This window comes from Esox lucius, chromosome 15, assembly GCF_011004845.1.
Source record: "Esox lucius isolate fEsoLuc1 chromosome 15, fEsoLuc1.pri, whole genome shotgun sequence".
NCBI classification, from domain to species: domain Eukaryota; kingdom Metazoa; phylum Chordata; class Actinopteri; order Esociformes; family Esocidae; genus Esox; species Esox lucius.
The window spans coordinates 31000198-32153630 of record NC_047583.1 but is presented as its reverse complement, the minus strand read 5'-3'; the positions used below and the strand labels follow the sequence as shown (position 1 = coordinate 32153630).

At 40.9% G+C, this 1153433-nt stretch overlaps 11 protein-coding genes, 5 non-coding genes and 1 pseudogene across 29 annotated transcripts in view; 10 read left to right on the top strand and 7 right to left on the bottom strand.

The window, feature by feature from the left end:
- Positions 1 to 99443: 99443 nt before the first annotated feature.
- On the bottom strand, positions 99444 to 109128 carry btbd9 (BTB (POZ) domain containing 9). Of its 2 annotated transcripts, XM_010905083.3 has the most exons (11): positions 108964 to 109128; positions 108340 to 108552; positions 107373 to 107736; positions 106711 to 106981; positions 106250 to 106475; positions 105447 to 105566; positions 104248 to 104357; positions 103611 to 103800; positions 100969 to 101076; positions 100286 to 100364; positions 99444 to 100101 (listed from the first exon to the last, which is right to left on the bottom strand). In XM_010905083.3, the coding sequence occupies exons 2-11, from the start codon at positions 108522 to 108524 to the stop codon at positions 99889 to 99891; spliced, it is 1866 nt and encodes a 621-aa protein (XP_010903385.1). In that variant the 5' UTR covers positions 108525 to 108552; positions 108964 to 109128; the 3' UTR covers positions 99444 to 99888. The 2 variants fall into 2 exon arrangements, with proteins under 2 accessions (XP_010903385.1, XP_019900461.1); XM_020044902.2 differs by lacking the exons at positions 108340 to 108552; positions 108964 to 109128 and adding an exon at positions 108088 to 108323.
- A 19424-nt stretch (positions 109129 to 128552) lies between these two features.
- glo1 (glyoxalase 1) lies at positions 128553 to 136289 on the bottom strand. 3 transcript variants are annotated; one of them, XM_010905081.4, is made up of 6 exons: positions 136070 to 136281; positions 133410 to 133492; positions 132961 to 133101; positions 130446 to 130513; positions 130089 to 130178; positions 128553 to 128994 (listed from the first exon to the last, which is right to left on the bottom strand). In XM_010905081.4, exons 1-6 carry the CDS (start codon positions 136136 to 136138, stop codon positions 128903 to 128905), a joined length of 543 nt encoding a protein of 180 aa, XP_010903383.1. In that variant the 5' UTR covers positions 136139 to 136281; the 3' UTR covers positions 128553 to 128902. The 3 variants fall into 3 exon arrangements, with proteins under 3 accessions (XP_010903383.1, XP_010903384.1, XP_019900465.1); XM_010905082.4 differs by having other exon boundaries at positions 128565 to 128994; positions 135949 to 136287; XM_020044906.2 differs by having other exon boundaries at positions 128901 to 128983; positions 136070 to 136289.
- A 10555-nt stretch (positions 136290 to 146844) lies between these two features.
- LOC109615530 lies at positions 146845 to 153972 on the top strand (annotated as a pseudogene).
- eprs1 (glutamyl-prolyl-tRNA synthetase 1) lies at positions 153366 to 195760 on the bottom strand. 2 transcript variants are annotated; one of them, XM_010905078.5, is made up of 35 exons: positions 195608 to 195760; positions 193886 to 193970; positions 193539 to 193638; positions 186870 to 187026; positions 186428 to 186573; positions 185987 to 186087; positions 185709 to 185835; positions 183671 to 183863; positions 183124 to 183295; positions 182504 to 182737; positions 180543 to 180627; positions 178509 to 178568; positions 176793 to 176813; positions 173193 to 173303; positions 172842 to 172978; positions 171204 to 171411; positions 170515 to 170627; positions 165932 to 166046; positions 165219 to 165590; positions 164727 to 164933; positions 163893 to 164117; positions 163497 to 163727; positions 163034 to 163302; positions 161087 to 161138; positions 160653 to 160862; positions 160162 to 160234; positions 159933 to 160012; positions 159477 to 159578; positions 158894 to 159049; positions 156929 to 157126; positions 156666 to 156839; positions 155795 to 155955; positions 155062 to 155140; positions 154304 to 154368; positions 153366 to 154164 (listed from the first exon to the last, which is right to left on the bottom strand). In XM_010905078.5, exons 1-35 carry the CDS (start codon positions 195648 to 195650, stop codon positions 154014 to 154016), a joined length of 5013 nt encoding a protein of 1670 aa, XP_010903380.3. In that variant the 5' UTR covers positions 195651 to 195760; the 3' UTR covers positions 153366 to 154013. The 2 variants fall into 2 exon arrangements, with proteins under 2 accessions (XP_010903380.3, XP_010903382.3); XM_010905080.5 differs by lacking the exon at positions 176793 to 176813.
- Positions 159157 to 159292, bottom strand: LOC114840996. The gene has a single exon (XR_003782985.1). It is a non-coding gene; the product is annotated as a small nucleolar RNA SNORA5 (small nucleolar RNA).
- LOC114840997 lies at positions 171697 to 171832 on the bottom strand. Its single transcript, XR_003782986.1, has one exon. It is a non-coding gene; the product is annotated as a small nucleolar RNA SNORA5 (small nucleolar RNA).
- Positions 195761 to 197103: 1343 nt separating the features above from the next.
- Positions 197104 to 202328, top strand: spdya (speedy/RINGO cell cycle regulator family member A). Its single transcript, XM_020044903.1, has 8 exons — positions 197104 to 197117; positions 197326 to 197353; positions 197504 to 197672; positions 197782 to 197840; positions 197979 to 198064; positions 198264 to 198435; positions 198955 to 199309; positions 201696 to 202328. The coding sequence occupies exons 1-8, from the start codon at positions 197104 to 197106 to the stop codon at positions 201755 to 201757; spliced, it is 945 nt and encodes a 314-aa protein (XP_019900462.1). The 3' UTR covers positions 201758 to 202328.
- Positions 202329 to 202434: 106 nt separating this feature from the next.
- Positions 202435 to 209472, bottom strand: trmt61b (tRNA methyltransferase 61B). The gene is made up of 7 exons (XM_010905076.3): positions 208229 to 209472; positions 207853 to 207955; positions 207328 to 207518; positions 206975 to 207066; positions 203111 to 203295; positions 202825 to 202908; positions 202435 to 202620 (listed from the first exon to the last, which is right to left on the bottom strand). The coding sequence occupies exons 1-7, from the start codon at positions 209066 to 209068 to the stop codon at positions 202541 to 202543; spliced, it is 1575 nt and encodes a 524-aa protein (XP_010903378.1). The 5' UTR covers positions 209069 to 209472; the 3' UTR covers positions 202435 to 202540.
- A 2248-nt stretch (positions 209473 to 211720) lies between these two features.
- On the top strand, positions 211721 to 235105 carry wdr43 (WD repeat domain 43). The gene is made up of 17 exons (XM_010905075.5): positions 211721 to 211990; positions 213326 to 213460; positions 213736 to 213857; positions 220966 to 221086; positions 221828 to 221946; positions 222314 to 222416; positions 222804 to 222868; positions 225909 to 226068; positions 226557 to 226643; positions 226883 to 227005; positions 227684 to 227818; positions 228578 to 228696; positions 228979 to 229042; positions 229180 to 229293; positions 232211 to 232280; positions 233829 to 233887; positions 233998 to 235105. Exons 1-17 carry the CDS (start codon positions 211784 to 211786, stop codon positions 234133 to 234135), a joined length of 1941 nt encoding a protein of 646 aa, XP_010903377.1. The 5' UTR covers positions 211721 to 211783; the 3' UTR covers positions 234136 to 235105.
- On the top strand, positions 226258 to 226394 carry LOC114840998. Its single transcript, XR_003782987.1, has one exon. It is a non-coding gene; the product is annotated as a small nucleolar RNA SNORA15 (small nucleolar RNA).
- Positions 227466 to 227593, top strand: LOC114840992. The gene has a single exon (XR_003782981.1). It is a non-coding gene; the product is annotated as a small nucleolar RNA SNORA71 (small nucleolar RNA).
- Positions 228195 to 228326, top strand: LOC114840999. The gene has a single exon (XR_003782988.1). It is a non-coding gene; the product is annotated as a small nucleolar RNA SNORA15 (small nucleolar RNA).
- Positions 235106 to 405589: 170484 nt separating the features above from the next.
- On the top strand, positions 405590 to 1036104 carry alk (ALK receptor tyrosine kinase). Its single transcript, XM_020053911.3, has 29 exons — positions 405590 to 406785; positions 623455 to 623565; positions 675080 to 675235; positions 788630 to 788834; positions 915434 to 915573; positions 948771 to 948902; positions 952828 to 952965; positions 953334 to 953437; positions 957567 to 957739; positions 968464 to 968558; positions 985174 to 985305; positions 1001863 to 1002028; positions 1004478 to 1004625; positions 1007488 to 1007595; positions 1008235 to 1008373; positions 1009844 to 1010014; positions 1011004 to 1011102; positions 1011472 to 1011630; positions 1012097 to 1012210; positions 1014003 to 1014189; positions 1016046 to 1016136; positions 1018247 to 1018311; positions 1019231 to 1019360; positions 1020187 to 1020284; positions 1021650 to 1021742; positions 1031110 to 1031211; positions 1032792 to 1032926; positions 1034620 to 1034710; positions 1035013 to 1036104. The coding sequence occupies exons 1-29, from the start codon at positions 406038 to 406040 to the stop codon at positions 1036102 to 1036104; spliced, it is 5322 nt and encodes a 1773-aa protein (XP_019909470.3). The 5' UTR covers positions 405590 to 406037.
- Positions 1036105 to 1039379: 3275 nt separating this feature from the next.
- Positions 1039380 to 1091085, bottom strand: LOC105007315 (CAP-Gly domain-containing linker protein 4). Of its 6 annotated transcripts, none has more exons than XM_034297411.1 (18): positions 1090917 to 1091085; positions 1085696 to 1085740; positions 1085355 to 1085496; positions 1078425 to 1078568; positions 1077789 to 1077928; positions 1077186 to 1077279; positions 1076883 to 1077044; positions 1076329 to 1076447; positions 1068899 to 1069153; positions 1067673 to 1067808; positions 1066098 to 1066229; positions 1061393 to 1061482; positions 1059759 to 1059941; positions 1059168 to 1059296; positions 1055063 to 1055186; positions 1047726 to 1047790; positions 1047368 to 1047443; positions 1039380 to 1041745 (listed from the first exon to the last, which is right to left on the bottom strand). In XM_034297411.1, the coding sequence occupies exons 3-18, from the start codon at positions 1085389 to 1085391 to the stop codon at positions 1041310 to 1041312; spliced, it is 2322 nt and encodes a 773-aa protein (XP_034153302.1). In that variant the 5' UTR covers positions 1085392 to 1085496; positions 1085696 to 1085740; positions 1090917 to 1091085; the 3' UTR covers positions 1039380 to 1041309. The 6 variants fall into 6 exon arrangements, with proteins under 6 accessions (XP_034153302.1, XP_010864490.2, XP_010864495.2 ...); XM_010866188.4 differs by having other exon boundaries at positions 1085355 to 1085451; XM_010866193.4 differs by lacking the exons at positions 1085355 to 1085496; positions 1085696 to 1085740.
- Positions 1091086 to 1102977: 11892 nt separating this feature from the next.
- Positions 1102978 to 1124114, top strand: LOC105007313 (G-protein coupled receptor family C group 6 member A). 2 transcript variants are annotated; one of them, XM_020053891.3, is made up of 4 exons: positions 1102978 to 1103177; positions 1120441 to 1120729; positions 1121623 to 1122471; positions 1122564 to 1124114. In XM_020053891.3, the coding sequence occupies exons 1-4, from the start codon at positions 1102984 to 1102986 to the stop codon at positions 1122789 to 1122791; spliced, it is 1560 nt and encodes a 519-aa protein (XP_019909450.2). In that variant the 5' UTR covers positions 1102978 to 1102983; the 3' UTR covers positions 1122792 to 1124114. The 2 variants fall into 2 exon arrangements, with proteins under 2 accessions (XP_019909450.2, XP_010864489.3); XM_010866187.5 differs by lacking the exon at positions 1102978 to 1103177 and adding an exon at positions 1112646 to 1112872.
- A 3865-nt stretch (positions 1124115 to 1127979) lies between these two features.
- On the top strand, positions 1127980 to 1130272 carry LOC109616650 (G-protein coupled receptor family C group 6 member A-like). The gene is made up of 3 exons (XM_034297447.1): positions 1127980 to 1127991; positions 1128782 to 1128899; positions 1129017 to 1130272. The coding sequence occupies exons 1-3, from the start codon at positions 1127980 to 1127982 to the stop codon at positions 1130156 to 1130158; spliced, it is 1272 nt and encodes a 423-aa protein (XP_034153338.1). The 3' UTR covers positions 1130159 to 1130272.
- Positions 1130273 to 1145576: 15304 nt separating this feature from the next.
- pcare1 (photoreceptor cilium actin regulator 1) overlaps positions 1145577 to 1153433 on the top strand; it is a 19456-nt gene continuing 11599 nt past the window's right edge. Inside the window, exons 1-3 of one of the 4 annotated variants that reach the window (XM_034297205.1) lie at positions 1145577 to 1149262; positions 1149760 to 1149809; positions 1152243 to 1153045. In XM_034297205.1, coding sequence (XP_034153096.1) covers positions 1145964 to 1149262; positions 1149760 to 1149775 — 3315 coding nt within the window. In that variant the 5' untranslated portion in view covers positions 1145577 to 1145963 and the 3' untranslated portion in view covers positions 1149776 to 1149809; positions 1152243 to 1153045. Of the gene's footprint in view, positions 1149263 to 1149759; positions 1149810 to 1152242; positions 1153046 to 1153433 lie in introns of those variants that run through there. The other 3 variants (XM_034297204.1, XM_020053909.2, XM_013132213.3) reach the window with 3 other exon arrangements.

The following is a 1153433-nucleotide window of genomic DNA, read 5'->3' as shown; positions in this document are numbered from 1 at the left end:
TTGTGTATATACAGTATCTCACAAAAGTGAGTACACCCCTCACATTTTTGTAAATATTTGATTATATATTTTCATGTGACAACACTGAAGAAATGACACTTTGCTACAATGTAAAGTAGTGAGTGTACAGCTTGTATAACAGTGTCAATTTGCTGACCCCTCAAAATAACACAACACACAGCCATTAATGGCTAAACCGCTGGCAACAAAAGTGAGTACACCCCTAAGTGAAAATGTCCAAATTGGGCCCAAAGTGTCAATATTTTGTTTGGCCATCATTATTTTCCAGCACTGCCTTAACCCTCTTGGGGATTGAGTTCACCAGAGCTTCACAGGTTGCCACTGGAGTCCTCTTCCACACCTCCATGATTACATCACGGCGCTGGTGGATGTTAGAGACCTTGCGCTCCTCCACCTTCTGTTTGAGGATGCCCCACAAATGCTCAATAAGGATTAGGTCTGGAGACATGCTTGGCCAGTTCATCACCTTTACCCTCAGCTTCTTTAGCAAGGCAGTGGTCGTCTTGGAAGTGTGTTTGGGGTCGTTATCATGTTAGAATACTGCCCTGCGGCCCAGTCGCTGAAGGGAGGGGATCATGCTCTGTTTCAGTATGGCACAGTACATGTTGGCATTCATGGTTCCCTCAATGAACTTTAGCTCCCCAGTGCCGGCAGCACTCATGCAGCCCCAGACCATGACACTCCAACCATCATGCTTGACTGTAGGCAAGACATACTTGTCTTTGTACTCCTTACCTGGTTGTCGCCACACATGCTTGACACCATCTGAACCAAATAAGTTCATCTTGGTCTCATCAAACCACAGGACATGGTTCCAGTAATCCATGTCCTTAGTCTGCTTGTCTTCAGCAAACATCTGGCCTTTCTTGTGCATCATCTTTAGAAGAGGCTTCCTTCTAGGACGAAAGCCATGCAGACCAATTTGATGCAGTGTGCAGAATATGGTCTGAGCACTGACAGGCTGACCCCCCACCCCTTCAACCTCTGCAGCAATACTGGCAGCACTCGTACGTCTATTTCCCAAAGACAACCTCTGGATATGATGCTGAGCACGTGCACTCAACTTCTTTGGTCGACCAATGACGAGGCCTGTTCTGAGTGGAACCAGTCCTGTTAAACCGCTGTATGGTCTTGGCCACCACAGCTCAGTTTCAGGGTCTTGGCAATCTACTTATAGCGTAGGCTATCTTTATGTAGAGCAACAATTTTTCTTTTCAGATCCTAAAAGAGTAATTCGCCATGAGGTGCCATGTTGAACTTCCAGTGACCAGTATGAAGGAGTGTGAGAGCGAAAACAACAAATGTAACACATCTGCTCCCCATTCACAACTGAGACCTTGTAACACTAACAAGTCACATGACACCAGCGAGGGAAATGGCTAATTGGGCCCAATTTAGACATTTTCACTTTGGGGTATACTCAATTTAGTTGCCAGCGGTTTAGACATTAATGGCTGTGTGTTGAGTTATTTTGAGCGGACAGAAAATGTACACTGTTATACAAGCTGTACACTCACTACTCATTTCTTCAGTGTTGTCACATGAAAAGATGTAATCAAATATTTGCAAATATGTGAGGGGTGTACTCACTTATGTGAGATGCTGTATATATGGTCTGTTAATTACTCATTTACCTAGATCACAGCATACTAAATGAAACCACAATAAAAATGAATATAAACTCATTACTGCCAATGTAATATAAAATAATAATAACATCAAAACATCATATATTGCTTCTCAATTTCAAATTTCAATCTCAGACCAAAGTAGAACCAAAATGGTCACAACCATAACCATAAGGGGGGTAAACAAGGCCTATAGTGAACAGAATACCATGCTCACTGGGAAGTATGGTGGTGGTTCACTGATGTTTTGGGGGTGTGTGAGTTCTAAAAGTACAGGGAATCTTGTGAAAATGTATGGCAAGATGAATGCAGCATAGTATTAGAAAATACTCGTAGACAATTTGCATTCTTCTGCACAAAATCTGCGCATGGGATGCTCTTGGACTTTCCAGCACGACAATAACCCAAAGCACAAAGCCAAGTTGACCATCAGTGGTTTCAGAAGAAAAAGGTGAAGGTTCTGAAGTGGCCATCACAATCTCCTGTCCTTAATATAATCAAGCCACTTTCAAAAGACGGTTGACAATATCCAAAACCCATTCACTCTACTTTGCGATCACTTGCACGCTGACTTTAGCCACACACAACCACATTTACCCCGCATTCCTCACCTCTCTTCTGAACTCTTCACTAAACACTGGCTGTGTCCCATCTGACTTCGAGATGGTTGAGTAGCGCCACTTTTAACCATTCAGTGTTTAAATCGGCCACTCTACCAAGACTGCTCTCTTATATGTAACATAAGCTCTTTGCAATGCTCAAGCTAACTATTTCTCTTCTGTTCTCATCCTCCTTGATTAATCCGCTGCCTTCAACAGTGTTAATATTAGGCTCTGTTCACTCTTGGATTGCTCCCTGCCTGGCAGGCCGCTCCTACCAGGTGTCGTAGAGAGAATTGGTGTCTACCGCACGGCCTCTTACTTCTGGTGTAGACTTGTTTCTTGGTCCTCTTCTCTCTATACAGAGAGTCTCTTGGGTCTGTCATATCCTCACATGGTCTTTCCTATCACTACTACGCAGATGACACTCAGCTTTTTTTCTCCCACCCCCTTCCAACATGCAGGTAACAACATGCAACTATGCATGCCTAGATAATATTGCCACATGGATGTTGGCTCACCACCTCAAGCTTAACCTTGACCAGACTGAGCAGCTCTTTTTCCGCAGTAAGGCCAGTCCACTCCAGGACATGTCCATCATGGTTGATAACTGCACAGTATCTTCCTCCCAGAGTGCAAATAACATTGGTGTGACCCTTGGTGACACATTCTCTGCTGACGCCTTCAGGTTTATGCTCTACAGCATTCATAAATTAAGACCTTACCTCACTCAGGAAGCAGCGCATGTACTGGTCCAGACACTTGTCATCTCATGTCTGGATCACTGCAACTCACTCTTGGTGGGGCTCCCAGCGTATGCAACCAAACCCCTGCAACTCATTCAGAGTGGCTGGCCCACCAGGTGTTCAACCTTCCCAAGTTTTCCCATGTCACCCCACATTCTACACTGGCTTCTATTTGAAGCTTGAATTTGCTTTGAGGCTATGGTTCTTGCCTACGGAACAACAAGAGGAGCTTCTCCCTACCTTCAGGCAATGCTCATACCTTGCATTCCTACTTGGGCTCTTTCTTCAGCCACCCTGGGCTCCTGGGCCCTCATTTATGAATGTTGTGTAGAAAAGCTTTTAAATTAACTCATACAAAGACAATTTTGGATGTTCGCAAGTACAAAAAAGTTGCTATTTATCAATTGCTCACAAACCTTCATTTCAAAGCTGCAAGAACATGGAGAAATCACAGATGACAAAGAAAATAAATTCTGATGCAGAAATACAACTTTTGATCGCTGAAGTGGAAGCAAAAGAATCCATACCTTTCGAAGCCCTCAGCAATGGCTTGACAAATAATATAAAAAATATTGCTTGGGAGCAGTTAGAGCTGAATTAAATTCTGCCTCATCTGAGTGCCGAACAGTTCATGAAATTAAAAAGAAATGGTTAGATTTGAACACATTTGCAAAGAAAAAATTATGATCCACAAAGGGGAAATAAGTGCAACAGGAAGAGAGCAGAGTGACTCTTAACTGTCTGTTATGGACCAGTGCATTGGCAGCATAACTGGTGGGACCTCAGTGTCTGTCATCATTTGTGAAGGTGATACCGAGGAGCCTCTCCCAGACCCTGAAGGAATACCAGACACAGCAACTGATGGCAAGTCAAGCATTATTTTCACAACAATATTCAGACATGGACCACATCTAAATATTATTTTCTGACAATAAATATAACAAATATACAATAATCTACTAAAAATATAACAAATATACGAAATCCACTAATAAGCCAAGTGTCGCTCTCAGCAAAAAATAAAAACACTCCTTGCATAATGTAACTTGTGCCAAATCCTCCAGCAATGCAAGATTTTCAATTTTGGTCAAAGTGCCTCTGTGTTGCCTTTTATCTTATTTAACAAATTTTGGTTTAACAAAATTGCCTCCAACTTTACATTCCATTCACTTTCTAATTTACTAAATTATTCAATTAGGTTTAAATGGTGTCATGTTTATGAATTCAATAGCACCCTGAGAAAACTATTATTAGCTTGTGTCAATAAAAGCAATACATGACTTAAACTATTAATGTATTATATTTTTAATTCATTGTTCACCATTTGGTTATTCATAGTTTAGGTTGACATACCCTTAGTATGTCAATCCTTTCTCCATTTGGTGGATGATATTTCATTAGCAGTTTGACTTTTCTACCACAAGATGCATGGTCAAAGGTCTGGTTAAATTTACACACATTCTCAAGTATAAGTACAAATTGATAATACCGACCTTTGCAAATTACTAATGGATTGATTAGAATGCACTTACTACTAAACTGTGCTCTTTTAAAATGTATGCTCTAAATGTAAATGTAAAGTTTTATACAAATTTGAATTTCACATTACCTGTTAGATATAAATATTCACATAAATGTTAAATTGTGTTCATGCAAGTGTCACAAAAAAACAAAAACATTACGATTTTTTTTTATGCAAATGTTATTTTCAATATCCTAGTTTGTCTTTTATAAACTAAACTATTAATGTACATTTAATTATGACGTAATTTAGGCATAAAGGCATTTTCACGTCCTGGCAAGGCAGGCAGGCCTGCGGTGCCAGTGAGATCCAATCCGTGCCCTCTATCCCTCTTTAAGAGAGAAACCTTGTTCCTTGTTATTGCCCTCACCTGTGTTCCTAATCACTATCCTTTTTATGTTCATTCTTCCCTCTTGTATCTTGTCGGTCAATGTTTTGGATTTTGTTCCTTTTGTAACGTTGTTCTATTCTTTTTTTGTTCTTGTGTAATTTTAGTTTGTCTTAGTTTTTTACTTAGAAGTCTCACTGTGCCTGTGTTCTGCCTCCTACCAGCAACGGAATAGGCATATTTTCAGTGCCTGACTGTGGGGATGCCTCTCTAGGCATCTATGTTTAGATTTTGTGTGTCCCCAATTAGAGGCAGCTGCCCAGCATTGTCTCTAACTGGGGCTCCTATTTATGTTTCCGTTTTCCAACCTGTGGTTTGAATTATTGTTTGTCATTTGTGTATGTCAGCTCTCGGTTGGCACCTCTCGTTTTTGGTTGTTTTGTAAGTACACCTATAAAGGAATGTTTGCTTACAATATCTCTGAACCTCGCTCTCACTATGTGCTTTATGCATGTGTTGTGTCCCCTTGCTATTTAAGCGTTCTCAAGATCAAATGTACTTTTTACGCGATCACAGGTAATTCGCAAGATTAAAAATACTGGGTTTATTTTTAATATGCATAGTTTGGGCCTATAAACAGAACACATTTCTTTCCATAGGAATCCCAAGGATGATTGGTGCGATTGACTGTACGCATATCCCCATTAGAGTGCCCCTGGGATAACATAATGGTATTATGTGAATAGGAATGATTAGAATAGGCATATGAAAAGGAATTATAGAATCCTAAAGGGATAGAATTATGTGAATAGGAAGTCATTTCACAGAATCAGTGTTCAGGTATTTGATCATATATTTGTTCTGACATTTGGCTTTAAAACTTCTACATATATTCAAGACAGTTAAAGACACCTTAGGGGGTGTTTCTCTTACAATGGTAGTACGTTAAAATGGCCTGAAATCCTTTGTCAGATGACGAGATCACCATTTAATGGTGACCGGTCTAGAGGCTAGGTGGCCTGGGTTCGGTGCAAGATTCATGCAATTTTCAATAGAATCCCCTCAACTGCACATAAGACAGGTGTTAAGCACGCAGGTAACCTGTATGTGCGTTTGTGGCTTTCCCCTCCTGCCATTTCCCTAGGTGTCCTTTATGTTCCTGATTGTGCTCGTTGGTGCTACCTGGCAGTCATGAGTGCATCGCCTGACTGCTAAGGTGACCCAATCAGTGGACACCCCTCCCAATTGCACCACCTGCTCCTTTTTCCACTATCCAATCGCATCACACATCCCCGGTTTAAAAACCCAGTCAGTTGGTTCTCCTAGAGAGACTCTTTGAATTTACCCCACATGGACACGGATACATAACCTTTTTGATAGACAGACACTTTGTTCATTCATACATCACTTAGTTTAGCACATACATCTGAATTTGTCCTGTTTCATGTGAGTATGTATTGCTGTGGTGTTTGGTTTGGTGTTGTCTAGTCAATTGTTTGCTGTTTAGTCCTTTTGAACCAATGTTTTTGTTTGTCCCTGTGTCCCTGGGAAAAGTAATTTTTTTAGCAAGTTGCCCTTGGGCATACACAACCCATAGGAAAATATTATATTATAAAATAATATATATTTATATTTGTCTATAAAAACTAGTTAGAACTGAGCAGACCACCCATTGTATTTTTGTATTGGTTAGTAGTCAGCTAGGCGGTTCTTGAGGCAGGCAAGTTCAGTTTAGGGGTGTTTGGACTATTATTTCTTGGATCTAGCTCAGCCCCTTTACCCTAACCTCTTTAACATGTGTTTATAATAAATGTTTTATGTTTGACGGTAGCTTTGGTTGTCTGTGTCGTTTGTTCTCACTGTTCATTTACACTACACTAATTTGCATGAGTTTTATGTTACTGGTCTCTGTATCATCCACCTTAGACTGCTAGAGCCACAGGGTTTGAAACAACAGGCATGTAAACGACATACAAATATTATAAACTTGGCAATCAAAACTGATGTGATATATCTCTGTACATACAGGGTGGACATTGAACTGCCACCAGACTCAGAACTGATTGCCCCCTAGACCCCCTCCATTATGGGACTTACTCTATTGTTCGTCAGTGCCAGCTCCTCTGCCTCTAAAGATTTTGCAGCAGGTGGTCATCCTCCAGTTTTATCCTTTTTTTCTGTTGGCTGTAAACACATGAAAAGGCTATTGTAAGTGTTGGCTACACACCACAGCTTTAGGGAGTAGATCTTAATTCATTAACAGTGAATAATTGGTTGATTTCAGGGATATAGCCCATGTATGTTTTGTAAAAGCACTTTGTGACAACTGCTGATTTATAAAGGGCTTTATAGATGCATTTGATTGATGTGTAGGCAATAGAATTATCCCAATAGATTTCACATATTTGGATACATTAAATGCTGTTTAAATACTATTTTTGTGTGTGCTTACACCTCAGTTATATTATAAATAAAAGAGCCAAGAACACTTAGTTTAAGGGTGTGCACACTTATGCAACCAGGCTATTGTAAGGTTTTTATTTTTCATTTTCCCCCTCGAAGATTTCAGTTTGTTTTTCAATTGAATTGTTCACATTAAAAGTGGAAAAAGTTCTGACATGATTCATCTTTGTCTCATTCTTTTACATCACAAAAACCTGGGGTGTGTAGACTATTTATATTCACTGTATATTATCATTCCTGAGAGTGTGTTTCTGTGTGGACAGTTTTTTTGTTTCCCCCCATCTTCACTGTATCTTCCCCCCTCTTTTTTCCCACCAGCTGTCAACCGTCCTTCTCCAGTATCTGTTAAATAGACAGTTGTTTCTGGGGGGATTTTATGAGAGAAGTAAGCAACTATGAAATTACGCCACTTTTATCCTAAGATGAAAAAATGTAGCAAAAATGTTTCCCTTTTCTTTTTCTCTTTTTGTTCCCCAGGAGGATTTGTTCAGAGGGCCACCTCTTGCCTGTGTGATTTCTCAATCCATCTGCTCTTGCACGTTGAATGTTTGTTTAGTTTCTCGGTCCCATAAAATGTTTCTTTTCTTTTGTCTTTGCAAAGCACACATTGATGTAGGCAGTTCTTGGGATTCCTTCAGAACTGTACATGTAGCACAGATGGACAGACCTTTAACATAAGTCCTATTTCCCTTTTATATAAAAATAAAAATGAGTATGTTTAGTGTCTCTGTGCATGGCTACATGGATGGGTGTGTGTGAAATGTTGGTTGCAAACCACAGCTCTGTCTCCAGAGAAAAAACAGTGACATAGCCACAATCCATTCAACCCAAGCATATAGACACATGGTCCAAATTCATTGTGCATTATGAAACTATTATAACTTGCTGGTTTAGGAAACCAGACCACTTATGGCATGACAATGTTTTTCAGGATTATGTGTAATTACCATAGAAATCATTCTACAACTTTAGAAAGATATTTGTACATATTGCATTCAAATTAGAATATTTTAAAACATCATTTAAATTTTCACAGCATGTGTGACACCAGACAGGCTAATTACAATTCCTTAGGGGGAGGCTATTTTAATCAATACTTTATATTTTTCTCAAAAGAATGAACCATTTCTGACAAATGGTGGCTTAAATTATGCATCTACTGTATGGGGTTCACAGTCCATTTCATATAAATTTAAAATGGACTAAGAACCCCCCAAGCAAACATCAAGTAGAAGGCAGGTGACACTGTGGTATAAATCACTTGGCTTCCTATGGCAGGTGAGCAATTTTCCACAATTCTGATTATATGCATTCTGTCAAGGCCGACAGGGCACCTGTGAAAGAGCTGCCAGGATTTCCTAGTGAGGAGATTACGTTGTGGTGAAGCGTTATCACAATACACACTTTCAGATTACTGTCATTGTTGCTTCTCCTACACATTATGCATTTTACCTGTTTGCCAATAACCATGAATGACTGTTCGTGGATTTTAGGGGCACATGATATTAAATGCACAAAGTTTTGTCTCCTTTAAAATTCTAAGTCTTGAAATTATAATGCAGAATGTTGTGCAAATATCTTTCAGTTGTCTCTATCACATAAATAACTAGCTACTAAAATCAGTAAGGACACAAAATCACAAGACTGGGTGATTGGTTGAATATTGGGGAAATGTGTTTAAGTTGTAATTTCAATGTAACTTACTTTTGTGAAGAGTTATGATTCACTTAACTTCAAGTACCATATTCTATCAAGAATCCACATAGAATTTGGCTGGATAGGGTCAAACATTTCAATGATGATAGTGGTATTTTGCTGCAGCTCACTTCAATGTACCCAAAGACTGTGCTTGGCTGACAGTTGTAGTCTTATAGGTGAAACTGAGTTGCTCCATTAGAACCCATGTTCCAGGAGTCAGAGTAAAGCAGACTTGATCCAATACTGACTTTAATTTAGTGCAGCCAGAGCATCTATTAAGATATAGTGAGCCTTGCAGAAACAAGGAGTGGGGGCTATAGAGTCAAGGAAATCTGAGGGCCCTCCCCAAGGCTGTTGAACATTTAAAAAAATCTGTGTCAGAGCATTCCAGATTCACTCAGCGAGATTAAAATGTCAGCAGGGGTCGAGAAGCAATATGGGAGAAGTGCGCTCTGCAACCAAAGCAATTTAGGGCCCTGGCTCAACTGTTGACTTAATAAATGCAATTTGGACCAAGCACAGAATGTGATTAGACACATTTTATTCCATTAATCATTGTATGTTTTATTGTATTATTTCAGGAAGAGTTTCAAAAATGTCTAAAAGCTTTTTACACAGCTGCCTGTCAGGGGTGCTTACAGCTTCTGTTAGTTATTATGTGCCATCTAGATCTTTCTCTCATCCAACACATTGATTGTGTTTTTTAACAATCATATTGTACACTCCTGAAGGGTTAGGTAGTGAAAGAAAATAATACAGAATGTAGATATTTAAATCTGATAAAATATTATTAAAGGAATATGACAGACAGCAGTTAATTGCACTGTCCAGTGGATTGAGTATTGCACTGCTACAATGAGGACAGGATCAAAATACTGTAACAGTAAGATTGAAACAAAGATTACACAACATGACAGATCTTCTGAGATGTCTATCCATGGTCAGTAAATTAATGTATAATAATATAGAATGTGCTTTTTAGTCCAGAACATTTACAGTATATTAATGTACAATCAATGTATGCTTGTATCAGTAGTTATAAACTGGGTGATAAGAGATCCTGAATGCTGATTGGAGGAAATATAAAGTATACCAGACTGCATACCACAGGTATGACAAAAAAAATAACCTTTTACAGTTACGTTGTTACCTAGTTCATTATAGCGATAATGCACCACCGGTATCCAGACACTGTGTCATTGTCATACAGTAAAGGTGCGCGCACATTGTCTGCTCGCTAGAGCTAGAAAGAAGCACTCTCTCATTCATTTCCAACCAGAGCCAGTGAATCACGGCGACAGAGGGAGGAGCTACTCTCAGTGACAAAATCTCCCAGCGACAGCAACAGCTGAGAGTTGAGAAATGTTCAACTTAATTCCAATTTCCAGCGAGCGGGAAGTGACAGAGTTTGGCATTGTAGAGAATTTATGTGTATCAGAATTTATGAAGAAGGAGAGGCTATGGTCCGAATGATTATTTATCACAAAGATGTATTAATAAAAGTCAAAATACATAAACATAACAATATTTGCAGAGACAGATGTTTGCCCTATACTGGTTGACGCTAGCATAGATTGGGAAGACGCTCTACCCGAGCGGGCAGTGTGCAGGATAGGTTCGGCTCAGCGACAGCTTGCCAGAGATTGAGTGATTTGCATGTTGAGCGAGTGGACAGTGTGCACATTGGGTAACAGTTCACTCTGATAAAACACTACAATCAATGCAGACAAAGCGTATGTAAAACAGAAGTGATGATGATTGACCTTGGGTGTTAAACAAAATGCTTGTTCAAATCAAAGTATTTTTCCTGCAACTCCAAAATGGTGGCCTATGTACAACTTCATCATAGACTCCAATCTGGCCCACAGCTCTACAGCAAAAACATTCTCCTCTACCTTTCCCCAATGTCTAATAATGCTTTAAATGACTGGAAATGTATGCATAACAAATTATCCAAACTGACCCTAGTATACTCTCCTGTAGCTTGTGGAATTCTGTATTCCAAAATGGTGGCCTACAGTATCTCACAAAAGTGAGTACTCACATTTTTGTAAATATTTGATTATATCTGTTCATGTGACAACACTGAAGAAATGAGACTTTGCTACAATGTAAAGTAGTGAGTGTACAGCTTGTACAACAGTTACAATTTGCTGTCCCCTCAAAATAACACAACACACAGCCATTAATGGCTAAATCGCTGGCAACAAAAGTGAGTACACCCCTAAGTGAAAATGTCCAAATTGGGCCCAAGTTTTTTGTGCCCACCATTATTTTCCAGCACTGCCTTAACCCTCTTGGGGATTGAGTTCACCAGAGTTTCACAGGTTGCCACCGGCAAACAGGTGAGGAGTACAAAGACAAGTGTGTCTTGCCTACAATCAAGCATGGTTAAGGCAGTGCTGGAAAATAATGGTGGGCACAAAAAACTTGGGCCCAATTTGGACATTTTCACTTAGGGGTGTACTCACTTTTGTTGCCAGCGATTTAGCCATTAATGGCTGTGTGCTGAGTTATTTTGAGGGGACAGCAAATTTACACTGTAAAATCACTACTTTACACTGTAAACTCACTACTCACATTGTAGCAAAGTGATGGGTGTACTCACTTTTGTGAGATACTGTATGTACTACTACAGCATAGTCTCAAATCTAGCCCACAGCTCTAAAGCAAAAACATTCTCTTCTACCTTTCCCCAATATCCAATAATGCTTTAAATGACAAAAAATGTATAGTATAAATGCCTCCAAAACCTATTAGTTGTATATGGTTGGAATTACGCCAGATATTCTAGTATTCTACCAGAAATTAATGAGTCATACAAAAAATGTCACAAGATAGCTAAGGGTCAGTGCACACCCCAACACACCCCAATTCAAGCCACATGGGACACCAATTGGAAGTCTAACACAAACAGTGAGTCGGGACAGTGAGTCGGCCCATCCCACATCCATCAACATTCCCCCAAGCTATCCTGGGAGCGACTGAGGGTGACGGCGTGTTCCACTCACGCTGGCAGCGGTAGTGACATCACTGGCTACTCCCCAAAGGTGATGGATGGTGCAAAGCCACCCGAGGCGTTAAGTTCCACCACAGTGGCTGCTGGGACAGAGCAGTGATGGAGAGGTCTGGCTGTTTGTGTTGTTTGTGTGGAGGCCACAGGTCGATGACAGTGGAGGAGGGAGGCTTTATCGTCAGAGTGATGTCCATTAGGGTGGATAGAGATGGTAGGGTGTGTCCCTAGAGGGACTGTCTACATTAGAGCAGAGGACGCACATAGCATCCAAAACAGCACCTCATTTCACAGTGCTGCACTTTTTGACAAGGGCTTATACAGATCTCAATTTGATCTGAAAAACATAGTGTATTTCTGGTTTATAAAGGCACTTCAACATTTGTTTTGCTTGACTTTGGCTATGAGAAAATATATCAATAATAATTTCAGTTGGGGCAGGATTATTCAGAATTTTTTGTTTGTACTTTTTCTCCCCAGTGTAGTGATATCCAATTCGTAGTTAAGGACCTGCTTCACTGTAGCAACTCCCAGTGGGCTCAGGACAGTTGATGTCAAGATACATATTTTCTGAAGCATTCCTGTACTGGAATCCTTACACACTAGAAGGAATGCACTCTCAACCTTGAGCTCACAGGTGCTCAAGCCACCAGAAGACGTTTCTAGAGTGAGACGAGGCGAGGAAAGCCAATTCAATTATTAACCCCCCAATCCCAGAAGATGCCTCACAACAGCACCTTCCTCCGAGGGAACCTGGCCTAATCAAAAAGCTGCATTCAAACCCTGATATCCCAATGGTGAGGTAAGCAGCATTACTGTTGACCTATTCAGCGTCCCCATTTAACTACTGCTAAGAGTTTACTGAGTTACAGTTCATCTCAGTAGTGATCTATTGATTTCACATGAATGGGTATACATTGTATGTACCTGTTGATCACAGATACTTTCGATGCAGAGCGTTACAAAATGCTCAATGAGTGACACGTCTGTTGAGTAGGCAGTCCATGGAAGAACAGAAAATTTCTTCCATGAATTGTATACATATTTTGTTGCATAAGACTGTTCATTGCCATTCTTAAACATGAGCCACTGGCGTTGAAATAAAGAGCGATCTGGAGGTCCTGGGCTGGCATGGTTATACTTAGTCTGCAGTTGGTAGGCCTGTTAAACATACTGCTAAATTCTAATGGAAACAGCTTGGGTAGACAATCCTGCAGTCAGCAATCCAATTGAATGCTCCCTCAAAACAAGACATATGTGGCATTATGTTTCAGTCCCACCTTCAACAGTGAACCTCGGCCACCCAGAATAGTGAGAGTACACTATATGCTTATGCCATTCACACCTCTCAGACCCTAAGTATGTGAGCATTTCCCACTGATGGAGTGACACAAGTCTGTTCTTAGCATTGAAGCTATTTTTATCTTACTTTTATACAGATAAATCAAGCAAATGTTTGCAGCTGAAAAAGTTGTATTTCAGCAATAATAAACCGATTTATTCTTCAGTTAAGTTAATAAGTACAACTTTATATACAAACAACAACCCATATCGGGCCCTTGTGGAGGTCAGGGTGTCCCAGCCAACCGAAGTGCATAAAAAAGAATGATGAGTAGGAAAGAACATTTATAAAACACAAAGCTGCACATTACACTGTGCCTTGAGGTTTTAGTACTGACACTGAGGAATTCTTATCTACACTACCATAATCTAGTACTGACATAGATGGCTTTACAATTTTATTTATATTCTGACAGACATGACTAGTTACTACCAAAAATATATATATTTATCTTCCATCTTTTTACCAATTTGCCAATGTATGTTTTAACAGAAAGATTATTATCCATAGGTATTTGTAGTAGGAAACACGTTCTATAACAGAACTGTCCAAAGTAATAACATTGAGATCATTCAAACACAGATTTTTTTACCAAAACAATAGTACACATTAAGTTTTATTTGTTCTTTACACCAGTGTTAAAAGTCATTAGTGAATTTGTAGTTAGTGCAATTGGAAAAAATGACAGCAGGTGTGAAAATGCTTGTACAAGAGATGGGCTAACATTGTACAGTACTGTGTTATCAGCATATAAATCAAAATGTCAGTGTCTCAGTGAAAGATATCATCTACTTACAGAGTGAACAGTTAAATACACAAAATTTAACTCTTGGGAACTCCGTTGTGATCTTCTACAAATTCTGATCCTATCTCATCCACTACAATAGCCTAGGTTCTATCGCTAAGATAATTGTGAAACTATATGCAGATGTCCACAGCCAAGCCCAGTGTCACGTGGTGGATGTGTGGAGGAACCAGGTGCAGGCTTACTTGCAGTCGAACAATGATTTAAAAAAACAAACAACAAATACCAAAACATAAACTGGTACAAAATAAAGTGCTGATGGATAACAGCGAAACAAACAGAGACTCACCAGGGACATGCAACAAAGAACAACACCACAGGACCAGGTAGAGGGCACCTTTATACAAACAAAAAATGACAAGGGGAATCAGATGCGAGTAATCATAGACAATAACGAGTCTGGGATGTGTTTGTGAAAGCTGGGAAACATAAAGGGACAGAAAACATGAAACTACCGGCACAGCATGAGGCTGTACCGGCTAAACCGTGACACCCAGTGAGATCAGTTTCTTTATCAAAATGCAATGATCCACTGCAAAGAAAGCCCTTTACAGCTGAATAAATAGATCAGCACCATTTGATTTCTCATCCAAAGCTTTGGAAACATAATTTTCAGCAAATGTAATAGCTGTAATCATACTGTGCCAGGTGTAAAACCAGATAGTTTTTTGTTCAAAATGTCAATGTCAGATAAAAAGAACAGTAATAAGGGCACTAGTAACCCCACCCTTATGTAGAAGCAGCACATGGGAAGTTTCTCATACTTTAGGAAAGACCCCAGAAATATGTGTAACATAATAAAACATGCATTAGAGATCATGTGTTTACATTTATTTTGCCTTTACGAGTAAACTATACACAATTTCTCAATTGTCTAAAAGCCTGACAGTCAGAAATGGAAGCTGTTTTTCTAGGCTGTCTCATACCAACTTTATTTTATGATAACATCATATGTCAGAACTGAATCAGGGGCTGGATCTATTTTTCACTCATACTCATTTTAACACTAGTGAAATGTCTAGTGCAAGCACTGCTTCTGGTTCTACTAAAATGGTCCAAAACAGCGGGAATTGTGTGTAAATAACTCCTTACTGTGGGTGGGGTTGAAGTGTATGCTTGTTATGTTTAGATAACAAAAGACCATCTGTTTTTTCATACACAGGAAGTCACGTTCATTCAAAACGTGATCGTAAATAGCCAATGGGCTTATGTGTATTGCAGATTGGGATGTCTATAAAGCTGAGGTATGACCGGAGGTTTCTTTGAGATTGATTGAGATGAGATCGAGTTCGTAAGACACTGTGTATGAAGACAGAGTCTGTAACATCATGAACAAGACTATCATATGCTGCAATAAATAACTGAATTACTCTCTCCATTGATGACCAGGTACGCAATCATTATTTCCAACACGATACGAAACGGCTGATTTCTAAGTGGACAGGGGCCTACCAGGGCTAGTACCCAACTGTCATTCAAGTGCCTTTTCCTTCTCATCTCTGCAACGCCTGTTTATAACTCTCACACCTGCCCGTTTTTCACTTCACTCCGCTTGTGTCCAAACTTTGACTGGTAATATATGTTCACTTAGAACTCACTGTCTGAACGCAAACTGATTCAATTTGTCACTTTTGAGCAGACAGACTGACAATCCCATAATTAAATGTATTGTTCATCCCAGATTAATATTTGGAGTTTTTCTTTAGTAATTTTTCACAACAATCCATTATTCAGCTCTGTCCCAGTCTGTAATTAGCATTATTAGCATTGTCCAAATTAATTAGTGGGTATGGTACGTCCCGTTTTACCAAAGCAGCATTGCAAGTGGAAAACTACTCCTTAACATTTCAAACTAAATTCAGCAGTCTGTCGTGGTAGCATACATTTGTTCAAGCTGTATACTGATGAAACAGCTGGTGGAATTTGGTGACTTCAAACTGACACTAGCAAACTATTTCCTGTAGCCACCACACACAGCTTCTGTTCTTCGGCAATTATGTCATCGGGTTGGGCGTGTACTGTAACATCAACAAGATATGTGAAGATAGGTAGCTTCACTAACTGGCCCATTTTCGCCAGTGGACATAAGCATTATATTTATCATTGAGGAAAATCCTGGGGTCATGTTTTGTTTGCAAAGAAAGGTAGAAGGGATGTGAGAGAGGAGATTTGAGGTTTCACTTGTTTTCATATCATAATCCAGGGTTGTGTGAACTATCCACAAATGAGTGATACAAGACACACTTCCAGGGAATCGACAGTGTGAACATTTCCACAATTGACCGATTCCTCCATCGTAAAAGTATGCGAATGAAACAAGTATACAGAGTACCTTTTGAGCTCAACTCACCAAGGGTGAAAGAACTGCGAGCTCAGTATGTGCAGGTGTACATTCAGAAACATTTACTGTAATCCAGATTATCTACAGTACTAACACATACTATGTGAATGACATTACTCTTCAGTACATACAATGTATGTGAATCAGAAGTGCATACAGTAGGCCTAATTGTACTCTACAGTATAGCACTGTCCCTGTACGACTTACAACATTCTACATAAAGTATATTGTATTTCTACACAGACAATATTTGACTTGGAATCTTTGGACAGACCCCATGAGTTCATCTTTGTCGATGAAGCAGACTTCAATCTAACAAAGAGGAGAAGGAGAGGCCGAAATATGATTGGACAGCGGGCCATTGTTGAAGTCCCTGGTCAATGAGGTGGCAATGTCACAATCTGTGCTGCTATCAGCAACCATGGTGTTCTACATCACCATGTTATACAGTCCCTGACAAAAGTCTTGTCGCTTGTGTACAAATTGACCTGAAGTGCCGCTGAAATATATTTCTAATCAAGATGTCTTTACAAGAAATGGCTCATTTTATTCCCAACAGCTTTTGTAATAATGTTTCAGTGCAAAACTAAACTGTCAAAAAGTATTCTAATATTCACAGCTTGGTAAACCCCATTGAGTAAATTTTTGCAAAGACATAAGTGTTGTCGCCTTGTCATATGAGCTTCAACTGTGACTAATAACTGATCAATTAGGTCTCAGGTGTGTATAAAAACAACCCCAGTACACTAGACCTTCACATCAACTGCAACTAGACCTCTGCAAACATGCCTAAGATTCACCCTGAGACCAAAGTTTTGATTATCAAGAGGCTGAAGATCAGATCCACTGCTGATGTGGCAGACACCTTCAATGTGTCTCAGCGTCAAGTACAGAGGATAAAAAAAACATTTGAAGACACTGGAGACGTTTTTGACAAGCCCAGGTCAGGCAGACCCCGCAAGACAACTGCTCAAGAGGACCGTTTGTTGGCTCGAAAATCCAAGGCCAGCCTCTTTTCCACTGCAGCAGAGCTCCACGAGACCTGGTCACCTGAAGTCCCTGTGTCAACCAGAACAGTTTGTCGGATTCTGTCTCGAAATGGCCTCCATGGTCGAATCAGTGCCCAGAAGCCAGCACTAAACAAAAGACAATTGAAAAACTGTGTGGCATTTGCCAAGGCCCACAGCCTGCTAAAAGGATGGATGCTGGAAAAGTGGAAGAAGGTGGATTTTTCAGATGAATCTTCTGTTGAATTACACCACAGTCGCCGCAAATATTGCAGGAGACCTACTGGAGCCCGCATGGATCCGAGATTCACCCAGAAAACAGTGAAACAGTTCGGTGGCAGAAAAATCATGGTCTGGGGTTACATCCAGTATGGGGGTGTGCGAGAGATCTGCAGGGTGGAAGGCAACATCAATAGTCTAAAATACCAAGAAATCTTAGCTATTTCTTATATTCCCAACCATAAAAGAGGCCAAATTCTGCAGCAGGATGGTGCTCCATCACACACTTCCATCTCCACATCAAAGTTCCTCAAGGGGAAGAAGATCAAGATGCTCCAGGATTGGCCAGCCCAGTCACCAGACATGAACATCATTGAGCATATGTGGGGTAGGATGAAAGAAGAAGCATGGAAGACGAAACCAAAGAATATTGATAAACTCTGGGAGGCATGCAAGACTGCTTTCTTTGCTATTCCTGATTACTTCATCAATAAATTGTATGAATCATTGCCAAACCGCATGGATGCAGTCCTTCAAACTCATGGAAGTCATACAAGATATTACATTTGGATCTCACAGCACCACTACTTAATTTGCTGACATTTTTGTATTTGCAGTAAATTTGTTCAATTTCTGTATAGGCGACAAAACTTTTGTCTTGCCAAAATTTGACCTTTCTGTCTTGATTAAATGATACATCTTTTTCAGTTAAACTAATTTATTTCAGTGCATTAAACATCATATGGGAGGGTTTTAGCTTTTCATATGAGCTATTTCTAACACCAATTGATTAATTAAAAGTCAGGTTAATAGCAGGTGTTTCTACAAAATAGATAAGCGACAAGACTTTTGTCAGGGAATGTACTTGGGCAGTGTAACACCCAGCACCTTCTAAGATTTATTGCCAATCTAAGAGATATTTTATTTGAGGAGCAGGTTCTAGAGCTAATTGAGAATCACTTTCCCACCTTTGTGATAGTGTGGGACAATGTCAGTTTCCACCGAGCTGCTCAGATAAGGGAATGGTTTAACATCAATGGGCAGGTTATGAACGTGTACCTCCCTCCATACTCGCCTTTCCTGAATCAGGTTAAGGAGTTTTTCTCCTCTTAGAGATGGAAAGTATATGATAGACAACCCTACACCAGAGTAAATCTGCTGCAAGCCATGGATTTAGCCTGTGGTGATATAGGTGAGGAATCATGTCAGGGCTGTATAAGAGGCTTCTTCCCCCGTTGCCTCAGGAGGGACAATATTGCTTGTGATGTCGACGAAGTGCTCTGGCCTGACCCAGCCCAAAGACATGAAGAAGCACATTGATCACATGTTTACTCCTTAGATTTTTGTCCCTTTTAGTATTGTATACTGTAGTACAGTGCATTGTAGGCTGTATACTGTACAATGAACAAATTGTATGGCCCTGAACATTGTGCTTTCTATTTGTTAACAGTACTGACTGCTAAATAGATTTTGACTGGTTGCAGGTTCATATAAACAAAGAACAATAATTACAGTATCACAGAGACTAAGGACACATTTGTGAGATGCAGGGTACAGTACTGTATAACTAGGGGTACAAGAAGGAGGAAGAACAAAAAGAAATTTGCAAAGAGCAAAGCGGAGTAGTAATTTCTGGTCAATTTTGAGCAACTATGATAAACTTTGCTTCCAGGTAGAACCCCAGGACCCGGTCCACTGGACAGCCCAAACAGCATCTCAGATCCTAAAACTATGTCTCTATCAGTTAAACATGTGAGGGGAGAACAATGTCAGAGTACAACTCCCGCATGTAACATCACTAACCTTTCTCAATCTTACAGGCTCTCTGAAATAGAGAGGGAGGTTTTGGAGAGGGGCCTTACTTTTATTCCTACCCCGAAACAGGTAGATCATGGGGAGCTCTGTAGGGATGTACACGTTTACCACAGGACATTGGCCCTCATTTATCAAAAGTGCGTACACCAAATTTCCAGCGTACACCTGGCGTACACCCAAAACCACGGTGACTTTGAGATTTATCAATATGGACTTTGGCGTACGGCACTATCAAATCCTACGCCAGCTCAGGAGGTGGTGTACGCACGTTTTGAGTTAGTTTGGAAATGCGCAGAAAAAAAAATCCTAACGCCCTGACAAGCTAAAAGATATGATATAATATGACCCACTGTAAAAAAAACAACAACATAATTACAAACTTCAGTGTTTATTTTTGTGCAACATGGACTTCAATGTTTAATTTGTGTGACTTTACCAAAGCATTTGATTTAAATGAATTCCTTCAGATGCGAGTCTGTGCGCTTTACATGACGTTTCCGGACTGGGTTCAGTAATAAAAGGCTTTTAATGACCAAAATATAATTCAGACTGACAAAATAATAAAAATGACATTCCTCTTCTTTTAAATAATAATAATAGAAATAATAATAATAACGACATTCCTCTTCTAAATAACAATAAACGTCATTAATAATAAATATCATTAAATAATACGACGAATATTACAAATTGTCATGCAATTATTAATGTGAATGAATGGTACTCCACATCACATCATCATCTTTTATTCCGCTTTTTAAACTGCCCAATTTTTTTTTTTTATTTCTTTCTACCTCCCTGGTGATCTCCACGTCAGATAAGTTTTCCTTTTTGGCCGTCTTCCGTGTGTCCATGGCGTAAAATGAGGGCGTGGGGGAAGTGGAGACTTGAATATATAGAGGTGTGTTATTCTAATGACGATCATTTTCAGCCGCGGCATTTATCAAGGGAAGGTATTGTGTACACCTGGATTTTAAAGGTACGCTCAGCTTCATAAATCAAGCGGTGAGAGGAGTGTAAGCAAAATCTTACGCCAACATATACGCCCGTTTCTACGCAAGAATGATAAATGAGGGCCATTGAAACTATTAGATCACTTTAAATATGGTACAGACTCCCCTTATGTGCCCTTTACGGATCCCTCGGTGTGGGAGGCTGGGCTCTGTTTTGGGCCCCGTACAGACTCTTATACAGAGGGACCTAGATGCCATCTTTGGCCTACACCATCAGCAAAGCATAACCTTACTAAGGAGCATTTCAAGGCAATTAGGAATTTGGGCAAAAATCCTAACATTGTCATTAAACCAGCTGACAAGGGCTCTCAGACTGTGATTATGGATCAAGTACAATACATCATGGAGGTCAACAAACAACTGGATAACACTTATCAATATACCCCATTATCTCACTCTATCCAATTAGAGACGCAGGATATGATTCGAGAACTAGTCACACAGTTACATGACACCCAATTTATCTCAGACAAACAAATGTCTTACCTGTTGCGCCCAGCTGAACCTAGAGCCAGACAGTTTTATTTGCACCCTAAAATCCACAAGGATCCAGAGAAATGGTTGGTTCCTTTCCAGGTTCCATGTGGCCGTCCCATTGTCAGTGATTGTGGTTCTAAATCCTATAGGGTAACGGAATATATTGCTTTTTACCTTAATCCTTCTTCCCAAAAACATGCCAGTTATATTAAAGATACATATGATTTTGTAAACAAATTAAAGGGTTTGGTCTTACCAACGGATGCCTTTTTGTTCTCAGTGGACATTAAATCTTTGTACAACACACACACATAGCCTGGGCAGGGGTGAATTAAGAATAGACAAGACAGAAACCACAAAGGGCAAGATGATGGTTGGGCTGCACGTACACATAAGGTAAAGAACATAAACTGGCACACATACTTGGCTACCTCAACCCCCCTGCTTTTTAGGCGTATTGGGAGTATAAATAATACTTGTGTGACTGCTGATCTTCGGACTTTGTGCGGCGACACTCTGTCTCCAGAAGTTTTTGTAATAAACGGAATTGAAATTGACCTGACTCCTGGTGTGTTATTGTCCTTTCCATCAAGCCAACTCGGGGAAGTGTTAGACTTCAACAGCCGCTCTCAGAATTTGAGGGAATTTGAGGGGTTTTAAATACACATCATCCAGCTATTACAATCACATAAAATATAAAATGGGAAAAGATAGAGTTTTTGGATACACAAGTATTTTTCATACCAGGGGAGGGAGAAACCAAGTCATTGGCCACCAGGGTCTTCTTTAAAGAGACAGACAGACATGCTCTCTTGTATAAGTCTAGTTTCAATCCAAAACACACCTATAGGGTATTAATAAAGTTAAACAGATCTTTGAAAATGGAATACAGTATGTAAAAGTTGCTGACAATCTTACTACGATATCTTTTGTGTCAACTTTCTCCCCATTGGTGCTTGGTCTCACCTCTAGACTCAAATCTCATTTTCAACAGGCTCAGCAGGTAATGGGGGCACTGAAGAACTTCAGGGTCATCTCAGCCTATAGGAGAAACCAACATTTGCAGGACATTTTAGTCTACTCTACTCTCAATCAAACTAATATACAGAAATTGAGAAATAACCAAAAATAACTCCTAAAAAAATTGTTACCTTGAAAACATATATTCAGGATGGATGGATCTGACGGTGACCAATGTAGTCTACGGTATCAGGTGTAAACAATGCCTCAAATTATATATTGGGGGAAACTAAGAATGCCTTAGGCACTAGATTAAAACAGCATTTATATCCTATAGGGAAGAAAGACAGAGCCACGGTATTATATACCCATTTCCAGGTCCACACCATAGATAGCGTGACCATCTTTGGCCTGGAAAACAATCATATATGGCTTAAAACACAGAGACAGACTGCAGAAAGACGTTGGATTAAAGTTTTGAATACAATCAAACCTATGGGGCTAAATGAGAAATATTGAAAAGTAGATACTTACCTTATGTGGAGACGACGGTCGGGTGGGGGTGAAGGAGTTTATCCTCAGAGCTAGGAGAACTGAAACACAGGTGAGTGGTTAGAGCTGCAGGAGTGTGCCCAATTAATGCTTTTAAACGATGTGTGTCTTTATTCTGTTTTAAGAAAAACATTCATTTCCGTATGCATGATTGTGTTTTTGACTTGGCTAACCTCAAGTTACACTGAGGAGGCTAATCAACTTAGCATTTGCCACGGAATTTTTTCCTTGCCAGATGTAGCACTTAACTTTGATTGTTTGATTTTCCTTTTACCTGTCGATATATATTTTGTTTGCATGTGTGGTAGATTCAGGCTAAGTAGATTCAGGCTATACTTAGGTAACTAGCTAATTTAGCACTTTGGTACAACATTTTTCTGTAGCAGACATATAGCACTTACCTGGTAATAGTTGATTTAATAGTTTAAGATTGTTGGGACACTCTCTTTTTGAAGGCCTTAGAGCACCGTGTGGTATTCCCCTCCAATGATGGTCAAACTGACTTAATTGGGTGATTAATTGGAAATAAGACGGACACCATACATTTATAGACCCCATAAATTGATATATTTTATTTTAATCTGTGGGAGAGTTACAATTGCATGTATAACGTTGTCTAACATTTTTGTGTCTGTCTGTTTTAACCATGGCATCGTGGGGAAACAATCATGGTCCGTTTGTTGTCCCTAAAGTAAAAAGGTAGCACAGATTGTACTCACAAGTTTCTATGACAAGTACAGTAAGAAATATACAGTAAAGTACATTAATGGCACCAGATGGATTTAAATCGGTTTTGGGGTGTGGCTCATCAATATAAATGGCTTCTGGAGGAAGTTTAGTCTGAAAAATGTAAGCGCAAATATGGTGCATATTTGTGTGCTGTTTGGGCTTATGAATGTGAGGGAGTGATTGTGGGGAGAAACAGCAAATGTACTGATGTTAAAAATATGATGGATAGTATGCGTACAGCTACGGATTACTTGTGGGATGTCGGAGGTGCGCTGTACAGCTCTAAATTAGATCCTGAAGATCTTCAGTCTTGGCCTGATAAAATTAGTGTTGCTCCGGTCTCAACAGCCCCATTGCCCTATGGACCAAATGCTCAGCCTTCTTCACAGTATGCGTCACTGGCGCCTGTTGCACTACAGTCACAGGAAGAGGATTTTGGTCCGAGACTGTCGCCTACCCGTGGGTCAGCTATAGCTGCAGAGCTAAACGTGTCCCTTGGGAGAGATCTCGCAGACTTGGATAATGATGTAATTTTACATATTGCTCAATCAACTCCAGTCTGTCAATCCATATGACTGATAATGCTATGTCTATTCCCCTTGAAAAGCCTTCCTCATCCAAACAGTCTAGCCGCAGGGCAGCCACCGCCGCTCTTTTCTAACATGCTCATCTTTTTAATGTCTGCATTTCCCAATCTCTGGACTAAAACTAAATTAGAAGTGTCCAATTCCTCCAGTTGTCCAAGTCCCTGTCATTCATTTGTTCACTAGGACCAGCTCAGGCGTGAGGCTTCTAAAGCAGCTATTGATAGTGTCTAAGTTGCATGCTGCTTATGTAGTGTATAAGTGTACCAGCCCTACGAATTCAGCCAATATTAAAGCCAGATGGTTCATACAGTCTTACGATTGATTACAGTGCTCTTAATGATCATTGATGGTCAATGCTAAAGCTACCCCTCTAGTTGCCAGTCCTACTACGATTCTCAACGACCTGGGTATGCATCATGTGGTGTTTTCTACCCTTGACATCACTAACGGCTTCTGGATTTCCTATCTGTCCAGAGTACCAGCACCGATTTGCTTTCACATGTAATGGGGAGCAATACACTTTTAGTTACCTCCCTGTTTATCTACAACCGTTATATCCCGGAATTTTCTGACTTGGCCAAACCACTGAATGCTGCACTAAAGGGGGGTTGCCTGGCTCCATTCCAGTTGATTGGTCTCTGGAGATTGAGGACTCCTTTACTCTCCTGAAAACCAACTTAGCGTCGTCCCCAAAGCTCAAACATGTTGATTCTCTAAAAGACTTTCATACCTGGACTCCCGTTGGTCTGCATTGATATACAGTGCCGATATTGCAGGTTTTCCTACTTACAAAGTATGTAGAGGTCTGTAATATTTATCATAGGTACACTTCAACTGTGAGAGACAGAATCTAAAACAAAAATCCAGATGATCACATTGTATGATCTTTAAATAATTAATTAGCATTTTATTGCATGACATAAATATTTGATCACCTACCAACCAGTAAGAATTCCGGCTCTCACAGACCTGTTCGTTTTTCTTTAAGAAGTCCTCCTGTTCTCCACTCATTACCTGTATTAAATGCACCTGTTTGAACTTGTTACCTGTATAAAAGACACCTGTCCACACAATCAAACAGACTCCAACCTCTCCACAATGGCCAAGACCAGAGAGCTGTGTAAGGACATCAGGGATAAAATTGTAGACCTGCACAAGGCTGGGATGGGCTACAGGACAATGGGTAAGCAGCTTGGTGAGAAGGCAACAACTGTTTGCACAATTATTCGAAAATGGAAGAAGTTCAAGATGACGTTCAGTCTCCCTCAGTCTGGGGCTCTATGCAAGACCTCACCTTGTGGGGCATCAATGATCATGAGGAAGTTAAGGGATCATCCCAGAACTACACGCCAGGACATGGAATAAAATCCTGCAGCACACTCAAGGTCCCCCTGCTCAAGCCAGCGCATGTCCAGGCCCATCTGAAGTTTGCCAATGACCATCTGGATGATCCAGAGGAGGAATGGGAGAAGGTCATGTGGTCTGATGAGAAAAAAAAATAGCTTTTTGGTCTAAACTTAGAGATCGGGTGAAAAGCTCGGTCACCCGGGAGGAGCTCAAAGTAGAGCCGCTGCTCCTCCACATCGAGAGGGGTCAGCTGAGGTGGCTTGGGCATCTGTTTCGGATGCCTCCGGAATTCCTTCCTTGGAAGGTGTTCCAGGCCCGTCCCACCGGGAGGAGACCCCGGGGAAGACCTAGGACATGCTGGAGGGACTATGTCTCCCGGCTGGCCTGGGAACGCCTCTGTGTCCCCCCGGAAGAGCTGGAGGAAGTGTCTAGGGAGAGGGAAGTCTGGGCATCTCTGCTTAGACTGCTGCCCCCGCGACCTGGCCCCGGATGAGCGGAAGAAAATGATGATGGTGATGGTCTAAACTTCACTCGCTGTGTTTGGAGGAAGAAGAAGGATGAGTACATCCCCAAGAACACCATCCCAACCATGAAGCTTGGAGGTGGAAACATCATTCTTTGGGGATGCTTTTCTGCAAAGGGGACAGGACAACTGCGCCGTATTGAGTGGAGGACGGATGGGGCCATGTATCGTGAGATCTTCCCTCAGTAAAAGCATTGAAGATGGGTCATGGCTGGGTCTTCCAGCATGACAACGACCTGAAACACACAGCCAGGGCAACTAAGGAGTGGCTCCGTAAGAAGCATCTCAAGGTCCTGGAGTGGCCTAGCCAGTCTCCAGACCTGAACCCTATAGAACATTTTTGGAGGGAGCTGAATGTCCGTATTGCCCAGCGACAGCCCCGAAACCTTTAGGATCTGGAGAAGGTCTGTATGGAGGAGTGGGCCAAAATCCCTGCTGCAGTGTGTGCAAACCTGGTCAAGAAATACAGGAAACGTATGATCTCTGTAATTGCAAACAGAGGTTTCTCTACCAAATTCTAAGTTCTGCTTTTCTGATGTATCAAATACTTATGCAATAAAATGCTAATTAATTACTTATAAAATCATACAATGTGATTTTCTGGATTTTTGTTTTAGATTCTGTCACTCACAGGTGAAGAGTACCTATGATAACAATTACAGACTTCTACATGCTTTGTAAGTTGGAAAACCTGCAAAATCAGCAGTGTTTCAAATACTTGTTCTCCCCACTGTACATTGAAGGGCGTGTATACCTACAAAAGATCATGTTACCCTGATGCCAGATATTTACATGACCATCTGGCATGGGGGTTACTGTACAACTAATTTTGGCTTGCTAGTTAGTTAACACAGTCAACCATGCTTACAATGAAGGTAACAGAGCGGTGATTCCCAACTGCGGTGACGTTCGCTTACAGTTAGCTAGCAAAGGTTATTAATGCCAACTCCTCATGCAGAACTGTAATGTTAACTCAAATATTGAAAGGACATGCACATATCACATACTGTCTTTCGCTAGTATAATGCAGAGGTTGATAGAGTTTGCATCCCAAAAAAACATCCCAAAATACACTCACCTAAAGGATTGTTAGGAACACCTGTTCAATTTCTTATTAATGCAATTATCTAATCAACCAATCACATGGCAGTTGCTTCAATGCATTTAGGGGTGTGGTCCTGGTCAAGACAATCTCCTGAACTCCAAACTGAATGTCAGAATGGGAAAGAAAGGTGATTTAAGCAAATTTGAGCGTGGCATGGTTGTTGGTGCCAGACGGGCCGGTCTGAGTATTTCACAATCTGCTCAGTTACTGGGATTTTCACGCACAACCATTTCTAGGGTTTACAAAGTATGGTGTGAAAAGGGAAAAATGTGCCAGTATGCGGCAGTCCTGTGGGCGAAAATGCCTTGTTGGTGCTAGAGGTCAGAGGAGAATGGGCCGACTGATTCAAGCTGATAGAAGAGCAACTTTGACTGAAATAACCACTCGTTACAACCGAGGTATGCAGCAAAGCATTTGTGAAGCCACAACACGCACAACCTTGAGGCGGATGGGCTACAACAGCAGAAGACCCCACCGGGTACCACTCATCTCCACTACAAATAGGAAAAAGAGGCTACAATTTGCACGAGCTCACCAAAATTGGACAGTTGAAGACTGGAAGAATGTTGCCTGGTCTGATGAGTCTCGATTTCTGTTGAGACATTCAGATGGTAGAGTCAGAATTTGGCATAAACAGAATGAGAACATGGATCCATCATGCCTTGTTACCACTGTGCAGGCTGGTGGTGTAATGGTGTGGGGGATGTTTTCTTGGCACACTTTAGGCCCCTTAGTGCCAATTGGGCATCGTTTAAATGCCACGGCCTACCTGAGCATTATTTCTGACCTTGTCCATCCCTTTATGACCACCGATTATTTTCTCTGCACTATTCTTAATAAATAAATGATTGCAAAATTTTAACTTTCAGTGTCATTGGTTAAATAAGGTTACCTTTATCTGTCAGTAGTGTTGCAGTGAAGATTACATATTGTCATGATAAATTTTTTTTTTTAAATACTACTTTCCAATGTATGTTCTTCCTTTTTCACATGTAAATTCAAAAAGATGTAAACAACATGAATCAAAGTGTCATACACCTTTCTACCAACATTTACAATATCTGGTTCATACAGTGAATGCTCAATCACTCAGGTTGATTAATACACCCACAACTCACACCCCATCCAAAAAAACCATCAAAAGTCATAAAAATGAAATGAACATCACTGATATTTCCTTACCAAGCAGATGCTAAGGATAATTTCAGATAATAGAAGCGATTATTTCCCCTGGTCTCCCTCCCCCTGTTCTCCTTTCTTTCCTCCCACAGTCCTAATTCATTAGGATTTTCCCAGGTCATTTTCCCAGGCCTTTTGTGCTTATTCGGCAGCTTGATTGCAACAGAGAGACAAACACTTGGGGTGATAAGAGTTCATTACCCGATTTAGGGTGTGAACTATATCAGAGTTATTGTGCCTCATCGGCTGTTATTAAATTAAGCTGAGGCATTGTGCCACTATTCACTCTGCTTCGGCTTGGTACTCAGTTATGGAGTACATCATAATTTGATAACTGTATGTTAGTCATAAGTTAGTAGCTAAACATATAATTCAGTCCCAATTTCCCTCTTAACCCAGGCTACAGTAGCTACTGTACAGTGCCCTCCAGAATAATTGGCACCCTAGGTAAATACAAATGGAGAAAAGCTAACTGTTAACTGTTCATTGTTGTTTTGTAATGTTTTATGATATGGAAGAACACAGAGGAAGGGATTTGAGACAATTCCCCCATAGGCATCCTTGGTCCTCGCTTGTGTTATGATTCATGGTGAGGAATTGATTATTTTCTGAATGAGTATGACTCTTTTCTAACGCCAAACCCTCCTCTGTTGTTAGTTGCCAAAAAGGTTGATTTTAGTCACATCAGACCATAGAACCTTTTTCAGTTCAAAGTTACAATGACATTTAGCAAACTCTGGGTGCTTACATTTTGTTGTTTGATGACAGCAAAGGCATTCTTCTTGCAACTTCTTGCAACACCCCTGTTAAAAGGCCAGGTTTTTGTGATGTAAAAGAATGAGACAAAGATAAATCATGTCAGAATGTTTTCTATAATATGAAAAATTAAATTGAAAAACAAATTGAAATCTTTGAGGGGGGAAAATTAAAAATAAAAACCTTACAATAACCTGGTTGCAACAATAACACTCAGGGTGCAAACATCCAGGTATCCAAATGCCAGGTTCCTCTCTCCCTCAGATTTCTATGAGTGAGACCACTGCACCTGTTGTACAGCAGGATGACCTAATGGTTAATGCTCTTGGCTCTCGTTCCATGGACCCGAATTCATCTCCTGGCCCAGCTCCTCCTCCTTTTTCTCATCCCTTTCTCTCTCGGCCCTCCTTGGGCCGTGTCTCTTCCTCGCCGGTCGAGCTCGGCGGAGGTAGGGGCAGTGAGGGAATTCAAACTTTTCCTGACCAACGCCCCTCAACTGCAATCTCTCATTATTGGGAGTGGCGTCATCACTGTACTATGTCAGCCTGGGTTATCTAATTCAGTTTTGCTCAGCTACCCACCCTTCTCTGGGATAGTGGAGACAATGATGTCATCCAAACGACCGTTCCGTATGCTCACCACTACTCGCCTGTTGGAAGCCTTCCTACTGGGAGATTTCTGTTTGAGCATAGACCTCAAGGATGCCTACTTCCATGTCCCGATCATTTGCAGACACAAGAAGTTTTTCTGGTTTGCCTTTCAGGTACAGGGTCTACGAGTATACAAGGATCCCATTCGGCTACGCTCTGGCTCCGTGCACCTTCTCCAAATGCTTGGAGACGGTGCTAGGGCCCCTACGCTAGAGCCCCTATGCAGGGAGGGCATCAGGATTTTAGCTTATCTAGACGATCGCCTCATCCTAGCCTCGTCCTTGGAGCTAGCCAGGATACACACCTTTCGAGTGGTGTCCCTTCTCAGGCCATTGGGATTCGCTGTGAATTGGAAAAAGAGCATTCTGAGACCAGCCCAGCAGGTTTCTTACTTGGGTCTGGTCATGGACACGCACACAATGAGAGTGTGCATTTCAGACACGCGGGCTCTTGATCTGCCCCCTGCCCTCAACTTGTGCTGTCCACCCTGCAGTTGTTCGGTTCAGGCCGTCATGTCCCTGTTGGGCATGATGGCGGCTGCGCATGCAGTGGTCACTCTGTTCCTACTGCACATGGTCCCTCTGGGCCTACTGCACAGAGGTCCCTCTGGGCCTACTGCAGACCTGGTTCGCTTGCCAACGGGTTGACCGCGTGCACCATCAGAACCGGATCTTGTCCAGCACTCCTGCGAGAGGACCTGGAATATTGGAGAGACCCCGTGGTGCTCTCTCAGGGCGCACCCCTGGGAAGGGTGTCAGGTTTTCATGGATGCCTCTCTCCACTTATGGGGCGGTGTGTGTGTGTGTGTCAGGGTCAGGCTGTCGGAGGTGTGTGGCCCTATAGTGTTCGATTGGGGTAAAGTGATTGTTAAACTCCACTTTTGACCAGTACAGTCTTCTTTACATATTTAAAGATGTTACACAATCCACAACTTGACCCTAACCGGTACATATCTTATTATGTTGATCAAGTAGAGAATGGACTCCCCAGTTATTATGTCTCCCCGACTATGTATGGTTCAGGGGTGAGCGGTATATTTCATAATCTGTTTGGAATTTTCTAGAAATGGCTCTTTTACATCGAAAGTCAGCTGAAGCAATAAAAACGTCCCCCATGACAAAAATATCTATAGGTAGTGCAAATGATGTCGAGATCATGCCAATCTCAGCCCTTACAGAGAACAGCCCAATAGAATTTTTTATCTCCAGTCACGGTGAGCAGTACTTGGACCTGAATAACTCTCTGCTACACGTCAGCATCAAAGTGACAAAGAACGATGGCGGCAATATTCCAGCTGATGCCATGGTGGCCCTCATTAATTATCCTCTGGCCACCATCTTTTCACAAGTAGACGTGACATTAGGAGATCGACTCACAAGTCAAAGCAGCTCTACCTACAGGGCAATAATCTGTAGACACACGAAATAAGCCATTTGTTTAACAGAGATACAGAAGGCGGTATGGAGTCCGTCAACCCCACAGCCATTCCACCGGCTGCAAATAGAGGGCTGATAGCTCGATCTGGCTACACTATAAATTCCCAAAGGGTGGAACCTTTGAGTTTTTCTTTCAAGAGCATTTACTCCTAAATGCCGTTGATTTAAGAATCAAGTTATCAAGAGTAAAATATGAATTTTGTCTGATGGCTGCAGCCGACAGAGATTTGAGTTTAAAAGTGCTGAATGCCTCACTGTTTGTGAAAAAAGTTTCTGCATCTCCGGCCGTTCGTTTAGGCCATTCTCAGGCCTTAATGAAAGGAAATGCCCTTTACCCCCTTCAAAGAATTACCATGAAAACATTCAGCATACACAGAGGCTCTAGAATGTCCAGCCAGGACAACCTGTCAGGATGGATGGAAGGCTACATACTAGCCCCAGATCTTTTAAATAAGGGGAGACATTTAGAAGATCTGGCTTTGCCTGTTGAGAGAAAAGATTACACATCTGGCTATACCCTGTTCGCTTTCAACTTATCCCTAGATGATGACAACACAGGAAACCTTTCATCGGTCTCCACAGGCAGCCTGTGGTTGGAAATGCGCTTCCGAAAACCCTTAGACTGTATGGCTGCTATGATTGTGTATGCATGCTCCGATTCCATCTTGGTGGGTTATTATTAATTAAAACAAAGTTTTCAGCAACGAAAGGGTTGGAAAGCAGTTGCGAGGAGTATGGGCTTGTGACAAATTACCTACTGATGCTTGTATTAATAGACCTACTATGATCATTGTTAATACCCATCCAAAATACATGCCTGGGAAACACTGGCTTGCCGTGACTTTAGAAGAGGAAGAAGGCAGAAAAAACGTTTACGATTCCTACGGGCTTCCACTGGGATATTCTTATTTTCCCAAATCTATAAAAATCTTTAATCTTTAATGGATTCAAGATATATTACAGCATGTTCAAGTCCATGATTTTCTACAACCTGTGGTCATCATTGTATTTTCTATTTCTGTAAAAGAGACAGGGTGTTTCATATGAAGATGTTACAGCCCAATATAGTGATGATGTAATGGTAGATTGTTTTGTTAGAAAATATCAAAAGTGTTTAAATGTACTCCCTTTAAAACCTTATAATCAGTGTGCATGCTCAAGACAAATGTTTAAAGAAGGCCATAAATGTAAAGTTTTTTTGTCAAATGTATTTTTATTGAAAAAAAAATCTCATTACATTACAATTATTTATTCCAAAAATTGTAACCAGTTTTCTGTATTCTTCCTTTCAAATTAATGTCTTTTGGAGGGAACCGATTTAAAATGTTGTATCTGTTGAAACATTTTATAATTACCCACACCTGCCAGAGGTAAATTGAGGTCAGCCATATTAAAGCCTCTTAAAGTGTTACCATTACTGATTAATTCATCCTTGTCACTCCAGCCAGCTCTTCCTTTTGACCCCTTTATTTTATTCATAATGTATAAAAAAAAAAAAATCAGCTATGTGATGTAGTATGCTCGAGCATATCACACATAACAGCATCCTCATCTATGGCATGATCCTGTAAGCTCCCTGGAACAATGTTTCTGGCAAGGAGAGGGCCATGTTATTTTCATCTTGTTTCAACAAAGATAAATACATTTGTAAGAGTTGAGAGTATTTCTTTGCCTTGTCATAAGGGTTTATTCCTTTCATGTTCAAAACATCCTTCATATCCATATCCAGATCCCTTTCATCCATTTGGCTAATATTTTCAGGACCTTGTTGCTCAAGTTTGCCTCAACAAGTACAGAGACAAAATTATTTTCCTCACAATGGTATGTGCCAACCTACGGTCCATGGGTCTATTCATAGAGTCTATGAAAGTCACATGGAAAACTCCTATCAGGAGGTATGGACAGGATGTGTGGAACCAATCAGAAATGGGACATCACATATCCTACCTAGTGTCCTTCGTACAGAGATCGTTAATATTCTCATACATTGTGTCAAGCTTAATTCAGTTGTTTTTCATGCCCAATATCTATCAGTCCCCCCTTCACACATGTAACAAATAATCATTACATGTTGATAAAACTAGCAAAATAAAAGTACAGTCCAATTCGTAATGAACTGAAAAGGTCCAAACACTTCTGTTAAAAAACAAAAAAGAAAAATAATAAAAAGGATTATCTGGTCTATGAAACTTTATTATTCCTTAAATGAAATGAAAATAAGATGCAATGGACACAGCTTGACACATAGCCCTGTATGACACGGCAGTCATAGTGAACATCGTGATCTATACACATCAAGTCCCAGGCTACTATCAGTATAACCTGTGTACAACAGAAACAGACCTAACATGACGTATTAATGAAATGCATAGTTAATTCTCTATAAGCCCTTTAAACAATTAAAGTCCCCCCTTGTCCATATCATGAGTCATGCATTAGCATCATACTAACGACCCAACATATCCTGAACGTAAAAGAACACTCAACTCCAATGAATGTACTAGTGACAGTTTCTACCTTTGAAAAGGAATATGGCACTATTAAACATATCAGGATAGTTTTTGTAATTATGACTATTAAGTAACTTCACAAAAAAAAAAGGATCAATGACCAATTTTAGGGAAGTGATCATATGTAGTCCTCTACCTGCCTTGTGAGGAACGAACATACATACTATTAACATACATAAGAGATCAAAATACCAGTCAATTTAGGAAAACTATTGATTGTTAGGAATGAAGCTAGATTTCCATCAAATGTCCTGTAGTTCTAATCTTCAGTCTTCTCTGTATTGTATCCATGATGTAAAGTTCCAATATCAGTTACTGCAGTCAGTGTGATGTGGACCCAGTAAATTGCCTTGTTGTCTTAACAAGTCAGTGTAGGTGTGTAGTGGAGTAGTGAGTTTTCAACACTTCACTAATTCAAGATTAACACCACAACAGTGGCTTCCACTGTGATGGGACCATGTGACCTTTCCAGTCAACTGGCCCGTGGTACCCTGACCCGTAGTATGTGGAGTCCTTCAGGACTCTCCTCTCTCCTTGCTGTCGATGGTTCATCTAGAAATGGAGTGTGAAGCCAAGTTTTCTGACCCTGGCATCATTCTGCCATGTGAGTGGTCAGGAAGATTTGAAACAGATTTCACCAGTGTTGTTGTAGAAATCCTTCTTGAACATGTTGCTGGTACTCACACACTCAGTTGTCTGTGTCCAGTTGATGACATGATGTATCATCACAAAAAGGGTTGTGACGTCCCGATCTGTTAAAAGTATTTCTGCAATACAACGATTAGTGTGGTTCAACAGTCCATCAGAATTTCATCCACTGGGTATTACTCCGTCAACTCCCAACAATGAAGACAATAGATCAGTCCTAAAAAGTTGTGGATCTCAGAAGTTCCATCATTAGAGTGAAACGTACACCCTATTCAGACAAGTTTTCATAAAAGTCCATGTCAAAGTAAATTTTCCATCCAGAACTGGCTTGGTTGATGTTTCATTCAATGTGCTATATTTATGCCTGATAGCACATGGCAGTGGAATGAGATTCCGTTGTCTGATCAGACTTGACTTTGCTTAGCCAAATAAAAAGTGGTGAGATCTATGCTATTCCACCCTCAAAATGTTAGACACTGCTGAGCCGCGATAACTAACGAGAACGGTGTTTCTTCCGGACAGGAAGTATCAATATATTTGGTTGTCAAAGGTCAACAACTATCTGAACTAACTAGTTAAGATTTATCAAAAATTTTAATCATTGCAACCGGAAGAAAGATGACCAATGACAAAGTTAAGAGGCGTGACCTTCTGGAGCCGCCCCAGCTGTGATCTAAAGACTATATTAATTCTGCGGCTTCCACAGAAGACGGCGGTTGTTTCCAGTACAGAGTATGGCATTTACATAATAAATAGTTAAATAGTTTGTGTTGCAATTATAAACGCTAACAAACAACACATTTGAACTTTTTAAGAATGTGTAAATAGATATTTCCGACTGAGCAATCCATGCACTTTTACCTGTCTTTCATATGGTCTATTGTTACCCCGGATTGTTTTTATTTCAGACCAAGTAACCATCAGCGGTGTTGATTGGACTGCATGGTTGTGATCTTACACATCCTGAACAGATACTTTTTGTGCAAGTATAATTATTTACAGAAATGTTTAGCATTGTACTAAAATATAATTAAAATTACCACAATATGCATACAGCTGAATCTTTGTACTCTGTATATCAACCAACAGTGTGAAGATTATACAGAGTAATGCCGTGGTTATGATTGGTGCAAATTGTCAAGAAAAGTGAGGGTGGTGCCCCACGGGGTAAAGCTCAAACGCTATTGATAGATGCGATTATCAATTAAAAAAAGAAGGCATTTATATGTGGCTGTGAATAATTATTCTACATGTTTTTCCATTTGTTTGATGGGTATGTTGAACCTACAGTACACATGTTGAGGCCAAGTTTAGTAGTCATGAGCTATATACGAGAGCTGGTTTAGCGTTAGATATTGTTCACAGATATTGTTCGGTTTGAAGAAACGACAGGGTGTAAGATTGTTGTCTTTCATCAAACATGGCATGGTCACTTTACCAAGTTTCAAAACAGCGAGGACTTTTGTTATAGACAGCATAAAGGCTTGAAGCTCCACAAAGGTCTGGGTCGTTGGGTTAGTAGGTGTGACCAGAAGAAATACTGTGTCGATTGCGGTTGTCATTACAATATTAGTATTAGCAAGTATAAAGCGCACAAGTGCACGGCTATCATGTGTCCCAATTGTAACGTGGATCTGACTGTTGAAATGAATCATCAAAGTTTCATAAAACCCTCAAAACCCAAGGACCCCAGTGAGCGCTACATATTTTATGATTTGGAGACAATTGCCAATTCTGTGAACAGTGTACACACTGCAAATTTTGTATGCGCAATAAGCTTTGATAACGAGACGTAATGTTCGGCCAGAGATATTTGTGTCGCTGCTTTTTTCCAAATGTTTAGGCAACCTAAATATACTGACTACACATTTATAGCAAACAACTCTAAAGGTTTCGATGGTTACATCTTGATGCAGTACCTTGCTAACATGGCATTGGGACGACACTTATTGCTAATGGTAGCAAGCTCATGATTTTCACAGACAGCACATTATTTTAGAGATACATTGATAGTCATTGCTTCCAACCGATGACGCTGGCCGCCTTGCCACATGCTATAGGTTTTAAGGAAAGGCTAATTTCCTTACTAGTTTAACATCAAGAGGAATGAGAACTATTTTGGCCCCCATCTGAAACCGCATTACTACGGTGTGAAAACCATGATGGCTAAAGAAAAAGATGAGCTTTTGCAATGGTACGAAACAATTTCCGCAGACCCTTTTGTCATGCAGCATGAAATAAAGGCTTACTGCGTGAATGATGTAGTCATCTTGAAAAAGGGTTGTATGCGCTACAGACTCGAGTTCCTGGAGTGTGGTGGTATTGACCCATTCCGGTCAATTACGATTGCTTCGGCTTGCATGAAAGTCTTTTGCAACAGATTCCTCACCAAGGACACAATTACACTGGTCCCCTCAGACAAATACAATAGTTGTGTTGAGATTTCATTTGTTTATTATATGTTTTGTTCATAATCTAATAGGTGCTCTCATTTGTGTTTATATTTTGTATTCATTATTACCCCTTGTTGTCCCTGTGAGCCAAACAATCACATTGTGACTTGTGTATCATGTGACCTAATCAGTGAATGACCAATTGCACATGTTTCTGTTCAATACACAATAAAAAGAGTGCCGGTCAGAGAGACGGGCTGATTGTGAAACCGTTATTCGTTGTCTGTGTGAGTCACTCTGCTAACAGGTTATGGGCCCAGGATACATAGTGTAATATTGTAGTGAGGTCGAGAATAGAAAAGGCAAAAGGAAAGGCCTCAACGAAAGACAGGTCCGAGAGAAGTGTCTCGTTATACGGTCATGAGCATAAGGTCGGATACAGTGGTACCAAGGCACCGTTGGTCAAGACTGGTCTTTGACGGAGATGAAAAGAATTACGAGTTATGGGAGACGAAGTTCTTGGGACACCTTTGTTTGCAAGGACTGAAAGGGACTATATTAAATGAGAATGCTGACGACGAGAACGACGAGACGAATAATGCGAAAGCCTATGCGGAGCTGATACAGTTTCTGGATGACAAGAGTCTGTCGCTGGTCATGCGGGAAGCAGCAGATGACGGACGTAAGGCACTGAAGATTCTACGGGAATACTACGCTGGGAAAGGGAAGCCCAGGGTGATAAACCTGTATACAGAGCTCACTTCACTACAAAAGACGCCCACGGAGAGTGTCACAGAATACGTCATCAGAGCTGAGACAGCGATCACTGCTTTGAGAAACGCAGGTGAGGTTCTGAGCGATGAGCTTTTGACAGCTATGGTTCTGAAAGGACTTCCGGAAACGTTCAAGCCATTCACAATCCACGTTACCCAGGGCGACGACAAGATGACCTTTGCTGAATTTAAGACTAGGCTCCGGAGTTATGAGGACATTGAACACATGCGGGCGACTACCCCTGAGGACAATATAATGCATGTAAGAGCACAGCAAGGACAGAGATCCGCATCAGCTGGGGCTGCGAGTGCTGACATCGTTTGTTACAGGTGTGGCACAAAAGGACACAGAGCAAGGACATGCCAGCGTAAACAGTGGTGCAGTCAATGCAAAAGTACCACCCATCGCGACACAACCTGTAGGCGGAGAAAGCAGCAAGACAAGTGTCTGAGGAGACGAGAGACAGAGAATATGTGTTTCGGGCAAGCGACGCTGTGATGTGGAGGCCTGAAGACAGGAGAAGACGCCTGATGGTGGATGCAGGTGCGACTTCACACATCATCACAGACATCGCAAAGTTTAAGAAGTTTGACAGCAGTTTCCGGGCGGACACACACTGCGTGGAATTGGCAGACGGCACGAGGTGCAACGGAGTCGCCAAACACAGAGGAGACGCAGCAGTATGGCTGGCGGACAGCAGAGGACGGCATTCCAAAACTACATTAAGAAACACGCTATATATCCCAACATATCCACAAGATATATTCTCCGTGAAGGCAGCTACATCGAATGGAGCAACAGTGACCTTCAGAGAGGGGATGAACGTTCTACTGCATAAAGACGGTACCGAATTCCCCATACACGTACATAACAAACTGTATTATTTGCAGACCACAGACAATGAATGTGATGATGACCAATGCAACAAAAGTTATGATTTGGAGACATGGCATGGGATATTAGGACATTGCAATTACGGGGATATACTCAAGCTTGAGAATGTTATATGTGGCATGGAAATAAAGAATAGAGCAGATAAACTGACCCCACGTTGGGAGATTTGCACACAAGGGAAGTTCATTAATGCTAGAAACCGAGAACCAGATGTGAGAGCCGGAGCGGCTCTAGAAATGGTACACACAGATCTGGCAGGGCCTATAGACCCAATATCCAGAGACGGACATAGATATGCTTTGTCTTTTACTGATGATTATTCTGGTGCCATTTTTGTTTATTGTTTGAGAACTAAAAGTGACACACTAACCGCCACAGAAAAGTTCCTTGCTGATATAGCTCCGTATGGTAAAGTGAAGTGCATAAGGTCTGATAATGGGACAGAATTCACAGGAAAGGGATACCAGGCTTTGTTAAGTAGAAATGGTATTAAACAGGAGACCTCTGCACCATACTCTCCACACCAAAATGGCACTGCCGAACGAAATTGGAGAACCTTATTCGACATGGCCAGGTGCATGTTAATTGAAAGTGGGTTACCAAAAACATTGTGGATGTATGCAGTCCATACAGCTGCTGTAGTAAGAAATCGATGCTACAATAACCGCACTAAACATACAGCTTACTTCATGTTAACAGGCAGGCAACCGAACATTTCTAGAATGCAGAAGTTTGGTGTTCCCTGTTACGCTTATCAACATGGCCGAGGCAAGCTGGACTCGAGGTGTGAGAAGGGAATTTTTGTTGGATATGACAAGAACAGTCCAGCATACTTGATCTATTATCCCGACAACAATAAAATACAGAAACGGAGACTGGTCGAGTTTTACCCCACGGTGGGAGCTGAGGCTGACATGACACAGAGTGACGACGAGGAAAGTGAATTTGGGGTTAGGGCTACCCTTGGGGAGTCAGTAAGAGGCCCTGGGGTTGACCTGGGGAGCCCACAAGAACAGGCCCAAGAACAAGCCAAAGTACCTGAAATAAGACGTAATCCCACCAGAGACAGGAAAAGGCCAGGTTATTTGGGTGATTATGTTTGTGGTTTCGAGGGTGAGGTAACGGACGTGGATTACTGTTATAGACTCGTATGCAACATACCCCAGACGTACAAAGAAGCCGTAACATCAGTGAATGCAGACGAATGGGTTAGGGCTATGGATGACGAGATGAAGTCATTAGAGGACAGTGTTACGTTTACCCTGACCAGTCTACCCGCAGGCAAAGAACTAGTGGGGGGTAAATGGGTCTATGCGATTAAAAAGAACATCGACGGCACAGACAAGTACACAGCGCGTTATGTTGCCAAAGGTTATAGTCAAGTGAGAGGTGTGGACTATGATGAGACTTTTTCTCCAACTGCCAGTATGACTAGTATCAGAGTGTTGATACAGAAAGCCGTACAGGAAAACCTGGTTGTACACCAGATGGACGTAAAGACAGCATATATACATGCGCCGATAGATTGCGACATTTATATGAAACAGCCTGAGGGTTATGAGATATTACAGGCACATACTAAACTGGTGTATAAATTAGAGAAATCCCTGTATGGACTTAAACAGTCGGGCAGGAACTGGAACCGAATGTTGCATGATTATTTATGTGACATGAAGTTCACTCAAAACCCTGCTGACCATTGTGTTTACACAAAGGCTACAGAAGCCGAGAGAGTATACATAATAATATGGGTTGATGACTTGATAATCTCAGCCAACAATATGTATGTGCTTAATCGTGTGAAAGAGATGCTCAGTGCAAAATTCAGAATGAAGGACTTAGGAACACTAACACATTTCCTTGGTATTGATTATAAGCAGGAGTTTGAATGTGTCAGAATGTCGCAACAACAGTATACTACGAAAATCCTGGAGAGGTTTGACATGCAGAACTGTAAGGCCAGAGCCACTCCCTGCGAACAGCAATTGAACTATAAGGACAGCGCAGAGGAAATGACTGACGTAAGAAAGTACAGAGAGGTAGTAGGTAGCCTCATATACCTGGCGACGTGTACAAGACCGGACCTCAGTTATGTCGTAAGCAAACTGTCACAGTATTTTACTAGGCCGACCACAGAACAGTGGAATACTGTAAAACAAGTTTTAAGGTATTTAAAAGGGACAAACGACAAAGAACTGTGCTACAGGAAAGGAGATGATGAAAACCTGATACATGCATACTGCGACGCAGATTGGGCAGCTGATGTGACTGATAGACGCAGTACTACGGGGTACTGCATTAGCCTAAACGAAAAGGGTCCGTTGGTCTCATGGAAGACCAGGAGACAGCCTACTGTCGCATTGTCCACCTGTGAGGCAGAATATATGGCGCTGGCCGCGACTGTACAAGAGTGTTTGTTTCTACAGCAATTGCTGGAAAACCTAGATGGTCTGAAATACAAAACCAGGGTCTACGAAGATAATCAGGGTGCCATAGCTTTGGCCAAAAATCCTGTGCAAAGACAGAGGTGCAAACATGTGGACATTAAGTACCATTTTGTAAGATCGGTGATAAAGGAGGGGAGAGTTAGTCTACAATATTGTCCAACAGACGACATGGTTGCTGATATACTTACGAAACCAGCAACGAGACTAAAGTTAATAAAATTTGACACATTTATGTTTGGTGCATAAAGACTTGTATGACAATAGACATGTGAGAGCAAGTGGGGGTGTTGAGATTTCATTTGTTTATTATATGTTTTGTTCATAATCTAATAGGTGCTCTCATTTGTGTTTATATTTTGTATTCATTATTACCCCTTGTTGTCCCTGTGAGCCAAACAATCACATTGTGACTTGTGTATCATGTGACCTAATCAGTGAATGACCAATTGCACATGTTTCTGTTCAATACACAATAAAAAGAGTGCCGGTCAGATACGCTGAATGCGATTGGGTGTGCACAGTCTATGAATTTCTAGGCTGTTTCTGGCACGGTCACCCAAAGTGTCATTGTTCAACAAGCACCAATTCGGTGACAAAGATTCAGTACACAACAGTGGCTGACAAAGCTTGAGGCTTTAAATGAAAAACACAATGTACATGTTCAATAAAAAACACATGCGCAGATGTCAAAGCTTTCTTGAAGACATTTGATGCTCCAGAGCGCCTTGACCCTCTGAGTGCTCATTTCGGCGGTCGTATCAACGCAATTAATTTGAAGTTTACGGCTCAAGAAGGTGAGACTATTCAGTATGACGATGTCTGTAGTCTTTACCCATTCTGCAACAAGACACCGATTGGGCATCCAAACATAATCTTTTGAGATTTCAAACCGCTAGACACCTACTTTGGAATTGTTACGCTGCTATATTATTGTGCTGGGGGATATGAGGGATGTACTACTAACTTTTCTCAGTTTCCTCCAGTTTTAAATTTTAGAAGGAGATGAGGTCCTGGTCCACACCTGCGGATTACCTTGTTTTGGGGGCCCGTTGCTGTCCCTGTCCTTGTCCACCTGGTCATAATTCTGACCTAGTATAAAATCAAATAGACTCTGGATTTAGCCCAGATAAATGTATTTATTATTCCAATTGGACTCTTAAAATCTCTCCCGGCACAGCCAGAAGAGGACTGGTCACCCCTCTGAGACTGGGTCCTCTCTAGGTTTCTTCCTAAAATTCGACCTTCTTAGGGAGTTTTTCCTAGCCACTGAAATTCAACACTACTGTTGTTTGCTCCTTGGGGTTTAAGGCCGGGTGTCTCTGTAAAGCACTTTGTGACAACTGCTGTTGTAAAAAGGGCTTTATAAATAAATTTGATTGATTGATTCATTGATTAGGGCTATGGTGTGTCCGCTGAAAGGCTTTTATCACCCCGTTTTACCGTACTGGGTCGGCGGTAAGCTGTTCTTTCCCTTGTGTAGATTATGTGCAGAGTCTGGTAACTGATTGTTTTGTTTTCCTAAAGTTACTGATATTTTGATCTCTTATGTATGTTAATTCCTCAAATGACAGGTAGAGGACTACATATGATCAATACCCAAACATTGATACTTGTCTTTTTGTGAAGTTGCTTAATAGTCATAATTACAACAACTATCCTGATATGTTTAATAGTGCCATATTCCTTTTCAAAGGTAGTAACTGTCACTAGTACATTCATTGGAGTTGAGTGTTGTTTTACGTTCAGGATATGTTGGGTTGTTGGTATGATGTTGGTACATGACTCATGATATGGACAAGGGGGGACTTTGATTGTTTAAAGGGTTTATTGGGAATTAATTATGCATTTCATTAATATGTCATGTTAGGTCTGTTTCCGTTAGACATGGGTTAGACTGATAGTAGCCTGGGACTTGATTTATTTGTTAAAGATCGATCACGATGGTCACTACGACTGCAATGTCATACAGTGCTATGTGTCAGGGCTAGCTGTGTCCATTGCATCTTATTTTCATTTCATTTAAGGAATAATAAAGCCTCATAGGCCAGATAATCCTTTTTATTATTTCTATTTTTATTGTTTTTTAACAGAAGTGTTTGGACCTTTTCACTTCATTAGGAATTGGACTGTACCTTTATTTTGCTAGTTTTATCAACATGTAATGATTATATGTTACATGTGTGAAGGGAGGACTGATAGATATTGGGCATGAAAAGTAGCTGAATTACACAATGTATAACAGTATTAATGATCTCTGTACGAAGGACACTAGGTAAGAAATGTGATGCCCCATTTCTGATTGTTTCCACACATCCTGTCCATACCTCCTGATAGGAGTTTTCCATTTGACTGTCATAGACTCTATGAATAGACCCATGGACCGTAGGTTGGCACATACCATTGTGAGGAAACCTGTCTTTACCTGATGATATGCATGTATTTTAGTTCTATTCTCTTGTTAGAGGAGTGGTTCGTTATCTTGTGCTATATGAGGTACCGTATCACAAGCAGTTGGTATCTACTACTGAGGGGCCCCACACAACCTGATAAGCTGTGGAGCCAAGAAACTTAAGAGGGGACACTATTAGGCCATGTAAGGTTAGGATATAGAATACACGTATGTGATTGGAAGACAGCCAGATATTGGAGGGGATGTGCTGGGGCATAAAATACTGTGTCCACTTTGTAATCATTGGAGAGAGGTAGAAATGGGGCGTCCTCTCCTCCCGGTCCCCACCTCTTCCTCTGCTTCCGCTGTTCCCCTCTTCTGCTGTTCCCCTCGGGGGGAACCTCGCCCCCCGAGGCCATCTCATCCTCTCTCTGCCCACCGGCAGAACAAAGGGAACTGGAAGGTCTGATGGGGAGCTCTTCTTGTTTGGTAAATAAAGCTGTGTTTGCACCTTATTTATTAGTGAGTGAGCCTTAATTAATCTATTAAACAGTTCCTGTAAAAGTTATTCAACGCAACTCTTCCTGGCTGTGTTGTTCGGTGCATTTGACAAATAAACCTTGAAACTTGAAAAAGATATAACACCAGGTAGGCCTATTGCCTATCATTGTTCTGAGAATTATGCATTGAGTAGATAATTAAATAACATTTTATCTGACTCTGCTAATATTATTGAAGATAAACTCTGTTTTTACCAGCCATCCAACCAACCAAAAACAAAGAAATTTAAAGTAGCGCTTCCTCCATCACTAAACTGGTTATGCGCATCCACCTTTGCATCACAACTGAGGCACGCAATTCATATTTTGGTTCAAATAATTATGTTTTTATAACATTAAATAATAAACTCAAACTTGCAATGTGTCTAAATTATTTTGCACACAAGTTGAAGTAATCCAAAAATAATCATACATTTTTTCAAAAGTATCTTTAATCGGATTACAATATTTTTGTTGGTAACGTAACGGATTATAGTTACTGTTTTTTTTGTAATCCGTTACTCCCCAACTCTATAATTGATCGAATAGCAACAACAGTATATTTATGATTCTGTCTATTCAATAGTCCACTTTCCACTATTGCCCACCCTTTCTCAAGAGCATGAGATGGACAAATTCTTATGACCAAGGCTGGGCTGTAATCAGTATGCAGGGCTGGTTCATATTCATGCTGTCACAGAGTAGAAAGAATAGAGACACAAACAGTAATTAACCACCCAGCTTCTCTGCAACATTTTCCCTTTGGGTTTGATTAACAGTTGGACCAGAGGGTTGCACGTCCATAGTTGCCATCTTTTGCCTCTATTTAACTTTCATCTTTGGCACACAGAGAGCTTTTTTTAGCAACCTAGATGTTCAGGTGCTTGTCAGTTATTTCATTGTGGCTTGTTTTTTGCATTTGAACTGCATGTTTACCTAGCCACAGCAGACACTGTTTCATGTTGCTCGCCACCCTATTGTTAAGCACTAAGCATGAAGAGAATGAGCAGCACCTTTCACATCATCCTATTACATCCGTCTCTCTTTTACTTTTGGTTCAAACAAAGTACAGTTTCACTGCATCTATTCCTCCACAGGTATTGCAGCAATGTTTATTACTGTTTGGATTTGAGAATTTGGCCATTCCCCACATTACTCTCTTTTATCCATTTGTTTTCTGCTTGGAACAAACACCTGGACAATATGTTATCTTTCTGAAATATTCCATTATTCATCATAATCCGATCAAATTATGAGCCACATGAAACTATGCAATTCTGCTTCGTCGGCTCTGAACTAAAACAAATACATTAGGGCCAAAAAACCTTCATGAAGAGTGTTCTGCTTTAATGTTTACCAGCAGGGTGCAGTCCAAACTCAAAGCAAGGGAACATGATGACAATATTAGAAATGCCTCACTATTTATACTTTCCCAGGCATCCCGGTATCACCTGAGATTTGATGGATTGTAGCTTGATTAAAAAACTGAAGCTTGATGTAGCTTGATTCATTAAATCTGAATTTAATTTCACAGTATATGTTGGCCCCAGCTTTTGGGCTCTTTAAAATGTATCAATAGGCCAAAGTAACAGATACGGTTGGAGAGAATGTTATTTTAAATAGGTAAATCACATCTGTCTTGCACCTTTATTGCCTACACTGCCAAAACTCTGGCTACCATAAACTTATTTATGACTTTTCCCATAGAAAGTATTGCACTGGTCAATGCCTTCATTTGTTGTTATATAGTAATTATTATATTATTACAACATTGTCCATATTGTTTCATGCTATATTAACTTGCTTGATCCTGAGTAAGTATGTAATTCTATGGATAGAGAGGGTTGGACATAGGTTAAAACTGTCAAGCAATTCAATTGTATTGAAGCCTAAAACCCCACTGTTCATAAGGATATTCATTATGAACCATTGTTCTTGCGAAGTCAAACGTGGTGTCCTTGTTTGCTCCTAATCTACTGCACTAGGAAACAATATGGTGAAAGAGATAATATTACTCCAGGACAAAGGGATGTGTCGCTCACACTTCTGACCAATCACAGTATGTGAACTTAAAGGAAGCGAAAAAATACTAGAAAAAAATACTCTGCTAAAATCCCCAGTCAAAGCACAACACATTAAAACAAATTCAATCAAATTTCAATCAAATGTATTTATAAAGCCCTTTTTACAACAGCAGTTGTCACAAAGTGCCTTACAGAGACACCCGGCCCTAAACCCCAAGGAGCAAACAATAATAGTGTTGAATTTCAGTAGCTAGGAAAAACTCCCTAAGGTCGAATTTTAGGAAGAAACCTAGAGAGGAACCAGGCTCAGAGGGGTGACCAGTCCTCTTCTGGCTGTGCCGGGTGAGATATTAAGAGTCCAATTGGAATAATAAATACCATTCTCTGGGTTAAATCCAGAGTCTATTTGATTTTAGACTAGGACCGAAATATGACCAGGTGGACAAGTACAGGGACAGCAACGGGCCCCTCAAACCAGGTAATCCGCAGGTGTGGACCAGGACCTCATCTCCTCCTAAAATTTTAAACTGGAGGAGACTGAGAAAATGTAGTAGTGAATTCCTCATATCCCCCAGCACAATAATATAGCAGCGTAACACCTTGGAACTGAGACGGAGGGGTCCGGTGACACTGTGGCCCTACCCAGGGGAAGCCCCAGACAGGGCCCAACAGGCAGGAAATCAATCCACCCCCATTGCCAGGCATCAACCAAAGGGACACCCACCAACCGCAACCCTCCTGAATGAGGGCCAAGTATTGCTAGCAGCGTACAGCCAAATTGCACAGGTGCGCAACAAAGAGTCAACAACAAGCCAGTGACTCTTCCCCCGAAAGGCATTGGAGGGAGGGCATGCCAGTGGTGACGAGAGCCCACCTGGCAAGACAGCAAGGGTGGACAGTATCAAGCCTACTGTTCATTCATGCAATCGATGCACTAATGGTGACTATGCACCAACTTTGAAGTGGAAGTATAATTTCACCTTTAGCTTAATATCCCTTTTGTGGTCCAGGGCTATGCTTGGCAAAGCTGGTGAGTAGATTTAAGACTTGTGTGTGAGTTGACCAGAGGGCTGTACTATGAACTCAGATTTAACTTGGGGTTTTCAAGGAAAATCTGGGTTGTCAAACTTTGATTGCCTAAATTGGTGTTAAACAGCACTGTAATTGTAATTAAGATGTCTGTTAGTAGACTCGGTGCAGACCTAATTGGAGTTTGTGCACATTCACCTAATAGGGACATGTTCTGCAAATTTTTGCACGATGGCTCATGCTCCATATGGAATGTGAATGGAAATTAGAGAGAAGTGTTGCGGATAATTATTTTTCACTTCTCAGGTTTGAAGGTTGAGTCCACTTGATTCTAATTTCTCAAATATAAGTACTCCAGGAAACCAATACTTTAATTCTAATAGTTGAATACAAGCTTTGCAACCAAATAATTAGTAATAGTAATAAAATTGTATTTAAAAACAAAGCTCGCTATCAACCACACTATTTTTGCTAGACATCCCCCTTTGCTTGCACTTGTGGGAGGTTTCAATGATGCTTCTCCATTGGTTATAACAACCAATACTGTTCAGCCTTTTTTCCAACATAGCAGAAACCTACAAACGACAGTGTCTGATGAATCTCCAATTGCATACTACCTACTGCAAGTAGTCTACATAGGCCTACTTGGTGGGTGAAGTACGTACTCTTTAGTATAGTAAACTAATATGCCAGTACTTGGACGGATTGGAACGTATTACCATATTCATGAAATTGCGTCTCAAAATATAATTTTGTCGCGCATTTATTTAACATCATGTAATGTTTGAATATTTAGCAAGAGACAATGAAGCATTGTGTTAAACTACCTAACATTTCTTATGAAGTTTTCTTCCACCACAAATAGCATCTGTGAACTGTATGGCTTTTGCCACTGGCCATTTAATTGCTTACAAGCCTGTAATACAAGTATCTTACTACCTGGAATAGTCATAACTCAATAATTTAACCCATTCTAGTGAGACTTAAGATGAACTTCACACTGCCAAAGCTATGTCATGGTACAACAACCTTTGTTTTTCCTTCATACGTAAATTACATTAATACAATAGCTATCAATAAACAATAGGTGATCATAACTGAAAAGACAAGAGAATCATGGAAACCCCTCCTCTTTTACTGCACAAGAGGTTGTTTTCTATATTAGGCTACCCCAAAAAGTAGGCACTGATACTTCCAAAATCCATCAGAACTTTTGGCATACTATTTTCAGCATAATATGGTTTGGGACATACTAATGAACTCTTCCTAAGTTAAAACATTAGTATTTTGTTGTTGAAAAATGAATATGAATTTGTTTTCTTGGCATTATTTGAGGTCTGAAAACAATGATAACTGTTGAACTACTTTTGTTCTTTTTTTTGAAAGCTTCATTTTTTCGTCTGTGAACATAGAGCTGATGTGTCTTGCCAAAAAGCTCCAGTTTTGACTCATCTGTCCAAAGGACATTCTCCCAGAAGGATTGTGGCTTGTCAATATGCATTTTAGCAAATTCCAGTCTGGCTTTTTTATGTTTTTCTTTCAAAAGTGGAGTCCTCCTGGGTCTTCTTCCATGGAGCCCACTTTCGCTCAAAAAGCGACGGATGGTGCGATCAGAAACTGACGTACCTTCACCTTGGAGTTCAGCTTGCATCTCTTTGGCAGTTATCCTTGGTTCTTTTTCTACCATTCGCACTATCCTTCTGTTCAATCTGGGGTAGATTTTCCTCTTGCGGCCGAGCCCAGGGAGGTTGGCTACAGTTCCATGGACCTTAAACTTCTTAATAATATTTGCAACTGTTGTCACAGGGACATCAAGCTGCTTGGAGATGGTCTTGTAGCCTTTACCTTTACCATGCTTGTCTATTATTTTCTTTCTGATCTCCTCAGACAACACTCTTCTTTGCTTTCTCTGGTCCATGTTCAGTGTGGTGCACACAATGATACCAAACAGCACAATGACTACTTTTCTCTACTTAAATAGGCTGAATGACTGATAACAAGATTGGAGACGTGTGATACTAAATTTAATTAAAGAAATGAATTCGTTTGAAATATCACTGTGATCCAGTTATTTATTATCTTTTCTAAGGGGTACCACCAAATGTGTCCAGTCCATTTTAGAATATCTTTGTAGAATAAGCAATAATTCATCTCTTTTCACAGCTTCTTTGCTTTATTCTATGACATACCAAAGGCATGCAAGTATACGTGATAAAATAGCTTTCAATTTCATCACTTTTCAGGAGCAATGAAGCATTATTTCAATGAGCTGTAGGGGTACCAACAAATTTGAGCACTTCTGTACCTATGAATAGTAAAACCAGAGAAACTTAAATAAATTTGTAGTGCTTGCAATATATATATATATATATATATATATATATATATATATATATATATATATATATATATATATACACATACATACATAGCAATCATTGGTAGAACTTACATTTCCAGAAAACAAAAGTGTGAAAATCAGTACGCTCATCCAATGGTACTTGCAGTTGTGACAGGTCTCAAAAGCGTGAAGTAGGCAAACTTATAGTCGTAAATCTAATGATTTGGGTGTCACTTCCAGAATCATTCTTCAGTGAACACTTAATGGGAGAGGAAGACATTCATGCCACAGCAGGATGGCTTAAGATAACTGCAACTAATGGATTAGAAATTCCTTACCTAGGTCCCCTTGAGTAGGATGTAGAGACCATGGAGACAACCTCACTTGGGTTTCGTTTTCTGATAGTCAAAGAACTTCAGCAGTCAAAGACCACAGTACCAGGTCTTATCGGGTTGAATATTATTAACAGATCCGGACTAGTCCATGCTGAGTTTGACACTACACAAGATGGAGAGTTGGATTCTGATTGATGGGAAGCCTTTCATCGAGCACAGAATTCTGATGTAATAGGCTTTCAGCTGCTTGTGTGGCTGGTAAGGATACAATACATGTACATGCGTCATCCATATCTATGTATCGGGACCGAAAACTAGACGATGGTGCCAGGATGCTGTTGGAGCCAGCTAACATACAGTTAAGTCCAGAAATAATTGGACACTGACACATGTTTTGTTATTTTGGCTGTTTACCAAAATATATTCAAGTTACAGCTAAATAATGAATATGGGCTTAAAGTGCAGTTTATCAGCTTTAATTTGAGGGTATACACATCCAAATTGGAGGAGTTTTAGGAAGTACATCTCTTTAATATGTAGCCTCCTCTTTTTCAAGGGACCAAAATTAATTAGACAGTTGACTCAAAAGGTATTTCATGGACAGGTGTGGGCTATGTTATTTCTTCATCAATTAAGGAGGTAAAAGGTCTTGAGTTGATTCCAGGTGTGGCATTTGCATTTGGAAGCTGTTCCTTTGACCCCACAACATGCAATGAGAGGAGCTCTCAATGCAAATGAAACAGGCCATCCTTAGGCTGCAAAAAATAAATCCATCAGAGAGAAAGCAGGAACATTAGGAGTGGCCAAATCAACAGTTTGATACATTCTGAGAAAAAAAGAACACACTGGTGAGCTCTGCAACACAAAAAGGCCTGGACCTCCACAGAAGACAACACAGGTGGATGATTGTAGGATCCTTTCCATGGTAAAGAAAAACCCCTTCACAACATCCAGCCAAGTGAAGAACAATCTCCAGGAAGTAGGCATCTCATTATCCACGTGTACCACAAAGAGAAGACTTCACGAGAGCAAATACAGAGGATTCATCACAAGATGCAAACCATTCATAAGTCTCAAGAATAGAAAGCCCAGATTAGACTTCCAAAAAACATTAAAAAAAAACAGGCCAGTTCTTGAACAGCATTCTTTGGACAGATGAAACTATCAACAACCTGTACCACAATGATGGGAAGAAAAAAGTATGGAGAAGACTTGGAATGGCTCATTATCCGAAGCATACCACATCATCTGAAAAACACGGTGGAGGCAGTGTGATGGCATGTGCATGCGTCTTCGAAGGTGATTGGACAGCGCTTCACTTTACAGATGGACAATGACCCAAAACATACTTTGTCGTGGAAAAATGTGTCTTCTCGCAAAAAAGGATACAACAACTTAAAACAATAACTCAGGAGTTATACTTTTAATGAGCAATCATAAAAGCCGAGTTGACCTGCGGGAACAACTGTCTTGCCAACGGGACACACACATTTATATAGTGATATCTTGCATAACTTTCCTGGCCATCCCCTTATGCTAATTCCTGGGCGGATCTTTATCCCCATACACAACCATTGTTTCACAACTTTCCAAGTTCCGTTCCCTGTTAAATATTGGTGGCGCAGGCTTCAGAGATTTGTATAAAAATAATAGAGCCATTAGGGCTTTAATTGGAGTGTGTATGAAAATGGTTGCAATTCCTAAACGTTTCATACTATATTTTTGTTCATCCCCTTGAATTAAAGCTGAAAGTCTGCACTTCAATTGCATCTGAGTTGTTTAATTTCAAATCCATTGTGAGCGGATAGAGCCAAAATTATTAAAATTGTGTCAATGTCCTAATATTTCCGGATCTAACTTTATTGAAGCCAAGTTATCTTGTGGTTGTCCCTCACTGGTGGAAGTAAAAAGTCATTTTATTTCCAGTTGAAGTTGTACATTTCTCTCAGGGTGATGTGTGGTTGGACCCGACTGGGCATTCTGACTCCAGTTGAGTGTGTGGACAGCACTCCATGTGAGGTAGGTTTAGAGCGAATGGTGGCATTCAGTTAATATTGGATAGTTTACACATTGGTGGGACACAAAGAACAAACCGCTGTAGCTGCTCTTTTAACCTCTTTTAAACAGTCTTCCAGATACTTTTAGTTAATTTGGATGATATACTTGTGTTCTCTTAGACGTTCATTGACCACTTAGTAAGATGGTCATTGACCATCCTGCGTAGGCTGACAGAGGCAAATTTGAAGGTGAAGCTTGAGAAATGCAAATTTCTCCAGAAAGAAGTATGTTTATTTCGGGCATCAGATTTCAGCAAAGGGAACTGGGACAGATCCAGAGTCCAGAGAATCCTGTGGGTGAACCAGAAGATAAAGTCAATTTATGTTTTAAAAGTGTTATCTGTCTTGGATACAATGCTATTTTGTTTGTGCTCTTTCGTAGTGGTTTGAAATGTGGCAGTTCCATGTGGGTTTGAGCTGACACGAGGACAGTTGGTAGTGGCTCTGTTTGACAGTTACAATGAATACACTTTGTACTTCACCTGTAAAGTATGAGATACATTTTGACATGCAATAATTAATTGTGGTCAATTTCATTTCACTTTTCTGATGATCACAATCAAATATTACCCTTAACATTTCATATTGAAACTCGGAATAAACAACCCTATATCTGAATGTGAGGCTGACTGTAGCCCCCAGTTTCTTCAGAAAAGCCATCACACCTGTGAGCTGAATTGGGGACCACGGCCAGAGACAATATCCTCCGTAATACCATAGTGCCTGAAGACCTGTTGGAGCAGTGCCTCAGCAACTTGTAGGGAAGATAGGAGTCCAGTTAGTTGTATGAATCGACAGGACTCTGACAAGTAGACTCTGATGAGTAGAAACAACACAGTGGTAACACCATCTGATTGGGGGAGGTCCGCAACGAGGTCTATGGAGAAACATTACAGCTGGTACTGTATTGGTCTCGTTCGGTAAGTGAAGACGAGAAGGGAACAAGTTGTTGTAGTGTTTAGAGGCAGGATTCTACAAAGTACTCTTTTAAGTCAGAAAGTACTAAAAGTAGGGTCACGTAAAATAAGTGTACGATTTTATTTTGTTGCTTTTTTAGTGACCCTCCCATCTCCCATCCATGCTCTCTGCCTTTTGTCGTTATCCCAGAGCCCACTCACACACACACAACACACACAAAAATAGCTCCTGCATTCACTTTAACAAACACTAGCTATCCATCTAGTTTTAGATTGACTTTGCTGAGTAGGTATGCCATCTGTGTATGGATATTATGAATGATTGTATTTTGTTTTAGCACGTGGACTATGCACTATAGAGACATTGGTGGACATGAACTGATGCTGATGATTGGTGGGAACAGACGGTTTCAGCTACAAAGACAAATAAAACATTGTGTTGCAAGAGCTGAAAGAGAGACGTTGGGAGTGTGTGGTCGGCTCTGGAGGAATACCTACTTTGGAAAGAAGGCGCTAGCGGCTGAGGGATCGGTGTGCCTGGACAGGGACAATCAATCAATCAAATGTATTTATAAAGCCCTTTTTACAACAGCAGTTGTCACGAAGTGCTTTACAGAGACACCCGGCCTTAAACCTCAGGGAGCAAAGAACAGTAGTGTTGGATTTCAGTGGCTAGGAAAAACTCCCTAAGAAGGCCGAATTTTAGGAAGAAACCTAGAGAGGACCCAGGCTCAGAGGGGTGACCAGTCCTCTTCTGGCTGTGCCGGGTGAGATATTAAGAGTCCAATTAGAATAATAAATACATTTCTATGGGCAAAATCCAGAGTCTATTTGATTCTAGACTAGGTCAAAAGTATGAGCAGGTGGACAAGGACAGGGACAGCAACGGGCCCCCAAAACCAGGTACTCCGCAGGTGTGGACCAGGACCTCATCTCCTCCTAAAATGTAAAACTGGAGGAGACTGAGAAAAGTTAGAAAGTGCATTCCTCATATCCCCCAGCAGAATAATATAGCAGCGTAAAACCTTGGAACTGAGACGGGGGGGTCCGACGACACTGTGGCCCAACCCGGGGGAGGCCCCAGACAGGGCCCAACAGGCAGGAAATCAATCCACCCACATTGCCAGGCATCAACCAAAGGGACACCCACCAACCGCAACCCTCTTGAATGAGGGCCGAGTATTGCCAGCAGCGTACAGCCCAATTGCACAAGTGCGCAACAGAGAGACAACAACAAGCCAGTGACTCTTCCCCCGAAAGGCATTGGAGGGAGGGCATCCCAGTGGTGACGCGAGCTTTCCTGGCAAGACAGCAAGGGTGGACAGTATCAAGCCTACTGGTCACCTTCACGCCCCCGGGCCAGGCTACACCTAATTATAAACCGTGCTGTAGAGATTAGTTTTTAGTAGACACTTGAAAGTTTGCACTGTGTTTGCATTTCTAACCTTAATTGGCAGATCATTCCACAGTAGTGGAGCTCTATGAGAAAAGGCCCTGCCGCCAGCTGTTTGTTTAGAAATTCTAGGAACAATTAAAAGGCCTGCATCTTGCGATCGTAGGTTACATGTAGATATGTATGGCTGGATCATATATAGGTTATAGGTTAAGAGTAAAACCTTAAAATCAGCCCAAACCCTAACAGGCAGCCAGTGTAAGGACGCTAGGACAGGAGTAATGTGTTCACATTTTGTTGTTCTAGTTAGGATCCTAGCAGCCGTGTGCAGCACTAATTGAAGTTTATTCATTAACTTGTCTGGATAACCAGAGAGAAGAGCATTGCAGTAATCTAGTCTAGAAGTAACAAAAGCATGGATTCATTTTTCTGCATCAGTTTTTGATGGAAAGTTTCTAGTTTTTGCAATGTTTCGAAGATGAAAATAAGCAACTCTTGAGACATATTTTATATGTTCTTCAAAGGAGAGGTCAGGGTCAAAACAGTTTTTTACAGTTTTTTGGGATACGACCATGCAGCAGTCGGGGTTCACAGTGAGATCTGCTAACAACGCTATTTATTTCTTGGGTCCTAAAACGAGCATTTCTGTTTTCCTTGAGTTTAAAAGCAAGAAATTCTCTGTCATCCACTTCCTAATATCTGAAACGCATGCTTCCAAAGTAGCTAATTTAGGGGCTTCTCCATGCTTCATTGAAATATATAACTGTGTGTCATCAGCGTAACAGTGAAAGTTTACATTGTGATTTCGGATTACATCGCCCAGAGGGAGCATATATAGTGAGAACAATAATGGGCCCAGAACCAAGCCTTGAGGAACACCAAAGCATACCTTTGACTTGTCAGAGGATATGCCATCCACACTAACAAACTGATATCTTTCAGATAAATAAGATTTACATAAGATTTCAGATTTTTAAATTTTATTTGTCTTTAAGAAGGCATTCAGTTGTTGGGAAACACATTTTCTAAGCTTTTTGAGAGGAACAGGAGGTTCGATATTGGCCTATAATTGTTTAATATGTCGGGATCCAGATTAGATTCTTTTAGAAGAGGCTTAATTTCCGCTATTTTTAGTGAGTTTGGTACACATCCGGAGGAAAGTGAGCCATTTATTATGTTCAGCATTGGCTGACCTAGCACAGGAAATAGCTCCTTAAATAATTTTGTTGGAATCGGGTCTAGCTGAGAGTTTGTGGGTTTAGAACTCATTACAAATTTAGTAAATGTGTTGAGCGATACGGTATAAAAAAATTCAAGTGTCCCCATTGACACCTGGTCAGGGAGGTTTAGGACATTAAGATTTTGAGGACCATAATTATTTAAAGAGGAGTCAGTTATTTGTTTTCTAATGGTGATGATCTTTTCATCAAAGTAGTTCATGTATTCATTACAATTAAAGTGAAGACCCACTTCACTTGCTAAGCTTTGCTTTTTTGTTAACTTTGCAACTGTATCAAAGAGACATTTTTGAGGGTTTTTGTTCACCTCAATCAGGTTGGAGAAATAAGCTGATCGAGCAGACGTGAGTGATTTTCGGTATTGTACTGTACTGTCTATCCAGGCTAGCCTAAATAGGCTTTTTGAAGAGGATCATTGGACTTTTCCATATGAATATTGAAATCGCCAAAAATTTGAATACTATCTGCCATGACTACAAGGTCAGACAATCATTCTGGAAACTCAGTGAGGAACATTGTGTATGGCCTGGGGGGCCTATAAATAGTAGCTATGTAAAACGATTTATCGGCCTGGTAAACTTTCATTAGTAAAACTTCAAAAGAATGAAACTCAGTGATATGTTTGAGAGTACATTCATATTTACTTTCATAAATATTAGCGACACCCCATCCTTTTCAGGATGCACGAGGGATATGATCACTAGTATAACCAGGAGGAGAGGCCTCATTTAAGGCAGTGAATTCATTAGGCTTTAGCCACGTTTCACATAAACCAATAACATCTAGTCTATGGTCAGAGATTAATTGATTTACGGCAACTGCCTTTGGAGCAAGGGATCTAACATTTAGGAGTCCTATTTTTAGATGCGAGGTGATACAGTCATTTTTATTTTTATTTGTGACCGAGGCGGAGGAAGGCTTTATTTTAATAAGGTTGTTTTTGTTAGCACTACCTTGTTTAACTTTTCTCAGCCTGGACCGAGTCACAGTGGCAATAGGTAAAGCTGTACTAACTACTCTGGCTATGCTATCGACAGACTCCACTATGCTAGCAGACTGGCTAACTTATGGATGCAAGAAATTGGGATAAAATTGTATTGGGATCATGCTTAAACTCCCTCTCTCTCCCCCTGCCTAGTTACCACAGGAAGAGTTTACTGAAGAGGGATTTGGGACCGACGACAACATCTGGATTGGGGGAAAGACAAATATTGGACAATGAGGTTACTGCAGGCATAGGCTGTATTAGTGACCTTTATTCTGTACTGGTTGCCGTGGACCACCTGTCAGTACAGATAGTTTTAGCTTTTCCTGTTTGTAATATATGTATTTATGTAATGTGTATATGTTATGTAAATGGTAGCCATCTAGAAGGACACAACCAGTACTGAGAAAGGTCAAGTAGTGTTAAGGCTGGTCTATGGGTAATTGTGTTCAGGGAAGGTTTCTCTTATTTATTGGTGTGGATTACTGTGTCTGGATTACTGTGTACCAAATTACAAAATGTATTGTGTGAAATATTTGCATTGAGTGGTTTAGCTGTGAATATCTTGTGTATCGTTAAGAGGGTTATACAGAGTGTGATTTTACTTGGGCTGTGATTTGGACTACACGTAAAAACTGGGTTGGGCTACTGTGGCTATAACAGTGTCTGGGACTGTACCTCCTTGTTTACCTTTGTGTTCTTCCCTTGTGAATTATAATAAATTAATTATTGTTGTATCTTTGTGTTCTGTTGATCTGAGACATCTGGCCTGGCGGCACTTGGCTGTGACAGATATTATTGGTAAAGTTGTTATTTTTGGCGTTGGTTTTGGTATAGCCTAATAGGGTTCTTTAAATTTGATGACATAGTTATGTTTCTAAATGTAAGTAATTATTGGTTAAGAGACAAGTCAAACCACCACATTAAGTGTTACTAATAAATAATACATATTATTGACCTGGAATTTATGTTATTTCCTAACCAGCAACCCTTGGGTTGAAATCGCTCCGCTCCCGTAAACTCTCCAGACACGCACGCACCCGGGTAGCTCCCGCAGGTTTTGTAAAAGATGTTTGAAGTGCTTAAAGTACTTGTATTTGGCACTTTTAGTACTGGAATACAATGAGAATGAGAATGTTTCTGAAATGGGGTTAAGACAACAGAAAATTATTGTAACATCTACTTGGATTGTGAAGTTATATTGGAGAAAAGTCCTGAACACTGTTTTGTTTTTTACCTAGCCCTATTTTCACACTGGATGCGAAGTGTATTCAACAACAGAATGATATGGCACAGCCAATTCCTCCAAACACCTCACAGCTATCTCTTAGTATTACAATACCGGCAGGATATTGGTGCATATGAATGGGTATTGCCAGACCCCATCAACCACACTGAGCAAGGTGCAAAAATTGTACAAAAAACTTTGACATTGCAAGTGTGGGCAAATCAGCCCTGAAGAGCCACATGAGGGGGGAGAAACACAAAGCTTCAGTAGCCCAGGATGGCACCATTTCCAAATTACATGACTATTTTTCCAAAACAGCACAACCAGCAGCTAAACCTATATCTGCTCTAATGCAGGATGTATGTCGCATGTCACTACTTTTCAAGAGAGCCATTTTTAAGGATAAAAACATGTTCTGGGACTTTTTGTTTTTTTTGCAGAAATACCTTCTTGAAGATGTGAACTTTCATGTAACTTAATAACAAACTAGTATGCAAAGTGTAAATACAAATACAATTTTAAACAAAAACCCTTGTTTAACCAGTGGAAAATACATGACTTTTCCTGCTAGACATGATTGGGTGCGATAATAATCATTTAATAATAATTTTTCCCCTGATGACATGCTGAGTTCTGATTGGTCTGCCAAGTCACAGGTTTCTGTCATTACACCCATACTTGTTCAGTAGAATTATTACCCAGTGTTTTTCTAAAGCGGACAAATGCAATCGCATTGATACAACTGTGAACCACATCGCTGCACATAATTTAGCTGCTGATATCAACAAATCTTAGTGGGAACAAGTTGTGAGATATTACTTTCTGGAGGACAATGATGCCTTGACTCAGAAGATGAATCAGACGATGATTTCAGGCTAATTTGAGGCATTTCATTGCAAAGCCAACGGTTGAAAAGAAAACGCAGGCTTGTCTTAAATAAAACAACTGTCCATGGATTACATTTACAAGCAAAGGAAAACCATGGCATCTATGACAGAAACAATGAAAGTTGCACAGATTCTTGGAGTATTGAACACCTTGAGTTTGAACAGTAGCGAAAGAGACAAGGTCATCAGACTAAACACTGATGACCTTGTAAACAAGGTCATCAGACTAAACACAAACAATAAAGGACTTTGTATGTAATCAGAGGATATAATTTCAGTCTGCCGCAAAACAAACCTACATATGCTAGCTAGCTACAGATCATTATTATGCCTCTTTTCAAAAAGTTGTTTGCTTTTCTAGTAAGTGAAGGAACCGAAACATTTCAATTGTATGTCTATTTACACGTTCAATGACTCTTCATTATTTATTATCTAGATGTATACCCATGTACTTCATTTCTATTGTAGTATGCTGTCATTGGAATGTTTATGGTTAACAGTTGTTTCTGCAGAGACAAAAGGGTTGCTTTTAATTGCCTAGTTTGCGTGATCCTTGAGATAACACTCCTGTGTCATAGGAAAAGACCCAAGGATTGATAAGGGGTCTATTCTACAGGACTGGTTTTGTTTTCCTTAGGTCAGTTAACCAACCTCCACTACTTGGGTTTTAGGATATAACCAGAGCGAGGGTTTGAAGAAGCGCTCTTGCATTTACCTTTCCTCCTGTCTGCATCTTCAATCTCCGGAGAGAGATTTTCTATCTTTTTTACTTTACTTTACTTTACTGTAATTGTAATATTGTAATGTTACATTAATTGATTGACTATTTGGAATTAATCTTAAAAGGGTCAAAATCCAGTTCCGTCAATAGGAAGCCATACTGCCGTTGCTGTTAATGTTACCTTGCCAGGTAACTTTAATCAACCAGTGACAGTAGCTAATATTTCCTGTTTTCTAGCTTGATCGTTAGGTTGCTATCTTTACCTGATGATTAGCTAGTTAATAATGAATAAATGATTAAGATTAGTTAATAATATTGTCAAATTCCGTGTATGGTGGCTTTATTTGTTCGTTTATTTGGTTTGATATAGTGTATGTTTACTAGAGACCAACCAGGCCAGTTTAGCACAAGGTCAGTGTCCCCATTTGAATACAGAGCTGGATGGGGTTTTAAGACCTAAGAGGGTGTGAACTATGCTGAATGGGTGTAAACAAAGACCTCTGGCAAGTTTAAAAACCTTTTAAGCCTTCTTTCTCATAATGACATAAAGCAGATTATCAACACTTAAAGCAGCGTATCTTCCCATAACTTTATCAAACTGTTGTGTATTATATACCAATACAAAGCTCTGAGTCTGGACCTTTATAAAATGCAATAAAAAGCTAACTCAAAATGTTGCGATAGGACCTCGTTCCTGTATACTCTCACAAATGATTCACAGCGTGCCAAGATCTGGATAATGAGAAAAACCTACTCCTGCAAATGTGCAGACAACAACACCACAATTTTTGCCCTGATGTTTCTGGACAGTGCCTGGTCAGGTAGGGTGACCAGATGTCCCGGTTTCAAGCTGGGTCCCGACAAATATCTGTGAATCACTAAAATGTCCCAGTTTTTGACATTCACTACCAAATTGTGGTGGTACCACAAAATTAAAAAAATAATAATACTGTAATGTTTCCGCATACAAGTCAGTGCCAAACTGACTGCGTAGAACTGCTTAACAAAGTAACAAATCTCATCAAAACTCAAGGGAGCGGAAAAACACACAGGACAGTAGTGCCGTTGCGTTGGGATGATGTTAGTTAAAACAATTCTTATTACAAAAATGTATTTTAGTTATCTTTGGTTATTTATAGGCTATTCAAGGATATTTATTTGTTATGTTGGTGATAAAATAACAGATGGCAGAGAGACAATCAATAAACATGTAATATTACACCGGTGCAATCCTTGTGTTTAATAGTGTTAATATACAGTTTTCAAATACACTGTTTTGGTAGATTTCTGGAGACAAAACCAAGTTCTTTCATTTGCTACGGCGCTGTCTATGGTGTTGAAACGTGCAGTCACTAGGTGTGCTAAGTGCTGAAATAATTGTCCCGCATCCTGATGAAATCATCTATGGTGCATGCGCATTAACATGCAGTACAGGTAAGGGTCCCGGTTTGGGCGTTTAAAAATGTGGTCACCCGATATTCAGGGAAAAGGCTTACATGATTTATCAATGTCTTGCACCTTAGTTTTGGGACCACCCCTGGATGAGGTGCTAGAAGAACAATGGGTATGTGTTGCTTTTTAGATTAAAAAAATGTCAGTCTAAGCAAATGATGTCCATGTTAAGTTTTAAGAACCTGCAGTCCAAGATCACACTACTTGGACTCATCTTTCATGAGACATGACAAAGATGTAGTTGAAGTCGGAAGTTTACTTTACACCTTAACCAAATACATTTAAACTCAGTTGTTCACAATTCCTGACATTTAATCCTAGTTAAAATTCCCTATTTTTGGATCACCACTTTAATTTTACAATGTGAAATTTCACAATAATAGTTATATCTGAATCTTTTATTTCAACTTTTATTTCATTCATCATATTCCCATTGTGTCAAACATTTATATTCACTCACAATGATTATTGGGTAGGATTGCCTTAAAAATTATTTGTTTTACATTTTGGGTAGCCTTCCACAAACTTCCCACAGTAAGTTGGGTGAATTTGGGTCCATTCCTCTTGACAGAACTGGTGTAACTGAGTCAGGTTTATAGGCCTCCTTGCTCGCACACACCTTTTCAGTTCTGGTCACAAATTGTCTATAGGATTGAGGTCAGGGCTTTGTGTTGGCCACTCCAATACTTTGACACTGTTGACATTTTGCCACAACTTTGGAAGTATGCTTGGGGTCATTGTACATTTGGAAGACCCCAGGCCAATGTCTTGAGATGTTGCTTCAATATATCTACATAGGTTTCCTTCCTTATGATGCCATCTATTTTGTCAAGTGCACCAGTCCCTCCTGCAGCAAAGCACCCCCACAACATGATGCTGCCACCTCCGTGTTTCACGGCTGGTCTGGTGTTCTTTGGTATGCAAGACTCCCCCTTTTTCCTCCAAATATAATGATGGTCCTTATTGCCAAACAGTTCTGTTATTGTCATTGACCTCCAAACTTTTTGGAGGTCATTTCTCCCAAAAGTTTGTACCCATATGCAGTTGCAAACCATAGTCTGGCTTTTTATGGTGGTTTTGGATCAGTGGTTTCTTCCGTGCTCAGCAGCCGTTCAGGATATGTCGATATAGGACTTGTCTTACTGTGGATATAGATACTTTTGTACCGGTTTCCTTCACAAGGTCATTTGCTTTTGTTTTGGGATTGATTTGCACTTTTTGCACCAAATTACATTCTTCTCTACAAGACAGAATGCGTCTCCTTCCTGAGTGGTTTGATGCCTGCATGGTCCCATGGTGTTTATACTTGCGTACTATAGTTTGTACAGATGAAAGTGCTACCTTCAGGCATTTGAAAATTGCTCCCAAGGATAAACCAAACTTGTGGAGGTCTACGAATTGTTTCTTTGTTTTTCTTTTTCTGAGGGCTGATTTCTTTTGATTTTGTCAACTCATAATGTGCCTTTGTATTGTGTTTGGACCCCACATGCCTGCATACACTCCCGACAACATCTGGGCATGTTCCTGATGAGATGGCGGATGGTGTCCTCAGGGATCTCCTCCAAGACCTGGATCACATAAATCCATCAAAAGTATTTATAAAGCCCTTTTTACAACAGCAATTGTCACAAAGTGCTTTTACAAAACACCCAGCCTGAAGCCACATCCGGCCCTTTGTACGTCCCTGTCCAGCCCGCTTGAGGCCAATCATTATTATAGGAATGCACCGAAAATTCGGCCACCGAATAATTGACACAATCTTTTCTTTCGGTGTTTCGGTTTTTGGTTTTCGGCCTTTGTAAATTTTATTTTGAAAAGCGTTACGTTTGTATTACTTACGTATGGACGTATATGCGTGCGTGAGCTGAGAGTGAAGGTGAACAGCGACAAGTGACGCTAGCCTGGTTACCCTCAAGATGTCGGCTCACGCTAAGAAAAGAAAAAGTTGATAACAAATGCCGTGTTTTCAACAAGACATGGACTGCCAAGTATCCTGGACAGACAATAGATGTCCCCTATGCAAATACCAGATCCCACACATTCCTGTACCTATCTTAACAGTGGGACTCAGTCCTTTACTCAGAGAGAATACATTGTATAAAGAAATTTCCACAACACCCCCCACCTTATCCTTCTCAACCTCTGAGGGGACACAATGTCTGGATAGTCAACAGAGACACTAAAGGGTTATACAGATTTATGAGTACCCCTCTAATCCACCCGTGCCGGTCAAGGATGTCTCCTATTCAAACACCAGACCCCTCTCGGTATCTTTAACTAGTAACTCATTCATACATGTATAGGACGACAAAGAATACATCCTTCTTCTAGGCAGAAATACCTAATAATCCTTTGATATTATACAGACGTGTGTCACAATCAAAGTACAGATTTACATACCAGCCAATAGAAAGACAGACATTTCTCAAATGCACCTTAGTTCAAACTTTCCATAACAATAGCCACCTCAGACATTCAGCCAGATTTCAATGCCCTTGTTCAAGCCCAGAACAGACTGGATTATTCTCACTGAAGAGGTAAAATGAGGTGGAAAACATTACAAATTATTGTTTGTTGTATTGCTATTTCTATAAACTTGTTGTTTTTCATTGTTGGTGGAGATTAACAAGTAAAAAAAAATTGCACTGATTCAATAATTGCTTTTGTTTTCTTTTTTGACCTATACACCACAATTTCACATTGCCTAATATTAATATTTACAGAATAGTTTTATTCTTCCAATTATCAGTACCAGCTATTCAAAATATATAATTTAGTGCATTTTACAATGGAATAAAGTTGAGCAGATTTAAGTTCAAGTTATCGTTGGTGTGGCCCTCTGACACAATTCAGGTTTCTCATGTGGCCCCTTGTAAAAATGTATTTCCCACCCCTGCCCTAAAGTATTTAAAGTATTTTGCAGTGTTGAGTTTATTTACTCTGTCGTTGATGAGCGAGCTTATAAGAATATCAAGAAATCTATTTGTAGTCCGAGAATTTATAGTATGGCTTTTGAAACTCATTGTTTGCGGAGCAAGTGGATTTCTTGTTTTAACTGTAAATGTAATAAGACAGTGATCCGATATTCCAGGACTTTTTGGGGAAATTATTAGATGTACAATATCTATTTCTCATGACAGGACTAAATCTAATGTATGACTGAGACAGTGTGTTGGACCTGAGACATTTTGCATAAAACCCATTGAGTCAATTATGGCTTCAAAGGCTTTTTGAAGAGGGTGATTAGACTTTTCCATATGAATATTGAAATCACCAAAAATGTGAATACTATCTGCCATGCCTACAAGGTTAGACAAGAATTCTGGAAACTCATTGAGGAACATTATGTATGGCCCGGGGGGCCTGTAAATAGTAGCTATGTAAAACGATTTATCAGCCTGGACTTTCATGAGTAAAACTTCAAAAGAATGAAAATCAGTGATGTGTTTGAGAGTGAATTTATATTTACTGTCATAAATATTCGCAACACCCCCTCCTTTTCGAGATGCACAGGGGATATGATCACTAGTATAACCAGGAAGAGAGGCCTCATTTAGGGCAGTGAATTCATCAGGCTTTAGCAACGTTTCACACAAGCCAATAACATCTAGTTTATAATCAGAGATTAATTAATTAACTGTAACTGCCTTTGGAGCACGGGATCTAACATTTAGGAGTCCCATTTTGAGATGTGAGGTAATACAGTCATTTTTATTTGTGACTGAGGTGGAGGAAGGCTTTATCTTAATAAGGTTGCTATTGTTAGCACTACCTTGTTTAACTTTTCTCAGCCTGGAACGAGTCAAAACTGTACTAACTACTCTGGCCATGCTATCGACAGATTCCACTATGCTAGCAGGCTGGCTAACAGCCTGCGGACTGACCTGCAGCCTCTCATTGTGAGGCTATAGGAGTGGGACTCCTGTCAAAGTTCTGTCCCGGCTGCAGGAGCTGTGCCGGGGGGCTAACAACACTGTTGTTTTTTCCTGGTGGCACAGATCCTTGCCTGACATTTGTGTCTGAAGCAGAGCCTCTAACTCTGCTATCTTCACCTGAAGATGATAGTTCTCCCCGTGTTGTAGCTACAGCAATTACAGTGATAAGGCATTTTAATTATACTTAGCTTTGGGTGTTCAGGGGTGAGTAGTTCTGTTAATTATGTCCAAATAGAGTCCCCATGTAGAAAATGTGGGTAAAAGGTCAACAGATAAAAATATTACATTAGTAAACTCTTAAAGTAGAATTTAACCAATTAGTTTATATAGAGTAAATTCAAAATGTTGGCGTGTAGCCAGGTAGGTAACAGCAAGCAGCGTACAGCATGTCAACAATTCCACTTTATCTTAGTAAGGTTGCCTTGTTTAACTTTTCTCAACCTGAAACGAGTCAGTCACAATAGGCAAAACTATACTAACTACTCTCGCTATGCCATCGACAGACTCCAATATGCTAGCAAGCTGGCTAACAGCCTGCAGCCTGTCCTGCACCCTTATCTCATGGTGAGGCTATAGGAGTGAGATTCCTGTCTATGTTCCTAGATAAAAGAAGAGCACAACTCCAGCTAGGATGGAGTCTGTTGCTCTTCAGCAGATCAGGCTTGGCCCTATTTCTGGGAGAATCCTAAAAAGAGAGCCTGTTATCTACAAACTCTTCCTCCTGTGACAGGCAGAACTCAGTTTTCAGCCAGTGATTGAGTTGCGCAAGTCTGCTGTAGAGCTCGTCATTACCCTTAGCTGGGAGGGGGCCAGAGACAATTCCTCGATGCCGACACATCTTCGTCCTCCGGGAAGCCATAATGTCGGAATACCTGCTAGAGCAGGTCCTTAGTGACCTGAAGGGCAGTGGGAAGACCAGAGAGTGGGTTAAAATGACATAAGGTTGAGAACCTGTCAACAAAAACTAGAAATGTTGTAAAAGCCTCAGAAGGAGGCAGATCAGTGACAAAATCAATACACAGGTTAGACCAAGTTCGTTGAGGCACCAGATGGGGCAGTAATTTGTCTGAAGGTGCTTAATTTGGTCTGGATACATACAGAGCAGGAGTTGATGTAGCAGACAACATTCTGAACCAAGGTGGGACTTCAGAGAGTACTTGTATGAGAGTGATTGTATGGTTCAGGTGATATCAGGAGATCCTGAAGAGACAGGTGTGTGGGCCCAGGTGAGTAACTAATCCCTTATCCTTGCGGGCACATAAGTGTGAGGTGGCGGACACGTGGCGGGGGCAGGGTCAATCTGAAGCGCCTGCTGGATCTCCTCATCCACATTCCATAGTGCCGGGGCTATGGTTTGGGAAGGTGGGATGATGGGGGCAATCTGAACAGGAGACTCCTCCATGTCATGGTTCCTGCATAGGGAATTGGCTTTGGTGTTCTTTGTTCCTGAGCAATAAAAGAGGATGAAACGAAAATGCGTAAAGAAAAGGGCCCACCTGGCTTGGTGCAGGTTCAACCATCTCGTATGTATTGCAGATTTCGGTGATCCATTTGAATGAGGAAGGGTTCTTTGGGCACCCTCCAACCAGTGTCTTTAACTTGCCAAATTCCTCCTCTGCAGCAGGTAACCACCTCATCTTGTGGGGTCCACCTTTCAGGAGAGAGGTAAGTGGAGCGGCGATGGTACTCTAGGGTTGGAAAAACGGCGTGAAAAGGAGACATGACAGCACCACATCACATTTCGGTCTAAAGCTGAAATTGTGTAATAATGCAAACAATGTTTTCACTAGCAGGTATGTCACAACATTTTGACCATCACTAAAATTATACAATAATAAATCACTACTAATATACCATTCTAAAGTAGTAACAAGAAACCAGGCAGGCCTAGTTCAGCCGGCTCGCAATAGATAGTGTTGCCATCTCGAGATTCAAACCCGGGTCACTGACATGAGAGGATGTGTCAATAACCACTACACCAGAGAGCTGTACATATGCTGGGTGTCAGTATAGCCTCTTGTATCTATCCTGAATAAATCCTCTTTTGCCTCTGGCCGTTTTAATAGTTAATTGGCCATTCGTGAATGACACTGATACAGTTAAACTGACTAACGTTTCTTACTAAGTTTACCTCCACCATAAATAGGGTCTATGTATGGCGTTTGCCACTGGCCATTTTAACAGCATATCAGCCTTTTAGGTTTACCAATATCTACTCACTTACTGGAAGTGCCAAACAACAGCCCTTAATTGTGCTATATATTGAATATAGCCTACTAAAAACCCTGCATACTGTAAATGTCAATGGGTTGTATTTTAATCAACTTAACCACACAGGCACTCTACACACATAACAATCAGTATGGTATATAAATGAATAAAAATAAGCTAGGTCATGTGGTGGTCCAAACGTAGCTGGCAACTGATTTAAGATGGGCTGAACTGTCAGGACAGCACTCTGTGTTGTCTGAACTTCTGTTGAAAAAGTTGTGCAACCTAGAGCTGAACCAGGAGCAATTGTTATCATCTAGACAAAGAAAGAAACAATGAAATGACTATGCGAGAGCTACAAGTGAAACTATCACAACATATGATGGACACAAAACAGACAATTATCTGACTCAAGCATACAAATAACTAGTTGGTTAAAGTAGATATCAACCCATTTCTTCCAATAACTTTTTTTATAAACAGCTTACCAGTTTTCTGCATATTTTGCTGTTTTTACCAGGACTTCAGGGAAGGTCACACTTCGTAGCTCTCCAACCAAGAGCTGATGTAACACTAAAGGCAAGGGCCTGATTGGCTGGAACACAGGCCAAGATGGTGTAAAGGAAGCTAGCGAAGAGAAACCTATTAGTCTCATTGGATTGAAAGTACAAATCGTTTTTGCAAATCTAGTGCGGAATGTCAAAATTCTGTAAACAAACAGGAACCAATCCACAAATAGGATACATTCCACAAACTCAAATGTCACTTACAATACGTCTTCATCTGATGAAAATAGTTTGCATTTTGTGGATTGTGATTGCAGATCATGTTTCATGTTTACAGGTAATAAAGTATTTGTTTGTGAATTTTAAACGTGTTTGTTTGAAGATTATGAATTACATTTGTGGACTGCGTTTCCTATTTACAGATCATGATGTATTTGTTTGTAGAATTTGTGCAATTGTAGATTTTTATGTAGTATATAACCGCAAAACCTGAGTCAAAATGTTACAAACAAATAGGAACCAATCCACAAATTTAATGTGATCCACAAATAGTGTATTTACTGTTCAAAGGTGTGAGGGATCATTGCAAATATTTTTTCTTATATTAAAATCCTTGCTTTGCGGTACAAATAGAAAGGAGTTCATTTATGGGCAGTGAAATATATTTGTGGATCGTGTTTTGTATTTGCAGTGAGACATTAGTTTGAGGATGTTACATTCATTTGTAAGTTGTTTACACATTGCAATATACATAAACATTTTGAAGCAATTCTATCTCCATAATAGACTCCATTGAGCATTGTGTTAAACTGACTAACATTTGTTAGTTAACAGCTTATTAGCCAGTAATAGGCTTACTAGTATCTACTAACTTCCTAAAAATAATCATAAGATTTGAGCAATTGCTAGCAAGACTGAAGATTAACTTTTCCTTGCCATAAACAGTTGCAATATAACCATATACAGTTTCAGTTAAGGCTTACTATAATGTAACTACTGTATGTTGTATTCAGCAAATTTGTTTGTCTATTCTGACACAAAACGGATGCACAGATGCGTACTTAGAAAATTCACCAGAAACAGTTGCAATACAACCGTAAACTTTTTTATTTCAGGCTTATTATTGTTGAGAACATGATTTTGGGGTGTCTCATACCCCCTCATTCTTACAAAAGCCTAATCAAGGGGTATGTCATTTCAACATTGTATACCTTGATTGTCAATCGTATTACAGAGAGGGAATCAGAGTATCAACACTATGCAGATGCTGGTCATAAAATTAAATATCATCAAAAAGTTGATTTATTTCAGTAATTCCATTCAAAAAGTAAAACTTGTATAATGTATACATTCATTCCACACAGACTGATATATTTCAAGTGTTTATTTCTTTTAATTTTGTTGATTATAACTGACAACTAATGAAAAACCCAAATTCAGTATCTCAGAAAATTTGAATATTGTGAAAAGGTTCAATATTGAAGACACCTGGTGCCACACTCTAATCAGCTAATTAACCCAAAACACATGCAAAGGCCTTTAAATGGTCTCTAGTTCTAGTTCTGAAGGCAACACAATCATGGGGAAGACTGCTGACTTGACAGCTGTCCAAAAGATGACCATTGACAACTTGCACAAGGAGAGGAAGACACAAAAGGAAATAGCTAAAGAGGCTGGCTGTTCACATAGCTCTGTGTCCAAGCACATTAATAGAGAGGTGAAGGGAAGGAAAAGATGTGGTAGAAAAAATTGTACAAGCTACAGGGATAACCGCTACAGGGATGACTCTCTGTTGCGCACTCGTGCAATTGGGCTGTACGCCGCTAGCAATACTCGGCCCTCATTCAGGGGGGTTGCGGTTGGTGGGTGTCCCTTTGGTTGATGCCTGGCAATGTGGTTGGATTGATTTCCTGCCTGTTGGGCCCTGTCCGGGGCCTCCCCCGGGTAGGGCCACAGTGTCACCGGACCCCCCCCCCGTGTCAGTTCCAAGGTGTTACGCTGCTATATTATTGTGCTGGGGGATATGAGGGATGTACTACTAACTTTTCTCAGTTTCCTCCAGTTTTAAATTTTAGAAGGAGATGAGGTCCTGGTCCACACCTGCGGATTACCTGGTTTGGGGGGCCCGTTGCTGTCCCTGTCCTTGTCCACCTGGTCATACTTCTGACCTAGTCTAAATTCAAATAGACTCTGGATTTAGCCCAGAGAAATGTATTTATTATTCCAATTGGACTCTTAATATCTCACCCGGCACAGCCAGAAGAGGACTGGTCACTTCTCTGAGCCTGGGTCCTCTCTAGGTTTCTTCCTAAAATTCGACCTTCTTAGGGAGTTTTTCCTAGCCACTGAAATAACAACACTACTGTTGTTTGCTCCTTGGGGTTTAAGGCCGGGTGTCTCTGTAAAGCACTTTGTGACAACTGATGTTGTAAAAAGGGCTTTATAAATAAATTTGATTGATTGATTGATTGACCTTGGAGAGGATTGTGAATCAAAACCTATTCAAAAATAAGGGGGAGATTCACAAAGAGTGAACTGCAGCTGGAGTCAGTGCTTCAAGAACCACCACACACAGACGTATGCAAGACATGGGTTTCAGCTGTCGCATTCCTTGTGTCAAGCCACTCTTGAACAAGACACAGCGTCAGAAGCGTCTCGTCTGGGCTAAAGACAAAAAGCACTGGACTGCTGCTGAGTTATGTTCTCTGATGAAAGTTGATTTAGCATTTCCTTTGGAAATCAAGGTCCCAGAGTCTGGAGGAAGAGAGGAGAGGCACAGAATCCACGTTGCTTGAAGTCCAGTGTAAAGTTTCCACATTCATTGATGGTTTGGTGTGCCATATCATCTGCTGGTGTTGGTCAACTGTGTTTTCTGAGGTCCAAGGTCAATGCAGCCATCTACCAGGAAGTTTTAGAGCACTTCATGCTTCCTGCTGCTGACCAACTTTATGGAGATGCAGATTTCATTTTCCAACAGGACTTGGCACCTGCACACAGTGCCAAAGCTACCAGTACCTGGTTTAAGGACCATGGTATCCCTGTTCTTTATTGGCCAGCCAACTCACCTGACCTTAACCCTATAGAAAATCTATGGGGTATTGTGAAGAGGAAGATGCGATACGCCAGACCCAACAATGCAGAAGAGCTGAAGGTCACTATCAGAGCAACTTGGGCTCTCATAACACCTGAGCAGTGCCACAGACTGATCGACTCCATGCCACGCCGCATTGCTGCAGTAATTCAGGCAAAAGGAGCCCCAACTAAGTATTGAGTGCTGTACATGCTCATACTTTTCATGTTCAGCAATATCAGAAAGGAGTTTCTCAGAGAAAAATTGCAAAGAGTTTGAAGTTATCATCATCTACAGTGCATAATATCATCCAAAGATTCAGAGAATCTGGAACAATCTCTGTGCGTAAGGGTCAAGCCGGGGATTGTTTGAGTTTGCGGATTGTTGACATGCTGTACGCTGCCTGCTGTTACCTACCTGGCTATCTGCCAAACTTTTTCGAATTTACTCTATATTAACTAATTGGTTAAAATTCAATTTTAAGAGTTTTACCAACGCAATATTTTTTCTGTTGACCTCTTACCCAACTTTACTACACCGGGACTCTTTTTGGACATAATTAACAGAACTAAGTATCATTACAAGGCCTTATCACTGTAATTGTTGTAGCAACAACACGGAGGAGAACTATCGTCTTCAGTAAAAGATAGCAGAGTTAGAGGCTCGGCTTTTGGCGCAAATGTCAGGCAAGGATTATGCTAGTGTAGAAATAGAAAAAACTGCGCCAGTGCCACCAGGAAGAAACAATAGTTTTGTTAGCCTCCCGGCACAGCTACTGCAGCCGGGCAATAACTTGGTCATTGGGAAGAAATGGGAAGAAATGCCGTCGACCAGTTAAACCTGAATCGTTGCTAATACCAGCTGAGACTTTCAACAGGTTTTCCCCACAGGAGTCGGAGTCAAGGCCCGAGCCGTCTTAGGAGGGGAATGATCGCGATTCCATTACACGCAGTATTAGACTAAAGAATCAGCCGGCGATCGTACACTGTTTACAGGGGGCAGAGCCACCGACTCAGCCGCAAATCTGGGGTTGGTGCTAGCGAAGTCTAAAACTGGCAAGTATAGAGAATACAGAGATTTTGTTATTCACGTTGGCAGCAACAACGTTAGGATGAAACAGTCAGAGGTTACGAAGCAGAACATAGCATCAGTGTGTAAACTAGCTAGAAAGATGTGTCGGCATCGAGTAATTGTCTCTGGCCCCCTCCCAGCTAGGGGTGGTGACGAGCTCTACAGCAGACTTGCGCAACTCAATCGCTGGCTGAAAACGGAGTTCTCCCCGTCGCAGGAGGAAGAGTTTGTAGATAACTGGCTTTCTTTTTGGGACTCTCCCAGAAATAGGGCCAGGCCTGATCTGCTGAGGAGCGACAGACTCCATCCTAGCTGGAGTGGTGCTCTTCTTTTATCTAGGAACATTGACAGGAGTCTCACTCCTATAGACATAACTTGAGATAGGGTGCAGATCAGGCTGTAGGCTGTTAGCCAGCCTGCTAGCATAGTGGAGTCTGTCAATAGCATAGCCAGAGTAGTTAGTACAGCTTTATCTATTGCCACTGTGACTCGTTCCAGGCTGAGAAAAGTTAAACAAGGTAGTGCTAACAAAAACAACCTTATTAAGATAAAGCCTTCCTCCACCTCGGTCACAAATACAAATAAAAATGACTGTATCACTTCGCATCTCAAAATGGGACTCCTAAATGTTAGATCCCTTGCTCCAAAGGCAGTTGCAGTAAATGAATTAATTTCTGATCATAAACTAGATGTTATTGGTTTATGTGAAACGTGGCTAAAGCCTAATGAATTCACTGCCTTAAATGAGGCCTCTCCTCTTGGTTATACTAGTGATCATATCCCTCATGCATCCCGAAAAGGAGGGGGTGTTGCTAATATTTATGAAAGTAAATATAAATGTACTCTCAAACATATCACTGAGTTTCATTCTTTTGAAGTTTTACTCATGAAAGTTAACCAGGCCGATAAATCGTTTTACATGGCTACTATTTATAGGCCCCCCGGGCCATACACAATGTTCCTCGCTGAGTTTCCAGAATTCTTGTCTATCCTTGTAGTCATGGCAGATAGTATTCCAATTGTTGGCGATTTCAATATTCATATGGAAAAGTCCAATGATCCTCTTCAAAAAGGCTTTAAAACTCAATGGGTTTCATCCAACATGTATCAGGTCCAACACATTGCCACAATCACACCTTAGATTTAGTCCTGTCACGAGAAATAGATATTGTAGATCTAATAATTTCCTCCCAAAATCCTGGATTATCGGATCACTGTCTTATTACATTTACAGTTAAAACAAGAAATCCACTTGCTCCGCAAACAATGACTTTCAAAAGCCATACTATAAATTCTCGGACTACAAATAAATTCCTTGATATTCTTACAAGTTCACTCATTAACGACAGAGTAAATAAATCTGTAAACAATCAAATTGAGGATCTAAACTCAATACTGCGAAATACATTAGACACAGTTGCACCACTCAAAACAAAAGAAATACGCAACAAGAAACTTGCTCCCTGGTACACAGACAATACTAGAGCACTTAAGCAAGCCTCCAGAAAATTGGAGCGAAAGTGGCGTTCCACCAAGTTGGAAGTATTTAGACTAGCCTGGATAGACAATACACTACAATACCGAAAATCACAGCTTATTTCTCCAACCTGATTGAGGTGAACAAAAACAATCAAAAATGTCTCTTTGATACAGTTGCAAAGTTAACAAAAAAGCAAAGCTTAGCAAGTGAAGTGGGTCTTCACTTTAGTTGTAATGAATATATGAACTACTTTGATGAAAAGATAATCACCATTAGAAAACAAATAACTGACTCCTCCTTAAATAATTATGGTCCTCAAAATCTTAATGTCCTAAACCTCCCTGACCAGGTGTCAATGGGGACACTTGAATTTTTTTATACCGTATCGCTCAACACATTTACTAAATTTGTAATGAGTTCTGTTGAAGTCTAACACTTCCCCGAGTTGGTTTGTTGGAAAGGAGAATAAAACACCAGGAGTCAGGTCAATTACCGTACCGCATATTCCGTTTATTACAAAAGCTTTTGGAGACAAGTGTCGCCGCACAATGTCTAAGGATCAACAGTCAAAACATCATTTTTATACTTCTACTACGCCCAAAAAGATAGAGGCGTTAACTTACAAAGCAAGTATGTCCTTGGCCCAATCCCAGTTCTATTCCTTATAGGATAACTGCAAGTACCCACCTTGCCCCCCTTGTGGTGTCTGTGTTGTCTGTCTGACTATGTGTGTGCGCCTCTAACCTGTGTCCTGTTTCTCAAAAGACAGACATACTAAATCTTTCTCTCCCCGGCAACCGCTTGAACAGGGTTTCCTATTCTCCTACTTGCTCCTTCAGTTTCAGCTCATATTACAAACAATTAATATTCTGCTTCATTGGTTACAACAGCTTATAACAGTTCACTAACTTATACAATCAATACATCTACAGTTCTAAACCCACAAACTCTCAGCTAGACCCGATTCCAACAAAATTACTATTTCCTGTGCTGGGTCAGCCAATGCTGAACATAATAAATTGCTCCCTTTCCTCCGGATGTGTACCAAACTCACTAAAAATAGCGGAAATTAAGCCTCTTCTAAAAAAATCTAATCTGGATCCCGACATATTAAACATTTATAGGCCAATATCGAACCTCCCGTTCCTCTCAAAAATTTTAGAAAAATGTGTTTCCCAACAACTGAATGCCTTCCTAAAGACAAATAACATTTATGAAATACTCCAGACAGATCCCATCATAGTACTGAGACTGCACTTGTGAAGGTAACAAATGACCTTCTAATGGCCTCAGACAAAGGTTCCGCATCCGTCCGGTTGCTTCTTGACCTTAGTGCTGCTTTTGACACTATTGATCACTCCCTTCTCTTAGAGAGACTGGAAACCCATATTGAGCTACGTGGACATGTTCTAGCCTGGTTTAAATCTTATTTATCTGAAAGATATCAGTTTGTTAGTGTGGATGGCATATCCTCTGACAAGTCAAAGATATGCTTTGGTGTTCCTCAAGGCTCGGTTCTGGGCCCATTATTGTTCTCACTATATATGCTCCCTCTGGGCGATGTAATCCGAAATCACAATGTAAACTTTCACTGTTACGCTGATGACACACAGTTATATATTTCAATGAAGCATGGAGAAGCCCCTAAATTAGCTACTTTGGAAGCATGCGTTTCAGATATTAGGAAGTGGATGACAGAGAATTTCTTGCTTTTAAACTCAAGGAAAACAGAAATGCTCGTTTTAGGACCCAAGAAACAAAGAGCATTGTTAGCAGATCTCACTGTGAACCTCGACTGCTGCATGGTCGTATCCCAAAAAACTGTAAAAAACCTTGGCATTACCCTTGACCCTGACCTCTCCTTTGAAGAACATATAAAATATGTCTCAAGAGTTGCTTATTTTCATCTTCGAAACATTGCAAAAATTTGAAACTTTCTATCAAAAACTGATGCAGAAAAATTAATCCATGCTTTCGTTACTTCTAGACTAGATTACTGCAATGCTCTTCTCTCTGGTTATCCAGACAAATTCATAAATAAACTTCAATTAGTGCTGCACATGGCTGCTAGAATCCTAACTAGAACAAAACAATTTGAACACATTACTCCTGTCCTAGCGTCCTTACACTGGCTGCCTTTTAGTGTTAGGGCTGATTTTAAGGTTTTACTCTTAACCTATAAATCAATACATGGACTTGCTCCTACTTACCTTGCTGAAATGATCCAGCCATACATATCGACACGTAACCTACAATCGCAAAATGTAGGCCTTTTAATTATACCTAGAATTTCTAAACAAACGGCCTGTCATCTGCCAATTAAGGTTAGAAATGCAAACACAGTGCAAACTTTCAAGTGTCTACTAAAAACTAATCTCTACAGCACGGTTTATAATTAGGTGTAGCCTGGCCCGGGGGCGTGAAGGTGACCAGTAGGCTTGATACTGTCCACCCTTGCTGTCTTGCCAGGTGGGCTCTCATCGCCACTGGGATGCCCTCCCTCCAATGCCTTTCGGGGGAAGAGTTACTGGCTTGTTCTTGACTCTCTGTTGCGCACTTGTGCAATTGGGCTGTACGCTGCTGGCAATACTCGGCCCTCATTCAGGAGGGTTGCGGTTGGTGGGTGTCCCTTGGGTTGATGCCTGGCAATGTGGGTGGATTGATTTCCTGCCTGTTGGGCCCTGTCTGGGGCCTCCCCCGGGTTGGGCCACAGTGTCGTCGGACCCCCCCGTCTCCGTTCCAAGGTCTTACGCTGCTATACTATTGTGCAGGGCGATTGGGTCAGTTCTCCTTTCCCACTAAGTTCTCCTTTTCCACTATAAATCGTTGTTGATATGAGGAATGCATTTTCTGAATTCTCCCAGTCTCCTCGTGCTTTAAACTTTAGGAGGACATGGGTTCTGGTCCACACCTGCGGAGTACCTGGTTTTGGGGCCCTGTTGCTCTCCCTGTCCTTGTCCATCTGGTCATACTTTTGCCCTAGTCTAGAATCAAATAGACTCTGGATTTAGCCCAGAGAAATGTATTTATTATTCTAATTGGACTCTTAATATCTCACCTGGCACAGCCAGAAGAGGACTGGTCACCCCTCTGAGCCTGGGTCCTCTCTAGGTTTCTTCCTAACATTCGGCCTTCTTAGGGAGTTTTTCCTAGCCACTGAAATCCAACACTACTGTTGTTTGCTCCTTGAGGTTTAAGGCCGGGTGTCTCTGTAAAGCACTTTGTGACAACTGCTGTTGTAAAAAGGCTTTATAAATAAATTTGATTGATTGATTGATTGAAAACCATACTGGATGCCCGTGATCTTCGGGCCCACAAACGGCACTGCATCACATACAGGAATGATACTGTAATGGAAATCACAACATGGGAATGCTTCCAGAATTTTTTTTCGGTGAACACAATCCACCGTGCCATTTGCCGTTGCCGGCTAAAACTCTACAGGTCAAAAACTAAGCCGTATCTAAACAGGATCCAGAAGAGCAGGCGTTTTCTCTGGGCCAAGGATAATTTAAAATGGACTGTGGCAAAGTGGAAAAGTGTTCTGTAGTCAGACTAATAAAAATTTGATGTTCATTTTGGAAAACTGGGACGCCATGTCATCCGGACTAAAGAGGACAAGGACAACCCAAGTTGTTATCAGCGCTCAGTTTAGAAGCCTGCATCTCTGATGATATGAGTGCGTGTGGCATGGGCAGCCTACACATCTGGAAAGGCACCATCAATGCTGACAGTTATATTCAAGTTCGAGAACAACATATGCTCCCATCCAGACATCGTCTCTTTCAGGGAAGACCTTGCATTTTCCAACATGACAATGCCAGACCACATACTGCATCAATTAGAATGTCATGGCTGCATAGAAGAAGGATCCGGGTACTGAAATAGCCAGCCTGCAGTCCAGATCATTCACCCATAGAAAACATTTGGTGCATCAAATGTTGAGCAACTAGAAGCTTGTATTAGACAAGAATGGGACAACATTCCTATTCATAAAGTTGAGCAACTTGTCTCCTTAGTCCCCAGACGTTTGCAGTCTGTTATAAAAAGAAGAGGGGATGCCACACAGTGGTAAACATGGCCTTGTCCCAACTTTTTTGAGATGTGTTGATGCCATGAAATTTAAAATCAACTTATTTTTCCCTTAAAGTGATACATTTTCTCAGTTTAAACATTTGATATGTCATCTATGTTGTATTCTTCAGCAGAGTGGCAGCTGAAATTGTCTGGTATCATCTTGATGTGCAACACAACCAAGAGGACTTAGGACAGGGACAGCAATGAGCCTTTTAAGCCTGGTACTCTGAAGGTGTGGGCCAAGCCCTCATATCCTCCTAAGTTTAAAACATGGCAGGAGACTGGGAAAATATAGTAAATGCATTCCTTAGATATACAAGGATTTATAATGGAGAAGGAGAACTGACCCTACTCCCCCGGCACAATAATATAACAGCGTAAGACCTTGGGGCTGAGACGGGGGTCCAGTGACACTGTGGCCCTATCCGGGGGAGGCCCCGGAAACAAAATTATTGAATAGGTAGTATTGTACATCAAATTAATATCTATTCTTTTTCATAGCAACATACTTGCCATCTGGTGATAACAAGAACTAGGAAAAATTTAACTTTATGATATAAACTATGAAAAATAAACATAATTGTGCTTGAAGGCTTGAAAGTCCTTTTTTCCCTTTAGGATTCAGGGTACTTTTGCTGCAGTACAAACATATGTGAAATACAATCTGTAGTTAGTCATCAATCTTATTTTGCCATAATCCTAGTGTCTCTATTTAATGTTAAGTGGGTGCTTCCATTGCTGAAAAGCATCTTCCAGTAGTAATGTGATCTAATTTAGCTTGAAACACTGGTCAAACTTCAAGACATTCAGTGTGATCAGGACCAAGATATTTTTACATTTTATAAGTTTTTAAATATTTAACATTATTACATTTCTTAAAATTCAGCTCACATAAATGGAATATGTTTGTTAAATCTATTTATTTTTAGCCGTTAGTGTCACGGTCGTGGTAGGACACAGGCGCCAAAAGCAGAAACCAGTGATGTAGGGGATCCAGAAGAAAAATCTCAACCAAAATGAACCACACTGGGTGTGGCCACACACAGAACATAAATAGGGTCCCCAATTGGAGGCAACGATCTACACCTGCCTCCAACTGGGGAGACTAAAAGGATCAGAGGTGGCTAGAAGGCACACCTTCCGTCCTGACTATGGCCCCAGCCCAGTGCAGAGATGGCTAGGGGCATAGCCAGGACGTGACAGTTAGGCTAGTAATTGTTCATGTAGATTTGTATTATATTGGGGAAAGAATGAATTGGGGTTAGAGGCTTCTTCACTGTTTATACAGCAGTCATAGTACGTCTCCAGATGTTGCAATCACAGCTCTCACCAGTGTTAGTTACTCTCTGTTGATTCCTACCATCTAACAGTTGACATTGGGGTAGCTGGTGTTATAAAGCAATGTCCCAGGATGGTCTGTCTAACACCATCTGTCTCAGTGGAAACGGAGGAATAGATGTAAGGATGCCTAAACACAGAATGCCAAGCCCCAAGAAATAGTGACAATTATATTACATACATATTGAACTAACATTCCTCATCCCTCTATGTAACAAATAAGAATACACCCAGTTCCTACACCTCCCCCTGTGGACATTGGAATCTAAAACACTACAAATGTCTATGATAAGTAGGAAATGTGAGTACAGATACATATGTGAATACATATTGGCATAGCATAGCGTATATATATCAAGACAGATGAACACTTTGATGGAAAACGTAAAGTGCAAAAATAATAATTTGTTGTTACTTGCAGAACAGTAGGAAAGTAGGAAAAAATTCAAAGCATGTTTATTATGCAGATTCCCAAAGGGAATCGTGTCTTTAACACGTTGAATCATATAAGTTGTCATTTTCTATAAAATGCATTTCAACATCATGAACAAGACACAGAGCCTGGAGAAGATGTATATAGTTAACACATATTTGAAGATTTTTCAACATCTTGTTCATTGCAAATGTTTGAACTGAGTTCTTATGAGGGCTGCTCAAAGCACTAGAAATGTGTAATAAAAATTGATAAACAATATCAAGTGTGGAATGTTATAACTTACCCACCACTTGTTATGCTTTCTTTTAAAAAACAAACCTGAAATGTAGACCCTCTACATGTCTTTAAATTCCTGAATGTTGTTTTTGCTCTGGTTAACTCAATAATAACAATGCCTCTGCCTATGTAATCACTGCTGTCTGACAAACACACCCATTGCTCATGTAAGCCTTAATAAAGCAATATTAATGACATGCCAGGAGCACAGGCCACTGAGAACACATCTCATCTCATCAACACCAACCCTGAGAGGACCTTTTCCAATAAATAGTGCAGTAAACACATAATTAGGGCTCAAATATCGTCTCCCTTTATTACATTTCACCAATTAACAGTCTGCGCCAACCTTCTCATTTGTATCGGCTTCCATCTGTAATCAACAAATTTGTAATGTGCCTAGCCACAGCAGCCTCAACTTAATAACCAAAGAGTGAGTGTGAGGGGGAGGAAAAGTGAACAGAGAACCTAAGTGAGGAAACATTTTCAGCTCTCATTCTACCCATCATTTTCTTTACTCCAGTGCGGTCGGCATCTCAATCCTACAGTGTCATGTGCAGATTAATTTAATTTAACATCAGGATGGTTCACAAGTGGTAACATTTTTATCATATTTGAGATTTCTCTTTTATATTAAATACAGACCTATTTCATGTATTAGATAGGACAGTGAAGAAAGATAGGAGGACAGGGGTGAAGATTTGCTAGAAAAGCAGTGGGCTGGATTTGAAACATTCCTGCATCAGTATGTACATGCCAATGCATTTAGGCATGTAGACATGGTCAAGAGGATCTCAAGTTCAAACCAAGCATCAGAATGTTGAAAAATTGTGATTTAACTGACTTTGAACGTGGCATGGTTGTTGGTGCCAGACAGGCTAGTTTGAGTATTTTAGAAAGTACTGATCTACTTGGATTTTCCCGCACAACCATCTCTAGGATTTAGAGTATGGTCCGAAAAAGAGAAAATATCCAGTGAGCGGTAGTTATCTGGGCGAAAATGTTGTTGATGGCAGAGGTCAGACGAGAATGGCCAGACTGATTCGAGGCAACAGTAACTCAAATAACCACTCGTTACAACAAAGGTATGCAGGAGAGCAAAACACTTTAAACCTTGAAGCAGATGGGCTACAGTGCAGAAGACCACACCGGGTGCCACTCCTGTCAGCTAAGAACAGGAAACTGAGGGTACAATTTGCACGGGCCCACAATAATTGGACGTTGCGCCTTGTCTGACGAGTCTCAATTTCTGCTGTGACATTCAGATAGTAGGGTCAGGATTTGATGTAAACACTATGAAAGCATGGATCCATCCTGCTTTGTATCAACAGCTCAGGTTGGTGGTGGTGATGCAATGTGTCAGGGATATATTCTTGGCACACTTTGGGCCCCTTACATACAGCAGGATAATGCACCATGCTCATCTCAAAATGGTTTCTTGAACATGATCATGATCCACAGTTAACAGATCTCAATCCAATGGAGCACCTTTGGGATGTGGTGAACCATGACATTTGCATCATGGATGTGCAGCCGAAACATATCTACAGCAACTGTGTGATGCTATAATGTCAATATTGACCAATATCTCTGAGGAATGTTTCCAGCATGTTTTTGAATCAATGCCACAAATATTTAAGACACATTGTTTTCTTATTTATGGTTAGGTTTGTGGGGCTGGAGCAGGATTTGGGGTAGCCAATATCAATCATTGTGGAGTTGTGAATATGTGGTTGCTATACAACACTTAGACCTGTTAGATTCTGTCCAAGTTTGATCCATGAACAAAATAAATGCAACCAGAAGTCAGGGGAGAGCCATCTTTATTCAGCATGAGTCTATGATGTTGACCTTCCATTTCTCATTTCTATCTCTTCCATAATTACAGAGGCAACACAGTCTTTTATGCAAGGATACATAGGAGGCGGACAATGATTGTAGCCAACTATTACACAGTCTATTATCATGGTATGTTGCAACCTGCCCAATGGTCCATCTATCTATCGATAGAATCTATGACAGTCACATTGGCAACTCCTAGCAGGAGATATGGACAGAATGTATGGACAGGATGTGTGGGGCCCATCAATAACAGGCAACACGTCCTATCGATGGTCCTTCTTTCAGATTTAGTCAGCACATCTGTGTTGTGTAAAGTCTCTCATGCCCATTTCCTATCAGACCCAAATATGCACAAGTAAATCATTTGGAAATCTACCAATATTGAATACGCAGACAATTAACTATTTGTGAATTTATCAAAATAAAATTATTTAAAATTCAGTGGGGTATTTAGTCAGCCACCAATTGTGCAAGTTCTCCCACTTAAAAAGATGAGAGAGGACTGTAATTTTGATCATAGGTACATTTCAACTATGAAAATCCAGAAAATCACATTGTAGGGTTTTTAATGAATTTATAGGTAAATTATTGAGGAAAATAAGTATTTGGTCACCTAAAAACACGCTAGATTTCAGGCTCTAACAACCTGTAACTTCTCCTTTAAGAGGCTCCTCTGTCCTCCACTCGTTACCTGTATTAATGGCACCTGTTTGAACTTATAAAAGACAGTATAACTTGAAAAAACAGTATAAAAGACACCTGTCCACAACCTCAAACGGTCACACTCCAAACTCCACTATGGCCAAGACCAAAGAGCTGTCAAAGGACACCAGAAATTTTTTTCCCCCCTCATTTTGTCTCTCATAGTTGAAGTGTACCTATGATGAAAATTACAGGCCTCTCTCATCTTTTTAAGTGGGAGAACTTGCACAATTGGTGGCTGACTAAATACTTTTTTCCCCCACTGTATATGTAACATTTTTCATCTTTTTTTGTCAGTCCTATTCATGTTTAGATTTCTCATATACTGCACCTTTTTCTTTCCTTTCCAAAGAAGTTGTAAAGGAAGGTTTTGAGTGAGGAACAGAAGGGTTAAAATTAAGAGACTACAAATTGAATGCTTCTGTTCCTCACTCAAAACTTTCAGGAAAAGGAAGGAAAAGGAAAAAGGTGCAGTGGTCTCTTAATTTTTGCAGTGGTCTCTTAAAAATGTACAATCCAGAGATGTATCAAGCTGATAAACATATTTAGCTGATTTTCACAAAATGGGGCAATAATTCTGGAGCACACAGTATAGCATGATAAGCCCACATACTGTAAACCCCATATCAATATAAAAAAATACATGATACTGTTGTGTTTCTGCAGTCCCAGGCAGGTGTTCTTTTACCTGTTTCACTGCTGTTGTTATGATGACTAGTATACCAGTTCAAAAACACATGCTATTGGGAGAAGGATTTGACAGTGAAAAATGTTTTAGTTGGTGGCCTGGGGTGGTCCAGTGATCTGTGCCACTGCCTCAGGTGCTGCTGCGGGGTGGGTTTAGATTAAAGTCCTGCATATGGAGTTGGGCACCCCCAAGGGTGAACTGCAAATAAAACACTTAAAGGGGGGAATAAAAACATTATTTCCAACCACAGGCATTTTAACTCATGAGCATACGTTGCATAATATTGTAACGTTAAATGGTTCAAATAAGCAGGCTCTACAAATCAAATTAATGCAGGAGATTGAGATTAAGAATGTGATTAATTATGTCTGGAAGCATGAATAACAATGTTTTTCTCCAGGTAACTTACAGAACAAAATGTATCTCGATGGGTTGGGTTTCAGAGAAAAAACGATCTCGGAAAAGATGTAACCAACTCTGCCCGGATGAGACTCAAAAAACAGACCCTTGCAGGACTTCAGTTTGGATCTGGTACACTGCTATTTCAGCAGGGGCTCTCTCCTCTCTGTCTTTCCCTCGTTCCTACCCAATAAAGCATTACAATTATTGTAGAAATGAAAACATTTATTTAGAGAAAAATCTCTTTCACTGTGCAAACATTTGTTTAGGACTGCATTTAGTATGAAAACAATGACAAAACTAAGTGAGCGGCGAACAGTGATCATTTATCTGGATGATTCAATATGTTATGCTTTCCTGCCATCTAGTGTTCATGAGATAAAGAAAAAATGGTGTGAATTGTTTTAACACTGAGTACCCCTTTTATTCTGATCTCCGAGTATCTCATTTATTATCAGCCTTAGTATACAGAATGAATGGAAAAAAGGTATTTGGTCTATTATCATCTATTAGATTAAAATAGTAGTATTAGTACATTAGTACAATTTGTACCCACACGGAAAACTCATGCAAAAAATATGCACATATATGTTCAGGATTTCTCACCATATATTTACATATGTGCCCTGAATATGTTCATGAAATAAATAACTTATACTTATACACAATATCATAATACAATGCACCTATCGTATATTTGAACTTTGAAAATTATATCTTAAAATAATGAAATATATGAATCAGAGTTGGTGACTCAAGTCACAGACTTGGACTCAAGTCACACGTAAGTCAATAATTTGACTTCACTTGCGATCTGTTCAAAGGACTTAAGACTTTACTTGGACTTGCAGCCACTGTACTCGTAACAGGGAAATTACACACATGCAAGGTAAATTTGGCAAATGGCAGATAGAATAGGCCGGCCCCAGCCTAAACATGATCATACTTCAATTAAACATTAAATGTTACAATGAAGTATTAGTGTACTAGATTATCAACTGCTGATTTAAAATACCTATAAAATAATAATCATCCCCAAAAAGTGCAGTTGAAAGAACTTGGTTTGGACTAATAGACTATAAATATAGCCTATGGTGCTTAAAATACTTGAGACTTGACTTGGACTTGCATGCAGTGACTTGAGACTTGACTCGGACTTGTCTGAAGTGACTTAAAGACATTTTAGATATGAATAAGCAGTACTTTAAGCATTTCTCATCAACACATCATGGAATTAACCTTCAAGACATTATTTTCCAGAGAATCTCCTTGTTATAGTGAGTTTAACTAATTTTCATTTGCAAAATGGGGACCAAACCAATATAACCACCAGTCTAGGCCTTTTTGCATTACTTTAATTACAGTTAAAAGACAATTATCTTTTACAAACGAGCCGATTTGTAAATTGTACAGTATGCATTTACCATAATTTCTATTAAATGCATTGTAAATGCAAGTAAAAAACCAACTAATAAGAGTCAGTCATCTTAATTTATTATGGACCTTTATTCACAGATGTGACGGCTGCCCCGCGTGGCTCTGCATGCTCTCTCCCTCTCCGGTGCTCCACCTCGCCGGTGTACTAACTGCTAGCTGGAGCAGATGGCAGCAGTACACCAATCACACACACATCTGTTTTGAGTTAGCAATTGTGAGGTCTCTTTAGGTGTCTCATTTTTACCCGCACCTCATTAGTTACAGTTGTGCTCAAAAGATTGCATACCCTTGAAAACTTGGTAATATACACTCACCTAAAGGATTATTAGGAACACCATACTAATACTGTGTTTGACCCCCTTTCGCCTTCAGAACTGCCTTAATTCTATGTGGCATTGATTCAGAAACAATGCTCAGGTAGGCCGTGGCATTTAAACGATGCCCAATTGGCACTAAGGGGCCTAAAGTGTGCCAAGAAAACATCGCCCACACCATTACACCACCCCCACCAGCCTGCACAGTGGTAACAAGGCATGATGGATCCATGTTCTCATTCTGTTTACGCCAAATTCTGACTCTACCATCTGAATGTCTCAACAGAAATCGAGACTCATCAGACCAGGCAACATTCTTCCAGTCTTCAACTGTCCAATGTTGGTGAGCTCGTGCAAATTGTAGCCTCTTTTTCCTATTTGTAGTGGAGATGAGTGGTACCCAGTGGGGTTTTCTGCTGTTGTAGCCCATCCGCTTCAAGGTTGTGCGTGTTGTGGCTTCACAAATGCTTTGCTGCATACCTCGGTTGTAACGAGTGGTTATTTCAGTCAAAGTTGCTCTTCTATCAGCTTGTATCAGTCGGCCCATTCACCTCTGACCTCTAGCATCAACAAGGCATTTTCGCCCACAGGACTGCCGCATACTGGATGTTTTTCCCTTTTCACACCATTCTTTGTAAACCCTAGAAATGGTTGTGAGTGAAAATCCCAGTAACTGAGCAGATTGTGAAATACTCAGACTGGCCCGTCTGGCACCAACAACCATGCCATGCTCAAAATTGCTTAAATCACCTTTCTTTCCCATTCTGACATTAAGTTTGGAGTTCAGGAGATTGTCTTGACCAGGACCACATCCCTAAATGCATTGAAGCAACTGCCATGTGATTGGTTGATTAGATAATTGCATCAATGAGAAATTGAATAGATGTTCCTAATAATCCTTTAGGTGAGTGTATTTATACATTTCCTCCTGCACCATTCCTGCAAAAGCTTCTATGAACTAATTTGAATGCTTTTACTTGAGTACATTGTATTTCAGGGTCCTGTGACAATATTCTTTTAATAAATGGATCGTGTTTACTCAGAAGACTTTCCCTCATTTCTTTTTAGGTTTCAGGCTCCTCATATCCACGCTGTGCAATATTCTGATTACCTGTGAGCAGCAAAACATCAGCCATGGTTTTGATGTAATTTTCAATTTTCATATCCCATCATTATCAGGACATATGTGTGGTTTTTGGAAAATAAATTGTGTTCACCCCATGTAATCATTGTATTTTCATGTATCTCTGATTTAGCATGTACATTAAACCCACATTGCCCCTCCTTGCAATGTTTTGGGATATGCCCTTATATGGGGTTGCATCGGTCCATAAGTTATACATTTTGAGACAACTAAAAGGAGACAATCCATATTTACTATACACTTTAACTGTCCTTCTCAAATCCAGTAGCCCACTCATAGCACTAACAACCTAGAGTGATGGCTCTTGCATAAATGTCAACATAGTGTGCCTAATTATATTGCTGTATTGTTTTATTATTAGCTGTATTTTATATTTCTCTTTTTGATTTATTTTGTTATTAAATGTGTATTTTGCTATCTTTTACCAATCGCAGTGCAAGTTCTGGTGCTATCAGAGGTATAACCTGTGTAAATGTAACAATCTGCGGATGACGGATAATGCAAGTTCTTGTGCTGCTGTTTAGACATCGATGTAGGGTATTTTCTCACAAAAGGACTGACGAGTTTATCCAAGCGCTGGAGCGCGAGGATTGAGATACCAGGGTGGTACAGTAAACAGTTATGGTAACTGTAATTCATTGAGGATGGATATAAAATGCATGTACAAACAGGGCACAAATGTCCCCCTGGAGAGATGCAATGATTATCTCACATAGGGACTGACTAGCATTTGAGTGTAAGGATTGAGATACCGGGGTGTTGAAGTTCATGTAGTCCCCCCTGGACACAGCTTAGCTAGAGAATTGTAACAATCTGACTGTTTTAATACCATTGCATTTTGTATTTATATTTTCACTGTAAAGCTCATTGACTTGATTGAACTTTAGCTAGCTACCGGATTTAGCAACTTAGCATCATCTTTACTAGTTACCACCACACAGCGGGAAACTACCGCAGACGTGGCATGTTTAAAACTCGCTAATTATTCCGAGGTGTGTCTTTAACACAAAAAATAACATTTTTAAAGAATTAACTGAGTTTGTATGTCGAATGTGTGGGGGAAGCACGTTCCAGACCCTAGGTGCTGAGCAGGTAAAAGCCCTCACATCCATAGTTGATAGGCGGAAAGAGGGGGTGATAAGAAGACCAGAAGAGGCAGAGCGGAAGGAGCGAGAGGAGACATAGCCAGGCAGGAAGTCTGAGAGGTATGTACAGTCCATGACAAAAGTCTTGTCGCATATCTATTTTGTAGAAACACCTGCTATTAACCTGACTTTTAATTAATCAATTGGTGTTAGAAATAGCTCATATGAAAAGCTAAAACCCTCCCAAATGATGTTTAATGCACTGAAATAAATTAGTTTCACTGAAAAAGATTTATCATTTAATCAAGACAGAAAGGTCAAATTTTGGCAAGACAAAAGTTTTGTCGCCTATACAGAAATTGAACAAATTTACTGCAAATACAAAAATATGTCAGCAAATTAAGTAGTGGTGCTGTGAGATCCAAATTTAATATCTTGTATGACTTCCATGAGCTTGAAGGACTGCATCCATGCGGTTTGGCAAGGATTCATACAATTTATTGATGAAGTAATCAGGAATAGCAAAGAAAGCAGTCTTGCATGCCTCCCAGAGTTCATCAATATTCTTTGGTTTCGTCTTCCATGCTTCCTCTTTCATCCTACCCCACATATGCTCAATGATGTTCATGTCTGGTGACTGGGCTGGCCAATCCTGGAGCATCTTGATCTTCTTCCCCTTGAGGAACTTTGATGTGGAGATGGAAGTATGCGATGGAGCACCATCCTGCTGCAGAATTTGGCCTCTTTTATGGTTGGGAATATAAGAAGTAGCTAAGATTTCTTGGTATTTTAGACTATTGATGTTGCCTTCCACCCTGCAGATCTCTCGCACACCCCCATACTGGATGTAACCCCAGACCATGATTTTTCTGCCACCGAACTGTTTCACTGTTTTCTGGGTGAATCTCGGATCCATGCGGGCTCCAGTAGGTCTCCTGCAATATTTGCGGTGACTGTGGTGTAATTCAACAGAAGATTCATCTGAAAAATCCACCTTCTTCCACTTTTCCAGCATCCATCCTTTTAGCAGGCTGTGGGCCTTGGCAAATGCCACACGGTTTTTCAATTGTCTTTTGTTTAGTGCTGGCTTCTGGGCACTGATTCGACCATGGAGGCCATTTCGAGACAGAATCCGACAAACTGTTCTGGTTGACACAGGGACTTCAGGTGACCAGGTCTCGTGGAGCTCTGCTGCAGTGGAAAAGAGGCTGGCCTTGGATTTTCGAGCCAACAAACGGTCCTCTTGAGCAGTTGTCTTGCGGGGTCTGCCTGACCTGGGCTTGTCAAAAATGTCTCCAGTGTCTTCAAATGTTTTTTTTATCCTCTGTACTTGACGCTGAGACACATTGAAGGTGTCTGCAACATCAGCAGTGGATCTGATCTTCAGCCTCTTGATAATCAAAACTTTGGTCTCAGGGTGAATCTTAGGCATGTTTGCAGAGGTCTAGTTGCAGTTGATGTGAAGGTCTAGTGTACTGGGGTTGTTTTTATACACACCTGAGTCCTAATTGATCCATTATTAGTCACAGGTGAAGCTCATATGACAAGGCGACAACACTTATGTCTTTGCAAAAATTGACTCAATGGGCTTTACCAAGCTGTGAATATTAGAATACTTTTTGACAGTTTCGTTTTGCACTGAAACATTAGACTTTTGTCAGGGACTGTAGGTGCAAGATAATGGAGGGTTTTCTAAGTGAGGAGGAGGGTCTTAAAATCAATTCGGTAGAACACAGAAAGGCAGTGAAGACTGCTAAGAATGGGTGTAATGTGTTCAGAATATCCTTTATTTTCCACTGCTTCAGTGACACATAATAGGCTAGGCTAACGTTACTTTGTGTCTGTATGTCCTGAACTGGTCAATGTAGCTAGTATTCATTTGAAAACACTTTACCTGTCAGTGGCAGCACAGCAGCATCAGTGGACTACAGTATGCAGCGGAATGCGAGAATTGAGATGAGACAAAATAGCAGCAACACCAATTGGTGGGTTTTCCCGGCCGGTTCAGGTGGCTGACGCAACCCTTTTTTCTTTATTCAGGGGGGTAAGGTGAATTCTAAATTAGTAAGTAATGATGTTTAGACCAACTACAGAGATATATCATGAACTTTTAACACCAATTTAAAGAAATATATAAATTCATGAAAAATAGGGTAGTGACTGGGGTGGCAAGGCCTTTTTTGGGGGTGGCAGCTGCCACCCCTTGCAGCTGCGCTTGATTACATGTAAGCCAAATCAAATTGTTTTTGATAGTTGTGATTGTATCATAGAGAAAACATGAAATGGAAGGCCAGAGAAGAAAAATACATTCCTTCCAAGAAACACATTCCTTTTTGCCAGACCGCATAAGCGGGTCGACCAAGAAGTGTGAATGTCTCTGAGGGAGTGAGTAAACAAGCATTGCGTGTGTGATCATCATGTGCGAAAAGGTGGACGTGCATAAGCAGTTTAGTGACTGATGAAGCGCTAGTTTAATTGGTAAAAACATTGTGCATCTATATTAACCGACTCATTTAAAGGTGATTTAGTTATACTCCACGCTTCTTTCTCAGAACAAGCGATAGTCCTACCTCGTGTTATTTATCAATTGCTGGTGGCCCTAATAATCATGTTACGTTCACGTGGGTAAAACATATTTGTGTGCGGGTGTTCACGATTGCAAACGTGCGTTCGTGTGCCTGGGGATTCTGCAACGTTTTGACAATGTTGGTAGTTGTGGAGCAAAATCAGAATACTGAATGTACACGTGAAAAGCTACAGGTATCTTGATTTTTATATACAATGTCAATTTCCCTTTTTGAGAAATTGCCATTTATTTTTCAACAATGTTTTGAAGCAATTTAGAAACTTGAATAAAACAAATTAAAGCTGCAAGCTACTACTAGCCAGATTGCAATTATTTTTCAACTTAAATCCATTGATGCAGGCAATACAACATCTATGTTTTTTCCTTTCCTATAGTTCCCCCATCTGGCCAACTTGAAACATCATTCAAACAAAGTGAAAGCACAACCTTGACCATGTGTACCAAATGTAATCTCACTGAGTGACAAAGAACAACAGATTCTGTGTTATGGCTATTATGGGGCCACTGTTCAACCAAACTGAATTAACTTGCATGTTACATTGCAATACTTTTCAGGACATTTACCTCAATTGGCATTATAATATTTTCTGCATTAGATAAATATGGATACTTCAAAAGTCTGACACTATCAGAACAGTACAACACCTTAAGGACCAAACAATGTAACCAGGAAGTTGCTTGAATTTTTCAGAATGTAATAAATGTACCCTAAACGCATGGTAAATGTAACTGAATGGAAGTGTGTCAGCACAGAGCATATTAATGATTTCAACTTTTGCTTGTTGTACGATAATGATGGGGTCAGAACAGATAATCATTATCATTTTCAAAGGTATGCTTACTTAAGTATGTGTTCTAACATCAATGATTGAGCAAACTATTTATTTTAGAATTGTTTAATTGGATGATCAAAATACTATTACAGGTGGCAACAATAAAACCAATAACGTTCCAGATTTTAATTTATTTGGAAAATACCCTCCCTATTCTTGTTAAATTACAACTCAGATTTCATTTTAATTGAACTCCCATGTCTACAATTAAAAGGTGCAATTGATAATCTTAGCCCTTAGAAGTGGAATTGTAGAAACAAATGAAAACAGAAATTAATTAATTACAGAGAATGGATTATCTGCTGAGGCATGAACACATAACACCCTCTTTACCAAAAGCTAATTTTAATAGCTAAAGCATTAGTTATAATGTTCATGTCTCCGGAATGATTTAAAGTAACTAATGCTAGCTTAGACTGAGGCTTTTCTAGCAATTACGAGCATAGATAAGCTACCGAGGCTTGAAAGCATGACACCTAAATGGTCATTTTTGAATCTCTAAATGGTAAAATTAGTATTAGCTAAACCATATGTTATATTCTTCATGATTTTAGATGGACTAACATTTCAACTGAGGTTAGTTAAACCTATTTCCATTAGCAAACACTACTAGCTAGCTAACGTTGATAGCATTTACAGCTAACATTAGCAATTTTTTGACTCTGCTAGGTAGTTTTTTATAAATGAAATAATCATGGCAACGTTGCATTCCACTAAATATTTGCATATAGTAGCAAGTCATTGCACAAATTAAAACAGTGGATTAATTATCTACTGAGAATTGAATAGCTACTGAGGCTGGGAAACATAACACCATATCTAAAAGAAAAATTATTAATAGCTAAACTGTCTGTTATAATGTTTACGTCATCAGAATAATTTTAGACGCAGTAACAAGCCAGACTCCTATGACTCCTATAAAAGCCACTAGCTGCTAACTAATGAGGCAATATGAATTCCATGTACGGTATGGTGTGTTGCATTCGGGGATAAAGAGGGACAATAATATACAGCTTTGCTGAATGTAGCACAGTGCCCCATGATTTCATATTACATTTGTAATTTTACAAACTCTCGTAAGTATTTCGGACAATACATTAACAGCGGAACTGAAGAGTTTTCCTGCAAAAAGTAAGGGCAAATTTTGTGACTGGACAATAAACGTTCTAAGTATATATTTTTTCCACCATTAACACTGGTTACAAAATAACACTGGTTATTTCATCACCGTTTTTCTGGGGCTAGCCCTGAAAAGTTGGTGCTAACCCTGCTCCAGAGAATGGCCAGCTAGCCCTAGGGTAAGGGTGGTGCATTCCCACTTCAAAATATGCAAGTGTGAACACTTGCCTAGCTTTAAGCTTAGTGGGCCCTTAGCCCAGTGCTTAGGATGCTTTTAGCCCTAAGCAAAGGTGCAGTGTGAACACATCATGTGTGGTTGTATGTATTAAACAATCTCCAAAGCAAATGAGCACAGGCAAATTAAAAACAATAACATCAAAATAAGATTTTTTTATATTAGATAATGTTCTCTACATTAGCTTACATAAGCTCTGACCATTTCTCAGTGGGCCCCACTTCATTATAATTTTTAAACTATGTAAAGTATTAATGAAATTGTAATTTTGTTTCATTTATAATTTTCCCCACATCGTTTTCTCTTTGAAAATGTAGCCTACACAACAAATTATAGACATACCACAGACCTTTATTTTGAAGGCAACATATGAAAATCGGAAGTCTTATTGTTGCTGACTAATCTCTAATGTAGAGTCTTACTGTTGCTCAGTTAAATAAATAATAGGCCTGAAAGTATAGAGCGGTATAGTTCTTTTTAACGGTTTAACGAGTGCAATTCGTTTAATGCCAACTCATTTACATGAACGGTACAGAATCAGTTGCATGGATATTGTGGAGGTAGTAACAGCTGGCCACAATCCATGACGTGCAGATATTTGATCACACATTTTGCCAACTTCTCTTCAATTTCGCAGTTCGAAATCGAACATAAACATTTTCTAGAATCGAAATCGCTATACCCCTATATCCGCATGGCAGTGTATTTTCTAACCCCATATAGCGTAATCATCCCCTCTTGAAAGTCATTAGCCGCTGCACAACTTTTGTACATGCCATCTACATTTATCTACTACCTTCTGGTTAAAACAAACTATTAGCTGGTTACAGTCATAATCTGCATACCAGTCAAGTAGATACAGGTCAGTAAATAAAACCTTACACACTTTGAACAAGCATTGTTCCTGAACGAAAGAACCCAATTATACTACTAGTTTTCACGGTACTACAGCGTGGGATTCCTGGCTTTAAAAATGGCTTGCCTAACGGGCAATTCACATTTGCTATAGTGCTATCTGCGGACAAAGCGGTGTTTAAACACAGTAAAGAACTGTACCCCATGAAGCATTACGTTTATGCTATAGGTGAGTAATAGAGCCTATACCATGCAGTGGAAAATGGCCATTAGTTTGGGGAAATATTATGGTAAGCAATCGCGAGAGATGGCTGTTTCTATCTGTTTACTGTACATATCTATACACAGGTCCTTTGCACAAGCAATAGTGCTAAAGTCAAATACAATTTTATTTATTAACTACCAATGTTGACCAAGATTCTGTACACTAAGTTTAACAATATAAAAATAAAGTTAATACAAATAATCAGGACAAGAATAAAAAAGGGGTACTAGCATCTCTGCTGGAAGAAAATGACAAGCAGATACAGCAAATCACAGCTGTGGCTAGCAGAGTAACGCAGTCGTGCCGCCATTGCCGCCTGAGATGCAAATTAGCTTATTCAAATTGTGATTAGGAGAAAAGCAGCAAAAGCTGGTGGCCCTCTGGCTGTAGGACATTATAGCCTCCTGCCCGCCAGCAGCACAACACCTGCGGGCCGCCATAGATTGCTCACTGGGTAGTAATTACAAAAACATGACTACATCAAGGATGTACAGTACCATTATGCAGTATGACATGACAAATCAACAAAATTACAGGTACAAAAGAAAGAAGAACGTACTCACAATAAAAATGTTCCTTCGAGGCTGTAAGCCAGTACTTTACGTAGTTGATCGATTAAAAGTGCCACACAAATCCTTTCCCTGACTGATACAGTTGGTTCCTCGCAATTTCCATGTATTCTTGAATAAGGCTTTGCCAGTAAATCCGCCAACAAATCAATTTCTTCTCCTCCATTGTACGTTAAGTAACAACTGGGCGCAGTACAAATCTAAACAAAAATCTAACAGAAGGCACTGCATCTACTACACTCACCTAAAGGATTATTAGGAACACCTGTTCAATTTCTCATTGATGCAATTATCTAATCAACCAATCACATGGCAGTTGCTTCATTGCATTTAGGAATGTGGTCCTGGTCAAGACAATCTCCTGAACTCCAAACTGCATGTCAAAATGGGAAAGAAAGGTGATTTAAGCAATTTTGAGCGTAGCATGGTTGTTGGTGCCAGACGGGCCGGTCTGAGTATTTCACAATCTGCTCAGTTACTGGGATTTTCACACACAACCATTTCTAGGGTTTACAAAGAATGGTGTGAAAAGGGAAAAACATCCAGTATGCGGCAGTCCTGTGGGCGAAAATGCCTTGTTGATGCTAGAGGTCAGATGAGAATGGGCCGACTGATTCAAGCTGATAGAAGAGCAATTTTGACTGAAATAACCACTCGTTACAACCGAGGTATGCAGCAAAGCATTTGTGAAGCCACAACACGCACAACCTTGAGGTGGATGGGCTACAACAGCATAAGACCCCACTGGGTACCACTCATCTCCACTACAAATAGGAAAAAGAGGCTACAATTTGCACAAGCTCACCAAAATTGGACAGTTGAAGACTGGAAGAATGTTGCCTGGTCTGATGAGTCTCGATTTCTGTTGAGACATTCAGATGGTAGAGTCAGAATTTGGCGTAAACAGAATGAGAACATGGATCCATCATGCTTTGTTACCACTGTGCTGGCTGGTGGTGGTGATGTAATGGTGTGGGGGATGTTTTCTTGGCACACTTTAGGCCCCTTAGTGCCAATTGGGCATCGTTTAAATGCCACGGCCTACCTGAGCATTGTTTCTGACCATGTCCATCCCTTTATGACCACCATGTACCCATCCTCTGATGGCTACTTCCAGCAGGATAATGCAACATGTCACAAAGCTCAAATCATTTCAAATTGGTTTCTTGAACATGACAATGAGTTCACTGTACTGAAATGGTCCCCACAGTCACCTGATCTCAACCCAATAGAGAATCTTTGGGATGTGGTGGAATGGGAGCTTCGTGCCCTGGATGTGCATCCCACAAATCTCCATCAACTGCAAGATGCTATCCTATGGGCCAAAATTTCTAAAGAATGCTTTCAGCACCTTGTTGAATCAATGCCATGTAGAATTAAGGCAGTTCTGAAGGCGAAAGGGGGTCAAACACAGTATTAGTATGGTGTTCCTAATAATCCTTTAGGTGAGTGTACATCCTTAGCGTGAACGGGGTTGAAGTCTAACACTTCCCCGAGTTGGTTTGTTGGAAAGGAGAATAACACACCATGAGTCAGGTCAATTACCATACCGTATATTCTGTTTATTACAAAAGCTTTTGGAGACAGAGTGTCGCCGCACAATGTTTAAAGATAAATCAGTCACATCAGCATTATTTATACTTCAAACACGCCTAAAAGTGGGGGTTGAATATGCCAAGCATGTGTGCCATTGGTCCAGTTTATGTTCTATACCTTATATGTGTAAATGCAGCACAAACGTCATCTTGCCCTTTGTGGTTTCTGTCTTGTCTATTCTTAATCTGACACACAAGCTCAGTCTGCTATTGTTCCCTAGAAACAGCCTAAATAAGATTTCCTGTTTTCTACTTGCAACTTTCAGTTTCAGCTTATGCTACAGACATTCAACATTTTGCTTCAATGCTCACAACAGTTTGACATCTTATACATTCAATGTATCCACAACGGTTGCCAGTTGGGGGTTTGGTCTACCCTTCCTCACAATTTTACAAGTTTTCCCAAAAAAGGCTTTGCCAGTAAATCCGCCAACAAATGCATTTCTTCTCCTCCATTGTGCACTTAAAAAAAACAACAGGGCTCAGTACAGATCTAAACAAAAATAAATCTTAGATGTTCCTACATTACGTCCTAACTAGTTTTAAGATAGCAAAAAATATCCACACAGCTTCTTTTTGCCGCCGGCCATAAGCTGTCGGCTATAGATGCGTTTGGCTGTCGGGGATGAAACGTTTGCTGCCGAATACGTCACTCCCATTTCTTGCAAGATGCCGTCGGCAATTAGCCGGCGGTCCGACTGCTTCGTTTTCTCTGGCGGTTGCCTAGCCTCGGCCTAATGGACCGCGGCCGTCTGGCGGCAAGCCGCTTTGAAATACAAGGCTACTCTCAAAATCGACCAGCCATGTTGGTTTGGACACACATTCGCATCAGTTCGTCGCTCAATCGCGAGTTACTACAGCCTGCAGTTTGCTAGCTAGCAAAGTAATCGACTACCAGCCTTTAAGTAAGTACATGTTTCCTTTTTGTGTAACGCAATGTTATGTTTACATCGTTTTTAGTTTATATATTTAAAATCTGTAGTCATCTTTGTTCTTGCCTAACTAGTTAAGCTAAAGTAGCCTTGTTTACGCAATGTTGCTAGTACATGTAGAAATGTAACTAGCTACAGTAGGTAGCCAAAGCTTTACATCTAGAAAGACTAAGTTAAACTTTTGGTGTTTTCTTACAAAAATAATGATGTATATAGGTTGTTTAAATGATTGTTTGCCTGAACAAGTATGCTGCTTGTCCAGTAGCTAGAGTGGCTAGCACATGCTGTTTTGCCTTTGTTACTGTGGCTAGCACATGTGCTGTGTTGCTACTGTACTGGATTTAAGGCGATTGTGATTTCTAACTCTCTGAACTGCTGTACTTTTTATGTTTGAGGACAATTCTGTGTTTACTTGAATCACTACACTCAATGAATACATTTTATTTGTAACAATTTCACTGTTCCACATTTGGCTGATAATGTCCCCCCCCCCACCCCACAGCATCCTACTGTATATTCCTAATGTTCTGGTCAAGGTATCTTCACCCAAATGACCTACTGTTGGACAATCGTTTTGGCTTTAAAGGTAAATGCTTTGTTAGTCACAATGTCTAGTTACTGGGCCAAAGGGAAAATAATATTGAAAGGAGTTGAGAGGGACAAACAGGACATTGCAGCTGCAAACAATGCTGTACTTGCTGTTATTCCTGACTTTGACCAAGTAAATCCTCATGTTAATGAACATCAACATGGAATGGTGCATAACTGACTCTTTCATTCATTATTCCCTGATCTAGAATCTTGGCAAGAGGTGATGAGATATTTGGTGTGCTTCCAAACAGGTTCCAGCGTTGAAACGGCGGACGATGACAAGAAGGGAAAGCGAAAGAGTACTGACCCCAGGCCTCTTCTGATGAAGTGGAGTCCAGTCTTCCAGATGCACCAGCAGTGCTGTCGTTTCGACAACCTCTTTTGAGATTTGAAAACATTGTTCCTGGTAACGAGATTTCAGTGCTGCCCCATGCTCCAGAAGTTGCATCGATTCCAGAAAAATTTGAGCCATCTGTAGGCTTCAGAGCTGGTATGTAAAATGTATTGCTGTGATGCTTAATTTGTGATCCTGCAACTAAACTATACCATTTGTTAGATTTTCAAATTTCTCATCCCTCTTTTATCAGAACCAGGTTTCTCCCCAGTAATCCAGACTCCAATTCACAGAGCCAAGAGTTTGAGTACATGTAAGTGATGTTTTTTGTCTTGGAAACTATTGCTTCTATTTAAGATGAGGAATCCTTTTATCCATAATCAGTTTTTCATTAGGGCACTTTACTTTCTGGATGAAAGGTGTCGAGGTGTGTTGTACATTCCATTAGCTTTGCACAGTTAAATTATTGTTTAATTACTAAATATGCAATCTCTGCAGTGAAATTAAAGCTTTTATGTTTGTTTCCCCAGCTCGTCAAGTACTAAGCTTTACACCCCCAGCAGCAAATTTGCCCTGGCAGCATATGGGTGAAAACGCTGGAGGTATGTAATATCTTGCGCTAAACTAAGTGTTACATTTAAGTCCGATTCATTAAATGTATGCAATAACTTCAAACATATTTTTACTTCAATGATTATCAATAGGAGAAAGTCATCGCTTTGTTATTGCCCCTTGGACTCCCGTGTACGGGCATCTCGTGTACAGCATGAAATTTTTCAGCTATGAAGTTATATTCTAGGCCTATGTCTTAATGTCCAGTTTTTTAACAATATTGAAAATAGTGCCTTTAGTTGTTTTTTTTACATTTATTTAATTTTTTAATGTAGATTTCCAGAGACTCCAGAATGAAAACCAAGCTCTTTAGGGCGGAGAACCAAGCTCTTTAGGGCGGAGAACCAAGCTCTTTAGGGCGGAGAACCAAGCTCTTTAGGGCGGAGAACCAAGCTCTTTAGGGCGGAGAACCAAGCTCTTTAGGGCGGAGAACCAAGCTCTTTAGGGCGGAGAACCAAGCTCTTTAGGGCGGAGAACCAAGCTCTTTAGGGCGGAGAACCAAGCTCTTGAGGGCGGAGAACCAAGCTCTTTAGGGCGGAGAACCAAGCTCTTGAGGGAGGAGAACCAAGCCCTGAGGGAAGGCAATGCACGAGCAGGTGAGAACATGCACTCTTAAATGTTACTTTTTTGTGTGTAATGTAGGTTCAGAATTACCATATGCCTTTCATTTTGTAGCTTCTAATGACAGCGGTTCTTCAAGAGCAGGTGAAACATGTTGGGACAATGTTGAAGACGTTTGCTCGCACTTGGCAATCAGGTACCACTTGCCAACAACACCTGTGGTTGTTGGTTTAATTCCCACTGGGGCCACCTGTACATGTAGTAGACCTAGATATAAATGTCATAGTTTAATATTTGAGGGACCAGGACTGATTATTTTATTCTGGGAAACCCTGTAGGTGCGTTACGCGTTTCCTGAAAGGAGCATCTGACCGTGCAGGCGGTTCGAATGTTATCATTGGATTGAATGGGCGTTATCAGTGGTTATCAGCCTCATAGATATGGGTCAGAAGGGGCCTGCTAGCCTACTGGTAGGCTCAGAAGGCTGTTATCATCCAGTGAACTGCTGAAACCCTAATGAACCGGAACAAACTCAATAGGGTTTCACCAGTGAACTGCTGAAACCCTAATAAACAGCACATTTAACAACACAGAGCTAACTTAAAAAACTGGCCTGAGTCACCAGCCACCATCCTCCAAGCATTATTGCACTTGTCCCCCACTACAATTAGTTTTTCCTTCAGTTAGTAACAGAACAATTTACATGGAGCAAAAATATTGCAGTACAACGATGGACCAACAACCGAAGACTTGTTTATTAAAGACTCTATTTCCATTAGATAAACGCCTTGGTTTGATTCATCGGCATAATATTGACCGTGGCCCAACTTCTTGAAACACCGGAACAGCTCAGACGGCTGGATTGTCTTTCCAAGATGCTTTGCGCAACTGTCAACAACGCCTTGACGCTATTCATAGAAATGTAATTGTATGTGTCCGAGGCAGCAGGTGCACCGGAATAGTGGACATGTACTGACGCCCGGTATTTTCACTGGAAGGGGGAGCAGCACGGTGACAAGAGCAGGCTGACTGTTGTTAGTGTGGATGGCATATCCTCTGACAAGTCCAAGGTATGCTTTGGTGTTCCTCAAGGCTTGGTTCTGGGCCCATTATTGTTCTCACTATACATGCTGCCTCTGGGCAATGTAATCCGAAATCACAATGTAAATTTTCAGTTATGCTGATGACACACAATTTATTTCAATGAAGCATGGAGAAGCCCCAAAATTAGCTACTTTGGAAGCATGCGTTTCAGATATTAGGAAGTGGATGACAGAGAACTTCTTGCTCTTAAACTCAAGAAAAACAGAAATGCTCGTTTTAGGACCCAAGAAACAAAGAGCGTTGTTAGCAGATCTCACTGTGAACCTCGACGACTGCATGGTCGTATCCCAAAAACTGTAAAAAACCTTGGCGTTACCCTTGACCCTGACCTCTCCTTTTAAGAACATATAAAATATGTTTTAAGAGTTGCTTATTTTCATCTTCGAAACATTGCAAAAATTTGAAACTTTCTATCAAAAACTGATGCAGAAAAATGTATCCGTGCTTTCGTTACTTCTAGACTAGATTACTGCAATGCTCTTCTCTCTGGTTATCCAGACAAATTAATAAATAAACTTCAATTAGTGCTGCACACGGCTGCTAGAATCCTAACTAGAACAAATAAATTTGAACACATTACTCCTGTCCTAGCGTCCTTACACTGGCTGCCTGTTAGGGTTAGGGCTGATTTTAAGGTTTTACTCTTAACCTATAAATCAATACATGGACTTGCTCCTACTTACCTTGCTGAAATGATCCAGCCATACATACCTACACATAACCTACGATCGCAAGATGCAGGCCTTTTAATTGTACCTAGAATTTCTAAACAAACAGCCGGAGGCAGGGCCTTTTCTCATAGAGCTCCACTACTGTGGAATGATTTGCCAATTGGAAACCTGATATTTGCTATGTAGAAACGCCCTTAATGTATAGGCTAGCTCGTAACCAACATTACAGTGAGAAGAGTGACTGAGATGAGATTGAGGTTGTGTAAGGAAGACCAGGTCTGTAACCTCATGAACAAGACTTTCTAATGCTGCAATAAATAATATAATTTCTCTCTCCCTTGACAAATGGGTATGCTAATTATAACAACCACTATACGAAATTTGTGTAAAGGCTGTCTCCAAGCTGCTACAAGTGGATCTTATGCTCCCATCCAACCTTCATTTCATTTAATGTAGTCCAGTTTGCAGATTTATGAACAATACAATTACATTTAGTTGCATAACTGATTTAATTAAGGCTTCTTCTATAGTCTTATGTCATCACTAATTGTCACTAATAATCTTATAAATTCAAAATACTTGTTGAAAAGTCAAAAAAGATGTAGACCTTGCCATTGCCATCATAATCAACATCACATTTAACAACAACAAAAGGGGTTTCATTTCGTAAAAATATATATTTAATTTGAGCAGCATATTATTTTCAGTAACCCGTGGTGAAATCACAATAGCAAAACGTGTAAAAAGATGTCTAGGGCAACCAACTGTCTCCTCTGGGACCACCAGACATCTCACATATTTGTTGAATTTTGTTAAACTGTCCCACCTGAGCCAGTTCAGGGCTAAAACAAATATCTGAAATGTCTGTAATCCCAGAGGAAAGGGTTGGGAAACCATGATCTAGGGTTGGATTTTCATTGTATCAGAAGCATTCTGGCATTAACAAAACACCTCATCGGTGATGGGAGTGTGAGGAAGATGAGGTGGAGGAGGAGGAAGAGTAAGGCCGGGTGGGGAGTTGGAGTGGGACCTGGGAGGTGGACTGGGGCTGAAAACGACTCTGCTGGTACTTGGCATCTGAGCTGGCTGTTTCAGGCCCCGGGCTTCCCTCCTTTACCTCTGTGTCGAGCTGGGCAGGGCACTCGAAGTGGACACAGTGGAACACCTGGAGGACGGACAGGACAAAGCACCAATTAAAACAAGAAAACAGAATGTAAAAGTACTGCAACTTTAACCATGTTGCATATGCAAAATGTTCACATAAAAAAAAGACACAAACAGCTATGGTACACTAATGTGAGAGGTTCATTCAGCTCACTTCCTGAGCCTGCTCTCTGTTCTCTCCCTACCTCATTGGATGTGTTGTGGGTCCCCACGATGCGCACAAAAGAGGCGGGCTGCCTGTCGAACACCAGTGTCTGCCAAGACCTTTTGACACCAAAACAAACAATATTAAGTCTATGGCAAAATGGCACCTTACGGGCCCTGGTCCAGGGTAGTGCACTATGTAAGAAATTAGGTTCCATTGGAGTCCAAAGCTATCTGATTAAATGTTTGTCCAATATCATGGAAGCAGAGAGGTTGAGAATGTGAACCACTCTTTGCTGTTCAATCGATGGAGAACAAAGTCAGAAAAATATGTATCAGTGAGTGACTCATCTTTCTGGTTACTTTCACTTGGGAGGTGCTCTAAGTCCTTAAAAACAAACATAATTAAAAACAAAAAATTACGACATTTCTTATGTCAAATCTAAATGTGTTAGCTAACATGCTACTCCAATAAACTAAAGCAGCCCAAACACTGAAAAGTTAGCCTTGTGAAAACACTAGTACTGCAATCACACTTGAGTTGTAGCACATCATATTGACATAAAAGGCCAAAGACTTTGGTCTGTTATGTGTTAATTTGTAAGGTTATACTGGCTTTCAAAAAAAAACTATTTTAAATCGAACCCACAACCCTGGTGACACCTAATGCTGTGCTTTTACCAAGTGAGCTACAGGGAACATTGATAATCAGGAAAATTGTCACCTGCACGCCAATTTGGTACGGTCCACCACCTTGGTCCAGAGCTGCTGGTTAGTGGACAGCTCAACGTAATAACTGTAGCTGCGGTTGTCACAGTCCCAGAGCAGTAATCTGTCCACAAACACACACAAAAACACTGGAGTGATGGAACTCACCATACAGGGCCCAACTCTGTGTCTGTGTTCTACATACTTATCTAGAGCAACGTACAATAAATGTGGGACAGCATACTACCTATTGTTCATGTTATGGGGGTAATGAGGGGTTTGATCATAATATTTGAGGCAAGGGATGATAAGAAGGCCATGATAAATTCAGGGCCAGAGTGGAAATTGGTTAATGACATATTAGGCATTCTTTATGGAATAACTGCATAATTCCTATGGCCAGATATTAGTGGACCTCCCTGATAGAATGTACAGGTTTTAAATACTTATTTTTATGGTTAAATAGCTTCAGAATGCAGACTGCCTCCAATAATGCATGCAAAAGTGGAAAATTTAAATGCTACTGTGGGATTGCATTTTCATTTTTCAATTTGCATTAACATTTGAATTAAGTTAAAGACAAAACGCTGTTTTACAGTGGCGGTGGACAGCTGTTGACCTCAACTGGGGATGTCGTCGGGCGGTGGAAGGATTACTTCGAGGAACTCCTCAATCCCGCCGTCACGTCTTCCATTGAGGAAGCAGAGGCTGAGGGCTCAGAGGTGGACTCGTCTATCTCCCGGGCCGAAGTCACTGAGGTAGTCAAACTCCTCGGTGGCAAGGCACCGGGGGTGGATGAGATCCACCTTGAGTACCTCAACTCTCTGGTTGTTGTGGGGCTGTCTTGGTTGACACGCCTCTGCAGCATCGTGTGGCGGTCGGGGACAGTGCCTCTGGGATGGCAGACCGGGGTGGTGGTCCCTCTTTTTAAGAAGGGGGACCGGAGGGTGTGTTCCAACTATAGGGGGATCACACTTCTCAGCCTCCCCGGGAAAGTCTATGCCAGGGTACTGGAGAGGAGAATACGGGCGATAGTAGAACCTCGGATTCAGGAGGAACAGTGTGGTTTTCGTCTGGGCCGTGGAACACTGGACCAGCTCTATACCCTATACAGGGTGATGGAGGGTTCATGGGAGTTTGCCCAACCAATCCACATGTGTTTTGTGGATTTGGAGAAGGCATTCGACTGTGTCCCTCGCGGCATCCTGTGGAGGGTGCTTTGGGAGTATGGGGTCCTGGGTCCTTTGCTAAGGGCTGGCAGGTCCCTGTACGACCGAAGCAGGAGCTTGGTTCGCATTGCCGGCAGTAAGTCAGACTTGTTCCCGGTGCATGTTGGACTCGGGCAGGGCTGCCCTTTGTCGCCGGTTCTGTTCGTAATTTTAATTTTTTAGGCGCAGCCAGGGGCTGGAGGGTGTCAGGTTTGGGGACCACACGATTTCGTCTCTGCTCTTTGCGGATGATGTTGTCGTGTTGGCCCCTTCAAACCAGGAGCTTCAGCATGCACTGGGACGGTTTGCAGCTGAGTGTGAAGCGGTCGGGATGAAAATCAGTACCTCCAAATCCGAGGCCATGGTCCTCAGTCGGATTTACCGGTCAATCTACGTTCCTACTCTCACCTATGGTCATGAGCTTTGGGTCATGACCGAAAGGACAAGATCCCGGATACAGGCGGCCGAAATGAGCTTTCTCCGCAGGGTGGCTGGGCGATCCATTAGAGATAGGGTGAGAAGCTCGGTCACCCGGGAGGAGCTCAGAGTAGAGCCGCTGCTCCTCCACATCGAGAGGGGTCAGCTGAGGTGGCTTGGGCATCTGTTCCAGATGCCTCATGAACGCCTTCCCGGGAAGGTGTTCCGGGCCCGTCCCACCGGAAGGAGACCCCAGGGAAGACCTAGGACACGCTGGAGGGACTATGTCTCCCGGCTGGCCTGGGAACGCCTCGGTGTCCCCCCGGAAGAGCTGGAGGAAATGTCTAGGGAGAGGGAAGTCTGGGCATCTCTGCTTAGACTGCTGCCCCCGTGACCCGGCCCCAGATAAGCGGAAGAAGATGGATGGATGGACAAAACGGGGCATGACTTTGAAAATGAAATGCCAAATGGCTTTTCAATAACATTTTAATATTGTGATAGCAAATGTGCATACCAGTACATGAAAAATCTAATGCAAATCACATTATTGCATTTACATTTTCATATTGGTTGAAATAATGCAGGCAAAAATGGAAAATGAAAATTCAATGTGGGATTACATTAACATTTGAATTAAGTTAACTATACGCTTCCATACAAAATATCTGCCGCACACATTAATTTCATTTTGATGGGCATTGTAATTGGTGCTGATATGGCTGATGGTGGGGTCACTTTTAGAGAAGGTCAACAGTGTTTTTTTGGAGGATCTTGGAAATGTCAATGGACTACCTTGAAACTGGCTCCTTCATGAATGTGGTCTCAGCTAATCAGAACCCAGGGTCCAAACAACCCAAAACATTGTCCTGCTATATAGGGGATCCACAAGGTGTACTACTTTTCCGTTCTACCAGATCATTAATTATACCGACCTGGCGTCTCATGTCTAAGAATGAAAAATAGGCTTTAAGGCCCAGAGTTGAGTTAGATGGTTGTAGGATGTTATTTTAGACGGAGCCATAGGGGCCCTTACCGGAGAGAGTCCAACATGTAGGGCTGGGCCAGCTGGATGATAATAGCCCCCGAGCCAAGTTGGTGGCAGGTGTAGCCCGAGTCCCAGTCGTAGTTGGACGTGTCACCGTTGAGCAGGGCGTTGCGGCTGCGGCTCACTCCCTCGACCACGCTGGCACCGCACGCGATGGTAGCCACGTTCCGGTCAGGGACTTAAGGGGGGTTAAGTGTGAGGGATGGATAGGGGAAACAGTTTTGTAACAGGAGACAAAGGAATGTGTTAGTAGCTTAAATCATACCACGGGCTGGTAGAAAATCTCTTCGGAACTTATCACATCAAACACCTTTTGCCGGTTTCCCAGACCTCAAAATTTAAACTGCCCAAGTTTAAACAGAATAGAATAGAACGGCCAATAGCGGATGCATTCCTGCCATGTAAATCATGATCAATTACGTAACATCCTGATCATAGATCAGCACTCCTGCTCTGAAACATTGAATTTGGAAACATTTTCTATTAACTGCTTTTTAACTGAGAAATAGCGTCAAACTAGCCCTTAATCTCTATGGATGGTCAATATAGTTGTACCTAAACAAACAAAAGCTTGAGAAAAAACAAGAACACACTCCTAACAACTGAAATAGAAAAACACCCTTACCCAGGAGGCCTTTCTCCAGAATGTAGGGCCGCTGTGTGAACATGCACTCAAAAGCCACAAGGTGGAACACTTTGTTGACTGTGTTGTGTGTTCCCACAATGCGCACATACCTGCAATGAAAATAAAAACACTCAAGCAGAACTGTCTGCACGCAGATACCACATCACCCAAGGCTAAAGTAGGTTACTCAACCTGATACATCCAGTTATTCTAGCCTCACTGAAGAAATGAAAACCACTTGATTTACCTTCGCAGGTAATCAAGTTAAATAAAATAAATCCCATATAAAATACTTCTGCAACTATTACTATAAAAAGCACAAAAAAAATTTGAATATTGTGTTTCTAATTTTTTAAAATATACCTGTAGATTAAAGCTTGTTGTTTTAAATGCAGTGTACTTCCTACACAAAGTGGCCAGATTACTAGGTACACCACCACATTCACAAAAATGGATAGCCTTGACTTGCTATACAAAGTAGGCAGAAATGTATCACATTACAGCTCAATTTAATGATAAAAATTGGCAAAACAAGTATACTAAAAGTGGTATGACCATTACTATCTCTGAACCAGCCGTCCTCCTGAGCTTTTTAGACACCACTGTGTCAAGTGTTTACAGAGAATGGTTTTGAAATAAAATAGTTTGTAACTGATAGATATCAAGGGACAATGGCAAGAATTGTTAAAACTAACAGCAAGGCCACAAATATGCAAATAATGGCACAGTACAACAACGGTGTGTAGAAGAGCATTTCGGTATGATGTCTGTATTTGTCACAGATTCGCTCCTGCAGTGGATGACCACACCTGGCTCCTCTTGGCTAAATAAAACATGTGGCTGCAGTGAGTATGCAACCACCAACAGGGGACAATTGAGAAGTGGGTAAACATTGCCAGGTCTCATAAATCCAGAATTCAACATAGTACAGTATTTTTGGGATGAAAGGCAGAAGAATGTACCAATGTCCAATCAGCAGCAACTATGGGATGCCATCGCATCAGCAAGGACCAATGACCTTGTTTCTGACACCTTGCCCTGAAGAACACAAAAGGGTCCACCCGGTACTAGATTGGTGTACCTAATAAACAGGCCACTTAAGTAAATAAGAAAACGGTGTAGATATTACTCGCAAGCTATACCAACCAGCCCCAATACAATTGTTTCTGCTTTTCAACCGTTTCCATGTGTCTGTTCACCTGCAGACACGCGCTGTGAAGAAGAGACTCTGCCAGGACCGACACAGGAACTTGGAGTGGTCAATGACACGTACCCAGTCCAGCTCATCCATGGACACCTCCACATAGTAAGAGTACGACCTAAATACAGATAGAAAAAATGTGAAGACTTATGATTGGTTATATCAAAAACGAGTGCTTAGGGCCACATTCATTTGTCAGCCATTTGCTGTTATTATCAAACAAATATGTCATTATAAATGGCAGAAAGAATACATAAAACCCTTCTTGGGGTCCCTCCTGAGTTGTGCAGTGGTCCAAGTCACTGCCTAATAGAACAGCTGCTTCATTGCGGCAACTTGTTGAAATCCAGGTCATCTCATACCGCCAGTACCCCTGGGTCCAGCAAGCTGCAAAGCAATTCACTTCAGCTCCGCCAGGATGGATGTGGGGGACAAACAAGGCTGCCTTCAATCGTCATGCTACAGCAACCCCCGTTAGTTTCGGTGCATGCGACTTCATGGTTTATAGCCAGGGGAAAGGGTTCTACTCGGTGTGCACCAGCAAGAAAATCCTGTTTAAGTGAAGTGTGATAAGAATCAGAATGGCTAGACGAGAGTTGCTGGATATTCTCGATCTTCACCTCTTCCCACACTTGCAGCAATGTTGCGACAAGACCATGATCACCAACCGGATATCACAATACTGGGAATTAACACCTTCCTGCAAAGACGCAGCTTTAGAGCAAGGCAGTGCGGCCCCACAAATAATAATTTCTATTAAAAAGTTGTTTTTAATCCCCCGATTCCCAAAGGTGTCTTTACCGGCTGTCACGGTCCCACAACAGCAGGCGGATGTGGTTTATGATAGATGGCTGCCCCAGCTTGACCTGGATGCCCGCGCGGCCATGGCCGTCCTCCTCGATAGGGTGCCGGGAGAAGCCGTGGTCCAGGTCGTAGTTCTGAGTGTCTCCATCTAGCAGGGCCGACTTCAGCTCGCCCTTCACCACCTGAGCACCGTGCTTCATGGTGGCAATGTTCTCCTCAGGGACTGGTTGGGGGGAAGTCAAGGGGACAGTTCAGGAAACTTGATATCAACCAGACATATACAAATAGCTACACACATAAAAGAAAAGTGCTGAATGATGAAAAGTTGAACTTTTTATTTCCAATAATAAACCTCCTTTAATCTGAACAATTGTTACCAAAAGTCTAACGACCGCAGAACTGCAATATTGGTTGGTTAGTGGTATGTGGTACGTGTCGACAGTCGGCAGGTTACTCACTGAGCATGCCACGGTAGTTAAGGTCCATGTCACGGCTCTCAGAGCGTGTCTGGATGGCGTCGAGCAGATTGTCAGGGCTGAGGAGACCTGATGGGCGCACCACGTTTAGCATCTCCATCAGGCTCATGAGGGGCAGGCGCACCGCCGACATCACTTCCTGCGCCGCTGTCTCATTGTCTGCGTTGTGCTGACACCAGCGACAGAGTGCTTGGAATATCTCTCGCTCGGTGGCAGCGAAAGAATCACGCCGGACCACGGCTAAAAGAGCTGTCTGTGTGGAGGAGAAAAGAAAACATGTTGCTCAGTTTCATCTAGATCCATCAGACATTCTTCCATACATTCAAAATAGAAAGTTTGGAAGAGCTTTAGACTTTCTTTCTTTCATCCATCAATCCCACAATAAAGTATATTATTTCATTAATCTACGCATCAGCATCATACATACTGGCGTCCACCCATGTTATCATAATTTCTGTCATCCATCAATGTTACAATTTCACCATCATAACTATTCATCCATCCACTGTATAATAATTAATCCACCCTTCGGAATCCTTTAATGCATCCATCCTTATACAGCACTATATAACTAGGCTTATACTATACTAACAGCAAATTGAATCCCAAGATCCTTTACACATTCTTTCCTTCAACCGTTTTACCTTGGAGAGAGTGAGGAAGCCGTCTGATGCCAGCACATCGGGTGCCTGCCTGTCCATGTAGGCACAGCACGCCTGTGCCAGCCCCCCCAGACAGTAGAGGCTGGCCACGTCATACACCAGGCACACATTCTGTGTGTGCAGCGCTGTGCGCAAAAACTCGCAGGTGCTATCCTCTAGTGGCTGGAGGCCATAGCGGTGTGCAAGTCCCAGGAAGTCCAGTAGGACATCCTCGCGGGCTGTATTCAGGCTAGCCCGGCCCGTGTACAGGTACTGCAGGAGCATGGAGAACGCCTCGGCCTGTGTCTCCTCCAGCGGAACCTCTGCCTGCTGCTGAGACTCTTTCATGCCATTAAAGAGCATGGCTCTGTGAAGAGAGGCACACTTGTCAGGTTTGTGTGAACAACCATCTTTAGAATTCCTCAGAGATATTTTGTGATATCTATATATTATTTATTAGGCTAAAACACTTAAACAGTTATAACATTTTGCATGCAAAAATGCTATGACTTTGTCAAGCATTGGGATTGTGTAATTAGCCAACAACTAACTGAAACAGGCAAAGACAACCTGGACTTCACAAATAAGACTATACATTGCTAGCATGACCCAGTCTTGCCTAAGACTTCAGAGAAAGTGTGGCCTAGTATCTCAAGTACACATAATAAGTCTCAAGTACACATAACACAGCTGAGGCATGGGTTTGAATTTAGCGTACTGCTATTCAAGCACACTGGCTCTTCTGTTTGCCACTTTCTCTCCTGTATAAGAAAGGGAAACAAAGACGAACACATAGTAAAAAAAAAAAGTTATTAGAAGAAATTATTTTAAAAAACGTATTAAATGTACCTGTATCCCACATGGTAAGAGCTTGGTGCTCGAAACACTAGAGTTGTGAGTTTGATTCCAATGAAGGGCCAGTATGGAAAATTATAAGCAAATATGTGCATAAGAGTATCTATTCAATTACCTAAAATATTGGCAGCGTGATGCTAGGATGACCCGGTGGGCGGGGAAGCGCTTCCCTTCCACAACAAATGTAACATCGCTGTACTCCTCGCCGGACACCAGGGCGCCTAAGTGCTCTGACAGCAGGTGCAGGTGGTCTATCTCTGACACGGAGGTCAGCGAACGTAGGGGATGGCTGTTACTCATGGCACCAAACTAGAGGGCACTGTCACATCTGGTGAGAGAGAGAGAAATTCTGTACCTGTTTTTCCATGCAATACAATTAATAGCCAATTGGTCGGTGTTACCTAGTGGGACCGTGACCATCTTCATATAAAACTTGAATTCGAGTCGGGCATTCGTATTAGTAACAAATGAATAGCAAACATTAGCGTTACAGTAGCTAGCTCCTAATAATATCTATATAATTATATTTGTTAACAGGTATTCATATCACTAACATTGGCACGTGTAGCCTTACTGTACCTCATTATAATATAATCCTTAAAAAAGCCACACGTCTGGGGGGCTTGTCTTATTATACGTTGAATGTTAGTGGTAGCCAGCTGGCTAACCAGAGCTAGCATAGCTAACACCTCTATCTGGCTACCGCTGCTAATTACAAATAATGTATTGATTTCCTTACGTGAGCGGAAAAGTCGTTGTCTTGTCTGCCCCTTTAAAGTGAAAGTTCCTTTTTAGAAACTATGACAACTGTTAAGTTGTAAACGTCAAATATCCGTACAGGGATGAAATTAACTGTTTTAGTTGCTAACTTGTGAGCGTTTTGTGAGCAACATTAAATAATCACTTCCGGGTCATGAAAATGAGGAATATTTCAAAATAAAAGAGACCAACGTATTACTTCAACACTGACATAAATTGAGTTTATTAATTGTTTAAGAAAATGTAATACTCAAAACATTGACATTAATTCATATATGATCATATTTATGAGTAATTTCAATAAAAAGTGGGTATTAAAACACGTTCCAAGGGCAAAATTCAGACAATGCCAATGATTGAATATGGAATACATATTGCCTCATAGCTCATAAACTATTGAATATACCACAGAGAAAGCAATGTAGGAAATGTTCAGGAGAGTGTGAAGAGTAAGAGAAACCTGTCTAATCATGGGGAATGGTGTGTTACATTTAGCAACACAATATTTTCCACAATGTAACTCAATGGAAATTAAATTACATATTGAAACATAAACAAAAACTATTCTATACACCACAGTGAATGTATTCTAGGAAAAGTGATTATATGCAAAAAAATCCAAGTGGAAATCCATTTTACTCCGCTCATACCATTGGCCACAATACCAATTACTGTATATGAAATATATATTGCCCTATACAAAAAAACTATTCTATATGCTGCAGTGAATGTATTGTAGGAAATGTTCAGGAGACTCTATAGAGTGATTATATGCAAAAACATCAAGGGGCACTGTGTATTTGCAATTATTGCTGGGATTTTACTCCGCCTATATCATTGGCCACATTCCAAATAGCTGAATAGCCTTCAATTTAGATCCATTATTCTTTTTGTTAATGGAGGTATTCACCACTTGGTGATTACTTAACAATTCAACCAATTATATAATGTAGTTGTCAATGACTTCTATTAATTGGTCATTAACCTGTTGTACCACCTTTAGAGATGTAGGTGACCCCAAAGGACTGTTTACAGTTTTATACTTTTTAGATATCCATCCATCCATCATCTACCGCTTATCCGGAGCCGGGTCGCAGGGGCAGCAGTCTAAGCAGGGATGCCCAGACTTCCCTCTCCCTAGACACTTCCTCCAGCTCTTCCGGGGGGACACCGAGGCGTTCCCAGGCCAGCTGGGAGACATAGTCCCTCCAGCATGTCCTAGGTCTTCCCCGGGGTCTTCTACCGGTGGGACGGGACCGGAACACCTTCCCAGGAAGGCGTTCCGGAGGCATCCGAAACAGATGCCCAAGCCACCTCAGCTGACCCCTCTCTAAGGGATTGCCCAGCCACCCTGCGGAGAAAGCTCATTTCGGCCGCCTGTATCCAGGATCTTGTCCTTTCGGTCATGACCCAAAGCTCATGACCATAGATGAGAGTAGGAACGTAGATTGACCGGTAAATCGAGAGCTTCGCCTTGTGGCTCAGCTCTTTCTTCACCACGACAGACCGATACATCGACCGCATTACTGCAGAAGCTGCACCGATCCGTCTGTCAATCTCCCGTTCCATCCTTCCCTCACTCGTGAACAAGACCCCTAGATACTTAAACTCCTCCACTTGAGGCAAGCACTCTCCACCAACCTGAAGTGGGCAAGCCACCCTTTCCCGACTGAGGACCATGGTCTCGGATTTGGAGGTACTGATTCTCATCCCCACCGCTTCACACTCGGCTGCAAACCGTCCCAGCGCATGCTGAAGGTCCTGGTTTGAAGGGGCCAACACGACAACATCATCCGCAAACAGCAGAGACAAAATCGTGTGGTCCCCAAAGCTGACACCCTCCGGCCCCTGGCTGCGCCTAGAAATTCTGTCCATAAAAATTAGGGGCAGCCCTGCCGGAATGCAACATGCACCGGGAACAAGTCTGACTTACTGCCGGCAATGTGGACCAAGCTCCTGCTTCGGTCGTACAGGGACCTGACAGCCCTTAGCAAAGGACCCAGGACCCCATATTCCCGAAGCACTCTTCACAGGATGCCACGAGGGACACAGTCGAATGCCTTCTCCAAATCCACAAAACACAATGTGGATTGGTTGGGCAAACTCCCATGAACCCTCCAACACCCCGTAGAGGATATAGAGCTGGTCCAGTGTTCCACGGCCCGGACGAAAACCACACTGTTCCTCCTGAATCCGAGGTTCTACTATCGGCTGTATTCTCCTCTCCAGAACCCTGGCATAGACTTTCCCGGGGAGGCTGAGAAGTGTGATCCCCCTATAGTTGGAACACACCCTCCGGTCCCCCTTCTTAAAAAGAGGGACCACCACCCCGGTCTGCCATCCCAGAGGCACTGTCCCCAACCGCCATGCGATGTTGCACAGGCGTGTCAACCAAGACAGCCCCACAACATCCAGAGACTTGAGGTACTCAGGGCTGGATCTCATCCACCCCCGGTGCCTTGCCACCGAGGAGTTTCTTGACTACCTCAGTGACTTCAGCCCGGGTGATGGACGAGTCCACCTCTGAGCCCTCATCCTCTGCTTCCTCAATGGAAGACGTGACGGCGGGATTGAGGAGATCCTCCAAGTACTCCTTCCATCGCCCGATGATATCCCCAGTTGAGGTTAACAGCTGCCCACCTCTACTGTAAACAGCGTTGGTAGGGCACTGTTTACCTCTCCTGAGGCGCCTGGCGGTTTTAGATAAGCAAAATAATTTTTACAACAAAATCACATCATATCCAATTTCCAACTATTACATACTAGAACAAGTTCAACTTCATCAACTCTATTAGAATAATATATTTTATTACAACTACATTCCAGTCATAGCTTAATTTGAGAAAATAAATATGTATTTGTCCTTATATTGAAAGATACATGTTTCAGTTGAGAAGTAGGAAAGTTTGTATTGTATATGAGTATTCAGTACAGTTTGTGTACTGTAGAGAAAATAATAACATTTCATTATCTTCCACATGAGAGGCAATCGTGTCTCAGAGGCCCGGTGGTCCAGTACCTCCTGCCAGACGGTAACAGAGCAGGTGTCTTGGATGTCCTTATGTAAGATTAGGGTCACAATATCAGCACCTGAAATACAACAAGTGCAAGTGCACATTATTGCATGATCACATTATTGCAGCCTAACCTTCTTGTAATAATGTACATGGAAGAATTTTTTTCATGGCGTTAACCATCTGTTGAATATGTTCTGACATTTATTCAATAACCTTTTTTCTAATAGCTCTATATATGAAATCCCAGGAATGATAGATGTCAGTAAAAGGTTACTTGATGAGTAAATTATTTAAAAGAATAGTTAAATAAAAAAGTGTAATTTCCTTTGGCTACACAACAAAATAAACTAAAAAAATAATTGAATTTACTCTTCCATTTATCTTTTACTCACCCTTTACATTTTTCAATACCTCAGTTTTACTATTTTCTCAAGCCTAGAACAGTTGAATAATTTATCTATTTCACATTTTCCTCATGTAAGACATCCCATTTTCCTTGTGTCATTATAATTAGAAGGGTGTGTCTAAACTACCTGGGCAGTATCTGATACACATTTGGCTAATCATCGTGTACAAATGGCGATAGCTAACTATATCATTTTTAACCGTTGTCTTATTGTGATTGTTTGGTAGCCACAATGGTGTCATATACTCATATTGTTACAGATATACGCATTTCAATACCACCGTATTAAACCCCTATGCATGTGAATTAAACAACGTCAATATCGCGGTAACACTCAGAGATTTTTTGATATAATGTGTCCTGCGCTATAATTCTTTAATGTTTCGCTTAGGTGGAGGTTATATTTGCAGACCACAAGTTGGGGGCATTACTTCATATGGAGGTTCCTGAATGTTAAGTTAGGCCCATTGTCATTTGCCATTGGCCAACATGAGCTACCAATATGATTTAGAAGTTGCCTTTGTCTTTAAAGACATAAATAATGTTTTTTTCAACTAAGATCAGGAAAACATATACTAAATTGACAATGAAGTACAGGGCACACATCAACACACAAGCAAGCATATCGCAGCAACGGAGAATAGCGTGCAGAAGCGCACTTGTGAATTAAAGGTCCCGAGTTAGCATCTCTTCGCAGCCAAAGCGAAGTACGCATTATGAATTATTCCGTATAGACGAAAACTTCGCTGGCTGAAACTGTTAGCATCTACATCATAGTAAGCCTGAAATAAAACAGTTTACGGTAATATTGTGACTGTTTCTGGTGGATTTTTGAAATACGCGTTTTGGGTCAGGATAGACAAACACATTTGCTGGCTTAACATACAGTAGTTACGTCATAGTAAGCCTTAACTGAAACTGTGTACAGTTGTATTGCGACTGTTTCTGGCATGGAAAAGTTCATCTTCAATCTTGCTAGCAATTGCTCAATTCTTATTATTCCTAGGAAGTCAGTAGATACTAGTAAGCCTATTACTGGCTAATACACTGTTAAAACGGCCAGTGGCAAACGCCATACATAGAAACTATTTGTGGTGGAGGTAAACTTATTGAGAAACGTTTGTCAGTTTAACTGTATCAATGTCATTCATGAATGGCCAATTAACTATTAAAACGGCCAGTGGCAAAAGAGGATTTGTTCAGGATAGAGACAAGTGTAATGGGGCATCTCATTTCCTACCTAGTGTCCTTTGTACAGAGAGTACTTTCCTACATTGGGTGAAGCTTAATTCAATTACTTTTCATGCCCAATATCTCTGTCACCCCTTCAAACATGTAACAAATAATCATTACATGTTGATAAAACTAGCAAAATAAAAGTACAATCCAATTCCTAAAGAGCTGAAAAGGTCCAAACACTTAAAATACAATAAAGAAAAATAATAAAAAGGATTATCTGGCCAATGAGGCTTTATTATTCCTTAAATTAAAATAAGATGCAATGGACACAGCTTGCCCTGACACATAGCATTGTATGACACTGCAGTCATAATTACTATCGTGATCAATCTTTACCGTACACATCAAGTCCCAGGCAACTATCAGTCTAACCCGTGTCCAACAGAAACAGACCTAACATGACATATTAATGAAATGCATAATTCATTCCCAATAAACCCTTTAAACAACGTCCCCCTTTGTCCATATCATGAGTCATGGATCAACATCATACTAACAACACAATGTATCTTGAATGTAACACAACACTCAAATTCAATGCATGTACTAGTGACAGTTTCTACCTTTGAAAATTAATATGGCACTATTAAACATATCAGGATAGTTGTTAATTAAGACTATTAAGTAACTTCACAAAAAGACAAGTATCAATGACCAATGTTTGGGTATTGATCATATGTAATCCTCTACCTGTCTTGTGAGGAATGAACATAAGAGATCAAAATGCCAGTCAATTTAGGAAAACTATTGATTGTTAGGAATTAAGCTAGATTCCCATCAAATGTCTTGTAGTTCTTCAGTCTTCTGTCTTGCATCAGTGATGTAAAGTTCCAAAATCATCTATTGCAGTCAGTGTGATGTGGACCCAGCAAATTGCCTGGTTGTCCTAACAAGTCAGTGTAGGTGTGTAGTGGAGTAGTGAATTCCCAACACTTCACTAAATCAAGATTAACACCACAACAGTGTCTTCCACTGTGATGGGACCATGTGATCTTTCCAGTCAACTGGCCATCCTCTCATTTTGCTGTTGATGGTTCGTCTGGAAATGGAGTGTGAAGCTAAGTGATCTGACCCTGGCATCGTTCTGCCAATGTGAGTGGTCAGGAAGATTTGGAACAGATTTGACCAGTGTAGTTGTAGAAATCCTTCTTGAACATGTTGCTGTTACTCACACTCTCAGTTGTCTGTATCCAGTCAGTGATGTGATATATCATCAGAAAAGGGGTTGTGATGTCCTGATCTTTTGAAAGTATAACTGGAAAACAGAGATTAGTGTGCTTCAACAGTCCATCAAAATTTCATCCACTGGGTATTGTTCCGTCAGCTCCCAACAATGAAGACAATAGATCGGTCTTAAAAACTTGTGGATCTCAGAAGTTCCATCATTAAAGTGAAGCGTTCACCCTATCAAACAAGTTTCCATAATAGTCTATGTCAAAGTTTGTTTTCCATGCAGAACTGGCTTGGTTAATGTTTGGTTGCTTGTGCTCTATTAATGACCGATAGCAACTAGCAGTGGAATTAGATTGTCAGACTTGACTCTGCTTAGCCAAATCAGAAATGTAATAATATAATAAATAAGTACCAATTTTGAATTGCTTTGAGCCTTAAGCTCAACTCTTTCCAATTATAATCAGTAATCATCCCCCCTGCTTTCACTTCATTAAGTCATTGGAAAGTGACACCATGAGTGAAAGCAGAACAATTACAAATACAGCCACAGGAGGTGCCATCCTGAACCCACACTGGCCATCATGTCAGGACGGACATGAAAAATAGAAAATTGGTACCAAGAATGGATCTAAAATCCATTCCATAATGTCTACTTAACATAGTCAACAAAATCAAAGTTGATATAATAAAAACAAAACATACAACATAAAATGTGTTGTGTTCAACAATCCTTTCCATAAGTAAAGAAATCATAAATCAAATAACCCATTGACAAATGTTCCTCATTTTGTAGTAAGGACGAGAGAGCATGGTTGGATGTTTACCACTTACTGTGGAAAATGGGGGCATGTCTGCAAATTAATGTATATAATCTGACTATTATTTATAAATCAATGTGATCGTGAATGACCATAATATATAGGAAGCCCTTAGTAAAGGTAGCTACTCTTTGTCACAATCCTAATATTAAAATGACATGTGTTTCTGGGTCCACCCAGACTGGTCAGAGACCCAAAACTCAGGGATGTCCACAATGGCATGTGTTCCTGGGTCCACCTTGACCCAAAACTCAGGGATGCCCCCAGTGGCATGTGTTCCTGGGTCCACCTAGAGATGCCCAGAAAATAATGAAAAGACAAAACAGGCAATTTCTTGAATGTTTATTAAACCATCAAAGTGCTTTTCAAATTAATATTTAATTGGATAAGCCTGGTTATTATCAAGGGAAGTGATCAGATTTCCTTGATAAGTTCCAGCTTTACTCAATGTTTAGCTATGATACATTTTTGGAAATAGATTTCGAACTCTTAATCAATGATTACATCAGTTCCATGTATTGCCAGGATATCCTCCGCCTAAAAAGGACTTAGTTTCTCCAGTTGGATTTTCATGGAATAAGACTAAGAACACATTTTTTCAGTGTCAACGTAAGTCTTGCAAGTCCTTACCACAGGGTTCAGCTGCCTAAAAAACAAAGTTTCTAGGTCTTCTGGTTCCAGATGTGTTAATCTGGATACTCTTGCTCATTAAACTGACATTCTGTCAAGCTTAATTCAATTACTTTTCATGCCCAATATCTCTCACATGGAAGACTTCACATCTTATCATTAACAAGGATGGAAATGTATTAAGAGCTTTGCTGTTTGAACAGAATATTGTGCATCTTTTTTGCTTCTATGATACTGCTAGTAATGTGAACTTATGAGTTTTACATAGTTTAATATGTCTGAATGCCTATAAATATGTCTATAAGTGTGAATGTCGGGGTTCAAATTTTTTTCATGCAGTGTCTATGGAACATAAGTGAACTATTGCAATCCCAAATTATTAATTGTGGTTATGCAGGCATCAGAGCACAAGGCAATAAAATGATTGGCCTACATTTGATATATACATTAATATATTGTAGTAATAGCAACTATTTCATTACATTTGTGATAACCCAAGGAAGACTAACATCATCTTAACCCTCAATAAACATTAGGTGATCTACCTATGATATTTATTAGGCCTAGCTTCCCTAGGCCTATTAAATGCACGAATCACCCCTCATAGATTTCAGTAAGTGCTTTGACATACTATAGCTGTGTATTTAGGCAAAGGTAACGTGTTCACTAAGATCACTTATCTACAATTTGTTTTGTATCTGAGATTCAAACAGCTTGCTAGTTACAGAACACCAAAAATATGACAACTTTTAAGGCTCAAATATACTCATACCCAAGACCCCCTGAGGTTCTGCAAGACTGAAACATTGAAGTAGTAGTACACAATGAATATGTTTAATGGTCTAATGCACCATCTTCGTTGGCGTCACTGCCGCTGTTTTTGTTGTTTTCTTAAGACATACATTATTAACAGAACCACCTCCGATGTCACCATGTTTATTGGGGTTGTACAAAATCGGCAGTTGTCAATGTATTTCCAGGCAGGTGGAAAATGTTTTGTCGCGGACTGAGTCCTTGTGGACATAGCTTTTAAAAAGCTGTTTAGACATAGGGTACACAGTGGAGTATGTTAGCAATGCCACTTGTGTAGCATTCGCATATGTACATACGTACACCTCCAAAACTGGTATATATCAAGACCTTTACCCTACGCGCACACTGTCCGCTATAGTGACAAAGAGGCATAGCAAGAACGCGCTTCGAAGTCTGTGAGTGTGGACATTGGGATTGGGCTGTTCTCTGCATCTTGAAGTCCCTTCTCTTTTCTACTCACTAGCTAAAAACTCACTCGCTAGCTAACATTTTTTACAAGAAACGTATAATTGTGGTGTCTGGTGTCCCGAATATTTCTGATGCTTCTCTGGCTTCATACAGAGATGTAATTCAAAAAAAATTGTGCATGGACGATTTCAGAGATCGTTGGGTTCAGGGGTGAGTGATACGTGCATTACTTAAAACTAGGTAAATTGCTATTTTAACCTTGACAAATCATTGACTTGGCATGGTCGTAATACGTTTTTAGTAGTAGAGTCACGCAAATACTAAACACTGATTACTATTTGCAGAGACAGATGTTTCCCCTGTACCGGTTGACTGGTTGTTGCTTGCATAAATTAGGAAGATACGCCCCGCCCGAGTGGGCAGTGTGTCCGCTAATTTCGGCTCAGCAACAGCTCGCCAGAGATTGAGCGATTTGCGAGTTGAGCGAGCAATTATATGTCGTGGAGCTCCGCCCCCTAAAGGGGCTTTAGCTCCTAGTTGTTTACCCTAACCGCGTTAACAGTCATACTGAAAACTTATTATGCAAGATGTGACAGCCAATCAGGGCACTCCTGCCCCTATATAGGACCCATGAGCCCAGAGAACACCTTCCCTTTTTATTCAGCAAACACTTGCTGAGTTCTACTGATTACTTATTTCTGTTGCTTCAGCCTGAGAATTTTTGTCGTGGGAATTATTTCGTTTGACGTTTCATAATGAAGAACTTTTTCGCCGCTGCACGCCGTTGCGCCGACCTGTTACCGGATCAGGACCCTCACCGTTCGTGTGTTTCCTGCCTGCTACACGTGTAGAGAGGGCAAACTTTTTCGAACAGGAAGTTGACGTCTCCACCATGTTGAATTCCAGCAGCGACGATAACGAGATGTCTGGGGAGAACACTCCTAGGCAGGACCCGACTCCCCTGACTCAGAAAGACCCGCTCCCTTCCCACGTGGGTTGTGGTGGCGGGTCTCGCGCTTCTCCCTCTCTCCAGGGAGAACTAGATGACGACTGCTCCAGCTTCTGCCAGAGCTTCCATGAAATCCTACGCCACCTTCACCAGAGTCGATCAGCTCGGTCATCCCTCCTCTAGAGCCCGAGTTGGCCGCACATTTCCTGGGGCTGGTCGGGGAAGAAGCCTGCCTTGCCATCCACCAATAACCGCTACTATGGGATAAAGTTTACGTCCTGGGATCACAGGCCCTGGCCGTGGCGAACAACGTTCCTCCTTACACGACGCCGATCGTACACCCCTCCTGAACAAACCTCTATCTCAGGAGGGCTTATTCGTCGATGCTGTTCACACTGCCATAGCTTCTTTCAAGAAGACAGATGAGGGACGGAAGGAGTTCCCTCGTCACCTCCCCCTGGCTAGCCACTCTACTCATACGGCCTCACAACCCTCTGCTCATCGCTCGGGCTCCTCTGCTAAACGACACCAGTGCCGCCAAGTCTCTGCTGCCGCCTCTTCTGCTGCCTCTGCACCTCATACTGCCGCGGCTCCTGGTCCTCCTCCCGTGCAACGCAAGCAAGCCACCCCCAGACTGGATACTCCATGGCCGTCTAAGAAACCCAGACCGTCCTGACTAGGTGTGGAGTGGGCTGCGAGTGGCAATGTTGCCTTCACGGGCCCCGCCTTTTCCTCCATCAGCAGAGTATGGACTGAGTCTGACGGCGTCGCAGATTCGGCCCGACTAACTTTTCCTTTCAATAAACAAGCTAAATGTTGCTTGGGTGTGGTAAGTTGTGCTTTGTGCAGACTTTAATCACGTGCACCTTTTGCATGCCCTAGTTTGCCTCCATCTGTGGCTATTAGAGAGTCAGCGAGTGGTCTCTATGTCTGCCCCGTTGGATATGACCAGTGGCGCGAATGAGTGGCTTTTCACTTATTCTCGCCCTGCAGCCTGCAGGTCTTCTAATGTTTTTGCTTGTCCACGCTTTATTCCTTTCCCTATTCAGTGTAATGGTAAGAGCTATGTTAACTATGTTCAGGGTAGTGAGTCTTCTCTGGGAATTATAGGTATAACTACCTTAAGACCGAGCGTCTTGATAGTTCACTTGAGGTTACAGATGTAACCGTGGTGGCTTCTCGACCCGCTCGCTATGACGGGATCAAACGCCAGGTAACGTCGCCAGCTCTCGCTACCTGTTCCTTCTGATCCCCTCATTCCCGTCAGCACTACTCAGTGTCTTCTTAACGTGTCCCCACTCAGGGTGCAACATCCACGTATGCAAATGCCGGGCTCTTCTCTTACTCAGGTTCCGATGAGTGAGAACACTGTGCAGTACAACAGGATGGCTCAGTGGTTAGCTCTTGTTCGGTAGACCCAGGTTCGCCTCCCCGACGTGGCTCCCCCTGCACATGCGCAGCCTACAGGCCTGGTTTGCTCGCCAGCGGGTCGACCCAGTATGTCATCAGAAACTGACTTTATCTCTGCCAGCTTACCTGCAAGGGGACCTGGACTATTGGAGAGACCCCTTGGCGCTCTCTCAGGGCGCTCCTCTGGGCAGGGTGTCAGAGTGCGTTCAGGTTTTCACAGACGCTTCTCTTCACAGATGGGGCGGTGTGTGCCAGGGTCAGGCTGTCGGAGGCGTGTGGCTTCCTGGCCCTCACCACATCAACCTGCTGGAACTGGACACGGTCTTATTGGTGCTGAGGCACTTCTCTGACCTAGTCAAGGGCCGCAATGTCTCGATTCGCTCAGACAACATCTTTGGCTATAGGCACATGCCCACATCCGCTCTTTGACTGCGACTCACATTCCGGGCCGTCTGAATGTGTGCGCGGACATGATGTCTCGGGGTGGCCTTCATCACAATGAGTGGTGTCTCCACCCAGACATCGTCTCCCTTATCTAGCAGAGGTTCGCGCACCAGCCCTTGGGCGGTTCCGCTCAGGCAGGAAGCACTGTCCCAAGTGGAGGGCTTGATTCTACATCCTCCGTCACTGCCAGGAACTCTCAGGGTCTGACTCCTGAGCGGGACAGGCTTTTGAATAGAGATCTGTCCGCTGCGGTCGTCCGCACCATGCAGGGTGCTAGGGCTGCATCTACATACAAATTGTATTCTACTCGCTGGAATATGTTTGTGTCATGGTGCGTGCAGAGGTCCTCGGACCCTTTGTGTTATCCTGTGGAGGAGATTCTGTCATTCCTGCCATATCTCTTTAATATGGATAGGTCTCCTTCGACCATCCGTAGATATGCATCTGCCATCTCTGCATGTCATGAGGGTTTTGCTTGAAACATGGTTTTCAGTCATCCTCTCCTCCGCCCTTTCCTTTTGGGTATGTGCCGTCTGGATTCTCGGGTGGTCGTCCACTTTCTAAGCAGCGTCTCTCCCACTGGATTTGTGACTGCATCACTTTGGCCTGTCATTCCAGAGGGTCTCTGTGCACATTCCACGCGGAGTGTTGCAGCCTCCTCTGCCCTTTTCCACAGGGTCAGGGTAGATGACATTTGCGCTGCGGCGTCGTGGTCGTCGCCTTCGGCATTTGTCAGTTTCTATTCACTGGAATCCCCATGCCCCTCATCTCGTGATGTGTGGTGTGTGAGTGTTTTTGTTGTGCTTATGTGTTACTGATACGTTTTTCTTTTGCTTGAGTTCAACATCCCTTCTTGTGTAAGCAGGCCTGTGTATTCATAGGCCTACTCTGGGGGAGGATTTCCAACATTAGGCATTCGATCATCCCTTCTCTGACCTCGTCAGCTATCGGGATGTTTCATCTTGGAGTTTTAGGGGACAGTTTCTACTGAACCCTGTGAGTTGTGCTGGTTGGTCCAGCAGGGAGTACATCCTTGGCTTGCTCGCTCTGCCGTGAACCACTAGGGGTCAGAGCTCCATGACATATAACGTTAGTTACCGGGAATGGAACTCTGGTTATATGAGTGGAGCGGAGACCCCTAGACCTGATGCCCTGCCGTCCCATGAGTTATGCTGAATAAACTAGGAAGGGTGTTCTCTGGGCTCACGGATCCTATATAGGGCCAGGCGTGCCCTGATTGGCTGTCGCATCTTGCATAATGAGTTTTCAGTATGCCCGCTAACGCGGCTAGGGTAAACCACTAGGAGCTAAAGCCCCTCTAGGGGGCTCCGCTCCACTCATATAACCAGAGTTACATTCCCGGTAACTAACGACGTAATGATGCGTGCACACTGTCCGCTCACTAGAGCTTGTTGGGGAAGTTTCTGAAGCCTGATGCATTCTTACTGATTAAAGGACTTAAGTCCCATTGTTTAGATAGGTAGAAGAATGTGGGGGATCTGGTATTTGCTAAGGGGGTATCATTGATTGGTATCAGCTGATGAAATGGTTACTCTTTATCTCCTCATCTGTATAACTCATCAGGGCATCTATTGTCTGTTCGGGTTCGGTTGGAACTCTTAGAATTGAAGAAGTTACTTATGGCAGGAAGGATAAGGTGGGGGAAGATGGCATTTGACTTGTGTGATAGAACAAAGGTGTTTTATTGACATAGGACAGCATCTTACCACACCTCTTTTTCTATGTGATATATACGGTTGAATGAGCTATATTGAGTTAGAGACTCCTTGGACGATTGTGTGTAAGCGGTTGACGTGTCTCTCATATGTGCATAATAGTTAATAAAACTGTTAGAATGTACAAAGAGAACTTTTTGTCTCTGTGTCCCTTACTCCGAGTGTCGATATATGGAATTACCATCACGAGCTACAAAGAGGCACTCTCTCATTTCGAACGAGAGCCAACGAATCACGGCGACAGCGGCCGGAGATACTCTCGGAGACAAAGTCTCCCAGCAACAGTTGAGATATGTTCAACTTTATGCTAATTTCCAGCGAGCGGGCATTGACGGAGTTCGCCAACTACCAACGGCAGGGCAGATGTTCTCTGCATCTTGAAGTCCCTTCTATTTTCTACTCGCTAGCTAAGTTTTCGGTTTCCCCATTATGTAAGATGCTTCTCTGGCTTCATGCAGAGATATACATTTATTCAAAAAAATACCTTTTATCTAGTGACTTAAATTGTAACGTTCATTTGAACGTTTTTGCAGCGGATTTCTATAACAGGATGACTTGCTTCATACCCAATCCTCCAGCTCAGGTCTCCAATCAACCTATATGTACATTCGCAGAGAAAAATAGATCAAAGCAGGAGCTTCATAAAGGCATGTTTATAACTGATAATTGAACACAGACTATAATAATTATTATAGTTAATTGATTGCTCATGAAAAAAATAAAATGTGAAAACAAGCATGGAGACTAAGTATAAAAACAACTTGGGAATGACTGACTTGGTCAGTCTTATCGTTCAATTGAACGGTTGTTTAGTTCATTTGAACAACTGTCAGCGGAGTTCTACCCATACATGGAATAGCTTATGCCAGAGGTTCCCAAACTAGGGGTTGCAAACCCATGTGGGGTCACCTGATATGAAAATCACCTGATATGAATGTTTTTAAAAAGATAAAAATAAATTGATTATATAATTCACATGGTTGGGGTCACAAGAATCTTTTTATATCGAAATGGGGTCGTCGGCCAAAAAAGTTTGGAACCCCTGGCCTATGCTATTAGTTTTACGTTTGCAAAGAAAATAGATCAAGACAATAGCATTATGCAGAGGTGGGACCAAGTCATTGTTTTCAAGTCACAAGTCACATTTGGTTGCAACAAGTCTTCTAATTTTCATGTTGCCTTCAAAATGAACGTCTGCAGGGTGTCTATAGATTTAGTTTGTATTGTTTAGGCTACATTTTCAAAGGTAAAACCTATGTGGGGGAAATTATTTCAATAATAATGTAGCTACTAAAGCTTGTAGCCAGCAAAGTTCGAGTCTATTCTGAACAAATCCTAATGCCTAATTTGTTTGGTCTGTGGCAAGGATCAAACCCTGGCCACCCCTGGTCTCTAACTACTACGCTATTTAACAATGGTCACTTGTTCACTCATGAGACATTCGCTCTTAGCCAGCTCCACTTACGCGGTCCAGCAAAAACAAAAAAGATAAATATTCTTTTGCATCCCACTGCTCTTCTTTAAATTATTTGTGAACCATTGTGGCTTCAATACCGATCAGATGAGTAAAATTAAGACTGGCTTAAATGAATGAGTAACACCCGGTCTTTTAATGATGTCAAATATTTTTTTTTTTGTATAATTTCATGCTTTATTTGCGCTTGTTTTTTGTATGAGGACAACGTTTAGACAGTTTATTTTCAATAAATTGGCAACATTTCTAAAATCCTGTTTTTTCTTTGTCATTGTGGGGTACTGGGTGTAGATTGATGGCAATTTTTTTTAAATCAATTATAACTGTAGTATAACTGTAGCAAAATCAAGTGAAGGGATCTGAATACTTTCCCACGCAAACATTCCAATCCTTGCCACTCCTTGTTTTTCCACGTGACATGGATTACAGGGATTGGAATGAAAGCTCTGGCTGTATGGGCTCAAATTACTACCAAATGTCTTGTGGGTAGATAAAGTTATGTGCATACCTGTAAATCACAATCCACTACGACGGTTTTGCATTTCGTAGTTGTATTTAAAAATCAGTGAATGCGTGATTAAAGACTTGCATGAATTTACAATTTGCATCTGTAGCACTTTTTTTTTTTTTGAAAGTACTCAAAAAGTATTTACACATACACGATTTTAGAATTACACACACAACTCCTTATTTATGACAAATCACCAAATACAAGGACTACTCCTTTCACTTCAAATCTCGTTCATTTCTGAAAGGGGGGGGGTCAAAAAAATTACTGCCATAAAGATCTGCAAGTGCGTTAGATTCACCTACCTGGATTTCCTGTGGTGTAAATATGTAATAAAGTTATTTTATTTTATGCAAAACACTGTATACGGATACAAATCACTGTCTACGAACACAAACTGCATGGAACTCTGGAAGTATAGCTAACTTTCCCATTGTCACTTGTAGGTAGCTGACATTTGGCACTAATGGCGTGTTCCATTTGTACTTGCATGTCGGAATTTCCAAGGTCCAAGTCAGAAGTTTCAACTGGAACGCCCCCTCATGTCGAAATTCCAAATCGAAAAGTCGGAAGAACCCCACAAACCCAGAGTTCATAATCCAAGATGGCAGCAACTTGTATCAACAGTAAAACGGACATTATACATATGCCATTTAGGAGACTGGTATTATAATTATATAGGAAAATGATGTTCATAGTAAATGTTATAATATTCTGAAGAGCACTTGCCCGTGCAGGTTACAGATTAGGCTACCGCCAGGGATTGGAATTTCCCTCGTCAACGTCCTCCAATTAACTTTCCATGTCGGTGTCGGTCATTTAATTGGCTACGTTTGTGCTTGCACTCTGACGCAGATGAAACCTATGGGCAAACTGGAGTTATGAAAGTAACTATTGTTCTACTTCGTGAAGATTTGCCCATAGGGGCTTTACTCCTAATGGTTTAGTGCAAAGCGAGCGAGCCCAAGATGTACTCCCTGCCGGTCACTAACCTCACCAACGAGACAAGCGTCCAACAGGACGGCTCAGGCATGGAATACCAACCACGCCACTGAGCCGCTTCCATCCCACTCAACCACTGGCACATACGTTTGCGCACCGATAAACAGCCTCAAACGAATGCACACATGGCACTGACCTATCCGGTACCTCCGCAATCAGTAAAAACTGATTCAGAGCTTCTGAGGCCAGCCCAAAAAACATGCCAAGACCCAGACTCGGCACACAAGCAGACGCTCAAGCACACACAATGCGAGCGTCCAACAAAAAGCTGCACAGGCAAACTGGAGCACCGGACAGAACCATGTCAAATGCACCGTCCCAGCCGCTGAACCGACATAACTCACACTCCAGCCTCAGACACACTGAGCACAGAGTGAACCAGCGTACCCGCAGCCATGTCACGCAAGTAAAACCGGACAAAAGACGAAGGCGTCCCCCAAGACACAGCAGTGCAAATGTCCACGCGTGGAGTGTGCCCCAAACCCCCTAGGTGTAGGAGTGACACGTAGGCCAGATCAATCGCCTCACACAACCAGTCAGACAGACACTGTTTCGACAACATCCAGCCCACAAAGAGGTGGAGCGTGGTCCGCATCGCGGCCGTGCGCTGCACATACTGTGCCAAAGCGCACACCGGGCACAGACGATGCAACCTCACCCCCACATGGAGAGGGGAAGAAAACACCCACTTCATGGAACGAAACAACGACTTGATCATCTTAGGCAGAAAGGCCAGGTTAGGGAACAACACAGCCCTGCTGCCATCGCCATTGATGGCGAGACAGCCAGGCTGCGTCGACAGTGCACAAAGGTCACTGACCCACTTAGCAGACGTCAGAGCCAACAAGAGATCCATCTAAAGGGATAGCATCCTCAACGGTATCTGATCAATAGGTTTGAACAGCGCGTCGCACAGCGCCTCCAGAACCAAATCAAATCCAGGCCTGTAAACAGTCAGCCCAAGACAGGGAATGCCCCAATCGAGCCGTTCGCCTCTGTCAACGCCATGGCGTTCCCACCACCATCTGAGCCGTCTCCGCAAACCACAGGGCATCCAGGTGAAAAGGAGCGATCAGTATGAGCGACAGCCCCTCTGTCCGCACCCGAGACATGACAGGGACAATACAATGGAGAGGGGGAAACGCGTACAGCAGTACTCTCGGCCACGGCTGGAAAGCCAACACGTCCACGCCCCCAACGGGGGCCTGTCTTGCGCACAAAGAGAAAACCACAGAGGGCAGTGTGTGTCCTCCCGGGACGCAAACAGATCCACCTGTGCCTTTCTGAAACGTCTCCAGACCTCGACAACAATGTTGGGATGAAGACGCCACTCGTCGTCCCGGGGTCTTCCCCAAGACAGCAAGTCCGTGCCCACATTGATATCTCCGGGAATGTGAAGAGCCCTATGAGACCTGAGGTGCACCTGCGCTCATTCCCAGATCTGCACTGCCAACAGGTGGAGGGGAAGAGACCTAACCACAGCTCTGCGATTGTCTGGCCATACCAACACATCCCGACCCTGCAGGGTCAGCACAAATGCAGCAGCACACCCCTGATTGTGTCCAAATCCAGCCAGTTGATGTGGTGCTCCGACAGAGACCACAAGCACGTCTCGCCCCAGCCCGTCAGAGACCCAAACAGACACTCTGCCCATGGGAACCCCATGTATAAGATTGCATTTGTCCCTCCAGTATGTGAGGTCCGTCACCAGAGAGCTTCTCTCCACGCCTCGGACACGTGCGCCCTCAGACACTGTGGATAACTGCAACCCCAGAAACACCACCAGTTGACTGGGCTGGGGGGCACTTTTTTTCCAGTTCACAGCGAAACCCAAGCGAGTGTGCTGAGTCACCAACCTGAATGTGTGAACCCAGGCCTGTTTCCACTGAGTGCTCCAGAATCAAAAGGTCATCCAGGTAGGCCAGAACTCTGACCCCTTGACACCTCAGTGGTCCCAACACCGCCTCCACGCCTCCTACTTCCTGTGGCGAGGCAGTATTGGGACATGGAAGTAAGCATCCTTCAAATCAATGCTGATGCAAATATCCCCAGGGGGCTAACACTCTGAGAGACGTTTTGTCGTGAGCATGCAAAACGGCCTCTTCAACACACATTTGTTCAAAACGCGCAGGTTAAAAATCGGCCTCATGCCCCCGTTTTTTGGAGCACCAGGATGTATGGTGAATACAGCCCTTCTCACTCAGCTCCAACAGGACTAGAGACACAGCCTCCTTCCCTAGAAGGTCCGCAATCTCCTCCTGCAGGGCAGCGACCTTCACTGGAGACACCATTTCTGTTTCTATGACCCCTGAGAATGGGGGAGGCGGGCAGTGGAACTGCAGCGCATAACCCTTCCTCCGTGTCTTGTCTAACCAGTTCAGCAGTGTGCATAGCCAATGCCACTCTGAGTAAAACAGAGAGAGTGGGCGAGCACGCAGCTGGGGAGCTGTGGCCAGCCAGACTGTTCGAGGGACACTCCCCCGCAAAAAGTCAGGTACGGCGCCTCTTGAATGGAGGGACATTCAGGCCCCCCTCGTTCTGTCGGTGGGTAGGAGGAGAGGAGGGCCTCGGGGGCCGAGGCTCCCTCCCCTCATGCTGCACCGGTCAAGCCGCATGCGGTTCCGATATGCCGATAGACCTGGTACGGCGATTTTGAGGACGTCGACGCAGCCAACCCCCAGGTCTCCGTGAACCCGAAGCCTCAGGGGGAGCAGAAGGGGACCCAGTCAAATACGCTCCTCCCTGTCCTTCTTTTGGCGCACCAGGGCCTCAGTGACCATAGCACCAAAGAGCACATCCTCCTGCAATGGAGTATTGAGGAAGGGCATCTTTTCAGGCTCCTTCAGGGAGGCGAAATGCCCTTACTCAATGTCTCCAGCCTTCCCACCACCATGGTGAAGGCGAATGCTTCTCTATGCTTCTCTACTGTCACCCTTTGAAACACTTGCTTGGTAAAAGTTTTTTAATAGTGGCTGTTTCAAGGGTAAGGTAATTCCAGACTGCAGACATAATTGTGGTTGTTATTGAGTTCACTAGTCATAGTTCGCATCAACAACTTACAACATGTTTACAGCTCATTGTTTGCGATCTGTTTTGTGGTATCAGTTCATTATGTAGATTTGCTCTCGCCAATACAATCCTGCATTTTTGGCCAATATCAGAGAAATGTCTGATGCCAGCATTGAATCGTGCATCCCTAAAAATTATGTTATGTGCACATTTTAAAGAATAACTGCATGAAAAATGTATATTAATGAATACTATATTCCATAGTCCAAGTGTTTGTTTGATAATCTATTCAGTTTAAGTTAAGCATTTCAGGATGTTTGCCCTAAATCTATTACTATTCCAGTAAGCCAATATTCACCAGAATTTAGTTTTAACAACCACAAAAATTATTTTATCTAGCAGGGATTAAAATCAGTTAGCAGGTCTAATATAGCAAAGATCTACAGCAGAATCAATCTGCCAAGTCCACACCTCATGTCGTATTGTTCACTCTACAATACTTTCAAATAAAAACAACTATGAGAGCAAAAAAATAAATCAACAATAGTAGATAAAGCTTTTAATAGCTTAATCGCATATTAACACCAGAGCTTAAGTTAGGCATTGCTAAAGACAAACAAAATGGGCATTGACCCAACGTTAGGCCATGAAACTAAATGAGAAATCCAACCACAATTTCAATACAATTATCCCTTCGCTCAAATTGTAACAAACGTTCATAACAATAGAAAGAGGAGCCTTGTTCTTCTGTATTGTTCTTCAGTATCCTTGATGTAATGCTTGTTTGGTCTGTTTTTCTAAATTGCCGGCAAAACCTCCAACTGCCTCTCCCAAATATCACCACATGACACTGTATCTGGAGAGAGAAACCTCTGTGGCCTCTTTAGGAAGTGATGGAGACCATGTTGTTGGGACTTAGAATCTCGATCCAATAGCCATCAGGGTCCTGTACAAATGCCAGCCCCTTCATTTTACCTGAGAGAGAGAGAACGAGAGAGAACTGTCTTACTTTTACAAGGGATCCTTATCATAAAACCTTCAAACAATTATCACAACCTTCACACAATCATCATTTCCTGGTGACAAAAGCAACAAATTACCAATTTTAGCTTTTAAAGTAGCTTTAATGATTTAATGATTAAGTTGCAAAATCAGATAACCAGTGCTAGCATCGCACAACTGAAACATGTCAGTGGGATTTTACTAATACCAATTTGGAAAGTGTATTTTTAGTATGTTACAAATATTATGGACACTTATTTATGGACTCCTTCAAGGAGTGAATGGGAGTAAATTATTTGCTACACATTAAATGAACTAGAAGCACAACAGCTAGTCATATTAGATCATTCAGATTATTCTATGTTGCTTCGAATTTGAAGAAGTTAAACTTTTGGCCTGCCCAGTTACAAGCCTACACCATGCTGACATCACCTAATAGTGCTTTCTTCCATACACCACATTTTGTTGAATTAATAGGTCTAAGTTCTTCTTTCAATTAAACTGTTAGGATCTTCTGTTAGTCAAAGACACAAAGAGGACAACACCTTAATGTGGCATTGTGATCGTTCACGTCAAAGAAAAATACATCTCAGTCTAGTGCAAACACAAATGAGATAAGGAAACGGGTAGCCTCTAATTATGGCATATCTGCAACAATCACATTTGTGTTTCTATTCCTAACATGGCTTGCTAACCAAACATTTCTCATCTCATTTTAAACTTCAATTTCCTATAACCATGTGACCAAAACACCTCCGTTTGTATATTCAATTGACTGTTTCAAAGAAATGCCTGCCATTTCCTCATAGAACATGCAGCCTAGAGAAAGATGAGCTCACCAGACAACTTGCTTACACCAAGTAAACAACTCAAACAGTGACACTTAAAATGGAGACTAAAATACTATACAAAAAAATAATAATCCATTGTGAAAAACCAGCAGCTTAGGTAGAACAATCCACAAAGTCTTAGGTAATGTGCATTGGGCATAAATAGTTAGCATGTTTTTTTTACACACACGCTCAATCTTGCTTGGAAGTAAACAAGTACTGTAGGGCAATTCATACCATCATCAGGCTTCTTGACAAAGGTGACTCCTTGTTCTTCAAACAACTTGCAAGCAGCATAGACATCAGGCACCGCAATTCCAATGTGCCCTATAAGAGAGAACACTGATGACTAAGTACACACCTGCCTAGGTCTTTTCCAAGTCCAATGCAAAATACTTTTCACTTTGAGTTGATTGCTAATCCAAAACATGTAATTACAGGATTTTTGAACTCTTAAGGTGTTATGCTTGTGTCTTTCAACTTGTTCAATAAGACAGGAGTAGTTCATAGATGCCAATGACAAGTCTTATGATGTATTATAGCTGCATGTAAAGTGGAATTAGAAAGGTACTTTGGGATTAAATCCAGACTTACCAAAGCCACGAGGGTCTGAGTTTCCATTGTGATAAGATTGGCTATCATCATTCTCTGAGCCCCAGTTACTAGGAGGAGGCACAGCAAACATAATTAAATACTTTACTCATCCCCTCAGCAACAATTTCAAGAACGTACACATTATTTACACAATTAATACATTGAATGGATACACTTAATCTATAGTTCTTTTCACATTGAAGGATGTTTTACAAAGGGGATGAGAGGGGGCAGAAAGATTGGAAACTAAGAATATTTACTTAGCCATGATGAAGGCCAGATTAAAACTGTATCCAGGACACCAGGGTTAACATGCCTACTCTTATAATAAGTGCCATGGGATCTTGTCCTTGATCTTGGATGTGACAACAGAGTCAGACTCAGGACACCCATTTAATGTCCCATACAACAGTAGAGACCCTAAGCAGTGCCATGTCAATTCCACTGCCTTTCGGGCATTGGATTGTGTAGTGTGTTGGCACAACCTTCTCTAGGCCAGGGCCAGTATTCACAAAGCATCTTAGACAAGAGTAAGACCTCAATTTCATACTTCTCACTTCCTCTACTTGTCTCCTCAACACCCACTTAATGACAAAACCAGAGGTTTTGAGAAGACCAAGAGAGGGCACGTAAGAAGAATGAAAATGAGAAGCGCCCAAGAAGTGGGCAATGGTATATTATGTACTATAATCAAAACAGGAAAGCAAGGGCAGAGTCTAAGGTCTAGTGGTGACATTTCCTGGTCTCCATGCACATAGTTGTGGCCAGAGAAATGGGCACCCTTTCACTTGATTCAAATAATGCATCATTTCATCAACAAATCTGTTGAAATTCAAAAATATTTGGTTTCCAGAAATATTTCTCTGGTTTTCACATGAAAAAAAACCTGAACATCTGAATTATTTACAACATTTTACTTCAACCATGTGGAATAGAGAAATTGACTCATTGTCATGTTTACCACAATGAGAATGAAATAAAGAAAGTTGTCTGAGGAGGTCAGACACAAGACTGTAGCCAAGCCGGGACAATCTCCAGAGACCTTGATGTTTTTGTCTCCACTAGGGCTGCACAGTTTGGATAAAATATTGAATCGCAATTTTGTTTTGACAAATAAATGTGACTACTCCTTTGAAATGTTGCTTTCACCTGCACCACCTTGGTACATGGTTTCTAAGTTCAACAAACAATATATCATGGTGCTTTAGCAACCAAGTGGAATTGGCTGAGTGCATTAGGATAACTCCAAACAGATGTTGAGATGGTCATCTCAACATCTGGAACATATTTTGACATCACTGTCCCCCCACAATAAAAATTGCAATTACAGTTATGATTAGCAATTTTCAATCAAGGGTGTAAACCGCATAGATAATCTCACTTAAAAATAGAGATCATACCCTAGATAATGTGCTGAATAAAAATGTAGTAAAATTTCAGTGTTTTCTATTTCACACTTATTACCAATTTGAAGATGCAGCCTGTGTCTAACTATTTGTTGAACTGCTCATTTAACACAATGGCGTTTGTGCTGTTGCCATAGCTGGTTAGGCAACATTTCTCAACCCTTGAGGTATATTTTCTCCCATATTAAGTTTGTTTGTAGGCATGGACATTGAAGCTGAAAACTTTAATAATCATGCCATTGTGTATGTGGGACAATATCGTGGTGCCACTTGCTAACTTGAAGCAGACGTCTTCGCTAGCAGTTGCAACGATAACTCAAACTAACATAAAAAAACCATTGAGTATTTTAACAAAATCAGTCCAGGTATTTAAGTAATTTACAAAAATACCTACAGCACCCACAAGAAAAACTATTAAGGGCGTGACGCCCACTGCCTCGCGTGATGCCCACTGCCTCATTAACCTCTTTTGGAACTGAAAATATCATAAGTTGGCGATTTGGACATTGTACATGTCAATATCGCAATTTTGATAAATTGTGCAGGCCCAGTCTCCACTTTAAGTAATGTTATTTAGAGGTATAAGACCCATCCCACTGTAGCCCAACTCAGGGGACGTGACGCAAGAGACACCTTAATGGAAAACTCCAGTGAAGGATTGTTCAAATGGTAGACGAAGCAACATGATCATCTGCCACCAAGACACAAGCTGACCTTCAACCAATGTGTCAGTTTCAACTCACACCATCGGTTGCCTAGTCAGTGTAAGGGGTTTGTATATTGTGTTAGCCACTTTACACAGTCCCATCACTTCAGGATTACAAAACCATTTGTATTGTCAGCTATGTAGCTGTGCCTTATTAAGCAGGGCTGTAATTACATGTTGTCTAAATGGTTAATCCGAAATGGATGACAATACACTCATATTAAAGCTAACAGTCTGCAAATCAACTGCAGAATCATTACATGCTTTCAAATACAAAATGCTGGAACAGAGTGAAAAGATAATAACCACTGCCTGAATATTCACTGAGTTCACTGTACATTCCTGGACTAAATGCTTTTTTTAGGCTCAATTTAAGACTAGACAATCAGAACTTAATGCCTACTGGGTGAGCTCGATGGTTGCTCGCCGGGAGAAAGTCCAGGCCGTTCTCTCTTTCACATCACCAGGGATCTCCTTCTTATCCTCATAACCCAGGAAGTAAAGGGAGAAGTGCATTGAAGGGAAGTCAAACTTCTGCAGTAACCTGGTGAAAGGAGAACAGACAAAAAAATAAAAAAATTGATTTGGTTCTGGTTCCCAACATATTTGTCATAGCAGTCTTGAAAGAAAACCGTGTCATGTTATATGATTGCATAAGTAAAGATAATTACATAGATCATTGAAAAATGAAACGCAGATCAAAAAGAGTTTGGCAGGCTTCTGTGTTGATGTGTCAGAAATATTGTTGGTAAATGCTGCTGCAACAACAGACGTATATATAGCTTTTCTTGTAATTAAATGACTAGGCAGTGATAAAAAAAAAATGATGGAATATGATTACTTGGCACTTACGTCATTCCCATGATCCGGGTGTAAAAGTCCAGGGATTTCACCGGATCCTTCACCCTTAGCATAGTTTGCTGCATCATGAAATCCTGGATCACATAATAATAACATTTTAAACAAAGGCTAAATAATAACTATTCATACAGGTACTATAAGGATGATGTACTCTGCTACCCTGGTACTGGATGATTCCAAAAAAGCATTGAAAAGGAACTCCTAGCCTGGTCCCCAAAAAAGTACTGAAACGGAACTCCTAGCCTGGTCTCCTTGTGTCTCCACGCTGTAGCCAAATATTGCATTATTATATTATTTTTTTATTTGTATCATGGTCTGTGTATATACAGTGTAGCTTGAAACTATGTGAACCCCTTGTGGAATTATAGATTTTTGTGTCAACCATGAAATCAGCACCAGTCTGACATGGTCAACAGGTTTATAATTACCAATTCCATATATTTGTTTAAAGGAAATCATGCAAGTGGTACAATTTTTTTAAAGAAATTAGTGCAGGTGCAAAAATAAGTGAACCTCAAGTTGCATTAGTTAAATAAAGTAGGTAAGTAGAATTAGTTGGGTAAAGAACTGGGTACCAAAAGAACCAATGAAAGCAGGGATCGTTAGGAAATAGTCTGGACGGGACTCTGATTGACCAAGTGTCTTGTCTCTGTTTGGTGTTAATCATACAGGTGAATGCACAACACCATGGCCAGTTGAAAGGAGGTCTCTGGAAATCAAGAAGAAGGTAGTGAGCCTGGGGGAGGCAAAACAACCATCAGAATTTTTTTTTCACTCCATCATTCCACTGTGAGTCAAATCGTTTACTAATGGAGAGCATGTAACATGACAGAAACTCAGTCTAGAAGTGAACATCCTTCCAAAATATCCCAAACAGCCACAAGAAAAATATTAAATCAGGTAAATGCCAAACCAAACATGAAATCTGGAGATTTGCAGACCTCTTGCTGCATCCCAGGTTATTGTGCATGTTTCAACTATAAGAACACTTAATTGAAATGGCATTGATGGGAGGGTTGCTAGGAAGAAGACCTCTGTCCAAAAAATAAAATAAAAACTTGACCAAAGACCACACGGATCAACCTGATGTTTTCTGGAAGTCCATTGGCTGGTCAGATTAGTCCAAAATTGACCTTTTTTCTCAAAAGAAGATTCTCGAAAAGAACATCAGGAAATCAGTTAAGGACCTAAAGCTGGGCCAAAAATGTGTCATTCAACAAGACAAAAACCCAAAGCATTTGAGCAAATCTACCAAAGAAGGTCTCATCAGATGATTTCTGTTTTGGATTAGCCAAGTCAAAGTCCAGACCATGCTCCAATCGAGTTGCTGTGGCAGGACGTGGAGTAGGCAGTACATGCCAGGCATCCCTCAAACCTCACTCAATTGGCTGAGTTCTGTAAGGAACTCAGCCAATTGATGTTTAATCAATGATGTTTAAATCAATGTTATTGCTACTAACTGAGTTGCTACACAGCAATTGAATGAAGGGTTTTGGTTAAATAAAAAGATATAAATAGATAATGTTTTTGTTTGCAGCACTCTACAGTATTTCCTGTGTAACTATTTTATCTGTCTGAATTTTAGAAAATGGCCTGTAAGTAATTAATTTACTGTTGTCTGCTGTTAACAAAGCATGACCTAACAGTGTACATTCTTAGACAGTCTTGTAGGATTTTTCTTAATTCAACAAAAAATGTAGCGTACAATATCATGAATCTTTAGTTTACTTTAAGAGGTACAGTTCATCAAGCAACCTTGTTTAGTATATTCTCCAACCCTGGCCAAATAATAACAGGGGGATCTTTTGTAATACAATAGATGTAACAGTTTTCTCAACATCGCCCAAAACAAAACTATTGCCATAGGACTGTGCATAACCTGCCAAAGAAACAAAATCATACAAAAACTGATTAATTGCACAACAATAACAAGTATAATTTGTTGTGCAATGCAATAAATAAAATAGTCTGTCTATTTCTCTGTGAGTCATTTATTGCAGAAGAGAGAAAAGTATATTGCCTAATTATCTAACATGTATGCTGATTTAGTTTAAAGGTGCAATCTAAACTTGCTACATATATTGTTGGACACACAATAATTCTTAAAGAAAACTACTTGTAAATGTCTCACGAACTTCTTTTACCTAACTAATGTTAGAACCTTATCAGAACCCAACATAAAAGGTAGTTCTACAGTATTTATTAACTAAGTAAACGTAAACACAAACATGGTTCAAACTATCGTAATAATATGATGATCATAGACAGAACACTTCTGCTTTATGATGATCAGTCTTTGTATTCAGAGTGGTCAATGAACTTCAGAAAGGTTCAATTTCTGCAGTCTCATGCTAGGTGAAATTGGGGTGGGGTTAAAACTATTATGGTCACTCTAAAGTGGTACTTCCAAGTATAGTGTTTCGTAACCAGTAAGCTATGCTACGCTACTTCAGCATTACTTAATCTAGCTAGCCCACTTCAACGTAGACTACATGAACCAATTATTAAAACAACAATTTAAAATGCTTACCTGTGCGTGAGCTCAGGTGCAAAAATATGAAACAGGATAATCCTCAGGGTCTAACTTCTGTTTCAGAACAGACTCATTTCGGTTGACATCAAAACAACAGGCTACTCGCGCAGCTACAAACCTTCGTAATTGGGTTTCCATCTTTGCAAGCTGCTGCAGCGGCCTCGTCTGACAACCCTTGTTCGGTCATTTTGCTGTGATCTCGGGGAATGCCGTGTTGTCGTCGGGTGTAGCAGGCACTAGTAGTTGGTAAGGAGAGAATGACTGGAAGATTCACTCCAAAAGAGTTCGACTGGGAGGAGTTTACGTCGTGTTACGTAAGTCAAGGATCCGGGTCCAGGTGCTAATGGATAATTCCTTAATCAATTAATTTAATCAATTTTTTTTAATGTATATAGCGACCAAAACTGTTTGGTATATAGCGGTTATGTCCCAAAATCCAATATCAAATAATTTCTCGTTTATCTTGTCGAAACGAAAAATGAATTGGCAGAAAACAAGTTTTTCTGGACATCATTGTTTAAATCGGATGCATTTCCGTATTCTCGTTATTCCTTTCATTCCACTTTTTTTTCTCATTACAATACCATTAAGCGGTTTAATGTTTCGTTTCTGCAAAGAGGGTGGGCATTTCAATGTGAAATGCCTGTCATTGTCCAATTTTAAAGCTAAAACGTAGGTCTACTTACGTATAACAGTTGGACATCAGTAATAGTTTTAATCTACAATCCTGTAACTAATCATTTCAAACATTGTATTATTAATAAATTAATACCAAATAGAAATCTCCCATATCCAATACATTGATCTCTTTATAATTATTATTTAATTTATGTCAGTGTAAGTGTTTAGCACTAAAATGTAATCCTTTCAGTGAAACCTATATTTTTTGTCAATTATTTCTGAATAGGTGAAATGTAGTAATGCAAGTAATGCTGGTGTTGTCATTCCATTGTATGTGCTCGGGAAAAGAGGACAGTATACTTTTTCTGTCAAGGACAGCATTCAACAACAGTGTTGAAATAAAGTATGTTGGGATTTAAATGAATAAGACAAATATATTACTTTGTAGGCCTACTTTCACACACACACAGAGACATACAGACACACACACAAACATATTAAATTAACTAAAATGGGACACCTAAATAGATTTCCCCAAACAAACCTACCTTTAGGTAATTCTACCTCTAACTCTAAACCTTATCACATTGGTTCCCTAACCTTTTCAGTCATATTAGACAATAAAAAAGTCATAAAACAATTGGCTTCATAATATAAACACCATATCAGTCATGATAACTTGTAAATTATTATACAGGCAGGTGACCAATGATAGGAAACATCAACATTTCCTAAATGTCTATTTTTAAATAGAATTTTCAGCACTCATCAAACCATTCATATAACCCCTGTGCCCTGTGAATGGGGGCATTGTAATCCTGGAAGAGACCCCTCCCATGAGGATATTAATGTTTCACCATGGGATGAAGCTGATTACTCTTTGCTCTAAGGTGACACATGGATCCAAACCATGCCAGGAAAATGTACCTATGTAAGCATCTGCATTCGTTAGTTTCCTCCACTCATTTACTAAGGGTTTCCTTTATTTTATAACTTTTATTTGGTTTGCATCTTAATGTGCACTTTCTGTGCAAGCATATCAAGACAGCTCATCTAACAGTAATTCTTCCTCTAAACTGAATAGTAACTTTTGTCCTTAACACTGTAGCCAAAAGAAGACTTGATCAAATCTGGGACCAAATTGTTTTGGGGGGTAATTCATGCCATGTTATATATTATATTCAGAAACATACCTTAATTATAAGTTAGCACTTTTATCTTCACTTTCCCCTGCCTGCATGACAGCTCCTCACACAAGTATAATTTCGGAAAATCTAGTCCTGTATTAACTCAGAGTGATATGTCCACCCAGGTGTTCAGTCCACCCAGTAGAGTTAGAGACTTGTAGAACCTATGCAAAGCGCATTGAAGATGTTCTGGCGGCTTGTGGTTGCTAACACCTGAGACACTTCAAGTTGGTGTTTCCTATCATTGGTCACCCGCCTGTATAATAATTTACAAGTTATCATGACTGATATGGTGTTTATATTATGAAGCCAATTGTTTTATGACTTTTTTATTATCTAATATGACTGAAAAGGTTAGGGAACCAATGTGGTACGTTTATTTATTTTTCTCCCCCCAGAGCTTCAGGACAATGAGGGAGTTTAACCACCTTTTAACATTATTTAACATTAGAAAACTGATGGGATATCAAATATAGACTGATGTACCACGTACATTATATACACAGTAAACCTCTGATAATAAAAAATTGTACAAACAAATATCATCCTGAATTCACAAATTCTTTATTTATTATTGCAGGGACTGCAGAAGATCCCATTTTTAAATAACTATAACCCAGAAACAGGAGAAATTATTGATAATCTTAGTGTGCAGCAATAAAGTGGCTCCTGCTCTGATAAACAAATGAGTGAGTTAGAAAAGACTTAAACTAAACTGGTTTAAAAACCATTCCAGTCAAAACTATTTGAACAGGTGAGGATGAGGCTTGGTCTAAAACATTTTGCCTCATATATATGAAGAATAACACCACCATTATCTTTCAAGTTGCTTCAGGTACCAAGGTGCAAATTAAACATATTTAACAACAATTTGTCTGAACTGAACCTATGAAATATCTGGAAATATCTTAAATATCCTGAAACATTCAACATGTTTTAGTTCTACATTCAGACGTTCTTGATGGCCTACATTCAAACAAGAACATAATAAAACCATATAAATAATAAAAACAAACATAACAAAAACATGTGTGAAATGAGAATGTAACTATCCTCATTTAGTTGAGGAGAGTGTGGTGACCCAAAGAGGGCCAATCAAAGTAAAATGTCAAAGTGGCATATGAGCTTAAGACGCCACAGGACAGGTACAGAGTAAGCAGTTTCACTCTCTGTAGAACATGGCCTTGTACTGATGTCTTCAGGTGTATCTTCATACCTCCACTGCTGTTTCCTTCATGTGTAGAGGCCAGAGCTTGTGCTGCAGAAGAAAAGGTAAGATTTTCTAATGAGGGATACGGTCAAACTATACTCTAGCTATTACACTAGAAGATGGATACCTAGGATTCCCTAAATCCCATTAAATATTACAGTACTTTGAGGATTATCATCATTCATTAAAAACAACTTTCCTTCTTAGCATCACATCCTGGCTCGAATAAAAAAGATACAGTAACAGTGCTTACCTTATTTAAAATCCATCTTCACTGTCTTCATCTGCATCCGTCTCCCTGTTCTCTGATGCTCCACTCACAGAGTACATGCGACTATTGAAGTGCCGGAACGTCTCTTGGCTTGGGGCAAAGTCCTTGCAGCATATGCCTTGTCTTTTCAGTCCGTATTTTATGTGGAGTATGCTGCTGAGAGTTACTTGTCCCATTCTGTTCCTGTTTGGACTTGACCAGGCTCATCTGTGAGAACACTCGTTCTACGTCAGCATTGATCAAAGGCATCGCAAGCAATGACAGAGAAAAGAGTGCAATTTTTTTTAAAGAGTGGTCTCCACTGCTGTCTTTGTAATCGAGCAATTCAACCCAAAAGGCCTCTGCCTGGCTGTCCTCCTTGTTTGTCCATGGGATATATGCAACAGCCTGATACTGTGTTTCAAGAGCTGCAAGATCACCAGAGTAGAGCTTCAGCATTGAGACTGAGCTGAGCTGTGGTTTTGTTTGTGACAGGATGACAGTTGGACTGAACACAGTCATAGATTTCCATATATAGATGTTAGCTGGGAGTCTCTGTTGCACTTGACTGCCTGCTTCCACCAAGAAGTCACAGCACCTGCTCTTCATATTTCTCTCAGCCATGCTCTTCATTCTTGCCTCATCCAATGCCATCATGAAGGTGACCGCATAATTGACTGCACCCACAGGTAACAAAACACTGGGGTCTGTTATGTCGATTGCAAGCAGTTGTTTATCTGATGTGGGGATCATTCCAGGTCTCACCACTCTGGAGATGAGGGAGCGAAAGAAAAGAAGCAGACACTCCAGCATTTTGAATGGATTGCCCCTGTCCTGCTGGAACAGCTAGTTGATCCTGTTGAATTCTTGTAGAAAAGGCATTAATAACAGCAGGTACAGTTTGTTAACAGGATCACTGTACATCTGGTGCAGGAGATCAGCATCAGAACATCTCTGGTGGTCTTTGGTTAGCTGAAAGTGAAGCTTCAGTTCTTCCCACTGATTGAGTATGTGCAAACAGCAATCATGGATGGAAGCACCGTGACCTCTGTACAAGCATCAAAGGGATTTCACCAGGATTGATGAGGCTGTAGATCTTTGCATACTCACAGCGGTGAAGAGCACTGTGGGAAAACCAGTTGTGAGAATGAGAGACCAAGTATTCAAGGTTGCCTGGGAGGGTCTCCACTGCCTTGCTTACACACAGTTGGAATATGGAATGGCACACGCACTTGAGCAGCTGGAGATTTGGGTTTTTCTGGAGAAGGTGAGTGTACACTGAATTCCTCTTCCCTACCATGACACTGCAGCCATCTGTACCTAATCCATTTCTTTTATGTTTTTCTGTGCTAGCATGTTGTACGAGGTCTGCATGCTGTGCACGTATTTCACACTTACATACTCTGCACAGTGCTTTTGAGTCGCCCCCCACGACGGGTTGAATCCATTCTTTTACTCCTTTTTCTTTCTCCCATTCATTCACTCATTCATCCATCTTCTTCCGCTTCATCCGGGGCCTTGGCCGGGGCCGGGGCCGGGGCCGGGTCGCGGGGGCAGCAGTCTAAGCAGAGATGCCCAGACTTCCCTCTCCCCAGACACTTCCTCCAGCTCTTCCGGGGGAACACCGAGGCGTTCCCAGGCCAGCCGGGAGACATAGTCCCTCCAGCGTGTCCTAGGTCTTCCCCGGCGTCTCCTCCCGGTGGGACGGGACCGGAACTCCTTCCCAGGAAGGCGTTCCGGAGGCATCCGAAACAGATGCCCAAGCCACCTCAGCTGACCCCTCTCGATGTGGAGGAGCAGCGGCTCTACTCTGAGCTCCTCCCGGGTGACCGAGCTTCTCACCCTATCTCTAAGGGATCGCCCAGCCACCCTGCGGAGAAAGCTCATTTCGGCCGCCTGTATCCGGGATCTTGTCCTTTCGGTCATGACCCAAAGCTCATGACCATAGGTGAGAGTAGGAACGTAGATTGACCGGTAAATCGAGAGCTTCGCCTTGTGGCTCAGCTCTTTCTTCACCACGACAGACCGATACATCGACCGCATTACTGCAGAAGCTGCACCGATCCGTCTGTTAATCTCCCGTTCCATCCTTCCCTCACTCGTGAACAAGACCCCTAGATACTTTAAGTCCTCCACTTGAGGCAAACACTCTCCACCAACCTGAAGTGGGCAAGCCACCCTTTTCCGACTGAGCACCATGGCCTCGGATTTGGAGGTACTGATTTTCATCCCCACCGCTTCACACTCGGCTGCAAACCGTCCAAGTGCATGCTGAATGTCCTGGCTTGAAGGGGCCAACACGACAACATAATCCGCAAAGAGCAGAGACGAAATCGTGTGGTCCCCAAAGCTGACACCCTCCGGCCCCTGGCTGCGCCTAGAAATTCTGTCCATAAAAATTATGAACAGAACTGGCGTCAAAGGGCAGCCATGCCGGAGTCCAACATGCACTGGGAACAAGCTCTGACTTACTGCCGGCAATGCGGACCAAGCTCCTGCTTCGGTCGTATAGGGACCTGACAGCCCTTAGCAAAGGACCCAGGACCCCATATTCCCGAAGCACCCTCCACAGGACGCCGCGAGGGACACAGTCGAATGCCTTCTCCCAATCCACAAAACACATGTGGATTGGTTGGGCAAACTCCCATGAACCCTCCAAACACCCCGTAGAGGGTATAGAGCTGGTCCAGTGTTCCACGAAAACCACACTGTTCCTCCTGAATCCGAGGTTCTACTATCGGCCGTATTCTCCTCTCCAGAACCCTGGCATAGACTTTCCCGGGGAGGCTGAGAAGTGTGATCCCCCTATAGTTGGAACACACCCTCTTCTTAAAAAGAGGGACCACCACCCCGCTCTGCCATCCCAAAGGCACTGTCCCCGATCGCCACGCGATGTTGCACAGGCGTGTCAACCAAGACAGCCCCACAACATCCAGAGACTTGAGGTACTCAGGGCGGATCTCATCCACCCCCGGTGCCTTGCCACCAAGGAGTTTCTTGACCACCTCAGTGACTTCAGCCTGGGTGATGGACGAGTCCACCTCTGAGCCCTCAGCCTCTGCTTCCTCAATGGAAGACGTGACGGCGGGATTGAGGAGATCCTCGAAGTACTCCTTCCACCGCCCGACGACATCCCCAGTTGAGGTCAACAGCTGCCCACCTCTACTGTAAACAGCGTTGGTAGGGCACTATTTCCCTCTCCTGATGCGCCGGACAGTTTGCCAGAATCTCTTCGAGGCCAGCCGATAGTCCTTCTCCATGGCCTCACCGAACTCCTCCCAGGCCCGAGTTTTTGCCTCCACAACCACCCGGGCTGCAGTCCGCTTGGCCTGTCGGTACCCGTCAGCCGCCTCAGGAGTCCCACAAGCCAACCAGGCCTGATAGGACTCGTTCTTCAGCTTGACAGCATCCCTTACTTCCGGTGTCCACCACCGGGTTCTGGGATTGCCTCCTCGACAGGCACCGGAGACCTTACGGCCACAGCTCCGAGCGGCCGCTTCGACAATGGCGGTGGAGAACATGGTCCACTCGGACTCAATATCTCCAGCCTCCCTCGGGATCCAGTCGAAGCTCTGCCGGAGGTGGGAGTTAAAGATCTCTCTGACAGGAGACTCGGCCAGACGTTCCCAGCAGACCCTTACAGTACGCTTGGGCCTGCCGAGTCTGTCCAGCTTCCTCCCCCGCCATCGTATCCAACTCACCACCATGGTGTTCGTTATGGACAAACTGTGACTAGCACAGAAGTCCAATAACTGAACACCGCTCGGGTTCAGATCAGGGGGGCCGTTCCTCCCAATCACACCCCTCCAGGTGTCACTGTCGTTGCCCACTTGGGCGTTGAAGTCCCCCAGTAGAACGATAGAGTCCCCAGTCGGAGCACTTTCCAGCACCCCTTCCAGAGACTCCAAGAAGGTCGGGTACTCTGCACTGCCGTTCGGCCCGTAGGCACAAACAACAGTGAGAGACCTATCCCCGACCTGTAGGCGCAGGGAAACTACCCTCTCGTTCACCGGGGTAAACTCCAACACATGGCGGCAGAGCTGGGGAGCAATAAGCAAACCCACACCAGCCCGCCGCCTCTCACCATGGGCAACTCCAGAGTGGTGAAGAGTCCATCCTCTCTCAAGGAGTGTGGTTCCAGAGCCCAAGCCGTGCGTAGAGGTGATCCCGACTACCTCTAGTCGGAACCTCTCAACCTCACGAACGATCTCAGGCTCCTTCCCCGCCAGCGAGGTGACGTTCCACGTCCCTAGAGCTAGTTTCCGTGTCCAGGGATCGGGTTGTCTAGGCCCACGCTTTCGACTGCCGCCCGATCCTCTCTGCACCAACCCCTTATGGTCCCTCCTGTGGGTGGTGAGCCCACAGTCTTTCTCCCAGTCTTTGTTATATTTCTTCCCGTATTTCGCCCACTTTGTCCCGGGCATTTGTTCCTCCAAAAACTCTCATACAGTCCAGTCACCATCAGTCGCGACTTGCGCATATTTTTATTTAAACGTCACTCACTGACGTTTTCCTAAACAGAAAAAAACAGAGGGAACAGGCAAGATAAACTCCTACGTTTAAATAACATAGAAAATATCTGCTTGACAACTAATTATGGAGCTGGGAACAAGTATAAATGAGCAACTACACTTAGCAAACAAGCCCCAAAAAAACGTGACCTGCGACTACCAATATTTGTAAGCGACTTTACAGAAAAACAAGCCAAGTCGCTTATAATAAGCGGAGTAGGCAACACTGCTATAAACAAAACTGTTTTGGTTGTTATCTACATAATTTTTTTTTATCGAATAAGGAATTATCCATTCGACCTAACTAAAGCGATGTGCACGTCTGCAAATCACAATCCAGACGACAGTTTTGCATTTCATTGTTGTACTAAAACATCTTTGAAAGAGTGATTACACTTGCAATAATTCACGCGTCTGTACACATTTTATTTTGCAAGTATTCCAAAATATCTACAGATACAACTCACTTTCACTTGAGATCTGGGGGGGAATGTCGATCATCCTGTAGCTGCTATAGGCACCAATGGAGATGCCACAGTCTAAAATTCTGAGGTATCCTTCAGGAAGTCTTGTTGAATCTAAAGAGAACCTAAATCCTTGGGCGATGTTTTAGGATTACCTGGCATGACGACTCCTAGCTGTCAATGCACAAAGTCTACCTGGTTGTTTTGCAGATGTACACCGTAATGATACAGTAGGTAACCAGGTCTCCCCTGTCTTTGTCCACCTGGTTTCACCCAGTACAGCCAGAAGAGGACCCCTCAAAATCTGGCTCCTCTCTAAGTTTATTCCTAGGTTCCATTCCCACTGGGTTTTTTTTCAAAGTCACTGTGCCCCTTGTGTATATACACTTTGTGAACACTGCCAATGCAAAAAGGGTTCTATAAAATTAATTTGATGAACAGAAAACACCATTGGATAAGTGGAACACCCAACATAATGTCTGTATTCCAGTTGGAAATACTCTTGCTCTGATTTGTATTGAACACTGAGACAACCTTACACAATATTTATAGATGAAGGAGAACCTCTGTAGATTATACACACAGAAGCTACAGCAAAATCAGTGTTCAATTTGAAATGTGTGTTGACAAATGTTTGAAGTAGTAGGTGAACACAACATGCCAGGTATGGATTGGGTGGACAGCCTGGCAGAATTTCTGATGAAACTTGAGGACCAGCCTGACCCTCAACAACCAGTAAAACTTCTTATGTTCTAGTCTAGTTTGTTTATATATGACAATCACATGAATGCCTGTAACTGTATACCACACACTCATTTTGGGGTCATGATTTTTCCTTAGAATCTAGCATCAGCAAAATTGTCACACTGTGCTAGAACAATAAAATCTCTCCAGTCTGAAATAAAATCTATTAAACACTAGTACTTAATGTGAACTGTGTTATTTTCATTAGTGATGACATGAAGATCTTAATTTTGTTTACTTTATATCAGCTGAGTTGTATATAATTATAAACTGGGTTGTTCAAACACTAAATGTTGATTAACTATAAGATCTGGTACAGGGTTTAATACACAGGGCTAATGGGGAACCAGGAACACCCGGTGAGGGGCAGAGACAACAGGTGAAACACACCAGGGCGTGACAGTAAGATCTGGTACAAGTTAGTAACAGGTTTAAATTAGTAATAGGAAGTTTCAGGTGTCTGGCAGATATACAGTCAAAGAACTGTATCCAGACATTTTGCATCACACTGTGCCTAAGAACATACCTTTGTTGTCGTATATTGGTCATACACTACACCCCTTCAAGCCTATTTGCTTAAATATCTTACATTAACATTTATTATTCATAGACAATTTAAATATGAATAATGAAGAATGACTGACCAACAAAAAGGTAATTCAAATAATTGTATTAAATATGGAAACACATTAAATGCATGTCAAACAAACAGACCATAAGGCCCATGGTAGTTACTGAGTATGTATACAGTATGTCAAAGCAGTATCCAACTACAGGACAAGATCCATCCAGACTGGAAAAACACTTCTTGTTTCATAAAAAGGATGAAAAAGGCCAAATACTAGACATTATGGAAACCAGTGAAGCCTTGTGCCAAACCAATGGGTTGGTTTTCAAATTGTGTGAGATTGGATGGAAGTATAAAGGTACTGGAGTTAAACTGACTCAGGAGGACATGAAAGTAGTCTAAAAGGTTAATCATTTAAAAATGAAAAACTCATCTGGTCCTCCGTTCCCTCAAGGTATCTAGTGTGTTTCCCTATACACCCTCATGTGTCTAGGACTAAATGAAAGAAATAAAATGTGGACAGGGGTACCGACCCCCTGGTGGTGAAGGAGGATTTCTTCACCGCCATCTCTGCTGCTGCCCGGCGCCTGCGCATCCCCATGCCGGTGCCCGCGCCAGAGGAGGGGGACGACCTTTTCGAGGCGGCCCGTTGGACACGGCAGCTGCACCAGAGGTGCCTTCACTGCGTAGGTACGCAGAGGAGGCATGGAGCGCGCCTTTCACGGCCAGAGGGACTGTGAAGTCCCATCTCCCCTTCACTGCCGTGGAGGGGAGGTTGGAGGTCCTGAGTAAGGGCATCCCACCTCTGGAGACCTCTCTGGCGTCGTCGCTGTTTCCGGGTCTGAGCACCTGGTCGGACAAGCGCCTCGCCCTGCCTTCAGTGAGGGACCGTCTCTCAGCCAGCCTAGCGGAGAAACAGTATGCACTGTCGGTGCAGTCCCTTGCGGCCTGCAACAATGTGGTTCTCCTGGCTGCGGCTGTAGCCAGGATGACGGAGGGCCGCACCTCTCTGTCCCCGGCTGAGGTCAGCGAGGTGGTGCGCGCTTCGGCGGCCATCCTCAAACTGACCCAGGCCAACTCTCTGTCGGCTGACAGGGTGATGGCGACGTCAGTGGCCCTGACGTCTTTGAAGGAACTGGAGAAGGTGCCCTTCCTGAATGCTCCGCTTCAGGAGGACGCCCTCTTTGGTGCTTCTGTCACCGAGGCCTTGGTGCGACAGAAGAGGGAGAGGGAGGAGCGTCTCCGTTTGGGGCCCCTCCTGCCCGTCCCCTCCACGTCAACGGCATCCTCTGCTCCTTCTGAGGCCTCACGAAAGCATCTCTGACAGGCTGGAGCGGGATGTGCCAGTCGCGCTCGGTCAGGGGCGTGTGGCCTCCTTCGGAGCGCCACATCAACTGGCTGGAGTTAGACACGATCCGATGCGTTTTACTACAGGGGGAGATTGCAGACCTTCTGGAAAAGGGGGCGGTGTCCCTAGTCCCGTTGGGGCAGAGGGAGAGGGGGTTTTACTCCCCCTACTTCCTGGTCCCCAAGAAGACGGGAGGCATGCGACCGATTTTGGACTTGCACGTTTTGAACAAATGCGTGTCAAAGCGACCTTTTCGCATGCTCACAACGAAAGTCTCCTGGAGTGCGTGCACCCCGGGGATTTTTGCGTCAGCATCGATCTGAAGGATGCTTACTTCCATGTCCCTGTCCTGCCGCGCTACTGGAAGTTCCTGCGGTTTGCCTTTCAGGGCCAAGCATACGAGTACACAAAGATTCCGTTCGGGTACGTGTTGGCTCCCCGCACTTTCACCAAGTGCGTAGAGGCTGCATTGGGACCGTTGAGGGGTCAGGGGGTCAGGGTTCTGGCCTACCTGGACGACCTATTGGTTCTGGCGCACTCGGCGGAACAGGCCAGGTTTCACACGTTTCGGGTAGTGACTCAGCTCACTCGCCTGGGCTTTGCTGTGAACTGGGGGAAGAGTGCTCCTCAGCCCTGCCGACTGGTGGTGTTTCTGGGGCTCCAGTTGTCTACAGTCTCTATGAGGGCTCGGGTGTCCGAGGCGCGCAGAGAGCCCACTCTGTAGGCCTTGGCACATGTCCAGCCATCCCGCATGGTGTCGGTGTACGCCATCATGTCTCTCCTGGGTCTGATGTCGTCAGCTCACTCGGTGGTCCCGCTTGGGTTGCTGCACATGAGGGGTCTTCAACGTTGGTTCACCCGCCTCCATTTGGATCCGGTGTGCCACCGGCGTCGGTTGGTCAGGGTCCCGGACTCTTTGGGGCAGGACCTGGCTTTTTGGAGGGACCCGCACACTCTGCTCCGGGGGGTTCCCATGGGCAGGGTGTCGGTTCGGGTTCCAGTCTTCGCAGAGGCATCTCTGACAGGCTGGGGCGGGACGTACCAGTCGCGCTCGGTCAGGGGCGTGTGGCCTCCTTCGGAGCGCCACATAAACTGGCTGGAGTTAGACATGATCCGACGCGTTTTACTGCACTTCGCACCGGCCCTACGGGGACGGGATGTGCTAGTGTGGTCAGAAAATCGCATGGCGGTCGCCTACGTGAACAGGCAGGGCGGGGTCAGGTCTCTACCCCTCCACCTGTTGGCGGTGCAGATTTGGGAATGGGCTCACGTGCATCTCAGGTCTCTGAGGGCTCTGCACATTCCCGGAGAACTCAATGTGGGCGCAGACCTGTTGTCCCGGGGGGGTCCCCGGGACGACGAGTGGCGTCTTCACCCCGACATTGTGTCCGAGCTCTGGAGGCGCTTCGGGAGGGTGCAGGTGGATTTGTCCCCTGTGGTACTCTCTTCAAGCACAGGACAGGCCCCCGTTGGGCGTGGACGCGTTGGCTCACCGGCCGTGGCCGAGAGCCCTGTTGTACGCTTTTCCCCCTCTACAGTGCATTCTCCCGGTCATGTCTCGGGTGCGGTCAGAAGGGCTGTCCCTCATCTTGATCGCCCTGTGGTTTGCGGAGGCGGCTCAGATGGCGGTGGGGACGCTGCTAAGAGGGTCAGTGACCTTTGTGCGCTGTCGACGCAGCCTGGCTGTCTTACCATTAATGGTGATGGCAGCAGGGCAGTGTTGCTTCCTAACCCGGCATTTCTGCCCAAGGTGATCAAGGCGTCGTTTCGTTCCATGAAGATGGTCTGGTGGGCGTTCTTTCCCCCTCCCCATGCGGGTGCGAGGGAGGAGAGGTTGCACCGTCTGTGCCCGGTCCGCGCTTTGGCACAGTATGTGCTACGCACGGCCGCGGTGCGGACCGCGCCACAACTCTTTGTGTGTCACGGTGGCCCTAAGGTGGGTCTAGCGTTGTCGAAACAGCGTCTGTCCCATTGGTTGTGTGAGGCGATTGATCTTGCCTATTCATCACGTAGTATCCCTACGCCTATTGGGTTCGGGACCCAATGAGTCGGGGGTGTGAGTTGGGTCCATTGAGCTACTGGGACGGCTCATTGGCATGGGTCCGTTCGCAGCTCCGGTATGCCTGTGCACTTGTGTGTGGGACGCTCGCCTTTGATGTGCTTGAGCGTCTACTTGGACTGATTGAGGAGGTACCGGTTGGGTTGGTGTTGTGTGTGCATTCGGTTGAGGCCTGTGGTCAGCGCGCTACCATATGTGCTTAGTGTGAGTCGGATGGAAGCGACTCAGTGGCGTGGTGTCCACGCCTGGGCCGTCCTGTTTGGCACTTCTCTCTTAGGTGAGGTGGGTGACAGGCAGGGAGTACATCTTGGGCTCGCTCGCTTTGCCCTAAACCAATAGGAGCGAAGCCCCTATGGGCAAAGCTTCACGATATAGAACGATGGTTACTTTCGTAACCCCAGTTCTATGAGTGGAGCGTCGCCCATAGGGTTCGGACCCTGATCTGTCACTGACTGCTTTTCTCGTGAAGAATGGTATGTCGGGAGGCAGATTGGGGTCTGTGCACTGCTTTTATAGCCATGGGGCAGGTGGCTTAGTGCAATGCTATTTGCATATTTACATTTTCAGTGACTGCCGATTAGCAGAGAGGGTAAACCAATAGGAGCGAAGCCCCTATGGGCGACGCTCCACTCATAGAACTGGGGTTACGAAAGTAACCATCGGACAGCTCAGGCATGGAATGCTAACCACGACACCGAGCTGCTTCCATCCCGCTCACTCCAGTCACATTCGTTTGCGCATTGATAAACCACACCCCACAGGGTCGGTGCAAAGTACAGTAGCACGTGTCTGATTGTGTCCAATTCCAGCCAGTTGATGTGGCGCTCCGACAGACACCACACCCCTCTAATTGAGTACGACTGGCACATCCTGCCCCAGCCCGTTAGGGTAGTATCTGTTAACACTGGGACCCGAATCGACACTCTGCCCATGGGAACCCCACGTAGAAGAGTGCGCGGGTCTTTCCAGGACACTAGGTCCGACTCCATAGAGCTTGGGACCTCCTTGACCAACATGAATATCTCTCAGCAGCAGTTAGAAATGGACTGTGCTACTGTCAGCCTTAGAGCCTATTATGTTATTGATTGCCAACCATGGTACAACACCACATGCATCAACATGACAATCCAAAAATTCAACAGAGCTGAGAAGGCATTATGGAAGTGTTGTCTCTGCTATTAATTTACATTTTCTTATACAGACAATGTTTATTTTGCAATAAGCCCGAAGTACAATTTCCAACCCTACCAGCCCCAAAAGTTTTTTTTATAATACTGAAACTACTGGGTTGGTGCAGCATGTCTTTCTCCCATTATGATGTTTCATTTCACATATTGAAAATTCAAATTTTTGTCAAAATGTACACTTGAATTTTTCTAATAAATTATTGATTGTGGGAGCTATTGAAATGAAACTTCTAAATGAAACTTGAAAAAAATTAAAGGGTGTACATTGTTCTTCACCGTCCCTGATCAAGAATATATCATTTTTATAAACATGGCACACCAGTTGTTGGAGCTATTGAAAATACCAAGTTCCTTCAAATCTTTAAACTTCAGATTTTGAAAACATAAAGGGTGTGCATTGTTCCCCACCCTCCCCTGATCAAGAATATATTATTTTCATTGTCACTGTATACTTTTTGTTAGAGCTATTGAAACTTGAAGTTAGAAGAAGGCTGAATTTCATGTTTCTTATTAAATTTACTTCCACCACAAGTAGCATCTAAGAACTGTATGGCTTTTATTAGCCAGTAATAGGCCTACTAATAATATCTATTTACTACTTGGAATAGACATAAGAACTGAGCAATTGCTAGTGAGACTGACTGAAGATTAACTTTATACTGCCAAAGCTATTTCATTTCATGGCACAAAAAAATTTGTTTTCAAAATTTGTTTTTCATTACATGATACAATAACTATTAAAATAGGTGAAGATAACTGACTAGTTTGTCAAATGAAAAGACAAGAGAATCGTGGAAACCCCTCCTCTTTTACTGTGCAAGGGGTTGTGATCTATAGGCGTACTTCGAAAATACACCAGAAATAGAATTGCAATATAACTGTAAACAGTTTTACTTTAGGCTGACTATAGCTACTCAAGGTAGTAGACAGCAAAGTTTTGTCTGCAGTGAGGCTCAAACACCAGTCGCCTGCATGGCAATCCACGCCTCTAACCACTATGCTATTTAACAAGGAGTAGTCTGTCAGTCAGTCACTCAGTAAGAGACATTCACTTATGTGGACCGGTAAAAATGCAGAAAAGCTAATCCATGCTTTTACCACTTCAAGATTAGACTGTTGCAATGCTCTTCTCTCTGGGTTAGGACAATAAATACACTTCAATTAGTGCTAAACACAGCTGCTAGTCTTAACTAGAATTACAAAATTTGATCATATTATTCCAGTGTTAACCTCTTTACACTGGATACCAGTGAAGGCTAGGGTTGATTTTATAAATTTTATTTTTTACCTACAAAGCGTTACATGGACATGCTCCCACTTACATCTCTTATTTGGTGAAGCCAAACATACTTACACATACGCTAAGATCACAAGATGGGCCTCCTTATTTTACCTAGGATGTCTGAACAAACAGCTGGAGGCAGTAGTTCTTCCCACAGACTTTCACTATTGTGGAATGATCTGCTGTTTAAAGACACATACTCATTCTCAATATTTTAGTGTCCACTAAAAACTCATCTCTTCATCAACTTCTATGTTTAACTGTAGTCTGCCCGAAGTGTATTTCTGTAAAAGCATTTTGTGACAACAGCTGATGTAAAAAGGGCTTAAATTCTGATTTGTGGACCTGGCCTCCAATTTGGTTCTCAATGCAATTGAGCATCTTTGGGATGTACTGGACCTGGTCTGATCCACAGTGGCTCTGCCTTGCAACTTACAGGATTTGAAGGATCTGCTGCTATTGTCTTAGTGTCAGATACCAGAGGACACCTTCAGGGGTCTTGTAGAGTCCATGCCTCGATGGGTCGGCGCTGTTCTGGCAGCACATGGGGGACCAAGTGCATATTAGACAGGTGGTCATAATGTTTTGGCTCATCAGTGTATGATCCCTTTTTGATTTTAGACAATATGCAGCCACAACCAACCACTAAATAACCATCAGGCATATTTATTTTTAGGATATTCATTGTTCATGGATAACCAAACATGAACTAATAGCAAACATTCTCTGCAAAGCACTATGGAAATCACATAACTCTGCAAGTTTGTTTCTGGTTTGACAAAAGGCTATTTTCTTACAGAGTTGGTCACTTCCAACACATTTGTATTACTAGGGCTCAAATCTAGTTGTTGGGGAGTACTGGAGACAAGTATTGGAATTGTCCTTTAACCACTACTTTCAAAATTATGACAAAAAAGGGTTGACAAATTACCTTGAAGGGCCCATTCACAGGCTCAACATAATCCAATTGAAAAAAGCTGGCATGACTTATTCATTGCAGTCAATCAAGGCTGTAAGGAACTTGACAGAGCTTAAACAATTTTATACTGAACATTAAAAGGCAAAATCTAGGTAGGAAAATCTGATTAGAGACTGACTGATTTATTAGTTGGCCAATATAATCAGCCAATATCTGCTTTTATGCCACTTATAAACCAATATTTGCATAGCATGGAACAAATTAATCTGTTCATTCATAATAGTTACTTAGCATTTTTTTTAATCGTTGTCTTAAGGTTTAGGCATGCTTCGTCATTTTGACTGCATACAGGTGCTGGTCATATAATTAGAATTCCATTCAAAAAGTGAAACTTTTATAATGTATACATTCATTGTAATGAATTAATATAAGTTTCACTTTTTGAATGGAATTACTGAAATAAAGCAACTTTTTGATGATATTCTAATTATATTACCAGCACCTGTACTTCCTAATCACAACGGTGCATGATCACATTCAGTGGCAAATGTGGCCATTTCGCCCTTCTTTTCAAGGATTTGTGCACACAACACTTTGTCTTGAGGCAACCCATAGTGTAGTAACCAAGGTCTGAGCCTTTTGATCGTGAATGGTCAATTTCCACAGTGGAGGCAATGTTTTGTTTCCTCCCTTTTGGTAAAACCATAAGGCTATTACCAACTCATCGCCCTCTACTGTCAACTAGAAATTATGCTGTTTTTCCTCCATTCTTATTTTAGGAGATTGAGCTCAGTGAGGAGTATGAATGCAAACACGTTTGTTTTTACATTTTAAAAGTCTTCAGCATCAACAGAAAAAACAAGACAAGCACTTTGCAGAATAAAGCCTCTTATCAGAGAACCAAGACCTTTTCATTTCTCAGCCTGCCTGTAAAAAATATTTCTGTATGGAATTATTCGTTAAAAAAAAAATTATACAGAAATATTGTATTATTTGTGGGTGGTTACGGTAAAAGTAAAATGAGTATGCTAAATTCTTCACAACCCTAAAAAAAGGAATCAATGGAATTTCAGGAATATCTTTTATTTCTACAATTGCATTAGGTGGAGGAACTCCGTACAGTACAGATATGTCGTAGAACATCAAGGTATTTAGTATTCCTTTGAGTTTGTACTCAGGACAAACATGGTTAGTGGCTACAGATTCCAGGAATCAACCCTACCCATCCACCTATAGTAAACTCCCATTAATTATGCTAAGGAGAGGTCAATATCAGTTCAGTTTGTAGGGAGATAAATGATACACTTTGCCAGAAAACCAGATCAGCTTTCTACCTGTAAAAGGTCCTGAGATTAAGTTAAGGTGGGCGGCAGTAAGGGAAAAAATATAGATTGTGTCACCGAGCATAAAAAGAAAAGGTTATCTTTGAATAAAATAGCTGACTATGAAGAGTGGCCTGCAAACTCTTGAAGGTAGGGCCACTGCTGCAACAAGGATTAGGGCTTAAAGAAAGTGAACGGACTAAAGTGTGTGGACTGAGTGCATCAGAGTCTTAAGTCAACTCTTCTTGTCTCAGAAAAGCACAGGATTGGTTCAAACAAATTGTAGACACAGAAATTCTTTGTTTTCACCTATCCAGCTCTTTCACATTTTTAGACCAAAGAGAAGTGACAATGCAAGGGAGACATTTTAGACACCCTTCCTTTGAGTATTTAATAGCTGCGACCAAACAGGGTGTAGTACTGAGCAGCCTCCTTGCCACTGACACACATCTGGCCTTGCTGCAGTGTCTTAAGGGGCTTGAAGGGGATACACAGGCTCTTGGCTCCCATGGAGGGGGCACCAGGCTCCAGATCTTGGTCCCTGGGAAAGTAGAGGTGTCAATAATGAGATGGAGGTGTTCCATTAGATAAGACTTAGAGCTAACTGATCATGTATTCTGATGTGACTAGAAATCCTACAAAAACCTGTCATAAATCCATGACAGATTTGTGCAACTTACTTGGCAGTGGTCTTCTTGATCCAGTCCTCACACTCGATTCCTCCACAGAAGGGAATCTGGACAATCTTTGGTAATTAAAACAGGATGGAAAAACAGTCAGTTCATGTTATTTGAGCCGACCAGAAATGGCAAGCATTCATTGAATAAAGCGTGTGCTGCATTTCCAGCTTGATGGCTTCTACTCAACTTGTGATGAGTAAATTATTTACTTAATCTATTGTTAGAACCATCACTGCCTTTGACACTGATCCTCCTCCTTAGGGCTGGACGTCTCATGCTCTGGCTGGCAAGCCTCTCCACGGTTCTCTCTACTGGTGCCCTCAGTTCTACAACTCTATACTGTACATGAAGTAATTTGGCCCAGTCATATCCCCACATGGTCTCCTATCATTGCTGTGCAAGCAACAATGTTTTGTTCTTTCCTCCACATGACACCCAGGAGCTGACAGGCATTGGGCATACATGTCTGAAACCTCTGCATGGAAGATGGCCCACTAGCTTAAGGTCAACCTTCACAAGAGTGACGTTCCTCCTCCAGGAGAAGACCTTCCACACAGAGGAAGCAGCAATATAATAACACCGACACGTTACCCTGCTTCTCTGCTAACGGCACCGACTTCAATGTAAGGCCATGAACTTTGCCACCTCTTACACCACTTCTGAAACGCTACCCATCTTAAAATGTCTGCACTAAGTAACTCTTGATATTATTACAATTTAAACTGAGATTGTGAAAAAATAAATCTATGGTAACACACCCTGCCCAAGTCCAGGTCTTTCTGGAACTGTTCCATGCTGTCTGCTACCACCATGTGTTTGTTCAAGTCATCTGAAGCCCTGCCAAGCAGAGAAAAAACAGAGATTAGTCTGGGATGTTCCATGTCTCCTTATGTTAAACGTCTTTGGGTCCTTGAAAAGCACAATATAAATAAAAAGCATAATTCATTATTATTAATATTAAAATTGGTCCTCACAGAGGCAGGTTCTCATTAGGTCCCCAAAAATGTGATTTCCAGATTAAGTATTAGGTATAGTGTAAAACTTACAATTCAGCATGGTTTTGGAATTGGGGTTTGTTATATGTTTAGGCATTTCTGGTCAGCTTTAGGGCTATGTTAACTTTTTACTACGTTCTAATCCCCATCCAATAGGGTAAAATAAAAGATCTTTCAGGTCTTTGCTGTAAATAGAACATGTTCTTAGCATGCTTACATAATGTGGAAGCAATAATCAGTAAAATAAAGAAAAACAAATCCATAGGCTGTACATACTCATGTCTTCACTATTTTGGTTTTATTTCGGTATACATGTATTTTTATTTAAGTTTTATTTCACAAAAGAAATGTGGATTACGGTGTGTAGTTTAGTGGAAACAAATCCTAGTTTACATGCACAAAACTAAATACAGTGAGGCGTAGAATTTCTAAAGGCACTGTATGTATATGTTTACACGCACAGGTAGAAATGTGGTGTTAATTTGTTGTACTCTACCTCCTAAAGAGATTGGTCTGGATGTCCTCAAGTAGCTGAATGAGCCTCTTCTCTGTGTCGGCCTCGGGCAGAGTGATCTTCTCCCCAGTGTCTCTCCTCACGGCCACACACTGACCCTGCTTCAGGTCCTTAGGACCCACCTCTAGACGTATGGGCACGCCCTGCAAGACAGGTACAGAGGGATGGAGGGGGGGTTGGGGTGTAAGAGAGCACATTTTTGGTTATTACATATAGTACTGTGCAAAAGTCTTAGGCTTGAGAAAGATATTTATAAAGGGGATAAAAATTATTTTCATCTTAAAAATACTATATAACGTAACAATAAATACAAAAAACATTTAAAGCAAAGTTAAATTCATTTCTTGTGTTGTTTAAAATACTCAGGCATTTTAAGAAAGTATTGTGAAATAATGTTGAGAGATGAAATTTGACATGGAAGAGAGACTTGTGTACAGGGATGAGTTTTTTAACCAGTTGCAATACAGTAACAGTACAAAAAAAAAATACAATACAATAAATACAAAAATACAAAACTTCCAAATAAGTCAGATAAAATACAGGAATGTCCACATTTACAAATCCTATAATATAACATTCAAAATGCCTTAATTGGTTTTCAAATATTACCTATATTTTTATTTTACTTTTTTTATTATAGTTTAGATATTTCCCACCCATTTTGCTTGGGCAATGCAAACATTTCTTGAAATGTAATTGAGAGGGCATGAGAATAGAGAAACAGAAGCTTTTTAATTAGACAAATTATTAACTGGCAAGAGGTATGCCCTAAAATAAACATATTTTATGCAGTCAGAATGTATCTTTAGCATAAATACTAAAACAAATATGATCAGGAGTGGGGAGGTTTTACCTTAAGCTCCCAGTGGTTGAACTTCCAGCCGGGGGAGTAGTTGTCTCGGAGGTCGGCCTTGACCCGGATCTCTCCGCTCTGTAGCCGGGTGAGGTACTTGGAGCACTGTGCCAGCAGAGCTTCCTTCTCAGCCTCAGGCAGGGAGGCCGTGATACCACACGGGATGATGATCACCTGAGGTAGAGGAGAATTTGAGTCGTGCCGATGTTTTGTCTTCCGCCAGACGTCTCTCTCGCTTAAAGTAGAAATAAACAGAAAATTACCTGGAGACAAGCAACTCTTGGGGGCAGCACGAGGCCCATGTTGTCCCCGTGGACCATCGTCAGCACGCCGATGGTGCGGGTGGTGATGCCCCACGAGTTCTGGTAGGCCAGTTGCTTCTCGCCCGGTTTTTTGGGGTCCTCGAACACAATATCAAACATCCTGGAAAAGTTTTGGCCCAAGTGGTGGGATGTGGCTCCCTGAGAGAAAGCAAAATTAAGCTTAGTTGTTGGCTTATTTGAGCATTGTGGGAAGGCAGACATGGGTGCAATTATATAGGACTTCAAATCATCAAGCCTAAAACAATAAATTACAGTATGAAAACAAATAACTGGCTTATGCTGAAAACCCTCTGGTGGTTTTAGGTTTGGTAAAACCTGTTAAGTTGAAAGAGCCCAGTTCTGGAGTGAGCTCCAAATACAGCTCAAGTATCATCTGTTGCTTTCAGAAAAAAAGTTTAAACTGTTTGTTTTTAATCCATTGCCCTAGTCCTAACATTTTAAGTATTGACATTCTTCTTTTAACTTCAACCATCAGGATGCACATGTAAATGAAAAATAGATTCAGGGAGATGTTGAATCTTTTTTGCTGGACCGTGTAAACGAAGCCAGCCAAGAAGAGCCAATGTCTTACGGAGTGAGTGACACACTACCCATTCTTAAATAGCATACGGGTTAGAGACCTGGACTGCCACGTAGTCGACTGGGGTTAGATCCTCGCCATGGACCAAACAAAGTAGGAATTAGGATGTGTTCAAGGTTTGACTAAAACTTTGCTGGCTACAAGCTTGCGCAGTACAAAAGGACGGGTTTCCACAATTCTCTCATCTTGTTGAAAAAGTAATCGTCAGCCTATATTGATAGTTATTGTATCAATGTCATTCACAAATGAAAGAAAAACAAACGTTGTTGTGCCACGAAATGAAACAGCTTTGGCATTGTAAAGTTCATCTTCAGTCTCGCTAGCAATTGCTCAATTCTTATGACTATTCCAAGCAGTAAGTTACTACATACTAGTAGGCCCATTACTGGCTAATAAGCTGTTAGAACGGCCAGTGGTCAATACAGGCATAATAGCTTACTAAATACAAAGCAGTACGTACTTCACCAACACCCACGAAGTACATACTTGTAGTAAGTAATATGTGATTTGAGAATCAGTCACTGCTTCCGATTTACATAGTAGTTCACGTAGCGTAGTGGTAGGCTATTCAAATGTCATTGTTTTCTAAACAAACCAACTAGCCATGGAGTGATTGGAAAGAAACTAGCCATGGAGTGATTGTAGTCATTGTTTTCATTTTAGGTATTGTACAGCCAGACTAAAACATCATTGGTTACAAGCTCCAGTAGCTACATTATAGTTAGCCTAAATTAAAACTATGGTTATATTGTGATGGATGAACTGCACCGGCTATGAACACATTCCACTCGATTGTGATTTACAAAGCGTAGTTCACATAGTGTAGTGGAACCAGCCATGGAGTCATTGTTTTCATTATAGGTCTTGTATAGCTGTATTAGCTAACCCTCTACAGTCATCTCTTTCTAATTTAACACGCTGAACATAGTGTAACAATCCTGTTATACCTGTTGTTGGTTTGGATGTTAGCTAATGTAGTGAAATAGTTTCGAGAACCGTAGATTTTCGACTAATTGGTTTAACAATGTAGAAGTATGCCGACACTCTGTACAAGTACAGCTTAGTGGCGTAGTAGTTTTAAACACAGACTGTCACATAGGAGACCCCGGTTTGAAGGACAACAAACAATCAACCCTTCTAATCGTTTGCCTGGTTCCTTTTCTTGTTTAAATCTGATGTTTTTTCCCCACATTTGCACTCATTTGTTGCCACACTATGGTTTTGATTAGACATCACAGAACGCAGACTGCAGCATTGCAGCCCCTGCCACCCCCAAAAAAGAAATCACTTGCTCATTATCAAACTACTTTTGCATGGAAAATTACCTGGATGGCTCTGCCACTGGCAGAAATGAAGGCCTCCACGGTGGTGGTGTAATCTCCTCCAGCAAACTTTTCCTTCTCTGTCTTTCTGCCCTTCACCACAGGAATAGCCATCAGTTCCTCATACACGCGTGCATATAGGTCCAAGATCTGTAATACCTGGTTGTATGGACACAGAACATTTATAAGGTAATTATTAAACACTACAATGTTCAGAAGACATGTAACAAAAGGGAAATATACAAGTTTTAATGTTATCAGGTTTTAATTGTATGTAGCACAAATGCATCCTCAGCATCCATGGAAAGGTAGCTCAGGCCCATGAACTACTGGTTGACTGTGGCAGCCATTTTGGCCAGTGCAGTACATTGTAGAAAAAGCACTGAAGTTGACAAGGCTGCAAACTTTCAAATACTTGAGCTACATCCCTTCCCAAATGAACTCCCCCTCCACCAAAGTAAACCACATTAAGCACTGAATGCGGTTGACAGGCATGTCAAGTTCACCTTTGTTTAACTCGACATTTAAGAGCGGATACTAAGAAATATTTTAATGCTACGGTTTAATAACAGATTGGCCTTGTTACCTCTACGGCAGCCTCCTCTTTGGTGGCAAATGCAGTGTGTCCTTCCTGCCAGAGGAATTCTCGGGTTCTTAGGAAGGGCTGCGGGTGCTTGAACTCCCACCTCTGCCGTGAAGAGGGAGATGGCAAGAGAAAGAACATTTTAAAATGAGACGAGCAATAAACATACGGGAGAATCTTGCCTGAAAAGGTTAATTGAAAAGACAGAGGGAACACAAGACATTGTTGGGGGTCTTCCATTTTTTAAACAACTTATTACACAAAACACTTCCTAATAAATTACAAATACATGATTGGAGAAAACACAACTTTGTATATATTAAAAATACAAAGACAGGAGAAAACAGCAGATAATTATGACAAAAAATACAAACAGACAGCCCCTACCCCTTTCTTTTCCGCTGTTTAAATTGAATTGTCCCCAACAATCAAATCATGTATAGGATTATTATTACTGACCACGACATTGCACCATTGGTTGAGTTTGATGGGCAAGTCTCTGTGGGACTGGACCCATTTGGCGTAGGCAGGGTACATCACTGCAAATGAGTAAGAACTCATTAATCTGTGTATTTTAGTGAATTTATACATTTCTGAAATAGAGGGTATGTGGTGTTTGTCAGACAAAAACAGCAATAATGCGCAATGAGTTACAGCTGTACAAATAGTATATTTTTCCCCATCTTACCAGTTTCACTAGTGGGTCGAACAGCAATGGGCTCCGCAAGCTCAGTGTCCCCTGACCGTGTCACCCAGGCAACCTGAAGCCAGATCACACAAAATGTTACTGTGGAGCTCAGTTGGTAGAGCATTGTGTTTGTGATTCCCACGGTGGTGGGGGGGGGGGGGGGGTAAAGTTCGGGAAATTGTATGCCCACAATACTCTAAGCCGCTCTGGATAAGGGTGTCAACTTAAAAAAGTAATGTAATGCAAATATGCCAAATTAATCTTTATGTACCCATATCTTTCAACAGGAATACAACAAACGGTTGTCACACTAACCCCTTCAAAAATGAGTACCCAGATCTCGAATAAGGACAGATACATTATTTCACCTTGAGGTTGTCAGAAACACAGCCACACGCCAAAACAATTCTTTAGAGAAGTGAACAATAACAGTAAATACACTGATACCAAATCTCAACGCTATATGTAACTTAAGCATAAGCCTCACACACCTCAGGGGCGAAATCTGCGATGTGGGATTTCTCCTTCTCCAGGGCGGCCTGCGAGACAAACATAGGGAAGTAGCAGTTCTCGACGCCCAGCTTCTTGATTTCCCGGTCAAAGAACTCCTTGATGGATTCCCAGATGGAGTAGGACCAGGGCCGCAGCACGTAGCAGCCGCTCACGTCATAGTACTCGATCATCTCTGCCTTAGTGATCACCTGAAGGGGAGGATGGGAAGGGTTAGGTGGAATGTAGTCTGGAGCCCTTACCCTCCACCAAGTGGGCACACTTTCCCTCATGGAAATAAAAGCAAGGGATTGGTGTTACCATTTGCATGGAATTTTGCCCCTTGGACAACCCAAGACAGGAAATGGACAACAATAATGGTATAAAAAGTTTCCTCTAAACAGCTACTTGTGCTCCAGAACAAATGCACACAGACCTGAGAATACCAATCAGACAGATTATCCTCCTTCTTAGCCTCCAGTCCCAACCTAAATGAGCAGAAGACATAAATCATTATGGTGTGAATCCTAACATTCACTTCGAAAAGGTTCACTTTGTCATGCACTGATGTCAGTAGCGGACCCATTCCCAACAACGGCTCAACAAAAAAAACATCCAAAACACAAAGCCAGAAATTCCCCTATCACACAGGTCTGATCACCATCACTGTATAAGTTCTTCAAAATGCAATACAGAAAGCTCATTAGGAAACATTTAAGCCCTGAAACATCAATTAACCTAATGTATTAGCTAAAACTAAATTGAGATTTTAAACACAGGCACATTCTTGCTGACAGAAACTTCAAAAGCCGCAAACCGTTAACGTGAACCCTCACACAGCAAGCAAACGGTAAAAAAATTAAATAAACACAGAATGCTACACATGTTTAATGCACCTTTTCTGAATCGATTAGTTGATGTATCTAGGGCTGATTAATCGATTAATCATAGATTGTTATGTATAGATTTTAATTTCTTAGCTTATATTTGCATGCAAACAGTTACATGTCAATTGGGGGAGAGAAGCCACATATTTAAAATTAACTTTGGTCATGGAAAATCATCTATATTGCTTGTCTTTGATTACCTAATTGACTTCAATTGACTAATCGATTAATCAAACTCATCCCTACAGAACAGTGAGAACACTCACCAGAAATCCATCTTCTGCAGCAGCTATAGGTTGATCAAAATGTTTCTCCTTTGTGATTTAATCCAAAATAAATCTTTCTACTATGTGTGCATTATATTTAGTTTGAATTCTCAAATTCCGCAACCCATGGCTAATTTACTTGTGATCCTTATCAAAGTAACTGCCCTGTGTATCCTGATTTACAATAGGTTTTTCTTAAAGTAACTATGCTAAAAAAAAAAAAGATGTGTTTGAAAGGTGAGGGCATATACAGAGTATTAAAAATATTAATGCTGATAGGCCAGCTCTTCCTTCTTTAAACCGTTCATAAGATAAGTAGAGACAAAATGTGAACTTTTCAAAGTACGATTTTCATTGAGCAAGTGTTCTTTTACAGTTTGGAGCCAAACCTAGCAATAGTTTGATTTGCTAAACTCAAATACCAACTTAACTAAGCTCACTCCCATAGCACCACATGGTAACTCTCACCAAGGCCAACTTGATATTGTTTTTGTGCCAGGCTTATGCGCCCTGTGCTTTGTGGAAATAAAAAAATTCTAATCAAAGGCAGTCAATTAAGGACATTTAAATACAACCACTGATCTTTTTTCATGACTGCTCAACTAACTGAATAGATGTCATCTAAAGTTGCCTTTAATTTTAATTCAGCACAATCCTCCTGTCAATTGCACAACTGAATGAAAGAAGGATTCAATTAAATTAAGTTCTGCTAGGAAGATTTCCCCTGGATACCGGCAGTGAAAATTCAGGCTGGATAGCTATTCCTCTTTTAAATTTTCCCTTACCCATAAGACATCACTTACGATCACAATAAAACGAGATGTAATTATGATTGACAAGACTCAAATATAATTTTAAATAATTTTTAAATAAGCCACCGTGACTTAACAACATTCAAATACCAGGAGCAACGTTTTTGGGCTTTCGAAAACAGCATATGAAACCATATGTATGACACATTACATAATACAAATGCGTGCATACATTGTCGTATCGGTCACTACAGATTAAATTAAAACCACTACCCAGATATCAAAAATGCCAAGCGCCACCAACTGAACCACACAAGACCACATCCATTCAGCCGTACCCTCTCAAAATTAATCTTGTATGAGTTCAGCAATCTAGTCGTCCATCTTCAAATACCCACATTTAAAGCAACCGATGACTTCAACCCATCCATTCCTGCTTCCCGCCCTCCCGTCCGCCACATTGTCTCGCCCTTCTCACCGTGTCTGTTTCTTGGGACCCCCCTCTCCTCCTCCTCCTCCCCCCGCGCCTCCCAGTGAGGCCTCTTTGCTCTTTTCTCCTTTCGGCTGCTTCTTCCCTCCACCTCCTCCACCACCCTGTTTCTCAGACTTGTTCTCTCGGTCCTTGCGGTTCTTGTCCTCGCCTCCCGAGGCTCCGGTGGCTGCCAGAGGTTTGTAATCCTGTCCAGTGAGGGCCTTGTACTGGGTCTTCAGGGCCAGCAGGTGGTTTACAGCACTGTCTACTTGGTCCTGGTTAGGATGGAGAGGATTTGATATTAGCCGGATTTTGTCTGCTGATGATTACGGCCATCGCTAAGTAACAATATTAAGACTTTATATGTTTTCTCCCCCAATATTTGCAAACAAGGCAATTACAAGTAGCTACAGTTTCTAATGTTAACTAACAAAAAATTGGTGGTGCCAACGCCGGTATAAAATTTTACCTTCGGAGCCTTCTCAGATTTCAGTTTCCTTACAAGTTCGCCCTGCTGAGACACCTGGGAGAAAAGTGCCTGAGGGGAAGAGCCAGACTGGGGCTGGACGGCAGGGGTAGCCAGGACAGGGGAAGCCTGGACAGCAGCCGGGGTCATGCCTGGTTTGTAGTCCTGGCCAGTTGCCTGCTTGTATTCGGCTTTGAGTGACAGCAACTGCTTGACAGCAGCATCCACCTGGTCCTGAGAGAGAAGGACAAAAGACAAGGGTTTGTCAATTTCTCAACAGAAAAAAAATTAACTAAAGCTGACATAACATTTTGTTTTCGAGCAGTCATATCTAGTCAATATTTTATCCAACTTGTACGTAACAAATGTTTGTTAATCACTTGTTGCTGCTGGTCTCACCTTGGGGGCTTTCTCTGTCTTTAATTTCCTCACCAGGTCGCCCTGCTCAGTCACGTGATCGTAGAGTCCAGAGACAGGAGTGGCTGTGGGGGGTGGGGTGCTCTGGACTGGGGGCGGGGCTGCGGCGGGGGCCTGGGAAACGCCTGGTTTATAATCCTGACCTGTGGCCTGTTTGTACTCTGCCTTCAGGGCTAAGAGCTGCTTCACGGCAGCGTCAACATGGTCCTTGGGGTAGAGTTGGAGCAAGAGTTGGTTAGACTGGAGAAAACTGATGGATGAAGTATGGGCGCCATTTATAGAATCACAAACTGTTGGATCAAAGACAGACAATACATCACAATGCACTTTACAAAGACCTGTTATTGCCATGTCCAGAAAATGTGTCTTGGATTTCATCAAACAATGTAACAAACATTTCCAAGAAATGGAATAAAGGATCCAGCTGTAGTAATTACTGTTTAATAATTAATATCTGCATACACTGCAGTAGGAATAATAATGAAAAAGTGCCTACTCAAACTGTGAAGTGGTTTCAGATGTCTATGGCTAACATGAACCAATTTTCTAAATTATCATTAATTCATATGGTAAACTTACTAGGTTATGACATTATTAAAAGCTTACTGTAGACAAATGTCTACATCCAGAGAAAAAACTGATAAGTTATTTACTCATCTGTAAAAGTAACTATGAAATGTTGAAAGGAAATATTAAGTGCAGGTGCACATAAGAGCTGGGTAATAGGCTCAAATAAATAATTGAGTCTTTATAAAATACCTCAAATTGAGTGCCTGACACTCAAAATGTATACATCGTTACAAAGCTCTTAGTTACCTTTGGCGCCTTCTCAGATTTCAGCTTCCTAACAGTTTCTCCCTGTTCAGTTACACGTTCGTATAGGCTTGAGGAAGACGGTGAGGCACATGGGGCAGTCTTGGCTGGGGCAGGAGAGGTCATCCCTGGTTTGTACTCCTGGCCGGTGATCTGTTTGAATTCAGCTTTATAAGCCAGAAGCTGTTTGACGGCAGCATCAACCTGGTCCTAAAAAGAAAGAGAGAAAGTTGTTTTCTATGTTATCAATCCTTTAAACACTGTATACACATGGGTGTAAAATCTCCTGACCAAAAAATCTCCTTGGAAGGAAATAACCTTTCAGAGCCCAGCTCTTCTCAAAAATGCAGTAAAACACTGATATTACAGGCAATAGTTTACCATAGCAATTTTATTTGAAATTCTGTACTACAAATGGTAGAAGAATATCAATTCAAGTGCATTTCGTGTGGGGTTTTTGTGTCTCAAAAAAAGTAGACAACCGATTAAACAAACCTTTGGCGCTTTCTCTGATTTCAACTGCCTCACAAGCTCCCCCTGCTGGGCGACGCGAGCAAAGGGGCAGGAGGCAATGTCAGAAGACGACGCAGGAAATGAGGCCTTCTGAGGGGTGGAGCTGGTGGGTGGGGCCATGCCTGGTTTGTAGTCCTGGCTTGTCAGCTGTTTGAACTGGGCCTTGAGTGAGAGCAGCTCCTTTACTGCTTGGTCCACCTCCTCCTTGGGGGCCTTCGCAGCTTTCAGATCACGCACCTTCTCGCCTTGAGCCATGATGCCGGAGAAAATGGCACTGGCGTCGCTAGCAGCAACAGGGGGAAGGGTGGTAGGGGTGGGTGCTGTGGGGGCATTGCTCTTGGTTGACGAGGTATGCTAAAAGAAGAAAAATCATTAGGAATGCCTAATAGGGGCAATGGGTAACATTTCTAATAATTGATATAAAGACAGGAGTACCTAAATATGTGAAAGTCTCTAGCTAGAATGATTCAAGAGTCACTGTAAATGAGTTAATGTTATGCTAAGGTATGCAACTTAGTAGATAGAGAGGATCTCCCGGTCCAGTGTCGGTTGACCGTTAAAAAAAAAAAAAACTACAACTTTAGATTGCACAAAATATTCTGAAACAGCCATTCCACTATTAAAGCAGATATAATATGGATATTTTCTGATACTACTATGCAAAGGTTTCAATATATTGACCCCTTAGGCCTTACTGTGGCGGTAGGAACGGCCTTGCTCTTATCCTTGGAGCCAGCGGTGGGCATTTCCTTGGTGTGTCCGTCAGGGATGTACAGCAGCACACAGGGACTCTCTTTACAGCTGTGGGGACTGTGGGGACAATGCCAGGGTTACATTACTCCTACAGACACCCTGGGGTGACGTAGTTCATATTACAAGGGGCATTGTGAGAAAACAGAATGTAGCAATTCAAACAGCCATAGCTTCCAAAATGTTATTTGAAATAAAGCTTTACCTTCTCTAATGCCGCATTTCCACTGGTGCTTTACCCCGGTACTAGGCCTACACCGGTGATTTGTGCTAATGTTGGCTCTAGACTTTTCCACTCCTGTTTCCACTATACATTTGGTATCAGGGAGGGGTTCAGGTGGGGAGGGAGGCATGGGCGAGGCTAGCCCCTTTTTAGGGGTGCTTCAGCACCCCTAAAAAGGAGCTCAGCACCCCTAAAACTTGGAATAAGAAATGTTGTTATTCTAACATTTTTATTCGTCTTTGACAAGGTTAAATAATGTCCAAAACATACTCCGTAGTTTGTGGTTTAAAATGTATGTGTTAAGGATGAAAATGAAAACATCCCCGCTTAGCAAATGGTGTCATCCTCTTCTCTTCCTCTATTTCTCCTCTGTACCTGCACCGCTCAGCACGACTGTCATCCAGCGCGAAACACGCAGAGTGAGAACCCGTTATGTAGTGTTGTGAATCAACTAAGTTGCTCCAAAGCTGTGTCTCACACTTCTTTCCTTTTACCTAGAGTTGTTTCCGATTCCGAATCCATATCGGTGAGTACTGGAGTCAGTATCCTGAATCACAGTACACCTATAATAAGTGTTTATTTTCGGACTATTTTAGTCCAGCGGGTCGCCGCCGCTGTGGAGTAGCACAGGACCTGGGTGACTCGTCCATAGTCATAAACGGAGAGAAGTAGCGCCAGTTCTTCCGCAAGACGCATGCAGTTCTGTTTATTAACTGCTAGAGCGTAAAACAAAAACAGCGGCACGACAAATAAACTGTGTACCTGTGTAGCGCGTACATGTGTCTCTGTTGTTAAAGTTTATCGTTAATTTGATACTCATTTTAACAATCGGGAGTCATGTAAACATGACATCACGTGTGTCTTTTCTAGTCAGTCGCCATGGAAACATGAAGCCCTGGCGTTTGGACCAGAGTGAAAACAAACATATCACTGTATACCACCAGTATGTGTGAAAACACTCACTGTGGCTTTTAAAATGAATTGTTATTCATTCCTAGATATATATCTGTTATTTTTCAGTTGTAGCTGACTATCAAACTAGACAATAAAAGAAAGTTTAATGTTTTTCTTTTGCTGTATTTATTCATTCCTCACAAACAGAGGATTTAACCTGAACCAGGCTTAACTCCTGAATTTCTAGCATTACTCTCTCTCTCTCTGTGTGTGTGTGTGCGTGGCCTGCCAGTGAGCAATGGACATACGACAGTTCTTTAAAAGAAAAAAGAAAGATTCTGGTGACAGACTAGGGACAGTCCATAATGACCTCTGTCTTGATTTTTGTTTTTTTTGTTCTTCTGAAAAGTGTTAAGCTAAAGTAACAGATAATGCAAACCACCTATCTGTTGTATCAAATTACTTATCTAGGCAATGGTCCCCTGCTTTTTTATTTATTTCAAACCCACAATGGAGAATACAGCTTCTCTTGTGAAAGGAATTTGTGATTTCTAAGCCCAATAATAATAATAATAAATAAAGACATTTAAAATGACACTCCACTATGTGCCTTTTGATCATATCCTTAGAATCTGTAAATGGTCTCCATAACATTTTTGTGACATGACAAACTGACCTCAACTCTCCTGCTTACAATATATTTGTGTATGATTGTTAGTGCCAAGGGAAAGAGGTAGATGTAGAAGGAGAAAGGGAGAGCATGCAGGAAGAACCAGGGGAGGAAACAACAACAATAAATTGACATATAGAGAATAATGGCAAGCAAAACAGTAACTACTCATACTCCTATACTAACTTACTGGCATTAAGTAGCCTATATTATGTTGACTTTTTGTAACATTATTTTACACCACATTTTTTCATAATAAAGGAGGAGGAAAACAACAGGGAGAGTCCATAAGGGATGAGAGGGAATTGACAAGTGAAAAAATGAAGAGACAAAGGGAGTGCAACATAGAGACCACCAAGCCAAAGCAGCAGAGACAGAAGAGAGCTGTTCAGATTTAGGGGATAAGGACACTGGTCCTAAACAGTTAAAGCGGTCTCAATACCCTCATACACCGTTTGGCACACAAAAGAGCCTTTCAAGAACAGTGGTTCAAAAGTTTCAGATGGGTGGAATACACAGCTAGACAAAATGCTGCTTTCCTTATAGGGTATTTGGGAAAAATGTCAAAGGATGCACTTGTCAATGATGGAGTTAATAACTGGCAAAAGGCACTTAGCAAGTTTCAAAATCATGAAACAACACAGTCACATAAGGACAGTGTGGTTTGTTGGAACAGCTACAAAGCAAGCCTGTCAAAAGGGAATGTTGTAGAGCAGATAGAGGCAGCAAGTACCACTGAAATTAGTGAAAGAAGGCAGTACCTAGAGCGTATTATGGCAGTAACCCGCTTCTTGGGGAAGCAAGGCATAGCATTCAGAGGTCATGATGAAACAGATGAGTCACAACAAAGGCAATTTCCTAGAGTGCATGTCACTTTTGACCAAATTTGCAGAGATACACAGCTCCTTCTGATAGCCAAAATGAGATGATAGAGTGCTGTTCACAAGAACTAACAGAAAATATCATCAGTGAGATAAAGGGAGAAAATATGTATGCCATTATGGCTGAAACTCTGAAGCGCAAGAGTGAGGCTGGTACAGTTCAGGACTAGCAGTGTAAAAACTCCTAGATTCGGAAATGTTCCCTTCACTGAAAGCTGTTATGCAGGTTGCCTTGACAATACCAGTTAGCAGCTGTACATGTGAGTGGTCTTTTAGTGCCTTGCGTCGGCTCCATACATGGCTCAGGAGGACCACAGGCCAAAGCAGACTCCAGCACCTAGCTGTGATGTCTATTGAGAAGGAGTTGCTTGAAAAAATTTAACACCAAAGGGTCATTGACAGGTTTGCTACCCTCAAAGCACGGCGACATAGATGAACTCTCCCAAAGTAGAGCCCAATGGGGATTCAGGGAAAGTACTTCAAAGATTTCCCTCTCTTTATTTTTTTTTACTTTCTAAGTATTTTCAAGACCTCTGTAAATAATCTGGATATTTTGGACTTTTAGGTTATACCTTTTTTTATTATTTTTTTATTTTTTGCTCTTGATGTGAAGCTTGTTTTATTATTATTTATAGATGACTTATATTGGTTTATGAAAGTTCAGATAGGCGTGCAACCAGATGTTAGAGATGGCCATTTCTAAATAATTTACAGAAGATGAATTACATTTTGTTGTCCAATTACCTGTTACTTTGTTCAATGACAATAAAGTTGAATCTAATCTAACCAATCTGATGACTGTTGATACAAAAGGAGGCAGTTGGAGTTAACGGTCAGGAAAACCGGCTGAGTGAAGAAGGTTTTGTGTTTGTTACAGGGGGCTGTCTGTGTGAACTCTCACAATTAAGCTGGTGCTCTGAAAAGGTCTCAAAAAAAAAGAAAAAGAAAAATCTGGATTTTGGAGTTAGTTGAACCAATGTTAAAATGATAGTTATTTTTCAATAGACATATTTTCTGTTATAGTGCGAAAAGAGGGTGGGTGGTGGCAGTGGGGCTCAGCACCCCTAAAGCTCTGACCCTAGAATCGCCCCTGGAGGGAGGAGTAAACTATCAACGCAATTTGGTTTTGTGGTTACAATTTTTTTTTTATTAATACAGCGTTTGTTCTTGAGTAATAAATCAAATTTCTTCCTCTAACTCCCGCTATCGGCTCTTTCCCCACCTACACTTGTGAAACTGAAACTTTAAGCCAATGTATTCATTATTTAGTTTCATAAGTATTTTATCAAATCTATCTAACCTTTAATAGAAGGATTTGGGAGAATTTTGAGGTAATTGTGTGTTGTTATAGGTTCTACAGGCTACGTTTCGGTCTCAGCGCTCTGTTCTTCTTTTGAGTCAATGGCATTGTACCAACTGCGGTTGTCCCAACTCTTCCGTTCAGATTCTTTGCTTCCCTGTACTGTTGCTTTATTTTCTTTGTTTTATCAGGGAGCTGTTTGTTAGATCGGATTAAAACCATTACGAAAAGCCTAAAGCAAACAATACACATCGCTATTCGAATAACACGACATGCGTGTTTTCACAGCACGTAGCACATCAACCCGCAAACCCTGCCCTAAGTCCTAAATTCCGGGGCTTGCCACCAAATGAGAGCCGGGCTACTCGGCCATGGCCTAGTGGTTGACTGGCGCTGGCCCGTGTCAGTGGAAACAGAAACATTTCTGGACTTTAGGGTAAAACCCCAGTGTTTGGCACCAGTGGAAACGAGGCACGAATGTATCTACTTCCAGACCCTCACCTCCAAAAGAAAAAACATTTGAAACCCCATAAAGCTCCTAAAGAGGAGACCAGACCAACCTGATTGGCTCGTAGGGTTGGTCACAGATATAGAAGCCCCGCCTCTGCAGCTGGATGATGTCCCCCTTCTTCAGCTCCTTCAGACACGGGTCTCCCAGCATTTTTTCCTCCAGCTATGAGGACACAAGGATGGGAAAGAAGGATGTGAGGAGAGGACAGAATGACAAGCAATATGAAGTGGCATTGTTCATAATGGTAAATGATAGCCGCTCTACTCAGAATATGCTGCTTGTGAATTCTGTTGATCTAGCGGTCTCCAGGGCGCATGCACTGAAGCAAAATAGTTTTGAATCCGGCCCACAGCTCTTCTAACAAAATCAATACATTACCCCACTTTCTGGTGCATTAAAGCATTTAACTTAAATTTAAAGAACATCTTGAAAGTGTTTTTTTTTATGTTTTATAAAAAAGGCCCTGGATTTAATCCAAAACCAGGTTACTGATAAGCTTTTACAGGCACTTTCAACAGAACCGACAACTGCATTTACTGTGAATGTTCATCTCTGAACATTGCTGTTACAACCAGCAACGCCCATAACCGGTTTTGGACATTAGACTAATTATATATGCTTGTGTGCTTTCAGTATAATCTTCTAACAACCACATATTTTGTTCGGGATCCTCACCCCCCCAACACATACCTATCCATCAAGCACCAGCACGCACAACCTCCACATAGCCCCGCCCACCTTGCTCTGTTTGTTGATGTATTCCTTGAAGTCGTCATCCTTGCCCATGACAGGCTTGGTGATGAGGTGCTGGTAGTTCACGCAGACGGTGGGCAGCAGGGGGGCGCAGGCTGTCTCGGCCAGCCACGTGATCTTGGTTGTCTTCTTGTAGTCCTTGTTTTCCAGGTTCAGTTTGCCCTCCAGGGAGGTGATCTTACCGTTGGCCTCTCTGGACCACAAGACAAGAGAGACAGAGAGAACATAAGACTTCAAGAGTTGAGAGATTTTTTTGGAACATGATTTGATAATTTCTTATGAAGATAAAAATGTAATAGATGATTGTATCTCCTAGGCATCTTAAGTCCTGAACTGCACTGCAATCCTCCAAAATTAATTAAAAATAAAACATTTTATTTTCCCCTAACCTAGTGACAATAATGCATTTGAATGTATATAACATGTTCACTATTGAATAAAAACCAAATATTTAGATTTGTTTTTGGTGAAATCGACTTATTGTACGTAGCACAAATGCATCCTCAGCATCCATGGAAAGGTAGCTCAGGCCCATGAACTACTGGTTGACTGTGGCAGCCATTTTGGCCAGTGCAGTACATTGTAGAAGTAGCACAGAAGTTGACAAGGCTGCCGCTTCCTAAAGACCCCAGAATAGAGGTCTATGGTCATAATAGATTTTTTTTTTTTTACATTTCTACCCGACAGTGCAAGCTATTGTCCTCCAATTAACATCTCGCAAAACTATTCTGCTTCTTATCACACTGCTTGCTCAACCTGTAGGTTTTGCCTAGTGCATGTGCTGGAGAAAAACATTTCCCATCCAACAACCACTGATGAGCATGCAGTCGCCTAACCTACAACAAGATGTTGTAAGACCCTAACAACAAATGTACATTAAAGTAATTATGATTGACTTGTAAGATTGTAAAAAACATTACCTATGTAATTTAATTTGTCATTACATTACATAGGTCATTACATTACTTTAGAATTACTGCATTTATGTCCAGATGAATGTTTTAACAGAATGCTTATATTATCATTAGTTTGATCAGGAAAATTGGAGGGTGATATTCTGTGAGTGTATTTTCCTGAGCTGTTTTCCCTGTAATGACAGAATAGTCTGCAACTCTGCTAATGTTCCAACAAAGACATTTAATAAGATAAAACGCAGAGATTGACAATGTTTGAATCCCAAACGGATGTGCAAGTTACCGCGTTTCTATGTCAATGTTGTCCCTGGCCTGATATACTCTGTTGCTTTAGGGGGATAAGGTGCTACAGCCAAGAAGGGATCAGGAGAATGTAACCATCATACTTAACTGAGGGGGTGTCACTGTGTGAGGGAGGAAGAAAGCGGAACATCTATACATATGTTGTATACCATGGGAACTGGAACTATTAGCTATCACAGAGAAAATATAGGAAATGTCCACCCTAAGTTTTGTCACTTTCATATAATCATATGTTGGTTGTTTGTCATAACATATTGATATTTTTCATTGGACTGCATGGTTCCAAATAGCTGAATCTGGTGTTGGGCCACATGGGCAAGACAGCTTTATGTGGAGTGGGTGAACACTAACCTAGGCAAGCCGCTCTCGGTTACCCAGAAATGACTAAACTTGTATTCCTACTTACTTGTGTATCTTGGTGATGATTATGTTGCCCCAGTTAATGAAGGTGACCATCTCTCCCTCAGTGAAGGTCTCTGCGTCTGCCCCCTCCACCAGCACCCTGGGTCCATACCACACCTCCTTCATCCCCACCTCTGAGTTCTGGGTGGGCAGACAACACGTTTAGCTGATCACAACTAAGAATTGTCAGAGTTATACACAGGTCATGCTTTGGCAGCAGAAAACCAAATAAAGAGTGCTACACTTTTAGTTAGGGTGGGCCAGAAAAGACAACCGTAATCTCTGCATACTGCACTTCGTTAAAGAAAAGCATGACGTTTCAGAAGCAGGAAAGCATAATTTATAATTAAGTTACCTTGGGGTGTTTGACAGCCTCCTTCATCTCTTCTAGTGCATCTGGAATGATGACTGGGACAGAGTAGGATGCTGACAAGGCAGTATATCTTGGGGCCACAGGGTCGATAACCTACAGAAATGGAGAAAATTTCATTATTGCAATGGTATTCTGGTTAGAGACGGAAATACTCATTCGATATCTGGACTAAGGACAGTTCTGCCTGAACATTTTAAAACTATTTTAGTTTAAATATCGATGTTTTACCCAGCTGAGCAAAGCATAGACACACTTGGCTAGCTAAATTCTACATGCGCTCTAAAAATAAAAAGGTCTTTTAGATTATCTTAAGGGGTTTCTTCATTTTGAAATTATGAGGGAACTTCAACTAGTTCAAGGTAAACTTTTAAAAGTTTTAACATGGTTCCTCAAAGTTCCTCCAGCGTTCCTTTAAGAACAGTTGAAGTGTTTACCCTCCAAAGACTACTACAAAGTTTGCAAATCTGGAACTATTCTGGAAAACCACACAATTAAACCCATTGCTGAAAATCTGTCACATCAAATCCTTTTATCTGGTTGGATGAGAAGGAAGAAGCTGTTTTAGACTAAATCTCAAACTGCGAGGCACTAAGACAAAGCGGCTGTTCTCTCAGAATAACTTCCCCACAGATGGTGGCAGTGGCATCATGATATGAGAATACTTTTTATAGACACGGACTAAGAAACTCAGACTTCAAGCTTCCAGCATTGTATTGATGACAAGACTGACACCAATGCAAGACAGACTTTTCTATTTAGAGCAGTACACAAATGGCCAACCAAGAAAACGTGTTCGTAGCTGTTTCCACATGGATCCAGCCAGAGGGTACAAGGTATCAGGAAAACAGCTTCCACTTTGGAAATGGAATTAAGTTAACCACTGCTCCTATGGAAAAGGTCCTGACCTGGTCAACCATTAAGCCAGAAGATGGTACGGCATTAAATTCGTATACGTTGTTTTAAGAAGATGCACTAACACAATGCCGAATATTAAACAAACCTGGATCAGACTGGCAGAAACCTTGGACTGGGTCGGAGGTTAGCTTTTCAACAATGCTCCTAAACACAGCCAAGGCTACATAAGTGTGTTACAAACAAGAAGGTGAGTGTCCTAGAGTGGCACAGTCAAAGCCCAGAGCTTAACAGAGTTGAGATCTGTTGCAAAGTTAGACAGGCACTATTAGTTAACACCTAACTTTGCAGAGATATTTTAAGGAAAGGCAAATACGTAGATGCAGCTGGCAGAGACTTACCTAAAAGACAGCTGCAACTACAACAAAGTGATTTTAACACAAATTGACTACAACCAACTTCTCTCTAATTACCAAGTTCTCACATTAAAACATCGCACAGGTGCAGTGGAGGAGATGTTGAACAAAATCCCAATTTAATGCATTTTCATTCCAGATTGTACAAACCAAATGTAAAGTAGTCCTAAGGGATGCACAGCGCCGGAAAAAAACGTAAAAAATTAAGAGACCACTGCACCTTTTTCTTTCCTTTCCAGAAAAGTTGAAAAGCAAAGTTTTGAGTGAGGAACAAAAGCGTTCAATTTGCAGTGGTCTCTTTTAACCCTTCTGTTCCTCACTCAAAACTTTCCTTTTCGACTTTTTTGGAAAGGAAAGAAAAAGGTGCAGTGGTCTCTTAATTTTTTATGGAGCTGTACACTTATTGCAATCTACTGTACAAAGGTTCTCCAAGGTTCCCCCCTAAAGGATCCGAATGCCTTTTCCCATTAAAGTATTGATGTCAATACTGCGCCACAAAACAAAGTAAAAGACAAATATTATAGGGCTGTAACGGTACACAACTTTGACCCAAACTGTTCGGTATGAACCCTCTCGGTTCAATACATGGTACGCTGTGAAATTTACTGAATTTACATTTTGTTTTAGCACAAAATGCAATATATTTTGAAATAAGACCATACAAAATGTTGTGTACTGATTTGTAGCCTATTGTAGTAACATTTGGTAATGTTGGGCGGGGGCAACGTTTACGCACCCAATTAATTCAAAATACAATCGCTTTCTCAACTAAGGTTAGTAAACATTAAAGCAGAAAGCAATGGCAAACACAGGGGAAGATAAAATAGGGTATGCTGCTGGCAATACACCGAACATGATGACCCATTTGCGGAGACATAACCCCGACGACATCAGCGCAGTTATGAGTAAACTGCAGCAGTGCCTACCAGCTGCATTCAAACAGGCCCTCAGTGTGGGCCTGATGTGGCAGGGCAATAGTGATGGGGGTATTGATGGCTTTAGATATGCATTTCTCAAGTGGTAGATAATAGCAGATTTAAGTGCTTCATCAAAGTACAGAAATTCCCTCCCGTCCCCATTTTAGTAAGAAAGTGGTTCCTAGTTTGTACGAAGAAGTTGTAACCGCAAACAGTCACAACCTTGTGACCGCAAACAGGTCTGCCCTAACAGCAAAAAGGACATCCTTGTCTTCCTGACTGAGAACTAACAAATGTAGACCAGACAGTCTAAAAGTTAGGGGAGTGCAATACTGTTGCTGTTTGCTTGCTGTTATTCTTAATGAGCAAATGGGTTTGCACATTTTACTTTTTTTTTTTTTTTTTAAAGAGACTTGAGAGCCAGATAATCCCGCTTGTGTTGATCAAAAAAGCATCCAATTGAAACTCATTTTACACATTTTACATTTTGACATCTTTACTCACGTTGTACCATAATTATTTTTACCGTGGCCCTAAAATTTTATGTGCCGAAGTGTGGATTAACTGTACCGTTACACCCCTAGAAAATGGCCAATCCAGCAAAGCAAAATACTGTGAAAATAGTATTTTTCCAGCCAAGCAAAAAGAAAAATAGAGGAGGGGGGCTGCATGGATGACATGAGATGTGGAGACATGAAAGCCAGTTTGCAGAATGCATTGATAAAAGGGACCCATTCTGAAAGAACATTTGCATTTAAGATCACAAGGAGTGGAGGATCTTAAAAAAAAATCTCCTCCTACAATGGTCTGTTTGAAAACACAACGTAAAAGCGGACTTGTCACGATAGGAAGGTACATCAGTGACACCAGAAGTTGCCAAACTTTATAGATACACTACTGTAATAGTCCTCCTAAAAAGGAAATGGACTCCAGTAATTCAGTCAATATTCACTTTTCAAAGATAAAATAGAATCAGAATCTGGTAGTCACCTCTACACGATAACGTCCCAATGGTGGGATTAGAAAATGGAAAGCAGCTCTGGGACAAAAAGAGGAGAAAGGAAACTTAAGCGATCAAAGAGTAGCGCTACACCCCAAAAACAATTGAGGGCAGAATCTGTATAAGCTAAAGGAAAATGTAAAAGCAAATAACTATTTTTAAAAGTTCCCCCACAGCTGAAGACCCTCAAAGGATACCTTAAGAACCTTTCTTATTTTAGAGTGCAGGAAAGCATAATGGCAGGTGGCAAAGGAAGATAACTAAGGGATGACAGTCAGATACTCTTCATGAATAAGCTTGAAATTAGCTGGGAGTGAAATATCAGGCAAATGATTGGAGGGCATGAAAACCACACAGATTAAAGCAAGAGGCGGAGGAGGAAGAGTAGGAAGAATACCTTGATACAGCTAATTGGCAGCTTGGAAACAGAAGTAGTGAGATGCAGTTCAATGTCAAACAGGAGAGAGAAAGAGGCTGGAGGTTCAAGGTGGGTAAAACAAGATCAGACAGGATGGGCAATACCAGCGTAATCCAAACCCCCTTGCCTTTGTTATTACCAGGTTGCTATTACCAAGAGTTGAAACAAATGTTATGCCCGACTTTGACATACATAGCAACCTGTCAAATGTGTAGTAAGGAGTGTTTTGACCTAGATTTCTACTGTATCTGTGCAATGCAGGCCTACACTGAGTACTAAATGTCAACTTGACAGCACTGTCCCCCCACCATGGCTGTGCTTTTTGATGACATCGGCCAACTGTATACACAGGGAGTAACTTTAAGAGGTGGTTACTGCATGAAATGATGGACAATGTCATGCAGAAATTGACAAAGGTGAGACAAAGGGAAGGGTGACATGGTTGCTCTGAATGTTAAAGTTTGAGAGTTTAATTACAGATAGGTGAAATTCATTAATTGATAAACATACATGTCTTAATAGAAAGTACCTAGTTCTTCATGGTTGATTTACAAAGGCCATATCTAAGAGGATGGGCCACAAAAGTATGTGTGGCATGTTGTCAGGTAAATGACAAATGCTGTTACCAGTTCCTACGTATCAGAGACAGAATTAAATTCAATGACAAGAGCCTGAGTCCCTTCAACTCAAAGAACGGGTTTGCTGGGCCCATATTAAGCCTGTGAAATGAAAAGCATTTTTTTGAACTGTTTTTGTTTCTCCTACAAGCAGAAGGCAGAAAATATAGGAGGGTTAGGGTTGTGGTTTAAAAAGAAGTTGCCCTGCATCAGTCCAAACCACAAAACGTTAATTAGGCCCAACAAAGTGGATTCGGGGGTCTAACGGATAGAATGTTTCTTTAAGTTTTTTTTAATCCATCTATAATTTCTACATGACAAATGTAACCCCCTACAATAGAAAGGAGGAGTCTTCATGCAGCTACTCGGCCTGTGTAACACTGAGACCTAGCGTCCCTGTCAGCTGTGGGTCACAGACAGACATAATAGGAAACCAATTGATTTCTGCAGGAGGAACGCCAGAGCAGCACTGAACATGCTGCACTGTCACTTATCCTGCTGTATTAAAGTTATGTGATGTGAAGATTCATTTGAGTCCCTTTCAGTTCAGTGGGTTTATGGTGAAAACAACTGTTAATGTTAGAGGTAATGAGTGAAATTAAATTATATTTACTTTTTTTTAAAATTTAAAAACAATGCCACTGACAGAGCTAAGCAAAGCTATGGCATGAAGAGGATGAGTTGAAAGTGAAGGATGATGGGGAAGGATCAGAGGAAAGCAGAGAACTGCAGCACAAGACATATGGAAGGCAGCCATGCAAGCGCTTACAAGGAGCCCTACCAGAGTGTGTGAGAGAGAATTCCTTTAAGTATCCTCTGCATTTGTTTTTGCTCTGTCCTATTTAGACAACCGTACAATGATAGAGTTTGCACAGCCTTAAAAACCCCAATCTTGTCAAATATACTGTATCAGCAAAGTCTATCTCCTCATGCCACTGAACATGAAGCAGATTATTTTAGAAAGGATCAGACCCGCTGAAACCCCACAATGAGGTTAATTGGGATACGCTTCCATCAGGATCAGTCTAAATGAATGTCCAGGAAGGGTGTGAAAAGGAAAATCAGTGTTCATGCATACCTTCTTGTTAAAGGCCCAGATCTTGTCCCATTCCATGTTGACGACAGACCTGGAGCCACCCTTGGAAAGTGGAAGACAAAACAAGATGTTTTAAAAACGGCGGCAAAAAGCTAACAACAGGAAGACAAGACAGGATTACATTCCCAAGTAAATTTGGACAAAGTACTGCTCTAAAGATGCGGTCGAGTGTCTACCGACATTGAGGATTTCCACTACCGGATATCATTAAATTCATAGAATGGGTATCTCAATCTCAAGTCAACATTCCCTCTGTTCAATTCATCTTATTTTATTTTAAAGGACATTTTATGTAGGGGGTTACTTTCACTTGCTGTATGCGGTTGGAAGTATCGCAAGAGTCAGGCATGTGGATGAACAGTAGGAAAGGAAGATGCTGGGAGACATGAGACTTGTTACCACCACACCCCGGCACTACAAAATGTCTATGCGGAATAAATCCAACCATTTACATTTGATTGTAATAGGAAGTCTAAAGTGACCTCATGTGCCTGTGCGTATCACACACCGATCAACCATAACATCATGACCACCTGCCTAATAAAGTGCAGGTCCCACTTTCGCCACAAAAACAGCCCTGACCCGTCAAGACACGGACTCCACTAGACCTCTGAAGGTGTGCGGTAGTATCTGGCACCAAGACGTTAGCAGCAGGTCCCCTAAGTTGCGAGGTGGGTCTCCGATGGATCGGACCTGATCCCACAGATTGGATTGAGATCTGGGGAATTTGGAGGCCATGTCGACACCTTGAACTATTTGTTGCGTTCCTCAAACCATTCCTGAACCAATTTTGCAAGGGTACACGTGGTCTGCAACAATGCTCAGGTAGGTGGTACGTGTCAAAGTAACATCCACATGAATGGCAGGACCCAAGGTTTCCCAGCAGAACATTGCCCAAAGCATCGCACTCCCTCCATCGGCTTGCCTTTTTCCCATAGTGCACCCTGGCGCCATGTGTTCTCCAGGCACATGCACCAATCCATCCACATGATGTAAAAGAAAACGTGAGTCATCAGACCAGGTCACCCTCTTCCATTGCTCAGTGGTCCGGTTCTGATGCTCACGTGCCCAATGTAGGTGCTTTCAGCAGTGGACAGGGGTCAGCATGGGCACCCTGATTGGTCTGTGGCTACACAGCCCCATACGCTACAAACTGCGATGCACTGTGTGTTCTGACACATCTATATCAATACCAGCATTGACCTTTTCAGCAATTTGAGCTACAGTAGCTCGTCTGTTGTATTGGACCATACGGACCAGCCTTCGCTCCTCACGTGCATCAATGAGCCTTGGCTGCCCATGACTTTGTCGACGGTTCACCGCATTTCCACTGCAGACCAGGAGTCTCCTAGCCATCATAATTTGGCCCTTGTCAAAGTTGCTCAGATCCTTACGCTTGCCCATTTCTCCTGCTTCTAACACATCAACTTTGAGGACAATGTTCACTTGCTGCCTAATATATCCCACCCACTGACTAGTGCCTTGATAACGAAATTATCAGTGTCATTCACTTCACCTGCCCGTGGTCATAATGTTATGGCTGATCTGTATACAGCTCTGGAAAAAATTAAGAGACCACTGCACCTTTTCTTTCCCTTCCAAAAAAGTTGAAAAGGAACATTTTGAGTGAGGAACAGAAGCGATCAATTTGCAGTGGTTTCTTAATCTTAACCTTTCTGTTCCTCACACAAAAATCTTCCTTTTTGAGTCTCTGTACACACACACACTTAAGATTTAGTTACACTAGGGATGTTATTCTCCAAATATTAAGGTAATCTTTTTGGAAAATATCATGTTTATGAATTTTAAATTGTACATAAGGAATGTGAAATTGTGAGGCAGTCAACTGTGGCAGATGGAGATGTATGCACAGTTAAAAATAATAATCAACTCATCGCAGTACTACCACAAAAACGTAAGAGGCAATTATTCAATGTAGAAATTAATGAAGTCTGTTCATTAAATTAGGACCACCGATTATAAAACAGGTATGACGCAAAACAACCCCACACCTACCTGGGCAGCGATGAACTGTTTGAGGCCCTCAACTGTCATTCCTCGGCGTAGGACACCTCTGACTGTGGGGAAGCGAGGGTCATCCCTGAATGAAAGGAAACACAAGATTAATAATAATAAATTAAACTGATACAGTGCTTTTCTGGGACCCAAAGACGCTTCTTATCTGGTACAGAACAAACATCCGAGGAGAGCGAATTGGACAATACACAGACAAACGTAAAGACAAGGACTGGACGAAGGGAGGGGCTAGGGGTAGGCTTGTTTGAACAGATGAGGCTTAAGGTGGTGGATGAAGATGGTAACAGATTCAGAGTTACGGATTGATTGTGGAAGGGAGTTCCAAAGCCTTGGAGCAGCCCTAGAGAAAGCCCTGTTAACAAAGCCCTGTAGCTTGGACCAGGGGATGTAGCAAAGCGGTGTGACCGAGATGATTGGTATTGGGGAAAATTAAACTCTCTGGTATTGGGCAGGTCATTGACAACCTTGAGGAGGGCAGTTCTGGTACTGTGGAGTGGTCAGAAGCCAGACATTGCAGTTGGGAGGCAACAGTCCTTTTGAGGGTTTTCGCAAGTAATGGGAAGTTGGAGGTGGGGCAGAGGTTTTTTGGTGGGGGTTTTGGTGGGGTCAAGACCAGATTTGTAGTTTGAAGGGACAGTGCCGTGGGTGAGAGAGAGACTGACTATTTGAGAGATGTATGGACAGAGGGCAGGAAGGCAAGCCTTGATGAGAATCACAGGAAAGGGATCCAGGGAGGAGGTAGAAGAATAAAACTGAAGAAAAGAGCTTGCAAGCAGAAAAGAGGATGTGGAGGTCTCACTGTGGGGTTGGAGAAGTGTGTTGACAGTGGAAAACAGTCCGGGAGTTTGTGTTTGAGATGAAAGAGGTCCTGGCAAGATGGAGGACATCTCTATAAATGGAGAGGTGAAGCTTATATGCTTCGGCATGGACAGTTAAAACAGTTCTGGCGTTCAAGACGGTGACGCCGGCTGTCAAAAACGCAGTAAAGGCACACCTTCGCCAGCGCAGCAAAAACAAAGAGAAAGAGCAACTTACTCAATGTAAGAGAATATCTGGGGCACAGTTGATGGAAAACAGGTGGAGACCAGGATGCCAGTACAAGAGCCAGGGAGAGAAAAACTTCAGGGGAGAGGCTGTGGAGCTAGCCAATAATCAGGCAGTGTATTTGGGGTGACAATGGTGCATAGACAGGCTTTGCAATAACAAGCCGAGGAGTAGAAAAACACTAAAATAAAACAGGGGACAAGAAAAGTAGACCAAATGAAAACAAACATGGCACAGTTCCAGGGAGAAGCAGCAGTCCAATGCGACACCAGCAGGTACTCTCGCAATGATGAAGGATCAAATGATTTTCAACTATGAATGAAGCTATTTTCCTTAACGTAGGGGTTTAAACGAACCACTCTTTCATCAATGCAATGCATATTGGCCATTAAAGCAAGGGGCCCTGTCCAAAGATCAAAGAAGCATTATGAAGGAGTTTGGTATTAACGTGCAGTTGTGAAATAAGAACACAGAACCTCCTTTACGTTGCAGGAATTGTTACTACAGTGTTGTCATACTGAATTCGATCATGTCGTGTGAAAGGGTATTAGCAAAAAGTTGAACTAGCCAAAAGCTCCAGTAGGCTTCCAGTCGCCAACCTCTGTGACAATGATCTACTCATTATCACAGTTGGTTATTTTATGAAACCCTTGGTTGCTATAGCAGAGGGGAAAAAATTGAAAAATTCCTTTCCAAGAATAGGTGGGCAAAATCAGTCACTGTGTTTGACAGAAATACTGTCCTTTTTTAATAGATTAATTATCTATTGTAAAATGACGTTAACCTGTTAAATGTGTTAGTGAGGAAGATACAAAACAGAAAAATAAATTATGTGAAGCAGAGGGGAAACAATGAAAATGGCCAAATATGTCAAACTATGCTATTAGTTGACTCACCAGCCATCGACATAGCCCTGATCCACAAACCAGGTGAGCTTGCGCTTGGAGAGCACAGTGTTGTTGAGGTTGAGTCGAGCATACTCCCAAATGTAGGGCTTGCGCAGGCCTAGCGCCTCGATGACCCAATAGAACTGGTCATCGCGGTCATGGTACTCTGTGGTGCGCAGCGCGTGGGTCACACCCTCCACGCTGTCAACGATGGGGCAGGCAAAGTCATACGTGGGGTAGACCCTGTGGGGGGTGGGCAGGGAGAGATATATTGGTCAGTCTTTTGGAAATGCGGTTTCTTCTACATGCTCTGGATCTCTGCCTAACATTTAAAACCAGTGTTTCAGTACAGCAGCCTACAATTTACATTGAAAGGTGACTTATGAAAACACCACACCCGCTCTGCCAATTCTGCGGGTCCTAAGAAAAATAAACGGTTCCCAAAACACTCTACAAGTCTTTACGTAAAAATGGGTGGATTTTGTGCTCGCCTTCAAAGATTTAAAACCTGTGCTGGAGAATGTCAATAAAATCAACAGAGAAGCTTTATTTTGCTTGTTCAGGCAGCTTCACCACGCTCCCATTTGTGGCAAACTTATTTTTCCTCCTTCAGAAGCACTTCCCCTTACTTGTAGGTGTTGCCGGTGCGAGGGTGGGGGGCGTTCTTGCAGCGGTAGAGGGTGGGGTCACGCAGGCAGCCGTTGTTGGAGGCCATGTCAATCTTGGCCCGCATGCAACACGTCTGGCCGTACTCTGTGCCGGCCTTCATCTCCTCCCACATTTTCAGGTTCTGTTCTACCGCTGTGTGTGTGCATATGTGTGAGTGTGTGGGGGGGGGTGACAGAAAATATGAGTGGGGAACAGGAAAAGAGGGAAGGAAAGAGACAGGTGGAAGGAAATCAGCTAAGATAGCACAGTTATTGGGATTCCACCAAGGCTTCCAACAGCATTTGATCCCATTCAGGGACATAAAGTGCTTATCTTCAGAGGCAATATAGCGGTGTGTTGCAGGAATGCTACGCTGCTGGCACATTCAAGCAATACGGCAATCACTTCCACATGCACGCTCACATTTCACGACATTGCCTACACAGATGAGACTGTTTCCGACAAAACGAGGCGCTGGCGGATTCAGACCCACATGGGATTCAAACTGAGTCTGGCCGTAGCCCTTACAGTTATTGCGGTGCTTCGACTCAGTGCGCTGCTCCCTCTCTGCCTTCATCTGCTCGGGCGGTGTGTCATCGATGTAGGCCTTGCCCTCCTTCAGCAGCTGCTCAGCCATGCTCTGGATGCGGGGGAAGTGGTCACTGGTATAGGTAAACTGGTCCGGCTTAATCTGTAGCATAGCCACGTCCTCCAGGATCACCTGGGAGGAAAACACAGGAAGGAAGCGATTTCATTGACTTTATTTATTTTCAGGTATGATTGCAATCCGTTGTGAAACTCTTTTTTTTGCTTATGAGCGAAGACGGCAGAGTTGGAAATACCATACGGAATGCAGGAGTGTCCAGAAGGTCTTGGAATTGAAGTGGTTGTTTACAAACCCGATTCCAAAAAAGTTGGGACACTGTGCAATTGTGAATAAAAACAGACTGCAATGATGTGGAAGTTTCAAATTTCAATATTTTATTCAGAATACAACATAGATGACATATCAAATGTTTAAACTGAGAAAATTTATCACTTTAAGGGAAAAATAAGTGGATTTTAAATTTCATGGCATAAACACATCTCAAAAAAGTTGGGACAAGGCCATGTTTACCACTGTGTGGCATCCCCTCTTCTTTTTATAACAGACTGCAAACGTCTGGGGACTGAGGACACAAGTTGCTCAAGTTTATGAATAGGAATGTTGTCCCATTCTTGTCTAATACAGGCTTCTAGTTGCTCAACTGTCTTAGGTCTTCTTTGTCGCACCTTCCTCTTTATGATGCGCCAAATGTTTTTTATGGGTGAAGATTTTTCAGTACCCGGATCCTTCTTCTATGCAGCCATGACATTGTAATTGATGCAGTATGTGGTTTGGCATTGTCATGTTGGAAAATGCAAGGTCTTCCTCTGAAAGAGACGACATCTGAATGGGAGAATATGTTGTTCTAGAACTTGGATATAACTGTCAGCATTGATGGTGTGTTTCCAGATGTGTAGGCTGCCCATGCCACACGCACTCATGCAACCCCATACCATCAGAGATGGAGGCTTCTGAACTGAGTGCTGATAACATCTTGGGTTGTCCTTGTCCTCTTTAGTCCGGATGACATGGCGTCCTAGTTTTCCAAATTGTACTTCAAAGTTTGATTCGTCTGACCACAGAACACTTTTCCACAGTCCATTTTAAATTATCCTTGGCCCAGAGAAAACGCCTGCGCTTATGGGTCCTGTTTAGATATGGCTTCTTTTTTGACCTATAGAGTTTTAGCCGGCAACGGCGAATGGCACGGTCGATTGTGTTCACCGAAAATGTTTTCTGGAAGTATTCCTGAGCCCATGTTGTGATTTCCATTACAGTATCATTCCTGTATGTGATGCAGTGCCATCTGAGGGCCCGAAGATCACGGGCATCCAGTATGGTTTTCCGGCCTTGACCCTTACGCACAGAGATTGTTCCAGATTCTCTGAATCTTTGGATGATATTATGCACTGTAGATGATAATAACTTCAAACTCTTTGCAATTTTTCTCTGATAAACTCCTTTCTGATATTGCTCCACTATTTTTCGCCGCAGCATTGGGGGAATTGGTGATCCTCTGCCTATCTTGACTTCTGAGAGACACTGCCACTCTGAAAGGCTCTTTTTATACCCAATCATGTTGCCAATTGACACAAGTTGCAAATTGGTCCTCCAGCTGTTCCTTATCTGTACATTTAACCTTTCCGGCCTTTTATTGCTACCTGTCCCAACTTCTTTGGAATGTGTAGCTCTCATGGAATCCAAAATGAGCCAATATTTGGCATGACATTACAAAATGTCTCACTTTCAACTTTCGATATGTTATCTATATTCTATTGTGAATTAAATATAAGTTTATTTGTAAATTATTCCATTCCTTTTTTACACACAATTTGTACAGTGTCCCAACTTTTTTGGAATCGGGTTTGTATCATTCTAATATTTGGCTTAAGGCGTAATTCCTTAACTGGCATTTAGGCTGTGTTTCAAAAGAAGATTTAGAAGAAGGATTTAACAGGGGGCATTTGCAGGATGGGATACCTTCTCAAAGTCCTCCTTTTCTTTCTCTGGGTTGGTGTCATCGAAGCGCATGATGAGCTTGCCCTTGAATGTTAACTGGTAGTGCTGGTTGAGCAGGGCAGCCTTCGCATGGCCAATGTGTAAATACCTGAGACAGAGAGAAAGAAGTGACAGAGGAAAGGCAGCATTAACAGGAACACATAGCAGGTACACACTGACAGTTTCCATGTAACTGATTAGTCGTTTCCCTTTTAACTACATACAATGGCAATGTTTTTGGGCCAAGTATTCACACTAACCCGCTGGCCTCAGGAGGGAAGCGGACCACCACCTTGCCCATCTCGGCTCCTGGCAGTTCCACAAACTTCCCCACATCCTGCTTCTTATCCTTCTCCTCTGACTGGAAATGAGGACAAGACAAATTGGGAACGCATGATTGATTTGGACATGAAATTCAGACAAACACTAATATTTGTTAGTCATATTTAAAATATCTGTTATTAAAGAAAAATGTATCGTAACAAATGATACATTTGCCATTATTGCAACATTATGGAGGTAATTGGCAATACCTGCACCATAAAATGTTATTCATCATACAAAAATCATATAATGTTACTAGGGATTTATTTAACAACTCGCTCCTCCCTCTGCATGTTTATCGAATCACAGATTCCTAGCCCTAATATCATTATCATAAGAAAACATTTAGCGAGTTGACCACTGACACTTGAACTTACGTTGGACTTGAGCGGCGGGGCCTTGCTGCTGGCATACTTGTTGCCGACAGTGTTAAAGGGGACCTGGGAGCCCAGGAAGGAGAACCAGCGGTCGACATGGGAGAACACTCCTGCCTGCTTCTGGATTGACTGCCACTGGCTGCTTCCTGGAAAGTGAAAGACAGTGTGAATCTCTCACTATATTGTTAACACAGTTAACACTACAGGTGGGTTCAAAAGAACAGACTACACAAAAGCTGAACCTCAATTCAATATGTAGCTTTAACTTTGAACATTTAATAAATGTTAGCCATTTATAGCTTTATGTGAAAACATGGGTACAACAAAAATATACAAGGTCACACATATCTCTGTGCTAAGTTGTATGACTATCTTCACCCATCTGCGGTAACAGTGCTAGAGGCCAATTAAGGTTGGCTGGGTCACTTGGATTGACACTGACCTTTGAGTGCAGCCCACACACAGAGGTCAGCCAAGGTCAGGCTGTGGCCCACCAGGAAGGTGCGCAGGGCCAGGGCCTTGTCCAGCTCACCCAGGGATACTGCCAGGCCAGACTGGCCAGAAACACGCTGTGCACTAAACTCAAGCCAGTGGTCCACCTACAGAGAAGCAGTGAGGTAAGAAAAAAGCAGTGAATGAAAAGATGCATCAAACTTCAAATTGACGAGACGCCTTGGATGCTCCAAATTAAACACTTGACGACATGTTGGCACAAAAATGCCATTAGCCTAAATTCTTCCGACACAAATGAACATTGTTGTACAGAAGCATGTTCTCTTAGCAGAATGTTTGGTCGTCTTTGATGTCTTGAACGTAGCACGTTCATATGATGGGACCGCCTGTTAGTAAATGAGTATCACTACTACATTTAATTCTTCCAGCAGGAAGGAACACAGTTACAAAACCTTTCATGTCCATAGGAGCATGTTTGGTTATGTTTGAAGTCTTCAACCCAACATATTCATACGAATGGAGCTCCTGTAATCAAATGATGTTCTTAAATGTATAATCTATCACCATTTCTTGGAGTTAATGACAACATCTTTCTTTAAATGATCCTGAAAAATAATGTGCTTAGAATAGCACGTGACACCTATGCAGTAGGCATTTAGAAAAATATAAAGCCAAAATTAAATCTATACATAACAATATTCCAGAGAATATTCTAGCAGCAATTCCAGATAATGTAGAAATGGGAATATTGACAGACGGATCGGTGCAGCTTCTGCAGTAATGCAGTCGATGTATCGGTCTGTCGTGGTGAAGAAAGAGCTGAGCCGCAAGGCGAAGCTCTCGATTTACCAGTCAATCTACGTTCCTACTCTCACCTATGGTCATGAGCTTTGGGTCATGACCGAAAGGACAAGATCCCGGATACAGGCGGCCGAAATGAGTTTTCTCCGCAGGGTGGCTGGGCGATCCCTTAGAGATAGGGTGAGAAGCTCGGTCACCCGGGAGGAGCTCAGAGTAGAGCCGTTGCTCCTCCACATCGAGAGGGGTCAGCTGAGGTGGCTTGGGCATCTTTTTCGGATGCCTCCGGAACGCCTTCCTGGGAAGGTGTTCCGGTCCCATCCCACCGGGAGGAGACCCCGGGGAAGACCTAGGACACGCTGGAGGGACTATGTCTCCCGGCTGGCCTGGGAACGCCTCGGTGTCCCCCCGGAAGAGCTAGAGGAAGTGTCTGGGGAGAGGGAAGTCTGGGCATCCCTGCTTAGACTGCTGCCCCCGCGACCCGGCCCCGGATAAGCGGTAGAAGATGGAGTATGGGAATATGGACAGTATGAAAAGAAATCTTAAATATTATAAATGTAAGTGCAGTACTGCCTATAAATGGATACATAAAATCTGCTAATGTACATTGAATGTACATAGAATGTGACCAGAGCATATGAAGTGTTCATTTGATCAACAGAGCAATGTTGCTGGTTGAGAAACCTTATGGTCAGGGGGTACAAGCTGTTTGTGAGTGTGGAAGTGCATGTCCTGATGCTCCGATAACATCTACCAGACAGCAGCAGTGTGAACAGACCATAGCCTGGGTGGCTGTAGTCTTTTAAGTTTCTCCATGTGTTCCTAAGGCATCATGTATGGTAGATGCATTGCAGGTAAGCGAGATGGCAGCCGATGATGCTGCCATCTCGTGACACTACCACGTAGTAATGCAGCCTCAGAGGATTCACTCAATGGTGCACCTATAAAGGTTGGGGAGTTTTTTGCGGACCTTCCTGAGTCTCCTGAGGAAGTATAGGCATTTTCGGGAAGTATTCACAGAGCCTGCTTTCCTGGCCCAGGTGAGGTCATCTTTGATGAACACACAGAGGAAAATCAAATTGGAGACTCGCTCCACCTCAGCTCCATCGATGTGTATGGGGGTGTGATCCCCACTCTGCTGCTTCCTGAAGTCCACGTCTTGAAGACGTTGAGAGAGAGAGAGGTTGTTGTCCTGGCACGATATTGCCAAGACATTTACCTCCGCTCTGTATTCAGTCTCGTTGTTCGAGATGAGACCCAGGATGTTAATGTCGTCTGCAAAAGTTAAAGTTAGACGTAGGAGCTTTGTGTGGGCACACAGTCATGCATGAACAGGGAGTACATGAGGGAACGGAGTCTGCAGCCCTGGTGGGCTCCGATGCTCAGGGTCAGTGCAGAGGAGGTGAGGTTGCCCATTCTTACCACCTGGGTTCTACTCGCCAGGAAGTCCAGGATCCAACTGCAAAGGGAGTTGTAAAAACCCAGGGTGCTGACCTTGGGAACAAGTTTAGCAGCCAGAAGTGTTGAATGCTAAGCTGTAGTCCACGAACAGCATCACCACGTATGAGTTACCCTTTTCCAGGTGGGAGAGGGCGGTATGTGCCGTAAGGGCGAAGACATTGTTCATAGATCTGTTGGGGCTGTATGCAAATCAAAGGGGGTCCAAGGTCTCAGGAAGGGTGGCGCAGATGTGGGTTCTGACCAGCCACTCAAAGCACTTCATGATGGAGGTCAGTGGTACAGGGCGGTAGTCATTCAGTTTCATTGGTACAGGGACAATGGTGGACTACTTGAATCAGGTTGGGACTGCAGACTGATTCGGGGAGAGGTTGTATATAGAGTTGAATACCTCTGCTAGGTATACCTCTGGTCGGCACATCCCCTTAGGACACGGCCTGGAATGCCATCTGGGCCTGGTGACTTCAGAGGGTTCGCTCTTTTAAGCTCTCATCACATCAGCCATGGTTAGGGACAGAGTGCACTCGTCCTGGTCCTCAGCAAGCCTCACTGAAGGAATGGTGCTGGTAGCCTCAAACCATGCATAGAAGACGTTAAACTCATCTGAAAGAGAGGCGGCAGGACGGGCATCACTGCTATTCCTCCCTTTGTAGTGTGTGATGTGTCACAGTCCACACCACATGCATCTTGGGTCAGATGCATGTGGTCATATCTGGACCACCACAAAGACTCCAGGTCCCCAGAGCTATAGGCAGAAGACCGTTCTCCGGGTTTAGCACGGACATTACCATTAATTCAGGGCTTTTGGTTGGGTAAAGTCCGGACAATGATCGTCGGAACAACATCATCGATGCACTTGGAGATACGTGGAGACAGAGTCTGTGTATTCATCAATGTCCCCATCAGGTGCAACACAGAACATCTGTTGGTTCAAACCAATCCTGGAGAGTGGTAATGGAGTTTTCACTCCAGCGCTGAACAGCCCAAAAACGGTTCTTCCTGTTTTAGACGTTTTCTGTAGGTAGGGTGAAGAAGAACGGAGGTGTGATCCGACGGGCGGGGGAGAGGTTTGCAGTTGTTCCGTATTTGTGGATAACAATAGTCAAGAGTCTGATCACCACAGGTAGGAAAGTAAATGCGCTGTAGGTATTTTGGCAAAACTTAACATATTACCCCTATTGAAGTCACCAACAACAATAAAAGCTGCCTCAGGGTGAGCGTCCTCTAGTCCATTAATTACTCCGTATAGGGCCTCTAGCATGTTTTATCCACCGGTGGCGGTATAGAGACTGCGGTGATAATAATAAAGCTGAATTTCTGCGGAAGGTAGAAGAGCCGCACTTTTACAGTAAAAAATAAAAAAGTATGGCTCTTCTACCTTAGTAGGACCACCTCCACGTTTACCTGATTCCGAGGTTCTGTCCCCAGCACACAGCAGGTCGCAATGACCTGCTGGAAGTTAATCCATGCATGTAGTTTGTCCATTTTATTGTCCAGGGATTGAACATTTGCATGCAAAACGCTCGGTAACAGCGGATTTCAGTATCTTGCCTGAAATCTACAACAGATACCGGCACGTTTGCAACTGCTCCAGTACGTTTAGAAAGTCTGTATCCAGTAATGAACAAACTTCCAAAAGTGCTTTATGGTCACACTGTATGAGCGACAGTGCAGCATGTACACAAATGAAAACAGTAGTAAGCAGAAAAACTACTTAGTGAATACAGAGCCATTATCAGAATAACCTTCCTTTACGGCGCACATCTACATAACTAGAGCTGGGCACCGGCACTGATCTCCCAATTATTTTTCGATAAAAGAAAAAAAAACTCAGATTTGATTTAGATTGGATCTAGTGATAATTACAATACCAATTCTGTGAGTATGAAGGCTAAGAACTGCACAGGGAATCCTCCAGAATTTAAAATGGTAGATTACTAAAGTAATGGTACATTACTAAATATTAACGTTACTGATTTAAAAACGAATAGCTTCATTAATTTTCTTTTGAAAAAATATAAACCATTAAAAAGTTCCTCACTTATAAACTACAATGAAATTATGACAAACTAAGTCTCTGCCATGATATTCAAAATAGTGCAAGTTGTTCCAGAAAAGAGCAATTCAACAATAAATAAAAATAATTTGTATTGCATATGAACTCTGCAAGTGACGATGCATAGAACACTCCTGCTAGCTTGTCGAATTCAAGAAAAAGTTGTTCAAATTAACAGTAAAATTTAACAAGTCAGTCATTCACAAGTCCTTTAACAAAAACTGTTTTCACTGGTATGTGTGCATCATCACAATCACTAATCAATCAATTACCTACATTAATGATTGCAACCTATGTCCAATTATCAGTTACAAACACATTTATAATTCTGCCTGGCTTGATCCCTTTTTCACAGCAAACATAAACAGCCATTGGTCAGAGCATTTGGACTGCGTATAATCCAATGATGTTGCTGAAATACACCACAAACCTTTTGACTGAATGATAAAGTTGAACAAGTAATTAAAAAGGACGGGTTACTCGAGTCAGCAAAAGGTTGTCCAGAAAGAATGAAGTTTGCAAATTGCACATCACTAGTGACAGCAGAGCAGCTGAGATTGCTGACTGCTGCACCAGGAACTTTTCTAGGACATCTAGCACAATATTCCTCCTGGTAACCATGTCAATCAGCATCAGCTTTCAGCACATGGCTGGCCATAGTGCTAAGGTCAAAAAAGGTTGCAGTGAGCAACACCCAACCAAGCAAGCATGCAATCGCTGGAAGTTCGGGGCGCAACAATAACGATGGTCCCGGGCCAGTTAACAGTCAAGTTCGGACTAACCAAACTAGCAAGTCACTGTTTTTCATTTTTTTTTATCTCAGTGCAAAAAATGATTTACCTGTTCCGATGTCAATGGAACTCGTCTGTCCTAAATTCCCGGCAAGAGCGGACAAATGTGGGTCTTTTTAAAAAGGCACTGACAACTTTTGCAAACAATCCCTGACCAGCCATGCCACTAGCAAACAGCACCTGGTCCACATGACAGCCAAGGGGTGGCTGACAATCCATCTTCAGTGCCCTTGGTTATATCAGGAATCTAAATGCAGATGCCCATTGGGTGATTGCATGACATAACAACCACATACCTAGTAACAGACAGACCAGCTGGTTGCCTTGTTTCCTGGGGTGAATGAGTTAGTGTTTTGTTTGAAAAATGCTTTTTTGACTACTCTTTTAATTAACTTTTATGAATTTATATAGAAATATAAAAATACATGTTTTTATATACATATACACATACATATACATATACACATACACATACACATATATATATATATATACATATATATATATATATATATATATATATATATATATATATATATATATATATATACACATACACATACACATATATATATATATATATATCCAGAATGCATTTCATAAAATATTAATCATAATTAAAGATAAATTACAACTTTTGGAACAGGGACAGTAACCCAATTTATTTTTTTATGTTGAGCCCATCAGTGTCACAACACGTATAGATCTATAATACAGATTTCTGGATTTTAAGAATCGATTTCAGATCTTTCAAACAAGAATCCCCATTAATCAGAAAATATATTTTTAATTTTGCCAAGCCTTGCAATTGATACCCACTTGTTTATTGGAACAACCTTGGTAAAGAAACTACTCTCCCGACAAAATGGAATAGAGGGCTGTGGTTGGAAAGCCTGTCCCGCCAAATGCTTCCACATCTTTTGGGACAGGTTGCATTTCCCGATTAACAACGAGTTAATCGACGTCAACTAAATGGATCACAAATAGACATAAGAATTGCGTTAACCAAATGTTATTTAATTAGGATAGAAGCCACCAGGTATGCCAACGATATCTGCCAGCATTTCACCCAACATTTAGTCATGCAGTGTACAAAACATAGTCACATCATGCAATTACTCTCCCAAATATATTTGCCGGTTTATTTAGACAGTAATGGAATGACAGAGAAAGATACATATTGCTGGGCGACAAAAGGACAGAGTGAGTAAATATATTAAAGGGGCACAAGCAGAAAAGTTGGAGTGGGAAATTAAACCGGGGTCTTTGGTGAAGATGAAGGATATGCCCACCATCAACAAGGTATGGAGTGTTACCACTAGGCCACACAAACTGATGTCATTCAATTCCTGTACTAACAAGTCTAGAAAATGTTCGCTGCCTCCACTGCCTGGAGTGCACAGCTCAATGGCTCACTGCCCAATTCGCAAATCAACGCTTTTCCCTCAGTGAAACTTAATAGTAGCTAGGCTTCCACAATGTGTGTCTGCATGATAGTATGTCTTAGAGAGAAGCAGTGAGTGAGAATAAAGATGAGGGTGTGCTCATTTCTCACCTCAGTTTGTTCCAACATGTTGGAGCCATACAAGCCCAGGGCAGGAGCCACACGGGCAAGGTAGCGTGCAATGGAGTTCACATCGCTGAACTGCACCGACCTGAGGGTGACAAAAAGAGGGCAAAGACAACCACTTTGTCAGACAGATGACAAATTTAAACACTGCACGTTAAGTGCTTAAAAAGAAAACATCTGTTCGTAAGCCCTTTTCAAAATTCTCAAACCATAGCAAGTACCTAAACCTACCAAATCTAACAAAGGAGATTAATTTATCATAGTCTGTTAGGGCTGGGCGAGATCAACAGAAATCTGTATCGCGATAAGTGGCGATGTTCTTTTCTACTCACTCTGAGACGTGGAGTTTGTTGTCTTTCCCATCCTCCACAGACACGGTTACGCTATCCTTCACAAGCTCTGCAGCCAACAGCGCCCCTGTAGGAGGACAAGAGAATCAAAAAGTGATTGGAAACAACCCCACCTTTCACAGTACTCAATGTATTTAATGACAGAAAGTCTTAAACAGAAAGTGTACACACAGTCCTTTAAGATGTGTACACAATATCTATTAGCCGGATATTTATAAGATCAATGGGCACTCCAGCAGCTCGGAAGATACATCATTGTAGAAATGACTACCTGCTTACTTAATTCATTTAGCAGATGCACTTATCCAGAGCAACTTACAATAGTCAGCGCAAACTTTTGTACCGGCTCCCTATGGGAATTGAACCCACAACCCTGGTGTAACAAGTACTATGCTCCTACCGAGCAAAATGCGATAATACAGCAAACTGTGCCTCGCATCCAAAGCAAGACCCAAAAATGTAAACGAATTCCCCAAAAACCAAACACAGATTCCATGTTGTGTTGCATATCAAGCACACCTGCCTGGGTTCAACACCTGTTAGTCTAGTTAAACAGCCTTGCAATTAGAATGCAACAGACAGAGGAGTTGGGAGCATAGTAAAGCCACCAGGGGCAGAACAATCCAGAAACAAAACACTTTCCAAAAAACATTTTGGAAAATGCTTCGTTTCACACCATTGTTTTTTCTCTGAAAATGTTGACACATGACTAATGAACCAAAAAATAAACATCTGTTGAGATAAAAAAGGTTACTAGACCTAAAGGCATATTAATGTAAACATGTAACATTACATAAGAACAATTATTATGGTGCAGCCTATGTAGCCAATAAAGATAAAGAACCTGGAGTAAACAATAGTTGGGTAACAACACAGACTGCTTTTGCAGCTCTTTTGAGTGGCCAACAGCTTAACTGCTATTAATGATAATGTACATGAACAACTCATATCATAAAAACCCATCAAAACTTATTTAAAGTCTTGTCAATCCTCAATAAACAAATCTATACAATAAATGTGATGATCTTAAAGATCTAACCTAACCATAAGCAAAACGATATTACTGTAGATACATAGGTTTTCCGTGCTCTGAAAAAAAGTTTGAAAAATAATGTCGATGCATGACCAAGACTTAAAATGTATTTGAAAGGTAGTCAGTCTGTTTCTTGTCGCTTGCATCAGCCAGTATCACCCGAATGGCAGAGAGACGCACTGAATGGCGCTGTGTAGAATACTGGAGGTCAGTAACTCAAATAAGCAAAATATAGCTAGACGAGTACACACGAATTAAAAAGAGTTGAAGCCGGATTATTACCTCCCTAGACACATTTACCAAAACTTGTTTTTACCTAGATAGGAGGAAAGTTTTGTATACATACATACTCCACATAATCAAAAGCTACTTATTTGACAAATAAATAGTTGACGTTAATTTGGATCAAATGCAATAATGCACCAACATAACAGTAGAGTAAACGCTCCTATTACATAGCTATAGCTTCATAGTGCCACGACGATCGAAGCCATGCTAGCTACTTAACCTTCTCTGTAATAATGAACTGTCATCACAGACGGTCGACATGCTAACGTTAGCTAACAAATTACATTAGCGAGCTGGTAGGTGTACTGTACTGACTGACGTTTAGTCAAATATTATTTTTAATTTGTTTTAGCTTTGGCTTAAAATGTTCGTACTACACATACCTAAAGGAGGGTTGCTGCTGTTAATGATAAGGTTTAAAGCCATGCTTTCTCCTCCCTTTCTGTTCTTGAAGGCTCTCGCACAGTCTCAAAACCTTCCCGAAGTCGGCTTACCAACAGCCACGCAGCAGCAAGCCTCTTGGATAATGTGCAACCGGTTTTAGGAACCCCCTTAGAAATGGTCGAAGAAAAAAACAGGTTCCACAAGACTAAATGTAATAAGTGTCGGAAGTGTCGGGTACGGCTTAACCATTTTATTATATGTTAGAAACATATATCTCATTATTTTATTTATATTTGGTAGTGAAAGCTGGTATGATTTTAAAAACAATATTATAGAATAATATGTCTCCCTGCAGTAACAGAGTAAACCCAGCACTGTTCTTTAAACGCTTTCTCTGTTGTCTTCAGTAATTGTATTTTCATACATTGGCTTTCATCTTTTACTTGTTTCTGCATCTTTATTCCTGTTCTTAATACACGTTGTGTGTTATCTGTGTGTTTTCGTGAACGGCTCCACACAACAAAGTTCTATAAGAATGAGAAAGGAGCACAGAATACTCTAGAAAGCATCAAACAAAAAATAGTAGTGGCATATAATTAATATCTAGGCAAATACACAACATTTTTGGGTACATATTTTATAGCAACTAATTGTTGATAGACCACAAACAATACACAAAAACGATTCACTGAACAATTAAAGGGAGGCAGTAAGAACAAAAGACAATTACATCCAATTTGTTGCTGGAAATATGAATGTGTATTTCATACTTAACTGACAAAAAAGGAAAACACGCTGTTACAATAACTCAGCAAGAAGCAGTTTAGTCTACACCTGTAGTTTAAGGAAAACTGTGGACAAAATTCATAATAGCCCGCAGACTAGGTTATTTGCCACACACTCTCCGCCAATTATTATTGTGTTGACAATGATTAATCTGCTATATATTAAAACAAAGGAATATTCAAAACGTTGTTAGATTGCTAGTCATTAATTGCTGAAAAAAACATATCCTCTAATAACAGTGCCATCTAGTGGGTGATGTCTAATGGTCGGTAGTTAGGATTTGTTAGGATTTTGTATGAATGAGGATAATGACAAATAATGACAAAATACAAAAATACAATGACCAAATAAACATTTCGATTGAAAAGCAAAACACGTGAAGTTACAGTACAAATATATTCTCATTACAATCTCGTTATGAATTATATTCGCAGTTACAATACGCGCGCAACTGATATAAATCTCTAATATTTCGGCGATGTCTTGAAGCGCGCTCCCATTTCCCAGCTGAGTGGGAGAGCACGAGGAGACACCTCCTACACTAGCATTTACCGTTTTTGATTTCCATCAATAATGTAGCTAGCTTTAATCTTCTAATATAGCTTAACATTTACCAAAGTTGTATCATTTACAACAGTATTGTATTTTCCCTGTCAGTGTCACAACTTCACAGCTCGCTAACGCGTTAGCTAAGTTGGTTAATTAGCAAATGAATGCTAGCAAGTATTGAATTGAGACGATCTGAGGAAACGTTTTATATTTCATGTGTGAAACCATTCTAAGCATTCCGTCTTCTAAGCTAAGCAAAGGTAAGACATTGCTCATTCCTCTGTAGACCAATTGTAAGGTTCTGTTATCACGTTCTCTACACTTAACTTCAGTTAGACTCCCTGTCATCCGATTCTGGATGTTTGACGTGATTATTTGGCAGGTCACACTCTTCTCTCGTCACGACACAGGTCAGGAACACCACCTCAGAAACCATCTCGCTAGTGATCATACATTAAATATCCCTTCTAATCAGCATGATGAAACAAACACACAGCTGGTGCCAGACACCTTCCTCAGTCACGGTGAGAATCAAACCCAACACTGCACACACCCTCCAGATCAAGAGAGGACTGCGGCTGAAGAGACCCAACCTGCAAGAAGCACAGGGGCCGCCTGGCAAGAGTCAGCCCAGCCAGCATCAAGTGGAGGCTGCTAAAGACAAATTGATATGTGGCCCCATGCTTGTCATTCAAAGGGACGAGATGACTGCATTCTTCAGACTTTTTGGTGAGCTCAAGTAGCTGAAGAGAATTTAGCTTATTTTTACCAATTTGGCTGTGTTATGGGGGTTTCTGATTAAAATCTCCCTAAGTATTTTGTTTTCCATTGGTTACAGATGATGATTTGATTCAAGACTTTTTGTGGATGGACTGTTGTTGTAAAGTTACAGACAAGGTAACAAGCATTGTCTTTGCAAGGGTACCATTTTCATTTAACAGGTCATAGGGAAACATCAAACACTTATTTCAAGACATTGTTTCACTGTTCAGATATGCAATAATTGTATGACATCACATTTCAACTGCATTTCAGTACCTTCTAGCCATGACGTTTGTCTACTTCAAGAGGGCTCGCTTCAGTATTGGCGAACACAACAGATCAAACTTTTTCATTGCACTGTAAGTTCAGCAAGACCACTCTATCATTTGTGAATCTGTTACTCAGAAAGAAGTTGACTGTTTTCTTTGTTCTACTTGTCTCATCTGTGTAACTTTCATTGGATCCATTTTAATCTGTCTTAAAGTCCTACCTGCAAGAGAGTATGCATTGCAATCCTTTTTTAAATTAAGTTGTTTTTGGGCACTCTTCATGTCACAGATACCTGGCCAACACCATGGAGGAGGACGAAGAAGAAAGCAAGTATGAGATCTTCCCGTGGGCACTTGGCAAGAGCTGGAGGAAGCATTTCCCTCGCTTCCTCAAGCAGCGCGACAAGCTCTGGGCGCGCATCGAGTATCGGGCTGCTGTCAGCTGTCGCTGCTGTGAGGAGGTACACAGACAAAACCATAAATGTTTTAACATTATTTTAACTGGTAAGTATGACTAGGAGCACAATCTCATATATAACAGTGACATGAGCGCATCGCCTTCCTCATGGACAAAACATAATTTTTTCCCCTTTACCTTGCTGGTTCTGGGATTAAATACAGTCACTTTTCAGCTACCTAGTACTAAACTCTAGGTTATTTGCCAACTGAATACCTACCTTCTTGCACATAACTACGCTACATAAGGTATTCTTTTTTTATTTTCTTGGGATCTTTTGTTCCTGGTGGAATTGTAACTTGACTTCCTAATGGGAGACTCAAACCACCACTTGAATCTGTAGTCAGTCAACACTTGAGATGGGCACATGGCTACTCAGTTATAACTTCTCTAGCTCACTGCTATAAAATATTTTTATTCTTGAGTTCTTACTGATTTCAAAATGTGACATCTATTTAATGCTTGTGTCCTTGACCATGTTTATTCATGCTTCTCTATTGCTGCGTGTGCGCCCTACTTCCAGGTGATGGCCATCGTACCCACCCACTTCATTTGGCAGCGGGAACGTGCCGAGCACCACAGCGGCGCTCAGCGTCTCTACATTGACGATCGAGAGAAAGTGCACATGCCCCGTGGGCCACCTGCTTCCCCTGCCCATTGTGCCCTCTGCGCCCAGAGCTCTGTCCTGGATCTGTCCCCCTCTGCTTCCAGATCCTCCTTGTCCCTGACCCCCCCCTCTCCACAGTTCCACTTCTCTACAGCGCTTTCGCTGGAAACCACTCCACCCAGGGCCCCGCCATCATCCTTCCACAAGCCTGGCCAAAGAAAGACTCAGACCAAGGAACAGCGCCCCTGCTGCTGCGCAATGGAAGCCCCAAGTGAGTTCAGGCTTTGGTTACAGGAGAACAAAAAGCTAATTTCAGAATATGTTTGGAAGCAACAGGATAAGGCTTAATTACACACTGCTCAAAATAATTTTGGGAATACGTAATCATCACAGTATAAAACCTAGTCAATTAAACTTCAGGGATATCAATCTGACCAGTTAGGAAGGATGAATGATTGTGAATCAATGTCAGCTGTTTTGGTGCAACAGAAAATGACAACAGGTGCACTGGAATGGTAAAAGCAATACAACCCCCAAACGGGAATGGTTTTGCAGGTGGTGGCCACAGACAATTGCTCTCTCCTTATCCTTCCTGACTGATTTTTCTCAAGTCTTTTGTTTTGCTAGTGTCTTTGTCTGGTAGCATGAGGCTGTACCTGCAGCCCATTCAGATTGCACAGGCAGTCCAGCTCCTCCAGTATGGCACATCCAAGGTTTGCTGTGTCTCCCAGTACAGTCCCAAGAGCATGGAGGAGATACCAGGAGACAGGCCGTTACATAAGGAGAGCTCGGCAGGGTCGTAGAAGGGCATCAACCCAGCAGCAGGACTGGTATCTGCTCCTTTGCACTGCCAGAGCCCTACAAAATGACCTCTAGCGGGCTACTGGTGTGCATGTTTCTGACCAAACTGTCGACTGACACTGGCACCCTGTTGTCTTCGTGACAGACGTGAAAGAGTCTGGAAACGCCTTGGTGAACGTTCCAGCATGACCGTTTTGGCAGTTGGTTAGTGATGGTCTGGGGAGGCATATCTTTGGAGGGTCGCACAAAACCCTGTGCTAACCAATGGTACCCTGAATGCAGTACCCTGACAGCTGGCCATAATGTTCCCCAGACCTGAATCCAATTGAGAACCTCTGGGACATAATGTATCGGTGCCTCCGACGCTGCTAAGTAGTACCACAGACTGTCTAGGAGCTCACTGATGCCCTGATCCAGGTCTGGGAGGAGATCCAGGTCACCATCTGCCATCTCATCAGGAGCATGCCCAGACGTTGTAGGGATTATACAATGTAAAGATTTTGATCTTTAATATATTTCCTTTGAGATCTGATGTGATTTAAGTGTTCCCTTAATTTCTTTGAACAGTGTATTTAAACTGGTAAAGCATGTTTGAAGTTGTAGTTTATTCTATTCTATGTTGCATGTCAGCAGTCCTTGAAGTATCATGGATTTTCATGCATATAAAACTCAAAGGCAGCCGCCTTCCCAAAATCTCTCACCGCCTGTGTCGGCATGGTAAAACATCATTTTGCACTCACGATAAATAGCCTACTAAGTGATACAGTGAAATGAATGTGACCGTAGGAGGAAACTGTTTTTCATATTGGCAGTGTTGTCACATGGGCAGGTTTTCCCCCAAATTAGGCTATTTGTAATGGGCTTGGGCAGATTTACAGAGTGTTTTTGCAGATTTGCATGGTTTACTGTCAATGATATGGCAACCTTTCAACCAGGACCTTACTTGTCCTGACTTCGCGGAGATGAGTAATGTTGGAAACAAGTGGAACCTAGTTTTTTTACACCCAAGCATGTCAAAATATTTAAATAAAACTTAGTCTAAACTACATCCAATCCACATAACATTTGTTAATGTTTCACATGTCTAGTTCAGTGGCTCCCAACTATGGTCCTCAAGTACCCCCAACAGTACACATTTTCATTGTAGCCCCAGCCAAGCACAGCTGATTCAACTTGTCAACTAATCAGGCTCTCATTGAGTTGAATTGGGTGTGCTTGTCCAGGGCTACTGGAGGACTGGAGTTGGGAACAACTGGTATAGTTGAATAACAGATTATTTTTTCAATAGAGTTCACGAGATAAAGATGACTGGTGAAAAGACGATTTAGATTAGGGTATGTAGGCTACTGTCCCTCACAAAATGTTAAATGCAATGGATAAATAATGTGGCATCAAGGCAAGGATGGAGGAAGAAACAATGCAACAAGGCTGTAATATATAGGCCTACAGCTCTGATATGCTCTGTATGTTAGAAGCATTGTGGAGCCAATGTGTTTGGGGGCTTAGTAACATAGCCAAGAAGAAACTGGTGAACAAAAAAAACACAAGGTTAAAATCCTACAAATGTTAAAAAAAAAAGTATCCAATATGTAAAGAATACATTTATGCTTGTTTTTGGTTGCTGTTGTATTAGGGAGGACATGTGTGCATTAGCTTCAAGTGGACATGGACTGGGCAGATTTAACACTATAATAGTTTTCTTTTTCAAGTGGCCAGATATGAAAGTATATCACTGAGGTCCGGTAGAGTGCGGGGGTTGCGGTACCACCTTTGACTAACTTTCAGCCAGGAAAAACAAAGTACACACTTCATTTTAAAATGTTAAGTCAGCTAAAACCATTGAAATGTCTTGACAGGAAAAGAGTTGGACTGTGGACCTGGACACGACCCATCCATGGACTGGATCAACAAGGATTAGATTAGTACTCCAAAGAACCAACTCCGAACCAGATTTCCTGTCCCTGACCTTGTGATACACAGTCTGTGTGCTAACCTTTCTTTCCATTAAGCATGTTGTGTTTTCATAACATCTATAGAATGTGAATGGATTTCTCTACCTCTATTAAGGGATTTCAAAAACAAACAGCATCCACAGTAAATTGTTAATTTGAGGATTAGCGTAACTCAGCTTGTAGAATTATAATTTGTATGCAACACTTCAGTTTTGCATCACTGTCATGTCTCATTTCACACAGTAGGAAACGTCTGGTAACTGTCCTGACATTTACATCGTCTCATTTACATTTGTTACCCCATTTACTTAACAGTACATACAAAAAGTTCTTACAAACCTGTCCCAGTCAAAAAAATAATAATCCTTTGTGTGTTTGATTTATCACATTGTTAAAAATGTATTCATATATGTATTCGTTGAAGCACTTACAAGGTCTTGCACAGTTAACGGTGGGCACTTTCGTTAAATATTTGAAAGGTTGACTTATTCCTTAACAGTAAATCAGCTGGATGGATACCCACAACATTTTATTTATGACCTATCAGATGCCTTACTCCTGCTTTGGAGTTGTAATAAACGCTTCATACCTCTTCATTTTTTTTGTCTTTATTATATAGTTTTCAGATACAGTGTTGCATTTCTTACCATACCTGAACTGTCAGACCTTCAGGACTAAACCAATCCATTTTCCTATGCGGTTTGAAGTGAATTTACATTTATTGATACATTAACAAAACATTCAGTCTCTCAGTTGCTCTCTTTGTGATTATTATTTTCATGATGTGAAAAGGGCTGCCTCTGATACTTCCTCAGTTTCACCAGGAAAGCTGAAAGAACACATTGTAACCATAAACAACAATACAATGGATAATGCCAGCCATCATTCAAAATGTTAAAATGAAATGAACAAAATAGATACTGCCAATCCTGCATTACAGTGAATTCGACCTTTCTACAAAATGCATTACTTTGAACAGTTCTAAACAGACCCCAAATGAAATGGGGATTCTTAGGTGTCATGTAACACTAACCTGTGTGGCTAACTTGTTCTGGGTGAGGTCGAGCAATGTAAGGAACACTCCCAAATGCTGCAGGTACTGGACTGATGATGGATTCTGACATAGCAAAAATACCTGGATTAACACAATTACTTAACTTTATTTCTAAAAATGTGTGAATTGAATGTCATCAGAAAGCATGACTAAACATGCTCAAAACATATGAGGAAAGTGTTTAACTCGTCAGCAGAAAGACCTCATAATGCCAAAGGTAATCCAAGCATCACCATGTAACCATTTGTTTAGAACAAGAATGAACCTTTTTCTTCATCTTCCTCCTGGCTTCTTGCTGAGGGAGGAGCTTTCCTGCGGCAGAACTGGCCATCTTTCTGGACTGCTGCGGCCAACAGCCAATCCCTGAGTGGCACCTCGATGATGCGTTCACACAGCAGGGGGAGGGCTGCGCATCGGAGACCCTCCAGTAGATCGATGACCTGTGTTATACTGAATCACAAAGTACAGATAGTAAATCTGAAGAGGAAAATAAATAAGGGGTATAAGGAGATGAGGGCTGCAGAATTAGGCTAAGGCCCTCCAACTTAACTCTGGGCCTTAAGGTCAGGTGGAATCTGTCTTGATACTGCAACACTTAATCAGACCTGGGACACCAAGTGGGTGCAATTAATGATGAGGTAGAACAGAAAATCAGCAGGCTCTGGACGGTATTCAAAGTCAGGGACACAGGGGAATTGCAGTGGGGTCACCATACATTTTCAGAAAGTTACAATATTCATTATTACATGTAATACAGGACTATCACCATCTTGCTGAGAAAGAACACTGGATTCACATTATTCAAATATTTTCATTTAAAGATCAAAATAGCCTAATCTGATTACGCAGCTTTAAAAGTAGCAAACTTCGTAGCCAGTCGCTGCACAGCAATGAAAATCTGCAGTGCTGCACGGCTTTAAAATGTCAACCTGCTGTCCATATAAGAAAATAAATTCAACTGAAAATATTTTTTTTCAAAGGCTATCTGACTATCAAATGAAAATATTTAGTTCAGTGATCCTCAGAACAAGGTATTCCCCATACTGTTGGAAAGGACTTTGACCTGTCCCCTGGCATAATTCTATAGCTTCTAACAGGCATTAATATCAAAATGTGTCTTTTCCCTTATATATTCCATAAATATATATTTCAGGAATATATGGCAGATTAATACATGCTGTTCCTACTCTTCAGCTTACACTTACTGATACAAAAAATGGTTCACTGACCACAGAACAAAGGTTTTGCCATGGCCATCCCAGTGCCTTGACCTAAATCCCAAAGAAAACCTGTGGGATGAGCTGAAGAAGAGAGTCCACAAGTGTGGACCTCAGAATCTGAAGGATCTGGAGAGATTCTGTATGGAAGAAAGGTCTCAGATTGCTTGCCATGTTTTCCTCAACCTTCATTACACATTATAGGAGAAACTCAGAGCTTTTATCTAGGCAAAGGGATGTTGGAATATGTATTAAATTAAGAGGTGCCAATAACTGTGACACAAAGTATTTGAGAAAAATATATGGTTTAGAAAAAAAATAAAATATTCAAATGTATACATTTAATTAAAGGTACATTTTTAATATTTTGAATGGAAGATCAAGAAGATAAAAACAAAGATTTTTTTCACAGCCCGTTTATCATATTTACTACGGGTGGCAATATTAGTGGAGAGCACTGTAAATCACAGCTGACTATGTGTTGGTGCTGAACAATTCTTTTCAGAAGCTCTGCAGCTCTGGAGGTCAGTAAAGATAACTATTAGCTTACTCAGTTATTCCACATGCATGTTTATATACCAACATTTGTGTGCGGGCCAGGTAATTGGCGCTCAAGCAATAGCCTATTAAAACAAGAAACCAGGTTCAGCCAGCTCGCAATAGAAAGGGTTGCCATCTCGAGATTTGAACCTGGGTTGCCCATATGAAAACCTGTGTTGTTAACCACTACACCACAGAGCTGTACATTTGCCAGGTATCAGTATAGCCTGAACAAATTATCTTTTGCTACTGGCTGTTTTAATAGTTAATTGGCCATTCGTGAATGACATTGATACAGTTAAACTGACTAACGTTTCTTACTAAGTTTACCTCCACCACAAATAGCGGCTATGTATTGCGTTTGCCACCGGCCATTTTAACAGCTTATTAGCTAGTAATAAGCTTTACCGCTATCTACTAACTTACTGGAATAGTCATAAGAATTGAGCAACTGCTAGCGTCAAGTGAAAAGACGAGAGAATCATGGAATCTACCAGAAATAAGTAATTGTTGCTCTCACTAGATTAGAACTTAGGTCTTCCACATGCGAGGCACTGTCTTTAACCACTATGCCACAGCATTACATGTTTCAGCAATTGCTAGACTCCATTGAGGATCGTGTTAAATAGGCTTACTAGTATCCACTAACTTCCTAGGAATAATCATAAGAATTGAGCAATTGCCAACGAAGATTGACGATACCATGCCAGAAACAGTCGCAATATAACCGTATACAGTTTCAGTTAAGGCTTAATATATCGTAACTACGTAGTTAAGCCAGCAAATGTTTGTCTATCCTGACCCAAAATACATGCATGGTTGCGTACTTCAAAAAGCCACCAGAAACAGTCGCAATATAACCATAAACTGTTTTATTTCAGGCTTACTATAATGTAAAGACTACTGGTTTTAGCCAGCAACATGTTCATCTATATGGAAAATTGATAATGTGTACTATGCATCACATGCGAGGAGATACGAACCCTGAACCTAACTTTACAAGTCCCCTTCTCTAACCACTACTCTACTTAACTACGCTACTCAACAGTCAGTCAGTAAGAGACATTCGCTCTTCTTAGCTGGCTCCGCTTGTGTGGTCCGGCAAAAATTATAAAAGAGAATTAAATGACAGAAGACAGAACTTTGTCTTTCAGAAAAATTTGAGTCTGATACATATCCAACACTATTGTGAACCTATTCTTCCAAATCACTTGCAGGCTAACCATGGAATAGGTTTTGATTTCACAAAAAACTGGCAGATATTGTGGGTTTCGAATAGGAATTTCATAGCTTACAGTTTGGCTTGAGTTTACATTTCACTAGTTCAGTGGTCAAAAAGTAATGTAGTTAACAGCTGTAAAAAGCCAAAAGGTACGATTTGTCATTGCAGGCTGACATTAGCGCAGATTGGATGTTGGCAATGACTCCTCTCATGCTAGTAATTCTGGAGAAAAAAAAATTGTCCCTTCAAAAAAAAATATTTGAATACCACTGTTGTAGGGTAAGAGTTCAATAACACTGGCCTCTGTTTTCCCTGGAGCTGTTTGGGTGTTCAGATTACATTTTTTGTCCTAACTCTACCAAGCTAATTCCGATGATCAAGGCTTGATGAGGACACAGGGCTCAACGTAATTTTTTTTTGCCAATGGCCCAGGGGGGCTAGCGGGTTTGAAACTTACTGGCCCCAACAACATTTTCACTGTCCCTCCCTCCAAAAGTTATAATTTATCAGCGTTATAACATAAAACCAAATACTTTTGTTAAGCTACTTAACATGTTTAATGCTTTATTAAATGCATCCTGGATATATAAAACATAAAAAATGATTGTATATTTCTTTCATCACATTTCCAATTCTAAAAAAATAAAAAGATATAACAGTCAACAAAACATTTGACTAATATACAAAACCTACTAACTCATTCATCCCCGGGGTAACAAGGGGAACGGCTGGTCAGTCTTAGTTACTATGTATGCTACTATGGTTATGAGTTATAAGTAGTGCAATCACTCACTGTCAGCCTAATGTCACTGCTCAACTCTTTATTGGCCAACAGCTTGCACAAAGAGCTGCAAGTTAGTTATTTGTGCATGTGCCAGATGACAAAACAACTGGAGGACATCGAGTGAATTAAAAATGCAAGACATTTTTTTTATTAATGGTCCAAGCGGGACAGTGAGTCGCTAGATTAGTAGTCCCGACTTTACTTTTTACATTATATTAGTGTAAAAAAACTAAACTCGTAACCATGGTAGGCCCCAGGACTGTGTTTGGGAAACCCTGCTCTAACCCTTAAACCCTTCACACATTTAGAAGATTGGAAATGTGTAAACAGTGTTCATGGGGTTAGGGACAGGTTGAGGATACTCACTTGGCAAGGTAGATGGCACATACTGCTCCGGGATGGAGATGTGGAGTCACAGTGGGCAAAGCCAAATGAGGGTGGATCATATCCAGAGCAATCTGATACACAAACAAATGTATGGTGTCTAAAGCTCAGTCTTTAAAGTGACTTTGGTCAAGAGACGTTTTTGCGAGTAAGGGGTTAAACTCATGGACTGAAAACCATGAGCAGTAACACTTCCACAGCCCTAAGATTTACAAGATTTGCCTTAAGCTGCAGAATATATACAATACACAAACGCAAAGTAACCAGTATACAGACATGCATAATAAAAACTATAAATGACAGCCACTGATTTGCAAGCCAGTGGGACATCTTACAGAGTGAAAGCCTTGGCCGGCGAGCAACGAGGTGGCCCCCTGCAGGTCTGCGTTGTAAAAGCAGACATTATCGGGCCACTCCTCACCTCGGCGGAGGCTCCAGGAGGAACGCCAGCGGTTGTAGTTAAGCACAGCACGTCTGTGGTGGTCTTCTCTAATCTCCACACTCATAACTCTGCCTTTGGAGCCCACTGTGGAGAACAATAATAATTATATAATAAAATATGACATTTACATCAGATGCTTTCATCCAAAATAAAGTACATTCGTGCATGTATATATTTGTAAGGTTGGCCCCAACAGGTAAAACTCATGACCCTTGGAATCGCAAATACCATGGCCTAGTAATGCAACATGGGAACAAGAAATTACACATTTCTCCTAGAGCCGCTGACAATAAAAACGCAGTAAACTTTTTCCCAGTACTCTTACAAGAACCTTTTGTAATTGTTTTATTTCTCAATGGGGAAAGATAAAAGCATGGGCAAGAGTCACAGCAAACATGTGATGGATAAATATACAAACCAGCTCGAGACAGGAAAAGCGACATGGCCCCCGACCCAGAGCCTGCCTCCAACACACTGTCTCCCTCTGTGACGTCCATCAACATCAGCATCATACTGGCATCCTAGATAAAGCGGTTGAGAGAGAGATCAAGAGAGAGATCAATGCAGAAATTCTAAATTGAAGTTGCATGTGCAGTCACCAAAGTCTAATCCCTAATTCAAACAACTAAATGTGTTATTCCACAAACCAAGCCAACACTCAAGACTATACAAATCGGCTCACAAAACAGCTGGCCTTCCCAATAAGCAATGCTACTCCTTAGTTACATGATGCATTCTAGTGATCAATAGCTGTCTCTTCTGGTGCTAAACAGAAGCCCATATCAAGTACATACCTTAGGATAGGCAATGGCTGGACCCCTCTTCATAAACAGCACATATTCTTCCAGGTTGGGGCGTCGTATAAGGATGGGTGTCCCGTGAATGGTCTGTAAGATGTCTCCTGCCTGGCATCCCGCAATGTCGCTGTGTCCAATGGTGCCCCAACTGCTCTGGAGACGTTGGCCTTCCTGCAGCTGGAACATCTTCCTAAACTCCACACGACCCTTCCTACGGTACTCTGCTAGAAGCAGCTCCCCAAACATGAGTGAACGCTCCCCAGGTAAAAGGGGCTTAAGAGCGACGCAATCCTTCTCTTGCCCAGAAATGTCCATGAGAAATGCACCACCAGTTTGCTCAAGCACTATGTTGTCAATGATGGTGTCTTGTATTATGTGTGCCTCTAACTCTGAACTTTGAACTTCACATTCTGAGTTGGGGCACTCAATCTCCATCACAGGGGCTGCTGAAGAGCGGTTATCATTTTCAACCCCTTCAGGTTCCCGCTGTTCCACTTTCGGGTTCTCCTCATCTCTTAATTGCAGCACCTCTGGGGCAAGGGAATCCTGGGGAAATAGGCGGCTAATCCTCTCCAGGGGCGACAGTGGTCGCCTTTTACCAAACAAAGACTCTCTTTTACCCATTGTCTGCATGGGGTCCGGAGTCGTTGTTGATTCACTCCCATTCTCCCCCTTATCCTTAGGACTAGTCCCGAAATGCCTTGTGTACGGTCTGTGAGTAGGGAATTTACTTGTGAGGTGGAGTTTTCTGTACCTCTGCTGGCCAATGCGGTTAACGCATATCTGTAACAGTCTATGCGTGAGGAGCGAACCACCAAACTGCAACCCAACAGACATCGAACGAAGTGAAAAAGAACTTTGAATTGTGAATTTACACCATGTAAACAGCGTTTTAATTTCTAGAACAGTGTGCGCTCATTCAATTTCGCTGATAACATTCATTATAAAAAAGCTTTAGCAAATCACTTTGTACGAGACGCTTGACAAGTAAAATGTGCTTGTCACCTAATGACGTTTGTTGACAGATTGCAACCCACGTTTGAATCGTCCTGTTTGTCACAAATGACACCACGGAAAGTTTAGAATCATGAACAAAATTGAACGGCAGTTACCATCACGCGACGCAACAACAAACCGCGGTTATATAACATTTATATAAATGACATACTTGTGCCTAATTCACGGTTTAGGTCTGTACCCGGTGTTTGGCACAGAGGTCGACACGCTTAAAACCGCATGTATTCTACGTCAATGCAAAGCGACAGAAAATGGTTGCAATACTTGATATATACCAGTAGATGGTGCTAATTAATAATTACCATTCCAGCCTGAACGGAATGTTCCATTTCTTTATTGATCAATAGCTGCTGTTGTATTAATACTTGTAATTTGGTGTGGCTACACCCTATTTGAAAACATGACACATCTAAAGAAAGCTAAAGAAACACCAGAGGAACCCAGTCAAGGAACTGGTGATCAGTTAAGAAATAATACCTGCAAATATATATTTCGGACAAAATCTATTATTTTCCCAAACTGCAATTTACACAACTTTCTAATGAAGATGGATAAAATGTTAAAGTATACAGAATTTTCCTTGTTTTGCAAGGTTTGAACATCTGAAATGAGAATAGAAACACCTGTTACTGTTAACAAGTTACAGACATTTAAGTGGCCAATGGATTATTTTTTTTTATTCTATGGAATGTTCGCTGCCCAGTACCTTCTTATCTAAATATTATATTACAACTTACCTTCACCAAAATCTCTTACAAATAGCATTTAGTCTACCATAATAAGGAAAGATAGACATTATTAAAATAAGTTTATTAAAATAACATTTGGGGAATACATCGTCTCATATGTCTCAATATCATAACCATATTAAAATATAATACATTATCTAAAAACAAAGTCACAAATGTATCATATATAGTTATATTAAAGCAAATGTATTGTTTTTTCCAAATTTCTTATGAATCCAATATGCTGACAGGCTGCCATGCAGGATGTAAGTGATAAGTAAAGGAGAACATACAAGTGTGAGGAACAAGCAGGAGCTGCAGTTCTCAAAACTGTGTATGAAGTAGTTGTGATGGTGCGGATGGCTGGTTGGCCAGCAGTAGGAAGCAGGGACAATGGGGAGCTAAAAGAAAAGACCAGAAGAAGTTGAGGCGAGGCAAGGGTGGAGTTGGTCTTGCAAGGGGAGGCCATGGAGAGATGCTGGGTAGCTGGCAGACCTAGGGAGTGGAGGAAGCTAACAGTTGGATGCCAGTGACCTATTCCTCTGCATACACTAGCAAGCAAGCATAAACACCTTCATCTCCATCCATCTTTACCTACATATACAAAATATAACAATACACTTTAGTTTCATTGTTTCATAAATCCATAACATATACTATAAAACAAAGGACTAACTGAAAAGCCTTTCGCATGTTCTGTGTGTCTAACTAGGCTCATTTCATTATCATATGGATACAAGCACCAGGGAAGGTGATAGTAGAGGACAAAAACATAATGACATTATTATAAACATTTAATGTAATAGTAAGTAATAGTAAACTAAGTATGGTAACAGTGCCATACTGAAGTAGAAATATAATGGCCTGGATGGAAAACCATGTCAGACAGATGACAGCACTTGTTGCCTGGTTTGTAGATATATTTTAGACTAATGGCAGCTAGTTATGTATAATCAGACATGCTTTTTCTACAATAACATTTACATCATACTGACAAAATCACATAATACACACCTCATCTGTAACATTTGAAACTATTTAGTGACACTATTAGTAAAACATTGTAATGAGCAATTGTATATTTTCCTTACCGCAAATGATTGACGTTTGCACATCAGATCTGCTAAAGTAAGACTCCAGATCCACTCTCATGACCGTGGCCTAAAATTGCCTCAGGAAAATGTGGATCTTGCTCCGTCACATTTAGGGGCTGATTAAAAGAAGTTCCCGCCGATAATGCACTAACCAATTATATCAGTTTGTAGCTTATGTCGTCTAGTATTTATGGCAGTTTTAATTTATTAAAAGTAAAACCATCGGAATTAGGAATCCGAAATTAAAGCGCTCCGGCTGGAAAGGGTTAAATAGATGTAGTTACCTATATTAAAATGGTAATGTAATTCCATATATAACAATTCAAATTTGCACTCAAACATCGGAAATGGGTTGTTGCGGGTTTGTCACAGGTAACAGGTAAGTAACTGCTCTTGATAGCTTTTTTGTAAAGCGCCGGTGTCAGTGTATAAGAAATTTAAATAACAAATGGGGGCCATGGCCATGCCCCTGTATCAAATTATATACTTTTCCTGGAATACAACAATTTTCACATTGAGCTGGTTTTGAAAAGTTAATTGTACCCTCTCCATTGTTTATTTATTTGATTATTTTTCTAACCACGCCCCTGTTATTTCACAGTAACCAATGAAAATCTATTAAGCGAATGCACCAACGCGCCTGCTCCGTGAGTGCTAACACGTGGTTCTTGGCAAACCACGCATGCAGATCACTGCACACGCATTGCTTCGTAATGGCGGCTGATGGTGGTAGTTCTTCGTCCGGGCAACCCTGCGTATTCTCTCCAAAATTACACCAGTATCTGGCTTTATGTGCCCAGGATGGGAGACTTCGTATTTGGAACACAGATAGCAAAACACTTCACCAGGAGTACGTGCCTTCAGCCCACTTGAGTGCCACTTGTACGTGTATAAGTTGGGGACCATGCCGAACGGTGAAGGTAACGTTATGTGAGGGAACATAGGCCCGGAGGAGCCTGCTACGAAACAACTTTCTGATTACGTGATGAAATAGGTTTATTCAAAAAAATAAGTTATTGTGTGAGTACTTGTGTTGGATTTTCCTGTTTAGACGTTGCTTACCCTTCTGTAATGTGGTTTGGGTGACCCAAGTAATGCAATTTAGCTAGGGAGCTAGCATTATATTGGCTAACAACTACCTCAACTGTCCTGCAGGACGCACATGTTTGTCGCACATGGTGATCTCCCCGAATTGCCACGAGTCCTTTAAAGGTGTCATAATTCAGGTCGGCAAATACTGATCAGTACAAAAGACGAATAGGGAGCTCAGTCACAATCAATTTTTATTTAAAATACGGACACGCTAAATCTAGATAACTAACCGATGTTAGCAAACAGTATATACCTATGCAGCTAGTACTGCCTTTAGCTAACTAGTTCAGCTAGCGTGCTATTACCATGCATGACGCAGATTCAGTTTTTTTATATACTGGACCCGCGTTTTTATCCATCTAAAAACACTACTGTACTGTAGTATAAAACAACTGAACCCAAGACTGCAGGGCTATTAACTTAACTCGTTTGATAATTGTAACTAACAGCATCGGTAGTTCAGCGTAGCTAGCGTTTGCCAGAAATACTGACTATCGTAATTTAGCGTAACGTTTTTAGGATTGCCAGAAATGTCATATATTAGCTAATGTATACGTAGGTAATCAGTACTGTATACAGTTAATACATCAAATCAGCATACTGTGGCGTACGTTCTTACTCCACGGTCACTCGAAATGGCCTCCTTCGATACCGTGCGTTTTTAATACCCATAGGACCTTTTCACTCGACGAAAATCCACTCATCTGTCGTGGAACTGGTAATGGGTTAAATGTTGCAGTACAGGGACAATCTTTTCTTATGAAGTGGTTTCTTGACCAGACTTCCTTGACATGATGTCGATGCAAGGTATGGTATTCTGAGAGCAACAATGTACTTAGTGATGTAGTCTGCTTCTTGTTTTCCAATCACCTATTATCTCATACATGTATACATGTAATACATATTACCATACATTGGTTTATCTATACAGTTCATTGGAAGAAATCATACTGATCCTTAAATCTGCTCTCCCTAGATTAAGTGTGCTCAATTATGCTTACTTAGCCAGGAAATACACTACTTTTTTTTGGACTGTTTTTACAATCAATTTTTGCTGCCAAGCCTAAACTACAAACTCCCCCTGATTACATGACCAGAAAAACAAACCTAAAGTCTTGTGCTAACATGGTGTAGATTTTATTCACCTATACATTGTCTTACAGGAAGGCCCTCAGAGGAAAAAAAGGAAATCGGAGGCTGGACATGCAGGGGAGCAGGTGGACATGTTGGCGCTGGGCACGGCAGTGGGCAGCATTATCATCTACAGTACAGTAAAAGGGGCACTGCACTGCACACTGGTGAGTAGGACACAAAACCGCTGTTATTGTGCTCTTTTGGTTGTAACAAATATCCTATTGCGATGAGGAATGTTGCTCCTTTGTGCAACGAAATGTTTGACTTTGTGGTTGGTTGTACTGCTCTACTTTTGTTTGATATATTGATGATGGGATGGATATAATGGAATTAACACTAACATCTGATACTAGGTCTCTGGGCAAATGTGGTACCTGCTTCACCATTTCACGCAATGTTCTATCACCTTAGCACAGCTGACCACCTCTTTCTCCACTAGGACGGAGGTCACAGTGGTGGGGTGAACTCTGTGCAGTGGCATCCCAAGGACAGTCTTCTGTATAGCGGCTCAGACGACACACACATAGTTGAGTGGGACCTGCAGACGGGCAAGACGCGCTGGTGGGTAGTGAAAATGTCACGTAAACATTGTTCTGAACCATTTTTATTGTTCAACTCTGGTCCTGTTTTGCCGAAACTCTTCCTGCACTTAGTTTCAGTTCTGGATTGGGCTTAGATAAGAAAGAATGGGTGACTACCTTAAGTTTGAGTTTCTCCAGAACCCCACTCCCCCGAAACCCAAAAAGTTTTCCTCTGTGACAGCCCTCTATGGCTTAACAGTAACACTTTTTGGGAGATGAAAGGTCTGTTCTCCACCACGGGTTTCTCTCTCTGTATGAACCTGTTACTTAATGTCAGACTACATTAGTAATGTTATTTTTAAATCTGTGATGTCGCGTCAATTTGATTTGAATGTCAAAAACCGGTCGAATATTACTGAGATATGGTTATACCTGCCCTTTTCTGAATGTCATTTCTACATGTAGAATCTCTATCATAGACTGTTTCGAGATGCAGTTTGTTTTCGGCCACTGGTTGTAAGTGGCACTGTCCAGTAAAAAGGTCAGCAGAATTGTTTTCTAGTTCATGTATCTTACATTTTGTTCCCATTGTCATCAAAACCACTCGTATTCCAACTTGGAATTTCATGGCTAACTGAGCTATGATAGAGATTCTACATGTAGATTATGCATCTCAAACCAGCATATTATGCATCTAACCCCCAAAAAAGTTTACTTTGTCAAAGACCTCGATTGCATCTCTATGGTTGATGAGTAAGCTGACGGTCAAGTTTAGGACTCATTTTCAAAATGTAGTTTTTCTGTAGAATGTCTTGTGATCCTTTATAAATGTACAGTACAGGCCAAACGTTTGGACACCTCATTCAATGAGTGTCCTTTATTTTCATGACTATTTACATTGTCGATTCTCACTGAAGGCATCAAAACTATGAATGAACGCATGTGGAATTGTGTGAAATAACTGAAAATATGTCTTATATTCTAGTTTCTTCAAAGTAGCAACTCTTTGCTCTGATTTCTGCTTTGCACACTCTTGGCATTGTCTTGATGAGCTTCAAAAGGTCGTCATCTGAAATGGTTTTCCAGCAGTCTTGAAGGAGTTCCCAGAGATGCTTAGCACTTGTTGGCCCTTTTGCCTTCACTTTGCGGTCCAGCTCACCCCAAACCATATTGGGTTCAGGTCCGGTGACTGTGGAGGCCAGGTCATCTGGCACAGCACTCCATCACTCTCCTTCTTGGTCAAATAGCCCTTACACAGCCTGGAGGTGTGTTTGGGGTCATTGTCCTGTTGAAAAATAAATGATGGTCCAACTAAACACAAACCGTCTGGGATGGCATGTCGCTGCAGGATGCTGTGGTAGCCATGCTGGTTCAGTATGCCTTCAATTTTGAATAAATCCCCAAGTGTCACCAGCAAAGCACCCCCACACCATCACACCACCTCCTCCATGCTTCACGGTGGGAACCAGGCATGTAGAACCAATCCATTCACCTTTTCTGCGTCGCATAGACACGTGGTTGGAACCAATAATCTCAAATTTCAACTCATCAGACCAAAGTACAGATTTCCGCTGGTCTAATTCCTTGTGTTTCTTGGCCCAAACAAATCTCTTCTCCTTGTTGCCTCTCCTTAGCAGTGGTTTCCTAGCAGCTACTTGACCATGAAGGCCTGATTCGCGCAGTCTCCTCTTAACAGTTCTAGAGATGTCTGCTGCTAGAACTCTGTGTGGCATTCAGCTGGTCTCTAATCTGAGCTGCTGTTAACCTGTGATTTCTGAGGCTTGTGACTTGGATGAACTTATCCTCAGCAGCAGAGGTGACTCTTGGTCTTCCTTTCCTGGGGCGGTCCTCATGTGAGCCAGTTTCGTTGTAGCGCTTGATGGTTTTTGCGACTGCACTTGGGGACACATTCAAAGTTCTCGCTACTGACCTTCATTTGTTAAAGTAATGATGGCCACTCGTTTCTGTTTACTTGGTTCTTGCCATAATATGAATTTTAACAGTTGTCCAATAGGGCTGTCGGCTGTGTATCAACCTGACTTCTGCACAACACAACTGATGGTCCCAACCCCATTAATAAGGGAAAGAATCCCACTAATTAACCCTGACAAGGCACACCTGTGAAGTGAACCATTTCAGGTGACTACCTCATGAAGCTCATTGAGAGAACACCAAGGGTTTGCAGCACTATCAAAAAAGCAAAGGGTGGCTACTGTGAGGAATCTAAAATAAGACATGTTTTCAGTTATTTCACACTTTTTTTTTAAGTACATTATTCCATGTGTTAATTTATAGTTTTGATGCCTTCAGTGAGAATCTACAATGTAAATAGTCATGAAAATAAAGAGAACGCATTGAAAAAGAAGGTATCCAAACTTTTGGCCTGTACTGTATTTCAGCAGGAAAGGCAGGACTTTCTAAGGTTATATGTTTAAGGGCTCTCAAATACAAGACTGTACACACAACATTGTAAAAACAATATACAATAGACACTAAGTACCTTGGGAAATGTATTATTCAACAGGTGGAGTTGCTAGAGAAGCACGTTTTTATTTTTTTATTATTTTTATATAAAGGAATAAGGCGCAATATGTGTCGTGCTTGAGGGTGTTAGTAAATGTATTATAGTCATTGCCAGCAGCAAACTGAATGTGCTTTAGGAGTGGCGAGGGTGATGCATATACTGGAGTGACTATTCGAGGTGCAATTATTAACAAATGGGCTAAGGTAAAGAGAGCATTTATCTGAGGGACTTGCGTTGGTATCAATAAGTGGTGTTGTGTGTGAATGGCCCTTTAACCAGAGTAAAGGTTAGTGATGAGTGTCAAGGTGGCAGAGGTTACGGAGTATGGCGTCGGGGTGAATGGCATCTGACTTAGGTAGGTTGTTTTTAGCTGCAAGCCTAAACTCGGTCGTCGTTGTAGTCTAGGTTTGGCAGGATGATTGTTTTTACGAGGGTATACTTGACAGCATTTGTGGATGATGCTATATTGCTGAACAAGATGCCAATTCTGGATTTCACTTCACGCTGCAGGTGGGTGATATGGGCGTTTAATAAGAAATCAAGCCAAATGGCAATGTATTTCTAGCTCCTGACAAACTGCAACTCTGTCCCATTCAGGATGATTATGTTCCGGGATGCAAGCATTTTGTGGTATGCTTTGATTAAAAAGCCCCAGTTTTGCCTTCTTGTAGTAAGGAGTAGGGATGTCAATTGGACAAGATTTTTCGAAGAGTATTCTGTTAACTACTACACAGGGTTCCTGCCGCTCCTTAAGAAGTCTTAAGGGCTTAAAATAAAATCAGGGAAATCAATTTTGTGGTCATGGGAGACGATGCATGTTTTTTGGCAACATTTATAGTTTATTTGAAATAAATGACTTGTAATATACTAACGACTTGACAGGCCTGTCATGCATTAGGCAGTTTCTGAATATGAATGTCTCCCGAGTGAAAGTATATCTATGCAAATTGTTTATACTGAAACGAGGTTCACTACATTTTAAATAAACCATAGAATTTATTGAATAGCTTATTAGTTTCCATTCATTTTCTTTCATTTAGTACCTTTCTTTTAGGCATGGGTGGGTGGGGTCGACTATTCAATGACATAGTACTCCATACATTTTCTATCAAATAAATGTATACACTTTTTGGGTCTCAAATTATATTTGTTGAGGTCTTAGAGGGCAGTGACTTTGAAAATGATGCCACGCCTTTCAGGCGGCCCTATTAGCATACACATTGCTCTCCGCAGCATCACAATCCAGCCAGAGCATCAGTTCATCTACTGGGTTGTCATCGAACTATATAGAATAATAAAAAAAATTACAATTTGTTTTAATTGGTAAATGAATTTGAATAAATACAAGAATGTGTTTGTATTGAAGGTCTTGCATACAAAAAAAACCACTAACCTCTCCACTATTACACACACCTGTTCCTCATCACATCACCCCGGACTCTCCATTATTATGCACACCTGTTCATCACATCACCTCAGACTTCCCTTCAATATGCAAACCAGATCACCAGGTCCTCATTACTACAGCTTATAACTGCCCTTGATGTCCTTCTCTTCAAGTAAAAACATTGCTTATTATTCAATTAATCTTTCCTGGCTTTTCTTCACAAAATGTTTCCAAGTATCTGAGATTGCAGCAAATTTGTCCGTTTCCAAGCGTAGTTTTCTTGTCTCCTTGTTGTCAAAAAGCAGGTGTCGCATAATCTCTCTGAAGCGGTTGTGTGTCATGGTCTCTCAGAAATAGTTCACCCCAAATTGATGACATCAAAATTACTTCAAATCCATGTTCTTCCCAACGCGTGCACCACGGACATACAAGAGCGCAATTAATGCTTTGAGTTAATCAATAGACATGTCCCATGCACTCCTTTTCTGTGAGCGCGAATAACCGTACAGTCTGATGTGCTGCAGCATCTGCACGTCACACATGATAGGATGTGTATGCGTTTTATTTTTTTCTTATAATAAAAACAGTATGTTGTAATAAGTTTGGGTTGATAATTGGAGGATGTGGATATTTCATTTTGTGGATAATTATTTAGCTCTATACATTTGTAGAATCTTACTCTGCATTAAAATAAGTAGAGAAAATTCTAAGAGGTGATTGGGTGTGTATGCAATCTAGATTTTCTCTCCTAATATAAACACTAACTGTATAATAAGTTTAAATTGATGATTGCTAAAGAAAGTCTGGTATTTCATTCCGTGGATAATTATTTAGATTTACATTTTAGATTTACATTTAATGAATTAGCCTACACAAGGATCTCCTATTGTAAAACGGTAGTTTGATTCATGAATTATCAGGTAGACTATCGTTTGTATTATGTTTCAATAATAGCCTAATTGTTGAATGATAATGGAAATCTTGTATTTTGTTTGTAGGTTGATTGAAATTTAACCAAGACTCGATCATTAATCTGGGAGTATTGCACATTCACCCACTGATGTCATGCATTTAGTAAGGGGTGATTAGCGCCGGCGTACCAACGCTAAGTGCTGTGGGCTGTTGACGATAAAAATCTGAAAACAGTAAAAAAAAACTCTCTAAATAGTTTTCCGTTTGTGGGTTTAGAATTCTGACAACAGAACAATGTAATATGCCTCTGATTAGGAAACATAATGGAAGGAGCAGGGTGTAGCTTTCAAGATGGCAGTTTTATTTAAATTACAAACTCAAACGCCAATTCCAGTAGGAAAAGTTTCTTAAAACGACCAATACAGCATGAGCGCTACTACATTTCATGTGAAGGAGAGGGTTTAGTTCTCATGTCTTAAAGGCTGTTTGTGTGTGAAAAGAGCAGGAATACATATGGAGGACGCCATGTGGTAGACAGTTTATTGGATGGTCAAGTCTAGAGAAGCTAGTTAGCTTAGTTAGCCTGCTATATGCTATTTGCTTAACTGTTTTCTGCACTCTCAATCGCCTTTTAGATTCCACAGCCGAACCTTACGGCTGTAAAAATGTGGGATTGGAATTTTATTTAGTAAAATAATATTCTGGTTATTTTTCTAACAAATAAAATACAAATGTGGAAAAAAAGGCATTGACTTGAATACTTCAATATTAGACTATCCTTGTCCATCCCTAACAAGGATTAGATGGTGGTCATTGAAGGCATGTTTGTTATTTGTAAAGCTATGTTGAATTGTAGAAAGCAGTGTTCGGTGAAGGGCCATATGCGTATGAGGGAGGTGTAGTTGGTATATAGTTGAATGCGGGAGGTTTAGTGAGCCTACCTATCAAACAACCTGGGATACCCATAGAAACTGTATGAGGTGTTGCCAGCTGTCCCTCAAATTTGGCTCAGTAAATCTGTCAAAATAAATTTTCAGACCAGCCTAGATAATCCTCTGACAGGCCTAGTTTGTGGACTCTAAGTCAGGATCCAAGAGTCAAAGCCTACAGCTGAATCATTAAGGACAGTGACACAGTACTGCTCCTTGTCTAAAGCTGCTAGTGTGGTGTTTAAGAACTTTAAAGATTCTTTGCTGCACTTGTGGACAGCGCTAAAGGTTAACTGAACCTCAGAGAGAAGACTGGAGCTCTAGATAAAAGGTTACATTTATTAACCAGGAAAAGGGGCCAAGCTTGTCACCCTCTGGGCAGAGGAATAATGGTGGCAGCTAACCTCTAGTTACTGCTGCTTGTAACTAGAGGTTTAAAAGGCAGGCGATAGGGCTGAGGTTATTTTGTCACTGTCCAAAAGATATGGTCCGTTCAGCCCAGCAGGCTGGTATTGTTCCAGTTTTAGCACCTCTTTGCACTGTTTGTTAGTTTTGGACTAAAGGAGAAAAGTGGGTGTCTTCACAGAGATGACCAGTACTGCCTGTAGTAGTAAGTAGTTATTGGCATCCCTAACACATTGATTATTGAAACACTTAACTTTGGATTTGTTTGTAGATACTACATTGCTTTTTGGGGGCCAGAGCTATGGACTGGAGCTGCTGTTTAAGGTGGACTAGTTCAGATTGTTCAGAGCTAAACCATGCACTGTATTGGGTTTTTGTACAAACGTTTACCATGCATCCTCAACCAAAAGGACATGGTCAGTTCTTGGCCATTAAGATGCTTCGGCATGTAAGTACACAGACTAGGTGAAATTGGTGTAAATTATACTTTGGATTCCAAACTAAACATGAAGGCAATAGTCTTAGAGGAATCAACGCAACTGGGAAAAAGTTCCACTTGCATTCTGCACACAGCTCTGAAAAATAATTGAGACCACTGCACACTTTTCTTTCAGTTCCAAAAAAGTTGAAAAGGAAAGTTTTGAGTGAGGAACAGAAGTGTTCAATTTGCAGTGGTCTCTTAATTTTTATCCTTCTGTTCAAGAAACCATTGCAAATTGAACGCTTCTGTTCCTCACTCAACTTTCTTTTTCAACTTTTTTGGGAAGGGAAGAAAAGGGTGCAGTGGTCTCAATTATTTTTCAGAGCTGTATATTAATGGCCTATCTAATTTAGTAAAGCTCTGTTTTGTTTGCTGTAGCTCCTTCCCACTGCACTATGACCCTCCAGATATCTCGTTATTTTTCCAACTGGGTTGTTAAAGTAGAGAAATACAAATAGGATATTATTTAATTTTTTTTACTGCATACTCATTGTGCATTTTCTCCTACAGTAAATGGAAGGCAGACCGTTCCTCTGTAACCAGCATGTGTGTGAGTCCTGATGGCAAGCTGCTGCTCTCAGCAGGGCAGACCATCAAGATGTGGGACCTGGAGACTAAGGAAGTGTACCGGGTGAGTAGGTGTGACCCAGGGTGCCTCGCATTTGAGTTAAATCACATTTCCATTTGGAAGACCATTTAAATCTCTTTAGTCGTGAAGTGACCTGTATGGGCTTGATGTGTCCCGCTCTCACTGGACAAGGCGGTGTCCTCTTATGGCTTTGAGTCTTATATCTGACAGGGGAAGAGAGAATGAGTCTGTTCATTCCTGCTACATGTTATGGGCATTTGATCGGAATAAGCCTGTATTCTACTTCCTGAATCCAGTTCCATACATACTTTTGATGAATGGTTCCAACCTCAGAAAAAAGATGCATCACTGATCTGCCTGCTCTCTGTTACCACCTTTTCACCATTCCACCAATCTGTTTGGGGGCTTGAGTTGAGAAGGCACTTAAACAAAGAACTAAGTCAACCATTGAGGTAGTACCTGCAAGAGTAGCAGTGTGGAAGTGGTGTGTTGTCGACCCCCCCCCCCCCCCCCCCCCCCCCCGCGGAAGGAATGCCTGCCACAATATTAAACTCTCCCAAATCCATTGGCAGTTGTATAGCTGATTAAAGGGCTATTGCTGCGGTTAGATATCAATATCGGCAATGGCAGATATGAAGTTATAGTTGCAGAAAATGTATCATTGTACGTCCTAATGAATACAATCACGATCATTGATTACCTCGCTGGAGGCATGGAAGTATTCAAACGTCAAGGTGTTCTTCCCTTAAACTGAAACCTACTGCTTTATTTTTGTTCCATCAGAAGTTCACAGGTCACGCCACGGCCGTAACGACCCTGCGCTTTGCGACTACCCGACCCCCGGAGACCAATGGCCTCTACTTCCTGTCCGGGGCGTCCCACGACAGACTTCTCAGTGTTTGGTAAGTGTGTCACTCTTTACCCAATATCCGCTTGGGCTTGCACGTGATAGGAAGTGGCCTATTAATCGGTCTTGCATGAAACCCCATGCTATATCAGACCCATCATCTTAAAAGCCTGCTTGAATCACCCTAATTTAATAAAAACTCTGACATATGTCGTCAGATGTTTTGACACGAATGGGTTTGCCCAAGACACCCGTTTCTCTTGACAGCTTGATCACATGAATAATGACCTGTTTGGACATCAGTTGATTTGCATTAGTCTCTTGCTGTTAAGAGCTCATGAGATCTCCACGTAAACAAAGGAAAGCCACCAGCTCATCTTTGGGAAATTTGTGCACTCTTTTAAACGCTGTTTATTTTTCAGGCAAGTCAGAGAGGATGGCAAGGACAAGAACTCAGTGGTGTCCTTCACCCTGACGGACGAGCCCCAGCACATTGACCTCATCACCTCCTGCGGCAAGGAAGAGGTGAGGCAATGTTTTTTTTAAAGTTGCTGCTAACCCTCCCACCCCCCGTGATGATCAGTATCGCGCTTGGAAGGACCCAGGAGCACCGTTGCTGTGGAAGGCTCTTCTCTACTTGTCTCTTCTCTAAATCTCTTCTCCTCCAACTCCTCTTTCATTTATCTCCTTTCCCTACTGTCCTCTGTCAGCTCGGTGTACCCTGGCCTGATGACTGTGAGATTATGAGATCTGAGGGGACTAAGAAACAGAGGCTGCTTTTGTACTCAAACCTGTATCCCATCAATACTTACCAGACTTTGTGTTTGGGGATTCAGATGAGGCTGGCTGATCGAGTACTTAGCCTGTTGGGGGCATTCCTAATTCCATTTTGTATTCCGTATGCCCCCCCAGGCACTGAGGCTCGCAGTGGTGTGCAAGGATGGCCAGCTTCACCTCTTTGAGCACTTTCTGAACGGGTGAGTCTCTGAAACCACGCACGCCGTCACCTGGTGAGGGATTTGGGAAGTGGCCCACAAAGGATCACACCCGTGTTAGTTGATTTAACCATATACAGGTGCTGGTCATAAAATTAGAATATCATCAAAAAGTTGATTTATTTCAGTAATTCCATTCAAAAAGTGAAACTTGTATAATGTATACATTGTTTCCACACAGACTGATATATTTCAAGTGTTTATTTCTTTTAATTTTGATGATTCTCAGAAAATTTGAATATTGTGAAAAGGTTCAATATTGAAGACACCTGGTGCCATACTCTAATCAGCCAATTAACCCAAAACAACTGCAAAGGCCTTTAAATGGTCTCTCAGTCTAGTTCTGTAGGCAACAAAATCATGGGGAAGACTGCTGGCTTGACAGCTGTCCAAAAGACGATCATTGACACCTTGCACAAGGAGGGCAAGACACAAAAGGTCATAGCTAAAGAGGCTGGCTGTTCACAGAGCTCTGTGTTCAAGCACATTAATAGAGAGGCAAAGGGAAGGAAAAGATGTGGTAGAAAAAAAGTATACAAGCAATAGGGATAACTGCACCCTGGAGAGGATTGTGAAACAAAACCCATTCAAAATTGTGGGGGAGATTCACAAAGAGTGGACTGCAGCTGGAGTCAGTGCTTCAAGAACCACCACGCACAGACCATAGACTGTATATAAAATGGACGACGCCCTTTCGCTCTTTTCCATTGGTGAAAAATGAAGCCGCCAGTGTCCCGAAATGGCGCTGACATCTTGGACTTGCGTCTGCGCAGATAGCGATCTTGGGACCAGTTCTGCGCAGTAGTTATGCGCAGTAGCGAGCAGGAAGTAAAGCCGTAAAGCCGCGAAATCAACGGCCCCTCCCCTGTGCCCCGCCCTCACTCTCCCTCGCAGAATGCGCATACCGTAATCAATCGCAAGTCCAAGTACAGTACAACCTTTGCTTGTTAAACCTAGACGATATGTTATAGCCTAACTTACATCATGTTTAACCTTAATTTAGAATAGGCCTAATACAAAAATAATTGGTAACGTCTAGCTAACGATCACCTGCTAGCTATTAACGAGGCTTGTTGTCTTTTAGCTAACGTTAGCTAGCCCATTACATTTATTTACTAATTAAATAGCTTATAAATGTAACTACCGAAAAAAATTCAAAGATCGATTGGAAATGCCAGATCGGTTAGCACAATGTACTGCAGAACAACCCATTATGTCCGTGTGAAATTATATCAATTATAGAAATTTAGAGATTAAATGTAAAGCTCCAATCTCCTCAGTTCTCCGAAGGAGGATGGAGCTTCAGTGGCTCCTTGGCTCAGATAGCTGTCAATCAAAGCTGTGAATCACGACGTCACACCACCGTTTTTAGAGCATTAAATAACTAACTAAAAACCAACTTATTTTAAAAACAAACTCTTGAATTTACATTAGCGTGATACAAACTACAGTAAATGACAGAAACAAGCTTAGGAAAAAAGATAATTGAAGGGTAATTTAATTTAGTTGGTCTCGCGTCCCATTGAATAACATGGGGAGGGCGGGGTTTATGACCTATACTGGGACCACTCACCAGGGGGCGATCGAGACGTTTTGGCTTCACTTTTCAGGGCTTGTGTGGCACGCTTGGCACAGACGTATGCAAGACATGGGTTTCAGCTGTCGCATTCCTTGTGTCAAGCCACTCTTGATCAAGACACAGCGTCAGAAGTGTCTCGCCTGGGCTAAAGACAAAAAGGACTGGACTGCTGCTGAGTTATGTTCTCTGATAAAAGTACATTTTGCATTTCCTTGGGAAATCAAGGTCCCAGAGTCTGGAGGAAGAGAGGAGAGGTACAGAATCCACATTGCTTGAGTTTAAAATGTACAGTTTAAAATTTCCACAGTCAGTGACTGTTTGGGGTGCCATGTCATCTGCTGGTGTTGGTCCACTGTGTTTACTAAGGTCCAAGGTCAACACAGCCGTCTACTAGGTTTTAGAGCACTTCATGCTTCCTGCTGCTGACCAACTTTATGGAGATGCAGATTTCATGTTCCAACAGTACTTGGCACCTGCACACAGTGCCAAAGCTACCAGTACCTGGTTTAAGGGCCATGGTATCCCTGTTCTTAATTGGCCAGCAAACTCGCCTGACCGAAACCATTGTGAAGAGGAAGGGGTATTGTGAAGAGGAAGATGCGATACGCCAGACCCAACAATGCAGAAGAGCTGAAGGCCACTATCAGAGCAACCTGGGCTCATAACACCTGAGCAGTGCCACGGACTGATCGACTCCATGCCACGCCGCATTGCTGCAGTAATTCAGGCAAAAGGAGCCCCAACTAAGTATTGAGTGCTGTACATGCTCATACTTTTCATGTTCATACTTTTCAGTTGGCCAACATTTCTAAAAATAATTTTTGTATTGATCTTAAGTAATATTCAACTTTTCTGACATACTGAATTTGGGATTTTCTTTAGTTGTCAGTTATAATCATCACAATTAAAAGAAATAAACATTTGAAATATCAGTCTGTAATGCATGAATATAATATACAAGTTTCACTTTTTGAATGGAATTACTCACTTAAATCAACTTTTTTGATGATATTCAAATTTTATGACCAGCACCTGTAGTGTCCTTACTGATGTTAGGTCTGTGAATGACATGTTCATCCCAGCCATCTTCATTCAGTGAGGAAAATGGCTTGTTCATACTACAGTCACAGATGTACCAAAGTATGGTGATGACAGATTTTTGGGAAAGGATGACAAAAAAGATTTCTGAATCTCAAATTCCTCCTCCTGGCCATGATCATTACGTACAGTCCAAGGACAGTGTAGCTGTGAAAAATACTTTACGTTACTGTAATTGTATTATTGGTACCATAATAAATGGGACACTTTGATACATGCATACATTTCTGTTAGCGAGATGTAAACGGGGAGGTGCCAAATGATCCAGTCTAACTAATTGTGTTAGCATGTTCTGTTGAACCCGGGCTTGTTTGCGCCTCTAATGTCCTCCATCTCTCTCTGTAGGCCGTGTAAGAAGCCCTTGTCCCCCACCTGTACCGTGCAGATGTCTGGGGTGGAGGACACCCCCCTACCCATTCCCTTGTTGGCCACGGCCCTCACCAAGGACACGAGCAGCCTACTGCTGGCTTATGGCAGCCGTCTGCAACCTGTCATGGAGAGAGTGGTGAGCATGGCTTTTCCTGTCTAATGCGAGTAGCGTATTCTCTTAGTTATTGTAGCCTGTCGAGTACAAAATTGAAGCTCAGTGTTTCTGTGCGCTTCCGCACTGTCACTGCAAATTGTGTGATCAAGGTGAATTGGTTAGACAAGTGACGGAACGATCCGCTGACATGATATCTGTTACTGCCATTAGGCATGGAATAATTCTGTGTTACTCTGTCAGTAGTAAATGCAGCCAGACACCATGCTAAAGTAACATTTCACACCTCTCTTACTATGGTGTAGTGCTGTCCTGTGCCTCAAACCTGCAACGGAGGAGTGAATACACGGTTTTAAAACAATTACAAAAGTTTATTTTCTATTGTCTCCAGTCTAAGGGTTTGAAAAATCCAGCCACTCGCATTGTTTTCAGCTTTAGCAATGCTTTTTGTCCGTGTATGTAGAATATTGTCAGACTGATTATTTTGTCTGCTCCCATTTCTTGTTTTTTAGGAGGTAAACACTGCAGAGAGGCATGTCTGCCTGTCTCGAGATGTCCACAGCACCCTCTCCCTCACCATGGAAACCACACTCTCCAAGGTAATACCCAGGTGCCATTTTGTCCTATTATGGCTGTTAATGTGCCCCTAAAGTGTCCTGTCTGTCCTAAGTCGGTGGCAAAGGCACATTGTTACCTTGCTTCAATAACTTCCTGAGAAGCTCACTGACTTTAATTGTTTTTCCATATGTTTTTCAACACACCCCGTATCCCTGAAATTCGTATATTCCAATCATTTCAGTTTTGAATTAATATGGGGTCACATCTTCTTGTCTTTCAGGTGAAAACTCCTATAGTCAACTCCAAGAGCAAAGTTCTGCTGCCTGGCCTTCCTGGTCACCAAGCTCCAGTCAAAGCACCCTTGGGGTCGGAGAAGAGGAAAAAAGGCACAGACACCAAAGAGGTATGACTTATTTTGTTGTCCAACAAACATCACCTCCGCAGTTTTTTCTTTTTATTATATTCGACTTGATAATGTAGTCTACCCACTCTAAGTGTCTAGTGATAATCCTTTTTAATTGCCAATGTTTTGTCTTTTTGTTTTTTTTGTGTGTGAATAAAACAGACCAGACCCAGATGCTATTACATTAGTCTGTTGGAAATTGACCTCTTTAGTAGACTGGAACTGGCTGTTTTTTTTTCTTCACAATTATAAACAGCCTGAGTCCGTCTAATCCCCTAACATTTGTTATTGTAAACTTCTGTTCTTCCGAAAGTTGAGTATCTGATTGCCAGTCCCGGTCTACAGAATGGGGTCCCTGTTCAAAAATGTAGCGTTTGTTTTGCATACATTTTGCCGTGGTTGACTAATCCTAGAATAGACCACATCAAGGTCTTGCTGCTGAGATAGTAAGGTTATATTACCCTGTATCGAAAGTGATTGTGGTCTTCATGGTGGCCTGGTCACTGAAAATGCAGGAACAGTGAAATGAGAGCCTTCCCCGTGTCCGATGGGCCTTCTGTCCCTATCCGACCCTGGTTCTCTCAGACATTTTCATAACGATGACACTTCTAAAACAGTTTACTGCTGCTTTTTTGCCTGAAGTAAATCCCCTCTTTACTGTTCACTCCTATTCTTCAGATGTCCATCGAAGAGCGACTGGGAGAGATTGGGCTGTCAGAGGGGGGCGCCAAGGGTGCCCCCTCTCTGCAGACGGACAACTTTGCGGTGCTGCTGGTGCAGGGTCTGGAGAGCAAGGATGCCAACATTCTCAATGTGAGTGGACATTTTGGGAATATGTGGGTGCCAATGCTAGGGATGGGGGCAGATTGATACAGTGTAGTATCAAGTTTATTATTTGTTTATCTTAAAATAGATTTGGTCTCCTTATTTTTTTATTTGTTTGTTATTTAGCAACAATTTTTATTCAGGTAATATAACAATGCTGTAATTACGCAATATGTATTGTATTGGCACCCAAGTATCATGATAAAATATCGGCGTGCAATTCCCAGCCCTATTCAATGCGGTATGAGAATGCTGGCGTCACAATCTGTTTGTTGCTAAGCTGTCAATTATTTTCAGATTGCAGAATTTGTTGAATCTTAATGATGGAACGTTCCATTAACATACCATCTGTTACTGCCATTAGGCATGGAATAATTCTGTGTTACTCTGTCAGTAGTAAATGCAGCCAGACACCATGCTAAAGTAACATTTCACACCTCTCTTACTATGGTGTAGTGCTGTCCTGTGCCTCACCTACCGGGGAGTGAATACATACTGTTGTAATAGTGCTTTTAGGAAATTTGTTCCTTTCACTGATTTGGCGTTAGCCATAATACAAGGCTCCAGTGATCATTTAACCTAAAGATGTTTTTTCTTGCTCCGAACTTCAATAATCGTGAATGTGTGGCCCAAATTAGTCAGTTCCCCAAAATGTCTGGCTCGTCATTGACATTAATTTATAATGACCATTCTTGTTGGCGCTATCAGCTACTGTCCTCATCTTTGACCATATTTACTGCCACACAGAAAGTGTTTCAGACACGGAAGGACGTGTTGATAAAGAAAACAGTTTCCCGGTTACCCCTTCCTGCCATCTTACCGTTGGTGGAGGAGATCACCAAGAGAATGCAAGGCCATCCATACACGTGAGTTAATTATAACGCCCCAATTATAAAAAATAACATGTTTTTGTGCTGTACTTCGAGGTAGTTACTTAAACGTCTACCAGTCAGGGTCCAGAATCTGGTATCCGATATCAATGGACCGTTATCGGCATTCACTCTAAGTTTAAATATGAACGTATGTCAATTCCATGTTTGGGCTCTGTTAAATTTGTTTTTCATTTTCGGATGTCTGAAATGTGGTCTGTTTCCTGACGGTCAGTATGCGCATGTTTCGTTGAATTCATTTAATCTGTGACCCCACAGGGCGGTCCTGATGGTGCGATGGCTTAAGGCTGTTCTCATTCAGCACACGTCGTACCTATCTTCGGTGAGTCTATCTCTGTTTGTCTTCACCTAACACCTTCTACCATCAAGTCCAAAGGCTGAATAACAGCAGCACTGTTATGTTAACAAGTTTTAACATGTTTTATCCATGCTGACATTTTTGTGTGTTCTTTCTGCCAGTTGCCAGATTTGGTTTCCCAACTGGGAGTGCTTTACCACATGATTGAGAGTCGAGTGAAGATGTTCCACAAGCTGAGCAAGCTGCATGGCAAACTATATCTGTTCATGACCCAGGTATGTTCTGGAAGAACCTGCAGCTGAGACTAAAGAAGCAGGATGGTCCTGTTAATTGAAATTTTTAAATAAACAAAGATGTTATTGTTGAGCAACCAACCATAATTGGTGTCTATTGTTTGAGTGTTTTTTTTTTTATGGCATACTAAAGACTGAAGGTAGCCACTGGCTCTTTCCCCATCTTTGTATTTATTGAACCTGAGTTAAAAAAAAATATACATACATTTGTGTATGTGATTACATGTCACACTTCACAATTTGGTCCCTGTCCAGAAACTCGAAAGCTGTTTCAGAAAGCTCGTTTTAGTTTCACTGTTCCGTGAACATACCTGGCTTCTCATAACCACGTGAGGGAAGTGCAGAATTTTTGGGCATGTAGCATTTGGTGTTCATTTCTATCATTAGGCTAGGCTAAGTGAAGTGCAGATTGCTTGATCTGTAAAGTCGTTTCCGTAAGCAGTGTTTAAATCAAAATCTGTATCATGAAACGTGATGGATATCATGGTGTCTAAATATGGAGCCCAATATTTTAGTATGAGAGAGGTTTACTGCTTGCAACAATCATGTAGAATGTGTTGTCATGGGAAGTACTTAATGAATTGAATATTACACTTCGTGTATTGTTTATGCAATGGGCCATTGCAAAAAGGACATTGTAGGGTACAGAAATTGAATTAGGCTATATTACAATTTAGTTTATTGGCATGACAATATCATTTGCATTGCAGTATGTCCTCTATAGGTGTGGGACGATATGAGAAATTCATGCCACGATTATCCTGGCCAAAATTATCCTGATTTTACCATTCTATCCCGATAAATAACAATCCCCATAACAACTCTGGTTTCTAGCTTAAACGGCTGATCAGATATTCTTCCATTACATAAATATTGTTCTTGTGCATTTAAAAAGCCATAACAATAAAATAATATAAGGTTTTTAATAATTAATACTCAATTAACATGTAAATCTCTAAATGTATATGGTTGCCAGCTTCATTGACAATACATTGCACTGGATGTTTAGTGGCATTTAGAATTGCCATTCGTACTACATTTGACTTCATTGCACCTCTATACATCTGTATGTCATATCTGTACTATACATACAGTACATTTTCTGCACTCTTCTATTTGCACTTGTGTGATGCTAACTGCATTTCGTTGTGCTGTACTTGTTCAGTGACAAAGTTGAATCTAATAAAAAGGAAAAACTTGAGTTTAATAAAACAAGTAGTCAGGAACACATTAGTGCCTGGCAAGAGATATTTCAAGTCACTTACCTGAGGATCAGGGGTGAAAATTGATTGTTTCTTGCCCGTACTGACCTGTGGCTGCATGCACTTCTGTGCACATTTTATGTTCCTTATTAGCTAAAGAAGTCTTATTAGCAAATTGATGTCAATTCTTCATAATAACTTTATAATTCATTATAACAGCTCCCCGTTATGTTTTGCGCATCTTGTATTGTGCAGATTCTATTTGTCGCCCTAGGTAATTTTCTGTGGAAAAGTGTTAACAATTAGCATACAATATAAACAAAAGTATAATTAGAAAGATATGTGTAATAATGTATATCCTATTTATATTTTCTACAATTTGCAGTTTAACAGTTTCAGTATGCATCGTAGCTGCATGTTTTCTAGGATATCATTGGTTTGTTCGAGCTCAACATTGTTTCAACTGCTTATTTTCTGAGGTAATGGAACGGACAGGTATTTACATATAGCGGGAAGTGGGGAAGTGATCAGAAGCCTTTTTTTGTAGACTACGTGAAGTGGTTAATACTGTTGTAAAGGAATTGGAAAACTATTCTTTATATCATTGCAATGCAATCCTAACTCAGTGATATTTAAGAATTTCATTGAGATTTTATTGTAATTGACAATATTCTTTTTATTAAGCTAGCAGAGACATTTGGCTTCATTGACCATACATTGCAGAGGATGTTTAGTGGTGTAGTACAATGTGAGATGTGCAATCCACTTGTAAAATAAAACAAGCCATCAGGAAAACTTCAGCGACTGGCAGAACTTTTTCAAGTCACTCGTGAGGATAATTACGATTATCCCGGTTATGTAATTTCACGGTTTCATAATCGTGATTATTTTCCATCGCAATTAGTACTAAAATCGTCTATCGTCCCATCCTTAGTCCTCTATACATTTTTATTTAATCGTTAATAATCCATTTGAGTGTAAGCCAATGAAATCCTAAAATCCCTTAAATTTGGAATTAATTCCATCAGTTATTTTCTGCCTGATTCTAGTCTGGCCTTTTCTCCAATGGTGATGTTGCTTACATTATTACTTGGGTAAAAATCACAAAACAAAAGTTTGTGTAGGCAATACGATTGCAATTGTTTGTATTGGTCAGATTAATTTGGCCAGAAAAATTACAACAACCAAAAATGTATTTTTCAACTGTGTAAAGGAAATGTTCAAGGTCCAGTAATTTGTTCCCTTTGAAATGCACACCACAAAAAATGCTCTGTCAATTGGATTTTCTGTATTGGGACAGGCCACATTTCTGGAATCATATCTAACTGGTGGGATATTCTGTTTTTCTTACATATACGATAGGATGAACTTAACCTAGTGGGTAGCAGGTGTGGTTCAGAGCATTTGTTGCTGTGGTTTCTGATCAGCCTACAAAGAACTTTGGTTTTTCGACATTTGTGTTCAAATTACGAGTGCTTTTGAAGTATTGGGAAAGAAGAGGGAATGTGATTTATTGGGGTAATACTGCTGAATATGGTTCAATGGGGAGGAAAGTCGGAGGTTACTTTTGAAGGCTGTTCCATGATAAAACTGCTGTTGCATGCCCAAATTGACAATTCCCATATTGGACAAATGAAACGTAACTCTCTGAATTGTAATTGTCACTCCACATCCTAAAGCACTTCTCTTTTCATCAGGTGGCGACAAGCGACCCTGACAAAAAGGTCACAGATGTGGACCACACAGCCAAACTTGTCTACGAGGAAGGTATGGGCCAACTTCTGATATATTTTTATTTCCTTTTTGCCGGACCATGTAAGCGGAGCTGGCCTAGAAAAATTCATGACTGACTGACTGAACCTTGTTAAATAATGTAGTGGTTAGAGATGCGGACTACCAAGCTAGAAGTCCCGTGTTCGAGGCTCGTCACAGTCAAAACAAATTATTCATTTGGATTTGTTCAGGGTAGACAAAAACGTAACTTTAACGTAGCTACTGAAGGTTGTAGCATGTCTAATATAAAACTGTTTACGAATTTATGGGGTAATATAGGCAAGATCAACGCCCCTTGCGCAGGGAAAGAGGGGTTTCTACGATTAATCTTTTCACTTGATTGAAAAGTCTGTTATATTCGCCTATATTGACAATTATTGTACCAGTGTCATTCACGAATGAAATGAATTGGCTGAAATGAAATAAGTTTGCTCTTCTTTGAGTACTTTGGAATTGGTTTATGGGGATGCGCGTGGCAAACTTTCTAAATTTGTCTTCATGATTCTATTCTGCCATACATATGGCTAGCTGGCTCTACCATTATTTACACCATTTCCGTTCAAAATTGTGACATCTCCACATTTCGTCTTTATAGAGCTAACTATAGTAGCTGGGCAATCTTTATTGCTGCTAGCTATGTGCCAGTAAATGGTGGTTCTCTGTTTCTGCTTGGACTGCTGACATAAAACAATGGGGTATGCAAAGCTTATCTAAATGTGCTCTACTAATGGTGAATTTAATTTTTAAATGGAGGGAGTTTGATCCATTGTGCATACAGGTACTGGAACCGATAGACCTGTTGATCGAAGTGGCGCTGTGGAGGCAGCTTGACTCATCGAAGAGAGCAGCACATCAGTAGCATGAATAGCGGACAATACAAAAGCTTAAACTTACACATTATCGTCAGGCGGTGCTGAGGCTACCACATGGTCAAAGCGCAAAGTGATGGTTGTTTGCTAGATTGGGGAATGACAGGCAATGGGCTGTACACATTCAGAAGAGGGTGACTAGTGAAAATGAAAAGCATATCATTGGATGTATCAAAATGAGACGAGTGATGTGTGATGTCAGGTGTTCCATGCGAATCAAAACCGAGTGATTCAGGCTCAAGTGCCGTGATAAAAATTTCAGAAGGCTCTGCAGACAATGAGGTGTTTCCATGTTCTGGTCCTGGATACCCAAAAATACTTTGTTTAGGTCTTAGGTGGAATGACTAGTAAATCGGTTCTGCGTTCAGACAATACTCTGCTTCAGTAGTCAAGCAAAACTTAAACTTTGGTGTGTTAACAGATCCCCTTTCCATACTACTCTTGTCTGTGACCTGTGTTACTGTGGTATGTAAATGATTGTATGCTGCATGCTGACTGCCCCCGCTCTATTGTATTTGCTTTAGTGTAAATTACCCTTGTGTTGTAGCTGCAGCGTTTTTTGTGTGGGGGAATTGTGTGTCTGAGTGAGTTAGGGGTCATGTGGGTTCTCTAGTTGAGTAGATTGTGGCTTTGGGACTGACAGCTTTGTTTTGCCTCCCCTCTTCCATTGTAGAATCCTCTGATGAAGATGAAGCATCAGGTGATGAAGGTCTCCCAGATGAGGATTCTGACGTAAGTGATGACGCCACAGCAGAGCTTGTATTGTTCACAGGTCATTGTGTATTTGAATTTTGTGATTAATATTTTTGTCTGTTGCCCGGTGAAACATGGGGTCCATATAGAACTGGGAGGAGGAGGAAGGCATGGCGGATGAGAAAATGGAATGCCAGGATAAAGAGGCAGACGAAGGCTTGAGGACAGAATTAAAAGAGAACGGTGATTCTGACATGGACCCGGGCAACGAGAGCGAGGAGGAGTAATAAGCGAAGGAATCCAATCAAAACGAATATAAACCACACAAAATGGACCTGAAAGATTTATATATACTTTCATTTTATTTTCATGCTTTGATTTTATTGTTTCAGAACAAGAAATGGTTTTACAAAAAATCCAAAATGGACTGTCAGTGGTGGCGGTGAGCTTTGGCCACTGTTGCTTCGTATTGCGAATTGTCATGTTATTTCTCTGTCCCACGACCAATGCTGACCGCTGTTCCAGAGACTCAAACTCCCCTCTCCTCCCAAGCTTTGCTCTTCTGCTTCTTCACTTTGGCTCCATGGTCCTGGGTGTCCAATGTGACCACCCTCTTCCACACTGCTTGTTCCAGAGAAAATGTGAAGAGAATAGTGATCTGTGTAGGGAATGTGGTTCCATTTGGGATGTGACCATTTCTAAATAATCTCATCCACTCACAGTGTAAATCTCTATGTGCAGTGTTTGTATACCCCCCCCCCCCCCCCCCCCCCCCAAGTCCTTGGGATTAAAGGAAATTCTTCAGTAATGTCTCTAACTGAACCTTTTTCTTTTCCACCCTAACCCTCATCTGTTTTGATGTTTTGTCCTTTTGTAAATGTTTTTCCACGCCAATGGCAGTCATATTGTCCACTGCCTCTGATTATAGTCAGAGGTGAAACCAAAAAAAAAGGGTGAACTTTGCTCTATCAGTTGAATAAATGGGTATTTTGGAATCAGTCAGATAATTTGTTCATTAAAATTTGGCCTACATAACGAAATGCTCTTTGTCCTTCTACACCGCTGTGTTTTAGTTTACATTTCCTTGACAGGAAAATCCAACAGATTCGTGATGTACCTTACCAATTTGTGGGTAGCAGAAGTGGCATTGGTACTAATTGCTGCTCTTGAGACATTCACTTGCAGGTTGTAAGAAATGCTACATGAAACCGTGGCAACACGAAGGGATAATAAGCAATAAAAGAAATCTAACATGTACTTTTTAGTCATTCAGCAGACTCTGAGCCGGTGTGGCTGGTTACTAACTGGTGTTATGTTTGGGGCTTAGCAGATCAGGTTTATTTGTGGGTTTAATGGAAACACTTGACAATAATTCATGTCAGGGACTTATGAAGTGCAACCCCTTTCCATAGGAATCCACACTTAAATTTTTTTTGGCTATTTATTGGATTTCCCCATATGGTTGTAAGGTTGACTTGTCAAAGTATACCACTGATACTGGAGTACTCTGCCAGACAGTATATGCAAAGGTGTGCTTTAAATTGCTGAAATTAGTATGACATTGGACTAAAACAGCTGGGGTAAAGACTACACCAATCGAGCTGTGTGTGAGTTGGATGTGGGAACAGAGTGCAAATCTCAAGGTCTTATACAGCAGGGAGACTGTCTGGCTTTCCATCAGTTATAGCTTGTTGGTGGATGCAGATGTGGTGCTAGGCTGGTGAACAGTCATATGGTTTGTAATAGGCACTACTCTCTATAGCCTTTTGGTCATGTGCAGGCATGCTGCTGTACCAGGTGTTGATCCAGTCAGACAGGATGCTTTTAATGGTGCATGTGTATAAAATTGTCAAGGCTTCCATTTAGCAACTACTGTATTTCAAGATGGGCTTCATATCTGCTCTAACCTAGAGGTGGTGTTTGTAATTATTTGTGTAAAATATCAAACTGAATTACAGTGAGTGGATGCTTGAATATGTGAAAAATGTAATAGTTTCTAACAAGGCTGGTCTCTGGAATTTGTAAGGTATTTTACATTGTTAGACCGATCGCTGTGGGAAGTGCTATAGAATGGGTGTTTTGGAAAGCATAGATGGTGGACACTGAAAAGCCCCCAGAACCTTCACTCTATGCTACTCCATTTTGTTTTTCTTTCTCTAATCATAACTTTATTTCACCACAATACCTTGGTACCTAACCTTAATTTTCACCTTCGTTTTTGTGAAAATGTATATACTTACAACTTTTAAACTACAGTCAATGTACTTTTGGAATATCTACAGTCACTCGATATAACTATGTTAAGGCAGCATAATGTTTTTAGAAATTAGTATAACAATTCGTCACATCATAAAGGTAATCTTTGCAATGAAGTTGTTTTAAATATTATATATGTTGGTTATATTTTTTCTTTAAAACAAAAACGTATCTACTTCATCCGAAAATCATTCTCTGACAGAACCTTCCACCCTCCTTAATTTGGCATTTGACGTCATATCCTGAATTTCAGAAATGCAAACCTGATGCAAACCTATAGAAAAAATGCTATTTCCGCCCACATCTTTCTAGATATAAACATTTTAGTTTTCACTTTTTCAAAGTCAAGCTAAAAATATAAACACGTTTTGTTATTTCAATACTTTTGGGAGATCTTCCAAAGACCCTTACAGTAGCACCGTGGACACACGTGTTTCCCTGGTTAAAGATCCCTGAAGCTACAGTTTATTCGACGGTGTCAAAGTAGCCAGAGTGATATCAGTTTAATATGGAAATCGTGGTCTGATTATTCTGATAACGAGAGAAGCTATTGCATTTCCAATAAGACAACTGTAGGTAGGTAGTTTTGAGCAACACTAACTTAGTAATTTTTTTACTAAGTTAATAACATAAGCCTCGACATGATGAAAACGTTACTGATAAATGAGGATGTAGAGGAAAGACACGATTATTCCCACTTCAGCGCTGTCCTCCGTAGCTAATACCTTAGCTTTGTTCTCATTGGTCCTTATTTATTCTAATATGCTGAGATTGTGGATTCTTGATTTTCAGTGGTGTAACCCGTAATCATCATGACTGAATCAAAAAGGCTTAATGTTTCACTTTGTGTAATAAATCTAGAATATATGAAGGTCACTTTTTTATTTGAATTACAGAAGAAAAAGAACTTTTTCACGATATGAAATTTTTTTGAGATGCACCTGTATGGCCAATATACCATGGTTAAGTGGTGATCCAGGCGCGATGTGTCAGGCCTATGAACAGCTCTTAGCTGCGGTATATTTGCCATATAACACCCTCGTGCCTTATTGCTTACATACTTCTGCTAATCTGCGTTCAGGATTCAAATAATTTGTGTTTATAAGGTGTATAATACGCCTGAATTGGAAACGTGTCTTGCAAATCCTTCTCTCCAACTCAAGGGTAAACAACCTTGCTCAAGGATTAACAAACTTACTGCAGGTGTCCCAGCAGCAGGAACAGGCATTGTTTTTCCACCCCTACTTTAATTTCTTACCATACTGCAGCTAACACTGTCATTAGCAAAACGCAAAATACGTTTCTGCAGCGTTGGCGTCGGTAACGCCAAATCACAAGCTGATGATAAAACACAAGGTTCTCTGGTAATTATTATAAAGGAGTATGTATGGCTTGTTTAATGAGACTTTCCTTTCTCCAATTGCATGCCATCAACCAAATAACTTTGTTAAATGTGTGTGCTTATTTTCTTGCCAGTAATAAAAATCGAAAGTTACAAAACGTAGGTGAGTGATGAGTTTAGTCATAGTGATCTGACAAAAAATGATCAGATCACTTGACTTCCGAAAACCATTCTCTGTGAACACAGTCTGACGCTGTATCCACAACTGCTAGTTAAAACTCTACCATGCAAAGAAGAAACCATATATAAACAAGATCCAGAACCGCTGCCTTCTCTGTTAGGGCCTTTTTTATTTCAGCAAAACAGTGCCAAACCACATTGTGCATGTATTACAACAGTAGGGCTACATAGCAAGAGTCCAGGTAATAAACTGGCCTGCCTGCAGTCCAGACCTGTCACCCATTGAAAACATTTGGTGCATTATGAAATGAAAAATACGACAAAGGAGACACCGAACTGTTTAGCAGCTGGAATCCTATATCAAGGAAGAATTGGAATACATTTCACTTTCAAAACAGAGTATTGTTAGAAGAAGTGGTAAAAATGCCCCTGTCCCAACATGTGAAACATTGTGCTGGCATCAAATTCAAAATGGGCATGTATTTTTCAAAAAAATAATCTCAGTATCAATATTTGATGTCTTTGTACTATTTTAAATATAATATTAAATATAGAGATAAAAGATTTGGACATAATTGCATTTTGTATTCATAGGCATTTTACACAGCGTCCCAACATTTTTGGAAACAGGGTTGTACACTGAAAACATCATGACCATGAACATATGACCGATATGTTATTGATCCTCCGTGTGCCTCCAAAACACCGGCTACCCGCTGAGGCATGGACACTACAAGACCCTTGAAGGTGTCCTGCTGTATCTGGCACCGAGACATTAGCAGCAGATCCTTCAAAACCTGTAGGTTGTGAGGAAAGGTCACCATGGATCAGACTTGTTGGTCCAGCACATCCCACAGATGCTCAATCAGATTGGGATCTGGGGAATTTGGAGGCCAGGGCAACACCTTGAACTCCTCATCATGTTCCAAAAACAATGTGTGCAGTGTGGCAGGGAGCATTTTCCTGCTGAAAGAGGCCACTGCCATCAGGGAATACCATTGCCATGAAGGGGTGTACCTGGTCTGCAACAATCTTTAGGTAGGTGGTATACACTGCATGCATAATTATTAGGCAAGTGAGTATTCTGATCATATCATTATTTCTATGCACATTTTCCAACTCCAAATATTATAAACTTGAATGCTCATTGGATTGAATCATTTTCAGGTGATATGTATTTGTGTAAAGAGGGAGGGTTTGGCAACAGTGAATAACACCTTATATCAAGGTGTGCATAATTATTAGGCAGCTTCATGACCTCAGGTAAAATGGGCCAAAAACGCTTTTCAGACAGATACAACACTCTTAAAATAGCTAAACTATTGAGGTATGACCACTGGACAATCAAAGGTATTTTGTGAATAATCAACTGGGGTGCAAAAAAAAAAAAAATAACCCATGGAGAAGAAAAGATGCAAATTAACTGCAAAAGACTTGAGAAGAATTAAACGTGAAGCTACCAGGAACCCATTATCCTCCAGTGCCATCATATGTGGCTGTGGCTGGTTTACTAATGAACAGTCAGGAGCCAGCCAGGTGGAGGAGGGGTACTGGTTTGGGGTTCTATCATTAAAGATGAGGTAGTTGGACCTTTTCGAGTTGAAGATGGACTGAAACTCAACTCCCAAACCTACTGACAGTTTCTGGAAGATACTTTCTTCAAACAGTGGTACAGGAAGAAGTCCTCAGCATTCAGGAAGGCCATGACCTTCTTACAGGACAATGCTCCATCACATGCATCCAAGTACTCCACTGCTTGGCAAGCCAGCAAGGGCCACAAAGACGCCCGAATAATGACCTGGCCCCCTTCCTCTCCTGACTTAAATCCTATTGAGAATTTGTGGGCTCTTCTCAAACATGAGATTTACAGTCAGGGAAGACAATACACCTCTTTGAACAGCATTTGGGAGGCTGTGGTTGCTGCTTCAGTGAAAGTTGATTGTGAACAGATCAAGAAACTGAGAGATTCCATGAATGGAAGGCTCATGGCAGTTATTGAAAAGAAGGGTGGTTATATTGGTCACTGAATATTTCTGAAAGGATAACTTTTTTTATTAATTGTCATTTTGTGTTACTTATTTGTTACACTTTAAAAATTGGGAATAAACACGTGAGTTGGGAGAAATTGTTTTTTTAATTAGTTACCTAATAATTCAGCACTTTTATGTATTCCCCTGAGAAATATCAAAACTCACTTTTCCTTTGTTAAACATTCAGTTTTGTGGATTGACTGAGAGCATTGTGTTTGTTCAACAATAAAATAAATCTTGAGGAATATGATTTGCCTAAACAGAGCACACCTACATGGCCGTCCCTGTGATGTAAACGAAAATGGGACTCATGACCTTCCACTGCTCCAAGATCCAGTTCCAAAGCTCACATGCTCATTGTGGATGCTTTTGACAGTGGACAGAGGTCATCATGGGCACTCTGACCGGTCTGCAGCTATGTGACACATTCCTCCAGTAACCATCATTATTGTGACACATTCCTCCAGTAACCATCATTAGACTTTTCTGTGACTTGTGCCACAGTGGACCTTCTGTCGGTTCGGACCGGACAGAGTAACCTTTGTTGCCCTCGCATATCGATGAGGCTTGGGCTCCCAACACCCTGTCACCGGTTCATGGCTTGTCACTCCTCGGACCACTGTCAGTAGGTACTCGCCACTGCTGACTGGGAGCATCCCACAAGCTTTGCTGTTTCAGAGATGCTCTGATTCAGTCGTCTGGCCATAACAATGTGACTCTTGTTAAAGTTGCTCAGGTCTTTACTCCTGCCCATTTTCCTGCATCCAGACAAAAGAAGGTTGAATTTTAGAACTGGATTCTAATCACATCAAAATAATTTGTAGGAAACATGTTTAGAAGATGCCATGGGCAAATACAATGAATCAAATTTACTTTATAAAGCCCTTTTTTTCATCAGCAGTTGTCACAAACAGCTTTTACAGATAAATAATAAATATGTAACCTAGCCTAAAGTATAGAGATTGCAGTTTTAATTGCTGTTTTTCGCTGTTTTCTGCTACAACCACTTGGTGTCATTGTTGTTTCATTTTTTAAATTAAGATATTGTTGTTCCTTTGTATGCTATACAAATGTATAGCATTGAGCCCACTAAAAAAATGATTATGCTATGTAAGGATTTTAAGGTAGGTTATTTAGATGTTTCCCAAGGATGATTTCCAGGGTTTTCTGTATACTCTGTGTCAATATTATCTACTACATAAATAACCATGCATGCACCAATCTATTTTTCTAATTTGAATGCACACAGCTTTTGAGAAAGCCTTTAACAAATTAGTCCCCCCCCATGGGATTCAAAACCACAACCAAGTGATGGACGGTAAACATGCTACAGTGATTATTTTACTTTTTGCAGTAAAGTAATAGTAGTAGTACTAGTAATAGTAATAGTAAAGTAATGTAACGGTGTATATTAGTCATAATATTTAATAATATTGCATTTTCTAATTAAAGGTTTTTTCTTTACTAACTTCCTTCTTGCCTCCCCATATTTTGTTTATCCATACCCACTTCTCTTTTGCTAACCTAGTCCAGATTTTATTACAAAGCGCACTTGGAAGTGTCTGGGAACGAGTTTACTGTGCTGTATTATTTTATCTATACCCCTGCTGCCCACATAACATGATGTAGTAAACAAATTTGCATGCTAAAACATTTGTGTGCTAGACGCCAGCTGTCAGTTAGCATAGCTAACATGTGGAGGTCTGTGCGACTCTCTATGGATATGCCTCCCCAGACCATCACTGACCCACCGCCAAACTGGTCATGCTGGATGATGTTGCAGGCAGCATAACGTTCACCACGGAGTCTCCAGACTGTTTCACATCTGTCACTTTTGCTCAGTGTGAACCTGCTCTCATCTGTGAAGAAGACGGGGCGCCAATGGCGGATCTGCCAATTCTGGTGTTCTCTGGCGAATGCCAATCAAGCTGCACGGTGCTGGGCTGTGAGCACATGTCCCACTAGTGGACATCCGGCCCTGTCCCGCTATCATTGTGTAATGGCCTGTCTCCTGGTATCTCCTCCATGCTCTTGAGACTACTGGGAGACAGCAAACCTTCTTGCGACGGCATGTATGGATGTGCCATCCTGGAGGAGCTGGACTACCTATGCAACCTGAATGGGCTGCAGGTACCGCCTCATGCTACCAGTAGTGACAAGGACTCTAGCAAAATGCAAAACTAGAGAAGAATCAGTCAGGTAGGATAAAGAGAGAGCAATTGTCTGTGGCCACCACCTGCAAAACCATTCCCTTTTTAGGGGTTGTCTTGCTGTTGCCTCTCCAGTGCACTTGTTGTCACTTTCATTTGCACCAAAACAGGTGATATTGATTCACAAGTTTAATTGACTTGGTGTTATACTGTGATGATTAAGTGTTCCCTGATTTTTTTTGTTTAAATCAGTGTACTGAATTGTTATAGAAAGATTGAACATATGGCTATATTCTCTTTTCAGTTAGATGCATTAATTAGGTTGAAAGAAACTGAGAGAACAGAACTGAACTTAATAAACTCTAGTTCAGTTTCTGTTTTTGTTATACGGTTTCATAAAATGAAAATGACCCAATTGTAATTGGATCTTGAATTGGGAAAAACTAACTTAGACACAATGAAAAAGAATATGCTACTGTGGATTTGATATGAACCGAAAAGTGTTCAACTCTATTAGCTGAATCTCAATGAAACATAATTGGGATGCGACTGTTGCTGTTGATACCTTTCACATTCCATTAAAAACCGACCAGCCGTCTTTATTAAACGCAGTGCATAATCACTGATAAAGCCGTGTCTTTCCACATGGCTGCTGCACGAACCAAGCTGGGTAGCAGTTTTTTTTTTTTATCAGCCTGACTCGCCGCGGCGCAGGATAGCGGGGAATAAACTGTTTGTTCGCGGATGAAAATAGAGGTAAATCAATTTTCTATTTTTCTTAAGACTTCACGTCTATATCGACGTCAAGCTAATGACAGTGCAAGCCATTGGGATAGGAGACATTCATCAAAGCAGTTAAAAACGAAACGCTTCTTCCGCACTCCCTCTCTCTCTGTGTGTTCATTAGTTACGGCAAAATTACTTCTGAGGATAGACGGTTTCTTGCCACTATTGTGTGTGTGTAATAAAATGGAGAGTTGGAAAAAAACCACTAGACACAAAATTGCAGCGCCATTTGAGAATAATTGCAGGTGCATATAACACGACCAAATTAGATCGAAAGGGGTCGGGCCGGCTTTGTGTTGTGGAGCTAATCAGAACACTGTAACTCTCCTGTCGTTCGTCGGTATTTCTGCCAGTGTTTGAGAATCAATTTGCTCTTTTTTTTAAAAAGTGTTTACACATATGAAAAGAAAGTAGGCCTAATGCTTCTCTGGAATATGAAAATGTAAACCTTACTGAAATGTATTGTTGTGCTCATCTTTCCCATATTTACAATAAACATTTTGGGATGCTGAAGGTGATTAAGTGAAACTTGCCTATGATGTGAACTTGCAAGGAGGAGCGTTACAGGTATTTGAATCTTATAACTGTAATCCATTGTCATTGTACCCTTGAGCAAGGCACGTTATTTTTAAATCCAGGGGGCAAAGTTCTAGGCTGATGTTGTGCTGCTTTCATCCGCAGTATGTGTGTATAATTGACTTGGCTGCCTTTCCAAAAAAGTATTGTGTTAAAAGAATACCCATCATTAAAATGCATGGGAAGGGTATAAAATCAAGAGATGATATACAGTAGGATGCTTGTGTAAATCAGTAAAGCAGAAATATCTTGGTATGCACTAAAGCAGAATAACTTGGTATGCACTAATTGCACTTTTTGTGTAACCGGGGGTTCAGCCTTTAATGCAATGGTATTCTAATATTTAGTGACCCAAACAGTACATTCATACTTTAGTACCCAAAGCAAGCCAAATAATTAAATGTATATAGAATTTGGAAAGTATTCAGAGTCAGACCCTTTCATTTTCTCAAAGTTTTGTTGTGTAATATTAATAATTGATTACTTTTTTCATCAGTTTACACGATTCCACATAATGACATAGTGAAAGCAAGTTTTTAGAGATTTGTGCACATACATTTAAAACAAAATATATATTCAGTACTTTGTAGAAGCGCCTTAGGCATTGATCACAGCTTTGAGTCATCCTTGGTGTCTCTCTACCAGTGTGGATTTGAGCAGTCCCATTTTTCCTTGCATATCTTCTCATGCTCAGTCAGATTGGACCGAGAGCATTGTTGAACTGTAATCTTTAGGTCTTCCCACAGATGTTAAATGGGGTTCAAGTCCAGGCTTTGGTTGAGCCACTCAAAGACTTTCCCAAACACTTGTCCCGAAGCCATCCCAGCATTTTCTTGGCTGTGTTCTTCAGGTTGTTGTTGTATTGAAAGATGAATCTTTGTCCCAGTGGAAGTTCCTGTGTGCTCTGAACAAGTTTTTATCAAGGACCACTCTGTATTTGCTCCTATCATCTTACCCTCAATCCTGACCAGTCTCACAGTCCCTGACACTGTGAAGCATCTGCATAGCACGATGCTCCCACCATGAGGCTTCAACGTGCAGATGATATAGCCAGGTGATGAGCGGGACATTGTTTTTGCCAGACAACTGTTCTGGAGGTCTATGGAGAGTGGTTTTTGCTCTGACCATCACCGTAAAAGGTGTGTGCCTTTCTAAATCATGTCCAATCAAGTGAATTTCTGACAGGGGACTCCAATAAAGTTTGAGCCATTTCAAGGATGATCAAATAGGAACAGGATATTGTAATATTTGAACAGGCTATTATATGGACACCATTGCATTTGGAGGGTCCTTACTCAAACTGGAAAAACAGAAGACATGTCTGGTGCAAACTGCAGGATCAGAAGGTGAGCTTTTGATTATACATTTCTGAAAAAATTTAACATTTTAGAGTCTTACACATTTTTTTATGTCCTTTGGTGGCACACCTACATAGAAATGCAAACATTTGTTTTTTAAAACATTCATCCATATGCATTTCTGTGTACCTATTTCAGATGGTACAGTGGTGGAATGCTAGCTAAAGACTCACATTGTCCTGGAACATCCTTTGGTATGTCACATATTGGTGATATACTATTTAGACATGTTCCTTCCCTAATTAACTATTGTTTTAAATAATGATGCTGTATATTCAATATTTATTCATCTTTTTCTTTTCCCCCCAACATCTCAATGGACAAAGACATGAATGCATGAGCACATATCCTGCGTACATTAATGGACAATATATCAAATGGACCTTTGGCAGTGTTTGTTTTAGACTGAGAGATATTTAATCCAGAGAGAACCCAGAGACACAGAGAGGGACTAAATACTGATCTTGAGGAGAAAGCAAAACTCAGAACGTAAACTAAATATGTAGTAAACAGAATAGACAGTGGACAGAAAAGGAAGTAAACAAAGTAAATGAAAAACAGAAGCATGTTTAACATACATTAAAGGTTGGGTTAGTAATTTATTGTAAATCCCAATATAATTAGTCATACTTCTAGCTTGTACTTATTTCTCCATTCCTTTCCCCACAGACAAATTAAATGTCAAAACATTCAACGCAGCACTGTCAAAGGATGCCACCTTTCCAACAAGTAAGTTTGTCAAATTTCTGTAAGTGCTTGTTTGGAAATGACTAGGAGCACTGGAAATGAATAGGAAATGAACTGGAAATGACTAGGAGCAGCAACAGCTCAGCTATGAAGTTGCAGACCACACAAGCTCACGGTGGGGGACCACTGAGTGCTGAAATGTGTAGTTTGTAAAACGTGCCTGTCCTCAATTGCAACACTCACTACTGAGTTCCAAACCACCTTTGGAAGCAAATGTAGCACAGGAACTTTTTGTCAGGAGCTTCATGGAATGGGTTTCCATGGCTGATTAGCCACACACAAGCCTAAAATCACCATTTGCAATGCCAAGCATCAGCTGGAGTGGTGTAAAGCTTGCTATTATTGGACTCTGGAACAGTGAAAAAGTGTTCTCTGGAGTGATGAATCACACTTGATACATTTTCATTTTTGAGCAGATGCAAGAAGAATGCTATCTGCCAGAATGCCTAATCCCAACTGTAAAGTTTGTTGGAGGAGGAATACTGGTCTGGGGCTATATTTCATGACCCCATAGTTCCAGTGAAAGGGAAATCAAACCCCTTTGGGATGGAAAGAGGGGACAAACTCCATATTATTGCCCATGATTCTGAGAACATCATAGTCTTTAATACCATCACACTTGCAAAAGCTTTTGGAGAAATTGAGAAAAAAGAGTTGTAGAGAAGAGTTTAGATTTGTTGAACTAACGCTCCACTTATGTTTGTTTTTTCTGGAAGAATGAATACAAGTGTATGAGCACTAAAGAAATTTTTTTCTTGTCTTTTAGTGTTTCATTTGAAGTAATTAACATTGTTCAATTGCATTGTTTGAAAATTAAACAAAGTATGGGTATAATGTACTTTGTGTTTTCCATGTCCATTGGTGTTTGATATTGGAATATTAAAAGATGTTTCTCCTTGGGAAAACCCAAAAATTTAAATGGAAAGTGGCAAGTGATCTCTAGAGACCACAAGTACATTTCTGGACTTTGATTAAAGTCGATGTTGAGATATGTGTCCTCTGAAGCTCAGCCAGTGCCTTTATGGTTTTTATCATGCTGCTTGCTCAACTACGAAGTTTAGACAAGAATCTCTAAGGGTTGGCTTTCCACCTCCATTGATCTCACAGGTGCCCAAGCTGCCACAAGGAGTTGCTAGACACTGACGAGGTAAGAAAACCGTATATAATTATTAACCCCCAAAACCCAGTCAGTGCTGGCCAATTGCATTGCCCACTGTGAGATCCCTGGGAAAATCTGTGACCAAGGACCCGGTTATTCAAATAGGAATTTCCTATTAACTTATATTAACTTTATATATGTACTTTCTATATATATTTATTAACCAAATGTTCCCAACAATTTTCTTTAACGTAACTAGCAGTGCAAAATTTGACAGTCTTCATCATGAGAACCTCCCTCAAACATTTTGAACTCAGCAGACAGATCTGTATACAGTTAGATGGGGAAAATGTGTGTTAAAAGTAAGATAGGGGCTAAACTATTTTCTCAGGTGGTAAAGTATTGTAAATAGGTTATTCCGTTCTGAACTGAAAGATACTTGTCTGTACACACCGACTTATATTTAAAGGCACTTTCTTGGACCTGGCAATTTAATGTGCAGAAGAATTGCAGTCACTGGTGCTCCAAAGAGGACCTCAGGCAAAAGAGACAGGAGAATAGTGAATTCTAGCAGAACGTTATGACCTGGCCTGTGACTGAGCAGTGACTGAAAGTGCCATTTCAAATGCAACTAAAAAACCCACTTTTTCTACAGTTGCTTTATAACATTAGATGAGAGGTGACATGAGAAACAGAGAACGGAACAAAATGTTGTCATAGTAGAAAAGACTATCCTCCCAAAAGAGAAGTCTGCACAAAACGTGAGCATGGTGAGGAAAAGAGGAGTTGATGGATAGCCACTCTACGGAAGTCTCAAGGCCTACCATCGGTGAGTAATGGTGGACGTGGAGGTGGAAAACACTGCACAGTTTTTTTTGTTTGTTAGAAGGAAATGTTACCCTTGTACTGAAAAAGCTGTGCAAATGTTCTCTAGCTATCTTAACAATTATCACACAAGATATTCCCAAAGGTGGTCTAGTTAAGTACCTTTAACGGAAACCCTGGAATATGGAGACATGAAGAAAGTGTGACATTTCTTTCATGGACCAAATTGAATTCTAATGTGCTTACACTGAATGGTTCTGACATGATTTACTGCTGCAGTTTAAGCTTCCCCCTGGAGAAGTTAGTTAGGATCACAGCACCCCACCCTGTTCATGCCACAATTACAGAGATTGGGGTGAGTGTGAGAGAACACAGTTGTAACTCATTGAGTCTTATTTATGTTCCTGGCGAGTCAGTATTTCTTCTTTGGGGGGAACAAATTGCTGTCTTTCCGTCAGCTCAAGTGAAATGAAAGAAGTTATAAACCTGGTAGTTTGAATCCTCTACATGCTGATTTGCTGAAAGCTGTGGTACATCCAACCCTTGTACTGTTCTAATTGCATTGGTAGTTGGTTTATTTGAGCAATAAGGCATCTCGGGGGTTTCAGGTATATGGTCGCAGTGTTGAGTCTAAAAACAACATTTATCTTTGGTATTTTGGCAATTAATCACTACCACTCATACCTTATCATGTTATTGGTGTTAGCTAAATTACAGCATCACCACATTCAACTCTCTTTCACTTGATTTACTTTCACTTTTGGTTGTCTATATTATGGGAAATATTTTAAAAATCAGTTTAAATGGCACAATGATTCCCTACACTACTCAATGCTTGTTTTCTCACATTGAGTAACCGGTGCAGAATTTAGCAAGTGACAAATTACAGAGGGATTTGGCTGGGCCCGTCTGCCGCTGTTTATTTTGAGGAGAGATGATTGTGTGTCTTAATGATTCCAATGGAAGAGAGGAAGATTGCTGGTTTTCTTTTTGACAACAGAATACAGCCTTTTGTTAACCAACAGATATTTTGCACTTTTGCATGCACCCAAAATAATTTCTGGTCATTAAATGTTGTTACACTATCATCCGGCTTTTACCACAGAGATATTATGGGCATTTTCTTAAATTACAATGCCAAAATTCAACGTAATTAATTCCACAGGAATTTACTTTAAATATACAATGGGATTAACACAAAATGACAGATAATTTTCTTATTGTGTTGGTAACCAGTTTGTGACAACAATAAAGCATGTCAGGGGATGTGGTACATGGCCAATATCCATGGCTAAGTGCTGTATTCAGGCAACACCTTATCAGGCCCTTTTGCCTGAAAGTTGTGTTGACAGTTTGAGCCAAACAAACACAATGTGAGGCTGAGATGTATCTACCACAGTTACAGAGGAGTATTCCCTCTGGATTAATATTGTTTGAGTTTTCAGGTTACAGAGTTGAAATGTGTTTCTTAAGTAGAATTTGAAGCACATGACTGGGATGGAATGTTGCTTGTTTTTGTCTATTTTATTGTGATTTGACACTATGTTACCACTTAATTGTGAGCCAAAACATATGTTTGGAGATCTAAAATCTGACAATGACAATCAAATTGCACCATGATTACATGTTTTCTATTACAGGGCTTAAGGTGGAGTTGTCTGCTCAATATGTAAACATAACTAAATGCTTACACACATGTTCATGCTCAAAAATGCTGTAAAAATAAAGTAAAATCAGATAAAATGGTAAGAAAATATAATCTAATAATAATAATAGGACAATCAGCACAAATAATCGTAACAATTTACAGGAATATTTATACAATGTGCTTAAGTGTGTCTGTAAGGGTAAGTCTGTGTTTATAAGTAGGCTCAGTTGAGCAGACTTAGTGTAGGTGGTTCAGTAGTCTTTCAGACAGAAATTGTCTATGAGCCTCTTAGTATGAGACCCAATTCTATGATACCGCCCTCATCTGACCAACGGTAAGTGAATAAACAGGCTTGTGGGTGGAGTGAAAGGCGGTCCTTGATAATGCCACAGGCTTTCGTCAGTCATAATTAAGGATAGATCGGTTGGGAGAATGGCTGCAGTGATGTGCTGTGCCGCCTTCACCACCCGTCGATGGGCCTTCCTTTTGTGTGTTATCAGTGCTGTGAGGATGGTCAGGATGCAGGCCGCTCGCTCTTAAAAGAAATGTGTGAATAACTGCATATACCATTAGTCTACCATCCTATTCAGTTGATCCCACTGCTGCCACCAACTGTCTAAAACTGCTGACATCTAACTCTCTGGCTAGATGACACTTTGATTTGGAGTGTCAAGAGAGGTTTGCGTCGGTAAAACCACTACATTTATCTCAAATGCCAGGGTGTTAATAAACATCCTACGCACATTTGTCTCCTGGGAATTTCTCAGTATACATCCAGTCCTCTATTCTACCCCAGAGTAACTCAGCGTCACTTTACAAATCCCTAACGGGATATCCTTTCACATTTGCAGATGACAAAAGAATAAAGAACACTTTAGATAAAGCCTGCCAGAGATTATTCAGAGTTTCTTCGCAGGGTGGAATTAGTGGCCTGCCAATCACGAAAATTGCAAAGGAAGTGACATAGACACTCTTGTCGCATCCCTGCTCTAATTTCCCTTTTGTGATGTTGTCTACCACCACCACATGCTAAAGGCTTGAATCCGTCTCTGTGGAGGACGTCACTCGACCAACGTAAGTCATTCTCCTGAATTAACTGATAAGAATTGTTGGCATGCTAAACCGCCCCCTTAACACACACACACACACACCTTCTAATCAGAGCCAGAGCACCTCAGCGTTGGATTTTCCTTGAGTTATTGGCCCCTGGGCCCTGGCTAGGAGTGATTAATGCCTGTTCCATCTAATAAACAGAGCGTTTCATCATTAAGCTACTCTCCAAAGCTTCCCCTCCCCGTCCCCTCATTCAAATCACTTGACTCCCCTCCCTGAGCGCCAAGGTGGGTGTTTACTGTTCGACCCAGTCGCGAAATGTCATTCTCATATGTGCCAGATAGTACCAACTCAGTTCTCATGTTCTTTATATGATTCCCCTTGACACTTGATAGGTAGTATTCACCTGTGTGATATTCAATACCCCTCACTCAATATTTGAGCTATTTTTCTCTATCAATGATTGGCTTCTTTTGGTTATTTGAAAGGACAGAGAGGAAAGGTAGACTGTTTTTGCTGAAAGAGCAATGGACATATTTGAACAAATGCTGGTAACGGTATGTGTTTTATATCCAGTGGCTTAGACTGTTAGACAACCCCAGGCCACACTACTTGAGTTCTGAAGGCAGCTAATGATCCCATTGTTATTAGACTACCCAGTGTGCAAACCAGTGCCAATTGAACCAGTTTTTCCTGCTTACAAATGTACACCTTCATTTTATAGTACACTCCATGGAAAACTAGTGTACATCCACGTTTTCTGATGACCCACAGTGAGCTGGCAGGGAGCTTCTGAAACTTTGATCAGATCGACTCTGCAAGCCTACCACTGCATCCTGGGACACCAGCTGATTCTGGCAAATTATCTGTCATGATTGAACCAATTTGGCTTCCTATCTCAGCTCTTAAGAGACAGCATTAGTCTAAAGGCTGGCTAGGGAGGGAAAGAGGGGGGCGGTGGTGGCAGTTAGAGAAACCAGCTGGATGAAGGCCCTCTAAGGACTGAAAGTGAATTGCACCATGTTCCAGGTTTTTCCTTTGGGTTTTGTCGTAATGAATGACACTGGGCTCTCAGTCAAGGGCAGCTACCCTTGGGACAGGGCAATTCCAGGCTCGGGCCACTGTAAAAATGACATCCGTTTTGGACAATTCCTTTTTCTCCTATTTCCTTACCCCTTCTTTCTTTTCTTTCTCCATTTTGACAATAAATAACCCTGACAGGTGTCTTGAAGATAATTGGAGCACTGCTGGGGTTTGCTTGTTAAAGTTATTGCTCTACAGCACTCCTACTGAAGAACAGGAAATCAAAAGAGAAGGGTGAAAAACATCACAGATAGTTAGAAAGAAACTAATATGACAATAGAAAACATCACCTAAGGCTTCTGGGAATTTTACTTTGGCTAGGTTTGTCTGTCTATAGAGAAGACTCAATGATTTACCAGGCAAGCTGAGACAGTCACTGGGGCTCCCGAATGATGCAGCAGTCTGAGTACAGCTGTTGCATTGAATTCAGATCCTGGTCAAGAAAAACAGACAGTAGCAGAGGGACCTGCATAAGGTTGTGCTAATTTGCTGAAAACCCTCCGGGGCTAATGAGTCAGACTTGGTTGTCCTTTCTTGCCAGAGAATTCACTGTCCTCCAAGCACATGCACAAGCAGTAAAGAAGTAGAGTGGCTTAGCAAGATATGCATTTTAGGTTGCTGCGTTGTACGAATTGGATATCAGACATTTGGAAGGGATAAAATTGTTTTTTAAAGATATAAAAAAATATCCTCCTACAAAACGTGGCACTTTACAGTCAGATGTGTACACACCAGAACACTTTTGATGTAGTTTAATAACAGATATACACAAAATAAGGTTGTGTTATTTACCAAACCTGCATGAATCAGCCCTGCATGTTTTACTGTCCATTCATGTTGCTTTCTGTATCAGTGTATAGCATCTGTAAGTCATGATTTAAAATATTATGAATATGAACAAGTACAAGCTAGCTGCAGTTTGACAGTGCTTACATTCCTGTCAAACTGCCAAGCCTGGACATTTTAAAACCATATTGATTATCATACAAAATAGGTCCGATGTCTTACCTGATAACGTTACTAGATGAAGGAAAATGACGGGCCCAATAATATTTTACCACCACACCACAGAATCCTGCCACAGTATCAACCTTTGAAATAAATAACTGTAGTAAAAGAATGATGACTAATTAAAATAATGCAGCAGCAATTTCTACCTTAAATTTGAGATTAAAAATGTAAACCTATGTCATGGTGTGTGGTAAGAATGAGACCAGGTGCAGGATGAAAGATGAATGTGAGTTTATTAAAGAAGACATACGACATATAGCATACAAAACATCGAAACGGCTTCTGGCTGGTACAAACTATATAGATCTTGAAGCGAAACAATGCATGAACCACACACTAACACAAACAAGGCAATACTCCACGAAGACACCGACAAACACAAGAACAGCTATAGTTTGTGGTGATGATAATCAGGTGTATGTAATCATGGGGAATCCGGGTTGATGAGAATCAGGTGGGCGTAAATGTGAAGAGTCCAGGGTGTGTAGTGGAATGGATTGCTGACAGCCGGAAGAATGGACAGCGGCAACTAATAGGCTGGTGACAGGGAATGACGTAGTCGGGATTCTCCGGAGGGAGGCATGACCACGGGAGGCAACGTGCGTCGGCCTTGACGTTTTTGGAACCGGGCCGATAGGACAGGTTGAAGTTAAACCTGTTGAGGAAAAGAACCCACCTGGCCTGGCGAGGGTCAAGCCTCTTTGCTGCTCTGATGTACTCCAGATTACGGCGGTCTGATAGGATGTGTACGGAGCCTTCTTGACTGGCAGTAATTCCTGATTGCCCACGTTGTAGTTGTGTTCAGCTGGTGTTAATTTTTGGGAGTGGTAGGCGCATGGACACAATTTCAACGGGGTGCAAGACCTCTGGGACAGCACTGCTCCTACACTTGTCCCCAAGTCCTGCACCTTCATGGTGAATGGTAGAGAGGGGCCTGGGTGTGCCAATACCAGAGCGGTGATGAATAGCTCCTTCAGCCTCCGGAACGCACTGTACACTTCTGGAGTCCACCTCAGCTTGCTGGAACCTCCTTTCATCAGCAAGGTGAAGAGGCTTGCTATCGTACTGAAGGACCTGATGAAATGCTGACAGAAGTTGGCGAAACGCAAAACTCGCTGCAAGTGGCAGACTAGGGCTGATGAGAATCAGGTGTATGTAATCATGGGGAATCCGGGTTGATGAGAATCAGGTGGGCGTAATTGTGGAGAGTCCGGGGTGTGTAGTGGAATGGATTGTTGACAGCCGGAAGAATGGACGGTGGCAGCTAGTAGGCCGGTGACAGGGAGCAACGTAGTTGGGATTCTCTGGAGGGAGGCGTGTGGGAGACACTATGACATTCTAAGGTAGTCTATTTCCAAAAGGAAGATGGAAGACAAATTAATTCAGGGAAAATACCTCTGAGAACTGAAAGATGTTTTTCAAATTGCAAAGATATTGCCAGGGGATAAATCACTTCACAATTGTTTGAAGAAATGGCTGTGGATGTCTAATAGCACTGATACTTCATGGAGCTATAGAGTCATGCATTGTAATATCCTGACATTAGCTTCAAGTTATATATTTTTTGCTTTCAGATACAATATCATACATAACAGAGTGGATACAAAGAAAGAGATGACTCCTAGCATGGTGCATATGAGGTAAGCTACAAATCTATTGGGAGTTATTATGATGAGACCAGGCCATGGGTACAATTAGGTACAACAAAATTGTGGAATGGAGAATAAGGGGGTTTAAATCCCCAGTTATAAGGGGGTGTGCACACTTATGCAACCAGGTTATTGTGAGTTTTAAAAAAAAAATTTCCCCCTTAAAGATTTCAGTTTGTTTTTCAATTTAATTGTTCACTTCATAGGTCACATAAAAAGTGGAAAGAATTCTGACATGATTTATCTTTGTCTAATTCTTTTACATCACAAAAACCTAGCATTTTAAAAGGGGTGTGTAGACTTTTTATATCCACTGTATCTGAGGACTTTATGTTTATTTGGAATAAACCCTATATAGTAACATTTGGGTTTTCTGTCTTCAACTTGCTCAGTTTCTTTAAAAGTCTTCATGACATTTCTTCTACTCATATCACAAGATATCACTTATGATTTGGACAACAGAAGACATCCTTGTTATTTTTTATTGAATACATTTTTTAAATAATTAATTTACTCTAATTGTATATTATGTGAGCAAAGAATACTTACTGAACAGATAAATATATTAAAATATATATATATATATAGAATTTTTTTCTTTCTTTTATTTATCTGATTCTCTTTTCCATGGCTATACGAGATGTGTCTCATCAGCTCGGTGTCAGGAGGGTGGAAAGAGAAATGTTGTTGAGTGTCATTCGTATAGCAATGATAGGACAGACCATGTAAGGATATGATGAAGCCAAGTGACTTGAGACCTAGAACTGAGTGATCCTCTCCACGTCACCTGGTTGGAGCAGCCTGCCAGGTAGGATGCAATCAAAGTGTATGCAGAGTCTGAGACTTCCTTCCCAGATTGTAAAAGAGGATCCGATTGTTCAGTGTTAAATGCAACAGATAAATCTCGGAGGATGAAAACAAATTCAGCTTGGGCATTATGAAGAGACCACACAACTGAGGAGGGCAACCTCAGTTGTGTGGCCAGTCTTCGAATTCTGTCTAGTTAGGGTTGAGGAGAATGTTCTGAGAGAGGTAACGAGAGTTTGTCTGAGACAACAAGCTTAAGCGCATTCTGAAAGGTAAAACAGAAGAAACTTCAGCCTGAGGTTTTGGACTGGATGTGACCGATACTTGTGTCATGATCATTTGTTAATTTGACGTAATGGTGTCACGTACACTACCGTTCAAATGTTTGGGGTCTCTTGTTTTCGAAAGAAAAGCAATTTTTATGTCCATCAAAATAACAGCAAATTGATCAGAAATACGGTGTAGTCATTGTTAATGTTGTAAATGACTATTGTAGCAGATTTTTTTATGGAATATCTACAACAGTCCTGTGTTCCAGTAGTACTTTGTGTTTGCTAATCCAAGTTTATCATTTTAAAAGACTAACTGATCATTAGAAAACAATTTTGCAATAATGTTAGCACAGCTGAAAACTGTTTGACATTGCTTGTTCTGAGAAATTAAGGCTATTTCATGTAAGAAATTGCCAAGAAACTGAAGCTCTTGTACAAGGCTGTGTACTACTCCCTTCACAGAAAAGCACAATCTGGCTCTAACCAGAATAAAAAGAGGAGTGGGAGGCCCCGGTGCACAACTGAACAAGAGGACATACATTAGTTTCTAGTTTGAGAAACAGATGCCTCACTGGTCCTCAACTGGCAGCTTCATAAAATAGTACCTACAAAACACCAATCTCAACCTCAACAGTGAAGAGGCAACTCCAGGATGCTGGCCTTCTAGGTAGAGTTGCAAAGAAAGTATCTCAGACTGGCCAATAAAAAACAAAAGATGAATATGGGCAAAATAACACAGATTAATCTATATTTGAGGTGTTCGGATCACAAAGAAGAAAGTTCTAACATGATTTATCTTTGTCTCATTCTTTTACATCACAAGAACCTAGCATTTTAACAGGGTTGTGTAGACTTTTTATATCCACTATATCTGAGGACTTGTTTATTTGTTTGGAATAAACCCTATTTAATAACATTTAGGTTTTCTGTCTTCAACTTGCTCAGTTTCTTTAAATTTCTTCATGACATTTTTTCTACTCATGTCACAAGATATCCCTTATGATTCAACTGGCAGCTTCATAAAATAGTACCTACAAAACACCAATCTCAACCTCAACAATGAAGAGGCAACTCCAGGCTGCTGGCCTTCTAGGTAGAGTTGCAAAGAAAGTATCTCAGACTGGCCAATAAAAAACTAAAGATTAATATGGGCAAAATCTATGTTTGAGGTGTTCGGATCACAAAGAAGAATATTTGTGAAACGCAGACCAAATGACAATGGAGTGGCCAGCACAGCCACCGGTTCTCAACCCTATTGAGCTGTTGTAAAAAATGCCCATCAAGTCAATCCAACATGTGGAAGGTGCTTGAGGACGCATGGGGTGAAATTTCTTCAGATTACCTCAACAAATTGAATAATATGCCAAATGTCTGCAAGGCTGTAATTGATGCAAATGCAGATGTCTATGATAAAAGCAAGGTTTGAAGGACACAATTATTATTTCAATTAGAAATCATTATTTCTAACATTGTGGCAATATTTTCTATTCATTTTACTATATTTCTTATTCAAACCAATTTCATGAACAGTTGGTCACAAAAAGCTGGGACCCATTTTGGCTCATTCCATTCACAACTACTCGCTGATGTCATACATAAAAACCGGTGTGCATATTTTAGGAAATGTCACTATTAAAACGAAAACATGAAAACCAACTTTGTTGTTTTGATCCTTAATTCAGGGTGAATTACTCTGGGTTTTCTGTTAATTGTAAGCACAATGTGATGTTGGACTCCTGTGTGTAATGCATGATAATACAAATAACATTTGTTAAGATATAGATTTTTGAGAATCAATAACATTTCTTAAATAATGCACTTGAATTCTGAACAATGTTTGCATGCCTGAACATTGATGGTTGTTGTGTTTGAATTTCCAGCCATTACATTGTAGAGTAGATTTGATTTAGTTTATCATTCAGCAAACTGAAAGATTGATGTCTTTTATGCTGCATTGGCATCTGTCTTTCTCAAGGATCACTCACCAACTTGAAAGTATTCTACACTCAGCACTAATCGAAATAATGACAATGGCAGTGGTTGCTATGACATCCCAACCACCTCCACACACAAACCTAACTCATAGCAAAATTCAAACCATATGTTTAGAAGCTGAAAAAAAACAAACATTAATTGCCACCATCATTCGCCTTTGTTGCGTGAAGTAGTAATTTTCCATCGCCCGACATGTCTTTATATGTCCATTGCAGTAGAAGTAAACACTGATCTACGGCTTTTGGTAATGGAAACAACAACACAGCAAACCAATCATGCGTTCATTTGGCCTTTGGTAGAGGACTCCACCACACAAATAACAAACTGCGTGTGTGCCAACTGCAGTTGTATCATACACCACTCCCATGCTATATTGCCTGGATCTGAAAACAGGCAATCCGAAGGGTTCGCCAGTCACAATAGTCATTGCCGAATGCCTGAATTCACAAAATACTGCACTAGTTTTGAGCAGAGCTGTAAAGCCGTGCTCAAAAGTAGTGCAGTATTGAGCAAATATTGCCTGATTAATGATGTGGAACAGATGTTTCTGGCTAGTCGTATTCATTCACTTTGTTTTAGAAGTTTTGGGGAAAAGCAAAACCTCACTGTGAAGCACCAGAAAACAGATCCCATATCTGTTTTTCCTTCTATATAGGCATTTGGCAATGACTATAGGAGGATGGTAGGTATGTAAGGGTCCAAAATAGTACACTCTTGCTGCAGTTCACTAATTTTAACAAGGGCCCATTTGGCAGTGGTCAAAAGTAGTGCACTATAAAGGTTGCCAATTCTTTGGAAGTGGCAGTGCCCTGAACATAACAGCCTTCCTGTCCTACATGTACGCCAAGCTCAGGGATATATATTATATCTGAAGTCATCCGTTTGACTTAAGTGATCCAATCAGTGTCAGTGGTTGGGCCCTCAAGGTTATTCCAGAGCAGAGAAATGTGTCAAATTATACCAATATTCTATGTCATCTAGTAACACTTAAATATCAGTGTATTAAATATTCATATTTAATGGATAGAAGTGTTGTTTTTGAAATTTACACTACCACTATAACAAGTCATTACAGCAGCAAGTGAACTTAAGTCTTCCAATTGATACTCACTTCTAATATCCACTTCTTCATAATTACAAGATTTCTCATTGTATTTTATCTATAACAGTGTGTTGTGTACCACCATAGGGGCATCTGCCAACAAAGAGATGTATCCGTTTTTTTAAAGGAAATTAACACTCCATCTTAGATAGCACCATTCTCGTCTGGTAACTCCTCCAAATGCTGTGGATTGGTTGAAAAGTGCAGAAGGTAGCCTTTCATTTTCTTGACTTCTGCTCTTTTTCAGGAGCAGAAGTCAGGAAATGTCGTTTAGGTGTTTTCTTTCACCTCTGATAAGTTAGGTTAGCTGTTTATATTATTGAATCTTTTTTCTCTCAGATAATTTTGAGCTCTTCTACTCATCAAATGAGCGACATTCTTGGAACACAGACCACTGTGTAGTTGTGGCTGTTCTTAGTGGGGGAACGTAGACCACATCTCACACCTTTAGTGGCTTTCAAATTAGGCTTTCCTTAAGTAATGGAAAAAGAAAGAAGATAATTGGTAAATGGATGTCCGTTGAAGGATCATTGTGGTCTGACATTATATATCAGCCCTGATAAAGATCAGAAATTAATCTGAAATTGAAATACTTTGCAGTGCTGTGAGGACGTACTGTAAGTAAAACTCAAACCTTTTTTCTCCCCTTTCTGACTTACAAAATGTGAGCATATGAATAATTGATCTTCACATATTTTTACTGTCTGGCAAAGGTATCCTCATTTAACAAATAACAGTATTTGTTAGAAAATCATTTTAGGGTCCAGCCTTACATAAATATAACAATTTGGTTTGACAACACTTCATTTTAAGACTACAAGAGCTAACTTAGGCCCAAAGAAGATCATTTTAGTTGATGACAATGGGCAATCTATCAAGGACAGACATTATATTCTTAAAGAAGTCTTAATGAACCATAGGGTTCTATGTACTGTAACAGGTATAAAATGGCTAGTAAGTTAGTGTCCCAGTAACTGCTTCAACCAGATTTTAACCATACCCACCCTGCCTCTCAGGGACCTTGCTGTACTGCTCCCTTTGTACTACCAGACTCTGACACTGCCTTGCAAAGTCTGACAAAACCCCAAATTCAGTATCTCAGAAAATTAGAAAAGGTTCAATATTGAAGACACCTGGTGCCACACTCTAATCAGCTAATTAACTCAAAACACCTGCAAAGGCCTTTAAATGGTCTCTCAGTCTAGTTCTGTAGGCTACACAATCATGGGGAAGACTGCTGACTTGACAGCTGTCCAAAAGACGACCATTAACACCTTGCACAAGGAGGGCAAGACACAAAAGGTCATAGCTAAAGAGGCTGGCTGTTCACAGAGCTCTGTGTTCAAGCACATTAATAGAGAGGTGAAGGGAAGGAAAAGATGTGGTAGAAAAAAGTGTACAAGCAATAGGGATAACCGCACCCTGGAGAGGATTGTGAAACAAAACCCATTCAAAATTGTGGGGGAGATTCACAAAGAGTGGACTGCAGCTGGAATCAGTGCTTCAAGAACCACCACGCACAGACCATAGACTGTAAAAAAAATTGACAACGCCCCTTCGCTCTTTTCCATTGGTGAAAACTGAAGCCGCCAGTGTCCCGAAATGGCGCTGACATCTTGGACTTGCGTCTGCGCAGATAGCGATCTTGGGACCAGTTCTGCGCAGTAGTTATGCGCAGTAGCGAGCAGGAAGTAAAGCCGCGAAATCAACGGCCCCACCCCTGTGCCCCGCCCTCACTCTCCCTCGCAGAATGCGCATACTGTAATCAATCGCAAGCACACGCTGCACTGTTTTGGAAGTGGAGTCCTGCTCCTGTGAACTCTGTCTGCTCCGTTCCACTCCAACCTCATTAAAATACGATATGTTATAGCCTAACTTACATCATGTTTAACCTTAATTTAGAATAGGCCTAATACAAAAATAATTGGTAACTTCTAGCTAACGATCACCTGCTAGCTATTAACATGGCTATTAACGAGGCTTGTTGTCTTTTAGCTAACGTTAGCTAGCCCATTACATTTATTTACTAATAAATAGCTTATAAATTTAACTTACCGAAAAAAATTCAAAGATCGATTGGAAATGCCAGATCGGTTAGCACAATCTACTGCAGAACAACCCATTATGTCCGTGTTAAATTATAGAAATTATAGAAATTTAGAGATTAAATTTAAAGCTCCAATCTCCTTAGTCCTCCGAAGATCGCGAAAAAAGCCTGTTGGCGCTTCAGTGGCTCCTCGGCTCAAATAGCTGTCAATCACGACGTCACACCACCGTTTTTAGAGCATTAAATAACTAACTAAAAACCAACTTATTTTAAAAACAAACTCTTGAATTTACATTAGTGTGATACAAACTACAGTAAATGACAGAAACCAGCTTCGGAAAAAAGATATTTGAAGGGTCATTTAATTGTTTAGTTGGTCTCGCGTCCTATTGAATAACATGGGGAGGCAGGGTTTATGACCTATACTGGGACCACTCACCAGGGGGCGATCGAGATGTTTTGGCTTCACTTTTCAGGGCTTGTGCTGCACACTTGGCACAGACGTATGCAAGACATGGGTTTCAGCTGTCGCATTCCTTGTGTCAAGCCACTCTTGAACAAGCGTCAGAAGCGTCTCGCCTGGGCTAAAGACAAAAAGGACTGGACTGCTGCTGAGTGGTCCAAAGTTATGTTCTCTGATGAAAGCACATTTTGCATTTCCTTTGGAAATCAAGGTCCCAGAGTCTGGAGGAAGAGAGGAGAGGCACAGAATCCAAGTTGCTTGAAGTCCAGTGTAAAGTTTCCACAGTCAGTGATGGTTTGGGGTGCCATGTCATCTGCTGGTGTTGGTCCACTGTGTTTTCTGAGGTCCAAGGTCAACGCAGCTGTCTACCAGGAAGTTTTAGAGCACTTCATGCTTCCTGCTGCTGACCAACTTTTGGTCTTAAGTAATATTCAAATTTTCGGAGATACTGCATTGGGATTTTCATTAGTTGTCAGTTATAATAATCACAATTAAAATAAATAAACATTTGAAATATATCAGTCTGTGTGCAATGAATAAATATAATAAACAAGTTTCACTTTTTGAATGGAATTACTGAAATAAATCAACTTTTAGATTATATTCTAATTATATGACCAGCACCTGTACATGTCTACCTCTGGACCTCATTGCTGCTATCTCTGCTCATGCTACCGTATGCCTTTAATTTGCCTCATTTGCACATTTACAATGCCATTTAGAATTGCAATTTGTACCCACACAACTATTTATCCCACTTGTAAGATAGACTGTACTTTATAGTTTCTGCCATTTGTACTGCATTTGCCTTCTTTGCACACACATACATTTCACTTGTAATACATATAATACTTGTACATTTTCTGCCCTCTTCTATTTGTACTTCTGGTCAGATGCTAACTTCATTTCGTTGTACTGTACTTTTACTTGTTCAATGATAATAAAGTTAAATCTAATCTAATCTAATCTTACATGATTAGGAAAAACCAACATAAAATATCTCAGTAAATTGTTGGCCCACCACAAGCCTCCAGAACAACTTCAATGCGCCTTGGCATGGATTCTACAAGTCTCTGGAACTCTACTGGAGGGGCAGAATACCATTCTACCAAAAGATAATCCCTCATTTGATGTTTTGATGATGGTGGTGGACAGTGCTGTCTAACACATTGGACTAAAATCACCCATATGTGTTCAACTGGGCTGAGATCTGGTGACTGCCAAGGTCATACCATACAGTTCACATCATTTTCATATTTATCAAAACATTTAGTAAGACATTGTGCCCTGTGGAAAGAGGCATGTCATCCAGGAAGAGACCGGTCCCATCAGGATAGAGATGTTTCAACATAGGATAAAAGTGATTACTCAGAGTAACTTCTCAAAGGGGACAAGTGGACCCAAACCATGCCAGAAAAAACCCTGCACAGCATAAAAGAGACTCCGGACACCCTGACTGTAGGGGTCAAGCATTCAGGGTTTATGCAATGCAATCCACCTATAATATTCCACTCTGTGTAGCTCTCCATGGACTGCTGACACAGTCTGATCATGTCCTGCATTGACATTCTCAATCACCTGGGAAAGAGTTGCTCTTCTAATGTTCCATAGATATGCTTTAAAAGTAACCATTCATAATCCTAATGTTTTTCATCATTTATGTTGGTTTCATTATCTAACCAATTTGTCAGCTAAGCATATTACATGTTATTATTAGTACCATAGCATAATAGCACACTTAATTTATTAAAACAAGTGTCAAAACTAATGACAAACACCATACTGAAAGGTCTGCCAGAAATGTTATTAAATCAGCTGTGTGGCTATTTGTTTATGTTTGTTTGTGAGTGAGAGTGTGACTGTGTTTTCTGAGTGTGTAAAAAATATGTCTGTGTGTTTTTGTCAGTGAAAGAGGTTGTGAGTCTCTCTCACAATTGAAATGATTTTATACCATCAGCCAACGCAGGTAAAAGACTGAACTCCTGGAAGAGAGAAGTACATTTCCTGCTCAGTGGGTGTTGCCTGCTTTGATGACCCTGCATATGTGGTACGTTTCCAGCAGTCATTCACAACAGTCCTGGAGAACACCATGCAATGACAAACACCAAGATCCAATGGCCGGACATCGCTACAGCACTCAACCCAATAGTGAAGGACCCTCAAGTACCTTTGCAGGGTGTACTTGGTGTAAATGTGCCTATACACAAAAAATAAATACATGGAAACCCATCTACAAAAACATATTAATACATACAGTTGTGTATTAAGTTTGCATACCCTGGCAGAAGTTTGCATACCCTGGCAGAAATTGTGATATTTTGGCATTGATTTAGAAAATATGACTGATCATACAAAAAAACATTTTCGCTCTATGGACCTTTTTGTTGTGAACGTGGTGATGCAGTAGGCTGTCTGGAGGCCGTTTTGCTCCACTTTGGAGGTGTTGAGAGAGTCTACACAGGTCAAGAAAAGGTCCAAAAGGGGTGAGAAGTACACACCAGTTCCGTAATCTCTGTTGGCACCACCGGTGTTTGCAGCGGCTCAGACCAAACAAGACTACAGACCCAGGGTTGAGGATGAAACTATGCTAACCGCTATGTTTGAATTTATGAAGCTAACACTAGAAATTCGACTGGACATTGGGTTTGGGAAGATACCCATGGGAATCAAGACAACAGCTGTTTTGTACCTGCAAAAATAAAGACAGCTCCGGCTGCCTCTTTGGCCTCGCCGTAAGCGACCCAATGGGAACACACAGGAACGCTTAACCGCCTGAGGGAGGGGTACTGACGGCTAGAGGAGACGGACCAGGGCGCATCGACCAGTGAGATAATTCCTAAACATAACCCTGGTTTTTCTCTGAAGTATTTGGCATATACAGGATTTATATCTTTTCATAGGGTTTAGTAAACTAGTTGGTTGGTTTCAGAAAGTCAGGATGTTGGTTTTGAGTAAGTGTGGTTTGAAGATGGTGACAGTGTTTTTTGACAGGTGAATATGTATACTGGTCTTCGGATTGTGCATGGTCTGTGCGAAATGTGAGGGAGGTGTCTCACTTTTTTCGAAGTGGAGGGGTTGGACCCCCATGTCTCCCCCACTAAACCTGTGTTTGGTTAGTGGGAAATATTGGGTCCTTGGGTGTGGAGGTGCTGTGAAGTAGTGGACTGGGTCCCTTGTCATATGGTGGGAGTGGAATTTTCCATAGCAGCCCAAGCCTATAGAAAAAGGTTTGGGTGCACCATTTTGGATAAACAGGAAGTACATCTTATGCCACATGACGACTGGGTCCGTCTGGTCTGTGCAGTCCAGGTGGCTGTTACAGATCCTAGGTTAGCGGAAGTTCCACTCTTCCTGGTCACAGCATAACTATGATGTTGGGCTATTAAACGATGCACAGCCTCTTGTAGTTACACCTAGAGGACGCCATAGACCATGACAGGATCAAAACCCACTGTAAGCAGAGGCTATTGAAGGGATAGCTGTATAAAGGATTGTTAGAGAAAGGCATAATTGTTCCATTGAACAGGGGTCAGTAATTATTTTTTGCCATATTTTTGGAAAGGAAAGAAAAAGGTGCAGTGGTCTCTTAATTTTTTCTGGAGCTGTATATTACCAATTCTCCAAAGGTATGCAAACTTCTGAGCATAACCGTATACACAATATGGTTAAGTATGTAGACACCAATTATTTAGAGTATGTAGACACCAAGTGTTTCAGCCACACCCATTGCTCACAAGTGCTTACAATCCTGCACATAGCCATGAAATCTCCATAGACAAACACAGTTTTTCTTGGCTGATGGCATGGAACTGTCTAAAATGAAGTAAATAAAGTCACATTTTCTTACTTAGTAACACATGCAATTGAATACCATTTTGAATACAATTGCAAGGCAGAACAATTCTATTTAACAACATTGTTCAAGGGTTTGTAGGCTTGTGCTATTCACGCGTAGTACTGCAGTGTCTAAAGTGATTATAAGGAGATTACAAGTCAGTTCAAACTGATAAGACGGACCTGCAACCCAGTTTTAACAGGGAATATGTCAGTCAATTAGATACATTTTGTAGGAAAACACTACTTTAAACATCAACTTAAAACAGTAACTGCAGATGTCTACTGGTCATTTGTTTGTTATTGCATGTTTTTAAACTAGTATTACAGTAAAAACTTTACATATTGCCCCTTTAATATTATAGGGGCTATTTTTCTTACACTGGTCCTTGGCCTGTTAAGGTCAACAGCATCATGAACCCGATCCAGTAGTGCAACACTGGTCCCAGGGTACTGTTGGTTTTGCTTTCCTACAGTAACCTACAGTACCCTGTTGTTTTTTTTTACAGAAATATCGGTGGTGTGCTTGCAAGCTTCTTTACATTAAAAAGTTTACATATTTGATGCTTGCATAACCAAATCATTTGGGTTAGTCTCTCTAGCTTTGATGGTTCTAGGGATATTGTTTAAGGGTTAATGAGTGCTAATTAAGCTTCACCCCTCCATGCCTGCCTCTCATGAAGGATGATGAATAATAGGTATATAATATGTATATCTACATTTAATTATTCTGTTTTTTATTTTTTAGAAATTGACATAAATTAAACAGTGTTTTAATTACAGGGTAGTGCGTGTAGATTGAAGACAGTCCATAACACAACATAATGTGGAGAAAGTGAAGGGGTCTGAATACTTTCCAAAAACACTATGTTTCAATGTTTTCAATCTCCTTTCCTTCCTCCACCTTTCACACTATCTCCCTGTGGCTATAGAATTTGGCTATAGAAATGGCTATAGAATTTGACTTTCCAGGTTGTTAGGGAACTAAGAAATAGTTTGTTCTCAAAGCAACTACAAAGGAATGGCAGAATGGAGACAGAAATGTAAGTGGGCTTGACACCAATTAAAAGATGGGTGAATTGATGTTAAGTGGCTAGTGAAAACTATTATAGATTGGACAGCAGACCAGGCAGAGGTTGAACTTTAAAGATCTTCTCAAAGCCAAGTGAAGTAATCACAGTTTTGTCACCAGTTTTCACACACCAAGCCAATCTGAGTGTGCAAGACTTGTTTTTTCATAAGAATGGCTTTGGGAACAAGCACACTGTTACCATGTTGAACAAACCTTTGGTGCTATATAGGTTATGAGGGACAACAGATGGCCTAGACCATTTTCACAGTTACAGAAAGATTGCTGGATAAAATCCTATAGCCAACAAGGTGAGCTGCTCCCACAACAGCTCAATAGGCTTGAGTTCCTGTGACTGTGATGGCCACTCCATTATAGACATAATCTCCCACTTTACTACCACCAAAGCGCCCCCAAACCATCACATTTCCTCCACCATGCTTGACAGATGGCGTCAAGCACTCCTCCAGCATCTTTTAATTTGGTCCGCGCCTCACAAATGATCCGAACATCTCAAACTTAGATTGTCCATTGTCATATTTTTTCCAATTTTCCTCTGTCCAGTCTCTGTTCTTTTGCCTGTCTTGATCTTTTGTTGTTATTGGCCAGTCTGAGATATGTCTTTTTCTTTGCAACTCTGCCTAGAAGGCCAGCATCCCGGAGTTGCTTCTTCATTGTTGACATTGGGACTGGTGTTTTGCAGGTACTATTTAATGAAGCTGCCAGTTGAGGACCTGTGAGCGTCTAATGCTTAAACTGGACACTAATATATTTGTCCTCTTGCTTATTTGTGCACCGGGGCCTCCCACTCTATTCGGGTTAGAGACTGTTTGTGTTGTTCTTTGAAGGGAATACTGCAAAGAGTTATGCAAGCTCTTTAGATTCTTGGCAATTGCTCGCATGGAATAGCCTTAATTTCTCATAACAAGTATAGACTGACGAGTTTCAGAAGCCACAATTGCTGATGCTCCAGATACTCAACTAGTCTAAAGAAGGCCAGATGTATTGCTTCTTTAATCAGAACAGCAGTATCCAGCTGTGCTTTCATAATTGCAAAATAGTTTTCTGATGACCAATTAAAATTGGAACTTGGATCCAACATGCCACTTGAACACAGGACTGATGGTTGCTGATAATGGGCCTCTGTATGCCAATGTAGATATTCCATAAAAAATCTGCTATTTCCAGCTAGAAATTAGAAATGTCTACATTTTCTATAAATGTAATGTTATTTGAATGGCCATAATGGTAGTGTATATATCTAGAAAGTAAATACAACAATTTGGGAGCTCTTGGACCCCCTGCAGTAGTTACACCCCAAGGGGGCCCGGACCCCTGGTTGAACACCCCTGCAATAGAGTGAGCAAAGTATGTTCAGTGAATGAATGGTTAATAGCCCTATTCCCAAATAGAAAAAGCAATGGCCTCATTTTGTTCTTTTCATTGCCTCAAAAAAGAAATCACAAGTGGGAAGACCTTGAACTATATGATCCCCACTGAAGCCTGACTTGCTTGACCAGACACTTGGTTAACAATTATTATTATTATTTTTTATCTCGTGTTCTTTATTTTTCTCCCTCTTTTGTTCACTGGCTTTCTTATTTTCCTATACACTCTGTCCCTCTGACTATATGATTTAGTTGCCTAATTGTTCATGTCAAGGCAATGTTACTACAATAAAAAGCTGGAGTTGTTGAAGTTAGTGGGCGCTGTAGGATGTACCAACTGTTGGGTAAAAGCAAGGCAAAGGTCCACAGTATTTTTAACTTTGCAAGGTCACTGGGGACCAGGGGTTGAAAGAGTACAGTACTCAAGCAGAAGTACTGTTACTTTAATTAAATTGTAATCAAGTAGAAGTACAAGTACTGGTGAAAAAAAATTATTTGTATAGTCTAGCACAGTGGTTCTCAACTGGTGGGGCCCGCCCCCCTGGGGGGGGCGCAAGTAGGCTACAGGATTGGAGAAAAAAAAAATCCCGAAAATTCCCCCCATGTTGAAATGCAAGTGGTTGGACTATTATAACACACAAATCATCCTCCTGGCGACTTTTGTGTCAAAAGCGACTAGCGACAAATCTAGTGACATGTATATAGCATATCTGTCATAATTTAAACAAGTCTCCCGAAGAGAAACGGTATCTCTCTCTACCCTGCCTTTGCCTGCTGCGCTGTGGACATGTGTGTGTGTGAGAGACAGCCCGGTCAGCGAGGTTGTCAAGCCCGCAGGGCACTCTTTTGGAGTTTAACTTCGAAAAGACCAGTTAACCAAAGTTAACCACAGGTTCCCGTTGATCTTATGATGGACATGTGTTGTGATATAAACAAACGAACCGTCAACGGCGAAATAAAAGCCTTTTATTAACGAGAGTGGTCTGAGAGACCTCCAGCTTACAGAGAGGTCTCTGCGCAGGACTGTCCAACCGACAAGCTAGTGGCCAGGGCAGGCACTAGCTGGCTGTCGCATCACTTCATGGAGCTTCTCAACTCAGAAAACTTTGAAGCAAATTGTCAATTCCTAAAACGTTGTCAGAAGTGAATTTAGTGATTAATAAGAAGGCAAAAAAATGTTTGTGGTGTTTGGAGACTCGAAAGCACGGATCACTCTGCAGTTACTGTGCTCAACGAGCAGCGGGTGCTGCCGTGAGCCTCTCCCCCATCCAAAAGCACTCACAGGCAGTCAGTCTCTCAGTAGCCTCGCACAGCTAGGACACTCCGCGTCCAGGCTGCAAATGAATCGCGTATGCGCATGGCCGCCCCCGTTCCCGCCCTGGTTAACAGAGCGAGGTGTAAATGTAAATGTTTCTTCACTCACTCTCTCATAAAAATAAATCACAGCATTTGACTCACATAGCTGCATTCACTCCAGTCTAGTCTCTTGCCAAGTTCGCTTGTGCCATCTCTCGCTAATCTAGTTGTTATCCATCGATATCAATTTGCTTCAAAACCCAAACAGTCTTTTTAAAGACTAATCCCACAAACAGTCTTTTTAAAGATTATCCCCATCTCGGCCATAGCCAGTAATTGTTTCTTAGCTCATAGCTAACTACCCCTCTGCCTTTTTCACTGTGTTGTAACACCCACGCGAGACACACACACACACCCACTCACTCACTCACTGACAAAAAACTACAATCGTTAAGTCTTAAAATAAAATGTGCATTGCCCATAAAATCATTATTTTGTTGGTTGTATTAAAGATCGTGCCTTAGTCCCGACTGATTAGCCGCCGATACTAGTCTCTCAACATAGCCACACAGACGCACACATCTTTACATCATAGCCTAAACTTTATTGAAAACACAACCAATCCACATCCAAATTATTTCAAAACCAAACAAAAATGGAGAGATTTCTAGTGAGGCAAGGCAACCGACGCACCACCAGCTGCAAAAAAAGCTTCAAAGGTACGATGAAGCATACCTGCAGTTTGGGTTTACAGTCACGGCTGATCTGAGACCTCAGTGTGTCATGTGTGCCGAGGTGCTGGCAAACGACTGCATGAAGCCCTGCAAACTAAAAAGGCACCTTGAAACAAAGCATGCTGGCATTAAGGATAAACCGGCTGAATATTTTAAAAGAAAGCTTGATGGCCTCCATCAGCAACAGGCAACAATTTCAGTTCACAGCATTGTGTCTAAACAGTGTTTGGAGGCATCGTATGTAGTGGCCAAAGGAATAGCTAAACTGGGTAAACCGCATACAATTGCAGAGACTCTAATTTTGTCGGCCGCGCAAGACGTGCAGAATAATGATGGGAGGCTCGGTGCAGTACCACTGTCCAATGACACAGTCGCTAGGAGAATTTCAGACATGTCTAATGATATCAGAGAGCAACTGATAGAGTTCATAAAAAAAGAGTCCTTACTACGCACTGCAGCTGGACGAATCCACTGATATTGCTGGGCAGGCACAGCTCCTCACCTATGTCAGGTATCTGCGGGACAAGGCGATTGAGGAGGATGTCCTGTTTCGCCGGCCTCTTCAGTTGCACACTACAGGAGAAGCCATCTTCAATGTCCTTGATATTTTTCTCAGTGAAAATGGTTTGACTTAGGACCGATGCGTTGGCTTATGCACGGATGTTGTGCGGGCAATGACGGGCCATGAGCGTGGCCTAGCTGCTCGCGTTCAGCAAGTAGCTCCACTTGTGAAATGGACACATTGCATGGTCCATCGCAAAGCACTAGCTGCTAAAAAAATGCCAGTTCTCTTTGACTTCGTGCTGAACCAATCCGTGAAAATTATAAATCTCATCAAATCACGGCCGCTAAACTCTCGCTTGTTTGGGGTCCTCTGCCAGGAGATTGGGTCAGGGCATGAACAGCTGCTTCTGCACACTGAAATTCGCTGGCTCTCCAGGGGGTTACAGCGGTTGTATGACCTGTGAGAGGAGGTTAAGTGTTTTTTTTACAGAAATCAAATCAGATCTGGACGAAGCATCTGGATTGCACTATGCGGCTTGCGTCTCTGTCCTATTTGGTTGATATATTTGACCGCTTGAATGGCCTCAACCTGTATTTGCAAGGCCGCAAAACTCATATTTTGCTCCTTGCAGACAGAGTGGACGCCTTCACACAAAAACTTGACCTCTGGCATGGCCGCATCAGTCAAGGGAACTGCGACATGTTCCCCAGCCTTGCAGACTTTATCACTGATGCAGGCACGTCACACGATTTCTCCTCTCTATTTCAGTCAGCGTCTGAGCACCTGTCAGCAATGAGAAAACAATTTGCGACGTACTTTGAAGAGGATTATTGCTCTTTTGCGTGGGTTCGAGATCCATTTGTGTGCACAGCAACGAGCTGTCAATTGATATGCAGGAACAGCTTATTGAGCTGAAGAGTGACAGTAGGCTGAAGGAACTCTTTACCTCCTGCCCTTTTTCGTCATTCTGGGCAGCATTGATGCAGGAATACCCTCAAATCTGTGACGTTGCCTTGAAGATTCTCCTCCCTTTCGCGTCGACATATTTGTGTGAGGTAGGATTCTCAAAAATGACTGCACTCAGAACGAAACATCGCAATCGGGCACAAATCGAGGATGATTTGAGGATATGTTTATCAGACATGGCGCCAAGAATTGAGGATCTTTGCAAGGCAAAGAAGGCTCAGGTCTCACATTAACATCGCCTACCTGCAAGCTTCTGTAAAAAATGCAGATGATACGCCTACTATTAGGCCTAGTAACAATAATAATAATAGAGCATACATTCATATCAGAGGTCTGGTGCCAATTCCCAATTATAGCAATAGCCTAGTAATGATTATAGGCCTAATGATGATGATGATAATAATAATACCAACAATAAAGAATGTAACCTCATAATTATATAGCAATAGCCTCTTAATGATAATAGGCCTACTAGTACTCATAATAATAATAATAATGCCTGCACACTCACATTAGAAGTCTGGTGCTAGTGCCAATTATAACAATAGCCTAGTAATGATAATAGGCCTACCTACTGATGATGATAATAATAATAATAATATAATAATGTGTGGGCCTAAAAATAATAGCCTAGGGGGCTATTTATCTATCTATCTATGCAAGGTGGTGTAGTGGGGGTGGCACCGGGAAGGGGGTCCCCAATTGCAATGAACCAGCTTTGGGGGGGCCCAGCTTGCAAAAGGTTGAGAACCCCTGATCTAGCATTTTGGACTTTAAAAGATACAGTGCAGACTGTCAGCTAAGTTGTTTTTATTCATATCAAATTAATCATTTAGGAAATACAGGTTTTGAATAATGTCACTGTCGAAATGCATTCAGATGTTGAGGAATATTGTGCTTTCTTTTTCCCAGTTATAAGAACTCCAGTTTTACCAAACATGATTTTTGCCAATTATTCGAAACTCAGCGACCAGATGATAAGGTGATAAGCAAGCAAAAAAAAGTGCGCTCACCGAAAAATCCCAGGTCTCTACAAGTTCATTAACTTCTAGCAATCCCCAACAGTATGAAGATGGCTAGCTACTAGGTACCATAATGTAAATGCGGTTGTAGCCCACACTGCAGCTTATATTTCCTTCAGCTGTGTAAAGACATTGCACAGGGTTAGCTTCTAACTAGCTAGCAACAGAATGAGCTAGCTAACGTTAGCATTATCCTACAAATTGTATGCAACTGGCTAGTAGCAACACTTTGTTAGCTTCATCACATAGCCTACAAAACAAACGCCATTCATGGCGATATCATATTTATAACATAACCTTTCGTACCATTACATGTTTCCTCCAGTTTGACGTAGTTTTTGTAGGCAGACACCTCCACCATCTTTGGTAAGCAGAGCTTACATTCCATAATGACACTCTCCTCTTCTCTGCTTGAAGCCAAGAATGCAGCTATGGATTTGCTTTGTCATGGTCTTCAGAAGACCCGGCCACTGGCTCTGTCTCTGTGTGTTTCTGTATTGCCTCCTGAACCTGTTCAATCTCGTTAGTCACCATATATTTTTCAAGCTGATTAGGAAACCTTTTTTCATGGCAAGGAAGCTACCTTTCTTTTACTGTTATAAACTCCTGCTATCGATCATTTGGTTTGCATAACCAGCTATGATTGGATTGTTTTGGCGCGGTGTGTGAAATTGAATTGTATTGGTCCATTTTGTCATGTTACTTGAAAAACACGTGAGCATTTCTAGCTGCTACAAAAGGTGGAAACTATGTGCTTGCCATGATGATGTGTATCCTTTTTCTAGACTGTACTCTTTATCGGATGATTTCGAATATATACTTAAGTACTTTGCTCAATTCAAAATGTATTTATTACTTCATTCAAAAATACTTAAGTAAAAGTAAAAGTACAGACTTTTGAAAAAATGCTCAAAAAGTACCCAGAAAAGCTACTCAATTACAGGAGTGTGAGTAGTTGTAATTTGTTACTTCCACCCCTGTGGGGACCACCTTCCATAAGCCAAAAAATGCACACCAGGTTCTAGGTCAATCCTATTTATTTTATTTCAGGAAGTGAACTGAAATACTAATTCCAAATGTATCTAATTGACAATCATTGAGAGTCAAATGGGAATTTTAGTTGACTTGATTTATAATGACAGAAATGCGTTGGAATTCAGTCGTTGAAGTCTGTTGAAGTCTCTTGTTGCAGACTTCAGTTAGGCTGAAGTCTGCAACAACTAGTAACTAGGCAGACAAAGCAAACAGTACAATAGACAGTAGCTAGGTTAACTCAACCACATTCCAGCGTGGGCGGACTGGAGCTTTGATGTCTCATAAAATTATGTTTCTATAAAAAAAAAGCATAATTTACCATGACGTTGGAGCTGCAGTCTGCCCAGATTAGTTGCTTCTCGAAGGCCGTTTGTTTGAGGGTGAGTTGACTTGGTTAAATTAATAATTGCTCAAGCAGTATTTCTAGGGACCCGTTCAAATTGGCTAGTCTGCCTCAGGGACAACAGCCTTTTACATGAGATTCTAATGAACATAATAATAAAATTAATTGTAATTTTTTATCCATAAGCAAATACTCTTCTGAATGTATACCACTAACACCAGGTTGTGTGTATTTAGAAATTATGCCCCTAATTGGCGCAGAGGTCTAAGTCTGCCAGTCTGACCAGGTGTTGAATCCAGGTTTTAGCATACTGACAGCAGTACAATTCCTTCAACCTCATGGCTTGGTTTTTGCTTTGACATGCACTGTGAAATGTGGGACCTTATATAGACAGATTTCTAAAAACCTGTTTTTGCATTGCCGTTATGGGGTATTGTGTGCAGGTTGATGAGGAAAAATAACAATTTATGAATGTTTAGAATAAGGCTGTAAAGCAACAAAATGTGGTAAAAGTGAAGGGGCTGAATACACTGTATAACTGACATATCATGTGTGTTGTGTGACTAGTGTTGTTTTGCTGATTCATATACAATACATAGCTATGAATTGGGAGACTCATTTATTAGACCTGACTGCATTTCATTTGGTGAAAGTTAATGCAAACATTATTTATTATCAAAAGGGTGTACTTTTAATTTACTAATTATTTTGTGTACCTTGACTGAATTCCAAGTAGTAGAAGTCATGTTTCCATTTGTCTACTGTTCAGAACCAGGAATTCATTAAGTAATTATATTTGATATAATGCAGGAGTTGTGTCAATCTTCTGTAGCCAGAATGTAACGAAAACATAACAAGAGTCACTGCATCACTGCTTTTCCATCAAATTACGAAACAATCCTAGTCCACAACTTCATCTTGTTCTTTACATTAGAAATATGTCTATGAAAGATGCTGACAAGAGGTATCTGACTTTCCCGGGGAGACATTTTCCCACAGAGAATCCTGTCTCATGTCTTCCTAAGGGGAGCTTCCAAAAAGGGAAGAGGTGAAAGTATGTGACGGAGATGATGGCTGAGCCATTAACAAGGCTAAGGAGAGATCACGCAGTTATGTGTCGCTGTCTTCGCAGCCACGGTTCATGGTGCAAGCTCAGACTCTGCATGCCTAAACAACAAACAAATGGGGGTTGGTGAGTCGAGGAAGCTGTTTGTATACGGGAACTGAAGTAGCATCTGTGACATTTATAGGGCCTCCAAATGACAGGCATTAGAGAGGATTATTTTCCAGAGAGCAGTTTTTTCATGTGAGCATTTTTGTTGTCAACTTAATTGCACCCTGCATCTTACTGCTGACTTGCCCCTAAAGCTAAGCAAGGTTGGTACGGGCCAGTCCTGGAAGGGAGACCAGATGCTGCTGGAAGTAGTAGTAGACCACACTTTTCTGTGTGGTCTAAATATAAAAATACCAGGGCAGTAAGAAGGACATCGCTCTGTGTAATGGGCCATTTTTTGGATAAGATGTGAAACAGGTGTTCTGAGTCTCTGTGGTTTCTGAAGATCCCATGGCACTGATGGTAAAAGTAGGGTTGTTAACCCAGTTTTCATGACCACATTTCCAATTTAGCCTTAACGCCAGCATGGCTAATTAATCATCACAGCTTCCAATTGGCTCATTCATCCCATCTCCACCCCCTGTAATTATCCTCTAGGTGGGTTTGTTGCTGTAAATGACAATGTGTACTCATTGAATTTACCTGATAAAATTAAGCTAAATGAATAATAAACATTTTAGCCTTGTAGAACCATTTGGATCTTGCTAGCTCACTGTTTGTTTTTTGGTATGGGTGATCTCGATGGTTTTACAAGTCTATATTCCGCGTCAGAGCTGTTCCGCCATAAAAAAAACAGATCTATTGATTATCCATTGGTTATAAAAATGTGTCTTGTGTGGTGCCCATTGAGATGTTACATGGACTTGGTCAAGGGTAAGTTGATGTGAGATAATATCTAAAATATTCTGTATTCAAAGCAGGAAGCCTCTAGGTACTGCCTTACCAATCCAGCCTCTAGGGTTTTTATCAAATGTATAACCCTTTTCAAAAGCAGTCTGAAAGGTTCTGTGTAATTTGTATATATATTTTGTCATTATTGCATTTTATTCACAAAATTACATGTTTTAGCCAAAGCATTTGCAGTGATGTTTCTATTTAATTGTCCTTTGGAGGAGAAATGTAATAACTACACCTTTAATGACATTAATTATATTTTAATATTAATTACTTTTAATGAATTAATAGATATATTACATTTTAGACATTGTTCTTTGTACTTTTAATACTGAGTGTTGACATTCATTAACTTCAAATGACTGACATGTTTCTCTTTCTCAACAACAGCCTGGTTCCTTTCTAGGTTTCTTTTTATTGTTGATTATTCTGCTAAGAATTTCTGTTAAGCATTTTAATAAATGTTGATGTTAAAAGGGCATTATCAAATATATTTGATTGATTGACTGAACAACATGAAATACTTTATAAACTGGGTGGTTCAAGCCTGGATGTGAAAAAAACAATATACTTTTTATAATTCTAATTATGTTGGTAAGAAATTAGCAATAAGTAGCAGTAAGTCACATTCAGGGTTTTTTGTACAGTTGTGCTCATAGGTTTGCATACCCTGGCAGGAATTGTGAAATTTTTCATTGATTTTGAAAATATGACTGATCATACCAAAAAACATTTATTTAAGGATAGTGATCATATGAAGACATTTATTATCACATAGTTGTTGACTCCTTTTTAAATCATTATGCTAATGGATATCACCCAAATGGAACTGATCATACCCTTGAAAATTTGGCCATGTTACAGACACACAAGGTGATACACACATGTTAAACTGGCAATCAAAGGTTAATTTCCCACACCTGTGGCAATTAGGGTCTGTGTATAAATTGAAAATCAGTTTGTTAGCTCTCACTTGGATGCACTGAGCAGGCTAGATACTGAGCCATGGGGAGCAGAAAAGAACTGTCAAAAAACCTGCATAACAAGGTAATGGAAAAGGATATAAAAAAGTATCCAAAGCCTTGCAAATGCCAGTCAGTACTGTTCAATCATTTATTAAGAAGTGAAAGATTCAGGGATCTCTTTATACCAAGCCAAGGTCAGGTAGACCAAGAAAGATTTCAGCCAAAACTGCCAGAAGAATTGCTAGGGATACAAAGAAAAACCCACCGGTAACCTCAGGAGAAATACATGCTGTTCTGGATAAAGACGGTGTGGTTGTTTCAAGGAGCACAATACAACAAAAATGAGATGCATGGTCGAGTTGCCAGAAAGAATCCATTACTGTGCCAATGACACAAAAAACTGTAAGGTGGAGTGATGAGACCAAAATAGGGGTGTGTGAGCTCTAAAGGCGCAGGGAATCTTGTGAAAATTGATGGCAGCCCATGGGACGCTTTTGGACTTTCCAGCATGACATTTTTGCCAAGATGAATGGTCAGCTATACCACCTGCAAGAATTCGGGGCCTCATAGACAACTATTACAAAAGACTGCACGCTGTCATTGATGTTGAAGGGGGCAATACACAGTATTAAGAACTAAGGGTATGCAAAAAAAAAAACATTTGTTGCCATGTTTTGTTTTATAATTGTGACATTCTGTTATGACCTACAGTTGAATATGAATCCCATAAGAAATAAGAGACGTGTTTTGCCTGTTCACTCATGTTTTCTTTACATATGGTACATATATTACCAATTATCCAAGAGTATGCAACATTTTGAGCACAACTGTATATTGGCCATATATATTTTTTCTGGCCTTATTCCTTATTAACTATACTCCAATGGCTTGTTCATCAGATTTCATTCACCTTCCCCAAACACAAACCCAAGTAGCAGCCATCACTTTAAATGAACAACTCAATACAAATAAGGTGAGTTTTACAATGCCAGGCATGCTTTTCAGTTAATCAAAAAGACAAATGGAGTTTTTCTTAATGGTTGTTAACAAAATAGCCTGGTTGTAATTAAAAAGATCAAAGCCATCTGCCTTGGGAGGGTAACTGTTTAATTGCAGACTGGATAGCAGAAAGAGAATTGCATAATTCTCCCATTCTTCTTCACCTCCTCGATACACAAAGGACGACACTTTATTGGCAGATATATTTATTAGGCCTACTTTGGTGGACAGTTAGAGGGAGAGGGGGTGTGTGAAACTGAATTTGATGTATGGCGAAACGAAAGGAGACAGCGTCATGATGTGTGGGAGTCTCTGGAAGATGGGGGCCGCTCGCATGTTTGCATTCAAATGTGGCAAGTTGTGAAGGACGTCTGGATGACTCAACACCTTGAGCAATCACGGATGGCTTCCTGGCTTTGCCAGATTTTATTTTTCTTTTCCACTGGATTAATAATTCCCTTTAGGCCCAATTCCAACAGTGTACATATTTCCTACACACTTCTCAGTAAGTGATATTTAGACTTGCCTTACACAGGTGAGCAACAGCCGTTGCAGTTATGCATTCTTTGTGCACAGTGAAAGGATTTTATTAATCTGCTAAAAACACTAACTTGCTTGCCAACTAATTTTCATAGAACTATTATGTAATAGTTTTCAGTTTATTTTTCTTTTGGCCATCCCTTTAAATATGATGTACCTATTTTATTCACAGACTACAACATATGAAGACAAAGGGTTAAGACATTTATAGATCAATTAAAGACAGCAGATTCTCCTTTTTGGCACCAATTATTTCTAGAAATCTTGTGATGAATCAGTGCCTGCAAGCTCAATAGTGGTTCCTGGCAGGAGATTTCACTCTCCTCCATGTACATAAGTTCTGGCAACTACTTTCATGTTGAGTGAGCACTTGGCTTGGTGAGATGTGCATAAGAGGATATATGCTTTGATCTCTGACCCTCTCATACCCACTGGAAGTATAACTGCAAGATTCAGATTAGGGTAATCTAGGAAAGTACATTCTATTGAAGAGACTGGTTCCTGTTGAGGATGAAGCCAGTCTCCTAATTTTCGCAGATGTCTCAGTCTACATCCGATTTGATCTTGGCGTTGACCATGCATTGTCCTTGCAAACTAAAGCAAAGATTTTCGCTCCTATTAGCTTGCAATTTACCTGTTGTTTCTTTGTAATTTCAATACTGTTTCCATTTTACTTTCTGCATAGTTTCAGTGTAACAGCCAGGCATTGTCCCTGCAAACCTTTTCCCCCCTATTTCCAAGCAATTGACCAGTACTTTTATTTTGCATAAAAAGAAATCCATACTATAAATCACACAAGCTGCAATGGGGATGACCAAGCTGCATCTGAGTGCACCTGTTAAAATCTTAAGGTCAATATCACATTTATTGAAGAAAGACATGCATCTTTTATTTTGAATGCAGGATGAACACATGCTTTAAATGTATTTAAAACAAAATTTTTAATTAATATATGCATTTCGAACTTGCATATGAAGTAAACAAGATAAAAAGAAAGAAGACTGCTACAAACAAACTTTCAGTAATATCTTAGCAATGAGAATTTATTTTCCTACTTGTTGCTCTTGCTCCTCATTTTGCATCTTCTTTTTTCCATCAGAGTCCAACCACTCTGATAAACAATGCCTTTCACCTAGAACATAGATATGTAAAGACTATCTCCACTACATTTTGACCTGTAGGTACCACAGAGCAAACATTAATAAAATAATAAGCATAAATGTGGTTTGTACTAGAATCATTATTGGTCTTCTAGTAAACATTAAACCATAAAACCACAATGCCAATTGTTTTAATAAAATGGACCACTACTTTAAAAGTTGAGGAGTTCAATAATGTAATTTTATGTTAAACTTAATTAAATGTAATGTTTACCATTTACAAATGATTCTAGTACTAACCATGTTTATGCTAAGACTAATGCTGAATTGCACAGTAATATTACAACAGCTTTGCAGTAAAACTACATGGTGTAAAAGTATAAACCCGATTCCAAAAAAGTTGGGACACTGTACAAATTGTGAGTAAAAAAGGAATGGAATAATATACAAATCTCATAAACGTATATTTAATTCACAATAGAATATAGATAACATATCGAATGTTGAAAATTAGACATGTCATGCCAAATATTGGCTCATTTTGGATTTCATGAGAGCTACACATTACAAAAAAGTTGGGACAGGTAGCAATAAGAGTCCAAAAAAGTTAAATGTACAGATAAGGAACAGCTGGAGGACCAATTTGCAACTTATTATGTCAATTGGCAACATGATTGGGTATAAAAAGAGCCTCTCAGAGTGGCAGTGTATCACAGAAGTCAAGATGGGCAGAGGATCACCAATTCCCCCAATGCTGCGGCGAGTTTCTCAGAGAAAAATTGCAACGAGTTTGAAGTTATCATCATCTACAGTGCATAATATCACCCAAAGATTCAGAGAATCTGGAACAATCTCTGTGCGAAAGGGTCAAGGCCAAAAAACCATACTGGATGCCCGTGATCTTCGGGCCCTCAGATGGCACTGCATCACATACAGGAATGATACTGTAATGGAAATTACAACATGGGCTCTGGAATACTTCCAGAAAACATTGTCGGTGAACACAATCCACTGTGCCATTCACCGTTGCCGGCTAAAACTCTATAGGTCAAAAAAGAAGCCGTATCTAAACAGGATCCTGAAGAGCAGGCGTTTTCTCTGGACCAAGGATCATTTAAAATGGACTGTGGCAAAGTGGAAAAGTGTTCTGTGGTGAGATGAATCAAAATTTGAAGTTAATTTTGGAAAACTGGGATGCCATGTCATCCGGACTAAAGAGGACAAGGACAACCCAAGTTGTTATCAGCGCTCAGTTCAGAAGCCTGCATTTCTGATGGTATGGGGTTGCATGAGTGCGTGTGGCATGGGCAGCCTACACATCTGGAAAGGCACCATCAATGCTGACAGTTATATCCAAGTTCTAGAACAACATATTCTCCCATCCAGACGACGTCTCTTTCAGGGAAGACCTTGCATTTTCCAACATGACAATGCCAGACCACATATTGCATCAATTAAATTGTCATGGCTGCATAGAAGAAGGATCCGGGTACTGAAATGGACAGCCTGCAGTCCAGATCTTCACCCATAAAAAACATTTGGCGCATCATAAAGAGGAAGGTGCGACAAAGAAGACCTAAGACAGTTAAGCAACTAGAAGCCTGTATTAGACAGGCTTCTATTCATAAACTTGAGCAACTTGTCTCCTCAGTCCCCAGACGTTTGCAGTCTGTTATAAAAAGAAGAGGGGATACCACACAGTGGTAAACATGGCCTTGTCCCAACTTTTTTGAGATGTGTTTATGCCATGAAATTTAAAATCTACTTATTTTTCCCTAAAAGTGATACATTTCCTCAGTTTAAACATTTGATATATCATCTATGTTGTATTCTGAATAAAATATTAAAATTTGAAACTTCCACATCATTGCATTTTGTTTTTATTCACAATTGTACAGTGTCCCAACTTTTTGGAAATCGGGTTTGTATAAATATAGGGGAATTTAACAATTGAGTTGTGCTGAAATAACAGTAATGTTAGGAAAGTAATGAAATATAGAAGTACAACATCTACTGTTAATGGGTAATTGCCACATTCTTATGTGGTTGTTGCGGTTTTCATTCTGTATTGTTTCATGGAACTTTCCTTAAAGTTTACTTGTTATTTCATCATAATTTCTTTTAAAACCAACTATTAATGGGCTGTTGCTGTCTCAGTTTCCATGCTTTTCCCCCACAACTTTCCTAGTAGTTACCTACTATTTTCTGCAGAAACATACTTACTTTTAATGTATAGTTACCATGTTATTAACCAGTTATTTCCTGTTTGTTTCTATGTTGTTTCCTGGAAATAACCAAGTTATTACCTAATCATTTTCATCCTGCAAAATAAAGTGCCACCCATGTTTTAATAACCAATACTAATTTTCAATGAGAACTTCACCAAAGGCTTTCAATTGTAAAATGTGATGAAATACACAGAATCCCCTAAGTAAGATTATTATTGTTTTAAATAGAACTGGCAACCTCCAGGGTGGCAAAAAATTCAGTTGTTATTCATAAAGTACCACCTAGAAGAATTACAGAGCACTTTCGGTGGACCAAAATGCTTTATCTTGTTCTCAGCTGAGCACAAAGAATTATTCTAGGTGGTATTTAATGAGTAACAACTTCTTTTTTGCCACCCTCACATACAGGCCAGTGTTATGCAAAGCTCTTGATAATGGTTGACTGGTACACCATTACTTCACTTCCAGCCACTGAACACTGTAGCCCCTTAAAAGGGGTTGTTTGCCTTTTTGTGCCTTTTCTCACAGGTCTTTCTTGTTTCATTACACATTTTTGAGAAACAGCTTTTCATGGTAGTGCCTGGGTGGTGTGATGCAGCTTCCACTTCCTGATTATTCATCCAACTGTGCTCACTGGATTACCCAAACACTTGGATATAATTTTTTACCCTTTTCCTAATCTCTACATTTGTATTACAATATCTGCAACTTCTATAGAATGCTATTTGGTCTTCATTTTCCTTCATATTCACAGCCTGACTAGTAATCCTTCAACAGTAGGGTTTTAAATTGGAAAATGCGACAGAAACCTTAATGGTTCACTGGTGGAGGCCAAACATTTGTAATTATGTAATATCAGCGAATTGTTCATGAATGCTTTTGGAAGGCCCTGTACAATGGGATAAACAATCAACATAAAATACAATGAGACACAAACAATTTGACAGATCAAGCAGATTAATTTATTAGATAGTAGCTTGTAAAAATGTTTTGCAGTGAGGTGTGATTAAATGCGGCCCTGTGGATTATATGATCTGATTTTAACTTGGCTGTGTAGCTCAAACATTTTTGCTTTGGTATAGAGAAAATACTTTTGCACAGAGAATATGACTATAATAGTATCCCAAATCAGTTCTTTTTTTGTGCTTTTCCAGAATTGGATTAAAGTATCCTTATCTAGTAAGTAAATGTATCTTTCTAATTCCACTCTTCCATCTTTCTAATTCCATTCTAATTCCTAATGCTTTTGTTTATTATTTGATGATGCATCCCCGTGGATAAGCTTTACAAAAAGATTTTGCGGAAACATTAAGTGTAGTCTAGAATAAAAGAAATCAAGACCAAATTATCCTTAGTTCAAAGAAACCTGTAAATTGTGCTTTTAAAAATTCACATAATCAGAAAACAACATATAGGGAGAGAATACTTTAAATCAACTCAAGTTTGACATACAGTTATGTACAATGGGTGAGGAGCATATACAATAACAAGATGTGAGCAGTTTATATATAAGATTACGTTTAGGGTTTAAGGTACGTGCAAGCACAAACCTTTGTTAGTCTACTTAGAGCATTCAGCCAAATTCTAATGCAAGTTCCGCACTCCCCACTAAAGCTTGGTTTATGGTTCTGCAGGTCTGCGTTGTCAATGTTATGTGCGGGTGTACGGAGACCTGGTCAGCATTTATAGTTGTGCGGCTTTGTTGTGTAGATAGGCATTACATGTCTTTGCACGAGGCAGTGCTGTTGCACAAAATGTTGGTTTGTTCACTAATAGAGCATGAAAATGCCACAGAAAAAGTGTCTGCATAATAGCTATCTAACTAGATCGATAGTTACTTCCGTAACTCCAGATCAATGAGTGGAGTGTCGCCCATAGGGGCTTCGCTCCTATTGGTTTACCCCTCTGCCAATAGGCAGTCACTGAAAATGTTAATATGCAAATCGCACCTCTCATGGCCATCTGCCACATGGCTATAAAAGAGGTTGTCACACTCTGCTCAGTCTCCCGACATACCTTTCTTTATTAGAAAACAGTCAAAGACCGGTCAGGGCAACGACCCAATGGGGAAAGCTCCACTCATAGAACTGGAGTTATGAAAGTAACCATTGTTCTACTTCGTGAAGCTTTGCCCATAGGGGCTTCGCTCCTATTGGTTTAGGGGAAAGCAAGCCCAATATGTCCCTGCCAGTCGCCTACTTCACCAACGAGAGAAGTGCCCAACAGGACGGCTCAGGCATGGAATACCAGCCACGCCACCGAGCCGCTTCCCGCTCAACTCTCGTCACATACGTTTGCGCACTGATAAACAGCCACAAATTAATGCACACACGGCACCAACCCAACCAGTACCTCCTCAATCAGTAAAAACTAAATCGGAGCATCCGAGGCCAGCCCAAAAAACACAGCACACAAGCAGACGCACACACAATGCGAGCGTCTGACCAAAAACTGCACAAGCAAACCGGAGCATCAGACGGAACCATGTCAAATGCACCATCCCAGCCACTCAACAGACCTAACTCACACTCCAGCCTCACCCACACTGAGCAGAGAGTGAGCCAGCTTACCCACAGTCATGTCACGCAAGTAAAACCGGACAAAAAGTGTTCCCCAAGACGCAGCAGCGCAAATGTCCTCCACCCCCGCGCCTCTGAACAGGGCGGCCAAGGCTGTCACCCCACGTGTGGAGTGTACCCCACACCCCCTGGGGTACACTCCACTGGCCTACAAGTTCCACGTGACTTGTAGGCCAGATCAATCGCCTCACAAAACCAGTGAGACAGACGTTGTTTCGACAACGGCTGGCCCACCTTGGGGCCACCATGACACATAAAGAGCTGTGGTGCGGTCCGCACTGCGGCAGTGCACTGCACATACTGTGCCAAAGTGCGCACCGGGCACAGAACCTGTCCTCCCTTTCTCCTGCATGGGGAGGGGAAGAAAACGCCCACAATACCATCTTCATGGAACGAAACAAGGGCTTGATCACCTCAGGCGGGAAATGCCGGGTTAGGGAGCAACACAGCCTTGCTACCATCGCTGTTGATGGTGAGACAGCCAGGCTGTTTCGACAGCGCACAAAGGTCACTGACCCTCTTAGCAGAGGTCAGAGCCAACAAAAGCGCTGTTATAAGGGACAGCAACCTCAACGGTATCTGATCAATCGGTTCGAATGGTGCGTCGCACAGCCCCTCCAGTACCAAAGCCAAATCCCACTGTGGCAACGGCGGGACCACACCAACACATTTCAACCCCGTAGGGTTGGTGCGAAGTGCAGCAGCACGCATCGGATTGTGTCCAATTCCAGCCAGTTGATGTGGCGCTCCGACAGAGCCCACACCCCTCTGACTGAGGACGACTGGCACGTCCGCCCCAGCCCGTCAGGGAAGCGTCTGTAAACACCGGAACCAACACCCTGCACATGGGAACCCCACATAGCAGATTGCACGGGTCTCTCCAGTATGTGAGGTCCGACTCCAGAGAGCTCAGGACCTTGATCAACCGCCACCGGATCTAACCGGAGACGTGCAAACCAGCGCTGTAGGCCCTGCATGTGCAGCAGGCCCAGTGGAACCACTGCGTGGGCTGAAGACATCAAGCCCAGCAGAGACCTGACCGCGTACACCGACACCGTACGTAATACCACCAGTTGACTGGGCTGAGGAGTGCTCTTATTCCAGTTCACCACAAACCCCAGGTGAGTGAGCTGAGTCACTAACCTGAACGTGTGAACCTGGGCCTGTTTACCCCGAGTGCGCCAGAATCAAAACGGAATCCATGTGTACTCGTATGCCCGGCCCTGAAAGGCAAAATGCAGGAACTTTCAATGGCGAAGCAGTATTGGAACATTGAAGTAAGCGTCCTTCAAGTTGATGCTGACGCAAAAGTCTCTGGGGTGCACCCACTCCAAGAGATGTTTCGTTGTGAGCATGCAAACCGGCCTCTTTGACATGCATTTGTCCAAAACAGGCAGGTCGAGAATCGGCCTCATGCCTCCCATTTTCTTGGGCACCAGGAAGTAAGGGGAGTACAGCCCCTTCTCCCTCTGCTCCAACAGGACTAAAGACTCTGCCTCCTTCTCTCGAAGGTCCGCAATCTCCTCCTGCAGGGCAGCGACCTTCACAGGAGACACCATTATTGCCACGGGGGCGCTGTCCGTAAATAGCCACCCCGCCCAAGGTGGGGCCAACCCGAAAGGGAGAGGAAGATGCATGCGCCACCTGGGCCGAGCTGTCCTTCAGGCAGTGCACACGGGCTTGTCCTTGGCGCCATCACAAGCATGCAGCGGTCCCAAGTACAATGTGTGCGTGTCGACCGCCGCATCGAGCTCGCTACACCGACAGGCCGACAGGGAAGTCGGCAGCCGGGGTGCCGGACTAGCAGGGACCGCTCCAGCAGTCAAAGGTAATGAAGCCATCCTTGGCTTAGTGGAAATCACCGAAGATTGCATACTGAACTTTTCTCGTGAAGAAAAAAGGGAGACTGAGTGTGACAACCTCTTTTATAGCCATGGGGTAGATGGCCATGAGAGGTGTGATTTGCAGACAGGTAAACCAATAGGAGCGAAGCCCCCATGGGCAAAGCTTCACGATATAGAACTGGGATGACAAACAACATCTATTTCAGGAATGGTAAGCTTGAGAGAATGTGCAAAATTTATTGAGGATGAGGAGGACAGTGAGTTGGAAGAACTGATTTTTATACAGTTAAATAGAAGGAAAGGTTGTCAATGAGGCCTTTAAGTTTGTCTTGAGCAGATGAGGGAGAATATAGTGTGCTTGTTCAGCAGATGCATAAGATGGACGAAGATGTGTATTTAAAATATTTTAGGATGTCGACTACATATTCCAACAATCTTCTGCATCGCTTGGAAGCCTTTATTACACATCAAGCCACCACATCATGCAAACCTGCTTCATGGGACAATTGCTATCCCTCCACTTGCAAACCTTCCTGGGATAGTAGTCACCATCCCCCATGTCATTGTTGGAGATGCTGCTTTTCTATTGCATGTAAATCTGATGAAGCCCTTTCAAATTAGAGCAATTGTTTATTGATATTCTGAAAATATTTGGAGGGTTAAATCATAAATAGAAAAAATATTAATTATAGATTTCAATTAGATTCAACTTTGTCATCGAACACTACCAGTACATTCAACAAAGTGCAGTTACAAGTCAGTGGATTTTTTGTGTTATTTTAAATTTCAGTGTATATTCTGCTTTACTAGGTGCCAATCTGGAGGACAGCAAGAGGATCTACATTCTATCAACATTCACGGGCCAGGCGTGTGATCAAGAACTCATTTGGTATGATGGTCGCAAGGTGGAGAATTCTAGGCAGACTGTTGGAATTCCTACCAGACAAATGCACACATGTTGTGAAGGCCTGTGTTGCACTGCTCAACTATCTGTTTTGAACAAAGGTGAGGCACAGCTGGGGGAGTGGAAAAGACAAGTCAAAGAGGGAGGCACCTTGGCTGACACAGGGAGAGCCTGTCAGGCAGCTGTTGGAGTCCACAATGACCTGATGAGGTTTATCATGTCTCCAGAGGAACAGATGCCGTGGCAGGATACAGTGTTGAGGGCTGGCCTATTGAACTCTCAGTGAATTGACATACACATTTAAAAAAAAGAGTAAAAAGAGCAGACTACTTAGAACTTTTTATTTAAAATGCAGAGAAAGTGCACTCAAGTTATTTGATCAAACATGCACTTTCTCCATGTCACCTTTCATGGTGGTTGCAGCAAGACACAGATGCAGAGGTTCAGACAAAGGTTTTTTAATCCTACGCTTACTAAACATACAAGTCTCTTGAGATACGTAACAGAACTTCAACACAACTACCTAACAGAAGTGATGACAATGATAGACCAAAAACACTAGGGCAAGAGGAACTAAATAGGGACATGGTTAGGGGGCAAACAAGACAGGTGAAAGCGATGAGGACAAGGACAGGTTGGGTATGATAACTAAGGACCAAAATAAAACAGAGCAGGCTACGTTCATAAAGAGAAGCAAAATCTCTTCTCTCATGGTGCCCTCCGACTTGGTGTCCCGCCTGGCCTCCCCATTGATGTTTCTTTGATGCGGCTGGGACACCAAGGTGGAGGCTCAGCCTCGGGACAGGGACCGGGAACCAGAATGTGTGGAGGTCTGCTTCGGGACCGGGAACTGGACCGGTGGAGGCACTGCCTTGGTTTGAGGACCATAAGACAGAGCCGGCGGAGGGCTGGGGGATCAGGAGCCGGTGCAAGTGGATCAGGAGCTGGTGCAAGTGGATCAGGAGACGGTGGAAGAAGTGGATCAGGACCAGGTGTCGGAGCAGGAAGAGGACCAAGAGCCGGAGCAGGAAGAGGACCCGGACCAGAAAGAGCAGGAGGAGTCAGGGTAGCTGGAGGCACCAGGAAAAGAGGTGTGGGAAGAGGTGGCTGCCCCGCCTCGGGAGCAAGAAGAGGCGGCGGCCCCGCCGGAGGAGCTGGTGGTGCCTGGGGAGATGGATCTAAACCAAACAGAACCTCCCACTCTGTATTTTAAATCAAAGAGTATAAATACAATTAAACAATATTGGATCAAATAACCCAAAAGAAATAGGACTTTAGCCACATCAGGGTGTGTGTATTAAAACAGGGTACCTATCCACGTCTACAGCACTTTCTTTGCCCATCTCAAATTAAAGCTCATGGATTTTGAACTTGGCTAGACCTTTTGTTATTTTGTGGCAATTCGCAGATCAGATCATCTATGGTGTGACAAAATCTTGCAATATCAACATCAAACTCTGCAGTGAGCATGGCATGTCCCTTTCTTTTCTGCGCTGATTCAGAAGTTGAGCTGTCAGGTCATTGTTCTTCCTCATTTCTTTGGTGCTCTCTAGGAGGAAGAAGAGTCATCAAGGCAGGATGTACCTGGAGAGACACACCTAGGTTGTTTCTGGTGGACAGGTCTTTGGTAATTAGACATGGCAGGTTCTAATGATGGTCTGTTCTCAGCCTCGGGGTCAACTGATGCAGCAGGTGAAGTTACATTTGAGTCCAGGTCAGTTTCAGGTGACTGTAGTATTGATGAGCTGCTGCTGTACCCCATCTGCAATGACAACATATTTTACTATTCAACAAGGCTACTCAAGCTGAAGGGGGGATGGAAGACACGCGCCATCCCCCCTGAAGGTGGTATTCTAGTCACGTCGCTCCTCCTCCCACGGCACTGTCATATCTTGTTATTGCACACAACCCAACTATTTCCTGGTCGCAGAGAGTGTTGACAGGGTGGTCTCAGGGGTGTCAGGAGAAGTGTCTAGGTGTTTCCGTTGGTGCGACCTCGGTGGAAAGTCCAGACAATGTCTCCGCAGTGCGCATTCCCCCGGAATATGCCGATTTAGCGCTGGTCTTTTCTAAGACCATGGCTAGTCATTTGCCACCACATCGGCCCGGGGATTGTGCTATAAACCTAAAGGGAGATGCTGTGCCGCCTTATTGTCATGTGTATCCCCTGTCGCAGGCAGAAACAGCAGCGATGGAGACTTACGTGGCCGAATCCCTGCGGCAGGGACAGATCCGCCGTTCCACCTCGCCCGCCTCCTCAAGTTTTTTTTTCGCGCCATCTCCCCCGACGTGGTATTCGGCGTGCGTCATCGCCGGCCTTCTAGTCACGCCGCTCCTCCTCCCACGGCACTGTCCTGTCTTGTTATTGCACACACCTGGTGTCCATTCCCTCATTAAGTTGCCTATATTAGTTCCTGTGTTTCTGGGTGTCTTTGTGTGGTATTGTTCTATGTTTGATGTATTGTACTGTGCGATCTTCAGAACACATTATCCGTTTGTTTTGCACTTTGACGCTTCCTTTCTTTTGGAGACTGTGTACGGATAGTGTTCAGTTGTTTTCCTGGAACTGGGATTATTCTTGTTACTTCGATAAAGAAATTGAGTACTACAACTCCTGCGTTTGGCTCTTTCTCCCTGCACACCACAACATCATTACAACTGAAGATAAACAAGCATATGCCTGCATTCATGTAACCTTAAACTTATGTCACAATATCACTGTTGTTGCATGAAAGTAATATCATTATCTCCATCTCTTCTCTCTGCTGTCTCCTATCCTCTGTTCCACTATGGTCTACTCTCTCCTCATCCATGTCCCCTGTTGGCCCTCTACTCTCTATACCCTTCTGACCCTCACTAGCAAGACTCTTGTCTCTTCCCTGCCTACTAAAGTAATGCATACACTTTATGTGTAAACACAAAGCATAACCTTTAAAAGATGGTACTAATCATTTTCTTCTTATTAATAAAGTTATTCAGGTTCAAGTAAATACATAATTTAATTAATCTTTAAACTAAATTTGCCTGACATTGTTGTCCCTGCTCCCTCTTTCTCTTTTGTTGCAACGGCTTAAATGATTTACTCATCGGAAAGAAAAATCACTGATACATTTACGTTGCGTTTAATGTTAGATGAACAAGTAGCTAGCATGGCAAAATAGTACTATCAGTGTTAGCTAGCCAAACTTGCTTAACCTAACGTCTGTGTTTCTCAATACATCTCAGTATAACTAGGGGTACAATTGTGGCAGCAATATTGATAGCTACATCAAGAGGAGGTGAGAATAATTTGTGTTTTAACTGAGTAGTTAGCTAATTAACGCAGCCATGCAGACAAATGACTGGTACCTGTAAAATGAACCCAACAGAATTACTCTGTCATGTTGAAAGATGTTGCAGGACACAGGCGCCGGGAGATTGGAGGATATTTAATAAAGAAACCAAAATATGACGAAACTGAAACTAAGTGACAGAAACAAACAGATTGACAGAAACGACCAATATAACATCGGATTAGTTTGCCCTGCCAGGATGTGACACACTGGGGTATACACTTTTAGTACTTCTATGCAGTTTAGTTTCTCCGACAACGTGACTAACATTTGTGGTTACTTGCAGTCCATAGGGATAACTTTCTGTATTGAGGAAAACGTCAACTAAGTTTTGATTTTGTTTCCAGTGTTGCTAATATGGATCTTTAATCTTTAGTGGTCAGTTAGCCAACATTGTAGTCAAAGTAATCAACACCGAATTTGGCAATTTGTGTCCTTGCCAAAATTGGAGTCGGTTTCACTGTTTTATGTGACAGCCAAGAAAGCATTATATAAAACTGAAGTACTTTTTTCCCTACTGCATCACTACTGCATCAATTTCTTCTTTATTCTTACATAAGTGTCCCTCATCAGCTTGCACCTTTTCTGGCAAGTAACTGGCTCTTCGCCCAGAATTTCTCCTATGTCAAAAGTTCCTCGATTTGTGCCATGCCTCCAGACTCCATTGTTGCTTTGTCTTTGTTGATACAGGAAGTCAAGTTTTTCCGGAATTCCCTACTCTGTGTAAAAACCTCCCTCCGCCATCAAACCAATCATCGTTTGTGTTGCTTGGCGATTGACATATGTGTAGCTATGCGATTTGAGATTTTTTGAGCTGGTGTGTGTAGCCTATGCGGCCTGGCTGTGCAGCACTTTGCGGTGTCTGTGAACCCTTTGCAGACGTGTTTGACATTGAAGTAAAAATCAGCCTTAAGTCAAGCAATCACATTAATTTCTGCCTTCTGAGCAGATCTGCCTCCAAGTGATGTTTCAGTAAGATGAACTCATACATATCTACCAAGTCATACACATCTATGACATTAATTAAGGTTCTTTCTCACCCTGTCTGATTTACTGCCTTGTCCTGACTGCATAGTTTCTGAGGGAACATGTGCTCCTGATAGCCAATCAGGAATATTATAATTTATCAATCAGGAAAGTTGTCAATATCATATTTTCTATTTTGAAATATAATAAATAAATACAAAGTTTGATTAAACTTATATTTGTAAGAAGAAACAGAAATGGTTTAATATGATCACAATTTTGGCATTATTCACATATATGTACCAAGTTTTATTCCCAGATTATTTTGTTAATCTATTTTCAAATCAGAGTATTAAACTTATAAGAAAATAATGAAATACCAAAATTCCGATGTCTTAATCTGGGGAAACATGGCAAACCATTTAGAAACAAAGCATTTTAGGCATTAACAGTGCCAGGAGGTTTTGACTGGGGGAACTAAGACGGGTCTAGGTCGAGGCCAGGGGTTGCTGATCACTTAAGTACTGCAGTTTGGAGTCTGGCCGTTGGCTCAACTGACGTGTGTCAATGCGTTCCTGAATCACTGTTTAGGGTGCTATTGCATGTGCTAGGCTTATTCTTGGGAATGTTTTAGCCCTGTCTTGCCCCTGCCTGGCGTCGCCAATGATTTAACACAAAATAAAACAACGGATGGATTTTAATTTGATGTACGCAAACCAAAATTAAGTACAGCAGGGTCTGTTGCAGAGTCCATTTTAAGTGAGTGGTGTGGGGGGCAGTGAGAGCGGAGGGAAAGAGAAAGCTGGTGGAAGGGGGTGGGGTGAGAACTTGTAGCAATAAAACCATATGACTCACATTAGGGGAAAAAGATGAGGTGCCAGGACAGAAGGAAATAGGATTCTGGAACTACCCCTCAGGCAAATGAATATCTTTGAAAAGTATTGCTTGTTCAAGGATGAATCAACTCCAATGGGTGAACTCACTCTCTCTCCCTCGTTCTCTCAACTCTCTCTCTCTCTCTCTCTCTGTCTCTCTACCTCTCTCTCCCTTGTGATCCCAGAAGACCAAATTACTTTTTTACTGTTTCTTAGAAGATTCACACTAGAAACAATCTGATAGGGAGAGTCATGTCACATTTTTTATTTCTGTTTTTACATCCAGAAGTATGTTTTTACATACTTAATTTGTTTAATTGTTCTTTGTCGTTTAGAGATGATTAAAGAACAGGAGCTAATCTTTCCAGTTTATATCTATGGCTCTTTTCTCAAATAAAGATTTGTAGACGGAAGACTCTTTGAAATGCACCTCCAAAGACGAGAGAGAATGTTAACACTTTGAAAGGGTGTGCATATGAGTGACATGACACTGTCATGATACTGTCATAACCATGACATGACACATGAAGGAATCATTTTTAATGTTTATGAATGTTGTCATTAGGTGTCATTTGGTTAATTATGTCATTTCTTATGCAAGGTTGACATTGTTTGGGATGTCTTTGTTATGATAACTTGACATTAACTGAGACAATAACCTGAGAATGTCTTTCTTATGATAACTTGACATTAACTGAGACAAAATATACTGTCAATGTCTTTGTTATGACAACTTGACATTAACTGAGACAACATAACCTGCATAAAAAATGACATACTCAACCGAATGACACCTAATGACAACATTCATAAACATTCATAATGATTCCTTCATGTGTCATACCATGGCTATGACAGTATCATGAAAATGTCATGTTACTCTTATGCACACCCCTTCAAATAAAGTGTTACAGAGAGAATTAGAGAGAGGGAGAGAGAAACGAGGACAGAGAGACGGGGGCAGTGGTAGAGCAAGAGAAAACATATGTAACCAGTTACGGTTACACAAAACTATGTTGTTTAGGATTCTTAACAGCTAGACATTACAATGAGGAAGTCTGGAAGTAAATGCTTTTTATGAGGCAGCGTGTGTACTGTTTGGTTCTGTGTCATCATTGATACATCCAAACTCTGCAATGTGAAATGCCATCCAGGTGGCCAGCTTCAGGCAAAGTTCAGGACAAAAGGTTGTTGCTGTCAAAGCATTAGTCTATCTATCCGCTATCCAGGTCAGACCATAAACAATATACACATATTAGTATTCAACCCAGCCAGCTGGAGACTTTGAAATGCTCCCAACACAATGGATAATGTAACTGTTGAAGTCACAAAATGACTGAGGTTGTCTTAATATTGACCCTGTATTAGTGCCAGGTTTCATTATTGGAGTGCAAACCTGTAGGCATTCAAAAGCTAGGTTGCGTTCCTTGGGTAAAAGGGTGGAGAAAAGAAAATCAACGGAAAACACTAATGTTCGTAACTTGACAAGACCAGGTAACACCCTCTTGAATTCGATTGCTTTCCTCTGTTCGGGGCATGAAACAGACTGTGTGGGTGTGCATGACTCCAACACCAACTTTAAGGTTTTTTAGACGACACAAGAGTCATATAAACAACAGACATCTTATTGGAAGGAGGTCACTCCATCAATGTCAGAAAAACAAAAGAGCTGATTTTGAACTAGAGAGGAGCAACAACATCCCCGTCTACATCAACATGGCTGAAGTGGAGAGGGCAGTGAGAGAGCAAGTTCCTTGGCGTCCACATCACCAACAAGCTTACAGAGTCTACAGACACTCAGGCAGTTGTAAAGACTCTTCATCAGAGATTTGTCTCTTTAAGAAGCACCACTGGGATCCCGCCCTCAATCGCAAGGCACTTCAGAGGGTGGTGAGAACGGCCAAGGTCATCACCGGGGACAAACTCTGTGATACAGAATGTTAGGTATGAGATATGGTATCAGTTTATAGTGAAATTAAAGATTTGTTTTGTAAAGTCTGAAGGTGCAATATTGTCTGGGGTCTCACACGAATGAGCCCATTTGTTTCCACAGAGGAGCGGACAAAAGTAAACTCACCCGCTAATATGAACCAGGTGTGAAGACAGACAAACCAAGTAGTAAAATAACAATTGTTGGATTTACTACACTGTTGTATTTTAATGTGTCTCATAAAGGGACAAATTCTCCAATATGTTTAAATGCTTTACATGTTATGTATAATTTGTTACAGGTAAATATTTGCAGGCTAAAGAATTCAGTGAGACCAAATGTCTCACTTTAGATATTGTTAAATGAAAACATTCTTAATTACTTGATTGTAAAACTTTTTTTTTACTTTGAAATACAGATTACGACAGCATTCCTTGTTCATATTCAGTAATTGGGAATCAATGTCCATAATTTTGTTTGTAGATATTTTGATAATTTCACACACACATATGTGAGTCAAAGAGACCAAACTTGCCATCCCTGAGTCCTGTATTGTTACACAATCAACTGACATCTGTACCTGACTAAAGAGGAACATATTGTCATTATAATGTATGGTTTGTGGCATAAGGCTCACAACATTTACTAGAACCAGCTTGCATGTCATGGTCTCTTATGATAACACGACTCATTACATACGTTGCTGTTCCTGTTTATAACTTATCCGCTGCTATCCCTACCTGTATGTACAACTCCCCCCTCCAAAGCTCGTAGCTCACAGCCAATTTTTATCTATCTTGTTACTATTATTCATATCATTATGTATGCATTCCTAGTGTTAACACTAATGTGAGGAGATCATGGAACAAACACTGTACAAGTGTTCAGATCCAGGGAGGGAATATTATAAAAAATTGCCGAAGGAAACATGAAACAAAACTGATCCATAACACCTATGGGCAGTTTTAAGAAGAACATCCCACTCTTCTTTTGTTCCCTTTGTCTAGAGCTGACTTTCTGGGGGCCCTTTATTCTCCCCAGACGAGTCCTGATTCGGTGCAGGTGTGCCTCGTCATGTGGTGGCAGTTGAGCTGTGCTTCAAGGGTAGCAGCTGGACTGCGTTCAAGGGCCCGTTTTGCAGCCCTGTTGGTTCTCCTTGTGACGTTTGTTAAAGCAAGACAGGGCATGATCGCCCCACAATGTCTTCTATATTTTATCTTTCATTTCCTAATTATTGTATTCTATTTATTTACAATTGCATTGTTGGAAGGTAATTAAGCATTTCACTGTTAGTGGACACCTGTTGTTAACGGAGCGTGTGACCAAAACAATTAAATTTGATGATGAATATGACCCTGTTGGCTGGCTTTAACAAGGGCTGTGTGACAATGAGCATTTATTATTGGACAAGTGCAGGTAGTCCCTCTATTTTCCAGTCGGTTTGTTCCCATTTGCCTCTTAATGAAGGACAATTTACATACATTATGTGTTAATGGACACTTTGTATGCTTCCTCACACAGAAAATAACACAGAAAGACAGAGAGACACTAAAATGTATCCCTCATACCTCACACTGAGAATTTCATGTTGTGGACCCTAGACTTGTCTGGCAATATGTAGTTCTCCAAAAACTTCAGTGATTAGGCAAAATGAGGGCTATACATATGAATTTACCATTTCAGTAGTGTGAGAAAAGGGAAAGGTAGAGGACATAAATACATTGTGTGTAAATCAAGAAGGTGGCCACATCTGGTTACACCGAATGTAATTTAAGATAGAACAAGGTACAGGAAATTCAGGTATTGGACCAATTTCTTATCCCCAACACAGATTTGGCCCTGTGTTAACATTCCCCACCACCACCTTTCCATTCCTGCATTTCTGCGGCTATTTGTAACTACTTTTAGTAATGTGCTGCAGGCCTGTGTGAATGTTTCTGTTGTGTTTGAGGTGTAATGAAAACCCCAGAGCCATGCATAGCAAACTAAGCCTGCCATACGTATTCCTTAGCACAAACCAAATCTATATGTCTTGTATTTATGTTAACAAGGTGAGAGATTTGAGAATATGGGTAGAGGGATAAAAAGAGGAAGGCGGCAGATAATAAATCTCATTGTCATATTTTCTTGTTTGCAGAGGGGTGTACACAGGTGTAAAGGTTATGAGAGGATACTATTAAAAAAATAATAGGATACATAAAAAAATAAATCTATGTATATGTGAACAATACGACCTGAAGGAGTGTGATATATGGCCAATATACCACGGCTAAGATGTTCGTAGGCACGAAAGTATCGCAGAGTGTCTGGACACAAATCCCCAAGAAGACTTATTCCATTTATGAACTGGTTAGAGCAGGAAAATGTGATGTAATGTCATACCCGTGGTATCAGCCAATCAGCATTCATGTTTCAAAACACCTGGTTTATTAGACCCTATACACAATAGATGTTGTAGGTGGGTAGGCAGCATATCATTATACTATGACAAGAAAGCTTTCAGCGACATAATAGCTACTGTAGTTCGAATGGTCAAAGGTCAAATTGATATTGAACAGGCAGAGAAAGTACATACAGGCACATATGCAAGTTTGACAAATGACTTGTCCCCTCGCCCAGGTCATACACTTCGATTTAGGCATTATTAGAGCTTAATTCTACATAACATAAAAAGATCTTTAAACAAACGCGAAAATAATAGGTCATGATCAGGGCCGGATGATGGACTGGGCAAATGGGGCCTGGGCCCAGGGGCCTCTGACCATTAGGGTCCTCAAACTACAAGGCACACAAGGCCCCTAATGGTCAGAGGCCCCTGGGACAATCTACTGTGAATGCAAAATGTAGAATGTTAGACCTATTAAATATGGGGACCCTTCAGCCCATCAAGTAACACCTGACTACCAGGGTTCAACCCATACCAGGGCCGTTTTACAACCCATACTAGGACACTTACACAACAAGGCCTCTCGGCTCCACCTGCACTCTTACCAGTACTCTTCCACAAACCAAACCAGGGTCCACCCGTAACCTATACAGGGGCCCCTCGGTCCCGCCACAATCAATACAAGGGCCTCTAACTACCAGCGACTAGATATTTGATCTATTTAATATTATTTATTTAATATTTAATATTATATACAGTGTATTTATATTATACATTTCCATGAAAGTGAGCCAATAATAATAATCAATAATGTTTGTGGATTATTATTTTTGTGTTATTTTGCACGTTTGATTTGATTCTTCACAGCCTCAATTGTAATTCAATTGACTATATAGTAATTGTTAATGTAATTTTAAATATTTTACAAATTAATTACTATATTAATTTGATAAAAAAAACACAATGTTTTTTCACAACATTTAGGCAATACCAATGTGTGTGCGAACGTTGTGTGACTTTGTGGTTTGGGGGGGCCTCCAAAGACACAGAATGTAGATCTGTCTATGGTCATGATCATTATCAAAGCTGTTTATGTAGGATAGGGAGTGACAATAAAAGAACAGCTAGCTAGTCAGCATTGCTGCCCACCATATGAGATTGCACAAAGAGTAGAGGTTCAGGACCACAGCGAGTGCAAGAATCTTAAACATGGCTTGCCTCCCCAGTGGGGCTGCCTGCAACAAGGAGAAGTCCTTGAACACAGCTTGCCAGGGGAACATTCTCGAGACAGCCCGCCTTTTCAACTTCAACAAGGCGCAGCTGTATCTCATCAAGCCCAATTGGGACAGCAATAAGAAGGAGAGTTGGTGATCCCTGGGACAAATTGCTGCCAAGTAATTGGGTTGTATTCTCTGTCACAGACTGTGAGGACACTTGAAGTTGACCATGACAGCCTGAAGGTGCAACAGGAGTGAGCCTATCTACTGCTTGGGAGAGAGAAGTGTATTTTTTCTGTCCTTTTCCTTTGTGTATGTCTTTAAAAAATGCCTTCAAGCGTTGCACCCACGCTCCTTCTCAGTGTCTTGTGCTCTGCCCTGCTGCATTACATAATGTTTGAATCTGCCTTGATGACCTTATGTAACTGTCTAGAGTCACATTTCTGTTTTGTGATAATGGACAGTTGCTTGTTCTTCCAAAAAAATCAACACTACACTTTAAAATTGTCATTTAGCAGACACTTTTCCAGGGCACCATCTAAATCTAGATACAATAAATCCAGATACAACTGCTAATCAAACTCAAATTAAAACAAAGCCAAACATCAAATATATTTTATCTATTATTGTAACTAGTTAGCTTTCATGCATAAACTTGGTGACTATTGAGGTTGTATTCAATTTATATTTTCTGTGCAAAGTCATAAATAGGTTTAGCTACAGGTTAAAAAAATGGGCCCTATCAGGTTTGGCACCGGATGATAGACAGACCAACGGGAACACTGGGGATAATAGTTAGTAATAAACTGAAAACTCTGCAATTTTGGTATAAATCACTAATGTAAATACGGCATTAGCCATATTATTTGGACTTTTAATGAAGGATATGACTTGGACCAGTAGGCAAACCGCCACTGACCGGTGGCGGTTAATATACAAGGGGTTTGAGAAAGCCTTATCTAAGAGACTCAGATGGTGCAACCCCCAGGCCATCAGACTGTTAAACCAAGTAACCATCTGCTCTGCACTCTGATCTGCACCGTAGAGCATTTTGCCACACACATACAAATTAATTCCCCTGGCAAATAATCAATCACACACACACTCTCAAGAGACAAGAAAAGTCTCTCATACTCAAATTCACACAATGCTACTTTATTTAATCGACTGCAGTGTGGTGACCTAAACACAAGCATTTTGCTACATAAATATCTGTTAGTATTTGTATCTGAACCATTAAACATTACAACTTTGAATCAGATATTTAAAAGGGTATTTCAGGTTTTAGCATGTTAGACCTAATTGTACATTTTTGTGGTGAGGCATAATCCAGACACCATTTTCATCCAGTTCAAGTTCAATTTCTTAGATTTATTTGGCTTTCTAGTTACATGCATGAGCCATATACTGAAATGTCAGATACAGCAAAAATAAATCCTACACAACTTTGCCAAAATAAATTACACAACCATCTACAACCAACTACACAACTGTCTTTAAGGTCTATAAAGGCTTGTCAATGAAAAAACAAATTTTCCATTATTATGATCATAAATGTGTATCACTCAAACTGATAATACCTCTTATTTTGCCCTAAATTCATTAGCCATGTACTCCTACAAAACTCCCAATTGTACCTCTAAGGAATTATATCCATTTTCAACTTACTTTTGTTAGTTGGTCCTGTAACATAATTTATTGAAAATGAAAATGCCTCGTTACAAATAACATTTAGGTTAACGGTTAAGGTTAACTTAGGGTTAATGTTAGGCATGACTAAGGTAAGGTTACAGTAAAGTTTAGGCATTACAGTACTGAGGTTAGAATTAGGACGAAGGTTAAGGGTATGGCTACAAAAACAGAAGCTTGTCTAAACAACACAATTTCAAAACCAAAAAAATCTCTTGCAGGAATGAAATTCACAATCATCGGATTGAAAGTCGGCTGCCCCTGGTGACCAGTTTTCCAATGGCTGGGAAATTGCACTTCTCATACAGTTTGTTGACACTGAAAGCAGGGCTGTAGCCAATGTTTAGAAATGATTGAGGTCCAGGTTTTTCTTTTTAATAGAGCTTATTTAGGGCAATTCATACCAAAATTACATCCTAAACACAACCAAAATTATACATTACAGTCACACAAAATCATTATGAAATTAAATACATACAGAGACACCTTTTGGACCTCTGTTCTCCACTCTGTTCTCATGGTCACATTTTTCTCTAGTTTCATTTTTCTATTTACTAATAAATCTAGTGTATTCCGCAGTAATCTTTAGGAAATTCTTCTACTCTCACTGTTCTATCTGACTAGTTTTTTGTGGGAGGAGGGATCAGGGAGTTAGATTACCTTAATTGATTACATCACAGCATGTTGCTTGAAAATAATTTACTAAGGGTTTAAATAAATTGAGTCCTGCATGTTAACAATTTAATTAGCCATCACAGCCTCAAGCCAGCTAGCCTAGCTTGAGTCCTTAACACTAACTGTTACTACTTAAAATATATGAAATGCAGAATACTGTATCAACATTGATGCTCTAGTTAATGTTGTTACTGAAAGCTTCTTAACAATAACTTATCTTTTACAGGGTTGCCTACTTATCTTTTACAGGGTTGCCTACTTTGAACATCTGAGATTCTGTTGCCATGGGCTTAATCTTGGGAACGCGCAGTTGTGCACTTAAACACGTGCGTGTATTTGGACTGAATTCTGGGTCCCCTCATCTCTCTCTTTGCCTTCTTAAAATACCTCAATAAACTCATCTGTTGATAAATATTTCTTTAAAACATGCATAGTATTAGTAGCTAGCTAACTAGTTGCATAGAAAATTGTATAGCGTTGCTTTCATTCTTCTCTCGTGCCATGCATTTAACGTTAGGTAGACAGCTAACATAAGCTAACTAGCTGTTTATATAGCTGCTCAATGCTCTGTAACTTAGTTACAAAGCATTTATTAAAAAATATTATATAGTTAGTTTATAGCAACCCCCATGGGTAGGGACATCACTAGAGATTAATGGATAGTGGGTTAATCCTCTTTTAGGGCGGTCTGGGCATATTCCCCCAGGATTTTTGTTAAAGTCCCAAAAACATATTTTCATCATGCATTTTTCGAGTAACAATGGGTGCAAAATCTATCACAATTAGTTTATCTTTGGTCAAGGTTGGTTAAAAGTATACCTGTCTCAGTTTGTGTTAGACACTGATCTGATATGACTTACTTAAATTCTATCCAAATTCCACTCAGTTCAATTCCACTCTGTCCCCATCCATCCAACACCAACAGAAGGCATAATAATGGCTGTACCATGTAGGCAAAATACTTTTGTCAACTATCGTTTATAGTAAATGAACATCAAAATACATATTCTGTTTCTAAACGCGAATTCTCTGAATCATTTCAAAACAGATTTACTCATTAGCGTATTGATCAAGTCATTAAAAAACATTTTATACTTAAGAAAATGTTATCTCCTGGATCTCCCTTCCTCTGAAAAGAATACGTTGAAATATGTGGACATAACAAACATGGTTCTGTGAAAGATGCTTGGTTTTGCAACAGTGTTCTGTTGAAACGGAAAAATGTAAAATAACTAATCACGTAGAACCAGTGGCATTTCTAGAAAAAGTTACATGGGGTGGCAAGTTGAAATTCAAGGGTGGCATTAGGGCTGTCGAAAGTATTAACTAACATAATTGTCTGATCACAATCATTTGAGCAAGATTGCAACTATTTTGAAGACAATATTTTTTATGCACAATATTTAAATTCCAAATCAAGTTTCCTATCTGAATAAGGGATTTCTATGCTAATGTTAGAAATGTCTCAATAAATACAATACGGATTAGGTCTGTTTCCATAATTTAGAATGTCTAGCTCATGTGCAAAATAACGTTTGACGGCTCTGCAGGAAGTTATTAAAGCAGATTAATTTACTAAAACCTATTTGCTTCTTAATTTCAGTATGTTTAAACATTATTTAAAGATGTTTTTCACCAATGCACCATAATCTAATTTCGCAACATTAGTATTTTAATCCTATAGACAAAGAACCATATATAATGGGGTGTTATGGAAATTTTGAACTAAGGTACATTTGAGAAATGTCTGTCTTTCCATTGGCTAGTATGCAAATCTTTGATTGTGACACACATGTCTGTATAATATCAGAGGATTATTAGGTACTTTAGAAGACCATGTTCTCCTGCCTAGACAAAGAAGAGTGTCAGTCCTTTTGTTCCTCAGGAATGTGGTCCTTGGGGGGAAGTACGAGCAATTGGCTGGTTTAGGTAAACGCAACAGTAAACATTATGGCAGGAAGGATAAGGTGGGGGGACAGCCCGCCCTTTAGGTAAAAACCTATGTGACACAAGACAGATGGGCAACAATTTACCACACCCCTTTTTCACTGTAATAAATACGGACTGTTGATGTATTAAGTTAGAGACTCCTCGGACGATTATGTTTGTAAGCGTTTGACGCGTCTCTCTTATTTGCAAATAATTAATAAAACTGTTAAATTGTTCCAAGATAATTTCATCTCTGTTCTTACTCCTTTAAGAGTGTCGATCGATGGAATTGCCATCAAAGTCCACACACTCAATCAAACAGACTCCAACCTCTCCACAATGGCCAAGACCAGAGAGTTGTGTAAGGACATCAGGGATAAAATTGTAGACCTGCAAAAGGCTGGGATGGGCTACAGGACAATAGGCAAGCTGCTTGGTGAGAAGGCAACAACTGTTGGTGCAATTATTAGAAAATGGAAGATGTTCAAGATGACAGTGAATCTCCCTCAGTCTGGGGCTCCAAGCAAGATCTCACCTCATGAGGCATCAATGATCATGAGGAAGGTGAGAAATCAGCCCAAAACTACACGGCAGGATCTGGTCAATGACCTGAAGAGAGCTGGGACCACAGTTTTAAAGAAAACCATTAGTAACACACTACACCCTCATGGAGTAAAATCCTGCAGCGCACGCAAGGTCCCCCTGCTTAAGCCAGCGCATGTCCAGGCCTGTCTGAAGTTTGCCAATGACCACCTGGATGATCCAGAGGAGGAATGGGAGAAGGTAATGTGGTCTGATGAGACAAAAATAGAGCTTTTTGGTCTAAACTCCACTCGCTGTGTTTGTAGGAAGAAGAAGGATGAGTACAACCCCAAGAACACCATCCCAACCGTGAAGCATGTAGGTGGAAACATCATTCTTTGGGGATGCTTTTCTGCAAAGGGGACAGGATGACTGCACTGTATTGAGGGCAGGATGGAGGGGGCCATGTATCGCGAGATCTTGGCCAACAACCTCCTTCCCTTAGTAAGAGCATTGAAGATGGGTCATAGCTGGGTCTTCCAGCATGACAACGACCCAAAACACACAGCCAGGGCAACTAAGAAGTGGCTCCATTAGAAGCATCTCAAGGTCTTGGAGTAGCCTAGCCAGTCTCCAGACCTGAACCCAATAGAAAATCTTTGGAGGGAGCTGAAAGTCCGTATTGCCCAGCGACAGCCCCGAAATTTGAAGGATCTGGAAAAGGTCTGTATGGAGATATGGGCCAAAATCCCTGCTGCAGTGTGTGCAAACCTGGTCAAGAACTACAGGAAACATATGATCTCTGTAATTGCAAACAAAGATTTCTCTACCAAATAGTTAGCTTTTCTGATGTATCAAATACTTATGTCATGTGTTGAAGTCTAACACTTCCCCGAGTTAGTTTGTTGGAAAGGAGAATAACACACCAGGAGTCAGGTCAATTACTGTACGGTATATTCTGTTTATTACAGAAGCTTCTGGAGACAGTGTCACCGCACAATGTCCAAAGATCAGCAGTCACGCAAGTATTATTTATACTTCAAACATGCCTGAAATTGAGGTTGAGGTAGTCAAGCATGTGTGCCATTGGTCCAGTTTATGTTCTTTACCTTATATGTGTAAATGTAGCATCTTGCCCTTTGTGGTTTCTGTCTTGTCTATTCTTAATTCAGCCCTGCCCAGACTATGTGTGTGTGTTCTTAATTTGTCGCCCTCTGTTTCCTGTAGTCTGACACACAAGCTCAGTCTGCTCTCGTTCCCCAGCAACAGCCTAAATAAGATTTCCTGTTTTCTACTTGCAACTTTCAGTTTCAGCTTATGCCACATACATTCAATATTTTGGTTTAATGCTCACAACAGTTTGACAACTTATACATTCAGTATATCCCCACATGCAATAAAATGCTAATTAATTACTTAAAAATCATACAATTTTCTGGATTTTTGTTTTAGATTCCGTCACTCACAGTTGAAGAGTATCTACATGCTTTGTAAGTGGGAAAATCTGCAAAATCAGCAGTGTATCAAATACTTGTTCTCCCCTCTGTATGTGACATTTAAAAAAAATGAGATATTCATGTAAAATCTTTATTGGACCTCCTTTTTCTATAGTAAACCAGTTTCTTTCCATGCGCAAATTAACAATCATTTTAAATGTAAAAATAGGCTCTCATGGAATAACTGTTTATGTGCACCACTCAGAATGGAAAGACAAGCACAAACCTTTTCTGATGCTGATGAAAATGTGGGAAAGAAACGTAAAACAAAACTAAAAGAATGGAAAGACAGGAAAAGGAATATCTTATGGGATGCAGGAAAACCCAATACAAATCATATACAAAAGGGTAAAGAAAAAACTGGGAAAAGCTGTCCAAAAGAGGTATGTGGAAGAACCATATATCAAACAATCAAGCTAGCCATAGAGTCCAGTAACTAACTAATGTTCTGGTTTGTCTAATCTGAAACTATAGAGAAAACATAATAGCAGATGTTTGTTGGCTACTAACTTATACAATATTGTTACAAATGTTACAGCTAGATTATAGAAGAAACATAGCTAGCTACTTTTTCTCCATCCATCGGATGATTCGACATGGCTACAGTAGCTGTAACGTTGCACTGTATCTTGCAGGGAAGAGTGTGTTCCACGCCGTGCCGAAAGGAACAGAAGGGTTAAAATTAAGAGACCACTGCAAATTTAATGCTTCAGTTCCTCACTCAAAACTTTCCTTTTCAACTTTTTTGGAAAGGAAAGAAAAAGGTGCAGTGGTCTCTTAATTTTTTCCAGAGCTGTATTTCCTAATAAGAAAATGCACATTCATTTGCATGGATAGAAATATATTTTGTCCTATTGCATATTAACGTTTGAAAATTAAATGATTACATTTTAAATTAATTAACCAAGCATTGAAACATGTTTTGTTACGTTAAGAAGGCTATTTCAAATAACTAGGCTATAATATTTGCTGCAGAACAAGAGGTGAAACATCACGATGAGCAGGAAGATTTAGGGGAGACCGGGGTTGGTTGTCACACAGGTTGGTTGTCACAAAGCTTATTACAGCCAAACTTGGGGGCACTGTGTAAAATATTTCTCATCGAAACTTTGACCTCTTTGTATGAGGTTATTCATATTGTCAGTTTGTACTAAATAGCAAAAAATCTGGGCGTAAGGGAATAATGTCTCATTTTGGTGGGTAAAAGTAAATATTTACCTTTGTATAAAATGTCTTCTGTAAATTTGTTCATTTAGCGTATCTCTATTTAATAACTTTTATTTAAGAATGGAAGGGAATAGCTATAGTGTCAGTATATTTATCAGATGATAGGTCAAGCAATGTGGTTTCTAGTTAAACATTTACCTCAAGAGTTCAAATGAAGCTGGTTGTCACACAGGTATGGGGGTTGGTTGTCACATTGTGACAGGGCCCTTTTCTTACAGCCAACCCAAAGAAACATGGCTGAATAGACTCTGTGCACCAGTGCACACGTAGTGTAGAACTTCCGCTTTTGTCTAGAAGTCTGCATTGCAGTTTCCGGTTTACTTACTAATACTCATCCGCATTAGGAAACACCTAAACTCACAACAAGATGAGTGATGCTGTTGTACGAAAAAAAAAGAAATGTAATGTACGTGACTCATTTAAGTTTCAAGGTACAAGTGGGGCATCATTTTAATCAGGAGAATGTCCTCTTTTTAATAAAATATGGCTTGCGCCATTCAATGACTTCAAACACTAGACTAGAAATAGTCAGAAAAGGCGATATTTTTATATACTTCCACGTAATGCAGGTTTAAGCGCAATTAATATCATATAGGACCAGATGTTTACTTCCTATGACAGTTGTTATTTTTCAGTTTCGTTGTGAAATGAGGTTACAGTAGTAAAATAAAAGAGGAGACCTGTTTTGGTGCTTTTTTGAAGCTATGGAATTTTAAGCTTCATAAAGTTGGAGAGGCTGAATGAAGGTTCGTTTCAATTCACTTGCTATGGGGATGCGCTAGCGTTCCAGCTCAGCCAGCGTTCTTTTGCCGTTTTTGAGGCTATTTACTTAAGGCGATCACCCGCGTCGCCCCAAAATTTCATTTTAGTAGATGTCTCCAAGACCTGCCTAAAATAAGCATTAGTGATGTCCATCGAATTGTTGATGCCTGGTCCACTGCTCCAACAAGCAAGCGGAACAAGGGATTCAAACTCTACGTATCGAGTAATCTGCACAACTAAGAGGGTAAGTAGTTTACTGTGGTGTGCCGGCCGGCTATCGGCTAAGCTAGTTAGCGACGTGTTCCTTTTAATGTAGTATTAGGCAGGACAATAGAATGCATAAAAATTCAACCTAGCCTCAAAAAATTTCTCATTGGAATATTACAGTGACAACCAACCCCTCCCCCTGTGACAACCATCCCCCTGATAGGGTTGGTTGTCACACTTCCTCAGAGTGTACTTCATGGCTTATTACTTCATGTTAAAACATGTTATGCTGATAAAAGTGATGTTAATTCATACCCAAGACCTTGAACTTTGGACTAATACTGAAACTATTCTTCTGAAATTTACTGGTGCTGAGAAATAGTGGCAAGAGTGAAAAGTGTGATAACCATCCCGTTCTCCCCTAATTGTCATTGCTTTGCTGTTGCATTTTCGCCAAACTACCACTTAAGCCGAACTCAACTGCACCGCCCAGGGCGCATTTTTGTTTTGAGCTAAATGAAGAGGTGAGCCCAATAATTTTGAGCCGGATTTGCACCAGAAAGTTGGTTTGATCATGACAGCCCTAGGTGGCATATCATTCTATAGTCATGCCCACTTTATTTAGACAAATCCAGCTTCTGAATACGGAGAGAGTAATGTCTTGCTAATAAATATCATACATTTTCTACACTTTAATGTTTGTGTGTTCAAAGTCCAGTGTGCAAAATCTCTTTGAGTGTTGGGAGTTCCAACATAAGTATTGCAACATAACCATTGACCATTCAAGTGGGAGCCACTGGTGGACTCCCGGAAGATGCTGATGCCACCACTGCACATCAAATTGGCCCATAAGAAACAATTTGTCAGGGCTCTAGATAAGTTCCTTCAAGACTTCTTCCCTAAGCTGTCTGTGGCAAAGGCCAAAGCCGGTGTCTCCGTCGGACCACAGATGAAGAAGATCCTGGAGTGCACCGAATTCCCCAGGAAGCTCACTAGTAAGGAGAAAGCAGCTTGGCACAGCTTTGTTGCTGAAGTTTGGGGCTTTGTTATGGAAATTTTGAACTTAGGTGCATTTGAGAAATGTCTGTCTTTCCAGTGGTTGATATGTAAATCTGTACTTTGATTGTGACACACATATCTGTATATTATCAGAGGATTATTAGGTATTTGGGCCATGTCCTTCTGCCTAGAAGAATGATGTATTCTCTGTCGTCCTATACATGTATGAATGAGTTACTAGTTAAAGATGCTGAGAGGGGTCTGGTGTTTGAATAGGAGACATCCTTGACCGGCACGGGTGGATTAGAGGGGTACTCATAAATCTGTATAACCCTTTAGTGTCTCTGTTGACTATCCAGACATTGTGTCTCCTCAGGAGTTGAGAAGGATAAGGTGGGGGGACAGCCCGCCCTTTGGGGTAAACAGATGGCAGCATCTTAACACACCCCTTTTCTATGTAATAAATACGGATTGTTCATGTATGGAGTTAGAGACTCCTTGGACGATTGTGTTGGTAAGCGGTTGACGCGTCTCTCATTTGCAAATGATTTAATGAACTGTTAATTTATGCCAAGAGTATTTCGTCTCTGTACTTCCTTCTTAAAGAGTTCTGATCAATAAAATTGCCATCACAGCTTCCTGGACCATATAAGGCTGAAAACCTTTTGGAACTGGTTGAGACTCTAGTGAAGAACTACGGCACAATGGTCTGTAGGATGTCCCTCAAAGTCCATATCCTTGATGCTTATTTTGATAAATTCAATAAAAACATGGGAGCATACTCTGAGAAGCAAGGTGAGTGATTCCACAAGGATTTACTGGACTTTGAACACCTCTATCAAGGACAGTATAACGAAAACATGATGGGAGACTACATTTGGGGGCTGATTTGTGAAAGTAATTATCAGTCCAAGCAGTGAAACTGTGGAACCCTATTGTAATTGTTATTTTTATATTATTATTATTACCGGATCTCTGGTGGGAAAAACATTATTATTGTCGGTATTATTACGTATTATTATTAGACATTCACCAGTAGGAGAAACCCTATTGTTATTGTTGGTATTATTAGGGGTCCTCCGGTAGGAGAAACCCTGTTGTTATTGTCTGTATTTATTATTATTATTATTTTCCTTGAAACTGCTGAATAACTCAAAAATTCCCTGGTAGAAAATGCTTTAACTTTGCACACTGAAAATATAGACCACAAGTACTTACCATGCAGACACCCGCCCCTAGTCCTCCACTATGGGCGCAACAGTACACAATTCAATTTGCTAATTTCAAAATGATGGTATTTCCACACCATTTGACCTATAATGCTGCATCTTTGTGTACAAGCCTCATTTCTCACAAGGAACAAAAAAGCCTCAAGAACCCATAAAATCCACCATCTTGGATTTTTCTGTACAGTGACAATATGCCAAAAGTAAGTCAGATTCACATGCCCTTTGGCATACAGTTGTCTCATATTTTCATCCTTAGATTGATAAGAGATATCTTGCAAGATGACTGATAAAATGGCTGATTACTGTATATGTATGCAAAATATTGATGTCTGCATTGTTTTATGGAACAATAACCTACACAATTCATATTCATTGTGCCTCCTGACAATACCCCCATATAACACCATGTGCATTTGCTTGCTGATTTCTGAAAGGACAGCGAAACGTCAGCTGCCAGAAATCTATCTATTTTCAACACATGCTAATGCTAATAAATGCCTTTAAAATTCTTCTTCTCCTACACCGTACATGTCTCGACCCTTTCCCTGTGACTCTTGTTTGTTCGATGTACATGTTGTTTCCCTCGTAGTTTGTTGGTATGTGTGCCTGGTGCGTCTGTTCCATGTCTATCCTTGTGTTGTGTTCTGGTTGTCCGGGCAACGAGGCAGGGTGTTCCCCACCTGACAGTCATTATCCACTCTCGCACCTGTTCCTGATCTGCAATCTACCACAGCATTTAGGAGAGGACCTGACTTCCAGCCCCTGCCGGATTGTTAAGTCCCAACCGTATGTTGAGCTTTGCGCACCAGCTAAACCTTCGCTGTGCCTAGACAAACCCGACAACTGCACGCACCTACCCACAGCCACTTCGCCCACCCCCCAGCACCTTTTTCCCAGTTCCTGTTTTTGTTCAAAAAACACTTTTACCTGTCTCACTGTGTCCCGTCTGCTTCTGGGTCCACACAGGAATCCTGACAGTACATCCCTTTTTACTCACCAGGAAATTTCCAGACGGTAGGCCACACTGAACAGGGCTGATAATGAAACTAGTTTTCATGTCAAAAGTGGACTGAACTATGACTTGACAAGTCTTCCTTATAGGGTATTAAAAGTTAAGAGACTTTAACAAGTAATTTTCTGTATTTCAGAAAGATCGTACATTTCCATTATCAGCCAGCACAAGAATGACCTGTTTTCCACAGACTTTGATTCTCTGTTAACAAAAATAAACTGTATAAATAAGGAATATTTCATTTTCATTATCAAGATCCCAGCATGGCTTTGCGGCTGTTCACATTTGTTCATGTTTGTGTTTGTTGTAATTGATAAAAAGATTACAGAGCTGTACAGTGTTACACTCTTGAATGTTTTTTGGGGGATTATGGTCGTTTTTGGACCATTCTGTTTGGTGTGCTTTGCTGCTTCATGTCTTCTCAGGGATTGCGGAGCGCTGACTCTTACATGTTTCTGCTAACCAGGTGCTTGGTAGATTTTGGAGTCACCTGAAAACAAATAACTGTTTTGACCGTATAAACCACCAAAACCTGCTGTGTAGACATCCTCCACCATGGGGTGCTTCAGGACACAATTCATTTTGCTAATATAAAAATGATGTTGTTCCCATCCCCCTTCCCACAGCCTCTAGGCCACATTTCAGAACAGGGCTGGTAATGAAACTGTGTGGAGAGTTGTGTACCTGTATCTTAATTTGTGTGTGCGTTGTTCTGTTGTTAAAATTCTAAACTCACAAAAGCAAAACTATTTAGAGATGATTTACCTGTTTTTTAACCCTGATTTCAGACTTAAATTGCCCACAGCACTTAGCATTGGTACCCAAATGGTACCCAGGCACTAATCATCCCTCACTGAATGTATGACATCAATGGATGAATGCACAATACTCCCAGATTAAAAACCAGAGCCTTGGTTGAATTTGAATGAACTTACAAATGAAATACAAGATTTCCATAAATATTCAAAAATTGTATTAGGCTATTATTGAAACATAATACAAACCATATAGGCTACTTATCACACGTTACAGTTTTTCAATAGGAGATTCAGCTTATCGTGTAGGCTAATTCATCAAAAGTAAATCTATAAATGTATTATGTTAAATAAAAAGTCACCAATTACCAATTCAACAAACATATTATAACTTACTGTTTTCATTTTAGGAAAGAGAAACTAAATCGCACACAAATCCTATCATCTCTCTTTGAATTTTCTCTGCCTATTTTACTGATGATTAATATTACACATAATTATTCACAAAACGAAATACCAACAATACTCTTTACCACAAGAGCTATGCATTGGCATTAAAATCAACTCGATAGCCCTACTACAACCCCCAGGAGAGACCTGCAAATATGCGCCATTCACATAGTCTATTAGTTTTGGAAGTCGTCTTTTTCTAATAACTCCTAAATAAATCAAGCAACACTGGTTTAAGCCTATGTACGGTTATTCATGCAGATATCCTCTGATCATCTCAAACTGGTCGATAATGTACATCTACAAGGCAAACTAATTTCTAGTGCATTTATCTTTTTATAATTTAAGTGTTGTTTAATTTTCATTTTATACATTTGTGGAGCATAATAAACTAATGAACATATACAGCCTGTGTTCTTAGTAATAAATAATAATAAGTAATACAAATAATTGTTCCGTGTATTCTTTTCTAGTTGTAATGAACACTCGGACCAAGGAATGAGGTTCCAATTGCGGAACGCAACCGTCTGGTTTATTATTACGGCACAAAAGGGCTGAGGCAAGAATCACAACGAGAATGACGGGCAGGAGTTTGGTAACCGGTTGACAATTCGAGAAGACGACGTTACAGGTACGGGCAGGCTTGGCAGAATAATCCACAAGGCAGGCAGGCAGGTCAGAAGGCAGGCTACTAGACACGGAAAACAGATGGGAACAGGGCAAGGAAAGAGAAAAACAACGGGTAGGAACAAAAGTAGTTAGCTTTGGTCGCTAGGCAAAGGCTTGGCACAACAACAATACAATACCTCACAGCCGAGTGGTGGTGGAGGACTGGCTTATGTAGGAGGAAATAATGAGAAGAAGGTGTCAGTATTCTGGTGATTGTGACCTTGACTGGGAGCTGCGTTCAGGTCCACTACGCTGTGAGGACATTAGTTGTTTATTTCCATATGATTAGACTGTCAATACAAAAACCTTCTTGTATTTTTTCAAATTCATTAACCATTTAAAACAAAACAAATTCTGTAATTCATAATTTTTTTGAATATTGTACTGTATATTGTTTGAAGACAACCCAGTAGATGAACTGATTTTCTGGCTGGATGGTGATGCTGCGGAGGAGAATGTGTCTGCTAATAGGGCCAATTTGTATGCTAATGATGAAAAATGTCTGTTAATGGTCGTTTGAAAGGCTTGGCGGTTCTAGTGTTAAAGGATGGCACTATACAGATTGAGGAAGTGCTTCTATGGTGCTTCAAATATTTCTGGAACATAGTCTTCAACTTTTCTATTTTCCATTCTATGACCAATCTTCTGAGTCAGGGCTACCACTGGTTCATCACCTAGTACCAAAGCCATTATAGCTCTTTGGCAGTCACTTGAAGCAAAGATCTTAAAAAAATTCTATAGAAATTAAAAAGCTGAAGTTTAGTTTTTAAAAAAGCCAGTGGAAAAAGCCCCGTAGATCCGTCCTGTACATTGCCATGATACCTCTGTAAACCGTTACCATCCTACCAGCCTAGTATTCAACATAACTGAGTATCATTGTACAGATTCTTAGATGTGCATCTTTAAGTCCAAAAGATTGTTTGACAGGTCTGAGGTGTAATTTTGCAATCACCTTCCCCACTATGAAATTAACCAGCTGATTCTGATCAGATTTTACTTCAGTACAGATCTCACTAAACTGACTCCTGCTAAGAGGTGCATAGTGTGGCTTTTCGTACGTCACTATAACAACATTGCTTTTCCCCCTGCAATATGTACAGTTCTCAAAGGTGGGGCATGGCTGTCCCCAACTCATCCATCCATCCATCATCTTCTGCTTATCCGGGGCCGGGTCGCGGGGGCATCTCTAAGGGATCGCCCAGCCACCCTGCAGAGAAAGCTCATTTCAGCCGCCTGTATCCGGGATCTTGTCCTTTCGGTCATGACCCAAAGCTCATGACCATAGGTGAGAGTAGGAACATAGATTGACCAGTAAATTGAGAGCTTCGCCTTGCGGCTCAGCTCTTTCTTCACCACGACAGACCGATACATCGACCGCATTACTGCAGAAGCTGCACCGATCCGTCTGTCAATCTCCCGTTCCATCCTTCCCTCACTCGTGAACAAGACCCCTAGATACTTAAACTCCTCCACTTGAGGCAGGTACTCTCCACCAACCTGAAGTGGGCAAGCCACCCTTTTCCGACTAAGGACCATGGCCTCGGATTTGGAGGTACTGATTTTCATCCCCACCGCTTCACACTCGGCTGCAAACCGTCCAAGTGCATGCTGAAGGTCCTGGTTTGAAGGGGCCAACACGACAAGATCATCCGCAAAGAGCAGAGACGAAATCGTGTGGTCCCCAAACCTGACACCCTCCGGCCCCTAGCTGCGCCTAGAAATTCTGTCCATAAAAATTACGAACAGAACCGGCGTCAAAGGGCAGCCCTGCCGGAGTCCAACATGCACAGGGAACAAGTCTGACTTACTGCCGGCAATGCGAACCAAGCTCCTGCTTCGGTCGTACAGGGACCTGACAGCCCTTAGCAATGGACCCAGGACCCCATATTCCCGGAGCACCCTCCACAGGATGTCACGAGGGATACAGTCCAATGCCTTCTCCAAATCCACAAAACACATGTGGATTGGTTGGGCAAACTCCCATGAACCCTCCATCACCCTGTAGAGGGTGTAGAGCTGGTCCAGTGTTCCACGGCCTGGATGAAAACCACACTGTTCCTCCTGAATCCGAGGTTCTACTATCGGCTGTATTCTCCTCTCCAGAACCCTGGCATAGACTTTCCCGGGGAGGCTGAGAAGTGTGATCCCCCTATAGTTGGAACACACCCTCCGGTCCCCCTTCTTAAAAAGAGGGACCACCACCCCGGTCTGCCATCCCAGAGGCACTGTCCCCGACTGCCACGTGATGTTGCACAGGCGTGTCAGCCAAGACAGCCCCACAACATCCAGAGACTTGAGGTACTCAGGGCGGATCTCATCCACCCCCGGTGCCTTGCCACCGAGGAGTTTCTTGACCACCTCTGTGACTTCAGCCCAGGTGATGGACAAATCCACCTCTCAGCGCTCATCCTCAATGCTTCCTCAATGGAAGACGTGATGGCGGGATTGAGGAGATCCTTGAAGTACTCCTTCCACCGCCCGACGACATCCCCAGTTGAGTTCAACAGCTGCCCACCTCTACTGTAAACAGCGTTGGTAGGGCACTGTTTCCCTCTCCTGAGGCGCCGGATGGTTTGCCAGAATCTCTTCGAGGCCAGCCGATAGTCCTTCTCCATGGCCTCACCAAACTCCTCCCATGCCCGAGTTTTTGCCTCCACAACCACCCGGGCTGCAGTCCGCTTGACCTGTCGGTACCCGTCAGCTGCCTCAGGAGTCCCACAAGCTAACCAGGCCTGATAGGACTCCTTCTTCAGCTTGACAGCATCCCTTACTTCCGGTGTCCACCACCGGGTTCTGGGATTGCCTCCTCGACAGGCACCGGAGACCTTACGGCCACAGCTCCGAGCGGCCGCTTCGACAATGGCGGTGGAGAACATGGTCCACTCGGACTCAATATCTCCAGCCTCCCTCGGGATCCAGTCGAAGCTCTGCCGGAGGTGGGAGTTAAAGATCTCTCTGACAGGAGACTCGGCCAGACGTTCCCAGCAGACCCTTACAGTACGCTTGGGCCTGCCGAGTCTGTCCAGCTTCCTCACCCACCATCGGAACCAACTCACCACCAGGTGGTGATCAGTTGACAGCTCCGCCCCTCTCTTCACCCGAGTGTCCAAGACATGTGGCCGCAGGTCAGATGAAACGACAACAAAGTCGATCATCGACCTGCGGCCTAGGGTGTCCTGGTGCCACGTGCACTGATGGACACCCTTATGCTTGAACATGGTGTTCGTTATGGACAAACTGTGACTAGCACAGAAGTCCAATAACTGAACACCGCTCGGGTTCAGATCAGGGGAGCCGTTCCTCCCAATCACGCCCCTCCAGGTGTCACTGTCATTGCCCACGTGGGCGTTGAAGTCCCCCAGTAGAACGATAGAGTCCCCAGTCGGAGCACATTCCAGCACCCCTCCCAGAGACTCCAAGAAGGTTGGGTACTCTGCACTGCCGTTCGGCCCGTAGGCACAAACAACAGTGAGAGACCTATCCCCGACCCGTAGGCACAGGGAAACGACCCTCTCGTTCACCGGGATAAACTCCAACACATGGCGGCAGAGCTGGGGAGCTATAAGCAAACCCACACCAGCCCGCCGCCTTTCACCATGGGCAACTCCAGAGTGGTGAAGAGTCCATCCTCTCTCAAGGAGTGTGGTTCCAGAGCCCAAGCCGTGCATAAAGGTGATCCCGACTACCTCTAGTCGGAACCTCTCAACCTCACGCACGATCTCAGGCTCCTTCCCCGCCAGCGAGGTGACATTCCACGTCCCTAGAGCTAGTTTCCGTGTCCAGGGATCGGGTTGTCTAGGCCCCCGCCTTCGACTGCCGCCCGATCCTCTCTGCACCGGCCCCTTATAGTCCCTCCTGTGGGTGGTGAGCCCACGGGAGGGCGGCCCCATGTCGCTCGTTCGGGCTGGGCCCGGCCGGGCCCCATGGGGAAAGGCCCGGCCACCAGGCGCTCGCGAACGAGCCCCAACCCCGGGCCTGGCTCCAGGGTGGGGCCCCGGCTGCGCCATGCCGGGCAACATCACAGAACACACGATTTCTTTCATCATTAAGGGGTTTGAACCGCTTTTAGTCTGACCCGTCGCCTAGGACCTGTTTGCCTTGGGAGATCCTACCAGGGGCATATAGCCCCAGACAACATAGCTCCTAGGGTCACTCGGGTACTCAAACCCCTCCACCACGTTAAGGTGGCAGTTCAAGGAAGGTCAGTCAGTCCATAAAATTGCGAGAACTTTGAATGTGTCCCCAAGTGCAGTCGCAAAAACCATCAAGCGCTACAACGAAACTGGCTCACATGAGGACCGCCCCAGGAAAGGAAGATCAAGAGTCACCTCTGCTGCTGAGGATATGTTCATCCAAGTCACCAGCCTCAGAAATCACATGGATCTAATCTCAGAATAGAGACCAGCTGAATGCCACACAGAGTTCTAGCAGCAGACACATCTCTAGAACAACTGTTAAGAGGAGACTGCACGAATCAGGCCTTCATGGTCAAGTAGTTGCTAGGAAACCACTGCTAAGGAGAGGCAACAAGGAGAAGAGATTTGTTTTGGCCAAGAAACACAAGGAATTAGACCAGTGGAAATCTGTGCTTTGGTCTGATGAGTTCCAAACTTTGGTTCCAACCGCCGTGTCTTTGTGTGACACAGAAAAGGTGAACAGATGGATTCTACATGCCTGGTTCCCACCATGAAGCATGGAGGAGGAGGTGTGATGGTGGGGGGGTGCTTTGCTGGAGACACTGTTGGGGATTTATTCAAAATTGCCATGCTGGTAAGCAGCATGACTACCCCAGCATCTTGCAGCGACATGCCATCCCATCCGGTTTGTGTTTAGTTGGACCATCATTTATTTTTCAACAGGACAATGACCCCAAACACACCTCCAGGCTGTGTAATGGCTCTTTGACCAAGAAGGAGAGTGATGGAGTGCTGCGCCAAATGACCTGGCCTCCACAGTCACCGGACCTGAACCCAATCGAGATGGTTTGGGGTGAGCTGCACCACAGTGTGAAGGAAAAAGAGCCAACAAGTGCTAAGCATCTCTGGGAACTCCTTCAAGACTGTTGGAAAACCATTTCAGGTGACTAACTCTTGAAGCTCATCAAGAGAATGCCAAGAGTGTGCAAAGCAGTAATCAGAGCAAAGGGTGGCTACTTTGAAGAAACTAGAATATAAGACATATTTTCAGTTATTTCACACTTTTTTGTTAAGTACATAATTCCAAATGTGTTCATTCATAGTTTTGATACCTTCAGTGAGAATCTACAATGTAAATAGTCATGAAAATAAAGGAAACGCATTGAATGAGAAGGTGTGTCCAAACTTTTGGCCTGTACTGTACATGGATGGAGAAAATGTGAAAGCTGTATGTAGTGCAGTAGTGTCTTGGCACAACAAAACCAAAGAGACTGTTTCAACAGAAATCTGAATGTTTGTGTCTCTTATCTGATCTGAATTCTTGGCAATTGTGTAACTCCAATGACATGAATAAAACAATGTTAAATATATATTACATATCATTATTGACACAATGCTCTACAATGTCTGAATAGGTTATGAAAAGTATTTACTACGACCCATCTAACCCTGATGCTTATGTGGGTAGAGAGGGTTTGAAAAGCGCGTCCTTGGAGAAAACTGGGGAGATCCTCAAAAATGGTGTGGCAGATCACAGGCTATTGGCTCAGGATACATACACACTACACAGACCTGTCAATATTAATTTTCAAAGAAATATATTTCATATTCATGATATAAATTCAGAATTTCAGCTGGATTAGGTTGACATGAGTTCTTATAGCATGGAAAACAATAACATGAAATGTATGTTAACATGTAAGGGGAAGGAGTTTTTTAATTCACATTTTTAATTGTTAATGAAGAAGCACAACATAAAACATTTTGCTACAGGAAAAGTCAAATTGAGTATTGCTGAGAGATTTAATAAAACAATTAAATCACAAATGTGATGGAATTTGTGAAAGTTTTTTATTTTTTGCAGAAATGCGGATGAGATCCGCCCTGAGTACCTCAAGTCTCTGGATGTTGTGGGGCTGTCTTGGCTGACACGCCTGTGCAACATCGCGTGGCAGTCGGGGACAGTGCCTCTGGGATGGCAGACCGGGGTGGTGGTCCAGGGTTCGAGACATCAAGTTCATGGCCGATGCCTGCTTTGTGGAGAATAGCCGCAACAATGTTTTCCAGGATCATACCCAATGTTGCTTTGATGATCTTTAAAATCTGTGGTGCAAGGAATTTGTTCATTTTGTCACAATTCTTGTCAACATTTGACAGGTTTCATAGATTAACACTAGAACCATCAAGCCATTCTGACGAACATTAACGGCCAGAACCGAACACCATATTTCTCCATTAGCGAATCAGCCCTATTAGCATACACATTCTCCTCAGCAGCATCACCAGCCAGAGCATCAGTTAATCTACTGGGTCATCATCAAACTATACAGAATAGTCTAAAAAATTATGAATTACAGAATTTTTTGTTTTAAATGGTTAATTAATTTGAAAAAATGAAGGTGTTTGTACTGAAGGTCTAATACAAAAAAAGAAACTAAAAAAAGTATACATTGAACGATTATTTCTTAGAACAGAGACTATAGTATTTTCATTTGTTTACTGTATTAGGCCCTACAAATGTACAATATTAAAATTACACAACACTTAAATTATTAAAGAATTAATCCTTTAGAATTCAGTTTTCATTTTGATCTCATTTTGATGACGTACAAGGAAAAATAACAGACATTATCGACCAGTTTGCGACAATCAAAGGATGTCCACAGCCCTACATAGGCTTAAAGTACGGTTGCTTGATAAACACAATACATTTGATAAATATATAAAGGAAAGGATGATTTACTTGAGCCTTCACTGTCACAGTGCCTCCTGTGATCACTCCAGGCCCCAGCTGCAAGACACTCCACTATTACGCACACCTGGACTTCCCATCATTATGCACACCAGATCCTCATTACTACAGCCTATAACTGCCCTTCACGACCTTCTCTTCAAGTAAAAACATTGCAGGGTATTATTAAGGATGATCAAAGGATGATTTGCCGTAGCCTACATCAATAACGAAATTGACTTAATATGATAAAATATAGAAAAGTCATTTGTCATTGCTTTGGATCATGTGGGCTACAAAATTCCATGTATTGACACATTTTGCTTGAACTTCAAACTTCTACCCCACAGACAGCACACAGTTTCAGGGGTTTGTGTGAGCAAGACCGGGAAAAAAAACGGTTGCACTGCACACAGGTCTTGTTGGTCTTGTTCAGTGAGCACTTGCCAACTTGACACTGTGTCTTCTTGCCGGGTGTGGGCTGCCGAGGCTTGGGAAGAGGAAGAGTGGGATGTGCTGACTCACTGGCTGTCTTAGCGTTCATGTAGTTTTCACAAAGCTCACATGCCAGATTCATTATGAAATGTCTTCTGCTGATTGTCTTGTTGGGACATTATATTGCTTGTACAGCATGTGTGCGTTGATAGCAGTCATGTCTAAAAGTTTGTAGAACAGGCCAGTGATGAGTACCTCCTTTTACATCGTTGGTATTTCTTTTTGTGAATAATTATTTAGCCTAATACATTTGTTGGAACTTACTCTTCAGTAAAACAAGCTGAAAAAATTCAAAGAGAGATATTGTTTGCGATATTGTTTTTCTCTCCTAATAAAAACAGTAACGGTGTAATAAGTTTGTTGAATTGATAATTGGTGATCATTCGTATTTCTTTTTGTGAATAATTAGCCTAATACATTTGTAGAATCTTACACTTGAGTAAAATAAGCAGAGAAAATTCAAAGAGAGATGATAGTGTGTATGCAACTTTGTTTTTCACTCCTAATGAAAACAGTAATGGTGTAATACGTTTGTTGAATTGGTGATTGCTAAGGAATGTCTGGTACCTAGTTTCATGAATAATTATTAGATTATTATTAGATTTAGATTTTATATGACATTTCATTTGATTAAATATCAAATATGGGCCTCATTACAACATTGGTAGCTAATCATCCCCAGGCTCCAATTGGGTGATTCATCTGCTCTCTTCCTATTGTAACTGTTCCCCCAGGTCATTGTTCTATATGAGAATGTGTTCTTAGTCAACATACCTGGTAAACTTCACAGGTTTAATAACAAACTATTGGCTAATGAAAAACCCTTGTGTTCATGTGTATTAATTAGTCTATATGTCTTTACTGTTCATGTCCATTCCATCAGTGACCATATTTGTCAGTTTATTCAGTGCTTGGATGCTGCAGAATACTACAGGTACTGGGTCTTACAGAAGTTAATAATCAGGGGTGGTGGAAACTACGGATGCATCTACCTGTGAAAGATCTCTGCTCATATCATCCAGTCAGGTAACTGAGTTTTGGGCTGGTAACTGAGATGTCGCTTTTTCAAATTAGTTTACCCTTAAGCAAGGCCTAACCTTTATTGCCAATGTTGGTCTCTCTGTTTTAGAGTACCTGCTAACTGACCAAAATGTAAACATTTATTGAGGGAGAGGTGATGTATGAAAGCTAGCTGCTTGAGAAAAATATTGGTTGAAGCCCTGAACTACCCAATTCACAATTCAAGAGCTAGATATTTTGAACACTTCTTTTGTGATTGTTGATTTCTTTCTTTGGCAATGTTAATCTAATTATATCAGGTGTGTAACCTGTTGAGTATTTAAAATACATGGAATAACTGGGGGTTCCAGAGGGGTTTTGACAACCACTGCAAAAATCCACTCACCATGTAATCTCTAGTCCAGAATCCAAACCAGTAAATCTACAGTATCTTGTCTCTGATACAGTAATAGTTACACAGACATCTTTCATTCCTAGACACATGAGGGTGCAGAGGGAAACACACTAGATACCTTGAGGGAACGGAGGACCAGACTACTTTCTGGGCATGTCCTCCTGAGTCAGTTTATGGCTCCCAGTACCTCTACAATTCCAGCCAATCTCACACAATCTGAAAAACAACCCATCAGTTTGGCACCAAGCTTCACTGGTTTCCATAAAAGCTAATATTGGCCTGTTTTATCCTCTCTATGAAACAGTAACTGTTTACCAGTCTGGATGGATGCTGTCCTGTGGTTGGATACAGCTTTGACATATTCAGACTCAGTCATTATCATGGGCTTTATGGTCTGTATGTGTGTTTGACATGCATTTAATGTTTCCATATTTAATACAATTATTTGAATTATCTTTTTGTTTGTCAGGAAGGCAGGAAGGGCTGTAGTGTATGACCAATATACGACAACTAAGGTATGTTCTTAGGCACACTGTGACGCAGAACGCCTGGATACAGTCCTTTACATTGTATATCGGCCATACACTTGAAATGTTCTGCGTTACTACTATTATAAACCTGTTACTAACTTGTACCAGACCTTATAGCTAATCAACATTTAGTGTTTGAACAACCCAGATTATAATTCTATACTACTAATCAGGCGATAGAGTTAACAACATTATGATCTTCATTTCACACTAAGTACTAGTTCAGACCGAGGCAGGATTCAAACTGGGGAGTTTTAATTGTTCTGCCACAGTCTGACAACGTTGCTGATGTTTGGCCGATCTGGGGGAAATTCATAAGAATACGTGACCTTTTTGGCCCAATATTTTTGCATGTTCCAATTGCTGGCGGGTCAGTAAATACAGGTGGGCTGAGTCTTTAGGCAGTATCCAGATCAGCTGCACAACCAGGTGGACAAAGACGGGTGACCAGATGGCCCATCATCACTGTGTAGATCTGCAACACAACAAGGTAGACTAGGAGACATCAGGCCAGGTAATCCGAAAACACAGTCCAAGTACTTAGGTTATTTTAAGAATTAATAGGATACCACAGTAATTAGCAGGGGCATTCCTCCAAAAGGATACATCAGAATTCAGACTGACCCTTGTCCCCCGGCACGAACACTTGCAGCATAAAAAAAAGGACTGAGACGGGGGGTGTTGGAGACAATGTGGTATGAAGTATCCAAGTAATATTATGGAATTTTTAAACACACAGATGCACGTTTGGTATTACTAGAATAAGTGGCATGCTTCTTTGAGAATGTTTAGCCCGGTAGTGTTCTCAGCAGTCAGGACCCACGGTGGAACAATCTGATCCAGAACACTGATGGCCAGAATTGAGGACAGAGTGTAGGGCTCCAGGCAGTTAACCTGGAAAGAGATTGTGATGAAGAATGGAAAACAGGTGAGTGAATACAAAACTGAAACTTATACTGTACAGTTTGTCTGGTTATTACATGTTTTTCTGGTTATTAAGCAGCAAGGCCCTTTTTATTTGGCATTCATCATCCCAACCACCGTAGTAATTTATCAGATACTATTATAGAGAGCAATTAACAGTTGTATTTAGGTTTAGATGCCTTGCTTAAAGGTTTCACCATGTTACCTGGAAATAGTGTTAGGATGGACTGAAACATTAAAGAGAAATAGAGCAATTAAGATAGATGAATGAAACATGTTTTGATGAGAAGGTGAGATTTTTATTTTATCTAGCCAGTTAATTTACCAGGAATGTTGCCTGAGAAAAAAGTCTAATTTAGAGCATCAACCTGGGAAATAGTTACAGGAGGAGAGAAGATCAACCAATTGGAAGCTGAGGATGGTTAGGTAGGTCATACTGTTATGATATTACATTTTGCCATCACACCGGTAACCACCCCTTCTCTTACAGTGACATGGGACCTATGGTGACCACAAACAGTCTGGACACCCATTTAGCATCCAATCCAAATCACAGCACCCTGTGCAGGACATTTACCCAAATGTAGTCTCCCATCCCAGGACTGACCAGCAGTAATAACCTTACTTAGCAGGAATCCCTGCAGTGTGATGTAGAGAACTTCCATAGACACAGGGGCGACTGGTCGTTAGGGGCAGGTGTGGCACAGCCCCACCTGTTGTCAACAGAATGAACTGAACAATTTTTTTTTTTTTTATTTCTCGACGATTACTTACTATAATTTATTATCTATGAATATAGCATCTTCCTAAATTGCATATCATTTGTGTTAGGATTTTATTTCATTTTCATTGGTCCCTGCCTTGCTGCTTCAGACTGCGTTCTGACGATTTGAGTTTGCAGTAGTAGGCAAAATCCGCACTGCACTGTGGATTCCCTGAATCCAGGAATATTCAGATGCATTTTCGAGACTGTGTGAGGGCGATTCTAGACTTCAGATGCACTATGACACTCAGCCCATCTTCAAAGGGACATCCAGCATTGTACAAAACGAGCTGTTAGACTGTATTTATGAAGTGTACATGGGAAGTGCATGAAGAAATGCACCCATCATGCATAGTGCCCACTGTACAAGCCTCTGGAGGCAGTTTTATGATCTGGGGTTGCTTCAATAGGTCAGGTCTAAACTCAGCAACTTTATCTGGCAATAAAATGAAGTCAGCGGAGTACCTAAACATACTGAATGACCAGGTTATCCCATACATTTTTTCTTTCCTCGCTGAAGGCACGGGCATGTTCCAGAACAACAATGCCAGGAATCACCTGGCTGAAATTGTGCAACATTGGTTCAGGGAGCATGAGGAATCATTTTAACACATTGGCCACCACAGAGTTCTGACCTTTGCCCCATTGAAAGTCTTAGGGATGTGCTGGAGAACACTTTATGGAGTGGTTTGACTCTCCCGTCGTCAACACAAGATCTCAGCCAAAAATGAATGCAACTCTGGATAGAAATAAATAATGTGACGTGGCATAAGTTAGACTTTTTTTGGGGCCTGTCAGTGTATTTCTCAAGTCTGCTTATGAAAGACGTGAATAGCACACACACTCGTCAATAGACATAAAACATCCTATAAGTGCTAACAGCTACGTGTTTTAACATGATCAGATCAAGTTGCCATGGTGACTATGGACTTTGCCCCATCCATAGGTCAATGCTTGTAGTGCCACCTACCGGCCAAATAACTTTTGCCCCGATGGTTGTACAGATATAAAACTGGCATAATATGATGTGGAAACAGGTGCAGTACAACTTTGCTAAAGGCTGTTTTTCATTTCTGCTTGACAACATTTTTCACTGAAATTTTCTGAAAAACCTACCTTTGAGAAGTAGTCCTTTGCTGTTCATCCCATTTCCAAGAAATTTCACAAATAGCATCTGTGTATACTGCCCATCAATATCTATTTCAAAAATAGATATTTCAAAACACTGCAGATGTCTTTATGTCAACAACTTCCTGAGTCCTACCACAGGAAGTGAAAGCATATCTCCACAACCTTTTGTCCGATTCTCACCGAATTTGATATGCATCATTAGTATGACAAGGAAAGGACACGTGCAGTGTGTGGTGCCAATTGGCCATTTTGGGGCGCTGTTCCAGAAAATCACATTTAACACTTATTAATCCTAAACACAAACAGGCCTATACAACATATCAGGCCAAAAAGGCCTATGCTTGTGTGGCATTCTTGTGGCTTGGACCCCTTAATTGATGCTAGTAGCTATATTTTTCAGTATACCGTAATCGTAAATCTTTTGCAGTAATTTTTGTATTACTTTATTATAAATACAAGTTAATTTGGATTCATATGGTTTTATTTTCTGACTTTATGTGAACGAAAAGACACATTTGCTTGTTTTTTCATTGGAAATAGGTCAATTTCAAAATATCACTGTCCTGGTCACAAAACCAAAGTTTGTGGGGAATAATAGCCATTTTCTATACTTTTTAGGCATAAACAATTATGAAATAACACACTACCCAGGAACAAACATTTTTACATCTTTTTTTTATAGGGCTAAAGCTCCCCTAAAATTGGCCTAGCAATGTCCCTGACCCTGGGTGACTTAACTAATTTATGATTTTTTGCTGTCCTGGTCACATTGATTGGTTCATGCCAGTTCAGTTAGACATTGGAGTGTGGCAGGACTGCTTGATCCCGGCCAGCTATAAACTTGAGCAGCTATCCGATCAACAATGATATGCATCACGCATCAGTCAGGGAGTTTAGGATCCAGCTCCATGGAAACACCTGCTGCGAGGATAGACCAGATGTTTCAACTCCTGACTATACAGTTATATTGCACCAATTGGTTTTCTTTAAAAAAATTTTTTATAGATATAATATTTTTAAATCATTACTGAGGTCTGGACCTTGGCGACCTCATAGCTGGCTACAGCCCTGATTGAAAGGTAATCGTGACTCATTAAGGACAAACAGCACTGGGATATGTTGATACTGAACGTAATAGCATTGCTGATATGTTAACACTGAACATAATTCAGTGGTCAGTGCTGCCTGTGTAGACAAGCAAGAGATTATATGCCTACTCCCTTTCGTCAGTGAACAGTAACAACACTGAACATACCACGGCTGAAGTAACTATGAAGTTTTCTTCAAGTACTGATTTTTGCAGAAACAACAACATCTAATATTTCAAAAGGCTTCACGAAAACCTTTGTCTTCAAAATTTTATATGGAGGTGTTTACAACACGTTTTGAGATGTGTCTAACCACTACAGTGTATGTCAATTGTACAAATCTAGATATCCAAGATTTGTCAGAAATGTATGTCATAAATGAACATTTGACCAAAACTACTCCATGGATGGGGCTTTACCACTAAAAGCAAGGGGAAGTTAGAACAGCATTGTAAAAAACAAAATATCCCTTTCAATTGCAGCTTATGGCTGTCCATCGACATTGATAATAATGTTGCTCCAGGTGTGCCTATTGATTGCCAGGCTTTCCAGGTTAGTTTCTGGTATATTTCTTGTTGTAGCACACACACCCAAACTAATTTCCTATCATACCGCAGCCTGTACAGAACATCCCTCTAACATAGCTTTAGCAGTGGCAAAACAAATGTGGTAGGTTAATGGTCATGCCAAATACAAATCTCCCCATTAGACCACTGATCTCGACTGGTCACAATACCACTGATCTAATTTAAATAACTCTAACCTTTTGATGCAGTATGTAAAAACCCAACATTTCTCCTGATGTAGCTCCTGAGTCATTTACACCCTATCACTGTAGTGACAGCTAATATTGACAACACACACATTGAAAAATGGCCTGACACACCTCATATGCCCCTTTTTTTATCATAACCCATCCTCGATTTTTGCCCTTTTCCTCTGAAGAAGCTTGATCTATGAAGGAAATTGCATTGGCGTGTGCTACCTGTGAACCGCTTCGTCTGTTTTTTCACAGTGGGAATCCATCAGTGTTCACATCCAAGTTCCCTGGGAATGGACCATTAGACACTGGCAGGTCGACGGTTAACTAATCGCTGAGGTGATTTGTTGGTGTCTCTGTCTGGTCCAACTGAAGGGAGGGAATAGCGCGCTCGGTCAACATTGAGGACCCCTAATGCAGACAGATCTGTTTTGATTGGTTGCCATGACTGATGGAAACGTCGCCAAGCTGACAAATGATGGAATCCAATGCTGACGCGATCGATTTTGGTCATTTGCTCTGTATTTTTTTCATTGTCCGTATTTAACAAGTGGGAAGAACAGGTAAAGGTAGGTAAGCCGTTCCTAAATCCTATAAACCCCTAGCCTAGCCCTTACCGACAGCTAGGAAACTTCTGTAGCACTGACAGGTTTGGATAAATGTAGGCAATATAGTGGGAGTTCTATCTTGCCCTCTGATAGGCCAGGGACACTGTTCCAATACTTTCAGAGCTCCACAATTTACCTGGGTGTAATTTAGAATTGACAAATATTTAATTTTTGACTACCATCAATACTGGTATCAAATAAGGGTTTTGATATTCAGTAAGCTCAATATCATGTGCCCAGGTATCTTTAGTTTTGCATTTGGGCTGATACGCATCGTCAGAGAGTCTTTGAAGGCCATAGTTATTTTCTCTACATTTGTGTAAGTTTCCACCAGCTTTAAACATATTAGAATGGGAAAATTGTTATCCCATACAACAGCTAAATCCCATATGGCAAACTTAGATTTAGCAGAATTGCGGTGCACCCTAGCACCCCGCTTAAAAAAAAATCTATATATTTGCATCCAGGAAAGGGATTTATAGAATATAATTTTTCAGGATGAGATTCTTTGGCAGCTGTCAGATTGTTATGTCTTAAAACGGTCTTCATAAAGCAGCAAGAAAACATTTAATGATTCCTAATATAGTGTTCACAACAGCAGGCATGCATTATAAAGAAATCATAAAGGCTTTCAGATCCACCACCCATCTCTTTGACTTTAGGGGAAACAGTAGGGAAGGTGGGAAGAATTTCAGCTTTAATTCAAGTGGTTGAATAAAAATCATATGAAACATTTAGGAAATGCAACAATTTTCATATATAGTCCCCTTATTTCAGGGGCTCAAATATAATTAGACAAATGAACACAATCATAAGTAAACGTTCATTTTTAATACTTTGTTGACAGTACTTTGCAGGCAATGAGTGCTTGAAGTCTAAAACGCATGGACATCACTAAATACTGGGTTTCCTCCTTTGTGATGCTTTGTCAGGCCTTTACTGCAGCTGTCTTCAGTTGTTGTTTGATTGTGGGGTCGTTCTACCTTAATTTTTTTCTTCAACAAGTGAAATCCATGCTCGATCGGGTTGATTCAGATCAGGTGATTAAATTGGCCATGGCAGAATATTCCACTTATTTGCCTGAAAAATCTCCTGGGTTGCTTTCGCAGTGTGTTTTGGGTCATTGTTGATCTGTAAAGTGAAGCACCGTCCAATTATCTTTGCTGAATTTGGCTGAATCTGAGCAGACAATATATCCGTATACAATTCAGAATTAATCCGGCTGCTTCTGTCACATCATCAATAAACACTGTAGACCCAGTGCCATTGGAAGCCATGCATGGCCATACCATCACACTTCCTCCACCGTGTTTTACAGATGATGTGGTATGCTTTGGATCATGAGCCATTCTAAGCTTTCCCCACACTTTTTTCTTCCCATCATTCTGGTACAGGTTGATCTTAGTTTCATCTGTCCAAAGAATGCTGTTCCAGAACTGGGCTGGCTTTTTAGATGTTTTTTGGCAAAGTCTAATCTGGCCTTACTATTCTTGAGGTTTATGAATGGTTTGCACCTTGTGGTGAACCCTCTGTATTTTCTTTCATGAAGTCTTCTCTTTATAGTAAACTTGGATAATGCCTACCTCCTGGAGAGTGTTCTTCACTTGGCTGGATGTTGTGTAGAAGTTTTTCTTTACCACGGAAAGGATCCTACGATCATCCACCACTGCTGTCTTCCGTGGATGTCCAGGCCTTTTTGTGTTGCAGAGCTCACCAGTGCATTATTTTCCCCCCAGAATGTATCAAACTGTTGATTTGGCCACTCCTAATGTTCCTGCTTTCTCTCTGATGGAGAGAAAGCAGGAACATTTGCAGCGGAAGGATGGCCAGTTTCACTTGGATTGAGAGCTCCAATTACTTGTCCAATTGTCCAATTACTTTTGGTCCCCTGAAAAAGAAAGGGCTACATATTAAAGAGCTGTAATTCCTAAACCCATCCTCCAATTTGGATGTGAATACCCTTAAGTTAAAGCTGAGAGACTGCACATTAGGCCCATGTTAATTATTTAACTGTAACTTGAATATATTTAGGTAAACAGCCAAAATAACAAAACTTGTGTCAGTGTCCAATTATTTCTGGACGTAACTGTATATATGGGTCAAAAAACTGTTTTTGGTGGCAGGTAGTGGTTTAGTGGTTAGGGGCTCAACCAGTAAGTGAAATGTTGCTGGATCATATACCCCACTGGGAAAGTAAAAAAGCCATCGAAAATGAAGAAATTAAAGTCCACCCTTCATCCATCCAACACCAACCAAAGACACAAAAACGGCTGTACTTTATTCTACTTCTGTATATTCTGCTTCTAAGTGAGCTTTCTCTGAATTATTTTGAATAATTAATAAAATAGATTTAGTCATTACCCCATTAATCTCACAGTGAAGTGATTCATTATTTTTATCATAATAAAAAAATGAAACATTTAACCGGATCTCCCTTCCTCTGAACAGAATACGTTGCAATACATTAACATCAAACCCAAACAAACATGAATCTTGTCACAACTTCTAATGGAGGGACGGAGGCAAGCGCAGGGTTGAAGGAAGGTGATTTTAATACAGCAAAAGGGGAAACAAAACCGAGCGCCGTATGGTACAGAATACAAACAGTCACTGGACACAGGTACATGAAACGTGACACTACATCAATGACCAACAAGGACAGGGGGAAAATGGCTGAACTAAATTCACAGACTAACAAGTAGAACAGAAACAGTTGGAGGCTAAACACAGGTGAAAGGATTAAACCGATGAACTGAAACGAGAATAGGAAAGACCAAACAAGGACATGACAAACCAAGGACACAGAAAACACAGAGCGGAACGGGACCGTCCAGCTGGGACCATCACAAATCTGTGAAACACTCAGTTTTGCAACTGTGATCCTGATTATTAGTGACATGCAAATGTTAGCCAGCATGTCATTAATGGGAAATTAATATTTTCAGTAGTTGGATAGTGTTGTCGCTAAAAAATACGACTTCCTATCATCGGCCACTATCCCCAATTACTGTCCACCTTAATATTTTGTTGAATTACATTATAATTTATTTTTATTTGTATTACAAATGACAGACCTTAGTCTTCTCTGAAGTATCTACTAGAAAGTTATAGCTAGCTTTCTTCCCTTCCGGTAAAGAAAAAAAACAGATCACTTTGATATTACCTGACGCCTGGTCTGTCGCAGAAGTTGAATTCCACAAACTGCAACTTGTCTAAACAATTTTCATACATTAAATTTTTAGGATCTCAATTTTATTTTTTATCTTACACATTTTTATAAAAGAATGAAGGTGGGCTAGCTGAAAGGTTATATTGATTAGATAAATGTACCGTTGCTTTCCAGTGCTATTACATTTTGAACAGAATTTCATCCCGGCAGTTAGGTATGGCCTTGCTTCTAGCTTCTGTCCAACCTACAAAATCACAGTCTTCCTTCACTGTTGCTGTCATTGTTACCTTCTAACATTAGGCATATCAATTTTTCGATTCTGCTCCTGTTCAACAACTTTACTGAAGACAAGAGCGTTTGACAATTATTTTTATTTTGCTTGATTAACAGACACATCTACTATCCATTTTTATGTTACATAAAGTTAGCTAGCCATCTTCCACAGCTCCAAATTTTTTCTAACATGCCAGCAAGATTTGCCTTTGAATTCCCAGTGGTCACAGGTTGATCAATCCTAAAAATGCATTATATAATCACAAAAACATATTACATGTAAATCACTTATCAATGTGAAAAGTAAAAAAATAAATTATACTTTTAAATTCACCAAAAATCAAACAGGGCTTGCAAAAGATATATTTTCCTTAACAATTTTTCGTCAGTGTCAGAATTGGCATAGAAAAGAAAATTGATCGACAAGCCACAAATACTGAGTGAATAAGGCTAAAGTCAGTTTGTCATCAAATCGAGTCCAAATATTACATCACTATAACCTCACAATGTGGATAAAAAGCCTGACATTGCAATTTTTTACTCCACCTAAAATAATTATTGTTGGACGATTACACACAAAGGTCAACCTGAGCATCCAAAAATAAAATTAAGCATTTGCAAATGTAACCATGTACCTCATTATCCCTAAGGTCAATGTTATGTTGAATAAACATAATTTAACAAGTATATGTAGAAAACTGCATGTATTATGGCCATTGTAAAGTAGTTGTCCAACTCAGGCAATTCATGACATTTGTACATGTCAATTAACAGTCTAAATAGTAAATTATGCATCATAAAGAACATCTAAATGTATTCATTAATAACACACTTGACCATAGTATATAGTAAAGCATATTCACAATTTCTAAAGTATGATTAATGTACTACGAATATATTTATACTTTATAATGTTTATAAATGACTCCATACTCCAACACAGGCCAAATTAATAGGCAATTGATCTAGGTGGGTTTAAAGGAGATGAGTTGAGACAATCCAAGGAGTATATAACAAAGATCTTCTCAGTGACTCAAAGAGAGCACCTAAAGGGAAAGAGACCAGAAAGAAGAAGAAACTAACTATGGGTCAAACTAGGCTTAAGAAATCTAGACTTAAGGACAGTGGAAATATTGGAATTGTGCTCTCCTTGCTTTTTCAAACCCACTGGATGAGAATACCGAAGTAGCACCTAGTCTGACCTACTCCTTCAGAGTGTTGTGTGAAGGAGATGAGAAAAGACAAGAAGACACAATGAAATCATCCCAGTGTTTCAGATGTTTTCTTTTGGATTTCCTCTCTTCAGTTATATCCTTTTCAGACATATGGCCTGGAATGTGCTTTGGTCACGTCATATGTGTATCTGTAGGGGTACACTATAACTTTTTAATACAGACCACCACAATTGCCACTGAACCAGCATTTCCTTGGTCTATAATGAAATTCTGAAGAAAGACTTATGTCCAAAATTGTGCGATCCAAACTGTCAATGAAATAATCCTGTGCTGCATTCACACTGTAATAAACCACTCAATCAGGAAGTGGAGAGTGCATTCACCAGCCAACAACCAAAGTTAAGCTCACAGGCACTGCATTTATAGAGCTCACATTACAAAGCTCCCCTGGAATGTGCCTGTGATGCACTTCTGACTCAAAGACTGATGTTTAAGCAACTCCACCCATTCTTCTTCACCAGCCAATCCAAACCAAATATCAAATGTAAGCGTACTCCAGAAAGAACCAAAAACCTAACATTAACCTTAACTTAAAAAAAAAACAATTTCCTGTTTCCATCACAAAACTGTCCATCAATGTCAATGGTGTAAAAGCAAAGAGAAAACATTATTGACTGAGCACAGAATGCCTCCTTCTAAGGGAATACAAAAACTAATTTGTATTGTGATGTCAGATTGTTGCTAGAATACACCCACTGGTGTGGACTGATACTCTCTCTAGACTGAACCAAATGGGTTGTGGTGCTCTATGATCAATATGTTACAGTTTTATCCCATGTCATCCTTTAACAATGTAAATAACTAATTTGCCAACAAAAAGCATTTTTCTTACATAAAACGCTATCCTGCTACAATTCTATTATCCTTTACTCGCCCCTCCGAACCCCACTAAAGGCTTCTCCTGAAACAATTAAATATTGATGACTTTACCCCAGGGACACTCTTAGCACAGATACAAAAAGGAAGCACCTTCAGGAGACAAGACAGGTAAGAGCACCATTCCAACAATGGCATGCATATTAGAAACACTCCCATATGCACAATAACCATCCACTCATGCTAGTGGTGGACATAAATACCCATTGCATTAACCTTCAGAAAAGCTACCAAACACTGCAGGAAGAACTACTATGAGTTATCCATGCCTCCCACCATATCTATTCCCCTGATAAATGACAAAAGTGTTTTGTCATTTATCACACAGATGTGTAATGTCCATTACTTCAAAGGGAGCTGAGAGGATCACTGTGGCCTGAATTACTATTAAAGTAGTCTCTCTCGAGCCAGGCGGCTACTTCCACAATCTTTGAATGGCTACAGTTAGGACTGATGCAAGACTGATATGAGTGTGTGCATTGTCCATTGTACATGTCAAGTCATATTGTGTTGTAATAATAACAGTATCAGTTTTTTTGCAGGCAGTACACAGAAAAAAATGGGCCCAAGTTTCCTAGGGAATGGGGTGAGCAAAATGCTAAGCACAACTGTGAGTGGACCATCTCTTATGTTGTTTGCTCTTAAGCAGGAAGGTGGAAAGAAAAACGAGTCAGGGGCAGGTTTGAGACAAACAAAAAAATGAACAAGGTGAATAACTTTAACTATGACAGAGATCACAGGGGTGGCAACGTCTTTACAATGCTTGGTGGCGAGCTCGCTTGCGGAGGTGGACTGTCTCTCCACTTGTCCCTACAAGAAATGGAACCAGTCCGTTTCCTTTGTTCTCTCCGTCACGTACTCCACATGCGGGAACCACACATCCTTCATCTCCTGAACCCTCACCACTAGTGAACTGCTGGTGCCTTTCTAGGAGGAGAACAGGTGATTAGTGCCTTCAGGTGTGCTTGATTGGCTCTGATTCCCTGTACTCACATGCTGGGTGAGGCTACTACTAGGGCATAAGGCCTGCCCCCTGCTGGTACTCCCACACATAATATTTAGAATAAAATGTAAAATGTTAGTATTGTTAAAATAAAAACCTGAAAATGCCACTTCACACAGTTTTCGCTTCTTTCCGTGCCAAATTGATGTGTACATTTTTTGCCCCTAAGCAGTTTGCATTCTGACTCTAGATCAGTATAGCCAGGTGGGGCAGCTTCCTGCCCAATCGGGCTATTTTTTGTGACAGTATGTGGGCAAAAATGGGCTTGGGCGGGTCGTTTTACAGATAGGGTTGTATATAAAAAAATTGCGTTTGGACGATTTTTATTTTGTTGGAGTCCTCGGGGGAATTGGGCGGTTTACTGTCGGCAGCTCAGTCCGACTCTTCTGGGGGGTCACTGTGGAGGAGGAGCTGGGGCAGTGCATGGTGCAGCCCGTTAGCCAGGCTTTGAGTTGGGGCTGCCTGCTTCCCAGGTTGGTGGGCATGGGCTCATCCCGGGGCACCAGTTCAGAGGGGTGGCGGTTGCGTCACCACAGTGGTCTACCATCTCACAAATAATAGCGGGGATGCCCTACCGCTCTCCTCTCATTTGGAGGAAGACAGCGGCAATAGGGGTTTGTAGTCACCTGCTCCACCATCTCTGCCAGGTGAGGAGATCCACCAATTGGCATAGCTGGGCGAGTTGGACACGAGCCGGGATCCCCGAAGAATGGCACCAGGGGGCACAGCAGAGACACAAAGACCAAAGCAATTGAACACCCCCAGGGGGCTTCATTAAAAAATGACAGAACACACCTGTCATTCCCTGATTCAGCTAGCTACTGAATAGATTATTAGCTTCATTGCTTCAATTTAGCTTGATCCTGATTTGGCTAAGATTGTTCCAATTTGACACATTTCTGATTTTTCTGGCACCCTTGTTTTAACCTCATCACCATCTGACAAGATTATTATAGTTCTAGCTTTGTGTTGTCTGCTATTCTCACTACTGATTGTTTTGCTCCCTTTTCTAAGTAAAGCTACTGAAACAGGTGAAAACATGGTTCAACCACCACACTAGGGGTGGAGCCGAACCCGAATACGGTATTCGGAAAGGCACAAATAACGTGATTTTTACAAAGACTTATTTCAAACAAATACTTAAAAAAATATTTGTATTCGGGAACAAGAAAACCGTTATATCAAAAAGCTGTGTTTTCTCATGAGACCGCATTACATGCCCGGATGAGTGAGTGAGTGACGTTCAGTCGGAGAGGGGAAAATAATAAAAGCGTTAACTGACACAGTCTGCTACACACATCTCCATTCTCCACACAGCAACAGAGAGCGCTCGGCTGAGCGAAAAAACGTAACTGCGTCACAATTTTGTTTAATAGATTTTTGTACCTTAACTGGGTTCCAAAGGCAATTTATAGCGGAGTTAGATCGGGATATTATTTCATTACGCTGCAATCGGGTGAACCAGCCCTTACGCAAAAAAACAAACAAATACTTTTTCCCCCTTAACAAATACAGATACAAATACTGGCTGCTTTGCACACCCCTACACCCCACCCTACTCGTCCAACGAAGCTTTGCATTCGGCTACCTTTATGCCCAAAGGATCAATCTCTCTACAGTGCCCAAATTAAGCACTGGTTACCGTGCCAACATCACCATTAAGTCTACTGTTTGTAGAACAGATTTTGCAGACTGAGCTTACAGAACATAATCCAAAAACAGAGTGTGCAAAGTTTCTTATGCTGCAACCCGATGCAGTTCCATAACATGAGTTACCACTGATAGTACCAGCAGCAAGTGATGATCACCATTAACTGTAAGTAACTAGCCTAGCTAGTTACTTCAGTGTGTCTAGCTACTATAGCTAGCTCTATGATGGTCGAAGAATTTGGTGTTTTCATGATTATGAATGGACATTTTGGGTAAATGTTGTTCTAACAAGCTACTAGTATGATGGATCAAAACTAAGAAACAATAATATTTCTAACTTAATCCCCATGCCTATTCTGGCAAGTGTATTTATTGTAAGGAGAGATTCTCACTTCAACAAAAGCTGTTTATAACATATTTACTGATGAGTATTATTGAAAAAACAACACTTAACAGCTTAACGATACTTCAGGATCATTGTTTATTTATTTAATATTTATTTATTAACCTTTACTTAACTAGGAAAAGACTCAGTGGGATTAGGAATCTCTTTTACAAGTGTGTCCTGGCCAAGGAAGGCAGCAGCTCAATTAACACAGTTGCAGACATAAAACATAATTTACAATGAGAATATATAATAAATTACAGGATCATAGAATATCTAAAAATATTCATCAATGTCCGTAACCAATCATAAACATCAGGAATCAAACAGATCCACCAGTCAAAACATCTAGTCAGATAAGCCTGCCTCCATGTAATTTAAAATTACTTTAAAGGCATCCAGTGAGACCAGCTCATGGAGATTCCGTTTTTTTTGCATATGATTCCTAGCAGAGGGGGCAGCATATTTAAACACCATTTTTCCCAATTCAGTACGAACTTTGGGGACAGATTGTAAGAATGAGCCCTGGGAACAAAGACAGTATCTTCCCATTTTTTCTCATGAATATAGAGCTGTAGGTCAGATGGAAGCAGAACAAAAATAGCTTTATAAATAAAAATATGCCAATAGGTCTGCGGGCATACAAGGAGCAATGGTGAGTAAGGGCTTTAAAATTTGTAACCAACCTCAGTGCTTCATGGTAAACAGTATCCAATGTGTGTAGACTTTGCGTGGATGTGTGCATGTATATAACATCGCAATGGTCCAGCAAAGACATAAAGGTGGCAGAAACAAGTTTCCTTTTGACCTCAAAGGAAAAACATGACTTGTTTCTAAAGTAAAAACCTCATTTCAGCTTCAGTTTTTTCACCAGTTGCTGAATGTGAGGCTTAAAAGAGAGAGAATCATCAATTATAATACCTTGATATTTGTATTGAGAAACAGACTCAATCTCAGAGACTTGAAAAGTGGTGATAGATATAAAGTTAAGTGAGTTTTGTTTTGTTAGCATTCAAAACAAGTTTAAAATCAAACACGGTACGTTGTACAGTATTAAAAGCAAGTTGTAACTGTCAAATAGCCTGGTTTGGTGAAGGCGAAGAACAGTATAACAGAGTGTCCTCAGCATAAAAGTGGAATTTGGCATTGGAAACATATTGATCGAGGCTGTTGATATGTATAATAAATAAGAGTGGACCCAGGACCGAACCCTGGGGCACGCCCTTGGATACACTAACAGAGCTAGAAGTGATACCTTCTACCTGCACGCACTGAGATCTGCCTGATAGATAATTTTCAAACCAGCAGACTGTTTGTTCTGACAGTCCCACACAGAAAAGTCTTTGTTTCAATAATGTGTGATCCACGGTATCAAAAGCTTTAGATAAGTCAATAAAGAGGGCTGCACAATATAGCTTTTTTTCCCCTAAGGTTTCAATAAAATTATCAACAAATTTTAGGGCTGCAGTAGTTGTACTGTGTTTTTTCCTAAAACCTGATTGAAAATTAGACAATATGTTATTAGTACATAAGAACTCTTTCAGTAGTTCATTCACAAGAGATTCCAAAATCTTCACCAGGACAGACAATTTAGAGATGGACCTGTAATTGTTTAAGACTGTCGGGTCACCCCCTTTCAACAGGAGAAGAACAAAAGCAGCTTTCCATATGAGAGGAATTTCATTAGTGTCCAGGGAGAGATTAAAAAATGGTGATGCAATAAAATCAGCTTCTTGCTTAAGAAAGTAAGGCTCCATGTTATCAGGACCTGCCAATTATCTGGTGTCTAAAAGTTGGAGGGCTTTTTGCACCTTTAATGTTGTGAACGGGATAAAACTAAAGGTCTGACTAACCGTTACATGACCATCAGAAAAAACAGTCGGGCAATTCTCATGAGTACTGTTGAGAGTCAAACAAGGAACCATTGAATTCAAGTGAAACTAATAGCTGTGTATATGCTTTAAAAGTCAGCTATGTAAATTTAGCTAATTTGATTGAAAATAACATTTAATGTTTACATATTAGGCATCTATAGAGACTTTTTACGTAACTGTTGAAAGTGTTCAGGGACAAAATGACAAATGTACTGGCAACCTTATAGTTACTAGTCAGATCCTATAAACACTAGGCTAATTGCTGCCTGCCCGCTACTTCCTGATGACCAGCCAATAAACAAGCTAAGTTAGTGTAATAATTGATATTTCATTGGCTGATGCAGAAGCAGAGTTGCTTGAATATCAGCCTGTAAAGCAGCAGTGCCACCCAAGCACAGTCCAGGGCACAACAAGACAATGCAATCCTGTCCAACATTCATCCACCCACCGACCCAGTGTTCAGCCAGTGTGCACTGCACTATGCTCAACATCTGTGAATTGTCAATATGCTAAGTAGTTAGTGTAGGGTATAATGTGTCAGAATGGTGATTTATGGCCCTGGGGGGGGCGGGACTTCCATATTGATGTGACAGGTGGGCGGGACATCCGGTTTGTAGGGTGGGGCTTCCTGTATGACGTATGTTTGGGTGGGACTTCCTGTATGACGTATGTTAGGGTGGGACTTCCGGTATGACGTATGTTAGGGTGGGACTTCAGGAGTGACGTATGCATGTCCGGTGACTTTGTGATTTATGAGTACATTGATGTGTCATTGTTTGATGTTTTACAACGCCTGATGAGCAAACCAGACTAGTGTTATAACAGGTGGGTTATGTTTGATGATTAACAAATGGGGCTTAGGGTTCCGGAATGTCAAATTCCCAGGCAGTAAATAAGTGTTGTGTCAGCGGTGAGGTGTTTGGTGTACAGCAAATGGTGTTCGACAAATATAAAACCCCGGTGTTTTATCTTCTGACAAGTGGTGCAACAGCTGGCATACAAACGGTGGTTGTTAACCTTTCATGTTTTATGGGTTGACTGGCGTGGTATGTGTATTTAAACCACGCAGACATCGGTGATGGTTAGTCAGTCTTGCCTGAGCGAACTTACCTACACATTACAAACCATGGAGGATTGTGCTGCTATCAATGTTTTGGGTGAAACACCGGTGAAAGCTAACAGCTTAAACGCAGCTCAGCGATTTGGTAAGAAATTGCAAATGGACCGCAGAGATGCAATCAACATGCCAGCCCCAAAGAAACCGATGCAGAGTTTAACCCGAATCCATCAACTACACCAGGATATGTTGACACAGGAGTGGAAATTGGACGATCGGGGGATACATCTTCAACCCAGAGCTACCGGAGGTTGCATTTTATGAATTACCTGAAGGCCATGTGTTTAAGGCTGATGTGACCGATCAAATGGTTTTTAATGCCAGTTTATGGGTCACCTTTCGAAAAGTGTTTTATTTGGGGCCAAAACAAGGCCCACATAATACAGTAGATGTACTGTTTAAAGTTGTCGAGGGGCTGAAAGAGTATGACTCTGTCAGATTGGAGTTATTTCCGGAAAATATCAGCGTGTTAGTTTGTGACTGCGGACTGATCGACTGACCTAAGACCCCGAAGCCCCGCCTTAAACCAACACCTTCCTCAGCACAGCATAAAAACCGACAGACCGCCGGTGGCATTCAAGCAGTCGGAAGAATTTACGAAACATGTCTCAAGATTAAAACCAAGCGGTGATTGAAGAACCCAAGGCTGAGGACTGGCTGTGTGACACCTGGGATGACAACGCTGAAGCGTTCTACTGAACCCCTGACCCAGACAGCTCGATTCCACCGGCATACCCAACAAGAAACTACCATTGGATTGACAGGGTTGGTGATCAACTAGGTCCTCTTAACCTGTCATACCTTTCAAATGCTAACAAGAGTTATCACAAAATGGACAAACAACTTGCACCAACAATTTTAAAGATCATCAAAGCAACAATGGGTATGATTCTGGAAAACGTTGTTGGGGCTATTCTACACAAAGCATGCATCGGATGCGAAGTGGACCACCCGAGCCAGACAAGACATTCATGTCTCGAACCGCCTGAGTATTTTTTTGAGGCCCATTATGATGACATTGTGGCGACAGTTTTAACACCGCGACTGAAACATGTGTTGGTCAAGGCTTTGAACGCATCTGGTTTTCACACACCGATGACTGATGTTCACGAGGCCGCTGAGAACTTTCTGCACGAGCTCAAGTTGGAGCCGAACATCACACAGAGACTGAGTGAGAACAGGGATGAGTACATGGACAAATTTAATGAGGATGTTGTATGCGACGCAGCGGGGTCATGGTGTGATGAAAGGAAAGAGTCTGTTGTCTAAGGCCAGGGTAGCTTCAGTTCCCATGTTAACATGTATATAAACAAAGACTATGAGAAATCTGAATGTTTGTGTAACTTTTCTGAATATATTGGTTGTGTAATTTCGAAAACTCAAATAAAACATTGTTAAACATGTATTAATTCTCATTATTGCTCGAACACTCTACGATGTCTGAACAGGTTATGAAAAGTATTTACTATGACCTGGCAAACCCTGGTGCTTATGTGGGTAGAGAGGGTTTGAAAAGAGCATACTTGGAAAAAACCGGGGAGATCCTCAAAAATTGTGAGGCCGATCGCCCAGGATACATACACGCTACACAGGCCTGTAGCAATACATTTTAAAAGAAATAGAGTTATTGTTCATGATATAAATTCACAATTTCAGCTGGATTTGGTTGACATGAGTGCTTACAGTGTGGAAAACGATAACATGAAATTTATGTTAACATGCATAGATGTATTAAGGAAATACGCATGGATTCGCGTGCTGAGAAATAAAAGCGCTATAGAGGTAAATTGAGCATTTGAAGACATATTAAAAGAAGGAAGAACACCACAAAAAGTCCAAACGGACAAGGGGAAGGAGTTTTTTAATTCACAATTTGAAATGTTGATGAAGAAGTACAACATAAAACATTTGGTACAGGAAATGATGTCAAAGCGAGTATCATTGAGAGGTTTAATAAAACAATTAAATCACGAATGTGGAGGTATCTGACAGCAGCCAACACTCACCGCTATGTTGAGGTTATTCAAGATTTAGTTTGTGGGTACAACCATAGCTACCATCGGTCTATTAAGATGAAGCCTGCTGACGTTTGTGAAGAAAATGTTAGATTACTTCTCAAGAACCTGTATGGCACACCATTAACGAGAAATGGTAATCAAAGCTACAAGTTCCAGGTTGGGGATACTGTGAGACTCTCAAAGCTGAGAGGTGCGTTTACAAAAGGCTATGAAAAAGGGTACACAGATGAATATTTTACAATAACAGAATGCATTCCTCGGGTACCTCCTGTATATAGAATAAAAGATTACGATGGTGATGTGATAGTTGGGACCTTTTATGAACAGGAATTGCTGAAAATAATCGTAGCTAAGGATAAAACTTTTAAAGTGGAAGCAGTTTTGAATGAGAAAGTACAGAAAGAGAGGAAAATGTGTCTTGTGAAGTGGCTTGGTTGGCCTGAGAAATTCAACAGCTGGATACCATTGGAACAAGTGGTTGACCTAGAAACTGGATAAAACTCCAGGATTTACAGGATCACGTCATTTACATTGACTGCGATCAGCATGGGTGACGGTGGCTTCTACATAACGCTGCCCAGTAACTCATCGAGACATGTCTATCCAAGCAACACAAGTTCGTGCTATACCACTAAATTTGCCAAAGGTATAGATTTGAAAGGCGATTGGGAAGTATCTTTGATAGAGTTCCAATACCTGCATACGTGGAAAACGTTTACACGGGGCGAAAACGCATTTGAACTACTTGACTTGAAAAACGACAAAACTTGGAAATATGAACTCGACACCGGTTATTACAGCAGCATATTAAAACTAGTGATAGAGCTCAACAGTCATATAAAAACACATGGTTTATCGGTGGGGTACGATTAATTTAAAAATAGAGTGTTTCTAAAAGGTGAGCCCCAGTTTAGTTTGAAATTTAGCGCAAAACTGGAACAGATATTGGGGTTAAAACCAGGCGAGTGGTGGTCCGCCACATGGTACAGAACATACCCCACAGATATTCTGGCGGGGTTTAACACCCTATACATCTACACAGATATAATTGATTATCAATGCGTTGGTGACAGTCATGTCCCACTGCTGCAAACTGTACATATTACAGGGAGAAAGAACGAAGTTGTCACAGTGACGTACGACAAGCCACACTACGTACCTCTTAGTAAGAGTCAATTTGATGAGATCTGTATTGAAGTAAAATCTGATCAAAACCAGCTGGTTTCATTTGTAGTGGGGAAGGTGATTGCAAAATGCAGCCGCAGAAGCTCTATGATGATCCTCAAAGGTATGTTGAATACTACACAACACAGGCCGGTAACGGTTTACCAGGGTATCATGGTAGCTCAGCAATGTATGGGGCCGGTCTAGGGGGCCTTTTCCGAGGGCTTTTCCGAATGGCAATACCTTTGTTGAAGCGCGGGTTCTCCATAGCAAAACCACATCTGAAGTGTGCGGCTAGGAATGTAGTCGGCGATGTTGTCAACAGTGTTATGTCACGACAAACAAAACAGCAGGATGGTTCTAGATTGATGGTTATGTCTCGAGGTGTTAGAAAGAGACCACCTGGTAGGCGGAGCCTACCCAAGAGTAAAAAACGCAAGAATGAGACAAAAACAAGAGCCAAGGTTAAAAGAGGACATACACCCCGGAGGACACTCAAAGGGAACACGGCAAAGCTGATTAAGAATATATTTTAGAGAGATGGCACTCCTACACCGTATGTCTGGCGAATGTATGAAAACAGAGTTGGATTTATTCACAGTTCCATTCACACAGACATTTATTGAGAAAAATACATACATTGAAATACCGACCCTATCAGCAATATCAGACGCAGCCCCTCTGGAGTTCTTTATTGCCGGGAATGGCGAAGACTACGTTGATCTAAACAATACTTTGCTGTACCTAGGTGTAAAAGTCACTAAACCGGATGGAACTAATATTGATGCCGGAGCATGTGTTGGGGTTATCAACTATCCGATAGCCACCCTATTTTCACAAGTGGATGTCTCCTTGGGTGATCGTTTAATTAGCCAGAGTAGCAACACATACCCCTACAGAGCCGTTATAGAGAGCATTCTGAATTATGGATGTGATACATTAAAGACACAGTTTTCAGCTGGGTTGTTTTACAAGGATGCCGCAGGTCACATGGATGTTACGGACCCTGCAGGCGAGAACGATGGACTTACGAAAAGGGCAGCCTATTCGGCGGATAGCACAACATTTGAAATGATCGGCCCTGTTCATAGCGATATCTTCTTTCAAGAGAAACTTATGTTAAACGGCGTTGACATAAAGGTTAGGATGGTGCGCGGTAAAGATGAGTTCTGCCTTATGGGGGTCGGGGATGTGCGTTATCGTTTGCATATACTATCAGCATCACTATTTGTCAAGAAAGTGTCTGTTTCGCCAGCCGTGAAACTTGGACACGCTCAAGCGCTACTCTCAACCAATGCCAAGTACCCAATTGAAAGAGTGTGTATGAAGACATTTAGTTTACCGGCTGGGGGTCATGTTTGTAACCAGAAAAACCTATTTTTAGGACCTCTGCCAAAATGTATTGTAATCGGATTGGTGGACAATGACAGTTTTACCGGAAGTTACACAAAGAAACCATTTAATTTCAAACATTATAATTTGGAGTTTATGGCTATGTATGTAGATGGTCAGCAATTTCCTAGCAAACCATTCCAACCAAATTACACAACAGGGTCAGCAGTGCGTGAATTTTACCAATTGGCCTTAGCTTCAGGAAAACACCTAAAGGACCAAGCCTTGGCTATTGACAGGTCGGACTTCTTACACGGCTATGCCCTTTATGCATTCAACTGCGCGCCAGACGAGGAATGTGGTCAGCACATATCCTTGATCAAGTCAGGGAATGTACGACTTGAGGTTCAGACAACCACTACCCCACACAATTAATTTAGTTGTTTATTCAATCTTTGACTCCATTATCGAAGTGTCAAACCGGCGACAAGTCATGGTTGACTATTATTAGGAGAACTGTGTGGAAATGAATACCGCAGAGTTGACCAGTGTGGTGAACCAATTTTCATCTAGGACCCATTTCTATGGTGTGCTGGCAAGTGACCAACTACCTAGGGTGCCTGTCCGAGATGTTGCATCAATGATGATTGTTAATACACACCCAAGCAATCAACCTGGGGAGCACTGGCTGGCTATTTACATAACGGATGATGGCATTGGAAGGTTTTATGACAGTTTTGGAAACCCCCTGGATTTTACATATTTTCCCAAGTCAATCAAGGCCTTTCTGAAAACCTGTGAGAATGTGGAATACAGTTCAAAACAAGTACAGGACCTGGTTTCAACCACGTGTGGACAGCATTGTTTGTTCTTTCTCTTTCTAATGACAAAAGGTCTGAGTTATAAAGATTTTATGTCTTTTTATGCTGATGATTTACGAGAAAATTATGCCCTAGTCTCAAAGTTTGTAGCTAAGATGTACCAGAGTAAGCGTGATAAGCAAATGTTTAATTGCATACAACATGCTCAATCTTGTGAAACGTTTAATTTGTGCCATGGTTGTTGAAGAAATAGAAAAGCCAATCACGTGTATGTCAACTTTATTATTCAAAAATAAAAACATTTGTAAAACCACATCAATGTTTACATATTATTTTTCATACAACATTTATTCAAGATAAAACAAACATACAATGTATCACAAATGATTAAAAAAGCATAAAATAAAAACACATTAAAATGGAAGCCATTTTACAGGGTCCGTGGTATGAGGTTCAAAGAAAGCTTTGGTTGTTTGAAAACCAGTTGCTGGTGGTGTGGCTAAATCATCCATTGTGTCACCAGACTTTTGTTCATACAAATTGATTTTACGTCTTACATGCGCATTTGGAATAGTTGTAAAAGGCATGTTGAGACATGCCATGGCCTCTAAAAACACACCCCACCCCAACGGTCTTCTATCGTCAGCAATTTTATTGGTAGCTGTCACACTTTTAACAAGATCCAATAGGTGCGAGCCCTTGATTATCTCTCCTTTGAAAACAAATTCACCATTTGAATTCCATGAAGTCAAATCTTTAGACCTGTGCATTCTATTAAGAATATATTCAACATTCTTTCTACGCTTCACAGGCACATTATCCAAAATTTCATCAACAAGGTCAACATTTCGGTGAACAGTTTGCTTATTCTCAGTCACGTTTACTACAGCAGACCCGGTCTCAGACCCGGGTAGACTTAAAGTCGGGGTGTTTGTATCAAGCTACCCCTGGCGCACAACAGTCAAAAATCTTTGTAAAATGGCAGAGTATCTTTTAGCTTTCTAATGTAAATCCATATAAGGCTTCAACAGTATATTGCGAATCGATTAGTCCAAATCATTCTCAACAGATTGTCTTACATTGGTGCTAGTCGTTTTGGATTCTCGCAGTTTTTCTAACTGATGTTGTGGCACCAGAAACATTTTCTGAGCATGCTCCATGTTGTTTAACCCTGTCTCGATGCAATTAGACTGGTTAAGAATGGAACTGCAACGCTTAGTAACGGCAGTAGAAAACCTCCAGATTGGTTGATGGTTTTTCTATTCCTTGCGACTGAAGTGTTCTTTCTAGACATATATATAATTTTGGCTTTTAGTTCTCTTTACTTTTCGGAGCTGCGACTCGATTAAGGGTATATTACCGCACCTTAGATTAAGCGCTATTTCACAGAGTGATAGAATGAGGTCGGTGGATGCTAATTCTAAAATAACTTTTCGTTGACTTGCCGGTGCCTTAAATATCATTTTCAAAAGTGGTAAATTTCTACGAATGCATTTAGACATGATCAAACATTCTTAGGAACGTACACGACAGGCCAATCCCCTGAAAATAACCCTGTTCTCAGACAGTAGTCTTCTGGTGTTGTAGCTTTAAAGTCAATAAGTAAATTACCAAAAGGCGGATGTGTTGTATCTTTAAAACTCTCCATGAAGAATCGAGAAAGACCGGGGTATATCTGTCTGCCTAAAATACTAATCTGCTGATCGTCGCGGGGTTTTTTAAACAAGATGAGGTAGTTTGTGTTCAAGTTAATAGTTCTACTAGATTTGCCTTTAACAAACATGTTTTGGACGAGGTAAATTGCACTCAGGTTACGGTGGTGTGAATATTGTGTGAAAACTCTCTCCATCTCCAAACTCACTGATGCACTTTTCATTAAATCGTCAATAATTAAAAGGTTGTTTTTCTGAATCGGTAGCAGATTGTCATCACACAGCGATGTTGGTAGACCTTCTATAAAATGTATCTCCCTTACTTTCAACAGTTCGTCATACAGCGGTTGCCAACATGAATAAACCCAGACGATATTTTGAATTTCTTTGGAGAATACAACCTCTGCATTATCCAACAACATCTTCACAAAATATGTTTTACCAGAGTTACTGGGGCCACTAATGACACAGCTGAACGGTGTTGAGATAAATTAAGTTTAAATAATGCTGATTTAATAACCATGTATTCTTATGTTTTTGTTGTATTAACTTGTATGCTGCAGCCAGGTTAGGGAAATATGATTGAATACAATAACCGTAAAGTTTAGAACTCCATACATTACACTCAGACTTTACACCTGGCTCAGATAGAGAGACAGGATTAAAACCCCACAATTAACATACAAATGAAACTGCCCCCTATACAGCACAAAGACACCTTCTGTCTCCAGCCCCCTGATGTTCTAGTCTAGGTTAGGACAATAGAATGTAAATTACTGTAACCTGATTAAGATTTCACACCTGTATGCAAAGAACCTGTTGATCTATGACCGAGAGTTAGAGCATGTCCTTCCTCATGGGATAGCGAAAACCAAGAGATTCGTCCAACATGTCACCATGCCAACGAAGAGCCAATAAGGATGGGTTTTACTCACGAGAGTGAAAAGTAACCGCCCCTGTGGCGGGAGTATTAAAACCAATGTTCGATCTTGATTCGGGGCGAATATTTTGTGGACGCTCGAGGGTTGAGCAAATATTTGACCGCTGCAGTGTATTTCATGTATTTTGACTTATCAATTCATATTAATAAATCTTTGTGCTAAATTTCCATTTGGACCGGAGCCTCGTCCTTCTTCAGAAATTCTGATACACGTAAAATTCTCAACAACGGGTGTTGTAGTCGCGGGTCATAACCGCTATCCATCCTAGACTGTGGTTTAGTACCCATAAGGCCTTGTGCTGTAATCAGGGAGCAGTACATGCTTGTTGTACAAAACTCTGAAACGCTTAGACACTACTCGGTTTTTCAGCGTGAATGTTCTTTTATCTCTAGCAATTATGTCTGCATTAGCAAGGACATGATCATCATCACCGCCCTCACCCCGTACAAAGTTATCAACCAGTCGTGTCAGCGTCTCCAAATTAACAATGGTTGTGTTGTAGCTGTTGAGCGTAATGCCTTTTGCTTTGAGACAGGTCAGACCTTTAACGGTTTTGTAACCATATGTCTTTGGCCCACCACTAACAAATTGAGCTATGCTGTCACCATCTGGTAACTCATCGGTCAAGTCACCCAAGAACGGGCCCAGTGGGGGGACCCAATCCCCATGGCGTGTGACAAAGATCACGGAATCAGTGTCTGTGTAGAGTACACGTCTATCCAACTTCTCCAAGAGTGAATACAACTCGAGTCTAGCATAAGCGGTTGTGAACGTGGCAATAAAAATTTTGCCGTTACGTGGTTTGATTGGTGTCTGTTTTGTGTAACGCCACTGTACCATCGCAACAGTGTCTGAGATGAACGAGAAATAACCAACATCTATTTCACTGGAAAAAAGATAGTGGCTAAACTCCTCCGGATCTGTAATTAACAATGTGTTCATAAGGTTAGTCCGCTCACCCATCTTACCCCAAAGACTATTCATTGCCAATTTAGCTAAAGATCGCCTAGCACTGTTTACAACAATGTTTTCCTTGTCAAGCTGCCCACCCTCCTTTTCATGATATTCACGGATATACCGGTCTTTAGCCTCATCGTCAACCACAGATGGTGGGAAGCCACTAGCTTCCTGCTTGTGCTTCAGGAATGTTCTCATGTAATCTGCAAAAAGATCATCTGATGTCCTGGTGAAATCCCAGACTTCAAATATTTCCACAATGCGATAACCTTTCTCAACAGCCTTAACCAGCTCAATAGAAACCCAGGTACCGGTTAAAGATCTTTCTGAATCAGTATGTGAACAATCAGTTACCTGGTTTTCAGACTCTGCACATAATCTACACAATGGAAAGAACAGCTTACCGCCATCCCTGTGTGGTAAAACGGGGTGATAAAGGCCTTTCGGTGGACACACTGTAGCCTTAACAATACCAAAGTAGTTGTCTAGTGGTTTGAAATCTCGAAAGATTATGTCTGGATGCCCAATCGGATAAGTCTTTGTCTTGTTGCAGAATGGGTAAAGACTACAGACATCGTTATACTGAATAGTCTCCCCTTCTCGAGCCGTAAACTTCAGATGAATCGCATTAGTACGACCACCAAAAAGAGCATCCCGAGGGTCAAGGCGCTCTGGAGCACCAAAGGTCTTCAAGAAAGCTTTGACATCTGCGGATGTGTTTTTAAGCCGGTTCCACTCACACTCCCATATGTATTGAACATGTACGTTGTGTTGTTCTTTCAAAGCCTCTAGCTTTGTCAACCATTGCTGGTGCATCAACCCATACTGAATCTTTGTCATTGGATTGATGCTTGTTGAACAATGACACTTTGGGTGACCGTGCCAGAAACAACATAGAAATTCATAGACCGTGCTAAAACCATCGCGTTCAGCATATCCATCAACGTAGTAGGCACCGATTTTCACTTCACCCCTGTTCAGGGCGTGCTGTATTGATATATTCTCATCGGAGGCCACATATTCAAGCCACTGGATTGAGCTGTTTGAGAATGTCTTCTGACAATGGTTGTAGTTGTCTGAGGGGACCAATGCAATGGTGTCCTTGGCGAGAAATCTGTTGCAAAAGTCTTTCATGCAAGCCGAAGCAATCGTAATTGACCGAAATGGGTCAACACCACCACACTCCAGGAACTCGAGTCTGTAGCGCATACAACACTCTCTCAAGATGACCACATCATTCACGCAGTAAGCCTTTATTTCATCCTGCATGACAAAGGGGTCTGCGGAAACAGTTGCATACCATTGCAAAAACTCATCTTTTTCTTTAGCCATCATGGTATTCACACCATAGTAATGCGGTTCCGGATGGGGGCCAACATAGTTCTCATTCTCCTTGATGTTAAATTTGTAAGGAAAGTAGCCTTTTTTCGAATCCTTAAAACCCATAGCACGTGGCAAGGCTGACAGCTTCATAGGTAGAAAGCAATGACTATCAATGTATCTCTGATTGAATGTGCTGTCCGTAAAAATCATGAGCTTGCTACCATTAGCAATAAGTGTCGTGCCAATACCATTGTTAGCAAGGTACTGCATCAAGATGTAACCATCGAAACCTTTAGAGTTGTGTGCTATAAATGTGTAGTCATTATATTTCGGTTGCCTAAACTTTTGAAAAAAAGCAGTGACACAACCATCTCCGGCTGAACACCACGTCTTGTTATCAAAGCTTATTGCACACACAGAATTTGCAGTGTGTACACCATTCACCGGATTGGCAATAGTCTCAAAATCATAAAATATGTAGCGCTCACTGGGGCCTCAGGCTTGGCTGGTTTTATAAAACACTGATGATTCATTTCAACCGCCAGATCCACGTTACAATTGGGGCACATGTTAGCAATGCACCTGTGTGCTTTATAGTTGGCAATACTGACATTGTAATAGCGACCACAGTCGACACAGTATTTCTTCTGGTCACACCTGCTAACCCAACGACCCGTACTTTTGTAGTGCTTCAAGCGTTTATGCTGGCTATAACAAAAATCAGAATAACATATCCGTTTACAGTCAGGGCACTGCTTTGTGTTACGGGGTTGGGTATGACAATCTTCATGAAGACAGACACTACAGCTATGTTTACAACCATTGTCGTGGAAAACCCAAGTCCACAACGACTAAAACAAAGAGCACTTCTACTCAGAAACTTGTGAATCCAATCGACTTTAATGAAAGATCATACAAGAATGACAGACATTAAAGCCAGGTCCTTCTGCAGATACACCCCCTTCCTTCTGAGCTCAGGACCGTGGCTTTTATACAAAAACTTCTACCCAGAACGCCATCTGACCATCTTTGGAGAGTCCCCTGAGGTGGGGCCCTCTCCCTTGCTCTCTGTATGTTCTTAATTAAGATGTGCTTACTCTTGACAACCTTATGGTTCATTTTTGGGTCGCCTCTCCAATGAACTCACAACAGTCATACATTTTCAGGTTCGCAACTGTCCGTGTACAGGACATGTACAGAACTTATCCTATTAGGGAGTCTTCCTGTGGCGACCCCTAGGTCAATATGCACACATATGCACATATCATGGTAAGGGCTCGGCTCACTGTTCAGCTGCGCGTGTGGGTGGAATATGTCACGTAGGGAGTTGCTGCTGGTGTGTCTGGGCTTCACATTGGTAACATTTCTTAAACAGCAGTGTATTAGAAGCTTAAACTTAAACATGCAAAATAATATATTCATAATACAAGGGATTATAAAGTATTTCATAAACTTAAACATGCATAATGATATATTCATAATTCGTGGGATTATAAGCAATTTGCTGAAATTCCCTCACACCAGTCACAAACATAAGACACACCCAGAAAACCCTTCAGATTTGTGATACCGTAGAAATGGTTATCATGTAAGTACATAAAGATAGTTCTAGGGTGGATGTCCTCGCTGTTTTGAAACTTGGTAAAGTGACCATCCCTTGTTCGATGAAAGACAACAATTTTACACCCTGTCATTTCTTCAAACCTAACGATATCTGTGAATGACACACATTCATCTAACGCTAAACCAGCCCCCTTATGTAGCTCACGACCACTAACCAGGGCCTCAGGATATGTGTTCTGCGGGTTCAACATACCCATCAAACAAATGGAAAAACATGCAGAATCATTCACAGGCACATATAAATGTCTTCTTTTTTTATTGATAATCTGATCTATCAACAATGTTTGAGCTTTACCTTGCGGGGCACCACCCTCACGGTTTTTGACAATTTGTACCACCAGTTCTAGTGATTCATCAATCATAATCTCGGCATTACTCTGCATAACACTTTCAAGTAAATTACCAAACGTGCATTCATTATATTCATCCGCTCTCATGGTCACATGTACGGGGTCTATCAGAGATTCACCAATCAACTCAATCTGCAGACTATCACCAGGCCCGTGTACAAAGTCTGAGGCTCTAACAATCAAAGTATCAAAGCCTGCCATAATACTTGCGTAGAATGTGCCAAAATCACCAACTTCACCAGTATTTTGTAAATTTATCAACTGTCGTAATTCAACATTGTCAAACGCATTACGCTGTATAACTCTAACATCGCCATCACTGCACTGAGTTTGCATCAGAGAGCTCGAAGGAGTGTCAACTAGATCGTGTGAAAAATGGGGGCTACTAAGCTCGGTTTACAAGCCTTGTATCTGAGGATTATTGTGCGCATCGCTGTGTAACAAAGTAACGGTTGGTTCATTTGTATTTTGGGGTGTGGTCGATTGATTATATGTAGAGGTTGTTGGCTGTTCCGTGTCTGGTCTGTTGTTAGCATTATCTTTCGCCAATTCTCTGGTTTAACATGTAAATAACAATCCACTTTTCAGATTTAAATATTCTAACTCAAACATACATTCACATACAGCGCAGTTTTGAAGAGTTGGCTGTATTACCTTCAGCTTTCAAGCCTGAAAGAAAACAAAAATCCCCTCACGCTGTGCAGCCACAAGGAAGGGTGTCCGTAACTGACCCCACTGTGGTAATGTACTTTGTATCATCACCCCGGCTGTCCTCAATCTGTTGGAATATAGAATGTTGTACCAAGGGTCAGTATGCATAGTCATAATTGTTAATAACACTTTAGAACAAGACTAAAAATGTCTGTAAATAATTAAACTTACACAAAGTATCTGCTCAGGTTGTGTAAGATCACAGTCTGACCGCCCAGTCCAACTGACGCAGATGCCGGTCACTTGAACTGAATACAAATAGGATTAACAAGCGTATACAGGTAATTAAAGCTGATTAACAATAATGTCAAAAGTCTACTTACCAAGATTTGGAGGTCCAAAAATGTGTTTACCAAATTCCGCTCAACCTAAACCAGAGATTTAAACAGGCAATATGAAAGACAGCTAAAAATGAATGGATTGCGCAATCGTAAAATTGATTTACAAATTCTTAAAAAGTTGCATCACAATTCAAATAAATTACTTCAAATAAAATAACTTGTACTTACAACAGAAACGATATAAACAACAGCTGCCTTTTGTGGATGCTGCAGGGTTTAATTTCGGTCTTCACATCGCAGCCGGGGCGCCTCCACCAAGTCACGCCTCTTAACTTTGTCATTGGTTACATGTCATCGTTCTTCAAGTTAGATTCAAATTGTGTTAGAACTATTCATGCTGCAATGATACAAATTCAGGATAAAACCTAACTATTTAGTTCTGATTATTGTAGCCGTTTGGCAACCAAATATATAGATACACCCTTTCTGGTAGAACCACCGTTCTCGTTAATTTTCGCGGCTCAGCCGTGACATCACGTCATATAATTGTATATATTAACGATAAACTCATCTGCTTACATATAAACGCTTGCTATTGTCACCATATTGCCATTAATCAGTTCAACATTTAACAAACACAGGACCATAATGCAGCAATATAAAATCTGATTTCACAAGTTGTTCATTAAGATAATTTTTTTATTGTTTTTTTTATTGAAGAAACATATGTAAATATACAAATACATTCAGGAGAACATAGAAGAGGTAACACAAAATACAAAGGATACAAAGTAATTAAATTAAGAACCTAAAACCTTTATGTAGGGTTATATGTAAATATATATAATAATAATAAAATAATACAAATAAATAAAACAATGATGGAAAGCTGGTTAATTCTGAATATCCGAGCCATTACAAAATAATTGTCCATATAGTTTCAGGAATCTATCACATTTTTTATTGCTAGTTAAACTAAAAGATTTAAGCAGTGAGTCTACTTCAACCAGAACATGAGAGAAAGTAGGAAGTGAGCCCATACATTTCTGTTTATGAATGAAAAATTTTCCAAATAAAATAAATTTTTTAAAAATGTATTCTTTGGATGTGTGGGAGTCAGTATAATAACAAATAATGTCTTTCAAATTAAAAGAGTTTGCATGAATGGGGGTTTTATTTAAATGAGAAAATATATTAGACCAAAATTTTTGAACCAATTTGCAAGAATAAAATAAGTGCATTAATGTTTCATCTTCATCACCACAAAACGAACAAGTACTAGAAATATCAAAATATTTGGACATCGTTGCATTAACAGGATATATCTTATGTAATATTTTAAAGTGGACTTCTTTAGTCTTGTTGGGAATAAAATATTTGTGGTAATAACCACGCTCTTCTCCATTCAATATTTCCAATAGAGGCAGCCCAATGGCATCTGCCTCTAGGACAAGTTAGATCTCTTTTTTGAAAAATCTGGTGAATATGTTTATTATTGCATTTCCTATCATAAATACTAATGCCATCCAATAACAAAGCCGATTCCTTCGTATAATTTTGGTTGTATAATAAGTGGCTCTTAACCAGTTGCACTAGACCTGTAGGAATAGCTTTAAGCACAGTATTGTATTCTTTAAAATGAATAGGAAAGTTATGAATGTTCATGAAATGTTCATAAGACAAGATGTTACCAGAATTGTCAAATAAAGAAATTATATAAATTAAATCTCTATTAAACCAATTAGAAAAAGAGAGAGATTTGTTTCTAACAGTAATATTCATATTATTCCACAAAAGAGTTTTATGTGGTGAGAAATTGTGGATGTAACACAATTTCCATGCGAGAAGAGCTTGCTGATGAAATTTAGATAGTTTAACCGGGAGTTTATTGTACATATAATTACATTTTAAGATAAAAGAAAGGCCTCCAATTTTATTAAAGATGAAATTAGGAATGAAAAACCAAATAGAATTTGAATTCATTAGACATCTTCTAATCCAATTGATTTTAAACACATTAATAACGTTGTGAAAATTCAGCACTTCCAGTCCCCCATCACTTCTACAATTGGAAAGCACTGCTTTTTTAAGTTTATGAGACCTGTTTTTCCATATAAAGTCAATGAAAATTTTATTGACACATTTAGCAGTGCAGTCATTCACAAATAAAGAAAGTGATGGGTACACAAAGTGAGAGAGACCTTCCGCTTTAGACAAGAGAACTCTACCATAAAGAGTTAGGTCTCTTTGTAGCCAAAGATTTAAAATATTTTGGGTTTTCTTAATTCGACTAGAAATTTTTTGTTGTTGTCTGTCTACAAAATTTTTTGTTTAGTGAATTCCTAAATACTTTATTGTGTCTTTGACAGGAATACCTTCAAGTAACGTGCCATCACATTTATGCAATGACATTATCTCACACTTCGACATATTTAACTTTAACCCAGAAGCACACGAAAAATTTCTAACTACCTGAATGGCATTGGAGAGTTGACTTTTATCATGCAAAAAAAGAGTGGTGTCATCAGCCAGCTGCGAGATTTTTATTTCCCTGTCAAAAATGGAGATACCTTTCAAGCTCTGATTGTGCATACTACTCAGTGATAATAGCTAAAATAAATAAAAAGGGGGAAATTGGGCAACCCTGTCTGACACCACGCTTTATAACAAATCTTTGGGAGGTGTTCAGATTTACTATGACTGAACTACTAATTTCTTTATAAAACATTTTAATTACATTAACAAAAGAATCCCCAAAACCAAACAGTTTGAGGGATTGCAAAAGAAATTCATGCTCAATGGTATCGAAGGCCTTATAGAAGTCTAAGAAAAGAATAATGGCTTTAGAGTGTACAAATTCAGAGTAATCTAATAAATCTAAATTAAGTCTTATATTATTGCTAATATGTTTACCTTTGACAAATCCTGACTGCATCTCCGCAATAATTTGGTCAAGCTTCAATTTCAGCCTATTAGCATATACCAGGGCCAAAATCTTGTAATCAATGGTTAAGAGTGTTATTGGTCGCCAATTATCAATTAAGAGAGGGTCTTTTCCAGGTTTTGGAAATTATACCCTGATTCATTGAAGTAGTCATTTCCTTCTGAGCAATGCATTCTTTATACATGCAAAGCAATTGGGATTTTATTAAGTCCCAAAAATGGACGTAAAATTCAACGGAAAAACCATCAACACCAGGGGATTTTCCTCTCTTCATAGAGAAAAGAGCGGATTTAACTTCCCCAATTGTCAAAGTTGACTCACAAAGATCTTTAAAATCATTATCAATAATTGGAATATAGTTTCAACAAATGTCTCACAATTACCTAAATTAAATTCAGAAGTATAAAGATTGTCATAAATGTTTGTGATAAACTTAGAAATTAAGTTTGGATCAGTGCACCTGACACCATTAATATTTAGAGCTGTTAATGAATTTCTCCTGCAAATCCTCTTCTCTAATGCAAAAAAGTAACTGGAGTTAGTCTCTCCTTCTTCTAGCCATTTGGCTTTTGACCTAATAAAGACCCCTCTAGCTAAATCCAAATAAGCTTGATTAATTTGTAAATTTAATTATCTTAAAAGCAACTCTTCCTCCCGAGTTAAGTTTTTTTGCAATAGAGTGTTTATTTTATTTATTTCTAGAGGATTTTAGCTCCTTACTCCTTTTGATGGAAATCTGTCTAGCTTTATATTTAAAATATTCCCATTTTGTTGTATAACCGTCACTAGAAATTTCAGAAAATATATCAGAAAACAAGTTCTTAATGCCATCATTAAAGGCTGCATCTTTGAGGAGAGAATTATTAAATTTCCAATAACCACGCAAACTTGAATTTTTTTCCGTGTTGTTACACAATTTTAGACTTATTTGCTTATGGTCTGAGAGGGGAGCAAAAGAATGAGAAACATCTTTTACAAATTGAAGAGCAGATGAAGAGATCAGGAAGAGGTCAATTCTCGATTGGGAAGACATATTTCTATTTGACCAAGTAAATTCTTGCAAATCAGGGTGAAAGAAATGCCATATGTCTGTAAGACCAAATTCCGATCATAATGATAAAATGTTAATATTTAATTGTTGGTTATCGTTATTTCTGGGAGGAAGTCTGTCCAAGGAATCATCGACACATTCATTAAAATCACCGCCTAAAATCACAAAAGAATCTGGGTACTTGATAATGACAACTTTCAATTCTAAAGTTATCTGAGAAAAGAGAGACCTATTGGCAGATCGGGAATTGTAACCATAAATATTACAAATAATAAAGATTGAGTTATCCTGCTTAATCGCTAAAATAATCCATCTGCCTTCATCAGAAGACTTAACTTCTAGTATGTGCCCTTTAAATCTGTGCAACAAAATTGAAACTCCAGCCAAATGACTAGAGCCATGACTACAGTAAATTGCATTTCCCCAATGATTTTTCCAAAACTGTACATCCATATCACTTGAATGCGTTTCTTGAAGAATTATATCTGACTCACTGCTTTTACAAAATAAAAAACAGCTTTCCTTTTAACTGCATCACGTAAACCCCTCACGTTTAAGGATACAACAGAAAAAGAATGAAACTTAAAATCCATTGTACACAAAGAACAAGTTTAGTCGGCTACCTCTTATCTGTAAAAACACACCAATCTATTTTTGAAATAGGAACAATATATAACCAAAATTAATTCACGAACATTAAATTAGAGTAGCTATAATCACTTAACCACCTTGCTTATCGCAAAACATTTTTATGTAGGCTAACTTTAGTCAAAAAAATAATAATAATAAATAAAATAAAAAAACCTGTTAATAGAGATATTAAATTGAGCGATCAAACTGAACATGGTCAACCTTTATCAGCTTACACAGGCACAGCAGAGTTTGCGGTTCAACCAGAGGAATAACGAAACATGTCTTCCCATAATGTGTTGCCCATGGGAATTATAGGAGCAATCAGTCTTATTTCCCCTTCAATGAGGAAAAAGATCATCCGCATGACCTCAATTGCAACTTTCCGGACATCCTCACCATCCTTCTCCCTCACGCCATGTAACTTTAATGTCCATCTCCAGCTGTAACGCTTACATTCTCCCACCTCTTCCTTCATGGTTTTATTTACCTTTTGAAGCTCATGAATCTCCGTCATCACAACCTTCAGAGACTCCTTATGCGTTGCTACCTCAGCAACAAGTTGAGTAACAATTGACGACATTGTCTCAATTTTCTTATTTGTAGATTCAGTCCTTGTGTAAATTGCAGAAATTTTCTGTAACATCTCTTCATATTTGCCAGAAAGCTCACGAATGGCCACCAGAATTTCTGTTGAAGAGTCGTTACTTTCCATGCTTACCTGTTTTGTTTTTTTAGTTGGAGGTTTTAAGGGAGTATCAGGCAGGGGAGTAGCAAGAAGAACACTTAAATCTGGGCGCGAATTGTACCAGTTGTGTTCGTCAGTATTATTTGATGAAATCACATCCACATCCACAGAGGAAACGGCGCTATCGTTCCCTTCAGCTATTCGCATAGGCTCCGTAGTTGACATGGGCGCATGTGCTGTCACGTTCGAAGTTTGTCTATTTTTCTTTCTTCCCATAGATGAATTGGCGCAAGGAGGTTAAAATGAAGAAGGCAATCACTTATACACGTTCATAAATAGTAACTGTCAAATTATAATGGCTATATCATCGTTCTATTTCAAAATTTCCTGACGAGACGTTCAATAACGTGTCCACCTAACACAGCGCCATCTTGGCCTTCCGTTCATTAAGAGAATGCAGCACATCTTCACCCGGAAGTGACAGCATAACCCCATACTAACACAAATACTATAGTATTTTTTTTAACCAACGTTGCCTATTATTAAACATTTCTACCAATGTGTGGAAAACAATCTTGCGTTGATCTCTGTTGAACAATTTCAAAAGACGTCTTTACGAATGTTTTAATTACCTGAAATAACCTATCCATACCTGTCAACGATTCGCCGTTGTTCATGCAAATTAATACACGACCTTGCTGGTAACTTTGTAACGTTTTGCCTTATAATGCAACTTAGAAGTTAATGCTGACTTAAACAACCATTTGTGAAATGTGTGGTTGGCCCTGGTTGCTCCTTCAAAATAATAGCATTGCTTATGCGATGTTAGTTTGCTGTAATGCTGTGTTGGACTACAAACCGTGAGATACGGGATGATTTCTAACCTGCATATACTACAGTTTGTATTAGTGGTTAATTAAGGACCATTATTACTGGGCAGATATAACCTTGAAGCCCATCTCTTGTTAAAATGAATGTTGGGCTGAAAACTATCCAAAATCGTCCCTTCCCATCCCCTTCTTTATATCTTACAGAAAAACATGTCTCTCACGTGTAACTCCATGCTTGTGGAAAAACACCATGTTACAACCACATTGTAAAACATGGAATTTGTACCACATCTGTACCACATGGCATTGGAACCCTGGCACCCTTTTGTTTAACACCAAACAACTTACCGCTGACACAACACTTATTTACTGCCTGGGAATTTAACATTTGTTAACTAACATTCCGGAACCCTAAGCCCCATTTGTTAATCATCAAACATAACCCACCTGTTATAACACTAGTCTGGTTTGCTCATCAGGCGTTGTAAAACATCAAACACTGACACATCAATGTAATCATAAATCACAAAGTCACCGGACATGCATACGTCACCCCTGAAGTCCCACCCTAACATACATCATACCGGAAGTCCCACCCTAACATACGTCATACAGGAAGTCCCACCCTAACATACGTCATACCGGAAGTCCCACCCTAACATACGTCATACCGGAAGTCCCACCCTACAAACCGGATGTCCCGCCCACCTGTCACATCAATATGGAAGTCCCGCCCCCCCATAAATCACCATTATGACACATTATACCCTACACTAACTACTTTTACATACAGCACACAGTGAAAAGGATATGAATATGACCCAGTGGGTAACTGGATATAGCACAGCATATTTTAAAATGAAGGATTTAAAGTTTTTTGATCGCGTCTCCTGAAGCTGCATTCACTCACTTCGGTCGGACCGACCGTCACTCGCAGTAACACGTAATGTATTGTCTTTGGATTTGATTTGTTTCATTAGTAGAGATGCACCGATTACAATTTTCTAAGCCGATTCTGATTTCCGTTTTTTCATTGATAATCGCTATAATGCATACTTTTACCGAAACTAAATGATTAATAAGCTTAAATGCATAAATATTCCATAAATATTTTTCATATTCATTTTATTTCCTGACATGCTAAAATTTTTTGTAAAAAAAAACTTCCACTTGGTTTATTCTGTGCATTTTGAGCAGTTTTTGTGTGAAATAATTTCTATTTTGTCCATCAAAAGGGTGCTTTCACTTAAATTGAGCGTGAGCAACGTAGCAAAAACTAGACTCGTCGCCAGTCATGGCTGATCACGGGAAAATCGGCCAATTCCTGTCAATGTGTGCATCTCTATTCATTAGCCTAATAATTATTTTCACCTATTACAGATACAGAAGTATTTTAACAACATTCGAAATCAGGTATATGTGTATATTTAGCATTATAGTACAGAGAAAGTGACACAGAAAGCCACAAAGGCTACATTCAGACTGCAGGCCTTAATGCTCAATTCTGAATTATTGCCAGATCCGATATAATTTTTTTTGACTCACTGTTCACATTATTTTTAAAATGTGGCCTGCATGCGCAAAAGAGTAATATGATGTAAATCGTGCGGAAGTAAACATGGAGGCCACAGAGGCTAGCGCTAGTATCTACGGTTTTGTTTATAGGTTGATTTCAGGTGGAAGAAAGAATTTGTGAGCAAATAATAACGAGGGGGAGAAAGAAAATTTAATTTGCTCTTACCCATTGTTCTCGTTCCCGCTAGCGCCGAATTGTGAAGATGATCAATCTAGAGTGACGTCAGAGTCGCATTAATTCCTATTCGACTGTCCAGACTGAGGTCGCATTTATTTTTTTTATCCGACCTGTAACGGAATTGGACCACATATGAAAGTGGCCCATATCCGACCTGGAAAAGAGCGTATTCCATGTGACTAGTGCTGTTCGGATTTGGATCACTTTGGCCTGCAATCTGAACGTAGCCAAAATGCTGTACAATACTGGACTCTAGGGGCACACTGTTTTTTAGACCCCTATTGTGAGTGTATGGTTGGCCTATTATTCTGCTAAAACGGTCTCTGTGCTCAGTTTTAATTGTTTTCTTCCTTTTCAGGTATTGATAAATATTTAGTCAGTACACTAGAGGAGATTAAAGACAGGCTGACTATGTTGGAGAGAACAGTAGCAAATATCTCTCGATCGAGCACAAAAGAGGTCACGTTTCCTGATGACATATTACCCCTCCAAAGCTACCAGAACATGGATAACTTGGAGCAAAAAATGGAAGATCATCAATGTCGGAAAGATTTGGTATGTCAACAGTAGCTCTTCTCAAGACAGAAATTACATACACACACCCTCAAGAACTTCAATGGCATGCCATTAAAATCCATATGCATTAACATGGACTTGGTCCCCCCTTTGCAGTTGCAACAACTTTCAGTCTTCTGGGAAGGATTTTCACTAGATTGTGGGGTGTCAGTGGAATTTTATGCTCAAACATCCACGAGTATTTGTGAAAGTTGTTGCAACTGCAAAGGGGGAACCAAGTCACTTGGTCCACATACTTTGTCCTGATCAACTAGTGGTGCTGTTCTAACAACTGTAGCTTCTCAACAAAGTGTCACAGAGAAATTTCAAAGAAATTGCTTTTGAGAAATAGTCACCAGGGGGGTCCTGAAGAGAACCTACTGTCCCCAAACTGGCAACAGTGCAACTTCACCTGACTTTCTGCCATAACTAGAACTGTACTTGTCACTGACTGAAAGCTTTTAAAAATGTTTTGTCCTGAACCTAATTTTTTACCAATGCAAATCACTTTTTAATTTGTGTATTTCCCTTCCTATTAGATTGCCTATCTAGGAACCATTGGTGGGTGTAATGTCCAAGTTGCAACTAGGAGAATACTGACGACATTGATTGGCCATTCTTTAGCCACTCAATTGAACTGGAATGGCTCAAACCAAAAGAGACCTTTTCAGAACCCGAGGCTAAGGAGGGTTGTAACAGGTAAGCTAGCATGTGGTATTAGAAATGGCATATATTAATTACTTCCCACAAACGGTGTTGTTTCATGCCTATTTGCTTTTCAGAGGCTGTAAGAAAATGTTCCTTTCAGCCAAGTCCTCCTGATTCTGAAATTGAGAGTGAAATAAAGGTGTGGCTGCGGAATTCAAGAGACAGAGCGGGTGGACGAAAGGAGCGCTACCATCGTCTGCTGACTAGTCAAGAGACCTCGGGGGAAGAGTGACCTTTTTCTGAAAATGTTTAATGTGCTAATTATTCAAAGTAATAATTTTTTATTTTTTATTTTTAGGTTTATTTGAATTCATTTTATATTTGTATAAATAATTTTTAGTCCCTTTCAGTTTACTTCAAAATGAATATTCCTGATAATTCACTCTCCCCAATGCCATCCAAGATGTTCATGTCTTTCTTTCTTCAGTGGAAAATAAATTAAGTTTGAGGAAAACATTTCAGGATTTTTCCCCACACAGTTGGCTTCAAAGACAACCAGAATGTTGAAGTTCAAATCAATGCCGTTTCAAAGGGCTCTGAAGTGTTTCAAAGGGTACGATCCCAGCTGAGGAATGGGGTCTTATCTGGCGAAACGATCGGCCATTTTCTAAAAATAAAAAAATTATATACTTTTTTAAGCACAATTGTTCGTCTTGTGCTGGTCTGCGATGCGCCACGTATTACGTCATCAAGTTGGAAAGGTCACAGAAAAAAAAGGAAGAAAATAATAATAAATTAAAACAAAGATATCGAACGATTTTGGATTTTTTGCCCTTCCTTTTACAACCGGAGTACACAGACAAATAACTTAGATAGATGACGTGACGCGTGACCTTTCCAACGTGATGACGCAATATGTGGCGCATCGCAGACCAGCACAAAATGAACAATTGTGGTTAAAGTATATAATTATTTTATTTTTTTTAGAAAACGGCCGATCGTTTCACCAGATAAGACCCCATTCCTCAGCTGGGAAACACTTCAGAGCCCTTTGAAACGGCATTGATTTGAACTTCAACATTCTGGTTGTCTTTGAAGCCAATTGTGTGGAGAAAAATCCTGAAATGTTTTGCTCAAAAAACTTATTTACTTATTTTTCACTGAAGAAAGAAAGACATGAACATCTTGGATGGCATTGGGATGAGTGAACTATCAGGAAATGTTCATTTTGAGGTGAACTAATCCTTTAACCTGTATTAACCTGAATTGAATGTTTTATATTTTGTAATTAATAAATGCATTAATTTGAAATCCCTTTGACTACTGTACATTTTTGACAATAATAAATAAAGACATTAGTTAAGTGGGAACTGCATCCATTTCAGATGTATAGAATAATTGTTTTTCCCAAAGATAGTTATAGTAGCTAAAAAGTATTTATAGTGAAACAGATTTATTGTTGTAGATTAATAGTGCGGGCCCTGTGTGGGCTTAGTGAGGGCTTCCTGGGAGCTAAGTGAGGGCTGCCTGTGCAGGGCCAGCGCTAAGGGGTCAATGATTTGCCAATGAGCAAATTCTCATGGGCCCTGCGCTGGCAGCCCGCTGGGGGCCCTTAGGCTAGCCCAAAGTGGGCCCGTAAAGGGCCAGTGCAGGCTTGCTTGCAGGGGTGGCTGCTCGCTGGTAACGCTTGGTTTGGGCTGGCGTGTGGAAATCAGCTGTCAACAATTTCTCCTCGTGGTGCTAATTTAAATCGCAAAGTCCACGACACGAACTATCACATTACTGTAACTTATTAAGTGTCTGTAACTCACTCTTCACGCAGTGTACAATTATCCTTACGAACATTAAACTCTGTGTTTTACCAACTTTTAGCTCGTATCCTCTCACAGCACACTCTTTCTCTCCCTCCTCCTCCCATTTCCGTTCCTTTTCCTTCCCGACTTATGCCCCCGGTCTTGATTGGACGCTGTCACCGGTAAATGCATTTTCAAACAACTTAATATATTAACACATATAAACATAATAGAAAAATTGTGTCAAAGTGAAATATATTACAATGACAATACCATACCATACCATCATCTACCGCTTATCCGGGGCCGGGTCGCGGGGGCAGCAGTCTAAGCAGGGATGCCCAGACTTCCCTCCGGTGGGACGGGAAGGCGTTCCGGAGGCATCCGAAACAGATGCCCAAGCCACCTCAGCTGACCCCTCTCGATGTGGAGGAGCAGCGGCTCTACTCTGAGCTCCTCCCGGGTGACCGAGCTTCTCACCCTATCTCTAAGGGATCGCCCAGCCACCCTGCGGAGAAAGCTCATTTCGGCCGCCTGTATCCGGGATCTTGTCCTTTCGGTCATGACCCAAAGCTCATGACCATAGGTGAGAGTAGGAACGTAGATTGACTGGTAAATCGAGAGCTTCGCCTTGCGGCTCAGCTCTTTCTTCACCACGACAGACCGATACATTGACCGCATTACTGCAGAAGCTGCACCGATCCGTCTGTCAATCTCCCGTTCCATCCTTCCCTCACTCGTGAACAGGACCCCTAGATACTTAAACTCCTCCACTTGAGGCAGGCACTCTCCACCAACCTGAAGTGGGCAAGCCACCCTTTTCCGACTGAGGACCATGGCCTCGGATTTGGAGGTACTGATTTTCATCCCCACCGCTTCACACTCGGCTGCAAACCGTCCAAGTGCATGCTGAATGTCCTGGCTTGAAGGGGCCAACACGACAACATCATCCGCAAACAGCAGAGAAGAAATCGTGTGGTCCCCAAACCTGACACCCTCCGGCCCCTGGCTGCGCCTAGAAATTCTGTCCATAAAAATTACGAACAGAACCGGTGACAAAGGGCAGCCCTGCCGGAGTCCAACATGCACAGGGAACAAGTCTGACTTACTGCCGGCAATGCAGACCAAGCTCCTGCTTCGGTCGTACAGGGACCTGTGATGGCAATTTCTAAAATCCAAAGTTCTATGAAAATGGTAGGTAAGACAGGAGAAATCAATTGCGCAATAAACGGTTTTAATCTTGCTTGCAAGGAGAAAGTATACAGGTTACAAAGTAACGGTGGATAGTTTCTAAATAAAAACATCATTTCGACAGTATTTATTACATAGGAAGAAGGGGTGTGGTAAGATGCTGCCATCTGTTTCATGTCAATCAAACACCTTTCCCTTTGTTCTATCACACACGTCAAATGCTATCTTCCCCAACCTTATCCTTCCTGCCATAATGTTTACTGTAGTGTTTACCCAAAGGGGCCAACTGACCTTACTGCCCCCTTGCTGTATCTTCTCCTATCCTGTCCTAAAACCCATTGATCTCCATCTGGACAGACAATAGATGCCCCCTATGCAAATACCAGATCAAATACCACACATTCCTATACCTATCTTAACAGTGGGACTCACTCCTTTATACAGTCAGAATACATTGTATAAGAAATTTCCACAACAATCCATCCTCTTGATACCATGTCAAACCTTGGTATCAAACCTTAAACAGTTCACTCATTAGGATGTAGACTGCAACAAAACAGTACTCTTTAACAACATGACCCAGTCAATATTATTATCCTTAGTGATTAGAGAACTGAGCAAACTGAAATGTCTGGATCCTCCTTTACATTCTTCTAGATCATTACCTTCCGTATAAACTCCAAGATCACACATTGTCATCATACAGAATTATAACATAGTACAGCAAAACTTTTATGTTAAAATCATCATAAACACCTATCACTGAATGCATCCTTCAATTCATCACTGTTACAAAGTCCTCTCATGCCAACTGCTCAATTCACTGAAAAGTCCTCTCCATGGTTCCATTTGGATGTCCTTCCAAAGTCATCACAACTGTTCTGCTCCTCCAAACGTCAGACAGTCAGCCAGGCCAGGAGAATCTGTGTGTTCTCACTTGTGAACTCCAAGATGACCAGTTTTAGCTAAAGGTTCTAGAGCTAAAGGCCATGTAGAAAGTGACTGGTTACTAGCACCAGAAAATTCACTTTTCCCTCAGTGACTTCAATTCACTGTGTCTAACCTTCAAACACTACAATCCTCGTGTAGCGTGTCGTCGACCCCAGGTTCCTCTCTCAGCTACCTGGACAGCAGATGAGATGTACCTGGTATGGACCCAATCAGCGTTGCATGATGTTGTGCAGTAGATCTTTCCTACGCCTCCATCCTCTCGGTCGGAGGTTGCCTTCTCCATCACATTGCAGAACCAGCAGGACTCAAATCAGTTCAGCTCACAGGAACTCAGCATCCTGTAGACGTGCGGCAACTAGACGTGCAGCGCCCCAGAGTAGTAGGACAGTCTGTCTGTGTGTCTGTGAGATCCATCTCACCTCAGCCACCTCACAGTTGTCCTTTTAAGCCAAGCTCAGTCTCTCTCTGGGCTCCAGCAAGTCCTCTATTGTTGAATCGCTTTCAAGTGTTCTGTATCTGAATGTGTGAATTATCCTTGAGAAGATTAGTTCCAACTGCACAGTACATCATCACATATGTCCATTACGTTAGCTTGTTGCATCTCGCTGATACATTAGAACCACATACTATCAAACACTCAAACCCTAAATTTCCAATATCTCTCTACTTCTTTTCTCCAAATAGATTAGAACAGTTGAAATTAATAACAGTATCGTTAAACATTAACATCTCTGGTGCTTCTGTTCTGCTAGTGTAGCAAACTAACAATTCCACTCTTTTCTATAGTTGGTGTAACAACCAACACAAAGAACAGAAGAACACAATTTCACATTTCTTATTACTGTTCCAAAAACTCATCAGTTAAGATAGTTTGCTTCCACTCTCTAAGAGCAGTTCATGAACAATTCTCAGTTCACCTATATAATCTACATGTGATTGTGTTGTATCGGAACTACAATCAAATTCACCCATTGTTTCACATATAGGATCAAATACCTTATTTCAAATCAAACATTTCACACCATCTTGAAGGTCAGCTAACATAACTGTTATTTAGCCTAATTTCTCTACAAGATGACCTCAGTGTGAATTCTCCAAGTTTCTTCTTATTATCCTAGCACATCAAAAACACTCTGAAATCCTGTCATAAATCATGACCCCCCCCTTTTTACTCCTTTACCACCACAGGGCTCTCCCTGGAGTGGGGGGTGGTTTACTAACCTAAGGATAACAGACCCTGGTCTTGGAGGATTGTCACCTTATCACTAAGGGACACTGTTGTTATCTTGAAACACCCCAGGCATTGACAATAGTAAAACAACCTTTTTTCTCTTCATTCACCTCAAAGAAACCTTCTGTTAACCATTAACTTTCCAATGATTGCTTACTAGGACAGAACTTAAATTAGAATTAGAATACCCAATTTTGATAATGTCTGTTTCTCTTCTAAAGAGTCCAAACAAGTTAAAATCCATCTCAAACTGTTTTTTGTGTCAGTGAGTGGAGTGCTCCAGTGGGTCTGTACCTCTCTTTACAATTTTGACTATGTAAGACTTCTCAACTTGGTTTTCCCGAAATATAAATTGATGCAGAATTATTTTCTCAATATCAAATTAAAACATGGCAACATTTTGTAAACATGTAAGGAATAACAAAATGTGCTCCCTGCACGTTTTTACCCACTTGTTCCATAGTGCATAAGATTAATATGATTACTTCTAATCAAATATTAAACTAACTGAACAGTAACACACCCATCAAATTAGGTATTGCTTAGCTAAACCATTTCTAAATGACAAGATGTATTCTACTCAACTATAACCATGTTAGATTTCAAATAAAACATACATTTCAAAAACCCAATTTGACAAACTGGATTATTCATGTAACTTCTTTAAGTACCTATTTAATTTGCTTTGAACTCTAAGTTCAACTCTTTTTCATTTGAACTCTAAGTTCAACTCATTTCCACTATAGATAATCATTTCATACAATTTTTTCCACTATAGATAATCATTTCATACAATCCCCCCCTGCTTTCACGACAGAGACAACGAAAATGACTCAAAGTGAAAGCAGAACCATTACAGAACCAAAATTAAAAAGAAAATCGATAGTTGGGAGGAATCTAACATACATCCAGTAAACGTCGCAAACTGAATATCCAACCAAAACAACCGAAAATAAGAAAAACATCCTTAAAGGAAATTAAAAAACTGTACCACACACACGGTCGCTCGTGTGAAGGAACTTCCAAAGTAGCATATAAAAATTTGCATTTCCCCAAGCAACGGCCAAACTAAGTTGAGACCAACAACAGACTCAATTTACCTCCTAAACTCTAGGGAATTTTCTCAATTTTAGATGTAAGTGTACGTCATTCAAAATAGTGGCGGTCAGCCAAAATCGCTACTTCCATGCATATCTCATGCAAAGACATCGAATTTGTTCTAGCAATTAACAATGTTGGATAACTTAAGGTCTCCACCCTTACTACAATTTGATTCGAAATCATAAATGTAAACATAAAAGCAACCAAAAGGAAAACTTATTCAGCTTTCACTTAATGTTTTATCATCCCAAAACTGAATATGCTTATGTTGGTAAAATTACCACGTGTGAGAACAGGCTGAACACTCGAATTTAACCCATAGTAATATGCTACCTTGATATAATGTTAAGGGTGGCGGAAGCCATCCCAGTGGACCTGCCCACCCTTCCTGAAGCTCTGAGCTCCACACATATATGGTAAGCCATTAGCAAGGCCAAATGTTCCTTTATGGTCCCCAGACCATCCTCTCAATTTAGCCTACATCGTTCGTTAACTGAAGATTTTAGATTTAGAGTCCAACCTATCTAATATTTTCGCAGTTTGTAAAAATGTACTTATCATTATCTATACAACAACTCAACATTATGGTGGAAATTAAGAAACTCTTAAGAATGGCACTCCAGGCAGAAAACTGATTTATGACGTCACTATAATCAAGGTACAATAAGTAATCCAAAGGAAATTCAATGTAGCCTTAAACACCTTTACATCAATACCCTATTTGTTCACTAATGTACCATTCCAGAATTCAAATTCCATGAACGAGTATCATGCGTTGGTTTTAAAAACACAAGTATTATCCCAGTTATCGTTGGAAAACACTTATAAGAGAACTCCTTTATTTAACCAAACTCAATTTAGCATTTAAAATAGGACGTCTAATTTTACGGGTTTATTTAAACAGGGAATAAACTGGCTTTGACTATTTGGGGAATAAACGGGCTGTAGTCATTTTACCCTCTTTTGCAGGCTATGACTATATTGGCTGAATCCAGTCTTCATGGAAAACAGCATGTTATCTTAATACTTAAAAACTTTTGCTATCGTCTGCATCCCACTCCATACAAGGAGAGAGAAAACACTATTTTAACCCCTCATTACGAAACCACGAGACCATATTTGACCAAATCACAGAATCATCATTATACCAATTTCTAATCTATCCCTCTAATTATATTTCGGACAATATTCTCTTAAACACCTAAGTTAGCAGGCTAACACTCCCACGTGTGCCAGCCATCAGGCAAATTCAATTTCACAATTTCAGCACAAAGGGAAAAGCCAAAAGAGTAGGCCTTACATAATAACCATGTTAACAACACAATGTAAGCGTTCGCCCAAACGCACACCAAACAAGACGAAACATTGCTATTACAAAACTTCCAAGTTAACACCAACCTCGGTAAACGAGATCCAATATTCTATCAAGGAATATACAATGCAGCCAATCGGATCCTTCGTGCACAGGGAATACCAAAATGGACAAATGCATTTACTAGACAGACCACAACCAGACAATGACAAATGCCCGTGACTCGGGCCATAACAAACACAAGTGGCGCGTGCATATACAACTTCTGTAGCATACTGATCCAAACCATAAGCTGACTAACAATTGCGGCAATTTTACAGGAGCCTTCTACAGGCACTGAAAGTATGAGATCCAATCTCAATTGCATATTTAAGTCCAACCTAAATTGCAGATGTTCAAGCAGTCCAACCGCTTATAATCCAGCACTAATCGCAACGCAATAGGTTAGCAGCATAGGAATGATTGTCAGGCCTAACTACAGTCGCTATTAACCAAACCACCACACTTCACAAACACACATACAGGAGCACGCTATACTCCATCACGCAGTCCAACTGCTGCACGGGAATTGGTGTCAGGACATGGAACAAAAACGACATGTTTCTAACTACAGCCGCCCTGACTGCAATACTCAAAAAAACTTCTAGTCACCATACTTACTCAAATCCATCTATCAATTTCTACAAAACCATCAAATCATCAACCACATTGTTTACTAAAGCATATGAAAACTGTATTAAGGAACAATCTCACCGGTTGATGCTCCCTCTGGTCTCCTGTCTGACCGTCCGCACCCCTCCCTCAGGCGGTTCAGCGTTCCTGCGTGTTCCCGTTGAATCACTCGCGGCAAGGCCAAAGAGATTACGGGTGTGTACACCTGGTGTATACAACTCCCCACTTTTGGAACTTTTCTTGAAACTCGTAGACATGCTCAACACTTCCAAAGCGGAGCAGAAAACGGCCTCCAGCGGCCCACAGCATTTCCACGTTCACAACGAAAAAGTCCACAGAGCTTGGCCACGTTATGACTCCAACGATGCAGTGTCCCGAGCGGGCCTCCAAGGAGACCCACCTATCGGTCCAACTGAACTCCGCGGGGTGGGGTGACGGGCGATCAGAGGAGAACGAGCCATCTAACCTGAGCAAAAAAAACTACAACACAGATCAATATACTCCACACTGTCTACACACCGTAGCCTACGCCTTCCAAACAACTTCACATACGTTACCACGTCCATCTACCTCCAATCAGCCCGACAGGCCGCGCATCCATCACCGAATGAAAACGCCAGTCGCCGGAAAACCTAATAACACTCAAAGAAACATTGTTCACATGTCCAAACACCATATAAGTCAGTGATAATTTTTGCCGGTCCAGCGTAAACACGAGAGACCGCCAAAGATTTACTGTCGCACGTCCCCATGTTTCAGATTTACCCAGTAAATCTAATTTATACTCAAGCAACCAGAAAGCGAAGTCAAGCTCGTCAGCCCACAAATGAGATTTTAAAAAGGTCCAACCTTTTACTGCAGATTTTAAACTATAAAGTCCAACTTTAAGTTTTTAGACCGAATTGCGTTCTTGCCTCCAAATTCAATTTCCGCAGGAAACCTGTACTGATCAAGCACGAGTCACAGCTCCCGTCAGGCACTCTTTCTCAGCCCGTCAAAGGATAAGCCTTTTCTGGACGGTACTAGAATTCCAGAGCTTTCTCTGGCCGTGCACGGTTAACCTGTTAGGAAAGGGACTCGAACCGATCAGGATTAGGATCCCGGACGTGCCCCCAAATTGTGATGGCAATTTATAGTTCTATGAAAATGGTAGGCAAGACAGGAGAAATCAATCGCACAATAAACGGTTTTAATCTTGCTTGCAAGGAGAAAGTATACAGGTTACAAAGTAACGGTGGATAGTTTCTAAATAAAAACATCATTTCGACAGTATTTATTACATAGGAAGAAGGGGGGTGGTAAGATGCTGCCATCTGTTTCATGTCAATCAAACACCTTTCCCTTTGTTCTATCACACACGTCAAATGCTATCTTCCCCAACCTTATCCTTCCTGCCATAATGTTTACTGTAGTGTTTACCCAAAGGGGCCAACTGGCCTTACTGCCCCCTTGCTGTATCTTCTCCTATCCTGTCCTAAAACCCATTGATCTCCATCTGGACAGACAATAGATGCCCCCTATGCAAATACCAGATCCCACACATTCCCATACCTATCTTAACAGTGGGACTCACTCCTTTATACAGTCAGAATACATTGTATAAGAAATTTCCACAACAGACCTGACAGCCCTTAGCAAAGGACCCAGGACCCCATATTCCCGAAGCACTCTCCACAGGATGCTGCGAGGAATGCCTTCTCCAAATCCACAAAACACATGTGGACTGGTTGGGCAAACTCCCATGAACCCTCCATCACCCTGTAGAGGTTATAGAGCTGGTCCAGTGTTCCACGGCCTGGACGAAAACCACACTGTTCCTCTTGAATCCGAGGTTCTACTATCGGCCGTATTCTCCTCTCCAGAACCCTGGCATAGACTTTCCCGGGGAGGCTGAGAAGTGTGACCCTCCGGTCCCCCTTCTTAAAAAGAGGGACCACCACCCCGGTTTGCCATCCCAGAGGCACTGTCCCCGACTGCCACGCGATGTTGCACAGGCGTGTCAGCCAAGACAGCCCCACAACATCCAGAGACTTGAGGTACTCAGGGCGGATCTCATCCACCCCCGGTGACTTTCCCGGGGAGGCTGAGAAGTGTGATCCCCCTATAGTTGGAACACACCCTCCGGTCCCCCTTCTTAAAAAGAGGGACCACCACCCCGGTTTGCCATCCCAGAGGCACTGTCCCCGACTGCCACGCGATGTTGCACAGGCGTGTCAGCCAAGACAGCCCCACAACATCCAGAGACTTGAGGTACTCAGGGCGGATCTCATCCACCCCCGGTGACTTTCCCGGGGAGGCTGAGAAGTGTGATCCCCCTATAGTTGGAACACACCCTCCGGTCCCCCTTCTTAAAAAGAGGGACCACCACCCCGGTTTGCCATCCCAGAGGCACTGTCCCCGACTGCCACGCGATGTTGCACAGGCGTGTCAGCCAAGACAGCCCCACAACATCCAGAGACTTGAGGTACTCAGGGCGGATCTCATCCACCCCCGGTGCCTTGCCACCGAGGAGTTTCTTAACCACCTTGGTGACTTCAGCCCGGGTGATGGACGAGTCTACCTCTGAGTCCTCATCCTCTGCTTCCTCAATGGAAGACGTGACAGCGGGATTGAGGAGATCCTCGAAGTACTCCTTCCACCGCCCGACGACATCCCCAGTTGAGGTCAACAGCTGCCCACCTCTACTGTAAACAGCGTTGGTAGGGCATTGTTTCCCTCTCCTGAGGCGCCGGATGGTTTGCCAGAATCTCTTCGAGGCCAGCCGATAGTCCTTCTCCATGGCCTCACCAAACTCCTCCCATGCCCAAGTTTTTGCCTCCACAACCACCCGGGCTGCAGTCCGCTTGGCCTGTCGGTACCCGTCAGCTGCCTCAGGAGTCCCACAAGCTAACCAGGCCTGATAGGACTCCTTCTTCAGCTTGACAGCATCCCTTACTTCCGGTGTCCACCACCGGGTTCTGGGATTGCCGCCTCGACAGGCACAGCTCCGAGCGGCCGCTTCGACAATGACGGTGGAGAACATGGTCCACTCGGACTCAATATCTCCAGCCTCCCTCGGGATCCAGTCAAAGCTCTGCCGGAGGTGGGAGTTAAAGATCTCTCTGACAGGAGACTCGGCCAGACGTTCCCAGCAGACCCTTACAGTATGCTTGGGCCTGCCGAGTCTGTCCAGCTTCCTCCCCCGCCATCGGATCCAACTCACAACCAGTTGGTGATCAGTTGACAGCTCCGCCCCTCTCTTCACCCGAGTGTCCAAGACATGTGGCCGCAGGTCAGATGAAACGACAACAAAGTCGATCATCGACCTGCGGACTAGGGTGTCCTGGTGCCACGTGCACTGATGGACACCCTTATGCTTGAACATGGTGACTAGCACAGAAGTCCAATAACTGAACACCGCTCGGGTTCAGATCAGGGGGGCCGTTCCTCCCAATCACGCCCCTCCAGGTGTCACTGTCGTTGCCCACGTGGGTGTTGAAGTCCCCCAGTAGAACGATAGAGTCCCCAGTCGGAGCACTTTCCAGCACCCCTCCCAGAGACTCCAAGAAGGTCGGGTACCTTCTTGGAGTCTCTGCCGTTCGGCCCGTAGGCACAAACAACAGTGAGAGACCTATCCCCGACCGTAGGCGCAGGGAAACGACCCTCTCGTTCACCGGGGTAAACTCCAACACATGGCGGCAGAGCTGGGGAGCTATAAGCAAACCCACACCAGCCCGCCGCCGCCTCACCATGGGCAACTCCAGAGTGGTGAAGAGTCCATCCTCTCTCGAGGAGTGTGGTTCCAGAGCCCAAGCCGTGCGTAGAGGTGATCCCGACTACCTCTAGTCGGAACCTCTCAACCTCCCGCACAATCTCAGGTTAATTCCCTGCCAGCGAGGTGACATTACACGTCCCTAGAGCTAGTTTCCGTGTCCAGGGATTGGGTTGTCTAGACCCCCGCCTTCGACTGCCGCCCGATCCTCTCTGCACCGGCCCCTTATGGTCCCTCCTGTGGGTGGTCAGCCCACGGGAGTGCGGCCCCATGTCGCTCGTTCGGGCTGCGCCCGGCCGGGCCCCATGGGGAAAGGCCCGGCCACCAGGCGCTCGTGAACGAGCCCAAACCCCGTGCCTGGCTCCAGGGTGGGGCACCGGCTGCGCCATGCCGGGCGACGTCACAGAACACACGATTTCTTTCATCATTAAGGGGTTTTTGAATGACAATAACCAAAATAAAATATTGTCTTATGGAAATACTCTTTTTCCATAGGGCTACATACAGATGAACTTGGTACATTCAAGTGTTTGGAACTTGCTCCCAAGGATGAACCAGACTTGGGGAGATCTACAATTTCTTTTTTGAGGTCTTTGCTGATTTCTTTTGATTTTCTCATGATGTCAAGCAAAGAGGCACTGAGTTTGAAGATAGACCTTGAAATACCTCCAGTTGACTCAAATGAAGTCAATTAGCCTATGGCACAGTCAACATAGTTTATGCAAACTTCCGACCCACTGGAATTGTGAAATAGTGAATTATAGGTGAAACAGGTGAATCTGTCTGTAAACAATTGCTGCAAAAATGTCTTGTGTCATGCACCAATAAGATGTCCAAACCAACTTACCAAACCTAGTTTGTTAACATGAACTCTGTGGAGCGGTCGTTTTTTTTTTACAATGACTACAACGTAAGTGAATGTAAACTTCCAAATTCAACTGTACAGCTCATTTTCAATTTTAATGTTAACCAGTGTTTGGAACTATTTCTGTGCGCTGATGCCCCACCACATGAGGCTGGTGCCCTTTTAATAAAATGTTGCCACTGGCCCCTAGCAAAATCCATGCTGTAAGAGTGTTTTAGATACCTATGGAAGACTTTTAAACTATCGAGGAGGACATTGAATATTGTTATTTTTAACTACGTATTACAGCTCTGGAAAAAATTAAGAGACCACTCCACCTTTTTCTTTCCTTTTCAAAATTGTTGAAAAGGAAAGTTTTGAGTGAGGAATAGAAGCATTCTTTTTGCAGTGGTCTCTTAATTTTAACCCTTTTGTTCCTCACTCGAAACTTTACTTTTCGACTTTTTTGGAAAGGAAAGAAAAAGGTGCAGTAGTCTCTTAATTTTTTCCGGTGCTGTATATTGTAACATTATTACTTGATTGCAATAAAATGTATTACTTCGAAATGTGGATTACTATGGTATATATTCAATTATTTTCAGTTACTCCGGTGAAGTAACTGAGTATGTCCATACTCTTTTTCTTAAATCCACAAATAATCACATACACATATGATGAGATATAAGTATTGTACTTGATTAAAGAGAAGCAGCCTTTGAGGCATAGTTTTTGGCCCCAGGACAACATGGTCATTATATCAGAAATCATTAATGAATGACCAAAGGGTCACTCTTTATACCATGTTCACTGTATAGATTTTCACCATATAGAAGCAGACAAATCGTGATTTCAAACCGGATTGGGGAAACATGCTATTTAAAATGGCGCACTTCACAAATAGTTGATTCTTCATTGCTCCAAGGATATTGCTTTGTATCTTTTCTTTTAAGTGTTCTGTACTGTCAAAACACAAATGGTAATATTAAGATGGGCGGAAGCGTCCAGCACCCCTAGGTTATAGAAGTACTGCTTAAAAGAAAAGAAAGCATCACCTGTCTCAAACACATTGGGAAAAAGCTCTGGGGGAAAACTTAAATATAAATATAGGCATCACCTTAAAGCAATGGAGGAATACGCAAGCATATAAAGACCTAAAATTTGACATTCAGTCAAGTCGGACATAGAGTTAGGTATGGAAATAATTTACATAATGTTTGTTATTTTGTCTGTTTACCAAAATATACTCAAGGAAAGGTTTAGGAATTACAGCTCTTTAATATGTAGCACCCTCTTTTTCAAGGGACCAAAAGTAATTGGACAATTGACTCAAAAGTTGTTTCATGGACAGGTTTGGGATATTCCTTCGTAATTTCTTCATAAATTAAGCAGGTAAATGTTCTGGAGTTGATTATAGATGTGGCATTCACATTTGGAAGCTGTTGCTGTGAACCCACAGCATGAGGTGGAAGGAGCTCTCAATGCAAGTGAAAGGCCATCCTTAAGCTGCAAAAACAAAAAAACCATCACAGAGATAGCAGGAACAATAGGAGGGGCCAAATCAACAAAAAAAAGGAATGGTGAGCTCTGCAACACAAAAAGGCCTGGACGTCCAAGGATGACAGCAGTGGTTGATGACCGTAGGATACGTTCCATGGTAAAGAAAAAACCCTTCGCAACATTTAGCCAAGTAAAGAACACTCTCCAGGAGGTAAGCATATCATTTTCCAAGTCTACCATAAAGAGAAGACTTCACAAGAGCAAATACAGAGGGTTCCCCACAAGGTGCAAACCATTCATAAGCCTCAAGCATAGAAAGGCCAGATTAGATTATGCCAAAAACATCTAAAAGCCAGCCCCGTTCTGGAACAGCATTCTTTGGACAGATAAATCTAAGATCAACCTGTACCAGAATGATGGGAAGAAAAAAGGCTCATGGTCCAAAGCAAACCACATCATCTGTAAAACATGGTAGAGGCAGTGTGATGGTGTGGGCATGCATGGCTTCCAATGGCCCAGGGTCAGTGAAGCAGCCGGATTAATTTGGAAGTGTATAGGAATATATTGTCTGTTCAGATTCAGCCAAATTTAGTTAAGTTGAGTGGACAGTGCTTCACTTTACAGATGGACAATGAACCAAAACATACTGTGAATGACCCCAGAGGCCCCAGAGACAAAGAAGTGGAATTTTCTGCAATTTCTGAGTCAATTACCTGATCTCAACCTGATCGAGCATGCATTTCACTTGCATTTTCACTGAAGACAAAACTGAAGGCAGAATGACCCACGAACAAACATTAACCGAAGACAGCTGCAGTAAAGGCCTGGCAAAGCAGCACAAAGGAGGAATCCCATGCGTTTCAGACTTCAAGCAGCCATTGCCTGCAAAGGATTGTTGACAAAGTATTAAAATGAAAATTTTATTTATGATTCTTAATTTGTCCAATTACATTTGAACCCTTGAAATAAGGTTAGTATGTATGAAAGTGGTTTCAATTCCTAAACATTTCTTATGATATTTTTGTTCAACCCCTTGAATTAAAGCTGAAAGTCTGCACTACAATTGCATCATGGTCATTTCATTTCAAATCATTTAACTTCCTGACTGATGTCTTGAGATGTTGCATCATTTCATTTGGTGGTGTACAGAACCAAAATTATGAAAATTGTGTCAGTGTCCAAATATTTCTTGACCTAACTGTATTTCTCCTTGAGTGGGAAGCTATACATCTTTCGGGAAAATATATAAAAATTTCATGATGATCAATTAATGATTATAAGTCTTCTAATGGTTATGAGTCTTCTCAGCAATTCCCAGCAGGCATGTCTTCCTAAACAAGTCATATGAAACTGGTTTGCTTCTCACACTGCTCACTCAATAAGGACATTTACAGTGAAACCGCCATGCTTGCTGGACAATTGAGCTTGCAGGTGCGTGGCCTTTAATGAGTGGCAACATCAAACCACCCATTCCTACATTCCTACATCCCTACCACCTCAAACTGCCATTAAATGAAAGTTCCCCTTGCTGCTCTGTAGACAGGCACTTTGGACTTATTAGTGGACGCAGGTTCAACTGGATGCCGGTGTGGACTGTGGAAGAGCGAGGTGATATGGAGCTTGTTTAGTGTCAAAGACAGTGGATACATCTAGGAGGGTGAGAACAGAGGAGAGTCAGTTTGAGTAGTGCGATCAACTTCTGTGACACAGATCCAGTGATTCGTCTTGAGGGCTGACTTGTTAAGGTCAAGGAGATCCCTCTGAGAGAAATAACAGGAGTGTTGGTCAGACACACCACAGATAAGTGTTTTGGAAAGGAAAGAGAGAAGGAATACTGGTCTGTAGTGTTTTTTGTACTTCGGGTGTCCAGTGTTGGTTTGTTGAAGAAGGAAGTAGAAGGGAGGAATGGGAGTTCTCAAAAGATGGTGTATAGAGGAGGATGGGATGAGGTCCAGATTACAGGCTGTCAGCTGACTGGTCATTACTAGTTGCTGGAAGGTGGAAAAAGAGATGAATGCATAGATCGAGTTTAGTGTGAGGTACCAGTGGACCTAATACTGAATAAGGTGTTGGACTAGGTGGAGTGTCTTTGGAGGAAAGTGAGAAGAGATGTCTGGTGCAACAAATCAGTGCACTAATGTGTATATTACGTCACCAACACCACTGGAACTTTTGCTTATTTGACGGAGGTGAAGGGGGGGTCAAATTAGCTCCAGCTATTCAGTCTGTAAGGGAGCAAAATCAGTGAGAAGACGAATCAACCAGGAAAATAATAAAAGTTATTAGGTTAATTAAAGTGTTGTTTGAACTTATGTGTATCCCAAGAAGGGATAAAGTCTTCATTTGATTTCAATATTAATGAACATGTATAGGATTTATATGGGTAAACGTCATCATTTGTTTTCTGTAAGACTTGTAGTGAACCAGTGTTTAGCCAAGGAGATACTTATTTTATTCATACTAAGTGTGAGTGCCGGTCCTTTGTTTCATTGTGTTGGCCAGTTATAAGTTATGTAAAATGATTTGCTATGGGAAGGGTCAGGAGTTCACCCTTAAATATCTAGACAAATCTTAAAGTATGTGAGATATTTTATGTAAAAGAACACTGGGCTGCATGTTAGCCTGCATGCCTAGCGTTAGATCGGTTTTGATGACTTCTTGATATAAAAACCTGTGATAACCTGTGTAACTTTATTGCTTAATATAAAGAACGCATTCCTTGTATATTTGGTTTAATCCACTTCAATACAGCCAAATAGTTTATGGTATGTACAGAATCTCACAGAAGTGAGTACACCCCTCACATTTTTGTAAATATTTTATTATATATTTTCATGTGACAACACATTGGGCTTACACATTGTGTAAGCCCGAACTACATGTCATTATATTGCAATAATTATTATGTCAAAAGTAGTTATTTAGTGCTTGACTGAATCAGACATGTTATGGTACAGACATATTAATACAATTATCCTGCCAGATATCAATGTTCCCTCTAAGCTGCGCGCTTGCGCAATCGCGCACCGCTCGCACATTCTCAGCCATAGACTGTAAAAAAAATGGATGACGCCCTTTCGCTCTTTTCCATTGGTGAAAACTGAAGCCGCCAGTGTCCCGATACGGCGCTGACATCTTGGACTTGCGTCTGCGCAGATAGCGATCTTGGGACCAGTTCAGCGCAGTAGTTATGCGCAGTAGCGAGCAGGAAGTAAAGCCGTAAAGCCGCGAAATCAACGGCCCCACCCCAGTGCCCCGCCCTCACTCTCTCTCGCAGAATGCACGTACCGTAATCAATCGCAAGTCCAAGTACAGTACAACCTTTGCTTGTTAAACCTAGACGATATGTTATAGCCTAACTTACATCATGTTTAACCTTAATTTAGAATAGGCCTAATACAAAAATAATTGGTAACTTCTAGCTAACGATCACCTGCTAGCTATTAACATGGCTATTAACGAGGCTTGTTGTCTTTTAGCTAACGTTAGTTAGCCTATTACATTTATTTAAATAGCTTATAAATTTAACTTACCGAAAAAAATTCTAAGATCGATTGGAAATGCCAGATCGGTTAGCACAATGTACTGCAGAACAACCCATTATGTCCGTGTGAAATTATATCAATTATAGAAATTTTGAGATTAAATGTAAAGTTCCAATCTCCTCAGTCCTCCGAAGATTCAGTGGCTCCTCGGCTCAGATAGCTGTCAATCACAGCTGTGAATCACGACGTCACACCACCGTTTTTAGAGCATTAAATAACTAACTAAAAACCAACTTATTTTAAAAACAAACTCTTGAATTTACATTAGCGTGATACAAACTACAGTAAATGACAGAAACCAGCTTCGGAAAAAATATATTTGAAGGGTAATTTAATTGTTTAGTTGGTCTCGCGTCCCATTGAATAACATGGGGAGGGCAGGGTTTATGACCTATACTGGGACCACTCACCAGGGGGCGATCGAGACGTTTTGGCTTCACTTTTCAGGGCTTGTGCGGCACGCTTGTTCTCAGCGCACAAGAAAATCTATGCAGCGCATAGACTCAATGAGTGACAGGTGTCTAGCCAATGATACGATACGGTTCACTTACGCTACGCAGCCAATCATAGCATTGACAGTGCTTGTGTATGTGCCCTGCCCATACGTGCGGTGGCACTGTGCAGGTAAGCTAGCTAACAACAGTGCGGCAGAGATAAGAGACGGCGACGCAAATGCAAACCCCTTGTCATGGCGAAACGAACGGGCAGTGACACATCCACCCATCAAGCCAAAGTAAAAAAGAAATGTGGTTCTTTTAAGATGGAATGGCTGTTGGAGTCTTGTTGTTCATGAGACGTGTAGTATGTTATATGTGAGAGTCCTGCTTTGGCCATGGGAAGAGTCCTGCTTTGGCCTGGGTGAGTGCTAAACCCTCGAAAATATAAAAAGTAAACTAATGGAAATTGCTGCTTGTACTTTGATTATTTTAATAAGCCATGTAACTTGCTATGGTCCCAGGTGTTGAACAGGTGTGATACTGGTGTGTGGCCAGAGCGTGCACAACTGATGTTGCTCACAGTGTTCCTCAGTGTGCTCAGGGAGCTTGTGTGTATGCCCAGACACATGAAGGGAACATTGCCAGATATATTCAGATTGTTAGTTAACAATAGTTTAAGACAATTTTGTTGTCACAAAGAACATTTTTAACATTTGGGATCTACATTTACATGTATGTAATCTGCCTATTTTCAAAAGATGACAACCAAATAGTAGACAGACGATGAAGGGGAATGAGAATTTAGAGAAAGAACCTTAAAATGTTAAACCTAATGTGTTTCTGCAGATCATTAGTGCTAGATGACATCAAGATGTCGTAAAAATTTTGTTTGTCTAATCCCTGTGACATAAAATTGTGAATATGCATGCAAATGTCACATCCACATTGGTGTAGTCACCATATAACGGAAGTCACTTTTATCATTAGAGTCTGAGGGTAGTTTCACATTCAAGTCTATTGCTGCATCAGATGTTGTTACTAACGTGAGTCACTGAAGACATGGTTGAAATACAAAAAGGATGTCAGATCGTATCTGATTCTGAATGACTAATGCTAACACAAGCCATGCTGAAGTGACCTGGGTGGACTAAAGTAAAAGCCAAATCTTTCAAGTTGGATACTGCAGAAGCTGGCACATCATTGTTCACTTCTATTTGAGAGTCCCCTTTACGCAACTCTGAGTTCATCATAAAACACATTTGTATTATTATTACTGTCAACTAATGACTTAGGATCTCAGTTTACAACCCCCACCTGCTCTTTCCATCCCCATGGTAGCCTAGCATTTTCAGGAATGAAAAGTGGCTTCTAATGGCTTATGTAAGAAGATAAGGCTAAATTACATCTTAAAGGAGAATTCCATTATTTTACCACTTGATTTTTCCGTTGTTTCACCCAAAAGTTATTTTTGGGCCATGATCAACTGTAATGTGTGTTTCTTTAAAACCCAGATCCAGTTTTATTTTCTAAAAAATATCTGCAGTGATTGGGATGGTCCAATGAGACTGCAAAATAAAGAATAAATAAAGAATATCTATGAAAATACTGGAAGCACAATGTGACATGACTTCCCCAAACAATGCACAGTGCTGTGAAAAAGTTTCTGCATTTTTGTCAATTTTTCATTATCATTTTTCACAGATATTTTTGTGGGTATATAGAGAGTAACATACACATGAAAGATAGGTGATTGTTTCATTTGTTTGGTGTGATAGATAATCAAACATGGAATCTTCAGGTGTGAAATATTACCCCCAATGTTATTTAACGCAATGGAAAGGATTATTGGGGTCAGCTTGTTGCGTTTGTCACATTGTGCTTGCAGTATTTTCATAGATATTTTTTATTTATTCTTTATTTTGTATTTTGCGGTCTCATTGGACCATCCCAATCACTGCAGATATGGTTAACAATTGGGCCTGATTTGGGCCGGCCCTGCTCAAAATAAACTGAATAACTTAAGCCTTTGACATCAGTTTGAAGAGGTTAGCACACATGATCCAAAGTATCATAATTTCAAGGTCAAAAAGAATTCCTGAATTCCTTTGAAAAACAGTTGTTGATGAATATTAATCTGCAAGGGTTTTCTATGGCCCTGGGGTTCCACTGAACCACAGTTAAGTGTCATATTGCCAAATGGAGAAGTTTGTGACAGTTTTCCATCTAGCCATAATCAATAAAAAAAAGAAAGACTTAAAGTAATCCATGGTTTCCCCAAGAACCTGAGAACAACCTCAAGGAATCTGCAGTTGGTAGGCTATTCTCACCTTATCTAAGGTCGGTGTTCATGACTCCAGGAAGACACTGCCATGAATAAAAAATGGGATTCATGGCAGAGTAGCAACACGGAAACCACTGCTCACTAAGAAGAGCATGAATGTTTTTTGGCTCATTTCGTTTTTCGCAACACTCCATTCTAGTTTATGAATGTCATACGACTGATCATGCATGGTGGTGTCAGTGTCATAATTTTGGGATGCTTTATTGCATCAGAACCTGGACAACTGACAATCATTGTGATGGGAAATTGGCATGAGAAACTTAACACAACACTGATGTGCTGACTAACTCTGAAAGAAGGACCATAGACAGGACGTGTTGCCTGTTACTGATGGGCCCCATACATCCTGTCCATACATTCTGTCCATTCCTCCTGCTAGGAGTTGCCCATGTGACTGACATAGGCTATATGGATAGGTCCATTGACCATAGGTTGGAACATACCATACAAGGGTCTGTTGTAGGATAAACCTTTCTTATTGGAGGGTATTGGAATGTGTAATGGTTGGTAATGACCACTGGTCACCTCCTATGTATTCTGGCATAAAAACAGTGTTGCCTCTGTAATTTTGGAGAGAGAGAAATGAGAAATGGAAGGAAAACATCATAGACTCATGCTGAATAAAGATGGCTCTCCCCTGACTTCTGGTTGCATTTATTTTGTTCATGGATCAAACTTGGACAGAATCTAACAGCATGGTGCCGTGAGCCGGATAGATGGATTTGCACTCTGAATGGTGAGTCAAACCACTCTAAAAGAACAAGTCAGTTCAATCAGCATGAGTATCCAGATGAACACATCTGGAACAATAAGAAGACCTAGAAATGTCATTTTTTAGGCAATGGAAACCTGTGGTGAGGACATGCAAGACTTACGTTGACACTGAAAGATGTGTTCTTAGTCTTAGTCCAGAGATTCCACAGAAGAAGATAAATCTTTGTTAAGTCATCTAGAAGTTCTTGCTAAATCTTCCTTGTTGTGATGGGAAGTTCTTACTAGACTGAGTAGTAAGTGACATGTGTAAAGTCCTAATATAGGCCACTGTTTAGTGCAAAGCTTCGGTATTCATCTAGAAGTCCTTGTTATTTGGATAGCAGGTTGACGCGTATGTAGTAATAATTTAAATCTTGTACAAGTAAGGGGAAGAAAAAGACATCTTTAAACAACGTGGTAAATACAGGGACTGCAGCCCTCCCGTTGTAATTTAGAAAATGGCGAAATCCTTGGCCTATGAGATTAAAAAGAGTTTGAAAATAGATGACTGTCACCAAGAGATAATTCAAAAATATGCCATTGTTCCAGAAGTTTTTTTTAATATACAGAAAATATGGGAAGAAATTCAAAGAATGCCTGATGAATTACAAAAAACACATTGGTCGTTGATTGTGTTATCAGAAATTGCAAAATGAAATGATAAATTTCTCAAAGATAGAATGAGAAAGAATGTGTTTGGGCGTCGGCTGAACAAATGGCTGAACTGGATAAGATGGAAAAAGGAACTGGAAATGTTGAAAGCAGGAACAACATCTAAAGACACTCAAAGCCCATTGAAAAAGAAACCAGGATCATTTCACTATTGTGGAATCATTGGACATTGGCAGGATGAGTGTCGCAAGTAGAAGAAGAAGAACCAAAGGAAAAGGACAGGATCCACAGACAGTTGGAACATGGGACATTCTACCCACATTCTGATAAGCAGCAAGGAAAGATCTCCCATGTATGGAATTCAGGAATCAAAGACAGAGTATTTCCTGGTGATACCGGGAACTGACGTGAGCTTATAATCATTGATTAAGAGTTTTAAATATGTTTACAAAAATGTATCAAACCTAAATATTGAGTGGAGCTGGAACTTATCAAGGAAACCTGATCACTTCCCTTGATAATGACCATGCTTATTCAAGTGAATATTAATTCGAAAGCACTTTGATGTTATATAGCATGTTTTAAAAAGCATTTGAAATAGCCTGTTTTGTTGTGCTTTGTCATGTTCACTATGTAAATTTAAATCAAACGTATTTATTGCATTGATGATAATGTTTAAAACCGTAAGGCCTCAAGGAGGGTCTCACTACAGGCTTTAACACGTGGGTACATCTAACCCTAGTGATAAATTAGAAATTGGTACAATGATGATTTTGTAATCTGGTAAAATAGTCTCATGGTTTTCTTAAAAAAGGTTAAAATATTGTGTGTTCTCTTTCCTTATATATTATATCAGTGATAGAATGAAGAATCCACATGGTGATAATCTTTAACGTTAAGAAGACACGCTGTGTCCCATGAGGACTGAATATGAATCCAAAACAGCCATAAGCCTTTACAGAGGGTTTCCCCCAAGTTGGAATGTGTGTGTGTTCTCTCTCTCTCTCTGCCTTGTCACAGGACAACTGGTGAGAGGGAAACAATACACAAAGGGTAATCATTTTTTAAGTAGACACATGGCTTTCCATGTGCACTGAATTTGATTCTAATATATGTTATACATTGGTTTTAGACAAAAGATTGAGATTAAAGTCTCAAATTATGACAAAAAGGGTGAAAACTGCCAAAAGGGAGTTTATCCCCTACAATAAAATGTTATATTTTATTTTGAATGTTGAATTGGCTTTGGTTAATTAGGAACATTTTAATTTGTCAGTTTTTGTGTTTCTCTTACAACTAAGATGACATTTGTGTTTTATAGAACAAGTTAGATACTAAAGAGTTGACTGACTAAAATGGTCCCTTGGTTCAGAGAGCAGCACAGGGGGGAGGAGTGCTTGAGCCAACACCCCCACAAACTCCCACACCCTGGGATAGCGAGAGTAACATAGGCTTACTTGGGTGGTCATGTCTGTTTTTGGTTTAGTCATAATTTTCACCAATGTTTGGAATGTCCACCAGAATGTTAAGTTATTGTATAGATATGACAAGCATATTTTTACAAACTGCACACAAAACTAGAGATGGGTAGGACAGTAAATTTGAACCTTCACTTAACAAAGGATATCGGCTAAGTTGAAAGAATAACATATGTTGCTACAGACAGTCTGAGGACCATGTACGGATTTTTAATATGTGGAAACCTAAATTTTATATACATTTTAAATAATCCATTTGGCCTTTATTTATGGCTAGCCATTAATGGGTGAAACCAAGGGCTCCAGGAAGGGGGGCAGACCCCTAGGATGACCCCAAACAACCTCTCCCATTAAATCAAGGTAGCCTATTTCTGGGGGTTAAAGTTGAATGTTCAGACTGGTCTCAACTGTGGTAATTTCCTCAACGTAATAAAAATTCAGTTTTGGGATGATTAAACATTGAGTAGAGGTTAGAGACATTTTCTACTCAATAGCTTTAACATTGAAATGTATGACTTTTGACCAAAAGTCATCCTCCATTGTTGATGAATAATTTTGATGTCAATAGAACCACAGAAGTGGTCAAAATATAAGTTGTGATTTAGTGTTTGGCTGAATGCAACTATTTGGAATAAAAATGAATCAAAGTTGGAGAATTTTACTTAAATGTAGAAGGTTAATCAAGACATTGTTTGTCACAAGGTAGTTTGGTCGTTGCCTTTGAAAATGCTAAATTTGGGTGCTGTAGATATGATAATACAATTGCCCTGGTGGTTGCAGTAGGTATACCACTGGAACATGTGCTGGAGTTTTTTCTCCTACAATTTAGGTGCGCAGCTTATCCCCTAGTGGGCAAACCAATTTAGTTAGGCATGTGCCAAGAAACTTCAGGGTATTCTAAATTCATGATAGCCATTTAAAGAACATGAGAGCTGTTTAGCTCTGTAAGACAAATGTGTCACTGGGTTATATGGTTTATAATTCCTTCGCACAAGACTGATGCACATTGATGTCTTTGATTATGTTAGTGAATGTTTGTGTTTTTAACATTTTCACTTTGTTTATGATGAATATACAGTATGCAACTCCATATTGAATGGATTCTAGATCCATCCCTGTTACCAGTTCTCTATTTTTACATGTCCATCCCAAAATGATGGCCAGTGTGGGCTCAGGATGGCGCCTCCTGTGGCCATATTCGCCATGATTCTGCTTTCACTCATGGTGTCGCTTTCCGTTGGCTTAATGAAGTGAAAGCAGGGGGGATGTATGATCTGATAATTGATTATGATTGGAAAGAGTTGAGCTTAGGGCTCAAAGCAAATCAAATTGGTACTTAAAAGGAGTTACATGAACATTTGTTTTTTTTTCTGTTTGCATAGTTATAATGGTGCATTGGAATCTGCTATGTTTAACATATTCTATTCTTAGCATTTGTTTTAATTGTTTATTTGGAAACTGTTTGTTTGACGTAAGGTCTAACATTTTAATGGTGGAATGGCATAGATGTAACCATTTTTGATTTGGCTAAGCAAAGTCAAGTCTGATCAGACAACGGAATCTCATTCCACTGCCAGGTGCTATTCGAGCATAAATATAGCACATTGAATGAAACATCAACCAAGCCAGTTCTGGATGGAAAAGGAAATTTGACATAGACTTTTATGGAAACTTGTCTGAATAGGGTGTATGCTTCACTCTGATGATGGAACTTCTGAGATCCACAAGTTTTCAGGACTGATCTATTGTCTTCATTGTTGGGAGTTGACGGAACCATACCCAGTGGATGAAAGTCCGATGGACTGTTGAACCACACTAATCGTTGTTTTGTAGTTATACTTTCAACAGATCAGGACATCACAAACCCTTTTCTGATGATACATCATGTCACTGACTGGACACAGACAACTGAGTGTGTGAGTACCAGCAAGAAGGATGTTCAAGAAGGATTTCTACAACCACTTGGGTCGCATCTGTTCCAAATCCTCCTGACCACTTACATGGCAGAACGATGCCAGGGTCAGATCACTTGGCTTCACATTGCATTTCCAGATGAATTTTCGACAGCAAGATGAGAGGAGAGTCCTGAGGGACTCCACATACTACAGGTCAGAGTACCACGGGCCAGTTGACTGGAAAGGTCACATGGTCCCATCACAGTGGAAGACACTGTTGTGGTGTTTATCTTGAATTAGTGAAGTTTTGGAGACTCACTGTTCCATTATACACCTACACTGACTTGTTAGGACAACCAGGCAATTTGCTGGGTCCACATCACACTGACTGCAATAATTGATATTGGAACTTTATATCACTGATGCAAGACAGAGAAGACTGAAGACAAGAACTAAAGGACATTTGATGAGAATCTAGGGTCATTCCTAACAATCAATAGTTTTCCTAAAGTAACTGGTATTTTGATCTTTTATGTATGTTCATTCCTCACAAGGCAGGTAGAGGACTACATATGAACAATACCCAAACATTTGTCATTGATACTTGTTTTTTTGTGAAGTTGCTTAATAGTCATAATTACAACAACTATCCTGATATGTTTAATAGTGCCATATTCCGTTTCAAAGGTAGAAACTATCACTAGTACATTCATTGGAGTTGAGTGTTGTGTTATGTTCAGGATATGTTGGGTTGTTGCTATGATGTTGATGCATGAATCATGATATGGACAAGGGGGGACTTTGATTGTTTAAAGGGTTTATTGGGAATGAATTATGCATTTCATTAATATGTCATGTTAGGTCTGTTTCTGTTGGACACTGGTTAGACTGATAGTAGCCTGGGACTTGATGTGTTTGGTAAAGATTGATCATGATGGTCAGTATGATTGCAGTACCATACAGTGCTATGTGTCGGGGCAAGCTGTGTCCATTGCATCTTATTTTCATTTCATTTAAGGAATAATAAAGCCTCATAGGCCAGATAATCCTTTTTATTATTTTTCTTTATTGTTTTTTTAACAGAAGTGTTTGGACCTTTTCAGTTCATTAGGAATTGGATTGTACCTTTATTTTGTTAATTTAATCAACATGTAATGATTAGTTATCACATGTTTGAAGGGGGGACTGATGGGAAATTGGCATGAGAAACTTAACACAACACTGATGTGCTGACTAACTCTGAAAGAAGGACCATAGACAGGACGTGTTGCCTGTTACTGATGGGCCCCATACATCCTGTCCATACATTCTGTCCATTCCTCCTGCTAGGAGTTGCCCATGTGACTGACATAGGCTATATGGATAGGTCCATTGACCATAGGTTGGAACATACCATACAAGGGTCTGTTGTAGGATAAACCTTTCTTATTGGAGGGTATTGGAATGTGTAATGGTTGGTAATGACCACTGGTCACCTCCTATGTATTCTGGCATAAAAACAGTGTTGCCTCTGTAATTTTGGAGAGAGAGAAATGAGAAATGGAAGGAAAACATCATAGACTCATGCTGAATAAAGATGGCTCTCCCCTGACTTCTGGTTGCATTTATTTTGTTCATGGATCAAACTTGGACAGAATCTAACAATTGAAAGGATCAGCCATTCTGCTTTGGATCAGAGAATTCAACAAGAGAATCAGACCATCCATCCATGAGCTGAAGCTGAAATGCAGCTTGTTCAAGAAGGAAGACAGCAATACAAAACACACAAGCAAGTCCACATTACAGTGGTTGAAGACCTAAAACCCATTGGAATGTTGTAGCAGAACCTGAAACAAGCAGTTCATGCTTAAAACCCCCAAAATATCATAAAGTTAAAGCAGGTCTGCATTGAGATGTGGGGCAAATTTCCTCCATGACTCTGAGACACTGATCAATTACTAAGGTATCATGGCTGCTAAAGGTGGCATAGGTAGTTTTTGAGTCTAAGGGGATTATTTACTGATATCTTTCTGTAATAAATACAAGTAATAGGTATCAAAATGTAATGGTGTTTGTTTACTCAGGTATTCTTTTATCAAATTTAAGGTTTTGGATCTGATCAAATCCAGTGCCAAAATGTAAAAAATAAGACAAGGCTAATATTATTTCTCGGTACTATATAAACTCACCTTTTTGACTGAATATTGTCAGAACACAACACTCGTTGGCAGGAAAAGGGTTCCTTGTGCAGAACGCATTCTTTATTCAGCAGAGGATGGAAGGCAAACTTGGATGTCAGACAGGCAGTGGTCAGAACCAGCATATGAAAAGGGAAAAGTACACAAGTGCTAGGCAAAAATCAGAGTAATGGACAATTAAGGTCAAAACATTCTCAAGAAACGTAGTAAAGGTACAGGCAAGGACATTGGACAAGAAATAATCAGGTAGGTCAAAACGGGAAAAAAAGGCTATCATAATACTTGGAATCAAAGTATGTTGTATAGACACCAAACAATACCTTTCAACCAAACTGAGAAAATGAAATGAATGAATAGGGTGCGCTAATGAGCAGCAGGTGAAAGTGATCAAACCAAATAAAAAATCTGACTGAGCATAGAAATACAGAACCTAGAAAGTAGAACAAAGGTATACAATGAACTGGATTGGTACAATGTTGGGACAAATAAACTGACCAAAGAAAAACAAATAAGAAACTAAAACCAAGAAGGAACAGAACCTTACCTTACACATGATGGCACGATTCAGTTGAATTTCTGTTTTTACAATTTGGGATTCCAAATTCCATTTTCAGTGTCAATGTTCAACAATGTATTTACAATGTTCACCACCAAATGGTGCCAAAAGGGCTTTTTAAAATCTTTTCTCATATATTGTGGTTTCTTTTGATGCATAACGCACCCGCCAGGTGTTTTTAGACGATGTGATGTAATTGTCACATGTGGCTTAAAGGTAAAAGACACTCTCCCCAGGACCATGTAAAATGCATGGGGGCAAGCTCCCAAGATGTGATGGCCTCTCTTCAATCAACTCTTGCAAGAACACATGTCAGGACATCAGTGATGAGGGAGGAGATGGTAAGGATAATGGTGAGAATGTGAGTAGTTCGAGGGAGCTACTTTTATTTACGAAAGCAATCAAACATCCATCTAGGCCCTGCCAGACATTGACAGTTTAGAGTGGTGAACATGAACAGAACTCAGTAGAAGACTTAGCTACCAGGGTACGGGAGTAGGAAGCAAAGTGGGGCCTGGCTGTTAAAGACTGGGAAGGGGTGTTGTGAGGGGGAGTGGGGGGACCACAGCATTCTGATTTATGGGCTATTCCACATGTCATTGTTTTTTTTTTTTTGTAGAGACAAATATGCTTGTAATTTATCAACCCTGCGATACACCTCTTCTTTGTTCCACTTTTACAGTCTTCCCCATGTGTGAGCGGATTTCCAAAAGGACCAATGGTAAAATGTAGTCAATATCAGACCAGGAAGTGCGTAGCCTATTTTCCTTTTCCCATTTTGGAATGCTTACTGTAGTTCTTTATAATAAATTCACACAATAAAGCATTTATAATCTATTAGCAAATCGTAAATTCAACATTTATGAATCTTTAATCCCTTTTGTTAGATCCTTTATGAACAATTTACTAATCATTAGTGTGGCCTGATCTATGATATTCATAATTTATTAACTGGTCAGATATTCTAAGTACAAGGCATCTGGTCATCTGGCTCTCCTTCTGTCATTTGTGTTGATTGTTTCAAAGGTTAAGAAAATAAGTACATGAAAGCACACAGGATGTTTAAGGAATTTCAAAATATAGAATATTTTATTCACCTAAACATTTGTGAAACAATATTTGCAAGTACTTAAGATATGTTTTAATGTGAATGTTTTCTTAATGTTGTCAACCTCGCAAACCTTTTAACCTTGCAGTTGGGAACTACTTACGGAAGAGGGTTAGGGCCACTGGTGAACAATTTATTTGAGTTCTGACTTTATTCTCAGAATTCTGACTTTAATCTCAGAATTCTGACTTTAAACTTAGAATTCTGCCTTAATTCTCAGAATTATTTTTCTCAGAAGTATGGGTACCTGGAAGGGACCAATGAGAGGGGGTAACTTTGCATGATGTAGCCCGGAGAACCACACACTGAACATATCAAATGTCGAACACTGAACAAAACTTGTATCCAGACCAACTTACACCAAGTACAGGGACCTGCCCTGAAGCAACTTACTGTGACGTGCACTGCTCAAGGGCACCACAACATTTGGAATCAAACCTGCAACCTTCCGATTAGAAGTCTGACTCCCTATAACCACAGAGCCATGTAAAACGCCTAACTGTTAAACAAGGGTGCTTTATTTCAATGATGCTTTGTACTGGAATGTATTCTGTACATTGTGTGTTGATTTCACTAAATAATATGTGAAGTTAAATGTGGCTGGTGAAATATGTGTTTAATAATCAAGATTATGTTTGTCACCAGGTTTTCAAATTTAAAACACAATCCTGTTGGGGAAAACTGCCTGAAACATAGCATTTTCTTTCTGGCACTGTTGTTTTTCTTTATTGTATTTATAATATTCTCAATATGAGATTGATAATAGCATTGATATACTGAAATACAAAAAAGGAATTTAAGTTCAACTCTACTTAGAATACATTGGTTAACTAACTACAGTACATTACATTTAAGTATTACGTTGTGGAAGACAGAGATGGGGACAAGTCACACATGGTCAAGTCCAAGGGGCAGCAGTCTAAGCAGGGATGCCCAGACTTCCCTCTCCCCAGACACTTCCTCCAGCTCTTCCGGGGGGACACCGAGGCGTTCCCAGGCCAGCCGGGAGCAAGTCTCAAGTCTTAACCATCAAGTCTCGAGTCAAGTCTCAAGTCACAGTTCAGATAAATCAAGCAAGTCAAGTCAAGGGTTCACCCCAAGCAAGTCAAGTCGAGTCCTTATAAGTTTCAAGTCAAGTCAAGTCACAGTACTAAAGAGATGAACACACACACGCACACACTGTCCTCTGTTTCTAATGTGCGCTCGGCGCGAAGCTCGATTTCAAAATCAAATACCGTTCCGTCTCTGGTTAGAATCCTGCTGCGTCCATAGCAACGCGCTGTTTTTCATGGCAACGGTCAGTTATCAAGAAATAACACGCATTCTGCACTGGAATTCAGCCAATCCATGTAATAAGGGCTAATAATAACAACCTTATAAACTAATTATTGTGACCGAAAAACTGCCTAACATGTAATTACGCTGTAATTATTCTTGTCTGTATGAGTAAAAAAAAAAAAACTCTTCGAAATGTTTAGGTGCTAGTAATCACATCGGCGCCTCCATGTTAGCCTTTCATGCAGTAAAGTTAACTGTTATGGTGTAAGCACAATGCTTTTTAGTTTCCACGCGCAGTCCACAAACACTTGAAAATGCGCACATTTAATACAGACATTATAGCCTACGTGTAATAATATACATGCCCGCTCATTTTAAGATGCCCATCAACATTAAAATTCAGGCTATGCCACTGTTATAGTCAAATTCCCTATTTACCAGACGTATTCAGTAATGATAATGGTCACATTTCTAACAAGATAAAAACAAACATAATATGCAACCAAGGCCAAATTATGACAAACAAAAGATTAATTCATTACATTAGTAACTTAATCGTTATAGATCTTAGTGAAACTGAATATAAAGAGATTACTTTCTTACCTAACCTTGTGGTTCTTAAAATGACGAATGAAATTTGACGTTGTTGCATATTTTGCATCTGGCAAATCTTTTTTTATTCACACGGTCCAGTTCAAAGTCCTTGTATCCTAACGATACTATTTGTGGAGCTCGACTAACGTTACTGTCTGCCATGTTTGGCGCGGTTTGAATTGTGCAGCGTTAAAGCCACATACGCTGATTAGTGGTGCTGATGTCACAACATATACAATAATTTTATTGCTGTTTGTTTATTATAAGTTCAAGTCATTGTCGAGTCTTCCACTTCAAGTCAAGTCTCAAGTAACTTGTTCTCAAGTCAAAGTCAAGTCAAGTCATTTTCATACTTAAATCAAGCAAGTCACAAGTCCTGAAAATTGTGACTCGAGTCAGACTCGAGTCAAGTCATGTGACTCGAGTCCCCCACCTCTGGTGGAAGAACACAAATACAAATAAGAGGAAATCAGATTTCAGTACATTTGTGAAAGCTATATTTAATTATAATTAATCAGACCTTAATTTTTACCATACTTTTTGTCAATATACTTTAACAAGAATGAAGGGAAAGTATACTAAATATGCTTTTCATGAATATATTTAATTACAATTTGTACATGATTGATTTCAAATGTATTTTTGATGAGTATATCTAAAATATATTTTTACCAAAATATACTACAATGCCTCTCCTTGAACTGCCACCTTAACGTGGTGGAGGGGTTTGAGTACCCGAGTGACCCTAGGAGCTATGTTGTCTGGGGCTATATGCCCCTGGTAGGGTCTCCCAAGGCAAACAGGTCTTAGGCGACGGGTCAGACTAAGAGCGGTTCAAACCCCCCTTAATGATGAAAAAAATATTGAGTACCGTGACGTCGCCCGGTATGGCGCAGCCGGGGCCCCACCCTGGAGCCAGGCCCGGGGTTGGGGCTCGTATGCGAGCGCCTGGTGGCCGGGCCTTCCCCCATGGGGCCCGGCCGGGCTCAGCCCGAACGGGCGACGTGGGGCCGCCCTCCCGTGGGCTCACCACCCACAGGAGGGACCATAAGGGGCCGGTGCGAAGAGGATCGGGCGGCAGTCGAAGGCAGGGGCCTAGACAACCCGATCTCTGGACACGGAAACTAGCTCTAGGGACGTGGAATGTCACCTCGCTGGCGGGGAAGGAGCCTGAGCTAGTGCGTGAGGTTGAGAGGTTCCGATTAGAGGTAGTCGGGATCACCTCTACGCACGGCTTGGGCTCTGGAACCACACTCCTTGAGAGAGGATGGACTCTTCACCACTCTGGAGTTGCCCATGGTGAGAGGCGGCGGGCTGGTGTGGGTTTGCTTATAGCTCCCCAGCTCTGCCGCCATGTGTTGGAGTTTACCCCGGTGAACGAGAGGGTCGTTTCCCTGCGCCTACGGGTCGGGGATAGGTCTCTCACTGTTGTTTGTGCCTACGGGCCGAACGGCAGTGCAGAGTACCCGACCTTCTTGGAGTCTCTGGGAGGGGTGCTGGAAAGTGCTCCGACTGGGGACTCTATTGTTCTACTGGGGGACTTCAACGCCCACGTGGGCAACGACAGTGACACCTGGAGGGGCGTGATTGGGAGGAACGGCCCCCCTGATCTGAACCCGAGTGGTGTTCAGTTATTGGACTTCTGTGCTAGTCACAGTTTGTCCATAACGAACACCATGTTCAAGCATAAGGGTGTCCATCAGTGCACGTGGCACCAGGACACCCTAGGCCGCAGGTCGATGATCGACTTTGTTGTCGTCTCATCTGACCTGCGGCCGTATGTCTTGGACACTCGGGTGAAGAGAGGGGCGGAGCTGTCAACTGATCACCACCTGGTGGTGAGTTGGATCCGATGGCGGGGGAGAAAGCTGGACAGACTCGGCAGGCCCAAGCGTACTGTAAGGGTCTGCTGGGAACGTCTGGCCGAGTCTCCTGTCAGAGAGATCTTTAACTCCCACCTCCGGCAGAGCTTCGACTGGATCCCGAGGGAGGTTGGAGATATTGAGTCCGAGTGGACCATGTTCTCCACCGCCATTGTCGAAGCGGCCGCTCGGAGCTGTGGCCGTAAGGTCTCCGGTGCCTGTCGAGGCGGCAATCCCCGAACCCGGTGGTGGACACCGGAAGTAAGGGATGCCGTCAAGCTGAAGAAGGAGTCCTATCAGGCCTGGTTGGCTTGTGGGACTCCTGACGCAGCTGACGGGTACCGACAGGCCAAGCGGGCTGCAGCCCGGGTGGTTGTGGAGGCAAAAACTCGGGCCTGGGAGGAGTTCGGTGAGGCCATGGAGAAGGACTATCGGCTGGCCTCGAAGAGATTCTGGCAAACCATCCGGCGCCTCAGGAGAGGGAAACAGTGCCCTACCAACGCTGTTTACAGTAGAGGTGGGCAGCTGTTGACCTCAACTGAGGATGTCGTCGGGCGGTGGAAGGAATACTTCGAGGATCTCCTCAATCCCGCCGTCACGTCTTCCATTGAGGAAGCAGAGGATGAGGGCTCAGAGGTGGACTCGTCCATCACCCGGGCTGAAGTCACCGAGGTGGTTAAGAAACTCCTCGGTGGCAAGGCACCGGGGGTGGATGAGATCCGCCCTGAGTACCTCAAGTCTCTGGATGTTGTGGGGCTGTCTTGGCTGACACGCCTGTGCAACATCGCGTGGCAGTCGGGGACAGTGCCTCTGGGATGGCAGACCGGGGTGGTGGTCCCTCTTTATAAGAAGGGGGACCGGAGGGTGTGTTCCAACTATAGGGGGATCACACTTCTCAGCCTCCCCGGGAAAGTCTATGCCAGGGTTCTGGAGAGGAGAATACGGCCGATAGTAGAACCTCGGATTCAGGAGGAACAGTGTGGTTTTCGTCCAGGCCGCGGAACACTGGACCAGCTCTATACCCTCTACAGGGTGATGGAGGGTTCATGGGAGTTTGCCCAACCAGTCCACATGTGTTTTGTGGATTTGGAGAAGGCATTCGACTGTGTCCCTCGTGGCATCCTGTGGAGGGTGCTTCGGCAATATGGGGTCCTGGGTCCTTTGCTAAGGGCTGTCAGGTCCCTGTACGACCGAAGCAGGAGCTTGGTCCGCATTGCCGGCAGTAAGTCAGACTTGTTCCCTGTGCATGTTGGACTCCGGCAGGGCTGCCCTTTGTCACCGGTTCTGTTCGTAATTTTTATGGACAGAATTTCTAGGCGCAGCCAGGGGCCGGAGGGTGTCAGGTTTGGGGACCACACGATTTCGTCTCTGCTCTTTGCGGATGATGTTGTCGTGTTGGCCCCTTCAAGCCAGGACCTTCAGCATGCACTTGGACGGTTTGCAGCCGAGTGTGAAGCGGTGGGGATGAAAATCAGTACCTCCAAATCCGAGGCCATGGTCATCAGAAAAGGGTGGCTTGCCCACTTCAGGTTGGTGGAGAGTGCCTGCCTCAAGTGGAGGAGTTTAAGTATCTAGGGGTCTTGTTCACGAGTGAGGGAAGGATGGAACGGGAGATTGACAGATGGATCGGTGCAGCTTCTGCAGTAATGCGGTCGATGTATCGGTCTGTCGTGGTGAAGAAAGAGCTGAGCCGTAAGGCGAAGCTCTCGATTTACCGGTCAATCTACGTTCCTACTCTCACCTATGGTCATGAGCTTTGGGTCATGACCGAAAGGACAAGATCCCGGATACAGGCGGCCGAAATGAGCTTTCTCCGCAGGGTGGCTGGGCGATCCCTTAGAGATAGGGTGAGAAGCTCGGTCACCCGGGAGGAGCTCAGAGTAGAGCCGCTGCTCCTCCACATCGAGAGGGGTCAGCTGAGGTGGCTTGGGCATCTGTTTCGGATGCCTCCGGGACGCCTTCCTGGGAAGGTGTTCCGGTCCCGTCCCACCGGGAAGAGACCCCGGGGAAGACCTAGGACACGCTGGAGGGACTATGTCTCCCGGCTGGCCTGGGAACGCCTCGGTGTCCCCCCGGAAGAGCTGGAGGAAGTGTCTGGGGAGAGGGAAGTCTGGGCATCCCTGCTTAGACTGCTGCCCCCGCGACCCGGCCCCGGATTAAGCGGAAGATGATGCGATGCGATGCGATACTACAATGCATTCCCAATAAGTATGGGGAAGTACATAATCATTATAATTCATTAGACACTAAGTATGGGGGAAGAAAAATATATTTGAGGTATATTGAGGACAAATATAATAAATTTCAAATACAATTAAGTATACATTTTTTTTGCTTGGGAAATATGCCGTGCACTCCTTGCTTACCAAAAAAATAATTTACTAATCATTTGTTTCCCGCTGATATATGGTGACTGTATAGAAAGTATGGTCATTTTTAAATGGTGCCAAAAGAAGCTTACTGACCCAGTAAATATGAATGACACTGCAGTATCTATCAAACTTAAGTCCCTGCTTTGAAGGTTGACTTTCTCTCAGGAAGATCAGGTTGAGGAGGGCTCTGCCTCTAGGTAACTCCAGTGGATATCCCTGGGTGGGTTCCCTCCTTGCTGGTAGTGTCTCACAATCATTACTGCCCTTTTCATCTGAGAATCTCTTTTGATTCTTCAGAATGTACATGTAGGTCTGAACCTGATAGCTATACTTGTGCATTCTGTTTATTACAGCTTGCCTACTGTTGGGAGTCTTAGTGAACAGTTTCCCAACCATGTCACCTGTAGTGCTTTTGCATTCGATTATCATCTGCTCGCATTTCTTCTTGACAGTAGCCTTTCCTTTTTTCTTGAAATGATTTGTCTGCATTTGGGCTAGAAAGTCCAACCTACCACTGAGGAATCCATACTCCACCTTGTTTCCTTTGGTGTATAATGTTTTTCTGGTCCCACATGTCTCGCTATCTTCATCCTCATGAAAGAACTTGAGCATTTCCAATTTGTCTGCTTCTTTCTGGTGGAACTTACCAAACCTCTGAGGCACGGGTGAACATTCTTTCCCCCATAACCCTGATTCATCACAATACTCTATGCTCTCAATGTCTCTCAGTGTCTCCGATAGTTCCTTCAGTCACTATCGGAGACACCTCCCCTACCTCCAACTCAGCCCAGCTCCTGGTGGCTACAGTGGCATACATTGATGGTTGAGATGGCTTTATCACTGATGTACCCATCACTCAGCCTAAACCCTCTGCCTGTGTTGGTTTTTTTTCCACTCCAATTTTTCCTACGCTGTGTTTCATCATCCTCCTGGTCAAAAAAGAGGAGATTTGTGATTTGAAGGACATCGACTTTCCTTTTCCTGGCAAGACAATCTTTCACCTCCCGGCAGCTCAGTCGAGGAATGACTTGTTCCAGTTCTCTGAGGATGGCCTTGGCATCCTGGATGCTGCTCTCCATGTTAGAAAGCTTGATTATGTCTGGGGTTAGGACCCCCGCGAAGAGTCGGATGCGCAGTAGTTCAATCAGCTGTAGGTAGTCCTGCTGGGTTAGATGTGGGACTTCAGGTCCAACCACAGCTCCCCTCTGTTCTACCTTAGCCCCACCCCATTCTTCCAATCCAGTATCTTCTCCTCTCTGTTCTACCTTAGCCCCACACCTTTCTTCCAATCCAGTATCTTCTCTACCTGTTCTACTCAAATCTCTGTCCCCCCTCCCATGTCTTCCATCCAGCTTCCAGTTCCCTCTTCTTGTTGTCTTTACCTTCAGTTTTAGTGGTTCCACTACTCCCTGGCCTTGACCTGCTCTATTTGCAGTCTTTCTGTATTTGTTCTTCCTGGTCCTTCAGGCCTTGCATTGAGTTCTTCATCTCCAATCACTGCTTTCTTTCCATTTTCTCTAACCTGAACCTTTCCATTAGTTCCTTCAACATTCACAACACTTATGACTGATTTGATTATGAGCTCTGTGCTTTCATTGACTCTGTGTCCATTGTCTGCACTATCCCCCCTTTCTCCTTTCTTTTCTTCCCCTTAACTTAACTGGCACTTGTAATTTCCACCCTCTTTTGCTGCTACCTCCTTTGCTCTCTTTATCTCGCTGTTTTACTAATTTGTTTCCCATTGTTCCTCACCTGCCAAAACTATAATCTCATGCCTATCATATTTGCTATAGCGAAAGTCTGCTTCAGTCTTGACAAAAATGCTAAGTGTTCACTCTGAGACCCTGTGGTAGGCTGTCAATCATAATCTTTCTGAAATCAAGGTTGCCGACTCCACCGTCAGTCTCCTTTGAGTTTATGTCTACCACACTTTGACCAGACAAACCTGAAAAAACAGAGAAAGGAATTATTTGTCTTTCTAACATGAACAATAATCTATACATACAAAATAAACTACTTACATACCACTCGCTGTGTTTGGAGGAAGAAGAAGGATGAGTACAACCCCAAGAACACCTTCCCAACCGTGAAGCATGGAGGTAGAAACATCATTCTTTGGGGATGCTTTTCTGCAAAGGGGACAGGACAACTGCACCATATTGAGGGGAGGATGGATGGGGCCATGTATCGCAAGATCTTGGCCAACAACCTCCTTCCCTCAGTAAGAGCACTGAAGATTGTCGTGGCTGGGTCTTCCAGCATGACAACGACCTGAAACACACAGCCAGGGCAACTAAGGAGTGGCTCCGTTAGAAGCATCTCAAGGTCCTGGAGTGGCCTAGCCAGTCTCCAGACCTGAACCCATTAGAAAGTCTGTATTGCCCAGCGACAGCCCCGAAACCTGAAGGATCTGGAGAAGGTCTGTAAGGGCCAAAATCCATGCTGCAGTGTGTGCAAGAACTACAGGAAACGTATGATCTCTGTAATTGCAAACAAAGGTTTCTGTACAAAATATTAAGTTCTGCTTTTCTCATGTATCAAATACTTATGTCATGCAATAAAATGCAAATGAATTACTTAAAAATCATACAATTTGATTTTCTGGATTTTTGTTTTAGATTCCGTCACTCACAGTTGAAGAGTACCTATGATGAAAATTACAGACATCTACGTGCTTTATAAGTGGGGAAAACCTGCAAAAACTGCAGTGTATCAAATAATTGTTCACCCCACTGTATATAGGTTTTGAAACAACATATGTTGCCATCCAGATGTTGTCTTTATCAGGGAAGGCCTTGCTCATTTCAGCAAGACAATGTCAAACCACATTCTACATGTATTACAACAGCATGCTTCCGTAGTAAAAGAGTCCAGCTGCTAAACGGCCTACCTGCAGTCCAGACCTGTCACCCATTGAAAACATTTGGCGCATTTAGAAACGGAAAATATGAAAAAAGAGATCCCACACTGTTGAGCCGCTGAAATCCTATATCAAGCAAAAATGGGAAAACATTTCACAAAACTACAGCAACTGGTCTCCTCAGTTCCCAAACACTTACAAAGTATTGTTCAAAGAAGAGGTGATGCAACACAGTGGTAAACATGCCCCTATCCCAACTTTCTTGGAACATGTTGCTGGCATCAAATTCAAAATGGGCATGCATTTTTTCAACATTTGATATGTTGTCTTAGTACTATTTTCAATTAAATATAGATAAATAATTTGCACCTCATTGCATTCTGTCTTTATTACGCAGCGTCCCAACTTTTTTGGAAACAGGATTGAATAACAAAATGTCTATAATCTAGCTACAGTAATAGTGAAATGATAGTGTTTCACAAAATGTACTTACTACACATGGCTGCATACATCCTCAAGTCAAGGACCTGCTGCTGTTGTCAAATGGAAAAGCAGAACTGTCCCTCTCTTCATTTGCTGTCAATAAAACAAGCAATTATCTTTCCTTAAATGAGCAGTGGCAGATAATGGCAGGCGAGTTTCTGGTTGCTAAAATCCTACACAATTCATTACATTTATTTTCAAATCGAAAAGGACTGACTAATGTTGAGAATAATTGTGCCATGTAAATCTTATTTTTATTTTATTTATCTTTACAATTGTCAAGTATAAAAAATAATTTTTACAGCTTTTGTAAGTTAGGTGGAATGTTCTATTGCTTTAATTCAGCTAGCTTCTACAAGTTGGTTGCAAGTCAGGGATATCACCTTTAAATACATTTCTTCATTTATGTGTGAATGACTAGTCTACAAATGTGGCAGTAATGATTCCTTAACACACCATTAAAAATGATTTACTGTGTTTTATCATGTGAGGTTATTATAAAGTACTACCATTTACAGTGGATATAAAAAGTCTACACACCCCTGTTAAAATGCCAGGTTCTTGTGATGTAAAAGAATGAGACAAAGATAAACCAGGTTATTGTAAGGTTTTTATTTTTCCCCCTCGAAGATTTCATTTCGTTTTTCAATTGAATTGTTCACATTATAGGTCACATTAAAAGTGGAAAAGGTTCTGACATGATTTATCTTTGTCTCATTCTTTTACATCACAAAAACCTGGCATTTTTATATCCACTGTATAATTTAACATACATTATGACTGAGAATACTTTTACAAAGCATCTGTAGGTTACTGATAGCTGTTAGCACAGACTGAGAGATAGAAGTGTAACAGACATATTATTCTGTATAACGAAATGCAACTATCAAAGAAAATGCAGTCGGAAAAGGGTGTCTTGCCCACTTCAGGTTGGTGGAGAGTGCCTGCCTCAAGTGGAGGAGTTTAAGTATCTAGGGGTCTTGTTCACAAGTGAGGGAAGGATGGAACGGGAGATTGACAGACGGATCGGTGCAGCTTCTGCAGTAATGCGGTCGATGTATCAGTCTGTCGTGGTGAAGAAACAGCTGAGCCGCAAGGCGAAGCTCTCGATTTACCGGTCAATCTACGTTCCTACTCTCACCTATGGTCATGAGCTATGGGTCATGCCCGAAAGGACAAGGTCCCGGATTCAGGCGGCCGAAATGAGCTTTCTCCGCAGGGTGGCTGAGCCGCTGCTCCTCCACATCGAGAGGGGTCAGCTGAGGTGGCTTGGGCATCTGTTTTGGATGCCTCCGGAACGCCTTCCTGGGAAGGTGTTCCGGTCCCGCCCCACCGGGAGGACACGCTAGAGGGACTATGTCTCCCGGCTGGCCTGGGAACGCCTCGGTGTCCCCCCGGAAGAGCTGGAGGAAGTGTCTGGGGAGAGGGAAGTCTGGGCATCCCTGCTTAGACTGCTGCCCCTGCGACCCGGTCCCGGATAAGCGGAAGATGATGGATGGATGGAACTATCAAAGAACACACATACACAGACATTGTAAACAATGTCTGACCCAAACCTGCATAAGCAAGATGCAACTAAACAATATTTCGGGATTAAGAATGGAACTTTCTGACTGTTTGGCGCTATGGTAACACTACCTAAAAATCTATTCAACATCCAACTTTTAGCCTTAACTCCTAATCTCGTATTTTAACTCAAAGACATGCCCTATTCCAATGAGTGATTACAGTGCCTTAAACAATTCCCCTCTACTCTTTGCCTTCAGTTGCAAAGTTGATGTGTAGAGCATATGCTAATGCTACATTAAAAATGCCATCCCTAATTCGGTAATTCTGTACAAATGGTCCAGTTGTGCCCCTAGGCAATTACCCATGAGAAAGCTAGTCGTCCAGGTATTGATGTCCTTGGATGCATCCTAAATTGCATCCTATTCGGTGAGTTCAGTAGTGTGTTACTTTTAACTAGGGCCGACAGGGCTTTGGTCAAAAATAGTGCACTATGTAGATAATAAGATGCTACTTGGGAGACAAGAGAAGTTCATGACTGAAAATAGAGTTCCTTGGTAAATACTGTAGCACTGTGCATTTTGTCGGAGGGCACGAGAACAGAATCTCAGATGAGATATTGGAGTTCAGAGTCTCAATGTCACCCCCAGCCTCCCTTTCACTCCTTTTCCTGACATTGTGATTCTTCTTCTCTTGTTTGCCAGCCTTCAAATATGAATAAACCAGCTTGTCTTCGGTAATATTCAGTATGCGCAGATACAGCAGGAATATGGAGCATAAAAAGGAGACTGCCTGGCTTTCAAGGAATTGGGTGGTGGGTTTGACTTTATTGTCTCGGATAAGAAGGTACAAGCGCCTTACGCGGATTGAACAGATGCTCTGCGCGTCTCTGTGCGTTTGTAATGCACACCAGGCCTGGCTGGGCGTTTACAGAGATAAAGAAGCTCTCTCGTAACGTCTCTGGAAAAAAAATCTCAAATTCGAAAACAGATTAGTGTGTGAACAGTCACACAAAGTACAAACACATACAGTACATACATGCACACACACACAAAATCAGACAAACACACAAACAGAAATTAACAATGCCCTTTTGGAGCAGTACCACAAATAAAGTGTGAAAGCGCAAAGCCAAAAAGCCAGATGAAGAGCAATAGTATATTTGTGTCCAGACCAAAGGAAACACAAAAGGAAACATCAACCAATGCTTCCATAAGCCCCTGAGGTAAATGCATTTTATGGGTCACGGCCTAAAGAAAAGGAAACTGCTAGATACCCACACTCACTCGCTGTCGCAGAGTCAATAGGTAAGGCACTGTATTCTGGTTAACCGTGTCATAGAACCTGTTGCTTACAATGCCATAGGTTTGGGTTCTATTCTCAAGAAGAAAATGGATGTACAAACGTCTGTAAATCACTCTGCAGACAAGCGTGTACTGAAATATGTAAAGGTGGATTTGAGCCTCTAAATAACACAATGAAAAATCTGCATTGACTGCCTGAAACTCACTGCTGATTCATGAGATGTTAAGTTCAGATCCAGTAACCAAAAATACGCTCAGGGGCTGAAGATTCAGACAGCCAGCTGAGATGATTTATGTGTTGGTTTGAAGGGATAGCTTTTGTATTTTGTTCATTAGTCAACTGTTAGTACAATTGTCCGCAGATTATAGGACTGGAATTCAAAACACTCCATCACTGTTGTTTTGCTCTCCTAGTGAAAGTGATTCATCTTGAAAATGGACTGCAGACATGCAGACATGGACTTATTCATAAAATTCCAAAAGATAGTTTTGATACTGACAGATTTTACAGTGGCTAGATAGGCATTTGGAATATTAGCAGAGCACGTATCTTCACTTGTCACATCTTCACAATGTAGAGTAGGACACAGGCACAGAGGTAAATGAACAAAGGTTCTTTAATCCAAATATTGATAGGGAGCATCCAGGAACCCAGACCTCACAGAAAACAGGTGGTTGATTCCGAACATAGAAACAGACTAACTACAACTAAAATGCACTGAACGTAGAAATGCAACATCTGGCACAGCACAGCCACGCCCAGCTGTTACATCATTTTCTGTTGAAAACCTTGTAATGAAATGTATGCCAATGTAAATACTTTCATAATAGATATTAAAAGCAGTACATACAGTCCACTAATGTTTACTGATGGTATAATAACAAATATGTTAATGAAATATCACAGCAGTTTTCTTTATTTCCTTATAATGGAGATGAGATTTTCATCTCACTGTGGCAATATGTTATAGCATTCTGCCAGTAGTTGACAGGCAATCCATTGGTTGATGCTAGCAACTTCTGGGGAGGGAAATGCATCCTTCATAGACTAGTATCTCAATGTTTTTGCTGGGATTTTTAGGTGCCAAGCATGTGTCTATGCCTTTGATAGACAGTGGCTTGATGCTAAAAGACTTGAAGATGCTGAAAATAAAGGAATGGTAAAGCACTAGGTGGCATAGCTAAACCTGCATGTGTCTTTGCATTTTATGAACAGCGACAGGGGGCTTAACACATGTTCAGGGCCTCGTAGACTACAAGTGTCAAACTCATTCCAGTGAGAGCCGAGAATTGGTGGGATTCTCCTTGTATATTACTTTGGGAATTATGTTCACTGATTAGGCAAGAACTCCCCTTCAGTGGTGGCCTAGGTCTAAATTGGACACAAATTGAAAGGTAGAAAAAAAAGTGGGACAGGTTTCGAGCCCAGAGAGCTGGGCTTGAAGCGATGCAGCACAGGGGTAACTGTGTGAGTAGAAAAAACAATAACAGCCCATTGGGTATCTAACAATACAGTTCTAAATATGGAATTGCATTTCTCTAGGATTAACCCTCCAGAACTATGGAGTTCTCCTGCACTTCTGTAAGCCCTCATTTGCCCGCACAAAAAAGCTTAAGCAGGTGTGCTGTATTAGAATAGGACTGAAAACCTTAAGGACTGCAGGAACAGGTTGAGGCAACCGTATTTGAGTGAAAAGCCATTCCCTGAAGATCCCAGTGTACTTGTGTACTGTATCATGTTTATATGAAGAGAACATTCGTATAAGACACCATAGTTACCATTACCACTGCTGGCTAGGTGAAAATGGAGTGATAATTAGCAGACTATCATTCACCAAAATGTGTATAGGTAGGGGATTCCCTGCAGGAATTGAACCCATAACCCCTGCTAGCATTATTCTCCATGGCCTTGCTAAACTTTACAGTTTGACGCATGTTAGTGTTTATGTTTTACAGATATACAATACAATATACTGACAAATATACCTGATCTCCATCTAAAATTACCTGAAAAGTTAATTTCAAAATACAACCCTGTTTCCAAAAACATTGGGATGCAGCATAAAATGCTAATAAAAACAGAATGCAATTGTGCAAATAATTTATTCCCATGTTTAATTGAATATAGTACAAAGATAACATATCAAATGTTGAAACTGAGAAATGTCATAGTCTAAGGAAAAAATGCCCATTTTGAATTTGAAGCCAACAACATGTTTCAAAAAGGTTGGGACAGTGGCATGATTACCATTGTGTTGCATGACCTCTTCTTTTAAAAATATTTGGGAACTGAGGAGACCACTTGCTGTAGTTTTGAAAGTGAAATGTTTCTCATTCTTGCTTGATGTAGGATTTCAGCTGCTCAACAGTTCGGGGTCTCCTTCATCCTATTTTTTGTTTCATGATGCGTCAAATCTTTTCAGTGTGTGACAGATCTGGACTGCAGCAGGCCAGTTTAGCCCCCAGACTCTTTTACAATGGAGCAATGCTGTTTTAATACCTGCAGAATGTGGTTTGGTATTGTCTTGGTGAAAATAAACAAGGCCTTCCCTGAAAAAGACGTCTGGACGGCAGCATATATCGCTTCATAACCTGTATTGTTCAGCATTAATGGTGCCTTCACAAAAGTGCAAATCACCCATGACATCTGCACTAATGCACCCCCATACCATCACGTGTGATGGCTTTTGAATTGTGAGCTGATAAGAAGCTGGATGGTCCCTCTCCTCTTCAACCTGGAGGACGCAGCATCCGTGATTCCCAAAAATAATTTCACATTTTGATTTATCAGACCACTGGACAGTTTTCCACTTTGCCTCAGTCCATCTTAATTGAGCTCGGACACAGAGAAGGCAGCTGCGTTTCTGGATCTTGTTTATATATGGTTGGTTCTTTGCATGGTAGAATTTTAACTTGCCTTTGTGGATGCAGCGAAGGCCTATGTTTACAGAAAATGGTTTTCGGGAGTGTTCCTGGGCCCAGCGATTTCCACTAAAGAATTTAGTTTGTTTTAATGCAGTGCTGCCTGAGGATCATGGCCATCCAATTGTTCTCAGCCTTGTCTCATGTGTACAGAGATTTCTCAGGATTCTCTGATTCTCTTTTAATGATTTTATGCAGCGTAGATGGTGAGATCCCCAAACTCTTTGCAATTATAAATTGAGAAATATTTTTCTTATATTGTTGCACTATTTGCCTGTGCAGTCCTTCACAGAGTGGTGAAACCCTCCCAATCTTTACTTCTGAAAGACTCATCCTCTCTGGGATGCTCTTTTTACACCTAATCATGTTACTGACCTGTTGCCAATCAACCTAAATAGTTGTGAGATATTCCACCAGGTTGTTAAGCATTTCACAACTTTTCCTGTCATTTGTTGCCTCTGCCCTGCTTTTTTGAAATGTGTGGCTGGCATCAAATTCTAAGTGGGCATATATTTTTCAAAAACAATAACATTTCTCAGTTTCAACATCTCATATTTTGTCATTGTACTTTTTCTATTGAAAATGGTGTTTAAATGATTTGTACATCATTGCATTTTCCACAGCCTCCCAACTTTTCTGGAAGCATGGTTGTACAAATCTGTCTCAAACTGTGATTGGATCATGCCCTAATCTGACTGGTTTAAATCCCCTTGAAAACCAAACCTCATTGGTTTAGCTCCACATACCCCAACAAGATTGTTTCAAGTCCATAGTTTATAAAGCTACCATCTCACGCATCCTGCTCCACTGCAAAACAGACTTAATTTATATTACAATTAGCCAGACTGTCTCATTCACAGCCTAATAAATGAATTATACATTGAGCAATTACTCTTCCAATTTTCAGGAGTGATAAAGCCTTAATGGCCCGTTGTACAAATTCGAAACTATGAGAGCTTTAATGGATTTGTCATACAGACTAGTCATACACAGAGATTATATGAAATGGAATTAGTCCTAGGCTACTCGTGTATTGGCGCCACCTATCAGTCGCTGATGAGTATCGCTATTGCTTTCACTTTATGCAGAAGACGTTATATAATGCAAAACAGAGTGGTCTTGAAACATACGGTCTATCACTGTAGTGAATGCAAATTTCACTACTCACGGATACGTGCTACCACATTAAAGGAGGATAAACTCTCAATGAACTACTCTGTCAGTTTCAGTTGTTGTTGGTTGGTGGTCCTGTTCCATTTTGATTAATATATTGTTGACTACTTTAAATATGGCAGACAACTAACAGAAAAAAAATATTTTCACATTTTCTTAACATTTAGCAGAGATACTATAATAGCCATAACTGCCCGATTTCCAGTTAGAAAAAGATTTGTGGATCCTGTCAAGGCTAAATTAAACGTTTTTTCTTTTGCGATGTCTGGAAGCATTTCAATTATCCTTTGAAAAAGACCAAGAGGCTCATTTACTAAAAGCCTTGATGTCAAAGCCCCAAATGATAAACAATGTTGGAACGCATTCTATTCTTTGCTCGGTGTTGTGTTTCGCTGGCCCCAGGGTAACCTATAAATTTAATGCATGCACTTAAAGACGGTGTAAAGATTTGTGTGTGTGTCTTTCTATCTCTCCCCCAGAGGGGCAGGTGGCTCCCAAGAGACCCATAATGAGAGAATGCATAATTTTCTATCACATTCATAGCTGAACTTTTCTAGCCAGTAGTAGTAAATGTAACCTTACATTAAACCCTCTGTTTCATTGCGCATATGGCGCATGACGACAAGCCAGGACTAGTACATTTCTCGTGACTTTTAATTGAAGCGTTAACTAGTCATTTATGTTGATGAATCACAGATAAAAGTCCCCAGAGAGTCAAGTGATCTTTTAGCTTCCAAATAAAAAATGAAACCCCTGAATAGTCAATGCGTCTCATTTTTCTTTAGTAGGATTTGACACCTCTGGTTTAATTATCTTCCGTAAACGGGTTAGGCTACACCATGCAATTATTAGTTCATAATGCATTTGTAGAAAGTGGTGGTATAATTATTTTCTACCAAAAGGGTTGAGGATTCATTGAAATTCATATGGGGTGATTTCCGGAGCACTGTCGTTGTGGCTTACCATTTGGCATGCGTAATTTCAATGAGATTCAGGCGCGGTAACGGACGCTGACACACACAGACACATAAGCACACACACACACTGAAGAAGAGAAGGTGCATCGTCTGCCTCTTGTCCATTTTAACTGGAGAACGTTCCTACCGAGTCTACAGCTCTCTGGCAGGCATGTGCCTCATATTTACTATTCGATGATAATGGGCTTTGAAATGACGGCCACAATATGTATAACTGAGTTTTCAGTAGGAATTTGGGAAGAACAGGTGACTCCTACAGAAAAGCGCGGCAAAAATCCTTGGAAAACTACGTCTCGGAAATGAGTTAATCTAATTGTGAAGATGATTCATCCAACTTATTTGGCTGCACAGGTGATTTAATTTCGGAGAGACTAGGTCCCAACACGAGAATATACTCACATTCGGGAGGAATACAATTAAACTTAATTAGGATCTAAAGTGCCACTTTAAGCTTTACGTCTCCAAACTCAGGTGCTGAACTTAGTAGAGGTGACGCATTTGGGCTATTTGGGTACAATTTTTTCGCTGTCGGTCAAAAACAGGGTTTTCTTGAACTCTGACATGGTCTGTAAAGATTTATGAGAAGCGATACCGCATCTTTCGCTGACAAAAGGACTACTTGTAGGCTACCACAAGGACTGTGCCACGAAACACACAAGGAGCCTTTGACAGCCACTGAAGCGGACTCGAGTGGCATATCAAGCAGCGTCCTGGAGATAGCGAGTCGTTGGGGCTATATACCCGTATTAAAAGACATCCTTTTGATTATTGTACGAAGAATGGGATTACTTATTTTGTTTTTAAAGAAGAAGGAGTAGTCTAACCACAGTCACCTCGATCACCAAACAAATGTGTAACGAATGCGCCCTTCTTGTGCCGCGGGTGCGCACAAGTCAGAACTACAGAGCCCGCAAGATCATCGATTCGCGCTTTGATTTTGTGTTGTGTCCGTAATAAAGGAGAGAAGGGAACGAAGGTAAAAGCGCATCAAAAGGAACATTTCCAATTCCAAGCATGACGACCAGGATATTATACTTAGTTTGGTCTGCGGCATTTCTCGCCGAGCTGCAGTGTGCCTCGCAAAGGACCACCGCAGGTCTTGCCTTCCCCAGCGCGGGGCTCGGCAACAGTAGTAGTGGTGATGCAAACAGCAAAAAAGACTCTAATCAGACATACAACTCTCGACTGAAAAGAAAAAATTTGGCCGTGGATTTTGCGGTGCCCTCTCTGCTGCGCTACTACATGGCGGAGTTGATAAAACGCCCACTTAACGGAGATTGTCTGACTTCTAACGGCTGCTATACTGTGCGCGCTAACTTAAGGATGCACTGCATTCCCCTGCAAAAAATCGTGGCTACTTTTCTTGACCCACAGTTGGCGACAATCGATAGCATGGCAGCGGATAATTCATCAACCAGTGCTGGTGGACAGCTCCCCTACCGCTACAAGCGACCGCTATCCAAAGTTCTGGATTTGGGGCTGACGAAAGCCAGTCGTAAATCGAATCAAGTCGTGGTGGAAATTGGGGAGGACATGGTTAAAACAGGATGCGGTGGACTGGCAGTTTACGAGGAAGACCCGGTGTTTTTCATGGAAATGGACCTAACAAGTATTTTGGAATGGTGGTTGGGCGCGGAAGGAGGTCGCCTAAGAGTCCGGCTCATGCCCGAAAAGAAAGCACAGGTTCCCGGGAGAGAGGACAAGTACACCGCAGCAATACGAGCTGCAGACCCACGCCTCTTTCTTCATATAGCCTCTCGAGGTAAGGTGTAAGATCGATCCATTCTCCTCCTACTCCTCCTCCACCTCCTCGTTTCTCGCTCTCTCACTCGCTCAGTGGTTTTCTTTCTTTCTTTCTCTCTCTCTCTCTCTCTCTCTCTCACACACACACACACTCACACTCACACACACACACGTCCCCATTATTATAATACAATGCCAGCATGTAGGTGTACCATATCAATGAACTGTATAAATGATTAACTGCAACCACAATGGCGGTACTGTTTGGAATCAGTAAGTAAGGCCCATACACTGTGTACCATTTAACTTCTAGAAAGACTTGTCACAATGTGCTGGCCATTCTGGTTCCCATACATCGCTGCTGGTTTCTTTGCACTCTCTGGAAACGGAAGGATAAACGTTTAATTGTGATGTTGGATTTTATAAGCTGTTTGATACATTTCATGGGTTTGGAAATATTCCTACTCAATATTTCAGATAGCAGAAGTATACATGACTGAGGTTATAGTTTTGGGGCACTTGTAGGAGCAAGTTGCATTTGTTTTTATTCTACAGTAGGCGTTTCTGAATAATTTACTTTGGATTTCTCTTGTGGGATTATGAGTTTATTGGAGTTTACGAAAAGACATCACTGACAGAAAAGGCTTATTTTGCGGTAAGACCTACTTTGAGGGAAGTGGGGGTCTTATATTCATTTTGAGTTCCTATAGGTATTAAACATGTTGTCTAGTTTTCATTAAAGTTTCCAAGTTGGAATTGAACATAACTTTAAACGTATGCATACCTTCCAAGCATCCTCATTGATAGCCCATATATTACAATAGGGCCACACTTGAAGGTATTCCATTATTTGCTGTAATAACCCTTTGACAAAAGCAACAAATCACTGTTAAGTTCTATAAATGTCTCTTGTCTTTCTGAACCTTCCAAAAAGCCACTTAAATTCCACAAAATATCCAACATACAACTCAGCGTACTGACAGGTCAAGCTTAAAAAAGAATAAAAGCCTAGATTTTGATCAAGCATAAATGAACCTATTATCTCAGCAAATGCTTAGTGCTCAATACACGAGGGTGCTTCCCCATTTCGTCAGGCACTGTAATTAGCATAATTGCCTATTCACTTTGATGAGGGAAGCAGGCATATAGAAATGCAACCAAACCTGTCAGATAAGCAAACTGGGAGGTTGGCTCAGTCTTAGACTGATAGCACTCTGTCCCTGTTTCGGTTCTTTCTATGCATTCTTAGCCCAGATGATTGTCAGAGACCTCAATTTCATTCATCAGGACTTGAACCATCCAATTCCAAACCTTCATACTCAGATCAAAAGACTATTGATCAGATACTGGGACACTTTTATCCCCCCCGGGAGAGACAAGATAATTGCCTCATACAAACATCCACAAAAGCACAATATGTGCATATAATATATCAGAGATGGCTGAAGCTTTAGTGTCATGCAGGCCTCCTGTAGGTAAACAGCTGAGGCCATGAAAGAGAGAAAAAAGTAACTGGGTAATCTGAAAACATTAAGCTGAGAGTTATAAGAAGAAATTGAAACTGTCACTTATTTTGCCCTGGTAGGAGGAGCCTTTTTTATGACTCAAGTCCTTACAATATACCATGCATTTAGACATGTGGCCTGGCACTAACAACCATTCGAATTTAGCCTTTTATGGGAGTGCCTACCAAAGTATTTGTCATCTTTTGACTATAGCCAATCAACACATTGCAAGGCATGGCTTCAAAAAGAGCCTGTTGTTATGTAAACAAACTCTTGACCATTCCTCCTGTCTAGTCTGAGACTGTAAAAAAAATACAAAATAGCCAACATAGTGCAACATTGTGCAATTTAAACACTAACCTTAACCTTACTTAATAGTAATTGCAACATTTCAAATCCAAAGTACTGGATTACAGAGTCAAACCCACAAAACGTGTCTCTCCTCAAATAATTTTCTGCCATAGTGTTCTAGAGGGATGTACAGGGCATTGATCTTAAGAAAGCTAGATGTGACAACCACCTGTCACAGTTGTAGCAAGTACATTTTCCCTAAATCAGAGATTTTACTCTTTTCACCTTCATTCAATCTATGGCATGATCGGTACAGTTGGCACAAAGGTTTAGAGAACCGTGCATTTTTCAAACTAGTGGCTGCCCTACTATGTCTCAAAGCCTTATTTCTCAGATCGAGATGATGTATAAAAAACTGGGCTATGGGGCAGTTAATGTGCATTGATAACTGAAATGGATCTGATAACAAGTAAAGTACTCCATCCAATCAACCAATCAGCATCCAGGATCCAAAGATTTTATGAAGGTCAGTATTCTTTATTTTATGCAATATTTATTATTTCTATTGTTCGATTGTTTTTAAAGAAAAGGAGCAGTGCTCATTCATTATTAGATTTTTTTTGGATCTTTCAGCCGATAATTACCTTCTTGCAAACAAGGACAAAGAGAATGGACAGGTAGCCTACATACGGTATGTAATTGTCTATTCTCTTTGCCATTGTTTGGATGAAAGCCACTGTAGGCCAAAATACCAACTATTTAACACTTTTTTAAATAAAACAATATGTTTTTAATGGAGAGCAAGCAATGTGATTTTATTTATTGTTTTTATTTTATTATCATAGTGTTCTGCATCTTCTAGGCATGGCTTGCCCCAAAAGGCTTGTAAGGCAATGCATCTTCTGTAGTAAACAAAATAATAATGTATTTCAGTCAACACATTCCTGAGAGACTTATTGAAGAAATTTGGTTTAACTGTCTTGCTCAGGGATAGAACAACACGTTTTTCACCTTGACATCCTTGGGATTTGATGTACTAACATTTTGACTGCTGGTTAGATACTCTGACTGCTAAGTTACCTGTGTGTATATATATATCATTGATGCTCGTGGGGAGCGAAGGATGGCCTGTGTGGTCCGATCCAACAGACGAGGTACTGTAGTTCAAATTGCTGAAAAAGTAAATGCTGGTACTGATAGAAAGATGTCAGAACACACAGTGCATCACATTTATTTTTTGCGTATGGGGCTGCGTAGCCACAGACCAGTCAGGGTGCCCATGCTGACCCCTGTCCACTGCCTTAAGGGCCTACGTTGTTTACGTGGAGAACACATGGCACCAGGATGCACTATGGGAAGGAGGCAAGCCGGAGGAGGTAGTGTGATGCTTTAGGCAATGTTCTGCTGGGAAATCTTGGGTCCTGCCATTCATGTGGAGGTTCCTTTGACATGTACCACCTACCTGAGCACTGTTGCAGATCATGTGGACCCTTTCATGGCAATGGTATTCCCTGATGGCACTGGCCTCTTTCAGCAGGATAATGCGCTCTGCCACAAAGCAAAAATGGTTCAGGAATGTTTTGAGGAACGCATCAATGTGTTCAAGGTGTTGACTTGGCCTGCAAATTCCCCAGGTCTCAATCCAATTGAGATCTGGGGAATGATCTGCTGTTAATGTCTTGATACAGATACCACAGCACACCTTCAGACGTCTAATGGAGTCCATGCCTCAACAGGTCAGGGCTATTTTTGTGGCGAAAAGGGGATCTACACAATATTAGGCATGTAGTCATTATGTTATGACTGATAGGTGAATATATAAACTGTATATATTTATTTACATATTTATACAGCTCCGGAAAAAAATGTCTGGTCAGTTTTCCTTCCTACCCTCACCTATGGTAATGAAAGCTTGGTCATGACCGAAAGAACAAGATCGCGAGTACAAGCGGCTGAAATGGGTTTTCTCAGAAGGGTGGCTGGCTTCTCCCTTAGGGATAGGGTGAGAAGCTCAGCCATCCGGGAGGAACTCAGAGTAGAGCCGCTGCTCCTTTGCATCGAAAGGAGCCAGCTGAGGTGGTTCGGGCATCTGGTAAGGATGCCCCCAGGACGTCTCCCTAGGGAGGTGTTCCAGGCACGTCCAGCTGGGAGGAGACCTCGGGGTAGGCCCAGGACTAGGTGGAGAGATTATATTTCGACACTGGCCTGGGAACACTTCGGGATCCCCCCAGTCAGAGCTGGCAAATGTGGCTCGGGAAAAGGACGTTTGGGGTCCCCTGCTGGAGCTGCTGCCCCCGCGACCCGATACCGAATAAGCGGATGAAGATGATGATGATTATGATGGAAAAAATTAAGAGACCACTCCTAGTTTTTCTTAAATCATCATCTCGACATGTATGGCAGCCCTTCCATTCCAGTGTCTGTTAAATTCCAACACAGGCATACCTCATTTTACTTAATGAGATACTGATTAGGTGATTACCTGAACCAAATCGAATTTAACGAGGAAAAGTATAAAAACCACTGCTGTGCTCATCACTATCCAGTAGGACCAGCTGTATGGCAAAAACAGTGCACGTATTTCCCAGTAAAGGTAATTTGAATTAAAAAAAAAATATTCAGCATGACAAAAGAGTTGGAAAGAAAAGCATTCAGTGAGGAAAAGAAGTGTTCAATTCTGGCTTTTCTGGCAGAGGGACACAGTGAGCATCAGGTTGATTCCATCCTGAACATTTCAAAGACGGTGGTTCATAAGAACAAGGTGAAGCAACAGACACTGGGGACAACAAAGCTACCGACTGGTAGAGGGCGAAAACGACTGTCCACTGAGATGACTGTCAACTCATTCGAATGTTACTGAACAACCATGGCGTGACATCAAGTGACCTACAAAAAGAATGGCAAACAGCAGTTGGGGTGAAGTGCACTGCGAGGACGGTTCGAAACAGGCCATGAGTAGCATAAAGTCACCCAACAGCAATGTGACAGAATGGTGGAGAGCATGCCATAACTCTTCCTAAGTTAAAACATTAGTATTTTGTTGTTGAATGAATTTGTTTTCTTATTTGAGGTCTGAGAAAAATGCATTTTTTTTTGTGGTTGTTTTGACCAGTTGTTATTTTCTAAAAATAAATACTCTAAATTACAAAATGTTTATTTGGAATTTGTGAGTATTGTTGTCAGTAGTTTATAGAATAAAACAAAAGTGTTCAAATTTACTCAAACACATACCTATGAATAGTAAAACCTGATAATTTTGCAGTGGTCTCTTAATTAATTCCAGAGCTTTATATATATATATATTTAAATATATATGCCTTTTGCAATGTTTCAGTTTTTCTAATGTTTACTTGTTTTGACTTTACATTAGTTATGCATGAACCTGGGAACAGCTCACCGGCATTTACTGAATATGCTAACATTTTGATGAGCCCAATAGGTCATGTTGAAGAGGACAGGCCATCCCTTCGCGTCTAATACTACTCTAGATTTGTTCCTAAGTTTTGACCCTTCTAGGTAGTTTTTTCTAGCTACTGTGCATCAATTCTTGTTATTGCTTGCTCTTTGGGTTTCCAGACTGGGTATCTGAAAGCACTTTGTGATTTTACATCTGCTGATGTAAAGCACTTTGTGCTCTACATTTTACATCTGCTGATGTAAAAAGGGCTTTATAAAATACATTTGTTTGATTGAAATGCAGCTTCTCAACAGTATTTAGCTCATCCTCAAGAGTGCCAACCATTTATGTTATGACTGTTTTCATACATGTTGATTGTATTTACTAGGGTCGGATGTGGGATCATTATTGCATCTTCCGATAACAAGTTCGTTTGTAACTAGGCCTGTTGGTGTCAGAAGTGGGATCATTATCTGAACCCAAGAGAGCATAAGGCAATGAGACCTGACCCCTACTTTGTTAACTCTGCAACATTCTAAAAACACCTCCTGGTGTCTCTATTCTTGACCTGTCACTGCCTGATTTGCACAAGATGCTACAGCCTGCCCACGTATTCACTCCCTAGAGAGGAGAGTCTGGCGAATTCAAGCATTATCCACCATCGAAGTGGTAATTGTGAGAAATAATTGGCATGGAATGAAAACGGGACTGCTGAGAGCACTTGGCTAGATGATGCACTCCTGAGGACTCTCTTAGTGTTGGATTCATTTGTTAAAGGGATAGTTCAAGACTTCAGCAGTTTTGGGAGTCAGATTTACTTCTGGATAAAAGGTTTATGTATGTACTTTTTATATTAAGGAAGTAAAAGGCTGTTTTGTGAGAGAATTCCAAGTAGAATTAGTGCAATGGCTAGTTCTCTAAAGGTACAGCATACTAGATGTTTCCAAATATTTGTAATCATTGTTCTCTTAGTTTGCATCAGCTTGATAAACATCCTATAACTTTCTTTATACTATACAGGTATATGAAATCAGTGTCTAAGTTAGTTTGACACCAGGAAAGTAGTAAAAGTGTCTCATTACCTAAATCTTATACTATCCCTTTTTTTTTAGATCTAACAGGACTGGGGCAACCACATAGAAATGATGCTATACTACAGTGAGAGAGTCCTTGTTTGTGCTATTAAGCCAAGTGCTCTTAGCAATCACTCCTATTTAAATCCAAGCTAATTATTTCACACATTTACCTCTTCGATGCTCGATTATGCTTGCTATAGCATTACCTGTATAACAAGGGATGTGAATGTGTGGGTGGAAGGAGACGGTCTGTACACAGATGGGTAAAAGGTTTCACAACATCCGGCCTTGCTCATTGTTTAAAGATGGCCTTGCCACTTACAGTCAGGTAGAAGGCTATAAAACCACAATGTGTCAAGGCAGAACCAGGCAAGCCATTCCCACAATGTGCCGGAAATGTTGAATTTATGGTGTTTACTAACCCAGCTAGGTGGAAGGCTACAGTGGCACAGGCCAGGTGACAAGGCAGACCAGTGTCACTGAGGAAAGGGGAAAGCCACTGTGCAATCAATAACACATTTGACATTTAAAGCTTGTATCAATCAGCTGTTAATGGAGAAATCGATCGGAAGTCAAAATGACACGGCAGTTCATTATTTATGTATTTCAAATAATCACTGGCACCTCAAGGAGTCACTCGATTGTATGCGACAACATCGCCCAGGCTTGACCCACTTGAGTCCCAAGGGTATTTGTTTGTTCCCTCAATGATCAATAAGATGTATTGAGCCAGATCAAGTCCGCTTCATTGTTGGCCATATTTGGTCTCCCATCCCGTTATAAAGTATCGAATAAATTAATTATGACGTCAAGACCATTCAAAATTGTAGCTGAATTAAATAAAGGCTTGTAATGAAACCAAGTACAATCATGCTACATTTCTGCCAGTCATTCTCACCAGTCCCTTTAGAGGTGTTGACATTTTGTGTGTGGGAGAAAATCAGTTCCGCATGACTGACATCCAATGAACTGTTGCCAAACTAATTCTGTTTGTGTAATTACAGTAATTTACAGTCACGTCTATTTACTCAGGTCCACACAAGCTTTTCTGCTCAAGGCCTACTTGTTCATTTATTCTGAGGAGGCCCTGTCTTCGACCATTTTCCATTAAAAAGGGCCCAGTATTAGGAAATAGGCGATTTCCAGTGGCAGCCCTCTGATAGGTCCAGATGGTCCATTAATGCATATTAATGAGAGACAATCTTTCTGAGGCGTGCACGTTCGGCCATGCAGCCTGTGCTATCACACCGCTTACTCATCCTTGTGACAAAAGAAGCAGGAGGAATGGCTAAATCATTGGGGCGTTCTATGGCGCACTCCAAAACATTAGAAACGCTTCTGTTTAATATCCATTATTGCTCATATTCATCTATGGCGTCTCCATGGAGATGGATGAGATTGCAAAAATATAACCCGCGAGGTGTATGCTCTAAATGTATGCACACTCAGGCTACTGTTGCTGATGCCACTCCTAGAGCAATCCTTGCATAAAATATTAGCGGAAAAAAGCTTGCCAATCGGTAAGGTATTGATAAACACCTTGACACGGTGCAGGCGCCTCGCACTTTTAATGATGTTAAATCACTGCTCTTGCGTTTAGTGCCACTGGACATTATTCTGTATGACGGCATCCTTTCGTTCAAGGTGACTTTGCTCTGGTTTACACTTTGTGCAGTTGGCTCGGTGTCCATTCCGTGACATTTTAGTTATTAGTGTCCCTTTTTTGTTGTTTGTTCTTTCGGAAAGACAACTTTTGAAAATGAATGGCATAGTAAGTGTGGAAGCTGGGACACTTTTTCTGTTGTTGCTTTAAGCTAGTTATGAGGCGAGAGGCACACATCAATTGCTTATTTATGCATCCACTCCTTTTTTTCCAGAGATGCTCCACTTTACGATGCTCTGGGAATAGGTTACATACAGCAGTGCTGGAGAGTGTTTCGGTGTAAGTTATGTGTATGAGTTTTTGTGTGCGCACGCTACATTGGAAAATTTGTGCACGTGTGTGTGTGTGTGTGTGTGTGTGTAATTTGAAATGCTATAACACAAGCACAAACCTGGTTCTTTGTACGTGTGTGAACAGGATATGTGAGTTACATTGGATATGTGCATTTTCGTTTGTGTTTGTGCATGCATGTGCAGATTTTAGAATGCCACAACACCAACATAGACCTTGTTTTCTTTTCTGTAATGGGCTTCAATGATGTCGTGGTGACAAATGTGTGACATTTTCTTCCGTTCAGTTGGAAGGGGCCTTAGAAAAATTGAGAATGCATTACTGTGATGTAAAACCGACCCAAAAGCCACCTTTTGAAAGCACAACAAGGCAGGAGTCTGTTTATTCCAAACTTGGTACTCTGCTGCGAATGAAACACGAGTTAAAAAATTCCATTCACTACGGATTTAATATGTAATGTCACGGTGGCGACTGTTATACGACTATTGCTGTGCCACCCTTCTTCTACATGGCCATACAAGCTATTATATATATGGATCATGTGTATGCATTCAGACATTGTCTTTAAATGTCCAAAGTTCGACTATTGTGAGACGAGTGGGCCTGGAATAACCAACACATTGTCCATCATCTGTCAACTGGATGACTCACATTTTCCTAGCTTTGCCACGATGCGGTACAGCTGGCACTTCACGTCTACGTGGATAAGGATGGACTCGGAACGTGGCACGGGCTTGCATTACCGTTGATGCCTATTGTGGCTTAACACAGGAAAATGCTTGGGTTCTTTAAAAGGGCAGTAGGACGTGAATAAACCTGAGCCGGGGCTGATTTCACGGCACGTGTGGTGTGAGTTTGTACGTGAGCGCCCTCGCAGTTCACACAATTAGTTTGTGTGCCGGTCACAGCTTGAACAATTAGTGAGCGCGGGGCAGCGGCAGGCCCAATTAACACCCCGCCATCAAGCCATGAACAAAGGAGAGCGGAGTGGAAGGAAGTAGCTGGCTGACAACGACGCTCCTCGTTTTAAATGCCATTCGCACGTCTTCCCTCGCGGCCCCAAGCGATGAATCACAGCAGCTGTGTCAACACATGGCACCCTATTCCCTGTATAGCGTGCTAGATTTGAGGCAGTGCCCTAGGGAGCACTTGTGAAAAGAAGTGCACTAAAAAGGGAATAGGTTGCCATTTGGGATGGGACTCTGAGAGCTTTTAGGCCTCATCCCAAACATTATGGTCCGTAATGGGATTGCGGAGGAGCGGGGAGTGGCTTGAGCCGTATTCTTGTCACTGGACAAAAAACCCACTTAACAGGATATTATCCGCCGTGAAAGGAAGGCGAAGTATCTGCACGGTGAAGATTCTGGAGCTTTTTGGAGGAGGCACAGTTTCTACAGTACTCGCTTTTTCTCCTTCGTTCCCCTTTTGTAGTCACACATGCCTAATTTTCAACTAACGGGGACGTAAGGGTCCACCTGTGGCTCCATTGGACTGTCTGGCCTGAGGAAGTGGGGACAAGTGTGGACGGGGGTGGTTAGGGCAGAGATTAGAGGTGCAGAAAAGGGTATGGTGAGTGGTGGCACTGGAGGGGCTGTTTGAGGCTTATCTGAACAGTGGGCACTAGAGAGCACACCCAAATGTGTTCAGTGGGGTGGAAAGGTTGAAAGGATTCAGGTGAAACCCTTCATTCTGGGTCACAGGGACTGAATACAGAGTGGCAAAGGCATGGCTGTTTTTGTGCTCACTGACGTTGCTCAGAAAGCCGGCTTATCTTCTCGGCATGCGCGGTGGAAAGTTTACTCAGTGTGGACAAGTTTGATGAAGTGAGAAACTTTCACTGTTGTTCTTTTTCCTGGATTTCAGTTGAGATGTGATGTTTCTAGAGTTTCCTATTCAATGCATTGAGCTCCACACTTGATAGCACAGAGTATTAGAAATATGCTTGCAAATAATTGAACACTGTCTAAATTAGATTTGGTGTTTGCATGTTGTGACGGATAAAGGAACATCAATCACAGCGTTTATTTGTTGTGCCATTTGTTATTTTGTTGCAACCCAATTTCGTTGTTGTCGAAAAATAGATTATCTAAAAAGGATAGCTATTTACTTTGCTGGCTGTTTACCGTCCTCTGATATTTGTGTCTCTGTGTTTGGCAACTCCTTGAACTGAAAAATAAATGGGAGCATTTCTGTACTTTTCTGTTGGCTTTGTCAGCGGCATCATATGAGGCTTTGTCACTGTTATAACCAATGTTTCTTTTCTTTTTCTGTGCATGCGCCTTTGACTAACTCTTGTTTTTCTGGGTAAGAGCACACTACTACAGCATAATGTGTCAACAGCAGAGTGCATGATATGTTGTTGAACATTAATAATCAACTAGCCAAGCCCCCTGCCTTTGGTGCAGAGGACACATTATCAAAGTCATCCTTCTAATTAGCCAAGTCACCTTCAGTCCAAATATTTGAACATCTTCAGTGCTAATTGACAGACAGGTTAGAATTTCAAGCAGTCATGTAGAACGTCCACTTGGGAGCAGTGCTGAGGCTGCTGCATGCCTTTACATTCATTTGACCTCACTGGGATAATAGAACACACAAGTTGGTGACCATATCAGCAGTTTGACGCGGAGGAATCGAAATATTTTTGCCACCAGTGCTGCTGGTCCACTACTGATGGTGACCTTGCTTGCTGACTTTTGTTCGCAAAATGGTGTCAGTCTGGACCCTGTTTCCCTCCTTCACTCCATTTCTCCCCAGCCATTCTTCCGACCTCGCCTGTCGTCGGTTTGGAGCTTTTAAAAAAAATGGGATGTTGAAAGAGGTAGTTGAGAACTAAATAAAGCCTAGAAAAGGAGGTCTGGAGCTGTGACAGGGCCAGGGAAATGATTTCACCCGGTGAACAGCAATGCCGTCAATATGGCGCTGCATCAACTCTTTTGCTTATCCGTAGTAGGAAAGTGCTGACCTCAGTGGCCGGAGAGATGTCTTCTCCTTGGTGTGATAGCTGTGATAGCGTCGTTTTGATTAAACTGAGGTGAAGTGGCCAGACAAAGCTCAGCCAATGTACCGCCATTGGCAGCAACTTTGCTTTATTGATTTTTAAAGCACTTCATGGCCTTGCACCTGAATATGTTTTTGACAAGATTTTATAGAAATGTGCCTGGTTGATCTTCTGGCTCTGGTCTTTTTGTTTACCCCAAGATCTGAACCAAAATGTTTGGTGAGGCTTCTTTTAGCCATTATGGTACTGTCTTTGGACCAGCCTGCCTGAACATCTGAGTAGCAGAAGCTAATGACACTGCTAAATTTGATCTTAAGAGACACCTTTTTAGACATTTTAGTTGGTGTTTTTACTACATCAATTTTATTTTACAATGAAATGCATCTGTTTTCATGTATTGTTATTGTTGCGCATCATTCTCTTAATTGTTTTAACATCTATTTTATATATACACACTATATTTAGGGGGCCAAGCAACGAAGTTGTTGGAACCCTTTTATGTTTGTACGTTTTATAATAATAATTGTTATTATTATTATTCTCCAGGGCCATTTTCAGAGGTCCATAGCTCGGTCCCCTCTGGTTCAAAACGCTCCAAACTTTGCCTGATTGTAGATGGCCAAGGTCCGAAGGACACAGTACCCATACTCCTCATGGTGGCGTTGTAGCACTCAGTTGAAAATGGAAAAAGTGAAGCTCAAATCTCACGAACCGAATGTCGTAGAGACATGCAACCAAGTTCCAGATATACCCCTTCTCATGCTAACCAAAAAAGTCTCTGGGGTCTTTCAAATTCGCCCCTTGGATTTTCCTTGTTAACGACATATACTTGTTAACGACATATACTCTGAGACCGCTGAACGGATTTGCATGCCATTTGGTGTGAAGGACCTTTGAACCATTATCTTTAAGTTATATAAGGAAAGTTGATATCTCAAATAGGATAGCCGAAATCAGCTAATGATTTTGAGCTGGGCGAGTCTATGACTTTAGACGTCCATTAAACCCAAATGGAACATCAAACAGCTACGAAACGAAACACTCATAAATGTGTCTGCTAGGAATGGACAGGAAAACTCCCATGGTCCTTCTATTTTGTGACCCCAGTTCGATTCCCTTCTCAGACATTCCAAATTCTGTATCTCATAAATGCTGTTCCACTCTGTGCTTTTCAGGCTTCACCCAACAATACATATCTGAAATACCATGATTTTCATTTATTTGCGAGAATATTTGTATTACGTTGTCACAAACAGGGTGGTGTAGTGCAGTGTTGCATGGACAAGGAACCAGGTGCAGGCAGGGGTAGTCGGTGTTGATACTTTAATTATAAGAAATAAACAAAACACCGAGCACAAAACACACAAAGCAAAGGGCTGACTAAAGCAGCAAAAACGACGATATGAAATGACACAAGTACTTACTATAACGGCAACACACACGACATCCAAACATGACAAGAACAATGAGCCACAATGTGGGGAGCAGAGGGGAAACATATATACACATACAAACGAGCTAGATTGGGACCTGGTGTGGAAGATTGGAAACATGTGACAGTCCGGGATGTGTTCGTGAGATATGGGAACTTGTGAAAACATGGCACGGTGGCGCTGCTGCTCACCGCACCATGACAGTACCCCCCCCCAAAGGCCCGGCCACCGGACGGGCCAAGACGAACCCCAGCCCAAGGGAGGGGGGGCGGGGCAGCACAGTACCCCCATCGGCACAAACCCGCCGAGGGGGCGGAACAGCCGCGACTAACCAGGGTCAGAGGCCGGGAGAGCCGACGGAGGGTCGGTGGCCGGCGGAGGGTCAGAGGCCGGGAGAGCCGACGGAGGGTCGGTGGCCGGCGGAGGGTCAGAGGCCGGGAGAGCCGACGGAGGGTCGGTGGCCGGCGGAGGGTCGGTAGCCGGGAGAGCCGACGGAGGGTCGGTGGCCGGCGGAGGGTCGGTAGCCGGCGGAGGGTCGGTAGCCGGCGGAGGGTCGGTAGCCGGCGGAGGGTCGGTAGCCGGCGGAGGGTCGGTAGCCGGCGGAGGGTCGGTAGCCGGCGGAGGGTCGGTAGCCGGAAGAGCCGACGGTGGGTCGGTAGCCGGAAGAGCCGACGGTGGGTCGGTAGCCGGAAGAGCCGACGGTGGGTCGGTAGCCGGAAGAGCCGACGGTGGGTCGGTAGCCGGAAGAGCCGACGGTGGGTCGGTAGCCGGAAGAGCCGACGGTGGGTCGGTAGCCGGAAGAGCCGACGGTGGGTCGGTAGCCGGAAGAGCCGACGGTGGGTCGGTAGCCGGAAGAGCCGAAGGAGGGTCGGTAGCCGGAAGAGCCGAAGGAGGGTCGGTAGCCGGAAGAGCCGAAGGAGGGTCGGTAGCCGGAAGAGCCGAAGGAGGGTCGGTAGCCGGAAGAGCCGAAGGAGGGTCGGTAGCCGGAAGAGCCGAAGGAGGGTCGGTAGCCGGAAGAGCCGAAGGAGGGTCGGTAGCCGGAAGAGCCGAAGGAGGGTCGGTAGCCGGAAGAGCCGAAGGAGGGTCGGTAGCCGGAAGAGCCGAAGGAGGCGCCGGGGCGGCCGGGACAGGAAGGGGCGCCGGGGCGGCCGGGACAGGAAGGGGCGCCGGGGCGGCCGGGACAGGAAGGGGCGCCGGGGCGGCCGGGACAGGAAGGGGCGCCGGGGCGGCCGGGACAGGAAGGGGCGCCGGGGCGGCCGGGACAGGAGAGGGCGGTGGCAGCCAAACCCCGGCAAGCTCAGGCGGTGCAGGCCACTCCTCCTCGGCCTCAGGCGGTGCAGGCCACTCCTCCTCGGCCTCAGGCGGTGCAGGCCACTCCTCCTCGGCCTCAGGCGGTGCAGGCCACTCCTCCTCGGCCTCAGGCGGTGCAGGCCACTCCTCCTCGGCCTCAGGCGGTGCAGGCCACTCCTCCTCGGCCTCAGGCGGTGCAGGCCACTCCTCCTCGGCCTCAGGCGGTGCAGGCCACTCCTCCTCGGCCTCAGGCGGTGCAGGCCACTCCTCCTCGGCCTCAGGCGGTGCAGGCTGCTGCCACTGGCAGGAAGGAGGCGCTGGCTGCTGCTCCAATGCAGCAGGGGGCGCTGACTGCCGCTGCTGGCTGGTAGGAGGCGCTGGCTGCTGCTCCAATGCAGCAGGGGGCGCTGACTGCCGCTGCTGGCAGGTAGGAGGCGCTGGGTGCTGCTCCAATGCAGCAGGGGGCAATCGGCGCCGTGGCGCAGGGACAGGGGCGGCGGAAGGCCGCGGAGCAGGAAGCGGTGTGCGCCTAATTGCCAGCCTACAGCCTGGCCAGCCTGCACGGGGTCGAGGAGGCCCCGGACATAGAGGGGGCGCCGTCGGGGCTTCCCTCGGGCACCCACTCAGCCCCCCCCTAAAATTTTCATGGGGGGACCTCGGGCTGAGCGTTGGGCGCCTTGCCCTCTTCAGTGCTTTCCCAGACGAAGGGAAGATGTCCCTCCGCAGACGGAATGGGTACCGGGCCAGCAGCTCCTTCGTGCTGGTGATGGCCCGTTGTCTGCACGCCTCCGCGAGTACACGCTCGACACGCTCCACCGTAAAGGGAGCTTCCCGCTCCATGTCTCGGTAGAGGAACGTGCCGAGCATGCATGAGAGGAGGCGGCAATTCCATAGGTGGTCCTCCTCCGTCATAGCCTGCGGGTTCCAGATTAGGTGGCTCATTCTGTCACAAACAGGGTGGTGTAGTGCAGTGTTGCATGGACAAGGAACCAGGTGCAGGCAGGGGTAGTCGGTGTTGATACTTTAATTATAAGAAATAAACAAAACACCGAGCACAAAACACACAAAGCAAAGGGCTGACTAAAGCAGCAAAAACGACGATATGAAATGACACAAGTACTTACTATAACGGCAACACACACGACATCCAAACATGACAAGAACAATGAGCCACAATGTGGGGAGCAGAGGGGAAACATATATACACATACAAACGAGCTAGATTGGGACCTGGTGTGGAAGATTGGAAACATGTGACAGTCCGGGATGTGTTCGTGAGATATGGGAACTTGTGAAAACATGGCACGGTGGCGCTGCTGCTCACCGCACCATGACATACGTGACCTATTTTATACTGTTATTGTTTTCCAAAGAAAGAAACCGGCAATGGAGTGATTGGAGTCATTGATTTCGTTATAAGTAGGATGTAAAGCTATTAGCTAGCCATCTATAATAATCATTGTACAACAGTACACTTTAGTTCCGTTACAAACGTTTTGTTGCCCACTTTATCTCAGCAAAATTGTAATGGCTGGGGTAAAATATACATTTGGAGAGGATTGAGAGCTGCCAGTACCACCAGTAGCCCCCTGTGGTGTAGTGGGGACATCCCTGTTCTTTAATATTCTGACCCTGGTTTGATTCCCCTTTGAGATGTTCCAAGTATTGTATTTCAGGAACGTATAGCCACTCTCTACTTTTCAGCCTTCACACAACAATATATATCCCCTCTGTAATACCATGATTCTCATATGTTTAGGAGAATTTCTGATTTCAAGGTCTTTTTGTTTTGTTTTAATTTCCTCTCCTTGGATTGGACATCCTGACTACTAGCGGCATTGCACATTTTTAAATACCAAAACATTTCTCTAGTGAGTGCATGCAGTAATATGCTTCCTGTGCCCCGCTTGGCCCCCTGAAACGATGCTCGCAGCTTTAATTTCTTTACTCTTAACATGATGTTGTACAGCAACTCTTTTTTTCTTCTTTTCATAAGCACTTAGAAATGCATTTTATGTGAGAAGTGTCCTTTATAAATTAAGTTTGATGTGATTTGTGGAACCTTAAGCTGGCTCACTTCCTGTTTTCTATCTGATACCAATTACATCACTGACAAGAGGGTTTAAAAGTTTTTTGTATGATTTATTAGACAAGAACATGGAGAAATATAGGATTGATTTTTTTACTGAAAGAGCAGTGGGCCAGATTAGAAACCTTTATTCAGCAGTACACATGCACAAAAGTTAGCAGCCTAGACCACCATTTCTAAGTACAAAAATTTCAACATGTGGTGTTCTTCTTATTTATACAAGTGGCTGTGTTTCAAACATCTCAGATTTGGAGCACTGATGTAAGATCAGTTTAGTTTTTAGATTCAGTTTAGTCGTTTAGATTAGTTTCTCCAGTCACAAGCTGATGGTGTGGTGTTGGGCTGGTGAGAGTTTAAGCCAAACTCTCTCCGTCTTCACTTTCCTGCTCAGGAGTCAGAGGTCCCCTGCAGTTACTGTAAATGACATATTTTCTGTATTTTGTAGATCTGTGGGCATTATTCCCAGCCCTGTGTATTCTTCTATGTGACATAATATCTGATCGTATAATGTCTGTTTTGTCATCCCTGTTAATCTTTGCTTGTTTCCTGTGAATGCGGCTTGTTTCTCAGGATTACAACTCATATATTTATGAGTAATTATATCAGTGCAGTTTCAACATGTAATTCACGTTCCTTGTTAACTAGCTGCAGATTTTATATGCCTAATTTACTGTTCATCTGTCAGGTCTTTTAGCCAAGGTGAGAATTTTTCCGTTTATCATTATAGCCATGTACAGGATCACTTGCCATAAAATATAGTTTCTATACTATTTGCCACGTATTCAGTGGATATAAAAAGTCTACACAGCCATGTTAAAATGCCAGGTTCTTGTGATGTTAAAGAATGAGACAAAAAGAGATCATTTTTTATATCCACTGTATGGTTACACCAGGCATGTTTTTTTTGTGATGTCACTTCTAATTCAGTAGTATTTTTTTGGTTGACTGTGTCAAAATACTATGGGACCTATGGCGCCCACTAAATGTTCAGCCTTTTTGTTTTCTAGTTCCGGCTCTTCTTCATGAATGACAGCTATTTTCCCCCATAGACCTAATGCAGGGCCCCACTGCTGTAAATATTACAACCAAAATTTGCATTATTCTTAGCATATTGTAGTGCTGCTTTTGTGTATTATTGCTGCTTATTTTTTACACTACCATTCACAATTAAAATATTATCAAGTTGGTCAGAAATACAGTGTAGATATTGTTAATGTTATAAATGACTATTGTAGCTGGAAAGGGCTGATTGTTAATGGAATATCTGCATAGGCGTACAGAGGCCCATTATCAGCAACCATCAGTCCTGTGTTCAAATGACACATTATTTTTACTAATCCAAGTTTATCATTTTAAAATAATAATTGATAATTAAAACCCTTTTTCAACTATGTTAGCTAAGTTTAAATCTGTTGTGTAGCACAGTTAAAATCTGTTGTGTAGCACAGTTGAAAAAAAAAACTGGCCTTCTTTAGATGAGTTGAGTATCTGGAGCATCAGCAAATGTGCGTTTGGTTACAGGCTCAAAATGGCCAAAAAGAAAGAACTTCCTTCTGAAACTCGTCAGTCTATTGCTGATCTGAGAAATGAAGGCTATTCCATGCGAGAAATTGCCAAGAAAGTTAAGATCTCGTACAACGCTGTGTACTGCACCTTTTAAAGGGCAGCGCAAACAGGCTCTAACCAGAATTGAAAGAGGAATGGGAGGCCCCAGTGCACAACTGAGGAAGAGAACAAATTCATAAGAGTGTCTAGTTTGAGAAACAGACACCTCACAGGCCCTCAACTGGCAGCTTCATTAAAGAGTACCTGAAAACACCAGTCTCAACGTCAACAGTGAAGAGCCTACTCTGGGATGCTGGCCCTCTAGGCAGAGTTGCAAAGAAAAAAACATCTCTGATTGGCCAATAAAAAGATTTAAATGGACAAAAGAACACAAACGATGAACAGAGGAAGATTGGAAAAACGTATTCTGGACTGTCAAATCAAAATTGGAGATGTTCGGATCACAAAGAAGAACATTTGTCAGACGCAGACCAAATTACAAGATGCTGGAGGAGTGCTTGATGCCATCTGCCAAGCATTGTGGAGGTAATGTGATTGGCCTGGGTGCATTGGTGGTGATAAAGTGGGAGATTTGTACAGGGTAAAAGGGATCTTAAAGAAGGAAACTCCATTTTGCAATGCCATGCCATACCCTCTGGACAGCGCTTGATTGGAGCCAATTTCCTCCTGCTACAGGATAATGACTCAAACACCGCTCCAAACTATGCAAGAAGTATTTAGGGAAGAAGCAGTCAGCTGGTATTCTGTCTATAATTAGGTTTCTTCCAAAATGTTGGCATTCTTAGGGAGTTTTTCCTAGCCACTGAAATTCAACACTACTGCAGTTTGCTCCTTGGGGTTTAAGGCCAGGTGTTTGTAAAACCACTTTGTGACATCTGCTAATATAAAAAGGGCTTTATAAATACATTTGATTGAAATTTGATAAAAAGGCATAAGTGTGGGAAATTCACCTTTAATTGCAATTTTCACCTGTGTGTGTCACCTTGTGTGTCTGTAACAAGGTCAAACATTCAAGGGTATGTAAACTTTTGACCAGGGCCTTTTTTTTTTTTTGTTATCATTATGATTTAAAATGGAGCCAAACAACTATGTGATAATAAATGGCTTCATATGATCACTATCCTTAAATAAAATGCAGTTTTTTGCATGTTCAGTCATATTTTCAAAATCAGTGCCAAAATGTCACAATTTCTGCAAATTTTACTGTATGAAGGTGTCACTTTTTGATGTGAATTACAGTAAAACCTTTTCCATGATATTCTAGTTTCTTGAGATGCGCCTGTAGGGCCTACAGTTGAACTCCCAGTGTTTTGCAAATTTTTTCCTGCACACAGCAGGTTTCAATCTAACATTCTATGCGCAATTACACTGTCCTATAGGGGATTCAGGCAGATTTTACCTTTGGAAAAGCACTTGAATGACTAGGGAGGACCACCATTATATGAAAGCTCAGAGGCCTTTCGTTATAGGAACGCATTCCAGTTGATTACCTTATGTTCATGGAATAATGAGAAGGTATGAATTTGAAGACTTTGTTTGGACCAGGCACGGACACACATTTGTCTTTCTATCCTTTTAGGGACCTGAGAGTCCATGTTACCTACGCCATGGCCCTTTATCTTTAACTTAAACCTAAACTTAATAACCTAACACTTAACATTAGTTCTATGTCCAATTATGTTTTTCCCTAAATGGAAATCATATTTTCCTTAGAGGCCACCAGAGGTGTTACTAGGATCACAATTCATTTGGGGCATAGCCCCCCAGGTGCAGAAAAAATTTGAATATAGCCTGCATGCTAGCTGCCTACACTCATACATTGTCAATCACACATCAACTCTTTCGCTGCACTTCTTATATTGCTATTAGAATAATGATGAAAAAATATGAACATATATCTGTAGCCGACAGAATCAGATGCCAACAATGACAATCCCTGTAACCGGTGTATTCTTTCTCTCAGCGGCCTCACACAAAATGCACATATGCCAAATAATGCTAAGTAGATCTGCTGCTTGAATGACAGACAGAGGACACAAAACATTTCTGTTTTTTTATCAATGTTATCATATTTTTTTAAGGCTTTAATGCATGATCGGAATTACAGATTAATAGATCTATCGTTTTAATATAACTATTAATACAGCTATTTTTAAATTGTCATTATTTTTGTAAAAAATAATAAATAAATAATTTGAGATCCAGGGCTATTTATTAAAGACTCGGGCTATAGCCCTGGATGCCCAGGCCTAACATCGCCCCTGGTTGTCACCAAAATACTTTATGGAGCTGATTTTGGATGTGGATCACACACACACACACATTGACTTAGTTCATCTAAATGGGGACACCAAAGTTATTGACCTTAAACCTTTCCCTAACACCTGATCTTAACCCTAACCCAAATTCTAACTCTTTTTTTTTATACCCTAAACCTTAAGGCAAACAAAAGGCATTTTATTTTCTAAATGGGCACAAAATGACCTAACCAGCTTTTGAGAACATTTTTGGGGCTGCAGTGTAGCCTAGTGTTTGAATGGACCATAGGGTAGCCTAGTGGTCAAGACCATTGGTCCTTTACATAAAAGTTGCTTGTTCTAATCCTCAAGCCATCAAGGAAAAATCCTGTCATTCTATCCATAAGCAGTAGAGTTAACTGTAAATACTCCCAGGTCGTTGTTCTAAATAGGAATCTGTTCTTGGCATACTTACCTGTAAAAATATATTAAATATATATTAAAAACACAAAGATCCATTAATATGAAGACTAACATTTACACTCCATAAAAAAAATCCTATCCTTGTCCTTACCCCTATATCTAAACCTATTCCTTAATCTAAAACCTACCCAAGTAATAAAGGATTCCTTGTGTAACCACAGTTTGGATAATTTCCCCCCCCCATTTATGTAGTAAAAGCTGTTCACACACACACAAACACATCCACAGTAGTACTGAACGAGGCATAAGTGACTGACAGGACCTGTGACTCTCATTATGCTATAAAATGACAGGAATATACAGGTAAATCTGTAGCACTGAAAGGCTTTCCTTTCAAAAAACAAAAAACGAATAGTGCTTAGCTGTGACTGCTATTGTACCATGTCTGTCTCTCTCAGCAAAACTAAATCATGTAATAGAACAGCCTGGGTCGCTGAGCCTCGGGAACTGATGGCTGGTTCTATGCAGCATGACGGCTCCTACATTGCCTGAGAGCAGGAACCCAACAGCCAAGGCACTGGCCCATTCTAAAGGGCCAGCATGGAGGAGTAGGCCGGGTAAAGCTAATGACTTTAGGGGATATGGGGTGAACATTTTCTAAAGAAAGAGAAATGTGACAGTTGTTTTGAACCAAAGCTTTTCTTTCGCTTTGGACTCCAGGGTGGCCTAAGCTGTGTGCTGATATGAAATAAAGTTTTAAATATGTTTATTCTTTGAAGCAAGAAAGTAGATTCGTACATCCATAATAATGCATGCTTCTTGTTTTAAAGAAGTGAGAGCGAAACCAAAGGTACTTACATTCAGTAGGAGACAAATTACAAAACAAAACCAAGTCTCACCAGTCTGACAATCCCTTTGAGCAAAGACCACCAAATGCCCATCTAAAACAGTGTGCCCCCACCCTCATCAGTTGACGGAGACAAGATCTGGAGTTGATTGAACAGGTATCGATGTATGACTAAGCAATGCTAAGCCAAGCCTTAAATCTGCTACTGGCATTTCAGAGCCCAGTTCTTTCTCCCGTTTAGCCTTCATAACATCTGTGTAAGGGAAAGATATAAGTTTGTTTGAGGTTAGGATAGTTCAACCATGAAAACCTAGAGGACTTAGGACAAATGCAAAGAGCTGTTTTCTTACATAGCCGCTTATTTGTACATATCGGTAGACTTTGTTTCTAGGAAGTTTAAATCGGACAGATCTGCTATGCTATGTATTGCATCCCCACTTCTCTGGATTAGAAAGGGTGAGGAAGGGGTTTCTCTCTATTGGGAGCAGGAATTACATTTGTGTTTTTTTTTAACCCTTTAGAACTCAAAGCGGCTGTCAACAAATCCTCTGTATAGTACAGTTGCATCTGCAAAATATATTTATTTCTTAACAAAAAGATTTGTGTCAACATCACAAAATGAAAATGCTAACAACCTGTAATCAACCGGAAAACTCATCACTCAAAATGACAGCATCAAAGCAGCAACAACTTTGGAAGGGATTGTTGGTTTGTTGGATGGGGATACAGAGTTGGAAATGTCCTTCCTCTCTGAAAGCATTAATGTAAGTCACATGAAAAACAGCAGATAAATGTTTTATGTTGTCAATGTCTGATTCTGTGAAACTTAGAATATCTTGTATTTAACGATCAAGTAACTCTGTCATGATCACTCTTGATTGATACAGGCAAGCACATCAGCTCTGGAGATTGAATGAATGCTAGCTAATTCCCAAGTGTTGCAGTCTTCATCTTTATTATGTCAGCTAACTAGTTGGATGTTTTGACTTGTTTCTACCAATGTAATTCACATGGAAACGGTCCCAGCTGTGTGAAATAGTTAGCTAACTAGCGTTATTATGTACACCCCTATCTGGGGATTATTAAAGATGTGTATGGCTGATAATAAAGACAGGGAGAGATAGTGTGTGTGTGGGATTCTGACCAAATCCGTAACCTATCCTGTTTTTTGGCTCCCTCTCTCCCCCCACCTCTTACTCTGATTCTATAAGTCATTGAAAACCAAGAAAGTAATGTGGAGAGTCATGGTTTAGAAATAGAAAGCAAGAAGGAAGAGGGGTCGGCAAAGATTAGAGGGACTGAGGAGCAAGAGGAGGGAGGAGTGGTGTGAGATTAGGTTAGAGGGAGAGAGAGCAAGGGAGAAAGATGGAGGAAGGACGGGAGAGTGAACAGAGTGGAAGAGGACAGTGAAGATTTGGGAGCGGAGAGTGAAGGAAGAGGAACATGTAGAAGAGTAGGAAGCAGAGAGAGAGGAGAAGGAGTGGGTGGAGGGATGGATGGAAGGGAGGGGAGGAGTGTTGTAGGTGGGAGAACACACCAGACAGGGAAACCTACGTTCCCATGGTGTATCTTTACTAAATCCCAACAGTCAACATTGTCCCACACAGCCTGCAAAATTACAGTGGCTGAGGTTCTGTAGAGGTTCTGGAGTCAGGATTCTGAATTTGTACAGATTTGTCAGCAGCTACATCCAATACCACCTCATTGTTGGCCACTTTCGTAAATGGGATGAAGTGCTTCACAAGCATAAACAGTCTCATGGGCATTCTCTGTCTGATTGACTACTGGTCCACTGTCTCTGCCGTTCGGTGCATAGAGCTAGCAAAATGCCACGGTACCGCTTCGAGGAGCTATGTAGGTACATGCACTTTTTTGACCCAAGTTCATCGAATGTCACAGACAAATTACACAGTCAGCCCTTTTAGCAAGATAGTAGGATATTTCCCCAAATGTGTTCACCCATGGCAAGCCCTCTCAGTAGTTGAGGATATGATCAGATTTGACGCAAGGCTACTGTTGTAACAGTAATTGTCCAAACAAACTGTCTTTGCTGACATGTTTTCTTCCACACCTCTGGTGAGGGATTTCCTTGATGCTAAGAAATACAATTGTATTACAGTATGAACCAATAAGAAGAATTTCCCAAAGGCAAGCTCCACAGAGGTCAGAGTATAAAATGGTGTGCAGAAAATGTGTTGGTCTGCTGCTGGAAGAACAAAAAGGATGTGTACTTTATATGTCCAAACACCTCAGGGTATGACTCCCTGAAGCCAATATCAAATTGCAGAAAGAATAAACTAATCTGTTCCAGACCTGGTCCTGGACAATCAGAAAATGGGCAGGGTTGGCCATTTTGAAGACGTCAGGGACTAATATCATGGTGGACACATAGGTAGGAAAGAGTGGACATGTGTTTTGGAAAGATGCTCAACATTGCAATTATGCTTGCGTTATTTGGGAAACCCAGAAAAATCCAGAAACTGAGGGGGCGTTTTCATAAAAGGATTTAGAATGCAACTTTTGGATTCACTTTGTAATGGGATACAATGGCAGGAAGTGGGTAGCCAGGAGGGTGGCACCAGGATGCATGGACCAGTTTTTTTGCAGGGCGTTCCCTTTAAGGTTTGAAAAGCAGAAGAGATGGTGTGTTATCGCCAGGGTCAGACCCTGCGGGGTAAAAACTGTGTTGAAACCTCCTTTGGTTCTAGAAGTTCCATGATAAAGGATAAAAATGCTAAAGTGACAGTGTTAAATATTAATTTGGCCTACAGGTCTAATTTAAAATGTATCTGAATCTAGCCAAGCCTTTTTAATCTATTTTTCTCTCTCTCTTTCCAATACAGGCTTAAATTTGTGGATCAAAATATTTTACACAATTGTCTGGCCAGCAGTTCGTGTGGTTGTTTGTCAAATATTTTGAATATTGTTATGATTAAATCATTTAATTTAGAGAATCTGATTATATTCATATTTTCAATTGGTTGTTTGTTTATACAATTCTATAAATTTTGCACTGCCTCTTTTCTTTCTGGAGGCCTGGAATTCTGTCATTTAGACCCTTAGCGAAGCTTCAGGTATTACCGATAGTAATAAAGGTGAGGTCTTTGTACTTTAAAGAAAATGTTACTTTTGGTGTTCAAATAATTATTCAACGCTAATTCTGTGAGTAGTTTAATAGTTTTCTGCGTCACAATGCCACCCAATCTCAGGTTTTTATGGTGTACAGTGTTTTTATGGTGTACAGTGTTTTTATGGTGTACAGTGTTTTTATGGTGTACAGTGTTTTTATGGTGTAAAGATATTGTATAAAGGTGTTGTTCAGGGTCCTACTAATCCCCTTCGACAACCCCAAAAGTACCCTTAACAACCCCAAACCAGCCCACCACAAAGAAACCCAAACTACCCCAAGTTACCCCCAGTTTGGGGTGATGCTTTGGTATGGTTTAGGCTGTTTGGGGTATTTTATGGTATCACTTTGGATATTGGTTTAGAATGTCACAGTGTATCATTGAATGAATCAATTGTAATTTGAAAAAGCATTTTGCTGAGGGTCTGGCCAGTAATATTATAACAAGCAATTTAGGTCCCCTCCAATGATCAAATTACTCAAGAGAAATCTGGTACTAGGCCTAGGACCTTTGGGAAAAAGTTTGGATTATTAGTGCTTGTCCATAAATATTCAGTCGAGTACAGAGAACCTCTACTACTATGGTCATTTAGTGACCATCTCAATCAGTGATAGTGGTTTGGTGCAGTACCTCTCAATTTGGCAGCGAGTGATATACTTGACCCACATATTTCCAAGTAGTATGGGAGTTATTCTCCATATGGCATTCTTGTAAGGAATGTAATATCAAAGGACTCGGGTGTCAATTGTGCTAAATCCTTCCTCTCTTGATTGGCTTGATTAGAGGTCTGACATTGCAGGAAGTCCTTGATTGTAGCTCAAAGGGTATCAGGCATTCCATTAAAGAGTTATGAATGTACTTCAGGTAATCAAGCACTGAATGCACAGTTCCACTGCCCAAACAATATTCCTTGACCAACCCCATCAAAAACATTGATTAATGAGCCCCTAAATTCTGCACCGATAGTTGGTGCCCTGCAGTTACCTGCGTCATTGCGAGCCTGTGGGAAGCCCAGGGATTCCATGGAGGCCAGTGCAATTGGAAGGCTCTATCTGGGTTTGGGGGTTAGTAATTTAATCTAAAACACACTAGCATTAATAAACAGCCGTGGAGAAATGACAATACATGCACACATCACCCTTGTATTCTGCTACTCAATACTCTATTTTAGGTAAATGGCATTATTAGAAAGCATAAAGAGAACAAGTTATGTTAAAGCAGAAGATCATTAACCATTTGAGCACATAGAAATGTTAGATTCAAGACTAGTCGGGCCATCAAAGGAACAGCTGGTATCCTTGATGGCATGTCAAAAAAAAAATCTACATTCAGTGTTCAGTGGGGGGAGACCAGAACCGATTAGGTTAGTAAGCCAATTAGTTGTACACTAAATCAGTGAGAACACACCAGTCTATCACCGCTGCTACTACTCAATTCAGTATTTTCCAGAGTCATGAAGCCCTCCCAGCCTAGACAGACAAGACATCAAATCTTTTAAATAGGCCCTATTATGCAGTTTTGTAGGTTTTCTAATCCCCAGTGGATCTATGTTGTTCGTTGTTTGCCCCTTGACAAATCTGTCAGTCTCTCAAAACCAATGCCAGCCATACAGGAGGTAATTCTCAGCTTGGCATGGAAGAGGAGAGAGGGTTAGAGACCAAGCTTGTACATAACGTCTCTGTACTCTGAGCTGTTGTTGGATTCTCTGCAGTATAATCTTGTAGAAAGAAACAGTATGGCCACAGTAATGAGATTGTAATGTTTTGGTTTTAGAAAAAATAAATAATGTAAGGAGCATTGAAAAACAGAATTAGGTTGTTTTTGTCAGTCAACATGGACTCAGTGCTGATGCAAAACTAGCTCCTGCTAATTTGTCTTATCCTCAAACACAAAAAACATACAAAACAATTGAATGATGAGGACACATTTGGAATGTATGAATGCTGGACTTATTTCACCTTTACCAAAGTCAATTATAAATATTAACATTTGCTATAAATTATCAAAGAAGGAAGTACAGTTCTTCATGTTCAGCTGTGAGGATTTGATTTGTCCAGCCGGGCTGCGGCTCATTCATCTCGACTGTTACTGTTTAACTATTGAGCAGGACTCAATCAGCCGTGTGATGAATACCGGTCGGCTGCTAGAGTGGCAGTAAAAAACAACAACAAATGAACAGGGGAGGGCAAATGAAGGACCTTGACTAGGCGGCAGGCTGGCCTGGGCTCTTACTCTAATTAAACAGAGGCCATCAAAGGGGAAGAGGCCATTAGCAATTGATTTACCTTGTGTTTTACTTCAACCTGAGAGAATAAAGTCAACTGGCATGAAAAGATGGAGATGCAATGAATAGTTTAGAAACTGGATATGGTGTTTTAGGTATGTGTAATTTTTTTTGCCTTTATTGTATAACATTCCAAAAACAAAAACTGTCCAAAAATTGAAAGATTGTTTTCCAGTACTTATTTTTTATATAAAATACATTACTTAAAAAAGTTAAGATTCTATTTTTGTGACACTTTTGGGCTTTTATATTCCTTTTCACCCATTTTTTACAGCAGTGTTACACAGCTTATCTTTACATTGAGAGAGATTCGGTCCGTTCTACAGAAAAAATAAATATATACCTTGTGGTCTAGAGCTGCTACTTTCTAAATTGTGGATTTATAAGTTTGAAACTCCAACTGTTAGGTCACATTTTCGTGATAAGACCTTTTTTTTTACAAAACAACAAGGAAAGCTCTGAACAAATTTGTATGTAACACCAGCTGTGAAAGTCACAGACAGAATCTGCAAAGACCAGTCTTTCCCCCTGGGAGTTTCTTTCAGATGATGTAACCTGCGTGTTTGTACTCAAACTGTTGGAAAATTACAGAAATGTTTGTGACTTCTGTCTTTTACTCAACTTTTTAGTCAGACATCTAGGTATTATATGCAATGAAATACATTCATGCTTTTATTTGGCTGATTCAGAAGTGTCAGATGGTCACAGAGGGAAAAAGTGATGTTGCTAACACAAATACATAGTTTCATTACATGGTTACCAATCAGAATGTGATGGTTTATGCCATCTTGCTAGCAAGACAGACAGCCTGCGTTGCAAAATCTCCCACTTTACCACCAGCAAAGCACCCTGAGACCATCACATGTTCGTATCACAGAGCACAATCACTCCTCAGCATAATTTCATTTGATCTGCATCTCACAAATGTTCTTGTTTTTGAGTTGAACACCCCAAACTTATATTTGTCTGTCCATAACACTTTTTTTCCCCAATCTTCATTGGAAAACATTGGAATACACTTTTTAGACCAGTCTGAGGTATGGCTTGTTCTTTGCAACTCTGCCTAGAAGGCCAGCATCCAGACGTCTCCTCTACCTTGTTGATGTTGAGACTGGTCTTCATGTCCTCCTAAAGTTTAAAACGGGAGGAGACTGGGAACATTTTGAAAATGCATTCCTCATATCAACAACAATTTATAGTGGAGAAGGAGAACTTAGGAGAACTGACCCAATCCCCCAGCACAACAGTATAGCACCGTAAGACCTTGGACGGGGGGGTCTGGCGACACTGTGACCCTACCTGGGGGAGGCCCCGGACAGGGCCCAACAGGCAGGAAATCAATCCACCCACATTGCCAGGCATCAACCAAAGGAACACCCATCAACCGCAACCACCCTGAATGGTGTTTTGCAGGTACTATTGAATGGCAATTTCTTGCATGGAATAGCCTTCATATCTCAGAACAAGAGACTGACGATTTTCAGAAGAAATTATTTGTTTCTGGACATTTTGAGCCTATAATCGAACCCACATTTTCTGATGCTCAAGACACTCAACTAGCCAAAAGAAGGTTTTATTGCCTCTTTAATCATCGCAACAATATTCAGCTGTGCTAACATAATTGCAAAATGGTTTTCTAATGAAAAACTTTGCTTTTAAAATGATCAACTTGGAATAGAAAACACAATGTGACATTGGAACATAGGACTGATAGTTGCTGAGAATGGGCCTCTGTATGCCTATGTAGATATTCCAATATTAATCATTAGTTCTGATCAATTTGGTGTGATTTTAATGGACAAAAAAATCCTTTTATAATAATAACAAGGAAATTTGACCCCAAACTTTTGAAATGTTCATAATAGGAAGTTATAGAAAGGAAGATAATTATAGCAGTGCATAGTTACCAACTATTTAGTTGGTGTAACACAGCTTGCAAATGTATACCTCACAGCTTGCCCTAATTCCCTGCATAGGTGGACTGGTTGATTTGGCATTCTGGTTGATGTCCACCAGTGCACCATCCATGTGGATGGAGTGTTTGATTTCTATTGCCATTCTTGTCACATTTGATTTGCCAAAAGGTCTTCCTGAGAAAAAAAAACACAGAAGGCTGTTGAGCAGCGAGTCATTCACTAAGAATGGGTGTTTGCATACATTTTTGTGCCGTGTGGAGAGATTGCTGCAGATTTGTGCATTGATCCGAGAGCTGTCTTCAAAAACGCTCAAACCCATTTGAATTAAGGGAGATTTTTGGAGTTGAAGAGATATGTGCTGCCATCAAAAGGGTCAATGCCTCCACAGGGAACCACTGACCAGGGTCAGGATATGCACAGGGGACATCTCCTGGGAAACCAAAAGGGGTCATCTGAATAACAAATGAGAGAGAGTGTGGCAGAACAGAAACCATAGGGGATAAATATAAATAGGAAGTGATAGAGGACTGGTAAGAGACCAGGAGAAGGAAAAGAGTGTCTAGAGAGGGATATAGCCTGTAATAAATAAAGATCTAATTGAGGTTAAATAAATAGTGATAGAAAAAGATGCTAGGGGATGCACATACAATAGGGATCTCAGATTAAATTACTCTGTTACATTTTTTAATGGCCAGTTTTTTACTGTCCTTATTTTGTTTATCCCTCCCATGGCATTTGTGTATTGGTTCAGTGCAAGTTTTCATTTCATACAATAGATCATGAACCCAATATTACACATGTAATATAATTAAATTAAGATTGACTAATATGCGTTAAGCTTCACCATATTATATTTTGGAACACATTTCAATGTGACCTGGCACATGAGGTGGTTTTTCATAACACACATACAATATATTTACTGCTGAGTAGCAGGTTAAAATATTATTCAAGTGAAATTAGAAACCATTTTCTCGTTCCCTGCTCTCACAAATTTCCTGCTGACTAAGACGAGGCTTTTACCACTAACAGGTCATAAACCTACCCATGGGGGCAGTTAAGCTTGTCCTCTGCTCTCCAGGGCTGCCTCTCAGGCTTGCACACGTTTAACACCCCTACAACACCTAATAGCCAGTACATTTTCAACTGCAATAGCAATGACACCAAAGTACCCACGTGAGTATGTTGATTGCTGTAGGATGCGACCATATATGGTATGACTATTTAATGACCATTTTTGCCTGTCAGTTTTGCTCAGCCAGCGGAAACAGATGTGCATCCCAAACTGCACTCTTTAACCTATATTGTGCATTGATCTTAACTGTAGCCCCATGGCACCAGGTCATAAGTTGTGTTGTAAACCAAGAATAGAATGCCATATGCAACACAATGAATGAGGTAAATCGGCCATGACAGCTAATTCGGCTCTGGCAGCTTTCACCTTTTGTAATCATTATTGATGTTTGATCATTGTGTAAGAGTTAGAATTCTCTAGATCCTTGTTAAAGTGAGAAATGGCCTCATGTCCGGTTTCTATGCACATCCCTTTATGCTGAACGTCAAAGATGGAATCTGTTTCTTCTTTTGACTGTGTGGGAATGCAATGATTAATTATGGCATTATCTTCCATCTGGCGAGGTTAGTAATCTTCCCAGGATGGATTACTTTTTAAATTCTTGCCATTTCATCTCTATTCAGGTTCTTTTGGTCATTAAAAAATAGAACACTTATCTCGGCCAACTGGACTTGATGAATAATCGCCCAAGAAAAGATCAGCAACAGTTGGATTTCGATTAGTTGTAGTTAAACAGTAAACAGTGGTTCTGTTTAAAATGGCATCCTATTACCTACATCAGGGGAGGGCAACATTTTTGGCTTGAGGGCCACATCAAGATTTTGAAATTAAATGGAGGGCAGCATTTGTTTTGTAATTTGTTAATCATAAATAATTTGCAAGAAAGTAATTGAAACATTTATATAGTGGGTCAATTATAACGTCTAAATAATTAGATGGAATTGCCTTGCGGCCCGGATTCAGTCCTTAGTTTGCCCACTGCTGCCCTACATAGTGCAATTCTTTTGAAGTGGACATGCAGGGCTTTTATGAAAACATGCACTTCCATGGGAGCAGGTTCCCATTTGGCATGCAGTTTGTGTGATTTACTCTAAGTTCCCTATGTTGTTTTGAGGTGCCTCTGGCTGACAATATTTGTCATGTTCTCCTGCTGTCAAACTATAGGTTTGTAATTCAACCAAACCACTTTCCTGACAAGTGTATATTATTTGTGACTGCACTAACCCTTAGTGATGACAACGAGAATGCTTCAAAGGAATGGACCTTGGGACAGTGTGTTTTGAAACTACACCTTCATGGTTTGCCGGATCATTTACCTGCATGTCAACCAGTAAAGCTGTCGAGGGCGCTCTTTCGTATCAACTGCTCCATTTGATTTGAGATGGCTTCTCTGCCACATCTGACAGGTGCTGGTTTGATGCATGGAGTGAACTTGATAGGCACACATGTGTGCACACAGAGACACACACATACAATCACACACATGCACCCTGTGAAGCTTCTAATAATGGAGAGAGCAGAAGAGGGCAAGGAGTTTTAATGATGGACTGTGGGAGACAGACAGACACACTGACTGAAAGGTTAAAAAGGAAGATAACTGAACCTACAGATTAGCAGACATACTTATGGTTAGAGCCTTACGGCCAGTAACTGCACATTCCCTTTCCGTGTGTTATTTAGGTAAGACACATTATGGGAATGCGCAATCTCACCACGTGCCCACCTGAACTCATTATATAATCATGCTTTTCAAGTCCAATGAGGGCTCGAGCACAACTATATGATCCCAGAACTTGCAGTCTGATCCTCCTTCTTCATTGAAACTAAATGTAAGGTCTCGTGATTTTCTGAAGAACATGTTTTCTTTTGGCATTAGACCAATTTTTATAGCATGTTCATAGTGTCACCCTAAATGTCCAGTTAGGGAAAATGTACTTACCCTTCTAGGCGTTGTAGCGGGACGCTATTACACTAAAGTGTCCTGCTAGGAATGTGATTGGTGCGTTGCCAGAACAAGCCGATAAAGGCTACCAAGCATGGTTTGTGCTTTTTGATATTTACTTGTGGATGTTGACTGGTTCATGCGTCTGCTGCCCTTGTCCAAAACCAGTTTGTATGCTTACTGTTTTCTGTGCCCAGTTATCAATCAATATAATATATTTGATAAAGGCCTTTTTACGTGAGGAGTTGTCACAAAGTGCTTATACAGATACCCAGACAAAAACGCCAAAAAGCAAGCAACAACAAGACATTTATGTACTGTGGCTAGGAAAAACAACATAGTATGGTCAGAAACTGGGAAGAAGGGAATTGGCAGGCGTGACAAATCCGCTTCTGGCTTTGCCGGGAGACTATTAGATTATAAGAGTAAATTAACTTTTTTTGGGCTACACACAATATTTGTATATTTTCAGATGACCACTGGGTCTTTTAGCTTTAAAAATAATCCAGAACAGAATCACAACCAGGTGGACAAGGACAGGGATGACCAGATGGGCTGTGGACAGCGACATCAGGAATCGTCTAGCAGAAGCTAGATTCTCAACACAACCGGGAGGATTTTGGACAAAGACAACCAGGACTCATTAGGTCAGGTGGTCAAGTGCCTTAGCAAGGTCCAAGGACTCAGGTCCTCCTTAGATTCAACAGGACACCAGAGAAACTACAGGGAGCATTCCTTATATCGAAAAGTTTACCTCAGCACAGTTACACTTGAGATAGGTTGTGTACCTATGAAGGTCCAATTGAACTTTTGCCTCCCCCTAAACTTCAGCTCTGTCTGAGCGAGTTGTCAGAGGGCAAATTTGGAAAGGAATGGTCTGTATTTTGGAGCAGTCTTAGCTTCTCACAATAGTTAACTAGATGTTTGTAACACCTTAGTATCATGTCCGAGGCCCTTGAATGGCGAAATTTAGGAGTTTACTTTAGGGCCAACATCAAGTTTCTCTGTGGGCATAGTAAGGGAATATTGAATTGACCCATCAATTGCATATGTCCCTTTTTGCTTCACTTCCTGCATACTCAAGCTGTCAGTTGATCCATTCGTGAGCTGAATCAGAGGCACAACTGGGTAATGCAAGAATGCAACATCTATAACACAGAAGCAATTTCATTTTTGGTCTTTTTGCTATCATTTATTCATCATAAAACAACAGAAATGCTATTTCACACTGGAAAAAAAATTTACACTCCTCATCCGCTTCATAGCTGGTGTTTGGCTGAAATCAATTTCATATAGCACTTTCCTGTAACTGCCTGTCAGTTCTTACGTTGACTTGGAGGAATTTCTGCCATTCCCTACAATAATGGCATTGCCCACATTCTTTATGATTGGTATGAAGTTCTTCAGGTCTAAGGTAGAACTTCGTTTTTGACAAACAACCACTTTTGACTGATTTGTCAAGAGATCGTTTTTCCAGTGGTTTTGGTTTTTGCCCAGGTTGTCAGGCAAACATCAGTTGTGTCTTGATATTATTTTTTGGGAGCCGAAACTTCCTTCTTGACCTCCCATCATGTAGTTGAAATGTTTGCAGTCTCTTTCTGAAAGTTGATTCATGCCCTTTGCCTCTGGCTGATGTAATCCAGAATCACAATGTCTTTCACTGTTATGCTGATGACACACAGTTATATATTTCAATGAAGCATGGAGAAGCCCCAAAATTAGCTACGTTGGAAGCATGCGTTTCAAATATTAGGAAGTGGATGACAGAGAACATCTTGCTTTTAAACTTAAGATAAACATAAATGCTTGTTTTATGACCCAAGAAACAAAGAGCTTTGTTAGCAGATCTCACTGTGAACCTCGACAGCTGCATGGTCGTATCCCAAAACACTGTTATAAACTTTGGTGTTACCCTTGACCCTGACCTCTCCTTTGATGAACATATAAAATATGTCTCAAGATTTGCTTATTCCCTCACTCGTGAACAAGACCCCTAGTACCTCCAAATCCGAGGCCATGGTCCTCAGTCGGAAAAGGGTGGCTTGCCCACTTCAGGTTGGTGGAGAGTGCCTGCCTCAAGTGGAGGAGTTTAAGTATCTAGGGGTCTTGTTCACGAGTGAGGGAAGGATGGAACGGGAGATTGACAGACGGATCGGTGCAGCTTCTGCAGTAATGCAGTCGATGTATCGGTCTGTCGTGGTGAAGAAAGAGCTGAGCCGCAAGGCGAAGCTCTCGATTTACCAGTCAATCTACGTTCCTACTCTCACCTATGGTCATGAGCTTTGGGTCATGACCGAAAGGACAAGATCCCGGATACAGGCGGCCGAAATGAGTTTTCTCCGCAGGGTGGCTGGGCGATCCCTTAGAGATAGGGTGAGAAGCTCGGTCACCCGGGAGGAGCTCAGAGTAGAGCCGTTGCTCCTCCACATCGAGAGGGGTCAGCTGAGGTGGCTTGGGCATCTTTTTCGGATGCCTCCAGAACGCCTTCCTGGGAAGGTGTTCCGGTCCCATCCCACCGGGAGGAGACCCCGGGGAAGACCTAGGACACGCTGGAGGGACTATGTCTCCCGGCTGGCCTGGGAACGCCTCGGTGTCCCCCCGGAAGAGCTAGAGGAAGTGTCTGGGGAGAGGGAAGTCTGGGCATCCCTGCTTAGACTGCTGCCCCCGCGACCCGGCCCCGGATAAGCGGTAGAAGATGGATGGATGGATGGATTTGCTTATTTTCATCTTCGAAATCAATCTGAAACTTTTTATCAAAAACGGATTCAGAAAAATTCATCCATACTTTGGTTACTTCAATGCTCTTCTTTCCGGTTACCCTGACAAATCAACAAATAAACTTCAATTAGTGCTGCACACGGCTGCTAGAATCCTAAATAAAACATATTTATTTGAACACATTACTCCTGTACTAGCCTCTTTACGCTGGATGCCTGTTAGGTATAGGGCTGATTTTAAGGTTTTATTGGTAACCTATAAATCAATACATGGACTTACTCCTACTTACCTTGCTGAAATGATCCAGCCATACATACCTACACGTAACCTACGATCGCAAGATGCAGGCCTTTTAATTGTACCTAGAATCTCTAAACAAACAGCCGGAGGCAGGGCCTTTTCTCATAGAGCTCCACTAATGTGGATGATTTGCCAATTAAGGTTAGAAATACAAACTCAGTGCAAACTTTCAAGTGTCTACTAAAGACTCATCTCTACAGCACGGTCTATGATTAGGTGTAGCCTGGCCCAGGCACGTGAAGGTGACCAGAAAGGCTTGATTCTGTCCATCCTTGATGTCTTGCCAGGTGAGCTGTCATCGCTACTGGGATGCCCTCCCTCCAATGCCTCTCGGGAGTGGAGTCACCGACTTGTTGTTGTCTCTCTGTTGCGCACTTGTGCAATTGGGCTGTACTCGGCTGGCAATACTTGGCCCTCATTCAGGGTGGTTCCGGTTGGTGGGTGTCCCTTTGGTTGATGCCTGGCAATGTGGATTGATTTCCTGCCTGTTGGGCCCTGTCCGGGGCCTCCCCCGGGTAGGGCCACAGTGCCGGACCCCCCCGTCTCAGTCCCAAGGTGTTACACTGCTATATTATTGTGCTGCGGGAGTAGGGTCAGTTCTCATTCTCAACTATAAATCGTTGTTGATATGAGGAATGCATTTTCAAAATTTTCCCAGTCTCCTCCTGTTTTTGGCCCACATCTCCGGAGTACCAGGCTTGGGGGATACGTTGCTGTCCCTGTCTAGAGTCCTCCCGGTTGTGTTGCAGATCGAGACGATGCCCGACGATTTCAGCTGCCATTGTGCTGACACCTCCCCCTCACCCATGTTGTCCTTTTTCTAGTCCATCTTGTCATGCTTCCAACCTGGATTAAGTTTAAATAGACTCTAGACTCAGCCCACACAGATTTATTAATTATTACAATTGTAATCTTAAAATGTTTACCTGACACAGCCAGAAGAGGACTGGTCACCCCTCTCAGCCTGGGTCCTCTCTAGGTTTCTTCCTAAATTTTGGCATTCTTAGGGAGATTTTCCTAGCCACTGAAATTCCACACTACTGTTGTTTGCTCCTTGGGGTTTAAGGCCAGATGTTTGTTAAAAGCACTTTGTGACATCTGCTGATGTAAAAAGGGCTTTATAAATACATTTGATTGAATGATTGTAGCTAGAGAGGCCTGTGCATCTCTTGATGTTTCCCTGGTGTTTTTAGAGACTTCTGTGGGCATTTTCTGGACAACTGTTTGACTGAATTTGTTGGGATGACATTGGCCTATGTAGATTTCCAGTAATCTGGAATTTTCTTTATTTGTAAATGATGATGATGATTTTTGATCTTTCCATTATGTGTTACCACTCGACTGAAAGATGGAATGATCAGGTTTCTATTCTTTATGGAAAACTGGAACCTCCCAAGTTACTCGCTAATTATTTCCTAATCTTTCGCACCTGTTTGTGTAAAATATGAAGAAGATTCTGGTTTATTTACCAAATGAATGGCCTCTTGGAGGAGCCAATATTTTACTTCAATCCAGACCTACAGGAGCTAGTCAATACAAGTCTATCGTGATGCGTTTTGATCACATCATTATGTGTTATCTGCTCGGTTATGTTTGTGCTAGCCGCAGTCTTTTTGCGGAGGTTGAGTTCCCTAATGAGACAGACAAATTGAAATGTTTGTGACACAAAAAAACTAGAATGGCGTTGAGCAGAGCGAATTTAGTTCTACAGGGCTAATCTACAACGGTAAGGGTAAACAGTATACTGTGGGAAAACCAAAAATGAGGGGATGGATTTTTATTTTTTTCACAAAATACTTCTTATCACATCTTTTGGTTACAAAATAGGTAATTTATCAAAGTGTTCGTTTATTCCACATTTTATGGACAACTTTTCTAGAATCTGCTTTTATGCTCAGTAACACTATCATTTTCATATCAAATTTTCATATCAAATAAAAGATTTTCAGGCAAGCTACATTAGTCTTACAACTCCATGTCAGAATGATCCATCCAAAATGTATCTTAAAATTACTGCCTATGTTAACTTTGCACTTAGTGCCTTGGACCTGTATATTAAAGGGAGGATGGTCAAAAAGTATTCGTAATTTCATGAGAACTTGAAATGTTAGCTAACCTCTAGCTAACATAAAGTGTAGCTGTTAATCAATGCAGCAAAAATGAAGGCTGGTGACGGTTAGACATTTTTTATTGTATTGAGTGGTTGAAGTAAAGAAATGACTAACATATCCTTTGTTTGAACTACTTAAAGAAATCTGCCACCAACGACAATCTCTGTCAGATTCCTACCCACGGCACTATACCTGGCTGCCTGATGTGCCACTGCTGAGGGCTGAGGGGACAGTAGATCAAACCATTGTGAAGCAAAGTGTGTGGGGTCGCCATGTTTTGAAACTTAAAAAGTGTCTTTTATCGTCTTATTAACATTATTAAAATGACATATTTATGTTTACAGTGATATATAGGGTGGGACATATCATAGTTTTCTCCAGGATGGGGGGTTGTGTCCCCCCCATCCCCCCGGGATTTCCGCCTATGGACACACCTGCTCCAATTTGGGTGTTTGCCCTAGAATATGAATGAGACTATCAATGGCCATTCACACTGAATCCATTTAATAAAGGAAGATTCTGTGAAGGGTAAAGAAACCCAAGATAGTTAAACCGTGTTAATCACCATTAAAGCAATGTATATGTGTGAATCACACTGTTGGAAAACACTAAAAGGGTCTTAATAACACCTCTGAAACACACTTTGTTATGCCAAACAACAGCAGTAAGAGTGATAAGATCCATATTTATCATTGGAATTGTTCATGAAAAACGTATGTGTGCTCTGTGCCTGCAGAATCTCTGAGGAGAACAGTATATGCAACTCTAACTGCAAAGCAGCGGTTCGATTTCAATTGAACAGCCAGCTTTTAGTGGAATGCTGTAGCAAAAAGTCTCCTGGGCGCATACCGATGAGGGCCTCTGAATGACGAGAGGTAATTACATATTGGTTTTGTGCTAGCATACTTCATTGATTCAAAATTCATTGAACTGCAAGCCGCCATTACCTTTGAAGCCTGGATAGTTGATCGTGTTCTTCCTCAAACTAGGTATCTCCTGAGGTTTCTCAGTTTCTTTCACTTGAGTGAGTAGGGACTATAACCTTTAAATCTCTGGGGAAGTATGCAAGTTAAAGGAGGGGATTGGACACAGAGGAAATGGAGATCAAGAAAGGTATTTGTCCTCCAATGTGTGGCTGATGTGTATTTAAAAAAGCACTCCTTTTATAAGGATTTGTTAAATTACTGCTTACTGCTTTTTGGGAAACCTAGTGTTGGTTTTCCAGAAAGTGAAAAATAACACTATTTTAACAAATCAGACCAGTTGTGGAACACAAATATGCATTATTTTGTCCACATTATGCATTGAAGATTGGGCACAAACCATTACTTTTTACAACTATTTGGACACCCTCTAGTTAGTCTGAAGGTCATTATAACAAACTCTTTAAAAATGGATGAGAACTAAACTCTTTCTCCAACTCCCCTGCTGTAATGGCATGATAGTGACTGTTTCTTGATATTATTGCATGTTATGGGACATAAAGTATCTCACAAATATAATATGGAGTTCTTTCTTACGGAAATAAATGTATGATGCATTTAAAGTAAATTACAACTTTACAGCACACTCTAACACCTTTTTGATAAAATGCATGGATAGAAATGAGATGCACTGGCGAAACCACTGGGGTAGCAAGGGGAGGCAGCTGCCATCCTAAAAAATGTATTGCCACCCCAGTCGCCGCTCCACTTTTTCTGCTATAATATAATCACCTTTTATTTAATTATTATATTTTTTTGCATTAGTTGTTAATCTCTATGGTAACTCGTTCCAATATCTTGAGTCCCCCCACGATACATTTCATTTTCAAACGTTAATATGCAATAGGACAAAATATATTTCTATCCATGCCTTTTAATTAGGAAATATGGATGGAAATAACTAAAATAGTAAAGGTATAATATTTGTAAAATGTTTTACACACGCATTAGTGTTTCTTTTCTTTTGTCGATCAGAGAAAATGTGGCAAATTAAATAATTACATAACGGTGCATTGGCGAAAAACCTTAAGAAGCAAATTAGCTTAAGTTTCAGTAAATTATTTGCGCTTAGAACCTCCTGCAGAGTTGTGAAACGCTCTTCTCCTCCCATGCGCTAGACATCCTAACTGATGGAAACAGACATAACATGCATGTTTTTTTTTTTGACATTTCTAACATCGGCATAGAAATCCCTTATTCAGACTGGAAACAGGATTTTGGAATCAAAATATTGTGCATAACAAAAGATTATTGTCTCAAAAAAAACTGAGATCTTGCTCAAATTATTGTGAGGCAATAATGTAATACTTTCGACATCCCTAATGCCATGCTTCAATTTCAACTTGCCACACTTCTGCCACCCCATGTAAGATTTTCTAGAAACACCACTGATGAGATTATAACTTTTTATTTTATAGTTGTAAAGGGATTTTATAACTACACCTATTTCCCCATATAGTTAGGGTTTACATTCTTTAAAATGTTGAGTGGTAACACCCCCCAAAATGTTATGCCTATTGCTGACAGCTTAGTTAAATGGATGTATGTACCCTATCTTCTTCTCCGTTACCCAATATCTTGTATCTACTTCTCTGTTTCATTGCAACAACTCTCAACATATTCTGCAAAATTTAATATTGTTTTATGCCTTCCTTATAGCCAAGATTTTGTCCTATATGGGTCATTCAACAAGGAAGTACTGTAGGTCAATGTGTGTGATGGCACATTGACTCACCTAATAACCTGTTAGCTCAGGAGGTGCACAACCTGCCTGCTAGAACACAATGAGACCAGGAAATCCCTGCTGACGATGCCTCCCCCTCTCCTGCTGGCTAGTTTGTATCAGACAATAGGGTTTCCAGCCTCTTGTCAGCTAGTGGAACAGTCAATGCTGAAACCTAGACTACGGTGTTCAGTTCGAATGCGTGTCTGCCTTTGACCACTGTGACCTCATTAACAGCCTTAAAATAAAGCAATACATTGATTATTGCAAGTGGAACAAGAATGTGCAAGAAAATGAAATACACTTTTCACAGATTTGGAGCTGGACATTGGATTTCCAATAATTAACCTGAAAGTAAAGATGGTAACCAGATGGCCCTGGTTAAAAATTGACAGGTGGCCATTCTATGTCCATTTCTAATAAAAAATCACAGGGATGACATAGGAGAGTCTGAGGATAAAAGATTACCTAGATTAGTTTTGGAAAACGGCAAACAGTCATACACAAACAGTCACTACTTGTGTGTGATAGTAAGAGACGAGAGAGACCATATACAGACACAAACAAGATGTAGAAAAACATACAGAAACTACAAACATGTTACTCTCTAGGCTAGGCTAACAATCCTATGATAACTTTGTTTCCCCCTACTTTATGGCCTTCATTTATTAGTCTACTGTACCTTTACAACTTGCTTTGAATGCACCAAATGATGGCAACTGTAATTACAAGCCCAATGTGTTTTGTCCTTTCATCCACATTTTCTCAAGCAAGATACTCAGATACATACTTAACTTAATTCATGCATGAGTAAAAATGCTGAATAAATTCGCTGATGGGTTCTGGAGTGGAGTGGCATCTAAGGCATTTCATCAAAGGGCTGGGGAACCCACTACAGCAAAGGGTTTGATTTACTGTGTGTAGCCGGGTGTCCTGTAGTGCTATATACTTTGGCCAGCACTGCCTTTGGTTGGATGAGAAATTATCGGATAGGATTTTCTTTATGCTGTAGTGACTTCCGCGGGCGTCTTGGGTGTCTGGAAACTAAACTGAGGTTGTTAGTCAACTTCCTTGTTGAGTGAGCAATGTGAAAAGAAGCCAAATGTCTTGAAGGATTCATTTTCCGGTTGTGACTTCAGTTCCTTTTTAAAACAAACTCTCCGGGGGGCGCATTAGAGGAAAAACTAAAGTGAATGATTCTTGAGTTGATACATTTTTGGAGGTAATTTTCATGCAAGTTCCTAATATGAAACTGACCAATTTTGTAAATGCTGAGATATACATGGACATGCTCCAATATTATTTACAAACAAAGCATTCGTGCTATGCATAAATTCCAAGGAAGTACACCTTACTTTTTTAGAAACCCCCACCTCAGAGTATTACAATATCAAGTATACTTATTGCAAGACCCCTGACAAGAACATACTGCGTTGCGTATTAGTGGCCTGTTCAAAGACTGTTCATTCTACAAGAAGCTGGATTATGATCCCCGACACATGACAGGCCTTTAAAACTTGACACGTTATGCTTATCATTATATAAAATAAGGCACAGTTCCCTTTTTTCCTCTCTCTATCTTGTATTCTAAAAGGTTCTTAGCCGTAGCCAATTAGCATTACACCCTCAGCATTGGTAAATAGGCAGTGCAATGCATGAAGTAACCGTTTGTGGTGGATAGTTATTCATATATGGCATTAATTTCCGTGATGAAATATTCCCAACTGTACTCTGATCGAGTAAGGTCATTTGCATGCTAATTCCAATCACACTATCAATGATAATGATTGTGCTAATGCTAATTACGGCATAGCCGATGACAGGGAATTCATCAAGGAATTTTTTAGGTGATACAATTTTCTACTCCACATATTGGAGAATTATGATCCACTTTATTGTTTTCGACCACCCTTTTAACTGCCTTTGATCCCCTCCACAATTTACACAAAAAAATTAAGGGAACCCGTAATCATCACAGTATAACACTAAGTCAATTAAACTTCAGGGATATCAATCTGTCCAGTTAGGGATCATAAGCGATTGTGAATCAATGTTACCTGTTTTGGTCCAAATGAAAGTGATAACAGGTGCAATGAGAGGCAACAGCAAGACAACCCCCAAAAAGGGAATGGTTTTGCAGGTGGTGGCCACAGACAATTGTTCTCTCCTTATCCTTCTTGACTGATTCTTCTCTAGTTTTGTGTTTTGCTGGTGTCCTTGTCAAAATTGGTAGCATGAGGTGATACCTGCAGCCCATTCAGGTTGCACAGGCAGTCCAGCTCCTCCAGGATGGCACATCCATATGTGCTTTGGCAAGGAGGTTTGCTGTGTCTCTCAGTTTAGTTTCAAGAGCATGGAGGCCATAGAAGGGCATCAACCCAGTAGCAGGACTGGTTTCTGCTCCTTTGTGCAAGGAGGAACTGGAGCACTGCCAGGCCCCTACAAAATGATCTCCAGCATGCTTATGGTGTGCATGTTTCTGACCAAACTATCAGAAATAGACTCCAGGAGGGTGGCATGATGGTCCTCTAGTGGGATTTGTGCTCAAAGCCCAGCACTGTGCAGCTCGATTGGCATTTCCCCGAGAATACCAGAATTGGCAGGTCCACCATTGGCACCCAATTCTCTTCACAGATGAGAGCCGGTTCACACTGAGCATGTGACAGACGTGAAAGAGCCTGGAGACACCATGGTGAACATTATGCTGCCTGCAACATCATCCAGCATGACCGGTTTGGCGTGGATCACCCATGGTCTGGGGAGGCATATCCTTGGATAGTCGCACAGACCTCCACGTGCTAGCCAACAGTACCCTGATTGCTGTTAGGTATCAGGATGAAATTCTTAGACCAATCGTCAGACCTTACACAGGTGCAGTGGCCCCTGGGTTTTTCTTGGTGCAAGAAAATGCCCGGCCTTATGTGGCCAGAGTGTGTTCCTGGATGACGGAGGCATTGATGTCATTGACTGGCCCTCACGTTCCCCAGACCTGAACCCAATTGTGAACCTCTGGGATGTTATGTATCGGTGCATCTCACGCCTCCAAGTTGCACTTAACTTCATCACCCAGAATTCTCTGCTCCATAGAAGTCTTTTCTTGCCCATTCCATCACTGCCTTCCTTTAAGTCTGGTGATTTCCCACAGAGACGGAATTGGCCAGCCATCACTTAATTGCTCGATGATTGGGTCGAAAGGCTGTCCCTGAGCGTGTGTCTGTCACTTTCTCTGCCAGCCAAGAGTGACTGAGCAATGGTGTCTGCTGCCTTAATTATGTTTCCTCCAGCTACTGGTCAGTACCAGAGATCTAATTGGTTTCAGATGGAGGCGGGGCGTGCACACATCCACCTACATCCACCCACTCCCACACACGCACACGCACGCACGCACACACACACACACACACACACACACACACACATGAACATGCGCACGCATACACTCACACACACACACACACACACACACACACACAGAGGACGGAGAGAAAGATACAGAAGGGAGTTAGGTCAGGATTGAATCAGTAACATGTCCTTCAATTTCTTTCGTCTAATCTAGAGTCTTTTATTTGTGTGTTAAAAGTACAGCAGAGAAATGAACAAGACAATTCAAATTTCCCATGCCGTGTCAGTTTCCTTAAAAATGTAAAAAAAAAAAAAAGAACTCTGTGTTTATTGAATCACTTTGTGTGCGTTGTTAATTTTTTTCCCCTGAGCCTCCTACATCTCTTGAAATGTTCATTTTGATCATGTGGGAGATATGGGAAACGGTTTACACAAAATGTCCTGACTGGCTGATGGTCTAAAGCAAACCCCTGTACCCATATTCCTAGTTAAGTGTGAAGCAGGTGTAAAGCAGTCAGGAGCTCCTGTGCTGTAAATATCCAGTAATCACCTGCAATCCCTGATTTCAGGACTGGTGTGGGGCCCAAAATGAGTGGCACCTTGTTCTTTCCCTCAGGGAACTAAAGTTATATTCAAAGTGAAAGGGTCCCTTTAGTCCCACTACATATTGTTGCTAAGTTGAGAGGCACACTAACGTTAGGGTCCATGGCAACTTGCCACAGAAAGATTGCCAGGCAATCATCCCCCTAAGCCGAAAGCACTAAATGTGCCGCAGGCTGGGTGTGGTGACAAGGTGCTAGAACATATTAAAAAAATTACATACATTCCATCAGTAAATGCAGGTGTTTTACAAATAAAAAAACATTGTGTTTTTCTTCATCTTGCACAATGCACCTTTTACAAAAACTTGAAAACAGCAGGTAGCAGGTATGGTTTTCATTTTATTCAACTTCACATTTGCACTTGTTTTATGCATATCTTTTTTTATAGAATCTAAAACTACACTGGAATATGCATACAAGTACATTGTACTAGCTTTAGCAGGCACGTTTTTGCAAACTACTCAAACCTCCTATAGTAGCCAAAGGATATTTTTAAGCAACTGAATATGCTGCTTTTGCCTCAGCCAGTGAATAGATAAATGGTGGAGTTACAAGCTGTGTAATATAAATATGTACTTTTCTTTAGAACGTGAATTCAACATTGTGTAAATAATTGTAAAATCAAAAACAATTGAATTACCAACAATCCTCTAGAAACATTATTTTTATTATAACTTTTTAGTCCTCGCAATTGTAATCTTGCTTCATTTGATTTGACTTGGATCTGAATAGAAGGTTGCATCAACACAGCTTATTCATCTTAATTTTGTAAATTAAGACAATGTAATGACTTGTAGTTTTCATAACTACACATTTTAACTCTACCCAACTAATCTTCCTTTAGTTGATTTGACTTATTGATTCTGTTTTAAAAGTTGAGGGAATACCACATTTTTTGCTAACTGACCATCATTCTATATGTTTATACATTCTGATTGAGTGGAACATTTTGCACATTTAGTTGACTTAGCAAGATTATATTATACATTTGGACCTGAGCGCTAAAACTATTTTTACAGTGTAAAACTACACTGAGTTATGGGTGGGAGTGTAGACAGTTTACCTCCCCTGGCCTGTACTTTGGGCAGCCAGACCACAGTAGCCTACCGGGTCAGAGTAATGTGACTGGCAGTGCAAAAGTGACAGGTCAGAGGCTGCCTAAAGGGAATAGAACTCCCTAAGCTGCTCACACTCAAGCCTCATCTAAACAATCGACCACTCGTTGGTTACAGTTCATTAGTAAAGAATTGCTTCTACATTTTAACACTTTACACTGGCCCTTTCCAGTAATAAAGCTTCGGGATTCTGTAGTTAGGTAAGTACTTAGAAATGTAAAAAAGTATGGGCTGAAAAACTATGTGGAGCCCTTTAGATTTGATTCCTTCCAATAGAATATTATTTTAGGTTAAGATAGATAACACATCAAGTTCTCTGCAGTCAACAACAAAATCGTTAATTTAATTCAGGCAAGAGCAAAAATATAGGCCTTCACACTGAATGCTCACATCTGCTGCCCTTACAGCTAGAGTTTGAGCGCTATAATTGCCTTTGCCAGTACATTAACTAAGATGTTGGTGATTGCTTCTTTTTATGATGGGGGTGTAGAATATTTACTGTACTTCTTTTGCTGTTGAGGATCGCATTTTCTGATGAACAGCATATTTTACAAGAGAGTTAATATCGTTGCTCCATCAGGGCTTCAGGTGTCCAACCAACTTGAACGACAGGCCTTTGACTTGGAAAAAAAAGCTTTAAAATCAAGGCAAATATCCCAACAGTATTTCTGTTGAGTTACGCACAAGCTCCATTAAAAATCAACATTTTACAGCGTTAAAGTTGGGAACTTCATTAATCGACAAGTCGTAATTTTAAAGACGCAGGTCGCCCCACAATAGCTTTTGATAATAATGCCATAAAGGGTGAAGTAAAATGTGCTGAGTGATTCAAACTGTGGCTTGAGGTGGTCCATCGGTCTGAACCTCTGCTTCTGGCCCACATGTACTGTTGCAGAGTAGGCTTGAATCTGGCCCACACGTACTGCTGCAGAGTGGGCTTGAATCCAGTCCTCTGTTCTTTTTCAAAACCTCTCTTTTCTTACCTGTTGCTTAAAACATGCTCGAGCATGTCTGAAAAGGTGATTTGATGTTATATGTACCGTAATTGGTTGAATAAAGGGGAACCATTGTATTTTTCTTGAAGTGATTCACTGAAATGTTGGGTAGTTATATTTCTAGATTTTTTGTGGGAGCTTTGGAGTATGTTCTTACTAAGTGAAATAATACACTCACCTAAAGGATTATTAGGAACACCATACTAATACTGTGTTTGACCCCATTTCGCATTCAGAACTGCCTTAATTCTACTTGGCATTGATTCAACAAGGTGCTGAAAGCATTCTTTAGAAATGTTGGCCCATATTGATAGGATAGCATCTTGCAGTTGATGGAGATTTGTGGGATGCACATCCAGGGCACGAAGCTCTCGTTCCACCACATCCCAAAGATGCTCTATTGGGTTGAGATCTGGTGAATGTGGGGCCATTTCAGTACAGTGAACTCATTGTCATGTTCAAGAAACCAATTTGAAATGATTCGAGCTTTGTGACATGGTGCATTATCCTGCTGGAAGTAGCCATCAGAGGATGGGTACATGGTGGTCATAAAGGGATGGTCATGGTCAGAAACAATGCTCAGGTAGGCCGTGGCATTTAAACGATGCCCAGTTGGCACTAAGGGGCCTAAAGTGTGCCAAGAAAACATCCCCCACACCATTACCCCACCACCACCAGCCTGCACAGTGGTAACAAGGCATGATGGATCCATGTTCTCATTCTGTTTACGCCAAATTCTGACTCTACCATCTGAATGTCTAAACAGAAATCGAGACTCATCAGACCAGGCAACATTCTTCCAGTCTTCAACTGTCCAATTTAGGTGAGCTTGTGCAAATAGTAGCCTCTTTTTCCTATTTGTAGTGGAGATGAGTGGTACCCGGTGGGGTCTTTTGCTGTTGTAGCCCATCCGCCTCAAGGTTGTGCATGTTGTGGCTTCACAAATGCTTTGCTGCATACCTCGGTTGTAACGAGTGGTTATTTCAGTCAAAGTTTCTCTTCTATCAGCTTGAATCAGTTGGCCCATTCTCCTCTGACCTCTAGCATCAACAAGGCATTTTTGCCCACACGACTGCCGCATACTGGATGTTTTTCCCTTTTCACACCATTCTTTGTAAACCCTAGAAATGGTTGTGCGTGAAAATCCCAGTAACTGAGCAGATTGTGAAATACTCAGACCGGCCCGTCTGGCACCAACAACCATGCCACGCTCAAAATTGCTTAAATCACCTTTCTTTCGCATTCTGAGTTCAGGAGATTGTCTTGACCAGGACCACACCCCTAAATGCATTGAAGCAACTGCCATGTGATTGGTTGATTAGATAATTGCATTAATGAGAAATTGAACAGGTGTTCCTAATTATCCTTTAGGTGAGTGTATATGCAATTTAGCGCAACCATAACTATCAAAAGAACAGTGAGAGAGAGGCTCAGTAAGGCCTCAATCTCGCTTTCTTTCTTAATAAAAAAACACAAAAAGTGGTGTAATGTATGCCCTGATCACAATATACCAGTGTGTACACACACACATTCACAGAGCATTTTGCTTTAGCATTCTCTACAGAGAATCTGTCTTAATATTTTTATCAAAGCCAAACAAAGGACAACAAAACAAACAAAAGTGGTGCAATGTGTGCCCTGAACAAACACATACACATCTCTCATGCTGTCCGGTTGTTGAGAAAAGCGTACATCTGGAGCTATTGATTGGAGGGTGGACAGGTGTCATTCTGAAAAAAATGGCAGCATTCCCCTGTAGTTCACTGCCAGTGTTTGTGTGTTCACAGTGGCTTTAGCCACCTTAGAATATGTTTTGCCACCCCCAAAATAGTTATATTATTAATTTAAATTGTAATTGTTTTGGTCAACCGCTCAATTGCGTATGACTATTCAGTAGTCACACAGATTGGCAGGTGCTAGGACATTGGGGATGCTGCTGTTGCTGTTTTAATAAAGCATTTCTAGATGCTAGTACAAGGTGTAGCTTAGACTTGGTGGGTAGAATAAACACTGTCATTACGCATAGTGACATTATTTCTATGGTGGTTTCTGACAGGATTGAAGTGAATATAGTTTTCTACGATGTGGATCTTTGGTATGTTAGGGCAGAGATATTATTTACAGTGACTAATTTACAAATTAAAAAGTTATTTACAATAATTGTTCATTTGTCCATAAACCAGCTATCAAGTTAATGTTGTTTGCTTGTTAGCAAACTTGAGGTCTAACCTACGTGAGGTAAAGAAACCACTGGCTGTGAGTGTAGGCTACTTGAGACAGAAATTACATTATTATCTGGAACAAAACAATCATAACAGTAGCCACAGATGATTTGTTCTAAACAGTTAGTCTTTGTAAAACCATAACATTATTGATGATCATAACGCAATTGTATATTTCGTAGTTTCTCAACCTGTAACTACTGTAGCTATGTTGGGTATAAGAAAGTTCAAAAGAGATGGTGCTGGCAGCTCTGCTGAAGGTGTTATGAGTTGCGGATATCCGACCCAAAAGCAGACTCCGATGTATTAGGTTGCAGGTCCTTTTACTATGTTTATTGTAAAGGGGAGCAGGGAATGGAGTGGGCAGAAGTGGAGATGATACAGGCGAAGCTGGAGAGAAAGAGAGAGAGAGAGAGAGACCAGGGAAAACCGGATGACGGACGGACACTCACAAAGAGGCGTGGTTTGAGCTTGGTGTGGAGTGAGCAGGTAGGTAGATGGGTGTGGTCCTGAGGCACAAGGAAAAACAGAATTAGACTTCCCAAAACAACCACAGACATGAACAAACAAAAACTACGAGGACACCTGGAACAGCCTGAGAGCCCTACCACGTGAGCGTGACGGAACAATCTGGCAATGAGTGGCTCATAAACCGGGGAATAAATACAGTTCATGTTACCTGAGCAGTTGCAGGTAACAGAAGCCCAGAAGGATGGAAAACACAGAGAGGACTGAAGGCATGGCCGGGACGGTGACAGAAGGTCAGTCAGGGAAACATAACATAACAAAAACATGCAAGAATGGGAGAAAGAAGCTGCTGGCTGACAGGGTTGAGGGTTGAGCTTTTCTGACGGAGGTTACTGATCAACAAGAAAGCAACTGGAAATTGTTCAAGCTTTCAGTTAAAATTGGTCTGTGTTTGGATTGGTCTGGTTTTGATTTTACGTAGGCCTGTAATGCTCATGCATAAACCAAATTATTTTCATGAGATTTGCAGTTTAAAAGTTTACACATCAAACATCATTTTTTTCATAATTATTCTTCCCACCATAGAAATGCACTAACTATGATTTAGGCTTTAGGGTTTCACTCATCAAATGTTTGGACTTATCTTAAAGGGTCATGCAAAAGACAATGGGGCAGAAAATACTACGAAGTCTTGGAGACATGTCCATTGAGGGTGAACTGCTTGGGCCTCTAAGCCACAATATTGACCAATTTGCTCCCTTTAAAAATAGAAGGTACACCTTTATGTTCCCACCCACCAAATAGGCAAGAGAGAAGCAATAATATGGGTTAAATTATACTTTTGTAAAGGTAGAAGAGTATATCGGGAGCAATTGAGAGGGCTTTCAGTTTGCAAATTACAGACAGACTTTGCGGGCAGTGTTTGTGGGTGTCATTTATATTGTGTCTTTAGTTAATAATAATAACATTACTAAATGAATTATAATAGTTTTTGAAAACAAATGACATTATTTGATTTTGCCAGTGTGGATAATATTTCTCTTAAGTTGTTTTTGTTTTTGAATTTCAGTGTTTATTTTGAGACATAATTCACGGGGGTGAAATTTAAATGAAAAAAATGACTATGGTGTAATCTGCTTCCTTTCTCTCTGTCAAGTCTTTATTATTAAATTATACAAATACTGCAATTTGTGTGCTGTATTCTGTGTCTTTGAATAACGTACTTAGGACCTGCAACTTGTAGCATTGCTTGATCTGTGCCCATTTTAAGCAAATTGATAGCTTTTAAGTCATATTACACTTGACACAAACCATGAAGAGACAGATCTACTGTGTGCCAACTTGACCAAACAGATATATTTTACTCTAAAAATGCATGACGCCAAGATGTTTTGGGGTCTTTGAAAACAATCTCCTTGGGGAGCATGCCCCTAGACATCCCTGTAGAGGCTAAGCCCCCCTATCCATAAATCTCTAGTGATGTCCCTGTGTGTTCATGTGTGTAAATATTGTGTGTGTGTGTGTGGGTTTGTGTGTACCTGTTTATCTGTAAAAGATTGCTTTCTTGTGTGTGTGTGTGTGTGTGTGTGTGTATGTGTTTATGTTTGTGCTTGTGCCTGCACCTGTGTATTTACGCTGTAGTATATACTGTATGTATGCAGAGCACAGTGCTGGTGTTAGACTAAAGAGAATAATTTTCCGTTCCAAAGAGGCTAAGAGGGACATCAAAACCATGCAAATAGAATCTGTGGAGTGTCTGTAGGTATCGATTCGCCCCCCTCACCGAGTTTGTTTGCTGTTGGCCTGGTAGACTAGCAGGCTGCTCAAATAGAAGTAAAGCTATTTCAAATGTCAAACAAGACAAGAGGAAGAAAGAATTGCAGAGACTGCATGGAATGCGCTAATATTAATTAACTTTTATGTGCGATACTTAGGCCTATTTCTTAGCACAGTAGCATTTTATTTTTCATATAGACTCAACAACATCGATGTAGCCTCTCCATTTGAGGTCATCTTTCAACTTCTGTTGAGTTCTGTGAAGATCTTGGAGCGAGATTATCTAATGACAATGACTTGAAGAAATGTATCGACTCCTCTGAGGTAAACAAGATGTATTCCTGCCAAAAAAGGTTGATACGGAAGCTCGGCACACTATGACTAAAGTGCCTTCGCAGCGTTTTCGGCTGTAATGTACTCGCGGTTAGCAGATGGTTTGAAGAGAGTGCTCACAGCTGAATTCTTATTGACAGCTATAACCGTGTGTGGGTTCGTACAGTTTACTATGAGTACGAGGCCCTTGTATATTTATTGAATGCATACATTGAGATGAGTGGAGACTTGGCGTAATTCACGGCTTGCAAATTAAGGGAGGAGGTCAGATCACACTTGACTTTTGGACAGCTGCGTGTTTTGGAAAACAATATGGTTAGTGTTGTTGAGTGCTTTTGAACAGACAAGTCCTGAAAAGAGAACATTGCAAATAAACAAACCACAAGAGCAGCTTAAGGCAATAAGTTATGATACGCCACTTGAATATAGATGGACTTCGCACAACGAGGGCATGTTGCATGTTTATAATATGGGTATGTGATCCCTATGGGGAATGGAACCCACAACCATCCGTACCACCGCTGTACCAACTGACAGGCACAGCATCAGAATCGTACAGTAAATAGTGCTGCTGATGAATTCTAAGAGTCAGGACAGCTGCAGCAGTAATAATTCATTGAACTTCTATAGTGCTTTTCACAGAATCTCAAGGCACTTCAAGAGCAAAAAACAAACAAGTAATACATCATGACAGGTCAGCCGAGTCTCTGAATGCTGCATCCTGTGAAGATGGAGAGGGTCAGGTCATGTATTGGGCAGAGAGAGGAGATCTGAGGTAAATGGTGAATGATGGTGATGGGAGTCTGATCATCTTATGGGTGCATATCTGGGCTGTCGCTGGGCAATATGGACTTTCAGCTCCCTCCAAAGATTTTCTATTGGGTTCAGGTCTGGAGACTGGCTAGGCCACACCAGGACCTTGAGATGCTTATTACGGAGCCACTCCTTAGTTGCCCTGGCTGTGTCGTTGTCATGCTGGAAGACCCAGCCACGACCCATCTTCAGTGCTCTTACTGAGGGAAGGAGGTTGTTGGCCAAGATATTGTGATACATGGCCCCATCCATCCTCCCCTCAGTACGGTGCAGTCGTCCTGTCCCCTTTGTAGAAAAGCATCCCCAAAGAATGATGTTTCCACCTCCATGCTTCACGGTTGGGATGGTGTTCTTGGGGTTGTACTCATCCTTCTTTTTCCTCCAAACACTGCAAGTAGTTTAGACCAAAACAGGACGACTTCTTAAAGAAAAACTAACAGGTCTGTGAGAGCCGGAATTCTTACTGGTTGATAGGTGATCAAATACTTATGTCATGCAATAAAATGCAAAATTTGTATAACTTGATTTTCTGGATTTTTGAAAATCCTGTCTCTCACAGTTGAAGTGTACCTATGATAAAAATGACAGACCTCTACATGCTTTGTAAGTAAGAAAACCTGTAAAATCGGCAATGTATCAAATACTTATTCTCTCCACTGTACATGTAGGTACGTATGAATTTACATATGCTTTGGGCTTAGGTTGCTTATGAGGCGTCATGGCAACTGATCTGGTTAGTTTACTAACGCCTTTATCCAGCAGTTCAAAGCATTACAATTTCATAAGTTCTTAGAAGATTGGATATCAGTTTGTGCCTGTTATGTGTGGAGGTTGAGTGCAGTGTTTTCATTATCCAGGGAAGTATTTTTTCCTGTGGCACGCAGTTTTTTTCCTGTGGCAGCCTGACATCTTTCCTCAGGGACTTGGCATGTTGGGAGAATGTGGTCATCTTTGAAGTTAATGCTGGCACATTGTGGTATCACGTGTGCAAGGTCTCGCACATCCAGAACATGCGCACTTTCGCATCCACCCTCACAGGCAACATGAAGATACTATCAACGTTTGCTCTCCACCTGCGTGGCATTTACTCAGCCAGGAGATTCCGTGGCAGACAAGAGAGAGGAGTGTATGCCTGCTGTGATCTGAAGACACTGAAAGGCTTCAACTTGATATTTGAGACCTCTCATGTGGGGACCTTGATGTCAAAGTAACTGAGAAACCACCCTATAAGACTGACTCATCATCGCCTACTTCTAGGCAAGGGGAGGTCTCTCCACGCGTGCGTGCGCTCACACAGACACCAAAACAATACAAACATTTCAAGACATACTGTACCTGGACACTTACAGAACAGGTAGCACCAACTTCACCAAGCTGAGCTGCCCATGTCCACTGACAAGAAGCGGTACTTTGATAACCTGCAGCCAAAGGCCCAGTTTTCCATCAGCTTTAGTGCCTATGGACAGGTGGCCTGTCTAAGTCCAGAAGGAGGGAGACGCTGGCTGTTGCATTGTCACTGTTCAGAATGTTAATCAGGCAAGTCTGGTGGTAACAGAAATCTCATTGCCGCTTTCTCAACCCATTGACAAAAGTTTTAATATCCCATTTTCTAGTATTTGCACACTGGCGAGCCGATGTTGATTCTTTGCCAGTGTTACCTCTCTCACAGGCTCTAGATTCATGACCACAGGCAGAGTGGGAATGTCAGTCATACCATACCTAGTTGGATATACATGGCTAAATGCAACTTCTGGTGAAGTGCGAATGCAATCTTTTTGGTTGCAACATTTCTATCAAATATTTAGAAGTAGAAAAGTGAGTTGTCATTTTCCCTTTACCTCTATAATGGATATATTTCCAGCTACTGTGAAAGGTTTGATAGGGACCCCTGAGTGGCTTTATCAGTCCCACAGAAAGCAGAGCAAATTGGCTGCGCCATTGGTGGATGTCCTGAAAAATGCTCCCTGGTTGAGATGACAGTGTGAAAGGAAACAGAATGGCTTCGGGAGATGTTCATTGGAAGACACGTTTGATTTTTGACTTTCCAGATGCAGCTGAAGGCATGGACAGCATACTGCAAACTGGGAGGGGAGAATAATTTGTCAAAAAAAGTTATACATGTAATTGAATGTTTTTTTTATTTGCAAAAAACTTTCAGACTTTTTTCTTAAGATTTCATAGTAATTGTTCACTCTATGGATCTCATCAATAATGAATTTGATATTGCTTTCTGACAACTTTTGGCATTGACATAATCTCTATATTGGTGTGAATGTTATCTTTTAATTTTAAACCGTGCAAAGTTCACATATTTAGCATATATAGTGGATAACCATGTGCACAAATTTGATAGAGACCCATCTTAACAAACTATTAGGTTTGTTGACCCCCACATGGGCTAAGGCATAGCCAGAGAAGTTATGATGAAGTTTAAAAAAAGTCTGCCTGGGGAATTCTGTTATGGCTACTCAGCAAAAACTGGCCAGCCATTCTGTGTCTGGGTCATGAATACTCCATTGATGCCTGTGGATTTGGCCCCCTGAGCAGGACTTGTTTGAAAGCCAATTTTAACATTGCGACAAGGCATACCGAAAGTGTGTCCAAAGCATCTACAGCATCTTCTGATCTTTCGCTGAATCAATGATGGCGGACCCAACTGCAGACATGTTCTCTCCCACATACATGCATATATATATGCACACATCTAGCCAAGCCGTACGTCTCAACAATGTACACAGCTGTAATGTAATTAGCTCTTTTGCTTGCCACTGTACTAACTAGCTCCTGAAACACACTGGAAAGCAGGAAGTAAATGGAGGGATAAGGGAGGGGTGTGACTGAGGGGTCCAATTAAGAAAAAAGGGGTTATTGGGAAATTGGCTTGGAACACTGGAAAATTTCATGGCTGGTAGTACATTTCAGCTGGTAAGAATATTGAAAATATGGAGAGGTATCCAGTATTGCATGAATAATAAAAGCAGTCTCTTTTCTCTGTCTTTCTGTAAATAGTCAAATACCATGTGCCGGATGATTTGCTGCAAACGCACACCTTAATGGAAACAAGAAGTGTAGAACATTGTTATGTAAATACAGTTGCTACTAGTAGGCCCTTATGATTTACACTGGCACTTGGTGAAGGTAACACCTTATACAGGGGGTGGACAAAGTAATTGAATCACCACTGCTACTTTGAAGTAACTAAATCATTACTACCAACACAGTTGCAGAGGTTACATTAGGTTGATTGCCAATTAGCAGTACATATGTGTCAGCTATCAACAAGGTCTAACAATTAACATTCCAAGGAAGCCAAGTAGTCAGTGCCCGAATTGCAGTTTCGGTCACAATAACTACAACATTGTTTAATGTGTCAAGCATATGACAAACATGGACAAATTCCATCGACAAGAGGAACAGTTGTCACAATTGGAAGCTGACCAACAGTGATAGATGGACAATTAAGAGGATAGTTGCTCTGTGCCTCAAAAGTACAGCAGTGAAATTACCACAATTGATACAGCACCTCCATAAACCAGTCTCAACTAAGAATGTTAATCGATACCTCGATTCCAATTTGATACCAAATAAATGGAGATCAGAACATTATTTATTTTTCACATTGTACAGGAGAATAATTGCTCGTCTCAAAATTATGTCAAAACTTTGCAAAGGACAGAAAAAGTCACCATCAGCTTGTCAAGTGCAACACCGCAATGAGTGTCTCATTACCCCACACTAGGCGACAGTAGTTAACCTAGTTACAGTAGTTGTGAACATACCGTGCACACGGCTAACTGTTAGTTGTGAGTATACAGCTCTGGAAGACCACTGCACCTTTTCTTTCCGTTCCAAATAAGGTGCAGTGGTCACTTAATTTGAACCCTTCTGTTCCTCACTCAAAACCTTCTTTTCGACTTTTTTGGAAAGGAAAGAAAGAGGTGCAGTGGTCTCTTCATTTTTTCTGGAGCTGTATACTTTGAGGCAAATGATCTGTGTTAGCGACAAGGACAGAGTTTAATATTTTACTTAATTAACTACATTTAAGTTTTTTTTTCTTGCACTGTGAAAGTGCTTAAAGCAGCTATTATCTATTCTGAAAATGGGCGCATATCCAAGCCATGAATATACCTATTGCTCGTGTTAAATCTTTTGCTCTGCCAGAATCCGCACTGGCATTTTTGGTGTAGCCCTTAGTTGTCCAGAGCTACAACAAAAATTAGCGCTGTTGGGGGTACTTGAGGACTGGAGTTGGGAACCACTGGTCTACAGGCACGTGTCATTGTTGCCAATCCAGTATTCCATTTGCACATGTCGACTTGCACCCTAACCCTGCCCTCACTGCACACCACACATTTAGAACTGCCACTGTACTTGCATTTTCAGTTGTTACATACACGTCTAGATCAGGAACCTCATTGCTGCTATCCCTGCATTTCAGGTGCACACGCTACCCTACTCCTTCAATTTGCCTCAATGGCAAATTCAGAATGCCATTGAGAATTGCCACTTTTACCCATACAACTATTTATCTCACTTGTATATACATTATACTTAATTATTGTACATTTCCTGTAAATCTGTCAATTTTCAACTGCACCTTTAGAATTGCCATATGTAATGCATTTGCAATAATTGCACACCTATACATTCCACTTGAACATACATATACTTAATATTTGTAAACGTTTCTGCACTCCTCTATAGCACTTGTGGTTAGACGTTGAACTGTACTTGAACTTGTTAAATGACAATAAAGTTGAATGTAATCAAATCTAATCTAATATTTCCTAATTAGAAAATGCGCATTAAAATGCATGGATAGAAATATATTTTGTCCTACTGCATGCTGAAAATGAAATGAATCATTAGCTAAGTGTTGAAACATTTTGCTACATTACGAAGGCTATTTCAAATCACTAGGTTATAATATTTGCAGCAGAGCGAGAGGTGAAACACCATGATGAGCCTGAATATGTAATTGTCATTGATTTGCGGTTGCATTTGTGAAGAACAGACGTTAACAACATTGATTTAGTGGTAGTTCGAACTACCACTTACAGTAAGTTGAACCCAACTGCACAGCCCAGGGCGCATTTTGGTTTTAAGTGTAACCGGGTTGAAAGTACATCTTTACTTTTACAGTTGAAATGTCAGCAAATCCTGATGAATATTGTTTTTATATGTTTAAGATGTGCTTTATTGCCTATATTTATGCTTGAATGTTGTATTCAGACCAAGGTGTTAATACCTGTACTGTCACTTTAAGAGGTCTCAGGCCTTGTGGGTCATTCAGGGGCTTCTCTCAGATCGTGCCAGACTAGTAGAGAGAAGGTAATCTATAACTTTGCTCGTCATCTTTAAACATTTATTTCGGTTTTTGGATGATGCAAACCTTGTTTTATGCATGTATACATTTTAGTTTTTAGGTTGTGAACATGCAGTTAACGTGTCAATTGAATATAAACCTTATAAACAGACTTTTTGTAAGCTTTAAAGTAGACATGTTTGCACATGCTTGTCTACAGGGTTGTAAGTATGTTTATCTGCTTATCTGAGGAGACTGCATGTTACAGAGCTTTATGTGTGTTTCTGTTGATTTGTACAGACAAATCCACTGTTCTGCCTTCATTAAAAGAGTGACCAGCAGCTGGTCGTGGTCCGGGTCCTTCCTTCACTCAGCACAACATAGAACACAACGCAGAACATACAGGGATTAATGGACGTGCATCCAGCCTAATATGAATCTGTTAAAGACGGGGCACGCCCGTTACATAAGCAAAATGAAAGAGGTGAGCCCAATAATTTCAAGGAGGCAAATTGACGGTTATGCTCCAGAAAAGTGGCGCTCAAAAGCGCAAACACCAGAAAACATTTCCGGATCCATCGCGTGTAATTTTAGGTCTACAATATTATTTGGCTTACACTATAATAGTGGCATACATTTACAATATGAACAATTAAATCGTTCATCGCAATTATTTGTGCAAGAATTCATGGTCTACTAAAATGGCATTAGTGACAGCCCTAGGTGACATATTATTCTGTAGTCATGTCCACTTTATTTATACAAATCCAGCTTCTGAATACGGAAAGTATAATGTCTTGCTAATAAATATCATAGATGTTCTACACTCATGTTTATGTGTTCTTAGTTTGGAGCGTTTCTGCAAAGCGTCCAGCCAGCGGGCCAGTTGGGCTGCTTTAATGACAGTGCCTTGTAACAATACCCTGATCAGCGGCTAACTAAACCCAGCGGGATGCCTCATGCCCCAATATTAGGTTTTATTTATAATAATCCTTTATAATAATTTTGGTCATATCACAAATGACAATGAACTGAATAAAATCTAAACAATTTATTTCAAATAGTGCAAGATGCATACAGAAAAAACATGCATTATACAGCAAGCATACAAAATAAACATGTGCAAATGAATTGAAATAAAACATTTACAAAATCAAGAATGTGTCCAGCAACAGATATAGTAAAATTACAGTATTTTAATGTGAAAGTACAAAATAATAAACATAATACAATACAAAATAAACAAGGGCTATAATGGCAGTAATATACATACAGTGGGGAGAACAAGTATTTGATACATAGCCAATTTTGCAGGTTTGCAAGTCTGTAATTTTTATCATTTAGTACAGAAAACTTTGTTTGCAATTACAGAGATCATATGTTTCCTGTAGTTCTTGACCACGTTTGCACACACTGCAGCAGGGATGTTGGTCCACTCCTCCATACACACCTTCTCCAGATCCTTCAGGTTTCTGGGCTGGCGCTGGGCAATACGGACTTTCAGCTCCCTCCAAAGATTTTCTATTCGGTTCAGGTCAGGAGACTGGCTAAGCCACTCCAGGACCTTGAGATGCTTCTAACGGAGCCACTCTTTAGTTTCCTTGGCTGTGTGTTTCGAGTCATTGTCATGCTGGAAGACCTAGCTATGACCCATCTTCAATGCTCTTACTGAGTAAAGGAGGTTGTTGGCCAAGATCTCGCGATACATGTCCCCATCCATCCTCCCCTCAATACGGTGCAGTCATCCTGTCCCCTTTGTAGAAAAGCATCCCCAAAGAATGATGTTTACACCTCAATGCTTCACGTTTGGGATGGTGTTCTTGGGGTTTGACTCATCCTTCTTCTTCCTCTAAACATGGCGATTGGAGTTTAGACCAAAAAGCTTTATTTTTGTCTCATCAGACCACATGACCTTCTCCCATTCCTCCTCTGGATCATCCAGATGGCAAACTTCAGATGGGCCTGGACATGCGCTGGCTTGCGCTGGCATGTTATTCAAGTGGAAACTGTGAGAGGAAATTCTTTATCAGTGTTAAGCAAATCTGGTCGTACCTGAGTGACGATGTAGCCTATACCAGCATTGTAAATTTTTTGTTGTTAAAAAATATTGAAAATACTGAAAATATTTAAAAGAAAACAGACATTTTAGAAATGTCTTATTTAATTACCCAGCAAAACTTTTTGTTTTCAAGTGAGGTGCTACATAGGACCCTAAGTAAAGTTATGATGCTGACAGTATTAGCTAATGGCGTTCAGGTAATAGATAATGCATTTTATAAATGCAGACTTTAAAGTCACAATCCTTCATACATTATTCAATCAATGGTGGCCCCACCATTTTTCTATAAATGGATGAAAATATCTATAGTAACTCAAATTCATAGATAGAGTTGTTGATATATGGTGCCACTAACAATTTCTCAGATAAGGTAAACAAAAACAAAAATTTGTAGCCAGAGGCAATGTTGCTGTCTGAGGCAAAGCTCACTTCTCTTAAACTGAAATGTTTCAACAGGTTTTCCGCTCAACCCACATGCAATTACGAAATTTCAAACACTAGGTTGATTATACATTCCTCTTTCTAGAATCCTGAAACATTCAATGTATATTGAAGAAATGTACTGATTTCTATAAATTGTGAAAAACATGTAATTGGCCAAAAATGGATACTCAAAGCTGTCATCTACTGACAACCATATAATAAGTTACATTTAGCCGACACTTATCTAGAGGAACCTACAAAGTTGGGGGAAAATAGTTTGTCAAGGGAGAAGAAGGGGGAAGATGAAATAGGGAGAAGAAATAAAAGTTGAAGCTTTTTTTGGTCCTGTATATGCCTGATAGTGTTCAGTCATAACGCATCGCTGTAGTTTGTTAAACACTACTTTAAGAAAGTGATCCACCATAAAGCACAACTACTTAATTTACTTTATAACTACAGCAATGTAAGCAATGATAGCTGTATGTCATAAAAACACAAGTTCCAGAATTCATAGCGAATGTAGATATCACCTCTCTAATTGGCTTCCGGAAATACAATACTAATTTGTTGAAGTCGAAAGACACTTCTTTTAGTCTATCATTGATTGGGCATGATTGAATTTGGTCATGTCATTATGTGTTATCTCATTCTCTTTATGTTTGTGGTAGTTGCACTGCAATATATAATCCTTTATGAGCACAAAGCCTTAAAAATTGCCAAATCCACCCAAGGTTGTCAATGGCGGTTGACTTGTCACATAGAAAATCACCATGACCAAATGGTTGGAGCTACAATCTCTAGAACAAGGAGATAGTTTTGGTTTTGCTCAAGGACACCCACAACCTGATTTACAATGGTAAGGGTAAACACAGTAAGTTGTGGGAAAATGGACCGAGAGTGTAAAAAAACTAAAACCAAATCAATCAAATGTATTTTATAAATAACTTTTTTCATCAGCAGTTGCCACAAGGTGCTTTTACCAATACCCAGCCAGAAACCCAAAGAACATGCAACAAGAGTTAATGCACAGTGGCTGGCAAAAACTACCTAGTAGAGTCCAATCATAGGAAGAAACATAGAGTGGAACTTGACTTTAAGTGGCCAATTCTCTTCTGGCTGTGTCGTGTGGATATTAAAAGGGTACATGAACTTTTGGGGCACATCAATGTTTTTGTATGATCAGAAGACAAGCAGATCAATAAAGGCATGGTGGGTTTGCCCAGAGTCCTTTAACAGAATCCAAGTATTCAACTTCATAGCTTGGTGGACAAGGACAGGGACAAAAATGTAGGATGAGAGCAGTGGCTGCAGGAATCATGAGGCAGCAACTTGATCAGCAACACAACCAGGAGAACTTTAGGCAGGGAGAGTTACGAGTCATTCAGGCCAGGTAGTTCTGAGGCATGGTCCTAGGGCTGCACATGGCATGGGTGACTTGCACATCTGTGAGGGCCCCATTAATGCTGAATAATATATACAGGTTTTGGAGCAACATATGCTACCATCCAGGCAACATCTTTTTTCAGGAAAGACAATGCCAAACAACATTCTGCACATACTGCAACAGCATGGTTCTGTTGTAAAATAATCTGGGTGCTCAACTGGCCTGCCTACAGTCCAGACCTGTCACCCATTGAAAACATTTGGCGCATTATGAAACGAAAAAATAGGACAAAGGAGACTCCGAACTGTTGAGCAGATGAAATCCTTTATTAAGCAAGAATGGGAAAACATTTCACTTTCAATATTAAAGCTATTGGTCTCCTCAGTTCTCAAACGCTTACAGAGTATTATTAGAAGAAGAGGATAATAAACATGCTTCTCTCCCAACTTTTTCACAATGTGTTGCTGGCATCAAATTCAAAATGGGCATATATTTCTCCTAAAACAATGACATTTCTCTGGTCCAACATTTGATATCTTGTCTTTGCACTATTTTCAATTAAATATATGGATACAATTATTTGCACATCATTGCATTCTGTTTTTATTAGCATTTTATGCATAAGCTTTTTTGGAAATGGGGTTGTAGTAAGTACATTCCTCAATCCATATTTCAACAGGCAGGAATATCCCACCTGTTACATTACATTGTAATGTAAAAGATTGGTTCAGCTTTAACATTACCAGCTGACAATGATACACTGGAAGGACTGTAATTTAGCCTCAATTAGTAGTGAAAGCAGCACCCAGTGTCATGTAGGTAGCTAGTGCCAGCTAACAGGAGCTGACTTTACTTGAGTTTTTTCCAAGAAAAAGGAGAAAGTGCAACTTCAAAAACAGTTGAGTGACTTGCTATCCCTATTACAAACACACACATTGGCAGCAATAATATGTGTGCATTGTAGCATACTGGAGTCGTGTTGAATGATTCATTCCCTGTACACTTTTGGAGTGTGTCATGTTGATTTTCTTGTATATTTAGAATGATCTGTATACTTGTTTTGTGGTTTTATTTTAATACCATGTTAATTATTACTAGGAGTACATGCATTATTTAGAAACATTACACTGCATTCTCAATTGTTATTTGTGTTTTAGGGTGGAATTGGTGGAATACACATTTTGACTGTTAAACAGTTCTGAGTGGCTGGGACTTTAGATTGTCAATTAACCTGCCACAGTGGTTGATGAACCAAAGCTTAGTTTGTATCTAGCTATAATAAACAGTCATATATATGACTGGACATCACATTATTGATTCTCTTTTTACAGTAATTGATGATGACAGTGAGCCGATAAGGTCTTACCTCAGATGGTGGTGAAAAAGATGATACACTGATATAATATTATTTTTAGAAAACAAATTGTAGTAACCATAGTTATACATTGTAGTAGACTTTCATCATTACAAATGCCATCCAACCTACATTGCTGTGTGTAATGTAAGAAAGACCAAACTAACCTCTATTTCATCATTTATTATTGATGAGGTTTGAACACAGTTATTGAGTATTTAATGTATATATAATGCAAATATAGTAACAATTAAAACCAAAAACAGAATAATCAATTATACAAAGCTATATCCCATTTATATCTGCTTTTTCCAGTTCTCTTTTGAGAGTGAATTCGTAGATGGGCAGTATATTTTGCCCTTGTATTGTGACCAGTTTCTGAAATCCTGTGGTAATGACCAGTATCTTCCTGGTATATTAGGTTCAGACACAGCAGGGTGAGGATGGTTTAACCTGCCTGGCAGTGCTCTCTGGCTGCTTGTAGAGTAGATTTCTTCTCGGCTCAGTTTTTGGAGCCACACCCAGACCACATTGGTTTCATCTGTTCCTAACACCACCTGACAATTGACAGGACAGATATTTCTCCACAACCTGATCCATCCAAATTGTTTTTGTTCTGAAGCCAAACCGTAACATCACCAAGGGTGTGTTGGAGACTTGGTGGGGCCAGACGCACCTCTTCGTTGAATACACTTACACACTTCCTCAACAGACATTTCTCATTACACTACATACCCATAAACAGTATATGTACCATTGACTGCGTCGCCCTTGATGTGATGTCATCTTTTTGTTGTTGTATTATTTTACTGGGTGTGTTCATGCCACCGACTTGCTGCAGTTTCTCCCAGTGGTTCTATTGGTATTCAGGAGGTGGAAGGTCTAATACTTTTGGGGTTCCTGGAATGCAATTTTGCATTGGCATAGTGGCAAAGAGATGTTATTTCTAGGATTTTTACATGAAAAAATTTAGGGATCGGGAAGGAATTGCTGAATAATTTCTTATAATATACAAATTACAAAAATGTCTTTTGTCTCCCACTTGCTTAGTTATTGAAAAAATTGCTGATGCGATTGGTTAAATCCAATTAGTGGATCACAATTGTGCTGCCTGTGTAAAAGCCGCATGTTGAAATTTGTCCATAATCTTGTCTAAAAATGCAACCAATATCCTAGGATCAGGCTTGTGGTTCTCAATGGGTTTATTCTTGGGACCCACATTGAAAGAAAATGTCCTCACCATCCATCAATCAATCAAATAATATTTTTAAAGCCCTTTTTTACATCAGAAGTTGCCACAAAGTGCTTTTACAAAACACCCAGCCTGAATGCCCAAAGAGAAAGCAGCAACAACAGAGTTGATGCACAGTGGCTAGGAAAAACTCCCTAATCTGGAGTCCATCTGGTTATGCTTCTGCCTTGGATCAGCGGCGTGGCAGACTAAATTGTCTGGTATCTTCAGCTACTTGATCTGCTACACAACCTGGAGGACTTTGAACAGGGACAGCTATGATCCTTTTAGGCCTGGTAGTCCTGAGGTATGGTCCAAAGGCTAATGTCCCTCTAAGTTTAAATGGAGCAGGACACAAGGAAAATTTTGAGAGTGTGTTCCTTAGACTAACAAAAGATTTACAAACTGACCCAACTCCCCAGGCACAATAATAAAGCAGTGCAAAACCTTGGTGCAGAGAGAGTGGGGTCCAGTGACACTGTGCCCCTATCCGATGATAACCCCCGGATATGTGGACCATTGGGAGAACTTGCTATCTGGAAAAAATTTTTTTTATACATTAACAGTAAATGTAGCAATTAATTAGACCAGATAACAGCTGTCCTTTTTCATTGTCAAGATATTGATTATATTATTGATGAAGTACATACTTATGTCAATTACACTGGTGTTAATAAAATTATTGTTCACTCATTTCTGAGTCTTCAGAGGCTGTTTTCGTGGAACTCAGAACACAGAATATGCTAAGCAAGAATGTCCGATGCAGATAGATGAGGTAGAAGATATGTGAGTTTCGCAAAAGGACAGAGGGGGCAGATTAATACCATGGTCAGGGGCCTTGACTTAGATTCTGATCGGGATAGCCAAGGTCTAATTGTTACATCAATAACCAAGTGGTAACAGATCTGTTGCCTGCACTTATTCAGCTGTCCGATGTTCTAAATAATTATAAACAGAAACATGGCCTTTCTCTTGGACGAAGATAAAATGCAAACTTATTTACTCAATCAGTTTGCCTAAGGCATCCCTGCAGGAGACATCTGGAGTTTTCCTGGCCTAATACAAGTGGGGTGACCATCAGTTCATTCAAAATGTCCAATGATTTTAAAGACTTATTCATATACTACAGGCCTTTCCAGAGTTAGGTCAAACTACTTTCTTGCAGATTAACATTAAAATCCTATTCACACACAGGACAAACACAACAATGTAATCCCGTTAGTAAGCCAACAAATGATAGCTTGTCCTGTCATTCATTCACTGACACACTGGCCTGTCATTCATTCACTGACACACTGGCCTGTCATTCATTCACTGACACACTGGCCTGTCATTCATGTACTAACACAAATCTGGGCTATTAACGTTATATATTCTTTTCTTTGAAACAGCCAAACTAAATATAAAAGTTAATGCAAAACTGTGTTATAAAAATTATTCATGCACAGAAGATATTATAGTTATTAAGCTGGTGCTTTGTTTGCAAATACAAAAGAATGTCCACCAAAGTTACTCAAAGAGGTTCAAAACGATATGTTGAAAGTTTCTGCGCTTAAAAAAATCAGTGTTCCTAATTCCTTCATAGCTGGCTAGCTAATGAAGTTAATACCAAACTGTATGAAAAATACATGCGATTAAGCCTACTCACTATAGATGAGTTGTACATGCAAGTGAACAACTCTGGGACAATTACGTTACAAATTCACTGTTTACTTTCAAAAAGCCTAACTTATTACAAAAGTCAACACAAAGCCATAATAATATGCATGTTTCATTCTAGCTAGATTATTTTCTAGCTATTATACCAGTGCTTCGTTAGCCAATCGTAGTGTATTTACCTTTTAAGCCAGTGCTTCTTAAGCCATGACTAAATGTTCATCAAAGCAATGTTAAAAGTCTATGCAAACTTTAAAGACGATCAGTGTTCCTCATTCTTGTATAAAATGTCTGTATAAAATGTGCATGCCACAAAGATTGGCATAAACATTTCTATGTATAAACGGTGACCATGTAAACATTACTAAGAATATTCTGTAACATTAACAATAAACAATCCTGGAATTAATACGTAAAAAGGGTATAAGCTATAATATCTGTTGGCCACTTGAAAAGATGTTTGACAAAATAGGTGTACATTAGTTTACATTTGTAAGATCAATTTGGGTCCAGTCAGATTAAATCAGACTGTCTAGTTGGAGTTGGAGTATTATTTAATATTGCATATTCCACCTTAACTTAAAGGTTATTCCAAGACTTTTGACAAAGGCCAACCGTTATGAGGCATCTAGCAAAATTCGTCCAAAGTCGGTCGTGATTCTCAACATGGCAGGTCATGGGGCTTAATGCAAATGTAAAACAACAGTGGCTTCTTACCCTTTTAACACAATCATTCTGAGCAAAACTGCATGAGCATGTTCCTTTATAATATGTTTCACATAATTATGGTAGATCTGTAACCAGACAATCACAGTACTGGTCAGCTTAGCTTGTTATAGTTCAGTGTACCTGTCTCCCTAAGGACTCTCCTGCTGTCCTGTCATTAAAATAATGAAAACAGTCCTCCCCCAGAAGAGGAAAATGTTAAATTAATGTTTGCATATTATCAATAATTATATGATGCAGACAGTCACAGCCAGTAATAGGCAGCGAATGGATAATTTCATTTAAGTGTTAGGTTATAAATTCTAGACTGACTTTAAAAAAGGAACAACAACAAAACAAAAAATCAATTATCCCACACAGAACTTTCCGACAAACGTTGTTCACATTTAAACACTGTTTTGGGCATGTATTCTTGTTCAGTCCTGAAAAGTACATTGATGACAGTTACTGTTACTGCTTTCTATAAATGTGCAAAATATATATTTTTTTTATGTAGATATGGTTTTCATCAGACAGAATCCTAAAATCATGGAGTCGCACTGTCATTTCACTTTTCTGTTTCTCCTCCTGACAAACATAGGAATACAATCAAAAGGCTCATTTCCGAATGCAAAATGTCAATAAAAAGAGCAAGGGACAAAGAACGGTAATTGCTTGTGTCACAAATCTTTATCGTAGTGCACTAACTACAAGAGCCCTAAGTGAAGCATATAGATCCATTTCAAAGAGTAAACAACTTAGGAATAGTGTTATTGGGACATACATTTTAACTGACATCTATTGAGATGATGTCTTCATAACGGAGGAAAGTGTTTAAATAAAATGGATTCAGTTCTGTCAGACTCTCTTGTGTCCTGCCATAGCTTTAATTATCTGAGGATAACGAAGCATTTCACACCTTTCCAGATATTCTGCAATAGATCACACACACACACACGCACACATAGGCTTTCTCTGACACTGAATAAAGGTTTTCTATTTGAGTCATTTAGCAGACAATGTTATTAATTACATTTTAATACTTATCGAACCTATAGCATCTTTGGAGACCACAGACAGTCAAAACACCAGTTGTAAAGATGGCCCCCTACACAGGCCAGGATCCCAATTGCTTGCATGCAGGGGTGGAAAGAGTACTGTAAAATCCTACTCAAGTATAAGTACTGTACATGCTTCTAAAATATTTTTGCTATTTCAATTTGAATGGTTATTTGCATTCTTCTTTCACAAGAATGGATGTTCATGTGAAAAGGGCTAGGCAATTGAATGCAAGCTTCACAAACAAATCACTATCAAAACTTTACTTTTCTATATACTACGAAATACTATACGAAACTTGCATTGTACCTTATGGGTTTTGTACAGTGCCTTTGAAAAGTGGTTCTAAACCATTGCTTTCTACTTCGATATGTTTGGGCTACATTACATTAAAGGTCTTTCAGATATTCACTCATTCCAATTAATCCAATAACCCTCGATCTTCCAGAACCTGACTTAATTTCAATCTGAACATAACCTAAAATCTAAGGGTGTGTTGGCTGATTCTGTTATTTGTGTTTTATTCAGGTTTGTAATTGCTTCAAAACATTGTTGAAAAATAAATGGACATTTCTTGAAAATTGTATTTACATTATTGTATATAAAATCAAGATATCCGTAGATTTTCGCGCATACACTAAATCAACAGTAGTGTTATGTTTTACTCCCCAACCACAAACATTGTCAAAACAGTGCAGAAACCCCAGCCTACGAATGCACGTTTGCACACCCGCACACAAGTACGTTTTACCTGCGTTAACGTAATCTGCGATTATTAGGGCCACCAGCAATGGATTTCCAAAATGCAAATGAAAGAAATAAACTGTGATTTTACACCTGCACTATCAGCTTAAAGTCAATGTTGTCTGCAGCCAATGATAACCAAATGGATGCAATATTCTAAGATGCAAAGAAAGCAGAATCACATAGCTGGAGTTGAGGTCGCTGCATCAAATGCAAAACATCATCCTTTGGCAGAGTGCTTCCCCACACACCTTTTCTTCTCAAATATCATGATAAATTCCATATCATATTTTATCTAGAAGACACCATGTTACAACTATCTAACAAATATTTGCCTAATCTTCTAAACAATTCCTGTTGTTCCATGCAACTCCTCTTGGCGTGTTGTTCAGTGCATTTGACAAATAAACATTAGAAACTTGAAAAAGATATAACACCAGGTACGCCTATCACCTATCATTGTTCTGAGAAAGATGCGTCGATAGTAGATAACTAAATTACATTTTATATGGGTAGGCTAATATTATCGTAGACATACTCTGTTTTTACCAGCCATCCAACCAAAACCGGAAAAACCTAACTATCTGGTGATTCGCGCCCACCTTTGCGCACATGATGATCACACACAATGAGGCACGCACGTTATTATTTTGGTTCAAGTAAGATGTTTTTAAAATGTGAAATAAAAAAATCAAACATGCAATGTGTCAATTTTTCTTTGAAGATGTTCAACTGAAGTAATCCAAATGTAATCATACATTTTTTTCAAAAGTATCTGTAATCAGAATGTAATATTTCTGTTAGTAATTTAACAATTTTTTTTCTAATCCTTTACTCTCAACTCTGCTACTACTGCTTATGTAATATTGTTTACATGTAATGCTTTATGGGCTAAATTTTCCAAAAAACATCAGAAAATATCCAACAAGATCCAGCACAGCTGATTTAAATATTAAATATTCAATTTCCCATATACAAATGTTCAAAGGATTCTTTTTTTGTGGAACTACCAATTTAACACTTACCTCACTTCACTTCTCTTAGAATATGCCAGTTTCTATGCCTTCAGTTTAAATTGAGTCTATCCTGACTCGCTTAGAAGTTAAAGATTAGTACAGTACAGCTAAAATGACTCTCACAGGCGTCAGATGCAGGCAGGCATTAATTAAATACATTTTGTCCGATGGACTAGCAAGGTACCCATCCAGCTCTCCTGTACCTTCGGACCGTTTGATTGTGATGAGAAGCATCATCAGTAATGAGAAGAATTCATCTTCATCAGATGAATGCTGCCTTGGATGCTCAGTCTGGTCCTGTGTGATTGTGTCAAGATGATGGTCTTATTCAAATTAACCATAACCAGCACATAAAGTGAAATCTGTAAGTATTTGGGCAATGACAAAATTTTTGCTGTATAGTCTAGAACATTGGATTTTAAAAGATACAATGACAATTGGGTTGAAGTGCAGACTGTCAGCTGTAAGGTGTTTTTATTCATATCAAATGAACCATTTAGAAATTACAGCAGGTTTTGAATAATGTCACTGTCAAAATACATACCTTCATTTTACTGTTAGAAACTCATGCTACCGATCATCATTTGGTTTGCATAACCAGCCACTTTCAGCAGCATCTGGTTTCACATCCAGACAACCAACACTGCTTAGGTTCAGAGGCAAGCCAGCAGTATGATGCAGTGTGTTGTGCTCTCTCTGCACTCACACACACGCCCGCACACACAAAGGAGCTTCCTTAAATTGTGTGTGAGAGAGAGAAGAATGAAGAAACAGGGATACACACTGAGAACTATGTAAATGCTATGAAGTACAGAGCGATGGTCACTGATAGGTCTTCAAACTCTATCTGCCTCTATGACCGACCTACCAACAGCCTCCGTTGTAACTCAAAGCAGATCTGCGGTCTCATTTTCTGTTAGTCATTTCTACAGTAGATGCATCCAAGCTTTGTTTGTTTATATTTGTGTGTGTAGGATTGTGTGAGCATATGGTTTCTGATTAGCGTGCATGTGTGTACAAGTGGCTGTGCATATGCAAGCACGTGTACAGGTGTGAGGTTGAGTCTCGACATCTGCGAGATGAAAAGTGTGACTGTGTGTGTGTGTGTGTGTGTGTGTGAGAGAGTGCAGTAAGCTGAGAGGATTGATATCAATCTGTACTTTGAATGTGGTGTGTGTGTGTGTTAACAAAACAGGTAGAGTCTAACATCAATGTGTCTGTCTCAACTTACAATGTTAATTCCCCAAATCTAAATAAATTACACCTCCTCTGGGCATAGGTGACAGATGACATACTGTAAAAAAGGTGTGTGTGTGTATGTGGACAGATCTTATAGTTTTAACAGCACGACTGAAACACGTGCTGGCCAAAGTTTTGGATGCATCTGGTTTTCAAACAAGGCTGACTGAAATTCACATGGCAGCTATGAACTTTCTGCACAAACTCAATTCGGAGCCTGTACATCACACAGGGACTGAGTGAGAATAGGGATGAATACATAGATGAAGGTAATGTGAAAGCTGTTAGCAATGCAGGTGAGTCTTATTGCGATGAAACCAAAGAGAATTGTATTAACAGATATCTCTCCAGAGTATTTGTGTCTCTCTCATTATTGATCCAATGCTCTATGACGTCTGAACAGGTTATAAAAAGTATTTACTACGACCCGTCAAACCCTGGTGCTTATGTGGTTAGAGAGGGTTTGGAGAAAACTGGGGAGATCCTCAAAAACGGCGTGGCAAATGACTTTATATTGGCCCAGGATACATACACGCTACACAGGCTTGTAGCTATACATTTTCAAAGAAATAGAGTTATTGTTCATGATATATATTCACAATTTGAACTGGATTCGGTTGACATGAGTGTTTATAATGTGGAAAATGATAACATGAAATGTATGTTAACATGTATAGATGTATTAAGTAAATACGCCTGGGTTCTTGTGCTAAATAAAAGCCCTATTGAGGTAAAGTGTGCATTTGAAGATGTGTTAAAAGAAGGAAGAACCCCCAAAAAAGGGGAAGGAGTTTTTTATTCCACATTTTGAATTGTTTTGAAGTACAACATAAAACATTTTGCTACATGAAATGATGTCAAAGCGAGTATCATTGAGAGATTTAATAAAACAATTAAATCTCAAATGTGATTTACGGGTGCCAACACACATCCTTATGTTGATGTGATTCAAGATTTGGTTTGTGGTTACAAGCTACCATTGGTCTATTAAGATGAAGCCTGTTGATGTTTGTGAAGAAATTGTTAGACAAGTTCTCAAGAACCTGTATGGTACAACAATGATGAGAAATGGAAATAAAAGTTTCAAGATCCGAGTTGGAGATACTAGGACTCTCAAAGTTGAGATGGGAGTTTTCCAATGGTTATGATAAAGGGTGCACAGATTTTTTACAATAATGGAATGTGTTCCTAGGGTGCCTCCTGTATATAGAATAAAATATTACAATGGTGTAACCATATAACATTTTACGAACAGGAATTACTGAAAATAATCGTGGCTATGGATACATTTTTAATGGAAGCAGTTCAGGTTATGAAAGTACAGAAAGGGAAGAAGATGAGTCTTGTGAAATGGCTTGGTTGACCCATAAATTCAACAGTTGGATAGTATCAGAACAAGTCCTTGACCTACAAACTGGATAAAATACTAGGATTTACAGGATCACGTCATTTACATCAACTGCGTGGGTGTTGCATCAATGATGATTGTTAATACCATACCATACCATACCATCTTCTTCCGCTTATCCGGGGCCGGGTCGCGGGGGCAGCAGTCTAAGCAGGGATGCCCAGACTTCCCTCTCCCCAGACACTTCCTCCAGCTCTTCCGGGGGGACACCGAGGCGTTCCCAGGCCAGCCGGGAGACATAGTCCCTCCAGCGAGTCCTAGGTCTTCCCCGGGGTCTCCTCCCGGTGGGACGGGACCGGAACACCTTCCCAGGAAGGCGTTCCGGAGGCATCCGAAAAAGATGCCCAAGCCACCTCAGCTGACCCCTCTCGATGTGGAGGAGCAGGGGCTCTACTCTGAGCTCCTCCCGGGTGACCGAGCTTCTCACCCTATCTCTAAGGGATCGCCCGGCCACCCTGCGGAGAAAGCTCATTTCGGCCGCCTGTATCCGGGATCTTGTCCTTTCGGTCATGACCCAAAGCTCATGACCATAGGTGAGAGTAGGAACGTAGATTGACTGGTAAATCGAGAGCTTCGCCTTGCGGCTCAGCTCTTTCTTCACCACGACAGACCGATACATCGACTGCATTACTGCAGAAGCTGCACCGATCCGTCTGTCAATCTCCCGTTCCATCCTTCCCTCACTCGTGAACAAGACCCCTAGATACTTAAACTCCTCCACTTGAGGCAGGCACTCTCCACCAACCTGAAGCGGGCAAGCCACCCTTTTCCGACTGAGGACCATGGCCTCGGATTTGGAGGTACTGATTTTCATCCCCACCGCTTCACACTCGGCTGCAAACCGTCCCAGCGCATGCTGAAGGTCCTGGTTAGAAGGGGCCAACACGACAACATCATCTGCAAAAAGCAGAGACGAAATTGTGTGGTCCCCAAACCTGACACCCTCCGGCCCCTGGCTGCGCCTAGAAATTCTGTCCATAAAAATTACGAACAGAACCGGTGACAAAGGGCAGCCCTGCCGGAGTCCAACATGCACTGGGAACAAGTCTGACTTACTGCCGGCAATGCGGACCAAGCTCCTGCTTCGGTTGTACAGGGACCTGACAGCCCTTAGCAAAGGACCCAGGACCCCATATTCCCCAAGCACCCTCCACAAGATGCCGCGAGGGACACAGTCGAATGCCTTCTCCAAATCCACAAAACACATGTGGATTGGTTGGGCAAACTCCCATGAACCCTCCAACACCCCGTAGAGGGTATAGAGCTGGTCCAGTGTTCCACGGCCCGGACGAAAACCACACTGTTCCTCCTGAATCCGAGGTTCTACTATCGGCCGTATTCTCCTCTCCAGTACCCTGGCATAGACTTTCCCGGGGAGGCTGAGAAGTGTGATCCCCCTATAGTTGGAACACACCCTCCGGTCCCCCTTCTTAAAAAGAGGGACCACCACCCCGGTCTGCCATCCCAGAGGCACTGTCCCCGACCGCCACGCGATGTTGCACAGGCGTGTCAACCAAGACAGCCCCACAACATCCAGAGACTTGAGGTACTCAGGGCGGATCTCATCCACCCCCGGTGCCTTGCCACCGAGGAGTTTCTTGACCACCTCAGTGACTTCAGCCCGGGTGATGGACGAGTCCACCTCTGAGCCCTCATCCTCTGCTTCCTCAATGGAAGAAGTGACAGCGGGATTGAGGAGATCCTCGAAGTATTCCTTCCACCGCCCGACGACATCCTCAGTTGAGGTCAACAGCTGCCCACCTCTACTGTAAACAGCGTTGGTAGGGCACTGTTTCCCTCTCCTGAGGCGCCGGATGGTTTGCCAGAATCTCTTCGAGGCCAGCCGATAGTCCTTCTCCATGGCCTCACCGAACTCCTCCCAGGCCGAGTTTTTGCCTCCACAACCACCCGGGCTGCAGCCCGCTTGGCCTGTCGGTACCCGTCAGCTGCGTCAGGAGTCCCACAAGCCAACCAGGCCTGATAGGACTCCTTCTTCAGCTTGACGGCATCCCTTACTTCCGGTGTCCACCACCGGGTTCGGGGATTGCCGCCTCGACAGGCACCGGAGACCTTACGGCCACAGCTCCGAGCGGCCGCTTCGACAATGGCGGTGGAGAACATGGTCCACTCGGACTCAATATCTCCAACCTCCCTCGGGATCCAGTCGAAGCTCTGCCGGAGGTGGGAGTTAAAGATCTCTCTGACAGGAGACTCGGCCAGACGTTCCCAGCAGACCCTTACAGTTCGCTTGGGCCTGCCGAGTCTGTCCAGCTTTCTCCCCCGCCATCGGATCCAACTCACCACCAGGTGGTGATCAGTTGACAGCTCCGCCCCTCTCTTCACCCGAGTGTCCAAGACATACGGCCGCAGGTCAGATGAGACGACAACAAAGTCGATCATCGACCTGCGGCCTAGGGTGTCCTGGTGCCACGTGCACTGATGGACACCCTTATGCTTGAACATGGTGTTCGTTATGGACAAACTGTGACTAGCACAGAAGTCCAATAACTGAACACCACTCGGGTTCAGATCAGGGGGGCCGTTCCTCCCAATCACGCCCCTCCAGGTGTCACTGTCGCCGCCCACGTGGGCGTTGAAGTCCCCCAGTAGAACAATAGAGTCCCCAGTCGGAGCACTTTCCAGCACCCCTCCCAGAGACTCCAAGAAGGTCGGGTACTCTGCACTGCCGTTCGGCCCGTAGGCACAAACAACAGTGAGAGACCTATCCCCGACCCGTAGGCGCAGGGAAACGACCCTCTCGTTCACCGGGGTAAACTCCAACACATGGCGGCAGAGCTGGGGAGCTATAAGCAAACCCACACCAGCCCGCCGCCTCTCACCATGGGCAACTCCAGAGTGGTGAAGAGTCCATCCTCTCTCAAGGAGTGTGGTTCCAGAGCCCAAGCCGTGCGTAGAGGTGATCCCGACTACCTCTAATCGGAACCTCTCAACCTCACGCACTAGCTCAGGCTCCTTCCCCGCCAGCGAGGTGACATTCCACGTCCCTAGAGCTAGTTTCTGTGTCCAGAGATCGGGTTGTCTAGGCCCCTGCCTTCGACTGCCGCCCGATCCTCTTCGCACCGGCCCCTTATGGTCCCTCCTGTGAGTGGTGAGCCCATTGTTAATACCCACCCATCTAATCACCCTGGAGAACACTGGCTGGCTATTTATATCACAGACGACAGTGTCGGAAGGTTTTATGACAGTTTTGGAAACTCCCCAGATTTTATCTATTTTCCCAAGTCAATCAAGGCATTTATGCAAACCTGTGAGAATGTGGAATACAACTGAAGTCCAGGATGGGATTTTAACCACTTGGACAACATTGTGTGTTCTTTAACAAATGACAAGAGGTCTGAGTTACAAAGATGTTATGTCTTTTTATACTGACGAGTTACAAAAAAAGTTTATGTCAGTCACCAAGTTTGTACATCAAAGATGTATCACAAACTTCGCTGGCTACATCCTTCAGTAACTACGTTATAGGAAGCCTAAAATTGTTTACTGTTATATTGTGATTATTTCTTGTGGATTTTAAAATTATGTCTTAGGATTTGTTCAGAATAGACAAAAACTTTGCTGACTACACGATTCTCTCGTCTTTTCACTTGAGGAAAAAGTCTGTTATCATCACCTTTATTGATACAGTAGTTATTGAAGAAAAAACTATGTTGTTGTGCCATGAAATTGAATAGCTTTGGCAGTGTAAACTTCATCTTCAGTCTCGCTAGCAATTGCTCATTCCTTATGACTATTCCAAGTAGAAAGTGAGTAGATACTAGTAATCCTGTAACTGGCTAATAAGCTTTTAAAACGGCCAGTGGCAAAAGTCATACAGTTAATGGATGCTATTTGTGGTGGAGGTAAACTTAATAAGAAACATTACTCAGTTAAACACAATGGTTAATGGTGTCTAACGGAATATTCAAACTTGGCATGATGTTAATGAGTGATAAAATGTTATAATGTCAAGAGGCTATATCGACACCTGGCAAATGTACAGCTCTGTGGTGTAGCAGCCTTTCACGTGGGCGACCTGTGTTCAAATCTCGAGAGGGCAACAAAAATCAACACTTTCAGTTGCAGGCCGGTTGAACTAGGCTTCCCTGGTTTCTTGTTCTAACTGATGTTGCGACACCAGAAAGATTTTCTGAGCGTGACGTCTCGAAGCAATTCGACTGGTTAGGAAAGGCACTGCTAGGCTTATGGTAATAGAAAAACGCAATTTTTTTGTTGGGTTTTCTTTTCTTTTGCGACTGAAATGTTCTTTCTATGTACAGTGGGGAGAACAAGCAGGTTTTCCCATTTACAAAGCATGTAGAGTTCTGTAATTTTTATCATAGGTACTTTTCAATTGTGAGTGACAGAATCTAAAACAAAAATCCAGAAAATCACATTGTATGAATTTTAAGTAATTAATTTGCATTTTATTGTATTTGATACATCAGAAAAGCAGAACTTAATATTTGGTACAGAAACCTTTGTTTGCAATTACAGAGCTCATACATTTCCTGTAGTTCTTGACCAGGTTTGCACACACTCCAGAAGGGATTGTGCCCCACTCCTCCATGCAGACCTTCTCCAGATCCTTCAGGTTTCGGGGCTGTCTCTGGGCAATACAGACTTGCGCAATCGGCAGTGTATCAAATACTTGTTCTCCCCACTGAAGAATCATTATTCACCAGCACGTATAAATGGCTTCTTTTTTTGTGATAATCTGATCTAGCAATAGTGTTTGAGCTTTACTTTGCGTCACCCCGTCCTCAAGGTTGTTGAAAATGTGCACTAATATCTCTAGTGATTAATCAACCGAAAGCTCTGCATTACTCTGCATAACACTGTTACGTATGCAGGTACCCTGTCGTTTCCCCAGGTGTCCTTTATTTTCCTGATTGTGCTCGTTGGTGTTTTCCACCTGGCTGTCATGAGTGCATCGCCTGACTGCTGAGGTGGACCAATCAGTGGACACCCCTCCTAATTGCACCACCTGTTCCTTTTTCCATTGCCCAATCACATCACACATGCCTGGTTTAAAAACCCAGTCAGTTGGTTCTCCTAGAGAGACTCTTTTGCTTTACCCCACATGGACATAGACAGTGTTGAGATACACACCCTTTTTGATAGACAGACACTTTTCATACATCACTTAGTTTAGCACATACACTGTTTTATTTGAGTATGTATTGCTGTGGGGTTTTGTTTGGTGTTGTCTAGTCATCTCTGTTGTCTAGACATCTCTGCATTACTCTTTCGAGTAACCCCCCAAAAATGTGTTCATTATATTCATCAGCTCTCATGGTCCATTGTACCGAGGAGATCAGAGATTCACCAAAACAACTGCAGACAATCGGCAGGACCTAACACGAAGTCTGAAGCTCTAACAATCAAAAGTATCCAAGGCTTCCATAATGCAAGCATAGAATGCACCAAAATCATCAACTTCACCAATATTTTGGAAATATACACTGTCATAATTCCACATTGTCAAATTGATTACGTTGTATTCCTCTTACATCATTGTAACCATCACCAGTCTGTCTTAAAGATCTGAACCTCAAAATCAGCTGGGGTGTTGTAATGAGTATGCGTCAGAGAGTTTGTAGGGGAGTCAACTAGATTGGTAGGCCACATTTTCTTGACAATCACAGTAAACAAACCTTGCATCTGTGGATTAATGTCTGTATCGCTACATTGTATTGACTTGTTGACTTGCTCATGTGTAATCTGTGGATTAATAGATTCCTGGTTTTGTACCTTTTGACGGGGTGACCCCGGTGCCAACATGACTTATCGCTGTATTGTGAGTATAATCTATCGCCGTGTACACTTGTGTTAGGTTCCATCTGTTGGTTATAGGTAGAGATTGATGCTTCTTCAGTGTCTGGTCTGTTGTTAGCACTATCTTTCGCTATTTCCCAAGGTTAATGTGTAAATAACAATCCATTTACAGGTTAAAATAATATTCTAACTCAAACATACATTTACATACATCACAGTTTTGATGAGTTGACTATAAAGATGTATTACCTTCAGCATTCAAGTATTGTGTAATGGGGCAACAATAATCTGTTCAAAACGTGCAGTCCAACTGACATTGATGCTCAATTTTTGTTAGTGTTTATAATGGCAACACAATTCAAAGCAATTCTCTCAAATAAAACAACTTTTACTTACTGTATGTAAACAGCCTACTCCGGTAGCTGCTGATTTAATAATGGCAACACAACCGCTAAGCCTCCAAAAGTTATTAAGCCCCTAAACTTTGTCATTAGAGACACGTTACCGTTCATCACGTTAGAACTTCACTGGTAACATGAATTACATTTGTGTAGCTGTTTACGTTTGAGACTTCCGCTCAGGTAGGAACGCCGTTCTCATTAGTTATTGCGTCTTTACCACAACATCATGTCATTTCATTTTATCTTTTAACAACAAACTCATCCGCTTTATCTTAATATTGCCATTAATCTTTTCAAAACCACATTTAACACACATAATATGTTATGTTATACATAATACACATAAGTCCTTAATACAGCATACAAAAATCTGAATTCACAACATGTTTCAATACCCATAAGTCACACATCCACACACGCACAAACACACGCACGCACACACACACAAAAACAGGTATAAACGAACTCATAAACAATGCAGTTTGTAAGCATTGTTGCCTGTTAAACATTCCTACCAATGTGTAGAAAACAATATTGCGTTTATGCTCTTTGTACAATTTGATAACATGAGTTTACAAACGTTTAGTTTACCAGAAATAACATGCCTTAAACTCCCCGCGAATCAACAATCTTCATGCAAATTTAAATTTAAAGTTCTGGGTACATTTCTAACTTTTTGCATTATAATGCAATTCAAAGATTAACGCTGACTGAAAGTATCTGTTTTGATTTCACAAATCATCATTAGTCATACATGTACCAAAGTCATCAGTTTTATTTTTAACAATATAATTAACCCAACTACGATACAGTCAACCTAGCCATGTCTATTTGAACCAGGTTGTGTTTGTTACTTCAGAATACCAACTTTGCCCACAAGATGTGTATATTATTTAGTGCTATGGTGGATTCCAAACACTGTGGGATGTTTACCGAACTGAACGTACTACAGTTAACACTTACAAATTATTTTCTATTTTGTGGACCATTACAGTGGACGGATCTGAACTTAAGGCCTGTTCGCAGTTAGAATTATATGGCCTGAAACTATCCAAATAAGATATATATATCTTATATAACAAAGCAAGATTATGTAAATGCTCTCACACACGAAATTCCGTGCTTTTTAAAAGCCACAAATGGCAAAACTCCATGTAACACAAGTACCTTTTGTAAAGAATACATGAATGAACAGGCAAAACACCTCTTTTGTTTTTTATGGGATTCACATTCAACTGGGTCACAACAAAATGGCACAATCATAAAACAAAACATGGCAACAAAGAAAAAAATGAACTGACCCCTGTTCAAACATCTGCATACCCTTAGTTGACCCTTCAACATCAGTGACAGAGGGCAGTCTTTTGTAATAGTTGTCTATGAGGCCCTGAATTCTTGCAGGTGGTATAGCTGCCCATTCGTCTTGGCAAAATGCCTCCAGGTCATGCAAAGTCTTTGGTCATCTTGCATGAACCACACGTGATCTCCCCAGAGTGGCTTGATAATATTAAGGTCAGGAGACTGTGATGGGCACACCAGAACCTTCACCTTTTTCTGCTGTAACCACTGGAGGGTCAACTTGGCCTTGTGCTTAGGGGTCAACTGTCTTGCTGGAAAGTCCACGAGCGTCTCATGCGCAGCTTTCATGCAGAAGAATGCAAATTGTCTGCCATTATTTTCTGATAACATGCTGCATTCATCTTGCTATTCATTTTCACGAGATTCCCCGTGCCTTTAGCGCTCACACCCCCCCAAAACATCAGTGAGCCACCACTATGCTTCACAGTGGGGATGTTATTCTGTTCACTATAAACCTTGTTGACCCCTCTCCAAACATAGCGCTTATGATTGTGACCATAAATCTCCAAATTACCATTTGCCCAACCTGGTCTCAGAAACCTACGTAGACTATTTTACAAAAATCCATGGCACCCGATTTCGTATGATATGTGACGTTACATTATGTTACATTACAATGCGCCACCAAAACGTATGATACATTACGAAATTATTAAAATGTAACAAATCTTATGAACGCTATTAGAACGTATCAAATGTTACGAGCACTATTAAAATGTAAAATAACATACGAACGCCAGACAAAGGTATGATATTTACGAACGCAATGAAAGATGATTTTTTTAACAAAATGTTTAACCTGTGTTTCAAACCGGGAATATTTAGTTAAGAAGGCAGTCATCTTACCCACTGCCCCACACTAGACACGGGCCTTTAGGCTGAGTAACAGGAATAGCAAAGTCCCTAGTATATGTTATAAAAGCATTTTATCGTTAACGTTAAGTTAACGTTAGGCATCACAGCACTGGGGTTAAGGTTAGATCTCACAGCACCAAGGTTAAGGTTAGGGTTAAGGTTTGGGCTACGGTTAGGAAACAAAAAAGGTTAGGTTAAGGTTTAGTTAGTGTTACATCTCACAGCACTGGGGTTAAGGTTTGGGTAAGGATTACAAATAAAATCAATTCAAACTAATTTATGTTGTGACAACACCACTCGCCCAGATTGGTTACAGGTTCCTCACTGGAGCAGTGGGTAGTGTGCTTGTCTAGGATTTGGAAGGTCACTGGCTCAAACCACTGTAATAGTATTTTTTTTTTTACATCATTTTACTGCACGTAATATATCTTACGAAATCCCCTGCCTTAAATTTACATTAAAAAAGTATACGTCACCCTTCTGAGACCAGGTTGGTTTACCAGAAGCTGTGAGGCGCTCATCTTTGTTCAAGTATTGTCGTATTGTGCTCCTTGCACAACCACACTTTTTCCAGAGCAGCCTGTATTTCTCCTGAGGTTACCTGTGAGTTTTTCTTTGTATCCCAAACAATTCTTCTGGCAGTTTTGTCTGAAATATTTCTTGCTCTATCTGACCTTGGCTTGGCATCAAGAGATCCCCGAATGTTCCACTTCTTAATAAGTGATTGAACGGTACTGACTGGCATTTGCAAAGATTTGGATATCTTTTTATATCCTTTTCCATCTTTATAGAGTTCCATTACCTTGTTATGCAGGTCTTTTGACAGTTCTTTTCTGCTCCCAATGGCTCAGTATCTAGCCTGCTCAGTGTATCCACGTGAGGGCTAACAAACTCATTTAAATTTAAAAAGCCACATGTATGGGAATTCACAAATTGCAACCCCTAACATACGGCACACAGGAACTACCACCCCCGAGCATACATCACACTGGAAGTCCCACCCCGAGCATACGTCACCAAAGTCCCATCTACCAAACTGGAAGTTATGCCCCCACACCGGAAGTCCCACATACTTGTCAATCAATCATCCAGTGAGAGAATGAAACTACTTATTATTAACTACTTATAGTCATCCTAGCTAGAAATGACCTATCAGTCCACTGGTGGCTCACTGTCAATAGTATGCCACAGTCGGGCTTCCGTTGGTGGACCATCTGCAAGTCAGACCATTTTTGCATTGTTGTTAATTATGTAATCATAGTCAGCTAGACTAACCAGATGGCTCATGTTTAGCCTTGGCCATCGATTTCAAAATAGTATTAGCAATACTTTTTTGTTATTGCTAGCAATTCCTGGCTGTAGCTAACTAACTAGCAAGGCAACCTCGACAATGATATTGTACTATGGATGGTTAGATTTTAATAATCTTAATATGTGTGTGATTAGTTCTAGTTCGACGACAGATCAACCTTTTTAATCAGAATCTTTAGTTGGTTAGTTATTGTTTTAGCTATTGATTTAACTGTATTTCATGTCAACCTGCTATATCATTGTTTTTCTGTACAATATATTATATAGTTAACTGTGATTGTTATTCTGTTGTTACCATCCTGTCCTTATGTGTGAGCTAAACACATGCTTGCCACTGTCAGTACTATTTATTTCTTAACCTGCATTTTAAATAAAATGTGGAACAGTAAAATAGCATTTTAAATGAGTAAAATATTTTTTAATATGTTTAATTTATTTGAGAAATAATTGATTGCTTGAAGGAGGCAATATACATGTCATGTCTGTCTACAATTTCGGTCACCATTTGGCAACGCCCCTACTATACAACCAATCAGGAGTTGCGACTGGCTGCAACTGTCCTATTCATAAAAATACTGTTACAGTATGTTTGCCAAAATGTCAAACAGACAAACATGCCCCACTAGACATGCCACAGTGTGTATAATTCACTGAACCCAAACAGTGTCTTATTATTTTACAGTTTTTCAATCAAATGTAAGATTATCAATACTGCTGTCCTGTATGTCATGTTTTTGCTTTCAAGATGCTTATGAGGATCCTTATAAGCTGAACTCTTTATTTGGTTTGTCAACTCGAGCTCTAAAAGCAGGTGGATGTGTTTGTAAAAGTCAGACTTGTGGAAATGTGTATGTGGATCCCCATGTTGTTAAAGAAGATGTGTGTACCAAAGTATTATGTCATTTAATGCAAGGTTGACATTGTTTGGGATGTCTTTGTTATGACAACTTGACATTAACTTAGTCAACACTACCTGTCAATGTCTTTGTTATGACAACTTGACATTAACCACGACAACATTAAATTAGATTCAACTTTATGGTAATTGAACAAATACAGTACAATGAAATTGAAGGAGTAGGGTAGCATGTGCAACTGAAATACAGGGATAGCAGCAATGAGGTTCCCGAGGTATACATGTACCTGTAACAACTGAAAACTTCAGAGTTGGCAAGGCAGTGTCAGAGTCCAGTAGTCCAAAGGGTGGATATGGTTAGTGATGGGTCACAGAGTTCAGCAGGGTTACAGCAGATGGAAAGAAACAGTTCCTGAGCCTGCTGGTGTGGGATTGAAGAGACATGTACCACTTGCCTGATGGAAGGAGGGCAAACAGTTTGTGGCATGGATGTGAAGGGTCCCTGATGATGCCACACACCCTGTGCAGACACCGCTTATGCTGGAGGTCTACGATGGTTGGGAGCTGGATACCAGTGATGTGCTGTGCGGTTTCCACCACCCAATGCAGGGCCTTCCAGTCAGCTATGGAGCAAATGCCAAACCATGCTGTGGCGCAGTTAGTCAGAAACATTACCTGTCATAAACATGTCATAGCAGGCCTGATTATCAAACTTGAAGAAACTATTTATCTTTATGTGATACCATTAAATACAACATTCATATGTGGTTGGTTTTGACATTGGTTGCCATGAGACCATTTTAATTGTTTCATTAATATTTTTCTTGTACAGTGGTACAATTCTGACTTGTCAGAATTTTTACACTGTCAAATACATTCATAACAGTGTCATTAATATTTTTCTTGACCTCAAGTACAGTGGTACAATTTGGACTTGTCATAAAGATGTCATTAAGTTTGTCAAATACTGTCAAAAAGATGTAATTGAGTCTGTTAAATTATTTTAAATACCTTAACAAAAGCAATACATTTCTTGTATTGTTTTTGTACAACAAATGTTTCCAAAAATGATATATATACTTTCAACAGTCCTACATTGGTAACGGTAAGGGTACATGAACAACCATTGACAAATGCAGTAGTTACCTTGAACGAACATTGATGAACAAGATACGAACAAACGGTTAACAATGATAACCCTTATTTTATTAATGGTTTACAAATGCATTAACAGAGTGTAGTGTCATTTGTTCATGTTGCCACAGGACATAAACTCATGTCGTTTTTGCAATTAGTACAGTAATTTGTTAAGGTTGATACAGGACATCCTTTCATGTACAGTACCTAGTTCTTTGCATGAACAATAGCCTAAGTCAGTGGCGCAAAAAGTGGGTATGCGCTATATGGGGCGCGCCAAAGCAGTAGTTATATTTTTTTGATATAATAAAAGTTATATAAATGTATATAAAAGTTATATAAGTTATTATATATATAAAAAGTTATAACATTTTAGAGGACTAACAGGCTAGGCACTGGTGTCCTCATAAGATTCCATCATAGAATTTATTTAGACATAGAAGGGTTTATTTAGACACGTTAGTCATTTGCGTTGAAATTTGAATTTGAAAAAGATGGATAAACCAAAAAAGCTGTCCGGGGCTAAAAATAGAAAAAGAAAGAGGGAAAATGAGATGGCCTGTCAAGGGATGCGACAACAGCTAAATAAGTGGGTGGTGAAAGGCAACAGGTAGGATTTAAAATGTGACCTCTATGCTTGCAAATACAATATTAATGTTAACAGACTAGCTAGCTTTTGCTAACACTGGGAATGTAGCAGCCAGAATGTGTAGCTAGCTTAGAATATGCAAAACCGATGTTGCTGAGCTGAAAACTGAAAAATATAAGGTAGCATGTACAATAAATGAAAATAATCTGGAAAACGACTATAATATCTCTGGTTTACCATGGAATCATGCATAGATTTGCTACCAAACTTGGAGGCTTGCAAATAAAAATGTTGACTGGCAAGTGTTAACTTAATGCAAAATAATGTTGCTGCTGATATCTACATTTAGATTTTGGTTAAACCCTATTGTACCAATGCCATGCATGACATATCTCAATTGTATTTAAGTAAAATAACAACTGGTAAATATCAGGTAGCATGCAAAATAAATGACTAGAAGCTGGAAAGCATTACTTATGCAATAAGGCTGGTTTATCATGGACACATATATCATATACACATATGGAAGCTGTAAATAGGGTCACATCTCTCTCTTTATCTCTCTCTTTAAAGATCTTTTCAATTGAAAACAGTGTGACACGAACCATTTAATTCGATGCAATACTAGATAAATGGGCAAGTGAAAAGGCACGCCATGTTACAAATTAGTAGAAACTAAAGAGTGCTTCTGCGCTTTTGAATGTTTGGTAGCAACATTGTTACTATATTGGGCATTGAGAACCGGTGACTGACTAGTTCTAACTGTTTATTCTGTTTGTAACTGTTTATTCTGTTTGTAACTGTTTATTATTTGTTAACATTGTTAATAATGTATATATACCATATAATTATGGTAGGCATACAGTGGCTGTCTGATATACTTTTAAAATAAACATTTATTATTTCAAGCCCATACATGATGATGTCCAGCACACTTTTTTATTTAGCAATTTTGCCACAAAATTGTTTCTGCATACCCCCCTAACACTGGGTAGTTGCGCCCCTGACCTAAGTAATATAAACTATTCATAATATAATCACATTGAAAACATTATTTATAAAGTAGGCTAGATAGTGATAGTTTAATAAATTGCCTTCATGTTAACACAAATAAAACATGGCTGAGCAAGTTAGCAAAGTGCTACTCGGAACTGACAAACACTTGACTGGAGCTAGCATACAGCTAACTGGAACCAGCTAATAACCAACCGAAACCAGCTAACAACAAGGAACTTGTTAATCGCTAACCCTTACAAAGCAACGACTGCAAAGTTCCTAAACAATACAGTTACAAAATGTAATTATATTAATCTTAGGAATATTGTCAGTCGTGTATAGTACTGTATATAGTACAGTAACAAATTTGTTTTTTCCAGAGGAATGCACCACCATCATGGCATTTTACATAGACATGGGTCTCTGTCATAGTTATACAATTACCACGCTTTTCCAACCCTCTACATACACTTTAACAGGCAAGTTATCAAACTTTATTGAAAGGTCCAGTGTACATTTGTACCAAGCGTGCCGCACAAGCCCTGAAAAGGGAAGCCAAAACGTCTCGATCGCCCCCTGGTGAGTGGTCCCAGTATAGGTCATAAATCCCGCCCTCCCCATGTTATTCAATGGGACGCGAGACCAACTAAACAATTAAATTACCCTTCAAATATATTTTTTCCGAAGCTGGTTTCTGTCATTTACTGTAGTTTGTATCACCCTAATGTAAATTCAAGAGTTTGTTTTTAAAATAAGTTTGTTTTTAGTTAGTTATTTAATGCTCTAAAAACGGTGGTGTGACGTCGTGATTCACAGCTGTGATTGACAGCTATCTGAGCCGAGGAGCCACTGAATCTTCGGAGGACTGAGGAGATTGGAACTTTACATTTAATCTCTAAATTTCTATAATTTCACACGGACATAATGGGTTGTTCTGCAGTACATTGTGCTAACCGATCTGGCATTTCCAATCGATCTTTGAATTTTTTTCGGTAAGTTAAATTTATAAGCTATTTAATTAGTAAATAAATGTAATGGGCTAGCTAACGTTAGCTAAAAGACAACAAGCCTCGTTAATAGCCATGTTAATAGCTAGCAGGTGATCGTTAGCTAGAAGTTACCAATTATTTTTGTATTAGGCCTATTCTAAATTAAGGTTAAACATGATGTAAGTTAGGCTATAACATATCGTCTAGGTTTAACAAGCAAAGGTTGTACTGTACTTGGACTTGCGATTGATTACGGTATGCGCATTCTGTGAGGGCGGGGCACAGGGGTGGGGCCGTTGATTTCGCGGCTTTAGGGCTTTACTTCCTTCTCGCTACTGCGCATAACTACTGCGCAGAACTGGTCCCAAGATCGCTATCTGCGCAGACGCAAGTCCAAGATGTCAGCGCCGTATCAGGACACTGGTGGCTTCATTTTTCACCAATGGAAAAGAGCGAAAGGGCGTCGTCCATTATATATACAGTCTATGATTTGTACTTTACCGACTAGGAAAACAGGATAAATGATGACTTGGCTTTTCCTTGAAGAGTTGAGAACGCGTAGGTGTTTTGATCTTTATCAGTCCCAACGCAACACGACCAAGTCAAACTGCCGCCTATAGGCTAACCGTAAGTGTCCTTCAATATAAAAGTGTCAAAATTCTATATCAACCCCAAATGCGACCATACATTTGGTATGTGTCACACCTATTTGAAGACGCATGTAGCCAGTCTACCTTTTGTTAATGGTTACCGCACTGTAATCATAGTAACAAATTGGATTATGTATATTATCTCTTGAATAATGTACATTACTTAGCCTATTGTTCATGCAAACCAGTTACATGAATGGATGTCCTGAATCAACATTGACAAAATTACAGTACAAACTCCGTACCCATTGTCTTCCCTGAAATAGCTCTTTGTGTTCACATTACATTCTTCAATTACTTTTCAACTTGCCAGTCAGGTTCTTCGGAAGCCATTTCAATAGCATGGGGCACGTGTGATGCAGTGATTTTCAAGACATCTTAGTATTGGTAGGAGACAGATAAAAAGTTACAGTTTAAGTTAAATATTCCAAAACTACAGAGTCTAAGGATCAAAATCATGTATTTTCTTTTGGCTGTGACTCACAGGCTTCAAGAGATTGGAATACATTGTGTATTCTTTCCCTGCAGTCACTTTCCAATACCAGCTGTCTGGACTGAACGGTTTGAGCTACAAAAGAATACTTCCTAACAATTAATCGTTTTACTATGTTTAGCCATTTGTATAATGTTGTACTCAATGCTATTCTGTATACAGTAAAGGCCTATTTTAATTACTATTTACATTTTGATACCTAAAATATAATTAAAAAAAATTGAACTTGCTAACTAATGGCCAGACCAGAGGTACCCAAACTAGGGGCCGTGACCCTATGTGGGGTCACCTGATATGAAAATGGGGTCGGGGGAGAATGATTTACAACTGACATAACCTCAAATAAAAAAATAACAATTATATAATTTTTCGGGTCGCGAGAATTTTTAGATATCGAAATGGGGTCGTTTTTTGGGAACCCCTGGCTTAGACTCTAAATCAGGAATGAGTAAGTTATTTAAAATTGTAAATATCCATCTTGAATATACACATCCATACATTTGTGTAATGAATGTACCTAATATTCAGAATATCTGGCTTGATGTGTGTATATTATAATATCTGAGTCGCCATATGTTAATGAATAAGAAATGTACACAGAGTGCATGAATATTTGGGCATGTGGCTGCTGCCTATAGCTGCAGTGAATGGAGTGCTCGGTTTTTCAAATGTTTTGTATCTGAAATTCACTTGTGATATTAAATGCATTGGAATATAATTAATTGAAAGATCATTGACTTGCATGTGGTCTGCCATTGTTTTGATTATATGTTCTGTATATTTTCTATATTCTTAATAATCCATCCTATCCAATAACGGAAATTAGATTTTGAAACTTTTGAAAAACTGGCCCAGATGTGCCTCCTTGAGTCAAAAGTGAGAGGATGGTCAGATACATTAAAAAGACTACACAGATGTCGTATGCGAAGGTTCAATGCCCTTACCATCCTGCCTATAGCTCTAAATGGTCTCTCTTCCAATGACAGTTTACATTTATTTTACTTCACGGACAGATGGGTTCAGCATATTGTCACACAGGCTTTTTTTAAGCTAAACCCTAAACTTGACACCCTAAACTTTGTGATTTTTCATCCTAATCACACGGGAGAGTGGTTAGGGAGTAATAATGCCACATTACTTAATCTGTAATCATGTGATGAATATCCTAACCAATAATGTTATGGCTCTAAAAATATTTGTTGACTTCCTTGTCCTAGATGCTTTAGACCAGACACTTTCAGTTGTTTTAAGCATACAAAAGACTCCCTTTATTGGTCTCTGGGGAATGCCTCAATTGTGATCCTAAATGACTGTTTAACCAGCCACTGAAACATGGCCGTCTGGAGATGTTCTGAGATAGGCAGGTGTTCTTTGAATATCCAAGCACTTGCTTATTTGTTGTTAGTCTCCTAATTAGAAAAATATGTATTTTCGTGCATTTCAAGTTTCACTGGCGACAACTAGGGATTAGGGGAATTTGGCATTGTCTCGATCCTCTTGAGCGACCATACTTTTCTTGAGAGAGTATACTTCTCTTAGTGGTATCTCCTGATCAATCAAGCCAAAGTTACCTCTTGTCTGGTTGCTCTCTGTCTCTGTTACGCTGCATGATGGGAAATAAGGATTCCTAATGTGTTAACGCTACTGGAAGCCGGTGATAAACTGTTAAGGGGAAGAAAAGCCAACCGTCTTGCCGACTGAGTGGACATCATTTGTCATCCATAATGATGTAAGCCCCTGGTATCTGGGTTCCTGTTTGTCGATATGCCGTGCAGTAATCCAAAGGGATTCTGGGAACCCAGCGAATGCCTGGTGAAGACAGAGTGGATTAAGACGTGCCATTATTGATAACCGTCTGCCAAAGCTGATTGGTTTTTGGAGAAGAACCCATTTCGCCCAATAATGTCTGTCAATTACCCAAGCTCTTCCAGGAGAATCATTGCTATCGCAGTGCTAATATATTGGTTGAACGCTCGCTGTGACACTCTTAGTAGCCTTTATCTCTGTAAAGATAGTACCGTTTCTAATCCCTTTATCAAGAATTTGTAGCAGCGGTGCCAAATTGCTAATGTTGTAGTCAACATGCATAGAAAATGACATGAACACATTTATTAGGATGCCTGTATTTGCATAGGGTAATGACGTGATAGCAACCCCAATTCACCCCTTTACGCACGCTTGGGCTCTAACCCTTACGTTTGCAGAACTCTCTGAGATGCAGATATGCTCTTGGCCCAGTATTAAGCAGTTTAAAGGTAAAGGTTCCACCAAAGTGCTTCCTGCTTGTGGGAGGGGTAGAAGGTGACTTTGGACCAGCTGAAAGAATTACTTAGATTTAATCCCACCCATATCTATGGTTGAGTGTCTGCACCTGTAAGGCTGTAAATGACTAGGATTCTATCAGTCTAGCACTTGGTCACCAGGGCATCATCACTATGCTTGGCTAGCATTCAGGCAAAGTTGGTTGAGTTTTTCCCATGTAATGGCATGACTTCTCTGGGGGGAATACCATGAGCTGAGAAAGCTACTGTGCATTCTATACTGGCTCCATCGCTCAGCTCTGCGTGGAACTTCCTCTTGCCAGCTCCCTACACACACACACACACACACACATACACACACTCAATGGAGTGAGGCTTGGAAGAGGTACCATCGTCCTGTTTGGCACCATAATGGGCAGGGATATTCAAGAGAAGACATTAGTTTAAAGAACTTCTAGTTACTACATTATACAATGCTTGACTTTCTCACCAAAAACGGGGCTAATTCAAATTGCTGAGTTGTTCTGTGCATACATATCACACCAACAAAGTAGTCTATATACCTACCTTACTTGACTTCTAAGTACATACTCAGGCAAGCAGCAGTGCCAGCTAAATTTAAGCTAACATTCAGCCTCACTTCCAGAGAACAGATTGCCCACCATGATAAAAGTTCCTTACAAACACCTTGGGGGAATATCTGGGAGAAACAACCAACCTCATTCTGAGTTATCTCCACCATACTGTAGAGGAGTGTGCAAACACTCCTTTTTGTTCAATGGAATCGAAAGGCAGGATTTAATAGAATGTCTCGTAGGTAATGTGCACTCACCCTGTGTTCCCGTACCAAACAATATTATCAAGCTGGCGCAGAGCCTGGCAGAAATCTCTGCTTATGGCTCGCCGGGAACTCTGCCATACAGTGGACAATCCTTAATAATGGGCTGGCTATATGATCTGTAACAAGACTGCTAATCCACTCCAAATCGGTTTCAGTACTTGTGTTTTGGAGGAGGCAATTAGTGGGGCTAACATGCAGATTTCTGTGACTAGCCAAATTTACTGTCCAGTGGCGATGAGCTGCCGCAGATAATGAGAGCTCTCCCATTGTTTTCGAGAGCCTACGGCACTGTTCTCCACAAGCAAAACAGCTTCCATACAGTAAGTCATGCTGAACAATGCAACATAGTCAAGCAGACTTCATCTGTCTGGAGTTTCATCCTTTTGCTGCTCGTCTCCCTTCTGAGAGCAAGGTATCCTCGCATCTCAAAGAACTGCACATCTAATTATTTTCACAAAAATGTATATCACGAATGTCCACAAAATGTGCTTCAACATTGACCAAGCACGTGTCTTTTCACGAAAAAGTCATAGCAGCCAAAATGAAATAGTGGAAAATGACGGGGGATTATGGATTGAAATATAATTCAACCTATATTCTGTTTATCTATTGACAAACCACTTAGAAACTCATGAAACTCATGGAAACTATGCCTGCTTGGATTGATGTATCACATTCACACAGCACTCATGGGAAATCTCACACAGCTATCTTCAATATAACAATGTAAATGTGTATTCACACTTCAATCGTCAGTTGACCGACCACATTATACTTTTTTCACACTGAGATTGTTTGGCAGGGATGCCAACAACCAAATGGTAGATGGTTGTCATCAGGTAAACACACACTGTCAACAGGATTCAACATACGATTAGCTCTGAATAATGCAAATGTTCTCTAACAGGTGGAGCTGAGATTTTAATCCTTTTTTTGATTGCCATGTCCTATGAAAGAAGCAAAGGTCTATCAATATTGATTGGTGATTACTTGACTTAAGGTTTGTGTGAAAGCGTACACAAGGAGTGGATGAAGGGTGGCAGGAAACAATTCGGAATGATTGCTTTTGACTCAGACAAAGCACTAGTAATCGGCCTTTACCCCACCTTTCCAGCCCACCTACCATCCCCAGCTTCACAATAAGTGAAAAAACTGACCAACAGTAGATTGCTTCTATAAGATTACAATGGACTATGCTGTATAATTGGTAGACTGTGATTAGCTGACCCCTGGTCAATCTTTCAAAGCTTTGAAGTAGGGAATTGCTTTTTTTCCTCTTACGTGGCCATATGTGAAGAAGTAAACTGGAAAAAATTGTCGAGGTAAGTACTCAGAGCATTACAAGACATTGGTGACTCATGTCTTTTTGAAAGACTCCACCCTTTTTGTATTTTTATTGGCCATAATGACAGATCCCAGATGTTAGTGCTTTATATAATTTCCGTAGCAATTGTCAAACATAAGAGAAGGTCAACATTTTCTGTTCACACGCAGAGAACTTTGAAGGTAAAGAAGGAACAATATATGATTAGGGGCCCCCTCTGAAACCATAATCCTACCATAAGCTTATTATCGATTTATTAATTTGGAGTTTCAAACCACTCCCCAACTTCAACCTCTGTCTATGTCAGGTGTAACTTACAGTGGCGAGAACAAGTATTTGATACACTGCCAATTTTGCAGGTTTTCCTGCTTACAAAGCATGTGGAGCTCTGTAATTTTTATCATAGGTACACTAAAACAAAAATCCAGAAAATCACATTGCATTTTATTGCATGACATAAGTATTTGATCACCTACCAACCAGTAAGAATTCCGGCTCTCACAGAGCTGTTAGTTGTTCTCTAAGAAGCCCTCCTGTTCTCCACTCATTACCTGTATTAAATGAAAATGTTTGAACTCGTTACCTGTATAAAATACATCTGTCCACACACTCAATCAAACAGACTCCAACCTCTTCACAATGGCCCAGACCAGAGAGCTGTGTAAGGACATCAGGGATAAAATTGTAGACCTGTACAAGGCTGGGATGGGCTACAGGACAATAGGAAAGCAGTTTGGTGAGAAGGCAACAACTGTTGGCACAATTATTAGAAAATGGAAGAAGTTCAAGATGACGGTCAATCCCCTTGGTCTGGGGCTCCATGCAAGATCTCACCTCGTGTGGCATCAATGATCATGAGGAAGGTGAGGTGGTGGAAACATTATTCTTTGGGGATGCTTTTCTGCAAAGGGGACAGGATGACTGCACCGTATTGAGGGGAGGATGGATGGGGCCATGTATCGCGAGATCTTGGCCAACAACCTCCTTCTTTCAGTAAGAGCATTGAAGATGGGTCGTGGCTGGATCTTCCAGCATGACAACGACCCGAAACACACAGCCAGGGCAACTAAGGAGTGGCTCCGTAAGAAGCATCTCAAGGTCCTGGAGTGGCCTAGCCGGTGTCCAGACCTGAACCCAATAGAAAATCTTTGGAGGGAGTTGAAAGTCCATACTGCCCAGCGACAGCCCCGAAGGAGTGGGCTAAAATCCCTACTGCAGTGTGTGCAAACCTGGTCAAGAACTACAGGAAACATATGATCTCTGTAATAGCAAATAAAGGTTTCTGTACCAACTATTATGTTCTGCTTTTCTGATGTATCAAATACTTGTGTCTTGCAATAAAATGCAAATTAATTACTTAAAAATCATACAATGTGATTTTCTGGATTTTTGTTTTAGATTCCGTCACTCACAGTTGAAGAGTACCTATGATAAAAATTACAGACTTCTACATGCTTTGTAAGTGGGAAAACCTGCAAAATCTGCAGTGAATCAAATACTTGTTCTCCCCACTGTATACCCCTATCTGTTTCTCTTTCTATACTTTCTACACGCTCCCCTTTTTGAATTTGTATTCACACCTCTACAATAGGCATTGCTGGGTTAAAGAACAAAAACAAATGTTTATTTCCATCACAAAATGTCTCAACTACAGCAGCCCCCCCCCCCCCCCCCCTTCACACTGAACAAATCCCATGTAGGCGACAGAAGAACATCTCTTACATCAGACAATCTTTTGTTTTGAATCTTGCCTTGCGTGCTGGGGCCATACTTAGCATTCTAGTCGAGGGAAAATATGCAGTGTTAAATTGTCTTTTCTTTGAGTCTTGATGCCGGTGATGGTTTCTACCATCAGCCCTGTTTGCTTATTATATCTCTCTGTTTAAAACTGCTTCGCTCTCTTGTCAACTTGTCTGTCTACCCTGGAAACAGAAAAGCCTAATAAACAGATTCTTTTTCATTACCTTGAAAAGGAAGCGAGACATCTCGCTTCGCCAAAGCCTAAGCGTAATAAGAAATCTCAATAATCCCCATATTTTTTTTTTGCAAAGGTAATGGATAAAAAAAGTTGCATTTCACAAGAATTCCATAGAAGTGCTTGAGTTATCTTAACAGTGCTGTAGTAGCGTTTTTTTAGGGCTGTGGAATTGTCACTGTGTTCAAATACAAACCTCCCATCAAAAAGAGAGTTTAAACTGAGAAAGGGAAGGGAGCCAAACTGCTGGGTTGGAAATGAGTCAACTCTGTTCATCATCATCTGGAGGATTTGAGATGATTTCCATTCCCCAATTGAAAATGACTGACTCTTAAACGAGTCATCATTTTGATTACTTCCAGCTATTGTCGATTTGGAAGCCTAGATATCATGTGGTCCCCTCCAATAGCATAATGGGTTTTGCATTTCATTGTATTCATTGCATTACAGCCTCATATCCTCCAGCATGTAAATTTGATGATGATTATGAATATAACATTGCTTCTCATGCTAATTTAAAAAGCCAGAGACCCACTGATGCTGCATACCAAATGACCAGTTTTGCGTGGGTGATCATATCCTTTTTCCCAGGCTCAAAAGTAACTTCAACTAGCACACTGGGTACAGTGCCAACACATATCTGGATAAAAGCTGCTTACCTATTCATGTTATTCAGTTGCCTTTGTATGCAAACCCACGGGAACTGCCTTTACAGGTGTTGAGAAGCTGCTAGTGAAAAAAATTATAATCTGAAATCGATTAAGCATTGTAAACCACAAAAGCAATAGGTCACAAGATTACTGAAGGTTAAAACACATGTAGCTTTGAAGGCGTATATGTGTTTGCTCTCAAACCTCAATTCATGTTGGCCTGTAGTTCAGATTCAATGGCTCTGTGGTCTGGAAGAAAAGAATGTCTAGGTTCTCATTTGTTAAAATGTTCTTAGGTTGTATTCTTTTTATTTTTTACACTGTTTCCCTCTAATTGTAATAACAGCAGCCCACCACTGCTGAATTGTGATTCGTTGCTACAGAATAACTGAATAATTTTATGGATTACGATTTTCCTTTCCATGCTGAACACATTTTATCATTGTGTGTAATTTAATATTGCATGAGCATCAGATCAGAGCAACACCATCCTTCACCCGACGCTCAGACATTCAAGCTAGCGAGTGAAGTCTGTGCACATGTGTGTGTGTGTGTTGAACTGTCAGTAAGTGGCTGTGACATTGATATTAAGAAGGTAGCCATCTGGGTACAACTGGCCACAATCAATTAGTGTCATGAAGGCAGCAACAATAAGACCTCCAGTTTTTGTACTTTGCCTTAAAAAAAAATTGTCTGCTGTGAAACGTTATAGACATTTGGAAGCCACAACAATACTTCAGATTTGTGTATTTTGCTTTCACAATAAAAGTCTGTGGTCTGTCTATTTAGTGTGTACTGTTTAACATTTTAAAAGGAAAAACATGGAGAAATAATTTTGGCAAAAATATAAACAAATAACAATATTATAAGGTGGCACACACTGAAAAATGGTTAGAGCTTAAGTAAGTTGAAGTAGAGAACATATCTAATGCAACCCAGTTTCCAAAAAAGAAGGGACGTTGTGTAAAATGTAGAGAAAAACAGAATGCAATGATGTGCAAGTCATTTAACTCCTATGTTCAATAGAAAATAGTACAAAGACAATATATCAAATGTTGAAACTGAGAAATGTTATTGTTTCTTGAAAAATATATACCCACATTGAATTTGATGCCAGCAACAGGTTTCAAAAAAGCTGGGACAGGGGCCACAAAATATGGGTAATGCTAAGAAAAAGTGGAACATCTCACAGCTAATTAGGTTAATTGGCAACAGGTCAGTAACATGATTTGGTATAAAATTTGCATGGGTCTTTCAGAAGTATAGATGGGGAGGGGTTCATGACTCTGTTAAAGACTGCACGAGCACATTTAAGAATAATGTTTCTCAATGTAAAATTGCGAAGTTTGGGGATCTCATCATCTACGCTATATAATAACATCCAGAGAAATCTCTGTATGCAAAGACAAGGCTGAATAGCAATATTGGATGGCCATGATCTTCGGGCACTAAATTAAAACCAGACACAATTCTATAGTGGAAATCACTGCATAGACTCAGAACCACTTCCGAAAATCACTGTCTGTGAACAAAGTACGTCACTTCCTCCACAAATGCCAGTTAAAACTCTACCATGTCAAGAAGAAACCATATATATATATATATATACAGTGGGGGGAACAAGTATTTGATACACTGCCGATTTTGCAGGTTTTCCTCCTTACAAAGCATGTAGAGGTCTGTACATTTTATCATAGGTACACTTCAAATGTGAGAGACGGAATCTAAAACCAAAATCCAGAAAATCACATCGTATGATTTTTAAATAATTAATTTGCATTTATTGCATGACATAAGTATTTGATCACCTACCAACCAGTAATAATTCCGGCTCTCACAGACCTGTTAGTTTTTCTGTAAGAAGCCCTCCTGTTCTCCACTCATTACCTATATTAACTGCACCTGTTTGAACTCGTTACCTGTATAAAAGACACCTGTCCACACACTCAATCAAACAGACTCCAACCTCTCCACAATGGCCCAGACCAGAGAGCTGTGTAAGAACATCAGGGATAAAATTGTAGACCTGCACAAGGCTGGGATGGGCTACAGGACAATTGGCAAGCAGCTTGGTGAGAAGGCAACAACTGTTGGCACAATTATTAGAAAATGGAAGAAGTTCAAGATGACGGTCAATCTCCCTCGGTCTGGGGCTCCATGCAAAATCTCACCTTGTGGGGCATCAATGATCATGAAGAAGGTGAGTGATCAGCCCAGAACTACAGTCAGCCCAGAACTACATGGCAGGACCTGGTCAATGACCTGAAGAGAGCTGGGACCACAGTCTCAAAGAAAACCACACAACGCCGTCATAGATTAAGGTCCCCCTGCTCAGGCCAGCGCATGTCCAGGCCCATCTGAAGTTTGCCAATGACCATCTGGATGATCCAGAAGAGGAATGGGAAAAAGTAATGTGGTCTGATGATACAAAAATAGAGCTTTTTGGTCTAAACTCCACTCGCCGTGTTTGGAGGAAGAAGAAGGATGAGTACAACCCCAAAAACACCATCCAAACCGTGAAGCATGGAGGTGGAAACATCATTCTTTGGGGATGCTTTTCTGCAAAGGGGACAGGACGACTGCACCGTATTGAGGGGATGATAGATGGGGCCATGTATCGCGAGATCTTGGCCAACAACCTCCTTCCCTCAGTAAGAGCATTGAAGATGGTTCGTGGCTGGGTCTTCCAGCATGAAAACGGCCCGAAACACACAGCCAGGGCAACTAAGGAGTGGCTCCGTTAGAAGCATCTCAAGGTCCTGGAGTGGCCTAGCCAGTCTCCAGACCTGAACCCAATAGAAAATCTTTGGAAGGAGCTGAAAGTCCGTATTGCCCAGCGACAGCCCCGAAACCTGAAGGATCTGGAGAAGGTCTGTATGGAGGAGTGGGCCAAAATCCCTGCTGCAGTGTGTGCATGAACTACAGGAAACTACAGGAAACGTACGATCTCTGTAATTGCAAACAAAGGTTTCTGTACCAAATATTAATAGTTTTGCTTTTCTGATGTATCAAATACTTATGTCATGCATTCAAATGCAGATTAATTACTTAAAAATCATACAGTGTGATTTTCTGGATGTTTGTTTTAGATTCCATCACTCATATATACAAGATCCAGAAATGCTGTCTGAGCCCAAGCTCATTTATGTTGCACAGCTTGTTATCAGCACACAGTTCAAAAGCCATGCATGCATTAGTGCACATGGCATGAATGACTTGCACATCTGTGAAGGCACCATTAATGCTAAACAATATATACAGGTTTTGGGGCTACATATGCTGCCATCCAGATAAAGTATTTTTCAGGGAAGACCTGGCTTATTTTAGCAAGACAATGCCAAACCCCATTCTGCACGTATTACAACATCATGGGTCTGTATTAAAAGAGTCTGGTGTTAAAATGGCCAGCCTGCAGTCCAGACCTGTCACCCATTGATACCATTTTGGTGCATTTTGAAACAAAAAATATGAAAAAGGAGACCCCAAACAGCTGAGCAGCAGAAATCCTTTATCAAGAAAGAATGGGGAAACTTCTGAAGTTCCCAAATGCTCACAGAGTACTGTTAAAAGAAGAAGTGATGAAACACAGTGGTAAATATGCCCCTGTCCCAACATTTTTGAAATCTTTTGCTGGCATCAAATTCCTAATGGGAATGTATATGATATGTCTCTTTAAGTGGGAGTCTTTAAATTGCTGGTATATATTAATTTTTTGAAAGATTAATGTTCAGGTATTTTATTGGACAGGAAAGTGTTGAAAAAAGTCTGTTGACAGAGCTGTAGGTGGGTTTTGAAATGCTGCAGTACTAAATGGGCACTGGAGGCAGCTGCTTAGATTGCTGGACCACCTTAAGCCACATACAGTCATAATTATTATAAGATGATGGGCCTACTTACTTCACTGCATGGAGTAGAGCAGTGGAGAGAGAAAACCTCCACAGACGTAGATTGTGGTTCTCTATGTTGCTTTTGTGGAATAGCGAGATTCTGTTTACCTCACATGCCTACTTTTCCTGCTGCTCCCCCTCTGCCAGATTCCGTACCCCAGATAATATTCAAACTTTTGTAGCTGTTGGACTTCACACTGCACTGGGGAGACTGTAGTATGATTGAAGATGGTAGGTTTTCTGAAAATAAGTTTTGTGAAAATGGGCAGGTTTTTTGCTGTTCTAACTGAAATAGGAAACTAGTTCTGCCATTTCAGTGCCAGGACGGAGAAGAACTTGACTGGGCTTAGCAGGAGCAGCCCTCTCATATGAGTGGGATGGCCAAGGGACCAGAGGTGGCAGGAAAAAAAACTGCATGGGTAGCAATGCTTGAAGGCAGCTCCTCTTGTTGCTTCGTAGGTACAGAAAGTTGAACACCAGCAGAAAGTGAATAAAATACTTAGAAAGTTTGTATTTAAAATAATTGTAAATAAAATCTATGTAAATTGCTATATGAATGAAATGTACGCAGTTAATATAATGTAAGTTGCTCTTGATAAGTGTCAGTTAAATGACTCATGTAAATGAATACAAACCCCAATAATTATACAGATATACAGTACTGTTCAAAAGTTTGGACACCCCTACTCATTCAAGGGTATTTCTTTATTAAAATTAAAGAAATATCCTAGAGTGTGTATTCACACACACATATACTTATATACACTCACCTAAAGTATTATTAGGAACACCATACTAATACTGTGTTTGACCCCCTTTCGCCTTCAGAACTGCTTTAATTCTACATGGCATTGATTCAACAAGGTGCTGAAAGCATTCTTTAGAAATGTTGACATGGTGCATTATCCTGCTGGAAGTAGCCATCAGAGGATGGGTACATGGTGGTCATAAAGGGATGGTCATGGTCAGAAACAGTGCTCAGGTAGGCCGTGGCATTTAAACGATGCCCAAATGGCACCAAGGGGCCTAAAGTGTTCCAAGAAAACATCCCCCACACCATTACACCACCAGCACCAGCCTGCACAGTGGTAACAAGGCATGATGGATCCATGTTCTCATTCAGTTTACGCCAAACTCTGACTCTACCATCTGAATGTTTCAACAGAAATCGAGACTCATCAGACCAGGCAACATTCTTCCAGTCTTCAACTGTCCAATTTTGGTGAACTCGTGCAAATGTAGCCTCTTTTTCCTATTTGTAGTGGAGATGAGTGGTACCCGGTGGGGTCTTCTGCTGTTGTAGCCCATCCGCCTCAAGGTTGTGCGTGTTGTGGCTTCACAAATGCTTTGCTGCATACCTCGGTTGTAACGAGTGGTTATTTCAGTCAAAGTTGCCCTTCTATCAGCTTGAATCAGTCGGCCCATTCTCCTCTGACCTCTAGCATCAACAAGGCATTTTCGCCCACAGGACTGCCGCATACTGGATGTTTTTCCCTTTTTACACCATTATTTGTAAACCCTAGAAATGGTTGTGCGTGAAAATCCCAGTAACTGAGCAGATTGTGAAATACTCAGACCGGCCCGTCTGGCACCAACAACCATGCCACACTCAAAATTGCCTTTCTTTCCCATTCTGACATTCAGTCTGGAGTTCAGGAGATTGTCTTGACCAGGACCACACCCCTAAATGGATTGAAGCAACTACCATGTGATTGGTTGATTAGATAATTGCATTAATGAGAAATTAATAATCCTTTAGGTGAGTGTGTATATATATATATATACAGGTGCTGGTCATAAAATTAGAATATCATCAAAAAGTAGATTTATTTCAGTAATTCCATTCAAAAAATGAAACTTGTATAATGTATACTTTCATTCCACACAGACTGATATATTTCAAGTGTTTATTTCTTTTAATTTTGATGATTATAACTGACAACTAATGAAAACCCCAAATTCAGTATCTCAGAAAATTTGAATATTGTGAAAAGGAACAATATTGAAGACAATATTGGTGCCACACTGTAATCAGCTAATTTACCCAAAACACCTGCAAAGGCCTTTAAATGGTCTCTCAGTCTAGTTCTGTAGGCAACACATTAATGGGGAAGACTGCTGACTTGACAGCTGTCCAAAAGACGACCATTAACACCTTGCACAAGGATGGCAAGACACAAAAGGTCATAGCTAAAGAGGCTGGCTGTTCACAGAGCTCTGTGTCCAAGCACATTAATAGAGAGGCGAAGGGAAGGAAAAGATGTGATAGAAAAAAGTGTACAAGCAATAGGGGAAAACGCACCCTGGAGAGGATTGTGAAACAAAACCCTTTCAAAAATGTGGGGGAGATTCACAAAGAGTGGACTGCAGCTGGAGTCAGTGCTTCAAGAACCACTCTGCACAGACGTATGCAAGACATGGGTTTCAGCTGTCGCATTCCTTGTGTCAAGCCACTCCTGAACAAGACACAGCGTCAGAAGAGTCTCGCCTGGGCTAAAGACAAAAAGGACTGGACTGCTGCTGTTATGTTATGTTTCTCTGATGAAAGTACATTTTGCATTTCCTTTGGAAATCAAGGTCCCAGAGTCTGGAGGAAGAGAGGAGAGGCACAGAATCCACATTGCTTGAAGTCCAGTGTAAAGTTTCCACAGACAGTGATGGTGTGGGGTGCCATGTCATGTCATCTGCTGGTGTTGGTCCACTGTGTTTTCTGAGGTCCAAGGTCAACGCAGCCGTCTATCAGGAACTTTTAGAGCACTTCATGCTTCCTGCTGCTGACCAACTTCATGGAGATGCAGATTTAATTTTCCAGCAGGACTTGGCACCTGCACACAGTGCCAAGGCTACCAGTACCTGGTTTAAGGACCATGGTATCCCTGTTCTTAATTGGCCAGCAAACTTGCCTGACCTTAAGCCTATAGAAAATCTATGGGGTATTGTGAAGAGGAAGATACAATACGCCAGACCCAACAATGCAGAAGAGCTGAAGGCCACTATCAGAGCAACATGGGCTCTCATAACACCTGAGCAGTGCCACAGACTGATCGACTCCATGCCACGCCACATTGTTGCAGTAATTCAGGCAAAAGGAGCCCCAACTAAGTATTGAGTGCTGTACATGCTCATACTTTTCATGTTCATACTTTTCAGTTGGCCAACATTTCACCAATTTTTATTTTTGTATTGGTCTTAAGTAATATTTAAATTTTCTGAGATACTGAATTTGGGGTTTTCATTAGTTGTCAGTTATAATTATCAAAATTAAAAGAAATAAACACTTGAAATATATCAGCCTATGTGGAATGAATATATACATTATACAAGTTTCACTTTTTGAATGGAATTACTGAAATAAATCAACGTTTTGATGATATTCCAATTTTATGACCAGCACCTGTATATATATATAGCAGAGTCAGTGACTGGTACAGCCTATGCCACACTCATTTATAATTCTTTTGTAATATTAAATGTATTAGATTCCTGGATGGTGTCAACAAATTGATATTGTCTCTGTTTCAGTAGTTACACTAATACTCCACATGGATGATCAATACAACTCTTTATTCAATGGTATAACAAAATGGATTATGGAACATAGTCATACATTTTGAATGTACACTACTATTCAAAAGTTTAGAAATGTCCGTCTTCGCGAAAGAAAAGCACTTTTTCCGTCCATTAAAATAACATTAAATTGATCCATCCCAGAAACTGTTTACCCTCCTACCATTAGGTAGGCTGTACAGGTCTCTTCGTTCTTGCACTAGCAGGATCAGGAACAGTTTATTTCCATCTACTGCAACCCTGCTTAACTCTGTGATCTCTATGACCCATCACTAAACACACCCCCCGCCTCTCAGGGACCTTGTTACACTACTCCCTTTGTACTACTCTGACACTGCCTTGCAATGTCTGATAATAGAAGTTTTCAGTTGTTACAGGTACGTTTCTAGGATTGGAACCTCACAGCTGCTTTCCCTGCATTTCAGTTGCACATGCACCTTGCACATTCAATTTGCCTCATCGCACATTTAGAATTGCCATCGAGCTTGCATTTTTACCGTTGTTACGCATGTCTTCCTTGGGGACCTCATTGCTGCTATCTCTGCATCCCGGTTGCACATGCTACCTCACTCCTTCAATTTGCCTCGACAGCACATCTAGAATGCCTCTTTAGAATTTCCATTTGTACCCACACAACCATTATCCCACTTGTAACAAACACTAAACTTAATACTTGTACATTTTCTGCCCTCCTCTATTTGCCTTAATTGCACATTTAGTATTGCCATTTGTACTGCACTTGCCTTCACTGCACATCTACACATTCCACTTGTAATATATATGTACTTAATACTTGTATATATCCTTCTCTTTTCAATTTACACTTCTGGTTCGATGCTAACTGCATTTCATTGTGCTGTACTTGTACTTGTTCAATAACAATCGAAAATACAGTGTAGACATTGTTAATGTTGGAAATAACTAGTAGCTGGAAATAGCAGATTTTAATGATTATCTACATAGGTATACGGGGGCCTATTATTAGCAACCATCAGTCCAGTGTTCCAATGACACTTTATGTTTGCTAAGCCAAGTTTATAATTTTAAAACGCTAACTGATCAGTATAACACAGTTTTGCAATTATATTAGCACAGCTGAAAACTGTTGTACTGATCAGTAAACTGTTGTTGTGAACCGCCATCGGCCAAGCATGGTTGAGGCGATGTGGCAGTCTAGGGGTGGGTTGGTGGTGGTAAAGAGGGATATTTGTACAGGGTAAAAGGCATTGTCACCAGATCACAACCCTATTGAGCTGTTGTGGGAGCAGCTTGATTGTATGGTACTTAAAAATTACCCATCAGGCCAATCCAACTTGTGGAAGGTGCTTCAGAAATCATGATGAGAAATCTCTTCAGAATACCTCAACAAATTGAAAACCAGAATGCCAATGGTCTGCAAGGCTGTAGTTCCTGCAAGTACAACTCTATTTTCCAAAAAGTTGGAATGCTGCGTAAAATGTAAATGCATAATGCAATGATGAGCAAATAATTTAAACCCAATATTAAATAGAAAATAGTACAAAAACGACTTAGATTTTACATTTGAGACATTTTATAGTATCCAGCTTTTTAATCAGCGCACAGTTCAATAGCCAACATCTGTGATTGTATGGGGTGCATTAGTGCATATGGCATGGGTGACTTGCACATCTGTGAAGGCACCATTAAGGCTGAACATTATATACAGGTTTTGGAGCAATATATGCTGCCATCCAAATGAAGTATTTTTCAGGGAAGGCTTTGCTTATTACAACAACACAATGCCAAACTACATTCTACATGTATTACAACAGTATAGCTCCATAGTAAAAGAGTCTGGGTGCTGAACTGGCCTGCCTGCAGTCCAGGCCTGTCACCCACTGAAAACATTTGGCGCATTATGAAACGAAAATGTGACAAAGGAGACATCGAACTTTTGAGCAGCTGAAATCCTATATCAAGCAAGAATGGGAACATATTTCACTTTCAGCACTACATCAATTGGTCTTTTCAGTTCCCAAACGCTTACAGAGTATTGTTAAAAGAAGAGGTGATGCATCACAGTTGTAAACATGCCCCTGTCCCAACTTTATTGAAACGTTTTGCTGGCATCAAATTCAAAATGGGCATGTAATTTCCCCAAAACTTTAAAAATTCTCAGGTACAACATTTGTATTTGTACTATTTTTTTAAATATGGGGATAAAGGATTTACACATCATTGCATCCTGTTTTTATTTGCATTTTACACTTCTTTGGAAATGGGGTTGTAGAAATAGAGGTTGGCTTCAGTCACCCTCGGTGGACATTCCCATCAAATGATTTGACAGGTGGGCAGGACTTCCATTCTGTTAGGCAGGGCTTCCAGTTTGGTGGGTGCAAGTTCCTGTGTGTGACGTGTGCTAGGCAAGAAAGCAAGTTTATTTATATAGCACAATTCATACACAGAAGCAATTCAATTTGCTATCCAATGAAAAGAAAAATATAAAAATACAATAAAAATGTCAGATTGTTACAATTCTCTAACCACCCTCCAGGGTGACTCTCCACCCCAATATCTCTATCCTTGCACTTCAGCACTAGGATGAACCTGTCAGTCCCTTCGTGAGATAATCTTTGCATCATTGTCTTACGCGGCTATATGCCATGTCTGTACATGCATTTAATATTCTTCCTCGATGAATTACATTTCCCAGGACTGTTTACTCAACCACCCCGGTATATCAATCCTTGCGCTTGGATAAACTCATCAGTCCTATGGGGTGGAACTTCCTGTATTGCATGTCTTAGGGTGGAACTTCCAATATGAGTTTGCACAGAAATGTCTTAGCAGCCACGTGAAACTTGGTTACTGATGATCGAATACCAGATACATCCAAAGCTTTGGCCAACACGTGTTTCAGTCTAATTGCAGAGAAAAAACTCTCTGCAATGCCTTCATAATGAATCTCGAAACAATTATCTGTCAGGTCAAGACAGGATTGTCTTCTTTGACTCAGGTGGTCCACTTCACACCTGATGCATGCTTTGTGGAAAATAGCAGCAACAACATTTGTTGCTTTGATGATCTTTAAAACCTGAGGGTGTGAAACAGTTGTCCATTTCATTACTCTTGTCAATATTTGGCAGGAGGATCAGCACCAAACCTGTCAATCGAATGGTAGTTTCTTGTTGAGAAAGAAGGTTGAGTTAAGGCATTTGGGTATGGGGCAGCTTAGCCGGATTCAGGGTTGTCATCCAAGGTGTCACCCAGCCAGTACTCAGCCTTGGGTTCTTCAAACTCTGGTTGGTTGTATTCTTGAGACTTGCTTCACAGTGTTTGTCAGCTGCTTGATAGTCATAGGCTGACATTCTGTTTTTACACTGTGTTAAGGAATGTGTTAGATTAAGGCAGGGCTTGAACAGTGAGTCGAACAATGCGCAGTCCCAATCTATATAGCTCCAATTTAAAAGAGTCATACTGCTTCAATCCTTCAATAACTTTAAACAACACATATCATATTAAGTTTGCCCAGCCTTAGCCCAGAAATAAAACATTTTTCGAAATGTGACACATAAACAAGCATTAAAGTTAATTTGATCAGTCACACCCGACATAAACACTTCACCTTCAGGCAATTCATAATGCAACCTCCGTCATCTTACCCACCGATCCGCCCATCTTCCAACTTGCACTCCTGTGCTAACATATCCTGGTGTAGTTGACGAATTCAGCCTAAACTCTGCATCGGTTTCTTCATGGCTGGCATCTTCATCATGTCTTCGCCATCCATTTGTAATCTCTTACCGACTTGCTGAGCAGCGCTTAATCTGCTAGCTTTTAGCAGTGTTGCACCCCAAATATTAATCGCTGTAGAATCCGCCATGGTTTGTAATGTGTAAGTATGTTTACTCAGGCAAGTCAGAATAAACAGCACCTGGGTCTGCGTGGTTTAATAACACAGGCTGGAATCCGGAAATACACAAGCCAGAATCCTTGTGAAACATCAGCCATTGGAAAAGATCAAACATCAACATAACAAAGCAGTCATAAATTAGATACAGTGAGGAGAACAAGTATTTGATACACTGCCGATTTTGCCGGTTTTCCTCTTTACAAAGCATGTAGAGGTCTGTAATTTTTATCATAGGTACACTTCAACTGTGAGAGACGGAATCTAAAACAAAAATCCAGAAAATTGTATGATTTTTAAATAATTAATTTGCATTTTATTGCATGACATGAGTATTTGATCACCTACCAACCAGTAAGGATTCCGTCTCTCACAGACCTGTTAGTTTTTCTTTAAGAAGCCCTCCTGTTCTCCACTCATTACCTGTATTAACTGCACCTGTTTGAACTCGTTACCTGTAGAAAAGACACCTGTCCACACACTCAATCAAACAGACTCCAACCTCTCCACAACGGCCAAGACCAGAGAGCTGTGTAAGGACATCAGGGATACAATTGTAGCTGCACAAGGCTGGGATGGGCTACAGGACAATAGGAAAGCAGTTTGGTGAGAAGGCAACAACTGTTGGCGCAAATATTAAGTTCAAGATGACGGTCAATCTCCCTCAGTCTGGGGCTCCATGCAAGATCTCACCTCATGGGGCATCAATGATCATGAGGAAGGAGAGGGATCAGCCCAGAACTGCAGTCAGCCCAGAACTACGGCAGGACCTGGTCAATGAACTGAAGAGAGCTGGGACCACAATCTCAAAGAAAACCATTAGTAACACATTATGCCGTCATAGATTAAGGTCCCCCTGCTCAAGCCAGCGCATGTCCAGGCCTGTCTGAAGTTTGCCAATGACCATCTGGATGATCCAGAGGAGGAATGGGAAAAAGTAATGTGTAAAGTAAAAATTTAGCTTTTTGGTCTAAACTCCACTCGCCGTGTTTGGAGGAAGAAGAAGGATGAGTACAACCCCAAGAACACCATCCAAACCGTGAAGCATGGAGGTGGAAACATAATTCTTTGGGGATGCTTTTCTGCAAGGGGACAGGACGACTGCACCGTATTGAGGGGAGGATGGATGGGGCCATGTATCGCGAGATCTTGGCCAACAACCTCCTTGCCTCAGTAAGAGCATTGAAGATGGTTCGTGGCTGGGTCTTCCAGCATGCCAACGACCCGAAACACACAGCCAGGGCAACTAAGGAGTGGCTCCGTAAGAAGCATCTCAAGGTCTTGGAGTGGCCTAGTCGGTCTGTATGGAGGAGTGGGCCAAAATCCCTGCTGCAGTGTGTTCAAACCTGGTCAAGAACGACAGGAAACGTATGATCTCTGTAATTGCAAACAAAAGTTTCTGTACTAAATATTGAGTTCTGCTTTTCTGATGTATCAAATACTTTTGTCATGCAATAAAATGCAGATTAACTACTTAAAAATCATACAATGTGATTTTCAGGATTTTTGTTTTAGATTCCGTCACTCACAGTTGAAGAGTACCTATGATAAAAATTACAGACTTCTACATGCTTTGTAAGTGGGAAAACCTGCAAAATCGGCAGTGTATCAAATACATGTTCTCCCCACTTTAGTCATTCCACACACCGCCGGACCTATTTCATTCACCGGACATGCATATGTTACACTCACCAAACCTGAAGTCCCACCTACCAAACCAGAAGTCTCGCCCACCTGTCAAATCACTTGAAGGGAACGCTCACAAAGTGTCATAAATCACAAGGGAGAGAAGTCACCCTATATTTTCTACTAGCTGCAAGTGAATGATTCTTTGACTAAAGTCAAGTTTGAAGGACAGAATTATTATTTCAATTAAAAATAATTATTTCTAACCTTTCAATTAGTATTTTTCCCATTCATTTTGATACATTTTCTACTGAAACTCCCTAACAAACTTGTGAGAAAAAAGAAAGAGAGAGAGAGTGAGAGAGACAGAAGAAAGATTACAGAAGATAGATGAGGGAGTTAAAGTGTTAGAGTTGGCAGAAGTTAACACTTGTTATGTGGGATCTGAACTTGATATTTTTTTGATATTTTTCCTGGCATTTTTACACTTTATTGGAGAGAGACAGGAAATTATATAGGAGAAGCTTTTTTCTAAAAGAAAAGTGGGTTGGATTCAAAACTCATGCTGTGCAGAGAAAGTAGTACATGTGCTTTGGAGGCAGCAGCTTAGTCCGCTTGATCACCCTAGGTCACTTGAGTGGGTGTGTATTAATAAGTCAAACTCTTTGTGAAACCTTTGTGAAGCCACTTCCCATTGCACACAACAAGGTTCCATTAAACCTGCGTTAAGGATTTAATTGTGGTTTTAAGATGAAATCATCAACCATGTTGTGCTCAACCCTGTCACTTTCAAAGCTTTTACTTTCATTTAGCCCCTTTTTTCATTTTTGTGATTTTTCTAATATTTTCTCCACAAAAGATTGTCATTATGTGTATAGTTGATACAATCATAATGGTATCCGCTTATTTATTTTTTTATTCTGGGAATGTTCATGCAACACCACCTCAATATTTAACACAAACATCTTACAACAATCATTAACAAAACTGAACATTTATTGTGCTATGAGAACTTCCAAAAACTATTTTGGTAGTTTGTTTGTCTAGCATTACTTTAGTTATAGACAATCACATTAGCTGATCAAATTAGCATCCACATACCAATTTCAGAGTAAAGAAACCTCACGGTCTGATGGGTTTCATTTTGAGTGAAGGAATCTGTGTGATTAAGTTGATTATTTTTCTTTAAAGTAAGCCTCCAGGCCAGCATAGAGGCCAAGTTTAAACACGCTTTTTAATTCATTTGATTGTCGGTTGTCTCTAGGCGCAGTACGACAAGAGTTTGTCCTGTTGTTGTTGTCTATGCACTCACAACTCATTTTGTAATGAACAGAGACAGGGAATCTCCCCTTTTTCATAGGCATTTGTTTGTTACATTGCTGTGCATGGGATAGAAGCATGTTTTGTATGGAGGAGTAATTTGTCTTTTTTACTCCCTTTTTTAACAGAACGTAATTTCATTCTTACCATTGTTTACTTTTCCATTAGCCTGGAAGTCCCACTTTAGCAGAAGGACAAATGTAGGAAATTCAACAAAAAGGTCTCCACAAATTACACTCTTGATATTTGAATCTTAGAGGAAAGGAAAGAGAGAACATGGGCCTCTTTGATGCCTTAGCCTAAAAAGATGGAGATGATGACAGAGACTCAATACAAGAATAATATGACAACTTTATTACTCAGGACCAGTGGTATTTAAAGGAGATTTTCACTAAATTCCATGAAGCAGGCATCTAAAGACTGCTTGGTAATCAGTCATTTTTTTGTATAACTTCTGATCGTCGTTTTGAAGCTGATTTGCATACGAAAATCACAAACAAATGGTCCAAAAACATTTTGTAGAAACAATTTAAAATTGTTATTGGAGCCACTGTACGGTACAGAAAGCTACATTTATTTAAGCTGGAATAGCTGGAATCAGGCAGTGCCATGGAATGCAAGAAGCAATTGCACATTGACCAGCAGAAAGTGAAATCTAAGTAAGAGATATTGTATAGCATGGCATGAAGTTAGGAAACTAAACAGTACAGACACTAATGAATGGAGAAACACTATTGTTTTGCTAGCCTAGGTTAAACTGTGCTTGCTAGCTTCATAGCCAACCTTGCAACTTGGTGCTTCGGGAATAACGTAAAATAGTTTTCACTGGTCACCATGTTTAACATAGGACTTGTCTTATTCTGCATTGGAAAATCAAGCACACCAATATTTTTATATTCTGCATACTTAAGCAGCTTTGGCTTACTGCTTCTTGAATGGTCATAGAATGGAGTTATCCCCACCTGAGGAAGGGTTTAGGAATTACAGCTCTTTAGGCCCCCCCTTTTTCAAGGAACCAAAAGTAATTGGATAATTGACTCAAAAGCTGTTTCGTGGACAGGTGTGGGCAATTCCTTCGTTATTTCTTCGTCAATTAAGCAGGTAAAAGTTCTGGAGTTCCCAGGTGTGAAAAAAAGAACACTGGTGAGCTCTGCAACACAAAAAGGCCTGGATGTCCATGGAAGACAACAGTGGTGGATGATTGTAGGATCCTGTCCATGGTAAAGAAAACCCCCTTCACAACATCCAGCCAAGGGAAGAACACTCTCCAGGAGGTAGGCATATCATTATCCAAGTCTACCATGAAGAGAACACTTCACGAGAGCAAATACAGAGTTCACCACTAGGTGCAAACCATTCATAAGCCTCAAGAATGGAAAGGCAAGATTAGACTAAAACATCTAAAAAAAGCCAGCCCAGTTCTGGAACAGCATTCTTTGGACAGATGACAAAAGCATTCAACCTGAACCAGAATGAAGGGTAGAAAAAAGTATGGAGAAGACTTGGAGTGGCTCATGATCCGAAGCATAGCACATCATCTGTGCATACATGATTCACTTTACAAAAGGACAATGACCAAAGCATACTGAGAAAGCAACCCAGGAGTTTTGGTGTTTTCTGCAATGGCCGAGTCAAACACCTGATCTCAACCCGATCGAGCATGCATTTCACTTGCTGAAGGCAAAACTGAAGACCCATGAACAAACAACAACTGAAGACAGCTGCAGTAAAGGCTTGGCAAAACATCACAAAGGAGGAAACCCAGCGTTTGGTGATGTCCATGCGTTCCAGACTGCAAGCAGTCATTGACAGCAAAGTACAACTACAAAGTATTGAAAATTAAAATTCTTTATATGATTGTGTTAATTTGTCCAATTACATCTGAACCCCTGAAATAAAGGGACTATGTATGAAAATGGTTGCAATTCCTAAACGTTTTATATGATATTTTTGTTCCACACCTTGAATTCAAGCTGAAAGTCTGCACTTCATTTGCATCTCGGTTGTTTCATTTCAAATCCTCTGTAGTGGCGTACAGAACCAAGATTATGAAAATTGTGTCAGTGTCCAAATATTTCCAGACCTAACTCTACACCACGAATGACTTGCCGTGATTAACCCAATGCTATCATGAGTCTTTTGTCTTGATCGAGTCCACATTCTGATTTATCTGGCCGTTTTAGGTGAAGGCTTTTAAAAGACTGATTCTGAACTGGCTGTAATCACAAGTGTCAACATACAAGGACAATTTCAGGGTGAATGAAACAAATTTAGAATCAGATGTTGTAATGAAGGGCACTTCGTTACTAGTGACTGACTGCTTTGGCCTGGTTAATATGGAGCAATGGGGTTGGGTAACAACTGCGCATGAAGAAAAGTTAACTATGCACATTAATAATGGCACTTGGCATATGGGTGGCAATGTTTTGCACTTTATTAGCATTTTGCACATTGCATGGTAGCGCATTTTCTATGAAGCATTTAGTGACCCACTTTATTGATGATTCAATCTTGACAAAATGAAACATTTATCTAGTAAAAGACCAAAGAACAAAAAAAGGTTGATACACAACTAGCACTTCATATCAGGAGTCCTTTTCCACCTTCTAGGCCTAATCACTATAGAAGTGTTTGAACCTGAGATGGGCCATTACATCCAAACTGGCCTAATTTTTTTAATTACCATTTGTGTGTTTGGCAGTAGTAACTATTTATGGAATGTCAACACCAGAGCTGGTACCTTAAGTTTGTTATATTTGTTTCACAACACTAAAAGGGCACAATTATAATTTCTGTTTAGCAGTGTCATCTATCTTTTCTGGTGTTGTGACACTGGCTATGTTTTTGGATTGTTGTCTGTGGTGTCATTCTACCCCACAATGTTGTTGCAGGAACTGATTTTTTTTTATTCTATGTTTATTTACATATTCATTGATTATTCATTCTTTATTATAGACATTTATACCTATTTACTTAATTTCTGTCCTAGTAGCCTATCATTGGAATGTTAATGGTTAACAGACGTTACTGTAAGGTGTGAATACAGGGACAAAAGGTTTGCTTGTTATTGCCTAGCTTGCTTGCTTCTCAAGATAACACCACTCTGTCATATGAGATGGCCCCAGAACAGATCGGAATATGTCCCTAATTGATAAGAGGTCTATTCTTCAGGACTAGTTTTTTCATCCTTAGCTCAGTAAATGAACCACCAAGCCATTTGTTTAGGAATATAAACCTGAGCAGGGTTCAGGGAAGTTCTCTCTTGCATTTTCCTCGCTTCTGCCTGCATCTTTGCTCTTGCAAAAATCTTGACTCTCCAGAGAACTTTTATCTTTGATTCTTGTACTGTAATTTTAATACTCTCTTTATATATTAAATTAATTTGTTACATGAATTTATTGACTGTTTGGAATTAATCTAAAATGGGTCATAATCCAGTTCCTTCATTGCCTTCCAACTTTTCAGGACATGCTCTTTCAGGTCTGATAGTAAGTTCTGTTTTTTTGGCTTGTAAATCTACTAGTCAAGCATATAGTTGATCTAGGTTCATAATCAAGGCTATGGGATTGAAATTAAACAAGGAAAATGTCAACAAGCCACAATTGGTCAAACCACAGTAAAATACCTACATAGAAAAACATGACCTAAGGTTGTCCAGCGGTAAAAGCCTCTGCTTCCAGGGCATGTGTAGTGCTGCAGAGTGGGTTTGAAAACTCTCTCCTATATACAGCTCCTGAAAAAATTAAGAGACCACTGCACCCTTTCCTTTCCAAAAAAGTTGAAAAGGAAAGTTTTGAGTGAGGAACAGAAGCGTTCAAATTGCAGTGGTCTCTTAATTTTAACCCTTCTGTTCCTCACTCAAAACCTTTCTTTTTTACTTTTTTGGAAAGGAAAGTAAAAGGTGCAGTGGTATTTCCCCAATTTCTCTATTAAATACACACAAAAAAATCCCCCAAATTTGGACCCCACTAAAGGTCTAGCTAACCTGACTTTTTTTGACAGATTGAGAAAGGTGACAGGACGATCCAGACAGAGAAGGTCACTCTCTCCTCCCTTTGCTGAAATATGGAGAAAATCATTTTCCATTATCCCATCAGAGGGAGAAACAGTATTGGAGAGTCATGCAAGACAGAAAGAGAAAGGAAGACTGTTGCTCCTTTTCCCCGGCCATATGCACAGAGAATGCAAACACACAGATTTGAAATCAAATTATGCACACCAGGGAGTTTTGGCCGTAGGGGCCTTTGGGATGTGTGTGTGTTTGTGTGTGTGTGTGTGTGTGTGTGTGTGTGTGTGTGTGTGTGGTGCAGATCAATGTCTTGTGCTCCTCCAGCTTCCACTGGACGTATGGCACATGGAGACACTGTTCTTCTTTCTCTGTCCTATCCTATCCTCTCTCTCTCATTCTCTCTTTCGCTCTCTGGTGAGAAAGGGGAATTAGTCTGCACTGTCTTTCAGGCAAATAGAGGACAACTTGACCTTCTCAGTCCCTCCGTCCCTCCCTCAGTCTTTGTTTCACTCTGTCTCTGGCACATTTTCTCTGTTCTTCCTCCCTCTTTTTTACACCCACTGCCTGTCTTGCCCGCCAGCTCAAACGTAAAGCTTAGCATCTATGGGGCATGGGCCACCGCTTTGAAAATGCTGGCAAAGCCTTGGTTCAAAAACGGCTTAGCCGAAATCGTGGACACGGAGGCCCAGCATGAGCTGCTTTGGTCAGCCTCATTCCTCCCCGTCCCCCTCATCTCTTCGTGGCGGTCTGGAGGCGGAGGACTCACGCCGTGTGATCACAGCCCCAACTGAGGGCAGGCGACGCCGCTAGGCGCCCCGTGGCTTTCTAGGACCGCATAAGCTCAAAGTATCTCTGACTGACTGATTACGCCCAGCTTGTCCATCATACAGCTTTCACAGCAGTGTGCCTTGAGCTGTGTGCCTGGGTGGGGTTTATTGAAGTGTGATGAATGAATGCTGTAATGTACTAATAGAATACAGTGAAAAAAGGATTTTGGCTGCCCTTTTGATTTGCTTTATCATAATTGAACATTACACAATTCATGTTTTATGCCCGAATGTAATTGTCTGTCATAGAAAGTACTTCACTTTGCATATATATTTTTATGGGTTAGATCAATTTAACCATTGTAAATGTAAACAATCAAATGGCCTTTCCTGCATCATTTCAAATCGCACATTTTTACATTCTCACATTTTACTTCTTTTATTTTTTTTTGCTGTTTTTTTTATACCACCACCTGTATCAAATCACAATTTGTTTCAATCCAAACCTATTTCACTGGAGAAAACCACTAAATGTTTAATTATTTTCTAGAAATCCATTGCCCACTTGCAGTGTCCATGGTTAAACTAATTAATCTCAACCCAAATCTTAAAAAATATATAATAATAACATTGAAAGAAAACAGTAATTTATATAATACATTGTTTTCTTTTGCAATAGATCCATTATACAGTGGTGTGTTCAAATGGCCATGTGGCACTCAGATATTATGATTTCACAGCCGTCGCTGGACTTTTTAACACAACGGTTCCATATAATATCCTACATTGAAATGTAATTAATATTCGGATGCCATGATGTTGGTATATAAAAAATCTTATCTCAGCTGAATGAACACAGCTGATCACAGTTCCGTTTTATGCAGCATAGCTGTCCGATTATACATTTTATGGATTGTATTTGTCATATTGCGCCATGCCTAATTTGTTATTGGTGGCATAGAAATTCAACCTTTTAATGTTGTTTGAATGCATCTCTTCATGTTTGTGTAACCCACAATGAGTTGAATATACTTTTTTATAGTGCATACTCTTCCCAGGCATGTTAATTGCCTGTGTGACATTATTTTACCTTCCCTATTAATAGAGTAATTTATAAAAAATAAGCCTTTGTCATTTTGTTAGAAAGCAACTTAGTAAGTTGAACAGTCACATGTTTCTGTAACCACTGCTAAGAATGATGCTTTAGTAAAAGTGGCCTGTTAGTTATATGACTATCTTCAAGATGTCTGGAGTTTGTTGTAAGGGGGATGGGACTCCTCAACTGTGATGTTGAGGAGTTCAAGTTAACATAATTGGTTTGCAGTGAATGGATATTGATCAATATGTGTTGGACAAATACATGCTCAAAGAAATTATTTAAATCTGTTCTCTGATGTTCTTATTAATACTTCTTATTTCAACATCTGTAATATTTATTCCATGTAAAAATAACTTTCTATAATGTGGAACTACTTTACCGAAAATGTTTAAAAAAAATTAACAAAACGTAATTAAGTACAGTATTTTATGTACCTTTTTCAATTGTTTTCATGCTTGGCTGTGCACTGTATGCATTGCATGACATTTGAGGCCATTTTGAAATTATGTTCTCTAAATTGTTAGTTTGAACTGTGGAACCAGTCTTTTTTTTAAAGATATGCCTGCTCATGTAAATTGCATTTAATTTCAACTGTGCCTACATTTTTTATGTATTAATTGTATTGCCATGGTTTTCACATAAGAAAAATCAAGTAAGTAAATAACTTGCTTGCCAACACCTCCTGGCAGCATGTTGTGATGCCATGGGGGAAGCGTACACAGCACAAAAAACAATGAGCAATGAAACAATTGCAGGTACAGTCAATCATGAGCAAACAGCAGCCTGTATGATTAGTTGATGCAGTAACAATAAAAGGCTTCAAGTGGTCGAAACTAGGGTAATCAGGTCTTTGCTTGCCATGTACCTCGTCAGTCAGTGGATAAGAATCAATGTCAAATCATGTAGAGCAGGGACACATTTGTCTAAAAGCAGAGCACTGCAATCAGTTAAGGCTTGAAAACATGATTTAACTAATGCATTGTTATGTGCTACTATGAATGAAATTGACTAAAATCAAGGTAATTGTGAATCTATGTAAATAATGTGCTGCTGTACATATTTGGCCAATACTTTTGTTGACACACTTCTGTTCTGATGATAATTCCCTATATGCACTAAACTTCAGCTGTTTGTTAGTTCAAAAATGTCCAACTTCCTGACTAGTTGTAGATAATAACCTAACTGTTCAAAAATGGCTGGTTTTCCTACAGTAGTTCCTACTAGCGCTTTAGTAACTACCTAACTAGATTGTTCTAACCATGAGTAGAGATGAGAAACGAAATTAGAATGGATTCATTGTGAAAACAGAAATGTCCAGGATGGGGACACGTCCTCTCCTCTGCTGGCCACCATGAATTCCACTGAGAAAACATTGTAAATTCCAGACACACAGATAAAGTCAATGTGTCAATCTGGCCTGGGCCTAAAAGTGGGGGACCACTGCAGCAATTGTAGGCCTTGCGATTACTTGCCTCCAGTCTGTAACTCACCTCTTGCGGTGCTCATGCTGTGTTTTGTTGACCATCCACAGCTAGAGTAGTGTTTAGCCTTTAGCGATCGGCCTTGCTTAATCGCTAGACGCTAATCACTGCCACTGAGGCAATTAGAAAATGTGAGAAGAAACCACTGGTAAAAGTCAGTGATGGAGTCAACGAGGGAGGGGGAATTTGTATTGGTTGCACTTGAAACTACATGGCGTTTTCGCTGTGGAGATTGGCCAGTGTGAAATGCTAATTGGGAATCTTTTGATTGAGGTGCTAAATTCTTTTGCATCTGAGCGCATAACAAATACCTGTACGTGCAGGAATCTTAAGTACTATGGTTGGATGGTTAAGAGTGAGGCAGCACACAGGCTCAAGGTTTATGGGAATCATCCTTTTAATATTCTTCTTCATGACATCTTACAACTGAACCAAAAACAACAACAGCAATGCAGCACCGCAAACTGAAGCACATAGCAAACAAAGATCCACAAACCAAAAGGCAAACCAGAGTAACTTAAAAAGGGTCCCCAATCAGAGACAACAAGGTGCATCTGCCTCTGACTGGAGAGAACACAAACAATAGCGCAGAGATGCCTAGAAGCATCCCCATGGTCAGGCCCTGGCTGTGGCCCCCGGGTGCATAGAGATGCCTAGAGGCACCCCAGCCAGGTTGACATTGGAGGTATGTCCACTTCACTCCAAATAAATAATTCACAGTCATCATCTTCAAATTGGACCTTCATATTTCTGTTAAGAGTTACCTTTTGTTACCTTTTATTTTGCATTGTACTCAAACCTCACAGGTGTAGTAGAGTAGCAGGATAAAAACATATTTCGCTCAGTGTCTCTCTGTGCAATGTACTGCGCTCTATTCTTTGAGTAGCCGATAGCATTCCCATTCTCTGCCTTAGGGAACCTTCCAGCCAAATCAAACTTTTGTAAGACACACTTTGTGACTCAACAACCCTTATTCATGTAAACTAGCCTTCAGGTGAGACTGCCCGAGGATATGCCTGTCTCAGTATGACGTTAGAGAGAACTGAATGAAAAGACACATTAAGTGCAGTACAGAGTGTCCTTGCTAGCTGCCTGTGGAAAGGGACAGCATGAAATCATTATTAACTGTGTGTGTGTCATCAACTTGGCATGCCTGCATGAGTGTTAAGACTCCCATGCCTGTATAAACGTACTTACAGACAGTGTATGTAATTGATAAAGGAATTAGAGCGTATGTCATAGTAGAGTGTGTGTGTAATTGATTTGATATAACTGTGTGTGTATGCGTTATGCTTGTGAAAATGTACTTAAAGACGTTGGCCCTCATTCATGAAACCTTCTCAGAAAAGATCTCAGATTCAAGCGTGGGGAGAGACTTATGATCATCTCCAAGTGTGATTTCCAAAACTGTGGCACCTCTTCAAAATGAGCATACAGTAGATGTCATTGCAGATTGATAAATCGGATAAAGTTATGGACACGAGAACGTGCTGCATCTGTCGTTATTTACATATGACACTGTAATTTATGCGGGTGTGGCGATAATCGACCTATAAATTGACTGCTTGCAGCAGAATGAATTATAGCCTAAAACATTTAATTAACCATTATTCATTCTCCATGAAAAAATCAGCGCAGTTACGGAATACTCTTTCATGTCTCACCCCAGAGCTGAGGTCCTTTAGAAGACCAAGCCTTGCCATTATTAGGATAACTGCTCGACCCAGAACCGCTGGTTTATTTATACTCTCTATTTAAGACCTGTTAGCTAATCAAGATGCCAGACACCAAAATTATAATGACCATTTATAATCTCCAAGTATGTCAATACTATAGGCCTGAGTGACTTAGGAAAAGCAAGTTTATTTATTTAGTGCATACCACACATACACAAGGGCAATTCTAACCTTGGTGACCTCCTTGACCAGCTCAGCATGTGTTTTGGAACATGGTAACTAGTTGACCTTCTACCAGCTTCAGCTGGTTGTCAATCTACCTGCTTTGCATGTGTTGGAACGTGGTTGCCAGACAGTAACTGGTACGAGGTTGAGCTTTGGGCCATATACTGACTATATTAAATGGACTTTTACACTTTCATAACTTTACCATGTATTATTTTCCCTCATTTCAAGATAGAAGTCGCTCCAAACATTATGGGGATCACAGATCCCAGGACTACAGCAGCAGTCACAAACTCACAAACTTCACTTAGTTGTGACTGGTTAAAATTATTCTCCACTGACAAATGATCTACAACCCTGTTTCCAAAAAAGTTGGGACGTTGCATAAAATGCAAATAAAACAGAATGCAATGATGTCCAAATCATTTATCCCCATTTCCCTATTGAAACGAGTATAAAGACAACATATCAAATGTTGAAAATGAGAAATTTTAATGTTTTTGGAAAATACATGCCAATTATGAATTTGATGCCTGCAACACTTTTCAAAAAGGTTAGGACAGGGGCATGTTTACCACTGTGTTGCATCACCTCTTCTTTTAACAATACTCTGTGAGCGTTTGGGAACTGAGGAGACCAACTGCTGTTGTTTTGAACGTGAAATGTATTCCCATTCTTGGTGATATAGGATTTCAGCTGCTCAACATTTCTGGGGCTCCACTGTCGTATTTTTCATTTCATAACACACCAAATGTTTTCAGTGGTTGACAGGTCTGGACTGCAGGCAGGCCAGTTTAGCGTCCGGAAACTTTTACTATGGAGCCATGCTGTTGTGATGCATGCAGAATCTGGTTTGGCATTGTCTTGCTGAAATAAGCAAGGCCTTCCCTGAAAAAGATGTTGTTTGAATGGCTTTGTCCAAACCTTCAGCATTAAGACTGCCTTAACAGATGTGCAAGTGACCCATGCCATGTGCACTAATGCACCCCCATATAGTCCCAGATGCTGGCTTTTGAACTGTGCACTGATAACATGCCGGATTATCCGTCTCCTCTTTAGCTCGGGGTGATTACCAAAAATAATTTCAAAATTTGATTTGTCAGACCACACCATAGTTTTCCACTTCTCCTTCTTCTACATTTGTGAATGCAGCGACAAAATGTGTTCACACTCAGTGGTTTTCGGAAGTGTTCCTGAGCCCCTGCAGTGATTTCCACTGCATACTCGTGTTTGTTTTTAATGCAGTGCCGTCTGAGGGCCCGAAGATCACGGCCATCCAATATTGGTTTTCGGCCTTGTCCCTCGCGTGCAGAGATTTCTCTGGATTCTCTGAATCTTTTAATGATATTATGTACCATAGGTGATGAGATCCCCAAACTCTTTGCAATTATACATTGAGAAATATTATTTGTGAATTGTTGCACTATTTGCCTGCGCAGTCTTTCACGGAGTGATGAACCCCTCCCCATCTTCTGAAAGACTCATCCTGTCCGGGATGCTCTTTTAATACCCAATCATATTTACTGACCTGTTGCCAATTATAATAATTAGTTGTGCGATTTTTTTATTTTACACAACTTTTCCATTCTTTTGTTGTCCCTGTCCCAGGTTGTTTGAAATGTGTTGCTGGCATCAAATTCCAAGTGGGCATAAATATTTCAAGAAATAATTAAATTTCTCTCTTTCAACATTTGATAAGTTGTCTTTGTACTATTTTCTACTGAATATAGGATTTAAATGATTCGCACATCATTGCATCTGTTTTTCTTTACATTTTACACAGTGTTCCAATTTTTGGGGAAATAGGGTTGTACATACAATTCATGTTGATTGTTTTGCTTTGACTATATTATTAACATTTGTCCAAAAAACACATGAATGCTATAATTGTGTCAAAGTTGAAACATTTTGACATAAAAACATAAGCCTGTTTTTCCACAGGCTTTGATTAGCTGTTTATAAAAATAAACAATATAAATAAGAAGTATTTCTTTTGAGGTACTACTTGCACTGTTTTTGCCATCCAGCTGGGCCTATTGCAAGAGGATAATAATGACCACAGCAGTGGTTTTTATACTTTTCCTTGTTGAATTAGATTTGGTTCAGGTAATCACCTAATCAGTACCGCATTAAGTAAAATGAGGTGTGCCTGTGTTGGAATTTAACAGTCACTGGAATGGAATGGCTGTCATACATGTAGAGATGCTGATTTAGGAAAGATTAGGAGTGGTCTCTTAATTTTTTCCAAAGATGTATACACCATGAAATATTTCATTTAAATTATAAATACAATAATGTATTAAAACAAATAGAAACCAGGCAAGCCTAGTTCTGCTAACCCACCATTAGCAGGGATGAATTTTGTTTCCCAAGCTGGAGTCGATCAGCAGGTTTACAATGTGACAGACTACATCTTCAACCACTATGCTATTTCCACAGCGGGTGTGGGTGCATGTGATACGTGTGTAGAGATGTGGTGTCTGTTTACTTGCATTGTCAAACCAATTAGTAGAATATCCACAGTTCCCTACATTAGTTAACATCCGAACCAACAACAGGTATAACAGGATCACTACACAACATTTAACACGTTAAATTAGAAAGAGACTGTAGAGTCAGTCAGTCTGTCAGTGACATTCACTCTTCTTGGCCGGCAAAAACATGTAACATTTAATGGTGTATTTCTACATTTAACGATTTATTTCACATTTTCACAAATTTCATATTTCATGGTTGCAGTCACTGTGAAATCTGTCATTATTGAATACGTCACTGAATCTGTCACATTAACCCATCAAATTCACTTTTTCAGGGTGGTTGCGGTTGGTTGGTGTCCCTTTGGTTGAGGCTTGGCAGTGTCTGTGGATTGACTTCCTGCCTGTTGGATAGGGCCACAGTGTCACTGGACCTCCCCGTCTCGAGGTTCTAAGCTGCTATATAAATGTGCCGGGGGAAGTAGGGTCAGTTCTCCTTCTCCACTGTAAATCCTAGTAAACCTAAGGAATGCACTTTCTAAATGTTCTTGTCTGCTGCTCCATTCAATCGTAAGGGGACATGAGATCTTGTCCCAAATCTCCTGAGAACCAGGCTCTAAAAACATGTTGCTACCACTGTCCTACGTTGCAGATCAAGACGACACCTGACGATTCCAGCTGCTAGTCTGATGACCATCCCCCAGCCACCCCATCCACCCAGCTGTCCCTGTCTTTGTCCATCTGGTCATGCTTCTGAACTGGATTAGGCTTTATAGACTTTGGACACAGCCCAAATACATTTACTAATTATTACAACTTAATATGTTCAACCATCACAAACAGAAGAAGACTGGTCACCCCTCTGAGCCTGGTTCCACTCTAGGTTTCTCCTTAAATTTCAGCCCCTCTTAGGGAGTTTTTCTTAGCCACTGTGCTTCAACAGTGTTGTTGCTTTCTCCTTTGGGTTTCAGGCTGGGTGTGTAAAAGCACTTTGTGATAACTGCTGATGTAAAAAGGGCTTTATAAATAAATTTGATTAATTGATGGGCAGGCTCTGCCGCATAAGCGCAGCCAGCCAAGAACTAACCGTTGTTGAATAGCATAGTTGTTAGAGACACAGCCAGCTATGTGTGCAACTGATGTTTGATCCTTGTCTCTGACAGAACAAAGTATGCATTAGGATTTGTTCAGGATAGACAGTCTTTGCTGGCTTCATGCTTCAGTAGTTATGTTGTAGAAAGCCTGAAATAAAACTGTTTAGGCTAATAATGCAACTATTTCTGGTGGATTTTCGAAGTACGCATTTGTGCATGCTTTTTGGGGTAATATAGACAACAACCCCTTGCACAGTAAAAGAGGAGGGGTTTCCACGATTCTCTTGTCTGTAAACTCAGTTATCATCACCTATATGGATAGTTATTGTATCAATGTCAGTCACAAATGAAAGAAAAACAAACGTTGTTGTGCCATGAAATGAAATAGCTTTGGCATTGTAAAGTTCTTCTTCAGTCTCGCTAGCAATTGCTATATTCTTCAGAGCAAACAATGCATTTGGATTGGTTTCAGGATAGACAAAAACCTCACTGGCTTCAAATCCAGCAAAGGTAGCCACATTCATGTCTTCTAATCGTGGGCTGGCTGCGTTAGGCTCGCCTGTTACCTTTTCTTGTTAAATGGTATATTTTCCTTTTTATTTACTTATTTCAAAATGTAATACAGTGTAGGTGATCAAAACACAAATAACTGATGTATAAATGCAATTTACTTGAAAGACAAACATTGTTATAAGCAATAGATGGCAGCAACAAAAGGGAGAATTTGGGAGAGAAAATGTGTTCTTACTCTGAAATTACAGGAATATTTATTTAAAGTACATTTCCATATTTCTACAGATTAATAATATAATTTTACTGTATGTAGTTTCTGGCCCTCGGGCTGCCGTAAATATACAGATATACTTTTTTTACAGTTCCATGTGAGTTCAGACACCCCCTTAATATGTCTTGCCAATTCAATTTCTGTTTTTTGTTCATGTCCATGATTTTCTCTGTGACACATTTCCAAACTTTCCCAGCCCTGTGTCTATGCTCCTCTTCAGACAGTTTCTTAGTTTCTATGTTTCTATACATATTTCTGATATTACTACACAGATACAAGGTCAGCGCAAAATCTACTTGAAGAAAGTCTCATATAACTACTTCAGGGAGCATAATTTCATGAGGAGTGTGTGGAAGAAGGCTCTTCTTTTATTAAGTGCCAAACCAACAATATTTAAACAATGTGTACCGTGTAAGTATGAACTTTTTACACATGGGGTCTCAATCATGCGTAAATCTCTGACTAAATTCAGACATATATGGAAATCGTAGGATCAAATCGTTGCATGCAAATCATATGCATGTTTTTGTTAGTAAATCAGATTTTTGTTGGTAAATAAATTCTGCGCACAAGTGTAAGCTTAAGGTCTCCACCCAATGACCGCCTACAAATATTTATATAAGGTAACCTATTTTGCCTGATTTAACCAACTGGTTAACCAGCTTGCCTGAGCTGGTTGACCAGCTCGACCAGCTTATGATTAGTATGACCAAGCGAGTCAACCAGTTACTGACCACTGTGACCACTGTGAAATCCAAACTGGTCTAAGCTGGATTTTCCAGCATGGAACAACAGAAAGAAGAGATAGAAAATGCAAAATAAAGTGACAGAAATAAATAATTAATACAGAAGGGATACAATATTTAATATTTTGGTACATTTGTGTAATATTCCTCATAATCTTATTTTAACTATTATTATTATTGTGATTGTTGTTAATGAGGCTGTTACAATTGTTGTTTTTCCTGATGATGATTGTCTTATTGCGACTCAAGCATAATGTCATTTTTTTACGTTTGATTGATCGTAAGGATACGACATAGATAATATTGATAAATATCAACTCTGTTGGAGAAATTATTGTACAATCATTTGAGGATCAAATTTGATCGTACACATGTTTTCATGAATGATGGCCATTGTTTGTATATAACCTTTTTTGGGCCCGCACCCCTCTATCCATTATCCAGGCCCCTTATTCCCCCCATCAAATAAAATGTAAGCTAATTTCCCTGAATATTGTGGGTTAGGGTTATAATATTATTATTATTGTTATGGTTGTTATGATTATTATTTGTGTTCTTATTATTATTGTTACTATTGTTATCATCAGAAATCATCAAAAAAGCACATCATTGAATGACAAAAAACAGATGTATTAGTTTCCCAGGGAAATAAACAGCAGCCAATCAGAAACAGCTAGCAATTTAACATTAAAATCTTAATTAAACAACAGCCAATCAGAAATAACAAACAATAATCATTCTTATGAATTGTTCCAACGGAAAACAAGCTGCCACTTATCAAGGGGTAAAAACAGAAGGATTAACTTTCAAAGGAAAGTTTAAACCTCTGAAAGTTAGTAAGAGCCCTGCGCCTGGTTGTATTGCAGTCATGTCAACAAAGCCACTTATATTGAATAGTGTTTTAATGTCTGTATGGAGGCTGGACGCAAAGTTGCTTTCAGGGGATGTCCGACAGCAGAATATCCCTCTTGTAAATGTGTAACCATGGCGATAACAAGGCTTTCACAGTGTATCCATCAGAGAAATGAACGCTTTTAAGAGAAATAAATTCTTCCATGGGTAATACCAAGAAAGAGAGGGTCCATTTATCAGAGTTTACACAGTAAACGACATGTGGGTGAGATTATATAGATGGTACCGTGACGCCCGCCACAAAAAGCTGACAGAAACACTGAAGACAAGAAGAGTTATGATAACCATCTTCTCCAGTCACAGTGGTGTAAACTGGCAGGTTTTAATGTTGCAAACCACAGTTTTTTGCAAGTAGTTGAAACTGGTATTGTTGTGAATCTTCAGTATAAACTTGCCTTAAAACAAATACCCCCCAAGGGCACCTCAACGCCCCGCTTTCCAAAATATTGGAAATATTGGGCGGTACCGCCCCCACTGAGAAACACTGACTTACAGACTCAAACTATAGAGATTGTACATATATGACAATTAAGGTGGGTGACATTGTCTCCGGACCCACCCTTCAGCTTTTTACCACAACAGAGCTAGGGAGGTGTGCATTGTAATTGTTTCAACTGCTTATTCCCCCTTTAATTATGTTTGGTATCTATTTGATTTGGAATTAGTCTCTGGAGGGCATGCAATCTAAAGTAGATGTGCTAACAACAATGCATTCCTATGTCTGAACAACTGATCTAAATCAAGCACAAAACAACATCATTAGAGGAAATTTATGTTGGCATATTTCAATAACCTTTAAATGTCTTGCTTATTATGCCCCCACTCATTTTCAAACTGACTTACTGCATGTTTGCAGCACACATAATAATTCAATGTGGCTTGTTTCCAACCTCTAGACTGAAGCGAAGGCCTGTCAATCTCCAGTATTGCATTTTCTGCAGTTCCATTGTAATTGGGTACCAGGCCTGGCTCTAGAACAAACGTGTTGGACGGGCTTTTGATTTCCATGGACGGGCACGTTAATCCTACTTGCCAGTATAGAATAGTAACTTCAGCACAAGGGAGGGAAAGCAATTCATTTTTGCTTGCATGGCTTACTAAAGCTATATAATAGCAACATACACAGCTGTCAATCAAATTTGAAAGCTGTTAGTAACTGCAGTTGTTACACTTATATAACTTAGTGATCACTTCAATTAATAAAGCACGTCTTCAGTCGCATTTGCAGATGAAAGCTCCATTCTCAACAGTAATAAGTACAGTATTGGGAAGCATCTTACCCCCCAAAAAAAATTGGGGGGCAAAGCATTGTCGCTGGGGTGTCATTGCCCCCTAATACACCCCCACCTCACGTGCCGCCGAGTCTGTTGGATAAATGAGTGGAACACACTGTAAATACAGCTCCTGAAAAAGACCACTGCACCTTTTTCTTTCCTTTCCAAAAAAGTTGATAAGGAATGTTTTGAGTGAGGAAAAGAAGGGTTGAAATTAAGAAACCACTGCAAATTGAACGCTTCTGTTCCTCACTCAAAACTTTTCAACTTTTTGGAAAGGAAAGAAAAAGTTGCAGTGGTCTCTTAGTTTTTCCGGAGCTGTATATGGGACATCTGTGTGGTAATCTTACTGCTGTTTTATTAACCTGTGTAGTTGACTGTACTAGACATTCTTGACATGTTTGATTGACATGAAGATGAGTGGGACACTCCTCTGCGAGGCCTCCCACCTTTGGTACTTCTAAAGGCAATGGCATCAATGTGTACGCCGATTTGACCCATCAATAAGCATTTCAAATCAAAATAGAAAATTTGTCAGTTGAAATGTTCTGGGATGGGAAATGTTTTGGGATTTTTAAGTACCTCAGTTAAGACATTTATTCTGATTTTCTGTTTAAGCTGGGCAGGAGCAAGTTGGGTTGAACTTTTTTCCACAGGTGGCATCTGCTCATTTTGTGTGGGGAGGTTGAGATGTCAATGGTGGTTTCAGCTTACAGTTGCTGAACTTATAACCCCTGTATCCCGAATTCAGACTGAAGATGGTTTTATGAGAGAGTTTTATGATTTATTCAAACATTGGTTTTAAGTGACCTAGGAGGGTCCATCAGTATAACCGGCTGCCTCCAGTGCACATGTATTGCTGTGGCATTTAAATCCGGCCCACTGCTTTCAGCAATAACTGTCACCTATATCTTTCCCCATTTTCATGTAAAATACAACCTAAATATTCCTGATGAGTATATATAAAAAAACATTATATATACTCATATACTCAAAGGGCAAAATATCATCACTGTTTTTTCTTGCTTGGTCTTATCTTCCTGGCCGTTCAATTATGCAACCCGGACCGTCTGCATATGATAATCACATTTTGACCATTTAGTTTGGTTAAAATATTTTCTTTTTTCACACCACCATGCTATTCATTATAAAGTCAAATTAATGCAAATCATGGTGTATGTATTATTATGTCTAGCCTCAGTTTATTTTAATACTTCTACACCTACTGTTTAGAAGTACTCTTTCATCATCATTTTACTAGAACATTGTTTTACAAAAAAGGTTTTTGTTGATAGATTTCGGAAACAACCCTGTTTCCCAAAAAGTTTGGACGCTGCGTAAAATGCTAATAAAAACACAAGGCAAAGATGTACAAATTATTTAACCCCTATATTCAATAGAAAATACTACAAAGACAACATATCAAATGTTGAAACTGAGATGTTTTATTGTTTCTTGAATAACATATGCCCACTTTGAATTTGATGCCAGCAACACGTTTCAAAAAAGTTGGGACAGAGGCAACTAAAGACTATATATAGTCTTGCTCATATACATAGTGCTCAAAGTCTTAACCTGGTGGAATATCACACAGCTAATTAGGTTAATTGGCAACAGGTCAGTAACATGATTGGGTATTAAATTATCATTCCATAAAGGAGGAGGCAGTGTGTTGGCAATTTCATTGATCAGAACTTTTAAAGGAGGAAGTACAGAGACAAAATTATCTTGGCATAATTAAGTTTAATTATTTGCAAATAGAGAGACGCGTCAAACGTTTACAAACATAATCATCCGAGGAGTCTCTAAAACATTTGGAAATACATTCAATACTTGTAGAGAAATGGGTGGAGATAAGAATCTGCATGGTCATAACACATAAACAACACATGTTCCTTTTCCATCCTACCTTCTGTTGTGTATCTTCCTCTATCCTGTCCTAAAACCCATTGTTATGTATCTACCCCCATCCTGCTATAGGTTTACGTTTACATCAGTACCTCATACTTCCTTTCCCACAGCACAACTGACAGCACAATACATTAATCAATAAGAATACATCAGTTAAAGACATTTCCATAACAGCAGTCAGAAGTGAGGATGGGGAGGGGTTCACAACTCTGAAAGACTGCGGCAAATAGTTTAACAATTTAAGAATAACTTTTCTCAACATAAAATTGCAAAGGGTTTTCGGGATCTCATAATTTATGGTACTTGATATCATTAAAAGATTCAGAAAATTCAGAGAAATCTCTGTATGCAAGGGACAAGACCGAAATCCAATATTGGTTGGCCTTGATCTTTGAGTCCTCAGACAGGGACTCTAGTGGAATCACTGGCACAGGAAAACCATTGTCTGTAAACACAGTATGTTACTGCACCCACAAATACAAGTTAAAACTCTATCATGCAACTAGGAAACTAGATATAAACAAGATCCAGAACCGCCACTGCCTTCTCTGGGCCAGAGCTCATTTTAGATGGACTGATATGAAATGAAAACTGTCCTGTCGTCTGACAAATCAAAATTAGAATTTTTTGAGGGGAATCATGGATGCCGCATCCTCTGGACTAAAGACGAGAGGGACTATCCAACTCGTTATCAGCACACACTTCAAAAGCCAGCAGCTGTGGTGGTATGGGGGTGCATTAGTTCACATGGCATGGGTGACTTGCACACCTGTGAAGGCACCATTAATGCTGAACAATAGATACAGGTTTTGGAACAACATCCTGATGATTTCTTTTTCAGGGAAGGCCTTGGTTATTTCAGCAAATTTGTGCCAAACCAAATTCTGCATGTATCACAACAGCATATCTCTATAGTAAACAAGTCCATGTGCTAAAATGGCCTGCCTGCAGTCCAGACCTGTCACCAACTGAAAACATTTGGTGCATTATGAAATGAAAAATACGACAAAGGAGACCCCGAACTTTTGAGCAGCTGCAATCCTATATCAAGCAAGAATGGGAAAACATTTCACTTTCAAAACTACAGCTATTGGTCTCCTCAGTTATCAAAAGCTTAGTATTGTTAAAAGAAGTGGTGATGCAACACAGTGGTAAACATGCCCCTGTCCCAGCTTTTTTTGTAATGTGTTGCTTGCATCAAATAAAAAATGGGCATGTATTTTCCCAAAAACAATAACATTTCTAACTTTCAACATTTGGTATTGTCACAGTACGGTGATGATCAGCGTCATTGTGCCGTGCACTCTCGGTTCCCGTCACTCCATGAACTCACCCCGGACTCATTCATAATCCTGCACACCAGGTCCCAATCTTCCCATCACTGTGTTTAAATGTTTCTCCTCTTCTCCCCTCACTTGTCGGTTATTGTCTCTATATGTCGCACGTCCGTGGTGTGTCGGTTTGCTGTATAACTTCAGACCCTTTGCTTTCGTTAATTAAATTTTTGTACTCAGTGTTTGTTTAAATTAAAATTAAACATCAAATGCAATTCTGCCTGCGCCTGGTTCCTCCTCTCCACCATTGCAATCGTGACATGTATGTTGTCTTTTTACTATTGTCAATTAAATTCAGGGATAAATGATTTTCACATCATTGCATTCTGTTTTTATTTGCATTTTACGCCGCGTCCCTATTTTTTTGGAAACAGGGTTGTAGTATCAATGAAATGTGTAATGGGGAGTAAACTCCTTATCTAGAGTAAAAGGGTTAATGGGTTCAGTAAAATGTACTGGTTTACCAGCCTGGTTCTTTGGCACCCCTGGTACCACACATAACCCTTATTACAGACCATATTGAGAAATAACCTTGATACTGTCCACAGGGATTGTGTGGATTTCTCAACAATGTACTTTACACGATGGTGTTGCTATCTTGCACTGACCTTATTCCACATTTATTTTTCCTGGTATTTTAACTGTCAACGATGCTGAATGGGCATAAACAAAAAAGACCTCTCTAGAAAGTGTGATAACTGAAGCAATATTTTCAAGGGCCTTTCCTCAAAAGTGGGGTTACAAGTTTATCAATTTTCAAGGTGGCATTACTTTTCTATTGTTCCTCCAGGTGTTGGCAAAAACTTACCATTGATCAAATGTGAAGAAAAACAAATACAAGATAAGACCCAAAATAAGCTGTCTAGTCACAAATGATAATCTTGGGAAATGCATGCACAAGGGCAGTCAGCCAATGTCTTTCTAAAGGTTTGACTGCATGTATTGCTTTTACAACTAGTATAACGCCATAACAAACACAAAGGCAATTTTAGCCTGCACCAACAGCAATTGATTTTCTGGGTACACTAATAATAATGCTATTACCACTCTTCATTAATAACAATCCTAAATGGCCTTTTATTTAACCGCTAGGAATATAAATGTGTGGTGTATCTTTCAGTGTTTTAACATTCTTGTATATTAAAACATGACTGTTGCTTTATTTGCTAACAATTACCGGTTTATAAATAAGGAAAGCATTTTCTGAGTGTAGGTCTATCTATCTAATTCTATCAAATAAAAAAAAATAAAAAAATAACAGGTAAGTTTGGCTAAGAAACTTTCACCAACAAATTGAGCGCAAAAACTGCCTTGCTCAGAGGTAGAACGGCACGCTCTACATTTTCTGTATGTTGAATTATTTTATTTTGGTTACTGGTCAGATGATCTAACCACTAGGCTACCTTCTTGCCCAGAAGAGTGTATGTTTTACTGTCAAGTGAAGTAATTCCCCCTCAAACCTTTTTTTTCGCCCCACCCCTGCCATTTCTTTGTAATGGTAACATGTCTCATGGAATAAATACCACCTCCCCTTCAAAACTCCTTCTAGCCATGTAATACACAATGTATTACCTAGCTACAGCACACAGCCAAAGAGCAAGCCATACTTAAGTTAGAGCAGAATGTCACTGAGAAAATGTTGGCTGTTTGGCACCAAGCAAGGTCTTGTTAACTCCCGGCAAAACATCCCAAAGATCAAACTCATAAATAATGACTGCCTTCCAAATGATGCTCTTTTCCCTATGTAGAGCACAAATGTTGAGCAGATCCCATAGGGAACAGGATGCCTTTTGTGACAAAGGCCGGGACTCTTTGTGGAAAAACAAGGAGACCATTAAAACCAAGCTGGATCCCCCCTTCTCCGTTCCCTCCCCTTCACCCGATGCCACCTGCCCATCCTCTTCCCTCTGTCTAACTTTTGTTTTCTACCTCACTCTGCATAGTTCTGTTTCTGGCTTTTGCATAACTAGGCTGCGAAGACGCTGCCGATGCTTTTTAATGATGACGAACCAGGGGATTGTTTTCTTTTTTTTCGCCTTCCTCCACACACACACACACACATACACACCCGTTTGCTGCCTCTGGTTCGTTTTCAATGCTGATGCGACCACCATGACCGGGAGGCTGGCCCTTTTCTTGTTCTGCTTTTACTTGATTGAATTGCGTGTGCTTGCAGGAATAAAACAAAGACACCGAAATGTGAAGTGTTGCTGCTACATCGCTTTAGGGATTTTTTTAGTGTTTGGTGTAGACAGCTGGTAGATGAGGCGGGAGTTGACACAGTTAGACACAAAGTCATTTCTGCTGCATATCAGCCTTGAAGTCATGTTGTGACCGCCCTGGCTTGAACGCCCGGGAATTCTGTCAAAAAGCCTTTTTACTCCCTGGCTCAAACACAAGTTAGAGTTTAGTTTTCATAAAAGCAACATGGCAGTAAAGTGTAAGCCTAGTGGTGACACTCATGCAGACCATATATTTTGGCTTTGTCCACTCACTGATTTCTATATAGACTGGTGGAACCAGTTCTCATCACTGTTTTCAAATAAAATGTCACGCAGCAAGAGTTGGATTTGGAAATGACACAAAGATTATATATTTTGGTGAGATATGTGTTTTTCGGAGAGAATACAAGTTAGTTTTAAGTGGCCGTGTCTGGCTAAACATGTTGATGGCATCGGTACCCTGTCCGTACGTTGAATTCATTCCGTAAACAAATAAGTCATTTCCTATATTAGGTGTGCTACACCTTTAACGCTACGTCTGTTTCCAATTGCGGCCACCATACACACGGTCAAAAAGGACTGCTGACAAAGGACAGTTGAGTCTGTGTGCGCAGTGTTTGATCGTCATTGGTAACAAAGAGACTACCGAAGGGGCGATGAGTCAGGCCTTTTTTTTTTCTTCAAACTGAATTAAGACCCTGAGTCAGGTAAGGCCCCTTCCATGGAACACAATGGCATTATAATGACTAGTGTTTGTGTGATTAATGGTGCAGAAACACCAACAGAGAAAGACAGTTGCGTATGCACACGTACCACCGAGCGGTCTGAAGCCTTCACTAGTCCAGATGCAGCAAAGCGGGGTGCATATAAATAGAAGCCCCAAAGAGACTTGTGTGCCAGAGATCACAATCAGAATGGTATTCTCAAGAACGCCATTCAAAACCACATTATATTCCTGTGCATGGCTGAAGAGGGCCAAATGTATAGAAATATAAGCTGTAATGGTCCATATTTGCTATGGAAGCAAACATTTGCTGAGGGACATGGTTTTCACCGATGGGCAAATGAGAAAGTCATGGGGGACAAGAAGGGTTGGGAACAATTCCATTTCAATTCAAGTGAATGGGTAAGTATGTTCAAACTTTTGACTGGTACTGTAGTTGCCCCATTGTTTAAATATAATATTGCAGAGGGGGTGTGCAATATACCATGGCTAAAGGTTATTCTTAGACCTGGACACAGTGCTTAGTGGGGATATATTATACTGTGGCAATATACCACAAACCCCTAAGAAGACTCATTGCTATTATGGACCATTTTCCAATGCAATTAGAAAAGAAAAAACTGTGATTTCTATGTGATGTCATGCCCATGCCTCATATACCACAGCTATCAGCATCAAGGATTTATACTGTAATTATATACTGTATAATATGTATGAACGTATATAGTATTATTTATATACAGTTGTGCTCAAACGTTTGCATACCCTTTGAGAACTGGTAATATATGTACCATTTGTAAAGAAACCTGATTAAGCAGGCAAAATATGTATTTTATTTCTTTTGGGATTCACATTCAACTGTAGGTCATAACAGAATGGCACAATCTGTTATGACCCTTAGTTCTTAATACTGTGTATTGCCCCCCTTTAGCATCATTGACAGCGTGCAGTCTTCTGTAATAGGTGTCTATAAGGCCCCAAATGGGTGCAGGTGGTATAGCTGCCCATTCGTCTTGGCAAAATAACTCCAGGTCATGCAAAGTTTTGGTCGTCTTGCATGAACCGCATGTTTGAGATCTCCCCAGAGTGGCTCTATGATATTAAGGTCAGGAGACTGTGATGGCCACTCCAGAACCTTCACCCTTTTCTGCTGTAACCACTGGAGGGTCAACTTGGCCTTGTGCTTAGGGTCATTGTTAGTCCAAGGGTGTCCCATGCGCAGCTTTCGTGCAGAAGAATGTATATTGTCTGCCAGTGCTTTCTCATAAAATGCTGCATTCATCTTGCCATCGTGCCTTTAGAGCTCACACACCCCCAAAACATGAGTGAGCCACCACCATGCTTCACAGTGGGTATGGTATTCTGTTCACAATAGGCCTTGTTGACCCCTCTCCAAACATTGTGCTTATGGTTGTGACCATAAAGCTCTATTTTGGTCTCGTCACTCCTTTACCATCTTTATAAAGTTCCATTACCTTGTTATGCATGTCTTTTGAAAGTTCTTTTCTGCTCACCATGGCTCAGTATCTAGCCTGCTCAGTGCATCCACGTGAGGCCTAACAAACTCATTGACTCAGTCACTAATTGCAATTTAAAAAGCCACAGGTGTGGGAGATTCAACTTTAATTGTAATTTTCACCTTGTATGTGTCACCTTGTGTGTCTGTAACAAGGCCAAACATTCAAGGGTATGTAAACATTTGATCAGGGCCATTTGGTTGATTTCTGTTATCATTATGATTTAAAAAGGAGCCAAACAACTATGTGATAATAAATGGCTTGATATGATCACTATCCTTAAAATAAAAGACAGTTTTTCTGCATTATCAGTCATATTTTCAAAATCAATGCCAAAATGGCACTGTTTCTGCCAGGGTCTGCAAACTTATGAGCACTACTGTATGTCAAAAAAATATATTAATTGGTGTTTGGTTGGTTAAATGGAATTGACCATGCAGTGTTGACAACAGAAAAGCCGATTTATTTAATTAGTCCTTTTAAGTTTCTCTTGCTAAAGAAATCAAATGTACTAGTTGTCTTACTCTGTAAAGTCAAATTTTGCAAGTGTATTCATATTATCTTGTAGTATAGATTGTTTTGTTGATGTTTTTCACTATTAATAAATTCTCACTCTTTTTTTACTTTTCTTTTCAACACACACTCACGTGGTCTTTATGTGCCTCTTTGAATCTCATATATCTGTCTCTGATACATTATCGTCAAAACTGTTTTTAACATTTCCAAGTCGAGACCACTGATAGCCTCATCATGGCAAGCCTGTTTAATATCTTAGTCAAGGGTATATGTACGGCTGAGATACCTGTCCATCAATCCAACATTCAGCCGAGCCTCCCCTCATCCTCCAGATATTCTCCCCAGTCCTAGCTTCTTTACTTTTGTCTTTGACTTTGTTTTCTCTTCACTTCTGTCAATATGGGTGTTTGCTCACTGCCAGGATTGTGCATCTTGCCATTCGGACTAGCAAGTGGATTGCAGTGGGGGTTATATGTCATAGTGCTGTTGGAAAATCAACAATCAACCAGTATTTGACAGTGGTTGACAGATTGTTCATATTTACAATCGCTCATATACAGGCAACCCAATAATGCATATTTTGACCTGTTTTAAAATGTTCAGATCTGAGGTGGTTGGTCAAAAGACTAATTGGTGATTCTAAATTCCGAATTGGGTTATCTGTATAAACTCAGCTTAAGTCTCTAAACTCCCCGTTCTGAAATGTTTCTCACTAATTAGTCCTTTGACCAATCAGAGCTGATGAGGATGGTCGAAAGCAATTAGTGGGGGAAAAACATCTGAATTGGGCTGCCTGTTAAAATGCGGCCTTATTATCTCTGTCTCTGTCAGTCTCGCTCTGTCTCACTTTCTCTGTCTCTCTGATAAGTACTATACTGCATGAGCTTACAGTCCGGAAAGTTCCGCAGATGAAGCGAGTGGTGTGAGGCTCTTCTCCCAGGGCTGACAAAGTGTGTGTGTGTGTGGAGGGGCTCAGCTGACTCCTCTCCAGGGAGCTCATTTGAGGTGAGATTCTTAGCCCCGAACGACTTGGCCATCAGAGATCGGTCGAACTGGATACCACTCAATAGCTTGCAGCTGGCAAATCCTATCACCTCCTCTCTCTTCCTCTCACTTTTCTTTTTCTCACTCCATCACTCTTAACACTCCTTCACCCCCCTCCACCCATAGGTGTAGGTTCTGGAGCCATTTAGTTTTAAGGACCGTCTTTATGCACTTTAAAATCTTTTAGGATGACTTTTACCAAGGTAGACTGTGGAACTAACTTCAAACAAAGTGGTGCAGAGAAAGCCTGTGAAAGTGGCTAGTGTAGTGTTACAAACTGTCTGAGTGGACAGACGGCCTACGTTTCATCGCAAATGGTTTCTCAGCAGTTTTATAAGCTGAAGAAGGCAATTGAGGTTGATTTGCCGTCACTTTAATCAACAGTGGCTTCAGTAAACAAACCCACCCCCCCCAAAATCAATAAATCATTAACGTAACTTAACACACTAAAACCACTGCAACATGATAAAAACAAAACAAAAAAACTTTTGATTAGTGTCCATTTTTGTTTACCAAAGTCATAGAAATCGATTAGAAGGTAGTGGCCGATTTCAAGAGTGACTAAATCCCTGTTCACATCAGCATTCCTGGGCTATCCTCCAACTTCAGTTCTCATTGGTGAGGCTAAGGCTTCCATTAACTGTGTTACTGAAGCATGAGAGCACAGGTAGCAGAGTGCTGCATATATTTGCAAGGGCCCTTGGAGAGACGTAAAAAAAATCCCTGTCAAAACGGATTTGGGACCTGAGTCCATCTCAACAGCTGCCGTTACGAAATGAACATTGTGCCGTCTTTTTTAATTTTCCCTCCCTTTTCATTTGTTTCCTCTAATTATTTTGCAAATTAACTTCGCTGATCAGAATGGGTCAGTCAATTAGTCACCTGAACATTCGTCTCGTCTTCCCCTGGTCCCCCAACCCCCGAGTATGTCCTTAGATAGTCTCCTTAAATATGACTGATGTCGACCTGTATCACAACGCATCGCGGTCTTAATTGGCATCTTGAAAATGCTTTGGGAACAGAAAAAACGTCATGCGAACTAAGCCCCAGTAACTCCCCTGGATGATTTTCCATCTCCAGTCTCTTCATCTACGTCTAGTTAGTTCTTGTTATTGCCACATTACCACCATTGACATGTGCAAATTGGTTTCATCTTGATTATCTCTCTTGTTGCCTCCACCACCCGCTGCTCATTAAATGAGCTCTGTTCCTCTCATCGGCAGGGATACAAATGGAGTAGGGGTTCGGAGAGGTTGCCAATGTTTCTTGATCAAGAGTCATTAATCACAGTTTGATATCGTTAATATATATAGCCGTCAGGGCTGCATAAATACCAGGAAAGGCGGGCTGATCCGTGGATGTTGGAGGTTTGGGATTGGTTCGGTCAACAATGCTATGGAATATTAGGTGGCTGTCGATTGCAGAGTAGTCGTCGTGGTCCTCTGGGATATCTACATTAGATACCAGAAAAAAGAAAGGGCGGATTAGAAACAAGGAAGGGCGTGTTACTTCTCCATTGACAACATCAAAGCACATCTACCCTTTCAAAATGATTCTTTCTTGCAATGAGGGGATGGGGACTGCATTGCGTTAGTCTGGAGGTTGGTAGAGAAAGATGACTTACCAAAAAAAAAATCCAGGACTTACCAAACGTTTTTTTCCAGATAGAAATCCCTGGGTGGACAAAGACATTTGGCTAAATTGGAATCTCTCACAGTTGGCACTTGAATTCCTAAACCTTCCACTCAACCTTGTTCTTGTTTCCAGACCGAATGTATGCTAGCTCTTTATTTTCACATGAAGGTGATGGTGGATGGACTTCCTTGGAGTGATTTTCATTACTTTATCAACAGACAGCAAGAGACAGAATAATGAAGGGTTTTGATCCCTGGTCTAGGGTGGGGAGTCGCATATATGCATGGAGTGGGGGAAACACCAGTATGTGTCCTCTTAAATGTGGTTGATATTGGGTCCCATGTAGCTCAGTTAGAGTATGTATCACAATGATAGGGTGTTGGGTTTGTTTCCTGTGAGGGGACATTCATGAGAATGTATGCCCTTGAGGCTAGTCGCTCCAGATAAGATTGTATGGTAAATTATGTAATTGTAAATAAGAGATAAGGACTGATGGGTAGGAATGGATGGTGTTTGGTGTCTATTAGTTTCTGCATATTCACACTGAGGAATATAATGACTTTTTAAGTGTTCATGTGAAACTATTCCAGCAACAAATAACCAAAGAAACAGTACCAGCTGAGAAAGAGTAAATGCCAAGTTCCTTCCCAACAAACTATGTCAGTGAACTGTGAATCTTATTTTAACACTATGTTGCTGCTCCTTTTGACCTTTCCAATGGTTATTCAACTGTAAAGACATAAAAACACAAATGCATATCTTGGGTTTTGTACTATACAATGAATGTTTTATTGTCAGTTGTGGATTGGTTGAGGTTCATTGAATGTTTGCATTACTGGAAAATGTAGATTGTTTTTTGTCATGACACAATAGCGAGCAAAACCAATGAAAAGCTCTTAAAAAGGTAAATCAGTTGCTCTGTCAATTTCCTGGGTGTACAGTTAATTCTACTGTGGTCAAACCCAGGATCCAGACAGTGGAACGAACAATGCATAAAGACCTCAATGTAAATATGGCAATAAGGGGCAGAAGTTCTCCACCATTTTATTTCCATGTCCATTCATCTTCTGAAATGACCACAACAGAAATTGGTTTGACCCCAAAGTCTGGTCAATTTGGGACAGGATCCAGCATAGTGCATATTAATCATGAAATACATTTCAAATGTTTTCAAAGTGAATTTATTATGACGGATCATAACAGTTGTAGCACGAAACAATGAACTAATTATTTGAAGGATTTTTAAGACTCCAAGACACAATTAATAAATACTGGTTTAGTTCACACTCTGGAAGGTTTTCATGGTAATGTTACATATTCTGGTTGGCCAGGGCTACTCAACTCATTCCTGTTTCTACCTGGTATGTAATTAAACCTTTGTTTTAGGCTATGTTTTAGGTTGATTTGCTGATTGAATAGATGGCATGAAACTTGTATTTTGGCCCTCAAACTGACTTGAGGTAGGCTATAGTGCAAAACATAATTTGTTATAAATATGTATAAGATGGTAAAATTATTTTAAAGTAATTCATGAGTATGAGTTGTTTGAATGGATTGATAATTTTTTTGCATAGCATGCATATATTGTTCATTTTCTTGAGATTATGAAAAGACTCAGGTAATGTTTTCATGCCTGATGACCTCTCCAGCCTTATAGAAAAAATCCAGAATACGCTTTTCTAAAATCTACTTTCTAAATCTCTCTATTTATTGTACTCCAACATGTGGGTGTGCCTACTATGTTATCAGTGGACAAATTCCATTCTACCCTTACTGGCAGGCACATACACAGGTAAGGCTCAACCTGTGCAGTGCACATGCCCCTTTGCTATCTAATGCCCTTTCCATTTGACATGTGCCCGTCCGCCTTGCCCGCCGGGCATTAGTCGTCTGTCTTTTTAACGCACGTCACTCCGATTAGCATTCCCCATTATGTCTCCTCTACACTCATACATACACGCACATGTAAAAGTAAAATATTTTTTGATTTGAACCATGATGAAACATGAGCAAAGAGCAGCCCATGTTATGTAAACTTAATCGTTAAGCCGAAGAAAGTGTTCTTACTAATGTTGTGTTCTTACTGATGTTGTGTTCTTACTGATGTTGTGTTCTTACTGATGTTGCTCAGTCACTTTCTACAACTTTCTCGCATGATGATTTAATTAACATCTTTCTCACCTGATGATGTAAACTTTTTGGCAGCAGTATTGCCCGCCACCCAATAAGGTCCCAGGCTCCTACTGTACCATTGCAGTTACATGGGTGATGTGAAAATAGGGATTATTGTCCAAAACCAAATAATCAGCCATTGACTTATCTCTAACCAATCAGAATATCAAAGCTAATGTCACCTTGTTGCTTTTCCCATGTGTGTTTTGGCTTCAGCCCAACCTATCGTTTTTGTAACTTATATTTGTTCTTAGGGAAGACTTTTGATCCAACTGACATCTGTGGGCATAGCTTGGCATCTGGCCAGAGCAGGGAGTTTAGGGAGCTAGGTGACCAACCTTCCTCAATCCGCACCAGTACTGAACCAATCAGGATGAAAACAGATAAACATGTTGCCAATTTTCTTCTTGGAAGGCGGGCATGGAATCCCCGGTCCCGGAATGCTAAGCTAAGACAAAGTCTTTATCCACAATGGCACTCTGCTTCTGACAGGGCATTCAACTAATAGGGTTCTACTTTAAAAGTAATGCATTAAGTAGGGAATAGGGTGCCATTTGGGACAAATTTAAAGCTTACTCATAACAAGTGTATTTGCCCCTTTTTTTCAGACTCATTGCCTCAGTTGCTTTGAAAATGTAGCAAGCAATAAATTGAATAATTATATTCTCTCAGTGTGAGCTATTATATGATTGAGGAGAAACTGAAGCGAGCATTTAGGATGACTGAATTAGCTCCCATCTATCAGGCGTTTTGTTTTACATGGCCTCCCACAGTGGGCCTTTTTGTTACCTTGAGGCTGCCATTTTTGTATATTTTCAATATTAGATTATAATAATCAACCCCATGCATGGTTTTTATTGCAAGGTCCCACTTTGCCTTACGCAATCTACAATATAATGTACAATATAGTGTCCTTATTAAAGGCACAGTTTAAGATCTGTGTTTGCGCTGACTGAGTAGAGGTGTTGGCACTAATTGCCCACACCTTAAAGGCAATATATCTTATGATTGTGTGACTCTAATCATAAGTGACTTTGATACATTTTGCCAGACATTTTGTTCTTAGATACATAGCATATTGTTATTATGCCACTACCAATGCAATGAAGATGTGACATTTAATTCCAAGAATGAGCTATTAAAAAGGAAACAAAATATTGTTTTGTAAAAGTGACACTGTGATCTTTCTAGGGCTATGTCATAGTATTAACCAGGCTTAACTGTTGCCCCTGAGCACAGACTCACACATACATAGAGGCACCAAAACCACCCACGCTATGCAACTATGCAAACAAACTGTGACATAACCCTAGCCCAGAAATCCATGTTCCCTAATCCCTACCGATAACTCTAATAACTCGGTCTTTTATTACTAAACATATGCATAACCTTAGTTCCTAACCCTAAACCCTAACTCTTCAACCATCTATATATGCTAACATCTGCACACACACACACACAGATGCTAAACTTAACCAAAACAAGAAATCAGACAGAAGAGAAAGTGAGAAACAGGCAGACTTTAATGATTGTTGACTGTTGACGTTTGTAATGGGTAGCTGAATAAATCAGAGGGCATATGTAGAAATGACAGCAATGATTATACCACTACAAATGTAGATTTAAATCGAAATAATGAACAGATTTTCCTGTAGTGCCAAAACAGAATACTGACATCACAAATCACTAGGAGTATTTGGCAAAACACAAAAAGACTCCGTCCCCCTTTCTCTGTCATTTCCCGCATTTAAATCGTGTTAGTGTCTCACTCGAAACAAAATGCTCATTTTACTGCCATGAAATCTGGTTGAGCTACCCTGCACACGTTGTGTGAGCACTCTTTAGAAAATTATAATCTTCTTTTTAAAAGAGCTTAGCCAACATACCGAGTCCCTCTCCCCATTAATTCATATTCATGTGTTTTGTTTTTGTTATTTCGGCACCACCGCACTGTTACGTTTTGCTTCCGTAATTAACCAACCTCTTATTTAGGACTCTTATGTTTGGCCACTCTTATTATAGACAACATGGTTGGTGGCAATAAGCTTCATTATGCAAACAAAGGAATACAGTGAATATGTATGAATATGGTGAAATGTGTGAATTTTAAGTTCAGTCAATGCCCTATCCCACCTGTAGATACTTCCATGCCTGTATGTGTAGGCATTGCATTGGGATAAAAGGTTAAATAGTTTCTTAATTGTTTTGCACGTCTGTTTTTGCCTCCATTCTCATCCATCCAGCCTGCACCTTCGGGAAATTAGAGCAAACCAATGACTCCCATTTAAATCGTCATTTTGAAATGGAAAATGTCACTATTTCACTCCTATACTGAAACTCCCACCATCCCCCTGATAATGAAGGCAAGTTTCTTGAAGACTGATGACGCCACAACCTATTAATATTTGTCTGTTGTCTCTCGTTTACATTCTGCATTTATTCCATTGCTGCATGGAAATCTTCATCAATGCCAAGTACACTGCTCAAAATTTGGTGCAAAAAAATAATAATGTGTCAAAGGTGGTCGTTGCTAATTATTTTCCACGTCAACTTTAACAACTCATGTGGTGATGGGCGCAGTGTTGTATCATTGGAAACTTACAGGGTTCATGTGAGAGACTCAGTCAAAGAAACTGCTGCAGCAGTGTGTAGTCTTGTCAGCTTTAATTCCCAAATTAAGCCAGTAATGGCTCATCTTAATTGTATCATGATTTTAATGAATGAACAAATGTAGCTTATTGGAATGTCATCCATGAAAACTGGTGTGTTTTTCAGGAGATTCACTATGTAGGCATGCCACATTTTTTAATCTGAAGAATTCCACCATATCTACTTAATGTGGCCCAATTAGGTGAGAAAAATGGCCCAATCTGGCAAAACTACAGGCTATGTCGTCTACTTTTGCCAGTCAACATATCTGTCATTTTGTAGCCATTTAAGACAAATTAACTCAACAAGAGACTTTCTTCAATAGAAAAAATACAAATGATAAATATATTTTTATTTTTTTACTGTAAACTACTTGTTAGACTGTTATTACTGGTCTCACAATAGGATCATATTGATTAAGATGAGAAGGAATATGGGTGATGGATCCAAGAATGACATTTATATTTGATTTATTTGGTGCCATCATTTTAATAAATGTCATATATGTAATACAAAATATGATTTTATTTGAAATTGTGTGTCCAGAAAATACATTTTAAATGTCCTGACCTTGTCACCTTGGCCATCAACACCCCTTATATAATTTAGGATTTATACAATAATTATTCCTTGCAATTATTCCTGCCCCCAGATTCCAGGAATCTTTCAAAGCAGGATTTTAGGAACACCATAGAATTAATTGCACTTTCCTGGAATTTTGGAACCCTACAGGTAGGTAAAGTTATGCTGCACACTACATTTACTGGGACATCATAATGCTGTGTAATATGAGGTGGTATACCATGGGAATGACCAAATGGACAGGCCATAGCATTGGTATATTGGCCATACATCCTACATCTCCATTCACCGCTAGTTCGTCAATAAAAAAACTCTTCAGGTTATCCATTCACAATATATTTTCTTCAGTGACTCATTATTCCACTTTGATTAAACAATGAAGCCAGAAGAATGATCCTGAATTGTATAGTATGTGGGCCATTACCAATTCATTACACTTACCCTACTATGAAAAGAAAACAATATTATTATGTTTGCATGTGTATATCACTCAAGAAGCTCAATAGATTTGAAACTTAAAAAAAAAGTTTTGAATTTGATAATCGCATAAACCCTCAAAAGACACTGTTGGGACTTCTGCTTCTCTTCTGTCCTCTCTCTCTTCTATCTCCACTTCTGTTTCTCTCTCACTTTATCCCTCACTCCTTCTATATCCCTTCTTTGAGCTAATCATATCGTGAGGCTGATGGATTTTGGAACGGTATGTGTAGTGGAGGGAGTAGTGAGTCGGAACTGGGGGCTCGGGATGACTTTTTATCAATAGCTAACAGATGCTGTGGCTCAGAGACTAAATGATTTCCCCAGATAGTAGCCCTGGACTGGTCCGGCTGGTGAGGGGAGGAGAAAGAGATGGTCGCTTGCTGTCACAGAGTGAATCCTGATGAAGATTAACTCTCTTTCTCTCCCTCACTCTTTCTCTATTCTTTTCTTTCTCGCTCTCTCTCTCCCTTCTCTCTCACTCTCTCTCCCTTCTCTCTCACTCTCTCTCCCTTCTCTCTCTCTCTGTCTGTCTCTCTCTCTCTGTCTGTCTCTCTCTCTCTCTCTCTCTCTCTCTCTATATATATATATATATATATATATATATATATATATATTATATTATATTATATTATTATATTATTACATTTTATGATTTGTGTATATATATATAAACACTAAAACACTTTACCTGTGTTTTTTAGTTTTGAAGGCTGTGTATTCACAGGTTAGGAGCTGTTTTGTAATTAATTTATGGAATGTATCATACTATATTACAGATTAATTTGTCTAAATGCAGCCTTGTTGTCAGTATTTTGTGCACTCACCTCTTGCAACAATAATGGCACTGAGCCTTTTCCTACTGTATATTTCATGTTTTTATTGAATTGAAAAACACAGTAGAAGAATCATTTCACCCAGTCCCGGCTCTATCCTTTTGGGGACTTCATGCAAAATTTTATTTGGGGCCCCCTCTCCCCTATCGGTTGGGGACTCCCTAGCAGTCGGAGGCCACCTAGCGGCCTGGGGCCCTAAGCAACCGGTTCTCTTGCTTATGCCTGGAGCCAGCCCTGATTCCACCATACACAATCTTTCCAGCTCTTTGAGATTTTATATTAGGCACCTATGGACTGCCTCTTTAGATTACAATTTTCAATAGGATTCATGTCAAGAAATGTTGATTTTGTTCTCAATTTTCATTTATTTGATTTGTTTGTGTTATCTGGGTGATTGATATGCAGTAAGATCCACTTGCAGATCACCACATCTATTAAAATATCTGGGCACTGGGTAAAACTTAATTAACTTTTAATTTAACAGGTGCAGTGGAAGCCAAATAGCCACATCACCACACATTTACATTAAGAATGGGGTAAAATGTTGGCTCATGCATTCTAATTTTACTGTCAAAATGACTATTTGTCTGCATGGCTGAAGAAACAAATATAAGCATGTGGAGTGTTAGCACTTGAACTTGTAATGGTGCTTTGGTCAGATTAGATTAAAATATAGATCTTTGGCTATTCACACCATTAGTCATTTTTGGCATCAAAATGAAAATTAATGAGAAGAAAAAAAACACATGGCAAGAAACACATACACACATACACTAAAATCATGATTTTTTAGATATTTTATTTATTTGGAAAATTCCCTGACATTCTTTAAAATCATTGTCAGAAAACAAAAGACAAAGGGTATATACACCCTACCGTTCAAAAGTTTGGGGTCACTTAGGATTCTCCTTATTTTCCATGAAAATATACATGAAATGTGTTTGAGTATGAAATATAGCAAATTAATAGGAAATATATTAATTGGCGAGGTTAGAGTTTTTTAACTGAAATAATAGTCTTTCAAACTTTCCTTTCTTCAAAGTATCCTCCATTTTATGCAATTACAGCCTTGCGGACCATTGGCATTCTTGCTGTCAATTTCTTAAGGTGAAGAGATTTCACCCTATGCTTCCTGAAGCAGTTCCCACAAGTTGGATTGGCTTGATGGGCACTTTTTACGTACCATATGGTCAAGCTACTCTTACAACAGTTAAAAAGGGTTGAGATCTGGTGACTGTGCTGGCCACTCTATTATAGACAGAATACCAGCTGACTGCGTCTTCCCTAAAAAGTTATTGGGTAGTTTGGAGCTGTGCTTTGGGTCATTGTCCTGTTGTAGGAGGAAATTAGCTCCAATCAAGCACTGTCCACAGGGTGTTGCATGACATGCAAAATAAAGTGATAGCCTTCCTTCTTCAAGATCCTTTTTACCCTCTAGAAATCTCCCACTTTAACACCACCAAAGCACCCCCAGACCCTCACATTGCCTCCACCATACCTCATCCAAAGAGCCCCTTGTTCTTGGCCATCCTTGGCTCACACAACATGACCCTACCTTGGACCCAGCGGACTTATGGACGAGACTAGAGGACTAGAGTCGCCTTAATGAAATGGTTCATCGTGAGGGCCACAGCCTCCCGCCAGGGGGTTGCCAGCTGCCTGTTTCAGCCCTGCGCCCGGAGGCCTTCCCCAAAAAATGTTTGGGGGGAGCTATGGCGTGCCAGCACCCCAGAGCTGGTGAAGCCCGGCAGCCCAGCCGTGCTGTGAGGTTATGTTCAGTTTGTTATTTTGTTTTGAATGTTGCATTATGTTTTGTTTTTGCTTGTGTTCTTTGCTGTAGCCTGTCCTTATTTTTTGCACCTGTGTCTTGTTTGTCATTGTTAGCTCCCTATTTAGTTTGCCCTCTTCTGTTAGCCCCTTGTCAGTCATTGTGTTTGATGCTTGGTTTATGTCCATCCCTGCCACCAGTCTGTGATTTTGCCCGCCTGCCCGTTTCTTGTAGTTTTCTTGTTTTTTTCCTTGCCTCTATTAAATGCCTTTTCTTTACTCTTTCTGTCCACGCTTGGGTCCTGCTTCAACACTAATCGTGACACGTAACAGCTTTTAGCTGTGATAATTGTAAATAGATTTTCAAATGATCAATTAGCCTTTTAAAATGATAAACTTGGATTAGGAAACCCAACATGCCATTGGAACACAGGATTGCTAGTTGCTGATAATGGGTCTCTGTACGCCTATGTAGATATTCCATTAAAAGCTGGCGTTTCAAGCTACTATATTCGTTTACAACATAAACAATATCAACACTGTATTTCTGATAAATTTTATGTTGTTTTCATAAAATAAATAAAAATAGGGACATTTCTAAGTGAATCCAAACCTTTGATAACACTTTACTTGAAGGAGTGTGCATAAGAGTGACATGATATTGTCATGATACTGTCATAGCCATGACATGACACATGAAGGAATCATTATGAAAGTTTATGAATGTTGTCATTAGATGTCATTTGGTGGATTATGTCATTTTTTATGCAAGGTTGACATAATTTGGGATATCTTTGTTATGACAACTTGACATTAACCACGACTACATTAGATTAGATTCAACTATGGTAATTGAACAAGTACAGTACAATGAAATTGAAGGAGTAGGGTAGCATGTGCAACTGAAATCCAGAGATAGCAGCAATGAGGTTCCCAGACTTCAGACTTTGCAAGACAGTGTCAGAGTCTAGTAGTACAAAGGGTGGATATGGTTATTGATGGGTCACAGAGTTCAGCAGGGTTACAGCAGATGGAAAGAAACTGTTCCTGAGCCTGCTGGTGTGGGATCGAAGACACCTGTACCACCTGCCTGATGGAAGGAGGGTAAACAGTTTGTGGCATGGATGTGAAGGGTCCCTGATGATGCCACACACCCTGTGCAGACACCGCTTGTGCTGGAGGTCTACGATGGTCGGGAGCTGGATACCAGTGATGTGCTGTGCGGTTTCCACCACCCGATGCAGGGCCTTCCAGTTGGCTACTGAACAAATGCCAAACCATGCTGTGGCGCAGTTAGTCAGAAACATTACCTGTCATAAACATACCATAGCAGGCCTGATTATCAAACTTGAAGATACTATTTAGCTTTGTTTGTTTATCTGTTAAATAAAAACGGTTGATTTTGACATTGGTTGTCATGAGACCATTATAATTGTGAATATTTTCCTTGAACTACAGTGGTACAATTTGGACTTGTTATAACACTGTCAAATGCATTCATAACAGTGTCATGCATATTTTTCTTGACCTCAAGAACAGTGGTACAATTTGGAAAAAATCTACTTTCAACAATCGTACTTTTGTAACACTTTCCGATTAGTGTACATGAACAACCATTAACAAATGCAGTAGTTACCTTGAATAAACAATGATGAACAAGACTTGAACGGACGGTTAACAATGATACGCTGTTCAGGACAGCATTCCAAGAAGGATTGGAGCTGTTCTGAAGGCAAATGGTGGCCCTACACCTTGTTAGGTAAATTTTTACTTGAATGGATTCATTTTCCAAAATGTCCAAATCTATTTACCCCGATTTTGTCTATCAGATTTAATGTAAATCATAGAAATTGAATGAGTAGATCAGGTAATTGACAAGATTGCGTATTGCTCTACAGTTCATTCTGTTTATATGTATTTTTTGTCTGATATGCATAATACAAGTGGGTAACCTTTGAAAATCTGGCCCTTGAGAATTAGATGACAACACTTCTAATTAGCCTCGGTATATCCTTAATTAATGAACAGCTAGTTAAAAGTTGACGAATGATCTCCCATGATGTCAAAGCAATTAGCAGGGAGGAATGTTTCCTCGTTTATGGCCTAATTGGAAATGCTAGGGGCGAGTTGCCTCCATTTTCTGATTTTGCACGCCCACATTTTATAACTGCCAATTAATGTTTCTTTTGCTACATCTGTTTAACTTGACAATATCCAGACGAGAGAAATGTTGGGGGGCAGTGTAAGAGAACCTCTCGAAATTGGGTACATACACTCACCTAATGGATTATTAGGAACACCATACTAATACTGTGTTTGACCCCCTTTCGCCTTCAGAACTGCCTTAATTCTACGTGGCATTGATTCAACAAGGTGCTGAAAGCATTCTTTAGAAATGTTGGCCCATATTGATAGGATAGCATCTTGCAGTTGATGGAGATTTGTGGGATGCACATCCAGGGCACGAAGCTCCCGTTCCACCACATCCCAAAGATGCTCTATTGGGTTGGGATCTGGTGACTGTGGGGGCCATTTCAGTACAGTGAACTCATTGTCATGTTCAAGAAAACAATTTGAAATGATTCAAGCTTTGTGACATGGTGCATTATCCTGCTGGAAGTAGCCATCAGAGGATGGGTACATGGTGGTCATAAAGGGATGGACATGGTCAGAAACAATGCTTAGGTAGGCCGTGGCATTTAAACGATGCCCAGTTGGCACTAAGGGGCCTAAAGTGTGCCAAGAAAACATCCCCCACACCATTACATCACCACCACCAGCCTGCACAGTGGTAACAAGGCATGATGGATCCATGTTCTCATTCTGTTTATGCCAAATTCTGACTCTACCATCTGAATGTCTCAACAGAAATCGAGACACATCAGACCAGGCAACATTCTTCCAGTCTACAACTGTCCAATTTTGGTGAGCTCGTGCAAGTCGTAGCCTCTTTTTCCTATTCCTATTTGGTTGTGCATGTTGTGGCTTCACAAATGCTTTGCTGCATACCTCGGTTGTAACGAGTGGTTATTTCAGTCAAAGTTGCACTTCTATCAGCTTGAATCAGTCGGCCAATTCTCCTCTGACCTCTAGCATCAATGAGGCATTTTCGCCCACAGGACTGCCGCATACTGGATGTTTTTCCATTTTCACACCATTCTTTGCAAATCCTAGAAATGGTTGTGTGTGAAAATCCCAGTAACTGAGCAGATTGTGAAATACTCAGACCGGCCCGTCTGGCACCAACAACCATGCCATGCTCAAAATTCTTTCCCATTCTGACATTCAGTTTGGAGTTCAGGAGATTGTCTTGACCAGGACCACACCCCTAAAGGCATTGAAGCAACTGCCATATGATTGGTTGATTAGATAATTGCATTAATGAGAAATTGAACCGGTGTTCCTAATAATCCTTTAGGTGAGTGTATGCATGGGTGTATTAAGATTGAACTGCCCTGCCCTCGTTACTCAAGAAAAATATCTAGTGTTCTGCTATATTCAAACACGTCCATATGCATAGAAATCAGGGGAGCCTTCCCTTCTTGTAATGAAGGATGTGGGGCCTTGTTAGCTGCCATTCTAGAAAGATTGTTGCTTGGTGCGTAGTGTACCAAGAAAATTGCCTGAACTAAAATCTGCAGTTCCCAATCTAGAGCGAGGAACCAGCATTATGCGAAACGTTTTCTATAACAGCCTGTAGTGTAACTGAAGTAAAATACATGGGTGGGAAAGCTATCCCAAATGTTTCGTTGTGATCTGAACAGTTAGCAGATTAGCTGAAGATGTAACGATCTAATGCTGAGTGCATTAACTGTAAGACTCTCTGGATAAGGAGAAACCCGCCCATCTGTCACTTCAGACAGGTTCAATTAAATGCACAAGCCTGTGTAGAGAATTGTCTCAGATTATGGTAGCGTCTAATTAATATGGTTCATAATTATAGGTTAGAGAATATGGATGTATCTTTATTTAGCAGTAAACAGTTCATCGTCGACTCCTACGTCGCTAGGAAACTACCTTTTGCAAAAAAGAGAAAATAGCATTCATCACAATTATGATCTGAAGGTAATTGCATGATTTAAGTAACAAGGATCAGAGGTATTATTTTAAAACACAAAGATTTTTATAAAACAAGTAAACAAGAGAGCCTCGGGATAAATGGATCAACAGCAGATTATTGCACAATAATAGGCTAAAATGCAATGTTGTATACATCGGGAAGGGAGAAGGGAATTAGGACTTTTTTTCTATTAACAAGGATATATATTTTCGATTATTTTCCTGAAACCACGTTGCATAGTCATTTATGATGCAAAGCAGGTGTTCTTACACATTACTAACCTAAGCAGTGCTTTTGGCCTCCACAGTGTTACAAGCTCACAAAGAGATTAATAGTTTGGAAAACCCTGTTACTTATGTGAAGTCCATTGGCTATTCTTAGGCCGTGGTGGTGAAATCCATAATATGCTGCTCTCGGGTTGCAGTGGATTATCTTATTTTATCATAAAATGGAGTGTTTCTATTCTTTAAGTCCACAGTGGATTTCATCATCCTAAAAGATTGAAGTGAGATAAGAAACACACTGTTCAAATGTTCATTGGTTCAATTGGTCAGAGTTTTCACTTTTTGCTATCAATACAGCTGGGTCAAAGTGAAGAACTTCTTAGGTCATTTCAGAGTGCTTCTTTTCTATTTCAAAGCACTCTGTCTGTCATGAAAATTACATTAGGTTTAGTTTTTCCTCCATCACTACTTTTTCCAATCTTCCTGTTACACATGTTCTACGTTAGAATGTTATTGGCTTTCTCTGCCCTTAAAAGGAGCTAATTCTCAAAGCGAATTGAGCCTATCCAGGCTTGCTTTGCAGTAAAGGGCAGTCCTGCAGAGCTAAAAAAGAAGCTCAAAAGAGGCAGGGGCAGGCAGAGCCGTGTTCAGTTTGATTGACAGCTCCTTTATGTATGAGAACTGAGGCAATTCTGACACACAGGCAAGGTATCCATACAGCTGCCCTGCAACTTGCAACTTTTTTTGCTTCAGTGATGAGAAGAAATCATCTTCATCTGATGAATTCAGCCTCAGTGGCTCTGTCTCGTCATATTTCATTGTGTCAAGATAATGCTTCAGGCAGACAAAACGTGACGTTGAAAACATACAACAGGCATAACTAATATTTCTGTATTTCTATGACAATTCAATTAATAATTTTTATGACATTATAATTGGCCAAACACAGACTGTCCATGCAAGGTTTTGTCAGACTCCAAGATCGATGTGTGTTTGTCAGTTGATCTCAGACTGATAATTCTCGAACGTTGAGATGCATTGAAAGCTGTTGTAACTTTGAAGCATGGTGGCTTCAAATGAGGGAGAGAGAGTGTTGGATCTCACAATACCTGACAGCTGTACCCATTGTGAAATTAAAAAGTGCATGGTGCCTCTTGTCGCCAGCACCAGAAATGCAACAGAATTTTTATACAATTAGTAAAAGATACCTGCACCCATACATTGTATCATTAGTGTCAGTCGGTAAAAATTTTTCTTGAGTGCGTTTGAAATTCAATGAAGGGCTGCACATTTGTTTTGTATTGTAATATTTTTTGGTTGAATTGGCCAGAAAAGGGCAGTCCTTCAAACATTTGTTGGCCCATAATAATGTCTACATACTTTTCATCTAGTTTTGGATGTTTGAGAGTGGACTAACATTAATTTTGTAACTAAAAAGCTACCAAGGACCAGGTTAAATCTGGCCTGCGGGCCTTACTTTCCCTCCCCTGTTACAAAAAATGATGGTCTCTCTGAGTTGAATGAATTAGGACTTTTAGGATAGTTTGGGATATTGACATTGCGGAATAGACCTGGATATTGCCCCTCAACATTCCCAGATTAAGACAAACTTGTGAATCTATGTTTGTCAGCATCAAATATCAAGGAAGTTCACAAAATGTCACTCATTGTGGTAATGCTACCTAGGTCAAACGTCAGATTATTCCGTGGCCTGCAATAGTCCACTGTGGGTTTGAATTTGGTTTACTACTCTTTCAAGCAAAACAATCTCTCTATCTTTCTCTGCTGTCTTTATCGAAATGAAATGTTTAAAAAAAGTTACAAAAATACCTGTTTAGCAACATCATATACATGAGAGACAATTGTATCCATCATTTCATCTGATGCTAGGATAGAGGACAAAAGGTCTAATTGCAACATTTTGAAATATGCCTTTAAGAGTGAGCAATTGTTGAGCCTTTTCATTGTGTTCATCTCAGTAAGGCTATCATACCTGCTTCTATGACTGCTATCTGTTGTCGAAGATATCTTCATATTTGGCAGAAACAATAGGTTGGGGATCTTTCAGCCACTCATGCTATTTACTTTTTGTGTGTAGCTACAAGATCAGTTTTACCCAGCAAAAACAGTTTTTAACTGATTGAATTATTTTAAATATCGCTTTTCTTTGCTATCATGCATTATCTGAACGATCTATATGTACATCAAGCAAGTCTATAGAACTGTGGGTACTGAGTATCATCCTGGGCTAGTAAAAAATATTTGGCACCCTTGATAAAAATAATTGAGAAACACTGTAAAAAATTACAGTGATACCAATTGCTGGTCAATATATTGGTGCATCCTTAGTTTCATTGTGTGCTTGGGGTCATTTACCTGCATTGAGATCCAAAGGCCATGTTTTTAGTGAATATGCCCAGGTAGTGGTTAAAGTTCAGGTTGCTGTTGACCTCAGTGCAAATGGAAGCCAAATAGTCCTATGATGAAGTATACAGCCCCATATTTCACAGTAAGTAGGGGGTTCTTTTCTGCTAATCAATCTCATTTCAAATGTAATACTGGTGTGTATGGCCAAAGAGCATTAGCACTGGGATGGGAAACAATGCTTTGGTCAGATTACATGAAGATGAAGGACTTCATGTACGCACACCCATAGTCGTTTTGGTGTCAAATTAAAACTGCATGAAATAATCCATACTCACATATCTTTTGTTGTTGTTTTGTAAGCAGCACCATACAAATATGGATTGAAGAGTAAAAAAAAAAATAGAACAAATAAGGATTGCAGAGACATTATATAGTCATATTCTGATTGGATATGATTATGTTTGTTATGTATCATTTTACACTACTATTTTTTACAATGCATTGCAGTCATCCAGTGCACCAACCCATTTTCTTGCTAACAAATTCAAATATAAACAGTTGAGGGAATTAACTACAGTTAGAGTTAAATTATGTACAACTATGTGGAAAATTGGGTGAACTTTCCCTTTAAATTCAAGACAGTATCATATCACTTGTACAGATTAGAACTTGCTTTTTTCATGTGTTGGAAAGTTGGAAGGATTTATTCCACATGGCTGCCCAGCAGAATAAATACCCACAGGCCTTTTCATACTGTACAACTGCAATAATTTCCTATTATGCTGTCAGTCAAATTGTGGTCCTGCGTTGAGCCATGGATACCATGGGCCATTGCACAGCATTAGTTTAATCATCATTCGTTCAGCCATCAGCTGGCTCCTTTGTCCTGCCTTAAAGGCTGCGTGTTAATATTATGCACCGAAGGAGCTTGAGCAATATGGCTAAATTTGTAGGCCGAGACCAAACTTGTAATACCCCATTGGAAAATACTTTTCAGGTTCACAAGAGATGTCCGAACAGAAATGGATAGCTGGTATATAGTTTAATTAGGCAAACATTTAATCTAGGTTAGTGGAGGAAAATTGGTTATGAACTCCAGTTACCACAATGCATTGCACATCATGCCCCAAGCGGAGGAGTTAACCGTGACACTGCTAGATTATGTGAGACAAAAAAAAAACATTTGAGATGTGGAATGAGGTATGGTCCGTAAAAATAGTGAAATGATTGATGGAGAGGGATGGGTAGGCAACATGGCATAGCAATCTGCATTATTATTATTTTTTTTATTCCACTCGCAACAACTGACTCAAACACACCCACCGTGTAAACACAGTTCTCTCCCACATGCACATGCACACACACACACACATATCAAATGAATAGCCTGTCAGAGCTGGTGATGATAGTGACTTCCTTGCCAGAGATCAACAGTGTACAGTATGGGGTTGTCTTTGCGTAGGTCGTTTTTTCCATTGTCTCTGTCCCCTTTAAAGTCACATCGGCGGGGGCATTTAGCTACATCGACTGGCAGGGACTTTATATACAATAAATTTGCTGCATCAGAAACTTGAATGCATGCTCAGTGAATGAGGACGCCAGTGTTTCGGATCATTACCTTTACATTACCCTGTGGACGATTTGAAGAGCTTCTGGTTTGAGGCCTTTGCGCAGTCCCTGCACTTACCAGATTCAGCCAATCAAAGTCCAGGGAAGCAGGTTGGTTCTTTCTTTTGGGTGATTCAAAGTAGGGTTGAAATAAAATGCTTGGAGGGAAGGCCATCTTTTGTTCAACATTTCTCATCACATGTGGTCATGCTGCAAGAAATTCACATCACATCCACACAAACTATTTTTCAGTTAATCTAAATAGGGAGGTAAAAAGAGAGGAAAAAAGAAAGGAAGACAAAAAGGTATGGCCCGGTTTTCCGATTTGGATAAATTAGTTTATTTCGTTTTGTTGGTGTTAACAGGAAATCTCATCTTACCCGGGGCACCTAGTCAAGTCAAGTCTAGTAAATTTAGCATATTAGCTATCTCAAAACATTGTTCAACAGTTCTTGGCATGCAATAGCAAACATGACCTTTCATCCTTCCAAGCCATTAAATAGGACACTGCTTGGAATTGGAAATGGTATTCAGCTCCTGCAAAGCTGTTGTATAAAACAGCTTTTCTTTTCTTGAGCAACTCCAGCTGTTCAATGTATTTTGTCTGTTCCAGAACCAGCCCACCTGATTCAGTTTGCCAACAGATACTCTAGCCCTTGAATACACAAACAGGAGCTAGTTTGGGAACCATAACTAAATAGTGTATTGTCTCGGGGGTTCCCAAGGAGAGTTTTGAGGACTACTGAAAGAATACTGTATTGCGGTTCCTCTCATTAGCAATGTGTTTCTCTGAGGAAAGGACTCTATTCACAGATGGTGGCATTGTTCCATTCTGTGCTCTTCTGTTGGACTTCACAAAAGGCCTTTGACGCAATCTTGTACTAAAATCAAATTTTCCCAATACATTTTTTGTGTGTTTCTGACTTAAGATCTATTTGGTTGATGATCCTTTGACAGAAGCTATAGCTGCTAGTAGGCTGACAAGGTATAATATAGTATAATATAGTCATATATATATATATATATATATATATATATATATATATATATATATATATATATATATATAATTACATTTCTGTGTCTTTGAAAATGTGAATTTGATAAGAAGGAGTGCATCTGTCTTAATTAGTTTACTCTGAGAAAATGCCTGAAATTAGCGTTTGCTCCGTTGTTTTATATAGCATGCCTGGTAAATGCTAAGTGCGTCAAGTATAGCATAAGTCTACTTTCCTGTCAGATTGGATTTGCATCACATAAGGACACTGGTATAACAAGTACTAAATAATACCTCAAGTTTCCCACACAGGTTTAATCTGTCAGTGTTTTTTTTCTGGCAGCTTGCAAGCTATACTAAAGATTACAAAGCGGGGGTAATAATAGCCCTTTTGCTACCTGTCTGGCTTGCTCTGTCTGGGCAGCTCGAACAGAAAGAGTAAGAGAGAGGGGGGAATGAGGGAGAGGAGTCATTTCCTCTCATTATCATTAGTTTCCAACCTGGTTTGTCACCCTGTGTTTTGACTTGATAGCTAGGCACCACCTCAAGCTGTCATGCCGACATCCAAATGGAACCCTATTCCTTATATAATGAACTTGCTTTGACCAGTAACCACTTTCAATAGGGTGCCATTTTGGACGTGAGGTCTCTTTCGTTAAAACTTTGCAACATTCGTCTAGCTATCTCAATCCCCAGAATCCCTCACTCCCATTAAGCCTTCTAAAATAAACAAGCAGCATGTACATCCATACGCACATTTTCTTAGATATTCGACAGAATCAACCAGCCATGACATAGAGAAGAAGAGAAGGTGGTGAGGGAAAAGTCAAAGTACAGGATCGTGAAGTGTCGCAGCATTATATTTGATTTAGTTGCCCCTGCCTAGTATGGAAAGAAGAAAGAGCAATACACATCAACTGTTGCACACATGAGTTTTCGGAAGAGGGATTGTGATGGTGGAGTGAAAGTCTGTACTAGCATTTTCCAAAGGCTGAGAGGACTGAGTAGTGAGACAACAGTACATTTGGTCAGCTGCCTGGAAAAGAGAGAATGGAGGGAAAGAGAGTGAAACGTTATTTAGGGAGCCGGAAGTAGGTGCACAATAATCTTTAATAAACAAGGACTTGCGTACTAACATAAGACATGGCCTAAACAGACGAGAAACTAATGCTACATAGAACATCACATGAAACAATGACTGAGACACTAATGCTACATAGAACATCACATGAAACAATGACTGAGACACTAATGCTACATAGAACATCACAGTCATGAAACAATGACTGAGACACTAATGCTACATAGAACATCACATGAAACAATGACTGAGACACTAATGCTACATAGAACATCACAGTCATGAAACAATGACTGAGACACTAATGCTACATAGAACATCACATGAAACAATGACTGAGACACTAATGCTACATAGAACATCACAGTCATGAAACAATGACTGAGACACTAATGCTACATAGAACATCACATGAAACAATGACTGAGACACTAATGCTACATAGAACATCACATGAAACAATGACTGAGACACTAATGCTACATAGAACATCACATGAAACAATGACTGAGACACTAATGCTACATAGAACATCACAGCCATGAAACAATGACTGACAAGAAACACAAGGGCAGAAGAAACTAAAATGGGGAGATGATGAGGGGCAAATGGTGAAACCAATCAAATAACATAGAAACAGAACAACTGCAACATAATGTCCCTGAACATAGAAATGCAACACCCGGCAGAGCAGAGGCCATAACTGGCTGTTACAGTATACCCCTGCCCCCCAGGTCTGGCTCCAGCTAGAAGACATGGGGGCGGGGGAGGCACATGACGGCAGCGTTGGTAGGCTGGAACTGGAAGCAGGCGGGGGCACCTCAGGACTTTAGCGGGGAACAGTAGCAGACAAGCAGACAACGGCTCCGTATCAAGATGGGGGTCAGAAGGAGGCGGTGGACAGAGAGGCGGCGGCCCCGCCTCAGGACACGAAGGAGACGGCGACCCGCCTTGGGACTGGGAGCAGGAACAGGAGGTAGTGGCCCCGCATCGAAGTAAGAGTCAATCCTGTATCGGGACAGGGAGGATACTGCCAGTGTAAGAGAGACTGAAAACGGATAAATAAATATTGAAAAAGAGGGGGAAGGGAAAGGGACTGAAAGGAGAGAGAGAATAAAGGGAGAGGGGTGGGGGGAGTGGGGAACGTAAGGATCGAAGGCAGAGAGTTACTTGGGTATGTGTTCTCCGAGGAGCGAGGCCACGGTTACACTGAGCCACTGAGAATGCTAACCAAATTAGTACTGATTCATTTTGGAAAGTGGTCATGTGTGGGGAGATTTCTACTTTCATCCATGAAAACCAATGGGAATTTTCTAGATAGAGAGTTATAGCCACTACTGAGAAAGCCATGGAAATCCCAGATATGGATAAAATCAATTTCCTGGCCTGGAAATGAAAGCCTAAGTCTTAGTTGCTGTGTCAGTGGTTGGTCTTTCTTTAGACGTTGTCTGTAAACCAAGCCAACTTCTGGCTCCCGCGCAGCTCCAACATTCAATTAACCTGACATCTGTCAATGGGAGACAACAAGATGTTTATAAATAACTATAGTGCATGATGGCCTAGGAGAAAACTGACAGTTTGTCAAGCTAACACGTATCACACATACATTCAGCTTGTCTCGGCAGATTTAGTGACGCAATTCGGCAAACTGAGTAATTTGTTGGTACAGGTGACAAGGTGCCAGATGAATGCCTCACTGGCAGTCACCAGTCACAATTAGGGGTGTGGTGTTTTTAGAAACTATACTGAAACTGTCTGCAACGTTGAAGAAGCGTGTAGCAGCGAGGATGTGGCGAGTGCAGTGTGAGCTTAGGATAGGTGGGAGACAGCAACAAAGCCAGCTGGGCTGTTGGACTAATGTACTGCTTGTTATTTATTATCTCTTCTGTTTACATAGTAACTGTACTGACTTCATCAAACAAGTAAGATAGATGCAACTGGTCTCAATTAGAATCCAAAATGTGCTTTTTCTTACATTCCTGCTTGGCGCTGTAGTTGTATTATTTTAACTCCATCTTCAGTTGATCAACCAGCATATTTTAATGAGTGCAACATGGAGGCTCTAACATCAATTTAGTCTAGTATACTTTGATGCTGTTGTGATTGGATGAAAAAAGCAAGCTGCTTGTTCCAATCCACATGGAATATCTTTTATTGAGAAGCAATTCTCATTTTCAATGACGACCTGGAGAAAGGTTTTACAATTGGTAGACATCACTCAGTTACACATAAATACGATCAAAAGCATTATGTACAATGGAACTGGCAAAAGATCAATAAATTACACCATATTAAGTGATACCTTCCATATATACAGATAGCCTAGGTGCATAATTGCTGACCATGTGGTGATACATTTATAAATTAAGATAAGGTGCGTAACAGGTGCAGTGATCCGGTAGCAGCTCAGAACTTTTATTTTGAAGGAGTAAGTGATGAAGGTGTCATGTTTAAGAGTCTTGAAACAATTCTTCCCAGTCATTGGCAGCAGAGAATGGAAAAGAATGATGGCCAGAAAATATTAATAATATCCAGCGCAAATTACAGTCTAAGTATTAAGTACAACCCCTAGAAAGTGTTTATTTTTTACATATTTGGACACATGAAAATCTGAGCTAAATTCCAACAACATTCATTGATAAATGTAATACATTTAACAAATGACACAAATTAAATTACTATAAAACATTTATGGAATTAAAATAAACCGAAATGCAATTTAATAATTTGGATGGTGTGCTTACTTTTTGTTTTTGTTTTATTTGTCTGTATTTTTCAGAGCACAGTGTTCTATTTGGTGGGCAGATATTGAGCAGCATGCTGAGGGTGAATTTGCCTAAGAGGGACTTTTAGATGAGCTGGTATTGGTACATATGGCGTTACATGTGCAGTGAGGGCAGTTTACCAAAGATCATGTTGATAAGTAGGGGGCATGTGGTGGTAGAGCACCGGGTGACGTTTTACAAAACTTTAGTCTAATTTGTTGAAGCAACCATTAGCAAGGCCCAGACTAACATGTTCCACTGGTGCTACTGAGTATTTCAGTTGGTGGCACCAGCCTGTGATTTGGCCACATCTACTCAATATTGTATATTGTATACAATAATTGAAATACAGAAAATATTTGGAATGTTAGTGTAGATGTTTGGGCTCCATGGACTTTCGGGAAAACCCCAGCCAAAATGGTGAGTACACCCAGAAAACAATTGCACATATGTTTTTACTAATTGCTTTGGTTTCTCTGTCATGGAAACCAAGCTAGGCTGGGCAATCGAGAGGTATGCTGAAGGAAGCTAAGGACACATTGCCCTCGCTAATGCAGTCCTACCGTAGTGTGTTGAATTAGCATAGTTCCAAGTGTCGAAGCGGATGGGAGCTGATGAGAGTTAGCTTGGGCATTGCAAAGAGCATCTGTTACATAGAGGAGAGGAGTCTTGGTCAAGTGGATCATTTTTTAAACCTGACTGATCAGGGTCGAGGAGATTGCTCTGAGAGAGGTAACAAGAGAATTGGTGGGAGACAGCATGCTCATGTGTCTTGGAATGGAAAGATAGAAGAGATACCGGCCTGTAGATATTTTGAAATCAGAGGGGTCTACTGCTGGTTCCTTCAAGAGTGGCGCGATTCTGGCCAAGTCTGCTGGGACAAAGCCAGTGCTCAGGGAGGAGTTGATGAGGGAGGTAAAGAATGGGAGAAGTTCTCCAGACAGAGTGGAGAAGGGGATAGGGTGGAGAGGGCTTGATGTTGGGCAGCTAGCCTTCTCTAGCTGCAGAATATCATGGTAAGAGCAGGGAAACAACGGTTAATGCAAGGTCTTAATTTGGCGGTTGAGTGACCAGTGGGCCTGCAAGGCTGAGGGAATGGGGTGCGGCTATCATCGGCGGAAGAGGCGGAATGTTATACTGTAGAGTGAGGAAAAATGTGTTAAATAGTTTCCTGGTATTAGAGGTAGAAGCTTGGAATGTTGAGGGATAGAAAGTGGCCTTAGCAGCAGATAATGAGGAAGTAGCACCTGGCGGTTTGTAGATGACAACAATGTCAAGCTTAAATAGACAGTTCACACTGACAGCATCGAATTCAAAAGACGAAATTGATGGAATAGAGAGAATCTCCAATCATAAGAAATGAGTAACACTGTGCCACAACCACAGTGACCAGATGCCCTTGGTCTATGGGGAAACACATAGTCAGACGATGAGAGAGCAGCCGGTATAGCAGTATTTTCTTGGGTAATCCATGTCAGTAGCCTTGAGGACCGCATAGGCTGAGATTAACGCAGCCTTTTTGACAGCAGATCGACAGTTCCAAACACTGCCAGAAAGCAGGTATACCACATGGGTTGTCCAGGCTGGAAACACAAGATTAGAAGGGTTGCGACCAAGACATTAGGGGTGTCTATAAAAACTACAAGGTGACTGACGGACAAAAAAACACACACATTTCACAGAGCATGTTGTTTGGTGTTAAAAATGTTTAACACCAAACAACAGTGGGGTAGTAACAACCAAAGTGAATACCTTCCTATCATTTGATGACTAATTGCTGCAGACATGGTGGAAGACTAAATGTGTTCTTGCTTATTTGATTATTGACTTATCAATTGATATAATTAATGCTTGTTGAAATATACTTGGTACTAATTGACCGCGACTTTGTTTTCTTTAGTTTCTGCTTCTGGTTAAGCAAAGCAGTTTAAGAATGCCTGCAATAAAATGTATTCTCTGTGCAACATTTCCAAAGGAAAATCACTTTTAGTGCTGCTCCTTGTCTCTGCTATATATACGCTACATGTTCTGTGCAACATTTCCAAAGGACAATATCCATCTGTTTAGAGCTGCACACTCTCTGTGCTGTGTGTATCAATATATGCTAGATGCGTGATAAATGATAAATAATAGAAATCACAAACAAACAGCTTTAGGATGTGTTTGTGTTTAATAGATTAGACTCATAATGAGCATGATTGCTATATTTCTGATTATACAGCCTACCAACATGAGCATAGAGCATGAGCAGCCCTAGTGAACAAAAAAAATCTTGACAGTGTTGTAACGGAACGCCCCTGCAATGTCTCTGGTCTTATTTTCTACTTGCAAACATATGCTTTAATCAAGTTATTTATCATTAATCATCAGTGTTGTAGTACTCAAGAACAGTTTCAAGACCACTTTTTGAAGGTCTCGGTCTCGTCTCGAAATCGACCACATTTTTACTCTGTCTTGTCTCGGTCTCGGACCAAGAGGACTCTCGATTTTATTTCAAAACTGGTCAAGACCACAACTGCAGGAATATCACAAAATTACCTATGCATAGTTTGATTTATATGTTAATATCATTACTATGATTGGATGTATAACGTCACACTTCAAATGCAACAAATACCTTCACTCATTTCTAATTTGAAATTACACATCACCCCTCCCGCACCCCAAAAGTGAAAGAGGGACATAGGTGAAGCAGTGGCTGTGTGGAAGCTGTCAGACAAATCAGCTATAATTAGATTTGGTAACCTGAACCACAAAGAGTTTAGAATAGCGTCCAAATGAAAACACAGCAGTGTGCAAATTCTGCAAAGAGACACTCTCTGAGACAGCTGGGACTACATCAAACTTTTACCGGCATTTAGAAAGAAAACATAAAGGTTAACAAAGTGTAAGTGACGCTAGCAAAGCTAGCTACCTAACGTTTGCAATATGCCTCTGTACAAAAACTCTTCAGAAATCTCTTCCCCCTTTACCCCAAGAGATTTAACAAGTATTCGTTATCTATGTGAAGTTATACACCGATTAGCCATAACATTATTACCACTAACAGTGGGTGGGATATATTAGGCAGCAAGAGAACATTCTGTCCTCAAAGGTGATGTGGTAGAAGCAGGATATGAAAATATGCTTTGACAAGAGCCAAATTGTGATGGCTAGACGACTGGGTCAGAGCATCTCCACAACTACAGCCCTTGTGGGGTGTTCCCGGTCTGCAGTGGTTAGTACCTAACAAAAGGAAGGAAGGAAGGAAATTCGGTGAACCGGCAACAGGGTCATGGGCGGCCAAGTCTCACTGATGCATGTGGGGAGCGAAGGTTGGCCTGTGTGGTCCGACCCAACAGACGAGCTACTGTACCTCAAATTGATGAAAAGGTTAATGCTGGTACTGATAGAAAGGTGTCAGAACACACAGTGCATCACAGTTTGTTGCGCATGGAGCTGCGTTGCCGCAGACCAGTCTGGGTGCCTATGCTGACCCCTGTACCAGTGCACACTCAGAAATAGAAGTACCAGTGTGTACTTAAAAGGGTACAAATGCTTGTTGCTGGGGGAGTACCTTTTTGAGAGACCATTGCGTGCCCTTTAGTGCCAATCCATTTTTGTACTTTATCAAATTGTTCAAGCTAATGACCTATACATGTTTTCAATGCTGCAGGGTCCAGTGTAGCCCCTCACCTCATGGATGAAATTGTACTCATTTGTTCTTTCTTTAGTTTTAATTCACTCTGTGCCATTTCTGTAAGTCAAACAGTGCTCGTATGTCTCCATAAAGACCAAAATTGTACCTTTGAGGGAACATTCTTCAAAAGTGTGCCTATAAGTACAGAACTGTTCTTCTTTGTACCTCCATTATTGAGTGTGTGCCATAACGAGTTCAAGGTGTTGACTTGGCCTCCAAATTTCCCAGATCTCAATCTAATCGAGCATCTGTGGGATGTGCTGGACAAACAAGTCTATCTATGGAGGCCCCACCTCGTAAAATACAGGATTTAAAGGATCTGCTGCCAAAGTCTTGGTGCCAGATACCACAGCACACTTTCAGAGGGCTAGTGGAGTCCATGCCTTGACGGGTCAGGGCTGTTTTGGCGGCAAAAGGGGGACCTACACAATATTAGACAGGTGGTCATAATGTTATGGCAAACCGGATTTATCTGTATGTTTCAGGGCGCTAGTTTCAGTTGCTTTTGTTTGTGATTAACAATGATGAGCCAGGCTATATAAAGCTATGTAGCTAATGATGAATATAAAGTTATGTTACATCAACGTTAACTAATGTCAGCTGCATACCTCTCCTGAGTTAATAAAGTTAAGTTAAACACTGCGATACAGCACTCCTTCACTTTGGTGAGAGAGCTAGAGATGAAAGCAGACACAGAGAGTGGAGACCGAGTAATGCACTTCCACTTGAAACAAAATAACATATTAAAAAGGCTGCTTCGTCTGGCCATGAGCACATGGCACTACTTTAAGAGTGCTAATTTTGAGTTCAAATACTCAGTCACAGATTAAATCTAAATTCTTACCTAGTCAAACCTAGTCAAACTGCTTCTGTGTTTTGGGTGTTGTGAGCTCATCTCTGGCTCACTCAATCACTCAATCTTTCCCACACTGGGTGTTACTTAAAAGAAAGATATGCACTTTCTGTGGTTTAATGACATTAAAGAGTTATGTGTTATGATAAGAAATGTAAAGGTCTGGTCTTGATCCAGTCTCACCCTGCTTTGGTCTTGGTCTTGACTCGGTCTCAACCCCTAAAATTCTGCGTCTTGGTCTTTTCTCGTTCTCTATACAGTCAGGTCTTAGTTTTGATTTGGTCTCAGTCTAGGTGGTCTTGACTACAACACTGTTAATCATTGTTCATCCATACATAAGACACACAGGAAATATATTATACAACTTTAGACAGCTTTTACTTAGCATTCAATCCGCTTTAACTCAGCCAGCCAACATTAGTTCATGTTTTTTACTTTAGTTCAGACTAGTGGCCCAGAACTCGCCTGTGAGGCTAAGCGTTTGGAATGTAAGCCACAAAAAAAACTTTAAGTTTAGACATTCTCGTTTTATTGTGGGTATGCAGTGATACAACACAATTGTTTTGGCATTTTCTTGTTATTTAAACTTAAAAAAGTACCTCTAAAATAAATATATGATGATGTTATGCCGGTGATGAGTATTCAGTCACTTAGAACTCCTTTCTTTAAAAACTTTTAAAGATTTGAGACCTGATGAATACATCAGCTATAAATGATAATTTGATAATAGCTGATTGCATGGGTGATATGTGACTGTCGGCCGAAATGATGCCGGCATCTCTCCAACCGACGAACAGACAACCCTCACCAGTAGCAGACAGAAACCAGGGCATTTCCGAATTTCTTCAGTGGGTGCTATGGCTGAGCCGAGAGAGGCTGCACCACCCCAACTACCTGCGGCAGGCACGTAGCTAGATTGTGTCACACAAGTAAAAAAAAAAATCACACAACAGTATTTGCATAATTTCAAAAACAATGTAAAAATATGAATCAATGTGAGATCTGGATCTAAAATATTCTTCAGTAATATATCAGATGCTCTCATCCAGATTTACGGTTAGTGACGTCACCTGACAATAGGTACTCTGCGTGGGACAACCACAAATTAAAGGCATGGTATAGTTACAAACATTCTGTTCTTTCCGAAAAATGTATATAAGAAAATGTGGCAGAATTAGTTTGGCTTTTGTTCTGTTGTTATTTATGCCGGTTTCCTCAGGAATCAAGTCATCACCGATGTCCTTGGTCGGATAATGACATCCAACACACTCTTGATGGCTCGGGCTCTCATACGCGCTCCTCAGGCTCCCTGGACTCGTTCCTTCCACCAGGAGGAATGTGAGGTAGTGGAAAGACTGACAGCGGAAGCCCTGCCAGCCAAATGTCTTTCTCCTCGGTCTCTCTCCTCTTCCTCTCACTCTTTCTCCCCCTGTTTACCATCAGTCTGGGGCTGGGCTAAAAGGAACAGATGATATCTCATAGTGATCAGGGAGCAGTAATTGGGGGTGCGAGCACCCGGGGCCAGAGGCTGAATGAACCTGTGGAGGATGAAAAGGGTGGGAGGGTGGCTTCCCAATAGCTCACGGGATACTTTTGGCTTATCCCGAAGCGCCAATTGCGAAGTGAGATGTACTGCAACGGGAACTGAGATCACCTCAGGCCAAAGACTTCTTACTTCAGCAGTGCAAGTTTTTCCAGCATGGATTTCAAACGCTTCGCTGGGTCTATCGTGTCTCAGAAAGGCAGTCTGGGATCATTCCTCCATTTCCAATTTATTTAATAAGTGTGGCTAGACAATGCTTGCCATTTGTTTCGCTTTGCTACTTGAACACTCACAAGTGACATTATCAAGTTATAAAAGTGTTAGGACCGGTTTTGCCACAAGGGGGATCTGGTTAGATTACATTTCTTGAGGCTCTTGCTTTAAACCTTTTGATTGTGCCAATATTCAAGCATTAATTAAACAATAAAGCTTAAAAAAGACCAAGCTCTGCCTGTCATGTTGGCTTAAATTTTTCAGAGTAATTACAATTTGAAACTATTAAGAGTGAGGAAGCTCAGCTGTTTGCTTTATTTAGGGTTTCATTCATTTTCCAGCTGTCATTTTAGCAATAATTGAAAATAAATGTTGGGCTGGAGGATTTGGCTGAAATTCTTCTAATGAAATAGTTTTAGTGTGTCAATTTGCTTGGAAGTGTCACGGCTTCGGGGGTTGAGAGGAGCAAGGAGGAACCGGAGAAGGCGTGATGGAATGAAGGTTTAATGTTTCTCAGCGAGAGAAATCAGTACAGGTATAACAAAGCGTTGAACAGCTCTTCCATTTAGTAGAGACAATTACACACAAAGACAGGGGGAGCAGAGGGAACATATATACCGGGGGAAACAGCGATGATGAGGAACAGGTGCACAAACGAGACACAGGTGAAATGTATGATGAAGACGGTGGCGTCAGAAAGCAGGTGACGTCGACCGCTGGGGCCCGCCCGCTGCAGGGGGAGGTGAACCAGCAGAGGTCGCAGTTGTCACAGTACCCCCCCCCTGACGCGCGGCCCCAGCCGCGCGACGACACCGGCCTCGGGGCCGACCCGGGGGGCGCGGAGCAGGGCGGTCCGGCCGACGCTGATGGAAGTCGCGGACAAGGACGGGAGCCAGGACGTCCTTCACCGGAACCCAGCTCCGCTCCTCCGGGCCGTACCCCTCCCACTCCACGAGGTACTGGAGGCCCCCCGCCCGGCGCCTCGAGTCGATGATGGAGCGGACAGAGTACGCCGGGGCCCCCTCGATGTCCAGAGGGGGAGGGGGCACCTCCCGCACCTCACACCCCTGGAGGGGACCATCCACCACCGGCCTGAGGAGAGACACATGAAACGAGGGGTTAATACGGTAGTCGGGGGGAAGGCGTAACCGATATGTTACCTCGTTGACTCTCCTCAGGACTTTAAAAGGCCCCACAAACCGCGGGGCCAGCTTCCGGCAGGGCAGGCGGAGGGGCAGGTCCCTGGACGAGAGCCAGACCCGGTCGCCCGGCCGATACACCGGGGCCTCCCCGCGGTGGCGGTCTGCATAGGTCTTTTGACGGCGGACAGCGAGCCGGAGGCGGGATTGTACTGCCTCCCATGTGCCCGCTGCCCGCCGGAACCAGTCGTCCACCGCAGGGGTACCGGTCTGGCTCGGCGTCCACGGCGCCAGGACCGGCTGGTAGCCCAGGACGCACTGGAACGGCGTCACGCCCGTGGAGGAGTGGTGCAGAGAATTCAGTGCGTATTCTGCCCACGGCAGAAACTCTGCCCACTCCCCCGGCCGGTCCTGGCAGTAGGACCGGAGGAACCTACCCACTTCTTGATTGACCCGTTCCACCTGCCCGTTGGACTGGGGATGGTAGCCCGAGGTCAGGCTGACCGAGATCCCCAGGTGCTGCATAAATGCCTTCCACACCCTAGACGTGAATTGGGGACCCCGGTCAGACACGATGTCCTCGGGCACCCCATAGTGCCGGAAGACGTGTGTGAACAGGGCCTCCGCGGTCTGTAGGGCAGTAGGAAGGCCGGGCAGAGGCAAGAGGCGGCAGGACTTCGAGAACCGATCCACAACGACCAGGATGGTGGTATGGCCCTGGGAAGGGGGGAGATCCGTCAAGAAATCAACAGAAATGTGGGACCATGGCCGTTGTGGAATGGGCAAGGGGTGCAACTTGCCCACAGGTAGGTGCCGGGGTGCCTTACTCTGGGCACACACCGAGCAGGAAGAGACGTATACCCTCACGTCCTTGGCTAAAGTGGGCCACCAGTACTTACCGGCCAGGGCGCGCACTGTTGGCCCGATGCCAGGATGACCGGAGGAGGGAGATGTATGCGCCCAGTAGATGAGGCGGTCGCGGACAGACGCCGGCACATACGTACGGCCCTCAGGGCATGTGGGCGGAGAGGGCTCGTCGCGCTGCGCTCCGGCGATGTCCGCGTCCAGTTCCCATACCACCGGTGCCACGATGCATGACTCCGGGAGCACGGGAGCATCATCCACTGGCCTCTCCCCCGTGTCATGCTGGCGGGACAGCGCGTCAGCCCCGACGTTCTTACTCCCCGGCCTGTAGGTGAGAGTAAACACAAACCGGGTGAAGAACATAGCCCACCTTGCCTGGCGAGGGGTCAGCCTCCTCGCTGCCCGCATGTACTCCAGGTTCCGGTGGTCAGTCCAGACGAGGAAAGGGTGTTTAGCCCCCTCTAACCAGTGCCTCCACGCCGACAGAGCTCGAACCACGGCCAGCAGCTCACGATCACCAATGTCGTAGTTCCGCTCCGCCGCACTGAGCTTCTGGGAGAAGAAGGCACAGGGACGGAGCGTGTTACGACACCCCGTCCGTTGGGAGAGGATGGCACCGAGCCCACAATCGGACGCGTCCACCTCCACGATGAACTGGAGCGACGGGTCGGGATGGGCCAGGACCGGAGCGGTGGTGAAACGGTGTTTCAGTTCCACAAACGCCCGCTCCGCGTCCACGGTCCACCGCAACCGGGTCGCCCCCCCCTTCAGAAGGGAGGTGATCGGAGCCGCGACCTGGCTAAAGCCCCGGATAAACCTCCTATAGTAATTAGAGAAGCCTAAGAAACGTTGCACGTCCTTAACCGTGGTTGGGGTCGGCCAATTACGCACGGCGTCAATGTGAGGCTCCTCCATAGCCACACCTGTGCTGGAAAAGCGATATCCCAGGAAGGACACAGACGACTGGAAAAACAGACACTTCTCGGCTTTCACGTACAGGTCATGCTCCAGCAGTCGAGCCAGCACTCTGCGCACTAACGAGACATGTTTGGCGCGGGTGGCAGTGAATATCAAGATGTCATCAATATACACTACCACTCCTTCGCACAACAAGTCCCGGAATACGTCGTTGACGAATGACTGGAAGACTGAAGGAGCATTCATCAACCCGTACGGCATCACTAAATACTCGTAATGGCCAGACGTGGTACTAAAAGCGGTTTTCCACTCGTCTCCTTCCCGGATACGCACCAGGTTATAGGCACTCCTGAGGTCTAATTTAGTGAAAAAGCGGGCCCCGTGCATCCTCTCCACCTCCGCAGAGATCAAAGGGAGAGGGTAGCGGAACGGAATGGTGATCTTGTTCAGCGCCCGGTAATCGATGCACGGGCGCAAACCACCGTCCTTCTTTTTCACAAAAAAGAAACTCGAGGAGACCTGTGACTTGGAGGGCCTGATGTAGCCCTGTTCCAACGCTTCCGTAACGTAGGCGTTCATAGTCTCCGTTTCGGTGCGGGACAGTGGATACACGTGACCCTTCGGGAGTGCGGCTCCATCAACGAGGTCTATCGCACAATCCCCCAGCCGGTGTGGTGGCAACACAGCAGCCTTGGCTTTGGAGAAAACCGTAGCCAAGTCCCTGTATTCGGGGGGAATGGGCACGGCGGGCGCACTGTCTGGACTTTCCACCGAGGTCGAGCCAACGGAAACACCCAAACACCTACCCTGGCACTTCCGCGACCACCCCGACAGACGTCGACTAGACCAGGAGATGAAGGGGTCGTGTAGGGACAACCAGGGGAAACCTAAAACGACTGGGAACGTGGGTGAGTCGATGATGTGAAATGAAATGGTTTCGCTGTGTCGGCTGTCGGTAATCAGGAGGAGGGGAACAGTGCAACTCGTGACCAGACCTGACCCTAGTGGCCGGCTGTCTAAAGCTCTCACGGGCAGGGGGGTGGCGAGGACCTGGAGGGGTATGCGTGACCGCAGGGCAAAAGACCTATCCATGAAATTCCCAGCTGCGCCTGAGTCTACCAGCGCCTTACACCGGGAAATCAGCGGAAAGCCGGGGAACCTAACAGGAACAGTGCACATAGAGAGGGAAGAGGTTAGTGGCGAATGTGCATGTGCTACCTGGGGTGACGCGGAAGTGCCATGCCTGTCGCCTCTCGACTCAGGGAGGGAGGTGCGGTGTGGTGCAGTAGTACGGCCTCGTCGCCCCTTGGAGGCACTCCGCACCTGCCCTCCCCGACGTCTGCCCGGCAGTGCAGCCGTCCCCAATTCCATGGGGACGGCGGTGTCAGGTTGGCAGGGTGGAACGGACGGGCCTCTTCCGGGACGTCCTCGGGCAGCCAGCAGGTTGTCGAGACGGATGGACATGTCAACCAGCTGATCGAAGGAGAGGGACACGTCTCGACAAGCCAGCTCCCTCCGGACGTCCTCGCGAAGGCTGCAACGGTAATGGTCGATTTGAGCCCGTTCGTTCCACCCTGATCCCGCTGCCAGGGTCCGGAACTCCAGTGCGAACTCCTGCGCCGACCTCGTCCCCTGCCGTAGGTGGAACAGCCGTTCACCCGCCTCTCTTCCTTCGTGTGGATGGTCGAACACGGCTCGGAAGCGGCGGGTGAACTCGGCGTAGCTGCCCTGGGTGGGCTGCTCGGTGTTCCAGACGGCGGTGGCCCACTCCAGGGCTTTTCCGGACAGGCAGGAGACGAGCGAGGTGATCTTCTGTGCCTCGGTCGGCGCAGGGTGCATCGCCTGGAGCGCGATGTCCAGCTGTAGAAGGAATCCCTGGCAGCGGTCCGCCGCCCCGTCGAAATCCCTGGGTAAGGGGAGATGCAGTGCCCCCATGCTCGGCGGCACGGCAGGGGCAGGCGGAGAAACGGCCGGTGCTGCGGGGGTCTGCTGGCTCAGCTCTAGGCGCTGCACCGCTTTTAAGACATTGTCCATTGCAGCGCCTAGGCTGGCCAGCATCGTTGAATGTACCTGGACCGCCTCCGCAACACCGACCTCGCCTGTGGCTCCCGTGGGCTCCATATCCTTGCTGTTGTATATTTGGTGTGTAATTCTCTCACGGCTTCGGGGGTTGAGAGGAGCAAGGAGGAACCGGAGAAGGCGTGATGGAATGAAGGTTTAATGTTTCTCAGCGAGAGAAATCAGTACAGGTATAACAAAGCGTTGAACAGCTCTTCCATTTAGTAGAGACAATTACACACAAAGACAGGGGGAGCAGAGGGAACATATATACCGGGGGAAACAGCGATGATGAGGAACAGGTGCACAAACGAGACACAGGTGAAATGTATGATGAAGACGGTGGCGTCAGAAAGCAGGTGACGTCGACCGCTGGGGCCCGCCCGCTGCAGGGGGAGGTGAACCAGCAGAGGTCGCAGTTGTCACAGGAAGGTAAAATAAAATAGTCTAAATTACTGCATACAACTTGTAGTTTTGGAGACAGCATGGTGTTTTGTAGAAAAGTGATATTTTAGCCACAGTTAGCCAAGTTAGCTAAATAAAGTTAGCCGTGTTAAACAAGTTTACCAACGGTTATCCAAAAATGTACTGTTTTTTTTAGTTCAGTAAAATGTTGAGTATATGTAAATGTACTTTATGATTAAACCATATTCTGATTCTCAGTTGTTTATAGTCATGCTCTGATGATGGCTAATATATAAACAACAGTATTGTGTTGCTGCGACTCAAAGATACATATTCTTCTCCTTTTTCTCTAACACGTGCCTGGTGGATGTTGCTTGTCTACCCAACCTCTCTGCCATGCCCCCAGATGTCAGTATCTTAATCGGAGTATCTGATTTACAGTAATGTAGAATGTTCTACATTTTCAGACTGGGTTCTGTCTGATTGGTTTCTGGAACTGAAGCGTTGGGCCATAGCCAGAACAGGCAAGGTCAAAAGGAACCTTTTAGATGTGTCATTGGCTTTGAACCCCTGATTGGTTAGAGATGATGCAATCACTGATGAATTTCCTTTGTACACCACCTCTCACCTATTGCAATGAGGTGGAAGGAAAATAATTAGCAAATAATAGTACAGCGGAAGATTTCTTTTTCAGTTTTCAGTTATTCTGAATGATGTATATGGCCCCAAAAAAGCAACCCACGCTTGTTTAGTCTTTTGTCATAGCAGCGACATGCTGGGTGATTGGCAGGGTGGGCGATTGAGAAACAGAAAATAATCCGAACGGCATGACCTGCCTTTTAACAAGACTCCTGAAGAGAGATAAAAAGACAGAGATAAAAGAAGAGAGATGGCACAAGACAAAGAGACAAAGACACAAACATAGTGAGGGAAACTGTGTGACAGGTGTATGCCCCATTTATACTGGCCTTTAATGTGCGTCCTTCATCCTAATCTTGACCCAATTGAAACTTTTTTCAGTTTAATCTTACATCACAACTAAATGATTTATCATTCATCTGCACCAGCGATTCCCCACCTTTTACCACCAGGGGCCTATATTTTACGTTCGATAACAAAACATATTCCAAAAACCCAGTAATTAACATTTTCATTTGATTTGTTATTTATTATGAGTTCAGTCATATTTTTTGGGCTGGGGGAGGGCAATAGAATAGTTAGCAACCGTTAACTAACAGTAATATTCAATTGTGTTTGTTGGACAAAAGTTAAATTGAATATAGTGACTGCGCTATGAAGGAACAGTTGGTTTTTCATTGAAAACTGTTGTTACCGGCGGGTGCAAATTAGGGGTATCTCCTTGCAGTTTGCATTGTGATAACAGGGCATATTACATTAATAACATTTATTAATTGGGTCAGCACAGTGAGCACATTAGAGCAATGCATCAATGGGGCCAGAGAGTGAAGGTGAAATAATCCCACTATCAGCGTTTGAATTAACTTTGAGGACCTGTATATAGGGGAGCCTCCCCACAGGTCTTGAATTGGCTGAATCAATGTTGTTTTTACATAATTTCAACGAGAGAAAAAAGGACACGGTAACAATGAAAACGGGTAGAAAACTGATTGGATTGGATTTGGATTCAAGCCTGTACTCGACGTGTCATTGCTGTTATGAAAGGTGGCACCTGAAGCATCCCGGTGTGACACACTTTCCTTTCTCCAAGCCTCTGTGCAAATATCACTTCCCCATACTTTAGAAAAGTAGAGCTACATTTGAAGTGGGAGACATATTGGAAGAATTTTACACTCCATTGTCTCCCGTCTATAGTACTACTTTACTACTTTTGACCAGAGTCCGAAATGTCCTTGTCATAATTAGAGCGGTACATATAGAAAATGATGTCATTTGTGGGCAGCAATGTCTTCTGGAGGAGTAGTCAATCATAAATAACACGACTGTTGACAAGGCCTCAGTACCGACTGTTAATGCACTGCTGATGTGTCTGCATTCTGATCGTTCCCTCCTTTTTGGACAAATGTGAAGCCAGTGGCGTACAGAGCTTGTGGCCAATTGGTCACACTTACACTAAGTCACACCCTGGAAGACCATGATTCTAGTCCCTCCACCGTCTGATCCACGCAGTCATCTCCTGGCACATTGTTTCTGTCTCAGGAAGGAATAATACCAGCAATGCTCCTTTAAAGACAAGTTGTATTGGTACTGTAATGGTACTGGAATTGTTTTGATGATGTGCTTTGGATACAAAGCTGCCATTTATATTCTCAAATGCCTATTTAAGTGAATGCATGAGTTCCTACAACATAGCTAGTGAAACATTTTGACATAAAAGAGCAATAGAAAAGCCAAGAGATATAGATTGGAAAACATGTCAAACTATGAACAATCATTATTAATTGTCAGCTTGAGCATTACAAAATGTTTTCCTTCAATAGAACCATGAGCGGCTCTTCAAATCGATAGCTGAATCTGTCAGCAGTACTTTATCCGCCCTCATTCATAATCCTGTATATTATTTGATGTTGGGTTTTAACCACACCTACAGAACTTTGGTGAAATTAGATGGTCAATGTGCAGCAAGTCCTCTGAGGATTGCCACTCAGTTCTTTATTTCTGTGGGAGGAAAATAGTCAGTGGACAGACTGTGAAGCTACCACAATTGCAGGAACAAATCAATAGAAGAAGATTGACTGGGCTGAGATTTTACTTTTTTGAGCCAAGAACCCAATCTCTGTTCTTCATTTTATAGCTGAATTGACCCTTACCTTACTTGTCTTGGCCTCTTGCCTCTTTGTTTTTTTTTTCTTCTCTCTTTCTGTGTTGATTCTTCCTTTTGCTTTAAGGCAAAGAAAATATAATCTGAAAGGACGGTCAACTTTTTCGGTATGCAGTTGAGGGATGAAGTTTGTAAAAAGTGTAACCTTTCCAAATTCATATAGAAAAACATGTGTGACACATTTGTTATATTCTTTATTATAAATGGGGTGGCTCAAGCCCTGAATGCTGAGTGGCTGAAAGCTTTGTTATAACAGACCATATATAACAGTTATGTCATACAATTTAATTACCTAATTAACCAGTAGCAATATGGTTTTGGTATATGGCCAATATATCAAAGCTACAATGGGCTATGTCTAGGCACTCAACATTGCCTAAGACCACCCTTAATCATGATATATTGACCTTTAATATGTTTTTATTGCTAACATAACCAATCCGGAAATATCTGTACTTGAAATTATCATTGAATAGACTTACATATTTCAAACTATTCTGTTATACATTAGCATTGAATATTTCTTTTCTGGCAAGACTCTTTTTCACCTTTTTATTTTTTTATTTTATTTACATTATAAACAACTTGCCATTATACTCACATACTGTATAGTGAGGTTTAGATGTACCTTGTTGGCAAGAGTTTCACTGCCAGTTTCACCAGTTTGTTTAGAATTTATTTTGGCTTGGATTGAACTTTGGCAGTGACCTTGGAGTGGTACAAAGGGGAAGCATAAGTTATCATTTGATGAAAAGCATGGCTAATACGTTTTCCTATTTTGAGTAAAGGTCCAGTTAAAAATCCAGTTATAATGTGTTCACATTATTCTCCACATCTACTGTTTGGTCAAAAATAGAGAGTGGTTTTGAAGGTCAATTGGGTCTTGTTAAGGTAATTCTGAATTCACAGTCACACACACAAACCTTCAGTCACCTTTCATCCTCACTTTGCCATTTTAACTTGTCCCTGACGTTTACAAGCTGCAATTTTCCCTTGATAAATTAAAGCATGCGTCTTTGTTTTTCTATGAGCGTTTGTGCATCTGTGTGGTTGTGTCTGTATGTGTGCAGGGGTGCTTTTGGTGAGTGCATTCTGCTTCTACAGTCCTTGCACATTTGTCCTAAACCTGCAGTCCTGGTTCAGATCAGCTTTGGCAGATGACAAAGCGAGGGACCTAGTGAAAGAAAGAGGTGGCGCATTGCAAATGTGGGTGCTTTGAATTTCTTTCTCAATATTCTTATACTTGTTCATGGTAAATGGAAGAAATGTCTGTTATTATGAAGTGAATGGACTTAAGTGAATGGAATACACACTCCCACACCCATGTACTTGTAAGGACTCTGTTTTTTTTTTTTTTTACCTTAACCTTAAACCTAATTATAACACCAACCCTAGCATAGCTAAGTCTGAAATTGAGGACCTGTGAGGTTCAGGCAAAGCCAATTCCATGACAGATAATCACAAAACACATTAGAAATGTTAAGCCTATATGGTATTACCATAGCTCTATATTTGTTGAGGTAATATTCACTGTGGATCAAGCCAGGGGACCCCAGTTGGAGGTTTTGTACTGAATCCATATATTGTCTCATTGTTGTATTCACATTAGGCACCAAACTAAAGCAATGACCTACCTGAATCTGTCCAGTTAGAAATATAAACAAGCACAAGTCCTTTCTCTAAGGAATCTGTGAAAGATAGACATAGCAGGAGTTTATTCCTTGGCATTTTAGCTTGGAACTTTGAAGCACTGGGGTCTGCTCAGGTGGGTGAAATATAATTTGGATAGCAATATTAAAAAAGTAGAATTGGGAATCATGCCCGTTGTAATTAATTCAGTTTCTTTTTGCAACATTTGGAAATGTTTCTCATCATCAGATAGAATAGAACCTAGGTTTGATGGGTAAGCAGCACTGCTTTGCTCTGTCTTGTATACATTCTGCGTCTTAATGAGTGGAGCTGTCTCTGGTGCTGAAATGGCAAGGTTTAACATGAGCCATCACTCATGCTGTGCTGAAAAATGGAGCTGGCTGTGGTCCTGAAATGCAGTGCTGAACCTTCTGTTTTACCACGTGTGTGGCTGAGATGAGCGTAGCTGTGCATGGTGCTGTGCTCAACTTCCTGTTTTGCCAGAGCAGTACTGAAATGAGTATTCACTGTGTTGAAGTGAACAAGGCAAGACATCCCAAATTCACTTCATTATCAAGCTTTTAGAGGGGGAGTTAAAAGGCTCTGGGTTACCTTGGTAAAGAAGTGGCACCTGCACAAGGATAAGACAGCCTAAGGGTAGCACCTGCAGGAGGTTGGGATTTAAGGCGCGCCACCTGCAGAAGGATTAAGGATTAAAGGATTACATTTTTTTAGTCATCAATTGCACACCAACCAAAATAAATGTCTACTTTTAAAACAACACATCAAAATTGGAGAGGTGTGAATGGTTGCCACAACGGGTGGGGATAAATTAGGCTTGACTGCCTTGCTCAAGGGAAGATGGCGAGATTTTTATTTTGGGGAAAAGAAACATTTGGAAATAGGGGAAAATGTATGGGATCTTCAAAGTAATTCATTATTTAGTATTTACTCAGCCCCACTCATCCTCTTTCTCTTGATTCTTCTTTTCCTCAGTATTGGTAATGTATATTCCCCTCTCTGGTGTGGTTTCTCTCTTCCCTCTCCATCCACCTCTTCCTCCACTGTTCCTCCTCCCACCAGACAAACAAACAACATTGTAAGCTAACTACAGCAAGCAGCTTGGGTCATGTGTATGTAATTGATGGTAGAAACAAGAGTAAACATCTCACTTGTTTGCTGACTACATGAAAATGTTTTCATGATGAGATTGGGCCAGCAATCATTCAAGGTCCACAGCTAATGTGATCATAAGGCACAAAGGAAAAAGAACAAAGGAACCATAAGGCACACAAATCTCAAGACATTACTTTTTATAGACAAGTGAAAGTATGTGACGATTTCTTGAGCAATGCACTATATGACTGCCTCCACTCATGGCTCGCCAGTGAAAGCGACAGCTTGTAGCATTGCGGGAGAAGTACACATTTGTGGCCATAAAACGTTTCTATTTAACCTGACAGACAATCTGAATTGTTAGCTGGCTATTTAGCTTTGGCAAGCATTCTCCATAATAGAAAAATATAGTAAGAAACAAGAGAAAACATAATTAGCACACTATACAGCTAAGCAGTGCAACTCTTTCCATTTCGGGACTGAGCAAGCAAGAATTTAATCTTGACAACTGATATACTCACCTATCAAATTAACACTACAGGGCTGCCAAAGTTTCATGGGATCAAAAAAAGTTTTTTAGTTTTACTTTAGTTTTTCCACATTGTAGAATAATACTGACATCACTAGCAATCAAAATACATTTCATATTGTAGATTCTTCAAAGTAGCAACCCTCTGCCTTGATGAAAGTGTTACACATTATTTGCATTCTCTCAACCAGCTACATGACATTGTCACCTTGAATGGATTGTAATTAACAGGTGTGTCTTGTTAAAGCCAATCAGTTGTGTTGTGACAAGGTAAGGTTGTTGTACAGAAGACCATCATTATGTATTTACTGTATCTGTTCTTATTATGGCAAGAACAGCTCAAATGAACAAAGCGAAATGACAGCCCATCATTATCAAAAGATGTAAAGGTCAGTCTGAAAAATATCAAGAAGTTTATTTAAATGCAGTCGCAAAAATCACTTTTCTTTCCCATTCTGACATTCAGTTTGAAGTTCAGGAGATTGTCTTGACCAGGACCACACCCAAATGCATTGAAGCAACTGCCATGTGATTGGTTGATTAGATAATTGCATTAATGGGAAATTGAACAGGTGTTCCTAATAATCCTTTAGGTGAGTGTATGATGGAGTGTTCCGTCAGATGACCTGGCCTCCACAATTACCTGACCTCAAGCCAATTGAGATGGTTTGGGATGGGACTGCAGAGTGAAGAAAAAGAAGCCAGGAAATACTTGGTATATGTGGGAAAACCATCAAAACTGTTGGAAACCCTTTCCAGGTGAATACCTCATGAAGCTGGTAGACAGAATGCCAAAAGTTTGCAAAGCTGTCATCAAGGCAAAGTTAGACTATAAAGAGACTAAAATATAAATGTACTTTTGATTTGTTTAACACTTCTTTGTGTTATCTGATAATTTTGATGTCTTCATTATTATTCTACAATGTGGGAAGTAGTAAAACTAAAGAAATACTCTTGAATGTGTAGGTGTGTCCAAACTTGACTGGTACTGTATTTCTGCTGTTCATTATGTTCAACATTATTATTCATTATGTTCATTACTCACCTAAACATTATTATTCATTATGTTCATTACTCACTTCAGCATTATTGATGCTTATAAAGAGAAAGGATGTTTCCAAGTGGATATCACTAAACAACATAGAAACAGTCTCACCTAATGTAAAACGTTTTAATTATTAGTAGTGAAATGAATTAAACTTAAACTAATAAAATGACAAAATACACATTTTTTGATTTCTTAAAAATTATTAATCCACTCAAATAGAATAGCATGTCTTTCATTAAGTAGATTGTTTGATATTTACACCAATGTTATTGTTAAAGAAGGAAGGCCGTTCACCGCCACTACATCAAATTGAAAGGAAAGCTGTTGATGGATGCTATGGGTTCAAAAGGGATAATTAGAAAATCTCCATTGTCAATGTTGGCCACTGCGAAAGGGCACAAGAAAGTCTATATATTTCACAACTCATCAACTTTATTGGTACTGTAACAAAACTATATTTACTGTAACATGCTCATGCTAGCTAGCCACTAAGGAAGCTTTGCACTAACTGGTTGACATTGACACTAGTTAGTGATTGTTATAGAAATTATGTTGTTGGAAAAGAAAGGTGTCTCTGGTTAACATCACAGTTGCTGTATAATTTGTAGAATGTCATGTTAAAACGTTGAAGTTATCAAGAATGTGGGCTAAAAGTTGGATCGTTAACCGCCTGACTCGTCACTACTTTTCTAACAGGCAGTTGTGTGGCTCTGTCATACAATAACATTGCATAACTCCATCTTTCTAAAGATGGTGGGTGGATACTATTGGCTCTGTCATTCTTCCAAGGAAGTAAAATCTATCAGTGTTTTACTTATGAAAGAAGCTGATAAAATACAGATTGAACATTACCAGGCTAATTTGAGTAAATAGTAGACGGTTTTCAAGTAATTTATAGACGCTTTTCCCCCTGGTTAAACATCTTCTATGAAAGTGGATCTGGTATGATGCTTTCCCTGAAATTACACAATTCAACCTCTCACGGCCACTTACGTTAATGGCGTTAATCCACACTTCAAAATGCAGCTATGTCTTAATATAAAGGCTTACTTATCAACAAACCTTACTGTCCTAATCAAAACAGTCGACTAACCAAAGGTTGGTCTCGTAATTATTGCATTATAACACGCACGTGCGTGAGTGATCAAAGTAAGCAAACAGGCAATGGTATTGTAAGTTGTAATTTATTATCGTTGCTTAGAATAAATATTGACATATGTACCAATGCTACAGTCATGACCTTCCATACCTAATGAATATTATCATGTCATTCCTGCATTGGTATTAGCCTTAGATAAAACAGCTTGGTATCTGCAGAAAAGCGTCAACCTGGTACATGTTAGCAAACAGATTCAAAATGAATGAAGCTTAAGTGAAGACCTTGAAAGGAGTGGTGGTTAGCCTCAACATATTGATACATTGAAATGCATTAAGAATATACAATGCTTAAGTGAATCCATGCCATTCAACAGTGCTTATCCTAACAACATTGACACATAGAGACATTTTGCATTGAATTATCTACTTATCTCTCCCCTTTCCTCTTTCCCCAGACATTCTTCTGTCTCTCTACAGATCTGGTCTATATCTCTCCCAATCCCATTTCCTCAACCTCCTTTATCCTGCTCTCTCTTTGCCCTCTCTCTCACCCCCTCTCTTCTCTGTCTGGTGACTATATTCCTTCCCCTCCCTCCTTCATTGTTTCTCTATACAGCTCTCACTTTACCCTTCTCTCTCTTATATTCTCCCCCATTCCCTGTCCCGCCTCTTCTTGTCCCTCCCATCAGTCTCTGTCCTCTCTCCTACCTCCACAGTCAGGACAGTAATGGGTAGATCTGCATCAACGATATTGAAGCATAAATCAATACATAAAATCCAGGGTACAACGATTAGTGATTTTCCAGCAGTGGGTAAATTGGCGAGAGACTGAGAGGGAGGTTTTTGCAGAAGCGCATGGGCACCAGAGGCGGTGGATTACACTTCTGGACCACCCCTGGTTGGCAGTAATGGTTTTCTATTGAAGAAAGGCTTTGTTTTCTGTGGGACCATGTTTTCACTGTCAGGAGTTAATTCCTCGTGGTCCTGTGTCGGCTTGCATTCATCGGAAACATCTGTGGAGTAATCCTGTACGTGACAGGTCTTCTTAGCGTAAACTCTTCAGACGATCAAGTCATGCAAAAGCAGGTGGACGGTGGTGTTTGAGGAAAGAGGTGGAGGGAGAACATGAGGTAGAAGGAGAGATAGGAGGAAGGAAGGAAGGAAGGAAGGGGAGAGGGTGGGATTGTAGAAATTGTAAGGCTTCCATTAAAGATATGTACTCAGATATCATTAGTTGGGACACTTTTCAATTTCTTAACAGTTTCAGTTATATTATGTTGGAAGTACTTGAATGACCTTTGCCTCAGATTTTAAATGCTGGTTATCTGTAATCTTGACAGCAAAATGTATATAAACACCTAAATCACTTATGGTGGTATTCTTACGTATGCGTAGAAGTACCATGGAGAGCCCATGAGTCACACAAGTTGCAGCTTTGAACACAGTAACGTGTGTTCAAATCTGGGTTGTGGCATACCGATTTAGTCTGGAGGTCCACCATACAGATTTGGGCCCATTCGATGCCACAACCCGTCAATCCCACTGTGCTACTGTCCTAAGCAATTGTGGGATTATTCTACAAATAATGATTATATTATTTTTAATGATGTCAAACTATTGAAATAACTATCCGCGATTAATCACCTAATCACAATTTTAGAATTTGAACCATTATTTGTTTAAAAAGCAGTGCATTATGTTAAATACATATTATGGAAATTGCTTGATTAGGAATTAAACATGTGCAGGAGTTGTTTTTTATCCCAGCTCTGGCACATATTTAATTCGGTCCATTAGATCAGGGTGCTGGCCGATGATCTCATAGGTCACCCATCTCCCACCATGGTTAGGCTAGTATGAAACACGTATCAGACCCACTGATCTGGAGAACTGTACAGGCAGGCATTTGCTCCATCACTGAATCACACCTCAGAACACAACATGGTTCTTTGATGCTTAGGCCAAATTGTGTTTAGAATGGGGCTAAGATAGGGACCTGCAAACAGTAGCTTTTCAAATGGAAGGTTGGCCACAACCAAATACTTGTGTTTTCATTAAACCATTCCTAAACTCAACCAAATGCATAGGAAAAGGTACTTGAATAATAGGCAAAGACATAAGTTAGGCAAGTTGGCTAGATATGTTTATCCAGAAACAATAATCAGGAGAGATCTGAAATGTATGCACAGCATGGAAGTTGTTTGTTTATTCCCTTATTTTAATCATTTTTAGTGGAAACATGTCTGGCAACGCCATTAATTGCTAAGCTTAGGCATGAAATAATGATAACTTACCATAATACAGGCAATGTGTTGGCAGGTGGATTCATACACACCGTTTCTGGACCAGTTGAAGAAGATGGTCAGAGTTGAGACAAATACAGCACATCATGTGCCAATGAAGTTACCAGTAAGCTGTTGCAAGAAAACAAGTGACAGCTCCTGCTCAATTCATGCCCGACTATGGATGGTTCTCGGGCTCAATAAAAATAATAATGTACCAACACCAACAACAACAACATAAAACATGTTAAACAAATGCAAGCACTTAAATGAAAACACACACGCAGTTGGGAAAATCCTTACAAGACACATTCTATCTCAAAGGATTCAAACTCACCTTTTCCCGAGTCAAAGTGTATCTGCAGCTTAATGGGCCATCCACATACCTGACGGCAACGCCTCAGAAAACCCACCAGTCTATTCAACTCTAAAAGGGCACACCTTATTAGCCAGTTTCCCCACCATGGCTTTGTCCTTAAAACTGCATGTTCTCCAAAGAGACTAGCCTGATTAGCATGTTAAAATAGTATCCTAACATTCATGCAACCCATGGGGGGAGCCAAGGTTATTACAAATACTCTGGGGACATACGGAAGAGCCTGCTTAAATATTGGGTGGGACCAGACATAGCGAGAAGGTAGGGGATTGGTCTCCTGCATTCCCCACCCAGCTGTGTTCTTCTCATACTGTATCCCAGCTGGCTGTTGACCGCAGGCATTGTTTTAATCACAGCAGCTGCCAACTCCTTCCTTGTCGTTTTCTCTCCACCATTGTCCCGTTTCTCCTCTCTCTCTAATTCATCCTTTTCTGTCTCTTTCATTCTCTCTTCATGTTTCTCTCTCACTCTCGGCCCTCTCTCACCCCTGGCCCTCTCTCACCCTCGGCCCTCTCTCACCCCCAGCCCTCTCTCACTCTCGGCCCTCTCTCACCACCGGCCCTCTCTCACCCCCGGCCCTCTCTCACCCTCGGCCCTCTCTCACTCTCGGCCCTCTCTCACCTTCGGCCCTCTCTCACCCTCGGCCCTCTCTCACTCTCGGCCCTCTCTCACCCCCGGCCCTCTCTCACCTTCGGCCCTCTCTCACCCTCGGCCCTCTCTCACTCTCTGCCCTCTCTCACCCCTGGCCCTCTCTCACCCTCGGCCCTCTCTCACCCCCAGCCCTCTCTCACTCTCGGCCCTCTCTCAACACCGGCCCTCTCTCACTCGTGCACACAGATGAAGGAAACCCCGCCTATCCTAAGGCATGTCAGGCGTTACCAGTAAATACCGGAATGCTCTTCCAGACATCATTCGTTACCATGGGAAAGACAAAATGTGGACCAAGTGTGTTTGGGAGTGAGTGTATGTAAGAGACAAGAGAGGATGAGAGAATGGGCAATTACCTGTGTTCTCACGTGTGTGTGTGTAAAAGTGTGTGTTTGATGAGTGCAGTAGAGTGTGTGAGAAACGGCTGTTTGCATAAATTGTGTGTCTTGGTGCACATATGCGTCACTGAATACCTACTGCATAAATGTAAGAGTTGTTTAATGATTGGAGACTCGCCTACCTTATGCCATCCAGTCTCGCTGGCTCTAAGAGCTCTAAGTGATTGTTAAGAACGTTGCCAGCCAACGCAGTAGTGTGGGTTTCAATTCAGCTTAAAGGTATTGTTCTTCCAAATGACAGTTGACATACATCTTTTGGGTTTATTTCCTTGGTACATTCAGTTTTTTTACAATTGAACATTTCTGACACAAAGTATTAGTATAGATTTGTGCAAACTATTTAAAGCATCTATCTCTGGTTTTTGTTTCTACCTGCTAATTAATTGCGCTAACCAGGTCTCTCAATAGAAGGAGAGGATTAAGACCGAAAGAGTTTCTGCCCTCCAGAACCGGAGTGACATCCCCCTATGTTACACAGTAAGGAAACCAATGTGTAATTCATTTTGTAATTTGGGTGTACTGCCCATTTGACTCATCAGCTGGTTTTATATTCCTACTCTATCTTAGTACCCTTTAGTGAAATACAGTGCCAGCTCAACTGACCTTCTTGTCTAACAGTAATGGCTATCTACACAAGGCCGCACAACCATAAATGCTGAGCATGTCTTTACAAACTCGCACATGACATTAACAACGCAGACCCGCAGGAGTATAAACCAAACTTTATACTATTATTTACGCATATTTACGCGTAGGTAGCATGCATTTGTGTGCAAATGGGACGCAGATCTTAATAGATTGCAAACCACTTCCAAAGAGCTTAACACATGGACAGTCGTTACCCATTTCAAAAGTCTATTGTTTCGGATTTCGGTTTTATCAGCTGTGTGAATTCCTTGAGAGGCGGAAAATGTATGGTACTTACTCTTGACATACTGTATCACAAAGCGACGGCCCATAGTTTTGGTTGCAGCTGTATAATTTCAGCCTTGGTCAGCATTCATTCATTCACTCCCCTTTTTTGTCAGGGAATAGTAGATATAGCAGTGCGTAAAGCCACTGCAAAGCGTATTGATCAGCTAGAGATAAAACTGCATTCAATCCTTTTCCTTAACATCATCTGCAAACTGCCCCTGTATCTAGACTATTTGCCCTTGGGGGAGAGCACTCGGTTAAAAGCAAGCTTATAGACATAGCAAGCGGTTTCAAATGGCTAAAACCTGGCCGGCATTTGGGAGGAAGAATGGAAGAGAGGTGATAAACAGACACTCGCAATGTCCTTCGTCCATATGAAATGTATCTGCCGCAATCTAAGCTGCCTGGCCGGGGGGGCGCGTTTTGGTTGGGGGGGGCAGCGGGATAATGGCCACTTTCCTCTCTGTATTATCGGTGCAGTAGTAAAGGTCTCCTGGAACACTGAACAGCCACCAGATAAGAGAGTGGAATGACGAATGGGCGGATGACTCTCGGCGCTGAAGCAAGGGTGGGACTGGCCTGAGAAAACACCTCAGGCTGTGGGAAGGCTATCTGGAAAGCCCAACGGGAGGGTGTGCAACTGAGCAGTGACGGTGGGGTGGGGGGGTCAGGTATAGCGAAGGAGAGAGATGACTTGACTGAGGAAATGTGGGATGAGGTGGGGGGTTATTGGATGAGAGCAGTGATTTTGTGTGGGGTGGTGGTACTCAGGGCCGTGAGAGGTGATTTATGTCAACTAGTGTTCTGATGACACGGGGGGCGGGGGGGGGGGGTACAGAAATGTTTTATTGGCACGGCTGTAATAATGGCGAGTGTTTGAAGGGCTCTGGGGCTGATGCCATTCGTTCTCCCACGGTTCACTCATAGAGATCGTTGTGGTTTGTGGGAATCAAACTGCACGTCACTTCTGCTTGCGCTCGGGCTGAGTCTACAGTAGGCGGATGACGTTGCTTATGACTGTGGCGCATTGTTGACCGGCACGTTGTCAAAGACTTGTTTTCTACTTGGTTATAACTACGCATTCAACATCCACTTCAAAGGCATATACTGTATTAACACTACATGGGCCCCCGAACATCTTTATGTATTAATTTCTGACAATGTCCTACACACTGGAACTGGGGAAGTAGATAAGCTACAGTATTTGGCAAGTTGCAGTTCAATAATGCTCAGTGTTACTGTATTCAGTGACAGCATGATTCATTGTACATTTTCATTGGATATTCACATTTGTGCCGTTTACAATTGCTTGCTTATGATAGGATTAAGTCAAATTGATGGCAGTGGAAGAAAAATTTAGCCTAATCCAATTAAAGATCCAGGCAAGAAACCTCCAATTTCCCACTGCTTTATGCAAATACAAATGTCAATATCAAAATGTCTTAATATAATTGTGTCTCATGCAAATCCAAACTCCCAGGTTTAAATGTGAATCGGTGAATATGTATAAATGTTTATGTATGTTGCCAAACATGTATTTCTTGTTATATGTTATGTATATGCTGTTTCTTTCAGACATGCTCAGAAATAATTATCTTGATTTAATTTGCATCTGAAACATGGTCTTACCTTCTGCTTGTCTGTGCCAGCAGTGTGTTTGCAATTAACCTGTGCTGATCCTCAATGGTGTTCGTCTATGTGAAAGTGCCAATCAGTGCTCGGCATGGGTCAGCAAGTTTGTGTTCCCCTCAAAACACATAAAAGAACCCCTTCCAGTCTGATGTCAGCGACAACGGTTTACTTTAGTAGGTGGCTTTCTTTTGACTAACCATGCATGTACATGGCCAAACTTTTTGAGAGATGCAGATGGTAATGCTCCTGGCTCATGACAGATCTTATCTTGCTGGACATCAGTTTTCAATCCCTGCGCCTATCCGCGTCCATTGTTATTTCCTGGTTGCCTCTCTATCTCTATTGATCTAAAAACTGTCTGGTAAAAATTTAACTTCCTCTAAGGGTTCTTGTATCAGCTTGCTGCAGTACCCAGCCTTGATATTTGAACAACCTCTACAGTTGTCAAGAGAGCGCAAACACATTCAGGATCAGTATTATCCAGATAGACCCTTTTGTGATAAAGTACCATAACTTGTGTGGCTTTAGCCATTTTTAATGGCGAATGTCAGTGGGTCTGATGTGCACAATATGGGAGTTCCCTGCAAGACGAAATAGAAAAAGCATGGACATTGACAATGCTTCTTGGAGAGACGCACACACTCTGGCATCAGGCATCTCCTGAAAGATATTTCTAGCCATTCATTTTCAAACACTTTTCAGTCTATCCTCCTGTTTTGTATGACAAAGAGAGCACAATTGCTAAGTAGCGTTTTTGCATTTGTAGCATTGTTTGAAAAAACATCTCAGATTGACTGGAAAAAACAGAAAGACAATGTCATAGGAGAGTGGCCAGTCACTCGGAGTTACTGCTTTAGAAGCCGTAAAGAAATAATTTAATGAAATTCAATGAAACGCCAGAAATGAAAAGTCTCCTCACAATGTTCTTTAAGCTTTTAAAATATTTTAATAGGTGTTGACTAAGGCTTTGAAATGTGTCATTTATCATGCTTATGAAAGTGGCAGAATTTCAATGCCCAGGAGTGACTTTCTTTTCCCCTTCAAAGGCCAACCAAAGCAAAAGTGAGTCGAAAGGGAAAAAAATGTCAGAGGCGGTTCACTGACGTCCAAACACATTAACTACAAACAGTATGTTAATGTTTATTTTGATAATGGCACTTCTTACCCAAAGTGAAGGCTTGAGGTTACAGTTTACACTGCCATTAGTGCACAAACACAAAACGCTTTGTGAAAGTATAGTTTTATAGGTAGCAGTTGTAATCAAACATGGGTGCCAATTTTCCATGTAGAAATGTGTTAGGAGGACTTTTAAACAAGCAGTTCTGACTCAGTTCCTATTAATCAAAGATGTGTGAACCAAACCTTCCTGCAACAGAATGCGTTTTAGGGTCCTCAATGCAATTCATTGCATTGGCCATTGAATACTGATGAGGGACATTTGTAGATGATCCGTCAGTGGTAGAGTGTACTCACGGGCAGACTCATGGGCATCCATTATCTTTCTTCGGATGGCTATGGGTATGTCGTTCAATCTCGGCATGATGTGTTACCACACACCCATATGGTTAAGAACAAACCAGACTAAGTTCCTAATCTTTTTGGAAGGCAGGACCCTACCAAGTTACTGTAATGATTTTCTAGTCATTTGCAACTGTTTTGGTGCACCTGATTCTAGCCCAATGAGTTGGCATAGAGTCAGTGAACATGCAGCCAATCCAGGCTTTGCAATTTAGGAAACAAGATGGAAAACAAATGACTCATACGATAAAAGCCACAGTGAAAGAGGTATATTGATGTGAGGTACAAAAAACATCTACAGGAAGAGGCTCTGAAATCCCTGTCTGAGCACCACATGATCACTTTGGGTGAGTCATTGAATAACGCTGTCTTTTCTTCCTTATATAATTGACTAAACACTGCCCTCCACTAATATTGACAACCTTGGTATGTTTGAGCAGCAGTATCTTTGAACAGCTTGTAAAGTAAATGTTTTGCTGTTAATCCTCTTGGTCTTTCATACAAAATAAACACAACAATCTAACCTTTAATTAAAGTAAAAGGATTGAAAAACATAATAATTAAAAAAATACATGTGCCACAATTATTGGCACCCTTAAAAATGATTGAGTAAAATCAAAATGAATTATATCCTCATTCAGATTTTACGTTTTTAATTTCACCTGAGTGATTATGAACACTTAGGTGGTAACCCATCACTTCCATCCATCACTATTGGAAAGACCCAATAATACAGTAATACAGCAAAAAAATTGCTGCAAAAATCAGGAACTGGCTATAAGAAAATAATTCAGTGGTTGAAAATGACCATTTCCACCGTTGGGGCAATAATTAAGAGGTTCATAGCAACTGGATATGTTCACCATCATCCTGGATCAAAACTGGAGGCAAATTGAGGTTCCAGAATGAATTAAAGGAAGGCGTGTCAATAACTGTGGCTTACATATATCTGAGAAAAATATTTGTTTTATCATAAGAATGTATTTTTACTTAATTTTTTTTTAACTTTAATTAAAGTCTAGATGTGTTTATATATTTTGAATGAAAGAATAAGAAAAACATTCAAGAAGAAAAATATTAAAGAGATGCCCGTTTTTCAAATTTTCGACCAAGGATGCCACTATTAGTAGAAGGTATGCATCCCCACACTCCTAGACCCAGTCTATTGATGAATTTAGGATCTCTAGTTTTTGTTGATCTCAGATTCTCAATTTTATGTAACAAAGTAGCTTTTCATTCAAATATTTTCAATCATATTGAAAAGATTATTCTTGTCCTGTAAAATTTCATAAAATACATTAATGAAAGGCATCAGATTCCATGGACCCTATAGCCAAAACAAATACCCATGTGCAATTTCTGAAAGCGCCTATATGCAAACTGTAGTGCTGTAGATCCCACAACATGCGGTCAAAGGAGCTCTCAATGCAAGTGAAACAGGCCATCCTTAGCCTGCAAAAAAAATCCATCAGAGAGATAGCAGGAACATTAGGAGTGGCTAAATCACCAGTTTGGTACAGTCTGAGAAAAAAGAATGCACTGGTGAAACAGCTTTTAAGTCAATTGTCAATTACTTTGGGTCCCTTGAAAAAGAGGGGGCTACTTATTAAAGAGCTATAATTCTAAAACTCTTTCTCCAATCTAATGTGAATACCCTCAAATTAAAGCTGAGAGACTGCATTTTAAGCCCATATTCATTATTTATCTGTAACTTGAACATGTTTTGGTAAACAGCCAAAATAACAAAACTTGTGTCAGTGACCAATTATTTCCGGACCTAACTGTAGATCGGCAGTAATACAACAATTTGCATGTAGGTTGCCTTAAATCACCATTGAAGAATAACCAGATTGCATTGCACATGCAGACAATACTTCAAATACTTCACCCAAACTATTTTGCCAGACAAGAAAACAATTCAGGAATTAGAGGTGAAACATACATAACTTATAGTAATATGAGACATCTTTTTTGCTGCATCTCATGGTTAGTGTCATGCATTTCTCAGGTCTGTGTTGCAAAATACTCCAATATTTCTGTTGTTTTCTGGTACATTGGTCTGGTTTTTTTATTCTATGGTAAGACAATGATGCTGCTTGCAATGCCTTGGACACATGATTGAAAAATGACTTGGCGTTATTATAATAATTAGCTAAGCTACCAAACTGGCATTACGTTGGCATTTCCTCCTTCTAGCAGTGATTACAAAAGTTAGCTAGCTATCATTGTATGATGACATTTTTTTTGGGAGATAATTCAAATCCTGTATCCAGTTAGCAAGGTCATGCTCTTGGGGTATGGGAAATCTGGATTAGTCTTTACATTTTTAAATAATGATATACTGCCCATGTACCACTCCCCCGTGTGCTTTATTGCTTAATTATTGTTATTATAAATGAGCTAATCTGCATGTTAATTAGCTGGTGAAATTCAACATTTTAATTTACTTGTAATCCATTTTGCTCCAAGTCTGGTAGTTTGGAAGATGAGATGTTACAAAGGCTAAAAACAATTAGCCAAGGTCAGTTGGAGAAGGCGGACATTCACCTCTCCACCCATCTGAAAAGACACTGATAAGGACCTGTTACTGGAAAGATAGCACGGTTCACATTTCACTTGACAGAAAATCAATGCTCTGTTCTGACCTTGAGCCAGGCACCAAGGCATAATTGTCTACCGCTCCACCAATGATAAGATGAGAAAGACCCTGCAATCGGCACCTGTTATCAATACACCATGAATCTAAGCTGGGTTGTAAAAAGGAAAAGGAAAGGGAGCAAGTCATAGTTTTCTCATTTTGATTTGAAATTCCGATGGAGGAGGCGGCAGGCACATCACCAGCTGTCTACCTCTGATAAACCAGCAATCATTAATGAGCACTTACAGACTGTTCCATAATCGCTGCTCCCGATTCATTATTCACAACGTTAACACCGAGCGAGATATCTCGCCAGTGCACATTCTTGTAATTTTATGAGAGTAAAAAGGTGAGGATACCGATGTCCAAGCCGACACGTTTTCAATGACTGCTTCCACACGCCACAGCTTCCTGTCGGTGGGAGCACAGTGTTGACACATATGGGCGGTACCAGGTTGATCACCTTGCCAGGAAATCCGTAGCGTATCATCACTCAACCACCACCCGCTGCGCTAGTGTTTAGAACAGCAGGCCATTAGAACAGAACTCTTCCTGCGTGCTGGAGAGGGCTTCTCACTAAAACACTGCTCAACATTTAAGCACCCGTTACACAAGCACCTGTCCACCAGATACATGCCGCAATTCGGAAAATAAGATAGAAAGACAGAATCACGGTCCAGATGACAGTGAGTGAAGAAGACGGAGGGAGACAGTCAGACAAAGACGATGCGCACAGGGAACAAAGGAATGACAATGAGAAAAAGACAGACTAGAGGCAGTTGGACAGTGATATAAGGATGAGTTAAGAGGCTAGATGAGTCTTAAAATGCATGCATGCCCATCTGTACACTCCTTTTTATAAAATGGTCTGATAAATTGCATGTATTTAGAGTATAGCAGAGAGTAAAAGGGAGAGGATTTGAATGCCACTGAGAAAATGTCAGACGTGGATGGAAATGAAATGGGGAGGGTGAAATTGAAAACCATTTCTGTAGTTAAAGTACTCTCTTCACACTTTGCATACATTTACTTTTAGCCTGAGGGGTGTAACCAGGCCAGATTTTTTTGACTTTTCAGCAGGGTTTTGTGCACTGGCTGGATGAATGGGAACCCTCATTAAAAGAAATCAGTGTGTTTGAAATTGACATATATGTTTGGCTCCTTCCTTTCTCCTATTATTACCTTTCCATTTCTCTACAAAGGGGTGCTAAAATCCAAATGTAGACATTTTGTAGCAGAAATTTTTTTCCCCCTCCCTGTTAAGTTGTGTGCATTTATTTAGTTTTGATTTTAACCAATCAGAACAGCTCTGCAAAATTTCTTTTTATTATTGATGACAAATAAAGATCAAAAATGGGCTGGCTGTGTAAATGCCTTTTGACCAATCACATCAGATTTAAAAAAATTATTATCTTATTGGTCAAAAGGCAGATTAGTCAAGAAAAATCATTTGATTTGGCCTGCCCGGGAAAACTCAGCAGTTGTTTAGACATTGATTAGGGATGCTCTCCACTCCCTTTATACTATTCAGAAGTCAAGCTTGTGGGCACTTGGTTAAGACGTGAATCCTCAAAATTAATACTGATCCTCCTACGTGCCTTCTAACCGATCAGCGGCCCTTCCACTCGCTCTTTACATTCACAATCATACTAAAACCATGACAAAAGGTCTGCAGTTACTGTTATTTATGGAAACAGTTATTTTCTGTCTTCTGTGCAGCGATTGAATTGGAACAAATTCCCGACTTGACACTAACCCTTCGAATGATAGGTGAGAGTAAATGGAAGTTCTTTCGAAAAACAAAGGACTCTGGGATTGCATTTTCAACAGAACTGCGGAAGTGGAACCAAGTGTCGTAATTTGCCCGCCAGAAATGATAGCGCTTGCAGTATGCAGCCGCTCCTTTGGATGAATAATGAATTAATATGTTATCTCGGGTGGCGCTCGCAAAACTCTGAGGGTTCCTCTTTCTTATGGCGAAGGATGGGGATGCTTGGCAGTTTAGGCTGCACTACTGCTCGTATGGTTGTCCATATGGCACCTGAGTGGAAGTTGAAGCCGAGTAGCATCAGTGTGGGGATTTGGAGGGACGCCTCCGCGCATTGCTCGGCCCAGCAGGCAGATCTGGGAACATCTGCTATGAGCGATTTGTTTGACAAGTAAATGGGTTCGACGAGAGGGCAAGAGGTGCCCGGTGATATTTTACCCCCCACACTCACAGACGAGACTGCCTGGGACTCCAGTGTCCCAGTGGAGGCAGGTCACTCAGTCTCTCACTGGCTGAAATAGCTGGTCAGATGGTGGGAGTTTAGGATGGCAGCAGTGTGGTGGTTTATGGAGACATGGCCCAGTTGCTGGCAGCCGAATGGTGGTTTATAAGGACACATCCTAGTGACCGTGGGGTTGGGAGCCTGTCTACATCTTGCACAAGGGACTCAGCCCACAGAGCCCACCTACAGAGAGATCATTTTGGACATGAGTGCTGTGTTTCAGGTGGGTACACTATTCATGTACATATTAAAAAGTCTGACTATTAATTGAATGGGGGATTGTGTTTTTATACATTACGTCAACCACTGAGCATATGGGCCTCTGTTCTGGCAACATTCAAAAACTGTAAGACTAGTGAGAGATGTTCAAAATAAAGTGGAGTATGGAAATGAAGTTTGTGAGGTTACTCAGGTTATTGCATATAATTGTAGATATTGAAGATGGAATAGACCGTGTGAAATTGGAAGAAAGCTGAAAAAGAGCAGTCACAGGCTGTGTAATATTTGTATAAAAGCCTGATATCTAAGTGTACTGATGGAACAGTGATGTTATCTTTGTTTTGTGAGGAATTAGTCTCCAGATCCTGCAGCTTATCATTGCACTATGTATGGGAACAAAACATGCTTTGCTGGGACATTGCTTGCTCCACCAATAAATCATGACAACAGACGACAGATTTGAGAAACAAGTGCAGATGATGAATTTCTTTAATTTTGCTGGATTTCTACATATGCGGCTGGAATTGCAAGCCGCAGAGAGCTCGTCAGCACTTTTAGGCCAGTGTTGCAGTATTCGCCTATATCTGCCCCCCTCCAAGGACATTTTAGATTCATAGCATTTCCAATTGCAACTGACTTTTGGTTTTAACCACCGTTTTATCAATGATTTGTGTCAAATAGGCAAACAAGTGAACAGAGACTAATTACTATTCATTTTGATTCACCTTTCAGCACTCAAATTTGTTTTGGGGGCCACTTTTCTTATATTAATTTCCATTTTACTTAATTCAGCTAGAGCTCCCAGACCCGGGATGTTATTTGATGTATTTTTTCCCTCCTCTGGCCAGACTGAAAGAGACGAGAAATGTAAAGTAGCATCTGATACGGGGAATTTGCCTTCTTTGCATTGTACTTAACTGAGATAACTTTTAACCGCTAGCTCGGTACCTGATGACTTGGTGGTGAGTTGGCCTCCTTTCGCATCACACTTAATTGAGGTAATGACTAATTGTTAATGCAGTGCCAGTACATTTACCTATCTCTTCCCATCTTTAACATTGCTCCACTTATCTCCTAACTTCTTCCTCCTCCTTACCCCAAAGAGTATGAAACAGCCCAGAAGGCAGAGAGTCCATCTGTATCCCAAGGGTGGCTGATTAGGGTGTCAGAACTGATGGCTGACTGATGGTCAGGGTCTAGCTTTGAAACCCATAGTCTCGATTCTCAGAAACCCAATGCCGAGTTGGCCCCAAAGAGACTTGGCACGTTCCAATCTCCCTGGAATAAACGTAGCATACCGCATCCAGACAGCCAGAGAAAAGTGGTAACACTATGTAGTGTTAGGAACATTCAGTGATAAAGGACACAAGCCATTGTCCTGCATATCTGGTTGCATCACACATTAAGAAATAACAGTAGTCCTTCGGGCCGTGTTTGAACTCAATCCCAATGACTTTCAGTTTGATTATTCATATTGAAAGTTAGGATTTTTACAGAGCATCAAAGTCTCTTGATTCACCGGAGATGCAAAACAGACAGACTGACAGAACAAGAAACAATGAAGTAGATGGATGTCTTAAGAAGTAGGCTACCTTTTAACACTGTTGTTTCAGAATGAGACTTTGAAGCCAATGTATCTATTTTGGCGCCTTAGAAATGGCTGGGTGCCTGCATATGTGTAAAGAATCTCAAGTCCTAACTCCTTACCCGATCTCATAGAGGAAGCAAACCGGTTCAATTACTTCACACATTGGCCCAGCAAATGGGTGACCATTTTCTCTGTCTGCCAGGCAATTTGTAAGAGCACTCTGTTGGTACTCACGTCCAGCCACTGTTATGACAGCAAACCTCTTGGCACCCAGCAAGACTCATCTTCTCTCGTTTCACAGTTGATTGCTAAATGTTTGTGCGCGCATGTGTGCCACGTGTGTTTCCATCTGTAAGTGAGCATAGGCATAAGCTACTGCTGCCTCTAATAATCTGTCAGCTTTGAGAGCGTCTTACACCTGCTTCACGATAACATTACCAAAACAGAACACTCTACCCTTTAGATGACTTTAAAGTCCGGTGCCGTTCTTGTCATCATGACAGCTGTCGGGTAAGGCGTCGTTCTGGGATCAGTCTCCAAGCATTCGCGTCACCCCGTCGACGGCCCATTGAATGACACTGCCTGACACTTGGCAGCTCGCTTCTCTGACAGGCCCTCACCTAAACCGTGCTTGCCGGAACTCGTGTCCTGGTTCCAAAAGTGTTATCACAATCACCACTGACAGAAATGGTGGAACAATGGTGAAAGCTTGAACTTTTCATTGTTACATGAATGGAAATGACATGACCTCATTAATGGTATATTCCCTCTAGCCAGAGACAACAGTACAGTTTGAAACAAAGGCGCTATTGCATTCTCACGGTACTCCAATGGCCTGGAGTCAAGGAACCATTATAGACTTCTGAATTTGTCTGCAATAAGAAAGAAAAGGTAGGAAATTGATAGGAGATAGAGAGAGCGGAAAAAAGAGAGAAAAATAGTGTGGGAAAAGGTGATAATGGTGGGATAAATCTTTAGAAAGCGAATTGCTTTTGGTGTGGGAGGGCATGGTTCCAGAGGCTGTTCCCCGCGAGCCAATCAGGAATTAATTCGGCCGTCAATATCACCTTAATCACTGGAGTGGCGGCGCTTAGGTGCAATTTTTCTCCCCGCCGCAGCCAAAATTACAAATGAGGCCCACCATAGCCTTGCAGACCTCCTACTGCATTAAGGCTCCTGCACATACCCATAGGCAAGAGGGAGCAGGTGAGTGGATTGGAGATGGGGAAAAGAGGGACTTTAGAGGAAGCAGCGGGATGAAGTGGAATTCTTGACAGAGAACCGTGTCGATGCAAGCGTTTTGAAACCCATAGAAATACGACTGTATAGCATGGGCTCAGATTCCCCATAATACTATTCATTATATTGGCAAAGTCATGTTCACGTTCTGTCCATTTCATTTCTATTTGCAAAACTTGGCTGACGGTGAGAGAGGAGGGAAAGCGTAGTGGAAAACATTTGACGGTGGAAAACGGAGAAATTCAGAACCACGTGACCCACCCCACTTTGAGCCCGGTCAATAGTCTCCGCTTTGGGACCAGACTAGGACAGTTTGACTTTCTGGGTGGGGGTGGGGGGTGGGGCGCACCGCTGATTATTTCCCTCGCCTTTTTTCTCATTTGTTTTTGTTGAGTCTCCCGAGACACTGGGAAACAGAACGGAATACTGGTGTCCGTGATTACCTTTCGTTTCAATTTGCAGCTCTCTCTATTGTGTTGCACCTGCTTTAGCTCATCAGTCAATCACAGAGAAGAGAATGACGCGGGCCCACCTCCTTTCGTTTCCCTGACCCCTCCACCATGATCACCTAGAGGAATGACACGCCGTGCAAAAAAGATTTGGGTTGGAAGGTGGAGAGGGCTCACCCTCGCACAACAGCCACTAAACTGTATTTTGTTAACCTAAAACAAGTCTTTGTATATTTTTTATTTATTTTAATTTACATTAGAGGATGAGTAGTTAGGGTTTTAGATCAGTGTAACCTTTGCAAATATATTGTAGATCGTCATATAATATTTCTCACATCCTTTCTAATCCCTTTTACTTATTTTTTATTTTGCCTTGCGTTTCTGCAGTCAAGGTCCCCACTCCCTCCTTTTCTCCTTTCAATAATTTTCCACCGCAAATTTGACTCCATTCAAGAAGTTACACTGGTACACTTTGGCTTACTGCAGTTATGCTCTTTTGCAGTTTCTTTGCAGAGTTTCTATGGGTCAAATTTCTCTTCCACTTTCCAAAATTAGAAGTCTTTGCCAAATAATTCATTTGCTCCTCAGAGTGAATGTAACTTTTTATCTCATTCTTCCCGATGTATAATATACAGCACCATTTATGTTTGTGTAGTCTGCCCACAAGAGATTAGGTATCTCCAGATACCTGTGACCATCCGTCACTCCGTATGTAAAATCTACCGGTGCTGTTTTCAACCGCAGGGCTTTGAAATTCCTTTAGAATGGTTGTTCGATCAGATGCACACGTTAGAAGTGAGGAAGACACTTAACTCTGCTCAAGGTTCCATGCGAAGCGTGAAATATTGAACCTGACTGAGGCGCTCGTAGACACGCGTGGGCTTAAATGCACACGCAGATGCATAACACACACACACACTTCCAAACCTCCCACGCACGCACACAAACAAACACGCAGTTCTCCCCTCCCACCCACGCATGATCTTAGAATGCTGCTACGTGCAGGAGAAGGGAAGAAATGAGAGAAATGACCCAAATAATGTCAGAATGAGGGCGGCAGGGCCCATCAAACTCGTCAGTGGATCGTAGGTGTACAAGGACAGGGTGAAGTGTTTATGGCAACATAAAGGCATGAATATCAGCTAGTGTGTGTTGGGGGAAGGTTGCATGTGGGTTCAAGGGGTGACATGGACTTTCTCAAACCCAGATCGTCCTAGTCTGTGGCATCCGCATGGGAATGTCCATTTGATAGCACTGTAGCTTCCTTCATAGAACCAGAGTTCTGTAAGTACTCAACGCCGATATCCACTATTTTGTGGTGAGCACATACAGAGTACTTTTTATTTCACTCCTACAAATTTGACTGTTGCTGTGTAGCTACTAGATATTATTATTAACCCTTGAAACTCAACTCCCATACCTACTGCCGGTTTCTGGAAGATACGTTCTTCAAGCAGTGGTACAGGAAGAAGTCCTCAGCATTCGAGAAGGCCATATTCTTTATGCAGGACAATGTACTTGGATACATCACTCCACTGATTGGCTAGCAAGCAAGGGCCTCAAAGATGCCTGAATAATGACCTGGCCCCCTTCCTTACCTGACTTAAATCCTATTGAGAACTTGTGGACGCCTTCTCAAACATGATATTCACAGTCAGGGAAGACAATACACCTCTTTGAACAGCATTTGGGAGGCTGATGCTTCAGCGAAAGTTGATCGTGAACAGATCAAGAAACTGACAGACTCCATGCTCATGGCAGTTATTGAAAAGAAGGGTGGTTATATTGTTCACTGAATATTTTTGAAAGGCCAGAAATGTTATTTCATTTTCATTTTGTGTTACTTATTTGTTGCACTTACTTTAAAAATGTAGAATAAATAAGTGAGAAGATTTAGAAGATGCTCTTATCTGTGCTTACGTATGGTTCCCCCATTGAAACTGAACTCTAACCCTGGCATTGCAAGAACAATGCCCCTACCAACAGAGCAACACAAGAGGTGTCATCAAACTGCTGCATTTTTGTGTATGGGCTCCACTATGACTTTTGATAAGAAACCACTAAGAAGTTTCCTCTCCAGTTGTGCTTTAGTGGATGTAAGGTGTTTATACATCACCTCGAGTCATTCATCTCACCTCATCTAAATGACCATCTTAAGGACTTACAGTATCTTTGAAATATAGTTAAGACACATGCCGGTCATATGAGCCAGTTTATACTAACCACTTTTATTAATAACATGTATTTACATATAACCTGCATATAACCTTTACATATAACCTGCATATTAAGTTCCAAGGACATGCCATTATGCCATTAAGCACAGTAATTTTCAATCCCGATGGGCACAATGTCTAGTTTTAATTACTTTGGTTGAGTTATCAATTAGAATATATTTAAACTGAAATCAATGAGAAACGTGTACAAATCCAGTCTGTTTTCTATTTGATTCAACATATTTTTTTCCCGATTTTAAATGCTATGTAAACAACACTGATTAAACCAGTTTTTACCCAATTGGAAATTTTGAGAAAATCTCTCCTGATTCATTCTCCAGGTGGTGGGTCCCAGAGTTCTGCTTGATTTCATTTTAGCCCGGAGTCATTGACTAATTCATATACTGGACACTTTGGTGAATGTAATTAACGGGCGATAAATGGACACTAGCACTGTGTAATAGGTGACTTGTGCTTCTGCCGACAGTGGGCACAACTCCTAGCTCCGTATCAGCCTGTTGCGCGGAGCCACCATGCAGGACGTCTGTCCACATGCATGCTGCATGGGCTCTGGGAATTAATCTCAGGGCTATTGATTCGTTGAAGAGGTGGCAAGGCCGTTTTCCATATGCCAGTCCACTGTTTGTGAGAAAGGTGAATACCCCTAAGGGTTTAAAAATTGTGGCTATAAATAGGCTATAAAGTGCCATTAAAGTTACAAGTTGAAAATAATAGGGTTAGGGTTTCCATCTTGAGTCCACCACTTGTTGTGTTTAACAAGCTTCTTCCTCTAACCCTGGGTAACTCTGCTACCTCATCTCTTCTTAACCCTCCACCTCATTGCATGCCGTCTTCCCTGAGTGCGGTTGACTTTGTGATCCACTTTAAGAAGGTTGATGTCATCTGCACCTCATTCAGTAAGCTATTAGGTCCACTGTTCCCTCACAAACAGAACGTGTCTACCTATGAACCTATTTCCCTGCTCTATGCATATGATTTCTTTTTATTACTGGTGCCCAGTTGCCCAACAACCTGACCCATCAATGCCACCTCTTCCTTTATCTCATTCACCTCTCTCATAAGCTCCCTCACCAATGGCTGCTTCCTCTTTAACATCTAGATTTCCAGAGTTGTTTCTCCCCTTAAAAGACCAAAACTTGACCATTTTGATGTCCAAAACTGTGGGCCGGTATCACTTTTAGTTTTTTGTTTTGGCCAGAGTGAGCACATTCGGGTGTGCTCACTCTGGCCAATTCTCCTGTTATCGCTATCAGAACAATCTACTCAACCCTAAGCAGTCAGGCTTGGAAATGGTTCGCTTGACCTCATTGTCACTGCAGCTTTTCGCACTGCCCAAGCTGACATTCTCATCTATTCTCATTGTCTGTCTACTGCTTTTGACACTGTAAAGCATCAGATCCATCTCTCCATTCTGTCAAGGCTGGGCACCTCAGGCTCTGCACACCCTTGGACTGGGCCCTACCTGGCTGGCCACTTTAACTACTGATTATTCCCCATGGCTTGGGTCTAGGCCCTCCCTCTCTTTTCTCTCTACACCAAGTAACTTTGCTTTTTTGTCACTCTGTCACAGTGTTGGCGGGAGTGGAGACAGACACAAGAAATACTGTAAGGGTTTTTATTTTCCCAACTTAAAGCATGTCAAAATAACTGACTGGGAAAGCCCAAAGTGAGGTCTAAAGCCTCAAAAACAGAACACATGGACGAAAGCGGAATGAGAACAATACTGGTACTCACTGCACGGTAACATGGAAACAGTAGCCGACAAGGCACTGGGGAAACAGAGGGCTTTATATATATATATGTGTAATGATCAGTGGGAAAGGAAAGCAGGTGTGTGTGATAATATGGGGACAGTCCTGGTTGAAGTTGATGAGTGGTGATTGGCCGGAACAGTGGTGCCTAGAAGGCCGATGATGTAGAGCACGTCCCCATTCATAACGGAGGAGCACCTGTACCGGGGGGGTTGGTGACTCTCTAAAAAACAGTAGAAAACCCCCTGTTGTCCTCTACAAACATCAGGCGTTGACTAATTGTAGAGTACAACCCAACCTCACATATGAAGCTGGGCTGGTCCTTATCATTTCCTGGTCTCTGCAACATATTCAGATCATCATTTTGCCACGGCCGGTGTGGAAGCTTATGTTTAACCACAGTCTAATGACAGGTGATGTTGAGTTGACGACTCCCTCTGTGTCAATACTTCCTAAGAAACCTGTAGTAGGCATGTCACCTTGAGTCCACACCTTTCTTTTAGCAAAAGCACTTGACAAATGCCACTTAATATTAGATTTCAAAGCAGTGTTGTTTCATGGTGCGTGTACGCATTCGTAGCCCTGCACTAACTGACAGCGATGATGGATCAGAAACCTAAGGCCCCAATCCTCTCTTGTAAGAGGTCATCCTCTCCTGCTGACAACTTTTCTTGACCCTACACGTTGGATAGCCTATGCAAACACAAGCCACGAGACTTCACAATGTTTTAAACAACTTGACATGGTAGCTGCCTGCGGGGGTTATTTGTGTTGATGGTGATGGCAGGGGGAGTGTTTGGATAGGCGACGGTGGCAGAGTAGATTGCTTGAACCTGGGTCACATTGATGGTTATGGGGAGTGGGATGTCTGATTTCAGCTTCAAAGACGAGGGCAACGAGCATACTCGAAGTGTGCGTGGAGATTGGGTTGCTGTTTATTTAGTTTATGCGGTTGTGGTGGAGGGGAGGGGAGTGTTGTGTGGGTGAAGGGTTACTGTACAGAGCACCCTGACAGATGAATGGAGTAACTGTGTCCTTACACCCGGGGCTTCATGCTCAGGCCATTCTCTGGTAACTTGTAGTCCTGAATGTATTGAATGTGTGTATCTTTAGTGGTTTCTACAGTTGTATCACTCAAGATTGAGCTGTGTAATCTATACAAGCTTCTATTTGAGCTTGTGTGTATATGTGTGTGCTATGCATTTTCCACACCCACATTTTTCAATGTACCTGTTTTGCTGGAGGAAAAAGTCTATTTCAGGCGTTTGGGCTTGGGGTCAGGGAAGAGTATGATTAGCGTCAGGGTTTAGTGGAAATGTTAGAGGGAAAATTGCTGTATTTCAGATAGTACTGTAATTTCAAGCCACAGAATGCAGTTCCTAACTTATAATCAACAGAAAGTTTGTGACGACGAGTAGGTGATTGGTAATATGGTTTCTGACCATCATACAGTAGATTTGAAATGTGACTACGGGGAAGCTATTTGTTGCACCCGTGAGTGACAAGACTGTGCCAGTTTGACTCCCATGTGCTTATAAGGCTCTTTTATGTGGGTTGATCATAATGGAGGGGCAACAAGTTGAAAGTAGCGCCCTACGTAGACAAAGAGTGCCTTTTCACATTCAGCGGGTACTTTCCAGACAGGTGTTTCACATAAATCGCCCACTGATTGTCATCCAGTCTAGAGAAGTCTTTAAGCCTATTGTTCACTTGTCACTGGTGACTAGGATGTCACAGAGGGTTGACAAATCAAAGCATGTCAGGCTTTAATTTTGAACCAAAAATACATGCCAGAGAACCAAAAATACGGCACCCTGTTTTCACCTCAATAACATGCTACTCAAAGGCCATTTCAGACCGCCAACCGAGAATCACTTGGTTCCTGGAGAAGTACAGTTGACTTGCTATCTACCTGGTCCTGCTGTTGTGGAATAAGTGGTGACTTATTGACACGTAATTAACAAGGAGAGGCAGCAAGTCATCAGCCTTAAATGTTTAAGTCTCATGTCAAGTCTGTTTTGGCCTCTAGTTCACAGCTTGTATGGAAACCTTTGAAGTGATAGTAAACACTAAATATTTGTTAATATGCTGTGATGTGTCAACATATGACCTAGCAGCCTTCCTGTAGGTGTGAATCTCTTCTAATTACAGTAAAATACAGCTCCCCTTAATTCATTCAATTTATTCATTCATTCTGTAGCCTTTACTTTTTGACTGTATAAAACAGTAAATGTTATGGTAATTTACTGTGTGTCATTACAAAGTGCTTGCTTTGATACCATAATCACATTGCAGAAGAAGCTACTGACAAATGTTTGTTAACTCCTTTAAAATGTACCCATTCTCATAAATTCAACTTAACTTTGTGCTGTTATTTATGTTTGTGTATGTGTGGGTATCTCTGTGTGTGAGAGAGAGCGACAGGAGTGGTAGACTATAAGAGAAAGCTAATGCATGCATTTTCTTAATGATATGCTTTTTCTAGAATATTGAGGCTCAGCTCTTTCATGCACATACAGTATGCATATATGTATTTATAAATGTATCCCTAAGGGAGGTCTTAAAAATGAGTTGTGTGTATGGTTGCACAAATAAATATATTTTCTCCACTTTATAGCACACTGATACATGTTTCCTCATGTGTAATTGGTGAGGTATTTGTGGAAACAGTCCTTCACACATGCACACAAACAAAAACACATATATAAACACTAATGGGTTATGTTGTGTAAGTCTGGGTGGCCATCGCTGGTTAGAGCTCATCGATTAGGATCCATATTCAGTTAGTGTTAGTCCGAGATGGCAGAGCACACACAACAACCCACTGGGAATCAATACTGCTGAGAGGCTGGTGTGCACTGAGATTGATGCATGCAGACAGAAATGGACACACAGACACACACATAACAAACACACGGTCCCTCTAGCAAACGCTGTGTCTTTCTGTGAAGCGCATGTACCTCCTATCTTACACGCGGCTCACCACACACTCACCAACCACACCCTCCCACGTTAATTCTCCAGCCCACTCTCAGGTACACGGAGCCAGAGATCCACACAGTGATGCGTTACAAACTCGGCACAGCACCTCAGACTGTCACCCCGACATGAAATGTCACTTCCACCTGTGTTTGTCTAAATCTGTGCCAAATTCACAGTCGATGTTGGATTTGATTTTTTGACTCTTGATCGTGCATTGCTTGGTTTTCAAACTAAAGTCACTTTTCAGGAAATGGCACCCATCCAGAGTGTGATTCATTTGCGGTTAAATCCGTTGCAGTGGAATAGCAGATTAACATCCCGTAAAAGGTCATTGTTTTTTGGGCATGAATGCAGAAGGAGCAAATGCAACATTGGTGTGTAGCGAAAGGCTCAGTCCTAGTTTCTAGTTTTTAAAAAGAAAGAGTCAAAACAACAGACAATACAGAACAAACACTCAGAATGAGAAATAGGACATTACAAACAAGAGGATAATAATACAATTAGAGAGATACTGTATAAATGCACTGTGAATGCTAGTACATACACAAGATCATCAAAATGTCTTGTTTGTTTGTTTCGGCTCTCCATTAGCTGAAACCTTTGCGACAGCAAGCCTTCCCGGGGAATGACAAAAAAAAGACATCACAAAAAAGATATTACTAACAAGCAAACGTATCATTTAACAAATATTAGACGTTACAGACAGAAGGTTATAAACGGAGTAAGAATAACAGCAACTAAATCCAAAATGGGGAGTGACCTCCCTGCATTTTTACAAACCAAACTCTGTTGATGAAATGTTTCAAAGCTAAAACATTTAATTTGGCTGAATGAATAAAACACAAGTGCAGTGGAATCCAGTACATACAGGTTCATTGTTCCTAAACTGTTCGACACACATGATCTGCTGCACATCTGAACCTCGTTTTGATTGGTCACTGCAAAGAAATAGCAACGGCAGTCCCATTGAAGCTGTTTGGTGTCATAGAGAGTCAGAGAGGGGAGAGTTTAGAAAAGCAGACGACGGGTAGGGGACGTCCGAAGACCGGGCCAGATTTATTGAGTGGCGCTCCACTTTTTAAAAGCCTGCCCCGCATTACATTAACTCTGCGATTATGGGGGGAGCAGGCAAGGCGCAGCTGTAAATCACGTCCACTTTCATAAAGTGCCGGCAGTGTGCTTTATTGATGGATAGTGTTTGAATAGCATTCGTCAGAATATTCAAAAAGCTACCTTGGTGACTGTGTTCAGGTGTTTCTGAATTTGTATTGGCATTTTACTGTTAGGGGCCATGGAGTGAGTAAGGTTGTGCTTTGATATTTGATTTGACAAGCCGTTTTTGAGCGAGACAAGGGCTTGTTTCTGAGAACCTTGTTTGGTTTGTGTAGTCAAAATGTACTCATGTTTTAACTTTAATGCTTTGGAAAACAAAATAGATGTGTTATTACTTTCGTAGGTTGTACTCATTTCAAAGGATGGTCAACATCACTGATACACATTATAGCACTAATCACAACCATACTGGGCTGGCTCTGATTTCATAATTTTTTCTTCAAACCTAATTTCATCAAACTGCCTGCCAACCAACGTGAGGGCTTGCATTCCTTAAACCTAAGGGAGTCTTCCAACTCCCTGCTGATGGTGACACGCCTGTGCCTTGGGCAATGCTTGACTGTTCATGCATCAGAAACAGTTGGAATCTAAATTCTAGTGGTCAGCTGGATGCTATGAAAAGTGCTTTAGACCACCTTAGAGGCCTGGCTCTGATACTCTGCTTTTGTTCTTTCCACCACTGTTCCAGCAAATATGAATGTTTAACCAGGACAGCCCAGTACAGCTTGGCTCCGTTTTGCTCTCTCTAAGGAAAGGGTATGAATGTTAATTAGGAGGCCTGTCGTGGCAAATTACTCATCTGTTCTTTCACTAGCCCATTACTAGTTCATTATCGTGAAGACATCTTCTACATTAAAGGGTGGACATGAGGGAGGGGAGCTGAGGTCACCCATATTACAAGCTTTAAAAAAGAGAGGGAACATCTGGAGTTGGGGCTCTCTGTCTGACACTCCTCCCAAAAGGTACCCTTTTCCTACTTCATTTAGCGGACTTCTTTTACCCAGGAACCAAAGTTCTCTGGTCAAAAACAGTGCACTATGTTTGGATCGGATTGATTCAGGACTAAGCTGTAACCCTCCAGACAGATATTCCACATAAATAGCCCACTTGATTGCTACCCAGTCTCGAAATGTCCTTAAGCCTTTTGTTCATTCATCACGTGTGACTGGGGATGGGGTAGAAAATTGACAGAATTAAGCATGGCAGGCATTAATTTTGAACCAAAAATATGACTTCACCATCTCTGCACTTCAGTAACATGTCACTTAAAGGCCTGCAGAGAAATAGAGCAAGGAAAGTGTCTCCGCCTTGCTAAGTGGCCTGACCCGACGGTAGGTTTTATTAAAAAATAAACGGGCCACCCCACCCGCTGCTTTCTTTCTTTTAGTGCCTTAATGCTTAACAGTGATGGAATTACCTATTTAAGAAAAGCTTCTTAATATTTGTTAAAATGAAACCAACACATGCAATCTGACTCTTGTTTTTTTTGGTCTGCAACCGAGACAGGCACGTACCCATTGTAATCATCACCACAATTCTAATTTCTGACATTATTTTCACCACCATTGTCACCACCATCATCATTACTATCACCAAAATTACCATTGGCGTCATCATTAGCACCAATACCATCATTATCTGTAATGATAAAAGTGACCGCAACTTCAGAGTGACCACTTTGAAACCTTTAAAGGAATAGGAAATAATTTTCCAGGGAAATGCACCTTTTCCTGCTTCCACTCACTGATGATTCCACTGAAGCTCTACATCAGAACCGTCATTCTGATAAAAATTAATTCCTAGGCCTGTTTCGCTTTTCCCCGTTGAAAGTTTCCTCGTCTGCCTGTCTGCGATGATTAAACAAAATAGTGCCTCATTAGGCTGCCGTGATCAATAGAGCCTTTCATTAGCTGCACTAGATAAGAGGGAATTGGAACTGGAGCACCTGCTAGTGCTCTGCCATTTTGGCTTAGGTTCAGCCGCACCATTTAATAATAAGATGTATAAATCATTGCATGTTGAGTTTGTGTTCTTTGGCAGTGAGCGTTATACAATAATTCCAATAGTTTTGTTTGAAATTTCACTGTATGACAAGTATAATGGATGATGATTAATGATTTCATTGTATACTTACTACTTCATTCAGGTTCCAGGGATGTTATCTAGGGCATAATATGAAAAGGAACAAAATGGTTATCGTGACAGCTAATATTGCAGCATACCATCTTGCTTTCACCTCCTGGGTTGCCTCTGAAAACAACTGGGAGGATGGGAAACCAGTTACTGCTGGAAGTTGTCTTGGTGGGACTGTAGGGGGCAGTCTCTGGTCTAAAGATCGAAGCCCCAGGGCAGTGAGTGGGACCGAATAAGAATTTCTTTGGTTTGTTTATTTGAGGTTGCATTGCAAACCATCTATGGTTAAAGGTTAGTTCACTTTACTTTAAAGATCAAGAAGAGATCACATTACATTTTTGCCTTCGCCTTGTTCAAAAAAATAAATAAAAATGAATGTATGCCCTTTGGGCCTGCATTACAGGTGACCAAATCCTTACATTTCACTTGATTAGAATCTTAGCAATACCATGCATTGCATCCCTGAAACCTAATGTCAAATATGGAAAGAAGTTATTTGAGAGCTCGTTGAGAACTTCACTCATTCAATGACATTTTGTGACATTTTGTGACATTTCATGACCATGCAGTGCAGCACAGCTCTTAAAGGAACAGACAGTAATAACTGATCTTAACTAAATGAGACATGACATGTTACCATGTTTCTCTTCATCACCTACTGTGCAGAGGCTTTTGTTTTAGTAATTACAACAATGACTCCAATCACAACTTTTTGCTTTTGGGCACGTACAATGAACTGTTTGTGTTCCACAGTCATTAGACAGGACCCCAAATCTTGTGTCCTGGGCAATGTTGCTGTACAATGTATTTTTAAGAAAGTTTCACCATGGCTGATAAGTACCCCCTGCACCTAATAAAAAAAGGCTTTGATGTCACTGCTTTAAGATTCTATAAATCCTATATCCTTCATCAATCTGTGGGTCAGTTGACTGAACACAAGCCCAAAACATGACTATGTCTAACTTTAAATAAAAAAAACAGGCTTCAATCAGTTTGCTGTGATTGCCCCATAAAGGTGAGAATCCTGTAGGGAATGTCCTTTTAAAAATACAACAACACAAATTAACTTCTGATAGAAATCCAGTACGCTGCAATTCTATGGTTTCCCTGAGGCAGCATTGGTTGTTTCATGATCTCAGTCAACAAATCATGAAAAGGTGGTTATAGAGGGTTAGTGTTATTGCTTAGATGTAAAGCTCTTGAGAAATATGTTTAGTCACTGTTTAAAGGATTGTTTAATGAAATTACACACCCTGTTAAAATGCCTTGTTTATTTGATGTAAGAGAATGAGACAAAGATAAATCATCACTTTTTCCACTTTTAATGTGACTTATAATGTGAACAATTCAATTGAAAAACAAACCAAAATGTTTGAGGGGGGAACATTTTCAATAAAAAACTCACAATAACCTGGTTGCTTAAGTGTGCACACCCTTAAACTAATACTTTGTTGAAGCACCTTTTGATTTTATTACAGCACTCAGTCTTTTTTGGGTAGGCGTCTATTAGCATGGCACATCTTGACTTGGCAATATTTGCCCACTCTTCTTTGCAAAGGCGCTCCAAATCTGTCAGATTGTAAGGACATCTCCTGTGCACAGCCCTCTTCAGATCACCCCACAGATGTTCATTTGGTCTGGACTCTGGCTGGGCATTTTGGAAATGTAAGTAATGTTTTTGTACACGTTTTTTAGGGAGGCATCTGACACTTCACAATCGATACAATTGACCTTGATCTAAAGTTGTCACGATAGCTTAGACTTGTTCTAATGATGTCACTTTAATATACAATGGACTATATTTATACAAGTATGTAGTTCAGCTGTATAGTAGCAGGGATGGTAATTACTTTTGTATAAAATATTGAAATAAACATGAAAAAACCTAATCTGAACCCCAGTCCATTATAAAGACATCCCAAATAACGGATACAAACAAAAACATATGATATATTTTCTTTGTTTATTTAACAAAAACTCAGATCTCATGTATGCAAAAATATGCATTAACATGTGGTAACTCCATTAACAATGATAACTTGATGTAAATACCTCCTGTAGCCACTAATCAGTCTCTGAAAGTTTTTTTGGGGATTTTTGCATAATACTCCTTACAGAACGCAACGAATTGAGTGAGGTTTGGTTTAGCTGTCTGGCTTTTACTGACTGCTTCAGGTCATGCAACAGAAATTCGATTGAATTAAGCTCAGGCCTTTGACTTGGCCAATCCAAAACAAAAATTGTCTTGCTCCTGAGCCACCCATTTCTGGCTCAGCTTCAGCTCCTTTTTCTGATGGCCTGACGATTCAGTAATCTTCTGGTATACCTCAGAATTTATGGTTCCCTTGATAATGTGCAGTCGACCAAGTCCAGAGGAGTAATGGTAGCCCCTGATTTGAACATTCCCACCACCATGTTGACTGTTGGAATAAGGTTCTTTTGGTGGTTGGCAGTGTTTCACCAAACATAGCTGTTTTGATTGAAGGTCAATCCTTAAGGTCAGAAACCTTAAGGTATGTCAAGGTGGTCTCTGTCAAAGTTGAGACAGGCAGTTTGGTTATTTTTGAATGCCATTTCAATTCAGTGTTCTTATTGTTGAAGAATGCACAGTAACCTGAGATGAAGTGAAGGAGGTCTGTAAACCTCCAGATGTTATGTTTGGGTTGGCCTTTAACTGATTTATTACTTTTCCTGTAGCTATTGGGGATATTTTGGATGGGCGTTCACTTCTAAAGCAGATTTTTGTCATGTTAAGTGCTCTGCATTTGTAAATGATTTGCCTCACGGTAGACTGATTGAGCTCAAATCTTTTTAGATGGTTGTATAGCCTTCAACAGACTGATGTGCTCTCATTAGCCTCCTCCTCATGTCCTCTGAGATATCCTTTCCTCTCAGAACAGTGTGTTTTGCATTCACCCATATGAGTAAGAGCAAACTGATCATGTTTCTTATCTCTATTCATCAGAGAATCGCCCATACTCTTTCCTAAAGATCCCTCCTTTGATTGGTTCCTTTGGTACCCAACTATTTACCCACCTGATTGTACTTACCTACTCGTTTTAATGAATGCGACTTGGGGTCCACTTATTTTTGCACCTGCACTAATTCCTTTTTAATTTTGTGTTTCTACTACATGCATGATTTCCTTTCAACCAAAATATGGAATTAGTAACTATAAACATGTTATGTCAAATAAAAATCTACAATAACAAGGGTTTCCCATACTTTCAAATAGCAATTTATAGTACTAGTCATACATTTTGACACACCTACTCAGGTGTATTAATAAACATTGCAGAATAATATTGTGGAAAATAGTAAAAATAAAGAATACCTCAGTGGGCTATCTTAAAGCCCCCTGCTCTCTGTTTAATATATTTTGTTTTAATCATCACTGTGTATCTAATGCATCACTGTGTATTAATTTAATAAATATGTATAAAAGATGGGTCTGCATTATATGCAAATATAATATTTAAATAGATTGTGATACAATCTTTCAGAAAACAAAATATAAAAATGAGCATTTGGGCAATTTCCAACTTGTAAACATTGATTTAAGGAGGGGAAAATCCCTATTAATAGAGTACTATTAACTATTACTAATGGGTACTATTGAGTACTACAAGTACTATTAACTATTACTAATAATACTTCAATAAGAGTCATATTTTATGCAGGATATGTGTAACTCATGTGACCCATATAAAATATGCAAATGTGTTAGAAAATTCTATTAAATGGTATCTGACTTCATGATTTACGTAGAAGACAGGAATAATGCAAGAAAGCAATATAAATCATGGCAAGAATGAGACTAAGAATTGAATCCTACAGACAAAGAGATTTACTTCCTAAGTAAAATGAATGATTTCATTATGCAAGTCATACTGCTTAAATTACAAGATAGTACTTGCATTAACAGAGCATTATTCCAAGCATGATCTGAAAGATGAATGGCTAATAAGCCATACCCCAAATCTCTAGGGAAGAGACAGAAATACTGTAGACAGGAACTAGAACGAAGTATAAGAGCAAGATAGGACATAGCAGATTGCATGAATTCAGGCCTTTCACCCTATTTACAGTTGCATCCAATGTTAACCCTTTTCATGTTTATATTTCTCATTACATTACATAAAATGTTAAAATTTATCAAAAAAAGTTGCATCTACAAGTGTTTTGATTTTTGTTTCAACTACATAAAAAAAATACCATGAAAAAAATATCAAAATACAAAAAATGGGACGCTGTGTAAAATGAAATTAGAAACAGAATGCAAAGATGTGCCAATCATTTAAACCCTATATTCAATAAAAAATATAGGGACAACATATAGGGACAATGTTGAAACTGAAAATGTTTCCTTGAAAACAAAATATACGACAAAGGAGACCCTGAACCGTTTAGCAGCTGAAATCCTATATCAAGCAAGAATGGGAACTTTTACAACTACAGCAATTGGTCTGCACGGTTTCAAAACACAGAGTGTTGTTAAAAGAAGAGGAGATGCAACACATTAATAAACATGCCCCTGCCCAAAATCTTTAAAATGTGTTGCTGGCATCAAATTGAAAAACAAAACATTTCTCAGTTTCAACATTTGACATGTTGGCTTTGTACTATTTTCAAAAATATATGGATGAAATGAATAGCACATAATTGCATTCTGTTTTTATTAGTATTTTATGCAGCATATAGAAACAGAAATTGTGGATTTGGACAAAATTATTAGCACCCTTCTGGAGAATACAAAATGATTAGTTTAGTGGCCGTTGAACCACGTTGCATGGGTTATCTCACCTGCTGTAAGTGAAATGTGCCTTCAGAGGATACATTTCCAGTCAACACATTTTTAAATAGAAAAAAACAGAACATTTTGATCCCTGTGGAATTTTTCAATATTGTGAAGACCAAAGAATTGTCTGAGGATATCAGAAACATAATAATCCTCAAACATAGATATTACAAAGATTACAAATCCATCAACCTGACTTGGATTTCCTGTTAGCACAGTTCAAGGTATTGTGAACCACCCAATTCATCACATGGATGTTATTTCATTTTTGCATGTCATTACCCAGCAAGCAACCCCCCTCGGGCCGCCGGTGGGCCGCTTTCATGACAATGCCTTCTAACAATACCCTGATCAGCAGCCCGACAGCGGCTAGCAGCTTTTATGCAATAAACCCAGCGGGAAGCCTCATGCCCCAATATTAGGTTTTATTTATAATAATCCTTTATAATTTTGGTCATATAACAAATGAGAATGAACTGAATAAAATCTAAACAATTTATTTCAAATAGTGCAAGATGCATACAAAAAAAACATGCATTATACAGCAAGCATAACAAATAAACATGTGCAAATTAATTGAAATAAAAATGTTACAAAATCAAATAGTGCAAGAAAAACACTACATAGCAGCAGTAAAAAAAAGAAAAGAAAAAAGAAATGAGTACTGCAGCTTGTGCTGGAGATGTCATTCATATTCACGGCAGGTCCCTTGTACCGCCGCGACATCTCCCACCTGCACGGTCAGCTGCCCCTTTCTGGTACCTGGGGACCTGGTTCTGGACAGCCTCATCAGTGGCATCCCGGTTGGAAAGATTCTTCCTTATGGCTCCTGTAATACAGTAATCAGATATTGTACTTAAATTGTCAGACATGATTTAGAGAATTGAATGACATTCAAGACAAATGAAATGTTTCATGAAGACAAGATGCTAGCGTAACTATAGTCTTGTTTTTACCTGGTTGTGCCCTCAGCTCGACCTTCTCTTCAGTCAGCCACTTGATCTTGAAAGTAAAGACAGACCGTTAATTATTCAGTCATAAATATCTGGTTATTTTACAATCAGAACTCATTGCAGTGTCAGCCAAAATGTTCATTCTTACCTTCATGTGCAGAGCTAAAACCTCCCCCTACCTCTGCCTTCTTGCCCTAAAAAATACATTTAAATTGATAAATAAAATTGAAAGCAACATGCTTTAATAACAAGTTAAGCATCTTGGTTAAGTGAATGAACCCACACTTACCTATGTAGCCACCCTCTACATGGTGGCTTGGAGAACCTCTCTGGTGCCTTGGAGTACTGTGCTTGCTCCATCCTAAAAATAAACATAAAAGTTTAACAGGTAAATATGGTGAAACCAAGTAAATATTGCAGGTATTACGAGATCAACATGTAATTCACATAACTGCCGTGGAACTGCTGCCACACAGTCATCCTCCTCCGGGAACAAAACTACAGAAAACGTCATCACCTGAAAGCAATGTTGTGATGGCAATTTCTAAAGTCCAAATAGTTCTATGAAAATGGTAGGTAAGACAGGAGAAATCAATTGCGCAATAAACGGTTTTAATAACTTGCAAGGAGAGAATACGCAGGTTACAAAGTAACAGTGAATAGTCTCTAACTCAATATAGCTAATTCAACTGTATATATCACATAGGAAAAAGGGGTGTGGTAAAATGCTGCCATCTGTCTCATGTCAATCAAACACATTCCCTTTGTTCTATCACACAAGTCAAATGCTATCTTCCCCCACCTTATCCTTCCTGCCATAATGTTTACTGTAGTGTTTACCCAGAGGGGCCAACTGACCTTACTGCCCCCTGTTGTGTATCTTCTCCTATCCTGTCCTAAAACCCATTGATCTGCATCTGGACAGACAATAGATGCCCCCTATGCAAATACCAGATCCCCCACATTCCTCTACCCATCTAAACAGTGGGACTCAGTCCTTTAATCAGTGAGAATACATTGTATAAAGAAATTTCCACAACAATGTTTAGAAAATAAGTTTAAAAAACCGGCAGCATAAGACACACACAGGCTAGCTAAGAATAATGTGGATACACAGACACCTCAGTAGCGAAATTGCAACAGGTCCAGGTTTAGCTAGTCTATCTAAATTTACTGTCCCCCTTGAAGCATTAAAGTCAAGGCTATAGACGAGTAGTTGAGCCGGTACCATGCAGATCTATATAATCTTGCAAACCAAGCAATAGAAGCCATTGCGATAAATGCATTTCCAGAAAGGTAGGGTGCCATAATGAGACAGATGTCACTAAGACGTCTTGAAATATGGAACCATTTGTGAAACAAACACATCAATCCAAAAGGTAGAGTCAGGGGAACACGCTAGTCATCGTCAGATACACAGAGCCTTAGATATAGTCAAATCCGTATGGAGTTGTAAGTGGCAGTTGTCTTGTCACATAAACAATCCATGACCAAATGATTGGAGTTACAAACTCAACAGTAGTCCTGTTGGAATCAACAGAGTCTCTGGAAAATGTGGATGTGTTTTATGCCTGCTGTTGGTGCTCAGAAGCCATGCTATTACACAAAAGCTAAGCTAAGGAGTCAGTGAAAAATCACCCTCATTACCCTCATATTGTCAAAGGGCTTATGGTCTGTACCTACATCAAGGGTAAACCTGTTTGCTCTTAAGGTTGATTTGTTGAAATTTTTCAGATCAAACTGCAGCATTTTTTTGCTAAGAATTCTACATCGAACATACACTTGTAACTTCCAACACCTCCTCCAGACCAAGAAGTGTTTTTTGTCCTAATGTGTCTATTGCTTCTATCAACACATTCTGTAGAATTGTTGAACCGGATGTTTTGCAGCAGTTTGAATCTAAGCCTTTTCAATGTCCATCTAATCTGTCCCAGGGGGAAAAGTCAGAATGATAATGAGATAATTATTCAACCTCCAGATAAGGGTGGGGCAATTGATATACAGTAAATATCGAGCTGAGATTCTTTCACAACTGTCTAACACTGAGTTTTGCAAAAAACTTAACTCCGATCCTACTCATACATTTCAGAAAGTGGTGTATTCTTATTTGGACAGCTAGATAGAATGGTTGGATTTCTAAAGCAGAATTAGATTTTCCCTACTACCATCCTCCTATTCATCCTGTTATTTATACATTACCCAAGATTCATAAGGGTATGATTAAGCCACCAGGTCATCCTATTGTTGCCCAAATGGGGTCACTGTTATTCTCCAGAATTGGTTGATCAGTTTATTAAAGCTTTTGTACAACTGTTACCAGCTTACATTAGAGATTCAACTGACTTTATCAATAAGATTTCTGATTTGACTGATTTACCAGAAAATGCTTTATTGTTAACATTGGACATAACTTGTCTTTATACTAATATATCCTATCAAGGTGGTGACATTCTACAAAGGAAAACTGGCTCTGAGATCCTGAAAAATTATTGTTCTATGCTACTGGACAAAATTTCAACTTTCAACAACATGTTTTCATCTCAGGCCCCATTCCAACCTTGGGGAAAGGAATTTAATCTTTTAGCAGACTCCTTGGGGTGAATACATGGCTGATATCGGCATGCCTCAACCACAGGATGTTTTATTGACAATTTCAATATTTTGGAACTGTAAAGACCACTTTAGACCTGATGGGGTTCATCCAAACATCATGGGATGCCGGCTGCTTGGTGCCAACATACGTCACACTCTTGGAACAAGATAAGCATGAAGGACAGTACTCATAGGCAGAGTATACACCCCCCCTCTCCTGACCGTCTAACTCAAATCACCCAATGCTTCCAGAAGTTGTCCTTGTCCCAAATGGGGGCACAACAACACCCCCCTCTTCACCACACTCACCCTCTCCACCTCAATCACACCCACCCTCTCCCCCTCTACCACACTCCCCCTCTCCCCCTCTACCACACTCATCAATCAGGGAGCTAGTTCTACCCAAAGAGAGCAGAGCTCATCTTTCCCTATGTCCCACTCCTCCCCCCAGTCTAAAACGATTGCTTAGACAACTGTCACATCGTCAACAACCTTGTCCTTTATTTCCACAGAGCACAGAATATACTCGATGATGTGCTTCGGGTCCCTGCTATTGTGAAAATAGCAATGCTGACTGTTTTGAGTACAAGCTAGGACCCAGTATCTCTATTCCTGTGTTGATTAGAAATAGAAGGAACCGTGAGCATACAACCAATTAAGTAAACTTGTCTAATCTGTTAACTGTAACACGTCAACCTACTAGTCCAGGAACCCCTTTTATACGTATTAAGCTGGCTTTACTTAATATCAGATCTCTCGCCAACAAATCATTCTTGGACATTATAATATCCTACAACCTAGATTTTATGTTTCTCACTCAAACGTGGCTAACAAGATTGTAGTGCTGCAGTTCTTAACGAGACCGCACACGAGAAATGTGGCTATACGAATACATGTCGAAATGGTAGGAAAGGAGGAGGAGTGGCTGCCCTATTCAAAGATACATTCCAGTGCAAAGAAAATACACTAGGTAATTTTATTTATTTTGAATACCTCTGTTTTACATTGAAGGGTACCCCCAAAAGTTTGTTTTTAACCATTTAAAGACCTCCACGATATATACATTTTTTATCTTTATATGTTTATTGCTTATTGTATATTTATTATTATGAAGTATTCATTTGTTTTGATGTTTTCATTTGAGTATATATATTTTTTATTGTACTTTCATATATTTTTCTTTTTAAACCACATTGAATTGCTTCGATGTATGCTTGAAGTTTTAAGCTCATATTTACAAGGACGCAAATCTACAACTTCTGCCAATCAACTTATGTTCTTAAATATGATTATTTCAATTTTGATAGTAATTATTATTTACAAGTGCAAGGTACGGCAATGGGATCTATTTTCCCACCGAATAATGCCAATTTGTTTGTTGGTTATTTTGAAAAATTTTATGTATTTAATCCTTAGACCAACCGATACCAACAAAAGATTCAGATCAATTATATTTTTTATTGGTAGCTGTGATGAGTTGTTGGAATTTGTTGCTCTTTTAAATGGGTTTGACAAGAATCTTAAGTTCACATTGGAATAAAGTAGCGATCATCATTTTCTCCATACATGGGTCCAGAACAACAATGGTCCACTAACAACAACGCTTTACTAAAAAAAACTGATAAAAATGTTAATTTGATCAGTTAATTTAATGTCATGCTCTAATATTTGCAGATAATACTTTTTTCACTCATTTTAGAGGTTATCTCTTGCTGACTCCTCATTTATCTACAAAAGTAATTTTGTTCCAGCTGATGTCTTAATTTGGTGGTGAATTATGATGTTAACTGTTTGTGGGATGGGCCTACATATTTGTGGTGTCTCGCTTGTTTGTGTCCTGCCGTAGCGCTGTATCATCATGATTGGTCTTGGTTGATTTGATGTTGTCTTTCCGCCACTCATGAATTGTTGAAGTATCTAATGCGGTTTTCTATTTTGTTTTCTATTTTTAGCAATTTTGACTTTACACACTTTTATAAGTGAATGACTTGTCTTGGGTGTTTTTACCTTTTGTAATACGAAATATAAAATAAAGAAATATACCCAATTACATCTGTAAGAACTCTGATTTTTAAACTTCGTTAGATTTGCAGAATCATAGGAAGCATGAAATTACCCTTGGTTTTGATAATAAATTACTTTAATATTTAGCTTCACCTTCAATCATACTCTGAAGTTCATAGGCACTTTCCTACCTTTCAAATCATAGATCATAGAAATGTTTAGATATAAACACAGGTATGGTGCTAGAAATAGTGAATATGAGGTTGAATACTGGCACAATTGCATTTTAACTATGCCCGCATTGGTCAGTGTGAGAATAGGGGGAATTATGTTTAGAGGAAAGAAGGTACAGATAAAGAGAAGGACTGTGTTAGGAAAATTCATCAAAGCTCTTAATGAAATTCAGTGCGCTAAGCGGCACGTCAGGATCGCCTGACGGAAATCGATGCAGCTCTTTTGTGGCAAACAGGAGGGGCAATTCCGAGCATGGTTCTGACGTTTTACCATTTGACTTTGACGAGCATTTAATGACCCGTCAACGGCCAGACAGCAAATCTATTTATTAGGGCAGTAATATATGTATCCAGTGGCCAATCTTTAACTAATTGAACAAAAAATACAGAGGAGCCAAAAGTATTGTGGGATTGAAAATCTAAGGCATCAATGACTCCCTCTGAAATTGACCCAATTGTAATTTGGTATAAGCTGTTGTTCTTGGTCTACAAGTTTATTCCTCTTATTTCTATAGGTAAAGCAAATATATTGGGGAAGTTATGGTCCATGCATTTAGTTTTTTAGGTTTTCTTACTGAAACAGTATTGCAAATTACACATGCCTGCCTTGTTTCATGCTTCTTTTTGCCTGTTCGATTTTTTATTCTCATTCTTTTTAGTCTCACAGTCCAAAGCACAGCTAAGAGTCTTGGAACAGACCCACTCCGTGTGTACAGTTCCCTTTTTCTCTACAATGGGCAATTGGGTTTATTTCTGGCTCATTGCACCACACCAAAACCCAGCCCACCAGCGCTAAATACATCATGTATTACCTCCAGAGTATTTCTTTCTTTTTTCTTGGTATCCTTTCTCTCTCTCTTAACTCCTCCTACTTCATCAATGACCTGCATTCTCTCTCACTCTCACTTCCTGCTCCCACTCTCAACTCCTCCTCCCCCAATAACCTGTTTTTTTTTTCTCTCCCTTTCTCACTCTCCCTTCTCTCTCTCCACTCCTCCACCAGTGACCTGCATTTCCACAGTCACTGTGGTGTTTGTTAAGGGTTACTATTCCATCATGCCTTGGCTAGTCACTCCTGTGATCACAGCTCCAGAGCCCCAAAGGCTGTGTGTGCAGTGAGTACCGATCTTTGTGTGTGTGTGTGTGTGTGTGGGTGTTTAAGGTTCAGGCCTGTACTACGCTAGGTTCAAGCCTCATCGATCAATGAAGCACTTGTGGGGCCTGTCGAAAAGGGTGGTGGGGGGGTAAGTTGGAGAAGCCGAAGTGAAGTCCACTGAGTCAACGGCAGAGGAGACTACTGAGGGGGACGAAGGGAAATGATGTCACTACATAAATAATGCTTTGAATAACGCAGTCGGATGTAGCCAAAGCCCTGGTTTGACATGGACCAAAAGGACATGGTAAAAATAGAATGAACATTCATGATAACGGGCGGCCTGGCATTATTGAGAAACCCGATGAAGCTGATAGAGAGGACTCTGGAGTGAAGAGGACGAATCTGACCTTTAGCTGCACTGACAGTAGATGCATTCACATTAAGGGCCAAATATATTGTACACATGAGTGCATTGAAGTCTCTGCACGAGTACTAAACTCCGCTATATATACATTTTGCTATAATGTAATCACTGGGGCTTTGAAGTCAAGCTTAGGACTGAGACTGGAGAGATTGGTGGGCTTTCACTCTACTAGGAAGGTGAATGCACTGGCTTATGAAGGCCGCGCTATCTACTATCGATCTCCCCTTGAGTGCTCATTTGAAATGATTAAAAGGATTTTTGGGTGGTTCCTTTAAAGGAACAGAATATGGGATGATGCACCTTGCTTACTACCGGGAGAATGAATATGTCCCTTTTAGCTCCATTGGTTTAAACCACGGCACTTGCAAGCCTGGGTTGTGGGTTCCATTCTCATGCAGGGAGGCTATGAAAATAAATCAAACAATTCTGTAATTCACTCTGGATAAGAGTATCTGAGTATCTAATGACCTAAATGCAAATGTAAAAACATAAATGAGAGCATGAAAGATAAAAGTAATAGAATGACAGAAAGGGAAAAAGAGACCCTCAGTAGATCTTAATTACTTTGCACCTCTCCATCAGTCAAACTTCTGTCCCATGTCTTTATTAACATGAGACCACATTGACTCGGGGACCAAACTCAGACTCGCGTGGGTGGGTGGGTGGCATACATGAACACCTTGGTGTAGTGGGGCTTGTTCATATTCAAAGGGCTGCAGGTTTTCTGATTCTATGGTTCCGAATATATATATATATATATATATATATATATATATATATATATATATATATATACATATATATACATATATATACATATATATGTATAAGCATACGTATATGCATACGTGTATATGTATATATATATATGTATGTGTGTGTATATATATATATATATATATATATATGTGTGTATATATATGCGTGTTCATCAATATCCACTTGAGGCGCGTGTGGAGAGGCAATTATATCTTCATCTTCATCTTTGATCTCATGATGATATACTCAGATCAATATAAAACAAAGTAAACAAATGCACGCATCTTTACTATCAATAACCCACTGCTGAAATCATAAAGTCGGTACTGATCTCCTATAAATGAATGAGATTCATAAATGCTACATGTAATGATGCCTAGCAATCATTTTTATATATTTCTCAGTACCCTTGGATGGGAAATTCATTCACAGTTTTTTAGAAGTCATATTTTGCCTGTTGGATAGAATTAAATATATGGAATATAATATAATGTAGAATGGAATGAATAAAACATATGAATCAATGACTTCACTTGAAACTCCTGTTCTCATTCAACACATTTTCTATGCATTCTAGTCACACATGTTCTAATGCATTAATTATATTCCACAGCTTACAGTTGCTATGCTAGTGAGTCGGCAATAATAGAACTGGGCTTGAATCAATTTGAAACCTTATTGTACTATGATCCCTAAAATGCCAACAAATCATGTACAAAATTGCATAACCAAGCAACAAACCATTATGACCACGGCTATTTCACATGCTGCAAATTGTTAAAAATCTGGCCATATAATTCTGGAGGGCTGTATAAATATGAATAGAAGTATAAATATACTTTATGTACTGTCATTGTGCCTATCTATAAAAGCCAATAGCTGGGATCACCATCAAGGTCAACATTGCATTGATATGCAGTTGACACCATGTGTAGAGGTTCTTTCACTTGAAACCGAAAGTTTGCTCAATTTAATTTGTTTACGTGTGTGTTTAAGTAGTGAGGAATTAAGTCACAGTCTACATTCAACATATCATTACAACTGCAAAAAAACCTTTTTCTTCCCAACTCAAGGTTGTAACTTGGTGACATTGGCATTTGCCCAAAGTTTAACCTCTTTCTTCCACTCTCACCTTTCCCTCCCTTAATACGTGTATCTAAATAAACACACATTGAATGTTTATTTCCTTGAACGTATTGCTTTACTGTCTTGCATTATTGAAAAAATATTCTACACGTTTTTCCAGGTGAGCTGCTGGTGCGTCAGTCTGGGTCCGGTGTCCCAAGAAGTTACTGGAATTTCTCCTGGATGGCCGAGGATGAGCTGAACTCCCCCAAACCCATGGCTCCGACAGCAGGTAAGCATTTCGTTGTCAGAAACACTCAGATAAACAGACAGCACCTAGCATCAGGTGGTCTGGAGACATGACACTATTTTTATGTGATGTGACGCAAAGAGTCAGCACTCCATCAACGCCCATAAGTGTCTCTGTCTTGTTTTTCCAACGTTCTCACCACTTACTGTATGCTTTTCACCATCCCAGGTAATTTATAAAACAAAGCTTTTATATTTGCAGTTATTGATTGTCCTCTAAACAGGGCAAATATTACTGAAATTAGTTAAAGAGAATAGCTAGCTAATTAAACAAGAATCACTACTATGTTGCAAGTTTTTCAGATACAGTGAAATAATCTCAAAGACATTATATTTAACCATGTCTAATGAAGTGGTAATAAAACAAGTGTCACTGAAACAAGTATTTCAAGTGTTGCTAAAACAAACAAAAATACTACATAGTACATAGGATGAAAGAGGATTCATGAGAGATTACAAAAGTGGGCCTTGAGCAAGTGTGGACATAACCATGTCTAATGAAGTGGTAATAAAACAAGTGTCACTGAAACAAGTATTTCAAGTGTTGCTAAAACAAAAGAAAAATACTACATAGTACATAGGATGAAAGAGGATTCATGAGAGATTACAAAAGTGGGCCTTGAGCAAGTGTGGATTTTGTCCAATTACTATTTATTGAATATTTATGAGACTTATGTTGTCAAAGAAACTGAGCAATTCTTTGGAAAATTGGTCTCTTGTGAAACTTGAGCACAACTTGGCTGATTTCAAGATAACCCCGTAATGCCAAAGTAATGAAACTTCATTAAAATTCCATTATTTCCAAATCTTATTTGAAATTATCCAGGCATTAAGAAGTAATCTTGTGAGTGCTTTGCTTATTTCTGGATGCTAAATCATCAAGTCCACTGGAGCTGCAAGCGAACACAAGGACAGATATTGCATATTTAATAAACATAGATTCCAAAAATACAAGTTGAGAAAAAGTCAACTAATTACTTTCTGTCAGGACTATAGGGCTCTCCAGTGCCAATAAATGTCTACATCAAAGAAATAAAATCACTTGAAAGGCCCATTTGATTGTTCAGACCAGTGAAATACAATGGTAGATGATAGCCAATCCATTGTCTGTGAGGCTGATACCTGATGCTAATTTTCACCATCAGGTACACAGATTCTAGTAACATGTTACAGTGGGGATACCAAGTATTTGATACACTGCCGATTTTGCAGGTTTTCCCACTTACAGAAAAAAAATGACAGACTTCTACATGTTTTGTATCATAGGTACTCTTCAAAAGTGAGTTACGGAATCTAAAACAAAAATCCAGAAAATCACATTGTATGATTTTTAAGTAATTAATTTGCATTTTATTGCATGACATAAGTATTTGATACATCAGAAAAGCAGACCTTAATATTTGGTACAGAAACATTTGTTTGCAATTATAGAGATCATATATTTCCTGTAGTTCTTGACCAGGTTTGCACACACTGCAGCAGGAATTTTGGAACCACTCCTCCATACAGACCTTCTCCAAATCCTCCAGGTTTCGGGGCTGTCGCTGGGCAATATGGTCTTTCAGCTCCCTCCAAAGATTTTCTATTGGGTTCAGAACTGGAGACTGGCTAGGCCACTCCAGGACCTTGAGATGCTTCTTATGGAGCCACTCCTTAGTTGCCCTGGCTGTGTGTCTTGGGTCTTGTCATGCTGGAAGACCCAGCCACGACCAATCTTCAATGCTCTTACTGAGGGAAGGAGGTTATTGGCCAAGATCTCGTGATACATGGCCCCATCCATCCTCCCCTCAATACGGTGCAGTCGTCCTGTCCCCTTTGTAGAAAAGCATCCCCAAAGAATGATGTTTCCACCTCCATGCTTCACGGTTGGGATGGTGTTCTTGGGGTTGTACTCACCCTTATTTTCCTAAAAACACGACGAGTGGAGTTAAGACCAAAAAGCTCTATTTTTGTCTCATCAGACCACATGACCTCCCATTCCTCCTCTGGATCATCCAGATGGCAAACTTCAGACGGGCCTGGACATGCGCTGGCTTGAGCAGGGGGACCTTGCGTGCGCTGCAGGATTTTAATCTATGACCGCGTAGTGTATTACTAATGGTTTTCTTTGAGACTGTGGTCCCAGCTCTCTTCAGGTCATTGACCAGGTCCTGTCGTGTAGTTCTGGGCTGATCCCTCACCTTCCTCATGATCATTGATGCCCCACGAGGTGAGATCTTGCATGGAGCCCCAGACCGAGGGAGATTGACCGTCATCTTGAACATTTTCTAACAATTGCGCCAACAGTTGTTGCCTTCTCACCAAGCTGCTTGCCTATAGTCTTGTAGGCCATTCCAGCCTTGTGCAGGAATGCAATTGTATCCCTGATGTCCTTACACAGCTATCTGGTCTTGGCCATTGTGGAGAGGTTGCAGTCTGTTTGATTGAGTGTGTGGACAGGTGTCTTTTATACAGGTAACGAGTTCAAACAGGTGCAGTTAATACAGGTAATGAGTGGAGAACAGGAGGGCTTCTTAAAGAAAAACGAACAGGTCTGTGAGAGACGGAATTCTTACTGGTTGGTAGGTGTTCAAATACTTATGTCATGCAATAAAATGCAAATTAATTATTTTAAAATCATACAATGTGATTTTCTAGATTTTTGTTTCCGTCTCTCACAGTTGATGTGTACCTATGATAAAAATTACAGAGCTCTACCTGCTTTGTAAATAGGAAAACCTGCAAAATCGGTAGTGTATCAAATACTTTTTCTCCCCACTGTATGTAAGAGATTCCATGTCAGTCAAGTCTTTCGGTTTGGACTAACATTGTAAAGTCTTCAAGCCATTTTGTTTTGAGTGTGACAGCATGGAAAGTACAAGATAGATAGCAAACAGGACTACCTAATGCTATCAGACCTAGAGTATCTTGAGCTTCCTAACACACACCTCTAACTTAAGTCCTTCATCCTCAGCTACTGAACTCCTTCCGATCCCAATGCAACATTTAATCATCCTGTCTTTGAGACACTTTTAGATTTTTCTTTCTACTTGGTAGTTAACTCCACTGATCTTTCCCAGGTGTAATTAAATTATGAAAAGGAGAGGATGAAAAACCATGTTGTGTCTTTCCAAGATTTGAGTTTAATAGCTCTGGTCTACACCTGTCGAAAAATGTGGGCACAATCAGAATGTGACCATGATCAGGGCATATTACCAGGAACAAATGGGGTGTGTAGTGACATAACAGAAATGCTTTTTATGGTATGAAGGAAATGAAAATATAAGTTTTACTTATATATTTAAATTGGTTGTTGACAATATAAAAAAGGAGTAACACTTGACTGTGTGGATGTTAACACTTCCGTGTGGTAGCATGATGGGGCATATGCATTTATGTATGAGCATAGTTCCACGCATGAATATTTACACTTTAGTCATTTAGCAGACTCAACTTATACAGAGCAATGTGCACTAGGGAGTGCATACATCACGTACTGGCTTCCCCATGGGAATTGAACCCACAACCAGAAGCGTTGTAAGTGCCATCCACTACTTGCTGAGCTATATTAGACTTTCTGTTTTTAATGCAGGTAAAATGCTGTTTCATCCACTTAACTATGCTGGCTATGTTAACAACTTAACTCTCAAAGCACTACTCATGCCGCAACTTAGTATCCTTTTAACTTAATTGTACCTTTAACCATAATTTTGATTATTAATGAATATGCTAGAGAACATTGTATATGTTTGCCAGGCCGTAAATATGAAGTTGTTCTTAATTGACTTTCCTGGTAACATAAAATAAATTAATACAAATATTTATTTACATAGTGTCAGTCTAAATCAAACATCCCTTTCATTTGACATCACTGAATAATGAGTGACACTTGATACGAGTGTTCAGATCCATTTAGACACAAAGTACAACATGATAATAAGTGTTGTAATGAAAAACATCATTTCATTTGCTATATAAAGGCAATATTGTTAATTGAGTATTTCAGCCAAGGTTGGGGAGGACCTGAATACAGATTATCATGTAACCAGTGAAATGTCATTGTACCACAAAAGTTATATTTACTCTGTAACTTGAATCAGTTATAGCTACAGCAAATAAATATTAATCAGATTATACATCGTATTTGTAACTTCTTGAATTGCCTTTTTCAGAAAACATAACAGGACCTTTTTCTGTTTTTTCAATTGCGTTCTATTCAACAATGCAAAAAGGGGCATGTTTAAATTTGATTCAGCTGAACAAGTCTGACCATACTGTAAGCCAGAGTCCAATAATGACTCAACAAATGCATTTGTTGGATCCTTTTGTCTTTTTCTAAATGGGAAGTAGTCATAATGTTTTTAACAGGTACCTAATAATTTATTATATGTACAAAGTAACCTAACCAACACTCACAATGTAAAGGGTTATAAAAAAGTACAGCATTTATAAAAATAATAATAATAATGGATTACATTTGTAAAGCAATTTCCATTGTTCTATAATAACAGTTTAAAGTAAATAAATAATGCATTAGAAAGTAGCAATAGGCAAAGGTTAAAACCACAGAGTTAAACTTGAGTTAAAGATCATACAAATCATCCTTTCACTCATTTCAGAGAAATGTGCATTATTTCTGCCCTAAATTCTGTCCAGATATTAGTACACTGCAAAAAAATACCATAAGGGAACGTAAGCATCATGGTACAACACCAAGTCAATTAAACTTAAGGGATGTCAATCTGTCCAGTTAAGAAGCATACGTGTTTGTGACTCAGGTGCCCTGGAGAGCAAGGTTGGTCTGGGACTGGAAAATGGCCCACAACTTGCAGACTGGCCCAGAACCCATGTACAGTTCCCAAAAAGAAATTCACACACAGTCCACTATATGATAATAAACAATGATGGTCTGAATTTGTTGGCTGCTAACAACATTTGATTTAATATTCCAGTATTTAAAAATTAAGATGGCACCAAAAAACTGTCCTACCTTAGACGATGAGCAAGTGTTCATTGCAGTGTAGGGATTTTATGTCTGCCTTGCTGGCTTGGAGAAAGTATGTATCCGCATCTGTGTGAGCAATGGCTCTTTGTCTCCTTTCTTCTTTGGTGCCTGTGTGACCAGGTTTTCATGCCATCCTTAACAAATGCATTCCAGTCCTTGAAAATGTAAGGCAGACTGTATAATATAGGGAGTGTGTGTTTTCAAAATAAGTAAGCCATTTCTATTGTATCCATCCTTGTGATGAAATACATTTTTCCATTAGAATTAAGAATGGTTGGGGGTTGGTTTGGATGGGAATTGAAAAACATCTGTAGGTCTTAATAGACTGAGGGCGTTTTAAATAATCATAATGAATTGTCTTGTTCCTTGACCCTGCCTCCATTTTCTCCCTTTCTTTGTCTTCTCACTGCTCTCTGTTTCTGCATGTTCTTCATGAATTTGCAAAAGAACAATAATCAGTTACCTAAAGTAGAAAATCACTAACTAATTTGTTAATATTAATCCTGTTAACATATATTCTACTGTGCACAGTTGCATTGCTGCCTCTGTCATAGTCTCTGCACTGGACCCTTCCACCAACATCACAGCAGCCTCAATCACTTTCTCTGTCTCCTCATTCCTATGAGTCACCTGTGGCTGCTTTCACATGTGGAACAGAAAAATAAAGACAATTACATTTGATCCACACAGCACTATTATTTTAAACCAATAAAACCAAATTGTGCATCTACCCTATAGATAAGTGTCCCTTTCTCTTGGGCATTTATTTTTCTTAATTTAAGAAATATATGTATTTACAAGCTACAGCTAGTCATCTTTCCCATGTTACAAACTTAATTACTCTTTCTTCTCTTTGATTTTTTCTATGCCACCCTTTTCTCCTTTTCTTTTCCTCACCATTTAAAGAAACTTAAAAGACATAGAAAGAACTCAATGGACTATAAAAACTTGAGTGCATCGTATCACACGGACTCACTCAGCTCCCATTCCAATGAATTGCCCGAACCCGAAAGACAAGGACATAATTGATCAGGCACTGTTCAAGTTTTCCAGGGACCCTCACAGCCCAGCACCATCCAGCTGTATTGGCATTTGCCAGAGAACACCAGAATTGGCGAGTCCGTCACTGATGCCTTGTTCTCTTCACAGATTAGAGCAGGTTCACACTGAGCATGTGACAGACATGAAAGAGTCTGGAGAACGTTATGCTGCCTGCAATATCATCCAGAATTACCAGTTTGGCAGTGGGTCAGTGATGGACTGGGGAGGCATATCATTGGAGGGTCATAAAGACCTGACTGCTGTAAGTAACCGAGATGAACAGATCCAACTTGCACTGGTACAGTGGGCCCTGGGTTCCTTATGGTGCAGGACAACGCCCGGCATCATGTGGCCAGAGTGTGTAGGCAGTTCGTGGAGGATGAAGGCATAGATGCCATTGACTGGTCCTCATGTTCCCCCTTACCTAAATCCAATTGAGAACCTCTGGGACGTTTCGTATTGGTGCATCAGACGCCACCAAGTAGCGCCACAGACTGTCCAGGAGCTCACTGATCCAGGTCTGGGAGATTCCTCAGGACACCATTCGTCGTCTCCTCAGGAGCATGCCAAGACGTTGTCGGGAGTGCATACAGGCACGTGGGGGCCAAACACACTACTGACTGTGTCACATTATGAGTTGCCGTGATGAAATTCACACAAGTTGGAACAGCCTGTGATTGAAATTTTTTACTTAGATTTTCGGTGTGAGTTTGAATCCAGCCCTCAATTGGTTGGTGATTTTGGTTTCCATTGACCGGTGTTACGTCATTTCGTTCTCTACAAATTACAGAATGTACTGTAAAGATTTTGATCTTCCATATATTTAATTCATAAAGTCCCAATATGTGATTTAAAAGATTCCCTTAATTTTATTGAGCAGTGTATTTGGGCTTTAGATTATTGACTTCAACCATTTCAACTCAGCCTCTCACAGCCCATTCAAATCACTAGGACTCGACTGCTTGAGGAAAGAGCGAAAGTCTCTCCTGGCAGACCTCAAGGTCAGAGGTGATTTTGTAAGTGATCATTTAGAGCCACCACACTGTCAGCGCCATTTGTTTATGAAGCATCACCCTCCATGTGAATCTCTGGGGCTTTGACCAGATGGCCCAGCACAGGTAGCTTCAAACCTCCGTAATTGGTGTCACTCAATACAGGTGACCCCTTTTGATTCAGAAGGAAGTGGCCCTGTTGACCTTGCACAACACCCATGTCTGTTGACACACTGTAGGATGTCATAAATTGCTGTCATCCACGTGTCTACTCACCAGCAAACCCGTGTGGGAAATAAAAAAATTACAAAGGATTTATGATAAACGCTGTGCCTTAAAGTCTGGAAACAAGCTAGTTAGTTAAGAATTAGAGAGATGTAATGTAACATCTGGATATAAAATGCAAAGATGAACACAACAACTCGAAACATGATCTCATCTGCAAAAAAGGGCCTTGTAAGTTACAGAAATTAAACAGTGACAAATATATTCGCCTCAGGAGAGGGAAACAGTGCCCTACCAACGCTGTTTACAGTAGAGGTGGGCAGCTGTTGACCTCAACTGGGGATGTCGTCGGGCGGTGGAAGGAGTACTTCGAGGATCTCCTCAATCCCGTCGTCACATCTTCCATTGAGGAAGCAGAGGATGAGGGCTCAGAGGTGGACTCGTCCATCACCTGGGCTGAAGTCACAGAGGTAGTCAAGAAACTCCTCGGTGGTAAGGCACCGGGGGTGGATGAGATCCGCCCTGAGTACCTCAAGTCTCTGGATGTTGTGGGGCTGTCTTGGTTGACACGCCTGTGCAACATCGCGTGGCAGTCGGGGACAGTGCCTCTGGGATGGCAGACCGGTGTGGTGGTCCCTCTATTTAAGAAGGGGGACCGGAGGGTGTGTTCCAACTATAGGGGGATCAGACTTCTCAGCCTCCCTGGGAAAGTCTATGCCAGGGTACTGGAGAGGAGAATACGGCCGATAGTAGAACCTCGGATTCAGGAGGAACAGTGTGGTTTTCATCCGGGTCGTGGAACACTGGACCAGCTCTATACCCTCTACGGGGTGCTGGAGGGTTCATGGGAGTTTGCCCAACCAATCCACATGTGTTTTGTGGATTTGGAGAAGGCATTCGACTGTGTCCCTCGCGGCATCCTGTGGAGAGTGCTTCGGGAATATGGGGTCCTTTGCTAAGGGCTGTCAGGTCCCTGTACGACCGAAACAGGAGCTTGGTCCGCATTGCCGGCAGTAAGTCAGACTTGTTCCCAGTGCATGTTGGACTCCGGCAGGGCTGCCCTTTGTCGCCGGTTCTGTTTGTAATTTTTATGGACAGAATTTCTAGGCGCAGCCAGGGGCCGGAGGGTGTCAGGTTTGGGGACCACACGATTTCGTCTCTGCTCTTTGTGGATGATGTTGTCAGGTTGGCCCCTTCAAACCAGGACCTTCAGCATGCACTGGGACGGTTTGCAGCCGAGTGTGAAGCAGTGGGGATGAGAATCAGTACCTCCAAATCAGGTGCAGCTTCTGCAGTAATGCGGTCGATGTATCGGTCTGTCGTGGTGAAGAAAGATCTGAGCCGCAAGGCGAAGCTCTCGATTTACCGGTCAATCTACGTTTCTACTCTCACCTATGGTCATGAGCTTTGGGTCATGACCGAAAGGACAAGATCCCGGATACAGGCGGCCGAAATGAGCTTTCTCCGCAGGGTGGCTGGGCGATCCCTTAGAGATAGGGTGAAAAGCTCGGTCACCCGGGAGGAGCTCAAAGTAGAGCCGCTGCTCCTCCACATCGAGAGGGGTCAGCTGAGGTGGCTTGGGCATCTGTTTCGGATGCCTCCGGAACGCCTTCCTGGGAAGGTGTTCTGGGCCCGTCCCACCGGGAGGAGACCCCGGGGAAGACCTAGGACACGCTGGAGGGACTATGTCTCCCGGCTGGCATGGGAACGCCTCGGTGTCCCCCCGGAAGTGCTGGAGGAAGTGTCTAGGGAGAGGGAAGTCTGGGCATTTCTGCTTAGACTGCTGCCCCTGCGACCCGGCCCCGGATAAGCGGAAAGAAAATTATGATGAAATGATGATGACAAATATATTTTAGTTGATTCACATATGGTGTCATATGGTGGCTCTGGTAGGGATTTGAAATTCATTAACAACACTATTAAAAAAGCAGTTCAGACTGCCTATTAAAGAAGTCTCAAAGTGGTAGTGATAAGCATAGTCTATTGGTTTGAGCATCTGACCAGAAACTGAAAGGTAGTTAGTTCAAATTCCTGAGCAGACTAGGTGAAAAATCTGGCATTTTTTGGTCATTCTTGTTAAACTTGTACATCAACTTTGATAAGAGGGTCTGGTAAATGTATAACGTCTAGGATCTGATCAGCCATTGCTTTATAATTCTCTTGTGATCTAAAAGGCAAAACTGACTTTGTATCAGCACTTCTATGAACAAAGAGAGTTTCATAGTACATGGACAGAGCTTTGACCAAGGATGTCTAAGAAAAAAATATACAAGAACAAGTGGATAGTAATCTTTAATTTTAATTTGACAGTTTTCCATTAAACTGATCAGAATCATTTGGCGTGTGAAACTTGTTGTTGTTGTCCAATCACAGCAGTCATACCGGAATTAGAGTAATTTCACACTAGGGTCTATTATATTTCCTAGAATTTTTTATCTTATGTAAAACTTTTCAAGTTTGAAAGTTTTGATGACATATATGGATTATCAACTGTAGATGGAATTAAAGGGGAATAAAACACCTAAAGAGGTGTATACCCATTTAGCTAATAATCTAAGTGGAATTAAAAAGGGGGAAAGAAACAGTTAAATGTTTTGTGTTCTCAGTTGGCCTAGCGTTAGCAAACTAGCTTAATTAGCCTGCATTAGCTTCTCGTGGTTTGATGCAGTCAAGAGACATGATGCAGTCAAATCAGAAGAGATAATGAATAGCAAGCAAAACATTAGTTTACCAGGCCAGGGTGAGTCAACTTCATTGCTATCGTACTCCTGTTCCTGTCAGAACTCACTGACACAATCTAAAATATTAATTTTGTTATTCTACTAACATTAAAACATTGTTGCGTTATGTTTTTTATTTTCATTTATACAATACTGTTTCATATAGGACGATTTGACACTCAGGTATAATATCAGATTGGCTAGGAACAGGCAGAGGAGTAGAGGACAGCACGGCACAGATAGGGACAGGCTGGAGAGGAGTGGAGGGAGGGAGTGAGGGAGGAAGGGTGGGATGGGAGGAGGGGGGTGAACGGTGAACACTAGTATGCTGCTTCAGGCTTGGTGATAGATCTGAGCTGTCTCCATAGCATCTGCTCAGCGCTAGCATTTATTAACCGCTGCGAGTGTCTAGGCAGACTGCATGGCCTCTTGCCATAAGCAGCATGGGAAATCCCATCCTTCTTTCCTTTCATATTCCCATTTCAATGCCATCTCTCAACTATCTCTTCATATCGTGATTGTTTGTCTTAAACTGCCATGATTGCAAGTGGTGAGACCAACCAAAATGAACACTTGATGAGTGGTCCCACTACAAAGGGGAAGGGGGGCTTATTGGATGTTAGTAGTAGTAGGATTCTAGGCAGATAGTTTAGCATTTACAGCGTCTGACATGTAACCCTAATTGGTCTTCAAGATCACTTTCTACAAGAGCGCCGCTAAATGACTAAAATGTACAAATGTATTATTTTCTTTGTTGACAGTGTAAACAACTAAAAGCTACACAAGGGCCATCGAGACCCTTGTGTTTCAGCGTGCTGTCATTTATTTCACGTCTATTCGCAAGGTCCAAACTAAACAAATCAATTAGCGATGGCCGGACCCCTTCATTCTGTAATATTCTAGATTTTGTCATTTTCTAATCTGGAGCTGTTGTTGCTGGTAAAAAGTCACATTGGCGAGATGCTGTTGGTAAGGAAATGCAACGTTTGTATACAGAATGTGCCAGTTCTGTAAAAATAACCATGACCCACTCTCTTGAGGAGCCGTGTTTTAGCAGTTAGAAAGACAACACAAAATCACACATTCTTTGATTAAACATCATTGAAAATGGCAAGGATGTAAAAAACATTTAAGTAACAACATAAGAAATGTGTTGAGACATAATTCAACCACAGAACCCAAAATGCAATTATTTTTCTAGACAGTCTGGCTGGCTAATAATTTACCCCTGAGTGACTAGGTAGCTAGAATAATCTGTACAAATACATTGAAATGCAGTAGTAGTGAAGTAGTTTTAAGTAGTGAAGTAGTTAATTATAAAATCACATAAAACAAACCACTTTATCAGTATTGGAATTAAAGACTTTTATTGGAGTTAAAGTAAATTCACATGGGTAGTATTTGCATTTGTAGCTTAAAACTGTGTGCAATGTGAGTCTGCATGCAAGAAGACAATGAGGGATATGGATAACTGCTTTGCGTCATGATGTTGAAGGATAAATAGATATTATGACGCCACACTGTGTACTTAGCGGAAAATCTAACTTTGACATTATGCTTTGACATCACGACTGATGTGTTCTACCCATATGGAGATCTGGAGTGCATGCTATTGTTTTTCAAGCTTTATTAAATGAGTGTTCTCCGGTAAGAGAACTCAGTAGTAGCTAGCAGTATGTGTTACTACATTATTTACTAATTTCAAACTGACCAATCCCTCAAGTTAAACTATTTTACTGACTGATTGAACATAGGACTTCTCCCAAATGTACACAAATGTTATTTTTGTTTCTGACTGCATTGATTTGTTTAACTTCACTCCAGTGACTTGTTCATAGTCTTGCTTGGGACTGTCATTAAACAGTCTTTTTACCCTACCTTTTTATCCCTATAAGCACTTGCATGCACTTTCTAGATTGCTTCATTAATTACTGTTGTTTTAATATTCTGGCGCACTATTCAACGAGAGTATCAAGTGAAGTATACCCACCCCATGAACAAAACACAAGTGTTGTGAAGTTATTTTCTTTTCAATGCCTGTCATAAAAATACCAAATCCAATAAATGTTTACTTTTTTAATTGCACAAAATACCACTTTGGAAGCAACATGATGCATAAATCCCAGACCAAGCTTTATTGTTTTTTCATGATATACAGTGCTTCATTGAGCTCATGGTAGCCTTTACCAAAGTGTCCAACATACCATTACAAACTTTTCTGTGGTCAAATTAAATAGAACTGTTTCTGGAAGACCCAAGAGTGTTGCAGAAAGCATATTCAGTCAACTAAACAAAGACCATGAAGCTTTTGAATAAAGTATTGGAGAAAGTTTTGAAGAAGCAGAGTCAGAGTTGGACTGCCACAAACTTTGAAAGTCCCTTGAGCAGTGTTAAATCCCTTCTAAAAAGTCTCTCTAGAGCAGGCCATCCACTAAATGGTTGAATCTAAGGCATTCTACTTTTTAGTTAAAAGGTATTCAGGTGACGACACATTTGCACAGTGTTAAATTGGCTAAAACAAAAAATAAAATCTGTTGAAAAGTATTCAGATTCATCAGAGTCAAGTTGTCAACAAAGGCTATCACGTGGGAAATTAAGGAATGACTCCAGAAATGTCTGATTTTCTCTGATAGGATAAGCAGAAATGCAAAATGCTATGCGTGGCACAAAGCCAACAGTTGTCATCTACTTTAGAAATCCATACCCATGGTTAAGTATGGTGGTCTTGACAGCATCATGTCTTGTGGCTGCTAGTGGTCAAGTTTCTAGTGGTCAAGAACGGTGGATGATTAAGTGAAAGTTTGTAATTCTGAGACAACATTGTGAAACATTTCTCCTAGGTTGTTATTGAAAAGAAGAATGTGTCTTAGTTTTACTTAACTGATAAAATAAAAATAAATATATGAATGAAGTCAAATAGAGAAAATCCAAGAGAAAAACCTGTCTGCACCAGTCTGCTACAGACATTGACATTGACTGTGTCGGAGGTTCACCTTTCAGCAAGATAATATTCTTACACTCACAGACAAGGTTAGACTAAAATGGTTTTAGAACAAGAAAATTAGAGTATTAGAATGTCTAAAAATGGCCCAGGCAAAGCCCTGACCAATTGAGAGTCTGTTGCAATTAGGGGTGTTGCAATATATCAGTGTTGATGATAACTGTGATAGTAAAAAAAAATGAAATATTGATATCATGTTAACAATACACATATGATAATACCATGTTCACTTGACAAAACTAAAGTTGAAAATTTCTCGGTTTTTCGATACCTCATTCATGTCACATATAGACAAAAAATTCATGTGCTTAAACAAGGAGGCTGGACCTATGCACTGGCGTTTAATTCAACGCGTTAGCCCCACTAGAACCTCTGGGAGAGATCCGCAAAGAAGCTCTGTTTTTGTAACCTATTTACATGGAAAAACGATGTTGTATTTTTCCAAAAACTCCTCTTGGTTTTTCCATAGCTTATTCATGCACAAACAATGCACTTGCTTAAACTACGAGTCTGGACCTATACACTAGTATTTGAATTAATGCCTTTTCGTAGCCTATTCAATAGGCGAAAATGTTTAGTATTTTTCCAAAAGCTCTTGATGTTAGAACTTTTGGATCTTTTGTTTATCAGTTAATCTGGTTGCCTTTTCACTATCCATTTGTACGCCTTAATATTTTTTTTATTTGTACAGTTATGGTTACAAACTCTCACCACCACAATACACTCGTATTTTGAGTGTAATTTGCCAAAAAAGAAGGGAAAAAACACTTTTACACACTTTTCTCTTCTGTGCCTCAGAACTATTCATAGTCCTTGAGTTGGGTCGGAACATGTAACAGTTCCTTCAGTTTTTTGTGTTTGATGTGTCTTCACAGACATGAAAATGTTGCACCACTTGTTTACGTTGTTGCAATCGTCACTTACATTCTAAAGGTGGTACAGTCATATTAATGACCAGGAGTTGAACGGTGCTAATGATATTAAACAGGGGCTATTTACTATTTTGTCTAAATTACACTATAGGAAATTGGAAATATGACAACATGGCTAAAGTCTGCAAAACATTTGTCATAAAAAAATTATTTTGACAAATGGCAATTTTGTAATTACAGTGGGGAGAACAAGTAATTGATACACTGCTGATTCTGCAGGTTTTCCTACATACAAAGCATGTAGAGGTCTGTAATTTTTTTCATAGGTACACTTCAACTGTGAGAGACGGAATCTAAAACAATAATCCAGAAAATCAAATTGTATGATTTTTAAATAATTAATTTGCATTTTTTTGCATGACATAAGTATTTGATCACCTACCAACCAGTAAGAATTCCGTCTCTCACAGACCTGTTAGTTTTTCTTTAAGAAGCCCTCCTGTTCTCCACTCATTACCTGTATTAACTGCACCTGTTTGAACTCGTTACCTGTATAAAAGACACCTGTCCACACACTCAAACAGATTCCAACCTCTCCACAATGGCCAAGACCAGAGAGCTGTGTCAGGACATCAGGGATACAATTGTAGACATGCACAAGGCTGGGATGGGCTACAGGACTATAGGCAAGCGGCTTGGTGAGAAGGCAACAACTGTTGGCGCAATTATTAGAAAATGGAAGACGGTCAAGATGATGGTCAATCTCCCTCGGTCTGGGGCTTCAATGATCATGAGGAAGGTGAGTGATCAGCCCAGAACTACACGACATGACCTGGTCAATGACCTGAAGAGAGCTGGGACCACAGTCTCAAAGAAAACCATTAGTAACACACTACGCCGTCATGGATTAAAATCCTGCAGCGCATGTCCAGCCCCATCTGAATTTTGTCAATGACCATCTGGATGATCCAGAGGTGGAAAGGGAGAAGGTCATGTGGTCTGATGAGACAGAAATAGAGCTTTTTGGTCGAAACTCCACTCGCCGTGTTTGGAGGAAGAAGGATGAGTACAACCCCAAGAACACCATCCCAACCTTGATGCATGGAAGTGGAAACATCATTCTTTCGGGATGCTTTTCTGCAAAGGTGACAGGACAACTGCACCGTATTGAGGGGAGAATGGATGGGGTCATGTATCGCAAGATTTTGCCCAACAACCTCCTTCCCTCAGTAAGAGCATTGAAGATTGGTCGTGGCTGGGTCTTCCAGCATGACAACAACCCGAAACACACAGCCAGGGCAACTAAGGAGTGGCTCCGTAAGAAGCATCTCAAGGTCCTGGAGTGGGCTAGCCAGTTTCCAGACCAGAACCCAATAGAAAATCTTTGGAGGGAACTGAAAGTCCGTATTGCCCAGCGACAGCCCCGAAACCTGAAGGATCTGGAAAAGGTCTTATCAAATACTTATGTAATGCAATGAAATGCAAATTAATTACTTAAAAATCATACCATGTGATTTTTCTTCCCCAAACTGTTGCCACAAAGGTGGAAGCACCCAATTGTCTAAAGTTTCTTTGTATCCTTTAGCATTATGATGAGCATTCGCGGGAACTAAGGGGCCTAGCCCAAACCCTGAAATACAGCCCCAGACCATTATCCCTCCTCCATCAAGCTTTACAGTAGTGACTATGCATTCCAGTAGGTACCATTCTCCTGGCATCCACCACACCCAGATTCATCCATCAGACTGCCTGATTTTGAAGTGCGATTCATCACTCCAGAAAACATATTTCCTCTGCTCAAGAGTCCAAGTCAGCGTTTGGCATTGCGCAAATCCAGTACTGCTGAAATTACATGTAACCCTCTCAGGGTATGTACACCCTAGGTTCATAGGAGCTGAGAACTTGAGTAAGAACCAAGCAACACAGATGTAACAGTTTGAAATGTGTAAACTTTTTAGTTCAACAAAATATTTCATGCACTTCACAACAATTGTGTGCACACTACATATGGGCCCAGAATAAATTTAAAATAAAATGTCCTTTCTGAATATTTGGAAATGGTTCTTAGGGATCCCAGAGTTCAAGTCAGTTAGTCGAAGGGGGATAGTCAAAGTCAAGGGTAAATATTCTAAAGGGAAATCTCGTTGGTGCCGGTTTGTTGAACTGACACAATCCTATCACAGGCTTCCATGATGCTGTGGTGAAGGTTCATTGGGAAGGCTCGCCATCTATGGATCAATGGTTCGCCTGGTATGATTCAAGAACTGGAGCTTCTGGAACTTCTGCTCGCCTCATGAAAAAGACCTGACCTGTATATAGAATAGGTTCAGTCCAAGATCTATGATATCAACTAGTTCTTGAAATGTACAACATTATATTACTGTTCAGAAAATATCATAGCATAGTTCACATGAAGAAAACAATAGCTATTTGAACTATTAAAGTCAGAATATATCATTTTAACCTCATGTAATTTAAATGAAATGTAATTATAGAGATACATTGTACTAATGAACTTTTTTCTCTCTCTGCTTTTAATCCCTTTTTATATAGGATTATTTTTAGGTTTTGAATCCAAATAAATGAAACAGTTTTAAATTGAAAACCATTTATATGAATTACAGCATTTGCTAATTGAACCACTTTAAATAACTTAAAATGATATTTTATATTCTCCTGTATGTAACTTTAACCTTTAGTCACATATATACCAGAAGGCACAATGTTACGAAAGCCTTTATAATGTTACATTCCTTCAAAACATGTTTTATTCTTTAATAAATTGCTAATTGGAGCTAGCATGGCCACCTCGTGGTTTCTTCCACATACGCTATCATTGAACACTTTAGCTTATCAAGAGAGGATTTCGAGTATGAGAAACCAGGACAGATAAAAGCGATTTCTGGATGGCTCTCCAACTTCTAAAACAAATACACTGGTGTTTACATAACGAACTAAATCATATTTAACTGTCAGCAACAGGTTTTCATACCTTTTCGTCTTACTTAAATTTTTACTCTCGCGGAAGAACCCGAAGCAGTGCTCCATCTGATTTTAGCGATGTTAAGCTAACGGAAGTACTTTTGCGCGCTACTTCCGGTTTCCCACAAAATAAAATATATTTTAAAATAAAAAAAAACATTCTTTATAAACGTAAAGTATGGATAAATAATGATAATAATTTACTGATTAACCCCTTTTTAGGCGGGTTACATACACAAACTGACTTTTGGCATTCTGTGACAGTGCCAAGTTTAAAGTCACTGAGCTCTTTAGAAACGACCCATTGTACTGCCAGTGTTTGTCTATGGAGAATTCATGGCTATGTGCTGGATTTTATGCGAGCAATGGGTGTGGCTGAAACACCGGAGCTAAATTATTATTAGGGGTGTCCACATTCTTTTGGCCATATATTTTATGTACTGTATGTGTGATGGTTAAATGCTTTGTGTTTTTTTTAAATATAAATCCCAACATAAAACCTATATCACCTTAGAATGGTTGATTCAGATTTTCAGTGTTTTCAGTAATATAAGTATATTGTTAAGGTTTCTTCATATTTTTGCAAGCTACTGTGATCAAGCTATCTGATCTTTATACAATGTTGATCATTGTAACCCAGAAAAGTAGACATACGTATAGAGGGAGGTCTACTTAAATTTCCAGTTGCCATTCCTGCCGACGGGATACTATTGTGTTTGCCAGCAGAAAGGTTAAGAGACGGATCAGGTGAGGGGGTAGCGCTGTTATGTCAAAACCTGTCAAGTATGTTTGAATTGGCAACACCTGAGAAAACTGTATGTTGCAAGACTGAATCTGCACCCGTTAATCAACATCCAAACTCTTTGTTGGTAGCTGACCTTCCATCCAACCCCCCCCCCCCGTCTTTACTTCCTTTACCATTCCCCCTCTCGACTTGTTGACCTGCCCATCACTTCCCATCTATCACAATCCTGAGTTGAGGCCATTCCTAGGGGCAGTGGTCTTGACTGTGAAATGAGAGTTAGGTTTCCTTCATGAAACACATCTTAAGGCAGCAAAACATGTACAGGAAGAAGAGCATTCCTATTATGATCTTTCCCCCCACTGCGGCTGTCTGAACTTTTACGTATGTATTTCTTTCATCCCGTCCAAACCTTGGATCCACTCATCTGTCTGTCGAATACTCACTACTCATCTTTTCATCTGTCTTTGTGACTATGTGTATTTGACATTGTGGCTCCATCTCAGAGGACATTGAATGAGCATTCCCAGGCCATAAAACAGTGAAATGGATACATAAATTAGCTTGAGCCAAGCGATTCACTAGTAGTAAAAAGTACATCTTGACAACATGTCATTTACTCAAATATCAATGTCTCTTGAATGCATTCATGTTCAAGTTTTGTCCTGGAAACTATGTTTTATGCTGTCCAAAAGGACATGATGCATCCAAAAGGACCCCAGAATCTAAATAGGAGCAAGGGTGTTCAATCTTTCCTACTTTTGATAAATAGGGGCAGGGCTGTGTAGTGAAAGGCTCATTAACCAATCAGAAAACCTGTTAACCCAGGCAAATGCAATGGGACTCTTGGATAATACCATAAATTATTAATGATTTATTGGCTATGATTCGCTGGTTGATGACAATGAATTCATTAAATTTAAGGAACTGTTGAGAATCCATTACCCTGCACCAACCTTGTTAAGAATGATTTCACATTTGCAAAAGATGACTAACTGTATTTAGAATCCAACCAACAAAGTTTACATTGAAATTACTGTCTTGTTTACAATAAACAATAAATTATGTTTACAGTCAAGTGGAAGTGCCTATGGGCTAAACATATTTGTATTTGTCATGAAGAACAAACCTACACATAAAGTAGAAAAAAAATAGTTTGCAATTGATTTATGATAGTCAACTCGTCTTATGGAAAGCAAATTATGAATGTAATATAATTATTATCATAATTATTATAAATAAATAATATTAGTATATACATTACCATGTCATATATTACTTTTTATTTAATATATTAATTATTATATTAATTGTCATTAATAATAATAATAATAGTAATTTTATTGTTCATATTAACATTTGTATGTCCCAAATTGGTCCTGCTTAAACACTTTTCTGGACTTTCCTTCAGCCCTTCATTTGATGTAGTCACAGATCTAAATTGGTTACATTTGTGAATGTACACGTTGTAAACTTGCTTTCACAAATCAAAAAATACAGTACCAGTCAAAACTTTGCACACACCCATTCAAGTGAATGAGTAACTGTGTCCAAACTACTTATTGGTACTGTGCTTGGAGGAAAAAAGGGATAGGTTTCCAGACTTTTATCAGAGAGACATACGCACAGTTCCTCTAATGGTCCTCACAGGCATAGACCCCATTCCTGTGGGGTTGGATTTCACTTTACGATACAGACTCTTCCACAGTGACCGATAAAGCAAAAACTGAATAATTGGCCATTTTGAGCTTCGCAAATTTACAGCCTATGAATGTGCTTCATGCTGTGTGCATTTACGGGGGCCTCCAAATGCTTTATAGCTCAGAGCCTTATGTCCAGTACAAGGCTTGCGGCACCCGGCGACTGCCATCTCTTGGGCATTAGTATTCATGAATCCAGGATGGGTCTCTAAGTACATCCTATTCTTTACATGGGGCCCTTCTTTCAGGGCCCACAGTGCTCTGCTGAAAAGTATACTAGGTTGGGAATATTGCTGTTTGGGATGCAACCATAGTTTAATTACAATGGCTGCCTGTGGTGGTGAGAGACCATTCAGTGTGCTAACAATAGTGATGGATGAAAAAAGATCCAGAAAGGGCCCATTAAATTGGAAGCGTAATCAGTCATTAGTCACTAAGTCTATAAAGACCACAAAACATAATGGCTCTGATAAAATTACTATGGCTCCCGGAAATGTGTAGGAGCATGGATTAAGTTCTATGCAAAATGGAAAAATACAGGTGAAACAGAGTTTGAGACAATATATTATATTTCCAATTGTTCACCAAATTGTTCTTTTAACATAAAATGTGTGTTCATATGATATGAGAAGTTAATATTCAAAAGTCTCTTCATACATTATTAGCCTTGTCCATAGTCAAAAAGCACCTTAAGTTTCAAAGACACAATAGTGCAACTTGCAAGGTAGCAATAGTTGCTTAAGGCCTACTATGGCAAGTCTACAGTGACAATTTTCTTTCAGGGTTTTGTGTTTGCCAGGTCGATTTTTGGTTACCATATTCATTGCAAGAGCCCTTATATACATAGATGGTCAATGCAAAGTAATTGTGAATTTGTGATTGTGTGACAATGTTTTGTGCTCATGGTATGTTTTGCTGCTTTTTCTGATAATAGTAATTCCTAATGTGTTTAGCCAATTATATTATGCAAGTAGAGTATACTAAATGTTTGCTTTTAACATTCTCTAGCGTTAAAATTAATAAATTAGATTAGCGGAAATAATATTTCAGAACGACAAAATCGTTCAAAGGGTTCTCTTGGGGACCCAACACAAATGTTCTTAAATCTTTCTTTCAATAATTATACTTTACTTGGCAAGCCATGATAATGTGACGTGCATTAAAAACCATGGGTTTTAGGGCACTGTAAAATGATAAAATATGGCCTTATGGAATATTGATTATCTTAAATAATTTAATTTTAATCATAACATATTCAGATAGGATCTCGCTTAGAGAAGGCTGCAGGACTACCATGTATCTGTCACTGACTTAAAAAAAAAAAAGCAGTGTGAAAAGAGGCGGAACGGTTTGGCTGGTCAAACTTCGGAAGAGGTATGTCCTGACCATCGACTCTCCTGAGTCCATTGGGTGTTTCTGTAATGACTCTAATTGGATATAATGAAGCAGAAGTGGGTTTAGGGGAAAACATTGAAATGTAATAGTTGCGCACTGGAATATGTTGCCATTTGACAGGTGGCGAAAGAGGTAACAGGTAGCGATTAGAGTATCTGACCAATAACTGAAAGGTTACTACATAAAATCCTGTGCCGACAAGGTAAACTAAATATTTATTCTGCTCTGTGAAAGGTTTTTAATCCTTCGCTCCAAGAGTACAGTGTGTTGTTGCTGTGAATGGGTACTTAGTCCACTTACCTGATAAAATAAGGGGAAACATAATTATTTCAATACTGTTTCAGCTGCTGCCGAAACAGTTGTTTTGTGGATGTTACTCCTGTATTTGAGACTTGAGACTTAGTAGTAGTTGGAGCAGTTGGGACAAATTGTCTGTTAATCATATTCTAGCTTTTCAAACATTTATGTTTCCAAAATTGTTCTACATTTGACAGAATTCAAAGGTTTAACCATTGGCTGCTGTTAAACAATCCTTTTACACTTCCATCTCCCATATTAATAAACCAGGGCTGAGATATTGAAGATTCTAGTAAAACCTTCAACTCAATTAAACAGCAAATTAGGAATCTACATTTTTTAGAAGCACCATTTCACTTGTAAGGTTTGTGATGAAGGCCGAAAGCTTAGCTACTATGAAAATAAATATGTATTTGACTGGAAGTGTGCAGAACCTTTTCAAAAACGTAAGTATTTACAATGCCTTTAATTACATTGCACTAAGGGCCTAATGCAGATAACTGGTGAACAGGGCTGTGGTGATGTCCATCTGTGATTGGCTAATCATATTTAGCACTAACCTACCCTAAAGCGGAGTGATCTATGGACATGGTAAAGTTATGCCATTCCCTGCTAAGACAGGGAATTGCTTGGCATTATGCTTGTAATGGTTGACTTGAAGACACGTCATTAAACAGTGCTGACCTGAAATAAGGATTGTGTGGTCCCTGTCGTGACAAGGGCAGTCAGGGTTTTACCTTGGCTTTCTCAGAGACAAAGAAAATCCCTTTGCCAAAAGAAAGTCGTTATAGCAATAAAGCACCCTTTTTGACAAACAATTGTCAAAGAGGAAGTTTTTGAGGCCACTTCTTCTGTTTTTTGTTGGTAGCCGAGGAAACATTGAATTAGCTTATCATCTTCGATGGTGTATTCGAATAGTCATACATGCTGAGTAATGTTAAAGTGGAAATGATTGCGTATTCACAAGCGTATTTAGACAAACGAACAAATGGGGTGTCCAAATTAGAATAAATGGGAAAATAATCTCTGTCCCTGGTAATTTGGTAAGTCATCAATTCTTGCCTGGTCTGGTCATCTAGTGGTTGAAAGAACCTTGCGACATGCAAATACATCCAGATTCTGTTCAAAGCCTTGTTGAATCCTTTCTCTGGCCCATTTGGCAACACAAACCAATGCTAAGTGAGTGTGACCATGCTCCAGTGTGCTTTTGCATACTTTAATGAGCTGAGTATACTGTTGAGAGAGCAATTTGGGCAAAAAAAAAAAAAACATTTGTATTTGTGTGAGAAAGTGTCTTTGTGTCTGCTTGAGGGTGAGTCATGTACAAGATGAAAGTGTATCTGTGAGTCCAGGGGGGCGTCTGCATGTTTTGATATTGTGCGGAAGTGTCTTGCATAAGTGTGTCGGCTCGGGTGACTCACAAGATAAAAGGGTGTCTGAGAGTGCTATGAAAAACGTCTGTGTGCTTCAATATTTGTGTGTGTAAAGGTGTCTTGTATCAATGTCTGTCTGCTATAAGGTTGTGAGGGTTTGATTCACTGTGTGTGTGTTTGTGTATGTGTATCTAATCCAATTACCGAACGCATCGCTGTTTTAACCATAGAAAAAAATGTGACCCGTTCACATGAAACAACACCACAAAACCACTGGGAATCATTTGGGCATAATGGGAGTCATTGAACTGATTCCAAGCGTCTTAAATGAAGACCTTTGAACGTCGACCTTTAAAAACATTTCATCTGTTTAAACTCCCTGCGGTGGAACTCGGCCACAGAAGAAATCAATCCGTTTGCCAAACAAAACATTAAAACTATCAAAACCATTATCTTTATTGTTGTGGCTGTGGGGTGGGACGAGTGTTCCTAATCTTCTTTAAAAGCAGGTGATTTTTCATTGGCACAGCCATGCAATTTAACGCAGCCTTAATGCAGTGCTGCTCAAATGCCACCTCATTTAATGGAGTTAGAGGTCTCGTTCAGAAAGTCCCACAAAAGTATAATTCCCAGGCCATGGCCGAGTTTCACTTGGCTGATCTCAACACAAAGGTCTATTACATGAATATTTTTGACAATTGAAATGCAGTATTACATTGTCTGTGATGTAGAGGTGTGGTTTACAAATAGTGTGTCATGGCATACTGGTGTATATTGTGAAACTGTAGTGTAATGAAAGATTTCTGTTGAGGAAGAGTGGAAGGGTATTTGACGAAGAGTTGCGTCTGGCCCCACCAAGTCTCCAACACCCTTGGTGATGTTAATCAGTGTCCTGGTTAACATTTGCTTCTCTAATCTGATCTGGAACAACACGTGTGGGCCATCAGCCCCACCCTCCTGAAACTCTGAGCAAACTGGAGTGTAAAACAAGGCATGATATTGTGGACATTTATCTGTAGTGTTTGGATTTTCCCTGTTCCCCATAAAGGGCAGAATAGGCTGATATGCTTTATTGTACTGTACGGGTTATGGGTCTAACTTCACAAGAACATTGTAGAAATGATTTTCCTTGTTGCATGTCAGACAACAATTGAGTTGTCTGACACGGCAACGCCGCATTGATTAGGTGGGACAGCTCCTGTTCTTTGTGTTCATTGTGTTTACCAAGGTAAAGTAAGGCTATTGACTATTTGGCGGAGTGTTTTAGATATGTCTGATTTTAGGATAAATATCCATGTCTCCAAAAAGTTATTGGAGTTTGTCCTTGTTAAAGAGACCTCCCAAGACCTTGTGTTGTTGTCATATTCAGGAGTCTTATCTTTAACAGAAGCTTCTAGGACACCTTCGTGCTATAGTGTCTTAAATAATTATGGTTTACTTGGTAGATTTTTTTACTAGTTGGGAGGACGTTGAATTGTGTTGGTATGTAACTATGTTTTGTATTGCAACTTTATTACATTGGAATAAATTGTATAACTTTGGAATATAGATTACTACGGCATTCCTTGTCCATCTTCATACTCGAGCACGTAGGGCTACTGGTAATTACACACACATAAGTAAGTCTAAGAGACCAGACTTGGTTTCCCTGAGTCCTGGAATTCTCGAAGCAGCAAACAATATGGAGTCAGATTATTTAAACATTTGTACATTTATATTTATTTATCATTAAGGTCACGTTCCCTTGCACTCATTTCCCTAGCCATCCCCGGTAACATTCCAGTGGTAAACCTTTACAACCACTCTCCTATTTACCCCTCTCTACAAAACTCACGGATGTGACACAAAATTGACCCTAACCTTCTTATTTTTATTTAAACCTCAATGATACAAATGCGCTTGGAATTTCGCATTGGTAGCTCCGGTGCTGCTCAGATGATACATTGATTGGCATATGGCTCCATCTGTACAAGTCTCACTAGCCATGCTTACTAAAATGGTGTCACGCCACCTTTACCGTTTAAAGAAACACTTCAACAAGGTTGAATCTGTAACGTTGTTTCCACCGAGCTCAAGCTCCCTTGTCTGTCACAAATGTTGATTAAAATAATTATATCTATCTACACTGAACAAAATTATAAAAGCAACACTTGCTCTGGATCGGCGTATATGACAGCGTTTTCCAGGTCCTGCCAATATCCAGCAACCTAGCCCAGCCATTAAAGAGAAGTGGACCAACATTCCACAGGCCACAATCAACAACCTGATTAACTCTATGCGAAGGAGATGTGTTGCACTGCGTGAGGCAAATGGTGGTCACACCAGATACTGACTGGTTTTTGGACCCCCCCGGACCACCCCCAATACAGTGAAACTGCACATTTTAGAGTGGCCTTTTATTGTGTCCAGCCTAAGGCACACCTGTGCAATAATCATGCTGTCTAATCAGCATTTTGATATGCCACACCTATGAGGTGGATGGATTACCTCGGCAAAGGAGAACTTCTCAGATTTAGATAGATTTGTGAACATTATTTGAGAGAAATAGGCCTTTGGTGTACAGAGAGAAAGTCTTAGATATTTCAGTTCAGCTCATAATAAATGGGGGCAAAGACAAAAGTGTTGTGTTTATAATTCTGTTCAGTGTATATGTCTGTCCCTCTATATATCTATCTCACACACAAACACAGTGGATCTTAAAAGTTTTCACTCTTGCACTCTCTCAGACTTACGCCTGTTTCCCAAACAACCACATAAGTCGTACTTTATAAGGTGTATCGTAAGAGCCACGTTACGGTCGTGGAATGGAATTAGGCTATCTTAGGGGCTTGCCATTCACCGTTGACGCCTAAAACTCTATAAGTCAACAAAGAAGCCGTATCTAAACAGGATCCAGAAGCGCAGGCGTTTTCTCTGGGCCAAGGATAATTTAAAATGGACTGTGGCAAAGTGGAAAAGTGTTCTGTGGTCAGACGAATCAAAATTTGAAGTTCATTTTGGAAAACAGGGACGCCATGTCATCCGGACTAAAGAGGACAAGGACAACCCAAGTTGTTATCAGCGCTCAGTTCAGAAGCCTGCATCTCTGATGGTATGGGATTGCATGAGTGCGTGTGGCATGGGCAGCCTACACATCTGGAAAGGCACCATCAATGCTGACAGTTATATCCAAGTTCTAGAACAACATATGCTCTCATCCAGAAGTCGTCTCTTTCAGGGAAGACCTTGCATTTTCCAACATGACAATGCCAGAACACATACTGCATCAATTACAATGTCATGGCTGCATAGAAGAAGGATCCGGGTACTGAAATGGCCAGCCTGCAGTCCTGATCTTTTACCCATAGAAAACATTTGGTGCATCATAAAGAGGAAGGTGCGACAAAGAAGACCTAAGACAGCTGAGCAACTAGAAGCCTGTATTAGACAAGAATGGGACAACATTCCTATTCATAAACTTGAGCAACTTGTCTCCTCAGTTCCCAGACGTTTGCGGTCTGTTATAAAAAGAAGAGGGGATGCCACACAGTGGTAAACATGGCCTTGTCCCAACTTTTTTGAGATGTGTTGATGCCATGAAATTTAAAATCAAATTATTTTTCCCTTAAAGTGATACATTTTCTCAGTTTAAACATTTGATATGTCATCTATGGTGTATTCTGAATAAAATATTGAAATTTGAAACTTCCACATCATTGCATTCAGTTTTTTTTCACAATTGTACAGTGTCCCAACGTTTTTGGAATCGGGTTTGTACATAGGCGTACCGATGCCCATTATCAGATACCATCACTCCTGTGTTCCAATTGCACATTGTGTTTGCTAATCGAAGTTTATAATTTTAAAAACCTAATTGATCATTAGGAAACACATTTCCAATTATGTTATCACAGCTGAAAACTGTAAAGTAGCAATTAAACTGTCCTTTACACTAGTTGAGCATCTGGTGCATCAGCTATTGTGGGTTCGATTACAGGCTCAAACTTTTCTTCGGAAAAGCATCAGTCTTTTTTGTTCTGAGAAATGAAGGCTATTCAATGTGAGAAATTGACAAGATTTCTCACATCTACTACTCCCTTCACAGAACAGCACAGACTGTCTCTAACCAGAATAGAAAGAGGAGTGGGAGGCCCCAGTGCACAACTGAGCAGGAGGACAAATACATTAGTGTCAAGTTTGAGAAACAAATGCCTTCTCAGGTCAACATTTCTGTATTATACATTTTTTAATTTTGAGCTACTGGATTTCTGATCACTGTGAGCTGTAAGCCATGATCATCAAGATTGAAACAAAAAAGGCTTGAAATATTTCACTTTATGTGTAATGAATCTAGAATAGATTTTTTTTTATATGCACATACATACAGTGGGGAGAACAAATATTTGATACACTGCCGTTTTTCAGGTTTTCCTACTTACAAAGCATGTAGAGGTCTATAATTTTTATCAAAGGTATACTTCAACTGTGAGAGACCGGATCTAAAACAAATATCCAGAAAATCACATTGTATGATTTTTTAATAATTAATTTGCATTTTATTGCATGACATAAGTATTTGATCACCTACCAACCAGTAAGAATTCCGGCTCTCACAGACCTGTTAATTTTTCTTTAAGAAGCCCTCCTGTTCTCCACTCATTACCTGTATTAACTGCACCTGTTTGAACTCGTTACCTGTATAAAAGACACCTGTCCACACACTCAATCAAACAGACTCCAACCTCTCCACAATGGCCCAGACCAGAGAGCTGTGTAAGGAAGTCAGGGATAAAACTGTAGACCTGCACCAGGCTGGGATGGGCTACAGGACAATAGGCAAGCAGCTTGGTGAGAAGGCAACAACTGTGGGCGCAATTATTAGAAAATGGAAGAAGTTCAAGATGGCGGTCAATCTCCCTTGGTCTAGGCCTCCATGCAAGATCTCACCTCATGAGGCATCAATGATCATGAGGAAGGTGAGGGATCAGCCCAGAACTACACGGCAAGAACTGGTTAATGACCTGAAGAGAGCTGGGACCACAGTCTCAAAGAAAACCATTGGTAACACACTACGCCATCATGGATTAAATCCTGCAGCGCACGCAATCTCCCCCTGCTCAAGCCAGCGCATGTCCAGGCCCGTCTGAAGTTTGGCAATGACCATCTGGATGATCCAGAGAAGGAATGGGAGAAGGTCATGTGGTCTGATGAGACATAAATAGAGCTTTTTGGTCTAAACTCCACTCACCGTGTTTGGAGGAAGAAGAAGGATGAGTACAACCCCAAGAACACCATCCCAACCATGAAGCATGGAGCATTGAAGATGGGTTGTGGCTTGGTCTTTCAGCATGACAACGACCCGAAACACACAGCCAGGGCAACTAAGGAGTGGCTACGTAAGAAGCATCTCATGGTCCTGGAGTGGCCTAGCCAGTCTCCAGACCTGAACCTAATTGAACATCTTTGGAGGGAGCTGAAAGTCCATATTGCCCAGCGACAGCCCCGAAACCTGAAGGATCTGGAGATGGTCTGTATGGAGGAGTGGACCAAAATCCCTGCTGCAGTGTGTGCAAACCTGGTCAAGAACTACAGGACACGTATGATCTCTGTAATTGCAAACAAAGGTTTCTGTTCCAAATATTAAGTTCTGCTTTTTTGATGATATATATACACTCACCTAAAGGATTGTTAGGAACACCATACTAATACTGTGTTTGACCCCCTTTCGCCTTCAGAACTGCCTTAATTCTACGTGGCATTGATTCAACAAGGTGCTGAAAGCATTCTTTAGAAATGTTGGCCCATATTGATAGGATAGCATCTTGCAGTTGATGGAGATTTGTGGGATGCACATCCAGGGCATGAAGTTCCTGTTCCACCACATCCCAAAGATGCTCTATTGGGTTGAGTTCTGGTGACTGTGGGGGCCATTTCAGTACAGTGAACTCATTGTCATGTTCAAGAAAACAATTTGAAATGATTCGAGCTTTGTGACATGGTGCATTATCCTGCTGGAAGTAGCCATCAGAGGATGGGTACATGGTGGTCATAAAGGGATGGACATGGTCAGAAACAATGCTCAGGTAGGCCGTGGCATTTAAACGATGCCCAATTGGCACTAAGGGGCCTAAAGTGTGCCAAGAAAACATCCCCCACACCATTACACCACCACTACCAGCCTGCACAGTGGTAACAAGGCATGATGGATCCATGTTCTCATTCTGTTTACGCCAAATTCTGACTCTACCATCTGAATGTCTCAACAGAAATCGAGACTCATCACACCCGGCAACATTCTTCAAGTCTTCAACTGTCCAATTTTGGTGAGCTCGTGCAAATTGTACCCTCTTTTTCCTATTTGTAGTGGAGATGAGTGGTACCCGGTGGGGTCTTCTGCTGTTGTAGCCCATCCACCTCAAGGTTGTGCGTGTTGTGGCTTCACAAATGCTTTGCTGCATACCTCGGTTGTAACGAGTGGTTATTTCAGTCAAAGTTTCTCTTCTATCAGCTTGAATCAGTTGGCCCATTCTCCTCTGACCTCTAGCATCAATGAGGCATTTTCGCCCACAGGACTGCCGCATACTGGATGTTTTTCCATTTTCACACCATTCTTTGTAAACCCTAGAAATGGTTGTGCGTGAAAATCCCAGTAACTGAGCAGTTTGTGAAATACTCAGACCGGCCCGTCTGGCACCAACAACCATACCTCGCTCAAAATTGCCTAAATCACCTTTCTTTCCCATTCTGACATTCAGTTTGGAGTTCAGGAGATTGTCTTGACCAGGACCACACCCCTAAATGCATTGAAGCAACTGCCATGTGATTGGTTGATTAGATAATTTAATTAATGAGAAATTGAACAGGTGTTCCTAATAATCCTTTAGGTGAATGTATATGTACGTATATATATGTAGGTATGTATGTATATGTGTGTGTGTGTGTGTGTGTGTGTGTGTGTGTGTGTGTGTGTGTGTGTGTATTTATATACACCAATCAGCCATAACATTATGTCCACCTGCCTAATATTGTGTAGGTCTCTATTTTGCCAAAAAAACAGCCCTGACCCGTCAAGGCATGGACTCCACTAGACCTCTGAAGGTGTAGTATCTGGCACCAAGATGCTAGCAGAATGTCCTTTATGTCCTGTAATTTGCTAGGTGGGGCCTCCATGGATGAAACCTTTTTGTCCAACACATCCCACAGATGCTTGATTGGATTGAGATCTGGTGAATTTGTTGTTGTGTTCCTCAAACCATTCCTGAACCATTTTTGCTTTGTGGCAGGGCGCATTATCCTGCTTAAAGAGGCCAATGCCATCAGGGAATGCCGTCGCCATGGTAAGGTGCACATGGTAGGCAAAAATGCTTAAATAGGTGGTAAGTAACATCCACATGAATGGCAGGACCCAAGGTTTCCCAGAAGAACATGGCCCAAAGCATCACACTGCCTCCGCCGACTTGCCTTCTTCCCATAGTACATCCTGGTGCCATGTGTTCTCCAGGTAAGCGATGCACAGGCACCCGGCCATCCAGATGATGTAAAAGGAAATGTGATTTATCAGACAAGGCCACCTTCATCCACTGCTCCGTGGTCCAGGTCTGAGGCTTTCGTCAGTGGACAGGGGTCAGCATGTGCATCCTGACTGGTCTGCTGTTACGCAGCCCCATACGCAACAAACTGCGATGCACTGTGTGTTCTGACACCTTTCTATCAGTACCAGCATTAACTCTTTCTGCAATTTGAGCTACAGTAGATTGTCTGTTGGATAGGACCATATGGGCCAACCTTCGCTCCCCACTTGCATTACCCTGTCCCTGCATTAATAAGACTTGGCTGCCCATGACCCTGACCCTGTTCACCACTTTTCCTTCCTTGGACCACCTTTGATAGGTGCTGACCACTGCAGACCAGGAACACCCCACGAGGGTGCAGTTTTGGAGATGCTCTAACCCAATCGTTTAGCCATCACAATTTGGCCCTTGTCCAAGTCGCTAATATCCTTACGCTTGCCCATTTTTCCTGCTTCTAACACATCAACATTGAGGACAGTTTTCACTTGCTGCCTAGTATATCCCACCCCCTGACAGGTGCCATGACAATTAGATTATCAGTGTTATTCACTTCTCCTGTCAGTGGTCATAATGTTATGGCTGATCGGTGTATATACACAGCTCTGGAAAATGTTTTGAGACCACTCAAAATCTTTCTTAAATCAGCATCTCTACATGTATGGCATCCATTCCATTACAGAGTCTGTTACATTCCTACACAGGCACATCTCATTTTACTTAATGAGGTACTGATTAGTTGATTACCTGATCCAAATCTAATTTAACAAGGAAAAGTATAAAAACCACTGCTGTGGTCATCACTATCCTCTTGCAATAGGACCAGCTGGATGGCAAAAACAATGCAAGTAGTACCTCAAAGGGAATTTGAATACAAAATAACTATTCAGCATGACAAAAGAGTTGAATAGAAAAACTTTCAGTGAGGAAAAGAAGTGTTCAATTCTGGCTTTCTGGCAGAGGGACACAGTGAGCGTCAGGTTTCAAAGACGGCGGTTCATAAGAACAAGGTCAAGCAACAGATACTGGGGACAACAAAGCTACCGACTGGCAGAGGGCGAAAACAACTGTCCACTAACCAAGATGACCGTCAACTCATTCGAATGTCACTCAACAACCATAGGATGACATCAAGTGACCTACAAAAATAATGGCAAACAGCAGCTGAGGTGAAGTGCATTGCGAGGACGGTTCGTAATAGGTTCCTAGCGGCAGGGCTGTAGTCGTGCAAAGCTAGAAAAACGCCCTTCATCAATGAGAAGTGAAGAAGAGCCAGGCTGAAGTTTTTCCAAAGAAAATAAGGATTGGAGGAAGGTCATCTTCTCCGACAAGTCAAATTTTCAGCTTTGCGCAACACCTGGTTGTCACATGGTTAGACGGAGACCTGGAGAGGCCTACAAGCCACAGTGTCTCACACCCACTGTGAAATTTGGTGGAGGATCGTGATGATCTGGGGATGCTTCAGCAAGGCCGGAATCGGGCAGATTTGTCTTTGTGAAGGACGCATGAATCAAGCCAAGTACAAGGTTATCCTGGAAGAACACCTGCTTTCTTCTGCTCTGACAATGTTCCCCAACTCTGAGAATTGTTTTTTCCAGCAGGACAATGCTCCATGCCACACAGCTAGGTCAATCAAGGTGTGGATGGAGGACCACCAGATCAAGACCCTGTCATGTTCAGCCCAATCTCCAGACCTTAACCCCTTTGAAAACCTCTGGATTTTGATCAAAAGGAAGATGGATGGTCACAAGCCATCAAACAAAGCCAAGCTACTTTAATTTTTTTTGCCAGGAGTGGCATAAAGTCACCCAACTGCAATGTGAAAGATTGGTGGAGAGCATGCCAAGACGCATGAAAACTGTGATAACAAAATCTTGGTTATTCCACCAAATACTGATTTCTGAACTCTTCCTAAATTAAAACATTAGTATTTTTTTGTCAAAAGTAAATCTGGATAACATGGTCACAGACCCTGTTTGAAAAATGTTCTGTTAGATTAAAGCGTAAACTCCTAACATGTCAACGCCAATACATTTAAAACAACCTACATATCCCCTACATCTCGATTAAAATGTATAAGTAATTGCTTTATTAATATAATACCATGCTGACTGACTCAATAGTAGCCTACTGTATCCTACACAAGGTGGCGTTTTTACCGGTATAGCGAGTGAGCAGTAACTGCGGTCTTAATACATTGCAGACTGCAAAGATAGTTAAAGCTTGGTAGACTGCTTCTGTTTGGCTAGACATTACTACTTTGACCAATGCAATGTTTTCCAGTTAGCCTATAGAAAAACCCAGAGGAGGAAAAAGACGAGGTATTTATGTAGGTTACAAAAACAGCGTGTCTCACGGGGATAACGAGTTGATTTTAACGCCAGTGCGCCAGTGGAAAAGCAAAAACGGCGAGTCGAGTCGAGCTGGTACCATGCTGTGGAAAAGCACCATTAATTACTTGGTGTAGAAAGTTAGGTTACTTAAAGATAAATCATTCACGGGAAAGTCTATGCCAGGGTTCTGGAGAGGAGAATACGGCCGATAGTAGAACCTCGGATTCAGGAGGAACAGTGTGGTTTTCGTCCAGGCCGTGGAACACTGGACCAGCTCTATACCCTCTACAGGGTGATGGAGGGTTCATGGGAGTTTGCCCAACCAGTCCACATGTGTTTTGTGGATTTGGAGAAGGCATTCGACTGTGTCCCACGCGGCATCCTGTGGAGAGTGCTTCGGGAATATGGGGTCCTGGGTCCTTTGCTAAGGGCTGTCAGGTCCCTGTACGACCGAAGCAGGAGCTTGGTCCGCATTGCCGGCAGTAAGTCAGACTTGTTCCCTGTGCATGTTGGACTCCGGCAGGGCTGCCCTTTGTCACCGGTTCTGTTCGTAATTTTTATGGACAGAATTTCTAGGCGCAGCCAGGGGCCGGAGGGTGTCAGGTTTGGGGACCACACGATTTCGTCTCTGCTCTTTGCGGATGATGTTGTCGTGTTGGCCCCTTCAAGCCAGGACCTTCAGCATGCACTTGGACGGTTTGCAGCCGAGTGTGAAGCGGTGGGGATGAAAATCAGTACCTCCAAATCCGAGGCCATGGTCCTCAGTCGGAAAAGGGTGGCTTGCCCACTTCAGGTTGGTGGAGAGTGACTGCCTCAAGTGGAGGAGTTTAAGTATCTAGGGGTCCTGTTCACGAGTGAGGGAAGGATGGAACGGGAGATTGACAGACGGATCGGTGCAGCTTCTGCAGTAATGCGGTCGATGTATCGGTCTGTCGTGGTGAAGAAAGAGCTGAGCCGCAAGGCGAAGCTCTCGATTTACCGGTCAATCTACGTTCCTACTCTCACCTATGGTCATGAGCTTTGGGTCATGACCGAAAGGACAAGATCCCGGATACAGGCGGCCGAAATGAGCTTTCTCCGCAGGGTGGCTGGGCGATCCCTTAGAGATAGGGTGAGAAGCTCGGTCACCCGGGAGGAGCTCAGAGTAGAGCCGCTGCTCCTCCACATCGAGAGGGGTCAGCTGAGGTGGCTTGGGCATCTGTTTCGGATGCCTCCGCAACGCCTTCCTGGGAAGGTGTTCCGGTCCCGTCCCACCGGGAAGAGACCCCGGGGAAGACCTAGGACACGCTGGAGGGACTATGTCTCCCGGCTGGCCTGGGAACGCCTCGGTGTCCCCCCGGAAGAGCTGGAGGAAGTGTCTGGGGAGAGGGAAGTCTGGGCATCCCTGCTTAGACTGCTGCCCCCGCGACCCGGCCCCGGATAAGCGGAAGATGATGCTATGCTATGCTATGCTATGCATTCACGTGTTGGTCATTTATGCCCAAAAGGCACAGATTCAATGGGACGTGGTATAATTAAGTAGTCAGGTACAGTGTAGTCAGTGTCACTCAACAGCATATAACATTAGCCTATCAATCATTATACAGCAAGAGTGACCAATCCTATTAGCTCAAGTAACCATATACCATAATGCCAAATCATGTTTGTGTTTAGTTCTTTAATCAAGTCTCTCAAATCAATGAATTATTTTGTATTGCAATTGCCTCCACATCTCTCAATTGCCTCCCTAATCATTGTTAATATAGCTCTGAAGTGGCAGCTATGTGTTCATTTGGATTTGCCTGGAAATAATGGAGGATGATTTGGGATCAACTTTGGTTGTCCAATAGGGGATGATTTCTGATGGAACTTTGGTGGTCCAACAGGCAAGATACCAACAGGCAAGTTGATCCCAGCAAAACATAACAGCAACCGCGGTGATTGGTTATATGCGAGGGTTATAATGATGTAGTCGAAATAGTGAACTGTTTCCCAAGCCAGAATCACAAATCTCACCCAAGCTCTGCCTTCCGCTGCACAAATCCCTAGTCGAAATTACATATCTCTGGGAGAGTGGCTTTGGTATGTGTATCATGTCCTTAAACTGGAAGAACTGGTACTGCTGTCTTTGCGTCTTTGGTTGCCACTTGCTACTAGAGAAAAGTAATGCTACGTAGGTTGCACTGAGGGAAATTGAGTAACGCGTTATTTATTAGAAAAAATCACTAGTAAATTAAATTAACGTTACTCGTAAAGGATAACTTAAATTAACGTTACTCGTTACCTTCACTTAGTAACGCATTACCCCCAACACTGGTGCATACAATCAAAAACAGTTACAGGAAACACAAATATAAAATCAGTTTAGGTAATACAAAAATGTAAATCAGTTAAGGTAAAACGATCACAGTTAATACAGAGATAGTAGCAGATTGTTACATTTTCACAGAGGTTATTTCCCTGACAGCACCATCACTTGCATTACCCAAAGCAGTTACAAGCTACATAGAAACAATAATCCTCCAATAAATCTTTTAAATTGATAGATATTGGGCATGAAAGTAGCTGAATTACACAATGTATGAGAGTATTAATGATCTCTGTACAAAGGACACTAGGTAGGAAATGTGATGCCCCATTTCTGATGGTTTCCACACATCCTGTCCATACCTCCTGATAGGAGTTTTCCATTTGACTGTCATAGACTCTATGAATAGACCCATGGACCGTAGGTTGGCACATACCATTGTGAGGAAACCTGTCTTTACCTGATGATGTGCATGTATTTTAGTTCTATTCTCTTGTTAGAGGAGTGGTTTGTTATCTTGTGCTATATGAGGTACCGTATCACAAGCAGTTGGTATCTACTACTGAGGGGCCCCACACAACCTGATAAGCTATTGGAGGGGATGTGCTGTGGCATAAATACTGTGTCCACTTTGTAATCATTGAAGATAGAAAAATGAGAGAGATGGAAGGTTAAAATCGTAGCCTCATGCTGAATAAAGATGGCTCTCCCCTGACTTCCGGTTGCATTTATTTTGTTCATGGATCAAACTTGGACAGAATCTAACAAAATGGACAAGAGTCCCAAGTTTATGTTTGGTCTGCAGACTATTCCATAAGCTAGGAGTATAACAAGAATAGAGAGTCATAACCAATTCTGTGAAGATTGCAGGGGCCTCAAGTGTATTTCAGACTTGAAATCTGGTTTTATGAGTGATATTTCTAATGTTGATAAGTGATAATAAATTAGAAAGTACAAACCCGATTCCAAAAAAGTTGGGACACTGTACAATTGTGAAAAAAAAACTGAATGCAATGATGTGGACGTTTCAAATTTCAATATTTTATTCAGAATACACCATAGATGACATATCAAATGTTTAAACTGAGAAAATTTATCACTTTAAGGGAAAAATAAGTGGATTTTAAATTTCATGGCATCAACACATCTCAAAAAAGTTGGGACAAGGCCATGTTTACCACTGTGTGGCATCCCCTCTTCTTTTTATAACAGACTGCAAACGTCTGGGGACTGAGGAGACAAGTTGCTCAAGTTTATGAATAGGAATGTTGTCCCATTCTTGTCTAATACAGGCTTCTAGTTGCTCAGCTGTCTTAGGTCTTCTTTGTCGCACCTTCCTCTTTATGATGCGCCAAATGTTTTCTATGGGTGAAAGATCTGGACTGCAGGCTGGCCATTTCAGTACCCGGATCCTTCTTCTATGCAGCCATGACATTGTAATTGATGCAGTATGTGGTCTGGCATTGTCATGTTGGAAAATGCAAGGTCTTCCCTGAAAGAGACGACTTCTGGATGGGAGCATATGTTGTTCTAGAACTTGGATATAACTGTCAGCATTGATGGTGCCTTTCCAGATGTGTAGGCTGCCCATGCCACACGCACTCATGCAACCCCATACCATCAGAGATGCAGGCTTCTGAACTGAGCGCTGATAACAACTTGGGTTGTCCTTGTCCTCTTTAGTCCGGATGACATGGCGTCCCAGTTTTCCAAAATGAACTTCAAATGTTGATTTGTCTGACCACAGAACACTTTTCCACTTTGCCACAGTCCATTTTAAATTATCCTTGGCCCAGAGAAAACGCCTGCGCTTCTGGATCCTGTTTAGATACGGCTTCTTTGTTGACCTATAAAGTTTTAGCCGTCAACGGCAAATGGCACGGTGGATTGTGTTCACCGACAATGTTTTCTGGAAGTATTCCTGAGCCCATGTTGTAATTTCCATTACAGTATCATTCATGTATGTGATGCAGTGCCGTCTGTGGGCCCGAAGATCACGGGCATCCAGTATGGTTTTCCGGCCTTGACCCTTACGCATGAGATTATTCCAGATTCACTGAATCTTTGGATGATATTATGCACTGTAGATGATGATAACTTCAAAATCTTTGCAATTTTTCTCTGAGAAACTCCTTTCTGATATTGCTCCACTATTTTTCGCCGCAGCATTGGGGGAATTGGTGATCCTCTCCCCATCTTGACTTCTGAGAGACACTGCCACTCTGAGAGACTCTTTTTATACCCAATCATGTTGCCAGTTGACATTAATTGCAAATTGGTCCTCCAGCTGTTCCTTATTTGTACATTTAACTTTTCTAGCCTCTTATGCTACCTGTCTCAACTTTTTTGGAATGTGTAGCTCTCGTGAAATCCAAAATGAGCCAATATTTGGCATGACATTACAAAATGTCTCACTTTCAACATTCGATATGTTATCTATATTCTATTGTGAATTAAATATAAGTTTATGAGATTTGTAAATTATTCCATTCCTTTTTTACTCACAATTTGTACAGTGTCCCAACTTTTTTGGAATCGGATTTGTAGTTTAATTCGAAGTGCTTTATAGACAAACACAATAGTATATTGTTCTTCTCTCAATGATTGCGTCCAGCCCACAAGTCCAGCCCACATTTTTATATAAACTACAGTGGTGAGTTCTGAAGCTAGCTCCCGTAATAGACACAGGTTTTCAATGGTAACAGCCTCCAGCGGTTAAGGTGCCATATCATGCATGTAGATAATATCCCCATTGTCTATAACTGACATAATAATATAAACTTTATTTCAGACCCAGGGGGATCCATATCTCACAAAAAAAAATACATAGAGTATAACATGAAATACAAAATACAAAAATACAAAACCTTCCACAATGTTCAGTGTCTGACATACAGTAATAGTAATAGTAGCTTGCACAAATTGTTTTCTATTTGTGTAAGAATATCTTCTGTTTCAATAGAGGAAGCCTAGCTTCATCTTTAGACAATCTACATTTGATAAGTAGTACCACAAGTTAATGGCAAAGAGCTGACTGAAAGATGCGCACGTCTCAATAAAATCCAGGGAAACGCTAAGCGATTGTAAGGTGTGAGGGTAAAGGAGAGGCAAAAACAAAAATAACAAAACAACACTGACACAAAGAATTACGTTTTTATCTTTATAGATAAGCTTACGGCACCACACGGTTTCAAAACAGGGAAAGACACAATAACCTGTGAGGCGCTGGTGAAAATGAGGAACCTGAATAGACATTGTGATAACTAACTCAAAACAGGTGTGTGTGATGGGTGCTCTGCTGCCATCTGCTCCAGCTAGCAGTTAGTACACCGGCGAGGTGGAGCGCCGGAGAGGGAGAGAGCATGCAGAGCCACGCAGAGCAGCCGTCACAGGGTTCTACAGACCTGTCTTGCTACAAGCAATTTCATGAGTCAATTGTCAGAAAGAGACTGGACAAAATTGTCCTACATGAGAGGTCAAGAAAGGGGAAAACCTTGCTCTCAAAAAAAAGAATATATGAAGACATAACTGACGTTTCCAAAAGAAAACCTGGGTAAGACTAAAACGACTTGAACAATATACTCAGGATAGATGAGTCAAAGGTGGAGTTGTTTGGCCGCAATAACAGAAGCCATGTTTGTCAAAAACAAAACTCTGCCTGTGAACAGGGGAACCTCTTACCAACCGTAAAACATAGAGGCGGTGGCATTATTGTTTTGGTCTGCCTCGCCTCGGGCCTGGCGAGTCAACCATGAATTTCATATTGTACCAGAGAATTCTTTCAGGAAATGTAAGGTCATCTGTCAAAAAGCTAAAGCTGAATTTATCATGGATCTGGAAGCAGGACAATGATTTAAAACACACAAGCAAAGCTACAACAGAATTGCTCAAGAATAAGAAATGGAGATTTAAGGAATGAGTCAAAGCCCATATCTCAATCCTGTCAATGCTGTGGGGAGACAGTAAGATAGGCCTTGAACATGACACATTTAAAGCGGTACTATACCGAAGATTGGGCTAAAATATCTCCAAATCAATGTAAGAGACTGATAGACAGTTACAAAAACAGCTACATAAAATGTTTTCAGTCAAAAGGGGTCAACACCAACTATTGATGGTGGGGCTGTACTTATATTTTCTATGAAAATGCATTTTGTTGATTTTTGGATGAATAAGTAATTGCCAACTATAAACATTAAGTGTCATCTGTTAAATAAGGTGTCATCTGTTAAATGACCTATGTCTGTCAATGGTGTTGAAGTGAAGATTACATATCCCAGCACGGTCTCACAATGTCAGTGTCATGGGTTGTGTGTTTTAAGGAAACCTGATTTGTTTCAAAATGCACAAATGTATAACCTATTATTTGTGCTTTTTAGAGAGACTTGATTTGCATGATGCTGTATGAGGTAATAGTGTGTGTCAATCAAAACCTGGTAAAAGATAGTGTCTCTACTGAAAGAGTGGAAGGTCAGACTCCTGCTGGACTGCAGCAGTACATGCGCATTGGAGGCAACAGCTTAGACCGCACCAGTCCACAGAATGTGTTTGCTCTTGACCTAAGGCACATGTACAATAAGGAAATAGACACACAAGAAGCATGCTTGTTAACAAATGACAGGTTTTTACATTTTCCTTTTTACATGTTAGAGGTGAATAACACTTGAACTTCTGTATACTGAGACATAGTCAGGTAAACAGTAAATTCCTGTAGAGATTTTGTCTTCAATTTTGAGTGACTAGAGGTCAAACAGAACAAAGGATACTACTTGACAACGACTAACCACATCAAACACCCTCAAACTACCATACATTTCCACAATCAAACTCAACCTGATACCCCAAACATTCCAAACAAGATACAGTACACAAAAATACTGCTAACAATCCCAAACAACTGCAGATAAAAATACAGATACAAATAAGTACCCCAAAGTTTCATGAACTACCAAACCAAAACAGAAACCTTATATATCCTAACCTACCCCAAATAACCCCAAATGAATAGTAACCATTAAAGATTTTATCTCTGAAAACTGCATGTGCATACCACAGCTCAGGATCGGAAATGAGTGTTATCCAAATTTGGAAAAGGTTTGGGGCATAAAGTAGAGTTCATCAATGCTAATATTAGTCCGTTGGTATTGAGAGCGACCATGTGGAATTCAGTCAATGGCCACTGAATTAGATTTCACTGGGACTTTCTGAAAAATAACTCTAACTCTGTTAAATGAGGTGGTATTTGAGCAGCACAGCATTAGGGCTGCTTTAAATTGGATGGCTGCACCGTTGAAAAATAACCTGCTTTAAAGAACATTAGGAACACTGTTTCCTGGCCACAATGGGGAAGATCCGACATAAAGACACAAAAAATTACTGCAAACAATCCCAAATAACATAAAATTAGCCCAAACAATCCCATCACCCCAAGCTACCTAATTCAACCCCAAACGTCCCCTAAAAAATGTCAAAAACTACCCAAACAACTGTTTATTTGGGTAGTTTGGTTACTCTTTAGGCATCAGTTTAGGGTTGTGTGTGTTACATTTTGGTATTTGTTAGGGTTGTTTGAGACATCTGTTTGGGGTTGCTTGGTGTATTTCCTTGTGTTTTGTTTTTTAGTGTCTGTGTTGATGGTTATTTGGAATGATTAGTAGGCCCAAGCAGTGATAACGGTAGAGTAAGTTTAAGTCATTCAGGGACATGTTTGCACTTTGTTTGCACTCTATTTTAGACTGTATGTATACAGCAATTAAATTCTGTACCACAGTCTGATTGAATCAGGCGAGATTAGGCTTAGTTTGCCTCAGTAGCTGAGCTTAGAGGAGAGAATTGTTATGACGGGTTCTCTTCTGGTGCTCAGGATCCTCCATTTGTAATTCCCATTAGCCAGAGCTGCAAACGCTAGGATTTCTAAATATGTTTATTTTTTGGGTTTGACAAAAGGATTTTGTTAGTTGCTGAAACTATCGTGAGTAACTATTGTTACTCATCATTACTCATGATTACTTCTGTAAAAGCTCAGGTGTTTAGGTATACCACAGCATCTGCCATATGAACAAATGGACACATTTACATTAACATATTAGTTAAACTGACGACAGGAAATGTAAAGATTTCATTGATGACCCTAAGGTCAAAGGTCACACGTTCACTCTTAGACATGTACATGCATGTTCGCCCACTTCGACTGGACCAAAAAATATCAACCTTTATTGGATGACCTATAGATCAGATATCACAATGATGTGTGCATGTGCACGCATGTTTATATCCAGTTGGGCCAGGAGCCAAATAAATAGTTGAACAGGTCAGAGTTTAATTTACTCACTGGAGAAACGTGTGTGTGTGTGTATTTGTGTGTGTGTGTGTGTGTAGTGGTATATTTACCAATGAGGTGGACATGGAGGAGGAGGTGTTCTGATTTGTTCATTATTTATTTTGAAGGTGTGACTCCAGACTAAGTACAATTGACATCACCATTGCAATACTGTAGTATTAGTTTCAGTAGAAGGAAGATTTCATCATCTTGACACCAGACATAATTGGTGTTAATGGAGGATTTTTCCCATTAGCCGTTCAAACATATGGATGAAAATGTGGACCCTGAAGCTATGCGGCACAACAGAAGGTAGTACAGTGGAATTTGAGCTTTTGTCATTTCCCCATCGGACATACGCTTGAAGAGGTAATTTGTGAATTTACAAGCAGTCGTCACTGCAGGGTCTCAAATAGCTTGTTTTCAGGAGAGGAGAATTCTTTTCAGAAGAAAAATCTTAGATGTTGAGTTCCCTGGGGCGCAGGCAATCGGTAATCAAACGTTATTTTTTGCCCAGCGAGTTAGTTGACTGAATTAGTAACATAATTGCATTCATCAGCTGGACTGGCAGAGCTACGACAACTGCCTTTAAATTCACAGATTTTTTTCCGTATGATTGAATAATGCAAAAAATCTTCCATTATCACACATTTTATCTGCTGTGGAAATTGCAAAACCTGACCTACTGCTTAATGTCCACGCTGTTGGAGTGAGGCCATCCATTCTGCAAAACACTTCCAATTTCAACTTTGCCTCTAACTAAAGGATGGTGACAAATTCACCATCAGCTGTGGTTTCCACAGACATGTTCTAGACAATTGGCATAGATCCTGTGTCAACACAATGAACTAGAAATCTTATCTCTCCATAAAACAACTATATATTGTTTGGAAGGACTGTGTTTAACAGCAGGGAGAACAGGAAACAAAACCTGGTCCCACATGTTGCTGCATTGATAACTAGACCACACACACACACACACACACACACACACACACACACACAGAGACTTCTCCATTGACTAAATAAAACACCCTTAAAACACACCAAGTAAAATGAAAAGATACGCATAATCAGCTACACACCTCATGTACACTTATTCTGCTTTCGGATCTATTAATAATTTAACAAAAATTATTAATAGACCCGACAAATACATAACTGTCCTTTATCTGGACACTATGTGGTTCCTGGCTTCAGAGAGCATTCATATTCAAGCATGGGGTGTGTAAGTATGTCCCTGTGACCTCAGACTTATAAGGCATCTGTTCAATATTGACTCAATTTGGTGTCTAACCTAAATGAGTGTGCATGTACATACACCTTAATGTGCATCCTCCAGACTTTTGACCTATGGGAAATCCATCAAATTTTATAAGGTATTGATGTCCATGAATCCCCTAACCTTCATAATACAGAGACCTGCTCGTCCCCTGTCCAAACCAGTCCAAAACAGCCAAACTATTTTGTCAGAGCAACATTTTGTATTTTCTGATGCAGATTCATATGATTCTCTTAAATGTGAACACACAAATTCATCATCATAAATAAGGAACTAGGCTAATTCAGAAAATAGTTCACATTAATGACCACCAAATCAATAAATAAGGGCCTTTTAGCTGTGACACAGAATTATTTTTATCCCAGCGAGGGGTGTCATGATTAAATAAGTTTGGGAACCACAAATTTAGATTTGAGGGTTTATGCAGACCTCAGGCATGCTATTGCATGTACTTAGTTTTATATCCTAATGTTATGACTGTATATCTTTATATGCACAAGCATCATTGCAGGTTTTACTAGTCAGACCTGGAAAACGAACTGGCAACCCCCACATAATGGGGACTTTCCTGCTCTGATGACATTTACATGACTCTAGTCTCCAGCTTTATGTGGTTTGTGTATGTGTGTGTGTCTGTGTGAAGGTTTGAAAAATAATTTGCATGTGTGTGTACCTTTCTGTGTATTTGTATGTGTGTACTGTATGAGTTACACTTTCACACCTGTTCCATCTGTTGTGAAATCCCTGCAGGCTAGTGTAAACAAGTCAGTTTACATCACAAAATGTACAGTACTGCCCATGCAAAAAAGAATGCTACATGTGTTAGGGCTGTGAATGTTTAATGAAAAAATAAAAATCATTAAACAGTGCCTGATTATCTGAAAGAAATAATAGTAATACCAGATGCAACGATGCTGTAGGAAAATAGAAACTATGTTTAACCAACTGTAGCCTAGATGCTGAGGAAGAGGGGGCATATGGTATGATTGATCAGATGAAGAGAAAAGAGACAGCAACCAAATTTGCTGGCCTACTTGTTATCTATCATCTCTCCTGATGCCATACAGTAGTAGCTGTCCTGATTGCATCAAACAAAGTGAAGATTAAAGTAGCTAACACTAAGGCTAATTTAGAATACCGCACTTTTAACTCCAGTCTGATTGTGATCTTAATTGCATGCTTACCTGTTTGGTGCTCTTGCATGTCCTTCTCATCTTTACTTTTAGTTTTTTAATTTTAATTCTTCACTTGGTGTGTTTGGACGATTGCAAAAACAAACTACATGTGCCAAATTATAATTAGTCTAAACAGTAAACAGATACAAAATCCAATTTAAATGTTAAAAACATTGTCAGTTCATCACATCTAATATATCTATTCAAAGTTCCCTGGTTGGTCATTGTGTTCCATCTATGCAATTTGTGTCTGTCAATCAAATTTTCAGTTAAAATGGAAATAAATACAGCTGGTGCCAGCTGTTTATATTACAAGTGAAATATATAGATGTGCAATGAAGGCAAATGTAGTAGAAATGGCAATACTACATGTGCAATTAAAGCAAATAGAGGAGGGCAGAAAAGTATTAAGTACAGTCTATGTTACAAGTGGGATAAATAGTTGTGCAGGTACAAATGGATATTCTAAACGATGTTAGAAATCGGCCGTTTCGTATAGTGGTTGTAATAATTAGCATACCCGTTTGTCAAGGGAGAGAGAAATTATATTATTTATTGCAGCATTAGAAAGTCTTGTTTATGGACCTGGTCTTCCTTACACAACCTCAATCTCATCTCAGTCCATCTCTTCTCATTGTAATGTTGGTTACAAGCTGATATATACATTGAAGGGTGTGTCTACCTAGCAAAGATCAGGTTTCCAAGACAGTAACCCCCATGCCAAATGGCCATCGTAAACATTCCTTTGGTCATTAGAGCACAACCTACAGAGAGATAATCTAAACAGAGAGGTTTCCAACACTTCACTAATTCAAGATTAACACCACAACAGTGTCTTCCACTGTGATGGGACCATGTGACCTTTCCATTCAACTGGCCCGTGGTACTCTGACCTGTAGTATGTGGAGTCCTTCAGGACTCAGGTGGATTCTCCTCTCATTTCACTGTCAATGATTCATCTAGAAATGGAATGTGAAGCCAAGTGATCTGACCCTGGCATCGTTCTGCCATGTGAGTGGTCAGGAAGATTTGAAACAGATTCAACCAATGTGGTTGTAGAAGTTCTTCTTGAACATGTTGCTGGTATTCACACACTCAGTTGTCTGTGTCCAGTCAGCGATGTGATGTATAATCAGAATAAGGGTTGTGATGTCCTGATCTGTTGAAAGTATAACTAAAAAACAACGATTAGTGTGGTTCAACAGTCCATCGGACTTTCATCCACTGGGTATGGTTCTGTCAACTTACAAAAATGAAGACAATAGATCAGTCCTGAAAACTTGTGGATCTCAGAAGTTCCATCATTAGAGTGAAGTGCACACTCTATTCAGACAAGTTTCCATAAAAGTCTATGTCAAAGTTCCTTTTCCATCCAGAACTGGCTTGGTTGTTGTTTGACTCCTTAATATTAATGCCTGATAGCAACTAGCAGTGGAATAAGATTGTCAGACTTGACTTAACTTAGCCAAATCAGAAATGGTTAGATCTATTCTATTCAACCATCTATTCAATGTTAGACCTTACATCAAACAAAACAATCTCCAAAAAAAACAATTAAAAACATCATGTCAATGGAAAATGTAAAACATAACAGATGCCAATGCTCTGTTATAACTATGCAAAAACTATTTTTTTTCACAAAACTCCTTATAAATACCAATTTGATTTGCCTTGAGCCCTAAGCTCAAATCTTTCCAATCATAATCAATTATCATATCATACATCCCCCCTGCCTTCACTTCATTAAGTCAATGGAAAATGACACCATGAGTGAATGCAGAACAATGACAAGAATTCGGCCACAGAAGGCGCCATCCTGAACCCACACTGGCCAACTTTTCAGGACAGACATGAAAAATAGAGTATTGGTAGTAGGGATGGATCTATAATCCATTTGATAAGAAGTTGCATCCTGTATATTCATCAAAACAAAGTGAACATGTTAAAAACATGAACATTCACTAACACAAAGACATCAATGTGCAACACGGTCACTTGTGTGAAGGAATTATAAACCATATAACCTATTAACACATTTTACAACATAGCTAAACAGCTCTTAAATTTGACTTTACCACAGTACCATCACACAGGTTTGTGAAATTGGCTATCATGCATTTATAATATCCTGTAGTTTCTTGGCACATGCCTAACTAAATTGTTTGTCCCCCAGGGGATAAGCTGTGCAACTAAATTGTAGGAGGGAAACCCCAGCCCATTTGGAGTGGTTTACCTGTTGCAACCAGCAGGGTGATTGTATTAGCATAGCTACAGCACACAAATGTAGCTTTTTTCCAGGCAATAGCCAAACGACCTCATGGCAAACACAAAGTGTCTTGATTAACCGCCTAAATTTTAGGGAATTCACAAACTTTTTTATTTTTTTATTTCCAAATAGTGGTGGGCAGCCAAACCCTAAATAACAACTTTCATGCATTTTATTTGTTCTATCATCAACAATGGGGAATGACTTTAGGTCTCTACCCTCACGTCAGTTGGTTTCAAAATCATAAATCTCAACATTAAAGCTGTTGAGAGGAAAATATATTTAGCTTTCACTTAATGTTTGATTATCCCAAAACTGAATACGCTTGTGTTGGTTAAATTACCATAGATGAGACCAGACTGAACACTCAAATGTACCCTTAGTAATAGGCTACTCTGATGTAATGGGAGAGGTTGTTTGGGAGAAATTAAGAAACTCTTAAGAATGTCAATGTAGACAGAAAACAGAGGAATGACATCACTAAAATCAAGGTACAATAAGTAATCCAAAGGAAACTCAATATAGGCCTTAAACACTGACATAAATACCCTATTTGTTCATTAGTCAATTTACCAGTTTAGAATTAGCTCACGTCAGTTCCTAGTATTGTCCATGATTCCAGGATCCCAAAAGAGAGACTCCATCTTGAGACTACTGTCGGTCAGCCAGGTGGTCAAACAGAATGAATCTTCGTCCATTATGATTGTCTCCTTTCCCACCATTCGACTGTTGTCTTTTCTCGGCCATCTTAACTTTGCGTTGTCTTCTCTCTTCGTATGTACCACACTCTCCATCTGTCCATATACAACTTCCTCGGAATCCATCTTGTTTAGCCTGAAAACTTTCTTTTTCTTTCTGTCCATTTCGAGTCCAGGCATCGTTGTTAATATTTGTACAACTGGACGGCATTATATTTTTACTTGTACAAGTCACTGTATAATTGCCGAAAAATACAATATCACACACTAATCCTCAAAAGGAAAATGCAGTGTCATCATACTATGGCGACATGGAATACAGTTCAGCACTGAAGCACACCAGTCAACGCCCCAACAAATTGAGACGGACTGTCCTCACCCGCAGACAGATTCCACGCAATAAAAATCACGGCCTAGTCGGGTCGTCATAGGGCTTCTTTGACAAACGCTTTTTGCAATCTTGAAAATTCGTTCTATGGCGTAGTTATACGACTCACTGTTCAGTTGTTATACGACTCACTGTTCAGCAACCAGCAACCAGTAACCGGGAAAAACAACTTCTTCCTCGCAATTGCAAATCGAGCCCCTAAGCCAGCACTTCTCAAAGTCCGGACTCCGGTCCGGATCCGGACCCGGAGGGAATTCAATCCGGACCCGCCTCCATTTCGTATTTCAACCATAGACTGTAAAAAAATATGAACGTATTGTCCGTGACGTCACCCGTAGGTTTGTGAAGAGCAGTTTTGAAGCCTAAATGTTGGCAGTGCGTCAACGCACGTCACTCCCGGATAAACAGAAATGGGCAAAGAGGCGGGATGAGCTCAGCGAGGAGACTGGATGCTGAAACCTAGCTCGAAGTGAACGAGTTTGCTCAGGCTAAGCTAATGCTATATGCTACCTCCCACTAAGTGACTAACAGCTGACTTGAAGTAAAGCCAAAAGTTACATTTCATGTTTGCCCTTCTAAATACTATTAAGACATTGCTAAAAGTGAGACTGTGTATCGTGATGCTGTATTATTCTGCTAGTTAAAGTGTATTAACTTACAGTATTGCTGTGAGCTTGTGTTTCATGCACAAACATGTCATATCAGCCAGCGCGGCATTGCACATCAAGTTCATAGAGAGCTTTATTCAGTCCATTTTAAACATTTATTTTGGCTGCCTCTCAAATCAGTCAAACCATATTTATTACCTAAGAAGTTCAAGTAAATGCGCTAGAAATCCGTGCTCATTCAGATGTGCATTGGACGGAAAGCACTGACACTTTCAGGAATTTGCATCTGACGGTACATAAGCATATCTAACGTTAGTCTGTTCAGTGAGAGCAACGGTACCGCAGAAAGAGTGTAGCCTCTAAATCTATAGACATTTTACATGTTTTTAAATCTGGAATCTCCACACAAAAGCAACAAAATTGTTAGACATCCATGAGTGCACGCTCACAGAGGAAAACAACAGAAAAACAGCCCTGGTTGTTCTCGTGATACTCGACAACGACGGAATACAAAGGCGTGGGTGAAGGTAAAATGCGTGTATTAAATTGTATGAAATAATCCAGAAAAAAAAGCAAGAACACGGCCGATTTGTCCAGTTCAGCAGCTGGAAATAGCTGAGGAAGAAACGTGACGGCTGGCTAACAGCTAACAGCAGACAAACAGCTAGTGAGAGCGAGTGAGAGACCAACAGCAGCGGCAATCCACCTGTCAGTCAACGGAGTGAACCACGCCCTTAATTATGCAGAAAATTAAATATTAATCAACTAAATTCACCCCCCTCACAGTTGTCATGAAGGGCAAAATTTGCTGTATAGACCAAAACAACATACTGACACCAGGCTGTAAACACGTTTTTTTCTGCTGTAAATTTGGGCATTTTAACATGGGGGAGATACAGATTTGACTTACTTCTGACACCAGCCTCAAGCGGCCAGTCAAAATCCAGACACTTAAATGAATTGTTTTGCCACTTTTGCACTTGTTATCCATGTATTTTGAATGCAAAAGGCACCTTATTCTTTCATAAAATGAATGTTAATTTGTTATAGATGTTTATTAAAAACAAATTTTGTAATTACCAATAGTTCCGGACCTTTGTCATTGATGAAAATTCAGATTTGGACCTTTGAATGTAGACTTTGTGAACCCCTGCCCTAAGCTCTCCAGCCGAAGTTCAGCAGAATCGTTAAAACATATCCATCCGGGTCACGGCACCATCATGTTAGAAATCGGCCGTTTCGTATAGTGGTTGTAATATTTAGCATACCCATTTGTCAAGGGAGAGAGAAATTATATTATTTATTGCAGCATTAGAAAGTCTTGTTCATGAGGTTACGGACCTGGTCTTCCCTACACAACCTCAATCTCATCTCAGTCCATCTCTTCTCATTGTAATGTTGGTTACAAGCTGATATATACATTGAAGGGTGTGTCTACCTAGGAAAGATCAGGTTTCCAAGACAGTAACCCCCATGCCAAATGGCCATCGTAAACATTCCTTTGGTCATTAGAGCACAACCTACAGAGAGATAATCTAAACAGAGAGGTTTCTGTTGTTCTCATTATCTAGGCACATGCACTTCCAATGAAACGTACATCCATATTGTAATTGTCAATGCTCAGGTTCCACAACGGCATTCTAGATGTGCAATCAAGGCGAAATGAAGGAGTGAGGTAGCATGTGCAACCGGGATTATTGTATATCAATTACCTATTACTGACAGGTGAAGTGAATAACACTGTCGGTGGTTGGGATATATTAGGCAGCAAATGAACATTCTGTCCTCTAAGATTATGTTTTTGAACCAGGAAAAATGGGCAAGAATAAAGAAGCAGAGCAACTTTGACAAGGGCCAATTTGTGATGGCTAGAAGACAGAGTTAGAGCATCTCCAAAACTACAGCCCTTCTGGGGTGTTCCCGGTCTGCAGTGGTCAGTATCTATCAAAAGTGGTCCAAGGAAGGAAAAGTGGTGAACCAGCGACAGGGTCATGGGCTGCCAAGACTCATTGATGCACATGGGGAGTGATGGTTGGCCTGGGTGGTCCAATCTAACAGACGAGCTACTGTATCTCAAATGCTGGAAAAGTTAATGCTGGTACTGATAGAAAGGTGTCAGAACACACAGTGCATCGTAGTTTGTTGTGTATGGGGCTGCATAGCCGCAGACCAGTCAGGGTGCCCATGCTGACCTTGGTCCACTGCCGAAAGCGCCTACAATGGGCATGTGAGCGTAAGAACTGGACTACAGAGAAATGGAGGAAGGTGGCCTGGTCTGATGAATCATGTTTTCTTTTACATTACGTGCATGGCTGGGTGCGTGTGCGTCGCTTACCTGGAGAACACATGGTACCTGGATGCACTATGGCAGGGGTGTCAAACCGGTTCCACGGTGGGCCGAGTGTCTGCAGGTCTTTGGGTTTTCCTTTAAATTGGTTCCCAGGTCAGACCTGAACAACCAGGTGGGGGTAGAAATTAACCAATTAGTGAACTAATTAATCAATCAGGTACAAGGTGAGAGCGAAAACCTGCAGACACTCGGCCCTCCGTGGAACCGGTTTGACACCTGTGCACTATGGGAAGAAGGCAAGCCGGCAGAGGCAGTGTGATGCTTTGGGCTATGTTCTGCTGGGAAACCTTGGCTCCTGGCATTCATGTGGATGTTACTTTGACACGTACCAACTACCTAAGCATTGTTTCAGATCATGTGTACCTTATCATGGCAACAGTAGTCCCTGATGGCATTGGCCTCTTTCAGTAGGATAGTGTGCCCTGCCACAAAGCCAAAATGGTTCAGGAAGGGTTTGAGGAACACAACAACAAGTTCAAAGTGTTGACTTGGCCTCCAAATTCCATCTGTGGAATTTTCCAGTCAAGCATCTGTGGGATGTGCTGGACAAACAGGTCCGATCTATGGAGGCCCCACTTCGCAACTTACAGGACTTGAAGGATCTGCTGCCAATGTCTTGGTGCCAGATAACACAGCACACCTTCAGAAGTCTAATGGAGTCCATGCCTTGATGGGTCAGGGCTGTTTTTGTGGCAAAAGGGGGACCTACACAATATTAGGCAGGTGGTCATAATGTTTAGGCTGAGTTGTGTATATCTTATGAATCTGCATCAGAAAATGTGTGTGTATTTCTATATATATATATTATAGCAGAAATGTTAGAAGTTGCTAAATGGCTATGTATATATATATTTATAGCCGTTTAGCTACTTCTGTACTGCTCATTGCTGTGAACTGATAAATCAGGGACCATACAACATGCATCCGTCCTGTTCCCATATCAACCTCTAGTCCATAGATGTGCTTCTAGCTAACGTTTTCACTGATATGGTTAAACAAGAAACACCTTAGTCAAAGATCTTTACAGCTGTGTGGTCACGTTTCGTGTCTGCCACCTCAGTGGGTTGCTGTGTAAAGCAGCCAGTGAGCGAGGACCCCCGAGAGGAGATTGGATGGCGGGGCTGATAGATGCGCTCAGCTTGGGGCTCCTTTGTACAAGAACCCATGGTGGGAATCCCATCTGAAACTGGTAAAGCACTCTGAAAGACAGATTGTCAGTTACCGGAACCGCAGGGACATCTCTGCTTCTCTGCTGGTGGCACACTCTTGGGAGGGAACACTGCGTTTATGGACAGATGAAGGGATAGATGGAGGAGATGAAGAAGAGCAGGAGGGAGATAGTGTGCACTACGTGTGATTTGTTTGTCTGATACTTTTTCCCCTGAACGCTTTATTATTGTAATAACAAATAGTTTCAAAACAACAAGGCAGTAGGCTAACCTCCCCTTGAATACAGACATTTTAGCTCAACCCCTGTGGATTTTGATACCTTGCCGAGGAGGGAGAGTTGCCATGGGCTCTGCAAATTGAATTATTTCTCAAGTGGTTGCCCGTTGCCTTTGTGTTCCCTTCCCACAATTTAAAAAATCCTGCTAGCGTCTCTCACAGTTAATTGTAATAGAGGTAGCCTCCTCCACTCCCTTCCATGAACAACAAACTGTGGACCTCCAGAAATAATGCTGTCATGTGTAGCTCTGTTGGTAGAGCATGCGGTTGTGGCATTAATTCCCATTCCAGGGCCCATATGAAAATGTATGCACTCACTTCTGTCAGTCACTTTTTGAGACTGTCTTCTAAATGATGTTAATATCAACCTTGTCTGTCCACATCAAGGAGGGGGCGTGGTATTAAGAGGTATGTGTATTTGTTCTTTACACAGTTTCCCACTTGCTTCATACCTTATGTTAACTGCTCCTTCAGATACCAGGTGCCCCGGCAGGAGGAAGTCATGCGACCACCTGTACACAGACGAGAATCCTGATTTCACGTGGAGCGTGGTGGCGGCGGAGAACCCCTGGGAAGAGGGAAGCAAGAAGATTGAAAGGAAGAGAGCAAGTCCACAGGGCTGGGAGGAAGGTAAGAATGAAGGTATCAAAACTCCCTCCAAGCTAGCAAAGTACAGTACCTTGAATGTCATAGTTTCTTTTATCCAGGTACTTCAAACATGATTCAGGAGCACAGTGTCCATATTGGGACATTTGTCATTCCCTAAAGCACTTACTGGAGACATTGTATGTCACAGAGAGGTGATAGCTAACACGTACAATTATTTTCAGAGAGTGTGCTTGTTCAGGAAATACTCTAACTGGATGAGCTCTGTTACACAACCTTGGTTCAACCAAACGGTGGTGCTAGAGGAGAAAAATGAAAAAATATTTCACTCTAGGCTGTTAAATTTTGACGTCAGAACACTACACTCGGAAAAACACAGGAGAACAGAAAAGAACAACGGTGTACACGACAGAAGGTAAAAAGAGATGCTTTCAACTGACTGAGCTGCAGGTGGAATACTACATGACTTGCATTAGAAGTTAGAGTATATTTCTGAGTGTTCTTGAGATATCTCTCTTCAAAGGGAGACTATTCAAAGTAAGACTGAGTGAGTAGTTTTCAGCTCCAGTAGGCTGTATCATCTAAAACATGAACGGACCACAGAACACTACTACTCCCAAACCTAATTTATTTAATTAACTTAGTTTTGTGTGTAAAACAGTGATCTGAGGTGAAAATGAGGGGTGTGCCTACTTCCTAACAGGAACCAAATATGTAGCTGTAACGTCCCCAAAAGCACATAAGCACAAACATTTTTATTGTCATTTCTAGGGAACTTGTTGGTATCCAGGAAGTTTGGTTTCAATGCTGTTGATAATAACTTAAATGTTTGAGCATTAGCTAGACAAAAGAAGAAAATATCCAATGTGCAATTGGAAATGAGAGAAAGAAAGGCTGGGAAAAGCAGAGCAGGGTTCAACATTAACAATGGCCCACTGACCCGGGGTCAGTAAGACCTAATGTTGGGCCAGTTGGAAAAGACAATTGCATCTATCCATAAAAACGTCTCCATTAAAATTCTTAGTATCGTATTTAAATGTTTGCTTGTCATCATTGTCACTCTTCCTGCTTAAATTTTTGCATGTTCTTGCATTAAAATGTGTCTGAACCGCTTATTCTCCGCTATCTGTGTGGTACAGTACTGGTGTCATCTTTTTGACCAATTATATTCGATGCCTCGTCTGTTTTCATACTTCATAGTGCATTCTAGAGTGGGACCAAACGTGGCATCATACGCAGAAAAGAACGGTTTCTGTGCGTCGAAAACAATAATGGCAAGGGACACGTACTGTCGTATCTGTTGTGCATTCCCAATGAAAGCGGTTAAAGCAGGGTGGTTTTTCAAAGGAACAACTACTGAAAACATGCTCTTAAGTCCCTGCAGCATGTGTTTAAGCCAAATGGGCTGTGGACAACCCTGCGGCCGCACCAATGAACGTCTGCCCGCTCCGAATGAATGAGGTGGCGCGTAGCCAAACACCTACGATGTTGTGAAGAGGTTGTCCATGACGTAGCCCATGAATACGGCTAGAAAATCCATACAGACGTGGCTTGTCCACTGTAAGTGTCGTGTTAACTACGTCTGCCTACGTGATGTTAACCACGCCTGACTACGTGATGTTAACCACGCCTGACTACGTGATGTTAACCACGCCTGCCTATGTGATGTTAACCACGCCTGCCTACGTGATGTTAACCACGCCTGCCTACGTGCTGTTGACTACGCCTGCCTACGTGCTGTTGACTACGCCTGCCTACGTGCTGTTGACTACGCCTGCCTACGTGCTGTTGACTACGCCTGCCTACGTGCTGTTGACTACGCCTGCCTACATGCTGTAAACTACGCCTGCCTACGTGCTGTCAACCACGCCTGCCTATGTGCTGTTAACTACGCCTGCCTATGTGCTGTTAACTACGCCTGCCTATGTGCTGTTAACCACACCTGCCTACGTGCTGTTGACTACGCCTGCCTATGTGCTGTTGACTACGCCTGCCTATGTGCTGTTAACCAGGCCTGCCTATGTGCTGTTAACCAGGCCTGCCTACGTGATGTTAACCACGCCTGCCTACGTGCTGTTGACTACGCCTGCCTACGTGCTGTTGACTACGCCTGCCTACATGCTGTAGACTACGCCTGCCTACGTGCTGTTAACCACGCCTGCCTACGTGCTGTTAACTACGCCTGCCTACGCGCTGTTAACTACGCCTGCCTACGTGCTGTTGACTACGCCTGCCTTTGTGCTGTTAACTACGCCTGCCTATGTGCTGTTAACCACGCCTGCCTACGTGCTGTTGACTACGCCTGCCTACGTGCTGTTAACCACGCCTGCCTATGTGCTGTAAATTACGCCTACCTACGTGCTGTAAACCAGGCCTGCCTACGTGATGTTAACCACGCCTGACTACGTGATGTTAACCACGCCTGCCTACGTGATGTTAACCACGCCTGCCTACGTGATGTTAACCACGCCTGCCTACGTGATGTTGACTACGCCTGCCTACGTGCTGTTAACTACGCCTGCCTACGCGCTGTTAACTACGCCTGCCTACGTGCTGTTGACTACGCCTGCCTTTGTGCTGTTAACTACGCCTGCCTATGTGCTGTTAACCACGCCTGCCTACGTGCTGTTGACTACGCCTGCCTACGTGCTGTTAACCACGCCTGCCTATGTGCTGTAAATTACGCCTACCTACGTGCTGTAAACCAGGCCTGCCTACGTGATGTTAACCACGCCTGACTACGTGATGTTAACCACGCCTGACTACGTGATGTTAACCACGCCTGCCTACGTGATGTTAACCACGCCTGCCTACGTGATGTTGACTACGCCTGCCTACGTGCTGTTGACTACGCCTGCCTACATGCTGTAAACTACGCCTGCCTACGTGCTGTAAACTACGCCTGCCTACGTGCTGTCAACCACGCCTGCCTATGTGCTGTTAACTACGCCTGCCTATGTGCTGTTAACCACGCCTGCCTATGTGCTGTTGACTACGCCTGCCTATGTGCTGTTGACTACGCCTGCCTATGTGCTGTTAACCAGGTCTGCCTATGTGCTGTTAACCAGGCCTGCCTACGTGATGTTAACCACGCCTGCCTACGTGCTGTTGACTACGCCTGCCTACGTGCTGTTGACTACGCCTGCCTACATGCTGTAGATTACGCCTGCCTACATGCTGTTAACTACGCCTGCCTACGTGCTGTTAACCACGCCTGCCTACGTGCTGTTAACTACGCCTGCCTACGCGCTGTTAACTACGCCTGCCTACGCGCTATTAACCACGCCTGCCTTTGTGCTGTTAACTATGCCTGCCTATGTGCTGTTAACCACGCCTGCCTACGTGCTGTTGACTACGCCTGCCTACGTGCTGTTAACCACGCCTGCCTATGTGCTGTAAATTACGCCTACCTACGTGCTGTAAACCAGGCCTGCCTACGTGCTGTTAACCACGCCTGCCTACGCGCTGTAAACTACGCCTGCCTACGCGCTGTAAACTACACCTGCCTGCGTGCTGTTAACTACGCCTGCCAATATGCTGTTAACTACGCCTGCCTACGTGCTGTTAATTACGCCTGCCTACATGCTGTTAATTACGCCTGCCTACGTGCTGTAAACTACGCCTGCCTACGTGCTGTAAACTACACCTGCCTACGTGCTGTAAACTACGCCTGCCTACGTGCTGTAAACTACACCTGCCTACGTGCTGTAAACTACACCTTTCTACGTGCTGTTAACTACGCCTGCCTACGTGCTGTTAACCACGCCTGCCTATGTGCTGTAAATTACGCCTACCTACGTGCTGTAAACCAGGCCTGCCTACGTGCTGTTAACCACGCCTGCCTACGCGCTGTTAGCTACGCCTGCCTACGTGCTAACTACGCCAGCCTACGTGCTGTTAACCACGCCGGCCTACATGCTGTTAACCACGCCGGCCTACGTGCTGTTAACTACGCCTGCCTACGTGCTGTTAACCACGCCGGCCTACGTGCTGTTAACTACGCCTGCCTACGTGCTGTTAACTACGCCTGCCTACATTCTGTTAACTACGCCTGCCTACATTCTGTTAACTATGTCTGCCTACATTCTGTTAACTACGCCTGCCTACATTCTGTTAACTATGTCTGCCTACATTCTGTTAACTATGCCTGCCTACATTCTGTTAACTATGTCTGCCTACATTCTGTTAACTATGCCTGCCTACGTGCTTACTAGCAGGGACACACAAGAAGCCTGCAAACCAACTACTGCGAATACCCACCTTTTGGATTGAATATGTCTTGCACCATATTTATGTGACAATAAATATATAATAGTTACATAAATTATTATATTTTAAAGCTTTTATATGTCACATCAAATGCAAGTATCTTCATAGAAAGATGATACATTTCAGACCAGATGGCTGGATAGGGCCAGTGAGAAGGAAAGTTTACACTGGACCCTGTAGAGGGAGGGATGGTCTAGTAGATGAGTGTATGTCCTTTATGACTCTTTCATTTTATTTTTTGTTTTTTCTTCATTTGTTTTGAACTGGCTGAGCAACTGCATCCACGACTGTGTTAATCCATAAAGCATTAAATGCTTTTTTCTGAGAAATTCATGCATTTATTTCCATTTGTTAGGAGGCATAGTAATGGAATGAGAGAGAGAAGTGATGATTGAGTGGTGTATGTGGGGGGCGGGTGGGGGACTACAAAGTTTGCACCTGGTTCCGGGAATTACAAACTCTTCAGGCACAACTTGTGCACTTCAAAGGCAAATCTATAATTTTTTTCTCACTGCAATTCAGTAACCTATGTTTTTTTTCTCTTGGAATTGTGACACTTGTCTGCTAATGTCTGTGCCTTCTGATTGGTCTTTGAAATGGCAAGGTAAGGATAACAAAAAACTGAAAAACAACCAAAATAGAACAGTTAAAAATGCCAAAGTGATCAAAGACGGTAGCTCATATGTACAGTACTGTATTTTACAGATAATACTTTCTGATATATTTTGCCACAGTGTAAAAGCAGAAAAGCAGACATGAATGACATAATTTGTATTTGGTTAAATATCTACGGGGTGGACAAAATAAAGAAAACACCACACGGAAAAGGAATGTTACTTTGAAGTAACTAAATCACAATTACAAATGCAGCAGCAGAGGTCACTTCAGGTTGATTGCCAATTTGCAGTACATATATGTAAGCTATAAAAGAGGTCTGACAGTTAAAGGGGAATAATGACGACATCTAAGATTTGTCTTTGTGAGTTCATAAATTGCTTGAAGTCATTGTGGGACTGTCTCTATGCATGCAGCTCTCTAACACAGGGAGACCAGGGTCAAGCTAGCGTGAGTGCAGTTTCATCTGGTTATATTGCTCTCGCCACACTAATACAATTTGACAACTTTGTTAAATAAAAATGATTTATGAAAAATGAATGTTCTTTCACATCGAAAACACAACATCGGGGGAACCTCAATCGATTGTGGCACATACCATATGATAAATTTGATAAATGTTGACCTTTTCTTACATCCCCTCCAAAGACTTGTTGGCTTATGCAGTAAAACCCACGATGACGTCAAAATGCATTCCCTGGGCTCTTCAATCTCCACATATGTACATCATAGACCCTCTATGGGAGGTTCTGGAGCGTAGAGTGCAAATAATTCAACCTCATTCATCCCTCTTAGAACTGGATTTTTTTCTTATAAAATTTGATGAGACAAAAAAGTGTGCCATTGCAGTTGAGGAAATGAATCAACATGTTGTAGTCCTTCAAGTATGTTATGTTTTTAAGTTAAGACACCCATTTCAAGGAACAAAAAAACATTGGAAATCTATGAGATAGCTCATTTGTAAGGTGTCTACAAAATGCCCTTTGGGTAACGAATTTTAATAGCTATTGGATCTTGTCCTCTAAGGCCACTCTTGACCGTGACATTGAATATTTATGGAAAGCACAGATGAGGATTTGTAAACTCTTCAACCAGATAGGAAGCTCAATTATTCATGCTTTCTGATATCATGGCAACACATGCCTCTCTTGCAAAAAAAAATCATGCAGTAACATTAAAGGATTTCCAACTTTTCTCATGAGAAAACTTTGCGCAATTAGCTATCATGTAACCAACTGAGCACCTCATTATATTCGGTGACAGATTCCATATCAGACAATTAAAATTGTTGACATATTTGGAATTGATCAAGCAAATATTCACAGAAGTGCCCTTACCAGAGGTCCACCAGCACGTTCTGATATTCCTCTAGATCACATGTAGAAATGTGTCCAAACACCTCCTAGTGTGATGACTGTTTCTGACAATTTCCAAAACCGTCATAGTTTCTAACCGATGAGATTTGGCTAGAACTTCATTATAAAGCCTTATACATGTACTCATAATGGAATATAATACAGTTATAATGCAGAATAAGCATATTATCCTGCTACAGAGTCATCTTTTATTGACAACACAATGCCTTGACGACCATGAATGGCTTTTTTTTTAACATTCATGGGCAATGTAAACGTGAAACTGTCAACCATTGGATTTCACAACTATTAATTTTATGCTATTCAACTTCTTGAATAAAGAATTAGAAAGAAAGTTTGTGTTGTGCCAATATAAAATGTGTAGAAAGTTTCACTTCACTGAAATTGGACAATGATATAGTATATCATATAGTGTAATTTTAAAATCTAATAATAATATAATATTAATCACAGATAACTTTTGTGGCTTCTAAATATGCTATAAACATTAATATATTAAATAATATGATGCTTATTGACAAAGTCAAGTATTATGCTGTATGATCTTTGAGGAAACATTGACAAGTAATTATGAAGCACTATTTTGCTGTACATTTTAAGTGATTATGATTGTACTTGAATTATGGAATGAAGAGTCTATAACTATGATAACTGCCTTATGCTGTTACTGTAATACTATTATATTGTATTTTGAGTGCATGTAATATGCTGCATAATGCATTATGCATATGGCTGTTATAGAATTACCAAGATTTGTATAAATGGATGAATAAAGCAGCTGTCTAATATTTCTAGATATTTATTAAATATGACCTATATACAGCACCCACCTTTCCCTCAAGAAGAGCGTCTATAAAACAATCATAAATAAAAAAAAAATTTTTAATACTTTATACTTAATACTTTGTCAAGAATACTTTGCAGACAATTACTGCTTGAAGTCTGAAAAGCATGGACATCCCCAAACACTGGGTTTCCTCCTTTGTGATGCTTTGTCAGGCCTTTGTTAGGCTTTAATGCAGCTGTCTTCAGATGTGGTTTTTTCATGGGTCTTTCTGCCTTACATTATGTCTTCAGCATGCTCGATTGGGTTGAGATCAGGTGATTGACTCTGCCATTGCAGAATATTCCACTTCTTTCTCTTAAAATAATTGTCATTGTCATCAGTGCTTGACATTAACTTTTTTGCTCACCAGCCACTGTGGCTAGTGGTTTTCCGAAGTTACTAGCCACTCAGCATTTTCACTAGCCACCATTTTGTTGTTAGGGAATTACGTTTTATTTGATAAAATTTGACTATGATGTGCTACATCTTAGCCTGTCTTGTTCACTGGTTCAGTCACTAATACGCAAAGGTGGTACCCCACTCTACTGGACACCCCTCTGTGAAATACTTTATATAATGTGGCTCCACACTTGAAAAAGACAACTATTATAGTTTTAAATCTGCCCTATTGTCCATGTCCACTTGTGCAGGTAATGCATGCTACAATGTCCTCCCTAATATCAACCAAAATATTAAAGCAATATATATATTCTTAACATAACCTAGAACTTTTAACATGCTATTTAAAAAGATATATGAAATTACCCATCAGTTTTATAATTAATCACAGTCAATATTATTGTTGTCTATTTTTAATGTTAATATAGACACGCCACAGCCAAATTCTACCCGGATTAGGCGGGTGGGCAGGTGCCAATGTCAAGCCCTGATTGTCATTGTCCATCTGTAGAGTGAAGCACCGTCCAATCAACTTTGCTGAATTTGGCTGAATCTGAGCAGACAATATATCCCTATACACTTCAGAATTCATCCGACTGCTTCTGTCTTCTGTCACATCATCAATAAACACTAGTGATCCAATACCATTGGAAGTGTTAGAAATCGGCCGTTTTGTATAGTGGTTGTAATAATTAGCATACCCGTTTGTCAAGGGAGAGAGAAAGTATATTATTTATTGCAGCATTAGAAAGTCTTGTTCATGAGGTTACGGACCTGGTCTTCCTTACACAACCTCAATCTCATCTCAGTCAATCTCTTCTCACTGTAATGTTGGTTACCAGCTAGCCTATACATTAAGGGCGTTTCTAACTTTTTAGGAGTCAACCCCCATGCCATATGGCCATCGTAAACATTCCTGTCATTAGAGCGCTACCTACTGAGAGATAATCTAAACAGAGAGGTTTCTGTATGCATATCCTGTTGTACCTGTGACAGATTTCTACCTGTAAAATAGGGAAAACATCTACCTTTGTCAGGGACCATCTATAATAGGGAACAATTCACTGTCCAAACAAACCATGATAGCCATCATAATGTAGATAATTAAGCATCATCACAAATACGCCGAAGTCCAATACTGGGATTGTCATCGTGTAGAGTTTCCCACCTGTCTTGCGAGAAACAAACCTTCATACATATGAAATCACCATATCAGTTTATTTAGGAAAATCTTAGATTGTAAGGAAAGAAGTAAGTTTCCAATCAAGTGTCCTTCAGTTCTCGTCTTCAGTTTTCTTTGTCTTGCATCAGTGATGAAAGTTCCAAAATCAATTATTGCAGTCAGTGTGATGTGGACCCAGCAATTTGCCTGGTTGTCCTAACAAGTCAGTGTAGGTGTATAATGGATAAGTGAGTTTCCAACACTTCACTTAATCAAGATTAACACCACAACAGTGTATTCCACTGTGTTGGGACCCTGTGACCTTTCCAGTCAACTGGCCCGTGGTACTCTGACCTGTAGTATTTGGAGTCCTTTAGGACTCAGGTGGATTCTCCTCATCTCACTGTCAACGATTCATCTATAAATGGAGTGTGAAGCCAAGTGATCTGACCCTGGCATCGTTCTGCCATGTGAGTGGTCAGGAAAATTCGAAACAGATTCAACCAATGTGGTTGTAGAGGTCCTTTTTGAACATGTTGCTGGTACTCACACTCAGTTGTCTGTGTCCAGTCAGTGACATGATGTATCATCAGAAAAGGGGTTGTGATGTCCTGATCTGTTGAAAGTATAACTGCAAAACAACGATTAGTGTGGTTCAACAGTCCATCGGACTTTCATCCACTGGGTATGGTTCCGTCAACTCCCAACAATGAAGACAATAGATCAGTCCTGGAAACTTGTGGATCTCAGAAGTTCCATCATAAGAGTGAAGTGTACACTCTATTCAGACAAGTTTCCATAAAAGTCTATGTCAAAGTTCCTTTCCCATCCAGAACTGGCTTGGTTGTTTTATGACTCCTTGTGCTATATTAATGCCCGATAGCAGCTAGCAGTGGAATAAAATTGTCAGACTTGACTTTGCTTAGCCAAATCAGAAAAAAACTAATTGTTTCACAAAACTCCTTATAAATACCAATTTGATTTGCCTTGAGCCCTAAGCTCAACTCTTTCCAATCATAATCAATTATCATATCATACATCCCCCCTGCCTTCACTTCATTAAGTCAATGGAAAATGACACCATGAGTGAATGCAAAACAATGACAAATAAGGCTACAGGAGGCGCCATCCTGAACCCACACTGGCCATCTTTTCAGGACAGACATGAAAAATAGAGAATTGGTAGTAGGGATGGATCTATAATCCATTCGATAAGGAGTTGCATCCTGTATATTCATCAAAACAAAGTGAACAAGTTAAAAACACAAACATTCACTAATACAAAGACATCAATGTGCAACACGGTCGCTTGTGCGAAGGAATTATAAACCATATAACCCATTAACAAATTTTACCACATAGCTAAACAGCTCTCAAATTTGTCTTTGCCACAGTACCATCACACAGGTCTGTGAAATTGGCTATCATGCATTTATAATATCCTGTAGTTTCTTGGCACATGCCTAACTAAATTGTTCGGCCCCCAGGGGATAAACTGTGCAACTAAATTGTAGGAGTGAAAACTCCAGCCCATGTGCAGTGGTTTACCTGTTGCAACCACCAGGGCAATTGTATTAGCATAGCGACAGCATACAACTTTAGAATTTTTACAGGCAACGGCCAAACTACCTCATGAAAAACAGTGTCTTGTGTAACCTCCTAAATTTTAGGGAATTCGCAAAGTTAGATTCATTTTTATTCCAAATAGTGGCGGTCAGCTAAACCTTAAATCACAACTTTATGCTTTTTCTTTGTTTTATCATCAACAATGGGGGATGACTTTTGGTCTCTACCCTCACTTCAGTTGGTTTCAAAATCATACATTTCAACATTAAAGCTATTGAGAGGAAAATATATGTAGCTTTCACTTAATGTTTGTTTATCCCAAAACTGTATATGCTTTTGTTGATAAAATTACCATAGATGAGACCAGACTGAACACTCAAATTCCCTTAGTAATAGGCTACTCTGATGTAATGGGAAAGGTTGCTACTATGAGCTACATTTATGGCAATCCATTAAAAAGGCCAAATGTTAGTTTATGGTCCTCAGACTATCCTATCAATTTAGCCGACATCCTTGGTTAACTGGAGATTTTGATTTAGTGTCCAACCCATCTAATATTTTCGCAGTTTGTAGAAATGTGCTCATCATTATCTATACAACAACTCAACATTAGGGTGGAAATTAAGAAACTCTTAAGAATGGCAATCCAGACAGAAAACAGATGTATGACGTCACTAAAATCAAGGTACAATAAGTAATCCAAAGGAAACTCAATGTAGGCCTTAAACACGGTTACATCAATTACCTATTTGTTCATTAGTCAATTTACCATTTTAGAATTTAAACTCCATTAACGTGTATCAGGTGTTGGTTTTGAAAACAAGCATTATCCCAGTTATCGTTGGTAAATACAAATAAGAGAAACTATATTATTTAACCAAACTCAATTCAGCATTTAAAATACATCTAATTGTTATGTTGGGGAATAAACTCGCTTCAGCTGTATTACCCTTTTTTTTTTTTAAGGCTATGACTATATTGGATTCAAATTCAGTCCTCATGGGACACTGCGTGTCTCCTTAAAGTACAAGTCTATCACCATGTGGATTCTTCATCCTACCACTTATACAATATAAAAGGAGAGTGAAAACACAATACGTTAACCTTTTTGTAAGACAACCTTGAGACTATTTTACCAGATTAGAAAATCATTGTACCAAATTCTAATTCATCATAGGTTTCAGATGTACCCACTTGTGCTAGCGAACAGCTCAGCAAGCAACAGACAAGTACCACGTGGTGGGCCTTGATTAAGGCCTACCTACATTGTGAGACCCCCCTTGAGGCCTTACGGTTTTAAACATTATCATCAACGCAATAAATACGTTTGACTCAAAATTACATAAGTACACATGACAAAACAGGTTATTTCTTGAATACCTATTAAAACATGTTCAAGCATGACAGAACAAAACAGGCTATTTCGAATGCCTATTAAAACATGCTATATAACATTCAATTGCTTCTCAAACTACATGTAATATTTAATTAAATAAGCTTGGCTATTACCGAGGAAGGTGATCAGGTTTCCTTGATAAGTTCCAGCTTCATTTAATGATTAAGTACGATACATTTTTAGGAAATAAACATTTAAGAACTCTGAATCAATGATTATGAAAGCTCACGTCAGTTCCTAGTATTGTCCATGATTCCAGGATCCCATAAGAGAGACTCCATCTTGAGACTACTGTCGGTCAGCCAGGTGGTCAAACAGAATGAATCTTCGTCCATTTCGATTGTCTCCTTTTGCGCCTTTCGACTGTTGTCCTTTCTCGGCCATCTTAACTTTCCTCTGTCTTCTCTCTTCGTCTGTACCACACTCTCCATCTGTCCATATACAACTTCCTCGGAATCCATCTTGTTTAGCCGGAAAACGTTCTTTTTCTTTCTGTCCATTTCGAGTCCAGGCATCGTTGTTAATGATCCTTTTCGTTCTTGATGGTATCCTATTCGCGCCTTGCTTTTTAAACATGAACGCATCATGCGCGTCAGAGGCTGCAGTCCTCTTGTTGTATTTGTACAACTGGACGGCATTATATTTTTACTTGTACAAGTCACTGTATAATTGCCGAAAAATACAATATCACACACTAATCCCGAAAAGGAAAATGGAGTGTCATCATACTATGGCGACATGGAATACAGTTCAGCACTGAAGCACACCGGTCAACGCCCCAACAAATTGAGACGGACTGTCCGCACCCGCAGACAGATTCCACGCAATAAAAATCACGGCCTAGTCGGGTCGTCATAGGGCTTGTTTGACAAACTAATGCTTTTTGCAATCTTGACAGTTCGTTCTATGGCGTAGTTTAATGACTCACTGTTCAGTTGTTTTCAGCAACCAGTAACCGGGAAAAACAACTTCTTCCTCGCGATTGCAAATCGAGCCCCTAAGCTCTCCAGCTGAAGTTCAGCAGAATCGTTAAAACATATCCATCGGGTCGCGGCAGCATCGTGTTAGAAATCGGCCGTTTTGTATAGTGGTTGTAATAATTAGCATACCCGTTTGTCAAGGGAGAGAGAAAGTATATTATTTATTGCAGCATTAGAAAGTCTTGTTCATGAGGTTACGGACCTGGTCTTCCTTACACAACCTCAATCTCATCTCAGTCAATCTCTTCTCACTGTAATGTTGGTTACCAGCTAGCCTATACATTAAGGGCGTTTCTAACTTTTTAGGAGTCAACCCCCATGCCATATGGCCATCGTAAACATTCCTGTCATTAGAGCGCTACCTACTGAGAGATAATCTAAACAGAGAGGTTTCTGTTGTTCTCATTATCTAGGCACATTCACTTCCAATGAAACGTACATTCATATTGTAATTGTTAATGCTCAGATTCTACAGAAGCCATGCTTGCCCATGCCATCACACTGCCTCCACCATGTTTTACAGATGATGTGGTATGCTTTGGATCATGAGCCAGTCCAAGACTTCTCCATACTTTTTTCTTCCCATCATTTTGGTAAAGGGTTGATCTTAGTTTCATCTGTCCAAAGAATGCTGTTCCAGAACTGGGCTGGCTTTTCTCAATGTTTTTTGAAAAAGTCTAATCTGGCTTTTCTATTTTTGAGGCTAATGAATGGTTTGCACCTTCTTGTTAATTCTGTATTTGCTCTCGTGAAGTCTTCTCTTTATGGTAAAGTTGGATAATGATATGCCTACCACCTGGAGAGTGTTCTTCCCTTGGCTGGATGTTGTGAAGGGTTTTTCTTTACTATGGAAAGAATCCTGCAATCATCCACCACTGTTGTCTTCCGTGGACATCCAGGCCTTTTTGTGTTGCAGAGCTCACCAGTGCATTTTCTTTTCTCAGAATGTACCAAACTCTTGATTTGGCCACTCATAATGTTCCTGCTCTCTCTGTGATGGATTTTTTTTTCTGCCTAAGGATGGCCTGTTTTATGCCTGTTGCATTGAGAGCTCTTTTGACCGCATGTTGTGGCTTCACAGCACCAGCTTTCAAATGTGAACACCACACCTGGAATCAACTCCGGACCTTTTACCTGCTTAATTGTTGAAGAAATAACAAAAGAATAGCCCACACCTGTCCATGAAACATCTTTTGTGTCAATTGTCCAATTACTTGAAAAAGAAGGGGGCATGTTAAAGAGGTGTAATTCCTAAACCCTTCCTCCAATTTGGATGTGAATGCCCTCAAATTAACGCTGAAACACTGCACTTAAAGCCCAAGTTTTGGTAAACAGCCAAAATAACAACACTTGTGTCAGTGTCCAATTATTTCCGGACCTAACTGTACTCTGAAATCTAAGAGTCTAGGAAAGACAATCATGTCTTCGGTTTCCGGCTTTGACTACTACAGGCTTTACAACTTCATACATGTGCAAGTCACCCATGCCATGTGCACTAATGGACCCCTACACCATCAGGGATGCTGGCCTTTGAACTTTGCACTGATAACAAGCCGGGTGGTCCCTTTCCTTTTTAGCCTGGGGGACACGGCGTCCATGATTCCCAAAAATTATTTCACATTTTGATTCGTCAGACCACTGGACAGTTTTCTACTCTGGCTCAGTCCATCTTAAATGAGATCGTGCCCTGAGAACACGGCAGCGTTTCTGGATCTAGTTTCTTTGCATGGTAGAGTTTTAACTTGCATTTGTGGATGCTGCGACAAACTGTGTTCACAGACAATGGTTTTCAGAAGTGTTTCTGAGTCTATGCAGTAATTTCCACTACAGAATTATTTCTGTTTTTAATGAAGTGCCGTCTCAGGGCCCGAAGATCATGGCCATCCAATATTGGTTTTCATCCTTGACCATTGTCTACAGAGATTTCTTCAGATTCCCTGAATCTTTTTATGATATTATATACTGTAGATAATGAGATCGCCCAACTCTCTGCAACGTTGAGAAACATTATTCTTGACATATTTCCCGCCCAGTCTTTAACAGAGTGGTGAAATCCTCCCCCATTTATAAAACATCCTCTCTGGGATGCTTATTTTATACACAATCATGTTACTGACCTGTTGCCAATTGACCTAATTAGTTGTGAGATGTTCCACCAGGTTATTTTGTTGTATTACATAACTTTTCCAGTCTTTTGTTGCCTCTGTCCCAGCTTTTTTGAAACATGTTGCTGGCATCAAATTCAAAGTGAGCATGTATTTTTCAAAGAAATTTGATATTTTGTCTTTGTACTATTTTCTAATAAATATAGGGTTTAAACGATTAGCACATCTTTGCATTTTGTTTTTATTTTCATTTTACATAGCGTCCCAAATTTTTTGGGACAGGATTTTAGCTTTGAGGTGCCCATGTCTTTTTCTCAAAGCTATGGTTTGAGCTATAAACAAATATCCTCCTCACTTAGATTAAGTGCAGTCTCAGGAACAAGCCACTACTCAAAGCTTTGCTCTGCATTTGTCAGACCATGCATATAGTGGACAAAAACAGGTACTATTCAATAAATCTGCCATTTGAGTACCGGTGGGGCGTCTTTTTCTCAAACTAGACATTCTAATGTATTTGTCCTCTTGCTCAGTTATGCTGAGTTAAAAAAATAATAATACTGTGGCCTCCCACTCCTCTTTCTATTCTGGTTAGAGCCGGTTTTGCTTTTCTGTGAAGGAAGTATTACACAGCCTTGTACAAGAGCTTCAGTTTCTTAGCAATTTCTCGCAAAGAATAGCCTTCATTTCTCAGAAAAGAAATAGACAGAAAGAGGAAACGTCTTTGTTTTTGGTCATTTTCAGCATGTAATCAAAACCCAAATTGCTGATGCTCCCGTTACTGATCAGTCTAAATAAGGCCAGTTGAATTTCTTCTTTAATCAGCACAGCAGTTTTCAGCAGTGTTAACATAATTTCAAAAGGGTTTTCTAAAGCTCAATTAGACTTTTAAAATGATTAACTTGCGTTAACAAACACTATGTGCCATTGGAACACAGGAGTGATAGTTGCCAATAATGGGCCCCTGTACGCCAATGTAGATATTCCATTGAAAATCAGGCGCTTCTGGCTACAATAGTCATTTAGAACATTAACAATGTCTACACTGTATTTCTGATCAATTTGATGTTATTTTAATTGACAAAAAAAAAATGCTATTCTTTCAAAAACCAGGACATTTCAAAGTAACTCCAAACTTTTTAATGGTTGAGTACCCCATCCCCATCTTCTTCCGCTTATCCGGGGCCGGGTCGCGGGGGCAGCAGTCTAAGCAGGGATGCCCAGACTTCCCTCTCCCCAGACACTTCCTCCAGCTCTTCCGGGGGGACACCGAGGCGTTCCCAGGCCAGCCGGGAGACATAGTCCCTCCAGCGTGTCCTAGGTCTTCCCCGGGGTCTCCTCCCGGTGGGATGGTTGAGTACATTTATCAAATCAGATACTTTGTGACATTTGCCCCATTTCACTTGAGGAACAGCAGTTGAGTGTTTTTTCCTTTAAAAATAAACCATGAATTGAATTGCTCATTACATTGAGGTTTCTGTTGATCAGCTTACAGTCTAGGAGTGCAGTAGATAACGCAATAAGAACATAAACCTTTTTGCCAGCATATAGCCGCATTGGCAGAATTGTTCATGAAGATAGGAAATTCACAACAATTGTGGTCCTGTTCACAGGCCTTTGAAATGCATAGTTAAAATCCACTAGTATGGGATACCGTTTGGGTCTTAAATAACACACTTCAACATGTTTAGTAAGGCTATTGAACAATCAGCACTTTACATGTATATTCTTTTCTACACGCAGGGATTACACTGTAATTCATAATGCAAATGTTACATGGATTCATCGGTACGTATGTAATGATAGCAGGACAGTAGTGTGGTACACCTGTTGTTCCAGGAAAGCCAGTACTGTGGTCATGGCAAGAAGGGATAAAACCCTTCCCTTCCTCAAGGTAGCTACGACTGATGGCCAGAAAAAAGTATTTACTAAAAGGCTATCTAATGGATGCAAACAACGCTTTCCCCTAACAAACTTAAAGCTACTGATCCAAAATCATGTTTTTAGCTGGGGAGGCTGGCCAGAAATAAAGGTCAAACATATAGGCCATATAGATCTACACACCAATGTGGGTGAGCGTTTCCTATGATGTGTTAGCTCAGATACATATCTGAGGTATCAGCCTTGGGTAAAAGCAAAAGCCATCTGTATGAAAGACAAAGGTTTGAAGGTAAATATTCATAATTGTAACTGTACACAGATGAATCGCACAAGGAATATAAAAAAAAATTATACTTCAAGGGATCATACATTAAATCCACAGCTGACTCGACAGTAACCTGCTCAGTGTCTCTTTGGTGCCTATTTCCCATCAAGTGTAACATTTCAGTAATATACATAAAAAAGAAGACTGTACATGGCTTAAGGTAAAAAGAAGCAAAGTACAAATGAAATGTATGTGCATAATCGCCTCAACCCTTCAGATCATGCACAATGCAGTGGGTGTGCTTTGAATGATTAGTCGAATCAACCTCTTCAGTACATTCCAACCAGCAACTGAATTTTAAAGGGATGGAAATAAGTGCTGAAAAGTTGGATGGATATGATCCATGAAAAGGCCAGGGCTATTTACTCTGCTGGTATTATCGGATGATGGTGAAATTCTGAGCTTTTGCACTGCATTGCCTAGGTGTGGGTACGTTGGGAACGAGTCATGGCAATACCTGCCAGTCACTTTCAAGTGGGGACATTGGTTGACCTATGGTGAGATAGCTTTTAGCACAGTATATGTTTGCAGTTGCTTTGGCATACATGGATGCAAACACTTCTTTATTGCAAAATCTGTAGGGGAGAATGAAAACTGAAGCTGAACATATTTTTTTTGTCACCTTGCTTGGTAGGAACCAAAACCTACACATCATTTGGTTTGACCTGGTGGTTAGTACTATAAAACAACTGCTCACCCCACTCATGGCGAGTCAGTTTTTCCACACTTGCATGTCAGGTTTCATCATAGAATGCTGGATAACCACATTGCACCCATCTGTGCCCCAATGTTTGATATTACAGTTGACGCTTAGCCATATTCGAGACATAGCTAATGTGGCTAATGTCAGCATGTTGGAAAACGTGGTCAGGTGATGAGTATAAGGGATCAATGGGCGTGACATTTGTTTTACCGTTGTTTTATTTATCTGTGTTTAGCAAAGTGCATCACTGCAAAGGCTATGTGTCCATTGTCAGAGGGCACAGGAAAGGGTTTGTCCACGTTGATGAACAGGTGGTAACCGTAGGTGCTGGCACAAATACTAGCAAAAGCCAAAGGTGGCAATCAAGATGGTCAGTCAACGTCTTTGAGCTGTTGGCTTCTCTGGCGACCATCTCCACTTGGGAAGGCTTTTTTTCCAGATCACATTTTAACCCCTCCTGAAACTCACACAGAGTTGTCTGAATTTGATTACACATAGATTTTCACTTCAATACACTGAGTGGGAAAGGCTTTCGCTGACATAGAGGAGCCCCAACGGGTGGGAGATATATCCAGTAGGCTGCCTGTTTGCCATGGCTATTGATTTGTTTGTTTTTAACAGAGTGCCCTCAATCCAGCATTTCTTTAATTTTGCAATGCAAAGAGGAGTTTTTGAATCAGGGCTGGAGCCCAGTGCGAGTCGCATCAACCTTGCTGTGACAAAGCGTTGGAAAGAGAAATACAGTTAGAGGTGTATGTGCATGTGCTAGTGTTTGGAAGGATGAACTACATGTGGTTCAACTAGTATTTAATTACATTTTGATGTTGCTTGGTGGTAGTTTAACTATATTCAAATCCAGGTAGTGTTTCGAGCAATGACATATTTGCCATGTGTTGGTAGTTAACTAACTTAACTTTTTGTTACCTAGTAAAGCCTAAAAACGTCACTTCAGGCCTACCATGTCAGTGAGATCCAACACCCTCTATTCCTTATTTGGACAATGGACACCTGTTTGTTGCCATTGCCCTCACCTGTGTTCTTTATCAAGTTACTCCTTCCCTAGTATGTCTTTTCGGTCATTGTTTTGGATTCCATTCCTTTTTGTAGCGTTGTTTTGTTCAAGTCTTGTTTTAGTTTTTGTTATGTCATAGTTATTTTATTACAGAAGGAACGACACATTTACACACACATACGTTTGTGGCAGGCCTTTACATGTTCAACAATGTAGCCTACCGATAAGGGGACATGATGAAACAATCCCTACTTAGGAATTTGAATGTTTACTGGGGATGTACTTCATAGACCAAACACACTCTTCTGTCAGTGACACATGCTTATACAGCAAATAGAATGACGCACCTGGTACAGTTGGGAAATAAGAAATAATTTTGCAAAGCAATTATCTTCAAAGGGAAAATCAGGTCTTGTCAGGGAGAACATACAGCAGTGGGAACAACGATGCAGCAGCAATTATCTCAAAGGCAACATTTGGGGAGTGTAGTTTTCCATTATAGATAGATATATTTTTTGCTCTTCGTTTTTTTTTTCTTGCTGTCGCCAGAAACCATCCCTCTGAAGTCTTTGTAAGACACATTCAAAGTGTAAGTGAAATTTTACGGTATGTGTTGCATACAAGAAAAGAAACTAAAAGTTACACTGCTCCTCCATTGCTTTTAAAACAGTCCATTCAAATGGGTCTCCAGAGCAAACTGCCCAATTAGATTATAGACGTGTTCAAATTGATATTGGCACCATTCACACATATGATGTTCATTTGCCACTTTATATGTTTACCCCTACTCTTGTATTTTTTCAAATATTGAAGTTAGATTGAAAAGTGTTTTGATCAGGCAGAGATTTGGCTCCTCCTGTTGAACCCATGATAACCACTTCCCTGACAGGACCTCTCATTACAACAATTGTCTGTCTCGTACAATGTAATCCTTTCATCTTATTATCATACCACAATTGTAGGAATGATCCAGCATTGAGCCAGTACATTTCCAAATCATCATCATCTTCCGCTTATCCGTGGCCGGGTTGCGGGAGCAGAGATGCCCAGACTTCCCTCTCCCTAGTCACTTCCTCCAGCTCTTCCGGGGGGACACCGAGGCGTTCCCAGGCCAGCCGGGAGACATAGTCCTTCCAGCGTGTCCTAGGTCTTCCCCGGGGTCTCCTCCCGGTGGGACGGGACCGGAACACCTTTTCCGGAGGCATCTGAAACAGATGCCCAAGCCACCTCAGCTGACCCCTCTCGATGTGGAGGAGCAGCGGCTGTACTCCGAGCTCCTCCCGGGTGACCGAGCTTCTCACCCTATCTCTAAGGGATCGCCCAGCCACCCTGCGGAGAAAGCTCATTTCGGCCGCCTGTATCCGGGATCTTGTCCTTTCGGTCATGACCCAAAGCTCATGACCATAGGTGAGAGTAGGAACGTAGATTGACCAGTAAATCGAGAGCTTCGCCTTGCGGCTCAGCTCTTTCTTCACCACGACAGACCGATACATCGACTGCAGAAGCTGCACCGATCCGTCTGTCAATCTCCCATTCCATCCTTCCCTCACTCGTGAACAAGACCCCTAGATACTTAAACTCCTCCACTTGAGGCAGGCACTCTCCACCAACCTGAAGTGGGCAAGCCACCCTTTTCCGACTGAGGACCATGGCCTCGGATTTGGAGGTACTGATTCTCATCCCCACCGCTTCACAAAACCGTCCCAGTGCATGCTGAAGGTCCTGGTTTGAAGGGGCCAACACGAAAACATAATCTGCAAAGAGCAAAGACGAAATCGTGTGGTCCCCAAACCTGACACCCTCTGGCCCCTGGCTGCGCCTAGAAATTCTGTCCATAAATATTACAAACAGAACTGGCGACAAAGGGCAGCCCTGCCGGAGTCCAACATGCACTTGTGAACAAGTCTGACTTACTGCCAGCAATTTTCAAATTTTGGTAAAATCTAAAATGATGGTAAATTGCCTGCGGAGGTTGTTAGGAGGTTGCATCATGCAGTCCCAGACATCAAAACTCTTATTTGCTGAGAAAAACCTGTTCTGTGTGGCTCACTAGGTTCAGCACAGAAGGGAACTTGTGTCTAAATCAGTGGTTCAAAAATAACCCAAATTCAACCTCAATTGTCTCATTTGTGACCTGATATTTTGTTTTTATACCTACCACCTATTCAAATGTGGGTCACGACAGACCAGGATGAGAAGCCCTACTCAAGAACAGAATGGTGCTGAAAAAAACATAAGCAGTTGGCCACCTTTACAGCTCTCCAAGGCCATAATACTGAAGAAGCTAACGGCTTCAACTAAGCTTTATTCTGTGAACAGAATTCACCCAGCCCCTTCTTCCCTGGTATGACAGGAATGGCTCAACACAAGGATGGTGTACACTTCAGCCACTAGGCATTGACACTTTTTTTTTTAACACTGTTGCCTTTTCAGGCCTTGAGACTGTGGACACCGCTGTATTTTGTGTCTACCAATCGAGTTCTTCTTACTGAGTGGATTTTCTCTCCAGAAGTAGAGATCAACAAGAACAACAGAGTGGCTGCATTGGCAAGCGAGATGGCAATCTTTGTTTAGGGGTACTTAGCTACTGGCAAAGGGGTAGTGTTGTTTTTTGGGCCTCAGCTGGATCCTGGCTGGCACAGCTTTCGTATTCATTTGCTGCTTTGTCAGCAATGAGTGGCGCGGCACAGTTCAGTCAACCCAGCTGCACTATTTGTTCACCGGGATGAGAAAGTAATAGAAAACCCTTTAAGTGAATAGGGAGTCTGTAAAGTGTGTAGAAAGTTGAGTTGCTTTGAGACACCATCCTTGAGTGCAAACTGTAACGATCAAAAGTCTAAGGTTAGATAATAACCTTGCTGGAATAATTTTCTTTATAGGTAGAATTATAGTGCCATAATGAACTGTACATTAGAAAAACTAATATGGCAGTGGTAGCCTTTGAGGTTGAAACATAATTGGTTATAATAAATCTTTTGTCATACCATGCATTTTAATGCTTATTACACTAGATGGTGGAGTTATAAATGCAGGGCCATTAACTGGAATGTTCCTGGTTGCAATCCCAGGCGTACCTTTTGTCATTTTGCCCTTGAGCAAGACAATTAACCCATGAAACTGTTCAAACTAAAACTGATTCAGGAGTGCTACTCTGCGCTGTTGTCAGTATTTTGCAGTTCCTGACCTGCCACGTCTGGGATGCGTTGGGGGTAGTGTGGCAGCAATTCAATTTCGGTGAAAATTGATAAAGATCTATCCTATTTAACCTGAAGTCTGAGTAATTGGCATTTGACGAAATACCACACAAACAGGCTGAATCTCTTGACAGTGGTTGTTAAACCAATAATAGACTTAATCTGAGTCTGGGAAACCAGCCAGTATTTTACATAGAATAGTTTAAAGGTGCGATGCAGCGGTTTTTATCTCACTATCGAATAATTGCTGTGTAACAATGAACTACATCACTGTTATTGTTTTCAATAATAAAAATACTGTTATTCAGCAAACAACAATTTGTCAAGCAATTATGTTTGCTGGGACAGACTGGGACTGATCTGACAGGGTAGGGAACTAACTGTTATTGTCAGAAATGTTTAGAACCTGTTTTCTTATTGGACAAAAACAAATCACTGCTAGATAATGTCACCAGTCAGGGCCAAAACTCCATTCCAACAAAGCAGGCAAAAAATCAGGCCTGGCACTAGAACAAACATGATGGATGGGCATTTGATTTCCATAAGTGGGCATGTTGATCCTACTTAACAATATAGAATAGTAACTTTAACACAAGGGTCAGAAATCAAATAATTTTAGCATGCCTGGCTTACTGAGGATAAATAATAGCAAAACACACAGATGTCAATCAGATTTGAAAGCTTTTAGTAACTGCAGTAGTTAGACATTCTTTGTAGCTTAGCAATCACATCACTTAATAAAGCACATCTTCAGTCGCATATGAGAGATGAAGGCCTGAGAGCTACATTCCCAACAGTTATTAGTTAAGTACAGTATTAGGAAGCATCTTACCCAGACTATTTTAGGGAGGCAAAGCATTCTTGCTGGGGGAGCATTGTTCCCCAATACCCCCACGTGCCACCAGGACTGCTAAAATTCAGTGTCAAATATCTCTTACACTAAAAGGTCTTATTTTAGAGTCTTGTGGAAAGCAACATATTTCATTTTTTTCCCCTTACAAATATTTCCCAACATACAGCCAATGTCACCATACAATAAATTATTTTATGATTGAGTGTTTTAAAATAAAATATCAACAAAAAAAATTTTTCGGTGTTGCATTAGTAACTCAGCAATATGAAAGAATTGGCCAGGCATCTGAATATGTTTGCAAAGCACTGTAAGTACATAACAATGACAATCACCTTTTCACTAACAAGGATTAGAAGGGCCAGGTAACTCACCATGAATGGTCAGAGTGATCAATTAACTCTTCTTACAGAGTCGTCTTCACTGCTAGATTTCATCATTCGTTTTGTGGCCAATGGGATAAGCTTTTGCTCTGAGGGTGCAAACACTGCCGCAGCATGGGTTTGAATCAGACCCACAGCAGTTCCTCAAAAACTGTCCTCTAACTGTCTCTTAATGTAGCACAAATTTAGGAAAGCCTCAGTCAATCTTTCAGCTTTTGGACTTGGTCATGGTTATGTTTATATTAGTCAATATTCAGTACGAAGTTCATAAGTTCTCTAAAAGTTCAAAATCTGCAGCAATTTTTTTCAAACCTGTTCCCTTTTAACATGTTTAATTATGTTTTTAATGACCTTCCCAGGTTCCCACAGTTATGCTTGGGCTGGTCAGCAATCATTTGGAAGTTCAGACTAGTTATGTAAAAGTAGTTCCACACAAAGTCCTCAGTGTCATGTGAGACTTCAGTAAAATGTGTCTGCCAGCTCCCAGGTTTCTTTCTTCCTCTGCTTTGCTCCAAGAGATTATGTCTGAGTGGATCAATGGTGCTCCAGCCACACTAAGGATAAACGACCCCTGGTTGCCAATTCTTATTCCCCAGGAATGGGTCTCATTTGGGCAAATAATTAAGAAGTATTACTTTGGACGGGAGGAATTTTTTTCTGGTTGGCCATTTCAATAAACCTTCAGCCATCCTCCTCGAAGGCCTCCTGCTTTCTGTCCATGACCTGTCCAGACGCGAAGAACCGGCACATACAAAGTGGTGACGGTTGACTATCGCATCTCCATGGCAACACATTTACTGTAGATACATGTCTTGAGGCCATGTTGGTGTTTTCTTAGTGATGAGAGTGAGGCTTACCTTTCACCCTCACAGAAAATCAGGTGATGAGAGGTAGAATGTAACAGTTTGTCAGTAGGAATTCTCTGTAAAATAGGCCTAACTAACAACAGACGCAGATTTTTAAGACTAGTTGTGGAATAAAAATCCATGTCAATAGAGATTCCATATTCTCCACTGAAGATTAGCTGAGGCATTTAAAGTGTACACTGAAAGCTATGATTACATACCGGATGGTGGCAAACCTTTTTAGAGCATGTTGACATGCAAAATAATTTTCACTGGAAATGTTTTAAAGGGCAGCATGTGGAACCATATGCTAATGGTTCCTAATGGTGCCATTATGCTAGTGCAACATGGCATATAGACATGGTGTGGACATGATTTTGTTGTGGGGCTAAACATTTGGTTACTCACCAATGACAACAATTATGCTTTGCTCTTTCCCCCAGATGTGAATGTTCAGGGTATTTGGCTCACTCACAGCATGGATTGGGGTCAATCCCATTTCATTTCAGTCCATTTAGGGAGTACTGAATTTCCAATTGCGATAGAAAAGCCATGAGAAAAGCTGTCCCTGACCCTGGCTCACTTCCCACACACCTGAGATATGGTTTTCTCTAAGACAACTACTCTTAGAAAAAACCAGCCGGTTGTATTTGGATATAAAGGCTTTTGTCGTTACCAAATATGGATGAGTTTAACTTTGTGTTTCAGCTACTGTAAAGCCATAGGGGACTTGATATGCCAAAAAGACCATGGACACATATCTGCTATTGAGAGCCTCCTAATGCATTGTCCAAACTTTACAGCATCAAGCTATATTTCAATGAATTCATTCAGTCACTTGTTCTCCCCAGCAGCCAGGAGTACTTTCAAAATGGCCCCCTTTCCCTTATCGATAACTCTGCAAATAACACTGTAATGGAACCCAATGTTGGTGGAGCTTTTTGATGCTAGCCCCGTTTTGTCTAACATCATAAAACCCTGTTTTGTCTACACCCATCCGTTTTGTCTTTTTTTCCACCCCCTTGAGAGAAACAAAACCTCTTCACCCTCTAATGTCACCAAAACCTGGCACATTGGTCATTTTGAATGTATTCACTATTCATCGGTCCAGGTGTGTCAGTGAAGCAACAAGTGGTTTGAAACCTATAGAGCTTAGTTGGTTTCAGACGTAGTACTCAGTGAATACTGCATCTCATTTCATGCAGTTGAAATATCATTCTGGAGTGAACCAGAACATTGCCAAAGAAGGAATGTCACATTATTTCCACCTGTATCCAGTGCTCTTTGGGTATAGGACATTTAAAAAAAAATCTTCCACAATGAATGTCTTCATTTCAACCTTTAAATCATTCTGTCTGAAATAACTGTCAGATCTTAATCGATTCAACAGAACTGAATAATACTACTGAATTGTAAACACATTAGGCTTTATGTTGGGACAAAACTCCCAGTCTTGAAAACACTGCCCTAGCACGCTTGACAATGAAATGTCATGGCTCAGCAGGGTGTCTATGACTATACACTTCCAGATGGAGGCACTCCACCACTGTTAATCCCGCCTACATGACTGCTTAGTCAATTACATACCTATGACAAGGAGATTTACTGTCAGCCTGCATTCACTCAGCCTCTAACTAACTGGCGAAGACGAAAAAGACAAAACAAGGCGTAGTAATTATAGCTACAAAATATGTTGAAAACAAAAAAGCGAGGGGAAAAAATGAATTATCCTTGGATGTTTCCTTGTGATGTTATTACTATAGTCTATGCTCTGTCCAATTAGTGAGCGCCTGCCACATTGGTGACGTCCGGGAACCCTTTGTTTGTAGTGTGTGTTTCAGTGTGTGTGTGTGTAACTGAATTCCTTCACAGTGATGTAAAAGGTGACACATTCAGTTATTAAGTGTAACAGATTATTGACTTTTTCGCACATGGTTATTGGGTGTTCATAATAAATAATAAAAAAATGACCCAAATGTTGTGTTTGTATGTTCACTTTTCCTTTGATATTAGACTTTATCCTCATCAACACAGCCACATGAGGGTTTCACCTAGCAGGCTAATGGCTGAGCTATTTCAGAGGAACGATCTTTATGATTTAATGGCCGATCGACCCCGCAAGTCTGATCCATTTGTTTCTAAAGGCCCAATGTCCTCCATATTTAATCCAATACCCATTCAGTTCAGTTCATCTTGGGTAAGAAATGATTCCTTTCTCAGTCAATCAGCCTATTGATCTTGATGTGTGCAAGCACCGCTGGTAGACCTGAGTGCAATGGCAAAGTTAAGGCTCAAGCCAGCATTCATCCCAGGATTTATCCTGGTATATTTTGTTCTTCTTGTTGTTGCACTAGAACACTAGAGCTCATTATGGACTTAGGCTAAATCTCCTTTCAGTGGGGAGCTACACATCCTAAAAGGCACCACACTTCACGTAGTCGACTGCCTTTCATATAGGGCCCTGGTTAAAAGTAGGACACTACACAGGAAATGGGGTGCCATTCAGGACCCAACGTTGGTGACACTGGTGAGAGTAGGAGTGTTCTTCAAATGAAAGCAGAGGGGTGTATCGGGTCTTTTGCATAATCCCTCAGTGGCGCCCGTCGTGGTCTTACCCGCGCCCCAACTGCCGCTACTTGTGCCTTTGATTAATTACTGTACGTTCTTTTGATCGTTGGCTCCCCAAGGTGGTTCTTGTTTCCGTGTGCATGAGAGGAGAACACACACACTAATACATGCACACATACAGACAAACACACACAGGCGGCCACACATGCAAGCCCGTGCTTCGAATACGAAAGTGTTTGGCTCCCATGTGCAGTGATCAGACATATACTGGCTCCTCCCGGGACCATGTGGAGGTGAGCAGGGTCCTGTTCACACAATTTCGAGCCGGCTATCTCTTCGCTCTCATAGTTCTGGGAGACTTTGAAGCCCCCAGCATCAAATACAGCCTTTGTGTTTTCAAACCTTCTGGCCTGTTCTCACCCTAAACATTTCGTCCTTCCCTTTTTTTTCCTTCTCAGCTTGTCAGTTGAATTAAAGATTAACACATCAGCTTAACAATGGATGCCTATCTCCTCTGAGTAGCATTGCCTTTCTCTGAACAAAATGAAAAACCTAGCGCCTTTTTGGGGGAGTAACGTGTTGTATATCACTCCGGCGCTATTTCTGGAGTCAAATGCTTTTAACTGAGTGTGAACCTCCCAGTGATTCCCGTATTGCCACAGTTCTGTGAAAAGACCATGCCTGCCGGGATGAGGGTGCATTTCAATGGAGGGCAGAGAATAGGACACTATTCACTCTTCTACTCCATTCTGTTCATTGCGTAGGAGAGGATAGGATAGTGTTCTTTGGTCACGGCAGAGTGAAAACAGTCCAGTGCATTACCCAGAGTAATGACGACTGCATTTCACTGATGAAAATGAAATCAGAGTAGCCCCACGGCTCTCTTTTAGTACCATACCCTATGGGCCAGGCTCCAATTCAGTCTCCAAATGTTCTGGTCTTTAATTAATAACAAAGCCGGTCTAATAAAGGCATATAAGAGGTTGGGAACCTGAGTGCGAATGAGGCCGGAGTGGCTTTGACCAAGCCAAACGAATAGGCCGTAAATATCACATTGGCGACTAATAAAATGATTGAGTGTGTGATTAGGACTAGATAAGCGCCCAGTTGGGCCAGACGAGGCCTTCTGATTGCCCTGTGTTGTGGTTTTATCATATCTAATGGCTTAGCCAGACAGACAAAATATTGATATTGTTGAGAAGTATCCCAAGATAAATCAATTAATTAAGCTACAGCCTTGGCTCTTGCCACAAGCTGCCATTGCCACAGATAGTAGTTATTATTGCAGAATTGAAAATGAAAACCAATTACTGATGACTTGAGCGATAAAAGTTAATGAGGATTTGGTTTAGGATTGACAATGGGTTGATGCATTCTTCGAAGCCATGTGATGTAATATTCTGCTGGAGTAAAGTGAATGTTTAAAATCCATGGGATTTGTAACCATCATGGCTCTGGGTGAAGTTTTCTTCACCCAGAGCCATGGAATGAAGGGGTGTGGGGGGGGGGGGCACATTGGGGTGCCCACGTAGCAATTAAGGTTAACTGTGTTGCTGAAGGGCAGAATTATATATTGATTTGATGTAACAACCTTTTGATTCCTTTTCAAACATTATAAGCGCTATAGGCTATTTACCACCCCTTAAGTACAGATCTAGGTTTAGCTTTCCCCTCTCCTTTCTGACCGCTAGTTTAGGAAAATGCTGCTCTCGTGTAATTTACCTAAAATACCTCCACAACATTGCTTAATTATTGAGTTGTCTTCTAAAGAACTATGAAATTACACTCTCAACCCCAAAGTGTTTTGTGGTTGTTTGTACATTTGTGTGGGTTTTTGTTTGTGGGTTTCTGCGTCTGTGCTTCTGTCTGCATTTGTGCCTCTGTGTGTGCAACACACAACTCATTTGTCACACTTTTTTTTGTTATTTCCTATATCAGCAATTTCTGGAAACAAAACTAGGACCGGAACCTTTTTTCTCTCCACTGGCAGATTATTTTGTATGTATACAAAAACGCATATATACTTTTAATAAGGAATATTATATGCAGCCCTATATATATATATTAGGGGTGGAGCCGAACCCGAATACGGTATTCGGAAAGGCACAAATAACGTGGTTTTTACAAATACTTATTTCAAACAAATACTTTAAAAAATATTTGTATTCGGAAACAAGAAAACCGTTATATCAAAAAGCTGCGTTTTCTCATGAGACCGCAGTACATGCCCGGATGAGTGAGTGAGTGACGTTCAGTCGGGGGAGGGGAAAAGAATAAAAGCGGTTACTGACACAGGCTGCTCCACACATCTCCATTCTCCACACAGCAACAGGGAGCGCTCGGTATTTTATTAGTTGTTGGGTAACCATGGATGAGTTGGCTGTTATGTTATTTTCTTTTCAATGACATTCCTTATTACATGTTCATTGCTGGATTTATGGAAAAATATCAACCAGTATTTCCATATCCATAATTATTATAATAGATTTAATTAAAGAATACTTACATTATAACGTAACTTAGAAGTGTAACGCAAGTGTTACGCCTATTTTGAATTTTACTCGAATACAAATACAAATACTTTTTCCCCCTTAACAAATACTAATACAGATACAAATACTGGCTGCTTTGCACACCCCTAATATATATATATATATATATATATATATATATATATATATATATATATATATAAACAGTGGATATAAAAAGTCTACACACCCCTGTTAAAATGCCATGTTCTTGTGATGTAAAAGAATGAGACAAAGATAAATCCAAATCTGTCAGATTGTGAGGACATCTTCTGTGCACAGCCATCTTCAGATCACCCCACAGGTGTTCAGTTGGATTCAGGTCTGGGCTCTTCTTCTGGTGAAGCCATTCTTTTGTGGATTTGGATGTGTGCTTTGAGTCGTTGTCATGCTGAAAGGTGAACTTCCACTTCATCTTCAGCTTTCTAATGGACCGTTGAATGTTTTGTGCCAAAACTGCCTGCTATTTGGAACTGTTCATTATTCCCTCCACCCTGACTAAGGCCCCGGTTCCAGCTGTAAAAAAACAGCCACAACGCATGATGCTGCCACCACCATGCTTCACTCTGGGTATGGTGTTCTTTGGTAATGTCCCCGTTGTACCAAATTTTCTCCACTTGATTGTCTTCACTGTGTTACATGATATATCTTAATGCTTTGGAAATTATTTTTTACCCTTCTCCTGACTGAAATCTTTCAACAATGAGATCCCTCTGATGCTTTGGAAGCTCCGAATTAGTTCAGAAAGTTCAGAATTAACCAAAGTATGTCTCCAGACCTAAACCCTATTGAGCCTCTGTGGGGCATCCTCAAACGGAAGGTGGAGGAGCGCAAGGTCTCTAACATCCACCAGATCTGTGATGTCATCATCGAGGAGGGGAAGAGGACTCCAGTGGCAAGCTGTGAAGCTCTGGTGAACTCCATGCCCAAGAGGATTAAGGCAGTGCTGGAAAATAATGCTGGCCACACAAAATATTGACACTTTAGGCCCAATTTTGACATTTTCACTTAGGGTTGTACTCACTTTTGTTGACAGCTGTTTGGACATTAATGGCTATGTGTGGAGTTATTTTGAGTTGCTGTTATACAAGCTGTACACTCACTACTTGACATTGTAGCAAAGTGTAATTTCTTCAGTGATGTCACATGAAAAGATATAGTCAAATATTTACATAAATTTGAGGGGTGTACTCACTTTTGTGAGATAATGTATGTTACACGTGGGATAATAGTTGTGTGGGTACAGATGGCAACTCTAAATGGCATTCTGGATGTGCAATCAAGGCAAATTGAAGGAGTAAGCATGTGGCACTGGGATGCAGAGATTGCAGCAATGAGGTCCCCGAGGTAGACATGCGTGTGTAACAACTGTGAAAATGCAAGCACATTGGCAATACTAAATGTGCAAAGAGGCAATTTGAACGTGGAAGGTTTATGTGCAACTGAAATGCAGGGATAGCAGCAGTAAGGTTCCCGAGGTAGACGCTTTCCTGTATCAACCTGAAACGATCAGGCTTTGCAAGGCAGTGTCAGAGTGATACAAAGGAAGAAGTGCAACAAAGTCCTTGGGAGGCGAGGGGGGGTTTGGTTAGTGATGGGTCACAGAGTTCTCTGGGTCACAAAGTTAAGCAGGGTTACAAATGTACACTGTTAGTGAGTGGGGGATGTTTTCTTGGCACACTTTAGGCCCCTTGGTGCCAATTGGGCATTGTTTAAATGCCACAGCCTACCTAAACATTGTTTCTGACCATGTCCATCCCTTTATGACCACCATGTACCCATCCTCTGATGGCTACTTCCAGCAGGATAATGCACCATGTCACAAAGCTCGAATCATTTCAAATTGGTTTCTTGCTCAGAAACCAATTTGAAATGATGGCTCAGGTAGGCCGTGGCATTTAAACAATGCCCAATTGGCCCTAAGGGGCCTAAAGTGTGTCAAGAAAAAACATCCTCCACACCATTACACCACCACCACTAGCCTGCACAGTGGTAACAAGGCATGATGGATCCATGTTCTCATTCTGTTTACGCCAAATTCTGACTCTACCATCTGAACGTCTCAACAGAAATTGAGACTCATCAGACCAGGCAACATTCTTCCAGTCTTCAACTGTCCAATTTTGGTGAGCTCGTGCAAATTGTAGCCTCTTTTTCCTATTTGTAGTGGAGATGAGTGGTACCCGGTGGGGTCTTCTGCTGTTGTAGCCCATCCGCCTCAAGGTTGTGTGTGTTGTGGCTTCACAAATGCTGTGCTGCATACCTCGGTTGTAACAAGTGGTTATTTCAGTCAAAGTTGCTCTTCTATCAGCTTGAATCAGTCGGCCCATTCTCCTCTGACCTCTAGCATCAACAAGGCATTTTCGCCCACAGGACTGCCGCATACTGGATGTTTTTCCCTTTTCACACCATTCTTTGTAAACCCTAGAAATGGTTGTGCGTGAAAATCCCAGTAACTGAGCAGATTGTGAAATACTCAGACCGGCCCGTCTGGCACCAACAACCATGCCACGCTCAAAATTGCTTAAATCACCTTTCTTTCCCATTCTGACATTCAGTTTGGAGTTCAGGAGATTGTCTTGACCAGGACCACACCCTTAAATGCATTGAAGCAACTGCCATGTGATTGGTTGATTAGATAATTGCATCAATGAGAAATTGAACAGGTGTTCCTTATAATCCTTTAGGTGAGTGTATATATATATATATATATATATATATATAGGGCTGCATATATTACCCTATTTATTCAAAAAACCTTGCGCTGAACTAATTGTCCAGCTTCAGTTTGCTACATAGGGACTCCTGAAGCGAAGCATCATAATTGCTCTTGAACATTCAGCAGGAGGAAATGTGACGTCAATAGTTTTACTACTTACGAGCTAACAGTCATTTACAAATCAGCATATTCTGTTGGTCTATTATTGTACTATAATTATTCAAAGGCAAAACTGTGTTTTTTCTTGCAGTCGTGGCCGGTTTGTTTGAAGCACACTTCACGACTACTCTGCAATCTTCCTGTGGCTTGGCCCCTCAGGGTTTTTGTAATTTACTGGATTTAAATTACATTAAAACCCATCAGAAATTATAAATGCTTATTCTACTAGGCAGAAAACAACGTGGATCTATTTTCTCTCCCATAACTTCTGCTTGGGGCCTATGGATTTCCACTGCCTCATCCTCTCTTTCATCGCCACTCTCACTGCGATAAAGCACCGATCCGTAGGACAGAATGTGTTCATCATTTTCGCCCCTTCTCTGTTTGAACAAAACTGTTATTGAATCCCGATTCAGGGAGGAGCTCCTGTTAATTGAATAGTGTGGATTATTTGCCTCCCACATTGTATGCCAACAGATCCAGTGACCTTGATAATACATAGACCTCTGAAAAGGTGGATGTTTTTACTTTCATATTTACTCTATAATGTTTACTGTAAGGAATAAGGCGTGTGGATTTGGTATATGGCCAACTCATCACAACTAAAGACTCTTCTTACGTACAACATCACACGGAATGCCTGGATACAGCCCTTAACTGTGGTATATCGGACATAAACCACAGTCCCTAGAGGCATCTTATTGTTACCATGAATCGGTTATGCAGCAGAATTACATAAAATATATTTTATATAAAGCTTTTAGTTAAATCACCATACAGGCTTCAACCCACCTGATCTATTAATATTCAACTCCAATATACAGTTTGTACTAATTATCCTATATAGCAGGGCTGCCCAACCCTGTTCCTGGAGATCTACAGGTTTTTTCTACAACCATATGTGTGACTAACCTGATTAACCTTTTCATCAAGCTAATTATTAGAATCAGGTGTGGTAAATTAGAGTTGGACAGAAAATCTACAGGACAGTAGATCTCCAGGAACAGGTTTGGGCATTCATACTATATAGGTATACCAACATATATGTTTTACTTTTATATCATATCTGTTAATAATCCTGTAAACATTATTCAGACCTGTAATTCACATGTAGCTACATATGGTAGTCCAAATAAATCTCTTTTTCCAGGAAAAGCTTGCCATAGGGACATCTTCACTAGAGGACACAAGGCCAGCTCCAGTAGAATACTAAAGGCCAATATGTACAAGACAAAACATAGTTTAAATGTTTCGATTGAAGAAGACTAAACACAATGAACACAAGATGGTATACAATTAAGATTAGATACTACTTAATTGTCATTGAACAGTACAAGCACAGTACAATGAAATGCATTCAGCATCTAACCAGAAGAACATATAGAAGAGGGCAGAAAATGTATTAACTATATGTATATGTGTATTACAGGTGGAATGTATAGATGTGCAATGAAGGCAAATGCAGTACAAATGGAAATACTGTGTGCAACAGGGCAAATAGAGGGGTATTAGGTTTAGTGTACAATATCTCACAAAAGTGAGTACACCCCTCACATTTTTGTAAATATTTTTCATGTGACAACACTGAAGAAATGACACTTTGCTACAATGGAAAATAGTGAGTGTACAGCTTTGTATAACAGTGTAAATGCTATCCCCTCAAAATAACTCAACACACAGCCATTAATGTTTAAACCGCTGGCAACAAAAGTGAGTACACCCCTAAGTGAAAATGTCCAAACTGGGCCCAATTAGCCATTTTCCCTCCCCAGTGTCATGTGACTTGTTAGTGTTACAAGGTCCCAGGTGTGAATGGAGAGCTGGTGTGTTAAATTTGGTATTATCGCTCTCACACTCTCTCATACTGGTCACTGGAAGTTCAATATGGCACCTCATGGCAAAGAACTCTCTGAGGATATGATCTTTTTTTTTTGCTCTACATAAAGATGGCCTAGGCTATAAGAAGATTGCCAAGACCCTGAAACTGAGCTGCAGCACGGTGGCCAAGACCATACAGCGGTTTAACAGGACAGGTTCCACTCAGAACAGGCCTCACCATGGTCAACCAAAGACGTTGAGTGCATATGCTCAGCGTCATATCCAGAGGTTGCCTTTGGGAAATAAACGTATGAGTGCTGCCAGCATTGCTGCAGAGGTTGAAGGGGTGGGGGCTCCGCCTATCAGTGCTCAGACCATACGCCACACACTGCATCAAATTGGTCTGCATGGCTGTTGTCCCAGAAGGAAGCCTCTTCTAAAGATGATGCACAAGAAAGCCCATGAACAGTTTGCTGAAGACAAGCAGACTAAGGACATGGATTACTGGAACCATGTCCTGTGGTCTGATGAGACTAAGATAAACTTATTTGGTTCAGATGGTGTCAAGCATGTGTGGCGGCAACCAGGTGAGGAGTACAAAGTACATTCAAGCATGGTGGTGGGAGTGTCATGGTCTGGGGCTGCATGAGTGCTGCTGGCACTGGGGAGCTACAGTTCATTGAGGGAACCATGAATGCCAACATGCCGACATACTGAAGCAGAGCATGATCCCCTCCCTTCAGAGACTGGGTCGCAGGGCAGTATTCCAACATGATAACGTCCCCAAACACACTTCCAAGACGACCACTGCCTTGCTAAAGAAGCTGAGGGTAAAGGTGATGGACTGGCCAAGCATGTCTCCTGACCTAAACCCTTTTGAGCATCTGTGGGGCATCCACAAAAGGAAGGTGGAGGAGCGCAAGGTCTCTAACTTCCACCAGCTTCGTGATGTCGTCATGGAGGGGTGGAAGGGGACTCCAGTGGCAACCTGTGAAGCTCTGGTGAACTCCATGCCCAAGAGGGTTAAGGCAGTTCTGGAAAATACTGGTGGCCACACAAAATATTGACACTTTAGGCCCAATTTGGACATTTTCACTTAGGGTTGTACTCACTTTTGTTGATAGCTGTTTAGACATTGATGGCTGTGTGTTGAGTTATTTTGAGGGGACAGCAAATGTACACTGTTATACAAGCTGTACACTCACTACTTGACATTGTAGCAAAGTGTCATTTCTTCAGTGTTGTCACAAGAAAAGATATAGTCAAATATTGACATAAATGTGAGGGGTGTACTCACTTTTGTGAGATAATGTATGTTACAAGTGGGATAATAGTTGTGTGGGTACAGATGGCAACTCTAAATGGCATTCTGGATGTGCAATCAAGGCAAATTGAAGGGGTAAGCATGTGGCACTGGGATGCAGAGATTGCAGCAATGAGGTCCCCGAGGTAGACATGCGTGTGTAACAACTGTGAAAATGCAAGCACATTGGCAATACTAAATGTGCAAAGAGGCAATTTGAACGTGGAAGGTTTATGTGCAACTGAAATGCAGGGATAGCAGCAGTAAGGTTCCCGAGGTAGACGCTTCCCTGTATCAACTGAAAACGATCAGGCTTTGCAAGGCAGTGTCAGAGTGATACGAAGGGAGAAGTGCAACAAAGTCCCTGGGAGGTGAGGGAGGTTTGGTTAGTGATGGGTCACAGAGTTCTCTGGGTCACAAAGTCAAGCAGGGTTATAGTGGATGGGAAGAAACTGTTCCTGAGCCTGCTGGTGCGGGAACGAAGAGACCTTTACCGCCTGCATGATGGTAGGAGGGCAAACAGTTTGTGGCATGAATGTGAAGAGTCCCTGCTAATCCTGTGGTCCCTGTTGATCCAGTGCGCCCTGTGCAGACATCACTTGTGCTGGAGGTCTAAGATGAAGGAAGCTGGGCACCAGTAATGTGGTGGGCAGTTTTTACCACCAGTTGCAGGGCCTTCCCGGCTACGGAGTAACAACTAAACTGCATTGTGGCGCAGTTTGTCAGAATGCTCTCAATAATGCAGTGATAAAAGTTCCCAAGGATTTTGGAGGACAGACGGGCCTCCTCAAAGATATAGGTGCTGCCGTGCCTTTTTGACCATGGCTGAGGTGTTGTGGGTCCAGGAGAGGTCCTTGAGATGTTGATACCCAGGAATTTGAACCTGGACACACGCTCCTCCTCAATGCCATCGATGAGAACTGGGGCGTGACTGTAGCCTTTAGACTTCCTGTAATCCACAATAAGCTCCTTGGTCTTCTTTGCACTGATGCCAAGTTGTTGTTAGCTCACCATGCCGCCAGACACTTGACCTCCTCCCTGTAGGCTGACGTACAAATATTGTAGGCTGACTTACAAAAGCCCATGACTTGTAACAAATGTTACTTTCTGCAGAGGATCAGATATACACATGGTTAATTATATTTACTATTTACTAAATTATTAAATGCTTTCTAATTTGAGTTTGTCCTAAAGACTATTAATCCATATTGTGTGCAATTAATCAACAGTTAACATATATATAGTTGTGCTTATAGGTTTGCATACCCTGGCAGAAATTGTGAAATTTTGGCATTGGTTTGGAAAATATAACTGATCATGCAAAAAAACTGTATTTTATTTAAGGATAGTGATTTATTATCACATAGTTGTTTGGCTCCTTTTTAAATCGTAATGAAAACAGAAATAAACTAAATGGCCCTAATCAAAAGTTTACATACCCTTGAATGTTTAGCCTAGTTACAGACACACAAGGTGACACACACTGGTGAAAAATGACAATTCAAGGTGAATTTCCCACAACTGTGTCTTTTTAAATTGCAATTAGTGTCTGTATATAAATAGTCAATGAGTTTGTTAGCTCTCACATGGATACACTGAGCAGGCTAGATACTGAGCCATGGGGAGCAGAAAATAACTGTCAAAAGACCTGCATAACAAGGTAATGGAACTTTGTAAAGATGGAAAAGGATATAAAAAGATATCCAAAGCCTTGCAAATGCCAGTCAGTACTGTTCAATAACTTATTAAGAAGTGGAAAAATTGGGGATCTCTTGATACCAAGCCAAGGTCAGATAGACCAAGAAAGATTTCAGCCAAAACTGCCAGAAGAATTGTTTGGGATATAAATAAAACCCCACAGGTAACCTCAAGAGAAATACAGGCTGCTCTGGTTGTTTCAAGAAGAACAATATGACAATACTTGAACAAAAATGAGCTGCATGGTTGAGTTGCCAGAATGTGCCAATGCCACAAAAAATCCTGGTTAAAATATGCCCAACAACAGCTTCTGGCACACTGTAATTTGGAGTGACGAGGCCACAATAGAGCGCTGTTTAGAGAAGGGTCAATAAGGCCTATAGGGAACAGAATGAAGCATGGTGGTGGCATGGTGAACCACTGTGAAGCATGGTGGTGGCTCACTGATGTTTTGTGGGTGTCTGAGCTCTAAAGGCACGGGGACCCATTGGTGGTCCCACCCAGTTTATTACTTGAAAATCGTTTTAGCATTGAATGGTGATGTTCTTGCTAAAATGCAGTACATCAAAGCTCAGTACTCTATCCATTTTTATGTTATTTACTTTATTGCTACAGTATGCTCTTTGATCTACTTTTTTTCCTGTGCCGCCAAAGTCTGTTCATAGACTCTGCGATACAATTTACGTAATGTTCGGCAGTCCACTACAAACTAGACATGTTGTTGAATGTAATTTGGAATATCTACCCAATCTATCTGTTGTAGCTGGCCTTAAAATGTACATGGATTAGAGAATGAAAGCACTGGGCAAAATCATTATGGACTGTTTTGTCAGATATTACTCCAGTACTGAAAAGAGGTTCAATAGAGATTCGCCATTTAAAGTGTTCATGACTAAGCATTAACTGAGCCTTTAAAACCGTTCCGAATGACACATTTTGTCAAAGCAGACATAACCCCACAAGTCACAAAATATTGACTGTCATTGACAGTGAAGAAAGACCCACTCTTCCCAACTCATTCAGCAGTATATCTATTAGTCCTATGTTATGCTTTGCCTTCCCCTTACGTGACCATGATTAGTTTAACAAAAGTCATCCAAGGTTCCTCTCCCACAAACCAAACACAAAGGCAAAAACACTGGTATGGAGGTCCTCCTGGTTTGGCCCCAAAGGAACACAGTAACGGAATGGACTGCAGAATACTTCAAGTGTCTGAAAAAAGCTTTTGGGGTTCTAATGTTTTTCACATCCCAGTGGAATAAGGTGATTGCAGTCATCTGTTTGAATTATGATTGATTGTAAGGGGAAGCTGAAGGGTTTTGGCCTACAGCAGTGGCATTGCATACCCATTTTCAAAGGTTCCGCTACGTTTTTGTAGCGGGTATTCCATATCATATATTAAACTTAAATGCCAGAAAGAACTTTTCAATTGTTTGATATATTAAATCAGAATCCTAATACCATTGCATTGGTATATAAAATAAATGTTCCTGAAATTATGACCTTAAATTACCTGGTACATTTTCGGATTTACTTTCGTAATTTTGCATCAAACTTTTTTTTAATGAACTGCCTGTTAGAGTGTTGGGGAAGAGCTGCAATGAGCTATTTTGTATAATGCATATTTTTTCCATATGGTTATTTTGTATAATGCATATGTTTCCACTTGTTCATTTTCTGTATGACAATTTTATCTTCACTATTAACAATGTATTTCACTAACATGACGCCTTGGTCATACAATTTTCCCAAGAAGATTGGTTTGTCAATACATTTCACCTTAGCCATGTATTTGTTGTGGTATCTGTTTTGTCCCTTCTTGTGGAAGAAAATGTATGGTATTCTTCTCTGTAGTGCGTAATATAGGAAAGAGGATTCTTCAAACAGGGATTGTTTTTTCAATCCACTTAAAGCTTGATTTCAATCTGTACTACGGCAATGTACAGTGGATAAAAAAAGGCTACACACCCCTGTTAAAATGCCAGGTTTTTGTTATAAGAATGAGACAGAGATAAATCATGTCAGAACTTTTTCCACTTTTAATGTGAACTATAATGTGAACAAATTAATAGAAAAACAAACTGAAATCTTCGAGGGGGAAAAATGAAAAATAAAAACCTTACAATAACCTGGTTGCATAAGTGCGCACACCCTATTATAACTGGGGATGTGCTTGTGTTCAGAATTAACCAATCACATTCAAACTCATGTTAAATAGAAGTCATTACACACCTGCCATCATTTAAAGTGACTGATTAATCACAAATAAAGTTCAGATTTTCCTGAAATGTTCTTAGTTGCATCTCAGAGCAAAAGCCATGGTAGGCAGAGAGCTTCCAAAGCATCAGAGGGATTTCATTGTTGAAGATATCAGTCAGGAGAAGGGTAAAATGGTAAACATATACAATGGAACACAGTGAAGACAGTCAAGAACTGGACATCCCTACAAAATCTATGAAAAGAAAAAACTGGTCAGGGAGGCTTCCTAGAGGCCTACAGCAACATTAAAGGAACTGCAGGAATCTCCCGAATTCTTAATGTGAATGGACTATGGGGTAGGGTGGCAAGACAGAAGCCTTTTCTTACAAAGAAAAACATCCAAGGCCAGCTGAAGTTTGCAAAAACAAACATCAAGTCCCCCAAAAGCGCATGTGAAAATGTCTTATGGTCTGATAAAACCAAGGTTGAACATTTTGGTCTTAATTCCAAAAGGTATGTTTGGCGCAAAAACAACACTGCACATCACCCAAAGAACGCCATACACACAGTGAAGCATGGTGGTGGTAGCATCATGCTTTGGTGCTGTTTTTCTTAGTCAGGGTGGAGGGAATTATGAACAGTTCCAAATACCAGGCAATTTTGGCACAAAACCTTTAGGCGTCCGTTAGAAAGCTGAACATGAAGAGGAAGTTCAACAGCGTCCCAAAGCACACATCCAAATTGCAGTAATGGACAGGTGTTTTTCACTATGGTTTTACATTAATATATTTAGCTGTTTTCTCTTGAAATTAAGATTTGCAAGGTTGTAGATAACAAGTCTGAATCAGAGCCCATGTTGTTAGCCAGCCTGCTTGTTCACTGGAGCCTGCTCCTAGCATAGTCAGAGTAGTATAGTTTTCTCCATTTGGACTCGATCTAGGTAGAGAAAAACAAAACAAGGTGATTCACCATAGCAATCTTATTAGAATAAAGCCATCCTCGGTTTTGGTCAGAAACTGAATGTGACTAGTTAATGTTGGATCCCATGCTTCAAAGGCATGTGATGTGGATGTGATTGGACAGTGTGAAACCTGGCTTAAGTCAGTTGCAAATATTTATGACACCAAATGTCAATTTACGCTCAAATTAGTTTAAGGTATTTCTGTCTTTTCAGGTTCTAGTCATGAACTATATGTAGCCTACTCAATCACTTTTCATAGCTGCCATGTATAGCTCCCCTGGGCTGTACACAGTATTCCTCAACGAGTTCCAATTGTTGTCGGACCTTGTAGTCATGGAAGATAATATTCAAATTTATGGTGAATGTCAAAATTTGACATTTTTTAACATCATCCTTTCAGAAGTGTGTTTGATTTGCACAAAAGTGTGTCCTGTAATGTGAAAGGAGTTGACAGGTAGCTTAAAAGTCTTACCATAATCCATTTGCCAAGAGACCTGTGCCAAACCATTATCCAGCAATTGTTAAAAGTCAGACGATCTATAAAGTTCAGACTGAACTCAACTCCCTGAAGCACATAAGCACATCCCAAGGTCATGACTTTTGACTCTACTCTGTAGATCTAATTCAATACAATAACACCAAGAAAACAAGCATAGCTTGTTTGCCTCGGATTGACACATCATTTGTATTGAATACATTATGTTGGGTCTTCTCGAAATCAAGAGGAAATCAAGAAAGAAAGAAGTCTGTTTCACATACTTTTGTTGTGTTGCATTGACGGAAACTCAAAGGGAATCTGAGGAGATCACGGCTAATCCACAAGGACTCAAAGGGACCTCACCACAGTCCAGAGTCCTTTATCATCACCACAGTCCAAAGTCCTTTATCGTCACCACAGTCCAGTCCTTTAACATCTAGCATGTTGCAGCGACTATTTGAATCTCTCTGAACAGACCCCCCTCTGTCTTCAAAGAACTAACAACGCCTTTCCTGTATCCTGTATCTTTTGCTCACCCTGAGGAAATCCCCGTCAGGGGTTTGGATATGAGCTGACTCGACACAAATCATTCATTTCTATATTTTGTCCTTTTCCCCTCTTCTCTTTTCCTTTTTTCATTATTCATGACGGGAGCATAAAGCATGACGACTGATGGAGAATGATAGATCCGTGAGGAGCGAGCGAGAAAAGAGTCAGAGCAAGCCAAGAAAAAAAATTAGCCTGCCAAGAAATAAAACGACATGGTGAAATAGAGAGAAATAGATATGTGTAATGTGACAAAGAGAGAAAACAGATGGCGAGAGAGAGAATGAGCGAGAGATTGCGGGGGTAGTACCCAGACAGAGACAGAGGATGGACAGTGATAGAGAGTTAAGAGGAGAAGAGAGACGGGCGCAGGAAATAAGTGGCACAACAATGATGGGCGGAGAGTAAACGATGACAGTGAACTGCCTATGCCATTTGATTTGTTGCATTTATTTCCACTATGATTCAATAAAAAAAAACAGTTTTTGGTGGGGGGGCACTGCTTTTATGCTGGGCATAGCAAGCTGCTGTCTGCTTGCTAGCAGAACACCCCCCGCCTCCTCAAGTGGGCCCAAAAGAAGTGGGCCAAAACATTATTCATACAATGGACTGTCCGGCTTGAGTCCCTCCAGAACAAATCTTCAGCCATCTGTGTTACCCCACCATGACAGATTAATAGTGGGAGGGCATTTCTCCTAAATGTGATGGCTGTTCCCGGATCAGTTTGTTTTGATATTGGCAGCAACAAAAACAGATCCGCTACCAGGCTTCATTTTTCTCGCTCAGGCTCTAGTCTTTTCGGGGCCCTAAGCAACATTTTATTTGGGGGCCCCCTCTCCCCTAGTGGCCCGATGCTCACTAGCGGTCCAGGGCTGTCTGGTGTAAAGCTGCTTACACACCATAACCGGCAACTGCTGCCTCTTTACTTTCAATGACGGCAGCTTTTCCTCCTACACTCGCAGCAGCAGCAAGCTGAAGCAAGGCGGTTGCCGCCCACGAGTACACACACAATATTTGGTCCTGCCGCCGAAGCTCAACCATGTTAAAACTTTGCCTCTTGCCGCTGGACAGTAGCCAATCAGTGATCGTGCTTTTGTCACTATCGCAACAGTGGGGGATTTAATGATGCTGGTGTCAGAGTACCTGGAGGTAAATTACACAACGTCCAAGAATTATAAAGATAGTAACAAAACAAATTTGCCATAATTCCCTAAATGAATGAAAGCACATAAATGTTTGGCTTGTAGTTAGCGTTTGCCATATTTTCGAGGCTGCATCAAGTGTGCTAGGCTACTTCCATTGCTATAGTTAAGGCTCCAAGGTCCGTTCCGGGGGAAACTCTCAGTTTACAATTTTTGTTCCACACACAAAAAAGTTAAGTGCGCTGTTAAACTACACTATATTAATTCGGATCACAACACTTACCAATATTTTAATTCGGATCACAACACTTACCAATATATTCAGTTTAATTATGTAAATATTACTATTTGAAATGATGATATTAACAAGGCAGAGTAGATGTTGACCAAAACGTGAATGACATCACAGTGTCTCGATCCCTCACAAAAAAGCGCCAAATTTCTGCCTCTTTGCAATCTGCCCTAATTGCTGCAGATGATTAACAGAAACAAGGCATTTCGGCTGGCGGTTGCCATTTCTAATGTGTAAGCAGGTTAAGCGACTGCCTATGTCGCTTATGCCTAAGGCATTTGGATCAGGAAAATATATTTCTCTTGCTTGGGACGTTGTGCATGCCTCACGTCCCCCTGGCCCCCCTCAAACGATCATCTAAAAAGAGGAGATCTATATCCAGAGGAAATTTCTATAACTGAGTTTGGGGCTAGGGATACTGAGGGAGATGGATACCACTGCCTTCTTTCGTTTCCTTCTTAATCGTTTTTTTCCTCTTCCGCTACCTGGAGTGGAGATGACTAATCGGTGGTTCAGGCTCTTAGTGTCAAGCACCAGAAGGTGGGCATTGGTTTCTGTGTGGAGAAAGGAACAAGCTTGGGAATTAAATGGGGAAAACATGAAATGGAGAGGAATGAGGAAATGTGAGGATATGGAGTTTCTGTCTTTCATTGTTATTAGTGGAGATAAAGCCATTTCAATGACATATATTTTGCTGTTCTTTTTTCCCTTAGTCTCACAACCACAAGCTTATGAACACCCTGTACTGTATGAATGTATTTACGTTATTCCTGGAATCTGATGCTGACAGAGTGTTTTACCTCAGTTACGGTATGCATCCTTTTACGTTCCCAAAACAAAGTCTCACATACAGTAAACAGAGTTCAGCAAACCGTTAAACAGAGAGACAGAACAAGACAGCCTAAGAATAAAAAATGTCACTGTATGGCATTTGGAAAGATTTTGCTTTCTTTATCCAACTCCACAAACTGCACATTCAATTATTTTATATTCCTTCCCGGTTCTTCATCATCTTCATACAGCTGAAGGGGATTTGGTTTCAAATAGCCTCTGAGCATTACACTTGTTCAGATCACTCCACAGGGACCGCACCACAACACCATATTCCCACATCAATCCCTGGTGTATCTAATCGGTAACCATTGATTAGCTATCAAGTCATCGGCAAATGGGTAAATAATCCTATTGACCACCATCTGTAGTTATGACAAGGAGACTGACAGTGCTGAGTTATACATGGTCTCCATTTTAGGACACCCTCAGTTTAAAACCTTGATTATCATGAAGTCAGTAATTCAGTCCTAAAATGGACACCATACATATGCATGTCAGAACATTCAAGAAATGAAGATATTTATTAAGATTAATAACTCAACTCAAGTACCGTTCAGCGAAATATTGTCTGTTTTTTTTCCTGCTCAACAGGCCTGGTCTCCCATTTACACCAGTGTGATGCCAAGGGATGCTTAGTCTTCTTAGTAGACTACTTACTTCCATTGAAATAGAAAAAACCTATTAGGGAGTTGGAGGAGTTCACTTCCTCTTCTGTCTCTGGTTAAGAATTGGGCTCACACTCTGTTTAAACTTGATATTATCAAACGGCTGTTTGAATGTCCTTGCCCTCCTTCTGCATCGAAACAAATGTGTATCCGATGGACTTCCGTCACGGATCACTGGAAAATAATTATGGCTTAATAAACATTCGATTAGTAGGTATAAATCAGAAGGGCCTGGCGTGTTGAGTTAACAGGTTTAATAAGCGGGTGGCTATACCTTTGTCAGGTTAAAACGTCTCCCCTCTAAATGCATTTTCATTTATCTTATAATACCTGGATGGCACCAAAAAAAAAACACAAAAAAAATGGCTATGAAAGGGCTGTTGTCCCAAGAATACAAATGTTGCTTGAATTTACTAAAGTAGTTACTCAAGTGTGTCAAGTTATTGAACAGTGTACTAAAAACAATATAATTCAACTTTTAAGCAACAGTACAGTAAACCCCTGGCTCTGTGGATTCAGAAGCATATGTGTATGTGTTTAATGTTTGCATGCCATCTCCCACCCTTCACTTATTGCTGCTATTTGAATATACATTTTATGTATATATATGTTGCACACAAAAGTTTGCATACCCTTGCAGAAATCTCAACATTTTTGCATTGATTTTGAAAATATGACTGATCATGCTAAAAACCTTCTTTGTCTTTTAAGGATAGTGATCACATGATGCCATTTATTATCACATAGTTGTTTGGCTCCTTTTCAAATCATAATGATAACAGAAATCACCCAAATGGCCTGATCAAAAGTTTAAATACCCTGGAATGTTTGGGCAGACACACAAGGAGACACAGACAGGTGAAAATGGAAAGGTGAATTTCCCACACCTGTGGCTTTTTAAATTGCAATTAGTGTCTTTGTATAAATCGTCAATGAGTTTATTAGCTCTCACATGGTTGAGTTGCCAGATAGAAGCCTTTACGGCCCCAATGCCACAAAAATGCCTGGTTACAATATGCCCGACAACACCTTGACATGCCTCACAGCTTCTGGTACACTGTAATTTGGAGTGACGAGACCAAATAGAGCTTTTTGGTCACAACCATAAGCGCTATGTTTGGAGAAGGGTCAACTAGGCCTATAGTGAACAGAATACACCCCTACTGTGAAGCATGCTGGTGTTTTACACATGTTTTGCGGGGGTGTGAGCTCTAAAGGCACAGGGAATCTTGTGAAAATTAATGGCGAGATGAATGCAGCATGTTATCAGAAAATACTGGCTGACAATTTGCATTCTTATGCACGAAAGCTGCGCATGGGACACTCTTGAACTTTCCAGCACGACAATGACCCTGAGCACAAGGCCAAGTTGACCCTCCAGTGGTTACAGCAGAAAAAGATGAAGGTTCTGGAGTGGCCATCACAGTCTCCTGACCTTAATATCATTGAGCCACTCTGGGGAAATCTCAAAAATACAGTTCATGCAAGACGACCAAAGACTTTGCATGACCTGGAGTTATTTTGCCAAGACAAATGAGCAAATATTCCACCTACAAGAATGTGGGGCCTCATAGACAATTATTACAAAAGACTGCATGCTGTCATTGATGCTAAATGTGGCAATACACAGTATTAAGAACTAAGGGTATGCCGACTTTTGAACAGGGGTCAGTTCATTTCTTTCTTTGTTGCCATGTTTTTTTTTATGATTGTGCCATTCTGTTATGACCTACAGTTTAATGTGAATCCCATAAAAAATAAAAAGTGTTTTGCCTGCTCACTCATGTTTTCTTTACAAATGGCACATACACTCACCTAAAGGATTGTTAGGAACACCATACTAATACTGTGTTTGACCCCCTTTTCGCCTTCAGAACTGCCTTAATTCTACGTGGCATTGATTCAACAAGAAAATGTTGGCCCATATTGATAGGATAGCATCTTGCAGTTGATGGAGATTTGTGGGATGCACATCCAGGGCACGAAGCCCCCGTTCCACCAAATCCCAAAGATGCTCTATTGGGTTGAGAACTGGTGACTGTGGGGTCCATTTCAGTACAGTGAACTCATTGTCATGTTCAAGAAACCAATTTGAAATGATTTGAGCTTTGTGACATGGTGCTTAATCCTGCTGGAAGTAGCCATCAGAGGATGGGTACATGGTCGTCATAAAGGGATGGACATGAAACAATGCTCAGGTAGGCCGTGGCATTTAAACGATGCCCAATTGGCACTAAGGGGCCTAAAGTGTGCCAAGAAAACATCCCCCACACCATTACACCACCACTACCAGCCTGTACAGTGGTAACAAGGCATGATGGATCCATGTTCTCATTCTGTTTACGCCAAACTCTGACTCTACCATCTGAATGTCTCAACAGAAATCGAGACTCATCAGACCCGGTAACATTCTTCCAGTCTTCAACTGTCCAATTTTGGTGAGCTCGTGCAAATTGTAGCCTCTTTTTCCTATTTGTAGTGGAGATAAATGGTACCCGGTGGGGTCTTCTGCTGTTGTAGCCCATCCGCCTCAAGGTTGTGCGTTTTGTGGCTTCACAAATGCTTTGCTGCATACCTCGGTTGTAACGAGTGGTTATTTCAGTCAAAGTTGCTCTTCTATCAGCTTGAATCAGTCGGCCCATTCTCCTCTGACCTCTAGCATCAACAAGGCATTTTCGCCCGCAGGACTGCCGCATACTGGATGTTTTTCCCTTTTCACACCATTCTTTGTAAACCCTAGAAATGGTTGTGCGTGAAAATCCCAGCAACTGAGCAGATTGTGAAATACTCAGACCGGCCCGTCTGGCACCAACAACCATGCCACGCTCAAAATTGCTTAAATCACCTTCCTTTCCCATTCTGACATTCAGTTTGGAGTTCGGGAGATTGTTTTGACCAGGACCACACCCTTAAATGCATTGAAGCAACTGCCATGTGATTGGTTGATTAGATAATTGCATCAATGAGAAATTGAACAGGTGTTCCTAATAATAATTTAGGTGAGTGTATATGACCCATTATCCAAGGGTATGCAAACGTTTGAGTTGTGTAATGCAGAAACTAAGAATGCAAAGTGAGGTCTACCTTCCTATCTGTATTCAAACCTCTTCAAAATGTTCAATCCTGTCTATTGTAACCTGTAACAGTAGCTTATTACGAACAAGCAGTCTGTTTGGTTGAGCTTCTTCGGTAGCATGACACATGCTTCTAGACCAAGATGGCAGCGCGTATACATCGTGAGGCTCAGTGTCTACCCAGTTTTTGTAAATTAGCAGTTATTCACTTAATAGTTCTTAGCTTATTCACTCGGTACAGCCTAGCACACACTCTACACAGCCGACAAGAACTCCTGGACATTGGAGCACGTTGCATAAAACGTTTTTGACAACTTCCACCTTCCACTGCATATTGTGAAGATGCCCCGGGTGACGCTATTCACATTGCTGATTGGAGGTGCCCGGATGCGGCGTTGAAATCAGAAACAAAGGTGGAGGCACCCGGGCTAGACTAATGCTAGCCCCCCATTGGCCTTCACTACTTAGCCTTTTTATCGCTAACGTACGGTAACTGGTGAACAAAAATGGACAAAATATAGCTGAGAGTCCTATCACCAAAATGGACAATGGATTGCAGAGTCATGATTTTCTCTGAAACGTGGCTTAACAACAACATACCTGACAATGCAATTGAGTTGGAAAGACACAATGTCTTCAGAGCAGATCGGACCGAAGAGGACTCTGGAAAGACCAGAGGAGGTGGGCTGTGCATTTATGTAAACAAAACATGGTGTACAAACATTAACTTAACTGGGAGTCACTGCCCAATCAATCTGGAGTATCTGATGATTAGATGCAGGCCTTTTAACTTGAATCAAGAGTTTACATCTATTGTTGTTGTTATAGTCTACATACCCCCAGAAGCTAATGCTAAACTAGTATTGAAAGAACTGCAGGTGGCCATTAGCATACAGCAGACGGAACACCCGGATGGTGTTTTTATGTTTGTAGGGCATTTCAACTATTCTGATTTCAAAACAAACAGTTTTTCCCAAATTCCACCAGAATTTCCTGCCCCACCAAAGCAGACAAAACACTAGATCATGTGTACACAAACATTCCGGAGGCTTACAAAGCCATTCCCGTCCCCCACATGGGACAGTCAGACCATCTTTCACTATTCCTACTTCTGAAGTATTTACCTCTCATTAAATGAGTGTGACCATCAGTGAGGACAGTCAAAATGTTGTCAAAAGGGTCAGACTCACTTCTACAGCACCAGTTTCAACACACAGACTGGAGTTGTATGCGTTTGTTTATACATTGTAGGTATCCACATTTGTTTATGTCTGAGTTTGGGTTACTGTTCATTTCTGGTTGAGCGTTGTGGTTACTGTTCATTTCTGGGTGTGTGTTTAAATCACATCTGTTTGTTGAACAACGATGTTGCCTGCAGTCATTGTAGCCAATTGGAAAGTGGCGCTCAGTGGACAAATCCCAACCTCTCAATCGTTGCCATTTGTTTTTATCCCTCCTAGTTGTCTGTGTCTTGATCACAGTGGCAGAATGCTGGAAGGAATGGATTCTCACTGATCCGAGTTCTGCACATGTAGCTGGTATTCTGGAAAATCCCTGTGCAAGAGACTCTCAATGATCTGAGATGCTGATCATAGATGCTAATCTCAGGGGTACCAAACAGAATAAAGCAGATTGAAACATGAAGGAACTATCCAGATCTATTCAATGAGACACACTCCATGTTGTTCTCCCATTTTTGTGTTACAAAGGAGGATCCTTCTGAACATGACCCTGTCGAGAACAGATCCTCACTCCACCTACTGTAAGCTAACCTGAGTACTCACCTCAGAATATGCCACTGGTTGTCGGTTTTAATCAATTAAAAAAAATTGTGTATTTGTCGCTGGAGCTTTCATTTTTTTCATGGCTGTTGCTATCACTAACATGAATCTGTGAATCTGTACTTGGCACAGCCCTTAATGATATGGCACTGATGTGAGGGGCATGGGAATGAACATCTGGACTCCAAGGGCAGAGGACTGTGTGAATGGAAAACAAAGATCGCTAGCAATCCGCTAGTGCAAACACCCACGCAGAAATATACCAACCCTCAGACGGATGCACACATATAGGCTGATATGCATGCACTTGAATGAACGTGAATAAACAAAGAATACGTTTAACATGCACAAAAACTCACTCTCCAACTTCACCTACACAAGGACTGTTTTCTCACTGATACACACAATCACACACACATACTCACAAAAAAATAGACACCCTTCAATACACACACCGCATCCCTCTCTGTGCCCCACCTCCCCTCCGCCCTCCTGCCATCTTTCTCCGGAAGGAGGCACAGTATAGTTTACCCCATCCCCTATCCTGCTCACTCCTGATGAGTACTGATGAGGCCTGTCAGCGCCTAGTGCAGCATGCTAATGGCTAATCTCATTCCCTCTGCTTGGATCTGGGGGTCTGGTGCCTCTGCTGGTGCTAATGCTACTACTAACCGCTAATGCTGTGTCTGCACAGGCTCACCCGAGGCTCCGTAATCTTATGAACCATCATCCCTATGTATCTCACCTAATGGCATAAGCGTCAGGTAGGGCATCGGGGACTGGCTGCCTACCCCCTGATCCACCAGGCACCACGGAGTCAGCTTGAGGACGGGTTGATGATAAAAAGACGCAGAAAGGGGAGGGGAACAGGAGGCTGATAAGGGGAGGGTGGTGGGAAAGGGTGTAGTACAAAAATGAGGGGTGAGAGAGTAGGCGATGGAGGGTGATGGGGGAATAAAAAGGGAGTGAGAGAGCTTTATTAAGAGAATGTTGTGCCAATGGCAGCAACATGCTGAACTGCAAGTCCCAAAATAACATAAAAGACGCAGGTGTAAATGTGGGTTAGCAGGCAAAGGAAGTGGGGAACAGCACTAAAACGGAAATGTTCAGGTGGCCATGCAGTGGATCAATTCCAGTTTAGTTGAGGAGCGGGTTTCTTTTACGGGAGAGAATATGACAAAGTGATCTTGCAATGGACTTTCCCTCTGGGTGTCACCCAGTTGGTGCGTGTCTCTTTAGAAGGTTCAGTCTGTGCCCATGATAATGCACTCGCTCAGTGGAATCAAACTGTCCCTTGTTTAAGTCTGCATATCATACATGGGCGGTGTTTATTCCACTGCTTGCTGTATGTAGGCGGTGAATACCGTTAACAGCTTTCCCTTAGGGAGGTGAAAGTGGTTCAGGTGGGAGGAATAGAAAGACCCCAGTCAAATACCACAATGAACATACATTAACCTTGGGAGTTATTGGTTATTACTGGATTAGTGGTGTCCTCATCATTACAGGTGATTGGACCAACTACTAGTCCAAAGAAAGGATAGAGCTCCGAATGGGGCACCGATTTATTTCCTTTCTAACCTCTATTGTACCAGGTTTGTCTCAATTAGAAAAGATGACGAGGTGTTTTATTGTCCGCTACTGCCGTTTCGATTAGACGCTGACAAAGGTCGGTCCCTTGTTGAGACTTTAATCTCTTCTGGAGAGCACTCATGCACTCATTTCGCAAGGCGGTGTATTTATTTCCCCCGGTTCACTTCTCGACTCGCACCGCTTCTCATCAGGGTCATAATTGTTAGGTACAAAGCTGAAGAACGCAGACTGAAACAGGGAAATACTTTGGAATACAGCCCGATGTTCACACCTGCAGACACACTGAAACCAACTGCGCAACATGGGACCATTACAAAGAAGTAATTCTACTAATACTACTGCTACAGCAATTACTACTCTTACTAATAATAATACAAATTAGGTGGACTCTTAAATTTGTCTTATATTACATAACATATACAGTTTTTTTTCTTTGCACCTTTAGAGGGTGGGGTCACTGCTAGGGGATTAAAAAGACACCCTACTAAAGGCATTTTGCGGATAACAGCCTGAGGTTGACACAGATGGAAGACTGGTGTCTAATTTGAGAAATAATTACCTGATTAAAAGGGATTATTATAAAACAAGTCATTATTGTGAACGTTTCAACAGCACTTAGAGGTTGGTATTAGATCACAGCTGGATAGCTTGTTTGTCTGTGATTTCCCCGTGGTTTTGTAACAAATTGTTCACACAGGTTGTGTAGCACTTGAGTTGAGTTTGTGTAAGAGTTCATGTAAATACAGTGTGTGTAGCTTGGAGCTGCTGCTTTTATGTTCTGTATTTGGTATGCAAATCATACAATAAAGTGTTTGCTTGTGGTATTAGCTCCTAGTTCACCATACTCTACCTTGGCATTAGACCAGGGGTCACATTGTTGAAAGAAGCTTATGAAAGAAAGAGTCAGCCGTCTCAATGTCTGAAATTAGCAGTCTTTTGCCAGTCAAATGAGTATGGTTTTCGTTCATTGTAAAATAAAGTGTTTTCCTTGTCATATTAGCCTTATAGTTCACCATACAATACTTTGGCATTTGACCAGGGGTCACAGATATTTGATAGGAGTAGTAGAGTAGTAGGCTATTTACGGTTCAGCCTTGTTGTTACATTTATCAACTGGGTAAAATGTAACGTATTGCATGCTACTTTTATGGCATCTGAGTTTGGAGATAACCCGTCCCAGTTTAAATCAATGTCAGAAAGGTGTCCATATCCACAGGGCCTGGTTTTAGACAAACATTCCCTGACACCTGGTGCGATAGAACAATAAAAAGCCTTGATTTAATTTTTAAAACAACTTTACCATTAAAATACTGTAAACATCCCAATATTAAACCATCTGGCGTTACAAATACATTTAAGCTATGCAAAGCTGTGTAAATCAGCATGTTTTCTATGCATAGCAAAGTATGGATCAAACAGGTATACAGTAGATAGACAAAGCCTTCTGGAAAATAAAATCTGCTGCACTAACAGTTAAACTAGAGGGACCTCATGAGTAATCAGGGGAAAAAATAAATGGTCCTGGTATGAATCAGCAATACACAAAGAGGGAATTTAACATTAAAAAATATATATAATAATTGTGTTTATGTCACCTGTCAATGCATAAAGAAGACAACAATAGAAGAGCACCTATGATGTACCCGCTCAACACCCGCACAGCTTGATTACTCTTTTTTTGCTGTAGAAAATAGCAGCAGTTGACTTGCGCGATAAGCAAGACCTCATGTACCCCTTAATTTTTTTTTGTATGTGCTGCTATCTACCAGCTTACAATTATTGGGTTTTAGGTTTAAATTGTAAATTGGCATTCGGTATTTAATCCCATTTGCACAATTCTGGCAGTAGCTGGCAATCGTTGATACTCTATGAAATTAGTCTACGAATGTTATTTGTTTGCTGACGTTTTTTGCGCCTTGGTAGAAAATGAATGACCACATGAAAAAACAAACACTTAAACAAAACACGGTCAGCTAAATCTCTATGCTGCCGTAAAAATCTAATCCCAGACATATTTTTACTCTGACATTTGCTCATCACTAAGTGTTTTTGCGCAGCTATGATGGTGTGAACAGCGAAAATACAAATACAAAAGAAGTATGAATATGACTACATGATGAGTAGTTCACTCCCAGTAGTCAACTCCTGGTACCACCTTATAAGACATGAGTTTAATATACTTGGAGAAGTAAACTTTCTCTGGACAATCTTTTTGAAATGTTATCCAACTCTGAATTCCAGATAGGAAACTTGGCATCATTGACTTTCCAACACAAATATCGCTGATGTTTGACTTTTTTTCAGAGTTTGGCCTTTTGAATGCCCAATTTTGGTTTGTGTATTAAAAAGACTAGCTACCCTCCTCACAGAGGTCCACGCTTATTGCACAACCTGCCCATGATTATGCTTCCATGGTAGGTGTGGGAGCAATGCAAGCTTTATTTGGGTGCAAAACTATCTATTAATATACAACAACAGTGGAACTTTTCTGGTGCGCACCATAAAACAGAAGCATACTTCACCCTCATTGCTGTTTTGTTCATTAGATTGGTCAATTGAATGATACATATGCTATTCATGTTCAGTTTATGACATGAATATGAAAATCAAGAGATGTACTACTTTTCACTTCTTGGCTGGGTGACTTAATGAGTCAATCATTTGCTTTGTTATTTCAATTAGTGACCACTACATACTGTTTAGCCAGAAGCACCAAAAGAACAACTCTACTCTGCTATGTTCTTTCAGCTTTGTAATATATTATTTTCCCCACCATGGATGTTAACTTGTCTCTAAGAATTGTGTTGTCACCTCTCCAAGAGTCTGAAAAAGAAAGTAATTTGCCAAAAACATGCTTTTCTAATACGTAAACTTAGTATTTAGTATGGAAAAAAGCCCAATGTAGTGGTGACGCAACACTCTTGAGAGAATTAGCCTCTTTGTTGTAGCAAACGACTGCTACCTTACTGAAATGCTAATAGTGGGCCAAGAACGAGCATACAGTATAGTGTGTAATGCACAGTAGCAAGTGACATGAAAGTGTATTTTTGTACTTTCGATAGGATGTTTATGTGTGTGTGTTTTTGAGGTTATGTATGTGCGTGAATGTGTTTGTGTGTGAGACAGTGTTGGTGTTTATGCAGAAGTTACATGTTGACTATTTCTCTCCATCCTCTCCCCTCTTTATGTTCATGTCTGTCTTCTTCATGCATTATTCTCTTTTCTCCTTCCTTTCATTCTCTCTCTTTCTGTCACTATCTGATTCTTCTCATTTTCTATCTTTCTGCTTATTTCTCTTGCCATCACCATCTTCTCAATCACTTTCTATTTCTGTCTATTTATTCATTTTCCCACCACCATCTCCAGCTATTTAATCACTTTTTCTTCCATCTTTCTATTTCTGTCATTTTCTTTCCATCACTGCCTTCACCTCTCTATCCTTCACAATCTCTCTCTTCCTGTCTTTTTTTCTTCTTCCTCCATGAGTGGCTATGTCTCCCTATGTCTCCCTATTATCACTTTATTCTTGTCATCTCTTTTTCATCTCTCTCTCTTTCTGTCTTCATACTTTCAATATGATGTGTCAGAGCTTCAGCGAGAAGCTACCAGGGTCATATTCCATTAGTTTCACATCTGTGATCACAGCAATCACTACCCCCCCCCCCAACACACACACACACACACATACATTCACAAACACACAAAAAAACTGGTGTATGAACACACACAACTGTATTTTTTTAGGGAGTTAGACCGGGGTGAATGAAAAGATTATAAAAAAGACGAAGAAAAGACAAAAGCAAGTGACCCATGTGTGAGCACTGACAATGAAGTTGAAAGAAAAAAAAATGCAGCTATGATCCATTTACAGTGGGGAGAAAAAGTATTTCATACACTGCCGATTTTGCAGATTTTCCTACTTACAAAGCATGTAGAGGTCTGTCATTTTTATCATAGGTGCTCTTCAACTGTGAGAGACAGAATCTAAAAAAAAAATCCAGAAAAACACAATTTGCATTTTATTGCATGTATTTGATCACCTACCAACCAGTAAGAATTCCAGCTCTCACAGACCTGTTAGTTTTTCTTTAAGAAGCCCTCCTGTTCTCCATTCATTACCTGTATTAACTGCACCTGTTTGAACTTGTTACCTGTATAAAAGACACCTGTCCACACACTCAATCAAACAGACTCCAACTTCTCCACAATGGCCAAGACCAGTGAGCTGTGTAAGGACATCAGGGATAAAATTGTAATAATTATTTTGTCTCCAATTAATTATTAGTTTTATGCTTTAATTTCAGTGAATTTCAATAAAAATTTAAAAATGTAGGTGTTCTAAAACTTTTGACTATGAGTGTATGGTTCTCCGAATGTTATGTGCTACCTTTGTCTCACTGCCTCCAGATAACCAGCCCAGCTTCCTCACTGCCTCCTCATCCTTGTCCCTGAGCCCTAGTGTGGCTGTCAGCCCCAAAGCCTGCTAGGATCAGGCCAGATTAGCATCACCTTTGTCCTTTCCACACCCTCTCTACCTTCCCTCTAACTCCTATCCCCACACCATTCTCAATGATATTATTCTGGAGAACCAGCAATGCCCACTCTGCACTAGAAGAGCACCACTTCTCTCAAAACAAATTTTGTGTGTGTCTGTGTGTTTGTTTGTTTGTTTGTGTTGTCAATCTTAAGTCCTTCCCCTGTGCCAATGGAAGCAATCTAACTGTGTATGTGGGTGTGTGTTTCCAAGTCTTTGCCAATTGCCAACTGAAATGTTTGGAATGTGTGTCTGTGTGTTGCTGTGTGTTCTCAATCTGCAAATCCTTGCCAAGTGCCAACAGAAGTGATTGCTCTGTGTGTGTGTGTGTGTGGATGTGTGTGTGTGGATGTGTGTGCATGTGAGTGAATGAGTGAGTACCAACACAAATGATCAGACAGTGCTTGCGGCCTGTCAGTAGCTATCGTGTCTATGTTACACTTAATACCACGGCCCTAGGGTGTTCTATAGATTTCTTCATCTCTAGTCGGTACCGCAAGATGGCTTAGATGTGTTGGTGAATGCCAATGTCAGTGCTACTACATTAATACATAAACACTGCATCGGGCAAATCCTGGGAGATTTTAAGATATACTGTACCTGATTTCTCTTCCCCTTTCTCTCCCTCTCAATTGCCTGCTTTTCCTTGATCTGTCTATTTTCTTTCTCTTGTATCAGAGTAAGTCCCGCAATTTGTATTATACAAATACATTATATGACCTAAATGATACTAATTACTGAGTTCAGGTGTTTTAGTCACACCCATTGTTCACTGGTGCATAAAATCCCGCACATAGACATGAAAACGGCATAGACAAACAGTGGCAGTACAATGGGTCATACTGAAGACCTCTGTGACTTTTAACATGGCACTGTCATAGGATGCTACCTTTGCCACAGGTCAGTTTAAATTTCTGCCCTACTATACTGGCTGGCCAAATAAAAGTCACTGTTTGGATTGAAATAAGCAAATACTTAAGAGCTTATGATTGAATAATTAGTGCAGTGATTAATATGTTTCATTTGGCAACACTTCTTTCAACCCTGACTGACGTGGTGAGTAGCTTCTCATTTCTTAAACAACCGTGTTGAAATACGTATCCCGTGGTCGTGGAAATATGTTACTGTGTTTCAGAGGGGTGAAATTATTGCTCGGCATCAAGCAAACAAGACAAAAACTACAGTAAGGAGATTGCTGAAATTACTGGGTTAAGAACTGTCCAACGCATTATTAAAACCTGGAAGGATAGTGGTGAATCGTCGACTTTGCGGAAATAAATGTAAAAGAAAAAAATCTCTTGAATGACCATGATCGCAGATGAATCATAAACAATTGACAGTAGAACTCATGGCCAGGTTTAATAGAGAAAGTAAGAGCATTTCCACATGCAGAATGCGATGAGAACTCACAGGATTGGGACAAAACAGCTATGTGGCCACAAGAAAAGAAACAAAGGCTTCAATTTGCTAGGGAGAATAAAGATTGGAGCAATAGAATAAGGTAATGTGGTCTGGTGGGCCAAGATTTACACTATTCCAGAGTGATGAGCATGTCAGGGTAAGAAGGGAAGTGCATGAAGCAATGCACCCATCATGCAAGGTGTCCACTGTACAAGCCTCATGAGGCAGTGCTATGTTCTGGGGTTGCTTCAGTTGGTCAGGTCTAGGCTAAGCAATGTTATGTGGCAATGAAATGAAATCAGCTGAGTACCTGAATGTACTGAAATACCAGGTTATCCCATCAATAAATGCTTTTCTTCTCTGATGGCATTGGCATATTCCAATATGACAATGCCAGGATTCATTGTACTCAAATTGTGCAAGAGTGGTTCAGGGAGCATGAGGAATCATATTCACTAATGAATTGGCCTCCACAGAGTTCTGACCGTAGCCCCATTAAAAGTCTTTAGGAAGTGCTGGAGAAGTCTTCACGGAGTGGTTCGACTCTGCTGTTTTCAATACAAGATATCAGCCAAATATTAATGCAACTCTGGACGGAAATAAATGTTGACATTGCATGAGGTTTTACATCTGTGCACAAAGCAGGGTCCATAAAGACATGGTTCGAATGGTGATTGCGAGCAATGTCTTCTCGTCCCACATCAGTGCCTGAAACCGAAAATGTAACTTGCAGATATAATTGATACATTTTATATATAATTGTATAATTGTATCTTACTTATGAACCTTTTTCCTCCAAAATTGTCTACAGGTGCATCTCAAAATGTAGAATATTGTGGAAGAGTTCATTTCTTTTCGTAATTCAAATTAAAAAGTGACACCTTCATATATTCTAGATTAATTACACTTGAAGTGAAACATTTCAAGCATTTTTTGTTTCAATCTTGATGATTATGGCTTGCAGCTCATGTAAATCGAAAATCCAGTATCTCAAAATATTTGAATACCAATGTTACAATACAGAAATGTCGACCTGAGAAGATCTCTAATCACATAATTAGCTCCCTGAGCCTTCAGTACACACAACCACAATCATGGGGATGACTGCTGACTTGACACGACTTCTCCACGAGGAGGGTAAGCTACAGAAGGTCATTGCTGAAAGAGCTAGCTGGTCACAGAATACTGTATCAAAGCATATTCATGGATAGTTGACTGGAAGGAAAATGTGGTAGGAAATGGTGCACATGCAACAGGGATGACCGCAGCCTTGAGAGGATGGTCAAGCATAGCTGATTCAAGAATTTCGGGAAGCTTCACAAGAGTGGACTGAAGCTGGAGTCAGTGCATCAAGAGCCACCACATACAGACGTTTCCAGGAATTGGGCTACAAGTGTCGCATTCCTAGTGTCAAGCCACTCCTGAACCAGAGACAACGTCAGAAGCGTCTTACCTAGGCGAAGGATAAAAAGAACTGGTCAGTGGTCCAAAGTTCTCTCTTAAGATTGTTAGCTTCTGTCCATTTTTGATGCATGAACTGAGAATCTTTAATTAGCATGATTCCTTAGTTCTTACATGTTCTCCAATGATTACAAAGTTAACACAGTTTTTTATGCCAGGACACATAGGAGGCGGTCAGTATTCATAGCCAACCATTACACAGACTTTTATAAGAAAGGTTTATCCTACAAAATACCCTTGTATGGTATGTTCCAACCTATGTTCCAAGGGTCTATTCCAATAGTCCTATGACAGTCACATGGTTCCTAGCAGGTGGTATGGACTGGGTGTTTGGGACCCATCAGTAATGACAGTCACATGGTGTGGTAATGGATGGATGTACAATGTACTAATGTAGGGGTACCAATAATCATCACAAATATTTTCAGGAATATTTCATGACTACGAATTGATTTATTTTGTAGAAAAAGTTTACCTAAATTTCTAGTTAGATTAACTCACAATTTGAGTGTAAGATTAAACTGACACACAAGAATGTTTTTCAAATAAATGTTTTCTCATTGTTACCAAGTGGCCAGTCCTCTTCCGGCGTTGCGGGATGAATAATATAAATATACAATAGATGACCTTTTGGGCCACATTAATGTTTTTGCATGTTCGGACAATGAGCTGGTCAATCAAAATGAACAGTGTGCACATTTTCACCGCAACATACACCACTGAACTGCAATGCACAACTTTGCCTCTGTTTTTAATATATATCATGTGTGACTATACTGTATGAGAGTGAAGAATTTCATTTTGTTCTTCTAATTATCAGTGACGGGGCTTGTGGCACCGTATTCCACCTTCAGTGATTTCCCGGAAATCGAGGTAAAAAAATAAAATAAAATATTCCTGGAATTTTATCCTGTCTGTAAATTATTCAGCCTACTTTACTTTAATGACACTAATATTTATACATTTTAACTCTGAGATACAACTTTGGGATATTTATCAGAAGACTGGCACACAGACAGCATACAGTTGTGTAGGCCTCATTTAAGCTACGTTGTGTCAGAGAGTCAGTTTCTGACTAACATGTAATACAAATAGAACAGAGCAGAATAACTGGAATTGTTTACATTAACGGGTGTACAAAAATAACTGTCTGCCCCTAAGAAGCCATGCTTCAAGACTTCTGTTATAACCAACCAATTAACCCAGCATGACAAGCCCAGTATCAATAACCAAGCATTAATAATCCAATAATCATTTGTAAAATGAAAACAACTCATCTAAGTTACCTAATGCCTGCATCCCAGCAGTTGGGTCATCCAAACAACTCATCATTTATTAGATTGCATGTTTATCTGCTACTCATACTGTATACCAGTCTTAGCCACTGCAACCCATGGGTATAACATCAACACATAAACAAACAAGCCAAACATTACATGCAGGCGCCTACATATTCAAACTGGGTGAAGGAGGAGGGTGTATTTGTTAATAAAAATAAATAGTGTATATGTTCGTTCTTGGATATTCTTGTAGATTTATCCTTTTCCCTTCAATTCTGGCCTGTGAGCATTGCGTTTCCATTGATGTATGCAAGGCATTCCATAAAAGAAAAAGAAACTTGCTTCCCAAATAGTTTGATTATTTTCCTGTGAGCACTCCTCATCTTCCTCCATTTCCTCCCCTCATTCTCCTCCTCGCTTTTCCCTGCTGACGACAGGTCTCTCAGACAGTGCATTGAGTGGGACTTGACTCCTCCTCATTGATCAAGTGTCACATCATGTGTGCCTCCAGCTTCACTCTTCTCTCCCTACTACCCTTTTCAAATGGCGCACACATAAATAAAGATGGCTGCTGGGTTGAGTGAGAAATACATAAAGAGATGGGTGAGCGAGAGAGAAAATTATGACAAGACATAGAAAAAAGGAGAACAAGAAGGTGGGTGGAGAAAGTGAGAGACAAAGAGGAGGCATCAAGGCTCTCTCCAAAGCACATACAGAAGAGATGACTGCATCTGGTTCAATTGAAGGGGAATACCTTTGGGCTAGCATTGTCAGAGTAAAGGATGTTGCTCGATCTGTTACTAAACTGAATGTTGCCAAAATCTGTAACTTGACTGTTCAATAAACAGTCATCCTTAATATTCTACAGCTCAAAAAAAGATTAGCATAATGTATAAGTGAGGGTTTTTTTGTAAAGAAACCAGACTTTTATTCTCTTTTGAAAATGTCCTTTCTCAAATGAAACAAAGTGACAATAATTTGAAAGGTACTCAATAAAAGGGCCAACGACTTTTGTTTTTGAAACCAGGACACATTTCTCTGTGGATTCACTTTGCTGGAAGAGGGTATGTGCGGAAACCCAAAACACGCCTGATAAATTAATGGCTGGCGAGTTTCTCATCTGCAATAGCAGAGGAAGTGCTATCAGTTAGCATTGGTCCTGCAACACTCCTTTGGGACACATGCCCTGGAATTATTTGAACAGATCAAGATCGACAGATGTGGCTGTTTGGATAAGCTACCGGGATATTTAAGTCGTGGAATACCAAGAAGCAAAATGAAAGACGATTGAAAACTGCCGCCAGTGGCCTAGGGCCACTGCCTCTGGTGCACATGTACTGCTGCAGCATGGATCTCAAATCCAGGCCAATGTTCTTTCTACAAACATTTTTATTGTACATCTCACCATTTTATTGTCCAATAAATCATAAAAATATTATTCATCACATGCTGCTTTATTAACAGGTTTCTATTCTATTTCCCCAGAAATGCCTATTAAAGTAAATTACTAGGTACTAAACCTACTTTTTTTGCTTCATATATTAATTCACAAGAATCAACTCTAGCTTTTAGGTCAGCTACTCTCTGGGCTTATTTTTGAGGGCTAACACAATCCTGACATGCAGGATCCCAGGTTAGAATCCCTTTTAGTCACATTAAAATGCAATTGTATACATAAGAAATATAAGTTATTGTTGTTGCGTATTACGAATGGAGTCCACACCAGGTAGTGACACACATTTTTTTAAGTTACCATAGTGTGTGTAGATTGACTGCAAAAGGTATTATTTAACTCATTAGAAATTCAGTCTATAAAATAAAATGTGGAGAAGGTTAATAGGGTCTGGATAAACTATATGAAGGCCCGGCATTTATGTGTTGTGACAAGTGTTAACCAATCAACTGTCGGCACACGTTTACATGTACCATAGCTATCCCTTTCCAAGCCTTGTCGAAACGCGTGTCACACAACACAGCGGTAAACTCAGCATGTAGTTTGTAGGCCCTGTAAGTGCTCTTCAGTAGTTGCAGCAGCGTTGAGCTGCAAAGCCTGACAAATCTCTCACATGAGAGAGCTACCTGCCCTGTCTTATTTTGCACTTCAAAGATGGCAGTCAAAGATGCCCCCCCCCCGTCCCAAGCTTCACTTATACGCTTAATTGACTCAAGGGCTTTGATAGTGGGTGGGTGGAAGTTGGAGCCAAAGAGGAACTGAGTGGTGACACTAATTATATCGAAAGAATGTGAAAGTCTGCTTCATGGAAAAGTGAGTTTGTCATGGCGGGAGGTAAACGGGTTGTGGATTATGGGAGGTGCGGAAGGTGAGGGATTATGGTGATGATGATGATGATGAGTGAATGAATACAGAGGTGGCTAAAGTTGAAAGTTGGGGGCTAGGCTGCAGCTGCTCAACAATTCGGGGTCTCCTTTGCTGTATTTTTTCATTTCATAATGCGCCAAAATGTTTTCAGTGAGTGACAGGTCTGGACTGCAGGCAGGCCAGTTTTGCACCAGACTCTTACTACAGAGCCATGCTATTGTAATATGTGCAGTATGTTGTTTGGGATTGTCTTGCTGAAATAAGCAAGGCTTTCCCTGAAGGACATCGTCTGGATGGCAGCATATGTTGCTCCAAAACCTGTATATAGTTAAATGCTCCAATAGCAACCCCATACCGTCACGGATACTGACTTTTGAACTGTATGCTGGTCCCTCCTCTTTAGTCCAGAAGACGCGGCATCCATGACACTGCAATATTCCAAGACCACAGGACAGTTTTCCTCTTCGTCTCAGTCCATCTTAAATGAGCTCGGGCCCAAAGTTGAGGCGGTTCTGGATTTTTTTTATGTATGTTTTTTTTGCATGGTAGAGATTTAACTTGCATTTGTGGATGCTGCGACATATTGTGTTTACAGACCACGGTTTTCACAAGTGTTCCTGAGCCCATGCAGTGATTTCCACTACAGAATTGTGTCTGTTTAATGCAGCACCATCTGAGGATCACCGAAGATCACTGCCATCCAATATTGGTTTTCGGCTTTGTTCCTTGAGTACAGAGATTTCTCTGGATTCTCTGAATTTTTTAATTATATTATGTACCGTAGATGATGAGATCCCAAAACTATTTGCAATTTTAAGTTGAGAAATGTTATTCTTACATTGTTGCACTATTAGCCAGCGCTGTCTATCATTGAATGGTGAACACCTCCCCATCTGTTTTTCGGAATGACTCATCCTCTCTGGGATGCTCTTTTTATACCCAATCATGTTACTGACCTTTTGGCAACTAACCTAAAAAGTTGTAAGATGTTCCTGTAACCTTACACAACTTTTCCAGTCTTTTGTTGTCCCTGTCCCAGCTTTTTTAAATGCGTTGGTGGCATCACATTCAAAGTGGGCATATCATTTTTAAAGCTGTATGAGTGTGGTGTATGGTAGTTAAATGCAGTTTTACCTCGGAGTAAGTCCTTGGTTTCTCTTGTATTAGCAAGTCTTTATGTCTAGCATGCAAATCAATCTATGCCCTAAAATCCAGTTTCAGCTATTCAGAGCTGCCATTCATAATACAGATACATTTTTGTGTGTTGTTTGACTCGGAAGAAGCAATTATATTGCATTTTAGCTAGACTTAGCCTTGTGCAAACTGGTTAAAGTGAGCATATTATTGTTCCAGCTAGCATTAGCTAGCTTGATTATCGTTTTATGTTCGCTAGATAGCCATCAATGAGCCTCTGAAATACAGTACGGCAATGCATTTGATGCAATAGATAGCCCAGGGGACTTTTTGATTAGTTTTGCTGTTTGCTTTGTGTTCCGTAGTTATGGAAACGGCTATCAACTTGAACCCCATTTGAAACAAAAGTCTGTGTTCATTGTTCCAGCATCGACTGTTGGAAGTGACACTGCTTCAGAACGGTCAGTATTTTTATAGTTAGCAATTAGTGTCAGATCTTAATGGAGTTGTAGAACCGATATTCAACTCACTGTTGACAGGTGGCATTAAAGTGGATTTAACATTGCATAACGCACCTTTAATGTATAGAAAGTGACAAGTTCCATAAATGTGTAGTTAATGCTCTTTTGCTTGGTAGGACAATATTGTTCATATTGGCCCTCATTTATCAAAAGTGCGTACACCAAATTTCCAGCGTACACCTGGCGTACACCCAAAACCATGGTGACTTTGAGATTTATCAATATGGACGTTGGCGTACGGCACTCTCAAATCCTACGCCAGCTCAGGAGGTGGTGTACGCACGTTTTGAGTTAGTTCGGAAATGCGCAGGAAAAAAAATCCTAACGCACTGACAAACTAAAAGATATGATATATTATGACCCACTGTAAAACAAACAACATAATAATTACAAACTTCAGTGTTTATTTTTGTGCAACATGGACTTCAATGTTTAATTTGTGTGACTTTACCAAAGCTTGATTTATATGTATTCCTTCAGATGCGAGCCTGTGCGCTTTACTTGACGTTTCAGGGTTAGGCCCGGCGGTTGCGCACGGACTGGGTTCAGTAATAAAAGGCTTTTAATGACCAAAATATAATTCAGACTGACAAAATAATAAAAAATGACATTCTTCTTCTTTTAAATAAAAATAAGAATATAAATAATAACGACATTCTTCTTCTTCGTATAACAATAAACGTCACTAATAATAAATATCAAAATAATAAGACGAATATTACAAATTGTCATGCAATTATTAATGTGAATGAATGGTACTCCACATCACATCATCTTTTTTTCCGCTTTTTAAACTGCCAAATAAAACACTTTTATTTATTTCTACCTCCCTGGTGATCGTCTCAATCTCCACGTCAGAAAAGTTTCTATTTTTTGCCGTCTTCCGTGTGTCCATGGCGTAAAATGAGGGTGTGGGGGAAGCGGAGACTTGAATATATAGGGGCGTGTTATTCTAATGACGATCGTTTTCAGCCGCGGCATTTATCAAGGGCAGGTATTGCGTACACCTGGATTCTAAAGGTACGCACAGCTTCATAAATCAGACGGTGAGAGGAGTGTAAGCAAAATCTTACACCAACATATACGCCCGTTTCTACGCAAGAATGATAAATGAGGGCCATGGTATATGATCTTGAAAATTCTGTGAAAATAAGTAGTATTTAAGTGTTGATTTTACAGTGGCCGTATTCACAAAACATCTTAAGGCTAAAAGTAGCTTGTCAGTCCTAACTTTAGAAATGGTCAAATTTTTGGTCTAAAAGTATTTCACAAAGCGTTTTAGTGCTAAAACCAGCTCCTAAATCTGGGAAAAGTTAGGAATAGTCAAGACGACTCCTAAGTCACTAAGACCAAATCACAAACAATTCTAAAAGGGCTGCTGCCTGTAAACCACTTCGTAATCAGGTCGACGTTTTAGAAACAGTTATTGATACTGAGCTTTAAACAGGGTATCGCCTTCTCCCTCACTTCATTACAGACACCTGTTTTGGTTCATTATTGCCTGCACCTGTTTCCCTGATCACAGACCCTATTTTAGTTCCTGCTGCCCCGTGTGTTGTTGGTCTTTGTTGTGGTGTACGCCATGTGTTATGTCTTTTAGTTTCGGTTTCATCTTGTTTTAGTTAATTTATTAAATGTCCTCTTTACTACCTGCACTTGTGACCTGCCTCCATATCTCAACATGACAGCAGTCACTTCATCAACAAACAGAAACAACCCAATAACATCGGACATTAAGTTTGTGACAACTCTACGCTACTTGACCACAGGAAAAATGCAAAGATACAAAGCCGATTGCCATAGCTCAACCACCCGGTGTAGGTGGTGCTATAGATGGGACACATTTTTGCACGACTTCATCCATCAAAATACAAAGACGGACCCCTCCGCTATCAGCCAATCACTGTGGGCATAGTAAGTAAACTTGTTTACGGAACAGGACAACATCCTTAGCAATGGGGTCAACGCCGCCCTTGCTCTTATCTTTAGACTTCTCCCCATTCCTTAGTAAAATTTGGTCGCTTGTAAATTGTTTTTGAGAGGAAACCCTTTGCTAGGAACTTTTATTGATGTTTAGGAATCCTCCTAGTGGTTAGATAAAATGTTTTGTGAATAAGGCCCCTGCGTTTTGCTCAACTGGACCATCTATAACCAAGCCGTGTTACATTTAAAGTCAGACTTCCAAGTATTACAGAAATCATTATTAGATCTTTAAGTGCTGAATGCAAAAATTAAATGCAGACCTATAACCTATAAGACTTTAATTACCTTAAAATGATTACCCTGAATGAATCACAGTGAATCATTTCTCAATATTTTGGTTTGTGGCGAGAAGTTACTGCTCACAGTAACAATTAGATTATTTTGACAGAAATAGAGCCCATCTGTCTTTTGATAGTAGCAAAGTAATTGTCCAGGCTACATTTACAGCTGATCAATTCATTTTTCATTTAAAGTCTGATTTCCAAGTATCACGGACATCATTCATATCTCCTAAATAAGTGCTGAAACTAGAGAAACTAGGACCTATCCCAGACTTTAATGACCTTAGAATTATTACCCTGAACGGAGCACTTATTGAACAAGTTCTTAGTATCTTGGTTTGTGACGACATGATCATCACTGACAGTCAAGATTGAATTATTTTGACAGAAATAGAGCCCATCTGTCTCTTGTTAGTTGAAAATTTATATTCCAGGCTAAATTGACAGTGTGGCTGTTTTAGATTATGGAGATACACTGTACAATATTTTACATTGACAAGGCATCCTCTACACTTAAAACACTAGATGCTGTCTTCTTAAATGTGCTATGGGACTCTATAAGGATATAACAACATGATGTTTGACTTATTTACAAAGCTCTCTTACAGAAACTCCTTTTGTACTTACAACATAATTTAGCAGCATTAGACATACAGGATAACTTACTGTTATAGGTCTATCACTGGCTGATACCAGATTTTACCTAAGTCTCTAATGAGCTGGCACAATGTAGTTGGAACAGTTGGGCAATTCAGATAATTGATTATGGTGAATGTGTTTATTTTCAGGACTGGGTCTGTAGTTAATATTCCTTCATGGTATTGGTATTCGATGGTGTATGTTTTTCTGTAAAATATCAGTTTGACAACCTGTGACTTAAAAATAAAACTTAAAATTGAAACTGATCCGAGAAGAAGACTCTTCTAAAAGTAGAAAAAACCTCATTCACAGAAACATTGTTAGGCTTCTCTTTGAGTTTGCTCTATGAATCCAGTGGGACAACAAAACAAAGGCACACACCAAAGGCAGTCTAAACGAGGACAATCCAAAATCTAAATTCTCGATTTAAATGACATCAAATAGTCCTAACAGGGTGCAGCACAGAAACACGAGACATAGAGTAGCACCTCCTCTATTCATTTTAGTATATTTTTCTTCTATCCTCTCTGAGGTTATGTGCGTGTGTCATGCTGCGATACTTTCTTGTGTTGCTTATGATTGTGTTTCTTTAGTCTTTGAAATAATATATGAAGTGCCTCCAGCGCAGAGTGCCGCTCTTGACATGAGAAGAAAGAAATCTCAAAGATAGAAGTGAAGGCTGCTTTTTTTTTTACACCCTTCAAAGGCGAGAGGCACAGCCAGGGCCTTTGGATAGCTCGTTGGTTAACGGGAGAGAACAAGGGAGGGAGAGCGATAGGGAAGGGACAGTGAACGAGAGGATAGCGATGGGGTGAGTGTGAAGAGGTGGGGAAAGAGGGAGATTTGGGTAGAGTAAAACAGACAAATGGCAAGTGAGACCAAAAGATAGTGTTGTTAATAAACATTGTTCTACTGTAAAATTGTATTGTGCTTTTGCAATATGCTTTCAAATATCACGTCAAAAATGCAAACTGAAATTAATCTGACAATTAAAAGGGACTAAGGCAGAGACTAACAAGGACATAATTACAACTGGATGGTTGATAGACAGAGCAAGAGGCTCAGCAAGAGCTCTGAGAATGAGTCACTGACGCAGACAGAGAAACAAGATAATATGGAGATAATCTGAGGCATGGAAACAGGTGAATGTAAAAGCAGAGGATGTAGATTGAGAGCATGCAAGTGCGTTTGTGAGAAAATAATCCTCTGGCAGATAATGGTTTGCTTTATTCTTGAAAACCTGAGGTACTGTAAAATTGTGGGTAAAAACTTGAATGTGTTTACGTTCCCATGAAGAATTTGATATTAAACTGATTAACTCATGAGGAAAATAATGCCATAGTCACCTTACCCTATGTATCTTATGGTGCTTTTCCACTGCATGGTACCGGATCGACTTAACTCGCCTTGACTCCACCTGCTATGTCAGCTTTTCTACTGCATGGTACCAGCTCAACTTTTTTGCTTTTCCACTGGCCACAAGTTGGGATAGTACCTGGTACCAGATACTTATTTTTAGTACCTGCTTCATCGAGGTTCCAACCAAGATGAGGCGATACCAAAAGGTGACGTGAAAACACTGAAGACTTCTGATTAGACAAGGCATGTTAGCCATCCAGTGTCAGCGAATATTTTGTGGAAGCTCGAGGGTTGAGCAAATATTTGACCGCTGCAGTGTATTTCATGTATTTTGACTTATCATTTCATATTAATAAATCTTTGTGCTAAATTTCCATTTGGACCGGAGCCTCGTCCTTCTTCAGAAATTCTGATACACGTAAAATTCTCAACACTAGTTATCCCCGTGAGACACGTTGTTTTTGGAACTTACAAAAATACCTTGTCTTTTTCCTCCTGGGTTTTTCTATAGGCTAACTGCCAAACATTGCATTGGTCGAAGTAGTAATGTCAAGCCAAACAGAAGCAGCCTACCAAGCTTTCTAACTATTTTTGCAGTCTGCAATGTATTAAGACCAAAGTTTCCTTTGTTCACTGTTTTTCAAACGGGCTGTGACCATGTTATCCAGATTTAGTTTACTTTTAATTTGCCACGTTCAAAGCTTGTCAAATTTAAAGAAAATTGAAGGTGTTCATTCAATAGATTTTTCTGTTCACTGCAGGGTTTATGTTAGTTGGCAAATGCTGGCTTTTTGTTGGTATTAGGTTTACGATATCTCAGTTTTTGTTCCTGTGTGCTTCGCGTTGGAGGTGGAGTCATGGCTGTTTTCTTGGCCGGGTCACTATGGGCGGGTAAAGTGTAATATCTGCAGTGGAAAACCGATCGAGGATCGAGGCGAGCCTTGTAGAGCCGAGTCGAGTTGGTACCATGCAGTGGAAAAGCTCCCAAAGTGGGTAGAGTCCAGGCGAGAAGAGTCGAGCCGGTACTATGTACTGGAAAAACGTCATTAATATGTAATATGCATTCACAATTGAAGTAAGCATGCACTATTAAAACTAGGAATGTGCATTGGACAAGATGTTACTATTTGAATAGTTTGTGTAATTATTTGAATAGCCAGTGGTTAATTTGAGCCAGATCCTGCTGGAACAGGATCCAGTACCTCTCAGATTTTCCTGTTTGTTCCACTAGAAGCAATGAGAGTTCATAAAGTTGCATTTTCCTGCAGCCTCAGCACTGCCTGACAAGATTATGAAAGGTTTTTTGTTGTCCGCTATTTGCCGTTACCGATGTGCTTTATTCGCCGGATCCATGTCTCTCGCGCACCACAATGTGTTCCGGGACCTCCCGATTTTTTTAATTAAGCACTGCGAATAGTATTGGGTTAACCGAAATACAACCGATACAACATAGCGCTACTAGAATGCCCTCCCTCCAATGCCTTTCGGGGGAAGAGTCACTGGCTTGTAGTTGACTCTCTGTTGTGCACTTGTGCAATTGGGCTGTATGCTGCTGGCAATACTCGGCCCTCATTCAGGGGTGTTGCGGTTGGTGGGTGTCCCTTTGGTTGATGCCTGGCAATGTGGGTGGATTGATTTCCTGCCTGTTGGGCCCTGTCCGGGGCATTCCCCGGGTAGGGCCACAGTGTCGCCGGACCCCCCCGTCTCAGTTCCAAGGTGTTACGCTGCTATATTATTGTGCTGGGGGATATGAGGAATGCACTTCTAACTTTTCTCAGTCTCCTCCAGTTTTCCAATTTTGGAGGAGATGAGGTCCTGGTCCACACCTGCAGAGTACCTGGTTTGGGGGCCCCGTTGCTGTCCCTGTCCTTGTCCATCTGGTCATACTTTTGACCTAGTCTAGAATCAAATAGACTCTGGATTTAGCCGAGAGAAATTTATTTATTATTCCAATTGGACTCTTAATATCTCACCCGGCACAGCCAGAAGAGGACTGGTCAACCCTCTGAGCCTTGGTCCTCTCTAGGTTTCTTCCTAAAATTCGGCCTTCTTAGGGAGTTTTTCCTAGGCACTGAAATCCATCACTACTGTTGTTTGCTCCTTGGGGTTTAAGGCCGGGTGTCTCTGTAAAGCACTTTGTGACAACTGCTGTTGTAAAAAGGGCTTTATAAATAAATTTGATTTGATTGTCATGTAACATCGGCTCAATTACCAGCAACCGCACGTATGGAGGTAGCCGTGTGATTGACAAGCAAAACCCGGCCATAGAACTAGAAGACAATATATATCAATTATATTTATCATTTATTGGATAGAAGAGTCTAGAGAAGCTAGTAAGCTAAGCTAGCCAGCTATATGCTATTTACTTAACTCACTGTTTTCTGTACTCTCAAACACCTTTCGATTCCACAACCAAACATTACGTAGCATTTTGGGCAATATTTTTTTCATAGGTAACATTAATTCAGTAAATATATACCATCTTCTCTTGAATTAGTTAACTTTCTTCCACTTGCTAACATTTGCGTCATTCTGACTAACTAGAACCCAACACACTTCTACCGCTTTTATTGATGATTTTTTACCATGACATGGTATATCGTCATACGTAAAAAATTATGGATTGGAATTATAATAACATTTAGATAAAAAAATAAATAAATCAACAAAAAAACATACATATACGTCAATAAATGGGGGCAAAATCTAATACAATCTAAATCTAAGCCAAGTCTAGGACAAAAGAAAATCCAGCTAGATTTCTTATTCAAACTGGAAATTAAACATGCATCCTAGCTCTCTGTTGTCACATCATCCACAGCTCTCGGTTGGATCACTCATCCTATCTCCTATATCATATCCTATTGCCCTGTAACAAAGTAACTTTGGAGAAGAGCGTCAGCTAGCTTGAATGTGAAAACCTCTACATTGATACAATGAACCATCAATCCATGGCCGAGTCAGTGCTATATGTTAACTGCCGAATTCAAAATGAAAACCTAAATACTTCAGATTCATCAGTACTGTGCAAATAGGCAATATTTGTATATTTCATTACTTTGCATTACTGTCCACTTTGATGTACTTCGGTGCATGGCTATTTTTATTATAAATGTTAAGTGTGTTATTTTATCCTATTGATATGGAATTTTTTTGCTTTGAAATGCATCTTTTATTACTAAATGTGTAATGCAGTTGGTAGTTGAAAATGAATAAGTACAATTTTAAAGGTTACATTGGAGAAATATTTGCCTGTCCTTTTATCCCTTGTTTGATCTCTAACTACACAATCTTGCATTGCGGTTTACCTGTCTTGTTCAGAGGAAATTATTTTCAATTAATAGGACGTGTTAACACCTTAATCCATGTTCCAGTTGTGTGTTTGCTCTGTAGATGTGTTATCAACTGCCAAGTAAGCCTTTGTCTGCAGCACAAGTGAAGAAGGTTTAGTCAGAATGAAATGTGCCTTATAGAAGGATTTTTCCATAGCCTACAAACTTTATATGTCTGAAGTCAGTATCAAAACAGGCCTCCCAGAAATACCATTGTCTCTTTGATGAACAGTTATTTTGATAGGCAATGTTTGCTACCGCTGTCAACCATTATAATCACCCTTTAAAAACAATGGTGCAATGTCATCCTTTCACAGAAACTAATATAATTTATCATATCTAATATGAAAATTGTTGCCTTAAAAATGTATCCCAGTCAGTCATGCAGATGATAGACACCCTTGTTCTGATGACCCAGGCCCTGCTTAGGACTTAAAAGGCAGTAGCTGGGTAATTAGGGTCAGCTTTAAATGTCAGTGTAATGCACTGACTGGCTGCAGCAGAATGCCACATGCCTAGTAGGTGAGGGAGGTAATGCTTTATTTTTCAGCTTGGTAACACAGGGTCACAGCCTGGTAATAAGTAACGTTTTTGCCTTTCTTGAATTCCCAAATGAGTCCATTGTGTGTTACCTAGAAACAGAGATTAATGTTATTTTGTAATTAGGCAGTATCAGTACAGGAAATGGCCACATTTTCTGTGATTATTTATTCATACTATAAAATAAAAGTTTCCCAACTAGTCCATAGTGTGTTACCTGGAAACAGAATATATATCCTAACTAATTGTAAAATTGTGTCTTATCAGGCAACAAAGATAGTAGTAAAAGGAATAGTTCATCCCAGCTTCATATTTTGGTAAAAGTCCACTTACCCTGAGTTCTTCCTGAAGGCACATGGAGTCATTTTTCATATAAATCCATTAGCAGCTCTGCCCCAGTCCGTAATTAGCATTATTAGCATTGTCCATGAATTAAAATGGTGTTTCCGCTTTACAAAAGCTACATTGCAAGCAGAAAACTACTCCAAAACACTCCAAATGAATGACACTATCCCTGAAGCTAAACTCTTTGCAAGATGTGTGGTTGATCATCCGGATTTCGTCCCCCTCATAACTGCTGGAGACTTATGACATTCAAGCAGTATGATAGATTACTATTTTGCTGGACATTGCCAATCAGGCAGGCATGTATTACGATAAGAAAACAAGAGAAAATTCTAATCTCTCCCACGTCCCTAGTACCTTTGCAAACAAACCATGACCACAGCATTTTCCTCAATGATAAATGCAGTCAAGTCCACCAATGAAAATGGGCCAGCTAGTGAAGCTACCTATCCTCTTGTAGCTTCTTAAGGTTAAGGTTCACACCCACCTTGATGACAACATTGCCAAAGAACATATGCTGTGTGTGGTCGCTATAGGAAATAGTTTCCTAATGCCAGTTTGCAGTCACCAAATTCCACCGGCTCTTTCATCAGTATACAGTTAAAGAAATAGATGCTAGCGCGACAGATTACAGAATGTGGTTTGAAGTGTTTTGGAGTAGTTTTCCCCTTGCAAAGCAGCTTTTGTAAAGCAGGACGCACCGTTTCCATTTGTGAATTTGGACGATGCTAATCATGCTAATTGCTGACTGGATTTTATTTAAAAAACGATTATATGTGCCTACAGGAACAACTCCGAGTAAGTGGACTTTTACCCAAATATGAATCTGGGGCAAACAATCCCTTTAATATGTGATAAATGTTTATTTAGTTATGTTTTATTTAAATTATCTTTCCTGATGTTTGAGTCTTGTGGTTATTTTGGTTACCACAAAGGATCAAACACTCGATGATCCTTGCAATAAAAAATATGGCTACTTCAAAATAACAAAAGTCATAATAGGGCTGAGATGATGATACTATGTCTTTCCAGCGAATCAATTTTAAGTCCAGACCTTAAAATATCGGAAGCCCAAAATAGTCATTGCCATCTCCTGTCCGTGTAAGGCATTTACCACATATGATGCCGTAGGTAAGAAATAAACATCATAAAAGACTACAGCCACCTAGGCTATTGTCTGTTCACACTGCTGCCGTCTGGTAGACGTTACCGGAGCATCAGAGCATGTACCTCCAGACTCATGATCACATGAACACTTCAAATGCATTGATGACTTTCTATGCACATTCAATGTACATTAGCATATTTTAATGTACCATGCATAGGCATATTACTCCTATATCTATATTTTTTATATTTCTTTTATATTGTCCATATGCCCCCTTTCTACACTCCTTGGAATTGCTGCTAGTTTACATTCTTATATCATTTTTTTCTATTTTCTTGCTTTCTATTTTACTTTATGCTACAGTGTAGATGTCACATGCCATGTCATATGGATTTCACTGCTCAGAACAACACTACGTTATTTTGTGTATTTGACAAATACATACTTTGACTAGGAATATCCATGCTAAAACAACATTACATTCAACTTGAGTCCACTGTCCATTACTGTATGTGGATATGATAAAATAATTTATTTGACATTGTGTAGCCATAGAGAAAGTAGTGGCCAAAAGGCTGTTTTGGGCATGGGCAGCACAATTTAAAGCATCCACCATTTTTATGAGATGAAGAGGGTGGGACTGATTATTCCAGATGACCTGGTTTAAATGGATGTTGTTTTGGTATATTAGAAAAGTTAAGTACCAGGTGAATCAAAAAAAAAGAATCAAACAATTTACTGAGTTAAAAACAATCAGATTGTGTTTGGTGATTATTGTCATTTTGACATTTAATTGCCCAAAATTCTAGTATTGATGTAATATCTTCAGTAAGTGACATCAGAGGTCACCATGTGGGAGAAGTGGGTTCTCAGGATTATAGAGGAGTTTCACACCAGTAATTACCAGTTGGATGGCGCTTAAAGTGGATTTCTTCCAGCCAAATGCGCAAAATTCTCACTTCCCACTTGGTTAACAATGCACTGTGACACTACCTCCTTTGGTGCTGGATGCGCACTTGTGACTATAAGGGCAACGTGTCTGTTGCATAGTAGGCTATTTTCCATTCTCATCTCCCACTCTGGGGTAATGGGCTGTCATAGTTAAATAAGCACAACACAGGGTGTATTTGCCAATACACTGAAAATGTTTCTTGCGAAGAGCAGGTTTCATTTTTGCTGATATAGATGTAATGGGGAAGTTCTTTGAGCGGCTCAAATGTTTTATCGAGGTGCTTATTCCTCCTCTACCTCTGAGAATGGGAGAATATACACAGTTATTAATTAAAGATTGCATACTGTATGTAAACATACTGTCTTTTTTGTATGTTCTGTGTAAGGGTCAGAATCAACTCCCTAGGGTCGCTTGAAGATGGATGCTGTGGTTTTGGCAGCTACATGGGACATATTTTAAGTGAAGGTGGCGACATAATGTTCATGATGTAACCACATCTCTGTCCTTTAACTTTATCCATAACCTTGAGTTTTAAATGGTGATGAAGGATGCACTAGTTGTCTGTCCCTCAAAAACAGACAATTTAAAATCTGATTTGATTTTATATATTTGCATGAATTAGTTATTTTAACAGTATACTTTCTACAAACCCAATTCTAAAAGAGTTGGGACACTGTACAATTGTGAATAAATACAGAATGCAATGATGTGGAAGTTTCAAATTTCAATACTTTATTCAGAATACAACATAGATGACATATCAAATGTTTAAACTGTGAAAAATTATCAATTTAAGGGAAAATACGTTGATTTTAAATTTCATGGCATCTGAGTGCTGATAAAAACTTGGGTTTTCCTTGTCCTCTTTAGTCCGGATGACATGGCATCCCAGTTTTCCAAAATGAACTTCAAATTTTGATTCGTCTGACCACAGAACACACTTCCACTTTGCCACAGTCCATTTTAAATTATCCTTGGCCCAGAGAAAACGCCTGCACTTCTGGATCCTGTTTAAATACAGCTTCTTTTTTGACCCATAGAGTTTTAGCCGGCAACGGCGAATGGCACGGTGGATTGTGTTCACCGACAATGTTTTCTGGAAGTATTCCTGAGCCCATGTTGTGATTTCCATTACAGTATCATTCCTGTATGTGATGCAGTGCCGTCTGAGGGCCCAAAGATCACGGGCATCTAGTATGGTTTTCCGGCCTTGACCCTTACACACAGAGATTGTTCCAGATTCTCTTTGGATGAGTCTTTGGATGATATTATGCACTGTAGATGATAACTTCAAACTCTTTGCAATTTTTCTCTGATAAACTCCTTTCTGATATTGCTCCACTATTTTTCGCCGCAGCATTGGGGGAATTGGTGATCCTCTAACCCATCTTGACTTCTGAGAGACACTGCCACTCTGAGAGGCTCTTTTTATAGCCAATGATGTTGCCAATTGACATAAGTTGCAAATTGGTCCTCCAGCTGTTCCTTATCTGTACATTTAACTTTTCCGGCCTCTTATTGCTACCTGTCCCAATTTTTTTGGAATGTGTAGCACTCATGAAATCCAAAATGAGCCAATATTTGGCATGACATTACAAAATGTCTAATTTTCAACATTCGATATGTTATCGATATTCTATTGTGCATTAAATATTATTAAGTTTATGAGATATTAATATTATATTAAGTTTATGAGATTTGTAAATTATTCCATTCCTTTTTTACTTGTACAGTGTCCCAACTTTTTTGGAATCGGGTTTGTAAAAAAAAAAAGCCAGTGGTCGGTAATCCAATGTAGCCATACCCTTTACATTTACATGTTAGCTAACATAGGCAGTGATATCTAATTTCCTTTTTACAGAAGATTCTGTAAAAAACAAACAAAAAAAAACCATGTAGTTTGTAATTGCTATTGAGATATTGATATAATCTATGGTCAGTGTTTGCGTTCATAGTTCTGTCAAGAACATGGGAGAATGCTTTGTTATTGATTCTTAATAAATGTAGTTTTATCTTTATCAAGAATGTGTGAGGTGGCTTACAGCATGTCACTCAATGTCAGTTGTCATAATTCTCATTACACATCTTGAGCATTTATGTTTTGTAAATATGGAAACTGATTGTGAATTTGGTCCCAAGGTAAATCATTTTTCATGTAAAGCAGTTTAGTGTCATTTTGCAGGGACATACAGTATTTCACTATCACGTTTTGATTGGAAAGGGATATATAACATTATGACTAAAGAGAGAAGGGAGGGGGAGAATTGGAAGGAAGGGATGAATTGGAGGAGGGGGCAGCCTTGCCCAGTTTCGCCAAGCCCTTTGTTTCTGAGCTTTAGCTCTATTGAAGCCAGAGCCAACTGTGTAATGTTGCAGAGCAATGGAGAGTGTCATTCCCAAAGAAAGGGAGCAAGGGAAAGAGAGGGAAAACCTTGGAAAATCGACCGAATGGGCTATTGGCCGTGTCAAGTAAAATCGCTTGACCGGCATATTAGCAAAATTAGCTAAACCACCTGCTATTCTCCGCTTGCCCCTACATGTGTTGAGCTGTGGAGCATTTTGCTGTTGTATGCCACCTGTTGATGTGGTAGTGTTTTGGAGTTAAGAGGAAAGGAACTTGAAGTAGGGTATGTTGAAGTATTCTCAACACAGACATGAACATAGCCACAGTAGAACACTTGTACCAATAGAACACCAGTACCAATAGAAAACATTCTATTACATTTTAATAATTTAGCAGACACTGTCATCTACAGTGACTTACAGTTAGTGCATGCATTTTAATATACGCTATATTGTTAAAAGTATGTGGAAACCTGACCGTTACATTTATGAGCTTTGCGCCCCATTTGCAACTGTAACAGCTACTACTCTTCTGGGAAGGATATCCACAAGATTATGTGGATTTGTGCCCATTCAGAGCATTTGTTATTTTAGGCACGGATGTTGGACAAGACAGCCTGGCTCGCAATTGCTGTTCCAAGTATTAAGATGACCCTTCACTGGGTCACGAAGGGTCTAGCCCAAACCCTGAAACACAGCCCCAGACCATTGTCCCTCCTCCAACCCAAAAAATACAGTAGGCATTATGCATTTCGCTAGGTAGCATTCTCCTGGCATCCGTCACTCCCAGATTCATCCATCAGACTGCTAGATAGTGAAGTGTGATTCATCACTCCAGTCCAGTGGCAGCGTGCTTTACACCACTCCAGTCGACACTTGGCATTGCACATGTTGATGTGAGAATTGTGTACAGCTGCTCGTCCATTGAAACCTATTTTGTGAAGCTCTCAACACACAGTTCTTATGCTGATATTGCTTCCAGAGGCAGTTTGGAACTCTGTGTTGAGTGATGCAACAGATAATAGGTGATGTTTAGGCACTATGTGCTTTAGCACTCGGCAGCCCCGCTCTGTGACTTTGTGTGCTCTACCAATGGCTGGGCTGTTGTTGCTCCTAGATGCTTCCACTTCACAATTATAGCACTTATAGTTGACCAGGTCAGATCTAGTAGGGCAGAAATTTCATGAACTGACTTCGCAATGACTAAGGAGATTTCATGGCTATGTGCTGGATTTTATGCATCTGTGAGCAATGGGTGTGGCTGAAACACCTGAACTCAATAATTAGTAGGTACATACTTTTGGCCATATAGTGTAGCTAGATGGGACATCCACTCAATACTCAGTAGTTGTAAATACACTACTCAGTGAAGCAGCAAATTCCGCTAGAAGGAAGAAACAAATAATAAAAATTGCATTGAACACCATGGTACTAAATGAACACCAGTACCAATAGAACAATAGTACCAATAGATAACCATTAGCAATAGAACACCAGTGTAACTTTCCGCTTTGTGTTTTCTGTTTGTCCTTGACTTGTCTTGTCCTTGTATGGTCTTTCCTGTTCTTGTTTCAGTTAATCAGTATATTCCTTTCACCTGGGTTTAGCCCCCACCTGTTTTTGTTCTCCTCGTTAGCCTGTGTATTTTGTTCAGCCATGTTCTCCCAGTCCTTGTCAGTCATTGTTCCATGTCTGCGTTTGTCATTGTACGTGGTGAGTGGTTCGTTTTGGTTTATACCTTTTGTTTCGTTTAATGTTTTCTCTGTGTTATTTTCAATTAAAAACCCACAACATCGACTGCCACTCTGCTTGCGCCTGGTTCCTTCAATCTCCACCAGTACACCGATCGTGACAACCAGCACCAATGAAACACCAACACCAACAGCACACCAGTACCATTAGAACACCATTACCATTAGAACACCAGTGTTAATAGAACACAAGCTTCAATGCAACACGACCAGCAGTAGAGCACAAATGGTGCTTGTTTATTTACTGTGCTTATGTACTGATGCAGGTTGAACGGTAAATAAAACAGGTGACTACAACAGGAAAGTAGAAGTGTACCTGTTTGCGTATATAAATCAATATTGACAAAGAAGTCTCTAGTTTGGTTGTGCCAGGCTGTTGTTGTCAATATCTGCAAAGTAAAGGTAGGGTATAATATTTCACAAAGTTATGTCATACATGAGCAGATGACATTAAATCAGAGCTGCTTTGTTATTGTAGTCCTTAGGATATCGACAGTCGCTCAACATTTCTTCTGCTTTGAAGTACATTGGTTGATGGTCATTTTATATAAATTAACATATTTCTTGGATATTACTCCACTGCGACAAATTCATTGCTAAGGTCCAGAGTTGGACAGAGCGAACAGTGGCATCGTCAGTCAAACGCTGCATCGTTTGGACATAAATTGGGGAAAAGTCTGTTTTGCATATTGCAGATATATATCATAAAATGTTTATATGGTCATTTTACCTCAGGCATTTTTGTGGTTGCAGCCACCATGCTATTTATAACATCCTTTTATCTTGGCATAAATAAATTACACTTGTGACTGTGTGTGTTCCCCCCAGTGGGTTAAGAGAAGCAGTGCATTGAATGGTAAGTGAACAATTTGGAGACTCATGTGACCATACTACCTAATAATGTGTGTGCGAAGGACGTTGCAATGCTTTGCAAGTACCTCTTCATTCATTGTCTGACCACACCCCTCCAGGCTCAAAGAATTGGTCTCCTGGTGCTAAAACACGACTGCCATTCCTCATACACTTTGACCAATGTGCCAATAAATCACTTGCTGTTGTGTGCCACGAACATCACCCAATTTAATGGGCGCCACTGTAATGGGTGTCACACTGTCTGGCAAATTCAGTGACGAAACCATATTTAATGATGGGAAAAACATTTCACACTTCCTTAAATCTATGTGCAAATCCCCAAAATGACTGCAAAGCCCTGCACCTTATGCACTGGAGGAGATCTTGAGGGATTTGACAGGTGTAAGTAATCTCATATTTGGTCTAGCCTGCCCTCTGAAAAGCTAGATGTAGCGCTATTTTACTTATACCAGTCAAATCATCTGAGAATTACACAAGTCCATAGTGTGTACAGGGCTTAAGTTTGGAATTAAGCCCTTGTGTGGACTTGGAATCTGAGCCCTTTGTTACAGCTTGGTGTGAATCAGCCAACCTCTGACCCCTAATTCCTCTGGTTTTGAACTGTATCACTCACCAGTTCCCATCTGCCAAAACCTTATAGGAACTGAGGACATGTTGCTATGGGAATCACGTTTTTCCTACCTACAAGCAGGGCAGAACCTCATTTGGAGATCAGGAGAAAGAGTGAGGGATGAATGGCTCTCAGAGGAGCGTATTAAAAAGAAAAGAGTGCCTCTTCAGAGCACAGGTGGTTTTTGGCCTTAAGGGTCACGACTTTGGCTTACTCGTGGCAAATATATATGAGCAAAGATACAAACTATTATATGGAATGGACTGAATCCCTCACTTTATCATTACATTGCTGAAGATATGGGGGGAGTATCCTTACACATGTTTAAATTTGTGTCATGTGTGAATGCGTACATGCAGGGGGCTTTCGATGAGATTAAGTGCAATGGTTGGGATCTCAGAGGGTGACATTTTAAATAGTTAAGACTAGTAAAACTAATCATGACAGATCACCTGAATATCTGAGTTTAGGTGTAAAAAATCTGTGTTTTTTTTCTTTTCTTTAACAGTTAAATTCACAGTGCTTTTGTAAATGTGACCTTTCGTTTATTATGATATTGCCCCCAATGAGGTCAAAATAACACTGAAATAGTGAAAATGATGATAAAGCTCGTTCTGTGCAGGCGTTGACTGAAAATCCAGGTGTTTGAGCGTGTTTGGGAGGGATGGTACTTTTGGACTTTATTATAATGAACCTAATTAGAATGAACTAATGGTTCAACAGTTAGTTTTTACGTCTTTTATTTTCCTCCTTCACTGGTGCTGAAACGACCCCACACAGTATGGACAATTAATTTCTCAATATTGGCAGAACATGCGCATAGCAGTGTTTGGCAAACAAAGACTATACTATTTCTGGAGTTTGGATTTATTACTACTCTACTACTCTTCGATCAGCACAATCACCTATTCATATTTGGCATTATACAATACCTTTGAGAAGGTAGCTTAAACGTACTTTGTCCTTAAATCTCTAACCGACCACTATCTTCTACACACTTGCTTGAAGTGCTGTCCATGGTCAGGTCTTGGTGACAAAACTCAGAGGGTGACTTCCATGTGGCTAGGGATTTAATTAATGCATCAGCTTTGGGACACATTGTTGACTTGAATGATGCAGTTAAAAGTTTGCTGTTTCTTAATGAAACAAGCATGACATTCATATTTACATTTTATTTTAACTCTTTCCCACAACTGCTAAACCCAGAATTGTGCTGCTTAATAGTCCTTCACCCCAACAGGGCATTCTGTGGATTCAGCAACATTATTACAATTGCGACGTGTTGCATCATCCAAATTGTCAACACACTTATAATGTTGACACAAACATGCCACATGACCATAAGACTTACAGCACAATGTTTGCACTTGATCAGAATAGGCAGCTAATCTTCAAACAAAAGCAGTACTGACTGGCTTACCTTTATCTTTCCATGTACCACACTCATTAATCTCCATGCATCAACCACTATTGGAATATCTTTCCAAAAACCATAATCAACCAGAACCGCAGATATAACTCCTTATTTTCATAGCTTGTTATTCTACTGGTTAACTATCAATAAAAAATTAACAACAGGATATATAGTGGTGGTACTCCACTTAATGTTAGCTTAGCTAACTAATTATCTAGGTACTACCATCAACTGCAACTAGAATAGCTAGCTAGCTACCTAACCTGATAGCTACCTGTTAGCTAGCATCTAGAAATAATGCCTAAAAGTTTCATTTTAGGCATTATTTATATGGATTTAGTCAATCTAAATCCATATAAATAAAGTATACCAAAAAAGTAATGATGGGTAATGTCAAAACATTCTTACTAACCTAGCCTTGTTACCACCTAAAGCAAGGAGGTGTAGGTTTTAGGAGTATTGTGGATACAACCACAGTCTATCCAAATAGCCTACTATCTACTGTTTCAGCAAACAAATGTTTTCCCGGAGAACTGTTCCAATTAATTTCTAGGCATTGGTTACTAAAATGTTATCTGAGAACTGATCATGTGCTCACCACACTGAATGGACAACGTTCCAAGAATAGACCTACAATGAGGGAAGAAACTCTTTGTTTCCCTGCTGATTTTGTACGCTTGCCCACTGAAAAATAAATTATCAGTCTATAATTTTAATTGTAGGTTTATTTGAACGGTGAGAGAAAGAATAACAACAAAAAAATCCAGAAAATTGCATGTCAAACATTTTATAAATTGATTTGCATTTTAAGGACTGAAATACATATTCGACCCCTCTGCAAAACATGACTTAGTACTTTGTGGCAATCACAGAGGTCAGGCTTTCTTGTAGTTGGCCACCAGGTTTGCACACATCTCAGGAGGGATTTTGTCCCACTCCTCTTTGCAGATCTTCTACAAGTCATTAAGGTTTTGAGGCTGATGTTTGACAACTCAAACCTTCAGCTCCCTCCACAGATTTTCTATGGGATTAAGGTCTGGCTAGGCCACTCCTGGACCTTCTTCTTGAAGTGTGCATCTTCTTGAGACACTTCTTTTTTGCCTTGGCCATGTGTTTTGGGTCATTGTCATGCTGGAATACCCATCCAGGACCTATTTTCAATGCCCTGGATGAGGGATTTGACGGTACATGGACCCCGTCCATCATCCCTTTGATGCGGTGAAGTTGTCCTGTCCCCTAAGCAGAAAAACACCCCCAAAGCATAATGTTTCCACCTCCATATTTGACAGTGGGGATGGTGTTCTTGGGGTCATAAGCAGCATTCCTCCTCCTCCAAACACAGCGAGTTGAGTTGATGCCCGAGAGCTTCATTTTGGTCTCATCTGACCACAACACTTTCACCCAGTTCTCCTCTGAATCTTTCAGATGTTCATTGGCAAACTTCAGACAGGCCTGTTCATGTGCTTTCTTGAGCAGGGGGCCTTGCAGGTGCTGCATGATTTCAGTCCTTCACACCATAATGTCTTACCAATTGTTTTCTTGGTTACTATGGTCCCAGCTGCCTTGAGATCATTGACAAGATCCTCCCCTGTGGTTCTGGGCTGATTCTTCACTGTTCTCATGATCATTGCAACTCCACAAGGTAAGATCTTGCATGGAGCCCCAGAACGAGGGAGATTGACAGTTCTTTTGTGTTTCTTCCATTTGCAAATAATCACACCAACTATTGTCACCTTCTCACCAAGCTGCTTGGCGATGGTCTTGTAGCCCATTCCAGCCTTGTGTAGGTCTACAATCTTGTCCCTGACATCTTTGAACAGCTCTTTGGTCATGGCCATGGTGTAGAGTTTGGAATCTGATTGATTGATTGCTTCTCTGGGCAGGTGTCTTTTATACAGGTAACTAGCTTAGATTAGGAGCACTCCCTTTAAGAGTGTGCTCTTAATCTCAGCTTGTTACCTGTATAAAAGACACCTAGGAGCCCGAAATCTTTCTGATTGAGAGGGGATCAAATACTTATTTCACTCATTAAAATGAAAATCAATTTATAACATTTTTGACATGCTTTTATATGGATTATTTTGTTGTTATTCTGTCTCTCACTGTTCAAATAAACCTTCCATTAAAATTATAGACTGATAACTTCTTTGTCAGTGGGCAAAAGTAAATATTCAGCAGGGGATCAAATAATTGTTACCCTCAGTTTACATTCAGATCTACACCTTCAACCAGCGCTGCCAGTGGTACACAAGGTGGCTTACCAGGGGCATTTCACTACCCAGATGCAGAGCTGAAAAAAAAAGGCTAAAATAAGGAGGATGAAGCCTTTATGCAGCCTGGGTAGCCAAGGGGTAAATCCCAGGGGATCTCATATGGCTTATGGAAACAAGATAGAAAACCTTTCCATGTTGATTCTTATTTCGGGGAATAGACACTGAAGGAGGGCCAACATGCACTTGAGAGATCCTAATATCAATGTACAGGAAAAATATATAGTTCCAGTCTGCCCCCAAACCAGTCTCGTACTGGGGACTTGATACCTTGAATCCATGACCGCAGGGTCTAGTCCAAGGTCCCCCGCAGATGCTTCACAGCAGGGGTCAAACATGTCAAGGGCTATTACAGTATCTCTCAACTCTCTGACCTCTTGGCTCACCCCTCCCTGTCTAGTTTAACAAGAGACTGTGTACTCAATTAGCCTTCACCTATGTGGAAAAGCGGGGCAGTAAGTAATGCCCACATATCACCTCCAACTTAAGGAATTTAAAGATGACTGTTGTGCCACTGCCCTCACAGTTGCCTTTCAGTCACTTTAAACTATACCTCCTTTAGACAGCAACACTACAGTGACCGACTGATTTGTGATAGACTGTTGTCATCTCGAATATAAGTAAACATTGGCTGATGTGGTTACCACTGTTTTTGTGTCACTGCATACTATATCCATAGGGTGTCTAGAGAGAAGCAAGTATTAATTTTCTATCTGCCAAATCATGTTATTTATATGCTTATGATTTATTGCAGTCTATATTTCTTGGTCTATTCACTGTCTGTTTCTGTAGAGAAGCTCTCAATCCCATCCAAGATGGTTTTCATGGGCATCCCAAAAACCTTGGATGCGATTGGCTACAGTGTCTGCAGCACCACTCTTTTCCTAGAGCCAAAAAATGTCTGACTGTTATCTGATGTACCTGTAATGACAAGTAGACTCCATCAATTAACTTACAAAGTTTGTTGAACAGCATGGATTATCCATTGCATATATTGAAACCATTTTGAAACCATAGTATAGTTTAGAGACTCTCGGTGTCTAAAGTTCTGCCTAAGTTCCACTGTATCTTTTGTTAAGGGAAGTTGCCAAACTAACATCCAGAGGACTAGGTATTTAGGTCTTAATTTAGGTCTTAGTTACGAACTTCACTCACATGGTGAACACAAGGAAGCACTGGTAAACACTGGAAAAGGTTTCAGGTTAGGGTACATTTTACCTTGTACTTTTTACACCTCTGGCTTACGATGCATTTTTCACCCCGACCATCACATCTCTAAAGATATTCCGACAAACATGTTCTGGTTTAGCAAACAACTATTGAGTATGTCAGTGTTTGAGGATGCTGGTACTGTCAATGTTAATAAAACCACATATTCTTTTGATGAATTATCTGTTGCTGCTTTGTACCTCCAATCTGATTATGTTCAGTTAATTTACACTTTATATACACCAGGGTTTCTCCCTCTTACGGGAACCCCCTTCAGTGCTTGAGTGCATGTTAAACAATCAAAACAGCTTTGTACTATTTATACAGTAGCTTTTTTCTATTAAGCTTCCTACTTTTTTAAATAGTGTTAGTGGATTCTTGAGTGTTGGCTTGGTCTTCTGCCTGATAAGACAGCTGTGTTTGAATCCTGGGCACATCAAAACCACCCCTGGCTGGCTGTCCTGCATAGGTTGGGGCAACTTGGCTCAGCACCGTACAATGTGGATGGGTAGGTCTGTCAAACAGGGCTGTCTTGTTTTTTCTCGCTCTAGAGACTCCTTTTGATAGGTTGGGGCACCTGCAAGCTCAACTGTGGTTAAAAGGAAGAAAAAAATACATTTTAAGTGTGTGCAGGATAAATATTGTAAAAAGAGACTTGTATAAACATGGCTACACTGAATGAATCCCAGACGTTTTTTAACCATTAGTTTATTATGTTATGTAACTGACAGTATTATTATGAAGAGGGATTACAAATTGTGATGGTTCTTCATTTACTTTCAACAGCAAGAACACAAATGGGTAGTTTTTACTCTTTAGAGAAATCAGTGCAAAAAATAGATTACAGCGTATTGTTTTAACCTTCTGCATCTTCTGAGCCCAGTTATATTTATTTTCTATACATTCAATGGAATCCATGGAGGTAACTTTTGAAAAACGGGATCCCTGTCCTGTTGAAAATAAATATTCATGGAATATAGTTTATGCCTTTTCATGACACAAAGTAGAAGTTCTCCTATTAGGGTTCAAATCCTGTTCCAACTAACAGGTTGAACACGTGGGCTTTAGGTGATTACAATTTGCGTGTTTATGTTAATGTCTAATTTCTTATTCAATTTTGATTCCTAACGCTCACACGATTGATCAGACTGAGCATTTCAGTGGCCCAAAGAAGCTAAAGGAAATCAATTATTAAAAATATAATTTGGAGTTAGATTAAAAAATTTAACGCATATTTAATTGAGTAAGGGATGATTTAAAAATTAAAATAAAATGGCATTGGGAGCTTTAAGAATTTTGTATTTTCACATTGCAAAAATAAAGTGGTATTAGGTTGGTTGACTCAAGAGTTTCTTAAAGGATGTTGTCTTGGAAACTCTCTGGGAAATGCTGCCTTGATTGAGTGTAGCCTGTAGTCATTTCTGAGAGTATGGGGTGATTCAGAGCTGTAATCCACAGCCCTGATGTCTACGTACGCTCGCATCATTAGTTGGAGAAACCCTGGTGAGTATGGGATTGTGTCCCAAATGGCACATCATTTTAAAAACTGCGCAACTTTTGACCTGAGTGCTATGGTCCGTCGTTGAAAGGAGTGTACTAAATTGACAAAAGTGTTCCATTTAAGACAGCCTTGTTCTTCTGAGAGCTTGTAATAAATGTTGCCAACCACGGTGGTAAATAATTAAAATGGCTCCTGTTTGGCATGATAGGTAATTAAATAAACACAGAGTGTGGGAGGGGCAACAAGGTCTCATGGTTTTATGGCATCATTTGACATTATGTAGAGCCTTCATTCTGCTTGGTTACATGTTTGCAGCCAGTTTTAAACAGAAACAACTTGACAGTTAACAATTTAGACATTTATTTTGACTAGTTAAGGTCAGGGCTAACAGTTTGGCATAGTGTTAAAACAAAACATCAATAAAGATTATTTTTAACATCCAGTAGGATAGCTTTAAGTAATGTTATTGCTGTGAAGCTACTGTATAAAGGTGACCATGTTATGTATTCATTAGGGTAGAGTCTTCCCTAATGAAAAAAAAAAGAGGAAGGACAGCATTATTTTTGCTACTAAAACAATTAAAATGCATGAAATGTACATGAAATTGTTAAAAGCCTTGAATTGATGTTGAATCCAACTTAGCTTCTGACAAAAAAAGCCAAACAGTTTGCTTGGTATTGATCTTTGTCAGCAGTTATGGCCCTACAATAGATGGGTGGGGCTTGGTTCATTGGGGGTTGGTTCACCAAGAAGTTCATTGGAACAATACACACGCATGCTTCCTTCCTTCCCTAAAGCTGTCCTCCCACCCTCTTCAAAGATAGAGCAGTGATGGCCGGGCCTCATGTGACGGAGCGAAAGGAAGTGACGGCTGCAGAATAATAATACACAGAAGGACATGTTGAGCATGACTGAGAGGCCTGATCACTCATTCCTGAGCAGTGGTGTAAACACAATCTCCTCCTTTCCTCTACTCAGGGTCCTCCCAGTTTTCTGGACTTCCTTTGTCACACCTGTTTTCAAACACTTTCAGCTGTGCAGTTACCCATACTTGAAAAGCACAGTTTCCTCTGTATGTGAGGGTTGTAGTTGCACTTGGAATAGCGCCTACAAACCGGAACAGTGAATACAGCCATGACTCTGTGTATGCAGTAATGGGAGCAAAACACACTCCCTATATCCCCTTAGGCTGGTTGGCACTTAGCCCTGGGCCCTGGCCCTGGCTCACTGGCTCAGCTCATCCTAACCCTGAGAGGCTCTCACCCCCTTAGGCTGAATGTTGGCAGGTGAGATGTGCTGACACCTCACTGGACAATGATCCATCAAGGCCTTACCTCAGCTGATGGGCTACTAATTTGGCACAGTGCCCCCCCCCCCTCTATGTTTAGAAACAATGTCAGTCGTTTTCAACCCTATTTCCTCAACATTCGTTCATGTTAATAAGCAAGTTCATTCCCTGGGAAGTTTATTTTTTGCCATTCTGATGTAGCTTTGCATATGTCTTTTGGATCATTGTCATATCACCAGATCCTTGTTTGGTTCATCTTCAGCTTTTGACAGATGACTCACATTCTGTTTAAGAAATCTTTAGTACAATTTTTGTCATACATGGAGTCTGACATTGCAGGAAAACAACTCATGGAGACTGTCCAGAGCACATTTTTGCAATAATTTGTCTTTACCCAAGTGCTATATGGAATCTACTGAACAGCACTTAACCTGAATTTGGTGGGACGACCTGTTCTTATGTAGATTGCCAATTGTCCATTTGTTGATGATCTGTCAGATAGTTGTATGATGTATTCTGAATTTCATAAAAAATTACATTGTAAACCCTCCCAGATAAATGGGCATCAATATCTTTTCTTCTGAGGACCTCGGATAGGTCTTTTGATCTTGGCATGACATGTTACAATACACCTATACACTGTTGGAAATGCATTCCAGGGGACTACCTCATGAAGCTGGTTGAGATAATGCAGAGTGTGCAAAGCTTTATTCAAGGCAAAGGGTGGTTGCAAAGGGAATCTACTATATGAAATGCACTTTAATCTGCTTTTTTGGTTGCTATTTGATTCTGTATATGGTTTTTCATAGTTTTGATGTTTTTAATACTATTCTCTGGACTTCCTAACCAACAGACCCCTGTCTGTCAGGTTAGACAACCTCACCTCCTCTACCCTGATCCTGAACACTGGTGTTACAGAAGGCTGTGTGCTGAGCCCCCTCCAGTACTCCCTCTTTACCCACAACTGCATTCCTGTACACAGTTCCAACATCATCGGCAAGTTCGCAGACGACAACAAGGTGGTAGGCCTGACCAGTGACAATGATGAGTCAGCCTACAAGGAAGAGGTCATGTGCCTGGCGGCATGGTGCGCTGACAACAACCTGGCCCTCAACGCAAAGAAAACCAAGGAGCTCATTGTGGATTACAGGAAGTCTAAAGGCTGCATCCACGTCCCAGTCATCATCGATGGTACTGATTTGGAGCGTGTGTCCAGCTTCAAATTCCTGGTTGTCCACATCTCCGAGGACCTCTCCTGGTCCCTCAACACCTCAGCTGTGGTCAAAAAGGTGCAGAAGCGCCTGTACATTTTGAGGAGGCTGAAGAAATCCTGCCTGTCCTCCAAGATCATTGTGAACTTTTACCGCTGCACAATTGAGAGCATTCTAACAAACTCTGTCACAGTGTGGTTTAGCAGCTGCTCCATAGCTGACCAGAAGGCCCTGCAAACGGGTGGTGAAAATCACTAGTGCCCAGCTTCCTGCAATCGCAGACGACCTGCGCAAGGGGTGTCTGTGCAGGGTGCGCGGGATCATCAGGGACCCTTCATACCCATGACTGTTTGCCCTCCTACCATTAGGCAGGTGGTACAGGTCACTTTGTTCCTGCACCAGCAGGCTCAGGAACAGTTTTTTCCCATCCACTCAGTGTAACCCTGCTGAACTCTGTGACCCAGAGAACTCTGTGACCCATCACTTACCACACCCTCCCCCGCCTCTCAGGTCCTTGTTGCACTACTCCCTTGTACTATTCCCTTGCACTACTTCCTTGTACTAATCTGAAACTGCCTTGCAAAGCCTGATAATGGAAGTTTCTTAGTTGTTGCAGGTACGTGTCTACCTCAGGAACCTCACCGCTGCTATCCCTGCATTTCAGTGGGACATGCACCTTCATTATTACATTCAATATGCCTATTTGCACATTTAGAAATGCCATTGGGCTTGCATTTCTACTTATTTATTTGTTACAGTTGTTTTTTACACGTCTACCTCAGGGACCTTAGTGCTGCTATTTCTGCATCCCGGTTGCTCATGCTACCCTACTACATTACTCCTTTATTTGCCTTGTTGCACATCTAGAATGCCATTTAGAAATTGCCATTTGTACCAGAAAGACTATTATCCAACTTGTAACAGACACTATACTTAATACTCAATTTGCATTAATTGCACATTTAGTATTGCCATTTGTTGCCATGATAAATGATAAAGTGCACTCTACAGTGTCCTAGTGTGCAAGAACACGTGAGAAAGTGCCCTCTAGTGTGCCCCAACGTGCAAGAAAAAATTATGTAGCGCCCTAATGGGCGCCCATCCAATGGAGAATTTTTGAGGACATTTACTTAAGTGTCCTCTAAGGTGCTGCCATATGCAAGAAATCTTGAATAAGTAACCTCTGGGTGCCCTACCAGTGGAAAAATTGTGATGCAGTGTTCTACTGGGTGCCCCAACGTGTGAGGAAATGTGATTAAGGGTCTTAGTAGGTGCCCTTCCAATAGAGATAATGTGATGCAGTGCCATGAAGGATGCCCTATATGCTATAAAATTTGTTGGCCTCTCCGTGCTCCTAGATGCTAGACGATGTGCCCTCATGGGATGCCTCTATGGTGGAAAATGCCCTCCTGGTGCCCCCTGTTTTTATATATCCTTTTAAAAAACAGTTTAGTGGCAGCATGATTCTACCTCAATTTAATTTCACTTTGGAGCAAATAAACTCATCCAGACAGTTTTCTTTTTTTTATTGTTAATAGTGCCAGCTCTACCCTTTTGGGGGCCCTAAGCAAGATTTTATTTTAGGGGCCCCCTCTCCCCTAGTGGTCTGGGGCTCACTAGCAGTCTGTGGCCCCATGGCTGTTGGGGCGCCTAAGCAGCCGCTTATGCCTTGGGCTGGCCCTGATTGTTAGCATGTGGAAGTTAAAAGGTTAGCATGGAGTATTTAAACATATATTTAGAAAGAAGAAAAACATGTAAAAACTGTCTGGATGAGTTTATTGGTTCCAAAAGAGAGTTGAAATGAGGTAGAATCATCTCTTGGGTGCAGTACCCCTTTACTTTTGCTACAATCCTCACACACACACTCTGCCACACCCCCTTTAGAATATTCAGGGTCAGTGGGTTTAGTGCAGTCTGAGCTGTAACCTTCACATCCCACTACAGTGTTTGAGGTTGGTTACAAACCAAAGTAAAGACTGCAGTTTATTTAAGATGCATTACTAATGTGTGCATTAGTCAAATATTTACAAAAATGTGTGGGGTGTACTCACTATTGTGATATGTATATTACCAATTTTCCGAGGGTATGCAAACTTTTGAGTGCAACTGTACCTTGACTCTGTTTTCCTTATGCCATTTTGCCACACATTTGGAAGTATGCTTTGTCCATTTGGAAGACCCATTTACAACCAAGCTTTAACTTCCTGACTGATGTCTTGAAATGCTGTTTCAAAATATCCACATAATTTTCCTTACTCATGATGCCATCTGTTTTGTTAAGTGCACCATTCCCTCATGCAGCGAAGCACCTCCACAACATGGGATGGTTCTCTTAGGCTTGCAAGCCTCCTCCTTTTTTTTTAATTTTTGTTACTACAGACTTGTGGAGGTCTACAATTTCTTTTCTGACTTCTTGGCTGATTTCTTTTGATTTTCTCATGATGTCAAGCAAAGAGGCACTGAGTTTGACGGTGCACCTTGAAATACATCCAAAGGTACACCTCCAATTGACTAAGGTTATGTCAATTATCCTATGGCACTGTCAACATATTGTATGTAAGCTTCTGACCCACTGGAATTGTGATATAGTGAATTACAGATAAAATAATCGGTCTGTAAACAGTTTTTGCAAAAATGACTTGTTTAATGCACAAAATAGATGTCCTAACCAACTTGACAAAACTATAGTTTGTTATCATGAAATGTGTGGAGTGGTCGAAAAATGTGTTTTAATAACCTCAACCTAAGTGTATGTAAACTTCCGACTTCAACTGTACTGCTCATTCTCTCAATTTTAACCAGGGTTTGGAACAGTTTGACCATAAATGCATCACACATTTCTGTGTGCTGGTGCCCCACCACATGCAGCTGGTGCCCTTTTATAAAATTTTTGCCCCTGCCCCTCAGACAACCTGAGTCCACCACTGTAGCCAGCTGTGATACAAATGTTTGCTTGTTCAACACTTTACTTACAATCCTAATGCAATGCAGCTGGTTGCTTTAAAATGTCATATTGAATCCAATTATTATCACTACAGAGTATTATTTCCGTTTTAGTACATCTACAGTGTATGACAGTAAGTGACAGTAGGAGGTTTATTTTGATTCTGGGGAAGGCAGGTATTTGCCTATTTGCCTAAAAGAGACCGTAAGCATGGAAAGAATAGGAAAGAAACTGACCAGTCGGCGTGCGTGCGCACAAGCAGGAAGGACAGCACAATACAAAGGGGAGCAATAAGAAGTACCCTAGCGGAGACATTACCGCCGTGTTGTTTCTTAATTTAACTTAATCAGGTATATCCTTGCCTCCAGGGAAGCACTCCACAGGATTCTAAATGCCATTCACAGAGGAATTATCAACAAGAAACCTCTCCCTGAATTCCCCCTCCTCCTCTGTTCATATAAATGACCACGCTGGCGTTCCTTGGCCAGGGATCTGTCGCTGTGAGGGATTTGCAGGGGCCCTCTGCTGCGTTTCCGGCTCGGAGGTTCTGCTAATTTATGGATTCATTCCTTTTTGTCTCAACTACAAAGGCTGTGGTGTCCCAATTCTTTTCATATTCCCCCATTGTTAGATCTTGTGCCTTTTCCTCTCCCTACCACCGCTCCTTCATGAGTTCTGGTGCATGTGAGTAACCTTCCAATGTGCTTCGTCCCCATCAATGTCTCAAATAAGATGCTATTGACATTTAGTGAACACTTGTGATTGTCCGTGATTTTCCTCTGTGGTTGCATTTAACGCTGCCTTAAGGAAAATGGTCTGAACTCATTTTTGGTTCAAAATTCTCTACTTTTCCCACTCTGCTCAAAGTACTCTGGGACCTGTACTTGGATAATTTCAGCCAAATGGGGTTCTCAAACTCTAGAGGCCCATGTGCCCGCCAGCTCGAATCAAGAAGATAAATGTTTGTGTCCAATAATCCACAGGGATTACATAGATCATTTTCATGCATCTAATTGACCTAGCTATTTCTAAGCAGCGGGTGGCAGTTCGCCCCCTACTCCTCACTTCCTAATTGGTTATCATATTCAAAGTTATATGGCCCTATTTGGAGAGTATTGTTCAAGATCAATAAACTTTGTCCCCAGAATAATGTGAACAATGCATATGAGTGGTGGTGCAGTTTTACCTTACTCAAAATAAACCAGTGGTCTCTGTTTTTCCATATCATGTTTTTGGTAAGATAATGTTCAGAAGTTTCTGCAGGACAGCCTTATATCAACCAATGTCCGGCCCTTCTAGATGTCCTAGTCCCAGCCAACCTAATTGTATAGATGAAACAGATGTGTGTAAAAGTTTAATACTGACACCACACTATGCATATAAAACAGATCACATTAATTAAGCATTGACGCTGTGGCGCTGACGCATGTGGCTTCTGGCTTGCACAATTGACGCATTTGGCTTGCCCAATTACATTTTTTATGCTGAGAAGACATGATTTCTTTCAATAAAATTAACCAGTTTCAATCTTCAGCCTCATAGCCAATTTATAGGAATTTGATCTCTATCTATCACAACTCAGTAATGTGTGTGTTAAGAAGACATATTTTAATTTAATCAAATTACAGGGTAATTTTTGGTAGAAAGTTCTTTGACAGATCCTGTCTTAGATTCTTTAGCCAACATTGGTCAGTGGAAGTAGATTTGCCTATTGCCATCCTAGCAATGACATATCGGTCCGATGGTCCTTGGCAGAACCATCTGCCAGCCGACAGTTGGCAAAGAGTCACCAATCCTTGCACATTTGTTGAGCGGAACACTGTCAGGCCTTCGTTGGTGGACTATCATCAAGCTGCACCATTTTTGTGTTCTTGTCATATGTGTAATCATAGTTAGCTCAACTAACTGTCTGGCTCATGTGTAGCATTGGCATCGGCATGAAACTATTATTAGAAATATATATGACTTTGTCATTAAAAAGAGTACTGTAAACTAGCAGTGATATTGGTAGTAGTATTTAATATTGTAGATATGGCAAGTATGGTTGTAATATACATAACAAATATAAAAAATATAAACTAGAATCAATTTTGAAAGAGTAGGATGATCCTGCATGAACAGGATACTGTATGAACAGTATGCTAAAAGCATTGGGTATTATAGATACATATGAGTGTAATATGCTTATGAATGGTACATGCAAAGGAATATTCTAATGCACATTAAAAGTACCTGAAAGGACATCAGAGCAACTGGAATGTTCATCTGTGATCGATAGCCCTCATTCATGAAATGTGCGTATGATCAAATTTGATCTTAAATTGATCAAACGATAATTTCACAGATAGAGCTGGTATTCATCAATATTATCTTTGTCGTATACTTACGATCAAACTCACGTCTGGTCTGAGACCGTGTAAACCAACAGTAACAGTAACCAATTCTAACAGCCTCTGTAACAACAACCACAATTATAATTATAATAAAAGGTATGCCTATAAAATAAGATGATGATCAATATAATACATACAAACATACCACAATATTAAATATTGTATCATTACCGTAGGCTATTATTTATTTCACTTCATTCTGCATTTTCTCTCTTATTTCTGTTGTTCATGCGTTTGTTAGCTTTGAAATGCCTTTGTGTGTGTAATGCGCTAGACAAACTTGCTTTGCCTTGCTTTTCCTATGTCACTCAGTCCGTATTGACATATCTGGAGATCATAAGTGGTCGTTATAATTTCTGTGGCTGGTATATTTATTAGCTAACAGGTTTTAAATTGACTATTGAGAGGATGAATAAACCAGTGATTCTGGTTCAAGCAGAGCTTTTTCTTTTAAATGACTTCAGCTCAGGGCTGAGATACGAAGTGTTCCTTTACTGCACTGATTTGATTACGGAGAATGACAAATGTTTAATTAGCCGTTTCAGGCTATAATTTGAAATCTGTCAATTCATAGGCTGCTGATCGCCACCCCCGCATAAATTACCGGCGTGTCATGTAAAGATAGGTGCAGGGCGTTCTCGCGTCCATGGCTTTATCCAATTCATCGATCTGCGATGACATCTACGCTCATTTCGACCAGGTGCGACAGTTTCATGAATCACACTTAGAGAGTCTCTCCCAATGTTCGAATTGTGGGGCTCCACTGCTCAGGGTCTGTGTAGACAAGGAGAGGCTGCCCATTCTCACCACCTGGGGTCTGCCCGTCATGAAGTCCTAGATCCAATTGCAGAAGGTCGTGTTAAGTCTCAGGATCCTGAGTTTAGGAACAGGCTTTGTGGGCACAATTGTCTTGAATGCAGAGCTGTAGTCCACAAACAGCATCGTAGTCCACAAACAGTATGCATTGCCTTTTTCCAGGTGGGACAGCGTGGTGTGTGTCGTCAGGGCGATGGCATCGTCCGTAGACCTATTGGGGCAGTATGTGAATTGAAAGGGGTCCAAGGTGTCAGGAAGGAATGTAAGTTCTGACCAGCCACTCGAAGCACTTCATGATGATGGAGGTCAGTGCTACAGGGCAGTGGCCATTCAGGCAGGTGATGGAAGGTTTCTTCGGTACAGGGACGATGGTGGTCTGTTTGAAGCAGGAGGGGACTACAGACAGGGAGAGGTTGAATATGGATGTGAAAACCTCCGCTAGTTGGCCAGCACACCCACTGAGGACACGGCCTGGAATGCGATCTGGCCCTGGTGACTTCTTATGGTTCACTTTTTTAAAAACTTTCCTCGCGTCAGCCGTGGTTAGGGACAGAGTGTAGTCGTCCTGGTCCTCAGCAAGCCTCACTGAAGGATTTGTGTTAGGAGTTGAAGGAACATAGGAGTTGAGATCGTCATGGAGTGTGGCGGCAGCATCATTGTTATTTCTCCGTTTGTATTTTGTGATGTGTCGCAGTCCTCCCCACATGTGTCTGGGGTCAGAGCTGTGGTAGTTAGACTCCAACTTGTCCCTATTTTCCCTTTTTGCATCCCTGATAGCCTTTTGTAGGTCCTATCTGGATCTCCTCAAGGCCTCCAGGTGATTTTACACACTACACTCCTCAACACTCAGTGGCCCCGCTCTGTGATTTTGCATGGCCTACCATTTTGTTTCTGGGCTGTTGTTGCTACTAGATGCTTTCACTTCACAATTATACCACTTACAGTTGACTGGGGCAGATCTAGTAGGGCAGAAAGCTTTTAATGACTCAGATGAACTGAAATATAGACACAAAACACACATAAAATACATACACACAGTATCTCAAGCCACCTGAGAAATTTGTGTAAAAACTACCTGGAAATTCAGTGTTAATTTACTTGCAAAAACACATTACAATAAATACAAAAAACATTGTGAGGTAATTGATATTTGTGAGATGGTTAGATGAAATGTAATGAAAACAGTTGTGTAACATTTCACAGAGATGGACAAAACTGAATGGCGTGCACTACATATACAAAATAGACTATACACTAAAACACAGAACGCCACAATACAACAATGACCTACAAGGATGTGGAAAAAATGCCTGAACTAAATACACAGACTAATAAGGAGTACAGAAACAAGTGGGGGCTAAACACAGGTGAAAGGAATAAACCGATTTACTGAAATGAGAACAAGAAAGACCAACCAAGGACATGACAAACCAAGAACACAGAGAAAACATGGACCGGAACTGTCCCGTCCAGCTGGGACCATTACAAGTTGAGGACACTGGAGACAGAATTATAGCAAGAAGAACTTACCACAGGACTACTTGAAAACATTTGACAAAACTCTGGCAAAGTAATTGCTTCCGTTCTGCATTCTAAGGGAAACTACAAAAAGTTAGTTAGTTTTCATTGTATTAATGTTTCCTTGTATTTACTGGGGTGCTATATATTGCATACTCTAAAACAATAAGAGTTACTGTTTAGAGAAGTGGCCTTAATACTTTTGCACAGTACTGCAAATGGTGCCAATTATACTGACATGCTTTTTGAGACAAATAATACTAATTTGAATTCATATTTTTCTAATTGTGAGTGTAAGTCATGCAGATGTTAAACAATAACATTTTTATAGCCTTTTTTCTACGACACTGCAGGAAATGTGACTAAATCAGCCTTTCATCACTTAAGAAACATTGGCAAAGTGAGTCAGTTCATTACTATCGGCCTTGACTGAAGTAACGCTATCCTGTCTGGTCTCTCCAAAAAATTTATATTAGCCAATTCCAATTAGTTCAGAATGCAGCACAAGTGTTCAGAAAGACCAGAAGCAGAGCACACATAACACCTATTTAAAGTCCCTGCATTGATTTTAAAATAGCTTTATGGATTTTTAAACCACTACATGACCAACATCCGATTACATGTCGGATATGTTATAAAAAAAAGCACTTGGGTTAATCATATTATAAAAGGATCTTCTGGGCTCAACTTTTAAATTAATTATAATTTATACATGCCTAGAAATAGATTTGTATAGATTATGAATGAACATGCCTAATGACCATGGTTCAATGGCCTTGCCCTATCAAAATCTATACTATAGGCTTTTATGTCCCAGTTATTGTTACATTTATACAACGTTATGTCTCTGTCCAGATATAAATATAACATGGTGATCTCACAGATTTTGGTATCAATTGCTCCGTCAATGAATTGCTCCGTCTACTGTATCCCTCCGCTGTTTACCCCAAAACATGTGTGCTTTGAATCATAGATTAACCTTTAAAACAACACTGAGAATGAGAGGAATGAGTCCGTAGGGGAGTGTTTGTGCTTCTGAAATTGTAAAGGCAAAAGTTAATTTACATTAAAATATTAAATTAACTTAGTAGAATGGAGGCATTTTTTAAAAACGTATTGTTCTGAGCCCTTAATCAATGCGTTGCAACAGCAAAGTGAATCAAAGTTAATCATAATTAACTCTGATAATAATCAACGGCATTACAGTAATTTGTGTAAGAACACAGACAGAATGCAAGTCTATGAGATTGAAGAGGCTGTCTCATCAACTACACTTCAGTCAGTTCCATTGCAATTCCAGACTAAAATGTAAATTACCTTCAATGCTTTTCAATTAATAAAACATTTGAATTTAAATTGGAATTTTGAATTGACTGAAATTTAAATATAATTAAAACCAACCAATTAACCAAGAGCTTGGAAACACACGGCCAGGCCCCCTTGGACCAATCATGGGGGGAAAATGCATTGCTCAAGATCACAACAGCAGATTAAATGGATAATGGTACCACCAACCCTTTTCCTGCCCCAATCAATAGAAATAAACATACTTAATAAACCATATGCGTTGCAGATATTGATTAGTGAGAAGACCCAGCGTTCGTATCGATTGTCAGTCACAATGATGCCTTTGACCTTTATATGAGTCTCTGCGAGGCGGAGGTCAAAGGGCGGTACATTACACCAACTGTGGTTTGTGAACCATACTTATACCGAATGCTGACTACCTCAGCTTTGCCAATAAAACACAAATACCCATGACCATGGGGGAAACTGTTTTGCCAGCTATGGATTCCATCTTTAACATGAGGTCAGCTTGTTGAGTACATGAGAATATATTTCACAAAAAAAGGCTAAGCAATGATCTTTTCATCCCCGAAGGACACAACTCAGCATTTAATGCATGTATGTATCACAATAACTGGGTAAGAGCATTGTGCTGGTAACAGCAGGGTTGTGGGTTCAATTCTTATGGGAGGTTGGTATGAATAAAAATAAACATTCACACATTCACTGCTGTGATCAGTTGTGGATAAGGGCATATGCTAAATGATATGAATGTAACACACATTCGTTGCACTTTGCCCTCTTTTTGTTTCACACTGCACCCACAGCTATGCATCAAGATCAGTTATGGCAATTGCTCAATTTATATTGGAGCAGGTTATATGGATGTTTGAGGCATTAACTGCTATTCATGGTAGATAAAAATTATGAACCAATGTCACAGCACCTTGTTGGACAAAGGCGAAAAGGCAACATTTAAATGTCTCCTATCTAACCAAAGGACAGATTCTAAAGCTGTTTTCTGTCAGTGTGAAAGCTAAACAAGCTGCCAGTATTCAGCTAGAATGTACTAGGATTTGGATAAGCATTAAAACAGTAGGGTTTAATAGTTTTGATCCATTTTGAAATCAAAAGCAACTTACCCTATCCTTTTTTGAGAGTAGGGTTTACAATGTTGGGACTAATTGAAAAACAGACTTCTCTTGACCTGTACATTCCACGTAAAATATATGTAAAAAAAGCTTAACAAATCATGCCTTACTAAAACTGTATTTGTATTTAATATTAAGAAGAGTCAAATTCAAAGTAATCTGTTGTCCATATCCACATGACTTAGAATGAAAGGCCTATCTAATTCTATACTTAGTACCTATTTTTCAGTTTCAGGTTTACAACATGAACTAGTTTGCTAATATGATGCCAACAAACTGACAGCACAACAAATATTTTTCATTTTCATTACTTCAATTCATGTTTGTGTTTTATGGATCGATGTGTGTACATGCCTGAATGGGAATGAGATGGAGGAGAGGATGAAAATGAGGGGGAAAAAGGGGGTAAAGACTATTAACACGTGTAAAAGCTGCCAAGAAAAAGCAAACCGGGAGCCTTAAGCAGTGATTTAAAGAGGTTTAGTGGGCAGCAGCGTTTGCCTGAGGGGGATAGTGTTGGCCTATTCGACTGATTTAGCAGTGTTGTTTATTACCTTTGCAGATGGAGGAGAGTGTCAACATTGTTTTTTTTATGCTGCGAGAGATTACACATTAGCTGTTGGAAGCGCCAGGCCTGTGAAGATGCTAGGCACTTTCAAATTTGTGGAAACGACCAAGGAGAGGCTTAATTTTAGGTCAATTCTTTAGGTACAGTCCGTTGAACAATTTCAGTATGTTACATCTAGCGGCCTCCCAGGTAGTCCAGCGCCTTCAAAGGGACTTCAATTTGACACTAGATAAATTGTAATATTTAAATATATTTTCATGCATACATTTCCGTTCAAAAGTTTGGGCTCACTTAGAAATGTCCTTGTTTTTGAAATGACATCAAATTGATCAGAAATAGAGTGTAGAGAGAGTTCATGTTGTAAATGACTATTGTAGCTGGGAAGGTCAGATCTTTAATGGAATATCTAGTTGCATAGTCATACAGAGGCCTATTATCAGCAAATATCACTCTTGTGTTCCAATGACACATTGTGTTTTCTAATCTAAATTTATAATAAAAAAAAACTGATCATAAGAAAACACTTGCACAAAACGACAATTAAAAACTGTTGTGCTGAATAAAGAAGCAATAAGTGTCCTTCTTTAGACTCAGTGTAGCATCAGCAATTGTGGCTTTAATTGCAGGCTCAAAATGGCCAAAAACAAAGACATTTCTTCTGATAATTGTTAGTCTATTCTTGTTCTGAGAACTGAAGACTATTCCATGTGAGAAATTGCCAAGAAACTTAAGATCTCATACAACGCTGTTTACTACTCCCTTCACAGAACAGTGGAAATTGGCACTAACCAGAATAGAAAGAGGAGTGGGCGGCCACAGTGTACAACTGAGCAAAAGGAGAAATACATTAGAGTATCTAGTTTGAGAAACAGACACCTCACAGGCCCTCAACTGGCAGCTTCATTAAATACTACCCACAAAACTCCGGTCTCAAAGTCAACATTGAAGAGGGACTTCCAGATGCTGGTCTTCTAGGCAGAGTTGCAAAGAAAACGTCATAACTCAGACGGGACGATAAAAAGAAATGATTAAGATGGACAAAATAATACAGACACTGGACAGAGGAAGATTGGAAAAAAGTGCTATAGACAGACAAATCTATGTTTGAGGTCTTACGATCACAAAAAAGGATCACATGAACAACGATGAAAAGATTCTGGAGGGGTTCTTGACACCTGTCAAGCATGGTGGAGACAATGTGATGGTCTGGGGGAACTTAGGTTCTGGTAAAGTGGGACATTTGTACACGATAAAAGGGATCTTGAAGAAGGAAGGCTATTAACAAATGTTTCAATGCAATGCCATACCTTGTGGATGATGCTTGATTGGAACCTATTTCCTCCTACAACAGGACAATGACTCATAATCCAAACTATGCAAGAACTATTTCAATTTAATCTTGTCAATTACTATATTTTGTATTCAAACTCATTTAATCTATGTTTTCATAAAAACAAGTATATTTCAGGTAAAGTGACCCCAAACCATTGAAAGGTAGTATATATTTATATTGATATAGATTTATGCATATGTACATATAAGTATAACTGTATAGACTCAAAGATTTCAGTTTGTTTTTCAATTGAATTGTTCACATTATAGGTCACATTAAAAGTGGAAAAAGTTCTGTCATGATTTATCTTTGTCTCATTCTTTTCCATCATGAAAGTCTGGCATTTTAACAGGGGTGTGTAGACGTTTTATATCCACTGTATCTATAATATTCAACTCTACCAATTGCTGCTAGTTCACACTGTTATGTATATTACTGCCTTACTTGCCAATATGTACAGTGTTATGTATATTGTTGCTTTATTTGATTATTATTTTCTGGGTAGAAAATCCCTGATGCCACCCCTGGGTGTGATGGTCAGGTGTCCACATACTTCGAGCCCTATAGGGTACAATTCTTTGACCTTCATAAAACAGGCAGTGGTTATAAAAATTATAACAATTGTTACAAGGCTGGAAATCTCCACTTTTAGGGATGTTCAAGTGGAAATAAAGCACACTCTGGTGGTCAATATGTAATTTTGTGAGGTTGTGTTGCTTCCAAAGGTTCTGGCAACCTGGTTTGGATACATGGCAATATGGACTCTGTGAAGAACCTGTCGATTGAATACAAAAATCTATCTGCCTCTGACAGAAGGGTGGGTCACTATTAGATATTCCAGCGGGATGATCCTAAACATTCCTTTAGATCCACAGAAAAATGACTCACTGACCACAGAATAATGCTTTTGAAATGGCCATCCCAGTCTCCTGACCTAAACCCCATTAAAATTCAGGTGAGCTGAAGAGGAGTTCACAAGCGAAGACCAAGGACTCTCTGAAGGTTTTTCATAGCCTTTTTTTCTCATCTTTACCAAGGGGTGCAATAATTCTCTGGAGAGTACTGAATTTGGTTGACTTGTCTTGTAGCACTCATTGTGCCATTGGGTGATGCATTCCTCACTGTTAACTTGCCAGGACATTGTTGTCAGTGGTAGACTTACCATAAAGCAGATGAGGCGATTGCCTCAGGCTTCACATCATCAGCGGCTTTGTGAACTGAGCACAGGACTGTTTACAGACCTTTCGAGGGCTATGGCCTAAAACATTTTGGGAGCCTAAAATGACAAAAAAGGGCTTAACATCTGCAATGTACGTTACGCAGATGGATGACGCATGCCCTTCTGACCAAGTGACGTGCATCACACAGACGGAGAATGCATGCCCTTCTGACCAAGTGACGTGCATCACACAGACGGATAATGCATGCCCTTCTGACCAAGTGACGTGCATCACACAGACGGATAATGCATGCCCTTCTGACCAAGTGACGTGCATCACACAGACGGATAATGCATGCCCTTCTTGTGAATAATGGTTGGCACTTGTTGAGCCTGAGGGGCAGGGGCTCAAGCCCCTGGGGTCAATCTGTGCACGTGCTCAACTGAGCATGATGAAAAATAGTAATAATAAAAAAATCATAGTTCTTCCAAGTTATTTTTAATGATAGGCTATCTATACAATTTGACATTCACATCCAAAGCGAAAGTGTTGGGAAAGAAGTGAGAAAACATGCAGAATGTCCTGGTGACATGTAATTCAAAGGATGTCTTAAACTTTCAGTTTGTTATTGCGAGGATTCAAGGTGTTTCTGTAATAGAAATCAAAAGTAGGCCATTAATGATTGGCCATTAAGATTTGGACAAAATATAAAAAATCATAAAAATCAATACTAATTCATTCCACTGTCCCACATTAATCCCAATTTCATGATCGGTAGTTACAACCTTGTATTATTTCAACAACTCCCAACAGGATCATGAGAGTTAAAAAATGGATGTGCATAAGGAAATGTCTTGCCCACCTAGCCAGGTCTTTCTTAAAACACTGCTTACCATTAACATGTTGGAGGGTAAGCAGTTGACTTTGGGCCAGTTTGTAGCTTCCAAACAAGGAGTTACTGGGAATCACGTTTGCCTTATGACTGCCGTTTGCCTTGTGATTATACATTGACTCAACATCATATTTTTCACTCTTGGCTAATCATTTTCTAGTTTCCATTTTCTAAAATTGTTATTGTTGCTATAGGTATGTAATTGCTGACCAAAAAAATGTTTCACTGCCAAAGATTTGCTGCAACCATAGTACTGCAGGCCTGTTTTATCTGACCCATGTTCCAATTTGCCTTGGTCTCTCCCTTGCATTAAACATTGAGTGCTACAGAGCCAAAACTATTCTTCTCCTATTAAGTCTGGTTATAAAATAGTACTGCTCAGTCATCTTTTTCGAAATTGAGAAAAGTTCTACAATAGCCATCAACCTTGTTCAAAGGTGTGTTTTTCCTTGACAGGGGGCATGCATGTTATAGGTTTACAGTTGGCTGATGTAACTGTTTACAGTAGGCTGATGTTGAATTTGGTTTGTCATGTTTTATTTATTTCAAAAAATCTAACAATAAATGTAATAATTTGATAAATCAAAATCCACATAGCAAAGTTGTTTATTAATCTACTAAATGCTCTTCAACAGAATCCACTTTTGAGAAGCAAAGTCATGTTTTGGTAAATCGGTAACATCATCTTATGTTGTGCAGTAAATGTGACTAATGAACATTGAAACGTGAAGGGTTGCCAGATCCCTGATGTGTCTGACTCTTATTTGGATCATTGGTGACGGGTCTCGGATTCTAGAAACCTTTACTTATACAATGATAAATGTAAATTTCACAAATGGATGAGTCTGACATGGTCTACCTTTTGGCAGCAGCCACGTTGCAGCTCCTTCCTGTGCCTTTTCTTTTACTCGCTGTTACTGTCAATGTGGTTTTTGGTCTCTGCACCACTAGAATGGATGAATGTCGAAAAAGTTCCAGCTGTTAATAAATAACTGAAAGAGGTACAAAAAAGAAAAGAAACCGAAACAGAACAGGTGCTGGGGATTTAGCAGAGTGATTTAGAATTGTGACAACATGCTGTGCAATCATCAATTGAACACACAGTCTTCTCGATTAATATTGTATCATCGCCAAATTAGTGCCACAATAGGGAAAAGCTAATAGAATAATGAACATTGTAATTAAGTCATTACTAAAAAGACTAAGAAATCGAATTATCTAAATGGCTTGTATGTCTAGCGGTTTTGGTGCAATTCAACAGTAACTATTTCTAACCAACACTTCTCTGGCATAATGTTGTATTTCACAACACTGCCCTGCATGTTTCCACTATGATTTCACTTTGATAGTGTTTTGGTACAACAAACAATGTGTTGTCTGAGTACCGGTTGAGTTAGCTCTGTATGAAACCCTCTAGGTCTTTGACAATAGTTAAACATATATTCTTGAACATTAAAGTAACTTGTCAATTTGACAAATTAAATCCAGTATACAGTTACATGTATCAGATACTTATGTGCTCTGTGCCTGAAGAACAAATAAAAAATATCTGCCACCACATTTTGCATTATATTTAATTACCATTATCTTTACAAACATAGTTAAAAAAATATATAGTTAAAAGGTTGCAGCGATGCACCTGTAACATGCTCTAAATCCGGTGAAATGGAAGCAAGCTATTTAGGGATTTTTTCCCTCAAATGGCACGATCACTTGTGTAGTCTAGAAACTGTGACTAATTACCGTTGACAAGAGATGAGATGAAATGGTAAAATATTCTCCCAAGCGTTCATGTGCATTCAAAATCTAATAACTTCCACACAATGGAGCATAAAATACTAATAATAAAAAGAAAATTCCTGCTTTGGCGCAAAGGGGACACTGGATGATTTTTAATTGCTGGTGAAAATGTTAGCTCAAGAAACAAAATGTTCCCGATGGACACAGTCTGCCATATTATTTAGGGAAAAAATACACAAATAGCAAAACAAGCAGGATTGATCCACACCTTGTCTCCACGGGATGTATGCCAAGATGAGACGAGAGAAAAACAAGTCAGCTTCTTTTGTTTCTAGGGGGTCAGAAAGCTTTTAGAGGTCTTGTAAACCATTTTGCTGAATTCTGATAATGTACTGTAATCTGCACTAAGAAATGTCAGAAGTTATGAATACTGAAAACCCATGCTCATTCAGAAAGAAAATACATTGTCTTTGGTAAGAGGATTAGAGAAAAAAAAACATGTAAACGTTCTGTTTTTCCCTTCCTTCTTCAGCCTTTTGACTGGGATTATATTTGAAGTCTGTGCCAAATGGCATTGTATGTCTTTTATAGTGGCCCATAGGGCACTGGGCAAAAGTAGTGCACTATGTAGGGAATACTTTAGAATATAGACATTATATTACTCAGCGCAGAATTGTTTGCAATGCCTATCATAATTCATCAATTGCTATACAGTAGGAGCTTTATTTGATTGTTTTAAATTAATTGGGTTGTGGCCATCGCTTTAGATGTTAATTTCTGGCAAGTCTTCTTGGGTTAGGCTAACTTGTTTCAGGGGGCAATATGCATGGAACACTATACAACCACCAATGAATATGTTAATGTCAGGCTAGAGTGGAAATGAAGAGCAGGAAGACGAAGAAAACTGGCAGCAGGCAGGCCCCAGAGGCAGCAGGATAGTTTTTCTTTAAGAAGCCCTCATGTTCTCCAATCATTACCTGTATTAACTGCACCTGTTTGAACTCGTTACCTGTATAAAAGACACCTGTCCACACACTCAGACTCCAACCTCTCCACAATGGCCAAGACCAGAGAGCTGTGTAAGGACATCAGGGATACAATTGTAGACCTGCACAAGGCTGGGATGGGCTATATGACAATAGGCAAGCAGCTTGGTGAGAAGGCAACAACTGTTGGCGCAATTATTAGAAAATGGTTCAAGTTCAAGATGACGCTCAATCTCCCTCGGTCTGGGGCTCCATGCAAGATCTAACCTCGTGGGGCATCAATGATCATGAGGAAGGTGAGGGATCAGTCCAGAACTACACGGCAGGACCTGGTCAATGACCTGAAGAGAGCTGGGACTACAGTCTCAAGGAAAACCATTAGTAACACACTACGCCATCATGGATTAAAATCCTGCAGCGCACGCAAGGTCCCCCTGCCCCAGCGCATGTCCAGGCCCATGTGAAGTTTGCCAATGACCATCTGGATGGTCCAGAGGAGGAATGGGAGACGGTCATGTGATCTTTTAAAAATAGAGCTTTTTGGTCTCCACTCACCGTGTTTGGAAGCAGAAGGATGAGTGCAACCCCAAGAACACCATCCCACATACATGGATGGGGCCATGTATCGCAAGATTTTGGTCAACAACCTCCTTCCCTCAGTAAGAGCATTGAAGATGGGTCGTGGCTGGGTCTTCCAGCATGACAACGACCCAAAACACAGCCAGGGCAACTAAGGAGTGGCTCCGTAAGAAGCATCTCAAGGTCCTGGAGTGGCCTAGCCAGTCTCCAGACCTGAACCTAATAGAAAATCTTTGGAGGGAGCTGAAGGTCCGTATTGCCCAGCGACAGCCCCGAAACCTGAAGGATCTGGAGAAGGTCTGTATGGAGGAGTGGGCCAAAATCCCTGCTGCAGTGTGTGCAAACCTGGTCAAGAACTACAGGAAACGTATGATCTCTATAAATGCATACTTATGTCATGCAATAAAATGCAAATACATTTTCTGGACTTTTGTTTTAGATTCCCTCACTCAGAGTTGAAGAGTACCTATGATAAAAATTACAGACTTCTACATGCTTTGTAAGTGGGAAAATCTGCAAAATCCGCCCTCGCATAACATGTCCCTGAACACATCGTTGATGAAGGATTGAAAGACTGATGGGGCATTCATCAAACCGTACGGCATAACTAAATACTCATAATGGCCAGAGGTGGTGCTGAAGGCTGTCTTCCACTCGTCCCCCTCCCGGATACGCACAAGATTATAGGTCTAATTTCGTGAAAAAGCGGGCCCTGTGCATGTTCTCCACCTCCGCAGAGATCAGAGGAAGAGGATAGCGGAACGGGATGGTGATCTTTTACAGTGCCCTGTAATCGATGCACTTACGCAAACCACCGTCCTTCTTTCTAACAAAAAAGAAACTTGAGGAGACCTGTTACTTGAAGGGCCTAATGTACCCCTGTTCCAGCACCTCCTCAACGTACGCGGCCATTGCCGCCGTTTCGGTATGGGACGATCAAATGGAAACACCCAAACATCTACCTTGACAATTTCACGACCACCCCGAAAGACCCTGACTTGACCAAGAAATGACAGGGTCATGGAGAGACAACCAGGGGAAACCCAACACGACAGGGAACGTGGGAGAGTTTCCAGCCGCACCCGAGTCTTCAGCGCCTTACACTGGGAAAGCAATGGAAAACCAGGGAACTCATCAGGGACAGTGCACAGGGAGAGAGGAGAGGCAAGGGGTGAATGGGCATGTGCTACCTGGGGTGATGCGGAAGTGCCATGCCTGTCGCCTGTCAACTCTGGGAAGGAGGAGTAGTGTGGTGCAGCGGAACGGCCTCGTCTCCTTTTGGAAGCACTCCACACCTGTCCTCCTCGACCACTGCCGGGAGCGCAGCCGCCCCCAGGTCCATGGGGACGGCGGTATCCAGTTGTTAGGGTGGAACGGACGAGCCTCTTCCGGGACGTCCTCAGGCAACCAGCAGATTGTCGAGACGGACAGACAGTTCCACCAGCTGATCAAAGGAGAGGGTCGCGTCCCGACTTGCTAACTCCCTCCGGACGTCCTCGCGAAGGCTGCACCGGTAGTGGTCGATGAGAGCCCGCTCGTTCCACCCAGGTCCCGCTGCCAGGGTCCGGAACTCCAGTGTGAACTCCTGCGCCGATCTCGTCCCCTGTCGTAGATGGAACAGCCGTTCACCCGCCTCTCTCCCCTCGTGTGGATGGTCGAACACGGCTCGGAAGCGGCGGATGAATTCGGCGTAGCTGCCCTGGGTGGGACCCTCAATGTTCCATACCACTCCAGGGCTTTCCCGCACAGGCAGGAGACGAGCGAGGAGATCTTTTGGGCGTCTGTCAGCACAGGATGGATCGTCTGGAGTGCGATGTTGACCTGCAGCATGAAACCCTGGCAGCTGTCCGCCGTCTTGTCGTAATCCCGGGGAAGCGGGATGTGCATCGTCCCCACACCGGGCGACACAGCCTCAGGTGGTGGCAACACGACCGATGTTGCGGGGCTCTGCTGGCTCAGCTCTAGGCGCTTTACCAATTTTAAAACGGTGACCATCGCGGAGCGATGAGTGTTCCTTCACTCCGCATCCCTGGCCTCACCTTCGGCTCCTCTTTGCTCCATATTTGATTCAGGGTGTGTTATTCTGTCAGGCTTGAGTGGAAATGAGGAGCAGGAAGACAAAGTCGTAGTTGTTCCCTGTTATATAATAGTTAGAAAACTGGCATAGCCTAACAATGCTCTTAGCAGGCGAGACAATAACACACAAAGACAGGGGAAGCAGAGGGAACATATATACTGAGGGGAATGATAGAATGAGGAACCAGGTGCGCTAAACAAGACAACAGGTGAAATGAATGAAAGAGTTGGGCGGTGGTGTCAGAAGACCGGTGACGTCGACCGCTGGGGCCTGCCTGCTGCAGGGTGAGGAGAGGCAGCAGAGGGCGCAGTCGTCACAGTTTAGTCTGCTCTCAAGTTATTGCCTAAAAAGTCTATTAACTATGGCAAAATTGCCTGACTTACAAGAGAATGTGTGGCAAATGCACTTTAAATCCGTGAATATCAAGGTTTTTCCCTCAAGCAATGAACATGTCTTCCTCATAAGCTAAAACCCCAAATGTCTGTTTCAGGAAATTTAGAACTTATTGCAGCATTATTAGACACTGGTGTATATCAAAATAATCCAAACTCCTATGGATTTATATTTTTATTTTCCTTTCATGTTTTCTTTCTCCCCCAAGTCTGTGATGTCCAATTAGCTGTCCATGCCTTGTCACAGCATCTCCAGACAGACTCAGAAGTCTCAACAAATGGTTCTGTCCTGTATCACACTGATTGCTCAACCAGGAAATACTTTTCAGCACCTATGTGAGAAATACGCATTCATCTGCCAGCTTGCAGGTCTCCAACCTACCTAGAGCACAACATGGCCAAGAAACCCATGTCCGACTAGAACCTAGGGTTGTGAACACAGTATTCACTACCCCATGGACGGCGTCCTCTCTATAGGGTCATTACGCCAAAATTCAAAGTCCTGACCACAATGTTGCATTTTAAATAACAATTGGCACAATTAGTTTCAGGCTAGATCATACTGCTAGTCCACTGGAACCAGCCTGACTGATGCATTGTGTATAATTTCACAGACTGATACGAGAGTTAAAACAATGGTGAAACATTCAATCTAGTTCCACTGCGGTATGCAACAGCAATTTTAAACTACAATCTAGTGTTAAGAGTTTGGGTAAGTACAGAGCTGAAAGAACAGTTTAGGGAAGATGTTGTGAAAGCCAAGCAACCCCCAACCGCTTAAGTAAATCCCCAGCCATACCAAAGAACATAAGGCTTTCTGTTTCTCAGGGAAAAAAATGTCTATTCATCTATTCCTAGTATGCATCTTTGGAATGAGACGAAAATGTTTATTTTGCAGGTTGGAACATATAATAAGAAATGGGAAATGTCTTATTACAGTACTGGATGACTAGAACTCATGAGTACCACTTTCTAAAATGTACAAAAATATAAGCATCTTGCCAAAAATTACATAATGTGTGTCAAGTACAAAAATATTCAGTATTACATTACAGTAAGTATTAATTTGTATTAGTATTCATTTGAAATAGTATTTTGTCATTTCTATTACAGCAAGCTGAAAAACACTATTGGATTTTAGGATAGGGTTCATAAAAAGCTGTATTTGTCAATATACTTTTCTACACAATTGCTCCACAGTGGTTCATTATGTGGTGGACCGGTTTCACCCAGCATTTGTATCAGAAGTCTGATGGCACTATAGTGTGGTAAATACACAAAATGTTTTGTGAAAGTATTTCTTTTTAAGCATGCAGAACATTATTCTGATGATCTCAGTCCTGAAACAAAACAGATAATAATACCCAGTTTGATTTTTAAATATACTGTACATACATGTAAATGTTAGTCTTTTAGCAGACATTGCCATGTATTCAACTAATGTAGACAAACAACAACATATCACAGTATAGATAAGCGAAAGGTTTATCTAACCGTTACTGAGAATGTTGCTTTTTGACCAGCTATTTCTAAGTGTATTTTAATCAGAAGCTAAATATTGAACAACAATTGTTCTTAAAAATAGGGTTACAGTATAGTAGGTGTTGTTGTCATTTATGCCCAATTCTGCATTGTATTTTGTCACAGCAATTATAAAACAAAAGAAACCATTCTAATATGTAGAGTGTGGGAATACCAGGTCTTGTTAGTCTATGAACTATGTGGCCCAGAAAATACATTAAACGATCCACAGTCAAGTTATCTCAGTCTGCGGGTTTGATACCAATACTAACCTTACCTATCATGACATTACATCAGAAACTTTGTGTCTTTGAGTCACTACCGTCCTCTCATGGTTCTGTAACAGACTATCTCATATGGCGTCTGTTAAAGAATTGAGGGGGTGCACAAATAACAAACACCTAATACAATCCATGTTCAAGTTAGTATGGGGGCTTGATGCATTTGGATAGCAAAGAAGCTGAAAATTGCAAAGTATTTGTCATTCAAGGATTAAATGCTTGCTGGAAATGGAAAGGAAAAAATGAATAAAATTACCAGCTATTGTTGTGAAAAGTCATGCATTCGTGATAACTTTGTATGTATGAAAAGTCATACATTTGTGATAGCTTTATTAGATTTATGAAACCAGGAGCCGAGAAAGTTTACTGCTCTATCATCACCACAGTGGTAAACAAAACAAACAATAAAGTCAAATTATATCCTGTTTGGATTTCTTTTTCCAATGTAAAAGCATGTTCTACAGTATTTCTTTGCTGTTGTTTTGCCAGTTCTCTCACACAGCCTTTTATTAATGCATTAAAGAGGAATATTCTCTCTTAAAGCAGGGCGTCTTTGTAGTTTTTTCCTGCTGCTGTTTCTGGTGAAATTCCTGATTGAACAAGCTCAATGAGTCTGTTGGAGAGAGGGGACTTCATATCAAAGATTGTAGACACCGCTTTGATATAGCTTCTCTGTTTTTATTCATTTTTCTATTTCCGTTTTATTCATGGTGTCGATTGAGATTGATCTATAGGTTTTCTTCTGAAGTAACCTCTAATCATCATGTTGAGATAAAACAGTTGTCTATTGAAGTTTAATGTTTCATGGGTTTAATTTATAATTTGGGTTTTGATTTGAAGAATATTGCAGCCCTAGAGTATAGTCCTGCATGTATGCTTTGTTGCTTTACTTTACTAATGCAGATTAGCAGTATAACATTTGCACACAATCAAGTAAATCCTTTCAGATTAATCATATGGAGCAGAGGTTCCAAAACTAGGGGCAATGACCCCATGTGGGGTCACCTGATATTAAAATGGGGTCGAGGAAGAATGTTTTGCAATTGACTCTCATAGCCTCAAATAAAAACAAAACGATGTAAGAGAATGAGACAAGATAAATCATGTCAGAACTTTTTCCACCTTTAATGTGACCTATAACGTGAACAATTCAATTGAAAAACAAACTGAAATCTTTGAGGGGGCAAAATAACCTGGTTGCACACCCTTAAACTAATACTTTGTTGAAGCACCTTTTGATTTTATTACAGAACTAAGTCTTTTTGGGTAGGAGTCTATTAGCATGGCACATCATGACGTGGCAATATTTGCCCACTCTTCTTTGCAAAAGCGCTTCAAATCTGTCAGATTGTGAGGACATCTCCTGTGCACAGCCCTCTTCAGATCACCCCACAGATGTTCAATTGGATTCAGGTCTGGGCTTTGGCTGGGCCATTCCAAAACGTTAATCTTCTTCTGGTGAAGCCATGCTTTTGTGGATTTGGATGTGTGCTTTGGGTCGTTGTCATGCGGAAAGGTGAACTTCCTTTTCTTTTTCAGCTTTCTAACAGATGGTTGAAGGTTTTGTGCGATAACTGCCTGGTATTTGGAACTCTTCATAATTTCATCCACCCTGACTAAGGCCCCGGTTCCAGCTGAAGAAAAACAGCCCCAAAGCATGATGCTGCCACCACCATGATTCACTGTGGGTATGGTGTTCTTTGGGTGATGTGCAGTGTTGTTTTTGCACCAAACATACCTTTTGGAATTATGGCCAAAAGTTCAACCTTGGTTTAATCAGACCATAACACATTTTCCCATGGGCTTCTGGGGGACTTGATGTTTGTTTTTGCCAACTTCAGCTTGGCTTGGATGTTTTTCTTTTTAAGAAAAGGCTTCTGTTTTGCCACCCTACCCCATAGCCCATTCATATGAAGAATGCAGGAGATTGGTGTCACATGTAGCAAACAACCAGTACTTGCCAGAAATGTTATGTTGCTGTAGGCCTTTTGGAAGCCCCCCTACAGGAAAATCCTACTAGAACAGCTGAACTTTATTTGTGATTAATCAGAGTCACTTTAAATGATGGCAGGTGTGTAATTGGTTTGAATGTGATTGGTTTGAATGTGATTGGTTAATTCTGAACACAGCCACATCCCCAGTTATAAGAGGGCTTGCACACTTATGCAACCAGGTTATTGTAATGTTTTTATTTTTCATTGTTCTCCCTTGAAGATTTCAGTTTGGTTTTCAATTGAATTGTTCACATTATAGGTCGCATTAAAAGTGGAAAAAGTTCTGACATGTTTTATCTTTGTCTCATTCTTTTACATCACAAAAACCTGGCATTTTAACAGGGGTGTGTAGACTTTTTATATCCAATGTAGATTAACTCATAGATAGAATTTGTATGTTTGCGATTTAAACTTTGCACTGTTGCTAACTAGCATGAGCACAATATCTACGTATTTGCTAACATGGTTGCTCTTTCTGTAAACATCTAGTCTTTATGAATGCAAGTTAACATTGGCCCATAAAAGATTGCTAGCTTCCTTCATAATTTTTCATCTAGTAGTTAATCTGACTCTGGGGAAGAGCCCCACTGCCAAGTATCCAGAACAGTCCTAGTGCCTTTACGGTGCTTGTGTTCTCCCAATCCGCACCTTAGGGCCCACATATTTAAAGTTATGTGATAATGTTTGTACACCCCCTGGAAAGTATCTTTTTTTCTACATAATTTGGATAGATTAATTCCAACCGAAGTATTGTATAAAGGTAACCGTAATTAACAAATCACACAAATCAAAATGAACTTTGAAACCATAAATGCATTTAAAATGAACACAAACGCAATATCATCATGCATGTGTTTTGTAGTGATGCGGGGGCTTGTGTAACTTTTCTGTTGCTCAGCAACAACCACAGAGAAGTCAAATCACAACACATCTGGAAACCACAAGGCAGGAAAGGGTCAGAATGGATGTGAGCAAAGTTGCATGATGTGAGCACAGTCGTAGACATCAGGATGACAAGAACATTTTGCATAATGTGATTGCCCCCTAGAATCAAATATATTTGTTCTTGTCTAATGTACAGTATTCCTAACTTTACTGTCAAGCAACTAAGCTTAGCATCTTTCCCCTAGGCATGTCGATCTGAAAGAATCGGATAAGCATTATTTTTATTAATTATAACCTTTTTTTTTACCATGTTGACTGAGAATCCACTGCCATTTACAGCAATGACCTGGGTGAACACATAAGCCAATTGCAGGTCAGTCTAGAAATATTGCCAGGACACGGGGGATCTATAACCCTACTGTTATGATGGTTTCATCCTCCTATGCTACTGACCTGTCCTTGGGATCTTTAGTTACAAGAGACTCAGGACCTCTGTTGACCATTCCTTGGCTCTCTATGACCATCCCTGGCTCTCTACAAATGATTATGTTCACAAATGACTTCCCAGGTTGTTTTTTTTATAGGAGTGTTGCCTACTTGCCTGCTAAGACCATGTAATGCAGCATCTGTTCTCTGGTAGTAAGATCAGCCAGGACTGACTCTACTTATCTTCAGTAGGCAAGTAAGCAGTTGGTAGGGTGGATATTTTGTCGTATTGTGTTCACTGATCCAATAGCGTCAGATCTATAGGTATATACTAGGTAGGGGCAAGGGTTTCTGTCAAACTATATTATCATAACGTGCATTACCGTACAAAGCAATACAAACGTGTTGTGTCAAATCAATGCTAAACCACTAGAACTAACATGTATCCCTCTATCCCTCTCCAACTTTTCTCTCCTCTAATTCTATTTCTTTGGATTCTTTCTCTCTCTTCATCCCTGTCTGTTTCTCTCTCTCTCTGTCTATCCTTTCTACCTCTCTACCTCCTCACCACAGGTCAGTTTTTCTGGGTGAACAGTTCCGTGTTGGCCGGGCCCTGGGTCCTGAGTCCCTGGTTGTGGGGAGGTCGGGAGCGATGTGGGCTGGACATGTCCGTTTTCCTTCATCCCCAGCAGAGTGGACGCTACACTGTGTGGCTCATCGAGAGGGACAAACATCCGCTTAAACTCATGTCCACGGACACACTGCCACGCATCACAGGGTAAGCGGCCCTTAATAATTTTCAAGGAAAATTTTACTTTTGGTGCAGGATTGAACAATTTAGAGTTTGTCGTAGTACATACATGCGAGGGGTATTGCACAAAAAGAAAGCGGGTTGGTATATCTTGTGCCCAGTGAAGGAATTTGGATTAACGGTCTTATTCAAGGACAGCCTTTTCACCTTTCAGTTAATAGTCAGATGCTCTAATCTATGATTGACTTAAAAAAACACATTCAGGTCACAGATCTGAAACTAGATTGGAAATATGTCGAAATGATAATGGAAATATTTCAATAGTTGCACGCGAATGGATTTTAATAAACATATTCTACAGGTAAAAGAAATACAGTCTCTGCAGCCCAATGTGATTTGTCCCTCGTGTAAAACATGATTTTATTTGACTTGGTTGAGGTTTACAGAATACCACATCCAGGAATGTCATATAAATACTTAGCATTCCGTCACTTGGTGAGAATTGTAATGTTGCTTCTATATGTAGTGATGACTCCCGAACAGTATCTAAACATTTCCAACATTCCAGGTAACAAATGTGTAGTCACATGTTAAAGACAGGTCCGGTGCAATAAACATCCATGCACACAAGCACTGAACAAATATCTGACAGCTAGTGTGTTTGTCGTAGAGCGTGCGGATGTTTGAGTGAGCGTGTACAAGTAAGAAGAGCATTTGCCTGTGCTTGTCCAGCCCAACCCCCACCCCTTGCCATCATCAGCCTTCGATTCAGTCTGAAGGTTTCAGATTCATATTATCTTCTAGTGGTTAATACGGCTTCCGCGTCTAGGGCCAGTGTTTTTATGGTATGATTTCCAATCAACTAGAACTTTAACAAATTAGTGCCATTGAAGTGATAAATGACTTACAAACATTGATTTGATATTTCTGCAACATGACTACGTTAATACAGTGATTCATGAACTTTGCGATATGCTCTTTGGGTTTTTGTGTTATTACCAATGTAAGCTAGCGTGACTGTACATTTGAAGACAGTGCGTGGGGTCCAATCCTTAATGTGTCTTCGTCTGGATTTCTCATGTAATCTCTTGAGGCACTGGAAAAGTGATATTTTGCGACAAATTAATGTGAATGCCATGCTCTGTTAATTTTTTGTGGGTGGTGTGTGTGCTTGTAAGAGTTTTTGTGCCTACATGAGTTTTTTTTTTAATTCTCTTGTGTCAGTCAAGGGTTCCAGGTAATTAAGTGAAAGTTTGTGGTAATTAGCATTATTTTCACCTGCTGTTTGTAACTCACCATACTTTCGCTAAACTTGGTCGTGGCATACTGACGAGGCCTGGGAGTTCTGTAAAGTGTGGCACAAATTGGCTCAGCAACATCTGGGTTAAGAGAAAGGATGGTGGAATTGGGTTGCTATGGCAAATCATGCTCCTTGTGCCAGGTTGTGTGCCCACAAGATTGCATGGCTGGAGGAGCGCTCACCTCCTTTTGAATTTGTTCCAGCCTACTTCCTGGTTGAAGGAACAACGTGATAAGAAGCAGAACAAGCTTTGCAGAATGGGCTTCGGAGGATGTCTCCTTATCATGGCCTCTTCCGGGGTCGCTGGTCCCTTCTGCGACCGCCGTAATCCTGAACTAGACTCCTCAGTATTGAATGTGTTTGTGTGTGTGTGTGTTGGGGGGTACACTCACAGAATCTGTCACAGTCTCAGATCCATTGACATATCAGAAGAGGCAAGTGAGTTGCTACCAGGAGGTTGTTGGGTCAAAACCTATGGGGTTGACTCTCTAGTAAACACAATAAAGCCTTTACGGCACAATACTTTATGCCACCCTAAAAATTCAGCTACTTTCTGTATATTGTATTTAATTTATTTTCACTGCAACCAGTAGTACTTTTGAATGTTTAATAGTGTCATGTGAATCTCTTCTCTAATTAAAAAAATTATTCTGCTACAATAGCATTTCCCTAAACCTCTTTTCAGGCAACACCAGACGTTTCCAGTTTCGTTTGAACCCTCAGCTGGCTCACCTGATTTATTTAGACAAAGGCTTTACATTTAATTGACCAATTAAAGCAGGTGTAGCATGTCAGGGTTCAAACAAAGACTTCAAAAATGTAGAGAGGCCAGGTTTGTGAAACTATTCCTCAAAATTACAAAAAACATGATGAGTGAATGTGCATGCAGCATGTATGTCTGCCTAGGTAGTTGTATGTCTACTTGATTCAGTTTTGGAAAGCATACCGGCAGGGACGTGCTTGTTACATGTGTGGCATATTAAGGATGGATCGCAGTGCATTTCAGATCTCATTTGCAGTCAGACCGAGTCATCCGCCCACACACTATCAGTCCTCTGAGCCTAGCCAACTCCTCTCTCCTCTAGCACATACAAAGAGAGAGAGAGCAGGATCACACTGAAAAGCACACACCACCAGACAATAGTTATCAAATTAAACGTCTCAATCTTTAACCTTGCTCAAAACATTATGTGTACTTGTCTCTTCCAGCACTGATACAGCTATTTATATAGAACTAATGTTCTTACTACAAAGGTACGTGGTTGTCTTACCTGGATAGCTTAATATGAATGCAGTAACTTTAAGTCGCTCTGGATAAGTGTTTGCTGAATGACTAAAATGTACGAGTGTGCAGGAGCACAAAGACACACACACACACACACACACAGCATGGAAGGAGACACAAACACCAAATGGACCGCGGAGAAAATGAATCCACTAGAACAATCTTCTAGCCTTTTGTTGCATATTAATCCTAACTGCTACCAAAATGTATTGTTGCTGGGAAAATGTGATAAAGCTCAGCACAGAGGAAAACAGTGCCAAAGAGAAACATAAACGGACTAGGATAAATTGGTCCTCTAACCTACTCCCGTCGTTGTCTTTTGTTAGGTATTAAGAAGACGTTGGGCACACTGTTGTGTTCAGTTGATGTGTTCTGGGTGCAGGTGGTTTGGTTGATAAATGATTTGTCTGTCTGCTGCTATGCATTCAAGATCACAACAATGTTTCAAACGCATTTTGCAATGAGTGAGTATTTTGGCTAGCAAGCAAATGGCATGGCTAGTGTATTTATGACTTTCAAGTTTATCTACTAAAGATCAATTGGTTATGTCCAGAAGATCAGTCCATGTATGTACAATACTTAAACCTATTTTTGCTCAAAGTTAAATGTAGGGTTCTTACATTTCTACTGGATAACAATGAATGAATATATTCTTAATATAAAAGTAAACCTATTTACAGGGGTACGACTGATTTGAATAAGAATGCCTGTGCAAGACATGCAGTACATTAAAAGCTGGTACTTTAATGCAGGACTAAGTTAAATTATTTTATTGTGGAATAAAGATCTAAAGAAGATAACAACCTAATTCCCTGAGTTCCGCTGGTGCCTAAGGGATGATGCGTCACCTTAGACGTGTCCCTAGCAATACTGCTTTGTTAGATATTAGTTCCGTTCTCCGGTGGTCCACTTCTAAAGCATACCCTTAATTGACTATTCATCTGGTTTGGTTAAAGCAAAACATGTGTCCTGATTATTTCATCACAATTTCATCAGACAATATTTTTTTGTTTTAGGGTTTCTTCCAACACTAACAGCAATATAATAACAATTTGTTAAACTTTAGGGCTTTTTGTGGAATCTCAAAGCAATTCAAGGGCAAAAAACAAACAAGCCCACTAAAGCCAAGTCTTTGAATGCTGCATCCTCCAAAGATGGAGAGGGTCATGTCATGGCTTGAGCAGAGCAAGGTGGTGAGAGGTAGATGATGGTGTTAGCAAGCGGTAGATGATGGTGTAGAGGGCAAATCTAGGAAAAAGCCGGATGTTATAGCTGCTGGACTTCTCTTTCAATCTGTGGGGGCTACGTTACTTTGACTGTATATTATTCATATGTGGACCTTGTTGGTGTTATAAATCAAGAGCAGCAAGCTGGGTGTTTAATTATCATGCAGTGGTTCTTATGAATGGAAAAATCTGTTTGACTTTACTTTCAGTGCATTTGAACACTGGTGAGTGCATTTTCAAACAGTATGTTCAATGCATTGTGATGTGGATGAAGGCTATGAATGGACTATGATGATAAATATATAATCTTGAACTTCACATTCCATTAAATACAAGGATTCATTCTTGTGTGGGTCTTCATGCGGTATTTACCTCTGTGAAAACAAAAAGAAGATACATCACTAGCCTATACTGGCCTGTGGGAATATTGGTCTGGTTCAGGGCAGGCTACGTGTCGGCATCATTTTTCAAAACATTGGTTGGCCTTCAGGCATATTCTGAGAAATGCAATAACAATGATGTCTCACTGATTCTAATGACAGACCTTTATCAATATCTAAATGTGAGCTCTTGCGCCGCATGAAATGATAAGGCAGATATGCTAAGGATATATTTAATGGACATTTAATCATGTATTTAATACATAAAATGTTTATATGTGGTATGTGCAATGAATGCCTTATACCCATGTAGACAAAGTAAGCCATCACCCAGATATGTTCAGCTGGGCTGTTTTTCTCAGTAAATGATGACCAAATGAACACAGTTCTTCAGCGTACCTCTGGCGCTTCAACCCAACCACCAGCCTTATTGACATGTCAAGCACCACTAGCTCTGTGCATCCAACTAACACTTTGCATCTAACGGGGAGATGTGAGTCAGAACCAGAAGAGGAGGGAGGGAGGGAGGGAGGGCAAAGCTGGCGGTGCAGCCTCAGGGATATTGTATAAGGTGTGTGGGGTAGCGGGGGGCGTTTATCGCCAGGAAAACAATCTCTCCTTCAACATCAGTGAGGCAAAGTGGCTGACTGCGGGACAACAGGAAACGGAGGGACAGGCACGCCCCCCGTGCACATCGATAGGACTAAAGAGAAGGTCGAGAGCATTTTGAGAAATGAACATGTCGCTGAGAAATGAACGTGGTCCATGCAAACACACCTACACCATAGTTATTAAGAGGACACGTCAGCGCCCTCTTTGTAGGAAAGAAAACATTCTACGTATCACAGGTTGATGCTAATGGCCAGGTTAATCAAGCTCCCTGTCATCCAGGACCTCGCCGGGGCCAGAGGAGGGCACTAACAAGTAAAAGACTCCATCCACCCAAGCTATAGACTCTACATTACTGCATGGCAAGCCTGGCTTCCAGTACCAGTGCATCAAGTCTAGAACCAACAGGACCCTGTACATATTCTACCCCTAAGCCGTAGGTCTGTAAAACATGATGGGAACATGATGACTAGCCTAAAGAAATAATATTTAAAACTGGTCTGCGGCATTTGCTAAGACTTTTGAAGTATTTGCTGTGCAAGGCGTAACAGATTATAGTTGCTTCCTAATTATTTTTTAAATTGAATGTCCTCCAATAATAAAATAATAATGAGGTAGACTCTTTATATCATGTGATAACAAATTGTAGACTTTTTTCTATCAAAGTATAATGTATATTTATATTTCAAATGTTTTTAGGGGGGAAAAAACAAACAGGGATTATCTATTATTCCTCTCTTACATTTTAAATATGCTGTTGTGGAAAAATAAGCGTCTTACTGTCAGTCTACACCACTCATTTTAAATGTTATGTGGAACATAACATTTGATTTAAGTCTGAAGTGTGTGTGTGTGTGTTTGTTTGTGTGTGTACAAGAATGTATGCATGCATGACACCTGTGTGTGTGTGTGTGTGTGTGTGTGTGTACAAGAATGTATGCATGCGTGACACCTATGTGTGTGTGTGTGTGTGTGTGTGTGTATGTACAAGAATGTATGCATGCGTGACACCTGTGCGTGTGTGTGTGTGTGTGTACAAGAATGTATGCATGTGTGACACCTGTGTATGTGTGTTTGTGTGTGTGCACTAGGGCTGTCAAAATTCCTCAAAAATTAAGTTCGAATATTCCCTCTAAAAACTGGTTGCGCATGCGCATTTTGTCAATGACGCGCATTTCGTCAATAACAGGACAAATGAATACAAAGAGACATAAATAGACTACCTATACAAGTAGTTAAGTTTAAACATATTTGACAACGTATTACCTACTCAAAAACAAGTAAATCAAATGATGACCAAGACCGCAGACCTCTCGCTCGCTCAAGCACTTTCTCTCGCCCTCACGCTCTCTGCGCAATAGCGGTTTAAAATGAACAACAATAAACACATTTTGAATGCTGATCAAGAGTTTTGTGCAAGCAATATAAGGTTGCGACTATTGTCCCAAATATAGCAGGCTTCATTCAGTGATTGAAACAAATATTAACAATAATTGAAGTTTCTCAGTTGTAGAGTATCCAGTAGAAGTAGACGAATATCTTTCAAAATAACCTTTGTTTAGCTGAAATGAAGACAGATTCAGCAACAACATGGTCTATTTCTCGAGATTCAGCATCAACCATGGCTGTATGACATCGCAAAACCACGCTTCAGTTGTGTCGGACATATGGATCTGTACCGTCAGGTGCGCTAGCGCGCCCACTCGCAAAGCAGCCAGCCAGACAACCTCTGCTACCGCGAATGTTTTTTTCCGTTTTTTTCCAATATTAATATTCACCTTCGAAATTAGTTTTTTAAAAACTATTCGAATATATATTCGAATTTAGAATACTCGTTGACAGCCCTAGTGTGCACAAGAATATATGCATGCATGACATATGTGTGTGTGTGTTTGGGTGTGTGTGTACAAGAATGTATGCATGCATGACACCTGTGTGTGTGTGTGTTTGTGTGTGTGTGTGTGTTTGGGTGTGTGTGTGTGTGTACAAGAATGTATGCATGCGTGACACCTGTGTGTGTGTGTGTGTGTGTGTGTGTGTGTGTGTGTGGGTGGGTGGGTGTGTGTGTGTACAAGAATGTATGCATGCGTGACACCTGTATGTGTGTGGGTGTGTGTGTTTGTGTGTGTGTTTACAAAAATGTATGCATGCATGACACCTGTATGTGTGCTGCCACAATAGCAATCTGTGGTGAGTTGAGGGTGGGGTGATGTGTTGACAGTGAGAAGACTGAGTCCGTAGATAGGTCTGAGTAATGCATTACAAGCTATGTGCACTTCATTATAGTCAGCCTCTCTCTACTTTCTTTCTCTATCATTCTCTATCATTCTCTCTTTCTCTTTCCTTCAGTCTCTTCTCTTTTTTCAGTCTGTTCACTTTTTTTTTTTCTCTCATATCTCAGTCTTGTCTATTTCTCTCTTTCCTGTCCAAGCCCACACACACACACACACAGTCACCATGCCTTTTCCACTCTCTCTTCCTGGTATAGGCTCACACATGGTCACCCACCACCATTCACTTTGACTTTGGGCAATGAGGGTAAAGATAAGCAGCTAAGCAGGGAAGCACACACACACACACACACACACACTCACTCCCCATGGTATCCTCCTTGGCGCCAGCACAATTGGATCCAATGCTTTAAGCAGTAAGGCTATGAACAGTTAATGCAATTCATTATGACAGTATATATCAAAGTCAGGAGGAATGACAGTACACATTAAAACCAAGAGGCAAGGCAGTATTCCCTATTTTCACATGACAATGGGTAACAAAATCTGTTTTAACCAGGCTGTAGTTATTAGGTGTTAGGCTATAAACATCACTGGAAGCATGTACGAAGGCTGTAAAGTGAACAGTTGAGGAATAAAATGTGCTGGTACCCAGTTTATAACATAACACAATGTAGTGCTTTGTTGAGAATTTAGTACATTGAAGAATGGCCTTGGGCAATGCAATAGGTTTCTAATATAGCAAGCCCCAGGTTATGACTATTGTCAAAAGAGGCAAAAGAGGCTATATGTAGGCTATATGTATGTGTGTCTAACCAGTCGAGCAAGATCAACACAGGATGGAGCATTTGCAAAATGTATCAAACATTGAAGCACATTAGCATTATGTATATATGCTCTTTATATATGCTGTGTATAAAAGCCCATTATTCTTCACTTTCATCCCTCAGAATCTAAAAGAAAGTTGATGATGAATTAGTGACTATCATACTGTGCTTTGCAACTAAAGGTCAAAAAGTCACAGAAGCAGGCTTATATTAATTCACACACATTATATATTACAATGGTTTTGTACAATGGTGTTTATGTGAAAAATATATTTTTACATATCCCCTCAGAGAATTGGTGGGGATTAGGCATTATTGACAGAGATCCCAGAGCTATTAGGTTTTAGTGGCTTGCTCAAGGACCAAAACTCTAATCACTAGGCTACCTACCACCTGCTAGGTCCAGTGTCAGTGGCTGTCTCCTGCCACACATTAGCTGCTGAACCAGTGGCTTTATAGTTATACCAGAAGCTTTATGATGACCATTAGCCATGTGTTTAGTTTTTGCTCTTTCCCACTGCTTGTGACAATATTTAGTTGAACAGATTTATCTGTACCTGTCACTTCAGCAGTTACTGAGGAACTAAAAATGTATATATTGAATGACAATCTGAATCTTGCACATCAGTGCAAAACCTTCAGCATTAAAATGCTTGTAGAATGTTGTAGAATGGTTTTAGGTTGTAATTAGTCAAGTGACAAACAATTGTCACAGTTATTGTCATTAAATGTGTGGTTGAAAATGTTTCACCAGAATAAAAGTAGCTAAAGTGCTATTAGATACTACTCTCACCTGGCAACACCAGCATTCCAGACATTTCCAAGCCCCAATCAAAAGCTGACGCTGTTAACCTTAGAACAACATACATCTATGCGTGTATTGGATCATCTTGAAAGGCTTTTACCTAGTTTGCTCTCATTCAGGGATCAGTGACCATTACATGACCAGACACTTGTTGTGAACACGTTTCAAATCAGGGACTCTTAGACCCAGGGGAAACCCGGCCAGAGGGGTGAGTAGGGCAGAGATAGCTCATGTCACCTGTGGTCCATTAACCATTGTCTTGTCTCTGCCCTATTTAAGCACCCTCAGCTCGGGAATCCGACAGCTTAGGACTCGCTCTTGGGAGATGTTACGTTGGAAAGCAGCAAAACCCACCTATATCCACTTTACCAACAAGTGGTGCTAGGGTATCAGAGTGTAGTCAGTCTTAAGCTATCTGTTTTACCCGATGTCATAAGGCATGTCCAATCCTTGTTCTGGGGTCCCCAAAGGCTTTACGTTTTAGTTTTTGCCCTAATACTCAGGCACCTGATTCAAATGTTGCCCTACCACTCAGGCACCTGATTCAAATGTTGCCCAACCACTTACAAACTTGATTGATGTCATCAACCTATCATCAAGTCTTTATTTCGAATCAGGTGTGTGAGTGCTAGGACAAAACCAAAAGTTTTGCACCCCCTGGGGTCCCCAGGACCAGGATCAGGAAACAATGTCATAAGGTTTAAGTCTAAGTTAGCATTAGGTAGAATACCAATTAATTTGTGTTGAGTTACAGCCAGTCTTATACCAGTTCACATTTGTAACTTTTCTATCCTGTATCAATGATATTCTTTGTTTTTCAAAGAAAAAGAAAACAGCTTCATTTGACATCATACACTGGAAATCTGGTTTCTTGGCATCCCGCTGGATGCTCAACCCACAACACAATGTTTAAGACTTCCATTGCCCATTAAGGTCTCTTCCATGGCACAGTCTTTTATTTCAGACAATTCACATCAAGGGCGGCACATCATGTGCACTGGACCCACTCCAATTTGATTAGTGATCTGTAACGGCTGGTCATGGCCTGTGCCATTACAGTTCTATGTTCTGTGGGTTTTGGTTCTAGTTTTCCTGTTTCTATGTTTAGTCTCGTCATTGTAATTGGTTTCACCTGTGTCTCCTTAAGCCCTTGTTAAGTCCTAAATCAAGTTCCTCCTGTCCTGGTGTTTATTGTCTAGCATTCTTTCCTGTAGAAGTTTCATGTTCAGTGTAACATTTGATGTTTTTGAAGCTTTCAGTTAAAGTAATTTTGTTCTGTACCTCTGTGCCTGTTTTCTGCCTTCTACAAACGTTACATGATCGAACAGATTGACATAATTTGTAATTCCATTGCTACTCTATTCTTACAGCTGCAACACAACTAGAAAAAAGCAACACCTATGTGACAAGAATGTTTATGTCAAAAATGACAAAACAGCCTACAGGGATGAGGTTTGCAAACTTGCATTGTGGTGCCAGGCAAAAAAATTAAACATTGCTGATTGTTGACTTTAAGAAAGATGAAGGAACATGCCTCAATCCATATTAACAAGTATTATATTTTTGCACATTATTCCTTTTATTGAAACAGACAATGGGGAAAGAGAGTAGATCAGATTCAAATACATGCTATAATAATACATGTACACAATAGTATGCATCACTGATAACTGGACCACCCTGGGTCACGGGAGTCCATGTTAAGTTCCTCAGCATCCACATAGCACCAGAATTAACCCACTCTGGATCCCTTCCCAATACAACAGCCACACCAAGAGCCTCCTGGCCAACTCCATCCCAGTCTGCTACGGAAACGACATAGCATCCTTATGCAAGGCACTCCTGTTGTTAGTTAAGATGGCCCAGGTCATCACTGGTGTTAAGCTCCCACCCTTTCTGGACACCTATCCGATACCCGATAAAGTCCCACAGCATTCTCATGCACACCATAAACCCCAGTCATACATTATTGAAGACAGTGCCTGCATTGGGGTATGGGGTCTTCTGTCCTCAGGCTGCAGCAAACCTGAAATGAACTGATAACTGCAATGACTTTTCTCCAACTAACACACAAAGTTGATCCTGTAATTTACACAGCAATACCAGATTTTGATCCAGGTCCTTTGAATGTTGAATAGTGATGTATATTGAACCAAAAAACACAGGAGAATAATACAAATATTTTACTTTGAGTACCTCCTAAGGAAACTCCCCCACCCATTCCTGGTCAAAGTGAATCGACCTCATTGGATTTACATCAGAAACCTAATAAAAATGTGTAATGACCTCACATAGTGATCGCATACATGTTCCAAAAGATGATTCTGGGAAAAGTATGTCTCTACAAACAAGATAAAAGTGTCTGACAACTGAAAACAACAGCTGTACAGAATGTTCATTTGGATTTATGGGTCTTTAATTATATTTTTTTATATCTCAAAAAACATGTTCCCTTAGTTTCAATGGGCATGACAGATCAATGTTCAAACTAATTAAACAATTAATCAAATCAATTTGTCTAATTTCCCCCTTTTTAGACTATGCAAATGTAATAAGACAACATTGAATAAAACATTATACAATTAGCCATTTGATGAAAAAATTATAAAATTATTACATTTACTTTGTCTAATTCTGAAGACCCATGCTGGATCTCAGATCATCTCCCATGTTACAGAAAGTAGGTACATTTTGTACTTGATTGTCAGCTTGAAGTTAAATATCAGTCGCATTTCATCAGAATCAACCCCATTATAGTGCAATAGCAAAACATTAAATAATTGTGAAGAATTTGATAAAAGCGACATTGTCTTAGAGGTATTTACAGTTATTAAAATACAGTACTTTAAGTAAATAAAAAAATCCCCTATGGAATAAATGAGTGGTGAAATAAAGCTTAGAGCTGCACACATTTTCCCTCTAGGTTTCATGGGGCTTAGGATGCAACAACTATTTCAGTCTATCAGAACATCCTCCAAGACTTTGCCATTAGAGGTAGAGTTGCTGTTTAACAAAAACAGGCAAACACATCACAGTCATAGCCGGCTCTTGGCAGTAGTGACATAAACGGTTGCTTCAGCACCACCATCCAAAACATATACATTGATGAGCCAAAATATTATGACCGCCTGTCTAATATGCTTTTGGTCCTCTGTGTGCTGCTAAAACAGTGGCGAACTGCCAAGGCATAGACTTTACAAGACCCCTGAAGGAGTCCTGTGGTACCTGGAACCAAGACGTTAGCAGATCTTTCAAGTCTTGTAAGGAGCCACCATGGATCAGACTTGTATGTCCAGCACATCCCACAGATCCTGGATCGGATTGAGATCTGGGAAATTGAACTCTTCATTATGTTCCTTAAACCACTCCGGAACAATGTGTGCAGTGTGGCAGGGAGCATCGTCCTGCTGAAAGAGGCCACTGTCATCAGGGTATACCATTGCCATGAAGGGGTGTACCTGGTCTACAATGATGTTTAGGTAGGTGGCACGTGTCAAATTGACGTCCACATGAATGCCCGGACCCGGAACCAGGGTTTCCTAGCAGAACATTACCCAGAGCATCACACTCCGTCCACTGGCTTGTCTTCTTCCCACAGTGCATCCTGGTGCCATCACTTCCCCAGGTAAACAGCGCACACGTACATGGCCGTCCACGTGATGTAAAAGAAAACTGACTAATCGAACTAGGCGACCTTCTTCCACGGCTCCAAAGTCCAGTTCCAACACTCATGTGCCCATTGTATGCACTTCCTGGTGGTCCAGAGTTCATCAAGGACAGCCTGACCGGTCTGCAGCTAGGCAGCCAAATGGGATATCCTTTGTTACCCTCGCTCATCAACGAGCCTTGGGCGCCCAACACCGTCACCAGTTGGTGGTTTGTCCCTCCTCAGACCACTGTCAGTATGTATTCACCACTGCTGACCAGGAGCACCTCACAAGCCTTGTCCTTTCAGAGATGCTCTGACCCAGTCGCCTGGTCATAACAATTCAGGCCTTGTCAAAGTCAAAGTCGCTCAGGTCATTACTCCTACCCATTTATTTTTTTACTTTGACATTATGGACTTTTTTGTGTTAATTAGTGCTCAAAACTATTTTCATCCATTGTGATTTCATTTTGTAACACAAAATGGCTCACAAAAGGAGGGTGAATCCTTTTGAGAGCAGTTGTTGGCAAAATATATATATTTTTGCTCAAGTTACTTGTCCTATTGTTTTATTGTTACTTACCTAGTTTTGTGTAATACCTTAATTACATTTTATATTTACAATTATTTCCAGGGATTGTATAATCTACTGAAAGATAAGAGAATGTGTATTTATTCTCCAATCATTATTGGAATCATATAAGCATATAAGCAATATCTGTATTTAATTGAAGAATTGAAAAAAAACATTGGTATCAAAATCGTCCGATTTTATTATGTGAATATTGGTTATCACACAATAATTTTCTTATCAGTGCATCCCTAGAAGAACTAAAGGAAATTCACTTTTTTTCAGGCTTTGCAACAGAGTCGCAAAAACATTAGAGTTGGCATCTTAGTTTCCTCCAAACTCTGCATGTGAAGAGTATGGAAAGATTTTCCCCTTTCTGCCAGAAGAAAATAAGTTCAACCCTGTTTCCATAAGAGTCGGGACACTGTGTAAAATGGAAATAAAAACAAAATGCAATGATGTGCAAATAATTTAAACCCTATATTTAATAGACAACAGTACAAAGACAACATGTTAAATGATGAAACTGAGAAATGTAATTGTTTCTTGGTTGTACGTCTGTCTACTTTGTAGACTTGTTTAATGACACATGGATGGAGCTAAACAAACTGTGTAGCATGTGACTCCACATTCAACTCTGTCAAACTCAAAAACAGATATATAGGCATGAATTGTAATGTAATAAACATATATAAGAGGCCCGTGATTGCTTGATGAAAAGTATTTCAATACATTCTACATGCATAATAAAGCAGTAAAACCAGCATTAGGCTAGGCATTAGGCTAAAGTCCTACAGTACCACAATTTCCCCAACTTAGTTTTGGTAGAGTTGGTTATAAATCTTCCTGCGGCTGGATGTTTTCGTCTAAATCTAAAATTAAGAGAGAGTGGATACAGGCTAACCTTAACGTAAGAAACAGAGAAACACTCTGCTGTATCAATATGGCATGTTCATCACTGGCCCATTTAGCGTGTGCCAGAGCTGGCCTGTACAGCTCTCCAAATGGACAGGAGCCCATCAGAGCAAGATGGCGGATGGGGCAGCTTGGGCCTTGGACAGGCATGCTTGGTTGGGTCTGGGAGGACAGCCTGATAACTAACAAAGTCTGATCTGACTGAAAAGCCAGTTTGGAAAATAAATATCATTTGGTGATTTAGACTTTTCCTTTTTGGCCATTGATCTCGTCCACTGAGGAGTGGAGAATGATGATTTGAATGTTAGTAATGCATTACCTAATATCACTGGTGACTGATGTCACTGGGACCTCAGTCATACACTTTGTCATGTATTTTGCACGTTTACACTAACTGTATAGTTTTGTTTCAAATTATCTCAGCTAAAGTCACAGTATAGTCTTCAGTTTGTCCATTGCCTAGATTCTAGAACATCTAACTTACATGTAGAATTTTTAGGAAATATATTCTCAGGAATTCAAGTCTATTGGTGAACATTTCTAAATTTCTCTTTGCAAATATAGTTTGAGTGCTAAACAGAGTTAAGCACACTGTATGCAAATTCTAGTGGAGAAGAAAAATAATTAAGAGTTAGCGCCACTGATGAACAAACAAAGGGCATTCGTTGCATTGTGGGTGTTTAGTCAGGCCTGGAGGCTGTTTGGGATCCAAGGAAAAGCCAGGTGTTTTCCGTATTTTTTTAAATATGAGATGTGATATCGTTTGAAGTATATGTACCCCAGGCTGCCAAACGCTCACTACCCAGAAGCCATCATCTTGGATTGGTTGTTTCATATGCATATTAGGCTCCCTGTAGCCTTCCCTCCACAGCCGCGACCACCGTTACTGCCAGCCTAGCTTTAAAGGACTATCACTGGGAAAGTGTACAAATAGAACCCCATCCCCCATGAACACACACACACACCCACACACACCCACCCCAACAACGAAGCCAGATAAATAAATGAATATGTGAGGTAGAGGTCTAAGAATTTAATCAATAAAGAAAACAGCCACTACAGGACATTATTCTTCCTCTTAGTTTTTATACTGGAGAAACTTTCATTACTAGCATTACACCAAAAGTTTCAGAACAGCTATCTGGAGCACATTTTCCCCATAAATTGAATTTTTGTCCCTCTCTTTCATTAGGCAAGCACTTCAAATCCTGTAGCAAACCACATGCATTTTATCTTAGCAATTAGATCAAACAACGACAAAAGACAGACTCCGTACCAGAGAGTGAATACTGATTGATTCTGTGTTAGTTAATTTGTGAATTGTGAAACATTGGATGTAGGGACCAATGCAGTGTGATTGGGGGGCACAGGTCTAGACATCCACTAGGCATTTCTGTAGGCCATGAATATTGAAGCCAAAATAAGTATGTTGTGATTTCTCAGATGAAGGGAAAGTTATTGAAACTGCTCAATTAGACAGCAAAAATTGTCAGGCCATAGTTCATTCAACACGTGTTTAGCGACAGCATAAAGAGATTAGAGAATCTGTTAAAAATTCCATGCTATTCTTATTTTTATTTTGCATATTATAGTCAACAGAAAACCAAGGAACGGTAAATAAAAGGCATGCAGACTTTTTTTTTTTTTACAATAAAACACAATTGTTTTCTAGAATCACTAAAACATTTTGCCTTGCGTTTCAGCAGAAATCACAGTGGGTTCCCCCTACACAGCCATTTCCCACCCTGTTCAGTTACATTTATATTAAGTAATTGAGCAAACACTCTTCTCCACGGTGACTTCCGGTATTGAGCGCATACATTTACAATTCATATTTACAGTGACACTTTCCATTCTTCATTTGCTTCTCTTTGTCTTGCACTCCATTCTCTGCTTATGTTACTAGTACTGCTGCGTAGTTCAACTAGTTCAGATTTTTTCTGAAAGTAAAATCATGAGTACCAGGCATTCGAGGACATAGAGTTGAGATGTAGCCAGAATGGCATTGCCTGAGGCTAGCAGTATCCCCCTGTTGAATACCATTTTTCCACATCAAAGTCTTGTCTTGAGATTCTGTAAAGGGGCAATCTATAGTTGCTAGAACCATTTGTGGACCTATAAATAAAAAATATATTCATCCATTGATTTCAACTATAAAAAGCATGAATGACATATGAGCTTAGTTTAGTTGTTTTAAATAATCAGAACCAAAAGAACCTTTGCAGTCTTAAAACATGATTCAAACTATACTGATATCATGGATGTGCAGTCCTGGGCTCCCTAGGGGATTTGAAGTGGTTATATTTCTCTAGGCCCCTCAGAAACAGGGTTTCCTTGTTTTGTTTCAACTGCTGATTCCCGCTGAAATGTCCTGCCTTTTACAGACCAATCTCACAAACACAATTCCACCAAAATAAAGTTGTTTTGAATGAAAAGAGCAAAAAAATAATAATATTGCTGTTTCAGCCTTCAGATTAATTCTAAACAGTGCAATGCCTCACTTTCTCTTTGTCAAAGTAACCTCTATCCAAGATATTATCACTTTATTTTCAGATTGCATTTCTCTTTTTCTGCCACTTTATGTGTTCAATTGTGTCTGTCTTAAAATGTCTCTCTCTCAAAAATCATGATTACAGAAGTGTTTTAGATACTGCTTTGACTTCTGTTAGGTCCCACAGTACCAAAGTTGCTGTGGAAAGTTGAGCCTCATATAAAAATCCTGGTGGAAAAAACAACAACGGCCGCCTGTCTACCAATGAGAGATCTCTTGTCGACTTCAGATGCATTACAGCGGCAGACTATATGTCCCTATATCTCTCTCCCCTCCTAGCATTGAATATTAAATTGTGTCTGATAGATGGACTGCTTTTCGTCTTTCCAGACAGTTATGTAAGCCTGAGACTTTTATCCCCCTGCCTTCTCTTGCTCTTTTCACTTTCACATCTATGCCATCTTTAATTGCGCATTCTTGAGCTTCATCGGATGTCCCTCCCCACTGAGTTTGTAAGGAAATGAATAAACACATTTGTAAGGGAACAGTGTCCTACTTTTTCCTTGCAAACCATCCAGTTTCTTTTCGTTGAACACCTCTGACAATAGTGCTGAGGAATAACGCCAGTGCAGAGGGCACGAATGAAAACCTGGCAAAACATGCGGGGCAGTAGCATGGCACTACTCTTTTCTTGATGTGCACTTTGTAGCAATCTGACTGTGGAGCTTTTATTTCGTTTTCTTTTAATCTGCATTCCACCTGTTTCTCTCTGTCTGTGTCCAAAGTGCTAGCTCAGAGGAAGCGTTGTATTACGGGTACTTTGAAATGGACACCACCTGTGTTGACTACACTCCTCCCAGCTAGTGATTGACCGGTAGACTTTGATTTTCTCACCTCCGTGGTGGCGCCTTTTAGGTATCAAAGACATGAAACAGAAAACAAAACACACTGAGCTAAACATCATTGGTAGTGCTGTTTGTCTTTGTATAAGATACTGGTGCCTACGGCGTCCTGCTGTCTAACTCAGCCCAGTCAAAGCTCTTCCCTGCCTTGGCACCCCAGTGGTGGAACAAGCTACTGTAGGGCAGCAGTTCCTGCTCATCTTCTAAAAACGTCTGAAGCCCTACCTTTTCAAAGACTATTGTGGAATCCCTAATGGATCCCTTCCCCTCCACATTCTGTCATCCATTGTGCATTCATACAGGCATCCACCATTTGCACGAGTGTCCCAAAGCTGAGAAAAAATTATCAAGGATGTATTAGAACCTCCATGGGCCCATTCCAGCAAGTGTGCAATGTGGTATCCTCCATCAGCGTGGAAGCTGTTGTGATTTCTCAAGTTGTGTAGTTATTACTTCAGCACACAACAGTCAAAATGATATAGGGTAACAACGAAGATGACTTGCGCAACATCCATGCTCAGTTAGCCACTGTGTTCAACTCAGTTGTTGGTTGCTCCTTGGGGTTTCAGGCTGGGTGTTTTGTAAAAGCACACAGGAGATTCCTGAACAGAACTTCAGGAAATCAGTTAAGGGGCTAAAGCAGGTACAAGAATTGGTCTTTCAACAAAACAAGCCGCCAAAGCATTCAAGCAAATCTACCAAAGAATGGCTCAGGAGTAAAAACTGTCAGTACATGACAGACACCCCCCAAAACGAACTCAGTTTGCTAAGTTCTGTAAGGAGATGTGTAAGGAGATAATTCCCTCAAAAAAGATTTCAGAGACTTATTGGTGTCTATGGGGCGTTTACTCCAAGTTATTACTGCTTATAGAGGTGCCATAACCTATTGAATGAAGGAGTTCACAAATTGTTACACACAATAATACAAACATTGTGTTAAACTTTTTTTTTTATATATCATATGTTTTTGTTTATGTCCTTTATTTGAGATGTACATTATTTATCATGAATTGGGTTTAGATAAAGATTTAAGAGATTCATTTCAATATTCTACAAGCAGCAAGGTATGTCTATAAAATTTATTTAATTAAATTTTTAGGGGTAAAATACATAACTTAAATTCTGGTCGTCATCTGGATGTTGGTTCAATATCACAGGTTTTTGCCTAGAACTGTGCCATGTTCTCCCCAGCAAGTAAAGATTCTACAGATAATAAATAAAATGATCAGAGACATGCAGACAATTCTACAGCGTAGGATGAGGTTTCTGTAAAGATATATGTTTTTATAATGAAAGAAATATGTTCTGGGGCTAAGCAAATGTCAGTAGTTTAAAGTGGCAAAAGCTATAGTCTACCTTGAATTGTTAAAAAGCAGTGTTTTCACATTGTATTTAGTCAGCATAATTAATTGTTAGAATGATTAATAGAATACACAATTATAATAATAATGTGACAGCCTTACTACAAGTGTGGATACATGTTTAATCTGTGAAAATGTTGATGAGCATTTAGGTACAGTAAGTCTTGATTTAATCCAATGTTTAAAATTGGATCAATCCACCTTAAGCAGGTACAGTCTGGTGCTCCAAATCATGCCTGGTCCAGAGGAAAGAGGGAAACAGAGAGAGGACTCAGGAGGGAATTGGCTTGCCATTTTTCTCCTCTCTAGCAAGCATATTTTATCATCCCTGTATTTTTGTTGCACACTTTGTATCTGTAATTAGCTTCTCTCAGCCATTTTCCAACTGGTTGTAACCGGTTTGTGGAGGATTGTCTATGCCACTTGGGCCCAGAGAGGGCTGCCATAAGTGTGGGGGTTCTCCTGGAACAAGAAGCCTCTCTCCTCACTCATATATGCCCCAGGTTGAGTGCTTTTGTTGGCCAGGTGGAGAGGAAAGGATCCAAGAATGCTGATGAATATAGTTGGCCTTGGATTTGGCCAGAGTGGAAATCTCCAAGATGGCTGTGCAGTTCTTTCTGTTATGGACATTATTGAAATGACATTAACTGTGAAAACACACATGCACACAATAAAACATATACTTCTGTATGCAGTTCATATACAGTATCTCACAAATGTGAGTGCACCCCTCACATTTTTGCAAATACTTGATTATATCTTTTCATGTGACCACACTGAAGAAATGACACTTTGCTACAATGTAAAGTATTGAATGTACAGCTTGTATAACAGTGTACATTTGATGTCCCCTCAAAATAAGCTGTACACTCACTACTTTACTTTGTAGCAAAGTGTAATTTCTTTAGTGTTGTCACATGAACAGATATAATCAAATATTTCCAAAAATGTGAGGGGTGTACTCACTTTTGTGAGATACTGCACAAAGGTAAGTGTACAAACCTTTTCTTGCCTTGAGTGTGTTCAAAAGTCAGCAGCTTCACTGTAATCAAGTCTAGACTAACAGAGTTACATAGTATACTGTCAAGCTCACAACAACATCTGCTGAACATTAATATATTGGCTCACCTGCTTACCGAATACATGTTACCAATGTTGTAAGCTAACTCCTTTTTAATGCTAGCCTTGTTCCTGTATTAAAGGGCTTCTAGAAAGCTCTGGAGCTTGTAGAGACATTTGTCTGATGCTGTCCATTGTGGAGGATGTACAAAAGCAATTCAGAGCAAGGTTAGGATAGCAATGTAGCTTAGTTACAAACAAGGCCATTGAAATACCTCTTCGTATGGCTCTAATACCTTCCCCAGCCCATTGGAGCCCAAAAAAACAGTATATATAAGCAATAAAACAATAATTTCAAGTTTTCCTTAAGGAGTGACAATATCATGGGAGTAAACTATGGGAGTAAACATATGTACTAAAGTAAAACCCTCTTCCCAAAAATTTTAGGACGCTGTGTAAAATGCAAAAAAAAACCAGAATGCAATGATGTGCAAATCATTTATATCTGTGTTTAATTGAATATAGTACAAAGACAACATAAAATGTTGAAACTGAGACATTTTATTGTTTTTCAAAAAATACATGCCCATTTTGAATTTAATGCCACCATCACAATTAAAGAAAGTTGGGATATTGGCCGATTTAACACTGTGTTGCATCACCTCTTCTTCTAACAATACTCTGTAAGCATTTGAGAAATGAAGAGATCACTTGCTTTAGTTTTGAAAGTGAAATGTATTCCTATTCGTGCTTGATATATGATTTCAGCTGCTCAACAGTTTGGGGTCTTCTTTATCATATTTTTCATTTCATAATGTGCCAAATGTTTTCAATGAGTGGCAGGTCTGGCCAGTTTAGCACCCTGACTCTTTTACTTGCTGTTGTGATGCGCGCAGAATGTGGCATTGTCTTGCTGAAATAAGCAAGGCCTTCTGTGAAGAAAATGTCTGGATGGCAGCATATGTTAAAAATATGCCCCAAAACCTGTATATGTTGTTCAGCATAAATGGCGCCTTCACAGGTGTGCATTCCCATACCATCACAGATGCTGACTTTTCAACTATGTGCTGTTAACAATTTGGATGGTCCCTCTCCTCTTTAGCCCGGAGGACGTGGCGTCCTTGATTCCCAAAAATAATTTCAGACCACAGGACAGTTTTCCACTGCACCTCAGTCCATCTTAAATGAGCTTGGGCTCAGACAAGGCAGCAGTGTTTTTGGATCTTGTTTATATGTTCAGAGGTGCTCAAATTTGTTGGTACCCCTACAGCTCATTGAAATAATGCTTCATTCCTCCTGAAAGGTGATGAAATTGAAAGCTATTTTATCATGTATACTTTGGTATGTCATAGATTAAAGCAAAGAAGCTGTGAAAATAGATTAATTATTGCTTATTCTACAAAGATATTCTAAAATGGCCTGGACACATTTGTTGGTACCCCTTAGAAAAGACAATAAATAATTGGATCATAGTGATATTTCAAACTAATTAGTTTCTTTAATTAGTATCACACATGTCTCCAATCTTGTAATCAGTCATTCAGCCTATTTAAGTGGAGAAAAGTAGTCACTGTGCTGTTTGGTATCATTGTGTGCACCACACTGAACATGGAACTAAGAAAGCAAAGGAGAGTGCTGTCTGAGGAGATCAGAAAGAAAATAATAGACAAGCATGGTAAAGGTAAAGGCTACAAGACCATCTCCAAGCAGCTTGATGTCCTTGTGACAACAGTTGCAAATATTATTAAGAAGTTTAAGGTCCATGGAGCTGTACCCAACCTCCCTGGGCGCAGCCGCAAGAGGAAAATCTACCCCTGATTGAACAGAAGGATAGTGCGAATGGCAGAAAAAGAACCAAGGATAACTGCCAAAGAGATGCAAGCTGAACTCCAAGGTGAAGGTACATCAGTTTCTGATCGCACCATTCGTCGCTTTTTGAGGGAAAGTGGGCTCCATGGAAGAAGACCCAGGAGGACTCATAAAAGAAAAACATAAAAAAACCAAAATGGAATTTGCTAAAATGCATATTGACAAGCCACAATCCTTCTGGGAGAATGTCCTTTGGACAGATGAGTCAACTGGAGCTTTTTGGCAAGTCACATCAGCTCTATGTTCACAGACGAAAAAATGAAGCTTTCAAAGAAAAGAACACCATACCTACAGTGAAACATGGAGGAGGCTCGGTTATGATTTGGGGCTGCTTTGCTGCGCCTGGCACAGGGTGCCTTGAATCTGTGCAGGGCAAAATGAAATCTCAAGACTATCAAGGCATTCTGGAGCAAAACGTACTGCCCAGTGTCAGAAAGCTCAGTCTCAGTCGCAGGTCATGGGTCCTCCAACAGGATAATGACCCAAAACACACAGCTGAAAGCACCCAAGAATGGATAACAAAACATTGGACTATTCTGAAATTGCCTTCTATGAGTCCTGATCTGAATCCTATTGAACATCAATGGAAAGAGCTGAAACTTGCAGTCTGGAGAAGGCACCCATCAAACCTGAGACCGCTGGAGCAGTTTGATCAGGAAGAGTGGGCCAAACTACCTGTTAACAGGTGCAGAAGTCTCATTGAGAGCTACAGAAAATTTTGATTGCAGTGATTGCCTCTAAAGGTTGTGCAACGGAATATTTGGTTAGCGGTCCATGCCATTTTCATTTGTTTTCTTATTTACAATATTATATTGAATGAAAAATAAAAAAAGCAAAGTCTGATTTCTATTAAATATGTAATAAACAATGGTGGATGCCAATTACTTTTGTCAGTTTCAAGTTATTTCAGGGAAAATTGTGCATTCTTCATTTTTTGTGGAGGGGTACCAACAGATTTGAGCACGTCGGTATATGGTTCCTTCTTTGCATGGTAGAATTTGTACTTGCATTTATGGATGCAGCAGTGTGCTATGTTCACAGACAATGGTTTTAGAAAGTGTTCTTGAACCCATGCAGTGATTTCCACTACGTAATCATGTCTGTTTTTAAGGCAGTGCCACCTAGAGGCTGAAGATCACGGCCATCTATTATTGGTTTTCGGCCTTGTCCCTTGCGTACTGAGATTTCTCTTGATTCTCTGAATCTTTTAATGATACTATGTACCAATGATGAGATGCCCATACTCTTTGCAATTTTATGTTGAGAAACATTATTCTTAAATGTTTGCACTATTTGCCTGTGCAGTTGTTCACATAGTGGTGAACCCTTCCCCTTCTTTACTTCTGAAAGACTCATCCTCTCTGGGATGGACTTTTCATACCAAGTCATGTTAAAGACTTGTTGTCAATTGACCTAATCAGTTGTGATATGTTCCACCAGGTTTTTTTTTTGCATTACACAACTTTTCCAGTCTTTTGTTGCCCCTGTCCCAGCGTTTTTGAAATGTGTTACTGGCATCTAATTTAAAGTGGGCATATATTTTTTAAGAAACAAAAACATTTCTCAGTTTCAATAGATGTCTCTTACAATTTTCTATTAAATATAGAATTTAAATGCTTTGCATATCATTGCATTCTGTTTTTCTTTATATTTCACACAGCATCACAACTTTTATGCTTGCTTGATAAACTAAGCAAATCAAGACAAAATGCTTTCCTCCTCCAAAATGCTCCTCCTATTCTCTCTCTGTCTTGTTCAACTGTTCTGTATCCATTTATCAGTGGAGTTACTGAAGTACTGGTTGACGAAGATGTGCGTTGTAATCGACTTGTCTTTTCTAAATGTTTACCGTGACAGGCTTTTTCCTCAAGGAAACATGGTAGTAAGGTAGTTCACCCAAATCTGTTTCATATGATTTATGTTTCATTCAATTTCCATTTTGTTGCATTTCGTGAGCATTGGTTTGGCTCAGTTGCTAATTACCTTCTGAGCAGATGGATGCAAGGTGATTTGTCAGTCATCAGTGGCAATATAGTCAAACATCAAATCAATGGCAGCCTTTACATTATGTAATCCAGGTGTCTGAACTCAAACATGCATCTGGTCCACTTTCGACTAGTTCGAGATATTTTAATTCAATCCAATGACATCATTGTTTACTTGTATTGATATCCTTGTTCTGGGTTTTTGTTTTGCCTGACTGTGTGTTGGTTACTCCTGACTGAGCTTTTTATGACCAGCGTTCAGTATCAATTGTTTACCGGCAGCAGACTGTTTCTTGTCCTCATCTAAACTCTCTAAGCCCCATTGGTGAGTAAAAATACTGATCGGGTGAAGGCTGCAGCCTCAAAGATCTGTCTATTGTAAACCTCCTGGTGTATCTCAGCAAAAATTCATTCAAAAGCAACATTTGAACAGTTACTGCCAATCCAACAACAGCACTGATAACCAGAATCATTTGAACTCCCATTCTTATCATGGTTTGGCCTTGAGATTTTGCTGTAGTCCTTTGTTTGAATGTTTTGATTGATCTAAAACAATCCAGTGCAGAATCCAGTCAAAATACACTACACATTGAGGATGGATATACTAATTATGTTATCTGGCAAATCAATTCAATCAAACTTGCCAAAGCATTGGTGTATGTCTGCATGTGCAGGCTTGTGTATTGTAATGGGAGACGCACAGTGAACGAACACATCACAAGTATTCAAGGCACTAGAGGACATTTTTATTAACGGAAGAGCTGAAGGGAAAATCAATCCGCCAAGGGTTGCTGCATTGTTGGGGTGGCCTCGCTGTGTTGGTTTGGAAGGAATGGGTGTGGGCAGACAATGCTCAGAGAGCCTCTGCCCCCTTCCTCCCTTTGCTGCCTTCCTCCTCAAATGATGCAGCACTGGGTCAGTGTGGCATACAGGGCAGCTGGGAATGGTGTTGTGGATGTGTCCCATTCATCTTCGCATCTCTTTCTGGTTCTCTTTTTGCCTCAACCCCAAGCTGCTCCTCTGGGGCCTCTATATACCCAACCTGACGACGTCCCGATTGGGGGCAGCTATGCAAGAGATGGGCTGGCCCTGCTACCTGCCTGCAGAATGTTCTGGTACCTGCCGACATTTTCTCTTGGTGGTGTTGGGACAACGCTGGTGCAGACCACAACTGCAACCTTATTCTTCTGTGAATTTGTTTCCCTCAGTCCCGTTATGCTCAAACCCTCAAAAATCACATGTGCACAAGACAGAGCCGACTCCTGAGTATCACAAGGCCAAAATCTCTTGCTAATGAAAAGACAGAGCCAACTTATGTCTCGACTAGAGGAAGTCCCACTGAGATTATTATGATTGGGCTCAAAGAAATGGAGAGAAGGAGAGAGGGGAAAAAAGGGGAATATTGCATTAAAACTAATTTGGTTACAGTGTATTCGGCTGCAGATAAGCGCTGGAGAGCTGCTGAAAGCTGTCAACTACCATTATCTTCAACTGAAAGCTCTTACCCCTGAACACAACATAGTGGTTCCAACTGCTTAATGAAGCATTGCTTTTTCTCCTCGTCAATCTACGCAGTATGTCAACTGTGTTAGATCAAATGCAACATTAGTGCTGAACAAAAGAGAGACAATCACCAGCTCCTTAAACACTCCTTAAACAAGTCTGCAGGTGGGGAGGGGGGGTCACAGCTAGGACGCTGTAGGTTCCTACAGAAAATATTATTTACAATAGTCTGCATGTGGTGGTGGGGGGGGTATCAGGCAAATGACACTCTGTGCAGAGAGGCCTATTGAAGTAAATTTGAATGAAAATATAATAAATGTCTACTGAATTTGAAGCACAACAAGATGCTCACAGGTAGCTTTATTAGGTACACATATCTAGAATTAGGTTGGACCTCAATTTGCCTCCACACATTTCAAGGGCATCTCTGAATATGTTGTGCATTCAGAGATGCCCTTCTGCACATCACTGTTGTGGAATAGTTATTTTAGTATTTATGGACTTTCTGTGAGCTTGAACAATCTCTGGCCATTCTCCTATGACATTTTTGTCATTAACAATGTGTTTTTGCCCACAGAACTGCCACTCTGTGGACTTTATGTTTATCACACCATTCTCTGAACTCGAGAGATTTTAGTGTGTGAAAATCACAGGTCAGCTGTTTCTAAGATGCTGGAACCACCACGTCTGGCACCAGTAATCATACCACTGTAAAAGGTGCTTGGATAACAAGTCTTAACCATTATAATGTTCAGGTGAACAACAACCATGGTTTATTACAGACACATAATTTGCCACATGATTAACAGTTGCTATTTGCATTCATTTTTTTGATTATTGTTTGTTTTTTCACTAATTCCACCAGGGTTCTTTTCTTGTTAAGTAGAGGTGAATCAATACTGCTTTTGGGGACGAACCTTCCTGTAGCAATATAGCCTGATTGACACAGACGTGGGATTTGTTCTTTTAGATGGGTTCATAGATGCAGTAGGGTGAGGAAACCAAAGTACAAATACAATTCCTTGTGGTACTCACAGCATCAGGATTCTCAGTTCTAATCCTGTAGCTAACTCATTGTTTATAAGAAATTTATATTTTTGGTTCACTTGGATACAACTAAGCATATGAGGCATTTATAAGCGAAATTCTTGAAGAATTTTCATAATGCATTTATAAAAATTTACATTACATTCAATATTTTTTTATTTATTTGATAGAGACAAGTAAAGAAGATAACAATGGACTTTTGTTTCTATCACATACATGTTTATTAAATCATATGTACTGTAAACTGCTGAAGTGCACAAGTGCAGGTATAGAGTTTTTAACATTAAAAACACAAAACATTTTCACATATGAAACCAGTAAAAAACAACATTCAATTTCTATCACTATGCTCGTTATAGCAAGGTTTGAAAGTATAAATATTTGACTACACTTCCTTAAAATTCCCAATTCCATGTTTTAGGCAAACATATGTTGGCCTTTATTTCCAACCAGTCACTGAAGTGTCTCCTCTTTCTGTCCCTTCCCGAATTGCAGCTGGCCTTAGAATCACTGTGTTCCTCATCCGTTCGTCTAACTACCCTCCGTAAAGCAACAATTTAAATTATGTTATTATTGGCATGAGAACCTTTTTCATTTCACTGCGCTTAATTTACTAGCTAAATAAACAATTAAATATATGAAGAACTGGGATTTTACTCCAAAATCTCAGACCATCTACTATTGTAATGATGCAGTGTTGCGGGAGCAAGGAACCAGGTGCAGGGAGAGGTAGTCGGTGTAGTTCTTTTTAATACAAGAAACAAACAAACACCATGACAACTATCTGGGTGTGATGTTAGCTATCTGGGTGTGATGTTTAGCTGAAGACAAACCCTTCACCTGTCAGGGATTGGGCAAAAAAATGGCCGTTTGATATAAAATTCAGTGATCTACTTACTCATTTGTAAAGCAAGGCCAAAGTGTCCTTTCCAGATAGGCCACTTTGTGCCAAATTGGACACTTTGGACACATTATGAATTTTCTTTGAGTTCATACCTACACAGAACATACAACAGTGCAAAGGTGATTAAAATAAGGGTTACACAATCCCAGGAATGTTATTCATTTCCCTTCATAAAGGTACTAACAGGAGGCGTGACAAGGAGGCAGATCAAATGATCTAACATCATTTGAAAGATCACCACATATGATGTTAGATCATATGTGGTATCTGTACCTCCTTACACACATAGATAGTAAGCGAACAGTTGGCAGGAGTAGAAAGGAAAAGAGTAGAAGGGAATAGGAGAAAGAAGGGGGAGACTTATCGACTTCTGGGAAAGCTCTGAAATGGCCAGTCAGATGATGGCGTCACAGTGGGGGTTAAGAGCCAGAGGGACCTCCTGAATCACTGTTGGTTATTCAGGGAGAAATATGGGGATGAATAAGCCATAAGAAACTGCCACAAAATGTCATAGCCAAATCACATAGACAAATGGTTTGGGCATTATGAACTGAAATCTACTATAATGATGTGACCCAATTGGCAGTAAGACACTCAGAAACTATATGACATAGCCTAATATGCTAATGCTAATATATTGTATGTCTTGGGTGATCTATCTTATTGTACTGACCAAGTTGCTTAACTCACAGTCCAGGATTTCTTCCAAAAATCTAGTCCAAATTGGTCTCCTATGTTGCTTTTCCACTTAGGAGTAACCATTTAAACTTTAAATGGCGTGTATAGTTTCATGAGCAGCAACAGCTATGCGTCTTGCGCAATAGTCAAGGTAGGTTGAAGATTTGTGGGGGTGGTGCGCACTGTTGGTGTGTCCTGTGTGTGCATCTGACGGTGATCCTTCAACAGTTGTCATAAAGTGTGGCTTCGTGTGCTCTCAACCTAGCAAGTTTCAAATCCATTGGTTATCATTTGAGGAAGATACATGCTACCAAACACATAAGCCTGTGCGTAATCGATGCCAGACTGCATGTCTCTGCTGCCATTGTGCAAAGCATAGAGGCCACGTAGAAGGATAAACTATGGCTGGTTAAATGCTAGAGACTCTCTTCTTTTTAGAAATACCAATTATGCTGTGTTAAAACCTAGTAAGGGTTTTGAATACCATGAATAGTTTTGTTCCGAGTTGGATTTTGTTCTACAACGCTCTGAAGAACATGAATCATTTTGATTATAAAAACAAAACAATGCTTTCGATTATATCAAACAAAACAATTCTTTGCTATATCTCTGGGACCATCAAGATAAGAAATCAGAAGAAGTACAAAATTTACCATCATCCCCAAAACTAGCATCCCTGCAAGAAAATGTGTGGATGTTGACTATACTCAAACACTTGCATGGGAGTATGTCGCCGTAATAGCTACTTGAAATTGTATACTGCAATTAGATTAATGAGATTCTAAGCTTTCTGCACATATATAATAACAGCTCTTTGCACACTTTTTGGCAAACAATTTGGTGTCCCGGCGCCGGGACATCCTAACATGCCCGTTCCCTAACATGTTTTAAGCAATTTGCTCACAGATAGTCAAAAATCGAATTCATGAGTTTTACGCAGTTTCTATCAATACTTCAAACAACGTGGTCAATAATGATATCACCATTCTAATAATTCGGGAACAGAAACAGGTCTGGATTGCCTGGTTCTGGGTCAACGCTGGCATGTGTCTTGACCAGTACATGTGCCGTAACCTTGGAAGCACACGCTGTGATAATAACTTACAAATAACATTCTTAAAATTGTCACTCTCCAGGGACCAATCATAAGGACAACCCTGAGAATGGAACCCATCCATGGACTTTGTCAAGCTCTGGAATGCCTTTATTAGTTTCATGCACCAAGTTAATAACCTTGTCTGATGCATCAGAAATTATAGTACAGCACTCAGACCCTACCCCCTTGTAGACACCTCCTTTCACTGAGCTCCTTGTCTATTGATGTGATCATGTCAGTGGTTAAATTCATATGCTTTTCTAAAGCTGAGGACAGAGCAATTATTTCTTCCTGTGAGGTGTAAGTGCCATACCCAGGAATTAGCACACTGAATATAAGTTGGGTTTTGATAAGTGTTATGCCGACTTGGGGCCTGGTACACTGCTGCCATTTCAATCTGATTCGCACGTCTAACAAAGGGTACTATATGCCATACAGCACACGCCACCCGTATACTTTAGAATACAGCTATATGCTCTCCAATCACAGAAAATAGAAACTTGTAGAGCACCTAGAGCATTGAAATCGGTCGGAGTTACGTCAGAACAGTTGCTGACTCCTAATTTCTTTTTGGTTTCTGTGTTGTCTGCAGTACAGAATGAGACATCATGCAACTCATAACCAGGAATTGGTGACCACTCTTGGGAACAGTGACACAAGCAGAGTTTTCTTTCTGGTATGGTAGGAACAGAATAATTATGTAAATTAATGGTAATAGAATCTATGTTGATATATTTTGCCCATGGGATATAGCTAACCAGTGTGTCAGTATGAATAGAAAAACCTGAAGGTAACGGATTACAGGTTATACCTGATCTAGCTTCATCCTCCTTAGTGCAACAATCTGCACTTGAGTCATTTGCATCTTGCAGATCTTAACAGATCTTTGAGCTAGTCTGGTAGTCTGCCAGGGGTGTTTCTTTGCCATTTCCAATGGTGCAGCTGATCTCTCCGGGCCTCCTGAAGGGGTTCCAGGGTCGTCTCTCTGGTTCCATGGTTGTGGACGGTGTTGGAGTTGGAGGTTACAAAAACTTAACTCACACCACCCTTTGGTGACTTCAATTAACCTATTATCTTTCTGTATCTTCTAACGCTGGAGCCTTCCTGCAGTTCATGGTTCCTATCTCAGCTACCCTGACAGCAGACTGTGTGACAAGTTGTACCTTGTATCGACCCAACCAGCGTGGCTTGCCCGAGTTCTTTCTCTTCATAAGAAATCATAAGAAAACATGACCACCCAATCACGAGGTGGTGTGATGTCACAGCAGAGGTGGGGGACTCGAGTCACATGACTTGACTCGAGTCTGACTCGAGTCACAATTTTCAGGACTTGTGACTTGCTTGATTATAGTATGAAAATGACTTGACTTGATTTTGACTTGAGAACAAGTTACTTGAGACTAGACTTGACTTGAAGTGGAAGACTCGACAATGACTTGAACTTATAATAAACAAACAGCAATAACATTATTTTATATGTTGTGACATCAGCAGCACTAATCAGCGTATGTGCCTTTAACGCTGCACAATTCAAACCGCGCCAAACATGGCAGACAGTAACGTTAGTCGAGCTCCACAAATAGTATCGTTTGGATACAAAGACTTTGAACTGGACCGTGTGAATAAAAAAAGATTTGCCAGATGCTAAATATGCAACAACGTCAAATTTCATTCGTTATTTTAAGAACCACAAGGAAAGGTAAGAAAGTAATCTCTTTATATTCAGTTTCACTAAGATCTATAACGATTAAGTTACTAATGTAATTAATTAATCTTTTGTTTGTCATAATTTGGCCTTGGTTGCATATTATATATATATTTTTTTCTTGTTAGAAATGTGACCATTATCATTACTGAATACGTCTGGTAAATAGATGTAAGGGAATTTGACTATAACAGTGGCATAGCCTGAATTTTAATGTTGAATGGCATCTTAAAATGAGCGGGCATGTATATTATTACACGTAGGCTATAATGTCTGTATTAAATGTGGGCATTTTCAAGTGTTTGTGGACTGCGTGTGGAAACTAAAAAGCATTGTGCTTACTCCATAACAGTTAACTTTACTGCATGAAAGGCTAACATGGAGGCGCCGATGTGATTAGCACCTAAACATTTCGAAGAGCTTTTTTTTTTAAAGAATAATTACAGCGTAATTACATATTGGGCAATTTTTCAGTCACAATAATTAGTTTATAAGGTTGTTATTATTAGCCCTTATTACATGGATTGGCTGAATTCCAGTGCAGAATGCGTGTTATTTCTTGATAACAGACCGTTGCCATGAAAAACAGCGCGTTGCTATGGACGCAGCAGGTTTCTAACCAGAGACGGAACGGACTATTTTCTTTAGAGGAAGCAATACAATCGTTTTTAAATCAATAAATTCCTTTTGAAATCAATATTTTCAAATTATAGATTTATTTGGTAGGTAGCAATGTAATAAGCGGGATAAGGTATAGCGATGCGGTTGTTATAGCGAATACAACCCCTTCAGGCTGATTCAAGATCCCTCCGCTTCGTGCCCCCAAAAAATTGCACCGCGGAGGAGAAAAATATTTGATTTTGAAATCGAGCTTCGCACCGAGCGCACGTCAGAAAAAGAGGACTGTGTGTGTGTGTGTTCATCTCTTTAGTACTGTGACTTGACTTGACTTGAAACTTATAAGGACTCGACTTGACTTGCTTAGGGTGAACACTTGACTTGACTTGCTTGATTTATCTGAACTGTGACTTGAGACTTGACTCGAGACTTGATGGTTAAGACTTGAGACTTGCTTGGACTTGACCATGTGTGACTTGTCCCCATCCCTGTGTCACAGAAAGGGATTTGTGATATCCCAAACTGTTGAACGTATAACTGTAACACAAACGTTTATTGTTGTGTACAGTCCATCAGACTCATGCTCTAGGTGTTGTTCTGTCTACTCCCAAGGAATGGAGACAGTAGATCAGTTCTGAAAATGAGTGGATCACATAGAGTCTGTCCTTGGGCTGAAACCTACACCCTACTAAGGCAATTGCCATAATAGTCTATGTCAAATGTTAATTTCCATTCTGAACCTGCTTGGTTGAAGTTTGATTCCTTGTTTGGTCTGGCTTTACTGTGCTTAGCAAGATAAAAAATGGTTACTTCTATTTTACTCAACCATTAACAAGTTAGACCTTACTTTAAACAAAACAATGTACAAATAAACCAATTAAAAACACATCCTGTGAATGGAAAACGTGAGCCATATCAGATGCCAATGTTCTGTTTGTAACCCTTATGTTTAAATTGTTTGCTTTTATTTTTGGTGTGAGTTTTAATCCATTCCTCGGTTGGTGATTTTGGTTTCCATTGACCATTCTTATGTCATATTGTTCTCAACAAATTACACAATGTACAATAAAGATTTAGATCTTTAATATATTTCGGTCATCAAGACCCAATGTGTGATTAAAGTGTTCCCTTAATATTTTTGAGCAGTGTATATATACATATTTTATTTATTTCAATGTAATACCATATGTTAACTTAAGGTTACAAGGATTTTATTCCCATCCACTGCAATATTATTATTATTTATTTGTTTTGACAGATCGACACAGCAATTCCAAATGATAAAAATAATGACTAAACTTAAAACAGACGTGACCACCATAAATGTAGCCTTTCTGTGCCGTGTGGTCCTTCCAACCCAGCGCAATCCAGACCTGTTTCCAACCCATGTGGGGGAATTGGGTCAACCACTCCCACCCTGTTCTGATCTCAGGATGTCTATTGTTGACCATTAACACTTTTAGAATTGAGGCATTCACCAAGTATCCAACTTTTTTCTTTGAAACACAAATGTCATCTTAGTTGCAATAGAAACTCAAGAAACAAACAAAATTAAACCTTCTAAGTTAACCAAACCCAATGTCGCAATATAAAGTTAAATGAATTGTACTGTTGGGGATAAACTCGCTATTGGCTGTTGTCACCTTACATATGTGATATATTGGCTTCAAATTCAGTCATTATGGGTCACAGTATGTTTTTCTTAATTTCAAAGAGTATTACCTACGTGTAGCCATTATGTCTACCACTCACCCTGCATCCAGGCAAGTAGAGAGAAAACATACTAGTTTAACCTTTTGTAAGAAAACCATTATATTTCACCAAATTCTAATTCATCATTCGGTTCAGACAACCTCATGTGTGCCAGCCAACAGCTCAACACATGTTCGCTTATGGTGGGGCTCTTTTGAATACACAACCATTCTCGACACAAGAAATGCGTTCAGCCCTGGTTCACCAAGCATGACAAGACAAAACAAAACAGGCTATCTTCACAGATGAATAAAAACCTTTTATGTGGCGTAACATTGGTAAATGTGGCCAAGGATACATTAAACCAGAAAAGATAAACGCAAATCAACATTGAGAATCCTTGTGCATAGGAAAAACCTAGGCCAAATGAAATACTCTATTAACACAAAAACAAACAATTGCCTAGGGGAAACAATAGGTGTGCTCTCAATCACTGTCTTTGCAACCTCCTTCAGGTCCGGTTACGGGCTGTTGCAATCATGTGACAACCTTTTGCACAATATTTAGATCCCAAAATCATATGATTCCTATCTGAATAAGGGAGTTTCATGCCGATGTTAGTAATGTCTCAACCCAGTTGAGAATTGTGCTGTATGTAATGTTGCAATTGTTTGTGTGTTAATTAACCGTCAACTAAAATGCTATAATCGTGACAGCCTGAGATCCTGCATGGATCACCACGCTGTAGAGCGACCATTAACCTTGGCTTTTGTTTTCAACCCCAAAAGAAGGGAGTGCGGTGCTATCTAGACATTGAGCAATACTGCCTTCTTCTAACAATGCTGTAAATACGTGAGTTATTCATTCAATAGTCTCACTACTCCTTCAAACTACTTCCTCAAACTCTCCAAACCATGTCCTTAAACCCTTTATCCTGACATTGTGAAATCATTTGCCTTTTTTACCACATCCAGTGAAAAGCACTAGGCCCTGTATATTCTAAATATATCAGTGTGTACAGGATCATGTAAAGGAGTGATCTTACCGATTGATGTTGCCTGTGCTGTCTCCTCTGACCATCAGCACCCCTCCCTCTGGCACTTAGCCTTCCTGCGTGTTCCCTTTCGTTCACCATTATTCCGTCATGGTAGTTGCAACTGTCTCTATTCTTGTGGGAACTGTCTCTTTTGTCTGGCCCAGAGCAGTTGCGAGCCCAATGATCTGTAACACCACATCGAAAACAGCTGTTTTCCCGTTTTCCATGGTTATCTTCCCGAACCCAATGTCCAGTCGTACCACAGCGAAGGCAGACATCATAATTGCAGTGGTTACCATAGCCACTTTCTCTACCCTGGGTCGGTAGTCTTTCTTTGATCATTGCCGCTGTAAACCCATCTCCCCCTTTTTGTTTTTGGTGACCATTTTCTTGACCAACGTAGACTCTTCCAGCAAGTTTGAAGTAAGGCAAAACAGCTTCCATTTGGCCTTAAGCATTATCGTGTCCACTGCAACAGAATTTAGTCTGTGGTGGTCCACCATTTGTGGAGACACACAGACCAAGTTCTCAATGCCTCTTTCCTCCCTGTTGGGGAAAGAAGCAGTCTCGTCTTTCAGGTTGGCAGGCGACCACGGTCCATAGGATAAAATGGGTTAAGGGTTAACCTGGTCACAAGCTACTCGGATCAGGGGCAATTGGTCCCTACTGATGCTGTGGTGCTGGGTAGAGCAGGACGATGCAGCACTCCCAGGTCTCCCAACAATCAGAGAAGAATCATAGAGGCCGACTGTCGAAGAGCAGAGTCACTCACCAGGGATCAAGTCCGCTGTCACTGAAACTGCTGGGACAGTCCAGGTCAGCAACAACCTGAGTGGGGATAGCTAGAACACAAAGATAAACCCCACACTACCCTTCCTAAAGCTTTTATCAGTCACCACTTTCCACATATCAACTGTTTTACTTTACCTCATCCATATTCCTCCAATTCGTCATTATCTTTGCCAGTCCATCGTAGGTACAAGGGGCCATCAAAGGTTTATTACCGCACTAAATTTATGTGTGGCGAAAAGTCAGAGCTATTTAATCTCGATTAACGTGCCCTAGCATGCATTAATAAACTTGTCAGTCCTTTCATGAGATATTTGTGGTCCCAACCGCACTGCAGAATTTTACCTGGGGGACCTAACCGCTGTACTGTTAACAGTTGTAATCCTTTTTATCTGTATTGTGTCCTCACCACTTGAGTTCAAAATGTTTACTCTGGGTACCCATACTGAACAATCTCGAAGACTATCCAGCCAGTCTCCCTGTTTCTCACCCCTTTCGAATCTAGCCTCTGTCCAGAGAAGGATTAAGGCTCCAGAGACCCTGTCTCTGGCCTTGCATGGTTGACCAGGCTAGAACATGAGCATGAGACAGTCAGGTTAAGGAGCCCCCAAATTGTGGTAGAAATTCACAAATTAGAACTAATTCTAAGGCAGGTAAGACAGAGATCAAAATACTCTAACAGAATAACAGTTAATTATATGATATTTGCAAACAGAGACAGAAAGACACCAACATAGGTCAGTGAAAGTGTGTCTGAAGTTCAATTAAAAAAAATAACTCATTTTTGCATATGTAGGAATGTGTTGGTGTAGGACAACATCTTACAAAATAATGTTTGTCTGGTCAAAACCAGTTAAGCGTATTCCTCTTATCAACTTATTCCTCTTATGTCCTAGGTTTCAACAAAGTGCAGGTTGCCCACCTGCATTTTACAAATACCTCTTGACTTCAATTGTCCACCCATATCTTGTCCTTCTCCTAATTACTGCACTATTAACATATCTTGCATTCTTCCTACTTGTGTAAAGATAGGCTTGGTACATTTCTAATCAGCCCAATACTACACTGGTAATTGTCTACTCCCCTATATATTTGATCCAGATAGTGATAGTCTTCCTTCTTCAAGATCCCTTTTACCCTGTACATATCTCCCACTTTGCCATCACCAAAGCGCCCCCAGACCACCAAATTGCCTCCACCATGTTTGACAGATGTGTCAAGCACTCCTCCATCTTTTTATTTGGTCTGGTTTTGAAGACGGTTCTTCTTTGTGATCCGGATACCTCAAAGTTCAATTAATCTGAGAAGGAACCGAAAAATGTAATGATTATTCACTATTTAATATAGCCATGTATAATTATTTACTCAATTTCCTTCTTTGGTCATGTGCTTATATTAGAATTGTTATGTGTTACAAATGTTTATCTCTGATCTGACTACAGGACCTAAGGTCATGCCTAAATCACCCTATCTTGACCCATGAGTAGAGAACTTTTATACAATAGGAATCCAGGAAGCATAAACTGGATTTTTTCCCTAGTTGATAAGAGGGGCTATTCTTTAGGACTAGTCATGTTGTCCTTATGTTAGCTATCCAACCCCCATAACAGTGGGTTGTGGAAAGGGTCTCACTTGCATTCTCCTCATCTCTGCATGTATATTTGCTCTTGCAAAATCTCAAATCCCCAGAGACCTTTTATCTTTGATACTTGTACTGTAATTGTAATACTCTCTTTATATATTAAATTCATTTTTTTAAATAATTCATTGACTATTTGGAATTAATCAAAAACGGGTCAACATACAGTCCAATCATCTATCCATAACACTTTTTTTCCCCAATCTTCCTCTGTCCAGTGTCTGCAACTTTTTTCCCAGCATCCCAGAGTCACTGTTGATGTTGAGTCTAGTGTTTTTTGAGTACTATTTAATGAAGCTGCCAGTTGAGGACCTGTGAGGCATCTGTTTCTCAAACTAGACACTCAAATGTTTTTGTCCTCTTGCTCAGTTTTGCACCGGAACCTCCCACTCCTGTTTCTATTCTGGTTAGAGACAGTTTGTGCTGTTCTGTGAAGGCAATTTATCGCATGGAATAATTTCTCAGAACAAGAATAGACTGATGAGTTTCAGAAGAAAATGATTTGTTTCTGGCCATTTTGATCCTGTTACCGAATCCACAACTGCTGATTCTCCAGATACACAACTAGTCTAAAGGAGTCTAGTTTAATTGCTTCTTTAATCAGCACAACAGTTTTCATCTGTGATAACATAATTGCAAAAGGGTTTTCTAATGATCAATTGGCCATTTAAAATGATATGGATTAGCAAACACAAAGTACCATTGGAACACAGGACCGACGGTTACTGATGATTGGTACGCCTATGTAGACATTCCATCAAAAAAAATCAGCCCTTTCCAGTTACAATATCCATTGAACAGTAGTGTATATTACATATACATATATTATTGTACACCGCTGTACTATGTGTCTAAGTACATTTTCCCATCAGGATATTAAAGTTCAACCGTTGCTATCTAAATGGTGCAATTAAACTTGATAAATTCTTTGTTTAGCAGTGTACAAATGAATTCTGTGTGAAAGTGGAGATCACTATTCAAATATATTTGCCTAACACAACATCTGACCGAGGAATTCGAAAATGCAAAATATGTATGAGATCAGTAAAAAAAGAGCCCCCATTTTTTTGGGTAAATAATTCCATTTGATTAGGAACCACTTTAAAGATAATCTTCAAAGTCGAGTGTCTTGTTTCTGATTACTTAGATTCGATATTTTATGTGTCCCCGGAGTACTTTAGCAGCCTTGTAATCTGAGTGTTTTGCGTTTGAACTTGCTTGCTTGTTGCCTTAAGAACACCCGTGCAGACACACATATGTACAAACAGTAGTTCACAGGCATCCACAAGATTTAGAGCAAGTCATTCAGCAGATGCTCTTATCCAGAGAAGTGAGTGCATTCACTTTCATAACAGGCCTCCCATGGGAATTGAACCAGCAACCTTGACATTACAAGTGCCATGATTTTACCAAATTAGCTCAGAGGGGAGCAAGCAGATACAGTGACTCATATTTTAATATGTCTTTGGTAACTCGATCAGGGTCCATTATATTATTGGCAAGTTCCATTTGGACACTTATCTACACAGAGATGGTTAGAGTGTTACTACTTAGCTTTTTCTGAGTGTCTTTTTCAGTAGGCATAATCCAACATGAAGACATGAAGAAAAATGAGTAATTTGGATGCTAAAAGAGGAACCGAATTAGAACCTTAGCACAAAAGTTGGGCATAGCCAAATCAACTGTTTAGAATGTCCTGAAAAAAAAAAGAAAGAAACAGGTCAGCCAAGGAAAGCATCAGTAATTCATAACAGAAAAATGATCAGAGCTGTGAAAATCAACCCTTAAAATGGTTTAAGTGAAATCACAGATAACCTCCAGAATGCTGGGATGAAACTTTCACAATCTACTGTTTGCGGAAGACTGGCAGCAAAATTACAAAAGGCTTCACTTCAAGATGCAAACTTGCAAAAAGAAATGTTCCACAGGAGGTGGAGGCTGTTTTCCTTCACATCCATTGTGCACATTTATTCTGGCCTACACCCGAACCTGCTCCTTGGGAGGTCTTTAATGCCTCCTCTGATGCAGTCCCAATAGGAGGCAGCTGCATAGTGGCAGGGATGACCAAGCTCGATGCCCCTTGGAAGAAAGGAAAGGAATGAGCATGCCTCTCGTTTTAGTGGAAACGGTTTCAAGGAAGTCACATGCCAATTATTTTGTAGCATAGAAGTTTACAATTCATTTACAATTATCAATAGGTACAGAAAACTGTTTAGTGAACAGTTAATTTAAAGCTTGGAAATCGCTTTTAAAAAACAAAGATCTATTGAAAAAAAGGTTAATAGGTCTAATGTGTTTTTTTCACAATTACATTTGTTGAAAGATTTACAACCCATGGTCACTACATGAACATACATATTGTTTGGCAATCTTAAAAGATAATAGAACATCTACCTTACACAGCAATACAGATGTCACTAATATTTAATATCTCTATAGCACAAAATAATGGATCATTATTTTCCGGACTTGCTCGTTGCCGCGCTGTTTTGGAAGCAGTCAGTCAATCAATCAATCAAATTTATTTATAAAGCCCCTTTTTACAACAGCAGTTGTCACAAAGTGCTTTTACAGAGACACCCGACCTTAAACCCCAAGGAGCAAACAACAGTAGTGTTGAATTTCAGTGGCTAGGAAAAACTCCCTAAGAGTGTAATCCACATTGGGGCAACAAACCCTAAGAGTAGTGCAATGTTTGTAGAATTGATTCAGTTCAACACATCTAGTTCCACCAATCCTGTTTTAGCATTGAGAATCCCATTTAAAATGTTAAACCCCATTAAAGAGTCATCAAAGTAATCACATGGGTGGGATTTTCTATGGAATGAGGATCACATACTTTCATCCAGGTTATCAGGAGGGATTAGCTAAACAAACATTCCATAACAGCAAGTGGCAATAAAAAAACAAAACACTGCAGGTGGCAGTATGCACCCTTTCAGGTTCTTTATTAACTCATAGCGGTAGTAGAAGAAGAGAGGCTTCACTGGATATAGCTTCCATGATAGCTTCAATATGATTACTGTAACTCTTGACTGCCAAGGGTGCCTACATTTTTGGTGTGAAGACAGAAATCCTCCTGTTCAGTTCTTTATTCATTTGGAAAATGTTTATATAACTTTACCTACAGATTTTGGAGTAGCACTGTGCCAGAGAGTTTGGACACCTGCGCTATGCACCCTATCATACCTTAATCTCTTTATTTGACATTCCTTATCTTTCATTCACTATCAGACTCTTTTTCTATCTTTCCACCTCTGTCAGAATGTCTCCTGTATGTCCATTCATCAATTTACAGCTTCCATGCACTCTCTGTCTTCTCACTCTCCCTACAAATCTATTTTAGAAAGTGCTCCTTTAAAATCCACTCTCTGGCCTCACATCGCTTTGTCTTACTTTCTGTCTCTCACTTTCTCATTCACGCTCTCTCTCTTTCCTTCTTCAATCAGTAGTTGCTCCCTGTGTCTGGGGATAAGGTCTCTCTTTTGTTATAGCATTCACATTAACCTTAATTGGTTTCACTTTTTGCCATAACTTAGGATAATGCAATATGGCACCCCAATTAACAGGGCAGCCTAATTTAAAATAAATAATTATCCCGGCCTCAGTAGATAGTGTACCCTGAGTTTAATTGGAAATGGTAATTGATACAGGGCCTCTTGTTTCAACTGCTTTCCAGGAAGCATTGGATTATTATGCTTTCATAACAACCTGAGGCAAGCATTAAGATCCTCTCCACCTTGAATATTAATCAAATGAAGAAGGGGGGAAATGAATATGTAAAGATAGTAGTTCTTTAGTGTATGTGTAAGCCGCCTGGGTTTTGTGCTCTAATTAAAGTTAACCATTTGGCTTTGTCATTTTGCACATTTTCATTGATGAGGGATTTTTCATCTTCCACAAGAAAGAGGTTTGGCACCAGTGCAGAGGCATAGGGATGTTGCTGTTTTGGCCTGGTCATTGAGAGTATACTGCATGGTGGCTGTAGCTCTTTCATAATAGTCTCTGTCAGTGAATCTCATATGGGTAGTTCAAAGACAGATGTGCTTGTCTTCTCATCCAGGCCTCTGCCCTCTTTCAGACAATAAACAGGCATTCTAATGAAATGTATTTCACACAAACACATGCAAGCACACACATCATGTATGGTGTGTTCAGGTATTGACAGATAGAAAGACAGACAGACAAGCACACCTGCAGCGAACCGCACTAAGGTTGTAGGCCTGACAGCCCAAAGGAAGGGTAGAGCCCTGGTCGAGTGGTGCCAGGTAAACTAGCCTGTCCCAACCCAGCATCGCAGAAATTACATAAATATGTAACTATTTTGGAAAATGAGATTACATGCAGTATAAACATATGAGCAGTGCTATTACATTCAATATCAACAGTGCTGTTGGTCTTTAATTACTCAACATTACGTTCAGTTTCAACATATGAGAAGTGCCATTTACCTACCATCAGAAACCAGCCACCAGGGGCAGTTATGAACATATTAATATTTAAATAGGGTCAGACCGATGGCTGCAGGTTTGATTCCAGGGAGAGGAGAAAACATTTTTTTTTTTGGAATTGTGTTGTTTAGACGGATTGTGATATTTTCTGTTTTTATTACCTTAACCTTCATCCTAACACATCAGTTCCTGTGGTGCCTAACTTTAACCATACCCTAACCCTAACACCAGTACTTAAATGTCTAGCCTAAACCCCAAGTAAACCTCAACCATTACCAGAAAGATATTTGTAACAAGGCGTTTCTTTTTCGTAACATAACATTTTTCTTTTTTGTAACATAATAGCCAAAATTAAGGAGCAACTTAATAGCAAGTTATTAAGGACCAATAGCCCTGGTCCTTAATAGCAATTCCATTGATTTATGTTCATCCTCAACGTAATTGCGGTATACAAATTGGTTGTATATGAACATAATTCGTGAGAGTTACGGTTGCCCTGTCTGTTGTGGACTTGTCGAGGACTTCAAAGCCCCCAAAATGTCCATTAATAGTACTCATTAAGAGTGCTTTGCCACCTGGTACCGCCACTGCACCGCCCGTGCTTATAGAAGTCTTCAGAGGGCCTGGCCAACCGAACATTCCATGGAGGGAACACTGTCTAACCTGCAGTTTTTTCATTAATACTAAAAGATCAACACGGTCCCCAGCCCTCTGAGCAATGGAGTGTTGGAGAGGCTACCGCCTAGCAGATATATTCGGTTTAGGATCATAACAACCAGGATAAAGACAGGCACACAGACATAAAACACACAGCCCAGCTTATTCACGTGTACTAGTCATCACATACACTGCCCATGGACAGAAACAGTGTCTCTCATCTCATCTTTTCCCTCACATATACATGTGTAGCCAACACTACCATCCCATTCATATTTTGAAAAGAATGACATGCTCTTTTCCAGGTTTTTGCTTTTCCCACACTGTTACTTGAACTGGTTTCTGCGTTGACTCACGTTAGGATTAAAGATTTAGTTGTAGTTGTACTTATACATATTTGTTTTGTTAGAGGCACTTTTTTAATGAATGCAATGTTAGAGCAATGGTTTTCAACCTTTTTGTCTCCAAAGCCTTCCTGAATCCAATAAAATATTTCACAACCAGTTGCTTGTTGTTACGACATAAGCATAGATTGCTTGAGTATATTTATTTCACAAAAAATGTGTAATTGGATAAGCTGCTCACTCAGTGTAAAGACTTTTGATGGCTTCTAGTTATACTATGGTCAATATATGAAGAGATCTTTCACAAGGTAAAACGCATGTCATCAATGGGCTGTCCATTCATTGAACATGTCTATCTTCTTATCTGAGATCTAGAATTTCACACTTAAATTTAAATTGTAAACAATTTAATAGTCAACCGTGGGTGGAGATATGAAATGGCTGGGTGAGAATTCTTACTGCCTGACGTCCTTAGTTTGGAATGTATCAGAGCAAGAAATGATCTAATGATTAAATAATTAGGAAGTAGAAGTGACATCACTCTATACAGTTGCTGCCAAAAAAGGCCATCCCTCCAAACTCAATGCTCAAACAAGGAGACTTGGGGGAGATGCCAAAAAGAGGCTAATTATCGCTTTGAAGGAGCAACAAAATGTAGTGGCTGGGAGTGGAGTAAAGGTGCTCTGCATAGCAAAAGTCATGGCAAGAAAGATACTGTTACTCAAAAAGTACCATCTGAAAGAATATCTGGAGTTTTCCAGAAAGCATGAGAGTGAAAGAAGGTCAGAGAGAGGCCAAGAGCTTTTTGTCCAAAATTCAAAGGGCTATGTCTGGCACAGTCGTACTGCTGGCCATGCCTCAAGATATATAATCCATACTATGAATTATGGTGGTGGCAGTATCATGCAGCCTTAATTCGTCTTAGCAGGGATTGTGCATCTTGTTAAAATTGAAGGAAGAATACAGGAAAGTCCTCTAAAAAACCTGCTACAGTCTGCTAAAAAACGGAAGCATTGGAGGAAATGTAGCTTTCAGCAGGACAATGATCCCAAGCTCAAGGCCAAAGCAACTTTAGAGTAGCTCATGAACAATAGGGTGAATGTCCTACAGTGGCCCAGTCAAAGTCCTGATTTTAATCTGTGACACTATTTGAAAATTGTGGTCCACATGGGTTGTCCAACCAACTTGCACAACCTGGAGCAAATCTACCAATAAGAATGGGGTAAAATCACTCTGAAACTGTATGCAAAACTGGCACATATTTACCCAACTTGAAACCAATGTCATTTTGTAATAATTTAGTTTCAGTTTCAGTGTTTGAACAGAACACATGCTTTAGTACACTTGTTGTACAAGTGTATAAGTACCAATTCAGTAACATGAGAGAATTACCATCTCCCGTTATACACGGATTGAAAACCTTTTCAGCGGTTAATACATGGGTGCGGCTAATTCCAGAGATGACATTTTTAAAACCGTTTCCACCGGCTGACTTTTTCACAGATGATTGCTTGACAACATAGAGGTCTCAGAAACTCATGTGGCAAATATTATACAATTGGTGTTTCAGGGTTTTCTAAAACATATTTTATTCTTCAACAAATTAATTTTGGTAGCGCCCTATGACAGATTGACAGATTAAAATGAATGTACAATGTATGTACGAGTTATAACTGACTTTTTGCAAAAGCCCCATCTATCTTAGTTGCTATGCCCGTCAAGATGCGCTTCTTTGTAAGTGCTAACTACTGTTACAGCTAAGCAGGTAGGGGGAAAGTAGCATATTACCAGTCAGTGGAAGTGATTATTTTCGTAGTAATACCTCCGCAATATCCTCCAGATCGAGGCTAAATGGATTGCAATATGCAGTGGAAGTATGTGTCCACAATATTTAGATAAACAAGGAAGGGGACACAATAATTGAAACACAAGCATACATTCAAAACAATGAATGAGAAACCCCATAAACTCATCCTAAAATGCAACCAGCATAGACTTGTGGACCAGTCATGCTCTCGCACTGCCAGGTAATACATTTTTATTGCAGCGATTAATTAACTCTTTCATCTGTCAACATCATCCTATCCGCATCAGCAGAAAGTCACCTATTAAAGTTAAGCCAATGAGTGCCTCGACGTAACAAGCTAATTTTGGAAGTATTAGTATTAATGTTTAAGTTAGCACAAATAACTTAAACATTAGGTAAAGCTTTAGGTATCATTGTTGTCTAATGAATAATTATAATATAAATGTTGTCTAAAGCATTTCACAACCCATGAGAAGTCGGTGTAAATTACTTCCCCCTCGAAACATTTGTAGCAGGTGCCGTAGAGAATGCATAGCATTTCACAATTTTGAGCCTTAACAACGCAATCCTGATTGCTAATGTAGGATTGGACAAGGACCATTTGGGGGAGGGGTTTTGCGAAAGGTAAATTCTCCAGGTAAATGCGGTTTATATATAGGTTAATACTCGGGTTGGATAGGCATATTCCCAGGCCCCCTCCAGGATCCTTGCAAGAGTAAAGAGCTGGTCGGTTGTTCCGCGACCAGGACGGAATCCGCATTGTTCCTCTTCAATCTGAGGTTTGACTATCTGCCGAACCCTCCTTTCCAGTACCTTTGAGTAGACTTTCCCAGGGATGCTGAGAATTGTGATACCCCTGTTGTTGGGACACACCCTCTGGTCCCCCTTTTTGAACAGGGGAACCACCACCCCGGTCCTTAGGCACTTTCTCCGACATCCACGCAATGTTGAAGAGGCGTGTCTTCCAAGACATCCCCTCCACACCCAAAGCTTTCAAAATTTCTGGACGGATCTTGTCAATCCCCGGAGCTTTGCCACTGTGGAGTTGTTTGACTACCTCAGTGATTTCTGCCATGGAGATTGACGATGCTTCCCCATCAGCCTCCAGCTCTGCCTCCACTAAAGAGGGCGTGTTAGTGGGATTTAGGAGTTCCTCAAAGTGTTCCTTCCATTGCCCAATTACCTCTTCAGTTGAGGTCAACGGTATCCCATCCTCACTGTACACAGCTTGGATAGTTCCCCGTTTTCCCCTCCTGAGGTGGTGGACACCTTGGTACCAACCGAAAGTCCTTTCTCCATGGCTTCCCCAAACTCCTCCCACACCCGCTGTTTTGCCTCTTTCACAGCAGAGGTCGCAGCCCTTCGGGTCTGTCGGTACACTGCAACCGTCTCCAGAGTCCTCCAGGATAACATATCTCGGAAGGCCTCCTTCTTCAGTTGGACGGCTTCCCTGACCACCGGTGTCCACCAGGGTGTTCGAGGGTTACTGCCACTTAATCCACCTAAGACCTTTAGACCACAGCTCCCCGCTGCAGCTTCGGCAATGGAGGCTTTGAACATCGACCACTCAGATTCAATGCCCCCAACCTCCACTGGGATGCCAGAAAAGCTCAGCCGGAGGTGTGAGTTGAAGATCTTTTGGACGGGGGCCTCCTCCAGACGTTCCCAGTTCACCCGCACTACCCGTTTGGGTTTTCCCGGTCTGTCCAGAGTCTTCCCCCACCCCCTGACCCAACTCACCACCAGATGGTGATCGGTTGACAGCTCCGCCCCTCTCTTTACCCGAGTGTCCAAAACATGCAGTCTCAGATCCGATAAATCATCGACCTTCGGCCTAGGGTGCTCAGGTACCACGTACACTTATGAGCATCCTTATGTTTGAACATGGTGTTCGTTATAGATAATCCATGACTAGCACAGAACTCTAACAACAAACGAACACTCGAGTTCAGATCAGGGAGGCCGTTCCTCCCTATCACGCCTCTCCAGGTGTCTCCATCATTGCCCACGTGTGTGTTGAAGTCCCCCAGCAGAATTATGGAGTCCCTTACTGGAGCCCCATACAGGACTCAATTCAGGGTCTCCAAGAAGGCCAAGTACTCCGAACAAGTGAAACTTGTATATTATATTCATTCATTGCACACAGACTGATATATTTCAAATGTTTTTTTTTTAATTGTGATGATTATAACTGACAACTAATGAAAATCCCAAATTCAGTATCTCTGAAAAAGACCAACATTTTTTATTTTTTTTTGGAAATGTTGGCCAACTGATATGAACATGAAAAGTATGAGCATGTACAGCACTCAATACTTGGTTGGGGCTCCTTTTGCCTGAATTACTGCTGCAGTGCGGCGTGGCATGGAGTCGATCAGTCTGTGGCACTGCTCAGGTGTTATGAGAGCCCAGGTTGCTCTGATAGTGGCCTTCAGCTCTTCTGCATTGTTGGGTCTGGTGTATCGCATCTTCCTCTTCATAATACCCCATAGATTTTCTATAGGGTTAAGGTCAGGCGAGTTTGCTGGCCAAAAGAACAGGGATACCATGGTCCTTAAACCATGTACTGGTAGCTTTGGCACTGTGTGCAGGTGCCAAGTCCTGTTGGAAAATGAAATCTGCATCTCCATGAAGTTGGTCAGCAGCAGGAAGCATGAAGTGCTCTAAAACTTCCTGGTAGACGGCTGCATTGACCTTGGACCTTAGAAAACACAGTGGACCAACGCCAGCAGATGACATGGCACCCAAAACATCACTGACTGTGGAAACTTTACTCTGGACTTCAAGCAACGTGGATTCTGTGCCTCTCCTCTCTTCCTCCAGACTCTGGGACCTTGATTTCCAAAGGAAATGCAAAATGTACTTTCATCAGAGAACATAACTTTGGACCACTCAGCAGCAGTCCAGTCTTTTTTGTCTTTAGCCCAGGCGAGACTCTTCTGATGCTGTGTCTTGTTCAAGAGTGGCCTGACACAAGGAATGTGACAGCTGAAACCCATGTCTTGCATACGTCTGTGCGTGGTAGTTCTTGAAGCACTGACTCCAGCTGCAGTCCACTCTTTGTGAATCTCCTCCACATTTTTTAATGGGTTTTGTTTCACAATCCTCTCCAGGGTGTTTTTTCCCCTATTGCTTGTACACTGTTTTCTACCACATCTTTTCCTTCCCTTCGCCGCTCTATTAGTGTGCTTGGACACAGAGCTCTGTGAACAGCCAGCCTCTTTAGCAATGACCTTTTGTGTCTTGCCCTCCTTGTGCAAGGTGTCAATGGTCGTCTTTTGGACAGCTGTCAAGTCAGCAGTCTTCCCCATGATTGTGTAGCCTACAGAACTAGACTGAGAGACCATTTAACGGCCTTTGCAGGTGTTTTGAGTTAATTAGCTGATTAGAGTGTGGCACCAGGTGTCTTCCATATTGAACCTTTTCATAATATTCAAATATTCTGAGATACTGAATTTGGGATTTTTATTAGTTGTCAGTTATAATCATCAAAATTGATTTTGATGTAAAATATATTTTGATGACATACTAATTATATGACCAGCACCTGTATTTGGTGTTTTGATTTGAATAGTGGAACTTAGCTGATTATGCATTTACACTTAAAATGATCAATGGGAATAATGTAATTAATTAAAAGCCTTATGATAGAAGTAGCAACTAATGATTCTAGCTTTAAAGAACACACAATGTGTTGTATTTTGTAAGTATCTGAAGATTCATTATTACTTGTTATAATCAAGCCAGTTAGCAGTCGGGGGATCGTTGGCGACATCATGGAGCAAAGCCATCTAACAAAACTCTCTATTTACTTCTTTTAATGACTTGGTCATGTGTTGCTGAGCTCAGTGAAGGGAATTCACTCCAAGTACAGAGCCAACAAACTGCCATGTTCTGTACCTGTATCCAGTGTCAAGTGAATGGATGCAGTTTGACTGGTAGTGTACACCAATCAGCCATAACATTATGACCACCGACGTAAAGTGACGTTATTTACTAACCACTGGCATAAGTGAAGTAAATAACACTGATAATCTTGTTATCCTGGCCTCTGTCAGTGGGTGGAATATATTAGGCAGCAATTAACCGTTCTGTCCTCAAAGTTGATGTGTTAGAAGCAGGAAAAATGGGCAAGCGTAAGGATCTGAACGACTTTGACAAGGGCCAAATTGTGATGGCTAGACGACTGGGTCAGAGCATCTCCAAAACTGCAGCCCTTGTGGGGTGTCTTGTGGGGTCTGCAGTGGTCAGTACCTATTGAATGTGGTCCAAGAAAAGAAAAGCGATGAACCGGCGACAGGGTCATGGGCGGCCAAGACTCATTGATGCATGTGGGGAGCGAAGACTGGCCTGTGTGGTCCGACCCAACAGACGAGCTAATGTAGTTCAAACTGCTGAAAAACTTAGTGCTGGTACTGATAGAAAGGTGTTAGAACACAATGCTTTGCAGTTTGTTGTGTATGGGGCTACGTAGCCGCAGACCATTCAGGGTGCCCATACTGACCCCTGTCACTGCCGAAAGTGCCTACAATGGGCACGTGAGCATCAGAACTGGACCATGGAGGAATGGAAGGTGGCCTGGTCTGATGAATCACTTTTCATTTTACATCACATGGATGGCCGGGTGCGTGTGCGTCGCATAAAATGTATGACAAAGTTCTAAACAGGGATCTAATGGGGGGCGGGTTAAGTACAGTTTACGCAACTTTCTATTTGTGAAATAATGTTTACTCGCCTTTTCATTTACTTAATTATCATTTAACCAGTTTTTGCTGCGTTTCCAGCATTTTTCGATGTTAAGAATGTTAATATCGATGCACATTTTTATCACAACAGCATTTTTGCGAACCTTTGGAATCATGACATGATGTTCGACAGCACACAGTGATGTTTCCTTGCAAGGAGTGCATTCATTCCGTTTCATTCGCCACCCCATTCAACTGGATCCAGCAGCAAAATTCACCCACCTGCGTGCACGCCCCAAATAACCTTAGCCCAGAGAATGGTCAGTGTTGCCAGGTGGGACAGTTTCCTAAACAATTGAGCTACTTTAAATGAAACTGGGCAATTTAAATCACTGTGTGAAGAATGGGCATGGGCGGGTTGATAGAATTGTGCTCAGAAGTTTGCATACCCTTGGAGATTTGATAATATATGTACCATTTGTAAAGAAAACATGAGCAAGCAGGCAAAACACGTCTTTTATTTCTTATGGGATTCACATTCAACTGTAGGTCATAATATAAGTTTGCATACCTTGGCAGCAATTGTGAAACTTTGGCACAGATTTTGAAAATATGATTGATCATGCAAAAAAAAATCATTTAATGATAGTGATGATATGAAGGCATTTATTATCACATAGTTGTTGTGTTTGGCCTTGAATGTTTGGCCTTGTTACAGACACACACGGTGACACACACAGGTGAAAATGGTAATTAAAGGTTAATTTCCCACGCCTATGGCTTTTTAAATTGCAATTAGTGTATGGGTATAAAAAATAGTGAGTTTATTAGCTTTCACGTGGATGCATTGAGCAGGCTTGATACTGAGCCATGGGGAGCAGAAAATAACTGTCAAAAGACCTGCATAACCAAGTAATGGAACTTTATAAAGATGGTAAAGGACATAAAAAGATATCCAAAGTCATGACAATGCCAGTCAGTACTGTTCAATCTCTTTTTAAGAAGTGGACGATTCGGGGATCTATTGATACCAAGCCAAGGTCAGATAGACCAAGAAAGTATTCAGCCAAAACTACCAGAACAATCAGGATACAAAGAAAAACCCACTGGTAACCCCAGGAGAAATACAGGCTGCTCTGGAAAAAGACGGTGTGGTTGTTTCAAGGAGCACAATACGACAATACTTGAACAAAAATGAGCTGCATGGTCGAGTAGCCAGAAAGAAGCCTTAACTGTGCCAGTGTCACAAAAAAGCTTTGTTACAATATGGCTTTCAACACCTTGACACACCTCATAGCTTCTGGTACACTGTAATGTGGAGTGACGAGACCAAAATAAAGCTTTATGGTCACAACCTTTAGGGTCAGTTAATTTTTTTCTTTGTTGCCATGTTTTGTTTTATGATTGTGCCATTCTGTTCTAACTTACAGTTAAATGTGAATCCCATAAGAAATAAAATGTGTTTTGCCTGCTCACTCATGTTTTCTTTACAAATGGTACATACACTCACCTAAAGGATTATTAGGAACACCATACTAATACTGTGTTTGACCCCCTTTCGCCTTCAGAACTACAATAATTCTACGTGGCACTGATTCAACAAGGTGCTGAAAGCATTCTTTAGAAATGTTGGCCCATATTGATAGGATAGCATCTTGCAGTTGATGGAGATTTGTGGGATGCACATCCAGGGCACGAAGCTCCCGTTCCACCACATCCCAAAGATGCTCTATTGGGTTGAGATCTGGTGACTGTGGGGGCCATTTCAGTACAGTGAACTCATTGTCATGTTCAAGAAACCAATTTGAAATGATTCGAGCTTTGTGACATGGTGCATTATCCTGCTGGAAGTAGCCATCAGAGGATGGGTACATGGTGGTCATAAAGGGATGGACATGGTCAGAAACAATGCTCAGGTAGGCTGTGGCATTTAAACGATGCCCAATTGGCACCAAGGGGCCTAAAGTGTGCCAAGAAAACATCCCCCACACCATTACACCACTACCACCAGCCTGCACAGTGGTAACAAGGCATGATGGATCCATGTTCTCATTCTGTTTACGACTCTACCATCGGAATGTCTCAACAGAAATCGAGACTCATCAGACCAGGCAACATTCTTCCAGTCTTCAACTGTCCAATTTTGGTGAGCTTGTGCAAATTGTAGCCTCTTTTTTTCCTATTTGTAGTGGAGATGAGTGGTACCCGGTGGGGTCTTCTGCTGTTGTACCCCATGCGCCTCAAGGTTGTGCGTGTTGTGGCTTCATAAATGCTTTGCTGAAAACCTCGGTTGTAACGAGTGGTTATTTCAGTCAAAGTTGCTCTTCTATCAGCTTGAATCAGTCGGCTCATTCTCCTCTGACCTCTAGCATCAACAAGGCATTTTCGCTCACAGGATTGCCGCATACTGGATGTCTTTCCCTTTTCACACCATTCTTTGTAAACCCTAGAAATGGTTGTGCGTGAAAATCCCAGTAACTGAGCAGATTGTGAAATACTCAGACCGGCCCGTCTGGCACCAACAACCATGCCACGCTCAAAATTGCTTAAATCACCTTTCTTTCCCATTCTGACATTCAGTTTGGAGTTCAGGAGATTGTCTTGACCAGGACCACACCCCTAAATGCATTGAAGCAACTATCATATGATTGGTTGATTAGATAATTGCATTAATGAGAAATTGAACAGGTGTTCCTAATAATCCTTTAGGTGAGTGTATATCAAATCTCCAAGGGTATGCAAACCTTTGAGAACAAACGGATATAATCCCCCCAAAAAATAGCCAGGCCACTATAAATTCTCTTAACTGAGCCCAGATAGCTAATGTACTGTAGAAGGTCTGAATCGTTTGGGAAAAACCCCAGTAGCGCCTAATATATTTGATCTATATAATCAGTAAATGAAATAAGTGCAGTGGCAGAGAGTTTTGAGACAGACAGGGATGAGGGACACAATGATGTTGAGGCAGGCTGAAATGCAGGAAGGGGAAAGAGGTAAGTGCTCTAGTAGTGCAATTTATATATTTTCTTTATAATAATGGCCTACATATGTTTGTCTAATTCATTCATTGAAGTGGATTAGCAAAATAACTATAGTCAAATACTTCTACTTTCAAACCTTGCTTGTTTATAGACAACAGTGATACTGTATAGTGATTGAAATTAGTTTTTTTCATATGACAGATATCTAACTTTATGAATAGTTATTTATCACATACTGTATATCAACAGTGGTGCACCTTAGCAGGTTACAACACATATTTGCAGTGCAGCTCATTTGAGGCAGGAAACATGGATGTAATTTACCTGATAACACATTTCAATATGTATATATATTTTTTGTGTGCAAAAGTCCAGTCCAACTTAACTGCTTTGGCAGGAATGTCCTGATGTGGATTTTGTGTAATTTATTGAAAATTACACTATATGCCTTCTCTATTAACAGACCTGCAATCAAATGATACTGATTAAAAATTTACTATATTTTGATTTGTATCAATTATTGTTGGTCTTTACACAATCGCCCAGAGTAGTATCCAATTTTTTTTACCACTACGTCCCTGGTTGTAAATAACTGAATACTCCATGTACTTGTTTATCCATTGTTATTTTCCATATCACACTCTGTTCAGCATGTTTTCAGAGAAGATAATGGGGTTGAAGGGTTGAGAGAGGTGGAAACCTTGTCTGTTTGGGTTCAACCCTTCAAAGGTGTAGACAACTAGTCAGTACATGATGCAACCGAGTGACATACCATCATGGCTAGTCCTTTGACTCTGTTTCCCCAATATTGATTCTGATAAGAGTATGTGAGAGCACATCAACGTGGGTCAATCCCAAATAGCAGCCTACTTAGTGCACAGCTTCTGATCGTAGCCATATGAGCTCTGTTCCATAGAAACACAAAGTTAGGAATAGAGAGCCATTTAAGACACACTTGAACTGCCTCTCCTTATGAGGCTGGAGTTGTCTATGTGATAAGACTTACTAGTTGGTGTGAGGACAGTGGTAATGGTGAGGTTGAATTGCATCAGAGGTGCCATAGGGAGAACTAAAGATAGACACATATACCGTATTTAATAATTGAAAGCAACAGAGGGACTTTTGGTATTGTTTCAGCAGTAGGGGACTGAGGGTTGTGATGGGAACAGTAGGGGTTAGGCACATTTAACTTAAATATGCATTTATATAGCTGGTAACTGTTAAGAGTGTGACCTAGCAGTTGAATTAAGCAAGAACTATCAGACCATTGCACAGCTTCTACCCGGAGGCTAGAAGCTGTGGTCTGTACCTGGTTCCCCATCCAGGTACACACCAGCATCCACTATGCTTAGCTTCAGAGGCAAATGAGGATTAGAATGCAGGGTTATATGCTGCAGGCGATAAGGTTATCAACCATTTAACCAGAATCACTTTATTAAATATATGTAAATGCACACGACTCCAAAACTACACTACATGCCCGTGCATGACATGAACACACCTGTATTATGCCACACACAAATACCCTCATACACACACATTCATTCTGTATATGTCACTACTGTTCATGACCTTTTTCCTACTGCCCCTTACTATTTCTACTAAATCTACAGTACATAAACCTACTTCTGCACACAGAGTACTGGAGTATGGTACTAGTACCTCATGTAAATAGCCAGGTTACTGTTGTTCATATCATATTTTATTAGGTCTATGTTTTTACTGCTGTTAAGAAAGGCAGTATGTACAGTTTGTTTTTGATTGTAGTTCATTTATTATGTTCCATCAACTGAAATTAGCAATTTTAGGGTAAGGCCTGAAGTAAGCATTTCATGGTTAGTTGACACCAAAATCTAACAAAATAATGTTATTTAATATCATGGCACCCAGGCCCAGATTTAAGCTGTTTATGAGCTACACCAGCAACAGGTTGATAAAACATTGTTAGTTTGCAATCTTCTGCATCCTTTGCAATGTAATCACATTGACTAATACTGATACGCCCTATATTGTTACAATGACAGTGAGCTTATCGGCATATGTCAGTAATACCAGTGTGAAGATTACTGAAAGTTGGAGGGCTCACAGGACTACCAAAAGAAACATGATGTCCTGTCTTCTGTTGAGCACCCCTGCAGTTTTCAACGGTTTGCAACTGTCACTGACAGAAGAAACATTTAGTCTGCCACATTAACCACATCCAAAATTAGACTGAAATACAGGGCTGTGTCTGATGTAACTTGTTTTGGGGTTTCTGAATCTATCTTTTGAGATTCAATCAATCATATTCATTTCATCAAGCATGTTTTACATCAGCAGTTGTCACAAAATGGTAATTCAAACATCAAGCTTTAGTCCCTTAAGAAGAACCAATAATATGTTGAAGGACAGTGGCTAGCAAAACTACCATAGTAACCTCGGATTAAACCTAGAGAGCAGTTGTGCTTTGGATGGTGGCTAGCCCTCTTCTGATGGTACCGGACGTGAGGTTTAGAAGTGTACATGACCTTTTATAGATCGATCTTTCATCATGATATTCCGATGACTGACCAGCCAAAAATACCTAATCCTCAGGAGTAAATGTAAATGTAATTTGGCTTTTCGTATACAAGTGTTAAGAGGTCGAGGAGAAAATAGCAATGAGACTAGCTGGGCTGTGGACAGCGACAGCAGGAGTTGTCAGGCAAAATCTAGATCAACACTACCCTATGGACTTTGGACAGGGATGACCAGGTGGACCGTACACTGCGACAGCAGGAGTCATCAGCTCAAATCTAGATCAGCAACACCTCACAGTATACTTTGGATGGAGATGACCAGGTGGACCGTGCACTGCGACAGCAGGAGTCATCAGCTCAAATCTAGATCAGCAACACCTCACAGTATACTTTGGATGGAGATGACCAGGTGGACCGTGCACTGCGACAGCAGGAGTCATCAGCTAAAATCTAGATCAGCAATACATCACAGTAAACTTTGGATGGAGATGACCAGGTGGACTGTGGACTGGGACAGCTGCAGTCCTCAGGCACATTTTAAATGCGCCTGAGGATGAACATGATGACCATGATGAACATGATGACCAGGTGTGCATCGGACGAGGAAAGCTATTAGATGTCAAGCTGGTCCTGAGGCATGGTCCTAGGGCTCAGGTTGTCCTGGAGTGAGAAAGGAAGCGAGAGAGCGAGAGAGAGAGAGAGAGAGAGAGAGAGTCCCTGGAGAAATAGCGGGAGCAGATCTAAGATGCAGGACAGAACTTTTATGTTTTTCCCTTGTTGGTCTCTCTTTCAATTTCAATGAAAATGTAAAGGGCTTGATTGGCATGGGAAACATTTGTTTACAGTGCCAAAGCAAGTTGAAATTATGAAAACTAAAGATGTAATAATAAATAAGTGGATTTTTCCCCCAAAATGTATTCTAAGTAGTCATTACACAAACAAAAATGTCAATAGGATTAAGGCATTTAAAATGTTTTATTAATAGCTGTTTACAAATGGAACATTTTAAACACTGACACAACCTTTCTCCTCCCTTTGAATGGGGAAATTGTCTTCTGATCATTTTATACTTGTATTTACTCTAGTTGTATAGTAATTTGGTCTGTATTATCTTGGGAAATACGTGTCTCTAATCTGGTCACACATTTGGCATGTGGTTAGGTAGTTCGTTTCACAATATAAACTTAATTGTTTTGGGAGTATGCACGTAGCTTGTCTCTTTTGATGGCCACACTTGATAGCAAGGCCATTTTCACTAATTGTGTACTAGGTCAAGATTTCTGTCTGTGGGTCAGTCACAGTGTTCAGTTATTCAGTTACTTTGTAATCTCTGTTAAGGTCAAAACAGCATTCCAATTGTATCAGTTTTCTTCTTGTTTATCTCCAGTTAATCAAATAGCAATCTTTTATCGCATGCTAATGTTACTGTAATGCTTTCCCCAGGCTATGGGGAATCTGTTCACATATGTGTACAGAATCCCAAGAACAGTTGGCTTAACAGTCTTTTCTCTAGGTTAATTTCTCTATGAGTGCATTGCTATGAAAAGGTTCCTAATCATTCCTTTTAGGTGAAATGTCTCATTTTTTATCTTGAAAATTAGTGGTTGTAGTCTTAATTTGGCTCAGAATAGATTATTTATGGTTTTGTATTTTACTCTAAGGATACTTTAGAGGAATTTTGCCTTCGTCCCTTTTTGTGAAATTTTTGTTGGTGCTCACAACTAGAAAATGCAAGTATTTTGAGTGATATCCTAATTGGAATGTTTGAGGATGTTCTTATAGAAGGCCCCTCATGCCTTACATCTCAGGTCCTTCACAGCCTTATTGAAGTTATCTATGGTGTTGATTTTTAGGCAAAGGTCAGTGTTATACTTATTTGCTCTAGGGGCAACAGTGTCTAGGTAGAATTTCTCCTTGGGGTCCTCGCCTTATTGGAGCTGTTGTTTTTTTCTTACTGAAATTCACTGTCTGGGCCAAAATATGACATTATTTGTGCAGAAGATCTAGGTGCTGCTTTAGGCTCTCTTGCCTTTTTCCACCTCCCTCTCTGTGCTAATGTGGCCAGTAATGCAGGGAGCATGCAGTATTTATTCCCCTGTGGTAGTTACATAACTGCTCTGTCCCCCATCTTCACCTCTCGTGTTTTCATCCCCCTGTCCCTCCCTTTTTTACAAACGTTACTTGTATCTTGTCTTCCCATCCCTTATACCCACAGCTTTGACAACTGCCCAGAAAGACCGCAGAGGTTTATTCGGCCTCTGTCAAATCAGATGAATCACATTAAGAAAGGACAGAGACAGAACATAATGAATTTATGAATACAAGAACGAGAGAGAGAGAGAGAGAGAGGGGAAAGAGAGTGAAGGCAGGTTTTGATGAAAGCAAATGAAGCTGTTATGCATATGGGGAAATAAAAGAGACTAGTAACTGGGAGAGTAATGAGACAGGCCTGCGTGTATTAACTAAATATTTCAGAGGATTTAAAAGGACTGTGTTAAGGGCCGTGCTACAGAGTCAGTCTCTAAATTAGAACCTGAAGGGATTACTAGCTGAGGAGGGAGACAGTGGCAATGGTGGATGGATTGAGAATGACACTGATGCTTGGACCTGAGAGGTTGCAGGAGAGGTCAGGTTAGTCTTGAGAAAAGTGAGAGCTTGGAAAGCACATGGCTATGTGAGATGCACAAAAGCATAGCCTTCCACAGACAAATGTGACACGATCCATGTGACCAAAACTATGGTGGATTGTGGTGGACTAGGCAGTGATAGACATATACAGACAGCAATAACCTTGAGGATGGGACCAGACAGGCTGAAAAAAACACCGGGCAATGTAAGACTGTGGGAGAATGAGTGACCGACATCAGCAGGACAGGCCAGCTGTTAAGGGAGAGATCATAGTCTGAAGGGGAAATAAAGTAATATACTGGATGTACACGCACGGAGACCTTGATGATGTTAAAAGACAAAGAGATCCTGATTCAGGAAGCTTATATTATGGTAAAGATGGAGTTGGCGCTTTTCTGTTATTATAATAGAGATTGAAAGCAAACATTTGTTGTCGTCAAATAGGACCTCGACCAGAACGTAATTCCCTTGGTTAACAAAATAATTTCAAAGAGTCAAATTCAAGTGAAGTAAATGTGTTTTTCGTTTGTTAACACCATATGTTTTCAGGTTTAAATCAACCAAGTCTGCTGGGAAGCTTACGGCATGCTATCTCCGTCATTCTGTCTGTTAGTCAGGATTAAACGCATCTAAAAAACGTTTTTGTATCCAGCCATTGGGTCTGGACAAGGTTAAGTTGATTCTGAACAGCAGGAGTTCACATACCAGAAGGTGCCGCCTCACACAGGATAAATGGACCTTACCTAGGCCCTTGACTCGTGATGCTTATTGCAGTAGATGCTGTTTTTTGTCAAGCTCCTGGTTTTGGGCTGATTAGATTAGCAGGTTTGTGTAATTCCTTCAACAGACACATTTTTTTTGTGTGATGACAGCCCCATCATTGGCAATTTGCACATACACCTGGCACCTAGCTCCTCATTAGGAGATGGCAGAGCAGGCCTAGCCAAACTGCCCTACCAGAGGACACACGAGCCAAAATTGTGGATGCTTCAATCTCTTACCTCATCTAACTATATTATAACCCCCCCACCCCCCCTCGTTCCCAGAAAATCAGTATGTGAACTCTCCCCTGTCCTTGACTCATTTTAACCCAAACCTCCTTCCAGCCTATAATTCTTTCCATTTCCAGTATTCAGACCACTTTTGTTCCATATTTTGTCGTGTTACACACTTAATTTAAAATGGATTACATTTTGGTTTTTGCCATCAATCCTGTTTCATTACATCATCCTTGATATGTTTCCAGGACTTGATTGGGGTTTACAGGTACCTGTGGCAAATTAGGTTTAACATGATTTGGAAAATGTCTATAAGGCACAACAATTCACTGTGTCAGAGCAAAAAACAAGCCAGGGAATTCAATGTTACTCTGTAGACCTAAAAGCTAGAATTGTGTCACCGAATAAAAGGTTATAAAAGCATTGAAGTTCCCAGGCTCACAGTGGGCTCCATTATTGTGAAATGAAAGGAGTTTGGAACCACCAAGACATATCCTAGAGTAACCAGGCCTGAATGGCTTTGGTTAGGGAGGTGACCAACAACCAAAAAGTCACTCTAGTTTCATAGTTTCTGTGCAGAGATGGAAGAACTTGCCAGAAGCATGACCATCTCTGCAGCACTCCATCAATCAGGCCTTTTTAGTAGAGTGGCTAGACAGATGCCATTACTGAGGAAAAGGCATATGACATGCTTCCAGAAGCACTCTCAGAACATGAGGAAAAAGATGATTTGGTCTGAAGAAATCAAAATCAAACTATTTGACTTCAATGCCAAGCAATAGATTTTAAGTAAAAACAAGGTACACTTACCATGTGGCTAATACGTTTCCTAACACCTACAGTGAAGCGTGGTGAGGGCATTATGCTATGTCGATGATTCTAGTGGCATTGGAAAACTGGTCAGGGACAGAGGAAAGGATAAAGGGTAGTGATGCGCAGGTCAGCTCTTTTTTCAACCTCCCGTAATTTCTTATAATGCATCCACAACCGGCCCAACTATGTGTAGAGTTAAATTCTGAAGCAGGTGCATTGCTCCATAGGCTTACTTTTAAATTATTCTATCCCAAAATGTAGAAAAATTTAAAAAACATGAACTATATAGGTATATTTTTTATTATCTTAATCACTTTGCAAAAATGTCTGAGATTCCACCCTTCTAAATGTTAGAAGATTGGAAGTAATACCATTTTCAGACTTCACTCAGAGTGTGAGAGAGGAGAATGCTGGCAGCTGAAGTCTAGAATTCTTCACAAGAGATGCTATTGCCTAGTTTTCCCAGAAGTAACAGATCATTGTAAGTAAAATTGTTAGGCGTAGTTATTCAACATTCAACCCGCCTGCAACCCACTCGATCTTCGTCCTAAAAATATTTAATGACCCTAAACCTGCCTGCCCGGTGGATATAACCGCGGAGGTACCAGGTTACGGGTCATTCCGCTCATCACTAATGATTGGAGCAAACTACAGAGAGGTCCTTGAAGAGAACTTGCTCCGTAGCACACAGGACCTCAGACTGTCAGGTTTTCAGCATGACAAAGCTGAGCAAAAGCCTGGACTTAAGCTTTAATGAACATCTGTGGTGAGACTTGAAGCTCACTGTTCCGACACTCCCCATCCAATCTGACAGAGCTTGAGAGGATATACAAGGAACAATAGGAGAAACTGCCCAAATGCAAGTGTGAAAAGCAAGTAGAAGCATACCCAAGAAGAGTCAAAGCTGTTTTAGATGCCTGAGGAACTTCTACAAAGAGTATTAATGGTTCTTAACTTATTCCATTTAGGAATGATGGAGGCCACTGTGTTCTTGTGGAACCACTGCAGGCATTTTTTGTTCCCTTCCCCAGATCTGTGCCTCAACACAATCCTGTCTCTGAGCTCTATGGACAATTCCTTCAATCTCATGGCTTGGTTTTTGCTCTGACATGTACTGTGAACTGTGGGACCTTTTTTAGGCAGGTGGGTGCCTTTCCGAATGATTTCCAATCAATTGAATTTAGAGCAGGTGGACATCTCTGGGTTGATTAATGAAAACAGGATGCATCCTAGCTTCATTTCGAGTGTCATAGCAAAGGGATATTTCTGTTTATCCTTTTTAATACATCTGCATAAATTGCAGACATTTTTTTTTCACCCCCTTGGACTTTTACACATTCTGTTGTGTTACAATATGTAAAATGTTTTGCCTCTGATTCTTTAATGTCAAAGTGAAAAATACAACATGCATATTTTGAGAATACAGAAAATAAGTTATTACAGAAGTATTCATCCTCGTTGCTATGACATCTAAATGAGCTGTGGTGCAAAAAAAATAGAAGAACATTCTATGGTTTGATGAGACCAAAATAGAGCTTTCGCAGAGTGCTATGTTTTTGGCGCAAGTCTAACACTGCACCTAATCCTGAGAACACCATCTCTTCCGTAAAGTGTGTTAGTTGCAGCATCATGCTATGGGGATGTTTCTCTGCACCAGGGCCTGAAAAGTTTGTGAAGATACAAGGCAAAATGGATAGAAATAGTTTAAAATTGCTGAATGGGCAAAACATTTTGTGTACAGATGTGAAAAACAGACTAGACTCAAGTGCCTCTACCAAATATTGACAAAAGGGGTGAATATTTACACAATCAATTTTCTTCCTTTTTGTATTTGTAACTCATTTACAACAATTTGTAGATTTATTTTGCCGGAGCGTGTAAGCGGAGCCGGCCTAGAAGAGCGAATGTCACTCACTCACTCACTGACTGACTGACAGACTGACCCCTTGTTAAATAGCATTGTTGTTTGTTCAACTCCCATCACAGTCAGAACACAATGTATTAGGATCTGTTTAGGACAGACATAAACTATGTTGGCTATAACCTTATGTAGCTACGTTATGGGAAGCCTAAAATGAAACTGTTTACTGTTATATTGCGACTATTTCTGGTGGATTTTCGAATGATGTCTTAGGATTTCTTCAGGATAGACAAACTCTTCGCTGGCTACACGATTCTCTCGTCTTTTTACTTGATGAAAAAGTCTGTTATCCTCACATTTATTGATACAGTATTTATTGTATCAATGTCATTCACGAATGGCTAATAAGCTATTAAATCGGCCAGTGGCAAAATCCATACAGTTCATAGAAGCTATTTGTGGTGGAGGTAAACTTAATAAGAAATGTTACTCAGTTTAAAAAAATGGTTAATGGTATCTAACAAAATATTCAAACCTGGCGTGATGTTAATGCGTGAGAAAATTGTATAATGTCAAGAGGCTAGACCGACACTCTGTATAGTTCTGTGGCATAGTGGTTAATGATACAGCCTTTCACCTGGGCGATCCGGGTTTGAATCTTGAAAGAGCAGCCACGATCAACACTTCCTATTGTGGGCCGGCTAAACTAGGCTTGTCTGGTTGGAATATTTGTGTTAACCAGTGGCAAAAACAACTTAAGAAATCCATTTTGATTTATTTTTGTAACATTATAAAATGTGGAAAAGGCCAGAATGGGGTGAATACTGTAATAGCCACTGTGTGTAAATATACACATTGTTATAGAGTTTCCTAGATGCCACTGAAGGTCCTCTGTAACCCTCTGTTATAGACTGCAGTGCACAAGCTACAACTCCACTAAGTGTGGACATCTATAATATATTAGCCCATTATCTACTCTTCTAAAGTACCAAATTACTGTCATGTATGTTATTACATTTTGTAATCTTAGACCAGTGAAGTACACCTGCTTTCTGCCAGTAAGAATTTGTGGTCCCCAAGCGTTCCCGTATCCCTGAAGTGAACTCTGATCTCTAATTTCCTCACTGCCAAACTGTGGAGTACAGACTGTGGAGGTCACAACGTCTTCCCCACCCATCCTCTCTATTCTACCAAGTCTATTTATAATTTTTTTGCCACTGATTCTTTAACGTCAATGTGAAAAATACAATATGCACATTTTCAGAATTCATTACAGAAAATAATTGATTGCAAAGGTATTTCTCCTTGTTACTATGACAACTGAATGAGCTGTGTTGCAAAAAAAAATAGGAAGATTCTTTCATTGAATGTTATGTTTGGCGCAAGTGTAACACCACACATCATTCTGAGAACACCATTCCTTCATTAAAGCATGTCATTTGCAGCATCATGCAATGGGGATGCTTCTCCGCCCCAGGGCCTGAAAAGCATTGTGAAGATACAAGGCAAATAGCTGTTAACCAAAGAATAGGCAAATATTTTGTGTACAGATGTGCAAAGCTGTTATGGACATAATACTATAAATCTACTCATGGCTGTAATTGCTGCCAAAGGCGACTCTACCAACTATTTACAAAAGTGGTGAATACTTGCAATCTTATTTATTCTGTTATGTATTTTATAACAATTTGTAGATTTGTTTTTTACACTTTGACATTATGGACTTTTTGTGTTGACCAGTGACAAATGCACCCAAGGAGTGAATACTTAAAAAGCCACTGTATGTAAATATACACATTGTTGTAGAGTTTTTCAGATGCCGCTAAAGGTCCTCTGTAACCCCAGCTGTTATAGACTGCAATACACCATCTACTACTCCATGTGTGGACATCTATAATATACAGTATTATCCCATTATGTATGTTATTAAATTTTGTTATCTTAGACCAGTTAGGTACACCTGTTTTCTGCTAGTAAGGGTATGCCTGAAGTGTACTCTGACCTCTAATTTCCTCACTGCCACTCTCCTGGGCAGAGGGAAATACAGACTGCCGAGGTCACAACGTCTTCCCCATCCGTCCTCTCTATTCTACCAAGTCTTCACACGTTTAATATGTTTTTGTCCTCTTCCTTTTTTGGTGGTTTGTGTATTTATTTCAAGCTTTTGATGAACCAGATGCGCCTGTCCACAGCGCGACACGTCATGTCTGGGTCGCACACTGGCAGCCTTTTAAGACACCGCTCTGCATGTACTGTATGACATGCCAGTTTCCCTGGCAGACTCTGACGTGAAACAGGTTCAAGATGAGGTCTGATTCGAAAGGTCAAGCTGCCAGAAACCGTTGCGTTCGCTAACTACCTCTCAAACACTTCCCTTGACTCTCTCTCTACCCACTTCTCTCATTCCAATCCACAGCAGCTTCCTCAACAGATGAAGGTTATGCCAAGCATCAAGCGCTATCAGTGAAACGATCAGGGAGGAAAAGGTGAAGAGGGAAAGCTTCCTCTAGAGATCACCCAGACGTGTTTTTATCTTAACATATCACGCTGCCCCAATGTTTAAAACGCCTATTGAAGAGTGATAAGCAGCAAATCCCTATATGCACGGGAATCATTACTCAGGGGCTCTCATCCCTGATAAAAGCCAGAGTGAATTGAGATTGCAGCTGCTTGTTTAACTCATGCCCTTATCCCAAAAACCTCCCATTGATTATATTTGATGCCTCCCCTGTCTTGGCAGCTTGATATTATCTTTGCGGGGCCAAATGCTGTTGGGTTACACATGTAGTACCCAAAAGCACAAAAGGCTCCCACAATGACATATCCACTTACTCGGACACACCCTGGTGTTCATTGCGGTTATAGGCATCCAGCTATGACTTTTGTAGAAGTTTGAGTTGGTTTCTACCCCAGAATATTGGGTTTGCATAATACAAAGCGAGGAACCACTACGACTGTCTCTTTTTATTGCCGTGTGCACTGACAAAACTGTTCTCCATAGTCTTGTCAGTGCAACCTCAGGTTACCTTTCGCTTACGCTGAGAAAAAAGTAGCATGCTCAAACTAGGTCAGACTGTAATGTAGTCACGATTCCAAATTATATCTTCTATTCAGATTTTTTTTTGTCTAAGGGATCCATTTGGCTGTATTTTGATCATTATCCATGCCATCTGATATGTGTTGTGGAACTTTCATTGTTGTTAATAGTCAGGTTTCTGGCATATTGGTAGTATTTAACATCAAACAGCCCATAATCCCTTTGATATTTTGATAACTTGCAAGTTTCTAGGAAGTCCAGTACAAAAGACTAGTAAATTATTTACCTTTGCTATAGAATTAGAAGTATTCCTAGTGACAAAATGCAATATTATAATTTGAAGACATACTGTAAAAGGAGTACAGTAGACATCTAAAACCCACAATGCACATTTAAAGTGTTGTTACAACACTGAATTTACAGGTATTATGTTTTATATAAATGTATAAAACATATTTTGACTCAGAAACATTTCACCATTTAAACCATCTCTCTAAAATCTTTCTACCATTTCATTGGACCAAATTGCCCAAAAAAGGGTAAAGGATAGAATAGTTATCTTCCTATTCAATTTCAGGGGAGACTGGTTCTTTCATATTACTTTCTTACTTACCCATATCTCCATAGGGAGCATAGCCCGACCAGTCCTCTCCATTACACTCTGTTCTGGGTTCATTCACAGACCTTGGATGACTGTTAGTGTATTGGGTTATTGAAGGGTTTGCATCCAAAAACATGTTTATTTGATGTCAGTTAGCCTTCAGCTATTTGGAGACGAATGAGATGAGTTGCTGATGAAGATCTTTTTTTGTACATACTATGCCATTCCATTCTGAATGAGAAAGTATTCAATGTAGGTCACAATTAAAAACCAGCGAATTCAGACGCAACACCTTGTGCCAAAATGAAATTTGGATCCAATCAGAGTCAAGCCAATTAGCACGTCCATGACGACAAGTCTTAACTAGGCCGTTTTGAATGTGGTGGCTCTAGGTAAATATGTTTTCCTGGAAAAAAGCCATTAGCTGTTCTTGGCTTAACTTGCATTATTAAAACCTGCGGCTGCGATCAGAGCCAGCAAATTTCCCCAATTAACAGCATAATGACTAAGGCAAGCGAGGGTGGCTTAGAATCCAGGTGGTTAGAAGCAATAGGAAATGACATTTGCCCTCCCTCTTTCACTCATAATGAGTTGGATGACTTACCCGGGATCAAATGTACCAACAATGTAAAACAAATTTTCAGCAAAGCCCCCATCTTGCATAGCAAGGAACCACTCTGTTGTGGGATGGAGGAAGACCAATTTTTATTCTGAAAGGCTTGATTTGCAAGCACACAGTACTATTATAGCTCAGCTAAAGACACAACTAAATAAACCAGTTAATATATGAATATAAGGACCTGGGCCTTTATCCACAAACCATCCCAGAAAAGGTCCTGGGAATCCAGTCAATATATACATGTCCATGGCAAAATGAACAAAGTTAACAGCAATGTTTTTAAAGATTAATTTTGCATAGATCATTTTGTAGTTTGATATGGATTTGTATGATCTATGTAGCTTTCCTGAAAAGAAATGTGGAAAAATTCTTAAAATGACAACGAATGTGCCTTTAGCATTATTGTGCATTAGTTTTCTATAAAATGTGGAACAAATTAAAGTTGTGTATTTAATTATTTACTGCTTTGCCTATTTTGTATCCAATAGAAAGAAGTATTCCTTTCTTTTATATTTTATTTTTTGGTGAAGAAATATTCTACCCTCGTTTCCATTATCCCACAACCTGTGGGTGTCCTAGAGCGAAAACCAAAACCACTCTACTGCATATAGAACATATTTTATATTATTTTCTAGCTCCGACAGCAAATTTCTATGGAATGTATTTGTAGGTGTACCTGATGAGGGTGATTTTCCACTGACTCCTTATCTTTAGCTTGTAGTTGATAGCATGACTTCTGGGCTTCTTAAACCAAAACTAAACACATCCACATGTTCCAGAGACTCTTCTGTTTTCAGTGAATTAACTTATGAGTTTGCAGCTCCAACCACTTGATAATTGTGTTAATCTATGTGACACGAAAACCGGCACTAATGACTCTGACATATTAGGCTCTTTCTAAGGCTCTATGTGTATGAACAGAAGATTTCAACCAATGTGTTCACTTGGCTCTCCCCTTTTGATTGATGTATACCACGTGTTTGTCACAAACGGTTTGATATTGACAGATGTCTTAATGAAGTCTGTCCCATTAGGGCACCCCTCCTCCACAAAAACACAGTAAATGTCACATTCTGGAAATGAATTTACGATAATAGCTTATATTACCTCAATTACAAGATTCTGCTGGACACAGTAAAAGAACTAGCACAAACATAATGGAATCAGGTGACACATAACACATAATGAAATAACCAAATTCAAACACGCCTTTGTGAGAGACTCCTATGGGTTAATCACAAAATACTAGCACCTACCCTGAAGTACTAGGCTAAACCAAAACCTAGCTACAGTGAAGTGCTAAATATTGTTTAATCACTTGGTCCAGAAGAATCCAAAAACATACATTTCTTCTACATCTTCTCAGAAGTATTTTAAAGGTAAAATACTAGATGATTTTCTGTAATTACCTCTGTGTTTGTCTAATATAAATATAGTTTTACCAACCTTCTTATCAAATTCTTTAACTATTCATTTAGGTTGTGTCATGCTAATTTTGCTATTTGAAACCCTTGGAAAAAACATGGAGCACTGACCAGAAACACAAATGCTGAAAAGTAGCTGCATGAAACCTCCACCAGTCTGTCAACCGAAATTGGTGCTTATTATGATGTTACCCATATGTTAATGAAACACCCATTAAATGATTCAGAAGATGAACAGTTATATCACAGGTGTCAAACCGGTTCCACGGAGGGCCGAGTGTCTGCAGGTTTTCGCTCTCACCTTGTACCTGATTGATTAATTAGTTCACTAATTGGTTAATTTCTACCCCCACCTGGTTGTTCAGGTCTGACCTGGGAACCAATTTAAAGGAAAACCCAAAGACCTGCAGACACTCGGCCCTCCGTGGAACCGGTTTGACACCCCTGAGTTATATTGATCTTGGTCAAATTTATTTTATAACAAGTGACATTTCATTACCAACATACTTAGGCCAGAGTGGGTGGACAGCCTATTAACACTCATTAGAAATCTAATTCCAAAGCCATAGGGGCAGCTGTGTTTAAGCTACTAAAAGGCAGACTACAGGCATTCTAACACTAGGTACAATCCAAGCCAGTTTTTTACAGTATCATCGCATGTCAAAGAAAAGTGAATAAACATTTAAAAAACAACTTTGCAATATAGCTAAGCCCCAGAATATATGAACCAGCAACATGATTGCTAAGCACAAAACCGTAGATTTTGCCAGCAACTAAAGATCAGTATAATAATGAAAAGTTGCGCATGACAAATGAGAGACAAGTTAACGTGAGTGAGTTAAACAGACAGACAACAAAGATGTTAAACACCAGTAAACACAATGGGGTGGCAGTAAACAAGACAACATGTACTACACACCCACATGGAACACAGGAACTGCACTGTACTTAGTGGCTATATGTGTAAATGTCTAGATGTTTGAATGTCAAAATGACTGAATGAGTGTAAATGTATCAATATCTACAGGACTCCAAGGTGCTGTAAAGGGCTCCAAAGTGCTATAACACATTAGCAAAGGCCTATACTACGAAGCAGGATTTGGGGTTAGCGAGCTAACTTCAGGTTAAACCCTAGGATGTCATTGTCACAAAGGTAATTCACTTGTTACCTGCTTACATCGCCATGGTAACGCCATGGTAACTGCACACTTAACCAGGTTATATTAGAGATAACAGATCAATATGTATAAAAACACTGCCTACTAACCGATCAATTCTCGATTGGAAGTGGCGTCACCGATTTTAGAAGATGCGGTTGAGCTCAGTGCGCAGCGAGTGAGAGTGTCTCTTAGAAAAGCAATAATATTTAGCAGGTAGACAATAACTTAGGTTGACTACTTCAATAAATAATGTGGACTCTATGACATTTACTGTTGTATATTAAATGCAGCATACTCCTTTCATTGGGTTCCACAGAGTGTTTGGTGCCATAGATTGCACCCATATTCTGATAACAGCATCGCTGGGTGAGAATGAAGGCAATTTTATTAATCGCAAGTCATTCCACAGGATGGTAAAGGAAAAATAAGGATTATCATTGTTTGGTCATACTGGTACATTGCCTACATGGACACCAAGAGTGTTGCGAAAAAGCAGTAGGCTGGACAATTAAATGTAATTCATTTTTAGCGCATATAGAAATATTCACAGCAGAGTTACAGTTGGACTGTCTTTCTCCCCACCATGGAGTACTTTCAAATGCACATTGATGTTTCACTTTTTCACTTTCATATTTACAGTGAGGGAAAACAGTATTTGATCCCCTGCTGATTTTGTACGTTTGCCGACTGACAAAGAAATGATCAGTTAATCATTTTAATGGTAGGTTTATTTGAACAGTGAGAGACAGAATAACAACAAAAAAATCCTGAAAAACGTATTTTATATAAGTGAAATAAGTATTCGACCCCTCTGCAAAACATGACTTAGTACTTGGTGGCAAAACCCTTGTTGGCAATCACAGAGGTCAGACGTTTCTTGTAATTGGCCACCAGGTTTGCACACATCTCAGGAGGGATTTTGTCCCACTCCTCTTTGCAGATCATCTCAAAGTCATTAAGGTTTCGAGGCTGACGTTTGGCAACTCAAACCTTCAGCTCCCTCTACAGATTTTCTATGTGATTGATGTCTGGAGACTGGCTAGGCCACTCCAGGACCATAATGTGCTTCTTCTTGAGCCATTCCTTTGTTGCCTTGGCTGTGTGTTTTGGGTCATTGTAGTGCTGGAATACCCATCCACAACCCATTTTCGATGCCCTGGCTGAGGGAAGGAGGTTCTCACCCAAGATTTGACAGTACATGGCCCCTTTGATGCGGTGAAGTTGTCCTGTCCCCTTAGCAGAAAAATCACCCCAAAGCATAATGTTTCCACCTCCATGTTTGACGGTGGGGATGGTGTTCTTGGGATCATAGGCAGCATTCCTCCACCTCCAAACTTGGCGAGATGAGTTGATACCAAAGAGCTTGATTTTGTAATGGAAAACTCTTTTGTATCTTTAGCTGAGGATATTTTAGGATTATTATTGGGTATTTTGAATGTAAAATGCTGCATAAGGCACCTTCAATAAGACAACTTTATTGAAGGTTTATGGTTAGGGGAATCAATTTCTTCACTCAAACATATACGAAACTTGACATATCCATATTGAACAAACTAGTCTTCGCCCTTCTTAAAGGGCATAGAATCAGATTATTTGGCAGGAATTTGCTGTCAGGAACTAGGCACTGTGCATATTTGAGCTATTTGGTGGTGGTGGTGAACACTGTTTTGGGCCCATGTCTGTCACAGGTCTCTTATTTTCACAATGCTTCAAAAACATAAAAAAGACCCGATATCAGTTTGGAATCATCAAGGGAAGACAACTTCTGAACAAGCCACAACACTAAGATCTGCAGAGGCTATGGTCACAGGTGTAAAAAGTAAAAAATGAATGTACTCTGTATAGGTTTGACTGTGGTCACTATTGTAGGGAAGTCACTAATTAAGTCCTAAATGACCAGGTGAAGAGAATTCATAACTAACCAGTGATCAATTAAATAAATATTGAACATATATGAATGAAGGTTAAGTATGACTTCCCTTTAGCTGGTAATAATGCACTTAATTAGGAAATGAGTACTGGTGAATATTACTAAGTACCTTCACTTTGTACTTTCTACATATCTGTAAAATGCTAAAGAATCGGTAACACAACTGTTACTTATTTTGAGTTTATATTCTTTATTTCTCATCCTTTCTTATGAAGCATCCATTCTGGCTCCAGGAAGAGTAACTGCTGCCGTGGTACAGTAGGAGCTACTGGTTATCCAAATGTAACCACATGTTGTTCCAGATGCTTTATGGAATCCTGTTTCAAATATTTCTTATTGAAGATACAAGCATATAGAACTGTAACAATGTTACTTATGCTGTCTGGGTTTATGTATTTATAAAAGCCAAATCTAAAATCTACAAAAGGAGGACCCCTGTTAGCCACTACCCATTACCACACCTCCCTCCACCTCAATTCCTCCCATTATCCATATACACAGTGCCAGCTGTAACCTTTTGGGGGCCCTTTGCAAAATTTGATTTGGGGCCCCTTCTCTTTGCCGTCGGGGCACCCTAGTAGTTGGGGGCCCCTAGCAGTCTGGACCACTTATATCGCTTATCCTTAGAGCCGGGCCTACCTATACCTACTCCTCTACTCCTTTAACACTAGAACCACCAGAAGCCTATGCCAATCTGCTATTTTGAAAGCTACACCCTCCTCCTTCCATGACTTTTACTAAATAGGCGTATATTACATTGTTCCGTTGTCGAAATTCTAAACTGAAGAACAGAGAACACATTAGTTTTGTTTATTTCGGTGGGGGGGGTTGTTTGTCGACAAAGGGGATTTCACTGACTCGACCACAAGTATTATTTGCAGCTTTCTTACGTTTCCATTAGAAGTTTGCGTTCTGTGATTTTTTTAGACAAGTGACGCAAGTCCTTCTGTCAATACTTTTTACTGTGATTTGTTTGTTTGGACTGCGCATTTAGGGTGGGAACTGACAAGATCAACATTAACTCCGCTTGGCAATAGTGAAGATGATGGTAGCAAGAATATTGAGCAGTTTAGCTTAAATGGCACATGAGCTTGGAAATCAACTAGTCTTTTAAACCAGAGGTTTAGGTAATTTGTTGTGTTTTGTAATATAAGACATCATATTTTGGAAAATGACAAGGAGGGGTATAAAAAAGTAAAAGCAACAATTTGAATTCAGAACAACTCTCATGACATTTACTCTGTACTGGTCACTGTGCATTTGCTCCATAACTGTTATGACGATTGTTCCCGTATATACAATGAAACTGTTTTGCCAATAGAATTTTTACTTGATAAATTGTGAACACTATTTCATCTTCCACACTGCTAACTCCAACACTGCTCAAAGGCAATACTCCACTAGCGCCTTTGAGACATTCTTCTCAACCATCACCTTAAGAATCATTGTCTTCACCGGAATGCTTCACACGTACAGAGAAGCTGTGAAAGGAGCGGTGTTACTCCTTGCTTGTATTTTGTTCTGGATTAGGTAAGATCTGTTAAATGACTAACGTGTACAAAGTCAAATGTAAAATATTTTTCTCATCCTTTCTACCTGACCCTGTTACCTGTAGTTGATTTAATGGGTCCACTAAAGCTGGGAGGAATGCATTTAAATGACCAGATAAATGAGTTAGAGGTATTTAATGTAAATTTGTGCCAAACTGTTATCCGTGAAATTCCTATTCAACAACCAAAAGATCTGTCCATTAAAAAATAAAATCAATACCCAATCCGAGTGGAATTCGAGGACGGCCATATCCGATCCGTATCATGTCAGAGATGTGGGATAATTGGATTTAAATTGTATTGGATATGTAACAGACCCAAATGCAGCCAGACATTTTGCTGTAACTTGTCTGGTAGGGAACATTTTGTGTTATATATTGGCCAGTGTAATACAAATACTCAACTCTAAAGCTTAGTATTTTTATAAAGACAAGAGGGGGAGGCTGCATAATTAGAATGCTCTATGCATCTCGTTCTAAAATACTTGGGCATGCATTACCTGGCCTGTGCAAAAAGAATCACATTTTGGAACATTGAGGTAAGGCAGGATCCAAGCACAGAGGTGGTGGAACAAGGACTTAAAATAATCAAGCTTTAACGACAGGCTCAAAAACAAAAGACAAAAGATTTGAACATCAACATCACATGAAACAATGACATAATGAGGGGTAAAGTAGTTACAGATGAAGACTAAACTAGACACAGGTGAGACCAATCAAAGAACATAGAAACAGAACCAAAAGACACTGAACATCGAAATGTACACATTTTAAAACAATGTTGCAACCTGACAAGTAAAGGCAGACATGTGTATCAGAGCGATGAATGCTGAAACAATCTGTCCTGAACCAACTATCCTTATCATGGCAAATGTATATTATTATACAGCGCTGCCTGAAAGTATGTTTCTCAACCGCGCTCATGGGTGCCCCCCTGCCCTGCATGTTTTAGATCTCTCCCTGTCCTGGCACATTATTCAAATGATCAGCTTATTATCAAGTCCTTCATGAGCTACATCAAACATGCTGGGCATGGGGGAACCCAAGAACATGGTTGAAAAACACTGCCCTACAGGGATGGTATTTATTTGTATAAACTATTTATTTTTAATTCAAAATATCTAAACCCCAATTTGTGACAAAGACATTCCAAGTAACTGACACAAACTAAAACATATATGTCTTCATTGTTTATTTACCTTAGAATGAATAATTCCCCAGATAATGTGCAGTTGACACATTGGAATTGGGCTGCTTTTCCAGAGGAGGAAAATCAGCCCAATTCCCATCACAGTGTTTGAACCAATTAAAGTTCAGTTCAAATTCTCTGCACATTTAAATTCATATTAGATAATATTCCACCCATCCATCCATCTTCTTCCGCTTATCAGGGGCCGGCTCGCGGGGGCAGCAGTCTAAGCAGGGATGCCCAGACTTCCCTCTCCCCAGACACTTCCTCTAGCTCTTCCGGGGGGACACCGAGGCGTTCCCAGGCCAGCCGGGAGACATAGTCCCTCCAGCGTGTCCTAGGTCTTCCCCGGGGTCTCCTCCCGGTGGGACGGGACCGGAACACCTTCCCAGGAAGGCGTTCCGGAGGCATCCAAAACAGATGCCCAAGCCACCTCAGCTGACCCCTCTCGATGTGGAGGAGCAGCGGCTCTACTCTGAGCTCCTCCCGGGTGACCGAGCTTCTCACCCTATCTCTAAGGGATCGCCCGGCCACCCTGCGGAGAAAGCTCATTTCGGCCGCCTGTATCCGGGATCTTGTCCTTTCGGTCATGACCCAAAGCTCATGACCATAGGTGAGAGTAGGAACGTAGATTGACCGGTAAATCGAGAGCTTCGCCTTGCGGCTCAGCTCTTTCTTCACCACGACAGACCGATACATCAACCGCATTACTGCAGAAGCTGCACCGATCCGTCTGTCAATCTCCCGTTCCTTCCTTCCCTCACTCGTGAACAGGACCCCTAGATACTTAAACTCCTCCACTTGAGGCAGGCACTCTCCACCAACCTGAAGTGGGCAAGCCACCCTTTTCCGACTGAGGACCATGGCCTCGGATTTGGAGGTACTGATTTTCGCTTCACACTCGGCTGCAAACCGTCCCAGCGCATGCTGAAGGTCCTGGTTAGAAGGGGCCAACACGACAACATCATCTGCAAAGAGCAGAGACGAAATTGTGTGGTCCCCAAACCTGACACCCTCCGGCCCCTGGCTGCGCCTAGAAATTCTGTCCATAAAAATTACGAACAGAACCGGTGACAAAGGGCAGCCCTGCCGGAGTCCAACATGTACTGGGAACAAGTCTGACTTACTGCCGGCAATGCGGACCAAGCTCCTGCTTCGGTTGTACAGGGACCTGACAGCCCTTAGCAAAGGACCCAGGACCCCATATTCCCGAAGCACCCTCCACAAGATGCCGTGAGGGACACAGTCAAATGCCTTCTCCAAATCCACAAAACACATGTGGATTGGTTGGGCAAACTCCCATGAACCCTCCAACACCCCGTAGAGGGTATAGAGCTGGTCCAGTGTTCCACGGCCCGGACGAAAACCACACTGTTCCTCCTGAATCCGAGGTTCTACTATCGGCCGTATTCTCCTCTCCAGAACCCTGGCATAGACTTTCCCGGGGAGGCTGAGAAGTGTGATCCCCCTATAGTTGGAACACACCCTCCGGTCCCCCTTCTTAAAAAGAGGGACCACCACCCCGGTCTGCCATCCCAGAGGCACTGTCCCCGACCGCCACGTGATGTTGCACAGGCGTGTCAACCAAGACAGCCCTACAACATCCAGAGACTTGAGGTACTCAGGGCGGATCTCATCCACCCCCGGTGCCTTGCCACCGAGGAGTTTCTTGACCACCTCAGTGACTTCAGCACGGGTGATGGACGAGTCCACCTCTGAGCCCTCATCCTCTGCTTCCTCAATGGAAGAAGTGACAGCGGGATTGAGGAGATCCTCGAAGTACTCCTTCCACCGCCCGACGACATCCTCAGTTGAGGTCAACAGCTGCCCACCTCTACTGTAAATAGCGTTGGTAGGGCACTGTTTCCCTCTCCTGAGGCGCCGGATGGTTTGCCAGAATCTCTTCGAGGCCAACCGATAGTCCTTCTCCATGGCCTCACCGAACTCCTCCCAGGCCCGAGTTTTTGCCTCCACAACCACCCGGGCTGCAGCCCGCTTGGCCTGTCGGTACCCGTCAGCTGCGTCAGGAGTCCCACAAGCCAACCAGGCCTGATAGGACTCCTTCTTCAGCTTGACGGCATCCCTTACTTCCGGTGTCCACCACCGGGTTCGGGGATTGCCGCCTCGACAGGCACTGGAGACCGTACGGCCACAGCTCCGAGCGGCCGCTTCGACAATGGCGGTGGAGAACATGGTCCACTCGGACTCAATATCTCCAGCCTCCCTCGGGATCCAGTCGAAGCTCTGCCGGAGGTGGGAGTTAAAGATCTCTCTGACAGGAGACTCGGCCAGACGTTCCCAGCAGACCCTTACATTACGCTTGGGCCTGCCGAGTCTGTCCAGCTTCCTCCCCCGCCATCGGATCCAACTCACCACCAGGTGGTGATCAGTTGACAGCTCCGCCCCTCTCTTCACCCGAGTGTCAAAGACATACGACCGCAGGTCAGATGAGACGACAACAAAGTCGATCATCGACCTGCGGCCTAGGGTGTCCTGGTGCCACGTGCACTGATGGACACCCTTATGCTTGAACATGGTGTTCGTTATGGACAAACTGTGACTAGCACAGATGTCCAATAACTGAACACCGCTCGGGTTCAGATCAGGGGGGCCGTTCCTCCCAATCACGCCCCTCCAGGTGTCACTGTCGTTGCCCACGTGGGCGTTGAAGTCCCCCAGTAGAACAATAGAGTCCCCAGTCGGAGCACTTTCCAGCACCCCTCCCAGAGACTCCAAGAAGGTCGGGTACTCTGCACTGCCGTTCGGCCCGTAGTCACAAACAACAGTGAGAGACCTATCCCGACCCGTAGGCGCAGGGAAACGACCCTCTCGTTCACCGGGGTAAACTCCAACACATGGCAGTAGAGCTGGGGAGCTATAAGAAAACCCACACCTGCCCGCCGCCTCTCACCATGGGCAACTCCAGAGTGGTGAAGAGTCCATCCTCTCTCAAGGAGTGTGGTTCCAGAGCCCAAGCCATGCGTAGAGGTGATCCCGACTACCTCTAATCAGAACCTCTCAACCTCACGCACTAACTCAGGCTCCTTCCCCGCCAGCGAGGTGACATTCCACGTCCCTAGAGCTAGTTTCCGTGTCCAGAGATCGGGTTGTCTAGGCCCCTGCCTTCGACTGCCGCCCGATCCTCTTCGCACCGGCCCCTTATGGTCCCTCCTGTGGGTGGTGAGCCCACAGGAGGGCGGCCCCACGTCGCCCGTTCGGGCTGAGCCCGGCCGGGCCCCATGGGGGAAGGCCCGGCCACCAGGCGCTCGCATACGAGCCCCAACCCCGGGCCTGGCTCCAGGGTGGGGCCCCGGCTGCGCCATACCGGGCGACGTCACGGTACTCATAATTTGATTAATCATTAAGGGGGTTTTGAACCGCTCTTAGTCTGACCCGTCGCCTAAGACCTGTTTGCCTTGGGAGACCCTACCAGGGGCATATAGCCCCAGACAACATAGCTCCTAGGGTCACTCGGGTACTCAAACCCCTCCACCACGTTAAGGTGGCAGTTCTTGGAGTGGCAATATTCCACCCTTTAAATAAAAAGCTAGAACAAACAGGCAGATGTCACTGGAATTTGTCATGTGCAAGGCAATGACTATGCTCAGAAAGCCTCAGTTTTATGTCTTTGAAACTGGATTAGTGGAGGCTCACCTGGTATTTCTGTCTCCCAGGTAAGCTGAAATAAAACTCTATACACATTTTGCCATCTTCTTCTGTTCATGCATTTTCCTGGGGTGCAATTCTTGAAGTGGTATATAATTTACAAGTGATGTCAGGCAAATAGAGATTTTTCTGTCACAGAAAGAGAAAGAAAGAGGTTCCAGCCCAAAAGGCCCTTAACAAAATATATTTAGTTGTAGTTTTCAAAAATATACACTATATGTCCAAAAGTACGTGTACACCCCTAATAACATAACCATGATATCTCCATTGACAAACATTGCCGGTACAATGGGTCGTACGGTAGAGCTCAGTGACTTTAAACATGGCACTGTCATAGGATGCCACTTTTGCCACAAGTTACTTAGTGAAATGTCTGCCCTACTACAGTAGACTTGCTCTGGTCAACTGTAAGTGCTAAAATGCAATTGCTAAAAAGTGGAAGCGTCTTGGAGCAACAACAGCCCAGCCACAAAGTAGTAGACCACGCAGAGTGTTGCCACCGAGTGCTGAAGCCCATAGCGCACAAAACTCACCTATAATCTGTTGCATCAGTCAGAGAGTTCTAAATTGCCTCTGGAAGCAACAAAAGAACTATGTGTAGGGAGCTTCATGAAACATATGCAATACCAAGTATCGGCTGGAGCTAAAGCACGACACCACTTGACTGTGGAGCAGTGAAAATTTGTTCTCTTGAGTGATGAATCACGCTTCACTAACAATTGGACGGACAAATCTGGGTGTGGCTGTGTAAATCACTGTAAAGTTTGGTGGGGGAGGGATAATTGTCTGGGGCTGTGTTTCAGTGTTTGGTCTAGGCCCCTTAGTTCCAGTGAAGGGTCATCTTAATGCTACAGGATAAAAAGACATTTTAGACATTTAGGTGCTTCTTACTTTGAGGTAAGTCTGGAGAAGGCCCTTTCCTGTTCCAGCATAACTTTCCATAAATTCATGGTTTGACAAGGTTGGTGTGGAGGAACTTGAGTGTTCTGCACAGAGCCCTGACCTCAACCCCACTGAACAGCTTTGGGACAAATTGGAATGGTGATTGTGAGCCAGGCCTTCCTGTCCAACATAAGTGCCTGACCTCACAAAAGCTCTTTTGGCTAAGTGGGCACAAATTCCCACAGAGACACTCCAAAATCTTGTGGAAAGGAGTAGCAGCTCTTAGAGCAGCAAAAGGGTGGGCCAACTTCATAATAATGTCCATGGGATGTCCAACAAGTTTTTAAAGGTGTGGTGGTTGGGTGTCCACATACTTTTGGCCATGTGATGTATATTGAATCTTTAAAAGCATAATCCCTATGCTCTGGCAAGAAAGGGGTCAATTGTATAAGCAAGCTTACCTGTATCTCGTTTACCCCTCATCATGGCCCTATTTAAGTTCCTCCTGTCCTAGTGTTTCTTGTTGTTAATTGTTTCATGTAATGTTGCTGTTAAAGTCTTGTTTTTGGGCCTGTTATTATCAAGCTTATTTATTATAATTCCTTGTTCTACCACATCTGTGCCTGGGTCCTGCCTTACATCAACAACAAAAAATCATTTTGTTCTATATTATAATTCCTATATCTTAAAAAATATATTATAACGCTTTCTTTTTTAAGATTTCTGACCATTTATCTTTTACATTTTCTGTTACAAAATGATCCCCTGTATGCACTTCACCATTGTTACAGCAACAATACTTGGCATACATTTAGATATATTCAGAAGATCACCACAGCACAGAACTACAAAAGACGTGTATTCTTATAAGACAACTGTGTCTAACTGAGGCACTCATTAGTTTGTAGTTCAAATTGTTCAATCCTGACTGTAATGTTTTTTACACACACATTCAAATAGATTTAGATTAATTCAGCATGATCTTGAGGCTTAACTATTTTTTAAACCACCACATGGTGCCAATGACCTTCAGCCCATTTGGGCTTCACTTCTACTATACATATATGACAGCCCTCAAGGAGTTAACTTTATGCTATACATATTTCCCAGTACCAGTGGTGATGTAACGTTTACATGAGTAACTAATGTGACAAGGGGTGTGTCCTCAGATTTGTTCTAAAAAGTTTCCCATAATGTCCTAATAGCTTCCATTCATTTCCTACCATGGTTTTGCATATGCTTTTCATACTTCTGTAAGAAAAATATTAGACCCACAACCCTGCACAACATTATCGAATACTGGTTGGGGCATACTGGCTGTCCTATCCTCTTCTCCTAATTGGTAAATTCATATAAGTGTAAGGGACTAAGGTGAATTTGAAGTGATCACATATTTGGGATTTTGAATTAAATCTTTAGTATCTGTTTTATTGCAGCACCATGCATCATTAAGGAAATGCTTCCTTTAAAACTATGAAAGCTGCCATACCACTTGCTTTGCATTGCGCTTCATTCAATGGCACCAACGCTGATTGTGTAATTGCAGAGTGGTGACCCGCATGTTCGGTTTATCTTGTGAACTGAAATAATGAGAAGTAAAGTTGATTTTGGTTTAACTTTGTGCAGCAGGTTGAACAGCACGTTGACACTGGCAGTGTGTGTGTTGTAGCTCAGGTGTTAGCCCGCTCTTGCCCCTGGAGAGTTGTTAGAAGTCACATTTTGAGACAGCCAATTAAGACAATTAGGTAGCTAAGTGCCAAGGCATCAACTAACACCAATGACACAAACCTGACTTTTCGAAACCCTGGTCCGGGCCCTTCTACATCAACACTAATGGCTTTCAAACACGGTCCACATGAAATTAATGACCCGACTGCATGAAGAGGCTGAAGAAAAAAAAATCCCATTTCGATCCCTTTTTTCATTTTTTACCTGTTTCCAAATGCCATTAAACAGCGGTAGAGCGGTTTCTATTTTCCCTTTAGGAGAACTTTTAACTGCTTTTTCATTACATTTGCTTGTTGTTCTATTTTTTCAGTTCATTAAATAGTGGCCTGTGTTTCCACAGTATGCTTTAAAGGGCACAACTCTTGGTGAGGCTAACTTAAAGGGAGGTTGATGTTGATGTTTCCAGGGTTCAGGCTTGATTAACTTTGTGTTTTGTAAAGTCCCGCACGCTCCTGCACTAAGGCCACATTTCAATCCAAATCTGGGTCATGGGCAGTGAAGCTTCTAAAAGCAATACTTTCAGAAATCCTAATTCTGGTAAACATTCACAGTTATTGGCTTTATGTCAGGCCTTTCACGTGAATGGTATAGATCCAAAGATAAGATATTGGGAGTTGGGGTCTGAATCCAGAATGCGCTCGTAGACATAAGCAGGAAAAATTCGAAGTTCAGACCATGATGCTTAATTCATATTATGCATAGTCCACTTCACCTAACATTTTACGTGGGATCAACCAGCCATCCATCTAAAAGGACAGGCCATTGGTAAAAATTCAGTGTATACACAAGACTTTGTGTATTCAGCAAAAAAGCCATCCACCTACCTAACCCTAATACATGAGCTTCTTTCTTTGGATTTGCATACATTTTAATAACTATTAATTACCCACAATGTACATATTAGGATAACGTGGCCAGGATTTGGATGTCTATGTTTGAGACGATATGTATGTGAGGGAGTACGGTGTATTTGTAAACCACAAGCCTATGGAAAGATGCATATAAAGCAACAATTGTTCTTTAATCTAGGCCCTAGAAGAGCTTCCGGGAGTGTGAATTACTTTGGCACAATATCTATGTGTGGTGTATGCAGCTGGGTAACATACAATTGCATTCAAATGTACAATTAACAAGCCAGGTACAGACCAATTTCAGCCATGAAAGGACAGGTGGTCCTGACAGGCCAGGTAGGCATGTAAGACAGCAGCCCAACACAAGAGTCTAAGTGGTCCTCAGCTCAGGGGGGTTGGTTCCCGGCTCGTTAAACGTCGCCATTCTGTCATGTGTTTCCTGTGGTGGTTTAGTGGTTACGCTGGCTTGACACTGGATGCCCGCTGTCACCGCGATCGTCCGCAGATGTGACCACAGCGGTCCAATTAAACACTCTGTAAGCTAATTTAGATAATGGAGTGTTAGCTGACAGTAGGCAGTGCTCGGCCAATTGTTCATTACTCTGTCATACACTGTCTATTAGGTTGAAAATAGAGTTAGCTGGCAGTGTGCAGCGCTCAGGCGATTGTTCATTACTCTGTCATACACTGTCTATTAGGTTAGGACTCTGCGGCTGTAGCTTGTTCTCTGGTGTAATTAGAAGATGAGTGAGGTTCTGGTTTCGAGATGCTTCAAATGTCAACCATTTTCCGACATCGGTTCCTATTGGGCTTGCATGCTTATTTACCATGGGAACTTGCCCCATTAGCAGTATTGCATCCATCTGCATTCAGCATTTAGCCCTTAGGGATCATTCTTATATGTACACACGTTACGGTGGAAACAACACATGTACTATATCATCGAAATAGCTCTAAGCTCACATTTCTCTGTTGTAGGATGTTTGGTTAACAGCCTCCATACTTTTTTAACCTTGCTTGTACACGCCATGTACAACCCCCACGTAGAGACACTGAGGGTAATGGCTGGGATGACAGTCAGTTGACGCCTTCCATGTCAATCTCTGGGAGAGGGTGTGACGAATGTGGGCTACCGTGATTGATTGCCCCCACTGATGTGTCCGGGACTCATTTTGCAGCACACCTTGCCGCACAGAATTCTGGGAACTGTGTTTACGGGGAGATGGAAAGAAGGGGAGGGGATGTAAGAATGGGGGCTGAGAAAAGTTTGGCGGTTGGCCACGGTAATGGTGTGGATCACTCAGGCGTGAAGGGCTCCTAACTGGAGACGCTGTCGATTGGGGGGGGAGCAGTATTTTGAGACGTGGGGGAGTTGTCAATAGCCAGTTGCTTGATTGCAGGGGTTGGTAGGGGAACGTACACCGTCGTTCAAAAGTTTGTGGGCACATAGAAATGTCCTTGTTTTTGAAAGAAAAGCTAATATTTTAGTCCAATTTAATAACATCAAATTGATCAGAAATACATTGTAGACACTGTTAATTTTGTAAATCATTTTAAAAGGCCTATTGATCGTTTGAAAAACTTTTTGCAAATATGCTAGTCCTGCTGAAAACTGCTGTGATTAAAGCAATAAAACTGACCTTCTTTAGACTAGTTCATCATCTTCAGCACCAGCTTTTGTGTGTTCGATAACAGGCTCAAAATGGCCAGAAACAAAGAACTTTGTTCTGAGATTTATCAGTCCATTCTTGTTCTGAGAAAGGAAGGTAATTCCATGCTAGAAATTGCCAAGAAATTGAAAATGTCATGCAACACTGTGTACTACTCTCTTCACAGCACAATCTGGCTCTAACCAGAATAGAATGCAGAGTGGGAGGCCCGAGTGCACAACTGAGCAAGAGGACAAATACATTACATGGTCATTAGAGGTAGGGTGACCAGACTATAGATTGAAATACAGGACAGACAGACTATAACAGTGTAAATTTGCTGTCCCCTCAAACAACATTAATATCTAAACTGCTGGGGGAAAAAAGGGAGTACACCCCTAAGTGAAAATGGGCCCAAAGTGTCAATATTTTGTGTGGCCACGTTCATTTTCCAGCCCTGCCTTAACCCTCTTGGGCATGGAGTTCACCAGAGCTTCACAGGTTGCCACTGGAGTCCTCTTCAACACCTCCATGACGACATCACAGAGCTGGGGGATGTTAGAGACGTTGCGCTCCTCCACCTTCCGTTTGAGGATGCCCCACAGATGCTTAATAGGGTTTAGGTCTGGAGACATGCTTGGCCAGTCCATCACCTTTACCCTCAGCTTCTTTAGCAAGACAGTGGTCGTCTTGGAGGTGTGTTTGGGATCGTTATCATGTTGGAATATTGCCCTGCGGCCCAGTCTCCGAAGGGAGGGGATCATGCACTGCTTCAGTATGTCACAGTACATGTTGGCATTCATGGTTCCCTCAATGAACTGTAGCTCCCCAGTACATGCAGCCCCAGACCATGACATTCCCACCCCCACGCTTGACACTTGTCTTTGTAATCCTCACCTGGTTGCTGCCCCACACGCTTCACACCATCTGAACCAAATACGTTTATCTTGGTCTCATTAGATCACAGGACATGGTTCCAGTAATCCATGTCCTTAGTCTGCTTGTATTTAGCCAACTGTTTGTGGACTTTCTTGTGCATCATCTTTAGAAGAGGCTTCCTTCTGGGACAACAGCCATGCAGACCAATTTGATGCAGTGTGCGGCATATGGTCTGAGCACTGACAGGCTGACCCCCCACCCCTTCAACTTCTGCAGCAATGCTGGCAGCACTCATACGTCTATTTCCCAAAGACAACCTCTGGATATGACGCTGAGCACGTGCACTCAACTTTTTTGGTCGACCATGTTGAGGCCTGTTCTGAGTGGAATCTGTCCTGTTAAACCGTTCACCATGTTGCAGCTCAGTTTCAGAGTTCTTTGCCATGAGGTGCCATGTTGAACTTCCAGTGACCAGTATAAGGGAGTGTGAGAGCGATGACACCAAATTTAACACACCTGCTTCCCATTCATACCGGAGACCTTGTAACACTAATGAGTCACATGACACTGGGGAGGGAAAATGGCTAATTGGGCCCAATTTGTACATCTTCACTTAAGGGTGTACTTACATTTGTTGCCAGCAGTTTAGACATTAATGGCTGTGTTTTGAGTTATTTTGAGGGGACAGCAAATTTACACTTTTATACAAGCTGTACACTCACTATTTTACATTGTAGCAAAGTGTCATTTCATGTCAAAAATATACTCAAATATTTACAAAAATGTGAGGGGTGTACTCAATTTTGTGAGATACTGTATATATATATAATATCAACCAGGTAAAATGCGTGTTCACAAAACAAACTGAGGAGGAAAGCCTGCTTCGCTTGGCTGGGAAGTAGCGGCATACTCCAAAAATCTTTGGAGCATGGGACAACTTTCACATTCATTTCTCAACTCTCTGTTACTGGGAGATTTTGGCTCCGAGAGAAGCTCCACCGGCTGTCCCCAATAAGGTATATATGTTGCCGTGATTCGCTGGCTTTCATTGGAAATGAATGAAAGCGTTCCCCTTTAGTTGCTCTAGCAAGCAGTATGTACTGTACGTAGGGTAACACTGCCTTCATGGTTGTTACAGCAAGTTGGGATTTCGCTAGCACAGGTGCTTGGGCTTGGCAGCTTGTGAGAAGTAAAATGTGATTGGATCATAGTTAGACTGTATAAAATAAGGGTCTTTAAGACTGACAGGCATGGTAAATCATGATAATCTGTTACATTCGAATGGGCATTAGGTCAGTTGATTGATTATTTCCAGGCAAACAAATGTTCAATCCAAATGAACGAGTAGCTGCCCATTCAGAGCTACAGTATATTAACCACCAATTACAATGGAGTGCCCTCAAATAAAGTGCACAGGGCAGCAGGGCTTGTTTAGGATTCACCAGTGTACACTTTTATTTTGCTCACAAATGGCACAAGGATGCACTAGGGGGAAAAGTCATGCCGACAGAGGCAGTGTGATGCTTTGGGCCTTGTTCTGCTGGGAAACATTGGGTCCTGCCATTCATGTGGATGTTAATTTGACTCGAGGCCCCCCCTCGCAACTTACAGGACTTAAAGGACCTGCTGTTAACATCTTGGTGCCAGGTACCCCAGCACACCTTCAGAGGTCTAGTGGAGTCCATGCCTCGACGGGTCAGGGCTGTTTTGGCGGCAAAAGGGGGACCTGCACAATATTAGGCAGGTGGTCATAATGTTATGGCTGATCGGTGCATATACAGCTCTGGAAAAAAAATTGACCACTGCAAAAAAGTTGAAAAGGAAAGTTTTGAGTGAAGAACAGAAGAGTTCAATTTGCAGCGGTCTCTTAATTTTAACCCTTCTGTTCCTCACTCAAAACCTTCCCTTTCAACTTTTTTGGAGACAAAAGGTGCAGTGGTCTCTTAATTTTATCCGGAGCTAAATATATATATAAATATATACAAACCCAATTCCAAAAAGTTGGGACACTGTACAATTGTGAATAGAAACAGAATGCAATGATGTGGAAGTTTCAAATTTCAGTATTTTATTCAGAATACAACATAGATGACATATCAAATGTTTAAACTGAGAAAATGTATCACTTTAAGGGAAAAATAAGTTGATTTTAAATTTCATGGCATCGACACATCTCAAAAAAGTTGGGACAAGGCCATGTTTACCACTGTGTGGCATCCCCTCTTCTTTTTATAACAGAATGCAAACGTCTGGGGACTGAGGAGACAAGTTGCTCAAGTTTATGAATAGGAATGTTGTCCCATCCTTGTCTAATACAGGCTTCTAGTTACTCAACTGTATTAGGTCTTCTTTGTCGCACCTTCCTCTTTATGATGCGCCAAATGTTTTCTATGGGTGAAAGATCTGGACTGCAGGCTGGCCATTTCAGTACCCAGATCCTTCTTCTATGCAGCCATGACATTGTAATTGATGCAGTATGTGGTCTGGCATTGTCTTATTGGAAAATGCAAGGTCTTCCCTGAAAGAGACGACGTCTGGATGGGAGCATATGTTGTTCTGGAATTTGGATATAACTGTCAGCATTGATGGTGCCTTTCCAGATGTGTAGGCTGCCCATGCCACACGCACTCATGCAACCCCATACCATCAGAGATGCAGGCTTCTGAACTGAGCGCTGATAACAACTTGGGTTGTCCTTGTCCTCTTTAGTCCGGATGACATGGCGTCCCAGTTTTCCAAAATTAACTTCAAATTTTGATTTGTCTGACCACAGAACACTTTTCCACTTTGCCACAGTCCATTTTTAATTATTCTTGACCCAGAGAAAACGCCTGCGCTTCTGGATCCTGTTTAGATACGGCTTCTCTTTTGACCTATAGAGTTTTAGTCGGCAACAGCGAATGGCATTTTGTAATTTCCATTGCAGTATCATTCCTGTATGTGATGCAGTGCCGTCTGAGGGCCTCCTGTATGGTTTTTCGGCCTTGACCCTTATGCACAGAGATTGTTCCAGATTCTCTGAATCTTTGGATGATATTATGCACTGTAGATGATGATAACTTCAAAGTCTTTGCAATTTTTCTCTGAGAAACTCCTTTCTGATATTGCTCCACTATTCTGCCCATCTTGACTTTTGAGATACACTGCCACTCTGGGAGGCTCTTTTTATACCCAATGATGTTGCCAATTGACATAATAAGTTGCAAATTGGTCCTCCAGCTGTTCCTTATCTATACATTTAACTTTTCCGGCCTCTTATTGCTACCTGTCCCAACTTTTTTGGAATGTGTAGCTCTCATGAAATCCAAAATGAGCCAATATTTGGCATGACATTACAAAATGGCTCACTTTCAACATTCAATATGTTATCTATATTCTATTGTGAATTAAATATAAGTTTTTGAGATTTGTAAATTATTCCATAAATGTTTTACTCACAATTTGTACTGTGTCCCAACTTTTTTGGAATCGGGTTTGTAGTTGCCTGCAGTTAATGTAACCCATTGAGGTATTTGTGTTTGTTTTCCATAGTAAACTTTCTTTTAGCTTTGACTCCAGTCTCTGGCATTTCTTAAGTTCACTCGATACGATTGTGAGAATTTATTTACACTAACAACGAGAATCATTTGCTGTTATATGAAACCCATCTGCAAGCAGCCCATTTGACAGACCACTGACTGGAAGGCGTACCTATCACTGACAGTGTTTTTTATCTGGTAACTAACACGGTGCTCTCCATTGAAATGCAGTATTTGGTGATAGTAGAATTGTTTCGGTGCCAATGTGAGATGTTTTTAGTTGCCTCCCAACAACAACAATATTTGTTTCTTGTTAATGGAGCTGAAAGGACCAACAGATCCAGACTCCCTAGGTCACCACTCATTACACTCCAAATAACATTGAGCAAGACATTGTCTTTAGACCGACTGAGAATATCTGTGAGTAAAAGTGTCCCATGATACCTTGGAGATTGGCGTACGACCACTGACATTGTCACCCATATACAGTGGATATAAAAAGTCTACACACCCCTGTAAAAATGCCATGTTTTTGTGATGTAAAAGAATGACACAAAGTAAAATCATGTCACAACTTTTTCCACTTTTACTGTGACCTATAATGTGAACAATTCAATTGAAAAACAAACTGAGTGGGAAAAAAAAAGTGTACAATAACCTGGTTGCAAAAGTGTGCACACCCTCTTATAACTGGGGATGTGGCTGTGTTCAGAATTAACAATCACATTCAAACCAATCACATTCAAACCAATTACACACCTGCCATCATTTAAAGTGACTCTGATTAATCACAAATAAAGTTCAGCTGTTCTAGTAGGATTCTCCTGACATTTTCTTAGTTGCATCTCAGGGCTGTTTTTCTTCAGCTGGAACCGGGGCCTTATTCAGGGTGGAGGGAATTATGAACAGTTCCAAATACCAGGCAATTTTGGCACAAAACCTTCAGGAGTTAGAAAAGTTAGAAAGCTGAAGATTGTAATGATTGGTGGCGTGTTGCAGGAGCAAGGAACCAGGTTGCAGGCAGAGATAGTCTGTGTGGTTTCTTTTAATCAAACAAAAGTAACACCAAACACAAACAAAACACTATGAAAGAAAACGGCTGACTAAAGCAGCAAAACAACTTTACAAACGGTTTTGAAAGACTTACATAGAACAGCAACACACAACAATAACAATGATCCACAATGTGGGGAACAGAGGGGAAACATTTAAACACATAAAAACGATATCAATTGTGACCTGGTGTGAAAGATTGAAAACATGTGACAGTCCGGGATGTGTTCGTGAGTGATGGGAAACTGAAGATGTATGGCATGGTGGCGCTGCTGTTCACCGTACCATAACAAAGCTGAAGTTCACCTTTCAGCATGACAACGACCCAAAGCACACATCCAAATCCACAAAAGCATGGCTTCACCAGAAGAAGATTAACGTTTTGGAATGGCCCAGCCAGAGCCCAGACCTGAATCCAATTGAACATCTGTGGGGTGATCTGAAGAGGGCTGTGCAAAGGAGATGTCCTCACAATCTGACAGATTTGGAGCGCTTTTGCAAAGAAGAGTGGGCAAATATTGCCATGTCAAGATGTGCCATGCTAATAGACTGCAGAGTGCTGTAATAAAATCAAAAGGTGTTTCAACAAAGTATTAGTTTAAGGGTGTGCACACTTATACAAACAGGTTATTGTGAGTTTTCTTTTGTTTTTTTAGTTTTTTTCAAAGATTTCAGTTTGTTTTCAATTGAATTATTCACATTATAGGTCACATTAAAGGTGTAAAAAGTTAAAATGCAATAAACTACCATTTTAACTGGGGTGTGTAGACTTTCTATATCCACTGTACAGTATCAAATATGTTATTTCCAATGCAAATCTGACACTCAGTCTTGTTCATTTAAATAAAACTATTCCAATGTAATAACACTCTTAGTTACCAATGTAGATCTTTGTTTTAGCACCAAGAGATATCTGACCTTATTTATGCTGGTATTGTTGTTTATAACTACATTACATTTTAAAGGACTTTGTCATAAGTCCAAGTGAAAACATGATTTATGCTAATGTTCAGTAAAAAAAAACAATAATACTTGGATGAAGAAAGAAACTAAACATGTACATTTTTGGGGAGAACTCTGTGGGTATGTTTAATATATCCTGATTATTTTAATCCAATCCAGTAGGGTAACCCAACAGCAGTGACAAAAAAGATATGGGACATACTACAGCTATATTTATCAGAAAAGGCACACATAATGTGGGCAAAGAGGCTTCGTGAGTGGCTTGGTTCAATGCCAAGGCGTAGATTTACACCATAGAACAAGTCTGTAGGGTACAGGTTGTTCTCTGGCACCGGCGCTAATCTGTTCACATGGTCTTGTCGGAGGGAGGACAAGCAGAGAATCTGTGTTCACACCTTCAGGCAATGTCCCTATGTGTATTCTGCTAATAGTAATTGCATATTGCAGAAGGGGTGTTTAAGCCTTTTGACCCCTATCTTTATAAGCACCATACACAATAATGGTATCACAAAGGGAGGGAAGACACCACACTGGGTGAGCGATGTAACCCAGGTTTTATTTTTTTTGTAAATATTTTCAGATAATTTATGGCATGTTCAACAACCTGTGTGGTGATGATAACATACTTTGCAATAGACAACACATGGTATTACCCCATCTCGTGATTTACTAATTCAGCAAAATAGTTGATTTAGGAAGTGTTTATTTCCTATAATGAATTTATTGAATGAGGAAATACTTAATCAGATATATCAGATTCTATGTATTTAAATTTAGGGTAGTTTGATGCATTCAATCAGAGACCATGTTTAACTTTGTGCATTAGTGCATTGGTTATTTATATAACCATTTAACCATTTATCACAAACTTTGTAAATTGTGAAACATTGCACCAAATGGCCTACATGTGTAGTGTTACTAAACCATACTTATCTGCTTAGTCTTGACAGTTCCTGACCTCTGTGAGGAATTAAAATCTGGAATCTTTGTTCTTTCAAAAGCAGCTTTTTATCATGACTCTCATTCTGGGTACTTTCTGAGACACCCCCATCTTAGTTGCTGAGAAATACAGACAGTGATGAGGGTCAAGGAGTTGCTCTTGACACTCTTATCTCAACTTTGTTTCAGACATTGTTTGATTGATCTGATTGAATGAAATGCCATAAAGCAGTTCCATTATATTGTTCCCCTGCCATTCATTGCACAATGCTATGGATTGGGATTCTGATGGAATGGCCTGTTTAAACAAACATTGTTTAAACTTCTCATTTTGTGCTTTTTTGCATATTATATTGTTAAAATGTGCACGATCTGTACAATCACTGATAGTAATTTAGTCATGAAATTCCCAGTTTGAAAGTGGTTTTGATGCTCAAATCAGCACATTCATGACATAGTACTCCATTTTCAGTGAGGTTTTTTGACTTGACAGTGCCACTTTTATAACAAATGGCAGACACTGCAGACAGCAATGCCTCCTGAGCTTTGTTTAACTATTGTACTCAAGCAGAATCCAAAATGTCAGTTTGTTTTGTGTAAAGTTGCTCTCTGATTAGTCTCATATTAAAAGAGTGAAACCTGGATATAAATTAATTTGAATTAGATAATTTCCTCTAGATCAGACCCACAGTTTCTTTGAGAAAATGAAATGAATTATTCGTTACTGTCTATTAGGATTAACTGACACTTAAACTGCTCCAAGGGCTAGCATAAACCAGAATGGAAGCACGCAAAGCTCCATAGAACATTTATATTCAATAGAAAGGATTTCTGACTGACTAAAGGTCTTAAGAGATACTTGATCTAATCATTAACAGGGAGCAGGAGGGCAGTTCACTTTGAATCCTGGTCATGTGTTGTCTGAACTTGGTTGCATTCCCACTAGTCAAAACTATGGCTCAGAGAAGATGGTCTGGTATTTAAGTTCAGATGAGCTTATAGACAGCCCTCACTCTAGAACTGAGAACATCTTAAGCTTTACACTGGCAATGTCACCTTGGCTGATGTGTCCAGCCAAACTTCACTCGCTTAAATATCTGCTCTCTGGTCAACTTTTGATGCATAATCTAACACTTACAGCAGTGGGAACATGATAAATATTCCCTGGTGCCTTCCCTGAGTATGTTTTATGGGTTTTCACATCTCCACACTAAAATTATGCGTGGTTTCTCCCTTGCTATCAAGGCTTGCATGATAAAACAGTAGTACAGGATATAGGAAGCAAGGAGGCGTGCAATCCTCTTGAGATTTAAGGTCCTATTGTCGGTGTGGAACCTTGAATATTCTGGTGCATGTCACCATTGTGAAGCATCTGGGACTACCAGCTCTGGAGGGGAAAAACAGGCTATGTGTACTAAAAATAGATTACAAAGGATGCTGTGTTGAACTCTGAAAGCGAGTAGCATCGCTGATGCAAGTAACTTACTGTTAACTTGATTTGGGACCATGCCTTAATGGGCTCTGGAACTGTTTTGCAGGTTTTTGGGAGACTTAGTTCAACAGATAATATGTCCTCGACTGGATTTTCTTCACACCGCTTCGGCATTGTGGTAGCAATTGAAATCCTTTCGACCTTTGTCCTAGCAATTTTTGAAGCAAAAGTATATCATTCACTGTGCAAGGCTGTGACTGTGCTGGACAATCTGTTTTGAACCTACATGCACCTTAATAGAAAACATCTCAAATCTGTGCTCTAGCAAAAATACACCTCAAGGTGTGTTCTAACTTCATCAAATGTTGTCATAAATGTTAGCTGAACAGCTGAACAGCTGAACAGGCAGAAAGTGGCATAAGTGTACGAACAAATTTTTTTAGTGATATTAGGTTTCTCTTATTAGGACAGACTTCATGGCCCCTATCTGCAAAGAATTTCAAAAAGGCTCCTAACATTCCTGTAATAGAGAAACTGAATCATGAATACAACTTCATAAAGAAGATAAAAATGATATTCTAGCATACATATTTAGTTGAATGTGTAAATGTCATACATTTGGAAACATTCAGTGTTGGACGGAAGTGCAACTGCACAGCACGAATTGTCATGTTGGGTGATAATGTTGTTGGCACTTTGGATAAATGGGAAACCATCATTAAATTACACACAGTCTACCCAGTCAAGTAAAAAGTTGCACACCACTACTGGAAATATTTTTTTAAATATATATCCCCCTGCAAACACACAAACATCTAACAACACCTTTAAACTAACTAACTAAATCTCAAAATAGAGAAATTAGGAAGTTGAACCACCCTTTTAAACTGGTTTTGTACAGAAACTACCAACACAAAATAGGTTTAAGGATCATGTTAATACAAACTAATAAACACTTTGAACCAGGATAACAATCACTTGAATAGTCAAGTGTGTCAAAAATTGTGACTGGTTCTGTAAATGTCTGTGTATAACAATGGCGGCTGCTGGTCTTTCAAAGAGGGGAAGCTCATTTTCGGCCTACATTATAACCCTCTGATGGTCTTCATTTGTAGTGACACTCGGGGTCTTTGGGGTCTTTTGGACCCCAGACAATAACATTTAATTTTGTAACAGAACTTTTTTTTCTTTTTAAAAAAAATATTTTTACTCTGTTTATTAATGTTTTTAGCCCTGTCAAAGTTAGACAGATCTCCAAACCCCACCTTTGACCAAACAACACATCCGTGAGATGGTTCCATCAAGAGGCATGGCCAGCAGTACATTTTATTTGTCACAGCACTTCCAGTCAGCAAGCTAACTTTATCATACCAGGAGAGCTGAAAAGACCTGTTATTTTCCCCTATCTTTTGCACTAAATCAATACTAGGTGTTGATCTGCCCTGCTGTTTAATTCTATTTTTTTTCCTCGTAAGGAAGACTTCCAAATGGCTTTGCTAAAATCAGGTTGACAATATTAGCACTGTCTGCCATTGTGCGCAGTTTCACCCGCGTACGATGCTAGCCTAACCTACTACTGTATATGAATGAATGAACTTTCTAAAAAATATATATTAAACTTTGTAAAACTGAAACAAGGATTGTGGTGTAGCCTATAATTGTGCGAAATGTATGATGCAAATCGGCTAGCAATTTCGCGAAATATTGCAGTTGGTCTGTCGAACACACTTGAGAAATCCGCGATGGGACTGAGTGTGAAATAGCTTCAGTGACTTCTTATAGTACAGACTGCTGTCAGTCAAAAGGAGATGCAGTTTGACAGATCGTCAGATCCTCCAATCATCACGCGGAAGCCCGGAGTCTGGGCCAGCCCACTCCTCATTCACCCCCAGAGACGCAGATCGTCTGTGGGCGGGACATAATCTCAGCATTTATCCAATCACCATTTACTTTCGGAGCACTGAAAAAAACTGTTCTAAGCAGCCCCATTGAAGTCAATGGACGCTCGGCTTCAACAGGGAAATGCACTGTGACGCTGCGGGATTGTATGAGAAGAGAATCGAGTCTGCCGACCTGTAGCTGATTCTGAACTAACTAGTTTTAGAGATGAACGTGTTTTAACACATTTTTAGTCAATAAAATGTTTACACAATGGTACATATTTGACCATTATTCTTTTTGACATTATAGGGGAAGCCGAGCTTCCCTTGCAGTCTTAAAGAAATCCTCACTGGTGTAAAAATATTGTCATCACACCTGTTCAACAAATTTTTCAATTGCATTGTAACAGTATGCATGATGTCACTGGCCAAAACATCTGGCCAAAACATTTCTGCAGAAATGTCTATCCTTTCCCCCTAACTCAAATCAAAGTTACTATAAAGAACCTGCTCTCAGGTGTCCAACAACAATGACCAATTTAAGAATAACATTGCAGAATTTCTCTGTAGAACAATATTTTAATGCTGTGGAGGTAGCAGGACACAGGTGTAGAGTTGGTGGACTGAAGAATTTTAAATAAAAAGGCTCAATAACAACAGGTTCAGAACCAAAAGGCTCAAACTGCAACATCACATAAAACAATGACATAGAAGAAACACAGGGAACTGAGGAAACTAGACAGAAACATGATTGGCGCATATGAGACACAGGTGACAGGACTAAACTAGACACAGGTGAAATCAATAAACATAGGGGATTCAAACAGAACATAGAAACACACAAACTAGAACTAAAACACATTGACCATAGAAATGTAATCGCCAGCACTGCACCACGTGTGCCCGGTCGTTACATATTGTGCTGTAAATGTGAAAACATTTACGTTGATATAATATTAGAGTATTGAAATTGTATGAGGCTATAAGTGTTAAGGCATATCATAAATATCAAAACCTTTCAAAAATTCCAATTCAATATCATAATGCTTACTTGTGTTGCAGGAACCATTCACTGACCTGTGGCCTGTCTCCATTTGAGAGAAAAAAAGATACGTGTTGGTAACTTAGGAAAACTCACAATATATAATATATATTTCCTAAAAGGAACGGTTATGACTGAGGAGGCATTATGCATAACTATAATTTTTACAGATGGATATGTGTCCAGGAGAAACAACATCAAATGAAGAAATTATGCAGTATACTAGATAAGGATTTTTTGCTGGATTGTTAGCCACCATCAGGGTCAACTTTCAGTATGACCTGACTGTTAATGTAAGAATCCTTTCAAAACTGTGGATGCACTGGGTTTTTAAGCTCTCCCAAACGGGGATTGTTAGTTGCTTATTCTTGAATTTAGGACTGAAAATACAGTATTTGTATAAAGCCCCATAGAATTGGAACAGGAAAACGTATGATTTGTTTTTTAGAAAATGAAACATCCGCCAACACCTCCAGCAAATCAAGCTCGACCTGAAAATGTTTTTTAATGTTTTCGAGACAATTCAATTAGAGGTATATATTTTACAACATTCCCGAGCAGAATATAAAGATGGAAGATGAAGGATGTTTGAGGTTTTATAAAGTTGAGAGAAATCCAGATACAGAGACACAGAATAAAGAGTTTATGGGGCAGAGAGACATCAGCAGATTGCTGCAATACATGGCGAGAATGGGTGACTCTCATCTGTTTTTAGTGGCATCTTAAGATGTGTGCAAAGTATTTCTAGTGCCTATTAACACAGGAGGCAGGCAGGGTCCCATCTTTTCACAGTAGTACATGTCAGTCACCCTGGCCCAGTTTCAGTCTCCTTGAATGACAGAAGTCTCATTCTATTTGAATTAGAGCGGGGGACGAGAGAGAGAGGCTGAATATAATAAAAACCAACGGAGAGATGCAATGTGTTGCATTATTTTGGAGGTCTCGTTAGTCATGCTGTAACTGCAGACTCCAGACATTCATGTTCTCTCTTTCTTTCCCACCCCCTCTCTCTTTTTTTCTCTGTTATTGAGGTGAGTTTCATAGCGTTTTGTGCCATCCACACTGGAGCACAACTACCTGCAATCATACATCTTTTATCCCTGATAATTGACCACTTTGGGGAAGGATCTATACATCTCATAGTAACATCAGTAGTCATGGTTACAGTCTTCATCAGAGAGCGTGATGGCAGTTGCCAGCTGTGTATTGTTGGATGACAACTTTTAAATATTTTCACCTTTTGGTTAGTGGACAGTAGGTACAACAATGACTTAATATTTAGTTGAATAACTTTAGGGGGTCTGGCTGAAAAGTATTCCCGTGGATTTGTTAACTCAGACATTGTCAAACAAGAACCAAATCCTCAAATGTTCAGCTTTATGTGTATTCAGAACAAATGGAAGAGTCAATATCCAGGCAAAAATGAAGAAATATTACCATAGAAATCAGTCTTCTCCTGAACAAAGAGAGAGATGGAAATCGTTTAGCGCAAATATTAAGCAATAGTGTTAGGGAGGACTCTCTGCAAATACCAAATGTGTCTTGTGGGGATTTTTCCTCCACACTCCCAAGTAAAGCCATTTGTTTCAGCAGATCTAAATCTTCTTCTGAATGATTGCGGTGCAATAAAAAATATTGCTCAAACAATTTACTACATGTGCATGACATTGCTGAGTGCACATTTTCTGTGTGTAGATATTTTCTGCGGGATTTCTTCAATAGACTAGACTGGTACTGAGATAATACACTCGACATTTTGTACAGGTCAAATGTGATCCTCTGCAATTGGATATCAGAACACTTAATTTTGAAGACCATGTTATTATTGTTGTTTTTTTTTAACCTTTTGTCTGTACTATTGCTTTCATATCACTTGTGGAGTATTTGGGAGGTCAACAGGAGAAAATAAACAGTGACTATGTGGACTTATTTCCTTTTGTAGTAATTATGTGCTACCAGCTGCTGAACAAAGTCCTATAACAGGATTTTCATGTTTAAAATTCCAATATTGCACTCATGACAATTACACAGCTGACATTTAGCAGCTTTTTCAAAGGTCTATGTTATCTGCTATTGAGCAGCCTATTTTTATTTTGTCACAATCTCTGCATGTAATCACATTATTTGCCTGAGTAAAGCTTTGGTTTATTGGTGACAATTAGACATTTGATTTGATTATTGCATTTTCTTACAGTACACATATATAGAAATCTAATAAGGTAAATAGTCTGCTTTATTTGTACACCTATACTTTTTTTTGTGCAACTACCATTTGGTTATCATGAACTGTATGCCTGTCTTTACAGCTATGGCTGGAGCATGTGTGAGGTTCACTGGGATGAGAAGGTCATATCTAAATTAAGGGATTCAGCCACACTTGCAACTACACCATTAACTTCTACTGGCTGTTGTTGAAAAGCCCTCAGCTGCAATAGGAATAAATTAAAAAAAATATAAAAAATGCTCTAAACTAGACACCAAGGGATGATTTTCTTACACAGATTAAGCTCAATTGAGAACTCTATTCAGTTAGATTTTTTCATCAGGCTAGGATGAATCTGTGTCTGCAATATCGGCCCTATGATCTCCACTGTGTTTGTTCTTTGTGTTCACACAAGGATAAGACTCCTTTTGAAACAGAACTGAGGGCTTATGCATTTCAAGAAAATGCAGGTTACATATTACCTTTAAAGAGAGCAAAAACATTTAAAGTGGGGAAAGTAAGAAATAATTGGAAGCCATCAAGATAACCTAACTAGTATTAGGAACAACACCAATGGAATTTAAGCAAATGAAGCAAGATATCCAATTGGCAGGGATACAAAAAATGTGCCAGTGAAATGTCTCACACTGTGGCACTCCATGGCACAGGAGCAATAAGAAAACATTTGATCAATCGGAGTGACTGAGTGGATTGTCTACCTTTATCTAAACTTGTAGGAGGCTCTTGTAACAGCAAAACTATTTATATCTGGTAGGAAATAAATGAGGTACTTCAAACAGTATTCAATTGTGTTTGACTCCATTTAATCACATTTAATTGCTTGGCCTACGTGAAAACTTTTTTGGACCATCTATGTATTTATTAAACTATATTTAGAATAGTAATATACACTTACCAAAGGATTATTAGGAACACCTGTTCAATTTCTCATTACTGCAATTATCTAATCAACCAATCACATGGCAGTTGCTTCAATGCATTCAGGGGTGTGGTCCTGGTCAAGACAATCTCCTGAACTCCAAACTGAATGTCAGAATGGGAAAGAAAGGTGATTTAAGCAATTTTGAGCGTGGCATCCATCATGCCTTGTTAACACTGTGCAGGCTAGTGGTGGAGGTGTAATGGTGTGGGCGATGTTTTCTTGGCATACTTTAGGCCCCTTGGTGCCAATTGGGCATTGTTTAAATGCCACAGCCTACCTGAACATTGTTTCTGACCATGTCCATCCCTTTATGACCACCATGTACCCATCCTCTGATGGCTACTTCCAGCAGGATAATGCACCATGTCACAAAGCTTGAATCATTTCAAATTGGTTTCTTGAACATGACAATGAGTTCACTGTACTGAAATGGCCCCCACAGTCACCAGATCTCAACCCAATAGAGCATCTTTGGGCTGTGGTGGAATGGGAGCTTCGTGCCCTGGATGTGCATCCCACAAATCTCCATCAACTGCAAGATGCTATCCTATCAATATGGGCCAACATTTCTAAAAAATGCTTTCAGCACCTTGTTGAATCAATGCCACGTAGAATTAAGTCAGTTCTGAAGGCGAAAGGGGGTCAAACACAGTATTAGTATGGTGTTCCTAATAATCCTTTAGGTGAATGTAGTAGGAGTAGTGGTGGGGATAGCAGCAGTAGGGACAACAGAGGAGAGTTCCTGCTGAAAGAGTGGTGGGCCAGACTCAAACACACATGCACCAGAGGGCCTGGCCTGGACCACTGGACCACACTGTGGCAGATATCCATATAGACAAAAAGAAAGTAGTTGGTTGTATTAATGTTGTATTCAGACATTACAGGCCATTACAGGCCTACTGCTGCTAAAACCGCTCTGTGGTAATGTAGTGGTGGAGGCCTGATCCACTAAAACAGGGACTTATTAACTACTGTGAATTAATTCACCATGTTATTCCTAATTAATTCCTTACTGTTTTGCTAGTTTGTTTGACAAATAAGCTGGATTGTTAAATAGTGTAATGTAAAACATGGGCCAAATAGTAAACCGGGAAGTGACTCCGGGTCTATGATGTGAAAGGGATGTGCCTGACCAGTCACTGTAATGTATTTCACTCGATTAGTAACATACACATAGCATAGATGAGGTTGCTTTAAACCAGTGTTTCCCAATCCTGGTCCTCGGGACCCAAAGGGGTACACATTTTAGTTTTTGCCCTACATTTACAGTACATCCTGTTCATCTACCCCTTGTTGACAAACCACTTCCGCTATGTAGATCCTTCTCGTCCATCGCCCTGTTGGCAGCTTAAAACCACCCGAATGTTCCACTCCTGCTGAACAGTGTTGTACAGTAGTCCAGACCTACTATGTTATTTAGAGTAGCAAGCAACATGTTTTTATGTTATGTAATCGCTTTTAAAAATGAATGAAAGCATTGTAGAAACTAAAACTTGGTTGCAGCCTAAGTAATCAAAATTGTCAATAGTTCAAATCAGTGGCCAGCTCAGAGAGAAAATGTCCTTTGGTCAAGCAATTAGTAGGTTTTTAAATGTTTTTGTTTTTTAAATAATAGAGGAAGGCAGTTACAGAGGTGCATCTAAAACTAAATGGCTGTGGTTTTGTCTGTTAGCTAGCAGTGACTGTCATTAGTTAGTAGGCAACTGATGATTGGTTATCCTTGATTTATTTTTTTCTCAAATAACTGTGGTGGTTACCTGAAATCTGGCAGTGTGTTTATGAAGAATAATTATTTCCTCAAAGAGATTCAGACTTCGACTCCGCAAGTCATTTATCAATGTAAAAATATTTTTAAAAACAATAATTAGACTGATATGTCTACAATTTATTTTGTACATTTCACTATCAAAACATGCCTGTAGAGATGAATTGTTAACATCCAAAAAGGTTAAGGATTTATTTCATGGATGTCTGTTCAGTGGTTTAGCCTCAATTACCCTTGGTTGGCCTAAAAAACTAGAAAGAAATTAAAAAAAACTACAAGCTTGCCATTTAAGACCAAGGGTCCCAAAAGCAATGATTTTAACAAAAGTACATGAGTATAGTCCCCAAGATTATGTCTGGCAAGTTTCTGAACTTGACCCTCTCTTTCATCTCTCTCCATGTTTGTGTGTACATGAGTACATGAGTCCTGGGTGGGTACCAAAAATCACAAAAAGGAAAATATGATGATGTTGGGCCTCTAAGATAGGAAACAAATTATGGCTTAGATTTAGATTTAGGGTAATGGTTACAATTGGTTTTAGAGTTGGAATTCGGGTTATTAATTAGGGTTACAAATTTGGTTTAGAATAATTCTTTTTTTGGGGTGTGGGGTTACGGGTCAAGTTAGGGAAAGAAAGATGTGAAATGAGAATAATGTTTTTGGGTAACATCAAGGATAGGAAATTATAGTGTGTTTGTGTGTGTGTGTCCCAAGTGTCTGTGTAGGGGCTAGTGTGTTTGAATGTCTCGGCAGTACACAGGTAAGACATTCACTGAGTACAAACACTGTTTGATTTTTTGCTTGCACCCATTTATGTGAGTAAAAATAGTGATTAGTTATTGAATATCTATACGATTTCCAGAGAACATTAAAGTGCTTACAGTATTTTAAGTGTAATTGAACTCACTGCCTCTAATGGAAAAATTATTAAATATCACTGCACATCAGGTGTAAAACAGTTGTTACATTATCAATTCAGAAAGTGCTTCCCCTGCAATTCACTACTAATCACAGTTTCTGTAGTGTATGTGTTATGATGTCGAGAATGTGACAGGTTCTTTTGGATCTGGGTTGAGCAGGCAGGGTGCACTAGAGACTAAGTGCAAAGTAACTAAGTTTCAAAGTTTGTAGAACACAGTTCTTTCACTAACAATCAACATTTTTGCTCTCAAATTACTTTAAAAACAATGCAAGATTAAAACCCACCAAAATACAATAATAAATCAAATAAATACATTGGAAGTTTGGACTCCAGCCCAAGAGACAGGAGTCCATTTTCTAAGTGTCACCATTAGCCGATGTCCTTAATTCAATTGAAATCCTCTGTCATAGCCAGCAAACAGGAACCTGCCACACCTCCGGACTGCAACATTTTCTGTGGGCAGCTGCTTAAAACATAGAAAGAAACAGTGTTTCAATATCAGTCGTCCAGTATTATTCACTTTTGCTAAACAGGCAATTATTTACATGGCAAGCCATGATTTTTTGTTTATGTGTAGTTGTGAGATAGCTTTCAGTACAGAGGAACTTGGTTTAAGCACTGACTTTGACTGAATGAAGATTTCATCTTCATCAACTAAATGTACATTTCACAGGAAATCTAACATTGTGACTTGCTTAGTTGATATTTATCGCCCTCCTTTAGCGTGTGGTCCATCTATTTTGCAACCGTTTCAATATGGATACCGTTGATGTGGCTTTTATTTTTCCTGTCACGAATGCAGTGATCTTTCAATCAGCACGATACCATTAGACACATGGAATCAGTCAGATTGCAAAGTCGTATCTTCTGAATTATTCAAATGTCAGTGGCCTGAGGGTGAAAGAGGGGAGAGGGCGAGACTGAGGGAAAAATAACAAATTAGATCAAACCCTGTCAGGGATCACAAAAAGGGGCACTGACATGTTTGAATGGGGTGGGTGGGGAGAGAAAGCTTAGTTGTTATACTGTACACACAGGTAATACGAGAGAGCGAGGCGGACAAAGGGTGGGAGAGACAGAGAAAAGACAGATACCGACAGAGTGAGCAAGATAGAGTTAGACAGACAGACTGAGGAGAGGAAAAGGGACACGGACAGACTGAGGAGAGACAGTAGACAGAGAATGGGGGAGAAAGAGAGAGACAGATACAGTATGCATCCTTGAACAGAGGGGGAGATAAAGGGCGACAGTTAGTGAGAGGAGAAAGGGAACTCATAAAGAAGGGGGGCAATAGATTACAACACAAGGATAGGCAAAGAACGAGAAGTCAAGAAAGAGTGGGGAGAAATAGAAGTAGAGGTAGCTGGAGATAGAGAGATGGGGTAACTAAGACTTGGAGAGTGGAGAGGAGGGAAGAGTGAGAAAGAGCAAGAGAGACATGTAACAAATGTTTCCCATTCCCATAAAGCCCTTAAAATTTAAATTAAATTGAGATAGAGTGAGAGGTTTTCAGCCGAGGGCACGCTAAGGTTACTGCAGCCATTAGGGCCATTGAAATACCAAACCAAAATCTTTTTTTAGACAGCTGAAGCAAACACAGTAATGTTAATGAAATGTACCTTCCCATATTTCTGGTACTTTAGCGAAGTGCCCCATGCATTCCATGCACAAATCAACCTGAAAACATGTTTTGCAACCACGTAATCTAAAAGGAAGCCTACAGCACTTACTGTTCATGATTATAATTACAATTAGGAGAAGAAAAAAACACTATTGTCCAATGCACTTCACAATTCACAAACGATTACTTTGTTTCACATGAACTATTCACCTCGGTTGAATTGAGGGTGAGAATTATTATGAAGAAGACAATGTTGAATGGTGGCTTTTACTTGGCTTTGCTTGCAGAATTCCAATAGAATAGATATCCAATTTTTGCTCAGTTTGCTCATTATAAAAACATAACACAACAACCCAAATGAATGTGAGAGAGATTAATGAGGCTTTAATAACAAGCTTTCTTCAGCAACCTATAACTGGATTCAAATCATCATGTATGCATCTAATCTATTTCCAGCAATGTCCACATTATTCAGACATATTTTAGAATGTAATAATAATTTGAATGCCACTGCATAAACATTGGGAATTAAGTACTTGAATTTGACTTGCAAATTCCTATATTGTTCACTACTTTAGTTAAGCTTCAGTATTATTGTATACTGTAGTCATACATTTATGTACACACATATAGTTTGATAGTATAGATATTGAATCAGCAGAACTTCCTCAGCCATGAGATCAATATTTTCAGGGGTATTTGACGTGAAAAAAGTGAAAAATAAATAAGGTAAATAAATTCTAATCTGTGCTTGATCACTTTGAGCTACTCCATTGAAAACATTGACCACCGACAATTTAAGGGTTGGGTACTTTTGTTTTGCTATGCTGCTTTTGATTTTATAGGGATGAAAGACAATGCAGATGTGTGATGCATTTAAGATAAATTGCAGCCATTAATATGTGATTAAAACTAGTAGGATCTATCTGCCTATGCAGAATTGTGTGTATATTTGTGCTTGTCAAAATGTGTGTGGAGGTATGTTAGATGGGGATGGGGTAAATGGATGTTTACATATATTATGCAATGTCTTTGTCTCTGGGATTCATAGAAAAATCACCACTGTTGTTGAATTACTTTAGGGGAAATAGCAGAAAGTATTCCTTACTGCAGTGTCTCCTGGTAAACACTGAGTAAATCCAAAACGTGCTTGAAACAAAGTGTCAACAACACAGAACCAGGTATTTATCATTTAATGTTTTATAACATCAAAGAGAACTTCAAAATTCCTTGTTTCCTTGTAAATTCCAGTTCAAACAGGTCTGAAAATATAATCACCTACAGCCAATCTTCTGGACCCTCTTCGGAGCACTTTCCAAAAACCCAGAGCGATAGACCCCAGAAACATGTGGCATTGCAAACCAATTACAGGTCTAATGTGATTAGCCCTGCCACTGTAACGCTTCCCAGATTAGCCCAATGCCACACAAGATAGAAACGGTAGCAGCGTGACGATGATGACAACCACCATGCTAGCACTAGCATCCGTTGGTTCTCGCTTCCTTAACATTTAGCAGCTGGCCTGGGGAACGCCAAGACACAATTTATTAATCCACTTAAGTAACCACACACACACTGTCAGGGACCTACAACAAAGCATACACACACAATATGGGGAAAACATTTCTGAAAAACAACTACAAATGTTGTCCATCCATCCATCTTCTTCCGCTTATCCGGGGCCGGGTCGCGGGGGCAGCAGTCTAAGCAGGGATGCCCAGACTTCCCTCTCCCCAGACACTTCCTCTAGCTCTTCTGGGGGGACACCGAGGCGTTCCCAGGCCAGCCGGGAGACATAGTCCCTCCAGCGTGTCCTAGGTCTTCCCCGGGGTCACCTTCCCAGGAAGGCGTTCCCGGAGGCATCCGAAACAGATGCCCAAGCCACCTCAGGTGACCCCTCTCGATGTGGAGGCGCAGCGGCTCTACTCTGAGCTCCTCCCGGGTGACCGAGCTTCTCACCCTATCTCTAAGGGATCGCCCGGCCACCCTGCGGAGAAAGCTCATTTCGGCCGCCTGTATCCGGGATCTTGTCCTTTCGGTCATGACCCAAAGATCATGACCATAGGTGAGAGTAGGAACGTAGATTGACCGGTAAATCGAGAGCTTCGCCTTGCGGCTCAGCTCTTTCTTCACCACGACAGACCGATACATTGACCGCATTACTGCAGAAGCTGCACCGATCCGTCTGTCAATCTCCCGTTCCATCCTTCCCTCACTCGTGAACAAGACCCCTAGATACTTAAACTCCTCCACTTGAGGCAGGCACTCTCCACCAACCTGAAGTTGGCAAGCCACCCTTTTCCGACTGAGTACCATGGCCTCGGATTTGGAGGTACTGATTTTCATCCCCACCGCTTCACATTCGGCTGCAAATTGTCCCAGTGCATGCTGAAGGTCCTGGTTAGAAGGGGCCAACACGACAACATCATCTGCAAAGAGCAGAGACGAAATTGTGTGGTCCCCAAACCTGACACCCTCCGGCCCCTGGCTGCGCCTAGAAATTCTGTCCATAAAAACTACGAACAGAACCGGTGACAAAGGGCAGCCCTGCCGGAGTCCAACATGCACTGGGAAACAGTCTGACTTACTGCCGGCAATTGTACAGGGACCTGACAGCCCTTAGCAAAGGACCCAGGACCCCATATTCACGAAGCACACTCCACAAGATGCCGCGAGGGACACAGTCGAATGCCTTCTCCAAATCCACAAAACACATGTGAATTGGTTGGGCAAACTCCCATGAACCCTCCAACACCCCGTAGAGGGTATAGAGCTGGTCCAGTGTTCCACGGCCCGGACGAAAACCACACTGTTCCTCCTGAATCCGAGGTTCTACTTTCGGCCATATTCTCCTCTCCAGAACCCTGGCATAGACTTTCCCGGTGAGGCTGAGAAGTGTGATCCCCCTATAGTTGGAACACACCCTCCGGTCCCCCTTCTTAAAAAGAGGGACCACCACCCCAGTCTGCCATCCCAGAGGCACTGTCCCCGACTGCCACGCGATGTTGCACAGGCGTGTCAACCAAGACAGCCCCACAACATCCAGAGACTTGAGGTACTCAGGGCGGATCTCATCCACCCCCGGTGCCTTGCCACAGAGGAGTTTCTTGACCACCTCTGTGACTTCAGCCCGGGTGATGGACGAGTCCACCTCTGAGCCCTCATCCTCTGCTTCCTCAATGGAAGACGTGACAGCGGGATTGAGGAGATCCTCGAAGTACTCCTTCCACCGCCCGACGACATCCTCAGTTGAGGTCAACAGCTGCCCACCTCTACTGTAAACAGCGTTGGTAGGGCACTGTTTCCCTCTCCTGAGGCGCCGGATGGTTTGCCAGAATCTCTTCGAGGCCAGCCGATAGTCCTTCTCCATGGCCTCACCGAACTCCTCCCAGGCCCGACTTTTTGCCTCCACAACCACCCGGGCTGCAGCCCGCTTGGCCTGTCGGTACCCGTCAGCTGCCTCAGGAGTCCCACAAGCCAACCAGGCCTTATAGGACTCCTTCTTCAGCTTGACGGCATCCCTTACTTCCGGTGTCCACCACCGGGTTCGGGGATTGCCGCCTCGACAGGCACTGGAGACCTTACGGCCACAGCTCCGAACGGCCGCTTCGACAATGGCGGTGGAGAACATGGTCCACTCGGACTCAATATCTCAAGCCTCCCTCGGGATCCAGTCGAAGCTCTGCCGGAGGTGGGAGTTAAAGATCTCTCTGACAGGAGACTCGGCCAGATGTTCCCAGCAGACCCTTACAGTACGCTTGGGCCTGCCGAGTCTGTCCAGCTTCCTCCCCTGCCATCGGATCCAACTCACCACCAGGTGGTGATCAGTTGACAGCTCCGCCCCTCTCTTCACCCGAGTGTCCAAGACATACGGCCGCACTTCAGATGAGACGACAACAAAGTCGAACATCGAACTGCGGCCTAGGGTGTCCTGGTGCCACGTGCACTGATGGACACCCTTATGCTTGACCATGGTGTTCGTTATGGACAAACTGTGACTAGCACAGAAGTCCAATAACTGAACACCACTCGGGTTCAGATCAGGGGGGGCGTTCCTCCCAATCACGCACCTCCAGGTGTCACTGTCGTTGCCCACGTGGGCGTTGAAGTCCCCCAGTAGAACGATAGAGTCCCCAGTCGGAGCAATTTCCAGCACCCCTTCCAGAGACTTCAAGAAGGTCGGGTACTCTGCACTTCCTTTCGGCCCGTAGGCACAAACAACAGTGAGAGACCTATCCCGACCCGTAGGCGCAGGGAAACGACCCTCTCGTTCACCGGGGTAAACTCCAACACATGGCGGCAGAGCTGGGGAGCTATAAGCAAACCCACACCAGCCCGCCGCCTCTCACCATGGGCAACTCCAGAGTGGTGAAGAGTCCATCCTCTCTCAAGGAGTGTGGTTCCAGAGCCCAAGCCGTGCGTAGAGGTGATCCCGACTACCTCTAATCGGAACCTCTCAACCTCACGCCCTAACTCAGGCTCCTTCCCCGCCAGCGAGGTGACATTCCACGTCCCTAGAGCCAGTTTCTGTGTCCAGAGATTGGGTTGTCTAGGCCCCTGCCTTCGACTGCCGCCTGATCCTCTTCGCACCGGCCCCTTATGGTCCCTCCTGTGGGTGGTGAGCCCACGGGAAGGCGGCCCCACGTCGCTCGTTCGGGCTGAGCCTGGCCACCAGGCGCTCGCATACGAGCCCCAACCCGGCTGCGCCATACCGGGCGACGTCACGGTACTCAAAATTGTATACATCATTAAGTGGGTCTTGAACCGCTCTTAGTCTGACCCGTCGCCTAAGACCTGTTTGCCTTGGGAGACCCTACCAGGGGCATATAGCCCCAGACAACATAGCTCCTAGGGTCACTCGGGTACTCAAACCCCTCCACCACGTTAAGGTGGCAGATGTTGTACAAATGTTGTATAGCAGGGTAAATGTTTTTTTGTTTTTTTCTATATACTCTAAGGCAAGTTTACGCTTTGTTAGAGAGATACTTTTGGGAAAGATTGTGGGACAGATTTGCTGCATTAGTACACTAGCACAATAGTACACCAGCACATTAGTACACTAGCACATTAGCATGCTAGCACATTAGCATGCTAGCATATTAGTACACTAGCACATTAGCACGCTAGCACAATAGCCCGCTAGCACCTTGGCACCCTAGCACATTAGCACATTAGTACACTAGCACACTAGCACATAAGTACACTTTCACATATGTACACCAGCACATTAGTACATTAGCACACCTGCACTGCAAGCAGCAGCTAAGACTGCTGGACCACCATAAGAATTATATTTGTACAACAATCTACTAAATAATTTAATCTGTAAAGATTGATATTGTTTGCCTTATGCTGTTGGGGGTATCTTTGTCTATTACTTGTGTTTACTTGTGTGACTTTTATGACCTAAACAATGAAATTCTGGTTGAGGTGGCTTTCCTACAAATATGTTGCATGACATATTTGATACAAAACATTATATTCTGAGAATATAATCTACACAAAATAACTGTTTATTGCATACTAGTTTTGGCATAATTTTTATTAACATGAAATACAAAGCAATTGCTATGTACAGTATATATTTTCCTCACCTTACTTCCACCTGTTTTCCTATTCTTTATTAGTGTGTTCCTCACTAGAAATATGGCCCTTGACCTGTCCTGTGTTTGATAACCAAGTACTATACAATGATTAGTGGCACAATGTTTCACACCTTTGTGTGAACAGATTTTGTTTGGATGTTAAATGCAGATAATACACATTTTTGCAGGCAGTTCCTGATTTGTTAAAAATAAGTACTTGTTAGTACTAAAACTATTAGCAGCTAAGCTACCACTGACTCAAATAAAACAAAGGTACATTTAATAGTATAGGGAAACAAGGCATTGGCGTCCATCCTTTCAAGCTTTTTTTAAACGAGTCCAAATGTATTGATACATGGTTGGTTGATGCATGGGTGGTGAAATGCTTGTGTCTCTTGCTAATAAAATGTTCAATGTGTTCCATTGAGATATTTTATGATTAGGTGTGAAACATTGTGCCACTAATCATTGTATAGTACTTGGATATCAGACACAGGACAGGTCAAGGGTCATATTTCTTGTGAGGAACACACTAATAAAGAATAGTATTACAGTTAATGTAATAGTATTACAGATAATGTAATAAAGAAAAGTAATTTTACAGTTAAGTCTGTTGAATTTTAATCACTTTGAAGTACACTGCCTGGCCAAAAAAGTAAATGTTTGGATTTAAATAAGCAAATACTTAAGAGTCTATGATTTAATAATTACTACAGTTATTAATGTTTCAGCTTGCATCAATTCTTTTAACCATAACTGTTGCAGTGAGTAGTTTCTAATTTCTTAACCAACCATATCAGATGATGTATCAAGTGGTTGTGGAAAAGATAATCCTGTGTTTCAGAAACATCTACAGTAATGCGTTATTAAAACCTGAAAGGATAGTGGTGAACTTCAACCATACAACTCATGGCCATGTTTAATAGAGAAAGTAAGAGCATTTCCACACATACAATGCAATGAGAATTCATAGGATTGGGACTAAACATTTTGGCCACAAGGAAACGATTGGACTCTGGAACAATGGAATAAGGTAATTTGATCTGATGAGTCCAGATTTGCCCAATTCCAGAGTGATGGGCGCATCAGTTTTTTTGGCTTTTTTTGGCTAGTGTATTGATTACTCATAACTACCCCTAAGTATTGTATATTTGTCATATAAACAAGGTTAGGTTATTTGAGTGAGGTTACCTCTGCTTTCATAAACATTGATTTAAAATATTAAATGAATACAGGGCTCATTTTAGGTTCATTTTAGTAAACAATTGAATAACACAAGTTAATGATAATCAGTTCAAGGCAGGCCCAGCAATGAAACTAGGCTTCAGCCTAGTTTACTTGTTTTCATGTGATGATAGACAAATAAGTGTTAACAAAAATATCCCGTTTGAATATCACAATATAGTGTCACACCATATGATATCTCACAAATTGACATCTCTGTTATCATTCTTTACTTTCTTAAGTAATTTATTTTCCTTAGTTTTATTCAAGGTTATACTTTGTGAGACGTGTGTGGAACATTCACACCATATGAGCTTTTTCATGTTTGTTTGAACATTTTTGAAAAAGTGATGAATTGCATGAATATTCAATAGGTTCACATAAAGCAACATGTTCTGAACAATATAAAGTTTTTTGACAAATTAAAGTGGTATTTATTTGTGTTTGAAGCTCAGAACCACAAAAAGGCCATGTCACGTCAACTACCCACACACTATATTATATTTTTAAGCAGGCTTTAAGACACACCTTTATCAGCTCAAATTACACTGTACATTATGATATAATAATATGTATTATCTGTGACAGCTGCTCCGCGTGGCTCTGCATACTCTCTCTCCCTCTTCGGTGCTCCACCTCGCCGGTGTACTAACTGCTAGCTGGAGCAGATGGCAGCAGTACACCAATCACACACACATCTATTTTGAGTTAGTCATTATGTCTCTTTAGGTTATTGTGTTTGTCCTGTTGGAGACCGTGTGGTGTGTTTTGCCATTAAAGGTAGATAGTAGTTAGTTTTGTTTTTGCATCTCCATTTTACACACTTGCTACCCTCGCACCTCGCATTCTAATTTTAGTTTACTATATTATGATTAGAATGTCATGTATGGATTCTATATATATATATATATATATACAGCTCCGGAAAAAATGAAGAGACCACTGCACCTTTTTCTTTCCTTTCCAAACATGTTGAAAAGGAAAGTTTTGGGTGAAGAACAGAAGGGTTAAAATGAAGAGACCACTGCAAATTGAACGCTTCTGTTCCTCACTTGACTTAACATTTGTTCCTCACTCAAATGCTTTTAAACTTTTTGAAAAGGAAATCAAATTATATATATATATATATATATATATATATATATAATTTTATGTGTATCTGATATTTATTTATTACATTTTATTATTTAATCGTTTTGATGTGATACTACGGTTTGATATCTGACCTTTTGCATAAAGCATGCAAAAATGATTGTTATCCCTATATGACATTATAACATTACCTTGTACATGTAAACATGGCCTTATGAACTGATGGTTTAAATCTACAGTGCATTTTGCTTTCTTACAGAATATCTATGCATGGTTATGTCCCTTCAAGATCTATGACTAGAATATATATTTTTTTCACTACTGTAGTTCAATATGCTACTGAAGGACATGTTTGTATAGTTTTAATATAGAATATTTTTTGTGCAATATGCGCAAGATTTGGATCAACTGGGCTTCCAAGGATACCGATGCACTTTTTTCGCAAACTTTTCTTAAGGGGAATGACTTAAAAAATGTCATACTGTTAAAGGAAGCACCACTGGAAGCAATTGAACACGCTGCAGTATGTTGGTGTTTCAATTTATTTATTTCAGAATTAGATACCTATTCTTATGGTATTGTTTCCTCTCACTAAAGCTTCTAGACAATACCAGGATCTTTGACATCCTCTACAATGCGAATACATCAACATTTAACATTAGAAATCTTGTCGCGTTACTGCAAAAAGTACAGGATACTCCACTGAAAGACTATTTCTGAGAATGGTCAAATCATTCATCGTAATTTTGCTTGATCTTTTTCTTTGATTTCTTAAATATTTTTTTCAATATGCCTGTATAATTGGGGTTGTAAAAATCCACTCTAGTTCCAGTTTAAGACCATTTTACTGCCCCAGAAGTCTGGTGCTCAATTCCCACTTCTCTTCCACCTTTATTTTTGTTTTTAATCCATTTGAACTATTTAATTAGAGAAAATACAACTCCGGAATAAAACAAGAGACCCAAAAGAGTAGAAAAGGAAAGTTTTGAGTGAGGAAAAAGGAGTGGTCTCTTAATTTTTTTCCGGAGCCGTGTATTCAGGTGTTGTTATGCTTTCTTTTACCTGCACTGAAATCTTAAAATGTGCTTTTACAACATGTTGTTGAAAAACCCTAACAGTCAGATTAAAGAAACAGTGTATCAATTTTGTTTTCATTCTTTCTTTGCATAATAACACTTATATTGGGTTTACATTCATATACCCTTTAAAAGAAGACAATATCTCATTTTCATTTGGACTACTTTTAGTGGTTTCATTATACAATCCCAGTTGAGTGATTCTATTTTGAATGTGTAAAACCTTGCTAGCATGCTTACAACAACAATGGTGGATGGATAACAAGGCCAGTAAAATACTGTGCTGGCCTGGTTAATCTCTTCAGTATTGGGAATAGGGTTATGTAATCACAGGATGTCATGTAAAGAAGGAAAGGGTATGGAGTGGAGTACTCCCTGAGCATGAGATAGACCAGTAAAGACAATTAAGCCATGAAGGCTTGGGTTTGAAAAGGCTTTGTCAGTTATGACATGGGGTCTTCTTGGAGCTCAATGGAAGTTTAGCCTCTCCTCCCTAGAGGCTGTAAATCTATGTCTTCCCTCATTCTTTCTATCCCTCTCACTGTGTTGTTACTCTCTCACTCGAATTTTCTTTATTTTAGCCAGGCTCACTATCATGGAATGCAGCTTTTTGTGAGTGGTGAGAGAGTTGTGTGGACTGTATCTTCATGTAAGTTTGCCGTTTGCCAGTTTATTTGTTTGTTTTGCTTGCATTTCAGCGTCCGGATAAGAAATGACTTTTCTGTTGGATCCCTTCAGTCCACACAGAGCAAACCTAAGCATACCTTGTTCCTCTTCCTGCCAGTCACATACCCCAATTGAAGGAGGTGCGCTACAGGTTTCATGTCCCAGATAACATTCAAATGTGTCCCAATTGTATGTTGAGGAAGTCGCTTTCACACAGCCTGGCTCGTCAAAGCGGTTGATCTTATCAACAGTTGTCTCAGTGCGCCCTGACCTGCTTGTTGTGCAGTATGCAATTTGACAGTCAAAATCAATGTGGCTTTAATACATGCTCTGATCCTGCAATCTCCAAACCTGTAATCTCACTCCCAACCCCCTCCACCCCTTAATATATGCTCTGATCCTGCAATTCTGCAAACTCAAAACCTGCAATCTCGCTCCCCCTCCCCATCAACCTCCCCTAAGACTTCCCCCAGCCTCAATTTCAACTGATTTCATCTTGGGCATGTGGAGACACACTATGATGTTAACCATCCATGTTAGTGTGTGTGTATGTGTCTCAGGGGAAAATGTTATAATTAGGGTAAGCCTTGTATAAATAATACTTGCCTGTTGTAATAAAGACTGTTTGTGATATGTTCATATGAGCAATGATGTGGGACAGTTCATGTTTGAAAGTGAAGTTTGTCAACTGACACACCTGTTGTTTTCATCGGAACTATCATTGCTTTTTTGCAAGGTAATCGTAGTATCACAGCTTTTTGAAAATATACACCAGAAAATGACAGAAGTGTTTCCCGGGGGGCCAAATATTTACCTGACATAGAAACTTGGTTCGAGATATTTTGGTCCTGTTTGATTTCCCTCTCAATTTCTGTTGGTACGATTGTCGAACTAGGACGGTGCAACATTTTCATAAAGCTACTGATAAAGTGAGAAGGGAAGATGATTGTTTTGCACATCAGGAAAAATTGCATGTAAATCATGCTGTGACAAGGCAATCAAGGGTTAAGGAGAATGCATTCTTTTCACACAGGGGAAGAGTTACCTAAACGGCTACCCAGATAGTTTTACAGTGCCACAAACACTCACACACACATACACACATACATGCGCATACAAACTCTATATTTCTCCCTCTTGCTCTCTCTCCCTCTCTTACACACAAAAAGAAACGGGAGAAACAGACTGCCCCCCCCCCCCCCCACAAACACACACACACACACAGATACATCCAGACATTCTGTGCAAAACAGAGACTGCCTGGAGTGACAGGTATATCATTATGTCTGGTTGACTTCATCATTGCCATGAATGAAACATGTCTCTACATGAGAAATGCAGTCTGTGGGAACTGTGTTGCCATAGTTTCAGTCTTGCCAGGTGAGCTTGCAGTGTATGTCTGTGCGTGTGTTTCGACACAGTGATTAACAACCCGGCATGTTCGGATAAAGCTGCCAGCTATCCAAATATTTCCATGTAAACATTCATTGATGCTTTGCATTAAACATGCCTTGAACTCCCACAGAAACAGTGGCCTAGCTTAACATGATATTCATCTTTTAGTAATTCGGCAGACACAGTTAAACAGACCAATCTAAACATCAGTTGAAGTCAAGGTGCTATCAAATTTTTTGCTTTTAATTCATGATTGTGGGGCACTGGCCACATCAGGCACTAACTACGGTTAACTGTCCTTCTCAAAGACAGCCTGCTCAGTGTTTAACCTTGCCAGCTTGGGGATCCAGCAACTTTTTGGTTACCAGTCAGATGCTCTAACCGCTAGGTGATCGGTGGCCCCTGCTTCAACAGGTGTATGCTGTACTGTATGCTGTTGTTGGCGTAGACACACAATAGTACACAATATTTCATCTTTCTAGCACATTACAGTTTTGTTTATTAGGATCCCCTTAGTTGTACATGTGGCATCTTCCCTTCCTGGATTCCACATAAAAAAGGGCTGCCTGCCACTGTTCCTGGAGATCTTGTAAGTCGGCGCTTCTACAAACCAATTCGCAAAATGACATTATCACTTCTTTCATAGAACCGTAGTTCTATATACTTTTACATATTTAGATGCGTCTATTAACATTATGGGAGTAGCCTAAAATACAAATAATTTCATATTTCTTATCAAATTATTGATTCCAATAGCCCCAATGTGTCCACAAATAGAGACAATGTTTTTATTATTTTGACTAATTCAATGTATCTTTTGCGTAGTAGAAATGGTAGTAAAAAATAGATATTTATAAGAAAAAAGCAATGCCTTTTTCTTTGACACAAGCGAAAAGAAAAAAAGGCCATATTTTGGTCCATATCACAAAGTGTAGCTGTAGATTTTCTCTTCAACCCCAGTTAATCCAGGTCATTTTATGAATCAGGTGATACAATTCATGGAATGGTACAGTAGCTCTGTGGAAACAGAGTTTGGGCTGCACTGACATAAAAAAATTACGTATCAAACAGTTTTAGCCAAGAAAACATTGTTGATTATAATAAATGATCAAAAAATACAAGTAATTAAAGTCAGTAATGGAGAAGCTGATATTTAATTGAATAGATACATACAGAAATAGCCAAAGGTAACATGGCCAATGCATCTATGATCTTAACAAATTGCATCAGCCAGTACAAATACACTATGTTTAAATAGCTCGATGTCGTAATTTTGTTTTATTGGCAACTGGCAGTAGTCTAGCCAGCCGAGCTGGCTGACTGTTTTTCTTTCAGTACAACAACAGCACATTGTGGCCTGTGGATAGATATTTCGAGAACAAAAAAACCACAAAGGTCACTTAGATTAAATCTCTGACAAGTCATTATGACAGTGTCATTACAATTACAGAGTTCTAAAAGATACACTCCAACTCTTTTCAAGGCATTGCATGCTTGGGATGCACTCTTGTAGTGTCATAATGACAATGATTTTCCGCAATGTGTTTGTACTTACAGTGCTTTGCAAAAGTATTCATCCCCCCCTGATGTTTTTCTTATTTTGTTTCATGTAATGGAGATACACAAAATAGTCTAAACTAGTGAAGTGAAATATAAAAAATAACTTTTTTTTTAAATCTAAAAAACATTAAAATGGAAAACTAGTGTGTGCATATGTATTCACCCCCTAAATATGTTCTGGTGCAACCAATTACTTTCAGAAGTCACATAATTAGTTAAATAAAGCCCACCTGTGGGCAATCTAATTGTCACATAATCTGTCCATCTCAGTACATACACATGTTCTGAAAGGCCCCAATGTGTCTGCAACGCCTCTAAGCAAGAGGCACCACCAAGCAAGCAACACCACGAAGACCAAGGAGCTCTCCAAACAGGTCAGGGACTAAGTTATGAAGAAGTACAGATCAGGGTTGGGTTATTATAAAATATCCAACACATTGAACATCCCACGAAGCACCATTAACACTAGAACCGCCAGGCCTCTCAGAACCCCAGTAACTACCAGAGCATCATTAGCATACTAATCGTCCCTATTAGCATGGACATTCTCCTCCACAGCATCACCATCCAACCAGAGCATCAGTTCATCTACTGGGTCGTCATCAAACTATACTATATAGATTGGTCTAAAAAAAAAAATGTTGGTATTTAGTTTCATTAATAATTATGTAGCCTATTGCATTTGTAGAATATTAATCTTCAGTAAAATTAGCAGAGAAAATTCTAAGAGTAATGATAGAATGTGTGTGCGATGTTGTTTCTCTTTCCCTCCTAAAATAAAAACAGTACCTTTGTTGAATGGGTAATTGATGACTGGTGAACAATATCCTTGGTATTTCTTTTCATGATTAATTGTTTAGCATAATACATTTGTAGATGTACATTTTTGATTTACATTTGATGAATTAGCCTACTGAATAGGGTGAATTTCCTATTGAAAACCGGTAATGTGTGATAAGTAGCCTATATTGTTTGTATTATGTTTCAAAAATAGCCTAATTAGGTTTTTGAATGGTCATGGAAATCATGTATTGAATTTTTAAGTTCATCTGGGAATATCACGCATTCATCCATTGATGTCATGAATTCAGTGAGGGTGATTAGCGCCTAGGTACAATTTGGGTACCAACAGTAAGTGGCGTGGGCTGTTGGTGGATTAAGTCAGAAAACAGGGTAAAAAAAAACAGGTAAATATTCTCTAAATAGTTTTCCTTTTGTGAATATAGAATTCTGACAATGGATACAATAACTATCAATATAGGTGACGATAACTGACATTTTCGTCAAGTGAAAAGTTGAGAGAATCGTGGACACCCCTTCTCTTTTACTGCCCAAGTTGTTTTGATCTAGCCTATATTACTCCAATTTCATGCATGGATGCGTGCTTAAAAAGCCACCAGTAATAGTCAAAATATAACCTTAAACAATTTTATTTTAGGCTTACAAGAACATCGTTTCTGTGACTGTGGCCAACAAAGTTTTTATTTATCCTGAAAAAATCATGCTGCATAATTTGCTTTGACGGCAGCAAGGCTCAAACACTGGTCCCTTGCGTAGGAGTCCGCATCTCTATCCACAACTCTATTTAACAAGAGGTTAACAAGAGGCCCAACAAAACTCACGGACCAGGCAAGGAGGGCATTAATCAGAGAGGCAACAAACAGACTAAAGCTAACCCTGAAAGAGCTGCAAAGGTAAACAACGGAGATTGGAGTTAGTGGCCATAGGACAACTTTAAGCCATACACTCCACAGACCTGGGCTTACGGCTTGTGGGAGACTCCCCAAACAAATGGAAGAAGGTACTCTGGTCAGATGAGACTAAAATTGAGCTTTTTGTCCATTAAGGGAAACGCTGTCTGGCGCAAACCCAACATTTCTCATCACCCTGAGAACACCTTCACCACAATGAAGCATGTTGGTGGCAGCATCATTCTGTGGTTTTCATCGTCAGGGACTGGGATATTGGTCAGAATTGAAGGAATGATTGGTGGTGCTACAGGCAGGGTAATTCTAAAGGGAAATCTGTTTCAGTCTTCCAGAGATTTGAGACTGGGACGGAGGTTCACCTTCCCGCAGGACAATGACCCTAAAGCAACACTTGAGTGGTTTAAGGGGAAACATTTAAATGTCTTGGAATGGCCTAGTCAACACTCACACCTCAGTCCCATTGAAAATCTGTAGTATGACTTAAAGATTTTTGTACACCAATAGAACCCATAAAACTTGAAGGAGTTGGAGCAGTTTAGCCATTAAGAATGGGCAAAAATCCCAGTGGTTGAGATGTGTTTATAGAGACTTACCCCAAGAGACTTGCAGCTGTAATTGCTGCAAAGTGTTGACTTGGGGAGGCGGGGGGGTGAATAGTTCTTCACACTCAAGTTTTCAGTTTTTTGTCTTATTTCTTGTTTGTTTCACAATAAAAAAGATGTTGCATCTTCAAAGTGGTAGGCATGTTGTGTAAATCAAATGAAACAACCCCCCCCCCCAAAAGAAAAAATATGTTTTAATTATTGGTTGTAAGGCAACAAAATAGGAACAATTCTAAAGGCAATGTATGTTATCTCTGCATGAGGCGTTGTATTATTAGTTTCAATCATCAGTTTATTTATATGGTGAAAAGGAACCGCCACATGTGACATGTCATTACATTTATTTAAATGTTTGTGAGACGTGCTCTAGTATGAAAAACATTTAAATAATTGTAGAACCAATATGGGAATGGAGTATGTGATATACTGTATTAAAGTGTGTGTACACTGGTTTGGCTTAAAAGACATGGAATCCCAAATATTTCAATGGTGATTTGTAATGCATTTAAGGTCTTGAATAGATTGGCTTCTCTACAAAGCACATTTAATGACATAAAGATTATATGATTAAATCAAACAGATTTTGTACCAGGGGGAAAAGGCATCTTGTGAGCTTGTAAACATCATTATTAACACTACCGTTCAAAAGTTTGGGGTCACTTTGAAATGTCCTTGTTTTTGAAAGAAAAGCAATTTATTGTCCTTTAAAATAGCTGTGCTAATATGATTGCAAAAGGGTTTTCTAACGATCACATAGCCTTTTAAAGTTATAAACTTGGATTGGCAAACACAAAGTGCCATTGGAACACAAGAGTTGCTGATAATGGGCCTCTGTACGCCTATGTAGATATTCTGTAAAAAATCTGCCGTTTCCAGCTACATTAGTCATTTACAAAATTAACAATATCTAAACTGGATTTCTGATAAATGTGATGGAATCCTGGAATTCAGACAACAACAGAAATGTATTTCTGGTCATTTTATGCTTTACTGACAGAGAGAAGTGGGAATAACTGGGAAGTTTTGCTAAAATAGCAGGAGGCCAGACCTGAATGAATGCTGAAACAGTTTAGAATGCTCTAGGGCACGGAATTCAGCTAAATTAATTTAATTCAGGAAAAATGTTTCCAAGTATTCCCATGAATAAAATTAGTGACAATATATAATCATTTGAATGTGATCAAGAAATGGAATGATTCAAACATTTTTTTTAAAATATAATCTCCTTTTGCTCTATGGTTTGGTTCATGTGCAATATACAAATTACTTTTTATAGGTACTGTCATAAAGCCCACCCCCCCTCCACAATGACCATCCTCTCCACTCATTCACTCAGTTCACCCACTGAGCCTCGTGGCTGAATCTGTTTGGCTACTCCTGGTTCAGACTGTGGAAAAGAGAAGAAATTTGTTTCCAAGAATAGTCAAAGATGGAGGATACCCATCACACATGCACTTTTAATTCTCTATGGACCAGTCTGACCTTGCCCGTACACAACAACCAAACCATGCTAGTTGGTCTAGCAATCTTCCAATCAATCAATCAAATGTATTTAAAAAGCCCTTTTTACAACACCCGGCCTTAAACCCCAAGGAGCAAACAACAGTAGTGTTGAATTTCAGTGGCTAGGAAAAACTCCCTAAGAAGGCTGAAATTTAGGAAGAAACCTAGAGAGGACCCAGGCTCAGAGGGGTACCAGTCTTCTTCTTTAAGAGTCCAATTGTAATAATTAATAAATGCATGTGGGCTAAGTCCAGATTCTATTTAAACTTAGACAAGGTCAGAAGCATGACCAGATGGACAAGGACAGGGACAACACGGGGGAGGGAGGAGGTGTCAGCACAGTGGCAGCTGAAATCATCAGGTATCATCTTGATCTGCAACACAACCAGTAGGACTTTGGACAGAGACAGCAACAGGCCCCCCAAACCAGGTACTCTGCAGGTGTGGACCAGGAACTCATGTCCTCCTACGTTTAAAACGGGAGGAGACTGGGAAAATCCAGAAAATGCATTCCTCATATCAACAACGATTTATAGTGGAGAAGGAGAACTTAGTGGAGAAGGTGAACTGACCCTACTCCCCCAGCCCAATAATATAGCAGCGTAAGACCTTGGGACTGAGACGGGGGTGTCCGGCGACACTGTGGCCCTATCCGGGGTAGGCCTCGGACAGGGCCCAACAGGCAGGAAATCAATTCACCAACATTGCAAAGCATTAACCAGAGGGACACCCACCAACCGCAACCACCCTGAATGAGGGCCGAGTATTGCCAGCAGAGTACAGCCCAATTGCACAAGTGCGCAACAGAGAGACAACAACAAGTCGGTGACTCCCCCCCCGAAAGGCATTGGAGGGAGGGCATCCCAGTGGCGATGAGAGCCCACCTGGCAAGACAGCAAGGGTGAACAGTATCAAGCCTACTGGTCACCTTCACGCCCCCGGGCCAGGCTACACCTAATTATTAACCGTGCTGTAGAGATGAGTTTTTAGTAGACAGTTTGCACTGAGTTTGCATTTCTAACCTTAATTGGCCGATCATTCCACAGTAGTGGAGCTCTATGAGAAAAAGCCCTGCCTCTGGCTTGTTTGTTTAGAAATTCTAGGTACAATTCCATTCATTACCTAACAAGAGACTCCTCCAAAAGCTTGTGTGCAGCTGTATAGTCTTTTTCCACTGTGTCTCTTGAGCGTACCTAATTCATTTCCTTGTTATTATGGAATATGGTAGAGCATGGCCCTATTTAACAAAGCCTCTCTAGCAGTGCTGCAACCCCCTGTATCGTTTCCCAGAACCAATGTAATTTAATATGCATTGCTGAAAGCTAGAGGAATGGGATGTACAGAGGAGAGGGGAGGTTGTGTGAGTGTGTGTGTGTGTGTGTGTGTGTGTGTGTGAATGTACAGATGTGTTTTTGTGTGCGTATGCTTGCTGATGATGGTTGTTTGTGTGGATGTTGATAATGTTCATGTGTGGTTTCTTGTTTTGCTTGCAGTGCTGTTTGCTTGATATCATGCATGTGGGTGTCTTTAGGGAAATGTGTTCTTTCACGAGGGAAAAATCTGAGTGTGTGAGTGTTTATTCGTCTGGACATAATTTTATGTGATGTGTATGTTTTTTTATTTAGGCAACTCTAATGGTTTCTGCAGTGAAGGTTCAGAGTACAGATTATATTGGTCTGTATACGTCATGCGCAACTTTGTCTGTTCTCAGTGAAGTCTAACCTACTGTAATACCACCTAATGAAGTCCTTGGAGGCTCTAGAAAGTTGTTTGGGATATGTGTATAATAGATATTTATTTTTTTTGCCAAAAGATTACAACATTTAAACTACAACATTATACAATGGTTTTAGTCGGGATATGCCTTCTTTGCTGGTCACCCAACAAATTGTGAATAGCACTGGAAATGAGCCCACAAGCCTTTTTGGGAATAGAGTAAAGCTGTTGCTGCACAACGACTTTGCAGGGAGTCCCTCAAAAGGCGGTGCCAATTCCCAGGACGGTTTGGGTTGGGCAGCAAAAATTATTGTCTTGTTCCAAGAGTTTTATTGTAGTTGTTAGCAAGAGGAATGCTGTCCCTGAAGCATGATGGTTCCTCTTATGTTATTAAGGCCAAGCAGAACTGTTTGGCTGCATTTACTTGGAGGACACGCCCTGATCTTCCACTATAAAATGCCCTGTATTCACCCAAATACACCTACAGTTGCTTGATTCCATACAGCAGAATGTGCCACTGATTAAGCTTTACAAATGCAACTGTGTTATTACATTACATTTTGGAGCAACATATTCTGTCTGTTAAACCAAAAAGATAAATCACAATAAAAGGCATATCATTGTGGGGCAGTTATTCTCTTTTTCCACACCTCCACTTGAAAGTGATGATTATCTCTGTTTTAAAGGAAATCCCAGGCAAATGTGTTGCACATCATGCAATCGCAAGCTTGCCGAATTCTAAACTTGTTTTGGGTAAATTACCACCTCGTCTATTTCAAATGGATTGTTATTTTCTCTTTAGTGCAAAGGCCGTTTGTCTAGAAATGATGTATCTAATGTATATGTAATAGGTCACTATAATCACTATTATCCAGCCATCAGAGTAAGGCAACTAGATTTAGCCCCAGGACACCTTTTCTCCTGTCGGGGGACCAGAATATAACCCTTTTTACAAAGCAAAATGAACACAGATAAACAGAAATCAATATGATATTTGACAATAACAAAATCATGTTATACCCAAATCAATGTACGTTTATATTTTTGTAGTACACGTCAGATTCCACTAACCTAATATGTGGCTCTGTTAATAGAGCGCAGCGCTTCCAACGTCAGGGTTGTGTGCTCATTTCCCATGAGATATCAGTATGAAACCGCTGCGCTTGCCACTGTTGGAGGCTCTGCCTGAGAAAATCTGCTAGAATGTTGATTAGGGCCATTCTGCGGCCCTGTGTAGCTCGGTTGGTAGAGCACAGAGCTTACATCGTGTGGGTTGTAGGTTCAATTCCTGTGAGGGTCTGGTATGAAAGGAGTAGGAATGCGTGTACTCACTACTGTGAGTTGCTCTAACTAATTCATGCCCCCACTTGGGACCTCAGGGTTAGGAAACTGCTCTGGTCAAAGCAGGAGGGAAGCAGAGTAGGGATGTGCTAATACTGTAGCTGTCTTCAAGAGTGGTTACTCTTCCGACAGTCAAATTTCTATGGCTACATGTAAAATCAAAATGTTCTAGATCATTTAATAATTGTGGACAAAGTGCAAAAAAATTTGTTTTCATCTTCCAAATAGGTGTCCAATGACTAATAAATAAATAATTGATTGCTAAATTATTGTACCCTAATTGAAGTAGCTGTATAGTAGAATCAATATTTTGCAGGAACACAATTATCACAGTATAACACCAAGCTAATTAAACTGGACAGATTGGGATATCAATCTGTCCAGTTCGAAAGCATAAGCAATTGTGAATCAATGTCACCTGTTTTGGTCCAAATAAAAGTGAAAACAGGCGCACTGGAGAGGCATTAGCAAGACAACCCCCAAAAGGGGAATAGTTTTGCATGTGGTGGCCACAGACAATTGCTCTCTCCTTGTCTTTTCTGACTGATTCTTCTTTAGTTTTGTCCTTGTAACTACTGCTAGCATGAGGCTATACCTGTAGCCCATTCAGGTTGCACAGGTTGTCCAGCTCCTCGAGGATGGCACATCCATATGTGCCGTCGCTAGAAGGTTTGCTGTGTCTCCCAGTACAGTCTCGAGAGCATAGAGGAGATACCAGGAGACGGACTGTTACATGTGCAGAGCTGGACAGAGCTGTAGAAGGGCATCAACCCATCAGCAGGACCAGTATCTGCTCCTTTGTGTGAGGAGAAACAGGAGGAGCACTGCCAGAGCCCTACAAAGTGATCTCCAGTGGGCTACTGGTGTGCATGTTTCTGACTCCATGAGGGTGGCATGAGGGCCCGACTTCCACTAGTGAGACCTGTGCTCACAGCCCTGCACCGTGCAGCTCGATTGGCATTAACCAGTGAACACCAGAATGGTCAGGTCCGCCATTGGTGCCCCGTTCTCTTCACAGATGAGAGCAGGTTCACACTGAGCACATGTGACAGACATGAAAGTGTTTATGCTGCTTGCAACATCATCCCGCATGACTGGTTTGGCGGTGGGTCAGTGATGGTCTGGGGAGGCATATACATGGAGGGTAGCGACACAGGCTGTCAAGGAGCTCAATGATGCCTTGATTCAGGTCTGGGTGGAGAACCCTCATGACACCCTCCGTCTCATCAGGAGCATGCCCAAATGTTGTCGGGAGTGCATAGAGGCACGTGGGGACCATACACACTACCGAGTCACATTATGAGTTGCCATGATAAAATTCTAAGTTGGAACAGTCTATGATCTTAATTGTTTACTTTTTTTTGTTTACTAGGTTTTCGGTGTGAGTTTGAATCCAGCCCTCAGTCGTTTGTTGGTTTTGGATTCCATTGACTGTTGTAACATTCAAGTTAAAGTTCAAGTTCAGTTCACTTTTTCTTCAACAAATTACACAATGTACAGTAAAGACTTTGATCTTTAATACCATACCATACCATCTTCTTCCGCTTAACCGGGGCCGGGTCGCGGGGGCAGCAGTCTAAGCAGGGATGCCCAGACTTCCCTCTCCCCAGACACTTCCTCCAGCTCTTCCGGGGGGACACCGAGGCGTTCCCAGGCCAGCCGGGAGACATAGTCCCTCCAGCGTGTCCTAGGTCTTCCCCGGGGTCTCCTCCCGGTGGGACGGGACCGGAACACCTTCCCAGGAAGGCGTTCCGGAGGCATCCGAAACAGATGCCCAAGCCACCTCAGCTGACCCCTCTCGATGTGGAGGAGCAGCGGCTCTACTCTGAGCTCCTCCCGGGTGACCGAGCTTCTCACCCTATCTCTAAGGGATCGCCCAGCCACCCTGCGGAGAAAGCTCATTTCGGCCGCCTGTATCCGGGATCTTGTCCTTTCGGTCATGACCCAAAGCTCATGACCATAGGTGAGAGTAGGAACGTAGATTGACCGGTAAATCGAGAGCTTCGCCTTGCGGCTCAGCTCTTTCTTCACCATGACAGACCGATACATCAACCGCATTACTGCAGAAGCTGCACCGATCCGTCTGTCAATCTCCCGTTCCTTCCTTCCCTCACTCGTGAACAGGACCCCTAGATACTTAAACTCCTCCACTTGAGGCAGGCACTCTCCACCAACCTGAAGTGGGCAAGCCACCCTTTTCCGACTGAGGACCATGGCCTCGGATTTGGAGGTACTGATTTTCATCCCCACCGCTTCACACTCGGCTGCAAACCGTCCAAGTGCATGCTGAAGGTCCTGGCTTGAAGGGGCCAACACGACAACATCATCCGCAAAGAGCAGAGACGAAATCGTGTGGTCCCCAAACCTGACACCCTCCGGCCCCTGGCTGCGCCTAGAAATTCTGTCCATAAAAATTACAAACAGAACCGGCGACAAAGGGCAGCCCTGCCGGAGTCCAACATGCACAGGGAACAAGTCTGACTTACTGCCGGCAATGCGGACCAAGCTCCTGCTTCGGTCGTACAGGGACCTGACAGCCCTTAGCAAGGGAGCCAGGACCCCATATTCCCGAAGCACCCTCCACAGGATGCCGCGAGGGACACAGTCGAATGCCTTCTCCAAATCCACAAAACACATGTGGATTGGTTGGGCAAACTCCCATGAGGGTAGTTTGCCCAACCAATCCCTGTAGAGGGTATAGAGCTGGTCCAGTGTTCCACGGCCTGGACGAAAACCACACTGTTCCTCCTGAATCCGAGGTTCTACTATCGGCCGTATTCTCCTCTCCAGAACCCTGGCATAGACTTTCCCGGGGAGGCTGAGAAGTGTGATCCCCCTATAGTTGGAACACACCCTCCGGTCCCCCTTCTTAAAAAGAGGGACCACCACCCCGGTCTGCCATCCCAGAGGCACTGTCCCCGACTGCCACGCGATGTTGCACAGGCGTGTCAGCCAAGACAGCCCCACAACATCCAGAGACTTGAGGTACTCAGGGCGGATCTCATCCACCCCCGGTGCCTTGCCACCGAGGAGTTTCTTAACCACCTCTGTGACTTCAGCCCGGGTGATGGACGAGTCCACCTCTGAGCCCTCCTCCTCTGCTTCCTCAATGGAAGACGTGACGGCGGGATTGAGGAGATCCTCGAAGTACTCCTTCCACCGCCCGACGACATCCCCAGTTGAGGTCAACAGCTGCCCACCTCTACTGTAAACAGCGTTGGTAGGGCACTGTTTCCCTCTCCTGAGGCGCCGGATGGTTTGCCAGAATCTCTTCGAGGCCAGCCGATAGTCCTTTTCCATGGCCTCACCGAACTCCTCCCAGGCCCAAGTTTTTGCCTCCACAACCACCCGGGCTGCAGTCCACTTGGCCTGTCGGTACCCGTCAGCTGCCTCAGGAGTCCCACAAGCCAACCAGGCCTGATAGGACTCCTTCTTCAGCTTGACGGCATCCCTTACTTCCGGTGTCCACCACCGGGTTCGGGGATTGCCGCCTCGACAGGCACCGGAGACCTTACGGCCACAGCTCCGAGCGGCCGCTTCGCCAATGGCGGTGGAGAACATGGTCCACTCGGACTCAATATCTCCAGCCTCCCTCGGGATCCAGTCGAAGCTCTTCCGGAGGTGGGAGTTAAAGATCTCTCTGACAGGAGACTCTGCCAGACGTTCCCAGCAGACCCTTACAGTACGCTTGGGCCTGCCGAGTCTGTCCAGCTTCCTCCCCCGCCATCGGATCCAACTCACAACCAGGTGGTGATCAGTTGACAGCTCCGCCCCTCTCTTCACCCGAGTGTCCAAGACATACGGCCGCAGGTCAGATGAAACGACAACAAAGTCGATCATCGACCTGCGGCCTAGGGTGTCCTGGTGCCACGTGCACTGATGGACACCCTTATGCTTGAACATGGTGTTAGTTATGGACAAACTGTGACTAGCACAGAAGTCCAAGAACTGAACACCGCTCGGGTTCAGATCAGGGGGGCCGTTCCTCCCAATCACGCCCCTCCAGGTGTCACTGTCGTTGCCCACGTGGGCGTTGAAGTCCCCCAGTAGAACTTTCCAGCACCCCTCCCAGAGACTCCAAGAAGGTCGGGTACTCTGCACTGCCGTTCGGCCCGTAGGCACAAACAACAGTGAGAGACCTATCCCCGACCCGTAGGCGCAGGGAAACGACCCTCTCGTTCACCGGGGTAAACTCCAACACATGGCGGCAGAGCTGGGGAGCTATAAGCAAACCCACACCAGCCCGCCGCCTCTCACCATGGGCAACTCCAGAGTGGTGAAGAGTCCATCCTCTCTCAAGGAGTGTAGTTCCGGAGCCCAAGCCGTGCATAGAGATGATCCCGACTACCTCTAGTCGGAACCTCTCAAGTTGATCGTTCGGGCTGGGCCCGGCCGGGCCCCATGGGGAAAGGCCCGGCCACCAGGCGCTCGCGGACGAGCCCCAACCCTGGGCCTGGCTCCAGGGTGGGGCCCCGGCTGCGCCATGCCGGGCGACGTCACAGGGCACAAAATATTTTTCATCATTAAGGGGTTTTTGAACCGCTCTTAGTCTGACCCGTCGCCTAGGACCTGTTTGCTTTGGGAGACCCTACCAGGGGCATATAGCCCCAGACAACATAGCTCCTAGGGTCACTCGGGTACTCAAACCCCTCCACCACGTTAAGGTGGCAGTTCAAGGAGGGGTGGTGATCTTTAATACATTTCCTTAATCGAGACATGGTGTGATTTAAGTGTTCCCTTAATTTTTTGAGCAGTGTATTTATGATTAACAATCAAATTATTAATTACTTGCAAATTAGTTGCTATGTACGGAGCCCTGGAGGTGACATTGAATTATGTTTTTATATAATATGCTCTAGTTTTTTAAACATGCTTTCATTTTTTATATAAACTAGTTTCAGTATTTTTGTTCTTAAGGATAACATTAGGTGCAAAGTTCATTCCAATAGACTACACATTTTTACCTTGGGTCTTTGTGTTGTGTGCTTGATCTTCCTTTCCCTTCTGTGTCCGAAATAGCTATAGAACGAGAGCACTTTATGTAAAACGAGAGCATATTAAAAAAAAACAAGAGCATGTTTTATAAAAGAAAATTAATTGAATGTCACCACCATGGCTCCGTAGCTATGAATAAACTTGTTTGTCATTGGGTCAGCGTTGCTGATGCAAAGTACTGAAGGCCCTTCATTACTAAACACTAAGTAACTTAATTAGGATACAATTGAGTCATTATTACACTGTTAGTTAAACATTAAACTGGTTACTTAAAAACTAACTTTCATCTGGGTGATCACAGGGATATGTGAATATTCAATCTGATTGCATATTTTAGATGTAACGCATGACTCGTTAGGCAGAGAAAAGCTATTGCTATCAAACATGGTCTACCTAATCAACTGAGTCAGTTTACTGGTGAAGGAATAGATCAAGTAGGCCAATAGATTGAAGGTTGGTGAAGGGCTTTCATGCTCCCTTGTAAAAGTATTTTTAAAATACAAAAATGCCGTGGTTTATTTTGATACTTGGTGTGGCTGCTGTATTTTGTATTTTATTTTGATACACTTAAAATTCAGGTATTGTTATTTTATTTTAAAATACATTTTGATGTATCTTTGCCCATCTCTGGATATAGACAATTTCTCTTGCTTCATCTCTAATAGACAAAGACCATTCTAACAATGCTGTCAGTAACAGCGCCTGCCACTGGGCAACCCAGACCCTATTCTGATGTCAGTCTAAATGCTAAATGGGAGATTCTCATTTAGGTTCCACCTCAGAAGGCTGACTGTTGCTTATACATATTCATAAAATGGGTGTGGGAATGTGTTGGCACCTTAGGGGGAAGTAATAAGAATTAACAGTGTTCTACCTTTTGAGAGGTTTGTCTGAATCTTGCCATTTGGGGATTCTGTTAAAATTGTGATTCTATGAGTCAATAGTATTTGTCTATGCACAGACACTATCAAATGGGCTATATCTTCTGTCGTGATGTTATCATTTTGGCAAGCTAGCTGCATATCACTGCATTATTTAAATTGCAGCAGCTAATCTGCCACAGAAATATAAAATATATGCTCAGGAGAAATGGATAGTCTGTTTAAAGCACTGAGGAGTTTGTTTAACGTGCTGCAAGAGCCTTACTTTGCTTAGGACCAAGAGAATGGTTGAAATGATCACATACGTCTTCCACTGTTATGTGGTTGACTACATTCATCTTGGCCACTTGGTAAAAAAATAGGCGTGAAATGATCACAGAAGTCTATCCGTAGAAATATAAATGTAACAATTGCCATTGTCTTATTTTGAATTTCTCTGCAACTTATTAATTGAATACATAAAATATGTATTATGCGGAGTACAAAAGCAATGCATGTGATTGTGTGTGTGTTCAACCAAGCAGGTAACACAAAGATGCAGGATCATTAGTAATAATGAATACAGTGTCTCCAATTCAAATATCTTGGCAGTAGAACATTTTATTAATGGAATGTTTTCATAATCCTTGAAGTTAATTTGATCAAAGAGAGAAATTACTCTGCTCTACACCCCCATGTTTGTTGTAGAGGAAGTGGCCTTCCTGATAATTCATCATCAGCGTATTGTTTTAATGAGATGCTGTTTTATTCCCTCAACACATTGTGCCCAGTTAAAAGGGTAACAATAATGGTTTACGAATGTAAAGAAAACCAAAGAAAGTTATAGTGAACAAAGTTGAATTTAAATTGACTCCTGAAGATTCAGGTAGGTTTGAATTTGAACAGCAGTAACAAATCTCATGTTTTCATAGTTAAAATATTGGGATTTCTGTGGGCTAATCAAGTAATTCATATGGATATTTCAAATTAGTAGTGATATCATTAAAAGGTACAGTTATACTCAGTTCATAAGAACTGAGAGGTAACTGTTTATACAGAACCTCCATTGAAGGACCTAAGGGTGACAGAAAGAGACAGAGAAATGTATTGGTCCTTGGAGTCATGAAATGTTCAGAATCCAGTGTGGGGGAGTCATTGATTTCAGTTCATGTAAAGACAATAATATTTCCAAAACGTAGTTAGCCGGAAATACCGTTAGGCTTCATACGACAGCAACGATATATCATAGGTAAATAATACAGGAAGTAAACATAGTTATTTGGGGATGATTGGACAGGGAGAGGGAGGGATGAATCATTGGTCAGTAGCCTGGAGCCGCAGTGAAATCAGACGTAATTTGCTTAATACAATTATGGACCGTGTAGAACTAAACAAAGGCAGGCAGTGGCTTGCTAGGGAGAGCATTTGCTTCAGAATCTCCTCGAAACATCACTTTCACACAGAAGCATTGGTGTGTGAAACGTCCTCACTCCCATTCAGATTCACTCTCTGTCTCTCTCTCTCTATTTCTCTCTCTACCACACACCTGCACCCACCTGCACACTCCATTTCAGCTGCCCATCGCACTGAGGTTGCAGGGTGTTATCCACGCAACACCACCTGTCAGGTTTAAAAAAAGGGCTCTGCGAGAAAACTTGTCTGCCCCGTAACCTGACAGAAAAGACCCAGGGGAGGACACTGAGCGGAGGTCATGGACCACCAGGCTAAGGAAGAGGGGGACTCTCCCAAACTTGGACGGGAGGTGGAGGAAGGGAACTCAAACCCCACAGCCTCCACAGGGACCCAGTCCTCCCCCTCTTCTGCGTCCCCTGAAGCCACCTCGGAAGTGGAGGAGGAGGTCACCTCCACACTGACCCCCTACCCATACAGTAGGCGTTGGGGGCCCTGTCGCCCGGAGTGTCTTATAGTGGCCTTGATCTTGATGCTCATCTCTCTCCTCGGCAGCTGGGCGGTTGTCCACCTAACCCTGGGGCCACGTGGAACTGAGCCCTTTCGGATCCAGGCCAGCTACGACCAGCCAATTGAGCAAGACACCACCACGGCTGCCACCATTGAACCCAGCTTCACCACCAACTGCACAGTGGGTAAGTGCAGGTTTGGTTCCAGAATTATTTGTTGTGTGTCAGGGTGCATACATGTTGAGCCTAACGACAAATCCAAAATCCAATGTGTGGGTTTTACTAACAGTTCTTAGGATTTGGAAGTTATGTAATCTGACCTTGGATCTGTGTGTTCATATTAACAGTGTGTACCTCAAGTGTTTACATTCACAACTATGTAGATAAGTCTCCGCTGTTGCTCCTTATCATAAAGTGAATACTATGTCTACAGCTCATTTAAATGCCTGTCTTTGAAGGCATGCTACATATACAGTATGTTTAATTGTTTTTTTATTCTCAAATCAAGTGTCAAAGATGCCTCACAACACATCTCTGTTTTTGCTTTTTCTTGCAATTGGCATTCATGTTGTGAGCACAATTATGTCAGTGCTAGAACAGACATTACAAAGTAGAAGAATTTAAAAGGATGCTTGAATGTAATATTTACATAATAAAAATACACATTTGTTTTGTTCAGTTATGAAAGGTGAAGGCTTCACTGTATGTTTGAAAAGTAGTGCAGATGTTTAAACTGAATATTTGTATGGTTTCCCCTTGGATTATGAGAACAGAAAAGCCATTGTAACAACAGCTATTGTCAGTAAAAACCATGAAATGTGGACACATTTTTTGTTGGGTGAATCACCTGTAATTGACATGCTCAAGTGACAAAGAATCACCATGGAGCTAGACTCTTAGATGTTGGATATTTGGACATATTACTTAATGTTTCAGCGCTATACCTTCGATGGTCCAAGTGATTTGATTACAGCTGTAGAAGAGAATAAATAGAAGCTGCGGAGTACTCTGTAAGTACTAAACTTTAGGAACCATTGCCTTACAAAGTGCAGACAGTGTTCCTTTTAACAAGCTGTAAAAGAAAAGCCTAGAAGGAAGGCTCAACCTTCAGTTTGATACATGGTTTAACCTCCAAGCAGTTGTACTGCATCACTCTGAGTCTTAACAGCGACAAGAAAGATAAAAGTTTATTGTTGAGAATTACTTCTATCCCAGAAACCATGCTCATAGAAACTTGCAAATCCATACCTCTTTCAACTCTGTTTTTATGACCGCTCGAACACTGTACACCTTTTATTGAGCTGTACATTGTCTTTTTTTCTTCTTTTTTGATGAATGTCTTCCTTTTAAGAGGCTCTTATTGTCCTCGAGGTTTCCTGTTTGAAGCGAAAGGTAGATGGCCCAGTAAATTAAAATATACTAGCCTTCATTGAAAAAGCACCATATTACTCTTTTACGGAATGAGACTCAATTTTCAAGCAGAATATTTATGTGTTTTTAGTACAGAAGTCTTATAGCACCAATCTCCAATTCAATTTCATTGTGTTGTTCAGGTCAGAACAGTTAAATATTTGTAAAAGTCATGCCACTTATTTAAACAGTCGAAATATAGATGTCTAGAGATAAAACTTACAAATGTCAACAAATAAACTAGACCTGAATGATTATGTTATCAGAATTGAGTTATCAGTGACACAAACATGCTGTAAGCACACTTCGATGCAAAGTCATCTATTGTTGTCTGAGTTACTTCCTCATTTTACCACTTTACCGACAATGCTAAAAATGTGTATTAGTTAATCTCAACACACATATACGCCTGCACACTTCCCCCAACAACTCTTTGCGTAACAGTGGGTCTCAGACGCCCGTCGACTGAACAGAACAGATTGCCGTTGCTCATGCAAATCCAAGAATTAGACAAGAGTCTAATTGTTCTCCTGCTGGGCAGCTCACAACGTCTCTATTCTGAGGCCAAGAACACTGTCTCACACACAAACATGCACACGGCGTCCTCTCCTAAAAAAAGCACACAGGTCCGTTTCAATGGTTCGGCCACCTCTACATTTTTAGCCATTTTAAGCCTTAATCCACCGCACCAGCCCTTCTCAACAGGTATCAGCTGATCGACAACACAGGCAACCAGCAACAGCTGTTGCCAGGTCCAGCTCGAATTACCTGCCGCTGTGGGCTTCTATCTGTTGTGTGTTCAATAAGGCCTGCACTTCAACTTATGTCCCTTGTGGTGGTTTGCTTATTTGCCTTATTTGTTCCAGTATCTGCCTCCTAATGGGTTAATTAGGGCTAATGATTGCTATTGTGAAGCTGTAAAGGGGGGTAAAACTATAGATGGTGAGTCGTTTTTGTAATTACATCCCAGTGGTTTCCAGTTGGGTTTAAAAGAAGCAACCTACAGTAAAATGTTTATTTTTGCCTCACGGTGTGTAGACTATGTTTAAATAATATAGTTGAGCTGTAAAGACTCAATGCAAACCTGCATAGTTCCTGACAAATTAAAATTCTAGTATTCATAGAAGAGTATGAATTCTAGTATTCATATTTTTTTTATCAATGCCAACATTTCACAATTTCTGCCAGGGTATGCAAACTTATGAGCACAACTGTATCTTTTACATAAGAAACTTGTTGACCACAGATTAATGCAATTCAGCACATCCCCTTCACCACCCCCATCAATTATTTTTTAGATAAAAATGAAAATTGACATTTGTATAGGCTATTCAAAAGCCTGTTAATCATGATAAATACTACATACAGAATAAATGCCAAAACTTGTTACATTTCCTAGACAATAACAGAAACAGATGCCAGAATCAATTTCTTTAAGATAATGTTCAGAACAAACACTACTAAAGGCACCAGTAAATATAACACGTTTTCAGTAATAATTAAGATAAGTGAATTCATACTTTAATTTATTCACTAAGTAATGTTGCTGTTGAAATGACAGAATATATGGAGGATTTCTCCATAGTATGACCATCTTAAAAAATCCATACAGTACCTTACAAAATGTAGCACTTTAAGGGCAGAGAGTGTATCTGTCTGGTTACATACATTTTTTATACAGCCATAAGTAATATGATACGATCTTCTACCTGGCATTGAAAGCATTCATGCTAGTCAGAACAGTTGTTAACTAGTTGCTAATTGCTGCTAGTTGTCAGCTAGCTTTGTTGTCAGCTAGTTGCTGACAACAAAGCTAGTTGTTAAAACCAGCTGGTCTAGAAATATGTGGGAGGACTTTACAATGCTTAGCACACCTTGTGTCATTACCATTTAATCTCCATCACTCTACAATGTTAAAGTGTCATATGCTTCAAGTGGACAGTGTGTCTGTGGAAACATTCCTATGTTAGTTAGCTACAGAAGGGTAGTTCTTCAGAGTTGTACCTGTATTTCAATGCATCTAACATGTTATTGAGCATCATTCACTTTTGCCAGTTTATTTTATTTTAGCTGCATTCCAGAATGGACTGTTCATATTTTTTCTTCATTAATCTACACACAATACCCCATACTAACATTTGTTTATGTTTTTTCTAAACAAACTACAAAATAAATATTCCATTTACATGAGTATTTCAGCCCCTTCACTTAGTACTTTGTTGAACTACCTTTGACAGCGATTACAGCCACATGACTTCTTGCATAATATGCTATAAGCTTGGTACACCTGTATTTGGGGTGTTTCTCTTATTATTCTCTGAAGATCCTCTCAATGTCTGTCAGGTTGTCTGTCAGATCCTTTTCATCAAGGATCTGTCTATACTTTTCTCCATTAATCTTACCCTCGATCCTGACTAGTCTCACACTCCCTGCCACTGAAAAACATCCCCACAGCAGAATGCTGCCACCACCATATTTTACCATAGGGAAGTTAATGGCCAGGTGGTGTGCAGTGTCTTTTTTCTTCAAGATTTGAAGCTTGGTATTCAGGCCAATCTTGGCTTCATCAGTCCAGAGAACCTTGTTTCTCATTGACTGAGAATCCATCAAGTGCCTTTTCACAAACTCCAAATGAGCTATCATGTGTCTTATTACCATTAAGACCTGATTGGTGGAGTGCTGCATGGACAGTTGTACCTCTAGAAGATTCCCCCATCTCAACACAGGAACTCTGGAGTCCTGTCAGGGAGACCATCAGGAACCTTGATCATCTCAATGACGAAGTCTCTTCTCCCCCAATTGCTCTAGGAAGAGTTTTGGTGTTCCCAAGCTTCTTCCATTTAAGAATGATGGAGGCCACTTTCAATGCTAAATATATTTTTGGTTCCGTGCCCGTAGATTTGTGCGTCAACACATTCTTGTCTGGGATCTCAATTCCTTCCATGGCTTGGTTTTTGCTCTGACATGCATTGTCAACTCTGGGACCCTATTTAGACAGGTGGGTACCTTTCCAAATCATTCTAACCAATTGAGTTTACCTCAGATGGACTCAAATCAAGTTGTAGAAACATCTCAAGGGTGAGTTCAATTTTGTTTGTGATAGCAAAGGGTTTGAATACTTATGTAATTGTGATATTTCTGTATTTTTTTACATTTATATACATTCATTTATTAAAATAAATTACAATAATTATATTTATAAAAAGAAAGTAGAGTAACAAAATGTGGAATTAGTAAGGGGGTCTGAATACTTTCCGAATGCACTCTATATGGCCACCTAACCACTACATTTAGAAAGCGATAAATGTCAACCTTTATGGAGGCATTTGTCCCGATTATTTGACAGTTTCCAAAGAACAACAACATTAGCCAAAAAACATGTTTTTTATCAATACCTGCAGGCTGGTAACAGTCATGTTTTTTCAGACCTATGTCTGCATTTTATCATGTGGGACAATTTGATCAATGTATTGGCTTTAAAAACAACAAACAACATCTTAAGGGAGCCAAGTTTCATACCAGCAAGCTTTATTAGTGATGATGCTTTCAGCTGTTGGTTGGTACAGATCAGTAATTTATTCTATAGAATATTACAGTTCTATATTCATGTAAAACTGTAGTTAAGTCTTGAGTAATCATAACCTGAGAAAGCATAAATTAATTATTAAAACATGTTAATATAAAGAAAAAGAAATTCTACTAATTTGTATACTGTGGTATAAGTGGAAAAAACATTTTGTTTCTTTATATTACTTTGGAAAATGCAAAGGGACATCATTTCTACAATACAATTCAACAAGACTTTGGTATACACTGTCCTCCACTTATTTTGGCAACCCTGTGAAGAGCCTGTTTCACTCATAGTTTTCTCTTGGTTTTTCATTGAAAATATTTACAAAAATCAAATCTTCAATTGAAGGATCATTTTAGGAATAAATGTATGTGAAATATTTTTTCAAAACATGTGTGCTACAATTATTGATACTCCAAGACATTCATATTTCATGTTTTAAGTTCACCTGAGTGATTAGGAACACTTAATTGGTAAGCCATGACATTGTGTTTTACTGGGGTATAAATATGATGTGATTCATAGCCCAAATTCCCATAGTCCTTCATCATACAGTATGGGAAAGACCAGAGACCACTGTTATCATGTGCGACAAAAGGTTGTTGATTTGCAAAAATCAGGAAATGCAAGAGAATTGTTTAATGGTTGAAAATAACCATTTGTGTGGTCAAAGAATCTCCAAGGATCACAGCTGGAGAATTGTAGATTTTGGGTCTTGGGGTCAGAAAGTCTCCAAAACTACGATCAGACGCCGTCTACATAACCACAAGTTGTTTGGGAGGGTTGCCATAAAAAAGACTTTGCAGTCATCAAACAACAAACTCAAGCACTTACAGTTTGTCAAACATTACGGGACCTTTTTATGGACCGGGTTCTTTGATGTTGTGGGGTTGTTTTTCTTCCAAAGGCCCTGAACAACTTCTAAGGATACATGGAATCAAGAGAGGAGAATCAGTAAGCCTGGATCTCAGAATCTGAAGAATCCGGAGAGATTCTGTATGGAGGAAAGGACTCAGATCCCATGTCATGTGTTCTCCAACCTTATTACACATTATAGGAGAAGACTCAGAACTGTAATCTTGGCAAAAGAAGGTTGCTCAAAGTATTAAATGAAGGGGTGCCAATAATCTTATTTTTGATAAGATTTATTTTCTCAATTGATTTACTTCAAAGGTTAGATTTTTGTTAATATTTTCAATGAAATATCAAGAGGATAAAGAATACATGTTTTTTTTTAATATATCATTTTTAAGTTTCTATCATATTTACCAAGTGTGTATGTATTAGTGGAGGACACTGTAAAACTCCAGAAGCTACTCACAGATACATAACTTGATCAATTCCAAGTTACTTATCCAATAGGAAACTGTTAAATGGTTACTCTTCTTGATCAGTGTTAATTCTGAGTGTGTATTTTTCATTTGCCTACACCAACAAAAAACAACTCATTGCTAATATGAATTTGGAATCAAATCATGTTGACAACTGGATAAAAGGTTTGGGAGGTATATCTACTAAACATACCCTTTAATAACTCATCCCAAAATAATTCTCAAGTTTAATAGTGCATTTTACTTTTACCATGATTCATCATGTTTTCCATTTTATTTGTGAAAATACAAAAATAATTTAAAAGGGTAAAAGGCCTCCTGCTAATGCTTATCTAATTCTCATTTCAAACTTTGATAGTATCATTTTCTTTATAGCACATCAGTTTTGGAGAACCTGCAGATGCTGACATCAACAAACGCTGCAGGTCGTTTTACAACCACAGTCCAAATTTCCAGGTGGTGCTAAATGAAAGTTGCAGATTGACGAACCCTTATGCAATGAGATGTTAACATTCAAACTGAGCATCGCCACCCCGTTTACTTTAATCTGATTCCTACAGTTTTCTGGGTCTTCGGGTAAATCCAATCTACAACTCTAATAAGAAAAAACATATATGAATATTGTCTTGACTCCTTGCCTGTATGACTTTGATCGAGCACCATTTGCATTCTGGCACCCTCCCTCATTTTACTGTTTTCCGTGCTCTTCTAAATAGCGATTACTCAAGCCGCGATGGTTGGGGAGCCGAGATATTCGTCAGCTAAAAGCCAAGCGGGCCAAAACGAATCCAGCAAAGTGTCTTTGCATTTTTTGTATCCTCTGCCACACTAATTAACTGATCCGTCAAGGGGCCAACAAGCGATTCCCATTCATTACCCGAAAAGCGACTTGCGCGTCGGCGTATCTATCTCTTAGGCTCGTTCTCTTTGACAAGTCCAAATGTCTCAGGCATATCGTCGTTGACAAGTCTGTATTCCTCACCGGGCATATAGATGAGCTGGTTATTCTGGGGCATCACAGCCTTGAATGTTTTAAACGTCCTCCAGTGTGTCTAACACGAAGTAAATAGGAACGTTAGCAAAGAGGCTGACGGATTAGTTCATTAACAGACTCTGTCAATAACTAATGTGTTTGTGTGTCTCTGTGTCCATGCCAGTGCAAAGCACTTGACGTTGACCTCGTTTCCGGCGGAGCGAAACCAACTTAAAGTGGATAAACAAGACATAAATATGACAAGCGATAAACCATTGTGGTGCATAGTAATGCTGGATTATCACTTGTTCCTGTATACATATACACATTTTTGTTTGTTTTGCAGTTATTTTTATTTCTTAGACATTGTCAAATCTCTCCCGTCTATTCCACTGTTTAGATAAGTGAGTCCCTCCAACACGCCAGTTGCAGGGACCCTCTGGGGACTTGAACCTCTAACCTTGTGTTCCCTGCCCCATTTCCCTAACCATTACACCATGCTGTTGCAGCCCTCTAATGGGGTGTTACTGCCAGTCTATTCTCAGTGATTAGGTACACAGCGGCGGGAGGGTATCCCCTGGCCCATCAATCACCTCTATCCTAGGGAACTAGGGGAGTGAAACGAGTTAGGAGATGGGTGCTGGAGTGGATGGAGTGTCGGCTATATGGATGGATGGGTAACTGGAAAGACAGCTTGTAGTAGAACAGTAAGAGGCTGGACGCAGTGTTGGAGAAGTGTATGCTTATACCACTGCAGTGGCAATATTGAAGCTTTAGTGCGGTAACTACTTTAAAGCAAAGTGTTTCTCGACCTATGTGTTTGTGCATTATGAGACAAACTATTGTAGCATACTGTGTAGAACTGTCATTCAGGTTGCCTGTGAGTATTAAGTAATGGTAAATAGGCTAGCAAGAATGAGAAAATGTATTTATTTAATTAGCCAGTTGAAATAACTCACATACACAGATAGACATTTTTTATAACGAGACATTATAAAATGTTTCATTATAATGACAATATCCTGTTTGAATGACAATAATAAATGTTTGAATGACAATAATACGCTTGAAATTGATGGACCTTAGATAAGTTGATGAATTCAGACTTGCTGCCTAATCAAAGGAAGGAAGTATTGATTGTTCATGGTTGGGTAAAAGTGTAACGTCCAGCTAGATCAGGAGCACTTCATCAGGGTACTTCACCATGTCCAACTATCCCCTGACTGAGGGCCTCATCGATCTTTAAAAGCCAGTAGGTGATGCAGAAACCCAATGTTATGTCTGGGCGCATTTGAAATCCAAACACAGGTAGCTCGTTCCAATACACGGTCATTGCAGTAACTGCATTATTCTCACAAATTAGATTAAACATGAATGTTTGATAATTGTGTGATATTTTATAGGTTGTGTTGTTTGGAAGGATACCATTAGCTGACATTTTTTGGTTGAAGAGGGGTCAGTGTAAAAATGCCATGTCCAACATAATCTCATTACAGCACATTTGTTAAATATTGGCAGTTATTTCATGACAACCAAAATACATCATTGGCAGTTTTTGTGTTAACCATCCTATATAAATGATCAGCTGTTTTTACAATACTGTAATTTTCTGTTCTGTTTTTACAATACTGTCATGAGATCCACTACCCTCTCTCACTCACTTGAAGCTCAGAGACATGTTCACTATCTTAACCATCCTCACCTGTGTTCCTGTTCACTGCCCCATTTCAGTTCCTTCTTCGCTCACGTATATTGTCTGTCATTGTATTTGGATTTTGTTCCCAACAGTAACGTTTGTTCTAGTTTCATGTTTTGTCTTGTATTAGTTATATTAGTGAGTTTCTCCCTTCTCCCTGCATCCGTTTCTGGGATCCTACTTCAGATGTCACAAATATTGAAATCTCATTGAATTGATCTGATCAATGTCATTACCTTATTCGACACCAGACAAACACAAACAAATCATTGACTACAATAAGGATAAACACAGAACAGGTGTCATGCTTTTTGGCTGGAAAGCAGCCATACATAACAAACAAGTCATTAGTAGTACAGGCAACATTCTGAGACGCATTTTCAATGTAAAAAAAATTATTGATGTTGGAAGGAAACTATTTTGAATCCTTTGGGTAATACCTATTGCTTCAGCTAAGTGGAGAATAGTGATCAAGATGTATAAAAGCATAGTGCATGATGTTTGTATTGGTGACAGATATTGGTGTATTTTTGTGTTTGTGTGTGTGTGCAGTTGCATATTGATATTATTTTCAAAACTACTGACAGTTTAAGTTAACCTAAATTAACAAGTCCCATTAACTAATGACACTATGTGATAACTATTTATGCAATTCAAATAACGACCCCATTTCCAGAAAAGTTGTGTAAAATGTAAATAAAAACTGAAAGCAAATAATTCAAACCATCAATTGTAATAGTAAAAAGCCACAATAATTGTTGAAACTGAGAAATGTTATTGTTTATTGAAAAATGCACCGGTCAGCCTTAACATTATGTCCACCTGTCTAATATTGTATAGGTCCCCCTTTCCCCACCAAAACAGTCCTGACCCGTCGAGGAATGGACTCCACTAGACCTGTGAAGGTGTGCTGTGGTATCTGGCACCAAGACGTTAGCAGAAGATTCTTTAAGTCCTGTAAGTTGCGAGGTGGGGCCTCCATGGATCGGACCTGTTTGTCCAGCACATCCAACAGATGCTCGATTGGATTGAGATCTGGGGAATTTGGAAGCCAAGTCAACACCTTGAACTCGTTGTTGTGTTCCTCAAACCACCCTGACCCGTCGAGGCATGGACTCCACTAGACCTCTGAAGGTGTGCTGTGGTATCTGGCACCAAGACATTAGCAGAAGATTCTTTAAGTCCTGTAAGTTGCGAGGTGGGGCCTTTGGCTGATATATGGTGTATATCCCCACTTTGAATTTGATGCCAGCAGCATTTTTCAAGAAGTTGGTACAGAGGCAATAAAATACTGGAAATGTTGTGTAATGCTAAAGAACTAACCCTGGTGGAATATCACACAACAAATTGGTCAATTGGCAACAGGTACGTAACATGATTCGGTATTAAAAGATAATTCCAGTGAGGATGGATCTGTCAAAAATTAGGATAGGGAGGGGTTCACCACTCTGTGAAAGACTGCGCAGGCAAATAGTGGAACAATTTAAGAATAACGTTTATCAACATAAAATTGCTAAGAGTTTGGGGATCCATCATTTATGGTACATAATATTAAAAGATTCAGAGAATCCGGAGAAATCTCGGTTTGCAAGGGACAAGGCCAAAAACCAGTATTGGATGGCCGTGATCTTCGGGCCCTCAGGGGGGGGCATGCAGTGATTCTGTAGTGGAAATCACTGCATGGACTCAAGAACACTTTCAAAAAACATTGTGAACACAGTTTGTCGCTGCGTCCACAGATGCTAGTTAAAACTCTACCATGCAAAGAGGAAAGCATATATAAACAAGATCCAGAACACTGCCGCCTTCACTGGGCCCAAGCTCATTTTAGAGGGACTGATGCGTAGTGCAAAACTGTCCTGTGGTCTGACAATAAAAAAATTGAAACTATTTTTGGGAATAATGGACACTGATGGCATGGGTGAAATGCACGAAATATTCAGATTTTGGAGCAACATCTGCTGCCATCCAGAATTTTTTTTGGGGGGAAGGCCTTGCTTTTTTCATTAAGACAATGCCAAACCACATTCTGTATGTATTACAACAGCATTGCTCCGAAGTAAAAGAGCCTGCCTGCAGTCCAGACATTTGGCGCATTATGAAACAAAAAATACAACAAAGGAGACTTTTAAGCAGCTGAAATCCTATATCAAGCAAGAATGGAAAAACATTTCATGTTCAGAACTACAGCAATTGGTCTCCTCAATTCAAACCTATTTTCAGGGGACTTTGCAGACTATTTTACGTAAATCTTCGACAGCCGTATTCGTGAGATATATTAAGTTAGGTTAAGTAATGTATATTTTTTTTTTAAATAGGAGGCCATGTTTTGAACCAGGGACCACAGGCGCTTTCCCCACTGTACCAAATAGGAACTGTTTAAGGAGGCGAGTAGTGGTTTTACAAGATCATTATAAGTGATTTTCTTTCAAACCCAAACCTAAACCCAAACTTTAACCCCAGTGCTGTGATGCCTAACCTTAACCCAAACTTTAATCTGAACGCCAGTGCTGTGATACCTAAACCTAACCAAACCTTAACCTAACCTTTTTCATTTTCTAACCTCACCCCATACCTTAACCCAAACCTTAACCCCAGTGCTGTGATACCTAAAATTAACCTGTACCATTAAATGCATTTATTAATTATTGTAGCAACCTTGGCAAGGCCACGACTTGTTCCCTGATGTTCTTATACCCTGTGTGGTCCAGTGGGTAAGGTGCCAGCCTTTAAATCTGATTGTTGCCAAATCGAAACACAGCTTGTTTCTTTTGTGCAAATTCGTAATGAATTATATATTTTCATACCATCTCATCTTTATCATCTCATCTTTATCCGCTTATCCGGTTTTGGGTCGTGGGGGCAGCAGCTCCTGCAGGGGACCCCAAACTTCCATTTCCTGAGCCACATTTGCCAGCTCTGACTGGGGGATCCCGAGGCATTCCCAGGCCAGTGTCGAAATATAATCTCTCCACCTGGTCCTGGGCCTACCCCGAGGTCTCCTCCCAGCTGGACGTGCCTGGAACACCTCACTAGGGAGACGTCCTGGGGGCATCCTTACCAGATGCACGAACCACCTCAACTGGCTCCTTTCGACGCAAAGGAGCAGCGGCTCTACTCTGAGTTCCTCACGGATGGCTGAGCTTCTCACCCTATCCCTAAGGGAGAAGCCAGCCACCCTTCTGAGAAAACCTATTTCAGCTGCTTGTACTCGCGATCTTGTTCTTTTGGTCATGACCCAGCCTTCATGACCATAGGTGAGGGTAGGAACGAAAATGTACTGATATATCGAGAGCTTTGCCTTCCGGCTCAGCTCTCTTTTCTTCACCACGGTAAGGTAAAGCGAATGCAACACCGCCCCCTCCCCACCCTGACTACGTCTCGATATCCAGTCCATAAAAGTTACAAACAGGATTGGTGACAAAGCGCAGCCCCCTCCAGGATCCTTGCAAGTACTGGATTTTCGTACCGTTCGTAAAATATGATACTTTCTCTGACATTTATATCACATGTTTTAATAGCGTTCATAACATATTACATGTTGTAATTGCGTTCATAAGATAGGTAATATTTTAGCCAATTTGTAATGTATTATACGTTTTGGTAACACATTGTAATGTAACACAACATATCATACGATCTTGGGTGCCATGTATTTACGTAAAATAGTCTACGTAGTCCCCTGACCACGTTGTCAGTTCCTAAACAATTACAGAGTATTGTTAAAAGAGCAGATGATGAACACAGTGATAAACAAGCCCCTGTCCCAACTTTTTTTAAATGTATTGCTGGCATCAAATTCAAAATGTCTTTGTACTATTTTCAATTAAATATAGAGAGGATGTGTACATCATTGTATTCTGTTTTTATTTGCATTTTATGCAGCGTCCCAACTTTTTTGGAAACAGGGTTGTAGATGGAACTTTCTTGTGCGTAAAACCAATGTCTTTAACATCCCTTAAAATGGCTTAAATCAACATAGTGCTTTAAAACAAGTGCACATTATTAAATAAACTCTGGTCCAGACTTTCATAGAAAGTTTAATTGTGTTTTTGTTCAATCTTAACTGAAGATCATCATCATCATCAGCTTATCAGGGGCCGGGTCGCGGGGCAGCAGTCTAAGCAGAGATGCCCAGACTTCCCTCTCCCCAGACACTTCCTCTAGCTCTTCCGGGGGACACCGAGGCGTTCCCAGGCCAGCCGGGAGACATAGTCCCTCCAGCGTGTCCTAGGTCTTCCCCGGGGTCTCCTCACGGTGGGACGGGACCGGAACACCTTCCCAGGAAGGCGTTCCGGAGGCATCCGAAACAGATGCCCAAGCCACCTCAGCTGACCCCCTCTCGATGTGGAGGAGCAGCGACTCTACTCTGAGCTCCCTCCCGCGTGACCGAGCTTCTCACCCTATCTCTAGGGATCCGCCCTGCACCCTGGCTGAGAGAAAGATCATTTCGGCCGCCTGTATCCGGGATCTTGTCCTTTCGGTCATGACCCAAAGCTCATGACCATAGGTGAGAGTAGGAACTTAGATTGACCGGTAAATCGAGAGCTTCGCCTTGCGGCTCAGCTCTTTCTTCACCACGACATACCGATACATCGACCGCATTACTGCAGAAGCTGCACCGATCCGTCTGTCAATCTCCCGTTCCATCCTTCCCTCACTCATGAACAAGATCCCTAGATACTTAAACTCCTCCACTTGAGGCAGGCACTCTCCACCAGAGGTGGGGGACTCGAGTCACATGACTTGACTCGAAGAGTCACAATTTTCAGGACTTGTGACTTGCTTGATTAAAGTATGAAAATGACTTGACTTGACTTTGACTTGAGAACAAGTTACTTGAGACTTGACTTGACTTGAAGTGGAAGACTCGACAATGACTTGAACTTATAATAAACAAACAGCAATAAAATTATTTTATATGTTGTGACATCAGCACCACTAATCAGCGTATGTGCCTTTAACGCTGCACAATTCAAACCGCGCCAAACATGGCAGACAGTAACGTTAGTCGAGCTCCACAAATAGTATCGTTGGGTACAGGACTTTGAACTGGACCGTGTGAATACAAAAAGATTTGCCAGATTGCAAAATATGCAACAAACGTCAAATTTCATTCGTTATTTTAAGAATCACAAAGAAAGGTAAGAAAGTAATCTCTTATATTCAGTTTCACTAAGATCTATAACGATTAAGTTACTAATGTAATTAATGAATCTTTTGTTTGTCATAATTTGGCCTTGGTTGCATATTACGTTTTTTTTTTTTTCTTGTTAGAAATGTGACCATTATCATTACTAAATACGTCTGGTAAATAGATGTAAGGGAATTTGACTATAACAGTGGCATAGCCTGAATTTTAATGTTGAATGGCATCTTAAAATGAGCGGGCATGTATATTATTACACGTAGGCTATAATGTCTGTATTAAATGTGGGCATTTTCAAGTGTTTGGACTGCGTGTGGAAACTAAAAAGCATTGTGCTTACACCATAAGTTTACTTTACTGCATGAAAGGCTAGCATGGAGGAGCCGCTGTGATTACTAGCACCTAAACATTTCGAAGAGTTTTTTTTTTTTTTTTACTCATACAGACAAGAATAATTACAGCTTAATTACATATTAGGCAGTTTTTCAGTCACAATAATTAGTTTATAAGGTTGTTATTATTAGCCCTTATTACATGGATTGGCTGAATTCCAGTGCAGAATGCGTGTTATTTCTTGATAACCGGCCGTTGCCATGAAAAACAGCGCGTTGCTATGGACGCAGCAGGATTCTAACCAGAGACGGAACGGACTATTTTCGTTAGAGGAAGCAATACAATCGTTTTTAAATCAATAAATTCCTTTTGAAATCATTATTTTGTGTCAAATTATAGATTTATTTGATAGGTAGCCATGTAATAAACGGGATAAGGTATAGCGAGGCGGTTGTTATAGCGAATACAACCCCTTCAGGCTGATTCAAGATCCCTCCGCTTCGTCCCCCCAAAAAATTGTACCACGGAGGAGAAAAATATTTGATTTTGAAATCGAGCGCACGTCAGAAACAGAGGACAGTGTGTGTGTGTGTTCATCTCTTTAGTACTGTGACTTGACTTGACTTGAAACTTATAAAGACTCGACTTGACTTGCTTAGGGTGAACCCTTGACTTGACTTGACTTGCTTGATTTATCTGAACTGTGACTTGAGACTTGACTCGAGACTTGATGGTTAAGACTTGAGACTTGCTTGGACTTGACCATTTGTGACTTGTCCCCATCTCTGCTCTCCACCAACCTGAAGTGGGCAAGCCACCCTTTTTCGATTGAGGATAGACTCTATACTGAAGATCACAAGATCTTTTTGTTCTGCTCCCGTCTCTAACAAGAATAGAAAAAAGAGTAGGAGGACCAGGTGCACAACTGAGCAAGAGGACAAATAAATTAGAGCATCTAGTTTGAGAAACAGAAACCTCAAAGGTCCTAAACTGGCAGCTTCATTTAATAATACTCTCAAAACACCAGTCTCAACGTCACCAATAAAGAGGTGACTTTGGGATGCTGGCCTTCTAGGCAGAGTTGCAATGTAATGCTCTCTGAAGAGACTATTGATACACATGATCTTGAGAGGGGTTACAGAATGATTTCCAAAGGAGAATTTACAAATTGAGAAAATTCCATGACTGGCACGTTATCTAAGACAAACCATCCCACCACATTCTGGAAGGCCCTGATCAAAAGGCACTGTAAGAAGCTTAAAATAACTCCTAGTCATCATGAAGGCAGCTCTTGCAACAATAAATGTCAAAGTACATAGGTCAACTAACAATAACAGACTGCACAAACTAGGCCCATCTGGGAGGTCAGAAGAAAAATATGCCTCTGCTCTAAAAAGCTAATATAAATGCATGTCTGAAGTTTTCAAGATAACAATTGTGTGAAGAACAAAATTGGGATATTGTGCTCTGGACACACAAGTCAAATGTTGAGTTATTTGTGCACAATGCCATTTGACATTTGGTTACAACAAAACAAAACACAGAAAAAAATATAGCATTCCGAAAGCATTGTGGTGGTGTTGTTTCTTTCCCAGCATCTGACAAGGACATTTTATTTCAGTTATTTGTTTTGTGTAATTATTGCTTGTGGTTACTTCTGTCAGAAATGAAGATTAATTATCAAGAAATATAAATTTTTCCACTGACAATAGACTAAAGAAAACAAAGAAGAACATCCTTTTATAGCTTATGTTTTGCTTTAAATCACATATCCACAACTTGTTAAAATATCCATCCGCCAGTCTCTATCTTCCAGCTCTCATTGTCATTCCCTCTTTTATCCCTCTGCACCTGCAAGGCTTTCCAAAAACTATTTTAACCAAAGCAAACCATATTCCTGTTCCAAACCCACCCATCCTGGCCCTGGGCTACGGTGGAATATTAAGACAATGATGGATGCCAAATAGAACAGATAATTCTAGGACAACTGAGATCACTGTTGTTGATTGAACGGCGTCAGTGTCCTGTTCCATTGTTTTGTTTTAGGTTGTAGCACTAGCCTAAACATAATTTTGTTTTCTTCCATTGCTTCTGCTTAATTTTAAGGTCGTGAATGGGGGTAATTTCCTTTACTGACAACCACACAACCATGAGTGATGCTTCAATGCCTTGTTACATTCCTTTGGACAAAAGGGCTATATTGTATGGTCATTAGTGGCTTAACATGAACTAGTTAAAACCTGTATAATAATAGGATAATCACATAGATGTAGTGAAGTTGTGTAATGACAGTGTATGTACATATTGCTACAAAGATCTGTATACTTTCCTTTTAAAACAGAAATGATTGAACATTTCTATCACATGCACTTCAAACTTTACAAAGAGGTTATGGTAGGCGAGATGTTCATAACATTACTTCATGAGTTCATAATACAGAATACAAGTGCATTACGCTGATAACTAAACTGACTGGCTGAAAACCATTCATATAAAGCAATCAGTGGATCCACCATAAATGGTCTCAAAACTCCCCATACTGTAGAAAATCCCTCTGCGTGTCTGATGATTTTCATTTGAAAGGAGCATGAGATAGCAAGCTCCTCTGTGACCGAACGAAGAGCGTAGTACATCAAGGACAGGAGACCACCGTGGTATCAAAGCTGACTCAATGTAGCACATGGCTTTACAGGAAGACAGAGCGCCCACCCCTTTTCACAGTCCCCGCCACTTTGGTGCTTTGATGTACCTGCCACTCTGTACCCTGTGGTACCTTGATATTTTTTTTTGCTATTCCCTCACTCTTAGTTTCCTAAACTTCACAAAGGGCCAGGCACGCTAACATTAGCAGCAAGTCTCACCTCTGGGGCTTCAAAGAAGGTGATAGGAGAGGTAAAGATGTCTCTTTTCAATCTCTCTGTGGGACCTTTAGCATGTGCCTTTGAAATGTCTTTCAGGCTGAGGCATGACCCTTGTAATAGACAGGATCAAAAGTAAAAAGTCAACAAGGTAAATAAAGAAAGAAAAAATACTTTACAATCAAAACAGGGGATGGGAGATTAATATACATTAAGCTTAATATTGTATTCAGTCGATTAAAAACTATTGAAAAGCAACAAATTCCAATAGTAAAACAGTATTGAAGTGACAGTGTATCTGAAAGACTAGCAGCTAATTGATTGTATATTTTTATATGATTGCACTCATTAATTCCATTGTTTCTTTCATACTGTCAAAGCACCACCTGTCACCTAAGAACTTACTATTTTCAAACTTACTATTTAAGACATGCTATTTAAGACATGCTAAATCAAATGTTTCTACAAGAAAGATGTCAAAATGAAAAAAATTATATTTCTGTCTTATTTGTCACCACGCGCGCTATGCACCTGACATACGTCCCCCTTCTCCCACTGTTTTTTCTGACAGAGATGGATCATGATTGGCCTCTACTCTGACCAATAGAGTGTGGCACCGGGTAGTTAATTGAATTCTAGAAGGAATGCCTCCTGTCCTGTCCGCTGCCCAGTGGAAGAATCGGGGGCATCCATCTTAGAATACTTCTGACTTCATGAATATCTCACAAACATTGGATTTGCATGAGTGAAGTGCTCTCCCCCCGTGAGAACTCCAGAGGCTCCTGGGAGCGAGGAAAGAGCCTAGTACACAAACAAAGCCATCATGAAATGGTATTGCTTCATTTACCTGTCCTGATTTAGCAGGTATTTGCCTAGTGTTTATAGGGTAACATTATGGTGTACAGGTCTGATACATTCAGTACCCAGTATTGAAACTAAAGCAGTGGTTGTCATGGTAATCAGAGCCATAGACTACAGTAGTTGTCTCTGGTGGTAGTGACTCATTTTGACTATCCCGTTTTTGGTGTTTGCCTGCAACTTGCAGGAAAATGTAGTACTAATCCATATTGTTGTGGAAATACAGTATGTTTGGCACTGCTTTCACTGCTTCCTTCGTGTGAGTATTCTTAGTTTCCTTAATGTTAGCTTTTTCTTGTTCAAACCCTCCTTGCTTAATAGTTTACATTTTTGAAAAATGAAATTGTGTTGTAGAAATGGGCATTTTCTGTTCATTCCATTAACACAGTACAAAATCATATAAAGTTATTATTCAAAAAATCTCAAAGAAAGTATATTTGGAATCTGAAAAGGAAACCATAGTTAGTGTCCTTATTGTCAGTAGTAAAGGTGGAAAATGGGTTCTGACAGTTATTTTCTTTTATGAAGCTAAAAAAAAATATGGAGATAAAAAAGCTAAATAAATACAGTGGTTCTCAAAGGTATTTAAACCTCTTGGATTTTCAAAATTATACTGTGTAACAAAATGTAATCAAAATAATATTATCAAAAAGTAATATAAAATAAGATTTAGATCAATTTGCAGATTATATATTTCATGTTTATCAGTGGCAAACATTTCAGGATCGAGTCCATTTTGATTTCATGTTGTAACACACTAATATGTGGGAAAATCCAAGGGTGGTTAATATGCTATACACAAAAAGAAATGTTTTAATTAAACTTTAAAGTATTTCTACTAATTGATTCCACAGAATAATTCATTATTCAGTAACTATCATTACTATAACATATAAGTCCAAAGCATTGTTTCTGGTGGAACCTTGTTTGTATAACAGCAGGGATAGTTGGAAAGACAGGTTAAGACCTTATTAGAGGCTTATTAAAGAACAAACATCATTCCTAGACTGTGAGCTGGACTTTTGTCTCCAACATTTATTTTCAATTTGTCCCCCAGACCTCAAGCCGTATGGTAATTGTGATTAAACTAGATTACTCATCTTTAGAAACAGAAATGTATAACCCAAGAGGTTCAATTTCCTCCATCTTCTTTAGACTTGATTTTGTTCTATAACTTATGTTGCATGCTTCAATAGATTGACTTACTCTGCCAGTATTCAAATTACTGTTTAATTCACAGTCACAGTAAAAGTTTCATTCAAATGAGATCTCAGAACTTCTTGTTTTCATGACTTGCTGTCGAAATACTGGCCTCAGATGTACTTACAGACCAGATCTTAATCTATGTCTATTCATTTGTGTTATTGAGCATGTCACAGGTACAGTTACATGTAAATATATTTTTGGCAAATTAGGGGTTTGTGGTCAATCTATACCGACATGTAGGCTGTTGTAATATGGATGCCATGCATCAATTTGCCAACATCTTTGTATTACTTCAAGTCTTTTCCAGTTTAGCTTGATGAGTTAGGCACACTTTCTCATGTCCAACGACATCACTGCATACCCTGACACGCATCAATGATGCTGTCTGTCTTAAGACAATGGAGGTAAGTATCAACCGAGTCTAATGTTGTTGCTCATTACTTAGCTGTTGGTTATTTTGGCTCCTTAAAAGAGCAATAACTGCTCCCCAGTGACACTAACTTAATCAAATCTATCATAGACAAATTCTTATCATCCCTCATCCTGACAGCTTGATGATGGCAACAGGAATCATGAGGCTAGAAAAGTAGCTGGGTTACAAGTGCTCCATCATTTCTTGTCTTGCAATTTATTCTCACAGTGCATTATCAGTTTAAAAGGACCAGACAATCAGCATTTCATAACAGAGTAAAGCTATCTCAATTCCTTATCAACATAGACATTTACCCTTATGGAAGCTAAATAATATACCAGCAAGAAATAAGAAATCAAATGCCAGGACCGAAACAGTGGCTTCCTGATTCTGGGCACTGATACAGGAAATGTCATTATAAGGTGAAACTTGTTTGTAACCTATGCTTCTCTGGACCTTGAGGCTGTAAGAGAATGAGTGAGTCATATCCTGTATTCATTTTGTATGGTTGCCTTAAGGGGCAAACCAGCTTTAATATTGTTCAAATTTAGGATGTAGGAGTTTTGTATTAAACATTATAGTTTGTCGTGGATGTAGAAGACAGCTTATTGGTGTTTACTCCAATGCAGTTGGTTAATGTGTTATTACGAATCCTAAACTGTTACACCAGAGGAAAGTGGTGAACATGCCTTGAGCTGTGTGTGTTGTTTCCTGTCTGCAGGACTTACAATAGCCCCTGTTTTAACACCTTACATCTACGTTTTTCATTGGATACTGAATCAAAAGTGCTGTGGTAAATGCTGTCTCCAGACGCTTCCCTTCCTAAAGCAACAGCATACACTACTGTACAAATGTTTGGGGTCACATGGAAATGTCCTTGTTTTCCATGAAAACAAACATGAAATTAGTTTAAATAGGAAATCTAGCAAAATGAATAGTAAATATAGTCATTGATGAGGACAGAAATAATGATTTCTAATTTTAATAAAAATAATCGTCAAAGAAACCCCCAATTGCAGCAGTTTTCAACCTTGCAGACCTTTGGCATTCTAGTTGTAAATTTGTTGAGATAATCTGAAGAGATTTCACCCAATGCTTCCTGAAGCACCTCCCACAATTTTGTTTGGCCTGATGGGCACTTCATATGCACCATACGGTCAAACAGCACCCAAAACAGCTCAATAGGGTTGAGATCCGGTGACTGTACTCGCCACTCCATTACAGAGATTATCTTCCCTAAATAGTTATTGCATAGTTCGGAGCTGTATTTTGGGTCATTTTCCTTTTGTAGGAGGAAATTGGCTCCAATCAAGCACCATCTCTTCTTGCTCAGTTGTGCACCGGGGCCTCCCACACCTCCTCCTATTCTAATTATAGACAGTTTGCATTGTTCTGTGAAGGGAGTAGTACACAGCGTTGTACAAAACCTTCAGTTTCTTGGCAATTTTTCAAATGGAAAAGGCTTAATCTCTCAGAACAAGAATTGTTTTAGAAGAAAGTTCTTTGTTTCTGGCTATTTTGAGCCTGTAATCGAACCCCCAAACACTGATGCTGAAGATACTGAATTAGTCTAAAGAAGGACCATTTCATTGCTTCTTTAATTAGCACAAAAGTTTCAGATGTGCTAACATAATTGCAAAATGTTTTCTAATGATCAATTATCCTTTTATATTGATATACTTGGATTTGCAAACACAGCGTGCCATTGGACTGATGGTTGCTAATAATGGGCAAATGTACAACACTGTTTCCAAAAAGGTTGGGTCACTGTGTAAAATGGAAATAAAAATACCAAAAAAATAAATAAATGCAAAGATGTGCAAATAATTTAAACCCTAAATTTAATAGAAAACATTACAATAACAAATATCAAATGTTGAAACTGAAAAAGTGTATTTTTCCTTGAAAAATATATGCCCGCATGGAATTTGATGCCTTTAAGGCATTTCAAAAAAGCTGGGACAGGGGCAACAATAGACTGGAAAAGTTGTCTAATACCAAAACCATAACCTAGTAGAACATCTTGCAACAAATTTGGTTGATTGGCAACAGTTCAGTAACATGATTGGGTATAAAAAGACCATCAGAGAGAGGAGTCTTTCAGGAGTAAAGATGGGAAGGGGTTCACCACTCTGTGAAAGTCTGTTCAGGCAAACAATCTGTTTCTGGATCTGTATAAACAAGATCCAGAAACGTTGCTGCGCTCTCTGGGCCTAAACTCATTTAGGATGGACTGAAGTGAAGGGGAAAGCTGTCCTGTGGTCTGACAAATGCATCCTCTGGGTTTAAAAGGAAAAGGACCATCCGGCTTGTTATCAGCACACAGTTCAAAAACCAACATCCCTGATGGAATTGGGGTGCATTAGTGCACATGGCATGGGTTACTTGCATATCTGTGAAAGCACCATTAATGCTGAACAATATATATTGGTTTTGGAGCAACATATGTTGCCATCCAGACCACAGCTTTTTCAGGGAAGGCCTTGCTCATTTCAGCAAGACAATGCCACACCACATTCTGCATGTATTACAACAGCATGGCTCAGTAGTAAAAGAGTCGGAAAATATTTGGCGCATTATGAAATGAAAAACACAAAGGAGACCCTGATCTGTTGAGCAGCTGAAATCATATCAAGCAAGAGTGGTAAAAACTACAGCAATTGGTCTGCTCAGTTCCCAAATGCTTTCTAAGTGTTGTTTAAAGCAGAGGAATGTAACCTCCTGTCCCATGTCTTGTCTGATTTAGTTGTTTTCTGTATCTCTGTCCTGGGTTCTGTCATTCATGTTCTCTAGGTTATCGCTTATAGTTGTGCCTTGTTAGATTAATACACCTGTTCCTCATTCTCTTGGTCTTTATTTTCATTAGGTTATTTAAGCCCTGTGTTGTTCATTCATGCCAGTGTTTTTGTATCACTCCAGGTCCTGTGTGTACTATTCCTCGTTTTGTTCCCAGTTCGTGCCAGGTCTTAGTCGTTTGTTATTTCATTGAAGTCATGTCACTGATCCGTTCCTGTTGTGACCCTACTCCAGCCCTTTGTTATCAATTTCTGTTTAATTAGGTGCCTTCACCTACTGGATCCTGCCCTCTCGTCCCATGCCTCAATATTAGGTTTGATCTATAATCCTTCACAATAATTTTGGTGATATCAGAAATGACAAAGAACTGAACCAAATCTAAACAATTTATTTCAAATATGCATACAAAAACAACATACATTATAAAGCAAACATACAAAATAAATGAGCAAAGGAATATAAATACTTTTTTGTATCAAATAGTCCAAGAAAACATGTCCAGCAACAGATATAGTAAAATTAGTTTTTGAATGTGAAAGTACAAAATAAACAATACAATATAAAAAATAACCAAGGGCTAGAATGGCAGTAATATACATAAGTATGACCTAGCAGCAATCAATAGTTATTGAATATCATAGATACATCAGTGCAATAGGCTTATGAACGGTGGCATAGCACTACAACCAGAATTAATAACATTCACACACAGCTTTGAATATATTAAGAGGATAATACAATCATATATAACAGTACATAGCAGCAATTAAAAAATGTATAAAATAAGAGTACTGTAGCTTAGCAGCAATATTGGTTGTGCTGGAGATGTCATTCATATTCATGGCAGATCCCTTGTACCGCGTTATGTTCTTCTCCCACCTGCACGGTAAGCTGCCCATTTCTGGTACCTGGGGACCTAGTTCTGGCTCCTCGTCAGTGGCATCCCGGTTGGAAGGAATCTTCCTTCTGGCTCCTGTAATCCAGTAATCAGATATTTTACTTAAATGGTCTGACATGACTGAGAATTACATGACATTCAAGACAAATTAAATGTTTCATGAAGACATGCTAGTGCAACTATAATGTTGTTTTTACCCAATTGTAGAGCCAGCTGTGCCCTCAGCTGGACATTCTATTCAGTCAGACGTTTATAAGAAGCTAAAGAGCACAATTACATGTCAACAGCTTACAGTGGGTATAGAAAAGAATCACCCCCCTTTAAAATAATCACATTTTGTTGCTTTGCAGCCTGAAATGAAAACTGACAAAAACAATGTTTTATTCAGCTGTATTTACAACTTTTAACATCCAAGTGAAAGATATAATACCAAAAAAAAGAATCACTGAGTTGGATAAAGAAACACCTCCCTCCTAAAAATGACTTGTAAACCCAACCAGGTGTAGGTACTCACCTTCAATAGCACACAAAGCCAACTGACTTTCAACTGTGGTCATTTTGATTAGCTCAGCATGAAACAAGCTTTTCCTGAAGCATTTCATTCCATCAGGAGATGGATCCATCCAAATAACACCATTCCTACAGTAAAGCATGGGGTTGTTTCTCTGCAGCAGGGACTGGAGCACTTGTCAGGATAGAAGGAAAAATATGGGGCAAAATACTGTCAAATTCTTGAGGAAAATCTGCTGTTCTCTGCCAGAAAGTTGTCAATGGGAAGAAGATTTACCTTCCAACATGACAATGACCCAAAACACAGAACAAAACTGACCACACAGTGGTTGAAGGAGAAAAAGGTGAATGTCCTTGCATGGCCTAGTCAGAGCCCGGACTTAGACCCCATTGAAAATCTGTGGAATGACTTGAAGACAGCAGTCCACAAATGGTCACCATCGAATTTAATTTTTATTTTTTATGTTTGTGTTATATCTTTCACTTGGATGTTATAAGTTGCACTGAGTAAATACAGCTGAATGAAACAAACTGTGTCGGTCTTCATTTCAGGCTGCAAAGCAACAAAATGTGATTATTTTAAAAAAAATTAAGGGGGGGTGATTCTTTTCTATACCTACTGTAATAGGGAAATAAATAACTGCCATATACATGTAATTCCAGAAAGGCTGTACAGTAATGCATTTTAGTAAAGGGCTCATGTTCAGACAAATGCAGTTTCATGAAGACAAGATGCTAGCGTTACTATAGTCTTGTTTTTACTTGATTGTAGGGCCAGCTGTGCCCTCAGCTTGACCTTCTCTTCAGTCAGCTGCTTGATCTTCTCCAAATGTTCTGAAAGTAAGGACAGTTAATTATTCAGTCCTAAATATCTGGTTATTTTACAATCAGAACGCAAATTGTAGTGTCTGCCAAAATGTTCGTTCTTACCTTCATGTGCAGAGCTGAAGCATCCTCTTACCTCTGCCTTCTTGCCCTTAAATACATTTAAAGGGACAAATAAAATTGGAAGTCCAGTTTCTCACATGTCTAGGAAAAGTTAAGGTTTTGTAGGCATTTCCTATACAAAATATATTTTCATGCCAAGTTTCAAATTATTACATTTTCAAATTCACCTGCATGCTTGATGAGCTTATAAGGGACAGCCTACCAGGTGTCTTCAGGTGGTGAACAAGTTCTGGCAAACCTGTCTGGGATGATAGTGATGCTGTATGGTTGCCAGTAGAAAACGCCTCCTTTGAGCCACAGGCGTGGAACTACTGCCACAGAGTCGTCCTCCTCTGAAAGCAATACAGAAAGTCCTCACTTGAAAGCAATATTTAGAAAAGTGGTTTAAAAAAACAGCAGCATAAGACACACAGGCTAGCTGAGAACAATGTGGATACACAAAGACACCGCAGTAACAGAATTGTAACAAGTGCAGGTTTAGCTAGTCTAGGTACATTTACACACGATGTGGATAACGTTACACAAAGAAACACAATTTAGCCAACGTTACATGAGTTGATAAGTTACAAGTAGTAAGCATGTATAACATTTTAACTTGTTGATACCCTAAGAAACAATTTAGACAAGTTAACTAATGATGTTACCATACATGTTCATCTGTTGATATGCAAAGAAGCACAAAACATCAGAACTTGAGGATAAACAAAGAAACAAAAATAGTAAGCAACCAAACTTGTGGACACCAAGAAACAAGGGTTACTGTAGGTATTTAATCTCAGGCCAACGCATTATTTTTTTCAAGCTCAGTTTCTAACTTGTTTTCCCCCCAATGGTTTAGAACTTGTGTTCAGCTACCAGTGACTTTGACTAAAGAATTTGAATGTTAATAGAATATTGCAAACAGTCCTTGTTTAATACAAAACAGTCATTACATTCTTACTCAGTAACCTAACACTTAACACTGGTTATTTATAATAGAACAGAACTCACCGTACCCATGTAGTTGATTCGGTGTTCAATAATTCCTGATCTTCGTGTGTTTCGGGAGTTCATCAAATTCTAGTAACCTTTTCATAAACAAACACCGACACAACCAAAACATAGAGAAAGAAAAAGGCTAAGCTTAATCAGCAACGCAGACGCACTCATCAGTTACTTAAGGACACATAACTGACGACAACAATCGACAAATGTGGGGAGCAGACGGGAAACATTTAAACACATACTAATGAGATGATTGGGACCTGGTGTAAAGGATTAAAGACATGTGACACATCCGTACCGTGACAAATCCACATACTTTATTGTCCAATTCAGACCATATAGCTTATACCTTACACACTTTGAACAAGAGTTACTAAAATGATCTTACTAGTTTTCACGGTATTACAGCATGGGATTCCTAGCTTTCAAAATGGCGATTGTCTTGCCTACGTGCAATTCACATTCGCTATAGCGCCATCTATGGACACGGCAGTGTTTAAACACAGTAAAGAACTGTCCCCCATGAAGCATTAAAGTCAAGGCTGTGAGAAATTGGCGGTTTTGTATAGTGGTGAAATAACGTAGAACCCGTATCAAATCGAGGGAGGAGTTTGCTCAAGTTTATTGGAGCACAGATGTCATTCAGTGAACGTTCCATTATCTTCTCACTGTAATGTTAGCTGCCAGCTAGCCTATACAGTGGGGAGAACAAGTATTTGATACATTGCCGATTTTGCAAGTTTTGCTACTTAAAAAGCATGTAGAGGTCTGTCATTTTTATCATAGGTACACTTCAACTATGAGAGATAGAATAAAAAAAAAATCCAGAAAATTGTATAACATTGTATGATTTTTAAATAATACATTTGCATTTTATTGCATGACATAAGTATTTGATCACCTACCAACCAGTAAGAATTCTGGCTCTCACAGACCTGTTAGTTTTTCTTTAAGAAGCCCTCCTGTTCTCCACTTACCTGTATTAACTGCACTTGTTTGAACTCGATACCTGTATAAAAGACACCAGTCCACACACTCAATCAAACAGACTCCAACCTCTCCACAATGGCCAAAACGAGAGAGCTGTGTAAGGAAATCAGGGATATGTAGACCTGCACAAGGCTGGGATGGGCTACAGGACACTAGGCAAGCAGCTTGGTGAGAAGGCAAGAACTGTTGGCGCAATTATTAGAAAATGGAAGAAGTTCAAGATGACGCTCAATCTCCCTCGGCCTGGTGCTCCATGCAAGATGTCACCTCGTGGGGCATCAATGATCATGAGGAAGGTGAGGGATCAGCCCAGAACTACACGGCAGGACCTGGTCAATGACCTGAAGAGAACTGGGACCACAGTCTCAAAGAAAACCATTAGTAACACACTACGCCATCATGGATTAAAATCCTGCAGCGCATGAAGGGTCCCCTGCTCAAGTCAGCGCATGTCCAGGCCCATCTGAAGTTTGCCAATGACCATCTGGATGATCCAGAGGAGGAATGGGAGAAGGTCATGTGGTCTGATGAGACAAAAATAGAGCTTTTTGGTCTAAACTCCACTCGCCATGTTTGGAGGAAGAAGAAGGATGAGTACAACCCCAAGATCACCATCCCAACCATGAAGAATGGAGGTGGAAACATAATTCTTTGGGGATGCTTTTCTGCAAAGGGGACAGGACGACTGCACCGTATTGAGGGGAGGATAGATGGGGCCATGTATCCCGAGATCTTGGCCAACAACCTCCTTCCCTCAGTAAGAGCATTGAAGATGGTTCGTGGCTGGGTCTTCCAGCAAGACAACGACCCCAAACACACAGCCAGGTCCTTGAGTGGCCTAGCAAGTCTCAATACCTGAACCCAATAGAAAATCTTTGGAGGGAGCTGAAAGTACGTATTGCCCAGATGGTCACTGTTAAAATTCCTATGGTCATTAGAGCACAACCTACAGAGAGATAATCTAAACAAAGAGTTTCTGTTGTTCTCATTATCTAAGCACATTCACTTCCAATGAAACGTACATATTGTCATTGTTAATGCTCAGATTCCACAAGGCTATAGGCAGGTAGTTGAACCGGTACCATGCAGTGGAAAATGGCCATTAGTTCAGGAAAATATTATGGGTGTCACGTTTCATAAAGAGAGGTGGAGGCAGGCGCAGAGGTTTGAGGAGTTTCCTTTTAATAACCTCAAAGGCAACGACAACAAAACAGAGTGCCCGGGCACTACGTAATTCAGGGGTTCAGGAGTTCAGACAACATGACAAGCACAGACGCACAATGACCAACAGTGACAGGGAGAAAATGGCTAAACTAAATACACAGACTAACGAGGAGAACATAAACAGTTGAGGGCAAAACACAGGTCAAAGGAATATACTGATTAACCTAAACAAGAACAGGAAAGACCATACAAGGTCAAGACAAGGACAAACAGAAAACATGAAGTGGAATGGTCCCCTCAGGCAGGGACCGTTACAATGGGAAGCAATGGCAAGAGATGGCTGTTTCTTTGTGTTTACTGTACATGTCTATACAAAGGTCCTTTAAACAAGAAATAGTGCAAAAGTCAAAGTATCTGTGCATCCGACACTGCTAACTAGCGCCACAGGCTCTCCAGGAGCTCACTGATGCCCTGATCCAGGTCTGGGAGGGGATCACCCAGTACACCATCCGTCGTCTCATCAGGAGCATGCCCAGACATTGTCAGGAGTGCATACAGGCACGTGGGGCCATACACACTACTGACTGTGTCACATTATGAGTTGCCACGATGAAATTCACGCAAGTTGGAACAGCCCCTGATTTAAATTGTTTACTTAGATTTTTGGTGTGAGTTTGAATCCAGCTTTCTATCTTTTGGTTTCCATTGACCGTTGTTACTTAATTTTATTCTCAACGATTTACACAATGTGCAGTAAAGATTTTGATCTTTTATATATTTCGTTCATGTGATTTCAGTTTCCCCTTAATTTTTTTGAGCACTGTATGTGGTTTCTTTTTTGCATGGTAGAGTTTAAACTTGCATTTGTGGATGCAGCGACGTACTGTGTTCACAGGCAATGGTTTTCAGAAGTGTTACTGAGCCCATGCAGTAATTTCCACTACAGAATAATGTCTGTTTTTAATGCAGTGCCGCCTGAGGGCCCGAAGATCACGGCCATCCAATATTGGTTTTCGGCCTTTCCCTTGCATACAGCGATTTCTCTGGATTCTGTGAATCTTTTAGTAATATTTTGTACCGTAGATGATGAGATCCCCAAAGCTTTTGTTGCTTCTGTCACAACTTTTTTGAAACGCCATGCTGGCATCAAATTTAAAGTGACCATATGTTTTTCCAAAAACAATAAAATGTCTCAGTTTCAAAATGTCATATATTGTCTTTGTACTATTTTCTTTTGAATATAGGGTTTTAATGATTTGCACATCAATGCATTCTGTTTTTATTAAAATGTACACAGCATCCCAACTTTTTTGGAAGCTGGGTTATATATCATTTTAACCAGACTTTTTTTTATCGGGTGGTTATTATTCCAATTTCATTCAAGCCATAACTGGTTATCTATTCGTATGGATGGAATTTAAATCAGAAATTGATATGTGTATGTAATGACATTGTTGATAACAGAATTGGGTGTTCTGATATTATTAATTTCCATATAGCCAGTTTGGCTTGTTGGGATTAGGGGCCTCTAATATGACTAACTCTACAGTCCGCCCTATTCAACACAGCCAGCTAGCTGGTAAAGGTTGTTACTGCAGTAAATAACTACATGTCTTAAAAAACATTTGTAGAGATCGTTGACAGAATGTAGACTGAATCCTCTCCATGTGGACGTTCATCAGTAGTTTGGCAGCCACAGTGCCCTCTACTGTCACCTTTTTTGCATTTTTCTCCCCGTATAGAGAATTCCTCACCCCTGGGCTATTGGGATAGCAAACCCCAGTGACTCCCTTAGGCAATTCATCCTGCAGCGCCCACCTGTTTATAGAGTCTGACAAGCATGATTAAGACTGGCCGACTGCAAACAGTTCATTGTCTTGTTTCTGCTTTGTGAGCTGAACTCAACACAGTCTGCTTAAACGGAAAAATTTACGATAGGCTTAGCTGGGTCTTAATGGGTATTCTTAATATCTATCACCATATTTTTTTTGGGGGGGTGGATTGTACTGAGATGTCATTTTACTAACAGTTTTTTGTATTTGGTTGGGAATTGCTCTTTGATTACAATTATATTACAGATTGTATTTTGCCATAACGCATATGCTGAATCATTTTTATTTAATTTAAAGAAGTATCATTTAATTTAGTGACATTTTATGTGGTATTCTTTTACTAACTAAATCACAAAATCTATGTTTATTTTCAAATCATGTATAGTTACTGATGCTGTAAAAGAATTATGGTTTCTGATCCCTCTACCATCTCCAGCCATTGTGTTCTTTATCAAGCCACTAAGAGGAATAACTGCCCTCTTAGGCTAGTGTATAAAGAATATCAGCTCCTCATTTTTCTGGATAGCTGCTGAGTGTGCAGCCATTTGATCCAAATCTGAATTACACCCTTTAAATTTTTCAATATGTTGTTACGTTACAGCGTCACAGCACACAATATCACATAAAGACCAAGCAAAAACAGGTTTTTAGAATTGTCTTAATATTTAAATTTTTTTTTTTACTGAAATAACACCACAGTTCTTAAAACCAGTTTTCTGACCCTTTGCAACAACACTTAAAATGTAGTTAAGGTGCATCCTGTTTCCACTGACTGGAGTCCCCTTGTACATTTAAGTGATAGGATGTGATTAGAAAGGCACACACCTGTCTGTATAAGGTCCAGCAGTTGACAGTGCATGTAAGAGCAAAAACCAAGCCATACGAGCTGAGGAATTTAATGTAGATCTCCAAGACCAGATTGTGTCAAGCCACAGATATGTGGAAGGTTACCAGGACAGGTGGAAGGTCCCACAGGAAAGGTGGGGTAGCCTGGCTGTTCACTACATTCTGTCTCCCCTACACATCTGCTTTTTTGTCTGTTTCTCTGGCCCCGCCCACAAGCTGCACCTTGGGAGGTCCATGTATAAACATATATACAGGATTTATCTGGTGGTCAAGACCAATCGACCAGTAAATGAAAGGTTGCTGGTTCTAATCCCCAAGTCAAAATGGGGGCTTTCCTTAAGGAAGACACTTAACTCAGTTAAAGAAACAGCTTAGTCTCATTCATTTATACTGTTCTTAGCATACTTACCTGGTATAATGACATAAAGGTAGTATGAATTTGATGAAATGCTTCAGTAACTACAAAGATTACTACCAATAATTGATTTGAAATGGTTTATGTATGAATTGTAATATTAAGTGCCAAGTTCCTTTGAAAAAATAATTTGTCAAATGAATGAAACTTTCATTTTTCATAAGTCACTGGAATTGTTTTAAATGAATTCAGCATCCATCAAGTTCTCATTTGTGTTGGTGTTGGAGGAGGGGGGGGGGTCAAATTGGAATTCTGAACCTTCTACAGCATTTTCTCTATTATATGTTTGCCTAAGATTGTCATTCTTTTAATTAACACTCCAGGTGAGGTACAAAAAGAGGTGAAGCAATAAAAAGATTCAACCTTTTTACTTCTATACATTGTGAATTAAACATTATATTCAAGCACTGGGAGGAGTAGACCTAGCACAAAAGGGGACGGGAAAAACAAAAGCTGTTTTCATTCATTCAGCACCTTAGCAGTTACCGCTGAGATATGTTTTACTGAACATAATTGAAGGTCAGTGTGAAGGAAGTCATTATGTGCAGATATGCTTTACTGTCTTAATAGTTGGAGGAAAATAATAAGGTTCTCTTGCAAATGGCACCTTATTCTGTTTAGTGCACTACTTTATACCAACAGCTTATCTGAAAGCATTTATAGTAGGGTTCCATTTTAACTGCAGCACAAATATACAGTTGAGTAGAGTTGACCACAGAATCCCAGTTCTGTGTTAGTAAGGGCTATTACTTTTTCTCTACTTTTTCCCTGATCTTTCGGCTTTAGATGACTTGGAGCAAGTTTACAGTTTTTACAGGCGTACATGCCAGATGTCACCCTCTTTCCTGTGGGATCTGGTCAGAAACAATGATTCAATTTGGAATGCAAACCAGGTCTATCTGACAAAGCTGCCATTCTTCAATTTGCATAGATATGAAAATCTATTTCAATGCTCCATATCTATGGCAATAGTACTGTATCATGGTAACATCATATGTTTTTCTGAAACGCTAACTCTTTGTGGCAGCTAAGCCTAAAACATTCAGGCAATTGTTTAGGCAAATTGTGTTCTTTTTCCTGTCTCTCTATGCAAATGCTACAGTCAGTTTAATGTCATGATAAAGTTGATCAAAAGATACATTTTTCACTAGGTTATATCAAGAGAGACATTTAGAAACATTACATTAGTTTATATCAAGACAAGCATTTAGTATCTTTACAAACTTTAGAGGTTTTTGTAAACCTAAAGTACACTACCACAGTTTGCATTTAATACTGTGCAGAAACATCCCTGAAACAGCAGGATTATTAATTGAAGCAACAGAATCTATATAGGTGTAGTGTAATGTATATCATAAACTTTGTTGCTCCATACACTGCCTTGATACCACGTCATTATTACCAGACATTCACATGAATGCAATGTTTTACCCTGCGCAAATCAAATGAGGCTCGATCTTCAAGCAAAGCATCCGTTGGCTTTGTTGCCCAAGTTATATTGATACAATCTTAGCTGCATGAATCTGTCAAAACACTCGCTCGCAACAATTTCCTTTGATGAGTTGATAACAGCAGCAGTAGAATGAACAATTTAAGCCCAACCTGGTTGGCAAATGAAAACCTAAAGACTTATTCGGAATGAATACGAGTACGAATGTGACTAACAAGGCTTGATGATTTTAGAAAACATAACTACAAAATGCGACAGTCAGACATTAATCCTAATATTCAAATATAGCTTTTTTGCATTCCAATGTTTTATATTGAATATGAATTTGACAGCCCAAGGCTAAAATGTTCCGTTTCTGCTTTGTCATTGTAGTCAAATGGTTCTTGACTAGAGTTTGATAGCTTCTGTACAGTATTATATGAAGTACATGTCAGAATCTCCTCCACATTTTTTTCAATGTTACTGTGCTTGTTCATAGAATATCAAGGACTTTAAATTATAATATTATGTGACAGCTTACAACTGCAAAAACAAAAGCCTTGAACATGCACTAATGATGCTTTGTCATGAAGGTTTTTTTTTCTAGCAGGGTGGTGACATGACTAATTAAAGTCATTAAAACCACATTTTGGTTATAAATGGTACATAGCAAGAGATTTCCATAGGAGACTCACACAGCTAACCACATCATTTGGACAATGATTCATGGGTCTCTGTTGACCGACTTGTGTCTTTCTCTCTCTGTGCTTTCAGATCCCTCCCAATTCCACAACATTACCCTGCAGGGCCAGTATCACTGTGACCAGGGCTCGGGGGTTCGTCTCAGTCAGCTGTGTGACTTCAGGACGGACTGCCCACTCGGTGACGATGAAGGGGAAATGTGCCGTGAGTACAGCCTATCTATTTCACCATTGGACTGTGTGTGCAATGGGCAATGGATGTGGAAGGGGGGGGCACATTGCATGTGTACTGTAGTCTTTATGTCTTCAAGTGTGAAAATGGCCAAATAGGTCAACCATGGCAAGAGCTCTTTCAGTGAAGCTTTAGAGCCTCGGCTGCCTGCTATTACAAATGTGGGTCCCAAATGGCACACTTTCCAGCATAGTGCATCACTTTTGACTCAAGTTCTCTAGGGTGCCATTTGGATCAAAGTTCCTGGTCTCACTTGACAGAGGCACTCCAAAGCGTCTTTTGAGAGTGAATGTTTCCCATGCTGCTGCCATGCTTCACAAGTGTTTTTCACCCCTGACGTGTTTCTTCTGCTGATATTTTTTTTTTATGGAACGCATTTGTCTTCTCAAAACCTCAGGAGTTTCACTCCAATTTTGGGTTACATAGTACCTGGATACTATACATTTCAATGCACGTGCACTGGAGAAAGTTCAGAGTGTAATGGTTTTAGTTGAAGAAAACATGAAGGGCAGGGAAATGAGTGTGCTTGGCCAGAGGCCAGAGGATACACAGACTCAATTTCAGTGGAAATCTTGACGGCATGTTTTTTTTGTTTGTGAGTGACATAAGAGGTGTAATTAACATGATTCAGATCCTTGTTAAGCATTCAGTACGCGTCCAGTATCAAGTTTGTGCCAGCACTTGTGAATGCTCTGCTGTTTGTTATCTCCAAATATTGTCAGCCAACCCTGCTGAATATTTACTTGTTCATCTTTTCAGTAACACTAGTATCAGTGATCTCTTTCACTATCTAATCCCCGACTCCCAATGCACACTGCCTTACCATTTTGGTATAACCTCTCCATATAACTCATCCATGATTTACCTCTTTATCTCTTCAATCTAGTGAAGTACAAAAATCACTGTTGCCAACACTCATTATCGTAGCAAAAAAGGAGAAGAGAAGAATCTCAGATCATGTCAATCAAAAATAATTTGACATTAATGTTTAAAGATAGTGTGGATGGATGTACCCTCTGATTTGCTTTTATACATCCACTGGCAGAGGATTGAAGTATTTGCAGGTCTAAGTGTTTACAATCATTGGCTTAATAGGTCATCATGTCAAACCCAGCCTCCCCTTTCTTGTTCTGCCTTGCCTCTGTGGATACGTTCCCACAGCTGAGTAGACACTTCACGGATCAATGATCAGTGGAAGTCAGAAGTCAAATTGTATTTGAAGGCACTGGTGCTAAATTGGGAGTGTGTTTGTCAGTTTCAATGTGTGCGTGCATGTGCACGAAAAGTAAAAAGTTGTAATGCTTTCCAAATGAGTGTAAAACCTATATGATTTACTTGGGAGTGCAGCATCCAGGTAAACCATACAGCCGGACTGATCCTTTAGGAGTTTTTTTGAGTTTTCGTAATTGCGTCATCCAGTGGCAGTTACTGTTTCGAGACCGTGAGATAGAGTCAAAGAAAGAATCTTTTTATCATGGGAACCAACTGGATGGGTGCAACAGGCAGGTAGGTGAAGGGAGCAGCTCTCCTTGCTGAGATGACTTGGAAGTTGAATTGCGATACATATAGAATTGTGAGAATCGCACTACACATCATGTTGTACAGCAAATATCTTCACAATATAGTATTGTGAGGTCTGTGGCAATTCCCAGCCCTACCTCCCAGTCATACTGTGGTTGTGTTGAGCTTGCTGGCTGTGGACCAGGGTTATTAAACTGGCCCACTGTGCAGGAAACATGGAGGGTGAGCTGAGGGGCAAGTCAGACCCTGATCATGTTCCAAGTTTGTTGCTAGCCTCCCCGCAGATTTACGTTGTGCTGAGCATTTTGCAGGGCCAACCCCAGACTGTAAGCCAAGATGGTGGTTGCCCCCCTGCTGGTAGGGCCAGCTGGGGTTAAGACGGCCTGCCATAGTGCAGGAAGCCTGAAGGTTGGTTAATGGAGAAGAGGATGGGGTAGAAGACAGGGAGAGATCAGCACAGGGTTGTTTGTTTGGCAGAAAGAAAAGGGAGAGAAGAAGATTACAGTTGAAATATTGGAAGCTTTGATAAGCAAATGGATTCCGCTGAGTGGGATGAACGTTTGGTTAATGAAGACCAAATGTAGTTGGCTCTTTGACCTTGCATGGAGTTCTTTGGTAATGGCCAATATGGATCTCTGACCTAATTAAAAATAAATAAGATTCTGTGTTCTGATATGACATTTGGAGTCCAAATATAGAGCTTTGATTCTAAGGTTGTTCTCTGTGAGTTGCAGTAGTTGAATATTGCCTGAAGGAAGCAAGCTGCAGTTCACCGGTATCCGTATGCAAGTGCCTTGATCTTTTAGTACAAGCTACAACTGGTGTGCAACTTGGAAAGTTTAAACACCAAATGGGCTGTAGTATTCTGGATAAGTTGTCCATCCAACTATGAGTTGCAGTAGTTCAGACGTGAGATGACAAGAGCCTGAATTTGAACGTGTGACATCCTCTCTTTTATATTCCAGATGTTTCAGAGCATTAACCTGAAGAAGCTCCTCTAGATGTTTGCAGAGAATGGCACTGTGCTGTTGTAGGTCACTCTACGAGTGATACACCATGGAGTTCGTTAATCACCATGCAGAGTGGACAGGAATAGCAGCTCTTGCGTCTTGTCGAGGTTGAGCTTGTGGTAATGGGCCAACATCAAGTAAACAAATGTGCCAAAACATGTTGCCAACTGTGTCAGTGGGGGGAGGGAGTGAAGTTGTTCAGTTTACACATAACACAGACAGTAGAGGCCTTCCACCTGGAGGAAATTAAGCTCTGTCAAGATAGTGGAATGTATGTTTCAACATGGGTGTCAGATTGCAGGTAGGATGTTCAGGAAGCCTAATGTTTGGTCCAGGAAGAGTTTCCAGAAAGGTGCAGAGGTAAGACTGAATTAGGAATTCACCAAAGTTGTGCTTTGGTGAATGAACCAGGTCATCCACTCAATCTGGTGGAAACAGAAGTGCTCTTTGCAGATGTGTATATCATGTGGTGTTTTTGGGGTGAGAAGGTAATGTAAGAAAGACCCAGGCCCAGGTCCTGGACCATGGTTTGTGCTACACCTGAGTTTTTGTTAATGCTATATCCCCAACACTTGTCAGGTGGATTGTGTCTCCTCCTTCTCTTCATCATTCCAGCCTAGAGGTCAAAATCATCCCTTCATCTTTTTAGATGTGGAAATGCTGGTGCAATGGCTCCCCACTATTTTTGTGTTATCTTTCTCTGTCTCTCTATTTCTTTATAATTGTTTGTCTCTCCACCCTTCTCCCATATGCTTTCTCTCTCTTGGTTTCTCTCCCTCTTTCTCTTACTCACCAGTGCTCTTTCTGTCTGACTGTCTCTGTCATCCCCCTGCTTTCTCTCTTTCTCTTCTTCTACTGCATCTCTCTCATCATTGCTCTTTTTTCCTTTCCTGTCCAATGCTTGGTTCTAACTTTCTCTCTATTGAGCAATGGGGACCACATTATCAGCCTCTGCCTTTGTCCTTCCTGCTCTGCTAACTCATTCCCCTGTTCCCCATCCCTCACCCGGCACCTCTCTCCTTCCTTCCTGCGCTCTCTCCGTCAGTCTCAGACTCACTCCATCAGACTCACTCCATCAGACTCACTCCATCAGACTCACTCCATCAGACTCACTCCCTCTTTTGGAAGCACCGGCACCAAATAATTAGCCCCACATTTTCTCTTCTCCACACCCCCCCCTTCTCTTCTGCTCAAAATTACTCTCTTCAGATAAAAAAAGGCTCTAAATTATTTCTCTTGTCATCCTGTCCCCTGTTTTGCTGTCTTTCTTTGTTTAATTGTCTCTATATATCTACCATCAGCCTATTTAACTGCTACTACAGCTTTTTTGAGTCTACTCTTTCAACCTCTCTCTCTCCCTGTTTCAGGTCAGTTTCTCAACGGCAGTTATTGCTCATTTGAGGACGGCGAATGTGGCTGGCAGCCAATAGCAGCCAAGGGATCATCCTGGATGCGTGTCCATGCCCTTCCAAAGGGGGTGCGGCCAAGCTGTCCATCATCCTCAGGTGAGTATTTAAGTAAACTAACATTGCATCCTTTCCCATATTGAAAGGCACTGTGCTTACCCAAAGCCATCCCGTCAACCCTCAGGGTAACCCCCCTTACCCTGAGGGTTGAATAGAAGTATTGTCTGAAATAATACAATATTCTGAAAGAAAGATTTGGTGCTAACCATTTACCTATACAGTTCTTTGCTTTCTGTATAACTGCCTTTCCATAGGTATGCAAAAACAGATGTAGAAGTAGAATGTTTTGAAACCTTCTAGTATACATCATGTATGTATGTCTTTCTGTGTATTTTGTGTGTGGATGGGTTTATTGGGTTTCTGTCTGTTTATTTATTTGTGTGTGGTTATGTGCGTGTGTGTTTCAGGTGCAATGTTCATTGTGGATGGAGGGCATTCCAAGGGTCAGCTGGGGTCAGCGTTGCTCAGGAGCCCTCTATTCCCCCCTCCCCTAAGAAACTCTCCATGTGAGGTGAGGAACTGAGGAGTGAATTTTTTCACTCTTTTTCTGCCTCTCTTTTACACCCCCCCCAACACACACACACACACACACACATTCACATTAACCTAAGAAGCTGCAGTAGGTGACAGGTGAGAGGGAACCCAAGTAGAAGCTGTGGACGATGCATCACATATTCATGCCTCATTACTTATTCATGCCTGATTTACTAATTCATTAATTGTATTTCTGTGTATTTCCTGAATTGACCAAGGTTTGATAACACCTGCCCCGATAGCTTTGGGCTAGCAAGATATCTTGAATGAAGTCAGTGACATTTTTCCAGGGACACTATTTTCCAGTACGTGGTTTGTCAAATCCATTGGTGGCCATGCCTGTCAATACAATGGCAATAAATATATAATAGCAATTTGGACTGCATTATTCATAACTTTTTGGTCAGTTTGGGATGGTCGGAAGTCTCAGTCAGGTCAAGGCGTGCTGATCTATGGCTAAGGTTGAAAACACTAGTGTGCTGATTTATTTGTCTGGCAAGCTTGTGGTGAGGTTTGTACAGTGTGCATATTAAGACATGGTCAGTGGGTTTAGCACTGTCACCTACGACCTTGTGTATTTGGGATTAGTAGTAAGGTCTGTAGTGAATGGCGAGATGAGGTGGGCAGATGCTCTTATCAAAATCAAGTACTATTTTATACTAGCCCCCCTGTGGGAATTGAATCCACAATGCTGGAGTTGCAAGTGAGCTACTCAAGACCGGATTGCACCAAATCAGCATATATAAAAAGGTTTGAAGTGAATGTCTAGAAATTGCTTATAAATCTGTCAATAGGGGCATGGAGGAACGCTATTTCAATAATATGGGGCACAGGGAAGGTGGAGTTGAAATCCACTCACAAAGGTTGTGAGTTCAAATCCATTGAGGGACTTGTGTATATTATTCGCTGACACTGTAAGGTTTTATGTTTTAAGCCTTTCCCTTTACCTAAAATGTAACCCTTCAGAAAGAATACCTAACCCTAACCGTATTCCCAAACCTTAACCTTAATGCCTAACCCTAACCGTATTCCTAAACCTTAACCTTAATGCCTAACCCTAACCGTATTCCCAAACCTTAACCTTAATGCCTAACCGTATTCCCAAACCTTAACCTTAATGCCTAACCCTAACCGTATTCCCAAACCTTAACCTTAATGCCTAACCCTAACCGTATTCCTAAACCTTAACCTTAATGCCTAACCCTAACCGTATTCCCAAACCATAACCTTAATGCCTAACCCTAACCGTATTCCCAAACCTTAACCTTAATGCCTAACCCTAACCGTATTCCCAAACCTTAACCTTAATGCCTAACCCTAACCGTATTCCCAAACCGTAACCTTAATGCCTAACCCTAACCGTATTCCCAAACCGTAACCTTAATGCCTAACCTTCACTATTAATACCGAACGATACCTAATATCTAACACTAACCTCAACCTTTTTAGTTTTCACTTGACCAACAGATGTTTGTCTAGGTCCTGGACAATGGTATAGAATGTGTGGCTACTAAGGGGACAGGGAGACAATCTGTCTCAAAACAAAACGGTGAACAGGCCTCTGAGTGACAGCTACTGAGAGTTGAAGTCTGGAGGAAAGACCTCTTCAGTCCTGACAGTGCCTGGGGCAGTGCTTTGGCATCCCTTCTAGCAGCAGTCAGTAATTCCTTGGCACTGGCCCAAAGATTAGCAATGATTCCAGATTAGCACTTCAAGCTCTCACCTTACATGACCCTGAGATGTCCAGTGTACCCTACCTACCTGTCGTTCTGCTCCTTCTGCCGCAGGACTCAATCTCAAGGCTAGATTGGATTGGGCATTAGCAGCAGATCGTGTCCACCTCCAAGTAATTCCGGGGAAACAGTTTAACTTCGGTAATCTTAATGTCAGGGAAACTTCTCATATTTTCACATAGCGAGGGAGTACATTGCAATAGAAGACCATGCGATACCCCATTGATACTGCACAGACAAGAGTATTGCTAGCAATGCTGTTTAGTTACATGTATAAAATTATGAACACACAAAGGTGATGGGAACTTAATATGGCCTGATGCACATGCAAAAGGTGGCAATTAATAACAATATCTCAATCCTTCAACACAGCGCAGGTCTCTATCTTCATGAAGTCACTTAGTAAATTCTGAAAGTTAACTGAAATTCAGTAACTGAAAAAAGTTTTTCTCGATAAACTGTAAATTACAAGTTATATATATACAAAATGTAATTCAAATATGTTTTACATTCACACTTTATTAAGAAATTTGTCCTAAATTGAGCAATGAGTTCAGGGGCCATATTCACAAAACATCATAAGGCTAAAACTAGCTCCTAACTTGCTGACTTAGGAGTAACTCTTAAAAAAATGGGTGTGTCAGTTCTAACTTTAGGACTCCTAAATGTTTGGTCTGATTATATTTCACAAAGCGTTTTAGCGTTAAATCTGGGAAAAGTTTGGAGTGGTCAAGAGGACTCCTAAGTCACTAAGACCAAATCACAAACAATTCTAAAAGGGCTGCTGCCTGTAATCCAACTCGTAATCAGGTCATTTTAGAAACACGTAATGACACAGAGCTTTTAAAAAGGTATCGGCTTATCACGAGGGTGTTATGGTCATAGTAGAGCTATTCAGGGATTCAGTCACTTCACCAACAAACAGAAAAATCCCAATAACACCAGACAAACTACATATATCTCAGTCATCTCACAGTAGAATATATTACATCCAGCAATAAAAGCTCTCCAGAGCTAATTTCATTCAGTTTCCTCATTTGCCAACTACAAAAGAAACAAAGCCAACTTCATAGCTGGACCATCCAGTGTAGTCACTACTATACACATTATTGTATGAATTGTTGCCTTATCCAAAGCTGCCAGACATGTAAGAGGTTGACAATTAGCTGAACATATCTTGACTAGTCAGTATATCATTCTTGGTTTCATATTTTATTAGTGACACTTAGCCAATTTTTTTAATTTAAATATCTTTATTTCAATATGGCAAAATGACACTTCCTTCTACAGTATTACTATGATGAATTAACTGACAGAGACCCCCCCCCCTATCAGCCAATCACTGTGGGCATAGTAAGTAAACTTGTTCATGAAACAGCACATCATCCTTAGCATTGGGGTCAACCATGCCCTTGCTCTTAGCTTAAGACTTCTCTGCATTCCTTAGCAGCTTTGTGAATAGGGTTTAAGAGGAAACTCTTAGCTAGGAACCTTTAGTGCTGATTAGGAGTCCTCCTAGTGGTAAGAAATAATGTCTTGTGAATACAGCCCCAGATCTATATCATATTGCAAAGTTGTGGAGCAATCTGGAATCAGTAGTTGGGGTGCACCCTTTAAATGTAGTTTAGTTAAGCAATACATAGGTGCAAGAAGCTCATCCATGGCTGTATAAAGCATTTGATTGCATTTATGTTGGCCAAAAACTGTGCATATAATTTTGTCATATTAATTTCTGTACATTTTCTGATTAAAATGTATGTTCAAAATTAGGTTCTGAATCAAAAAACAAGGTTCTGTAATACTAGTGAAATAAAGTATTGTGGAAATATGTTGGTATATTTCTAGTTGTTTTTAGCGCCAATGTGTTTAATTATTTAAAGGAATTGCAGGGTTGCCAATGCTGTTGTTCACAACTTTATCTGTAGTAATAATGGAAGAATAGTGTTTCACAACATTTGCTATCCAGAGGTACAAAACTGCATCTTAAAATAAATAATGTCTATTGGTCAAAAGAAATGTAAATGTCTCTCTTCCATTGGTGTTACTAAGAAATGCAATAATCTCTCCTAACACAAGAAATGGCGGTTGGGGCAAGCAAAATCCCCCTATATTTTCCTGGTTATGAAAATGATGTACAGTTCCCTCAATTTCTGATGTCAAGTGAGAAAACAAACACTGAATAGCTTTTTCAATTAAGAAATATATAAATATAATGTAATTTGTATAGCTTTCATGTGCTGAGTGACCAAAAGTGAAAATAAAACTTTGCAAGTAGATGGTGAAGTTAGTTTCAATGTGCTTTTGTTATAATTCAGCTCCCCATCTGGAAATATCCGGTCTAATAAAACCTAATTTTTGTGTTTTACCCAACAGGTACGGTTCTGGATGTGTTCCGGAGGTGGCCAGAAGGGGGCACTGTCTTTGTGGCTGGTAAAGAACAGCACCAGACCAGAGGAACAGCAGAGAATGTGGCAATCTGCCAGTGAGCCCAAGGCTGAGAGAGGCTGGAGACTCATTTCCATTCCTCTCTACGGACTTGTTGACTGGTATGGCAAATCAAGTTGCTCCATTGTTGGACTGACATGTAATGTGGCCAGTCAAAGTGTTGGAAAAACAGAGTGAATATAAAACAGGGTCAAAATGGGGCACAGCATTATTAGATAAGGGGATCCTACTACATTTGATACATTCATAATGTCAAAGCATGAAAGATCCAGCGAATCTTGTAGGTTCTTTAGGGATAAAAGAAAATGCATATTGCTTTTCAGGTCCAAAGACACAGTAAGAGTTTTTTTCTTCAGTTCTTCCTTCCAAATGCAAATCTTTGGCATCTACATTCCATTTTAAGAAAGCTCTCCCTTTCACCCGGCAAAGTTAATGAATCCCAATGGGTCCACTAGCCTCATGCCGCAGGCCTGTGGTGAGTTCCCTAGTCTCCTTATCGCTCAGTATATCACTGGTTTTCAAAAACAGCATAGTAAAAATCAATACAAAGGCCTCCACTCATCCTCCATTTCCTCCAATTAGCTATGGCACTTGATTTTTACTTCCTCAGTGTGAGGAACTCAAATGAAAGAGGAAAAAAACACAAGACTGAGCAAGATGACTTGTTTCATCTTGCTAGGCTTGATTGGGCTCTATTTATCGTCTAAGTCAAGCAAATCCTGGTCCTAAGAGAGTGATTACATTTATATTCCCGGTTTTATGGAGTTTGTTCAGCTCTCATTCTTAATTGAAGGCTAACTCTCTACCAAAGTTCATCCTTTTGCCCCACCGCTTCAAAAGTTGAGGGTTGGGGAGTTGTTCATAAATATGCATTTAATGGGTGGGTAATATGTTTCAAGCTAGCGTTACACCTGATTTCTGTGGCTCACCCCTCTCAGCGAACTCATCTGCTTACATGATGAGTGTCGCATTGAGTGTTGCCAGTTTAGTGACTTTTGTTTCTGCATTGAACCAGGTTTCAGACCTCTCCAGAGACTATTGCTGGTAAAACAATGTCTAGCTACATTTCAAGACTACCCAGTGAAATAGCGATTCCCTGTTTATGTATGTGGCATTTAGCATGGGGCTACTTTTTGTATCTGCACCCATCATTGCTCCAGTCAGGGAACGTGCCAGTACTGCTGTTTAGAGAAAGTAACAGATCATTCAAAAAATGCTGTTCCTTTTCATTTTGAAGCATCATCCAGTCAATTATTTGGGCATAGTTGCATTTTGTAGATGTATTTGGCTGTCTAGTTTTGTGCTTGAGCCACATAATTTAATAGTCGGACTAACCTCAAAATGCATTCTAAACCATTTCCTTATAAAATTATGTAGAGCTAGAAAGTTTCTACTCAAAAATAAATTATAATTTTGATTCATTCTCCATAAGCAGTCCCAATAGGCACATAACTATAAATGTTTTTCTGGGAAGCTAATTTACAAATTGGTTGTATATTAGCAACACATATTGTAATTTTGCAACACATAAGGGTCAAGTTTATGATATTAGGATTTTGAAAGATTTCTGTTCCGTAACACAGTCTAATAAAATCTTGCCTCTAATAGCAGTCCTTCACTTTTTATTTTTCACACTGTGTCCAACACTGACAGAAAATACCTTTCTCTCTACTGACTTGTTGACTGGTATGGCATGGCAGGTTTGGCACTTCACGTTATGTTTTGCCAATCACCTCAGCTAGCGTTAGCAAATGGAAGGCAAAAGAGCAGTAGGTACCTGAAAGTCGCTGTAACGTTCAAAGGGTCATTTTCAAGCTTTGAAGAGAAGAGATAAAATTGGTCCTTCTAAAAGCACAAATAGAACTCTCTATGTTATCCATGCCTTTTGGAAAACAGCTAATTCAAGGTCTAGTAGGTTTTTACATTCAGTACATCATCCCAGTCATGGAAACTGTGGACTTTGAGATCATTTGTCAGTGCCCTGTCTATTTGCAGCTTCAAATTGAACACTATAGTGAGTACATAAGTCGCTCATTTTGTATTTAAGGTATTTACAAAAGTTTTTAGTGCTGATGGAGAATGAATGTACTTGAATGTATTTGTGCTAGTATAACACTATAGTTCGATCTTGTTTAGGGTTCTTTGTGTACTGATATGTATGTACATACAGTGTAACAGGATGGTCAACTGTGCATTCAAGAAATCCAAAATCCACTAGTATTTTGAGTTTACGTTAACTTTATTTTCATCATTGAGCCGTGACCCCTCAGTTTCGTGTGCGTTCTGTTTTCTCTATAGATACACTTATTCAAAATGAACTTCTCTTTCTTTTCTAATTTGCGGTAAACATTGCAACATCTGCCAGACTTTCAAAAACACACCCTCTCCTCCTCCTCCAGCACCACCACGTGCTGGGCAAAACCTTTTTTAAAGATGGCCTAGCTCCTCTCACAGGCAGAGGTTGGACACCACAGAACAGTGTGTTCTACCACTGAACAGGAAAAGGAGCAGCGCCACCTCCAGCAGTGATCACCCACTATAATCACAACATAAAACAAAGTTGCAGTGCATAGTAGGCCACTCCACCAGTACTGTAACTTTGCTACAACCTCATATGTCACAATAGGTTTTGCTTAATATAAATCCAGTGTCAATGACAGTGTCAAAAAACATGTGCACTCCTCATTCAACAGCTGGTGTTGCCCCCTTGGCAAAACTAACTCATCATGTAAACACTTATTGTAACTGTCTATATGTTTGTTGTATTGACTGGGAAGAATTATACAGAAATGCCTCATTTGTGTGAATGTTAAGGCCCCTCAGCAATTCTTGGCTTTTTTAAGGCCATTTCGTTTGTTTTTGACATTCTGTAGTGGTTTTGCTGGAGTGTTTAGGATCATTTTCCTTTTGCAAGATACATTTTCGGCTTCAGTCTTTCGACAGATGGCCACACATTCTCCCTCAAGTATTCTCTGGTACAACATGGAATTGATTGTTGACTCAAAGGTGGCAGCTGGCCAGGCCCTGAGACAGAAAAGTAGCCACAAACCATAATCCCCCACCATCATGCTTTACAGGTTGTTATTATGCTCAAATGCAGTGTTTTGTTTTCGCCAAACCTGTCTGGTATTGAGGACCAACAACTCCACCTTTGTGAGCCATCTGTCCAGAGACAAATGTTCCAGGAGCCCGATTGTTCACCCAGGTGTTTTCTGGCAAACTTTATGAACAGTCGTCTTTTTTAAACAGAAGCTTCTTCCTGACTTCAAATGTGAGCCTTGTTTAGTCAGTCTCTTTCTGACAGTTAACCCATGTACATTGACACTGATTGTAGTAAGAGATTCAGGTGTAGATCCTTTAATACAACTAAATTTCCAGAAAAGTTGGGACGCTGCATAAAATGTCAATCAAAACAGGATGCAAAGATGTGCAAATCATTTAAACCCTATATTTAATAGGGCATAGTACAAAGACAACATATCACATGTTGAAACATATAAAAATATATGACCACTTTGAAATTGATGCCAGCAACGTTTCAAAAAAGTTATGACAGAGGCAACAATACACTGGAAAAGTTGTATAATGTTATAAAACTAAACTTGGTGGAATATCACACAGCTTATTAGGTCAGTTGGCATCAGGTCAGTAACATGATTGGGTATTAACACTAGAACCGCCAGGCCATTCAGACCCCAGTATCTGCCGGAGCCAAACGCCGTTTGGCATCATTAGAATACTAATTGTCTCTAATAGCATGGACATTCTCCTCCGCAGCATCACCATCCAGCCAGAGCATCAGTTCATCTACTGGCTCGTCATCAAACTATATAGAATACACTAAAAAATAATGACTTACAGATTTTGTTTGTTTAAAATTGTTAATGAATTTGAAGAATACAAAAATATGTTTGTATTGAAGGTCTTATCATACGAAAAAAATATATTAAGAATAGAATAGATTATTCTAAGAACACAGACATTCTAAGAACGTTTATTTCTAAGAACACAGGCCATAGTATTTTTGATAGTTTATTAGGCCCTACAAATGTACAAAATGAAAATTACACAGCCAATCTATAGGTGACTTGAATTGTCTGTAGGTGATATGAATTAGATATCTAAAAACTGAGAGGAGTTATTAGAAAAAAGACGAGGTCCAAAATGAACGGCTATATGAATGGCGCATATCTGCAGGACTCTCCCGGGGGTTGTAGTGGGGCTTTCGAGTAGATTTTTACACCAATACATAGCCCTAGTGGTAAAGAAGTAAAGAGTATGGTTGGTATTTTGTTTTGTGAATAGTTATTTAGTCTAATACATTTGTAGAATATTTATCATTTTAGTTTCTCTTTCTCTTCAAATTATAAAGCAGTAACATGTAATACCTTTGTTGAATTGGTAATTGGTGACTGGTAAACAGTATCCTTGGTATTTTGTTTCATTAATAATTATTTAGCATAACACATTTGTAGATTTACATTTTAGATTTACAATTGATGAATTAGCCTACACAATAAGCTGAATCTCCTATTGAAAAACATCCTATTGAAAGAAATATATTCATTGTTTTGAGCCATTGAGCTATTAAATATGAAGGATTCCTATATTATTGTACAATGTAGACGTTCTGTTCTTAATCAATATGGTGAAACATTTCGTATGTCCATGTAGTGGCAATCAGTTGTAAATGTTTCAACCTCAATGTTGAGAAATTTGTGTTTTACCTTCAGTTCTGTTTTTTTAAGAGCCCAAAAACTACACTAACCACAAGCCTTAGCGGCACTACAGAGCTACCCAGAGTGGTAGCTAATTCAGAACATTTTGTCGACTGGTTTTGAGGATGGCCTATTACATGCAGCCAGTAGCCTATTAGCTAAGTTTGGGGATCTCATCATCTAAGGTACATAATATCATTAAAAGATTCAGAGAATCCGGATAAATATCTCTCTGCTTGGGCTAATGAACACATTTTAAAACCATTGTCTGTGAACATTGTACTTCGCTGCATCCACAAATGCAAGTTAAAAATCTGCCATGCAAAGAGGAAACCATATATAAACAAGATCCAGAACATGCCGCCGCCTTCTCTGGGCCCAAGCTCATTTGGACTTTTGGACTGAGGCGAAGTGGAAAACTGTCCTGTGGTGTGACTAATCAAAATTTGAAATTATTTTTGGGAATCATGGATGCCACTTCCTCTGAACTAAAGAGGACAGAAACTATCCAGCTTCTGATCAGTGCACAGTTCAAAAGCCAGCATTCGTGATGGTATGGGGGTGAATTAGTGCACATGGCATGGGTGACTTGGACATCTGTGAAGGCACCATTAATGCCAAACAATATATACAGGATTTGGAGCAACATATGCTGCCACCCAGACTTTTTCAGGGAAGGCCGTACTTATTTCAGCAAGACATTGCCAAACCACATTCTGCACATAATGCATCAGCAAACATAATGCAGCAGCAAACACTCTGGGTTCTAGACCTGTCACCCATTGAAAACATTTGGCGCATTATGAAACAAGAAATACAACAGAGACCCTGCACTGTTAAGCAGCTGAAATCCTATAACAAGCAAGAATGGGAATACATTTGGGCATGTATCCAAAAACAATAGCATTTCTCAGTTTCAACATTTGATTTGTTGTCTTTGTAGTATTTTCAATTAAATGTAGGGATAAATGATTTGCACATCATTGCATTCTGTGTTTATTAGCATTTTACGCAGCGTACCAACTTTTGGGGAAATGGAGTTGCATTACCGTTTTTTTCAGAACTTCTTTCAGCTCTTAGGCTGCATTTGATAAAAAATTATATATGGATTGCCAGTGTTCTGGAATGCTCTCCATTTGTAGAATATTACATGCAATTTTATTATTTAAATTAAATAGCTTGGAAACTGCTTGTTTTGCAGCACGCCTGTGTAGTGAAGACAAACCAAGTATCTGATCTTTAAGTATGACTGGACCCTTAGAATTACCCTTTAATTATTCTCTAATAGGGTGGCTTGGGGATAAACACCTCTCTGGGTTAAACACCCCCCACCTGTAATTCCCCACTAATCCAACAAATGAAGGCAACTTTGATTTCCACACATTCTTTGGTTGCTACTATTCTTCTTCACTTAGAAACTGTTGTTGAATCATCTCAACTGAGCAAGCAATTTGATAAAAACGATTTTGTCATAAGTTGATCTTGTTTTAGTCATTTAGAAAACATTGTCATTGTGAATTTAGAACTCTAAACTGATTTTTGAAATGTCAATAGTAAGGCCGCAGGCTATGTAATCCACTTGTTCAGAGAAAAAAACAATACTTTTTTATAGCAATCCTGTTTTTTTTGTGATCGTGTTTGGGGCTAAACGCCCCCTCTGCTTTGGGGCAAAATGTATAGTTTTCACGTGTCGTCACAGCATATGGGAACGGCCACTTGGCTGGTAAAACACAGCCTCCTTCCATTGCCTACCATCGACAACTCAACAACTTTTACTAGTAATACTTTTACTAGTTATCCTTTTCATACTAAATTCCAGATAGTTGCAGTTCAATTGGATGCGCTAACCGCTTATATATTGTATTTGTAATTATATCTACATGTAATCAGTGTAATGAATGACACGGTCTGTTATTGTCGGCACCGATGCAACCAACTCCAATGGCCTAGCTAACGTTACTTTAGGGAGGCAAGCTAAACCTCTCATTAAACATATATTGTTAGCTAAATTGATAACAAAGATATTACAGGAGAAAATCGCACCAGTACAACCTTCTCCACAGCAACCCAGGCTGTCAATGGTGGGTAATTTAAACAGGAGGAATGGTTTACCTGACATTGGGAAACCTTTATAGTATTACTGGTCACAGGATTCTGTGTTATACTGGCTGCACTGACCACCCACAGAACACATGATTATTAAGGTGAATTAACACTCAACTTATCTATGACAATTAAGAATTTCCTCTCCTTCACCTCCCAAACAATGGCATTATTGACCCACCCTGATTGAATGTACAGATAGCTGTCAGTACTTTTGTACGTTTTCATTTTGGTAGCAGTGTAAGGGGATGGATTCTCAGCAAGGTATAGGTATACATGACCAAAAGTCAGCTCCGGCAGGGATGACGCCGCTTTTAACGATGTGAATAACGCAGTGGGTGCTGTATATGGGTCACAAGAGCCTAAAGCTTGCAGCGTGTTAGCATACCTTTGTTTTTCATGTTTTGTGAGGTGATATATATACACTCATGGGCTGTCAAAGTAAACAATTTGACTAGCTTGTGCAGTAGCTCCATAGAATACCCAGTTTTAGCTGCCATGTTTTAACCCGCCAGGCTGTCAGAGCAACCATGTGACTGAAAACTATGAATTTTACCCCTGAGATATAAATTATGACAAAATATGTGCTAAAATATAACAAAAGTTCAAGGTATAGCCTAATATAAGTTGTTTTATGTTTAATAGGTAGTTTACTGGGCGTATATTAACATGTAATATAATAGGCCTATCAGTTGGCATTCCTATTGAATGAATTGCTCAATATTATTTATTTAATGTTTTTAACTTAATATTTTGGCACGGTTAACAAAACATATTTAAATTAAATTATTTTCAGTGGTATAGATTATATTGATAGAATGATTTTGTCACCTAAATATTAACTGGGTGTAAAGAAAACCCCAGGGGGAATTTTACCCCATAGGGAGAGGCATTTTGCCCTGACATTTTCATAGTATGGCAGTTGATTAAGTTGTAATAAAATAGAATAATTCTGCCCAATAATTGATTTCAAAATATAGTTGTCTGATTATAGTCACTATGTTAATATAAGAATCTGACCAAACATTGCTTTTTCTGGTCAGAAAATACAGATATCCATTAAGGGGGTGTTTTCCCCAAAGTTACCCTATTAATCCAAAACAAATTCACACATAAAATTGCAATTCCACTGTGCCTCTTATTTGGTAAAAACAAATGGCAGGATAACCGGTTTCCTCAACTATTTAATCTATTTCCTCAACTTTTTAATTAATTCCCTCAATGTTTATATTCAGTAATTTACTCAGATCTCATCTGTTGAGTAGAGTTTAGTCTTTTTGTGTAACATGTTTGTGTTAATACATTCAGTGTAATATGTTTGCTTGTACTTCAAACAGACATAAATAGCTCTCCAGACATGTTGCAGTGGGTTACTTCACTGGGCCCAAACCCAAGACAGATTTAATGCCTCAGTCAGTAATGTATTCTACAAAGTCATAATGGAATGCTGTATCACAAAAGCTTAAAAAACATTTTATCACAACACCTAACCTCTTCCTCAAGCTTCCTCAAACTGTATTGTAAGAATTTGAATAAGTATACAGTATATCAGTATAAATAATATTTTTGGTGGTAAGCAGTCTGCTAAGTTAAGAGGGGCAGTTTGGTTCTTTGACAGCAGAAGCTTCTTCCTAGCAACCATCCCTATGAATGCCTCAGTATGCTCAGTAAGGCTGTTACACGGTTGACAGAGTTGGAAAAGTCTCAACGTAACAGAGTTGCAATTTGACATTTTTCGTCACCAAAATGCCTGAGATGCAGCCAGGAAGGTCTGCAAATCCACAGATGTTCTTGTGGCTCTTTGGGATATTTTGAATGGGAGTCCACTTTTAGTCCAAGTTGCAAGTATGTAAAATGCCCTCCATTTGTTAATTATTGGCCTCGCAGTGTACAGATGGAACACAAGTATTTTTGCGATGGTTGTATAGTGTAACCTTTCAAAGACTGATGTGCTCTCTCTTGCATTCACCTGTTTTGGCCCATCCAACTCTTTCTTACAGATCCCTCTTTTTATTGGTTATTTTTTTTACCCAATTATTTGTGCTGTTTGCAATTGACATGGCTAGTCAAGGACTGTTTGCGAAAGTTGTTCCACTCTAGCCGGGAACTTACGACAGATGGCACAGTGCATCTGAGTCGAAACAGGTAAATAATTTTTTGCACTGAGGTAAAAATGTTTGTTTTCATTTGAGCTTGTATCCTTCGCTGCCTTTTTCTCTTGAGTGAATTGCAAATCAGTTTTTAAATGTTTTATTGAAAAACATTACCAGACAGCTACGTGTTAGATCAATATTCTACTCTTGACTAGCCAACAGCACGCGCAAAGAGCTGCAAGGAAGTTATTTCTGTGTGTGCCAGATTACAAAACAACTGGAGGATGTCTAGTCTGTAATGCGATTATTATCTTTTTCTATCTAAAAATGTTTTTGCCATGGCCGATTGGGGCCGTGACCTGATAGTTTTATTAGTCCTGACTTTTTGCTGGCCTAGGGCCATTAGGCCATCGTTATTTTTGAGCCCTGCCTTCAATAACCAACTAAGGCAAGAAAATGACTTTTAAGCCCCTCCCCAAAGGGAAGAATTTTTAAATAATTTAAGTAAATTGTCCTTATCCAACAGAGTAGTAAAAATAAATAAAAAGTGGTCCAAAAACACATTTGCTCTCCCTTTCTGTGATTCCATATCCACTGAAAAGCTGCTGTGATGGCTGTTTGAAAAGTCCATACAGATTACGAAAATGGTAAGTAAGACAGAGGAAAACTCGACTGCACAATTAATGGTATATTTCTTGCAAGAGAGTACACAGTTACGAAGAATCAGTGAAAAATCTCTAAAGCATTTGGAAGAACAATCAATACTTATAGAGGAATGGGTGGGGGTAAGAATCCACATGGTCGCACCATAAAACAACATATGTTCCTTATCCTTCCTACCCCTGTTGTGTTTTCCTCTCTCCTGTCCTAAAAGTCATTGATCTGTGTATTTCACCATACTGACAAAAGGTTTATGTTTACCTCAATGCCTCATTCTTCCTTTCTCACAGTTACAGCACAACCAACATTCTTCCTTTTGTTATTCACAGGGACTCAGTAACTCAGTATATGAACTCAATAATTAAACTAGTAATTCCTTTATACATTTGTAGAACACAAAAACACATTAGTTCAGAAACATCCATAACACTACATTCACAACCAAATGAGAGGAAGAAATGTATCTGTTGTGAAGTCGTCATGGACAAGTTGACCACTTGTAATTGCCAGTGCTCTGTTGGTGAGGGGTGACCTAAAAATGAATCCCAGTCCTGAAACAAAAGGTCTGATGCACATATGATGTAGATCTCACCAGTCACTTAGTCAAGAAATAATGTGTCTCTTGGTTTTGTGGTATATTGCCGAAATACCACAGCTAAACATTGTGCCCAGACATCTGTGATGAGTCATGCTTAAGAATAGCGCTTAGCCATAGTACATTGGCCATAGACCACAACCCTTGCATCTTATTGCTTACATAATGGATTGGAGAGAAGTCCATTGTGTTACACATTTTTTGATGTTCAACTCTCCTGAATCAGCTGTGGAGTTGTTGGATTCAGCAAGGTCATGCTCGGGAATTGGACACAATGTTTGTGGGAGGATGAGAGAGAAATGGGGTAAGAATTGGTATAATGTACTTAAAAATAGAGACAGTTTCATATTCCCCTTCCAATAATGCTACATCACACATCTGACTGAAATTATGTACAAAATCATGGGTAAGCTCTGCCCATCATCTTTCAGGTCGATAAAGTGTAGGGCTTTAAATGTCAGCTGGGCTACAACATGGAGTATGAGAGCTACGATTGAATGGAGCCCTTTATCTTATCCTAATACACTAAAGGAATTCTACCTGTGCTGAAAGCAGACATAATTATTATCCTCTTGGATTTAAGCTTCTGGTCATTGATGTCATGTCCAGGTTGTGGTCCTATTACTATTCTGAGATCAGGTTGTGCTTTTTCTCAGGTTCTGGCTCCAGTTCAGAACAGATCATGGACCTGGTCCAGGATCAGCCATTTGTCTGGACAACATTTCCTTCAGTATGGACTGCTTCCTGGCCTGTGAGTATTTCATCAATATTCCATATTTATTCGATTTTTTTTCAGTTATGGATTTAACAAGGGATTTGCACATTAACTGGATGGCTTGAATCCTGAATGATTGCTGATTGGCAAAAAGCTCTGCTGTATGCATTCAACAAGGAACAAGGGTTTGGTACATGGCCAATATTCCACAGCTAAGAGCTGGACACAAACTCCTGAGATGCCTAATTGCTTAAAGTTACCAGTAACCAACACAATTATACAGTAGCTGTAGAAACTGATGAGATGGCATACCAGTGGTATACAGCCTCTTATAAACCAGGTGATTTGAAATATGAATGCTGACTGGTTGATAGCCATGGTACACGACACCGTATACAACAGGTATAAAATTACATCACTTTTTACTGCTCTAATTGCGTTGGTCACCAGTTTCTATGACCAATAATTTGTATTGGGGGTTTGTGATACATTGCCAATATACCATGGCTAAGAGCTGTATCCAGGCCCTCCGTGATGCATTGTGCCTAAGAACAGTGCTTAACCATGGTATATTAGCCATATACCAACCCCCTCGTGCCTTAATGCTTACATACAGTATCTCAAGGCTATCAGCCAATTTGCATTCACAATTCAAACCATCCGTTTTTAAAGAACTGTATACTACAGATATGAAGATAAAAACATTTTACTTTTTGAGTTGGTGACCAAATAATAATTTAGCAATTTGGCACTACACAATTTTGGTTTATATTGTAAATGCCTCTTGAAAACACCTAATGTGTAATATCTTTTGTATATATCTCCCTACTTGACCCAGAAGAAGTGTTTAAACAGAGTAAGATTAAGCAACTATATTCAGCCGACTGCTAATCTTTCTACAGGGCAGATGGTCTGGGTGCCTGAACATAATTATGATAATTTGTAAACAGCAAATTAACCCCAACTAAGCCCAAAAACTGAATTTGGAAGGTACAACCATTTTATACCTTTAGAACACTGAGACAAAGATGTTTTTTTTCAATGAGTGAATGGTTTGGATCAGAGTGAATAATATATATTTAAAAAGATTTTAAGCAAAATGTCTGTTTTTCCAGCAAGGCATAACTAACATGTTTTGGCCAAGCCTCACAAAAACAAAATACCTGATTAATTTGAACAGTTACTAATGGAAAGCCACCGTACAGACACTTAAGACATTTCTTAGACAGTCATTTACTTACTCAAACTAGAATGATCTAATCTGAATTATCTGAGCAAATTGCATTAGCTGTTGTCTTCATGAAGTGTTCAGTTCTATAAATTTACAGTACAGCACACAGTATACAATACAGTATATACAGTGGGGAGAACAAGTATTTGATACCCTGCTGATTTTGCAGGTTTTCCCACTTGCAAAGCATGTAGAATTATACGTTTGAGAGATCATACGTTTCCTGTAGTTCTTGACCAGGTTTGCACACACTGCAGCAGGGATTTTGGCCCACTCCTCCATACAGACCTTCTCCAGATCCTTCAGGTTTTGGGCAATACGGACTTTCAGCTCCCTCCAAAGACTTTCTATTGGGTTCAAGTCTGGAGACTGGCTAGGCCACTCCAGGACCTTGAGATGCTCCTTAGGGAGCCACTTCTTAGTTGCCCTGGCTGTGTGTTTGGGGTCGTTGTCATGCTGGAAGACCCAGCCACGACCCATCTTCAATGCTCTTACTGAGGGAAGGAGGTTGTTGGCCAAGATACATGGCCCCATCCATCCTCCCCTCAGTACGGTGCAGTCGTCCTGTCCCCTTTGCAGAAAAGCATCCCCAAAGAATGATGTTTCCACCTCCATGCTTCACGGTTGGGATGGTGTTCTTGGGGTTGTACTCATCCTTCTTCTTCCTCCAAACAAGGCAAATGGAGTTTAGACCAAAAAGCTCTATTTTTGTCTCATCAGACCACATTCCTCCTCTGGATCATCCAGATGGTCATGGGCAAACTTCAGACGGGCCTGGACATGTGCTAGCTTGAGCAGGGGGGCCTTGCAGGATTTTAATCCATGACTGCGTAGTGTGTTACTAATGGTTTTCTTTGAGACTGTGGTCCCAGCTCTCTTCAGGTCATTGACCAGGTCCTGCCATGTAGTTCTGGGCTGATCTCTCACCTTCCTCATGATCATTGATGCCCCACGAGGTGAGATCTTGCATGGAGCCCCAGACTGAGGGAGATTGAGCGTCATCTTGAACTTCTTCCATTTTCTAATAATTGCGCCAACAGTTGTTGCCTTCTCACCAAGCTGTTTGCCTATTGTCCTGTAGCCCATCCTAGGCTTGTGTAGGTGTACAATTTTATCCCTGATGTCCTTACACAGCTCTCTGGTCTTGGCCATTGTGGAGAGGTTGGAGTCTGTTTGATTGAGTGTGTGGACAGGTGTCTTTTATACAGGTAACGAGTTCAAACAGGTGCAGTTAAAACAGGTAATGAGTGGAGAACAGGAGGGCTTCTTAAAGAAAAACTAACAGGTCTGTGAGAGCCAGAATTCTTACTGGTTGGTAGATGATCAAATACTTATGTCATACAATAAAATGCAAATTAATCATTTAAAAATAATTTAAAAATGTTACAGACCTCCAAATGCTTTGTAAGTAGGAAAACCTGCAAAATCGACAGTGTATCAAATACTTGTTCTCCCCACTGTGTGTGTATATGTATATATATATATATATATATATATATATATGTATGTGTGTGTGTGTGTGTGTGTGTGTGTGTGTGTGTGTGTGTGTGTGTGTGTGTGTGTGTGTGTGAAAGGTTAAGACTTGGTAGTAATTGGAATGTTATGTTATCAGAGAAACAGCAGCAACATGACACTCACTTCTCACATCAAGAAGAAAGACAACAGACAGAAACATCCTTTGTATCCTTTGTGCCTGAACTGTGCCCAGAATAGCAAACTGAGGAGCTTTGCTGCTGATGCCACTAGGAAGACAGACAAGGAGTCACAGTCATTATTAAGGGGAAAAAGGGTGGGATTTCACAAACGAAACCTCTTTAATGACTGAGCTGAAATAATTTTTTGTTGGGGGTGGGGTTGTCGGGAGCTTCCTGGAATCTCAAATATCCCCTTTAAGTACAGATGATTTCCCTGTTTCATATGCTTGCTTTGATTTTAACGCTCAGTGTGGTTTGGCAGGAAATCAATTATGAATCAAGCCCCGGCTCCGATGATGTGAATATGAAATCAGATTGAAAAAGAAATGGGGTGATTGTGGAGTTAATAGTATTACTGTTATTATGGTATTATTACAGTCTAGTCTCACTAAACATAGTGTTATACTAATAATACCCTTGACATATCCCTTTCTGTAGTTACCTCAGTCTACAGGAAATGATCTCATGTCACACATAAGCCATTCATTTGCAAAAAAAGCTCCCTTTTATGTATGTGTATGGTAAGATTGTCGTATAAGTGTGCCCTGCTATTCATTTACCAGAACCTATTTCCAGAACAGCAGATTGACATCTGTTATGTCAGCAGTCTACACTGTATCAGAATTAAGTGTAGATATAGGCTATGGTGCAATCATGAGATCAGGGCACCTTTATGAAATGGGTTGACTTCTATTCCAGGGAAGTAATATTTGTGCACCAGATGGTTATTGATATACCACTGCAAAACCTTCTACCTATGGGCAGAATGTCCACCAGATGGCTCCTTATTTAATCCATAGTGGGTATTCATTACAAAAACTGACGCTTGATGGCGTCAAATGCTGATCACCTGTCAATCTCCAGGGAGCTTTCAGGGGGATGAGCGAACGCTGGGCTGGCCATTGACATTGTCTCCAAGAGTAATCAGTTGGCACGATTAGCATTAGGTAACCATTAGTATGATAAATCTTTCCCACGTTTAGATGTTAAGGCACAGGCTAACAGATGCATATTACTTAGCCACCCCATTTTCAAACTGTCACAGATGGCGCTGGACCCTATAGTTTTTTCACTGTTGCTCATGGGCTGTTGTGAGGTGTTATGTACACACTGGGGCACTTGTTTCTTTCCTCTTTGTTATTTTTTTTTACCTATCCCCAAGTACTTCCTGTTGTGCATCCTGTTGCGCACTTGGATGTGTACCAACAGTCATTTTTACGGGAACGCCAGCTGCTGTTGGCCACTGTTGTGACTCCCAAACAAATTTTGCCGAGAACCTTCTGCTGTATTTCCCAGGGCCAGCACACAACATGACTGCGTTGTCAGCACAGTGTTCCTCCCTAGGATCCGGGAGCCCAAATTATGCCATTTGGTTAGGAATAATTGTCTTCTCCGCGTCAAACGGAAACAGAAAGAACAGATTGCCTAGTCTGCCATTTTAGAAGATGTGCATTGGTCATGTCATAGACCTGCCATCTCAGACAATGCCTCAGCAATAGAGAAATAGTCAATGCGTAAGCAAAACGTTACACAAATTAAAATGTCAAATGACAGCATACCCAGTTTTTGGTTTCTTGTTAATGACAACATCAACAGGAATACAGTATAATTTATTTTACAAGATCGCAATAAAATTATGCATTTTGCATTACATTTTATTACAAACGCATATACCCATATTCTTTCTATATTTTCATTTAGAATAAGAACCTGCCATGTGTACTGTGTATACTGTATAAGTACATTACATGGTATGCCTATTACAGTACGTTATGTTGGCCTGCAAGAAACCAGAAAAATTGCGTCAAGGCCTAATTCCTTGGATTGGCTTGCATTTTGGCATCCATAGTGTCACTGACCGCCTCTGGGGTGTATCTAGTTCATCCATTGTTACCCCTGAGTCACTGACCATCTCTGGGGTGTATCTAGTTCATCCATTGTTACCCCTGTGTCACTGACCATCTCTGGGGTGTATCTAGTTCATCCATTGTTACCCCTGTGTCACTGACCGTCTCTGGGCTGCATCTAGTTCATCCATTGTTACTCCTGTGTTACTGACCATCTCTGGGCTGTAACTAGTTCATCCATTGTTACCCCTGTGTCACTGACCGTCTCTGGGCTGTATCTAGTTCATCCATTGTTACCCCTGTGTCACTGACCATCTCTGGGCTGCATCTAGTTCATCCATTGTTACTCCTGTGTTACTGACCATCTCTGGGCTGTAACTAGTTCATCCATTGTTACCCCTGTGTCTCTGACCGTCTCTGGGCTGCATCTAGTTCATCCATTGTTACCCCTGTGTCACTGACCGTCTCTGGGCTGCATCTAGTTCATCCATTGTTACCCCTGTGTCTCTGACCGTCTCTGGGCTGTATCTAGTTCATCCATTGTTACCCCTGTGTCACTGACCATCTCTGGGGTGTATCTAGTTCATCCATTGTTACCCCTGTGTCTCTGACCGTCTCTGGGCTGTATCTAGTTCATCCATTGTTACCCCTGTGTCACTGACCGTCTCTGGGCTGCATCTAGTTCATCATTAGCACCAGTGGTTGAAAGGCTTCAGGGTGTGTTGGGTAACAAGCTTTGCCCCAGCAGTCTCTTGTGGGTTTAGGCTAGGTCGACAAGCCTGCTTAACTAATTCTGACAGCCTGACCTGCGATTGCCCTGGCCTGCAGTTCAGCTCTTCTCCAGAGTAAGCCCGCAAGAGATCCAACCGGGCAGCAATGGAATACCAATGTCCTATGTCTATCTGTACGCTATGCTTCCCATGCTGAGAAGCTTTGATCCAGCTGAACCTTGTTAGTGAGGGTTTGAAGTACTACTCAGACTTGTGGGCCATCCAAGCCTGTGTTTGTTGGACCTAAGTGTTACAGTTGTTGTGACTTGTTTTGGTGTGCTGAAAACATAACAAACATCCCATTACATACAACAAATGTAACTCAAAAAATGTATATGGCTGTATTACACTTCATTATCTCCCCCTAAACAGTCAAGAGTTTATAGATCATATTTGAGGATTAGTGGGTCAGGGAATGAGCTATTGATTTGAGCTTAAGAAATTTTACTGCAGAAAGAGACTTTGCCACCCTTGAGCTGGGATGTAAGTAACCTGCCATCTCAGTAAAAGTTGCATTGGGTTGCATTTTTAAAATGCAGACCACCACCAGTTAAAAGAAGTTATAATTTTGGCCCATATCAAAACCTGAGGTCTAACACTTTCTAACTAACATAGTAACACACAATTTAGATAGAGTTGCTTGCTCCCGGGTAGATTATATTTACAAGAAAATATACCTTGGGATTGTCATGGAAATGTTTGAACTAAGGTACATGTATTTTCTATCATCTGGTATGTTACTCTGGTCTTTGTTTGTGACACACGTCTGCATAATATCAGAGGACCTCTGACCATCTGTTTATCTGCTTAAACCAAGAAGGGTATCAGTTCTTCGTTCCTTAGGAATGTGGCCTTTGTGGGGAAGTAGGGGCAGTTGGCCTCTTTAGGTAAACACAGCAGTAAACATTATGTCAGGAAGGATAAGGTGGGGGGACAGCCCACCCTTTGGGTAAAACCTATGTGACATAAGACAGATGCGCAGCAACTTATCACTCCCATATTCCCCCTATAAGTACTGATGATTGTCCTGTATTAATTTAGAAATACCTCAGATGATTATTGTTTAAGCGTTTGACACGTGTCTCTATATGCAAATAAACTATCACTATAAACTAGAATTTTGTCTTTGTACTTACTCCTTTAAAAGTTCTGATCGATGGAATTACAATCACAGGATATACCTGGTTACATTTTAAAATGGCTGGTAGTTAGAAACAGTGTGCCCTGTTACAATTCTTGTTACCAGGTCTTTTTTACCAACCCTGGCATTACATGTGAAACCGATGGAAGTAGCATCTTTGATTTATCATTTTAACATCTTTTGATTTTATCGATTTAACATTTTGCAATCATTTGTTCTTCAGATGTGTAATTACAAGACATTTGTTACTAATAGTGTTGCAAGCAAATGTAAAATAATTTCAGTAGTTATGCATTTAAAATAGTGTAATAGTTGACTCCGCAACAACCATATTACCATGCAGTAAAATAGTAATACCCGTTTGCAGCGCCGGCTCTAGCCTTTGGGGCCCCAAAATGTTCAAAATGCCCTAGCGGTCAGGTGCCATTAGTGACCGCATATGTTGCTTATGCCTGGACCCGGACTGCCTGTATGACTAGTATGAGTAGTTTTTATTATTGTGTGTTTTTTTACCCTGTTTTTCTTTCCAATGTTGTGACATTTAATTTGCAACTCCCAGTGGACTCTGGACAGTTGGTATCTGGATATGTGTCTTCTGAAGCACATTCCATACGGTTTTGTTCTTATCCCACTGCTCACTCAACTCAGAAGTTTAACCGGAATCCCTATGTGGCTAAGAGAAAGCATTCTTTGGCCTTTTTTGGCCATGATTGAGTTCACAAGCTCCCAAGCCACCTCAAGGAGTTGCCACGAAGTACAGCAACGATATTCAATTCCATAACCACAAATTTAACATTGCCATTATGATGCTATAAAAACACTCTTACCCATAGTGACTTACAGTTAGCTCATCACACCAAGATAAGATAACCTCACTAATAAAGCATTTATCAGAGAAATCAGTGAAACAGAAAAGATATGTGCAAGTGTTAAAACAGCAACGACAAGTACAACATAATTTACACAGTTGGCTTAAAGCTGATTGACCTCAATATAAATGATGAATGTGGGCAACATGTTAGCTGCGTTTTTGACAAGACACATCAAAATGGTCGTCTTCTGTGTGTTTCCCATCAGGGTTCTGGCTTTGAGTAAACTATAACAGCCTGTACGTGACTGCGACCAAAAGGCATGCTTTTGAAAGGGTACGCGACGCACAATGACGTGGAGAACCCCCTGCCATATTGTGATGAACGACAGGCGTTCGGCCCGAGGAGGTAGCAGTGGCTGTGTAGCCGGGTCAAGGGAACTGAGAGGGGGAGGGAGTTTAGTGGATGATTAAAGAGACAAAGATGTCAGGTAGACATGTTTCACAATGCCCCATAATGCCTGTGGAACGATGCGTTGGGGGGTGACATGTCTTTTCAGCCAGCCGGTATGAGCGGGAAAGCAGACACAACCCAAGAATCTCGGGGGCCAGACATCATTATTTGGAGACGCAGTCAGCTCTCAACTTGAAATTCAGGCCAGCAAGTTGCAAAACAGTCGGTGCTTTTCTGAGATGGATAGATTATAAATGTTTTTATTATGTAAAGCTGAAAGGAGCTTTCTTTTAGATGAAGGTTCTCAACTTTTTTTGCTTTGCAGACCGGGTAGCAATGGCACTCATCGCACGGAACCTGAAACAAGCAGCTTATTTATATTTTTATGATTTTACAGACCATAAGGGTATATACAGTGTCACTGCAAAGCAAATTCTTACCTCCCAGCATGGAAACTTTACTCAGGAGAATAAGAAATCCATATCAACCCATCTTTTATTGGATCCTTGGTACATGTCTCTGTTGTTAGCAGGCTAAAGGATATCGGGACTTTTGATATTAACAAAGTTAATTTATCAAAGGATATTTATTTCCCTCACTTCTCATGCAAATTTTGTTTACTGAATATCCTGTATGGCTATTAATAATGCATATAAATCATGTACATGTAAACTGAATACTTTCACAATGTCAGTAATCTCGTTCCCAGACTGCGCAATAGCCTGGGGACGAGGTTAGAATGTCAGTCAGAGAGATGATTAGCTCTCAGTCCATTTATTCAGCATGTTGGAAGGGTGTGCTTTTTTCCACAAAGACGCTTTGGAGCCAAATACTATGTGGTACTGACTAATAGACTGGGGTGCACTGAGTTAATGAATTACCCATCTTGCCTGCTTCCATCGTGAAGAAACCTGATTGACCATCTGGCGCCATCACAGAAAATGCTTGATTATGTTTTTTTGTGTTTTTGCGGCATGTTTGTTTACTCTGCAAGTCATAAGAATAACATAATGACAATTATAATAATGTTTTTTGTAGAGCATGAGCTAGAAAACAAATCCAAAACAGTAACAATACAAGAGCAATAAGGTAGAAATCAAAGCAGGTGGTGAAACCTTCTTGATGGTTCGGATGTGTGAAATAAGAAACTGGAGTCAAAACTGACATACGGTTAATGTGGTGGGGATGCAGTGATAGGTTGATCATCAAGAAAAAAGGACAATGTGCTTATCCCATTGTTGCACTCTTAAAGTACAACCTTGATTTTGCTACAGTTAAGTCAAGTTTACATCATGATTGCATCTAGCCGCGCTGTCAGTTTGGTTGCAGTTTCTGTGTCCCCTTGTGCCTTGTCGTGATCATACAAATGAAAGCCTACTTCAGATCTTTGGATTAGCGCATCAATTGGTTCCATGTATGTTCTATATAGAAATCAAGAGCGGCCCCATTACGGATACCTGAGGGACATATTGAGTGACTCAGGGGTTGGATTTATAATTTCCAAGTTTTACAAATGCTTGTCTGTCAGTCAGATACTGTGCCAGTGAAACCACCAGAGTGCTGTACCAGATCATAGAGGCAATTTCTTTAGTCTGCTGATGAGAATCTCATGATTTACTGTGGCTGCTGTCATTTCCTGAAGCAAAATGATTCAAGTGTCTCCGTCATCAGCTGCTATAAAGAAGCAATATGTTTTCAGATTTTAATATTTGTGCTGCAAGGAAGTAAGACAGGAAGGTTGTATGCAGATTGTTGGTTACAAGCAGTGTGCTTGGTAAACTTGTTGCTGTGTATAAAATAATTAAGAATTGGTAAGATCACAAGTTGAAGCAACTTTGAAAGAAAGGGCAGGTTGGAAATTGGTCTGAAGTTGCTTGACACTATTGGGATTCAGTCAAGGCAGTATCTGAACTATGAGTCATTTATGATTCTGTTTAGTTGGACTGAACATTTTAAGGGAATAATACAGAAGTAAAACATTCTAACAAGCAATTGGAATAATAAGGATTTGAAAGGCCCTTAATGCCATATGTGCAATTTCATCACTCTAGTGTCGACAAGGGGAATAGCAGTGTATTTACTACTCCCGATACAGTAGCTAGGGAGCATGGTAATCTAGCTAATTTTATACTATGTTTGGTTTGGAATTCCCATCGTTATTGCATATCCTTCCTGTGGTATATAACTGTAACATAGGCTAGTGGCACAGGACAGAGAAATAGTTAGCTTACTACTTCAAATTTGGTTGTAGAGCTTACCTACCTATATAAGCTTGTCTATTCCTCAGTCGCTCAAAAGCAATGACTGTATATGATTTCTCAAGAGCGTTATCCCTTTGGGACTGGTAATGCATTATTGTCCTTTGTACAGCACTGCTGGATTCATCACTTCCAACAGAATCTTACTATGTGTGTTTTGATAGGTCACCGAAGTCAAATACTGAGGGTCCAGGGATAAGAGGGTGATGGGATGGTGTGTGAACACATGGATAATAAACTATTTGTGAAGTGTTCCATTTCAAATACCATCTTTCTACCATACCATTTCAAATATAATTTGCATTGTTCTGCTTTTGGATGATGAAAATCTTGCAGCTGGCTACTTTAACTAAAACCTTGTTTCCAAGTTGTGACGCTGCGCAAAATGTAAATAAACACAGAATGCAATGATGGGTAAATCATTTAGACCTTATATTCATTAGATATATTACAAAGACAACATCAGATACTGAAACAGAAATGTTAATGTTTCTTGAAAAAAATATGCCCACTTTGAATTTGATGCCAGCAACATGTTTCCAAAAAACTGGGACAGTTGCAACAAAATGCTAAAAAAAGTTAACCTGCTCAGACAACTCACAAAAAATTTAGTTAATTGGCAACAGGTGAGGAATGTGATTGAGTATAAAATGAGCATCCCAGAGAGGGTGATTCTTTCAGAAGAAAATATGGGGAGGGTTTCACTGCATGAGCAAAGAGTTTGGGAATCTCATCATCTACGGTACATAATATCATTAAAAGATTCAGAGTATCTGGAGAAATATCTGTACGCGAGGGACAAGGCCGAAAACCAATACTGGATGGCCGTGATCTTCGGGCCCTCAGACGGCACTGCATTAAAAACAGACACGATGTTGTAGTGGCAATCACTGCATGGACTCAGGAACACTTCTGAAAACCATTGTCTGTGAACACAGTCCCACGCTGCATCCACAAATGCAAATTAAATCTCTATCATGTAAAGAAGTAACCATACAGGTGCTGGTCATATAATTAGAATATCATCAAAAAGTTGATTTATTTCAGTAATTCCGTTCAAAAAGTGAAACTTGTATATTATATTCATTCATTTCACACAGACTGATGTATTTCAAATGTTTATTTCTTTTAATTGTGATGATTATAATTGACAAGTAATGAAAATCCCAAATTAAGTATCTTGGAAAATTTTAATATTACTCAAGACCAATACAAAAAAAAATATTTTTAGAAATGTTGGCCAATTGAAAAGTATGAACATGAAAAGTATGAGCTTGTACAGCACTCAATACTTAGTTTTGCCTGTACAGCACTCAATACTCCTTTTGCCTGAATTACTGCAGCAATGTGGCGTGGCATGGAGTCGATCAGTCTGTGGCACTGCTCAGGTGTTATGAGAGCCCAGGTTGCTCTGATAGTGGCCTTCAGCTCTTAAGCATTGTTGGGTTTGGTGTATCGCATCTACCTCTTCACAATACCCCATAGACTTTCTTTAGGGTTAAGGTCAGGCGAGTTTGCTGGCCAATTAAGAGCAGGTATACCATGGTCCTTAAACCAGGTACTGGTAGCTTTGGCACTGTGTGCAGGTGCCAAGTCCTGTTGGAAAATAAAATCTGCATCTCCATAAAGTTGGTCCGCAGCAGGAAGCATGAAGTGTTTTAAAACTTCCTGGTAGATGGCTGCGTTGACCTTGGACCTCAGAAAACACAGTGGACCAACACCAGCAGATGACATGGCACCCCAAACCATCACTGACTGTGGAAACTTTACACTGGACTTCAAGCAACGTGGATTATGTGCCTCTCCTCTCTTCCTCCAGACTCTGGGACCTTGATTTCCAAAGGAAATGCAAAATGCACTTTAATCAGAGAACATAACTTTGGACCACTCAGCAGCAGTCCAATCCTTTTTGTCTTTAGCCCAGGCGAGACACTTCTGACGCTGTGTCTTGTTCAGGAGTGGCTTGACACAAGGAATGCGACAGCTGAAACCCATGTCTTGCATACGTCTGTGCGTGGTGGTTCCTGAAGCACTGACTCCAGCTGCAGTCCACTCTTTGTGAACCTCCTCCACATTTTTGAATGGGTTTTGTTTCACAATCCTCTCCAAGGTGCGGTTATTCCTATTGCTTGTACACTTTTTTCTACCACATCTTTTCCTTCCCTTCGCCTCTCTATTAATGTGCTTGGACACAGAGCTCTGTGAACAGCCAGCCTCTTTAGCTATGACCTTTTGTGTCTTGCCCTCCTTGTGCAAGGTGTTAATGGTCGTCTTTTGGACAGCTGTCAAGTCAGCAGTCTTCCCCATGATTGTGCAGCCTACAGAACTAGACTGAGAGACCATTTAAAGGCTTTTGCAGGTGTTTTGAGTTAATTAGCTGATTAGAGTGTGGCACCAGATGTCTTCAATATTGAAACTTTTCACAATATTCTAATTTTCTGAAATACTGAATTTGGGGTTTTCATTAGTTGTCAGTTAAAATCATCACAATTAAAAGAAATGAACATTTGAAATATATCAGTCTGTGTGGAATGTATACATTATACAAGTTTCACTTTTTGAATGGAATTACTGAAATAAATCAACTTTTTGATGATATTCTAATTATATGACCAGCACCTGTATATAAACAAAATCCAGAAATGATTCTGCCTTCTGACTGAGAGGTGGAAAACTGAATTGTGGTCTAACAAATCAACATTGTTTCTGGGAATTATGGATTCAGTGTCCTCCGGACTAAAGTGGAGAGGGACCATCCTACTTGATATCTTTGCACATTTCAAAAACCAGCACCCGTGACTGTATAGGGGAGCATTAGTGCACATGGCATGGGTGACTTCCACATCTGTGGAAGCATCATTAATGCTGAACAATATATACAGGTTTTGGAGCAACATATGCTGCCATCCAGACGACGTCTTCTTCAGGGAAGGCTTTGCTATTACAGCAAGACAATGCCAAACAACATACTGCACGTATTACAATAGCATGGCTCTGTAGTAATAGTCTGGGTGCTAAACTGGCCTGCCTGCAGTCCAGACCTGTCACCCATTGAAAACATTTGGCGCATTATGAAACGTAAAATACGACAAAGGAGACCACAAACTGTAGAGCAGCTGCAATCCTATATCAAGCAAGAATGGGAAAACATTTCACTTTCAAAACTACAGCAATTGGTCTCATCAATTCCCAAACGCTGGTGGTGTGAGGTGTGAGGGCAGTGAGTGCATAATGTAGAGGCAAAACCGAAAGTAACAAAACAACACTGACACATGGAATCACGTGTCTTGTCTCAACAAACATAGACACAATAACCAGTGAGGTGCGCGTGAAAACAAGGAACCTGAATAGACATAATGGCTAACAGATAACAGGTGTGTGGGTGTGTTGGGTGCGCTGCTGTCTTCTGCTCTAGCCAGCGGTTTGTACAGCGGCGAGGTGGAGCGCCGTGGAGGGAGAGAGCAAGCAGCACCACGCGGAGCAGCCGACACAAGTGGCAATCATGCCCCTGTTCCAACTTTTTTGAAATACGTTGCTGGCATCAAATTCAAAATGGGCATGTATTTTTCCAGAAACAAAAACACTTTAAAAAGAATCTTTAACTGTTTTCAATTAAATATAGGGATAAATTATTTGCACATCATTTCATTCTTTATTTATTCGCATGTTACGCAGCATTGCAACTTCTTTGGAAACAGTGTTGTATATAAATAAATGTAATTAAGGCATTCAGTGTAGCATGAATACTTATAAAATTCTGTGGAATGTGATGCTGACTCTGTCTGTGGTCCAGAGATACTGCAAAGACATCTGTGTCCTACTGACTGGTACCATTGAAAGGATTTTTATTTCTTTTTACACTACTTGAATTCTATGTTTCTAAATAATGTTCTGGTATATTTTCAACAGTATGCAAAACAATTCCTGACTAAATTGAGCCTAATTTGTGTTGCTTTACTATGGAAATAATTCCATAGTAAATTAATTGACAGTAATATTTGTTTGGGAAAGACCTTAAGACTTCATTGATTATTAGCAAGAAGCCAGTTGGTGCATTTGTTTTGCATAATTAGTATTTTACTCAAACAAATTACATCACATTTGTCTTTGAATTTCATGTTTTTCTGATCAAGGTCCAAATACAATATACATACAAAAAAAAAATTACTGGAAATTATTTTGGAGATTTTTGGGAGGGGAATTGCAGAGAGAGATCCAGGGTGCTCATGAAAACAGCCGACAGGTGGATCACAGTCCCTTTCATGGACAGAATGTCACAATGTTCATGAGTGACTGACAGACCAGTATGATATAAGTTTGCTATTAACATTTTAATTGATCCCACAAAGATATGGCAAGGACTTTGACAATACTGTGATGATGTGTTTCATATAACCTAATCTGACATAGCGTTAGTTCATCCAAACATCTCTTCCAACTTTTTGAAATTTAACACTTTGAATTAAATGTTTTTGGAGAATTCTAAACACATTAGTTTCCATTGCTTGTAACCATACCATGAAGTTGTCATAACTACATCACTGTCATTTTGATAGTTTCAACCATTTCCTGAATAGTTAATTGGTTGCATCATTTATTTTAGGAAAGTTGACCTCCTTACAATCAGAGGTGGTGATTGGCTATTTCTACTATGTCTCAGACAGTTTCCATACTGCTGATTGTGGAACAGACCAATCAGAAACTCATGTTAACCCCTGGTCTGGCAGCTGCATAATCGGAAAGAGTTATGCTCTTCCGCACCGCATCCAGGTAGTGAGGTAGTGGATTTCCTATATCTAGTATTCACACCCATGTCAATATAGACCAATACTCAGGGTCAGTTCACAGACTGCAAAATACCTAATAGATTAAATTAGATTCAACTTTGTCATTGAACAGTACCAGTACAGTACAATGAAACAGAAATATAAGAGGGCAGGGAATTTACAAGTATTAAGTGTAGTGTATGTTACAAGTGGAATGTATAGATGTGCAGTGAAGGCAAATACAGTCCAAAATAATTGCTATTGTAAATGAGAAATGAAGGCAAATAGGGGAGGGCAGAAAATGTACTAGTATTAAGTATAATGTACAAGTGGGGAATGAACAGTTGTCCGATGAGACAAATGCAAGTGCAAATGGCAATTCTGACTATGCAATTGAGCAATTTGGAGGTGTGAAGTAGCATGTGCAACTGAAATGCAGGGATAGCAGCGATGAGGTTCCCAAGGTAGACATGTACATTTAACAACTGAAAAAATCCTTATCAGATTTAGCAAGGCAGTTTCAGAGTCCCGTAGTACAGTGGAGTAGTACAAGGTCTTTGAGAGGAAGTACTAAACTGTGGGCGGGTGGGTATGGTTAGTGATGGGTCACAGAGTTCAGCAGGGAAACTGTTCTTGAGCTTGCTGGTGCGGGAACGGATAGACCTGTACCGCTTGTCTGATGGTAGGAGAGCAAACAGTTTGTGGCCTGGATGTGAAGGGTCTCTGATGATGCCACGCGCCCTACGTAGACATCGCTGGCGCTGGAGCTCTACGATGGCTGGGAGCTGGGCGGTTTTCACCACCCATTGCAGGGCCTTCCGGTCGGCCACGAAGCATCCGCCAAAACACTGTGGCTCAGTTCGACAGAATGCTCTCGAGTGTGCACCGGTAGAAGTTCACAAAGATCTCCGAAGACAGGTGGGCCTTCTTCAGCCCCCTCAAAAAGTAAAGGCGCTGCTGTGCCTTTTTGACCAGGATTGAGATATTGTGGGTCAAGGAAAGGAATTTGAACCTGGACACACGCTCCACCTTAGTGCCATCGTTGAGAACCAGGGCGTGACTGTAGCCTTTAGACTTCCTGTAATCCACAATGAGCTCCTTGGTCTTCTTTGCATTGAGAGCCAGGTGGTTGTAAAAGCACCACGCCCGCCAGACACTTGACCTCCTGTGTGTAGGCTGACTCATCATTGTCACTGATCAGGCCTACCACAGTGGTGTCCTCTGCAAACTTGACAATGGTTTTGGAACTGTATACAGAAACACGCAGTCCTTAATATTAATATCTGGATTAGAAATTCATGCACTTGTCAGTTGTTTGATCATAGGCCTTGGGATAGGTTGGGATAGTGGTTACTATGTCTAGAGGATTCCTTGGCTTGAGCTGGTGGTGTGAAAGCCCTGGACCCATTACCCCGCCTTACCAACTGCACCTCTATATTAAACCTAATAGGTTTTGAGGATTGAGTGACTCCTATTTGACGAGAAAATCTACCATTTCAGATTAGTGGTTATTGAGCTTTTCTCAAGTATTGACCCAGTTTAACTCTGGGCAATGTTCTTATGTCTAGAATTTTAAATGTCTTGAATTGAAAAGGAAAAAAGGAAAACAGTTTATTATTGAACAACTCCAGGAAGTTCATATCTGTGCCCCTAATTTGTCATTTGTCTCTTTGTCTCCTCAGCAAATGGTGAATTTCCTCCTACGGTAACCAACACCAATACAATTCAGAAACCAACAAATCAGAATATCAAAACAACTACTCCGTCCAATGGAAACACAAGAATCTTTTCAGAACTTCCCACTTCGACTGATTGTAAGTGTCCACCTGTTGTTATATGAAAGTATCTGAGGTATTTGAACAGAAATGAAAGTCTGAGGTAGAAGGTAATACATTTTCTTCACAGAATCTCCAGCTTGAACAATGTGCTTTACTCTTACACACAAACATATTACATTCTCTCTTTTCCTCTTCTGCTTGCTCAATGACACAAACACACACACACACACACACACACAGACACACACAAGCAGTCTTAAATTCACATTTACCCCACATGCTTTGTTTGGGCACACTGCTTATTCCTCGGCTAAAGTAAGTGTGCCACCTGCTGGAATTGTCCATGCCCACGTCTATAACGATAGATCTTATTGCTGATTAAATGGAGCAGTAAGGTCAGTTTTGAAGTGCAAAACGCTCCAATTTGTCTCCAGAAAATGTCAATGTAGCTTGTTTGACCAAGTTGACATTTTCTACCTTAGATTCTTCCAACCACGAGCTACTGCATAAATTAACACTGTGGATAGAGAAGAGCTGGAATTGGCTCCATTTTTGAGAAGTTGGACTGAATACATTTTACAGAGCATGAAATAATGACTGACATTTTCCCATGTTATAATTATTGAGGTAATCATGTGCTGTGTATCGTTACTATGTATTTGAGATAAATCTTGAGCTGCAAAAATAGTAATCCCAATCTGTCTGGGTGATACCAGTATTCTTATACTCTGGGGTATCATAGTAATTGCATGTATCACAATCAAGTTGGGTCCAAATCCACAAGATGGTGTTCATGACATTCCCTCCAGTATCATTGCCTTTTTATTTAAGACTTTTTTAGCCACAGCTTCATGATAACAAGCTTTGTTGCGATCCTTTTCCTTCAGGGACATGACGGATACAAAAATGCAGTTATCACCAATTAATGGACCACGGTCCGGCTCCGGAACAAGCAATGGTTCGATTCGGACCTTGACCAATTTGTCATCAATTAATAATATTGACGGAGCTTCTCTTTTCTTTGACGGGCGCAGTTTAGACAGCTCATCGGAGATGGGACTCACTTGCTTCATTTAAATCGCTTATGCAATTCAGCCAATTAAAGCAAATGTTTACAATTTAATATAAAGCTATCTTCACCACTGTAGTAAAAGTGGGAACGAGAGATGCCAGTAGCATCTCTGTCTTGCTCAAAAGTTAGAAAAGTCAACACCTGAAAATCGAGCTTTCAATGATGATTGGACAGATAAATATACCTTAATTCTTCCCACAAAAATTGCCGGACACTCTGTCTGATTTGTTCTGAGACAATTCTAAAAAGTGTAAATGTTAAACGTCACTATGATAGAGGGCATAAATATTTTGAGGAAACCTATGCACAAGTCAGAAGTGAGAGTTTGGATAATAAATGAACTCCAAGCTCATTTGGGTAATTGATGGGGAGAACATTTTAGTGACTGGAACTTAACATTTGAAATACCCGTGCAATAATGCACCGACCTGCTAAAGGAAGGTCAGACAAACCTTGTGTAACCTAATGTGATGGGACACTAATTGGTGGTTAACGCGCTAAATAGACAAAACAGAGAGTCTAAGATGCATTACAGGATGTTAAGCACAACACATTTATATAACACATTTTTAAAAAATCGATAGATCAGAAGATATCAAAAGAAATATGTGTACAATTTGGATGACATAGTACACAAACATTGGGACCCATTTGGCTCATTGAACACTGCATTCACAACTACTGGCTTAAACTGCAGGTTTTGTGCAGTGTTTCTTTAAATAAGAGCTGTTTGAGGCTTCAAAAAACATAACTGTTACCTTGTACACAAACAGGTGAATAACGAGCCCACTTTGTTCCATTAAAAAGTTGAAAGTTGCAGTTGAAATCTGTTGTGATTTTCTGTCAGCTGTCTTCACAAAATACTTTCTGGTGACCCACAAGTCAAATTTAGCAAGGCCACTCTAATTACAGTTATGTAGATAGGAACATTGTTTTAGGATGTTTTCCAGTTGAAAGTGAGTTGAACCACATTTTCCTTTAAGATTTGTCCTGTGCATAGCTCTATAGATTTTTTTTATTCTAAAACAAACTGCCTACCACATGCCAGTGACAAGCACATCCATAACACACCCCATGCTTGAAAACATGAAGAGTTGTACTTTGATACTTCAATTTCCTCCAAACATAATGCTTTGCGTCAACATTCTTTGCCGAAATTCATTACAGCCTTAGTGCAAGTAGGATAACATATTTGGTTTTATTCTCTATTATACTTTTGAAGTTTCTTTTCGCTTACATTAGTGTTGTAGAGTAACCACAATGTTGTTGATCCATCTTGAGTTTTCCGATCAAACAAATATATTTTTTTTATAAATGACTATTGACTCCGTGGTGATTTCCTTCCTCTGGCAACCGAATTAGGAAGGACACACGTATCTTAAGATTCACTGGGTATATTGATACACTTTCCAAAGGTTAATTAATAACCAAATCTTACCCATCTACTAGTCTGTATTGTTCTTTTCCAGACCCTGTAAACCACTCTTATTGCATGAATTTGTACTCATAAAGTTATGTAGGACTGTCATACCAATTGAGATTACTTTCCATTTTCCAAAACTCTTTCCATTTCCATTTTATCTTAAAATGTATTCTTTTAAATCAACAAATTAAAGTTCAACATTGACATTATAGGATATTATGTGTAGATTAGTGATGCAAAATCTACCTTTAATACAGTTGAATACTTTCTGCAGGCATTGTATGATAAGCGCAAATCTTTTGTTTATGATGAGGAATTCCAAAGCTGACTGAATTTTTTACAAGACAAGTCATCTACAATTGTAGCTTTTAAAAAACAATAGCTATCTACTGTAATATATTAATAAAATTATAACTCTCTGATTTCAAGGGCAGCTGTCTTCAAAATTGAGTGTCAGAAATATATAAAAAAATATATATAAGTATATTAAGTAAAATACTCAACTCTTTTTTTAATAATACAAACATATCAAATATTCCCTGTTTTAGCACAGCAATTACATAATAAGAGACAGAAAATCAGAGTCCATGCATTTGAGTAGGACTTTAGGGATTAAATGTGTGTTTCTTTGAATTAGTACTTGACAAACATTTCAGTTTCAAGGTTTATATGTCAAATGAACTGAACAACACAGTCTCATCCTGCTCAATGAAATTCTTGTGACATGGCACCCGACAACTGCATAGTAAGAGTTAAGAAGAAGAATATATAAGCAAATATATAACCAGATAAAAATAATAATAAAATAAAGCAAAAATATACATAACACTGTACAAGCAGCAGTTTAAAGAAAATAGTACTGTAAACTAGCAGCAACTATCTGGATAATATTTTTGAACAAGATATTGCAAGTATGGCAGTAATATACATAACAGTGTAAACTAGCAGCACATGGTAGAATTACTGAACATTATGGGTACATGAGTGTAATAAGCTTATGAATTGTGGCATAGTACACTAAAACTACGTAGTGAGAATTTAAGGAGAAAAATGTATACCGGAGCCACAATGTTCCGGTAGCGCCTACCAGACGGCAGCAGTGTGAACAGACCACAGACTGGGTGGCTGTGATCTTTGATAATGTTCCGTGCTTTCCTCAGGCATTGTGTATGGTAGATGCCTTGCACGGAGGGAAGATGGCTGCCGATGATGCGCTCCGCAGACTTTACTACCCTCTGGAGGGACTTGCGGTCTGCAGCTGAGAGGATGTTTTCAATGGTGTACCTGTAAAAGTTGGTGAGAATTTTTATAGACATGCCAAACTTCCTGTCTCCTCAGGAAGTATAGGCATTTTTGGGCAGTTTTCACTGCTGAGTTTGCTTGTCTGGACCAAGTGAGGTCATCCTTGATGAACACACCGAGAAACTTTTCAGAGACTTGTTCCACTTCAGCTCCATTGATGAGTATGGGGGCATGACCCCTCCCGCTGCTTCCTGAAGTCCACGATCATCTCTTTAGTCTTACAGATGTTGAGAGTGAGGTTGTTGTCCTGGCACCATGTAGCCAGGTTCTTTACCTCCTCTGTAAGCAGTCTCATCGTTGTCGGAGATGAGACCCAGGATGGAGGTGTCGTACACGAATTTCAGTTGTTATTATATTGATATTTTTTTATGATATTATTGTATATGAAAAGAACACATTTGAATATACTGTACATATAAGCATCATTTTATTAAATTATCTAATACTATTAGATAACCAGCTCTTTCAAAGGTACCGCGTCAAAAATAATTTTGTATATGTCCCCTCACGATCTCTCAACACCATGGCGTTCTCTCACAGATAACATTATGTATTAATGATTAATTCCAGGCATATTTTTTTTGTACAAATCCATGTTCATTTGACAGCAGGTGAAAGATCTATAAAAAATGCACTATTGGTTTGGTGTTCATTTATGAGTGGCAATTGTGCTTACATTAGCATGTAGTGAAACCTGAACAAAAGTAAATTCCCTCCCACTAAGGGAACTTTTACAGTAGAGGACAAAAAAAAAAGACTGTCCATGCATTTATTGTATGGCTATGTCAATACTGTTTTGTCCCTGTCCACGATATCAGAAGACATCCCCTTCTTTTTAAGACTGCCCGCACTTCCACATAGTAATGTCCAAGAAAAAATGTGGTTTGCACAGATATTGTCAATCGGTCAATTAAAAGTAACAATCAACTGACAAATCAATAGTGATGTTCTCATCTGGGTGTGGTTTGAGGCTAGCTCATTTTAGGATCAGGCTTCTAACCAACCCTTGGCCTTAGATTATCATAGTTATTCGCCCAGGGAACTAATAAGTGGACTTGCGTTTATAGCTTTGGCCTTCTCAAAGATGACCCTGAAGATCTTTTTAACATTCGCTCAACGTATCCCCTGGCCCAGAAACCTCCAGCACTGATGGGTTTGAAGCCTGGGGGGAAAAGGATGGAAAGCCTGATGAGAAAGAAAGAGAGAGAGTGTGTACGCGTGTGGGCATCTGATGAGGATTTTGTTTCAGCGGGCCTGTCACTCTGACAAGTCTCTCCTCCCTCCTCGACACGCTCAATGATTTACCCTGGGAAACGTCAATGCCTTTCCCTGCCCTCTCCCTATGTCTGTCTTCATCGCTGTCTGCCCATCTTGTCTGCATCCCCTCCTCCCTTTTGCCACTGCCCTATACCTCCTTCTCAGCGTCATAGTTCTTTTTTCCAATTTTCTTTTTTAACCTTGCCTTTTCAATCTTCCATTTGGCTGCCTGACTCTCTTTCACTATCCAACCTTACTTATTTTCATCCCACTCTTAGCCAGTCCTCCTGTCTGGTTCTCCTGCTCTCTTTCTCAGTTCTTGCCCTGGTTCCCCCACTGCTGTACTTCACCTTCTCTCTCTTCCCCTCTCTCCCCCATTCTTTCTCCCTCCTCGTTCCTTCTCTCACCGTCCATCTGTATCGATTCTGTCCACGCCTTTATTTCTCTGACACCTGACCTTACAATGAGGTGTGCACTCAGACAGTGGCTCAGTCTGAAATGCCTGTCTGATTCAAATATGGCATTGGTCCAAAGTAGTTCACTGTGTAGGGCGATGTTTGGGACGCCACCAGCCTCTCGCTGCTGAATCATCATTTCTAAGCTCCCTCTCTGGGACTCTACATCAATGCCTTAACTTCACTCTCTCTGCGTGATTACTTTGCCACCCGATGGGAAAGGGACGCGTCGCTAACCTCATAATGAGTGTGTTTGTTATTGTGTGTGTGTGCGCGGACGCACATGTGTGGTCCATTTGTTTGTAACAACAAGGACAGAGGAATAGGAGATCGACTGAACTCAATCCAATTGTCTCCTGTCATCAGAAAAGCAATTGAGTGACAGCTGTGCTGAACAAAACTGGTCCCTAATGACTATTCAGATCCTGAGGGGAAGAAGTTAAGATTTTTTACTGTAATTATTAGCTGCTAATTAGCCGCATTCTGCAGCTGCGGGGTGATTACACCATTGTTTACTTTTCAGTCAACAGAGAGTTGCATGGAGTAGGGCTGCACGATATATCGTTTCAGTATCGACATTGCGATGTACGCATCCGCAATAGTCACATCTCAGAACGTGCAATTTAGTAAGGTAAACATATATCAGTCTACAAAAACCAGCATTATATCTGTCTTATATAAGGTAATTTACTCCGATTTATGGGTTATTGGATACCTAGTTAATTATAATAATTATTATTATTATTTTAAACACAAGGTTCATTGCTGCACGTGGTTGACATGCAGGCTCTGCTTGCACGTGATGAAATTATGAGTGAGGATCAGGCAAAAAAGGCCAAAATTGAGAATTTGGTTGCAAAAAGAAATGCATCGTCAATTATATGGAAATATTTTGGCTACAGACAGGATGATGTTGACCAAAAACAGGTACTTGGTCGAGAGTGCCTTGCAATTGTTGCCACAACATGAGTCAACACGACCAATTTGTTTGATCGTTTAAGGCGGCACCACAAATCTTCCTATGACGAGTGCAAAGCACCTCAATGCCCTCCAAAGCAAAAATCTATTTCAGATGCCTTTGCCAGTATTACACCATACGAGAAAGGTTCCAAATGGCAGAGAGAAATCACAGATTCAATAACATGAACAGGGTTTTAAAAACATTCTCCGGTCGCTTGAAAAGCGGTATGTAATGTCATCACGCAACTATTTTTCTCAAGTTGCCATCCCAGAATTGTATGAGAAATGCAAGGCACAAGTTGAAACACAGCTATCACAAGTGGAATATTATACAGCAACAATGGACTTGTGGTCCAGCCAGACAACAGAGCCACACATACACTGAAAAAAATTATAAACGCAACACTAGATTTTTGCCCCCATTTGTCATGAGCTGAACTCAAAGATCTGACACTTTCTCTATGTACCCAAAAGGCTTATTTCTCTCAAATATCTTTTTTGGGATGCTCTGGATTGGCATATATGACAGCATGTTCCAGGTCCTGCCAATATCCAGCAACTTCGCACAGCCATTGAAGAGGAGTGGACCAACATTCCACAGGCCACAATCAACAACCTGATCAACTCTATGCGAAGGAGATGTGTTGCACTGTGTGAGGCAAATGGTGGTCACACCAGATACTGACTGGTTTTCGGACCCCCCGGACCCCCCAATACAGTGAATCTGCACATTTTAGAGTGGCCTTTTATTGTGGCCAGCCTAAGGCACACCTGTGTAATAATCTTGCTGTCTAATCAGCATGTTGATATGCCACACCTGTGAGGTGGATGGATTATCTTGTCAAAGGAGAAGTGCTCACAAACACAGATTTAGACTGATTTGTGAACAATATTTGAGAGAAATAGGCCTTTTGTGTACATAGAGAAAGTCTTAGATCTTTGAGTTCAGCACATGATAAATGGGGGCAAAAACTAAAGTTTTGCGTTTATAATTTTGTTCATTGTAAGTCTGACCGTACACTTTATTAATGAGGACTTCCACCTGAAAAGTCGCTGTTTGCAAACTGCATTTTTCCCAGAGGATCATACAAGTGAGAACATTGCAACAGGGATGAGAGAAGCTTTAGCTGATTGTGGCCTAGATGAGAGTAGTTGGTGAATGCTGCACCTGAACAAGTGGACCAGATTGCTGTGCTTTGGCCTCAGACTGCCTCTTGCAGTTGGTAAGTTATGCCTAATTGCGCATTCTATTTTACTACTGTTGCTATTGCTATACTATTACTGTTACATATTTTTACCTAGCAACCTGTTCTGAAATATAAAAATTTTCATAAGTTTCATATATTTTTATTGTAGAGGATGGGTTAGGGAAGAATGAAGGATACAGACTGTCGGGTTGATAGCCAAAGCTCTGAATGCCAGGGCTGATATCATATGGCATTAATATATCTACATATCTCTGCTATCTTTTTTATGTTTAAATGTGGCATTGGTTTACAACAAACAATGGAATTAAATGCCCCTATATTTTGGGTTATCATTAAGTAAATTTGTTAGTGCTAAACTCATGAGATATAAGATATATGAGAATTAATGTGTTTTATTATATGTCTTTAAAGCATAAAGAAAGCATGCTGAAACTCTAAATTATATCTGTAAATAACTAATTGTGTAATCATTTGCAAAACAGTTTAATGAGCAATTTATTTTTAGAAATAATGTATTAAAGTAAATGTATTAAATGTGTATAATAATAAGTACTTCATTTGATTTATTTATTTATTTTAACCTTAGAAATGCAGTGAAAAAGGATGAACGCATTGACCTGGTGGGTCAGATCTCTCACACCTGGAAGGCCAGAAGTGCTCTTGAAAAAGCCCAGAAGGAACTCAATCTACACTCACATTACCTCATATCAGAATGCCAAACAAGATGGGGTTCCAGACAGAAGATGATCAGCAGGATACTAGAGCAGCAGAATGCTATAACTCATGTCCTGTCTGAGGACAGGTAGACACGGCATCTAATTCTAACCTGGCAAGATATGGATGTCCGGGAATCTGTCAGTAAGTCACTGGGCCCACTGCTGGTCTTCACAGATGCATGCTCAGGAGAAGACTATGTTAGTGTATCATATGTGAAACCAGTTCTTCACCTCTGTAACACCTCAGTGCTGCTAATACAAGAGGGAGACAGACTTGACAAAGACCTTGAAAACTGAGATGTTGCACTACATCAACAAGAAATAAAGAGATGAAGCTACTCAGGAGCTGCTAGATGTAGCTTCTTGTTTGGACCCCCCGTTCATGATGGACTTCAGTGAAGACAACAAGCCCCAAGTCAAGGCCAGAGTGGCATCAGAAATGATGGAATGCCAGGAGGAGACGTCAAGCAGCAGCACTGAAGTGAAGCCTGAAGTTGCTGATATGTCCGGGGCAAAGAAAGCCAAGAAGTCCTTGGGAAGTTGCTTTAAACAGAGCGGAGCTGCAGCAAAGGGTGATTCCTCTCTGACTCACAAGGATCCTGTGGAAGCAGAATTAAACAACTACCTGCTAACACCTTCCATAGACAAAGAGGAAGATCAACTTGCATGGTGGAAAACACAGTCAGCTTTCCACATCTTGCCAAGCTTGCCCGTAAGTATCTATTCATTCCCGCTACAAGTTCCCCTTTCAACTTTGTCACTTGCCAAGTCACGTCTCAAGCCTGTACTGGTGAATAGACTGGTATTCTTGGCCAAAAACCTTCCAAGTTTAAGTGAGCAATGTACACATGCTTAAAGTCAAGTTATTATATTTGAATAGAATTTAGATTTACTATATTATTCTATTGTTTTGAGAAATAAATGTATTTATTTTACTAGGTAATCTGTTTAGAAAGAAACCAGATTTTATACAGTTGAAAAATGTAATTTAATCGACATTTGTCTAGCCATGATGATCAACACTGTTTTCCTTTGGCACTGTTGCTAAGAAAAGTTTATTTTAAAAACACAATGGTTCGGTGTTGATATTTGTTATTCATGTAAAGTTCATTGGTATTTATTAGTTAGGTGTTGCTTTTATTATTACAAATAATTTGTTTTATAAACACTGTATTTTGTTTTTGTAAACCACTCAGGATTGGTCTATAGCTGATCTTTTTCATTTTTCAAATGGTTTAAATTAAAAGATATATGTTTCTATTTTTAAAAAGGAGGTTTGTAGTTTAATTTGTAATGTAATAAAATGTTAAATGACTTTTTGATTTGATTTTGTCATTCACATTCATTCCCTATTGGATAATGAAACTTCATCCATAGAGAATGCTCTGTTTTAACCTGGTTGGAGTACTGAGATAAAGCCTTATAGACACCACACCTCTTCATTCACAAATGAGCCCGTTTATTTATTTATTTATTTATTTATTTATTTTAGGGTAAGCAACATGCATTATTAATATCATAACATGTTAGATCATTGACTTTAGCCTTTTGATAGAAGAGTATTACATGAATACAATAGAACTATGGTAAATTAAACAGTGTTTTAATTAATATAATAAATTAAACTACCCAAAATAAGTAAAAGGGTAAAAAATCATTTTTATTTTCCATGAAGATGCAGTACCCTACAAAATCACCCCAATCATTCTAGAATAATTAATGATCCTCAAATAGAGCTTTTCTAGTCATCTGGTGAAGACATCCTGTAATTCTTTCATATCGCAATATATATCGCAGAAAAACTAAATATCGCAATGTCAGTTTTTTCCAATATCGTGCAACACTAGCCTGGAGTCAAGCTGTCGCTATTTCATTAGCTATATACAAATTGCACATTATGCACATTAAATCATACTTAACTTCTTTCATGCATCAATAGAGATGACGCGAAGCAGATCAACCTTTCATGGTTACTTTACAGTGGCCACGCTAGCCGACACACTAATATTCTAGCATAGGCATGCTAGTGTGAATATCAGGACAAAGGCATTAAAAAACCATCTGTCTCCAGTGAAATCAGACTATTTCATGCTTATGGACGTTTATGGTGATCACTTTCTTTCCTGAATAGATTTACTTTTTAAAACTAGGTTTGGATACTGTGTGGCACACAGTTTGACCCTGTGACTTTTCTGCAGTATGAATATGCACAGACAAAATGCAGATCACAATTGAAACCTCAGATTTAACATTGATTATTAATGGATGGCAGCAATAGAGAATCATCTCATAATTACCTGCAATAAAAGGCTTTCTGCGTTGTTTATAACTAAGTAATTAGTCAAATCTGCCAGCTCTCCGGGAGTTCAACAGTCATTAAATCTAAAGGAGATTTTGTGTTTTTCAGTTAAAATCAGTTGAATTCTTTATTTGTCTAAACAAAGTGCAACAAATTCAAAACAAAAAAAAATGTGCACTGTAGGAAAGTCAATCAGTGATGGAAATAAAAATTCTGTTGAAAGTCCTTATGTTGGAGAGGTCCACGTTTTCTACTATTTTCAAACAAATAATCTACTGGAAGAGGTTTACATTTACTTTCTATGTTCTGGGGACAAAAATTCATATTGTTCCCTATGCCACTGCAATTTAGCATAATCTTTTCACTCCAGTGACAGGAATCATTTTCACCTGGTCACAGTTTTTTTGGGTGGGCTGGAGTTTCAAAAACTTTGTGTCTAATTTTGTATTTCCTTAAATGTGGAGGTTACACGTTTATAAATGTGTTTATTAAATGAGCTGACATTGAAGACTTATTATGCTGCTGAAAGATAATTAGATGAATGGGTATGTTAATTTATACCAGACTATTTGATTTTGACTAGTTAAAAAAAAAGATGAATCCCAACAAACATACATTTGAAAAAATGTATATTAGCACATATGCAGATTATATTACATATGGAGGTTGTATATCCTAGACATGCATGTGTATATTCCTAAAAATTATAGTCCTGTAAAATGATATAGACAATGGTATGACTGAAATGGCAATTGATTTCCTGGCAATTTAACTCTGATTAGTCTGCTTCCCACCAATCAAGGTCTATGCATGGTGAAAAAGGACTAATATAATTGGCACATCCACCCAACTTTCAATTAAAAATACTAAAGAAAGAAAATGTATTATATAAAATGCTTTCATCTTAAAGGAAAAAGGGAAAATTCACCACAAGTCACTACTTGTGGTGTTTCTTTAGTCTCACTAGATAGTTATGAGTGATTGGTGGTATTTCAGACATAATTAAATACCACAGCAGTATTCATATGATTATTGTCTGCTGTCTGATCTAAAAATGAATGGTCCTGTTGTAACAATTATTGTGGCCTTTGTTCCATAGATTGCTCGATCAAACTAGTGACAGATAGATGTTGTTCTTGTTCAACTGAGCCATTTGACTTGCCCAACAATGTTGTTATTGGCCATGACATTGCAGGTTAGCTGAGTGGACTCATTTTCTCTGGCTTTGTACAGTCTGACGGGAGCCCTACAGTACTTCCTTGTCAAATTGTTTTTCCACTTTCTAAGATGGGCAATTCAGAAATGGGGTGGTACTTGTTTTTATTTATTCTCTGGAGCTCGCTATTCAGCTAGTCGTTTTGAGAATGAGATACTGAACAATGGCTGCTTCTGATAATTATTATTTGATGATGATTGAAAATCACCATTAAATTGTCATGATTTCTGGATATTGTGGTTTGCTTAAAACCAGGAATTGTGGATGTCCCCTTTCTACCACTGAAATGCAGAAAAGCTTGTATTTGAGTTATTTGAAAAAAGTCCATAATACCAATCTTCAAATATGAATATAAAAAATTAAACACCAATCTAACATTCTGTCTAATATATGTTGCCAATGCGGACTTGCTAACTTGCTCCAGGATATAAAATGTTTTTGTCGCAATGGTGGTAGTTAGCTATTTTCATTTTAAGATAATAGAATAGGGAGCGAATGCAAACATAAATGTAACTAGCTAGTTATGATTATATTGTATAGTGGCAAATAAAGTCATGACTAGTTCTTTCTCAGTCATGTGTCAAAAAGATTGCCTGAACGATTATTGACAAATGTAGCTGATAACAGAAGAAATGTAGATTGCAACAAAAACCTAAGAATGCATGCCACGCATGAGATTTTGCAACAAAGTTGCCTCTCACTAGTGCTAACTATTTATTTTTGTTATGCTTTTTTCATTTAAGAGTGTTTGGCAGTTATGGTTTGCATGTGCAACAGCACAGGTTATGTCCAACTGGCTACTGTACAGAGGATGGCTTCTGACTGTGTTAGCCATAGTTGGCTAGCAAACACAATGGATAACATTGTTTGCTAGCATGGCAATAGATACAGAACAAATAGATTTAGTTATTAGGTAGCTTCCGAAAACATAGAACTAATGGAACCACTCGTTGTGTCGCTCCTTTAGCAACCAAAATATGGCAAGCCATTACTAAGGCAGACTGAGGCTTTTACAGTTTTGTTATAAACGATCAGAATAAGGGTCTCAAGTTATTCTATGTGGTGTAGTAATATGTCAAGAGCCGAAAGAGTGGTGGGGCCTAGGGACTACGTTAATGTCAAAAGATAAACACATTTTTTTGTTAGTTTTTTCACAAATTCAACTCAGCCTTCGGCCTTATGTTTACTCGCACTGCTGAGGTTTTCTGTTATTGCCTGGCAACGCACAGTCTGCCTTGTGTAATAATTACTTAATTCCATATCAATAAACACAGTATATAGATAAATAGAGCCGCAGTGAAATTTCCGTTTAAGAATGCTCTGCATTATGAACAGCGAACAGTCTGGCTTTGCCATGAAGAATAAGAACCATTGGTTAATCCCGTCCAGTCCTGCAAAGCCTGTCAAATCATAATGTCATATTGTGGACCATACCGTAGAGGGAACTGGGTGACCAAATTCAGGCAGAAAGAAACATCCTTGTGTTCTTTTAAATTTATTGGCAGATATGATACAGAGTTTCTGAAGAGGTTCATGACATTTGTGAGACATCATGTCAGAATGGATGGCTGCATTCAAAAAGGAAACAAGGTGATCTGCTGAAGGCTGTATACTGTATGCAGTATGTGTAAATTCTGTAATTTCAGTTTGGTTCAGTTAGGTAAGATGGGATGACATGGTTAGGGGAAAAATGAGTTTTCATCAACAAATACATAAACACACAATGTCAGGGCCTAATAAAACAGTATTTCCCGATTTGGTGTAGTCCTTGGAGAGAATGTGCTTTGTCCCCAAACCTCAATCACCCAGTGTGTGTTTCTCAGAGGGTAATCTTCCTGGATTTCGCCTATTAGTTCTGGGAAAAATGCATAGAAATACAGTGAATAGAACCGAGTCACCATTCAAGTCAGTGATTCAGCCGTTATATTTAATCTGATCTGATAAACAAGTTCAGGTAGATAACAAAAAACTTTCCTTGACTCTACAGTGGCATCTTTCTCTAGTCTTCTATCTAAAATAGAAAGTCTCTTTTCAGTGTTACAGACTTTTCCACTGTGCCCTAATCCCCTTCGATGACATGTCTCGTCATGATTCTGGTGAAAATAAATATGGCTGCCCTTTTTTCTGATGGCGGGGACTGATCGTTATGATGGCATTATCACCGGTAGCAATGTTCACAAACAGAAATGTAACATCTGCTACTGCATCATTATTTCCAGTAGCACGGTGTGTGTGTGTGTGGGTGTGTGTACACACATTTAGATAAGAAAATATGTCTGTATTTCAGTCACAGAGTGTGTCCGTGTCTGTAGGGTCTGGCCATTCAGTATCCTCTGGCAATTTTTTTTTTGTCTCAGCAGCCAAGCTAACAAGAAATGGTGGCGAAAAAGTGACTGAGAGAAAGTCTTCCACATAACCTTGTAGTCTCCAACCTTACACCATAAACACAACCTCAGTTTAGTGGTCAATGATTTGCCCCAATTTTATATGTTGCAACTGACCAAAATTTCTCACCCTACTTGTTTAATGGCTCAGGTGTGGTGTTGACTATGGAATTATGGTAAAATAAATGTATCTCATACCCCAGTTACATAATCAGAAACCAGATCTAGCATTGACTTTTCTCCGTTCATCGTGTGTATGTTTGTTTGTGTGTGTGTACATGTGTGTCTGCATCCGCGCATTAATTCGACGAATGTCTTTGTAATTTTGACTTACAAAGTTATTGATCGCCCCCAAACTATGGAATGAACACAGCTGGATTTACATTTGGGAACCGACCAACAAGTCTGTAGGCGGTAGCTGTCCTGGGGTTTCTAAATGATGGATTCAGCCTGGGTCCTCTGGGTTTCTTTATTTAGTTTGGTGGCGCGAAGACTGGCTTAAGAATCCATTTACTTCTACTGGATAGTTTAAATCACTTGCCCTTCCAGTCTTAGATTCATGTCTGTATTTGGGGCTGGCATTGATAGATAGTGGAGGTATCTGGAGGACAATTTACAGGCCAAGATTCAATCCAAAGGAGTCCTGTGTATACAGCAAGAGTCTTTTTCAAAAACAATTTCACAAGAACACATTCAATGTAAATGCGTCATATTTTTACCCAGCGGAATTCTGATTCTATAAATGTGACCCGCAGGACTCATACTAGGGCAGACCTGTTGTAAACAATATATATTTATACTTAGGGATGATTTATTTGTTCATTATTTACAAAAATGATTCATTGTTAGTAGCATTATATGAGTATACATTATTTGTAAACACAATTGTGGCAAAATGATTGCATATACATGATTTAGTAAATTTCACTTAATTTCATTGAACACAGAGCAGAACAACGGATATTCCATAAAAACTACCCAAATGTTCAAAAGTGAACAGAGAAGTTTCCATCGAGTGGCTCCAAGGTGGTTGACAGTGGTGGCTCCCTACTTACTGAAAACCATTACAGTAAAATCTATAGTTCGAATAAATGTCCCTTCACAAATATTTAGTTAACCACACTGATGTAATTGAACAGTTCCAGGACATCTGTTCCTTTCACTCTATGAAAGCTAAAACATTGAGAAATCAGTTCAAAAGCCAGTCTCACAAATTGTTGTAGAAACTCTACTGATTCCATGGGCACTCTTCCCACGGTTTCCCCCAAAAAGAAATCAAGATGTCCAGTATGTCCAGCTATTTGAAAATACATCCAGCCATATTTGACAACAATAATCTCATGCTAGTCTGAAGAAATTATAGTTATAGTCTGGAATAGCCTATAGAGGCAAATGTTTGTCACCTGGGTAATATGGTCTGGAGAAAATGGTGTTTATCCAAAACTAAAAGCATACAATAATTAAATATTTTTAGTGTGTGTGTATTTTTCCGTTTACAGATATACAAAAGTGTATCTTCAGAAGAAATTTGGAATACTTGTTCAACACTTGGGATAGTTATTTAATGTAAAAATGAAGGTCTCAGACAGTGATGGTAAAATTGGCATTTCTCTCTATTGTGTACTGTAGGTTTTATGGAACTATTTTTGGCACATAATGTGCTTTTTATTGTTGTAAATGCATTCTTTCTGTGACATTTATGTATATACATTATTTTGGAAATATTATATATGGTATTTATTTTATATTTAACATGTATTGTAGATGTTTCAACTTCTGAGATTTATTTCATTCTAAATGTATTTATTTATTTTTCCCTTTCAGTGATTTATTTATAATATAATATTGGGAAATGAATATGGAATTAAATATTGAAATGGAATGAAAGACAAAACATTTTTGGGAGAACAAATGTAATTTGGTTTTAGGTACTATTATTATTGCAAAATCAGTAAGGTATAAATATTCACGCTCTGTCTCATGACCCGATTTTCAGCTACCCTCAGCCTAAACAACTCACCATCTCACCATGTGCCATTTAACAGTAAAGTTGGAAAATAATGTATTGTGATTGAACAGTGTTAATGAGTGCCTGTGTGACCATTCGTATGTGTACATAATGTTCTTTTTTGTTGTTGTGCAGGTCAGTCATTATTGTCAACCAGGTCAATGGTGAATACTGTCATTCCTAGCATCATTTCTGCACTTCCTCTTTTCCCTTTTTTGCATTTTTCTAATGCATAATGGTGTGTTTATTTGTGTGTAAAAACATTAACATACTGGTAACGCTGTATTTTACAGCATCAAAATGGGCCTTTCACACTTGTGGGGCATTTGGTTCGGAGGGGCCCTCACCAACCCAGTGTAGCAGCTCCTATCGGGATAGCAATGTCAATGTTACGGTGGCAACCAGAAGCCCTTTCAAAGGCATCCAAATCTGGCGGGTACCAAAGACTGACACGTACAGGTAAGACGGTACATCAGCAGTTGTTTTGAATGCTTTGAATGGGTTTTAGAACTTTTCTGACAAAAAAGGGCTCTGTTCTCCTCTATCTTCAAATGGATTATAGTTCCACCCTTGGTGTCAGGACACAGAAGAGGGTTAGTTCCCCTTGGTGATCTTCAGGCAAGCGCCATGGTTTGGTAGTGGATGGTGTCTAAGTTGGCATCCTTTCTTAGTAAGGCAATCCATGAGGAATCCTGACACACACACCCAAAAACACACACTCACACACGTACCCATCATTATGCAAACACACAGGAAGACTTTTCAAATCCAAGCACTCACTCTCTCACCCACAGATTGCTATTGATGTGCTAGATTCTACCTCCACCGATGGATTCTACATCCTTAAAAGAATGGACATTACTGGCCAATCAGACAAGTTGTTTTGGAGAGTGAGACTGTAATGGCAGCTAAATAGCATGACTCACACACTTATTACACCCAGGCACCGATATCCCACAAGGCCCTTAGTTGCCCATACATGTAAACAGGATGATTAAGATGCTGATTCTTAAGCTTGTGCCTGAAGACAAGCAGTCTCTCTCTCTCTCTCTCTCTCTCTCTCTCTCTCTCTCTCTCTCTCTCTCAATGTCTCTCTGTATATCTCTGTCAGATTTTCTACTTAGTTTCTCTCTCAAGACTAAGTATCCTGCCTCTTTAAGTGTTGAAACAAATAAACAGAACTCCAACTGCTGGTTCATTAATTCATGCAGGTTCACAGACAATTGTGTTACACTAGGTGGGCTTACACCTACTACTGGTGGCGAGGGAGGAAATATCAACCAATCAGGGGAGAGCCAGGAAGACAACAGCATGGATGGTCTATGTCTGCGTTGTAATCATGCTCTGTTGTTTTGCAAAAGTATTAAAATGCACACAATCCGCGTTTGATTACGAATGCATTGACGTCTTTCACTGTGCATTTGGAATGCTGTTGGATTAACAACCCATTGAAGCGCAATATGTGGGAATCATGCCTCCATTACCTGGTTGCAAAAATGTTAGATTTGCTTTCATTTGACAGACTATTTGTCACGAAACAATGGAATGCGTGAGATAACAAGGAACATTTCACAACAAATTTTCACATCTTTGGGTATGACTCACGCTCACGCACTCGCCAATTCGAGAAAAATACATTTTAGAAATGTATTCTCGAATCCCTCCTGCTCTCACTTGACACGTGTTTGCACTTACGAAACAGTATGGTACCTCAAATATGATTGGTAGACTTATATTGCTTAATCACATTTCTTCTTTTTGTTACAATGCCGTTGATTGGCTAATTAAAAATCCCGGGATCTATACAATGAGACTGAGCTATTGTTGGCCATTAGTGCAATATAGTGATGGGAATTTCGAGTCTTTTTAGTGATCCGGCTCACTTGTACTAGTTCATTTAAAAGAGATGGTTCATTTTGACTCTCAAAACGGCTCCTCATTTCTTTGTAATCACCCTTTATTGCAAATATGATTATGAGTTTTTTTCTAATCAACACAAATTATCTAACGGCCATAATTCCATGTGCTGGCCGTAGTAAAGCTGTGGAAAGTAACACTTTTATTTGTTCATTTATCTTTCACTGAAATTATGCATTTTAATCCTAGCAGGTTACATGCATGAAAGAAATAAGTGCAAAATCTTGTTAACAATGCAATAACTCTTCATTGTGTTGAAATATTTTTAAAGTGTCAAGTGAGAGCAGGGGGGATTCGAGAAGGCGCGGGTGAATTTTGAGAAGTCGCGGAGAAATTCCACCCAACAATTTCTGTCCCCTCACAATTTTCATACTCTCGCGCAACTGGTCCTTCGCTCACGCGGCTTGTGTTTCTGCTCTCTCAATGTCACATTCTGCTTTTTGGACTGAGTTTTTCTTCTTGAAGTGGCACCGGCGTGCGTGCGAGTTTGATCCTCTGCACTCGCAGCTTGTTTTTGCTTTCTCGACTCAATTTATTCTGGCAAGTGCATGCACGTGAGTTTTGAGACTGATATTTGGGCAAATCACGATTTTGCCTGAGTTAGCATCTTTGGGATTCAATAACGGGAGACAACAATAGGCCTACTCTTCATTCCAGTTCCATATGTCTCTTAACACACAAGGACCCAAAACTTGAGCATTCAACCAACTCCCCAAGACTTTAGTTCTAGGTTAGCTGATCTAATGTAAGTGTTGTAAGTGCAGCGTAGAACAGGGCTAAATAACGGCGGTCCTGGATGGACGAAACCTTTTAGAAACTACAGGGCAACAGACATGCTATCAAAGAAGATGATATGTGTAACACTCAAATGTCTATGTAGATTCAGTCAGGTCACTTTAAATCAAAGCCAATCTGAAAAATGCATTTATAATGCCTTACAGTGTCCTGATGGTTCATACCAAAGTAAAGCTTACCTTTTGGGTTTGTCCAGGATCACAGCTTGTGGGGCTGCTGGGGGTCGCAGCGTATTGACCATGACCAAGTCACATGGCATCCAGCTCACAGCGGACTTTCTGCTTCTGAAGGGCGAGTTGATATACATCCTGGTGGGACAAAAAGGAGAAGACGCCTGCCCCAACGTGAGTACCATCACAAAACCTCTTGCAGATAAATGTCAAAACCATTTCAACTTCCAGCCTCATTCCAGAATTAGTCCCTTACCCCAACTAAATCCTAATCCAGCCATATAACTGTAACATTGCTACACAGCTATAGACTACCATCCTCAGAGGATGTACAACCAAAGCACGCATATCCCACTGTTGTCAACCAATGAGTCTATGTTAAGCATCCTCTGTTCATTCAAGTCGACAGCCAAACAGCCCAATTCTGTAGAAAATGGATGCACTTCCGTATAATTGTTTTTGACTATGATGAATGCTTAAGGGATCTGTGTAGATCAGGGCTATTGCACTCTGGTCGTTGAAGGCCAAAACCCCTGTTTTTTTCATTCTCTCTTTCTAATAAGGGATTGATTTGAACCTGGGATGCCAGGTGAGTAGAGTTAACAGTAAGGTAAAAGCAAAGTTTCAGTTCTGGTGAATGGAGTTGAATAAGTAGCTGTGGGGGAAATTTAAAAGGACTTTATATGTAATAAAATCCCCAAATCATGGGAAAAATAAAGACAGACCCAGATGTATACCGGTGCTGGTCATAAAATTAGAATATCATCAAAAAGTTGATTTATTTCTGTTTGCTGGCCAATTAAGAACAGGGATACCATGGTCCTTAAACCAGGTACTGGTAGCTTTGGCACTGTGTGCAGGTGCCAAGTCCTGTTGGAAAATGAAATCTGCATCTCCATAAAGTTGGTCAGCAGCAGGAAGCATGAAGTGCTCTAAAACTTCCTGGTAGACGGCTGCGTTGACCTTGGACCTCAGAAAACACAGTGGACTAACACCAGCAGATGACATGGCATCCCAAACCATCACTGACTGTGGAAACTTTACACTGGACTTCAAGCAATGTGGATTCTGTGCCTCTCCTCTCTTCCTCCAGACTTGGGGACCTTGATTTCCAAAGGAAATGCAAAATTTACTTTCATCAGAGAACATAACTCAGCAACAGTCCAGTCTTTTTTGTCTTTAGCCCAGGCGAGACACTTCTGACACTGTGTCTTGTTCAAGAGTGGCTTGACACAAGGAATGCGACAGATGAAACCCATGTCTTGCATACGTCTGTGCGTGGTGGTTCTTGAAGCACTGACTCCAGCTGCAGTCCACTCTTTGTGAATCTCCCCCACATTTTTGAATGGGTTTTGTTTCACAATCCTCTCCAGGTTGCAGTTATCCCTATTGCTTGTAAAAAAAAATTCTACCACATCTTTTCCTTCCCTTTTCACAATATTCTAATTTTCTGAGATACTGAATTTGGGTTTTTCATTAGTTGTCAGTTATAATCATCAAAATTGAAAGAAATAAACACTTGAGATATATCAGTCTGTGTGGAATGAATGTATACATTATACAAGTTTCACTTTTTGAATGGAATTACTGAAATAAATTAACTTTTTGATGATATTCTAATTTTATGACCAGCACCTGTAAGTGGCTATAGTGACGCTTCATGATAAGCAAAGTGACATTTTTGCTTTGTGGCCTTTTAGACCTAACTTGCAACTTGGAATGTTGAAGTCTCAAGGATAATGAAATAAAATGTTTTCAAAACTTCGTTACACAAGATGGCACAGTTGAATTGAAATTCTATATAGCACATACATTGTTTTTCCATTGTAAACTTTGTGGGATTGAATTGGCTCTCAGTCCGCAGTTGTTTTTGCCTTATGGTCATACTTTTGACCTAGTCTAAAATCAAATAGACCCTGGATTTAGCCCAGAGAAATGTATTAATTATTCCAATTGGACTCTTGATATCTCACCCGGCACAGGCAGAAGAGGACTGGTCACCCCTCTGAGCCTGGGCCCTCTCTAGGTTTCTTCCTAAAATTCGGCCTTCTTAGGGAGTTTTTCCTAGCCACTGAAATCCAACACTACTGTTGTTTGCTCCTTGGGGTTTAAGGCCGGGTGTCTCTGTAAAGCACTTTGTGACAACTGCTGTTGTAAAAAGGGCTTTATAAATACATTTGATTGATTGATTGATTATCCCATCAGGAATCATTTGAAAAACAATGCCGATAAATGGCAGAAGAAGAAAAAAAGGATAAACGTGGTCCCTACACATTGTCAGTGAAGAACTGAAGTCATATGAGGTCTCAAACTATTAGTTCCAATATCCTGAAGGGTGGAGATGCTTTCGAAGGGGACTGGGGCTCACACAACCTCAGGAGAAGTATTGATATCCTTATAGGCTTTTCACACCATATCGCATACATACACACACATGTGCGCACACACGCCTTCTATCAACACTTGTAGGATGGCGCTGGTGGACAGCCAGGGTTGGGAGGGTGGAGGTTAGGTCAGGAGGGAAGACGGGGTAATTCTGTGTGAAATTGAGCTTGAGCAGCCAGCAGCCTCCCACCAGGGAATGGAGAAGGTCGGAGTATGCTGCCTTCTCCGCCCTCTCTCCCTCCGTGGCTGTCAGTCAAACTCCCTCTCTGCCCCTCCCTCTCTATCTCTGGCTGTGGAAGCCTGAAGGCCAGATTGATGGAAACTCTCCTGGTCGGAAGGAAGGGGGCTGACTTGGCTGTTTGGTTGTGATTACCTGTCATGAACAATGCTCTTGCTGGCTGTCAATAAATCTTTCATTTGTTACAATAGCCAGAGGTAGCAATTGATGGGTAGAAGAGAATATCAAACTAGATGCGGTAAAAGGCCAAACCTGTTCCCAGGTCTTCTATGTGACCACTTTTATGGTCTAGTCAAGCAGGCTAGTCAAGGCCCAATCCTAATGTAACATCTGAAAGACTTCTGTCCGCATTACACAAGCATAGTTGTTATTTTGCCCTAAATTACAATACTTAGCCACGCTTTGACTTTTAGACAAATGGGATGCTGAACAAGATCTGCGTGGAGCAGACACCCTTTGACAACAAGACGCAGGTCAAAGGGGGTGGTGGCGGAGGCGGCGGAGCCACCTATGTTTTCAAGGTAAGAGAAGAATGCAAAGGCCACAATACTCATAAAATGCCTTCCTTGTCTTTGTGACTTGGTTGGTCATGGATAGGTGAAACATGCATTCCTCCTATGAATTGCTTTCAGATAAGTGGGGAAAGGAATGAAAATGAAGTAGCCTAATGAGGAATGGTACTTAAAATTTTGTGGTTTCAAATCTGGACGTTTTTATAGGTATGGAGGGAAAATGCTGCCATGGTTCTGGATTAGCCCAGATGTTTGAAAAGGGAGATGCAAATGACCATTACTGCGACCCTTTGTTGCTTTTTTGACACCTGTGAGCTCAATCGAGGTAGAAGGCCGAAGATTGCATTCCTTCTGGCGCATAAGGATACTGGTTTAGACCTCCTGTTTGAGCTAGCATTGTGATAATAGCCATTTCAGCATCAGATCTGCTTCTGAAGATTTCATGCTATGATGAAATAGTGAATTAAAGAATATGCTGCCGCTTTAAAGATCCTTTCCTGTAATTGTACAAGTTTTGTTAGGTGCAATGTTTTATGCTACAATATCCAGTTGAGGCCTGACAGTCACTTTTTAGGGGGGACCCACCTGTTGAGTGTGGCTGTGCTGGAAGTTGAGGATGTTTTACTGACAAATTGTCTATGTTATCAGGTTCAAAGGGGTGTCCACATCCCCCTGATCATCGCAGCCGGTGGCGGGGGACGTGGGTACAGCAGCCAGTCAGAAAGCCAGGAGGAGTTGATAGACAGCCCCGACATCATGGGGCGCAATGGCAAGTCCGGAGCGGCAGGTAAAACTTATGTGTGTCTGTGGTTGTTTCTGAATGAGTGTACGTGCCTGTGTGGAGCCTTTGTTTGTGTGTGCATAAGCACTGAATGCTTGTATTTGCCTTTTTGCCCTGACAGGTCTATGTGCTTGTGTGTGCTAGTTTGAGATCGAGTGTGTGTGCCTTTGAAAGACTGCATGTGTGTTTGACCACTGTATTCCTGTGTGCATTGATGGGTGTACCGTGTGTGTATGTGTGCCCCCGATCCTTTCGGGCCCCATGTGTCCCGCTTCAAGTTTGAGTTCACTGCAGCTAGGCAGACTCCCCTGCTGATTTCTATTAACAACTCAATAGAATTATTTACCGCTGCCCTCTCTCACCCTACCCGGTGTTTTCAATGGCTTGTGCTCTGTATTTTGTTTCAGGGACAATTTATGTGGCTTAGTTTGTGTTCTTCAAGCTAATTTATGCTGTGTGGTGGATAAACAATGTTTATTTACAGTATTGCTAAACTGGCTCGTGCAGTTTTTTTCTGTCTTCGGTGGCAGCAGACATGAATACACATTTGATTCTATTTTTTGATGTTTTTAGGCGCTCCCACAATGTACATTCAGGGAGTTTTCTTTCATGTGTGGTCTTTTTATGACACTATTAAATAGGCTTAAAACTATTTAAAGAGAGTTAGTGTTGTCGAAGCAACAGTTTGAGTTCATTGTATTCAATGCATTCATTTTGTTGGATTAGCGGTTATGTTTTAGTGTCTAATGAAGGAATGTATGCTGCCAAAAATGCATTTATTATCAGAGCTCTTTTTGAACTTTGATGCATGAGTTCTGTAGCCTCTCCATGTCTGTGCATGGTAATATTAATCTTTCTTTCTAGTAAAACAAGACAGTACAAGACGACAACCTTTTCATATCACAAGTTGTCTCTATTCTCTAAAACCCAGGGTGCAAACACATCGTTATTTTTTACACATCTCTGTATCCATTATTTACTTGTTTTTGGTCGGCCGCACCTCTGAGAACATCATATATTGATTAGGTTGTTCAGTAGGCCTTGGGCTTACTATGAGCAGGGCCTTCTGAGCACAAAAGAAAAATTAATTCTGGCTGTGCTGTTTGTTGCTGGCATGGAGTTTTATTTTTTAAACAGGTTTTGGATGTACTTGTTTGTTGCAATCTCTGTGGGGGACATTGTCGTCAGGAATAACATTTTCATCAGCCACAACAACAACATACTTTAAAATTTCAGACTGTGACCATCCAGGAATCACTCATTCATAAATCAAGCATTCAGTTCAGGATTCATTGATTGATTGGGTGTCCCAGGACATGTCTTTAAAGGCCGGTTTCATGGACACAGATTTAGCCTAGTCCTGCTCTAACAAATCATGCTTAATATGAATCTCCACTGAGCTTCATTTTAAATGTGTAATTTCATCTAGTGTTATAAACAGCTTAGCGTTTGTCCTTTTTCATCTGTGTGTGTCAGGTGGGGGCGGAGGTTGGAATGACAGTAACCCTGGGTATCAAGGAGGGAGGCCTCTTATACTGGGTGGCCAGGGGGGGCAACCCTGCCAAAAGTTGGGCTGGCAGACCCATGGGGGCTTTGGGGGAGGAGGAGGCGCCTGTATATCTGGTGGCGGAGGAGGGGGCTATAGAGGTAAGCACAAAAATATTTACAGAAATGATACATTGTACACAAACTCACTCTGTGAGTGATTGTCATCTCTAATCTTTCGCGCAAATTGTCAGCTGTAATTTTTTGATATTTACATTGGATGAACTATTTACAAATCACAGCACATTTTGTAACTAGTTCCTCCATTTTAGGGTGGCAAATGTATTTGGATGGTTAGCTTCACAGCTGTTTCTGATTTGGCTGGTGTGTTTGTTTGTACTGTTATGCATTCCAAAAAGACAAGACAGGTCAATGCCTTGTCTTAACCATAGGATTTGCATTTGGAGTCTGTTGCTGGTTTCAGGCAAAATGAGGACCAAAGATGAAAATTTCAAGTCAAGTTGGCTATCATGAAGCAGATAAATCTGAATATATCCATGAAAGACATAGCTAATACATTAGGTGTGCCAAAATCAACAGTTTGACATATTAAGAAGAAAGCAATGGTGATTCAAAATGATTGGTAGACCAAAGAGGAGCTCTACAGTGGATAACAAAAGATAATTTATACAAACATATTGACAGCATTTTAAGTCTTATCTAAAAGAACAACTCCAGGATACTAAGCACAGCAAATTGGTCCCATGTGGCTCAGTCGATAATGAGTGTTTGGGGTTGCAGATTCAGCTCCTGCAGGGGATCACTGTAAATAAGTACATAAATGCATGCACTCACTACTGTAGGTCACACAAATTGAAGGGGTCCATTTTGGCTCATTAGCAGTACTTCTGAATATGATTGCTGAAATGTTCAAACACTTCTGGAGGGCCCACTAAAGGTGTAACACTTTGGTCTCTTTGACATTGTTGGTCTATAAAACTTTATTCTCATTATAAATTATTAGATTTTCATTAGATTTGCCTTCAGTTAGTGCTTTAAATGAATATATAATATGTGCCATTATACCATAATACTCTGTATTAATTTCACTGAATAATTGTGTAATTATTTTACCCTTTCCCTTTCTATAGGTGGCAGCACCTCTGAAGCTAATGACCCAAAGCAGGACGGAGAGGATGGTTCGTCTTTCATCAGCCCAGAGGGAGTGATCTTCCTGGACCCTCTGAAAGGTATTGATAATGAGAGGCAACAAACACATTCCATGAATGATTGTAAGGCAACTGGCAAGATAGTATTAGCGTGGCGGGCCTTTAGCCAGAAAGGGTCCCTTGTTCAAGCTGCCGGCAAGGCAATACAATAATAAACTGAACAGGCACCCAGAGTGCTTCTGGTCTATTCTACCAGATACCATTGCTTGCTGTTGTGCACTTAAGCAAGGCACTTTGCCACAATAAATGCTCTAGAGCTGTTGCTCTGCGGCTCACAGTCCTGCACCTAGCTTATTCTGTGTTTTGCTGCAACAATGTTTGTATATTGTGGGTCCAGGAATAAAACAAAGAGGCAGACTAAATTGTAGCAACCATTTCCTGTGTCGGTAGTTATGGAAAGCGATGGAGAGGTAATCATCGGCTCCGTGCAGAACTGTAGTCACTGCGAGACGGGCGACTGTCACAGGAACGGGGAGGAAACCAACTGTTACTGTGACGACGACCTCAAACTTGCCCTCGACGGAGTGTCTTGTGTCAACAAATCAACAGGTCAGAGAGAGACAGCACAGAGACACACACACAATCACACTCAAATTCCAACCTTTTGTTTGTATCCAGAATTGCTGACATTACGTTTAGGCCACAAAAATTTTGCATAATTCATGAAATCACATTGAAAATCATATGAATGTGATTTCCTGTCCTGACACTCACATACACAATAATAAAATGTTTTAATTAAACAGTAATTGATTAAATGAAATACATTAAACTATAATAACTATTTTATACAATAAACACTGCTTTTAGTTGTACTGTACTTGTTCAATGACAATAAAGTTGAATCTAATCTAAAATAAACCAATCTTACAATATTCACCTAACAGGAATCTGTTAAATAAGGTTTTACATTTGAATTTTTCAGATCTGTTTCTACCACTGATTTTACTATTGTGGTGAATTTCTAGCAAGATGCATTGAACTGTGATATGATCTCTTTTCTCCCCTCTGGCAGTGGTTTCACCTTTGCCACCCCATCCCTCGCTGTCTCATCTGGCTCTGGGTTTGTCCGTCGGGACCTCAGCCCTAATCGCCGCCCTGCTACTGGCTGTGTCTGGAGTCATGATCAGTGAGTGGGAGAATGTGTTGGGTGCCCACCGTGGTACACACCCACTCGCCCCACGTTGCAGGCAGCCAAACACAAACACACAACTCTGGGCATACGACACATTATAAACGTATATGTTTTTTGGGTCATCCAGAAAGACTGCGCCTAAAAACACACGCCACGGCTTTACATACACCCACATCATCCACATCATCCACGGTGTCAGGCTTTAGATTTTCCTTAGAATCAAAAAGATTTTTTCTGGAATCGGTGCTCCTCAGAATGTGGGATGTTATATGCTAAACGTAGCTTCTAGCTGCTAGGTGGCTAGGTGACAAGAAATCTGTAGGGGATGTAGGGGAGAATGTATGGTGGTACACGTTGCCCTGATGATTATCACAGACACAAACATGGAAACCCTTACAAACACACACACACACATACTCACATGTACAGAAACCTATACTCACTCACTCGTGTACATACACACACACAAATGAATGAATCATGCTAATGATGGACGACCAGTAAAGCGCCAGTTGACAGAGCTCATATATAACTACTTAATAAATAAATAAGTTCACATGTTTTCCTACTAATGTGTTTACAGCTCGGGTCATTCGGTCTGCTCCAGCACTCAGGGGTGTGTGCGTGTGCGTGCGTGTGTACATTTGTATTGTGGGTAAAAAAGTCTATGGAAAAGACAAATCATGTCAGACCTTTTTCATCTTTAATAAGATGAACAACAAATGCATCATTTCTAAGAAATATAACAAAACATAAAAACCTGTCAGTGCCTTGGTTGTGTACTGTAAGTGTGCATGCCTCACAATTAATACTTTGTGGAGGCACATTTGCTTTGATTACAGTAGGTGCTGCTTAGTTTGGGTGAAGTGGATTGGCCCTAATCAAAGACTATATCCTGTTTTCCTAAATGGTTTTGGGAGGTTGAATGTGTCTTCTTGCTAAATGTATGCATACTTGGATGTTATTTTTTGTGAGAAATGTCTTCTTTCTTGCCACCCTATTCCACAGCTCTGACAAGTGGAGTCTGTGCACACTAGTTGTAATATGCAGGGAGTGACAAGTTCCTGCCAGACATTCATGCTGATCCTTTAGGGTTGTTTTGACTACTCATTAATAAGCTTTGTCCCTGTCATGGGTTCTGGAGGAACATCCTGATCTTTACAATGTCCCGGTGGTGCCAACTTGCCTTTGCTTCCAAATGTACCACTGCTCCTTGATACATGTGATGCCTCCAAAATGATTTTATATCTCTCCTGATCTGTAACCTAATCTATATCCATTGCTGTCTTTGCACTATGTGAAAAACGGTTAGAAACAGGAAATCCTACAAGAACAGCTCATTTTGTTTTGTTAATGTCAGTTGAAAGCAAATGACCTAGTACATGATTTGGCACCATACAAGTTGTGCAACCAAAGGATTGACAGTTAATTATTTTTATGAGAAATTATCTATTTGTTTTACACTTAATATTGTTTGTTACAAGACCCTGTTAAAGGTGGGAAAACTATGACTATGATTTATCATTACAATTAGCAATTCTTTTTTATGTTTTACTTTTTGAAGTAGGACATTACTCCAATAATTGTTGCATTTTTGTTTTCTCTTTTTCTCATTTGTCTCTTTAATTTTGTTGACTGATACTTGGGTCATTTTTATTACTAAAATAAATGTGTTAGTTGTCAGAGGCCGGTCTAGTTTAAGCTCGTCAACAAGGTCAAGGGTCTTTTTTTATATCCATTGACGTATCTGTCCTTATTATACTTACATTCATGCTAATCCATGCAGTGTACAGACGAAAACACACGGAGTTACAGTCCATCCAGCTGGAGCTCCAAAGCCCAGACTGTAAGCTGAGCAAGCTGAGGGCCTCCACCATAATGACCGACTACAACCCCAACTACTGCTTTGCTGGAAAGACTGCCTCTGTCAATGACCTGAAAGAGGTGCCCAGACGTAACATCTCCCTCACCAGGTACACTAATATTATGATAGTTGTATTCAGATTTGCATCGGAGGTGTTCCCCATGGCTACTGAGGTTGAAGGAATGAGCGGTGATGTAAGTCTGGTTCTCTGAGTCCTTCCAGTTCTGTGAACAGAATTTAAAAAATAGGGGAGCAACTAAAAACCTCTCACTTTGGCACTGAAAAAACGTTGCCAGCAATACCACTTTGACAGACATCGCCATGTTACTTGCCAGGTAAACATAGTAGTCAGTGAGTATATACACCTTCCAGGTCAGTGCCAAAGCACAGAGCATGCATGCGTTTTACCTTATGGCACAGCAAGAGTATTTACATTTTATGTTAATGTTATTTCAATTAAAACAATGGTAGTGTTCTGTAAAACAGTGGTAGTTTTAAAATCCTCTAACATGTAAACCTTTTCATTATGCAGTGCTAAGGCTGGGAATCATTCAAACCCACCATAGCAGTCTTTGTACAGTGTATTAATGTCCAGCATTCATTCTGTTCCCAATTACAACTTCTTTGGGGCATTAGTAGAGAAGAGTAGAGAAAAGTGTGAACAATGCAGGAGAGTGTTATGAAATAGCAGTGGCCCAGAAGAATCAATGCAATGCTGCAGCCTGTGGTTGTCATGCTAATGGTTTAAGGTTTTTAGTACTTAAGACCAGCCTGTAAGTTTACTACTGGTAAAAGAATTACTGTGTGAATACTACAATAAAGGTTTGGTTGATTTAAGCTCAGTTTGCATCACTGGTCTCACATAATCAGTAACTGAAGCCACATGACATTTTTTTTTGTTGTTGCAGAAAGCACACTTCACAACTAGCATTCAGTTTGCTTGTGAACTGGGAAGGTACTGTCTTAATAAAAAAAAAATATATATATCCTCATTCGGTGGAAGAAAAATTATACTGTGTGTCGTAGTTGCCTAGATATTTATGGTGGAAGCATTAGTGTCCATTTTCATTTAAACTTTCCGAAGTCCCCAGAATTTAAATTGATCTCATGCTTTTGAAAAGCATGGATGTTTTCATATTCGTTATTACCGATTGGCTGTTAATTTGTTCAACAGTTGCATTCTCGATAAGGTTTAACGATTGCCTGTTAATTTGTTTTCTCAGATGAGTTCAATATAATTCAACAGTTGAGAAGATTGAAAGTTCATTTTTGCCTGGGGCAAAACACAGTGTTTGCATCTCAAGCTGTAGAAGCAAAAATATTGGAAACGCTTTTCAAAGTAATGTGGATTGGGGGGCACAAAATATACCGCTTAGCAGACACTTATGTAAATGGTCTGGCAGCAAAGCGAATGCATTCATTTTTCAGTAGGAGTTTACCCAGGCTACGACCTTCACGTTTGCCAACACCATGCCCTTACACACTCACCGGACCAGAAAGCATATACATTATGTTGGCCATTTTTTAGTTGAATGTTAAGTGTTCCTCCTGTTTGCAAAGCGGAGCCAGTCAGTTCACTGACCTTCCATGCTAAAATTGGAATGTGCCCTAGTAACATTTGAAAACGGTTGAACCATATTTACATATGATATATGCCGTAACATTGGCTGTACCGACCCGCCACAGTGTCCTCACAAAGAACCAACGTTACAGCCCACCCGTCTGCCTTTGAAAGCCATGATATTTATTGTTCAGTGGCATCACTTGGACTTCAGATGCCAGAGAAGGTTACATCACCGAGAAAGCTAGCGACTGGGCATGCAGGCCATAGGACCTATCCCTGAGCACTGATCATTGACACAAACTGTGATGGTTTACTAAGTGCTGTCCATGTGTGTGTGAATGTGTGTGTGTGCATGTGTGTGTGTGTGAATGTGTGTGCGTGCATGTGTGTGCTTGGCCTAGGGGTTTGGGTCATGGTGCCTTCGGTGAGGTGTATGAAGGGATGGCTGTGGGCATTCCCGGTGAACCTAGTCCCATGCAAGTAGCAGTCAAGGTAAGCCATGACTTAATAGGCTGTGCATACGGGTCATTGGAATCATTATACCAACATTTAACATGTATTGATAAATGAATACTGTTGTGTATGAGCATTTCCATGAGCTATTGGTATCCCCTACCCTTCCTGTGGCCCTGATACATAGAAAAAACAACAAGAAAACGTATGGTTGTATTACATTAAGTAAATGAAAGAGTAATAATAAGTCACCAACAGACAATGAGAAATATTATGTACACACCGTATATTTAGCAAAAACAGTAAGGAAGTCCATTAGGTATGTAAAACATAAGTAGGCCTACATTATATTCATAACATCATTTTTGTTATGTTGTCATATACATTTTTGTCATTTTCGCAAATGTCTACCATGGATGTGTGCCAGCTTGAGAAACTCTGTGTCATCATGGTTTACTGTAACTACTTCTGTGATAATTAAGAGGCTTCAGAGACAGGCAAGCTACTGTAGCAAGTCAGTCTGAGCTCTGATTCATGTAGTTATTTATGTGGAGTTACAGCTCAGCATCATTTGCAGTATGTGATGTAATTAAAGGAACTTTTAGATTTTACCTAAAGCAAAGTCTGAATGTACTACTGAAATGACAGCTCACAACGCAAACCGCATTGACTCAAGCGATTTCATTATTCACCAAGGAACATTTAACATATCTAATTAAATATACAAACACACAAATATGACAAAGATATGACAGTAAGTGTCTAATTATCTGAAACACAGAAACTATGACTGTCTGGACACGCAGAAGTCCCAATTAAAGCATCTCAATTTAAACAGAGCAAGTCTTTTAACCATTAATACATGCACTCACTCCCAAGGTGAACTCATTCTGTCCCTGAGCAAGACAATTAACTGTAATTGCTCCCAGGATGTTGTGTATATGAGAATATGTTCTCAGTTAACACACTTGGTAAAATAAGGGTAAAAAGACATAAACAGGCCAGTTAAACTAAATCATTAAAATGAGATTTTGTGCTGTGATACAATGTAATTGATTAAAGTATTTATTTAGGTTGGTCCGCATTGCCGGCAGTAAGTCAGACTTGTTCCCAGTGCATGTTGGACTCCGGCAGGGTTGCCCTTTGTCGCCGGTTCTGTTCATAATTTCTATGGACAGAATTTCTAGGCGCAGCCAGGGGCCGGAGGGTGTCAGGTTTGGGGACCACACAATTTCGTCTCTGCTCTTTGCGGATGATGTTGTCGTGTTGGCCCCTTCAAACCAGGACCTTCAGCATGCACTGGGACGGTTTGCAGCCGAGTGTGAAGCGGTGGGGATGAGAATCAGTACCTCCAAATCCGAGACCATGGTCCTCAGTCGGAAAAGGGTGGCTTGCCCACTTCAGGTTGGTGGAGAGTGCCTGCCTCAAGTGGAGGAGTTTAAGTATCTAGGGGTCTTGTTCATGAGTGAGGGAAGGATGGAACGGGAGATTGACAGACGGATCGGTGCAGCTTCTGCAGTAATGCGGTCGATGTATCAGTCTGTCGTGGTTAAGAAAGAGCTGAGCCGCAAGGCGAAGCTCTCGATTTACCAGTCAATCTACCTTCCTACTCTCACCTATGGTCATGAGCTTTGGGTCATGACCGAAAGGACAAGATCCCGGATACAGGCGGCCAAAATGAGCTTTCTCTGCAGGGTGGCTGGGCGATCCCTTAGAAATAGGGTGAGAAGCTCGGTCACCCGGGAGGAGCTCAGAGTAGAGCCGCTGCTCCTCCACATCGAGAGGGGTCACCTGAGGTGGCTTGGGCATCTGTTTCGGATGCCTCCGGAACGCCTTCCTGGGAAGGTGTTCCGGTCCCGTCCCACCGGGAGGAGACCCCGGGGAAGACCTAGGACACGCTGGAGGGACTATGTCTCCTGGCTGGCCTGGGAACGCCTCGGTGTCCCCCCGGAAGAGCTGGAGGAAGTGTCTGGGGAGAGGGAAGTCTGGGCATCTCTGCTTAGACTGCTGCCCCCGCGACCCGGCCCTGGATAAGCGGAAGAAGATGAATGAATGTATTTATTTAGGACCATGACCTGTTACATCTGTATGCACACCATTGCCTAGGCCTAACTGTCCTTGTTGTCTGTTCCGCGTGTATCCACTACAGACACTTCCTGAGGTGTGCTCTGAGCAGGATGAGCTCGACTTTCTGATGGAGGCTCTCATTATCAGGTAACACGCCACACATACCACACACACATAGAGGCCTAATGAGTCTCTCATTATCAGGTAACCCGCCACACACACATAGGGGCCCAATGAGTCTCTCATTATTAAGTAACACGCCACACATACCACACACACATAGAGGCCCAATGAGTCTGTCATTATCAGGTAACCCACCACACACACATAGGGGCCCAATGAGTCTCTCATTATTAAGTAACACGCCACACATACCACACACACATAGAGGCCTAATGAGTCTCTCATTATCAGGTAACCCACCACACACACATAGGGGCCCAATGAGTCTCTCATTATTAAGTAACACGCCACACATACCACACACACATAGGGGCCCAATGAGTCTCTCATTATTAAGTAACACGCCACACATACCACACACACATAGAGGCCCAATGAGTCTCTCATTATTAAGTAACACGCCACACATACCACACACACATAGAGGCCTAATGAGTCTCTCATTATCAGGTAACCCACCACACACACATAGGGGCCCAATGAGTCTCTCATTATTAAGTAACACGCCACACATACCACACACACATAGGGGCCCAATGAGTCTCTCATTATTAAGTAACACGCCACACATACCACACACACATAGAGGCCCAATGAGTCTGTCATTATTAAGTAACACACGTTGACTCCCGCACACACAAGACATATTGCAAACGTGCTACTACTATGGTAGACCATTCTTCAACATCCATCATTTTCAATCTCTCTTCCATTCTAACGCCACTGTTCCCTCTCTCCCCTTCTCCCCTCTGCTCCCTCTGACCTTTGCTCTCATCCTCTGTTCCTTCTCCCCTGCATCCCTCCCTCTCCTCCTCCCTCTCACTTTTCCTCCCCTTTCACACCCTCCCGCCAATTCTGTTTTATTTCCTTCTCCCCCTTGTAGTAAATTCAGCCACCAGAACATAGTGCGATGTGTAGGAGTGAGCCTACAGGCCTTGCCACGTTTCATCCTGCTGGAACTCATGGCCGGAGGAGACCTAAAGAGTTTCCTTAGAGAGACCAGGCCCAGACTGGTCAGTTGGATTTCATGCTTGTGCCCTATATTTCAAACATATAGTTTAGAAGAGCATTAGAACTAGTTCACAGTGCAGGTGACTTTCTGGCAGGAAATTTTTCCTTGAAAGGTGAAGTTTGTTCATTTTTATTTATTTACAATTAATAGTGTCCCTGAGCAAGACTGTAAATTATGACTTCCTGTACATTTACTGTTACAGCTCTCCTCATTCCTCAAATTTGGAGGGGTTGATTTAAAGGCAGAAGTGACATTTCAATTGGACCTTATGTTCAATGAATGGCCAGGTGAAGAATCTGAATCTGTACACACTTTTATAACATCCAGTTCATATAAAAAATGAATAGGTTGTAAAAAGATAACTATCCCTTTCGAGTAATGTTTTTATTGCCCTAGGGCTCTAAGGCTCTAAGGCTCAACAGAAGGAAATGGAACGTTCGACCAAAGATTTCTGATATTTTGAAAAGCAATTCCCACTGTATGGCACATACTTAAACAGAGCAAGACACATGGATTACAATAGACACCTTAGGTTTTCTAATTTCTACTTAAAAATAACTGAACAATAAGTCACTGCCTCCCAGCAAAACTGCATCATTGCGGCCAGGTGTTTAAATCCTGATGGCAGCCTACTGATGTCCTGGAGTGCAAGCAACCCCAACGAAAACCATACATAATTTAATGCCTCATAGCAATTCACATTTCCTGTCTCTTCAGGATTATTTCCCTGCTCTCTGAAACTAGGTCCAGAAACGACATATGTATCTAAGCAGGGTATCTCCCTCTCTGAACCGGATGTCTTCATCTCTGTTGGTATCTCTCTACAGGAGCACCCCTCAAGTCTGTCCATGGTGGACTTGCTCAACGTGGCCAGAGACATAGCGCAGGGATGCCAGTACCTGGAGGAGAACCAGTTTATACACAGGTATATATATACATTTATACTCTATATATATATTTATATATATACAGCTCCGGAAATGAAGAGACCACTGCACCTTTTTCAAAATGGTAGGTTTTGAATGAGGAACAGAAGGGTTAAATTAAGAGACCACTTCAAATTGAACCCTTCTGTTTCTCACTCAAAACTTTCCTTTTCAACTATTTTGGAAAGGAAAGAAAAAGGTGCAGTGGTCTCTTCATTTTTTCCGGAGCTGTATATATACTTCCTCACTGCATGATTTTCCCATCTGGCTAAATAGAGATGAATATACTAACTGTAAGTCACTCCAGATATAGAAATCAAGTGTAGAAGCATACGTGTGTGTGTGTGTGTGTGTGTGTGTGTGTGTGTGTGAAACTCACACGGTATACTGGGCAGACACACGTATACACACGATCCCAAACACCCACATCACGAAGACACTCCCCCACATTCAGATCTTACCAAACAACAACAGATGGGAACAATACGGTGCGCCTTCTTCACCCGCCAATCAAATTGTCTGTTTCCATGGCACTCGTATCTGTGACAGAAGTTTCTCTTTTTGCACATCCTCCCCCAACTTCCTGAAAGTCATCCAATAAGAGACAAGCCCAATTAAAGGAGTGACATGTGCAGTAAAACTGTGATATTGCCTAATGGTGTTGGCAATAACGACACACACACACACACACACACCTTTAAGTACACACACACAGATGCACGCTCCAAACACACAGAAGCACTAGGCTGCACATTTTGTCACCAGCATGACTCATTATTGAAATTCATAACCAACATCACCGTCCTTAGGGCCACTTAAAGTTTTATTGAGTTTTTACAAGGGGTTGGCTTTAGGACAGAAGAGTGGAGGACATAGTATGGTGTGTATGTGTGTCTGTGTTCATGCAGGCATGTGAGGACAACCTGCATTAGCGATAGGCTCTCTCAGCCAATATTTCCAAGAGTGTGTGTAGGCCGCTTTAGCATCCCATTCAATTTCGGCTGCGTTTTAAATCTTGTTACGGTTTCACAATACACCACCTGTAATGTCAGGATGCACCAATGTTTGTTCAGTAACATGCTTAAAACTTCAGTGTATTACTCTGTTAATCCAGTAATAGTGCGCTCAATTTTATTAAGGGCAGTAGCACAAACCACTAAAACCCATTCAGCCTAACTACACAAGTCTGATGGATATGTTTGGACGTTTCCCTCATCGTAGCATGGCAATAAAGGATGTAGACTCATACAGACACAGGCACACACATGCACAGGCAGACCGTCTTGCAAGCCACACACAGCCATGGACACACACAGAGACACAGGGACATCCAGTAATGCTTTTTCGCTCTTGTTGCTTCCCAGGGACATTGCAGCTCGTAACTGCCTGCTCACTACCAAAGGCCAGGGGAGAGTGGCCAAAATCGGGGACTTTGGAATGGCCAGGGACATCTACAGGTACTGCTGCCCTGCACATTTTTAAACCCAATAGTTGTAAAGGCATTCATGTTCATTTAATAACTGTTTGTTTCCAATGCAGTACACATACAATCCAGTGGCAGCATTGATTCAAGAACAGCCTACTGACAGATTAGCATTTTATGTCCTCTGTTTCACACCTGTCTGTCTCTATCAAACATGATGAAATATTGAAAGTAACCCAAGTTGGCCCAGATCGTAATTGAAAATGAGAATTGGTTGTCAATTGACCTTAAAAAATTAAATGTAGTGCTTTCAGAAAGTATTCAGAACCATTCATTTTCTCCAAATATGTTATTTTAATAGACTTCAGTCATTTGATAAAAGGGGGATTTCACCATAACTCACATACTGAATTAATTACTATTGTTAACAATTACAGCATGTATTTGTATCTCTGCAATTTAGAACAAGGAAATTCTTGCCCTGGATAACAGACATTCTTGCCCTCTTATCCAGGGCAAGAATCAATTATGGTCAAGGACAGAGCAACTGATTTTTCACCTTCGATCTACCACTCTGAATAATTAACTGCAAGGTTATTTGCTACATCTATTTTGTCCATGTCCAAATATGAAATACCTTTCTTAATTGATTCCTTAGTGGTGCAGCGCTCTAAGACACTTCATCCCTGTGTGTCTGTGTCATATCCCTGTGACGCTGAGTTCTGGGGTGTTTTCCTGGTTGCAATTCTAACCAGCTCCATATAACATACCGTTTTCAGCACTCCCAATGTCACGACCCAATGGGGAAATCAGCTCCATCGCCACTCACTGCTCAGTCTGCCTTCACAAGGAAGTGGAGAATAATAAAAATGTCATAACTTGGATCAACGCACAGGCTAGAGGACTACTCACTTGAGTGGTTGAGTGTTATTAGGAACAGGAAGCCAATAAGATAAGAAGTCGACGTGTGTGCGTGGGTACAATATATGCACATTGTGTGTGTGTGTGTGTGTGGGTACGCACTTTTGAGAGTTTTTCATACTGTGTTTTCACGTTTTGTTAACCTGATGAAGGCTGACAGATAATATTTCCCCACAAGGAAAAAGGTAGGGTTAGTGGTCAAGTATAAGGTTAAGGTTAGAGGTTAAGGGTCAAGGTTAGGTTTTTGGGGTTCAGGTTAGGATTAAGGTTCCTTTTTAAGGCAAGTTTGTAGGGAAAAAATATATTTGTAATAATTTTTGTTTTGGTGTGTCACTACGTGTCAAATAAATGTACTAGAACCATTAGAAGAGTTGGCTCCAATTGCTGATGTCATTTTCTGGCGCCCGCTGAGACTTCCCCTGGCCGGGAACCAAGGTAGAACCGTGGATTGAATTCAGAGTTGGGGGCACCTTGTTATCTGCTGCTCCAGCTTCAGCAAGTTATTTCATCATTGTTTCTCTCTCTGTGTTTCCTGATCTGCGACCCCATGCTAAGAGTGACACGCGTCGTCACAAATTGCACTCTATTACTTGTAAAAGAAGTGCGTGGGGCAGGGCGACAGTGTGCAGTTCAGGAGGCGCTTTATGCAGTATCTAAGGTTGGGTTTTGTTTGAGCTGGACTCTGGGGAGTAGTGTGAAGGATAGGAGAAGAGACAGGGCTTAGTGTCAATGTTTTCACCGCTGAGAGCAAGTCTACACACGAACGTGCTGTTGTCAACGCAGATCACTCTGAAGTAGTAGCACACACACCTGTTGTGGCTAGCCCCCTTATCTGCCAGGAACGTGTGCGCCCTTTATCCTGTTGTTCTGATCTTGCCCTTTAAAACAAGATCTGGTCACAATCCGGTCAAAATACATTTATGCCTGTTTGAAAATGAGGCCCCAATCAAAATGCAGACAAGATCAGAACACGTGTTGGACTTTTTTCTATTTCTTTCTCTGCCTGTATTTTTTAGACTCTTTCCTTTTTATTTCTATCACTCTTATCTGTCTCATATTCTTTTCTTCCTGCGTCTTTAACCAGGCATTTCTCCCACTGTTCTGCTTACTTACACACACGTCTGTATATCCACACACTAACACACACAGGCACACACAAATGAATGTGGACCATGAGATCAGGGCTTATTCAGAAGCGCCTTGCATGTTATGATTGATAGCTTTATGAATTACAGATCTCTTTATGTTAAGCTTTATGTTATGCTTTAATGGAGCAATGCATGTACTACAATGGACTGTGTCTGGCTGGCATGGGGTTTATCTTGTGAGGTGTTACGCATTTGTTAGGATTGTGACAGCCAGAGCCATGTATACACCTGGTTCAAACATACTGTACGTCCTTGGTTTTGATCACCATTCTGATTCTGTTTCTTTTAAGTGTGGATGCTTACAAGACTCCCCGTAATCTGATACGGATCAGATCTTAATAGTGTAAAGATCAGGACAAGATCAGAACAAAGCTTGCTTTTTTTTAGCCATCTATAAACAGGGCTAAACATAAAGTAAGCTCTAACTTTAAAGGGGTAATTCCATTCCCATAAATTCCACCCTACTTTAAGGCAGGTCTTTCTGGAAAGAAACATTGAACTACTACAAGAAAATCATAAGAGATTCCCAGTGTGATGGACTTTGGCTCGTCTTATTCTACCAATCAGCCTTCTCCCACAACACCTCCCCCATTTGATGTCAGTCTCTGTACTGCACATTTCTGGTCAGACTCTGGGTCACTTCCACTAAGGCCAGGCCCAGTGAGCGAAATTGTTAGACGAATTTAATATGTATGTATGTATGTATGTCAATCAAATCAATCAAATTTATTTATAAAGCCCTTTTTTTTTTTACAACAGCAGTTGTCACAAAGTGCTTTACAGAGACACCCGGCCTTAAACCCCAAAGAGCAAACAACAGTAGTGTTGAATTTCAGTGGCTAGGAAAAACTCCCTAAGAAGGTCGAATTTTAGGAAGAAACCTAGAGAGGACCCAGGCTCAGAGGGGTGACCAGTCCTCTTGTGCCTGTGCCGGGTGAGATATTAAGAGTCCAATTGGAATAATAAATACATTTCTCTGGGCTAAATCCAGAGTCTATTTGATTTTAGACTAAGTCAGAAGTATGACCAGGTGGACAAGGACAGGGACAGCAACGGGCCCCCCAAACCAGGTACTCCGCAGGTGTGGACCAGGACCTCATCCATCCATCCATCATCTTCCGCTTATCCGGGGCCGGGTCGCGGGGGCAACAGTCTAAGCAGGGATGCCCAGACTTCCCTCTCCCCAGACACTTCCTCTAGCTCTTCCGGGGGGACACCGAGGCGTTCCCAGGCCAGCCGGGAGACATAGTCCCTCCAGCGTGTCCTAGGTCTTCCCCGGCGTCTCCTCCCGGTGGGACGGGACCGGAACACCTTCCCAGGAAGGCGTTCCGGAGGCATCCGAAACAGATGCCCAAGCCACCTCAGCTGACCCCTCTCGATGTGGAGGAGCAGCGGCTCTACTCTGAGCTCCTCCCGGGTGACCAAGCTTCTCACCCTATCTCTAAGGGATCGCCCAGCCACCCTGTGGAGAAAGCTCATTTTGGCCGCCTGTATCCGGGATCTTGTCCTTTCGGTCATGACCTAAAGCTCATGACCATAGGTGAGAGTAGGAAGGTAGATTGACTGGTAAATCGAGAGCTTCGCTTTGCGGCTCAGCTCTTTCTTCACCACGACAGACCGATACATCGACTGCAGAAGCTGCACCGATCCGTCTGTCAATCTCCCGTTCCATCCTTCCCTCACTCGTGAACAAGACCCCTAGATACTTAAACTCCTCCACTTGAGGCAGGCACTCTCCACCAACCTGAAGTGGGCAAGCCACCCTTTTCCGACTGAGGACCATGGCCTCGGATTTGGAGGTACTGATTTTCATTCCCACCGCTTCACACTCGGCTGCAAACCATCCCAGTGCATGCTGAAGGTCCTGGTTAGAAGGGGCCAACACGACAACATCATCTGCAAAGAGCAGAGACGGAATTGTGTGGTCCCCAAACCTGACACCCTCCGGCCCCTGGCTGCGCCTAGAAATTCTGTCCATAAAAATTACGAACAGAACCGGTGACAAAGGGCAGCCCTGCCGGAGTCCAACATGCACTGGGAACAGGTCTGACTTACTGCCGGCAATGCAGACCAAGCTCCTGCTTCGGTTGTACAGGGACCTGACAGCCCTTAACAAAGGACCCAGGACCCCATATTCCCGAAGCACCCTCCACAAGATGCCGCGAAGGACACAGTCGAATGCCTTCTCCAAATCCACAAAACACAATGTGGATTGGTTGGGCAAACTCCCATGAACCCTCCAACACCCCGTAGAGGGTATAGAGCTGGTCCAGTGTTCCACGGCCTGGACGAAAACCACACTGTTCCTCCTGAATCCGAGGTTCTACTATTGTATTCTCCTCTCCAGAACCCTGGCATAGACTTTCCCGGGGAGGCTGAGAAGTGTGATCCCCCTATAGTTGGAACACACCCTCCGGTCCCCCTTCTTAAAAAGAGGGACCACCACCCCAGTCTGCCATCCCAGAGGCACTGTCCCCGACCGCCACGCGATGTTGCACAGGCGTGTCAACCAAGACAGCCCCACAACATCCAGAGACTTGAGGTACTCAGGGCGGATCTCATCCACCCCCGGTGCCTTGCCACCGAGGAGTTTCTTGACTACCTCTGTGACTTCAGCCCGGGTGATGGACGAGTCCACCTCTGAGCCCTCATCCTCTGTTTCCTCAATGGAAGACGTGACAGCGGGATTGAGGAGATCCTCGAAGTACTCCTTCCACCGCCCGACGACATCCTCAGTTGAGGTCAACAGCTGCCCACCTCTACTGTAAACAGCGTTGGTAGGGCACTGTTTCCCTCTCCTGAGGCGCCGGATGGTTTGCCAGAATCTCTCCGAGGCCAGCCGATAGTCCTTCTCCATGGCCTCACCGAACTCCTCCCAGGCCCGAGTTTTTGCCTCCACAACCACCCGGGCTGCAGCGCGCTTGGCCTGTCGGTACCCGTCAGCTGCCTCAGGAGTCCCACAAGCCAACCAGGCCTGATAGGACTCCTTCTTCAGCTTGACGGCATCCCTTACTTCCGGTGTCCACCACCGGGTTCAGGGATTACCGCTTCGTCAAGCACCGGAGACCTTACGGCCACAGCTCCGAGCGGCCGCTTCGACAATGGCGGTGGAGAACATTGTCCACTCGGACTCAATATCTCCAGCCTCCTTCGGGATCTAGTCGAAGCTCTGCCGGAGGTGGGAGTTAAAGATCTCTCTGACAGGAGACTCGGCCAGACGTTCCCAGCAGACCCTTACAGTACGCTTGGGACTGCTGAGTCTGTCCAGCTTCCTCCCCCGCCATCGGATCCAACTCACCACCAGGTGGTGATCAGTTGACAGCTCCACCCCTCTCTTCACCCGAGTGTCCAAAACATACGGCCGCAGGTCAGATGAGACGACAACAAAGTCGATCATCGACCTGCGGCCTAGGGTGTCCTGGTGCCACGTGCACTGATGGACACCCTTATGCTTGAACATGGTGTTTGTTATGGACAAACTGTGACTAGCACAGAAGTCCAATAACTGAACACCACTCGGGTTCAGATCAGGGGGGCCGTTCCTCCCAATCACGCCCCTCCAGGTGTCACTGTCGTTGCCCACGTGGGCGTTGAAGTCCCCCAGTAGAACGATAGAGTCCCCAGTCGGAGCACTTTCCAGCACCCCTCCCAGAGACTCCAAGAAGGTCGGGTACTCTGCACTGCCGTTCGGCCCGCAGGCACAAACAACAGTGAGAGACCTATCCCCGACCTGTAGGCGCAGGGAAACGACCCTCTCGTTCACCGGGGTAAACTCCAACACATGGCGGCAGAGCTGGGGAGCTATAAGCAAACCCACACCAGCCCACACCATGGGCAACTCCAGAGTGGTGAAGAGTCCATCCTCTCTCAAGGAGTGTGGTTCCAGAGCCCAAGCCGTGCGTAGCGGTGATCCCGACTACCTCTAATCGGAACCTCTCAACCTCACGCACAATCTCAGGCTCCTTCCCCGCCAGCGAGGTGACATTCCACGTCCCTAGAGCCAGTTTCCGTGTCCAGAGATCGGGTTGTCTAGGCCCCTGCCTTCGACTGCCGCCCGATCCTCTTCGCACTGGCCCCTTATGGTCCCTCCTGTGGATGGTGAGCCCACGGGAAGGCGGCCCCACATCGCCCGTTCGGGCTGGGCCCCGGCCGGGCCCCATGGAGAAAGGCCCAGCCACCAGGCGCTCGCATACGAGCCCCAACCCCTGGCCTGGCTCCAGGGTGGGGCCCCGGCTGCGCCATACCGGGCGACGTCACAGTACTCAAAATCTCATACATCATTAAGGGGGTTTTGAACCGCTCTTAGTCTGACCCGTCGCCTAAGACCTGTTTGCCTTGGGAGACCCTACCAGGGGCATAAAGCCCCAGACAACATAGCTCCTAGGGTCACTCGGGTACTCAAACCCCTCCACCACGTTAAGGTGGCAGTTCTTCTCATCTCCTTCTAAAATTTAAAACTGGAGGAAACTGAGAAAAGTTAGTACTACATCCCTCATATCCCCCAGCACAATAATATAGCAGCGTAACACCTTGGAACTGAGACGGGGGGGTCCAGTGACACTGTGGCCCTACCCGGGGGAGGCCCCGGACAGGGCCCAACAGGCAGGAAATCAATCCAACCACATTGCCAGGCATCAACCAAAGGGACACCCACCAACCGCAACCACCCTGAATGAGGGCCGAGTATTGCTAGCGGCGTACAGCCCAATTTCACAAGTGCGCAACAGAGAGTCAACAACAAGCCAGTGACTCTTCCCCCGAAAGGCATTGGAGGGAGGGCATCCCAGTGGCGACAAGAGTCCACCTGGCAAGACAGCAAGGGTGGGCAGTATCAAGCCTACTGGTCACCTTCACGCCCCCGGGCCAGGCTACACCTAATTATAAACCGTGCTGTAGAGATGAGTTTTTAGTAGACACTTGAAAGTTTGCACTGAGTTTGCATTTCTAACCTTAATTGGCAGATCATTCCACAGTAGTGGAGCTCTATGAGAAAAGGCCCTGCCAACTCTTTGTTTAGAAATTCTAGGTACAATTAAAAGGCCTGCATCTTGCGATCTAAGGTTACGTGTAGGTATGTATGGCTGGATCATTTCAGCAAGGTAAGTAGGAGCAAGTCCATGTATTGATTTATAGGTTAAGAGTAAAACCTTAAAATCAGCCCTAACCCCTAACAGGCAGCCAATGTAAGGACGCTAGGACAGGTGTAATGTGTTCAAATTTATTTGTTCTAGTTAGGATTCTAGCAGCCGTGTGCAGCACTAATTGAAGTTTATTTATTAATTTGTCTGGATAACCAGAGAGAAGAGTATTGCAGTAATCTAATCTAGAATTAACGAAAGCATGGATACATTTTTCTGCATCAGTTTTTGATAGAAAGTTTCTAATTTTTGCAATGTTTCGAAGATGAAAATAAGCAACTCTTGAGACATATTTTATATGTTCTTCAAAGGAGAGGTCAGGGTCAAGGGTAACGCCAAGGTTTTTTAGTTTTTTGGGATACGACCATGCAGCCGTCGAGGTTCACAGTGAGATCTGCTAACAATGCTCTTTGTTTTTTGGGTCCTAAAAGGAGCATTTCTGTTTTATTTGAGTTTAAGAGCAAGACATTCTCTGTCATCCACTTCCTAATATCTGAAACGCATGCTTCTATAATAGCTAATTTAGGGGCTTCTCCATGTCCTTTTAATGTCATCTCCTAAGGTGGACCTCAAAAGGATGTTGTGCCATTCTCATTATGTGCACAGTAGATTGTGGACCAGGTTGGAAAACAAGTAAACAGAACCGGGAAAATCGCCACAGACTTCCCAAGCATCTCCATGGTCACCAAAGCGCCAAAGACGCACTACACACTTCTTTTATTGCAACAGTCATCCTGTGTTTGGCAGGTTTTCTTTTATACAAATCTGCTCACCCAGTCCGTCAGGCAGAGTTTTTACAAGGCGAATTGTGGGGGAAAGTGAAGCCACCGCTGCTTCCCTTTTGTCTTCTCTGTGTGTGTGTGTGTGTGTGTGTTCGGGACCAGCGAATGAGAACCAGGCTGAGGCTGTTATCAGCGGGCAATCCGATAGCGGCACCCGTCTAGGCTATCAGATAACAACCTCGCCGCGGGAGTGTGAAACGCAACTCGACTCGGTCGGAGGAGACCCCCCCCCCCCCCTTTCTTTTGAAGATAAAGAGAACTCCGAAGGGGACTTGCGTGGGCACCCACGAGTTCTGTTACAGTTCTTGTAAAAATTCCACTGATCGGATCAGTGCGGCGCGATATCGCGTCGAATGTTGATCTAATTATTCGATCTGGCAGGGGTGCTGTTGGAACAGGGGTTGTGCTGTTTCCATGGCGACACTGGTGCGAAACGTGATCTTTAGCCCTGGCCTTCTTTTTATTCTTTATTTCTTCAAACCCTTCTCTGCTTTTACTATGGGTTTTTTCTTCATCCCATTCTACCACCAGCTGTTCTCTGTCAATGGTCTTGCAAAAGGTCTAACAGGAGTGTGTGTGTCTCTGTGTGTGTGTCTCTGTGTGTGTGTCTCTGTGTGTGTGTCTCTGTGTGTGTGTCTCTGTGTGTGTCTCTGTGTGTGTGTCTCTGCGTGTGTCTCTGCGTGTGTCTCTGCGTGTGTCTCTGCGTATGTCTCTGCGTGTGTCTCTGTGTATGTCTCTGTGTATGTCTCTGTGTGTGTCTCTGTGTGTGTCTCTGTGTGTCTCTGTGTGTGTCTCTGTGTGTGTCTCTGTGTGTGTCTCTGCGTATGTCTCTGCGTGTGTCTCTGCGTGTGTCTCTGTGTGTGTCTCTGTGTGTGTCTCTGTGTGTGTCTCTGTGTGTCTCTGTGTGTGTCTCTGCGTGTGTCTCTGTGTGTCTCTGTGTGTGTCTCTGTGTGTGTCTCTCTGTATGTCTCTGTGTGTCTCTGTGTGTGTCTCTCTGTATGTCTCTGTGTGTGTCTCTGTGTGTGTCTCTGTGTGTGTCTCTGTGTATGTCTCTGTGTATGTCTCTGTGTGTCTCTGTGTGTGTCTCTGTGTATGTCTCTGTGTATGTCTCTCTCTGTGTATGTCTCTGTGTATGTCTCTGTGTGTCTCTGTGTATGTCTCTCTGTGTGTCTCTGTGTGTGTCTCTGCGTGTGTCTCTGCGTGTGTCTCTGCGTGTGTCTCTGTGTATGTCTCTGTGTATGTCTCTCTGTGTGTCTCTGTGTGTGTCTCTGTGTATGTCTCTGTGTGTCTCTCTGTGTGTCTCTGCGTGTGTCTCTGCGTGTGTCTCTGCGTGTGTCTCTCTGTGTGTCTCTGCGTGTGTCTCTGCGTGTGTCTCTCTGTGTGTCTCCGTGTGTGTTTCTGCGCACCCACAGAGCCAGCTACTACAGAAAGGGTGGACGCGCCATGTTGCCTGTGAAGTGGATGCCTCCTGAAGCGTTCATGGAGGGGATCTTCACATCCAAAACGGACACGTGGTACGCTCCATACAAACTCGCTCCTGATGAAGCCTCACTCCTCTTGGAAGTCACCCCCTTTCATTTCCGCTCTCCAGGCTGCCTCCCTTTCTCAGTCTTTAAATGGAACGTCCCCTTTTTGACCCTTTAAAAGCCGGCAGTCATTTATTCGTTTAATCTGTTTCTTTTTTGTTATCTTTCTTTTTTGTTTTTGCCCTTTCTCCCCAGCATCAAAAGTTACTTTGCTTCATATTTATGTTTTACATGGTTTTTGTTGTTTTTACATATGCTATTACTCCATTTATATAAAAATTCACACCACACTAATGAAATACCTATATTATGTTATACTTCACTTAGCTGACAGTCAACAACCACTCCCCTTCTGCAACTACATTTAAACATCCCAAAAACATTTAACAGAGTTAACACATTTGAGCCCCAATATGTCTTGCTTTGTTGCATAATTATCAGTGTACAAAATGGCTGGCATAGGCATTAGTAGATTTACTGTAGAATTCCAAGATCAGGAAGAACACAGATACTCCACTTTATACTGTATAAAAGTGCACCACAAACTTGGTCATCCTCTTGTTAATAATATTGACATTATTCACAATACGCATAACACACTTCAGGGCTACTGAATACAGAAGTACATGATGCTACTATTCACAATATACATGACACATCAAGCCTACTGAAACCAAAACTGCATGCTTCAATTCACAGAACTCATGACTAGTGATGGGTCGTTCAAAAACAAACTGCTCTTTTTGAACGTCGCTCTTTATGGTAAACATTAGGAACCGAATTGCATTCTCTAACTGATACATTCATTTCGCTGCGTGATTGACACCATAAATTATTCAGAAAAGATTGAATTTGTGCACTGCAGAACAAATAATATTTGGTAGAGCGCGTTTTTGTGTTCCAGAGCATTTTCCCAGTAGGGTAACATCAGTTAAAAACAACTAACAAGGCAATTTATTATTAATTTCACCCTCTACCATTATTATAGACTAAAGTACATTCACTCTACCATTATTATGGACTCCATTCACTCTACCATTATTATAGTCTACAGTACATTCACTCTACCATTATTATGGACTCCATTCACTCTACCATTATTATAGACTACAGTACATTCACTCTACCATTATTATGGACTTCATTCACTCTACCATTATTATGGACTCCATTCACTCTATCATTATTATAGACAACATTCACTCTATCATTATTATAGACAACATTCACGCTACCATTATTATAGACAACATTCACTCTATCATTATTATAGACAACATTCTTGCCTTAAGTTTGGTGATTTGAACTTATTTCATTATTCATGGGTTATTTTTAAGCATTTCAAATGAAGACCTTGTTCGGGTGCCAAATGAGCCGGCTCTTTCAGGTGAACTGAGCCACAAAAGCCAGCTCACTGAAAATAATCAGATCACTAGTCGTGACACACACGATCCCTACTGATTTCAAAAGTAACCTCTCATCCACTCCTCCATATTGCCTCTCTCCCTTTCTCACCCTCTCCACTCTCTCTCCTTTCTCTTTTTTCTCACTCTCTCTTTCTCTGTCAGGTCTTTCGGAGTGCTGTTATGGGAGATCTTTTCCCTGGGCTACATGCCCTATCCCAGTCGCAGTAACCAGGAAGTCTTGGAGTTTGTGACCAGTGGTGGGAGGATGGACCCTCCCAAAAACTGCCCAGGGCCCGTGTAAGTCCAATACACCCTGTGAATGTTTCCACTCAACACAAAACCATGAAACAGATCACAAAATAGGCTGGTGAAGCACTACAGGCGCATCTCCAGAAATGGGAATATCGTGGAAAAGTTCATTCTTTTCCGAAATTCAAATCGTGGAGGGTGTCAATTAGTGTCTTCTGGGCAACAGTCAAGTCAGCAGTCTTCATCATGATTGTGTTTGTGTACTTTTTTGAAGGCTCTGGGAGTTAGCTGATTAGAGCTCTTCTCAGGTCAACATATATGTATTATGAATTTTGTTTTCTAATATTTTGAGATACAGGGTTTTTGATTTCCTTGTGCTGTAACCCATTATCATCAAGACTGAAACAAAAACGTCTTGAAATGTTTTACTTTGTGTGTAATGAATCTAGAATATGTAATGGTGTCACTTTTTGATTTGAATTCTGGAGAAAAAAAGTACTTTTCCATAAGTATAAAAGGTGAACTGTTGCTCAGCAGACTCTTATTTGTGCATGTTTCTGAACTGACACATTATTTTACACAAATACATTATCCCAAACATTCTATGATTTTCACTAATGCATACAAACTGAATGCTTTTACACAGGGATACGAGTGTCCACACATTTTACCTTGACAATCTATGTCAATATTCTTTCTAAAATACTATTTAGATTCTATACTCAAACCCACATTACAAATTATTAACAATTTGAAACTTTGCTGTATGTAACATAACAAACGTTACCCCACCTCCTAAGATTAAACATTTAACCCTAATTATAACCGTAACTGCATCTAAAATATTACCCTAAACATAATTTGAACATAGCTTGTTTCCTTATAAGCAAAATGTCCCCACAATATTAAATGGACCCTGGCTGAAGCTTTTTGTTCCACTCTCCTTCCAGGGATTCTTAGCCCCACCAGAATAGTGGAACCAGCGCATGCACACAAACACCAAGACACCCATAACTTCTCCTCACCTCCACAAGTGCCCGTCCATGCATGGATTTTAACTCTAGCAAGGGGCAAGATATTGAGCTTTCAGTTTTTTCTATTTCAGCCTTTTCTTCTTTCAGTGAAAGAAGTCAGTCCTCGTGTGGTTTATTAATCACGATAAATCTGTGTAGAGACAGGCTCAGAGCAGACATCACATTACACTAGCGTTTTACACCAGTGTAATGAGCCCAAGTCAAATAAGCACAGCTAATTAAAAAACAAGTTTGATTTGATGATGCCTTGGTGAGGTTCCCCAGGGTTTTGTCTAGACTCCACTGACTTTCCAACAGTAATCACTCAAATTAGCAGGATGTTACACATTCTGAACGTTTTGTATTGAATCAGTCAGGTAGTGCTTACTGTATTATAACGTGGAGATCTTTTATTTTGAATAAACAAACATTCTAAAAGAATGGGTGTTTCATTTGTTAACATATCAAAAAGCAAACGAGAAGACAGACCGAATAGATATGCTAAAATAACAGAGATCACATAACAAAACAGAAATCAGTGAATCCCACAACAGCCAAAATCCCCATCTCCCCAAACAACTTGGAGATGGCAATATTAATGAAGTGTGTGGGAGTTTGCGTTAAGCGTAAAGGGGGAGATATGTGTCTGTGTTAGTCAACAGGTGCAAAGTTTAAAAGGAACCATTTTTGACTGTGCTTGATTTACTGTCTGGGTGTGGGCTTTTCAGGTACCGGATCATGACCCAGAGTTGGCAGCATCAACCGGAGGACAGGCCAAACTTCTCCACCATCTTGGAAAGGATTGACTACTGCTTACAGGTGAACATTTCCAGTCTCCACCCTGCACTGAACTGTGCTCTAGTATGAACTGCCTAAAGGTGTTCTTATTATGTATGACTGTTTTAAAAGTGATGGTGCTCATTATCTGCCTGGCCTTGTCTAAATTCTTTAATCCCTTTAGGACAGCTTCTATCTTATCTAATCTAAAATGAAATCGGAGCTGGTTGTTTTGGATGTTTCTTGCTATATTTTGACTGTGAAGCGTACTATTTTCAACCATGCTAGGTGCTGTGATTGCTTGTGGTTGTATGCTTGTGTCACAGCCTCCCTGTCTGTTACAGGACCCTGATGTTGTGACAGTTCCTTTGCCTGTGGAATATGGCCCCATTCCGGAAGAGGAGGAGCAGGTCCCGATGCGCCCCGAGGACCCAGCCGCCTCCCCTCTGCTGGTGTCCGCCCAGACACCCGGGGAGGGCTCCGCACCGCCAACCTCCGCCACCCGCCCTGGGGAGGGCGACCGACAAGCCGAGCAGCCCCTTCTCCTTCCCAGCGGCGAGCCCGCTGATAACAGTAAGGTCCTGGCGATGGCGGTGCAACCGCCCCAATCTTACCCCCAGCCACAACCTCACCTCCAGACGTTTGCCCCGACCGTCCCTGCCTCCTCCCTGCAGCCCAACCCAGAGGGGGGCCACGTCAATCTGGCCTACACCCAGGGCCAGCCAGCGGATAAGGAGGGACGCAACGGGAAGCCCACCAACTTGTGGAACCCCACCTACGGCTCCTGGTTCCTTCAGCAGCAGAGAAAGCAGCAGCAGCAACAGCAGCAGCAGAAGCAGGGCAGAGTGGGAGGAGGAATGGGGAGTGGGAGGGTGCCTGGCGAGGGGCAGGAGCACCAGGGGCGGACTGTGGCCGAGGCAGCGGGGGCTCTGGGTCTCCAGCAGCAGTTTCAGCCGCCGTATCCCTTCCCTCCACAGCAGCAGATGCAGCTCCAGCAGATCCAGTTACTGCAGCAACAACAACAGCAGCAGCAGGGGCTCTGCAGGCCCCTTTTGCCCCCACCGCCCCCGCCTCAGAACACGGGTAGCGCCGCCGCCGCCCCGCTTCTGCTAGATTCAGCCGCCCTCCCCCCGGTCCCCCTATTCAGACTCCGGCGCTTCCCCTGCGGGAACATCGGCTACGGCTACCAGGAGCAAGGGCTGCCTCTGGAGGTGACCCACCGCCACCCTAACCCGGGCTCGGTCAACCCCCCGCCCCCGCCCCCCCCTCCCCCGCCGCCCGCTGCTCCACAGAGGGGAGCGGCAGGGGCCCAGCTATCGCTGGGCCGCTCGACAGCCGGCAAATCTGAGGACAGCCGGCCGCTGCTGGTCACCATGGGGACGGTGCAGGACCCCAGGCTCCCGCGGATGGAGGGTCACAATGCCACAGTGCTTTAACCCGCCACTAGCCTCCATCTTTGTTTTTCGGCTACCGGCTCGGAGACCGTGCGTACAGACGGACCGGCGTACAGCCCAAGATGACGGTGCACCGTGCAACACTGTGTCAGGACCACCTTTACCCCGCGCACACACACACGCACATGCACACATACACACAAACACCTAAGCCCACACACAAACACACACACACCCCCCACCTTGGTTTACTGTTTGGATTGACCAATAAGCTTGATCCAGGTTCATGAAATTAATGGTTGTTTCAAAAATGATTTTATTCAAATGGGAATTGTTGTGGAAATAACAATAGGATGTTAAAGCACATTGGAGAGCTCAGTTGGTTAAGAAAAGAGGAACAATGTACATTTAGCACCCTGGCTAAAATGTAGCCACTAAGGGAGTAAAATAAGATAATGGGCTGAATGATTTCAGTAGTATATGGTAGCTGGACAAAGTGAAACCTTTCTGGTGAACTAGCTAACTTATTTTACGTGTTCGTAAGCTGACCTCTCGTCTTTACAGCTCTGTATATGTCAACACAGACTTTCATATGGAGTCATGCTGAGAACACACAAACATGTGATGCTATCTGTGAAACCTACAGATCTGCCAGGTCTAACATGGGCGTTAGTTAACTTCTCTGGCTGTCAATAATTGCAGTTCATCTATTTCATCTGCAAATCTTCAATTTCGTTTAGGACTTCAGGCCTTGAAAGTTGGGTCATCAATCAGAATTTTTTTTCAAGAATATTGTGAGAATTGGACACTGGGTTTGAAAGTTTTTGTTTTCAAACCAAGAATAAAAAATGTGTTTGTTGGTGTTTGCTTGCCTGCTCGTTTATTTATTAATTTGTTTATTTATTATTTGGGAGCTTTGTAAATGATTAATGGACACACTTCTTCCCCAAGCGTTATAAAAATTAATTTGAAATAAACTGGTTCGATATTGGTTTGTTGACAGGATTAAGTTCAACATTGAGGTAAATAAAATAAAAAAATCCATTGTGAACAATGACCAATGCACGAAATGTACTGAAAGGTTGCTATGAGTGAAAGGGATAATGGTACCTTTATTGTGTGGGAGGCTGTCTTTGCACTTTCCAGTTTGAGTAGGTGGACTTCATCTTTGTGTGTACATATGTAAATGCATGTGTGTTTGTGAGGAAGAGATGGAGGGAGCAGAGGAAAGAGATGGAGAAAATGTTCTCAGACACTCAATACTATGGAGCTTAATACAGATCTCAAAGGTTTATTCAGGCAAGATCTTCCTTTTCTCGCAGGATTTTTTTGATATGTATATATTATAACTCTCAATGGAAAGACAACTATTACTGCTCCATGGACTGTCATGTATGTGGGGAGTCATTTAATTGAAGTGTTCCTTTTAAATGAGGAACGTTTTGCTGGGTTTTCTTTTTTTTCAACAAGCTTTTCTTGATTCATGGCCTGTAAAAGTGTATTTTCAATTATTTAATTTTTTGCCTTGCCCAGCATCTATATTGGACACTGCTGAATAGGTCTTTACCCAAAACTGCTATTTTAATTAATGTTCAAACATTTGCATAATTTATCTTTTCTATTTGAAGAAAGACTGTTGTAGAATATAAAGTACCTTGAGTGAAAAGTTTTAATACAAATTGCTTCTGGTCCACTTGTGAATGAATCTGTGGGAAATATTTTGTGAGGATCCAATTTCTTACATTTACATTCAATGTGCATAGCTTCAACAGTCAGTTCAGTCCGTTTTTATACATTCAACGAGAACAATGTTGTATGTGATTATCAATGGTAATGTGCAAGCCGAATCAACTGTCATTTATGCAGGTCTCAAATGGACACGTTAAGATTGAAGAGTGCAAGTCAAAGCTAGGAGGAATTTGAATTGAGTGTTTACATTTAGGGCCGGTATCAGTCATTTGCCTGTCTGACTACATTGTTAAACTTTGCTTGTGCATTCTTTTTCATAAAGCCTTGGACACGGATATACACTTGTGAACAGGTGAGGAAGACATTTCATAATTTGACATAAAGTGACTTAAGGCGCTATGTCTGGCTCACAATGGCTTACGTATGCTAGAGAGTTCAAGTAACATGTTGCACTATTGTCCCCAGCAGTGGTGTCCAACTTATTTGTTTCTTTGAAGCAGCTCATCTCCATTGCTATTTGTCAAAAAACTATTGAACTGCACCTGTAAAATGTTGTAATTATAAAGTATTGTACTATGACTCTGGTAAACCTTGTAATTTGCCCTTCAGATGACATCTGCCAAAATGAATAAATTACTATATAATGACCACTGCTTGGAATATTTCAAAATTTTACATGGAGAGGTAGACATTTTATAAAAAAAATTTACACATACAGTATCAGTCCAAAGTTCTCTCAAGGAGCATCATGAGTTTGTCACTTGAAATGCATTGAACAGGTGTGCCTTGTTAAAAGTTAATTTGTGTAATTTCTTTCCTTAATGTTTTGGAGCCAATCAGTTGTGTGGTGACAAGGTAAGGTTGTCATACAGAAGAACATCATTAGCTCAAATAAGCAAAGAGAAATGACAGCCTAGCATTACTGTGTTAAAACACGAAGGTCAGTCAATCCCGAAAATATCAACTTTTAGTCTATTCAAGTGCAATCACAAAAACCATCAAGCATTATGAGAAACCTGGCTCACATGAGGACCGCCACAAGAAAAGAAGACCCAGAGTTACCTGTGCTGTGGTGATGCCGAGTGATAGGGCTGCATCAAATGCCCTGGCCTCCACAATCACCTGTCCTCAACACAAAATAGATTGTTTGGGAGTTGGAACACTACTTTGAAGAAACTCCTAATATAAATGCCTTTTCATTTGTTGTGGTTACTAAATGATTCCCTTCACCATTATTCTACAATGTGGAAACATGTTAAAATAAAGAAATACCATTGAATGTGTAGGGCGTGTGCCAAACCTTTGACGGGTGCTGTATATATAGAAAAAAAAAACATTCTGCTGACAGTAGTGTTGAATCAACAAAGATTGTAAATAGCTCACTTTTAATAGAGGACTGATGGAATGTGGTCCACAGACGAGAGCTGTCAAGCCCAATTTTGTAATCAACCAAAATATTGTCATTTTAAAATTGTTTTTCCACTAGGTTTTCTCTCCCCCAAGACAATTAATCCGATATATATAGTGGCGCAATGGAGAATTGCCTAAGTCTTTCAGACAGTTGTTAACAGACAGTCCAACCACATGGGAGGCTGGATGTGGAGTAAGCCAAGGGGGTGGAGAAACAATTGGTGAAATATAATATAATCTTTATTCATTTGCATATTTTACAAATACCCTTTTTACACAACGTGCCACTATACCACACTGAAACCCTTAAAATGTACACACACCATTCCACATATACACATTGGACAAGAGCAGAAATACAACAGTTTGAAGGCGCACACACACAAACAATGCACCCAAGTGCATTTTCACTAAGGCTTTCTGATAATGTCTTGTCTAGTCTACAAAGACATTTTACAACCTAACTCAACATTCATAGAGAAATGTAACATCAAGGACCATGACAGACCTAACTGTTAGGTCATTGAAAGTTACAGAAAAATCACAGCAATGACGTAAGACGAATGACAGGTATTAAGTTCCAGAAATGACCATCAACTAAGTCAAAATCATTGACCACCACTGAATTGAGTACAGATAGCTTTCAGACCCCCGTACTTTTGTCATAGTCAAATATTAGGCAAACATCTCACTGACATGTCAAACCATAAGCAGGGAGCCCAGAAACCAAGGGCCCCCCACATTAGCCATTCAGCACAAACATTTACACAACTGCTAAGTCCTACCAATTTAATTGGGGACCACATGGAGGTTTTGTTGCCAGTGGACAACAGAAAACCGTAAATGTTGCAGACCTTTGTAATGCTTTTTAGGCATACCTCTTACAAAGCATTTTATGCAACACATCACAACAGAATAGATGTTAGTAGTTGTACTAGTACAGGACATCGTTCCCACAGCCAACAGGTCCAATCTAACCACCAGACTTCTAAATCATGTCTGTGTATGACCATGTCAGCATAAACTGGCATCAGTTGACAGCACTTAAACACAGCTGAATTGATGCGATAGCATTCACTATGGCTGAAGATGGACAGCGGTGCCTAAGGTGCAGAGGACAGGCTGTGACTGCAGTAGTAGGGGACTATAAGCCATCAATGATTCAGTGGTGGTCCAAACAGAGTTCCGCTTCTCTCTCAGGACAGTCAGATGTGAAATCCAATAACCCTGCATTATAATCGTCACAAACCCTGCAAACAAAATGTTGTTTTTGGGATGAATCCCAGAACCTTGGCAGGTGTCATGGTCCCCTGGACATCTTTATCCAGAGTGACTTACAGTGGTAAGTGCATACATTTCAAACCCACAACCTTGGAGTTGCCAAGAGCCATGCTCTATCAGAGCTACATGTGACTTCAAGACATTACTCTCTGCTGTTGGCCAGGTTAGCATCGCTATAAGCTAAAATCTCTGCCCACTAAGAAAAGCAATAACGGCAGTCAAAATCTGGGTGTCTTCTGTCAAACCAGTGCGTTTTCTTCAATGATATCATATATCACAAAGTATGACGATTTAAGGAAAGTATTTTTCTTTCAAGCTGTGATTATCAAGAAGTTGTTAAAGTGCTTATGTTGCCTCAAAAGCAGGACAACTAGTAGTCTAAATTCAAAAGGTATCATCGAGTGCACATTAACTTTCTATTAATGGTCAACAAGAGTTGACTGGACACGTAAAACCAAAAGTTAACAGATAAAAGAAAACTGCATAAATCATCAACAAAAAAAGACAAACTAAACTGAAACAAAAATATAAATGCAACATTTCAAGTCTTTCCGTATTTCTTGAGCTGAAAAGATTCCCAACAAGCACAAAAACAATTCTATAAGATTTGGAGTACAAATTTGTTGACATCACTGTCAGTGCGCATTATTCCTGGTGTGACAGAACTGTTGCATGTTGTGTTTATATTCTTGGTCAGTGTAGCTCAACGTGAAGGCGGGCCACAGCAACGTAAATCCCAAAACAAAAAGAAATGTCAAAACTCTACGGTAAGAGCTAAGTAGGTAGTGTAGTTTAACATGAAACATTCCTCCAATATGCTCTCTGTACTGCCTCCCAACCTATTTGGGTCCTAGGGCCTCGGCCTCCTCAGCTGTTCTCATCTACCAGACGGGCCCCGTTAATGCCACGGTAGGTGACGCGACTGGGCCTCACCAGCACACCATAGCCCTGGCGGCACGCAAAGTACCGCCGCCCGCCCACCTGCCCGTCGTTCTTGCCCTTGGCTGTGCGCAGCTCCAGTCCCAACCACAAGCCTGGGGCGAAGTCGGTTTGGCCCACGTAGCGGATCAGGGCCATCTCGTTGATGCTGCTCAGCAGCACTTGCATGCCCAGGTGGAGGCGCACGGAGCTGTCTGAGCCAGAGGATGTGGTGGTGGTGGCGTTGGTTCCTCCTGCGCTTCCTGTTCCGCCTGGTCCTGGACCCCAGCCACTGGTTCCTCCTGCGCTTCCTGTTCCACCTGGTCCTGGACCCCAGCCACCGCTCAGGTTGCTCCAGCGCCGACGGTGAGGGTTCGAACGTGACCTGAGGAGAGAGAGAGAGATTTTGAGTTTTAAAATGTATTTTTGGAGCCAACAACACAACAAATACTCAAACAAGTTCAAGCACAATTTAAAAGTACAACACCAAACACAACAAACAAGCAGTAATCCAACACAACAAACCCTGAATACCCCAGACACCCATGAACAGCTCAAGGTTCTTAACCAGTTTGTAGTAAGGTATACTTTACACTCAGTCCAGCTGACAGCATCCCCTCAAACATGCCCACCACATCCACAGGCCCCATGCCCACAATTCTTCTGTTTCTTTAAAAATTTAGCTGAACCTGACACAAAATGAACCAAAACGACATAGTCGACTAAAACCATACTTAGGACCAAATATAAACAATCGGGAAGACACATAATTCACCCAAAGCAGAAGACCAACCAGAAACCAGGTTAAACAGCCCTACCAACCTGGGACACAGTTTCATACCCAGTACAAAACAGACAGTCCACCATAACACGAGGATGTAGGTGTACCAGATGCAGTTTGTATAAGGACCTCCAACAATTTATAGGGGAAGCGCCAGGACCAAATCCACCCACCCACCTCAGTGATTTCACACCCTCCATGCATGGGAAACCTTAACATAGATGATGTACATTTGTCTACTTCTTTCCCATGGCCTTGACCTCCCTCACTTCCAGAGTCCTGAAGGAGAACAAAAGCCCCACAGCATCACTACCGTTCATCACAGGACCATGTAATCCAGGCCCTCAGTCCACCGGGCGGGGTGTCAGCCACAAAATGCAGATGAGGTTCTGGCAAAGGCCCACCTTCCACAGCAGGTGAGACGAACAGATACCCGCTCTCTCACCCAGCTCCTCCAACTACCTGCTGTTACTCTGCATAAAATAACTCAGTCTCACACAACCCACAGTCAATTGACGTGAGCGTAGGCGTACTGAAACAAAAAAAAAAAGAAACGGGACCCAAAGACAGCCATATGAAACAGTGGTTGTTCAAGAGGAAAAGGAGCTAGTCCAAGCTCAAACGACCCACCCTCAGCAAACAAAGGCTGTTTTCACCCAACAAGAACAGTCACTGTACAACAGCCTATGGGCCACACGAAAAGACAGAAAGCCAAGAGCCTCACAGCCAATGTCCACAAGCTTGAAGCTCCCCGGGTAACTGTGGACCGTTCCCCATATGAAGCTGACCGGCCCACAACCATTCACTCCATCCCAATTGACACCCTCAAACACCTTCAAACGTCCTCACTCCCTGTGATAAACATCCGCAGACAGCGCCATCTCCGGATGGTTAATAAACCCTGTTATCAAAAACCCAACTAGCCTGGTAAAAAACATATTGTTTCATTGTTAGACGTTTCATATAGTGGTTGTAATAATTAGCATACCCGTTTGTCAAGGGAGAGAGAAAGTATATTATTTATTGCAGCATTAGAAAGTCTTGTTCATGAGGTTACGGACCTGGTCTTCCTTACACAACCTCAATCTCATCTCAGTCAATCTCTTCTCACTGTAATTTTGGTTACAAGCTGATATATACATTGAAGCGTGTGTCTACCTAGCAAAGATCAGGTTTCCAAGACAGTAACCCCCATGCCAAATGGTCAATGTAAACATCCCTTGGTTATCAGAGTGCCACCTACTGAGAGATAATCTAAACAGAGAGGTTTCTGTTGTTCTCATTATCTAGGCACATTCACTTCCAATGAAACGTACATTCATATTGTAATTGTTAATGCTCAGATTCCACACCATCCAGAAAGACGAAGGCAGACCATTTGCCACACGCACGCACACATACACGCACACCCACCCACGCACACGCACACAACTAGCCCAGGGTCATTCTGAGTAAGCAATTTAACCTTAATACTAGCCATATGCTGTTGACGAAATACACATATTTGGGTCTTCCCGATCTCCCGCCATTGCCGCAACGACTCAAAGTACCCTTTTGTATCCCTCTAAAGTTTCTAAAACCACAAAACATTGTGAAACCCAGTGGAAAAGATGTGAAAGAAAATGTACAGCTTTGGAAAAAATTAGGAGACCTAATTTCCAAAAAAGTTGAAAAGGAAAGTACACTCTTACTCAATGAAACCAAATCCATCCTGACCAAAACTGTTACTTTCACAGCATTGATGACACCATTGTTTCTCCATCCCCCCACGCACGTAACCTTGGCGTCATTCTGGACTCTACACTCTCCTTTGATCAGCACATTAAACAGACTGTAAAATCTTAATTCTTCCATCTCCGCAACATGGCCAAACTCAGACCTTCCCTCTCCCGTCCTGCTGCTGAAACCCTAATACATGCATTCATAACCTCTCGCCTTGACTACTGCAACTTCCTACTCACCGGCATCAAATCTAGCTCCTTCCATAAGTTCCAAATGGTTCAAAACTCTGCGGCCAGACTACTTACTCACACCCAAGTCCTGGCAGCATATCACCCCTATCCTCTGTGAGTTACACTGGCTTGTATCTCCCAATGCATTGACTACAATACCCTCCTATTGATATATAAAGCCCTAAACAACACCACCCCTGCCTACCTCTCTGACCTTCTTCTTCCATATCAACCTACACACTCACTTTGTTCCGGTACTGCAGGCCACCTCATAATCCCCAAGTCCAAGCTCAAAGGCTTTGGTGACAGGGCATTCTCAAGTGTTGCTCCCAGGCTCTGGAACTCTCTCCCCAAAACCATCTGTGACTCTGAGACAACCCCCATCTTCCAGCAACGCTGCAAGACTCATCTGTTCAAAATCTACCCATAGCCATGCCCAATCCCACTCTCTCTGTTTTTTGTTTTCTCATGGTATCGGTTGTTTGTTTCTGTTATCATGTTCATTTTTAAAAGCGTATTTGGGTCTTTTAAAAGCACTATACAAATAAAATGCATTATTATTATAATATTATTATTACATTATTTAATATATATATATACATTTTTTTTCAGCATTACAGTATTTTATTTAACCAACATAAAAGCATCGGGAGAAGTAATACTGGTTGTGATTGGTCAATGTGTAATCAAAATGAGGAGTGGGGGTCGCGATAGGTGGATGTTTAGATGAAGAAAACGTGTTTAGAAAGTTTTTTCAGTAAACCAGGTGATTTACATTTCAGTAGACTGTCTATATGATAGGCTGTCAAAAGGGAACTGTAATCCACCTTAGTATTATAAATAGCTGGAGTTTGAAGTGTTTATCACATGCATTACGTTAGGTAGCTCATTAGCAAAGAGTCGCTAACAGTAGACAGAATCAGGAGAATACGCTGCTTCCCCTCATTTGGAGCACAGACATTCCAAAAATTTAACAGAATACCCTTAACATCTGCCTTCACCAATAAAGCCTGGCTCACAACAATCACTGAAGCAGACAACACAGTCACCCCTAAGCCAGAGGAAAACAAAACAGCTACCCCAGCATTGAAGGTAGATGGGGGGTTGCGGTTGGTGGGTGTCCCTTTGGTTGATGCCTGGCAATGTGGTTGGATTGATTTCCTGCCTGTTGGGCCCTGTCCGGGGCCTCCCCCGGGTAGGGCCACAGTGTCACCGGACCCCCCCGTCTCAGTTTCCAAGGTGTTACGCTGCTATATTATTGTGCTGGGGGACATGAGGGATGTACTACTAACTTTTCTCAGTTTCCTCCAATTTTAAATTTTAGAAGGAGATGAGGTCCTGGTCCACACCTGCGGATTACCTGGTTTGGGGGGACCGTTGCTGTTCCTGTCCTTGTCCACCTGGTCATACTTCTGACCTAGTCTAAAATCAAATATACTCTGGATTTAGCCAAGAGAAATTTATTTATTATTCCAATTGGACTCTTAATATCTCACCCGGCACAGCCAGAAGAGGACTGGTCACCCCTCTGAGCCTGGGTCCTCTCTAGGTTTCTTCCTAAAATTCGACCTTCTTAGGGAGTTTTTCCTAGCCACTGAAATTCAACACTACTGTTGTTTGCTCCTTGGGGTTTAAGGCCGGGTGTCTCTGTAAAGCACTTTGTGACAACTGCTGTTGTAAAAAGCGCTTTATAAATAAATTTTGATTGATTGATTGATTGATTGAAGGTAGTGCCTTTGACTGATTAAATGATGCCCCTCCCACCACATACCCCAGTCAACCTCAACAGCCTCATCATTCTGCATCTCCTGTAGAAAAGAAACACATTCAGTTTTTTGTTTCATCACTTCACTACCCAAGCCCTCTTGTTCCTATTCCTTTCCCCATTCATATTAAGAGAATCAACCCAAGGCAATTCCATACAGAAAAGAGAGGAAACACTGGAAGAAAACACAAGTCAGACAAAGAGAGAAAGACAGCCTGTGAGGCATGACACACATCATTGTTTAGATTTCCTCTTAACCTTAACATGCTTCCCAGCGCCTTCAGCTGACGCCACAGCAGTAACACATTTTCCTCAAGCAGAAACACTTTTTCACAATCAGCTCATCTAACCCCAGAGTCTTTTGTAACACCACTGCAGGCCAAACAACCTTATCTTCATTAAAATAAATTGTCAATTTAACACATTTCCCAAAAGTCTGATCCAGGAACCCGTTCGCCTCATCAATAGTGTAGAGATCCATCATCACCTGCTAACAAGCCGCCAGGGGTTTCAGGGACATCCAGATCCTCCTCCTGATTCTCACCAACAGCGGCCCAAGACCCGCCTCACCCAACACAACACCACCTGCCTGTACACCAACACTAGCCCAGGAGACAAGGATGGTGCCATGAAGCGGGTCACCATCCCCAACAAAAAAATACTATACCCAAACCTATCGCTGAAAATAACTCAATTGTGCATAGAAAATGGAAGAATGCCATGAAAAGTGAACAAGAAACAGGCCATCCAACCACACACTGCAAACACACTCCCAATGCCCAGCATGAGGGAGAGGGAGAGAGAGAGAGAGAGAGAGAGAGAGAGAGAGAGAGACTGATGGATAGAGATATCGGCAGGGGAGCGAGGACGAACAAGAGAGTGCAGTGAAGAGAGCTCAAATTAAAGATGATGATTAGACGGCAAGCAACAGCAAAAAAAGGAGGTCCGCTAAATGGCATGAATGTGAAATGACAGGGAAGCAGTGCGGCGGAAAGAAAAAGACATGAAAGTATGGGGGAGAGAAAGCATATAAAAATATATGCATGCACATTAAGTCGCTTGGGATAAGGGCATTTCTGTGAAATGACAAATTTAAAGACAAGTTGAAACCTGTGGGAAGTAGAAAGGAGAGGAGAGAAAGAGTAAAAAGAGCAATGGAGCAAAGATGAAGGGAAAAGAAAGGGTGAAGGGAGACAACAGAGCAGCGAGGGTGGGAGAGGACAGAGATAAGAAAGAAATGAGACAAGGACTCAAGGCGAGAGAGGTAGAGCGGCGCTAAGGAAAGGGATTGATCTCGGATTCCTTTCCTTCTCATTACACCTCCGCTATCATGCATCTGCAATTCCCCAAAATAATTCTCTTGCTGACTAATACCTCCGCTTCTTATCGCTATTGATTTTACCTCCGGTGGTGAGTGGATTAAGGAGAAAGAGGAAATGGTGTTGGGGTGGGGAGACGCGGAGGGGTTCTGGGATGTAAGGGGAAGAGCATTAATGAGGAAATGGCTACCTGTTGACTGGAACCTTTCGGCTTTGCTCCTTCTGGGTGGCGATGGCTGTCGATGTACTGAAGCTGCGCTGGATTCCTGAAGGAGTGACAAACACGTGTGTGACATGTCTAGTACAAAAACACTAAGAAACACACCTCATTCAATGTAAATTGACTCCATTTGTTATCACTGAAACTGACAGTGCAATCCATCAGCACTTGGACATACACACTGGTGCTCTGTATTCCTGCACATTGGAAACAATGGTAGGGGGAAAATTAAACAACCACCCATAAACCCTGATTCATGTAGAAAATTACAGCCCTTTCTATAGATATATATTAGACAAATAAATTATAAACTAAGCCCAAAACTCACCGGCCAAAGGACGGTTTAGTCGTGAAGAAGACAGCTCTGAAAGACAATCCATGGAGCCATGTATCCTGTAAAACAAAACCAAAAGGATAAAAGCTGATTCTAAAAAACACAATCTTTAAGCCTTTACTAAGACATGGAATCCAGCCTGCTTTAAAAACATCCTACTAAATCAATAGATCTTTATGTCTTTAGGTGTGGGTCAATTCAATTTCACTACATAGGGATTTAATGAAATTCCGCACAAGAAAAGGGCAGAAAAGTAATTGTTTCAAATAACGAACTACATTTACATTATAGTCATTTATTAGATGCTGGTATCCAGAGCAACTTACAGAAGCAATTACAGTTAAGTGCCTTACTTAAGGGCACGACATTTTTATACTCTTGGATTCAAATCTGTGACCTTTCAGTTATAGCTCACTGCGCTAACAATTTGGCAATCTTCCAACCAACTCAACTATTTCTAAACTAAGCAATTTCTCCAGTTAAATCAATAACCCCTTTCATATACAGAGCAAAATTTACTCATTTACAAAACCTTCCCATCTGAAAGAGTTAGGGGTGTCAAAACATTGAAAAATGTAAAGCCATAAGACCAAGCCAAAATTCCTCCCTTTTCAAAGGGACTCAGCAAATTAAATAATGGTTTTGGGCATGTGTAAATGGTTTTCTGCCATTTTGCAGATTAATTAATGCTTCCATTGTTTAACATCTCCCCCATTTGAACCACAAACAGCCTGCATGACAACGTCACTCACCAACCTCCCATTAAAACTTGACAGTAAACACAGCTATGTATAAAAGATATATGCATGCACACAAAAGTTCTGTTTCGAAAGTGGTTCATGAACATTTTCAAGTTGTTTTTACAGCACACCGCAAATCCAATTCTAAAGAAATTATCCATTTATTTCCAGAAATGGAATGAGTGCAGACAGAATTGACACTGAACAGCTATCCTGGAACCAGCTATCCTGGAACTACGCTTCCATTTTTGAGGTGATATACAGTGTGTTCCAATGTCCCATCAAAATGTGCCTGTCTGACTTGGTGGATGTGGTTGCCTAACCCCTCCGTGTGGCAATGATAATAGCCAGAGCTTTGAAAACCATTACAACAGCGGTGGGCAAAGTGTAGAACTGAGGAAAAGGCATCCTTATCTTGTTGTCAAGCGGAAAAGGAGGGGAGAAGAGTACGTAGATAGGGGGAGTTGGGTAAGAAAAGAAAAAAAGCGCTTCAATGTTTGTTTTCTTAATGGGTCCTGCAAGCTGCTGACAGAAAAGAAAAGCGGAGCGGGGACAAGAACAGAAGAGCAGCTGTTCTAACTTGCGGTGATGGAGGGGGAACGTGAGAAAGAGATCTCCATTAGCCCAAACCGCGCTTTTAGCACAGCATCCCGCATGCCCTGCAGGTTAATTAGATTTTGAAAAAATAATGAAAAAATGAAAGGGGGGGGGTTAGGAGTAATGAGAACAGGAGTGTGATCCCTTCAGAAAACACTCCTCTTATCACACAGTGGGGGTGAGAAAAGAAGATGATAGGAGGTGAGGAAATGAAAAAGTAAGAAGCAGGAGATTGTTATTTTAAAGGGCATAAAGCAAGAGAGGCACGAGAGAGACTTCAACCAAATGACTGATTTTACCGCTCTGGCATTCATGCTTGCATCTAAATATCTTTCTTTGACTGCACTTTCTCTATAGGTGGCCAGTAAAGGAATAAAATTGCTGCAGCTATAGCCATTTGCCTTCAATAGACAACCAAAATAATTAATATACTAAAGTTATTTGTAAAGTGAGGCAATAGCTGAGCAAAGATATCCCAATATTACACTTGATTTCCCTTTCCACAACATTTTCCTCCTAGGTGGCTAGCTAGTGAACATTTATGTGGGGCGCAGTCTGCTCCTCCATATCTTAAGGATTAAGAGCTTCCAAAACCAGCAAGCGTGACCATTTTGCTTGGCTGTTGAGTCAACACTTTGTTTTCGAAGAGACATGCTAATCTGTAAAAACAGCAGAAAATGCTGCTTTGGATGTCTGGATGAAATTTGTCTTCTGGAATAATAGTTTAAAAGCATGCTCTGTGTACAGTAGCTGACACAGTAGTAGTTCTTCACAATACCTCAATATATATTTAAGCTGCTGTGTTGACCTTTTCAAATGTATTGGCACAGTAAACAAGGACCACTGACTGTGTACCAAGTAAAGTGTTCCTTCTTAATGCATTGGGGGGATATCCAGAGGGTATGGCTAGGTATACAAAATACCATCGTTATTTAGTACTCGATATTATGGAAAGAACACCTCAAATAAGTGAAAAGAAAGTTCAGATGCAAAAACCAAGCACTATGACGAAACTGAGGATGGGTTCCCCTGCAGAGGATGGGTTCCCCTGCAGAGGATAGGTTAGGGCTACAATCTGAGGGGCAGTAAACTGCACCTCAGACTGAACCAAAATAAATACATAGCAATTCGAGTAACAGACATCTCAACATCTACTATTCTGAGAATCAGGCCTGTGAATCAGGCCTTTATGGTCGAATTGCTGCAAAGAAATCACTACTGATGGACACCAATAATAAGAATAGACTTGCTTAGGCCTAGAAACATGAGAAATTAATATTAGAGAAATTTGTCAGAATTTGGTTCCAACTGTCGTGTCTTTGTCAGTCGCAGAGTGGTTGAACGAATGATTTCCACATGTGCGGTTCTCACTGTGAAACATGGAGGTGATGTGATGGTGTGGGGGTGCTTTACTGGTGAGATGGCCTGTGACTTCTTTAGAATTCAAGGAACAATCAACCAGCTTAGCTACCACAGCATTCTGTAGCGATAAGCCATCCCATCAGGTTAGTGCTTAGTAGAACTACCATTTGTTTTTAAACAGAACAATGACCCAAAACAAACCAGGCTGTGTAAGGGCTGATTGACCAAGGAGAGTGAAGGTGTTGCTTCAGATGACCTGTCGTCTACAAGCACCTGACTACAACCCAGTTGAGATTTGGGATGAGTTGGACCACAGACTTAAGGAAAAGTGGCCAACAAGTGCTCAGCATATGTTGGAACACCATCAAGACTGCTGGAAAAGCATTCCAGGTGACTACCTCATGAAAGTTTTTTTAAGAGAATACCAAGAGTGTGCAAAGCTGTTATCCAGACAAAGGATGTATTTTGAATGTATTTTGATTTGTTTAACAATTTGTTGGTTACAATATAATTCCATGTGTGTTATTTGATAGTTTTCATGTCTTCAGTACTATTCTACAATGTGGAAAATAGCACAACTACAGAAAAACATCTGATTGGTACTGTAAATGTTGCGAATGTGACTACTCCCGAATCAGTAAAGCTGACAGGGCCAGCAAGGCCAGCCCAACCCCTGCACAGCTGCCTCACAGGGTAAGTCATTAAAGGCTCCAAAAGAACAGCTCTGGGCATATGAAGGAAACTAAGCTTGAATACGCTACAAGGGACTTGCCCGTGACACTGTTCCCAGCTGCCTTTAACCAACACTACCCCAGCAATGCGGAATACTTCAGAGGAAAAAGAAAGCCAGGTCAAGGAAAGGCCAGAGGCCACCTGAGCAGACTGCCCATACCCATTCCTCCCAAGCCGCCACTATGCAGCCGCCCCAAGAGACAGACCAGTCACTCCCAGAGACAAAACTGCCGCCCCCAGTGACAAACCAGCCAACCACAGAGAGAAAACAGCCACCACCAGAGACAAACCAGCCACCCCCAGAGACAAACCAGCCAACCCCCAGAGAGAAAACAGCCGCCCCCAGAGAGAAAACAGCCGCCCCCAGAGACAAACCAGCCAACCCCAGAGAGAAAACAGCCACCCCCAGAGAGAAAACAGCCACCCCCAGAGAGAAAACAGCCACCCCCAGAGAGAAAAAGAAAGCCAGGTCAAGGAAAGGCCAGAGGCCACCTGAGCAGACTGCCCATACCCATTCCTCCCAAGCCGCCACTATTCAGCCGCCCCCAGACACAGACCAGTCACTCCCAGAGACAAAACTGCCGCCCCCAGAGACAAACCAGCCAACCACAGAGAGAAAACAGCCACCCCCAGAGACAAACCAGCCACCACCAGAGACAAACCAGCCAACCCCCAGAGAGAAAACAGCCGCCCCCAGAGAGAAAACAGCCGCCCCCAGAGACAAACCAGCCAACCCCAGAGACAAACCAGTCAACCCCAGAGAGAAAACAGCCACCCCCAGAGAGAAAACAGCCACCCCCAGAGAGAAAACAGCCACCCCCAGAGAGAAAACAGCCACCCCCAGAGAGAAACCAGCCACCCCCAGAGAGAAACCAGCCAACCCCAGAGAGAAAACAGCCACCCCAAGAGACAAACCAGCCAACCCCAGAGAGAAAACAGCCACCCCAAAAGACAAACCAGTCAACCCCAGAGACAAACCAGCCAACCCCAGAGAACGGTTTGTCTGTAGGTTTTAATTTTCCCCTATCCACCGCTGCTTTTTCCTCTAATAAACTCTAGGGCCCAGAACACTTGTGAGGTGTCCATTCCTTGTCTCTTCATATAAATATGCAAACCTATACAGTTAGATCTGGAAATATTTAGACACTGACACAATTTTCATAATTTTGGCTCTGTACACCACCACAATGGATTTGAAATGACACAACCGTGATGTAATTGAAGTGCAGACTTTCAGCTTTAATTCAAGGGGTTGAACAAAAATATTGTATGAAATGTTTAGGAATTGCAACCATTTTCATACATAGTCCCTTTATTTCAGGGGTTCAGATGTAATTGGACAAATTAACACAATCATAAATAAAATATTCATTTTTAATACTTTGTGAATCCTTTGCAGGCAATCCTTTGCAGGCATTGACTGCTTTAAGTCTGGAACGCATGGATGGGTTTCCTTATTTGTGATGCATTGCCAGGCCTTTACTGCAGCTGTCTTCAGTTGTTGTTTGTTTGTGGGTCTTTCTGCCCTAAGCTTTGTCTTCAGCAAGTAAGATGCATGCTCGTTAGGGTTCAGGTGATTTCTCTGCCATTGCAGAATATTCCACTTCTTTGCCTTAAACAACTCCTGGGTTCGCAGTATGTTTTAGGTCATTGTCCATCTAAAGTGAAGCACCGTCCAATGAACTTTGCTGAATTTGACTGAATCTGAGCAGACAATACATCTCTAAACACTTCAGAATTTATTCGGCTGCTTCTGTCACATCATCAATAAACATTAGAGACCCAATACCATTGGAAGCCATGCATGCCCATGCCATCATACTGCCTCCACCATGTTTTAGATTATGTGGTATGCTTCTGATCATCAGTCGTTCTAAGCCTTCTCCAAACTTTTATCTTTCCATGATCTTGAGTCTTATGAATGATTTGCACCTTATGGTGAACCCTCTGTATTTGCACACATGAAGTCTTCTCTTCATGGTAGACTTGGATAATGATATGCCATGTTATGGACATTTTGAACTAAGGTACATTTGAGAAATGTCTGTCTTTCTATTGCCTGGTATGTAAATCTTGACTTTGATTGTGACACACGTCTTTATAATATCAGAGCATCACTAGGTACTTTGACCATCTGTTCTCCTGCCTGGACTAAGAAGGGTGCCAGTCCTTTGTTTCTTAGGAATGTGGTCCTTGGGGGAAGTAAGGTCAGTTGGCCCCTTTAGATAAACACAACAGTAAACATTATGGCAGGATGTTTACCCTTTAGGTAATACCTATGTGACACAAGACAGATGGCCAGCAACTTACCACACCCCTTTTTCCTCTATAAATACGAACTGTTCATGTATTAAGTTAGAGACTCCTCGGATGATTATATTTGTAAGCGTTTGACGCGTCTCTCTATTTGCAAATAAACTGTTAATTATGCCAAGAGAATTCTGTCTCTGTACTTTCTCCTTTAAGATTACTGATCGATGAAATTGCCATCACAGCCTACCTCCGGGAGAGTGTTCTATACTTGGCTGTATTTATAAAAAGAAATATGGAAAGGTTCCTACAATCACCATTACTGTTGTCTTCTGTGAACGTCCAGGCAATTTCTTTTGTAGCAGAGCTCACCAGTGCGATCTTTTTCCCCCCAGAAAGTACCAAACTGTTGATCTGGCCACTCATAAAGTTCCTGCTATCTCTCTAATGGATTTGTTTTCTGCAGCCTAAGGATGGCCTGTTTCACTTGCATTGAGAGTTCTTACCGCATGTTGTGGGTTCACAGCAACAGCTTCCAAATTAGAATGCCACACCTGGAATCAACTCCAGAACTTTTACCTGCTTAATTGATGAAGAAATAACAAAAGAATAGCCCACACCTGTCCATGAAACAGCTTTTTTGTCAATTGTGAGTCAAAAAGGGGGCTACATATTAAACAGCGGTAATACATAAACCCTTACTCCAATTTGGATGTTAATACCTTCAAATTAAAGTTGAGAGACTGCGCTTTAAGCCCATATTCATTATTTAAATGGTAAAATGATATATTAACTGAAAGAATTACATATATTGGTAGTCAAAATAAAACTTTTATCAGTGTCCAATTATTTCCGGACCTAACTGTACATACAGTGCAGTTTTGGCAAAATGTATTGACACCTTAGCACTTTATTTCCCTTTAATTTGCCAAAATACGCCCTTAGCATGATAGAAGCTGGGAAAACTTAATGTGGAGAGATCATATTAGAGCTTTTTGGTAAAGCACTCCATCTATATTTACATAAATCAATCAGTGTTTGGGGTTGCTTTACTTCTGCTCACACTGGGTGCCTTGAATTTGAGCATAGCATCCTGAAATCAGGAGAAAGCCTTTGGAGTGCAATGCTGAACCCAGAAAGAAAATGTTTTGGAAGAATGGTGTTCCGTCCCTTCAGCAGAGTTCCAGAGATTTGTAAAATATATACCAAGACTCATTGAAGCTGTTCTAGCGGCTCATGGTGGCCAAACACCTTACTGAGACACTTTGTTGTTTTTTCCTTTAACTTGTCACCTGTGTGTGTGTGTGTGTGTGTGTGTGTACATATATATGGTCTGCAAAATCAAAATAGAGTGCTTGGAGTGTCTTTAAGTGCAAATCAAATACTCTGACAGCCCTCACAAATGGTGTTATCAAAGCCTCAGTCATTAGCGCCATCCAAATATTGATGAGCGTAATGAAACGTTACTACCATCGGCGACACTCCCCAGATGCGCATTTGGTTCAAGCCATATTAATGTTTCCCTAAACCCATTTTTGAAATTGATAAAGCATTATGAATAACTTCTACCAGATTGGGTTTTTATGATGTTGTTTACAAACCAGTACAATTCTACAACAAAGCAGCCCCGGGAGGGAGTCATTTGCCCACCTTTGTACACGCGACGGTGGGGCAAATACGCCGTGCTTTGGAAGACAGTTGAAGTAGGTCACCCCGCCGACAGAGCCATCATTTTTTCCGCTGGGCATGTCCAGCTCGATCCCTAGCCAGAACCCTGAGAGACAGACAGAAAAACATGGAAATTGTGAGGGTCAATACAGGTGTGTGTGTGCATGTATCAGCTTCGCTGTGTACTGGGTCATAACCTGTGTTCTGTTGTAACTAATACTATTATCAATATTATTATTATTTCATTATCACCTATTTTTTTTGTTTTTCTAGCATGTTTCAGAAAAAAATTTGGATGTATGGTTGTGCATCCTAACCATGACACCTGAACCCCTAAACCTGACCTCTAAACCTGAACCCCTAAACCTGAAACTTTAAATCAGATCACAACAAGTATAAAAACCTCCTGTACATACAGCTTCTCAAGGCCATCAAAACTTATTTTTCAAAGCAGCACATTTCAAAACAAGTAAAAAGTGTACAAGAAACTCCCGCCTGCTGTGACTACATGAACTAATGCAGTCCCACAGTCTTGTACCAGTTCCCTACTGTTTGCTATTGACGTTACCAGAGAAATCTGCCCAAGACACTTTTCCTAGAGCACTTAAAAAAAACTTCACAGAACATATCTCTTGCTTTTATTACTTCCCATGACATTTTTATTTTATATTCATTCAATAACAAACCTAAATGCACTCTTCCTTATATTTGTAAAATAGAAGCTGGTAGAGAAAATGGCCTCCAGATAAGGACACTCACATTTAAGACAGAACCTTAGCCATAAATGTCCATTCAACAAAACTTCACCTTGGAAATGACGGACAAGAAAACAAATTCCGTTGCTATGAAGCTGTTACGAAGACAGACAGACCTTCAAAAAGCCGGGAGCTTTAATAACATTAATAATAATAATAATGAAAAAAACATACAACTAGTTCTGGTGTTAGTATATATAAAGGATTTATACTTGAGAGCGGTGTTCAAAAAACTCAGCAAGCAGAGTGCTTCTGAACATTCTGTCTAGTAGAGAGGGATATCATTTTGTATTGTATAATACAAATTGCTAATGAAGAGGTCAAGAGATGATGCTCGCATATTGACAGCATGGCTTTGATATAGCTGACAACTTGCGAACATATTTTCCAATGTGGAAATCCATTTAACACCAGCTCTGTTTGCATTTGACTTGGTGAAAATGACTAATACACAAAGGAAAACATACCACGGCGTACCAAGCCCTAGGCCATGGTATATTTGCCATACACCACAAACCCTCAAATCTTATTGTTATTATAAATTGGTACCCAATCAGAAGAGTATAAGCGATTTTGTCATACCACTGGAATACTGTTTCATCTACCACAGCTTTCAGTCAAAAATTCAGTGTTTAAACAACCTAGTTCATAACAGACACAATTAAATGTGTGGTTTGAACACTGAATACTAATTGGCTGAAAACCATAAAATATGACCAAACATTTATTTTTACTGTTGAGTGGTGCCTGAAGACAGCTTTCAGCCGTGGTGCATTGGCAAAATATCACACCTCCTCTTGCCCGAACACTGCTATATACGCAAGCAGTCTAAAGTGTGGACACACCTACTCATTCAAGGGTACTTCTTTAGTAGTACTCATTTGCCTTGATGAAAACTTTCCACATTCTCTCAACCAGCTTCATGATGTAGTCACCTGAAATGCATTTCAATTAACAGGTGCACAGTGTTAAAAGTAATTTCCTTCTGAATGTGTTAGGGTGTGTATAAAGAGGATTATGTGGTACTTTAGTAGTCCAAATTTTGGCAAGAACAGCTCAAATAAACAGTGCAACGTTACTTCAAGGTCAGTCTATCTGGAAAAACTTCAAGAACTTTAAAGTGCAATCACAAAAACCATCAAGCACTGTGATGAAACTGGCTCTTGAGGACCGCCACAATAAAGACCCAGAGTTACCTCTGCTGTAGAGGATATGTTCATCCCATACTTCAATCAAATCGTCAATTAACCTCAGTGTTCAAAAAACAGACATCTCAACATCAACTGTTTAAAGGAGACCACTACCAAAAGATACCAACAAGAAAACCCTTGCTTGGGCCAAGAAACAGACATTACACCGGTGGAAAGCTGTCCATTGATGTGATGAGTCCAAATGTGAGTGACTGACTGCCTCTTATTAAATGGCGTAGTGGTTAGAGACGCAGACTAAGGTACAACAGGTCCCACGTTCGAATCCCATCACAGTCATAACATATTACGCCTTAGGATTTCTTCAGGACAGACAAAAACTTCACTAGCTACAACCCTCAGTAGCTACATTATAGGAAGCCTAAAATAAAAACACTTCAGGTGGATTTTCGAATTATGAATTAGGATATGTTCAGGATAGACAAAAACTTCACTGGCTATACGATTCTCTCGTCTTTTCACGAAAAATTCAGTTATCACTTATATTGATAGTTATTATATCAATGTCATTCAAAAAGAGCTAATATGCTTTTAAAATAGCCAGTGGGAAAAGTCATACAGTACAGAGATGCTATTTGTGGTGGAGGTAATAAGAAATAAGAAACATTAATAAGAAACTTAAGAAACGCGTGACAAAATGATCTAATGTCGAGACGCTACACCGACACTTGATTAGCGTGCAGTTCTGTGGTGTGGAGGCTAAAGACAAGGAACTGTGGGCGACCCCCGATCGAATCCAGTGCGGGCAAAAACATTCATCACTTTCAGGGTTAAAATTAAGAGACCACTGCAAATTGAATGCTTCTGTTCCACACCCAAAACCTTCCTTTTCGACCTTTTTGGAAAGGAAAGAAAAAGGTGGAGTGGTCTCCTAATTTTGTCTGGAGCTGTATATCGTATCCCAAGGTACTTGCCAACACCTTGCCAACACCCACCCCTAACTCAACCAGCATCACAATCACCCGACCTCAACCCAATTGAGATGGTTTAGGGTGAGTTAGATCGCAGTAGGCAGGAAAAGCAGCCAACAAGTACACAGCATACATGTGGGAACTCCAACACTGCTGGAAAAGCATTCCAAGGCAATACCTCATCAAAACTGGCTGAGTGAAAGCCAAGTGTGTGCAAAGCAGTCATGAAGGCAAAGAGTGGCTACTTTGAAGAATCTAAAATATAAATGTGTTTTATATTTTCACTTTTATATTTTCACATGATTCGATACGCATTAATTCATAATTGTGATGTTTTCACTATTGTTGTACAATGTGAAACATACTAAAAATGAAGAAATACCTTTCAATGAGTAGGTGTGCCCAAACTTTTGACTGGTGCTATAAAGAATGTATGAAGATTATCCATGCAGTGGAGAATTTAAAACCTAGAGAATTGCTCATGGTGTAATCTCAATACCTAAGGCTTACTACAGTGTAACCTTCAAGCTCCTCAAGCACTACTGTTTCGGTTGTTTAACCTTTGCTGCCCAATATGTAGTTCATTTAAGCTTCTAGCCCCTGCCGCTAAATGTGTTTAACCTTAGAACCACAGCAAATAGGGTCTGCAACCTTCGACCTGTACAGCAATTAAGTCCTTAACCTTAGACAGCATCTGCTGTGGCACCTTACTGCTCGACTGCGGTATTCAATGTGTGTCTGTGTGGAGTATACCCAAACAATAAATCAGGAGTTTAAATTGTAACCCGCCACCTCCAAATCATTTCTAATTCATTTCAATCAAGAAGAAAGGTGGAAAAGGTGAGTGTGGGGAAATCTACCATATCCAGACTCAGCGTGCTATAAGGCTCGTGGCAGTAAACCTAGCTGGGTATTGGCAAATCTGAAACCTCACGACTCAAGTATTTGTATTCTGTCATAACCATGTGATAGCCTGTGTACCATGCATTTCTGTCAGGGGTGGGGAGGGGCACGCAACTAAACTTGAAACGTTTTGACCAGAAAGCCCTATCAAGTCCTGTATCTAGCAAAGGGTGGCCAGGAATGGTAGACACTTGATGCAAAACAAAGGTTTTACGTTAACATGCGAGCGGGGCAAGCAGCATCAAGGTTCTTATGATCACAGTTGCATGTGAATGTGTAGTGGGTTTTGGGGTTCTGACTAAGCTCGGACCTGGGGCGAAGTTCGTCTTGCCGTAGAAGCGGACCACCCCGGTTCTTTGGCCCACCACTAAGACCCTCTCCCCCAGGCGCACTTCGGGCCCCTCACCCACCGAGCTACTGGCCGACAGCGTCCGGGGCACTGGAACACAGGACAGAGAAGGAGAATTTTATGTTTTGTTATTAACACTGTTAGCAGCCATAACATCAAGTATAGCCATTCATATAAACTATCCTGAAACCCTGGGACTGAGCCATTTCAATGATCTCCAAACACACCACCAGAATAATTGCATTTACATTACGTTTAGCAGATGCTCTGATCCGGAATGATTTACGGTAGCTAGTGCATGCATGTTCACCACTATGGTCATAATGATATTAGTCATCTCAGCCCTCTACACAGACGTGGCATCATAGTCGTTGCTAAAATCATTATTGCCAAATCTGCTTTAGTCTGTGTGACTCATTTGCAAATATAACGAACCGATAATGAGATCGGAGTATAATTAGGGCACCTCTACCATCAACAGACTTATCTGTCACTCAAAGTACCATCATTGGATTTAATTGTTTAGATATAATGACATGTTGTGTGCATTACCAATGAGGCTGGAGTTGGGATTGGAGCGGGCTGGAGGGGGAGTGGTTCGGGAGCCAGGCTGGAGCCGCTCCCGTCGCTGTCTCGAGGGAGGCCGCTGTCGTGGCAATGGGCGCGGACGAGTGGCCGGCCCGTTTCTGGAGTCCAGGGATGACGAAGAGGATGAGAGGGAACGAGAGACGGCACCTGGGGAAAGGAGATGAAGAAAAACATTTGGTGAAATAGGTCAAATGAAAACCCACAGTTAGCAATGAACAATGAAAGACAAATCCAAAAAAGGGTGACCAGACAATGAACAGAATAGACATTGTTCGGATAAATGTGGCCAGGCCTTGAGGAAAACGGCCGCCATCTGTCAGTGCACACGACATTAGTCGAGCAGTGACTCGAGCTTCCAAACTGAAGTGTGTAAGACACGTACAGAGGAAGCTCGCATTCTGTACATTCTAAATCACACGGCACAGGCTGTGTGCCTACCATCTTAAGACCCAATCATCCTTTTACACTCATGTCCGCCATGAGCTCCTTATCATTCCCTGAGGGCAAAGAACTCTACCTAGTGTGCACTTCAGAGCCTGCAGCAGCAGATTGACACTGAATCAATTTTGTGTGGCGACAACCCTGTCTTGGCTTGTCTTGGGTCCAACAGGGCCAACATTCTAATTTCCCCGGACTGTAAGGAATGAGATGTAAGGGCGGGTCATCCAATTTGACTTTTAATAGACATTTTGGAGGCAGGACCTTATTAAGTTTTAACTTTGGCAGACCTTCAAAGGCTGAGAGTTCATTAGTTGTGAAAGTTAAGAGGGACTAATTGATTAACCCCCCCCAAACACACACACACACACACACAAATACTTTGTAAGGAAAAAGGGATTTAATTCTGCTCCAAACTGATGAGGATCTAGACTCTAGTGGAAAAGCATGTGATATCAGCATTTATTTATGATATCTTCTCATGTTTTATTATGAAGCTCATCAAGTCTGTGTTGAGGTGTTGGGTAGGTTGAAAGGGATGGTTGGTTCAGTATCAAGAAACACTGCTAGTGATCGGACATTTGGCTATTTGAGGGACATAGGCGGGATTATCATTTATTATATTTATATTTCAAATAGAAATAAGTATGATTTTTTCCACAAATTGTAAAATGACACCTGTGTGAAAATGTTCCTGTAGGTTCAGACCTCTTTACTTTATTTACATTTTTAATCACACTCGTATTTAATGTCTGTCTTTTCTATGAAGTTTATTTGTATATACTGTTTTTATATACACTTGTCCACCTGCCCAGGGATTGCAGAGGGAAATCAGCTGATAACTCTGGTACAACATCTCTTTTCTTAAGGCAACTGATAATTGTGGTGTATTGTACAATTTCCCTTTTCAAACTAAAAGTTGTCAACTGTGACTGCGCTGACTTGCCTTGCAACATGTACTTTCAAAATGCACTTTTTTATCCAGGTTAGCAGCAGTAGAAAATAAGATGAAACTTCACAAAAGTGGACTATCCTTTCAAGGTGGCTCTTCACTCCTTTTGACAACAGCATATGATAATCCGGCCCGAATGGGCTTCAGAGGTTTCATTGCTGCCCACTGCCAGTAAAGCACATAGCCCATTGCAATGTGACTGCAGTACCTGTCTTGGCCTCAGGGGGATCGTCTTTGCTCTGTTCAGGAACTGGAGATCCTTTTTGTTTATCTGGTGATTTTTTTGAGGCTGCCGAACCTTTTCCCACACATCGAAAAAAGAGGCAGATTCATAAAGAAAGAAAGACAAAATAAGAATGAGTAAACAAAAACATGAGCAGTTGACAAACAAGAGATAAAAAAAAAGGAAAATAGTAAAACAGGAGAATAAAGTTGTCAGAACAGGAAACTGAAAAACACATAGATGTGAATGGCTGAGGGAAATGGGTAAGCTTGACAATGACACAACGCAAGAGAAATAAAAAAGAAGCAATCAAGAGAAAGGTTGAAAAATGACAAAGACAGCAATGCAAATTCAATTAAGTGAAGGAGAGTGTGACATTGCAGCGCTGGACTATGGAGAGCATGGCAGAACGAATAGATCTAACTCACGGTCTGCAATTATGATTGTGTATGCTATTAGTGAGAAACCAAGGCCCTCAGAGAGATTCCAACAAAGTGGGATGAGAGGTCACTTACGCCCAGGAACCCCAATCAAAACCGGACCCGCCCCGAGGACAGCAAAGGCTGCCAATTGTTGTTAACAGACACAAGGATATGATTTCAACACAATCCTACAGTTCTCCTAAATTAAGCCTTCAGGGTTCAGAGGTTAAATGGACCACTAATGTCTGACTAGATACTCATTACAAGATAATGCAGTCTTTCAATGTGATTAGGCATAACAGTGCAGGTAAATTATAAGTATTTAACCGGTTACTGGCCTTGTCATTACCAGGGTGGCAGCAGGACTAAAGAAAAGGTCACAATAAGATCCCAGTTCATCAGTCTGTGATGAGAATGTCAAAATAAAAGTTGCAAAACAAGCATATCTTGTTCAGCATTTTTCTATGTTATGGTTAACTGAAAAGTCGGCAACAGCAACGCATTTTAGGAACTCTTTCCTTGTGGGGTCACAAAAAATATATTCCTATTCAAAATCCTATATTCAAAAGTGCCTACAGCTCAGATTTGTGCTTAGATAAATGCCTTGTTTGTGTTCTACAATACATTGAAATGTTAGCTGTAATGTTATATATGTTTTGCATTTTAATTGCATAATTCACAATGCAAAGTCAATCTATTTGAAAAATACCAATGTCATTCCTCAAGTCCTTCTTGACATGACTGAAGTTGTTTGTTTGATTTAGGGTCAAACACAGTATTAGTATGGTGTTCCTAATAATCCTTTAGGTGAGTGTACACTAAACATACATAAAACAATGTGTTTTTATGTTTTTTTATTTTTTAAAAATGCATGCAATTAACCGGATCGACACTTGGATGGCTGAAATTAGCGTGTTTTTTAGAATATCGGACTTCTTGAAAAATGTTTACGGATACTTGAGTTCATGAATGTGGAACCGCGGATAGCTGGGGGTTTACTTTATCACGGTTATTGTCAATACCGGTATGTCGCGATACCCCTAATTACAATGCAGTTAAAACAATCAGTTAACTAAATTGGTGTAATTAACATTAAGAAGTAACATGATAACAATATATATTGTTATTTAGGTAATTGGGTCCACTTATCGCAATACTGATATCTGTCGATGTCGCCGAGCCCTAAATTTCCCACCAATTTACCCCTCCATGCGCATAGCACTTACGCTCCTTCAACTGATTAAGACAAACACTTTTACATCATCAGTCGACAATGTTTTAATCCAGACATGCCAAAATGCACACCTTTACTAAAGAACCTGTAGAACACAATAGATTGTGACGATTAATAATCCATGTTGGACTGTTGATGATATTGCTTTAAGTGGCATTTCTCACTTGAAATTAAAACGAACAACTGCTTTTTGTTTGTATCTTTTTTAAGTGAACAAAGATTCCTCTTAGACATACCCTTAAACAATGTTTCATGTTTAAACTACAAAACAAACAGCGAAACGCGACTTCTTGCACCACGGCTGTGAAACATAACAGGACCATGCGTCAATCGATTCACATAACTAGCGATCATACTGATGTTTCAGCACTTCTCTCAGCATACAGAAGACCAATTTAAATAATCTATTTCTAATCAAAACCAAGCCGTAGAAGACAAGATAAATTGCCGTATGAGAACTGCAGGAGACGATCGACTGCTTACTGTCGGTCAATAAAATGAAAAGGAGATCTAATAATAGATAATCAGCTGAATGAATTACTCAAAGATTTGATTTTGAGGTGACTACAGGAAATACCACAGAGGTGACTGATTCAAAATGTAAAAGTAAATATGGAAGAAGCGCGATAATTGATTGCCATTTCAGTTAACATTTTCAATGAGCTTGGACAACAACAGCTACACAGAGAAACGTCTTCAAATAAATAAAAGAGGTTATCCAGAACTGAGTCTCAAACTTATTTCTAACATGACCATTAATACAACTGGACCCAACCACCCCCCAACACCTTAACATACCTCTTCAGCTCGCTGGCATGCTCCTGTAGCGACAGGCTACCAGTAAATACAGGGTTTTTAAGAATCAAAGTAGGGACCACATTAGCCACACTGTCACCACATACCGCTGTCACTGATTTTTTTTTTAGGCCTGGCTCACACTGTAATTGGGGCAAGCCTTGTGGTTAGCGGAGTCTGTCACTTCTGGTTAGCCATGCGGGGGACTTAAACCTGTGCAGCTATCGGCGCACTGAGCTGAGTCATGCCGACACGTACCAGCAGACGGGGAGAGGCTGAAATGAGCGATAGCTGCTCTGAAAAGTGTGCGCTTTCCTTGAGAACTGCTAAGTCATAAATTACACCTAGTGCAGAATAGGTGTGCTGTACATGCACAGGTGCACACACACACACGCGTGATCACACAAATGCACACTCGCACAAACCTCGTGATGAATGGCTGGCCGGCCATTCATTCAGTCTGTCTGTGGCCTGGTTATTAAATCGGCTTAATTGGACTATCAATCAATGGAAGCAGCGGAATTCCATGGGACACACCGAGGCCCCCTTATTCCAGTCACGTCTGGCTCAAGTGGCAACCAAGGGCACAGAATATTACGCCACATAGCAAAGGAGGTGTAACATAACTGCCAGAGAGGAAAGAGAATGTGTTTTCTATCCCCATTCGCAGTGACTCAAGACAGTCTCAAGGCCTTTGCCACATAGACTTTAACTAAAAAAAACAATAGCATTTTTACTACTAGGTTGAGGCCTTGTTGCCTTTGTTGGCATCAAAAGGGGTCTGTCTAAAGGGATGTAAAAGGCTAGCAACATAGCACCCTACGGCTGGCTTCCCTGGATGGGAGAACATGTGCTGCTGGAAGTGGTGCTGGAGGGCCAGTTGGGGACTGGGAATCCTTTAGGTGGGACTTAAAACGGGTGTTCTGGTGCCCTGACTGTTCAATAAAGAGCCCATGGCTTTCATAATAGGAGTAAGGGTCCTGGCTACATTTTCAATCTGGCCTTCATATCATCATGGCCATCTAATCATCGCTAACTCCTAATTGTCTCTTGCTCCCAAGGGGCAGATCCACACTGCCCGGGTTATTTTAGCCTGGAGTTAAGCAAATGTACACACTTGCACATTTCGAATTGGGCTAGCATCAAGACAAGCCCATGCCTAGCTGGCCCTGCAGGGTTAGCACAGACTTTTTATGGCAAGCCGGTCACAAGGGGAGGGAACAGTTGGAAAAATAGTCAAGCCCAGGGTTGTACAAGTGTGAATTAGTAGTCCTGGGTTAAAGATGAGCCCAGGTAAAATAAAATATTGTGTGAACACAGGCTGAAAAAGCCAAAGGCCAGCCTCAGCCTTAGGCTAAGATAGTCTTGGGCTAACAACAACACAGTGAGCAAAACCCTTCTGAGTACTAAATGTATGCAATTGACCATCTGTCCATCTGGATAACTAAGTGTCAGCCAAATTACAAAGATGTAAATACGGGCCACCGAAACAGACAATCCAATCAAGGCCTCCGGAGCATCTGTGGTAATCTGTTTAGCCGAGATCGTCACCCCCATGAATCCGGATATCACCGGGATTCGTCGGAAGCTCGTCCGTCGTTTTCAAGGAACGCCCCCGAGCAGCAGGGAGATGGAGAGGTCGTGGTTTCCATTACCATTACTGTCTGCATCATGGCTTGTGTTTCGAATCCCCCCGAGTGAATGAATGTCAAGAGTTATGTCTCATTCAGTGGAAGCATATTAGAATGGGGGGGTCAGACATCGCATCCCAAACTAATGTCATTATTCCCCCATGTAGGAAGGAGGGAGAGGTGGCGAGGTGTGTGTTTCCATGGTTCCCTGTGATGAGCAGTCTCTAATAATGCATTAATGTGCAAGGGTCTCCAGAAACAGGTCCTCGAGGGAATGTGATGAGATAAACGGCGACACATGGGAGATGGCTCTCTTTTTATGCTGCCCTACATCTTCATCCCCTCCCTTCCTGACTCTGCTCACTGCCTCCAAGATTTGAAAACCTCAGACCTTCGGGCTCAACGGTCTCTTTGTGTTTTTATAATGATGCAGAGATTTCCTCCGTCACAAGTAGGTTCTTAATTTGGGGCCCAGTCCATTTGTCTTTGTGCCCCTTGGGAATGCAGCTGCCTAGCTATCTGTTACGCTGTACCCAATCCAAACACGAATCCATAGACTCAGGGCCTTGACACAAATATTTGAAGTCTCTGGCAGAGTAATGGGTTACCTGTACTCATTCTGGAGGTGACCCGCGATAGGTCAATGTACCGAGGGAGCCGTACAGGGGTGGAGTTCCTCTGGGTTTTAGCTTTGCGTCGCTCAGTGGGTTTGCTGATCTTGGACAGAGGTGCAAATATACCTGTCAGGAGTGCAGAAAATGTGAGGGACAAAAGGACAGAGAATGAGAGAGTGAAAGATTGTCATGCACAACTAAAAGTCAACTAGAACTTAACACCAAACTGGGGAGAATAGCAATTGCCAGGAAGCCTGACATACACAACCGAGCAATTGAACTTGTTCAATGGATCCAAAACGGTTAAGATGAACATGAATATACACTGATCAGCCATAACATTATGACCACTGACAGGTGAAGTGAATAACACTGATAATCTTGTTAACATGTCACCTGTCAGTGGGTGGGATATATAAGGCAGCAAGTGAACAGTCTCTCCTCAAAGTTGATGTGATAGAAGCAGGAAAAATTGGCAAACGTAAGGATCTGAGCGACTTTGACAAGGGCCAAATTGTGACGACTGGGTCAGAGCATCTCCAAAACTGCAGCCCTTGTGGGGTGTTCCCGGTCATCAGTGGTCAGGACCTAGCAAAAGTGGTCCAAGGAAGGAAAAGCAGTGAACCGGTGACAGGGTCATGGGCTGCCAAGGCTCACTGATGCATGTGGGGAGCGAAGGCTGGCCCGTGTGGTCCGATACAACAGACAAGTTACTGTAGCTCAAATTGCTGAAAACGTTAATGCTGGTACTGATAGAAAGGTGTCAGAATACCCAGTGCATTGCAGTTTGTTGCATATGGGGCTACGTAGCCACAGAGCAGTCAGGGTGCCAATGCTGACCCTTGTCCACTAAAATGGGTACGTGAGCATCAGAAAGGGAGCACAGAGCAATGGAAGAAGGTGGCCTGGTCTGATGAATCACGTTTCCTTTTACATCACGTGGATGGCCGGGTCTGCGTGCGTCACTTACCTGGAGAACACATGGCAACAGGATGCACTATGGGATGGAGGCAAGCCAGCAGAGGCAGTGTGATGCTTTGGGAAATGTTCTGCTGGGAAACCTTTGGTCCTGGCATTCATGTGGATGGTACTTTGACACATACAACCTACCTAAGCATTGTTGCAGACAATGTGCACCCTTTCATGGCAACGGTATTCCCTGATGGCTTTGGCCTCTTTCAGGAGGATAATGCGCCCTCCCAAAAAGCAAAAATGGTTCAGGAATGGTTTGAGGAACAAGTTCAAGGTGTTGACTTGGCATCCAAATTCTCCAGATCTCAATCCAGTCAAGCATCTGTGGGATGTGCTGAACAAACTAGTCCGATCCATGGAGGCCCCACCTCGCAACTTACAGGATTTAAAGGATCTGCTGCTAACATCTTGGTGCCAGATACAACAGCACACCTTCAGAGGTCTAGTAGAGTCCTTGCCTCGACGGGTCAGGGCTGTTTTTGCAGCAAAAGGGGACCTCCATAATATTGGGCAGGTGGTCATAATGTTATGGCTGATCGGTGTAGATTCGAGTCCAAAATCCACTCTAGTAGTCCAAGTGGGTTCTAGTGGACATACCATGCTTGGGGCGGCAGGTGAAGTACTGGACTCCCGCAACAGATCCATCATTCTTCCCCTCTGCTTGATCGAGTTCCACTCCTGCCCAAAGACCACCGGCAAACTCAGTGCTGCCGCAGAACTGCAGAATGCCCACCTTAATACAAAAAAACACAATACTTAACAAACAGGTTCCTACTCCTGTTTGTTGCACTGGTCTGAACAGAGATATTGGTCTAGAATGTCTGTCACATTCTCTCTTGCAGAGAGAGAGACGAAGAGATTACGTCTTCATTCACAAACACAAGAGCCGCTGGGCATTTAGGTTAGAACAGCCCACTCTATAAAGAACCTGCTGCAACTCAAGCATGTTTTGATGCTTCCAAATGTATAAACACGCAAATCGTTGGAGCGTTAACAATACACTTTTGATTAGCCAATCTGGAGTTACATCATGCCTGGTGATTTTGCCCAGAGTGAGAATTCTTTAATGGTTTATACTTTGATGGGGCCCAGTCTCACTGGTATCTGTGTGCGTGTGTATATTTAAGGGGTCTTCAGGCAAAACAAACACGCAAGTAAAGTCATTCAATTCACAGTGCTGCATTGCTTTTCACTGATCTTGTTCATCCCTACTCCTTAACTTGCCTTTAGAAATACTTACTTGAGAGACAACATTTTGTGTATCTTCCCAGGGCAAGAGTCAGTTAAGTGGAGTGAATAGCATGATAAACATGATCTTATGCTAAGGGCTGTATAGCTTAGAGAAACAATCTGTTCTTGGGCAAATAGGATCCGTACAGATTGTGTCTGACTTGCCATGAGTTCTGACCCATTAACTTAAAGAATAATAAAACTTTCTTAATTCCCAGTGAATTACAACAAAAGACCAATAAACCTAGGGATGGCCTTTGGAGGCTTCATTACCATTCTTCTAGAAGCAGGATATTATGCTAGCAGCGGAAATTCAGATTTTCGTTTCCAAAATAAAAGCCATCATTGAAATATTTAAGACAATACAGTTAGCAATCTAGTCCGTCATTTTCTGTTTAATGTCCGTTCCAATGTTGTTCCTGTCTGTTCTTTTTTATAGACTAGATTGTTAGCTCTATAATGCCTTCTAAATGTCAGTGAAAATCTGAGTGCTGCCAGCGTAATATCCTGCTGCTAAAATAACACTAATGAAGCCTCGTTTGGCCATCACTAAATAAACCTGTCTGTGTATGTTTATGGAACCGGAAGTCTACCTTCTGACCAGCAATAATCACGCGGTCACCCAGCTGGATGCCCAAAGTGGTGAGCTGAGCCCGGGCCTTGTCGGAGAGACCCGGGGGTGCCCGGACAGGGAGGGTAAGGGTCAGTGGCAGGGGGGCACAGGGGCGTGGCAGGGCCTCCCTCAGCAGGATCCTCAGCTCCTTGGCCAGGGCAGCCGCATCCGCCATCTCCAGGGGCATGTCCAAGGGCTCGGGCACCACGTCTGCCGGACACAGGCCCCTCTCGTTCTGAAGAGAAGGAGAGAGATAAAGAAAGGAAAAAATAAATAGGAGGCTAATACCAAGCCAATTCACAGGTAGCCGATCCTGCCGATTCTTTTTAATGTCCTAGCACCTGTAAGGGTAATTTATTAACTCAACACAGTCTGGAAAGTTTTGAGTGAGGAACAGTAGCATACAATTTGCAGTGGTCTCTTAATTTTAACCCTTCTGTTCCTCACTCAAAACCTTCCTTTTCAACTTTTTTGGAAAGGAAAGAAAAAGGCGCAGAGCTGTATATTGTAATTCTATGTCAACTGCCATCATGATGACCAGGAAGGGATTGAATGGGCATGGCAACAGGTCTGTGGGAGTCTGGCTCATAAATCCTATCATTCAATAGGTCTGTGGGAGTCTGGCTCATAAATCCTATCGTTCAATAGGTCTGTGCAAGGTGGCTCCCTAATATGTCTGGTAACATGAGTAACAACCAAAACATATAGCATTATTTCTTTTTTGTACACTTGTGACTGAAAGCAACAGTTGCCGTGGGGGAAGTCTGGGTAAAATGGTTGGGTTCCTCAGCTATATGAGCAACATCTCTAGGAGGGGTAACAAGGGTTCATGGCCAGCAGAAGAAGACTGCAGATGGAAGCAATTTTGAGACAAGTAATCTGACACCCTATCTTGTACCGCTACAAGAATGTGAGAGAGCAATGGCCGGCACTCATTTACAAAGCCAGGACATTTGGACAATTGAACAGGCTACTTATAGTGTTGTAAACAAAAAACACACAAGTCAGCAAACTCAAACTCAAGCACTTTGACATGGATCCTGTACTCGTGTGAACAGTTCACCTAAACCATTTCCAGGTAAAGCATGACTAGTGTTAATCTTTAAAGAGCTCATCTGAGGGATGTATACAGTTAGGTCTGGAAATATTTGGACACTGACACAATTTTGGCTCTGTACACCACCACAATGGATTTGAAATGAAACAACTGAGATGCGATTGAAGTGCAGACTTCAGCTTTAATTCGAGGGGTTGAACAAAATGATTGTACGAAACGTTTAGGAATTGCAACCATTTTCATACATAGTCCCTTTATTTCAGGGGCTCAAATGTGATTGGACAAATTAAGACAATCATAAATAAAATGTACATTTTAAACACTTTGTTGAGAATCCTTCGCAGGCAATGACTGCTTGAATTCTGGAAAGCATGGACGTCACCAAACGCAGGGTTTCCTCCTTTGTGGTGCATTGGGCCAGGCCTTTACTGCAGCTGTCTTCAGTTGTTGTTTGTTCATGGGTCTTTCTACCTACGTTTTGTCTTCAGCAAGTGAAATGCATGCTAGATCGGGCTGAGATCAGGTAATTGACTCGACCATTGCAGAATATTCCACTACTTTGCCTTAAAAAAACTCCTGGGTTTGCAGTATGTTTTGGGTCATTGTCCATCTGTAAAGTGAAGCGCTGTTTAATCAGCTTCACTGAATTTGGCTGAATCTGAGCAGACAATATATCCCTATACACTTCATAATTCATCCGGCAGCTTTGGTCTTCTGTCACATCATCAATAAACACTAGTGACCTAGTGCCATTGGAAGCCATGCATGCCCATGCCATCACACTGCCTCCACCATGTTTTACATTTGATGTGGTATACTTCAGATCATTAGCGTTTCAAGCCTTCTCCAAACTTTTTTCTTCCCATCATTCTGGTACAGGTTGATCTTAGTTTCATCTGTCCAAAGAATGGACGGGCATATTTTTGGCAAAGTCTAATCTGGCCTTTCTATTCTTGAGGCTTATTAATGGTTTGCACCTTGTGGTGAAACCTCTGTATTTGCTCTTGTGAAGTCTTCTCTTTATGGTAGACTTGGATAATGATATGCCTACCACCTGGAGAGAGTTCTTCACTTTGCTGGATGTTGTGAAGGGGTTTTTCTTTACCATGGAAAAGATCCTAAGAACATTTGTCACTGTTGTCTTCCGTGGACGTCCAGGCCTTTTTGTGTTGCAGAGCAGACCAGTGCATTGTTTTTTTTCTCAGAATGAACAAAACTGTTGATTTGGCCACTCCTAATGTTCCTGCTATATCTGCGATAGATTTTTTTTGCAGCCTAAGGATGGCCTGTTTCACTTATATTGAGAGCTCCTTTGACCGCATGTTGTGGGTTCACAGCAATAGCTTCCAAATGCAAATGCCACACCTAGAATCAACTCCAGACCTTTTACCTGCTTAATTGAAGAAATAGCCCACATTAAACAGCTTGAGTCAGTTGGCCAATTACATTTGGTCCCTTGAGAGGGGGCTACATGTTAAAGATCTGTAAATCCTAAATCCTTCCTCCAATTTGGATGTAATACCCAAAAATATAAGCTGAGAGACTGCACCTTAAGCCCATATTCATTATTTTTCTGTAATTTGAATACATTTTGGTAAACAGCGAAAATAAAACTTATGTCAGTGTCCAATTATTTCCAGACCTAACTGTATGTACACAGTAACCACCCTTTTTCTTCAAAGGGACATTTTCCATCATTAAACATATTGAGGTGAAAAGCAGTATGAAAAGGTTTTTGTCAGTTGAGGGAGTTACATTTAATTTCTTTCTTTCAAAATACTTATTAATTCTGACACAAAGAAATATCCCCTCCAAATCATTCAATCAAATTTAAAGTTAGTAATTTTGGAACTGCCAGAATTTGATAGCAACACATTTGATAACAACACATTCTTGTTACAGGCATGGTCGGACACAATACAATACAAACATGCTAATAAATGGATAAGCGGGACTAGGTAAATTATTGGATAGACATTAATGGACTACTAGCATTAGAAGAAATGCCACTTCAAGATTGAAACCTGGAGCTTGCTTGTGATCAAAATAAGATTGGTCTTTCAAATTTAGCATCCCTACTTAAATAGAAACTTTCTGTGAAACTTTTGGAAGAGAGTTCTTGAGATCATGAGATTAAAGCGGTTTCTGAAGTGCCCTTTCCGCAGAGTGGTAAAACATAACCATACTTTACCATGGACCTAAATAAATAAAATCATTATGCTCATTGAAGTAAGACGCAGGTAAACCCACACAAGACACTCATTGTAGTATGACACAGCACAAAGTCAAGCAAAAAAAGTAAAAAACAAGTTAATTAGTGAAGATTCCCTAGAATTCACCATCTTTGAGAGAGATGTCAAGCTTTTACCATGGAATGGACAGCGCAGAGACAGTAGCCCAAGAAAGCTTTCACATGATGGATGGCAGCACAAGAATTGCTGACTGAGGACACTACTGTGGAGCCTGTAGATGCCCAATAACCTTTAGCCTCCATCCAACATACTCCATTGTGCACTGGAAATAATGATTTTAGCAATTCCTTCCTCCAATAAAGAAGTCAAAAACAGAAAATGTACACAGGCGCGCACACACACAGCTGACTGATAAGTCATCAGTTTCAATTCAGACAAATCGGTCTCCGGTATCACGCTGGCTAACTAGCTGATGGTCTGTGCCAGTGGAGACATGATCCGGTGCAGATTTCACAGAGCAAGTGCTGACAAGGCTATAATGAACCCCTCTGAAGAATTTCCAGCCCATACATTAGACATGTTCTACAAGTCAACAGTCAATACACCAGAAAAACAGAGCAGGGCAAATGGATAGAGAGACACATGTTTAGGTGGTAACACTCCTGACTCTGCACTGAACATTACCAGTCCAAAGTCTTTAACAGTGCAGTCTCCCCATTTCTTAACTTGCTGTTTAGAATTAAGACAGCTAAGTAAATTAGGGATAAGAAATGTTGTTATTCTGGGCTTCCTTTTCACGCTTACGGGTTAACATGGAGATGAATGTTCATGAATAGTTATTATAATCCAAATCACACATCAGTTTATCCACCAAGCTTTCTTCTTGTTGGAGCCAAAAGATTATAATTTGACAGTGCTCTGGTGCTCTCTTGTGGTTGAATGTTGCACACCCACAGAAACAGAATGGACAGAATCACAGGGAGGCAAATTCATTTGAATGCAAATACACCTAACACTGCATGAGGGTGCATTGTCAATTTCACCTGGCGCGAATCATTCACATAGACTCCATTGAAAGTAAATGTCAGAGTTGAGTATAGCAGTCACGGCAGAAAGGCTCTCATCATATGCTTTGCAGAGCTAGGAGAGACAGAAAGCTTCACAGTCATAGCCTATGTAAGGGAGCTTTTTGTCTTTGCGGGCAATTCAAAGCAAAGTCAAGATATTGGTATTCAAAACAAACGAGTGTTTAGCATTCTAAGCCACCAGTGTCAGGGAAAAGGGCCAAATGGGTACTGAAATACACACCAAAAATGTGAATACCACAAATGTACAGAGTAAGCCAAGTGAACAATACCGTTTGATTAATTTTTTATCAGACGCTCAAGCCTCTGTCAAAACAATATACTGAAATGTGTCCTTACCGCTGTATATATTTTAAAACAATTATAGACCAAGACCGTGAATCCTCAAATAGCCCAAATCAAAAACATTGGGTAACCTCGAAATGTTGAAATAGCTGGCTTCTCCTGGGCACAGTTACTGAAAAAGGAGAATGAAAATTCTAAAAGAATAGAGGTCCTGCAAGAATACTACTTGTCAGTATCATTCACAGGAAGTTATTAAAAGTATGAACATCAAACTGCACTTTTTGATGTATGACAAATGTAGTTACACACCGATCAGCCATAGCATTATAAACCCCTGCCTAATATAGTGCAGGTCCTCCTTTTGCCACCAAAACAGCCATACCTGTCAAGGAATGGACTCCCCTAGACCTCAGAAGGTGTGCTGTGGTATCTGGCAACAAGTCGTTAGCAGCATGGGCACCCAGTCTGGTCTGCGGCTACGTAGCCCCATATGCAACAAACTGCGATGCACTGTGTGTTCTGACACCTTTCTATCAGTACCAGCATTAACTCTTTCAGCAGTTTGAGCTACAATAGCTCGTCTGTTGGATCAGACCACACGGTCCTGCCTTCGCTCAATGAGACTAGGCCGCCCATGACCCTGTCACCGGTTCACCGCTTTTCCTTCCTTGGACCACTTTTGATAGGTACTGACCACTGCAGACCAGGAACACCCCACAAAGGCTGCAGTTTTGGAGATGCTCTGACCCAGTGATCTAGACATCATAATTTGGCCCTTGTCAAAGTCACTCAGATCCTTACGCTTGCCCATTTCTCCTGCTTCTAATACATCAACTTTGAGGACAGAATGTTCAATTGCTGCCTAATATATCCCACCCACTGACAGGTGCCAAGACAACTAGATTATCATTGTTATTCACTTCACCTGCCAGTGGTCATAATGTTATGGCAGATTGGTGTATGGTGTGTATCTGTCAGATTGGTGTATGGTGTGTATCTGTCAGATTGGTGTATGGTGTGTATCTGTCAGATTGGTGTATGGTGTGTATCTGTCAGATTGGTGTATGGTGTGTATCTGTCAGATTGGTGTATGGTGTGTATCTGTCAGATTGGTGTATGGTGTGTATCTGTCAGATTGGTGTATGGTGTGTATCTGTCAGATTGGTGTATCTGTCAAATGGATCTATTGCAATCCAGCTAGGAGCGATGATTCTAAATGTGTATCAACTTCCATTACTAAACTTTTGATTTTCACAACATGAAAAAACTCCCATCACCTCTCCTGATATTAATGTTCCATTATTATTGATTTCGTCCAATGTTTTCGACTTTTCCTTTAAAATAATCTCTTCTGATACTTGAACAGGAATGGTTTTAGGGCATTAGATTGTGCCATGAAACTTTTCTATACAATACTGCGTAAGTAGTGTCATTGTGATATGTGATGACTATCTGAAAGTGTGCAATCAATCTTTAAAATTTCACCTTTACAAAAAAATCTGTTAAATATTGCCTTGAACATTCCCTAAAACCGTCACCTCAACTTTAAAACCAAAATAGTGTAAGACACAACCAAAACGTTCCCCAGAACATATCTCGTTAGCAACACGTTCAAAGGCTGAGTAACAGACACTCGGCTTGACTGTCTACTTGTCCCCCCTCAGGGCCTAACATGCTTTAAACAAGCATTGTGGGTTGTTCAAGACGTGGCGTGCATCTGAGCAGGGGTAAATAACAACAATAATTAAAATTCACGCTTGCCGTGATATCTGCCAGGTTGCCTCGCGTGACCTCTGGGTGTTGTGTTCTTCTTCCCTCCTGTCGTCTGGGTGTAAAATTAGTTTAGGAGATAAATTAGCATGGTTTAATATGCAGAAAAAGCTAGCAGGAGAGGGTTGAATAAGTGGGTTGGGATAAGCACAGAGCGACTGAGATGTGGGTGGGATGACTGACATCTTTAGTGGGGAAGAAGAGTGTCTGCTTGACAGAGTTTTTGTGTCACAAGGAATGCGCACCCCTGAGGGGAATGATTTCGAGTGCAACGTGGCAGGGGATGTGAGGGTATGGGTGACGGCGTGTGGTGGGATTATTAACTTACTGTTGTAACTATGCCTGAGTGAAATCGAGAACATCCACATGCCACTATTAATTTGAATGAGAAGGCATGTGAGTGTTAATTTGAGTGCTTGCGTGCATTTGCAAAGAATTACTATGTGTGACGTGCGTTGGCAATGTCAATCAAGACCTAGTGCTTGCACATAAATCACTCTTTACACAGAGATTGCTCATATTAGTTCATGCAGATATGAAACTGTTCTAGAGTCTCAATTTCTGAAGAAGCCAACCGATATTAGAGCTGACCGATTAATTGGTTGGCCAACAAAATTAGCATTTCACAGATATATGCATCAGCCTTTATCGCACCGATAAAGCACTGATATGAATTGCATAGAGTGAACATGCATTTGCTCATTTACATTTTCTTTTGAATTGTTTTATGTTTGCCTAAAGTGAGCTCTACAAGCTGCTCAGAGAACATAAGTTAGCCATCTAGCCTGCAAGGTAGTTAGCTTAGAATGCTAATTGTGTGGTACTCTCCTGAACAATTTCAACTGGCCCTGAAGTTAACACTCATCCTTGATGCAAAGATATCTAACATCATTAATGCCAATGCCAATTATGTTTGTGGGCTTACTCAGTGCGTGTCTGAAATCTGCCCAAATCTATCAATTGGCATCCTGGACCAATATTCAAACTAGTCTTGTAGAAAAAAAACATGCTCAACACGTACCCTGAAGGCGGGGTTGGCTCCCAGCTCCAGTAGACACTTAATTGCAGAGGAGCAAAGGTTGGCAGCTGCGATGTGCAGGGCAGTGCCGAAGTCAAAGTCACTGCAGGTAGCGTCTACCTCTGAAATAGTTTCAATAGAGTCAATTAAGATCAGATTGCGCTTCAGTAGAATTTGACTTTGCGTCAGAATGCCTAATCATCACAGGAAGACAATGGTAAAAGCGGAAAAACTGTCACATACTGTCAGTAGGCAAATTGTATAGTCCAATACATTTATTTACTTTGTTATTACATATTTAAACAGGCAACCACAAGTGTTTTTACTACACGTGCCAAACAACAGCAGTGTTTACTTAGTATCTTTGCAAACAGTTGCCACCCGTTGTATGCGTGTGAGGGGCCTGTTGTGAACACTACAAAGCCTTCATTGAAATCATTGGGTTGTGTTTGCCAGAATCGCGCTGTAGGGAAACTATCGATGGCATACTCTCTGTTCCTTCACTCCACCTCAACCTTCCATCCCCCAACACCCTCCTCCATCTCCCCTCTACTCACCCCCGGGATGAGAGGCGTGCAGGACCACCCTGATGAGCTGGGGCACGTCGAAGTAGGCGGCGTAGTGCAGGGCACACATGTTGGTCCAACGAGACCGCAAGCTCGGCTCCGCCCCTAGGGACAGTAGTTGCCGGGCGAAGCTGGCCGCTGTGTCGGCGTCACCTAATGGGAAGGGCCACCGTGCAGACAGGCAGTCAGACCATTACTGGCTAACATTTCTTACAGTCAAACAGATATACAATTATTTGCTTACACACGCACAGTTGCACAGGAGTACTCTAACACACTTTTCGGTCTTCTCACCTATGCCAGGTGCTCCTGCCTTGCAACAGTAGTGCAGGAGGCTCATGTCGGTCAAGCCATCTCGGTCGTTCACACCACAGCCTCTCTTCAGGATCTAAAAGTGGAGCAACAATAAGCGTCACTGCTAGTACATTTTAGAATACTTTTAGAAAACTGACCTGATTGACTGATAGAACGAGCTTAAGCTCAACCCCCTTACCCAGCTGGCTCAAAAGTCCTTGGTCTACTTCAATCAGCTTTGTGACACGCAGTTAGACAAAAGTACCATTCCACAAAAACAGAAGTGACAAAAGGGACCCTTAGAATGGGCAAAGTTGCTTTATCCTTGGCATAGATGTAAACCATCAACATGTGAGGCTGTTGTGCCTACCAGGGAAATGTTTTAGCACCTGTCACTCACTCAGCGAAACACAAAATGTAATTCTCAAATGTTATTTTGTTTCTTTACACAAGTGCTTATTAGATGTTAGTGGTAAAATATAATCCGGATTTATTCTTATTTTGACTGACTCAGTACCTAGAGCCCAGACCTAAGAAGGACATGAAACAAAACCTACTGGTCTGGCCCACAAGGAACATGTGTAATGTTGAAAAAAGCGTCACCTCGTTGCCAATCAAGCTGATATTTCTCTGGACCTGCGGTACCCACTGCCTGAGAACTGCAAAGAGCTCTGGAACTGTGGTGCTGGGGTCCAGTAGCACCTCCCTGCACTGAGGATCCTCCGGGTCAAAGAAGGAAAACTCTGGAGGAGGGAACAACAGCAAAACACTGATGCTAGTGAACCAGGACATTTCTGCTGGCACACACACTAAAAATGTAGTCCCTAGCCAACAAATTAATGCTTTTTCTATTTTAAACAAGAACAATTTGTTCATGAACTGCACATCACTGACGGGTTTCCCTAGCTTATGATCCATGCATCTCCCATTTGTTTGGAGAGCGATATCTGTGTCAGTATGTTGGGCGACGAGTCAACCTGATCTCTTTTGCATCTTAATTTCAAATTTTTATTACACAGACAGCCACACGTGACTCGCAAAACAGACACATAGAGAGAGTTTAATATAAGGTCAAGAATGATTCACATTACTGTTTGACCAAATCATGACATGATGATGCGCTGACGGAACCAATTAAAAATGTTACTCAAAAAGCCAAAGAAAAGGAATGCACATGCAACCATTTGGTCCTAGTGTGGTGCCCAGCCTTCATCCCAATTAGCAGTTTTGTGCCCTTACCACACTCGTTTGGCATCGGGGCTGACGCCACCTGGTGGATGGTGGGGCGTTCTACACTAATGTGGGACACACGTCCAAGAACGGAGTCCCCCTCCGACGACTCTGGCACCGGAACATCCTCTTTAGTCATTTTCCCTTCAGGGCCTACAGACAAGAGAGACGATGACTCATACAGTAGGCAGTTTATCACAAGGACAGTCTGAATATAATTGAGTTATCTTGGAATGTCCTGACAATTTTTATTTAGAAAGATTTTTGCAAGCTTTTTACATTTGTATCCCACATTTTAGCGGGAAAACAGGCAATTTTATGCCTTCTCTTATAGGCTACATGCCTTCTGTAAGGTTATGTGATCTTCTTTTGATCATGGTGTCATTACACTCATGAGTGAACAGTAAAATATAGAGTAGGTATAGATTCTACAATGTAATTTTAGAGTTGCATTTCAGCCATGGCCATAAATATTGGTACTCTTGCATCTTCCTTAAATAACTCATACAGTCTTTATAAGTAAATTGAAATTAACCAAAGTATCGTTTCCACAATTATTTACTCCATTTTTATTATTAAAGAACGGAATATCCTTTTAAATAAAAATAAATAAAAATGGCATTGATAAAATAGCCTCCCCAGACATTTTGTAGCATAGCTTTTGGCCAAGGCCACTGCAATCAAGTGCTTCCTATAGCCATGGATGAGCTTCCTGCACATAGATACTGGCAGTTGGCCCACACTTCTCGCATAAACTGCAGTTCTCCCAGATTTCTCCCAGGGTGCCTCCCAACTCCACAGGGCCCTCATTTATCAATGTTGAGTATTAACAGAAATGTTTGTAAACCATGCGTGCTATAATTTCTAAGTGTGGGATTTATACATTTTTACTTATACTTGAGAATGTGCGTACATTTATGCACACCTCTGACCATGCGTACGCATTGTGGTAGAAAAGTCAAACTGCTAATGAAATATCATCCACCAAATGGAGAAAGGATTGACATACTGGACCAAATCAGAAACTACAAAGAAAAAAGGTAATATATTCATAGTTTATTAATGTATTGCTTTTCTAGTCACTTAAGCTAATAATAGTTTTCATAACCATAAGACCATTTAAGCCTAATTGAATAGTTCAGTTAATTAGAAAGAGAATGGAATGTAAGGTTGGAGGCAATTTAGTTCAACCAAAATGGCAAATCTTGCATTGCTGGAGGATCTGGCACAAGCAGCTTTACGCAAGGAGCATGTTTTCAATGAGCATGCAGATCATTTTGCTGAGAATGACATTTATTTCATGTATGTTTGTTATATTTATAGATGTTTAGATGATATTTAGATGTGGTCCATGTCTGAATATGGTTGTTAAAAAAAAGCTTGACTTGCCATCACTTGGTGTGTCTGGTATTCCTTCAGACACACCAACTGACACTCCTCCTTTTACACTTATATCCCTTTTGTGGATCATCATTAATTGAACCCTAACCCTAACCCTAAGTTAATTAACTGATCTGCACTCAGACAAGGCAGAATTGACCACAGCTCTAACTTGCTCGAAAGCAATATTTTAAAGGGCTCCAAAAGGTATGTTTTTTTTCTTCCATTTCGGTGATCAAGTTCTATTTCTACATCAGAATTTGTATTTTCTTTGTCGTTGATTTCTCCAATGTGATTGGTGATATTTCTTGTAGCATTAAAGGGAAGGTTCTTTATGTAAATGAGACATTGCATGCACTAAAAGTGTCTGATTTATCATGGCAAAATACTTACAGGTGTGCGTAAATCAAGCTTACAAGCAATTGATAAATACATTTTTTTTTGTACTTGGGAACATTCAACATTTTCTTCATATGACTTAATTTAGAAGCTTTTCTACACAAAATTGATAATTGAGGGCCCAGAACAGTCCAGAAATTTGTCTGGATCCCCTTCCTGGGTGCATTTTGAGGTGTGTTTGGGGTCATTGTCCTGCTTCAAGATCAATGACCTTGGTCAGAGACCCAGCATTCTGACACTGGCTCGACTGGAATAGAAAAATACTGCTTTTCATTTGTAAATATGTAACTATGTTTACGTACTTTCGGTATAAAACATTTGTTTGCAATCTTTTTTCCTGGCATCGTGGTATGACTGGCAAGTCTGTTGGTTGTTGTGCTTAAATGCTTCCCTGCCATATCAAGAAGTGCAACTTGCTAACTTGTGAAATTGTTATTATAAATCAGGGAATGGCACAGAGGTGACAGGCTCTCTGAAGGTGCTGAAGTCAATGTTTTTTGTTGTTTTCTATATTGGTTAGCCTCTAGGCAGATTACTTTTATACTGATCTCCAGTGGGCCTTTCGGAAAGCTTCACCGCTGCCATGGCTAAACCCAGGAGGGTGTTACATATCTGTATGCCAGCTACTGAGAAGTGGTGCTTCAGTGACAGCAAGGACTAGTGTGCTTTGATAAACAGTCTAAAACATGTTGTGTGCTTTAATGAACAATCTTCAAACTGCCTTTGCTTGAGCCTTTCCTTATGATGATGACTGGTCATAACAAAAATTAACTAACCTGCCGGACAAAATCATCCACAAAAAAAAACTACTAACTTTATTTCTATACAAGACTTGTTTGTGTGGGCAAGATGACACAACATAAAAAATAATGTTATATTCTTCAAGACTCAAGAGATAATGTAAGTCCATCGTCCACAGAATTAAATAAGAGCAACTTGAACTTAACTGGCTGCTGCATGCAATTTTAGTAGCATTGGAGTTTCTTCTAGTGTCAACAAATGAAATGAAAATAAAACTGTGTGAAAGTGAAGTTGCTTAAGTTGTGTGACCCTGCCAAGAAACAGAGTAAATAAAAACAAAATAAACAAGTGAACATCGAATGACCGTCATGGAAAGTCACACAACCCAAACCTCAGTTTTCCTTCACCCTTGAGGAACACTCACTGTGCTCTTGGCATTGGGACTTTTGACGGTCCTTGTCCATAACAACTTCCTTCATTGAAGCTCAGAGTTGAAAAGACTGTGGGACCCTTACAAATGGCCAAGTCCAAAGAGGGTCCAACGACCAAGCACACGGTGGCACACACAACCTAACTAATGGCCCTCTCTATGTTATTCTGTTCCCTGTTATCTAACTAGTCCAGTCACTGAGCTATTTGTAGACTCAAGCGGTATGCCGATCCTGGCTCTACTCACACTTGCTCCCTTCCATTTCACTCTCGCTTGTCAATCAGCTCCAGAGCATGGTGACCCCTCACCCGTCTGTCCTGGAGAAGAATGTGTCTCTCAGGTGATTATGCACACAAACATTGCGTGGGCAAACCACAGACTACTTGAGATGGACACAAGGACGATATTCAAATGTCACAGAGGTGGTGATGTGAACTTCAGCCTAAGTGTGTAGTCTAAAAGTGAAAAGGACATAGCCAATACAATTAATGAAGAAAAGTTTTAGAGTGTGTGCGTAAGCGTGTACGTGTGGGCGGTGTGCATGCGCCATTTTCCCCATGTTTAAAGGCGAAACAGACGGGAATTCCACAGATCATGTGCCTCAATCGATCTGCTTTGCCAAGGATTATGCAATAATTTGGCACGAAAACTGCATAAAGCAGCCTAGTTTCTCAGAGTCCCAGGAAACACAGGAACAAAATGTATGATGTTATCACCAGACCAATAGCCTCTTGCAAAAAACCAACAAGGGATTAAAACACAACAAAAATGTAATCCGCTACAATCATACAAGACCTTTCTTCTGTAGATCACATAAACACACATTGCCCAATCAAAGCCAATGTTAAAACAGTTAAGAGAAATTATTAATGGTGATGTTGAATTAGAATACCATTATTATAGGCTACTATACAGTACTACCATTGAAAAAGAATAGGTTTGTGAAATAATTATGATATGTTGCATGTTTTAATGTTTTAAAAACATTGTTATTTGCACCCCGAGTAACCGCTGCGCGCCTCATTCCGAGGTCACTCAGCCCCCTGATGTGCTCCAAATTCACTCAAAATAGGCTCCATCGTTTGTGATCTGTTTTGGGCCTGTTTGTGCAGGTTAAAGATTTGTTTTTGTCCTTCTTATCAATACAGTTGAAGAAATAATGACAGAGATATAGTGGAAAGAGAGTAAGCCAATGCGCTATCCAGTAGAAAAGTAGGTTATGTACCAAAAACTACCAGCACAAACGACTTCGAGTAAATTTGGATCATGTTGAGGTGCTGAGTGACCACAGAACGACCTATAAATATTTATTTAATATCTAAAAAATGACAGCAGCACAAATGAAAATGTTAACAGCACAAACAAAGCACAAACCAATTTTGACTCAGTTTGGAGCAGGGTGGGGGGGCTGTGTGACATCATCACCTACAATTAAATGTCTAATATATAAAACACTGAAGAAGCACAAAGAAAACTTTTAACTGCACAACCCAGCACAAACGAAGCATAAACTAACAAGACTATTTTGATAGAATTTGGTGCATGTTAGAGGGCTTTTTGACCTCAGAATGACCTACAAAATATTATTTAATACCTATAAAATTATTGCAGCACAAACGAAAATATTAACGGCACAAACCAGCAAAATATTGAGTCTATTTTGCTGAAGTTTTGGGTTGGGTGGGGGACCAACTTCACACAGGCAAATAAATTCGACATTGTGCTCCTTGAAGAGATCTTCGTTTAATTGTCCTAAAATGTCCCCCAAAAAATACTGTGACTGCAATTCTTTGGGCGATTAAGATCAAAACACTTGGCTGAACTGTAGGAATCACATGGATAAAATTAACTTACTCAAATGCAAATGACAAGCAGCATGGTCTTTGGATAAATTGGTAAAATTAGGTAGAAATATACTCTAATATTGTCCTGTAATATTAATAACATCCACAAAATATTAATGGTTTGTAAGCGTGGCATTACAATGTAAGGTTAAATCACAGAACCGCATCGCCCATTGTAGAACATGATTCTTTCCAACGATGTAATCCACCAAATCACACTTCAGGATGTTCTGTTACCAACATATACAAGAGGAGACACTTTTCTGGAGAGAATGCAGACACGCTATGTCCTCCATTATAATATCAGGCTCCTCAACTGGAATAAATAACTATATGGGGGAAAAATAGCTAAAATATACCTAGCTCAGAGTTTTTTTTAGCCGGCAAATGCTTTTCGCCAGTATCACGTGTAGTTGTCCAGTAGATGAAAATACCAACGGCAAAAGTGTTTGGTGGGAGATATGCTTACATAAATAGATTAATAGCATATTAAATCTCCTAATATTGTGTGACCTATACAATATGTTGCCAAGAAAACAGTGAGCCTCTGCAGTTTAAGCAAGACATTACTTAGTGTTTGGTCATGTGACTAAGAGTGGCACGAGATACAAAAGCTGCAAGCTCTGGCAGCAACTCCAGCAGACATGTTTAATATGTAATGGGACAACATATTAATATCCATAAATTTTAATGTGCATTATCTAATTCGTAAATATGGTTGGTAATGAAAACGCTTGACTTACAATATTAGTCAAATATTTTACATATGCTTGATTGTTTTTTCTTTTGTCAGAGTTGATCGGACAAATAAGTGACTAAAATGCGTTTTTTATTAAATAGTAATGTTGAGAAATTAGGCTACATTATGGTACATTGCAAAACAATTCTAAAGGAGGTTTAAACATACTGAAATGTAGAAGAAAACGAGTTTCAGCAAATGATCTGTGCCTATAAATGTATGCAGAGTTGAACGCTCTTCTGCACCCATGGGCTAGTCATCCTATGGAAACTGACATAATTTGCATGGTATTTGTTGAGATGTTTCTAACATTGGTTTCAAAATCCCTTATTCAGATTGGAAACATGATTTAGGAATCAAAATAGTGTGCAAAAATATTATTATTGCGATCAGGCAATTAAGTAATATTTGCCACAGCCCTAGTTGTCAAGAGTTAATTCTGCTAATTTAAAAAAACATTTGTTGGATCATTGTTTGTGTTTTATTGCTGTTTAAACGTAGGCTAAAATATGGCAATTTAAAACGTCTGGTGGCTGTTCTATATGGCCGAATTTCTGGAATTGTACCTGCAATATTGGCAGTGGCAAAAAGGATAACTTAAACATTGAATTAGCTCCCACCCACAGTGTTATTTTTAATATTAGAATAAGTCAGTTTGATGTTCAGTTCCAGATTTGTTTATTTAGGTATTTACTTTGATTTAGATGTTCAATTCAACATTTATTCTGTTTCTAATAAAGTCAAAGATGGTTCATTTCCGACAGTGTTGGGTTTGGTATCAGCCGATGAATCAGATATCGGCATTTTCCTGCTCAAAACTATAGTTATTTTATCGGCCTTCCACTATCAAAATCCACTATCGGTCGACTGTCTACTTTGGGAAACAGACACCTCATTAAATAGCATTAAAAAAAAAAAAAAACAGTCTCAACGTAAACAGTGAATAGGTGATTCTGAGATGCTGGCTTTCTAGGCAGAGTTGCAAAGAAAAAGCCATATCTCAGACTGGCCAATAAAAAGAAACGATTAAGATGGGCAAAAGAACACAGATAAGGGACAGCAGAAGATAAGGACAGACGAGTAAGTTTGAATCACAAAGATGCCAATGCCACGCCATACCCTGTGGCCGGTGCTTGATTGGAGCCAATTTTCGGCTACAACAGGACAATGACCCAAACCGCAGCTCGAAACTATGCAAGAACTATTCAGGAAATAATTGAGCTTATTTTCTGCCCAGCCACGTCGTAGCCCTTCGCTCTGGCGGTGAAGCTCCGAATATAGTTGTATGCCCTACAGGCACCATGGCCTTTGTGTCCCTGTTACTGTCAGCAACTGAGAAATACCGCAAAAACGGACTAAATGCAGGTAAGCGAGCTAGCTAGTTATCGGACTTATTTAGTGCTTACCTGAATCAAACCTCTCCGTTTTGGAAGGTGCGTTCATGAGGAAGCGGGAAGGTTCCGACCTCCGAGTGGAAGAAAACACTGGAAAGCTTTTTGAGAGCTTTGAGAAATAACTTTACATTTGACATCACTCGACATGGCAGCGCTTGTGGTGAAAGATTAAAAAAACTAAAATTACTTGCTCCGCGCACTATTAAGTCACTACAGTTATTTATTTAGGTCACACTCATTTGCCCAGGTGATTGTGATGTTAAAGCATAGGTCGCGGTTTACTTTTGTGTTCTGAGGTAATATTAGCCTTCTGGCTAGCTAGTCTTAATGTTACTAACTATCAATACCGTTACCTCTTTGTCGTCCTCATGTGAATGCATGGAATGAAAGTCCAGAATCTACAAACAAAATTGAGGGAGTAGATGTAACTTTAAGGATTAAAACATGATAATTTGACTTTTTATGTGGAAAGACCATATCCGTTATAATACATTATTAAAGTAGGATACCAAAACATTTAATAATGTTTTTATTTTTTTTCTTATCAACGATTCAAGTGTATTTGTATGCTCCCAATCCTTATATTTCACTCAATGGCCCCTGTGCCCTGGCATGTGGCATTGGTGCCCTAAAATGTTTTATGACAACCAATGGCCAAATGGCCTTGCCCCTAAAATGATGAAATTCCAAGCCTGGTTCTGCCTATAATCAAGTGGGCAGCACAGTCACCAGGTCTCAATCCTATTGAGCTGTTGTGCAAGCAGTTTGACCATATGGTATGTAATAAATGCCCATCAAGCCAATCCAACATCTGGGTTCTTCAGGAAGCATGGGGTGAAATCTCTTCAGATTACCTCAACAAATTGACAGCTAGAATGCCAACGGTCTGCAAGACCGTAATTGCTGCAAATGGAGGATTCTTTACCAAAAGCAAAGTTTGAAGGACACTTATTATTACATTAACATCAAAGTTTATGATTTCATAACTGATGATGCACATATTCCACACCAACAAAATGCTCACACACTGACAGTAGAGAAGTGACCAGCTTGTAACTGAGGTCAAACCAACAGGTCTACCTGCCTAGTAGTAATGAGCTAGTTCACGCATTCCCTGTGGTTATATCAATGGTACAGGTAGGCTTAGGGTCATGTAATATTGTTTGAATAAAGGCCCGGGAAGGTTGAACGGTGAATGACAAAAATATTTTCTAATAATCTTTGAGAACTAGAGAACAAGGCCTCAAAGTGAGCTACATTTCAGCTGCCAGCCCACACCTCTCTGTCACCCAAACCGTGTGAAGCACTTGATCTAAACAATGTTTTGCACACTGTATAGCAGCATTTCTGGCATTTACAGGTTTAAGTTTGGATGCAGGCTTCAGAATTGCATTTCATCCATATTGTCTGGCTGTTGCTGATGGCTAATTTGGATTAGGGGTTGTGACAATGAAAATGGAAACACAAAAAATTTGGAATTGGAATTGGACAAGAATTAGGAGATTTTATAGAGCTAAGTGTATATAGACTTGTGTGTGCTTTTCTAAATAATGTCCAGTCAACTGAATGTTGACTGGACATTATTTATCCACATTATATATACACAGGTGGACCCCAATCAAATTCTGGAGACATCTCAAGGATGACCAAAGGACACAGGATGTATTTGTGAGCTTTATGCAGTGGATAAAAAATAAATAATGGGGGCTTTTAAACAAGCCAAATGTCTTACTATGTGCACTGTCTCTGGCATTAAAATTACTACCATACGGCTGTAATGAATAAGAAGCAAGCCACAATATGAGTAAGAAACAAAAGTGTTCTTAGCTTCTCCTAGTTTTGCCTTCAAAATAAAAGTACCTAATTGAAAGAAATGAAAATACATTTAAAAAACATTTGAAACAATACACATTTACACTAAATAATGCGAAACAATGTTGGAATTTGTATTATATAATTAGATTTGAATTATATACAGTTGTGCTCATAAGTTTGCGTACCCTGGCAGAAATGTTGGCATTGATTTTGAAAATATGACTGATCATGCAAAAAAAAAATGTTTTAATATAAGGATCATATAAAGACGTTTATTATCATAGTTGTTTGGCTCCTTTATAAATCGTAATGATGACAGACATCACCCAAATGGCCCTAATCAAAAGTTTACATACCCTTGAATGTTTGGCCTTGTTACAGACACACATGCTGACACACACAGGTGAAAATGGCAATTAAAGGTGAATTTGCCAAACCTGTGGCTTTTTAAATTGCATTTAGTGTATGTGTATAAATATTCAATGAGTTACTTAGCACTCACGTGGATGCACTGAGCAGGCTAGATACCTTGCCATGGGGTGCAGAAAATAACTGTCAAAAGACATGCATAACAAGGTAATGGAACTTTATAAAGATGGAAAAGGATATAAAAATATAGCCAAAGCCTTGCAAATGCCAGTCAGTATTGTTCAATCACTTATTAAGAAGTGGAAAATTCAGGGATCTCCTGATACCAAGCCAAGGTCAGGAAGACCAAGAAAGATTTCAGCCAAAATTGCCAGAAGAATTGTTCGGGATGCAAAGAAATACCCACAGGTAACCTCAGGAGAAATACAGGCTGCCCTGGAAAAAGATGGTGTGGTTGTTTCAAGGAGCATAATACAACGACACTTGAACAAAAATGAGCTGCATGGTCAAATTGCCACAAAGAAGCCTTTACTGTGCCAATGCCACAAAAAAGCCTGTTAATATGCTTGACAACACCTTGACACGCCTCAGCATCTAGCACACTGTAATTTGGAGTGACGAGACTAAAATAGAACTTTATGGTCACAACCATAAGCACTATGTTTGGAGAGGGGTCAAGGCCTATAGTGAACAGAATGCCATCCCCACTGTGAAGCATGGTGGTGGCTCACTGATCTTTTGGGGGTGTGAGAGCTCTGAAGGGACGGGGAATCTTCTGAAAATGTATGGCAAGATGAATGCAGCATTTCATCAGAAAATACTGGCAGACAATTAGCATTCTACTGCACGAAAGCTGCGCATGGGACGCTCTTGGACTTTCCAGCACGACAATGACCCTAAGCACAAGGCCAAGTTGACCCACCAGTGGTTACAGCAGAAAAAGGTGAAGGTTCTGGAGTCACAGTCTTCTGACCTTAATAACATTGAGCCACTCTGGGGAGATCTCAAAAGTGCAGTTCATGCAAGACGACCAAAGATGTTGCATGACCTGGAGGCATTTTGCCAAGACGAATGGGGAGTTATACTACCTGCAAGAATTCGGGGCCTCAGACAACTATTACAAAAGACTGCATGCTGTCAATGATGCTAAAGGGGGCAATACAAAGTATTGAGAACTAAGGGTATGCAGACTTTTGAACAGGGGTCAGTTCATTTTTTTCTTTGTTGACAAGTTTTGTTTTGTTATTGTGCCATTCTGTTATGACCTACAGTTGAATATGAATCCCATAAGAAATAAGACTTGTTTTGCCTGCTCACTCATGTTTTCTTTACAAATTGTACACTTATTGCCAATTCTCCAAGGGTATGCAAACTTTTGAGCACAACATTACATCTTCAGAAATTCCACTGTAGATGTAAACTACATAATTGCATTTAAAGCATACAAACATACACACAATTGTGCAACCATGAAATTGGTTTTAAACAGTTGTATACAGCTGTATACAGTTTACACAAATATTGGCACATAAAAGGCATTTGAAAAGTAAGGATTATGTGTATTAAACTATTTAAACACGCAATATATGAGCTAAGAAGTTAATATTTAATCAAAAACTTCAGAACGTATTCTGTGACTGTCACGGAGTAAGCTGATAACCCGTTCATGGGGGTACCATGTTCAGCTTTAACTGTACAATCCAAAATGTTCTGCATGTTCAATACGGAGAGGTTATAGTATGCGGTCGCAGCAATTGTAATGTTAAATACAAAACAGAAAAATAAAGTATAATTTATTTAACCTTCAAACGTTCCTTAACATTATCAATTAAAATGTGTACTGTTTTACATGTTTTTTAAACAATTTTCATTGGGATAGGGATTTCTTTTTCAAATGCGAAACAAGAAGACATAAGGAATCCACTTTGGTGGCTTACGGCTGTTGTGGAGTAGCGTCATGCTGGCCACATTAGAGATTTCGTAACAACAATAAGACTTCCGGTTTTCGGATTTTGCTTTCAAAATAAAGGTCCGCGGTAAAAAGCGATTTTAATCATATTAAATGTATCGATTTTGCCACTTGCTTAGTGTATATTGTAAAAATGTATTATAGGAAATGAAATGTTCAGGAGAGTGGATAGAGTAATTTTATGCACAAAAAAAATCAAGGGTTCACTGTATATTTGCAATTGTTGCTGGCATTTTACTCCACCCATTCTACATCCTATTGGCCACAATGTAACTAACTGGATTTGAAATACATATTGCCCTGTACAGAAACAAATGTTGGTCACTCTATAGACTCTCCTGAACATTTCCTACAATACATTCACAGCGGCGTATAGATAATTTTTTTTCTGTATGAGTCAAGATGTATTTCATATCCATTGAGTTACATTGTGAAAAAAGAGGGTGTGGAAATAGTGTTGCTAGATGTAGCACACCATTCCCCATGATTAGACAGGTTTGTCTTACTCTACACACTCTTCTGAACATTTCCTACCTTGCTTTTTATGTGGAATATTCATTAGTTTATGAGCTATGAGGCAATATGTATTCCATATTCAGTCATTGGCATTGTCTGAATTTTACCCTTGGAACGTGTTTTAATACCCACTTTTTATTGAAATTACTCTTAAATATGATGATATTTGAATTGTTGTCAATATTTTGAGAGGTACATTTTCTTAAACAATAAACTCAATTTGTCAGTCTTGAAGTAATACGTTGGTCTCTTATTTTGAAAATGTGCTCATTTTCGTGACCCGGAAGTGTTTCTTTAATGTTGCTCATAAAACGCTGATCAAAGTGGGGCCGTTTTTAATTCAGTAAACTGTACAATTGCCAAACTACTCTAAGTTAAGTACAGTAGCCTATACTAGATAGGTGTTTTTTTTCTAATTTATCATTCTCATATTTGCTAGAATTCAACACAGCAACAATAGCAGCAGTCGTCATTACATTATATTTGACAATCCCGTTATCATCAAAGCAGCATCATTTGAAGGGTTTAACACAATGCATGCATTAGAACATCCGATTCAATAGCGAAATAATATTGTATTCTTAGCACTCTGTTTAATTCATTAATGCAGACAGGAGCGGACACTTGCTAACAGCTAACTAATTTGCTATATTTGCTCGCAAGCAAACGCTAAACCTCCTCCATTCTGCATTGTTGTTTGTTATCACGGATGTTAGCTACGGTGTCAGCAGATGCTTACTCAAAATATGAATAAGTGGAAAGGTAACGTAATTTGAGTTCAGCTAGTTTTCGATAGCTAAACATCGTTAGACACCTGCATGAATGGCCACAGATTATGAGGCCAAGCTTTCTGGGCGTAAAATAACATTGGCAACCTGACACTCAGAAAGAACGACTAAAAGTACCTGGTCTTCCTATGACAAAAGTAACCGATGAGCAATCTGTATCTCTGTTTGGCTCAGAATGCTCATGTTGATGATAAGAAATTCCACTCCTTGCTGTCAATGTTGACGCCTGAAAAACACTTATTCGGTGGTGTCTCCCGGCGGTCGACCTCCAACGTTAATAGAGCATTACCTCCACCTGCTGTACGGAGTTCTAGCTGGACGGACTCTCAACATACATTTTACGCAAGAAAACCAGAACGTGTTTTTTTTGTAGTCCACTCTCATGGTTTTAGGAGTAATAACGTGTTATGTTAGTTTTTGCTTAAGACAAATGAACTAACTGGAATAGTTAACAGACCAACACTGACATTGCAGCACGGGATGATTGGGTTATGGCAGGCTAAACAAAATCAGTATCAAACTTAATATGTAAATAGCAGTAGAATAGGCTACTTATAAATATTAACACAATTCAGAAAATGTTTCATAATTGCATTTGGCACGATCATTTCACCATATTGTAATTGATGATCTCACAAGAATACTTTTTAATTTGGATTAAAATTTCAGAGGCCGTAGTAGGGTCTATGATTCATCATCCGAGGAAGCATAAGCAGAACTTTGGTCTTAGTACATTGCAGACTGCAAAAATAGTCAGAAAGATTGGTAATCTGCTTCTGTTTGGCTTGACATTCATATTTTGATAATTGCAATGTATGCCAGATAGACTATAGAAAATCCTAAGAGGAAAAAGACAAAGTCCCTTTGTAGACTACAAAAACAGTGCGTATTTGTGGGTCTCTCACGGGGATAACGAATTGATTTCAACACCAGTACATAGGTCCAAACCAAGAGGAGTTTTGGGGAAATACGATGGCTCAAATTATGAGTCTGGTCTTATGCAGTGGCACTGAAATTAACCCATTTCAATGCAAGGACTCCTGGGACAGACCCGCAAAGGCACGCCGTTCTCCTATCCGACACTGGACACCGAACAGCTTGTTTTGCTTTGCTGCATGCCTTGAGTCACTCTTGTCCAATCAGAAGTCTTCTGTGTTTCCACGTCACCTTTTTGTAGCAGGTAGCAGGTACTAAACAAAGTATCTGGTACCAGGTACTATCCCAACGTTTGTCCAGTGGAAAAGCAAAAAAGTCGAGGCGAGCTGGTATCATGCAGTGGAAAAGCTCCAAAAGCGGGTAGAGTCGACCCGGTACTATGCAGTGGTTTCCCACATGCTACTAGAGAGAAGTAATGCTACGTAGGTTGCAAAGCGCGTTATTTATTTGAAAAAATTATGCGTTACATTACTCGTTACCTGTAAAAACTACTCAGACTAATGTAACTTGTTACTTAATAACATTTTACCCCCAACATTGCCCATGAAACATCCAAGATGAATGAAAATAGATTAACAAAACATTGTTAAAGCGCCAACAACAAGCCAACTGAGGTGGCATGCGGCATAACATTTTCAGGTTAGATGTGGCTTTCCATGGCAATTTGATTTTTTTTTTCAGGATTGATAGCTTTCAGGACCGAACTGACGTCTCCCATGTGACAGGCTGTGTTTTTAACCACTATGGCATTAAGCTATATGTGTGCTGAGTGTCTCGACAATAGATCATCTTGTCACACATTAACATCATGTCAAGTAGCATCTATAAACTGTAAGTCTTTTGCCACTGGCCTTTTTAACAGTTTATTAGCCTGTGTTAGGCTTACTAGTATCTACTAACCTACTAGTATCTACTAACCTACTACTTATAATAGTCATAAGAATTGAGCAATTTCTAGCGTGACTGAAGATTAACTTTACTCTGCCAAAGCTATCTCATTTCATGGCACAACAACATTTGTTTTTCTTTCATTCGTTACAATTACTATCAATCTTGGTGATGATAAATGACCTTTTCGTCAAGTGAAAGGACAAGAGAGTCAGCAAAGTTTTGTCTATCCTGAACAAATCCTAATACATAATTTGTTTTTTGCTATTTCATTTCATGAGAGGACAACATAATTATTTCCTTCATTCGTGAATGACATTAATACAATAACTATCAGTATAGGTGATGATAACTGACTTATTCGTCAATTGAAAAGAGAATCATGGAAACTATATTACCCCATGATCTATATTACCCCAAAAAGCATGCATGGATGCATACTTCGATATCCACAAGAAATAGTCACAATATTTGTGCTAAATTGTTTTATTGTAGGCTTTCCATTACATTGCTACTGAAGCATGTAGCCAGCAAAGTGTTTGTCTTTCCTGAACAAATCTTAATGCGTAGTATGTTTTGTCCATGGCGAGGATTCAACACCAGTCACCTGCATTGCAGTCCACATCTCTAACCACTACACTATTTAACAATGGGTAATCAGGCAGTCACTCAGTAAGAGACATTCACTCTTCTTGGCCAGCTCCGCTTACGCGGTCTGGCAGAAACGTAACAATGTGGAAAAGGTGAAAGGGTCAGAATAATTTCACGAATGCGATGTAGTTGAGTGAATTTACATAAAAGTATGTGAGAAGGAAACAGCTCTTGGTTGTTATTTCCTGGTTAGACTGGCATGTACTGGCATTTATGGCCTGGGCACCTGTAACAAAGTTGCAGTATGTGCCTCACCTTGTCATTTGCATGTAAAAAGGAGCTATTGCAACATAACAAAGATTATTGCATTTGTTTGAGGCAGGCACTGGATGAACAGGTTTGAAGTTGATGCAACATCCCATCAGTAAACACTGCATTGCTTTCTTGATAAATGCTTGGGGAGATTTTCATAGTTCATTCTGAAGTTACATCAGTGGTATTCCGGGTTGCTGACTTCCAGTTTTTAGATTACATCTACCCACCAGGAAATGGTGGGATGTCTCAACCTATCACCTGTTGTGTGAACACACTCAAAATGCAGAACAGGCTAAAAATGTATGAGCAATATTAGTGTCAACAGAAATTTTATTTGAATTCATGTATTGAAATTGAAATAAACTTACTCATCACTTAGAAACTTCCTTGGTTTTGAATGAAAAGTACATTTTCTGTTAATTAAAATAAAATAAATATTGAATTGATCAGAAATACAGTATCGCCATTGTTATTGTTGTGCATGACTATTGCAACTGCAAACGGCTGATTTTCAATGGAATATCTACAGAGGCCAATTATCTGCAACCCTCACTTCAATGGCACATTATATTTGTTAATCCAAGTTTATCATTTTAAAAGACTATGTGATCATTAGAAGACCCTTTTGTGATTATGTTAACACAGCTGAAAACTTGTGCTGACTAAAGAAACAATAAAACTGACCTTCTTTGTTCAATAGCTTAAGCATCAGCGTTTGATTACAGTCTCAAAAAGTCTCAAAAGAAAACGTTCTGAAACTCATAAGTCTATACTTGTTCTGAGAAATGAAGGCTATTGCATGTGAGAGATTGCCAAGAAACTGAAGATCTCATACACTGATGTGTACAACTCCCTTCATAGAGCAGCACAAACAGTCTCTAACCAGAATAGAAAGAGGAGTGGGAGGCCCTGGTGCAAAACTGTGCAAGAGGACTAATACATTAGTGTCTAGTTTGAGAAACACGTCTCACAGGTCCACAACTGGCAACTTCATTAAATAGTACTGATAGATATTGGGCATGAAAAGTAACTGAATTAAGCTTGACACAATTTATGAGAGTACTAATTCTCTCTATACGAAGGACACTATTTAGGAAATGTGATGCCCCATTGCTGATGGGTCCCAAACACAATGTCCATGCCTGTCTTTACCTGATGATACGCATGTATTTTAGTTCTATTCTTGTTATCTTGTGCTATATGAGGTACCGTATCGCAAGCAGTTGGTATCCACTGTAGAGGGGCCCCACACAGCCTAATAAGCTGTGGAGCCAAGAAACTCAAGAGGGGACACTACCAGGCCATGTAAGGTTAGGATATAGAATACACATATGTGATTGGAAGACAGACAGATGTTGGAGGGCATGTGCTGGGGCATAAAAGACTGTGTTAACTTTGTAATCATTGGAAAAAATGAAAGAACTATGGAAGGTTAACATCGTAGCCTCATGCTGAATAAAGATGTCTCTCCCCTGACTTCCGGTTGCATTAATTTAGTTCATGGATTAAAAAGCGGGCATAATCTAACAGTACCCGCAAATCCCCAGTCTCAACATCAACAGTGAAGAGGCATCTCCAGGATGCTGGCCTTCTAGGCAGAGTTCTTCCTGTGTTCAGTATCTGTATGCTTTTGCCCATCTTAATCTTTGGTTCAGGGCCAGAACACAAGGCACAGATCTGAAGTTCATCCTTATATTATTATTCTTCTTTCAGAAAAGAAACAAAGGAAAGGTAGAAACTGAAGCACAGCAATACAGACAGCTAACTAAAACAGTGATGAAAGACAAACAGAACAACTTAAATAGGGCCCCAATTAGAGACAACAAGATGCAGCTGTCTCTAATTGGGGAAATCTTGAAACAGTAACGCAGAGATGCCTAGAGGCTCTTCTGCGGTCAGGTCCTGACTGTGGCCCCCAGGCGCATAGAGATGCCTAGAGGCCCCCAGCCAGGACCTGACAAGTTAGCTAAACTCTCCTTTATTGTTAGAAAAGATAATGGATCGTAAAAAATGGAAAGGTGATACCAAAAACACCACAAAAAAAATCTAAATAACACTAATGGTAAAGTTAGGTAGAAGGTATTAGTGTTTTTTGACCTCTCGAGGGAAAAACCAAACCATGAGGTCTAAGGAATTCTCTGTAGAGCTCAGTGACACAACTGTGTCAAGGCACAGATCTGGGGAAGGGCACCAAAACAATTCTGCAGCATGGAAGGTCCCCAAGAACACAGTGGCCTCCACCATTCTTAAATGGAAGAAGTTTGATTGTAGATAGTGAATGGTAAAAGACAGCATAGAGAGCCACATGCATGCTTTACAAGAATACAGCTCCCAAGACCGTATCTATGATTTTTTTTTTTTCTGGCCATCCAATCTAACAATGTGCTATTCTATTCTTTTAAAATGTTATTGTTTTTGCACTACTGTTACATAAAATCAGCCTAAATACATACACCGATCAGCCAAAACATTATGATCAGTGACAGGTGAAGTGAATAACACTGATCACTGGTCTCGTTATCATGGCACCTGTCAGTGGGTGTGATATATTAGGCAGTTGATGTGTTAGAAGCAGGGAAAATGGACAAGCATAAGAATCTGAGCGACTTTGACAAGGGCCAAATTGTGAAGGCTGTGATGTCTGCTCCGCATGGCACCGCAGCTCCTCTTCCTATCCGGCGTTCCACCTCGGCAGTGTACTAACCCCTGTCTGGAGAGTGATGGCAGCAGGGCACAGTGGGACCAGTGGGACCTGTTTTCACTTATTCATTTGTTCAGTATATGTTGTTTCTGTTAGTCACAGTTCAGCACGGATAATTGTTGGCTTGTCATTACGTGAGGTGTGTTTTCATAGATAGTTTGGTAAGTTTTCATAGAATGTTTGGAACCGTGTCTGCTTGTTTTTTTCTTGTTTTTTTCTTTTCTTTTACGCACACATTACATAGAATAATCTGTCACCTATGAGTTTTCTTTTCTTTATCCCTTTTGCTCAGTTTTGATCCTTTTTTTTGTTTTCTACACTCATTCCGGGATGAGCAAGGGTGGCCACGATGGGGAGCCTGGTCCTTCGGGGCGAATGCCGGAGCTCAAAGATCGACTCCGCGCTATGGAGGGACAGATCGCTGGGTTAGACAAAATTATGTCCCACCAGGATAGTGCGCCCTGCCACAAAACAAAAATGGTTCAGGAATGGTATGAGGAAAACAACAAGTTCAAGGTGTTGTCTTGGCCTCCAAATTCCACAGATCTCAATCCAATCGAGCATCTGTGGGATGAGCTAGACAAACTGGTCCGGCCCCACCTCACAACTTACAGGACTGCTGCTAATATCTTGGTGCTAGATACCACAGTACACCTTCAGAGGTCTAGTGGAGTCCATGCCTCGACGGTTCAGGGCTGCTTTGGCAAAATGGGGACCTACACAATATTAGGCAGGTGGTCATAATGTTATGGCTGATCGTTGTATGTAGTGTATTATACACTCATCGGCTACTTCATTAGGTACACCTTGCTAGTACCAGGTTGGACCCACTTTTGCCTTCAGAACTGCCTTAATTCTTCATGGCATAGATTCAACAATGTGCTGGCAACAATCCTCAGAGATTTTGGTCCATATTAACATTATAGCATCAGGCAGTTGCTGCAGATTTGTCGGCTGCACATCCATGATTCAAATTTCAATCATATCCCAAAGGTGGTCTATTGGATTGAGTGACTATGGAGTCCATTTGAGTCTGTCTGAAATGATGTGAGCCTTATCCTGCTGGAAGTAGCCATTAGAAGATGTGGACATTAAGGGATAGACATGGCCAGCAACAATACTCAGGTAGGCTGTGGTGTCTAAATGATAATCAATTGGTACTAAGGGGCCCAAAGTGTGCCAAGAAAATATCCCCCACACCATTACACCACCACCACCAGCCTGAACCGTTGATTCAAGGCAGGATGGATCCATTCTTCCTTGTTGTTTACGTCAAATTCTGACCCTGCTATCTGAATGTTGCAGCAGAAATTGAGACTCATCAGAACAGTCTATGTTTTTTTCTAGTTTTCTATAGTCCAATTTTTGTGGGCCTGTTAAAATTTTAGCCACCGTTTCCTGTTCTTACCTGACATGAGTGGCACCCAGTATGGTCTTCTGCTGTTTTAGCCGATCTGATTCAAGGTTCAACGCGTTGTGCGTTCAAAGATGCTGTTCTGCATACCTTGGTTGTGACTTGTGGTTATTTAAGTTACTGTTGCCTTTTTATCAGCTCAAACCAATCATTCTCCTCTGACCTCTGCCATCAACAAAGCATTTTTGCCCAGAATATAGCCGTTTACTGGATATTTTCTCTTTTTCTGACCATTCTCTATAAAACCTAAAGATGGTTGTGCGGGAAAATCCCAGTAGATCAGCACTTTTTGAAATAATTTTACCAGCCTGTCTGGTACCAACAACCATGTCATGCTCAAAGTCACTTAAATCAGCTTTCTTCCCCATTCTGATGCCTGATTTGAACTTCAGCAGATCATATTGATCATGTCTACATGCCTAAATGCATTGAGTTGCTGCCATGTGATTAGCTGATTAGATATCTACATTATCAAGCAGTTGAAGAGGTGTACCTGATGAAGTGGCCTGGGGAGTGTACTTTAGTACACTTTATGATTTCAGTGTATACAGTTTCCAAGTGTAAACACATATATCACATTGCTGCCTATAAACTTAGTTTACACCGAATATATTCCAGATAGGGTTTAACGAGGAGATCCTGGATAGCAAGATGTTCTCCCTAAACTCACACCATTTTCACAGTACAGAAACCTTTGAGAAACCAGTAAATATTATCTGATATCTCAGGCTTTCTGTAACAAAAAGGCTCACAATTATCTTACTTCATACTTGTAACATAATTAAACATTTAACAAGAACTTAAGAAATGATAATTGACTTGAATAGAAATATAATTTGTTGTTAATAATTGCAAAAAAAAATTAAAAGCTTGCTTATAATGACACATTGGCAGGTTTAGATCAGGTCGTAACAGAAGAAACTTGCAACATTTCATGCTTTTGAATCTCCACTGGATGTGTTAATATAGAGGACATTTAGACCTTTAAAGAGAACAGTCAAACATGGGGTAGTAGTGTCATAATGTGGGGAAGCTTTGCTGCCTCAGGGCCTGGAAGACTTGCCATCATTTAAGGAACAATGAATTCGGTTGTCTACACAGAGCATTCTGAAGGTATTGTCCAGTAATCAGTCTGTCATCTGAAGCTGCAGCGTAATTGGATGCAACAGGACAATGATCTTAAAGGATAGTTTGTCCAAAATTCATATTTTTGAACCTCAACAAGCTGGGTGAAAATAGGTTGCTTCGCCTAGCTTTTTAAAATTGCTGCTAGCTTACACTTATGTATGTTATTGCTATATTTCTTGCTATAGTTTTGCTTTATATATTTCTTAAATCTTACTATGTGGACGTCATGTGCCATGTCACAATCATTTTATTGCGCAGGATGACCATTTTATTTGTGCATTTGATAAATAAACCTTGAACTTCTGGATTTCCTTTGTTTGTATCAATGTCAACTTCTGCCTGCTTGTGGATCTTGAGTTAATGAAATTCTACCCACTCTGCAATTGGGACAATACATTTTCCCCACCCAAGTCCCGAGTATAGTAGGAGAATCAATGGAGCAACCTCACCAACAAGACACATTTTTGTGAGAAACATTTTAATAAAGAGGATCGTGGCCCATGTTCACTTAGAAGAGGACTAAATGTGAATGCAATTCCATCAAGTTACCCAGTTCAACTTGGAGATAAGACAGATTGTAAGTAGTACATCCAATTGCTATATTATAATACGCAAAGTACACATTACTGCCGGAAATTCTGGGTTGGGGATTAATGTGTCCACCATCACCCTCCTTTAGCTGCTCTCTATGCTTCTATTCGGTCAATTCAACATCATGGTTAGTAAGGCTAACAAGTTAGGCTATATCCCCCAAAAAATATTCTTCCTGCTCATATTCAGAGTCAGACTTAATATATGTATATACCCTTCTCTGTCAAGCCAATACATTTGGACTGTCTAAGGTGAATATCAAAGACAAAATAGGTAACTTACTTTCTAGCTTGCGAATACTAACATTTGTTTACTCTGTGTACACTTACTCTTCCTGAACGAACGCGTGGAGTGATACAATTGGCAACAAAACTGACTGGTAAACACAGGGAATACCCATTTATTTGAAATGAGAATTAAAAATGTTAAAAATGCAACTTTGAGGAATACAACATCGTCATGTTCTTTAATGTAAACAACCCCACTTATCTTAGTTTAGACTATTTTAGCAAGCAAGCAAGTTTATTTATATAGCACAATTCATACATCGAAGCAATTCAATGTGCTTTACAAAGAAAATAAAAAATATATAGAAAATACAATAACATAAAACAAATACTCAAATGAAAACATCAAAACAAATGAAAATATCATAATAATAAAATATAGAATAATAAAATATAAAAAATGTGTTTGGGGCAGGTCTAAGATCTTCTGGTAGTTTATTCCAGTTGTGTACAGCATAACTGCTAAACGCAACTTCTCCATGTTTAGTTTGGACTCTAGGCTCTACTAGCTGACCTGTGTTCATGGATCTAAGAGCCCTGCTTGGTTTTTATTCTTCAAACATATCAGAAATGTATTCGGGTCCTAAACCATTCAGAGATTTATAAACTAAAAGCACCACTTTAAAATCTATTATGTAACTGACTGGAAGCAAATGCAAGATTTAAGAAGATTTTAGAGTAGTTTTCCACTTGCAATGCAGCTGTGCTATAGGGGTATAGCAAAGCTGCATTGCAAGTGGGTACGCCCTGTGTTTCATTAATTTGTAGGATGCTAATAACGCTAATTCCTGACAGAGCTGAAAAATTACTCTGTGTGATTTTTGTACAAACTATCCCCTTAAACACAAGTCCATCTCAGAAGAAAACTAAAATAAACAAAATTAAGGTTTTAGAGCAGCAAGTCCTAATCGAGATGCTGTGGCTGAACCTTAAACATATAGTTCATGCTTGAAAACCTTCCAATATCACTGATTACAGCAATTCTGTAAAGATGAGTGGGCCAAGATTTCTCCACAGCAACGTGAAAGAATGATCTCCAATTATAGGAATTGTTTGGTTGTAGTTGTTACTGCTAAAGTTAGCGCAAGGAGTTTATTTTTACACAATACTATGTAAATAGCCTGTCGTCCCTTGCTTTTGTGTCCGGGAGATATGAGGGCCCACGCTCCAGGAAAACCACAAAAACAATCGGCGCGTGGGTTGGTGCACCTGTCTCCAGTGAGAATGTAACAATGTGTGCCGTTGGGAAACCAGTGCATTTGTCTGACAGACACTCGACTGGACCTGGAAAGCGACACATGTTTCTTGGTCTAGTCATTGTGCTATTTGTTCAGCACAGATCCAGTTTCTGGGTTACGTACAACAAAAAAACATGTTGCCAGTTCAGACACACTTCCCGAGATTACCAGGGAAATCTCAATGGGATTAATCCATAATTTCTATTCACAAAAACACACATACATACATAAATGCATACATACACATATACAAATGTTTACACACACACACACATTTTATTGTAGTTATTAATTAATTAGTATTAGGGTTAATAACCGCAGTTAATACATTTGCGGGGGGTAATTACTTTTTCACACTGGGCCAGTTGGTGTTGGATAACTTTTTTCCATGAATAAATGTATCATGCAAACACTAAATGTACTGTTTACTCTGATTCACTGTCTAATATTACATTTTGTATGTTGAGCTGAAACAATTCGGTGTGACAGATATGCAATAGTGGAGGAAATCAGAAAGGGGGCAAATACTTTTCATTGCACTGTACCTGTTTTGATCCCACCTAGAAAAATCACAGTAATTAATTCCCTTCGTTGGTTAGAGCCGACAGATTACCAGGTTCTAGGTTTCAAAACAAAAAGCAAACTCTATAACAGCTTGTCCTGTAATAAGCTATTACCGGTGAGGGCTGGATGGGTTCCCTGGGGGGAACCTCTAACACTGTTCCCGGTACAGCCAGAAGATGACTGGTCACCCCTATGAGCTTGGTTTCTCTTTAGGTTTCTTCCTACATTTCGGCCTTCTTAGGGAGTTTTCCCTTGCCACTGAAATTCAACACTACTGTTGTTTGGTCCTTGGGGTTTAAGGCCGGGTGTTTTGTAAAAGCACTTTGTTACAACTGCTGATGTAAAAAGGGATTTTTAAACAAATTTGATTGATTGAAAACATTTTATCATTCCTGTGTTTGAACAGGATACTGGGAAGCCATTTCTTGCAATTTTGTAGGGAAGTAGATTCTTTTGAAAATATGGAAAACCCGTAATTCCAGAAATGTGGATTTGAAATGATCCAATGACTATTGGGTTAAAGTTTCGACTTATGAGGTAGTTTTCATCCTAATTGTATGAAGCATTTAGAAATGGGCAGACATTTGTGATGTGGCTGGTTGGGCAGCACAAACATATTTCTGAGCTGTCTAAAACGCAGAACAGAGGCTAGGCAGACTAGCCAAAGAATACACAGAGGCAAAGTGTTTAGCAGTGGACTTGCATGACCTACTCTACTTGCTTGCATGTTAGGAATGCCACTGACTCAATGAGAGCGTAACTACAAATGCATATCATGCCAGAGCTTTAAAATATAAACTCACCTACAGGGGCCTATTACAAATGTTGTTGAAGGCTTGACTTACTTGGTTTTAGAGGGTTAAAACTTGCCCTGAAATGTGGAAAATAACGTCAACAAAAAAAAAAGAAAATTTGAATAATAAATGAGCTATATTTTTTGACACGCATAGATTCTTTATGTTAAAAAAGGATATGGAGAATGCTTTCAGCCTGCTACCTAGACTAAAGTTACTGAACTTGATACCTTGACCTGACTGCCAACTCTTTATGTATAGCAGCATTATTTAGGTCAACACTGTGGGAAAAGGTGTGAACAAGAGGAGTTTATGCAGTGGCACAGAATATTTTTACTTTAATAATTAAATTTTATTTTTACCACCTATCATAAAGTAATGGTATAGATTTAGGACCTTGGCAAGAGAAGTCTTACACAAATGGAAACTGTAGTGCATACAGTTTAAAGGGTTTATAAAAGCTTTTCAATTTAGTAATTTCCACTTTTCACAAAAAGTCCACTATTTATAATGTTGTGATAAACAGGTCAAATTAAGATCCAACATGTGAATACTAATCATTGAAGCAATCTGCTGTTGGGAGTTTCTCATTTTATAATTTTCTCTAACCACTTTTGCATGCAACATTGGTAGATTGTGTTTCGCCATGCCTCTAGATGTCATTGCAAAGACTACATAAAGAAGGGAGTCACCCTGATGAGTTCAGAAAGTCTTACAGACCTTATCATCTGTGCAGTATGGTCTCTAGTGTGTATCCGTATGCCCTGGGAGTGTTTGTAGTGTTGGGTCTAGGATCATGCTGCCATTATTCTGAATCCAATTGTGGCGCTACGGCTCCAGGGGACATCCTGATCGGAGTACTGCAATCCTGTCACTCGAGAGTGGAGAACCAAGACCAAAGTATAGACCCTCAGGGGTTCCACTGCACTAAGTAAGTTGAAACAAAATGTTTTTTTCTTCTGGAACACTGTTGATGGTTTATACAATAGACAGAATTACAAAAAAAAATGTCATTCAAATTTTAGTAGTTTAGCTGAGGTTCTTATCCAGAGTAACCGTTGGTGTATTCACATAAATATATTTAGGTGGGACACCCACACTACCCAATAATATTGGAAGACCTTACTCAATAATGTAACACCAGCTAAATCAATGTTGGAAAAACAATAATGATAGTAACTAAACATTGGTTCATAAAAAAGGGAGGGGTTGAGGAGTTATTTTGTTCTTTTTTTGTTCTTAATATTCGTTCACACCTACAGACCCCCACAGTCAAACTCAAAGTTATCCTGGATAGTACCAACCACAGCACCACAATCCGTAGCAGGCACTGCGACCCACACCCAAACAGGCTGGCAATCAATGGCCTGCCATACTTAAGGGAGTTTATGACTAAGTGTGGATGAATAAACCTATACTTGGGACTATGTTGTCCACTCAGCCATCCTATATAATCTTTTTTTTTAAAGGGGTTTGACAACATTTTCAGAAAATTACCCTGACTCAAGGGCTTTCACTGCTGCTCTCCTGTAAGACTGGGACGGCCCAGATACCATCTATCATTAATCAAATGTATTCCTTTTAGGTTTCACAAAGTGTGTAAAAGCACTTTTACGGATACCCAGTCTGAAACCCCAAAGAGAAAGCAATGTAGTAGGGTAAAAACTTAGAGAGGAACCAGACTCTGAGTTCTGGCTGTAGGAAGATTGTAGGAGTACATGACCTTTTGGGCCACATCAATGATTTTGCATGTACAGATGACGAGTATGTGGGCTGTGTCCAGAGTCTTTAAACAGAATCCAGATCTGCAACCCAACCAGGAGTTCTTTGGACAAGTACAGCTATAAGTCATTTGGGTTCCTAAGTTCCTCCTAAAGTTAAACAGGACACCAGGAAAATTTGATAGAGCATTCCTTGGATTCAGAAGGATACTTTGGACTATGTTTTAGATTGACCCTTGTCCCCCATTACATTAACTCATTAAAAATAGAACTGACTGTCCCTAGTCCTCCACCACAAAAATATAGCAGCGTAAAACTAGGGGCTGAAGCAGGGTGATCCAGAGACGTTATTATCTCATCCAAAGGTAAAACAGGACAGGGCTAACCAGGCAGGAGGTTACTCCACCCACTTTGCCAAGCACTACACCTAAGAGACACGAACCAACCGCAACCACCCTGAGAGAGGGCCGAGTATAGCCCAGAGAGTTTACTCCCATCACAAGAGGACAGCAAGGGGGAACAAGCGTAAGCCAGTGACTCCGTCCCTAAATGGTAGCCCTAGCCTTAGGCAGCCAGTGTAAAGATGCTAATGTGATTCAATTTTTTATTCTAGTTACGATTCTTGCAGCTCTGTTTAGCCCTAATTTAAGTTTACTTATTGTCTTATCAAGGTAATTGGTGAGGAGAGCATTGCAATAGTCTAATCTTAAAGTAACAAAAGCATGGCTGAGCTTTTCTGCATGAAAAGTCTATAATTTCTGCCATGTCCCAAAGATGGATAACAGCTGCACTGGACAAATGTTATACAGGTGCTGGTCATATAATTAGAATATCATCAAAAAGTTGATTTATGCCAGTAATTCCATTCAAAAAGTGAAACTTGCATATTATATTCATTCATTGCACACAGACTGATATATTTCGAATGTTTATATATTTTAATTGTGATGATTATAACTGACAACTAATGAAAACCCAAATCTCTGAAAATCAGAACATTACTTAAGACCAATACAAAAAAAGGATTTTTAGAAATGTTGGCCAACTGAAAAGTATGAACATGAAAAGTATGAGCTTGTACAGCACTCAATACTTAGTTGAGGCACCTTTTGCCTGAATTACTGCAGCAATGCAGCGTGGTATGGAGTTGATCAGTCTGTGGCACTGCTCAGGTGTTATGAGAGCCCAGGTTGCTCTGATAGTGTCCTTCAGCTCTTCTGCATTGTTGGGTCTGGTGTATCGCATCTTCCTCCTCACAATACCCCATAGACTTTCTTTAAGGTTAAGGTCAGGCGAGTTTGCTGGCCAATTAAGAACAGGGATACCATGGTCCTTAATCCAGGTATTGATAGCTTTGGCACTGTATGCGGGTGCCAGGTCCTGTTGGAAAATGAAATCTGCATCTCCATAAAGTTGGTATGCAGCAGGAAGCATGAAGTGCTCTAAAACCTCCTGATAGACGGCTGCGTTGACATTGGACCTCAGAAAACACAGTGGACTAACACCAGCAGATGACATGGCACCCCACACCATCACTGTCTGTGGAAACCTTACACTGGACTTCAAGCAATGTGGATTCTGTGCCTCTCCTCTCTTCCTCCAGACTCTGGGACCTTGATTTCCAAAGGAAATGCAACATTTACTTTAATCAGAGAACATCACTTTGGACCATTCAGCAACAGTCCAGTCCTTTTTGTCTTTAGCCCAGGCGAGACGCTTCTGACGCTGTGTCTTGTTCAAGAGTGGCTTGACACAAGGAATGAGACAGATGAAACCCATGTCTTGCATACGTCTGTGCGTGGTGGTTCTTGAAGCACTGACTCCAGCTGCAGTCCACTCTTCTTGAATCTCCCCCACATTTTTGAATGGGTTTTGTTTCACAATCCTCTCCAGGGTACGGTTATCTCTATTGCTTGTACACTTTTTTCTACCACATCTTTTCCTTCCCTTCACCTCTCTATTAATGTGCTTGGACACAGAGCTCTGTGAACAGCCAGACTCTTTAGCTATGACCTTTTGTGTCTTGCCCTCCTTGTGCAAGGTGTTAATGGTCGTCTTTTGGACAGCTGTCAAGTCAGCAGTGTTCCCCATGATTGTGTAGCCTACAGAACTAGACTGAGAGACCATTTAAAGGCTTTTGCAGGTGTTTTGAGTTAATTAGCTGATTAGAGTGTGGCACCAGATGTCTTCAATATTGAACCTTTTCGCAATATTCAGATTTTCGGAGAAACAGAATTTGGGGTTTTCATTAGTTGTCAGTTATAATCATCACAATTAAAAGAAATAAACACTTGAAATATATCAGTCTGTGTGGAATGAATGTATACATTGAATGTATACATACTTTTTGAATTACTGAAATAAATACATTTTTGATGATATTCTAATTATATGACCAGCACCTGTATATTCATCAAAAGTGAAATCAGGGATGAAGGTACCGATGAACACTATCCATTTTTTGAGATATGACTACAACCACCGAGGTTCACTGTGAGAGCTGACAACAAACATCTATATTTATCTAAAATTCAGGCTAAAAAGAGAAAACATTTGTATTCCAATTTGTTGTCTGAAACATAAGCATCCAAGACAGGCAAAATATTATTTGTCACAAATTGAGAGGAACAGGAAATTCTATTTAGGTCGATAATTCTTTAATTCATCCGGATTGAGATTAGATCACTTTTAGAACACTTTTACTGAGTTTCGTACACATCCAGAATTTATTTTGGAGGAATTTGTAAGGAGGAATTTATCAAGCAGAGCAACCAGCTCCTTAAGTCATTTAATTTAGGGAATAGAGCCCAGTTGACAATATTTTAGACGTGAACTACAGATCCCGCGTTCGTATCTCCTCAATGCGAAGTATGCATTACGATTTATTCCGTATAGACGAAAACTTTGCTAGCTAAAAACTTCAGTATCTACATTATAGTAGGTCTGAAATAAAGCAGTTTTGCGGTTATATTGCGAAGGTTTCTGGTGGATTTTTTAAGTACACATCTGTGCATGCGTTTTGGGTCAGGATAGACAAACACATTTGCTGGCTACAACAAACAGTAGTTACGTTATAGTAAGCCTTAACTAAAACTGTATACGGTTATATTGCGACTGTTTCTGAAATGGAAAAGTTCATCTTCAGTCTCGCTAGCAATTGCTCAATTCTTATGATTATTCCCAGGAAGTTAGTAGATACTAGTTAGCCTATTACTGGCTAATAAGCTGTTAAAACGGCCAGTGGCAAAATCAATACAGTTCATAGATGCTATGGTGGAGGTAAACTTAAGAAACGTTAGTCAGTTTAACACAATGCTCAATGGTGTGTAGCGAGTGATGAAACATGTAATACTGTGGTGTAGTGGTTAAAGAGAGTGCCTCTTGGATGACCTATTTTCGAATCTATTGAGAGCAATGACATTTATACATTTTATTTGTGGGCCACAATAAAACGGTTTACTGTTATACAGTATTGCAAACATTTCTGGTAGATTCCATGATTCTCTCGCCTTTTCACTCGATGAAAAATTTGGTTATTGTCACCTTTACTGATAGTTATTGTATCAATGTCATTCACGAATGAAAGAAAAATTCTATGTTGTTATGCCATGAAAGAAAAAGATATGTTCTAATGCCATGAAATGAAATAGCTTTAGCAGACTTGCTAGCAATTGCTCAATTCTTATGACTATTCCACTAAGTTAGTAGATACTGGTAAAAGCCTACACTGTAAAACCTAATATGTTCTGAATACTCAAAACTTTTCTGGAAACTGATTACATCAAAATATTTAAGTCAACTTACTTAATTTTGTTAAGTAAGTACTTACTTAATAATTACAATTTATTGGAACTTAAAACTTAATAAAATTGTATTTCAAGTTTACTGTACATAAAAATATAGAATATTTTTTCCCCCAATATCAATTGCCCTTTAAATGAACTCTAGAGTTACCACCCATGACTGTATTTGTTAATGCCTGAGACATGGTTATTGAACACATTTATTCCTTTTGTCAATTCCTTGCCAACAGTAATATAATATTAAACTGTGAATAACTGTGAACATATTCATAAATCCTTATTTTGAAGTCTTGTAAGACCCCCACAAGTTCATTTCAGATGCTGTCAAAATATGCTGTGAAATGACAGATTGAAATCCTAGCACAGTGGCTAGAAAGTCATTTAAAAAAAAACATTCATAACTTTAAGGGAAATTCACAGATTTTCAAAATAAAATCAACACTTCTGCTAAGATTGTTGGAAATCCTGGGAACTTCGGCAAAGTTTTGCAAAGCTACCCACAAGGCATTGGCTTGCAAAGGAATGCATAATTCCTATTAGAATCAAAAAGTCTAACACAAAGATGGATTTTTTATGTAATTGAGTGCAAAATCATGACTAGATGATTGGATTACTTTAGACAAATGCATGTGTTTGATTTTGTGCAGCTAAGATACATTAATCAGTCAAAGTGCATGCAAAAAAGGATACATTTTCATTTTAAATTCTTTTTTTTTGTAAAAGTCAGTAAAACATAAACCTTTAAGTTATTGGGAACATTTATCTAACTTTGAGTTACACTTAGTAGAAACATTTGAGTAACAAATATGCTAGGATTTACAGTGTATTACTGGCTAATACACTGTTAAAACGGCCAATGGCAAACGCCATACAGTTCATAGACTGTGGTGGAGGTAAACTTAATAAGAAACGTTAGTCAGTTTAACTGTATCAATATCATTCACGAATAGCCAATTAGCTGTTAAAACGGCCAGTGGCAAAAGAGGATTTGTTATGGATAGACACAAGAGGCTATACTGACACCCAGCAAATGTACAGCTCCATGGGGTAGTGGTGACACAGCATTTCCCTGTGGGTGACCAGGGTTTGAATCTCGAGAAGGTGCAACTTTCTATTGCGGGCCAGCTGAAATAGGCTTGCCTAGAATCCTGTTGATAACTTATTTTCTTTGCCTCAATCAGGTTTGAAAAATAGGCCAAATGTGTTGTCAAATTGTAGCTGGTCAACTGGGCCAGCTCAGCATTTTTATACATGCCACAAAACATGGTAGGATGTTCATTGTATCATACACAACACGTGTATGGAAGCATCTGCATTATGTTCCTCCACTTACTAATTCAGGTGATTGCTTTAATTTTTCACCCATCAGTATATACTATGTACTTACACACAATAAATATGCTGAGATGAAGCAGGGCGTTTATCACAAATTATATATCACATAATTTGGGAGAGTAAGAATTTTTTAAAGAGTGCTTGTGCAATCATACAGTATCTGTTATGGGGATTAAAAAAGGGTGTATAGGTTTTTTTTAAAACTAGAGTTATACAATAAATCAACCAAACTCACAAATATATTATTAGTTCTTTATATTTTTTCAATCCCATTAAACACTTTCCTAATAGGTAATAACCTATTATAAGAACCATGTGGAAGGCTGTTGCATTACGATCCTCCTAAGAATTTACAGCTATGGAAAAAATTAAGAGACCACTGCACCTTTTTCTTTCCTTTCCAAAAAAGTTGAAAAGGAAAGAAAATAAATATTTTTTGAGAATTAAATGTATTAAGTTTTGCACTCTCTTACAAAGTGTTTGATTGCAAAAACATGTTTGGCCAAGACCAAAGAGCTGTCTAAGGATGTCAGGGACAGGATTGTAGACCTACCCAAGGCTGGAATGGGCTACAAGACCATCGCCAAGCAGCTTGGTGAGAAGGTGACAACAGTTGGTGCAATTATTTGCAAATGGAAGAAACAAAGGACTGGCAATCTCCCTCGGTCTGGGGCTTCATGGAAGATTTCACCTTGTGGAGTTGCAATGATCATGAGAACGGTGAGGAATCACCCCAGAAATACACAGGAGGATCTTGTCAATGATTTCAAGCATCGTCACCAAAAAACAATTGGTAACGGACTGAAATCCTGCAGTGCCTGCAAGGTCCCCCTGCTCAAGAAAGCACATGTACAGGCTCGTCTGAAGTTTGCCAATGAACATCTGAATGGTTCAGATGAGAACTGGGTGAAAGTGTTGTCAGATGAGACCAAAAATCAAGCTCTTGGGCATAAACTGGAGGAGGAGGAATGCTACCTATGATCCCAAGAACACCATCCCCAACACCAAACATGGAGGTGGAAACATTATGCTTTGAGGATGTTTTTCTACTAAGGGGACAGGACAACTTCATCGCATCATAGGGACGATGGACAGGGCCATGTACCATCAAATCTTGGGTGAGAACCTCCTTCCCTCAGCCAGGGCATTGAAAATGGGTAGTGGATGGGTATTCAATCATGACAATGACCCAGGAGTTGCCAAACATCAGCCTTGAAACCTTAATGACCTGGAGAAATCTGCAAATTGGAGTAGGACAAAATCCCTCTTGAGATGTGTTCAAACCTAGTGGCCAACTGCAAGAAATTTCTGACCTCTGTGATTGCCAACAAGGGTTTTGCCCAGCAAGTGCTAAGTCATGTTTTGCAGAGGGGTCAAATACTTATTTCACTCATAAAAAATTTTGACATGCGTTTTTCTGGATTTGTTTGTAGTTATTCTGTCTCTCATTGTTCAAATAAACATACCATTAAAATTATTGACTGATAATTTCTTTGTCAGTGGGCAAACAGGGAAAATCAGCAGTGGATCAAATATTTTTTTCCCTCACTGTAGCTGCCCATTTGCCCTAGCAAAATGACTCCTGGTCATGCAAAGTCTTTGGTCTTTTGCATGAACCGCACGTTTAAGATCTCCCTAGAATGGCTTGATGATATTCAGGTCAGGAGATTGACCCCTCTAGAACCTTCAACTTTTTCTGCTGTAACCACTGGAGCGTCAACTTGACCTTGTGCTTAGGGTCATTGTCGTGCTGGAAAGTCCAAGAGTGTCCCATTCACAGCTTTTGTGTAGAAGAATGCAAATTGTCGACCAACATTTTCTGATAACATGCTGCATTCATCTTGCCATCAATTTTCAGAAGATTCCCTGTGCTTTTCAAGCTCACACACCCCCAAAACATCAGTGATCCACCACCATTCTTCACAGTGGGGATGGTATTCTGTTCACTATAGGCCTTGTTGATCCTTCTCCAAACATAGCGCTTATGGTTGTGACCATAAAGCCCTATTTTGGTCTTGTCACTCCAAATTACAGTGTGCCTGAAGCTGTGAGGTGTGTCAAGGTGTTGTCGGGCATATTGTAACCAGGCTTTTTTGTGGCATTGGTGCAGTAAAGGCTTCTTTCTGGCAACTCGACCATACAGCTCATGTTTGCTCAAGTATCGTCGTATTGTGCTCCCTGAAACAACCGTCTTTTTCCAGAACATAAAGGATTATTAGGAACTCCTGTTCAATTTCTCATTAATGCAATTATCTAATTAACCAATCACATGGCAGTTGCTTCAATGCATTTAGGGTTGTGGTCCTGGTCAAGACAATCTCCTGAACTCCAAACTGAATGTCAGAATGGGAAAGAAAGGTGATTTAAGCAATTTTGAGCGTGGCATGGTTGTTGGTGCCAGACGGGCTGGTCTGAGTATTTCACAATCTGCTCAGTTACTGGGATTTTCACGCACAACCATTTCTAGGGTTTACAAAGAATGGTGTGAAAAGGGAAAACATCCAGCATGCGGCAGTCCTGTCGGCGAAAATGCCTTGTTGATGCTAGAGGTCAGAGAAGAATGGGCCGACTGATTCATGCTGATAGAAGAGCAACTTTGACTGAAATAACCACTCGTTACAACTGAGGTATGCAGCAAAGCATTTGTGAAGCCACAACATGCACAACTTTGAGGCGGATGGGCGACAACAGCAGAAGACCCCACCGGTTCTACTCATCTCCACTACAAATAGGAAAAAGAGGCTACAATTTGCACAAGCTCACCAAAATTGGACAGTTGAAGACTGGAAGAATGTTGCCTGGTCTGATGAGTCTCGATTTCTGTTGAGACATTCAGATGGTAGAGTCAGAATTTGGCGTAAACAGAATGAGAACATGGATCCATCATGCCTTGTTACCACTGTGCAGGCTGGTGGTGGTGGTGTAATGGTGTGGGGGGTGTTTTCTTGGCACACTTTAGGCCCTTTAGTGCCAATTGGGCATCGTTTAAATGCCACGGCTTACCTGAGCATTGTTTCTGACCATGTCCATCCCTTTATGACCACCATGTACCCATCCTCTGATGGCTATTTCCAGCAGGATAATGCACCATGTAACAAAGCTCAAATCATTTCAAATTGGTTTCTTGAACATGACAATGAGTTCACTGTACTGTACCATTTGGATGATTTCTGTTATCATTATGATTTAAAAAGGAGCCAAACAACTACGTGATAATAAATGGCTTCATATTACCACTATCCTTTTTTTTTGCATAATCAGTCATATTTTCAAAATCAATGCCAAAATGTCACAATTTCTGCCAGGGTCTGCAAACTTATGAGTACAACTCTATATGTCTCCAAAAGTCTCAACATACCTTAAAATATGGGAAAATAAAATTAGGATCCAACCTGTAGATTATACTAATTACATAAGCAGTCCTCTGTCTAGAAATCTGGATGCATACTTGGAATGGAATTTTCATGCAACTACAGTTCCATGTGACTTAGTTCTTGGAAGTCTTTCTACAATAACTTAAACACGGGTGCTGCACTGATTTGTTCCATCTGCCACACTCGTCTTCTTTGCGCCATGCTCTATTGTGTGTATCAGCATGTTCTAGGAGTGTTCGTTTTGTTGGGTCTGGGAAAATGCTGTGATTACTCCAAATCTATTTGTGGAGCTATGGCTCCAGGGGACATCCTGATTGGTGTACTACAATCCTGTCACTCGAGAGTGGAGACTTTTCCTGAGACAATAAACCCTCAGAGGTTCAATTGCACTGAGTAAGTTAAAACTAAATTAATATTGGAGAAATGCAATTTACAACTCACATGGTATGTCATTGGAATGTTTGGCTGCATAAGTAATATGTAAGAGTCACCTCTAATCCTTTGAAGAAATCAGATTTTGTACAGACAAGAAATCTACAAAAACATGTTAAACACCAAAAGCTGATACAACCTATTAACATGATAAATGTCACACAGGTCTTAATCAATGAAAGAGCAAGTTGCCTTAAAAGGGCAGTCTAAATTACCTCCTGAGATTCTACACCACGTCAAGTTAAATTGTAAAAACAACTTGTATCATAGGTGTATTTTACATGGTATCCACTGTAATTATAGAGGGCGAAAAATGGAATTACACAATTAAAGTGAGAGCTTCAGCTGACTACTGGACACTAAAAGGTTGAATCAATGTTTTTGTCTTGAATATAATTTGTCAACATACAGCTCCGGAAAAAAATTAAGAGACCACTGCACCTTTTTCTTTCCTTTCCAAAAAAGTTGAAAAGGAAGGTTTTGAGTGAGGAACAATTTGCAGTGGTCTATTAATTTTAACCCTTCTGTTCCTCACTCAAAACCTTCCTTTTCAACTAAATCTATGTTGAATCTATGTTGACAACACATTTGGATTTCAAGAAAGTAATCAACTAGTAACCAGGGATTCAGTATTTGGGTAAAAAATATTAAAAGGTGAAATATAAAGTCTTTAATCAATTGCATCTGCATGAATAGACAGGGCAACCAAAGATTTTCACATGACTGTCTAGCCTGGTTTAAACACATTATTTTCTCTTTCACTTCATGAATGTGTCCAATGTGTCAGTTATCAGCACTGTAATCCACTTTAAACACAGACACACCTTGTACAAAATATGTTGAATTTCAACATATTGGCCCAAATACTATTTAATGTACTAAAGAACAACATCAATGGTTCCAATATAATACACATGATATTTTTTATTTTTTTTAACCCTGCTTTTCAACTCAAAGTCAAACTAAACAAAGAGAATACAAATAGGCCTGCAGTCTAAAAAGAAAGAGAAAGTGCAGGGTTTTCTATTTAAAATGTGGGGAAACCTGTTATTAGTTCTTTAAGGAAAAAATCTATAAGAGTATTTCAAATAACTCTATTTAATAGTTCCTTGAATAACAATTTGATTAACCTATGCCAACATGAATTGCTCTTCATAAGGTTGGACATACATTGAAAAATGCACAATATAAAACTTTCTTCATAGTGTCAATAATCTTTCAGGAAAAACATTATTTCTATAGTATATGGTTTCAAGCTATGGGTCATTTCAAAAATTATCCTCAAGAGCATAACTAATATTAGATTCAGATTTCAATCTCATCCAAAAGTGTAAGTTAAAGAATGAGTACTAATTCAGATTTTTTCAATGTTTGTTTGTAATGAGTGTGTTGGATTCATTTCAAACAAAAGACAAACAATGTGACTTATAAAATAAAATTGTTTTCTCACAGACTGTTGGTTAAATATGAAAGCAACATATCAATAATACATTTTGAAACAAACTAGAATTAAAGCCAGTTGTAATCAGTAACAAATATTAATTTCCTTCCTCGACAAACCATCATTGTTCAATTTCCCTTTCACAATACAGATTGGGCATTTAATATAGCACAAACAACCACTGAACAAAAATAATTGTATTCAAATTACAATTGTCCTGCAGGTTATGGTATTTTCTGTCGGAAAAAAATAAATAATCTTGTATTAACCTCTCTGGATTAATTTGGTGAAATGCAGTCATGTCACGTTCGGCGTAGTGGTGGAGAGGAAAGGAACCAGACACAGGCAGAGTGGCGTTCGATGTCGTATTTTAATAGAAATGAACACGAGCACTGAAACAAACAAAACTGTATGAAATTAGACCACTGCACCTTTTGAAAAAGGTATGAAATTAAAAAGGGACCACACTTCATGTACAGAAATAAGCGTAGACATGGAACAATGACAGACAAGTGAGGGGAGCAGAGGTGAAACATTTAAACACATACTAATGACTTGATTGGGACCTGGTGTGAGCGACAATTGGAGACACGACAAATGAAGGAGTCCGGGGTGAGTTCATGTGCAACGGGAATCCAGGAAGAGCGGGAGATGATGGAGCTGTCACCTCACCGTCACTAGTCATTCATAAAATATTACAATAATTTGGGCATAATCTCAAACATAGTACATAGCATTCACAATATACTTTTAATATCATCTTTAATAATGTGTTCTATTATTTATTTACTTTTCAACATTTTGTCCACAGATTTCCTAACCTCTCACAACTTGCCGCTTAAATGTTTTCGACACAAAAGTATTTCCCTTTACTCCCCATTGTGCTTTGGTTAAGCTTAGATCAACTTTCGCTGAAGCAGCAACCACAGACTCACAAATGTTCAAAGAAGTGTATTGTCTTCCCTGACTGTAAATGTCACATTTGAGATGGGTCCACAAGTTCTCAATAGGATTTAAGTCAGTTAAGGAAGGGGGCCATGTCATTATTCGGGCATCTTTGAGGCTCTTGCTTGCTAGCCAAGCAGTGGAGTACTTGGATGCATGTGATGGAGCATTGTCCTGCATAAAGAGTGGCATTTTATTGTGGCCTGCCTAAGGCACACCTGTGCAATAATCATGCTGTGTAACCAGCATCTTTAGATGCCACACCTATGAGGTGGATGGATTATCTTGGCAAAGAAGGAGTGCTCTCTAACACAGATTTAGACAGATTTGTGAACAATATTTGAGAGAAATAGGCCTTTTGTGTACATAGAGAAAGTCTTAGATCTTTGAGTTCAGCCCATGATAAATTTGGGCAAAACAAAAGTCTTTATAGTTTTGTTCAGTGTATCTTCCAGAAACTGGAAGTAGGTATGGGAGTTGAGTTTCAGTCCATCTTCAATCCAGAAAGGTCCAACTACCTCATCCTTAATGATAGCAGCCCATACCAGTACCCCTCCTCCACCTTGCTAGAGCCTGACTCAAAGTGGTGCCCTGTGTCCATTAGTGATGGCCACAGGCCCATCCATCTGGTCCATCAAGAGTCACTCTCATTTCATCTGTCCATAAAACCTTTGAAAAAGCTGTCATCAGGTATTTGTTTGCCCAATCTACATGCTTCAACGCGTGAATCTCATTCAGTGGTGGTCTTCTTTCAGCCTTCTTAACTTTGGCCATGTCTCTGAACACTTGACACCTTGTACTTCTGGACACTCCAGGTAGGTTGCAGTTCTGGAATATGGTGGCACTGGAGTATAATGGGTTCCTGGTAGCTCCACGTTTTATTATTCTCAAGTCTTTTGCAGTTAATTTGCGTCTTTTCTTCTCCATGCGTTTTTTGCACCCCAGTTGACTATTTGCAATAAAACGTTTGAGTGTCCAGTGGTCGCACCTTTAAATACTTTAACTATTTCAAGAGTGTTGCATCCGACTGAAAGGCATTTTACAATTTATGACATTTCAGTGTCAGTTAAATCTCTTTTTTGGCCCATTTTACCTGAGGTCATGAAGCTGCCTAATAATTATGCACACCTTGATATAAAGTGTTATTCACTGTTGCCAAACCCTCCCTCATTGCACCAATATATATCACCTGAAAATGATTCAATCCAATGAGCATTCAAGTTTATATTGTTTGGAGTTGGAAAATGTGCATAGAAATAATAATACGATCAGAATACTCACTTGCCTAATAATTGTGCATGCAGTGTATATGCACTGATCTGCCATAACATTATGACCACTGACAGGTGAAGTGAATAACACTGATAATCTTGTTATCATGGCAGCTGTCAGTGGGTGGGATATACTACTCCAGAAAAAATTAAGAGACCACTGCACCCTTTACTTTCCTTTCCAAAAAAGTAAAAAAGGAAGGTTTTGAGTGAGGTACAGAAGGGTTAAAATTAAGAGACCACGGCAAATTGAACACTTCTGTTCCTTGCTCAAAACTTTTGGAAAGGAAAGGTGCAGTGGTCTAAATTTTTTCCGGTGCTGTATTTTCAATCGTTTCACGTTAGTGCCTAGAATTTGGTGAACACCATTGGAATTTTAATTGGAACCGGATTCTATGGTCAGATAAGAAACACCTGAGATGAGTTTTAGGTTAAAAATTGTATGGTCACACATAAAATAATCTAAAACCAACTTTGAAGTATACGTATTTGATTTGCTCTCCTAGTCCACCAAGCAGGCACAGTTTATGTGTACCTTCAGAAATGTGACCAATTTGAAATGTGACCATTTTGCTTATCATATGTGCAAGGAAGCTGAAATAACTACATCTACTACCTACACTGCAAAATTTATCAAAAAGTTGGAATACGGCTTTATTTTTTCTTATATAATTGAACCCTCAATTGGCGAATTGGCCTTGCTGGAGAAGGGGTCACTTCCTTAAAGTTCTGTGTCATTGTGGCCAACTGTTTAATTTATGATCATGGCATACCAGCACTCCCCAGATGTTAATGGGTGGATTTCAGAAGCACTGTCTTGTCTGTTACACACCTTTGAGCTAAGTGATGGTTCTTGGCTGGGGAATGTGGAGCTACTGGAATTTGACCTGTTTTATAGTTGATTCAGAGGAGTCAACAAAATAAAGTAACATATTACTCTAATAAATAAAGAGTATAGCACCTTCAAATTCAACTCTGGACCTTAAAGCCAAAGAACACCAGGTGAGACCAATTAGTCATAAGGTAGAACAGAAAACCATCAGGCTCTGGACATCGTAGGGGTAAAGTTGAGTACCCCAGTATAGCATATAGAGCGATCAAGACAGCAGTATTTGAGATAACAAGAACAAGGACACAGTTGCAGAATTGTTCAGACAAGGTTACTTTAACTAAAGAACTTAGGCTTACAAAACAATGCAGGGTACATGGAATAGGAAACACAAGGACTTGATAAGGCTAGTCTTGGACTTGACTAAGACTCGACTTCAACGCTACATACAGTATAAGACAATAACTGACACCGAACAAAGGAAACTATATAGGGAAACAACAAGGGGGAAATGAGACATAGAAACAAGAACATAGAATCAGAACAAATTGAACATAAAGACACTGAACATAGAGATACTAACAAAGGTTACATTTGGTCTTAGGTACAAAAATAGACATGTGCAAATAATATGATGCTCTGGGTAATGTTCTGCTAGGAAAACCTGGGTCTGGGCATTTATGTGACATTCAATTCGACAGGTGCCACCTACCTAAACAACGTTGTAGAGCAGGTACAACCCTTCATGACAGTAATATTCCCTGATGGCAGTGGCCTCTTTCAGCATACATAATGCACCCTGCCACACTGAACACATTGTTCGGGAATGGTTTGAGGAACAGGATGAAAAGTTCAGGGTGTTGCCATGGTCTCCAAATTTCCCAGATCTCAATCTGATTGAGCATCTGTGGGATGTGTTGGACCAACAAGTCGGATCCACAGCGGCTCCACCTCGCAACTTACTGAACTTGAAGGATCTGCTGCTAATGTCTTGGTGCCAGATACAACAGGACTCCTTCAGGGGTCTTGTAGGGTTCATGCCTCTGTTTGTCGGAGCTGTTTTGGTGGCACAGAGGACCAACAGCATATTAGGCAGGTGGTCATAATGTTTTGGCTCATCAGTGTATAAGGCACATGGAGTATATGTTACAGAATATATGTTGTACGTAGGAAATACATTTGAAAGGACGAAGTGCCTAATAGTACAACTTCAGATGCATTGTGCATGTGTGTGTGTGTGTGTGCGTACTAGTGAAAATGTCTGGTTGAGCAAGCAGTGTGAAAAAAAGCAAAATGATCCTACTGGAGATTTTTGTACAACCCCGTTTCCTAAAAAGATGGGACACTGTGAAAAATTAAAATAAAACCAAAATACAAACATGGGCAAATAATTTTAACCCTATACTCAATAGAAAATTGTACAAAGACAACATATCAAATGTTGAAACTGAGAAATTTGTGTTGGTCCTTGAAAAATATCTGCCCAATTTGAATTTTATGCCAGCAACACATTTCAAAAAAGCTGGGACAGGGCTGCAAACAACTGGAAATGTTGTGTAATGCTAAAAAATCTGGTGGAACATCTCATATGTATTTAGGTTAACTGGCAACAGGTCAGTAACATGATTGGGTATAAAAAGAGGAGTCTTTCAGAAATAAAGATGGGGAATGGTTCATCACTCATACTAGCACATACTGCACAGGCAAATTTAAGAATACAATTTCTCAACATAAAATGGCAAGAGTTTGGGGATCTCATCAACTATTGTACAGTACATCATACCATTACAAGATTCAGAGAATCCGGAGCAATCTCTGTAGGCAAAAGAGAAGGCTGAAAACCAATACTGGATGGCTGTGATCTTTGGGCAGTCAGACGGCATTGCATTAAAAACAAACACAGTTCTGTTGTGGATTAGATTAGATTCAACTTTATTATCATTGTACAAGTGCAGTACAACGAAATGCCGTTACATCACTGCATTGGCTAAGAGACACCTCCGAAAACCATTGTCTGTGAACACAGTACGTCGCTGCATCTACAAATGCTTTACCATGTAAAGAAAAGACTGTTATATAAACAAGATGGACGCTGTGTCCTCCAGACTTAAGAGGAGAGGGACCATCCGGCTTCTTAACAGTGCACAGTTCAAAAGGCGGCATCCGTTTGTATGGATTGCATCAGTGAACATGGCATGGGTGACTTGCACATCTGTGAAAGCACCATTAATTTAATGCTGAACAATATATACAGGTTTTAGAGCAACATATGCTGCCATCCAGACCACGTCTTCTTCAGGGAAGGCTTTGCTATTACAGCAAGACAATGCCAAACCACGTTCTGCGTGTATTACAACAGCATGGCTCTGTAGTAAAAGAGTCCGGCTGCTAAACTGGCCAGCCTGCAGTCCAGACCTGTCATTCATTGAAAACATTTGGCACATTATCAAATAAAAATATAACAAAGGAGACCCATAACAGTTAAGCAGCCGAAATCCTATATAATGCAGGAACTGGAAAATATTTCACTTTCAAAACTACAGGAATTGGTTTGCTCAGTTCCCAACCACCTACAGAGTGTTGTTAAAAGAAGAGGTGATGCAAAACAGTGGTCAAGATGCCCCTGTCCCAACTATTTAGAAGCGTGTTGCTATGATCAAATAAAAATTGTCATATATTTTTCCAAAAACAATAACATTTGTCAGTTTCAACATCTGATTTGTTGTCCTCGTACTACTGTCTATTCAATATAAGGATTAAATGATGTGCACATCATTGCACGCTGTTCTTATATACATTTTACGCAGCGTCTCAACAATTTTTGGAAAAAGGGTTGTATTATATTTTGTACTTTTGACTTGTTATCAATGCCATATAGGCAAAAATGAGTGCTGTTTTGATGTATATGTAGTCGTTAAAACAAAATAATGTATCTAATATACATGAACATTAACAATAATATTTATTTTAAACAAATATTTACATAAAGAATAACTATTAACTTTTTTCACATTCTGATGATCAATCCTCTCCTCTTTTTCAGTTTTAACTTGGTATCCTTCGTTCGGACCCTGGCAGTCATCTACACCATTGAGACAATTAACAACTCTAGCTTCCTGCCAGGGGTTCGTCTTGGCTATGTCATCTGTGACACATGCGCTGATGCTAACAATGCTCTGAAGAGTACTGAGCAAATGCTAGCCATCAATGGTACCCTGCCAAACCTGTGTGATGCCACTGAACAGCCAGCTGTAAAGGCCATCATTGGAGCACGCTATTCAGAGGAGTCCATCACTGTATCCAGGTTTCTGAGTCTTAACATGGTGCCGCAGGTGAGTTAAAAATATTGAAAGCTGACTGAAAGACACTCATAGAAGTCCCCAGTGTAACATCAAAGGGATCTAGTGGTCTCTTTTGCCACAATCATTGTCAAAGTGCATGAGTCAACTGTCAGAAAAAGACTGCACAAAAGAAGTCTCAGGACACGACTGACGTTTGCCAGACAACACCTGGGTAAAGACCAAAGTTACTGGAACAATGTGCTCTAGACAGATGTGTCAAAGGTGGTGTTGTTTGGCCTCAATTCCAGATGTAAAAAGGAAACTGCCTCTGAACAGAAGAACCTCATACCAACCATAAAGCATGGAGGTGGTGGCGTTATGGTTTGGGCCTGCTTTACTGCCTCAGTGCTTGGCCAATCTGCCATGATCAAAAGGCTGAAGCTGAAACAAAACATGGATCTTGCAAGAGGACAATGATCCAAAACACACATGCAAAGCTACAACATAGCAGCTCAAAAAGAAGAAATAGAGGGCAATGGAATGGGTGTCAAAGTGCAGATCTCAATCCTTTTGAAATGCTGTGGACATAGTTACAGGAAGACTTTTTGATCAAGGGATGCTGTAAATGGATGATCTACACATGCTCATAGGCCATATTGACCGTCCTCAGAAACAGGATGGCAAAGAAAATACAAAAGGAATCTTCAGAATGAGACAACATAACATTAACATCGCAGTGTGATAGCAATGGAGAAAGTGTGGAGCAAAAAAAAGCTGGCATACTAATCTGTGAAATTAGTTGAATGGGCTGGAGGTTCTGGGCATGCATGGCTTTCACTGAAACTGGCTCACTTCATTGAAATTAAAGCTGGAAGTCATTCTTCTATTAAAGTAGACTGCACTGTAAATGAAAATCTATGTCTTATTCATTTTTCTCTCACCAGATCAGTACCACATCAACAGCAGCAATCCTGAGTGACAAACAACGTTTCCCATCTTTCTTTCGCACCGTACCCAGTGACATACACCAGACACGAGCACTAGCTCAGCTCATGGCCTACTTCAACTGGACATGGGTGGGTGTTGTGTCCGGTGATGATGACTATGGCAAAGCTGCCCTTCAGAGCTTCTTGGCAGATGCAGAGGAAGCACGCGTGTGCACTGCCTTCCAGGAAGTTGTCCCCCATAATCTCAACGACGAAAACAGTGACCGTCGTATACAGGAGGTGGTGAAACACATCAAATCATTATCAGAAGCTCAAGTGGTATTGTTGATTCTCAAGGAAGAGCTTGTGCAAAGGCTATTTAAAGAGATCATAAAGGAGGATATCAACCGGACCTGGATTGCCAGTGATGCCTGGTCTTTGTCTTTGCCATTAGCCACAATGAAGAACATCAATATGTTGGGGGACATATTTGGATTCAGCTTCATCAAAGGTCCAATCCCAGGGTTTGAGCAGTACCTACAGAGACTTTTACTGGCCACAGGGACTGTGAACCAGTTCATTGAGGAGTATAAGGACCTGAGGTGTTCCCCTGAGGTGCAGGAGTGCTTGCATAAGAATCATGTCAACCAATGTCCATTGCCAAACTCTGTCAAGTTTGCATCTCACTTAGCTTGCAATTTGTCTGATCTTCCAGAGCGAAATGATGAGTACTTAATACGTAATGTTGAGATTGAACTTATGTATGGTGAGAAACTGGCTACATGGTCAATTGCCTACGCCCTCCAGTCCCTTCTCAAATGCAATCAGTCTGTTTGTCTTGGGGAAAGAAATTTCCCACCTTGGAAGGTAAGGTACAGTCCTAGATAATTTTGTTTTTGTTGTTTTATTATTGTTTTTGATTAACATATTGATTACAATGATGTTTCATTTGTTTTCAGCTACTTCAAGAATTGAAAAAGATAAACTTCACTATGGACAATGGTCAGTTTTTCTTTGACAATTCTAGTAGCTTTACAAACGGCTATGACTTGGTTAACTGGGCCAGGACGGGAGATGCAAGAACTTTCAAAGTTGTTGGAAAATTCAATATAATGAAAAATGCTGTTGAAATTAGTGATAATGATATCGACTGGATAACTTCGGACAAAACGGTAAGATTAACTTAGCAGAGCGCATTAGTCCTACTTCTAACAGCTGCTAGTAATAGGCTGCATATTTAGGGAGATGGATTTAGGATGCAAATGTGCTTTTAGATTGACCATAATCCGGTCTGGGATGAGAGTCATAGTAGTGAATAATTTCCATTGCAGAGTTAACCAGAGCTTAGTTATTCCTAATAAACCAAAGAGTAGATTTTGGAATGGCAAAGGTTTTATGTTAAAACATTGCTAATATATTTATTCGGTTTTATCTGCATCATGATTGCCAGCTTGACTTATATAGGAACTTCTTTGGTCCTTGTGTTGTTTTGCACCACCAACCGATTCCAAAAACAATTCCTTGAATCAAGACAATCTCTCTTGTGTATTCACTAATGACCCTAAATCAAACCCACAAGCCAATTCTCTGAATCCTTAATACACTTTATTTGGATAGTCAATCTGTAGATATACTTTACAGACTACATACAGATAATCAATAACATTTCAATTATCTATCTACTAACACAATCCCTAACCATAACCATTTCCCTAACTCTAAAACCTCCCTTTCCCTTATTCTAAACCTAACCCTAATCTTAATCTTAAATTTTTTTTTTTGTTGATATCTAGCTGTTAGTGAACAGACCTCTTGCAGTATGCTCCATGACTGGGCTACTGTAGGACATAAACCTTTTTGTACTTCTCCTCTTGGCCTTGTTGGATACTTTTCCTGATGAAATGTGAGTTTCCTCCCAAGCTTCAGTTAGTAAGTGGACTGGAGCAGGTTATCCTGCAGTATTTCACTGGATTTTGCTCCTTTATTCCATCACTTTTAAAGAAGATGCTCTGCCCCCCTGCTGATGAGAAGCAACCTTACATCATGACCCTGCAATCATAAAATTTCACTGTAGGGAACTGGTTCTGCCTCGCTGGCCAGCACTAGGCCACCATAGACAGACCGCATCCCTCTGGCCCACGATAAATCTTGAGGCATATCACCATGCATTTTAGCTGGGAGCAGGGAGAGAGGAAAGGGACCCTGAGGACTGGGTAAGCCAGCCCTACACTTACACACCTGAGACCCATCAAGACCATGAAAATATTAAATGGCAGGAAAGAGCTTTTGGAGCTGAATCTCTTATCCGCATGTCTCAGTCTGTCGCACTGTAGACGACGGAGACGAACCACTTTGAGATCAGCCCGACCAGTCAGAGGGAGACCAGCTGCGAGCTAGAAAAGCTGCATAAGTACTTGTGTTACTTTGGTTTTAATTATGCCCTGTACTTTTTTTTGTAGGACAAAATGAAATGATTAAATATTTAGATAATTAAAAAAGAATAATAATAATTAAGGGAACACTTAAATCACTCAGCAGGTCTCAATGAAGGAAATATAATATAGATCAAAATCTTTACTGTACATTGTGTAATTTGTAATGATGTAACAACAGTCAAAGGAAACCAAAATTACCAACCGATTGAGGGCAGGATTCATACTCACACCGAAAACCAAAGTAAACAATTGAAATCACAGGAATTTCATCAAGGCAATTTTAGTGTGTATGGCCCCCACTTACCTGCATGCACTCCCGACAACATCTGGGTATGCTCCTGATGAGATAGTGGATGGTGTCCTGGGGTATCTCCTCCCTGACCTGGATCAGGGCATCAGACCATCCCCAGACCATCATTGTCCCACCACCAAACTGGTCATGCTGGATGATGTTGCAGGCAGCATAATGTTCACCACGGCCTCTCCAGACTCTTTCACGTCTGTCACATGCTCATTGGTGAAGAAAATGGGGCACCAATGGCTGACCTGCCAATTCTGGTGTTCTCTGGCGAATGCCAGTCGAGCTGCACGGTGCTGGACTGTGAGCAGAGGTCCCACTAGAGGACACCAGGCCCTCATACCACCCTCATGGAGTCTGTTTCTGACAGTTTGGTCAGAAACACGTTCCCCAGTAGCCTGCTGGGGGTCATTTTATAAGAGCTCTGACAGTGCTCCTTCTGTTCCTACTTGCACAAAGTTGCCAATTCCGGTCCTGCTGATGGCCCGTGACAAGGACACTAGAAAAACGCAAAACTAGAGAAGAATTAGTCAGGACGGATAAGGAGAGAACAATTGTCTGTGGCCACCACCTGCAAAACCATTCCCTTTTTGGGGGGTTGTCTTGCTGTTGACTCTTCAGTGCACCTGTTGTCACTTTCATTTGCACCAAAACAGGTGACATTGATTCAAAGTCGCTTATGCTTCCTAATTTGACAGACTGATATCCCTGATGTTTAATTGACTTGGTTTTATACTGTGATGATTTAAGTGTTAAGTTGTATGATATTTCATAATAATATGTTTGATTTCCCAATGTTCTTTTTCATCACAAGATCTATTTCATAATTTCATGGCATATTTCATAATTTCATGGCGTATGTCATCATTTAATGGCATATTTCAACATTTAATGCCCTACTTCAAAGCGTATTTCATAATTTCATGGTGTATGTCATAATTTCATGGCATATGTCACCATTTTAATGGCATATTTCAACATCTAATGCTGTATTTCAAAGCGTATTTCATGATCACAAGGGATATGTCAAGTGGGAGATATTTAGCCGCTTATAGGGTAATCTAATGACACTAGCTTCACCAACAGTTGCTCGTTTTTGGGACGTATTCATAGCAGACACTTTTCGCAGGGTTGTTACTTGCTAAACAAACAGCTCCAGATGGCGAATCACACTTCTTTCAGTGACACAACACACCTGTCTTGGCAGTGTATCTCGCGAAGGAAGCAAATGTGTGTTGCTTGTAGTGGAGAATAACAATAAAAATATGACATCCTGAGCTTTAGTTCGCTTGATATTCACTACACTGACAAGTAGTGCTGACGCAAGCAAAAGCTATCGACAGAGTCATCCAGATGATTTCCATCATACTGTCTAATATCGTTATGTATCCCGGGGGCATTCATGTTGGCTAATTGGCATGTCACTATTCTCAGTTATATATAGCTCCCCGATTGAAATAAACCAAACTTTTTCAATACAGTTGTGCTCAAAAGTTTGCATACCCTTAAAAATTGTATAATATATGTACCATTTGTAAAGAAAACATGAGTGAGCAGGCAAAACACATGTATTTTATTTCTTATGGGATTCACATTCAACTCTAAGTTATAACAGAATGCCACAATCATAAAACAAAACACGGCAACAACAAAAAGAATGAACTGACCCCTGTTCAAAAGCCTGCATACCCTTAGTTCTCAATACTGTGTATTGCCCCCTTTAGCATCATTGACAGCGTGCAGTCTTTTGTAATAGTTGTCTATGAGGCCCCGAATGCTTGCAGGTGGTATAGCTGAACCGCACGTTTGAGATCTCCCCAGAGAGGCTTGATGATATTAAGGTCAGGAGACTGTGATGGCCACTCCAGAACCTTCACCCTTTTCTGCTGTAACCACTGGAGGGTTAACTTGGCCCTGTTCATATGGTCATTGTCATGCTGGAAAGTCCAAGAGTGTCCCATGCACAGCTTTTGTGCAAAAGAATGCAAATTGTCTGCCAGTATTTTCTGATAACATGTTGCATGCAGCAGATTTTCGTTCAAGTATCATCATATTGTGCTCCTTGAAACAACCACACCGTCTTTTTCCAAAGCAGCCTATATTTCTCCTGAGGTTACCTGTTGTGACGGTGAGGTGACGGACAGCCTCGTCATCTCCCTCTTTTCCCGGTTTCCTTTCATCCTCAAACACATCCTGGACTTGTGTCATGTGTCTTGTCTCTAATCATCACTCACACCAGGTCCCAATTCAGTGTGTAAATGTTGCTCCTCTGCTCCCCTCATTTGTTGGTCATTGTTCCCTGTCGTTGTTTGCTCAAGTCAGTGGTAAGTGTCGTTTTGCTGCATAGCCAGCCCTTTGTTTTCATTTCGTGTTTGTTTAAGTGCTCATTGTTATTTTCTATTAAATATCTCCATCGACTGCCACTCTGCCTGCGCCTGCTTCCTTCCTCTCCACCACCACACCATTCGTGATACCTGTGTGTTTTTCTTTGTAACCCAAAGTATTCTTAATAAGTGATTGAGCAGTTCTGACTTGCATTTGCAAGGCTTTGGATATCTTGTTATATCCTTTTCCATCTTTATAAAGTTCCATTACCTTGTTACCCAGGTCTTCTGAGAGTTCTTTTCTGCTCCCCATGGCTCAGTATCTAGCCTGCTAAGTGCATCCAAGTGAGAGCTAACAAACTCATTGAATATTTTTACACAGACAATAGTTGCAATTTACAAAGCCACAGGGTTGGTAAATTCACCTTTAATGATAATTTTCACCTCTGTGTGTCACCTTGTGTGTCTTTAACAAGACAAAACATTAAAGGGTATGCACACTTTTGATCAGGCCCATTTGGGTGATTTCTGTTATCATTATGATTTAAAAAGGAGCCATACAACGGTGACAATAAATTACTTCATATGATCAGTAGCCATAAATAAAAATCAATATTTTTCTTTTTGCATGATCAGTCATTTACAAAATCAATGTCAAAATGTCACTATTTCTGCAAGGGTATGCAAACTTAGGAGCACAGTTTTGAACAGGTGTTTCCAGGTAGACAATCCAGTTTGAGTTCCCACAAGCAAGCTGTTGGTGAAACTAGTTTAGCTGGATTAGCGTATCAACAGCTACAGACCACCCACTTGATTGACATATCCCTTGTGATCATGAAATATGCTATGAAATGGAAATGTTTAATTAAATGATTATATATGCCATTAAATGAAAAACGCCCATAAATTATAAAATACACCATGAAACAATACTATGAAAAAGGCCATGATTTTATGAAAAACATCTTATGATGAAAAAAAAGATTGGGAAAAAACAATATATTATTATGAAATATGCCATTATTTAAAAAAGAGGCATTGTAAAAAGATTTCATAATGTGCCTTGTAAAATGACATTAATTTAATCAATTATTTAATAATTTATATATATATAATTTAATTTTGACTCCTTCAGTCCTCCATATTTTTGCCTTGTGTTCCTGGGGTAATAAAACCGTACCTGTCTTTGTGTCCTTGCTTTGCCCAGCTACAATACGCATCAGATATTTTAATTTATTTGATACAATTGCTTGAAAGCGATGATATTTCTGATTAATCTTAGAGAACTACTTCCTGGGTGTGGTCATTTACTTCGGATATGCCCCATTCTGTAGTTGAGATAAAGGGAATAAGTATGTTATAATTTTTTTATAGCAAATAAGAATAAAATGTTTGATGTTTAAAGTAATACATCAACCAAAAAGTATTGAGATACATTTTTAAATACAAGAACAAATGAGTTGAAAATGAATGCTAACAATTTTTTGCATTAAATCATTTTCATTGATAAGGACATTGCGATGAAACGCAATTTTTAATCTACCTTTGATTACAATACCTTGGCTTTTGCTCTCAATTATTTAGCCAGGAATTGAACCCCATTGAAAATCTGTGAGGAGACCTGAAGATCACATCACTAACACTCTTCATAAATCAGACTGGGTGAAATTGTCCAAATCCAGGAGTGCAAACTGATATAGACTTATGCAAGGAAACTCTAAGCTCTGTCTTTGTGCAAAACGTTATTCTAGAAAGTACTAAATAAAGAGTCTGAATGCTTAGGTAAATTTGATAATTCTGTTTTTTATTTGCAATACAATAGCACATAAAAAAAGTGTTTGCTTTGTCATTATCGGCTCCTTAATGTCTTCTTAAAACTAAACTACTCATGACAAATTATGATTATAAAATACGTTTTCCAATCAGCATACCCCTAAATAATTAGATGTCTTTAGGAAAATTTATAAACAGAAAGCTGTATGATCTTTTTTTTTTAACTCAAATTAAACACAAATTAAACACTTTTAGATTCTATACAGGACAACCTATTAATATACAGAATTATAGTACTGGTATTGTATAATATAAAATATAATATAGACATTACTGATGTTTGCCAGGTCCCTGAATCCAAATGTTCCGAATCATGCCTTCCGGGATTTGCAAAGAAAATATATAAGGTATTCTGCTGCTACAACTGCACAAAGTGTGAGGCGGGAACATTCAGCAATGAGCACAGTGAGTATGCTTTATTCCTTGCAGTTGGGGTTTAAAATCTATTTTAAAAAGTGTAATTCAATAAAAAAATGTGGAAACATGGCAATTTAATATATTTGAATTCAATACATTTCACAGACCTTGAAAACTGCTTGGAATGTCCTAATAAAACCTGGTCATTGAAAGGGTGGAATCATTGTGAACCAAGGAAGGAAACCTACTTCAAATGGAATGAACCTTTTGCCATTACATTGGTCACTTTTGCTGGGATAGGGATTCTACTTTTGTTTGCTGTGCTCATAATTTTTCTGATTGGTCGCCATAGCGCTGTAGTTAAAGTGGCTGGAGGCAAACTCTGTTTTTTGATGATGGGAGGTCTAGTCACTAGCTTTTGTGCTGTGATGCTGTTTGTAGGTAAACCCAATGAACAAATCTGCAGATCTCGTCAAACCTTGTATGGCCTTAGTTTTACATTGTGTGTCTCTTGCATCCTGGTAAAGGCGTATCGTACTTTTCTTGCCTTTCTTATGAACCAAAATAATATCCTTAAAAAGCTTTACAGGCCACCGATTATCATTGTTTGTGGAACAGCCATCCAAGCGCTTATATGCACTTTCTGGCTGATCTTTGATTCTCCTAAGCTTGAGATCCAGACTACGGATGACAGCATGGAAATTCTACTACAGTGCAACGAAGGGTCTAACTGGGGCTTTGGGTTTATGTTAGGTTATATCGTTCTGCTGGCCCTCATCTGTTTTATTTTGGCCCTGAAAGGCAGAAAGGTTCCAACACGATTCAATGAAACTGGCTACATCATTTTCAGTGTGGTCATTTATATATTTGTTTGGGTCTGTTTTATCCCCATTTACATCACTAAACTGCAGCAGCGCTCAGGTGTTCAGGCAGCTGCCATTGTTGTCTCCAACTTTGGCATCATTTTCTGCCACTTCATCCCCAAGTGCTACATGATACTTTGCAAAAATAAGAAGGACATCACAACTCAGGCATACAAAGATAGAGTGCGAATCTATTCCATCCAATCCACCAACTCAGAACTAAACAACGTATCATTGGACTCTGGGGAGGGGACCATGGAGTCAGATAATTGGGTAAGGAAGTCAAGAAATTCAGTAATCACCATCCATTCTTCAGATTCAAGAACAAACTTTATTGAGTTGTCACCTAACTCATTCAGCTCAGTTGAAACATTAAGAAAACTGGATAAGCTATGGAACTCCTCTTCAACTTTACGAAAAAGGACTCGCACACAATCCATTTGATTTTTGATTTTGAGAGTACAATTCTAACTAAAATGTATTTTGCACTCCTGAGCAACTTTGTTACAGTGAGGGATTTAATTTTTTGATCTCCTGCTGATTTTGTACGTTTGCCCACTGACAAAGAAATTATCAGTCTATAATTTTAATGGTAGGTTTATTTGAACAGTGAGAGACAGAATAACAACAAACAAATCCAGAAAAACAAATCCATGTCAACATTTTTATAAATTGATTTGCATTTTAATGAGTGAAATAAGTATTTGACCCCTCTGCAAAACAAGATTTAGTACTTGGTGGCAAAACCCTTGTTAGCAATCACAGAGGTCAAACGTATCTTGTAGTTGGCCACCAGGTTTGCACACATCTCAGGAGGGATTTTGTCCTACTCCTCTTGCAGATCTTCTCCAAGTCATTAAGGTTTCGAGGCTGACGTTTGGCAACTCGATCCTTCAGCTCCCTCCACAGATTTTCTATGGGATTAAGGTCTGGAGACTGGCTAGGCCACTCCAGGACCTTAAAGTGCTTCTTGAGCCACTCCTTTGTTGCCTTGGCCGTGTGTTCTGGGTCATTGTCATGCTGGAATACCCATCCAGCCTGTACATGTGCTTTCTTGAGCAGGGGGACTTTGTGGGCACTGCAGGATTTCAGTCCTCCAAGGGATAGTGTGTTACCAATTGTTTTCTTGGGGACTATGGTCCCAGCTGCCTTGAGATCATTGACAAGATCCTCCCGTGTAGTTCTGGGTTGTTTCCTCACCGTTCTCATGATCATTGCAACTCCTCAAGGTGAGATCTTGCATGAAGCAGTTCAGTTCTTTTGTGTTTCTTCCATTTGTGAATAATCGTACCAACCATTGTCACCTTCTCACCAAGCTGCTTGGCGATGGTCTTGTAGCCCATTACAGCCTTGTGTAGGTCTACAATCCTGTCCCTGACATCCTTGGACAGCTCTTTGGTGTTGGCCATGGTGGAGAGTTTGGAATCTGACTGATTGATTGCTTCTGTGGACAGGTGCCTTTTATACAGGTAACAAGCTGAAATTAGGAGCACTCCCTTTAAAAGCCAGAAATCTTTCTGATTGAGAGGGGATCAAATACTTATTTCACTCATTAAAATGCAAATCAATTTATAATATTTTTGACATGCGTTTTTCAGGATATTTTTATTGTTATTCTCACTCTTCAAATAAACCCACCCTTAAAATGATAGACTGATCATTTCTTTGTCAGTGCCCAAAATCAGCAGGGGTTAAAAAAAAATAATTCCCTCACTGTAACTCATCCAACTTATCAGAATAAGACAATTATACTACTTTTATTGGTAAAATTTAAAGTTGAATGTGTTTCAATTGTAGTAATCATTAAGTTATTAGTTATATATGAGAAACAATGTAATGAGTGAAATACAAATCTTTGTCACTTTGAAACTCAGAATGCTAACTTTTTTGTAATGAAACATAAATTATATAGATTGCTTGACACACTTTTATTTGTTAATTAAATGCACATGTCTTGCTATTGTAGTAAGCAACTTACAGTTAGGTCCAGAAATAATTTGATACTGATACAAGTTTTTGTTATTTTTGCTGTTTACCAAAATATATTCAAATTACAGATAAATAATATATATGGGCTTAAAGTGCAGTCTCTCAGCTTTAATTAGGGCGTATTCACATCCAAATTGGAGGACGGGTTTAAGAATTACAACTCCTTAATATGTATCCCCCTCTTTTTCAAGGGACCAAAAGTAATTGGACAACTGACTCAAAACCTTTTTCATGCTATTCCTTAATTATTTCTTCATCAATTAAGCAGGTAAAAAAAAATTGCACTGGTGAAAAACCCTTCACAACATCCAGCCAAGTGAAGAATACTCTCCAGGAGTAGGCATATCATTATCCAAGTCTACCATAAAGAGAAGACTTCATGAGAGCAAATGCAGACGGTTTACCACAATGTGCAAAACCATTCATAAGCTTCATAAGAATAGAAAGGCCAGATTTTGCCCAAAAACTTGGAAAAATGCCAGCCCTGTTATGGAACAGCATTTTTTGGACAAATGAAACTAAGATCAACCTGTACCAGATCAACCACATCATCTGTAAAACATGGTGGAGGCAGTATGATGGCATGGGCATGCATGGCTTCCAATGGCACTGGTTTTATTGATGATATGACAGAAGACAGAAGCAGCCGGATGAATTCTGAACGGTATAGGGATATATTGTATGCTCAGATTCAGACAAATTCAGTGAAGTTGATTAAACAGTGCTTCACTTTACAGATGGACAATGACACAAAACATTCTGCAAACCCATTAGTTTTTTAAGGCAAATAAGTGGAATATTCTGCAATGGCCGAGTCAATCACCTGATCTCAACCCGATTGAGCACAGATTTCACTTGCTAAAGACAAAATTAAAGGCAGAAAGATCCACGTACAAACAAAAACTAAAGACAGCTGCAGTAAAGGCAAAGTATCACAAATGAGGAAACCTGTAACGAGGACGTGCGTGGAAGACGCGTGCCATCCCTCCCGACGTGGTATTCGGCGTGCGTCATCGCCGGCCTTCTAGTCACGCCGCTCCTCCTCCCACGGCACTGTCATGTTTTGTTATTGCACACACCTGGTTTCCAATCCCTCAATATGTTGCCTATATTAGTCCCTGTGTTTCTGGGTGTCTTTGTGTGGTATTGTTCTTTGTCTGGTGTTTTTACAAGAAGTTTGCACGCTTGTTGTTGCGCTTGAGCGTTTGATTTTCTGCTTGTCATTTAAGTATTAATATACTAAGTACGTTAACCGCCTCCCTGCGTTTGACTCCTTTATTCTACGCACACCACAACGAATACCATTCTGACAAAACCCAGGGTTTGGTGATGTCCATGCGTTCCAGACGTTAAGCAGTCATTGCCTGCGAAGGATTCTCGACAAAGTATTAAAAATTAAGATTTTTTTCATGATTGTGTTAATTTGTTCAATTACATTTGAGTGCCTGAAATAAGGGGACAGTGTATGAAAATGGTTTCAATTCCTAAACGTTTCTTACAATTTATTTTTTCAACGCCTTGAATTAAAGCTGAATGTCTGCACTTAAATTGCATCTTGGTTGTTTCATTTCAAAGCCATTGTGGTGGCGTACAGAGCCCTAATTATTAAAATTTAGTCAGTGTCCAAATATTTCTTGACTTTTTTCTTGATATTGATATTTTTTACTCATTACAAAACAAAATTCTTGGTCATTTTGTAAATGAAAAAGGGTTCTATTCTAATGTTGAGATGAGTCAATGTACCTCTTTTGCCTAGATCTGTTGGAGGTTAAATTCTCAAAATGTGTAATTTTAATGCAATTGCTTTCTTTAATGGGTTAACATCATGTACATATTTTGTTAAATGTAAAGGTTGAGACATTTGTGCTAATCATGTAATCCATGATAAATAACTCCTGCTAAAATCCTGGAGGCATTGGTAAATAAATTGTTATATTCCTTTTCTCAGAAAATTACATTTTGATCACATTTCAGTCTGGTGTTAGAAATGGGCACATTAACTACACTGCCTGGAAATTATTTTGTCAAGGCCTTGGATGAGAAATTAGGCTGTGTTGCCCTATTTGTTGATCTGCCAAAGGCGTTTGACTGTAGGTCGTATTGAAAAATCTGTCTTCATTGGACCTGCCTAAAGATGCTTGTCTTTGTTTTCAAAATTAACTTATTGATGGAACACGCTACTGTAACCGATGAAAATAGATCTACATTTCCTGTAGTTCATGAAGGAGTTCAACAGCGTTTAATTTCGGTTCCTATGTTATTTACTCTATATATTATTGAAATCTGTTACTCTGTAAGAAATTGTACATATAAATGTAACCTTGTCGACAAAATACTACACAATATAACTCCCTGTCTCAAATTATCTGTTGCACACCTGCAGTTTGATTTCCAGTTGTTAAAAAATATCACTTGCAAGTGATTTCACTTTTATTCAGAGCAACATACAGTAAGTGCATACATTTCAAAAGAGCTAGGTGAAACAACCGCACAGTTTACTAGTAGGTGCATTTTACTCAATTAAGTAGTTTTCGGCAATGGTCAGTGTTGGAAAGAAAACCTATACAAAGCCCCACTAAGAGTGATTTGCAGTAGCCCAGACTTGGAATGACACGTTTCTGGACAAATACCTGCACTTCTTCCTGAATGAGGTAAGGCTGTACTCTATACAGGGTTCAAATTACGGGGCGGGGGGGGGGGGGGGGGGGGACTTACGGTCAGGGGGGGACTTAACATTTATATTATGTTCTTAGCTGTAATCATAAATAATACAATATATTTACCATATTCATGCCTGGAAGAGTCTTGTAAAGTGGACCATACCATTTTAACCTTGACTTCTCATTTGTCTTGTTTACCTGCCTCACTCTCAATGTCACAGTGGCCCATCCTACTACAACAGTTAAATAGGAAATATGAAGACATTAATTAATTCAATATAAAATTGGCAATTCACAAAAATTACATACAGTATCCTATTATTCTACTATAGTCAAAATGTCTCCCTTTACGCCCTGGAGAAAAAGCTCACATAAAGCTGCACTCTGACATTATAATGAACCTGCAGGAGTGAGCCACAGCTTTGGTGTTAGCAGAGAATGACAGCGTGTGGTTGATGGTCACGCCAAGGATCTTTGCAATCTGGGAGGAAGGCATTGTGCAGTTTTCAATGTTAACAATTCACACCAATGTTAATAACGTCTCAATAAATACCATGAAAATTATGTACGTTTCCATCAGTTAGGATGTCTAGCCCAGGGGTGCAGAAGAGCACTTGACAGCTCTGCAGAAAGTTATAGGTGCAGACTATTTACAGAAAGTTCTTTGCTTTTTAGTTTCTTTATGTTTTTTACCTAGTTTAGAATTGTTTTACAATGCAACGTTATGTAATTTTGAAACATTATCTAATAGACAAACATGTTTCAGTTGCCTATTTGACCAACAAAAAAAACAAGGTCTACATAGCCTAAACATTTTTGAATAAGCTATTTCAAATAACTAGGCTATAATATTTGCAGCAGAGCGACAGGTGAAACGTCACAATTGTAATTGTCATTGTTTTGAGATTGCATTTTGTGAAGAGCAATCGTTAACCACATTGATTTAGTGGTAGTACTGCTCTGGGCACATTTAGGTTTTAAGCCTACTGAAAGAGATCAGCCCAATTATCTGAAGGAGGCAAATTGTCTGATCTGCACCAGAAAGGTGGTGCTCAAAGCACAAATACCACAAATATGAAGATCCATCTCTGGATCCAAAATGTGTATTTTTTAAATCTTATAAGGCTTACTATACTATAATAATTTCATAAAATGTACATTATAGACAATTAAATAGTAAATCGCAAATTATTTGTGAGTCAGTTGAACATCAACTAACATACTAATGTTATAATCATGACAAACCTAAGTATGCCAGAGCCAAGAGTCTTGGTGTATAGAAAGGAGGACAGGGCCAAGAAAAGAGCCTCAGGGAACACCAGTATTATGTATTAAGACTGTGCGGCAGAGCACATTTGTATTTTGGTACCATGCACAGTGAGAAGGATGGTTCTAAAGGATCATAGTTGGAGAATTGCAGAATTTTGTTTCATGTTGGGGTAACCATGTCTTTAACACTATGATTAGACATCAACTCCATGACGAGTCATTTGGAGTGGTAACCCTTCAAATTACAGCCTGTGACTTACAGGGTAATTCCCACGTAATGATGTGGTAACAAGAATGTAAGAACGTGGTAAGAATAAGTAGTTATTTAGGAACAATTTAGGTGTTACATATGCTTTGGGAAAACGGTTCTTGTAACTTATTACTGATATTCATAAATGTATGAATTAAGTATCAGTGTGTGTTATGAATCAAGCCACAGAACTTGGTTTTCCTTCATCCCCCACTGTTTTTCCCCAAAATAGGCACCCACATGCATGATTATTTCTCCAGTATGCAGGATCAAAAGTGATCCAAAGTACTACTATTTAGTCGCATTGAAATCGAGAAATCGAGAAAATGAATAGACTTAACAAATATTAGTTTGTCAGATTTGACTGTTGTTTAGGACAGTTAAATGACATCATCATCATCATCTTCCGCTTATCCGGGGCCGGGTCGCGGGGGCAGCAGTCTAAGCAGAGATGCCCAGACATCCCTCTCCCTAGACACTTCCTCCAGCTCTTCCGGGGGGTCACCAAGGCGTTCCCAGGCCAGCCGGGAGACATAGTCCCTCCAGCATGTCCTAGGTCTTCCCCGGGATCTCCTCCCGGTGGGACGGGCCCAGAAAACCTCAGCTGACCCCTCTCGATGTGGAGGAGCAGCGGCTCTACTCTGAGCTCCTCCCAGGTGACCGAGCTAAGGGATCGCCCAGCCACCCTGCGGAGAAAGCTCATTTCGGCCGCCTGTATCCGGGATCTTGTCCTTTCAGTCATGACCCAAAGCTCATGACCATAGGTGAGAGTAGGAACGTAGATTGACCGGTAAATCAAGAGCTTCGCCTTGCGGCTCAGCTCTTTCTTCACCACGACAGAACGATACATCGACCGCATTACTGCAGAAGCTGCACCGATCCGTCTGTCAACCGTTCCATCCTTCCCTCACTCGTGAACAAGACCCCTAGATACTTAAACTCCTCCACTTGAGGCAGGCACTCTCCACCAACCTGAAGTGGGCAAGCCACCCTTTAGGTGGGAATTAAAGATCTCTCTGACAGCAGACCCTTACAGTATGCTTGGGCCTGCCGAGTCTGTCCAGCTTCCTCCCCCACCATCAGATCCAACTCACCACCAGGTGGTGATCAGTTGACAGCTCCGCCCCACTCTTCACCTGAGTGTCCAAGACATACGGCCACAGGTCAGATGTAACGACAACAAAGTGGATAATCAACCTGAGGCCTAGGGTGTCCTGGTGCCACGTGCACTGATGGACACCCTTATGCTTGAACATGGTGTTCGTTATGGACAAACTGTGACTAGCACAGAAGTCCAATAACTGAACACCACTCGGGTTCAGATCAGGAGGGCCGTTCCTCCCAATCACGCCCCTCCAGGTGTCACTGTCGTTGCCCACGTGGGCGTTGAAGTCCCCCAGTAGAACGATAGAGTCCCCAGTCAGAGCACTATCCAGCACCCCTCCCAGAGACTCCAAGAAGGTTGGGTACTCTGCACTGCCGTTCGGCCCAGTAGGCACAAACCACAGTGAGAGACCTATCCCCGACCCGTAGGTGCAGGGAAATTACCCTCTCGTTCACCGGGGTAAACTCCAACACATGGCGGCAGAGCTAGGGAGGCATAAACAAACCCACACCAGCCCGCCGCCTCTCACCATGGGCAACTCCAGAGTGGTGAAGAGTCCATCCTCTCTCAAGGAGTGTGGTTCCAGAGCCCAAGCCGTGCGTAGAGGTGAACCTCTAAACCTCTCGCACGATCTCAGGCTCCTTCCCCGCCAGCGAGGTGACTTTCCACCTCCCTAGATCTAGTTTCCGTGTCCAAGGATCGGGCTGTCTAAGTTCCCCGCCTTTGACTGCCACCTGATCCTCTCCGCACCTGCCCCTTATGGTCCCTCCTGTGGGTGGTGAGCCCACAGGAAGGCGGTCCCACTTCGCTCCTTCGGGCTGAGCCAGGCCGGGCCCCATGGGGAAAGGCCCGGCCACCAGGCGCTCGCGTACGAGCCCCAACCCCGGGCCTGGCTCCAGGTTGGGGCCCCGGCTGTGCCATACCGGGTGACGTCACGGACCTTAACATTTTTATCATCATTAAGGGGTTTTGAACCGCTCTTATTCTGACCTGTCGCCTAGAACCTGTTTGCCTTGGGAGACCCTACCAGGGGCATATAGCCCCAGACAACATAGTTCCTAGGGCCACTCGGGTACTCAAACCCCTCTGCCACGTTAAGGTGGCAGTTCATGGAGGCGACAGTTAAATGTAAACATTAAAAGGCATACTTTAAAATGTGGATATCCAAAGATGCCTGGCTCTGTTAGAGTTCGTCTGACCCAGAACGCAGAGAAATCAAACTGAACCCGTAAGGTAGGTTCAAAAGGTTTTAATGGAGAAACAGGGTGCTCAGAGAGTGCTTTGTAGGCAGGGTCAGGGCTGGGAAACTCCTTGCAGATCCGAAGCTGGAGGAGAGCTGACGGTGAGGAGTCCGAGTGGTTACTGGACACGAGATGAACAAGTGGAGAGGAGTGTACTGATGTGAGGTGTTCGTAGGTGGAGGCAAAGGCTGGGTGGTGAGGCTGGAAGCTAGTAGGCGCAGCAGAGGAAGCAGCAGGTCTGAGCGAGAACACGAGAGAAACACAGGGTAAGTACAAACACAGGGAAAAACCGCAAACTAGGGTGCACGAGAATACACGGATGATACTAGCGAACAACTAGAACTGAGAGCCAAGTACCGAATGGGTAGTAGATAACGAACTGACGCCGAAGAGGTGATCAGCCCGGGTTTAAATATTGCTGGAGTGAATCATGTGGATGAGCTGCAGCTGCGAAGATTGGCTGTGTAGTGAAGACTCTGCCACGCCCCTTGACCTACTGAACACACCTCCAGCACTCCAGGTGGAAAAACACAAACAGGGACCGAACCACCTGACTCAGGGCGGAGGGGGAGCAACCCATAACAGGCTCACATTTCGATATCCCAATATGCAGGCCAGCAAAATGTTATGTTGTTTCGAAATGTAGATACCAATAAGATCCATTAGTTTACGGTGGAAATACACCTTAAAACTAGTTTATTTAATAATAGTTCCTGATCAAAAAGAAACAGTTAATACTTCATAAAATACCTTCAAGCCATCATTGTGTTGTAGCATATTATTTTCCATACCTTGTGTACTTTACCCCTACTTACCTTGTAGGTTCCAAGTAAGTCCATCATCTTAAACTAGTTCTTATACAGTACCAACACAACACTTACGGTGTAAGTACTAAGGAAGACGGCTGTCTGTAATTTGATATAGTGTCTGTTCCCACGTTATTACAGTGAAGTTACATGGAAAGAGGGCTGTAATTTGAAGCAGTGTCCGTTACGATGTAGTTACAGTGTAGGTACAAGGAAAGAGAGCTGTTATTTGAAGATGTGGCTGTTCATATATAGTTACACTGTAGTTACAAGGAAAGAGAGCTGTTATTTGAAGCTTTATCTGTTCCCAATTAGTTGCACTGTAATTACAATGGAAATTGAGATACAATTTGAAGCAGTGTCTGTTCCCACATAGTTACAGTGTAGTTACAAGGAAAGAGGGTTTTAATTTGAAGTGGTGTCTGTTCCCAAGTAGTTACAGTGTAGTTACAAGTAAAGAGGGAATTCATTTGAAATAATGTCCGTTCCCACTAAGTTACAGTGTAATGACAAGGAAAGAGGACTGTAGTTTGAAGTGGTGACTATTCCCACGTAGTTACAATGTCGTTACAAGAAAAAAGGGCTTTAATTTGAAGAGGTGCCTGTTCCCACATAGTTACAAGGAAAGAGGGCATTAGATTGAAGCAGAGTCTGTTCCCAATTAGTTACAGTGTAGTTACAAGGAAAGATGGCTGTAATTTGAAGCGGTGACTGTTCCCATGTAGGTTTAGTGTAGTTACAAGGAAAGAGAGCTGTAATTTGAAGACCTGGCTGTTCCTACATAGTAACACTGTAGTTACAAGGAAAGAGGCTGCGATTTGAAATGATATCTGTTCCCACATAGTTACAGAGTAGTTACAAGGAAAGAGGGCTGCATTTTTAAGCGGTGTCTGTTCCCATGTATTTACAATGTCATTACAAGAAAAAAGGGCTGTAATATGAAGCGGTGTCTGTTCCCACGTAGTTACAGTGTAGATACAAGGAAAGAGGGCTGTAATTTGAAGCAGCATCTGTTCGCACATAATTACACAGTAGTTACACCTACCAAGCAAGTACGTTTGGTGTAGTCAAATGAAGCAAATGAAGTCTGATTCACAGTAGTTAAAGCATGTAACACCTAAAACTAATTAATTAATGAGGATTTAATATGAGAGGGTTTGTTCAAAATAAAAACCTGTCAAGGAATTAATCAAAACCAAATCTAGATATCTCCATCATTTGGAAAGAAATAATTGACATTTAAAATAACACATATCAATTATAAACTTTTTATTAAAACAAATAAAAACAATCAAATTGTATTACAAACAAGTACAACCACTACTATCTGAGCCTTATTTATTATTAGGGATGAGTGAGTACACCATTATCTGTATCTGTTCAACCAACTAAATTATCTGTATCCTTATTCGTACTTGGCATGGGCGTGGCTTAATCAGAAGTAGGCGGAGCAAACCGGACGTTTTAAATGTATGCCTGAAAATGATATGGGATGATCAGAAGTTGCTATATTTAGTAAAATACTATTTAAAGAACAGCCTAAGAATTGAGCCTCAGAGCAGAGGTCTTCACGGATCCACCAGACCAGAAATTCTGTGATCCAACCTGGGACCCATTGGTTGTGTCCAACATTAGTACTTTTTTCTTGGATCTGGGCTGGGTCTGAGATAATTGTGACAGGTCTTGGGTATCTGCTGTAATATTGTATTTATTGACTGGACCAATTGGATCCATCCATTATGCAATACATATAAATAAAACCTTTCTCATGTAAAGGCAGCTGTTACCTTAAGATCTGAACAGAAAGTTTATCTTAACTATTTCAGGAGGGAAAGGAAAATTGTGGTAGGAAAAGTGTACAAGCAACAGGAATGACCACAGCCTTGAGAGAATTGTCAAGCAAAGCCAATTCAAAAACTTTGGGGAGCTTCACAAGGAGTGGACTGAGGCTGGAGTCAGTGCATCAAGAGCCACCACGCACAGACGTTTCCAGGAAATGGGCTACAAGTGTCACATTCCTAGTGTCAAGCCACTCCTTAACCAGAGACAACGTCAGAAGCGTCTTACCTTGGCGAAAGAGAAAATGAACTGGACCGTTGCTCAGCTGTCCAAAGTCCTCTCTTCAGATTAAAGTACATTTTGCATTTCATTTGGAAATCAAGGTCCCAGAGCCTTGAGGAAGGGTGGAGAGGGACAGAATTCCAGTGTGACGTTTCCACAGTCAGTGATGATTTGGGTGCCATGTCATCTGCTGGTGTTGGTCCACTGTGTTTTATCAAGTCCAGAGACAATGCAGCGGTCTACCAGGAGATTTTAGAGCACTTGATGATTCTATCTGCTGACAAGCTTTATGGAGATGCTGATTTCTTTTTCCATCAGGACTTGGCACCTGCCCACATTGCCAAAACACTTGTTGGCTGGCCAATCAAGCACAGTAATAACATGCCCATGTTATTACTGTGCTTGATTGGCCAGCCAACTCGCCTGACTTGTCAGGAGGAAAATTAGATACACCAGACCCAACAACACAGACAAGCTGAAGGCTGCTATCAAGCAATGTGGGCTTCCATAATACCTCAGCAGTGCCACAGTCCGATTGCTTTCAAGCCATGTCGCACTGATGTAGTAATTTGTCCAAAAGGAGCCCCGACCAAGTATTGAGTGCATAAATTAACATACTTAGGAAACCTTTGCAGATGTTTTGAGTTAAATAGCAGATTAGAGCTCATCTCAGCTTGAAAATTGTGTATTATACATTTTTATTTTAATATTTTGAGAAACTGGATTTTTGATTTCCTCATCAAGACTGAAACAAAAAAGGCTTCAAATGTTACACTTTAATCTAGAATATATGAAGGTGTCACTTTTAGATTTTAATTACCCAAAACATTTTCCTTTTCCTTGATATTCAAATATTTTGAGATGCACCTGTATTCTAAAATGTTGAAAATGTAACCTATAGCAATAGCCATCTACTACTGTAAACTTTTGTACAGATCATTACATTGAACACAAGTAGCTAGTCATGTATTAAAATAAGACATTGAATAAATGCATGCATTCAGTTTGTAATTAATCCTTAAATAGGGAAGCTTTCATGAAAGGCACTCATTTGCAATAGGTATTATTTGCCATTGGCTTTCTTATGTTCTCCTTTGTCTGAATCTTGTGTTCACCAAGCAAGCAAGCAAGTTTATTTATATAGCACAATTCATTCCTAGAAGCAATTAAATGCGTTTAACAAAGAAAAAGAAAAAATATAAAAATAGCTTAAAAACAAATACTGAAATGAAAACATCAAAACAACATCATAATAATAAAACATAGAATAAGAAAATAGAATATTATATATATAATAAAAACAGGATAAAAACATAGGAAGCTATAAAAGCTGTAAGGCTGAAGTGTGGTTAAGTTTATGTGCTCAGTCAAGGTGTGTGCTCATAGGCGTATGAAAAGATAAGTGTTTTTAACCTGGATTTAAAAATGGATACGTTTGGAGCACATCTAAGATCTTCTGGTACCTGATTCCGCTTGTTTCATTATGTGTTTGTATAAGTTTGTCCTCTGTTTGTCCTGTGTTGTTGATCGTTGTTGAATGTCCTAATGAGTCTATGGTTCTTTCGCTGTTATGTGTCAGCGTGTTACTTATTATTCTACCCATTCCTATGCATATGTTCCTATTACCTTTTGTTGTGATTGCTTGTTTGTATTCATGTTTATTCCAGTGTTGAGAGCAATCTCTAAGAAAGCATTTCACTGCAACGTTTACATCCTACACTATGGCCATGGGACAAATAGACCTTGACAGCCAGACAATTGTTGCTAAATTACTTAAGTGTTATGGGTCAATAGGAACATAATATGCATGTATTTAAAAAAAAGTTTTTTGTGTGTTCATTAACAAGGATGTTGCTGGAATCAGTACACCCAGAGTCCCCTGGTCTTCTAGTACCAGTGCTGTGAGGAAGGACACTAATGTAGGCCTAGCAGAGACAGGCAGGAGTGTGGTAGAGGCAGGAAGAAAACAGCGACACACAAATGTACTTTGGGTTTGTAATGAACTCTAGGGTAGAGGGGAACACTTATATCTAAATATAGATACATTTAAACTAAACTGTACCTTACAACAAGTAGAATCAGACAGGCAAGATTCACAGAGTGAGAACAGAGAGGAAAAAGGAGACAGACGGACAAAGTTAATAGAGAATGACAACAGAGATGAACATGTAGAACCAAACAAACAGACAAGTGACAACACAGAAAAACATACTGTTGAATGACAGTCAAGACAGTGACAGCAGACAAAATGTATAGAAAGGCAGCACATAACAGCGGTATAACAGACTCAGATGAACAGCCATAGCTTTTTTACATATTGTACTGTATGTGTGCATTTGTTATAAACGTGTGCTCTTTAAAAAGTAGTAAGCATTGCTTACCAGTCACTTATAGATATAAAGTTTAAATAACTCTACTGCTTATATATTATTTTAGTAGCATTACTATCTGTACACAAATATAGTAGCAAATGCATGTGTCTGTGGGTGGAGATGTGCAAGCGTGGTAATGTTGTCTGGTGTGGTTATAGTGCCAGGGCTGAATTTTTGTCCCAGTCCGCCTCTGCATACCACTATGATTGATGCCAACAAGGCTTTTGTTTTGGCAAAAACCGATTGCCCAAAGCGTGTTGGCATGGTGAAAAGTTGTGCCAAGCAGTGCACATCATCTCCTTTCAGTTTTCTCTTAAATCATTAATTCTGCAAGCAAACTTGCAATAAAATAATTTGTAAAGTCACCTTTAAATGGTAAATTTGTAAGAACGAATAAGAAAACCAATTACATACAATTTTTTTTTTTTTATCACCTGTCTGTTTTGGAGTAGTTTTGGAGTATCATTCTTCGTTCATATAAGTACCTTTTTACACCTAAAGTGTTTCTAAATCACTACCCATTCTTACCACCTACTTACATTCTTGTTACTACGTAGTTACATGGTGACTACAATGTAAGTAACGGGCTGTAATTTGAAGGGTTACCGGAAGTGTTGTCAGAAGAAAGCTTGGAGTTGGCTAAATGTAATTTGAACTTTAAATGGATCCATGGTGCTTCTTAATCAAGAGTGCACACGCACAAATCTTTGTTCATGTGTGCAGCAATTTCTAAGCAAAGTGTAGGATTCATCAATATGAAGGTTTGCTTCGTAAATGCAAGCACAGTGATGACAATGCATACGAATAATGTCAAGTGGTGGAATAAGGGAACTGCTTTTCAAAACGTTCACTAGTTGATGTGGAAAATATACTTTACTATCTTTATGTGTGAATTACATTTTAGGATACATTTTTGATCTAATGTTTTTCTATGGTACCTTTGATGCAATGTTTCTGAACAGGCTACAATGTGTCATGTAATTTGATCAGTTAATTTCTAATTATAAGAATCCACATAAAGGAGTCATTTATTTAATTATACTAGCCTCATGGAAAACATTTGTTAAATTATTAAAACAGACTTAGAAAATGGGAAATTAAATGGCAAGGGGATCCTTGGATATAAGATTTACTACATGCTACATTTCAGAGAACATATTTTTAGAGACAGGCGGGACAGGTATTTGCAAAGATCAGTGTCTCAGCAGATAATGGTTTACCGTCTTCTTTCTTTTAAACCTATTTTAGAGAGACAATATAAGATCAATGGAATTCCAATACATAATCAACTGCCATGCTTCCTCGGATATAGGGCAATTGGTACTTTTCAATAGGACCTTGTCAGTCTGGCATTTAGTCTTAAACCAAAAAACTACATGTATCCAACAACAACAAAATAAATTATTTATGGATTGCATTGTTGTATTTTTTGCTTCAGCATAGGCTTAAAGGTATGTTTTTAAACATACTGTATATGAATTAGGGTGTTCAAAACGCATATTTCAATGGTTGTGCACGAGCACAAGCGGTATTCATAAATGATTTCCTACTGGAGTGTGTAAAACGGTTGTATGATGGTTTGACGGATTCCAATTTTTCAATCCACATTCTTAATTCTGTTCATGAGTTTAACCTCTTCATCACTAGACGGCATGTAAAAAGATGTAAACTCACTCAAATCGATATAAAGCTCCGGAATTTTTTTTAAGACCACTGCACCTTTTGCTTTCCTTTCCATAAGTCGAAAAGGAAAGTTTTGAGTGAGGAACAGAAGTGTTCCATTCGCAGTGGTCTCTTAATTTTAACCCTTTAACACTATTATTGATTGCAAATACTTTATATAAAACAATTAGACAATTACAATAAAATAATACTGTAGGAATAGATTTTGAGCATTTGGTCCTTGTTACTTGGAAGTGTATTAATATTATTTGACTATCCAAAGTTTGGGCGGAGCACAAAACACATATTTTGTTGTGCATTCTATAAAAAGCTACCTGAAAGCAGCCCTGATTATCTTAATGAGCTTAAGGTCTTAGAAGTGTGTGAGTATTCCTCTGCTGTAACATGCCATATGTGCACACTGTTGAATTCACCAAAAGCCTCTCTAATCTCTTCATCCACTAGCCCTATACAAGGTACAAAGGATGTTCTTCTATAGAACAAGCCATAAGATGTTTACTTTATGCAAAAGGATTTCACAGAAAACATGAAAACGGATACACGGATATATCGTAGTAGTCCTTTGAAAGGTGTGAACATTTGAAATGGATTTGTTATTGGTTCATGTTGGATAATGTCTTCCTTTTTGAAGGAAAAAGAACGTGCCAGCCTCAATAACGGTTGGGGATTGGATTGGAGCCTCAAAATGACAGGTGAAGCTTGTAGCTAAGGAACTTGTCTACTCATAACTTTCCTTTCAGGACTTTTCTGTCTTTGTTTAAATGTACTAAGATCTTGTTCATTAGATATATAAACGTTAACTGAGTTGCCACAATGGGCTGTTCCCCATCTAAAGGTAACAGTTTTGGGTCTCAGGGTACATTTAAGAGGGGACGGACACTTCTACCAGGGGTACAAGAGAGCCCAGGGGAGTCCCAATCGGATGATGCAGGGAGTATGGGCTCCTCGGGGACAGGAGACACTGATGGGGAGACCCACTCTGTACAAAAAGAAGCACCTTCAACCCCACTAAAAAAAAGAACCTCCTTGACCGAGTTGGTTCCAGAGAGGATCATCCTAGATAAAAAAGTGGGGATTCAGGAGACAGATATCAAAACAGGATTACATGGAAAAGAGAAACAAGTTGATAAGCAAGATATGACTGACAAAAAAGGTGGACGAAAACCAAAGAAAAATGGAAAAGGAGTCAAAACAACTAAAAAGAAAGAGAAGGACAAAAAACCTCTTGTGGAGCAGAAAGTTGACTTTCCAGAACCATTAGTTAAAGCCCACCAGGCTGCTTATGCCTTCTTAAACCCAAGCATTAGTAAATATGAGATTTTACTGGGGCTTCTGGACCAGGCAACCCATACCCAGGTGTCTTTGCAGCCAATGGTAACCTTCATGGCTATGCGCTACGAGGAAATCAATCGAGGGCTAGAGCAAATGGCAGATGAGGGTGAAAAGCTTTTGAAGGACAGCGGGGAGCATTTTGCCTGGCCAAGCCCAATAAAAAACCTATCCAGTTCACCACCTCTCAAATCTGGATCCACAAATGCTGATCCTCCACCAGACCTCTTGCAACAGCTACTTCAATATACTACTCAAAGGATGCGAAATGTGGGTCAGTCTGTGGGGGGCATTGGTGACTCTGCTTTGGAGGAGGCAGTTGAATACTTTACATCTGTCTCGGAGTTGCTGGAGGAGAAATTAAAAGCCAAGCGTGCAGCGGAGACAAGACTGATGCAGTTGCTGACTCGCATAGAGGCTGCCTCACTCCGTAAGCCTGGACCAGAGGACTCTGCATTGTTCAGTGAGGACAGTGGAATTGGGGCTGAGAGTGAGTCACTTGCTGGGTCTGAAAGGCAACTCCGTAGAGAAAGCGATGAGTCTACTGGCACTTTCCGAACTGCTCCTTACAGTTCTATTGGCAGCAATACTACCCCATCTCGGCAAAGGGATCCAAGCCGAAAGTTTACAAAGAAAGTAAGCCCCAGCAACTCCCTAAACTCCCTAGACTCTGCCTGTATCATAATGGCTAAAGAGCAGAAAGACACAGAATCCCTGCTAGGAAGTGCCTCCTTAGATGACGGAGAAGAGGAAGATGAATGTGAGAGGGAAGAAAAGGGAGTAGGTGGCAGAAAGCGATCAAACTCCTCCCCATCTGATCCTACTCAGCAACCTCGTCATCTGGCACCAAAGCGCATAGAGAACCCTCAAAATGTTGAAATGACCCTGAAAATGAAAGATGCCATGAGTGGTCGAATTCGGTTTGTTCCTTCACAACTTGACAGTGCCAAAACTAAACCAACAGACAGCCCCAAGACCAGTAGGCGACAATGGACAGAAGGGCAGGAGCGATCACCAAAACGACCCCAAACAGCAGCTCCTGTTCAGAGGACAATTAAAAAGAGCCCTGTTCCTAAAGGCCGCCGGTCACAGTCTGCTGAATCCCTTCGCAGCAGAGGTGAAGATCCGACACTGCTTGAACTAGAAAGGACACAGAGGGATCTGAGTCAGAGACTACAGAGGATGAGCAAAGGCAGAATGGAGGGTGACACCATGACAGGTCCCACTAAACAGAACCCAGTAGATTCAGCCAAGTCCTTAGCATCTAATCGTGTACGCCCCACCCTGCAGAAGAACAACAATACTCTTCAGATCCAGGACAAGGCCGGTGTTATGAAGAGCAACTCCAAGGAACAGGGGACAGGCAAGGACATAGAAGAGAAAAAGAAAGACAAGAAAACCACCAAGGGGCCGTTAAAAGCCACCCAACCTAGCCCTACATCGGGGCCATTGAAGGCCACCCCGCCTCCCAGCCCTCCAATGTCACCTCGTCCATCATCAGGACTGCACCGTGGAAGGAATTCTGTAAAAAGGCTGATTGATACTTTCAGCCAGGGGATGGATGAGTCCAAACAAGAGGCAAACAAAATGTTGGGGCCTTTAAAAGGGGTTCGAAAGTGTGGGGTCCCTGTTATGCCTGGGGTAAGTGATGTTGAGGCCATGCTGAACAGTGGGGTCAGCAGTTGTAGGACAGATGATATGGACCTTGAAAGTCTGCCACCCCCTGCTCTTGAGGTCTTGATGGACAATTCCTTTGAATGTGCACAAAGTCTCACAGTCAGCGACACAGCTGACAGGGTTGCAAGTAGGGGCCGATCCCCAGTTCCTAAGAGGGCTCCCACCTCTCAGAAACTGCGGGCCTCCATGCAGTCTGTCACAGTGCTACCCAGCAGGGGTAATGCTCCCCAGGGCTCTAGCACCATGTCCCCTTCCCGGGCTATATGGAAGGATGCTTCTGCTAGTTCCAGGGTAGGCCACCATGAGCCGGGGGTAGACCCAGAGACAGAGGAGGCAGCCAGTCTTTACAAGCAGGCCAGAAAAATAATCCACCTGCGGCATTCCTCAGAGTCTCAGATGGATAAAGGTGTGGCCAAGAGTGTTTCAGGAGTGAGACTGGGAGATGGCAGCCACTCTGAGACAGTTTCTCCCCAATCAGCTGTGAGTAACCAATCAAATATATCTAGAACTCGAATGCTGCCTTCCACACCTTCAACCCCAAGCGGCTTACATCGACGACTACCCAGTCCGCCCTCCTTTCGAAGGCAGCCTACGCCTCCATCTTCAACCAGCCCTCCGGTCATACGCAAACTTCCAACCCCACCACCAGTTCAGAGAAGACTCCCAAGCCCAACTGCCTCAAGACAAGTAATGACCCCAAACTCCAGCTCATCTGGGTCTACACATTCTTTTAAGGCACCTTCACCACCAGCATCCCCAAGGGTACAAAGATGGAAGCGGGAGAACAGCGGTGAGATCTCAACCCCAGGGGTTTCAGCTATCTCTCAGTTCATTAGTAACGCTCGCTCTGTTTTCTGTCCGGCTTCACCTTCACTGTTTGAGGCCCAGCCTTGCCCCATACCCCACCCACCTCAAGCATGGGCCTCTACCGGCAGGAGTGTTGTCCCGCAAGATCGTGGTAGGCTCCCTACATCTGTGCGAGGGCCTCAGCCTTTCATCCGACGCAGTCACTCAGACAGGAGGCCTAGTTTAAGCCTGCCGTCCAGGGCACCTGTGGTCTCATTCGCAGAGACTTGCGGGAGTGAGCCAGCCATCAGCACACAAGGGTGAGTGTCAGCGTTTACCTCTGTCTAAATCTCTGATTCATTCAAAACTTCAATAGCAATGTTGGCACAATTTACTGTGCCTACACACTTATAATTCTGAAAAGGGAAAGCATACCTGTAAGAGGGATTGCTCTGGTAGTTACTGTTGGTTTTATACGATTTTTTTATATAGTACCCAAGGCCAATATGTCAGTTAATTTAAACACAAAAAAAGATTTAATGTGTGAAAACTGCAGTGTGAGTTTGATTAAATCAAGCACAAAATCTCTCCTTCAACTTCCCAGCAATAAGGTTGTATGGTCCCACAAGTAGTATGCTTTAATATCTTTCAGCTGATTCATGCATAAGTTCAAGGCAACACTAAATGAGATAAATTATCAAATAAATGATATGCCCTTGATTAAGGATGGTGCAATATGTTTTTTTTTTCCAAGGACAATGCTATCTTTGTAGGCAGAACATCCTCATCACTGTAACATTGTTTCATCATGTTTTAGGAAACATTGTGAATAGAAGACAAAAGACTCTCTTATCTCTCTACATGAAGGTAATTAGCGGTTTCACCATTTTTTTCCCAGTTCTTAAATAATTTAAAATATTTCATGACTTCTTAGTGCATAAAGTTAAAACTAAAGAACATCATGCACATGCAGGTGCCAGAGCAACAGTACATTTACATTTCAGTCAGTTAGCAGATGCCCATATCCAGAACAACTTATAGTTCATTAATTCAACTTAAGATACATAGATAAAACAGTTAATACAAAATAAAACATTTTGAAATGCATAATCTTATCTAAGGAATGTGAAAAACATTGGGCCTTTCTGTCAATAATCATTGTCAATAATAATCAATAATAAAAAATCAGTATACTCTAAAAAGCAGTCAAATGCTTTCTAACTTGTATCTCCACACCAGGACTAAACACTCATCTCCCCCACTACAATGTGCCTTGACTCCTCATGTCCTTTCGTCTTAACTCTTTTTCAAAACCACTGAATTACAGTGATAAAGGAGGGTTTTGAGATGGAGACAAGAGGTTGCAGAGCAAGTATCGGATCCACTGGGGGGGAGGCAAATGGGGGACAGAATCTGTTCCCCTCAATTTTGTTTCCCTTTAAACACAGCAAATGTTATATGGATTAGATATGACCCCCACTGATGAAAAATATTCACCCCCCCCCCAGTCATTTCATCCTGGAGTTTCAAGGAACAGAACTAACTGAAAACAGTTTTTCAAGAGTAATGAACGATTCATTCAAAAAGATTGTAACCAGTTAATAATGTAAGTTTACTTTCTGCCTCAAAATGAAACAAAGTGTCAAATCCAAAACACCCCTTCTGTCACTGAGAAAAGTATCCTTTCAGTGTCAGGCCTACTAGCTAGAAACTATTGTCCATATGTGTGAAAATGTGTGGGTTACTTTTTTTTTAAATAAGACATATAAAAACCAGAGGTTTGCTGGTGTGAAAACTGGAATAGAAAGAAAACTTTTATTGTACTAACTCAACCAACTTATTGGAAAATATTGTTTTTTGGACACATTTTGCAAAGGTCTATGTTTGACACACCCACAGCTCCTGATCAAACACATATTGGTTGCTGAGGACAGGCATCTCAAAAAGATAAAAAGTGGTTTTATGTTTTGGTTTTCATGGACAACAATAAATAAAAACATATGCAAACCATAATCTTAATGAAGTAATTTTAAGTTTGTTCACTATGTTGGCTAATTAAAAATGTAGGATTTCAGCAGCATTCAGAAAATGGACAGAGACTGTAGGGGTGTGACAGCCAAGAGAGCAGAGGTGGCAGAATGAAGAGGTTGGGTGGGGATGTGGGGTTTGAGCATTGCCAGCAAGAAATTAAGGGCTGGTCCATTTGCTTCTCCAAACAGTAGGCACTACATTCCTGTAGTGAATGCAAGCCTAAACTGGAATCCAGCAAAGTTGCTGAGGGAAATGTTGACCAACATTTAACACTACAACCACCAGGCCTTTCAGACCCCCTGTATCCCCCAGAGTTGAATGCTGTTTGGCGTCATTAGAATACTAATCGTCCCTAATAGCATGGACATTCTCCTCCACAGCATCACCATCCAGCCAGAGTATCAGTTCATCTACTGGCTCGTGATCAAACTATATACAGCTCTGGTAAAAATAAATAGACCACTGTACCTTTTTCTTTCCATTCCAAAAAAGTCAAAAAGGAAGGTTTTGAGTGAGGAACAGAAGGGTTAAAATTAAGAGAACGCTTCTGTTCCTCACTCAAAACCTTCCTTTTCAACTTTTTTGGAAAGGAAAGAAAACGTTTTCGTGAATAATTATTTAGGCTAATATATTTGTAGAATATTAATCTTCAGTAAATTTAGTAGAGAAAATTCAAAGGGAGATGATAGGATGTGTAGCATAACACAGTTGTAGTTTTACATTTTAGATTTACATTTGATGAATTAGCCTACAAAATAAGCTGAAACACCTATTGAAAAATGGTAAGGTGTGATAAGTATATGGGCTGAAATATGTGCCACCAGAAACTGAATTTGAATAATTTATATTTGAATTTGAATTGCTAAACTTGAATAATTGCATTGAAAAACTGAATTTGAATCACATAATTTGAAATTGTATTGTTTAATTTGAATAATTGCATTGAAAAACTGAATCTGAATTGTATAATTTGAAATTGAATTTATTCGTTTGGATCCGAAGTCCGATAAAAAGTGATCCTCAATGAAAATTAAACTCTCTATATATCTTCACATTCACTTCTCACAATTCAGATTCAGTTCTCAAATTCAATTTCAAGTTACTGAGACAGACATCCGGGTAGTTGGAGGATGAAGGAAGAGCAATCGAGCGCAGATCGATAGATAGCGTTCATTGGCGCACAGGACTCCTCTTGGGCCAATCAGCACCTACGTTTTGGAGCATAGTATGTACCCGCCATGAAACAAGAAAGAAATGCTTGCCTTGCAGGTGGCCGGCCTTGACCCAGACCGGCGTTAAAACCATGTATTTCGCTGGGACAAATACGGTAATTACAATTTAACATATCTACGATCTTTTGTTTAAATGTTGTTAATGATATAGCTGTTTTTATAGAAACAGGGAAAATTTAATCTTTCTCTCGACGTTGCAAACACAGTAGCTATTATCCCACGTTTTTATGGTAGCCTACTATTTCTGGTAACAACATCTTTGCCTGGTGTTTATTATATCTAAGCGTTTGCCTCTTCCTCCGGTGAACATGTTGTTGCAAACGTAGCTAGTGCTAGCCGCCGCCAAGTAGACTGGTCATGTCTTCAGCATGATTATTTCCGATAACTACTCCTTGTGATTGTCATTGACACCGTCAGGGTACTGCTTACTGAGAGGGAGGGAGGGAGAGTAGTAAGCGTGTCTGTGTCGCTGTGTTTGGCAGGTGTTTGGATAATGTAAGGCCATAAACTTCCGGGAAATTACACCATAGCACTAGCCCTACTCATTTGAATTGAATGCCAAGCTAATTCCGGTTGACTTAAAAACAAAAATAGCACATTTACTCTTCGAAAGAAAGCTGGCTGTTCTCCGTATTTGCAGGGAAAATAAAAAGGGATGGTTTTTAAAACTAGCAATCCAGTAGTGCTTTCATTATTTTGTTGAGAGTATTATCTAGCTAGCGGTACAGTACATATGGGCTAGTAGCTATAAAACCGTGCTTGCCACTATATAATATCATACTTGGTCAACTTAGTGTAAAAACAGTCATGTTTACATTAAATGTAATAGTGCATATGGTATTGTGGTCTATAAATATAGTGCCTGTTGTATTAATGTTGTTTTATATTGATATAGCTAGCCATTTTCTTGAATAACTTTTTGCAATACATTTTCTTTGGAATATGGAAAACATCCCACTTTGTAATTTTTTATTTGGTAATTAAGTTTCCATGTAGATTTCATTATCATTGTAACTCTGTGCTGGTACAGGTAATAATAATAATAATAATACATGGGATTTATATAGCGCTTTTCAATGACCCAAAGACGCTTTACAAAAACAAGCAAAACAAAGAACACTGAAAAATAAAATATACAACAACAAAGGGGCTATGGGAAGGCTTGTTTAAACAGAAATGGCTTAAGGCGGAGGCGGAAGGTGTTAAGAGAGTCAGAGTCAAGGATGGA

Bases quoted from the DNA above. Each gene is read 5' to 3' on its own strand.
- btbd9 (XM_010905083.3), bottom strand. From the start codon at position 108,524: ATGAGTAACAGCCATCCCCTACGTTCGCTGACCTCCGTGTCAGAGATA. The intron at 105,567-106,249 runs GTAAAGACACCT...ATCTGTATTTAG, and splicing joins TTGTGGGACCGTGACAGCCG to GTCGTACTCTTACTATGTGG. The intron at 103,801-104,247 runs GTAAGGGTGTTT...ACCCCCCTTAAG, and splicing joins TCTGGAGAAAGGCCTCCTGG to TCCCTGACCGGAACGTGGCT.
- glo1 (XM_010905081.4), bottom strand. From the start codon at position 136,138: ATGACCGAACAAGGGTTGTCAGACGAGGCCGCTGCAGCAGCTTGCAAA. The intron at 133,102-133,409 runs GTAAGTGCCAAG...TCCTTTCACCAG, and splicing joins ACCCGGATCATGGGAATGAC to GTTACTGCAGAAGTTTGACT. The intron at 130,179-130,445 runs GTAAGTCTGGAT...TCTCTCTTATAG, and splicing joins CTCAGACCCTCGTGGCTTTG to GGCACATTGGAATTGCGGTG.
- eprs1 (XM_010905078.5), bottom strand. From the start codon at position 195,650: ATGGCTTTAAACCTTATCATTAACAGCAGCAACCCTCCTTTAG. The intron at 165,591-165,931 runs GTAAGGCCTAAG...TTCTTCTTTTAG, and splicing joins AGGCCGTTCCTACCGCCACA to CATACCTCGTCAACCAAGAG. The intron at 160,013-160,161 runs GTAAGATGGGGA...ACTCATTTGCAG, and splicing joins TCGACCCACTAGTGAAACTG to TGATGTACCCTGCCTACGCC.
- spdya (XM_020044903.1), top strand. The intron at 197,673-197,781 runs GTGAGCTCAAGT...CATTGGTTACAG, and splicing joins TGCATTCTTCAGACTTTTTG to ATGATGATTTGATTCAAGAC. The intron at 197,841-197,978 runs GTAACAAGCATT...ACTGCATTTCAG, and splicing joins GTTGTAAAGTTACAGACAAG to TACCTTCTAGCCATGACGTT.
- trmt61b (XM_010905076.3), bottom strand. From the start codon at position 209,068: ATGTCTGTTGGGTTGCAGTTTGGTGGTTCGCTCCTCACGCATAGACTG. The intron at 207,067-207,327 runs GTAAGATGTCCC...TTTGTGTATCAG, and splicing joins CCGGCCAAGGCTTTCACTCT to ATTGCTCTGGATATGATCCA. The intron at 202,621-202,824 runs GTTAGTGTTACA...GTGTTCTTTCAG, and splicing joins AGAACAAGTTAGCCACACAG to CTTTCCTGGTGAAACTGAGG.
- wdr43 (XM_010905075.5), top strand. From the start codon at position 211,784: ATGGCGGCTGATGGTGGTAGTTCTTCGTCCGGGCAACCCTGCGTATTC. The intron at 229,294-232,210 runs GTATGTTCTGGA...TCTTTTCATCAG, and splicing joins TATATCTGTTCATGACCCAG to GTGGCGACAAGCGACCCTGA. The intron at 232,281-233,828 runs GTATGGGCCAAC...CTTCCATTGTAG, and splicing joins CAAACTTGTCTACGAGGAAG to AATCCTCTGATGAAGATGAA.
- alk (XM_020053911.3), top strand. From the start codon at position 406,038: ATGACGACCAGGATATTATACTTAGTTTGGTCTGCGGCATTTCTCGCC. The intron at 1,012,211-1,014,002 runs GTGAGTGGGAGA...TAATCCATGCAG, and splicing joins TGTGTCTGGAGTCATGATCA to TGTACAGACGAAAACACACG. The intron at 1,016,137-1,018,246 runs GTAAGCCATGAC...TATCCACTACAG, and splicing joins CCATGCAAGTAGCAGTCAAG to ACACTTCCTGAGGTGTGCTC.
- LOC105007315 (XM_010866188.4), bottom strand. From the start codon at position 1,085,722: ATGCATTCACATGAGGACGACAAAGAG. The intron at 1,059,942-1,061,392 runs GTACTGCAGTCA...TCCTTTCCCCAG, and splicing joins TCCCCCTGAGGCCAAGACAG to GTGCCGTCTCTCGTTCCCTC. The intron at 1,047,791-1,055,062 runs GTGGGCAAATGA...TTTGTTTTACAG, and splicing joins CCACCGTCGCGTGTACAAAG to GATACATGGCTCCATGGATT.
- LOC105007313 (XM_020053891.3), top strand. From the start codon at position 1,102,984: ATGGTCTCTAGTGTGTATCCGTATGCCCTGGGAGTGTTTGTAGTGTTG. The intron at 1,103,178-1,120,440 runs GTAAGTTGAAAC...CCTCTTTTTCAG, and splicing joins CAGGGGTTCCACTGCACTAA to TTTTAACTTGGTATCCTTCG. The intron at 1,120,730-1,121,622 runs GTGAGTTAAAAA...TTCTCTCACCAG, and splicing joins GTCTTAACATGGTGCCGCAG to ATCAGTACCACATCAACAGC.
- LOC109616650 (XM_034297447.1), top strand. The intron at 1,128,900-1,129,016 runs GTGAGTATGCTT...TACATTTCACAG, and splicing joins AACATTCAGCAATGAGCACA to ACCTTGAAAACTGCTTGGAA.